The 1153433-nt window shown below is 36.4% G+C and overlaps 2 protein-coding genes, 1 non-coding gene and 4 pseudogenes across 7 annotated transcripts; 5 read left to right on the forward strand and 2 right to left on the reverse strand.

The window, feature by feature from the left end:
* The first annotated feature begins 131842 nt into the window (after positions 1–131842).
* Positions 131843–143285, forward strand: LOC112865612 (small ribosomal subunit protein eS6 pseudogene; annotated as a pseudogene).
* A 154124-nt stretch (positions 143286–297409) lies between these two features.
* Positions 297410–298019, forward strand: LOC112865613 (TIM double twin CX3C motif protein pseudogene; annotated as a pseudogene).
* A 44787-nt stretch (positions 298020–342806) lies between these two features.
* TRNAQ-CUG (transfer RNA glutamine (anticodon CUG)) lies at positions 342807–342879 on the reverse strand. The gene has a single exon. It is a non-coding gene; the product is annotated as a tRNA-Gln (tRNA).
* Positions 342880–360212: 17333 nt separating this feature from the next.
* On the forward strand, positions 360213–360665 carry LOC147576591 (elongin-B pseudogene; annotated as a pseudogene).
* Positions 360666–378827: 18162 nt separating this feature from the next.
* On the reverse strand, positions 378828–884411 carry LUZP2 (leucine zipper protein 2). 5 transcript variants are annotated; one of them, XM_086677798.1, is made up of 14 exons: positions 883995–884409; positions 650920–651037; positions 647333–647403; positions 637551–637632; positions 631773–631835; positions 520172–520234; positions 514443–514505; positions 466590–466664; positions 456714–456881; positions 410229–410321; positions 384768–384854; positions 383908–384008; positions 379784–379920; positions 378828–379167 (listed from the first exon to the last, which is right to left on the reverse strand). In XM_086677798.1, exons 1-14 carry the CDS (start codon positions 884054–884056, stop codon positions 379142–379144), a joined length of 1209 nt encoding a protein of 402 aa, XP_086533924.1. In that variant the 5' UTR covers positions 884057–884409; the 3' UTR covers positions 378828–379141. The 5 variants fall into 5 exon arrangements, with proteins under 5 accessions (XP_086533924.1, XP_086533923.1, XP_086533927.1 ...); XM_086677797.1 differs by having other exon boundaries at positions 378828–379920; XM_086677801.1 differs by having other exon boundaries at positions 378828–379920; positions 650920–651033; positions 883995–884242.
* Positions 522854–523670, forward strand: LOC147576592 (transcription cofactor vestigial-like protein 1 pseudogene; annotated as a pseudogene).
* Positions 639634–644890, forward strand: LOC147576593 (uncharacterized). Its single transcript, XM_086679305.1, has 3 exons — positions 639634–640692; positions 641123–641835; positions 644804–644890. The coding sequence occupies exons 1-3, from the start codon at positions 639717–639719 to the stop codon at positions 644888–644890; spliced, it is 1776 nt and encodes a 591-aa protein (XP_086535431.1). The 5' UTR covers positions 639634–639716.
* Positions 884412–1153433: the final 269022 nt, after the last annotated feature.

Raw genomic sequence — 1153433 nt, forward strand, 5'->3', positions numbered from 1 at the left:
GGGATACAAAGCCAGATCAGAACATACCTTAGTGAATTTCGTATTCCCGAGGTGGGAAAAATCACACTCAATAAAGAAGTTATGTTTCTACCACAATAAATAGGGAATCATACTGAATGGTGGCATTTGGTTATTAGGGAAAAGAGGATATTTGATTATTCTAATTAACACTGGAACAACTAGGTTTATTTATGTGTGTATTTATGGATATATGTATGTATGCATTTACTTACTTATTTTTAAGAGGTGCATGAAACCATTTACTTGCCTCAGGCAAGAAGAAATAAGATTTATCATCAACCACAGATTTCTCAATCTGATAATTGATTGTCATGGCACAGATCTGTAGGATTGACATAGAAAAGTTATAAAAATTCACTAGAATATAAATGGAATGACAGGTATTTATTATCATAGACAACTGTTAAACAATTTAATAAAGTATTTCAGAGAACTTCAGCACATGAGGTAGAAAAAGACAATGAAAATCTTCATTAATCAGACATTTCTTAGGCATATGACTTTAAAACATTTACTGATGTCTAGAGGTGTACAATGTTTTTCTTTCTTATAAAAATGTTTACAATTATATTGGAAAATATGCTAAAATTAATGGAACTTCTAGGAGAAGAAAAGAACAATTATGCGAGATAGTAAGTGTCTGAGATTTAAAAGGAGAAAAAAAGTTCTAATGTTGTTTTTATCGGATTAAGCCTAGAAGAATAGAAATGCAACTCACCTCTTCAGTATGGATACCTCCTAGCTGATTTCATGACAAGATTTCCATTTCTGGCTTTCATATTGAACTTAAAAACAAAAATAACCATTGTTTAAATTTAAGAATTCATATAAGACTAAGTTAAATATTTAATGTAGAAGTATGGCTCCTTTATTAAATGAAAAGTTTTGATTAATTAATATCAACCTATACATGAAAAAGATGAAAATTTATAACTTTATAGTATTTTTATAGAAATACAGCAACTAGCATGACACTTTTTTATATGCCAATATAATATATGCCAATATTCAGGAAATCTTTGAATTTTATTTTTTTAGATTATTGGTATGCTTTCATTTTTAACTTTTTGTCATGTTTTTAATTTTATTTTTTCATCATGACAAGTGTACTCTAATTCCAATCCCCTATTTCCCTCATTCCCCTAACCCATCTGCTCTCTTTTAAGTGTCAGTTCATTCTCTATAGTTAAGAGTTTGTTTCTTGGTTTGTCTCTCTTTTTTTCCTTTGCTCATTTATTTTGTCTCTTAAATTCCACATGAGTGAAATCGTATGGCATTTGTATTTCTGACTCATTTTGCTTAACACTATACTCTCTAACACTATTATGTTTTGCAAATGGCAAGACTTCATTCTTTTTATGGCTGAATAATATTCCATTGTATATATATACCTCTTCTTTATCCATTCATTAGTCAATGGACACTTGGGCTGCTTCCATAGTTTGAATATTGTAAAATAAACATAGGGGTGCATGTATTATTTTGAAGTATCCTTTTTGTACTCTTTGGGTAAATACCCAGTAGTGTAATTGATAGGTCATAGGACAGTTCTATTTTTAACTTTTCAGGGAACCTCCATGCTGTTTTCTAGGGGGGCTGCACCAGTTTGCATTCCCACCAACAGTGCACAAGGGTTCCCTTTTCTTCATATCCTTGCCAACACCTGTTGTTTCTTGTGTCGTTGGTTTTAGCCATTCTGACAAGTGTGAAGTGATATCTCATTATAGTTTTGACTTGTATTTCCCTTATGGTAAGTGTTTGAACCTCTTTTTCATGTGTTTGTTGGCCATCTGTATGTCTTATTTGGAGAAATGTCTTCTCATGTCTTCCGCCCATTTTTTAATTGGATTATTTGTTTTCTCGGTGTTAAATTCTTTAAGTTCTTTATATATGTTAGATACTATGCCTTTATCAGATATGTCATTTGCAAATATCTTCTCCTATGCCATAGGTTGCCATTTAGTTTTGTTGATTGTTTCATTCGCTGTGCAGAAGCTTTTTATCTTGATGAAGTCCCAATAGTTTATTTTTGCTTTTGTTTCCCTTGCCTCAGGATACATATCTTAAAAAAAGTTGTTTTAGCTCATGTCAGAGAAGTTAGTGCCTGTGTTCTCATCTAGGATTTTTATGGTTTGGAGTCTCACATTTAGGTCTTTAATCCATTTCAAGTTTATTTTTGTGTATGATGTAAGAAAGTGGTCCAGTTGCTTTTCCATGTACCTGTCTAGTTTTCTCAACACCATTTGTTGAAGAGACTTTTTCCCATTGATATTCTTTCTTGCTTTGTCCAATATTAATTGATCATATAATTGTGGGTTTATTTCTGGGTTTTCTCTTCTGTTCCACTGATCTGTGTGTCCATTTTTGTGCCAGTATCATACTGCGTGAAATATTACAGCTTTGTAATATAACTTGAAGTCCAGAATTGTGATGCCTCCAGCTTTGCTCTTCTTTTTCAAGATTGCTCTGGTTTTCAGGGTCTTTCTAGTTCTCTACAAATTTTAGAATTCTTTGTTCTAGTTCTGTGAAAAATGCTGTTGGTATTTGGATTGGGATTGTATCAAATCTGTAGGTTGCTTTGGGTAGTATAAATATTTTAACATTTTTTTTCCTCCAATCCATGAGCAAGGAATGTCTTTTCATTTCCTTATGTTGTCTTCAATTTCTTTCATCAGTGTTTTATAGTTTTCAGAGTACAGGGCTTTCACCTCTTTAGTTAGGTTTATTCCTAGACATCTTATTTTTTTGTTGTGATTATAAATGGAATTGTTTTCTTAATTTCTCTTTATGCTTCTCATTATTGGTATATAGAATTGAAACAGATTTCTGTAAATTGATTTTGTATCTTGCAACTTTACTGAATTTGTGTATTTGTTCTAGCAGTTTTTTGATGGAGTCTTTTTGGGTTTTCTATATATAGTATCATGTCGTCAGCAAAGAGTGAAAGTTTTACTTCTTCCTTTCAGATTTGGATGCCTTTATTTATTTTTGTTGCCTGATTGCTGTGGCTAGGACTTCCAGTACTATGTTGAATAAAAGTGGTGAGAATGGACATCCTTTTATTTCTCCTGACCGTAGGGGAAAAGCTCTCAGTTTTCACCGTTAAGTATGATGTTGGTTGTGGATTTTTCATATAAGACTTTTGGTTTGTTTGTTTGTTTGTTTGTTTTGTTTTGTTCTTAATTTGAGAGACAGAGCACAAGCAGGGGAGGGGGCAGCGGGAGAGAGAGAAAGAATCTTAAACAGGCTCCATGCTCAATGTGAATCCTGACACAGGGCTTCATCCCAAGACTGCAGGATCATGACCTGAGCCAAAATCAGAGTCTGACATCTAACTGATTGAACTAGCCAGGCGCCTCTCATATAAGGTTTTCATTATGTTGAGATATGTTCCCTCTAGACCTACTTCACAGAGGTTTTTATCATGAATATAGATGTTGTACTTTGTCAAATGCTTTTTCTGCATCTATTGAAAAATTTTGAATTTTAATTAGAAAACCTTCATCATTGAAAGATTCTTATTTATTCTTAAACAATGTTTGATTAATGAGTCAAATATCTAAAAGTTGTGTGTTTCACATTTAAATATATATATGTGTGCATATATATATGTTATATTTTTTCTTTTTCTTCTTTCTTTTTTTAACATTTATTTATTTTTGAAGGAGAGAGAGAGACAGAGCACAAACGGGGGAGGGGCAGAGAGAGAAGGAGACACAGAATCTGAAGTAGGCTCCAGGCTCTGAGCTGTCAGCACAGAGCCCTACGTGGGGCTCGAACCCACAAACTGTGAGATCATGATGTGAGGCAAAGTCAGATGCTTAACCGACTGAGCCACCAGGCGCTCCTTTTTTTTTCTTTTTAATCTGAGACAGTTTAAAATTTGTAAAAGCACCACCATACATCTAATTTTTATTAAAATATTGTAAGTACTAAATCTTTGTATCCTATTATCATTCATCTAATGTTCATCAATAGTTCTGTATTTCTCAGAAGGCCTTAAACATTCTTAGGGCTCACAGAACACCTGTTTTTTGTACTATAAGGGCTCCTTGATTCTTTGAGACCATTTTCAGTTCTCAGATGCATGTTTTCCCTGGTGGTTGAGGCTACTGGAGACCTGGTGACCCTCAGAATCCAGTCCACCTGATCGAGTTTATAGACATGCCTATTCCTTACAAGTTTCACAAGCTATATTAGCCATGTCTTCTTAACTATCTGAATCTAAACTAACTTCAATATTATTCTGTCACATTTACACACATTATACTTATCCTGATATAGTCATCAATAAAACTTTCTCTTCTAATATGGATGTAATTGGAGACAACAAACTTTATGTAACCCACAGGGTTTAGACCCCATAGCGCTATGTTTATAGAGGTAAAAAGTATAAAATTAAATATACATTTTATGCACAATTATTTTAAGAGAAAGAAAATTTTATTAGTAGCATAAAGAAATTGTACAAAATTCTATACAAAACGAATAAATAGTTGAATTAGTGTATCAAATGTAAGTGTTCTTTCATTAATATTTACGGATTTTGAATAACTTTTTTTCTATTTTATAGTTAGCCATTCAGGGCTGTTTGAGTAAATTGTTTATTTTTCCAATGAGGCTGAGGGTTAGCATGCTAAAATCTTGTTTAAAATTTTTAATTCCAGGGAATCTAAGGAGATAGGTCATCATAGGGCAAAGTAACGAATTGTAAGTTTCAAACAGATTCTGATATATGTTGTCCCTATATTCAAAGGCATGTAAAGTAGAATAAGGAAATGTATATTAAAATGTCCTAATGCTAGAATGTTGCTTAAATTGTAGATAAAAATAGGTGATGTGAGTCAAGGGTATTGTTCTTGCATATTCATGTAATCAATATACACCAATGACTCCTTGATATATTAATCTTGAAAATTATTATAGGTTAATAAAGAAGTAAAATTGATGGCATATTTAAAAACTGATCCTATTCTTTATCGCATATAATTTGCATCTCATTTTTAAAACAAATAAGGGGCGCCTGGGTGGCGCAGTCGGTTAAGCGTCCGACTTCAGCCAGGTCACGATCTCGCGGTCCGTGAGTTCGAGCCCCGCGTCGGGCTCTGGGCTGATGGCTCAGAGCCTGGAGCCTGTTTCCGATTCTGTGTCTCCCTCTCTCTCTGCCCCTCCCCCGTTCATGCTCTGTCTCTCTCTGTCCCCAAAATAAATAAACGTTGAAAAAAAAAATTTAAAACAAATAAAAGTTTTATACTAATTTTAACCCTTCAACATGGATATGATTAAGGGCTTTTCCTTTCTCCTTAGCAGGTAGAGTTTTGAGTAAAAATAATTTCTAACTTATGTAAATGGGACCAGGTTGCATCTGCCAAATTTATAGAAAATCCGCAGTGCTAAACTTTCCACACTATCAATGAACATCTAGTCTCCTTTTTATTTAATAAGAAGAGTCAGAGTTTTAAAAAAAATGTTGCTTCACAAAAATAATTGAAGTAGATGCTAGTAGTGATTATAGCAAAGAATGTGTGTTGAGAGGGCAGGATATCAGGATAGGCATGTTTAATCACAAGGCAGAGACAAAATTTGACTGAAACAAGAGAACAAAAGGTTTCCCTGTCTGTCAGACTTCTCAGATCCTTTGTTGTAGTAATGTGCACAGTGCACAGTATTTTCCTGTATTCATTTTCTCATGGACCACTTTTAAATGGAGAACTTATCTCTTACTTATCTCTTATTTTGGAGAAGGTACTATGGGACATGTGATTCCAAACCCTGATTTAGATTTTCGTCCAGTAAGAAAAAAACAAAAATAAATTTTTATATGTATGCTATACATACACATATATATGTATACAAACGTGTATGCATATGTACATATACATCTGTGTATATCTGTATGTGTATATGTGTGTAAGGATATACAGATACATAGAAATGCATAAATAAATTGACATATAACCATAAAATTACAAAATATAACATGCATAATGGAGCTGAAATTCATGAGCTAAGGAAAAATAAAGAACATCCAATTTGGTTGGAAGAGTCAAGAACTTTCTAAGGAGGAATTCAGAGATGACCTCTAAATGTGAATGTCTTATTTTGGAAAACTAATACACACACCCCAGGCATGTGAGATCAGGGGCTTTCCTTTTGTGCACTCTTCTACATCCAGTTCACATAGGTGGAAAAAAATTCAAAGCAATTAAGTTAGTCCTGGAAAAAATACTTTAAAGCAACTTCTATGTTTTTCACCAGGTCCAAAGGAAATCTCTGCTTCCCACTTAGTCACATATGACAATGCTAACCTGTGTTTTCTGCTTCTGGTACTTGCCTATTATAGACATAACTCTTGTCTTTTGCCAGGTCCCATGGAAATATTTCAGAGTCCTTGCAAAAGTATACCTAACAGGAACTTTCATTTTCCTTATATGGTTAGGATATTGCCTGAAATTATCTTCAGAAGAGAAATGTGATATTGTGGTTGTATGTTTTCAACACTTCACTCCAACCAAGTTTCAGACTTATTATACAAAGACTATGTTTCTATGTATCTTGACAGATTTTTTTAAAACAATTGGGAGAATCTGTGGAGTCTGGTCTCATCCTTAGACTCTAGCATCTCATGAGTAGTTAGTTAACTGGGTGTCTTGGTGTTGGGTGTAGCTCTCAGCCTGTCGATACTGTGGTGGCTGGACCGGCCATTGTGGTTCTTATGATTTCAAGACACCCTCAGCAATAATAGCAGGAAACTGAAGGACAAAAAAGAGGTGTATTACTCACAAGTACTGATAAGCACATGACACACCTGGGGCCACACATTTGGGGGGGGATGGAGTGGCAGAGCAATGTGTGCCCGTGGTTCGGTTTCAGTTGGTGTCAGGGTGGGGGCCTAGGGTTTCCAGGGCTCATTCTGCATGGATGAATTTAAAACATAAGAGTGAGAATTAAAAATGCGGGGAGAGTAAAAACAAGGGAACCCAATGGTCTGTTAAAGGAGATCAACCAAGATCTCTACAACAAAGGAGCCACATGAGGGGAGGCAGCCTGTCTCTTCATTTAGTCCTGTGGCTGGCAATGCATTTATTCAAGATAGCTATCTCTGCAGCAGATACCTCAGCAATCAAAGCTTAAGTCAGGCACTTGCGTTACAGAAAAGGCAACCATCAAGGCTTACTTGGTTGTTTTGTCCTTAGTAGATATTTTGCTCACGCGTCTGCATTTTGGTAGGCTTCTCAGGGTCAGCTTATCTCTGCTCTAGTGGTGGTCAGCAAGTGCCTTGAAGGCTAAAGACCTGCTTCTTCCCTGCTGGGACCCCAACTGACCTAGTTACTGGCTTCCAAAAACAATCATTCCCTCCATTTGCATATTTTCCTTTCCTTCTTCCGTGAATCTTACACCTATTCTTCCTTCAGAGCCTAGGTTTCCTTCAGAAAGTTGTCTGTGACCAGCCTCTCCAGCCTCTGCCCCAGCTCTCTGCTCTAAATTTCTGCCACATATTGGTGGCACTTGCCATTTAATGTTCAGTAAATAATGTATTAATTCACTCTTCCCTTTCTAGGTATTCAGTGTGTGGGTCCTGGCATACAAATATTAACTGGAGGCCCTCTCTTTTCCAGTGTACAATTTACACTAGGGAGGAGTCAGGGAGCAGAATTTAAACGCACTAGCTGCTTTACAAATCATATAGCATTAAAAACAATAAAGCAGGCCTATAAATGATACGCTGGAAAGATACCCTGGCCTGCATTTCTTTCTTTGATGAAAACTGTGGGAAGAAACTTGTGGACTGTGATTCCACTTCTCAAAAAAAAATTAAATAACATTTTTATTAATTAAATTAAAAAATTAATAAAATTGTTTATACATATATGTGTGTGGATGCAAGAAATTTGATAAAAATGAGGAGGTACATGCAGCAGATTAGGAAATCTTTGCAAAACTTGCAAAATTTGGGGGTAAAATCTGTGATTAACATTATGTAATATTGATCCAAAAATGTAATCTTTGAACAAGCACACATTGAGTAGCTAGATTTCATGATGAGCAAATGAACATCTTTATGTGTTTTGGTGATATATATGATTGCAACTAATTTTCTTCATGATTGTAAATTTAATATAAGTTTTTATTTCAATATAGTTTTCATAATTTAAACCATGATTTTAAATATAGTTTTGAAATTAAAGTGAAATTTGAAATAAGAAAAAATAAAATAAAACAAAATAAAATAAAATAAAATAAAGATACAAATAGATCATAGCTAAAATGATACATTAGTGCTTATGAAAGCATATAAAAATAAAAGCATTTAATATGCAATTGGTAAAACTTGAACAATACTAAAACAATAACTTCTATTATTGTTACTGATTATATTTAAAAAAAATTAATGTTTATTTTTGAGAGACAGAGAGAGAGAAAGCAGGAGAGGGGCAAAGAGAGAGAGAGAGACATAGAACCCGAAGCAGGCTCCAGGCTGTGAGATGTCAGCACAGAGCCCGATTCGGGGCTTGAACTCACAAACGGTGAGATCCTGGCCTGAGCCGAAGTCGGACATTTAACCCCCCCAGGTGCCCCCGTTACTGGTTATATTTAAGTCCCATTTCCTCATGCAAGCTTAGGACTTAATCTGAATCTGACTTTTCTCTTCCTTTCCAGTGCCAGTAATAGTATTCTACTTATCGTTCATACTCAAGATAGATTTGTCACTGAGGACAATTCAAATACTAAAGAAAGAACTGGAAACTCAGTGCCTTTGAGGGATATTATTTTGTTGTATTACCTCTTTCGGCAAGAGCTGAACATCTTGAATCTGGATCTGGAAAATACCTAAAGCATCTACTCTATTGGTCTAGATTTTGCTTCCAGAGAAAACAAAAGAGAGAACTTTATAAATACTATGCAATAATTTAAGTCATCTCTCTTTCCCTGATGTTTTGGCACTCCTACAAACTGCAGTGGGTTCACAGAACACTGCACTGGGTTACTCCAGTGAAGTATCAGCTTGAACCAAACAGAATTGTGATAATGGCTCCTTTTTGGGAACTTCTCACCAGGCTGAGCCCCTTTAGTTTGAGAATCCTGTTTTGTTTTGTTTTGTTTAAATATATAAAATCAGGAAATGTTCTCAGTGACAGCCTAAGGGAGGTGATCAATAAACATGTTGAATGAGCAAATTAAGTGTACTGGAATAGTTTGTGGCCTCAGTGGGAGGTCCTTTTATCTAAAACATATAATTGAGTCACAAATATCCACCTTACTTGGTTGTCAGGATGGATGGAATATAATGAGCTGCCTGCTGAGTCCAGACACATTCAGGAGATTAGCATTTAAAAGGGCTTATGTAGGAGTATAACATTTTGGGTGTAGAATCATTACCAAAAGGTGTCACACATGCCTCTGTTTTATTAAAGGGAATAATGCAACATAGTAAACATATGAAATTTTTATGGTTCAGAGCTGTGTTGTGAATGAAAAATACTCTGGATGAGGGATTGGCAAATCTTTTCTGCACAGAGAAAAACAGTAAACGTTTTAGGCCTTGAGGGTCATATGGTTTCTGTCACAACTACTCAGTGCTGTTGTCATAACACAAAAGCAGTCATAGACAATTTATTTTTTTTTTTATGGCATAGTGGTGTTCTATTAAACTTTGTTTACAGAATCAGGCAGCAGGACCAGATTTATCCATAAACTTAGATCATCAGCTTCTGTTCTACACTGTAATAGTGATATCATTGGGCATCGGTGAGATTTATAGTAACTTTTTTTACACCTCCTTTAGATGTCCAGTGTTCAGCTGTTTGTGTCTGAGTTCTTTATCTCAGTTAACACCAAGAGAAATTCACTGATAACCCCCTCTGTTTATTCCATCAGACTCTAAGATAATTAGGCAACATAATTCACAGGGTTTCAGCATAAATGTTTATACTACACTTGGACAACAAAGCTGGAGGGGCATGGGGAAGATTTTTATGCCTGGATATGGGTGTACGTAAGGCCACCCAGAAATGGGCAGTGATTTTGACGCATTCCACAGTTCATTCCAACATCCAATGGTTCTGAGCAACTGTCTAAAGTAACATGTTTCCTTTAAGCCATATTCCCAGAACTTCAAAGTATTTCAGTCTCTGGGAAGATATCCAGAATAGTGTATGATTAAAAACAGCCACAGCTGGGCCAGTTTAGCCTGAAAGCTGAAAGGGACTTACGGCAGCTTGGTGTCAAGGCTCCTGTTGTGGTTGTTCTCAGGATAGGAACAGTCATTTCCATCTGTACCATATATGGTACAGGTGACAGAAGAGGCAGTGCTGACTGTGAAATCAATGGCAGATACAGCCTGTTCCCTTGTAATTAGTGCACCTTATTTTTTTAATATACAAAAAATATAACTCAGTGATGCATAGGCCTTGAGAAATAACTTTCTACAGTTTTATGAGACTTGAATCATACTCATCTGTGCTTTCAGTGACAGTCCTTATTCCTATCAGATCATTTAGATAACCAATACATTGTGATTATCTCTAACTCTCCTGAGAAGTCGTCCATACATTATCAAACCATCCTGACATAATTAAAAACGAAAAGTACAAAATAAAGCTCTAACTGTAATATAAAAGAGACATCGGTGAGAGGTAATATATGATGAATAGGTATCTCAAGATGTAAATTTTGGGGCACAATCTTCTGGAAAAACTAATAAAGTAGAGACATGTACCTACATGTAGAATTACATGATAGCAACAGCTTGAAGTGTAGAAAGTTATGGAATATTGTACCACAATTCAGGCATCACAAGCAGCACTAACATTGGTAAAGTTCTGAACAGAAGAAAAACAAATGTGTTTCCTTAAAAAAAAAAAAAAAAGAAGTATTTCCTAAGCTCAGCTACCAATTGCATGCTTGGAAAATTTAGTGTATATTTACACTCATAAAAAATCTTTCTGTTTGGGGCTCCTGGGTGGCGCAGTCGGTTAAGCCTCCGACTTCAGCCAGGTCACGATCTCGCGGTCCGTGAGTTCGAGCCCCGCGTCGGGCTCTGGGCTGATGGCTCAGAGCCTGGAGCCTGTTTCCGATTCTGTGTCTCCCTCTCTCTCTGCCCCTCCCCCGTTCATGCTCTGTCTCTCTCTGTCCCAAAAATAAATAAACATTGAAAAAAAAATTAAAAAAAAAAAAAAAATAAATATTAAATTGGTTAATAAATACCAAAATATGTTTTTCTAGTTTGGCAACTGAAATGTGCTTTGTCAATTAATACTACTAAAATTACATATTTATTTCTTCATTCTATACTCGGTTTTAGGAGCTGGGGATATAGAAGTGAATAAGGAAATGAAAACTTCTAGCTTCATGGAGTTTATATTCTAGTAGGATGATGAATGTGAAAATTTTAATGCACTATAAAATATACATAAGTATTTTTTCATTATTGCTGTTCATCCTCTTCTGGTTTAAAGAACAATAGGAATACTTTGTTGGTGTAGGGATAGGGAAAGTTGGGGGACATATGAACTGGCTGAATTAAATAAGTGCTGTGAACTTGTTTTTGAAGTGTGGAACACACACTAATTGTCCTCGTCATGGCATTTATTTGCTTAACTATACCGTTTTATAAAGATTTCTAGAAATGATTAACTTTAGCCCAACATTTGTTCAACCAAGATGATGTATTGATACTTAAGATAAATTGTTTCCTTAAGCTTCTTAGATTGTGGGCTTGAATAAAATTTGCATTATAATTTTAAAACCGGTAACTATACTGACCCCCATGACCTACAGCTATCATGTCCTTTGTCCTTCAAGAATCTGAAATTGCTCATCTGCATTTGAAGGGATATAAAGAAAAGTACTTTAGAAGAGTCTTTATCAAATGTAACAAATATCTGTTGTTTCTACCTGTCAGCTAGCCTACATTGCTTCTTCTGGTCATCACACCATGATTTTTTTCCTAGAGTGTTATACAATTCCTTCACAGTAAGCTTGTTTGATGTGGGTTTCATTGACCTTTCTCAGTAAATTGGTGAGTAACGCATGGCACAGTTGTAGTCAATGAAAACTTCAGTTTACAGTTTCCTGCACGAGCCTGACTACCTAGTTGTGAATACATAATTTTTGCTAGAATTAATAGGAAAAGAGTAGAGATTACCAGTAGAACAGAGCTTGTCAATGAATAAAGTCAACAAAGGAGAAAGCAGAGTCAAGATGCAGAAAGAGAAATATTGATTTGAATGATACAGCATGCCTGGATACAGCTATTCCTCAAGCTCAACATTTCTGAAGTTTTCAGTTACGTGTATCTAGAACTATTGTCATTAGTTATTTTCCACAATGTTTGACTTTTTTTTACTCTGCCATGAATATTCTGGCTTTTTTTAATGTCATTTTTTTTACTACGTACATATCAAAATAGTAAATGGAAATATATAATTGGCCAAGCTTAGATCACACACATGCTCATGACATAGCTGCCAAGGAAAGAGAAAATTAAAATCTTTTTATTATTGTTTTCTATAGCAAAAGGCAGATTCTTCTGACCAAATATTTAGGAATGGCTCCAAATATGAAGTTTAGTCAAATGTTGTATAGAGTAAATGTCCACTATAATCTTTCTGAAACACAACTTTATAAGTCCTGCCTAATCTATCATTATTTGCTTATTTTATCATATTTCTTAATTTATTATTATATGTTTTCCTATACACATTAAAAATCTCTCAATCCCAATTATGGGATTTATTAATTAAATCAGTATAGCCTCGATCAGAAGGTAGTCTTAAAGCTAAAGTTAAAATTCACTCTAGAGGAAGAGGACTGTATTGTTCGTTGTAATTCATACATATTTTGAAAGAATCTAAACGGTAGTTTATTCAGCAAACCAGCAAGAACATCTATAAGTGGAGAAGGAAACAAATGACTGGCAAAGGATAATTGGTGGAGGGAGCAAAGTGGAAGAGGATTTAGAGGTGATGTTTCTAGTTTTTGCTTTGTACATTTTTTATCTAGGCATCAGATACATCTGAAATAATAATGTTTGGCTTTTAATAGGTGATGTTAGCTGGACTTTGTAACAGCCCTGTCTTCAGGTAGGGGTGGTGGACCCATTATTGGAAAGTGCAAAGGAGATAATAACTAAAAGCCTTCCTTTCTTTCTTTCGGGAATCCTAAGACCACCACCACTGATAAAACAAGAATAGGAGAATGGCATCATTATCTGACTTTTGTGGCATAGGTGAAGTTGTGAAAAAATCCATTTTAAAGGAAAGAACTTCATCTCTACCCTTCTACCTCAGAGGAAATCTATGCCAAATGCTCTGATAAATGGAAAGATATATGATGATTTGTGAACTGATGTGAAATGCAGACTCTCTGAGCCTTGAGTGTTCTGTAGATTGAAAAGTCTTGCAGAGTCTGGGTGACTACCAAAAAGCAATTTAAGGCCAGCTACACATCACAACTGAGACAAATTGGAGAATATGTCTGATGCCAAATAAAATGCACTATCTTAAAAAAAATCTCTCAATCTGATAATGGTATTGAGAAATTCATTTGAAAACAAACCCATTTAATTTAGATTTGACTGTTGAAAGAAAACCTAAAATATTACAAATTTAGTAGAGCATATGTATATAGCTAAAATCCCCAAAATGTTTTCAGTCCATGAAACAGAAATGGGTCACCATGATTCTAGTACATCTCTGTAATCTTCCTGCATAAAAATTCATTAATTGCAAAATCACTATGATCCTCCAATTTATATCATTCTTTCATATTTAATAGGATTCTTTTGGAAGAATTTTCTGTAAAATTAAGAGAAAGCTTGGGGATCAAGTCTTGGAACATGAATAAGAAACAAACAATATAAACCACTATAAATTCTAGTATATACCTAAGGTTAAAAGATGGGATTAAAGCACTATACATAACTATAAAGTGGAATAATTGAACTTCAATAGATTTTCACAGCAAATTTCAGAATCTTAGACTAATTATGGTTGCATAAATTATAAATTATGAAAGTGTGTGCATCACATTATTTTTGGTCTAAATAAAACTGAACATTGCCCTCAACTGAAAATATACCATTAGATTTCCTAAGTATAATTGAATTTAAAATGAGAGCAAAAACACCTGCAGAAACATTCAGTCTAAAACTAGACTTTGCCATGTCTTACAGTGTGCAAAGTATCTCCTATTTAAAATGTTCTAAACTGACTGCACAGCTGCCATTTTATAAGACTGCTTGGGCTCTACACATAGCCAAATAATTTCTCAACCTTTTGGAAAGTGACACATGCCTTTCAAAGATGTTAGTTTGCAAATGATGTAGAATTATATGCGTCAAAAATAAGAAAATTCATAGTGCATAGTGGTTAATCTGAAATGTATACATTGTATTTCATCAGTTCAGAAATACATTTTTCACTCTTAACGGTTTTGATTCCAGGATATAGCTTGCAAAAGTTGAAAGCTCTTCATGTATTGTTTCTTTTAATTTTAGAATGTTGTCGGTAGGTCATCATCTTAGTTAAAATACACATTGTAAGATAAATGATGCACAGAAAGATTCACAGAAGCTCTTGTTTTGAAAAAAAAAACACAAAAGCTAGAGCTCTATACCCAAAATTATGTATGTGTTGAATTAAACTTTAATATACATTTTTTTCATCAGAAGCCTGCAGTTTTCAAAGTCAGCGCATCTCTCTATAAAGCAATGTAAAATATTATGATTCAAGAAGTAACTTATAACTAGAGCAGTAACTAGGCAAGATAAATTTGCTGTGAAATCACTAAGAAAAATTAGTTAATTCACTCATAATTACTGCTGAGGATATTTGTGCCTTGACCTATTCAGTTAAGGCCTGAACACCTGCCACCTTTTCCTAACTATTCTTCTGGGAATCCCCTGGCCAATAAAACCATTTTATCCCAGGAACATGGCTGGATGACTGCAGTGATTAAAAACAGATCTCACTCTTATCTCAAATTTGTGGAAAATTCTTGGAGTTTTGCCAAATTGCTTTTCCTTATTGTTCAGGCCAAAGATATAAAAATACAGTACATACTTCCAAATAGCAAGATAAATTTGCTAGGTGCATTAATACATATAAGTATGCTCTGCTTTAAAAATGTTATACTCAGGCAGCACCTAGGTGGCTCAATTGGCTAAGCATCCAACTTTTGATCCCAGCTCAGGCCTTGATCTCAAGATCTTGAGTTCAAGCCCCGCATTGGGCTCCACACTGGGTGTAAAACCTACTTTAAAAATGTTATGCTCACATGCTAACAGTAAATCAGACATATAAAAGGCATCAAAGAGAATTTGTTAGAATAAGCGAACACCTCATTTATTATGTATACATTGATTAAAACTTGTCAAATACTGTTGTATACAATTCCTTTTTTTAAAAAAAGTTTGTTTATTATTTAGAGAGTGAGTGACAGAGCGAGCAAAAAGGAGAGGGAGAGAGAGAGAGAGAGAGAGAGAGAGAGAGAGAGAGAGAGAGAGAGCTGGGGAGGGGCAGAGAGAGAGGAAGAGAGGAAGAATCACAAGTAAGCTCTGAGCTGTCAAGATCATGACCTGAGCTGAAACCAAGAGTCAGATGCTTAATGGACTGAGCCACCCAGGCACCCCTGGACAATTTATTTTTAATTGATTAGTAGGTAGGTTCTCATGGATACCTCAAGCAGACAATCAAATGCTGTTGCATATTTAGAAGGCAAGATGTTTTATATAATGCATTTAGTCTATTTCCTTCCATCAGCAGCATTTGAAAGTTTTGAATCCTGGGTGGAAAGGGTAGGAACTTGTCATAAACAAGGAATTGCAATGTCACCTACCTCATTATTCCAAAGCAGAATAAGTTATTTTTGCTTATTGTATAAACATATAGCACCATTTGGGGGGTATTGTTAAAACAACAATGTTGAACTTATTCCATGAAAGTGATCATAAAAATAATGAAGAAGGGGGCACCTAGGTGGCTCCTGACTTCAGTTCAGGACATGATCTCATGGTTCATGAGATCAAACCTTGTGTCAGGCTCTGCACTGATAGTGTGGAGCCTGCTTGGGATTCTCTCTGATCTTCTCTGACTCTGCCCCTCCCCTACACCGTGATCCCCTGTTTCCTTTCCTCTTCATTGGTAACAACAATACTGAATTTGATGGATATATTTTTGTACTTTTCAAAAGCATTACATACATATAGGGAAAGAGGGTTGTGCGATCCCTAATTTATAGTCAGTCAAAATTCAATGACAACCTGGGACATGTAATCACTATTTGAAGTGGAACAATCTTGTGGAACAAAACCTCCAACTTCTGGGATCTGACCGCTAGCTCCAGGTAGATCATGTCAGAACTGATGTGAACTGTAAGACATCAGGCTGGTCTCAGAGAAATGATCGGTACGGGGGAAAAAATGCATATGTCTGGGGTCAGAAGTACTGTGAGGGTGGGAGTAAAGGAAACAAATTCTTCCCAGACCGCTTCAGAGATACCTCACTCTTTCACTCAAGTGGATTTTTACTGTTCTGTTTGATTGTTTGCCAAGGCACTTGCAGTTTTTCCTGCCCTCTCTCCTTGTCAGTTTCTATTGCTCCCCAAACTTTCAACCTCTAAATGACCCGTGTCTCAGTACTTGTTCCTCTCTATATAGACTCGCTGTCTCAGTGCTGTCATTAAGGCACAGGCCTTAATTACCATCTATGTTAATGAATTCCAAACGTATGGCTTCCAAATTCCAAATGCTTACCTGACGTATCTACTTGGATTGAACCGTATCAAACCTAAACCTAACAGTCCCAATTGGTGATCTGTCTCTCCAAACCTATTCCACCCAGTGACAAGACTGTCTTTCTGAATATCCCAAACAAAGGCTATTATTTTCATAACTCACCATTTAAATATTTTTTTCAAAAACATTACCACCTTGATTTTATGAATATATTCAGCATCTAGTATCATATCTGCTCTATTTCATCTATATGAGAGACTCTCAACTTGTCATTGGTGCCATACTTATATGTAACATGCACTGTGCAGGGACATGCAGAGGTGAGTAAAAGATAACTTCAGACACCAGGATACTATCATCAAATAGAGCTGCCAAAATATGTTCTTAATAAATATTATAGAACATTTAACCTAAATTCATCTGTTTGTGATTAAATAATACTATAGAATATATTATGTTTAGAAGTCTGAGCTCTGCAATGAAATATACAAGGTTTGAAACTCTGAACCCCAATTTTATTAACAGTTATTTGACCTTGTCCAAGTTACTTAATTTCTTTGGCCCCGATGTCCTAATCTTTAAAACGTGATTGATAATTGAGGGGATTGAGATGATGAACATATAGCACTGAACAACTGTTTGGCATGTAGCAGACGATCAATAAATATTAACAACCATGCTTTATAAATATCATTTTTATTCTCAACATCCTTGCTCATTTGTGTCTGCCTTTCCTAACTCACAAGCATCAGCTTGTGGTATCTATGATTCTTCCTCCTTGCGCCTTTCTAATTGAAGCATGCCTTCCAGGCCTAGTGAAAACTTACCTTTTTAAAAAAACTTTCATTCTAATTAGCACCACATCACTGCATTTTCCTCAAGTCCATTCCTTGATTGTACTTTTGACTTGAGCTTTGTGTCATGCTATTTTTCAGGTTTACATTCTAATGCCTTTTCATATTTCTACTCTTTAACAGGACCCCATTTCCTTAGGTTAAATTCTATTACTTCATTAGCATTTTCTTTCCTCAATATCAGATACAATGTTCTTCACACAGAATGTGCTTAATAAAGGCATGGGCAAATATGGACACTCAAAGTCTGAAAGTTTACATTAGGGGAATATGTAACATATAAATTTCACCCATTTGTATTATGATAATTCTCAAATTACATTATATACATTATACAAATGTATATATGTACATTAATACAAATACATTTGTATTAAGATAATTCTCAAATCTTTCTGTAAGATTTATAGCTGTGATATTCTATTCCTCTGGATACATTTAAAGATACTATTTCTTTTTTTTTTTTTTTAATTTTTTTTTTCAACGTTTATTTATTTTTGGGACAGAGAGAGACAGAGCATGAACGGGGGAGGGGCAGAGAGAGAGGGAGACACAGAATTGGAAACAGGCTCCAGGCTCTGAGCCATCAGCCCAGAGCCCGACGCGGGGCTCGAACTCCCGGACCGCGAGATCGTGACCTGGCTGAAGTCGGACGCTTAACCGACTGCGCCACCCAGGCGCCCCTAAAGATAGTATTTCTTAAAGGGAGCTCTGTTTTGATGAAGGATTTTCAATGAATTTCTCTCTCAAAAAATAAAGATAAAATTGTATTTTATTTCCATCTACACTAAAATGTATTACAAGCATAATAGTTTCATGCAGTCTAGGATGCTTTGGAGTGTGAACTATATTAATTATTCTAAGTACAAATCCAAATGTACATATGCAAATTAAATTTATTGAAATGAAAAAGTAAACAAGAGTTCTTAAGATGAGAAACTCTGAAAGTTTAATGTAAGCCTATAGAAAGAATAGAATTTGAGATAGGAAGATTTTATTTGCCTGTGATCTTCAGAAAGATATGTTGATGTCATAGATATAGGTAAAGAGATCTAATGGACTGTAGAAGTGCTCAGAGCAAGACTGCACTTATTTAAAACCTGTTGGTTCCATGGCACCTGGGTGGCTCAGTCGATGAAGCATCTGACTTCAGCTCAGGTCACAATCTCTTGGTTCTTGAGTTTGATCCCACGTCAGGCTCTGTGCTAACAGCTCAGAGCCTGGAGACTGCTTCGGATTCTGTGTGTCCCTCTCTCTCTGCCCCTCCCCAGCTCATGCTCTTTCTCTCTCTCAAAAATAAACATTTAAAAAAATTAAAATCTATTGGTTCCTTAAAAACACAATAGGGCTATTCTATTCCATTTACGGTGGAGTAATTTGGATATCCCTGGAATTGAAGAATAGAAAAATTAATGTGTTAGCCCTCATCACTGGCCAGGTGGTTTTATCTGAATGTTGAAGCCATTCTTGAATCTGGATACAGATTACAGATAATTTAAGATAAACTCCTTAGAATTTTCTACTAAAATCAGCTTAAAGGAAGGGATTGGAAAATTTAAAGGCAATTTGACACCAAAATCAAAATAACGATATCTGGTGTTTCATTCCTCTGCTGTGCACCTCATCTCTTATGTACAAGTTTGTTCATTCCTGTCTTCATGTTTTGTTCCTGATTTTTATGTAATAACTCGACTGCTGGTTTTGTGCCTTTCCTAGTTCTTATAAAACTGAAATTAGTAATTTTACAGCAATTGAGCAGCAGCAAATCTTCATGATGCCATGATAGGAACAGGTGCCATTTAAAGGACACTTGTCATATAGTACGAATTTTATGGCAGATTTTCCCTTTTGAAATGTTTTTTCACTTTGCATTTTTCTACATGCCAATGACTATTTTATTCTTGGAGGAAACACCTGTGTTTAGAGCACTCTTTGTATGCCGCAGAACAGACGGCTCCTATCATGATCTAGCTGAGACACTCCATCAAGGCCACCTTTGTTCATCTCAGTGCTAACTTCCAATGGTGTCTGCAAAGGCATTGTTAAGGTTAGTGCTCTGAATTGTAAGTGGGGTCTGTGTTCCATCATTGTTATTCCATCATTCACTCGTTCTTCAAACACTAAATGAAAAGAATCATGAGAAACTACAGGTGACTTCAGAGATCTCACTGTTGGAGATAGAGAGCAATTACTATAATACACTTGATTATAATAAGCAATTTATATCACCATTATACAAACCACATTGGCCTTTCATGTAAATGCATATTCTCTGAAGAGTATTAATATGGTTAGATATAGAAAAATGATGGAGAAGCTATGAACACATGTTTTCTTGTTTAATTACTAGAGTAAAACAGATATAAGGAACACAGTACACTGAATAATGGGAATGGTTATGCATGCTATGTAAGTACAACTGTAGCTGCAGACAACATACGATTACAATCCCTTGAGAGACCCCACCGAGCCACCTTGGGTACCTAATCAATATAACACATGAGAGATAATAATAAATGCTTAATATTATTTAAGGTAAAAAGTTTTGGGGGGCGCCTGGGTGGCCCAGTCGGTTAAGCGTCCGACTTCGGCGCAGGTCATGATCTCACTGTTCATGAGTTTGAGCCCCACGTTGGGCTCTGTGCTGACAGCTCAAAGCCTGGAGCCTGCTTCAGATTCCGTCTCAGTCTCTCTGCCCTTCCCCTGCTCGCTCTCTCTCTCTCTCTCTCTCTCTCTCTCTTTCTCCCTCAAATATAAAATAAAACATAATATTTAAAACATCATCTTTTTTTCTTTGTTTAAAATAGGCCCTACACCCAACACAGGGCTTCAACTCACAACCCTGATGTCAGGAGTTTTGCAAGGAAGGAAAGAAGGAAGGAAAGAAGGGAGGAAAAGAGAGAAAGACTGTCATTGGCAAATGCTCCTTATGCCTGCTGTCTTCCTGTAGAATAATTCATACAATCTGTATGTAAAATTGTGATTCAGCAGGATGGCAGCCCAACTGAGGTACTTAAACTTGCAGTGTAGATATTAAAGAACAAATGAAGCTTAGGTGTCCTGGCTTTATATACCTAGGTTTCAGCACCCAGACAGTTTTATTCACAGAAAGGAAAGATGGCTGAGCTGAGTATATTCTGTTCATTCTTCCAGATCTGTTCTTCTTTCTCTACTTTCCTGTGTCCCAGAAGTGTGATCTTTAAGGATACTTTGTACTCTGGGTTTGGGTTGGGTTGTCATTAAGAAGAACCAGCAGGTGACATGAAGGAGAGAGGAAAACACAGTAGAAATGAGACAGGGAAACTGAAGGACTCCATGAAATAGCCATTTTTTCCTTTGCTCCTGCTTCTATTCTTGCTAGGGTCTGCACCCCCACCCACTCCACACATGTCTTGTAATGCAAATAGCGTATGTCTCCCTTGTAAGGGACAAAGAGAGAATTATGTCTTTAGAGTCTTCCAGCACAATCAATAACATCTAAGGAGTAACTAGACGGGGTCCTCATAAACTCCAAGAACATGGACTCCAAATGCTTTGATGCCAAAGCCCCTAGCTTCAGGGAATGAATGACTTAGGAAGGACACCTAGACCCTGTCCTTGGTCTGACCATCTCCTGGATGCCTAAGAGGACACGAGACCACAATCGCCAATAAAAACCCCAGGTCCCAAGAAAAGAGGAGACTCATTCTTTTCCTTTCCTAGTCTCCTGTATGCTCTGTCTGTATCTCTCTCTCTAAGATATATCTATATATTATCTATATCTATATCTGTGTCTACATCTATATCTATATATCTATATCATGTATCTATCTATATATCTATCTTATGATATCTATATATCTTAAGACATATATTTTTTCAATAAACTCTGCTTTCATTTCCTACTCACTCCCATTTGATTTCCATCCTGTGTGAGGCCAAGGACCCTCTTGGCTGATCCTCTAAGACCCCCTCTCTGGTTCCTTGGACCCAGCCTGCTTTCATTAGAAGCATTTACCTCCTGACTCCCTCCTATCTGGGCCGTGATTGGAAGTGGATGAGTTCTTCTATTGAAGGCCACACGTCCTCTCCAGTAGTCTTCATCAACAGTTAGATATTTCTCCAAGTCTCTAATGGCACTTCCTTTCCCTGTCCCTTTATTTTTTAAGTTTATTTATTTAAGTAATTGCCAATGTGGGGCTTGAATTGATGGCTCTGAGATCAAAAACCACACACTCTACAGACTGAGCCAACCAGGCGTCCCTCCTTATGCTTTTAGACCTAGGGATCTAAGACCTACTTCTCCCTGCTATTAACCTTAAGTATTTTCCTATCTCTTGTTAACTTTAACTTTGTCCACACCTCTGTTAATAAATTTTCCATTAAGTGCTAAACAGTCATTTCTTTTGATCATTCATCTACTATTTTTCAGAGATCCCATTTAATGTACTAAATAATTCCATGAGTAGCCCCAGGAAGAGATGCCCAATATGAGTGTGTGGCATGGGGTTGTCCACACACTTAACAAATGAATGGATCTTCTTTTTGCAGGGAAAAGAGAATGAGGATTGTCTTTGCCAAGCATGGATATCATGATTATGAGACTATCATTCAAGTTGCATGGGAAGTAGTAGAAGGGCAAGACAAAGTCCTGGGAAAAGTGCTCAAGGCAACTTCTTACCGTGGCAACAATGGCATTAAACAAAAATTCAGGTGGACAACACTAGAGAGGTCACATAGAGTAAACGGCAAAGTAAAAGTTTGATTGCCAACATTGAGGCAAAGAGAAAAAGCCTAAAATCTCTTTAGGAGTTGCTGTGGTTGAGAATCATGCTTAGGGCCTTTATACATGACAATATGGAGGCTCTCACCTGGGATTTAATGCACTGGCTGGTGTGCTTAGAGTTGTATTAACATTACAGTCTCAAGTCCCATCAACGAGAGGAGTTGACTTGACAGAATTAAAAGTTAGCTGACAGCTGTTACACTATAATCTGAAAGAAAATGCCCCACAAAAGTGTGGTCCATTCAGACAGGATTTGACATATGACTCAAACATGTGAACAAATAGTGAAGTCACTCCTGGAGCTGGAATACATGTGTTCAGGAACCAAAAGATAAAGATGAGAATCGGAGGACTGATTTGTCTGTAGAGCACTATGAACTTCCACCAGTTTTTCTCCAGTTTTACTTTGCCTAGGCATACTGGGCAACTATTGTCTCATTATTCCATTTAATAACTCACTTAAGAAAGTTTGGCACCTTTTCCCTGTAACATTCAGTTCAATGAACATAGAAGACTTGATGCTTAACACGGGATTGTGGGTTTTTTTTAATTGTGGTAGCATATACATAATATAAAATTAACTATAATTTTAACCATTAGTAAGTGCACAGTTCAGTGGCATTGAGCACATTTACATTGTACAACCATCACTACCATCCATCTCCAGAACTCTTTCATCTTCCCAAACTGACACTCCGTATTCACGGAACAATAATCCCCCCTTGCTCCCTCCCCTCACCCCTGACAGCCAACATTCTACTTTCTGTCTGTATGAATTTGACTATGCCACTTACCTCATATATTTAAAATAATATATCAGTCCTTCTGTTTGACTTATTTCACTTAAGGAATGTCTTCACGGTTCATCCATGTTGTAGCATGTATGTATTTGCGAGGGTGTGTAGAGCTACAGTTGGAAGCATTGGACTCTGTACTCACAACTAACCACAACAAACACACAATTTTCCCCTAACTTCTTGATTTACATTGAACTCAGTTGTCCTGTTAGCTGTGCTATCTCCTTATTTCAGGGAATACTTTTTCTCTCTGTTCCTAAAATATAATAATAAAGTAAGATGATGTGAGTTTTTGCACGATTTCTGATTTTTTAATTGTGAGGCATAGATTTGCTAATGCATAACAGCCAGACTCATTTTTTTCCCATGAAGTAGTAATTCATCTTCTATTACCAAGCAAACAGGAGTTAGGAGCTGGTGGCGGCTGATCATGTTTCTGAGTGTTCCATCTGGACAAGTTCTTGTTTTTGTCATAAATGGAAACAAATCACTAAAGCGTTGGGCCAAGTTTTGGTTTTCAAAGCTTTATCACTTCTAGTTTTTCATGAACTGCATTATTATAGCTCATCTTTTACTATTTATTGAGAGAGTATCTTATAGAAAAATAACTACATTTGTTGTTAACTCAAATTGTTTTTTGGGCATCTTCAACAACATTTCTGTCTTGGGAATCATTATGCACACGTTATGGAAATTTAACTGCCATGACAGAATGATGAATCTTTCAGGCTCCTAAAGGAGACTTCATGGATTTGTCTGGACAGGATGGAATCATTTTTCTCTTTGCTTTCACACAATGAGGATTAGAAAAAGGAATTTCCTTTGGACTCTGTTCTCCTAAGTATTATCCAGATGGTATGATCAGTATCAGCTCAAAGAGCCTAATATATTTCACATTCAGTTTGTTCTTATTCCAAACCATGATTAACTGCAGTAAATATGAAGCTATTTATAGTCAACCCTCAAATCCACTTCCTTTGCTAAGCCCTGGAAATACAAACTGAGAGAAGACATTCTGATTACTGCCAAGATGAAGTAAAAAATTTACTTGGCTTCACTGGGCTTGACTTGTTCTTTTTCCCCGTTTCTTTTCCAATATAAATCATAATATGTTTTAAGATATCTGAGCTTCTACCCTACTCTGAAAGCTATTTTTGATTATTCTGAATCTTAACCAAAGTTACGAGATTTATAGCTTTGTCTCTGGAGGCAGACATACCTCAACTGAAATCTTGACTTTATCCGTTATCAACTGTGTGATGGGAAGTTACCTAATCTCTCATGTCACCATTTCCTTACCTGAAAAGTGAGGCATCTCAGAGTGTTTCCAGTAAAGTTGTTATGAGGATTTCATGGAAATTACATTGGGCAGTGCATATCCATATGTTAAATGCCCACAAAAACTCTCAAGAGCATCATGATCACCATAATCATTTTTGCCAGCATCCTTAATTTCTGTCTATACCACTTATCATTCCTGCAAACTTTAGCCTTTCTCTTGTACTGTTTATTTAAACATCCATTTATGTATTATCTCTTCAAATAATTTGTAACTTCCTTGATACCAATAACCGAATTCTTATATTTTTACATGATTAGACTATAGGAACAGAACATGTATTAGTTTTACATTGCTGCTATAACAATTTGCCACAAACCTAACGACTTAAAATGACACATTTGTTTTTTTCTCCCTTGGTGGGATCAGAACTCTGAAGTGGGTTTCACTGGGTTTGAAACTAAGTGTCAGCAGAGCCAGGCTTCCTCTGGGCTCTAAGAGAGAGATCTGTCTGTCCTCTTGTCTTTTCCAACTTGTAGTGCTGCATCCCTTGAATTCCCTAACTTGTGACTCCTTTTCGAGTTTTCAAGGCCAGTAGCATAGCGTCTTCACATCACCTCTTCTGTAGTCAAATCTCCCTCTGCCTCCCTCTAATAGGGACACTCATGTTTACATTGATATATCACACAGATAATCCAGAATAATCTCCTTATCCCCCAATACTTCGTTTATTCATATATTCACATCTCCATTTCCTGTACCATAACTTCCACAGTTTCCAGAGATTAGGATGTAGAAATCTTTGGGGGTCATTGTTCATCCTATAATAATCTACTCTCTGGCCCACAATGATTCATGTCCAGCTCACAAGCAAAATATATTCACCCTATCCCAATACCCCCCGCAAAGTCTCACTTATTATAAAATCAGTTTAAAGTACAAAATCTCACCTAAATACCATGACCTCAAAAGTCCCCAAATCATCACTTAAGTAGTCTAAATCAGGTATGGGTGGGACTCTAGGTAGGATTCTCCTTGGAGCAAACTTTATCTCCAGTTGTGTACCTGTGAAAGTATAAAACAAGTTATGTTATATGCTTTCAAGTTACAGTAATGGGCCAGACATAGGATAACAGTACAACATTCCCACTCCAAAAGAAAGAAAGTGGAATTAAGAGAGTAGTCACTGATTCCTTAAAATTTTGAAATCCACTTGGCAAATCCATCTGGATTCAAAGCCTGGGAAGAATCCTTGGTGGTTTGAGGCTCCACCCTCTGTACCCATGGCTTCCCCCCTGTGCCCAAGTCTGCAACCTCTGGGCAGAAATTTCCTCCCTCTTCACCCTCAGAGTCATACTCCCTTCCTAAACTATGTCACATATTTGACCCTGAGTAGATTCGTCAACATTTTTTTCCTACTTCTAGTGCTGCATCCCTTGATGCAGAATTTCAGGAACCAATTTTCTTTCATTTTATCACACGATATTTTAGAAGAATTAAGGAGCCTGCCAAACACAAGTAGAATTCCTTAATCAATGTGGATTGAAGTTTATATATTTATCCAGGATTAATGAATCTAAATAAAATATCTGATACTCCAATATATGGATCATCTAAAAGTACCACATGCAGACATAGAAAAGAAGGATTCTCATACACATGCACATATAGGGAAGCCGAAAAGCTGGACGTCAGGTCTTGCTCTAGTATAATCTCTTTGTGTAACTTTGGCCAGTCCCTGCTCTGTCCTGGGCCCTGGTTTCTTCCTTTGTTAAAAGAGAGGACAGATCTGCACGGTCCACTGGTTTCCCAAGGTATTAAGAGTCTCACAATGAGCTGGGGGCTTTTAGATGCTCTTCAACTTCTCCAGTCGCAGGCATCAGCTGCCGTCAGGAAACTTATCAGACCTACTACCAGCACCACGACCACCATCAATGAGGGGCTGTTTTATGCCCAGAGACCAAAGTCTTTATTCGATTTCTATAAGCAGTTTAATTGAAATATTTCCAAAGATTTAAGGCAGTATTTATACCCATCTTTAATGTGAGGAAAATATAAAGATCAGACAAGTTAAGGTAGTTTCCAGAGCAACACAACCAAGGAGAGTGGAGCTGGGATTTCAATTTGGTTCTCTCTGACCTTAGTGTGTACCCTGGAAGCCTGGACAAGTGAGTGTCCATCTCACTGCTTTCTGTTCCACCTTAGAAATCATCCCAAAGCAAAATTGCAATAAAGTCATTATTCCTACTCAGACTCGTATTTCACGGTTTTAAATCACTTCAATATAGGTACTAATCTGACGGATTTAGAGACAGAACAAGTATCTTGATGACAAGACAGTGTCCCATTGTCCTAAGGAGCATGTGCCAGTATCCATGGAATAGTGAAACTTGTGGGGATTATTTTCTTTACCAGAATGGGAAGCATAATCTGTAGGGAAAGCTTCCTGCTCCTTCAGAATATTCTTTCAGCTCTTACCTTATGCCTTACATTACAAGTGAGAGAAGGAAAGCTATTTAAGCATGGTCAAGTTAAAATATACTGTGGACTAATCAAACCCAGGGAAAGCTCCTTACTTAGATTTTCTAATTATCAATGTTTTTACTGTGTCTGATCATTTTAACCATACTACTGTGGAAAATATTTGGAACATTTAAATACATGATTTATTATTTCCTTGAAAACTCAGGAAGGATCTCCATGTTATCATGGTCAGGCCATCATTCCATTTCCCTTTCTTTGTAATTGTTCCTATTTGTTTATTGCTTGTCTCTTGATTTATTTTCCTGTGAACATTGTAACCAATTACACCTTAAACAGCCATCCATACTATATGCATTATGGACTTCAGAGGAATTAATAATCTTTGTTTTCAAAATGCCATTTGAAGGGGAATGTAACTTGTTTACTTTTTTAATTTTACCTTTCAGATACTTAAAAAAAATACTTTTCCTTTTCATTTTTATTTTGCCCTTTAGACATTCCAAGCCAGTCAATAAGGAAGTTTAAACAAACTCTAAACTCTACGCATGCTCAAGTTGTGTTCTCCAACTGTCAAAAATATCTCTCAAATGCCATGCCATCACAACTTGACGTGTTATAATGGATACAACACCTTTGTGAATGGAAGTGACAAATGAATTTTTCTTTTGCTCTTGCAAGTAAATGATAAATATAAAATAAATACCTCATGCATTTCTTTCTGCATTTGGTGCTGAATTTTTTAAAGTTAAATGAAAGCAAAGAGGTCAATTAACATAAGAAAAGAAGCAAATACTGAAAGCAAATGGAAAAAATATTCATCCTTTTGAGTAATCAACAAAATGCATATTTAATCAACCTTGAGGCACCATATTTATACTGAGAACACTAGACAATAGTACAATTATAATGCTAATTGCAAGAAGATTTAGTAAAATAAAAGGAGAGTTTTAGAAATTGTAAATGGCTTTAAACTTTTGAAAATCAATCAGGGAATATGTAGCAATACGTATAAAGATATTTATATATTCTGACCTTGTATTTATATGCCATCTTGAGATGGTTGGGGGCTTGTGTTTCTAGGTATATATAAAAAATAGACAAAATTTTAATTCACAAGATACTTGTTGATACATTATCCATTATTTAAACAGAAGGAAAAAGAAAACTTGGAAACAACTGAAGTACACAATGATATTAAAATGGAGCATCAATGCAAACAATTATTACACTATCATTAAATGTATAATTATAATGGAGACTAAAGATAATGTGGGAACCATTTTGAAATGTTACATAAAATCATAAGATGAATTTATATTTATCCAATTATTAAAATTGCAATAATATATTTGTATGGATTTGCTCAAATTGAAGAATGGAAATAAAACATTATAGGTTTGTTTGGGGAATTAAATGCAATAATATAAAGTGCTCAGAAGTGTCTAGCTCATAATAAGCCTTCAACATAGTTTATCATTGCATTGTTGTTGTGAAACGACATAACCCAATTTTACTTTTGCAGTTATTTTATTTTATTTTATTTTGTTTTATTATTTTATTTTATTCTTTGGTTTGCTTTTTTTTGGTAAAATTCAGTGGCTTTAATAAGATTTTTGTTAGGTGATCTTTATAAAGTCTCCATTCCCACAACTCCACTAATCAGGTACCAGGTGTTATTGAAATCAGTCCTTAGCTTGAGTTCTGCTGTTCATAGAAACGTGTTTTGGAAGAATGCTTTTGTACAAATATATACACACTCAAGTAATGCAACATTATTGTAAACTTGACAAAGCTTCAGTTGTCTGTCTTATAAGTGCTCTGAAAAGTATCTCTTGAGGAAGATGCAACAATATTTAATGGTTGGTTAGGCTAACTTAATGGTCTGATCAAGCAACAGAATTGTCTCTTAGCCGCAAGGACACAGTGCCATATTGGAGCCCTAAACTAAAAAGTATAGTCTGAGGTTGCAGGCTGCTAAGATCACCTTATGAGATTCTTACAAAGGCAGAGATGTCTGTAGAATTTTCCTGACCAAACTCCATGTATTACCTACCATTTCCCCAATGAAAAAATATTTCTAATTATTTATAGAAGGTAGAAAATGTCCTATTGAAGACATAGCCATAGTCGAAGCACTTTTAGTACACCATCCCTGGGTAATGCATAAGTGATCGGAGAGCTTCAAATGTTAACTGCCTTAGGTTAGACACACATGTGTCTGCTGAAGTGTTATAAAGAAAATTAGAGATAATAGGATAATCATGATCACTGTTATTATTTACAACAAAAATTCTATACATGCACATAAAATAAATGATTACGCAACCAAATCCTGGGCAAGGAAGAAGGGGGATACTTGATAAAAAGGAAATCATTGAATTAATGATTTCTATACACTACTAGAAAAGATTCTGTTTAGATGCTATTTTCCTGCTGAAAGTCAGCCTCCGTTACCACTTCAAAATTTGCTGAGCTGCAAAGGAGGTGATTCAGACAGCCCTAAAGGAATTTTTGAAGAAAAATCTCCTAAGTTTCAGGACCACATGAAGCTTTGCAGCAGCTAATTGGAACCAGAATAGGTTGGTCAATATAAATTCACTGTGGAAAACCTGAGTTATTTTAGATAAAAGGCTGAGATTTCTTTATAATTAGTATCAAGTTCCAGTACCAGTGACAGATGTTACAATTAAAGTAATGAATCAGAAGATCCAGAATATGACAAAGTAGTAGAATTAGACCAAGTAGTAGAAAATGTGCAGTATCATCTAATTATTATTTCAGTTTAATATAATCTTATTTGTGTTTATACTGTGTTAAGTATAGACATACTTGACTTTAATTCGACAGTATGGAATTAGTTATTCTCCTAATTATTTTTTAGCGATTTTATATAATTTTGGATTAAATAATCTCTTCTGTAACAGGAAAAGTATCTATTTAGTCTCCAGTGACAGGACAGCTCAGTCTTTAAAGAGAGTTGCGATCTGAGCCTTCTCATTTTGACTGCTTTTTATTACAACACCTTTCAAGTGGGGATTAGACCAGTGTCCCTCAACTGGCCTGACCAAGAAAATCCATTCCAATGTTCCAATTATTGTGGAACATTCTGAAACTTCACAAGGCTTTTCTTCTCCATTCTGCCACTCTGAGATCCACGTACCCTACCTATTATTTGTGGGATAAAGGGCAAGAGAGTGGGTATTTTCAGATGTCATGTCTGTGTAAATAGTTGAGATCAAACCAGCTTCTGAGCCCCATTCCTATCACTCGTTTAGTGTTATTTACATTAAAATTAATTATAAAATTATAAAGCAAAATATTTGAAATTAATTTAAACAATTTGAAAAATATGAGGGGATTAGGGATTTTTTTTTCCTTTAGATACTTTATCTTTCTATCTTTTTAAAAATATAATTTCTTAAATATAGGTCACTTTCTGGGGCACCTGGCTTACTCAGTCAGCTGTCAGACTTCAGCTCCGGTCATGATCTCACGGTTCATGGGTTCGAGCCCCACGTCAGGTTCTGTGCTGACAGCTCAGAGCCTGGAGCCTGCTTTGGATTCTGTGTCTCCCTCTCTCTCTGACCCTCCTCCACTCACGCTCTCTCTCTCTCTCTCAAAAATAGATAAATAAATGTTTAAAAATAAATAAATATATATAAGTCACTTTCTGCCATGAAGAGTAGTAACCTCTGTTTCTCCAAAAATATCCATTCTCCTGCCTACATGACCTCATGTATGACTTCATCTGCCTAACCTACAAAGTTGTAGGGCCATGCTAATAGAACAGGCTTTGGAACCTGGATTCTATTGCTACTTCTGGGACTTGTGAGAGATACTTTTTTTCCTTTTCCTTTGTTCTTCTCATCTGTCAATCTGTGATGAAAATAATAGTGGATTTTTCATGGAGTTAAGATTAAATTAGAAAATGCATGTAGACTGCCTGGCATATAGTAGATTTTTATATCAAAGTTTTACTATATTTCATTAGACTAAATTAACACGTTATATGTAAACAACTTCAGTTTTCAAGGCAAAATTGTATGTGTTAAGCACATTTTTAATTTATTTACTATAAAATTCTTGTATAAAATTGTAACCTTTATCAGTGACAGAACAAGATCATAAGCAATATCGTTGTATTGCTCTAGTATACAGAGAAATTCTCTAGTTATGTTTAAAACTTAAAGATATAGTTGTAAAATGTGAACCAGTGAATTAATCATCTAAATAATTTTATTTTCCATAGGAATTAATTAACTTATACTAAACAAAATTAATAAAAATAATTTTTGTCTGTGAAGATAAATGATATTATCTAAATTTATGCTGAGAAAAAATAGCACATTAAATGAATGGCTTTCTAAATGATACCTAGGGTCAATAAAATTAAAAACATCAAAATAAAAAAAAATATATTCCATGTCTTGCTTTTTGGTTAACATTAAAATTGTGTCTTTACTTGGTACAGTTTCAAAGTGAGGTTATAAAAATAGAGTTTAAGAAGAAAAGGAGAACACTTCTGATATCCCAAATATATATGGCATTGTGTCTTTACTGGGTATAGTTTCAAAATGAAGATACAAAAATGAAGTTTAAGAAAAAAAGGACAACGCTTGTGGTGTCCTTGAGTCCCAAATATACGTTATATTAGAATCCTGATTCTAAGTGAAATATGGAATTCATGTTATGGGTTGAATAGTGTCCTCCCCCAAATTAAATCTGTTGACGTCCTAATTTACAGGATCGTAGAATGTTAGTGCATTTGGAAATAAGATCTTTGCAGATGTAATTAGCCAAATTAAGATGAGGTCATGCCGGAGTATAATGGGTCCCCACTCTAATGTAATTGGCATCTTTATAAAGAGGGGTAATTTGGACGAACAGACTTACAGAGGGAGAATGTCATGTGAAGACTGAGCCCCAGACCTGCCAGAAGCTAGGAGACCTGGAACACTTATCTCCCTGGTGTCCTCAGAGGAAATGTGGCCCTGCCAAAACTTCGATCTTGGATTTCTAGCCTCTGGAATTGTGAGACGGTAAATTTCTGTTGTTGAAGCCACTCGGTTTGTGGTACATTTTTAGGGTAGCACCGAGCACGGAATTACAGCTCTCACTACCTCATTAGCATTCCCACGTCATGCCAGTTCACCGTTCATTAGCTGTTTCTCTTAACAATCCTGGAAACTGTGAAGCTTCCTCCATGTTCTATTTCAAACATAAAGTGTATTTGTGAAAGTATTTATTTTAGATTTAAATCCCATTTTCTCTAATTCAAAATAATGTGAAGCAGCTCACAGGGCAAACACGATGTAAAATAGGATACCTAGAGATAAAAGCAGAACCAAAGAGACAAGACCCATCAGAGGAGCACGCAGTCTTCTTGGGAGAGACTAGTAAGTAGTTTGGGAACCGCCAGGAACCCACTTCACAGTTTTTCAGCAGCTGAAGAAAATGAGCAAAGCTGGCCTAAGTTTTGTTTTGTTTTGTTTTGTTTTGTTTTCATTTTCTGATTAACAACTATGGTTTAATTACAGTAGATTTACAAGTTGGAAAGCTGACATTTTTGTCAGGTCTCAGCGGAGATTTGGGGATATAGCATATAGCTTCATGATCCTGAGTTCCTCTCCCATGCACTGGCTGGTCTGCAATTCCAGGACCACAACATCCTACCCGCTGCCTTACAGGTTTTGGAGGTTAGGAATTATTGAAACAATGATGGTTTGGGTGCTTATTTTAGGGTAGGTACTTAAAACTCCTGCATACAGTTATATATAACTGTATGATCTATAGATTATGTATTAACACTAGGAGGCCAATATACTTTTTGTTCATCATGAATATGTGTATATATATATATATATATATATGCATATATATAAATAAATATAAATATAAATAAATATAAATATAAATTATATATATATATATTTTGATAATTTTTCTGGCAGATGGTAGAAACATGGCTTGACTAGATAAGCTATCTTATCATTCTCATAAAGAGAACATAGATGCACATAGTGGCTCATACTCTCCTTTAAAATACACATAGAGGGGCACTTGGGTGGCTTAGTAGGATAAGTGTCTGACTCTTGATTTTGGCTCAAGTCACCATCTCACAGTTCATGAGATTGAGCCCCACATCAGGCTCTGAGCTGATAGTGTGAAGCCTGCATGGGGTTCTCTCTTTCCCTCTCTCTCTCTCTCTGTTCCCCCTCCACCTGCTCTCTCTCTTTCTCTCTCTGTCTCTCTCTCTCTCTAAATAAATAAACTTTAAAAAATCACATATATAATCGATTTATTCTCATAGCAACCTTTTTTTAAACGAGTGATATCCAGACTTTAGAGTTGGAGAAACTGAGGCTCAGCGTCTTCTGTGATTTACTCAAAGACACAGAGTTTGCCATTGATTAATTGAAGATTTAAACCCTAACCTACTAATGAAGCATATATAGATAGATATATCTATACATATCTATACATAGGTATATCTATACATAGACAGATAGATCTATTTACTTTTCATTTGTATTTTTGTAGTGAATATTTCCACCTGTATATGAAGTAAATAGAACACACCCATGAGTCAGGTATTTTATACCCTGGAGAGTTGAGGGAATTTCCAGTAATATTGGTGAGTAGCCTGTGTCCCATATGTGACCAACACCTCTACATTAGGGTGAGTCTCGCTCTTGGCAGACATCAGCTGTTTCATATGATTTATTCTGAAGAGATCATATTCTCAGTAGAGGTCATAGTGAAAATACATGTTACATTTCTGTATACACTGTGTTTATTTATCCCTAATCTGCAAATCTGAACCATTCCTGTAGGGCTTCTGAGAAAAACAAATATCATTATGGCTGGAAAGTTGCTGGAAAGGCCAATTTTCTTGATTTAAGGCCAAGCTGATGGAAACAATCATTTGAAATTACTTTTTGTTGCCAGCCCAGAATATCCAATATTCATTTTTGAATGCATCTGTATTTTCATATCTTGCAACCATTATGGACTATTTTCATACAAAATCAGCTTACTCCTGAACAATTGAGAACTCAGTATGCCAGAATGCTTCTGCAAGCACAAAGTATGTATTTATACACTAAGAAATATTCCTGCTCTAATTCGATCTAACATCTGCATTTGCAGATCTAATTTTTAGACTGTTTAATTTGGCTAAAGAGTCTACTATCCTGGAATTTTAAGGAAAACACAGTTCTGTTTTCATGGCTCATTATCCTATGGCCATTCTTATGCAGAGAGAAAACTCACAATTTTGCGACTAATTATATTAAATGAGACATATAATTAGTAGATTCTTTAGAATATTATTAATATAATATTTTTCCATAATTGTAAATGCACTGACATTACTGATCTTTTCTATGATCCAGGGACTATGCTATGTACTCCCTAATTATAACTCTGATTATAATATTCTTCTGTTCAACAAAGTCCATCTTCCACGTTGCCTGGTAAGTCACCATGCAGCCCGATTTTATCTATGCTGTGCCAATGAGAGTCATAAAATGAGGAAGGAGTAGGAGGCATTTGTTTGACATGGGATTTCACATGGGCTTCCCTCTCGATTTTTATCCTCATTCATATTTGCACGATCATATTATGTGTAGTGTATTTTGGGCGATGCAGGGCAGGGTACTGAGGGCTACAGAAGGAGAAGAGGGATATGTGCCATTAATTAAGAGTCACGCAGTCACACGGAGGTGCCAACCTTTCTCATTTTAAAGTCTCCTCTTAATATAGTAGTAGTAATAATAATAAGAAGAAGAATAGTAATAAGTCTCTTCATGCTTTGCTGAACTCCCCAGGTTACATTTATGAATGGACTGCAGGCATCCCCTAACATATGGAAATACATCACTTGAAGAGAGTTTGCACTTATAGGTAACTCCCGGCACTACCAACCACTGCTACTACTGTGTTTTGTGGTGTCATTTATCCACACACAGTTCCATCAAATCTGATGCGTAGGATAAGAGAAAAGTGACACTGAATCCCTAATTGGCTATATCACCATTTTTATCTTTTTTTTTCTTAAAATAGAAGGCTGGTAGTTTCCTTTCCCCCATGGGAAAAGGGGGAGTGTCAGTACAAGTGTCAATGTAAGATCTGATAGATAAGATTCATCAATACAAGATCTGATACATTTGTCATTTAAAGGTAGCTATATGATAAATGCCTCAATTTTAGAAAAATTTTTCCACTTATAGGTGATGTATTTACCTATCATATCTGTTTTATATGGACTGTATGCTTTGAGGGAACTCAGAAGTTAAAACACGTTGAAGTTAAATCATGGATCTGTTGATCAATTGTGTCACCTTGGGCAAAGTGTATAAACCTTCTGATTCACCTTCCTAACTGAATGTTGTTGAAAGGATAGACTCAGATAACATATGTCAGCCTCTCAGCATGATATTTCAACTAACATCTTTTGGAGCGTTCACTGAGTTCACAATGACATTCTTCCTTTAAGAATGTCACCCAACAGAAAGAATCCTGAAAGCTATTACCCTACATCCATGGCAACAGATCCAGAGATGATTGTGTAGCTGATGGAAAGATAGCTGCAGATTCGAGAAATTAGTGAAGAGAAAAGATGTGAATTGTAATGCTGTATTGGTAAAAAGTAAAGTCTCTGCCAAAACAAGATAAACAAAAAGAGCAAGAATGAAACAGCTCAAAAAGGAAAACAGATTAGAGGAAGAAACCAAGGCCCAGGACATTTCCAGCTTCTGGTTTTAGTACAACCTAAATTCTCTGCTGTCCTTGCTCCAAGGCATTTTAGTGTCTCATCAATAAATTCACTGGTCTAAAGCAAATGCCTACAATGTGGTAAATATTCAGTAAATATCAATACAACAATTAGCTAGTTACACAAATGCTTTGTCAAATCTTTTACTGTATGAAGCAGGAATATGTAAACACACGTTTAAATATAAAATTAATGATTAAGAGAGCAATGAGCTAGGATTTGACCTCTTTCTACTAAAAACAAAGATCTGACTTTTGTGCTTGTTTTTTTAAAGATTTCTTTTTTTTAATTATTTAAAAATATTTATTTATTTTTGAGAGACAGAGACAGACAGAGCGTGAGGGGGAGAGGAGCAGAGAGAGAGGGAGACACATATTCCGAAGCAGGCTCCAGGCTCTGAGCTGTGAGCACAGAGCCCGATGCGGGGCTTGAAGTGACAAACTGTGAGATCATTGACCTGAGCTGAAGTCGGGCGCCTACAGACTGAGCCATCTAGGCGCCCCCAAAGATTTCTTATTTTTAAGTAGTTTCTACACCCAACATGGGTCTCAAACCTACAACCCTGAGATCAAGAGTTCCATGTTCTACTGACTGAGCCACCTAAGCACCCCTGACTTTTTTTATTAAAATAAAAAATGAAAATGTTTTAAAAATTACACACACATAAAAATATAAAAATAGTCCTTATTAAAAGAGAGCAATGATATGAAAACATATATATTCTTAATGAAAGAACACAGGGGCAAAGGATAAGAGTTAGACTTCTCCAAACCTCAGACAGACTAATGCAAACAAAATAAGGTTTTCAATATCGACATTAGCAGAGTTCATTTAAATTTACAGAAAAATCATATAGCCACTTACATTCCAGATGGGAAAGACCTCTGAGGTCAATCACACAGTCTGTTCTTAAACTACCAGAAGGTGGTGCCCTACTTAATTTTGCAGTATATTTTCTTATCTGGTGTAAAATGTCAGATAATGTAAACCCATGCAGGCAAAAATCACCATCGCAAAGCGTAATCAGCAAATATCAGATCTCAGCAATATGCCAACATTTGTCTTTTGCTTTGAAAAGAATCTTTATGATTTGTTCGCTTGAAAGTATACTAGCACTTGAGGAAATGTCTGAACATTCTGCTCTCAGAGATTCTTCAGAAAAAAGAGCAACGCTTCAGATCAGATTTCAAAAACAATTAGATAAGAATACACTGCTTACTAAATGAATAAGTTAATGTTGGCTAATTGGGAAAGACAGATATATACATATCTCTGCATTTCTAACACTTTTTTTTTTAATCTCAAGGAGATCTGTTTTATCAGTCCTCCCATATTAACATCAAAATGTGATCTCTGTGATTCATGGTAAATGTTTTCCTTTCTGAATGACTTTCAGAAATTGACAATTGTTATTCTCCACTGAGATGGTGCATGGGCATTTCCCCAGAGGAGACCTCCTTGATCTCTGGAGTCAGGCAAAATAAGTCATCCATCTGTCTTTTCACAGGAAACTATGTATGAGAAAAAGAAACATGAGTTTTGGAGTCTTCTCAAATCTCAGTTCTCTTATTAATTTCTGTGTGATATTGATAGACCACTTAGTGCATTCTGTTATTCTTAAGGTGTCCCTTGAACATCCTGCACAATCTAAGGATTGAAACCATCTAGATGTTGCCACAGGCAAGTGTCCAGACAGCTTTGCCTTACTTGGTTCTTAAAGTGAAATCCAAAAATCAAAATAAGCACAGGCAAATAGCAAGAGCTCCTTAGAGAACCCTGAGTGCCCTCACACAGCGCATCAATATTACAGAGCCCTGTGACTTTCATCAGGGGTTGGGGGTGCGGGGGGAGGAGACAAAAAAAAACAAAAACAAAAACAAAAAAAAACAAAAAGGCCTGCAAATACTTGGTTGATTTCCAAAGTTTCTTCCTTCAAGAGATCTGTAATTTTAATAGAATATAAAAGCCATGAGAAATGGATCCTGTTTCGTTCACAAATTTCAGATTCCAGTAGTCTCTAGTGCACAATTGGTGCTCAATTAAGAATACTTGGATGAAAAATTTTAAAAACTCTCCTTAATGAATGAGAAAAGAATAATATGTAAAATAAAACTGAGAAACTCCTAGTTGTAGGAGGCCATAGGGATAATTCTAGACCTTAAAATATGTGCATGCAGAAAATATGCCCAAGACTTTATGTACTATTATAGATATAAATTTATGTCTCTCTGTGCCAAATTTGTTTAGTGATAAAGCTATATTTACCTCTGGAGACAATTCCCATGTTTACTCAGCTTTAACCTTAAGAATCACTAGGAATCATTATAAATCTAGGGTAGACCCTGTTACACATAGAAAGCAATTAGTAAATGTTAATTAGTGAGTTGATAACAATTATTATAAAGCCATAGATCCTTAGCAAAGGGGCACTCAGAAACTCCTATGTGTGTCAACAAAGAGGTAACATTCCAAATTATGCTGTTAGAATAATTCTTGAGGGAACCACATTGATTTTGATATGGTTATATTAGCCTCTAGAATAAATAGTCTTCATGTTTGCTCAAGTTAAGCTTAGGTAATCACTACTAATCACCATCAAGAACCTGATCACCAGAGTCAATTAATCAGATTTGGCAACCACCCTTTTAGCACTTTAATTATTGTCTTCCTGGCCTCAGTGACTCTTAATGTTTCATATGTTAAATGAGGACAATAACATCTATCTCATAGTTCACAAAAGGTTGTCATCAGAGTTAAGTATAGTTGCATGCATGAAAGTGTATAATATTGTTCTTAGCCTAAAGTAACAGTTCATCAAGAGTCAGGAAAAGAGTGCTTTTTTTGTGAATTTCAAATGAAAAATGATAGTTTAAAAAAAGGCAGAAAATTGGGGCATCTGGGTGGCTCAGTTGGTTAAGCGTCCAACTTCAGATCAGGTCATGATCTCACAGTTTGTGGGTTCAAGATATGCTTTGGGCTCTCTGCTGTTAGCACAGAGCCTGCTTCAGATCCTCTGTCCTTGTCTCCTTCTAATCGCTCTCTCTCTCTCTCTCTCTCTCTCTCTCTCTCTCTGTCAAAAAAAATAAATAAACATTTAAAAAGGTAGAAAATTTAAGGGATAGTTTGGTGACTGATAAATTGGAGAAAAGATAAAGACTGAGAAGCCTGGAGGTAGGTTTTTGTCTTGGCTGTGTCTTTGATTTAGCTGGTCATGAACATGATGCCACAAGGGGTCAGTATGTGTCTCAAGGGGCTTCGGGTTCTGCACCCCACAATGTGGTACTAACTTATGCCCTTCCTGCCCATTGCCACTTCTCTCTTCTTGCTACCTCCAACCAAGAATGCCATTATGATAAAATGAGGGCCTGTGTGTAAATAATTGGCCTTTCCTAGTCGAAAATGATCTGCTCTGAATCTGCCCATTTTTGATTAGGGCATCACCTCCTGCTGTCTGCACCCACTGCTTTCCCTGCTGAGCTGTATGCACCTCATCCATATAAGGCAGCCCGTGCAGGATTGTGAGAACTCTATGTCAGCGTATCAAACCCATCACTTCATAGTTGGAATGAGTCCTCACACATGGAGAAGTTTTGTCATAGCTAAGATTGAATCTTTTAAATTGTTTTTAATTGACACTACGATAAAGGTAGAAGCTAAACACTTGTCAGGACCCTTCTCATTGGAGAATTTTCCCTATTTATGCAAATCTAAATTTTCCGAACTCAGTGTCAATTAAGTTTCAGTTATATTTAAACATATTCTTATAGCAATGATTTTGACAAGGTATCCAGAAATTCCTTCAATTTCGTGACTTCCTAATTCCAATATAAAAAAAAGTATCATATCCTAAATGACAGAAAATTTATATTTTCAAGAGAAATTGAAAAGATATAGAACTGTAAGAGTCATTAGAAGAGAACTCTCTTACTAAATGTTATTTTTGTTTGTTTTGATGCATGTCACTGTGATGCCGCCACTGGAATAATTTCTAAGGTTTGCCACATGATAATTAAAAAGGCAATTCATGAATTATCATAGAATATTACAACTATGGCTTCCTGTGGAAAACTGTGATGAGAGAATAATATATTCCATTCTTTTGGTGCACAGACGTTTAAACAATTTAAATTTAATTTAAGAATCTGAATAATGTCATATAATTTTAAAAAACAGTATTGCAAAATGATTAAAGCATTGTGTTCCATGTGACTCTAGGCTGGGATTCAGTGTCAAAGACATTTTCAGCTGGAATAAAATAAAGATAATTAATTTCTGAATTCGAGAAGGCACAGGGCATAAAGTGACTTTAGGATTGCCTTAATAACATACAATTTACATAGTAGCTATAGCTTGTTGTTAAAATCAACAAGAGTTTATCTTCTCTTTTTCACAAACACATGAATAAAGATCCAGTTTCATTTGATAACTAAGTGATAGCTTCCAAAATGCTGTGCAACTGTTCTGAAGGTGATGCTTTTCCTTTGTTAATGAAAAATATTTTCTGAGCATTTCCATCTACAAAATACATGGAATCCTTTTTTACGTAGTGAGAATTTTGTTTACATTTATTTATTTTTAAGAGACAGAGTGAGACAGAACACAAGTGGAGGAGGGGCAGAGAGAGAAGGAGACACAGAATCCAAAGCAGGCTCCAGGCTCTGAGCTGCAGAGCCTGACGCGGGGCTCAAACTCATGAACCATGAGATCATGACCTGAGCAGAACTCTTAACTGACTGAGCCACCCAGGTGCCCCACATAGTGAGCATTGTTAATGAACACTCCTGGTGGTAGTTTATTCATCTTTCTTTCAAATATTCACCTCCAACTCATTTCACTCTCCATATTTAAACATGTCAGTTATTTAAACAAACTACCAAAAATTGCCTTGAACATCTAAGGAATGAGTCTTGAGTTATTTAAACAATTATTCTTTAAGCTGTAAGTTGTTTGATATCTTGCATGCTGATAAAATAACTCTGCTTTATAGGTCAGTGATTTAATATTCCTTTGAGTCTGAGATTTTTTTGAAAAACTGATAGAAACCATGAATTTTCTCCTGAGAGTATGTATACATTCTTTCATTGGAAAAAGCAATACTCATAACACATTTATAGAAATCCACACACATAAACCCAAATGCCTGTAATTTGCCTATGATTTCAGGGGATTCCAAGATCCCCTAAGATTTCAGTGTGGTCCAAGTTTATAATACTTGATACATGGAAGTAGGCTACTTACTATATACTCATTCAGAAGGGTGTCTGGCCAGTTTACCTAAAACAACAAGCAGATCATGAAAGCATTTGACAAATTGGAAGAACCTGAGATACAAAAAGCACGTACACCCTTACCAGCAGAGTGATAATGAACAGTTTTCTGATTATCTGTTGGTGAAATTGTACAATATTTATTCTAAGATAATAATAACCTTGAGGATTTGCTAAGCAAAGACTAATGTGTGAATCAAATAACATAATGATCCCATTCTGTGCCAGGCATTTGGCACAGCAGATTGGGCAAAAATACAGACCTATGTGGTCCTGTTCAATAGACTTTTGTGTGATGTTCTGTATCTGAATTGTTCAGTGAGGAAGCCATTATCCACCTGTGATCATTGAACACTTGAAATGTTGTTAGAGCAGTGATGGAACTGAGTTTGTAATTTTTATTTAAAATTTTAAGACTGTTTTTTACAGCTGATTTAGTTTTACAGTGAAATGGAGAGCAAGGTACAGAGATTTCCCGTCTACCCATGCCCCCAAGCATGCACAGCTTCCTCCATGTTCAACATCCCCCACAAGAATGGTATATTTGTTACAACCGATGAATTCACATTGACCTATTATAATCACCCAAAGTCCATAGCTAACATTAAGATTCCTTCTTGGTGGTGCATATTCTGTGGGTTTGCATACATGTTTAATGATATGTATCCACCTTTGTAACATCATACAGAGTATTTTCAGTGCCCAAAAAATCCTCTGCACTCCGCCTACTTATCTTCTGATGCTTGCTTAGACTTCTCAGGCCCTGTTTTTCTTTCCTTTCACTATACCATGAACTTTCCACTGAAAGCCAGGCATGGTGTATTGGGTAACAGGTACTGAGGTTAACAGACCTTAGTGGAAGATTTAACGTGAATATGCCTTGGAATTGGGCTGTTTTTAATGTTGGCGGTAGCTTTAAGTGTCAGGGCTTCGAATGCTTCCAGTGTCCTTGTTTCTGTCACCCGTTGTGTTTACCTTTTCATAAGAACCCCTCTTAGTCAGTGTCATGTCTTACAGCTGCTTGAGCTACAGTCTCTTGTTATCATCTTGGACCCTTGTTAATGTGATGGTAACATGTCAGAGAGGAGAAACGTTCTATGATTTTATAATTAAATCTCCATCTTTTAATGGGCCTGAAATATGAATGTGGCTGTCACAATGCTCATTAGACTTATTCTATTTTTTTAACCCTCATTATCTGAGACAGAAAAACTAGAGGGGCTGGAGTAAAGTATTTTAGTGAAAAGTTCAGAGAACTACGTAGAGATCTTATCGTTCTGTGTCTATACATCATATATCAGGAGGTGTTAAAGAAGGTATATTACAGGCCTTTTAGGAGATGAGTAATATATAACTCTATGATATATATTTAAAAATCCACATGGTTGTGGCACCTAAGGAATTATTAAAAGATTGCAAAAGAGGGGTGCCTGGGTGGCTCAGTTGGTTGAGTGTCCGACTTCAGCTCAGGTCATGATCTCGCAGTCTGTGAGTTCGAGCCCCACTTCGGGCTCTGTGCTGACAGCTCACAGCCTGGACCCTGCTTCCAATTCTGTGTCTCCCTCTCTCTGTGTCCCATGCCCCACTCATGCTCTGTTTCTCTCTGTGTGTCAAAAATAAATAAACATTAAAAAAAATTAAAAGACTGCAAAAGAAATGCCCACCATGGTGAACATGTGAACCAAGTATTATACTCGGAAATAATGTCAGAAATGACAACCTTCTAATGGTATTTAGTTGGGAATTTATCACAGAAGGAAACCAAAGCACAAAGCCATCTCATAACAATTCACTTTTTACAAAATGTTAATGATCTCATTTGTTAACTTCAGAAACCATTTCAAAATCAGGAGGCCCAACACAAAATTCTTACTGTGTGACAGGCTGTTTTTGGCAAGGTAACCAAAAGCGGCAGACATAAAGTTACATTCATGCTTAATCAATCATCATGAAAACACACACACTTAAATTATTTTCACAGCCACAAGGATTAAAGAGTTAGTTAATGAAGCCTGAATGCTTTTACTTTGTGAACAGTGGTTGGGGAGAAGGCAAGTAATAAAACTAATAACCTTTAAACACCTATATAGGGGAGGACAGATAAATTTTTCTCTGCTGTTCTAAGTTCGTGGCTGGAGTCCTTATAACAAAAGGCAAATTAACAAGAGCAAAGCATACAAATTTATTTATGTAGCATAAGTTTTGTGTGATATGTGAGCCTTAGTAAGAAAATGAATACTTAAAAAAGAAGCTGAACCTGAATGCTTTTATGCTAGAATTGATGATGTATGGAAAGCTGTCAAAAAATATGACAGAACCAAGGGGATATGAGCTAAGTGGAACAAATGGGGAAAATTAGCAAGGCTGTGTTTAGATTCTTCTCATGGTTCCTGTGTGTCCAGTGATAAGGATGCTCCTTTCCTCCAAGTATAGGGAGAGTACCTCTCACATGAGGATAAGGGTCTTATTACCTACTTCAGAGGAAGGTCAGAAAGTCCTTACTGCACCTGTAGTTTCTCAAATTTTTTCAGCTAAATATATTCAATTTGCCAACGTCCATCTTTATGGAGTGGCATGTCCTGAATCCCATTATCTATGGTAACTAAACAGGACACTATTCTAGATACACACACACACGTATATATTGTGCATATGTGTATATATATATATGTGCATTATATATATGTGTGTGTATGTGCATATGTGTATATATATTGTGCATTGTGCATATATATGTGTGTATATATGTATACATATTCTGATTTTTCAGACATTGATAATGAAAGAACCTATATTAGATTAGGCAATTATGTGAATTTAGTGAAGGTAATGTAATAATGTGAGATCCCTGGTGTGAAATGGCATGCTCTTATTCTAAGATGCTGCCTAATCACTTTGGAACTGCTTTGGGTGTTAGCTAACAGAATAATTTCAAAGAAAAGTTTCTAACAACAGTCAGGAAAAAAATGCATCTAGTATCTTAGTAACAAAAGATCTGAAAGTGTTTTTAGTACTTCCATCCGAAATCATCTCAAAAGCATTTACAATAGCATTCTATGTAATACTTTATACACAATTAACCTATTTTTTTTAGTTTTTAACTTTTTTTAATGTTTATTTATTCTTAGAGAGAAAGATGCAGAACATGAGCAGAGAGAGAGGGAGACACAGAGTCTGAAGCAGGTTCTAAGCTCCAAGCTGTCAGCACAGAGCCCAACAGGGGGCTCCAAACCACGAACCGTGAGATCATGACCTGAGCCAAAGTCAGATACTGACCCGACCGAGCCACCCAGGTGCTCAGTTAACCTATTTTTCTAAAAAAGGTACCTGTATTCTGAATCTTGTTGAAAGATAAGTAATGTCTGCCACAAGCTTGGGAACGAGACAATACACTGATGGCCGCTGGGCCTTGAGGCCTTTTGGCATATAGAAGTCCTAAATTCAAGTTATTTAGTGTTCTGAGTACAAAACACATATTTTCAAAGAATATATATACATAGATTTATAACGGGGTTGTGCATTTCTGGCATCAAATAAAACACATCCTGTGTGTGGTCAGAGTTATTCAATACAATTTATAAATGTTAAGAACTGCTATATAGGAAACTACATCAAAATCTAAATTTCTTAGATGTGGTTAATCATAACAGTTTTCAGCTTAAAAAATTAAGGTAGAAGGAATAAAAATTTCTTAGACAAAACAATCATGGTTTTGAATCATGTGAGTTGGCTGATTTGATGTGCTGAATTTTAAAGGGACAGATACAAGTAATTGCAGCTAGCTATCCAAAGCGACTTCAGAGGAGTCGGCAGATATTTGCATGTAACTTCACAGGGTCAGCGTTTAGAAAGTTTTGTCTTTGGGGCATCCAGGTAGCTCAGTCAGTTAAGTGTCTCTCTCTTGATCTCACGCTCAAATCATGATCTCAGGGTTCGCAAGTTCTAGCCCCCACTCGGGCTCTGTGCTGACGGTGCAGAGCCTGCTTGGGATTCTCTCTCTCCCTCTCTCTCTGCCCCTCCCCCACTTGCTCTGTCTCTCTCCCAATCTCTCTCTCTCTCTCTCTCTCTCTCAAAATAAATAAATAAACTTTAAAAAAGGGAAATTTTATCTTTGGGACCCAAATATCAAATCAATATATAGAGGAGAGGAAGAAAAGAGCAGCTTATAGCTTAGCACTATGTCAGAAGCTCAAAAAAGATACAGGATTCTTGGTGTATGTAAACTTAATATGAGATCTCATGATGGTGCACCCCACTGCTCATCACTCCCAGAATAAGGCCAATGAAAACATAGTAAGTTTAATACGTTTTAAACAGTAAGAACGAGATAAATGTTAATTTTCTCGTATCTTCTTTTTTTTTAAGTTTTTATTTGAATTCCAATGAACAAACAGTGTTATATTGGTTTCATGTGTGAAACTAATATAGTGATTCAAACTTTCATACAACACTCAGCAATTGTCACTGCAAGTGCTTAATCCTCATCACCTATTCAACCCATTCCCCCATCTACCTCCCCTCTAGTAACCATCAGTTTGTTCTATATAGTTAAGAGCCTGTTTCTTGGTTTGCCTCTGTATTTTTTTCCCTTTTGCTCATTTGTTTTGTTTCTTAAACTCCACACATGAGTGACATCATATGGTCAGCCATTAAAAAAAATGAAATCTTGCCTTTTGGAAGGACATGGACGGAGGTGGGGGCGTATCATGCTAAGCAAAATAAGTCAGTCACCTCTTCTTTAATTAGACTAAACCTTGACTACTGGATTCAGTTGCTTTCATATTAGTGACAATCACCAAAGTGTTCAGAGTAGCAAGTACATCTAACATGATGTGAACATGATGTAAGTTGAGGAATGAATGAAAGAAGTGAGAAAGAGTAGGGGGGAAAATGATCATCTGCCCATATCTGTCCAGAAATCTAGACTGCAGAACTATTCCTCACTTGATAGACGCACAGAGAAGCAGATTTTCCCTTAATATAGGAAAGAATTTGAAAATGATTAGAACTGTTCAACTATGAAATAGGTTATCCCCAACGATGCTTTCCCAATAGCTGAAAAATGTTTCATTATGGTAAGGATGTGCAAATGCTGGAGAGCAATGCCTCTCAGATTTAATATGTCCAAAATCACCTGGGGACCTTGTTAAGATGAAGATCTTGATTCTATAGGTGCGAGAGGGAATGGATTGTTTTTTATTTCTAAAGAGTTCATTTTGATGTTAATACTGCTTGTCTATGGACTGCACTTGGAATATAAGGTAGAGAGTTTGCATAGACTTTTTTGAAAGTTTTTTTTTAAACTTGAGAGTGCACTAGTTCCTGATGGGCATACCATGAACCCAGAAGTTTCTCAGGTTAGGCATTTGCTCACTCACCCCACTTTGGTGATGAAAGAGGTAAAATTTTTCACAGAATATGCAAGAAGAGCAAGTGAGATTACATTGCCTAATGGAGAGGGCATCTTCATCCCAGTATTTGTGTTACCACACACACCACATTATTTTTGCCTTCAAACTTTAAGCGTTTGAAGACAAACGCGGCTCACGTACTATTTTCTAGTGCATTTTAGCAAATACTTGCATTTCGTGTCACTGCTCCTTGCTTCCATTAATATTGGTAGAAACTCTTCACTAAGATGACTACATCAAGGTCATACTTAACTGCATATGGATTTCAACAAATTGCGTGTGGCAGGTGAGGATTTGAAACATTACTCAACATTCAAAGGCTTTTCTTGTGATTTTATTTCTTTGTCGTTCCAGTTATAACGGAGGACAATTAAAACGTCAGACGCTTGGCTATAAATTTGAAAGATGGTGGTCGAATCATCTAAATCTTTTGGATGAGAACGTCTGAGTACTGTATCTTTTATTAACACATGGAAGAATCTAAATCTGATTTGATTTGGCCATGATTAAATCTCTTCTTTTCTTTGAAGATTAAATGCGATATTTGCTGCTTCAGAAAATTTCATTCATGGAGTTTAGCATGTGCTTCTCAGCTAGATGGTTGATTTCAGTTTTAGTTTATATAAGGAATATCAAGGAATAAAAAGTAAAGAGTTAAAAATTACTTTCAGACCTTATAAGAGAACAGGCAAAACAATCAACATTTTTGCTGTCTCACTTTGAAGTTTATGGTAAACAAACGAACAAACAAACAAAAAGTCATATGGTTATATGTTTATCTCATATTTTACTCTTTTAATGTCCAAGCTAAGATCTCTATCACTTTTAATGAACTAGTCTGTCCCAATAAATTCCAGAAAGCTGAAAAGGGTGGGGAGAATAAGACAAATTGAAAGGGTTTTACTTTTTTTAACACAAGTCCCCAAGAAGTCTAATCAAAGAAAAATCGGGACAGAAAATATACTAATTGGCTTATTCCAGATTGCATGGCGAATCATAATAATTTTAATCTGGAGCAAGGAGCTAAGCTCTAAGCTTTGTGTCCTGTTGTAGAAACCAGTCTTTGGTTCATCAGATGAAATGAAGAATATTTATTTGCCTTAGAAGAATTTAGGTTGACAGATTTGATTCATCCTCTTAGGGGAAAATAAAACCATATATTCTTTGCGTTCAGATGTCAATCAGTGAAAAAACAATTCTTATAAATAAATGGTTTCTAGTTATTTCATCTATCTTCCTGCCTACTTTAGAATGAGACTGTCACAAAAATATTTTAGAAAAGCAATCTTGGTACAGGTCCATGTCTCAGAATTGCCGAATGATCTATCAAAAACCAGTTCTAAAGAGTTTTAGTTTTACAAAAGATGGAAAATAAATTTCTTCAAAAACTCAATGGGGAAAATAAACTGTAGGGTGTTTTAGGTCATAGAGAATTACATAAAATCATTCTGATATATAAGTTACATACCATTGTTACATATGTAGCATATATATTTGCTACATACATGTAATTTATGTGTGCTCCCGTGCACATGTGCATGTGTGTGTGTGTGTGTGTGTGTGTGTGTGTGTGTGTGTGTGTTGGGGTTAAGGTAATGATTATGGTTGGGGTGCAAGTTTCTTATTTACAAAGGAATCTTTTTAAGTTCTCTTGCAGCTCTGAAATCTATGATTCTCATATTTTAACTGAAAGAAATCCTGTGAAAATTCACTGAGATGGTGGATATCACATAGTTCCTCAATAAGCTTCTGATGACAGAATGAAGAAAATGCTCAAAATGCATAGTTTTCTCTTGCCATGCTTTTTGTTCTATTATCTTCCTACAGCTTTTATTGAATAGATAGAAGAGAGTGTCACGAATTCGGTGTGTTTTATATAGTGTTATTGGCAATACCCAGAGAAAGTTGTTTAGGGTTGAATGGTACACATTCAAAATGGATAGATGATAGATGATAGATAGATATAGATAGATAAATAGATAGATAGATAGATAGATAGATCCTACCTACACACATAGAAAACAAATATGTGTATATATATATATATATATATATATATATATATATACATGTATATGTAAACAAATATGTATATATACATATATGCATATATATGTAAACAAATATGTATATATACATATATACATATATATGTATATATATATGAAGATCAGTGATTTCTAGAGATGTAGAAAACAAAAAAATTGAAACTGTTTTACATATAAGATAAATATGACTTGGAAAACACTTTAAATATGAACAATATCGTTATAGATAATTATAGGCTATTATTCTACACTGTGTGTGTCCATACATCACATGTTCCTTAGACTATAATTCCCAAAAGTAATGTCATAGTTTCTGTTATGGTAGAACTGTTTTGACAGCCACAGAAATGCGTTCTTGGATATAGAAGGCTGTAGTCTTCCATAGTAGTGGTAGCATCACTATTACTGAAATTGTTTCTTTTAAAATCTCTTTATTTTCCTTGGTTATTTCACTAAAACCTAGTGACACATTAGTATGTGATAAGGAAACAAAGAACAATGAATGGCCCTGCTAAGCAAATAGTTCATCAGCATTAGGACGCTATTTTTCTCAAAGACTTATGTACCAGCATAATTGGGGCTTACGATTATAGGTGAAATTTATGATCTTAGAACTATTGGAAAGGAAACAGCAAGCAGTGCAGAGTAGGAAAATGCAGTCGGTTCAACTTGTAAAATGCCATCATCTCTGCAAAATAGAGATATAGTAATACACACAGTTTTTTCATTATAAAGCTATTTGGCAAATATAGATATTGGCAAATATAGATATTCTTATTTATGTATTTAAATATGTATCATATTGAGAAGGGGAGAAGAAATAGAGAGGAAAGAGAGGTGTGCACACTTTGTGTATGTGTGTGTGTGTGCATGTGCATATGTGTGAGTGTGTATTTCTTAGCCTGTCAACTTAGTTATGTTTATATTGCCAAATAACCCAGGGGATACATGATTATATGACCAATAAGAAAAACAGTAAATTTAGCATTGTATTATATGTTTACTATGTCTGAAGCACTCTTCTGAGTGGGCTACATTTCTTTAATAATTTAATTCTCACAACACTATAAGATAGGTTTTATTATCATTCCTAATTAATTGAAAAGTAAGAAAACTGAGGTTCAAGGAGAGAGAATGATCCATAAAAGTTCGGACAGTTCATACTGGTGGAACAGAAATTTAACCAGCGCTGTCTTTATGGATCTTTCTACTACATCTTTTCACAAATAGATAGATAGATCTATTTGGACAGTTGATAGCATTCTGTCTTTTTTTCACAAAGCTGTGGAAGATGTTCAGTGTTGAGAATCCACCCTGTTGCCACATTTCCACACTCCAGTAGAGATAGCTTGATGAAAGACTCCCAGCTTCAGCCTCAGTTATATGCTAAATTGGGAAATTCAATTGCAGGTGACCTTTGAACGATATGGTGGCTGGGGTACAGACTCTTGCATATTCAAAAGTCTGCATAAAACTTCCCACTCCCCAAAATTTAGCTACTAATAGCCTGTTGTTGCCCAGAAGCCTTACTGATAACATAAACAGTCGATTAACCATAGTTTGTATATACTTACTCCATTCTGTATTCTTACAATAAAGCAAACTAGAGAAAAGAAAATGTTACTAAGAAAAGCATAAGGAAAAGAAAATGCATTTACAGAGCTGTTCCGTATACACAAAAAAATCTGCCTGTAAGTGGACCCATGCAGTACAAACCCATGTTGGTCAAGGGTCTACTGTGTAAGGAATGTATAAGTAGGAGAATTTTAGTAAAATCCAATCTAAGGTAGCTGAAACAAATTCAGAGATCTCTTGTAAAGATGCTGAGTTTTCCACGGAAGTAAGTGAGGTAAGGAACTAAGGAGGAACATGGAATTAGAGTGTGGCAATGTTAAGATTCCCCTTTTCAGTTTCTGCATCTCTCTGTGAGCCCGTATCATTTCTGTTTTACTCGTTTGACCCCCAGACTTCTCTGGCCTACAGGGCAGAAACATGGCTCTTCACAGCTCCCACAGTGAGGTTGAATCAACTAATCTTTGTCTTAGTGCCAATCTCCCAGCACAGATTCTTAATTCAGATATTACCTCAAGTGCCTGGGGGTACTAAGAGTTTACTTGGTTGGCTAATCAAAACCAAGATCCAAAAGTTGACTGCCCCAAATTAAGTAGAGACATTGTACGATTCCCTTGGAATATTATACAGAACAATACTCAATGGCTTAAGGAGATCAGAATGTTAGAACAGTTACATTATCTAGGATTTATTATCTTCTATCTTTAGCATCTAGGACCCAAGGCTTTGAAAAACATATTAAGGTGCCAAAAAGCTTTAAGAGCTCATTAGTGGGGTTTTATGCAGATAAGGCATTATAATGACCCTAATGAGTCAAGTAGCCACAAAAATTTGGGATTATAACAGCTAGTTCCCCAGACTGTATGTAGTAGAAAAGAACCATTGGTGTGTGGGTAAATTGTTAATACCTGGATGTCTGAGGTAAGGGAGGGGGAACCTTGATCTGTAGAATTTTCCAATTTCCATAGTGTGAAAATCCCCATCATGGCTGTTTAGATCCTTTCAAGCTACTAACGTGACATCACTGAACATAAAGATGGGAAAAGATGCACACAAAAGGCTTTCTTTAGTTAATGAGTGCCAACTAAGTAAGCCACTGAAGAGGAATATCCTTGTAGAGCTTCTGAATCCCTAACCTACAGAAACCACGTGCATAATAAAATTGTTTCCTGCCACTGAAGTTTTGGTGGAATGGTTTGTGACACAGAAAAGTAATAGAAAAGGCCCCGGATTGTTTTTTTCTTCTATAACGTCATATTCCCTGTCAAAAATAGAATCTGCCCTTATAAACAAAAATAGAAAATGGCAACTCATATCATGCTTAGCCACCCATTAACAATAAACAATCTTTTTTAAAAACATTTTTTAACTTTTTTTTTTTTTTTTTTTTTTTGAGAGACAGATCATGAGCAGGAGAGGGACAGAGAGAGAGGGAGACACAGAATCCGAAGCAGGCTCCAGGCTCTGAGCTATCAGCACAGAGCCCTACGTGGGGCTCAAACCCATGAACTATGAGATCATGACCTGAGCTGAAGTCAGACGCTCAACCCACTGAGCTACCCAGGTGCCCCACCACCCGTTAACATTAAAACAGAAGTTGTTTTTCTTCTTGTAGTATCTATCCACATTGGCTTTGCCAAGGTCTACGTTACCTAATAAACAGCAATGTAATAAAGGTAATGACCTTGTATTCTAAGATAAAACACACACACACACACACAATTTCCATATAGAATAGAATATAAAACAAAAAGCACATAAAAAGAGCATAAAATGACATTTAAACATAAAAAATCATAAAATATAAAATGTTATATTTGGTCTGTAAGTACATAAACATTTCAAATTTTCTTCATGGTGGAGGGTCTGTAAAGCACAGGAAGAAATGTATACCATCTCATGGATAAAATTCCCATGAACCCTTTAGATTATACCTCCATGGTCCATACCCTGAAAAAAATGGCTCTGCTGAGAATTAACCCCTGTTGTTGTTTTGTTTTGTTTTGTTTTGTTACTTTTACTTGTCACCTCTTTCTGTTTTGAGCTCTTGACTCCATACCCCAATTTCCCTTAGTTCTTTGAAGAACTTACATATGAAGCCAATATGATTTGCCACCATAGGACAGATAAAAGGCTTCAATCATTTCTTTAGGATATATTTCAGTGAAGTTAATAGGATTTGGAAATGCAATCTCAGCGCCAAGAACTCCACACCCAAATCATAAGTCAAAGTAAATAGGGGTTTGAGTCTGTTTGCCAAGAATGGACATAATCCAGAGTAAAATAGTGGTGGCACTGAGATGAAACCAAGATCACAGGAGGTCAGTACTGGGGAGAGAAATGGAGCTAGACATGTGCGGAGTTGGTGTTAGGGACAGGAAGGGAACTACAATGTCTCAAAGACTCCAATGGCACAGACTTCTCAGTCTTAATATTCTTTTTGTAACTAGGTATTTCATCCTCAACAAAAGCTCTCCCTAAATGCTCAAGGAACTTGACCATTTAGAGGTAGGCATTAACCTCGGTATATCATTATACTTAACACTGTCGTAGTCAGTATTTTATCCTTAAAAGTGTGGCTGTTTCATAAAAATTGTTAGGAAGTTCCTAGTTTATAGTTTCCTAAAAAATACTTACTGGAAAAATGAACAATTTCTATAACATACTCAAGAACATTTTAATGGGGCATTGTTATTAATACATACATCCTTACGCAACAGATAATGTTTATTAGAATGAAACTAAAGGCCCTAACACTCAGGTTAAATAAGGTGCTCAAGTAAATGGTGAAAATAGTTCTCAAATTTGTTTCTGGTCAGAGGTGCCTGATTGGCTCAGCTGGTAGAGCACATGACTAGATCTGGGGTTGTGAGTTTGATCTCCGTGTTGGGTGTAGAGATTAGTTAAACCTTTTGAAAAATTCATTCTGATCAAAATTTACAATTATTATTATTATTATTATTATTATTATTTAGATCACACTGCCTCCTTGGTGTTAGCTAATTTGTAAATTTAAAACGCTAAAAATAATACAAATGTAAATTTTTACATTTTTTACAATTTGAATTGCATATATTTGAATAAGAAAATGCTCATGTGCAGTTTTAAACTGTCATTTTCAATAACCAAGAACCTGTAAGGTCGCCTTGGTGACTCAGTCAGTTAAGTGTCCAACTTCAGCTCAGGCCATGATCTCATGGTTCATGAGTTTGAGCCCTGCATCAGGATCTGTGCTGACAGCTCAGAGCCTGAAGCCTCCTTCCAATTCTCTGTCTCCCTCTCTCTCTCTCTGCCCCTCTCCCACTCACGCTCTGTCTCTTTCTCTCAAAAATAAATAAACGTTAACAAAAAATTCTAAAAATCTAGAACCTGCCGTTTTCTTGTGTACTGAAGAATTCAATCTCAGCTATTTCTAAAGTTACATGATGGCACTTATGAACTGAGAACATATTAAGTGGGTTATTGGAAAAATGTATGACAATATTAAAAAGTGTTCCTCTTAGATTTGAGGTATCAAAGAATATATGATAGTATGTTTTTAAATTAAATTTAAAATTTTAATTTTAATTAAATTAATTAAAATATTCTGCCTAAACAACTTTAACTTTTCTCTGTATCATTTAAAATTATTTTTTGTAAATAACAATAATCTCTATGTACAAGAATGCATAGCCCACTTTCATGTTTTAAACACAGTTTATTTCACACAGCCATCCTTTTATTTGAATATGATCATCGATATTATATATATATTCTTAGGCATAATGGCTCCATCAAGTTTTAAGGAAAAGAAGTAGCCCAAGGATAAATTACATCTTCTTTCTAGAAGAAAGCAACTGTTTTTTGAGCTGGCACGCCCATACTTACATGCCCTCACCTGCCTGCTCAGACAAATACACACATGCCTTCCTCACAAACAGCACCCATGGGAAGAACTTGTCCAGTTTCATTCTGCAAACATAGATCTATCTGCATGACCAGTATTTAGTGTGCTTCTTTCCTTTGTGGTTCTTCAACTGCAATTTCTTTTCTGTGTTCATCAGCCATTGCTCTTATAATGTGCTCACAGCTCAAGCTTCTACAAACAACAAAGCATAGAAGGCAATAACAAAAGAACATTTTCTGTTGATTATATCTATATATCTCTATCTACAAATCTAATTATGTGTGTAGCTGTGTGTAGGTGTGTATAAATATTTAGCTTAAGGTAATTTTAGATCCATAGGCTATTTCAAGAAAGAACACAGACAAATCCTTTAGACTTTTCACCCAATTCCTCTCAATGGTAGTATCTTGCATAACTATAAGTTAATATTACAACAGGAAAATGACTTTAATACAATCCACTGACCTTATTCAGATTTGAGATTGCACCAACTTTACATTTTGATTTCTGTATTACAATTGGATCTTCCAATCCATAAACACAATATGACTCTATTTATTTAGGTCTTTGATTTTCTTCATCAGCCTTTTGGAATTTTCGTGTATAAATCCTATACATGCTTTGTTAGATTTAGACAAAATATTTCCTTTTCTTTGGAGCCATTAAAAGTGGCATTGTGGGGCGCCTGGGTGGCGCAGTCGGTTAAGCGTCCGACTTCAGCCAGGTCACGATCTCACGGTCCGTGAGTTCGAGCCCCGCGTCGGGCTCTGGGCTGATGGCTCAGAGCCTGGAGCCTGTTTCCGATTCTGTGTCTCCCTCTCTCTCTGCCCCTCCCCCGTTCATGCTCTGTCTCTCTCTGTCCCAAAAATTAATAAAAGTTGAAAAAAAAATTAAAAAAAATAAAAATAAAAATAAAAACATGATTGAGGGGCACTCGTCTGCCTTAGTTGGTAGAGCATGTGACTCTTGATCTCAGGGTTGAGAGTTCAAGCCCCACACTGGGCGTTAGAGATAACTCAAAATAGATAGATAGATAGATAGATAAATAGATAGATCTAAAAAAAGTTTAAAACCGTGATTTATTTTTGTATATTGATCTTTTATCCTGTGACCTTGATAACGTTTCTTAATTCTCAGAGATTTTTCTTTTATTGTTGTTATATTACTGTTCTTATTTTATTGATTCCTTGGGATTTTCTAAGCAGGTAATCACATCATTGTTGTATAGGGCCAGGGTTTTTTTTTTTCCCTTTCTAATACGTATGACTTTTATTTATTTGTTGAGTAAAAGTAAACAGAGGTCATTCTTGCCTTTTTCCTGATCTTAGAAGAAAAGTCTTTCATCATTAAGGATATTGTTAACTCGAGATTTCTTACAGAAGTTCTTTATCAAGGTGAGATCATTCCATTCTATTCCTTACTTACTGAGAATTATTATCATAAATTAGTATTGGATTTTTGTCAAATACCTTTTTTCTGTATCAGTTGATATCATGCACGTTTGTTTTCTTCTTACTGGTTCAATCCCAAACAAAGTCTATAGCTCCTGGGGGCTGAGAGTGCTTCCATAAGCCAAGACAATTGTTTTTGGTAGAAATCACCTGCTGGCACATGGGTTTCCCTATGTTTTCAGTAGGACTCCCATACAACCCATGGTGAATGCCTTTACCTGAGCTTTCTTCTGCTGCTGCTTTGTTAGGATTCAGGAGATACTGGGTCTGAAGCAGAGTAGAACTCATGAGACTCTATTCTTCCAATCCTGTAATCGCCAGCCCCTCCTCCTTATCTTAACATTTTTCAGTATCCTTTTTTGTTTGTCTATCATCTTATTTCCATGTTTTATAGTTTTTTGGTTTTTGTTTTGTTGTTGTTGTTTGTTTGTTTGCTTTTAGGGGACAATTAGAAAGAGACAAGTTTGTACCATCTTGTTGGGACTAGTTTTCATTCCCTGATAATTTTATTTGTACTTCTTAGAAATAGAATCAATATAGCAAATTGAAATGATCATTATAAGCATGGATAATGAATATATTTAAGTGATAAACTGAAAATACAATCAAAACCAAAAATAAACTAAAATTATAACATCAGAACTCTAAGCCTTGGCCGTGAAGGAATTCTTCTCTTGTAAGAAATATTCTGCACACTTAATATTAGAAATACAGTTGGTACACTGAATGCCTTAGTCAGTAACTTTATCAGTCACCAATTACTCTAACTCCCTTGAATACCCACCCCCAGTCCAGGTACACATGTAGCTCTTTAGAGCTTAGAATACACTCTTATCAAAAATCCTTTCAAGAAGTACCAGTTTTACACTAAAAAATACACCAGAATGAAATGAAACACAGGACTTTATATCAAAAATGGTAAAATCCAGGATGCCTGGGTGGCTCAGCTGGTTAAGCATCTGATACTTGTTTTCAACTCAGGTCATGATCTCACCAGCCCTGCATTGGGCTTCGCTCTGGCAACAAGGAGCCTGCTTGGGATTCTCCCTCTATCTCTGTCCCTGCCCCACTCATGCTATCTCTGTCTCTCAGAAAATAAGTAAATATATTAAAAAAATTCAAAAATAGTAAAACCATGTTACAGTATAAATGATAAAGCGAGTATAGGTTCAATGGATTCATTAATATATGGCAGCCATAGATCACTAAGGATTAGTAAGTAAAACCCAAGTTAATAGTTGGGTCATGAGTAGCCACAGCAAAGGAACCCAGTCATCTTAGTGAGAAAATGTTAAGCAAGAGTCCCTACGTAAATGGTACTCCTCAATTTACCTTTTCTTAACTAGTAATCAAGTTATTTACTTTATTTGTTTATTTATTTATTTATTTTCTTGTTTCATATATTCATTTGGTTGAATAGTTGTTAGTCAACAGCTGTAAGTTTATTTTTTGTATTTTCCTGAATTCCTCTGGAATTATGTCCACATAGCCTCTGTCTGTTCTTCCTATTTCATAAGGTGCTTTGTATAAACTTTAGAACTATTTGGTTTGTAAATAAATGGATGGCAGTAGAGCAGGGGAAACTTTGACATTTCATTTGGGATAGATTTGTTCTTGTTTATGTTACAGGCATATTGAGCTGGCTCCTTCCACTTAGAACTAACAATATTATCTAAATGCATGTTCTTTCTGCTCTTTCAATGATTTGTAGAGAGAAATTTAGAGTTAAATCACAATGCCAATAGACCCTGGTAATCTTATATCCTTACAAAAGTGTTCCCTGTAAGTTTCTGCCGAGTATGAAAGTATTTGTTTTTACATACCAGAAAAAGATCTCACAAAATACAGGATAGGTAGGCAGGTATGTATGTAAATAGATAGATAGATAGATAGATAGATAGATAGATAGATAGATAGAATGCAAAGTTGAGGATATAATTCAGCACATCATTCTGCAGTTGTCATTTAGTGATAGCTATTAGACAATGTGAATATATAGACATATATATTTTTAATTTTTATAATCAAGTTTCCCAAAGTCCAAAATAAATTTGGCAAAATGTTAGTGTTTGTTAATACTGTGTATTATATTTTTTAATGAATTTTTATATGTTTGAATTATTTCTTAGGATAATACAGCAATATATTGTAACTGATTATGTGCTTTATTCAACACTAGATAGCTTTATTCAAATGTTCTCAGATGACGAACCCCATGCTCTGCATGCCCATTTCAAGAAAATATCGGGGAAAAACGTCTCATTTCCTTTCACAAGGGAAACAAGGAAAAATCCACTGAAACCCTGGCAATTTATATAAACCGTATTTTGCTTCTGGAAGAGCATCTATTATTCATCATATTTCTAGATGTCATTTTCTGCAATACAAGACTTCATTACCTAAACATTTTGGTGGAAAAAAAATCTGTTTTACAAATAGAAGTAATCTATGTTAAATATCATATTTACTGTCCACCACTCATTCTTCTTAGTGTCATGCAATTACTAACATTCTGTTATTGTAAGGATACACAGAATCTCTGAGACAATTGTTTTTCACATTATTTAGCACACGCTAAGGAAGAATAAACTTTTGCAATTCTTATTTAGGCTATACTCCTTGGTTTCCACAGTACTCTTTGGAGGAATAAAAAAAGGGGGGGATATTAGTTGAGAAACTCCTGATTAGAAAATTATTTGAGCTCTGTGAAAGTACTTACTGTGTTCTTTATGAGGAAAAATGTTTATAGCAAGCACCAGGAGTATAGTAATAAGACTTTTTTTTTTTTTTTTGAGTAATCAAGAAGGATTTTACCAGAGTGCAAGCTACTTGTCACTTAGGTTGTCTTTATATTCACAGCATCAGCATTTTAAGGGCTTTATATGCCTTGTCATCCAACTGTTTGATTTTATAGTCAAGGATACTGAGCCCAGAGCCATTGAATGATTTGCCCAGTAAAGTGCCCACAAACGTCACATCTTTTATTACAGAGAATATAAATTCTTCTAGTTTAGTAGTGCATTTAGTAATGAGTTTTTGTGCTTATTTTCCTTGTTTCCTCCTCCATTTCTTGTGAAATATATGTTTCACAGTGATAAAAGATTTGAAATCTAAAACCAGAGGCTGAAAATTCTTATTCATGTTCTTTTTAGAAATATAGAAGCCCATGTAAACACCAGATTTAAAATAGCAACCCTGATCTTTATAAGATTCAGGATTGATTTTTCTTACAGATATTGCCAGATATTTCATAGATATTGCTAATTATCTCTCTACCCATCTTTTTTTTTTTTCTCTTGAGGGTAGGGGTTGGAGAGGATAAAATATTGAAATTGGTGTCTCTTTCTATCCAAATGTTTGTATTTTTCTATATATGGACCTGCTATAGTTTATAATACTGCTGATATGTTTTGAATATATATATGTATACATATATCACATTCAATATATATTGTGTATCCTATTTATTTCACTCAATATTGTGTACTCTAATTTCAGTTTACTCATTTACTTATCGGATAAGAATTTCTTACATAATTGTAGGGGCACCTGGGTGGCTCAGTCGATTGTGTCCGACTTCAGACACGGTTTGTGAGTTCAAGCCCTGTGTCGGGCTCTGTGCTGACAGCTCAGAGCCTGGAGCCTGCTTCGAATTCTGTGTCTCCCTCTCTGTCTGCCTCTCCCCCACTCACATTCTGTGTCTCTCTCTGTCTCTCAAAAATACATAAACATAGAAAAAAATTTTAAAACAAGAAATTTATTACATAATTTTACATAACTAAATTTGCCCATCCTTCTTGTCAGAGAGGTTATTGTTGCTAATATTTTGATAATATACACTTTGTTGTAACAAGCATTCATCTACACATTGTGGAAGACATAATACACCAGACAGAGTTATACAAAGAAGACCTTATTGGACTCTACAAAATGTGTAAGAGGGATTGAATGCAACTCCAGTAAAACATTTAAGCACTAGGATGAGTTAGTGGAAAATACTGGAGTCCTTCAGGGAGATTGGTTAATGGGATGAGTCACCCCTGAGTTTTCAAAGGTTTATCTCTGTGATTACACCATCTGTGTTGCTAATTGGCCTTATAGAAGTTAGGCTCCTACAGAACCATTCTTTGCCTGTCTATCTGTGCACCATACAATCTTGTCTTTATGTGCCAGGCTTACTTACAGCCCATGAGAATGGAGCAGTTATCAAACTAGGCAAAATGTTTGTCCTCCTGGAGTTGATGTCATTGTGGAGAGAGATAGTCAATAAAAATAATTAATTTAAAAGATAGTAACTTAAGCTTTTGAGATAAATAAATCCAAAAATAATTGAGAATGAAAGGAATTCGGTTTTTATTATTTTTTTTTTAAGGAACAGACAGCACATTCAACATTAAGGAATTATGTTTCAGTGAAGACATGAAGAGGTGAGGAGTGAACCATGTGTATATCAAGGGGAAAGAGTTACAGATAAATTGAACAGCACAGACAAGACCTGAGGCAGAAATGAGGCTTCTGGGTTTAAGGAACACCCAGATGGACAGCAGAGCCAGAGCAGATTGAGACACCATTTGGTAGACATTTTTAACAACTTTGACTTTTATTTCTGAGAGAAATAAGGTGCCAACAAAAGTTTTGAGCAAGAGTGGCAATCACACTTACGTATGAAAAATTACAAGGACCACTATGTTGACAGTAGAGAAGTGAGCTTCAAGACCAGGAGCAGGAAGGAGATTTGAGAAGCTATTCTAAGAAGCCAGGTATAAATCTATTGAAATATTTGTCAAATGAGTTGTATTTTGAAGATGGAGATGAAGTATTTTGGTGAATCATAAGCTGGATGGAGGGAGAATGAAAAGTAAAGGTGGGATGCCTGGGTGGCTCAGTTTGTCAAGTGTCTGACTTCAGGTCAAGTCATGATCTCCCAATCAGTGAGTTCGAGCCCACATCAGGCTCTGTGCTGACAGCTCAGAGCCTGGAGCCTGCTTCAGATTCTGTGTCTCCCTCTGTCTCTGCCCCTCCCCTTCTCATGGTCTATCTTTGTCTCTCTCAAAAATAAATAAATTTTAAAAAAAGAAAATAAAAGAAAAGGTGATTTGGAAGTTTTTGACCTGTGAGTTGGGAGCATTTTCATTTTGCATCTGTTTCTTTGAAATGCATCATTATAAAATTTTATTAAGTCTATATACATCCTGATGATATTTTGCCTGTCACTGTTTTGAATATATTAATGGTTTTACTCTCATGGAGAGGAAAATAATAATCGCTTACCTAGAAATACAGTATTAATATAACAAACTTTATGTCTTTATTACCTAAACTGGGATCTCTAAACTAAAATTAATTTCAGGTAATTTCCATTTTCATTTGACTACCGTGTTTTTAAAAGAGTTTTAATTAAATTAAAATTGACAGGTAAAAAATAAACATTACATAGTTAACGAAGAAACTGGAAACTGTGACCTAAGTTCTTTTCATCAAAACAGAGAAAACAGCTTTTAGAATCTAACATAAAAAAATTTCCAATTAAAGCTATCAAAATTACATGAGAATAAGTCATTTAAATGCTTTGAATAGAAACTCAAAGAATAGATATAATTTGATGCAATGGCCTATAACACTTTAATGCTCCCTGGTGGCCTACAGAAATAATTTCTACTTGACAGACTTAATAATTAGGAAATATTGCACTTAATTATTACAATTGGGATTAGGTTAGATTTATAGATGATTTTAAATAGAGAACATAAATTAACTGGAATAGTTACAAATTGATGTAACAAAAGAAAGCCAATGAAAATATTTTAGTCTATTTCAAATGGGGCTTAAAGTTTTGAAAAAAATATACATAATCTAACATACATAATGTCAGGCTAGAAATAATTGTAAAGATTCCTAGATTTACCATGACTAATTTTGACTTCTCTACTTGAACAGTTGTTCTAATTAGTATGTATGTATGTAATTTAAAGATTCAGATCTTTATTGATCACTTTGAAATAATGTTTAATAAAATAAATACCTAGCTGGTTTTCAGTCCCAAGAGGAAAAAAGAATGAGCATTTATAATTAGCTATTTTCCTAAAATAGTATGTCCAATAGGGACCACTGACTACAAGTTGTATTTTCAAGTATTTATTCCATTTACCAGGAAGTAAAAACAAAACAAATGCCACACACACACAAAAAGATTTGTTAAAAACCTTAGTAAGTTAAAAGACATTAAAATATATTGAGGGGTACCTGGGTGGCTCAATCAGTTAAGCTTCTGACTTTGGCTCAGGTCATGATCTCGTGGTTCCTGGATTCGAGCCCTGCATTGGGCTCTGTGCTGACAGCTCACAGCCTGCAGCCTGCTTCAGATCCTGTGTCTCCCTCTCTCTGGGCCCCTCCCCCGCTTATACATTTTCTCTCTCTCTCAAAAATAAATAAACGTTAAAAAAATTTAGAAATACATTGAAAATATATTTATTAATCAACTCCTTATATCTGCTATGGAAAGAAGTGAACATGATTCTATGGGTGAGTTCCCACAATCTCTTTCTCATAATGTGTTTATTTGTTCTGTGTATTATATATGTATATATATCAATAATGTGTGCAGTTGCAATACTATAGTTGATTTCCTAAGATGTTTTGTATTACTGAAAAAAAAAATCACATTCTCCGAATAATTGATTTAGTGACAATGTGTGGGGAATGTGTTAGTAATTGCATTCTACTTGACTAAATCCAATTGCCACACTTGATTTATTTTATTTCCTATTTGGCTTCTTTTTTTTTTTTTATTAACAATGTATACAAAATGCCTACTTATTGGTAAAAATTTGAAAACGAGTCAGAAAAATAGCATGCCAATTTCTTAAGTGTTTATCCTGAGGGTCAAGATTAAAAGGAAATGTCCTCAATTATCTATGAATGTAAGATAACAAATTATCCAATCAGACACATACAATGAAGATAACTTACCCGGTATCAAACTTCAATAATAAATTCAGTGATATAGGTTATTTCTGAGCTACAGGAAAAGAAAGAAAAATAATCTTAGGTCCTATCTGTCCACGTAAGAATGTCCTTTGGACCATATTTTTGTTATGGATCTCTCTAAATATTGCAAACAGAGTATCCCTTACAGAGAATGATGTAATTTTGGTGATCAAACATCTCCATTTTATATTCTGATAATTATATAATGTGACATTTTGTAGGGATGAATAGCATGTAAATCTAGACATTCCATGTTTATTTATTATAGTCACTCCTAGACAGAAAAGGTTCACCCTGCTAAAGGTATTCCGTACTTACTTATTTTCCCACTAGTAATTCTCATTAGTGTGTTTGCTAGAAAGCCTGTCATTATATTTAGTAATCATTTTCCCTCCCTTCATCCTTTCCACCATTTCCTTCTCTCATTTTCCCTTCCAATCTTTCATTCTTGGACTTCCACTGGAAAAGTAGGAATTAGATTTCAGTTTTGCTGCTATTACCTTCTTTCCAACGTACAAAGAAATAGAACCACCTAAAGGAAGGATGACAAGGCTTTTGAAATCTCCCCAAGTCGTTATTATATGCGTCTGACACCTAATATACCTCCTTCAAGCTCTGAAGAAGAATCAGGTTATCAAAAATTTGCTTACTGTATGGTATAAATTAGATGTGAAATTAAAAAAAATAGCTAACTTCATAGTAACAGAGAATAGAATGGTGACTGCCAGGGACTAGGGGGAGGGGGATATAGGTCAAATTTTCAGTTACAAAAATATGTTTTGAGGATCTCGTGCAGGACATAGTGACTATAGTTAATAACAAAGTATTGTACATTTGCAAGTGCTCTCATCACATACACAAAAAGTTACCATTGTGAAGGCCACGTTAATTATCGTGATCTTGTTAATCATCCCACAGCATATACGTGCATCTAATCATCATGTTATACACCTTAAATATACATAATTGTATTTGTCAGTTGCTCTTCAATGAACTTTGAGGGAAATAAACTGCTTCCTGAATCTCTTTGAAGGTGAAATTTTAAAAATATGTTTTTTCACTCAAGATAAGATAGAACTACAATTTGAAGGAGGTCTAGATTATAGGTAATAAGTCCAATTCCTGCCTCAGCATTCGTTGTAAGAAGTGACACTAATTTTGAAAGGAAAAAAAAAGTATGAGGAGATGTAGTTAAGATATGAGAAAATTATAGAATATGTGAGATTTTCTGCCTCACTGGGTGTGGTCTTTGAAAGAAAGGCAAAAGTTACTTCAGATTTTCTGAATTAGGGAAATCATTGGTAAAATCCACCTAGGTAAGAATTTTTTTTAATACAAATGGCAAAGATTGTATATTTATTTTAAGTAACATTGATTCCACTTAGGATTAAAGTCCCTTCTAAACTGAAGAACAAAGAGAATTTCTGTGGGAGGGACTGCATCGTTGATGAAAGCAATAAACTATTTCCTTTAAATTGAAGCACCCATGTAAAATGAATTAAGCCAGCAAAATAATTGTGGTGTAATATAAATAAGATAAATACACTCACAACATGATTTATCTTACCGTAAATTTAATGAGCTAGTAGAAATTGAGCAGCATCTGTCATAAGAAAAACAGAAAATTGAAAATTTTCATAGCTATTCTAGAATTTGACATTTATTTTCTAGATTTAGGAACAAATTTCATACGTGGAAATGCTTTAAATGGAAGTTGAATATGAAAGTAAGTATTCTATTCTTTCATTTTTATTATGAGTACTTCTGATGTGTTCCTTATCCTTTTGTGCCATGAAATTCACTGTTTTACATGTCAGTCACACTTTGAGACAAATTAAATTTCATTTTAATCTTACTGAACTATTTAATCAGTTTTATTATGCCTACAAGAATTCGTCTTTAAATAACTTGTCAAAAGCTCTCTGCAGAAGAATTGAAGAGGAGTAACATCTGATTAAAATGCTGGGTAAAAATATTGTCAAATAAGTAACTTCTATGCTGAATGAAATAGTGTATCTTCCCTTAAGTTCTTTATCCATATAGATTTTACATAGTTTTTAATATAACATGTTGTGTTGTTCTGTTTCTATTTATATTATAGATCACATTTCATGATTTAATGATTCATATCATTCCATGGAACTGATGCATGATCATTTAATTTATGGTGACCTTCCTTTCTGTAACAATAGAATTGTCCCTCTTTGTGCCCTCCACTAAATTGTCCTTTGTTTTCAAATAGACTGTTCTGGAATTCTTTTCTCTTTCACTGTGTCATTAATTTCCTGTGTTTATTCTGTCCTTTTAATTTTTTTTGGGATACCCAAATGCCTTAAAAGTAACCATTATTTAAAAAAAATACTCTTCCACCCCATTCTCTGTATATTGCCTGTATCCAAATTGCAAAGTATTTGCTTACATTTGCTGTCTCTACTGCACAACTCATTCTTTCCGCAACTTATTCCTTTCAGACTTGTTAAAGTCCCCAATGGCAATTATGAGGCTGAAGTCAGTGAATACTTTTTAATTCTCCTGCAACTCAGTCTCTCAACAGAATTTGGTGTGGTTGGCATCTCCCTTCTTTTATATTTTTTTAAGGATCTATTTTCTAAACCTCCCTGGACACCACACCTATCCATATCATTCCTTCTTCATCATCTGCCCTATCTCAGTTTTCTTTGTTTTCCTTCCAGAAGGCCTGCAAATGTCTGCGTGTCCCAGGGTTCAGTGCCCCACCCTCTTTTATGTATGGAATCCCATGGACTGAAGTAAGATATGCAAATTGATGAATTTTGAATCAATATCTTTAGCCAGGAATGCTCTGAGCTCTGATGTACTATATCCAACTGCTTCCTTGACTTCTGCATTTAAATATTTAAATAGTTCATAAATAGCCAAATCGGAACTATAGCTGTATCTACCTCCCTCAGATTGCTCCTTCTGGATCCCTTCTCATTAATTTATTCAAGCGATGTCCCGAGTGCTAACATGTGTCAGCACCAACAGTACCCATAGGGAAACAGCAGAAATGGTCTGCCTGGCTTAGGTATTAAGTGGCTGTACTTTCTGTAAAGAATTTTAAAACCTCAGAAAAACACTTAAAGTCTTAACTGGGCAACGGGAAACCTAAACAATGTCTATGACAAAAGATATTTCTCCCTAAAAAACTTTGCTATAAATTTTAAATATTTTCTCCGATTACCATTGCTTTTAAATAGAAGTAAATTTAAATTAAGGCATCTTTTCATTTACCTTGGAATAAACCTCTCATTCTATGTAGAAGTTAATTCAGATAACTCACAGTGGACAGTCTGCTTCTGACACAGGCAGATTCAGCTTTTCTTGTTTCTTTGGAGAATACCCAGTGCCTCGGATTCATCTGGGCTCTTTTCCATTGCAACTATTCGTTTAAACCCTGTGGCAGTATAGATTTTGCTTACAAGCAGAATATTCAAAATAAACAATGATAGAATATTTACAAAAAATAAAATCTCTGAGTACTCAATTTTGAAATTCTATAGGAACAATTTGGGGTTTCTATTCTTGTTCAGAATTTAAAACAATGAAACAGTTCAAAGTGTTGTGTTGCTTCATAAGTCTAAATTTTAGTTCATATGAAAACAGTTTTACTAAATGTAAATAACACCTTTAAAACTGAAAACCATGGCTCCTGGATGGCTCAGTTCGTTGAGCCTCTGACTTGGGCTCAGTTCATGATCTCCCGACTATTGAGTTCGAGCCCTGGGTGCAGCTCTGTGCTGACAGCTTGGAGCCTGGAGCCTGGAGCCTGTTTCGGATTTGGTGTCTTCCTCTCTCTCTGCCCCTCCCCCACTCATTCTGTCTCTCTGTCTCTCTCTCTTTCTCTCTCTCTCAAAACTAAATACACTTAAAAGAAAAAACCTGAAAATCATTCTTCTTAATTATGGTTAATTATATTTTAAAGCTAAACAATGAATCAAGAAAATGATAATCATTAGTAACTATCATATTATTTTTTAAAACAATTCTGTCATATAGAGGATAAGTTGCTTAAAATGATCTGCTCAAGTGGTTTATTATGTCATACACATTACTAGCAGAACAACCTCTGAAGAAACAAAAAGTTGAAACAGGGTAAAAAGAACACTTAATTTCAGGTATCACTAGATCCAGGATCTCAGCAAATAATATTGAGGCTTCTTTTCTTATCTTAGCTCTGCTCTCCTCTCAGTGTTGGTTTCATTCTGTGGTCAGTTTACTCCAAGTGGCCATAAAAGATGGATTCAAGCAAGCCCAGCTTTGAATGCTTTGATAGCTTATAATTCTAGTAATGAGAAATACCATTTCTTTCCCATCAAATATGTATCAGCTGTTAGGGATCAGTCTCATTGGCTTAGTTAAGGTCACACACCAATCTTCAAGCCAATAATTGGTACCACACAGATGGAGTACTCTCATAAACTATGGATCTTCCACAATTTATGATAGGGTTACATCCTTATAAACCCATTTTAGGTTGAAAATATCATAAGTAAAAAAATAACATTTAATTCACCTAACTTACCAAACATTATAACTTAAACTAATCTACTTTAAAAGTGGCCAAAACATAAGAGACTCTTAAAAACTGAGAACAAACTGAGGGTTGATGGGAGATGGGAGATGGGAGGGTTGATGGGTGATGGGTATTGAGGAGGGCACCTGTTGGGATGAGCATTGGGTGTTGTATGGAAACCAATTTGACAATAAATTTCATATTTAAAAAAATAAGAAATAAATAAAATGGTTAAAAAAATTTAAATAAATAAATAAATAAATAAATAAATAAATAAATAAATGGTCAAAACATACTTATGTGTTGTTAGCCTACCGGTAGGCAAAATCATCTAACGCAAATCTTATTTTATAATAAAGTGATGACTATCTCATGAAATATATTGAATATTGTACTTGAAAGTGAAAGAATGGTTGTGTGGCTACAGAACAGTTGTGAGTGTATTGGCTGTTTACCCTCATGATCATGTGGCTTCCTGCCCAGCATCACCAGAGAGGATCCTCCTGCATATCACTAGCCCAGGAAAAGATCCAAAATCAGAATTTGAAGTAGGAGGGTGCCCGCGTGGGTTAGTCGGTTGGGTATCTGACTCTTGATTTCAACTCAGGTCATTACTCAAGGTTTGTGAGTTTGAACCCTGGATCGGGTTCTGTGCTGACAGCACTGAGCCTGCTTGGGATTCTTTCCCTCTCTCTGTGCCTCTCCTCTGCTCTCACTCTCTCTCTCAAAATAAGTAAATAACTTTAAAAAAAAAAAAGAATTCACATGAGGGTTTCTACTGAATGTGTATTGCTTTTGCATCATCATGAAGTGGAAAATTTGTAATTGAACCACCATAAATCACGGGCAATCTATAGTCAGGATTAAGTCCCTTCTTTTGTTTGAGGATTCTTTGTGACAGATAGATTTATTATAATCACATTGATTATTTAAATTAATTCCTGATAGAAAATAAGAAAAAGGAAAGGTAATACCATCTATATGATGAAATAAAAGAAGATAGGAAGTAAAACACAAAATGTGACTCATTGTAAATATTGAAAAATATACTTTTTTCTTTTTCTTTTCGTTTTTAAATGTTTACTTAGGAAACACTCAAGAATATCTTTATGGGATCAACAGATATGCACTCACATTTCCCTGCCTTTATTAGTATTGCCATATTGTTTTCCTAAAAGAATAACATTATTTTGCATAAAAACATAGAATAGTTGAATAAACCACTTTTACATTAATTTCATCATTGTTAATATTATTTTATGTTTATCATAAATTTATGTCTAGAAAATTATAATTTATTTTTTAGTGATTTAGTCTTTTTAGTGGAGTCATTCCTAGTATGGTCAAACACTGTTTTATGCATATTATTTTGCACCATCATTTCTCAAGTGAATTGCCTTTTTATGCCTCTTGTCCATTTATTTTAAATGCTGTTGGGTTTTATATTCTAAAATTGAATGCACTGCCTCATTTTTCTGTGTCTTTTTAATTGGTTCGTTATTTTTCAGAAATTATCGGATATAAAGAAACTACTGCTGAGAATATATGGTGAACAAGAAAATCTGGTCACACTGTCCTGCAGTTACTTTTATTATTAAATCCACCTACATTTCTTAGAAGTATAAGCAATGTTCATAGTCAAACATATAAATGTTTCCAAATTTCTAAAATATTTACATCTTTAGAATAATTTTCCAATGACTGTGATTTATGTTTCTCAAAGTGTTGTCTCTCTGGACACTTGTACCAAATAAGATAAAGTCTGTATTACTGGAAATATGTTTTATAATCTGATGTTTGGTAACATTTGGGTTAAACAAAGTTAAATATGTTTCTCCCACTGCAATTCTTCATGTCTATAAAATGTTACTAATAATGAGGACAAGAGGAGTAGTCAAGTTCTCACACTTACTTTTTACCATGAATTCCTTTCTCTGGATCATTAACTAGAGGATTAATTCATTGGATTTGCTAGTATAGCATTTTTGATATTTAAAATTTTTTTTTCAACGTTTTTATTTATTTTTGGGACAGAGAGAGACAGAGCATGAACGGGGGAGGGGCAGAGAGAGAGGGAGACACAGAATCGGAAACAGGCTCCAGGCTCTGAGCCATCAGCCCAGAGCCTGACGCGGGGCTCGAACTCACGGACCGCGAGATCGTGACCTGGCTGAAGTCGGATGCTTAACCGACTGCGCCACCCAGGCGCGCCGCATTTTTGATATTTAAAAAAGTTTAATTTTGTTATCCATCTAGAGAATCATTTGATAAATGATATAAATTTTAGATATTATTTTCCCTAGTACCTATCCAATAATATTGATATAACTAATTAAATCTATTTTTGCTGTGTTACCAGGATTACCAATATATATTAAATTTATATCTAATATTCAATGTTTCTGGAATTTCTTTTCTGAGAGAGAACTTCACAGACATTAACATATTTTAATAGCCTACATTTTTTTCTTAGCCTACTCTTTATCCTTTGTTTCTTTTCAAAAATATTATTTTCTGAACTTAAAATCTATTTTTCAGAAGCATTTAAATATATATATTTTCAGCCTGTAAAATTATCTTACTGGTATTGCTATTTTACCGTACTAAATTTATTGATCGAATTAGTGAAAACTCGCCAGGGGAGAATATTTAGTATTTTTCCTCCAAGAACATTATCTGCCTTTCCATTATGCAAATTTTAAATTCTTGTTAAACGTCCATATTTTATTTTGGTAATCTTTTGGTAATATTTTTAAACTTTTTATTTTATTTTGGTAGTAGACAATTATTTTATATGTTGATTTTTTTTAACATTTCTCTATCACTGTACATAGGAAAGCTCACTTCAGAGTTGTTCATTTATTTGTTTTTTTTTTTATTGTTACTATTATTATAATTAAGGAACAAGCTTTATCATTCATATTTTTCAAGTAGAAATCACATGCAATTGAATTAAATCTTGCTGTCTTTGTTTATCTTTTATAACAAAGTAAGTTGTGTATATAAATTAGAGATAATGCTGTTTTACGACAAGATTATTTTGTATGATAAATAACTATGGTTATATGATATACTACATGTTTTACTCAAAATTACTATATATATATATATATATATATATATATATATATATATTGTTTTTTTCAGTTTAGCAGATTTTTTTCAAATTATTTTCTGAGACACATGGTGAATATTTTTATTAAATTATACTAACTCTTTTTCTCCCTATCTTATACATCATTCAGGTCAATCATAAATCTTATTTAATAAATTTGGATCTGAATTACTTTACCTTTTTAAAAAAAGCATTAAACATGCACCACTATGCTTTTCAAAGAATACACTTTTGTAAAGATACCAGGCTTAGATTTAAAAATCTGTACCCCAGACAGTGTGGGGTTATCAGATTGAAGATCTGGGTATAAGGAGCTATGCCAGTTCTCCTAGTAATTCCCTTTGTGACATGAGGCAAATTACTTTCACATTCTAGACCCTGGAGTTCCAAATGAATGTTTTTACCATGGCCCAATGTGTGTATCCTATGCAGTATTCTTCTGGGGGAACTCACATATCCTAAAACTCAGTATGGCTTTGATAAAACTGACACCTATCCCGAATCTGGAGAGTGATAAAAGGAACTCCAGGTTGGCCAAGCTGAACTCCATTTCCATGGCAACAATCACTTTTTCAGTGATTGACTATGACCCAATCCAGGCCAATAGAATCAATCCTGAAAGTTTTGCTGACGTTTTGGAAAGACAAATCCTCTTCCTGCTGAGATTTTGAAGGGGGTAGAATTTTAGGTTAAGGCTGGTAGCCATTTTTGTCTGGCTGGAAACAAAACCAACAGAGGAAACAATGTGGAGAGAAACAATTAATAAATAATAATAAATGTAGAAGACACTTTATTGTAAATACTCTATGCCTAATTGATATACTCCATTATGTATTCATCAGTTTTTTCCAAACTCTTACACTGTAGCCAACCTATGCTTGCAATTAAAAAGCAAAGAGTTCTGACATGAATATTGATTGTTTTTACTTACAGTTATGTGTAAAACCCAAGTGAACAAGAAAGACATGACAAATTTTTATTTGTTTATCATAGATGTAAATGACATCTTTACTGAATACAAGTAATTTTTGAATGCTGGAATAAATTCCCTCTTTCTTTATTTTTTCCTTTTTTATTTATTTTTTTTGTATTCACAATGTAGTGGCTAAACATATGATGCACTTTTAACTTTAACTTGCCCTATGAACATTTTCCTCATCACTCTAGAGATTCAACATAATGATGACTGAAGCCCTAATTTGTTGTATTTGCCAATTTCTGTTTTAAAAATTTGTAAATTTCCAATATGGCCTATTTCAACCTGCCAACATGACACTACTGAGATTTTACACTGTGAAAAGGTCTGTATTTTCACCATATATATATATATATATATATACACACACACAAAGGATTCAAACAATCCCCAGAATATAGGTTATGGTAAATATAGTAAAATGATTATGAAATTATGAGTTTTGCATATGTATTACTTTTATGCTTCACATAACATATTTAAGTCTAAATTTTTACATACATTAATTTTTTTTTTTCAACGTTTTATTTATTTTTGGGACAGAGAGAGACAGAGCATGAACGGGGGAGGGGCAGAGAGAGAGGGAGACACAGAATCGGAAACAGGCTCCAGGCTCCGAGCCATCAGCCCAGAGCCTGACGCGGGGCTCGAACTCACAGACCGCGAGATCGTGACCTGGCTGAAGTCGGACGCCCAACCGACTGCGCCACCCAGGCGCCCCTACATACATTAATTTTTAATAATGGCTGCATTTAACAACCTTAACAATTTGCTCATGAACCTCCTGAAGATTTAAAAATTTCCACATTAGGACTTCTATCTTCAAGTCATAATTTCTGAACTTTAAAACAGATGGTTTTGAGTAATAAATGACATGATTTTTGCCTAATGAAAAAAAAATGTGATTCTGCTGAAAATGAAAAGTCTCTTTGGTACCAGTCACCTCATGAAGGCATTCAACCTCACTTAACATCAGTTTCCTTATACATAAAATGGGATTGATAAAAGAATCTTCTTATGGGGTTATTTTAAGAATTAAATGAAACTTATGAAGCTCTTAGCACAGTTCCTGGGCATAAAAATTGAATAATACTACCTACTGCATTACCATAATTATTAAATCATATTATTCTTTCCTATAGCTGAGGGTATTAGTTCCTGAGGTAGCATTTCCACTTTCTTTTGCTCATAGTGTAGAATAAAGGTTTTGGCCATTTTACTTGTCTTGACAATTTGTGTCTTCTTGACGGATTCATTCATCAGACTTCTGTGATATGCTGTTGCCTGGCTGAACTCTATTTCACATTTTTGAAACTCTAATCAGCTTCTCCTAATTCTTAGCTCCCTGGACCCTCCAAACATGTGGGTAGTCCTTAGCACCTCCAGTGTGCTGCCTTCCACTTATTATCTATTGCTTAGTTATTTACCCACATTAATCTCCATGGGAGATTCTATCAGTGAATTAGGGATTTTATGCATTATGAGATAGCTGTAAGGAAATAAACATATAAATAATGCACACACTTTTTAATGCAAACCATCATTATCGCTGCCTGGGACCATTGTGTTTGGTAAAATTGGAGGTAGGCTGGTCCATTCAGCATGGAGAGTTATTCAAACAGGGAGCCTGCTCTTCAATAGTACACCAATCCCTGACTGAAATTAATCAGGAGAGTTTTCAATCAATGTCCTCTTTCTCTTGATTTCAGTTAGACTTCGAAAAAGTGATTTTAAACCTGTATCATTTTCTCAACTGTAATTTTAAACACAAGTGTTTACATATTCCTAAGAACAGTGATTGTAGTTCTTTATTAAATTGGCCTACATGTAGTTTTTAAAATGTAATATTAAATCATTACATGCTTTTTCATTAGTTTATATCTATATTGAAGTTTATAGTCTTAGATTCTCTAATAGAATATCTCTGACTTTTTAAGACTCCATACTCAAGTAAATTTAGACTCCTGTAGGTAAAATTATATTGATTAAAGACTTTCATTCTGACATGACCTTGATTCACTAAGTAACATAGTGCTTATTAATTTCAACGTCCCTTTCTGAATCTTCAATTTATTTTGCCAGTGGAATTAAAGTATATTTTAAATAAAATTTTCTCCACAAACTAATGTGCTGGAACAACAGTCAACTGAAGTTGATAAGAAGCTTTAGGTTATATTATAAGGGTTATAAAGTCAGAAATAAACTTTATTTCTGCCACTTGCAAAGGCCATGACTTTGAGGTAGTCTTTTTTTTTAATCAGTGAATTTTCACTTTTATTTATTAAGTATTAAATCTACATATCACCATGATAAAGTATAGAAAGTAAGAAAACAAACATAATGTATATGATATAAGCTAAATGAAATAAAAAAATGCCTGACAGACAAGAATTTCATAATAAATATAAGATACCTCATTTATTAACCATGCATTTAATGACAGATTAAAATGCCCAAATACAGGGCTAAACACTGGGTATAAAGTGGTGAATGGAGTAAGTCATGATCTTTGTCCCCATGGAGTTAATTTAAAAATGTGCCTAATGAACCCTAATTATTATACACTGTTCATATAATGCATTTTATCATATACTCTCTAAGATAAGAGATATGCTTAAGTTCCATATGGGAAAAATAATGAGAGAAACCTGAATGTTTAACAAAATCCAGGATATTTTTCTTTGAAAGCCTTAGCAAATAAAGTTGAGGCAAAGAAATCTCAAATCTTTTCAGGGAGTCTTGGTCTAATAGGTGACAAAGTTGATATTAATGTAAGACAGAGCTAATGTTGGCAGGTCAGGCTACTATGAAATGTACCGATGAGCTCTACCATGGAATTAGCATGGAGAGAGCTAACACTGTTTCCCAGTATGTTATAGAAAGTAATGATATTTCAAACTGCTTTTATGGACAGGAAAACCCACAGATACAGATCGGGGCATTTTGGCAGATTATGTTTCAAAATATGCACTCTCCCTTCCCTTCTCTATGGAAAGATGGTTTTACCAGTTTGGTTGGTCATGTATTTTGCTGTAGGCAAGGGGATGTTAGCAGATGTGAGATGAGCAGAGGTTTAAAGTGTGCTTGTGGCGTTGAACACGTCTTTTGCAAATCTGTTATATCTATGAAAAAGTAAATATGCCTCAGGGAGCTGCACCTCTTTCAATCTGGGACCAAAATAAGTTCATTCTGAGAATATCAGGATGAAATTTACAGCCAATCATGCAGCTAGAGACAGAGTCACTCAAGCAAACCCAGCTTGTGTCAGCTAACACCTTAGTAGACCTACAGTTATCACAACTAGAATAAATTGTTGCTTTAAGTCACTGAGTTTGTGTGGTTTGTTATACAATGCTATGCCTAATAAATATAGAAATTGGTAACAAAAAGGGAATACTGCTTTAGCAAAAACCTAAACTGTGGCAACAGATTATGATGTCAAGTAGAGAAGAGAGAGGAGGTTGTAAGCAAACAATTCTCCTCTTAATAATTATATAAAGAAGAGGGGAGGGATTGTAAGAATTTATTATCCAAAGGTATGGAGCAAACTCTGCAGGGTTATCCATGAAAGAGAATTGAGAATTTAAGGTTATTATCACATTTACACATGGAGACATTATTAAAATATTTAACAAGTAGGAAAGAATAGGTACTATCCAACTTAAACGGGTACAACAAATAAAAATGAATTTTGGTCATAAACAGCTCATGTGGCTGTAATGGTGCAAACTAGTTTAACATACACTTTAATTCCAGTTTCTTTAGCATGCCACAGAAGTGGAAAATATTTCTTTATGTTGATCAGAAAAAAAAGCATAAAATAACAGCAAGTAATTTTTTCTAACAGAAAAGGATGTAAGAACTTTCTAATTATTCAATAACTTTGTTTATAATAATTTTTTCTTCTGCCCCCCATACTACAGTGAGGACTCTTTTTTCCCCCTTTTTTATCCTGTACTTTTATTCTATGATGAAAAATTAGGTTTGAGTCTCAGCTTTCAACCATGATGCTAAAATATAAAATATGAATCCAAGGTCAATATTCAATCATAATCTTTCCAGTTATTTTTGTGTGTGACTCTGTAAGGGTCTGTTCTGTTCACCTGCTGTGTGTTGTACATAAGGGAATGAAGTGATATTTTGAATATTTGCCTATAATATTCTCCACTTTGAAAGCATTTCCTATTCTTTGTCTAATGAAAATACATTTTAGGCACATTTTACTTGTTATTCTCCATTTGCTCCACCAGATTTTCTGTCTATTCTTTTCTGCCTTGTTCTGTGCCAAAGAGTCTGACCGTATGTTACAGGATATAAACTGAAGTTCACACTGGTTCCCAGTTAGATTCAGGAACTGAGAGTAACTGGAAGTAGATCATAGGAAGAGAGGAGACAGATATTAGGGGGTCTTTATTTTTAATTCCCACAGCTAACTCTATTCACTTACTCCCACTGGGATGGTTATACTCTGATACAGATATCCATGCTGTATACCTGGAGGATATCCACCCACCATAATTTGTGTTATGTCCCAATTCATTTACCAGGGAAACCATAAGGCTAACAGCTTACTATGAGGTCTATGTCAAGAGAAAGTTTTGCAGTATACAAACAATAGCATTACTTGACTTACAAAAACAAAAACAAGCAAACAAAAAGACAAAAAACAACTTCAGGATCCAAATGATAGTTGGGGTAACCCTGACAGATAAGAAAGGTATATGGAGTCTCAGGGATGTTCCTTCCAATAGGAGAAACTGAATGGATTTCCCTGGGATTGTGGAATGATGCAACCCTGCCTATCTGTGTTAAATAGTCTCCATTTGAAAAGTGGCTGCTTCTGGACCCAGGTAAAGACTTATGAATGGGATACCAAGTGACAATGGAAACAGATACCACAAACTCCGAGTTACCGGATCCACTAAATGATAAAGTGGGATGCACACAATTGCCTTCTATTCTTAAGCACAAGTAATATGAATGAAGTGATTAAGTTTGCCTGAAATACACAAAGAAATTTAATGAAAAGAACATATACTCTAATAGTACCTATTTCACTGCTGTTATCTCTCCCTCAACACAATCCAGTGGCTCCATGAAGAATTCCCTGTGACCAGTTGTTTAGAAAAGATAAAGCTCAGGCTTACTTTGCAGATGGGAATGTACTGTGTGTTGGCACTCGACAGGAAAAAGATGGTCCTTCCTGCCTTATAGCTGCCTTCAGGGATGTCTCTGAAAGACAGTGGTGAAAAAAATATTCTTCCAGTTAACAAATCTACAGGCAATGCATCTTGTGGTCTCCTTCAACATGAGGGATGGCCAAAAGTGTAGAGCTAGACGAACCAATGCACACTGTCTCATGAGTTGGCTAGCTGGTTAGGAAATTGGAGTTGAATTAGATTGGCATTGAAGTCTTAGGGCAAAGTGTAAAGTTAAACTTCTTGTAATGAAAACAAATGTGAAGATGTCTGTGTTCAACATAAATACTCATTAAATACAGTCTATTAGTCTCTTCATAATCAGAGAGAAAAGATAATCCCTCCTTTGAAGGTGTTCTGCCTCTTTCTCAGACTCCAGAGTTTACTCGATGACTCCAGATACGAAATGGCTATGGTGGCTAGAATGGTGTATATCAATGAGCTTAACAACATTATTAGTTTACCAAGACTGCCTTGCTATTACCGTGTCTGAGTGACCAAAACGATAACATTAGAAGCCAATGCTGAGTTCCTGTTATGGCTCGATTACTCAGAGAGACTAACCTGCCAACCAGGATGTAGGCTGTTTGATTTAGACATGTGAAGGAAGATGATGGCAAAGTTGCCTCAAAGAAATAGATACTTACTCTAGATAGATTTTTTTCTTGCCTGGACAAAAAGCGTGTCTACCATCTTCTGGGCTTATAAAGTGTGTATTAATATACATGATATTCCATACAACATTGTCTTTATTAAGGAATTAGTTGTATTAAAATAAATGATATGTAAGTAATGGTAATAGGCTTACACACAGAATTGACTAATCTTACCATATTCAATCTCACTTAAAGAAGCTGACCTGATAGCATGGCCAATGGTTTATAGACATTAATTTTCGTCATTGGATGGGAAAATGCCTGGAATTTTGGGCCCTGTCCTGTAGTATGTGATCTATATCTTAAACCAGGAGCCATTTTATTTTGTGTCTTTTTTTCCCCATAGCCAGAATAGATGGGTCTAGAAACCAAGAAGTGGAGGCAAGTGTAGCTTATTTTAGTATTTTACTTAATAGCCCACTTATAAAGAAATTTTGTTTCCTCTCCCAACTACTTTGCAATTAATATATATGGAGGCCTGCTAACCTGAATAGGAACATTTCCACTAAGGAACCTAGTTATGGCTCTACTGAATTCTAACATACAAGCTCCTGTTGGGTTGCTCTTTTTTTTTTTTTTTTTTTTTTTTTCCATGACTTTAACATCTCTCCAGGCATGAAGGTTACTTCAATAACTTCTTCCTTTCTCTTCTCTATTTCCAGATGTGGTAATAGCTTCTTGATGTTCCCAGACCCTGGGGACTTCAGATCGCTAGTTAGATACCTTATCTACCATAAATAACCTTTCATTAAATTCTCTTCAGTTAAAATCTTTGAATTTCCCATCTGTTTCCTCCCAGTATTGTGCCTACTATGTACACCCATGAATTTCCTCCTGAATATTCTCTTCCTTTATTCCAGTTTTCTTTCCTTTAGTCCCTGTCTAATCTTCACCTGCATTAAAATGCCCCAAATTTATATCATTTCAATTGCATGACATTTTAACCAGGCATTAAAATAATATTCTTTAAAAAATGACAGTGAACCAGGGATTTTTGTCCCTGTAGGCCACAGAACTACTTCAGCCTATTGGAGTTTTCACTTCCATGGAGGGATTTCTTCTTAAGCATCTTTCTGATACACTTTTAGTAAACAAGGTCATTGAGCTACTTCAGTTTCTCTGGTTTAGTAAATATTAAGTCTAGAAAGGATTTTCGAGTTTAACCAAATCCAGTTTCTTTATTTGATCAGCCATGAAACCAAGGTAGGTCAAGCATAAAGTGACTTGTCCAAGATACCATGATTCATGCCAGCAGAGCCAGGTGGGGTCTCTGACTCCCAATATGTCAGTGACATATTACTTCTGGAAAAGATATATTATTTCTTAGATAAAAAAATTATACTACTAAAAAAGTGCATATTTCTTTAAATTTAAAAACGAATGTAAATGCATTTACAAGGGGCATGCCATAGAAAAGTGTAGCCATAATTATGCACATATAGATAAACCCAGGGATTAAGTGGTCTGTTAGGGAAGATGGGCTTTCATTAAAGGATGGAACTTCTGAATAGGGATAATGTCTCCCCAAATTATTGAATTAACTGTATTTCTCCAGATCAGACAAACTACTAAGTAACCCCACTTCTGACAAGGCCAATAGGCTCTCTAATTCTTACAGCCTTTGGATTTGGAGTTTAACATACAAGAATAACACAACTATAAATGGCCTGAAGGCAACTACATCCATTGCCTCTCTGATCAGGATGAATTCCAGTGTCTGAGAGCTCCCAGAGATCTGTATACCCTAACTTGAGAGATGTCTTCAGAGAATAATAGCTTTGACCAAACCACACTAATAGACTCTAGCAGACAGCCCAAAGAGATGAGGTGATAGCTTGAGAAAATGGAAGAGGCTGGAAAGAAAAGGACCCGGTAGGAGACTTGCATTAGCTACAGATTGATCTTGATAGGGAAGATAATTTACAAAACAGAAATGTGCAAGGCATGTCTTTACATTTGAAAGCTTGCTTTACCTATGAAGCAGTTTTACTTATTTTAAAAGAGAACTTCGGTTTCAGACCACCAATTTGGCTCCAGTTAAAAGTGAAACGAAGAGTATCAATCGTATTAAAGTTGGCAGGCCTGTCTTTGGCCACAAAGTCTTGCTTTTATAATGTATAGGTTCATAAGGGTTAATAAGTAGTTTATTTATTTTACAGCTTATTAGATGAGGTTATAGGGATGAGGCCCTAGTCCAATGCGACTGGTGTCCTTAAGAGGAAGAGACACCAGGGACCCACACACACAGAGAAAAGGCCTTGTGAAGACACAGCTAGCAGGTGGCTGTCTGCAAGCTGAGGAGATGGTAGGCCTCTAGAGAAACCAAACTTTCTGCTACTTTGATCTTAGACTTCTAACCTCCAGAACCGTGAGAAAATAAATTTCTATTGTCTATGCCACAAAAGCGTAAATATGAGTTGAAACTTTCTATTATAATATATGAATTGTGGTTGTTCGGATTAACGCTTTATCAGTGTTTTTAATATCTCAGGTATCATTGCACTGAGGTATTTGCAAGATAATGTCTAATGCGTTTAGAATTCTAATATTTAGTATATAATCCTGTGAACAGTTTCAATGAAAATAAAATAAATAAAACAAATAAAAAGATGTACAACACTTGTCTGTACATTTCCTGGATCTATGTTATTAGGCGTAGACGCATGTATAGATACATGTACACACTGATGACAGGGGTGTATATATACATGTACCTAATGTATGTGCCAGCAACTATGAATGTGCACAAATGCTAGAAACCACAAACAAATGTAGAAACACATGCCTATGAGAATGTCCACAGTGGGACTATACAGAGAAATACATACTCACAAAAGGAGACATATATATATGTGTGTGTATATATATATATATATATATATATATACATACGTACATATATATGTATATATATATATACACACACATACATATATATATATATATATATATACACATACACATATACATATAAATATACATATAAATTTCACTTCTTTCTAGAAAGAAGTGAAATTTATTAGGGAACTCAAACACCAGAAAATCGTTATCTTTGTACTCCTCCAAATAACTGATAGTGTAAGGAGAGATCACAGACAGTGGACGTAATACTGTGAGGTAGAAAGAGCTGTCCTAGGTGTTCATTCAAAAGATGTTCTCTTTCTCCAGAGAAGGTTTCTTCCAGAGTTCTGATTTCCCCAAACTGTAATCAATTCCTTAATTCCTTACTCTGCGGGTTCAAGTTAATCTGAAAACACATAAAGGAAACTCTCAATTTACTACCACATTTTGAGAGGATTCCTTTTTCTTTTTTTCAAGGATTCTAGAGTTTAGCACCTTCGTTATCACCCACTTCACTTTCCTGGCACACCTAGTTATTCTTGTTTTGCTCATTCAAGTAAGGGAAAATAGTAAAAATACAGCCTGCACTAATGTATTTTTTAAAAAAGGCAAAATTTCTTTCTTTCAGACCCACTCAATCTTTTAAACATTTCCTGGGCTAATGTGCGCATGTATAAAATTCAATGGCTGAACCCAAATCCAGTGAGTAAAATTTATTTAAACATTAACTCATGATAGCAAGAATCCCTAGCCACATCTATTTCAGGAATGAAGACTAAATACTAACAGTGTTGATGTGTTACCCACCTTTCCACTTGCCAAGATCTCTCCTCTGTTTCCATTACTGTTTCTCAAAAAGAACATGCCCCATGGCTCCTCAGCGACCAACCTACAGTGCATTTGTCTTATTTGGGAAATACAACCATCTTAGAACATGGAAATTGGGGAACACAGAGACATCAGGCTTCAGATGCAGATGACTATTTCAGTAAAGAACATGAGTAGGAGCTTTGGAAAGTTTCTGCCCAAATATTCCTGTGAGTCTTGGGACATATATTAGAATAGCCAAAGAGGAGAAGATCTGAAATTTAAAGGATGGATGTTTATCATCTTAGATGTGCTGCTCCTTTAACAATAGGTAAGAGTAGAGCCTGAGCAGAGCTAAAACTCCTGTATTCAATTTTGCTGTTTCCTTGAAACTTAGGCAGGACCAATCTGTTAAATATATGTCACGGAGTGCCTGTGTGGCTCAGTTGGTTGGGAGTCCAACTTCGGCTCAGGTCATGATCTCTCTAGTGGGTTCAAGTCCTGCTTCGGGCTCTGTGCTGACAGCTCAGAGCTTGGAGCCTGCTTCAGATTCTGCGTTTTCCTCTCTCTCTCCCTTCCCCCACTTGGACTGTCTCTCTCTGTCTCTCAAAAATGAATAAACATTAGAAATTTTTTTTAAAAAATTAAAAATACATGTCACTAGACTTATGTGGATGAAATATTCATCTAATAGCCAGGTTTTACATAATAATAGTGTTGTTGTGGTAGGGTCCCCTCCCTAAGGAAAGAAAAAAAAAAAAAAAGCAAACCTCAAGGCAACCTGGCTGTATGCATATGTAACAGCCCTCAGGACCTTGTCACAGGAGACCACTTAATGAGACTGCATGTTTGTGTGTTACCATATATGGAAGACAAAGAAGTAAAAATATATAAAAAGCTATGCCACGTGGGCTCAGTTCTTTGGGTACGAACCCAATTGAGCAGTGCCGGCAGGAATAAAGTTGCTTCCTGGCAAGAAAAGCCTCTGTGTCATGACTCTCTGTACGAGAATCTTGCTACATTATGGACTGGCTAGAATAAAAAAAAGAAGAAGAAAAAAAAGAAGCACATGCCCTTGCTTTTTATGCTCTCTTTTGGTAAAGATACTGCCAATAGAAGCTAGAGATATGCTCATTGCACAACCAGGAGTAGAGTTTACTAGCCCTGTGAGGATCAAGGGTAGACGTCGCTGGCTATAAGTACATAGCATCACCTGTTCTCAGGACACTGCTGTGTCTAAGTGGCGGTAAGTAGAATGGTGTACTCAAAGGATTAAACCGTTGGGTTTGATGAAAGAAAACACATGCACACAACATTTTCATTTATTTTCATGCTCTCATGGTACATGGTATAGAAACTGCTGGACCAATAATTTCAGTATGAAACTTCTGGCCTTCTGACATGCACACACTCTAGAGATATAATGGAGCGAGAAAAAGAGACACAGAGCCAGAGAGAGAGACATACAAAGAGAGAATAAAAAAACATCTATGGAATACGTTAAGTTGGAAAGGCAGCTAACTTAATGAGCCTCGGAAGTCTCAGCTTGCACAGAATCAAGAGCAGTGGCATTGCTCTCAAGTGATGTTATCATTCTCTACCCACCACGTTTGCAAAATGACTTGGTTATTTGAATCCCAGCATATACTTTCAAATATTTCACGGCAGTATCTGAATAAAATACAAAATATCATTTTGGAGGTTTTGAAAATCCACACGGAGGAAGGTGTCAGTTAAACTGAATTCAAATTCCATTTCCTCAGTGAAATCATCAGACAACCCAAACACATCCTGTTCCCTTCTTGCTAGGATCTTAAATGCTTTCCTTGGTAGTAGTTATCACTGTTAGTAACTACGTGTTTAATTGCATGCTATGTTGTTTACAGTTTGTCTCTTCCACCAGAATTCAGGCTGTGTTAAGACAGGGCTCTGGCCTTTTCCTGCAGAAGCAAACTCCGAAATGCTAGTTAAACACATGGATTCTACAGAGTATCAGCAGGCTAATGTCCGGCTCTCTCCTCACTACAAGTGTAACCATCGGCAAATTATGCAACATCTTTGTAATTCAGTTTCCTCCTCTATAAAATAAGGACAAATATAGTATCTCCTTCCTGGGTGTTGTGAAGATTTAAGAAGTTAGTTTACAAAGAAACATTTTCAACAGTACCTGGATCATAAGAATATTCATGCTTTATTATATTTTTTTCTTTATTATAGTTTTTCCCGTAGGTTGTATACTTCCTGGCACATTCTGAGTATACAAAAAGTGATTCTAGAATAGTTTGATGTCTAATTTTTTTTTAAGATTAAATGATAGGAAAGACATCATAGACATCTTCTTTGATCATTATCAAATGATTTTAGCCATGGATCCCATTAAAAAAATTAATGTTTATTTATTTTGGAGATGGAAAGACAGAGCGTGAAGCTGGGGAGGGGAAGAGAGAGACAGAGACAGAGACAGAGAACCCAAAGCAGGCTCCAGGCTCCGTGCTGTCAGCACAGAGCCTAATGCAGGACTCAAACTCACTCAGACTCACAAACTGTGAGATCATGACCTGAGCCAAAGTCAGACGCTCACCCAACTGAGCCACCCAGGTGCCCCTTCATGGATCCCATTTTTAAATTTAAAAAAATGCATATGAGATACCAATGTGTTAGCCCAATAATACCTGAAATAAAAGAGAAGATACCATAATTTAATGTGGAGGAGAAAAATTTGTGGAGCTCAGAGTTCTACTCTTTACCTCCTAAGAGTCCCTTTGCCCCCTAAGCAGTTCCAGAGTTTTCTGCCAAGAGACTAAGCATCCACAGAAAGGAATAGGAAAATCAATAATTTCAATCCAACCCATAAGGATCAAGAGGAAAAACTTCCCTATGTCCAGTCAAGAATGAAATCCTTTTTTTTTTTTTTTCAACGTTTATTTATTTTTTGGGACAGAGAGAGACAGAGCATGAACGGGCGAGGGGCAGAGAGAGAGGGAGACACAGAATCGGAAACAGGCTCCAGGCTCTGAGCCATCAGCCCAGAGCCCGACGCGGGGCTCGAACTCACGGACCGTGAGATCGTGACCTGGTTGAAGTCGGACGCTTAACCGACTGCGCCACCCAGGCGCCCCAAGAATGAAATCCTTCTGATTACCTGTCCACTGAGTATATTTTGTCCTCACATTTTTTTCAAAAACATATTTGCATTGGGCACTAGGTAGACACAGTCTTTCTCCCTCATGTGTGTGTGTGTGTGTGTGTGTGTGTGTGTATATGTGTGTGTGTGGGCGTGTGTAGCTACATGTTTAAAAAATATGATACCTATATTTTGTCAAAAAGTTATAGACATTAAATAAGTCAATTCAAAATTTATCAGTGCTAATTTAAGCAAGTAAAAGAATGTATCAAATTTACGTCATAGCATACAGTTAATTAATCTAGTGCTTTCTATTGCTAAAGAAATATACATATTTCTTTTAAAATCATTCAAAAGCCACTCCTATTATCAATTGCTTTTTTGGTAGAACAAATGATGGAATGAGTCCACTACAATGAACAGTTAAGGATGCATGGTTTTGTGTATCTTTGAAATAGAACAACACTCAGTGCTACAATGCCCACTTGATCATGCCAGAAATTAAAAGATGCAAATTTGAATATACTGTCATATCTCAGATTGAAAATTTAGAACAGACTTGAAGAAAACAAATAGTAAAAAGTAAGCTTGTTCAAATTTGATTCTCCATCCAGAAAAATATTAGACTAAAATTTTTTTTTTGTCAGTGCATTACTCCCAAGTAATTCCTGGCAAAATCAGCCTGCTTCCCCTGTCAAGTCTTACAAATACTTCAAAAATATGTCATGCTAATGTGAAATGTTGACCAATTTTGCTTTATATTGCATAGGGTGGAGGAGGGTAGGATGAGGGGTAGACCCTAAAAATAAATTTCCTTGGGCACCTGGGTGGCTTAGTTGGTTAAGCTTTGACTTTGGCTCAGGTCAAGATCTCATGGTTTGTGAGTTTGAGCCCTGCATTGGGCTCTGTGCTGACAGTTCAGAGCCTGGAGCCTGCTTCGGATTCTGTGTCTCATTCTCTCTCTGCCCCTTCCCCACTTGTGCTCTGTCTTTCTCTGTCTCTCAAAAATAAATAAATGTAAAATTTTTTTTTTTTAAATTTCCTGATTCTCTGTTATAAACCTGTAAGGATAGTTAAGCCTCTCCCCTGAGAAAGGTGAAAAATGAAGGAGACTTGTGGACTGTAATATTCATTCACAGAATCACATATTTTTAAGAGCTGTGAAGGGGCGTGACGGAGCCAGCAGAGATTTCTGATCCCTCATTTTACCCTGAGCACTTCATCTGGAAACTTTAAATATCATCTATAAAACTGGTTCTTTCTGGATCCTGGGTGGCTCAGTTGGTTAAGCATCCTACTTTGGCTCAGGTCATGATCTTATAGTTAATGAGTTCAACCTCCGCATGGGGCTCTGCACTGAAGTACCAAGCCTTCTTGGGATTCTCTCTCTCCCTCTCTCTTTGCCCTTCCCCCACTCACTTTCTCTCTCTTTCTCAAAGTAAACTTAATTTTTTTTTTTGAAAAACACTCGTTTTTTTTCCTCTCTCTCTCATTCTTTGTCTCTAGCTGTGCTATGAAAAATGTGAAAATTAGATCACAAATGACACTAAATTACTCTTTAAGTAAAGTTTCTATATTTTAAAACAATAATTTAGTACTAGTAATAGATTTCTAATTCTCCAGATCGCTAAATTGTTTTGATATGTCATAACCAAAGCTGTGTATCCCAAAATGGAAGGTTACCTATTGATTTGAGCTTTTATTTAATGGTTTAATATACAAAATTCTATATCCCTCTGGTTCCACACCTGAAAGGCATTTTTGAGACAATGTACATGGCACAGGGCCCACCACTTACATTATTTTGAATGTGCTTATTGTGTCTTTGTGCACTTAGTTTGTAAAACCAATGTTTGTTCACGCTTTTTCTTTGCAAAAGGTATCTATCCAGAAAAAGTGAATACACTCAGGGCAGAGAACTGTTCTTCCCAGTCCACCTTCCACTATCTGATTTACACAGAAAATAATGTTACTTCTAACAAGCCAACAATTTTTCTAAGTTGTGGTAATTCCATGAGATATACACAGGAGAAATGTCTTTAGAATGCTATGCATAACCTACTTGAATCATTCATCCAAAAATTATTTTTCAAATAGCCTGCCTAATATCATTTGTAATGAATTGTTTAGCTAAGTACTAAATTATTTAATTGTTTTTTTAGCATTACATAGACTTACTAGTATAAAGTAAATAGAGAAATCAAACTCAAAATAAATGATATAACAAGTTAGCACAGACTCCAGACTTGAGAAAAGTGGATCTAACTGGTTGCTTAGACCAAACATTTATGGGACGGTTGTAAGTTTGATCCTAATAATGCTAAGGATCCATAGAATTTTATAAGCCACAAAATGATTTTAATAACTGGATCATAGAAGGATTATAAAATAGAGTGCATTGGAAACATTAACTATTACATAACACTGAGTTCAAACAGATGAATTCATAATTGGCAAGTTACTAAGAAAGGCAACATAGTTTTTATGAAATTATATCTGTGGACACCTATTCCAAATAGATTATTTTTGAAGGATCAGAATTGGTCTGCTATATTTTAGGGGAAAAAATAGACTACTTTTATTTATGTAAATAAATACGTACAAACTATGCTTATAACACATAAAATTATTTTTAACTATAGTCTAAAAGTATATGAAGAAACTAGAAACTGAGTGTATAAAACTCAGCTTTTGATTCTATCTGAACAGTTGTTTATTTGTTTATAGTTTTTCTTCTATATTTATTATTCCTTAGAAGCTTTTCAATTGTTTTTCTGTGTGTGTGTGTGTGTGTGTGTGTGTGTGTGTGTGTGTCTCACTTTCTAGTGCAGGGACACTTTTGAAATTCCTTTCAAAATATTTACAAAAAATAGAAGAGTTAAAATTAATATAATTTAATAAATAAAAATCTATTCCTAGCAATTTAACAATTATTTTTTGGCTTGACAAATTATAAAACAAAGTCACAAAGAAAACTAACATGAGACATTTTTAAAATTTAATACCATATATTTCTACTTATGAAAGGTGCACAAATATTTTGTTTCTAAATGGCAGGATATTTTAATAATGATTCTGAGAAGGATCTAAACAAACCATTTATCTCTGATCTGTGCAAACAAAAGAATAAGAAATGTCATATTGAAAGAAATAAAAGTTAAGTCTTTTCATGGTACAATAGACTTTGTCAAATACAGAATGATGGTAGTTGAAATTCAAAATGATTTCTTCAGTTGCCTTATTTTTTGAGGCATAGGTCTAAGAGTTTGTATTTTAACCTCTCCCAAAGTTCTATTTATCTATTTTGTTTCATAAGAAAAAAAATGTGTGCACGCTTTATTTTAGTTTTGTTTTTGTTTCCGTTTTTATGGGAGGGAAGCATTTCCCTCACTCTCAAACTTTTGTGGTCTTCACATAAACAAATGGGATCATGTCATAAGCCTAACACGAGGCAAGGTGTGTGTAAAGTGCCAGGTGAGGAAATTGTGTGACCACTCTGGCATTACATCTGTGCTAGAAGTCCACAGGAAAGGATCTACTATAGTAGATCTAGTAAATGCTTTTTATAATTGATCCAAAAGTATCTAGGCAGTAATGTTGCTTGGGAAACATTCTTTGTGCTTTATTGAGCAGGCCTTATAAGTATAGCAATTGTGAACAGACCGGAGAAGTTAAATTTGAGGAGGAAAAGGAACAACAAATTCACTTGAATTCTTCATGTTTCAGAAAGTCTCATCACTTTAATACATGTGTGAAAGACAAAATAGAAACAAAATCACAAACATTAATGGGATCTGCAAGAAGTATCCGTAGTGGCTTTCAATAGACATAAAGGCATTCAGTCAATACAAATAAGTTTCCACTAGAAAGTTCTTTCTTTGTAACAAGTAAAATATTTTTATATAAAAGAATTAGAGAAACATTGAATCCATAAGGTGTCTAGACAGTACAATTTAAGAAAATGGTAATGACCCATACGCATTTAGATACATTAATAGAAATCATAAAGTAATGTGAAACCATAATCATCAATCTGTCTAGAAAACTCCTCCATATCTTATAAAAGATAATGGCATCATTGGAAACTAAGATACAATCTTTTGTTCATCAGGAAATCTCATCTCATCTATTAAATTTGGTATTTTATAATAAGATTGAGTACCTGTATTCTAAAAATGTAGCAAGCGTTTATTATTTGAACCCATGCATTTAGTCAGCATCCTAGTCAATTCAGAAACCCAGTGAGGTTTGAATTGTACTACTTGATAATTGTCAAATACAATATGAATCTCTAAGAGGTAGATACAGTGGAAAAACTTTTAGGAATCTATTTCCTTACCCTGAAACCCTTTTGGTGTAGCATATCCCTTGAAACTATAGACATGGGAAAGGCACTTTAGAATATGCTGAGGTTTGGGTTCCTGTGGGAAGTAAGGGAGATGATTCATTTTCAGAAGTACTAAATAAAAGCTGTGCTGTCTAGTGAACAGTAGGTCTATGACCTACTGGAAATATGTATACCCTCCCCCCACTCCCACCAATGGAGTCCTAGACCTTTAGACATTTCACTTCATGGTTCTTCTTCCCCTCTCCCATTCAGCAGGCTTATTTTCGAGGGCTTTTTTTCCCCTGGGCTTTGCAATGAGTATGAGTCAACCAATAAAAGGAGGAGGGACTGAAAGTTTCTGCACCCCCTCAGGGAATGTACATTTGTTCCAATCAGACTACTTTTTGCCTTACATGGGCATAGAGGAAGTGCAGGAGAACCGTAACCTCTGTAGTACTCAGCCAATGAGGAGCCAGGGGAGGGACTTGTGTGCTAAGAGATAAATTGTCTGCTGTAACTGCCCCGGGTGTGCCTGTCCATCAGACACTCACTCCTGCAAGAACGTTGATTAAAGCCTTGCTTAGCTATACTCGGAGTCTGTGTTCCTCCTTTGATTGGGTCAGTGAGTTTATTTTTCACAGTTCCTTCATAAATGTAAGTATAGATGGTATGAGGATAAAATTATTCTATCTTCCTAACACCATTTATTAAATTTGAAAAGTAAGCAACATAATTAATGGCTGGATATCAGCAACAGCCTTGTCTGGAAACTTGATATTATTGACAAAAATCCCTTTAAATTTGTTTTCTTTGTGTTCCTCAGGCATTATGAAAGCTTAGCAAGGTAGTGTTCATAAAATTTTCAGTATTTCTCAAGGAGAAAACGAGATAAGTCCAAAATCATTATGTCTTGTGTCATGTCTTAACTATCTTATCAGGGCTGTAGCTGATAAGATTGAAGCCAGATTTTACTCTGGGAGAATACCAAGGGGAGATGGATTCTTGATTGATTTCTCTCCACCTCAATCTCAGGGCAAAGAGCACTCACCTTGCCTTAGAAGGAAAAAAAGAGATCACAGAAAATGCCTCAGATGATTGCATATGCTGAAATCCAAGCAAACTGCCCCTCTCCAGTATCGTGATAAAAAGGCAACACTCTCATGCTAAAGATAGAACTTGGCTTGAGAAGTTACCCCAGGGACTGTGTATTACCCAGGGAGTCGCTTTACCGGCAGATGGCACCAGCTGAATTTGAATGGAAATCTACAGAACCAGAAAATCAAAACAGCAGAAAAGCAAACTGTCCTTGGAACTGAAGCCCAATAAGTAGGCCAGACCCTACATGCTAAACCTAATCAGGGTATTTTCTACTAAAATAGAAGCATTAAATACTTCTGGAAACTCTCCTGACATAATAACCTGCATCTACAGGATTCTTCCTAGAATCCTAAATATTACTACCCAAACGAAAATCCAGGAAAACCACAATTTGAATAAGGAAAGATAATCAACTGATGCCAATAACATGGTGCATCAGATGTTAAAATTACCTGACAAAGATTTTAAAGCAGCTGTCAAAAAAATGTTCCAAAACTCTATTTAAAAATTCTCTTGAAGAAAAAAAGGAATTAAAAATCTCACCTCTTTTTTTTTTAAAAAAAGTTTGTTTATTTTTGAGAGAGAAAGAGAGAGACAGGGTGCATATGGTGAGGGTGGGAGGGTTGGGGGCAGAAAGAGAGGGAGACAGAATCCAAACCAGACTTTAGGCTCTGAGCTGTCAGCACAGAGCCCGATGCAGGGCTCAAATCCACAAACCACGAGATCATGACTGAAGCCGAAGTCAGACGCTTAACCAACTGAGCTACCCAAGTGTCCCTCACCTCTTTATTAGAAAAGAAATTATAAAGCAATGAATGCTATAGAAAAGACAGTTTAAAGAAGAAAAATAATCTGTTCCTATCATTTGACAAAATTCAACACCCATTCATGATAAAAAAAAATAATCTGGCACCCTATGTAAGGAGCTTGGAAATCACTACTTCATCACAAAGAATAAGTAAAAAACGAAACTAGATAAATAATGAACAGCTCTCCTTGATTGATCCCTGCAAGAGGGGAGGACACAAAGCAAATAGCTGTCCCCAAGATTAGAGAAGCAGACAGGTGAATATAAGGAGTTGAAGTTTACCAGAGCAGGGACTCAGGACTCGAAACCACCCCAGAAGCAGTGCAGGGGTAAGAAAACCTGAACTGTCATTGACAAATTGCTGGAGGCCTTGTGCACATAAATAACCCCAAGAGTTAGAATCTCCATGTGGATCCAGTTAAGAGGGGGGCAGCAATAATATTGTGATATTTATCTTGAGAACCTAAAATAAAAGTCCCACATAAATGTAAAAGAAAAATTCCCTTCTTCTTCTAGCAGAGGGAGGGGAAGATAAATCATTTTGACATACTCCAGAGCTTTCCTGTTTTTTTTTTTTTTTTAAGTTTATTTATTTTAAGAGAGAGGCAGAGAGGGAGAGAGAGAGAGAGAGAGCAGAGGTGGGGCAGGGAGAGAGGGGAGAATCCCAAGCAGGCTCCGCACTGTCACCAGAGAGCCCAATGTGGGACTCAACCCCACCAACCTTGAGATCACAACTTGAACTGAAATCAGGAGTCAGATGCTTAACCAGCTGAGCCACCCAGGCACCCCAACATATGGCAGAACTTTTCTTAGCAAAGCATACCTTCATGAGAAACTAGTTAACCAGATCCTAACCTATGGGGTGTTAGAGTGCCTAACTGGCCTGGGGGAAAGGAAATACTCAACTCCAACTTGTTCTAGGCTTCCAAGTTGAACAAGGGAAACATCCAACTCTATCCTGTCCCACCAAAGGAAGGAGGAAAAAACTGTGACGTTCACATTCCAGAGGCACAGGCTTGATAAAAGGCAATGACTGAATGACAGGACTATGGACTGCTTCCACTCCCCACTCACGTTGTCACCACATTTCAAAACATCTATTTATGGCAGTATCTTTTACCCCTTACATCATATCTAGCAATCAAGAAAAAAAATTACAAGTCATAACAATAGGCAGAAAAACACAGTTTGGAGAAACAAAGCAAGCATCAGAACCATACATGGCAGGGACACAAGAATTATCAGGTCATTTATTTATTTATTTATTTATCTAACATTTATTTATTTTGAGGGAGAGAGAAAGTGTGAGTAGGGAAGGGGAGAGAGAGAGAGAGAGAGGGAATCCCAAACAGGTTCTGCAGGGTGAGTGCAGGGATCGAGGCAGGGCTAGAACTCATGAACCATGAGATCATGTATCAGGTCACACATTTAAAACAACTCTGATCTGGGACGCCTAGGTGGCTCAGTTGGTTAAGCGTCCAGCTTTTGGTTTTGACTCAGGTCATGATGTTGCAGTCCTCAGATTGAGCCCCAAGGTGGGCTCCTCATTCACAGCATTGCTTGGGATTCTTTCTCTCTCTCTCTATCTCTGCCCCTCCTGTTTGTGTGTGCTCTCTTGCTCTCAAATAATAAATAAAAAATTTTTAAACAACTCTGATTAATATGCTAAGGTTTCTCAAGTAGACAACATATAAGACAAACAGGCAATGTAAGCGGACAAATGGAAATCCTAAGAAAGTATGATAAAGAAACGTTAGAGATCAAAAGAACTGTGACAAAGATAAAGAATGCCTTTGATGGGCTAAGTAGTAGACTGGACATGGAAAGAATCTCTAAGCTAGAGAATTTACCAATAGAATCTTCAAAAATTGGAAAGCAAAGAGATCAAAGACTGAAAATACAAAACAGAATATCTAAGGTATATGGGACAACTAAAAATGTGTAATATGCTTAATGGAAATAAAAAGTATACAAATTGGGAAAAGGGAAAATTTTCTGTATTTGCAGATAACATGATCATCTCTACAGAAAATACATGAGAAATGACCAAAAAAATTCCAGAAAATTAAGTATTATTCAGCGTTAAAAATAAATGAGCTGGGACACCTGGGTGGCTCAGTTGGTTAAGCCTCCGACTTCGACTCAGGTCATGATCTCACAGTTCATGAGTTTGAGCCCATGGCGGGCTCTGTGCTGACAGCTCGGAGCCTGCGGCCTGTTTCGGATTCCCTGTCTCCCTATCTCTCTGTCCCACCCCACCCTCGTGCTCTGTCTCTCTCTCTCAAAAATAAATAAACATTAAAAAAAATGAAAAAAAAAAAAAAAAGAATGGTCAGGCCTAAATGCATATTGCCAAGTGAAAGAAACCAATCTGAAAAGGCCACAGACTCTATGATTTCAACCATATGGCATTTGGAAAATGCAAAACTATGAAAGACAAGCAAAAAAAAAAAAATCAGTGGTTTTGGGTGGTAGGTGTAGGGCCGATAAATAGGTGGAGCACAGAAGAGTTTCAGGGCTCTGAAACTACTCTGTATGATACTGAAATGATTGACTGATACATGTCATCTTCCATTTTTCCAGCCCCATAGAATGTACAACACCAAGAGTCAAATTTAGCATGAACTGTGGACTTTTGGTGATTATGGTATGCCAGTGTAAGTTCACCAAGTGTAATAAGACCACTTTGGTAGGGGATGTTGATAATGCATGAGTGGGACCAGGTGCTAAATGTGAAATCTCTGTATCACCCTTTCAGTTTTGCTGTAAACATTAAACTGCTCTAAAAAAAAAAAAATAACCAAAGTATTCATGAAAAAAAATACTATTAGAAAACTAAAAATAGAAGGAAATTTCTTCAGTTGCTAAAGAACATCCATTAAAAGAAAAAACTAACAAAAAAACCCAAAACTACAGCTAACATCATACAGCAAAGACAAAAGGCTTTCTTCCTATGATGAGGGACAAGGCAAGAGTGTCCACATTTACCAGTGCTATTCAACAGAATATTATAACTTCTAGCGAGTTCAGTATGTCAAGAAAATGAAATGAAACAGTTACAGTTTGAAAAGGTATAGCCCCTACTTGCAGATGGCATGCTTGTTGATTTAGAAAATCCCAAGGTGGGGGGCGCCTGGGTGGCGCAGTTGGTTGAGCGTCCGACTTCAGCCAGGTCACAATCTCGCGGTCTGTGAGTTCGAGCCCCGCGTCAGGCTCTGGGCTGATGGCTCAGAGCCTGGAGCCTGTTTCCGATTCTGTGCCTCCCTCTCTCTCTGCCCCTCCCCCGTTCATGCTCTGTCTCTCTCTGTCCCAAAAATAAATAAACGTTGAAAAAAAAAAAATTTTTTAATACAAAAAAAAAAAGAAAAAAAAAAAGAAAATCCCAAGGTATCTACAAAAAAAAAAAAAAAAAAAAAAAAATCGAGTTCAGTTTTTCCGCAGGATAAAACCTACCTATATAAATTGTACTCCTAAGGACAAGCAATAATCATTCCAAAATAAAACAACCAGTTGTGAATCTAATAATAGGTGTGCAGGACTTATATCCTGGAACTTACAAAATGTTGATGAAATAAATTTAAAAGGATCTCAATTGGAAAAACAGGCAGTGTTAGATTGGAAGGTTCAATATAGCCAAGATTCTCCCTAAACTGATCTATAGCTTTCTACACTGCTCCTGACAAAATTTCAGCAAAGTTTTTATAGAAATAGAAAAATTTATTTTAAAGTTCATATTGGAAGAAAAAGGCCCTAAAATAGCTAAAACAAGTTTCAGAAAAAAGAAAAATGAAGTGGGAAGAAACACCCTTCCTGATGATATAATTACGACTGTGTAGGAATTGGCTGAGGGATATACATATCTACAGAACCAAATAAGGCTCTCAGATATGGAGCTATGCAAATATACCCAATTAATATTTTACTAACAATCTGACATTGAAATCAGTCCGGTGGGTCATATTCCAATGATATTGGGTGCATTTCAACTTCCCGATTCTATCACAGATTTCCTTCTTATTTTATTCTAATAATAATGATGTAACACAAAGTCTATTTTAGATAGCATTATGTAGCAAAAAATCATATATAATATCATTTTAGCATTTTATATGTATATACTACATACTAGAAAAATGCAGGACAATTTTAATACTTACATTATTAGTAGTGATGAAACCTATAAAGTAATGAATTGTTAATAATTAAGCAAGTGCTACTTTATGCAAAAGAAAAACCAACTAAGCCACAAACTTTATCCAGTTTACTTGCCACATATGTATTTATTGTTGCATTGCCCTAAAAAGAAAGCTGTGTCTTGAAGATATACAATGGATGTTACTGGTGATTGCAGGAGGCTGTTTTTCTGTGTGCAAGCCTGTAAACTATTTCCCATGAAACCCTGAGCTACTGCATCTATTTTCTCACTCTGGATAGATGGGTCCAAGATTGTCATTGTAAATAAAGTTATTTTAATTAGCATGTCTCATATCTGATAGGATTCAATGAGTGTGCCAAGAACTCCTACCCTGTGAGCATTCTACTTTGCACTCTGGAGTTTTTTCTAGCCGCCAACAATAGGGGTCACCTTCAATCCTGCTCCAGGTTTGGGGGAGAGTTTTATAAAAGCTATCTAAGAGAAAGCTTGAATCCTCTAGAGAATTCTAATAAATATGAGGGTGGGTTGACTTGGAGAAAGATTAGATATTGGTGTACTCTCTGCCAGTGTTTATTTTAGGTTCTGCTTTTCCACTTACCTTCTAACACCTTAGGTCAGCTCCCAGTATCTCTTTCCTGAATTGTTACATTCAACACTCTTAACTCTCTTTAGCTGTCTATTTCTCTAACCTATCTCAAATCAGCCTAAAAAGGTTTTGTTCCTAAATCAGAGATTTTATTGTGTTAGGTAATACACAAAAAGGAACCAAATTGAAATAAATAAGACAAAAAGTACTCATTTTCTTTCTTTTTTTAAGTTATTTATTTATTTATTTATTTATTTATTTATTTTGAGGTGGGGAGAGAGGGGCAGAGCGAGGGAGAGAGAGAGACAGACAGAGAGAGAGAGAGAATCTCAAGCAGGCTCCACACTGACAGTGCAGAGCCTGACGTGGGGCTCAAACTCACGAACCGTGAAATCATGACCTGAGCAGAAACCAAGAGCTGGACACATAACCGCTGACCCACCCAGGTGCTCCAAAAGTGTTTATTTTCTGCCAAAACTGATGACTTTGCATTTCCCTATAGGATAACATCCAAACTTCATAATCCAGCCTGCTTACATTCAGAGCCTTTTATCCAAGAACACTATTGCTTCCGGTCCCCATAACTACAGTGCACTAAATGCTGGAGACTCAGCATATCACTTGTTCTCCTATCCTGTCCTGCAAGTTCACCTTTGCAGGACTTAGCCCAGGTACTCTCTAAGGTGGTCCACATGCCTATTGACTATCTGTCTTTTCATGAACAGTTTAAATGACAAATCCCTAAGGCTAATTAACTTCTGTGGATTTGAAAGGTTATAGGCATCCTTTTCAGTCTGCCATTTCCCCTGGTCCTTCCACCAGAAAATATGATCACAGAACCTTAAAGTAACTTCATGTAAATGGGACTCCTCCTTAAATATTTTTGTGCATAATGCCAAAGAAGAGTAGGGGATTCTTGAGTTCCAAAAGACTGGGTGTGAAGGAAAGAACAAACACCTCAAAAAAATGACAGTGCCTTCCCTACTGAGAAAATATCCCACACTGGCTTTTCTAGTTTTCCATATTTGAGCAAAGGGACATTTGGAAATCTGTGTGCTTTTTATGGCAAAATTGTAAAGAAATGTTTTGACAAATTCTCCATGCAAATTCTTTTCTTGTTTGTACCTGGAATGATGAGAGAGGAGGAAGGTAAGGCAAGATAAAAAGATGGACGATAAGGTGCCTGGGTGGCTCAGTTGATTAAGTTTCTGACTCTTGATCTCAGCTCAGGTCTTGATCTCAAGGTCATGAGTTCAAGCCCTGCATTGGGCTTCATGCTGGGTGTGGAGCCTAGTTTAAAAAAAAAAAGAAAGAGAAAGAAAGAAAGAAAGAAAGAAAGAAAGAAAGAAAGAAAGAAAGAAAGAAAGAAGAAAGAGAATTAAAAAAAAGATGGTGAGACTATTTTATTTAAAAAGTGAGATGAGATTCAGAATTGTGGCCAACATACTCACCTTGATAAATGATAGCAAAGGCATGATAAGATTAGTAGCACTGCAATTAAAAACAACAATAACAGGGAGCCTGGGTGGCTCAGTCACTTAAGTGTTCAACTCTTGACCTCAGCTCAGGTCCTGATCTCAGTGTCTTGTGTTCAAGCTCCACATTGCGCTCCATGCTGGATGTGGAGCTTACTTTAAAAAAAAAAGGAAAAAAACAAAAAAGAATAACAACAACCAAAGAATCTGCACTCACCTCTTTAGAAGCACAGGCTTATTTATTATATTGTTAAACATGAGCAAAAGCATAAACAAGAAATGTAATTGCCCCTAATACATTCTTTCCTTCATTCTCCAACACTGACTAGAATAATTAGTAAATTTTCACCCCTTTATTTCTGCCTGGTGTAATCTATTTAAATATATAACCCTTGGTTAGATGCAGAGAATGTCTCACATAAAATATTTTAAGACAGAACAAGTACATGCTATTGAACACATTGGCCAATCTAATGTTCAAGTTCTAAAATCTACTTTGTGCTAAATTTGTGGCCTTGGGGGGCACCTGTGTGGCTCAGTCAGCTAAGTGTCTGACTTTGGCTCAGGTCATGAGCTCATGGCTCATGGGTTCTAGCCCTGCGTCTGGCTCTGCGCTGACAGCTCAGAACCTGGAGCCTGCTTCAGCTTCTGTGTCTCCCTCTCTCTCTGACCCCTCCCCGCTCATGCTCTCTCTCTCTCTCTCTCTCTCTCTCTGTCAAAAATAAATAACCATTAAAAAAATTTAATTTATGTCCTTGGATAAGTACTTAACTATTTTACACACACATTTCTTCTGTATAAAATAACGCAAACAATTCTATTGTCCTCGCTATTTGGTAAGTATTACTGTTTTGTCTGAATGTATTGTCATATCTCTTGGAAAAAAGGTAATTTCTATCATTCAAAGAGTTGGCTAATATTAGGCAATTCTAGTCACAAAAATACTATCAATGTGGTGAGAAATATCTCGAATATTTAAAATGCTGGTCATGAGAGAAGAAGGGCTAGATGTAGTAGGTGTTCCTTCACAGATTTATCTAGGATAATGGAGTGGGCAATATGGAGAAGATGGATTGAAACCTTTACCAAAGTAGCATTTCTCCAATTTAGGTGTATCCCCAAATGGAATGAACCATCTGAGGGCAAACTGAAGTACCCAGCTTTGTAAACATTTATGCCAAACCAGAATAGCTCCCCCCAGGGCTGTCAGATTCATGTAATTGCTGGATTCAGTCATATCCCAATCCACCCATTACCCCCAGCTCCCTGCCTTACACACACCTAACTTTGAGACTCTGTCAAATGGTATGAAAAAAAAAAAAAAGTTGGCCATGTTGATCTGCTGGGTGCCATAACCCAAAGGTATCTCCTAATATCTGATAATCATAGTTTGCTAGGAGAAGAATAACTGACATCAAGCTGTTGAAATTTGTCCTGTTCACATATAGAAAGTTATATCCTGCTCATATTTCTTAAGTGATTTATTTTATACAATGAACTAAGAAAAAGGATAAGGAAAGTAATGACAACAGAAATTGAGATTCAACAATCAGTTAAAGTACTAGGTAGTTTAATACACATTATATATCTTATTCTAACTAAAACTCTGCAAAATGTATATCAACACTATTTTAGAGTTGATAATTGGGCTAAACATTATAGGTAAAAGATGAATATATAAATGTATGTTTTACAGGGATCCTGGGTGGCTCAGTTGGCTAAGGGTCCACCTCTTGTTTTCATCTCAGGTATGATCTTGAAATTAATTAACTGGAGCCCCACGGGGGGCTCTGTACAGGCAACGTAGAGCCTGCTTGGGATTTTCTCTCTGCCCCCCTCTCTCTGCCCCTCCTCCAGCTCTCTCTCTCTCTAAATAAATAAATAAATTTTTAAAAAGTCTCTTTTCCTTAAAGAAAATCAGTACAGAGAGTAAAAATGGGAAAGATTAAAAAAAACAGTAGTATTTGGTATGTTATAAACTAAAACTAATATGGAAGTTATGAACTAAATGAATTCAGTGAGAATTGCAACAATTCAGCACAATGGACTTTTGAATAGGAAGTTCTGTGTGTGAATTTTATTTAGAATTTCCTTAGGTATAAAATCAGTGTGAAACAATAAAATCAGTGTGATAATATTTATTGCAAGTTATCACTTGCTATCCATATGATATTGGGCTAGTTACTCAATCTCTTTGAGCCTTGTGTTTATTATCCACGCTTCTAACATGATGAAGGAAAGCACACAAAAATAGAACTCATTTCATGGGATTCATGTAAGGATTAAATGAAATAACACTAAAAAGTACTTAAATAGTTCCTGGAACATGCTACATTCTCAATAAACCTTATCTATTATCACTATTTTGGCATTTTTCCTTACGTACACAAGACACACATACACACACATTTGCTAAATGGTAGTTGTCTACCAATTAAGGTTATTGTGACCTGTCTAATTTATAAAAATAATTCATTATGAATTAATCTTTTCAGTCATATTTATGTGTATCAGATGCCCACCTCAGTACTTTTGCCTGTCAAATAAATACAACAAATATTCTCACTGTTGGCTAGAACATAATTAAATCATTATTTGGGGGGGGGGACACTTGGGTGGTTCAGTTGGTTGAGCGTCTGACTCTTGATTTCAGCTCAGGTCATGATCCCAAGGTCATGGGATTGAGACCTGTGTGGAGCTCTACATTGAGCACGGAGCCTGCTTCATTTTCTCTCTCTCTCTCTCTTTCTCCCTCCTCCCTCCCTCTCTCTTTCCCTCTCCCTTCCTCCTCCTCTCACTCTCAAATAAGTAAATAAATAAATAAATAAAATTAAATAAATCCTCATATTCTTTACTTGCAATCCTTTGATAATAATAAATTAATGCATAATTTTGGATGCAATTTAAAAATGAAAATATCATCAATATATTTATGAATAAATTTCTTTCTACTCTGGAACTTCCTCTTTGAAGCAAATAATCTTCAATTATACTAAAACTTTATATGATTAGAAAGACAGGAAATAAATAAATGGTTCAATATTGGATGATTAATTAATGATATCACAATAACATGACATATTTTTAGTAATGGAGCCAGCATTTCTTAAAAATGTTTAGAAATATTAAAAATGTTTATAGGATAAAATGCAAATTGTTTAGATGATTATTATGACTTCCAAAATCAGCTGTTTATTGTAAAAAAGATTGGAAATGAAAAGATAAAAATTTTAATACAGTTATCTTTAGGTGGAATACTTCGAGGGTGATCTGTCTTAGGTAGACACCTCTACTGCTCATCATTTTTGCAAATTTCTGGGGATGTGTAATGACACCTTATATAACTGAAAATCTTCATGCTTCTGGAGATAAGCTTTCTGAATACACTGATGAAAATCACAAGTGTTTTGATGCTGCTAAAGGGGATATCGGGGACTGGACTGTGCACTGATCATAGAACATGGACGTTCCGCGTTTTCGTAAATGTCTACTAAGAAGTAACCTATTAATTACTCATCACAGACCTAAGAGCCCAGAATAAGCCCTTTGTAATGGATACACTTTGGAATAACCATAAGATGGGGAGGGAGGCAGAAGAGAGAGGAAGGGAGGGAAAGAAGGAAGAAAGAAGGGTGAAAAGGAGGGTGGAAGAGGGAGAATGAAAGAGAAAATTAAAACTATCAAATTGCTCATTTCCTCCTGCTCTTTTTATTTCTATTCCCCCTCTGCCCTTCAGCTATGACCCTCTTCCTCTCCCTCGTTTTTTCATACTTAGCAAAGGAGGGGAAAAGGACAATAAAATTTAATCCACTAGCAGTAAATCAAACTTCTAATACGTATTAGAATAAAAATTCAACCTGGGTGGATCTGACTTGAAACTTCGTGCTATTTCTAGTCAGCAGCAACCAGACTCTGGGAAAATACAGCATCAGTTAAGGTAAAAATATGAGATTTGACATTAGACAGGCTTCAGCTAAGTTTTAGATCTGTTGCTTGATGATGTATGACCTTGGAAAAACTTAAGTACTCAATTTTAGTGTCATCGTCAGAAAAAGGTTAATAATGTATAGCTCATAGGATTATTGTAAATGATATATTTAAGGAAGGCATTTAATGTGCCAAACATTTAATATTAGTTCAATCTCTCTTTCTCTTTCTCTTTTCTGAATCCCCACTTCCTCTTTCCTTTCCACTTTCTCTTATTTTACATTTTTACGATTAAGTTATTTTTAAACTAGTGCATATCAATCTACCAATCTAGCTATAAGTAAAAAAAAAATAGTTTTATAAGAACAGAATTATTCTGTCACTTTAAGAAGAAGTACAGCCATTTCTAAAAGCAGTGTATTTGCAAACAGGTGGCCTGTATACTTCTTCATATGTATATTTAAACCAGTATAGAGTTTGAGAACATAGGCTCTCCATTCTGCATCAATTTGAACCAAAGATTATCTTTCTTGAATACATAAAAAGTTGATATCTCCCCTTTATCCACATTAAACTAAGCAATATACTATAATTTTGAAATAATGAATCCACATGTATCTAGATATAGTAGGTCATTGATTAAATTTATGGAAGAAGTACTATTTATATTAAAGGAAACAAAAAATATGAAAGTAGTAAGCTTAAGAATTGAACAAAAGAGTACAGTGAAAGTCTAGGAACAGGTCATGGAAACAATTATCTTGATTAGTTAAAAATTCAGCTTGATTAGAAAAAGTACCTGCCTTTGGAAATTCACGTAATAAAATATGCAGTTTGATCAGGAAATCATGCACAAATTCAGCTGCTTCAACATGCAGCTTGCCCATTTAATTATACGGGAGACCTAGGGAGGAGCACAGCTAGGTCTGTACATTATGAAATGGGATGAACCACGAATGCATCTTTATTAAAATGATTATACAACCTCTCTCCTACATACAAATCTCCACCAAAAGATATCAGAATGATCTGTTTATTTCTGTGCTTTTAGACAACAATCTGCCATCTGCCAAAATGTGACAATCTAGCAACAAAAGTCTGCAAGGTAACACCAAAACTCTTACATAAGTAAATAAAGATAAGTACTTACATAAATAAGTAAATCCCCCTAATTACTTACCTCTTTGCTGAGAAACAACACACAGTCCACGATGGGAGGGGTGTTATAGCGGTGTATTCCCAAATAGTCAGCGGAGAGCCATTGCAGTGGGGAGAGACACTCTTTGATCTGGATTTGAGTTTGAACCCCACCTAGTACCAGCTGTGAAAATAGAAGTTAAAAACAAATAGATTTCAAAACTTTCGTATTGTATGGAACAGTAAAATTAATTACCAATAACAATAACGAATAACAATAATTAGGTTACTAAGTGCAAAATTTGACTTTAAAACAAACTAAAGAGCAAACCCAACTACTACCTTTCATATGTTAACACTGAAAACACAAGATATATCCAATAGTAAGCAGTTTTTTATGGCATTACATTGGCTAAAACATAGCTATCAGTTAATCAGTCTAGACCATCTTATCTATCCTTTAGAATTTTTAAATTATATTTCAAACTTTAATATGTACCTGTTTGGTTTCAATGCAATTATCTCATTTGAAAATGTTTGTTGAATCTAATTTGTATTAAGAAGGGCAAGTACTGGGGCACCTGGGTGGCTCAGTCAGTTAAGCGCCCAAATCTTGACTTTGGCTCAGGTTATTGGTCTCACAGTTTGTGGGTTCCAGCCTGTCATCAGGCTCTGTGCTGACAGTGCGGAGCCTGCCTGGGAGTCTCTCTCCCTCCCTCTCTCTCTGCTCCTCCCCATGTCTCTCTCTCCCTCTCAAAATAAATAAATAAACTTAAAAAATAAACAAAACAAACAAAAACGGAAGGGCTTGTACCAAGAAGCTCTTTAACAGCTTATGTCTTGAAACAGACATAAGTAAAACCAATAGAGGGGTTAAGGTTTTGCAGTGATTTGTTGACAAGTCTTGGTTGAGTTTGTGCCTATCCTCCTTGTCTGTCTTACTTTGGTTCTATATGGCAAGAGAGGCACATTAAATTGATTCTAACTCATTTTCTGTAAAACCCTTAAAAAGCACTCCAAAATCAGAAGAAAATGCATAATTGATAAACAGAAACTATAGCAACTAAAATTATCTATGACAGAGCAAATCAACACTCCATACCCACTTAATTAAGAGGGAGATGAGACTAGAAGCTGAAATTAAGTGTTTGTTTTCTAGAATTTACAAAGGAGAAAAAATCGCAACTCAATTCTAAGTTGCTTAGAAATGCGTGCTTTTTGAGACAATTTTTCTGTGATACTACCACCGATTGTTTCATTTATTACAAAGTGCACTTTAGTCGTGTTTATTCAGAAACCTTCAGATATTGGAATTAAATCAGGAGAAACAAAGAAGTTACAAAAGAAAAGTACGACTTTGCATGAAAGCAATAATCTGAGGCCAGTGGATGAAACCACTAAGATGTTAGACTAGGAATGAGTTTGGAAGTTTCATTCTCTTTCTCCATTACCTGGCCTGCGGACCCTAGACAGTCTTCACTCCTTCTTTTCTCAAGTTTGTACTTAAATTATTATGTTTCTGAGATATACCTCTCCTATAGCTTCAAATACATGCACTTCTATTTGATAAATAATATTAAACATTTTCTATGACAAGTATGTTGATAAGTGTTGAAGGGAACATAATGATTTGTATACTCCACATTATCAAATTTCTTTCAACCCAAAACAAACAGAGAACCTTTAAAGGTAATTAAAATTCTATTTATGAGACTTCTCACTTGATAAGATGATGAAGTTCCATGTCCATAAAGCACAGCTGTAATCTTTTCTTAAGTGTTTATTTATTTATTTTTGAGAGTGAGAGAGAGAGAGAGAGCACAAGAAGAGAAGGGGCAGAAAGGGAGACACAGAATCTGAAGCAGGCTCCAGGCTCTGAGCTGTCAGCACAGAGCCCGATGCGGGACTGGAACCCACAAGTTGAAGTCAAAGTCGTACACGTAACCAACTGAGCCACCCAGGAGGCCCATATGACTTGTAATCTTTGAATATAGTGTAAGATTAAGAGGGAACTCTGATAGGTGGAAAAAGGAAAACAAATGGTTAGTGATCCCAGGATTGGAGGAAGAATATGTCAGCAGCAGGGCATCATATGAATCCAAAATAAAATAAGGCACCCATTTCATGAAAATAGTACCTAAATATGCTAACCTCACCTGTTTGGTCTTAAGTAACAAACAAGCAAACAAACAACTGAACAAGGTATCCCTCTTGATTTATATTTATACAAGTTTCACTTTGTTGTATGTGGCATGCTTATGGGTATATTGCTCTTTCCTTGTTTTTTTCAATCTTTCTGTTTTTGTCCTCCTTCTGCACATTTGTGCTTTCTGTTATCCACTCTGAATATTCCCCTAAGCTAGGAAAACTAACTAAGCTGATTAAGCTGGAAATCAAGCTTTGGAGTGGCCTCTAAACTAGTAAATAAGCCATCACTCTGAGTTAGATGTTAAGGGTGGATCCAAGATCAGAAATGGGTAGCCCTTGTTCTCACAGAGATTATAAAATCTCATTGTTACATAAATGACTTCAATACAAAGCAGATTAAATATTGCAAAAAGGAACACAGAGTAGTGTTTTTATTTTTCAATTTTTGTTATTGAAATATAGTTGACATACAAAGTTATGTTAGTGTCAGGTGCACAATATGTTAATTCAACAATTTCATACATTATGCAGTGCTCACCACACAAAGTGTAGTCACCATCTGTCACCCTACAGTATTATTACAGTATTATTGACTATATTCCCTATGCTGTACTTTTCATCTCAATGACTTATTTATATTATAGTTGAAAGTTTATACCTTATAATTCCTTTCACCTATTTCACTCATCCTCCCCCACCTCCCCTCTGGCAACCACCAGTTTGTTCTCTGTATTTAATTTTGTGTGTGTGTGTGTGTGTGTGTGTGTGTGTGTGTGTGTTCATTTCTAAAAATTTTTTCCACATATAAGTGAAATTGTATGGTGTTTGTCTTTCTCTGTCTAGGTTTATCCATGTTGTTGCAGAAAAGCACACAGCAAAGGAAACCATCAACAAAGCAAAAGGGCAACCTACTGACTAGGAGAAGATATTGCAAATGATAAAGAACTTATACTACTCAACACCAGAAAGCCAATGATTTAAAAAGGGGCAGAGGATCTGAACAGACATTTTTCCAAAGAAAACATACAGATGGCCAACAGACACACAGAAAGATGCTCAACATCACTAATCATCAGGAAAATGCAAATCAGAACCACACTGGGATATCACCTAACACCTATCAGAGTGGCTAATGTCAGAAAAACAAGACATAACAAATGTGAGGATGTGGAGGGAAGGGAACCCTGTGCCCTGTTGGTGGAAATGTAAATTGGTACAACCACTGTGGAAAGCACTATAGAGGTTCCTCAAAAAGTTAAAAATAGAATTATGATATGATCCAGTAATTCCACTATGGATGTTTATCCAGTAAGCAAAAAGGCTAATCCAGAGATGTGCACCCCTATGTTCATTGTAGCATTATTTGCAATAGCCAAGAAATGGAAACAAATTTTGTTTTGACTGAAAGGTTTAAAAGCAAATCTATTTGGGATAATAAGAAAATTTATCTTGGGCTTTTTTTTTAACTTTTAATGTTTTGTTTGTTTTTGGAGAGAGAGTGAGCAAGTGAGTGGGGACAGACAGAGAGAGGGAGACAAAGGATCTGAAGCAGGCTCCATGCTATGAGTGCAGAGCCAATGCAAGGCTCAAACCCATGAACTGGGTGATCATGTCCTGAGCCGAAATCAAGAATTGGCCGCTTAACCTACTGAGCAACCCAGGCACCCTGTATGTTTGGCTCTGAAGGATAGAACAAAGTTTGACAAATTTGGCAACAATGAGGGAGGGCATGCCAGGTAAATGAAATAACATGAACAAAGACATAGAGGTGGGCGAGTCAGAATTACGATCAAGAAACAGTATATTGGCCAATTTGGCTGGTTATGGGATAAGATGGGTATATACCAGGAAGATAATGCTTGAAAGGAAGAAAGGGGGTTCAAATGTTTAGCTAGTGAGTATGTACTTAAGTAATTCATGTGGAGCCAACTACATGTTTTTAATGGAGGTGTACGTCATCATTAGGTTCCTGACAGAATGATGTGGCAGCAGCCAGTGCAAAAAATGGAAAATTGGAAATGGCAAAGATTTTGGTGGATGAATCCAAAGAGCTACTTCAGATCAGTAGATCTGGAAGGGCTCAATTAAGGTGTCAACAGTGGAGATGTGATAATAGTACACTTCTCTTATTTGGAGAAAGAAAGATTAGAACCTGTATAACTTGGGGGAGCCTAGGTGGCTCAATTGTTGAGTGTCCGACTTCAGCTCAGGTCAGCATCTCACAGTTCGTGCCTTTGAGCCTTGCAAGGGCTCTGTGCTGACAGCACAGAGCCCATTTCGGATTCTCTGTCCCCCTCTCTCTGTCCCTCCCCTGCTGTGCTCTTTCTCTCTGAAAAATAAATAAACATTAAAAAAAAAGAACCTGCATAATTTGGAAAAGTCAACTTAAATAGAGTCAAAAGGAAAGGGTATGTATTTAGTTTAAATTAAAAAAAAAAGATTTTAAAGCACTCACAACTTTCAGAAAAGATTGAGAACAGTAAAATGCAGAATGCAAGAGTCAGGGGAAGCATTTATTCCAACTAAAATTTATTTGACATTCAATAGGTTTTTCCTATGGCTGAAAAACTGTAGGTACATTTAGGGTATAAAGCTGGTAAGAAACAAAGAAGCATATGTAAACACTAACATTTAAACAATTTGTCTCTCCTGACATTCACAACAAAACTCTAGCTGCAAATAGGCTAGGTTAAAGAATGGAATTAAATTACATTAATTTGCATCAGAGCGTTTGTAGCATGTTTTATTTTTGTTGAATAATCACGAAATGGAGTAAATAGTCCAACTTATTTCTCTAAATAATATTTATTGTATAATTATATTATAACTACACTAAACAAAATTAAAAATAAAGCTCATCAACTATTTTAGCATTAGCTATTTTTATTTTTCTGGGTTGTCCATATCCTTATGTGTGCATATTTTATACAGGTATAATTATGATGCCTATAGTATTTTGTATTCTATTTTTACACATATAAATTATAAGTGTTTTTCATATTGCTTTGTGGTTTATACATTTATACTTAAAATTTAAAAAAAATTTTAACATTTATTTATTTTTGAGAGAGACAGAGATATAGAGCACAAGCAGGAGAGGGGCAAAGAGAGAGACACAGAATCTGAAGCAGGCTCCAGGCTCTGAGCTGTCAGCACACAGCCCGATGCGGGGCTCGAACCTGTGACATCATGACCTGAGCCGAAGTCAGACGCTTAACAGACTGAGTCACCCAGGTGCCCCTATAGATTTAGATTTTAAATGTCCAAACAATATTCCATTGATTAAATTTTAGATACAAATGTAGATTTATTCTTCAGTGGTTGAAGTGTTACTCTTTTGAGGTTTTCAATCATTAGAATTAATATTGTGCTTAACATCAATCTGCATACTACAAGCCTCTTCTCTACATCCTGTCAGTTCATCTCAGCTGTTTCCCTAAACCTCTCTGCTAGACTGCTAACTACCCACTCGGAGGACATTTTGCCTTATTCCCCATTGTATCTCCTGAACCTTGCATGTACTGTGCCCCTAAAAAGTGCTTGTATTATGTTGTTTTTGTTTTTGTTTTTGTTTCCTTTTCATCACTCATTAGAGTAGGGAGAAGAGGAAAATAAAGAACATGTACCGAATGGAAGGGAAGTGAATGTAGGAAACATCTACAAGTGATTGAGTACTTCCATTCCAGATTTTCCAGTTACAAAACTTTTTTTTTCTTCTTCTATTCTTCCTTCCCAATCTTCTGGAACAGGCTTTGTTCTAGTCCTTTCCCAAGCTTGTCTCTCCCATTCTCTCTTACTGCAATATCCTGATGTTCTGTCAATAAACTCCTTTCCTTTTTTTTTTTAATGTTTATTTATTTTTGAGACATAGAGAGGGGGTGGGGCAGAGAGAGAGGGAGACAAAGGATCCAAAGCAGGCTATGTGGTGACAGCAGGGAGCCCCATGTGGGGCTTGAACTCACAAGCCGAGCGATTATGACCTGAGCCAAAATTAGACCATCAACCTACAGAGCCACCCAGGTGTTCCAAAACTCCTTTGTTTAGTTGAACTTGTCCAGAATCAGTGTTTTTGCTTGTAACCAACGAGGTCTGTGTACATAATTAATCAAACCAATGAATCCAAATGAGAGAATTTGTTCAGCTGTGGAGAGTAACAGCAGTAACCCAGCTCAGAGAGTAACAGCAGCCTATCCAAGACAGATGGCTATATTACCTCATTTAATATATTTCTAAGATAAATATTATTGTTTTAATTTGCCTACCTATGTTTGTTAATTGTATTATCTCCTGCAAATATTGTGTATTTAAGGGAATTATCCTAGCTTTTAATGGGGAGTCAGAAAGAAGAAATGTGTCCAGAATATAGGGTGCCTTTGCCATTTTCATTTTACAATTTATTTATTTGTCATGCTGAGTTGAAGGTCCTTGTTAACCACACAGAAGACTAAAAAGGTTGAAATAATGACGCTGGTTTACAGAGAATGGGCAAGAATGGCAGGGTCACTTCACTCTTCAATTAACGCTACCCATTTAGCAACTGACAAGCCTGACTTGTTAACTTGTGTAAGAGCAGGAAAGTTACCGCATCCACTTGACAAGTAATAAAAAGCCATATTTAAGACATGGTGGCTACACTAGGTGGTAACACTATATTATATAAGTGACACTTGCCAAGACAGTAGAAAGAAAGTGATTAATGTATTAATTAACCAGATGGTGAAACCCTTTTATAATGTATCCATATATTAAATGACCATATTGTATACTTTAAGTGCTTAGAATTTTGTCAATACAGCAGGAGGCGGAAAGCTATGTAAGAATTCAAACAAGGAGAAAGATTTATATACAGCTTCTCCATTCTCAGACTTTCTCTACAGAATGAAACATAAAGATAAAAAAATTAAATTTCCTTAAATTTTGACAAATATTATTTGCTGATTACAGGGTGACTTCTAATTACACAAAAATGAACATAATCTTCAAAATGAGTCTCTTCTGAAAATGGGATGGCTATTTCTGGAAAGAAATTTTATTGACTCTGATACATTAATGCCAGAATAAGATACCACTGAACTCAGGGAAATACAATGAGTTTTGGGGTCAAGAAAAATTGTATTCTGACTCTGGCTTGGCAGTTAGAAGCAATGGGACACCATCCCAACTGTGTAACTTTTCAGTCTCGGTTTCCTTCTCTGCCAAATGGGGACAAGAAAACCTTTAGCTTCGAGTTTTTTGTTACAAATGGAGAAAATGGGCATTAAATGCTTGGCATCTATTCGACACCACATTGTAACAACTGTTATTTGAAGTCGCTTATCTGAACAAATAGGGTTCTGCATTCCTGGAGAGATGTAGGCCTGAGGAGACTGGCTATTCCTTCCAGTAATTTAGAAACATTTTAGAGACTCATTCCCTCCACTTTGAATGTTTTCTAGGACCCAAGTCAAAGCTATACATTTAAATAATTCCTTAGTAGAGTTCCCAGGCCTTCATTTGTATTCTCTTCTGAAAAAGCCCAAAACCCAAAGTTAAAACCTGCCTGAGAATCCATGTTAGGTATTCTGGAAGTTTCATTTATATAAGATGCTTTCTAAACTGATCAAACTCGAATCCATAGTAGGTACTTGTCAAATCCAAATTTCCAGGAAAAATGATGTCATGGCTCCTTTCCATGTCCTTAAGTAGAATGCATAGCATGCAATCACACAAATTATTTTGCAATAATTTTACCTGCTTTTTAGTATACTTTAGTACATATTTTTCTGTAAAATAAAAAAATGTGAGAAATCACGTCTAAAATTCTTTAAGGGGAGTAATCTCATTAAAGGAAATAACTAAGTGAGGCCAACGCCAATCTCTCAGCAGTAGAAGTATCCACAATGATGATCTGCGTTGTGATGGTGAAGGTGGTGATGCTGGTCGTTAGTTTTGACTCCTCTGGGCTCTCAATTTAAACATATTAATGATATATATTAAATACTTATTTTACTCCAGGTAGATTTATAAGCATGGTGCATGCAAACCTTCATTTAATGATCTCAAAACTCCATAAGAGAGAGCCATAACAGAGGCACCACCTCTGTTTATCTTAGCTAACCTAGGGGATAAGAAAGGACAAATAACCTCAGAGTTAACAAGGCACCTTTCTTTTGTTGATCATCTCTGTTCTGGGCTGCTACACCTGCAGTGCAGCAGTCTATAGCCCAATTTACCTGTTTACCTAATTTGGTCCTTTCTTCCTGTGAAAGCAGCTTTCTGCTATAGTACTAAATCGGGGGTGCTTCCACCCTAAATATCTAATCTTGTTTATTTCATATACCTATGTATTGAGCACCTTTCATCCCTCTCTATTCTGGGGTGCCTATGCACCTCCCTATTCTTGGTTGCCTTGTCTTGTTTACCCAAACTCGGGTGTGAGCATCCTATGGCTTTGTAATTCTTTATGCCTTGTTAACCCATTGGTGTCAGCCCAGGGGATATCTAAGCTTATTCCCCACACCCATCACCAGGTTTATGGATAAAGAAATTGTGGAATATGTATGCAATGGAATATTACACTCAACAAAGCAGAAGTGGTACACATACAAACAACATTACAGGTATATTTCACAAGCATGCTATGCTAAAGAAGCCATACACCAAACACAATAGGTTTATACCCATGGTGACAGCAAGCAGATCAGTTGTTGCCAGGTGTTGAGGAGAAGCGGATGGGATTGCCTTTAAATAAATATGTGAAAATTTTCTGGGGTGATAGAAATGTTCCATATAATTATGATTGTGGTTGTATTTGTCAAAATTCACCTAATTGTTCACTTAAATTGGGTTCAATATATATTTTTCACCCAGGAATTCAAGAGTGAGAAAATACGGTATCAGTTATAGTTATTCATTAGACAGTATCAGCAGAGGAAGTCCATCATGGACTTTGAAGCATTCCTTCATGGTCTTTCTGATTATGCCAAACTTCAAGACTTGTCAGCCTTCTGACAATGAGCACTATCTATAAATATTTGCCTAGACTACTAACTAGAGCAAGGAAAACATAGGGTGAGCACCATGAAATTGTTTGCTCCCTAAGGAAATTTGCCTTTTTTAGTTGCGAAGGCCAATAAATGAAATGGAATTTCCAAGAAGCCAACCTAACTGTAGGCAGACCATTCTAACTCCTCTTGTGATGAGGAACACAGACATAAATGCAGTTATTGGAATTATGATGTGACTGACTCATCTCAGTCTCAGAATTTCTGGCTAAAATAAAACTGTGAGCTTTTTCAGGGCAAAAATAGTGCCTCTTTCATCTTTGTAAATTCCCCCCTGTGCCATCTTATTGGGAAGAGGCATGGAGTGTGATGCAACTGTTCATGTTAGGCAAAGTCTGGAAATGAGAATGTGTGATATTGCCCACATTGAGTATTAAGTAATTAATGATTTAGGAAATAAAACATAAAGCTTCTTGCAACAAATATTATTTAAGCACATCTGAAGGGAATATTAAACTCAAGATAGATTGAAATATCTTTAAAAGGGTACCCACAGTGAAGGTAAAATGAAGGTGGAAGAAAGAAAGTTCATACATAGCAGTGACTGAAAAAAAAAAGTTGCATTAACTGTGACCAAAGTTATTATTCTTTTTTTCTAGTCCATGAAGATAAAGCTCTTCCTTTTGATCAATTTTGAAATATTAAATTCTAATGTGTTAAGGCTTTTTAAAAGGTACTACATTTGGTTAATCATGGGTCTCTCATATATACTCAAAACTCACAAAAGGAGAAAATAGCAAAACAGTAGGGTTTTCTTTAAAGTCATTTGGGTGACTCTAATGTCTAATAATATATAATTATATTATGACTCCTTTCCACATATATCTAAAAGGAAATAAAATCCCACAAAGTTTTAATTAACACTTGTATGGTTTTTTGAAGTCCTTAGATGAAAGATACTAACAGAGTATAAAGTATTATAATTAATATTCTAAAAAAAAGTTAGATTTTAATTTGCTTTTCAATAGTTAGAGTTCCAAGATTTGAGACTGTGTGATACTACACATCAGGAGAACTGGTTATAATTAGGCACAAAGAGATAGTTCAAGTAAAATTGTTCACATTGACTCTGAATTTAATTACTAATGGAATTTATGAAAAAAAATCTCAAATTTTTTTTTGTGCTGAGGGCGAAATAAAATGACATTTAATGTGACTGTCTCAGGGTTCTATCTAACATGTATTGACATAGGAAAAAGTGGATAAGGTAGGGGGATATTGGTCATTTGGAATTATAATATACTGCCCATAAATAAAGTAATTAAATTAACAATAATGATTATAATGAAAAATTATTAAATGACAAATTTTCCCCTTGACCCTGCATGATTATGTGAAGGAAAACCTTTATAAATTTATGCATTTTTGAAAAGTATATTTACATGTCAACAAACACTTATTGAAGGCTCTTAGTGAACAATGTGCTAGATACTGAAAGGGTTCACACATTCGGACAAACTGACACTATTTTATACTTGAAGGAAAGGGGAAATTGTTATGTAATAAGTATAGCAATTGTTAGCTAATACTTGCTGTACGAATTTGGGGCATATTATTATATTTCTGTGCCATAATTTTGAAGTCCAAAAAATGTATATAATTTAATATAAAATTCAATTCAGTCCCTTGAAAAAAGGAGCATAAAACAACTATTTCCTTCTCTTTCTAAATAAAACATAATAATTCCATTTCCTAATATAGACAAGGAAGGTATATTTGAGGATGAGTTCATCATTTGCAGAACTTGGAAACAGATACTCTGCACTAGAATTAAAGCTTCAGTACTGGGTTGGTTTTGTAATAGTACTTTCTGCATTATAAGTTTCCAGCAAATTACTTTAATTAATATTTACATATTATTATTATTAGTAGTAGTAGTAGTAGTATTTAATGGGCTTTAAAAAATAGAAAACATATTTTCTGTGCTACTCTGAATATGAAAGTGGTTAGTTAGACAACATTTTCAAGAAATTCAGGAAATAAGTGAAAAAATAATAAGGAATGCTTATGCAATAGAAATTCAAGTTTATTTTTTAATTTTTAAAAAAATGTTTATTTATTTTGAGAGAGAGAAAGAGTGAGAGCAGGGGAGGAGTGAGAGAGAGGGAGACAGAAAATACCAAGCAGGCTCTGCACTGTTAGCACAGAGCCTGACACGGAGCTTGAACTCACAAACTGTGAGATCATGACCTTAGTTGAAACCAAGAGTCAGTCACTTAACTTACTGAGTCACTCAGGTGCCCTTAGAAATTCAATTTTAAACCCATATAGTTTGCTTCATAAATACTAAAAGAAATGCAGACTGCATTTAGTTAAAGTCATGGAGAATCTCCCTTAGGCTATCAGGATAGCATAGTAATGTTTCCTGGACAATTTAATTTGGTGATTGAGAAGAAGCATTCTCTATGAAAACAGATTTGTAATGAACTTGCTCTGTAAGTAGGCGTCTTCTAGAAAGTAATTTACTCTGCTTTGGATATTCCAAACTAAGAGAACAAAATGAATTTAGGTCTCTAAGCATAAAAGTCATTAACTTGTATTCAGATGTGAGTAGGAAAGAGGGTAAGTGAGACTGAAAGGAAGAAATTATGGGCTACAAGGGTGGATTGGGGCCAGACTATAAGGAGCCATATTTAGACTTGATCAGGTAATTGCTGACCAAATGGAAATTAATATGGCAGAATTTATCCCTTTAACTTCACATGAACATACAAAGTTCCCCAATGATCTGGGTACAAATCAGCCAATGACCACGTAATAATCATGAGCAATGGGGGTCAGAAAACTTTATCCTTACTGTTACTGGACCCCCAAGATCAGGTTCTTGAGTCTCAATGTCACAGAAATGAATACTGAACTGTAGATAAAGAAAAAAGGCCGAGTTTATTAGAGAGAGCTTGCATGCAAGGGAGCTGGCAAGAAAGATAAACGTTGCCCCCCACAGGGGTAGCATGCCAGGCTTATAAAGGCACTTTTCCAAAGGGTGAGAGGCTGGGAGTGGGGAAGTCTGTCAGTCCCACGGCCATTATGTTGTTGCTGTTTAGTGAACACGAGACGATCACAGGATGCCTTTCTCCATGGTCAACATTCTTCCAGAGCTCCTGGAAAATAGAAATAGTTGCACCAACAGGCTTTAAATGGTTACTTTTGATTTTGCCCAGAGAACCATCCCTCCCCATCAGCTGTTATCTCTCATTGTTCTCTTCCCCAGAAGGAGATATCTGTCTCAAAATGTACGAAAACTTTTAACCTTTGCCTCAGACCAGCAGCTTCACAGGAATTAGGTCCTTCTTGCTTCTCCTATACTGTCTCACTGATGTGTTGGTGTAAATCAGGGGCACATGTACGTGAGGGAGGTGGGCTAGGAAAATACTGACCACTATAAAGAATTGTGGAATTGTGTTAATAAGCTTGAGCTGGAAACTTAGGGAATATGTTTTATATTCAGGTGCAGGTAACAAGCTCTCACTTAGAAATGAGTGCCTTGGGTTCAAAAATAAAGATGAGTTATTAGATGGAAAACTAAGAAATGTCTAATGAAAAGCATAGCTGAAGCCATGTGAATGATTGTGCAGGGAAAATGAAAGCAAAGAATACTGAGAAAGTCACAAGTTGTGGAAGAGAGACTAGGGTGCAGAGCCAAATGAATAGGCAGACAAACGTGTAAGCAGATCATCAAGACAGTGAGCCATCCCAGATGAGAAGGCAACAAAACAATTTCCATGAGGCAGTTGTGTCTACAGTGTGATGGGCTAAGGAGGAGTCCAGGAGAGACAGGTGAGAAGAGAAGCCATTTAATTTGTCTTCTTAATTTATAATTATGTTATCTTTCTGTCCTAGTCTATAATCCAAACTGTTTTGAAATTCTACTTTTGCTGTCAAAGTGTAGGAACAGAGCCAGCCTTTAGTTACGGTTTAAATACCTGATGTCAACATTAGAAATACATCTCGTGGTTGCTGTTATATGTTATTCATCAAATGTTCACTGAGTTCTTAATATATACTAATTGCTTTTCCATGTACTACAGGTATAATGATTAAAAAGAAAATCCCATCCCTTCACGAAGTTTATGTTCTAAATGGAAATATAAAAAGTCACATGTAAATATAAAAAGGTAATTGTAGACATAGGTTCTATGAAGAAAACAAAGCTGCAAAAGAAACTAGAATGTAGCAGATATAATTAATGAAAGCAATTTTTCATCCTTCTCTGAAACCACCCCTTTGCGTATGATTAAGGTGGTTTTTCCCCCATCAAGAGGTGAAATATACTTCCCATCCTATTGTTCCTGAAATTGGCCACTTAATTTACATTGGCAAGTGAGATGTCAGCATACATAATGTAAGCAAACACTTTTAAAGAGCTTATGCTTGGATTTTCTATATCACTTCTGCATCATCATAAAAAGGCATGCCTAAAGAACAAAGTGGGAAGACCCCTCCTACTCAGTTTCAAATTGTATTATAAATCTACTATAAACCAGACAGCAGAGGTACTGGTGAAAGTATAGGTGTATATATAGATCAATGTAATAGAACAGAGAACTCAGAGATAGGTCCACATAAAAGTAGTGAGCTGCGGGGCGCCTGGGTGGCGCAGTCGGTTAAGCGTCCGACTTCAGCCAGGTCACGATCTCACGGTCCGTGAGTTCGAGCCCCGCGTCAGGCTCTGGGCTGATGGCTCAGAGCCTGGAGCCTGTTTCCGATTCTGTGTCTCCCTCTCTCTCTGCCCCTCCCCCGTTCATGCTCTGTCTCTCTCTGTCCCAAAAATAAATAAACGTTGAAAAAAATAATAAAAAAAAAAAAAGTAGTGAGCTGATCTTTGAAAAAGGAACAACATGGGGCGCCTGGGTGGCGCAGTCGGTTAAGCGTCCGACTTCAGCCAGGTCACGATCTCGCGGTCCGTGAGTTCGAGCCCCGCGTCAGGCTCTGGGCTGATGGCTCAGAGCCTGGAGCCTGTTTCCGATTCTGTGTCTCCCTCTTTCTCTGCCCCTCCCCCGTTCATGCTCTGTCTCTCTCTGTCCCAAAAATAAATAAACGTTGAAAAAAAAAATAAAAAAAAAAAGAAAAAGTAGTGAGCTGATCTTTGAAAAAGGAACAACACAATTCAATGGAACTGAATGATCTGTTCAACACATGATGCTAGAAAAAGTGGGCATTCATAGGCAGAAAATTCAATCTAGAAACAGATTTTACACTTTTCACAAATATTACTCAAAATAGATCATAAATCCAAATAAAAGATAAAAGCTCATAAAACTTCTGGAGGAAAAAATAAGAGAAACTCTCTGCAGCCTTGGATTGATGATGAGTTTTTAGATACAATAGCAAAAGCATGATCCATGTGAAAATTGATACATTTTTATTTTCATAGCCAGAAAACAATAAAAATGTAAGAATAAATATTAAATGTATGTTGGTATGTGAAAGAAACTAGTCTGAAAGGGCTACATTTTGTATGATTCCATTCATATTAAGTTTTTAAAAAGACCAAACAATGATGTTGGTAAACAGATCAGTGGCTCCTTCTGAACCTAAAGAGGTCAGAGGAAGAGAGAAGTTGAACACGTGAAACACACGCAATTTTTAAGGAGGTGACACTATTCTGCATGATACTGCAATGGGGGAATACATGACACTCTCCTTTTGTATGAACTCAAAGAACTTTAAGCACAAGAAGTGAAACTTACAAATTAGAAACAAACCACGTAAGACATTGGAGGATCATGGCATGGAATGCAGGATACAAAAGGGACCAGTCTAGCTGCATTACAAATGTGTGAAACAATACCACTGAAAGGAGTTGGAATATAAAGGAGCTGACCAAGGCATCGTCATCGTGGAAATAAATGGAGTGTCTAATAGGACTAGAGGCAAAAGGAACCGTACAGAGTGCTCTTCTCTAGATGGCAGAGTTGTTTCTCGAAGGGGCAAGATTTAAGAATCATGACCCTAGAATTGAACAATTAAACAAATAGATGAAGATTATAGGAACCAGGTTTCTTCTTGGTGGAGTGAGAATTTTCAGATAAACAAGAAAAAGGAATTTAGAATGATCCAGATAGTAATGGGTTAGAGTTGGAATCATCAGAAGGAACTCATATTTCACTTAATAAATTTACTTAATAGCTATACACAGAAATATTTATGAGTGGGACTAAAACAATCACCCTTCAAGAGCAATGCCTAAACCTAGTGGCTAAATGTTGGTTTCTAAAGCCACCCCCCAATAAAAGTACTAGAGCTCCTTAGAGAAAAGGCTTGTTCTAGGACAGGCATTAGAAATATACAAGAGAATCTCAAAGTGCCAGAAAGTCAGAAAGTGCTTAACACACACACACACACACACACACACACACACACACACACACACCACAGTATTAGAGGTATGTAAAAAGTATCCAAAACCAACTGAAATGGGAAGAGTTCCTAATTGCCCAAGTTCAGACAATTTGGACAACAAAAGAAATAAAAAGAATTTTGCATTATAACCCAATGTGTAAAATAAATATCCATAAGACCGTAGTGATATAAATAAGTGACTGAAGACATAAATTAATGAGAGAGGATAAACACAACCCTTGTTAAGGAGAATTCCAAATTATCTGTAAGATACTCTGCCTTCAAGGAGGTGGAGTCTAACTCTTTACCTCTTAAGTGTCTTCCTTCAAGAGTAACTCCTTTCCCAAACTACAGACAGAAATGGGAATAAAGTCACTTTATAGTGATCTCAGTATAAAAGTCTCACAAACAGCATTGTGATTAAGTTCAACATCAACAGTGGCAAGTCATGTTGATAGTATGCACTTTTGATAGTAAGAGGTGAAAATGACATTTTATCTCTGTGGTTTTCCACCCCTAAACATATAACATGAGTCTAATCATGAGAAAAACATCAGAAAAAGCCATTTAATGGGCATTCTGGAAAATACTTAACCAATACTCCTCAAATATGTCCATGTTCTCAAAACAAGGATAATCTGAGAAACTCACAGACAAAATAAGACTAAGATGGCTTAATGACTAAATGTAATGGGGTATCTTAGATGGGATCTTGAAAAGAAAAAGGATATAAGGTGAAGAATAAGAAAAGTGAATCAAGTGTGAATTTTAGCTAATAATAATGTATTGATATTGGTTCATTAGTTCTATACCATAGTTCATATGTTAATAATGGGGAAATTGGTTATGGAGTAGCTGGGAACTCTCGTTGAGTGTCACATGTTCCATTGTAAAGCTGAGATCCAGCCTTCTAGAAGTTTTTCACAATTAATGTACAAAACTACTTATACAGAATCAACTCTCCCCGTTTTCTCTCTTTGAATATGCTAATTATTTATTTCTAGAGAGACAGCAGAGCTGAGCTGGTAGGAGGTGAAACTTGGAATAAGAGAGCTGGAGTTTAAATACTGACTCTTATCACTTTCTGGTTATGTAACTTGGGCAACTTACTAACCTCTCTATGCCTCAAGTCTCACTTCTGTAAAATGAGGATAATGTCAGAAACCTCCTCATACAATTTTTAAAGAATTAAACTAGTAAGCAAATTAAATGAAATCTTGCCATTTTCAACAACATGGATGAAATTGAAGGGTATTATGCTAAGTGAAGTAAGTCAGAGAGAGACAGCTATCATATGTTTTTACTCATATGTGGAACTTGAGAAACTTAATAGAAGACCATGGGGGAAGAAAAGAAAAAAAACAGTTTCAAACAGAGAGCGAGGCAAACCACAAGAGACTCTTAAATACAGAGAACAAACTGTGGTTTGATAGGGGTGGGAGTTTGAGGGGTCAGGGAAAATGGGTGATGGGCACTGAGGAGGAACTTGTTGGGATGAGCACTGGGTGTTGTATGTAAGTGATGAATCACAGGAATCTACTCCTGAAGCCAGGACTACACTGTATGTGAGCTACTTGACAATAAATTATTTTTAAAAATTAAATAATAAAATAATAAATCAGTATTCATAAAGCACTTTGAATATTAGCTGATACATATATATATATATATATACACACACACACATATGTATCAGTATACTATGTATGTATACTTATCATATATAAGTAAAAATGAATTTGGTTTCTAGATTTCTTTTGCTTGCTATCGATATATCATAAAAAGAGTCAAAAGAAGCAATCTTGCAAGTTTGTGATCTGGCAGGGATAATAGATTCTAACAGGCATTGCAAATGTGTCCAGAGCTACAGACCCATAAGCTCACAGGATTTCCACTATTTAAATTGCTGAGGGCCTCCGTGAACCTCATATAAACTAGCTAAGGGATCTTGGGGGTTGAATTATTACAGAAAGAGTAAGTCAGGATAATTACTGGCATGGTGATTAATGTCCCATGTTGTGATAGATTTGATCCTATTCCTAAAAGAATCATCTGCTTGCATTATTGTTGCATTAAAGTCATAAAACATAATAAAAGAACATGATTCCAGAGTGTTAAACTAACAGAAGACGTATGAAGGCCAAGAGCCTTTGTTAGATTTGTTTTATTTTACATGACGTTAACTAAAATATTACATAATTCCAGTATGAATTTTTCTGATGTTTATAGGTTATAATATCATACAACCCAACTTCAAACACAAATAAAATCTGAAATGTAAACAGAAGCACAATAGATCCAGAAAAAAACATAAATTATAGGGTGTGATGGGGTGTGGCTATAGGGGTGCAAGTGGAAGGTGGGAGAAAATTGCTCTGGTAATAAGGTCATAATATTCAAGGAATTTGCATAGTTGAGGTGTAAATTTAATTCCAACCTTCTTCTAAGCCAAATATAAAGTAAAACATAGCCTGTTTTACAATCCTCATCATCAAGGAATAGAAAAGATACCAGAGACATAGAAGGAGCAAAACTATTCCAAGCAGTAGGCTGTAAAAGAGAATTCTCACAAATCAAGACCATAATTCCACTCAAGAAAATGAACTATTCCAGAAACCGAGATAATATAGTCCAAATTCATGGCTTTTCTTAAGCCAAAGATAACACTGAAATATTTTGTTTTACCTCTCAACACACGCAAAGTGGCATGAAAAGTCAGAACTTTCTTTTTTCCGTTGTGCACCCTCCATGTCACGTGTTCTTACACTAGACGATGAACAATGAAAGCCAGGGAGAGTTGGTTCTGCACTCTGTGATATGTGAGGCTAGCACAGTTTCCTCAGAGGTACATTCTTAACAGCTAGCAGTGTCTGACACACAGTCAATATTTTGTATAAATAGACAATTTTAAATGTCTAAAAATCAGTCTTGAATAATATTGAATTAAACTAAGGGGATGTAGGGGCAAGCACGGATCTCTGAATGTTGCTTAAATTATAATTTATCTGACGACAAAGCCTGGTGGGGAAGTCTGACGCAACAGAAACTAAGAATCAAGATATTCAGACCCGCAGACTCCTTATGGCACTGCCTCCTGATTGGAGAGACAGCTGGGATCTGTAGTACTAACAGGCAAGATCCAGAAGGTCAAGTGGATCAGATTTTTCAAACACGTAGTTAAAAACAGATCCAGGGAATATTTGGTTTTTTACAAACACACCATCTCTCCAACGTCCTAATGAAAAAGTACAGAATTTTTCCAAAATTTGGGGAACTTTGATGACACAACCTTCAAGAACTTTAGTCACCGCAGCACGAGAAAGAGATCTTGAGAGCAAAGCAAAGACAACAGGATGTGCAACAGGTTTGCATCTGGCAAAAGTGAACCAAGATCAGAAAATTCTAGGAGAGACCTCTATATACATGAAGTTATTTTAACTATTATTTAAAAAAAAAATGAACTTGTCAGTCACTTTGGAAACAGTAACAGAGCACAAATGTGTTTCAACATAATGATTAGAACTGTGAATAGTGGGGGTGCCTGGGTGGCTCAGTCGGTTAAGCGTCCAACTTCAGCTTAGGTCATGATCTTGCAGTTTGTGAGTTCGAGCCCCGGGTTGGGCTCTGTGCTGACAGTTCAGAGCCTGGAGCCTGCTTCGGATTCTGTGCCTCCCTTTCTGCCCCTTACCCACTCATGCTCTGTCTCTCTCTGTCTCTCAAAAATAAATAAATGTTAACAACAGCAACAACAACAAAAGAGCTCTGAGTAGTGATCTCCAAACTGGGTTGTAGTCACCCTAGAGGTGCATAAGATGGGTTGTGAAAAGAAAATTGCTTTTCCTCCTCTTCCTCCTCCTACTTCTCTCTCTCTCTCTCTCTTTGTATGTGTATATATATAGATAGATATAGATATAAATATAGATACATATATATATATATATACACACACACACACTCATGCACACATTACATATAAAAATATATTTAATGATTTATACATGTATATAAATAATATATTTATAAAAATAAGTAAAACAAATAATTTAATAACATCTAGATCATATGTGCATGAGTAGTGTGTGTGTAATTTCTGTTTTTGGGAATTTGTTTATAATGTAATATACCATATTAACCATAATAATATATGAATAATATCTCTCACTTATTGAGTGTTTAATATATGCCCACATTTATTGTACGCACTTAACATATATTTAACAGTTCAATCCTCACAATAAGGATTTCAGTGTGTTTATGCATGTTTTACTTAATAAAATAGTTAGCATTACTACCCATCTCTTAGGATGAAGTTAACAGTAGTACCTACTGGTAAAATAACTTACCTAAGGTCACAAATCTAGAAAATGACAGAGGCATGATTCAAATCTAAACAGTCTGACTCCAGAATTGGTTTCTGAGCACAACAGGGGTATATGTATATAATATGTAATTAATAAAATATGAACATATCTAGGGGCATGTGGTCAAGAAATTTAATGGGAATAATAAGCTTTTTAAAATATTGAAGACCAGACAGACTATCTTAATGTGTTTAAGATTATTCATCTAATGAGACTTATGAGTTAATGAAATGGGAGTACTTACTAGTGGTTGGAAGAATGACAATAAGAGTGAATTGTTATTATATACCATTCAGCTCCTTGTAAGTATTTACTAAGCATATGCATTCTGTTCAGTAGCACTGATCTACACCCTATGGTAAATATTTGATATTTATGGCATACATCTATAGATCATGTCTGCTTGTCACTTTACCATCTTTTTAAGGAGGTTGAAAGTCAACAATCCCTGAACACACACACACACACACACACACACACACACACACACACACCACGTTAAAATTAAGATTAACTTTAACCTCAGGTTTTGCTGAAACATCTGGTCCTGTCAATGATAATATCTTGTGATTAACATTGAGAGAGTTGGCCTTGAATCACTAACGTATGTGTAAGAAGCTGATTTAGTTTCTAAATTACACAGAAATAGCTTGGCATAACATCTGGTTAATGTGCTACTAAAAATGAATTTCATTTTAATAGATTAAAGTTATATAAGTCTCCTTTGGGAGAAGGAGCAGACAAATTGAATTTTTCTAAAATGTAAGAATTATGTGTAATACAAATTTCTGTAAGTGGGAACATTATTATATACATATGTATATATGTAACAGTTTAGACTTATAAAAATCTAAAATAATGACTATTTTCTCATGTTTTGTATCAATTTCCTTTTTTTTTTCTTTCAAGAGAACGTGTTGGTTTTTTATGTATGTATGTATTTATTTATTTATTTATTTTTGGTATGTATTTTGGGAGAATGGAGGGATCTGCTCTACCTCTAGCTTTGATAATGGATTTTGGAGGAGATTGCTTCATATATACAACAGGGACCTATTGTTGCTTAAATCTGTCATTCTAATATTTCCTTGAAGGTTCTCCAATTTTCTGCGGCATCCGTCATACAGTTTGTTAATTTGAAATACCTTGTGGATGATTAATTTGGGACATTGAAGACACCTCTTATGCCCCCCTTTCTCGTTCATTTGAATAATAAGTATCTGTGAATAGACAAGGTGAATAATTATATTATGTGTGTATAAATACGGATACATTTTTCTCTGGAGAGGATTTGTGGTTTTTACAAGATTCTCAGATGATCAAACATTAGGAAAAGAAATAAGTGTAATGCTGTAGATCAATATTGAATTTCTTCAAAAGCCATTCCAGTAGTGATTAGTTTTCTCAGGTCAGAACTAAGTTGTTACAGGATCTAAAACACTCAATTAGTGACTTCAGTTAATTCATCTGGAAGGCAAGTACTTTGGACTATGTTTACTGTTAGTGTCTTTTCTAGTTATAAGAGTCTATGCGTGTTTGGGTTCATTACAAAGTAGTAAACATTCCTAGCTCATGTACAGAAATAAAATATTCTCAGATTTAAATTTACCTAACCAATGGCTATTTATTTCAACTTTTTTTTAATTTTTTTTTTTTTTTTTTCTGAGACAGAGAGAGACAGAGCATGAGCAGGGGAGGGACAGAGAGAGAGGGGGAGACACAGAATCTGAAGCAGGCTCCAGGCTCTGAGCTGTCAGCACAGAGTGGGGCTCGAACTCACGGACTTGTGAGATCATGACCTGAGCTGAAGTCGGATACTCAACCGACTGAGCCACCCAGGCGCCCCTTATTTCAACTTTTTAAAGTTATTATTATTTATTGACTTTATTAATAAGTAATAACTTTGTTTCTAAAGTTACTGTTATTTCTAAAGTTAAAATTATTGTTTCTAATAAATGAGCTAATTGTTAACATTGTAAACTTTAATACATATTTACAGATTTTCCATGGCATAATGATATGCATTTCTATTTATTAATGGAGTTTTGATGAATCCTCAGTTGACTTTTAGCTATTTTAAAGAAATGACAATGCAGAAAGATTTGTTAAATCTTATTTCATATCATTCCTTCTTACCTAAAGTCTATTCTCTTTAAAACGGTATGTACATACACACACACACACACACACACACACACACACACACACTACACACACACAGAGTGTATGAAAAATGATGGTCCTGTTATATGTATAATCACAAAGAATGGAAGCTTTTCTGGAGTATCTAATCCCATGAGGAAAGTACAGCAAAAAGTTTTAGATATAATTTCTTCATAATATACATTCTCCTCTTTCATTCAATTTTTCACAAATCTTTAATAACAACCTATTAAATTAATGGCATTTGTAATTTTCAGGCTATTCAAGAAAAGAAATGTTTTGTGTCTTTTTCTCCCTTCTTTATTTTCTTCCTTTCTCCACCCCTTTATTTAGTTTTATTCTTTATTTAGCTAGAAAAGAGACAAGAAAAATACAAAATAAGATAAAATCTCAGACTCTATGAGGGTTATAATAAACAGGTTTTTCAAATAGTCTCATATTCACATAAACCTCTATCTTGCCTATAGCAGTGTACCAAAATGCATTTTGAAGCTATATTTCATGTATCTGGAACTTCACCTTTACTATTAGAATTTATTGTCAGAAAAGATACTTTGATTTTTTCAGTGGTTCTCTTCTTAGCTACTCAATCTGCTTCAAAGTGGTGATTGTCTTCCCTACTAAATTTTAGGACTAAGCATGTAACAATGTATTTTTTAAGTTTTTATTTAGGGGCGCCTGGGTGGCGCAGTCGGTTAAGCGTCCGACTTCAGCCAGGTCACGATCTCGCGGTCTGGGAGTTCGAGCCCCGAGTCAGGCTCTGGGCTGATGGCTCAGAGCCTGGAGCCTGTTTCCGATTCTGTGTCTCCCTCTCTCTCTGCCCCTCCCCCGTTCATGCTCTGTCTCTCTCTGTCCCAAAAATAAATAACGTTGAAAAAAAAATTAAAAAAAAAAGTTTTTATTTAAAGTGCAGTTAGTTAACATACAGTGTAATAGTAGTTTCAAGTGTACAATATAGTGATTCAACACTTACACATAATACCCGGTGCTCATCACAGCAAGTGCACTTTTTAATCCCTATCACTTATTTCACCCACCTCCCCCCAGCTGTTCTCTGGTAGCAATCTTTTCTACAGTTAAGAGTCCATTTTTTGGTGTCCCCCTCTCTCTTTTTTTCTTTGCATGTTTATTTTGTTCCTTAAATTCCACATATGAGTGAAATCATATGGTATTTGTATTTCTGTGACTGACTTATTTCCCTTTGCATAATACTCTCTAGCTCCATCCCTGGTGTTGCAAATGGCAAGATTTCATTCTTTATTTTATTTTTTTTTTTATGGCTGAGTAAACATTAAAAATTCAACACCAAGCATTTTGGGCATCAATCAATTATGAAAATGTTCATAATTGAATTTTATATTGTATTTTCAGAGCAGCCAAGCTAAGTCTGGAATGTCAAGATCGCAGCCACATTGTGCTGTGCCTTGCCCCAGGTAATATCCATCTATAATAAAAACTTTGGTTTTCTTTTTTTGACTGACTATGCCAAGCTTTGTCACATCTCAGGACCTTTGCATGGCTATGTTCCTTCTGCCCCAAAGACTATACACTTAAAAATATTTACTAGCTTCTCAATTAGAAATATTTACTGCCTCTTATTCTTTGGCTTTTAGCTCTAAATCCATTTTCTCAAAGATGTGCATCTCTGATCACTCCACTATAATTTTGTCATATTACTGTGGGTTTTTTTTTAGTATGTCATATTTTTCTTTCAAGTATTTTTACTAGGTATATTATTACAATATATACAGCAAATTACATAGCAGCAGACATCAAACAACAGAACTGTGCTACTTTTATGCTTGAGTCCTGGAATGCTCTGTTGGAAGTGTTATTAACCACTAAGTTTCTGAATAATAGTAAGTTCAGGACAATTCAGAGGAATGGGTCAGGATGACCTAGGTAGTGACTATTTACCAAGTGTTACAGAAGCATTTCAATATTTGAAGCATTCTCAAGTTTATACTGGCACATATAGTTCAATAACAGTCTTCACAAATTTTCATTTGTCTCTCTACCTGTGTTAGTCTTTATTGTTCATCACTCTCACTAGATACTATTCTCCATCACAATAAACACTGCCTCTGTTTTAATAGCCATTTAAACTGTAATAATTAGAGATGACTAATGAATAAATAGATGACTGATGCTGATGCTTGATACTCGACTACATATTCTACTAAAAGAAAGTTCTACATTCTCTTCCGAAGAATCTAGAATTATTGTTTCTCAATTTGCATTTCAAAAGCCCAGTCCATATAAGTAGGGGTAGTCAGCCTAGTTTAGCAACTTGGGAAAGCTTGAATTCACCCCATAACACAATGAAGAATTCTTCTCTAGAACTATTATGGTTCACCATGAAATTAACCTGACAGAAAATGGCTATACTTCCTTCTACAAAGCACAGGGATGGGTAGTTTATTAATACTATGAAGAATCATGCTGAGAAGCCAGAGATAAAATATATAACAAAATTGTATAGATGTTAAAATTACTAAGTCAATTGTGAATATATTCTATAGGCACTTTAATCTAGTTGAGTATGATTGAAGGTAATGGTCCTTTCTATTTGAGCAAATCCTGCCACTTGAAGCCTGAACAGAGACAATTTTTGAGTATGTCACTAACAAACCTAATAGCTGCATTGATGTTTATGTGCCAAATCCTTTTTTTTTAATTTTTTTAAATCAATATCTTAAATTTTATTTTTTTTTACATTTATTTATTTTTTTTTTATTTTGAGAGAGAGAGACAGAGCACCGGGGAGGGACAGAGAGAGAGAGAGAGAGAGAGAGAGAATCCCAAGCAGGCTCCGTACTGTCAATGCAGAGCCTGATGAGGCACTCAAACTCATGACTGTGAGATCATGACCTGGGTGGAGAGATCATTACCTGAGCTGAAATCAAGAGTCAGATGCTTAACTGACTGACCGACCCAGGCACCCCATCCCCTAAATACTTTAACAGTGTTTGCTTTAACTAAAAGAATTGTCTCAGACAAAGTTAGCAGGCAATTAAATTACCAAATATTAGCCTTTCAAATTCCCCATCATTCCAAAACTGTTTTCATATGAATTCATTTTTACTAACTCTAGGGATTTTAAGACGTTCTTCTGTCTTGTTGCTCAATGTTAATTATTTGTTATTTATTTTCCCTTGAATCTGCAACATATGTGGAATCTAGTGATCAAAGTAGAACACAAACCCTATAATTTATCTGGAGCCTCCAAAATATGGGGGCACCTGGTAGAGAGGGATTAGAAAACCTTGTGAATTTTATGTTAGTATTCAGTGTCTTATGTAATTCTATATAAGACTGTGTTCAATGTCTTACATACGGATTCTCTATTGTGTATTCAATATGCTTTTTAAGAAAAACATGCATAATGTTTATTTTATGCAAGTCATATTTCAAGCAATTAAAAATATTGTTACCTTTAAAACAGCTTTCAATTTAAAACTTTAATTAAAAAAATTATAAGTGAATATTCCAATTTTCACTTTCTCCATGAGACTCGTAGAGTCTAAGGAAGTTTTATGGCTAGTAAATTATAAAACATAATCATAACCCAAGTCTTAATGATCTAAACATCAATTTCATTTCCCTCTACTTCATCTCCTTTAGCCCATAGTATTATTTTGTCAAAGAGGCCTCATCGGTACCTTGTGGATGCTGCAACCTTCCTTCCTTTGTTCCCTCTCCAAACTGCCTAAATATCATTCCTCTTCCTTTTTAAATGTAACATTTAACTCTTTGATTTACTATATAATTATGTTTATTGAGATTTATTTATTTGTTTACTAATCAATGCCTGTCTCCACTCTCTCTAATATAAGCTAGATCAAGTGAGGAATCATGTCTTCTTTGTTGTCTGATGTGTCATAAACATTTAGAATATAGAAGGACTTCCATATATATTCAATTAAATGAGTATGATAGTTACACTGTAATATGCTATGGCAGGTAACTGTAAGGTTTTAGATCCTATACTAAAAATTGCTACCAAAACACTTCATTGGAATTGAGTCAGTGTTCAATAAGCAATAAATATAATAATAATATTAATATTAGTATTAAAGATATATGGTCTCTCTCTTTTTTTTTTTTGTAATCAGACTGCTACCAATTTATTTGACATCTAGGTATCTTGTTTCCCAGATGTAAAGCTCTCCTCAATTCTTGGAGTCATTTTCTGTAATATTGTTGAAATTTTTTGGATCTCTGTTGATTTTTATTCTATTTATTCTATGAACTTGTTACATCACCAGTTACCAAGATTTGTGTGTTAAAAATTTGTTACTGTGTTTGTGGATTTCTCCATTTATCCTTTTAGTTTTGGGGTTACCTTTTAATCATTTAACAGATAACTTCCAAAATATATTTGTTAATGATGCATATGTTATACTTGTATTTTCAAGTATACCTCAACATAAACGTTAAGATTAAAAGAAGATTCATGGAACCAGTAGCAATCAAGAATTATTTATTCAAAAAAGGATATGTGCACATATGACCAAGAACAAATTTCTTCAGTGTGTAAGCTGGGAGGGAGAAGTTGTGGAATCTGGCTTAAGACTCCTGAATCCTGATATACATATTCCAAAAATTAATTAATTAAAATAAATATTTATTAATTAAATGGAGTTAAAAATTTATTTAATAGAGTGCATTTACTAAGTGCATAAGGAAATATCAAGATGAAGAAATTACACTATTATTCTAAAAACTGATTTTGAGGAAGAGTGCAAAGGCCTGGGTCTAGTCCTGGTTCCATCTCCAAGCACATAGGTCTGAAAATGATAATAGTTCTCAATGTGTTTATCACTTCTCTCCCACAGAGAAGGAATGACAATGCTGTTCTATCAGTCTGATGGGTAGTACTAATAGTGAGGAGTCAGATCAAGTTAGATCCTATAAGTTTATGATAAGCATAAAATATTTTACCAATGCAAAACATTTTTCAAAATTGTTTGAACTCTTAGGGGCGCCTGGGTGGCGCAGTCGGTTAAGCGTCCGACTTCAGCCAGGTCACGATCTCGCGGTCCGTGAGTTCGAGCCCCGCGTCAGGCTCTGGGCTGATGGCTCAGAGCCTGGAGCCTGTTTCCGATTCTGTGTCTCCCTCTCTCTCTGCCCCTCCCCCGTTCATGCTCTGTCTCTCTCTGTCCCAAAAATAAATAAAAAACGTTGGAAAAAAAAATTTTTCAAAATTGTTTGAACTCTTAAAAACATTTACCCAAAGAAACCCACTAATTTGAAGGGATATATGTACTCCTATGTTGATAGCAGCATTATTTACAATAACCAAACTATGGAAGCAGCACAAGTATCCATCGATAGATGAATGGATATATATTATAAATGGATAGATATATACGGATATATATATGGATATATATATATCCATTATATATTATATATACATATATATCCATTATATATATTATATATACATATATAATATATATATGACTATTATTCATCCCTAGAAAAGAATGAAATCTTGCCATTTACAGCAACATGGATGGAGCTGGAAAGTATAATGCTAAGTGAAATAAGCCACTTAGAGAAAGATAAATACCATATGATTTCATTCATATGTGGAATTTAAGAAACAAAAAAAGTGAGCAAAGGGAAAAAAAGAGGCAAACCAAGAAACAGACTCTTAACTACAGAGAACATACTGATGGTTACCAGAAGGGAGGTGGGTGGGAAAAATGGGTGAAATAGGGGATGAGGATTAAAGAGTATACTTATCGTGATGAAATAAAGTAAAAATTAAATTTTAAATTAAATTAAATTAAATTAAATGATGAAAAATGTGAGAAAGTGAATGGAAACCTATACTGTGACCTTCTTATGCAGTGGAATAATACTTCATAATTGTAACAATGACCTACTTAAACCCACAACAAAATGAATGGATCTCAGAAATATTATGCTGAATGAAACAAGTTAAATCCAAAGTAATTTGTTCTGAATAAATTTATTCATATGAATATTCTAGAACAGGCAAGATAATCTATAGTTTTAGAATCAGAAGAATGTCTCTGAGGTGATCGAAATGTTCCATAATCTGGTTGCATTAGTGCTTATATGGATTTAGATATTTGTCAAGCATAAACCTGTCCTCTCAAATCTACGCACTTTTGTATTTTGTATATAAATCATACTTTACTAAGGTATGTTTCAATAAACTGTGTTTCTTCAAAAAAAAATAAAATAAGCCACTTAAAAATTAGAAAAAAAAACAATAAAATTAGACATACAATGTGAGATTCAGCAGAAAAAATAGTCTTTCATTTACTTGTTTACTTTAAATTTACATTTTAAATGCTTAATAATGAATTTTAGAGTAAACATCTTTGCTTTATAGGGTCTGAATATAGTCTTTATTTTTGATAAAGGCCTTTCAGCTAGTTATTGCATATGAACTTAAAATACACATCCTTCATAACGAGAGTTTACACCACTCTCTGCAAAGCGTGATCACATTCTGTTTGCTCCTACATGACTAGAAGATTGACACACAATAAACTGTTCTGTTTGCCCTTAGAATAATCTTCTTGAGTTTAGATCAGTGATTTTGGCTTCAGTAAAAATTCTTTATCATTATAACCCCATTTCTTAGCCTTATTGCTTCCCCACGGACTTCTGAAAAGGCTGTTTGTCTTTTCCGCTGACCTACTTCATCTGGCATTGCTCTTTTCTAACAGAGAGTTTGCATACATCAAATTTGAGCTCTCATCTAGGGCAAAATATTCATCCAGCTAATCTTCACAGTTACTCACATCGGTTTTATCTACTGCCATCCTCACAGCACTTAATTTGTTTCTGTATCGTGATATGGAATTCACAACCAGAAAATTAACAAATAGACTCCTTCAAATTGAATTTGTTTTACTAAACATGAAAAACAAATTTTTTTTGGTTTAACCTGGAAGTTTAGTATGTTAAACATTGCAAGGAGACTCTAGAAATTTTATTGTTCCTCATCCTTTAATTATCCTTTATTCGCTCATTTATTCATCCATTGCTTCACTAGTGTTTCCAATTACCAACCCATCTACTTGCCATCCCCCCTCCATTAATCCTTTGTCTTCCATTCACTACATACCTCCAATGCTTTATCTGTGCATCCATATAGGGTATATCTATGTGCTTACCAATACATCCATCATCCATCCTTTATCCATCCATTCATCTACCTAACTCAGCATCACATAGCAAGCCAATATTACTTACTAAACCTGACTGTAAGTTTGGCATTAAGCCATAATAGATATTTCAGTAATAAGAAAGAATTTCATAAAGTTTATCTCAAACAAGAGAGGAGATGAAACTTATTAGTTATTAAATTTTTAAAGATGTAAATGATTTCAAACAACTTTTTGATGTTCATCTTTTTGTCTCTATTTACTTAAATCATGAATATTCAGAGAAACATGGTCACACCAATAAGCCATTGCCTGTGAAATCTGAGGAAAATATACAGATATCCCAGGTCCAACCCAACCTTTCTGTTGTAGAATATCCAACAACTCAGTCTGAACATCAAATATTTTGATAGCACCACATGGATCTGGGTGTATAGCCAACATTGAGAACTACTGGCTTCAGAGAAATCCTATGGTGTGTAGTTTTCATTCAATAGTAAGTTACCATAACTCATCTCAGGAAAACATATATATATATATATATATATATATATATATATATATATATATATATTTATATATGTAATACATATATTTATATATGTAATACATATATTTATATATGTAATACATATATATAATACATATATTATATATATAATATATATATATTTATATATATATAAATCAGGCTTATCATACAGTGTAAATCTCACCTTGTGCAAAGATATACAAAAATCAATATAAGCCAGCATATTTAAAGCATGTGTAATTACAGTTGTTAACAAAAACCTACATGTTAATGAAAGAAGAAATAGTATGTTTTATAACAGACTTACATTTATCAATAAAAAAAAGGTTAGATATCTTTATGTTTTATTCTCCTTACAGTTTTATAGGAAACTCGTTATCCATTTTCCAGGAAGCAATAATGCTGAAGATATACTTCTGGATTCTCCTGTCACAGTTCATTAAGGCAGGAGGGGTGTTCTTGTGAATGGGGGGTTGAGAGTCTAAAATCCATTGACTTTTTTTTCTCTCTATTCAGCACAGTTAAGGTAAAGTCATCTGTTCCCTAGTGATTTCTCTTACTCCTCTTTTGAAACGTTTCCCTGTGTAATAAGCATCTGCCTCCAAGTCTTTATGACAAGCAGAGTTGATTTGCACCCTAAAGTCTGCTATCTAGAAGCATTTTTGGAGCCCCTCCCTCTGTATAAAAATTAGACTGTAATTTGTAGTGTAGTCTAGGATCTGTCTTTTAATCCCACTTCTCATATGAAAATACAGATTTAAGGTTCAAAGATAAGAAAAGGAGAAATAAATGTTACATGAAACTTTTATGGCCTAATACTCGCTGCTGGTAAGTTTGGAAAGGTAGCTGAGGGGGTGGCTCATGGAGGGCTTTGTACGCCATGATAAAAAGGCTGTGCTTAATCTTCCAAAATCTGGGGAGATCTGAGGCATTTGAGAAGGGAGGAAATGAGCACATCTGCATTTTGGACAGATAACTATTCAAGCTCCATATGGGAGATGCCACCCATGTTCTTCAAGTACATGGTGGAAGAGAAGACTGAGGCCGGGGGACCTGTGTGGTAGGCCCTACAGTGATTCAGAGGAGATGATACTATCTGGAAGAGAGCAGTGACTGTGGGGTAGCAGAAGAATATTTAGAATGATTTTTTATTTTGACTTTGTGTCATCGTAAATACATGTGCAATCACTATTGGAATATCTCTTATACCTCCTGCTTCTGATTTCCAGAATTAGACAAGTAAGATCATCTGCTTCTTGTTCTGGGGATTTCTGATTATGAAAATGACAGGGAGAAAGATGTAGAAGGGATGTATTTTGACATCTGACTATGTTGCTAAATCTCTGAAACTGGCAAATGGGAGTCTACTCTGAGAAATATACTTGTCACCAGTAGCATCCGGCAGGTCATTTTGAGAGGTTTTCCAGGTTACAAAGAACTTAGAATTTCACTACAAAGATTTCAGGGGAAATAATTTGCTTTTGTTGCTTTCAACATCATTGACCTGAATCAGAACTTTGTCTGGATGCGGTTACGAGCATATAAATCTCATTTAAGGTGCTCTATCCATATCAAATTGCAATTAAACTTAGAAGGCTACTACTACTCATGAGTAGTAAAGTTTAAGCCTGTCATACAAGGCTCCCAATACCTTTTGAACTCCAGACAGAACACAACTGATATCTTGTGTTATTTATCTTATCCAAGCTCTTGTTGGATTTGTGCATTTGTTCATGCAATGACCTCTATGCTCCCCCATTCTTACACTCAGCTGATTCCTTCTTCTAAATTCACTTCAAAGTTTAATTTATCTTTGAAATAGTTCTTACACTACTCTTCAACCATTTCAGCCCCCTCACACTATCCCCATAATCTATGCAGTTTTCCAATTCCACATTTTTCCAGTTTATTTTGAGAATTTGACAAATTTTAATACACATATGATCAGCAAATCAACATTTAAGTTTACTTAAGAGAAGCTTAAGTAAAATAACAAGATTATTGTAGCAAAAACTCCTACATATATAATCAAAGTTAGAGCTTTTATCTATTATTCCCAGAAAAATGTATTATTAGCTGTTGATAAGAAAAAATATAACCTTTTAGATCTTTTTTTCCAGATAGCAATTGGCAGCAGCTAAGTTAATAACTGCATTTAGTGCTTATTCTCAATATCCATTTCTCTTCTTTAATAAATAAGCTTATGTAAAACTTCTACTTGGACAAAATAATCAGTGCTAATCTCATTTTAGAAAAGCTTTATAAAGATCTTGCTTTTTGATAAGCTGAGTCCCCTCTTGAATGGGCTGAGGAAGCTTTTGCTTCTACAGTGTTAAATAAACAAAACAAATGCTTTACCTCGGGTGAAATGATTAAATTGCTCTCAACTGACCTACAAGGGCAGCTATGTGGCTAGAGGAAATATTGGCCTGGAATACAGTTCCACAAAACACAAAGATTGAAAAGTACAAGGTTCTGAATTAAAAAGGTGCAACATATTTCTTGAAAAGGAAAGAGTAATAGTTTTAGGCTCTGATAAAGTAGTCTGAAAATTCCTTGAGAAATACAACATTTTTGAAAAGTGGATAGCAGTTCATTAATAATGAAGAAAGAAAGTGAATTTCAAATACAAGGCTTAATCGAATGTCTTGCATAAGAGTAGTAAAATAATGTTTAAATTCAAATACTCATATACTTTCATTGAACCTATCAAATAACATTGAAGAGCATATATCGATCACAAGAGCTAAAATGGGACCCAGACGATCTGAATGAAAACAAGCATCAGTTACATTTTTTCAAAAATGATAAGAAATTATAAAATATTCAGAAGACAATGCCACACACATCCATACATATGCACACATATACATATGACATAAATTGTAAATACATTATTTTATAAGACTAATATTTAAAGTTATAAAATAATTTTTAAATTATTTTTTTCCTGTCTCTTTTCACCAGTAACTCAATTTTGCTCCCTCCCTCAGTGGCATTTCTTTCTTTTTTTTTAATATATGAAATTTATTGTCAAATTGGTTTCCATACAACACCCAGTGCTCATCCCAAAAGGTGCCCTCCTCAATACCCATCACCCACCCTCTCCTCCCTCCCACCCCCCATCAACCCTCAGTTTGTTCTCAGTTTTTAACAGTCTCTTATGCTTTGGCTGTCTCCCACTCTAACCTCTTTTTTTTTTTTCCTTCCCCTCCCCCATGGGTTCCTGTTAAGTTTCTCAGGATCCACATAAGAGTGAAACCATATGGTATCTGTCTTTCTCTGTATGGCTTATTTCACTTAGCATCACACTCTGCAGTTCCATCCACATTGCTACAAAGGGCCATATTTAATTCTTTGTGGCATTTCTTTACTGAGGGATATTGGTCACCTGGTTGAATGCAAGAAGCTGTCCTATCACAAAAGTGTTTGACAATAGAGGATATTTGCACATCAGAAACATACTCACAACAATTTATTCTCAGTAATCAATCTATTAATTTCCTCAGAAAAAAAGTCCAGAAAAGCCTCTTACCAAAAAAATGAAGTTGGTGGCATCCAGACAGAAGTGAATTGAGTTTCTATTTTTCAGCCTTAACTGGATAAAAACAATTGGTGCCATTCAGTGATTAGCAAATGAGCAAAAGAGCAAATTGGATAGTCCACTGGAATGATCCATTATGTCTTAACACAGGTATAGAAATATATATATATATATATATATATATATATATATATATATATGGGGGCTGTTGGCACTCACAGATCTTACACGTTCAGGTAAGGTGCAATACATACCTAGATAAGCAATTAAAACCATGTAGTTTAATACACACACATATAAATAACATATACACAAAATAAATGTGTACACATGTAGTTTTAATTACATATATAATATATACCAAATGAAAATTACATACATATTAAAAACAATGAATTGGATCTATAATTGTTGTCCTGTTTTACATTATCATATAAGAAATTCAGGTAGTAGACAAACATATGAGTTTTGATTTCATTTTTTAAAACAACCATGCAAAGTGTATATGTACCTGTGTTTGGCTACATGTAATTTCAGAAATAAGGGAATGCATATACTAGTTTGTTAAATTTCATCCTATTATGTTGCAATGGATGGAAAATAAAACTCTATCAGTAATTATAATTCAAATTGAGATAGATAAAGATTCATAAGAATTTTTTTTTTTTTTAATGTTTTCATTTTTTTAAGAGACAGAGACAGAGCACGAGCTGGGGAGGGCAGAAAGAGAGGGAGACACAGAACCCAAAGCAGGCTCCAGGCTCCACGCTGTCAGCACAGAGCCCTACACAGGGCTTGAACTCACGAACGGTGATATCATGACCTGAGCCAAAGTTGACTGCTTAACTGACTGAGCCACCCAGGCACCTCACCACAAAAATGTGCAAATGGAAACCTCTGATTGATTAGCTTATGTGATTATCGGTAATTTTCTTTTCTTTTTTTTTTTTTTTTCAACGTTTATTTATTTTTGGGACAGAGAGAGACAGAGCATGAACGGGGGAGGGGCAGAGAGAGAGGGAGACACAGAATCGGAAACAGGCTCCAGGCTCTGAGCCATCAGCCCAGAGCCTGACGCGGGGCTCGAACTCGGGGACCGCGAGATCGTGACCTGGCTGAAGTCGGACGCTCAACCGACTGCGCCACCCAGGCGCCCCGGTAATTTTCTTCATCAATTTATCGTTTGTGCTACTTTCTGTTATTTACAGGTTTATGTCATTTTATTTTATTTTTTTTTAATTTTTTTTTTATATATGAAATTTATTGTCAAATTGGTTTCCATACAACACCCAGTGCTCATCCCAAAAGGTGCCCTCCTCAGTACCCATCACCCACCCTCTCCTCCCTCCCACCCCCCATCAACCCTTAGTTTGTTCTCAGTTCTCAACAGTCTCTTATGCTTTGGCTCTCTCCCACTCTAACCTCTTTTTTTTTTTTTTGTTCCCCTCCCCCATGGGCTTCTCTTAAGTTTCTCAGGATCCACATAAGAGTGAAACCATATGGTATCTGTCTTTCTCTGTATGGCTTATTTCACTTAGCATCACACTCTCCAGTTCCATCCACGTTGCTACAAAAGGCCATATTTCATTTTTTCTCATTGCCACGTAGTACTCCATTGTGTATATAAACCACAATTTCTTTATCCATTCATCAGTTGATGGACATTTAGGCTCTTTCCATAATTTGGCTATTGTTGAGAGTGCTGCTATGAACATTGGGGTACAAGTGCCCCTATGCATCAGTACTCCTGTGTCCCTTGGATAAATTCCTAGCAGTGCTATTGCTGGGTCATAGGGTAGGTCTATTTTTAATTTTCTGAGGAACCTCCACACTGCTTTCCAGAGCGGCTGCACCAATTTGCATTCCCACCAACAGTGCAAGAGGGTTCCCGTTTCTCCACATCCTCTCCAGCATCTATAGTCTCCTGATTTGTTCATTTTGGCCACTCTGACTGGCGTGAGGTGATACCTGAGTGTGGTTTTGATTTGTATTTCCCTGATAAGGAGTGACGCTGAACATCTTTTCATGTGCCTGTTGGCCATCCGGATGTCTTCTTTAGAGAAGTGTCTATTCATGTTTTCTGCCCATTTCTTCACTGGGTTATTTGCTTTTCGGATGTGGAGTTTGGTGAGCTCTTTATAGATTTTGGATACTAGCCCTTTGTCCGATATGTCATTTGCAAATATCTTTTCCCATTCCGTTGGTTGCCTTTTAGTTTTGTTGGTTGTTTCCTTTGCTGTGCAGAAGCTTTTTATCTTCATAAGGTCCCAGTAATTCACTTTTGCTTTTAATTCCCTTGCCTTTGGGGATGTGTCCAGTAAGAGATTGCTACGGCTGAGGTCAGAGAGGTCTTTTCCTGCTTTCTCCTCTATGGTTTTGATGGTTTCCTGTCTCACATTCAGGTCCTTTATCCATTTGGAGTTTATTTTTGTGAATGGTGTGAGAAAGTGGTCTAGTTTCAACCTTCTGCATGTTGCTGTCCAGTTCTCCCAGCACCATTTGTTAAAGAGACTGTCTTTTCCATTGGATGTTCTTTCCTGCTTTGTCAAAGATGAGTTGGCCATACGTTTGTGGGTCTAGTTCTGGGGTTTCTATTCTATTCCATTGGTCTATGTGTCTGTTTTTCTGCCAATACCATGCTGTCTTGATGATGACAGCTTTGTAGTAGAGGCTAAAGTCTGGGATTGTGATGCCTCCTGCTTTGGTCTTCTTCTTCAAAATTACTTTGGCTATTCGGGGCCTTTTGTGGTTCCATATGAATTTTAGGATTGCTTGTTCTAGTTTCGAGAAGAATGCTGGTGCAATTTTGATTGGGATTGCATTGAATGTGTAGATAGCTTTGGGTAGTATTGACATTTTGACAATATTTATTCTTCCAATCCATGAGCAGGGAATGTCTTTCCATTTCTTTAAATCTTCTTCAATTACCTTCATAAGCTTTCTTTAGTTTTCAGCATACAGATCCTTTACATCTTTGGTTAGATTGATTCCTAGGTATTTTATGCTTCTTGGTGCAATTGTGAATGGGATCAGTTTCTTTATTTGTCTTTCTGTTGCTTCATTGTTAGTGTATAAGAATGCAACTGATTTCTGTACATTGATTTTGTATCCTGCAACTTTGCTGAATTCATGTATCAGTTCTAGCAGACTTTTGGTGGAGTCTATCGGATTTTCCATGTATAATATCATGTCATCTGCAAAGAGCGAAAGCTTGACTTCATCTTTGCCAATTTTGACGCCTTTGATTTCCTTTTGTTGTCTGATTGCTGATGCTAGAACTTCCAGCACTATGTTAAACAACAGCGGTGAGAGTGGGCATCCCTGTCGTGTTCCTGATCTCAGGGAAAAAGCTCTCAGTTTTTCCCCGTTGAGGATGATGTTAGCTGTGGGCTTTTCATAAATGGCTTTTATGATCTTTAAGTATGTTCCTTCTATCCCAACTTTCTCAAGAGTTTTTATTAAGAAAGGGTGCTGGATTTTGTCAAAGGCCTTTTCTGCATCGATTGACAGGATCATATGGTTCTTCTCTTTTTTTTTGTTAATGTGATGTATCACATTGATTGATTTGCGAATGTTGAACCAGCCCTGCATCCCAGGAATGAATCCCACTTGATCATGGTGAATAATTCTTTTTATATGCCGTTGAATTCGATTTGCTAGTATCTTATTGAGAATTTTTGCATCCATATTCATCAGGGATATTGGCCTGTAGTTCTCTTTTTTTACTGGGTCTCTGTCTGGTTTAGGAATCAAAGTAATACTGGCTTCATAGAATGAGTCTGGAAGTTTTCCTTCTCTTTCTATTTCTTGGAATAGCTTGAGAAGGATAGGTATTATCTCTGCTTTAAACGTCTGGTAGAACTCCCCTGGGAAGCCGTCTGGTCCTGGACTCTTATTTGTTGGGAGATTTTTGATAACCGATTCAATTTCTTCGCTGGTTATGGGTCTGTTCAAGCTTTCTATTTCCTCCTGATTGAGTTTTGGAAGAGTGTGGGTGTTCAGGAATTTGTCCATTTCTTCCAGGTTGTCCAATTTGTTGGCATATAATTTTTCATAGTATTCCCTGATAATTGTTTGTATCTCTGAGGGATTGGTTGTAATAATTCCATTTTCATTCATGATTTTATCTATTTGGGTCATCTCCCTTTTCTTTTTGAGAAGCCTGGCTAGAGGTTTGTCAATTTTGTTTATTTTTTCAAAAAACCAACTCTTGGTTTCGTTGATCTGCTCTACAGTTTTTTTAGATTCTATATTGTTTATTTCTGCTCTGATCTTTATTATTTCTCTTCTTCTGCTGGGTTTAGGCTGCCTTTGCTGTTCTGCTTCTAGTTCCTTTAGGTGTGCTGTTAGATTTTGTATTTGGGATTTTTCTTGTTTCTTGAGATAGGCCTGGATTGCAATGTATTTTCCTCTCAGGACTGCCTTTGCTGCGTCCCAAAGCGTTTGGATTGTTGTATTTTCATTTTCGTTTGTTTCCATATATTTTTAATTTCTTCTCTAATTGCCTGGTTGACCCACTCATTCGTTAGTAGGGTGTTCTTTAACCTCCATGCTTTTGGAGGTTTTCCAGACTTTTTTCTGTGGTTGATTTCAAGCTTCATAGCATTGTGGTCTGAAAGTATGCATGGTATGATTTCAATTCTTGTAAACTTATGAAGGGCTGTTTTGTGACCCAGTATATGATCTATCTTGGAGAATGTTCCATGTGTACTCGAGAAGAAAGTATATTCTGTTGCTTTGGGATGCAGAGTTCTAAATATATCTGTCAAGTCCATCTGATCCAATGTCTCATTCAGGGCCCTTGTTTCTTTATTGACCGTGTGTCTAGATGATCTATCCATTTCTGTAAGTGGGGTGTTAAAGTCCCCTGCAATTACCACATTCTTATCAATAAGGTTGCTTATGTTTATGAGTAATTGTTTTATATATTTGGGCGCTCCGGTATTCGGCGCATAGACATTTATAATTGTTAGCTCTTCCTGATGGATAGACCCTGTCACTATTATATAATGTCCTTCTTCATCTCTTGTTACAGCCTTTAATTTAAAGTCTAGTTTGTCTGATATAAGGATGGCTACTCCAGCTTTCTTTTGGCTTCCAGTAGCATGATAAATAGTTCTCCATCCCCTCACTCTCAATCTAAAGGTGTCCTCAGGTCTAAAATGAGTTTCTTGTAGACAGCAAATAGATGGGTCTTGTTTTTATCCATTCTGATACCCTATGTCTTTTGGTTGGCGCATTTAATCCATTTACATTCAGTGTTATTATAGAAATGTATGGGTTTAGAGTCATTGTGATGTCTGTATGTTTTATGCTTGTAGTGATGTCTCTGGTACTTTGTCTCACAGGGTCCCCCTTAGGATCTCTTGTAGGGCTGGTTTAGTGGTGACAAATTCCTTCAGTTTTTGTTTGTTTGGGAAGACCTTTATCTCTCCTTCTATTCTAAATGACAGACTTGCTGGATAAAGGATTCTCGGCTGCATATTTTTTCTGTCTAGCACACTGAAAATCTCGTGCCAATTCTTTCTGGCCTGCCAAGTTTCAAAAGAGAGATCAGTCACGAGTCTTATAGGTCTCCCTTTATATGTGAGGGCACGTTTACCCCTTGCTGCTTTCAGAATTTTCTCTTTATCCTTGTATTTTGCCAGTTTCACTATGATATGTCGTGCAGAAGATCGATTCAAGTTATGTCTGAAGGGAGTTCTCTGTGCCTCTTGGATTTCAATGCCTTTTTCCTTCCCCAGTTCAGGGAAGTTCTCAGCTATTATTTCTTCAAGTACCCCTTCAGCGCCTTTCCCTCTCTCTTCCTCCTCTGGGATACCAATTATGCGAATATTATTTCTTTGTAGTGTATCACTTAGTTCTCTAATTTTCCCCTCATACTCCTGGATTTTTTTATCTCTCTTTTTCTCAGCTTCCTCTTTTTCCATAACTTTATCTTCTAGTTCACCTATTCTCTCCTCTGCCTCTTCAATCCGAGCCGTGGTGGTTTCTATTTTGTTATGCATTTCGTTTAAAGCGTTTTTCAGCTCCTCGTGACTGTTCCTTAGTCCCTTGATCTCTGTAGCAAGAGATTCTCTGCTGTCCGCTATACTGTTTTCAGGCCCAGCGATTAATTTTATGACTATTATTCTAAATTCACTTTCTGTTATATTATTTAAATCCTTTTTGATCAGCTCATTAGCTGTTGTTATTTCCTGGAGATTCTTCTGAGGGGAATTCTTCCGCTTGGTCATTTTGGATAGTCCCTGGCGTGGTGAGGACCTGCAGGGCACTTCCCCTGTGCTGTGGTGTATAACTGGAGTTGGTGGGCGGAGCCGCAGTCGGACCTGATGTCTGCCCCCAGCCCACCGCTGTGTCCGCAGTCAGACTGGTGCGTGCCTTCTCTTCCCCTCTCCTATGGGCGGGATTCACTGTGGGGTGGGGTGGCCTATCTGGGCTACTTGCACACTGTCAGGCTTGTGATGCTGGGGATCTGGCGTCTTAGCTGGGGTGGGTAGGCAAGATGCACAGGGGCAGGAGGGGCAGGCTTAGCTTGCTTCTCCTTAGTTGATCCTCTTCAGGAGGGGCCCTGTGGCAGCAGGAGGGAGTCAGATCCGCTGCCGGAGGTTTGGCTCCGCAGAAGCGCAGAGTTGGGTGTTTGCGCGGAGCGAGCAAGTTCCCTGGCAGGAACTGGTTCTCTTTGGGATTTTGGCTGGGGGATGGGCGGGGGAGATGGCGCTGGCGAGCGCCTTTGTTCCCCACCAAACTGAGCTCTGTCGTCCGGGGGCTCAGCAGCTCTCCTTCCCTTTGTCCTCCAGCCTTCCCGCTTTCTGAGCAGAGCTGTTAACTTATGACCTCCCAGACGCTAAGTCGCGCTTGCTGTCGGAACACAGTCCGTCAGGCCCCTCCGCTTTTTGCAAGCCAGACTCGGGGGCTCTGCTTGGCCGGCGAGCCGCCCCTCCGCCCCGGCTCCCTCCCGCCAGTCCGTGGAGCGCGCACCGCCTCGCCGCCCTTCCTACCCTCTTCCGTGGGCCTCTCGTCTGCGCTTGGCTCCGGCGACTCCGTTCTGCTAATCCTCTGGTGGTTTTCTGGGTTATTTAGGCAGGTGTAGGTGGAATCTAAGTGATCAGCAGGACGCGCGGTGAGCCCAGCGTCCTCCTACGCCGCCATCTTCCCTCTCTCGAGAAGGTTTATGTCATTTTAGTAGAGTTTAGTATATCAATATAGTTACAAAATAATCTATAAATCTATCGATTTTAATACAGACTTCAAACTTAAATTTATTTATTTATTTATTTATTTATTTGATTTTGGTTTGAGAGAGAAAAGGGAGCTTGTGCACAAGCTGAGGAAAGGCAGAGAGAGAGAGAGAGGGAGAGAAAGAATCTCAAGCAGACTCCATGCTGAGGCACCCTGTGCTGAGCTGTCAGCAGAGCCCAATCCAGGGTTTGAACTCACGAACCCTGAGATCATGACTTGAGCTTAAGTCGGGTGCTTCAGGCTACCCAGGCACCCCTATTCTATTATTTTTTAAGTTCTTAAGGATATCCTTAGTGAAAAGGACAAATTAGACATTCGACAAGTGTTTGTTGAATAAATTTAATACACAATGGAAGGGTGGTAACCTCAGTTGAGGACCTTAAATCTAAAATGCCAAGGTGTGCCTGGGTGGTTCCATTGGTTAAGCATCCAACTCTTGATTTGGGCTCAGGTCATGATCTCAAGGTTCATGGGTTCAAGATCCACATGAGGCTCTGAGCTGACAGAGCAGACCCTGCTTAGGATTCTCTCTCTCCTTTTTTCTCTGCCCCTCTCCTGCTCACTCTTTCTCAAAATAAATAAACGTTTTAAAAATAATAAAATAAAGTGCCAAATACAGCTCTTTTTTGTGGTAACTGGTGGGTGATAGTCTGCTTAAGGTTGAAGCTGAACATCTCTTTCCCAGCTACTGGCTGCCAGAAACTCATTGAAGTGGATGATTTTGCAAACTTTATACCTTTTTTAAAAAAGATTTAATGTTTTTATTTATTCTTGATAAAAAGAGACAGAGCGTGAGCAGGAGAGAGAGAGAGGCAGAGAGATAGGGAGACACAGAATCTGAAGCAGGTTCCAGGCTCTGAGCTGTCAGCAGAGATCCTGATGCGGGGCTCGAACTTGTAAACCGAGAGATCATGACTTGAGCCAAAGTCAGATGCTCAACCAACAAAGCCACCCAGGCTCCCCAAACATTATAACTTTTATGAGAAGCATACAGCCACAGAAATTGCTGCTGATGTTCTGAGTGAAGAATGGAATAGTTTATGTGGTCCATATCTCTGGCGGCAGTGATGAACAAGGCTTCCCCATGAAGTGTGTCTTGACTCATGGCCATGTCCACCTGTTGCTTAGTAAGAGGCATTCCTGGTACAGAGCAAGGAGGACTGGAGAAAGAAAATGGAAAATCTATCCAGGGTTGCATTGTGGATGGCAATCTCAGCCTTATCAACTTGGTCATTGTTAAAAAAAAAAAAAAGAGGAGAAGGGTATTTCTGGATTCACTGATACTACTGTGCCTCGTCTGGGGCCTAAAAGAGCTAGGCAAATCGGCAAACTTTTCGATCTCTCTAAACCTGATGTCCACCAGTCTGTTGTGAGAAAGCCACCAACCAAAGAAGATAAGAACCTAGAACCAAGTTTCAACGTCTTATTATTTCACGTGTCCTCCAACAAAAATGTTATTGCATTGCTCTGAAAAAACAAACAAACAAACAAACAAAACAGCCTACTAAGAAAAATAAGGAAGAAGCTACAGAATATGCTAAACTTTTGTCCAAGAGAATGAAGGAGGCCAAAAAAAAAAAAGGCAGGAACAGATTGCCAAGAGACAAAGGCTGTCATTTCTGAGAGCTTCTCCTTCTAGGTCCAGTCAACAATGAGAGTTTCTAAAAGTATGAAATAAATAAGATTAAACATCAATAAAATAATGAAATGAAATGCCAAATATAGTCAGACGTATTCACACCACTGGCTACTCAGTATGGAATGTGCTCAGTTGTTTCTTTAATCCAAATACATTCCAAATATTACCATTTAGCAGAAATATTAGAATATTTTTTCTCAAAATATAATATTTTAGGAATAAGTATTAACAAAAATGTTTTACATGTGTCCATATGCTGAATATATTTGTACCTTCTTTTTGATATTTAGATCTCTATTATGAAAGTGAATTAATTTGTTAGATTCGAATGATGATATTTTTGCTCCTCTGAGTGGCCCCAGATGTGTATAATGTATATAAACAATTGTAAAAGGTATTTTCCTATATGTACAATTTTGTCATTATAGAATATTTAAATTTATATATTCAGGAGTAAGCATTTTTGCAATGACTTATTTTAGATAAAACAATTAAAGTTATATTACTGTCTAAATGAATCATCTTCTCAGTTGATGCCAATGAACAGTGTCCCCAGAATCTCATACTTCATTTATGTATGAAGTTCCCCATGACCCAATTCTGATGTGCTCTTGGGGCTCAACATCTACTCATTACAAATCCTTATTCATAAATCAGGGTTAAGTTACATACTGTTTGCTATTCACCACTGAGCACCTGCCTAGTTTACAAACAATGATTCCATTTGGTCATTTTAACAAGCAAAATCATGACTCTATGCCTGTGTGTAACATCCATAAATACCTTATGGAAAAATGATTGCTATCTAATCATGTGTATAACATTCATACAGAATCACATTGTTCAAAATGAAATCATTTAATTGGTTGGCTCTTATAGATGCCACATCAATTGCCTCTTTATTGTGTGTTTAACTTGTTTGTTCTGTTATTATTAAATTTCAGACATATTTTGAGAAGTGCATGTTCTTGTTAGCACAGCTATGTCCTAATATGATTTCAGGATGCTCTATTTCCATATGATCATACTTATGTGTGGTTGTCTAATTTTAAAATTCGTAATTAGCAGTGCTTTTAGTACTAATACCATTTTTATTTCTAGAGGGCATCTTGTATACTATGTGGTCCAATCAACTTCCTTTAATTAAAATGCAATAATCCAAATTAAAGCAGGAGCTTGAATCGGGTGCCATAGACCACTCACCCATCCAAAATATATAAAGAACTTATACAATATCAAAAAAAAAAAACAACAAATAATCCAGTTAAAAACTGGACAGAGAAGCTAAATAAACATTTTCCAAAGAAGATATTTGGATGGCCAACAGACACATGTAAATATGCTCAACATCACTAATCATCAGGGAAATGCAAATCCAAACCACAGTGGGATCTCACCTTATACCTGTCAATATGGCTATTATCAGAAAGACAAGAAAATAACAAGTGTAGCTGAGGATGTGGGGGAAAAAAGAACATTCCTGCAATATTGTTGGAAATATATATTTTTACAGACACTGTGGAAACCAGTAAGGAGGTTGCTCAAAAACTTAATAGCAGAAATACCAACTGAACCAATAATTCCACTACTGAGTATTTACCCAAAGAAATGACAGCACTAATTCAAAAAGATATATACATACCCCCTGGTTTATTGCAGCACTTACTATAGTCAAGATATGGACACAACCTAAGTTTCCATTTATAGATGAATGGATAAGGAAGATGTACATAAATACACACACACACAAACACATACACAGGAATATTACACAACCATAAAAAAGGTGAGATCTTGTCATTTGTGATGACATGGATAGACCTACAGGGTATTAAGCTAAGTGAAATAAATCAGGCTGAGAAAGAAAAATTCTATATGATTTCACTCCCATGTGGAATCTAAAAAACAAAACCAATGAGCAAACAAATAAAACGCAGAATCAGACCAATCAATACAGAGAACAAACTGATGGTTGCCCAAGGGGTAGGAGTGAAGCGATGGGCCAAATGGGTCAATGGGAGTAGGAGGTACAAGTTTCCAGTTAGGTAATTAATAAGTTATGGGAATAAAAAGGAAAACAGCATAGGGAATATAGTCAATGATATTTTAATAGCATTGTATAGTCACAAATGGTATACACACTTGTGGTGAGCATAGCATAAGGTATAGAGAAGGTAAAATCATCATGTTTTATACCTGAAACTAAATAACATTGAGTGTCAACTATACTTAAATAAATTTTTTTTAAATAATTCAAATTGGAAAAAAATGTATTTTAGTTTTAGCGAAGGTAAGTTCATTTAGATCTCTCCTGTACATTGTCATATTCCAAGGTAACTAGGCAGCACAGTGAGTGTTTTAGTAAAAAAAAAAAAAAAAAAAAAAAAAATTTACTGTTTTGGCCAATACACCTGGACTGGTATACAGGAGACTCAGGAACCTCAACATGTCTCTCCATGTAGCTACCTAGAAATTGGCAATGACTGTGTTGCCCTCTGGAAGGCAGGAGTTCTAGGTAACAGGGTGAAGCAACATATTTCCATCATGCTAAATTTCATACTCAGAATTTAAAAGCTAGCACAAAGTTTCTCAAACCTTAGAGCACAACACCAGAGTGGCCTGGAAGACTGTTAAAAACACAGATTTCTTTGAAAAGCCCCCAGAATCAGTAATTCTGTGATGGGTCCAGGTATCTTGCATTTCTAACAAGTTCCCATGTGATATCAAAGCTGCTGGTCTCAGGACCACACTTTAAGAAAAATCAAGTTAGAGACTTTTATTCTTTTCAAAGATATTTGTAACTAGGCATCGTTATCAGAAGCCAAATTGCCAGCTGATCCAAATGTACCTGAAAATTATCTGTGGTGAAGGGAGGGAGGGAGTGCCTTATCAAGTCTCCCACTGTGATTTTCTTAATCCCAATCACATTAGATCCATGGATAGCACAGGTAACTGAAGAGAGGATTTTAACTCTCAAACCATTCACTAATATATCTCTTTTTCCCTCCTGATACAGTTTGTTTGTAATTTCAGGGCCAATTACACTTTGCTAGTGTATGCACATCAAGAACAGAATCTCTGCACTTTGCAAACACAGATGAATCATATCTTTATCTTCAACTATGGATGGCTTTTAATCTTATCAAAGCTGTGTCCCTTTTTCACAAAAATCAACACTCACTTGTTGAAGAAGCTATTCATGGGTAATATAACTTACCCACATCATAATTTAAACAATCAAAATAATGCCCTCATTTTAATATAAAAGAAATATGAGTGGGAAGTTATAACAAATTAAGTCCTATTTCAATATGTAAATGAGTAAGTGTGACTACTTTGAAAACCTAATTAAGCGACTGGAGGTTTGCACCTATATGTAAAGTAGTCATTAATGCAACAATTTCCAGCGAAGACTGTCACAGGCGAGTTGTTACAACTCAAATCACATAATTAGCAGTGCTCTTACTGACATGATTATGTGGGATTTGAACAGTCCTTGGTAAAGCTCTGAGTGACACAGGTATTATTTTCCTTTATTTGTTTTGTAGTTGAACGCATTTATTTATTGTAAATTAAACAACTTCCAAAATAGATAAAATCCTCGAGAAACACTTTATGCTGATCTATAGAAACAGTCTATAGTCTAGACTCAGGTAATAGGTGAATGTGTTTGTGTGTTTCATCCTCATGATCATGTGGTAAGGATTTGAAAGCCATGTTGGGTGTGGAACAATACTTCTTTGTTTAATACAGTCCTGGGCATTGTAGGATGACCCATGCCACCATTTCTTCCTAATCATTGTGAAAACTGCAATAGTGTACTCTCCCCTACAATTCCCACAACACCTTTTGTGGGTGTTACCACCAATGTTAAAAATAACAGATTCTAGATAGATTTATAGGTGAGTAATCCATTTTCACTTCTGAGGACTTAAAGTAATTGTAGTCAGTTATAAAATATTTGCCCAAAACAACATACAATTTCACCTGAAATGGGGTTCTTATCTTGCCTATAAAATTCTTCATCGCCTTTTGATAAAACTATTCACTTTTTAAGCGTTAGTGGAGGAATTCCTTCCCTAGGAATACTCCTCTAACTCTCCAATCCTGATCCTGTGCCTTTCCTTTATTTTACACAGACTCTTTCTTTGCTCTTACACTTAGCATATAGTGGTGAAATGATCAGTTTACAAATCTACCTCACCAACTGGGCTCTCGAGCATTCCTTGAGATGATAAGAATATAGTCTCTAAAACATAACTAAATACTAGGCATATTGCAGGTATTTGAAATTAAGTATTGCCTGACTTTGAGTTTTCAAAACCTTAAAACATAAACCTTAAACCTTAAAAATAAAACGGTCAGTTATTTCAATAACAAAGTGGGTTTATCAGTAAATGAATTGCAGTTGGGGACAAACAAGCTATAGCAAAAACCATAGGCAAGTCCAATAAGCAAAGGAAAGGAATGTTACTTTATAGAGAAAAAGGAGAAGGGTTGTTTCAAATGAAAGCCCATTGGAGGAAAGTGAGGGTTCATGGTGGTAACCATTTCTCATTGAATTGCTGGGCAAGGAAGGAAACTGTCCTTCCTCCTGTTGAAGTAGGAAAGCAGTATGGACTTACAAGGTGCATCTCTTCCTGTTGAGGTCTGTAATTGATGATCCTTCCTGCGGGGATCTGTAATTGAGATGGAGTGGTATTGCTGCGGGCTCCCCCTTGTGGCCTCTGACTCCATTTTAAATGGGGCTGCCCTTTATTTGCACACTTCCAAACTTGACACCCTTGTGGAAAACTAGTATAGCAAAACCTTGGATTGTGAGTAACTTGTTCTGAGAGTTAAAATTTCCAATAAATTTTAACTTGATAAATGAGTGATGTCTTGCAATACAAGTAGTACATGATGCTGAACGTCACATGATCACAACTGGGCAAATGGTTCTTGAAATTTGCTTTGCTATGCGAGTGCTTTGGATTACAAGCATGTTTCTGGAATGAATTACTCTCATAAACTAAGGTTTTACTGTACTTCATAGTATTCTCTCTAGATCTATTTTTTTCCTCCCCTAAAATAGCAATCCTCTTGGCAATAGAATCTGCTCCTTCTGTCATTATATCTCTGCCTTTAGTACAGTGCCCCGCCCTCCTCGTTTAGACATTGAGAGTACATATATGGCAAGCCATTCACTACAGAGGATTATTTTGTGAAAGACAAGCTTTCCTTCATCAAACATGTATTAAGCCCTTGTATGTTCCAGGCACTGGGGTAACAGAAGTAAAGGTGAAAAATTGTGATCCAGTAGAGGAGGCTGACAGAGAAATCCCAAGCTGTGAAAGACATAAGCACAGGAGGTAACTGAACATCAAACCAGCGGATGCCTGAGCTGAAAGTTCATGAGAGTGAAGATACCAGCCAGACAAGGAGAAATGAACAGAGCAAAGTATGTGTAGAAGTCCTGTGGCTATATACAAGGGGCTGGTGAGAGGCATGAGCGATAAGACTGAAGAGGTAGCCTAGCCATGAGCTATGTATGGCCCATGCACCAGATGAAAGCTAATCTTTGAAAATATTTACTGGAAATCACATTATCATTCTTACACTTTAGAAAGATAAGTATTCTGGATTCTTAATTCAATTTTATGTCTGATATGACACTTTAAGGGGCATCTGGAAGTTAACTTATGCACAGTGTTTACAGATGGAGAATAGAATGATCCTGTTTATGTTTTGCTTCCTTTGGACCAAATTTTAGTAGATTGATTGCAAATGTGCACCGAATTTTCCCCATCTGTATCTGTGCTCCTTTTAATAGACTCCACCACCCTCCTAAGAAGAGGAGGAATCTATTTCTCCATACCTTAGATCTGAGAGGCCCCTATAACTTCATTTGGCTGGTAGAAAGAAGCAGGAAGAGCTGTGTGCTAGTTCCAAGCCTAAGGACTCAAAAGACAATCATTTCTACTTTTATTCTTGAACCCCAGACCCCTCTCTCCAGTACTGTCATCACTTTGCAGACCTGTAGCAAGCAGGATGGGATATTGAACAATGAGACCACATGGGGGAGAGTCAGTTCACCTCAGTTAAGGGCATCTGAAACCCAGGTATCCCTTCCTTGACTTACCAAGTGACCACATACCCATGAAGAAATCCAGCTGAGGTCAGTTGAGTGTGGCACCAATGAAAAACCTGTCAGCAGATGCAGAGACTTATGGGAAAACATAAATGTTAATTGTTAGAAGCCATTGGAGCTCAGTAGATATAGAATGCACATTATTATAGCAATGGATAACTGGTACACAGACACTGCACAGTGTTTTAATACATGGCGTTACTTAATATTCGTATCTACTTTGCAAGGCAAATATTATAGTCTTCATTTTGGAGAGGATAAATCTGAGGCTCAGACAGTTAATCTTCTTTCCCTCTTGCCACCAAAATGATAAATTGCAAAGCCGAGCTTTAAGTTTTCTCTAGCTATTGATAAAGCACAGAATCTTCTCTGTCAACTATGCGGTCTTTTCAAATTTCTCTATCTTAAGGAGAAAAAACGTAAAAAGTCAAATACTTTAGGTCTACAGTGTAACTCATGGACAAACGAGCTGAATCTCAGGGAACAAAACATATATCCATTGATTTGATCATTAATGAATTTTTATTCTAAGAAGTCTACAGCCCCCTGGAGAGGCAATGTAAGTAATTATGCTTTAAAAAGCATCTTGGTTCCTAGAAAAGAAACTGAAAAAAAAATACATTGTGAAATCATTAGAAAGGGTTAGTAATTCCATCAGAATTACTGCCAGGGGTATTCTCTTCCCCGCCTACCCAATTAGGAAGCACGGTGACTGACTGCTGTGGTTGAAAACAGATAATCTCTCCTCTCAACCTACAGGAAAAGCAAATTGTTTTTTTGAATGTTATCAGGAAAATTATCATTCCCTTTTCCCCAGGCCCAGAATAGAGACGTATGCTACATATTTCCACATTCATGGGGAAAATGTGTTAGTTTCTCAAGCCACATTCAGGTAACTTGTTAAAATAATAGTGTTAGGTCAAACCATTGTTAGTAAACTCAATATAGTAAAAGTATCAGTTAATTTATTAAAGAGAATAAATTCATGCTTGGTTTATAATGTTTGCTTTAATTGAAACTTGCCAAATATTTGCTGTCATGATACGATTGAATGTTATTCAACCGTAAAAAAAAGGGGTTTGCCATTTGCCACATGGATGGACCTAGAGGAAGTTATGCTAAGTGAAATAAGTCAGACAGGAAAAGACAAATATCATACAATTTCACTTATATGTGGAATCTAAAAAAACAAAACAAATGAATAAAAACAGGGATATATTGTAAACAATATCAGAGGTCTAACCATCAAGAAGCTAGTAACTCATCTCAGCCACAAGTTACACGCTGTGTATTTATACAAATATTGAGCATTCCGAGACAAATTTTTTTTCCTTTCTGTTCTTTAAAAAATTTTTTTAACGTTTATTCAGTTTTGAGTGACAGAGAGATACAGAGTATGATCAGAGGAGGAACACAGAGATAGAGGGAGACACAGAATCCGAAACAGCTCTAGGCTCTGAGCTGTCAGCACAGAGCCTGACACCGAGCTCAAACTCACAAACCATGGGATCACGACCTGAGCCGAAGTCAGATGCTTAACCAACTGAGCCAGCCAGGTGCCTCTTTTCTCTTCTTTCTTTCCTTTCCTTTCCTTTCCTTTTCTTTCCTTTTCTTTTTTTCTTTTCTTCCCTTTTTTCTCCTTTCTTTCTTTCTTTCTTTCTTCTTTCTTTCTTTCTTTCTTTCTTTCTCTTTCTTTCTCTTTCTTCCCCTTTCCTTTCTTTTTCTTCTTCTTTGCAGATTGTGAGGCGCTCCTTTTACAAGTAGAGAAATCCCAAGCTGGTCCTCCTTTCACCCTATGAGCTTGTCTTTCGTGTTCTCTTGCTTGGGCATATTTTGTTCTTACAGTTATTGGAAGAGGAACTCTCAGCTGCCTCCACATTTTGTCAAGTTCAGAAAGCAGCAAACTTCTGCTCTGAATCTCTCCTGCTGTTGTCCCAAGAAAATGTTTATATTCTTTTTGAGCCAACGTATTTCGCTTTCATTTTCTTTATGGGCCTTTTTTATTTTATTTTGCTATTGCTATGTGTTATACAACTGAGTCTAAACTTATGGAATCCACTATTAACTTATTTTTGAAATTATTTTTTTAATTTTTATTCTAATTCCAGTATAGTTAACATACGGTGAGTGCTTTATTGGTGTCAGGTGTATAATATAGTGATTAACCCGTTTTATATATTACTGAGTGCACATCATGATAATCAGTGTATTCTTAATCCTTATCACCTGTTTCACCTCACCCCCACACCCACCTCCCCTCTGGTAACCATCAGTTTGTTCTCTATATTAAAGGAGTCTGGGTTTTTTTGGGTTTTTTTGTTGTTGTTGTTGTTCGGTTGGTTTTGTCTCTTTTTCTTTGTTTTGTTTCTTAACTTCCACATATGACTGAATTCATATATTTTTCTTTCTTTTACTGACTTATTTCACTTAGTATTATACCCTCAAGATCCATCCAAAGTAGTTGCAAATGGCAATATTTCATTCTTTTTTTTAATAGCATAGTAATAGATATACACATACCACATCCTTTTCATCCATTCATCTATTGATGGACACATGGATTGCTTCCATGTCTTGGTTATTGTAATTAATTCTGCAATAGACATAGGGGTGCATATATTTCTTCAAATTAGTGTTTCTTTGGTAAACACCCAATAGTACATTACCGGATTGCATGGTAATTCTATTTTTAATTATTTGACGAACCTCCACATTGTTTTTTCACAGTGGCTGCAGCAGTTCTCATTACCATCAACAGTGTGTGAAATTTCCTTTTTTTCCACATCCTCATCAACACTTGTTTTTTGTGTTTTTGATTTTAGCCATCCTGAGAAATGTGAGGTGATATCTCATTGTGGTTTTGACTTGCATTTCACTGATGATTAGTGATGTCGATCATCTTTTTACATGTCTATTGGCCATCTGTATGTCTTCTTTGGAGTAATGTCTGTTCATGTCTTCTGCCCATTTTTAAATTGGTTATTTGTTATTTTTATGTGTGTGTTGTGTTGTGTAAGTTCTTTATATATTTTGGATACTAACCCTTTAACAGATTAGTTAGATTTGTTAGTTAGATTTATAAATATGATATCCCAGTAGGTTATCTTTTAGTTTTGCTGATTGTTTATTTTGCTTTGCATTAGGTATTATTTTAATGTAGTACCAATAGTTTATTTTTGGTTTTTGTTTTCCTTGCTTCAGGAGACATATCAAGAAAAATGTTTCTATGTATGATATCAAAGAAATTACTGCCTGTGCTCTCTTCTAGGACTTTTGTGGTTTCAAGGAATCCACCATTAATTTCCAAATATCCTTTGGGGTGCCTGGGTAGCTCAGTCAGTTGGGCGGCCAACTTTGGCTCAGGTCATGGTCTCGCAATTCAGAGTTCAAGCCCCTCATTGGGCTCTCTGCTGACAGCTCAGAGCCTGGAGCCTGCTTCAGATTCTGTGCTTCCCTCTCTCTCTGTCCACCCCCCCCCCCCCCCCGCTTACACCCTGTCTCTCTCTCTCTCTCTCTCTCTCAAAAAAATAAATAAATAAATATTATTTTTAAATAAATAAATAAATACATAAATAAATAAATATCTTTTGATTTATGATATGCACTTGTATATCACTCGTCCATTCCTCTTTATATGTTTAGATATTTTTCTAAATCTTTTGAAACGATTCTGTCCAGCAAATAATGAAATTTTCTTCCTTTATCTAATCAAAGATAGTCTCAATTCAAGTTACTGGGATCAAGAGTTACTCTCCACCTGCTTTCTACCTCCTCAAGTTTGTTTCTTTTGGCATGGCTAGAAAAGATCAGTGTTTTTTTAATTATATGGATCTACAATTCAAAGTCTATTCCTATCCCCAACTATGTACCTACATATAATTTAATCAAAAACTAAGTATATATGTATATAAACATTTATTATGGTTTACATATATAGTTTTACTTTCATCATATTATGTCCCTATTGAAGAAGACCATAATGACATCTAATTGTTTGTTATATCAAGTATCAGTTCCTCAGGCATTTTTTCCAAAAACACTGTTCCCCCTATGTTATTTTCACATTAGAAGCATAGCATTCTCTTTGATTAATAAGTGAATTAAATCCAGCAAGTATATGCTCATTTTTTTTTTCTTTTTCTGTGTAGGATAATGTCTGGAACAAAACAGAATTCAGGCCCTCAATCATTATTTTTTTTCATACAAAGGTGCTAAAGTAAGTATTCTAAGAATTATTTTAAAAAGTATATTTATTAGTTTTATAAATGTTTGGGGTAAGATTAAATAATTATTTTAAGGGGTTTTCAGAAATGATATCTAATACCTAAAATCTATTTGATTAGAGTAAGGATATAAAGTACACTGTGGAATATAGAATGAGCTCTCAGTTAAATTCAGCTGGTCTGAAACCATGGCTCCATAACTCACTGGCTGTTTGGACTGACCTCTCTGGCCTAGAGGCCCTAGCCATGGGTATGAGAATGATGATAGTACCTGTCCCTTAGAGTCAATAAGGGTATTGAGATAACAGAGCTGTAAAGCACTTAGGAAGCATTTTGGAAAAAAAAAATAAAGTATTCAATAAATAGTAGCTGCCCTTATTCATTATTATCAGTATAGATCTCTATAGTTTACACATTTCTGTTTGCCTTTCCTTACTCATAAAGACTGGCTTAGAATATCTATTTACCACCCCACCTTGTACTTTCCAAGTTGAACATGACCTTCAAACCCCAGATGCAAATTTCCCCCTTCTAGAAACTTAAAAAAAATGTTAATGTATTTTTGAAATAGAAAGAGAGACAGAGGGTGAGCAGGGGAGGGGCAGAGGGAGGGGAGAGGAAGACAGAAACCAAAGCAGGCCCCAGACTCTGAGCTGTCAGCACAGAGCCCGACAGACACATGGCTCAAACTCGCAGAGGTCAAGATCATGACTTGAGCCAAAGTCAGACACATACCCACTGAGCCACCCAGGCACCGCTAGAAACTTCTTACTGAATAGCCCCTTATCTATCACTGCATTCTTCTCAATTCCATATTGTTATTGTTGCTTTCAGCTTGGTGTTGTGTTTTTTTCCTTTAGCTTTGTAATCTGAAGTCTTTTTAAAAAGAACGAAGTCTTGAAAAAGGTTATATGTTACATTAAATCAAAACTATGTTTTTCCCAATGCCACAGACAGTGTTCTTCAAACAGAATGTACATAAGAAAATTTTGGCTTAACACATACAACCAAACCTGAAACTGTGCAGTAGTAGAATATGTAAGCTACACATTGACCCATTTATAAATAGTTCTCAAGGTATGCATTTATTTCATCTGTGCCATCATATTCCTCAGTGCCGTACAGAATTTAAGTCTAGAAAAAAAAAGAGTAGTCATTTCTTAATGGAGAATCTGCTTGGCTGGAACAGTGCAGTGAGATAATATTCTCAAAGATAAGGATGAAATTTTATTTAAGCTACCTGAAAATAAAGTACAAGCCCAATAATTTCTTAAAGTTTAGCGTGCTACAGAGTGAATACTAAATTAATTACACTTAGACATATGTGGATTTAAGACATTGAAATGGAAAAAAAAAATTATAGTAGTAAGAATCTCCCACTGTTTAATGTTAGCCCGAGGAATACTTAGGGTTGATAAAGTCGGTTTTGTACACTCTTTAGAGAGATAAACCTGTTTACAAGCTGGTTCCGTGGGCAGGTCAAGTTGGTATTGATTGAAACCCTGGTTCTTGCTTAGAATACAGCTTGGAATGATTAATATCATTCCCTTTCCTAGGACTGCTGTATGTCATCTATTGCAGAGCAATTTGGATCTACTTAACGTGGAGAATAGAACAAATTGAGTTGTGTTGTCTTTACCACTGGTTAGATGTTTTCAGTTTGATGTTCGTTCAAATCATTCTTGAGTCTGAGGAGGGCTAACAGACAGTTTAAGATTAACTGCTTAGCGTTTTCCATTAAACAAAATTAGCTCAGGGATTTAGATGCGAAAGGATGAAAGCAGTTTGACAACAGTCAAAATGCACCTTAACTAGCACAGCACTTATCTGCTACAGCCATCATCTTGCACACATGCTTGCTTAGTCCTGTCCACAAGCTTTTGTTCATAACTTTAAATCCTAAATAAGTATGCCACCAGTTTGTCTTCCTTTATCTAGCTCTTTATTTTTATTTATTTTTTAAATATTTATTTTGAGAAAGCATGTGACAGAGAGAGGAGGACAGAGGATCCAAAGCAGCTCTGTGCTGACAGCACACCGCCTGTTGCAGGGCTCAAACTCAGGAACCATGAGATCATGACCTGAGCCAAAGTTGGACGCTTAACTGAACTAGCCACCCAGGCACCCCTTTCTAGCTCTTTAAAAACAGAATCATATCACAGTAATTGCATGCCAAATGACCAAGCATGTTGAGAGAGGAACCATGGCTGCTTATAGGAAACACGTTGCCCTGTACAAATGTTCTCTTTTGAAAGTCAGTTACCTATATATGAACTTTCCACATGTGAATGGATATTTTCATTTTCTAGGCATCATTGTGTGTCTACATTACAGAAGCATTACAGATGATTCTCTTATATGATGATACTTGAAGTACTCCAAGCTCAAGGCTACCTTTCTGCATATCTACAATGGTCTCAAAAAGCACTTCAAATATCACCTTTGAAGTTATGCTCTTTATTTATAGTTGCATTACCATACACTCATTCCTCTGTCAAGCATTCGTTGGATATTTGTATGAACCATGTATAAAGGCATACGGTACAATACTTAACACAAAGGTCCTCATTATTTACTAGAAAATGGATATACATGGTACAATACACTAACTTATAATAGAAGCTACTAAAATAAAATGATATTTAAAATAAAGCATATTGGACCTTCCCAAAAATTGCATATTCCCTGGGAAACAATATCAGAAAATATTTGGGAGTTAACATCAACAATTAATGGTGAATAGGATATTATTAAATTTATATCACAATTATTTTTTTAATATTTATTTATTTTAAGAGAGAGAGAGAGAGACCAAGGAAGGGGTAGAGAGAGAAGGAGAGAGAGAATCCCAAGCAGGCTCTGTGATGTCAGTGCAGAATCCAATGCAGAGCTCGAACCCATGAACTGTGAGATCATAACCTTCACTGAAATCGAGAGTCGGACACTTAACCAACCCAGTCACCCAGGCACCTTTATATCACCATCCTTTTTACAAAACCTGTTTTTCTAAGTTTTTTGAGCAGCTTTACTGAAATGTAATTCCCATGCCATATAATTCAATGTTTTTAGTATATTCACAGAATTGTATAGCCATCAGGACAATCTTATTTAAAATATTTTACCACTGTGAAAAGAAACATTCTATCCCTGGACACAGGTGGTAGTCCAGTTGTTTAAAATATATCACTGGTGCTGAATGTACTAATATCCCATGAGGCACTGGACTAGCAGGTGCAATGTATCAGGTATTCAAGGTGTGTGAAACATTTGTAGCTATAAAGAATGGTGAGATCTATGGCTATTACAAAGTGCCATTTATATACAGAAAAAGGTAATGAACATTCCAGGATGAGTAACAGCCAGTTAAAATAAAGGTATGAAATCCAGGGGGACTTTTTGGTGAGCTCTCATCATCCATTGCAGGAAGATGGGAGACATAAAAGACCAAGCACAGGACCCACTAGAGAGACTTAATATCAAAGACAGCTAAATGCTGAACTAAGACAGGTCTGTATTGACAAGGCAAAAGCCCAGGCTGAGAAAACCCTGACTCACATGATGAAAACATCTGAGTGGGTGCCTGTGAAGATATTTTTTTAAATTTTTTTTACACTTATTAATTTTTGAGAGACAGAGAGAGACAGAGCACAAGTGGAGGAGGGGCAGAGAGAGGGAGACACAGAATCCGAAGCAGGCTTCAGGCTCTGAGCTGTCAGCACACAGCCCGACGCGGGGCTCAAACTCACAAACCCTGAGGTCATGACTTGAGCCGAAGTCGGATGCTTAACCAACTGAGCCACCCAGGCGCCCCATGAGATTTTTTTTTATTCTCCTGAATGCTCTGAATCCCTTCAACTTAAACATATGGCTGACCCCTCCCTGTTAAGTGGCAGCAATGATCTCCCTCATGATTGAAGAAAATGTAGATGCCTCCCCTCCACAAGAAAACAGCTGCTTTTAAGACCTGCCCCTCTTCCCCTCCGCTTTACTAGGTCTATAACTAAAGTCAGGTCACAGCATGACCCAGCTTGAAATATGCTGAACTGGATAATGGAAGAAAAACCCTAATACTCCAAAGACCTAACTAGCATGTATATCTTTTGATTTTCCACCACTACCCAACCATTTGTCTATCACACACAAATCTACATTATCAGTTAAGTTTAGGATAAACCTTGCTATGCTAATCATGAATGATTCTATAATGTCAGAATCCGGTTGACTTATCCCCATCACACTGGTTTCTTTGCTACACATCTACCAGGGACAACTACTCCCCCAGCTTCATGAATTCTTCTCTGTGGGACTCAGAATGATGGAACAGCCCAATTTGGAATAGTTTCTCTACAAATAACATGTAGGAAGGATATACTGGCTCTTAAATCTCCATCTTGGATGCTATATGTATTACTTCTACTCACATTTCATTGGTGAAGCAAGACTCATGGCCAAGTTGGTCATCAAGACAGATATGTATTTTAGAATAGAATTTTAACAGAGGATATTTCAAACACTAATATAATCTGTCACATCTAACTATTTTATTTGTTTATTTATTAAATGTTTATTTATTTGTGAGAGAGAGAAAATGCAAGTGGAGGAGGGTCAGAGAGAGAGGGAGACAGGATCTGAAACAGCTCCAGCCTCTGTCTGAGCTATCAGCAAGAGCCCAATGTGGGCTTTTGAACCCATGAACTGTGAGATCATGACCTGAGCCGAAGTCGGATGCTTAACCAACTGAGCCACCCAAGTGCCCCTTTAACAATTTTTAATGACTGAATAGTAGTCCACAATATGAATGCACTCTAATTTATGTAACCCTTTTTCTATTGATGAATACTTTCGATGGTCTCACATATTTCACATATTTCATTAGAAATAATACTGAACAGAATATGTATCAATACATACACACTTGTCCATATGTTATTTTTAGATCAGGTTTGATAAATGCAAAGAATATACAATTATTTTTTTCAGATCTGAATACCTTCTGATCAGCCTTTGTATATCTGCCTTTGTCTCACATTATTTTTTTTCCTCTTCCTTGTTTTTGTAAATAGCTTCATCATTCCAAATGTACGTGACAAAAAACTTTCCTAAAAAAATGCATAATTTCAGTGGTAAGGCAGAGTACAAAACTACCTTTACCATTGGTCATTAAAAAGTGAACATTTACGTGTCTAGTAAGGGCTATCCTGCCTTTGAGAGAGGAGGAAGCACGGTCTGCCGTGTTCTGATATGCTTTTGCTTTGTTCATCATTGTTTCATGCCTTTTCTCCTAGTGGGCACAAGTTACATAAGAAATCAATTATTTATGAGCTTTGTGACTACATCGGGTCTAATAATGAATTCTGATCAACCCTGTGATAATCTCTATTCCCTCACCCATCCCAGGTTCTAACACAGAGCTGATGTTTCTTGCTTCCATGAAGTAATGCCATTCTTTCCAATTCATGAAACAAAATAAATCAAAGTTTGTGCAACACTCTTAATCCGGAGAATAAGTATCAAGGAAATATTATCATAAATAACTCAAAAAGTGCCAAACATAATTGACTGTAAATATTTTAAAACCCACGTGCTTATTTGTGGTTGTAACAGTCTTTGCAGTGTGAATTAATCACGTCTAGCATATAGGGTGAAATCACAGTTTAATGTTCAAGCTTAAATAGAGCATTTCATGGTGTTATCTAAACAGTATAGTTTAAACCCTTTTCAATTACAGGCATATAAATCTTTAGTTTTTTTTTCTTCATTCATCATGAGAATTATGCTGGAAATCACTTAAGACCTTCAGTTAATGACAATAGCTTGAGGGTTTCTGAAAATAAGGGAGAATGACATGGGTATGTGCTCTCAAGCACGTGTGTAGGAATTAGACTTATACAACAGTTGGAAAACTTTCTCTCCTACAATGGAGGAACGAGAAGATAGTATGAGTGTGGATGATGGCAGGTTTCCATCTCTGATATGGATCTGCTAAAAGTCTTCAGAACTGATAGGCTGAAAGTGGCAGAACCTAGTGGTTGAATTAAAGTACTGGCGTCAGGCACCTGAGGTTCAGACTTGTGCTTTAATACTTAGGGATTTACCATTCACTTTTAGATACTAAATATGAATCCACAGAGCATTCATCGGGTATATCTTGTCGTATACCATAGTCATTAGCATTTCTTTTACAAAAGAGAATATTATTGATTTGAAATGTAAAGTCTCTTGACTACCGCCACAAACAGGTATTATATGACACAGAAAAGAAATGAAATAGAAACTCAGTGTACTCTGGGAGGGTTTGAGAATTCTTCAAAGAGAGGATGGAGAGAGTTGTCCCCAGATTACCAGAGAAGCGAATAAGTTTTATAGAGGTACTGGTGTGGCTAAGTGTGTTAACCGTTGGACTCTTGATTTCATTTCAGGTCATGATCTCATAGATTGTGAGTTCAAGCCATGCATCAGGCTCCACGCTGACAGTGCATAGCCTGCTTGAGATTCTCTCTCTCCCTCTCACTCTGCCTCTCCCTTGCTTGCCCTCTCTCTCTCTCTCTGTCTCTCAACTAAAAATAAAAGAAATATTAAAAAATAAATTTTATAAAAATTGGGCAAACATATATAGGAAGAAATGTATGTGAAAGTCAGAGATAAATTTGGTGTATAGTGAGACACTACTTTGACTCTAATAGGAGATTCTTGGAAAAACTACAGAACAAGTTGCTAGATAGCAATTTTTTTTAATATATTGATTGATCTAGCCTTGAATGCCAGGATACAGATTGTAAGCTTTAGTAATTAAAACAGTTAAAAAAATAGCTACACATATTTAAGGTCTTGCCATGTGTCAGGCACTGGCATAGACAATTAACATAAAATATCTCATTTAGACTTCTCAGTAACACTAACAAGATGCTTCCATTGTCCTGATTATTACTGGCATATCAATTAGCAAGGCTATTAACTATGGCAACATAAAAGATAGAAATGTACCCACTGAAATTGGGGATCTGGCTAAGGAGATTTATAGACAAACATTAAATGTGCCAATTAGCATCTTTTAGAAGCATAAAAGAACTGTTAAATTTGCAAGCAGAAATTAGAGAAAAAATATATATGCTAGGACCTCAGTCCAATCAACCAAAGAAATGCATGATAGGCAAAGACCAAATCCAGGGCAATGACAGTGAAATATGGCCACAGGCTGTCCAACTTTTCTTTTGTGTGTCTGAAGAACTTGAGTAATTGCCTGTTAGACATTCTCAGCTAGGCAAAATAATTTCTACGAATCTTAGAGCCCAGAGTACAAATGTGAGTGTCTCAGACTTCTGGGTGGCTCAAAGACTTTTTTCTAATGAACAAATTGTAATTTGTTACATAGGAATCCCACAATGTTTTTAAGGGAGTTGTCCCAGTTTGAAGTAAAAAGAGCAAAGAGTTCCATTTTTGGGACCTCAACTTTCGATAGGTAGGTAACAGGCCAAGAAAGACTCTCAGCTGAAAATACAGGCCATTTCTCATGGACACACATGACTCAAAGGACATGGCCCCAAATACAAAGGAGAGAAACAGAAACTATGGAAAACAATGCAGAAGAAAGCAGCTCCCAAACAGGTTCTGACAGGGACCACTTCCTGCCTCAAGTCAGCAGTTTTGGTGACATATGGCTGGCTGGATATCAGAATTGCCTTAGACGTAACTATGTGCCCTATGTTCCACTCACAGCCTTGTGAAGGGGATTGCCTATGGTGGCTAACTTGTCCCAATCTTAACTTTGTATATTAGGTCTATTTGAGGTAAATAACTTGTCACTGTAGTTCATAGGTCTGCATATTAAGAACAGAAGAACCTTCATCCACGTTTGGAAGTAAAGCAAATCATAAGGTCCTGGACTTTGAACCTGATCCCTTAACAGGGTGAGGCTTCCAGGGAAGTGAGTAAATGTATTTTGTAAGTGGAGAAGACATGGATTCCTTTACCAGAGGGTGAACTGTGGCAGATTGCACTTTAAATACGTATTAATAATCTTTCCTCAGCCTGTAGGCATAAGAGATGTTCTTCCCCTGTAAGATGAACTGACCTTGTGATCTGCTTTGGCAAATAGAATGTAGTCAGTTTGTATTATTTCTGTGTTTAGCCCTTCAAAGACATAAAACTCTCTGCTTTAATGCTCTTAGACTTCACAAAATATAGAAGAGAACAGAGTAGAGAAGAGCTATTCTTCCATGTACAGAATTCAAGTGCCCATGCCAAAAATAAGCACTGACAGACATATGATTAGACCTTCTCTGGTGCTGTCACATGATGACCCCAGTTGACGTGACATGGAACAGAACTACCAGATCAGCTTAGTCAACACATGAGACATAATAAATCACTGTTGCTTTAAGTCATTGTATTTGGGTCAGTTTCTTCTACAAAAATAGATAACTTAAATGGTTTATTAAGAAAACAACTCACTTTAAAGTGAGAAAATAGGGGCGCCTGGGTGGCGCAGTCGGTTAAGCGTCCGACTTCAGCCAGGTCACGATCTCGCGGTCCGTGAGTTCGAGCCCCGCGTCGGGCTCTGGGCTGATGGCTCAGAGCCTGGAGCCTGTTTCCGATTCTGTGTCTCCCTCTCTCTCTGCCCCTCCCCCGTTCATGCTCTGTCTCTCTCTGTCCCAAAAATAAAAATAAAAAAACGTTGGAAAAAAAAAATTTAAAAAAAAAAAAAAAAAAAAAAAAGTGAGAAAATAGGGGAACCTGGGTAGCTCAGTTGGTTAAGCATCTGACTTCGGCTCAGGACATGACCTTATGGTTTGTGGGTTCAAGCCCCGCATCGGGCTCTGTGCTGACAGCTTGGAGCCTGGAGCCTGCTTCAGATTCTGTGTCTCCCTCTCTCTCTGCCCCTCCTGCACTCATGCTCTGTCTCTCTCTGTTTCTTAAAAATAAATAAATGTTAAAAAATTTGAAGTGAGAAAATACAAGGACTTCTTGTTTTCATTTTTTTTGATATCCACTCATAAAAATCCCTTATAAACATCATGACAATAAGAGTATAAACAATAATGATATTTTATTCAACATTGTAGAGTCCATTTAAAATTTCAGTTCTGAATTTGAAGTTTATCTGCAAATAAAAGTTATATGTCTTTTGGTTCTTTGGCTAAACCTGTGCTATCAGTGGATGAAAAGGGAACAAAGCCAGATTCTGAGTACAAATAACATTCTAATTTCAGGTGTAACTAATAGATGGAAAACACACACATTCTTTTTTTTTTTTTTTAACTTATATGAAAGGGAGGAGTCTCATCTTAACCAGGCAGCTGGGATACATATTACATGCTCTGTCCCAACATTAAGTTCTACTTTTCAGTTTGATAAGATTCCATTTAAAAAAGGATTTGTTTTTATTTAAAAAATTAAGACCCTATTTCTTTAATCAATGGCAGAACTATATTCCACTTACATGCTACATGGAAACTGCCTTTTAGAAAGTTTATGCATTTTATTTTAATATAACTACAGATAAAATATATTCCTTGCTATGTATTAAGTCTAAGTACATGGTTAGTTTTATTGTAATATATCTTGAAAGGAGAAAAATGCAATTATTTATATATGAAAACAGGAACTTGGTCATTAGGTGATAGAGAATGGAAAGGAAAGGAATGGAATGGAATGGAATGGAATGGAATGGAATGGAATGGAATGGAAAAGTCTGGAGACCCTTGTGAGAGACTTTTACTGGTGTAATAATTCGTGATGCAGAAGATCTTTTATACAGTAGCTCAGATAGAAATCACAAAGGCACAGAAACTTAAGAAGCATAATGTATTATTTCCAAAAATTTATATCTGAACAAAATTTAAAAAATGAAATCACAACATCACATGGTTTAGCAGATCATTCTTTCTATGCAGAAACCTTGCTTCATGTCAAAAGATAAGTATAACCTTCCACAGAGAACATCATGAACAAAGTAAAAAAAGAAAAAAACAAAAAAAAACCCAAAAACCTTGACATTTGGATCATTCTAAATTGTCTGAAATTTGTTGTAAAGAACATGTCCAACTAGTTCTATTCATCAAGTTTCATTTAAAAGGTCACTTTAGGATGATTTTTTTTTCTTGTTCTGGAAAGCAAAAGTCTCATGTGACATTGTGTTACCAGTCTCTAGACTTGTACATGCCCAGGAATTTAACGAACAGCCTTCCTTCTCCCCCTCCTGTTTTTTGCCCTTTATCAAGACATAAATAATTTATGTTCCTTATATGTCTATGGCCAGGTATCCCCTGAAAATTTTTTTTGACCCTAGAAGGATTTATATTGGCACTGGCTCACAAAGCTGTTGAAAAAATGTAAAGGCCTTGAGCTTATTTCTTCCTCCAAAATTCATTTTCCTTGCCTTTCCCTATGTCTCACATTACTGCATCTCTCCTTCTGAGTTATTTGGATCTCCCATGTGTCTCTTCTCACCAGTCCCTGTGGTCTCCTAACAGTCACTGAATATTTGACCCATGATTACCTGGAACTGGCATCCTTAGTGCTTCTTTCCCATATATCACATCTCTAATTGCCAGACAATAAGTAACAAGATAAAGTGACCAATATCAGCTTGACTATGAACTTCATTTTGCAGAAAAACAAAATAAAACAGCAAAAAACAAGTTTGGAATTTTGAAAGAAAGAGAATAATTTTGTTTTGAAAAATCAATGGCTCAATGTATAGATTTGCACATCTGGTTGGATCCTAAAGATTTTTATTTAGCCAATGCTTCTGGTTGAGTCCTGCTGTATAGCAAATAACCCCAAAACATAGTGCCTTAAAACAGCACATTTTATTATACCTGGTGGATTACTGTCAGGGTCAGAAAGTCAGGCAGCAGGCAGGGGGATTTTAAGTTTCCACTTTCTTACGTTGGGAGCTTGCAAGTCACTGTTCCACCCTAATAAGTAAGAAGATGAACAGATTGAAAAATCAACAAATCGTCTTGGACCCATAGAGAGAAGAATTCACAGGGCAAGTTGCTACTAGGACTGATGAGATGAACAGGTAAAGACGGACAGAGTGACACAGTTTACCAGAGCAGAGACTCCTGAGCTGAAACCACAACAATAACCAGTGTCAAGATAGGAAAAACTGAGCACTAAGATAAAATTATGGACTTTGGGTAATAATGATGTGCCCATAAATGTTCATTCTTGGTAAAAAATGCACCATCTGGGGAGTGATGTTGATCGCAAAGGAAACTATGCATATGTGGAGGCTGGAGATATATGGGCAATCTTTGTACTTCATCTCAATTTTATTGTAAAATGCTCCCCCCCCCTAAAAAAAAGCCTTAATCAAAAAACATAAAAGAAATTCAGGCTGGGTCTGCTAGGTGATTCTTCCCCATCACATGGTTTTGATTAACATTTTTAGTCAGCTAGAAATCTTGATTGTCTGGAGCAGCCAGTTGGCTTTATTCATGTATTTGGTGTCATTGTTTGGATAGCTGGAAGGATGAGCTCATCTGGGTCTCTCAGCCAGAGTGCCTACACTTGCTATTCTTAAAGTAAGTGGACTTCTTATTGCTCTCCCAGACCGTGCTCATGGAGCAGGAAATGGAATCTGACAGTTTCTTAAGTTCTGGTCCCTAATTTCACAGGGCTTTCTTTATCAGCATTTTATTGGCCAAAGCAGTAAGAGAGTTTGCTCAGAACAAAGGAAGGGATGTAGATCACAACTGTGGATATTGGGAATGTTAAAGAATACAAAAGATCTTGAATCTAACTCAGTAAAATTTTACCCAGATTCCAGAATAATGGGAGTGCCTGGGTGGCTCAGTGGGTTGAGCGTCCGACTCTTGGTTTCAGCTCAGGTCATAATCCAGAGCTGTGGGATCCTGCTCTGTGTGGGATCATGCTGAGTGTGGAGCCTGCTTAAAATTCTCCCACACTCTCTCTCTCCCTCTGCCTCCCTCCCCTGCTCATACACTCTCTCTGTCTAAAATAAAGTAAAGTAAAGTAAAGTAAAATAAAATAAAATAAAATAAAATAACTCACCAGTAGAGACTGTAAAAAGATAATCATTGGCGTGAGTTCTTTGAGGATGTGTAATGTTGAATAGTTTTCAAATTTTAAGCGTCATTTTCATTGCCCACAATGGCATGCTCTATAAATCCATGGAGTGAGTCTAAATGAGAAAGATAGCTGGTCATTGCAGGGCTTGACTGAGGGAAAATATTGATGCAGTTCAGCCCACGTGGCTCTGCTGACCTCTCTAGCATTACCCAATACTACAGAAATGCTTTTTGTCTTAGCCATTTCAGATTTCTTGAACGCCTATGATTCCACCATCAAAATATACTTCTTATACTTCTATGGCAGCACACACTTGTCAGCTTTCATTTCAACCAGTGAAAGCCAATTAATATTTTTTAATGTTTTTATTTATTTATTTTGAAATAGAAAGCACAGGCTGGGGAGGGGCAGAGAGAATAAGAGACAGAATCCCAAGCAGGCTGTGCACCATCAGCACAGAGCCTGATGCAGGGCTCAAATTCAAGAATCATGAGATCATGACCTGAGCCAAGATCAAGAGTCAGACACTCAACCAACTGAGCCAACCAGCCCCCTCTCCCCACATTAACATTTTAAATCAAGATTAAGTCTTACTTCCTTTCTTGACTCTCATTCTAACTTGGTTCTTACTTTTCTGAGCTCCAACAGTCCACCAAGTATACCTCCATTAGTTTATCGTATACATTGAATTGCCATTGCAATTGCAAGTCTCTTCTATAAGGCTCTAAGTACTGTTGGTCCACAGAAACTGATGTCCTATTATTTTCCTTTCTCAGCACATGATGTTAGTGCTCAATGAATGTTTGTTGACTGAACAAATGACTACTCTTATCAGGTGTACTTCCTGTTCGCCCTTATTTTCAACTCAACAATATTCACGACCATTCTGCAATTTATCCTCTTTTCCCCATCAAAAGGCAGCTTTCTTTCACCAGCTGCTTCACTGCTGGTCCCTCTTGATCCCTTGCTCCTAACTTATACCGTTCAAAACACAACGAAAAACCCTGTCATGGATCCAGGCTCAGATATGAGACCAAACCCTGGCTCCAATAACCTTACTTCCTCCCTCTGTTTCTCCAGTCTAGGAGTGAGAGGGACTTCCTACTGTTAATTATTTCTGGATTTTCTCCCCTTCCCTTTCTGGCCTCTCATCTCTTCCATAACTTTTTTTTTCTACATTAAATTTCCTCCCATCATAAATATTTGCAGATGTTTTTGTTTTCTTGTTTTTATCCTGACAAATACAGTCTCTCAGAGAGTAGACTTTAGAGAGATGGGTAGCAAAACTTTCAAGGTCAGAATGAGGTTTTCCTGGTGTTTCCTTAAAGACTATTATGGTTCCACATGAATCTCTGTAATCATGTTGACTGCAATTCTTACTAGTAATCTGCTTACAAATTTAAGTAATAATAACGGACATGGGCCTAATGAATAAACAAAGTGGTTATAATTGGATACTCATAATCACTAGCATAACATCTTACTGTGTCCGGCTTTCAACTACAGAGCCAGTATTAGCTCTTAAATCTGGAAGCTTAATTTTGTTGTATTAAATGGGACTTAATGACCATTATTTGTTCTTTTTTGTGTTTGTACCTGCATTTGACATACCTGGCCCACATTTAATAGATAGTTAATTCATTTTTTAAAATCTTTAACTTTCATTGGAAATTGAAGAAAAGCCCATTCCACTATTTAAAAAACAAATGTTTGTTATTAAAGAATTATCTTGTTACAACATCTTTAACTTGGAATTATTCTCAAGCGTTGGGAGCTAGATAATAGAAATGATAATTTCATCAGAATTGCAATTACCAATAAAACCAGTAATAATTAAACAGAAAAACATTTACTGAAGTTAGTTGACATCAATAATTAGATTATTTTTCTTCAGTATTGGTCCTGTAAAATACAGTGGCTAGGAGTGTCTATATAAATGTATATTTTCACAGAGACTTATAGTCTACTTAGAAAATATAACATGTTCAATATTCCCAATTTCTTTTTTTTTATGTTTATGTATTTTTGAGAAAGGAAGAGACTGCTGGGGGCGGGGGGAAGGGCAGAGAGAGAGGGAGACACAGAATCCAAAGCAGGCCCCAGGCTCTGAGCTGTCAGCACAGAGTCCAATGCAGACCTCGAACACAAACTGTGAGATTATGACCTAAATTGAAGTCAGAGGCTTAATTGACTGAGCCACACAGGTGCCCCCCTAATTTCTAACCAAGGACTAGCAATGCATTTTTAAAAATTCTACAGAATATTTCTAAAAGTGCACATACACAAATGTGTGTGTGTGTGTGTGTGTGTATATATTGCTTTACATTTATTATTTTTTCATACAATATTTTTGTGAACATTGTTTTTTGTTTAAAGAAAACATTCTAGGGGCGCCTGGGTGGCTCAGTTGGTTGAGCATCCGACTTCGGCTCAGGTCATGATCTCACAGATCGTGAGTTCAAGCCCCATGTCAGGTTCTGTGCTGACAGCTCAGAGCCTGGAGTCTGCTTCTGATTCTGTGTCTCCCTCTCTCTCTGACCATAACCCACTCGCATTCTGTCTCTATCTCTCTCAAAAATAATAAATAAACATTAAAACATTAAAAAAAAGAAAACATTCTACAAATAGATTAGCTGGATAAAAGATTTGATCATTTAAGGGATCATGATATTTGAATAGGGACCTAACAGATGAGAAGCATTCCATTTGAAAGGGACCTCATGTGCAAAGGCCCTGAGACAGAGACAGGCCTAACAAGTTATAGAAATCATAAGAAGCCAGGTTGGCAGGGACAGAGCAGTAAGGAAGGAAAAATAGAAAGGATAAAGACTGAAAGGTGAGTGGGAGGCAGATCATGTAGGTCGTCTTTTAAATCACTCTAAGGACTTTGTTCTTATTTCTTTTTTTTCTTTTTTAATTTTTTTTAACGTTTATTTTTGAGACAGAGCATGAACGGGGGAGGGCCAGAGAGAGAGGGAGACACAGAATCTGAAACACGCTCCAGGCTCTGAGCTGTCAGCACGGAGCCCGACGCAGTGCTCAAACTCACAGACTGCAAGATCATGACCTGAGCTGAAGTCGGACACTTAACCGACTGAGCCACCCAGGCATCCTTGTTCTTATTCAGAGAGAGAAGAGAAACCATTACAGGGTTTTGAGCAGAGAAGTGACACAATCTCAATTATACCTTAACAGAAGTTTTAGCATCTTTGGTCAAGTGTATGTTGAGTGAGTGGAGAGAATTAGGAGGATGGGTTCATCAGAAGGCTATTATAATAATCTCGGTAAAAGGTAAAGAGGGTTTGGCTATAGGCTGAAGGTGGAAAAATGCTCAATAGTTCGGGATTCTGAATATATTTATATGTTAAGGCCAAAATGAATGTGACAATTGGAAGTGGGATATGAGAGGGAAAAAAGGCATCAAAAAATGACTCCAAGGTTTTAAGCACCAACAAAGAGGAAAACAGAATTGAGATTCACTATAATCATAGGGAATTTTTTTTCTCCAAATTTTGCCTCATAATCCATGTGCCCCAGATCTTGCATAGAAAATCTTGTTTACACTTTCAGCCAATGCCCTCTGAAAAGTTTAGCACCATACAGCCTTGGCAAAAATAGGATTTTCCAGATACAAGCCCTGTAATTAAAAATCAAACAGCATTAACAAGACATAGTCGTTAATGTGCTAGACCCTCTATGCAGGATCTCTACTTTTACACGTTCTGTAGTGAGAATCTGACTTTTATGCCATTGGGGGGAATGCTGTGATTATTCTTATAGTAACTGAGTTTCTGTTTCTTCAGAGGGAATATATATTTGGGCTGGTGTTGGTACTGCTGTTGGAGTAAAGGGAGAAGAAGAGAAATAGTGAGGAATTGAAAAGAAAAGAAAAAGAGAGAAAAGCGTCCTCATGCTATATTGAACTCAGGTATATACGAATCAGGCATTCCTTCTCACACTGGTGCGTATTGTCTCTTCCTAGAATACTATTTCTCCGTAATTGGCTAAGTCCTAGATTTATTTCAACAGTTTACTCAGGTGCTATCTCCTGGAAACTTTACTTGATCTTGTCCACCCACATGAGTCTGAATTAATGCCAGCATGGCATTGGGCTGTTTGGCAATCGTGGTTGTTTTTACCAATAGGTATAATAATCACACACACACACACACACACACACACACATCTATTTCCTCCATGAGACAGAGGGTCTCTGACAACAAGGAGAGTCTATTCCATTTCTTATCACTGACATCTATCCTGACACCTCTTAATGCTATCAACTTTGTACATCATTCAACAATAAACACCTACTTACTATATATCAGGCGCTGTGACAGGCTCTGATGATAAAACACCAGACATGAGTGCCTGCCGTCATGACCTGCGCTAACTGAAGAAAGACTACTGAAAGCAATGACAAAGCCACCTGCTGTCTACACCAGCAACACCACCAGACACAACCGTGAAAAGGCATCCTTAGGTGCCTGCTATATAGTTGGGTAGGATATCACGAGTAAGTCTGATGTTCTATTATTTGGGCAAAAGCTTCTTTTTGTCTTAGTAGCTTTTAACGTGACAAATGACAGTGACCCCAAACCAGAGCTATAAAGTGAATCAATCATCCTGAACCTTAAAGCCCTTTCTCAGAGAACAGGTGAAGAAAATAAATTTATTCAGGGAAAATTAATTTTCTCTTATATACAATATATGCTAACTTATAAGGAAGAAAAAGCCAAAGACAACATTTTTTTACATTTCAGAAGTGGTCAATGATAAATGGAATAAATTCAACCAAAACTTTAAGACAATTATAACTATTATACTCTGTAAACCACAAGGAAGGGAGAAGTCAGCCTGTCATTGTCGGCTCACCTTTATCAGAATCTGCCTGGGACATGAAAGACATTTTTTCAAAGATGTTTTCTGCCTCTCATCTCTTGGATGATATTCATGACTCAGTGCAGTCATAGAACCGGATGTTTACTCTGGAACTCAGGAAATCTCTCTATGAGTTATCCAGGAGGATTTGCGAGTTTAACTTTGTCAAGTCCTTCCATTTGGGAAAAAAAGTTCTTCCAAAGTTGTTCATGATAACATATCAGTTCTTAATTGTCTCCCTTTCTCTCTTTCTCCTTTCCCAGAACACTATTTCAGATACAAGAAGATTTATTACTTTTAAAGCATTTATTAATGTATCTACACATTATTAACTGAGCAACTACTATACAAAAACATTCTTCTAGGCACAGAGAGTATACCTTTGAGTAAAATAGATCAGGAGCGCCTGGGTGGCTCAGTTGATTGAGCATCTGGCTCTTGGTTTCAGTTCAGGTCATGATGCCAGAGTTATGGGATCGAGCCCCATATCAAACTCTGCCCTGAGCATGGAGACTGCTTAAGATTCTCTCTCTCTCTCTCTCTCTCTCTCTCTCACTGCCACTCTCCCGTACTTGCACATGCTCTCTCTAAAAACACAAACAACAATAACAACAACAAGGAACCCAGTAGATCAGATTTCTGGTCAAATGACACATATTATGACAATGAAAAGTTTATTCAGACTTCAAATGTGAATTTTTCTAGGGACTGTGTTACTGCTTATTATTTATGGTAAGTTTAAAAAATTTTGACTTTCATATCCATAAAAGTTAAGATGGACACGGGCACAGAAACAAACCAGAAACGAACAATGTGCAAAGAACAAGTCTAATTTATCTGTGATATTCATATATTATTAACAGCTTCAAAAATTGTTCTTTTACAGTATTTATAAGAAAGTGCAGAGGTAATATACCAAAAAACAAAATGCTTGATGTTACCTCAAACCTCATGTCAGAAATGTTATCATTAATAATTTAAATCATGTGATTACCTGTACATCTAGACATTACACTTATAGAAAGTTTATGTTAAGAAATCCTCATATTTGAGAATGAATGTGGTAAAACCATAACTTTAAAAGATTATTTCTCTGATTTCTCAAAGTCCTTTATTCTACCTTTACTACAGCAGGTTATTTTACACACAATCCCTTTTTTTTTTTTTTCATATTTTCGTCAACTACTCTAAAAATACTGCTATCAGGTAAGAGGATAGGAAACATTTTGTGAGTACAATCACTCTCATTCTCCATAATGTTATCTTATTGCTTTAAAAAGAAGAGCAGACATCTATTTTCAACTTGGCAGTAGTTAGGTCAATTCTACTGTTCAGGTAGATGCCAGTTAAATGTGGCAATTTCTCACTTTCTTTCTGCTACTCAACATAATGCCTGTGTGTATCTTTACACATGTTACTTCTAGCATTTCTACTAGGAGAATATCTCGGCAGCAGAAGCTCCTACTTACCCCAATTGTCTCCACTGGATTGTGTGAGTGTGTGTGTGTTTTACGTCACTTTATTACTTCTCTGCAAGTACTTGATGTTTAACTTTGGATGTTATGCTAAAATGAAAAATTAGAATAGAAAGTATTTTGGGCCGTGAAAAAAGCAATCTGTGAATGACGAAGAGCCCAGTAAACCAATGCAGTTTTAATAGGGCAAAGAGTATTCATTCGATAATGGAGGAAAGATCCAGAATCTAGGGAAAACATCTTAAAATTTAGAAAAGGAATAAAAGTGATCCGACATTTAAAGAGTGCCTATTCTGTATCCTTCATTGTCCTATGTAAAGAAAATATTTAATTGTACTACACTCACCCCCCACCCACAAAATAACCCCCAACTCTGTAAAGGATATTTGATTTTTAGTTTTTTAGTACAGAAATTGAGATAAAGATCAAATAATAATTCATCCAAGGTTACCCACTGAAATCACACACCAACTTGAAATTTGAAACAAGGTATTTCTGACTAAAAGTATCCTATTTGCTTTGCTTTTCTACCTTAATGTAATAAATAGTGGCAATGTTTGACCTCTGGAAGTTCAGGCTTAGGAAGATGCCTCTAGAAAGTTAGCACTAGGAAGGTTTAATTATATTTTGGACAACTTATATCTAAAAATATTAAGCCACAAACACAATATTTCAGGTAAGATCTTCCTGGTATTGATTTGGTGGGTTTTGTTGTTGTTGTTGTGGTTGTTGTTATTTTTAAGACTAACAGGTAAAGTTTATTGAACAGCAGTAATACATATAGATTTTATGTAAATAGAAAATTATAATATGTATATAACTTATACAATTATTCTATTATACTGTTATAAGACTATCCTAACGATACACCGAATATATACCACTGTATATTACAGAAGCCATTATACTGTTATTCCATTGTGGTCTGGAAACCATTATTAAAATATATTATACATCACTAATCATTACAAGAAAATTAGGAACATTGAACATGTTATATTCACTGTAGCCTATAGTCTTCATGAATGTATACTTTTTTATATAGACACTCCTATCTACTGTTTTTCACATTGAAAGAAAGCTGAATTTAATTATGGATGTCAACTAATTTCAATAAATGTTTTCTTGGATAATTATTATTGGTATTATTTAGTAGTTGGAATTCTGATGAAACTTTCATTTCTATTACCTAGCTCCCAATGTTTGAGGATAATTCCAAGTTAAGGATTTTGTAACAAGATAACTCTTAATAACAAGCATTTGTTCTTTGATTACTGAGATGGGCTTTTTTTTTCAATTTCCAATAAAAGTTAAGGATTTAAAAAAATGAATTATCTTCTGGGGCACCTGGGTGGCTCAGTTGGTTGAGTGTACGACTCTTGATTTCACAGGCCATGATCCCATGGTCATGAGATTGAGTCCCATGTCAGGCTCTGTGCTGAGAATGGAGCCTGTTCAAGATTCTTTCTCTCTCTCCCTCTGCCCTTCTCTGTGGCTAATGCTCTCTCTCTCTCTCTCTCTCTCTCTCTAAAGGGAAAAAAAAAGAATTAACTTTCTATTAAACCTGGGCTAGGTACGTCAAATATACCAATAAACATAAAAAATAACAAATAATGGCCATTAAGTCCTATTTAATACAATGAAATTGGCTCCTAGATTTATAGGAGTTTCTCATGAGATGTTTGATGAATGAATAAAGTAACATAAAATCTTGAAAGAATCTTAGTGTCCTAACTCTAATATGTTGCCTATTTGGGTTTTTGTCTTTTGCAATCAGACAGAAAATTGAAGTGAGAAAGAAAAGCTTTTCTTTTTTTTTTTAAGTTTACTTATCTATTTTGGGAGAAACATAGACAACATGAGCAGAGGAGGGGCAGAAAGGGAGAGAGAGAGAATCCCAAGGAGGCTCCACACTATCAGCACAGAGCCTGCTATGGGGTTGTAACCCGGGAGTCAGACGCTCAACTGATTGAGAGCCCCAAAAAAGCTTTCCTTAAAATGAATATTAAAACATGGATGAAAAACCAAAAATATATCCTAAGTCCAGAAGTAAAACATGTACCAAGGTATGAAGCTGTAAAAATCATCAGAAACCAGTGCACAAGTCATTATTCAGACTATAACTGACCCTGTACTAAGGGATTTACGTACATTATTTCTTGCAATTTACAAGACAACGCCATGATGAAAAGGCTGCTCCTCCATGCTATACATGTGGAGACTGACATTCAGGGAGGGCAAACAGCTTGCTCAGGATTGTTTAGCTAGTGAGTTGTTGAACTGGTATTTAAACACAAAATTTTCTGATCCAAAGTTCAGTCTCTTTTAACTATTTCTGAAATTGATCATCCCCTCATAAACCTAAGTTTGGTGTCTACATTTTTCACATGCCACATGTAAATTGCCAAGACTCTGATTTTCGAGAGTAAAAACATATCTATGCCAACATCCTGCCAGAGCATAATAGTGAGAAGGGTCCTGTGCACTGTATTAGGTCTGCGCCTAGCCTACGTCTTCTTACAAACTGTCTTTACAATGTCAGTAGGGTGGAATACAATGAACCTGGATTTTCCGTTCATCAGCTGTGTGACTTTAGGTAAAACACTTCATCTCTCTGAGCCTTGGTTCCCTCAAATGGGGTAATACCTACTTGTTATCTTGTGAGATGTGTATGTGTGTGTACATGTGTGTGCATGTGTGTGTGTCTGACAAGGAACTGGTGTCTAGAATGTATAATTTCTATAACCTAATAATTGCAACTACCTGATAGAAATATGGTCAAAATGTTTGAGTACTTTAAAAAATAAGTTATACAATGACTAGTAAGCATATTAAAATGCACTCAACATTATTACTCATCAATGACTTTCAAATTAAAATTACAGCACCAAGAAGAGAAGGGCTTAAATTGAAAAGATTAACAGCATCAAATATTTATATGGATATGGGGTAACAGAACTTTCTCACACTGAAGGTGGTTGAATGTGTACACTATCAGCAACTTTGAAAAAAATCTGGTACTTTCTTATAAAGCTAAATATAAAACTCCTCAGTGACTCATATTTGAAAAAAATACATGTATTCACAAAAAGAAATCCATAAAATTGTTCACAAGAGCTTTATTCATGATAACTGACAATTTTACACAGCTAAAAAGTTCATCAACAAGAGAATGAAAAAGGAAACAGCTGCAATATATTCGTAAAATGGAATATTCCAGAATATAAAAATAGACCAAGTCATGGGTACATGCAAAAATATTGATGTATCTTAAAAACATTATGCAGAGTGAAAGAAAACTTTAGAATACACGAAGTTAATCTGTGATGAAAATCATTATAACTGTCACTGCATCTGGCTGGGGTTGGGAGAAACAGAAATTGATTGGGAAGGGACACAAATGCCTTTTGGTGGGGGACGGTGATGTTCAATATCTTGATGTAACAAAAGTATATTCATTTCTCAAAACTCAACAAATGGCAAATTTGTGATCTGTGCATTTTATTAATGATACTTCCACTAAAACAAATAAATGAAAATATTGAACTCTGGTTAATGATATTCAGGCTGAAGTCTCTAGCAGTGACGTGTACCGAGTTTATAATTAGGGGTTAAACACGTCGAAACTATGATGGATGGATGAACTGCATCCACAAAAAGGATGTATAGATGACAGGATAGAGAAATGGCTCGAAGAATATACCCGTGTTAATGCAAATACAGCAAAGTATTTATTATGGACTGTATATGGTATTACATAGTTCTTTCAAAGTTTCCATAAATTTGAAAATTTTTATGATAAATGTTGGGGGATACACAGGTGATAACAACATTAGGAAAAAAGATTTCGAGGCATCCAATAACTTATGAATTTGGTCAACATGAAGTCCTTCTAATGTAACTTCTTAATTAATGTTGTGGATAGTTTATCCCTCAGCATTAATTTGAATCATAATCTGAAAAACAACCATAGTGTTTGTTACCTGTGCTCATGAAAAGGACTGTTAGTGTCTCTTCTGGCACAAGGGTTTAGGATAAATCTGGTTTTATGAACACGGAAACATGATACATTGCACAAGGTAACAAGGCTCCTCATTTTGTATTTTTAAACAGAAATGTCAAAACTATTCGAGGACACACAATATTTCCCATGAAGAAGGGATAACATGAGAATATTTTGGGGTTTATTTTTGCACGGCACTAACTCAGCTTTTTAAAGATCTTTACTGTTGTCTTTATTGTTTAAACAATAGAAAACTTCTAGGACACAGTTTTCTCTTTCAAGGGAAATTCAACTTACAGATGAGTCTATGTTTCTATGGAATTATTAATTCTGACCTACAAAAGGAAGATAAAACTAGCTCCATTCTCTCTCCAAAACTGTGTAAATATACAATATAAGACGAAGAATCATCAAGATCATCTAGTTCATTGCTTTTCAAATTGTTTTTTCCTTAGACCCCTCACATGTGTAAAAGAGCTTCTGAGACTGACATAGGGAGTTTTGGCCCGATTTCAATTAGAGTAGCTTCCCTTATATCTGTTTTATAGATAGGGTTCTATTTGAAAAATATGTACTGCAATAGGAAAAATGCATGCCTGGGAAACTATTCGTGCAATAACTTCCTCACTTAACCAATTAGAATTGTATTAGGAGCAATGCTATCATTCTCAAGCTATCATTCTCAAGCCTGGCATACATTAGAATAAACAGAAACATTTGTTTAAAACTATATTCCTAGGATTGCTACCCTAGCAATGAGGTTCCAGTGCAATAGTGTCAAAAAAGAGTTGAGGAATCTGTGTGTTTAGTATGCAGTTTCCCATAGGAATCATCTGTTGTGGTCTGAAGTTATTGATTTAAGAAACACATATTCGATAGCTGGTGTTTCCCAAACCTGACTGATCATAGACTTACCTGAAGAGGTTTTTAAAATTATGGATTTCTCTGCTAAGACCTATTTACTCAGACTTTCTAAAATGAGATCCAAGTTTTGTACTTTAAAAATCTCAAGGACACAAAACAAGGAAGCATAGAAACAAAACCAATCTCTGTAGAGTTCTGATTTGGGAATCAGTGTTAGTTTACATTATCATGTACCACGGACATTTGTGGTAGCTTTCTGTGGAACAAAGCATGCTTTTTTTTTTTAAAGTTAGATATCTCATGGAGTCACGTTAAATTGCACTTTCAGAACAAAGTCAGTTTCAGTCTACAAAAGTTGGAGCGAACATTTGTTGTAAGCAATAACTCAATTTCACTTTCACAATTAGTGTGTAGATTTATTATTGCTATCTTATTATTGTAACGTTCTTGTCACCCTTTGAAGCAAGGTATATACAAAGTAGGCAGATATTGTAAGAAAAACCAAGCAGTCTTTTTTCCTCTAAAATTAGATGAAAAAGAGATAAACAAAAAATTTTAAAAAATTTAAAAATCTTTATCTAGGACAGCAGTATTTAACTAGATAAGCATGCCGCCATTCTAGTTAATGTACATCAGACACACCAACTCATAATTTGTTTCCTCAAATTACGGTCAATGCTTCAACTGAACCAGAATCACCTGGGTGCATCCAAGAAAAGAAGATTGCTGTATGGCAGCTAGGTATGTTGTATGTTGAGAGATAGTGTAAGTAATAGAGGTGGGATGGGCACGGGGCTGGTGCAACCGATTCAACATGCAAAGGGTCAGAGTAGCAGAAGACAGGATGAGACATTTAGACTGGGGGTTCAGCCAGTTAGGTCTGAAATACCAGCATAACTAATTGTTAAATTATTCACAAGACTGGAGGGGAGGGGTTGGGGATTAAGGGTTTGGAATGTTATCCATCTAGTTATTCCTTGTCATATGCTAGGGAAGCACGGCACACACAAAAGCCACCAGGTACTCTTGTACCCTCTCTTTGCTCAAAGACTTGCATTGTTCTTCCTCTCATTATGTGCCTGGAAACTCCCATACATCTTGAGTTCCACTTAAAATGCCACATATTTTTGTTTGTTTGTTTTTCTCTGAAGCCTTTCTGCATTGCCTTTCTTTTAAATGCATAATTCTTGCTCATCTCTCTTATCATAGAATAATATCAACCCTTGATTTTAGGATTTTGGTTAAGGGAATGGGTCTGAAATTCTTCATTTGTACAATGAGGTTTTTTTTAAAAGGGTACCTATGCCAATTAGTCTTGGGAGCATTAATTGGAATAACCTATATAAAGTGTTAGAAGAGGGTCTGGAATGTAGTAATGTTCTATAGATACTAGCCATTAATTGCTGCTATTTGGCACTTATTACATTGAACTAAAGCCACTGGTCTATATCTGTTTTGATAACTAAACAGCAGTTTTTTAAAGGATGGAAATATGTATGAATACAAGTGGAAAAAGCACCTATGAACAGTAACTTGGGTGTAGTTTTTACACAGTAAATGTTAACTAGATTGATGGGAAGATTAGAATTATAATTCCAGCCCAATCCTTTATGGTCCAGCATTAATCAGTGATATGAGGACAGTGATATAAGGAAAATATTGTTTTGTGACTGCATAAATCATTCACAAGTACATTAAGAAGGAGTCATAAAGGACTCCTTCATACAAAAGTTTTTTTCTAGGACCTATGCCATGTAGACTACTCTTCTGTCTAAAGCCAGAATAGTTGCCAAATCTCATATTCGCACATATTTTATTATGCTAGTGTATTAGTTTGCTAGTGTTGCTATAACAAAGGACCACAAATGGAGTGGTTTAAACAGAAATTTCCTGTCTCACAATTCTGGAGGATAGTAGTCCAAAATCAAGGTGGCAGCAGGTGATTTCTTCTGAAGGCTGTGCCGGATTAAGCTTTTTCATACTTATATCCTACCCTGTGGCTGTTGATGTCTAGCCATCCCTAGGGTTTCTTGGCTTGGAGAAATAGCACCCAATTCTCTGCTCTCATCTTCACATGGCTTTCTCCCTGTGTGTGTGTGTGTGTGTGTGTGTGTGTGTGCGCGCGCGCGTGTGTATGCACATGTGTGGTATTTGTGAAAATTCCCCTTTTCATAAAGTCGCTGGTCACATTGGTTTAGGGCCCACACTAATGGCTTCATCTCAACTAAGTACACCTGCAGCAAAGCAATCTCCAAATCAGGTCACATTCTGAAGGTTAGGACTTCTTATGAATTTGGGGTGGGAGGAGGGGATTCAATTTAAGCTACAACAGATAGAATAAATTTATTTATTTATTTATTTATTTATTTATTTAATTTTTTTAAATGTTTGCTTATTTTTGAGAGACAGAGTGAGAGTGGGGGAGGGGCAGAGAGAGAAGCAGACACAGAATCCGAAGCAGGCCCCAGGCTCTGAGTTGTCAGCACAGAGCCTGACGCGGGGCTCAAACTCACAAACTGTGAGATCATGACCTGAGCTGAGGTCGGATGCTTAACCGACTGAGCCACCCAGGTGCCCCTATTTTATTTTTTTTTTTAACTTTTACTCATTTTTGAGAGACAGAGAGAGAGACAGAGAGAGAGAGTGTGTGGGGGGGGAGGGGCAGAGAGAGAGAGGGAGACACAGAATCTGAAGCAGCCTCCAGGCTCTGAGCTGTCAGCACAGAGCCCAATGTGAGGCTTGACCATGAGATCATGACCTGAGCCAAAGTCAGATACTCAACTGAGCCACCCAGATGTCCCTGGACTAAAAATTTTAATACAGAGTATCCTATGTAAATAATTCTCTCTCTTCATAGAATGTGACATTTGCAAAACAACTCAACTCTCAAGGTCATTTTATCCAAGAGTCATTGGAATTTCTCAGGTCTGGAAGAACATTACCAATTTTTTCTGATGTATTTTCTTCTAAATATTCATATTTTCATAATAGCTTTGAGTCTGATCTCTGTTTTATAAAAGGACTTAATGGACACATTGGAGTCCCAAGGAATTTCCCACAGTGATAAAAAGAATGTTTATTCAGGTATAATGAGAATATTTATTTTCAGTAAGTGGCCCTACTTAAACATAAATTCTGCTGAATGACTGGGCCAAGAGAATTATTAAGCTACTATCACATAACAAGTATAGATAAAATTTAACTCACAATATTTACCCAGGCAGCAAAAACATTTTTCTTAATAAATATGGATTGCAGAAGGGAAAACACATTGAAAGTATGTACTGCAGTAAACCTTGATTTTGACATTTGATATCTCTAGGGACACAGCGCAGAACTGAGGAACATCAGATCAAAGTGTGTTGCAGAACACTAGATAATTTCCAGTGAATACTGATGTCAGTAGCCATATACTCAGCAGCTTTAATACGCCTCATCTGTATGCACTATTTTTTCTTCTTTTTTTTCCTAAAAAGAACCAAGTTTAACGAGTCTCTGAAAACAGCTATACTGTAGAAGACAAGGCTAGTGTGGCTGAAAATGTGAGCAATTACATCATACTTGTTCTCATGTTCCTTCTGTAATATTCACAGGTGCAATCACAAAGATGAGAATTATAGCTATCCTATAAAATTTAAGGTGAACATTAAAATTATCTCTATTTTACAATTAAAGAAATGGAGGTAGAGAGAAAGAGTGGCAAAGCCAGCACTTGGATTCCTGTATCCATTCATGACCACTAAGCTACACCATTTTTCACTTGTACCAGCAGTGAATTTCCATAATTCCACTTGATCTTGAACTTCACATTCAACTGGTGTGTAAATGCTAATTTAATGGGAAAAGTAAAGTCATCATAAAATTTTAACCATGAACAATTGAAGAGGTTCATCATTCATTCAACAAATATTTATTGAACATTTACTCTGCCTGGTCTTGGGCAACACCTTGGATAATAGCTGTAAATGAGACAGACAGCAAATGGGCTCCTGGGGAGTTGAATCTGGACTCAAGGAGGGAGGGGAGCAGTATAAAGAAACAAAGCAAAAAAAAAAAAAAAAATTAGCTTCAGTGCTAAAACAAAGTAAAAGATGTAACATGACACAAAGTGTCCAGACAGAGAGAAGAGATTGCTTGAAATAGAGTGGCAGAATACAATCTTAGAAAGTGAGATATTTGGGTGACACTTTGATAATAGAACTCCAGATATGGAAGAGACCTATGGTTAGAGTGTTCTAGGCAGTGAATGAGGGAAGCAAATAAAGAGGCTACTTGCTTGGCATTCCCAACAAATGTTAGAGAACTCTGCACCAAGTCTCAGAATCAATTTCAGGAGATTTCATGAAATTATATGGAGACTTTAAAATTGAGGTCTACAATTTCTACTTGTTCTCTCAGTGCCATGAGAAAATTCCTAACAAGCATGAATGGAAAGTCACCAGCCTGTGGTTCCATACTAATTAGAATTTTTGGCTTGTAAAGTCAAACTCTCCTTGAAAACCAATTAAGATTATTTCCAGGTAATCGATAGAGGGTGATCTTTCTCATTTAAAAATATTTCTTCTACTTATAAAGCAATGCATTATCATATAGAATCACATAGTCTTTATATATATATATGAATAATTTTACATTAAATAAACTGACATCAGTACCTTGAATCTTCCTTTCTCTGTTTTACCTATTATTTATCTTATAAATCTATTACTTTTTAACACACAATATAATTTACAAATTTTGCCATTATTGTTTATGGATTTTTACTCCCTATAGAATATGAGCTTCGTAAATGCAGAGATTATTATCTGTGTTGTTCAGTGGAACCCAGAAAAATGTTTGATAGATAGTGGGTGCTTAATAGATATCGAATAAGTAAAAGGACTAATGAATGAATGAATTTAAAATGGTGTTTAGTGGCTACAAATTCAAAATTATATATGTATAGTTTTGGGGAGGGCTAGGACAACAGAAAGTGTGAATATTTTAGAAAGAGCCCAATAGTTGAGTGGGTCATCTCTTAAAATTTTTTAAGCCATAATAATCCATGATTCTATGTCACAACCATTTAGTTTAACATCTACTTGTGAATGTTCTAAATATATACATACAAACATACATATGCATACTCTAAGTAAATATGTTGTGAAATATTTTTTAGTTTTCCATTAAACAGTTTTTTTTCTTTTTATGAATCTCTAAAATGTATATAGGCAAAATGGATGAGCTTTACCTTTTTGGTAGCAATTTCTTCTTTGAGATTTTTAAAATCCTGCGAGAATTAAGACTTCAAAAAACTGGCTTAATTGGACTGACTGTATTTGCTTTGTGAATGTGCAAGTACATACCAACACACAAAACACACAAGTCACAAAACGCTGTTGCTATGGAGGAAGAGGCAAGTCTTCAGCATATTTACACTTGGAAATTTATGTTTATGATGCTTATGTTCAGTCCATATCCATATAAAACAAGACAGCTTTTGCCTCCCTAAACACACAAGATAAATTTTATTTATTTCAGAATTGCAATTACCCTATTAATATCTGACATCTGTAAACACTTTCATTTAAACTTAGTAGATTTTAGGGATGCCTGGGTGGCTCAGTGGGTGAGCGTCTGACTCTTGATTTTGGCTCAGATCATGATCCCCCATGTGGGATCAAGCCCCACATGGGGCTCTATGCTGAGCACGGAGCCTGCTTGGAATTCTCTCTCTCCTTCTGCCCTCTCCCACTCTGTCTCTCAGAAAAAAAATAATAAACTTAGTAGATTTTCAAAATAAAATAAAGATAAATCATCTACAGTCAATGTGCTAAATCACTTATTTTTAGTGTAGCTCATAAATAGGGACTGAGATCTAAACTTCCATTCACGCCTTTAGTATATAATTTTTCCCTGTCTCAACTTCTTTATTTACAAAGGTAATAAATGCATTTTAAAAAAAACCTTTATAGTCTTCTTTACTCCCCAGAATAAACGTCACCCCCAGAAGCACTTACTTTCACATTTTTAGATAACCTTCAATGACTCATGCTATTTTGAAAGGGAAAAGTATTCATAATTGTTGGCATGGTTTAGAAAACTCCCTTCTAAAATAGGAATTTAGTTAAGATTTATTCACTCATGTGGAATTTGAGAAGCTCAACAGATGTACATAGGGGAAGGGAAGGGAAAACAAGATAAAAACAGAGAGGGAGGCAAACCATAAGCGACTCTTAAATACACAGAACAAACTAAGGGTTGATGGACGGTGGCTGGGGGGGCGATGGGTTAAATGGGTGACAGGCATTAAGGAGAGTACTTTTTGGGATGAGCGCTGTATGTCATATGTAAGAGATCAGTCAATGGGTTCTACTCCTGAACCCAAGACTACACTGCTTGGTAACTAATTTGAATATAAATAATTTTAAAAAGACTTATTTATCATGATTGTGGACAGCCTTATTTTGAAAAGTGATTTTGGAAAAATAAAATATTTGTATGAGATCTTACTGATTCATCAAGCAAGAGAAAAAGACATACCTAAGTGTGACCTAATTTATGAACATACGTATGAATACCAGCGATAAAATAAAAACATGTACTGTGATCAAACTGTGGTCAAATCCCAATGATCCAAAATGACTTGAGGAAGGAAAGAGCATATATTAACATTTACCCTAATCTAATCCTATGTATACATTTTCTGGCCATTAAAGATTTTACATAGATTGTTCTATTCAATCTTCAAAATATCTGGCAAAGAAAGTATGAAACTTGAGTTTCATTAGCGGCAAGGTTGAGACAGAGAAAAATGAACAAGTTGTCTTTGACTACAAAGTGAGAAATACTGGATGCAAATCAAGTTTTGATTGACTCAGTTATTAAACTTATAACCATTCTCTACTGTGTGCTAAGAGGGATGAGAAGGAGACTAGCAGAGAAAGAAGAGAAATCTGTTTAAATAAAAATTTTGATTAGGTCTTTGACCTAATATGCCTTTTTTTTTCTACAAACTAATAAACCTTTTAGAAATACCTGTTACCCTTCTAGAAATATAAGGTTCACAAAATAAATCAATATAACAAGTATACTATTTATCTGATGGCTGGAGATTTTGCAGAGGCTCTCAAAGCGATATTTTGAGACTATCAGCTCTCACATGTCAGCATGAGGAAACCACCACAGTATTTCTGTTTGGAAAATTTTCTATTCTGTTTATACATTTAGACTTCTTGGAGGCAAACAGATATGCATACCATTTTAATACTGCCAGAAATGACCATGGGCAATCTTAGTTATTTTAAGCCAAACAGATTTGTATACTAGTTTTTTTTAGTTTCAGTACAAAAAGACAAGAAGGTGATAGATGAAATAATGGTCTTAGAGCATAGTGGTTAAAAGCACGGGTTTGGGAGCCAGATTCTCTGAATTATAATACTGGTCACCCACTTAACAGCTACATGATTTTAGGCAACTTAATATTCCTCTCAGTTTTCCCATCTGTAAAATGAAGTTAACAAATGTACCCATCTCTGTTTTGCTGATGATTAAATACATTAAAGGAGGATTAATTTAGAAATGTACCTGGGTTTTGTTATCAGGATGCAGGCAGACAGGAAGAATTAGTTTGTTTCCATAATTCCAGACAAGTCCCTCAGTTCTCTGCTTTTGTGGTTCTTCATCTCCAAAATGATAATAGTAGGTCAGAATCCTCCATTGGAAAACTGAGCAGATGACACCCTCTCAACCCAAGAAGCCTTCGGGGCTCCACTTCTTGTACATTGAAATAGCTCTGGGCATAGCGAACTGAATGAAAAACAATGTATCTATGTAATGCGTAGAATACTTAATAAAAATATAGACACTAGTGTGATATTTTAGGAACTTTGGAAAGAGAAAATATAAAAAGTAACCAACTGCTCCAATATCAGGGACAGGTATTTGTATCCGAGGAAACTCACTGAGGGTGTGAAAATTGCCATCGTTACCAAATTAACTCCTCTCATAAGAAGAAAAGCTGGTGTTTTGTCGGTGGGATGTAGGGCATGGTGAGACATGCCCCTGAAATTATTTTATTTTATGCCAGGCACAATATAGGACGTGGCTAAGTATGTTTGGGCCTATTCAGAAAAGTCAGTTCTCAAATAAGAATGACTCGGTATCAAATGTGACCTCATTTTTCTCTTTCTCTATAAAAATGAATGCTTATTACTCAAGAAGGCTGGTCACAGTGACCCCCTTGTGAAATGTCTGTGCCAGAGTAGAAAATCTCATTGCCTAAAAATGCCAGTGGAGGCTATGCACTGTGACTGTTGGAAGTACAACAGATGTTCTGCAGAAAGAAAGGGCGTCCGTGACCAGGCAAAATGGGGGAGGACCCCATCAGGCAAAATGAAACAGGTTTCTTTCCTGAAACACGTATCAGAGCTCTCCATGCATGCGTGGCCACCATGAAACATGGTGTGTCCTTCAGTTATGGGAGGAAGAAACATCTCACAGAAGTGATCCCACTGTGGACAATGATTAGAGCACCAAGCCATCTGGCTTTTTTGGAATCTGCACAATGTGGAGTGAAATTCTCCTTCTGTCTCTCATAACCTTGGGCAAATTAGCCACCGCTCAGAGCCTCCATTTTCTCATCTATAATTAGAGATACGGACTTTGTCATCATCTTCTTTTACATCTCATATGCAAGTGACTCGGAATGATATTGTTAACATTTGGAACACACTTATAGAAGATACTTTATGAACTTTACTAAATAAACACTGAACCTGAATACAGTCTAAATGAGCTTATTAAAATTTAACCAAAGTTCTCCTCTCTTTGGATTTCTTGACTTCTCTGGCACAGATTTATTCGCTCTGTTTTGCTTCTTTTTGAATGAGTCAGAGATCCATGTCTGGAACTTTATCCACTCTCTAGGTCCAGCCTTATATTTCTGGCAGCCTAATCCACATTTCTTCCTGGCTGTTTCGCTAATCTCTAAATCATTTAAACTTTTTGATGTGTTGTATATTCCATAAACTTCTATATGTTGTAGTTCCTTTCAATTCATCATATCTGACCTGATACTCATTTATTCACTTAACACGTATTTACCGGGAACTATGTTCATCCACTTAAAAAATATCATAGATGAGGTAAGTTCAGTTAAATAGATTAAAAAAGATATGAAACAAAATACATATTCATGTAAAAAGCTTAGTAGAGTTCCGAAGACATAAAAAAAGAATAAATTTATATAAATCCATTAACATCAGTAGTAAGTATACAAAATAATTAAAATGACTAATTATTAACATTTACTAATATAGGGTTTTATTAAGTTTTAATCATGTTAATTACATAATAATAAAAATTCTATAGAGCATTAAAAAGGGGACTTAAAATGGTTTCACCATCTGGTTGACTATTTCCACTCTCTTCTTTCTTTAAGATATTTATGCAGAAAACTGCCAGAGGATTAGCAGAACGGAGTCTCCGGAGCCAAGCGCAGACGAGAGGCCCACGAAGAGGGTAGGACGGCGAGGCGGTGCGCATTCCACGGACTGGCGGGAGGGAGCCGGGCGGAGGGGCGGCTCGCCAGCCAAGCAGAGCCCCCGAGTCTGGCTGGCAAAAGCGGAGGGGCCTGACGGACTGTGTTCCGACAGCAAGCGTGACTTAGCATCTGGGAGGTCATAAGTTAACAGCTCTGCTCAGAAAGGGGGAAGGCTGGAGGACAAAGGGAGGGAGAGCTGCTGAGCCCCCGGACGACAGAGCTCAGTTTGGTGGGGAACAAAGGCGCTCGCCAGCGCCATCTTCCCCGCCCATCCCCCAGCCAAAATCCCAAAGAGAACCAGTTCCTGCCAGGGAACTTGCTCGCTCCGCGCAAACATCCAACTCAGTGCTTCTGCGGAGCCAAACCTCCGGCAGCGGATCTGACTCCCTCCTGCTGCCACAGGACTGCTCCTGAAGTGGATCACCTAAGGAGAAGCCAGCTAAGCCTGCCCCTCCTGCCCCCGTGCACCTTGCCTACCCACCCCAGCTAAGACGCCAGATCCCCAGCATCACAAGCCTGGCAGTGTGCAAGTAGCCCAGACAGGCCACTCCACCCCACAGTGAATCCCGCCCCTAGGAGAGGGGAAGAGAAGGCACACACCAGTCTGACTGTGGACACAGCGGTGGGCTGGGGGCAGACATCAGTTCGGACTGCGGCCCCGCCCACCAACTCCAGTTATACACCACAGCACAGGGGAAGTGCCCTGCAGGTCCTCACCACGCCAGGGACTATCCAAAATGACCAAGCGGAAGAATTCCCCTCAGAAGAATCTCCAGGAAATAACAACAGCTAATGAGCTGATCAAAAAGGATTTAAATAATATAACAGAAAGTGAATTTAGAATAATAGTCATAAAATTAATCGCTGGGCTTGAAAACAGTATAGCTGACAGCAGAGAATCTCTTGCTACAGAGATCAAGGGACTAAGGAACAGTCACGAGGAGCTGAAAAACGCTTTAAACGAAATGCATAACAAAATGGAAACCACCACGGCTCGGATTGAAGAGGCAGAGGAGAGAATAGGTGAACTAGAAGATAAAGTTATGGAAAAGAGGAAGCTGAGAAAAAGAGACATAAAAAATCCAGGAGTATGAGGGGAAAATTACAGAACTAAGTGATACACTAAAAAGAAATAATATACGCATAATTGGTATCCCAGAGGAGGAAGAGAGAGGGAAAGGTGCTGAAGGGGTACTTGAAGAAATAATAGCTGAGAACTTCCCTGAAGTGGGGAAGGAAAAAGGCATTGAAATCCAAGAGGCACAGAGAACTCCCTTCAGACGTAACTTGAATCGATCTTCTGCACGACATATCATAGTAAAACTGGCAAAATACAAGGATAAAGAGAAAATTCTGAAAGCAGCAAGGGGTAAACGTGCCCTCACATATAAAGGGAGACCTATAAGACTCGTGACTGATCTCTCTTTTGAAACTTGGCAGGCCAGAAAGAATTGGCACGAGATCTTCAGTGTGCTAAACAGAAAAAATATGCAGCTGAGAATCCTTTATCCAGCAAGTCTGTCATTTAGAATAGAAGGAGAGATAAAGGTCTTCCCAAACAAACAAAAACTGAAGGAATTTGTCACCACTAAAGCAGCCCTACAAGAGATCCTAAGGGGGACCCTGTGAGACAAAGTACCAGAGACATCACTACAAGCATAAAACATACAGACATCACAATGACTCTAAACCCATATCTTTCTATAATAACACTGAATGTAAATGGACTAAATGCGCCAACCAAAAGACATAGGGTATCAGAATGGATAAAAAAACAAGACCCATCTATTTGCTGTCTACAAGAGACTCATTTTGACCTGAGGACACCTTTAGATTGAGAGTGAGGGGATTGAGAACTATTTATCATGCTACTGGAAGCCAAAAGAAAGCTGGAGTAGCCATACTTATATCAGACAAACTAGACTTTAAATTAAAGGCTGTAACAAGAGATGAAGAAGGGCATTATATAATAATTACAGGGTCTATCCATCAGGAAGAGCTAACAATTATAAATGTCTAAGTGCCGAATACCGGAGCCCCCAAATATATAAAACAATTACTCATAAACATAAGCAACCTTATTGATAAGAATGTGGTAATTGCAGGGGACTTTAACACCCCACTTACAGAAATGGATAGATCATCTAGACACACGGTCAATAAAGAAACAAGGGCCCTGAATGAGACGTTGGATCAGATGGACTTGACAGATATATTTAGAACTCTGCATCCCAAAGCAACAGAATATACTTTCTTCTCGAGTGCACACGGAACATTCTCCAAGATAGATCATATACTGGGTCACAAAACAGCCCTTCATAAGTTTACAAGAATTGAAATCATACCATGCATACTTTCAGACCACAATGCTATGAAGCTTGAAATCAACCACAGGAAAAAGTCTGGAAAACCTCCAAAAGCATGGAGGTTAAAGAACACCCTACTAACGAATGAGTGGGTCAACCAGGCAATTAGAGAAGAAATTAAAAAATATATGGAAACAAACGAAAATGAAAATACAACAATCCAAACGCTTTGGGACGCAGCGAAGGCAGTCCGGAGAGGAAAATACATTGCAATCTAGGCCTATCTCAAGAAACAAGAAAAATCCCAAATACAAAATCTAACAGCGCACCTACAGGAAATAGAAGCAGAATAGCAAAGGCAGCCTAAACCCAGCAGAAGAAGAGAAATAATAAAGATCAGAGCAGAAATAAACAATATAGAATCTAAAAAAACTGTAGAGCAGATCAACGAAACCAAGAGTTGGTTTTTTGAAAAAATAAACAAAATTGACAAACCTCTAGCCAGGCTTCTCAAAAAGAAAAGGGAGATGACCCAAATAGATAAAATCATGAATGAAAATGGAATTATTACAACCAATCCCTCAGAGATACAAACATATCAGGGAATACTATGAAAAATTATATGCCAACAAATTGGACAACCTAGAAGAAATGGACAAATTCCTAAACACCCACACTCTTCCAAAACTCAATCAGGAGGAAATAGAAAGCTTGAACAGACCCATAACCAGCGAAGAAATTGAATCGGTTATCAAAAATCTCCCAACAAATAAGAGTCCAGGACCAGATGGCTTCCTAGGGGAGTTCTACCAGACGTTTAAAGCAGAGATAATACCTATCCTTCTCAAGCTATTCCAAGAAATAGAAGGGGAAGGAAAACTTCCAGACTCATTCTATGAAGCCAGTATTACTTTGATTCCTAAACCAGACAGAGACCCAGTAAAAAAAGAGAACTACAGGCCAATATCCCTGATGAATATGGATGCAAAAATTCTCAATAATATACTAGCAAATCGAATTCAACGGCATGTAAAAAGAATTATTCACCATGACCAAGTGGGATTCATTCCTGGGATGCAGGGCTGGTTCAACATTCGCAAATCAATTAACATGATACATCACATTAACAAAAAAAAAAGAGAAGAACCATATGATCCTGTCAATCGATGCAGAAAAGGCCTTTGACAAAATCCAGCACCGTTTCTTAATAAAAACCCTTGAGAAAGTCGGGATAAAAGGAACATATTTACACATCATAAAAGCCATTTATGAAAAGCCCACAGCTAACATCATCCTCAATGGGGAAAAACTGAGAGCTTTTTCCCTGAGATCAGGAACACGACAGGGATGCCCACTCTCACCGCTGTTGTTTAACATAGTGCTGGAAGTTCTAGCATCAGCAATCAGACAACAAAAGGAAATCAAAGGCATCAAAATTGGCAAAGATGAAGTCAAGCTTTCGCTTTTTGCAGATGACATGATATTATACATGGAAAATCCGATAGACTCCACCAAAAGTCTGCTAGAACTGATACATGAATTCAGCAAAGTTGCAGGATACAAAATCAATGTACAGAAATCAGTTGCATTCTTATACACTAACAATGAAGCAACAGAAAGACAAATAAAGAAACTGATCCCATTCACAATTGCACCAAGAAGCATAAAATACCTAGGAATAAATCTAACCAAAGATGTAAAGGATCTGTATGCTGAAAACTATAGAAAGCTTATGAAGGTAATTGAAGAAGATTTAAAGAAATGGAAAGACATTCCCTGCTCATGGATTGGAAGAATAAATATTGTCAAAATGTCAATACTACCCAAAGCTATCTACACATTCAATGCAATCCCAATCAAAATTGCACCAGCATTCTTCTCGAAACTAGAACAAGCAATCCTAAAATTCATATGGAACCACAAAAGGCCCCGAATAGCCAAAGTAATTTTGAAGAAGAAGACCAAAGCAGGAGGCATCACAATCCCAGACTTTAGCCTCTACTACAAAGCTGTCATCATCAAGACAGCATGGGATTGGCACAAAAACAGACACATAGACCAATGGAATAGAATAGAAACCCCAGAACTAGACCCACAAACGTATGGCCAACTAATCTTTGACAAAGCAAGAAAGAACATCCAATGGAAAAAAGACAGTCTCTTTAACAAATGGTGCTGGGAGAACTGGACAGCAACATGCAGAAGATTGAAACTAGACCACTTTCTCACACCATTCACAAAAATAAACTCCAAATGGATAAAGGACCTGAATGTGAGACAGGAAACCATCAAAACCGTAGAGGAGAAAGCAGGAAAAGACCTCTCTGACCTCAGCTGTAGCAATCTCTTACTCGACACATCCCCAAAGGCAAGGGAATTAAAAGCAAAAGTGAATTACTGGGACCTTATGAAGATAAAAAGCTTCTGCACAGCAAAGGAAACAACCAACAAAACTAAAAGGCAACCAACGGAATGGGAAAAGATATTTGCAAATGACGTATCGGACAAAGGGCTAGTATCCAAAATCTATAAAGAGCTCACCAAACTCCACACCCAAAAAACAAATAACCCAGTGAAGAAATGGGCAGAAAACATGAATAGACACTTCTCTAAAGAAGACATCCGGATGGCCAACAGGCACATGAAAAGATGTTCAGTGTCGCTCCTTATCAGGGAAATACAAATCAAAACCACACTCAGATATCACCTCACGCCAGTCAGAGTGGCCAAAATGAAAAATCAGGAGACTATAGATGCTGGAGAGGATGTGGAGAAATGGGAACCCTCTTGCACTGTTGGTGGGAATGCAAATTGGTGCAGCCGCTCTGGAAAGCAGTGTGGAGGTTCCTCAGAAAATTAAAAATAGACCTACCCTATGACCCAGCAATAGCACTGCTAGGAATTTATCCAAGAGATACAGGAGTACTGATGCATAGGGGCACTTGTACCCCAATGTTTATAGCAGCACTCTCAACAATAGCCAAATTATGGAAAGAGCCTAAATGTCCATCAACTGATGAATGGATAAAGAAATTGTGGTTTATATACACAATGGAATACTACGTGGCAATGAGAAAAAATGAAATATGGCCTTTTGTAGCAACGTGGATGGAACTGGAGAGTGTGATGCTAAGTGAAATAAGCCATACAGAGAAAGACAGATACCATATGGTTTCACTCTTATGTGGATCCTGAGAAACTTAACAGAAACCCATGGGGGAGGGGAAGGAAAAAAAAAAAAAAGAGGTTAGAGTGGGAGAGAGCCAAAGCATAAGAGACTTAAAAACTGAGAACAAACTGAGAGTTGATGGGGGGTGGGAGGGAGGGGAGGGTGGGTGATGGGTACTGAGGAGGGCACCTTTTGGGATGAGCACTGGGTGTTGTATGGAAACCAATTTGACAATAAATTTCATATATTAAAAAAAAAAAAGATCTTTATGCAAAAAGAGAAAACCACTTAAAATCTTTAGATCTAATTCTATTGCCCCTGCCTCACTGCTTAAAGCTTTCCCATAGCTCACATCATAATTTTTAAAAATTCAAATACACACTCTTCTCACAAGAATTTATATGACCTGGATACTGGCTGGGTCTTGAATCTATGGTATATCTCACTATCAATGGATTTATCAACCCAGCTACACTGGCTTTGTTTCTGTTCCTGAGGTTATTCTCCTTTGAAGCCCTCTTTATTTGTTCACTTTGCTTCTTAGGCTGAATATGAGATTAATAATGTCACTGTTATAGTGATTTCTGCCTTCTAAACTGACACCCTATACAAGCTTCATAATTTGCAAATCCCAAAGCAAAATTAAAATGTGAGTCCTTTTGTTCAAAAAGAAAAAAAGAAATTTGTGTTTTTAAAAATGTTCTAAAATATAAAGCTTTTTCCCTTTCTTTTGTGGTCTCTCCACTTTTGGGGCATCACACCTGCTGTATGTTAACGAGGTGGCAAGGACAATAGACATGCACATTGTGCATACCTCCTCTGCTCTTGTGCATGGCCTATTGTCTCATCAGATTTAACTTACACAACAAAGTCAAAAATAAAATTATCAAAAATTTCAAGACAACAAAAGTAGAATGTTAAACTAAATGTGGAGACATCTGAAAGTGAAGCTTTATGCAATTGCATGCCTCTCATGCCCACGAAGACGGCCCTTCTTCCATTCACAGCCTATTCTCCCACATACAATATAAATGATTTCTTCAAAATATAAATCAGGTCATGTAATGATATTCAATTCCCTCCATAATTGTAACACCCATAGGAATGGCTGGCATAGTAAAGGTCTAATAAGTAATTGATGAGCAACTATTTAAGAGGATTGTAAATCCTCTATGACATCATAGACTAATTTGTTTGCAATTAGCTTAAAGGGCCTAAATTCCATAATCCCAGAATGTGATCTCCTTCTCTTGAGTCTGCTTTCTTTCTCTCTTTTATGTTGGCTTTATTCTCAAGAAGGATATGCCTACAGAATAGCCATTTTTGTCCCTGTTAGTTCTAGGTTTTCATCATACCATTTTTACTCAGATAAACGAGAACTTTTCCATATCACTATTTTGAATTTTTATAATGTTTATTTATTTCTGAGACAGAGAGAAACAGAGCGTGAGCGGGGGAGGGGTTCGAGAGACAGGAAGACACAGAATCCAAACCAGGCTCCAGGCTCTGACCTGTCAGCACAGAACCCAACACAGAGGCTCAAGTCCATGAATGGTGAGATCATGACCTGAGCTGAAGTCAGACGTTTAACCGACTGAGTCACCGAGGTGCTCCTCTATATCAATATTTTGAGTGGAACTACTAAATCTAACTCTAGTTGGCCCAAATTAAATCACATGTCCACACCAGAACAAATGACTTTGAATCCATTACACTAAGCTTAAACCATCACAAAGTGGCAAAGTATTCATTAAAACATTTCTGAGCACTTTAACCGGAATAGTGATGGATGTTGACAGAGAAGATATATGTCTTCAATCTGCTAGATAAAGCCAAATTATTCTCTGTGATGTTGGGACCAACAGATCACACTTATAATTTAATTTGGGAAATCTGTTAAACAAAACATTTTATGAGTACATAGAAAGACATACATTTTATGTATAGAATTACTCAGTTTCCATCATAGAGAAAAAGTGAGCTCCTTGAATTTGAGAATACCTAGAAAATCAGGGATCTATGACAATCTTGTCTATAAGCTAGAAGATCTGTCTCCATAAATGTTGGAGAAATGGTAAAATAAGTGTATATTTGTTCCTTAGTAAGCATTGTTGTCCCGTTAGTTCTAGGTTTTCATCTTACCATTTTTACTCAGTTAAACGAGAATTTTTCATATCAATATTGGACACTTGATTTCTTTCTCTAGATTTTTCAACTGGAAGAATCTGGGTTTACTAGAGAGTTGACAGCTAATGTGATACAGAACATGAAGTAGGAGCCTAATTACTACAGAGGATCTAATTGTTTCATTGTCCCTGAAACACTGAGATAATGGTATAGAACTTTGGGTTTAGCAAGTAACAGTTATTAAATGTTTACTATATACCAAGCCCCACGTCCATTCAGGTAATCTACACAACTCTATGAGACGGCAATAACAATCAGCCCCAAAATATACTTGAGAAACGTACCTTTTAGAGACGATAAAACATGTTAGGTCAAATAAAGAGATGTACAAAGATAAATGCATGTATCTATCACTAGACACATGATTCCATGATTATGACAAGGGTCTCTCTCATCCTCTTATCCTTTTTATTCACTGTGTTTGAATCAGGCATGTTTCCTGCCTTGCAGGAGTAGCTCTGAAGTAAACATCAGCAGTCTTATCTTTTGCTAAAGTACATTTATATACGGTTATCTTATTTCCACCTTTAAAATTTGTCCTGGATAACATCTGTAGTTGGGAGAAACTTGTATTTGAGGCCTAATATCCTTTTTCATATTTTTATTTATTTATTTATTTATTTATTTATTTATTTATTTATTTTAGAGAGAGAGCAAGTGACCTTGCGTGGGGGGAGGGGCAGAGGGAGAGAGATTAAGATAGAGACAGAAGGAGAGAATCTCAAGCAGGCTCCACACCCAGCATTATGCCCATCTCAGGGTTCAATCAGGACTCTGAAATGATTGACATGAGCTGAAATCAAGAGTCAGACACTTATCCTACTGAGCCACCCAGGCACCCCATAACATCTTTTTTAAATGCTTATTCTAGAAACCACTTCTTGCGTTTCACTTCCAAAAGTCTAGCATGCTCCATGATGCCATGTTCACTCTCCTCCTCATACAGATAGGAGAAGTAGGCTGCATGGTGTTAGTACTCTGGTATGCCTGTCTTGAAAACAGAATATTCTAATTCAAGGGGAAATTTTCTGGCAGTAGAATTGAGATACCATAAAATGTCAGTAGGGGAGATATTTGGTTGATATTAAGCCTTACCATGAAATCTACGCAAAGTTTGTTCTGCTAACTGGTACTCAGTAGTGTGACTGATGGTTTTCTTTTTCCAGAGAAAAGTTTTTCTGCCCAAAATGCCTCCATTTGCCTGACGTCTTTAAACTGCTTTAAGATGCCAGCTCAAACCTTGTGACAATAGTGCACATAGGTGCCTTCTTCCCACATAAATACTATTCAATGGCTTGAGTTCTTTGCATGAGATTTAAAGTATAAATATCTTTAATCAATAGTTTACTACCTATGTTTCTATCCTAAGCAATGATTTTGAGTCTTGAACTTTCATAGGCTTATAGTTAAATTCAAAACAATGTTAGAGGTGAGCTTTATAGTGAAACATTACGTTTTCAAGTAAAAACTTTGCCACTTACTAGTTTGGGATTGTGTGTATATCACTTATTCTCCCTGAATCTCAGCTTCTTCTCCTGAAAAGTTAGGATTGTCATCATAACTATCTCTTAGGATTGTTATGAAGATAAAATATAAAGAGAACATGAATGTACTGTGAACACTTTAAAGAGCTTGAGAAATGTTAGATTCATTTCTTGAAATAGAGGCTATATATTCTCTTTCTGTGTATAGAATTTGATATTAAGAGGTCCCTGAGGTTTTGGAGGTAGATTGCCTGAATTCAAGCTCTAGTAACTTCATTTATATTCTATGATGGTGGGCAAACAGTTTCATCTGTAAAGGAGATTAATAATAACTAGCCCATAGGTTTATCATGTGGATCAAATGAAATGTATATGTAGAGCACATAGCAAAATGCCTGGAACGTAGTAAATAGTAAATGAATGTTAGATGCTGATGATGATGGATGGATGAAAATGCTAACATATTTTATTTTTCAAGTTCTGTGACCATTGAGTATTATAACTTTGTTAGTTATAGGACACTATTTTTAATAGTTATAATTCATTAATCATCTGAAAAAAATGATTGAAATATGAAAAATATTTCAAAATTCTGCCAACTTTTATCTTTGAGTCAGATTTAATTAACTCCATCAAGTTATATAAAAGTACCCCTTTTCTGCTAAGCAAAATGCAAACTCCAAAGTCTTAGTCTTTTTTTTTTTTAATATTTATTTATTTTTGAGAGATACAGAAAGACAGAGTGTGAGCAGGGGAGGTGCAGAGAGAGGGAGACACAGAATCTGAAGCAGGCTCAGGCTCTGAGTTGTCAGCACAGAACCCACTGTGGGGCTCGAACCCAGGGACTGTAAGATCATGACCTGAGCTGAAGTCGGATGCTAAACTGACTGAGCCACCCAGGTCCCCCTGCAAAGTCTTAGTCTTATGGTCAAGACTAAATACCTGGGAGCTCAGTGTATTAGGATGCATTGTGACTGACTTAGTAGAGAAAACTTGTGTATTCATCAGCAAAGACCTTATCTGTGTTTAACCCAAATAGACTTTTATGGGATTTTGTTTTGTTTTAAAACCATTGGGTGTTTTCCCCTTCCTCCTGGAATGACATACCAGCAAAACTAACCTAAATTCCATTCCTTAAGCAGGAGGATAAAGGAATTAAAATCATGTTAAAAGGATTCACCACTTTTTGCAGAGATGTCAACCAGGTTTCAACTTATTGATCAAACATAATTGGGTCTGTCTGTCTGCATTGCTGTGCTGAAAAGAAATCTGAAATCTTGGAGAAATCAACTGCCATGATTAAAAAGAGATGTCTGCCATGGGAATGTGGAAATCACAAACGGAACTATGTAATCAAAGATTTGTCACCTCTGATTTTTATAGCATAGAATGAATAAATGGAGTTTTAGAGCTTTTAAAAAACAGGGAAGAAATAACTTCTTGATATCATCCACAAAAATATCCTCTACACATTGGTTTTATTTCATTGTATTTGTCAATATTAAACTTAATTCCCAAGGAAGAACAGAAAGATATAGAGATAGACATTCAATATTATTTGGCAATGACACTATTACAGAAATATTACAGCAGCAACTTTCATTTTAGAAAAAATTGTGTTTCTTTTTGTTTAGTTTTGTTTTCGTTTAAAATACATTACACTTTAGACAAGTTTTAGGCTCACCATAAAATTGAGTAGAGGTATAGAGATTTCTCATTTTTCATGTACTCATGCTTCCTCTACGTACATCCTCCTCCTTTATAACCTCCCACACCACAGTAGTCCCTTTGTCATAATCAATGAATCTACACTGATACATCATTATCACTATTACATCCATAGCTTACATTAAGGTTCATTTTTGGTGAAATAGGAAATTGTACAATTTTTATTTTGCAGTGTATACATGCATATGTATTTCATTCATATTATAACACTGGAAAAGCTGACTATCCCAAGTTTTTTTTTTTTTAATTTAATTTTGATTTGCACATATTATGGTTAACACGATCTACCTTCTGTTTCCTGATGAGTAAGGAAAGATTAAAAAGAAAAATATAAGTTGCCCAACCTTCTGTTTCCTTTTATGGTGCCATTTTCAGTATAAGTAGCTTGTCTTAGTCTACTGGGGCCACTATGACAAAAATATTGTAGACTATATGTTCACAGCCTATGCACAGGCATAAGGGATTGTTTATTTTTTTGTGCACTGTACACACAATCTTCATTTGTGTTTCTGTGCCTTCTATGTCACACACTGCTTCTCCAATTGAAAATGATAGCCATTTTCTCTGCAGGAAAGGTAAATCAAGATAAAACCATTGAAGATAATGAATAGAACCTCAGGGACCTATGAGACAGTATGAAAAGTTCTCACATATCTATAAGTGGAATGCCAGAAGGAGAGACATGAGATCATAGAAAAAAGTAAAATGTTTCACAACATTATTGCACAAAGTTTCCCCAATATGGAGATTACCTAGACTCTATAAGACCAACAAACAATAAGAAGGATAAATATGAAGGAAACAATGCCTACATACATCGTAGTCAAACTGTTGAAAATTAAAGACAGAAAGAAAATCTTGAGACAACCACGAAAAATGACAAATTACATAGAAATGTAACAATTCAAATGAACGTTCACTTCTCATTAGAGGAGCCAGAAGACTGTGGAAAGAACTTTGAAATGCCTGAAACAACACTAAGTTGAGAATTCTTTACCAAGTGAAAATATCATCTAAGAACAAAGATAAAGTAAAGAACTTTTAGGTAAAAGAGCACTAAGAAAACTCACTGACAGCAAGTTTGCACTCCAAGTAATGATTATGGGTATTTTTAAGGCTTAAGAAAAATGGTAAGAGTTGGAGCTATAGATTTTCACTGAGGAATTAAGAATATTGTAAATGATATATGTATTTGGGTAAATATAAAATATTACTTTTCATCTTAATATCTTTAAAATACTTATGAATTTCAAATTATACTGCCAACTTGTGAGGGCTATAATGCAGTAGATATACTCCACATGAAAACTACTGTGTAACATGATATAAGGGCAAATGGGCCTATTTGCAGGCAAAGTTTCTATAGCTTATATGAAGTGATAGATTATTAATTCTAAATAGGGTGTGAATATTAATTTTGATATAAATTTTAATCCCCAGAGCAACTAGTAAACAATTTTGCAAAAAGTTGTAGCCAAATATCAAATAGATTAATATAATCAAATTCTAAAAATTATTTAAATAATCCAAAACAACTTAGAGAACATAGAACTGAAGGACAATTTAAAAGGAATTAGTATCATGAATAAAGTATCAGTCTGTGTTTTCCAGAGAAACAGAACCAAATATATTTTACATATATCTACCTATAGCTATATCTGTATTTATCTCCATACCTCCACACTGGTACTGATCTAGCCATAGATAAAGTGTGTTTTGTTTCTTTGCTTGTTTGTTTTTTTAAGAATTGCTTCATGAGGTTGTGGGGTCTGGCAAGTCCAAAATCCGTAGGTCAGACTCATTCCTACCACAGTAGGAATTAATGCTGCAATTTTAGGCAGGGTTTCTTCTTCTATTAGAAACCTTAGTTTTTGTTCTTAAGACCTTCAACTGATTGGATGAGCCACCCATATTGTTCATACTAACTCATTTACTTAAAGTCAACTGATTATGGATGATAAAAACAATTAAAAATACATTCACAACACATAAATTAGTGTTTGATGAACTAACTGGGCACCATAGCCCAACCAAGTTGACACATTAAATTAGCCATCACAAATAATTACAGTAAATGTTATTGGACAAAATACTTTAGTTAATGGCAGAGATGACTAATATAAATGTTTTAAAAGCAAGCATTAACTTCAATGCTATCTAAAAGATATGTACTACAATTGTAATAATATAGGTCATTTAAAAATATATGGATGAGTAGGTTATACCAAGCAAATATCAATAATTTAAGGCTAGAGTGGAATGCTAATATCAGGTAAATTCAACTGAGAGAAAAAGATAGCCATTTAATAATGAGAAGAAGACCAATTCATCTGGGAGGCATAAAAACCATAAAAGTATTGGTGTCTAATAAAAAAGCCTTAAAATACATAAAGCAAAAAATATTAGATTTCATATGGAAAGACAGTTTCCCAATAATAGATATTTTACATCTGTCTCTCCACAGCTATTAAAATAACAATAAAGAAGCAGTAGGCGAAATATCTGTAAAGACAACCACCTTGGACTGCATGATAATCATGAAACTTTATATTCACCCAACAACCATAGAGTACACATTATTTTCAAGTGTATATGGAATGTTTACCTATAAACCTATAAACCATATGCTAGTCCATAAACTAGTCTCATTAAATGTAAAATCTTTGAAATCATAGAGTATATCTTCTCATCTAACTAGGATTAAATTAGAAATCACTAGTGAATGTAATTCTGCATTCAAAATTTTAAGAACAGTATAATAAACCAAATGTAAGCAGATAGAAGAAAATAATACACATAAGAAATCAATAAAATAGAAAGCAAACAATGGAGAAAGTTAACAAAGCCCAAAAGCTGATAGAGTGAAAAAAAAATATTGATAAACACCGTCTATGTTGAAGAAAAAATGTGGAAAATAACATAAATTACCAATACCAAGGGGTGTTACCACTGCAAGTGGTACAGATAATAAAAAAAAAAAATTATAAGGGAATGATATTTACAACTTAAAGCCAATATACTCAACAAGCTTAACTAAATGGAAACACAAATTCTCAAAAAAGTACAAATCACCAAAACAGACACAGTAGGCCACCAAAGGATTCCAAACACTACAGTCTCACTGGTAATGTCTCAATGAAGATTGATATTGTGTTTATTATACTCCACAATCACTAAGTTTCTTCTTTTCACTATCCCCATGTGCTGTTAATTCTGTCCCGGGTCTATATATCCTGTGCATGTCTTTTGCTAACTTTATATGCTTCAGTTATTATTCAATTTCTTTCTGGAAAATAACTAAACACATAGCGTTGAGCATTATAATATTGAACAATTACTGTACAGACAAGTACAAATGCTTCACAATATACATAACCATCACTACAACCAGTGTTGTGCTGGTAAACAGCTTCTCTCGTGGTGGTTTGTAGTATTTATCATTTTCCAGGGTGAAAATGCTCCCAGCGTGATCGATTTCAACTACCAGGGGTTTAATGACCAGCTTGAAAATTTCGCGAATATTTAACAAAAGGCTCTGATGAATGAGTACAAGTTAGTTCCAGCACAGCAGCAATTCAGCCCTGGGGGACAGGTAAAATTATGACCCTTATTTTGTAAATAAAGAAAACTGAAGCATAGAATGGTTAAGAAAATTACCCAAATTTCCTCTACTGGTAAACAATGGAGCTGTATTCAAACCCAAGTCACTTTGAATTGTTTTGCACCTGAACCACTCTACCCACTCTAGGACCATTATTGCCTTATGTGATTTCTTCTTCCTGGGAAACAGGAACCTACCTATTCATTTTTTTATTCTTCCCAGTGCTTTTCTTATTCTAAACCTTATTCAAAGTTATTTTAAGTAAAGTATGAACTCATTGAAGGGCTGATTAAAAGATGAACTCAGCTTTTGTGTTTGTTTATGAAGCACAATGAACTTGAGAGACCTCCCAGTGGCAATTCTTATGACTTTGGCCAAATATCTGTAATTTAGGAATTTACTATCACAGGGAAAGTAGTAGCATTATCAGTTTTATAATCAATCCCCAAAATAAATGCTGATAAAAATAACATTATTGTTTCTACTCTTTCCTCTGTGTTTCAGTTGGTCTTAGGATAAGTGGAGAATGTATGGTTGATAGTGGAGACTGTCTTAAGACTTTGAACATTTAGATATTAATGTTGGTATATTCACATATGGTATGGCCACCCTGCAGATGATGGGCTCAGTTCCCCCCCCCCCAGAAGTGGTTCTGATAATGAGGGTAAGATCCCATACACATCAAGAGGATACAAAAAGGTTTATAAGATAAGCCATTCACATTGGTTCTAAATAGACTAGACAGCAGGAGGGAATTGTGGCTTTGGTATTTTTTGTTATTGGGGTAAGACTGGGTAAAATTCCCTTTGGCTTACATCGTGACACTTGTACGGTTTGAATTCCATACTGGTGCCAAGAAGGGAGTGTTTGAACTTTCTTTTTTGGCTTCCCTATATGTGGGATAAGAGGAAAGGGGGCAGATGGGGACTTCGAACATCAAAAAATGGAGTCAGAGCCTTTATTACATCTCACTTGGAGGCATTAATCTGAATTGAGAAGAAAATTTCCCATGTAAACAAAATAGTACATAAGTTCCATTTCACTTGTGTTTATGAAATGTCTTACAGGAAGACAAAGGAAAAATGAGGGAGAAATTAGAAACGAAACAATATATATAAACCTACTGTTTAAAATTCCCATAATTAATTCTGAACAAGAGCCTATAGGATTTCTATGTTCCAGTCTGTTGACAATATTTGAATACTCAACAATTATAGTTTTTTTTTCTTCTTTTTTTTTCCCCCCTATAGCCTCTACCTCTCAAGACAAGGTGATTACATTGTGAACACTTGAATAATCCAGGATATTCTCCCTATTTTGAAGTTAACTGATTAGGAAAGAGGGGCATCTGGGTGGCTCAGTTGGTTAAGCATCTGACTCTTGATTTCAGCTCGTCATGATCTCATGGTTTTTGGGATAAAGCCTATGCTGTCAGCACAGAGCCTGTTTGGGATTCTCTCTCTCCCTCTCTCTGACCCGCCCCCACTCATGTTCTCTCTCTCCCTCTCTGTCTCTCTCAAAGTAAATAGATAAACTTAAAAAAATAATAAACTTAACTGATTAGGAAGGAGCCTAATTCCATCTCCAAGTTTAATTTCTCTTTACAATGTTAATGACAACTTTGGAGAATTAGGATGTGAGTAGATTTGGAGGTCATTTTTCCGTCTACCACAAGTGTGCATGGAAGAAAGGTAGATTCTGGCTTTTTTGCCCAAAGTGAGGTTCATCAATGGGCAATAATTACAATAGAGTTCCCCACTGCAATGGCTGCAACTTTCTGTGAACTGCACTATGCTGTGAGGATTGTCCTAACTGGTCTTCCTTCCTAATTTCTTTCACAGTTATTGGGTCTGCATTGCTTTCTGAGATCTTCCTCTGTCTCCTCCTGCTTCCTCCTCTACCTCTCACAGGTAGTACCTCCAATAAATCTCTTGTACTTCTTTTTTTTTAATGTTTATTTATTTATTTTTGAGAGAGAGAGAAAGAGCACACAAGTGGGGGAGGGGCAGAAAGAGAGAGGTAGACACAGAATCTGAAGCAGGCTCCAAGCTCCGAGCTGTCAGTGCAGAGCTGGATGCGGGGCTTGAACCCACAATCCAAGATCATGACCTGAGCTGAATTTGGACATTTAACCTACTGAGCCACCCAGGCGCCCTGGAAATCTCCTGTACTTCTAAATTCTACCTTGGTGTCCACTTCACAGAAGACCCAAACTAATACAGTGAACTTGAAAAAATATCAAACAACATGAAATAATTCATTATTTTCAGTCTGAAAAAAAGTCACTAGTTCTTGACTTAGATACTATTTTATAAATTCACTTAAACATACTGATTAGTGCATATTCAAAACTTTACCATCAAATTAGGAACATAAGTTAATATCATTCACATTACAATTATTAGTAAAACTTGATCAATCTTAACCAAGTTAAGGACTTATTAGTAACTGATAGATCATATTGAATAACAAATAGTATCATCCTGTCTCAGTGACTTGCAGTGATATAAATATTAAATCTACTTTCCCTAAAACAAATCAGTCTTATCACCAGAGTCAGTATGTTAGCTATGTCACATATCCTTATAGATAATCAGATCTGACTAACCTGTAGGATAAGGAGGTATAATAATTACTAATTCAAGCTAAAAAAAAAATTATTTATTCCCAAGAACCACTGCAGACTCTTTAGGAAAAGGTACATCTTGAAAAAGAAATAAACTTGACCTTTATACAGCACTTAAAATTGACCACTGGCCCACCTGCCTATCTCAAGACAAATTGGATAATAGTACCTGATTGCGATTGCAGTGGGTTTTGGTGAGCAGAACCACGTATCTGCTTTCTCTGACTAACTAGCAAGCCATTTAGAGTAAAGTGGCACCCTGGATGCAACCGGTTAAAATAGAATGTGCATACACCTGGGAGTTCAGTGGTTGAGAAGTACAGACACAATGGCTGCACTTAAAGAGCATTTATTCCCTGGTGACTTGGTGCTATTCTTATCAAATGTGTAGAAGTCTGAATGTCACTAATGGGCAAGGTCGGGTAGGTTAGAGACACTTTTATAAACAGCAGCTATTTGAGCATAAGAAACTCCTGGACTGGTCAGTTCAGTTGAAGAAGTCTTTTGTTTGGACTCCAAAGACAACTTTTGGCTCAAAGTCATCCATCCTGAGGAGCAGTGTAAAGCTATTTTCTTGTCATAGACATTTCACATCTGAACTTCCAAGTGAGCTTGCGACCTTGTCAAGACTATAATAGCTACATCGTAAAATATCAAAACAACCAACCATTGGCAGGAAAATTGAAGCTCTTCTGTGATTAAAATAAAGCAGCACAAAAAGTCTGTTTATAAAATTAGATATTTTTTGTGTTAACTGTTGAGAAGCTACTGATGTAGCTAGTTTCATTAATACTTTTAGAATTATTATTATTAACAACGAACCATGCACTTTGCAGTGTATCAGGCAAACTTTTATCAAGTAACTAATTTAATGTTTATAACAACTTTCTGGAAATGATTAAAACAGTAAGAACAGGACATCAGAAAAGAAACAAGGGAAGGACCAATGCAAAGAATGTGATCCCAATGTCATGACCTGTGACTATGCACAGAGCTTCAGAGCAAAACTGCAAGAACTCCATAGCACTGGCTGGCAGCAGTGAAAATGCCTTAACTTTGACCACATCTCTCAGGCTGAAAGTCTGATCAGAAGGAAGGAGTTATTAAAAACAAGACAACAGGCTCAAAAGGAGTCACTTATGCCAAGCCGCATGTCACCAAACTGAGACAGTGAGAGTTTAGGCTCTCTCAGAAGTGGAATCTGAAACCAGTCATTTAAGAATTGCCTGATCAGCACTAGTTAGTTCGTCTGCCTGATAGACCGCTGTCATCACCTAAAGGGAGGTGACCTTGCAATAACCAACCTACGCTCTTGCCTAGTATACCTTCCTTGTTCCCATCCCCTTATGGTGATAAAAGGCTTTCGTTTTATAAAGTTCCTTGGCGCTCCTTTCTATCTGCTCGATGGGATGCTGCCCAATTCAGGAAACGTTGAATAAAGCCAATAAGATATTTAAAACATACTCAGGTGAATTTTGTTCTTTAACAAAACAAACTTGTTTCCATTGTACATTTAAAACTTTAGGGGCGCCTGGGTGGCGCAGTCGGTTAAGCGTCCGGCTTCAGCCAGGTCACGATCTCGCGGTCCGTGAGTTCGAGCCCCGCGTCAGGCTCTGGGCTGATGGCTCAAAGCCTGGAGCCTGTTTCCAATTCTGTGTCTCCCTCTCTCTCTGCCCCTCCCCCGTTCATGCTCTGTCTCTCTCTATCCCAAAAATAAAATAAACGTTGAAAAAAAAAAAAAATTTTAAAAAACTTTATTAATGCTATTAACTATGCCTCAGTTTGTTAACTATTTCAGTTCTTATCTCTATAGGCAGCATCCAAATCAGATCATTGTAAAAGTTAAATGAGTTAGAACTATGGCTGACCCAAAGTAACTACAAAGTAAATATTTATTCTTATTTATTTTTACAATTATTTATAAAGATAAGAAAATCATGAAAATAGTTGGAAGATTTTTTTTTTTTTTTAGTTCAGGGTGCTGAGTAGAGGTATATGAATCTAGACATTTTAACACTTCCTTTAGAATTTATAATTAAGACAAATATTTATAAACAATATAAATGAAGCCATAGCTACAGAAGTTCCCCCACTGATATTGCAGCAATTCTTTACTTTTTACAAAGTGATAATTAAGAGGCTTTAAAAAAATAGTTAAACTATTAATGGTAACAAAGAAAACCCAAAGATCAATACCTTAGGAATGATTTATTTCATAGATATTTACCCTTTTAAAGCTAAACTTTACATGTGTTTGCACAAAATATTCTTTTTTTATATGTTTATTAAACTATTCAACTCTTAGGTAAATTTCCTTACATACAACGCTTATTAATGCCAAAAAAAAAAAAAATAGTACAACTATTCCTTAAAAGAGAGAAAGTCATTTACTAACCTTTAGTCACATGGTTTTGATTGAGAATATTTTGATTAATCTATCTTTCTACACATTTCTCTTCACAATCTGTGAAGGGAAAGAACTTTATAGCAAAAATATAATAACATTATATTCATCTGTAGAAGGGTATGCATGCTGATGATCCTTATGCATGCCCGTGTCTCCTCCTTGGGGACAATTTTCTGTCTTAAAATAAAGATTCTGTTTGCCACCAAAACAGAGGGATTAATTTGATTGATATTTTTTCTTTAATGTTTTTGTTTATTTTTGAGACACAGAGAGAGGCAGAGTGTGAGAGAGGGTGGGGCAGAGAGAGACTGAGACACAGAATCCAAAGCAGCCTCCGGGCTCTGAGCTGTCACTCAGAGCCCAACACGGGGCTCAAACTCAGGAACCGTGAGATGGTGACCTGAACCAAAGTCAGTGTTTAACCGACTGAGGCACCCAGGCGCCCCTGAATGACACTTTAAAAAAATTTGTTTTAGTGTTTATTTATTTATTTATTTATTTTGAAAGAGAGAGACAAAGAGAGAGCATGAGCAAGAAAGGGGCAGAGAAGAGGGAGGCACATAATTGAAAGCAGGTTTCAGGCTCTGGGCTGTCAGCACAGAGCCCACTGAGGGGCTCGAACTCACTAACCATGAGGTCATGACCTGAGCCAAAGTCTGACACTTAACCGACTGTGCCACTCAGGCGCGCTGAACGATGCTTTTTATAATGTGGCAAAACTAAAGATTAGAACAGTGCATAAGAGTGTTTACTTGGGAATATAGACCAAGTTAGATGTTAAGAAAATTATTCTAGGGGCACCTGGCTGGGTCAGTCAGGTAAACACTCAAATCTTGATTTCGGCTCAGGTCGTCATTTCATGGTTCATGACACTGGAACCCCGAGTCAAGCCTATGCTTTCAGCATGGAGCCTGCTTGGGATTCTTTCTCTCTTTCTCTCTGCCCCTCCCCCTGCTCACACACACTGTCTCTCTCAAAATAAATACATAAAATAAAACAAAATAAAATAAAATAAAATAAAATAAAATAAAATAAAATAGTTCCCTTTCTGGTATCAGACAGACGTGGGTTTGAATCTTAGCAAATTGTGTTACACTGAACAGAAACAAAAATTAAGATGACAATGATGATGTGGATCAGGATGATGATGATGACAAATATAAGTAATAAAATCATCCCTGGAATAGAATTAAGATGTTGAAAGGTAACTAATTAAGATGTCAGGGGACAGTTGAAGTTAAAATGTTTTAAGATTGTTATAGATACAGGCAAATTTTAGATACTAAGTTATGTACTGACATTAAAAATTGAGGAATATCACTAATAAAATAAAAATAGAATTCCATGACTTTTGAAGAACTAAAAAGAAAATACAAAATAAAAACTTTAAAAGACAACACGCATTAGAGTTTTCGGAGAAATAGTACTGATAGGACACATGAGCGTACACATGTGGAAATACACACACACAGAAAGAGAGATTTATTATAAGGAATTGGCTTACATGATTATGGAGGCTGAGAAATTCTAAGATTCCTCAATCAGCATGCTAAAGACCCAGAAAGAGAGCCTGGGTGACTAAGTCAGTTGAACACTGGACTTTTAATTCTGGCTCAGGTCATGATCTCACTCATGGTCCTGAGATGGAGCCCTGTGTTGGGTTTCGTGCTGGGCAGGAAGCCTGCTCAGGGTTTTCTCTCTACCTTTCCCTCTGTCTCTCCCCTGGTTGTGCTCTCTCAAAAAAAAAAAAAAAAAAAAAAATTAATGAATTAATATAAATAAATAAATAAATAAAAATAAAGACCCAAGAGAGGTGATGATATATATCTTCCAGTCTGAGGCCAAAGTCCAAGAAGTGGAAAAGTCAATGGTATAATCTCCATTCTGTGTCCAAAGGCAGTAGAAGACCAATGTCTTAGCTCTGAGAGAGGCAGAGAAAAGGAGGGAGAAAGTTCTCCCTTTCTCAGCCTTTTTGCTCTGTTTGGGGCTTTAACAGATTCAATGAGGGTCACCTAACTGGGAAGGGCAATCTGTTTTACTCAGTCTATGAATTCAAGTGTTAATCTCACCCAGAAACACCTTCACAGACATGCTCAATATAATGTTTAACCAAATATTTGGTGACCATGTGGACCTGTCAAGTTGGAACTTAAAATTAACCATCACACTGTGTCTTGACTTAGCTGGTAATTATACAATTGTATAGACACATCAAAACTCAGCAGGATGTGCATTTAATATTGATGCACTTTACATATGGTATACCTCAATTTTTTTTAAACTTTTATTCATTTTTTGAGAGACATAGAGAGACAGAGCATGAGTTGGGGAGGGACAGAGAAAGAGAGAAACACAGAATCTGAAGCGGAATCCAGGCCCTGAGCTGTCAGCACAGAGCCCAATGCAGGGCTCAAACCCACGAACCACGAGATCATGACCTGAGCCTAAGTCAGATGCTTAACTAACTGAGCCGCCTAGGCACCCCTACCTCAGTTTTTAAAAAAGAATGAAAGAAAGGAGGACAGAAGATGTATTGGAAAAGCAGAACAAATGTAAAATAAAGTTAGATGGTAGAAATAAGTAGAAATAGGACAATACATTTGAAATGAATAAAGTCCCAACTAAAAGATAGAAAGTTTACAGTGGATAAAAATAAATCCAGCTGTATATTTGCAAGGGATACTTAAAATGTTCACAAAGTAAGTTTGTGAATTAAAGAATGGAAAGAAGTATTTCTAGCAACACTAATCATTAGGAAGCTGATGTGTGTTTGAGAGCATGGAGTTTGGAGCCAAACTGCATTGATTTAGGATGTCTGCTCTTGTGAATTTTGTCAAAATGGTAAAGTTACTTACCTTCATCATCTACTTTGGAGGATTTTGATAATAATAGTGTCTATTCATTATTTTATTGTGAGGATTAAGTAAGATGATACAGATAAAGCAACTAAAAAATGTTTGTCACTTGGTAGATATTCAAAATCTGTTGGCTATTATTATTTTTGCAGTTAGTATTATTGTCCTCGTCAAATGAAATAAACGCTATAGCTTCATTAGAGTTAAAGAGACCATATATATAATGGATTTTATTTCACCAGGAAGATATAAAGTTCTAAACATATATGGATCTCTTATTATGGCCTCCAAATATGGAAAGCAAATAAGAACAGAATTAAGCAGAATAATTCAAAAATCCATCTCAAAAATAATTTTAATGTTCCTGATTTACTAGTTAATAGACTAAGAACAGAAAAAAATAAGGAAGATTATAAGATATTTTGGGGAACAACTTATTAGTAAACTTGATCTCATGATACAGAGATAACAAATCTAACATCACAGAATTCATGCATTTAATTAAAGCATTCATAGAACAGTTATATATGCTGATCATCTATTAAGCTAAAGAAATTCTGCATCCACTTTTAAGCACTGACTAAATAATACCTATTTTTTGGACTCAATAAAAATAACAGAGAAAAATTTTTAAATAATGAAAAGATAATTAGAGAAGTAAACATAGGCTTACATTTTTGAAATGTTCAAACAATTTATGATTCAAGTACATTGCGGTGGAAGGAGAATAAGGACTAGATGATACCAAAAATGGTAAATGCTTTTTATTAGTCTACAGTATTTTTTCTCTGAAATGCAGGGAAGACTTTCAATTTCTGAATTCAGCAATTCATTTGTGTTTGGGAAGTTCTCCATTTTATTTTGAAATTCTTCCATTATATGATTATGTACTTTCCGTTTCAATCATCCTGTTACTTTATTTAAAAATATCAATTATGGTACTTTGATATTACTTTCTGTCATGTATATTTCCTATCCATAATTTGGTAAAATTATGGATTTAATTTATCGTGTTTTATGTTTTGGGATATATGTTCATTACAGACTAGCAGTAATTTGGTCATCAAAGAATCTCTTCTGTGCACTTGGCTCTGCTTCTGAGCCTTTTTTCTTACAAGGGATCATTTTTGCTTTGCTGGGAAACTCCTTTTTGAGATTATGGTTTTGATTGCACCTGCTTTTCAATTTCATCCAAAATATTTTTTTCTATTTTTGTGTTTTCAATTGATTATATAAAGATGTTTATGCATGAAGTTGTTTTCACATCATCCTTGATGAGATTCCATCCTCTCACAATTGTGCAAAATAAAATGTTGGTTTATTTTTCTCCGTGAACTTTTCACTATGGATCAAAAAAATTTTTCACATGCTGTTCATATTATACGAGTGTGCTGAACTTTTCCACAGTATGTAGTTGTTGAGACAAATATACATTCACTGTTATTACTTTCCGGAAACTAATCTGAGACACAGTTATTTTGCATTGTAAAACTCTATCCTAAAGTTGAATTTTTACCTCCTTTATAGAAGTAACAGAATGCGCACATGACATTAGCGACCTGGATCCAAGCTTTGAGTTGAAACAGACCTTAAAATTTTTATTTATTTTTAAAATGCTCTTAATGTTTTATTTTATTTTTGAGAGAGAGACAGAGAGAGTGGGAGTGGAGAAGGGCAGAGACAGAGGGAGACAGAATCTGAAGCAGGCTCCAGGCTCTGAGCTGTCAGCACAGAGCCCGACACAGTGTTCGAACTCACGAACCCACGATATCATGACCTGAGCTGAAGTCAAACACTTAACCCACTGAGACACCCAGGTGCACCAAAACAGACCTTAAAATTTTTAAAACCAACTCTAAAATTCATGGTATCTTACCTGCTTTCTGCACTTATATGAACAAAATTCCTATATTTAAAATTTTGTAAAAACTTAAAATAAAAATGTTCTAATTACTTTCAGAATGTAATGTATGTCCTTCAGTCATATTAGCAAAACTGACATTTATGTTTGTTTCTGAATCTTATATTCTGTTAACAGTATACTACTCTTTCCAGACTACACTTTTAAAGGTAAATGAAACAAAGGATATAAAATTACCTTCTGCAAAGGATATAAAATTATATTCTGCAGGTTGTCAAGTTTTTGCATTCGAAATTTTGATTTTTTAAAGAAAATTTTTAATATTTATTTAATTTTGAGACAGAGAGAGACAGAGACAAGCACTTATTCTTGAGAAAGATAATAAATTATTCAAAAATATAAAAATTTCGGGGCGCCTGTGTTGCTCAGTCGGTTAAGCATCCGACTTTGGCTCAAGTCATGATCTCCTGGTTTGTGAGTTCCAGCCCTGTGTCGGGGTCTGTGCTGACAGCTCAGAGCCTGGAGCCTGCTTTGGATTCTGTGTCTCCCTCTCTCTCTGATCCTCCCCCGTTCATGCTCTGTCTCCTTCTGTCTCAAAAATAAATAAACGTTAAAAAATATATTAAAAAAAGAATTAAGTGACCTCAACAAAGGTTTGCCAAATATGCTTAAAGAAACATTGAAGAATCACAGAAGCACAGATAATAAACACTGATTACCTTGAACCATAAAGATACACTGCACCAACAAAGCCCAATTTTTTTTTTTACTATTCCTTTAGCCTGAAGTTTTATCTTTTTCTTTCTAATTGTCTGATTGCAATGTGTTCGGTTTTATGAACCTCATTTTGCTTATTAGCAAAGTATGAGCAGTCACAGGGTTAGGGTAAGGAGCCAATAAGAAAATTCCTGCAAAACATCCAAGCACTGACAGTTATAGGCTAATGGCTCAATAAATACTAAATAAGCACAATGATGTCAGACACAGTATCAACAGGAAGTATAGAAAAGGAGGACAAGCAGGAGGAGGAAAATTATGATATGGTCCATGTTGCATTGTTTAGTGAATTCCTGTTTTGTCCTTTAGAACTCAATTTCAGTACCCCTTCCTTTATGAAGTCCTCATCACACACTGAATACAGGCAATCTTCACTCTGTGCGAATTTATCTCTTTTCCATGCTTCGTCTATATTTTGTTGTTTATTGATTTTTTATTTCAAAATATCCTTTGTTCATTTGTATATATCTTTGTTTTCTTGAACAGATCAAATTACAGGAGGACAGGAATCTTTATTAAGTAATGTTTGATCTCCAACACTTAGCACATTTGCTGGTACATTTAATTCCCAGTAAGTGTAGGTTTGCTCCTTTCCTTTCTCCTGATGAGTTTCAACTGATTAAAAGGAAAATCACCATAAGGAGAATAATGATGAAGGAAAAGCACATTGTATTAGACCACTGTGTGACTTTGAATCTGGAATATATTAAATGTTAAGTTAGAACTCCACTCATTTCTACCTGCAGTTTGTCAAAGACTAAGAACAATTAGGGCGTAACTGGGAACAAATGTATGACCAGGTTTTGACTTAAGAGTGACAATTACTGTTCCTTTCCCAGGCCCTCCTCCTCCACCTCGCACAGCCCACATCTCAGGGTCGGTTAGAGACCTATACCTCCTTGTCTTTTACCAACGTCGCATATTTTTGAAGCCAGAAGCTGTCTTTATTTTGGACCCTCTCCTCCCTTTTACCTCTCAACATCCTTTAGCTTCAGGAAATGCATTTTGGTAGACCAATTAAAAACACTAATAGCTGACATTTATAAAGCACTTTACAGTTTATATGTGTAATTTTTATAATTTTGCATGCGTTATTTAGTTGATTCTCACTCTGCCTGAAACCTGTATCAGATGTTGCCTTCATCTATATCTAATGGGAAAAGTTAAAAGAATTCAGAAATATTAAAAAATATCTTACCCCATATCAGAAAAATAGTCGTCCCAGACCAAGAGCAGCTCATCTTCTAGCACCAAATTTTTTTGTTTGTTTGTTTATAAATTCCAGTTACTCTAGCCTACATTTCCACAGCAACATATGGCAGAGCAATTAGGTTGCTTTGTTTTGTTTTCTTGTTGAATCATTTTTATGTTAAATAAGCATGTGTACCTTGGATATCAACTCAAAGAATTTATGCGTAACTGCATAAAAATATTGTGATGGAAGTTTAGAAAAGATACCTTGGTATGCTGAAATACTTGAAATCATAGAGATGAGCTGGATTCAAAGATGATTAGAAAATAATTTTATTTTGGTTCAAGACCAGTAGAAGAATTCTGATACGTGTTTTGGACAGAAAAGATGGTTACTTTAATGAGTAATATTCAAAGAAGATACTTAATGTCAAAACCTCCCTGATGATTATAGAGTAATCTAATTGTGGAGATGTCTCATCACCTGCCAGAGAAGTTTGGAGATGTAACAGAGTTTGAGCTGTACATTTTTTATTCCCACTATATCAGCAATCATAGTTTCTCTCTGTCCATTTATTAGGTCTTTTTTTTTTCATCAAAAAATTCCATCATTAGATTCATTTCAGTTGAAGCATATTCAAGCCTCTTCCCTCTTAAAAACAAAACAAAACAAAGCATAAATACTTGACATCTCCATTTGGATATCATGAGGCATCTTGAATTTAACAGACTCAACATCTGAATGCACTTTCCTATCTCATCTTGTGAAGTCTCTTTTTCTACAATGTTCATTTTTTTAGTCAGTTTTACTAAAAGAAAAAAAAAATAGTTGGTCAAAGTAGGAAGCTGAGCTTTACCTTTGAACACTCTCCCTCAATAACATCCTCCCCATTCCACTGGTAACCAAATCCCAAATGTTTATTAAATTTGTCCGCTTTTTCCTGTGTTCACTGCTGGCACATCTACACTGTCTCTGTCACTGCTTACCTGATTACAGCTATAATCTCTTAATTTAAATATTGCATGCATTTTTGCTTTCTCCAGTTTATTTGGCACATTACTAGTAGAGTGGTATTTTAAAGTCCTGACCTTATTTTTATTTTACTCTACTCTTGTGTCTATGATTTACCCATGATTTATTCTTCTTTGCTTGGAGTAGTGGTTTGTACTTACTATCCCATTTGCCAAGCTAACTCTCGTTTATAATTCGGATGTCATTTACAGGTCACTTCTTCGGGAGAACAAATGCTAACCACTAACCACATTAATAATAGTCATCACTTGTTTGATGCCTATTGTTTTGTCAGGATTGACTACAGAATGTGACGATAAATAATCATCAAATCCAAGTATCTATACAACCAAAGTTTGGTTCTCACTCTGACCATCTATTCATTGTAGCTTGAGGGGGTTGGAGTAAAGTGATGTTCCAGAACCACTCAGAGATCCAGGGTGATGCAGAATCGGATATCATATGTCTGCCAGTCTCTAACCAAAAATCCCTTAGGTTATGTTGGCAGGAAAAGCAGGAGCCTTTAGAATCCCTTAAATTATTCCTTGCCTAAGAAAACATGTGAAACATGTCCCTTTTGCTCCTATTTCTTGGCCAGAACCAGTTACGTATTAGCCCTAACTTCAAAATACCAGACAGTGTTACCATCCAGGTGCCAGGAAGTAGCAAGACCTGGATATCGGTGCCTAGCAAGGTCTACCTCTACTTCCTTTTGTATTATACTTCCTTTTCGGTTTCTTTGTATGCCACACAAAGGCAGCGGCCTCGTTTATTTTATTCACTACTATACCAGATAAGGTGTAATGTACCATAATAGGCTAAACCATAAACATATGTTAGACAAACAAAAGAATATAATGTTTCAGTTAACAGAATTGACTCTTGGTTTTCAATACCATGCTGATAACTTACCAGCTGAGTAACCTTGATCAAATGAATATTTCTTTGCCTCAGCTTTTATCCATAAAAGGAAGATAATATAGTTCCTACCCATCAGAGGTTTTACACTGATATTGTGCTTAGAAGAGCATCTAGATCATTACAGGCTTATGCATATTAACCATTACTATTTTTATTATTTTATTTTTTATTTTTTATTTTTTAATGTTTATTTATTTATTTTTGAGAGGGGTGGGGGAAGGGGCAGATAGAGAGTGAGAATCCAAAGCAGGCTCTGTGCTAGTAGCTTTGAACTCATGAACCCTAAGATCATGACCTAAGTCTAAACGAAGACTCCGATGCCCAACCAACTGAGCCACCCAGGCATTCCACTATTTTTATTGTTTTAATTGAAACACAAATCATTAGTGTATGACTAAATAAATATTCAGAATGTAAACATATCCAAGAAACAGTATCATGACTATTGGCCACATCGGACCTATAATTTGCATATAATACTTGTGTCTTTACTTAGGAGCACTAAGTCACACACAATCATCTTGGAAGTAGATTTTTGTCTACCATGGTTAAAAACCAGTGAAATTCCAACTCTCCTAAAAGTAGTTTTCATCATGTTATTTTCCTCATGAAAAAGTTTTGTTATAGTTGATTCAGCAAAATAGTCATCTAGTGTCCCATTCAAAGCATGCCCTAGCTCCAAACCATACTTAAAACAAAAATGTGGTCATCAAATATTGGTCTTCATTATCTCTTTTTAGAATATACACAATAAAATGACACCCAATAGCTTTCACGTTTTAAAATACACAGACTACTAGTGGACACACAGCTCAGGGAATGCTGTTTTGATTATTTTGATGATTTCCTCGGTGAGATCATTTATATTCACCATCTAATGTAGTAATCACTGCCCTTCAAGATGTCGGCACCCAAACTATTATATTAATGATTGTGTGAAAAGAATGGGCAGCATTTTCTAGTCATCATCTCTATTACACTCTTACGTTACACCGCATGACAACCCAGTAATAACCACGAGTCAGTTAATATAATCCCAAAGCTCAAATTGGTCATTCACAAACATAAGATATTAGAGTCATAACATAAAACTGCATTTTTGCAGTGAATAGTAATGATAGTAACAACAACAACAACAACAACAGCAATAATAATAATAACTTGCCAAACCTTATTTCCAGTTATGTCATCATATTCACTTACTAATTTCTTAACCCCAAATCAGAAATGGCCTAAGATAAATTTTATGGTGATATTTAAGCTAATCCCAGCAAAAAATAAACAAGCAAAATATGAAATGTTTTATATATATGTTTCTTTATGTACATACAAAGAAATAAAGATTTAAAGCAGATGACATAAATGGAGCTGTTAACTTTGGTCTTTGATCAACACTTGTTGGGTTCATGGTTTAGTAAATTAAATTCAGCCACCATATTACCTTAATTTGCGACTATACAAAACCTGATGATATAGCTTTGTAGTTTTCATTGTTGTGCTTGAGATTTTTTACAAACTGAAATAAGCGGCAAGATATGGTAATGGAACAAAATGCACAAGATGAGGTTTGCTTTGTGGTACTATATGGAACCAAGATGTCCACTGAATAATCCCTGAATGTTGAAAATCCATGCAAGGTTTTTGGGCAGGAGATTCTATGCCGAGGAGGTAATGAGTGCCAGAGTCTAAGGCAGGGCTAAGTTTAATATGCATTAGAGGGGAAAACAATGTCAATGGTCCTGAACTCAGAGGAGAAAGTGTTAGGAGATGAGTTGATAGATATGGAGGGGCCATATCATTTAGAATCTTATAGGCCAAAGTAAGGAATGAGATTACATTTTAAGTGTAACTGGAAGCAAGTGTGAAGTTTGAAAAATGTACACAACATGAGCAATTTAGATCACACAGACTGCCATGTGGAAGGAAGTCAATTCTAAAAATTTGAGTTGTGTCTTCATAAACATGATAAATTATAAATAAAGTAAATAACAGCATATTTCCCTGAAACATAATCACACACCAGAAATTGTAGAAGAAAATGTTGAGAGGACATTATTGTTTTAAATGTTTATTTATTTATTTTGAGAGAGAAAGAGAGAGAGCGTGTGCCATGTTCAAGTCAGGGAAAGGGAGAGAGAGGGAGAGAGAGAATCCCAACAGGCTCCATGCTCTCAGTGCAGAGCCAGACACAGGGTTTGAACTCATGAACCCTGAGATCAGCACCTGAACTAAAGTCAAGAGTCTGATGTTTACCTGACTGAGCCACCCAGGCACCCCATGGAGACTTTAATCTACTTCAATTACATTGTATCAGTTGTCTTATCAGCCTAGAAGAACGCCTATTTCAGAATGAGGTCAAATGTCAGCTACAAAACTTATATATATATACATATATATACATATATACATATATATGTATATATATAATATTTATTGTATTATATTATTTAATTATTTTATATATATTTAAACATGTTTTATATATTTAATTATATTATTTAATAATTATATTAAATATTGTATTATATGAATATATATTACATATATATTTTTGACAAAAATAGATTTATTGCTTACAGGGAGAATACTATCTCAGCAGAGCTTTGTTAGTGTCTCTGAGGTGGAAAGGTAAGATCTGAATTAATTGAGAATTTAAAGTTTGGTTTAAGGCAGGTCTTTCAATGTAGGGGGCTATAGTTGGAATGTGAGGGGTTTCAGGGGGATTGGAGTTAGATTAAGGTTGAGTAAGAATCATGATATAACAATGACAAAGTCTTCCAGACAAAGAACAACAACTTGTGTAATTGCACAGGTTGGGTTAATTACTTGTTGCAGAGAGGCAAACTGCACACCACTCAGAACAAGGGAGCCTCTCAGTAAGAAGACGTTAGGAATGATTAATTATAGGATGTGAGCTTGTGTTAGGTGATTTGAGGGGAGGATCCAAAGAATAGCAGTTCTGCATGGAATTGCTTACTTTCAGGAAGTGGGGATAATTATATGGTAATCTTAACAACTTTATCTAGAAAGAGGGAAGACCAGATTGAGGTTAAAATTGTAACTGGTAAATTACGTAACAGTTTTTGCCTCTTTACAGACTCATTACAAGTTGCTCCTCTTTTGTCCTGATCTATTATAGTCACAGAATGGCCTTGTCTGAAATTGTTCTATGAAGTTGCTTATGTTCAGTAAGAGAACATCAAGATCTAGCTGGTAGTACCAGGACAGATCTTAGATATATCAGGAGCTGCTTTTTTGTTTCTCAACAGACTAGGATTGGTACATCAGGGGTGCCATCAGGGTGGTAGTTTCAAAAATGCCTTATCTGGTAAGGTTCTTTCCTGAAGAAGTGTTGGATCACTTTTAGGTTTTATCCTAATTTGGGGGAAATTTTTATTATGATCAATGAAGACAATTGCCTCATAAAGAGTTTCCTGGAATTGTAGTTATGGTAATGAAGACAGTGCAATAGTAAAATCATCCTAATTTGTACACCAAATTGTATGAGAGCAACTGGGCAGGGGGAAGAGTTACCTAGTTTTTATCCTCAGTGTTCAGTAATACACATTGAATAGAGAAACAAACACCTGTGCAACTACCTCCTGGAATAGTTTTTATTTTGAAAATGAGCAAACCAAGTCTGGAATAGATTATAATAATGCATACCATGGGAGAGGTGAGTGGAGTAGCAGATGTGTCCAGAGCATCTCCAAGGACTTTCATGCCTCTGAGACCCTGGAAGTGTCATACTTCCCAGAAAGCTTAATTATCTAAGCTTATTTTTAGAACAACACTTGGTTTAAATAAAGATGAAACTTCAATTATTTATTTTGAGTAGAAAAGTAACTAGTGGAAGACACAATAAAATGATTAGCCTTTGTGTTTCGTCTCAAGTACCATTCCTCAGGGGCAGATTGCTAAAGACATGGTATCCAGGGATATATCATGGAAGTTTCTCACTTAGCCAACAGCAATATGAACCTTCAGAGAGTCTAAACAAAACAAAACAAGACAAAACAAAAAAGCATGGACGTGTTTTTATTTTCTATTTCCAGCCAAGTCAATTTCTACCTAAAATTGCAGATATTAGAAATTATTAGGGTCTTTGCTTAACAACTAAGCATATTTAAATGTCGGTAAAGAAACTAAATCCTCTGAGTTTTTTGAAGAATCTTCTGAAATGTAGGTCTTTCCTTTGAAAGTGACCGAAGGAGAGTAAGATATGAAATTAATTGATTAAGAGGGAAAATGGAAACTACACCACTTCAGCCTCAATGTGGTAGGTAATGTAAATTTAGGCTTTTGATCCTTGATGTTTTTTCGAGTGAGAAAATGATAAAACCTAAGAAACAGTAAGGTTGGTGCTAACGACTGAATTGTATTCTCTCCAAATTCCAATGTTGAAGTCCTAACCCTCAATGTGATTATACTGGAGATAGGCTTTTAGGAGGCAGTTAAGTCACATGAGGTTATAAGGGTGGGGTTCTAATCCAATATGACCAGTGTCCTCATAAGAAAATAAGGAGAGATCTGTTTTTGTTTTTCACACATACACCACGTGAACACACAGCAAGAAAGCATTCATCTGCAAGCCAGGAACAGAGCCTTTACCAGAAACCAATTCTCTTCCTTCTTGATCTGGGACTTCTAGCCTTCAGAACTGTGAGAAAATAAATCTCTGCTGTTTAAGCCACACAGTCTTTAGTATTTTGTTATGGCAGCCTGAGCTGACTAATCCATTGGGCTTTGGAGTTAGATTCCTGGTCCTGCCTTTTTTACCTTATGCTTAAATTTGGACAAGTTACTTAACCTCTTGTTTAGTATCCAACGGTAAAACACAAATAAAGTATGTTTTATTGTGCTTTTGTGAGAATCAAATAAGATTTTTTGATTTCTGGAACATGATGGATGTTCAATAGTTGTTACATTTCCATCAGCCAGGTTACAGACAGTTAATAGTGTGATAGGTACACAGGACACAGGTGTGGGGAAAAAAATGACCCATGCTGTGATGAAGTTTATTGGATCTTATAGTTCTAAGTGAAAAGACCTGGTCTTGCTAATATTTTTCTTTTTTATTTTCACACATAGCCTGTTGTACAAAATGTTCAATCAATGCCTGCTCATTGAAAAAAATGTTTCCTTCTCCATTGTTAACAAAGATTTTTCTATACACAACTTGTTCAGTTTCATTAACTGCAGTGTTAGAGATAAATGCCACTGTGCTAAGGGAACTCTTTCATTTCAAAGAGTTATATGAAATCCTCATCGATAATTCAACTTGCCTTTGTGTATTAAATTTTCCTCAGCGTTAGTAAAGAATTCACATTCCCGGTCCTGGCTTCTACTGAAGAATATAAAGCTATGTTTTGAATGGTCAACATTTATTTGTGTTCATAAGGAAGTATAAAATTTGCTACTTTGAGAGAATAATTCATCAAGTTGCTTCTTTAAAGCAACACTACTCACAATCTACAATATGAAATAGTGCATTGTGACTCTAAAGGAAGAGATGGTGATTGAAACATTTTTCAAGTATTTTGGGTACCGACATTGTTTTTATAAAATATATTCCCTTGTTCATAGTTACCTGTGGACCACTATTGATAAAATGCTACAATAATACACAGGAAACCCCGAACAGGAAATTTCAGGGGAAAAATGAATGGATCTAACTGATATTGAAAACTTTTAGTATTGCCATTGGGTAACCACTCTGTGAAATTTCTATCTATAGTCTTCCTGTGATAAACGAATATCTGTTCCTCTACGTAACCAGAAACTTATCTGCATTTGGTAAAATGCATAAAAACTAACTAAATAAACATCAGTTTCAATTTTAAATGCTGGCAAATCAATCAACAAATTAAAATAAAAATGTTGTTTACAATGTCAAATTCCTAAATAAATGGAGAAATGTATTATGTTCCTGAATTTGAAACACAAAATGTTTCATAATATCAATTCATTCCTAAATGAACTATGTAGACTGATTCCTCAACCCAGGCAACAGACCAAGAATTATTTGAGGGGGTCAGGGGAAGGGTGACAAATTGGCAAACTGATTTTAACATTCAAGTGGAAATGCAAAGGCACTAGAATAGTCAGAACAATTCTGAACAAAAAGAATGATACTGGATGATTTTAAGAACTATTATTAAAAAAACAGTAATCATAACAGTATGATATTGCAATAATATAGAAACATACACCGATGTATCAAAACAAATCCAGAATAATCTTGGACATTTTTATTGTTCAGGATAATTGATTTTAAACAAAAATCTTGATAATTCATTGAGGAAATTTTTTTTTCCAAAAATAGGTCAACATTTTTTAGCTATGATGCAAGAAGCAATAACCACAGAAGGAAAAAATAAATCAATGAAAATATGATTTCAAAAATACCTTCTCTTCCTCAATAGACATCATTAATAAACAAAATGGCAAGCCATAAATTTGGAGGAAGTGTATATGCAAGTGTGCCTGTAGGGCCTTATATCCACAGTATATAAAGAATAAAACCAGCTCAATAAAAGGATAAAGAAAAACAAATATTGAACAAAATATTTGAAGAGATACTTTGCAAAGAATATGTATAAATGTCCAATAAGTGTATGAAAAAATGCTCATCATTGGTAGTCACCAGGAAAATGCATTCTAATGTCATAATGCCTCTAAACACTCAAATCTCATATATTGCTGGAGGGAGTATAAAACTGTACAAACACTCTAAAGAACAATTTGATAGCTTCCTTGACAGTTAAATACACATTTTCCATATAATTCTCTTATTTCATTTTAGGTATCAATACAAAACAAATTAATATATGTGTCCACATAAAAATATTTATAATAGCCATCTTCATAATAGATAAAATCTGAAAAAACCTGAAAATTACTCAAATGTCCATTAACAGATGCATGGAAAAATAAGTTGGGTCAGGTCCACATGTTGTATAGTATTATTCTATAATAAAAAACAATGAATCTCCTAAACATTGTGCTGATCGAAAAAAGGCCAGGCAAAAAAGAGGTTAGAGTGGAAGAGAGCCAAAGCATAAGAGACTCTTAAAAACTGAGAACAAACTGAGGCTTGATGGGGGGTGGGAGGGAGGGGAGGGTGGGTGATGGGTATTGAGGGGGGCACCTTTTGGGATGAGCACTGTGTGTTGTATGGAAACCAATTTGACAATAAACTTCATATATTGAAAAATAAATAAATAGAAAAAAGGCCAGGCATAATTCGAGTACATTCATTATGAATTATTATTTGATAACTTAAAATAGACAAACCTGAAAGTAGGTTGCCTGGAAATAAAAGTGGGTTATAAATGATTTCGATTAGGCACGCGGTAACATCTTAAGGTGGAATGTTCTATATTCACATTGTCTTAGAGTTTGTTGGGTGTTTATATTTAATCAAATTCATCAAGCTGTACATTTTTTTTAAGTTTATTTACTTATTTTGAAAGACAGAGTGAGAACAGTGGAGACGGAGAGCGCTCGAGAGAATCCCAAAGGCTCCACCATGTCCGCACAGAGCCTGACGTGCGACTGGATCCCAGGGACTGTGAGATCATCACCTGACTCAAGATCAAGAGTGAGATGCTTAACGGTCGGAGCCACCCAAGCACCCCAAGCTGTACTTTTCAAATGAGTAAATTTTATTTTATATAAATTACATCCCAATAAAACTGATTAAAAAATAAAATAAAAATCAATCGAAAAGCAACTTTACCAGTAAGGGAAGAATTAGATCATTGAGGCCCCAATTGACCATAATAACCAGAGTTCACTAAAAAAGGTTAAGTCTAATTTGCCTTAAAATCACGTTCAGCCTTATCAAGTTCCAGTTTTACAACTGACATAACATTGCTCCTTCACAACCCAAGTTTTTATTTTAATGGTATAACTTACATATCTCAGGGTCTGAGTGTATTCAACTCTTCTAGAAGAGAAAGAATGTTTCAGTCCCCTATCCACCCATCCCTTCCAGCCCTAAACAATTCTAGTCTACTTTCTGTTGCTATAGAGTTGCCTATCCCCTACATTATGCATAAACATAATCATATGATATGTGATCTTTGTGACTGGCCTTTGACTTGGCATACTGTTTTCGAAATGCCTTCATGTGGTAGCATGTATCAGTCCTACATTCATTTTTATGGTCAAATATGTCCCATTATATAAATATATCACATTTTGTTATAAAATAATATTAAGAAGTTCCAGCAGCAGGGGCACCTGGGAGGCTCAGTTGGTTTGAACAGCAGACTTCAGCTCAGGTCATGATCTCATAGTTTGTGGTTTCAAGCCCCAGGTAGGGCTCTGTGCTGATAGCTCAGAGCCTGGAGCCTGCTTCGGATTCTGTATCTCCCTCTCTCTCTCTGCCTCTACTTCTCTCTCTCTTTCTCTCTCAAAAATAAATAAACATTAAAAAAAAATTAAAAGAAGTTTCAGCAGCAGGTCTTTATAAGCAGGCTTATCTTTATTTCTGTTGTTTAATCTATAGGTATTCATTGGAGACTTAATCTGTTTTATTTGTTTTGAAGTTCCACAATTTTTTATTATTTTATTCTAGATTTCAGTTTTCTGGTCAAAATTTTAATGTTTTGATTTGTTTTCTTGAATATATGAATAACAGTTATTTGGAAATAAGTTTGATAATTCCATTATTTGGATCACTTTTGCTTTTGTTTCTGTTATCTGTTTTGTTTGTTTGATTTTTTGACTTTTGTTTTTTTTTTCTTGTTTCCTGGAAAGCTGTCTCATAATTCTTATTGATCTAAAAAGACATTTGAAGATTAAGTTATCCTTATCGGCCCCTCTAAATGGATTTATTTGTGCTGTTTGACAGAGAGTTAGACTAGGGACATATTACCTTAATTCATATTAAAATATATCTTTATTAAAACATGCTACAGTCTTTGTGGTCTATATCTGGTTCTCATTTATTTCCAGAATATAGTCATCCCAGGTTCTTAACTGGAAATATGGATTATTAACCATGAACCTTCCTTCTTCATAATGCACAAGCTCTAATTGTTAACAACTCAAGTTCAGAGAGATAACTTCTTGCTTTGGCTTTGTGGGTTGCAACTTTCAGATCTGCTTCATAGACCTTTACTGAAAGTGTCTTTTGAGGGGTTCCTGGATGACTCTTGGTTTTGGCTAAGGTCATGGTCTCGTGGTTCATGGGTTTGAGCCCGACATCGGGCTCTGTGCTGGTGGTGTGGAGCTTGCTTGAGATTCTCTCTCTCTCTGCCCCTCCAGTGCTCTCTCTCTCTCAAAATAAATAAATTAATTAATTAATTAATTGATTTGAAATTTTCTCTGTGTCTGTATATATATATATATATATATATTTAATTCTCTTTCTATATTATATGTATATAGATGATACAGATATAGATGATATAGATATAGATATAGATGATATAGATATAGATATAGATGATATAGATATAGATACATAGAAATATATATATAGAGAGAGATAGTGTTCTTTGGGAAAAGTGGCACAAAATATCTGGCTTACCTCTGTGTGCTTTTCTTCCATTCAGTCAGTGTCTTTGTCTGATACTGTTTCCTTGGTTGCTCTGAATTCTAAATTTTATTTCCACCAGGCTCATGAAAGGAGCAGCTCATGGTCAGGTTCAAATATTTCAATTATCCTTTTCTGATTAATTTCATAGGTTCTCAGCCCCACAGAATTTACAAAGTAACAAATGGCTGCAAGTTAACAAAACCAACACAAAATAATGGTTTTACCTTAAAGAACTTCTCTTTTCTTCTATGCTCCAGTTTCTTAAACAAAGCTGTCTTGAAAGTTCTCAAATGCCAAAAACAAAACAAAACAAAACAAACAAACAAAAAACAAAAAAAAAAAAAAAAAAACTAAAAACCAAACCTCAAAATAGTTTTTGTGTATTGTTCCAGCTTTGCAATCGGTCTTTGGGAAAAGTTAGTCTGCGGCAAACTAATTCATCATTACCGTATAGAACATTATTCATTCTTTGGATGAATATTTTACCTAGAATATGCTCTTTGCAAGGGTACTAATGGAAGTGGTAACTCACAGCAAATTCTGCTAACGAGACATTTTAATGAAACGTTTTATTAAAATTTATTTTTCATGTTTATTTTATTTTTGAGAGAGAGAGAGAGAGACAGACAGACAGAGCCTGAGCAGGGGAGGGACAGAGAGAGAGGGAGACAGAATCTGAAGCAGGCTCCAGGCTCTTAGTTGTAGTACAGAGAATGAAGCGGGGCTTGAACCCACAAACTGTGAGATAACGACCTGAGCCAAAGTCAGACACTTTTACCGACTGAGCCACCCAGGCACCCCTGAAATATTTCAGACTAAAGTGTGTAAATAGCCCCAATACTTTTACAAGTTCTACCATTTTGTATCCCCTTCAGAATATATTCTTCAACAAATAATCTGTATTTCCATTATATTTAGGATACTCTAAATGTTTTATAAAATTCAGGTGCTACAAAATTGCAGGCATTCATTCTCCATTCAATATCAGTCCAGAAAGCAAATTAACCAATTAGAACTTAGTCTCCTCAAAATCCTATTTTCCAAGTTAAAACATTTCAACATGCATTGTGGAATTTCAAACTTAGATCTTGTACTCTGTATTTACCACCATTTAATTTGTTCAGTTCTTTCTTTAATTTTGAAGGAATTATGATTTAATCAATTTTTGTTTACAAAATATTTTTCAGGGACTGAAAATTATTAAGGCTTCAAATATAAAGTTTTTGGTGTTCCATCATTTCTATTTGGTTAAAGATTTTCAGCTGATTTTGAAGAAAGTACAACTAAATTAAAAAGATTTTACTTAAAAAGTAATCTCAAAAGTATAGCCAGATACTTAGATTGACATGAATAGTAGTTTTTAAAGATTAAAAAGTTTCTAAAATCATACTGATGTTGGGCTGCAAAAGAAAAATTGCAAACTGCCATGGTGACTTTTGTAACATCAAATTTGGCCCTGAAATTTATAGTTCACTTATAAAAAATGAAGAATTCACACTTATATGCTGCATGTCTGACATATGAGATTGCTTCTATCTATAAAGCAGATGATCTCTGTTGGTTTGAACAAAATTTTAGATTGCCTGTCCTCCATAACTAAATTCAAGGGTATTTCTCTCCTGTTCGTTTCTTAGAGCGTTACCTTTAACTGATCCTCTGTGGTATTGAAATTCACTTATTTTTATCACTGCAATTTTTTTTAACTTTGAACTTTTAAACATATATGAGAGAGAATTCACAATAACATTGAACGCTTCATCTTTTACAAAATGAACTTTTCAAAGCAGTATATTATGTATTGGATTTTTAAAAATTAAATTATTGGGACACTGGGGCAGGTGAGTAAGTTAAGCATCTGACTCTTGATCTCAGCCCAGGTCTTGATCTCAGGGTCATGAGTTCAAGCCTTGCATTGGGCTCCACGCTAGGCATGGACCTTAAGTAAACAGTAAAAACATAAATAAATAAATAGATTTGAATAAAAAATTAAATTATTGGAATTAATAAATCTTACATTTTTGTTTGAAATATTGATGATACTGGTATAAAACAACCATCATTTAACAGTTTACAAAATTCCTGTCCTAATGAAACCATCATATCAACAACTCTGACTATATTTTCATAAATGTATGCTTACAGACCATACACACATAGGTAGCACATATTCGGAATAACATGAGTAAAATAACTTTTAACAAATGAAAAGCTTAAATGAAAATGCTGCTTTATGAAGTGATATGTTAGTGTACCTTATTGAGTTTTCTTTTTAAATTATCATCTTTGGGCATGGTTTTCTGAAAAGAACTAATAACTGTTTTTGAGAGAGAGAGAGAGAGAGAGCGTGAGCACGGGGGAGGTGCAGAGGGAGAAGGGGCGAGAGTATCCCAAGCAGGCTCCTCTCTCTGTGTGGAGCCCCACACAGGGCTTGGTCCCATGACCCTTGAGATCATGACCTGAGCTGAAATCAAGAGTCAGTTGCTTAACTGACTGAGACACCCAGGTTCTCCTCTAATAACTGTTGAAATAAATATCCATGACTCTTCAACAGATTTTTGCCTACAGTTGCGTGTGGTCAGCGATGCCATTATGACCCCTACAGTAGATGTTCAACCTACATGGATAGTTTGTGATAGTTACACTTTTATTATTATCAACTTTCTTGAGAAATGGAGACATCATTTATTGATTTTTTGTTAAATGTGAACAATTTTCTGCTAATTGCTGTCAAGTGGGTTAATTGCAAATTAAGAAGCATAAATTTTTTTTTAAATGTAATTGTCCATTTTCCATGCAGTAAGTCACAAATTCTCCAGCAAAAATGTTTACAATAGCACTTTTCAGATTTTAATGAACATACAATGCATCAAGTCTGGTATGAGACCTGCAATTCTGCTTTCCATTTCTTTTTTAACCACTTTATTGAGGTAACATACAAAAAGCTGGCCATATCTAATGTGAATTCTGCATTTCTGGAAAAGTGGAAGGGGACTGTAGTCTGAGAACAGCATGCTGAGTGGCAAGGTTGTAGACTACTCTACCTGCTCTATGGCAGGCTCACTAAGCTTTTTGTGCCACACCCATTTTACAAACGGATGCCATCGTCTCCTACATTTTCCTCTTGACACTGGCTCACTGACTGATGCCTCCTGCAGGCTTTCTCACTTATCCACCAAGTAGCTTCCAGGTACAGGCTCATAAAACACAGCACCCCGCAAACTCAACCCCAAACTTGGAATGGAGTTATGTATACCTAGTTTTGTTTTTGTTTTTGTTTTTCTATCAGAATGTACTTTGTCTTATCAGAGGACAACTTCCTTGAAACTGATGCTTTATGTTATTTTGATCTAGAAATGTTTGGTAAAAAAAAGGCGTGTTGTTGATGATTTTCTTCCAGTTTTAACTTTGTGTTGATAGTGAGAATTCTGTTCACTGCACATGGTCTCACACCATTAGATGAGAGCTTGGCAAAAGTCGCAGGTGCTCAATGAAGTTCTTCCAAGCCCATTCCATTGTAAGGCAACTATTAATGATAAGAGTTTGTTAAGAAATGAAAAAAAAAAAAAAAACTCAGAACAAAAATGCAAAACCACATAGGACGTGGGGACACTAAACATCAATCAGAACTAATATTGACAAACTGGGGTATATGGCCACCTGAAATATGAGCCTTCGTTTTTATTACTAAGTGGATCCTTGCACCTAACCCACAAATGCTTTTCCTATATTAACTCACCTTTCTCTTAAGCAACAGTCTCGGGACAGACCCACAGTTAATCTGTAAAAATTGATCTCTAGACAGGTGAGTTAAATTTCAGTCTCAGATTTGTAAACAACTGGCTGTGTCACCAGCAGCTTCTCATTTGACTTTTCTGAACCTCACATCCCGCCTTTATGAAAAGAAGGTTAAATGCCCCAGTATTTTGGAGAAAGTTAAAATTTACAAATTGCTTCCCTTTTTAAGTTTATTAACAAAGTAAGTTGATTCAACCATAGTTTGAACATTATGAAATCTATTATCCATTTGGACTTTATTTAAACTTTAAACTATGTTAAAATATTTGGAAATTTGTTGGAAAAAATGTAACGGGATAAACAAGAGGAATTTGCTATATTCTGTATGATCTCAACCACTGGGGAAATTTAAGTTCTGATTTCATGAGGATTTGAGAATTCCTGCTTCCTGGGAACTGTATTTATTTACTGCTGCTAAACTTTTGTTTGGTACATTTTCTTTTGTGATTGCTTCTGAATGCAAATGTATTTAATGGGACATATGAGCAGTATTCTGGAACTTGCAGCCTAAACCCTGTCTAATGTGCAGGTAAGCATCCCACATTGTCCATTTTTTAATTTGTATTTTTGCCTGTGGATTTGGGGAGCTCACTCCCTGTCTCATCTCATTGCATTTATGAATTTATATAGGAAGAAAGGAGCAATCTACAAGTTAAATGTGGGTAAATCCCAATGAGTTTCAAAGTCTTAAAAATCTACATTCAAGCTTGTGAAGCAAATTCTCTGGGCAATCTATGTTCTTCTAATCCTGAAACTATGTTTTCCAGCTGTTTATTTTCTGAGAGATGCTATTTTGTTTAAACTCAAACTAAATGATCTAAACTGGTTCATCTCATTTTCCACCTCATCAAGTCACCTGGACCAGATGAATTTTCTATGGTTACTAAATCTAATTAATGAAAATATACATTAAAACTACATTCCCCAGGGATGTGTGGGTGACTCAGTTAAGCATCAGACTTCGGGTCAGGTCATGATGTCACAGTTCATGAGTTCGAGCCCCACATTGGGCTCTGTGCTGACAGCTCAGAGCTTGGAGCCTGCTTCAGATTTTGTGTCTCCTGTCTCTGCTCCTCCCCTACATGTGCTCTGTTTTTCTCTCTCTCAAAAATAAATAAACATTAAAATTTTTTTAAAGAAACTACATAGCACACAACCTGTTGAAAATACTATTTACTACCTATAAAACATTAAATTTTTAAAACACATGCCTCAAAACTTAGTAAACACGATGCTGGTCGACATGTTTTAAAGTACTTCATATTCTCTCTTTACATATTGTCACCTTATGTTTTGTTTTGGCTCTCACTGAAATCTTCATTCAACCTCTGATTACTTTTACATACAGAATGTGGTAACTCCTTCCCCCCCCCTCCACCCTGCCAACATCAGCATTAGAGTTTCACCTTCTAGAAAATTCATGGAAACACATAAATATTTAAGCAAGCAAATCTTCTCTTTCTTTCACACGAGTGCATTTTTACCTGCTAACGACTCACACAAAACTGTCTTAAAAGATTGAGACAATAGGTCAGTCTTCCGAACTTCTGTATTTTCAGAACTAGCAAATGGAGCTTAAAATCATGGTTTCCAAATTCAGTCGATCAACAGGTTTGTCTAGGGAACGCGAAAAGTTGCACTTTCCCTAGCACCATCTCACACTTACTACACCAGGAATTCTGGGACTGAGGCTACAGTTTCAACAGCTCCCTACATAATACTAATTTCGGACAGTTTTAATCAAATATATTCAGTTCTTTCAGTTCTTTAAAATACTCTGATACAGGGGTGCCTGGGTGCCTCAATTGGTTAAGCATCCAACTGTTGATTTTGGCTCAGATCATGATCTAATGGTTCATGAGATTGAGTCCCACATCAGGCTCTGCATTGACATCATGGAGCCTGCTTGGGATTCTCTCTCTCTCTCTCTCTCTCTCTCTCTCTCTCTCTCTCTCAACATAGATAAATAAATGAACATTAAAAAAAATTCTCTGATACTAAATTCCAGATTCTTGATCCTGGTTAGCTCCAAATAATTCAGTTTTGAGTTTGAAGGGATCTTAAATCATCTAAAATTCTAATTTTATCCTATCAAATAATTTGTAGAAATTGGCTGTTATGACTGATTTCCCACAATCAATTACTAAAGGAGAAGTTCAAAGCTGTGTCCAGCCTGAATCCAGAGGTCAGTGAAATTTGGTATATTTATGAAAGACTGTGTGAAATATAATCAGAGACAAGTCTGAAAAGATATTTTGTGGATCAGTATTCAGGTTAATTATAGTAATTCTACTCCTTCTTTAACCAGAATGGTTTTTGGTTCCAAACCTAAAGATTAGTAATTTTATCCCTTCTAGTAAATTTTTCAGAACTTGCTCTGTACCGTTTTTCGCACAAGTAATATTCACATATTAAAGTGCAATTGCTCAAGAATCCATAATCAATCAAATTGATTCTCCATCTTCACATATCTTTTCCAAATTTAATGTTTACTTACTTAGAATACAGACATCCTTCCTTATTAAAACACACAGAGCATGTAGGTGATGCATGTTCCCATAATATTGTGATTCTGCTTCCTGATCTTCTCAAAGCAAATTTCAGAAATTAATTTATGAAAAGAAATCATACACACAAAGGAGTTGAAAATTATAGTTCCAATGGAAACATTTCAGCTAGCCAGCTTATCACTAGTTTCAACATGTAACAGAATATAGCAGAAAAAATATTTATTTGGAGTCACCGATCCTGTGAAACATTTACATTAGCTTTACAACTGATCTCTCAGGGAAGATATCAGGGAAGACATCTGCATTTCTCAAATTACCAAAATGTTTTCCTAAATAAAAGGTGTCCACTCAATGTAGGAGGAATGAGGGTTTGGGTGTTTCTAAAAATGAGTTTTGGTGTCAAGCAATCAGCTATTGATAAGAAAAATCATAAGACTATGTCCTAATTTCATTCGAGAACAATTGAAAGACTTTGTGAAATATAATTACAAGGACTAAAGGACTAAAGCAGAAGAAAACAGTGGCTTTGCACCAAGTGGGGCAAAATGTCAATGTTCCAAGAAAGTGTATTACAGCCAACTCTCAATTCCATTCTAAGAAGAGCTTTAAACCTGAGCTCTAAACCTGAGTCAGACCCAAGGTCCCTAAGGTTCTGGAGAAATATGAAATCCTACATTTGAAATATAATATTCAAAATTTGCACACTTTTTAAAAAATGAATAGGGGTGCTTGGGTGGTTCAGTTGGTTAAACGTCCGACTTTCGTTCAGGTCATTATGTCTCAGTTTGTGAGTTAGAGCCTTGCATTGGACTCCGCTCTGACAGCTTTGAGTCTGGAGCTGCTTCAGATCCTGTGTGTCTCTTTATCTGCCCCTCCCCTGCTCGTGCTCTGTCTCTGTCTCTCTCTCAAAAAAACAAAACAAAACAAAACAAAACAAAACAAAACAAAAAAAAACCTAAACACTAGAAACAATGTTTAAATGGATATTCATATTAAATACTTGGGTAGAATAAATAAGATAGCAGAAGTGTCTTATCAAAACCAAACCGTACCTTGGTTTGATTTTCATGGCCTGAAGATGAGGTCCTTACAAAATTGGTGCTTAATGGAGAACTTACACTGACTTACAGGTTCATGATAATGGCTTGCTGCAGAAAAACAAGCACCATTTGCCTGACTTCTGATTCATAAATATCAAATGAAAAGTATAGCACGATGGAAATAGTGAACACTCTGAAATCCTTAAGATTTGAAAGTATATCCTGACACACAGTGAAGTGTTGTGTGCCTCGGGGGAATTAATCTGACCTTCTTGACTAAGTTTTTTTGAGGTGTGAAAACAGGAAGAATGTAATCTCCTTTCAGGAATGTTTTGAAGAGTGGATAATATATTCAAAATACCTAGCATATTATCTGGCTTACCACCACCCATTCACTCAACACATGTTTATGGTCCCTTATTTGCCAGGCACTTCACCAGGCACAGGTAAGACATTAGCTGTTAAAGTAAACATTCTAGGGATGCCTGGGTGGCTCAGTCCATTAAGCGTCTGACTTCAGCTCTGGTCATGATGTCATGGTTCCTGGGTTCGAGCCCCGTGTAAGGCTCTGTGCTGACAGCACAGCCTGGAACTTGCTTCAGATTCTGTGTCTCCCTCTTGCTCTACCGCACCCCACCCCCAACTCATGCTCTGTCTCTCTCTTTCAAAAGTGAATAAATGTTAAAAAAAAATTAAACAAAATAAACATTCTAGCTTTACGGAATGTATATGCTGGTGAGGAAGACAGCAGAAGAATACATAGTGAAACACCAGTAGCAATAAGCCCTTTAAAGAAAAACAAAACTGGGTAAAAAGAAAGCATGTAAAGTGGAGGCAAAGTGCTCTTGGAAAGTATTTCCTCAATAAAGACTTGAAGAAGTGAAGGAATGAGGATTTGAGGGAAGGAGTCTCCAGGCAAGTTCTATGAAGAGGGAATGTGCTGGACAAGTGTGAGGGTCAGTGAGCCTGGAAGGGACTGAGCAAGGCGAAGACCATATAGAATCATTGTACATGAAAACTTTGGATTGTTCATATAAGTCTGTTGGGAGGGGAATTAGTATGAGTAGGGAAGTCACATAATCTGTTTTATGAATTAAATTACCATTAATATGATTGTGTGGAAATAGGCTTTACTGCTAAGAGCAGCAGCAGGGAGACTAATTAACATGCTAATGCAGTAATGGACATGAGAGATAATGGTGGACTTAGACATAGTGTTAGCAGTGGTTGTGGTGAGATGGGTTCAGCGATGTGATGTATTTTGAAACTGTAGTTGGCAAGATAGATGTGCTAATGGAATCACTGTGGAGTATGGAAAAAAAGAAAAGTGTCAACGATGATTTGAGGTTTCCAGCAGCTATCATTTTGAATGTTTAGTATACACCAGAACAGTAAATCCAAGAGATGGGTACAATTATCATCCCCATTATAGAGCCCATGTACTTAACCTTTCTCATAGCCTTAGAGTGGCTAGAGCTCATGTTCTTAGCCTCTATAACAGATGGCCTTGTAGTAAAACTAATATTTGTAGCTAGTAAATAGCATTCTTAAAAATATATGTAAAATAGTAATAATACAGTTTGATTTCATCTGATACTTGTGTGTGGCAACATTATAAAATTTAAAGGTTATCAAAATCACTATGAATATTCTTATCTGATTAGTCTCCTGTCTTCTAAAAAAAATACAACGTTTAGCTGGGTTAAAGAAATTATTGAGTAATATTTTATTTACGTACATTTTTCTAATTGAAAATTTGGGCCCAAACTAAAATACTTTCTAGTAACTATTTTTAAATTTAAAAATGTAGACGTATCTGTAAGTTATTATATACATTTTTTCAAACAAGGTATTCTTATCTATTCACTCTCACAGGGTCACAACAGTGATATTGGATACATTCTAGCAGATACTTGGGATGAAACAATATCAGATACTAAGTGCATTTACAAAAAGGACTTACTCTTTTACAATGTATTCTTCAGCAATCCTTTTATTAATTCAAATTTAGGTCAAATCCGTTAATGTAGCTCTGTTATTGTTTTACTTTTTTGAACACTTATGACCTTACTAGAATCTACATACCTAAGGGCTTCCATTAACATAATGTACTATTTATTGTGCACCCACCAATGCACAATAAATGACTGATAGATGTTGTTACAATTTATTCAAACAACTCTACAAAATAGATCTTTACTAAACCAATTTGCAAGTGGAAAGTATAAAGTTTAGAAGATTAAGTAATTCACATAAGGTCACAGAGTTAATAAATGTCAGGGCTATGATTCATATCTCCACTTTCTGGAATTATAAAATGCATGCTCTTACTCCATAAACTTTACTGATTTTCTTGTAGTTCCCATAGGGTTTGCAAGGAGTTTATGAATAAATATAAACTTTTTTTTTTTTTTAGTTTTAGTTTAGTTTTGTTTTGTTTTAATTTTGAAGGACACAGAGTGCTCTTGAGAGGGGCAGAGAGAGAGGGAGAGAGAATCTCAAGCAGGCTCCACACTGTCAGCATGAAGCCGAGTGCAGGGCTAAAACCCACAAACAGTAAGATCATGAGCTGAACTGAAATCAAGAGTCAGACACTCAACTGACTGAGCCACCCAGGTGCCCCATGAATAAATACAAAAACTGTTGATTGTTTCTCATATTTTCATATAACTTGAACATAAATCATCTTATTTATTAATATGCTTTTATATGTTGTTATTATATGCATGTATGTTAATACATACACATATTATTGCATTTTGGTGTAATAAAATGTCATTCTTTTCTAAAGACTAGGCTGTTGATGCCTTAGGATGTTTCAGCAATGTGTCAGTATTGTGTGTTATTGAGCATGTACTAAATAAATTCCCTGGTGCCTAGTTGGTTCTTAACTGAATTATTTATTTAAGACTAAAGTGCAGCCTTTTAAATATAGAGATAAATATAGAAGACAGAATAATGTGTATTTTTCAGTTGGTTAATTTCTCAACAGCGTAGCTAGTCCTCAACTTGGTTTCTAGTAAGTCTGGACAGAAGCCATGGAAGTCCCATAGCGATGTTCTATACAGAGCATTCCTACCATATCAGGTTCTTTCTCTGCACTGTTGACAATGGACACTTCGTTACTGTTTCCAATTCAAGAAATGAACACTGAAGCAGAACTGGTGAGAGGCTACAATATGGATCCCTCCATAGAGCTTTTAACCTCCAGGACTTTTCATGCCTCACTATAGAACACAATGCCCCAAATCCATCCACTGATCACTATAATAATAACATATGTAGAGGCTCTTACCCTCTTTTAACAGAAGAGAGAAATGAAGTTCACACCCAAAGGGAGAAAGTGTGTCACAGTAGCTAAAAGCTGAGTGTCTGGAACAATCTTGACCTTGTCACTCCCTAGGGTGATTGTGGGAAGTTCTTACACTTTTTGCCTCTCAGTTTTCCCAATGGCAAAATGAAGATACCACTACTATAACCTCAGATTTTTCTCATAAGGATTGTATAATATGGCAGGCATAAGGCTTCTGATGTGGAATTCTGCAAATGGTAAATTCTCAGTAAATGTTAGCTGTTGTTGTTCCGCAAATCACCCTAATGTCACAAAATCAATAAGTGGCAAGCCTAGATCTTAATCTTAGGCTGTCTTACTCTATATATAGTTTTTATTTGTTCTGTATCAAAGCGACCACAGAAATCACAGACATTGTTTATTTTCAGTCCCAGTCATTATTTTGTATAGAAAGAAAGGTTTACTGTCGCAGGGATTATGAGACATTCTACTGCACCTGTACTTTGTGAATTGTGTTACACTAGTGTGTAGTGCTGGGACATTGGCTGTAGCCACACTGTCAAGTTTACATTCTGGTTCCACATTGGCCAGGTAATTTAACATTTCAACCTCTCTGTGCCTAACTTTTCTCATCTAGAAAATAGGGACACATATCTCAAAGGCTTTATTTAAAAATTAAAGGAATATGTGTGTGTATAAAGATATTGATGCGTCTATCAACATATTGATATATACACATATATACATAGACCACATCTTCTTTATCCATTCGTCAATCGACGGACATTTGGACTGCTTCCTTATCTTGGCTATTGTAAACAATGCTGCTATAAGCATAGGGGTGCATGTATCCCTGTGAATTAGTGTTTTTGTATTCTTTGCAATTCTTTGCAATTGCTGGATTGCAAGGTAGTTCTACTTTTAACTTTTTGAGAGACCTGACCTCCATACTGTTTTCCACAGTGGCCTTACCAGTTTGCATCCCCACTAACAGTGCAAGAGAGTTCCCCTTTCTCCACATCCTTGCCAACACCTGTTGTTTCTTGTGTTGTTGACTCTAGCCATTTTGCCAAGTGTGAGGGGATATCTCATTGTAGTTTTGATTTGCATTTCCCTGATGATATGTGATAGTGGGCATCTTTTCATGCTGCTATTGGCCATCTGTATGTCTTCTTTGGAGAAATGTCTGTTCATGTCTTCTGCCCATTTTTTAATTGAATTATTTGGTTTTTTAGGTGTTGAGTTTTTAAATTTCTTTAGATATTTTGGATACTGACCCTTTATCAGATATGTCACTTGCAAATATCTTTTTCCTTCTGTAGGTTGTCTTTTAGTTTTGTTGATTGTTTCCTTCACTGGACTGAAGTTCCTTGTTTTGATGTAGTCCCAATAGTTTATTTTTGCTTTTGTTTCCCTTGCATCAAGAGACATATCTAGAAAGAAGTTGCTATGGCCAATGTTAAATAAGTTGCTGTCTGTGTTCTCATCTAGGATTTTTATGGTTTGAGGTCTCACATTTATGTCTTTAATCTATTTTGAATATATTTTTGTATATGCTGTAAGAAAGTGGTCCAGTTTCATTCTTCTGCCTACCCTGCTCTTTTTGTTGTACTTTTGAGTATCTTTGAGGTAGAGTTTGGATGATGTCTTCTTTCAGAATCTTATATAAGAGCTACGTTTTCGCTTGAACATCAGTGATCTATAAAAAGCAAACATCTCAATAATTGATGAATCACAAAAACTCAAAGAAGAATTTTAAAATTTAAGTGTGTGTTTCTTTAGTGTTTTTATAAAACTTTTGACAGTTTGTGATAACTATTTACTCTAAATGTGGCTAGAATTCCACATTCTCATAAGTGCGAAAATGCCCTCTGGTGACTTTTGAATTTTAGAATAACAGTTCCCTGTTTGCTTTCCCATATATTTTCCTATGTAATCCTGACAACAACCTTGTGAAGTATCACTATCTCTGTTTTGCAGGTGTAGAAACTAAGGTATATTACAAATAATATAAGATAACTGTGTTCTAAATGATTACCTGGAAAATCGATCTTACGTTTTTCTCTAGGTTGGTGTAGCACTGTATTCCTGTGCTAGAGTTAATTCCATACATGTATTATTTTTAATTGTGAATGTTCCTAATCTCTCACTTCTTTGCAAATCTACCATAAAGCCCTAATCAATGATTTCAGCTCACGTTGATGAGATCTCTCAATCATGTGAGGGTTCGGCTAAATTTGTATTTTATATTCAGTATAATTATAACTGGATTGTGCTTTCTGATTAGATTGTAAACCCGTTGACTAATGGATTGAGGCTTATTCGTATTTGCATCACTCATAGTGTACAGATTGATGTTAGTGATATGACAGTTACCTGGCAAGATTTTCATTGATGAATAGCATTTCTAGGATTAGAAAGATTTTAGTTTCAAAGCCATGCCCACTTTGGTTTACATATGATTTTTACCACTGCCTATTTGCATAACTTCTATTTTCTACCTGCGTGACTCTAAGCAGTGACACTAGGAGCCTCAATTCTTCATCTATAAAATGTGACTGATAATTTTCTACCACGGTCATTATAGAGATTAAATAAAATTAAAATTTTAAATCACTTAATGACTTTAAAAGTCACAAGTAATTTCTGGCATATGGAAGACATGCAAAATTCTTATTCTTTTCAATCCCATCATCTTTCTACTTTTTAGAAGAAATTCAATAAATTTTGCATGTCATTTTTTCTGTGGAAATAAATTATTCCTAAGACAGTATTCCATAGAACCATTTAATGTTCTTGGTTCTAGGGGCACCTGGGAGGCTCAGTCAGTTGAGCCCCCAATTTGCCTCAGGTCATGATTTTGCAGTTCGTGGGTTCCAGCCCCACATCAGGCTCTGTGCTGACCACTTGCTCAGAGCCTGGAGCCTGCTTCAGATACTGTCTCTCCTTCTCTCTCTGCCCCTCCCCCGCTCATGCTTTGTTTCACTCTGTTTCTCAAAAATAAATAAATGTAAAAAAAATTTTATGTTCTTGGTTTTAGAATCAGATTACTCAACTTTGAAACGTAAATATGCCTTTCACCATTGTAAGTTAGTTTTGCTCGTTCTATTTCATCTTCAATTCATCTGGAATTTTGAACTTGTAAGTAATCTTTACAATATTTTGCCATGGAATTCATCCAAGTATATGAAATTCCTAAGAAAAACATGAGTGAGTCTCTATACCTATCACCATCTAATAATCATAGGCTGCAAATATATAAGATGGATGGTCTCTGGCAGCTTTTCAAGGTTCAAAACTCTTGAATCTAAGTCATTGGCAAACTGGATAGTGAGTAACAAAGGGCAGTGAGGTTTTTGAGGAGTCAAGACACATGGTATAAGAGAAAATTGAGATTTATTTAGACAGGAGATGAGATATAGCTACTTCTTCTACTTATATACTACACCAGCAGGCTTTCTCAAAAAAAAAAAAAAAAAAAAAAAGATAAAATCGAATCACCCTAAAACCCACATTTCAAAAGGTTTTAACATTTCTCAGGGTTTATATGTATTGTCTTAAGTTCTGAACATGGAAGTCAGCAAAATTTACTTTGGACAAAAGCCATGATTCCTCAAAGGATGGACATGTGAAGCGAAGGATGCCACTCTGAGCCTCAGTTTCCTTGTTTAAAAAATCAGGATGGCATTAGTTTCCCATATACTTCTCACCCACTGAAAAACAAAAACAAGAACAACAAGAACAACAACAACAACAACAACAAAAACAGACCTCCCCCTTTTGTGTTTTATTTAAAATATACCTTTATGATGAATCCAATCACCTCACCCTGTTTTGAGCTCTCACTTTTAAGCCTCCTTAGCTCCTGAGTCCTCATCTTTTTTATCCTTAGATGCTTGGACTCGATGCTTAATAATAATCCTCTGGTATTTTTACTATTGTTATTAAAAACTATGATTTGAACTTACTCCATCTGCTTCCCTTTTTTAAAAATTGAAGAATAATTGACATGCAAATCTTATTCGTTTCAGGTGTATACCAGAGTGATTTGATGCTTTTATACATTACAGAATGATCCCCATAAGTCTAGTTACCTACCATCTGTCACAATACAAGGTTATTGTAATATTGTTGATTCTCTTCCCTGTGTTATATTATTACATCCCCCTGACTCATATATCTTATAACTAGAAATCTGTATCTCTTAGTCTTCTTCACCTATTTTTCCTGCCCCTCTAAATCCTCCCCACTCTCATATTCGGGACTTTGCTTTCTCTTCATTTTGATCTGGATAAAAAAACTAGGTGAATGTTTTGGTCTACCAGATTTTCTCAGCTCCCACAAAATGGACAAGTTGAGAAGAGACTGAAAATTGAAAGACTGAGTCATACCTCTTTTCAAATATTTGAAATTAAGTCACATACCAAAGGATTTACACCCCGTGAATTTTCACCAAGTTCATCTCAGATGATAGAGATATAAATTGTAATGCTTAAGGTTGAATAAATATGAGACACAAACATATCTTTAGAATCCTTTCCTCTTTCCTTTCAAGCTTAAATAAGGCCAGCAACATCTTTATCTGTATCATGTGTCTTAAAAGAGTGGGTTGATTCCTCTTCGTACTTAGCTTTAACCCTTCTAAACATCAACTTTTCTTTGCCAGTTTAAGAGCTTCATTGCAAGAATCCAGAAAAATAATTGTGATTATCATATTTGATCCATTTGGGGTTTGTAATATTTTTCTTATTATAACAGTAACAAAAAAAACTACAAATCTCAAGGCAAACGTGTTTCTACTTTCATAAGAAAAAAAATGGGACTCACTGTGATGGAAGGGAATCATTTATAAAAGGCCACTGCTTCTCCTCCTGCTTTTGCCCCTCCTCCTTCTCTTCCTCTTCCTCTCCCTCCTCTTCTTGCTTGAATAATACAGAAGTGAGCTGTTAGACTAGGTATCCTCAAGGTCTACTGTCTTCATTCGGAATCTCATCACTTCTCACTCAGAGTATTGCTTTTATATTTCTCTTTCTACTGGCATTAATTCATCATCCAAATGTCTAATCTCATGATGACTTCTGTTTTGGTTTTTGTCTTTAATATTCAAGAATTGAAAACACATGCCTACAGGGTTCAAAGAAGACTCTACAAATTACCCACATTCCTGGTTTCAGAATCAACTGTCTTAAATATTTTGATGTATTTGTTTCTAACATTGTTCATTTTAATCAGGATTTGAAAAATATTATGAGCAGTATTCAAAGGCATTGTCTTTCCTTTTTAAAAATTAGAACATTACAAATAAAGATGACTTTTGGCTTTTAGCCACCTTACTATTATTTTTAATTTTTTAATGTTTATTTATTTTTTAGAGAGAGAGACAGAGAGAGAGAGATGGAGCATGAGGGAGGGGCAGAGAGAGACGGAGACACAGAACCCATCAGAAGCAGGCTCCAGACTCTGAGCTGTCAACACAGAGCCCAATGCAGGGCTCAGCTCAGGAACAAGATCATGACCTGAGCCTAAGCTGGACGCTTAACCTACTGAGCCACCTAGGCACCCCTCATTTCTTTACCTAGCAATTTTCAGATGCAAAGTTGGTTATCTAAGACCTTTAGCTGACATAGAGCACACATCAACTTGCATTCTTTATGTCCAGGCAGATTCTTAGTTTTATGCACTGCACTGTGATCCACCTAAATGCTCTCATCTTCTAAAAACTCTTCTAAAAATTCACAACACTGAACATACTTCTGTCTGCACAGTGATACTTTCTCCTTCTTTGCTTACAAAATCATGGTCAGTTCATGTCTCTGAGCCTCAGAGAAGTTCTATTAGACTTTTTTAGGCAAAGATGATTATTCTTCTTTCAAAATCACTGTATCATCCTTTGTCTTTATAAAAGTTTCCCCAGTATTTTGGAATTGTTAGTTTTTCTGGGACTTCCTCTGCTGGACTTCAAAGACCTTGAGAGTAGAGAGTTATTCCTCAATCTGTCAAGGTCTATCAAAGACCTTGAGAGCAGAGAGCTACTCCTCAATCTATCATGATACTGGGACTTAGCTGGATCTCAACAATGGATAAAATGAGGTCATTAGTGCCAAAGGATATGAGATGAGGTCAGCAAGAGTTTCCAACTTGATATTTATTAACTTATATTTTGTAAGATATTTTTAGATAAAGTAATAGAGAATAAAGATTAAATATGTGAAAATACCTTCCAGATTTTCTTCAGTGTTTGTCTAATTCAGTTGCTTTCCTGAAGTAAATGAAGTAAATGACCTAAGAGACGACATTAAGTTTTTAGCACTAGAAAAATGCTCTACGGGGCAAAATAAGATTTTAGAATGTCTTGAAAAGAAACTGTCTATTTGTATCTTGAGACTAATATTTGCCCTTATAGGAAGAAAAAAATAATAAATGAATTGTCTATTTATGTAAACAATTTGGCTCTGAACCCTGCTCAAATTTTGTGTTCTCAGTTTTATGTAGCTCCAACTGAATCTTTCAGTTTCCTTAAAGTGCAGGTAAATACAATTTATTGGTAAGCAATTAATCATTTGTGTTTTATATATACATAGAAATTAATCTGGAAGACTTACAAGCAGTCATGTTCTAGAATTATGATTACACCGGGAAATAATTTCAGGGCATACCAATGGTTAACAATACTATAATAATTTAGTTGCATAAAGAAAACAGCAGCAATCCAATAAAAGAAGATGCTATTAGTTATTTTGTACTTCTAGCTCTTCAGAATTAATTAAGCTACACTCATAGATCAATTAAATATTGAAGGAAAGGAATTGATTAATAACAAACTAAACAGAGTAATAGTAATTTGTTTTGGCATTCTGTATATGGGTATGCTGAAATACTGATTGATGTCTTTTGGATAGACAGATCATCTCCTCAATAGCAAAGTTACCCTGTAAAGTATCACCTGACCAGCAATCTGGGACAACTTCATCCAAACCAGAAGTTTCCTTGAGGAGTTATTTGGGGATCTTACTTAGATCTTTAGCACATTGAATGACAAAAGTAATCTTATTGAACTTGCCTGTGGTCTCATTTTGATTAAAAGGCCTTCAGGAATTCAATGTCCATTACAGCCTTGCCAGTTACAATCTCACTAGATATTGAGTAATCTAGAAGATAAAGCACAAATAGAAATGTCTCATCCAGATAGAATTTTGATGAAATAAGTCCCAAAGATAGAATTGCTTGCTAACTCTTAAATGGCAGTATGAATCAAAATGAAAATCTATTAAGTTGAATGAGATAGAGGTAACAGTGTGTATCTGTCAGCTTTTCTACGCAACAAACAAACCCAGAAATCTCATGACCACAATACGTATTTATCTCTTGCTCATGGATCTCCAAGCTAGTGAAATGTGATGGAGACTGTGGTTCTGTTTTAGGCCGTAGGTTGAGTTTAGGTCTTTTAAATTATTTTTCATGCTGGGAACATGGCAGAAAGCAGCTAAGCCATGTTCTTCTTGTTACTAAACTGGGTCCTTGGGCTTTCCAACAATAGACACTGACAAGAGGCCAAACTAAGGAAGAAGGAGAAAAAGATTAGGGAGATAAGTTGACAAAGTAAAGCGATTTTGGTTTTAGGCTAATCCTTAACCTAAAAGTCAGTGAGTCATAAGAAGAGTCACAAGACCTGACATATGGAAGACCACAAGACCCTCTGGCAGTAAAAGGCACATAGGCTGATGCTGGAAAACAGTATGAAGTTTCCTCAAAAAGTTAAAAATAGAACTATCCTACAACCTAGCAATTGCTCTAGTAGGTATTTCCCCAAAGGATACAAAAATACTGATTCAAAGGGGTACATGCACCTCAATGTTTATGGCAGCACTATCAACATTAGCCAAACAATGGAAAGAACCCAAATATCCATCCACTGATGAATGGATAAAGATGTAGTATATACATACAATGGAATATTACTCAACCATAAAAAGAATGAGATCTTGCTATTTGCAATGATGTGGATATCGCTAGAGAGTATTATGCTGAAAGAAATAAGTCAGAGAAAGAAAAACAACCTATGATTTCACTCACATGTGTAATTAAAGAAACAAAACACATGAACATAGGGAGAGGAGAAAAAACAAGAGAGAGGGAAGCAGACCATAAGACTCTTAAGTTTATTCATTTCTAGAGGGACAGAGAGAGCAAGAGAGGGAGGGGCAGAAAGAGAGGGAGAGAGAGAAAATCCCAAGCAGGCTCTGCAGTGTCAGAACAGAGCCCTATGTGGGGCTTGAACTCATGAAATGTGAGACCATGACCTGAGCTGAAACCAAGAGTCAGACGCTTAACCGACTGAGACACCCAGGTGCCCCAGGAGACTTTTAACTATAGAGAATAAACTGAAGATTGATGGAAGGAAGTAGGCAGGGGATGGGATAAATGGGAAATGACTATTAAGGAGGCCACTTGCTGTGATGAGCACTGGGTGTTATATGGAAGTGGTGAATCACTAAATTCTACACCTGAAACCAATTTTACTATACATGTTAACTAGAATTTAAATAAAACTTTGCAGGGAGAGACACATAGCCTGGATATTCTTTACATTGGCCCCTATGGGTAATGCCATAACCCTAAGGCAAAGGAAAAACCACCTATTATACGTGACAAACCCAAAGTTAAAGAGTAAGCCCCTCCTTATACAGTTAGCTAATTTTCCAAAAACGTATAAAATCCTTCTTTAAAGGCAAAGTGGGGTCCTCCTCCTCACTTGGGAGGAGATACTACAATTTGTCTGTGTAGAAGTTCCTTTCTTACATCTATATACTTAATAAATTTTTGCTCCTTTCTCTAAATAGCTCACTCTTGAATTATTTCTTACACAAAGCCAAGAACCATCTTGGTGAGAGCCTGAGGTCCTCCCTCTTGGGGCATCGGTCTGTCTGGCATCAAAGTGGGAGTTTCAGGCAAGGCTTTATGAGGTTTATGCTGGAGCACAGAGGGAGAGAGTACAAAGGAAAGAATCCTTAGGCTGACTCCCTGAGAAGAGAGGTTGGGGAAATTTATAAGGTTTGGGCAGGATAAAGGGTGATGTTCAAGTATGTAGAGGCAGGGATTTATTAGCACCTGGGCAATTAAAGCCATACTTCTTTATGCATTGCATGTGTAACTAGCATGTTAAATCTCTACCTTGGGCATGATTTTTAATATCATCATGGGGAAAAGGTCAGTGAAAGCCCAGCCAAGGGTCCACCTTAGCACAGACTGGTTTGGTTCACTCTTCGCTTGCCTCTGTAGTCGAATCCCTCCTTTGGTAAATTTCCTGCCTCCGCATTCCACAAGATATGGTACTCAAGAGGCATGAGGTCTCAGTTATCAAGGAATGCTGGACATTAGGTTAGGGGACCTGAGTACAGTCCCTGCTCTGTCTCACTTTCATGGCAGATTAGAATACCAAAGCTAAGTCCATTTTGGGTCTCTCTTTCTGACGGTTCCTCTAATGCTATCATGGTCAAAACAAATCACAAACTAAAGTCAACATCAATGAAGTGAACAAGTAAATTCTGCCCATCATGGGAGGCGAAATGAATGAATATTGAATAGTGCAAAGTATCACATGCTTTTAGTAAATGGACTGAACATAGTAAAATGTTTTTTTTCAATGCCAATGTATGCAAAAACTTCACAAACACTAGCTCAACTGCCCTACCTGAGACTATTACTGCCTGGAAAGAAATTTTAAGAGTAGGGGGGGATAAGGCAAGAGAGGGCTACTTAGTCATTGAAGTAATAAAACTGATTTCTCACGCAAAAAAATGGAACCGAACACTTGGAATAGTTTATAAGTATAAATTATGAGGGTGCCTGGCTGGCTCATGTTGGAGGAGCATGACTCTTCATCTCGGGATCATGAGTTCGAGCCCCACACTGGGTGTAGAGATTACCTAAAAAAAGTGAATAAACTTAAAAAATAAATACAAATTACGTCTATTTTAAATATTTTTCTGTTCTATTAATATTAATATTATTATTGATTATTCTGTGGAGAAAAACACTAGATGTAACTGAATAATTAATATTTACTTTCGGAATAATAGAAACATGGATTATTGTTTGGGAACACGACACACTTGCATAGACTGCACTGCCCAACCTTCCTTGCTGAGAAGTATGGACAAGTGCCAAGTTCCTGTCAATGAGATGTAAGCGGTAAAGATGTTTGGAAGTTCCCAGAAATTTTCTCAAAATACAGCAGATACATGAAGGCAGAAGAATATGGCAAAGCTAGGGCTCCTGAGAATTTTGTTGAGGAAAGCCCTGGGCAACATCACATCTGAATTTTATCTGAAGAGGAATCAAAGATATCATGACTAATTGAGTTGCCAAATGTTAGGACCAGAACTCAGGTGATCTGACTCCTAAATTTTTGTTCTTTCCTCTCTACTTCTTTTATTGACTAGGGAAAACATTGCAATATATCTTAGAACTTGTGAAACTTTTAAAATTTTCTTGCTCATTTATTGCCTTTAGCATGTAAAGACTGTAGCTATAACCCATGTTGATAAGTTTTAACAGATGAAGATCAGAATGTTTTGTTATTTTCCTGTTAACAATCACTTCATTAGAATACTATTTGGAAAATACTTATTGGAAAATAATTACAAACAAAATAAACAAAAATGTTCAGGAAGCTTTCATTTTTTTCAAAACTATTTAGCTTTTATTGAAATGTGTGTGTGTGTGTGTGTGTGTGTGTGTGTGTATATATATATATATATATATATAACAAAAATATGTATAAAATTATGTTAGCCTCTGAATGTGTTATATTTAGATTTAAAAAAGAGAAGAAGGAAAAAGCTCTCTTCCCAGTATTCTATTTTCATGTGGTATAATTATGGGAATATATTAGATAGTATTTGCTCTGGCAAATAATTATTACATTTCTCAGGGTCAATATTTAATGGAAATGACCAAAAGATTTATGTGTGGTGGCTCTGTAAAATCATATACTACAGGTTCTTACAAATCTTGTAACACTCATCCTTTGCTGACCTCCCTTTTCACCCACCTAACTGACCCTTCAATCTTAGTTTGAGTGACACTTCCTCTGAAAAGCCTACCTAGATTTCCCAAATCTAGGTTAGATGACTCCACTCTCTGCTTTCATGGCTCATACTGTGGCTCTCAGTAAGGCATGTGTTTCACTCTACTGTGACAGTGTCTTCCACCATTTGAGTTTCATGTGGGTAGACATTTCTTTTCATCTATTTAAAATAGTATCGGGGCACCTGGGTGGCTTGGTGAATTAAGCATCTGACTTCAGCTCAGGTCATGATCTCACTCCTTGTGAGTTCGATCCCCACATCAGGCTCTGTGCTAACAGCTCAGAGCCTGGAGCCTTCTTTGGATCCTGTCTTTCCCTCTCTCTCTACCCCTCCTCCGCTCATGCTCTGTCTTTCTCTTCTCAAAAATAAACATTAAAAAATTTTTTTAATAAATAAATAAATAAAGTAGTATCACTGAGGAGCACCTGGGTGGCTCAGCAGATTAAGCGTCTGACTTCAGCTCAGATCATGATCTTGAGGTTTGTGGGTTCGAGCCCCATGTCAGGCTCTGTGCTGACAGCTCAGAACCTGGAACCTGTTTCAGATTCTGTGTCTCCCTCTCTCTCTCTGCCCCTTCCCCACTCACACTCTGTCTCTCTCTTCCTTCAAAAATAAATAAACATTTAAAATAAAATAAAATAAAATAGTGTCACTGGGAATGACATAGAATAGGTCATAGAATAGCTTAACAATACTTTGTAGAATAAATAAGCATTATATAAATAAAAGCTAACTCCGAATAAAAAGGTAAAAATTTACATATAAAATACCACTAAGTTCTATAAACTTCATTTCACACACAGGAATTAAAATTTAAAGAGATTAAGTAAGCTGCCCAAATGACAGTACTATGGAGTAGCAGACATAACCACTATTTTAATCACTAGATTTTACACTTTCATTGATCTTTTTCTCTCTCCACATTCTCTACGAAATCTATGCCCCAGTTTATACCATCACTTTCTTTTCAGGCCCAGTTTTGCCCATCTCCTTGATTGTTAGTTCTGTACCTTCAACCTCATACTGGAAATTTCAATTTAGATGCTTCCCATCACCTCAGGCAACATTTAAAATAAACAAAATTTATAAAGTCAGTTTTTAAATGATGGAAGAAGATGCAGATGATGAAAGGATGGGTTCTTTAGTCATTATACTTGTAGAATATTAGTCAAAGTGAAAAATTTATCTTTAAGTTAGATAGGTCCTCTTTCACAGCTAGTATGGCTAAGATCCTACTAGATCAATATCTCCACAGATAACAGGTAGAAAATGTAGAAAGAATACTTAAAGCACATACCAGAAAGGAATGGAGAATAATGAAAGGCATGTGGATTCTTGTGGCAAGCACATACACTAAGAGGAGTTATCTGGATTAAGTTTCCATTTTTGTGACTTTTAGCCTGAGGACCCGGAAGCTGGAGGAAAAGAGTAGTCTTCCTGGCTTTTTAGGAGAGTACTGACTCACAGCAATCAGAGTTGCCAGAAAGAAAGGGCAATCTCAAAAGAAGAAAAAGAATTAGACAGGGAGTTCCTGAATTCTACCTGCCCATACTGCTGGTTTATGGCAGAAAAATATGTGTCTGGAAGAGACATAAATACAATAATGGAATAAGCTATGTGATTCTCCCAGGGAGCAGAATTCCAGTCAAGTAAAATAGACCAGAGAGAAGACTGGAATTTGCTTATTCTGAGTTTCAGAAAAAGCAGTGTGTCTGTTTCACAATGAAAGAGAAAAAGAGTGGTACAGAGTGAGGTGAGAGTCAAGAAGTCATATCATTGAGTATAACAAGAAGCCATTGGATGATTTTGAGCAGGGTAGAATGTAATTTGTTTTCTATTTTACACATCAGGATGAAATTTGAAATATTTAATATAGAAGGTCAAATCTGAAAACAGAAAAGCTTTTAGGAATCTGTTCTCATGATCTAGGCTACAGACTAAAAAGAAACTGTTGAAAGCAATGATAACTTGTTGAATTTAGGATACTCTTTTCAATTTCTAATATCTGAACATAATTTCAGAATGTGATTCAGTGAGTAACTTCAATGGAGAGATTACCCTGCTGGTGCTCTGATATTTCACCGATATTTTAGCAGACTAAAGTGTATTCCAATCCAAAATCAGTTTTCTCTTTAACACCCATTAAGTCTAAAGTGCCATCTTGGGAGATGTTCAATAAATACTCATTTCTGAGTGCTGTTTTTATTGTGCTAGTAGCTAGGTTACCTTATGCAAATCCAAATCCCTACTTACGTTATTAGCTCTATAATTTGGAGCAAATTAAATAACTCTTCTTTTTCTAATGTGTAAAATGGGGAAAATATCATGTATGTCAGTCATTGTCATAAGCATTGATCGGAACCACGCGTGGCATAGGCACTGGGTAGACGTTCAACAATCAATGAGTGATTATTTTTAGTCATTGGATACTGTAAGAATTGTCATTGAATATTCGTGACATAAATCACTTCCAAGACTTTAATATAAAACATTTTATGAAGAAAAGTGGTTCAGTGGTGTGCCCAGTGGTCAAATTGCTTGAAAATTATCTTTCAAGCAATTGATAGAAGGGTTGAAACAAGCAGAGACTATGCCATGGATATGAAAGAAAAGAAAAACTTCATTTCTATCATTTTGCATTTTTTTCTTAAAAACAGACTCCTAAGTACACAAGATCCAGACTACACAAAAAACCCAAACCTCTCCTAGATAACACAATATATAATTTTAACAAATCCTCTGCTAAAAGTAGCTATCCTTATTTTGAATCTTTGAAGAAACTTGACTCATCTTGGATGCACTCGAGGCATTACTGGAAGGGTATGTGTTAAGGCTTAGGGCAACTCAGAGCCTCAAGGCAGAAGCTGGTAAAGTGACAATGATGTGGTTAGAGGTGGCAAGGTGAGAATCCCAGAGCACCAGCACATGGTGTATTTGGGAAAACCAATGACAATATTTGTATCTCCTTGCTTTTAGAAATTCCATTAAGAATTGTTTGCTGAATTGAGTTGAATGTATTAACAAATTCCATATTCTTTTTTCTCCCCAAAAGTTTGGATATCAATAAAAAATTATAAATCTGAAACTCATAAAATTTGTAGGAAAGTCTGGGTGGTTCAATCGGTTGAATGTCTGACTTCGGCTCAGGTCATGATCCCATGGTTTGTATGTTCGAGCCCTGCATTGGGCTCACTGCTGTCAGTGCAGAGCCCACTTTGGATCCTTTGTCACCTTCCCTTTCTGCCCCTTCCCAGTCTTGCACTCTCATTCTGTTAAAAATAAAATATTTGTAAAACAAATTAAAAAAAGTTTTAATTGTAATAAAGTCTAGCTCATAGTTGTAATTGAAATGAATCTTGAGAGGAATAAATATCTTAATGACTCAAGCCAATTAATTATTTATCTTTTCAACAAGTTAAAGAGAAAATGCAGGGCATCTTTACATTTGGATTACTATAGACATAAAGAGCATTGTTGGAGACCAGCCAGGTGAGGCAAAGGTTATATTTAAGTGAAACCATGAATGATCTTTTTTCTTGTTGTCATGATAGTTCATCTCAACTACAAAATTTCATCTAATCCTTAGAGAATATAAATAATCTGTAACCTCAAGGTTAACGCAGAACACAAATCTTGTGAAGCATATGTATTGTAGGAAATGTATCTCTTGATCTGCCTAAATCATACTTGTTTCAGGAAGCAGAGTTTGTACTCTTCAGCTGAAATAAAGAATTTTTCAAGAAAACTCATATCCAAACCCAAGGAATTTAAGAAACAGCAGCAGTTTAAATCATATACAGCATCATAATTTTTATAAGGCAAAATTTTACATAGACTAGAGGGAAGACTTTGGTGGGAACAGACAGTCTCAAAGAGAATTTTATTGGTGAATGCCATTCCATATATACAATGGAATGGCTATATATATATATATATATATATATATACCACTCATCTATCAATGGACATGTGGGCAGTGTCCCTAATTTGGCAATTGTAAGTAATGCTGCTATACACATAGGAGTGCATGTATCCTTTTGAGTTAGTGCTTTTGTATTTTTAACTAAATACTCAGTAGTGTGATTACTGGATCATAGGGTAGTTCTATTTCTAACTTTTTGAAGAAACTCCATACTGTTTTCCACAATGGCTGCACCAGTTTGCATTCCCATCAACAAGGCACAAGGGTTCCTATCTCACCACATCTTCACCTACACTTGATGTTTCTTATGTTTTTTATTTTAGCCATTCTGACTTGTATGAGGTAATATCTCATTGTACTTTTGATTTGCATTTCCCTGATGATGAGTGATATTGAGTATCTTTTCACCTGTCTGTTGGCCATCTGAATGTCATCTTTGGAGAAATGTCTGTTCATATCTTCTGCCTAATAATGGACTAACTTGAATGACTGTGGCAGGTGACTTCATGTCAATACTGTTTTTGTAAAATGGTGACAATAAAGTATGGAAGGGTCATGAAGATTGCATGAGAATTTATACAGTGTTTGACATAAGGAGAGTAATACATGGGGTCTAACTAAATTAAGAATAGATCATTCACATAGATCTGAAAGGTAGCAAACCAGGTAGGAAATTATTTCCTTTTATGGAATGACAATAAAGTTCAAATTAAAAAAAAAAAAACAAAGAAAAACATAAAAAATAAAAAAAAAGAAGCACCTTGTGTACTTGGAAAAACAGTGTAAAGTGGGTTTCATTAATTCATTTATCTGGTGGGGTTGATGGTTAAGACATTCAGTTTTGGGCAGAGCATGGAAACACATGCCCGAGCCCCGTGTCAGATGATGCACCCTGACTGGCTAAAGAGGGTCTTTGCTGCAACATTTCCCTGTTTAGTTTGAGGGATTTCCATGAGTGCACATGTCATAGCCTGGACCTTGACCTCTCAGAACTATGGTGAGCTATTTGACATCCTCTAATAAAGTCCTTTTATACTTAAAGTAGTCAGCATAGAAAGTGTTGTTTACAAACGGAAAATCTGACTGGTTCAGAAATGAACACTTTTCCTCCTTATTTTCACAGTCAATTAAATTTCCTCTTTAAGTGAGGTAGATAGTAGTTTTTGTGTGTTAAAATATGTATTAGAACAGTGCTAGACATGTAGTCGATGACAAATCCATAATTATAGATTGACTGATACTAATATTACTAATTATAGGCTGTTTATAAATATTGTCTTTGGAGAATTATGAATATTTTCTCACCAAGTTATCAAGGTCTATATTTTAAAATGTGTTTAGTTAGGTTTTTTATCTTTCAAACTCTTTTTTTTTTTCATCATGATGCCTTTATGTCCTCAAGAAACCAAGGTGTCTGATATAATAAGAGACCGTGCAGGGTGTTATCTCTGACATTTCTAATTTGTTGCCTGTGCAGTAGTTATCATAGCCATGGCATTTCAGTGATTTGATGTAATTTTAGTTCCCAACTGGCCAATTTGCTTTTCAAGAAAGAAAGAACAAAACATAGTTACTTTCAAATGATTCCAAAGCTTGCTTATCACTATGCAAAAGAGCTCATGAGGAATATATGCGATATTGCAGATCAGTTAAGCAATATCTAGGCTGAGACACCTAAACTTTAAGTTTCAGAGACTGAGAACAAATGAGGAGTAGTGGGTTTCATTCAATACATCTGAAGCTTCAGGGCATTAAATTCATAGATGCCACATCTTTTTGATCGATACTGCCAAGTGTACAATTATGTGCATGGGAGAGAAAAATGAGAGTGCTGCACATAGGCTCTATGCCATTTTAGATCCTTTTTCCATTCTTCTTCACCTTTTTCTGATTTGATGCAGTGCAATTTTATGGAACATATCCCTGGGATGTCTTGCACTTGCCCTGTGTTTGGGTTTTTGCTGGGGGGAGGCAACAACAAGAGATTAGAAGGTTGGAGACGAGAGAGAGATTTAGATCCTGATTCTGTCCTTTCTGGGCTCTGGGTTGGCAGGAAGTGAGTTCCTTTCTTGAGGGTCACAGCTCCTGAAGGCTGGTCCTTATCTCCAACCAGAGCTTCCTCACAATCACTCCGTTCACCTCCACCTTTGCCCATTCAGATGTAGTGTTGGTGGCCTCTTCCCACTGCTGTTAGCTCCAAAGAGCTTCCACATCCTTCTTAGATTGTGTAACCCTGTTTGCGCTTGTAAATAGTGTCTTCATTATACTCTACTGTTTTTGAGAGTGCATCTATTTTTTGTCTGGGATCCTAATCAATCAATTACCTGGTAGTAATTGGTACCAGGAATTGACCTGGGAAAACAGATCCTAAAAACAGGAATCTCGAATGCGGTTGGTCATATATTTGATGAACTCATGTGTATCTTTCTTGATAGATGGATTAAGTTATTGATAACCCATGGCTTGTGTTGGCATCATGATTACTCACATTTTTATCTAGGAATGGATGAGAAATGGTGGGAATAGAGGACAAGTTGTTGGAAAATGAGATGACCGTGGCATCTGGCCGCTGTTATGACAAGGGTAATTGAAGAGAAATGTGGTATAGCCTGTGGCTTCCAGAAAAAGTAGTAATATATATATATATATACAAAGGAAAGTACAAAGTAAAATGTTTAATGCCCAACTTAAGGCACAAGAAGAAAATCAGAAAGTGTTTATAGCAGTTTTTTAAAAATTCCTTATTTCACGTAGGTACAGAGCAGACACAACCTAGCAGTACCAAAGGCCTGAATGTAAAGCTTTTTAGGATTGCAAAAAACAATTAAGTGCTCACAAATGCAAGTTCTCTTATTAAAAGTGCAGCAATGGTGGGGAAGGAGCTGGAGCCTGAGACATGAGATGGGGCATTAGGGTAAATGAAGACAAAATTGGGAACTCTGATGCCAAACCCCCGTGAACCTTCTTTTCCAGAAAAGACACACTTCTATTCATGCCTAATTATTCTATTATTCTTTTCATCCCTTAAAGAGAGCTGGATCCAGCCTAGCTAAGGTCATAAATAGAAGGCCTTATCTGACAGGGCCTAGACTAATGAGGGAAGAATGACAAGACTTTGGTAATTTAAATATTAAGGATGTTTGGGACACATGTGAGAGTGAACTCTAAGGGTGCTGGAATGAAGAGGACAAAACTCAATCTAGCGAAAGGAAAGCTAAACCAAACCAATTTGATAAGGTTAGTTTATCAACATAGATGTACTTGACTGAGAATTAATGAGTTGATTCAAGCATGTGGAGCTGCCTTAACAGTCTTTATTCGTGCCTTACCACTCAGAAGGAGCTGGCTTGATGGAGCTGTGAAATAGGTTTCTAAAATCTTCACTATAGTACCAACTGGGAGAAAACACTATGCAAGAGAGGAGCCCTGTCTGGTGGGATGAGGCATATTCTTTAAACACACAGACAATATATGGCATGGTCTTTCTGGTAGCAACAATACACATGTCCAGAAGTCAAGAAGTGCAAATGAGAGTGGTCACTGCCACCATTCACCTAATAACTCGTCTAAGGGATTTGCTTCTGATTGTTAAAGCTTGAGCTGGCTGAACTTTGCAGATCTAGCACTCTAAACAGGAATACTTCCATAGCCATGGTCACGTGATGTTCTGTATATATCCTACTCACCCAAGTTGCAGAAAAAGCGGTCTTTCTACTAGTCTGAGCGATTGGCCCTGACTACCAAACAGAAGACAGAATGCTATGTGCCTACTACAAGCACTTTATTAGAAAACCAGTAGGTTCAGTGGGTGCTTTTTGTGAGTTATTGCCTTGTTGCCATGGCTTTCCTCTGTCTACAATCCCGGGATGTACAATATTTCTTATTTCCTTAACAAATTTAAACAAGTGAAGACTTTGGTTCTTAACATCTGTATGCTAGCATACTACAATTGATTACATGTGAATATGTAAAAGTACATAAAACCTATGAACTATATGAAGCAAAATTTATAAATTAGAACCTCCTGGCTCAAACAAAATAAAGAAAAAAAATTGTTCCACTTTTCGTATCTTATGTTATGGCAATATCAGTCACTGAGGTGATCAGTCTAGAAACCTTGATTCCTTTCTTTCTTTCTCTCCCTCTTTCCATTTCATCAGCGGCACTTGTTGGACTTGTTGCTTCTGCCTTAAAAGTATTCTAAATCCAATCACTTCTCATCCGCCTGTTGCTATTGATGGCGACCTAGGTCTATCCTTCACACTATATCGGAAGCAATGCTTTTAATACTAAGATCATATTATGTCAACCCCGTGCTCACACTATCTGAAGTCCCTGCAAAGCCAGGTGTGATCACACAGCTGCCTCTTTCTCTGACTTTCTATGCTATTACTCTCCTCCTTGCTCATTCTGGCCCAGCCACACTGGTCTTCTTGCAATTTCTAGAACATCGTAAGCTCATTTCCCACACAGAGTCTTGACCTAAAAGACCTGCTGCAACCCATTGAATAAATTTGCTCCTTGGCATCGTTCAAGTGTGGCGCTCACATTTCACCCGTGAAACTTAGGACCTAACTATCTAAACCGCAAGCACTTTCCTCATCACACTCCATTCTGTTTTGCTGCTTTACTTATTTTGTAGCCATCACTTTTAGAAGTACAATCGTTATTTATGTGTTGTCGTGCTTTATTTCCTACCTTCCTCACTAAAATATAAGCTCTGTGAATTCAAGAAATTTGTCTTGTTCACTTCTGTATCTCCAGCAGTTAGAATGGTGCCTGGCAATTTGAGACGTGCAATGTCGCTATCATGGATAATTTATTGTCTCTTCTTGGCTTGACAGGCATTAGAAATTTTAAGGCTCGTATTCATTCTCTGTTACTTTCTTCAGGGCATTAAATCCTCTGAACCTATTTTCTCCCCTGTAAAAATGAGAAAAATTGTATTCCTTCGATATCTGAGTTGATACATGTGACAGCAAATAAATAATAAAAGTTTCATTTTACATATTTCAGCTTTCTCAATGCCACACATGAATACATGGCCCTTTAATTAAACCATACCATTCATAGCTGTAGGCCTATTAACCAATTCATTCCACTCAGTAACCGGGATGATTTTCACCATGTGCACCAAGCAATTTTTAGGGCAAGTGGTAATTTTTTTAAAACTGTAAATCACCTGTTAGAAGTGGATGTTTATGTTGTTGCAAAGATTCATGCTATCTTCCACAGTCTATTTCAACTCTGTACTTTCATTTTTGCCTAATACGTATTAAAGCAATTGATAAAAAAAAAAAAAACAAGATTTCATATCTCATGGTGAATAGTTAATGTTCTATCACTATTGGACTTTTTAATGATGCAAGATTACCAGTGAGAATCAAGACTAAAATAACTACAGATTTAATCACCTGCTGAGATGATTAACCTTGTCTCAGGTAACCACTATAGTGATTACATTAGTGTATCCAAATAAGTATAATTGATTAAGAAACCCTATAAAATTAACCATGTTTTATAATATATGCAATTTGTAATCAGTGAAAAATGAAATAATTGATTATAGTTAAGAAAGAAGGTAGATATAATGTAAAATTCCAAGGCTCTTTCGAATTTATAAATCTGAGCTTGAATCCTAGTGGTCTCACTTGCTAAAATGAAATGGTTAGGGGATGTTGGAGATTATATGAGCTAATATTACAAGTTTTGGTGCAATAAACGGTAGCCTTTATTTTTATTATTAAAGCTAAATATAGCATATGACTTTTAAAACTGAGAAGCTATTTTTTTAAGATTTTTAAAAATGTTTATTTATTTGTTTTGAGAGAGAGAGCAAGAACAAGCAGGGCAATGGCAGAAAGAAAGGGAGAAAGAGAATTCCAAGCAGGCTCTGCACTGTCAGCACAGAGCCCAAGGTGGCCTTGAACCATGAAATCGTGAGCTGAGTCAAAATTGAGTCAGATGCTTAATTGACTGAACTACACAGGGGCCCGTGAAAGGCTATTTTTAGATGTTTTAGCATTTGTGATATCAATATACTTAGAACCCCCATAGAAATATGTTGATTGAAATAACAGCATAGATTCAAGTACTGAATTAGCCATCAGTTATTTTTTTTAGAAATGTAAGTATTATTAATCTACATTGTACTATAGCGGTTCTTTAATTTCTGCCATATATTTCATGATACTCTTTGCCATGAAAATTTCTTCATTTGATGCCTATTTTCTATGCTACCAGTATTTTATGTCATGTATTCTTATTAATATAAATACATCAAAATTGAGTGTCACCTATTGCATTCTTGAGTTCAATAGAATAAAAAAGAGTTAAATCATGATTCTCCATGACCCTTTCTATTATTCTTAGGCAAGCCATGATAAGAAACCACTGTCAAGCCTTCCAGATATAAAATCTAGGAGTACTAGGCTCATATGCTTTTATATCTAGAAGACTTGACTGTGGTTTCTTATGACAGTGGACATAAATCAGTGCTTGCCATTTCTTGAACCATTTTTTCTTTACTTTTATTTCTCTATATTATGTATATAGGGGAAAAACCCTTTCTGAGATAGCTTAATGCCACAGGATCCATTTATTGTGATTATGAGGAATAAACCTATGTTATTGACATGCCACTTACTGTTTTCTAAGAAGATTTACCAGATTATGTCACATGATTCTTGTAGGCTCATGGATAGATTTGATAAACATTTATTAGGGACACATATGTCTGCTCTTAAGGATCTCAAGTTAATAAGGAAAACAAAGAGGTTAAACATAGGGTGATGAGTTCTGTTAAATGGAGTTCTTTAGCAGTACCCACAAGTGCTTCTTATCCAGCTAGCAGTCAGAAAAACATGAATCTTTGAGAAGATTATATTTGAATGGAAACTTGAAATTCAATTGTTTTTAAATTAGGTTCTACTTAGCAGAAGTTGCAGGGGAAATCTCTCCAGCAAGGAGGAAACCGTGGCAAATTCATGGATATATGAAGACACGTAGGATAGCTAAGAGACTCCTGAACCAGAAGGTACAAGTGCATAAACTTGTGTTAGCATCATACTAGTTGTACCGCCTTCCTCAAATACCTCCCTGGGATGCAGTCACTCATCTTTAAAATGGAGATAGTAATAGCATATGCTCCCTAGGAACTGTTGTAAGTATTTAATGGGTCAGTATGTGGAAAGCACTTAAAAATGAACTGACACACAATACATTAAAAAAATCATTCACCACGATCAAGTGGGATTTATACCTGAGATGCAGGGCTGGTTCAATATCCACAAAACAATTAATGTGATTCATCACATCAATAAAAGAAAGGACAAGAACCATATGATCCTCTCAATAGATGCAGAGAAAGCATTTGACAAAATACAGCATCCTTTCTTGATAAAAACCCTCAAGAAAGTAGGGATAGAAGGAGCATACCTCGAGATCATAAAAGGCATATACGAAAGGCATATCCTCAATGGGGAAAAACAGAGCTTTCCCCCCAAGGTCAGGAACAAGACAGGGGTGTCCACTCTCACCTCTGTTATTCAACATAGTTTTGGAAGTCTTAGCCTTTGCAATCAGACAACACCAAGAAATAAAAGGCATCCAAATCATCCAGAAGGAGGTCAAACTTTCACTCTTCGCAGATGACATGATACTCTATATGGAAAATCCTAAAGATTCCACCAAAAAATTTCTAGAATTGATTCATGAATTCAGCAAAGTTGCAGGATATAAAATTAATGCACATAAATCAGTTGCATTCCTATACACCAACAATGAAGCAACAGAAAGAGAAATCAAGGAATCCATTCCATTTACAGTTGCACAAAAAACCATAACATACCTAGGAATAAATCTAACCAAAGAGGTGAAAAATCTATACGCTGAAAACTATAGAAAGCTTATGAATTGAAGAAGACAAAAATTTGAAAAAGATTTCATGCTCCTGGATAGGAAGAACAAATACTGTTAAAATGTCGATAATACACAAAACAATCTTCATATTCAATGAAATCCCTATCAAATAACACCAGCATTCTTCACAGAGCTAGAACAAATAATCCTAAAATTTGTATGGAACCCGAAAAGACCCCGAATAGCCAAAGCAATCTTGAAACAGAAAACCAAAGCAGGAGGCATCACAATCCTGGACTTCAAGCTATACTACAAAGCTGTAATCATCAAGACAGTATGGTATTGGCACAAGAACAGACACTCAGATCAGTGAAACAGAATAGAGAACCCAGAAATGGACCCACAAATGTATGGCCAACTAATCTTTGACAAAGCAGGAAAGAATATCTAATGGAATAAAGACAGTCTTTTCAGCAAGTGGTGCTGGGAAAACTGGATAGCGACATGCAGAACAATGAACCTGGACGACTTTCTTATACCATACACAAAAATAAACTCAAAATGGATGAAAGACCTCAATGTAAGACAGGAAGCCATCAAAATCCTCGAGAAGAAAGCAAGCAAAAACCTCTTTGATCTTGGCCGCAGCAACTTCTTACTCAACACATCTCCAGAGGCAAGGGAAACAAAAGCAAAAATGAACTACTGGACCTCATCAAAATAAAAAGCTTTTGCACAGCGAAGGAAACAATCAGCAAAATTAAAAGGCAACTGACAGAATGGGAGAAGATATTTGCAAGGGACATATCAGATAAAGGGTTAGTATCCAAAATCTATAAAGAACTTATCAAACTCAACACCCAAAAAACAAATAATCCAGTGAAGGAATGGGCAAAAGACATGAATAGACAATTCTCCAAAGAAGACAACCAAATGGCCAACCAACACATGAAAAAATGCTCAACATCACTCATCATCAGGGAAATACAAATGAAAACCACCATGAGATACCACCTTACATCTGTCAGAATGGCTAACATTAACAACTCGGGCAACAACAGATGTTGGCAAGGACGTGGAGAAAAAGGATCTCTTTTGCATTGTTGGTGGGAATCCAAGCTGGTGCAGCCACTCTGGAAAACAGTATGGAGGTTCCTCAAAAAAACTAAAAATAGAACTACCCTAAACCCAGCAATTGCACTATAGGCGTTTATCCACGGGAAACAGGTGTGCTGTTTGGAAGGGACACATGCACCCTCATGTTTACAGCAGCACCATCGACAATAGCCAAAGTATGGAAAGAGCCCAAATGTCCATCAATGGATGAATGGATAAAGAAGATGTGGTGTATATACATAATAGAGTATTACTCAGCAATCAAAAAGAATGAAATCTTGCCATTTGCAATACATGGATGAAACTGGAGGGTATTATGCTAAGTGAAATTAGTCAGTCAGAGAAAGACAAAGTCATATGACTTCACTCATATGAAGACTTTAAGTGACAAAACAGATGAATATAAGGGAAGGGAAACAAAAATAATATAAAAAAACAGGGAGGGGAACAAAACAGACGAGACTCATAAATATGGAGAACAAACTGAGGGTCATTGGAGGGGTTGTGGGAGGGGGGATGGGCTAAATGGGTAAGGGGCACTAAGGAATCTAGTCCTGAAATCATTTTTGCACTATATGCTAACTAATTTGGGTGTAAATTAAAAAAATAGAACAAGTTAAAAAAATTTAAAAATTTTAAAAAAAGAAATGACCTGTCACATAGGAAGCACCCAGTAAAGACTGTTAACATTTTTAGAGTAAGAGGAGGCATTACAAAAGTGAAGCAACATGAAACTCAAGCAGGGCAGATTTTGTCTCTATCTCACACATAAGGATAAAAAGGAATGATTTCTAATATTTAGGCCATCCTTTATCTTTTTGCTATATATTATTGCTTTTAGTCAATTTTATTAAAACATGACATAATAATTTTTTTTTGTATCATAATTTCCTAAGAGAAAACCACTCACTAAAGAGCACTGTAGTCGCAAATAGTTGTTTATAAATGCAAAGCAGGTCACCTGTCTACAGCTGTCTGGCAATGAAGAAAAGAGCAATTCAGTCTTGGCTCAGATCTCCTGCTCTAGCAGTTACAGGATCCTTTAGACAAATTTGAGTATTACTAAAAATGTTATACTAGTTGAATATTCCAGACATCCTATGACTTGCCTATGAGGATTTCCAAATAAGGGTCTCTATAGATAGGGCTCCGTTTCATGAGTAACACATTTTCATTTAAAAATGTATGCTTCCTTATGTGTGGGATTCCAAAATGACCTAGAAACTTCCTCATTGCTTTAATTCTATCCCTGGTTAAATATCACCTTTAAATCAGAATAGTTACTATTTTATGCTTTACCAATTTATCTAATCCTTCTCTTTCCATGCATAATATGATTTAATTTTGTGATAAATCCCTGATTCTCAGAATAATTGTAATTGAATACATTTAAACATTGGATCCTCCAGCTTACTACATCAGTATAAGTCTGTGGAAGACTTCATTAATGCTAAATTTTCGAGAATATAATAAAATGACCAGGACTATACTAGCCATGGTGAAGACTATGAACTAAGTATACAATTTAGTTCTATTTCTTGAATATAATGCTTTTTTTCCTTTTTTTTTTTTTTTGAGATAGCTCTCACCTGTTCCCTTCTGAAGTTCCAAAGAGATAAGAGGAAATGTAAACATTCAAGATAAAAATTCATAGTGTAGGGGCCCAAGGTAGGTTGCCCCAAGATGGGCCACTTTGGGGTAAAGATTGTTTTCAGTTAAAAGTAATCAAAACTCAAGCAGATGCAGGAAAAACTCTCTGCCTAAATTTACATTGGAAAGGAGAGTCTGCACCAGGAAGAGACTTATTAACAGAGACTCCCCTTTACCTAAGGAACGTATCTGCATAATAAGGCAACCTTGTTTTTCCAAACATCTCCTTCTTGCTAATGGTCTTCCTCTCCTTTGTGTCCTCAGGCCCCTACCCCTCTCCTTAGCTCATATAAGCTTCATGTTTCCTCATTACCTTTGGAATCCCATGTCTGTGTGGATTCCCCACCCATACACCTGTTAGATTTGATTTTCTCCTGTTAATCTGTCTCGTGTCATTTTGATTCTGTCCAGCTACAAGGACCATAGGACAGAGGAAGTTCTTCCTCCCTGAAAATAGCAAATTAGTCTGTCAGCACAGTTGTACCAAAAAAATACAGGGTAGCTATTCCAATCGGCATCCTAAACATATATTATTATGTCAGCTCCATCCAGGATGACTTTATCTCAGAAAGCAACATAACATTCTGGAAATGCTTTGGTCTGCATCATTCTGTTACAATTGCATTTACGTTATTATTTGCGGAATTATTAATATCCATGTTTTACAACTAAACTAAGTTTCATGAGGTTAGGAATTAGAGTAGTAAGATTTATTATCTTTTAGGTATATGACTCAATTGCACAGTAGACATTTGTTGGATGAATGAATGAATAAATGAATTTACTCAGCCTCTTTTAAACAGGTCTTGGTCTTCTCTTCAGAGTATGAGTACATAGTCATTGCCTGAATTTGTTTTCATCGGCTTCTTTTATACCTTTCAAAGAACCTTACAAAATCAACCATCTACAAAATCCTGCCATTCACATCCACTAATCTCAGTTTTTCTTCTTCCTTGTTGTTTGTTCTCTGTGCATCTCTTTTACTATTCTTCCTAAGGCTGTTTCAATTGTGAGCACAAGATTGATAAAATAACTGGTTCACAATCTAATCTAGAATTTATTGTATAGATGAAAGTCTTCAAAGGGTCTTTGCGGCTTCTCACAAGGAAAGTATGTGATTATTTGGAAAATTTTCTGTGATAGTTGCAGATGAGGGTTGTAGCTTAAATGATGGGCTTTGAATCATAATAACCCTTATCCACCACTGAAGATTTATTCAATTAAGGTCAGAATCATCTAGTACCATTGGGGGGTACAAAGTATATCCATCTCCCAATCTTTGAATGGAAAACCAGATGAATCACCAGGCACTGCAGTGAACCCAAATGAATTCTTCATTGTTGATTAAAAACAAAGGGCACAGATGTTTTAACTGCACAGACAGAATAAGATTTTGGAACATGAAAGCCAAAAGGTCAGAGTCATCCTTCACATACACAGTTGTAGCAGATAATATCAAGGTTTAAGAACAGCTCTGCAAAATAAGGTTTGTTAGCTGGGGTAGGTAAGGGTGACTGTTACTCTCCCAAATTTTCTCTTTTGTGCTACAAGCAGAGACATCTGGGCCTGTCAATGATATTAACAATGCTTCTGTGAATAACTCTACATTCTTCAGAGAGAAAAGGATGCAGTTCACATTATATGTACTGGGTACCAATTTCCGTACTTGAAAGTGAGAATGTATGATATGCTTACAACGTATCATAACCCAAGGCATAAAGTTGCCAATTGTTCTCACTCGATTAAAATCAGGCTTAACGATCCTGTGATTTATGCAAGCTATTTGTGTTTGAGAATACCTGATCTCTTATTTTTCTTGAGAAAAGACATTTATGCCAGCTTTGCCACAATCTTGAATTATTTTTCTCCAAATAAAGTCTTTATTGTTGTTAATTCCCAACATTTGGCCTGAATTCCCTCTCTACCCTTCTCCCCCATATATATCGAGAGAATTGATTCATTCACAACTAACAAACTTGGGTTAGGAGTTAGTAGGTTTTGCTTATCCTCTGAGAGTTCTATCTGAGGAACTTTCTCCATGTTGTTTATTAATGGAAACAAAATACTGGAGGATTACTGTCACCTCTATTCTTTGTCACCTCTGATCTTTCATAAGCTTTTTCTTAGTTCATTTCTTAACATTAATTGCATTACTATTTGTGAACAAGCCCTCTCTATCATTCATTCATCAGAGTTTTTCCTTGAATTTCTATCATTACTGGGTGTGAATCTACCTTGGGTATGAAGACGCAGCTGGCCTGACAAAATGATGAAAACTTCAGCCCCTTAAATGGAGTTCATGCATTTGCCTGACAGCCTAATTTGTTTTTCTTTATTTTTACACAAAGAGAGAAAGGGAAAAAAAGTTTCCTTCGGAGTCTTTGAATTCTCCTGAAGATTTTTCTAATGATATGATCAACATCAGCTCAAGGATCCATTATCTTTTTAAATTCATTCTGTTTTCATTCTATTCCCCATGATAAATAGGAGTAAATATTGAAGCAGAGGTATTTAGAGTTAAACTTTCAAACCAATCCTCGGCTTATCCCTGAATGTACTGGCCAAGTAAAGACTAAGAGGAAAGCCTTGGGGGAGGCTTTGTATAAGTATTCAAGGGAAGGCTTCACAGGCAGAGCAAAAACCCTGGAAGGGGGTTAATGCCTCCTGTGTGCAAACAACACCAAGAAGAGAGTGAAACTGAAGAAAAACAAAACATGGGAAGTTGTCAAGAGTGGTCAGCAAGATACAGTGTTGTTGGTCATTATAGTGAGTTTGGCATACCCTGAGTCTTTAAAGTCCTTGTTGACCACATCTTTGAATTTTTCTGGGGAGCTCAACGATTTCTCTCCATCCATCCTGTCTCGAAGGTAATACAAAGGACACATGGAAGACTCAATATTGATGTCAGTCTTAAGGGGTAAACATTCGCTTTTACTTGTTCATTGCTCCTGTAGCTAATGTATTAGAGTTCAATGGCTGTACTTAAGAAAGAATGCTTTCCCTTGGTATTTAGGTTTATTTTCATGAGAAAAAAAAAAATGAGATCACCATATGATATTTGCTTATATGGAAGAAGCTAATACATAAATAAACACACAAATGAAAGTGAACGTAATGAGAGAGACAAAGGAAATCTAGGCTGGAGCACCAACTAGAGCCAAGTCTTTTGATTTCAAGTGTAAGGAGCACCCCAATGCAGCGAGGGAATACCCTCCTAATCTTTATCTTGATGACCTGCCTTCCAACTCAGTGGTCTTGCAGTCATTTATCCAATATTTATTTCAAAATCTACTATGTACTAGACACTGTCTTAGGCCATGGCTCATATGTTTACCCACATTGAAACATACAGTTGTAACTACATCAAGGCAAGTACATTTTCCACTTCTTTCTTCAGCTACCGTCATCCTTCTAAATTTGATAAAGAATGAAGACAGCTGCAAATTGGAGGTCAAAGTTAGGTTTCTATGAAAATAAAGAAAATATTTAGTTAGATCACTGTTTAGTAATCAAAAGTTAAGTGAATTAAAAATCAGAAATGTTTTGAGATAATTTAGAAGAGATGGTCTGAGAAGTGGAGAGAAAAGTATTTCTGTCCAACAGTTTCTAAGAAATAACTGTATATTGTATATCTAACCACCTAAAACACGTCTGGGTGTCAATATACTCCAACATTTCTTGGATAGATTGGCTGTAATTATGCATTTACTATGATTAAAGAACTGGCATTTTAGCCCCTTAACTACTGGATAGAAACCAAACGATGATAAGCTTACACATTTATTGGTACATTCTCCAAGTGGACCCCAAAACACCTATTCCCACTAAAGTTGATAGAGGGACGGGTACAGTTAAGAGAGAAAAATTACATGTTGAGATATGGAGAAAGATTTCTGTTGGGAGAAAAATGTCAGGAACGTCTTTTTCTATAAGCGTGCCTACGTTCCATTTGACTGGGCTGGTACTGGGAGATGGGTTGGGGTAGGAGTTATCCAACTAGTAGAAACAGAGCCTTGATGCAACTGTGTTGCAATCATTGTGAACTCTAACCATATTTCCCCAGACTTCCGAGCCTAGAAAAATATTACTCAAATTTATAATATTTGTGCTTCTGATGGACTTTGGCTTTTAGGGACTCATATCTAGAAATATGTTATTTGGTATTAATCTAAGAACAATGACAGCACTTCAGTAGACTTCAAACTAATTCTGAAATTATTCATACAGTTATTCATCTACTCGGCAAATACTTATTGTACATCTGCAGTATGCCAAGCACTATGATAACACATCAAGGAATAACTAGGTTGGCAAGATTACAATATAAGACCTCATAGAACCTAAAGTGTATATGGAAAGATATCTGTATTAATCAAAAAATATAAAAATATATAACTAACTTGGATATAAATTTAAAAAATAAGTTAAGGGGCACCTGGGTGGCTCAGTCGGCTAAGCATCCGACTACAGCTCAGGTCACGATCTCATGGTCTGTGAGTTCGAGCCCCGCGTCGGGCTCTGGGCTGATGGCTCAGAGCCTGGAGCCTGCTTCCGATTCTGTGTCTCCCTCTCTCTCTGCCCCTCCCCCGTTCATGCTCTGTCTCTCTCTGTCTCAAAAATAAATAAACGTTAAAGAAAAAAAATTTTTTAATAAAAAAAATAAGTTAAATAAAAATATAAAAAATTAAAATCTTAAACATATATATGTGTATATATATGTGTGTGTGTATATATATATGTATATATGAATTCAAATCATAAAAATCTCATGAAAAATGCAATGTGTTATTAGACTAATTAGAGGGAGATCCACCTAGAGATGAAGGTGAGTCAGAGCTCAATGAAAGCTGAACAGGTCCAAGTAGAGGAAACGTATGCAACTCCTGCTGTAGAAACAAGCAAGAAATTTAAAAGTCAGCATAGCTAGAGAATGAAAGTAAAGTGGTGTAGACATTTCTATAAAGTATTGAGTGGATACTTTTCTTCTTGAAAGAGAACATGTATTAGATAACACTTCTGGCCTTTCTTTTTTTAAATATATTTTTAATGTGTATTTATTTTTGAGAGAGAGAGATAGAGCACAAGCAGGGGAGGGGCGGAGAGAGAGGGAGACACAGAATCTGAAGCAGGCTCCAGGCTCTGAGCTGTCAGCACAGAGCCCGACGCAGGGCCTGAACTCATGAACCACGAGATCATGACCTGAGCCAAAGTCAGTCACTTAACCAACTGACTCACCCAGGGGCCCCAAGCCTCTCTTTGTTTTTATGATATGCAAGTGGACTAAATTATCTAATTGTGAGGTTTGAGAGTGGGAAATAAGCTTACGTGAACCAGCCCCTTCCTGTCTATTTTGGAAGCCAACTGGTCCTCAAGAAGTGCACATATTACCGTACTTCTCCTTGTTATAAATTTCAAAGATCCAATCTCCCATGGATAGGTCTGCCATCTAATTTTGAGATGAATATTTCCAAGATCACTGGAGAGTTTATATGTGCCATATATATAAACCAATCTTAATATTACTACTAATAAGAGGATATTTTATTGCCTTATTCTTGGCTCTTGTCTGTCTCTTAATTATTCCAAATCTTAGGTCAGGAAAAAAGAATGTTATGTATTTACCCACTTAAAAATATTATAGCATAATAGGTAAGAACTAGTTCATGAAAAACCTTATAGACAATAGTAAGAATCTTAGTTTTAATTCTAAAGGTAATGAGAAGCCACCAAAGGCTTCAAAACTATGGACTGACATGTTTTGTTCTTTATATATTAATAATTGCTTTGGCTTCTCTGTGGAGAATAGATTACAGTTTAGGGATTAAATAAATTCAGAAAAGTTAGTGGCAGGGACATTAGAATAGGTTAGTCAAAGCATAATTACTGTGTAGATACACGTAAATACCCCGGCTCTAGGTTCTGGGCGCATGTCAGATATATATAAAAGTAGTTCTGTACCTAGTAGACCTGACTATGAGACATTTTAAATCCGATGTCCAACACAATTTCCAAGACATAAAAGATTCACGACAGCCATTTGGAAAATGAAGATAGGAAGAAGGAAGCACCACGGGGAAAAGTTACACACACTATAAAATCTTTAATTGAGATTATATATTTGGAAATATATTAATGTGCTTCTCTTCTCCGTAATTGTATAAAACATTTCCCCTACTTAGCTAGAGACCAAAGGAATATGGTAAATAGAAATAATCAGTCAATGTTTAAGTTTCAAATTAGAAAATACACTTCCAGCGTTTAGTGTACATTTGCCTTGAAATCTCATTATAATTGAGACAAATGATTCCTAATTTGCAAAAGCTCTATTTTACATATAAAGAGTTATTTAATTCGTAGAAATTTACCATAAGCCCTAATGTAGGGAAAACAGAATTGATACAAGGGAAGTTTTCGTTACTGAGAGGAAACAGGAAGTTACCATGGGAACAAGGGAAGACATTTGAGTGAGAAGGTGTCTGAGGGTGGGCCCAGGATTCTGATTACTTTGGCCTTGGTTAAAGATGAAGATGAGGTTATTGAGACTCCAAAGTAATTCCTACATATATAGAAAGAAACAGAAGCAACTCGATGCTCCACTTTCATGTATTACTTACCATTCATAGAAGGAACATTTTTAAAGAAAAAAAATCTAGAAAAATGGTCATAAGGTAGCACCAAAATTCCTATAGCCTATTCATGGCATAAGGAGTACTCCTCCTGAGGTAACTGCACTGAAGTTTGGGGGGGTAGGTAGAAGTGATGAGGAGACATATAATAGAGATCTGGTGCTGGATGAAGTCAAAGAGCCTAAGAGTCTCATAACTATGTATAAAATAGAGGAATTGTAAACTTAATCCAGTGAAAACTACACAGTGCCCCAAGAGAGAAGTGGCATTAACAAACACTTGGCAATTATATCTCAAGATCTTGCAACCAAACACGTTAGAGTGAAAGCCATCAAGTTTGCAATGACCAACTTCTGGACCAGAGATCTTTCCCTCCATCTCCGTGAAGATTTATATCCTCTCTATGCTTCTATACTATCCTGAGAAGGAGTAAGAAGAGAGAAAATCGTTGAGAAAACAAAGAAAGGGGCCCTGCAAAAGAGTGTGGAATTTGACTTAGCTGGTGTTTACCCCAAAGTGGCTGGAATAGCCAGAAAGAGCTTATTTAATACCTAAATAATCTGAATTTATCTTTCACTGGCTAGATTTTTAAAATAAGTTAGTCAGTAGAAATGACCACCCCCCTAGAGCAAGAAAAAGATCTGTTTCTTTTTTCCCTCTTAATTAGTTGTATCATATAGATATTACATATTCAAATTTTTATCAAAATACAATAATGGAATTATAATGAATCGGTACGTTTGTAGAAAATAAATACCAGATAATTCCAGAGAAAATGTTCTCATTCTCGGTTAGAGTGATCTAAGAAGGTGTCCTCAGGAAGAAGGAACTTCAACTTGAATTTGGGGTTTAGAGGCCAAAATGAATATTCACATGCCACATGGAGTGAACTTATAACCTCAGATAGAGCTGAAGACTCTGCATGGCTAAGGCAGAGGACAGTGAATGGTCCACTGGATCAGAATGTATAGATCCTTGAATTTCAATTTGAAAATTTTAGATTTCATGTAATTATAAAGTAAGAACAGTGGTGTGGGGGTGAGGGGTAAGTGGGAGGAGCAAAAGACATTCTAATTCCACTTAATGAGATTTTCTGATTTTCAAAAGACTCATTAATTATTCTATGTAAACCAAAGTTGAAATCTGTACCAATATTCATTTGCTTCTTCAGCTTGATAAAGTTAAGTTTAGCCTTCTCATTTTCCACTTGTGGAAGAGGGATATTACTATACGTCCCCAAAACTTTTTGGGAGAATTAACTGCACGCATTGCTTTATGTAGTCCATTGTTTAGTAAGTGTTCCAAGTCAATAGTTGCAAGTTACAGAGGGCCGTTCCTTAGAGAACTTCATTATACAGTGTTCTGAGCTTCACATTCTTCTAAAGGGAAATTTCTTTCTGTTTTTAATGGATATATTTTTTTAAATTGCTACCTTGATCTTTTCCAGTTATCAGCTCTTTTACAATAACCTATAGTTGCTTTAGAAAACAATAGTACAAACTGCAAAAAACAGTGAAACAATTTAAAAAGACCCTGGAAAATATGGGAGTAAAGATTAAAAAATTCATTTTTCTGTTATCTCACCCCTAAAATGCCAATGTGCATAGCATTAAGGAATGCACTGTTTAAAGAGTCAAATATTTGACCACTGAAAGCAACCATTTTCAACTGAAAAAAATATATTATTTAACTGTTAATGGAGCTCATAAAGAATAGAATAATTGATGACTTAATATTAGCTGTTCAGAAAATGTTTATTTATCCATGTAGAAATATAACAAGAGACAGATTTAATTAATTTGATTCTGGATCATTCTACATAAATTGCACCTTTATCACCTGTTACCTTTTTGGCCTTTGAATAATCAGTTCACTTTTGCATCACTGTTCACTAACTTTATTTATCAATGTCACATACTTTATGAAGATTCTCATAGTAATCACTAAGTCAATTTCTAAGCATATAATAGATGAACACTGTTACTTAAATTTTTCATTCAGAACGGGTTTATCTGTCAGCTATATAGATCTAATCCGCCGATATGAGTCACCAGTAAAGAAGTCTCATTTCACAAATTAATTTTGCCAATCATTTGACATGTTTGGCACTATGGCACTATTTAGCCATTTTAAATGATAATATTTTCCCATTTTTTTGAAATAAAAGGAAAATTGTAAGAAAGGAAAGACAGCAAACATTTCCAGACCTCACAGATTTACTTAGAGGCACAAAGGATTTTATTGAAAGTTATATAATCTATGTCTCTTCATGGAAATGTCAATATCGTCCAGGCTAGACCACCAGGAACACACCTATAGTTGAACAAGTTGCAGTGAAGGTGAACACATACCTTGGGGAAACCACTGGGTGCCCCTAAAAGAGACCATTAGAAAGAATCTATTGTATGGTATTCAGCTGGGAGATTTGAGGAAGGTCTAAGGAAGTGGAGTTTGCTTTAGATTGGATGCTCTCAGAAAGTGATGGAAGTTGTAGGATAAAATATCTCAATAAATCTTATGTATAGGGATGACAGATAAGAGGGATAATAAAGCTGTCATTAATAAAGATGTAATAGCTACTCATTTTAGCCAAGAGAGAGGGATGTGCAGTATTAGGTAAGCAGCAAGTAGCACAGATGCCTTGTTTTTATTTGTGCTTAAAATTATAAAATGACTTTGCTTTGCCACATTTTATCACATTTTCAGAGCAACCTCATTGGAAGTTGGTATTCTCCGAGATTGTTTATGTCTAATGGAAGATTGTCATGGCCTACCAGTGAGCTACAGGACAATTTGCAAATGTCAGTGGATATGCTTTTTTCTTTCTCAAAAATGATACAATTGTCCTCTTCATTTAATATTAACTATGGCATCTGTCTGTACTTCCAAATTTCTCATGACTCAAATATCTCCATAGGTTGAAATTCGCATAAGAGAATTATCTTTACCCTTGCCTTGGAAATGTCTTGGAAAACACATGGTATACTTGTTTTGCCCTGTGACCTCACTTATTTTACAGATTTAAGAAGAGTTGTTGGTTTTTCTGTTTTTTCGGTGTTTCACTTGTTGCTAGAATGGAGCAACAATATCTAAGCTTGTTACATGTTGGGCCCAAACTGGAGGTCTCATTATTCAATTTTAATTCTGTGTTCTTTTTTTTTTTTTTTTTTTCAACATTTATTTATTTTTGGGACAGAGAGAGACAGAGCATGAATGGGGGAGGGGCAGAGAGAGAGGGAGACACAGAATCGGAAACAGGCTCCAGGCTCTGAGCCATCAGCCCAGAGCCTGACGCGGGGCTCGAACTCACGGACCGCGAGATCGTGACCTGGCTGAAGTCGGACGCTTAACCGACTGCGCCACCCAGGCGCCCCAATTCTGTGTTCTAAAATGGTCAACGTGCTATCTCTAATGAGGGAGAAGATAACCAGATGGGTTATCAGACACTATTCTTTAAGGAGTTGGTGGTGGTGCATGAAATCCTAATGATACTGCCCCATCATGAGACTGCTGTAAATCATCACATCCATGTACGTTGGAGGAATAGTCTTCTGTTTAGAGATGCTGTCAATGTTATTTATTTCTCATAATAATTTGTCACTTTCGTTTACTTAAGGCACCCATTCCAAATCCACAGAGTAAATTTCCAATATTTAGGGCAGTGTGAGATATCACTTCTCACAATGAACCTAATCTCCTGTTCACTCCTGTTACTAGCTCTGTAATTTATCGTATTCGGACAACTCTGCCACAGTGGGCCGTGACAATGTAATAAGAATGGTTCACTATTTGTACATGGCAGCCATTACTAGGATACCATGCAATGGAGGACTGGGCTGTGGTGGTGGGAGTGAAAGTTGTATGAAATATTTACCACCACAGTAATTGAGTAGGTCAAACACCTGTATTCTTTGATGTTTAAGCTGACTATTTCTCTGGACCCTTCTAGCACCTTAGGCTGTTTATTTTAAGTGTTCAGAATGTTTGTAATGATTTGCTTTAAAAAGTCTTTTGGGGGCACATCAGTCAGTTAAGCATCTGACTTTGGCTCAGGTCATCATCTCACAGTGTGTGAGTTTGGTTAGTGAGTTTGAGCCCTTGGTGGAGACCTGCGTCTAGCTCTGTGCTAACAGCACGAGCCTACTTCAGATTCTCTGTCTCTGTCTCTCTCTTTCCCTCCCCCCCTAAAATAAATAGATAAACATTTTAAAAAATGTCTTTTTACCATTCTTTGAGTTGGGAAATTGCTGGGAGCTTTCTATTTAAAGGTGTAAATAAGACCTGGAAAAGCCCTTTATTCATTAAATATTTTTAAACGCTAATTATTTGTCAATCTTCCTTTCAGGTACTGGGAATAAAATAGCAAAAATTTTTTAATTTGCTAAATTGGATATTTTCTTATATATTAGCTCTTTTAATTCTCTTGTAACTTGTTCCTCTCCATTTTTTTAACCTGTCCAGAATACACATAGTAGTCAGAAGTTAGTGCTTTTGGAACGATTTCTTACATTAAAAAAAAATCTAACTATTTTCCAGAATACATACAGTAGTCAGAAGCTACTGCTTTTGGATTAATTTCTTAAATTAAAAAAAAAATCCAACTATTTTCTTCATCATTAAATTTGTGGAAGACTACTTTCTTACATTACTGTTGATTTTATTTTTATGTATTCATTATTAATATCTAAATAATACTTTATGGATATTCCTTTTAATTGTGTTGATAATTTCTCATGATTTTACTGGATATAATTCCTTATTTCTCTTTAATGATATAAATTACAATGCTCCGTTTTGTTAAGAGAAAATCTTGCTGATTTTTTGTAGTTTTTTTTTCTTTTGTTGTTTTTTTTTTAAATTATTGTGCTGGTGTTACCCATCTGTCACAGCCGCTAACTCAGGAAGGGAACGGGTGAGCCCTGCCCCGCTGCCATGGTCAACTGCTCCATCCCAGGAATCCCAAAGGGGAGGATAAATCGAAAGTATACCTCCTGGCAATGAGGGTTTGCCAATACTGTTGGAGAACAAACTCAAACTCATCACAAGAGAAGCCAATAATTCAAGAGACGAGCGTTTAGAAAAGAGAAAGGGAGAGATTTGTTTTGGGTACTGGCAGCCAAGGAAGCTGACAGCCTCAAGCCTTAACAACTGATCTCTCTGCTGGCCAGATGGACTCCTAGGGTTTTATAGGAAGAGGTTCAGGGGGGCATGTGCAAGAGAACAGGCAGGGAGCATGTGATCATGGGCAAGGATGGGTATGTGTTCAGCATACGATTATGGGCACAGAAGAGAATGTGATCGTCTAGGCATTCCATTGCTATCAGGGTTTTTCGGGCCTGGCAGCAGCTGGAATGTTCCAGTCATTGCAAAACACCTTCATCAATGTCTGAAGAAAGTGCAACAAGAAATAAGAACAATGAGTTTCAGTTAAAGTGTGAGTTAAGCATTGTCTCTTTCTAGTTTTGACTTTTAGGGTCTATAGTTGAGCAAGAAGGCTCTCTAGCATTAGTGTTAAAATTTGTCCTAAAATATCTCATTGATCATTACCTGCTGTCAATTCATAGTTTAGAACTACTGAGGTAGTAACATATATGCAATAAAGTGTACAAATATTAAGTGTATTTCTCATCATACTTTTGTATTCGTAGACACCCATATAACTATCATCCACATTAATATGGATGGACATATTAATATGGACACCCCCAAGATCCTACACACTTCTTCCCAAATATACATTAAAAATATAGCTACTCCCTATAGACAGATATATAATATCTACATATAAGATATGATATTATAAGATATACTAAAGAAAGATAATTATAATATATACTATGAGATATAATATATATGAGATATATATATATATACTGCTATGAGTTTACTTTGACCTTACATTTTGAAATGGAATTTTGGGGCCATAAAATAGTATATTTATTTTTGCAGATAAGGCCAGCAATATATGATTTTCTACCTGCTATATATCCTTATCATTTTTTTTTTATTTTTGAATACTCTAGTGGATAAGTAATGGTATTTCTTTGCGATTGTATTTTGCGTTTTTCTGATGATCAAGTAATGATGTTATGAACCTCTTCTTATGTTTATTGACCACTTCAGTATTATGTTTTGTGATATCTGATGAGGATCTTTGTCCTTTTCTATTGAATTGTCTCACTCTTATTTATTTGTAGGAGATGCTCTCTTAGGATTAAAGTACTTTCCAGGACACCATTTCAGGATCTGGCTATTAGCTCCAGGTTTGGTTCTTAGTGCATGATCTTGGACAAGTTATGTAAATTTTCTAATTATCAGGGTTTTTTTCACATTTAAAAATCGTATCAGAAGGTCAGTTCTTCCTTCCGTATAAAGTTTTTGTTAGAATTAGAATCAAAATAAGATAATGCATATGTGTTAGAAAGCTATAAGGTACTCTAAAAATACAAGAGATCACTCTGAATAAAAAAAATCACAAAATTTTTATTTGAATTTTAAAATGTGTTATTATTTTAAGGCTTACAATCCTCAACCTGAAAAAAAAATTGAAAAAGTCAATAAAAGCTGTCTAAAGAATATACTCTATTTGAGCTTGATTGAAACATTGTCATTGTTTCAACACACTGATGCCAACTGCTTTACAAACTGATGCAAAGACATGCATTTTATTCAGACAGCCTGTTTCTTGATATAGAGAAGTATGAAAGGCAGTCAATATAGGTAGTAAGTTATATCACAGAGTAATTACATAGAGCATGCTGTGAGCCACTGCTAAAATAAAATGCATATTGTGTGAAGTCCAAGCTTTTGCAGTATGGTTCTTTATGATGCTGTTTGAGTTCCCACTTTTATGGGGAAGTCACTTTATGAAGTCACTTTAATTTGGTATAGTGTAAGCCTTCAAGGTTGGCTGTTCTCTCTCTTTGTAATGCAAGTTCCTGACTTAAACTTTGATTGCAGAAGCATCTACTTCAAAGAGGCATCCACTTCAAAGAAATATTTACTTCAAAGATGGCTATTTTGAATAAACACATTGCCAGCCAGGACTAGGTCAGGCAACTTTCTACTCCCTCCTCCCACAGCAGGATCCTTGGCTTTAAAGATCTTGGTTGATTTTGAAAATTGACCATTTGGACCACTTTTTTTTGTCCTCGTCCTGTGCTTTAAATTCCCAATTTTATATTTTAAATTCACTAATAAAAAGTGAGCCCCAAAACCCTATACCCCTACTCTAGACCCCAATATAAAAGCAGAACACAGGTCAATGTTCTCTTCCTCTCTCTTTCTACCTGCGACCTCACTGTGTGGCCCCAGGTATACCATGTAATTTATAGGACTTGTAGGTATTAAACTTTTTGTTTGTCAAAGTTTCTTGGTGATTATTTTTGAAGAGTGCCTTGCAATCATATTAAGAATCGCAAGGCTGGTCCAGCCACAGCATTGGTTATTGAGAGGCTAAGATCTGCTCAAAACATTTGGGAGACTGCATGTTCATATCTTGAACACATTTAAAGCTTAAAAAAGTAAAATAACAGGACCACATTATTTTATTTTATTATTTTATTTTATTTTTCATATTTTAAATTCAAGTTTGTTAAGATACAGTGCCATCTTGGTTTCAGGAGTAGAGCCCAGTAATTCATCTCTTACATAAGATACTCAGTGCTCATCCCAAGAAGTGACCTCCTTAATGCCTATCGCCCATTGAGCCCATCCCTCACCCACCTGCAATCCAGCAACCCTCAGTTTGTTCTCTATGTTTAAAAGTATCTTATGATTTTTCACCCTCTCTGTTTTTATCTTATTTTTCCTTCCCTTCCCATGTGTTCATCTGTTACATTTCCCAAATTCCACATATGAGGGAAATCATATGATATTTGTCTTTCTCTGACTTATTTTGCTTAGCAAAATACACTCTAGTTTTATCCATGTTGTTGCAAATAACAAGATTTTATTCTTTTTCATCACTGAGTAGTACTCCCTTGTATGTATGTACCACATCTTCTTTATATATTCATCAGTTGAGGACATTTGGGCTCTTCCCATAATTTGGCTATTGTTGATAGCACTGCTATAAACATTGGGGTGCATGTACCCCATTAAATCAGCATTTTTGGATGCTTTGGATAAATGCTTAGTAGTGCAATTGCTGGGTCATAGGGCAGTTCTATTTTTAATTTTTTGAGAAACTTCCATACCATTTTCTAGAGTGGCTGCCCCAGTTTGCATTCCCAACAACATTGCAAAGGGTTCCCGTTTCTCCATATCCTTGCCAACATCTGTTGTTTCCTGAGCTGTTAATTTTAGCCATTCTGACAGGTGTGAGGTTGTATCTCGTTGTGGTTTTCATTTGTATTTCCCTGGTGATGAGTAACGTTGAGCATCTTTTCATGTGTCTGTTAGCCATCTGGATGTCTTTGGAAAAATGTCTATTCATGTCTTCTGCACATTTCTTCACTGGATTGAATCTACACATTCTTCTCAAGTGCACATGGAACATTTTCCAGAATAGATCACACACTGGGTCACAAATCAGCCCTCAACAGATACAAAAAGATCAAGATCATACCATACATATTTTCATATCACAACACTATGAAACTTGAAATCAACCACAGAAAAGAATTTAGAAAGTCCCCAAATACTTGGAGGTTGAAGGACATCCTACTAAATAATGAATGGGTTAACCAGGAAATTAAAGAAGAAATTTAAAAATACATGGTAGCAAATGAAAATGAATACACGATAGCCCAAGACCTTTGGGATGCAGCAAAGGCAGTCCTAAGAGAAAAGTATATTGCAATTCAGGCCTATCTTGAGAAGCAAGAAAGGTCCCAAATACACAACCTAACCTTACATCTAAAATAACTGGAAAAGGAGCAGCAAATAAAGCCAAAAGCTAGCAGAAGAAGGGACATAATAAAGATTAGAGCAGAAATAAATGATATAGAATCCAAAACAAACAAACAAACAAAAACAGTAGAACCAATCAATGAAACTAAGAGCTGGTTTTTTAAAAGAATAAGTAAAACTGATAAACCCCTAGCCAGATTTCTCCAAAAGAAAGGAGAGAGGACCCAAATAGATAAAATCATGAATAAAGGAGGAGAGATCACAACCAACAACACGTAAATGGAAACAATTATAAGAGAATACTATGCAAAATTACAAGCCAACAAACTGAACAATCGAAGAAATTGACAAATTCCCAGACGCTCACACACTACCAAAACTCAAACAAGAAGAAATAGAAAATTTGAACAGATGCATAACTAGCAAAGAAATTGAATCAATCATAAAACCTTCCAACAAATAAGAGTCCTGGGCCAGATGCCTTCCCAGGGGAATTCTACCAGACTTAAAGAAGAGTTAATAAGTATTCTTCTCAAACTGTTCCAAAAAAATAGAAATGGAAGGAAAGCTTCCAAACTCATTCTAGGAAGACAGCATTACCTTGATTCCAAAATCAAGGAATTCTAAAAAGAATCACAGGCTAATATCCTCAACATCATAGAAGCAATATATGAAAATCCCACAGCTAATATCATCCTCAATGGGGAAAAACTGAGAGCTTTCCCCCTAAGATCAGGAAAATGACAGGGATGTCTACTCTCATCACTATTGTTCAGAATAATACTGGAAGTCCTAGCCTTAGCAATCAGACAACAAAAAGGAATAAAAGACATACAAATTGTCAAAGAAGAAGTCAAACTTTTATTCTTTGCAGATGATGTGATTCTCCACATTGAAAACCTGAGAGATTCCACCAAAAAATACTAGAGCTGTTACATGAATTCTACAAAGCCCCAAGATATAAAATCAATATACAGAAATCAGTTAGATTTCTATGCACCAATAATGAAGCAGCAGAAAGAGAAATCAAGGACTCAATCCCATTTACAATTGCACCAAAACCCATAAAATACCTAAGAACAAACCTAAACAAAGAGGTAAAATCTCTATTCTGAAAACTATATATAGAAAGCTTATGAAAGAAATTGAAGAAGACACAAAAATATGGAAAATCATTCCATGCTTATGGATTAGAAAAACAAATATTGTGAAAATGTCTATACTACTTAAGACAATCTATGCATTCAATGCAACCCCTATCAAAATAACACCAGCATTCTTCACAGAGCTATAACAAACAATTCTAAAATTTGTATAGAGCCAGAAAATATTCTAAATACCCAAAGTAATGTAGAAAAAGGAAATCAAAGCTGAAGGCATCACAATTCTGGATTTCAAGCTGCGTTACAAAGCTGTAATCTTCAAGACAGTATGGTACTGGTACAAAAATAGATACACAGGTCAATGGAACTGAATAAAGAACCCAGAAATGGGCCCACAAATCTATGGCCAATGTATCGTCAACAAAGCAGGAAAGAGTATCCATTGGGAAAAAGTCTCTAGCAAATGGTGCTGGGAAAACTGGACAGCAACATGCAGAAGAATGTAACTGGACCACTTTCTACATCATACACAAAAATAAATTCAAAATGGATGGAAGACCTGTATGTGAGACAGGAAACCATCAAAATCCTACAGGAGAAAACAGGCAGCAACTTCTTTGACCTTGGCCGCAGCAACTTCTTACTCAACATGTCTCCAGAGGCGAGGGAAATGAAAGCAAAAATGAATGACTGGGATCTCAGTAAGATAAAAAGCTTCTGCACAGCAAAGAAAACAATCAGCAAAAATAAAAGGCAACCAGTGGAATGGGAGAAGATATTTGCAGTTGACATATCTTATAAAGGGTTAGTATCCAAAATCTATAAAGAACTTATCAAACTCAACACCCAAAGGACTACATTATTCTTATATCAAAGTACAATAGGATATTCCAGACTCAAATATTCACCTCCTGACTATTGTGCAAACCTTTAGCAGCCCTAGTAATTTGTTGGAAATGATAGATAATATTAGTATTTTATATTAATCATTAAATTAAATTTTACTCTATTTTCATCCAAGCCTCTTTTCATTACAGTCCCTCACAAAACATGAGTTATCCATCTCATTGTTCAAAAATTGGCCCTGTACTATCAAAGGAATGAGTCAGGTAATAGACATGTTCCCTGCTGACTGACACTTCCACATAGCTTCGTTGTCCTGTTCAATGGCTGATCTCGAATCAGAATCATCAGGAGGCTTCACAGACTGGTAATATATGGCAAAGAAATGTCAGCAGGAATTCTTAAACATGAGTAAGCTCTCCAAAGACGTTTTCCAATCAGTCCATACCAGAGAAGCTTCCTCTTCCCAGGAAAGAGACATTTCTGGTTTTGAATGTATAACCCTAAACACGCACACACACACGCACACACACAAATATTATTCAGACTTCAATAAGAAGGAAACCTGCCTTTTGCAACAACATGGATGAACTCTGAGGGCATGATGTTAAATGAAACAAATCAGACAGAGAAAGACAAATATTATATTTGAACTTAACCCAGGGAGACAATTGGCTATATTTTTGTAGGTAATCTACTTTTTCTTTCTTTCTTTTTTTTTTCTGAATATGTTGAGTTTTTATAGTTGTGTGATTATTGTGCATAGGGTATGCAATGGTCTTTCACATCATTATTTGGTTACTATGTATACACAGAAAACATACCTATTTTTAATGTTAGTTTAATTTCTGATGACAATGATTTCCCTCACTAATATGAATAAATTGCTGATTATTCATTTTGGTTTCCTTGGTGCACAACATCTCTTAAATGATCTGACTGATTCCATCTTTTCCATTTGGCTCAATAAAAATCAAAGTCATTAGAGAGTTGGTAAGCCAAAATCTGAGAAATCTCGTGAGAAGAAATAAAATTACTTTCCTGAGAGGCAAAAACAAAATATATGAGTAAATGAAAAAGTATACCATGTGCCATGTTAGATAGTGAGACTGAACACCATTAACATGTTCACTCTCTCACATTTATTTATTGTTTGGTTTACTATAATTGCAAACAAAATGCCAGTGGAATGTTTTTGCAAGCAAAAAAAAAAAATGATTAGTTTTGAAAGTTGACAGAAAAATTAGTTTTTAATAAAAAAAATTTTTAAATTACTTTTAAAAAAAGATTGAAAGTTAAGAGAATCATTAGGGTAGGGGAGCAATTTAAATTTCATCAGTTAGAATTGGCTTCAGCTGAACTCAAACTATAATAAGTTTAGCAGATTTTCTAGTATCTCTGTTTCAAGCACAAACTGACTGACTCTTCACTTGAGAAATCCCATCTCTATTCCTGATGAGGGCATGAAGAAGAATACTGCTGCCAGAGTCTGTCCCAGTTTTTCAAGAAAACTGTAGTGATCATGAGAACTCTTTCCATCCCATAGTCCATAATGTGATCACGTGGTTACACCTATTAGCAAAGATGAATAGCACAAGGTCGTCCCAAATAAAGTTGGACTTTTGTTAGCAAAATTCTTATTTATATTCATGTATATGTATATGTGTGTATAATCTATATATGCTTTTACATGTATCTCACTCTTTTATATTTACAGTAACTAAAATAAAGTGTTTAAGAAATTACAAAAAAAAATTCAAGTTTGGAAAAGACCTTGTACATGTATTTGTTCCAAGGAAAGAAGATAGATGACAGATGATATATACATGATATATAGAGAGATAAGATAGATAATAGAGATAGATATATAGATTGATAGATACATAGATGATAGATGAAAGATAGGTGAAAGATACATTATAGATAGATAGATGATAGGCAAGTCTTTGGAAGACAGATTGATACAGGTATTACACTTATACTACATATTAGAACAGAAGATATTCAAATAAGCATTTTGTATTAGATTTTTAAGGATGTAACAAAATATAACAAACTTAGTGACATAAAACAACACACGGTGAAAACTATCGTGTGATCAGAAGTCTGAACTGAGTCTAACAGGGCTAAAATAAAGGTGTCAGTGTGGCTGCATTGCTTGCTCCAGGATAGAATCTGTTTCCTTGCCTTTTCTGGTTTTAAAAGTTGCCTACATTGGGGCGCCTGGGTGGCTCAGTCGGTTAAGTGTCTGACACTTGATTTTGGCTCAAGTCGTGGACTCATGACCCCTGTTGAGGCTCCATTCTGGGCATGGAGCCTCCTTAAAATTCTCTCTCTCTCTCTCTCTCTCTCTCTCTCTGCCCATCCCCTCCTCGGTTTCTCTTTCTCTCTGCCTTTCTTTCTGTCTTTCTCTCTAAAAAAAAAAAAAAAAAAAAAGTCACCTACATTTCTCTGCTTGTGGCCCCATCCTCTGTTTCAAAGTCAGCGGCAGCCTACCATCTTCCAATCTCTCTCTGACTTCTGTTATCACATATGCTTCTGGGCCCTGACCCTTCTGCCTCCGACTTATAAGGACCCTTGTGATCATATTGAGCCCACCTAGATAATTCAAGATTTCCTCATGTCAAAACCCTTAACTTAATCACACGAGGAAAGCCCCTTGTGCCAGGCAATAGGCTATTCATAGGTTTTAAAGGTAAAGACACGGACACTTTGGGAGGGAACGTTACTCTGTCTACCACACATTTCTGACCAATGGAGAATGTACGGATCATGTATCAATGGTGATAAGAGTATTCCAAATATTGATACTTATAGAAGATAAGTCATTACCATGCACTATATACCAAAATAAATTTTAGAAAGACGAAAGCAGTTTTATGTAAAAATTGAAGTCATAAACATGTGGAAGAAGATATCATTAGGAACTCATCTCAGCCCAAGATTTTGCAAGCACAAAGATTAAAATAAAAATAATAAATGAATATAATATTTGACTGTATAAATATGTAAAATATTATCTCACAAAAATATATAAATAAAAGAAAATGATGAGGAAATAGTTGCAGCATATTTGACAGCTAATTTGTAACCATCCTTTGCAAGCAATGGCTATTTGTCAAATAGTGAGCACTTACAATATATTTCACATTGTGCCTAGATCCCTGTTCCTCCCCTCAGGGGGCTTTCCTTCTACTAGGATTAGAGCGATAAAATAAATAAATACATAAACTCACTGATGCAATGGGAAGCAGCTGGAGAAAGTGACTTTTAGAGAAGGTGATCTAGGAAAATCTCCCATAGAAGTGATATTTAAATTGAGATATGAAGGAAGTGATCAAGAATGCAATATCCAGGCAAGAGCGGGGCCCCTGGACTTGAGGTGAGAAATGCCCTGATTTGTTGAGAAACCAAATGAAGACAAGCATGGCTGAAGGAAGGTGAGGAGGTGGGAGTGTGGTTTGGGATAAGGTTAGGGAGGTGAGCAGAAGCCAAATCATACAGAACCCTGGATTACGTTTGAGATTCTGCATTTTGTGTAAGGTATAGTGACTGTCATAAACGATACTGTACTGTATATTTGAAAGTTGCTAAGAGAGATCGTAAAAGCTCTCATCACAAGAAAGAAAGTTTGTAACTATGCAGTGGTGGATGTTAACTAAACTTATTTTGGTAATCATTTTGCAATTTATACATCAAATATTATGCTGCACACCTAAAACTAGTGCAATGTTATATGTAAATTGCACATCTCAATGAGAAAAACAATGGTATGTTTTATTCTGAGAGTAATGGAAACCCATTGAAGGATTTAAGCTGAAAAGTTTAAAAAATGATATTTACCTTTTATGGATATTTCTATGGCGGCTGCATTTAAAATATAGTGTACTGGGGCGCCTGGGTGGCTCAGTAGGTTGAGCGTCCGACTTCGGCTCAGGTCATGACCTCATGGTTCGTGAGTTCAAGCCCCACATCAGGCTCTGTGCTAACAGCTCAGAGCCTGGAGCTTGCTTCAGATTCTGTGTCTCCCTTTCTCCCTGCCCCTCCCCCACTCACATTCTGTCTCTCCCTCTCAAAAATAAATAAACATTAAAAAAAGTTTAAAAAAATATATAGTGTACTATAAGGTGAGTTGGTAATGCTATCCTGTTAATTTAACAAATTTAAAGATAATAATTCTATAAATCTATCCTAGAGAAAGGCATGCAACTTACTAAAGATTATTGCAAATATCATCCTCCCAATGCTAATCACGAAATCCAGAGGAAATCAAAATGTCTTTTAATAAAGGAATTATTAAAAATATGATGCATTCAAAAATTATATATTCTATAGCCATTAAAAAAGTTGTGTTTAAGGAATTTCTAAAAAACAAAATTGGAAATTTTTCATAAATCAGTATTACAAAGAGGAAGTCAGATCGTACTATTATATACATATGTGGTAAATTCACTTTCTGAGTATGTTTATGTGAGAATATACACAGTTATACATATAAAATGTCTATCTCTATATACTTTATATAGATATTATATCTATCTATCTATCTATCATCTATCAAAACTGCTAGTCTCTGCATTATGTTTAGCCGTGTTTGACCTCCAACAAACAGGCCTATTTCTACGATTAATTGTTTCCAAATCTTTCCAAACTGTTGAAATCATTAACCGGCCTTCCAAATGTAGGTGCGTTTGCACAGGCAAAGTCAATTGAATATTTATGCAATTTTCCAGAAAACACAGATAAATGGTGAGACCGAATGAGATTCCTGGGACACTAAATGTAGATCAGCTGAAGTACCATCAGCTACAATATAAATACAAGGAAAGAAGACGCATCATTGGTAGGGCCACTTTCCTCCCAGGGGCAGTGTTTTTTGTTCGTTGTGTTTTGCTTTTTTATCGGAAGATTGCCTAAAATAGCATTCGTTGTAATCCTCCCAGGGATGTCACACACCATTTTCTCTAAATATTACATGTGGGAAAAAATGAGACCCAAAAAGGTTAAGTCATTTGTCAGGACCCACACCACCTGAGATAGTGGCAGATTTGGAGCGTGAATGTGGTTCTGCCTGACTGGGGCCCGCTACATGTCTAGATCATCTGGAAGGACAACTGAATTCCCAAAATAACAGTCTCTGTTCTGCTTCAAAAAGTTATCACAGGAAAAATTTCCAGGACACCCACTGACTCATACTAGAACTATTTTTCCCAGCCATACAAAAATGTATGGAAGGCTCTCTTTTGAAGGGCTGGTGACAAGAGACATCTTTGCTTACCCATGTTGGATAGATGGCAAAACAGCACCAGTGCAGATGGCCCTGAGGTCCTGAGTTTTGTGAATCAGCCTCAGTGCAGAAATCAAACACAAGGAGTGTTTTATCAGCCAAAGTTGGAGAGACAGTTGTGAGGGAATTCTGCACTCTTTCAGAACCTTTCTTCAGCATTTACTCACCGCCTTCTATTATCAACAAAAGAAACAGGGTGTTTAATTATGGCCAAATAAAAATTATACTGTAGAATTGTCTACTCCGGAGAACTCCTAGCCCAGGCATGCTATTTGTCATATTCCCATCCTGGTATTAATAGCTTTAACCATCACTATCTAGAAAACAATGGAAATAAAAATGAATGGCTTGTAATTTTCTTAACCACTCAGGATCTCTCTTCATCATTCTTTTGCCATAATTCCATATTCTGTTTCTTTTGATATGTCCCACCCTTGTTTTGCATGTCTCTTGATTTATGTTTTCCTGTAAACAGTGCAATCAATTATACTTTAAAGCCAACTTCCATGTTATTTACATTATATAGTTCAGAAGAATTATAGTCTGTCTTTTAAAACATGGTTTCAAGGGAAAGGTTACCTGTTTATATCCTTGACTTTGCCTTCCAAATGCTCATTTATCATGCTTTTTCTCTTTAATTTTGTTTTGCCTGTTAGCTATTTCAAATTCAGTCAATAAGGCAGCTTTAGGAAAAGAGCATCTGGCAGCATTGAAGCTATAAACATGGTCTAAGGAGTTTTGTTCTCCAACCTTCCCAGTCATCTATCAAATTTCACTCACTCTGACACAATGTGTCATTCATCCTAATGGATGTAACAATGTTGCAAATGGAAATGCCGAATGATACATTTTTTTTCTCTTTTAGCCTTCCCAGCAATTCATAACTACCAAAGAAGAAAACACCTAAATTTGAACGTATACATTTGGGGGTGTACTTTTCAAAGTTAAATGAATAGGAAACGACAATTGACACATGAAGAAAAGCAAGAGTAAACATACATATGGGAAAACGCTTATCCTTGGAAATCATAAAAGAAATGTTTATTGAAGTCACCCTGAGTTACTATTATTAGAAAAATCAATTAAAATATGCATTGCTAACAAAGTTTCAGTAATACTGAAGCATAGATATAGAATCATTAGTACTCAAATTGATATAAACTTCTTAAAAGTAGCAAGATAAGATATTAAGTACTTACACAAACATACCTGTGTAAAGACCTTGTGATCTGACCCCAGGAATTTATTCTGAGGCTATAACTCAACAAACATAATATATTATGTCATGAAAAATGCTTTTTGGGGTGTTTGGTTGGCTCAGTCAGTTAAGCCTCCTACACTTGATTTTGGCTCAGGTCATGATCTCAGTTCTTGAGTTGGATCCCCTCATGGGGCTTGGCGCTAACAGTGTGGAGCTGATTTGTGATTCTGCATCTCCCTCTCTCTCTGCCCCTCCCCTGCTAGCTCTTTATCTCTCTCTCAAAATAAACATTTAAAAAATGCTCATTGGTGAATCAAGGCTGATATAACTGCAATGCAAAGTCATATTGAAACAGTATATTAATATCACTGATATTTACGTAGTCACTTAATATGTATGTACTATAAGGACAAAGAGGAACCATGGAGGGGGGAGACTTTTGTAATGTTACATAAAAATCATAAAATATAATTATATATGCATAATTATCACGTGTGTAGACATACATGTTTTCTCAAAGCAAATACAAAGTTGGGACCAACAAAAATTAATGGGTTATTTATAAAAGGTTTTAGTTTACTATATTAAGGCTGTACACAATGTGTGCATGTTTTGGAATTTGGGGAGGGAGTGGGAGAGGTAATTATGTCCCTCATCTAGATTTTTATTCTTTTAAATGTTTATTTATTTTTGAGAGAGAGAGAGAGAGAGAGAGAGAGAGAGAGAGAGAGAGCCTGCAGATGAGCAGCGGAGGGGCAGAGAGAAAGGGAGACAGAGGATTTGAAGGGGGCTCTCGCACTGAAAGTGAGCTCAATGTAGGGCTCAAAACTCAAACTCACAAACCGTGAGATTATAGCCTGAGCTGAAGTCGGACACTTAAGCAATTGAGACACCCAGGCACCTCTCCCTGACTATTTTCTACTTTGAAATGTGATTACTAAGTAAATTCAACTCTCCTTGGGTTCTGAAAGACACCTCAATATCCTTCTAATAGATTTCTCTTCGTATTTAACTAGTTCAAGTAGTTAAGGTAGTTTTCTCTAACCTGCAACCTGCAAAAGTTGATATAACACGATCCAACACAACATTCATTTATTATAAATTAATTATGGAGAGAATCAACACTACCAATAAGGTCAAGGAAAATTAGTCAGTTCTGGTATGTGTTCACACAGGAATATCTTTACTCACGTAACAGTGGGAGAAATTACAAAGAGGAATAGTATTGAACACGAGTATGTGAGTGATTGTATTAGTAAATTTACATTTAAACATTCCCAACACATGTGTAATTAGTTATTATGGTCCTTGCTTTAGATACTTCGAAACTGAGGCTCACAGTGATCTATTCATTTTATTTAACGTTCATGTGTAGGCATTGGTATTAAATGCATCATTGCAAATTTATATAGTCAAGGCAAGACTTAAATATTTGAAATATTTAAAATTTACACCATTAGCTTTCTAAACCCCTCTTTCCGAAAAAGACAGTAATAGCAATAAAATTATAAATATAGCCCATCATGTAATTCAGAAACCCAACATAGATCCATATTATGATTAACCAACAGGGACCTGAGGTTCTTAGCCTTATGGAAAAAATAATATTCAGGTTATTGACTCAGACACATTTGAATTTGTAACCTATTTCTGACATACAACAAGTTGTGGGACTTTGGACACTTTAACCTCTTTAAGGCTATATTTTCCTTGCGTATAAAATAGGGAAAAGAAGCGCATAAAGTTCACAGATTTATTGTGAGAATTAAAATGAGCAGGTGATAATCTAGGCTCAACAAATATTAACATAGTAAACAAGAAATACATTCCAATATTATAATTGTGATGAGAAAGTTATATATACATATATATACATATATATATATATATATCACAAGTAACTTATGTATGCATAACATGAAATTTATAATACATAGTAAAATTCTTGTATAAACGTGTGTCTGTGTGTGTATTCTTTCTGTGTGTATCTATGTGTGTATTCCTTATTTAACTTAGACTTGGAAAAGACTCTGAGGTAAAGTCAATGCTCAAATACAGTAGCCATATGGGCCTAGTTTTCAGAGATAACAACTCTTTCATAATCTCTGTGCATTTTATTTATTTTTTATTTTATAAGTCCTACTGGATCTGTCCATTTGTAAATTTCTTCAAGCCCCTTATTGGGAAGATTCAGTTTAAATTCTCAATAAGGAAATATTGCATATGACATTACTCTTTCTTAGACAATGTATAACTCTTAGTATGGTAGAGATATTATTTTGAAATCAAAACATTAGCTATCTCCCTACCTCTCTGAACCACATAAAATACAATGGATTATTTTTTCATAAAACCAAGAACAATTTTCCATAAATCTCACACTAAGCTGCTTTTAATAATATTTCATGTGGCCTCCTAGATGTCATTCAGGCAAATTGACCATACTAAAATTTATATAATACTGCCAAGAACCTCTCTTTGAACAAGTTCAACTAAACCTATAAGAGATCCCTGATGATCTATAGTAATGGTGAAGATTGCTTTTCATTAAAGTTAATATCAGACAATGACTACGACTATGGCCTTAATTCACTATAATCAAAGGAACTTTTTGTCTGAAGTTTTCTAGCAAATTGTGCAAAGAGACTCTTTGTCTTTTAATGATGCAAGAGGATGGAAAACCTAGTCATAAAATTTCATGGCTGAGTTCTAGAAAACCATTGTGCCTAATAGGGTATTGATTGAACCAAGTAGAAATATGGAGAAACAGTTGGAAATATTCCCAGGACATCTGAAAACCCAAGTAGCATTACATTTAAGAATTTAGCAAAACATGCAGGCAATTCTCTTAAGAGTTGCTGTCGCCTCATTTCAAGCTGTTCCTAGGGAATGCAAATGTTGCCATGCGATATGTGAAAAACAGCTCCTGGGAACAGAAGTTCTTCTGCTTAACAGAGTTAAGAGAGTATCAAATGACTGTTTGGGCCATACTAGTTTTCCTTTATTTTGTTTTGTTTGTTTTCCTTGCAATTCCTGGATGAAACTATGAAGCTTATGTGTATGACATTTCCTATGACATACACTAAACAACTATCCTGTTTGAGTATAAGCTTTCACAGGGCTCATTTTTTCTCATATGTCAGATGTGTTCACAAAGACTACTGTATGGTATCGTATTAGCAATTAATTGAGCAAAAACTTATCATGTAACAGTCCTTAGTAGGTGCTTAATACATGATAACAACTTTTGTTTAATCTGAATCATTTTAAGGATGTTACTGCTCTTCTACCGCTGGCTCCAGGAAAACCTAGATCAGGCCTGTACACAAAGTTATAATTCAATGAAAAAATAAGAGCTAATGATTATTTATTTTTCAGGGCTCTCCTACACCATGGTTGGTAATGATTTTGTGGTTTTTACAGTTCTCATATTTTAGAGTAGGATGGGAAGTCAGACATACTGCTTTGCAGATCTGGAGATTAAACAATCTATCCAAATCATTCAGAGAGTTGGTATCAGAAGCAAAAATTAAAGCCATATTTTCTGATTCCCAAAGATTATACTATGAAATTGTATGTGCACTTTATCATAGTTTCTGCCAAGTTTTTTCATAGATATTCTCCTAATCTTTAAAATTGTGATATTAACATCTCCAGGTTTCACGACCGCAAGTTCTCAAACCATTGTGGATCGCCACTTCCTTTGCTATAAAGCCCTTGAGAACGACTCCCACATTATGGGAAATGGACACCTCACAAAATGGTTAAATCTGTGTTAAACTTCCTGTTATTTGAATATTAGAAATCATTCTATCTTGACACCTGTGGATATACTGTTGTCTCTAACTGGACATAACCCAAAATGTATATTTTCTTTTAATGACCCTAAATGTCATTACATCAAAGAATGTGTAAACTGTTAATTTTATTGAGGGTTTTAGGTGCTGCTATAATAAGGGTGGATTTTGTAATTATTAAGTCATATGTAGCACAACAGACAACTGTAAAGAACGTAAGATCGATTATTATATACTCCTCTCTTAAGTCCCCCAGAGACCATCCTGGCCATTGGCAATTTCTCATTTGCGACTCTCTCTGATACATTTTCTAAACCTTCTTCTGTTATGTTTGTGAGTCTCTATAGTTTTTGAATGCTTTCTTATAATAAAGTCTCCTAACCAATAAATATTTTCCCTCTTTATTGCACCTTTGATAAATACTGCACTGTGGTGTTGGTGTTAATTGTAACATGTATATTTAATTTAAATATACCTAAGAGGAAGATTTAAGAATATTTAATGGTATAAAAAAGTTATATAGTATCAAAGAGGATAAGGTTTATATTTGACATATAATCAAAACAATTTGTTTGACATACAATGAAAAAAATTATGACATGCAAAAAATCAGGAAAATATAAGCCATAATGGGGAAAAAATCAATAGAATCAGAGACTTAACAGATAGTAGAATTAATAGAAATAATGTCAAAACAGTTCATATAATTATAATCAATATGTTCAAGAAGGTAGAAGACAGCAAGAGTGTGATAAACAGAGAAACAGGAGAAGTATTAAAAACAGTTTTCATTAAATTTCTGCAGACAAAAAATGGAATACCTGAGTTTTACAAAATATACATGGAATGTCATGACAATAAATTAGACACAGAAGAATAGAATATTTGTAATGCATACGAAGAAACAGCGATAGAAAATACTCCAAATTTTAAAAAGAGGTATGCTTTTTATAGCCATAAACAAAATATTCCTGTACTGTAGGATTTTTTTTTATGTGTACTTATTTTTGAGAGAGAGAGAGAGAGAAAAAAAACATGAGTGGGGAGTAGCAGAGAGAGAGGGGGACAGAGGGTCTGAAGTGGCCTCCACACTGACAACAGAGAGCTCGATGTGGGGCTCAAACTCATGAATGATGAGATCGTGAAATGAGCCTACGTCTGGCACTTAACCAAATGAGCCACCCAGGTGTCCAATAGGATATGGCTGAGGAGCCTAATAAGCATGAAATTGGAGTCTCCAAAATAGGGGAGAATCAAAGGAGGATGGAAGAAAACATTTTATGAAATATTTGTTGAAAATGTTTCCAAACCTGATTAAAACTATACATTCACAGATCATCGCCCAAGACAAACTCAGTTAAAATCTCAACAGGGTTTGATTTGGAACTTTACCAGCTGATTATAAAATGTGTAGTGAAGTGCAAAGGACCCACAATAAAACAAATTTTAAAAAAAGAAAGAATGGAGGAATTACATTGCTGTTTTCACAATTTTAATGAAGAAAATAACAATAGATCTCTGTCATAAGCCAGACCAGAAACAGACGAATACTGCATGGCATCACTTATGTATGGAATCTAAAAAAAAAAAAAAAAAAAAGATCCAACTAATCAAAATAGAGAGTAGGATTATGGTTGACAGAGACAGGAGAGTGGAGAAATAGGAAGAGATTGGGAAAAGGGTACAAGCTTTCAGTTATAAGATAGACAAGTTCTGATGCTCTCATGTGTAACAGAGGTGACCATAGTCATACATAGTGTTGTGTACTTGAGTACTTAAAACCTGAGATTAAGTACTTTCACCAAAATAAAAATAAATAAATAAATAAAAAGAACCTGTAATGGATGTGCTTATTAATTATTAAAATCATTTAAGTATATGTGCATATATATGTGTGTATACACATACATATATATTTGAAATGTATATACTTTACTTGTTTTGATCATTAAAAGTTTTTACTTGCATGAGAAAAAATTATCTCTGTGTAGATTGTGAAGAACAAGAATTGTGAGTAATTCAAAAATACACTCTTGGCATTACCTGAAAAAAGAAGTATCTAGCCCAGATGAAAATAGAGGCGGTTTTCTTCATAATCAGGCAGATTTTGAACCCTTTGCAGACTATCATATAAGGTAGATAGAGGATACATGTTGTATAAAACATATACAACCTGGGGAGCCTGAGTGGCTCGGTTGGTTAAGCATTTGACTTCAGCTCAGGTCATGATCTTGCGGTTCTTGGGTTCGAACCCCGTGTCGGGCTCTGTGCTGACAGCTCAGAGCCTGGAGCCTGTTTCAAGATTCTGTGTCTCCCTCTCTTTCTCTGTCCCTCCCTACTCACGCTCTGTCTCTCTCTGCCTCTCAAAAATAAATAAACATTAAAATAATATATAAACAACTTAATAATAAATTTTAATCAGCTTAAATATTTCCAAGAAGGATATCACCCATGACCCTAAATCATTAAACTGAAATAGCCTCCTAATTATAATTGGCAAATTAACTGTGATATGTCAGTGTCCAAACACTGGTTGAAACGATGAATAAATGGGGATTTCTGTAACTGTGCAGCCCATGTGTGTTTTGGGAGGGGGGAAGAGAGGAGTGGGTGGGATGGTATAATGGTATAATCTATAGAAACTGTTTTTGTAGCTCATTTTAAGAACTTCTTTGAAATTCAGGCTTATATAACTACATTTTATTCCCTTCCTGTCATTCATGATTCTCCAGTTCCTAATTTTATACTTTAAATTTGTTTTCACCTATTTTATTGAATATATTTCTTTGGAAGTCTCAAATTCTTTAGTATATGAAATAACAGTCAGGGGCGCCTGGGTGGCTCAGCCGGTTACGCGGCCGACTTCGGCTCAGGTCATGATCTCGCGGTCCGTGAGTTCGAGCCCCGCATCAGGCTCTGTGCTGACAGCTCAGAGCCTGGAGCCTGTTTCAGATTCTGTGTCTCCCTCTCGCTGACCCTCCCCTGTTCATGCTCTGTCTCTCTCTGTCTCAAAAATAAATAAAAACGTTAAAAAAATTAAAAAAAAAAAGAAATAACAGTTACAAGAAGATATAGGGGGAAGGGTAATAAACTAAAATAACACCTTTGAATATTACAAAAGGGAAGATATTCTAAAGATCACAGACTACCACATAGAAACGCAAAAAAGAAAAGAAAAAAAACAGCCTTAATGAAAGAGGACAAAAGTAAAAAGTAGGTGGTTATCTTCATAAACCTCTGACAAATTATATCAAAGTTTTTCAGTAGCTGCATCAGCAGAGCTCATTTAAGCTCAAAGAAATATCACAGAACTATACAGATTCAAGGTAAGAATGGCCTCTGGGGCCACATTGTCCATTTTATATGTGTGGGTGTTTTGGATTTTTGTTTGTTTGTTTGTTTTGTTTTTTTAATTTGGGAGGGGGGAGGGAAGAGAAGGAAAGAGAGAGAATCCTAAGCAGGCTCAACGCTCAGCACAGAGCCAGTCTTGGGACTCAATCCCATGACCCTGGGATCATGACCTGAACTAAAATCAAGAGTCAGATGCTCAACTGACTGAGCCATCCGGACACCCCTATTTCTTTATGGTTTGAACATTGTGTTCTACTTGCATCACCAATATTTGCCCATCTGTTTTTAAATGTCAAATAATATGAACAGGCTAAAAAAAATGGTCATCATAGAACACAATCAGCAATTCACCAATAAAGCTTCAACCAGGGCTTGCTCTCTGAAGGATCCATATATATTTTCTGCATAATAATGTACATGACTGAAGCACCCCAAAAGTGAATTAGAAGTGCTGCTCACATAAATGTCTAGTTGCCTTCATAAAAAAGAGTAAAATTTGTATCCAAGTTTTAAAAAATGTTTAGATAGTCACTAAGAAATATAGCTTACTTTTGGCAAATTAAGAGAGATATACTATGCACATTTTTTATTATTTCTAATGTGTTTTTTCAACTATTAATGACTTTTTTTCTAAATCTTGCTGGATGATGAAGATTGTGCCCTAACTAAATACCTTCATATACCAAAAAAATTCTAAAAATGAGCATTGTCATTCTACTAGAAGATGGTCCACATACCATATTGTCTCTGAAGATCATTCCTTGATCTGCTGTACTTGACATAATACTTTTTTCCTTTATTTTCTTCTAACTTAATACGTACAATGAAGGAACCTGAATTCTGGAGGCAACTCAGTTCTCAAGCTCTTCACTTAGGGTCACATAGCCTCTATAAACTACATACTACCAATGAGATACAATTTTATTTGTTAGAAATGTGTTTAGGTACAAGTAACAAAACTTCACTAAACAGCTACTGAAACAAATATTGGTGTATTTTTCTCACCAGAAATCCTTACAATTGTTGGTTCAACTATTCCGTATTGCCAGGAGGAATACAACCTCTTCCACTGCTTCTTCTCTGTAATCTGTAGTGAAAGGGAGCTTTTCCTCAGGTTTGTTCTTTCTTAGTCATAAAATGGCTGCTGCAGCTCCATATTTCACATCAGCATTCGAGGCACCAGCTAAGGCTCTGCCCCCTTATCAGAAAACAAAAATTTCAAGCCTCCAACTAACTCCCACTAGCAGATTTTCGGTCAGATTTCACTTCAAGAGAGGCTGGAAAATTAGGGAGCATGTTGACATTAGCATAGAACATTCATTCATAAGGAGGGGGGAAGTGAGTACTGTGTATATTCAGTACATGTATATATGTATATGTACTGTGTGCATGTATAGAGCACAATAGCACTTACTTTACAGAGTTATTCTGATTCTTATGTGAGAATGTAATTATCTGTCACAAACTGAGTATTAAATGATTAGTGCCATGATATCAGCTATAGTCATTTACTCGCTTTTTTTTTTTTTTAATTTTTTTTTTCAACGTTTATTTATTTTATTTTTGGGACAGAGAGAGACAGAGCATGAACGGGGGAGGGGCAGAGAGAGAGGGAGACACAGAATCGGAAACAGGCTCCAGGCTCTGAGCCATCAGCCCAGAGCCCGACGCGGGGCTCGAACTCACGGACCGCGAGATCGTGACCTGGCTGAAGTCGGACGCTTAACCGACTGCGCCACCCAGGCGCCCCCATTTACTCGCTTTAATCTATCATATTATATTCTTCTTGAGAGTAGGAACTGTATTTAATTCATATGTATATTTGGATACTTCACACTATTTAGAACAATGAAAATGAAACCAATATTTTGATAATTATAGCTTTTTACCTATAAATATTTTTTCTTTTTTCCCTTTTCTGTCTTTTCACTTATAAAGCATCATTAACACTTTTTGTAAAATTTATAAATAATCTGTAACCTTTGTGAGGCTTTAGGGGTATTAGCATTGGGGGTATTCTTATCTCAGTTAACCCTTCAGATTATAAGTATTTTGTCTATTTTTTTTGTCTGTTTCTTTTTAAGACAAAAGAGTTGGCCAGGTGTGTCTTATGATCTGGCAGAAGTTAAACTTGATATTTTGAAACAAAATTTGCCTAATTGGATTCTCCAATTTTACATCAACTTTATTTATAAGAAGACAAAGATTTTAGTTTCTTCCTGGCCTCATAGAAAGTCTATTTGACTTATTAATTTCTTCAAACATGTTCTTTCTCTGATCACCAAAATAAATAAATAAATAAATAAAATGTATGCATGACACAGAAGGTGAGGAGTTAATTACAAGAAAAAGTAACATTTTTGTTGATACCTGACAGGTGACTAAAAGCTACATTTAAAAAAAATATTTCAAGAACAAATCAAAGGAGGGAATATTAACAAAGTAAATGCAGAGAATGAAGGGAATTTTTGAAGAGAAAGAACGGACAAAATAAGTCAATAAAGCACACCCAACATCGTCAGAACCTTCCAAGAATTCTGGGTGCATGAATTGCACTATACACCGTATCAATGCCTACAGAGACCTTTATTTATCTCAAAATAAATGAAAATGGTTAAAGAGTTAAGTTTAATTATTTTGAGCGAGCGAGAGCAGGAGAGGAGCAGAGAGCAAGGCAGAGAGAGAGAATCCCAAGTAAGCTCCACACTATCAGTGCAGAGCCCAACGCAGGGCTTTATCTCACAAACTGTGAGATCATGACCCGAACCGAAACCAAGAGTCAGATGCTTAACCAACTGAGCCACCCAGGTGCCCGGAGAATGGTTAGAAAACTTAACATCCCTTCCCATTTTGATCAGTGAAACTGATTAGTACGTCACCTATAAGAACATAGACAGTTTTAAATTTATTTTATGGCAGAGAGGAGGCATTCAGTGAAAAATATTGAATGCAGTAATAAAATTTAAATGTAAAAAAAAAAAATCTAAGTAAAACAGAGAAAAACTCCTACCTCTACAGAATTTATTTTTCAGTCCTTGAATTATGCACACCCGAACAAATATGTCAAAGGCTTAAACGCTGTTATTTGCAAACTTCCCCATCTACAGGAATTTTTCCAAATATAGTTAGTGATACAACTATATCTTTCCAGAGATCACATTCTCCATATTTGCTTTTCTCTAAGCTTAGGTAATCACCAGTAATTATCATAGATCTAGGTAGGATTCTGATACACACAAAAGGTAATTAAAAATGCTAACTAGTAAACGAATGGCAAATATTATAAAGGTAGAAACTTAATACAAGGGGCTCAAATCCCCATGTCTTAAAAAAGTGATCTTCATGTTTATCAATTCAGAATTAGCATTATGAGAAGTACATGAGATTTTAGGTAATTACTGAGTTAAAACTTTTTACCCTTGGTTGGGACTATACAGATCATTTAAATTGAACCCAAACCCTATCTACTTCATTAAACACTTAAAACTTGTGTCACATCTCTGAAAAATGAACACATAGCCTCTGCCCAAAAACTATGCTTGAGAGATTTAATAATGGTCCAAATCGCTATTTTTAAAAAGTTTAAATCTGTCCGTCTTTGGAAAGATTTGATTGTTAGAGTCCAGGTTTTAAAGACTATAGAACGCAAAATCCAAAATCCCATGACCTAATTTTGAGTTTGTTATACATCTCATTCTGCCTCTCTAGATATTTCTTTTTCATCAGAGAATTTAATCGTTTAATCAAACTGCTCTTAAAATCCTTTGGTTCTATGATGTTCTATACAAAATGAAGAAAACTAAAAGCTGAGAAAGAAACTCTTGAAGACTAAGAGTTTTATTGACCTACGAAGAAATCCACATCTTAAAAATAGTATTTAATAAAAAGTTCAGCACTGGCATTTGTAGACCTTTAAATCTCTGGAAACAAACTTCAAACACAATTTACGTAGAGTTTTATTTGATTTTATAAGTAAACCCTTTCCATATTTGCTCGTTTTAATCTTAATTAATCATGAATTATCCCCAACCATCTGGGTAAGAGCCCAGGACATGCAGAGGCAATCAATAAACGCAAATTAGTGAACTAGTGGTACTTATAAAGAAGCTGGGAGTCTATTACTGAAAAAAGATTCCAAATTCCCCATGGACCTTAACATCCTGACTCAGCAGATTTTACAGATTGACTGAATTACAGAATCTCATGAACACAAGGAAACTTAGTTATTATCCAATCCACTCATGATGAAAGGCTTAAACCCTGCTTCTATCCTCCCTGCGCAAGGCGTAACCCAGCCTTTACATAAGCACTCAACATCTGTACTACAGATATTAGATGCTGGCTGGTGAAAATGGGCTATATGGCAAAGTGCATATTAAGGGCCAGTGGAGGGTAAAGGGCTTAGGAGCAGTGGAACCAGGGAATGTTTTAATTAAATTTCCCTCAGGGGTGCCTGGGTGGCTCAGTTGGTTAAGTGTCTGACTTCAGCTCAGGTCATGATCTCACAGTTTGTGAGTTTGAGCCCCGTGTCCTTGGGCTCTGTGCTGACAGCTCAGAGCCTGGACCCTGCTTCAGATTCTGTGACCCTTTCTGTCTCTGCCCCTCCCCAACTCATGCTCTGTATCTCTCTCTGTCTCTCAAATAAATAAATGTAAAAAAACACATTAAATTTCCCTCAGAGGTATAGATTTTAAACTCATGCCACAGCAACTAATTTCTCTCTCTTTATTCAAGAAAATAACCTATAAATTCTTTATACTTTTAAAGAATGGCTTTCAATTACCAATATTCATTTGAATATATATCATATATAAAACATTCTAGATAATTCATTGTGTGGTATGAGATAGCAATAGATCATTTTAGCTATTGGCATTAGTTTCATATCCATAGAAAAATAAGTTTTGGAATTAAAATGAATCCTAAAAGTAGTATAAAAGATGCTGTATCAACTTGTGATTTTATTAAGAAACTATTTTACAAGTATTAAAGAAAAACCACTTAGAGATACTTGCTGAACCAAGAAATTATTCAGTATTCCCTAAACACACTTATATAGACAGAAATCCCACGTATATTTTGAGAATTACACATAATCACATAAATGGGAACTTGAAATATTATATACCAAATTGGTAATTAAAGCAGTTATTATAGAGACTAAAAATATACAGTATTCATGGACTTTTATTTAGCATAAAAGTTCTAGCAGATTTTTTTTCCCAATAACAGGCCCCTGGGTCTTTATTAGATGAGTAGTGATTAGAAAGCATTAAAGACAGAGTGTTATATATAGTGAGTGGGTCTAACATAAGTGATTTGAGTCCTAGTGAAGAGGGAAGTGATCATGGGGATAGGAAATAAATACAGCAAGACATATATGCTGACAAATTCCTGAATTTGATGTAAAATAAGAATCCACAGAATAAGATTATAAATAGAAATATTAAAAAATTGTAAATAAAATAATGCAAATTACAAAAAATAAATAAATCCAGCACATAATCCATTAAAAATCACAGTGATACTTCAGTAAATACAAGACAAAACTATTCTTAAAAGCAATCAGAAAATAAATGGAGGCTGTTTTCAAAGGAGCAACAGGTAGAATTGTAGACAATTTTATAACATAATCAAGGGGTCTGATAGTATTTTTATAATGCTTAAAGAAAAGATCTACCTACATAGAATTTCATACTTAGTGAAAATGTCATTCAAAAACAAAATAGATGTTTAGAAAACAAAATATACAGAAAATCCTGAAATTAGCAAACCTGCACCAAGTTAGATACTAAAGAATATTCCTCCAGTGAAGGAACATGATGTCAGGTGTAAATTCAGAGATACAGAAAACAACAACAAACAAGGAAGAGATCCTAAGTATATGGGTTGGTTAATCTAAATGGCTGTTGACTATATACAATGTTACTAGTAGTATCTAGTAGTGTTTAAGTAATATGGATTGGGTCAGAGTCCAAGTGGGAGCCAGCACGGAGGGGGTTCAGCGCGAGGTTGCCATGGCGTAGCTGCAGCAGCTCCAGGTGCAGGAGGCAGCGGACTCCGTGCTGAAGAGTCTGGAGAGAAAGCCACCCGGAAGATGCAGACCTCATGTTCCGGCGCAGTGCCAACTGTTGTGGGAGCAGCCGGGCGTCCATGCATCAGGCGCAACAGTGCATGGAGCGCTGCCACGCGTCTCTGGCTTCAGCCCAGGCACTGGTGATCAGTGAGTTGGAGAAGTTCCAGGGCTTCCTGGCCAGGTGTACCGTGTACTGAAATGACAAAGCCAAAGCTTCGATAGATGCGGGAAGTAAAGACCTTCGGGTGAAACAGCAGCTGGAGAGGTGTGACCAGGTGCATGGATGACCACATGCAGGTCATCCTGACCGTGACCAAGAAGATGAGGAGTCTCTCCTGTCCATTGGGAGATAGAAGTCTTTGCAATTGGCCATCGGGCCGATGGCAGGAATCGATTTAAAAAGAGCAATGGGAGTTTTGGTCTTTTAAGTGAAATTTATGAAGAAATTAAGGATGGCAGCAATTTGAGGCGTGTGTCGCTTGCTTCTGGACACTGGTTCCTTTATGTTTCAACCCTAAAACGTGAAATGGAAAAAAACTGGTGCTGAAATTTGGGTCGGAGTGCAGAAGAGTTTTTGATAGCCTAAATTTCACGTATCTGTCCTACCTCTGAGGATCTCCCTTGTATCAAGCCGGAGCCCCCCAAGGTACCAGGTTCTTCTTAGTGCACGGGTACCAACAGGCTGGTAGGTTTCTCTAACCTGCCTATGATCTGGTGGAGTGTGAGCAGAGGTGTTTCTGTGTGTTGCCAACCAAATCATTTTCCATGAGGTGCAAAACAGAATCTACAAGGTCACTAATTTAGAAAATTTTTTAGAAAGGGGGTTTCCGGGCCTTTGTTTTGCTTTGTTTTGTTTTATATACAAGGGCATGAAGTTGATTTAAGATGTAGAGTTGAGACAGGGAGTTTAGGACTTTCAACAGTTCCTCGTGGAAGTCTGTTTCTGGCTATCATCAAGACGTGGATATTCATTTCTTGAAACACACATCACATCTTTTAGCTAGGAAACCCTGCAAAATCCCCACCGGGAATGGGAAGCAGACCTTCCCTCTCACTGGCTGCCATGATGGACCCTGAGGCTATCTGCGACAGGACAGTCTCGCAGCGACACTCTCCATCGAAGGGAAAGGGGGGTTTGCTTGCACTGTATACTGGTATCCAGGAATGAACGTTGAAGGAGGAGCTGTTACTTTCTTAGTTAACGGAGTTATTAAGCACTGGCTTTGGAAAAACCTGGTGTTCATAGAACAGAATGAAAGGAAAGCCTAAACTCAGTATTGCTTATTTAGCTCCCTGAAATCAAAGAGCACTATTGAGACAATCCCTTGGCGACAGGAAGGTCAAAAGAGAAAAAGTAAGCAACTCAGGGATGAGCTGTGATTCACTTAAAACACAAGAGGGGCAAGCCCCACTCTACCAAATACCACATTTGCCTGGGACCTTTGCAGCAAGCAGTGTTCCTGCCCCAATTCTAGCACCTTATCATTTTGATAAGGACCATGTTGTCTTTTTACCACCTGTTGATAAATGATAATATATTTATTATTATTACATTTACATATTATTACCAACTGTTGAAATGATAATATAGCCTGCATTTGGTGTTTCAAGACTGTGATTATTTTCCTAGTGGTTTAGTTATAAATAAAAAATTTTGATTTAGTTTTTCCTCCTAAATAGTAAATAAATAAACAAGTAAATAAATAAATAAAATGGATGTTATAAAATTACATCCAAAATAGCATGTATTTTAGGAATTGGATAAATAAAGTTCTTTTCCTTATTCAGGAAGAGGGGGTAGGTATCACTTAACATTAGAGTTTCATAAGGTAACGATAGACATTTGAAACTGTAGGCAGCCCTGAGCCAAAGTTATAAATGAGTGTATAATATATGAATAAATATAGAGAAAACAAAATGTTGTAAAGTGATTAACCAGAAAGAATGCAAGTGAAGGGAGAAAGGTAGGACAAATAGAAAACATATAGTTAGATGGTAGATTTAAACCCAAACATATCAGTGATTAAATTTAAATCATCTAAATTCTCTTAGGAAAAGTGAAGACTGTTAGATGCATTAAAAAACACCATACCGATTGTTATTATTATTACTGTACCAGAGAGTGAAAGGTTTTGTTTTGAAAAAAAAATTTTAATGTTTATTTATTTTTGAGAGAGAGAGAGAGCAGGAGCAGGGAAGGGGCAGAGAGAGAGGGAGACACAGAATCTGAAGCAGGCTCCAGGCTCCACGCTGTCAGCACAGAGCCCGACGCGGGGCTTGAACCCACAAACAGCGAAATCATGACCTGAGCCGAAGTCGGCCGCTTCACTGACTGACTCCCTGAAAAGGTTTTGTTTTGTTTTGCTTTTTTGCTTCAAGTTTTTATTTATTTATTATTTTTTTATTGTTTTATTTATTTTTACGAGAGAAGGAGAGGCAGAGCATGAGTGGAGAAGGAGGAGAGACAGACACAGTATCTGAAGCAGGCTCTAGGCTCTGAATTGTCAGCACAGAGCCCAATGTGGGGCTTGAATTCAGAAGTCATGAGATCATGACCTGAGCCAAAGTCCAACACTTAACCAACTAACCCACCCAGGCACCCCTCAAGTTTTTATTTAAATTCTCGTAAGCTAACAGATAGTGTAATATTGGTTTCAGGAGTAGAAGTCAGTGATTCATTATTTATATATAACACCCAGTGCTCATCACATGTGCCCTCCTTAATGTCCATCACCTATCTAGCCCATGCCCCCACCCACCTCCCCTCCATCAACCCTCAGTTATCTGTACTTAAGAATCTTTTATAGTTTGCCTCCCTCTCTTTTTTTCCTTTGTTTTTTAAATTCCACATATGAGTGAAATCATATGGTATTTGTCCTTCTCTAACTTATTTCACTGAGCACAATACACTGTCTCTATCCACGTTGTTGCAAATGACAAGATTTCATTCTTTTTGATGGCTGAATAATATACCATCGTATATGCATACCACATCTTCTTTATCTGTCGATCAGTGGATGGACATTTGGGCTCTTTCCATAATTTGGCTATTGTTGATAGTGCTGCTATAAACATCGGGGTGCATGTATCCCTTTGAATCCATATTTTTGTATCCTTTGGATAAATACCTAGTGCAATTGCTGGGTCGAACACTGTATAGATTAAAAGAGATGCTTTCAGGGGTGCCTGGGTGGCGCAGTCGGTTAAGCGTCCGACTTCAGCCAGGTCACGATCTCGCGGTCCGTGAGTTCGAGCCCCGCGTCAGGCTCTGGGCTGATGGCTCAGAGCCTGGAGCCTGTTTCCAATTCTGTGTCTCCCTCTCTCTCTGCCCCTCCCCCGTTCATGCTCTGTCTCTCTCTGTCCCAAAAATAAATAAACGTTGAAAAAAAAATTTAAAAAAAAAAAAAAAAAAAAGAGATGCTTTCAGCTAAAATACAAGGATAAAGAAAGGCTGAGAAAGAATAAAAATTATATAGCACGCAAATGTTTATATATTATATGTACTATATTAATGTAAGATAAAATAGACCTTCATTACTAAAGATAAAGAGATTTTATAATATTGAAAATGTTGACTACACCAGGGATATAAAACAATTTTAAATAGTATCCCTAAATTTGTGAAATCTAAATGAAAGCAAAGTGGCAGATTTTTATATTCAAGAACAGAGAATTCTGAGTCATTTTATCTACTCCTTCATTTATTACCTTCCTGACCTTGGTGGATCTCATTTTTGGTTGTTTGTTTCTTATCTGTCAAATGGGGACAACACTTATCTCATTAGGAAGTCATAATAATTAAATGAAAATGTGAAAGCATCTAATAATCTAATATTGCACAGGAGATAGTGTAGAAGTAAACTTTTCACAGCATGAAATAGATTTTTTAAACCAAAAACGTAAGGAGTGCATTTTGGTTGTTGATCTTGGAGAGAGATCAAGACTGAGAAGCCAGGGAGCTGGACTGTTGTCTTGGCTTTGCCTTTGCCTTGCCTGGTTGGAACATAAAATACCACATTGGGCCAGCCAATCTGCTCAAAGAGCTTCAAGCTCCCCATTGTTAAATGACGCTTACACTTGGGAATCATTACCTTCTAGCGCTGCCTCCTTCCTGCTATCTCCAGCTGAAAATGCTACAGAGATTAAATGAGGGCGTCTCAGTACAGAAAGACATGCATTGCTTTTACTTGCCTTACAAGTCGTCCTGTTCCCTGCTACAACCGGTGATTCCCCAGGCAAGCCTGTATGTGACACATCGTGTGAGGCAGTCCACACCACACTATGGGAGTCTTCTATCAGCCCTTCAAGCTCACTGTTTCTTTAGCGAGAATAACTTCCTATTGATGGATGATTTTATTACCACTAGGTTTGACTTTTCTGAATTGTTTTCACTTGACTCTTTGTGATGATAAAGGCAGAAGATAAACACCTGCCAGGACATCTCTCTCTAGAGAATTTTCCCTATTTTTAGAGGTCTGAATTTCCCTCAATCATGGTCAATTATGTTTGGGTTATATCTAAGTATTATGTCAATGCTCTTGACTTCCTTCTTATTTATAGGGTTAATATTACAGAGAAGTGAAAGAATAGAAAATGATTAGAATAATTAGAAGACACATTTCTTTAATCATTAATATTTTGGTTTGTTTGCTTCTTTTAATGCATGTTATCACAGTGTTGCATCACTGAAACACATTCTAAATTAAAATTCTTTTTTTTTTTATTTTTTTTTTCAACGTTTATTTATTTTTGGGACAGAGAGAGACAGAGCATGAACGGGCGAGGGGCAGAGAGAGAGGGAGACACAGAATCGGAAACAGGCTCCAGGCTCTGAGCCATCAGCCCAGAGCCCGACGCGGGGCTCGAACTCATGGACCGTGAGATCGTGACCTGGTTGAAGTCGGACGCTTAACCGACTGCGCCACCCAGGCGTCCCTAAATTAAAATTCTTTATATGCTGTTAAAAAATTAATGTTCATGTAGAATGACTATTACTTTCTTTAGGAAAAACAGTGGACTGGACAAAAACTCTAAGCCTTACATAAATTATAATCCTTATATATAAAGATATGTATATACACACACAATAGTTTTAAAGTTGTAATTATTATTTTTTTGGTTGTAATTATTTTTAAATGGAGAGTCTGAATAAGCTTATTTAACTCTTAAAAGTGGTAATACAAAACATTTGATGCATATGTGTGCACGTGACCTTTTGTTGGAATGCTGTTTCAAAGTCCGTCACAACTGGAGCAGTCAAAGCTGAATAATTACTGAGTCCAGGAAGCCACAGGGCATTAAGATGACTGTCAGATTCTGAGATATTTTGGGATAGCTTTAATTATATAATGAATAAAATTTGCATACTTTTCTGTAACTTGTTAATAAAATTACAAAGAAATTAGCCTCTGGTATTCTCATACATATGAAAGCAAATTCAGTGTTAATTTAAAGCCAGAAAATGCTTCCAAAATGCTTCATGGCCACACTACAAAATATTGTACGGAATTTTCTTCATTCATTAAAAAAAATAAGTATTCCATTGTATAAAAATAATGTAAATAATATTCATGCATGAAGCATCTATAGTGGACATTCCTGAAGAAGGCTTACTCATCTTTCCTTTCTGCTTTTGCCTCCCCGCCGTGACCATTTCATCCTCAACTTCACATTTGCATGTGGTATTCATAAGTATATTATTAATTGATATGAACACACATAGAGCAACTGTTCAACGTTTAAATTACTGTCTTGTCAATTCTGATGCAGTTAGATGACCAAGATTATAAAAAGAAAAGTAATAACTGCTTTCATCATACATGGCAGTGAGTCAAACTTCTTAGTTGTATACCACTTTGGCAATTAGATGGAAAGTATGGATTCTCTCTTGTGAATATGCATGCATTCTCTCCCTGAAAAAGAGGTAGCAGTATATACACATATCACCACATAAACCCATACATTTCCTGACCCTCCACACAGCCATGGTCCCAAGTTTAATAATCGCTGCTCTATGACATCCAGTTTATTTAACAGACTAGACATCCAGTTTATTTAAAGGACATAGCAATATGTTCTATGTTGTGTGCTCCAGAGTCTAATAATTAGATGGAGATTAGGTATAAGATGTTTAGTACATGCTTATCCTACAAAGAGTATGGAAACAGGATCAAACAGAAGAAGTTGAACTGTGATACAGACTCAGTCAACCAAGAAAGGCTCTCTGGAGTGAATATTGCCTGTTAGGCTTACCCTGAATCAGTCTAAAATTGCTGGGATTTTATGCTTCTGTCTCTCAATCACTATAGATAAGTTGCCCTGAAAAGTACATGATGTCAAATGAAGTGACTCTCTCCTGATGAGAATGTTCCTGAGGAACTGACACTTAGATTGTCTGCTTCTTACCATCCCCACCGCTAGACAAATACTTTCTTGAAGAGGGATTAAGGTCAGTATACTCTTTGTGCCATTGAGATCCACTTCCCTCTGTACATTTGAATAGCCGACTCTCCAGTGTTCTGGAGGGCCTCTCTTCCTGAGGGAAAATAGAAAAATTCTGTAAGTACTACTATACCTCTCACTAGACTCATTCTTGGTGCTTTAATAGACATTCGTCTTCTCCCTCCATCTTTTATTCCCTATCTTATTCTTTGCAAAGTCAACTATTACCTCCAGTTTCTTATCCCTGAGAGAACTAAAGCCCTGTTCACCATGTCTTTCCTAGCCTGGGGTGATTGCATCTGTTCATTTATGGTCAAATTGGACATACAGGAACCAAAAGAGAGCTGAGTCTCACATGTATTCCTTCTTGCCTTATTGTAAAATTGCAGCCCTGCCTCCTCCTGAGTATTGTGATCAATTCTTCTTGCTAAAAAATAATTCCTCTTCTGGCCTGTTACTCCTTTGATACAAAATGTCAAGGTAACAGCCACAGCTTGTAATTCAAGTTAATACTTGTTATATCATGTAGAAAAATTCTTCTCCCATTAAGGAATGGAACTTGTAGCATTACAGAAACTAACGTTGCAGGGATGGGAGGTACAGTGTTCCCAAATGGCTCATCGAGAATTATGGAACGTGGGGCACTACTTCTTAAACCTATTGGTTCCAGGATCTATATATTCTCCCTATTGCAGAAATAGTGACATATAAAAGTCTTTGATTTAATATATATGTGCAACCTGTGCAGTGTCAACCCATACTTATAAAGTACTGCCTCTGAGCTAAGTGGTTCAGCTAAGACTATAATAGACTATTGCAATGTTTTATCTGGTCAACTGATTTTGGGTGATGCAACATGTGCTGTGATATGACCAACAGATTCCATGATCCTGGGCATTCTCACATATCTCCTTTGCTTCAAAATGCCCGCCTGGCCTGATGTAGTATTATATGGGATCTCAGGCTAGTGGATCAAATACTCAATAAACCCTCAAATATTAGTGCTGCCTAAAAGCCCATGAGCAATTATATCTACTCCTGGAAGAAAACAAAAACAAAACTTTTGATCATTCATAACTGGTAGAGGATCTATGTGATCAACTTGATACCAAGAGACTAATTAGTCACATCAAAGAAAAGTTCCATATCAGAGTTTCAACACTGACCTCTGTGGGCTGGCTGGTTAGGTATTTGACAATATGAATAACTAAATTAGACTTGGTAGTAACACTCTATGCTGTTAGGCTAATGTATAACCGTAATCTCTACCATTTTGTCGAAATGGTCCATTTTGCTATTGTGCTGTTAATGGATTGGCCACTGATAGTATGGTTGATGTCTCTCAGTCAGACAACTGTGTCTACTAGGATATTTTATGCCTCATTAACGGTAGATTGTCTCTGATGGGAATTACCATATGACACAAATATCTTTACACTTTATGCTTATATCCATATATCTGTCCACATGCCAATTCTCTATACTTTCTGGTTCATGACTTACGAGTCTTTTTGCTTAGCCCCCTTACCAGCCAGGCAAGCTATTTGCCAATCTTATGAGTGGGCATGGACTCTAAACTTGGGTCGGTTCTCTTTCCACATAAGGTAGATAGATGTACTGACTTTTGGGCTGAATTTTCTTTACTACAGTCTTTCAAGGCCACTCATTGTGTACATATATTTTCACTCATGTATAGAGAGTTGACTTATCCGTAAAATGAGCTCAGGCTTTTTTTCCCCTCCAGGTGGATCTCACATAAATTATAGGCATAGATTTATGAAACACATTGATAAAGAAGCAGTGAGCCCCATGGGGTTCTGGGCTAACCTGCTCATGTCATTTGTTGGAATCCTCTGGTCTCATTCATGCTCAGTCATAGATGTATCACTTCTATCATACAGTGGATTGTTGCCCAGCTACAAAAACTTATGATATGGTAAGTCTAAGATGATGTAGCTTACGATGGATAGTTCTGGACACATGGCCAAGATCTAGAGTTATGTCTCTATAAGGGTGTTATAGCATGTCAGGAGCTATTTTCCACAAGGTACATTATCCTTTGCACATTAATTCTAATCCATATGACACCTTCCAGCTTGTATTATCAGTACAAGTACTACGATTACTAGTACATTGCTAGTAGGGTTGCTCACGCCACATGCTGGACATACCACAGATTATTTTCATATTCTTAGCCACACTCAAAGCTGGTAACCTTATATTTCACACAGCATAAGGGCCAGAATCATATCCCAGCATGTAGAATATGTTTCCCACACAACCTGAAAAAAACTCTTGAGACACTGGTTTCCTTCTTTTTGGTAGAAGTTGCAAAATACAATACTACAAATGATACTTAAATGTCTCATTTGTATGGATGTCTTGACAAGCATCTGACCTTCGGGCTTTAAAAAAATATTAGTAGGGTTTATTTCCTAACTTCATGAGTACTTGAGTCTCATTAAGGCCTTCAGCTCGGTAGTAATATTCTGCTTATCTGGCCAGATGAACATAGTATTAACAATGTAATGAATTAATGTGATATGTTGCTGAATATCCAAACTACTCTCAACTTTCAAAGTATCTTGTGAGAGAGGGTAAGAGAATCATGATAGCCAAGAGGAAAAGTAAATGTATATTGCTGTCCATTTCATGAGAAAATATTCTGTTTCTCATTATTGATTTGGATAGAAAAAAATTAATTTTCCATATCAATGACTATATACCATAAACTTGAACTCATGTTAGTATGTCCTAGCAGAGATACTATATCTTGTAAGGATGTTGCAAGTGGAGCTACTATTTGATTGAACTTGGAATATTCTACATTTATTGTCCAGTATTACTCTGGTTTCCGTAGGAGCCTGACTGGTGAATTAAGAGAAGACATGATGGGGCCACCACCCCTGGATCTTTCGGATCTTGAACAGCAGTACAAATCTCTGTCGTGTTCCCAGAGATGCAATTTTGCATGTGATTTCCTATCTTGGTTGTAGTGTATGTGGGGTGGGGGTGAAAGTGTTAATTTCTGAGACTTCTACTTGGTCTTCCCTTTTAGGATAATTGTGATCCCACAGAAAGAGAATCCAATGTTTTGGTTTCATTATCTACCAAATATGTCAAACCCAATGACACATTCTAGGATCGATTGGATCCTAGAATCAATCAATGACCGATTGGACTTACAAACCTAGTAAGCTCACTGCAAGCCACAGCTTTCCTAGGATGCCATTTGTGACCTGACTCCCATGTCATCCCACTTTAATGGAGAGGCCATCATGACACACTGGTCTCTTGGTTTCAAATTCAATTCATACCCTGTGTTCAAAGATCCTGAAAATACCTAAGTATTTCCCTTTCCCCATTGTGCAATGGACTGAAAAATGGCCTAGGTCACTTTGGGGAAGAACTGGGAGAAGCATTGCATACACTTGCTGTGGTGTGGCCGGTTCCTACCTCCTACACAAAGAGACATCATTTCTGTCATCAGATTATGGGTATAAAAACCATCTCAGGGCTGAATACTAGAAAAGAAATTACACTGATATCATTTTTATTGAGCTGACCACTATTAGGCTGTCTGTCATTAATCCTTGATTTCTTCTGCAGGTACACTTGGAGGAGGAAACTTGATGTCTATCATTTTTTGCTTCAGAATTCTGTGTCCATTTAACCTTTATCATAATCTCTGGGTTGAGCCCCCCTTGGCTACCACTCTATGTTGGCCATGGTAATAATTGAAATCATCTGGCATCTGTGACTAAGTGCTACCACCTAGTCTCTATATATGGGGGAAATTGTTCTATCACCATGGCATGCTTAATACCACAACTTGATCGATGAATGTGGGCTGCCTTGTGAAGGGCATGACCTTGGGCAAGATGGCTATCTGCAGTTGAAGTCAATCTTGGAAATGCTGACAGACGATCCTCTTAAAGGAAACTATGGGCAGGATATTTCCCTATCTGCCCAGACCACAACAGTTTCTTTTAAATGGAAGGATTTTTTTTAATGTTTGTTTATTTTTGAGAAAGAGAGAGCACAAGCAGGGAGAGGCAGAAAGAAGAAAACAGAATCCAAAGCAGGCTCCAGGTCCTGATTTGTCAGCACAGAGCCCGACTCAGGGCTCAAACTCATGAACCGCAAGATCATGACCTGAGCTAAGTCAGATGCTCAACCAACAAAGCTACCTGGGAGGCCCCATTAAATGAAAGGATTCTAAGACCAAATAATACTTTTAGTCTTACTAAAATGATTGTCTTGTGGCAATTTAGAGATGTGTTCAATTTAACATCTTATTGAAATAGCTCTAAATTCATATAGAAATGAAATAACTTTGTTAGACATTGCAGGAAGTGCTAGGAATACAATCATTAAAGAACAAACCCAGTCTTTCTTTCCATGAACTTTGAATTCTAGTGGTAGTAGAAGGAAATATATATTGAAAAGAAAATTAAGTATGTAGATAAGTAAGTGCAGTAAACAAAACAAAGGAATATGAAATGACTTTAGATCGATTTACCAGATCAAGTGTTCCAAAGGTATATTTTTGGATAAAAGTGTTGGTCATGAAAAATAAAAGCAGAAGGCTATTCCAGACACAAGAAACAGCAGTTACAAAGGTGATAAGAGGGGCACAAGTCTGGGGCATTTGATTAACGGAAAGTAAGGTGATGTGACAGGCTACAGTGAGCATAGCATTACATAGCTCCCAATGAGGTTAGAGATGGAAGCAGCTGCCAGATCATAGAGAATGTCATGTGTCACCAAAAAGTATTTACTGTCTTAGAAATTTGACGAGGTAACAGAATAGATTATTTTGCAGTGGAAGCAATACAAAAGTACAGAAACAAGAAAATAGAATAGGTGGAGGCATCTAGTCACCATAGAAAGGTGAATATGTAGACAACATTGAGAATGAAAGGTACAATGAATGAGAAGGCGTGTACCACATAAAGGAGAGAGCTAGTAGTGAATCTATAAATCTACACCATGTCCTTCAATATCTGCAGTCCCAATTCTAATTTTCATGTGTTTTTTTTAATCAGGATAAATCTAGGCTTTCCCATTATAATGTTAATAAATGTGTAGAGAAGTTAGGGTCCAATCCAGGAGGGAGAATGCAAACATTTAGGGAGGCAGAACAGAAGAGGAAGAATCAGCAAGAAAGATAGAAAATACAGTCAGAGAGATAGGAATAAAACTGGAAGAATATATTATCATAGAAGCCAAGAGAAAAAAAAATTCTTTGAAACCAAAAAGACCTAAATTAAAAGTATAAATTCTTAAAATACTCAAATAAGGAGGAAAACATCTAAAATTACCCAGGGAGTCTCCTGTAGAAGATAAGAATTTGATGGAAGATACTGAAGGAGGGAATTTATACCATAGCCAGAATGCTGAACCTCTTCAGCATCCAACTAGCAAGAAAGGACCATGGATTATTAAAATGCAATGAAAAGAACTTAAATATGCATCCTAAAATTAATGTATTGTCTGGTATGTGAGTGGATGGAGTCAGTGGAAAAGAGAGCATCAAATATTTAATGGCCACGAGCTCTATGCCAGGCATTTTTCTTAGCATAGGGAGTAAAAGCACAGGATCCAGAACCAATCTGCCTGATTCAAAGCGCAAGTCTGTCAATAACTGCTGTGTGACCGTGGATAATTTAAATATTCTCTCAATTTCCTTATTATAAATTGGGGACAAAAACAATATTCACTACACTGAGATGTTGTGAGGTTCTAATGTGTACTATAAGGAGCTCATACATGTTATTATCACTATATTATTTAATCTTTATAGTAAATCTCCAAGATGAGGAGTACCATCTCCATGTTGATGATGAGGTGAAGGAAGCTCAGGACAGTGACTTTTGAAAGATCTACTGCTGATATATGGTAAGACAAATATTCAGGTCTGGGTCTTATTACAAAACTTGAATTTTCCTATTCTTATTGTCAGTCTAAGAAGAAAGACAGCATATATCCAAGCCATACTGACACAGGAGATGTACACAATGTCAATGAGACTTAGATGTTAACAAATATTTCATCCAAGGAAGGCTACTAAGAATTTCTCTAGAAAGCAGTTCCGATACAGTCAAACGAAATACTTTCTAAGCAGCTACCATGTGCACAGCTATACTGAAGCTTGGGCCAAGATGATACAAGGCAATAACTAAATGTGGCCCCTAATGATTAAAATACAAAGAAAAGCCGAAGTGTAGAGAAGAGTTGTTCACTTCCAGTGACATCATTGTGATAAATTCATTGTAACCCAAAATTTGTCCCACAGCCCTTCAAAATTTGAAAATAAATTTTTTATAGCATCTCAAGGGTAGTACTGGTTCTCAGGGATAAAGTGGTCTAGGTCTAAAAAACATATAAAGAACATCCATGATTCTTTAGGAAAACTTCCCTAAAAAATTAAATGCTTTTGAGTTACCAGACTCCCAAGACCAGGTTCTTAAGTCTCAGTGTCATAGAAAAGACCACTGAATTTGAGAGAAAGGAAGCAGGCAGAGTTTATTAGAGATAGCGTGTCAACGGGGAGCTGACAAGAAAGAGGAATGTCCTTCTCTGATGGGGTAGCATGCCAGGCTTAAAAAAGCACTTTTCCAAAGGGTGAGAGGCTGGGAGTGAGGAAGCATCCTTCAGTCCCCTGGTCATGATTTTGTGGTCTTTACTTTCCAGTGGGCACAAGACAATCACAGGATACCTTTCTTCATGGTTGATATTCTTTTAGGGTTCCTGGAAAATAGAAATACTTGTGCAAACAGGCTTTAAATTGTTACTTCTAGGGGCGCCTGGGTGGCGCAGTCGGTTAAGCGTCCGACTTCAGCCAGGTCACGATCTCGCGGTCCGTGAGTTCGAGCCCCGCGTCAGGCTCTGGGCTGATGGCTCGGAGCCTGGAGCCTGTTTCCAATTCTGTGTCTCCCTCTCTCTCTGCCCCTCCCCCGTTCATGCTCTGTCTCTCTCTGTCCCAAAAATAAATAAATGTTGAAAAAAAATTAAAAAAAAATAAATTGTTACTTCTAATTTTGCCAGACAACCATGACTCCCTGTTGGCTGTTATCTCTGCTTTGTTCTCTGTCCCAAAAGAAGGTATTTGTCTCTAAATATATGGAAACTTTTAACCCTTGCCTGAGATCTGCAGCTTTACAGAAATTAAGTCTCTTGTTTTCCCTATACTGTCTCATTTGTACCAAATGCCTGCTTTGTGATAGAAAAAAAGAAAGGGAGAGAAAATGTTAGTGTTGCCAATTTTAGATAATCCTCCAGCAATGCCCATTCTTTAATGGCAAGAAGTTCTTTCAAGCTTTACTGAAGAGGTGGATAGCTAAATAGATTGCTTATATTTTTGTCTTGTGTTTATATTTTATATATCAGGACATTTTAAGAAAAAATTATCTTGTGATGAGGGAGGTCAGGCATAAGCAAATAAATTAACCTTGCTTGTGTTTCCATCTCAGGCATTGAAGAACTTAGAGCAATTCACGTGCTGACGCTGGATCTAAAGTGTCTCACCATCACAAGAGACACCATGCACCTGGGGCGGCTCCCTTTCAGGATAGTTGGAAGATGTGTTATGAAGAATTTCCTTTAGAAACTCAACAATATATAATACCTAAATAATTATCATTAAGAGAACGTAGAGAATTTTCTACCTTTGTAAAAAGAGAAATATCAGAAATCATATTCCTTTAATGACATTTGGTTGAGAATTAAGTACAGAAAGTAAAGCAAAAAATACATACATACGTAAAAGCATACATTAGCCATTAATTTTTCACAAAAATTTAATGATCTTTTTTTTGCTAAAGGCAAGAACCACTGCAGAAATGTTGACTTAATTTTAAAAATAGCAGTCTGATATCATCTTATAAAATGAGTGTTTCTTCCCAGGTAGCAGAAGTAGGAGACATAGACATATATCCATGCTTCATGAACCATTATGAAAATGAAGCGCGCATGCACACACATACACACATACACACACCACATTGTTTTCATCCCAGCCACAAAAATTAAAGAGCCAGTCAGTTTTTCAAGTCTGAATATTTTCATTTTGGGTGCCTGGTGTGTGCTCATAAGGGGCAGAAATGTACTAAGTATTATGCAAAATCCTCTGCAGTTCAAATGTATTGCATTACTTCTCATAAGGAGGAAATATGATAAATTCTACAGAGACCCAGAGTCAGACTGGTTCTTTCAAAAACAGATGATGAAATGAAACATGGTATTATTTGAATTTGCAATACATATAAATCCATAATAAAATCCAGCTGTGGGGAGCCTGGGTGGCTCAGTCAGTTGAGTGTCTGACTTCAGCCAAGGTCATGATCTGGTTTGTGAGATCAGGCCCCATATTGGGCTGCATGCTGACAGTGGGGAGCCCACTTCAGATTCTTTCTCTCTGACCCTCCTATTCTCTCTCTATCTCTCTCTCCCTCTCAAAAATAAACATAAAAAAATAAAACCCCAGCTGTGAAAAAGCATACTTTTATCCTGAACTGTTTTTCAACTGTTCTTAGGTCTCAACTACATAACAATTTCCTGAAGAAATCAGATTTCAATCAATGGCCAGAAAGAAAAAAAAATCATGAGGTGTATCAATAAGGTATATCAAAGTATATCAGAAGTCTTAAAGGCTACTTTTGGATTTCATAAAAATTATTTTCAGGATTTCTAAAATTAGAAATAGGTTATGAAAGGGCAGGCCTACGCCAGCCGACTCCATCTTGTTCTGTGTCCTCCACCTTGAGTGACTATGTCCCCGACATGACCCCTTTTCCGGGAAAATCACAGAAACCTCAGACCGTGCCTCCTCCCCTTGAGTAACCTCCCACTCACCAGTTCAAACTTCCTGATCAAAACACGCCCAGCGACCTGTGTAACAGGACTCCCACCCTTCCCCAGCCAATCAGCTGAGGCCACAGCCATTACCTCACCAACTGCCCCTAGACCCCAAAAAAACCTTTGTGCTTTTGAAACTCGCTCTCTCTCCCTGGTATCTCACCGCTGCGTCGGTGCAGGTAGGGGATTGAGCTCGAGCTAGCTGGAATAAAGGCTCTGTGCTTTTGCATCGGACTCGGCTCCCTGGTGGTCTTTGGGGATCACGAATTCTGGGCATAACAGTTACATGACATGAACTTATTTTTGAAACTATTTTCCTACTTCACTGGCCTTGTTGATTGGGAAATAGAATGAAGATGAATTAGATATTCTTTACATTCTTTTTTTAAGGGATAAGTTACATTTTCTTCTAATATTCATGGGTCTAGTTACACTAAATGGTCTTTTTGTTTGGGGGATGCAAATTGCTGTCTTTGCATCTCCAAGGGAGGCATCAATAAGAAACTTTGCAAAACAAGACACACTCTGGAAAACTCAAAACACTATTAAAGTTATGTGTTAACCAAATTTAAATCACAAGAAAATAACATTCATTTGAAAATGTTTCTACTAGTTTCCAGGATTGAAATATCCCAATACATTTGATTTTTCTGACATCCTTAAGAAATAAGTGACTGCAACCCAAAACAAGTAACATCAGCTTCTTTTCTCCTCTGACTTTGTAGTATAATGGATGAGAGTGAGCTGTATTGACAGTGATTGCAGTCATGAATTGTAAAGATGCTTTATATGTAATACACCCCAGGAGGATTTTGTCCAATGACACTAGGATGAGCAGGTAATAGGAAAAAATGGATAATCAGAGAACCATGATCAGATACAGATCAGATCAGAACCCTCTGGGAGGAAATTAAGAAAATGATCCCATTTATAAAAGCAACAAAAAGGGTAAAATACTTGAGAATAAACTTAAAGGAGGCAAAAGACCTGTACGCTGAAAACTACAAAGCATTGTTTCAAGAATTAAGGAAAACACAAACAAATGGAAAGACATTTCTTGTTCATGGATTGGAAGATTTAATGTTGTTAAAATATTCACCCCACCCAAAGCAATCTACAGATTCAGTGCAATCCCTAGCCAAATCCCAACAGCATTTTGAAGAAATAGAAAAACAATCTTAGCATTCATATGGAGCTACAAAGGACCTCAAATAGTCAAAACCACATTTTGAAAAAAGAGAAAAACCAGAGGCCTCACACTTCTGACTTCAAGATATATTACAAAGCCACAGTTATCAAATGAATATTGTACTAGCATAAAAACTAACATCATGGACCAATAGAACAGAGTAGAAGGCCCAGAAATAAATCCCTGCACATAAAAAGTCATATAATCTTCACAAGAGTGCCAAGAACACAAAATGGGGAAAAAATAGTCTCTTCAAAAACTGGTGCTGGGAAAACTGGATATTCACGGGCAAAAGAATGAAATGAGAACCTTATTTATCACCGTACAAAAAAGAAAGCAACTCAAAATGCCTTCAGAACTTAAATGTAAGACCTAAATTATAAATTCTTAGCAGAAAGCATGGAGAGAAATCTTCATGACACTGATCATGGCAATAACTTCTTGGGTATGGTACCAAAAGCGCATTCAACCAAAACAGAAATAGGCAAGTGGGAGTGCGTCAAGCGGAAGTATTTCTACACATCAAAGGAAATAATCAACAGAGTAAAGGGGGAACCTATGGAATAGGAAAAATTTTGCAAGCCATTTATACGATACTGGGTTAGTATTCAAAATATATGAAGAACTCATGAAACTCAATATTAAGAAACAACACAATGTTTTAAATGGACAAAGAAATTGAGTAGACATTTTTCTAAAGAAGATATACAAATGGTCAACAAGTATATAAAAACATGCTCATATCACTAATCATCAGTGATTAGTGATACACAATGAAATATGACCCCACACAATGAATTATCACACTGGCCATTATCAAACACAGACATACAAAGAAAAATTTTTTAAATGTTAGTAAGAATGTATAGACATTGGAACTTTGTGCACTATTAGTGGGAATGCAAAGTGGTGTGGTTTCTATGGAAAACAGTATAGAGCTTCCCCTTCAAAAAAATAAAAAAAAAAAATAGAACTATCATATTATTCAGCAATCCTACTTCTGAGTATTTATCCAAAATAATTGAAAACAAAATCTAGAAATGATTTGCTTTCTTATATGTTTTGCAGCATTATTCACAACAGCCAAGAAATGCAAACAACTTAAATGTCCATTGGAGAATATGGATAAAGAAGTACAGTAGAAACACGCAGTGGAATAGTAGTCAGCTTAAAAAAAAAAAGGAAATCCTGTCATGCTACACATGAATAAGCTTTGAGGACATTATGATAAATGAAATAAGACAGCAGCAGAAGGAAAAATACTCCATGATTCTACTTATATGCGGTACATAAAAGTGGTTGAACATAAAAGCACAAAATTAGAATGATGGATGCCAGGTGCTAGGAAATGAAAGGTGGAAATGCAGAGTTTTTGCTTCATGGGTATAGAGTTACAGACATGTGGGAAAAAATATTCTAGAGGTTTGCTGTACAACAATGTGTATATATTTTACAGTACTGTACTGCATATTTAAAAATTTGAGAGTAAATTTCATGTTTATTTCTACTAAAATAAAAAAAATGTTTATGAAAGAGTTCTGTTTCACATTTCAACTTTCTAAACATTAAGACATTAGTGGATTATTGGCGTGGGTCTGGATCTTAATTTTGGCCCAGGTCATGGTCTCATGGTTCGTGAGACTGAGCCCTGCCTTGGGCTCTGCACTGGCAGCATAGAATCTGCTCAGGATTCTCTCCCCCCTCTCTCTTAAAATGAATAAATAAACTTAAAAAAAAATAGAGACAGAAATAAGTGAACTATTGAAAGATCCAAAATAAGAGAATATAAGAGGATATTCAAAATACAAGAGGTATCCAAACTAATGTAAGTCATTCTTCGTAGAAAAGTAAAGCTTAATCCTGAGTCTATAACATATATTAGAGCTTTTGCTTTCCATAAATAATATTTACTTGAGATACTGAAATACATATTAGCTTAGAGTACATTCCTTCCCATTTTCCAGGAGGATCTTCAATCCCCCTCTTTAACTTGAATAATTTAGCTTTTTATGAGATTTCTGTTCCAAGTAAGGCCCACATAAGGTTTCCTTTGAAGAAGAAAAACAATCCATATTTTAAAAAAATTATTGAAAGTTAGTGGATTCTATTACCTTCTCTCACAACAGAGAAATACAAAGTCCAGACAGGCTTAAGCTCATTCAAAGTCAAATAACCAGTGAGATAAAGCTGGTCCACAACTCAGAATCTCCATTCATGCCAGTGTTCACTATGCATGTGATTTTACCTCTATACATCAAAGTTAGACAAAAAAAAAAAAAAAAAAAAAAAAGGAAATCAATATTTTAAAGCTAACATGTACTAGAGATTATGGCAGGTAGTAAGACTGAAAGGTAAGAGCTGTGTCCTTTCCAAGAAGTTCCTGGGGTGCCTGGGTGGCTCAGTCGGTTAAGTGTCCAACTTTGGCTCAGGTCATGATCTCGCAGTTTGTGAGTTTGAGCCCCATGTAGGGCTCTGTGCTGACAGCTCAGAACCTGGAGCCTGCTTCAGATTCTGTGTCTCCTACTCTCTCTGCCCCTCCCCTGTTCACGCTTTGTTTCACTCTGTTTCTCAAAAATAAATGTAAAAACTAAAATAAATAAATAAATAAATAAACATTAAAAAAAATTAAAAACATAAAGTTCCCAACAACATAATCTATTGGAGTTTGCTTAGTGTTTAAAAAAAAAAGATATGACATGCACAATTACTCAAAAAACAATATAAAATGTTTACAGTATATTTTCTGAAGTGGTCTAAGAATATAGTATATAGTATTTATTGTGACCTATATAGTGTATGTGGATATATTATGTAATTTTCATTAATAGAATGTGCAGAATGCAGGAGACAACATTTGCTCAACTCTGCAATGATCACAGGAGTATTGCTTTTTAAATTGAGAGATAGTATGTTGATTCCCAACTCATCAAGATGCATTCATATAGAGCATCCAACATGGCTGGGGAAATAACTACTTTGTAATGTGAGCACTGACTAAAGGAATTGGAAAAGAGTAAGGAAATGAACAAGAAATAAATTTAAGTATCTAACAGACTATCCTGAAAGAGAAATAAACCTTATTGTGATTGGCCCTTTAAGAATTTGGACCAACTGGCTGTATATCACAGAGAAGCAGAGTTTTGCTTCAATGTAAGGAAGATCTCCATAATCATTGGAGTTATCCAATAGTGAAAGAGGGTACCTGAGGTACTGATTACCCAGTAAATGAAGATGTTGGATCTGGATAAGCATTTGGAAGAAATATCGTCAAGCAGTGTTTCTTAGACTTATATGCACATGCATCACTGGGGGGTCTTGTTAAATGAAGATTGTGAAAAAGTCTGTGAAGGCGGAAGTGTGATCTAACGTTCCTAAGAACTGTCTAGGCGATGCCGATGCTTCTAGTATATTGCTCACACTTTGAGTAGCAAGCATGTAGAACAATTAAACACATTTAATTGGTACCTCGAAATAGGTGATTTAAATTTTATTTGAGGCCTGAGAATTTATTAGACTTTATTGCTAAGTATGCTATAAGTAAAGCTGCTGCTTGGTTAGGAATTATCTTCTTCACCCTGACAAAAAAGAAAAATCTTTCGAGGCATCAGTGAGGGAAAATGAATTGCCTTCTCTAAAGACAAGGAAATCCCAAACGCACAAACGTGCTGCCTAATTTCTGCCTCTCGTAATGATATTTATGACACACACACAAAAGGTTAATACAGGCCTTTTGCTTGCAGCCTTTTCGTGGTATTCTTTCATTCTCTGTTAGTCCTCTGTTGTCTTCCTTAATATTGTTGGAAGTAAAAACTTTTCCTGAGATACTTGCATTAGAGACATGCTGAATTGTTATATGGACTTCAGCAAATTGCATGTGGCAGCTGAAATGCTCGAACATTTTTGACATCCAAAGTCTTCAGTTAGGATTTTTTTTTCTTTTACGGCCAAGTTATGATAAAGACCAATTAAAACTCTGACCACTTGGCTAGAAAGCAGCTGAGTTGTATAACTCTTATAAATGAGACTGTCTGAGTATCTTCCCCTTAAATATGAAAAATTTGGAACACTATTTAGTTTGACCATAATTAAATCTTTCATTCCCTCAAGGAAATGAGGGTTGTTTTTTCTCTACATGATTGATTTTGGTTATTTTACCTTCATATAAGGAATGTTAAAGAATAAAAGAGTAAACACTTCAAAATAGTTTTCAAAATCTGTCACAGAATAGACACAACAACCAATTATTCTTCTTTTTCCCATTATAACGATTCAAATAATAGTGGGGAGAAAGTTTTTAGCTTTGTAGTACAATGTTCAACTGTGAGTTGCTAGTATCCAAGCAAAGAATTCCAGTTACCTTCAAAGAAAATAAGTTGTAACATCATTTCCAAAAAGCTAAAGGGAAAAAATTTTTAAAAAGTCTAAGAGACATTCTAATTCTGACAGAAGTTTCCAGAATGTCTACTAATTAACAGCAAAAATATAGAGTACATTGATTGGTTTCCTCTCAATTATATACAAATCATGATAAATTGGAGTAAGGAACTAAGCTTCAGGCTTCGTGCTCAGGCTAATGGAAACCATTCTATTGTTTTTGGAATGATAAAAAGAATTCTTGACTTGGGAGAATGTAGGTGACAGTTAATCTTGATTCACCCTGTTGGTGGAAAATGAAACAATATTTCCTCTGGGTTCAGATGTCAATCAATGAAAACACAATCCTCGTAAATAAATAAGGTTGCGTTATCTCATCTATTTCTTTGCCTGCTTCAGAAGAAGCCTGTCACAAAACCACTGTAGAAGATCAATTTTGGAGAAGGCCTGTGAATCAGAAGTACAAAATGGTCTCTCAAAAACAGATTCCAAATCAAAAAAAATTTAAGCATTTACGGCTGGGAAAATATTTCTCACAGAAACAAGTGGGAAAAAGGTAGATATTTTGAAAAATAAATAAGACACTCTTTCCCTCATAAATTATATATATATCGAAATTTGTAATTTGTAATATGTAGTTATGTATTTATGTTATATATAATGTGTATATGTACATATATGTTTATATATAAATAAAAATACATATGCAGAGATGCATATGTATTTGCATATCACCTACATGTAATAACACGTGTGTGTGTGTTTATATGCATATGTATACAGGTATATGATGTGTCTATATATTTGTATATACATATCACTCTCTGTGCATACATATGCATATTTACATACATATGTATATGTATATATTGGTATATATGATTATAGCAGGAATTTTAATTTGAAATTTTTAACAAAAAATTCAAAAAGCAGAACATGGAAACCAGGCAAACCATATGCCACCGGAATTAGTCAGGAGTAGCACAATTCACGTTTCTAGGTTATTTGCGCTGGGATCAAAGATAGCAATGACACACTTAAATATCAATTTTATTTTAAAGAGTCTCCACTTTATAAAAAAAGAATGCTCTCTGGAAATGTTTCAGATTTGGCATTACTTTGTAATGACTTCACTTTCCTGAATATAGCATCCATTGTACAACGTGCCTAATCCCTACTTCTACTGTTTAAGACCAGCTAACAAAGTCACTTATTAAAAGGGAGACACACACACGAGGCAGAATAGCTGCTTGGAACTCTCTCTAATCCCTTATGCTAACAGCAAATCCTCCTCTTAGCAGGCCCTTAAAGACAGCTATATGTTACTTGATTTGGCACTGGTATCAAATAGAAGTTGGAGATCTATACTGAAGGGCTTCAGAAATACAAACTTTAGAATTTTCTATAGGATCAGACATAGGCTGATTCTGATTTCATGTGTTTTTTTCTGCTAGCTTTTATTCTCCTCTTAAAAAATACAAGCTGTCACAGAAGACTCTAATGAGATGAGAGTACATGGTTTGTTGACTACATAAGCTTTTGCAATTTTTATGCTATCATTTATTTCTCTTGTATGAGGCTTAGGTCTCTTTTTGGACTACCCTCTTTGCCTCAAGACTACACTCATATACATTATTTTCTAACAATGTTTTAATTTTGGATATTTAATTAATGCCTTATGTGTTTGTATTTTTATAAAAGTAATTTAATTCTAAGTACTTTTAATATAATTATAATTTTGTTGCATTTAATTCCTATTTATTATTCGCAATCACAGGGCTTAAGCTCCTTTTACTGGCATTTCTCATTTTTAATGCTTATGACCTTCTATGCACTGGGATTTAATAGTTAGATTATCTTCTTGTTTTTAGGAGCCGTATATTTTGGAATCTCTAGCTTTGAGTAGTAGGGTTTTGTTTATTTGTTTCTTGTCCTGTTCAGCACCTATTTCTGGTAAGAGCATCATTGGCACATTGATTTTGTTCTACCCATCCACCTTCCCCTCCCCAACCCACCATTGCATTCAGTTGTATTGCTTTCTCTCAATATCCCCAACCAGCCCTTCACTCAGATGTGTCACAGTCCACACAGTCAGAGTCTTGAACCTAGGAATTTGAACTTTCAAGGTTGAAATTGGATTGAAAACTGGGGGATCCGATCCATTCCACTTGTCACACCTTGAAGATGCTCTCATTAATTATGTCCATCTGTCTAGACTTCTGATCTTGCTCTGCTATACTTCTCTGATGCAAGGATTTTCATTTTTTTCTTTGAGCATTCCCTTGTTTTTTCCTGACTAGTTGTCTCCTTCTTCTTCCTCCTTCCCTTCATCTCCTCTTTCTCCTTTTTTGTGTGTAACCAAATAATTCTCTTAGTCATGTAAAGTATGTAAGTAGTGATCATGTCTTAGTTCTGTTTCAGCTGTGATTTTTTTTTTTAAATAATATATGTGATTGAGATGCCTATGCATTGTGTAACAACTGCTTACATTTCCTTTCTCACTAATAGAAATCTGGATGCTTAATTTAGTCACATAGTCTCACATATATAGTCATTTGAGTATGTTCTAGTCAATAAAATGCAAATATCACTAGTATGTACAACTATAGAGAAATATCATTAAAGGGAAGGAATTAAGGCTGAATCACATGCGCCCAAAATTCATATGTTGAAGTGTTTATCCCTCATATCTCAAAATGTAACCATACTTGAAGAAAAGGTCTTTAAAGAGTTAATAAAGATAAAACAAAGTTTTTACGGTTGGTCCTATTTCAATATGGCTTCTGTTCTTATAAGTAGAGGAGATACACATGGAGGAAAAACTATCCGAAGACAAAGAAATAAGAGGGTCATCTACAAGGCAGAAAGAGAGACCTCAGAATGAAACCAACCTGCCATCGCCTTGATATTACACTTCTAGCCTCCACAACTGTGAGAAAAATAGTTTTTATTAAGCCACTCAGCCTGTGATATTTGGTTATGACCACCTAACCACACTAATAAGAACGGGTGTGTCCTTTGTGACTTTTCACTCCTGTCTGCTATAACATGGAAGCAATGGCTGGAGCTTGTGCAGCCCTCTTGAACCAAAAGATGGTAGCTGCATATACAGGATGTACAAGGGAGAAGAGTGGTGGTAAATTCATCATAACAGACCTGGTTATCTGTAACTTTTTTTTATGATGGTGAAATAAAATAACATGTTGTTAGACGTACTGCTATTTTATATCTCTACCCATTGCTTGTGATTGCCTTGACCTAATATTAAGTTGAATCAAATGCAAATTAATATAAAGATATTTATTTTTCACCTATAATAGGGAGATAACGTTAAACATGAAAAAGTTATAACTTTCTCTATAATATCTATACTATCTATTATCTAGGATAGGGCCACACACACTACTCTTAATACTTAATTAGCAAATCTTAATATCCTCCCCAAATTCAGCACTCACCTACTCCACAAAGTTTTTATCCTGGCAAATTTTGCCAAACTATTGTTCCCAGGGAATATTGGGCATTTACAGTGATAATAAAGACAGTAGGGAAGAAGTGTTGGGTCAAAGCATATGTAAGCAGGGTAACTACTGACAATCCCTCATGTGACTAATTTATGATGCTAGTGAACTAACCCAAGTGCAGATCTGAGAGGATTTTCCTGAGCTCGATTCTCCTAGTTTGTCGATGGAATGAGTTAGGCTCTGGTTTGAGCCTCCTCAGAAGCAATGACAAATGGAGGGCAAACTGATGTCAAGCCACAGAATCTTGCACAGATTTCAACCAAATCAGAGGCTCAAATTAGCAATCTACTGCGTGGGTAGAGAGCATTTATTTACCCAAATTTGGAATCAGAATTAAGCAGTGGTGAGCTCATCAGTGTAAATGCTGATTTATCAGCAACATAGATTCAACTAATTTTTTCCTTAATTTTTATCATTGTGAGTATATCATCACAAGTGAACAAATTTGGTTAGTTATTGAGAAGTCATAAATGTAAGGCAGTGGCAACAAGTGCAGAATGGGAATTAAGATCCTGGGTTCCAGGATTTGTGGCAATTCAGACCCACACATCATGCTCTGTTGTGTTACTTCTTTCTTTAAAAAACTATTTTTTAATTCATTAACATACAGTGTCATATTAATTTCAGGTGTAGAATTTAGTTATTCAACACTGATATACAACATCAGTGCTCATCACAACAGTCCTCCTTAACACCCATCACCCATTTAACCCATACTCCGGTAATCATCAGTTTGTTCTTTATAGTTAGGAGCATGTTTCTTGATTTTCCTCTCTTTTCCCCCACCTATGTTCACCTGTTTAGTTTCCTAAAATTCCACATCTGAGTGAAATCATATGGTATTTGTCTTTCTCTGACTGACTTATTTTGCTTAGTATTATACTCTCTAGATCCATCCACGTCATTGCAAATGACAAGATTTCATTATTTTCTCTGGCTGAGTAGTTGTGTTATTTCTAATGTAGTCTATAAAGCCCCTTTGAGCTGTGGAAACTGGTGCTAGTATCTGATATCTCCTATCTATAGGGAGGAGTCCTACAAAATTGTCTAAGGAGATGAAAATCACATTACTGTTCAGAGGGTTTCTGGAAGTGGGAATTGTTAAAAATACATAGCTCTCAGCTGCGTTATCTTCTTGTTTTCCTGTCATCTGATACATCTTACCGTATTTAGAGAGAAGAGGATTAAGTGTGTAGATGGAGGTATTAAGAAAGCCACAATGAAAGTTTAAGTTTTATAGATACACATGAAGAGATACAAATACAGCAAACAAACAAAGCCTTCCATTGAGTGATTCAGTCTTAACTTAGAACTATTTACAGACACCCTCATACTTGTATACTAGTTTATGAGCAATCTATGGTAAGAATGGACAAAAATATTGCATATCACTGATTTTGGAAGCATCACTGATTTCTAGACTAGAGAAGATTGAAAGCAATGATTATCAAATGACCTGAGATATAATACAGATATTACTTTACAAACAATATAAATAGCTAACTATGTTGTTAGGGATGATTATCCTATTGGCGTCCAATTGTGTGTTGTGATGGGGAAGTGCCGTCGTCGTCTTGCAGGGTGAGGACAACTGATCAGCCTCTTGGTGGTTATTTGCACAGAGGGCATCTCCGGGATACGGGCCAGGGCCGCGTGAGCTCATGTCCTGATGGCCTTTCTGCAGTAGGAGCTGCCTGGGCAAAGATGGTTTCTGCTGTTCCTTTTCCTTGCTCTTAGGTGCCTTAGATGCAACTTCCTGAAAGTTATACGCTAGTTTCCTAATTTTAGATAGTCTTCTTTTGACACTTACTCGGACATATTCTTCGAAATAAAATTTTCCTTTTCTTTCTCTCTTTCTCTCTTTCTTTCTTTCTTTCTTTCTTTCTTTCTTTCTTTCTTTCTCTATTTCTTCCTTTCTTTCAGAGCTGCTGCCCATCCTTCTGTATTTCCACTACTCTTTTCTTGTCAAAACAAAAGACTCAAACATCATTTTAATATGTGATAAGACAGCTAAGGAACATGGTTTGTCCAATGAACAAATTGGAAAATTGCCATTTTTATCCTCCTGTTTTCAAAGGCTTTTGTTTCAACATAATTGGGAGTCAAGATCCAGGAGGAGATTTGTAATCTTATCTTTGTTGTAAGTTACTGGAAGTCAGCACAAAGAATGTAAAAAAGTAGCTTTTGTTCAACTTGAGAAATGCCATCCTGTCTCTATAAAATAATGATCCTGAAACACCATGTAGATACAGTTTTATTATAAAATTATTCTCTCAAAATGAGGGAAAATGTGTTCATATTGAAGATATAGGATTACATGATAGCTATTAATAACATTATTTAACACATATTAAGTGTTTACCATATGCTTTATATATTATATGTATTACATCAAATAATGATCACAACAACCCTATCAGGTAGACACTCTTATAAAATCTTCATTTGACATATAAGAGAAATGAGAAATGAAGATAAGTTGTCCAAAGTCACAGCTCATAAGAGGAAGAACCACGATTTGACTCGAGGCCGTCTAGCTCTAGCTTTTGCTCTTTTAGCCACTGCATTTCACTGATTCACTGATATGGAATATTTAATCCTGCTTTTCTTTGTACATATGATAACATTTCTGAACTATGTTCATGAAGCTGTAATACACTGGCAATTTTGAGAAATGGGCATTGCTGAACTATATTAGACAGTACTCTACTGTGAGTAAAAATGAATTGATAAATGATTTCCTGATTATTGCTGATGTTATAATGTTCCATGGAGGAATTTAAATATGGAGACCATATTAGTTAGGGCATTTTTAATAGAAACTATCCCAAGTTAGCCTAAGCATAGCAAGTGAGTTCATGGCAGTGTGGTGGGACAGTTGTTTTACATTAAAGCTAGGAAAGAAATGAACCTCAGAAAGAAAATAAAATTAGTGACTAAAAAGTGTTGAGGAATATTTCTTTTTCTTCATATTCCACATCACACAGCAAATGAGTTTTACAACTGTTTTTCTTACTCCAGGACAGAATGATTCACTTTGCTTCTCTGGGTAGATCATGATATTTTATTTATCCTGAGTTTGCAATTCACTTTAGAAGGACACAGTCTCTCTTCACCCTAACTCCAGTCTCCCAGAAGAAAGAATGTCATTGGCTCTAATTAGGTGCATATATTTGCGTCTCATCAGTTATTATCAGAGGAGACTTTATAAAGTGAAAATACACTTATAGAATGTGATTTCTATAAATCAGGAATTTATAAAGCTTTTGCAGACTAGTGAATATGATCAGAATAGCAGTAAGCATTGCAGCAACGTCAATGCAGAGACTATTTCACAGTAGGGAGCACAGAATTATGGCATATCAGTGTTATTAAAGAAAAATATAGTTGGTAGTTTTTAACATCATACACTAACTTTCCCTCCTCAGATCTCGTCAATTATGATCAATTATTCATTAAAACTCTGAGATGGATATTGTTTTGGATATATTATTGTTAATCCATGAAGTATATATTCAAGTTGGGAAGTGCGTTGGTTTTAACTAATGTCAACCAAGATGGAAATTGCATTTTTCTGAACCACGAGTATGTTCTCAGGTTAGAGTTGACCAGGAGAGAAGCTCCAATGATTTTTGAAAGATGTAAATGAAGCAGTCATCATTAATCTGAGGTTTTCACCATCAGATATGGTGATAGGCAGTTGGAGAGGACCCAGGAAGTCTTAGTTCATCCTTTCTCTCTTCTTAAATTTTTTTAATGTTTATTTATTTTTGAGAGAGAGAGCATGAAAGGGAAAGGGGCAGATAGGGGGACAGACGATCCGAAGCAGGCTTTGCACTAACAACAGTGGGATTGAATTCGTGAACCTCGAGGTAACAACCTGATCTAAAGTAGGCCGCTTAACCAACTGGGCCACCCAGGTAACTCGCCCCATCTTTTCTCTCTTCTGCTCATGTCCCCCTCATATTTTCAATTGTTTGCCTGGCTGACAAATAGGGACTATCATTCCACCACCAGACACTTGCCTGCAGACCCTCAGAGGTGATAACTAACCAGTCAACAGCTTCCCATAGACAAATCCAAAGGCTACCTACCCTTCATGGTTGTATTTCAGTGACTGAATGTGCTTGGCTCCTCACATTTCCTGGTAAGCTCCAATGCATCCATCTAAGCGAGTGCTTAAGCCAGTCAGGTTAATTACTCTTTTTCTGAACCTCCAGCTCTCCGGTCCAGAGTTTTTCAAGTAACTTTAAGGTCTAATTGCTAAAAGTAAATCTCTTACTACATAATACAGTGATACTGTAACTCTGCTTCTCTGACTGGAGCTTGACTAAAACAGTGGTTACCACCAGAAGTGCTCCCTGGAAAATAGAACCTAAATGCTAGAAATCTGGAATTGGTTCCTTGATTTGACAAGATTAAAAGGCATAATGGATTCTAAGGTTGTTAAGTCAGGATGAACCTAATTTTGGGTCAAACAGATATTATTGAGAGGAGTGCAGTAATCAGAGAGTCTGACATCAGTGTATTTGCTCAAGCAGCTGGGAGTCTGCTTGGTTGGCTGCCTGAAACATGGACTCAGATATAACTTACACCCAAAAAAGTTGAGATGCCAGAACTTCCTTTCTGTACTATGAAGTTGTGCTTTCCAATGTGATAGCATTATATACATTTGCTTATTAAAATAATATTACACTACAATATTACAGGTGATCGCGATTTTAGAAAATAAAATAGAAGTGAATAAATATCAAAAATTGGATAAAGTAATAAAAAATGAATAAATACTGTGGCAGCAAAAAAATTAAGGCATCAAAACAGATTGAACTTAGACCAGCACTTCGTATACCTCTATCACAAAGAGCAAATTACAGGGTCTTAACAAAAAATAAATTCTATAACATTGTTTTCAAAATAAACACACATAATTAATATATACTAATGGGATTTATTGCTATTTTAGTTTCCTATTGGGAAGCACAATTATTTAATGTGAATAAAATTTTAAAAGAAATAAAAGAAAATAAACAAATTAAGGTTAATTAGAAGTAGTAAAATTAAAGTTCCATTTCATAGTTGTTCTAACCATATTGCAAGAGTTAAACAGCCAAATAGAGCTAGTGGCTGCCATATGCAATAACACATATATAGACTATTCCCATCATGGCAGGAGATTTTATTAAATAGTCCTGCTCTAGAGAAGAGAATTCCAAAGCACTTAGAGATTGGAATACCAGGGCGGGTACATCATATGGCATCTGCTTACTCAACCCCTAACTTTGTCTCTTGGAGGAGGATAAGCTCTTAATCAAGGTGTAAAAGCATACATTGTAAGTGGAACACCAATATTCTTGATGAGTTCTGCAATGGCTAGTTTCTACAGGCCAGTAGTGATAGTGGAAATGGTTGTTATCAAACGAATTACCAGAATTTAATGGAGCTGATAAGTATTGGAGTTGTAGGAGGAAAGTGACCTACACTTAACTGCCGGAGACAGGTTGTGTAATGGTTACTGGGTGGCAGAAACCTAAAGAGATCTTTAATTCTGGCTAACATATCATGGTATCCCTGGAACTGAAATAGATGAGCAGCATATTAAATTTTTACTTGAAAGTCCAAAGTTCAATGAACAGAAGTCCTACTTAAAAGATCAGGGTAGGGGCGCCTGGGTGGCACAGTCGGTTAAGCGTCCGACTTCAGCCAGGTTACGATCTCGCGGTCTGTGAGTTCGAGCCCCGCGTCAGGCTCTGGGCTGATGGCTCAGAGCCTGGAGCCTGTTTCCGATTCTGTGTCTCCCTCTCTCTCTGCCCCTCCCCTGCTCATGCTCTGTCTCTCTCTGTCCCAAAAATAAATAAACGTTGAAAAAAAAATAAAATAAAATAAAAGATCAGGGTAGAGAGGCACCTTGGTGGCTTGGCACAGTCAGTTAAGCATCTGATTCTTGATTTTGGTCCAGGTCATGATTTCACGGTTCGTGGAATTGAGCCCAAGTCTGGCTCTGTGCAGACAGTGCGGAACCTGCTTAGGATTCTCTCTCTTCCTCTCTCTGCCCCTCCCCTGCTAGCATGTGTGTATGCTTAGTCTCTCTCTCTCTCTCTCTCTCTCTCTCTCTCTCTCTGTTTATGTCTCTCTCTCAAAATAAAACATTCTTAAAAAATTAAAAAAAAATGATCAGGGTAGAGACTTCTGGCTCCTGTACCATTTTCTAGGTTTGAATCAGTTTACAAATCATAACACTTAGAAAGAAAGGAAGGTTGAGCAATTGTTGAGGAAAGAGTACTGCCCTACCAAGAAACGTATTCTATAAATCTTTTGTTAGTCTTTCCCCAATGAATCTTCATCAGACATCATGGTGGTTATGCTTTAGGAAAGGACAATTAACCAGAATTCAGAGATAATTGGACACTGTGAACTAACACTAATTCCTGAAATCAAAAGTGCTGCTGAGGTCCACCAGTCAGCACAAGGTGTTGTTGGAATCTTGTAACAGAACCAGCTCAGGCCCAAGTCATAGTGGATGCAGTGAGACCCCCAACCCCAGGCTATACTTATTTTCTTAATTCTGATATGCATAGTTGAAACAGATATATCCAGAAAATAGCAGAAACCCTACTTTCCTTACCTGACCTGTGGAGTAAGCTACTATGAAAGAAAAGGAAATGTAGAAGCCCCTAGATTTGCTTTTCTAGAGGGATTGATTAGTTTCGCCATTGTAAACTTGAATTATGCAAGGTTGGTGATTCTGCTCACGTTTCAATTTCCCTTGCTTATTTTTCTGTGCCAGCAACAAATGGATCTTGGAGAAAGAGAGTAGGTCATTGTAAACCTAATCGGGTGGTGACTTCAATTTCAACTGCTGCTCCAGTTGCAATTTCTTTGCTGGAGCAAATCAACACATCCTGGCACCTCATATTCAAGTATTGATCTGGTGAATGTGTTTTTTTCTTCTGTGCCTATTAGTAAGGACACAAGAAACAGTTTGCATACAGCTAGCAGATCCAATAACACAGCTTCATTCTCTTACCTCAGAGCTGTATCAATTATTTCATAATCTAGCCACAGGGGCATTGATCTCTTCTCTATTTCATACATCATGTGTATCCTTTATATTGGTAATGTCATGGCGATTGCATTGATGAGCAGGAGTAATAACAAGCTTAAATACCTTGATAAGAGGTGCCTGGGTGGCTCAGTTGATTAAGTGTCTAACTATTGGTTTCAGCTCAGGTCATGATCTCACGGTTTGTGAGTTCGAACCCCACATCAGGCTCTGTGTTGACAGTGTGGAGCCACTGTAGATTCTCTCCCTCTCTCTCTGCCCCTCCCCCACTCCTCTCTCTCTCTGTTTCTCTCAAAAATAAATAAATTAAAAAAAAAACCTTCATAAGATATATGTGTACTTAAGGGTAGGAAATAAATATGGAGAAATTCAATGGCCTTTCACATTGATAAAGTTTATATATATGATATATACAGTTATATATACATATATACTTATATACGGATATATTTATTATATTATAGATATATCTCTTCTAAGTGCAGGGTAACATAATCCTTAGCAAGCCCCTTTGAATTTTAGAGGACCATATGCCCCTTTTGGGCATGCTATTTCAATTCATTTGCTAAGGAACCCAAAAGTGGGACTCAACGCACAAAGTCTTATTAATGGATCTTGGCTGCTGGGCAAGCAATTCTGCTACATGGGCCATATGAACTTTGAAGATAATGAGTATTTTTGAAGTCTATATATTGAATAGGGATGCTACATGAAGGCTTTGGAGGGGCCCTATGGGAGTGATCATAGCACAAGTCTCTAGGATTTGGGAACAATGCTATTCTATTCTCTCTCTATATCTATTCTATGAAAAAGCAGTTTCTGGTTTGTATGGTCTCAGAAAACATGTAAAGCTTTTTATAGTCCATTAAATTATCATGTGACATGACCTCCCTATCTAGGTGACGTCTGATCTACAAAGATATAATGCTGGACATGTGCAGCAACACTCCACCTAATGAAGTGGTATGCATAAAATAAAGTTCAAGCAAACTCTAAATGCATGAGCATCTGGCTCCATTTCTGTGGCTGCTGTTTCTGTTGTATTATATCCTTTTTGTAATTGGTTCCTATGGCACCTGTATTTCTTTCCCATTTTTAGCTGTAGCTATTGCTAGTCTAATCTAAGTTATCAGTCACATCTGAATGATAACCGTGAAGCACAAGTTCACAAAGCTTGAGAGAATTACAAAGGAACCAAAAGGCACACACATTGCATTTATAAATAACTATATAATTAAAAAGATGAAGAGGGGCGCCTGGGTGGCTCGGTCGGTTGAGCGACCGACTTTGGCTCAAGTCATGATCTCAGGGTTCATGAGTGCGAGCCCCGCCTGGGGCTCTGTGCTGACAGCTCAGAGCCTGAAGCCTGCTTGGGATTCTGTGTCTCCCTCTCTCTCTGTCCCTCCCCCACTCATGGTCTGTCTATCTCTCTGTCTCAGAAATAAATAAATATTAAAAAAAAAAGATGAAGAATACACAAATACACGCATGTTTCTTTGCTGGTGTTTCAGAATAGTCACTACATCCTTATTGTTTTGAAATAGTCAATACATCCTTATTCTTCCACTTTTGGTAAAATACTCACAAAAAAACAACAGTCCTCCCTTCTTGTAGAATCTATCTACCCCCTCCCAGCCTCCAGAATTTTCTAGGTCTACATTATTTAGTAATGATTATGTAATATGGGTCAATTCTTATATTGTTGAAATAATACATACACACAACACACACACACACACACACACACACACACACACACACACACACACAATAAAGGTCCAAAACATAATAGAGTTTGAAATACAAAGTATGACAGATTATAGCACATGACATATAATCTGTCAAACAAAAGCTATTATTCTATCCTTTCTGTGAAAATATAATATCTAACATTTTTGTTCAAGGTAGAAAATCTATAAACAAAGATAAGCAGTGTGCACCATCTTGTGGATGAACTTCCATCAACCCAGCAGATTGTACCTCCATCCTCCACATTCTGAACAAAGGGTCAGTCCATCTTTACTGAGAAATAATCTGTGTCCTGCACCTTTCCTTCCTTCTACCTCTCAGCCAAATGTAAGTTCACAGGCCTCATTTTTCAGAATTGTGGTCAATACGATAAAGTTGTTTGGAATAAGGGAAATGGCTCAGGCTTTTCCTTCAAAGCAATCACAACTGGGCTACTAAGATATTGGGTACAGTTCAGGCATCAAGAACTTAGACCAATGCTAGAAAGTGAAGCAATGCAAGTATAGGTTTGATTATAATTTGGGGTCAAAGATGCTGAGATCAGAATCTGAACTAATGCTATGGTATAGAGTTATGAGGTTAAAAAAAAACAGGAAAAAGAATTTGGAAGTTACATAAGCCCCCCAAATGCATGAATTGTTATTAATATGAGTACAGGAAGCTGAAAATAAATGGAATAGCTTAAAGGCTCCATTAGTATGGGCTTCCAATGTAAGGAGAATGTGTAGGATTATTACTTAATTTTCCATATTTAATACTTTCTTCTCATGAAATTAGTCCACTTCATCCAACTATCAATCCTTCAAGTAAACACTATTCTTTTTTTTTTTTTAATTTATTTTAGGGACAGAGAGAGAATGCACAAGAGAGGGAGAGGCTTAGGGGGGAGAGAGAGAATCCAAAGCAGTCTCCATCTTCAGCAGGGAGCCATGGTGGGATCTTATGACCATGAGATCATGACCTAAGTAGCAATCAAGAGTAAGATGCCTAACCGACTGAGCCACCAGGCATCCCTAAACACTATTCTTAATACCCACACTCTACCAGCAAGGAAATTAAAGCACAGGACTCTACATAACTTGCACAGATTGAAAACCTAATAAAGCCTTAGAAACTGTGTTCAAACACAAACATGTCCATTCCATAGTGTGTGCACTTAAGCACTCTGCTGTTTCACATTTCACTACATTTTAGTGACTGGTGTGATACAAGGCCAGCAAAGCTTTTGCTTTTCTACCGGATATCACAAAGTTAGTGAAAGTGTTCTGGAAGATAAAAAAGTGTAATAAAAGATGGAAAATAGAGAACTTAGGGGCAAAAGAGGGAGATGGATAGGATAGAAGGCATCCCCTGAATCAGATACAGTCAAGAGTTCAAAGGATATATAATTGATACTGATTCATAATACAGAAAGACTTTGATACAGTATAGACTTGGTCTCCCTACAGATCTGGGTTGAAGTCATATATGTATTGAAATACTTCGTATCTTAGGCATCTAACAATTCTTTTCTTTTAAGTTTTTTATTTATTTATTTTGAGAGAGAGAGAGAGCAAGTGGGGGAGGGGCAGAAAGAGAGAGGGAGAGAAAGAATCCCAAACAGGCTCTGAACTGACTGATGTGGGTCTCAAACCCAAGAACCCTGAGATCATGACCTGAGTCGAAGTCAGATACTTAACTGACTGAGCTATCCAGGAGCCCCATCCAACAATTCTTAAAAACAAATTTATGTGATAAAAAGAGCATAATATAAACCTAACAACTCTTTAAAATCATTTTTCTCATTTGCAAACTGAGAACAAAACCACCTAGCTTGCTTAATTAAAATATAGGTAAAATGTATGGTAAATTCAATGATTTAAATAAATGATCATTTTCCTTTTCTATTTTTCAAGAATGTTATAATTGAAATCACTGTATAAACAAATCTAATTAGAAAGCTATCTCAACATGTGTTCACATTTTTATTAATACTCAGGCTAATACAGACATCAAGAGGGAGATATACAAAGCAGTCACAAATCTTTCTAAATTCCACTGTTTTAAAAGTACAGGGACTGGTAGCAGAGAAACTTTTTAACTGAATATCAGTTTGGGCTGCAAAGAAACCGAGGTAATGATCACTTTGATTCAGGCAGTCACGGGAGTCATTTGACTTAAACCCTCAATTTATACAAATGAGGGCAGTGAGGCCCAGGGAGTTTGAAGGAATTGCCTGACCTCTCACAGATAGTTAATGATAGAGGGAAGGTTTGAATAGCAATCTCTGGGATGTATGTGATTTTTTTTTTCTTAAGTACTAAGAGTATACATCAGATAATAACCTCTTTAAAATAACTAACAAAGAAGAGGGCTAACAAATAAATGCATTAAACACATAAAAAGGGAACAAACAAAAACCAAATGTCTTCACATTATGAAAATATTTAGAGTGGGGAATTAGCTACATAATCTCCATGGATACTCATTTGCTCCATGGTGCCACATAATGAAGGTCATTTTTACTCACAAATGTCCTCTATGTGACTAACAGTCTTTATACAGGTACATAGCAGTAACAATAATAACAGAGTTATTCCAAGAAAAATAACTAAATAGGCAGATAAAACAATGACAATCTGATTGCACACATTTATTTACGAGAGAGAGAGAGAAAGAGAGGGAGAATTTTGAGTTTTACTGAGCTACTTACAATTCCAAAAATATGTATATGTTTCTTACCTGAGTCTTTGGGACTATTGTTTCCATTGCGGCTTGTTTTTGTTGGAATGAGTGGTCAACAATGCAGTATTCCTACTTGATCTACCACAGATACTTAAAAGTTATTGTCTCTATGCAGCTTTCCTCACTCCTAACACCCAAATAACACCTGTAGTTCAGAAGCCTTATCAATTAATCTCCCTTCAATCTCCCTGCAACTACTAACTAGAACAATGTCTAGAACCTAGTATATACAAGTCTTTTCTTCTTTTCAATTTTTAAAAAATGTTTATTTATTTATTTTGAGAGAGAGAGAGTTCTTGAGCAAGGGAGGGGCAAAGAGATTGGCAGAGAGAGAAAGAATCCCAGGCAGGTTTTGCATTGCCAGCACAGAGCCTGACGTGGGGCTCGAACTCACGAACCATGAGATCACGACATGAGCCGAAATCGAGAGGCAGGCTTAACCGACTGAGCTACCCAGGTGCCCCTACAAAAGTCTTTTCTAATTGAAAAACACTTTATATAAGCTGAGCAACATGCTATCAATAAAATAATTTATTTTTAGGGTAAAGTTGATAGGATATTTGTTTCCTTGATAGTCACATTGATTGTAATTCAACTGATACAAAAAAACCTGTCATAAACTATGAATCAATATTAGAAAATTAGACTAAGAATATACAGGTGATTAGATTAAAATAGAAGCACCAGAAGAAACTGATGGGCTAATTTGTTTAAATGTGCAATTTGCTACACACACATATACATATACAATATATATGAATATGTATGTGCATAGATGTACATGTATTGTGTACATAAAATGACAATAGTTTCTTCAAAATGCACATGTGTATTTCATATACAATGCCTTATTTACCTAGAAAATATTTGTAGCTACATAAATTATCTACAACAAATCAAATTTAGATGGAAAGGAAAATCTCTTTTGAGGAAGTAAGATCGACATTATGAGGGCTATATGCTAAAAGTCATGCACACAGGTCTCTGTGTGGCTCAGATGATTAAGCATCTGACTTCAGCTCCATGTCATGATCTCACAGTTTGTGGGTTCGAGCCCCATGTCAGGTTCTGTGCTGACAGCTCAGAGCTTGGAGTTTCCTTTGGATTCTGTGTCTCCCTCTCTCTGCCCTTTCCCTGCTCATTCTCTCTCTCTCTCTCTCTCTCCCTCAAAAATAAATATTACAAAAGAATATTAAATCTATGTACATTACTTACAGAAGAGTTTAAGAGTGTTCAGGTGAAACCTGTTTAGTCTGCTTCTGGAAATAATTATAAAACATATGGCCATTTAGTTTCTCCTCCCATGGAAGATTAGAATAGAGGCAATTATACTATTAATGGCGAGAAGTAAAACTTACTATGGCAGACCAAATAGAACTTAATGGGAAAGAAACAGACACAGGGACACAGGGACAGAGGATGAGACAGAGAAAGAGAACTGAAGAATAGAAGGATGCGAGGAAAGAAGGAAGGAAGGGAAGGAGGAAAAAAAAGAAAGGAGGAAGGAAACAAAAAAGAAACATCTAAGAGATCAACAAGGACCTTAAATGAAACTAGTAAAGCAGTCTGGGCCATGTAGAGATGGCCAGTAATGCTGGTGTAGGAGAGGAAAAATTTTCCTTGACCTCTTAGGTTCAGTACCTGGGGCCTGTGAACTAAACTGACTACAGACAAAATAACAGGGGTAAAAGCATAAAAATTTATAAAATTTTACATTATTTTTTTAATGTTTATTTATTTTTGAGAGAGAGCAAGCATGAGTGGGGGAGGGGCAGAGACAGAGAGGAAGACAGAGGATCTGAAGCAGACTCTGTGATGAGCAGCAAGTCTGATGTGGGACTCAAACTCACGAACCCTGAGATCATGAACTGAGCTGACAGACTGAGCCACCCAGGTGCCCCAAATTTATAAATTTTTAATTTTGCATGCACAGGGACATCACAAAAAGAGTTGAATAACCAAAGAAATGGTGAGATTTGAGAACTGATAGGACATTTTAAAAAGGCAAAGAAATGGGGGAAAAGGGAGAATAAATGAATTTTAGCAAAGATAAGTGAGTCCTTAGAAGAACAAATGGAATATATGATAGTGTGTGTCCATGTCTGTCTGAGTGTGGCACCCACTTCTCTCTTCTCCTATGATGAGTCAGTCTCCTTGGGTGGATGAAATTCTTCTGGAGATTTATGATAATCGAGGTTTGCTTGGGGGAAGATCTGTTTTTAGGTGGATAAGGGGATCTCAGAGAAAGCCTCTCCCTGCATTTGTAGATTCTCAGCTATCTTCAGATCAGAACAATCCTTATGTCACAGTGACACATTTGGGACCTCTTCATTTGACATTGTGAACACCACCATTTGATATAGCATATATGGAAGTTCGTGATGAGCCTACATCAAGCAGTCAAGAAAGACCTCCTATTGATGTGTTTTACTTAGGAAAGTAAGGTATATTGTTGTAATTAACAAGTGATTTTCCAAACCAAAGTGAGTAGACGTTTCAGTGATTAAATATTTAAGATGAAATCACTATCTAATAATACCTGGACACTAATGCACATATGTCTATTCACCTAATATGTTACTTATTGCTTATTTGCACATGAATGAAAGTAATATAATTGCAATCCTATCATAATTAGTTTTCTGTGACACATAAAAGCTCTTAAATATTACATACTTAATGATATACCCATAAAAGAGAAAAAGGCCATATATAATTAATAAGAAAGATTGTATGAGTCCATAAAACCAAACATTTCCTGGATGACTTAATAAAGCAAACTAATGATGGGTACCAATCTACTAAGACCTTTGCATAAGTGATAGACCAAACTCAGGAACCCATCAATCCTTCCTGGTGGTGGAATAGAAGCTAAAACTGGTGAAAAAGCTCTTTTGTCTTGTTTACAAGGGTTTTCCACACTTTGGAGCTTGTTAAAAACCAGAGCATTTTTGAGAACAAGCAGATGTTTACTTCTTTTGCTAGAAACTGACTGCTTTTCTTGTCATTTTCTTCAGATATCTTTCCTTTGTCTTTGAATAAAAAAGTCACAATATTAGCACAAACCTGCAGATTATATTAGCACAAACCCACAGATTAAAATATTAGCACAAACACACAGATTATAAAACTATGCAGAGTAGCAAGTAAGAATTCAAAATAGAGTTCTGGATTGAAGATCCAGATAGAGTTGTAATAGGGGTATTATTTAAATTTGTTAAACAAATAGATTTGTTCTACATGACAAGTTCAGGCTCATGAACATTTGAAAGTATGTGTTGAGTCTACATCTGTGGTAGGGTCCCCTCCCTAAGGAGAGAAAAAACAGAAAACAAACTCATGATAACCTGGCTATGCGCAAGGGTGACAACATCCCTCATGACCTTGCAACATGAGACCACTTAATCAGTCTGCACATTTGTGTGTTACCTTACATGGGAGACAAAAGAAGTAGAAAATATATAAAAAATTACGCCATGTGACGTTCGGGGCTCAGTTCTTTGGGTAGGAACCCAGATGAGTGGTGCCAGCATGAATAAAGTTGAAAAGAAAAGCCTCAGAGTCGACTTCTGCAAGAATCCTGCTACACATCCATCCACAATGTTGTGCTCATTTAATTCCTAAGAGAGTCATCCACCATAGTTCTCTGAATGTTTCATATTTCTTTTTCAAGAAAATAAAATACTTCATAGTCTTCATTCTCAACAAATTCCTTTACTAAATTCCCTGGGGGATTTGCCTGTTTATTGGAAGCTGTATATGCACCTTGAAAGACTGCTATATTCACTCCTTAACCATGAAGGTAGAATTGTACTATAGCACTTTTTTAATCAAAATAACAATGAGGAACAAGCCAGGAATAATTCTGTCCTAAATATCTAGAAAAACATAGAAACTAATAATTGTTCTTTCATCACCTGGAATTGAGCTGTTACATTCACTCAGTAAACCTTTCTGAGGATGTCCCTGTGTTAATGTCTTTGTTATGCCCTGGAGGTGTAGCAACTAACAGGAGGATAACATCCTAGCCCCGCAGAGCTTGCACTACTAAGGGAACTGATGAAATTAAATGTTTCACAAGTCACCAGCTAATTACATGCGGCTTTAGTAAGGTCTCTGATAAAGAGAAAGCTATAAGATTATACAAGAGGGGCGCCTGGGTGGCGCAGTCGGTTAAGCGTCCGACTTCAGCCAGGTCACGATCTCGCGGTCCGTGAGTTCGAGCCCCGCGTCAGGCTCTGGGCTGATGGCTCGGAACCTGGAGCCTGTTTCCGATTCTGTGTCTCCCTCTCTCTCTGCCCCTCCCCCGTTCATGCTCTGTCTCTCTCTGTCCCAAAAATAAATAAAAAAAAAAAAAAAAGTTGAAAAAAAAAAAAAAAGATTATACAATAAAGTTACTGGATTCAGGAGAATCTTGCAGTAGAGAGTGAAATTTAACATAAGATATGAGTTAGCTGGGGAAAATGTTCCAGACAGAGGTGCAAGGGTGAGAGGAAGCTTGAGGGGATGGAAGAGTGATGTTAGGATTGATGCCATTGAGCTCCCAAGAATATAGTGCTAGCGGCTGTATCAGGAGAAGTGGTAAAGATTTTGGCCCTTAGAAGGAAAGCCATGGGAAGCCATGGATAGGATTTGAGCAGAGGATTCCAGGGCTTAATTTTTGTTTGTCTGTGGTGTTGAAGGTGGGTTGGAGGGGTGCCTGGGTGGTTCAGTCGATTAAGCATCCGACTCTTGACTCAGGTCGAGCCCCTTGTCAGGCTTTGTGTTGATGGTGTGTAGCCTCTTTGGGATTCTTTCTCTCTCTCCCTTTCCCTCTCTCTCTTTCTCTGCTCCTCTCCTGCTCACATGTGTGCATGCTCCCTTTCTCTAAAGTAAATAAGCAAACTTAAAAAAAATAAAGTGGATTGGAGAGAGCAGTGGAGATAGACAAGTTAGGAGGTCATCCCATCAACTGTAAATGAGACGATGGTACCTTAGCTTTCCATGATAGCAGAGGAAATAAATGCATTCAAGACAAAATTACAAGTATAATTGCTAGCATATGACTATTGACTAAATATTATAGTGAAAATGTGAAAAAAAAATATCAATGATGATTCCCAGGATTCTAGCTTGAGCAAATGAGCTGATGATAGTGATTTTAAAAACAACTTTTTAAAAATCTTGTGAGAGCAGAAGTAACTAAATTGCCATATGAATCAGACTCACAAGATTTAAAAGATCTTACTCTGTAAGTTTGTGTGTGTGTATGTGTGTGTGTGTGTGTGTGTGTGTGTGTGTGTGTGTGTGCCTATCTCACACTAGAAGAAAAATATTTTGGTCATGAAATATACCCATTTTTATTCTGATATTTTAATAGCATGCATGTCCCAGATTACAGGGCTTAGATTTTGTTTGTTTTTATTTAGCCATAAACAATTTTATTTATTCACTTATTTTAGTTTTCTTAACATTTATTTATTTTTGAGAGACAGAGAGAGACAGAACACAAGTGAGGGAGGGGCAGAGAGAGAAGGAGACACAGAATCCGAAGCAGGCTCCAGGCTCTGAGTTGGCAGCACAGAGCTGTAGGCGGGGCTCAAACTCACAAACCATGAGATCATGTATGACCTGAGCCGAAGTGGGGTGTTTAACTGACTGAGACACTCAGGTGCCCCAGCCATAAGCAATTTTAATTGAACCAGACATTTCATAGATGTGGACCCTTCTGATGGTACATACATACCATTTATGTCTTTGCCAAGAGGTCTGCTATTAGCATTTACAAGAAGAATTGGCTGGTTTATTTTTCTTTCTTGAGCATTTCCCATAAATGAAGATAGTCAATTGCAGGTCTGCTAATTCTTTCTCACCTATTGTGCATAAAAACCTTAGAAAATATGTTACTGCTTTCCTAAAGAATACACTGGAAATAAAATGAAGACTTTTTCCTTACCTTGCTATAGCACTAAAAAGTTTTCTCATATGCTTTCATATGCACTATCATTGATTGTTACAATAACCCTGTGCAAAATGTAGTGTTATCATTTTAAGAGGAATGACACCCAGAAAGGTTAAGTAATCCAAAATACGTAAGTCGTAGAGATAGTTCCTCAATCCATTTCTGAATCCCCATTCAATATCATTTTGTCTGTATCACACTGCCTTCATGCTTGTTTGTAACTTGTAAATTTAAAAACTCACTAAAGAAATACAAATATAACATCATTTTTGAAGGTTTATTTAGATATTTTTGAAAGAAAAAAACCCCTCTAGTGCCTGGTTTTAATTGTCATTTTAAGAATCAAGAACCTGTGACATGTGTGCACTGAATGGCTCATTCACACTTATTTTCAACTTGCATGAAAACAGTGATGAATTTAGAACACATTCTGTAAATTACTGAAAAAGATGAGAAAATAAATGGTGTTCTCATGTTTCAGGAAAAAAAAGATGAGAAAATATAAAAATGGAATCTCAAGTGCTAAGAACTATATTATTATAGTTTTTGTTGATTATGTAATTGTAAATTCACTTGCAAAATGTCTCTAACTTTTCCATATATCTTCTGAGGTTCCTACTAAGTTTTTAACAAATAATTGTTAGGTGCCATGGAATTCCAGAGTTTTATATAGTTATTTTCCTGAAGCAAGCTCTTTAGACCAATATAATCACCAGCAATTTTATGGAAGACAGAGGAATAATGTCTCAGAAAGACAGATTTTGTGTGGTGTTTGGATTTATATCAAGAGTTTGGAGGGTTCAAAGGATCTTTCAACCAGTTCTCCCAGAGCCTCCTAGGAACAGCTTAAGACTTCACTCAGCCACATTATTCTTAGTCAAGGGAACCCACAGAGATTTCAAGCCAAACAAAAATCTTCAGAATAGATTCCCGTCTTTTTCTTTTTTTTTTAAGTTTATTTATCTTGAGAGAGATAGCACAAATGGGGATGGGGCAGAGAGAGAGAGAGAGAGAGCAAGAGAGAGAGAGAGAACAAGAGGGAGAGGGAGATAATCCAAAGCAGGATTCACTCCCCACACTGAGCCCAATGTGGAGCTTCAACCCATAAACCATGAGATCATGACCTGAGCCAACAGCAAGTTGGACACTTAACCCACTGAGTCATCCAGAAGCCCATATCCCCTTCTTTAAAGAAGAAAGCAAACATTTCTCTGGACCTCATATATGCATATATGTTATATCCTTTGACAAGACCTGCTCACCAAGAACACACACACACACACACTTTCCAATCCTGTTTGTGGGGAGACCATATCTACCTTCACTATACAAATAAAGATTTATCTGCAGAGTTAATTCTGAGAGTCACTTTGGTTTTGTTTTGGGTTCCTTGACCTATACTCAGTTTATGCAGCAGTTGGACATTTATTTCAGCTTTGTCCTTGGACCTCAAATTTCTGGCATGAAAAATGGGAAGACATTAGCATTTTTCCAGTTCATTATACTCAGAAGTATAATTAAGATAGCAAACTAAAATGGCCATAATTAGTATATTAACTATTCTAATAAGTAAGAAACCAACAAAGCAAGGAAAGAAAAGCAAGAACAAGCTCATTAAACACAATTGTAACCCTAGGTCACCAATGAATCTTGAGTGTAAGGATCATCTTATTTTCTGTTGAGAGGTGTTCCCTGTGATAGAGTTCAGAACATACTACTCTAAAACATGGCTCCTTGACATATAGAAATTTCAAGCTAAAGGAATTTGAGAACTTCCATGTGCAAAAGTGGCTTTCTGACCTTTCCATGTAGCAGGTCATTAAAGCTAGGAAGGTTTTTCTGATATTCTCCTGAAGCAAGTCATAAAAAAAAAAATCATTGTATGAGAGGTGACCTCCATATACCTTAAAGACAGGAGCATCTTTCAATGAAGATGAAGGGATACAGGGAGGAATCGAAATGAACAAGCCTTGCCCCAGTTACACCTAGCTCATCATTGTCCTACATATCTTTCCATGATGATCCACTCTTCATCAAACCTAGCACAAAAACACTGAAATTTAACTGTGTCCTTAGGTCTTCATTTTCTTTGAAGGCTCCTGTGTCATATAAAACTTATATTAAATAAATGTATATGGTTTTTCTCTTTTATTATGGACTCCCAGTCAACAATTTGAAAGAGTAAAAAGATATTTTTTCCTCTCCTACAGTTTCTGGTGAAACCATGAGGGGTTGGCTGGACACCCCATTCACTCTGAAGCAGACAGATGAAAATTTGGGAAAGCTAGCAGGAACCAGTGAAGGTTAGGAATTCTGACCAAGGTCAACTCTTCTGGATCTCTGTGGGGCCACTTGAGAGGCAAAGGTAAAAATTCCATTTGTCTCTTCCTTTTGAATTCAGATTAGCGGGAGAAAAACATTGTAAAACTCAGCTCTTTGGATGGCAACTCTGATTAAATTTGGTTTTGGGGTACACATCAGTTATCAATCTGTTTCCTCCAAGGGACAACTATTGTTTTTCTGTTTGTTTTGTCTTGTGTTTTAAAAGCTTGGTTTGGCTTTTTGGCTGTCAGAGCACGCAAATTGTCAGCTCTGTGTTTAGGCAAACAGCCTCAGGTTGGGGACCCAAGAATGTGATCAGTAAAGCAATTATAGGAGTCCTAGAATCCTACACTTGAAAATAAAGGTATAATAATAAATTTAACTCAGAAACAGAGTTGATGTACAAGTAGCCACAAACAAAGATGCCCAGTCAGATAGTACTCACTTTAATGTCAAACACTAGCAGTTGAGAGAGTAATTTAGTTAATTCTCACCCCCTGAGTTTTTTTTTAAAACATAGGGTATCTCAGCTTATTAATGTGCTTATTTGTTTATTTTAATTACTTGTCAGTTCACATCTGTAATTTGATTTTTTTCCCTTCCTGTACTTCCATAGAAGTATAATTAGATCTCTCTTCAAGCATTTGTATTCACTATTATTCAAGCTGATACAAAAGATGTTTGGTTTCACATGTCTCAGAAAAAAATAAATTAGTTAAGAAATACCCCAATTTAAGACATTTTTGCTAAAAGGTATGTTTAATACAGGGAGAGTAACAGGAAGTTAACTGTTACTCTGATTATCTAATTCTGAGAGCAATAGGATAGCATAATAGTTAAATGGAAGATAACTTTAAAAATCATAGTGGTTGAATTAAGGTGATGCCCATGAGTAGGGAGTAAATGTAGACAAATATGATACTTGTTAGATTTTTTAAATTACTCTGGTTCTTCACACTTGCAATCTGGAAACATTATTCTAGTGTATATATTCTGTTTAGAAATGCCCCCAGGAAGGGAGCTGGCCTGATTTGTGGTTTGTCAGGCAAAACCAAGATGTTATATAAGATGAATATATTCTAGAAACCTACGTACAATGCTTATTTTTTTTTATCTTCAGTAAGTTGCATGCCCAACATGGGACTTGAACTCAAAACCCTGAGATCCAGAGTCTCATGCTCTACCAAGTGAGCCAGCCAGGCATCCCATGTTGTGCCTACTTTTAACAATACTGGATTGTAAACTTAACAATGTAAGTGGGTACATTTCATGTTAAGTGGTCTTATCACAATAAAAGAATGTTAATAACAATGATAATAACGGATTATGATCTATAGAAAAAATAAATATCTTCAATTCCAGACTGATATAAATAATTAAGTGAATAATATTAAATGAGAAAGAGCAGTTCATTTTCATAGGCTTCTAATTAATAAAGGTAGAAGGAATGATAAAAATATTCACCATTTAAGGTACACCACATTAATTTATCCTCCTATTATCACAAGGAACAGGATAATCACATATTCTTAAAGTGTCATCCAGTGGAGTAATTTTAAACCACAAATGGAAATTAGCTACATTTGCAATTCAAAATCCTGGAGCCGCCACCTCAACCAACTGATGGAAGGCAACAACATCTGTAGTTACACATGTTGACATTATGTATCTCCTGATAGGATGCAAACATAAGGCACACAATATCAGTCATGTGGTATTAAAAAAAAACTTTAAATAGCTTTATTTTTTTTAATTTTTAATATTTCTATATTTGAGAGAGAGAGAGAGAGAGAGAGAGAGGAAGAGCAGGTAAGGGACAGAGAGAGGGAGATAAAGACTCCAAAGCGGGGACTCCACTCTGATAGCAGAGAGCCTAATGTGGGGCTTGAACTGTTGAATCACGAGATCATGACTGAGCCAAAATAGGACACTTAACCAACTGAGCAACCTAGGTGCCCCAAAAAAACCGTATTTTTAAACATGAATAAACAACAGACAAACCCAAATTGAATGGTGTTCTAGGACATAATGGACCACTACTTTTCAAAATAGTCATTTAGACAAAAGAAGATGGTCACATTTTCCAGGATGAAAGGAGACGAAAGAGACAGAAAAACTACACTGTACTCAAGATGTGAGACTCTGGGTTGTTGGCCTTTATTCTATGTTTATGTGAGATGTTAATATTTGAGAAATAGGATGAAGGTCAGACAGAAGTGTATGATGTTTGCAATTTTTCTTGTAAGCTTGAGTAGTTTTAAAATGAAATAATATTTTGGGGGTTTGCTTAGTTCTTAGAGACAAAAGATAGTATGAAAACAACATTATAATACATACTATTAGGTTATGGATTCAAACATTAACTTAATAGACATGAGTGTATGTAGATATTTATAGGAAAAGAAATAAAGATCAAAGTAGTAAGGTGCACAATTTTGGACAAAAAAAAAAAACCCACTGACTAAATATATCTTTTAAAGGGGTTAGAACTTGTTACATAATGCAATATTTGTCTATTAAATTATTATTCTCATGTGTGTCTTTAAAAATCATTAAAACATATATCTCTGTAGTAGAATTGTTTATTTTATTTTCTCTCTCCTTCTAACCTAGGTAACCTCAAGATCTTATCTTAACAATAGCTGTCTAGATCTACACCAAATACTTCTTTCCCATTTTGAGATAGTTTCCATGGATAATGTTATTTACTCTCATGGAAGAATTAGAAGAGTACACTGAATATCAAAAAAGCCAAATAAGCCACTGAAACATTGCTTATTACAAGGGACCTACCACTAACATGTACATCAGATATGTATAGGATATTTTAGATTATGTAAAGAGTCATTTAAAAAAAGAAAAATAAAGAGTAATTTTCACAACGATTTTTTTACAATTTTATTTTTAAGTAATCTCTACACCCAACATAGGTCTTGAATCACAACTCCAAGATCAAGAGTCACATGCTCTACCCATTGAGCCAGCCAGGCACCCCCACAGCTTTTTGTTAAGAAAAATATGCTATTTTGCTAGCAATAGTAATCCCCACTAAGTGTTAGATTTGCCAAATATAAATATTGTGCTGGTGACATGTAATTATTAATGGTGCGTGATGTGTGTGGATGATAGGGCCATGGGGCAAATAGATTTTTCACAAGATTTTCACATTCTTTAACAACAATTGACATAATGCAGTTCTTATTTAAGATGAATTAGTTGGCACCCACACTGATCTCTTAGGAGTAATACAATTACTTTTTTAAAAAATTAAAAAAAAACATTGAATTAGAAAATGCTTTCTGCTCTGAAGGAAGGCTTGGATAAGATCTTACCAAGGAAAAAGTGTTTAGGCCAAGTGCAAAAAGTACTACCTTAAAATCTTTCCTAATAAACAAGAGGGGTTTTTTTTTTGCCATAGGGCAAACTACTTGTTACTGTAATAAATTAGGTTGTCTTAATAGTCATAGCATTTCAGAGCCAAAAACAACCTTATATGTCATCCCATCCAGTTGTTTGGTTGTATACATTTAAAAAAGCCTTTGACAGATTAACTAATTTTCTCAGCTGGGCATCAGAATCTTTGGACTGTCATATCACACAAAGTAAAAATATTTCTAGTTATAATGATGCCTTATAATAATGCTTATCAAACATTTTCAGGGTGCCCTCGTCCACACTTTAGTCAGTGACTATTTAAACTGTATAGCATGGGTCAGAACTCATTTTACATATTTTAAATAACTGGTGTAAAAGTGAAGTTTGAAATTAAAGGTGGCAAATGTTAACTATGCTATTTTGATTTATGGAAATGAGATAGAGCCTAAGGCTGAGAGAGGGAAAACCTTTTTATTCATAAAGTTGAACAGTAGGGTTAACTCTCAGCATTGACCTTCTTAATACTCTTATATTTAAGATATTCTGTGCTATTCGGGGAGAATCATTTGTAAAATTCCAGTTACAATTTTCTGCCTAAATTTTCTGAAATCTTTTAATCTGTCAATCAACACCAAACTAGATTTTTATGCATCTATTTTTGTGCCCAGAATAGTGCTAACTGCCAAAGTTATAACAGAAAACAATTGAAACAGGACCCCTTCTCTCTTAGAGTGTACAGTCTAGTAGGGGATCATAAAATAACAAAAGGCCATTGCTACATAGGTTTATTGAGGATATGGTATGCAAAGTACATTACACTGTGGTAGCGTATAGGAGGGGCACTGGATTAGTAAACTCTTCCTAAAATAATGATGCATAACAAGGCATCACCAAATTCTATGGCTTGATTTCTATTCCATCTATAATGGAATAGCTGATTTTGGAATTGCTGGCCCACTTTAAGTGCCCACAAAAATGTGTTGAGTAGATAATGAGGGATTTCTGGGGAAGTGAGCAGAGGTGGAGAATCCTAAACTCACCTCTTCCCATGGATATAACTGGATAATGCCTACATCATGTAAATAATGCAGAAAGTGACTCAAAGACTGAAAAAACAGACTTCACAACTAAAAATAGAGAAGAGACCACATGAAGAAGGGTATGAAGGGTGGAGGTATGGTAGGGAGCCAAATGGACTCACAACACTGTCCTGGGAGGGAGGGATTTAGCAGGCTTGGAGAAGGGAGAAGAGCAGAGGCCCATGCCGGGTACTCCAGGCATGGGGGACCTACATGGAGAAGACAAATCCCTGTAACATTTGACTGTGAAAAACAGAGGGACCTAACAATTAGTGGAGCCTAACACCCAGAACTTTAAAAATTAGCTGGCTCAGTTCTGGGAGAATTAGGAGGGTAGAGTCCCTACCCTTAAAAAGAAAGCACAACAAAGAACCCCAAATAACCTACAGCATAGAAGCAGCAGTTTAAAAAACACCTGGGATATATGGAAGGAGATTTATTTACTAATCTCAGAACATGTGCTGGAGGGGCTGGAGGAAGATTATTTACTAATCTCAGAACATGTGCTGGGGGACTTCTCCAAGAACAAAAGAGCTGACAGGTGCCATTTCCCTCCCTTCCCAACAAATGTTGGTGAGGATGTAGAAAAAGGAACCCTCATGCACTGTTGGTGGGAATGCAAAGTGGTGCAGTCACTGTGAAAAACAGTATGGAGGTTCCTTAAAAATAGAATCACCATATGATCCAGGAATTGCACTATTGGACATTTATCTAAAAAATATGAAAAAAACTACTTGAAAAGATATATGCACCTGTATGTTTATTGAAGCATTATTTACAATAGCCAAATTGTAGAAGCAGTCCAAGTGTCCAAGGATCAATGACTGGATACAGAAGAAGTGATGTGTGTATATATACACATACATGTATAATAGAATGTTACTTAGTTATAAAAAATAATGAAATCTTGCCATTTGCAATAACATGGATGGATCTCGAGGGTGCAATGCTAAGTGAAATAAGTCAGTCAAGGAAAGACATTTAAATACCATATGATTTCACTCATATGTGGAAATTAAGAAACAAAACAAAGAAAAAAAGAGACAAACCAAAAAACTTAACTATAGAGAACAAACCGATGGTTATCAGAGGGGAGGTGGGGGGGGGATGGTTGAAATAGGTGATAGGGATTAAGAGTACACTTATCATGATGAGCACTGAGTAATGTATAGAATTGTTGAATCACTAGATAGTACACCTGAAACTAATATAACAATGTATGTTAATCATACTAGCATTAAAATTTTAAAAAATGGATAAAGCAATGTTTTCAAGGAATTAGACAATAAAACCAGGCCCTGATAAGATCCAATGAATCAAACAATATTTTGAAATTGAATCCTTTGCATGTAGAAGGACTTGGGTAACATTCTAGCCTTTCAGAAATGTTCCTTTATATTCTACAATTCAAGGTGATCGACCAGCAAATGAACTGCATACTATAATAAAACTGACCCTTTTCTGAGGAAGAAAAAAGATTGCAAGATCTGTGTGGTATAAATCAACCATGCCCAATGCACATTTAAAAAAATAAAAAGCTTGGGGTGCCTGGGTGGCTCTGTTGGTTAAGTGTCCAGCTTCGGCTCAGGTCATTCATGATCTCACAGCTTGTGAGTTCGAGCCCCACGTTGGGCTCTGTGCTGACAGCTTGGAGCCTGGAGCCTGCTTCAGATTCTGTATCTCCCTCTCTCTCTCTGCCCCTAACCCACTCGCATTCTGTCTCTGTCGCTCTCAAAAATAAATAAACATTAAAAAGATTAAAACAAATTAAAAAGCTAATTGTGAAAAAGTAACAAATATAGGACATGGGCTGCCATCATGAACAGTGAAATAATTAGACAAAATATATGAAATTTCCATTTTTAGATATGGGACCATAGACTGTATTGACTGAAATCTTTGAACTAACACATGAGATGACTTCTATTATTGTCATATCTTTCTGTATGGAGGCACTCTATGGCTTAAGAGGAGGTAGATGAGAGCTAACTAGAGCATGAAGGTCTTTCTGAAATAATAGGACAGATATCAGAGTTGGAGGGAGCTAGGATTTATAGAGAAAAATATCAGGGAAGAGAAAGCTGTAGAGAGAAAGTTCCAGAAATTTTCATGGATGTCCACTTAAGTTTTGGCTCTAAAGGTGGCAGAATATTCCACCTCACAATACACCAGCTTGGCTTGAGGACTGTTTTAAGCTGAAGGCATTTGATAAGAGGCAGATACAAGAAAAGTTCCCTGTGCTCCCCATATTTGCCTAAAAGCAGGGTACAAATTTACCAACTATCCCTCTTTCCCTTTCTACCAGGAAGAGCAAAGGCTAATTACCAGAGATACTGTAGGGCCTTATTGACGGAGAAGGTACAGACTTAAGTGTGCATAACAAAGTTTACTCTTGCTTCCCAAGTTTTTCGTCATTTTTCCATAGGTATCGCCTATGTATTCATGTACTACTAATAAGCTTGTGTTTGTTTTCCTCTTGTTTATCTGTCCTTTTTTATAAGGGTTCCAGTCAAGAAATCAGAAGAGTAAAGGAGAACTATGTTCCCTTTACAGCTAAATAACAGCTATGCATTTGCAGACTAAGATCACACACGGCCAGTTAAATAACTACTGGGATTCTACCAGATGACCAATTCTTAGCATTCACCGAGCACTGGGAGATGTTCAAATTCTGACCAGCTGGAGTGGTGGTTCAAACTCCAGAATTGTCACATCTTAATTGTAGGGTGCAGTCGTCCCACATACTTTAACCAAGCTAGTATAAGGATAGTCAGGAATGCAAAGAGATAAATGAACATACCAAGAGAGAAATGGAAGATATAAAAATGCAGGAAATAGAACTGCTAAAAAAATACTTTTAAAAATCACTGGATGAGTTTACCAATACTTAGGATCCCACAGACCAAAAGATTAGTGAACCTGACGTTAGAAAAATGAGAATAAAAAAAGATACATTTGTGACATAATATCAAGCATTCTCATACATGTGTACCTGGAATCACAGAAGGAAATAAGTGAAGGTAGGCCACAAAGATATCTGAAGAAATATAGTTCATTTCAACATTCATGAAAACTATAAGTCCATAAATCCAAAAATGCTCAATGAAAGTGAAGCAGGATAAGCAAAAATAAAAATATCAAGGCAGTTCATATTCAAATGGGTGAAATACAGTCATAAAAAGAAAATCATATGATCAGCCAGGAAAAGAGACAAATTATTTGCAAAGAAAGAAATTTTAAGAATTGCTGCTTACTTATCAGAAACAATGCATAGATGAAGAAAATGATATATCTTTAACTTTCTAAAAACAATCTGTCAGTGTTGAATTCTTTATCCAATGAAAGCAGCATTTATAAATGAAGGGGAAATAAAGACCTATTGCAGACCAAAAACTACCTCAAGAATGTCTTGAGAAAACTTGCACTTTGAGACATATTAAACGAAGCACCTTAGACTGAAGAAAATAAGCCAGCTGGCAACTTTGTGGTATGTGAAGAAACAAACAGTACTAGATATGGTAAAATACATATAAAATATAAATATACAATTTCTTCATATTTCTTTAAAAGTCTTCAAAATCCTATTCAAAGAAAATTAATATAAATATTAATTTGGGGGCTTATATATATATATATAAATTTAATGTTTGATAAATATAGTTCTAAGGTTGGAAGGGCCAAATGGGATTAATTACACTATTGTTAGTTTTCTACAGTATACATTAAACACTATGATATTTAAAAAAATAAACTGATATGATAAAAATATATGTTTCAAATTCTAGAGCAGCAGTGTAAAGTATAGCACAAAAATATAACAGTGGAGATAAAATGGGAGTTAAAATTTTAATATAATTATTTTAAAATAAGGCATAAAATAGGGAAAATGGAACAAGGAATAACTGAAACAATTCGAAAACAACAAATAAGACTAAGAGTTAAACAAATCTATATCAACATTTATATTAACTGTAAATGGTCTAAATATACCTTATATACAACCTGGATAAAAAAGCAAAATTAAAGTGTATGTTTTCTAGTAAAGAAACACTTAAATATAGATTCAAAGAAGAGTTAGAAAAACATCATGCAAATAATCCTCATAAGAAATCTTTAATGGCTATATAAATATAAAATATAAATTAGATACATGTATGCTTCAAAGGACAATATTAGAAAATAAAAGGTAACCCAGAGAATGGGTGAAAATATTACAGAACTGACAAGGGACTTACATCTAGAATATTCAAAGAACTCTTCAAACTCAATAACAATACTACAAATAATCCAATCTTTGGAAATGGCCAAAGGATCTGAATAGACATTTCTTGAATGAAGATATAAAGATTACTAACAAACACACAAAAAGATGCTCAACATCATTAGTCATTGTGTATATGCAAATCAAAACCACAGGGAGATATCGCTTCACACCGCTAGGGTGGCTATAATGGAAGAGCCACATATTGGCCACTGTTGGCAAGGATGTGGAAATGTTGGAACACTTATACATTGTTGGTGGAAACAAAATAATGCCAGAAACTTTGGAGAATAGTCTGGTACTTCCTCAAATAAACACTGAGGATCATGCAACATAGCAATTCTACTTTTAGGTAAATATTTAAGAGAAATAAAAACATATGACTGCACAAAAACATGCACATGATATTGATAGCAACATTACACATAAGAGTCAAAAGATGGGAACAAATGAATTGCCCATTAACTGATGAATGGATGAACAAAATACAATATAGCCATGCAATAGATATTATGTGCTCCTAAAAAGAAAGAAGTACTGAAATACTTTATAACATGTATGAACTTTGAAAATTTTATGATAAGTGAAAGAAAGCCAGCCCTCAAAGACTATGGATTGTATGAGTCCACTTAAATGAATCAGTAATACTATAGACACATAAAGTAGGTAAGCAATTGCTTAGGGCTAGGGTCATGAAAGAAGACAAAAGAGTGATAGCTAAAGACTAAGCCTTTTTGAGGAAGTTCTACAGAACAACTTTGCTACAATTCTAGGAAGTTATGCCAAAAACATGAAGCTAATAGAAAAGGGGGAAAATGTGGAATGACATGTACAGAGAAAGAATAAATGAGAATTTCACTAAATTCTTCATATAAAAGTACTGGAGGCCAGGTATATCTTTTTGACCACTGGAAATTCTCAATCACATGAATTAATACTTTTCCCTGGTTGCATAAATTATTTTGAGTTGAAGTTTGTCACCTGTAACCAAGTGTCCTGATATCAAAGGCAGTGGTATTGAACTAGTTGGCTTTTATGATTCTTTTTCTTCTTTTAACATACCACTGTTATTTATTGAATATAAAATCAAATGCCAAAAGGATCCATAGCTATTTTAGAGAAATATACAATCTAATTTCCAATATCTACTACTTTGAAAGATAACATTTCATTGGAAAAGTGTTTTTGATTATTTAAAACCATTCACAAAATTAAAAAAAAAATAACAAATTTTCTTATCTGATAGTTTCATTTCGAACATTGATTCTTTGTGGAAATTGGAAATATACATTTAAATGAAGACCAAAACTTGTTGAAGGTCTTACTACTTCCCTCAATGATTCAATATAATCTTCATCTAGATTATTCTAACAGCTTCCTTAATAGACTTTTTACTTTAGCCCTTGCTTCTCTGTATTCTCAAGACTAACCAAGTAATTATTTTTAAATGTAGTTCTTTGTAATTTTTTTGCTTAAAATTCTTTGTTCAAAATTCTTTGCTATAAAACATCCAATGATTTTCCATTTCACTCAGAGTAAGACAAAATCTTAATAAATGGCCTGTATAGCCCTGTATTATTGCATTCACCTACAGTCTACCCACGTCCATAATTTCTATTCTCATTTTCTGTTGTATTTTCTCTATGTCTCCACAATTTGGGGTACTATATGTGTTGCTACTTGTGTATTTGTCTATTGTCTGTCCATCCCTGCTCCCTTACTTTCACCAAAGATTGTAAGCTTCATGAGGTCTTTGAGGTCAGAGTGTTGCGTCTATTATTTTTGTTTCTAGATTGTGCTTAGAACATTATCTTACACGTAGAAAGACTTAATCTTTTTAAAAATTTTCTGAATGTTTATTTCTTTTTGACATAGAGACAGAGAGAAAGAGAGAGACAGAGAGAGGGAGACAGAGAATCCAAAGCAGGTCCAGTGTTGTCAGCACAAAGCCTGACCTGGGGCTTGAGCCCGTGAACCATAAGATCATGACCTGAGCCCAAATCAGACACTAAACAGACTGAGTCACCCAGGAGCCCCCTGTAGAAAACATTAAGTATTTGTTGCATGAATGAAAAGAAGGACAGGTGAATGAGTTATTGTGTGAAAATATGTTTGTTATGCTCTGGCATGTTGAATAATTAATATATTTTAGCTATATCACATGTTGGTGTTTAAAATGAGTGATTAAAAGTGAATGAAATAAAGTTGGAATAAAAAAATTTTAATTAAAAAATGGAAAAAAGAAAGTAATGAAAATGATAAGGATAAATCATTCTGCAACCTTCTGACTACATTAGACCATTGGCACATATGATATCTTCATAAAATGAGATTTAGACCACTGATCTTTGGTGAACCCTATATTTAATATCAGGGAAATATATATTTTAAAAATTGAATTAATATCTGTCTTAAAAGATATATCTTTTTTTTTTTTTTTTGAGGGAGAGAGGCAGGGGCCCAGAGAGAGAAGGAGAGAGAGAGTCTCAAGCAGGCTCCTTGCTGTCACTGCAGAGAGCCTGATGTGGGGCTTGATCTCACAAACTGTGATATCATGATCTGAGCCAAAATCAAGAGTTGGGGGCTTAACCAACTGAGCTCCGAGGCACTTACCTAACACTTTATATTTAAGGAACTCACCTGATTCCATAGCCTGCATTCTATGCGTCCTGAGGAAGATTTTCAATTAGGATTTTACAAGATGCCCAAACTACTGAAGAGAATATGTTGTGAAATGTCTTTACTCTCCAACAAGAAATTAAGTTGTATTTGATTGATGTTCATTTTACCTAGTTAACAACAATTGCAAAGTGGTCACTTCCAAGAGAAGCACACGGGGTGGGGTGTGGCCCTGTCTGACCTGCATGGCACGGAGGGTGTCCCATTGCATGGGCTAAGCTTCACTTCCATCTTCCTCATTTTATACTTATTTCTTTATGCAGAACAAAGCTAACACTATTAAATTCCCATTACTTATATGGCTAAGCATAAAATTTAAGTTTACTCAAGCCAATTAGCCAGAATTATAGGCTATCTAAGCTATAATCATTCCTAAACATTATCTTATAAGTAATATTGATAGTTTTTGGTAAGCAACAAAATGACTAAAGAATCCTTCACGGTTCTGAAACCTACGGTTCTTGTTACAACTCTGGAATCACTCCAAGATGAAGAGGTCTCTTCCTTCTTTATGCATAGTTAGCTTCGGAGTTAACAGTCTTCCTTTATAGAAATGAATCACTTATACATAAGGTTAGGGAGCCCTCTCAGGCACATATCAGAAACAAAAATATATGTGTACAATTGTGGGGAATAAGAAATACTTTTCATAGTTATACAACTTTTTAAGCCATAGTTTCTGTGACTTTAAAAAGAGTATCTATAAGAATCAAATGAGATACTTTGTAGAACTGTAGATAAAATTGCGATTCATATCAAATGTAAAGGGCCATTAGGTATGTCAAAGACAAAAAACAAGTAAGTATGGGAACTAATTTCATCAAGGCTATTGCCATAGGGTGAGGCTACATATCCAAAGATTAGAATATCTTGGTGAAGTGGTTTTGCCTTATAATTTTATAGGAAGGAGTACACAGATGGTTGGTTACAAGAGAGTGATTTATAAGGGAATCCTTAGTCACATGAAGAGAAAATGTTTACCATTGTCTAGTTGGTTAAAGGGAATCAAATAGTTCAGCTGGTCTTTTAAGAATCCCTTTCATGGGGTGTTAGAATTGCACTGCACCTAGAGCATAGAGATCATTTAATATGATTTCCCATAATTATCACTGGTGTATCATATCATAACTTTAGGAAATCAGCTCCTGAGTTAGGGTCTCCTCTTTTGTTTTTCCCCCTAACTGACAGGGCATAGAATAAACTCTGTCTACTTTGCTTGTATGAACAGAGTAGTGTCCTCCTCATGGATTCACTCCCAGGGTTTCCATGACATACTATTGTTTGGCTAATCCTTAGCTCCTAGATATGTGTCATCAGAGAGGTAGCTGCATATAAGCCTTGTTCCTCTGGAAATTCAAAGCATTTGGGTAAGTGTCAGAATTGTCCCAGGATACACTTTCATTTATCACTGACTGGTAATTTATCTACACTTATTTCTCTGGGTGATTCTGTCAGTGAATTAGGAAATATATGTGTGATAAGACAGCTTAACTGCCTACAATCAATGCAATAAATAAATAAATTCAAGCTCACTTTATAGATGTAAATCATTGTCATGATGCTATGTGAATGTACCTTGTTTGCCTTAAGCTCTTTAATCTAGCATAGACAGTGACTCAACCAGCAAGTTGCTCTTAAATAGCATAGAAATGCAGGTTGAAATTACTTTGCAGAATAAATTTCTCTTAATGTCTTTTTATCCTAAGTAATACTCATTTTTACAACTTCCATTTTAAAAATGGATAATGTAATGTCCCACATATACCACTTTCTCAAATGCAATTTTCAAAAGAATGAGTTGTACAAAAAATTTCCCCAAAGGGGTAACTATAGTTTGTTTCAATTAGTTTTAAAATAGATTTTAAATTACAGTTTTGAATCGTTACCTGTCTCTCCATTGACTCACATCTAGAATGACATTTATAACACACCCCACATTAGTATAAACCAATATCAGGTTTGTCTTTGGGGAATTATCATGATTAAAGTCTCTCATTCTGACATGACCCTCATTCACAACAAAACAAAATTTGTTAGCCCCAAGGTTCCTCATTATATCTTCAAATCACTTTACAAGTAGAATCAAACTTTGTATTTAAATAAATTTTCATTTAGATATAAAGTTGTATTATGTATGTAACTTAGTGAGATAAAAGCCAACAATGTTTCTATAATTGAGAAATTATGAGTTCCATTAAAACTGACATGAAAATTGGAATGTTTACATTACAGTTCTATTATTTCCAGGTATCATAGCATTGGACAAGTGAGTTATTTTTTGTATTTCAATTTTCTGATGAAACATAAGAATATTGCAATATAAGATACAAAAGTAAAATTCTATCAGTAATGCAACATAATTGTAATGTGAATTGTACAAATAATGCTTGCTATTATCTCTCTTTCTCTCTCTCTGTCTTTGTATAGTACATATAGTATATCTGTACATATAGTACACATAGTATATATAGTACATATAGTATATAGTGTGTACAGTATATATAGTACATATAATATGTGTGTATATATATTTTACAGCAACTCTTCTGTGTATGAGTTATATGTAACAGTATGAGTAATATGAGTAATAAATCATGTGAAATGATTCCTATGCACTAGCACAATTCAATCTTATTTATATATATATAGTATATATAGTTATTATAGTATAAATAGCTATAATAAATTTATATATACATATTATATGATCTCTATAAAACTTCTCTTCCTTTTAGAGGGTTATATAATGTAACATGGACTACTTGGGTGAAGTTGTAAAATATTTTATTCTTATAAACTGTTAGTACAGTGCTTCATAACCATATATACTCTGAACATTTTTAGAAATAGACTACTCTTGGCAATAAATATAATAAAGAAAATGGGTATTGTAAAGAAAATACAGAAGGCAGGTTAGATCATATCAACTGGATGTATAGAGAGCTAAAAAGACAGTGAAACACAACTTTACTTTACAACTTTACTTGGAATTCAAAAAATTTGAATTGAATCAGAGACTGTTAGCAGATGTAAATTTACACTTGTCAAAGAAAGAAACTTTTATTATGTCACAGTATTTTTGTAAGCAGTGGTGAGCTCTGGCCTGAAGTTTCCAGGAGGACAGGTGAAGTTTATATCCCTATACATTTTGAAGGGAATCGGATTTCTGGCTGCTGTTGGTCAACAGACACTTCTTCATCTACACATGGCAATGTGGTTAGACAAGACTTTTGATCTATAGGTCAATTTTAAGAGAATTCACATCTTTATCATGTTTAGACTTCCAACTGAGCACAATATGTCTCTCCATTTTCTTATGTGCTGTTTAATTTCTTTCACTGGTATTCATATTTTTCAGCATACAGACCTTATTTATGTATTTTCTTTGATTTTACCCAATATTACTTTTTTCAGATATCTTAACTGTTATTTTAAAATTTTGGTTTCCATTTACATTACCAGTATGAAGAAATACAGTTGAATTTTTGTGTGTGTGTTAACATTGTATCTATATTCTTCCTTGACACACATTAATTTTAGGAGTTTTTTGTTTTTGTTTTTTGATTGGTTGAAATTGTCTAGGTATACAGCCATAATATCTGTAAATAGAAAATAAATTCATTTCCAATCAATTTAACTTGCATTTCTTTTTCTTGTGTTATTGCCTCGATTTAGACTTCCAGTATGATGTTAAATGGGACTGCAATGGACATTTTTGCCTTCCTCCCAATTTTATGGGTAAGGCAGTCACTCTTTAATTATGAAATATGATGTTAGCTGCAGGTTTTTTTGACGACCTTTTGAGAGGCTAAGAGAAAAATTACCAGGTGTACTCACAACTGCAAAGAAAAGATCTTTCCCCTCCCCCGTCATACCGGAAACCAGCCAGGGCGCGCCCGGTTGTAGTCTGACATAAAGGCGGGAACCAATCAAGTTCTGCTGAATGGTTTGAAATAAAGGCAGGAACCAATCAAATTCTGCTGAGCGTTCAAATTTAAATGTCAACCTATAACAACTCTGTAACCTCAAAAAAATCCCTAACTTGTTTGTGCCTGTCTATAAAAGAAGCTGTAAGATCCTTGTTCCGGACCTCTTGTGTCACCGGCAACAAGTGCGCGGAGGACCGGGTTCGAACCTGCAATAAACAACCCTTGCCGCTTGGCTTTGGCTCTGGACTCTGGTGGTTTGTTTTCGGGGGGTCTCTCAAATCGGGGCATATCACTTTCTCTACAAAGCAATGGTTTCTTTGTATTCTTAGCTGCTGAGAATTTTTATCATAAATAAATATTGTGTTTTATGAAATGCGTTTTCAGTATCAAAAGGATTGTGTATTTTTTCCTTCTTTTTCACACTATTATTACACAAGTTTTCATTGACCAAATTTTCACACGTTCAATTACCATTGCATTTCTAGGGTAAATTTTAGTTGATCATAGTATATTTTTCTCTTCATATATGGCTAGGTATGTTGTTGTTGTTGTTGTTGCTGTTTATATATTGTTGAAGTTTTTGTAGCTATAGTAACAAGGGATAGTGGTTTGTAGTTTTCTTTTTTGTGCTGTCTTTATCTAGTTTTGATATGTTATTCTGAACTCATAAAATGAAACTGGAAGTTTTTATTTTTCATTCTTCAATTTTCTTGAAGAAATTGTTTAGAATTAGTGTTATTTGTCTTTAAATGTGTGATAAAGTTTTCCAGTGAAACCAATGGGTCTTGTTTTTAATCTGAAGGATTACATATGAATTCATTTTTAAGAGTTATATGAATATTAAAGCTATATATTTCTTCTTCAGTGAATTTTGATATTTTATAGTTTTTGAGGCTTAGGTACATTTGTATAAGTTGTCAAATTTGTGTATGTAGAGTTCTTTATAGTTTTCTATATTATCCTATATATGTCCTAAGAGTCTGTAGGCATATCCCTTCTTTCAGTACTCATAAATAATTTGTGTCTCCTCTCCTTTATATTTGTTAGTTTTCCTAGATGTTTATCATTTTTATTTTATCTTCACAATAAACTGACTTTCTCTTTTTTTTTTTTTTTTTTTTTTTTAAATTTTTTTTTTCAACGTTTATTTATTTTTGGGACAGAGAGAGACAGAGCATGAACAGGGGAGGGGCAGAGAGAGAGGGAGACACAGAACCGGAAACAGGCTCCAGGCTCTGAGCCATCAGCCCAGAGCCCGACGCGGGGCTCGAACTCACGGACCGCGAGATCGTGACCTGGCTGAAGTCGGACGCTTAACCGACTGCGCCACCCAGGCGCCCCTGACTTTCTCTTTTTGGTTATTTTCGGTTTTGTTTCTTTCTGCTTTCACATTCATTGATGTCTGCTATCTTGCTTACTGTCTTCAATTGCCTTTGTCTTCTGATTTGCATTTCTTTTGCCCTTTAAGTTTCTTAAGGTAGAGCCTTAGATTCTAGAAGCAGCTTTTAGAAATAGGTCCTTTTTGTTAACCTTGCTTATTTTCTCCCCACGATTTTTGTCTTTTACTGTAAAACGAGTTTTAAAATCTCCCAACTATAATTGGAGATTTGGTTTTAATACTTTTATTTGCTGTCTTACTTGAAGAGTTCTGGTAGTGGGTTGCTTTACAATTTAAATTCCAGTTGGAAGTATATCTGAATTGATGTCATCCTTCCATGAATATTGTGGCTGGGTTCAAGGTGTAAGTTCTTAGCACAGACAAGAAGAGATGCTAAGTGGAACAAAGAGTTGGCCGTGTTGGTATTCTCTGTTGCCGTCCATATTAATTCACCTCTTCTGTGATCCAGAAAACTGAATTCTGCTGCATCATCTGTGCTTTCTTGCCCTCTGCCTTCCAGGTTGACTAACGGGAGAATCTGGAAGAATAATAGTGGATGTAGGAGAGACCTTGGGATATTGATCCCCACACTCTGTTTTGGATATTCCCTTCCTGCCTTGATGAGGGCCTGATAGTTACTACATTTTAAGATACCAGCTTCTGTGGGATACCTCCTCCTTCATTGTTCCCTATATTAACCTATGTTACCTCTTCTTTCTCCTCCCAACCTAGATGTGATCAGAACAAGGCACAAGAAAGTTGCAAGAAACGTATTACGTGAATGATTAATTAATGGAAGGCTGATATCACATACACCACATATTGATATCAAAACACAACCAAGCGTGGAAAAATCTCTGCAAAGGTACAGAAGATTCCCTAGGATTTGGGAGTGTTCTTTGATAGTATTGTAATATGGAAGTGGGTAATTAATGGTTAGGTTTAAAATAATGATTTGTTATTACTTTCTATTTTCTCTTTCTCTCTGTCCCACAATCATACACTAAAAAATAGACATTTTTTATTGTTACTGCTTATTTTTCTTACCAATGAAGTTTGCTAACAGAGACAGCTGAGGTCTTCCAGAGTTCCTGCATTGTAATATAATTTCACTTTTCTTTCTGTGTGATAGATCTCACATCTCTGCATGAACCGATATGTGACTTTTGATGCAGAAGTTATCACTCAAGCCAGGGATGCAGTCATTCTAGAGGTATTACAGTTAGAGAACTGTAGAAAAAATCTGTTTGGTTGTGGGCAAATGAAATTTTATTCTTGTAGCATTGCTGTGTGCAAAATAGTTACTTACTTAGGTGTTTCATTTAATTACTTTTTGTATAATAAATGAAACTCTCTCATCTGAAAAATTCAAACCTACTAAAGAAGAAAAAAGGTGTGGGAAACTGACTCAGATACATATAGTTTTTCAAGGCAGATATTGAAGTAATATTTAATTGTGCTATAAATTTGATTTCACCATTAAACTTGTTTTCTATATGCTATATAATAATTTCTTATAATGTAATCTTTCTTGCTATGCATTAATTATTTTGAAATATAGTTTCCTAATAGCCTAGTCACATTTGAGGTCTGCAAATGAGCCTCTTCCACAAATCTCCTTTTCACCAAGTCTGCTCATGTTCCTTCCAAGCACTTGAACGTCCAGTCCAACGATTGGCTACCACTCGTGAATCAGTATACACTCAAACCTTTTTTTTTCCCCTATGTAAAATGAATCACCAGATACATTGGCCAAAGTTCTGATCACTGGATGAATTTCTCTTCAAGACTGCCCTACAGGAATGTCCCAGAAAATTCCATGATTCACCTATAGAGCTCTGCCAAAGTTTCCAAAAGTAAAAGGAAACCTCGTTTAGTCGGGAGGCCTGCAGAGGGAGTTCTCAGCATCGCAGCCCAAGCCAGGATCTGGCAGGACGTGTTCTTCATGATCAGGCCCCACAAGACCACCATCTTCGCGTACGCCAAGGAGTCGAGCACCTTGTTCGAGCTGAAGCGCATCGTCGAGGGCATCTTCAAGTGGCCGCCCGACGAGCAGCTGCTGTACAAGAACGACCAACTTCTGGATGATGGCCAGACACTGGGAGAGTGCGGCTTCACCAGTCAGATGGCACAGCCGCAGGCCCCAGCCACTGTGGGGCTGGCCTTCTGGGCAGATGAAGCTTTCGAGACTCTGCACATCGAGCCCTTCTCCAGTCCACCCGAGCTGCCCGATGTAATGAAGCCACAGGACTCAGAAAGCAGCGCCAATGAACAAGCGGTGCAGTGAGAGGGCCCCGGGCCCGCCCCCAGTGCCCCCCCCCCCCAATAAAAGAGATTTGGGTGCCTGCCTGGTTGCTGCCTTTTTCTGCGCACCCTCTCCTGACTCGGGCGTCACCTTCCCTGGGATGGGGTCTGCTCTCCTGCAAGGCTCCTTCTCAGCCCCGTGTGCTTGCTAGGCTGGCTGTGGCTGTGGGAGCGACCCCAAGCTCTGTGGGCCCTCACTCTCCACACCCACTCCAGCCTGCCCCTCAGGGGCTGTGCGCAGAGAACTGGGAGGAACCCCGGCCCCGGGCCAGACTTCTGCTCAGCCTGGGGACAAAGGTTCCTACTGTGACTTCCAGCAAGCAGGCTCTCACAGGCTCCGGGGCAGCCTCTAGGCTGAGGGGCAGAGGCCAGGGGCAAAAATGTCAGCTGGACACCGCCTACAGTCGCCTTACTTGAGCCTTCTAAGGCTCTGGGGGCGAGGGGGGACATTCAAAGTGGAAAGACTGCTCTCTCTCCACCCCTAATAATCTATAGACCGCCCCCTCCCCCCAAAAAAGTGCCATCGACACTTCATGCTCCATTATGTCAGCTAGATCATATGGCTCAAGTGACGGAACAGTGAACCTGCTGTAGCAAACCTTCCTTTGATCTGATCTTCATTCAAAACTAGCATTTTTTGGGGGTCGCTTGTAAATGGGCCAGAGTTAGCACACCCAGATGACAAACTATATTGCCTCTATAAGCTAAAGGGCCTCACTAGTTGTTGTGCTTCGTTTTTATTTTTAAATGCAGCTAGATGCAATAACTTCTTTTTCACCTTGGAAGGGATGCCCTGTATACACCACTGAACTCCTAGAAATTCCATGAGGGTAGAAGGCCCATGAATTTTTATTGAATTTATGTCTCAGTCTCTAACAGGTAAATGTTTTACCACCACGTCTAGAGAGTTGGTACTTCTTAATCACTACATAATGTCAACCTACATGGGCCAGAATGACGTCTTCTGGATGGCCAGCAATTAAGTTTCCTGTGGAATCAGTTACGATACAGGGCTGAAAGCTGATATACCTCTGTGGTAAAACAGTGAAGCTGTATGGCCAGCCTTGCCAACTAAAAGGAAACTGGTTTTGATGGTCTTTACCAGCAAGTGTTGAGAAAAAAGAACTTGACAACTCTATAGCTGCATATCAGGTACAAGGAAAAATATTAATTTACTCAAGCTGCAAAACCACACGTGGACGGGCAGATGAAATTAGAGTTTATACCTAGTAAAGTTTACAATAACCCACTGTCAATCTCCATGGTACATCTGCTTTCTAAACTGGACAAATTGGCAGATTTGAATGAGGATGTAATGGGAATGCACCCTTCAAGTCATTGATAGTGACATTAATCTCAATAGTCCTTGCAGGTATGTAGTATTGCTTTTAGTTTACTATTTACTACTTACTTAGGTAGAGGCATTTCTAATGGCTTACACATGGCCTTTCCTAATGCAATAGCACTTACACTGCACGTTGGAGAACCTTGGTGGAAATTATTCAATTGCTAAGTCTGTCTATTCTAATTATGCATTCTGGCACTAAAAAAATAACCACATGAGGGATTTCTGAACACACACTGGACCCATATTGAGATAAACTTGAGTGACATTTTGGATCTCCTGGATTTAGCTACACTACAGAGCCTGTGTCTAGTAATCTTTTAAAAATCTGATTATCTCTTTTTTTTCCCCCAACACACAGTCACTTAATAAAAGGCCATAGGTCTCTTTGGGCAGGGTGTGGAGAAAGATTAACAGTGTAAAATTTGGCAGGGTCCTTCCTGAAGAGGACCTGACCTCCCTTAATTCAAGGGATTAAAGGTCTATAAACTGGATTGACTCTGGAACTATCAGGATTCCATTCTTCCCCAGTGATTGTCCTCACTTTAATTTCAGACATCCTGTGAGGTTGGGGATTCAATTTGTGTTATAATGCAGCTGCTTGCAAGATGAGACTCTGGGTTGGGTTTTTAGAACTGTCAGCTCTGTGGCTATAGGAGATAAGGATTTCGTTCGGGGAAGTTATAGACACTTTCAGGTTATTTGTAAGGAATTTAAGCTGGGAATTTTAATCCCTGAACTCATTATTTTATCTTCCCACTTTCTCCAGTGCAATTAAGAGCAACCAGAAATCTCATTATACCCATTAAATTGACAAAGGTGTTCTAAGATATTGAATACATAGCCAATCAGAATATGAGTTTTATGAGTTTTTGATTAAGAGTATCCAGTGGTGGTACTTTGTGTATTTCTATTGACCCATCATGAAATGAACTACCAGTACTTTCTTTACCATTAAAAATAGAGCCATTTATGCCTTGAATATAATTAGACTAGAGAACTAATTCCAGATACTCCAGAACAAGTTCAGAAAACTCATCATTAATATTTCATTCCTGTAGAACCACTTCTCATACCAAATCTGTACCTCTCAGAGTTTCTCAGAGTTCTTCAGAGAAGGAGAACCAATAGGAGATACATTTTTCACTTGAAATTTTTTTTCTTTTTTAATATTACAGGTACGTACTTTTTTAGTGTTTATTTAAATTCCCATTAGCTAACATACAATATAGTGATTCAACACTTTTTTAATATTACAGGTACATACTTTTTTAATACATACAGGTACAAGAAAAAAGATTCAACTCTTTTTTAATATTACAGGTACATACTTTTTTAGTGTTTATTTAAATTCCCATTAGCTAACATACAATATAGTGATTCAACACTTTCATACAACACCCAGTGCTCATCACAAGTGCGCTCCTTAATCCTAATCACCTATTTAACCCATCCCCCCATCCGCTTCCCCTCTTGTAACCATCAGTTTGTTCTCCAGAGCTAAGAGTCTGTTTCTTGATTTGTCTCTCTCTCTATTTTTTCCCTATGCTCATCTATTTTGTTTCTTAAATTCTACACGAGTGAAATCAATTATATGGTGTTTGCCTTTCTATGACTATTTCATTTATCTCTATGTATCCTTTTAGCTGGATCCCATTCGTTTTCCTATGTTGTTTTTTCATCTTAATTCATCTTAACGTATTTTCTAATTTTCCTTATTTTTTTTCCCTTGACCTACAGGTTATTTAAGAGTGTGTTGTTTAATTGTTTACATATTTATGAACTCACTAAGTTTTTTTGCTATTTCTTTTTTTAAAATTTTTTACATTATTTTATTTTATTTTTTGAGAGACAGAGAGAGACAGAGCATTAGCAGGAAGTGGGCAGAGAGAGAGGGAGACCCAGAATCCAAAGCAAGCTCCAGGCTTTGAGCTGTCAGCATAGGGCCCAATGTGGTGCTTGAACCCATGGACACAAGATCATGACCTGAGCCGAAGTTGGTCCCTCAACTGACTGAGCCATCCAGATGCCTCCTTTGCTATTTCTTTATTTATTATTCTATGATGGTTAATGAACTTTGTGTAGTCCTACCCATCTTAAGTTTATTTATTCTTATTTTATGGCTTAGCATGCAGTCTATCTTGGAGAATGATCCATGTGCACTTGAGAGAAATGTATATTTTGCTGGTAGTCAAGTGCTATATAGATACCTGTTAAATCGATTTGTTTTATAGTGCTGTTCAAATCTTCTATCGTCTTGTTGATGTTCTTTCCAGTTATAATATTAATTTTTGAAAATGTGGTACTGAGGTCTCCAATGGCTATTATTTTTAATGACATAAATCTTCTATTGCATTTTCCTTTAAATTTTTTATCGTGGTATAATATACATAAAATATACCATCTTTACCATTTTTAAATGAACAGCTCAGTGATATATTTATATTATGCAACCATTACTACCATCAATCTATGGAACTCTTTTTCATTTTGCAAAACTGAAACTCTGACCATTAAACAATAATTCCCCATTCTTTCTTCCGCCTAAAACCTGGTAAGCTCTGTTCAAAGCTTATACAAAGTATTGCTAGGAATAATGGAATTACACATTATTTGTCCTTGTATGTGTGGCTTACTATGCTTAACATAATGTTTTCAAGGTTCACACCATGTTGGATTATGTCAGAATTTCTCTCTTTTTAGGGGCTGAATATAACATTTTATTGTATATTGTCATATTGTTTTATTGTCAATATTGTATATTGTCAATGAACACCTGAATTGCTTCTACCTTTTAGCTACTGTTAATAATGCTGCTATGAACATGAATGTACAAATATCCCTTTGAGATCCTATTTTCATATATCTTGGGTATATGCAGAGGTGGAATTTCTGTATCATTTGAATTCTACCTTTAGCTTTTTGAGGGCCCACCAAACTGTTTTCCATGGCACCTACATCATTTAACATTCCTGCCAACAGTCAAAGTGATTCCAATTTCTCAGCATCATTGTCAAAACTTTTCAGTTTTTTTTTTTTTTATAATAGCCATCCTAATGGGCATGAGGTGGTATCTCATGGTGGTTTTGACATGTCCAGTGATTTTCAACTAACTATGCCTCCCTTCATGTATGTCCTTTTTTGCGCTATGCATCTTGGAGCTTTGATGTTAGATGCATGTATGTTTATAATTATTGTATTTTTTCTGATGACTTAACCATCTTATCATTCTAAAATGTCCTTATTTTTTGTGGGGCACCTGGGTGACTCAGTTGGTTAAGTGTCTGACTTCGGCTCAGGTCATGATCAGCAGTTTGTGAGTTCGAGCCCCACGTTGGGCTCAGTGCTGACAGCTCAGAACCTGGAGCCTGCTTCAGATACTGTGTCCCTCTCTCACTCTGCCCTTCCCCAGCTCATGCTCTGTCTCTGTCTCTCTGTCAAGAATAAACACTAAAAAAATAACAATAAAAAGTCCTTATTATTTTATTTTTTTAAATAATTTTTTAACGTTTATTCATTTTTGAAAGACAGAGAGAGACAGAGGACAAGCAGGGGTGGGTGAGGCAGAGAAAGAGGGGGACACAGAATCTGAAGCAGGGTTCAGGCTCTGAGGTGTCAGCACCGAGTCAGATGTGGGCCTCAAACTCACGAACCACGAGGTCATGACCTGAGCTGAAGTCAGATGCTTAACCGACTAAACCACCCAGGCGCCCCCTTTTTTTTCTTTTACAGTCTATTTTGTCTGATATTAGTATAGCAACTTCATATTTCTCATATTTGTGTTTTTCATGATATTATATTTTCCATCATATTACTTGCAAACTGTCTTTTAAACTAAAATTCATCTCCAACACATATAGTTGGGTCACAGTTTAATTATTTTTAATTTTTTAATTTTTTTAATTTATTTTTTAATATGAACTTTATTGTCAAATTGGTCTCCATACAACACCCAGTGCTCATCCCAAAAGGTGCCCTCCTCAATACCCATCACCCACCCTCCCCTCCCTCCCACCCCTCATCAACCCTCAGTTTATTCTCAGTTTTAACAGTCTCTTATGGTTTGGCTCCCTCCCTCTCTTTTTTTTTCCCCTTCCCCTCCCCCATGGTCTTCTGTTAAGTTTCTCAGGATCCACATGAGAGGGAAAACATATGGTATCTGTCTTTCTCTGTATGACTTATTTCACTTAACATAACACTCTCCAGTTCCATCCACGTTGCTACAAATGGCCATATTTCATTCTTTCTCATGGCCAAGTATTATTCCATTGTGTATATAAACCACAACTTCTTTATCCATTCATCAGTTGGTGGAAATTTAGGCTCTTTCCATAATTTGGCTATTGTTGAGAGTGCTGCTATGAACATTGGGGTACAAGTGCCCCTATGCATCAGCACTCCTGTATCCTTTGGGTAAATTCTTAACAGTGCTATTGCTGGGTCATAGGGTAGATCTATTTTTAATTTTTTGAGGAATCTCCACACTGTTTTCCAGAGTGGCTGCAGCAATTTGCATTCCCACCAATAGTGCAAGAGGGTTCCCGTTTCTCCATATCCTCTCCATCATCTATAGTCTCCTGATTTGTTCATTTTAGCCACTCTGACTGGCATGAGGTGATATCTCAGTGTGGTTTTGATTTGCATTTCCCTGATGAGGAGAGACGTTGAGCATCTTTTCACGTGCCTGTTGGCCATCTGGATGTCTTCTTTAGAGAAGTGTCTATTCATGTTTTCTGCCCATTTCTTCACTGGATTATTTGTTTTTCGGGTGTGGAGTTTGGTGAGTTCTTTATAGATTTTGGATACTAGCCCTTTGTCTGATATGTCATTTGCAAATATCTTTTCCCATTCCGTTGGTTGCCTTTTAATTGTATTGATTGTTTCCTTTGCAGTGTAGAAGATTTTTATCTTCATGAGGTCCCAATAGTTCATTTTTGCTTTTAATTTCTTTGCCTGTGGGGATGTGTCAAGTAAGAAATTGCTGTGGCTGAGGTCAGAGAGGTTTTTTCCTGCTTTCTCCTCTAGGGTTTTGATGGTTTCCTGTCGCACATTCAGGTCCTTCATCCATTTTGAGTTTATTTTTGTGAATGGTGTAAGAAAGTGGTCTAGTTTCAACCTTCTGCATGTTGCTGTCCAGTTCTCCCAGCACCATTTGTTAAACAGACTGTCTTTTTTCCAGTGGATACTCTTTCCTGCTTTGTCAAAGATGAGTTGGCCATACTTTTGTGGGTCTAGTTCTGGAGTCTCTATTCTATTCCATTGGTCTATGTGTCTGTTTTTGTGCTAATACCATGCTGTCTTGATGATTATAGAAACTGTCCTTTAATCTAAAGTTCATCTCCAATACATATAGTTGGGTCACGGTTTATTTATTTTTTATTTAAAAACAATTTTTTAATGTTTATTTGAGAGAGAGAGAGAGCAAACAGGTGAAGGGCAGAGCGAGAGGGAGACACAGGATCCAAAAAGCAGGCACCAGGCTCTGAGCTGTCAGCAGAGAGCCCGCTGCAGGGCTCAAACCCACAAACCTCGAGATCATGATGCTCCCGAAGCCAGACACTTAACCGACTGAGCCACCCAAGTACCCCAGGTCAAGGTTTATTTTATACAATCTGCTAATTTCGCATTTTGAAGGTTTTTTTTTTAACATTTATTTATTTTTGAGAGACAGAGCATGAGCAGGGGAGATACAGAGAGAAAAGGAGACACGGAATCCGAAGCAGGCTCCAGGCTCCAAGCTGTCAGAATAGAGCACTTCACGGGGCTGGAACTCACAAACTGTGAGATAATTACCTGAGCTGAAGTCTGTGGCTGAACCAACTGAGCCACCCAGACGTCCCTTGCCTTTTGGAGTGTTTACTCCATTTATATTTAGGGTCATTACTTATAAAGTAGGATTTATGTGTAATTTTGCTAATTGTTTTCCATATGTCTCAGGTTCTTTTGTTTCTCCCTCTATGAGTGCATTTTTTCATGTTAGATTTTTTCTAGTGTACCATTTTAATTCAGTTCTCATTTCTTTTCCTTTTTTTTTTTTTTTTTTTTTTTTTACTTATTTTTCTTAGTGGTTTATCTGGATGCTGCAGTTAACATTTTATTTTATAATAATCTAGATGAGACTAATAAAAATTTTATGTCAATAATATAACAAACTGCTCCTATATTCTTCCATTGCCTCCCTCTTCCTTTGAGCTACTGTTGTCATACAAATTATACCTTTATTCACTGATTTCCCATCAACACAGACTTCTAATTATTATTCCATGCAATTGTATTTTAAGTAAGACAGGAGAAAATAAAGAATTACCAGAAAAATGTATTTATATTATCTTTTACATTTTATGTGCATTTTATTTCTTTATGTGGATTTGAGTTACTGTCTACTGCCTTTCCATTTCAGTTTAAATGTCTTCTTGTAGCTTTTTTTTTTTTTCCTTGTAGGGCAGGTTTGCTAGCAACAAGTTTCCCAGTGTTATTTATATGCTAATCTTTTAATTAATCCCCATATAGCCATTTTGGGCTGGATATGAAATTCTTGGTTGACAGACTTTCCTTTCAGTGCATTGAATATGTAATCCATAGCCTTCTGAGTGCACTGGTTTTGATGAAAAATACGTTGTTAATGCTATTGAAAATTCTTTGAATGTGCTGAGTCACTTTTATCTCTTTATCTTTGGCTTTCCACAGTTTATGAAGTGTTAAGATCTGGATTTCTTTGACTTTAAATTCAAGAGAGTTCACTGAGGTTATTAGATGCCAAGATTAATTATTTTTAAGTGGAATTTGAAAAGGCTTTATGCCACTGCTTTCTCAAAAGTTCTTTCTGCCCCTGTGTCACTCTCCTTTACTTCTAGCTCTCCTGTCACTGTCATGAAACCATTCATAATTTTTTAACAGTTGTTCCATATTTTCACTCTGCCTTGGGCCCCGCATATTATGTAGCTGGTTTTATGGGGGAGGACAGTCTTAAAGGGATAGGACAGGAACTGGAACTCAAAGAACCCCTACACTGGATTTTATTTGAAGTGTGATGGCCAGACATTGGAGTACATGAAGCAAGGGAGAGTTGTGGTCTGGTTTGTAGAGAGGCACAGTGGTTAAGAAGAGCAACTCTGAAATCAGACTGCCTGGGTTCAAACCCAACTTTGCTAACTTCTTAGGTACGTGATCTTGGATGAGTTAGTTAAATTCTCTGTACTTCAGTGTCTTCAGGCATAAAATGGGAAGTTGATACAACTTACCTCACTGGTTGTGGTGAACATACATATGATTGGTTAGAACTACTGGAACATTATAGGAACCATGTGAGTATTTGTTTGCTATTACGATTAGGAGCACTGGCCAGGTTTTCCTAGTAAGTGTAAGCATTTTGTCAGCCATTTTGCCAGAGAGCAGTGAGAGAAGCAGTGAGCAGGTGGCAAGGGATATGGTCAAGTTTGAAATAACCAGAGGCCAGATCTTGTAGGGCTTTGTGGTTCTTGGTGAGAAGTTTGCACTTTAAGTGATGGACACTTGAGAATAAGAGTGGCATATATATATTTCATATTTATGTATTTTTGGAGCAAGAGAGAGAGAGAGAGAGAGAATATGAGTGGGGGAGGCGCAGAGAGCTAGGGAGGCACAGAATCCAAAGTAGGCCCCAGGTTCCAGGTTCAGAGCTGGCAGCACAGAGCCCGACGTGGGACTCGAACTCACGAGCTGTGTGATCATGGCCTGAGCCGAAGTTGGACACTTAACCAACTGAGCCCCCCAGGCACCCCAACATTCTATTTATTTTTGAGAGACACAGAGCACAAGTGGAGAAGGAGGAGAGATAGAGGGAGACACAGAATCTGAAGAAGGCTCCAGGCTCCGAGCTGTCAGCACAGAGCCCGACATGGGTCTTGAACTCACGAGCCATGAGATCATGCCCTGAGCTGAAATCGGATGCTTAACGGACTGAACCACCCAGGTGCCACAAGAGTGACATGTTTGATTTGCATTGTATTCCCTTCGATCCCAGCTCTTTATTAAAGATTTAGGTTAGTAACTTGATTCAAAGGTCACTCAAGAAAAAATAAAAGTTTTGGAATTTCTGCTGCCTCTTGAGGGATACAAAATAACTTCACTGAATTCAAGGCAAGCTGCACTTCCTAATCGTCTTTGAAGGTGTGGAAGGGCCTGAGGCCAGCATTATAATATATTCAAGAAATGGTCTAAGTTCAGGTTCCTTAATGACCTACCCACCAGCAAACTTGCTGGAAATTCTCACATTATAATTCCTCTCACAGTCATCACTAATGACTAATTTGTTACTTTACTGACAATGGTGAAGGCAAACTTCTAGCTCCTACAAGTTATTTCCCTCTCTAATCCTCTTTTCCTGGTTAGGTCTTCAGCTTTCGTTCCTCCTCTAAAATCTGTAGTTCCCTGCAATAGCTAACATCTATTGCCAACTACAAAAACTCCTTATCCTGAAGGGGGAAATAAAATCACAGTTCGAAACAGTTTTCAATTCCATAAAAGTAATGAAATCGGTTGCTTCCAAAGGGACTGTTGCTACGGAAATCCCATTACAGTCCTCCTCCATGGCAGTCAATTAGATAATTGCAATTGAAATAATTATTAGCATTATCAGCTGTCAGTGACCATGTTCAATATTTTAATACATCCAAGCAGGAAGGTGGAACAAAGCCATTGCCTTGCCAACTGGGTGACATCATCTGGCATGCTCGTTTCTGTATCAGAAGGAGACCAGAAATGGGGAGACTAGCAACTTTGCTTCACCCCTGGCTGAAAAGCTGCAGTATTTGAAAGGCGGTGGGGCATATTTTCTATCATAAAGAATCTGTAAGTGTAGTGAAAGGAAAAAAAAAAAAAAAACACCTTAGAAGAGGGCAGATTTGTATAGCCAGGCCAATGTCAAAACAGGAAAGTGAGCCAACTCTGGAATTTAAGGAATAGAAATTATATAGGTGGCATGTCACACATACTTCAGTGCTTTAAACTTGAGTTCACAAAGGTTCGTCTTGAGTACAAATAAAAATTCAGAGTCCTCAGCTCCAGCACAAGAAAATCTTTTTCAGTAAATCTAGGGTATGGACCAGGACCGGGCTTGTGCAATGCTAATGTTCAGGTTGGGTGCAGGGGTCCATCAGGTGCTAGGTGGGTATGGAAATACTGACTTTCTGGGTTCTGGTTTCATGTGTCTTGAGCAAGTCACCTAAAGCATTTTAATCTGCTAAGATTAAATAATCTTATTGAAGATGATAAGATGATCTGATAAGATGATAAGATGATCTCCTATAACAACAAAATTTTGCTACAACTCACCTATCCTTGCTTCAAATCCTTTTTTTCTATGTTGGAAATGCTACATCCATTCTCTTTCTATATTAAGTTTAGAGTCAAGCTTTTTATTTGTTTTCATTTTTTAGTGCTTACTTCCATCAGGGATTTTAGGGAAATTTGGGTGGAGGAGGGTAAGCTCCAGAACTTATAGTTCCATAAAATATAAACACCTAAACCACTCTTCTACTCTTGAGTGACTTATGCAAGGCCAATAAAGCTGAATATCCTTCAAGTCACAACCTATGGACCGGACTAAGGATTTTCTTTTTCTTTCAATCTTTAGAGTCTCAGCTCACTGCCCCTCACGAGAAAGCTTTAAAGCTCTTTGAGAAAGAGTCCATTGAACACCTACTTGTGTCAGATTCTGGGGATAAGGCAATGGAGAAAACAGACGAAGCCCTACTTTCCTGGAGATAGCATTTTAGAAGTAGGCACTGACAAAACATATATCCAAGTACGTATGTAATACAATGTCATACAGTGGTGCAATTTATGCAGAGGGGACAGCAAGACTAGGGGATAGACAGCAATGGCAGCAGGGTAGTGACATCAGTGGTCCTTATTTTTGGTAGGAAAATCAAGGATAATCCTTCTTATACAGAAATAATTGAGTAGAGTAATAGAATCGAGTACGCTGAATAAATATTTAGAAAAACAACATCCCAGTCGGAGAAATTGGCAGTTACTAAATACATGGCAAGTTTATTGCACAGCAAAGAAGCTGGTAGAAATGCCAAGTGAGCCATGGGGAGGGTGATGGGAAATGAAGATGCAGAGCTTCATAAGCCATGATGAGTGTCAAGTTTTTTAAAACAGAATTCTCAGTGATCCTGAAAACAACTGGATAGTTTTAAGGAGAGGAATGTCATGATGTAGCCTTTTAAAAATATGTTTAGAATTTTATTTATTTTGAGAGACAGAGACAGTGTGAGTGGGGAAGGGGCAGAGAGAGAGAGGGAGAGAGAGAATCTCAAGCAGGCTCCGCTCTGTCAGTGCAGAGCCCGACGCGGGCCTCCAACTCATGAAACCACGATCATGACCTGAGCTGAAACTGAGAGTTGGACGCTTCACCGACTGAGCCACCCAAGCGTCCCATTTCTTTTTAAAGAATCAGTAAGGACACTATGCGGTGAATAGATCATGGGGTCAAGGGTGATATGGAATGACAATTTAGAAAACTGTCTGAGTAGTTTAGAAGTATAAAAACTTTGTATTTAATGAGTGGTTGTAAGAATTCTAAACTTTTCAAGGGGCTTTTAGGTCCACAGAGACCTTATCTCATTTACTCCCTCAAAAGAAATTTCAGGGTACATCAGGAAGAAGTCTGTTCACATACTTTCCTTTAATAAAAGAGAGAATTGGAAAAAGGGAGGGTATAAAGAAGTCCACTAGGCTTTGAAGCTTTGAAGTGGGAATGAAGAAAGATTGAAAAGGAAAGTGGATGCTTCTATTTCCCAAATGAGAATAAAAATCTAATTTCAAAAAAGTAATGAATGTGTGTAGAATCATTTCTACCATAAAATCTGAAATGAGGCTTGGTTTTGATTAATGTTTTATTGGTTTTTTTAAGGCCCCAGCAAAACTAGTACTGGGTTTCTGCAAGTTTAAAACTTGGAAAGCAAAAGACAATCTGGAATGCATATATTTTTCTTCTTCTACAGAAAAGTATCATTGGAACATGTAAATATTCTATTCATATACCTACTCATTTAATTTTTAAAGAGAACTTCTTCATGTATCCCTGGATTATAGGCAATGATATATACATCTTACTAAAATTATTATGGTTGTGAGTTAGGGTAAATTTCTTCTCATTTTCCTTCAGATGTTATTCATTACCTATAAAGAGAAATAATAAAAAAAACAATCTAAGAAATAACTCACACCAGATGGGTAAAGAAAATAATTATATGCTTATAAAATTTTTAGGAAGCAAATAAACAGAGTCCCTTAATTAGTATTTTAGACTCTCAATAGGAGACAGAAATTAGATGGCTTGAAAAGAAAAGTTGTGTGGTGATATTATGTGAATAAATGGAGAGGCGACTGATGCCACATTACCCACAAATTTTAAAAGGAAGATCATATCTTGACTCATTCACCTTGCAGTATCTGGACAAATCCAGTCTTTTTCTTCAGACAGGCACAATTAGGAGAGTTTTTTTGGAAACAAGACACAGGCACATGTGCGCGCGCACACACACACACACACACACACACACACACACACAGTGAGAGAGAGAGAGATGTACCATACATGTATCCAGCTCCATATGCATAATAATTTTCCTTTTTGGCATCTCTGAATGAATTTAGGTATGTGTAGATACCTTTAAAATAGGAATAAGTCATATTTGTAAAATGCTTATTATTTGCCCTATTTATGTTCTCATTTAATATTTAATGAAAATAGCTATTATTATTACTCTTTGGAAACAGCTATTATCATCACAAGTTACGCCATCTCATAATTCCCAATTTACCAGTGAAGACTCTGAAACACACAGAGGTTAGCTACTTTTTTGAGGTCACATAATTAAGCTGCATGAAGAATTTAATGCAAAGTTTGACTCCAAAGTCTTCTCTTATAATCATGTCATACCAGTTCTAGTGTAGTATATGTATGTGTCACAGACTTTGAGTCTGGAGTTCTCTCTTGTCCAGCAAGAGAGTGGGCCCAGAACTGAATACGAGAGAGGCTAATGTCCAGGAGGAGACAAGAGCTCTGAGGAAGGGTCCTTGCTCTATTTATTAGAATCAGAAGGCTTACATACCTGATGGACGTGCAGAAAGAGACAATAAAACAGTGATCATTAACTCATGTGTGTGAGAGAAAGGGGTTTCGAAGGTGTGCGTGTTAGGAGTTAGGGTCAATACAAATCAAAGTCCCGGCTCCGAGCAGACGGCTGTTTACTGCAAGCACCAGGCACTGTGTCTGTTTATCTTAACTTGTGCAGGGGCTCAGACAGATAGAGCCTGCTACCTGAGGGTTAACAAGGCATTTTTCTTGCTAATTAGCAAGTGTCTCTGGGCACTTTCACCCTGTAGCAGCGTTTGGGTCTATGCTTTGCTTTACTTAACGATGAATCCTAGGCACTTTCGCCCTGCTGCGGCAGCTTTCCACCTCTACTTGTTCTCAGATCTTTTGTCCTGTGGAAGCGGCTTTCCTCTCTATGCTTTGTCCTATGCCAGGTGCTGTCGCCCTGTGACAGCTTTCCACCCTGAACCTTGTTAACCCACTGGTACAAGCTCAGAGAATTCTTAACCTTATTCCCCACATGTATGCAGCAAAGTAACTTTTAGAAAAGTTGACCTGGAAGTAGTGTGTTCCAAGACACAAAACTGAGACCCAATCTCAGGAAGGTTTCAGAAGATTTCTTTTAAAAATCTACCACCACCATCATGTCTGCCTAACCGTTGGCCTAAACAGAGCACATAGGTCAACCTTTAGAGAAAACCAGTGAGTTTGAATTGTTTGTGACTATCTAAGGGAATAATAGAAAACATTACATTCTCTGATGTGTCAAAGAATAATAATTACCTACCAGGTCAGCTGGTGAAGTGGGAGTTCCTAGAATTGTGCAGTATAAGTCAATCAGACAAATCTGTCTTCAGATTCGTCCAAGAAAAGAAAATTATACAAAGCATACCAGAACTTAAGTAAAAGCCAATTACCCCCTGGAAGCTGCAGCACGGACTAATTAGTATTTCATTCTGCAAAATATAGCCATGCACTTAACTGTACTTAACCCAAATTTCAAATTAAACACTTAGAGAACAAAGTAACTGTGTAACTTTATTTTAAAAGGAAAAAAAAAAAACTTCAGCAAAGTATTTTCTTATAAACAGAAAATATAATTTTCTTATATTTTCAAATGTGTTGTGATTTCTACAACAATTCTTGGAAATTCTTACAATTCCCTGTCATTGAGGACATTCTCTCATTATCATTTGAGAGAAATGAACTTTCCTTGACTTCATTCTTATTTCTCTGTGTACCTTTGCTCTAGTATAGTCAAAGTGGATATTGTAATTACTCACCTCACTTTCTCCAAATAAAACATACTTTGGTTACCATAAGGATAGGTGTTAAAATTCCTTTGAGTCTCCATGCATACAAAACCATGCTGAAAAGAATTCCCCCTTTTAGAACATCTAGCAAATATAATTCCCTAGTCTAGGTCAAACCTTACACAAAGCAATAGATGTGAAGAAGTATATGAGCCACACCTGTGTATAAGAGGGATGGGGATGACTGTATCTAATGGCTGATTTGAGACGCTAATTTGTTGTGTCCATTTGTACAGCCTAAATTAGCATATTGTATTCATTGCAACTGTGTTGGTTACTTAACTACACATACACAGTTATCTATTAAGCTTTTAAAATTCTTGTGTTAATCTGAAACAAGATGTATGTCATCTAACTGGAATTTAAATAAAAACTTGGAAAGAAGAAAAAAGACAATTCCTGTGTTAAAACGACATGAAAGATGTAAATAGGAATGAAATTAGGGCAGAAAAAAAGGCATCTGACTGGTATATGCATATTTTGCTGAATTTATATCCATGAACACATGAATACAGACACATACATATGTGGATAGAGAAGTAAACATATGAAGGTATTCATATACTAAATTTATGCAACTACCAATAATGATGTTAAAAAATTCCAGTAAGCATAGATGTGTATGGCTATCACTACAATGATGCTTGCAATGTATATTGCAAACAGGAGCATGCATAAAAACATACAGCACACATACACTATATGAGAAGAAATATGAATAATTGTTAGGATTAAGTTACTAGATGGTATGTCCATAGATAAAACAAATGTACCCTAGAAATCTCTGAATTTGTGAATTCCAATACAAAAAAACAAAAACAGAAACAAAAACAAAGCGACCTTTAAATGCATACCCTGACACCTCCCACCAAATAAAGTAAAATGAAAGAGGAAATGGCAGAGAGTAGGATTAGCACTGTAGGGAAGGAAGAATTGTTCCATGCCTTCATTCAAACAACTAGTCTGTGTCTCCATTATGGGAAGAAAGACGAGAGTTCTTTTAGGGTTCATATTTCCCCTACCTTCTTATCTCTTTAATCATATCAAGGTGGAAATGCATAAACACATAAAACACATAAACAGGCTGCTTAATATACAACCAGGAGGATAAAATGAGAAGGTGCATTTTCTTAAATGTTTTATTCATTTTTGAAAGAGACAGAGAACAAGCAGGGATGGGGCAGAGAGAGAGAGGGACACAGAATCTGAAGCAGGCTCCAGGCTCTGAGCTGTCAGCATAGCCCAGTTTGGGACTCGAACTCAGGAACCTCGAGATCATGACCTGAGCCAAAGTTCGACATTTAACCAACTGAGCCACCCAGGCGCCCCGTGTACATTCTTTGCCAAGGCTGGTAAGAGTCATTATGTCAACTTAATAATGGTCTAATTTACTTTTTTCAACACATCTAGCTGGTCCTCATTTCCACTGATTCAGAAGATGTTTATTCTTTATCTCATAACTTTTTCAAATTTGCAAACATTAATTGTTCTAATATGCATTAAACTATTTACTTATTTGCTGTGTAATAAATGACCAGAAACATATGCAGTAAATATATTCAATTTTATTTATGCCACATCTACTTAAGAAGGATCTATGTCAGGGACTTAAAGAATAGATTTAAAATGCGCTCTTCATTACCTGTTCCTTTTATCCATATTGTGTTGTTCTTTTTTCATGGAGTCAGAATCACCTGAAGTCATTCCCAGTGGCTAAGCAAATTGTCAGCATCTCATTTTACTCATGTTGGAAACATGACCATTTAAAAAGTTGTGAACTTTCTGCCAAGCAGACGTTAAGATTTACATACTTGACACATTATTCCAAGGAAAGACTTGAGGAGCAGCTTTGGGGATTTCCAGCCCCCAAATCTTTAAACTTTGGGATCAAGACTGAAGAAGTATAAAGAAGTAAAACAGAAATTTGCAGGGTAAAAAGCACCAACTTATCATTTTGAACACGATGCTAATTTAACAGGAACTTATTAGGAGTGTTCATCTTCTGCTCAATTCTGCTGCATCTTCTAAATTCCAGCTGGGACTTTCTGCTGAATATCCATCTCTTGACTTAATTTCAATGGGCACTTTATCATGAAAAAGTGGTAAATATAAGCCAGAGTCAGAAAAAGGGCATGACCCACTACAGATTACTCTTTTTTCTTCTCACCCTCGGTAGAAATATTGCCTGTGAATGTATGTTCATTCGTCAGTTAATCAAGTGCACAGGTTAACTGCTTCTTCCTGGAGCCCCAAATAGAGTCTGATTTTCTAGGAACAAATATATTGCATTTATGACCTTCCCAGGATGTCAGTATCCCTACGACATGAAGTGAAATGGTGTTCTCAAAGGAATTAAGGAATTTAGGAGTGGGGAAAGGGGGAAAACATACACACCACAATTACTTCTGATGCAAATGGCATCACAGCACTAGAGAAGTACCATACAGACACCATGGGTCAATCATTGTGCTAGCAAATGTATGGATCTTCTGAGGGGGCGTGCAGGGAGGCACTACCTCAAGTATAAGGCTGAGAAATAAAATTTCTATTTTTGTGACAGAAAACAGAAGAAACCTGTTTGGAAGTTTTTCATGGAAGAAATCCACATTGCATTGTCATCTATACCTAAAAGACTCCTATGTCCTAGACTTCAGGGAATAGAAAGCATTGGCAATTTTCCCATAGGATGCTTTTGTTTTTTGAAAAGCACTAATTCACAACTGTCTAGTTATTTCAACTCAAATATCCTCTTTAAAATATTGTTAGCTAGTATCTAGGAACAACAAAAAAAATTACGTTTGAAGCTTTGGACATCCATGCAAAATATTATATATTCATTAATCTCAGTTTAATAGAATTCTCTCGGTGGAGACTTCACACATACAAGATACGTTCACATGCTTCTCCCTGTCTTGTGGCATGCAGTCAAGAGGACCCTGTCTTGTTTTGTTTTGTTTTCATAGCAATTTTAGGGGCCGAGTGCTGGCTACCCCAAAATGTGCCACTTTGGCATACTGATGATTTTAAATGAAAGTTCTTAAGAAATAGCAATGCAAAATGCACCCTATGACCCTCCCCCACTCTGTCTCCAGAAAATGAGATATAAATCTCTCATGTGAAAGTTACCCTCCTTGTACCAGGAGGTAAAGAAAATCCTCATCATCAGAGATAAGAAATTCAGACCCATAAAGGCTGTATAAACATCCCTTGTTATTTTCTACTAATTTACTACCCCAGTCCTAATTCTGTTTAAAATTCCTTATTAACTGCAGCTTTCAAAATTAAGTTTTCCTTGTCCTGTCAATTTCTCACAGATTTATTGCCTCTTTGCCTAAGAAAGTATAAAAACTGCCTGCTTTGGCGATTTCTCTAGGATTCAATTTCATTATGCACACGTAATAAAATTTTGGTGTTTTTTTTTTTTTTTTTATTCCTGTTCATCTGTCTCGTGTCAATTTAATTCTTGAACCAGATGAAAAAACTTGATGGGGAAAAAGGAACAATGTTCCTGTCCTAGACAGTCATGCATTTATCTGTGTGTTTCCTTCATTAGTGATGTCTCTTCTTCTAAACCGTAAGTTCCAAGAAGGCAGGACTCTGGCCTTTGAGGAGACGCAATGTGGTAATGGGGTGAAGCACATGGGATTCCAGCAACTCACTGCCAGGTCTATATGCAACCTCTCCTTCTTCCCGTGACATCTTGGGCAATGCAATTAACATTTTTCTACTTCAATTTCCTCTGTGAAATAAAGATAACTGTAATATTGGTCTCAAAGAAGCCTAGAATATTTAATCATTTTTTTTTCAAAAGATCTAAAAAACAGTGGCTGGCACCTATTATGTGCAATATTAGAATTCATAATTATTACTTTCTCTTGCCATTGCTTTTTTTAACCAAAAAAAAAAAAAAAAAAAAAAAGGAATAGGAACATTTTAGAATCTCAACAAATATTTTTTGAGTAACTGAATGGCTGGCTGACTGAAGGAACAAATGGGGAGAAGGGATCACAGAGATTATTTTATTCAGGGTTTTTCAAATCACATTAGTCTTGGGCTCCCTTTCTTCATTAAAAGTATATTGAGAATGTGGAAGCCCAACAAATACATTATATAAAAGAATAGGTACTCTAGTTGAAAGTGAGGGTTTATGGAGGCCAGAGCCCCCATCCTCACAGTCCTGGAGCTGTGTCTGCTTTAGGACTAGGAGTATGAATGCAGCAGAATGCAGAAGAAAATCTCTGATTTAAGTCCAACAATTTAAGGCCCAAGAGGTTAGAAACTAATACTAAAAGAAATTAAGTGGCCCTGCCTCCGTCCAGGCGAATGTCAAAGGTAGATTCCAATTAAAGACGCACCTATGCCAGGTGAATTGTGTCTATCACATCGAGCAGCATTCCAAAATTCATCCAGAAATGCCACATCTACTTTGCTAGAAGTCACAGCCACGGGCCCATAGATATATCTTTCAGAGAAAAAAGCAAGGACAAATAGCCTGAAAACAAAACAAAACAAAAAAACAAAACTAAAACATTGTATTTATTTTCTCTTCCTAAAAGACTACATCTTATGATTCCCTATTATCACAGGAGAATATGCTTCCTTCTGCTTCCTTTTTCTTCCCTTGCTGCTTCAGGTTCTGAATTAATTCATTCAACAAATATTTGAGCACCTTCTATGAGGAAGCCAGTTCTAAGCGCTTGAAACTCATTTGCAAACAAAAGGACAAAAATCTTTGTCATCAGGAAACTCTATTAAACAAAACAAAACAAAACAAAACAAAACAAAACAAAACAAAACAAAACAAAACACCTCTAAATGAAATGAAGGATTTCTGGGGCATTGGCAAAGAGTTTGAAGATACTCTCAGGGTGACATTTCACGAAGGTCCTTAGCTCTTGATACACAGAAGCAAGTACTATTTTTAATGTTCATATTTGCTTTTTCGATTAGCTTATGTAGGAGGATATACATTGCAGTCTTGGTAACAAATCTTTATTGAGCAAAAATAGGCCATCTTTCAGTAACTTTTATTCTTCATCATTGACCATTAATATTATGTAACATAATCCAACAAATAGTTTGGGGAAATTTAAGACTGTACATATGACTACGAAAATGTCCCCTAAGCAAACAAGTATATGTTTTCATAACTCTCCAGGTCTGGCCAGCTCACTTTTTTCTACGGTGTCAATAATAATTTCAGCCTCTGCTTGCAATTAGTGCTAATTATAGTACCTGAGCTATAAAAATAAGATTCCATTATAGCAAAGTTCACAAATAATTGTTTTAATCCAGCTATTCACACTGTAATCTAAAACAGTAAAGGTGTGCTTTTCTTGTAACTGTCTTAGACTTGTAATCCAGTATATTTTATGAAATAGAATTGTGTCTGAAATAACACTATAATGCTAAATATCTGCTTAAAGAATAAAGGGAATGAAAAAGGTTAGCCATCTAGTATATTCAGTAGTCAGAGATTTAAGATCACACAGAAAACCACATCTAGATGAGTTACTGAATTATTCACTTTGTTTCTGAGCATGTTGGCATTGGATAGACATAATCAGCATTCAGTTAGGTCTTACACATTTTAGGCACTCACCCAATTTACATAGTTAATGCATATAAAAGGAGACACAAAGTCCAAAACAAATTCCTAACTTTGCATATATAGCATTGACTAGTATTTTAATATAGCTAGAGAAATATGTTTTTGTTAGTTTTGTTAGTACCTATATTGAAACAAATTATTCCATTGGAAAGGATGTTAATTTCTCAGTAGGAGTCCATTTATACTCTGCAAAGGTTAAGTTATCTTTCACTGTTTACCATTATAGGCACAGTTATAGTATCTGAATTCAACATTTAGGTTAATATGTTCTTCCCCATGAGGGTAGTTAGGCTAGGAATATTAACTCCTCAAGAACAACATCAATTTGTGTAGCTGCTAACTAAAAGAAATAATAAGTAATGGCATCTTTTATGGACAAAGCCACACATGTAAGTAAAGCATTTTAAGCCTTTCTGATGCTATTTTAAAGCAATTAAAGAATTGAGAGAAATAAAATGTGTTCGTTAAAATCACACATACTAAGAAAAAAGAAATTCCATGCTTGACTATTAAAAGGAACTCCCAGAATATTTCTAAATATTTATAAAGCACTTCTGCTGCAATTTTTTTTTGTTTTGAAACAAATAATGCAATGAATATACCCCAGTAAACTCTGCAGGATGCATAATGCTATCTATTCTTAAAGAAAAATATGTATACATTATGCTCATGTAAAGCCCACTTGATCATGCCAGTAATTGAGAGAAACAGATTGATTATTGTCACACACTAGAGTAGAGATCTAGAGCATAGGAAAATTTTACAAATGAGGCTGTTCAAAGTTGATTCATATTAAGTCAAATTCTCATCTTTTTAGCATGTTCTAAAAATCCCAGAACATTGATCAGCTTGCTTCTCTTTTCATTAGTTCCAAAGATGCCTCAAAATGTGTGCTAAGGTAAAATGGTGATTAATTTTCCACAGGGTCTATAGAGTCCAGGAGAGAAACTGGAGCACAGGGTGGGGGTGGGGAAGTGAACCTAAATGAAAACTAAATTATCTTCTTTCCTTCTATAAACCTTTGGGGATGGTTAGGGATTTTAGGCACAATGGGGAAATTATAAGCAACAGAACTTGGAAATTAATAATATTCCATCTCACAGAATTAAGTGAGTTTTAGAGCTGAGGAGTCAGTAGGAACTTTAGAGCTTGATTTTTGTCTTCTATCCTGGTCTCTTCATCTGAAACCTCTAATGGACCATCTACAAAGTACAGTCTCTTTTCTTCTTGGGTAGCCCATAATCTAAAAAAATAATACTGATGAATGACATTGAATTACTCCACAAGTATAACTGCTACATGATCATATCACAGTAATACTTATACTATTTATGATAGTTTGCCATTTTTCCAAATTACCTAATTTCCTGGAATATGTCATTATGATCAAAGGTGTGCCATTATATACCAGAATTTAAGTCCATCTATTGATTACAAATTCCCTTCGATCTTCTCTCTCCCTTCCTCCTTTCCTCCCTTTCTTCTTTTTCTTTTTCTCTCTTTCTTTCTTTCTTTTCTTCTTTCTTTCTTTCTTTCTTTCTTTCTTTCTTTCTTTCTTTCTTTCTTTCTTTCTTTCCTCCCTTCTCTTTCTTAAATTAACAATATCTTCTAAGATAGCATGCCAGGACACAGTGCTCCAAATATATTAATTGTGGTTTGGCAGATCCTTTCTATAAAACCAGTGGTTTTATATACTTTGTGTATTTGCAAAATGGGATCTATCCAGCAGAAGTGAATATATTCAGTGCACACAACTTAACTGGATCATTTAACCCATTAACTTGAGTCTTTAAGTTTGATGCTATTTCAATTGTAACAATCAAATAGGATTTAGGTATCAATTCCTGCTGCTTCTGAGCTACATTCAGATTATTCAGGAGTGCATTTCTTTAATTAGTGGTATTCCTATGCAGAGACCCAACTTCAAAGGTGATCACAGCCATTGACTTGTCTTAGTAATACTTTTGTTTTCAAAATATATAAATCTGGGTTTATTGGTTCTATATGGCTGTTTTACTTTCATCAAATCCCCATTTTAAAATGTATATTATCTGCTTGCATATTTATGTTTTTCAACCCTCTTGGCATCCCACATTCCACTACCCAATTTCATTGAAAAAAAATCTTGCCAAGCCTTTCAAAGAACTCAATTCCTAACATGGAGTAATTCCAGCAGACAACCATAGGGATGTGTCTATAGAATGCCAAAAAAAAAAAAAAAAAATCTCATCAATTATGTCAGAAATTTAGATATTCATCCAGATGTTTTGTCTACATCATACCAAACACATTTTGTAAATTTTATTAGCTGACTAAAAATCTGAAAGTATTGTCTTGACATTATTTAGACATGGTTCAAAATAACAAGAAGTATAGCAATAACACCCTCATATAAACAATAGGTTGACACCGATTCCAACCTTAAAGAAAGTGACTCCCATTGGCCAATGTGGACAAATTTTTATGATATGGTTGCAATTTGGATTCTAAGAATGCCAAGGATCCACAACATTTTATCATCCTCCAATTAATTTCAAAACTAGATGATAAAACTACTAGATAGCCAATGAACCAGAAGAATTAAATGTCATACTGCATTTGAGATCAAAACTGAGCAGTCCATACTGGGCAATTTACCGATGACAATGACTATTTAAGACTGTGGATATCCATTTTAATTAGGTTATTGCTCAAGGATCATCATTGGCCTGGAATCTTTTGGAAAAATTTTAGACTATATAAAGTTACATAAAATTGTGAAAAAGTTGCATGCTTTAAAAACTTAGTATTTCCATCAAGCTTGTGGTTGAAAAAGAGTATGAAGACAATCATAAATGGATGTTTTTAACACAGTTTCTTGATATTTACAGTATTTTTTCTTCTCTAGTTGCCCTCCCTTCAAAGTTGGTCAATTGTTTCTCCGGGTTTTTCTTCACCTCACATTCAGTACAAGGAAGGATTTGCAATTTCTGTCAAACAATACAGAAAAGACATTTAGGATAGTTGCGATAAATATACATTTAAGGGAAAATTAAAATCTTAACAGAATAGTAATATAAATTTTTTATCTCAACAAATATCCTACAGACAAGTGAATGCTAGACCCAAATGAAATAAGAGTAAATATGTCCGTATTTCTAATTCATGGAAGTACAAAAAATACTGTCAACAAGTTGCAAGGTATTTCAAAAACTATTTTGAGAAAACTTTGGCCAAACCATTCAACTCTGATTAACCCATAAGTTAGGAAATGTTGTATTAAGTGAAATGAACCCTACAAATTATTATGATATAATATTTTTGGTCATATAAAGAACAGTACAGAAAGAAGTTCATAATTAAGTTCCTGAACTGTGTTTGTTGTTTGTTTTTGTTGGGGATATGTACTTCTTTCTCCCTCATCTGCTTCCCCAAATCCTCTTCTTATCTTTTTTTGTTCCATAAGGAACAGATGCATGTTTTTTGTTCTCTGTATATTTTTGGTATGTTTCTTGGTTGTGTGTATGTGGTGGGGTGTACCTCTTTCACCCTTGTTCTTCTGAGGTTCTGAGATGATCAAGCCAAAATCTTAGTTGCAGGCACAGTGTCCAAAAACACTAGGTGAAGGAGGTATCTTGTATTAGTCAATACAACACCCCTGTTTCAGCTATAGACACAGAGAAAACCATGGGGGTCAAAGGATTCAAGTTCTTTCTGACATAGTCAAAACAAGCAAACAAATAAAATACCTGTGGGGTAGTCACTGGCTCTACTGTAGCATTGGTTGGGGGATTATCTTTGTGCTTCATTGAACAGGTCCTGCCCTCTTGTAAAAGCTGCAAATGAAAATAGATCAGTGAAGTTAAATGAAGAAAGGGATAGAAAAATTCCCTTGAATTCTTCCCTCTGTAAAACTTCTTTCCCTTTGATGCAGGTTGGAAGGGCGAGCTAGGGACAAAATAAACTCATCGCAACCTGAGCGGGATCCCAAGGAGAGATCAAGCATTCACAGTTGGTTCGGGAATCTCAGTGGTGCTTAGGACAGTCAGCTACTACAACAAAATTCCATTCCAATGGAAAATTCTTTGTAAAAGCACTTAAATGGAAGTAAAGAATTATAAACTACTATATCTGTGAAGCATCTAGACCCTAAGATATTAAATATGTCAGTCGCCCATATGCCTGCAGGAACATCAATAATTGCAAGCTAGGAAGCAATTTAAACAATATAATCATCAATCTGTGTAGAAAAAAAATCCTCACTACCTTAAAAAAGATTATATTTTGGAAGATAAGATCTTAGATTTTACTAACCAGGGATTCTCATCTTACTTGTTAGCCTCAACAGTTTTGAAGAAGAGTTGCTGGCAGTGTATTCCAATTGGGCTTCATTTCCGTTTTAACTAAGGTTAAAATATTGAACTTCTCTTCCTTCTCTCTCTCCCATGCTCTATCATTCTCTCCATCCCTTTCTTCTCTCCTTCCTTGTCTGCTTCTCTTCTCTTTCCATACTATCTCTCATTCTTCCTTCCTCCCTTTTTTCTTTCTCTTTATTTTAAACACTTTTTAAAAAAAATTTTTTAACATTTATTTATTTTTGAGACAGAGAGAGACAGAGCATGAACGGGGAGGGTCAGAGAGAGGGAGACACAGAATCTGAAACAGGCTCCAGGCTCAGCCGTCAGCACAGAGCCCAACGCGGGGCTCGAACTCACGGACCGCGAGATCATGACCTGAGCCGAAGTCGGCCACTTAACCGACTGAGCCACCCAGGTGCCCCCTTTTAAAAAAAAAATTTTTTTTTAACGTTTATTTATTTTTGAGACAGAGAGAGACAGAGCATGAATGGGGGAGGGTCAGAAAGAGGGAGTAAACACTTTTTAAAAGTAACTACAAAAATCATTTATTGTAAGTATATGTTTCTTTTGGGGGGGCGGGGTGATCGCCTGTAATCCTTTCTATGTGTACAACAGAGCCTAGGAGTTTAATAGTCCCTGGCCATGGGTAGCTCTGAACATAAACAACTCAGTTTGTTTCCTTGGGATCTAATAGGGGGAGGAGATCTAAGAGGGCATCATACTAACATCCTATAAATTCTACAAGTAGATGATAAATAAAGAGGTTCCAAAGGAGACTTACTCCAATTTGGATTTTAGAGTAATGTTATTTTTCTATGCTTGCTATTCTTGCACTATATTGCTTTTATTTGAATACACACCATGTTTTTTTACCATTCCATGTCCATACGTATGTCATCCCACCTTCATAAAAGTCTCCACTGTGACATCTTGACAACCAGCTACTCATTCCCTTCCTAGAATGTCATTTCCACCACGAGGTAGACTCAGTCATACTTTCCTGCTTTAAAGGCACAATGTATATAAAAATTATATCACTTAAGATTGTTTTTAAATGTATAAGCATGTCTGGCTCTTCATTTCCTTGAAGACAGAGACTACATTTATCAGCTCTAGATCTCAGCTTCATGCCAGCAGATAACAAGTGGTCAATATGAAATCTCTGAGTAAATAATAATTGAATAACACAAACATTGGCTATGAAAATATTTTAGTACTTCAGAATTTTAATAAATGCCTGATTTTTCATATGATCAGATTTAGACATATTTGACTGAAGCTCCAAAATGGTTACACATTGCCCCTTCTTCTATATAAGCCTATTAGAGTCGAAAGGTAAGATAAAAATAATAATAGGAGAAATCAGTGGTCAAAACCTTGACTACATTATTCCAAAGAATTTTAAGCAGATGCACAGAGGAATCTTGCACACTAAGAAATGCATTTCTTTTTATGTTCTATGGGTTTGAATAGGACCTGGAATCTAACATTTCCCTAGAATATTATAATTATTCTATTTTGTTGTGATAATACAACCAGCTTGTGTTTTGATCATGCTTGCATTCAGCCTTTGAAAAATTAACAAATAATTGTATAAAGTCAAGCTCAAAAAACATGATGAATGCAGAAAGTTTCCTGCAAAGTATAAGGTACCCCAAAGTATGTTTTAGGAACAATGGTGTTTGTGGGTCATGCATGTTCAGGGGAAAAGTTTCTTTGAAAATTAACCAGTTGTATTTAAAGTAGTTCTTCTCAAAGCCTTTAATATGCAACTTCTTAAAGTTCTGGTCTTGCACGAACTGTCCACATCATTACATAAGGTGATGGTCAAAACATGACACTCCTGGGTGATAACTGGGTCTTATGGCAATGGGGTTTGCATTTTCAGTCAGCACTCCAACAATTCCAATGCACAGTTAAATTTGAAGCCTACTTCTTCATAATGTACAAAGGCATTACAAATCTCTTAGAAGGATATATAATATAACCGTTCCCCAAATCTATTTGACCTTAAAACCCTGTCTTGTGTGGCCCTTCACTTGAGGTCATTGTCATGAGGAAGCTTCATACTATAGGATTTTCAGCAGAGTCTACTCTTTCATTAATGCAAGCATGGCTGACTATTTCAGACAAGCCTTTGATCATCTGAACAATGAAAACTTATTAAATTTCAACATTAAAGAAAATGTTATGTGGCTTAAAGATAGCTTGAACCTTTTTTGATACTTTGATCTTACAATGAACACTACCTTTAAAATTATTTTGGTCTGTGCCTCACAGGCATTGTAGAAGTTTCATGAAATGAAGTTCATAAAATTCTTAGTGTTTCTCAGAGAGACAGCATAATTATAACTTGCAGGTTATATCATGCCTTAATAAGCATCTTATCAACTGTACAACCTATGATAAAGCAGGCATTCACTTGGTGAAAACACAAAAGGGAAGTTTCTTCATGGAGCTCTCTTACATTTGTTGCCAACATCACCCAGATTGCCAAAAGTTCCAAACAATTGTAGTTAGGAAGACAACAAAATAAAAAAAGAAAAAAAAAAGGAAACATTTACAATATTGTATTATAAAGGCAATTTTTCCTGATGGTTATACTGCTTTGGAGTAAAGTAGAATTTGGTTTGAATTTTAGCCCTGATGTTTATTCATTGGTGATCCTGATAAAGTGATTTGATAAATTACTTATCTTTGGGTCTCAGTTCAACGGAGTCACTTCTTCACAGAATTATTTTGAGGATAAAATGAGAAAGCACAGAAATGCTCAGTATAAATATTGACAAATAAACATTCTCCCCTCTTCTACTATTTTTCATATTAGTATTAGCATCATTAATGATTATAAACCAACAATTATGACGAGTTGCCACTGACATTACAAATATGAAGTATGGGGCCAAATCAAGTCATGTAAGTCCCATGATGAAGAAGAGGAAAGGGGGACAGAAAAGGAAATGGAGATATACGTTTGGATTTGGAGGGATGCAAAAACATTTAGTACCAATACTTTTTTTTTTTTGACACTATAGATAAAAAATAATGAAATTAACACCATGTTCTTTTGTTGGGAGGAAAAAAGATGAGAACCTAGAAGTTTCAAGGTTCTGCAAAATTACGTTGATATATTTGAAGATTTATCCAGTAAAACAGGCTTGAGGATGCTACTGGCCGACTCCTTAATTTTACTCTTCTGAGACCATAAGCAGGATCTACTTAAAACTTGCCAGACTCCTCTGATCCATGGAAAATGAGGGATAATTAACTTGTGTTTCTTGAGGCCATTTACTCTATGATAACTGATCATTTATAATTGAAAACTAATACAGATATTATGACAGGGGACCTATATGTCATATCATGGGAGCCTAAAGTATCTTATTAGTGTGTCTCTTTACCTTTGTTTTGATAATTTAATTGTAGGTAATGTATTGGTTCCATATTTTTTGAAGGTAGGCAGTAGTTAAAGTACAAATAAAAACTCTCTTTGGGGGTGATAATTTAAAAATAATTATGTGAACACAATATATAGATGCCTTTTTAAAATGTAATAACAATCTCTTTCCCAATTCTTCCTCCTGATCTCTTTGTTGCTATTAATATTGCTGGCGCTTTGACTGTCTTAAAATTCTCTGTTTGATAGCCCTGTTCCCTTAATGTTTTAACATCTAATCTCTTTTGTCCCCTTCATCTCAACCCCTCATATTTACACATGAGGAGATCAACAGTTAGATAAAGGTTCTCAAGGCCATAAAAGTATTATTGCAAGTAAAACCCATGTCCACTTTCCCGTAAATTTGGGATCTTTCCAAGATTCTATACCACCTTTTTTTCACTTTATTATTTAACTTTACAACATCTTATATATGAATGGTCATATTACATTTTACAGTTGTGGCTAATGACACAATTTTTAACAACAAAATAGTTCCCCATAGTTCTGAAACATTCAACAAAAATAACTTAGTAGGTAGTAGGTACACATGGGGGCCTGATGAATCAATGAGATATATTATCCAGAAAAGAAAAGAAAAGATGACTCTTGGTTAGTTAGGATGACTAGGGATTTCTTCATGAAGGAAGTGAACAAGGAAGTCATCCTTGAGGAATGGATAGAGTTGTTTATGGCAGAGTCAGTGGGATGAAGGGGAAGTTAAAGTAGGTGTCGGGTGGGAGAAAGCATCAAAGGTCACAGCGTCAAGGTCAGCTGAGATAGTAACTACCAAGAGATGACTAGAATAGGGACGGTTCATGGAAGAACTTGCAGGCCAAATAGTGATGTTTAGACTCAGTTTTGCAATTATGAAGAGGCAGTTATACTGTAAATATCCTGTAAGAATATGCCTACTTTTTAAAAGAAGTTTACAAGTTAATACTTTCTCTGTGCTGATATCTAAAGAGATTCATTAGTAGGACTTTGAAGTGATCTATCCACATAATACATACTTAAAAACATCATTCCTAGTAGAACCCTCCTCCTTCAGTGAAAGTTTTGGAATCCATGCCATTTTTTTATGAGCACTTCTCTCTCACTTGCACTATTCTGGAGACCACCAAGATTTGTGAGGGCAGCTGCCTTTCCCATCTCTCAGGCTGACAGGAAGTTGAAACTTGGCTAAATTTTTCAGAAATTAGGTTTAAAAAATCTAATATGTGGAGCTGGAGTTTCAGAACTTATTTCATAAGTCCATTACTAAATTAAATTATGCAGCTGAAAGAACAACAACAACAAACATTCCCTTTTCAAGTGATTCATGTTCATTCATGCCTGAAACTTAGACACTACATATCATCAAAGTATGCTGAGCTTGTCATCACAACCCAACTCAAGAGATAGTAAATCTTGAGACTTTTCCTTTCATATTCATTGACCAGAATCTAAGAAAAGAAACAAGGACAACAATAACTAATGTACTTTAATTTCTCCATATGGATTCAGTACGGGTCATTGCTTTATCTTAGCTTGCAAAATTGAAACTTGCAGATGAGAGCTGCTAGCAGTCTTTCCATGGCTAAGTCTGTAAACCACTGTTTATTAAAGTAATTCAGTATGTTAGACACTAATCCTCCTCTTTCTTTAAGAGATCATGGGGTTTATCTCTTTATTCCATTCCTAAATTATTAAACTGAATGATCCAACTCTCTCCAACCTTGCTTTCTGCCATCCATTGGTTGGTCAGTCTCCAGAAATGTCTTCCTAACATATATCCTATCATGCTAACTCGGTGCACAAAAATGAGTCAAATCAAAACAACTTAGAAAAATATCATCCCATGCACAAATTTGTGATTTCCCATTGCCTATAAAGTGTAGTAGACCAAGAACATGGATGAGATGCAGGGGCTGGAGACAGTTTTCTTAAACAAATAAGATGTGATATAGGAGCATGGCCTTCAGACTCACCTTGATGAACCACAGCAAAGCCTCTGAAGGTAAATGACTGGGCATTAAAAGAATGAGTCTCTGCTGTCACCTACTCAGACTCATAGATTTTCTTCTTATTACTATTGTTAAATACACATACATAGACAGAGCTTTTTGTCATGCTGATTTTTTTTTTTTTTTTGCCTCCTTGCCCAAAACTACCTAGAATAATTATTGACTTTTAATTCTTTTAATTATTTCTGGTACAACGAGGAGTGGAACTGTAAATCTTGGAAAGAAATGAAAAGTTCTATTTCATGCAAGAGATTTTATGACTAAACAGAATAAGGTAGCGGTTAAGCCCATGATCTACGAAGTCTGGCTTAACCAATGTTCAAATCCTTAGATCAACTGCTTACTAGCTTTGTGGTCTTCAATAAGTTATGCATTATTTTCTTAATCCAAATTTCCATATTTATAAAATGTAGAACATTATTATTTTATAAATGTGTGTAAAGACTACATAAGAGAATGAGTTAAAGCACTTAGCTCAGTGCCTCTTACTAATAAGATCTCAATATATCGTAGTAGCAATGATGATAATGAAGACAGAAATGAATTTGTAAACCACCTGGAACAAAGCACTTGAAATATATGAGATATGCAGTAAATCATACCTGTTATATCACAGCAGACTCCCTGATACTATGTTTTCAACAAATAATTGTTCTTATAACGATATATGTGGTGTATGCAGTTTGGAAGGAAAAGTAGTTCTACATTAGCTTTTTCAGATGCATTTGCATTAATACAATGACACTGAAGAAAAATGATACAACCTAATTACCCCCCAAAATTATTATCATCGCTATAATAATAAGATTTTTTTTTCTTTTAAACAAGGAAACAAAAATTATACATTTACTGTTGGCTCCAGCATGATGAAAGGGATTTCTCTCTCTCTTTCTTGCCCTCTCTCTCTCCTCTCTTTTACAATGCTGGTGCAGATATTTTGGAAAATAATTTAATAAGATAGATACAGTATTTTCAAATATGTTCATTATCCAGTATATTTCATTTGGGATAGTCTTTCTCTGAAGAAAATAATCCACATTTAAAAAGAAAACTTTTCACTCAGAAGTATTACTTTGGGATTTGTATAGTAGCAAAAAAGAAAGCAAAATAATCATTGAATATAAAGAAGTTGGTTAAATAGTGATAAAATAATTAGGTGAAATATTTTATAGTTGTTAAGACATTTGTGGGCTATTTATTAATATGAAAATTACTTAAGCTTAAAATATATAATTCAAAATTATACAGTTAAAATCACAAAGATAGTGCATGTAAAACAGAAATAAATGCACCAAACTTTTTATATTGACAAATGTCAAAGCACAACAGTAAAGTTTGAGAGGCCAAAACAGACAATTTTGTTGTGCTTTAGCATTTTTGTTGATTTCAAAATAACATATAACACATGTCTATCTGTCCATCTGTCTACCTTTCTATCTCTGAAACTATTCCTCTCTTTATCTGTTCTTCCACTTTCTCCCTGACTCCTGACCTCCCTCCCTTCTTCTTTCCCTCCCTCCCTGTCTTTTTCTCCCTCTTTTTTTCCCCTCTCCCTGTTCCTCTCCCTCTCATTTCTTTTTTTTTTCTTTCTTCTTTTTCTTCTTTCTTGGGGGACATGACTGATCTGTCACTTTGCAATGAGCTATGACCATCTATAGAAGAACCATTTATCTATGTACAGTTTGCCTATGGGAGAATATATATGTTCATTAAAAAACATGATTTTAAGATGGAAAAGTGCCTAGAACCTTAAGCTTTTCCTTCCCTATTAATTTGAATCTCAAATTCTCTTGAACTAAAGGGAAAAGCTCAGACATCATTTTCCCTCATGCATGTGATTAAGAAATGTAATTTTACTTGTGGAAGAATGGATAGAGATATAACTAGCTTTGGTGAATAATTGATTAATTATACAAAGTAACTGTTCGCTGCCTTAAGAGACCAAAAAGGTTTAAATACTAATCTTGAGAACTGCATAAAACTGAGCAATCAAAGGCTAGCACAGGCCTTCAAAACATTCCATCTTAGTTAGGTAAAATTTAATCTGATTAGCAAGATACCTATATCCAGAAACTCAAGTGATAAAATATGAAGACTGATGAGCAAATGATGCACAAATTCAGCTGCTTCAATATGCAGCTCACCTATTATCCAGGAGACCTAGGGAGGAGCACAGCTGGATCTGTAAATTATGAAATGGGATAAGCCATGAATACATCTTTATTAAAGTGATTACACTTATCTCTCACATACACAAATACACTGACACCACCAGAGTAACCAGTTGGTTTCTGTGCTTTTGAGCAATGGACAGCTAGCTATCTGACAACATGTTGTATCATGGCCAACAAGCAGGCTAAGTGATAACAAAACTATGCAGCTGAGACAATCCCAGCTAATTATTTATCACCATACGTGGGAAATAATCACAGAACACACAATCACAACATGGTGGGAAGACTGTAATTCTGGGATATCCTAATAATGATTAGGACTTTCATTTTAATGTGGAGATACCAGACTTTGGAGCCATGTGTAAATTAATTTTGAGTCCCAACTCCATATCCCACATCTACGATAATGGGGGCAAGTTAATGAACATGGAGTTCCCTGGACTTCGGTATTTTACAAAAGAATAAAGTTAAACGCCAATAATAAACATTGGCATTGTCAGCTTCAAAGTTTGACATTAGAACAAATAAAGCAACAAACAAACACACACCTGTATTTCAACAATGTTTCTGAGAAGCAAGGCTATTTTAATACTAAATATATAAAGGATCCAGAATCAAAAGAAATTATTCTTGAGAGGCAGACAGAAAGAGAGAGATGGAGAGGTAGAGAGATGGAGAGAGATTGACTGATTCATGGAAAACGCACTAATATTTTGTTACTTGACTCTATTCAATGTCAATTTTCTACATCTTCGTAGTGTTGAAAACTTCATCACAGGCTAACACTTGCCAGTGGAATGGCATTTGAAATATACCAATTTAACCTTAATTTTTCTTCACTTGTAAACTGTGGATAATAATGCAAACACTCAAGATTGGCATCATTGCAAAATAAGATAAGGCAGGTAACTCAGCTTAGGTGAATGGAATGACAAGTTAGCCCATCCTAGGTTTGAATTCCTTTAGCCTTTATAAGTTGTATGGATTCGGAAAAGTTACTTCATCTTCTTGAGGTTGATGCCTTATCTGTAAGGTTGGCAAAGTAATACCTACCTGAGAGGGTTGTTGGAAGAGTTAGATTACATATTTTAAAAATGTATTTATTTATTTTGAGAGAGAGAGAGAGAGATTATGAGCAGGGGAGGGGCAGAGAGATAGGGAGAGAGAAAATTCCAAGCAAGCTCCGCTCTGCACACTGCCAGCGCAGAGCCTAATGTGGGGCTCGAACCCATGGCTCGTGAGATCATGAACTGAGCCCAAACCAAGAGTCAGACACTTAACCGACTGAGCCACCCAGGTGCCCTGGGAAGAGTTAGATTAAATTAAAAATATATAATGGTTCCTAATGGAGTATCTTGCACATATTAGGTGCTCAATTAGTTTTGTTTCTATGCTTTTCTTTCTCACCCTCAGCTTCCTCTTCCTTTGATCAAAATGTGTCTCTTTTGCCAATAAATATTTGGATCCTATGAGAATAGGAACACGGATATTCAGTCACTTTATTTTACCACGTTGGTATCAACACACCCAGGTCATTAGACAATCTTGATATTGCCAAAGGATTTGTTGCCGTTCCGAACCTCTCCCCACTAGTCTGTGGTTCTTCCTGTCTCATCCTTTTCTATTTATGATTTAACAGGGCAAGAAAAAAATCTTATTAACCAGCCACTCAGTCTTCCTAAACAGGCTTAACCTTGGAGGATGCTTTCATCCTTCGTGTGTGTGTATGTGTGTGTATGTGTGTGTATGTGTGTGTGTGTGTGTGTGTGTGTGCGTTTCTCCTCAATACAGAATCATCACAATCTAATTAATTTAACTTAGGGATTTAGTTGCCTCAAAATGTTTTCATTATGATACAGGCACATTTTTGGCTTCAATGCAAATATCCCATTCAGAAATTATGAAAATAAAGTCATATTTAGGATGACCTTTTTAAAAGGGTGCTTTTAAGAATTTAGCTAAATATCCATAATATTGCTGCCTTAGAGTCCATTTTGTGTGGAGAGGGGTCTGCTGGGACTTGGAACTGACACTAGCCCTGACCAGGAGTGCTATCCTAGGTAACAGCCAGCAAAGTCACAAGAAGTGTAAATTCCTGATATAACCTCCCCAGTGCCCTGGAGATAAGCATATGTCTCTCCTAGCTCCTTTCCATTTTGTGCTTCTCCTCCTCCTTCCTCAGAATTTACCAAGAGTCCTGCTCTTTTTGGTTTGTGTTGACCAATCAGGTCTAACTCAGGACCCCCAAAGCACTCTACCTACCAATCCTAAAAAACAAAAACAAAAAAAACATGTACCTCAGTTTCTGCTACTCCCTCTCTGCTGGTATCCTGCCTTGACCTCCCCATTGCCCCAGTGACCAATGCATTGTACCTCCTCCAAAACCTGTGACTAATGAAGTTCTCTATTTCACTTTCCCTTGCCTTGTGATCTTTCTCAAATCTTGGCTCACCACCATCTGAAACCCCAGGGCTCTTCTTAACAAATGTTAATTTATTTTTTTTTTTTAAATTTTTTTTCAACGTTTATTTATTTTTGGGACAGAGAGAGACAGAGCATGAACAGGGGAGGGGCAGAGAGAGAGGGAGACACAGAATCGGAAACAGGCTCCAGGCTCCGAGCCATCAGCCCAGAGCCTGACGCGGGGCTCGAACTCACGGACCGCGAGATCGTGACCTGGCTGAAGTCGGACGCTTAACCGACTGCGCCACCCAGGCGCCCCAACAAATGTTAATTTAATAAAAATCACAAGGAAGTCTATGACTGAATTAACAATCATTGGAAAGCCTATAGAAGGAAAATGGCTTCTTTTGCATTTTGCTTATTTTAAATTATACTCTGTTCTTTCTCTCAGAAATAAGGAATAATATTTAAGAATTATAGCAGATGAAATGATTTATCATAAATTAATTTAAAATCTTTGAGCTTGCATCTCTGATCCCGCTGATCACTATAACTTTGTTATTGGTATTAAACACTTGGTTCTACTTCATAAGAGAGATTAGCTATATCTCTTGTGATCTTTCTCTAAAACATTAAAAGAACTCAAAATAATTAATGCAAATGTATCACTGGGCAACCTGAAATTCTACTAACAAAAAACATCTCTGGCAGGTACAGAAGTCCAGTTGATTCTTCTGGGACAGGCTGGAGGCTAAAAAGAATGCTTTTTGAAATATTATAAAGGAGAAAAAAAATGGAATTAAATACCAAGGTACTTAAAAATATGAATGCATTTTGGCTAAATTTTTCTGTGATGCCACCTTTCTGTATGAAATAATTTGTTATGTTTATTACAGGATGATATTTTAGCACTGTATTTAGTACTCCATATGAAAAAATTAAACTTTTTGAAACCAAAGCCCTAATTTCATAACTTTAGAAGTTTTGGAGAAATAATATGCATCTGCTAGGATGAGCATTTTGCTTAGTCCTGAAGGAAATACCAATATTTTTATAGTTACTGTCCTCAAACTGCTTATTATGTAATGCAAAATGAGAACTTTGTACAAATAATCAGGATGCAGATGGACTGTGACACAGGATAAAATAGGTGTATAAACCAAGCATTATGGCAACCAAGAAGAGAAAGCCATTCTGTGCCTTCAGGGAAGATAGGAGGAGTCAAGAAAGTATTGACCAGATTAAGCTTTATGTGTACATCACTGTCTGGTCAATATCCTTATAATAAATTAGCATGTTTATTGGGTATTTTTATTTATCAGATTAATAAATTAACCATTGTTATTATGGTTTCTATACAATTTCTGATAAGAACTCATACTTAAGTCTACATTTTGCATACTTTAAATTGATGCTAAAGTAGGGAAAACATGCAGATTTATATTTAATGTGCAAAGCAGAAAAATTTTCTAAAGATAAAATTATTTGCCATTCTGCATTATCTCGAGGTGTGTCTATTCTTTCTTGAAGGAACCGCAGTGGCAATATAAAGAAGTCCTTGAATAAAGCCAACCTCTTCAGATGCCCAGAATGACAATGGTGTGTAGTCTCCAAGCCCAGTTACAGCAGGGCATGACTTGCTTAGAAAATTTTGTTAGCCAAGCATCTGCCAACAACTCATCAGGACCATCAAATACTGAACAATGGATATTGGTTATAATGGTAAACTAGGATTTCTTAAATCTGTCAGAATTGTGTTAGCATGAAAAAGTTGGCATCATCTTTCCATTCACAGCTCTAGGATTGACTTTCTGCATATTTTCCCCTCTCATTTCCCTAGACAATACATTGCTGTTAAATAAACTCCCTTCATTTAGGGACTTGCAGGCAGGTGTAATAGAAAGAAATAGAGCTGGTGCTTTCAGTGCTAAAGAGAAGCCATTGTGCTTTTCATTTCCTCAGCATATTAAGAAAAATTAAATGTTTGCTATGTATAGGATTCAGAAATATTGTGAAACACATTTACATTAGCATCAAGTCTTAATTCCTAAGTGAAAATTAAAAGTGAATGTTCAATGTCTTTCGTTCTTGATATGCTTTAACAATATGAGATGCATTTGCAAACTTCAGGTGAATGGGATGGAACAGGTACATCCTTTGCTTTCTCCAAGTGTCTCCAATATTATCATTTAAACAAAGCCGGTTTCAAAATAATTTAAACCTCACCAAACTGATAGACTAATATTCTGCTAAGGCATTAGTGGTCTAGTTCAAGTTTTCTAAGGCTACTTAAAAAAAAAAAAAAAAAAAAAAAAAAAAAAAAAAAGGCCAAGGAATCCAGAGGCCATTTTCCTAGGTGACCTTTTCTGGTTTGCATAGGGCAGGAAATGGAAAGAAACCACAGAGATATATAAGAAGATGCATGGTCTTGGGGTGCCCTGGTTGAGCATCCAACTCTTGATTTTGGCTCAGGTCATGATTCCAGGGTCATGGGATCAATCCCCGTGCTGGGCTCTGCACTGGGCTTGGAACCTGCTTAAGATTCTCTTTCTCTCCCTCTGCCCCTCTCCCCTGCTCATGCTCTATCTCTAAAGAAAAAAATTAAATTTAAATAAATTTAAAAATTAAAAAAAAAAGAAAATGCATCACCTGTAATTCCTAGTTTGGGACCTTGACCATGGAAATATGGAGACCTTGAATATTAAAATTGCAGAAGAGCTTTTTTAGAATGAATAAGGACATTGTGAAATTACTGAATACTGTGCATTTAATTTGATATCATATATAATTATCATGACAAACCTGCAAAAAATCAACATCCAAGTTTCTCAAAATGTTTATCAGGAAATATTGAAAGAAGAAAATCTAGGTAGGTTTATTAAAACATTACACATTCCTGGGCTGTGCCCCATATCTACTGATTAATAGTCTATGGGAGTAGGGCTTTACAAGCAGTTTTACCAGTTGACCCGGTGATTCAGACATGCAAAAGTCTGAAAATCACTGATCCACATTATATAAGTAAGGGATCTGAATTATAAAACCACTTGCCAAAGTGACATGTGAGGAAATAGCAAAGTTGGTGTTCAAATCTAGGTTTTATGTAATTTTAAGTCTTTCTCTACTCTATTGCTTAGTCTCAGGTGTACCAACAGCAGTCAAAATGCATCTCTTTTGCTATTTATTTACTAAGAGATTGCATGCACTCCCATCAGCTCTCAGTGAGATTGCTGATGATCATAGAATCCTAGAATTCAAAGAGATACTCACATTCTTTTCCTCCACATTCGTGCTTCAATTCCCAAATATATCCCAGAATAGTTGTTTTTCTTTACTCAATCATATAATATACTATGTCTTCCTGTAGCTAATTCTGTATTCGTATACTTTTTATTAAGAGTTCACTTTTACATTTGACTGAAATATTCTCCTTCTTATAGCTGTTTTTACCAGCAACATCTAGTTCTGTTCTGGAGTAAATAAGACCACTCCTTATTTCACATTATACTTTTTGCGGTTGCTTTCGTCATCTCTTTTCTATTTAGAGAAATTAATTAAAACATACAACTCAAAAATATTTATTGAGGTTTTAAGTGAACGGTATAGCTTTGAATAAAGGAATGGAAAGTGATAATTACTGAGAACCTGCTATGTGTCCTTGATAAACCAGGTGTTAAGTTTGGCTGTCTCACTGGAACCTTTAACAAGTTATATAAGACAGGCAACATTTATCTCTCTTTGTCAAAGGAGGAAAATGAGCCTCAAGGAGTTAAATAGTCATGGTTACACATCAGGTAACTGTTTGAAACAGAAATGAAACCAATCAACATTACATACTGAATTTCCTCTGGAGGTCTGTCCCTTAAGCTTTATAGCAGACACACTCCATTTGTCACTGTTGAACTTAGCAGTGTCTTTCTAGAATAGAACATGTTGTATCAGTCTACACTGATAAGCAAAATCAGATAAGAGGTTTATCTCCCTTATTCTGGGTATGGCATCATAATTACTTGAAATCAACATTATAACTTCATGTGGCTGTTTTGCAAATGTCATCACAGTTTGAGTCAGAGCTCACAGTCACTTGAAACTCTTTAATTTGTTACAAGATAAATATACAAAAATTAATTCCATTTCTAAATGCTAGCAATTAAGAATCTGGATGAAATTAAGAAAACAACCCCATTCATAATAACATCAAAAGGAATTTAAAAATTAGGAATAAAGAAAACAAAAGAAGTGCAAGATTTGTACACTGAAAATCTGCAAAATATTCCTGAAGGAAATTTTAAAAGATGTAAGTAGATGGAGAGATAACTAATGTCGATAGGCTGAAAGAATCAATATTGTAAAATTACAATTGTCCCCAAATTTATCTATAGGCTCAGTGCAAATTCTGTCAAAATCCCAACAGGCTTTTTTATTACAACTGAAAAGCTGAACCTAATATTAACAAGGAAATGGAAGGTATTGAAAATAGTCAAAGCAATCTTGAAAATAAACAATAAAGTAAGGGGACTTTAACTTCGCAATTCCAAACTTACCATAAAGCTACAGTAATCAAATCAGTATGGTACAGGCTTAAGGACATACATATAGATTAATGAAACAACTGAAAGTTAAGAAATAAATTCAGATTTGTAGTCAATTATTTTTGACAAATGTGCCAAAGCAATTTAATAGGGAAAGTATATTCATTACAATACATTGTTGTGAAGACTGGCTTAACTAGGTATCAACATGCAAATAACAAAAATAGATTCTTATTTCACATCACGCAGAAAAATTAACTCAAAATGGATCATGGATTTAAATGAAAGATAAAACTAAAAAAAATTTAATAAGAAATTGTAGAAAAATCTTTATATTCTTGGCTTTGGTAAATATTTTTTAGATAAATCATAATCATGATGAAGAAAAGAAAGAAATAAGCTGGACTTTACTGAAATTAAAAACTTCTGTGTTTTAAAATACACTATTCAAGAGGTGTTTGGGTGGCTCAGTCATTTGAGCATCTGACTCTTGATTTCAGCTTCAGGTCATGATCCCAGGATAGTGGGACTGAGCCCTACCTTGAGCAGTAGGGAACCTATCACAATTCCGGACTTCAAGTTATATTACAAAGGTGTACTGATTAAGACAGTATGGTACTGGCACAAAAAGAGACACATAGATCAGCTGAACAGAACAGAAAATCCAGAAATGGACCCACAACTATACGGTCAACTAATCGTCGACAAAGCAAGAAAGCATATCCAATAAAAAAAAGTCTCTTCAACAAATGGTGTTGGGAAAACTGGACAGCAACATGAAAAAGAATGAAAGTGGGCCACTTTCTTACACTATATGCAAAAATAAATTCAAAATGAATGAAATACCTAAATGTGAGACAGGACACCATCAAAATCCTAGAACACAGGCAATAATCTTTTTGACATCAGCTGAAGAAATTTCTTCTTTTTTAAAAAATTTTTTTAAGTTGATTTATTTATTTCTGGGAGAGAGACAGAGAGAGTGAGCTGGGAGGGGCAGAGAGAGAGAGAGAGAGAGAGAGAGAGAGAGAGAGAGAGAAGAGAATCCCAAGCAGGCTCCTGTCAGTGTGAAGCCTGATGTGGGGCTCGAACTCATGAAGTACGAGATCATGAGATCATGACCCAGGCTGAAACTAAGAGTCAGAAGCTTAACCAACTGAGGCACCCAGGCACCCCTGTAGCAACTTCCTAGTAGACATGTCTCTAGAGGCAAGGGAAACAAAACAAAAATCAATTATTGGGACTTCATCAAGATAAAAAGCTTCTACACAACATAGGAAACAATCAACAAAGGTAAAAGACAACCTTTAAAATGGGAGAAGACATTTGCAGATGACATATCTGATAAAGGATTAGTATCCAAAATCTGTTAGGAGCTTATCAAACTCAGGGCACCTGGGTGGCTCAGTTGGTTCAGTGTCTGACTTCGGCTCAGGTGATGATGTCATGGTTCCTGAGTTCAAGGCCCACATGGGGCTCTGTACTGACAGTGTGGAGACTGCTTAGGAGCTTAGAGCTCCTGCTCTCAGCTTAGAGCTCTCTCTCTCTCTCTCTCTCTCTCTCTCTCTCTCTCTCTCTCCATCTCTCTCTACCCCTCTCCCCCATCTCAAAATAAATACACTTAAAAAAAAATAAAAAAAGAACTTATCAAAGTCAACATCTAAAAAACAAATACTCCAGTTAAGAAATGGGCAGAAGACATGAATAGACATTTTTCCAAGAAGGCATCCAGATGGCTAACACACATGAAAAAAGGCTCAACATCACTCATCATCAGGGAAATACAAATCTAAACTACAGTTAGCTATTACTTCACACCTGTCAAAATGGCTAAAATTAACACAGGAAACAACAGATGTTGGCAAGGATGCAGAGAAAGGGAAATCCTCTTACACGGTTGGTGGGAATGCAAACTGGTGCAGCCACTCTGGAAAACAATATGAAGGTTCCTCAAAAAATTAAAAATAGAACTGCCCTAAGATCTACCAACTGTACTATTAGGTATTTACCCAAAGGATACAAAAATAGTGATTTGAAAAGACACATGCACCCCGAAGTTCACAGCAGCATTATCAACAATAGGAAAATTATGGAAGGAGCCCAAATGTCCATTGACAGATGACTAGATAAAGAAGATGTGGTATGTATATATACATACAATGCAAAGGAATACTACTGAGTGATGAAAAAGAATGTATTCTTGCTATTTGCAACAACATGGATGGAACTGGAGAGTATTATGCTAAGTGAAATAAGTAAGTCAGAGAAAGACAAATGCAATATGATTTAACTTATATGTGGAATTTAAGAAACAAAGCAGATGGATATGGAGGGGAAAAAAGAGGCATACCAGAAAGCAAACTCTTAATACAGAGAACAAACTGAGGGTTATTGGAGAGGAGGTGGGTAGTGGGATGGGTAAAATGGGTGATAGGTAGTAAGGAGGGTATCTGTTGTGATGAGCACTGGGTGTGTATGTAAGTGATGAATCACTAAATTCTATGCCTGAAATTAATATTACACTGTGTGTTAACTAACCGGAATTTAAATAAAAACTTGAAAAACAACATGGAAAAAAAGGAAATAATGAAAACAATCTGTTGTATAACAGCATCTAAAACGAAAAATGATTAGGAAGAAATTTAACCAAGAATGTGACCGAGCTATACACTAAAATGATAAGACACTAATGAAAGAAATTGAAGAAGGCACCAATCAATGGACAGATTCTCTGTTTTCTTGGATTGGAAGAATATTGCTAAAATTTCCATGCTATGTACAGCTATCTATAGATTCACTGTAATTTCCATTACGATTCCAATGTCTGTTTTTACAGAAAAAGGAAAAACCATCCTAAAATTCAAATGAACCCACAAAATATCTCAAATAGCCAAAGCTATCTTGAGAAACAAGAATGAGGGTGATGATATCACACTTGCTGATTTCAAACTATATTATGATAATAAAACTGGGCCCTTATTTCACACCACTCACAAAAATTGACTTGAAATAGATTAAAGATTTAAATGTAAGCCCTGACTAGAAAACTCCTAGAAGAAAACAGGGAAAAACTCTGACATTTGTGTCGGCAACAATTTCATGGATATGACATCAAAAGCACAAGCAACAAAAGCAAAAATTAACAGGTGGGACAACATCAAACTTAAAAGCTTCTGCACAGCAAAATAACAAACAAATGAAGAGGCAGCCTATGGAGTGGTAAGAAATATTTTCAAACCAGTTACCTAATAAGTGGTTAATATCCAATATATATAAGGAACTCACAGAAGTCAGTAGTAAAAAATAAATAATTTTGATAGAAATAGGCCTATCCATTATTATAGATGGAGACCTCAACCCTCTCTATCACTAATTGATAGATCATGCAGACAGATAACCTGTAAGAATATAGTTGATCTGAACAACATCATAAATCAACTGGACCTAACTGACAATTATAGACTTTTTCATCAAACAGGAGAAATACACATTCTTCTCAAGGTCACATGGAATAGTTACCAATGTAGACTCTATTGTGGGCCATAAAACACACCTGAACAAATGCAAACTATGCCATCAGACTGTAATGGAATTAAACAGCAAGTCAATTACAAAAATACAGCTGGTTGCTATATGGAACTCTATGTACTATTGCTCAATTATTCTGTAAATCTAAAACCACACTAAAAAAAAGTCTATTAATTACTTTCTAAAAGATACCATTAAGAAAATGAAAAGTTAAGAGGTGCCTGGGTAGCTCAGTTGCTTAAGCGTCTCACTCTTGATTTTGGCTCAGGTCAAGCCTCTGAGACCAAGTCGTGCTTCAGACTTTATTCTGATAACATGGAAACTGCTTAGGTTTCTCTCTGTCCCTCTCTCTCTCTCTCTCTCTGCTCCTCCCCTGCTTGCATGCATTCATTCTCTCTCTCTCTCTTTCAGTCTCTCTCTCTGTTAAAATAAATAAATAAAAGAAAATGAAGAGATACAAAACATACTGAGAGAAATATTTTTAAGTCATATATCTGGCAAAAGATTTATATCCAGAATACATAAGGAATCTTACCACTCAACATTAAGAAGAGAAACAGCACAACCAAAATATGGGGAAAAATTTTGAGTAGATATTTCACCAAAGGAAATATATGAGTTGCTAATAAGTATATGAAAATGTGCTCAATATTATTAACCATTAGGGAATTAACAATTAAATCTATAATGAAATTTGACTTCACACTCACTAGAATTTGCCTTCTAAGCAAAAATTCAGAGAATAACAAATAGTGACAAAGATGTGGAGTAAATGGAACTCTATACATTACTGATTAGGTTGTAAATGCAAACATTTTGCATTTACAGTGCACACACTTTGGAAATTCATTTGTTTCTTAAAAATTCAAGAAAAAACTATATTCCATTCCATTTCTAGGTATCTACTTAAAAGAAATTAAAACATATGTCCACACAACGCAGTTTATGCGAATATTCGTAGCATCACTATTCATAATGGCCAAAAAGTAGAAAAATCCAAAAGGTATCAACTGGTGAATGGATAAAGAAAATGCAGTATAGTAGTACAATGGATCTTATTCAGCAATAAAAAGAAACAAACTACTGATAGGTATTACAACATGTATGAGCCTCAGAATCATTACACTATGTGAAGGAAGTGCATGCAAAATACTACATATTATATGACGAACTTATATATGATTTACAAAAAGACAAACCTATACAGATAAGAACTAGGTTAGTGTATGTCTGGGCTGAGGTTGAGAACAGATTAACTGTACAAAAGGCATGGGATCTTAGTAGAGAGATGGAAATGTTCCAATACTGGACTGTGTTAATGGCTGTACAACTCAATAAGTTTCATGAATAATTGAAATACACACTTAAAAATGTGTGACTGTATGGTATGCAAATTATACCTCAATAAAGTTGTTTCTTAAAAACTATCATAATGTGTAATAAATAAATTAGCTGTAATGTACATGCTTACTCATTTTAGTTTTAAAAAAAAAAAAATTAATCTTTATTTATTTTTGAGACAGAGAGAGACAGAGCCTGAATGGGGGAGGGTCAGAGAGAGAGGGAGACACAGAATCCGAAACAGCCTCCAGGTTCTGAGCTGTCAGCACAGAGCCCGATGCGGGGCTCGAACTCACGGACTGCGAGATCATGACCTGAGCTGAAGTCGGACACTTAACTGACTGAACTATCTAGGCACCTTATTCATTTTAGTTTTTAAGAGAACATGAGCCTTATCTGTTTACAAGTAAATGGACAAAAATTAACTTAAACTTTTCCCCCTGTACTTTATCTGAGAACAACAATATAATTGTCCTCATTAATTAGCATCAAAATTGGGGTCCGTATTAGACATTTATCTTTATTTCTGCATCTTCACTTAATCACAAAGTCGTATGGATTTCTCATTTTGATACTCTGTTGACTTCTTTTTCTCAACTATTTCTGTTACTGGCTTCATTGAGGTCCCTATTTTATCATACTTTCATTATTTTTAAAATGTCCTTATTTGGTAGTTTCTAGATTTTTGAATTTCATAGAGTAGAAAACAAATTAAAAAAAAAAAAGATATGGGGATAAAACTGCCAACCATTAATTTTGCCAAATAAGGCCACTAAAATGAAATTTTACCTTAAAAACTACCATCCACTTTATTTTATTTTATAAATCTTAAGTTACACTGACTAATCTTTGATTAAAGACAACTCCCATAAGATGCAGATGCCAATTATTTCAAAATATATCCAAAATATGCAGGATATAAGTATGAGAAAGTAACTGTATTAGTATTCTCCAGAGGAAGAAATAGGATATACACATCCGTATATAAGGGGCTTTATTATGGGGTTTGGCTCATGCAATTATGAAGGCTGAGATACACCGTGATAATGCCCTCTGCAGGCTGGAGAATCAGGAAAACTGGTGGTGTATCAATCCAACTCTCAAGTATGCGGGGAGCTGAGGATGTAACTTCCAGTGGGGAAGTCAGAGGGATGCTGCTGGTCTAAGTCCCAGAGTTGCAAGGGCCAAGATCCAAGAGCTTTGATGTTGGGGGAGAGCAGCAGAAGATGCACGTGCCAACTCAAGAAAGAAATAATTCACACTTCTTTCATCATTTTGTTCTATGTGGGCCCTCAAGGGATTAGAGGATTCCTGCCCAATCCTCTTTACTTCATCTACTGACTCAATGCTAATCTCTTCTGGGAACATCCTGTCAGGTATCCCCAGAAATAATGTTTTACCAGCTCTCTGGGCATGTTGAAACATAAAATTAACCATCACAAATTTACCCCTTGTTAATTTGCGACCCATATGCGTAACTTTTATACCATACTTAATTGCCAAATAAAGACAATAAGGAGGCCATAATTCTGCCTAATATAACTATCTTACAACAGAAAATACACTTAACCCCTTTCCCAGAAATGGATACATTTATTTTGCTTTTACTCTATGAAATTATGTTTGGATACCTCATTTGGACATTAAATTAAAGCAGCCCACATTAGGGCTGAGTCTCCAGCTTTGTTAGAGTCAAGTTGAAGTTATTTTCATATTGCAGTATTAAAATGGAAGCAAACACATTTCATGATATTCAACACAAATAAGAATATTCTTGGTGTTTTTAGACAAGCTGAGTAACAATACTTTTCATAGACCCAAAGGTCCCCGTACTTTCTTTCTGTAAGGTTGAAGAAGTCTCTTAGCATTGGGGAATCCCTGGAAAGGAACTATAGAGCTCTCCATGCGTAAGATTAATCATACTCTGGTTACTGTTGCTTGGGTGATGACGGTCCACTAAATTTCTCATGGAGACCTTAGCAACAGATGAAATCACACATCAGTTTCCTGCTCAGTTCCACAGTCCTACATCAGTACATGGTTACTGATAAATGAAGGGTTTGCGGATGGATCTCTCCTACCCACTCTCAAAAGTCACACCACAGTCTTTCATCATTTAAATTAGAGAGCCTTGCGTAAGCATTGCCCTTTTTAGAAGGTAAATATAACAGAGCAGGAGAAGCGGAAAATCCATTATTAAACAACATACTAAAGGGATTATGTGTTATCTAAACCAAGGTTTTGCACATTATAGCTCATAGGCCATCTGCCTCAGAATCACCTGGATTGGGAAGAGGGTTGCCGGATCCATGTAAACAAAACAAAAAACAAAACAAAACAAAACAAAACAAAACAAAGCAAAACGAAACAAAATGAATACAGGTTACATTTAGTCCTATTCATTTAAAATTTCCTGAAGAATTTGTCAGAATCTTAATTTTTAAAAGCTCTCCACATGATGCTTATGATCACTTACATGTGAAATACATTGATACTAAAACTGGGTTGCACATTAGAGTCACTGGAGTAATTGAAAAAATAAATATAACTAATGTCTATACCCCAGATACCAAGATGTTGAATTAATTTTCCGGATGTCAATTCCAGGCATCAGTATTTTATAAGAACTCTTGAGGTGATACTATTGTGAGGGCAGCTAAGAACTGTAGGTGTAAAATTTGAAAATTGATGTTCACAGCAGTGCCACTAATTCCTACTGCTTACATCTGGTGTATTTCACTCATCTACATTACTCACACAGCCTTTAAAGGTAAGTGAGTCTACAGCCTGTGAATATTGAGCACTCTCTGCACTACAAAGTGTAACTTCTTGGAAGTAGAAGCTCCAAGACTAAAATCTAGACTGAGGCCAGGTTAGAGACAGACCATTCATCTTGGTGCAGGTGGACGCAGATTTTTGAAGGGGCTCAGATTGGGACCTGCAAACAGGTAGTAGCTGCTTATGAGACTTTTGAAGGGAAAGGAATTGCCAGTGACAAAAAAAAAAAGGACAATAAAACTAGGAAAGTGAAACAAACAAACAAAAAACAACAAAAAACAATTTATAATTTTGGGTAGGTCTCACTCTTGATAAGAAAAGTAGACCGGAATGTTGTTTTGGGGAGCCTTGGCACAATACGCAGAACTTTTCAGCTTTGTCTCCAGTGAGAACATTTTGCTTGTTTGTTTGGTACGCTTAACGAAGCCCTGTTCTTTGTCCTTCTAGATACTTTGGCCACCTCATTACAAGAATGGTTTGCTCAAGGCACACATATGTCAGTACAGAGGCAGGAATAAGGCAATTGAATTCCTCCTAATATAAGAGCTCAAAGCAGTACCTTGAAGGATCAAGCCTGAGCATTACTCATAAGTGCTGCTTCCAAGATTCTTTTCCTTCTTTTTGAAAAAATTCATATATATCATTAAGATGTAACCCAGTATTTTTTTTTAATTTTTAACATTTATTTTTATTTATTTTCTATAGACAGAGAGAGACAAAGCACAAGCAGGAGCAGGCTCCAGGCTCTGAGTTGTCAGCACAGAGACCGACGTGGGGCTCGAACCCATGAACCACGAGATCATGACCTAAGCTGAAGTCGAACACTCAACCGACTGAGCCGCTCAGGCATCCCAAGATATAACCCAGTTTTAAGTGTACAGTCTAATGATTTGCTATATGCCTATGTGGCAAAGTTATTTTTTTTGTAGTTTTAAGAAAATACATCAAGAAATAAAAACACACTCCTTGAAATTAATCCTATGGTCTCATAACTTAATTGGACACAGATATCTAAAAACCTGAACTACAACCTTAATTCAAACCAAACTCCTTAGAGCATGGGAATCCAGGATCTCTCACATTTAAGTCCCAAATTATCCTTTTAGGCATAGATCCCACCACTGTCTGCACTCTATTCTCTAGTAATTTTATTCCGATGGTTTCTTGTTTCTGCACGTTTGCTCACACTGTTAGAGACCAGTCTTCATCAAAAGGTTCCTTCCAGCCCAAAGCCTCCCTACCTTCTTCCTCCTTTGGAAGAATTTCATTTTTACTTCTCATTGGTTTTATTATGTTCTAAATTGGTACATGTTTAAATATGAGAGTTGAAGGCAAAATTGTTGAGAAACTCATCTTTCTAAATTCACATTAGCGGCCAATAGAAGAAAAAGAGATAGACTTGGTCAACTTATGTGTCTCTTCTGCTTTATTTCCTTTCAGTAGCCGGATCTCTTTTCAATCATGAATAGTTTCAGCAATACTTTTCATTCTGTCACCTAGATTAAAGCCTAACTTTGAATCTACTCAACACAACTGTCATTTGCTGTTTCTCAAATCCAGGTTTGTAAGTGTGCCAAAGTCCCAGAATTAAAATTTCATTACATTATTATGAGTAAAAAAAACCACCCATAGCACAAAACTACATATTTCTTATTATCATCTGAAGGTTAAGAATCTATCTTCTTGGGGCCCCTGGGTGGCTCAGTTGGTTAAGCATCTGACCCTTGATTTCGGCTTGTGTCATGATCTCAGAGTAAATGAGATTGAGCCCCACGTCGTGCTCCATGCTGAGCATGGAGCCTGATTGGGATTCTCTCTCTCTCTCTCTCTCTCTCTCTGCTCCTCTCCCCCACTCATGCTTTCTCTCTCTCTCTCTCTTTCTTTCTCTTTCCATCTGCTCTTCTCCCCCACTCATGCGCTCTCTCTCTCTCTCTCTCTCTCTCTCTCTCTCTCTATATATATATATATATATATCACTCTGTGATATATATAGAGTAAATAAATAAGCTTTAAAAAAAGGAATCTCTATTCCTTCAATGTAATGTCTTTGTAATGCTGGGTTCATTTGTTTTACAGGCAGAATACTATTGAATCACATCCTCGGGTTTTTTGTTTGTTTTAAAGATTTTAACAGCTTTTTGTCATGTGGTCATGGGAATGGGCATGTTCCGGAGCCTGTGGTCACCCCCTGACTTCCCCTTACTTACATAGTACTCCTGAGAGTCTATTACATTTCCTAACAGAATACCTACACTTCAGTGACATCCAAAGGACATCTGCTTTTTCACATTTTAAAGTACAATGTTTAGGGGTGCCTGGGTGGCTCAGTCAGTTAAGCGTCCGACTTTGGCTCAGGTCATGATCTTGCAGTTTGTGAGTTCGAGCCTCGCACTGGGCTCTGTGCTGACAGCTCAGAGCCTGGAGCCTGCTTTGGATTTTGTGTCTCTGTCTCTCTGCCCCTCCCCCACTTGTGCTCTGTCTCTCTATATCAAAAATAAATAAAATGTAAAAAAAAATTAAAAATAATAAAAAAGTACAACATTTAGACAGTAGATATTACATAGAAATAGAAAGCTTCATGGTGGCATGAACTAGAACCATTAAAATGTCTATTTCATGTTGAATATGTGAAAACCATTTTAACTTATTCTTACACTTAGAGGATTGCACTCAGTAGTGTTCAGATTTTCTTCCTTTGTTGTCTCAATTTGAGAGCTCTCATTGCTTCCAGTAAAGGTTTGTTGAGGCTAGAGAAAAGGAGAGAGAGAAGTAGGTTCAACAAATAGATCCATGTGACTATTATAAAATATGATAAAATGGCAACACCACACTCAAGGAAAAAGAATAAAATGGAAATCTGTATATATCTCAGACCTTAAACATTGTAAGCAAATAAAATACGTTCAATTTTGTATTAGTGATGTCCAATGGTATGATTTTCCCACTGGCAATATTTATTTCTTGAATATTAAGTTTTTATTTTAAGGTTAATAGTTCCACAAAAAGCAGGAATCCTCTCTTTTCTTGTATTTTAACTCCAAGTATATCTGAGAAGTATAAGTACACACATCATATTCTCAATAAGAAAGAAAATGCTCCATAACAGCTCACTGTATAGAGCATTGCATTTACATCAATGCTTTACTAATTAATTAAGCACTGCTTCATATCTCTGGAAACCTTAAATACTATTTTAAAATTCATCTCTTTAGGAACACTAAAATTTTTTAAAGCCAGTTTTTCAGGCTCTGTCCAGGGAAGTGTATTCATAATTAATATATGTAAATATCCCTATAGGTTGGTCTAAGATTTTCCACTGAAAGTGCATTTCTTGGGCAAAGCTGATTTGAATATGCTGTTAGGCTCATCAATCTATGAGGGTACTATTGTAGGATAGACAAAAACTAAACTCAGTGAATGCTAACTTGCTTGGATCTGAAACTGTGATCTCAGTGGATCACAGAGGAAACAGAAAAGAGGGTTCTAAGCTTTGGGGACCCAGGAAGATAAAGACAAAGATATGGTCTGATCAAAGTGCCCAAGAACCCACTCAGATTTTCTCTTTGCTACTCTCTGCACAACACTGCCATGGTTTTCCATAGGCAGTTTCATTCCTTAGCAGGGGAACTTTCTTACAGAAGTAATACTTTAATAATACAAAAATATTTAATAAAACTAGTAGAATTTATGTTTTGTATTTTAAAATGCAAAAATATTTAATAAAACTAGAATTTGTGTTTTGTATTTTAAAATACAAAAATATTTAATAAAACTAGTAGAATATCAAACACAAAAAATCAAAACTAGTAGTACATTAGAGAAACAACAGAAAATAAAGCACCTTAGTTGACTAAAATAGTCCCTATATTAAGTTACCCAAATGCTGGGCTTTACATGTAACGGTAAAAACAAGCAAACAAACAAACAATAGATAAATAAAGTAAGTAAATGAAATTCTTATTTCTTTATACTTAAACAAATTGAATTTCATTGTAGGAGATCCAGAAGACAACAAGTATTTCCCCTCTCTTAGTCCACCTTTCTCTCCTCTTCTTCCTTATTTAAGATCCCTATCTTCTGATCTCCCCTCTATACCTTACTTAAGATAAGAAATTTAAACAGGTAAACAAAATGTCTTTGAATAAGCCAGTACTCCGTGTTAGATGTTTTTGGTGGATAGAAAGATGAAAAGGTATTGTTTCTGTCTTCACAGAATTTACACAAAGATTAATAAAAGAGGGCACAAGCCCTGAGTGATTAAGGGAAGAATGAAGGAGAACATTCCAGGTGAAGGGAACGGTACAAGCAAAGATGTGTAGGAAGAAGACTCAGCTGTGGCTCTGTTGCTTTATAGGGTAGCAGTAAAGTGAGCACAAGAAAAATGCCACAAGTAGCCAGGAAATTCCAAAATTGAGCAGCCAAGTATGTATTTCAGTTTAGTAGCCAAATGAAAGTTCATTTGATATTTTAAAGCAAGCATATAAAATGGCCAGAGCTCTGTGAGCATGGTGCAGCAGCAGCATAAAGGCAAAAATGGAAGAGAACATAGGGTGTGGAAATCAAGAAAGAAACGATAGGTATCGATCAAGTAGATGGTAACAGATGCCAAACTGAAGTGCTCTGGCTATCGAAAAGAGATTGCTCTTGGTCGACAGCAATGATTAGAACCTACAGAATTTAAAAATTCTACAGAAATAGAGAAACGTGGTGAAAAAGTAGGTTTGTAGCAAGGAGGGTTTAAAGCACTTGTGACCCTTAAATAGATAGGTGCTATTCAGTAACAATGTTAAAAATGTTAACATGAATCAAAAGAGCCATTTAATCTAGCTAAAACCTACTGGCCTTTTTGTAACTACAGATTACAGACAATTTGAAGAAATAGGTTAAAAAGTACAGGGGGAATAAATAAATATGAATAGTGAAGGAGAGTCTCCTCTGGCTTTCGCAGCAAAAACCACAACTGCAAAAAGATAGAGTAAATCCCACTAACAGGCAAGGAGAAATTTTAGCATATTTTGTTTCTGTTGAACAATCAAATCATTGAATGAACAGTCCCAACATACCTTTGAAAATTTATTTACTGTATAACAGCATTAAAGGAAACTGAAGTATAAAACTCACCCATCATCTTAGCAATAACTACTTTTACTTCTCAATGTTGCCTTCCAGTCTTTGTTCATATCCACACGAGTATTTTATATAGTCACGATTATAGTGCCCATGACATATTTGTTTTTACACAGATTATATATATGCTTTATCTCCTAAACATAAATATAAGGATATAACTCTCTTTTACATGTCTAAATAATGTTTCCTATAATGAACTTGTAAAAATGTATATTACAGTTAAGGATATTGGTGGTTCTGGATTTTAGATTATAATATTGTGATAATATCAATCTTCTTGGTACCAGTCTTCAAGACAGCTCATATCATATTAGTCATTGGTTTAAACGTCTGTCTCTCTTCGAGGTTGGGAACCCATGAAGGGAAGATATCATGCTTTATTCATTATTGCATCCTTTGAAGCTAGTACACATTTTGCACTCATTAAGTTCAGTTGTTCTTTTCATTATTAATTTAAGATACATTTCTTAGGACAAAAAAGAAGATAAGAATTAAAGATCGGTACTAAGTCAAGAGGAATAGAGATATTTATGCTTAGAGAAATCTTTCCAAAATGTGACAATCTTAATTACTTCTTGCAGCATGAGTGAACATTTATTGTGCATCCATTCTGTGACAGTGGTGTATTTGGAACTGAGATCAAACATTAAAACCATAGTTCTTGATCTCAAAGAGCTACCATTAACTCCTCATTAACTGTTCATCATGTCTTCTACCTTGCTAATAGCTCCTGATTTCATTCTGGGGGGTTACCTTTCATGGGATGGTGTTTCCAAGGAATTATTTTATATATCAAGTTCCCTGATCTATCAAGATGTTGGCACATGACCCAAATTAGGTCATGAAATCTCCATTCTTAGAATTTAATATTGATTACATTAAGATGAGGCTATAAATGGTTATGTACATTCTTTCCAATAGGGTGTTTTGCCCAAGTTGTTTCTACAATAAGACCCATTTTATGGTTCATACTCCCAGTCTTCTGAAGCAGCCTTTGTTTCTGCCCATCCCCAGATATGTTACCTCTGTCATTTCCTTGGTATTAGGAGCTCCTGAGGTTCTACCAATAAAGCCCCTTTATTTAATTTGGTAAGGGTCAGTGCTGGTTGCATGTAATCACAGAGGCCTGGATGAAACAGGAGTCAAATCAATAAAATAAAATTGACAGCATAACATAAGGGTTTAGGCAGAGGTTTTGCATGGAAACTAACAAGATGGAAAGCTAACCCAGCTAGAGAAGCTCAGAAGAATAATACCAGGCCCATCAATGATGGAGATTACATTTTAGGGTAGATATTCAATATTCTCTTAAAAATATAAATATGTAGTGCATTAATAAATTATAATGTTTAATATTTTCTCATGGAAGTACTGTACATTTGTGAAAATGCTCCCAGATTTTGGTGGTAAGGCTGAGACAAGGAATATATCCAAAATAAAAGGTTTTATCTATCTATCAATCATCTATCTGTTTTTGTGGGCTTTTGCTAGTTTGGATAGATGATAGAAAGGTCTTCATTAATTATCAAAGTCACAAAAAGTTGAGGGAAAGGAATGACAGTGAAACTTTTCTCTTCCATACGTTTGCCAGGGACACCCTTGTTTCCACATATTAATAAATCAGGCTGTCATGGGGTGCCTGGGTGGCTCAGTTGGTTATGCATCCAACTTCAGCTCAGGTCATGATCTTAGAGCTCATGAGTTCAAGCCCTGCATCGAGATCTCTGCTGTCAGTGCAGAGCCAGCTTTGGGCCCTCTCCCTCCCTCTCTCTCTACCCCTCCCCTGCTTGCATGCACTCTCTTTCTCTCTCTTAAAAATAAAAAAAAAATATTTTAAAAATTAAAAATACATAAAAAAATTGGGGTGTCTGGTTTGGCCACTTCTTTATCAATACTAAAGTTATCTCAATTTTGCTACAGGAAAAGACTTGTATATTGTGTATATTAATTACTTTTAACAACTGGAGGAAATGATACATTGCTTCAACAGTGTAACAAAGTGTAAAAAGTTAAAATGCTTTAAATACAAAAATGTAGTATTTAATTGATGAACTGCTTACATTTAAACATAATAACATGCATTCCTTAAAATAGGCTTTTGATGTCAGTGAGATGTTCCTGGTGGAAAGAAGCCTTGTTGAGTCTCATGAATTAATACAGAATGAGAACTGACTTTCGGGGAAGATAATGTGTTTTTGGAGTTAAAAAATGAGGACTCAGATTCTGGACTAGCACACAAATAAATTGAGGACTTGGAAAACTTATATAATATTGAAGGGTCTCTGTACTCTGTTGCCTTGCTAAATTAAGTCAAGAACACCTAAAGTGAAGTATGTTTTTCCTTTTGGTTGTTGTCATTTTTTTTTTACTTTGTATTTTTAGAGCAATTTTAGGTTCACAACAAAATTGAGAGGTACAGAGATATTTTCATATAGTCCCTGTCACACACATGCGGAGCCTTCCCCATTATCAACATCACATGCCAGAGTGATACAAATGTCATGAAAGATAAACCTGCAGCACATCATAATCATCTAGTGTCCATAGTTTTCATTAGGGTTCACTCTTTGGTTTGGACTAATGTATAATAACATATATCCCTCATTACATTATCAGAGTATTTTCATGGATCTAAAAATTCTCTGTGTTCTGCCTATTCATCCCTACCTTCCTCAACCCTGGAAACCACTGTCCTTTTAATATTTTCCATAGTTTTGCCTTTTCCAGAATGTCCTATAGTTGAAATCATACACTATGTATCTATTTCAGATTGGCTTCTTTCATTTAGTAATATGCATTTATGTTTCCTCCATGTCTTTTCATGGCTCAATAGCTCATTTATTTTTGGTGTGGATTCATATTCCATTGCCTGGATTTACCACAGTCTAGGACCAGATGACTTCAGTGGTGATTTCTAGCAAAAACTTAATGAATAATTAATACAGATCCTACTCAAACTCTTGCTAAAAACAGAAAAGTGAATGCTTGCAAACTCGTTTCATGAGGCCAACATCACCCTAATACCAAAGTCAGACAAATACGCTGCAAAAAAAAGAAAGTTGCAGGACAATACCCCTGACAAACGTAGATGCAAAAATTCTCAACAAAATATTACAAATCAAATTCAAAACTACATTAAAAAGATCCTATACCATCATCAAGTGGGATTTATTCTATTGATGAAGGATGCTTCAATATCTGCAAATCGTCAGTGTGGTTCGTCACATTAACAACATGAAAGATAAAATCATAGAATCTTCTCAATAGATTCAGAAAAAGCATTTGTTACAATTCAACATCCATTTACTCTCAACAAAATGGGTATAGAGGAAACATACTTAAACACAATGAAGGTCATATATGACAGGCCCACAGCTAATACAGTCAATGGTGAAAACCTAAAAGCTTTTCCTCTAAGATTAGGAACAAGACAAGACTGTCCATGCTTGTCATTTTTATTCACCATAGTATTGGAAATTCTAGCCAGAGCAAGTAGGCAAGAAAGAATAAATAAAGGTGTCCAAATGGAAAAAAAGAAGTAAACTTGCTGCTTTTCACACATGACATATTATATATAGAAAACCCTAAAGACTACTCCAACAACCTGTTAGAACTAATAAATGAATCCATTAAAGGTGTAGTATATAAAAGCAATACACAAAAATCTATTGTGTTTCTATATACTAATAATAAATTATCAGAAAGAGAAATTAAGAAAATAATCTGTTACAATAGCATTAAAAAGTATAAAACTCCTAGGAATAAACCTAAACAAGGAGATGAAAGACCTGTGCATTGAAAACTGTAAGACATTAATTAAATAATTGCAGAAAGCACAAATACATGGAGAAATATTCCATGCTCATGAACTGGAAGAATTAATATTGTTAAAATGCCCATGCTACTACCCAAAGAAATCTAAAGATTCAGTGCAATCCTTAACAAAATTCTAATGAAATTTCTCACAGAAATAGGTCAAATAATCCTAAATTTCATGTGGAATCACAAAAGACCCCATATAGCCAAAGCAATCTTGAGAAAGAACAAAGGTGAAGGCATCAGGCTTCCCAATTTCAAACTATATAAAGAACTACAGTAATCCCAAACGTATGGTATTGGTATGAAAACCTCTGTTTTATTGATCCATATGGATCATATGGATCCATATGGATCAATGGAATAGAACAGAGAGCTCAGAAAAATACCTCACATCTATGTTCAATTAATTTATGATACAAATACCAAGAATATACAATGAAGAAAAGACAATCTCTTCAACAAATGCTGGTGGGAAAATTAGCCACATGCAAAAGAATGAACCTGGACTGTTATCTTATACCATGCACAAAAATTAACTCAAAATGGATTAAAATCTTGAATGTTAAGACATGAGACCATAAAATTCCTAGAAGAAATTGTAGGTGGTAAGCTCCTTGACATAGGTCTTGGAGATGATTGGACATGAAAAGCAAAGGCAACACTAGCAAAATGAAATAAGTGAGATTACATCAAACTAAAAAGCTTCTTCACAGCAAAGGGAACCACTACCAAAATGAAAAGGCAATACACTGAATGGGAAAAATATATATTTTTGAAATCATACATCTGATAAGGGATAAATATCCAAAATACATAAAGAGCTCATACAAGTCAATAGTAAATAAATAAATAAATAAAAATAAATAACAAAACGAAAAACCATACAATTAAAAAATGAAAATATCTGAATAGACATTGTTTTTCCAAAGAAGACATACAGATGGCCAACAGTACTTGAAAAGATGTTCAACATCACTAATCATCAGGGAAATGCAAATTAAAAGCACAATGAGCTGTCACCTCATACCTCTTAGAATGGCTATTATGAAAATGGTAAGAAATAGCAACTGTTGGTGAGGATGTGGAGAAAAGGGGATTCCCTTGCACTGTTGGTAGGAATGTAAGTTGGTGTAGTCATTAGGAGAAACAGTACGGATTTTTCTCAAAAAACTTAAAAATAGAACTATTATATGAACCAGCAATTCTACTTTTGGGTATTTTCTGAAGAAAACAAAAACACTAATTTGAAAAGATATATGCACCCCCATGTTCATTGCAGCATTATTTACAATAGCCAAGGCATAGAAACAATCTATGGGTCCATCTATGGACGAAGGGATAAAGAAATACACACACACACAGACACACACAATATTATTCAGCCGTAAATAAAATGAAATTTTGTTACTTGTAACAACATGGTTGGACCTTGGGAATATTAAGTAAAATACGTCACACAGAAAATGACAAATACTATGATCTCATTAAAAACAAAAAAAGCAAACACCAAGAAACAAGCTAAAAAATATAGAGAACCTATTCGTGATTGCCTGAGGTAGCGACTGGGTGGTGGGAGAAATGGGTGAAGGGGGTTAAAAGGTATACATTTTCAGTTATAAAATAAGTTATGAGGATTTAATGTACAGCATGGTGGCTATTGTTAATAATACTATAATGCATAATTTGTAAGTTGCTAAGAGAGTAGATCTTCAAAGTTCTCATCCTAAGAAAAAATAATTTTATAATGATGTACAGTGAGGGACTTCAACTAGAAATTATTGTGATGATCCTTTTGCAATATATACAAATATCAAATCATTATGTTGTATACATGAAACCAATATAATGTTATACATCAATTATATCTCAATAAAAAAATGAAAAAATCCAAAGGGGAATGGGTAAAAGGAGAAATCTGGATAGTGGCATATCACTGAAATTATATTTATTTTCTAATCATAATCTTTAATGTTGTGAATTTTTGAATTACGGGTTGAAAATAAACTTTCCTTAGGAAAAAAAAAAATAACAGATAAACTTTCCTTAGGAAAAAAAACAATAACAGATTGTGTACTTAGTAGGTTATATGGTGTACAATAGTGGGCCCACAAAAATGTATATGATATGTCCTATGATAAAAGAGTAAATGTTATTTTATATGGCAAAGGATGTGATGAAATTAAGGTCTTTGAGAAGAGGAAATTATTCAGTCTTGTTCAATCAGGCTGCCATAACAAAATACCACAGACTGGGTGGCTTAAATAACAGAACATTTATTTTCTCACAGTTCCTGAGTCTGAAAATTCCCAGATCAAGACCTAGCAGGGTTTGCTGTTGGTGAAGGTTTTCTTCTTTACTTGGACACTGATGCCTTCTAAGTTGTTCTCACATGGCAGAGAGAGAGAGAGAGAGAAAGAGAGAGAGCAAGCTCTCTGGTATCTCTTCTTATAATCCTACCAGATCAAGGCTGTAACCTTATGACCTTAATTACTTAATAACTTCCTTAAGGGTGCCTTCTCCAAATAGAGTTAAAGCTTCAACATGGGAGTTTTAGGGGGGCACAATTCAGTCTGTACCACCCTGGATTATACGGATGGGCCCTAAATACCCTCCTGAGTGCCCATATAAGACAGAGGGAGATTTCATAAAGACACACAGAACACAAGGTAACAGCAGATGAGAATAGAGGCAAGAAGGATACAGTCACGAGCCTCGGAATGTTCACAAAGGCACCAGAGGTTGAGAATGTTCACAAAGGCACCAGAAATTGAAGGAGGCAGCAAGCACATTTTCCCCTAAAACTCCCAGAGAGAGTATAGTACTGCCAGATTCAGACTTCTAGTCTCCAAACATGTGAGAGAATAAATTTCTGTTATTTTAAGCTATCATCTTTCTGGTAACTACAGGAAACTAAACAACTACCCCTTCCAGTAATTTAGAAATGTCTTACTCATTTTCCTAGCACTTGAATATGTTCCATCATTCTATAGAAGGCAAAATAATTTTAAACGTCCTCAATGGTATATCCAAGGTTTTCTTGTCTTTTCTGAGGAAAAATCCCAAAGCCTAAACCTTTCAGATAGTACTGAGAACCCGTCTTAAACATGAAAATTTCTATTAGAGAAACTGTTTTTTTTTTTTTTAAATAAATAAAATGAGAATCCCTGACAGTATACTTGTCAAGAAAGAATTCCAGAATAAATGGCAAATCTTAGTCATTTCTATATTCTGTTGGAGAAACCATAGCATATATATTACACATGTGGCTTTTCTCTAATTTAACTTGATTTTTATGTAGTGTGTACATATTTTTTAATATAGCACATGAGGAAACTGGAATAGGTGATATGTGAAGTTCTTTCCTTAGCAGTGGAAGTTTCCAGAAAAATAATCAGGGAGTGTGAAGGTGAATGACATGGAAAAACAGCTTTGATTCTGGGCTCACAAATAGTATCATCATGGTGATGATAAATTATATATATATATATATATATATATATATTATATATATATATATAATATATATATATATTTATATCACAATATATTTCTTTCAACTCTAAGTACTTTATTTTTTAATGTGTATTTATTTATTTATTTATTTTTTTTCAACGTTTATTTATTTTTGGGACAGAGAGAGACAGAGCATGAACGGGGGAGGGGCAGAGAGAGAGAGGGAGACACAGAATCGGAAACAGGCTCCAGGCTCTGAGCCATCAGCCCAGAGCCCGACGCGGGGCTCGAACTCACGGACCGCGAGATCGTGACCTGGCTGAAGTCGGATGCTTAACCGACTGCGCCACCCAGGCGCCCCAATGTGTATTTATTTTTGACAGAGAGAGAGAGAGAGAGAGAGAGCGAGCGAGCATGAGTGGGAGTGGGGGAGGGGCAGAGAGAGAGGGAGACACAGAATCTGAAGCAGGATCCAGACTCTGAGCTGTCAAAACAGAGCCTGATGCAGGGCTCGAACTCACAGACCACAAGATCATGACCTCAGCCGAAGTTGGACGCTCAAGTGACTGAGCCACCCAGACGCAGCAGTAAGCACTTTAATATAACACTTAATGATCTTAAGATAAAATGGGATAGATTTCATTTCCAACCAATATTCAATAACAGTGCTTATATTTACTTTCCTACCTGAAAAAACGGGGGGGGGGGGGACTGGAAAAAAGAGGAAACAATGGTATGAAGAAAACTGACAGCAGATAACGAGGGGCAGTGGTACCTTAAAGACAAGACACAATTGAAATGCACAGGGCCTGTATCATGGGCAACTAGAGACCAAGAGAAGGGTATTGAAGAACTGAAGCAGAAATGATGGGCACCAAGACTAATACTGTTAGGAATGAATTCTGCCACAGCCTACACATGCAGTGGCCTCTCAAGAACAAACCATGGCCCCTATCTTTCCTGTGATGAGGACGATGAAGATGAGTGAAGAGACTGGAATTGCTTTGTTGACCTAATTTAGTTCCCAGGGTCTTAACAGAAAAATGAGATCATGACCTTTTTAAAGGCAAAGACAATGCCTCTTTCATCTCCACAACTCTTCACAAATAGCATCAAGATGGACAAAGAATAGAAACGTCACAGAACTCTTCATCTTGTAACTCACCTGAACTCTGTAAGGCAGCTATTATTAGCTCCATCTTCTAGGCAAGGAAACAGACTTTGAGAGGTTCACGGAGTCACCCACATCAAACAGCTTTGGGATGACAGAACTAGTGATTAACCCAAGCTGTCATATTCCAATTTCTTTGTATTTCCAACTCCATCTTAATACCTCCCGACTAGAGATAATGGTTGACAGGATTCATAACCATTCACTGTATGTCCTCTCTTCGACCTCAAGTTATGTAATGACTTTCCCCAAGCATCTAGTTTCTGTATTATGTGCTATAGAGGAAAAGGAGGGGGCCTTTACAGAGTACTCTTTCTGTAGTGTCTAGTTTGCTACATTGTACTTTAACTTCATTAAAGCTTGCCTTGGGTTCAAGTAATTGCTCAAAAAAAAAAAAAAAAATTAGTGGACATAAAATTACACTCTATTTGAAGAATATAAATACCCACATATATTTATTAAATTAAATTTGCCAAATACATTATTTTTCTGTATACTCATTAAGTTTGATCTAATAAAAATTTCTGATAGTTTTTATAGGTTGTTGATAAATGAAAGTCATAAGGCAAGGTGGTATGAATGTCATCCACCCATAATTTTCCCAGAACCATCCCTTTTTAAAGTTTAGCTCACACTGGGGCGCCTGGGTGGCGCAGTCAGTTAAGCGTCCGACTTCAGCCAGGTCACGATCTCGCGGTCCGGGAGTTCGAGCCCTGCGTCAGGCTCTGGGCTGATGGCTCAGAGCCTGGAGCCTGTTTCCGATTCTGTGTCTCCCTCTCTCTCTGCCCCTCCCCCGTCCATGCTCTGTCTCTCTCTGTCACAAAAATAAATAAATGTTGAAAAAAAAATTAAAAAAAAAAAAACAAAAAACAAAAAACTTTAGCTCACATATATAAAATGAGGCAAGGAGAGTGACCAGAAAAACTGCATGTGGTGATAATTGAAACAATTTTTAGAGAGATGATTCAGAAGTTATAAAAAGAAAAAAAAAAGGTGAAAGAACAAAGCTTCTCCTTGTTCCACCTCCATGTCTATCCTCAAGGTAAAATAATACGCTACGATCCAAATAAAATTTGTCATTAGCTAATATATCATTTTCAGAGTTCAGTTAATGCCCTTCTAGTTCTGTGCTTGCAATTCCACTAAAGTCCTTCTGCTTCTCTACAGCAGAAAACACACATCCTTGTCCTTGGTTACCTCTTATTTCCATTCTTATGGTATTTCCTGAATGACAGCTTTAACTTGAAAGCCCAAACTTCCAGACTTTTATTTCTCTCTAGTTCTTCAGTCTCAGATGGTTTCAAAGTTAGATGATTGCTAAGAGGGAACACAAACCCTCTTGTGGGATTCTGTATAATAGAGTTATCTCTAAGTAAGAGTCAACAAATCATTCCCTAAAAAACTAACAGAGCTGACTGGATTCTTAACAAAAACAAATCTTGGAGTTTGCTCAAATCTCCTTTCCGTCTAAACGTGAGCAGAAGTTTTCTGTGATAAATTCTATAAGTAAGCACTATCCCGATTACCAAAATTATTTAGTTTAGGGTGCCTGGGCGGCTCAGTTAGTTGAGCAACTGACTCTTGATTACGACTCAGGTCATGATCCCAAGGTCATGGGATTGAGCCCCGTAGCCGGTTTGGAGCTGAGCGTGGAGCCTGCTTAAGACTCTTGTTCTTAGGGCACCTGGGTGGCTCAGCCGGCTGAGTGGCTGACTTCAGCTCAGGTCATGATCTTGCAGTCCAGGAGTTAGAGCCCCAAGTCAGGCTCCAAGCTGACATCTCAGAGCGTGGAGCCTGCTTCAGATTGTGTCTCCTTCTCTCTCTGCCCCTCTCCTGCTCCACTCTTTCTCTCTCCCAAAGATAAATAAACATTAAAAAAAATTAAAAAAAAAAAAGATTCTTGTTCTCTCCCTTTGCCCTTCTCCTCTACTCGTGTGTGCACTATAAATAAATAAGTAGGTAAATAAATAAATAAATGAAGTTTGACAGGACTCTTTGCAGAAATATCGGGGTATTCAGTGTCTTCTGAACAAGCCACACACTAACCCCCCTGTGCTTTTGTTCAATTTGCTCCTTCTGTCCCAACTGGCTTTCTCCTGACTCTGTAATCTTAATCCTACCCGTGCCACTGAAGTCACTCCTTTCACAAATAACTTCTAAAGACTGAGGAAAGTATGATAAGGGATTCTAAGGGATTGCTCTGTGGTTCCAAGGGAGCAAAAAAAGATGTAAACACTTAATAACATTCCCAGGAGAGGAGATATTAGAATAAAGTTATATGGCAATTTTATGATAAATCTGCATGTCAAAGTGTTAAACTATAAGGAAGAAAAAAGATGTATCAGAATCCCTATTTTTGCAGAAAAGAAAATTAAAACTCAGATGATGATTAAATCATTGTCCAAAGTCATGATGTTATGAAATTTGGTCCAATACCATCGCATTAGTTTCCTAGTACTGCTATAACAAATTACAACACACTAATTGGAGTAAAGCAAGGCAATTTATTATCTTAAAGTTCTGTTGGTCAGATGTTTGACATGGTCTCAATGAATTAAAATCAAGGTTTCAGCAGGACTATGTTATCTTCTGGAGGCTCTAGAGAAGAACACAGTTCTCTTTTTCCAGTTGCGATAGCCTACTCAGGTCCTTCAGCTGTATCTCTCATCCTTTGTCTTCAAACTCCACAGATCTTTATCACCCATGTCTTCCGTAGCCAGAACTCCCCATTTTTGCTCTTCTTGCCCACTTTAAAAAAAAATATTTATTTATATATTTTGAGAGACAGAGAGAGAACAAGCAAGCACAGGGTAGGGGCAGAGAGAGAGGAAGAGAGAGAATCCCAAATAGCCTCCACACTGTCAGTGCAGAGCCTGACGTGGGGCTCAATATGGCCAGCGGTGAGATCACGACCTAAGTCGAAATCAGGAGTCTGATGCTTAGATGACTGAGCCGCCCAGGTGCCCTGCTTCTTTGCCCACTTTTAAGGTGTCCTGTTTTACTTTGGGCACACACAAATAATCCAGGTTAGTCTCCCTATTTTAAGATCAGCTAATTGGCAACTTCATTTCTGTCAGCAATCTTAGTTCTCATTTGCCATATAATCTAACAAAATCCACAATCTATTTCTAAATTAAAAAAATATATTATAAATAATTCATACATCTAAGAGGAAATCATAATGTAGCCTTCAAAATGCTATATTTAAAATTTTTGGATGTAGCCAAAGTAAACCCTTTGTAGGAAAATGTATAATTCTAAAATACTTATATCAAAAAAAGAGAAAAGGATAAAACTCTCAAGAAGCCTGAAAATTACCTAAATACAGGAGGAAAATGCTGACAATAAAGAGAGGAGGAAAAATTGTAGAACTAGAAAGCAAAACCAGGCTAGAAAACTTAAGCAGAAAAAAATAATTCTTTAAGAAATATTAATATAATAGACAACTCTGAAGAAATATTGATAGGCACAAATAAACTATTTGGAATGAAAAAGTTGGTATAACCATATTTACAGCAAAATTTTAAAAGACCTAGCAATAAAACCACAAATACTTTAAAGCCAATCTATTATAAACCACATATAAAATTGGCAAATTTCTAGAAAAATATAACTTTGCAAAACTTACTGAAATAAAAATGAGGAAACTAGTAATATAGTGAATTGCAAGTTACTGGAAAAATGTGCACTCTTTAGTAATTACTGAGAAAATCAACGGTACAGATTAACATTTAATTTGCATATCTAAATCACACTAGAATAATTCTATGTAGATTCAGTAATACAGTAAAAATAATCTGTAAAATATTTGGAAGAAATACAGAAGAACAGTTTTACGACTTCAGGGCAGGAAACTTTTTTTTTTAAATAAAAAGAGGAATAAGGACTAATCATAAAATAGATTGATAGGTTGATTTGACTACATGGAAATTTAGTCCTTTTTATTAAAAGATGTCAAAAACAAAGTCAAAAAAGAAAAAAGCACACACAGGAATTGAGAATAGTTACTTACAAATAAAAGGAATGATATTCAGATGTATAAAGGATCCCTATAAATAAAAAAGTAATAGACAAAACTTAAGAGAAAAGATATAGTCATGCTTCATAATGGGTAAAACAAATTTTGTGTTACATTAGGACAGGATATCCCTATCTCATTAGCAATCAAGAAAATGCAAATTGAGACTTAAGGGAGCTATCATTTTATACTAAATCAGCAAAATTTTTGCTTTAAAATATACAGCTGGGGCATCTGGGTGCCTCAGTCAGTTAAGCATCTGACTTCAGCTCAGATCATAATCTCATGGTCCGTGAGTTCAAGCCCCATGCTGAGAGCACAGAGCCTGCTTGGAATTCTCTCTCTCTCCCCCCACCCCTCTCTCTGCCCCTTCCCTGCTTGTGCTCTCTTTCTCTCTCCCTCTCAAAAATAAATAAATAAACATTAAAAGAAATACACAGCTAATGTCAGTATTCTGATTATGCTCCAATCCTGTTTTTACGTTGGTTGGTGGACTTATGTGTGTTTATTACTATGTACACAATTTAGATGAAAACATAAAATAATTAAATGCTATTCCAGTTAAAAAACAGACCTGTCGACATAGAAATTGCTCATACTTTGTTAAAAAATAGTTCACAAATAGGTATCCACAGTGTCATATCCTTTTGTGCAAAAATATATAAAAGTTTGTATGATATGTGCAAAACAGTTCGTGAGAGAAAGTATGTGAGGCATTTTTTTCCCTAGTTGGGGCTATTATGGGATTGTTTTATGCTGTATGTATGTGTTTCTGCTTTATTTTTTCCATGAAATAGCATAGACTTTTTCTATAATAAGAAAAAAAAAGATAAAGTTATAAAGTACTGCATGTAAGAGAAAAATTAATTCTAGTCAAAAATTTTTTTCAGTTATATGATGGAGAAATCAAGGCTAGATATTAGACTCAAGCCCTGTCTTACAGGATTGGAATTTGATATGAGGAAAGTTGAATTTGGGAAAAGGAGTCAGATTTCAGCAAAGGTCAAATTAAGACAGTTCTAGAGTGGAGTCTGTGGGAATTAAAAAATAGTACATGAACATGCCCCAAGGAAAAAGTTTCATTAGTGGAAAATATGTTATATCAAGTAGTTGATAGATTTGACTTCCAGACTGAGGAATTTAGACTGGGTCCACTAGGTAATGAAGAACTTAGATGGTATCTAAACAATTTTTTCATATCTCAACAAGCGTTTGACATAATTACTCATAGAATTGATGCTTGTAACATCAGTCCTTGCTACACAATCCAGTTAACATTTCATATATATTTTAAAAAAGCGACAGCAGCTGTAAAGATTGAAAAAGAAAGAAGTCTTCATGGGTATTTCTAAACTTCATTACCAAGTAATATGAAATTAGTAAAAAAAAATGAAGTCATAATAATGTAAATAATAGCTTCATTATTTATTGAAGAGAAGAATTATTCCAAATCAACTATAAGAAATAGAATATGAGTGTTTCCAAGGTGTTTTGAATATGAAACTTGCTGTACTAAACGGAATGACTAATTACTCTATCAGTAATGTTTATTAATATTTCAAAAGGATGTAAATCCTTATTTATATCAGAAAGAATCATTTAAAAGTAATTTGTTCTCCTATACTAATAATTGCCTAGGAATACTTAGAAAATACATTTCTTATGTCCTGTGGTATTGCTGATAATTTTAAGATCTGAGAATAACTCAGTAACCTGTTTGATGTTATATATATGGATATGTGTGGCCCATATGCTAATGGATTAGAAGAGTTCAGGGATATGTTTGATTAAAACTCAAAACAGGGGCGCCTGGGTGGCTGGCTCCATTGGTTAAGCGTCCAACTTCCACTGAGGTCATGATTCCCCCCGTTTGTGAGTTTGAGCCCCGGGTCAGGCTCTGTGCTGACAGCTCAGAGCCTGGAGCCTGCTTCACATTCTGTGTCTCCCAGTCTCTCAGCCCCTCCCCTGCTCATGCTCGGTCTCTCTCTGTCTCTCAATAATAAATAAATGTTAAAAAATAAATAAATAAAACCCCTCAAAACAGTAAGGTTAATTAAAGTGGGAGTAAAGATTTTACTGGTTTAAAAAACTGAAATAACTAAAATAATTTTAAAGACCCTGAGTTTGCTTATTTATCTTTTTCTTTTTGTTGGGGTAGGAGAGATAACGTAAGAGTTTCTATTTATAGAGTCCCTGCCATATTCCAGAAAAGTGTAAGTTCATATGTGCTTGTATCTCAGCAACTAATCATGCTACCTTTTATGATTTTTTTATTATTTTTAATAAATTTTTTCAAGTTTACTTATTTTGAGAGAGAGAGAGAGAGAGAGAGAGCCTGCACCCAAGCTGGGGAGGGGCAGAGAGAGAGGAAGAGAGAATCCCAAGCAGGCTCTGTGCTGAGCCTGATGTGGTGCTCGCACTCACAGACCCTGAGATCAAGACCTGAGCAGAAACCAAGAGTCAGAGGCTTGACCTACTGAGCCACCCAGATGCCCCTAATCATTTAAAATGAGGAAACTCAATTGAGGCTTTAAGAAATCTGCCCAGATTCGACAGGTAGAAAAAGCATAGAGCCTACTCAAATATTCACTCTTTAATCACAGTGAATCCTAATATGGGACCATTATAAAATTTAATTAGGGAAAAAAACTGACATTTTAAGTCAATAAGCTTCCTTTGGTTTTGCCTACATTGTTTATATGCCACTACCCAAATAGAGCATTTTGCAATGTGACAATATTCACAATGTAAGCAATATTCACAATGTAACAACAATTCATCTCCAGAGGTCAATGGTTTGTAATTATGAAACTTTAATAAATCAATTCCAGTACATAGTCTGAATCTTTACTATTAAATTTTCAAATATATTCCCTTTCATCTCATTTTAATAGAAATACAGAGAAGCTAAAAGGTACTGTTCAGTAGTATTTCCTTAGAAACATAGAATGCCCAGATAACTTTCAAAGTCCCAGTCTAAATTCAATGTTGTGACTTTCAAACAATAAACTTTAAAATTGGGCTTCTTAGGGGCGCCTGGGTGGTTTGGTGGGTTAAATGGTGAGTCTTGATCTCTTTTCAGGTCATGCGTGATCTCACAGTTCATGAGTTCAAGTCCTGCATCAGGCTCTGTGTTGATGGTGCACAGCCTGCTTGGGATTCTGTCTCTCCTTCTCTCTGCCCCTCCCCCTCTTGTGCTCTCTCTCTGTCTCTTTGCCTCTTTCTCAAAATAAATAAATAAACTTAAAATAGGACTTCTTTTTTTTTAAGAGGGCAAAACAAGGACATTTTTATTTAATTTATCTTTTTTAAATTTACATTCAAGTTAGTTAGCATATAGCACAACAATGATTTTAGGAGTAGATTCCTTAATGCCCCTTACCCATTTAGCCCATGCCCCCCTCCCACCACCCCTCCAGTAACCCTCTGTTTGTTCTCTGTATTTAAGAGTCTCTTATGTTTTGTCCCCCTCCCTGTTTTTATATTATTTTAGCTTCCCTTATGTTCATCTGTCTTGTATCTTAAAGTCCTCATATGAGTGAAGTCATATGATTTTTGTCTTTCTCTAACTCTTTTGCTTAGCATAATACCCTCTAGTTCCATCCACATAGTTGCAAATGGCAAGATTTCATTCTTTTTGGTTGACAAGTAATACTCCATTGTATATATATATACACCACATCTTCTTTATCCATTCATCTATTGATGGACATTTGGGCTCTTTCCATACTTGGGCTACTGTTGATAGTACTGCTATAAACATTGGGGTGCATGTGTCCCTTCGAAACAGCATACCTGTATCCCTTGTATAAACACCTAGTAGTGCAATTGCTGGGTCGTAGGGTAGTTCTTTTTTTAATTTTTTGAAGAATCTGCATACTGCTTTCCATGATGGCTGCACCAGCTTGCATTCCCACCAACAACGCCAAAGAGATCCTCTTTCTCTGCATGCTCGCCAACATCTGTTGTTGCCTGAGTTGTTCATGTTAGCCATTCTGACAGGTGTGAGGTTGTATCTCATTGTGGTTTTGATTTGTATTTCCCTGATGATGAGTGAGGTTGAGCATTTTTTCACATGTCAGTTGGCCATCTGGATGTCTTCTTTGGAGAAGTGTCTATGCATGTCTTTTGCCTGTTTCTTCACTGGATTATTTGTTTTTTTGGGTGTTAAGTTTGAGAAGTTCTTTATAGATTTTGGATACTAACCCTTTATCTGATATGTCGTTTGCAAATGTCTTCTCCTATTCTGTCAGTTGCCTTTTAGTTTTGCTGAATAAAATAGGACTTCTTAAACTGAGGTCAACTGATATTAAATTATAGGTATTATTTTTTGTGGAGAGAGTCCATTGTTTTTACAACAATAGTAGAGTGAGTCTGCAAAATCTCAAATGACTGAGGACAAGTGATTTAAAGTACATTCCCTTATTTTTGCCCCAACTCAAACTCCTTGTACACTCCCTTGCTCTTTAGGGTAGGAAGAAGTATGCCATTCGTTTATTTGTTCATTCTTTCAAAACTACTTGCTGGATGACCTAGATGTGCCCAGAATGTGGCGGACTACAAAACAGATGCAATCTCTATGCTCAAGGAGCAGCCAGTCTGCTAGAAGAACTGCATATAAAACAAGTAATTTCACAAAAATTTAATTAAGTACAAGTTGTATAACTACTATGAAAGATTTAAAAAAATTTTTTTAATATAATATATTGTCAAGTTAGCTAACATACATTGTCTACAGTGTGCTCTTGCTTTCGGGGGTAGATTCCCATGATTCATCGCTTACATACAACTTTGAGAGCACTGCACACAATAGAGTGAGCTGATCCATCTGGAGGGTCGGGTAAGTTTTCCTGAAGAAGTGGCATTGGAAACGAGGCCTGAAGGATGAGCAGTTTCCCAGGTGAAGAGGCCAGGCAGAACCTTCCGAATGAGGGATAAGAACAGGTATGGGATTCTTCTTGGGAATAAGTAAACTCTCTAACTTTAAGGAACCAAAAGAAAGCAGTATGCCCGAGGAAAGATGAGGAGTGATGAAAGATCCAGTTGGAGTGGTAGCCATGGATGTCTCGTTAATGTCTGCCTGATTCTCTTTCCCAACTTTGGCTTTTAGCTTTACCTCCAGAGGCATCCACATTTTATATAGTTACAGCTTTCCTCCCCAACTGACCTCACGCAGATGCCCTATGTCTCCCTATACCGCATCTTACAAAATGTTGACAGAGCAATGTGATGAAAGACAAAGCTGATATGGATCATGTTGATCTTCCTCTGTTGACTCACTTTTACATTCATGTTAACATAAAAATTCCTGGGTATGAAAACAGAAGCTCCTTCAAAACCTCTCTCCAACCTTTCTTTCTATACTTCCCTGTTACCTGGTTATAGTGATCACTGTCAATACTCAATATATCAAACACTCCCTCTTTCTCCTTCCTCTCTCAATCACATGTGTGTGAACACGTATGCATACACACGGGAGCTGCACAGTGTTTTTAGGTCTTGCATTATTCGTTAACAGTCCCTTCCTGACTGTTCCTCTGCTCATGCTTAGTTCTACTTCTCCCAAATCCTTTTCCTGATAAATTCCCACTTACCCTTGAAACACTCTTGGAGTATATAACCTGCACTAATGAATCCTTTCAAATTCTCTCTTGGAAAATCACAGTTTTTTTCACGTTCTGTCCTTCCCAAAGACTTTTTGTTTTCATTGAAATATGTCAGTTTTCATTTCTAAAATGCTTAATTATCTTTCTCTTTAACTATACTGAAAACTCCATCAGTTAGAAATAATTTAGTTGCAAGTTATATAACCTCACACTAAGAATAGCCTAAACACTAAGGGTTATTATTTCACATAAGGAATCCTAATATAGTGAAGTTCTGAGGTTGGATAATTCTGTAATCCAGGCATGGCATCAGGGTCCAGTAATTTTTCATCCTTCTGCTTACTGTTTTCAGAATATTCCCAAATAATTATAAGATGGCTATAGCAATTTTAATTTAGTAGCTTTCTGAATTATTCTTTTGGCTATACATGATTATATGCCCCTTACATATTTCATCAGTTGTAGATGGTAGAGTCCAAGTAACAAAATAATTTTAAAAGTTATTAAATTAGACCCCAAGAGAAATTATTTATTCAGAGGGCCCTAATATATCATAAAGATAAGCAAGGCTTCAAAGAATTCAAAGTATTCACATTCTCAAGAGATAATGGTTGTAGGGGCATATGGGTAGCTCAGCTGGTTAAGCATCTGACTGTGGCTCAGGTCATGATCTCATGATTCGTGAGTTCAAGCCCCATGTCAGGCTCTGTGCTGACAGTTCAGAACCTGGAGCTTGTTTCAAATTCTGTGTCTCCCTCTCTCTCTTCCCCTCACCCGCTCATTCTCTTTCTCTCTCTCTCAAAAGTAAATAAACATTTAAAAAATTTAAAAAAAAGAGATAATTTTTGTACTAGAGCAGCAGAGAGGAAAATACTATTTGCAGGTGATTAAATTTAGAATCAAAACCCATGTACAGTACTTCATATAGCAGAATCCATTTATTTGTATATATTCACTAAAAAAGGGAAAACAGCTCTATAGAGATGACAACAGAAAAAAAAGAAGATGCAATTGGTGAAACATAAAAGGATACATAATGCTGCAATAAAGACTGATTCCTCCCAAATCAAGAAGAATGGGATTTTGTGGTGCCTGACCAGATCAGTCAGTAGAACACGCAACTCCTGATCTTGGGGTTGTGAGCTCAAGCCACACGTTGGGCATAGAGCTTACTTTAAAAATATGAAGGTTTACTTATGTCTTCTTCCCATTTCTTCACTGGATTATTTGTTTTTTGGGTGTTGAGTTTGGCAAGTTCTTACAGATTTTGTATACTAACCCTTTATTCGATATATATTTGCAAATATGAAGTGCTGATTCATAGAGGCACTTGTACTCCAATGTTTATAGCAGCTCTTGCAACAGTAGCCAAATTACTGAAAGAGCCCAAATGTTCACCAACTGATGAATGGATAAAGAAGATGTGGTTTATATATACAATGGAATACTACTTGGCAATGAGAAAGAATAAAATCCTGCCATTTGCAACGTGGATGGAACTGGAGGGTATTATGTTAAGTGAAATAAGTCAGTCAGAGAAAGACAGATATCATATGTTTTCACTCATATGTGGAACTTGAGAAACTTAACTGAAGACCATGGGGGAAGGGGAGGGGAAAATAATTTCAGAGAGGGAGGCAAACCATAAGAAAACAAACTGAGGGTTGATGGGGGTTGGGTGACAGGGGAGAGGGAAAAATGGGTGATGGGCATTGAGGAGGGCACTTGTTGGGAAAAATAAAATAAAATAAATAAAAATCAGAATGAACTTTTGTTTGAAAAACCTTATATTTAGCGTCAGAAAATTAAGTTCCTGAATAGGTTGGTTATAGCTGGATTTTTCTGGAGGAAAATATGGTCAATTAAAAATGGGGAGATGAGTAATCCTATTTTATTAGAATATCACAAATGGAAGATATTCATTTTTGGACATTTCTTTTAAACATTTCTCAGAAAACGACTTTAGTTGTATGAATAGTGTGTGGTATTAGACTAATTTTTCCAAGGTAAAGGTCTTTTGTTGCTGTTCTCTTCTGTGTCTATTATAGTAAGGCTACTGTGGAACCATTCCATAAAAATATTAGATTTCAGAAAACACCGTGGATTTTCAAAAGAGTCTGGAACATTGATTACATGCCTGATGAAGTTCACAGATGATTGTTAATACAGGTGGAACTTAGAAATTATTATGAGGCTTTAAATAATATTCTAAAAAAACACATTCCAGGATGTGAAATTTGAAGTCATGTTTAAGAAGGTGAACTGAGTGACACTAAATCACAACAACATGCCCTTCTATTCATATTTCTGTCTTCTGAGAGTGGCCTCAAGAAACCTCAGAAATCAGGCCTCCATAATGTCAGTTTCAAAGGTGTGCCTGACCAAACCTCAAGCTCAATAACTTATGAGATAATCATTCATTCAGTAAACAATCATTCATCAGTTACTTATTAGTTTTAGACACTGTATGAAATGCTACTGAGTAGAGGGATGAATGAAAAAGGAAGGGAGATGTAAAAATGAACAAATAGGATTTCTAACTTTACATAATCTATTATTTTAGAGTATAAGACAGATGTTTATCTAAATGTTACTTGTATAGTTGTTAAAATGGAAAAATGGGCAATACTAAAGCTTAGAAATAAGGAGATACATGAATCAATTACAGTGTACATCTATAAGGAAATTATATGAAATAATTCAAATAAAATTTACAATGCATTTCAATAGATGTCATTATTTTACTCGTAAAATGTTAACCAACTGTATCACTCTTTGTGAACAATTAATATCTCTGTAAATCATTTTACTCATATGAAAAATGAGAATACATTCTGTATGATGATGGATACATGTAATTATACAATTCTCAAAATACAAAGAATTTAAACCATCAAGAAACCTAATGTAAACAATGGGCTTCAGATGATAATGATGTGTCCATGTAGGTTCATCAACTATAACAAATGTACCACTCTAGTGAGAGATGTGAGTTGTGGAGGAGGCTGTGTGGGAGGTGGGGAGCAAGAGAGTATATGGGAACTCTCTCTACTTTCTGCTAAATTTTGCTATAAATCTGAGACTGCTCTGAAAAATGAAATCTATTTGAAGGGAATAAATGATACTACTGTATTATAACCTAAAATCTAAAATAAATATCTATAATTCCATTCTGATATAAATAAATGACTAAATAAATAAATGGGGTGAAGAACAAATATTCTTTACAGAAAAATTATAAATTATATATATATAACAGACACACACATATATATATGTGTATATATACAAATATATATAAATTTATATTTAATTTGTATATAAACTTTATTCTTTGGAAATGAATCATTAAGTTCAGCCTACACTCAAGGGAAGGGTACTTAAGTTTCACCTACCACAGGAGGGAATGTGTGTGTGTATACATATGTGTGTGTGTGTGTGTGTGTGTGTGTGTGTGTGTATAAAATATTATATATATATATGTTTGTGTAAAATATATATGTAAAATGAATCATATACACACACACACATACATGCACATACAGAGAGAGAGAGAGAAAGAGAGAGAGAGAGAGAGAGAGAGAGAGAGAGAGAGAGAGAGACATTGACATTCCCTTAATGATTCATTTCCAAAGAATAAAGTATGGAAAAGGATGAATGCTAACTTTGTGGAGAAATCTTGCAGAAACCATTTTAACCAAGTGATGAGGATTAACATCACCAATGATATCACGTACCTGACATGACGATAAAAAGAGCACCACCATAACCCTAGTATAAGCATAAAATCTGTAAACAGCCCCACTGAGAAGGATGGATATTCTACAAAATATTTGACCACTACTTCTCTCAGTGTCAAGGTTATGAAAAACAAAGAAGGACTGAAAAACTGTCACAAACCAGAGGAGACTAAGAAGACATGATGACTAAAAATGCAGTGTGGTACCCTGGATTGGATCCTGAAATATAAAAAAAGGACATTAGTAGAAAAACTGGTGAAGTTCAGATAAGGTCTGTAGCTTGGTAACAATATATCAGGGCTACTTTCTTAGTGTTGTTAAATGCACCCTGTTTATGGAAGATGTCAACATTAAGGGAAGTTGAGTGGAGGCTACTCAGGAATTCTCTGTACTATCTTTGTAATTTTTTAATTCTAAAATTCTTCCAAAAGATAAAGTCTTAAGAGAATGAGGATAATAATACTTCTTCCTTCTAGAGTTTTGTGAGGATTAAATATGTTCGTATGGGTAGAGCACAATTCCACAAATGTCAACTATTGATATGATTAATGTTTATTAACAAAATTTTCTAAATTTGTCTGTGAAAAATAAGTTTTATTAGAAAAATAATATGTTTAAAAAGCACTTGATATTATAAATGATGGTGGCCTTATGTCTATGAGAAAATAAATATGATTTGGTATATTGATATAAAATACGTATTGATGTATTGATACCATATACATGTTCAAAATATTAGTTTATCTCAAAGCATTAAAAATGGCTAAAAGTGGGGCGCCTGGGTGGCGCAGTCGGTTAAGCATCCGACTTCAGCCAGGTCACGATCTCGCGGTCCGTGAGTTCGAGCCCCACGTCAGGCTCTGGGCCGATGGCTCGGAGCCTGGAGCCTGTTTCCGATTCTGTGTCTCCCTCTCTCTCTGCCCCTCCCCCGTTCATGCTCTGTCTCTCTCTGTCCCAAAAATAAATAAAAACGTTGAAAAAAAAATTAAAAAAAAAATGGCTAAAAGTAAAAAAAAAAGAAACTAGGAATTCAGACATAGTCTTATTAAATATATTTTACACATTTTAAAGTTGAAAGTTAAACATTTTATCTGTTTTATGCCATCAAAACATTAAGCATATGGCGAAGCTAGAGAATGTCTGCTTGTAATGTGGTTCCAGTGAAAGTGACCAAGGGCATGTTTTTAACTATGTTAGTAGTGACAAAATGCATTTGGGATTTTACTGGGCCACTGCTGGGGCTTTTGCAGCATCAGCAGGAAGGATGAGGAAGAAGTGAGAACTGATGTTTCAGAGAGATAGGGACAACTCCCTAGGTGTAAAATGGTGGGGTCCAATGTTTATAATGTCTAATGCATATGGCAGGTTTAGACAACTGTGTAGGGAGGTCAGCAGGAAGGAGTTTAAATCACTCATCTAAAACATAGTATTATAAGCAGCAGGTAATAATGAAAGCATCAGTATTATTTACATTATCTTATTATTCAGGTTAGGGACTCATGAACATATAGGGACTAGGAGGATGTTATCTTTTGCAAAAGTGAGAGACCTGGGAAAATGTCAATCAAGATTTCTTAAGGGCTCAGCAAAGCAGGTTTACATTCATGGAAGGACCCTCATCCTAATAATAAGAGGAAATTGAATTCCTAATCCATGAAAATAAAGTGAATGTTGGCTTTACAAATGGTCAACCCTGTAGGAAGAGAGTAGGAAATGTTGCCTCTTGGGTCTTTACATAAGCATTCAGGGAAACTCTGTTATCAAAACTCCATCTTTTGATACTGTGGTACTCCAAGTAGTGGGAAGTGTTCTCCTATATATGTTTTAATTTTATCAGGAATGATTCCTGAATGGATTAGACTCCAATGGTAAAATTATCCATGGAGAATGAGCAGCGGCAAAATTAAAAGTTCTCAGGGACTTGATGAGATCACATGGCACATTCTACATTTTAATCAAAGTCTGGACAATAAGCATAAGGTTATTTAGGAAAACTAAACATTGGTGTGTCTCAGATAACTTAAATATGGTAGTTTTACCATTATCCATGAAAAAGACATTCATGGAAATTCACAGCTTTATATTTTGTTGTAAAATAAAATTAGAATATTTTATAGACTATATTGGAAACCAAATGGTCTGAACCTCATGCTCACTTTCACTGACTCTAGTCTAGCCTTGAGGGGGGTAACTAACCAGGATAGTAGGCCAGATTAAGGCACATCTGTTTCCATCACGGATACTGAAATTCACAACATACACATACATGACTGAAGATGAAACATGAAAAGAGCATGTATTTAATATGAAAATTCACAGCAGTTGCTGTCACTAAAAAGAGTACGTTTATTCTCCATGATAGAATGACGTTATGGTTGTGAAGAAGTTTTGAGAGAGATATAGCCACTCATGAATACACTGTAATTTGGCTGATGTGGAACAGTTCCCTCTCAGATTCTTCATTCATTAATTTATTCGTTTGTTCATTCATAAAATATTTGCTATTGGTTACAATGCATTATGGCGAACTTTAGAGGAATTCAAATAATGAAGATATGCCCCAAGTCCTCAGGAGTTGACTACTGAGAATTAAACTGTCAACTATTATATGTCCGTTTAGTGGTATCATTGGAAATTTCAGAAGTATCAGAGACTTTAATTTTGTATATAATATAAAGATATACTCAACTGATATTCTTTAATCTACCCACTTATAAGAAGCTAACATTAATTGAATACTTATGAAGGTGCTCTAAATACATTACCTCATTCAATCCTACCTACAACCCTACAAAGTTATTATTATTGTATTGTATGAGATAACAGATTCTTAAAGATGTCAAAGCACTTGTCAAAGATTAAATCATTTAGGAAGTAACAAACAATTGAATTCAGGTTTACCTGAATAGAAACATGGCTGATTTTGTTTGTTTGTTTTGTCATTGTTGTTTTGTTTTGTTTTTGTTTTTGTTTTCTTCTGGGCTCTCTATTCTATTCCACTGGTCTATATATCTGTTTTTATACCACTACTATACTTTTTTGATTACAATAGCCTTGTAATATGGTTTGAAATCAGTGAGTGTGATGCCTCCAATTTTGTTATTTCTTAGTATTGCTTTGGCTTTGGGGGGTCTTTTGTGGTTTCATACAAATTCTAGGTTTGCTTTTTTTCTACTTCTGTGAAAAATGCCACTGGAATTTTGACAGTAAATTGAATCTATGGATACATGTGGGTAGTATGGGCATGTTACAAATGTTAATTGTCTCCACAGGGAATACTGTTGAATGATTTAAAAAAAATCTTCCAAATGTATCTTAGCAGTGTAGATTCTATATTTAATATCTTCTGAATCAACAGGAGGTGGCAGATCAAAACTGAAGGCTTACAAGTGCCTTCCTGCAACTTTACTGAATTTATTAGTTCTGACAATTTTTCCTGGAGTCTTTAGTTTTCTATGTGTAAGATCATGTCATTTCTACAAACAGAGATAAGTTTACTTCTTTCTTCCCCATTTAGATGCTTTTTATTTCTTTTTCTTGCTAAATGCTCTGTCTAGGACATCCAATACTATGTTAAATAGAAGTTGTGAGGGGCGCCTGGGTGGCGCAGTCGGTTAAGCGTCCGACTTCAGCCAGGTCACGATCTCGCGGTCCGTGAGTTCGAGCCCCGCGTCGGGCTCTGGGCTGATGGCTCAGAGCCTGGAGCCTGTTTCAGATTCTGTGTCTCCCTCTCTCTCTGCCCCTCCCCCGTTCATGCTCTGTCTCTCTCTGTCCCAAAAATAAATAAAAAACGTTGAAAAAAAAAATAGAAGTTGTGAGAGTGGATCCTTGTCTTGTTTGGATCCTAAAGGAAAGGCTATTAGCTTTTCACAGTTGAATATGATGTTAGCTGCGGGTGTGTCATATGTGGCCTTTATCACATCGAATTCCTCTATACCCAGTTTGTGGAAATTTTTTTATCATAATGGGATCCTGAATTTTGCTAGATGCTTTTTCTGCATCTATTGAGATGATCATATGATTTTTAAACCATTGACTGATTTGTGGATGTTCAATCACACACCTATGGAATAAAACTCCCTTGATCATGGTATAGGATCCTTTCAATGTACTGTTGAATTCTGTTTGCTAATATTTTGTAGGGGATTTCTGCATCTATGTTCATCAGGGATATAGGCCTACAATTTTCTTTTCTTGTAGTGTCCTTGTCTGACTTTTGTATCAGGAGAATTCTGGCCTAGCATGAATTTGGAAATATTCCCTCCTTTCCTTTTTTTCCTTAGAACTCTGAATATAATTCGTATTAATTCCTCTTTAAATGGTTGGCAGAATTTACCAATGAGGCATCTGGTTCTGAACTTTTACTTGCTGGGAGGTTTTTGATCCCTGATTTAATCTCCTTTGTAGTAATTGGTCTATTCAGATTTTCTATCTCAGCATGATTCAGTCTTGGTAGGTTGTGTGTTTCTAGCAATGCATCTATTTCTTCTAGGTTGTCCAATTTTCAGTGTATAATTATTTGTAGTAGTGTATTATGATCCCTTTTATTTGTGTGGCATCAGTTGTAATGCCACCTCGTTCATTTGTAATTTTATTTGAGTTCTCTATGTTTCTTGGTAAGTTTAGCTAAAGCTTTGCGTATTTTATCTTTTCAAAAAAAAATCAGCTCTTAGTTTCATTGATCTTTTCTATTGTCTTTTTAGTCTCTATTTCATTTATTTCCACTATGATCTTCGTTTTTTCTTTTCTTTTGCTAATTTTAGGTTTAGTTTTTTCTTTTGCTAGTTCTTTGAGTTAGAAGTTGTTTGAGATCTTTTTTTTTTTTTCTTTATGCAAGTGTTTATCACTCTAAATTTCACTCTTAGAACTCCTTTTACTGCATCCCTTAAGTTTTGGTATATTGTGTTTCCATTTTTACTTGTCTGAAAATATTTTTTAATTTCTCTTTTTCTTTTTTGACTCACTGATTATGCAGGAGCATATTGTTTAATCTTCACATATTTGTAAGTTGTTCAGTTTTCTTATGATTCTTTTCTAATTTCATACAATTGTGGTTAGAAAAATGGGGCGCCTGGGTGGCTCAGTCGGTTAAGTGTTCGACTTCAGCTCAGGTCACGATCTCACGGTCCGTGAGTTCGAGCCCCGCGTCGGGCTCTGGGCTGATGGCCCAGAGCCTGGAGCCTGCTTCCGGTTCTGTGTCTCCCTCTCTCTCTGCCCCTCCCCAGTTCATGCTCTGTCTCTCTCTGTCTCAAAAAATAAATAAAAAATTTAAAAAAAAAAAAAAAAAAAAAGAAAAATGCTTGATACTATTTCCATCTTCTCAAATTTATTGAGTTGTTTTGTGGACTAATATGTTATCTTTCTGGGAAAATGTTCCATGTGTGCTTGAGAAGAATATGTAGCCTCTGTTAGATAGCATATTCTGTAAATGTCTGTTTGGTCCAACATATCCTTTTCTGTTTGGGTGATAAATCCATTGCTGAAAGAGGGCTACTAAAGTCCTGTACTAGCATTATATTATACTGCTATTTCTCCCTTTAGATTTGCTAATATTAATTCTATATATTTAGGTGTTCCTATTTTGGGTACATATTTACTAATTATATAGTCTCCTGATGAATTGACTCCTTTATTATTACATAATGACTTTTAAAATATTATTTGAGAGAGTATGAATGAGTTGGGGAGAGGGTAGAGGGAAAGAGAGAGACATGAGAGAGAGAGTCTTAAGTAGGCTCCAGACTCAGTGCAGAGCCTGACACGGGCTCAATCCCTCAATCCTGGGATCGTGACCTGAGTCGAAATTAAAAGTCAGACACTCAACCTATGTTGCCACCCACATACTCCTATAATGACTTTTTTGGTCTCTTTTTACAGTCCTTGGTTTAAAGTCAATTTTTTTTTTTTTTGATGTAAGTACAGCTATCTCTGCTTTCTTTTGTTTTCCAAAAGCACAGAATATCTTTTTCTATCCCTCACTTTCACTCTGCATGTGTCCTTGAGGCTGAAATTGGTCAGTTATAGGCAGCATATAATTAGGTCTTGCTTTTGTATCCATTTTCCTACTCTATGTGTTTTGACTGAATAGTCCTTTTATGAAATGTAAAAAAAAACATTTTTTACATTTTTTTTTTGAGAGACAAAGTGTGAGCAAGGGAGGAGCAGAGAGAGAGAAAGACACAGAATCCAAAGCAGGCTCCAGGCTCTTGAGCTGCCAGCACAGAGCCCAATGTGGGGCTCGAACCCACGAACCGTGAGATCATGACCTGAGCCAAAGTCGGACACTTAACCAACTGAGCCACCCAGGTGCCCCATGACTAAATAGTCCTTTTAAAATGAATAGTGATAAGTACACACTTACTATTGCCATTTTATGAATTGTTTTCTGGTTTGTTTTTTTTTTCTATTTACTCCTTTTTTCTTCTTTTCTAAATGCAAGGGGGTTGTTACCAGAACCACATCTTCAGGTGTAAAGTGATTGTCGGGCTCTCAGCCTCTAGAGCCAAAGGCAGGTGACTTCAAAACCTCAGTTGCCAATTACCTACTTTTGAGACTTAGGATGGCTCACTAGTCTCTATAAATGCTTTAGTTTTCTCTAATATTCATCAGAATATTATCAGTACCACCTCAAAATGTTCTTCTGGATTTTAACTAAGAAAACTTGTGCAAAACTTGTGTAAGTCAGTTACAGAGCAAGTACTCTATAAAATGTAAGTGTTGTGATAACATAAAAAGCACTACATATTTAAATGCTCATTCCTTTTTGTTCGAGTATCTCTAAACTTCTAAGTAGTGTACATTTTGAGAGGGTGATTTGACGCCCTAATTTAGCATAAAAAACCTGGGTTCATGTGGCACCTGGGTGGCTCATTTGGTTAAGCATCTGACTTTGGTTTGTGAATGTGAGCCCTGCATCAGGCTCTGTGCTGACAGCTGAGAGCCAGAAGCCTGCTTCAGATTCTGTGTCTCCCTCTCTCTTTGTCCCTCCTCTGCTTGCACACTGTCTCTCTCTCTCTCTCTCAATAAATAAAAATGTTAAAAAAAGTTTAAAAAAACCCTGGGTTCATGTTTTAGTTCCTTTTTAAGTAAAATCCTTACAGTAAGATCTGCTCTATGTATTGTGATAATCTATTAAACTTCTTATAGTAATCATCATAAAGAACTATGCAAATTAATTGATCACTATTATTATTATTACTATTAGTATTGAGCATTCAGAACCCATGCAATAGCCTACAATAGAGAAAAGTTTGGTCTTTGAGTATGCTTGATTTGAGTAACTTCCTAGGTTAGGTAGCTATATACCCTCAGGAAATATTCTTGCTTTCATAAAGAGGAGATCAAAGAAGACTAAACATGTCATAGGAAAGCTTAACACCAGCTCTCTAGGAGATTCAAAAACGCTGTCTATAATTTCACATAATCCTGAATATCAAGGAGCTTCATATAGTGATGAAAAGCAAGGCTACTATTTTTAATTTTCTTTGAAACATTGAAGTTCAACTCACAGTGCATTGAGGGCGGATCAAGATGACAAATAATTCTCTGGCCTTTCATCAGATCTAGTACCAAGAATAATTACTTTCAGCAAATATAAAGATCTTATGTTTCCTATCGTTTTTGGAAGCTCTTTTATGGAAATTCTTTTGATAAATGCTCAAATTATTTTCTTATTGTCAAACTCCATGTAGAATTTTGTGATGGACACTTCCCCAGGGATGGACACACAATGATATTTCATCAGAACAAATTAGTCTGAAACTAATCATATTGAGTGTGCCCCCATAACAACCTTTTGAGGAAAACAGCATTATCCTCATGCTATTGGTAAGAAATTCGTTTTTTAAAAACTGCCTTTGTTACACAGCTGATTAATTACAAATTCAAATCCAGGTAGTTTGCCTTTAGAATCTATGCTTTTTTTTTTCAACATATGAAATTTATTGTCAAATTGGTTTCCATACAACACCCAGTGCTCATCCCAAAAGGTGCCCTCCTCAATACCCATCACCCACCCTCCCCTCCCTCCCACCCCCCATCAACCCTCAGCTTGTTCTCAGTTTTTAAGAGTCTCTTATGCTTTGGTTCTCTCCCACTCTAACCCCTTTTTTTATTTTTTCCTTCCCCTCCCCCATGGGTTTCTGTTAAGTTTCTCAGGATGTGGATCCTGAGAAACTTAATAGAATCTATGCTTTTAAATGCTAGTTATACTTTATACCAGGTATCACGGTACAAATTTAGCAATTACACATTTTAGTTTATCAAGGTCATTGTTTTGTAACATTAGCTCTCTTTCAATAGGAATAATCACCATCTCCAGTTTAATTTCTCAATATCTCATATGTGCAGTGAATAATTAGCAGAGGCCAGGATTTGCAATTGGTCTGTTGAATTCCAAATTCTATCCTCTCACACATGATTCTGAGTAACTAACATTTACTCACAGATTCCAACACAGGCTTCCAGGAGAGTGATGGTAAAGAGAGAGCCTAGCATACTCAAGTGCTCACCTAAGGGAACTTGTCTGTGCCTATAAAGGACCATTAGAAAGAAGCATATGCCTATAACTGAAGAAAGCAGTATTAGTTTCTCTCTACATGTCTACAATATTGTATAGACAGAATGGATTAGAACCTACCCCTATCTTTAAGAAGTTGGTTTTCATACACTGGAAACTAGAGTATTTTAGGTGTTTTTAATCCTTTAGTGCATTATATTAACAAATTTACATTTTTCTGGAAACAAATGAATTTGCTAATTTTCTTTTGAATTAATTTTAGTTTGTATCATCTTTGAGTATAGTGATTATTTTTACTTTGCTATATTTTCTTTGAAGCAATACTTCATTTTACTGGGTCTCATGTTTCCTAACTTCATCTCTCTTGAGGAGATGTTTTGTTTTGTTTTTCCCCTGGGACTGGCAAACAAAACAGGGTACTAACAGGAGTGCTAGAGAGGGAATTTAGAAATTGGAGTTAGTCTGCAAGTGATGGGTAAAAAGGTTTTCCAAAGCATTTGTCTAGAGAGACAGGAAGCTTGTCCAGAGTCAGCAAGGGCTTAATTTTCACTACTGAACTAAAGGCCATTGGGTAGCTTCTCCTTTGAACTGACCTTCATCTCATCAAAATTTATCCATAACTTCCTTCTTCTTAACCAACATATCTTCCATCTCAGAAGTTGGTTATGTTCCTAGTGCTGTCCACATTCAATTCTTCACCTTGTGATCATATTCCTATCCCTTGGTACTTCTTCTAGAATTTTGACTCAATATACATCTCTAAGTTTTGTCTTCATTATCTTTCTTCATTCCTCCCTTTCTCTCTTACTAAAAATGTACTCAATCTCCTTCTATCCTGCTAAGAAGCCCGCCCCCCACATTTGTCCAAATTCCTCCTCTTCATGACTAATATCTTTTAAAAAATCATCTAGTCTTCTCACAATTCCTCACAAATTTGTCCAAATTTTATGCCCTTAGCACTTCTCAAATCCATCCCCTCCACTCCCTTTCCACCACCACTCTCTCACTGTCTCACCAATGCTATTAATCTCCCAACAATTTTGTTTGCTGCTACCATCTTGTCCTCCTCCACATGCTCTCTACATCGCCACAGGTGTACCTTGTTGTACATATTGTATATTGTGCGTTGCTTTATTGCACTTAGGAGATACCGTCTTTCTTTTACAAACTGAAGGTTTGCGGCAACCCTGCATCAAAAAAGTCTAACGGCGCCATTTTTCCAATAGCGTCTGCTCACTTCCTATCAATGTGTCACATTTTGGTAATTCCCACAATATTTCAAAACTTTTCATAATTACCATATTTGTTATGGTTCTCTGTAGTCAGTGATTATGACTTGCTGAAAGCTTAGATGATGGCTAGAATTATTTTTTGATGGCTAGCATCTTTTAGCAATAAAGTATTTTTATGGATGTGTGGTTATTCAGAATATTTTAACGTGAATACTTGTCAGAGTGTGCCATCGTTCAATATTTTTACTTTTCCAGAAAATGCAAAGACGAGAATGTTTTAATTCTGACCACCCTCTCACTACTTATAAGCTACTATCATGGTGTTTTAGGCCAATTATAACCATGGATTTTTATTACATTGCAATCAATGTAATCAATTATTACAATCAATGTTGCTTTATTTTGCCCACATGTTACTGATATCTTTGAGCACATTTCTTTTGCAACTGAATCCTTCCTTTAAAATCCTTCCTTTAAAATCCTTCTGTGAGCTCTTTTGGTAGTAAAGTCTTTCAGTTCTTATTTGTCTGAAAATTATTTTTATTCCCCCTAGTTCTTAAAGGGTATAGACTAATTGGCAGTTGTTTGATCTCAGCCTATTGAAGATATTTTTCCACTACTTTCTGGCTTCCATCATTGCTTTTGAAAAGTCGGGCGTTGGCCTAATGGTTATTACATCGTGGGTAATCACTATTCCATTTTTTGTAATGGGTTCTTTCTGTATGCTTTTCAAGTCTCTTTATCTTTTGATTTTTTTTTAGCAACAGAGCATTTTTAACTTAAGGTATGTACATTTTTTAGACATAATGCTATTGTACACTTAGTGGTCTACAGCATAGCATGAACGTAACTTTTATATACACTGGGAAACGAAAAAATTCATTTGACTCACTTTATTACAGTGGTCTGGAACCAAACCCACGATATGTCTGAGATATGCCTGTAATGGAATTATCTTCTTAAAATTGTAATTTCTTCACATTTCCTTTGTTAAAAAACTTTTAGTAGATTGCTAGTGGCTGGGAGATATAAAAATAAATGAATAAAAAATTCCTGGAGAAAAAGAAAAGTACTATTGACTTAAAATGAAGCAAGCTGATTAAATTCATTACAGATATCCTTTTCTTCTGAAAGTATAATAAGGAAATATCTCTTGTAGATGCAGTTTTTTGGGGATTAGTAATTTTTATTGCATCTAAAAGGGCAAAAGAAAAGTTGGACAATAACTTTTAATGTCTAAGACAAAATGTCCCTTGCATTCATTGATAATCAATGGAGGGTATATTGGGGCTTGTCTTACCTATGAATAGCCAAGTGGTAACTAGAAGGTAATCTAAAATGCCTTTGAAATAACATAAGCTCTGTCATGCTGGAGGCACCATGAAAGTTATTACTATTTTATGAGTGTCTAAAAATGTTATTGAAAATATAGAAATACAAAATGGAACCAGTCTTCTGGTTCTCCCACTGTGGGTCCCAGAAGATTGTGTGGCAACATGAGGAGTGGTAGAGGCCAAGCAGTGCAGCTTCATGAAGTTTCTGGTCATAATATGGCTCCCAGCACATGGCCCCTGCCTTGCTGCCACCAGGATGCATTAGAAAATCGGCTTTGCCAAAGGGGCAGTGAAACAGGAGCCTGGGAGGAGATCATCAGGGGAACTTGTCATCTAAGCTCCTGCAAAAGTGGAAAGAAAGGCAGGAAAGGCAGCAGGAAAGGATAAATATTCAGACAAAAATGTGCAGACAAAAGGCAAAAACTGTTGAAAATGTCTGACCAAGAAACTGAAGAAGATTTATTGGCAGAAAGTGGAGAAACTACAAACAAGGAGGGTTCAGCCTCTGATGAAGCAGGAGAGAAAAAAACCTGAGTCCAATTAGCAACATGTCCCATATCTTACCAGTGGTCCCTGTCTCTCTTCTGATACAATCCAGAGGAATATTTTTAATAGGTATCTCATAAATATAAGTATTTCTACAGCTCTAGAAACATTTTTAAGAAGGAGAGAATTCTGCTTCATCCCATTTTGTGTGTGTTTTTTTTTAAAGAGTTGAAATCATAGGCTGGTTATTTTTGGTAGCGAGAAAATAGTGGAATATTGAATATGGGAGGTGTTGATTGTCTTGATTATCATTCCCCAGTTGGGGAACTAGTTGTTATATCCTATAATACTCAGCACCCTGGATGGCAACTTGGAGCCACAATCTGCATTTAATATGTCTTGAACATTTTATTTAATTTACTCTTTTCTTTTAAATTAATTTATTAATTAATTTATTTTTAAATTTACATCCAAATTAGTTACATCCACGGTGCAACAATGATTTCAGGAGTAGATTCCCTAAGCCCCCTTACCCATTTAGCTCCCCCCTTACACAACCCCCACAGTAACCCTGTTTGTTCTCTATATTTATGAGTCTCCTATGTTTTGTCCCCCTCCCTGTTTTTATATTATTTTTGCTTCCCTTCCCTTATGGTCATCTGTTTTGTGTCTTAAATTCCTCATATGAGTAAAGTCATATATTTGTATATTTCTCTCACTAATTTCACTTATCATAATACCTTTTAATTCCATCCACATAGTTGAAAATGGCAAGATTTCATTCTTTTTGATTGCTGAGGAATGCTCCATTTTATTTATTATTTATTCATTTTTAATGTATTTTTTTTAAATTCAAAGCAGTTAACATACAGTGTAGTATTGTTTCAGGAGTAGTCTTGAGCATTTTAAATTACTTCTCTTCTCATGTTATCTTTCAGTAGAATGGTTTTCTAAAGAAAACCACTCCTTTCTGAAGAAAACCTTGGCTCTCACTGTCAGAATTTCATGCACTCTGTAATATCTTTGGTCCTGGTAGTCCAGTTTCTCTTGTAACTTTGGTAATGTGCTAAGTATGTAGTGTATGTAATATTGTGAGTTAAGGAGATTTACACCACAACAGCTTAAATGAATTAAATGAATTATATCCTCATGTTTCTAACAAATGTCTCTGAAAGAAGTTCACAGAGATGCTCAACTAATTTATTTCTATAAGTGATATTCTCATTGTATATGTATCAAGCATCAAGTATTAATGAGAGCTAACGAGGATTTGGTTTTGGCCTATTGCAGGGTACAAACCTGCACACCAGCACTGAAAAGAATACGTCAAAGCTTCCTTGTTGGTTAAATTTTTATATTTACCAGATAAAGTATGTCTTATAATTTATAACATAATTTTACAAATATTTCTGGGCACACATAACATGTATATTCATATAATAACATGTAAACTATGATGTATTTTTAACTTAAAATTAACTTTGTTGCCACATATATGCCATATCTTCTTGGGGAGTAATCAAAAAAGCCATTAGGACCTCCTAGGACCAAAAATGAAATCCAAACAAAACTCCCGAGTTCTAATGTTATAATTTGACGAAAATGGTTTAGACTTATATGTTACTTTTTATCCTTACAATAACCTAGACACAAGATACAAAATATATTTCTGTAGCATGGAAAACCACCAATAACCGGTAGATGTTAAGGTAACTAAATGGGTAGCTAATGACAGACAACTGATAGAAAACAGATCTGTGTAAAACTTCTGAACTGGTTGAGAAATCTCTTCTAGAAGCAGGGAAGCGCGTGCAAAGTGCAGGCTTAATTCTTATACTCCTTCCCCATTCTCAGAGTAAGGATCTTAACAGTTCTTAAACTTGGCTGTAAATTAGAATAATCGGGGAGCCTTGAATAATACCCAAACTAGTCTGCTCTTTTGCTGGATTGTATAAGAATTCTGAGTGTTGACACTCAGGTGTCAGTGAAACTCCCAATGATTAAAAATACAGCCTAGGTTGAGAACCTTTGGTCTTCTGATGATTCCAGGTGCACTGCTTTGAGAGTTCTTGGAAATTGCACTGCAACAGATTTTTGGCAAAAGAGAGGGAAATACAAATCCACTTTGCTTTAAACTGCCGGGCACCAAACAGAATACATTTTTCGCTTGGATGCCTTTAAGCTGCAGAATAGGGTCACTGTTGACTGTTGCCCTAGAATGACTTTGGCATTTCTAACAAACTAGAAAAAAAAAACCCACAGAAAACAAAAAAACAAATCATCCTTGTCCAATTAAGTAGATACCACAGTGGTGACCTTTACCAATGTAAACTGCAGCTAAATCCAAGGCAGTGAGTTGCATGGAAAGAAAAAGACAGAAGGTGGTAACCGCCTGGGGTGGGGATGAAATAATGGATTTTTGTAACACAATTTCTTCATATTTTATCAGGATTGCTTATCTGAATTGCTTTTCATTTCTGCTGCCTTTCAATTTTCTCCTTTCTTCATGGCATTTACTATTATGATCACTGACATTAAATGTATTGTGAGGGGGCGCCTGGGTGGCTCAGTCGGTTAAGCGGCCGACTTCAGCTCAGGTCACGATCTCGGAGTCCGTGAGTTCGAGCCCCACGTCGGGCTCTGGGCTGGTGGCTCAGAGCCTGGTGCCTGCTTCCGATTCTGTGTCTCCCTCTCTCTCTGCCCCTCCCCCGTTCATGCTCTGTCTCTGTCTCAAAAATAAATAAAACGTTAAAAAAATAAATAAATAAAAAAAATGTATTGTGAGAATTCATCCATACTGTTATGCTAAAAAAAAAAACTATAGTTACACTCATTGGGATACATGTATCGATGTATCTTATACTCACATATGAACACTAAAACAAGGTACATGGTTTTTTTTTAATTAAAGTAATATTCTATTTCAAAAACTTTCTTTGAATCTTCCCCAAATGTTATCCTAGTTTCTAGATATAATACTTATTTCATACCTTTACTCTTTTTCTCAGTGTTAGACACTACTACATATGCTGAATGCCATACTGAATTTTCTTATTCAATCTTCATATCAACTCTGTAGGGCTGGGGATGTTACTATCCGTATTTTATACATATTGAAGATTAGTCTCAGAGAAGTAATATGATCAAGGTTTCAAAGTTAGAATATTGCAGAAAAAAGATTTTTACTTGGTCTGATGACTTCTGAATCTTAGCTCTCTGTTTAAAAAATAATTATCCGGGGCACCTGGGTAGCTACCGACTAACCTGAGCTAACCTGAGCTAACCTGAGCTACTTCGGCTCAGGTCATGATCTCCCAGCTGATGAGTTCGAGCCCCGGGCTGTGCTCTGTGCTGACTGACAGCTCAGAGCTGGAGTGGGCTTTGGATTCTGTGTCTCCCTCTCTCTCTGCCCCTCCCCCACACATGCTCTGTCTCTGTCTCTCTCTCTCTCTCTCTCTCTCTCTCAAAAGGAAATAAACATTAAAAAAAATAATAATTTTCCTTGTATTCATGTTATGTATTTTATTATATTAAATTTCTTAGATGTTGATGAAAAGTGCAGCCTTTTACACGGGCAGCAGTCCCCTTGAAACATCAAGGGTCTTGGCTGAAACACGTGGGACAGAAAAACAAACGTTTTCTCCCTTTGAAGGTCTCTGCCCTGATGTGGTAACTGGTGAGTTTTGGACCAGGAAGATGACCCCATGGTGGGGAGGTGAGAACGACCCAGAAGTCCCCAAGAGGCACACTGCCTTGGAGTCACAGTGAAGGCAGGGCCCATGTACACCTTCCTGATCATCCCTACAGAGGGACAAAGGCAGAGAGAAGCCGAGACCTTCCTGTACTGCATGCAGATACATCAGCCCTGAAGAGGAGAGGAGAGAGGAAGGAAGGAGGCTGGGAACTGTTTTTGACCAACATGCCAAGGCCTGTGTCTGGCATTTTTCTCATCTTATTTAATGTTCCCAGAAACGCTCAGAGGCAAACATCATTACCTCCACGGAAAGTGAATCCTAGCTCTTAACCTCCATATCATGCAACTGTAAACACCAATGGCATTGCTGTATTAGTAATTCATATTATTTCACCTAAAAGTAGACCTTTTAGTAATATGCCTCCTGTTCTTCCTCATACACTTATATATTTCCTAACTTACACAAAGTCACATTTAATACTTTATAATAAGATGAAAATAATTATGGGAAACAGTATAATAAATACATAAAAATTGTTAGTTTTTTTCAGAACATGTCATTAATTGAGCAGTTTTTAAAAATAACTATTTTGCCTTTACTGAGCACTTAGTATTCATGTAGCTCTACCACACAAGCAGAAGACAAAAATAAATATGTTGACCACATATTGTTTGTATATTATGAGGCCCAGTAGACCTATCTTAAACATTCAACGCACCAACACATAAGCCACACTCACACATACACGGTTAGTGTTATTTACTAACTCTGGGGTTAGAAGAACCCTGATTTGTAGTGTTTGTCAATTTCAATGGCATAAATACTACTCACTTCTCAATCTATCAACTTGATATTTATTGGATATGAATTGGAAAGGTATCAGTGGCACAGCGCTGTAGTATTTTCACTCTCTGGACCCAAAAGACATAATATTCTCAAGAAAAGAGATAATATCATAATGTGGTAGTTTTGGTATTTACCATGTTTGCTTATAGTAAATTTTACTTAATTGTAAGTGTATATAATTAATATTTAATAAGGGCTGTGGTTTAAGAGCTGACTAGGTCAAATTCTGAAAATTTATCAGTTGGCTTTAAAATAAATATTTTAATGATTATTTATTTTTGAGAAAGGGAGAGACAGAAGGTGAGTGTGGGAGGGGCAGAGAGAGAAAGGGAGACAGAATCTAAAGCAGGCTCCAAGCTCTGAGCTGTCAGCACAGAGCCTGATGCACAGACCACAGGATCATGACCTGAGTCGAAGTCAGATGCCCACCCAACTGAGGCACCCAGGCGCCCCAGCAGTTAGCTTTTAAAAGCAGATATGAGCCATGGAATATTCACATTTCTAAATGTACAAAATGGCTCGCATATTCTGTTGTTTTGTACTGGTAAAAATGGCATGAAAATGTCATGGTCCTCAGCCCAAATGTATACAATAAAGAGAGGATATCCCAATGAAAAGTAAGAGGTGTTCTTTTACCATAAACATTCCACTATTAAACTACACATAAAACCATACTTAAGTCATGTCTCTTCTCTGATGTCCTTTTGGTTCTCATCTGTTTTCACTCCACACTGTCTTATCAGGCAACTTAATCTACTTCCAACATTTAATTGCCATCCACGGTGATAATGCTAAATCCTTTATTTGCACTCAGATGTCTTCCCTAAATTTCAGATTCAAATGTTTAATGTCTGCTGCATATAGACATTTGATTGCATGAGAGACCTCAAACACTTAGCATGTTGAAAAACAAACCAATTTGAGTTCTCCTCTTGCCTTTTGCATCACAGTGAATGAATGCAAGCACTGAGTGTTCTTCACTTCCTGCCTTTATGGATCCCACTTATATATAGCAGTTCTATGCCCCCATTAGCTCTGGAACCCTGTGTCCATTTCTGCACCCTAGATCAGATCACCGTCATCTCCTGCATGGATCAATGAAATAGAGCGTCACTGGTTTGCTTGTTTCCACTGCACTTTAGAGTTATTTTATTCAAATGCAGACCAGAGCTACTGGCTTGAACCTTTGCTCTTTGCCTCTCTGCTGGAACATTTTCTACATAAAAAATACATAATCTCATAACAAAGACATAATCTCATGTGCTTTTGAATCCAAGTCTCCTTAGTTTTTATCTTTAATGAAAGCTATTGAATTCTAAATACTAAAAACAAACAAAGTCCTGACCTACCACATACCCCTTGCATTTTTTTCCCCTCTCTCTTTACAGAGAATTAGCCTTCAGAGTCCAAAAGGTCAGGGTTGTGTGATTTCAAATTTGCATCCCCAATGATGATCCCAGGCCTGTCTTACAGATGGAAAACAATTTAATTGAATAATAAGCCCATAATGAGCACTCAATAATATATGTTCTCTAACTTCCAAATAAGGAATATATACAAGAAGAGGAGCACTGCTATGGATTGAGTATTTGTGTCCTCTAAAATTCCTGTTAAAGCCCTAACCCCCAATATGATGGTATTAGGAGATGGTCCTTCTGAAGGTAATTAGGTTTAGATTAAGTCCTGATGGTGGGGTTCTCATGCTGGGATTAGTGCCCTTATAAAGAATATAAAGAGAGAGAGAGAGAGAGCGAGAGAGAGAGAGAGAGAGAGAGAGATTTCTTCCCATTCACACATGTCTAAGAAAGACCATTTGAGCACTTAGCTAGAAGGCAGCTGTCTACAATAGAGAAGAAGGACCCTTATCAAGAATTGAATCTGGGACCACCTTGATCTTGGGCTTCACAGCCTCCAGAACTGTGAGAAATTAGTGTCTGTTATTTAAGGCACCTAGTCTACGGCATTTTGTGGTAACAGCCCAAACTGGCTGGAAACACAGCAAGTGTCATTTCAAATGAATTCTGTAGAAACATCAGTCTGGACACTGACAAATGTAGAGCAAATCATGGAGCTAAAGCACAGTCGTTTCCTTTAAGGAGAGAGGAATATGTAGCCATCACTGTATTCAATGTATGACCAAGAGCTATGAGGGATAAACACTGTGCTATCAAACCACTGAGAATAGAGATAAGTAATTTTAACTTGGAGGGTCAAGAAAAAATTCACTCAGATTAGAGAGAAGCAGAGAATGGAGAATATAATGAAGGAAAAGAGGCTGACTGACCTGACTGAGTGTTCTCAGCAGAAACATATAAAGGCATCCTCCAGAATTAAAAAAGTGGAGGTTATCAACACACTAATTATTTTTTAGGTTTTTGCTAGTAGATTCTTGTAATATTGAACTTCCCACCTAATGAAATCTGTGCTTTTAAAATCCACAGCGAACAATATATATATTTAATGTAATAATGTGTATATTACATTATTGTAATAATGTGTATATTACATTTATTGTAATAATGTGTATATTACATTTATTGTAATAATGTGTATATTACAATATATGTATGTATGTATGAATCACATATGCATATACACACACATGGATAATACAATGACAATTTTGACTGAATTATCAATCTTCTTTCAGAAAAATAAAATAAAATGACATTTTTTGGGGGGAGGGTTGGGGGCATTTTGTCTGTTTCCAGATGTAAGTTGAAAATAGCTTACTTGAAAATGTTTCACAGATTTCAGGAAAAAGCATTCAAAAGTTGAAGATTTAAGAAACCAAATGGAAGTAGATGAGACCAGTTATAAATCGTGGAAACGGGGGGATTATTTGTTTTTATTTTTATTTTTTAATGTTTATTTAAAACATTTAAAAGGAGGGGCAGAGAAAGCGGGGGGTGCAAAGGATGTGAAGCAGGCTCTGTGCTGGCAGCAGAGAACTCACGAGCCTCGAGATCATGACCTGAGCCTAAGTAAGACATTTAGGAGCCCATATTTGTAATGTTCATGTCACAACAACACTCTGCTAGGCACTGAGGAAACTGAAGCATAGAGAGGGCGAGTGATGTGAGCCTCTCACAATTATACAGGCATACCATCACCATGTCCCCGTGGCTGCAGTTAGCCAACTCTGAAGATGTACCCATTAAATGCCCTCATTTAAACGTTCCATTTTTGCCCGGGTGGCTCAGTTGGTTAAGTGTCTGACTTCGGCTCAGGTCATGATCTCCTGATTTAGGAGCTCAAGCCCTGCATCAGACTCTGTGCTGACAGCCCAGGGCCTGGAGCCTGCCTCATATTCTGTGTCTCCCTCTCTGCCCTCCCCACTTGTGCTCTCTCTCTCTCTCTCTCTGTCTCAAAAATAAGTAAACATTAAAAAAATTTTTTAAGTTCCTTTTTAATATATATAGAGAAAAGGTTCCATGACTGAAGGGTTTCTCTTATATACACCCCATATGACATCATACCATTCAGGATTTTTAAAATGTTATCTGAGGTGCCTGCATAGAGATTAAGCCCCAAGTACACATAAAGTACAATCTCCACCACTAATGAAAAGATAAAGAATGAGGACAAACCAGAAACCGTAGAGAAGCTTTTAATGCCAATCCATAAACTAGAATGCTCTACAATACATCAACTTAGATTTACTGAATTTTATCTTAAGCAATTGGATTTTTCTGTTATTGTTTTTTGAGAAATGAGCAATTCCTAAACCAGGCTCATCTAAATGCTTCCTACCTTTTTCTGTGACAAGCCAAGGGAAATAATAAATATTTATTATTTATTTCAATGACAGGACCTACATTTATTCATAGTAAATCAGGTAAGTAACAATCAGTAATTTCCTTCACACAGTCAGGGTCATAGAGAGCCCAGTTTTAATTGGGCCTAAACAAACATATTTTGAGTTGGAGACAAGTGTTGTGTGCCCACAGAATTACAAAGTGCTTTGCCCAAAGTTATCAGACTTAATAAGGCTGAACCTTTGCTCCTCCCTTAGACCAACAGTAAGGAAGTAGAGTGTGGCTTCCTGGTGGGTGGGTAACATTGTGTGAGACGCTGGGCATTTTACCAGTAACCAGTTTCAGTGAATTTCTTCAGGGTTTTTCCAAAACATAAAAAATATATTATTATGCAACTTTCTTCCTGAATTTGTTTAAGTAAATAAACACTTTAGACCTAGAGTTTTCAGAGGCAGGAAAAAATAAAGAAAAATATTGGCCTAAACATTTTAGAGATCCATAGGTATACAATGAAGCTAGAATAAGATTAAATGGAAATACATACTTGAAATGATTTTTGACAGAGAAACATGAGATTATACAGACTAAATCTGTGCAGTCCATACCTTGATAACAGCTAAAAACATTAGATTTTTCTCTTGTTTTTGATTCAGAAAATAATATTTCTCTAACCTGCCATCTGTGCACACCTCTTTTAATCCAAATGTAGGGAATCAGAATAAGCAGTAAAAAAAAAAAGCTCCAAATGTACTACGTCACTGTGTAATTGCATCAGTGGTTCTCGGGTGTGTCTGGGCTTTTAATGTTTATTTATTTATTTTGAGAGAGAGAAAGAGCGAGCATGTGCACATGTGCACGGGCAGGGGAGGAGCAGAGAGAGAGAGAGAGGGAGAGAGAGAATCCCAAGCAGGCTCTGCGCGGACAGAGCCTCATCCCAGTAATGGTGAGATCATGACCTGAGCCAAAACCGAGAGTCGGGTGCTTACCCAACTGACCACCAGCTGCGCCTAGAATACTCATTGTAAGAGTAAGTGGTCCTAAGGCAAGTGATTAAAGAACCGGCACTCTCAAATATACTGCCTGAAACTAAACTTTCTGTAATAACTCTTTCAGATTGTCAGGATTTATTTAAGTGGGAGCCTGTAAATAGGAGGTTCTGACAACTGAAACAAAAAGCAACAAATGCCCCCTGCCCTGTCAAGGGAGTGTGGTGGTGCAGAGTTGGAGGAAGCTCTGCTTAACTCAATTGTTTGCAAAATCTCCTGGGGAGCTTTTAGAAGCTACTGATGAGTAGAGCCCAACCAGAAATAATTTAATGGGTTTGGGGGGAGCCCCAAGGGTGAGGATTTTGTTACAAGTATCTCAAGTGAGTCTCACGTGTAGGAAGCATTGAAAACTATGGACTTAATTTTTTTAAAAACGATCTACTTTTGGAATGATAATGGTTATGCCCAAGAGAAAGTATTTTCCATATTAAGCTTCTGGTGCATACTGGTATGTGATATAAGATGTTTTCTTTGGGTGCCTGGGTGGCTCAGTCAGTTAAGCGTCCAACTTTATTTTTAATTTTTTTTAAGGTTTATTTAATTTTTTGAGAGACAGTGATCAGGGGAGGGTCAGAGAGAGAGAGGGAGACAATGAATCTGAGGCAGGCTCTAGGCTCTGAACTCTCAGAGTCCAACGTGGGGCTCAAACTCACAGACTTTGAGACGACCTGAGTCGAAGTCAGATGCTCAGCCGACTTAGCCACTCAGGCACCCCAAGCGTCTGACTCTTGATTTCAGTTCAGGTGATCTCATGGTTTGTGGGACTGAGTCTCATGTTGGGAGTCTGTTTGGGATTCTCCCTCTCCCTCTCTCTCTGTCCCTCCCCTGCTCATGTACTCTCTCAAAATAAATAAATAGACCTTTAAAAAAGGAGATTTTAAATTATAAAATAATTATCATCATTAAGATATTATTAAGTAACATAAAATTAAATTGTATAATGAGAAATGTACTAAATTATAATACTAAGCGATTATAGTTATTATAAATAAAATGCTCTTAAAATATTATTTTAAAATCATTTTAGATTTTAGAATAATAATGACGATTATTTTACAGTTATGTAATCTTGCCTAAAGAACAACTGGCTGTCTAGAAAAAAATGATGTCTTCCAATGTTCTCCAAGTGACCACAAAGACATTACAAAGGGTTAGTAACTTCTACTTACTTCCTAATCGTTCAGTGAATTTGATACTTTACTTGGATCCACTCTGCTGATCACATAGAATAAAATATAAAGACAGTGTATTATTTGATTATACTTTCAGAGCACGACTAAAGCGTACCTTGATTTTTGTCCTTGCATCAGGAATCATACTGTCAATTGTCCCAGGGGGAACTGACATCTGAGTTGGATTTGTCCTGGCTAGACTCAAAGGGGGAGGCGGTTGATTACGGAACACAGTCGACAGGCAGAGATGGACGGTCTCTTTCATTGCTTTCAGCTGTGAGTCCTATGGAAAAAACGAGAGAGATGACAACTGTTAACATGTGGTTCTGGTGGTCCTCGATTTTATTTGATTTGATTCTCCCTGTCCTCCTAGCCTACACTCATTCCCCACACAAATGCCTACCAATTTTCAAATGTAATTGCTTAACTTCTAAATTCCGCTATGACATGCTGTTTAATGCACACACAGTCTGTTTTTAGGAGCTGTGTCTCATGATATATTTTGAACACTGAAACTGAGAGACATGTTACTTGAATGGATATGATTTCAATAGTGATAGTTTGCTGGCAAGGCAATGTATGCTAGGGTCATCTTCAAGTAGAAAATGTCCTTAGAAACCTGCCATCTTTCTATTAATATTAATCTCTTTTACTACAAATTATTGACAGGGGCAATGTAGGCCCCTGTGTTTCTCGGATTAGCCTGCAGCACCACTCAATTTCTCCACATATTGGAGAAAACAAATTTTGTTTCTAATAAAACTCTTACTTCCTATGGGCCTTGTTAAGTGGGCCTTGTTACTCTGATGTGATTGTAAATTATAAAATTTACACTTTCTTATATTTGCATAGGATATCACAGTATTTCAAACTCTTTCACATGCGAGAAATAAGTTTATGTTTTCTAACAACTGTGAAACTGGTATCATTATTACTATTTTAATTAAAGAAATGAAAGCTCAAGGTTTTCAGACTTTTTTTTTTTTTTCTGGTTTGTATCACAAGGCAGACCGAACTAATGTAGACAACTATCTGTAACTCCCATCTTACCACCAGATTCCACTGCTAAAAATATTTTTAAAAGTTGATAGAGTAAAAAAATAATAATTATATAAAGCTGAGTACAAATCACAGAGAGACCCACCCCCCCCCCCCCGACCCCACACCCAGAGCCAAAATAGAGACCTACAACTTTTAGAAATCTTATGGTAACTCAGGAATAATTTTGGGTATGGATGTAGGCCCAAATAGGAATATGTTACATAATCATCCGTCTCAACACATGAGATGTGGTGTTTGGGGCAAGAGAGATGAAGAGATGAGTTACTGGGGTCAAGATCCCTGGACAAGCTGGCACACGTGGAGACGGCACATGCAGTGTATGCACGGATCAGTGGAATGGCGAAGTCTGTTGTCTTCCCGGTAAGGTAGCATACTCCTCAAAAATCTACTGTCTTTTATACACTATGCCAGGAATACACCTCCATGTAGCATCTGCTCCTCTTTCCTGTTCTATGGTGTAGATCCTTCCCAAGGTCTCCCTCTGAGCTTCCTACTCTTCTGTGGTACATGACAAGATTTTTTTTTGAAGACGAGAAAGAATGTCTTGCTAGAACATCAGTTAAGACATCTATTTTGTGATAGCAAGAGATTAAAAACAAAACAAAGCAGCAAGAAGAGCAGCAACTTGGAAATATATAAGAAACAGAACCAATGTGTATTTTCTTCTCATTAATATTTCCCTGACAAGTTACCTAAGACAGCATAAAAATCTGATAAGAACTAGGATGGAGGAATGTTGTTAAGTGGACAGGACATGGCTAAGTTGAATGATGACCTTTTTCCTCAAAATGGTCCCTTTTGTCTGCTCGCCTGAGCCCCTAACTTCCTGTCCTTCTTCCACCCCATTACTTTCTTTCCTTTCTCCTTTCTATTCTATCATGTATTTGTCTTCTTCATATAATTTATCTCTAATTTTTAATTTTTATGCATGTATATATATATATATATATATATACACACACACACATGTATAAATTGACTATTTTGTTCAAAACTGTGTATTTAGCACTTATCATGATCCTTGACACATTAGAAGGGGCTCGCCAGAAAGTGTTTTGAATAAACGACTTAAACACTTAAGTGAAAGTGTTGTTTCTCTATGTCAAGGAAGGAGAGTGACAAGCTATCTCAATGAAAAAAAAAAATGAAATAATCGTTCAAATTTCTCTCCCTACTGGTGCTTTGTTATAATCTCGGCTGACTCTTTTTTTCCGTCAATATGGACTAGAAGATGATGGCATTGTGTGTTGTGTCAGAAGTGAAATATTCCAGGTAGTACTTAATAATTTACATATGTTTTCTGTCTCACATATTATAGCAAGACAATGGAAATAGAGCTAATATGACAGAGTCAGCAGGTTTGGGCCCAGACTCAAGGTTAATGAGCCTCTGAAATGTAGACTTTCAATCACCTCAGATCATGCAGGAAGGAATGATGGTTATTTTATTCACTGCATTCATACCTTGGACCCTCTAAATACACTATGTATATAAAAGTTGGATCTAGGGGCGCCTGGGTGGCGCAGTCGGTTAAGCGCCCGACTTCAGCCAGGTCACGATCTCGCGGTCCGTGAGTTCGAGCCCCGCGTCGGGCTCTGGGCTGATGGCTCAGAGCCTGGAGCCTGTTTCCAATTCTGTGTCTCCCTCTCTCTCTGCCCCTCCCCCGTTCATGCTCTGTCTCTCTCTGTCCCAAAAATAAATAAACGTTGAAAAAAAATTAAAAAAAAAAAAAAAAAAAAAGTTGGATCTATAACAGGCCTAAGGTATACTTCATCACAGCAAACTAATTTCTGAGTAATGGCTGAACTTGGATGCTGAAATTATATAATAAACTGCATCAAGTTAATAGCTTAGAACATCAATTTCCAGCAAATGCTGTTCAGGCAAGATAAAATTTCCACTAGAACAATACGGGGGGGGGGGGGGGGGAGAGGTACATATATGTTATATTTTTAATGATCCGAACTTGGTGTGAGAATCTCATCTGTTTGCATAGGTCTCCTGACGTGACAGAATCAACATCACAATGACACAACCTCCAGCTCACCACCTTTCATGGCCACGGTAGTAGGACTATCTTTGCTCTTCTGTTTCAACCGATTCCTAACCTCTTACCTCCTGATTTTGTTTCTTTTTTGAACCATAAGAACTTGACCTGCTACCTTAGATTCTGTCTCTGCTCCTTGATTACACTGTAGATTTTTCCTGCCAGACACCCCAGTGGGCTGTGAGCCACCCTGTCCTCATTTGCTCAGCTGTCTACCATAAAAACATCTTCCTAGTTAGTTTCTCTGACTTAAGAGAGACTGTTAAGGATACTACACAGGGTTTGGCCTTGACCCAGTTCCATGAGCAGGACTCAGAAAATGATTTTATACCACAACATCATTATATTTTCATTTATACTGCTGGATGCAGTCTGTTTTGAAATTGAAGGCTACTGTTCATTTTGAAGTTCACCTTAACAGTATGTCACCTAATGAAATACGATGTAAACTGTATAAAGTATATTTTGCCCAGGATCTTACAACCTATTCCCTCCTAAGGGCAGTCTTGTTTTCGCCCTGCTTTTCTTCTCATTGCACCAGACCCCTCTTCCCACTTTGTTTTGCCACATGATAGTAAAAGGCAAACTTCTTAAAAAAAACCTGATTGCCACAACGCCTTTTATTTATAGCCCATCAAAGATTCCAAACGAATTTGTATCCTAGAGCCTTTACACTTGCTGTTTCTTGTGCCTACACAACCGCTTTTCCAAATATCTACGAGAAAACTTCCACTTAAAATTTCTCTCTCAGTTCACATCTTATCTTCTTGGAAACACAGTCCCTGAATACCCCTTCCTTAAAGTCTCTGACACATTTCTTACATTAAGTCCTATGGAGCCTTGTTGTCATTGCAGACTACCTTATTGTTTATATGGTTAGTGTTTTATCTATATCCATTATAATTTAATTTCATTGATGGCCAGTAAAGCATCCCAGTTTCTAACTCAACAAATGTTTGCTCATTTAGTAAATAAGGCAAACCCTCCAGAGGATATAGGCTGGTGCTGTTTTACATGAGAAAATATGAAATATTTCTCATTTTATCCTGTATATTGTATAAAGAAAGTATTCTTTTGGACATTAAAGCTTGTGCTATATAGTATGTGAAGCTGATAAGAAATTATTGTGTACACAGATGATCTTAACATGGTGGGAGATTTAGAAGGCAATTTCGTGTGTGTCTATAGGAGGACTCTTCTCAGAAAAATGCGCTTTTTTTCCTGGGAACAAGATATACCTTGCAAGGACAACTGTGCCTCTAATTTCTCACTTCCTAATAGACAGAAATTCACAAGACATTATTCATGCCCCTCTTAATTCATTTACATTAAGGTGTGAGGTCCTCAGAGATATCTGGGTGCAATATAGACTGCTGGCTTTGCAAAGACTACGAAGGGCTGTGAATCCAAATGTTCTCGCCTTAACTTTTATTTCTGCCATGAAATCAACTCTATGAATCCTGTAAGGCCATTTTGACCGTTTTGATTCTCTGCTCTAGGTGGAGAGATAAATAGCTTGTTCATTAATTTACGACATTGTATCTTCATTTATCTAGTTACTCAATAACGACCTATTATGCTCCTGCTATGCGTCAGACACATATGGCAAGAGGACTTGCTCTTCTTTTCCTACTTAGTCCTGGGAATCTCTGAAGATTGCCTAACGTGCATCATCTTTGCTATGAATGTAATAGAGTATGCTTTCCTGGGCAAAATTTTGTGAGGGTCCAACGCAAGGGAAACTTTTTTTTAATAGGAAAGTTTGAGAGATAGATTTCCATACCATAAAGCTTTTATTTTTTTACAGGCCAGTAGCTGAGGCTAACGATAATTCATAAGATATTGCCAAATAAATAATTGTTTGCAAAACCAAGGTTGATTCTTAGATCTTGAGATTATTATTGTGTATATTGGGATAGTAAACTGAAACTTCTTTTATTAAACATGTCGTGGGAACCACATTAGAGTGTGAAGGTGTTTTGATAATATTTATGAGGTATTTAAGGTTATTTGAAGCCCAGATATAACATTCTTGAGTGCTAGGCAACTGAAGGGAGTAAAAAAAAAGTCTCATATAAAGATGATGGAGAGAGGTGGAGAGCAATTTCATTAAACTGTACTTTTTATCCATTTTGAAGTGAGCTAGCATTTCCACCGGCCTTTATGACTGCAGTTTATGAGCCTCATACATACGGTACAAGAGATTTGTTGAAACCGACCTCCAGTAATACAAAATGCATTTATAGTTTACTGTAGCAAAAACAGTGACAAGATCCTGAAGGTTACAGAGAAAAACCTGTCACCACAGAGAGGCAGTGTCTATGATCTCACTCACTCATATTAATAATTACTATGCTCACTGAGGGTTTTCCATATGCCAAAAGTTCTCAGTACTTTTTTTTTTTTTTTTGTTGGATGCATATGGTTTTGTCACTACCCTTATAAAGTAAGTTTTACTATTATTCCATTTTGCAGTGAAGCATAAGGAGTTTGAGGAATTTGAACATGGTCATTCAGTGGAAGAGTTATGATTTGAACACAGGTAGACTGATTCTGGAGACCTTTATATAAATACTGCAATATCAAGCCTCTCCTGCTGAATCCAGACTGTGGCACGGTGTGAGCTAGGCACACCTAAGGGGAATGGATAGAGATGGGGTGGAGAAAAGCATAGAATGGATAAGACAAAGGTGGGAAAAAAAAAACCACAAAAACTACGTTAACCTGGGGTTCTGTGACTAAGGCCAAATTATAATTTGCCCATGAAGTATGATGTGACCATACCAGTTTATACAACCCACAAGTACTTAAAATATTCATTCTCTGTGCTTTGGAGACCTCCTAGCTCTGCAAACAATTATTTCCTAATTTTTGGTGCCCAATGAAATGTGAGAGGTGTGGAATCCCAGACCATGATTCATACATGTTTTCAGTTTCCCATACATCCTACTGCATGGTAGTCACAGGACTGGCATGTCAAACCTATGTAGCCATTTCAAACCTGACTAAGTGGATTATTTGAAGTCAAACCAGGGAAAAGATTTAACGTAAGGGAGAACATTCTAACAGAATTGTTAAAAACTTAGAGGAGGCTGGACTGGCTCAGGGTCATAGGAATCCAGTGTCTTCCCAGGACATAAAGCATGTTACAGAGATTGTGGCAGGGATGTCCAGAGAAAGGATTAAAAAAATTTTTTTTTAATTGTCTAGTTGAATTTTAGGATCATATGTATTCTGATTTTCTGATTCTCTCAACTCTGTAAAGACTTTTTTCCCTTTTTAAAAAGTAGTATTTTATAGCATGAGTTGGATATAGTCAACATACATTAACATAAATTAGTATAAACTTCTTTTTTCATAAATTAAAAAACAATCTTATAAAGCTGGAATCTTGGTAACATGAATTATACTTGACCTCACTTACAAAATAGCATGCAGGCTTCCTCAAAACTACTAAATATTATTTTAAATACTCGGAAAAACACAAAATAAGACAATCACAAAGGAATGGAGTTGTTACAATATCTAGTTGTTCATTCAAAAGCCTCATTGTCAAAGATCTAAACCTTAAGAAGCAATATCATTAGAATTCACAAAATGCCCTTACTAATTTGTTAGTATAATACCTTCTGGATATCCTGTTTGAAAAGTTAGCTATGTTAGCTATGTAATTGTTTTTGGCCATATGTGGTAATGCCTACGTGAGACCCAAGTACCTGGGAAGTAGAATTTTAGCCTGGTTCTTCACAGCTACTGCATAGAAGGGAGATACCTTAAGAACTCTACAATGAATCTGCCTGAAATAGTCCATCTACTCTATCCTGTATCAAAACACCCATAGTTTAACTTGGTGGCTAGAAGGCAACCTCTTTTCCTTAGAAAACTGCTAAATGTATACAGTGTATTATTTCAAAGCAAGTCTATAATCATCTTACTTGTTTATTTTTTAAAATAAAATGGTTGCTATGCTGTGATCTCCAAAATGGAAAGCTCTTGACAGGAGATAGCACACTTTCTTTATTTTTTAATGTAACTTATTTTCAAAAATACAGGGGTATATAGAGAACAATATAACAAATATCAGGAAAATATCAATCTGAATTAAATGTTAAAAAGCATCATGTTTATTATATATATTTGTCACATATGGTATTTATTATAATTTTATAAAATACATATGAAACATGCATATACATATTGGTAATATACACACACGCATGGCATGTATTATATGTATCTAACGTATATATACAATGCATATACAACATGATGCATGTATATAATATGTACAATACACATGTGTGTATATGAATTAAAGACTATTTATCTGTGTCTATACAATTACTAGAGAATTTATACAATTATTAGTAGAAGTATTTTAAAGCATTCTTAGTGTTATTTTACTCCATCTTTCCCCAAGGCAATTGGGTCCTTGAATTTGATATGTATTTTTCTACTTCAGCTATTTATCTGATATACAATCAAAACAAAATGTGATTTGTGCATTTGAACAATTGTTGAATACTATATATATAATTCTGAATATTTTTACTCAACAGTATATGTTACAGATGTATAAATATTGATATAAATGTCTTTATATTTATTCATTAATATTAAGTTTTGATTACTATTTGAAAATGTAAGTATGGAAAATATATAAAATGTATATGCTAATTCTAACAGTAAACATTTAAATTATGTCAATTTGCTATTAATGCCAACATTATTGTATTCAATGTTTTATGCATGTTTCCAAGCACATAGGGATAGTGCAAATTCTAGGATACATACATTTACACTGATTTAATAATTATACTCCCACCACTAGTGTATCAGAATTTGGTATTATCAGGCTTTTTAATTTTTACCAATTTGATGGTGTTGAGATGACATCTCATTGTTTTTATTCACATTTAAAATTTTCTGAAGTTAAGTACCTTTTGTTAATTAATTGCAGTGAAATATAGAAGATAATGAAAAAAGTGCATGGGTCTTAAGTGTACTTTTAAAAATTTATACACAATTTAAAGGAATATTGCTGTTTACATATTGATTTAGGATTGTGACATCTGTCTCTTGGACTGATCTATAATTTTCCATGTGGAAAATTTTTAAGTCATTATCCCTACAAATATTGCTTCTGTTTGTCATTCTTTCTTGGACAACAGTTATAAATACTTTAATTTTTTTTTTAATTGATATACATTTCTTATTCTCTTTCTATTTGCTTTCCACTTATCTGTACCTTCTCTATGTTAGTAAAGGTATTGGACACTAACTGTCCTTACATTTTACTTGTCTTCAGTTCTATTATGTCCAATCATCCAATCTTCTACTGAGCAGCATTAAAGTCTTAATTATGTGCATTATATTGTTCTAATTCTAGAATATCTACCTGATTTTTTATAGATTCTGAGTCTAGTGAAATATTTTATCTTTTTTTTTCTGTTTTGATTACTTTCCACTATTGTGACACACACACATCATCTTTGTAAAATTTTTGTTTTCTCATTTCAGTCTCTGAATCAGTTCCAGTTACGCTTTCCTTGTTTTCTTTTTGTATACTGATCAGATTGTATTCCCTCTCCACATGTCTAGAATGCTTTCACTACATGTCAAACACTGTGTATAAATGAACCAAAAATTCCCCAGATGATATCTTCCACAAGAAAGGGTCTACCTTTCCAATGTTAGACAGAATGATGGCTGATAATTCCAATCCAATCAAGAACTGATCTCAGGGGGATATGTTGAAGGCCTAGTAAAATGCAGATTACTCTTGGATAGCCCTGTTACTTTCCAAGATTTTGATGGAGAATAATGTGGTGTTTGTCTCCTTAAGTCTAAAATGCTATGACTGATTTCTCAGATTCAGAGTTTCCTATATTAACATGTGCTAGATATATGACCTAAGTATTACAGAAAATTGCATTGGGTATTTGATAAATGGGTGTGAGGAAACAAAGAGATTATTTTAAAATAACTCTACTCTTTTGTTCTGAATGAATTATAGAATAAAGGAATATTTACTTACCATAATTTTATAAACTTGATTTAAAAGTGAAAAAAAGAGAGGCATTAAGAAATGTTGCCAGATACCATAATTCTGAATTATAGAATCAATTTATTCCTCTACGTTTCCCTCTCCATATGCCAATGGCCTAGTCTCCATGTATCTCTCATATGAAGAGTACTGAAAAGCACAGGTAGACATCATATTGGAGTTGTGGTTTATTGGCAACACATAATCGTAACACAATGAAAGATTAATAAAACCAAAATGAAATAGGTAGGGTGAAAAGAGGTGAAGAAAATCTTTTGGAATTAGTGGTGATGGCAGCACAACTTTGTGAACTTTAAAAATGCAGGTGTCATGGCAATGAATTATGTTTAAGAAAAGCTGTCCTAAAGATGGACAGTCACCCACACTTTCATTATCTTGGTTGGGACAGATTTGTTTAGGACAGCTACCTTCCTGATTCATGACTCTACCTCCAGAACTCTGATTTAAAATTTCCAAAATAAAAAGTGTCAATGACTACTTCCATTTGTTTCATAACTCATTCAACCAGAGTTAATGCATGGCATCTTTGTTGGTGCTTTCAAGCATGTTTATTCGTAGTATTATAGAACAAATGTACCAGTAAGGTGGAAAATGAAGCCATGAACTCACAAGGCTGAACCTTGAGTCAGTTTACTGTAGCAGCAAAAACAAGGAAAGAATTGGGTTCCCAGGAGAATATCAAGTACTCATGAATTCTATAACCGTCTTCCAAGCATGGCATCTGGAAATGCATTAATAAATCAAGTGAAGCAATAGGTATACCCTAGTTTTGCTGCTAAAACTGAAGTTGTAATGATTCATGGATGTAAACTTACCCGGTCAAGAGCTGCTTTCTCCAGCTCAATTTTGGCCACAGCTAATTTTCGTTCCAGATCAGTAAGTTGTTGGGCCTGTAAAATGAAAAAAAGCAAATCTTTTTAAGTAAATTCTATAATGTCCCTTTTTACTTTAAGCATCTTTCATTCATTGCAAAGAATAAAAAAAAAATACCTTGTGAAATCTATTTAGAACTCAGGTTAAAAGTTTTGTATTATATGTGGTTAAGCTTCAGAAAATGGTTTGTTCTGGATTAATACACACTAAATTCTTTACTGGACCAACACATCTAGTTGCTGAGTTCCAGTTCAAGTCCCTGAAAATACTCTGAAATAAATCAGTTATGTTTCTAGTTGTTCTGGACTGAATTTTATTTCCCTAAAATTCATATGTTGAAACTCTACCTCCTCCCACCACGTGGTTGGATTTGGAGACAAGCCTTTTACAGAGGTAAAAAAGGTGAGATGAGGTCATAAAGGGGTGACTCTAATCCCGTATGACTGATGTCCTGATAAGAAGAAGAGACACCAGAGACCTATCTCTCTCCATGCTCACCTGGAGTAAAGGCCATGTGAAGACACAGTGAGACGGCACTCTCTGCAAGCCAGGGAGAGCCCTCACAAGAAAACAAATCTGCCAGCACCTTAGTCTCACATTTCTTGCCCTCAGAATGGTGAGAAAATAAATTTCTGTTGTTTAAGCCACCCAGTCTGTGGCTTATGTTATGGCAGTCTTTTGTTATGACAGCCTGAGCATCTAATTAACAGCATGTCAAAGACAAGAAGATATATGCTGGTGACTTCTGGAATGAAAGGAGTCTCTCTTCTTTATCAGAGTGAATAAACAGCATATATTTTTTTAAATTTTTCTTGGTAATATTGTATAAGGATGTTTACGTCTAAGTTCTAATAGCCTCATTTCTAGAAAACGAGAACATCATGAGGCTAAAATTGCCCTAGAGAAGAAAGCAGAGCATAGAAAATAGCAAATAAATGTATTATAGGATCTGGTGAATGAAAACTTCTCAACCAAACCACACATGAAATCAAATGAACTTTGCATTTTCATTAACGTGAGTAAATAAGATTGATTTTTCATTAATTAAATTCTTGTTAGATATTTATATTTTGTCATTTAAAAATAAAAGATCCCAATCTTCTGCTTACAGTAATTGGTCTTGGTCTAGTCCTTGTCCATAAACAACTATAAGCTAACTATGTCAGGTTGTGAACCAGGAAATATGGAAAACTCACTGCGTGAGAACTGTCACTATACCAGACTTTTTGCCTCAGGGCAATTTCCTGACCTAGCTGCAAGGGCTGTGGCCCAAGCAGATCACTGTAATTGCACCGAGCTGTGGAGGCAGAGATCAGAGTTTGGGGATGATTAAATGCCTACTGTGTACTGGGAAAAGGAGCAGAGATAGAGGGAGGCAAGCAAGGGCAGCACTTCCAAAAATCAGTTTGTGGGAGTGTTCCTGAAAATCCTTGGCTGAGAAATGGGCTGCACATACACAGGGTGATATATTACACAAGGCTAATCACAAATAATGTTATATGAGCAGAACAAAACCCACATCAGAGATTGAGCCTTGCAGAAGGATGTTAGCATTCTAGACACATTCATAAGCCTTATTTACACACCATAGGCAACAAAGGAACAGCCATGCACGAGAGCAGTGGTTGGCAAATTAAAACCCAAAGCCCAAATCTGGCCCACTGCCTGTTTTTGTAAATAAAATTTTATTGGAACACAGCCACCTTTATTTATTTATGTATTGTGAACTGTTGTGCTACCATGGTAGAATTGAGTACCTGCAATGGAGACCATATAGATTGCAAAGAGTGAAGTATTTGTTATGTGATCAATTCTAGAAAATATCTGCTGAGGCCTGCTCTAATATAAAATCTACTTTCGGCCTACCTGAACTATATCTACATCAAAACCTAGATAAGATTCTGGGAGGTCAAGGTGGGGACAGAGTTTTGGAGGTTTAGCTCAGTCAAGTGAGAAGAACTTAGATATGATCTTGGACATTAACATATATGCACTTACATAGTATAAAGCCAACTCTACATCAAGGCAATACCAGTATTTTAACTGCATTATTGGACAAAAATTAACAAGCTTAAAAACCATATAAAAATCCAGCATCTTTCTAACGTATAAATGACAATGTCCAGCACAGAATAAAATCTTACTAGGTATTCAGAGAAATGAAATATATGACCTAAAGTTAAACAAAAGAACAGATAATGGTAGCCAATGAGCCTGAGGAAACAGCTGAAGAAATGAAGCTTTCAGCAGAAAACCACCCCTTTCAAGTTTATTTTTATGCCAGATGAATTTTATAGAATATGCACTATGTCATTCATGTTACTAAAAAAAAACGTCTTAAATATGCAATGGAACTTGTATTGTGTATGTAGAATTGATATGAAAGAAAAATGGAGAAAAAGATATAGGCCAGGAGGGAGAATGAGTTTCCACCCATCCACTATTTACCATTAGAGATAGATGGTAGTCGTGGGCAAATCATCTTTAATGCCCAAACACCTCCTTACAGATTTTTGTTCTTTATATTAGTCTTGGGAATCATGACAGCACTTTCTAGCTACTTCCCCAGTACTCTACTTAGCTTTTTGGTTCTTAACTAATGAGTCTTAGACTCTGAACCACACATATAGAAAGTATAAAACATTCTATAAAACATCTAGAAGTTTTATTCATCATGACTATCACTAAAAATAAAAATTGCATTCATGAAAGGTGGATATCAGATGATTCCTTTTATACTGTGCATTGGGAAGTTTCTGTGATCTATATAAATCTGGATTGAACATATTGCTTTGAAATTTGATCTAGAAGTATCTCATTTTTCTTTACTGTCATATTTATCTACGTCATGAAGATAAAAAAAAAAACCTTTCTTAAATTAGTATGAATCTATTTCATCTTTGTCTATCATGAATTTTCTAAGAGAAAATAACTTCTAGGAGTAATGATTCTAGATCATAATATAATATGTAATTTTTCATTTGCAATAGCTTGAGAAAAAAATGGAGGTTGTCTACTTTGTGCCTTTTTTATGGCAGGTATCATCAGTTCAATATATACTATCTTAAAATGCTGGATGAGGAGTGGTCCTTCAAATTACATAAATAGCTTACTACTTAATCTTATTAGTTAATAGTTACTTTAAATAATTATGAGTTTAAATAAACAATGAGATACCACCTCACACCTATCAGAATGGCTAAAATTAACAACTCAGGAAACAACAGATGTTGGCAAGGATGCAAAGAAAGGGGAACCCTTTTGCACTGTTCGTGGGAATGCAAACTGATGCAGCCACTCTGGAAAACAGTATGGAGGTTCCTCAAAAAATTAAAAATAGAGCTACCTTATGACCCAACAATTGCACTACTAGGTATTTATCCAAAGGATCCCAAAGTGCTGATTCAAAGGTATACATTCACCCCAATGTTAATAGCAGTACTATCAACAATAGCCAAATTATGGAAAGAGCCCAAATGTCCATCTACTGATGAATACATAAAGAAGATGTGGCATAAAAATACAATCATGGGGCTCCTGGGTGGCTCAGTTGGTTAAGCATCCGACTTTGGCTCAGGTCACGATCGCACAGTCTGTGAGTTCAAGACCCACGTCAGGCTCTGTGCTGACAGCTCAGAGCCTGGAGCCTGCTTCGGATTCTGTGTCTCCCTCTCTCTCTGCCCTTCCCCTTCCCCTGCTCATGCTCTGTCTCTGTCTCAAAAATAAATAAAAACATTAAAAAAATTTTTCAAAAATACAATTAAATACTACTTGGCAATGAAAAAGCATGAAATCTCACCATCTCCAACAATATGGTTGGAACTACATGTCATTATGCTAAGCAAAATAATTCAGTCAGAGTAAAACAAGTATCATATGACTTCACTCATATGTGTAATTTAAGAAACACAACAGATGAACATAAGGGAAGGGAAGGGAAGGAAAAATAAGATACAAACACAGAGGCAGGCAAACGATAAGAGACTCTTAAACACAGAGAACAAACTGAGGGTTGCTGGAGGGGACATAGGTGGGGGGATGGGTTAAATGGGTGATGGGCATTAAGGAGGGCAATTTTGGGGATGAGCACTGGCTATCATATCTAAGAGATGAATTACTGGGTTCTACTCCTGAAGCCAAGACTACACTGTATGTTAACTCACTTGAATTTAAATAAATAAGTAAATAAATAAGTAAATAAATAAATAAACAAAATATAAAAATTTTTCAAAATAAAAAATAAAGTGTAAATATGCAATTACTCTTTGAAAAAAGAATACATACACACATACATACTTTGTGAATATAAATAAAGTATAAAATACTTTCTGCTTCTGTATTATTGTATTCATGGGTATTTTTGGTATTTACATATATTCTTTTATCTGATATGGATCTGTATTTTTGTTTTATTCTCTCTTTGCTAATACATAGTGATAAGCCCCATTTAATAATCATAAATACCATTTTGTAATTACCATGGTGTGGTAGGCACATGTCCATTCCCATATATTACCTCCCAAATGCTATCATTAAACCTAGGAGGCAGATAGTATTACCATCTTTGACTAATTTGGAAAACGGAGCAGAGAGAATAGACACAGAACTAGAGTGAAGTTTTGGTACCAAGTATGCCTGACTCCAAACATACGACACTAAGCTACTTTTACAGTAATGGTTTAAAAGCTAAATTGGGCAACACAGGTCCTGGTATACCTACAAAGTAGACAACTTCACTCATGGCTCACTTTCAACTGCTTTACATCACATTGCTTCTTAAACCTTTCTGCATTCATCATTAGAGCTATCAGTGTGTATTCTACATAGTCAGAAAACAAAATTATATTGGTGTACTATTTGAAATCAGAGGCACTTTAACTTCACTGGTGGAATTACAAGTGTTTTACTAGGCTCTCAGAAGAGACAGAGATATTTTGACCCCAAAGCATTATATGATGTGTCAATGGCATTCTTTATAGTTTACTGAATAAAGAAGATTTCTTACACACCTCAGGGTCTTCACATGTACCTGCTCTTTCTACTTAGAATCATGGAAAATTCTCTGTTACCCTGTTTTCCCTGGTAAATTCCTACTCATCCTTTTTAGAGCCCAGTTGAAATGCTGATTCTCATAGACTGAAAACATAATTTCATCATTCTTGTTATATTCTTTGTGAGATATTGTATTTTTTATATTACTTTTACCAGTTGTGATTCTTGAAATAGAAAATGATTGGTATGATATGGACACAACCCAATAAAATCTGACTCTGCTCTGAATGCTGGAACAAGGTTCTGAGAGTTCTTTGCCTGACAGGTGTCAAGTAGTCAAGCAGTCCCTAAGCAGCAGCACTTTGGCAGCTCCTAAGCAGGCTTGCCATATCCCCATCAATTCAGCAAGGAAGGAGACAGGAGCCCAAATAAATTTGGACAGTTTATTACTCACACTGAAAACATAAGGAAGATCAGCATGGTGTTGGGGCTCCATGTCTTTAGTATCACTGGATGACATCAAACCAGGGTGCCATATCAAAGGCAACATATGTCTCTCTGCCATTATGGATCCAACTCCAAACTACAGCAAAGCCATTTAGAGCCCACAGCTATACCCAAAGGAGGAACAGAAGTGTAATATGGAAAGTCCCACACCTTAATGACATTAGGAAGGCAAATAGGAAATTGCTACAAGGCAACCTCCTATGAGATAGGGAGGCAGATGAGAAACAGTTCTGTAACATCACCAAGTAAGACTACCTGTCTTTATATGTTCCATGGAAGGTCACAGGACATGCCCCCAAGACTTGAGTTAAACCCCATGCTAGCCTTGCCTATGTGATCTAAGTGTAGATGTACATGGTTATCAGGATGTTATGGCAGAGCCATCGTGCTATAACAGGTGTTAGCCATTTATGGGTGAATGACAGCTAGGAGAGATGCCAGGAAAGATGAAGGGTTCAAGAAGGGCCAGAATGAAGGGGATAATAGTTATGTACCAGTTGGTACAGAAGTACTTTAATATTTGGACAATCTGCACATCTATATTAAAATATACTTGTTAAGTCAATCTCTACTTATTACAGTTGTCATCTATCCATTTATCTGTTTGTTAATGTCTCATTCCCTCATTGGACAACAGTCTCAGAACACAAATTGCTTCTGTTTTGCTAACCCTTGAATCAACAATTCTTAGATTAGTGATGGGTACCTAGGAGATGCTTAATAAGTATTAGATGAATAAATGAATGAACAAATGAGTACATTTGGAGCTGACACCATGTAGTGTACTAAGAAAACAGATTTCTTATCTTCCTCCAGAGAACTTAATTTGTTTTGTCCTCATTTGTGTCTGTAGAACCCCAGTGTTTACAAGAACTCTATACTTAATTGAACATTTTGAAGATAAAATTTTTAGTCCTTACTATTCCAGGCCACAGAATGCTTTTCTGGGAGCCTTTTCAGTCCATCATGTAAATCTCTTTCCTCGCAGTTAATTGGCATGACAGGCAATGGCTACACTTCCTTCTAACAGGCACAGGAAGTGATGGTTTAACATTACTGACAACAGTGGTGAGTGGACAGAGATAAGATCTGGCATAAAATTTTGTAGATGTCAGGATTAAGTCAGTGGTAAATATTTTGAATAGGTGTATTTTTTTCCTATGTGAAATCTGCCTAAATGTCATGGTCCCCTCTATTTGTGCAAATCCTCCTGCCACTCAAAGGCTGGATGAAGCCAATTGCTTTAATTTTGTTACTGCCAAAGTACAGCAGCTGCTCTGGATGCTTATCCCAAACACTCTTTCAAAATTTTCATTCCACTAAGTAAATTTTGTTAAAAGCAGCAGGTACTGGACATCTACATACCAGCTTGTCAAATTCTCTACCACTCTAAATCTGAACTTTTTTTCCTTTAAATTCATTTTAATGCTAAAATTTTAGTAGAGACTTTTAATGTATTTCCATGACCTATTTCCCACCAGACTTATTTTGTTCTTTTCACTCAAATTTAAAAGTGGAACCCCAAAACAGAGAATTTAGCAGTTAGAGAGTGAGCTAAACTCTAGGGAATACGTGAAGCCCTAGAAAGGTGGCAAATCACCCAGAGATGGAACAGAGTTTGCAACCTATGTGAATATCTCATTTCCCATGCAATCGTATATAACATGAGCTACCCTTTTTAGCACACTGTATTTTTTTAACATATTACATCATGCTTAACATCTGCTAGTCAAGTGCTATACAATTTCCACAATTTGACTATATTTAATAGTCAAACATCCAGGCAAAGTAACTGCTCCTTTCTGTTTTTCTAGATGTGCAAAAGTTTATGGAGTTCTAGCAAATGGTAGAGGATATGTAGAAGAAATATATTCAGAACCAGTTCTTGATAACTCCAAATGTCTCTGTCAAATGCCTCATCTCTTAATTCTTGGCTTAAGTGTCAGCTGCTTAATAAACCTATTCTAGACTCTTAACATTGTGAGCTGCCTTACTTCCCACCTGGAATTCTCAATCCTCTATAACTCTCTACTTTTTCTTTTTCTTAGAGTGCTTGACTTTTTAATATACTACATGGATTATGTTTTCTGTTTATTGAGTATTGCCTATCACACCTGCTTAAACGTAAGCTCTGCTAAGTTAGGAAGCTTTTGTTCACTGATGAATTATGTAAGTCCCCAGGAAAGTGTGAGGCAGCATTAGTCCCCCCCCCCCAATTGTTGATTGAATGCATTATCATTACATTATAATATGGCTGAAAAGGAGTTTGTAAGGATTAGAAACATTTTTGAATATGATCAGGACACATAAGTGGTGTTCAACAAAAGATAAAGATAATGATTTGGATAACAATCATTCATATTATTATAACTTATATTACTAATAATAATTTATTTTATGATTAAAGGGAGATATCTAATTTTGTATCAGGCTATTATCACGTCATTTAATATTTAGTCATCTCATTACCAGACCTAAAATTCTGCCCAGACTCAGTTGCCAGTACAACTGTCAAATTGTTAACACATTGATGAGCTGTATTTGAATCAATTCAGGTTGATTCCACAAATAATTAGGAGTTCTCTACTCTGTGCTAATCAATATGCAAATTATAAGGACTATACAGATACATAAAATGTAGACTCCAAGAATGTGCACTGTAGTGGAGGATATGATGCATAAACTAACAATTATTTCCTATTTTAAATAGGGTATATGCTACAATAAAGGATGGTATAAAGTTCTGGTTTAAATTTTGACTTACTTTTGTTATATGCAGAGTGGCAAGAGAATATAGGTTTTCTTTCCATGCTATAGAAAACTAGTTCCCAAATTGTACCAGTAGATAGGATAAACTGATTGAAGATCTTCTGATATTTAATAGCATACATGATATTTTTTTCTTTAATGCTGAAATATATTTTACTTGAGCTAACTTAGGATAATGACTAAAGCCAGCAGTACAGACAAATCGACATCAACAATCACGTAAATTTTACTGACTTTTTTAAAACATTTATCATTAAATGATTATAATAAGGGGAATTGGAAACAGTCCTGAAATATAACCTTTAACGGCATGTGTTTGGTCTTTGTTTTATGATTTACCAGCTTTAAGTTATTGACAAAGCCTTTACTTTCTCAAATCTGTTTTTTTCATTTGTCAGATGAGAATAACAGCATCAGTAAAAATTTATGGAATACTCACAATGTGCCAAGAACCGTGCTGATATTTAATTATGTTATTTTTTCAACTTTTATAAAACTAAGCACTATTGTTACACATAGCAAAGGAGGCAAGAAAACCTGAATGAGGCTACTCTTATATGGCCAAAGGTTACCTTACCAAATTTGGTGATTCAGACTCATTCCTGATTCTAAAACTTGTATCTAGTTAAGACTATTTGTCTAGGATTGTATACTATAATGCACATTTTTGCTTCCAGTGATTACATTGTTCTGGACTTCACTGCTTCCCAAAGGTTAGTAAACTTCAGTGGGACATAAAATACGCTCCTTCCATTTGACCAAGAACAAAAATGTCGAAATGAGAATGAAAGTTTTCATGGCAAAATTATTTCAAGAAACCCCAGTATATATCACAGAACGAAAACCAGAAATTTTGCAATCACTGTCTTGATTAATTTGTTGTGTGAAAAAATGTGTCATAAAAACTTAGCGGTACAAATAATTTGGGGAAGATAATTAACCTAATCTCTCAGTGGAATTTCCTTCTTAATAAAATAGTGTTAACAAGTGTAACTACATCAAAGGGCTGTTCTAAGGCCTGACTGAGGTAAGAAATGCAAAAAGTTGAAGTACAAGTTGGTTTTGGTTCTGATTTTTTTTTTTTTTTGGTATGTCTTTGGAAAAATTATCTAGAAGTTAGAGCTGTCAGTTTGGTTTGAGTAAAAAATTGTCTTTGTAACCCAATTCACTAGCTATATTGCTTCTCCAAAGACACCAAAAATAACAGCTTAATTTCTGTTGGCCTTTGTCACATGTCACTGGTCTATCCTCACAGTTAGAGAGGTTACATGTCTTGTCATTGTAGCTGTCAAAATGGGGGTCAGATATTTATTTTGCCGGTCTCGCAGCTGTCACTTTGCTTTTACCTACTTAGCCTCCATAGGGCTTCGTGTGTTTCTGTGTCAGTGACCATCTGAGTAACTCATACCTGGATGATGAATGAATCTTCTCAATCATACATTTTTACTAAACCTGGGAAAATTATTATTTTTTCTGGGCAATTTGGTAAACTAAATATTATAAGAAGTATTATAAGGTTTACTGCTCCTCATCCTTATGTGTTCCCTCTTCCCTCATTCATTCATCCATTAATTTTATTTCATTCATCAATTAGCTACTAGTCAACTCATTTGGCCATCATTTATCCTTCCATTTACACACTCCCTACCCTATTATTCATGCAGTTCTCACACATCCATCCACTTATCCATCTTCCCATTCATTCATTTCTCTGTTCATCTAATTATCCACTATGCATCCACCCATTTACTTCCTCAACCCAGTAACCTATTCAAACAGCTCAGAGCACTTAAGATGAAAAGAAAAAAAAAAGTAACCATTCTCCCACCCAAATCATCCAAGGCAGAATCGTATATGGCTTAACACGGGCTTCAGTGTTTTGACAAATGTACATATAAATTTGATATAAATCCAGCATTCAGAAACACCTCTTCAAAGGAAGCACACAGTATGGTTTTCACTGATTACCATGATCTCTGGCTATGCCTCAGTAAAACATATACATCCCTACTTATGCTTGACAATAGTATAAAAAGACAAAGACAGGAGTAACCTCAACATCACTACACTCAAAATGTTTCCCAAAGGAATGGAACATGGGACATGGGGGGAGGGTAAGATTGATGTTGTTTAAGCTTATACACATGCAAGAAGTACCAAATAAACCAGAGATCTAATGAATATTATAATGAATATACACAAGGATATTGTACTGCAAACTTACTAAGACACTAAAACTTCATTATCCCAACCATTGAAAAGAAAGGGATAATTGGGGCGCCTGGGTGGCTCAGTCGGCTAAGCGTCCGACTTCAGCTCAGGTCACGATCTCGCGGTCCGTGAGTTCGAGCCCCGCATCGGGCTCTGGGCTGATGGCTCAGAGCCTGGAGCCTGCTTCCGATTCTGTGTCTCCCTCTCTCTCTGCCCCTCCCCCGTTCATGCTCTGTCTCTCTCTGTCTCAAAAATAAATAAACGTTAAAAAAATTTAAAACAAAGAAAGGGATAATTATGTAATGGGACTAGAGGTACTAAATAGCGCTACAGCAGCAATCATATTACAATATATAAATTATCACATTAACATGTTGTACACCTTAAAATTACACAACGTTCTATGTTCAATATGTTCAACCTAAAAGTCACCGCCAAAAAATGTTTTATAAATGTAGCTGCTTAAATTAAACCAGTACAATCACTGATGTGAATGAAAAGAAAACAATATATCCTGGAGAGGCCTTATGTTTTTCAGTAGAAAAGAGACCAGATCTTCCTCCTCCCTCATAAGTAGTCTACCTGCTGAGTCCCATGATGCTGAGTCCTGACAAAGCACGCAGGCTGACGCACCTTCTAACGAGTCTGCCTTCCTCTAAGTTGTCTTCCCTCCTAAAACCAAAACATGGCTACGTGATTGTGTGCCCATTAAAAGTTTTGATTAAAACATGTCACTGCCCTCCATTACTATAGGACTGCTGTTGACAGACTTGTTTCTGTAAAGGGCCAGATAGCTTTAAGTCTCCATTACAACGGCTGAACTCTGTCACTATAGCACGAAAGTAGTACAGACGGTGCATAAACAATAGCTGTATTCCAATACCAGGGGACTTTTTTTTTGACTCTGTAATTGAATTTCATATTATGTACACACATCCTGACATAGTCATACATCCTGAAATTCTTTTCATTAAAAAAATCAATTAAAAATGCAAAACCCACTTCTAGCACACAGGCCATACAAAAAGAGGGAATGGGTTAGAATTGGCTATAGTTGGCTGACCAGTCTTCTGAAATAAAAGCCAAAATCCTGAATGCACCTTACAAGCCCTACATCATTGGAGTACTACCTATCATTCTAATATACTCCTCACCACACCCTCCTTCTGCTGGGTGTTCCAGGCACAGCACACTCTCAGATCCAGGCCCTTGGCTCACTCGACCACAGGGGGGCTGATATGTATGACCCTCCACTTTGAACTCTTACTCCACTGATCCTTTCTATCTAGTTAAACAGCATTTGCTTTTTTGTTTCATCTCAGCTATTCCTTCCTCATCACAACTCCAAGTACATCCATTGACATTAAGTCTTTGAACATTAGGTGGACGTTCGTCTCCATACTTCTCTCTCTCTCTCTCTCTCTCTCTCTCTCTCTCTTTTAATCTCACACCTTAATCAGTGTGTAACTCTTCTGTTTCATCTACTAGGTCAGGTCATATGTCCCTGAGAACAGGCATCTGTTCTTGCATACCTATCCAATAGTTTGTATAGTGTTTGGCACACAGTTTTCCCCCCATATGTTATGTTGGATTAACCCATAATTATTTTCTGTGTGTCTGGTGCTGACCTGGAGACTAGAGATACAAAGAAAATAAAGTGTAATTGAGAAGTTCACTGACAATAGTAAGGTGAAACAAATAGGTATTTTTTTAAGTTTATTTATTTATTTGAGAGACAGAAAGCATATGTGTGCACACAAGCTGGGAAGGGGCAGAAAGAGAGAGAGAGAGAGAGAGAGAGAGAGAGAGAGAGAGAGAGAGAATATCAAGCAGGCTCCATGCTGTCAGCACAGAGCCTGATGCAGGGCTTGAACTCATGAGCCATGAGATCATGACGTGAGCCAAAATCAAGAGTCAGAGTCTTACCCAAATGAGCCACCCAGGTACCCCAACAAACATGTAATTTAAAAAGCATGCAATAAGCACTAACATAGAGATATGGAGTGCTCATGGAACATTAAAGGATGGTCCTCCCCAGACCTCAGGGTGGAGACACAGGAGACAGCGCTAATGAGTATGGACCTTAATTGCATTTTGAAGACTAAGTAGGGCTGATGAAATTGATGGATAGGAAAGAGCTTGCAGAATTAGAAGGAGGAAGAGAGGATGGCCCCATACCTCAAACCTGGGGGTTCAGGAAATGTTTCTGGGAGGAGATAAACACCTGAGCTCACATTTTAAAATTGAATAAGAATTTGGCAAGAGGCCTGGGTGTCTCAATCGGTTGAGTGTCTGACTTTTGATTTCAGCTCAGGTCATGATCTCACAGTTCTTGAGTTTGAGCCCTGCATAGAGCTCTGAGCTGACAGCACAGACCCTGCTTGGAATTCTCTCTCTCCCTCTCCCTCTGTTCCTCCCTTGCTCGCTTGCTTTCTCAAAACAAAACAAAACAAAACAAAACAAAACAAAACAAAGAATTGGGCTAGGATTCCAGAATGTAAACTCCATAAAAATGAAGCAAGAGAATAGGGTTCCTATTCTCTATGCTCTGAGACTATGGTTGTGGTTTCACCCTGTCAGAGGCAGGCAAACCGTGTTTCTTCTTCCCCCCAAGGCCTGGGGAAAGCATTGTTCTGGGTATGACAAGTTGGGGCCTGATCACTTCCCCCCCACCCATACCCCATCATAAGGCAGATGTTCTACCCTGTGGTACCACTCAGGAAGAAATAGGCACTTGTCCTCTGCACCTACCCTCCAGCCCCGGTGCAGTGATACACAGATTCTGCCCAAGGGGAGAGCAGACCATGAGGGCAATGAGCTCTGCAGATATTCTCAAAGTGCAGCCTTCTGGAAAGGAGCTAAAAGAATTTCATGCCTAAAGGCACTGTAGAAAACAATGGAGATATTGGTGGAGAGGTTTAAAGAGGAATCGGTAGCCTCATTATACTCGTAGAAAAAGGGAAGGAACGGAACAGCCAGTTTCACAAGGAAAACCAGCTAGAGTCTGAAAGCGCCCTACTGGACTTACACATAATTCTGAAGGTCAAGAAACTACATGCACGTGCTAGGCTGTACCCACTCAGGAGAAATCAGATGATTTCTGGGATGAGATAGTGCAAGTGCTCCCTAAGCCACACACAGATTCATCAGCAAAGGGCTCCTGGAGCCTCAAATGGCACAATGGCTTTTGGCATGAACTCTGAGCAAACATTACCTGAATAAACAACTCTGATCTAGACAACCCCTAGGAAGCAACATTTATGAATAAATCACTCATCTTTGATAATCTAGAAGACTGGAAGACTATGTCCATACCAAAAATGGTGCCCTCTCTGGAGCAAGTGGAAAGGAACTTTCAAAGTACTAGTCCCTAGATTAAAATGAGACAAATTGTAAATTCCCTGAATTATGGAAAACATTTCCAACTCATACACGGGTCTGACAGTAAAAGGTGCAAATCTTTAAGCAGCAAGTCCCTTATGCTATGCCAGTAGTGTCCCCTGTTTAATCAATCTAAAAGTTGAAAACAAGGGAAAAACTCTGAACAGGAATGCCCAAGGCTGCACAAAGAGTGAGGAAACGGGCTTTGCAGATTTAGTTTAGCAAAATCACTAACAAAGAAGTAAATAAACAAGGAAATACTAACGATGCCAAACCTCAGGAGAGGGAGGGAATCAGTATTGAGATTTGGGACAATATATTATTTAAAATGTCCAGTTTTTTGGGAACACTCTTGCACTGTTGGTGGGAATGCAAACTTGTGTAGCCGCTGTGCAAACTGGTACTGGGAATCAATATTGAGGGTATTATGCTAAGTGAAATAAATCAGTCAAAGAAAGACAGATATCATATGTTCTCTCTCATATGTAGAACTTGAGAAACTTAACAGAAGACCATGGGGGAAAGGGAAGGGTAAAAAAAGTTACAAACAGAGAGGGAGGGAGGCAAACCATAAGAGACTCTTAAATACAGAGAACAAACTGAGGGTTGATGAGGGGGGGCAGGGGAGAGGGGAAAATGGGTGAGGGGCATTGAGGAGGGCACTTGTTGGGATGAGCACTGGGTGTTGTTTGTAAGCGATGAATCATGGGAATCTACCCCCAAAACCAAGAGCACTATATGCTGTATGTTAGCAAACTTGATAATAAATTATATTAAAAAAAAATAAAAAGTAAATAAAATATCCACTTTCTAATAATAATATTATGAGACATGCAACAAAATCAGAACATGTGACTCATATACAGGTAAAAACAGGCAATAGAAGTGTCCTGTGGGGTAGTCCAGATGGTGAACTAGCATACAAAGAATTTAAAGGAGTTAATATACATATGCTCAAAGAACTAAGGGAAATAATGCTTAAATTATCAAATGAAGGAATGTAGACAGTATCTTATCAAAGAGAGAATAGCAATAAAAAGATTGGAATTACTGAAAAGAACAAAACAAAAATTTGGAGATGAACGTAAAATAACCAAAAATTTAAAAAAAAGTTATTAATTTGTTCAACACTATAGACACCTGGAGGAAGAAAGAATCAACAAAAGTGATGATAGACTGATAGGTCATGCAGTTAAAAAACAGAAGGAAGAATGAATAGAAGTAAACAGAACCTTAAAGACACATGGGACACAATTAAGAACACTGACATATGCATAAATGAACCATCAGAAGGAGAGGAAAGAACTAAAAGAGAAAAAAATATATATTTGAAGAAAAGAAATAATAGCTGAAAATTCCCCAATTTTGAAAAAAAAAAAAAGTTAACACATCCAACAAGCTCAACAAACTCCACACACTATAAACTCAGAGAGATCCGGGCTCAGACTTATCGCTGTCGACCTGTTGAAAGGCAAACATAAAAAGAACATGTTGAAAGCATCAAGAGAATAACTCATCATGTGTGAGAGACCACCTTATTAAAACTAATAACTGTCATCATCGTCAACATCTTTTTCTTCCTCCTCCTCTTCCTCCTCCTCTTCTTCCTCCTTCCTCCTTCTTTCTTCTCCTTCAGCTTCCTCCTCCTCCTCTTTCTTTTTTTAACTAACAACTTTCTTCTCATAAGAAAGGCCAGAAGGCAATGTGAGGACACATTCAAAAGAGTGAAGGAAAAAAAAATTCACCCAAGAATCCAGTAGACCTATCTTTCAAAAATGAAGGCAAAATAAACACATTCCCAGGTGAAGAAAAGCAGAGACTTTGTTATAACAGGTCTGCCTTACAAGAAACATGGACGAAGGTTTTCAGACTGAAACAAGTGATGGCATGTAGTAATTCAAATACACATTAAAAAAAAAAAAGCACTGGTAAATGTACTTGAATAATTATAAAAGTATGTTTGCATCTCTTCTAACTAATTATAAACAACTGCATGTTTATACATACATGTATATTTTTACATAAATATATATTTCTAAAATATACAGTAAAATAAACTATAATAAACTAAATATATAAACTAAAATATAAACTATTTATCATCTTGTTTTGCCCATTAGAAATATATTTGACAAGAATAACAGCAAACAAAGAGGGGTGAAAACAGCTAATTTGGAGTAAGAAAATGACACTTTTGGGAACTTGAATTCATAGGAAGAAATAAAGAAAATAAAAAGAAGCAAAAAAATCATAAATAAGAAGGCTAATAAAACATATTCTGAAATTATATAATTTCTTCTCTCAGCTTCTTTAATGGACAAAAGATAACACATATGATCAATATATCAACAAAAAAACAGAAAATAAAAGGGTGTGTGTGGAGGGAATAGAACTATAAAGGTATAAGATTTACATCCCTCACTAGAAATAAGTTACTATATATCTGAAGTAGATACTGATAATTTGGTGTGTATTGAAGGCCCTAGAAGAAATATTAAAAGCCAAGCTCAAAAAAGATAAATAATTAAAAGGAATTAAAATGTTACATAAGAAAACACTGAATTATACAAAAGAAGGCAGTAAAATAGCATCAGAGTTACAAAATAGTCATGAGACACATAGAAAAGAAAAGAAAATGACATACTTAAATCCAACTATATAAACAATAACATTAAAGGCGAATGGATTAAACAACCCAATCAGAATGCAGAGACTATCAGATTGGATAAAAAGCAAGAACCAAATCTATTTTACCTCAGCATTATTCATTATTTACAAAAAGGTGGAAGCCACCTAATGCCTATCACTTGATGGATAGTCTGTAACAAGAGCCTTGAAAACATCACACTAAGTGAATGAAACCAGTCACAAAAGACCAAATGTTATGATTCTATTTGTATAAAATGTTTAAAAATGTGAAACACACAGAGACAAAAATTAGACTAGCAGTTGTCAAGGGTTTAGGGGACAAGGAAAATAGACAGTGACTGCTAACACACATGAGTATCTTTCTGCAGTGATGACAATGCTCTAAAATTGGATTCTGGTGATGGTTGCAGAAGTCTGCAAATATAATAAAACCACTGAATTTTACAATTTAAATGGATGGATTTATGTTATGTGAAGTATATCTAAATAAAACTATTTTTAAAATTGTTAAGAATTAGCCAAGTCAAGAAAATCTGGAAAAACATGTCAGGCAAAGAAAACAAACAGAAGAAAAATAGAGGTAAGAAATGGAAAGCTCTAAGAAATGCATGACTTCTCTGGTTCTGTATTTGATGTTGACGAGAGTGCAGAGGCGGGGAGGGATGAGCCTTGCAAGCCATACTAAGGAGGTTGCACTTAATTCTGTGAGGACTGGACACATAATGATGGGTTTATAAGTGGAATAATGGGCAAGTTTAAAACTTGAGCAGACAAGTCTTTTGACTGTGGGGGAGATAGTTGGGAAGAGGAAAAGATGGTCAAGGAGGACTGCCAGTGATTCAGGAGAGGTGGAGAGAGTCTGAACCCACACAAAGAATGGGAGGATGTAAAGAAATATTTAGAAGGCAATTGTACAATTATTTTATAGTGTGGTTATAAATAAATGTGCACTTATGCTGGAAACCTCTCTCTGCCTCTTATTGTAGGCTTCTGAGTTCCAGAATTAGACAAGCAACATCACCTGCTTCATTGCTTTCAGGTTTTCTTATTATGAAAACAGCAGGGAGGAGTGGAGGAAGAAACAGGAAGGATGCATTTGACATCCAATTATATTGCTAATCTCTGGAACTGGCAAATAGGAGTCTATTCAGGGAAATGTGTTCCTTGCCAGTGGCATCTGGCAATTAATGTTGAAATGTGGTTTCCAGCTTGCAGAGAACTTAGGATTTCACTGCAGAGATTTGAAGAGAAGAATTGGCACTCAATGCTTTCCACAGCAGTGTACTCCAAATCAAAACTCTGCATAAATGTCGACAGGGGCACATGATGTGCATTAAAGGTGCATCTCTACACATTAATCTTCAATTAAACTCAGCAAAGCTAATGAATATTAACGTTTAAAGCCCTGATCCTGGAACACAAGACACTGTAAAACCGCACTTAGGTACATGTTTCAGCTCTGACTCCAGGTCTCAGTTTTTGCAGGATCACCACTAGCTCCTCCCACTATTTGCCAAATGCAAACTCCTCACGCCTTCTCCTACTTCAGGCCTTTGACCATGCTGATCCATCTCCCCCCCAAAGGAAACTTCCCCAATTTTTTTTTACCTGCATAACTACTTTTTTTTCCAAACTCAGTTGACAGCTCAACTTCTCTTCAAAATGTCTCTTACATGTTCCAGCCACAATGCTACACCCTCAACCATCCCCAAAAGTGGTATTAAGTTTTCCCATTTTCCTACTCTCTAGATCAATTCTTACATACTTCCAATCTGTCCTTATATATGTATATATGCATATAGTACAAGCATGTTTTATGTATATATAATTTACATATGCATAAATCATATGTATATAAATACATTAAGATTTTTTCATTTAATTGAAATTTATATAATGTGATTGAAAGGAATCTATTCAAAGCCCCCCACCCCAACCACACTTACAGACAAACCTCACAGGTATCTGCACTTGGCCCTAACTCTTTGTTTTTCTAGGTCACAGTGCCCTCCCTTCTCAGAAAATAGACCCCAACTACAAAACATATTCTCTGGCCTGACCACAACCCATGTCCTGGATGAGTCCTAGACAGAGCCCCTTGAAAAACCTGGAACCTCCTTCTCTACTTGGCTAAAAGTTGACCCCCTCCCCACAAATGCCCATCATGGGCATAACTGCAACCCTCTCACATCTGCAAAACCCCTTAAAAGGCCCAGCCTGACAGAAATCCAGAGCTGACATCTCTCTAGATGTCTGGCTTCCTCTCCTCCCTTGGAGAGTGAATAATCTCTGTCCTGCATGTTGCTCTATTCTTTGTGCAATTCTTTGCCGCCCATGTCACTGGCCACCTTAACATTTTGGTGGCTTGTTCAGGGACTGGCCGTTGTCTGCTGACCAGGATCCATCTTAAACAGATCTTCTTGTTGACTAATTTCGGGTGAGTCAAAATTTTCATTTTTAGGAGGGGTCTTTGAGATCTTAAGCATTGGCAACACTCACCAGTGGTTGACTGATTCCCCCCCAGGAGGATTCAAGCCCCAGTACTGGACTCAGTCAATAATCAATATATTGCCCATTCAAGGGATGCCTTCTCTGTGTCTTTCCACAGTGTGGGATCCTTGATCACTTCACCTTACACAGACCCTTGAGTTTGGGGGACACTTCTTTCTCTCAGGCTCCCCATCGGTCAGGGTTTCATCTTCTCAGGACTCTGAGTCAAGATGTCTCCCTTCACATTTTCCCCTTTGTTCACAGTCGTCAAAATCTTCCTTCTCCTTTCCCAGATTTCCTGATGGACAATTGTCCATCCCTCCCAAGGACTTCCCCTTGAAAATCTCAAAAACCTCCAACTGAAATGAGATATTTGGCCCAAACATCTTATTTTTTATTATAATATACACTGGCCCCAATATAAATCAGATAACCAGGAAGTCTGGCCATAAAATGGCACTCTTAACCACAATACTCTTCTCCAATGAGTTTGTATTGTCATTGCCTGGGTAAATTATGTGAGGTTCCTTATGTTGAAGCTTTCTTCGAACTCACTCATCATTCTGACATGTGCTGCCCGTCATATGTTCCTTTTATCTCCTTAAAAATCCCCTCTTCCTCTCCCCAATTCTCCCCAGCTGGACTTTGACCCTCCTGACCAACCTTCGCCTTTCCACTCACTGACAGTTGATCTTACCTTCCTTACCCTCAAGACCCATTGGCATCCCTTTACCCTCCCCTTCAGCCCTTGCCTCCAGGTCCCAATCCTTCTCCCACCCACACTCATTCTGGACTTTTTAAAAATTATTTTTAAAAAATTATTTATTTTTTTAAGTAGGCTCCATGTCCATTGTGGGGCTTGAACTCATGACCCTGAGGTCAAGAGTCACATGCTCCATGGACTGAGCCATTCTGGCCACTCTTACCTCCTGATCCTCCTGTCACTCAATTTCCTCTTCTGGAGGTGGCTGGAGCAGAAGGCATTTTTAAGAGTCCACATTACCTTCTCCATGCCACATCTTTCCAATAGAGAATCTAAGCTTGGCTCTTTTTCAACTTTTCCCTCCAGGTTCACTAAGGAATTTGAATGTCTGACCCTTTCCTATGATTTATTGTGGAGAAACCTACATGTTATTTTTTCCACCTACACCAACCCAGAGGAAAAGACCAGACTTTGGTCCAAGACTACCAAATATGCTGATGACTTAACTACAGATAGCCTGCACAATATGTTCCTGGCAATAAAGTGGTTTGCCTAGACAAGCCTAACTGGAATGACCAACCCTCCTCTGGAGACAAGATCAAATGCAACCAAATGGTCACCTGCCTTATAGAAACAGGAAACTTCTAAACAGGTCAATTATGAAAGATTAAGGGAGCTTACCCAGAGAGCACATGAAAATTCTGCCCTTTTTCTCACTTACCTGACTGAGGCTCTTAAAAATTCACCAACCTTGATCCTAATTCTCATGAAGGAAAATTGATGCTAGCTATGCATTTTATCTCCCATCAGCCCACACATTAGAGGAAAAAAAAAAACTTCAAAAAAACTAGATAAAGGCTCTCAAACCCCTCAGTCTGAACTATCAGACCTGGCCTTTAAGGTTTTTAACAACAGAGAGGAGGAAATCAAAGAGGAAAAGAGACAAAGAAATCAAAAACAATCTCAGGCTTTTCAGCTTCTGGCTACTGACCTTAGTGGAGTTATTCAAAAAAAGTCTTACCCTGCTGGCTCAATTCAAACATTCAACCAACCCCCTTGGGGAGCTTGTTACACCTTTGGTAAGCCTGGCCAATGGTATAAATGGTGTCCCAATAAAAAACTTCCACCTAAAACCCCTTGTGCCAACTGTAAGGAGGTTAGCCACTGAAGAGTGACTGCCTCACCCTCAAAGTAGGGGTGGGTCCCACCTCCCAAAACCTGTCTTCAGGGCCCAAACAGGGGGTATCAGGCATATCCCCAGTGGCCGATCCCTTGGGACTTCTTCAGGACATGGATTCACACACCCCAGGATTGGCAATGGCTCCTATACATGCCATCTCCATGGCCAACCCCAAAGTAATTCTCTCTGTTGAAGGTAAGGGCATATCATTTCTTATAGACATGGAAGCAACCTGCAGCACTCTCCCTGAATTTTTAGGACTCTCTTTTCCCTCCTCCATCTCTGTGTTGGAGTTTACAGAGTTCTTTCTCAACTCAAAGCCACCCTGTTCTTGTCAAGTGCCCTGGGAGATCAGATGTTTAGCCATTCCTTTTTTGTTTTGCCACACTGTCCCATTCCCCTCCTAAGATGAGACATCATGACCAAACTAGAACTCACCCTTATCTGTACCCCCATATACCTCCAATGCCAATTCTTGGGACTCCTTACTGAACCTACACACCCTGCTCCCACTTCACTCTCTCCAGTTATGAATTTGGTTCCCTCATCCATATGGGACACCTCCAAGCCAATTAAGGCTACTCACCTCACCCCGTCACCATACACCTCAAATATCCTACCTTTTTTTTCCCTTCAAAGCCCCAATATTCACTCAAACATGAGGCTTTGCAAGGCTTACAACCCCCTCATTTCCAAATTCCTTATCTTAAATATGTTGAAACCTACTAACTTTCCTTACAATATTCTAATCCTTCCAGTAAAAAAGTTAGATAGTTCTTATAGACTAGTTCAGGATCTCAGAATTATTGAGGCAGTCGTCCCTATCCACTCCATTGTTCCCAACCCATATACCCTTTACTCCACCATTCCACCCTCCACAATGGACCTCATTGTCTTAGATCTTAAGGACCAATTTTTAACTATTCCCATGTCCCCAAGACCTTCTCGCCTTCACATGGACTGACTGTGACACTCGACACTCCCAACAATTAATTTGGACTGTTCTCCCATAGGGTTTTAGGGATAGCCCCCACTTCTTTGGACAAGCTCTGGCAACTAATCTCTCTAACCTCTACATCCCAAATAGTATCCTTATCCAATACATAGATGACCTCCTCTGTAGTCCTTCTTTGCCTGCTTCTATTTCTGAAACCATCACTCTCCTCACCTTCCTAAACAACAAAGGTTATTGTATCTCCCTCTATGATTTTTGCTTACACCAGAACACAGGGCCATTACCTACCAATGAAAACAACTCATCTCTAATTTACAGCCTCCATCATCCAAGAAGGAATTTCATTCCCTCCTGGGTCTCAGAGAGTACTTTAGGATATGGACTCCCAACTATTGCCTAATAGCCAAACCTCTCCATGAGGCCCTTCAGGATCGCGAACATGAACTTCTAGATTGACACTCTCCCTTGCTCATAGCTTTTCAAACCTTAAAACAAGCCCTACTCTGAGCCCTATCCCTGGTCTTTCTCAATCTTCAAAATAATTTTCTCATATACACAATAGAGAGGGAGGAATAGCTGTAGGATTATTGGGGCAAAAATATGGACTGGATTTGAAATTTGTGGCTTTTCTCTCAAAACAATGAGACAACATAGTCAAAGGATGGCTTTCATTCCTCCAGGACTTTAGCAGCTAATGCCCTATTAAGTCAGGAGGCTAACCAATTCATGTATGAATGACACAGAGATGTCTTTTCCACTCATCAGGTTATAGACGTCCTAAAAAACAATGCTTGTTAACTTTCTCATGAGCTCCTGCCTCACACAATACCAAACACTCCTTCTGGGGAACTCTGACATCACCATTCAATAATCTAATACCCTAAATTCTCCCACCCTCCTCCCTACAACAGAGCCAGTAGAACATTCATGCCCAGAGATCCTGAGCCGTCCAAACAGATCTGACAGACCCTTCCCTTTCAGACTCAGAGTATTCGTGGTTTATAAATGGGAGTATTTTTATCTCAAATGTTAAAAGAAAAGCAAGCTATGCAATGACCACAATCATACAAATCATAGAGAGTTCACCCCTACCACCAGGGACATCAGCACAAAAAGCAGAACTCTTCACTCTCACCAGAGCTCTTACCTTAGACAAAGAAAAAAAGACTCAATATTTACACTGACTCTAAGTACACTTTCCATATCCTGCACTCACATGCAGCCATAAGGGAAGAAAGGGGACTCCGGACCAAAAAAGGCTCTTCTATCAAACATGCTTCACTTATCCTCCAACTCACTCAAGCTGCCCAACTCCCCACTCTGTGGCAGTCATACACTGTAAAAGACATCAAGGACACACTTCTCTAGAAGCCATAAGAAATAACATGGCAGATAAAGAAGCAAAGAGAGCTGCCTTAATACCCTTCCTGGCTACTGAGACAGCAGTATTACCCAACTATTTCCTTACCTCAGTTGTCCCCAGATACTCAGACAATGAAAGGAAAACATTCATAAACAAGGGGGCCAACAAGAAAGGACCATGAATAATATTTCAGGGGAAACTCATTCTACCTATAGAACAAAAGAAGGAAATCTTCAATAAGATTCATAACTATTTACATATAGGACCAAGGCCCCTTTACATACTCTTAAGATCTCTCCTCTGGTTCACAGACTTACAAAACAGGCTTACCAACATCACCAAGAATTGTCCCATGTGTTTGTCAATAAACCCACAAGGACACCTTAGACCACCACCTTCCATCCCAAACCACCAATTCTATGAACACTTAATGGGACAAGACTGGCAATTAGACTTCACTCACATGTCCAAGCACAAGGGATACAAATACCTACTAACCCTCAATGATACTTTCTCAGACTGGCTTGAAGCCCTCCCCACCCTTACAGAAAAAGCCTCAGAAGTGACTTGGGTCCTTCTTAATGAGATCATTCCTCCTTTTGGGCTCCCCACCTCCTTACAAAGTGATGATGGTACAGGGTTCGCCTCTCAAATCACTCCACAGCTATCTAGGTCCTTAGGAATAGTTTACAAACCACACTCAGCTTACCACCCACAGTCCTCATTCAACTCTTAAGCAACAACAACTCACCAAGTAATCCATAGAGTTTAATGCAGGCTGCCCACTCCTCCTCCCTTATGCACTTTTCTTTTTTTTTTTTTTTTTTACTTTGAATATCCCCTTTATTTTATTAACCATGTATAGAGGAATCAAAAAACAATTTTTTAACATAATTTATTGTCAAATTGGTTTCCATATAACACCCAGTGCACATCCCAGCAAGTGCCCTCCTCAAAGCCCATCACCCACTTTCCCCTCTCCCCCACCCTCCATCAACCCTCAGTTTGTTCTCAGTATCCAAGAGTCTTGATGCACTTCTAAGGATAAAATCTACTCGCAAAGCTCCCCTTTCTGAGCCCATTTGAGCTTATGTATGGCAAGCCTCCCCTGCTACACCTTGACTTACCAACAGAGCCCCTTCTTTGGGAGGCTATCCTCCCACACTTGAAATCACTTGAAAACTACTCAGGGAATATGCAGAGCAACATCTACCAAACCCCTCATGTGACCTCCAACCCAAACAAAAATTACAACTGGATCCTTTTAAAGGAACTCCCAGGTCAAACAAAACCACTTCAACCCCCATGGAAGGGACCCTTTCAAACAATCTTGGTTATCCCCACAGCAGCCACACTCCTTGGATTCCCTTTCTGGATTCACCTCTCAAGGTTCAAGCTAACAAACCCACCACCAAAAGAAGACCACCCACCATCTGAACCTCCACAATACACCTCTCCAACTACAGGTGATCTCAAACTGCTCTTCAAAAAGGTCAAAGCCCCTCCATGTCCACATGGGAAGGAGACGTCTTTGCCTCTATCCTAGCTGACCTCCAGGTGACAGGTATAATCCTTTATTCCTACTCTGGCCTGGGACAAGTTCCTACAGGGAGATTTCATGAACTACTCCTTTGATGAAATATATCAATACATTCAATAGTCCTGATAAGCCCCTGACTCACCTGCTTTTCTGGTTTGTCCTTATTCTTAGGATGTTAGTTATAATCCTTGATCACTGCATGAGAAACTGTCTACTCTCACCAGGATGGAATCACTTTCTCTTCAGGTCAGGCTAATCCTCTTGCTTTTTATGGGGCTCCCCACACTCTCTATGGCTACTATGAGTGTCCTCATCACTCTGGGGTCCCTCACTACCAATCCACCCTCCACTCTTCACAAGTCCTCCAACACCCTTATTTCCAGATCACCAGGCAGCCATCTGAGCTCTAAACAACAAAAACACAACATATACAAAACTGTTGGATATGTGCCCCCATCTCACCAACCAAGGGACTTGTCCCCATTCCCATCAACTTAACTGACTGGTACCTGGCCAATGCTACCTTCCACATCTAACACATTTCAAAGGATGAACATATTGGCTTCAGCATTAAAGCCCATATTATCATTAAATCCAATAAATCCCTTCTTAAATCATGACCAACTCTATCAGAGATAAAGTGTGCCTATCTGCATTAATGCTTCATATTCTGACCCACAAATGGTCTTCCAAAATATCTTTAACTCTTCCCTAATCCTTTCACTAACCCCTTCATACAACAAACAAACACTCCCCAAAACAGAGAAATAGGGCACACATTTTCACTCTTATAAACCCAACATAACTGGGCTCACAAGACCCAAAACCAAGGCTGCCTGGACAATCTCTTCCACTAGTGATACAACAGACTGCCCAGCCCTGGACAATTCTTGCCTCTACAAACTCAACTTCTTCCAACCCCAAAATATACAAAAGCATCAATCCTATAAAGGCCTTGATGGCATAAACTGGAAATGGAACCACACTAAGGGCCTGTTAATTTTTCTACCAAAACTATATTTAGCACTTACAAAGTCACTCCACTGGTAGCAGTCTTGGTAGGGGGAATTTATCCCATATATGCCCCTCAAAATAACAAAGTTGGACAACTCACCATATTGCCCTACATGGAACCTGACTCTCCCACCCACTTTCTCTGGAACACAGACCTATCTCTGCTTAGCCCCTACCTAAAAGGGATACTACACCTCATATACCTAATTACTGACCTACACTTTCCCAAGTCACCAGTCCTCATACCCTTAATGCAGACTGTAACAGGCACTCAAACCTTTTTTATCCTGCCCCCACAGAGCTGAACCAGTGTCTATCCTCACCCTCCTCATAGGGGAACTGGGTTAGGCACAGGTAGCTCATTCTGACCATACGCGGGAACTCTCTCTTTCCTTGAGTCAACAAGTAGCCAACTTGGCTTCTACACTCCAGGCAGTGCAGAGACAAATTAATTCCCTAGCAGGAGCAGTTCTTCAAAATTGTTGGGCTTTAGACCTGTTAACTGCTGGGGTGGGGGGGGGGTTGCGGGGGTTACTACAGGAAGAATGTTACTTCTGTGTAACTGAGCCAGGCCAGGTCTTATACAGCCTTGATAAAATCATCAAAACAGCTAGAGACAATCAGGAAAAATATAAACTAGGGGGCTGATTGGTTTTCCCAGAAACTAGATATCTTGTCTTGGTTCTTATAGCTTACTCCTTTCCTAGGACCGTTGGCAATTATCGGACTAGCCCTTATTTTGGGGCCCTGTATCTTAAAATATCTCATCTCTTTCATCTGGGATTACATCTTAGCTCTTGGTAGTTCTCTAAGGACCTAACAAGCTTAAACTCAAGCCCTTGCTTTCAGAACAGGCCCCCACCAACATCTCCTTCACTCCCATCTCTCCTGCAGCCAGGTAGGGACAGCTCTATGCCCTTACTCAGCAGGAAGTTAGTAATGGAAGAATGACTTTCTCCCATGTTCCTAATCAAGAGTAATTTTATTTTTTTTTTTTATTTTATTTTTATTTTTTTTTTTTAACGTTTTTATTTATTTTTGAGACAGAGAGAGACAGAGCATGAACAGGGGAGGAGCAGAGAGAGAGGGAGACACAGAATCGGAAACAGGCTCCAGGCTCTGAGCTGTCAGCACAGAGCCCAACGCGGGGCTCGAACTCACAGACGGTGAGATCATGACCTGAGCCGAAGTCGGACGCTCAACCGACCAAGCCACCCAGGCGCCCCAAGAGTAATTTTAAATAAAGAGAGGAGGAAATGAAAGGAATCTATTCAAAGCCTCCCCTCCCCCCAAGCCCCAGCCACACCTACAGACAAAACTCACAAGTGTCTGCACTTGGCCCTAACTCTGTTTCTCTAGGTCATGGTGCCCTCCATCCTCGGAAAATAGACCCCAACTACAAAGCATATTCTTCGTATGTAGCCTGACCACAATCCATAACCCAGAGGAGTCCCGGACAGAGCCCCTTCAAAAACCTGGAACTTCCTGCTCTATCTGTACAACAGTTGACTCCCTCCCCATGCCCATGCCCATGGGTGCAGCTGCAACCTCTCATATCTTTCAAACCCCCTTAAAAGGCCCAGCCTGAAAGAAACCTGGGGTTGATATTTCTCTAGATGTCTGGCCACCCTCCTCCCTTGGAGAGTGAATAATCTCTGTCCTGCTTGTTGCTCTACCCTTTTGTGCCATTCTTTGCCACCCACATCACTGGCCACCCTCCCAGTGATGTTTGGGTTCTTGGGTCCCACAATTGAAGTGCCTTAATGTCTCAGAGCCACAGTTACCTCACCTGAAATCTGTGGCTAATAGTAAAACTACTTATGTTTCTGTCCCATCCCCAGACATTTTATTTAATTGGACTAGGGTGTCACCTGGGTTTTTGACATGTAAAAATATCTCCACATGATTATGCAAGTGCATACAAGTTTGGGAACCACTGCCTTAAGGAGTTGTGAGGATTATATGTGGTCATGTGTGTGTGAGTTAGCACGTTGCACAGCCAATACTAGACATTTAAAATAATAGCTATTATTATTTGTGGACTTTTCAAATGGAAAAACCATACCTTACTTATTTTTGTCTATGGCACATAGGTGAAATATGTAGTACAGGAATAGTGGCGCTCAGTATAAGAAGTCAGTATTAGATGAATGTCCCTCAAAACAGGATCTTTCAGTTCTATAGGAAAAGGGGGCAGAAACACAGGTAACTACAGTAAAACACAGCACAGCCACTTGAGCTCAAGAGCAATAGGGCAGTGTAGAGAAGAATGGGACAATGCACCTTCCTGCCTGAAACAAGGAGCTAATGAAAAAGGCAGAGGAAGGAAAAGAGGAGGAGGATAATAGGACAGACCACTCACAAGGCATTAGAGTTTTCTACTAGGCATTGCACAAAAAAGTGAATTCCCCTCACTTTGCAGATGAAGTTAAAACCCAGAAGTTGAGGGGCACCTGGCTGGCTCAGTCGGTTTAGCATCTGATTTCGGTTCAGGTCATGATCCCATGGTTGGTGAGCCCCGCGTCAGGCTCTATGCTGACAGCTCAGAGCCTGGAGCCTGCTTCGGATTCTGTGTCTCCCTGTCCTTCTACCCTCCCCTGCTTGCACTCTGTCTCTGTCTCCCGCTCTCTCAAAAATAAACATTAAAAAAAATTAAACAAAACAGAGTTGAAAATTTGGCCCCATCACTCCAGTCGGTGGCAAAACCAGGATTGATTTTTCAGTTCTTGTTGCTCTAGATTCAGAGTATTTAACGGCTGTGCTGAACTGTAAGAACAAAGAATCACCCACACCTCTAATCAAAGGAGTTTTATATGGATTTCTTATGCAGGAATCCATGAATTAAGTGGCATAAAAATCTGTGCCCTACTCAAGGTGTTTCTATATCCATCAGTTGGTCAATTCTCAGCTCAGTAATTAATTCCTATGCTTAATATTAACAATGAAACTGAAATAATTGAATGTCAATAAAGAAAAACTTCCAAATCCATTAACTCATACCTTACACAAAACTCAACCTGAAGTAGATGTTAGACCTAATTATAAGGGCCAAAAATTATAAAACATCTAAATGAAAAACATTTATGACCTTGGGTCAGACAAATATCTCTTAGCTGTAATATCAGAGAAACATAACTTGTACTTCATCAAAAATGAAACATTTTTTCTCTTTAAAAGTCATGGTTAAAAAATGAAAAGCCAAGTCACATACTGGGAGACATCAATTGCAAAATACATATTTCTTAAAGAACTTATACCTAGAATATATAAAGAACCATTATAACTCAATAATTAGAAAGCAATCCAATACAAAAATAGAACTTCCTCTTTTTAAAATGTTCATTTATTTTTGATGTACAACTACATCTCAATCCTCTCTCACGCTTGCGTATGAGTAACATTAAAAAGCGGGGAAAGAGTTTATCTTTCTATTTCTGTTTGCCTATGCTTCAAAAAAAAAACAAATTAGAAGACAAGGTGAAGGCAACCAGCATTTGCTGATTCACATTCCATTTCTATAGTGTAGTGATGATTTCCATTTTGCAGTTGGGAAAATAGCCCAGGGAGGTTATGCAACTCACTTAAGAGTAGGAAGAGCATGTGTTTTATTAAGCTTCTGCTAGAACCCATTATTATGATAGAAACAAAGTAAATTTTCACTTCCTGTTTTTGAACAATAATAGCTAATACTTGTGCAATCAGCATGTTTATAAACACGATTATAAGTTGATATTTTACTTGTGCATACTCATTACATTTCAAAATAACTATATGGTATAGAAGCTATACTTAACCTCAGTTTAGATGACAAATAAAGAGACATATATATTTTTACTTATCTTGTTCAAATCCATTCTGAAATTGACAGTCAGTATTAAACACAGAGGCCTGGATCCAGTCTCTTTTAACTGCTGCACAATTCTGCTTTTTCCATAAGTTGAGCATAAAGACAGTGAACTCAGTTGTGAATAAAACACAGGCTTAATGAATGCCCAAAATAGGCAAGACCAATCCAAGTGCTTTCATTTTTTTTACTACTCAGAATATTTGAGTCTACTTCTCCTTTCAGACTAGTAGATAACATTAAATGAGAAAAATTGTATACCCCATTAAGTAGCAATGCAGTTTCCATTCTCACTAAATTGTTTATTAAAAAGAAATATGAGGGGCGCCTGGGTGGCGCAGTCGGTTAAGCGTCTGACTTCAGCTCAGGTCACGATCTCGCGGTCCGTGAGTTCGAGCCCCGCGTCAGGCTCTGGGCTGATGGCTCAGAGCCTGGAGCCTGTTTCCGATTCTGTGTCTCCTTCTCTCTATGCCCCTCCCCCGTTCATGCTCTGTCTCTCTCTGTCCCAAAAATAAATAAACTTTGAAAAAAAAATTAAAAAAAAAAAAAAGAAATATGAAAGTATTAGATTGTAAAGTGGGTTTTTGTGTTTGTTTTTGACCTGTTTTCTGAGCATAATGCTAAATCGTCAGCTTCCTTTCCTTTCTTTTCTCCTTTTTTCCTATATTCACTTTGAAGTCAAAAGATATTTAAGTTGGTAAGCAATTAAAGAAAAAAAAAACAGAAAAGAAGTAGAACCAGAATCTGTGGGTCAGCTGATCAGTCAGAAGCACGTACATGGTTATGAAGTTGTGGGTCGCATATGCGTCACTAGCTGGAACGACCAGCAAGGCACTCCTAGGATCCATGGAAGGAGAAGAACAAGTCAGAGTTTCCATATACAAGCCATGAAGAACTTGAACCTTTCCCCACCAACAAAGAGAAACAACATTCATAAAATTACTGACACTTTTCTCTAAGAATTACCATCACCATCAATACCATTCCTGATTTGGACCATCTTGTCTTTCTGGTCTATTCTCTTGCCTCTCTCTGCATGTACCACACATTTCAGAAAGTTCCTATGATGATTTATTTAATACTAACACATGTCCAAATTGACCTTACTGATTCATTTGACTCTTTCCTTCCTTTCTTCTTCTCTTAATTTCTACAAATATTTACTGGGTACCCTACCAAGTATAGGCTGTGATGTAATGCCTTCAAGGTCTAATCCATTGTCATTCTTACATGAAGTTTGTCCCAAGGTGGTAGTAATAGGTTTACTGATCTTTGACCCTCCACTCATTGACCCGCTCTCCCAAGAGCAGTAAATCCTTAAAAAACACTTTCCATATTGTATTAAAATTAATTGTAAACTAGCTCATCACCCTTACTAGACTGAGAGCGGGACGACCTGTCATCCAATTCTGATTTCCCTCTGCCTGCTCCAAAATGTCAGCTGTGATATGTGGAACAAAAAGGTTGGGAGGAGATGTTAAATGATCAATACAAATACCCTCTTCTGGAGGTTCGTGTGCTAAAGAAACACTGGTAAATTACATGAAAGGCTGAACGCTGAAGGGGAACTTTAATTACCTGATTTCAAATGCTGGTTCTTTCTACCACACCAATGTCCATAGAATTTTAAAATTTAATGAAAGAAAAACAAGGGCACCTGGCTGGCTCAGTCAGTAGAGCATACGACTCTTGATCTTCAGGTTGTGAGTTCGAGCCCAACAGTGGGTGTAAAGATTACTTAAAAAGAAAAAGAAAACACCTTCACATCAGATTAATTAAAAGCCTGGGGCTTTATAATTTAAAGTGTGGTCCACAGACCATCACAGTCAGCACTGTCACTCAGAACTTGTTTGAAATGCAGAATCTCAAACCTCATCCTAGACCTACTGAACCAGAATATCCTCTTAACAAGATACACAGGTGATCCCTGTGTTAAAATTTATGAGACACCAACAGAACATCCTCATTTAGTGAAGCAGGGAACTATAATTAAAACAACCAGAGTTGAACAGGCAACCTGTAAGACTGTGCTTGATTGGGAACAAACTCTTGCAGACTAACATAACACTTAAATCCAAGCAGCATGCAAATAAAGGAGCTCAAATAAATGAAAATGTAAATATGGGATCACTGTTATCCACACTATATATAAACTAAAAACTAATTTAATACATAAAAGAGGAGTCATGGAATATCGAGTTAACATTGCTCCTGTTCAATTTCACACAAAATAATCCACTTTTAGTATTATTTTAGAATATTTTACAGATGCTAATGAATAAATTAACAGTATATCAGCATATCAAATTAGTCCAAGATAAAACCAAGCACGAAACCAAATTATTATAGCAAAGTCTTCTTATACATCAAAGATTAAAGACAATTCTCATCTACTATTTCCACGAAAACTATATTAAAGACAGTTGAAAAAGAGAATGTGTAACCTTTCATATCTCTGATTCCAGACACTGGTCAAGTGCAATTATGTTAAGAAATCACATTCAGTTCTTGGTCTCTACACTGGTTTCTTTTCTTTAATAAAGAAACTTCTGTAAAAATTTATTAGGAAAATATATATTCCAATAATTTCATTTCTGAAAAGCTACGATGCCCTTGGTCCTTGATTGCCATATAAAAACTAAAAAAAAAAAAGTCAGCTGTTTTCTCTTCAGAATGTTCTGAAGATTCTTTTGCCTTAATTTATAAATAAATAAAGCAACACAGTTGCCTAAAATGAAGGGGATGAACTGCTGTTTCCCTGGCTTTCAAGATAGCTCCATATTTAAAGGAGAAAAAAAAGGGGGCCTGGGATGTGGTTATATATATCCTGGACACTGCTGAGTAGGATGGCCTGAGTTGAGAATATGTGATGCATTTTTGAGTGAGACTAAGTACAATTGTTTAGACTCTGAAAAAGTGACTTGGTATTACCTTGAGAAATAAACTTCCCTCTGGAGAAAAACCAAAACCAAAACCAAAATCAATTGATGGATAATAATATGTGTATAAAATATTGCGTAGAATTCATTTGTATATATAATCTCATTTGATCCTGTTAAATAACTTTGACATGTGTGTATCAATCCTACCCATAGTTTACTGACAGAGGAATTGATATCCAGTAAGGCTGACTACTTAAGCTCAGTTTCCAGGTAAGTGAAAGAGCCAATAAAGAACCCAGATCCCCTGGGACACCTGGGTGGATCAGTTGTTTAAGCGTCTGACTCTAGATTTTGGCTCAGGTCACGATCTCAGGGTTCGTGAGTTTGGACCCTGCATCAGCCTCTGCCTGACAGCGCAGAGCTTGTTTGGAATTCTCTGTCTCCCTCTCTCTGCTCCTCTCCTGCGTGCTCCCGTGCTCGCTCTCTCGCTCTCTCTCTCTCTCTCTCTCTCCTCTCTCTCAAAAATAAAAGCATAAAAAAAAAGAACCCAGATCCCCTGACTGACTACAATCATATATATTTTTAACCATCTCAATGTCTATTTACTAAGGAAGAAGAAATGGACAAATGTTCAGGAGATGATGCTTAGGCTTGATATAAATAAGAACTTTCACATAGATATCAGTCAAAGCTGCAGTACAGTCTTCCATAAAAGTGTTTGTCTTTGTATACCTAGGCCTCAGTTGGTGCCTCTTACTTGTGCTATGTGGTTTGCCCAACTTGTCACAAGAAGCACTAATGATATAAAAAGATTTTACCCAAAACATGTTCATAGAATTTCTATATATCATTCACTATAACCCACATGGATATTTCCAACCTCAGGGAATTTTCCTATTTCTTTTTAAAGGAGGAGTAGCAACGATTGGGGGCAGGATGGTCGGATATGCTAGTTGTGACTTTGACAAAAGAAGAGATGATACAACTGGGAAAAAAAACAAACTGAAAAGCGTATGTTGGTGACTGTAAATTTTGGCTCCTGGCTAAGTAGCATGGCTTCAGAGCACTGAAATGATTTTTACTGCCTACTCAAATAATATACCCCGCTCACCTTCCTAGTTTATTTTACTATTAGCAATATATTGAATTCTACCCTAGCCTAAGATCACAAATGTTCCTAAGACTGAAAAAAATTACATTATGAACTTAAATTCTCCTTCTGAAGGAGTCTACAAGAGGGGGCATCAAGAATAGAAAGGGCAAACAGAGACAAAGAATGAAGAAACCAACACAAGAAGACTGTGGGGAAAACACGTTACTTTATAGAATATGAGCCTGGCATCTCTGTGGGAATAAGATAAGCATATAAAAAATCAACTATATATTTTTTGTTTGAGTGCAGTTAACACCCAATGTTAATTTAAAAAATTGTAAAAATTACAAATAAAATGAATTCATTAAAAACACAAATCTCTGGGGGAGCCTGGGTGGCTCAGTCGGTTAAGAGTAGGACTCTTGATTTCAGTTCAGGTCCTGATCGAGTCTTAAGCATTTGCTTAAGATTCTCTCTCCCTCTCTTTTCTGCCCACCCCCCCCCAAACAAAACAAAACAAAAAAAAATAAAACAATCCAAATCTCTCATCAATCTGTCAAACAAAAAACCAACTATAATCGGAAGTGAGAAAGGGGTTCTCCCACGGTCAGAATTTCGTAAGAGAGAAAAATCTGCCTTAGAATGTCGAGAACCTTAATCACTAAACATTTATCAGGAGAGGTGATGCCGTCAGGAAGATCAGCCAGTATCGTGCAAGGGACTGGAATTGGAGGTGTTACAGGATCCTTCTAAAGTGACGGTTCTTATGCTGGTGAAAACTTCTGCAGTAAGTTGAGCTGACTTGTTTCTAAAATGGGGTTTATTAAGTCTAAATGGCAGTGGTAGAGGCTAAGATAACCCCTGGAATCTCTCTTTAAGAGATATACTAGTGTCAATGATTGAAGGGGAGATGCTGCTGTTGTAAAAGACTCCCACTGTACACACTACTTAGGGATTCTGCTGGTGCCTTCAGAAGCTGTACATGCCTTGTGATAAACTATGAAATTGATGGAGAAGCTCCTTTTTAAAATTCCTCTAAATCGTGTCTACTGCTGCAGCTTTCTATGCAATTACCTTCCAAGGTAATTGGCTTCTTCTATTATGCATGATTAACAAACACCCTAGCAACTGAGTAACAGCAATGAAATGAAATAAAATAAATCAAGTAAATTCACAAATATATTTCTGGAATGTCTCCTGCCCTGACAAAGGGGAACATCGAAACGTATTGCCAAAGGAAGTATTCAAACAAGAACAGTAACTTGCTCTTGTCTTCTGAAATTATATTTGGCATCACCACTAGGGCAAAGGATATGGAGCACAAGTAATTTTTAAAAAATTGTATAATAAGTGAAATTACTGTATGTTTTCTTCACTGTTCTTTCTTTTCATTTTACATTAAATATAAGAGTGTATGTTTAGATGAGGCGCCTGGGTGGCTCAGTCGGTTAAGCGTCCGACTTTGGTTCAGGTCATGATCTCCCAGTTAGTGAGTTCAAGCCCTACATGGGACTCTGTGCTGAGAGGCTGGATCCTGCTTCAGATTTTCTGTCTCCCTGGCTTTCTGCCACTCCCCCACTTGTACTCTGTCTCTCTCTCAAAAAATGAATAAATGTTAAAAAAAAAAATTAAAAAGAGTGTATGTTTAGAATACAAGTATTATTTAATTATTTGATATTTTAATTAGACATGAAAAGCTACTTGAGAATGTTTGTATGTCCCTGAGCAGTACTTCTGTAGGGTATTCAAATTTGACTCTACAAAACACCGTAATCTCTTTTTTGTTGTTGTTGTCTTTGTAATTTCTAATCTATAAATTCGAACCTAAGATGGGCTCTGATCAGAAACGTGTTGAACTTTCAATGTACTCAGAAGAAACACAGGATGTTTCACACGTGTGTGTGTGTGTGTGTGTGTGTGTGCGTGTGTGTGTGTGTAAACATACTGAAAATAAAACCACTTAGGACCTAAAGAAACCAGTGCATCAGTGGGCAGATGTGCTTGGTCTGAAATGGTAGTATACTAGGCAAGTCCCAGAAGGAGAGTGATTCCCCCCAAAGGTCTCATGATGGTGCCACTGTTCTACATATGCTCCAAGCAAGGAAATGTGCAGCCAACTGAAACTAATAAAGATTGTGGCCCCTCTTGGTGGGAGGGTAGCTTGTTGAGCCAAGATACACATGCAACATGATAAGACAAGAACAGGCAGGAAAGGTCAGAGATCCAAGGCTCACCCACCCTCTCAGACCAAGGGAGAAATGTTCCAGGGCTGGTATAAAGTATATTGTCTTCACTTTGATTTTTGACACAAGGATTCCCACTTGTGCCCTATTCTCTAATGTTCCTTAGCATAAAGACCACTTCTCTTTGAAATATATTTAACAATTATTATTTACTGCAACAGTAAGACAATGGTAATAGCGCATTGCAGAGCAGTTCTGTAGAAACTGAAGACTGCCTCTAGGCAAACTATTTAGAGCGCTTTCAGAAATGGCAAATAGGTTTATCTTAAGTACCAACTGTGACTGACTTTTAGAATCTGCTTCAAAACTTGGAATGAGAATGACTTTGAGGCTAGATCCAAGCTCAGTGGGAAAGAGCACCGTGACACATGAGCAAATGACGGAATGGGCACAGGGTGTGGGGTGGAGACACACAAAGCTATATATATTTTAAAATGTATTTACAACTGCTGTACGAAAGCATTGAAAATATTTTGTTTTCCTAGGAGATGTGAGATAACATTTTTTAAAATCCTGAATTAACGGTAGAATTTGGTTAAAATGGTAAAATGTGAAAGCACTATATAAAGTTATAAACACTTTCTAACAATCACTTCTAACATAACCATCAACCTGGCAGATAATACCTCTCAGTTTTCGAATAAGTAAACAGACTAAGAAAGAGAAACTTTGAAGAAGCATGGTTTACGCCCATTAACAGCTTAGAATGGTAGAAAGTAAGGGGCAATTTGTAAATCAATGGTCCTTAAACTGTTAAGCTTTGGGTGTTGATAGAACATTTGATAATCTGATAATTTATACAAACGTCACTCCAAGAAAAATGCCATATGAAAACCTATAAAAATTATGAGCAAATTCTAAGGAGTCAATACCTTCCTGAAATGCATCCATTGTTTTCAAATCCCTCACTAAAGCATGAAGACATCTTATTCAAATGGAAAGAACTTTGCTCAGTGCCTGACAGATAACACATGCTCAATCGATAATTTTGAACAAATGAATGAACATGAAGTCAGGAAACTCAGATTGAAGTTGTATAATCATAGATAATTCACTTTAAAACTCTGGGCTTGGTTTCTGAAAAACCTGCATTTTTGGTGATATTCAGTATTTGAAGAATCCCAATGTTTTTGGAGAAAGTTTAATGTTTACCAAATTTCAATTTGTTACAACTTCTGATAAGAAACATGTGTCTTTTTATATATAATCTGTGTGTCTATTCCATTATCAGGTAACTAATGAAAAAAATCAATGAGGCTTGTTGGCTTTGTGTTTTAGCATGGAGGCAACAAGCCTGAAAAGTTGTTTTGTTCTGGAGAAGGTCAATTAATTTTCTCTTGTGTCCTATTCTGTTGTTTTTTTTTTTTTTTTGCCACGTTTATTTATTTTTGGGACAGAGAGAGACAGAGCATGAACGGGTGAGGGGCAGAGAGAGAGGGAGACACAGAATCGGAAACAGGCTCCAGGCTCTGAGCCATCAGCCCAGAGCCCGACGCGGGGCTCGAACTCACGGACCGCGAGATCGTGACCTGGCTGAAGTCGGACGCTTAACCGACTGCGCCACCCAGGCGCCCCCTATTCTGTTGTTTAAAAACAAGTAGGGAGGATCACAAAAATATAGGGAGTCAGAAAAGAAACTTCTGCTCCAAGCAGTTGCCAATTCTAAACTGAAAGCAGCATACTTTTGCACTGAAACATGCTTATGGTTTTAAGGAAATGCATTGAGTTTTAGTTGCCAACCGATGTTTGTTTGTTTGTTTGTTTTTGTCATCAAGTTATATTTACAGCTATACACGTTTGGCCTTCAAATCTTTCAGTGCATTAGAAAATATTTCTTGAAAGTATAATCTATAAATAGCCCTAAGAAACAGAATATAACTGGGAACAATGTAATATAGACGAGTCAAAGACTGAGATTAGAATAAAACTGTCACTTCCTAGTTTTATGATTTCAGACAAGTCTTTTAACATCTCTAGGCTTTGTTTTTCTATTCAGGATAAGGTGATATTATTACCTGCCCCGACTGACTTGTAAAATTATTTTAAGCCACAAATGAACGTGTTTTGAAAACCTTAAAGTTTGTCAAATCAAGTAAGAAAGTAAAACCAGTAACCCTTATCACACCTTATGCATGGTGCCTACATTTTAGGGCCAAAGCTCATTTAGCTGGAGATAATTTGACACTTGTAACAAATAATTGGCACCAAAAATGCTTTTGCTCATTAAAAAATGGTTTAACACATAAATGTGATAAATGTAAGATAATGAGAGGCAGATGCACAAAAATTACCTTAAATTACACAGGGGTTTAAAAATTATGGGGCAATTGCTTCACACATTCTCTTAGAGAAGACTCAAATCTTCAGAAAATAATCCGGCATTCATACATGGAAATTCATGTGGCAATGTCCCTGCTTTTAGGAGCAGACAACAGTGGGGATATCAAGTTGGGCACATTTTATTTCTAGAGAAAATACCAATGAGAACACATGCCATGTTGATATCTGAGTTTCAGAGGAATGGATACATCTGGTTTGTCACGAAATCTGCTGCAATAAATATCAGAATGTTGATACAATGATATAAATATATACTATGAAATAATTATCAGTGTAATAACTATAAATCTCTGTCAAGTCAAATATACTTGATATGATACTCTAAAACAAGTCAGTTCAATTTTAAGTAAATGAATGCATGAATGAATGAATCTACTATGATGGTTTCAATCTGTTAACAAATTTGCTTTTTAAATAAATATTTTGGTGGCCTTTATCGTTAAACCTCTGAAGGTCTCAATTCCCTCATTGTTAGATGGATCCCCCAACTTCTCTGTTTGACAGGGGTTGTCATGAGGATGCGATAATGTATCAAACATTAAATATATATAAGGCACAGTGATTTTCATCCTGTTTCCTATTTTTGTGGAATTAAATGAAAAGGCTATCTTGTTTCTTTCCATAGTGAAAAATCATAAAGTGAAATTAAGTTTGTAAAAATCTAAGTGAACAGCTGAAATCTCTAGCAATTTTTATTACCAACACTTGTGATCTTTAAAAGTTATAATAGCCAAGATATGGAAGCAACGTTAAGTGTCCATAGGTATACAAATGGACAAGAAAGATGTGGTATATATATATATATATACACACATATACACCCAATGGAGTATCACACAGCCATAAAAATGATGGAATCGTGCCATTTGCAACAACGCGGATAGACCTGGAGGATATTATGCTAGGTAAAATAAGTCAGACCAAGAAAGACAAATGCTATACACTTTCACTCAAATATGGAATCCAAAAAGACAAATAAACAAACAAGTAAAAAGCAGAATCAGACCTATAAACACAGAGAACAAACTGATAATTGTCAGGGAGCAGTGGTGTGGAGGGTGGGAAAAATGGGTGAAGTGGCGTGGGAGATACAAGCTTCCAGTTATGGAATGAATAACTCATGGGAATAAAAGGCACAGCATAGGAAATATAGTCAATGGTATTATAATAGCTTTGTATAGTGACAGATGGTAGCTACACTTGTGGTTAAGACAGCGTAACATATAGACAAGTTGAATCACTATGTTGTACACCTGAAACTAATGCAATATTGTATGAAAACTATACTCAAATAAAAGAAGATAAATCATATATAAATATATATATATATAGTTTATCTTCTTATATATATATATACATATATATATAATCCCTTTTACATATATATATGTGTGTGTATATATATATATATATATATATATATATATATATAGTCCCTTTGAGGGCAGTAATTTGATCATTTTGCCACTTTACTTCAAACACTGAAGGACACACGATATTATTAAATTGTTTTTATTCAATAAATAACAGAAACAATCACAAAACCAGTATAACTCAGTGGAAATCTAATTTAATGTTGTAATTCTTTTAATAAAAAAATAGAATGCATACAAATTGAATGTCTCAGAATATTAGAATATGGAGAAAAGGATGAATATTGGGACCAAATTGTGTCCATCTGAAACCTAAGGTCAGGACATTGACAAAGAGTTCATAAATATCAGAGGACAAAGCATGACGGAATATTCAATATGTGCTACAACTAGTAAGCAGTAGGAAAACAAACAGGATTTTTTGTAGTGAAGAAAGTAGACACACAACCAAATGAAGAGCTACCCACTGGGAGACCACAGGAAGTGAGAGAAAGAAAAACAATAACAATAAAAGGCAGAGGAAGAAGACTGACATAGACCCTGAATATGAACATATATGATAGACGGGACTCCTTCCTCAGTTATACACTATAGTGAAGACCATTAACTTTTTAGGCCTCACTTTATATGCAGATGCACACACACACACACACACACACACACACACACACACACACACACCTTACGGTATGTATGTATATATATGTATGTCTCTGTGTGTGTGTGTGTATATATATATATATATATATATATATATATGAATGTATATGCATATTCACATATACACACATATCCAATACCTCAATACATCATATAAACCTAAATTGTTTTGAGGAGTAAATGAGATAATGCATATAAAACACATAACGGGGAGCCAGGGTGGCTCAGTTGGTTGAGTGGCCAACTCATGATTTTGGCTCAGGTCATGATCTTACAGTTATGAGATTGAACCCTGAGTCAGGCTCCATGCTGAGTGCTGAGCCTGCTTAAGATTCTCTCCCTATCTCTCCCTTTGCCCTTCCTTCTCTTGCAGACACATGTGCATGCTCTCTCTCTCTCTCAAGAAATTAAAAAAAAAAGAAAAACACATAGCAAAATCTCTTACAAATGCATAGTGTTTAGTATATGCCAGTTGTTATTATTACTCAAGATTTTCTGTTTTATAGATACAAAATGACACACTTAGAGGCAGTAAAATTCTTTTAAAAAACATATTTTGGACATATTTATCAACAAAATGCCATGCTTTATTTTATATAAATATACACATACTACAAGCACAATATTAAATAAGGACTGATGTTATACTTATGATTTAAAAAGGCCAAATGTTAGCAAAACGACAGGTTGAACAAAACCTTCAGCAAAGGCAAAAACAGGTCAGTCTCCACATGGAGAAAGTCAGTTAAGGAAACCTGTCATGACCAAAATGTACGTGCAAGAAGCTTTCTACCTAGACTACAGCTATTCGTCAGCTTACAGGACATGAAATGTCCAATCATTTTATGGTAAATTAAAATAGCAATTTTCCTTTTATAACCTCTCAAACAACAAAATTTGTTGCTGCTTTATTGTGGGTATTATTTACTTAACTACAACAGTGGACTGAATTGTGCCTCCGCCCCCCAGTGCTAAAATTCCTATGTTAAAGTCCTAACTACTTGAAGGGGTAATTAAGGTTAAAAAAGGTCATAAGGGTGTGGACCTGGTCTGGGTGGGATTAACGTCCTTATAAGGAGAGACACCAGACAGCTCGGTCACTCTCCCTGTGAGGACACAGTGAAAAGCTGGCTGTCTGCCAACCAAGAAAAGCACTCTCACCAGAAACCAAACATTGCCAGACCTTGATCTCAGAATTTCCAGCCTCCAGACTCTGAGAAAATAAATTTCTGTTGTTTAAGCCACCCAGTGTATGATATTTTTTTATGTCAGCCTGAGCAGACTAATATATTTACTTACCTATGTATTCTTGTTTCTTTAATAAGAATACTCAGAACTACAGAAGTTTTAATTAAACACAACATTTCTTTTTTTCTTACTGTACTGATGGTAGAGTCAACTGTTGTAATTTTCTTAAGAGAGGTGACCTCAGCAAGATGGGGAGCTAGGAGGTCCCAACAATTGTCTCCTGAACAAAACAACAATAACAACAAATAAACAACTACGAACAGATGAAAATAGCTTAGAGGAAAGCTGTGAGCTACAGTGAAGAAGCAGCCAAAACTCTGTGAAACTCAAAAACTGAGGATGGCCACACAGAAAACCATAGGAAGGATTTACCTATGTCACCCCATCACCCCCAGTCCAGAGCAGCTAAGTGCCAGGAGGAATCCCCACAGAGGGATTTCACCCCACAGGAAAAGGGAGAACAGGAGAGGCCCCAGCCAGCCTCACCACTGTGGAAGTTTGTAGCCTTTGCTACCAAGGATCCCATAGTCTTCTCTAGTGTTGATCCCAGAGGACAGAACCTTCCAGAGTCCCTGCTGTTACATCTCCTCCCCATGGCTGGAGCTGTTGTTGCAGTGAGACATGCCCTCAGGGTCCCCAAACCTCACTTTCTGGGATTGGGATGCCCCAGTGCTTTGCCGTAAATGTGACCAGAGCTGCCACTGCTTGGAACGTGCCTTCCAAGTTCCCACGTCCTGGCTCTGATCTGTCTTTGTTGAGGACCACCTAGTTGGTGCCCTGAGGGCCCACCCCTGGGTCTCAGGTGACGGTTCTGGCCTGTCAGTGCCAAGACTGTGCTGCTGCTGCTCTGAACACCGCTCCCTAGGTCCCAACACATAGCTTTACACACACACGATGAGGGGACAACAGTCTCTTCAATAAGTGATGCTGGGAAAACTAGACAGGCACATGCAAAAGAATAAAACCGGTCCCCTATCTTTTTATCAGTCATAAAAATTACCTTGACATGAACTAAAGACTTAAATTTAAGACCTGCAACCACATAATCCCTACCATAAAACACTGGGAAAATGATTCTTGACGTTGGTCTTAGCAATGATTTTTTGGATAAGAAGACAAAAAAAAAAAAGACAGCAACAGCCAAAATAAACCAGCAGGAATACATCAAACTAAAGAACTGCTATACTAAAAGGAAACAATCAATAAATTGAAAAAGGAACCTACAAAATGGAAGAAAATATTTGCAAACCCCATATATATGATAAGGGCTTAATATCCAAAATGACCGACAGATATATGAAAAGGTGCTCAACATCACCAATCATTAGGAAAATGCAAATCAAAACCATAATGAAATATCACCTAAGACCTGTTAGTATTGTTATTTTCAAAGAGACAAGAGATAACAGATGTTGGGAAGGATGTGGAAAAAAGGGAATCCTTATCATTGTTGATGGGAATGTAAATTAGTATAGCTATTATGGAAAACAGTATCTTGGTTCCTTAAAAAATTAAAAAGAAAGTTCTAGTTATAAAATAAATAAGTCTTGGAGATGAAAAGATGAACAGCTTTTTATGGTGAGCACTGAGTAATATATAGAACTGTCAAATCACTATGTTGTGCATAAAAATTATATATATGTATAATTTTTAAATATATATACACAAAGGAACATACATATATATATAATTTTTACAAAGGAAATATATATATATATATATATATATATATATATATATATATATACACAAAAAGGAAACATATATATAATTTTTATAAAGGAAACATATTATATATTTATACACAATACATAATATATGTATACACAAAGGAAACTACCATATGATGCAGTAATCCTACTTCTGTGTATACATCTGAAAAAAAATGAAATCAGTGTCATGAAGAGTACCTGCATAGCCATGTTCATTGTTGAATAATTCACAATAGCCAAGCCATAGAATTAACTTAAATGTCCTTCAGTGGATAAATGGGTAAGGAAAATGTGGTACACTCAATTGAACAGTATTCAGCCATAAAAAAGGAAGAAACCTTGACATTTGTGACAACATAGATGGACCTGGATGGTACTAGGCTAAGTGAAATAAGCCAACCACATAAGCTAAGAGAAAGACAAATATTGATGGTATCACTTACATATGGAATATGTTGAACAAAACAAAACAAAATAAAACAAAAACAAAACAAGCCAATTTTATAGAAACAGGATAGAATGGTGGTTGCCAGGGGCAGGGAGACAAGGGAAATGGGGTGAAGGATATCAAAGCTTAGAAATTTGCATTTAAAAGAAAAATAAGTAAAAAGAAAGAAAGAAAGAAAGAAAGAAAGAAAGAAAGAAAGAAAGAAAGAAAAGAAAAGAAAAGAAAAGAAAAGAAAAGAAAGAAAAGAAAAATAAGTTTTGAGGATCAAATGTACAGCATGGTGTGTAACTTAAAGTTACTGACAATAGATATAAATCATTCTCACCACACACACACACACACACACACACACACACACACACATACACACACACAAATAATTATCAGAGGTGATGAATGTGTTAATAATCTTGATCTTGGTAATCTTTCCACAAGGCTCATGAATATCAAATAATCATGTTGTACACTTTAAATATATATGATTACATTCATCAATTATTCCTTAAAAAAAGTAAAAAAAAAGTTCTAAACTCAAAAACAGTGTACTAGGTGTCAATAACATTAAAATTGTTCAATAATTTTGGTGAATTATTTTATAGTTATATATATGTTCAATATATACCTCAAGTTAAAAATAACAACAGAATTTTTATCATAGTTTAAGTTTAAATCACAACACACACATATATGAATACACAGATGCACAAATATTTATAAGGTTAAAGTTAAGTCACTATTGGAATACATATGAAATATTATGCATTTAGATTTTACAAAGAAATAAAGGATGTTTTATGTTTTAAAATTACATGAAAAAGGAGAATAGATAACATAAACTCTATATTAACTAATATAATCATAAGGCAGATTATGCCTAATATAAAAGGAACTAAACAGAAATATAAAATATTTCAAACTATTGTGTGTTTTGAGTGATGGGTTTTAAGTGAGAAAATAATACTTCTGAAACTAAACAATTGTATATATAAAAGTAAAATAGAGCAGCAAAATGGAAAGTAGATATTCCACAGAATATCATCTCCAAGCGGAATCAGGATAAAAAGTAACTCAAGGCAGGGTAACTAACAGTCAGCAGGGCCTCACTTCTTCCTTTAGTAGAGAATGTGTACTACCTCTGGCAGCCTTCCTAATCAAAAGCCAGTTCTCAAACATTAATAAGAACACTGTATTTATCAACATGTCTGACAATTGTCAGCACATGCCGTTATTTTTAAAACATAATTGAAGTGTTTCAGCAGTACTCATTGCTCTTCAAAGACTGTCTTTCATAAAAACAATCAAATCTATTCAAAATTGAACAGATTTTCAGGGAACCTACTTGAAATAGAATCCTCTATTACTCATCTCTGAGTTCAGCAAAATATTACCAAAGATATTCTGTGGGTTCATTTTCAAAGGTGCATGTAGTCACATGCCCTTTGGGACTACATACATGAATTTCTACAATGTACTGCCATGACACCTCTATTTATGTATGTACATATGTATATACACGTGTATGTATGAATTCATTTATTCATTCAGTATATGCTTATATGAGACCTAAAATGTACACTCTTGATATAGTAATAGGCAAATCAGATGAGTGAATGCCATTAAGATGAATGAATGAATACTTTCACAATGGAAGCTGAAAACACTAAGGTCTCACTTGTTTTGCACGGTTGCATGATCATGTTTGGAGAAACATCTTAAAAAATTCTCCTCCCTTATGAAAGTTATGACACTGAAGGACAAGCGCTTGCCCCTTCCTTTTTCTCCTCTGACTTTGTACAAAATTGGACAAAGGAGCATATAAATCTTTAACTACTATCATATATAATGAGGGATCAAAACTTAGAATAAGTCAGTAAGTTGATGACCGAGATATGGAACGGTAGGAAAAAACAAACAAACAAAAAAAAAAGTCGGCCTGTTGACATTGTTTAGTTACTGAATAAGTCAAAAAGTGTCATGTTTATAGACCTCTCATTATCTTATTTAACAAAACTCTTGCTGGTACACAGCACCTTAGAGAGTGTATACACTAAAGGCATTCTAACTTAGGCAACTTCATGGTCATACACAATTCACCTGATTTGATACACAAGCGCTTCTTTCAAAGTGACAAAGGCTTACAAATAATGTCTCATTTTCAAGTCATAAAGATTTTCAACAAATCCTGATATCGGTACTTTCTGAAATTTGATAAATTACTAATGTATATTCAACAACTGGTATATTATGAAGAAGTAAATCACTGAAAATTATTGGATCTCTTCAATCTCTTTTCCCAAATTTTCTTCAATTTGGGAAATTAAATTCAAAAAGTTTAAAAAGCTTACATGATCTATCTTTACATAAATTTCTCAGCCTCCTACCTAAAACCTATCAGCTCCAGGGAGCTTGGATTTGTTTTATTACAGTCCTGATACTATTAAGTTAAACTAATTCACAGAGAAAGAGAAATTTCTCTGCAAATGAAAACACACACACACACACACACACACACACACACACAGACATGCACATACGTTTTATTTATTTTTTCCCAGTTTCAATTATTTACTGTTGTTGACAATTTATTTATTGTTGATGACCTTACAAAAAGCTAAGGCCAACCTGAAATTAAGAGTTAAAATGCCCTGAGCTCGAGTCTCAATATGAAAGACAAGTGCCTTGGGTTTTATACTTTTATCTACTTATCACATAAAATGAACAGAGTATTGTGAGGCAGGGATCTATAAACATTAATAAGAATTAATTCAGATTTTTCTTGGTGTGCAGGGGAATATCTTGTTGTAAATGAGGTAAAAAAAAAAAAAGGAAAGTAGCATATTCATGTAAGAGTCAGTGGCAAGATATGTCCAGATTCATGCCTCACATGGAATGAGTTTTTAATAAATACTGGCTGACATAATAGGACTACCTTCCCCTGACTCCGAACCAAAAGTAAAGGGGCTGAAGAAGGGAAATGTGTCATTTCTTATTGTTTTCACTGGAAAAATTTTAGGTTTTTTCAATCATTAAATAAAATGAGAAACTATCTCCCTTTAATTTAAACCTAGCACCTATAGATCGGGCTGATCATTGTAATGAAAATATTTTTTTAAAATATTACACAAAATGTAATTCGTACTTATTATTTATCAAGCAAATTATTACTCCTACTCCTACCAGCCTAATATTCCATCACTCTACTGCGTTTGGAAATGCACATGTACCACAAGCACAACACTTGCCTCTTGTCTCCCCCTGCTCAAGGGAGATAAAAGAAAGTATCTGTTTAAGTTTCACCTTGCTGCTATAACAAACTACCCTGAATTCAGTGGCTTAAAAAAGCACAAACTTATTCACAGACAGTTCTGAAAGTCAGAAGTCTGAAATAAATTTTATGGGACTAAGATCAAGGTGTTGGTAGGGCTGGTTCTTTCTGGAGGCTATAGGGAGGAAATCTTTCACATTGCCTTTCCTCCTCCAGCTTCTGTGATCGCACAACCTTCTTGTTTAGGCTTTCTTATTTCACTGTGATAAGGACTTGCATGATTCTATTTAGGTCTTGCCTGGATATTTTGGAATAACCTTCCTATCTGAAGATCCTTAACTTAATCACCTCTGTAAAGTTTCTCTTCTCATAAAGTATAATATTCACAGCTTCCAGGAATTGGCAAGTGGATATCTCTGGGGGGACACTAGTCCATAGTTTGTGGTAGATGTCTATCTATACACAGATGGTGACTTGATAGTCTTGTAAAAAAAAAGTATCAATGATGAAAATCAATTAAGAATGATTAAATAGGAAGACTCTTAGTAAAAAAGAGATTTATGCAGGGGCCTCTGGAAGTCAAGAATGTAGATAGCCAGTGGATCTCTCATCTCTGGATATTCACTCAATCTATGCTCTCCTTAATGTAAATATTCTGAAATACAGTATTCCTCAATATTGAATTAAAGTAATCGAAGGTTACAAAGAGACTTTAAATACTTTGAAATGATGCCTACCTTTGATTAAGAATGTACCCAGGAAATCATATTTGCATTTATCTCCGTTAATTAAGAAGGCAAGAAAATGAAAACATCTTCAATGCAGTCAAATACAGCTATAATTCTTATAAAAATCCAGAAATTAAATGTAAGCTAAATAATATTATAGTTCACTTATTGGGTTGGTGGAGGGGGAAGGGAGAAAGATTCTCACCTTAAATAATAAATCCTTCTTCCCATAACGAAGCTCCTTCAGCTGAGCTTGGATTTTTTTTGACTGCAAGAACAGAAACATAGATTAGTTCCTTAATTTCATTTATATTTTCAAACTTGAAGATTAAAATGATTTTAAACTGTACAAGAATAAAGTTTGCAGTCAAGCAAAAGCTTAATCTCTGCTTTCGAAGTCAGACATCCAGGTAGTCCAGGCAGGAAGAGAAAACCAAAGCCTGTGCAAAGGAACCATAGTGTTTAATTTTTTTGGGTAGAAATTTTATTTGACATTTAACATTTAATTTTTTTATTTGAGTAAAGTTGTCACACAATAGGAACCGTATTTTTTTAAAGGCATTATTTAAAGAAAGTAGTTTATCGTTTCTCTGTCTAGCATCTCCCCCCACAAAAGAATACACACACACTTTAGACACCAGAGCATGTCCAACAATTCAATTTTAGATGCTGGATATACCTATGTATAACTAGGCTACAGTTTTCACTGTTTAGTTGCAGTTACTTATTTTTTAAGATTAAATAAGGGTAAATTTAAGTTGACAACCAAGTTTGAATTTGCTGTATGTCCAAAGGGAGGGCAGCAAGCAAATGTGACAGAGTGTAAAGAAAGCAGCTAGGAAGCTGAGGTGAAGGCTGTTTGCTCTGCAGAAGAAGGCACTTTTTGAGAGGACTACGCCAAATATAAAAGGGCTTTATGACAAGGACATTTCTCTCAGCAGACATGGTTGACTACCCTATGGATATATATCTGGTGAGCCACAGATGATGATCATGCCTTCCTATTCTTCCAGCACAGATGCAATTTCAAATAGTCTAACATGAGGACCTCAGGTATTTGTCTTTGTGTATCTAAAATGACAAGTTCTGATTCCTCAGTAGGAGAACACAAACACAAATGGATTATCATCGTCAAATAAAGAATGATAACTGAAAAAATAGTAAAAGAGTTGAAGAGGAATGTAAAATGGTATAGTCACTTTGGGATACAGTTTGGTGGTTTTTTATAAAGTTAAACATAAGCACACTGCATTATACAGCAATGCTTTCTAGGTATTTGTACAAGAGAAATTACAGCATAAACACAAATGTTTATAGTATCTTTATTCGTAATAGTCAAAAAGTAGAAATAAGCAACATGCCCATTAACTGGTGCACAGCAAACATCTTCTGGTACAATCATGAAGTACTAGCATACTGTTGAGCAATTTAAAAAAATGAATTAAGTACTGAAACATGTAACAGTGTGCATGGATTTCCAAAGCATTATACTGTGTGAAATAACCCAGTCACTAGAAGCTATCTTTTGTATAATGCCATTTATATTATATTGTAAAAAAGACCAAAGGAGAAGGACAGAAATCAGGCTAGTAGTTGACAATGGCTGCGGGTTTGTGGTAGAGGTTATAAAACAGCAAGAGAAAACTTTGAAGATGATAGAAATGTTCTATATGTTTAACATTTGATTTGATATACATCGATCAAATCCATCCAACTGTAAAGTTAAATGGGATGAATTGTAGGTAAGTTATATCTCAATAAAATTCAATTTCAAAAGTAGCTGGCCATAGTACATACTAAGCACAAGATCCTCTTTAAGGTCCTCTTTATGAAGGTCCTTTTTAAGAAATAAAGCCCACACATATTTTTTAAATATTATAATTTTCAAAGCTACATTGAATGTACATGCGTCTTTCACTGAACCAACTGCAACTATACTATTTAGTTTCCTACTATATTCAGGACATGTCTAATGACGCGAGATAGTAGAGTTTGCCAAGTGGGAGCTATGTTATGGTGTATAATTCCTAAATTATTGGGTAATGCTGGAGGCACCATCAATTAGAGCACAATCTTAAAAGTGCTGTCTGTGGTACACCACTGAAAGGCTCTAATATTAGAAACAGTTTTCACAGACATCCCTATCATGAGCCAACGACATTTCATGATCTATTGAATCTGGAAGTTGATAAGAAAGAACAAAAATAAAATAAAATGAAATGAGATAAAGGAAAGGAAGAAAAGACAAGGAAAAAGGGAGAGAGGAAAAATGAAGTGGGGAGAGTGGTGATTTGAAATAGAGAGAGAATGAGGGAGAGAGGGGCAGGGGGATGGAGGAAGGGAAGCAGGAAGAACCAGCTTCTTGACACATTAATAATTCACAACTCTGCAGTTAAACTCCATACCCAGAAGAAGTAAAGATTTGTCTGCTTACAAACTAGCTACTAATTTCCATTTCCATAAGAAAAGCATCCTCTTTCACTTGATAGGACTAGTGAAAGTGACGTGCATGATATAATGCATAAGAAGATAAAGAGCCATTGTTACAGGTGTATGGTTTAAGAATAAAAACTTTCACTTGAAGCTCCCAGTCCCCTGAATTTATACTTCTACTTCAGGATTCTACATTTATTATAACTCTGGTCTCCTGGCACAAAATTCCCTAAGTAACCCCAGATAATGGTATTTCAGAAACCTTATCCCTCTCCATACATTAACTTCATTTTGTTACATTAACTTCATTTGCAGGTTTGTTCATGGCTACCCTTAATTTTGTGCTACTGATTCCAGCAAAGAATCATTTCTGTGATCTTCTCCAACTTCAAATGCACAATTGATTGCCATTGTCTCCCACTGTTCCCATCTACTGTCTGGGGCTCATCAACAAGACAGGATAGTCTCTTAGGTCAACAGACTTTATTTATTTTTCCAATCTAATGTTGACCAATATCAATGGGGAATGGGAAATGACTACTACCCATGCCCAATTTCACTCCTACCCCTCCAAATAATTAATGCTCTATTTTTAAAGTGTCAAAAAGGACTAATTTTAACCATTTTGGGTGTTTGTTTTAATGCATATTTATACTGAATGTACAGAATATAATTTAAACTTTTATTCATAACTTGAATTATTAAAACATCAATTTTTGTGTTAGGCAGTGATTCATTCAGGAACTATAATAAAAGCCTACACATCTTTGTTCTGCACTGAGCAAGAACAGCTAGAATTCCTGAGTTTAGTTAAGGTTATTTAGAAATATTTGTCTTAGAAATTTTCATCACGGTCACTCATCACTTCTCTGCGTTGTATATTCCAGCCATCTTCTAATGTTCTGTGAGGTAAAAAGCAAAATCCTATCAAAAGATCTGATGAAGGTATACAAAGTAAGAATAAGTACATTTCAGGTGCATGCATTTTATAATACACATTGATCTAAAACCCCAATGACACTGTATTTTCCTTTAGCTTCCTGGCATCATTTTGAAAAATTAGAATTGCCAGAGGGATAATCTTCAAACCACTGGGCTATTACCATATTGGGGAATTTTAGTAATTTTTAAAACTATACTAATGGTTTTATTTTTTTAAATGTTTATTTATTTTTGAGAGAGAGAGGGAGAGAGAGAGAGCAAGTGGGGAAGAGGCAGAGAGAGAGAGGGAGACAGAATCCAAAGCAGGCTCCAGGTTCTGATCTGTCAGCACAGAGCCCAACATGGGGCTTGAACCCATGAACCGTGAGTTCATGACCTGAGCCAAAGTCAGACACTTAACCGACTGAGCTACTCAGGTGCCCCAAAACTATACTAATGATTTTAAATGTAATTTGACATCCTGGTGCCTGTAAAGTCCACAAGTCCACAGTAAAATTAAGTTTGTGAGAACAATTGTAAGTAAAATAAAAAACGGAGAAGGTGAAGACAAAGAAGGTGGCCATGACAGAATATTTCAGCTAGTCTCTGAGGTTTTTCTTTTCTACAATTCATGTCCAAGAACATTTCTTTCGTGAAATAACAGTAAAGACAATGGTATTGGTAGTAGCCTCCACTCTTTTCAATATTCTGCGCTGGCAAATTAAAACATTGGCCAGCCATTATGTGTCAATGGGATGTGGATATTTATGTACCTATAAATAGTTTAGAGTCACTGATTTAGAAGACAAGCTCCTTTTTAGCTTCTAAACTGATAGAGGACGTTACTATTTTGTTTTGGTGGTGGTAATACAAATAATTACATCTGTTACCATGTTCTTTGCAAGTGTTTTTGTGACAGAAAAAAAAAATATACATGTCTCCCTCTTTGCCCAGAATTTTAAACTCTAAATTATGTCCCATAAATAAATAGAGATAGGTCAAGTGAATAAATTTATTTCAACATTATGCAATACTAATATATGAACCATCTAGGAATTCATAAATTAAAATGTAGATATAATATATCGTCTTAAGGAATTGAGATGGATTTTTAAAATGACTCATTAATGAACTAAGGGGCTAAAAAATAACAGGTAGGCCCAGATTGACGTTGCTGCTTGTTTATTGGATTTTTGTTTGTTTGTTTTGTTTGTTTCTAAACACTATAGGCAATGTCTCCCAGGAGCCATCTCTCTTTCATGAGTGCTGGGGGACCCCGGGAACCTGGCAACCATCTCAGAATATAGTTTCAATCCACAGAGTCAACATAGTTCTTACTCAAAAATTGGCTCTACTTGCTTACCTATCCAGAAACTGCACATTACACATGTAATATTTCTAGAATCATAGCAAATTAAGCAGCATACTCTTCAAATAGAAAAGTGTAATGAAAGAAACACTACACTGGCTCATATCTACAAGAGATTCAGTTTGATTATTCATTTATAAAGCATCAACCTTTCTTTTCCATGTATTGAAAATTTATACTCATATTTCATGCACAACATTATTGGAAAGACATTATAAATGGGTTCTTATATTTCATGTTAGACTCTAACTTGAGTGTTTAGAGTGATGCATTTTACACGTCCATCAGGAAGTATTCTCACCTGGTTTATTAAAAAATTATCTCAACCTAATGACCACCAACCTAATGACATTGTCCAGACGCCTTGCAGTTTGGCTAGGCATGTGACCTAGGTCTGGCAAATATGGTACAATGAAACACGTATCACTACTTCCTAGTTGGAGTCCTAAAAAGCAATTCTTATGAGTCATCAGGTAATCTTCCCTATCCCTCCTGCTATAAGGTGATAATAATAGGAAAAGTTCATTGGAACAAAAAATGTGAGTCCACCATTAGAAGATTATAGAGGTATTTCACCAACTCTGTGCCTTACTTCTAACCGCTTTGGGAAAGGGGTTAAACTACATTAAATAGGGGATTATATCACAGACGGATTTGGGAGACCAGGAGTATAAGAAATTGATTTTAGTTAAATCTGGATTAACCAGAATGACTTTCCACACCCCACCCTAAGAAATGCATGAGACAAATTTCCTGCCTAGCAAGTAGAACTGAGGAATGTATTTGTTCCTTAAGATTTATGGTCAACCCCAGGATCCTCTTTCTGACACTTAATTGTTATTGCAAAACTTTGCAGACATCACATAGATGGTTAAAAACAAAAAAATTCAAGGACCTTCAGATATTCACTATTAAGGAAATCCTGATAATCCAATTAAGGAAGGAATCCATAAAATCACTGTAGGGAAGTAATGCCTAACGGGCTTTTAATTTTTTTTTTTTTTTTTTTTTTTTTTGTTCTTGGTTATGCTATGTCAAAAACATCCAAAAATATCTAAGGTTAAAAATCTGTTTTAATTTTCCTATTCCGATGTTTTCCTTTGTGTTAGTGAAAGAAAAGTCTCCGGGTATCTGGGTTTTAAAAGAAAAACCTGGCACTAATATTCTGGCACTTTCTATTTTGTTGAATCTAGAAGAGAAAATTTACTCACCTCTTCTGCATGGATGCCACACAGCTTGTTTCCTGACAAAAGTTTGTTCTTCAAGCTTTTATTCTGATGAAAGAAACATAGTGTATTGCTGAGAAATTATAAAGCATTAATAATTCCTAAACATGTCAGCTGCATTTCTCTGTTCATGGATAAGTCCTTCATGATATGAGATGTAATATATTTGTACAAACTGAGTATAATCTGTAATGTAAAATAATGTTTCTTTAATTCAATTAAAATGTTGATGTATTAGTAGTAACATGTTTATTTAAAAAGGTAGAACCAGGGGCGCCTGGGTGGCGCAGTCGGTTAAGCGTCCGGCTTCAGCCAGGTCACAATCTCGCGGTCCGTGAGTTCGAGCCCCGCGTCAGGCTCTGGGCTGATGGCTCGGAGCCTGGAGCCTGTTTCCGATTCTGTGTCTCCCTCTCTCTCTGCCCCTCCCCCGTTCATGCTCTGTCTCTCTCTGTCCCAAAAATAAATAAAAACGTTGAAAAAAATTTAAAAAAAATAAATAAAAAATAAAAAGGTAGAACTTTATTTGGCCTTACATTTAATACTGTTTTATTATATTTATGTATGGTATGTTATAAAATAATTTTAGTTTCAAATCTACAACAGATGTTAGTTTCTGAGAGTACATCTCTAAACAGCAAGTATTTTTATAATGTTTATTTATTTATTCTGATAGGTTGGGAAGGGACAGAGAAAGAGGGGGAGAGAGGAGAGAGAGAATCCCAAGCAGGCTCTGCATGGTCAGTGGTCAGCATATAGCCAGACATAGGGTTCAAACTCACAAACCATGAGAACATGACCTAAGCTGAAATCGAAGAGTTGGATGCTTAACTGACTGAGCCACCCAAGTGCCCCTAAACAGCAAATATTTCTTTTCCTACTGTCATCTGGATGCTGGTCACCTTGGACCCTAGTATAATCTAGTCATAGATGCATCAGGGTCTATATTCCCTTTTAAGACTATAGTTTTTGAAACCTCTTATATTCTGGAGGACTGTGCATTATACTTAGAGGGCTTCTGGATGTTCAGAAGCCATTTCTTTTTCTAAGCCTCATAAGTGTCTAAGTGTACTCTCTCTGCTGGGCTTGAGTACGGACAGATACGATTACCCTTTTAACTTACCATAATTGACCTTGATTCATAGATGAATGTTTGTTACTTCTGACATAGAAGCCATGTGTTCTTAGCCATCTGAATCTAAACCCTTACAGGTATTCAATTATACCTGCCTCATTATGTTCAGGCTTTTCTTTGTCCTGGTAAGTGAGGTACTTTTAGACAGGCAGGGTAAAGGAGAACAGAAATCTTGTTGAAACCCTCTGGATTCAGATTTTGTACTGTCTCTGCAGGAGCAAACCATTTAGTGCTAAAGTACATCTCATGCATAATGACTTTAAAGAACGTCGATCTGATGAGCATCGTGAGCAAACTGAACAAAATTTATGCAGAATGAATGAATAACTGAATGAATGAATACATTAAAGTTGAGAGTTCTTCACTTACAATTCCCACCTTATTTTGAACATTGAAACAAATTGTTTCCTATTTTATTTTCCTGTCATGCAGAGAGGGGATACAGCTGCCTCAGTTTGAATGAAACCTTTGTCTAATTTTTCTCATTAGCAAAGAGTTAAAATTCTAAAAAGCTCATTTCCAAAAAGCTCATTTCTTAGAATTTTACTACTGTGAAATAGTTTACACAAATAAGGAGTTAACTTGTTTCACTCAAGTAATGTTTTCTTGTAAATATTTGTATTCATCATACACAAAGCACAAGATTAGAGGTTTTAAAATAATTTAATATATATTATTCCTATATTTAAAAGCTTGTAAACTATAATGAGGGGACACATACTGATGTTCTAACTTCGCAATGTTGCTCAGACTATAGGTTAAAACATACCCTAGTTTTCCTTTTGTTCCTGTACAGTTATACTTTTGACATATGCAATCTTAATTTTTTATCATACAATGGCCTATTTTTCCCTTTTTGATTTCCTGAATTATCTTTGTAGATAAAGTATCTTCACTAGGTCTAAAGATTTCATACTTATACTTAGATTTTTCATCTTTTTTTTTTTTCCAACGTTTATTTATTTTTGGGACAGAGAGAGACAGAGCATGAACGGGGGAGGGGCAGAGAGAGAGGGAGACACAGAATCGGAAACAGGCTCCAGGCTCTGAGCCATCAGCCCAGAGCCTGACGCGGGGCTCGAACTCACGGACCGCGAGATCGTGACCTGGCTGAAGTCGGACGCTTAACCGACTGTGCCACCCAGGCGCCCCAGATTTTTCATCTTTTTAATGGCTATAGTTTTTTAGTGGAAAGACATGAAATTTAAATAAGGTCTACAGTTTGTTTAATAGTATTGTATTAATGCTAATTTTCTGGTTTAATAATTATATTATTATCACTCTGTATGATGTTGTATTAGAGGTTTTGGGTAAAGATACACAAGAACATTCTGTACTGATTTAGTATGCCCTTTTCTATGTCAAAATTTATTTCAAAATAAAACGTTAAATTATCTACAAAAATAAAACTAAGACTGAACTGCTTGAAAGTGGGTCAGGCAACTCTGGCCATCACAGGACACCACTGCCCAGTCGGAGTGGCTTGCTGTCTCAGGTGACGGTCAGGAATTAAGGTGTCACCTGTGTCACTCGCCATGGGAGTAAGAGGGAAGACTGCTGTGAACATGCAGGGACCTATGAAGATTGTGTGGAATTTCCGGTGTGCCTTTTTCATCTATTTTCAAGGGGACATCAGCAGCATGGTGGAAGAGACTAACTTCCAGAGCTCTTAGCCATGTCAAGCCCCCAGGGATCGAGCCCCTAGAGCCAGAGTGAAGATGTGATCTTGAGGAATGACAGCAACGTGCCTCCAAGTCAGTGGCGTTTCTCTTCTCAGTGGACCAAACCACAAGGAGTATCTTTTGCATATTCTGCCACCAACTACAGCTTGAATGGGACTGGTCCTGTGGCTGTGGATCAGTATCCAGTGTCCGTGGTGGGGACCTTTTCTACTCAGTCTGGAAAGCTATGGCATTTCCCCTCCCCAGACAGTTCCAGCTTCCCAGAGCCTGACTACTCTCACACCTATGCCACTGGACACATGGTTCTACAGCCTCAACGTAATGGGAAGTATGAGTCCTTCCCAATTCTCCTCCAGAATGACTGATACCTTGTCCATCCTCAGGAACCTGCTGTGTAGGAGGACTGGAATTCTGCCCTGACAGCCGGAAACACAGGATTGCCCTTCAACCTGCATCCCAGATAAGCCACTATAAGAAAATGTATTTCCCCCCAGATCTTGGACCTGCCAGTGCCAGTCTTGCAAGTGAAAAAAAAAAAAAAAAAAAAAAAAAAAAAAAGTCAGTCTCCAGAAAGAGGAAATCTGTTCTTTTATTGAACCTGGGTTTGAGGAAGAGAATTCTTTTTTCCCCAAATCTGCTCATGATTTGGCTTCCACAGGGGCCCACCTGATTCCATGAACAATATTACCCTTCCTTTAAGCTCTTTCACTGTTAGTGACCTCTGGGAAATATTAGCTTTCTTTTAAGCACAAAATCATTGGAGACACCCATATGGATATCCACAGCATCTTAGATAAGCTGGAGGTGAAAGACAAGGCTTGGTCTGTGACATGGCAGCAGGACCTCCCTACAAACTGTTCCAGACAAAATGATACATTTTTCCAATATCATTCATCTCTGCAATCTAGTAGATGGCATTGTGTTCAGTGTGAGAATGGCACTTAGCCTGTGACAACTCAGGAAGTCCCTGCTGTCAATGTTCCCCATCCACACACACCCCACTTGCTCCTGTGTAATAGCTCACAAGGTGGATGATAAAATGAAATCTTGTGCACTAAAAAGTAATAGTAAAATAAAAATTAAATTAATATAAGTATAACTGAGACAAGACAGGTGGAATGTACTGGATATGAAGATATATGTACCAACACAAACCATCCACATCTGAGTAAGTCTACTAGGCGTGATAATGCAGTTAATATTTACAATTCAGTGGTCTATACTATTTCAAGTTGGCACCTTCACTTAAAGCGTTTTTCCTTTTTTCTTTCTTTCCTTATTTCTTTCCCCCTCCCTTCCTTTTATTCTGTTCAATTCAAAGATGATAAAGCAATGAATAGAACATTATTTCACTGGAAATGCTTATGATGGCCCTGGACAATGCACCTGGAACTGCACAGGGGGGACTGCTGCTTTTCCACACGGATACCCTTGTGACTGCCCCAAAATGAGCAGTGATTACATTACACATCTACTGTCTACACTGACAGTTGATAATTCTGGGCAATTGTGTAAAGTGTTTAAAGTAATATGTTTCCATTAAGCTACATGTGATTTCTCAAGCTTAGGAATTAGAGTATTTCACTCTTTGAAATATACTCAGAATTGGGGATAATAATCATGATCACCCACAAAGGGGCCAATTGCAGGACACAAGGGAGGCTTGTCAACGTCCATAGTAAAATTGTTCTCAGATGGCATGTTCTTCAGAAACATGGAATGCACAGAGCACTGAAGAGGGAATACTGACTCCCAGACAATTCACTGATTTAACCTTTCCACTTGTGATTAGTGATCATACTTCTTTAATTCCAGAAGTCATCATGGCTTAATACCATTCTGGCATTGAGAACACTGTTTTTTACAGTTTGGTAAGCAGACTTGTGTTGTTTCATCCACCCTCTAACTAATGTATCTCATCCCTATCAAACCTAATGATGCTTTCACAAGATCTAAAACAAGGTACACATATAATTACACCCAAGATGCAAGGATCCAATTATGATTATGCCTAACTTGAGGGAATATGAAGAAAAGTAGATTACCAGAGTCATCAAATGTTCAACTATCTGTTCCTTCTGCCATCACACTTCTGCTATCCGTTATTCTAATAACCACAATCTGATTTTTCTTATTAGAAATATTTTTCCATGCTAATTCCATGCAGCTGGCGTGACCCTAACTCTACCACTCCATCAAGGAAAAGGATCAAGCTCAAGCCCAGCCAAACAGTCTTGGTCCAGATTTGGTAAAGTAACGTAATCACTACTGATGAGACACTAATATAAATCTTTTATTTTCAAGACTTATCAAGGAAAAAGAGGCTGAGTGTCATTACTAGATTAAAACACGTCACCCATACGAGAGTACACCTAACACTGGAAAAAGAACACATGAGTATGGAGAGAGAACTACTGAATCTTGGTAATAGTGTTGGCCCTTCTCCCTACTTCATACCTGTGAAGGTAGGATACTCCCGGTTGTTTCAATTACATGCTACCAGCACCAGCCCTCTGCCCTCTTGACACCAAACAAATCCTTCTGTCCACCCTACCTTACATGATCACATAATCATATCATGTCCTTACGATTCAGAGTAGCAAAGAAGAACATCCAAATAACCATGCTGACATCTATCGCTTAATGCAATAGCTTATCAGGATGTGGGCCATCTATTTTGCCTTTTATTTTTTTAAATATTTTATTCTTAATTTTAGAAAGAGTTAGCAGGGGGCAGGGACAGAGGGGGAGAAGAGAGAGAGAGAGAGAGAGAGACGGACTCCATCAGGCTCCACAATTAGCATGGAACCCGACACGGGGCTCAATCCCATGACCCAGAGATCATGACCTGAGCTGAAATCAAGAGTCCAGTGCTCAACTAAATGAGCCACCCAGGTGCCCCTATTCTGCCTTTTCTAAATGGAAGGCAGACCTTGCTTACTACCTATTTAGGGACTGCCTCCCAACTGGATGCTGTACAAATTTGGGGTGGCATGAAACAAATATCTACAGTCTTCTTGGGAACCCAGGTTGTATATATATCAGCCCTGCCTAAAAATGTTATTTAACATTTCCCATTATCTACAGGATAAATCTCAAACTCAAATATTATAGTAACATAATATCTTTAAATCTTTTAAATGTTTATTTATTTTTGACAGAGGGAGAGAGAGCACAAGTAGGGGAGGGGCAGACAGAAAGGGAGACAGAGGATCCAAAGCAGGCTCTATCCTGACAGCAGAGAGCCCAATGTGGGGCTCGAACTTATGAAGACACAAGATCACTACCTGAGCCAAAGTCAGGTGGCTCAATTGACTGTGCCACCCTGGTGCCCCCATAATATCTTTCTTAATACATAGATCTGTTTAATCTAGTTTTAACTTTTGGCTGGTAACTTAACACATCACATTTTCAGTATAGTTTACATGGTAGCTCAAACTCACCAAATATGCTAGGCTACAAAACAAAAAGACATGTAAGTCTAGTATATCTCTATAATCGCTCTATAGGTAAATGTAAAAAATCCAAAATTGTTATGAGTATAAATTTTACATGGTGCTTTCAAATGAAATTAGGTATTAAGAGGTATTTTTGTTTGTAAATAATAAAAACCAATAATGGTCAAATCAAGCAAAACATGAATCTATTGTGAAGATTTCAGGCAGAATAAAGCCTGGGGAATAAGGCTCAGAAAGAAGGTAACACCGAAGTTAAGAGGAGGTATCTATGATTATAAGATAGAATATACCTATTGAGACAACTGTAAATCACTATACTTAATTACAAAGTGACTTGATGAGTTCTCGATGAATTTTCATGGTGAAAAAGCCATCATCGGACCACTTAGGATTGTCAAATATAATAAATTATGTATATGTGTTTATATTGTTATTTTCTAGATCAAAAAAAGTAGATACCACTGTTTCCAGGCAGCCAAAAACATGTGTTAATATCTCAAAAATGCAATTAAATGTAAACCAAAAGTAAAATCACCTGCAGTGAAATTCAAAATGAAACCAGAGACTGCTCTAACTGTGGCAAGTATCTCCTAGAATTTCCAAAAACTGACTGTTCAGAAACCACTGTATCTGACTGAGATCCACATTTGTTTCAGTTTAAATATATTCTTAAAATGCTAGAGAATGGGGGTGCTCTTTCAAGTAAGTCATTTTGTAATTGGAAATCTTATATCCCATATTAAGGAAAACAATACAGTTTAGGGGTAATATGTAACATAAATACTTTGCTTTAAAAAATTATTTTAGGGGCGCCTGGGTGGCGCAGTCGGTTAAGCGTCCGACTTCAGCCAGGTCACGATCTCGCGGTCCGTGAGTTTGAGCCCCGCGTCGGGCTCTGGGCTGATGGCTCGGAGCCTGGAGCCTGTTTCTGATTCTGTGTCTCCCTCTTTCTCTGCCCCTCCCCCGTTCATGCTCTGTCTCTCTCTGTCCCAAAAATAAATAAACGTTGAAAAAAAAAATTAAAAAAAAAAATAAATAAATAAAAAATTATTTTAATGTTTATAATTTATTTTTGAGAGAGAGAGAGAGAGAGAAGGGGGTGAATATAGGGGAGGGGCAAAGAGAGAGGGAGATACAGAATCTGAAGTGGACTCCAGGCTCTGAGCTTTCAGCACAGAGCCCAACGCAGGGCTTGAACTCACAAACTGTGAGCCGAAGTCAGAGGCTTAACCAACTGAGCCACCCAGGTGCCCCTAAATACTTTGCTTTTAAAATATTAGCAGATGTGACATTTTTATAAATTTTACAAGAGTCCCTTATTGAGGACATCTCAGGAAAGGGATGGGATACTGCACTGAAATTTAAATCATGAGTGTTTGTTTTATTAGTTCTTAGATGTATTTTTTTTTTTACCTCTCACTGTTTCTGAAATCAGGATGCAGTCTAGAACACTGTGAACTTTTCATTTAGTATTTATGGTTTACCTCCCTCAAGAAAGTTAAGTCATTTTACAATTGATGCTCTTTAAAATTTAAAGATTGTTATTCCAGAGTTCTTATTTCAGAATAAGAGGTGAAGAGGTCAATAAAGGGGAGAATTTTTTCTCCCATTTAGAAAAGCTTAACTGTAGAAAAACTAGGGAAAATAAGAAATGTATATGTGGCCCTTCTATTTGTTCTAAGACACACAGAAGACAAACGTATAATTTCAAAAAAGAGAGAGATAAAATTGTCTATGAAATAGTTTCAAACTGATAATGGCAAAAAAGGCCAAAAGCCTATTTATATCATAGTGTAAATGTAGGTCTTCAGACAACTGAAATATCTTTTGTCAAAAAGACTTAAAGCCATTCTCTTGAGAATTATGTGAAAATATCATGTACGTAGCAAGAAAGACACTTCAAACTAAATATTCTGATTAATATTTTTTCTGAATCATCCTGTTAAGAAATAATGCTATCATTTAATCTGTATATAAATGAATTGCAACTTAATAAAGATTTATATTTTTCAGGGTGCTGTGTGGCTCAGGCAGTTAAGCCTCCAACTCTTGGTTTTGGTTCAGGTCATGAACTTGCACTTTGTGAGTTCAAGCCCTACAATGGGCTCTCCACTGATGGTGGGGAGCCTGCCTGGGATTCTCTCTCTCTCTCCATCTCTCTCTCTGCCCCTCCCACATCTCTCTCTCTCTCAAAATAAATAAATACACTTAAAACTTAAATTAAATTAAATTAAATTAAAAATAGAGATTTATTTTTTCACAGAAAGCTTTAAAATTGAGTAGAAGTGAATAACAGGATCATTCTATAAACTTTTAAATAAAACCACCAGACAATTTTGCTATCATCTAAGCGATGGAAGATATTCCAGTTGAGTGTTGGCCTTGCCAACTTGAATTCTAAATTGGTTGCAGGTGTAACAGAAGTTTTACAATTGCTAATAGGTTTCCTCATTGAGGTTAACTCAGGAAGAGGATGTGACACTGATGTTGGCTCTAATTTGTTAGAAAATTTAAGAGTGCTTCATGAGAGTTTTATTCTTAGCTTAGCACCAGACTATCTCTAATATCTAGTATAAATCACTTAACCTTTAGACATATGTGTCAATATATGTGAAGTAATGGAAAATTTCTAGGTCATCTCTTAGATTTCTTGCATCTTCAGGACTGTGACATGAGAGACATAAGCTAATGACTTTTTCTGATGTCAGGTAAGAGATAATTGCATGACATTTCAACTTACAGAGTTGATTAATTAGATATTCTGTGTGCTTCTCACGCTCATCTCATACCTGCAAGATCACTTTTCAAATAGTATGAATATAATAAAGCACAGTTGCTGGGTTCTTGAGACAGAACAACTGTACTTGAATTCCACTGTTTAATAAGATATGTAATTCTAGATGTATCTTGTAACCACTGATAATACCTGTTTTCTCATCCATACACTTAGGCAACTATCATGACCAATTTAATGGGTGATTGTATTAAATGAGATGATATAAGCAAAACACTTATAACAGTGACTGTCACATAGCACTCAACAAATACTAGCTCTTATTACTTCAATAAACTCACTTCATCTTGTAAAAATAAAAGAGGAAAAATATTTTTTGATGATTAGGACTGCACTCCAGAAGTTTCAGGGATTCAACACCACAAATAAAATATAAATATATAAATAAATATTTTATATATGTAAATAAATATAAACATATATATACATATTAGAAGATGGCAGGTAAGTTTCTAGCCAATGAGCTCTGATTTATGGATAAATGAGTTTGTTGTGGGTGTGCCTGGGTGGCTCAATGGATTAAGCGTCCAACTCTTGATTTAGGCTCAGGTCATGATCTCACAGTTGTTGAGATCAAGCCCTGCATTGGGTTCTGTACTGGGTGTGGAGCCAGATTATGATTCTCTCCCTCTCACTCTCACTCTGCCCCTCTCCTGCTTGTGCTCGTGCTCTCTCTCTCTCTCTCTCTCAAAAAAAAAAATAAAAAAATAATAATAATAATAATAACCCAAAAGTTTATTGTGGAAGTCATTATATTCAATGGTATTTCTTTATATGGCTGACTTTTCTTTTAAAATAGATAATTCCTTTGCAAATGGAACTTTTTTCTGCTGTCACTAATAACTCCCCTCCCTTATCAGAGAGCTCTCATTCTGATGGGTTAAAAAATGTGGCTAAATATATGAAATGTCATTCACCCCAGAAATAACTTTATGAAAAAAGCATTAATATTCTTGTCAACATTTATAAATACCTTTTATGTACTAGGAATGGGGCTAAAACAATCCCGCACTTCAAGGAGTTGGCAATCCATGAAGGAGGTTGATGGTAGCACTCATAGGCTCTGGAGAGGCAGCTACTCAGGGAGTGACACTGAGCTGTCTTGAGCTGTGTAAAGGAGTCAGCTAAATAACAGGAAGAGGCAAGAGAGAGGGGAGGATATGTGCACGAGAACTATAATGATGCCTGTGGCATCATGCATAAGGTACCGGTGAAAGAGTAGAAAAGCAAGACTAAAGAGGTACATTGGGGTTAGCCCCATGGGGCTCGTATGCCACTGAAGCCAAGGCATTGAATGGGCTTGTGAAGTGACACGAGCAGATTTACTTTTTAGAAAGATAAAATAGGAAAAGTTAATTTTGGATTTGAAATCTAAATCTAAAGTTTACCTCCATTAGCTTTTTTTTTTTAATGTTTATTTTGGAGAGAGAGAACTTGAGAGGGGGAAGGAAAGAGAGACAGGGGGACAGGGGATCAAAAGTGGGCTCCACGCTGACAACAGCAAACACAAAGTGGGGCTCAAACTCACAAACTGTGAGACCATGACCTGAGCCGAAGTCAGACACTCAGTCGACTAAGCCATCCTGGCACCCCTCCATTAGGTTTTGTTAGCAGTTACATTTTAGGCAGTATTCTGTGGGGAGAATAAGAAAGTCATACAACTTAATGACAACCACAAAATCTGACTAAAAAATGGGCAGAGGAAATGAATAGAAGTTTTTCCAAAGAAGACAAGCAAATGGCTAAAAGGTACATGAAAAGGTTTTTGACATCAGTAGCTATCAGAAAAGTACAAAGCAAAACCACAATGAGATATCTATCGCCTCACTTCTAAGACAAGAAGAGAAAACAAATGTTGGCAAGGATATGGAGAAAAGTAAACCCTAGTGCACTGTCTGTGCTGACAGCTCGGAGCCTGGAGCCTACTTCAGATTCTGTGCCTCCCTCTCTCTGCCCCTCCTCCACTCATGCTCTGTCTCTGTCTCAAAAACAAAGGTTAAAGTTTTTTTTCAAAAAATCGTCTTCATTATAAAATATATATTCAGACTTAACTGTTGCATCTACATCATACTCTCCTCTCTTTTCAAGAACTTTTATTTGACACATATTTAGGCTGTCAATCTTTTATCCATGTCTCTTAACCATGCGTGCACGCGTGCGCCCACACACACACACACACACACACACACACACACATTCTTACCAAGCTCTTCCATAAAAATAATATTATCTACACTGATTTTTATTTGTTAATTTTACTTACTGGCATTCTTACCACTAGGTTTCTTATGTGTTCTGGAATTTGGGTGCACAGATTCACGTTGTGATGGAAGTTTTATTTATTTTTATTATTTTGGATTTAACTTTATTTCTGCTCATCAATACTTGCCTGGTAGCTGTGTGGTTTTGCCACTACGTGTTCCTCCGGCTTTCTAATATTTATAATACTCCAAGAAAATGTGCTTTGGGTTCATGAACCTTGTGACTTAGATCAAACAACATGTTAAAGGCATTTACAGAGGGACATAACAAAACCATATAGACTGCACTGTGGTTAAGGGCATGAGCAGCTGTCTTAACTACTCCCCTTCCACAATTCTCAGGTTAGGTAGTCTTTCCAGGTGACTTAGCCATTCTGCAAAAATTTTAGATGTTGATAAAAATTGTACACACCCCATATGTTATACGCATTGAAAGAATGACTATAAAGCATTTAACAATATTTTGCATAGAGTAGGTGACTAAGGTTATTATTTATAAAAATTATTATTACTAATAATGCCATACAGTAATTGTTAATATGGCCTAGATTGTCTTCTCTGTAACTAATTTGATAAGTCTTTCAAATTCTCGTCCTTAAAGTATATTCTCTCCTTAAGTATATTTTCTAACAAGCACCCCATCCTTTGAGTTATTGTCTAACTGAGATATTTGCTTATACTTATGTCTTGAATTTTATATTATGTTATTGGCTGTTTTAAAATTCTGAAGATTTTTATGGGGCGCCTGGGTGGCGCAGCCGGTTAAGCGTCCGACTTCAGCCAGGTCACGATCTCGCGGTCCGTGAGTTCGAGCCCCGCGTCAGGCTCTGGGCTGATGGCTCAGAGCCTGGAGCCTGTTTCCGATTCTGTGTCTCCCTCTCTCTCTGACCCTCCCCCGTTCATGCTCTGTCTCTCTCTGTCCCAAAAATAAATAAACGTTGAAAAAAAAAAATTTTAAAATTCTGAAGATTTTTTAAGGCCATTTTCCTTCAATTATATAATGTTCTTTATAGAGTATGAACATAATAAAGTTTGTACTGGATATTAAACTCAAAACTGTAGTTATGTCATAAATAAATATATAAGGGATGGATTCCATTTATCTATATTCTGATAATTCTCAAATTACATGTTTCTTTCATTTCCATAGCTCTCCATAGCTGTGTCATGATAACCCTTAATGCTGGACTCAATTCTGGGTATGGCAAACAAACAAAAAACAAAACAGCTGTCATATTTCTGAAATAAGAATGTTTCGCTAGAAAGGTTTTTTTGTTTTCATATATATATTTTATTATTATTATTATTATTATTATTATTATTATTATTATTATTTTAGAAAGAGAGAGCGGGGGATAGAGGATCAGAAGCAGCTGTGCTGACAGCAGACAGCCCCATGGGGGGCTCGACCTCACCAACTGTGAGATCATTACCTGAGCTGAAGTCAGACACTTATCTGACTGAGCCACCCAGGCGCCCTGGCTAGAAAGGTTTTAATTGAAAGGCTTTTGTCTAAAACTACTATACAATTTTATATGGGATATTCTACAATGTATAAAAAGCATAATGCTCCCATGGCATCCAGCATCCTATAGTTTAAAAACTATATTAAGTGTCCCCAGGCCCCAAAAAGTTTAAATTGTGGCCTCTGGAATAAGGAAGAAAAACAAGGTATTTACAGATAGAAAGCACAAGTGCTTTATTATATATACATCAGGGGAAATATTGAAGATGGGAAGTTTTCCTTTCTTTCAAACAGTCGGTAGATGTGTCTTTTTCACAGGCATATACAAAAATAAAATAGAATTTCTACTCTGAGGGTCTATAGTCATAGATGGGCCTAATCTGCACCAATTCAAAGGCTGGTTCTTACACAACAGTTTCATATGATTAATATCATTCAGTTCACTAGAGTATCACACTTTTTGTTACAGAGTAATCTGGATTCTACCTGACTTAGTGAATAGAAGAAATTGAGCTGTACTAAGAACCTTAGCATGGGTTAGATTATTTCTTCTGGATATCTGCACAAACCACGATTGAGCCTGGCTAAAGGTGCTGGCAACAATTGATGATAACTGCTTCACATTTTCTATTAACCTAAAGAAGTTCAGATGGATCAATAGAAATGTTTAAAGTTTGATGTTAAAATCACAACGTGCTTTATTTAGGGTCAAACGCAGCTGCTGCTGCCATTTTCTTAAGCACAAGTTTGCTCAGTCTTGTCTGAAAATCTGCTCATATAACTTAAATAGCAAGTATTTTGCCAGTATCCCTTTCTAGTTATTTAAAGCTTAATAATCCTGCTACAGCAATTGCACTCCAAGAGATAGGGCATGCTGTGAGGAGAGTGACGGCTGGTGCTATCCAGGCTTGATCCTTCAAAAGGAAATTATGTCACTATGAATTTTTTGCACGTGAATGAGTATTTTGATCTTGGAGGAAACATCTGTGTTTAGAGTACATTCTAAATACTATTGAGGAGGCAGCTGCTCGTAGAATGATGCTAAAGGATTTCAGAGCAAAGTTCTCTATTTCAGGTTTGGCCTCTAATGGTGTCAGAAATTTCACCAGGAAAGCCAGAACCCTGGTTAAATATTAACTAAGTGCTCCTTTAAACACGGGGTGGGTACAGAAAGGTATTAACATACAATATTGATGCTCCACATCATGCGTCATTAGGGAATTAAAAATTAAAATTACAATGAGATACCACCACACTCCTATTAGAAAGACAAAAAATCCAAATACTGACAACACCAAATGCTTTCGAGGATATGGAACAACAGGAATGCTCATTTACTGCTGGGGAGATTACAAAATGGTACAGCCGCTTTGGAAGACAGTCGGCAGTTTCTTATAAAACTATGTATATGTTACCATATGGTCTGGCAATAATGGCCTTTGGTATGTACTCAAAGGAGTTCAAAACTTATCTCCACATAAAACCTGCACAGGGACTCTTATAGCAGTTTTATTCATAATTGCCAAAACTTGGAAGTGACCAGGTGTTCTTCAGTAGGTGAATGAATGAATAAACTGGTATATACAGGAAATGGAGTATTATGCAGCACTAAAAACAAACAAGCTATCAAGCCATGAAAAAACAAAAGTGAACTTAAATGCACATCACTAAGTATAAGAAATCAATATGAAAAGGCTACCTACTGTAAGATTCCAACTATACAACATTCTGAGAAAGGAAAAAATTATGGAGGCAGTAAAATATTAACTGTTTGCTAGGGAGTCAAGGAAAGGAGATGAATAGGCAGAGCACAGAGGATTTTAAGGGCAATGAAACTACTTTCTAGGAGATTATAATGGTGGATACATGTGATTACACATCTGTCAAAACCCACAGAACATACAACACCATGACTCAATCCTAATGTAAGCTATGGACTTTGGGTGATAATGATGCCCAATGTAGGTTCATCAGTCTTAACAAACGTATCACTTTTGTGTGGGGTGTTGACAGTGGAAGACTGTGGATCTATGAGGACATCGGGTATATGGGAACTCTGTGCTTTCCACTCAATTTTGATGTAATCTTAAAGTACTCTAAAATATTAAATTATTAAAATACACCAACAAACAACACTGTTTAAACCTATTAAAAACCAAACAATACCTGAAAACCTACAATCTACAATAGACTGAAATAGCATTTATTTAGCATTTAAACCCAGTATATTGGATCTCCCATGTAAAATATATGTTTTGATGATATGATTGCATAAAGAGACGGATATTAATAAAAATATATAGGGGCGCCTGGGTGGCGCAGTCGGTTAAGCGTCCGACTTCAGCCAGGTCACGATCTCACGGTCCGTGAGTTCGAGCCCCGTGTCGGGCTCTGGGCTGATGGCTCGGAGCCTGGAGCCTGTTTCCGATTCTGTGTCTCCCTCTCTCTCTGCCCCTCCCCCGTTCATGCTCTGTCTCTGTCTGTCCCATAAATAAATAAAAACGTTGAAAAAAAAATTTAAAAAAAATATATAAACAAAACAACTTTACAATAAAACTACCTTAACTTTGATAAAGTGGCTTTCTACCACAAAGCTCTTTGAAAGTTCCCACAGTCACGGTTTAATAGTTAAGAATTTTAGATGTACTGAAATAATGGACTATATAACAGAGATCACAAATTAAGCTATAAGTATCCTTTTTTATTATTTGCTAAAGTTACTCAAAAATAATACATAAGCACACTAATAAAGAGAATACTAATAATTTTTCAAATTGACATATTTTCACAAATATGCTTATTTTAAAAAAGTAAAATATATACAATTGATTGCATTAATCTTCTTTAGTCTTTATAAACTTTTCATAAAAACTGCTCACTGAGGGGCACCTGGTTGGCTTAGTCAGTTAAGTGTCCGACTTCGACTCAGTTCATGATCTCGTGGTTTGTGGGTTCGAGCCCCACATCAGGCTCTGTGCTCAAAGCTCAGAGCCTGGAGCCTGCTTCTGACTCTGTGTCCCTCTCTCTCTGCCCCTCCCCCACTCATGCTCGCTCTTGCGCTCTCTCTCTCTCTCTCTCTCTCTCTCTCTCAAGAATAAACATTAAAAAAAAGAGCTGCTCACTGAAATTCCAATATACTTATAGAAACACTTTACTGCAGATATCATCCACATCAGCAGCCATTTCTTCCACTTTAGTTTGTATTCACATTGGAATTTTAAGTGATTATTTTCATTGTATGACTAGAGTTTGACTCCTGCTTCTAACAGAGTGGTCCCAGCAAAAGAGAGTATTTTTTTAGGTAAATATTATTTACCTTTTTCTGACTGTTGGAAGCATTTGATTTTAAAACTCAAATTACTTTCAACTTTTTCTAGTTATTCTTCATTTTTATCCCAAATACACAGTCAAGTGCCTCACCTTTGGCTTTGAAGAACTCAGGCGAAAGCACTCTATTGCCCCCGCCCTTACACAGGACTCACCCATCCTGTCCACAGAGAAATGGTCAGGTTTAGCTTTATTTCTTTTTCCACTGCATAAACTTCTCTTGCTAAGACATTTGCTTTAACCCTATTTTTTTGCTAATATCCAGCCCCTCCTTTTCTGTATTTCTAAGTATCTTTATTCAAGAATAACTTTTATTTCCCTTAAACTATAACCAAAATATCTCAGTTAAGTAATTGAACTCTAAACGCATTAACACATTGAAGTGTATTAACTAAAGACTTGACATATCATAACTTCCAGCACGATTATTCCAAATGATTAAACCCACGTAACAGTAAGGTCAGATAACTTAGATTAGGTGAATCTCTTAAGCTCAGACAGCAAACAAGAAACAAAGCCAAGATTCAAATCCAGGTTTTGACCTCCATCATCTCTCTCCTGTCTCCATGGCTCAGAGTTATAAAAACCATTATCTCTGCCTCCCACCCTAAAGTGCATCATAACATAACAACTCAGCTTAGGAAATATCCTCTCCTGTGAAGCAATTATTGCCAGGCTTTGTACAAAGCACTTTCCATAACATAGGTACATCCGAAGGACATATTGTTGTCTGGAGGGGTGCCACAGTAAAGAAGGAAGGCAAGGAAACTTTTCTCTCAGATTATCTGACTAACACATGGCTACCTTCATAGGCTACTCCAGTATCACTGCTAAGCAGCCCTCTCAAAATATGGTAAAAGCACACCCATAAATCTTTCTGGCTGCAGTACTGTGACTGGGCTATTTTTCATGGTGATGGCAATATGATTCAAAAAGCCTTTAACACAAACCTTGCACTGCACACTCCTCATGAATAAGAAGTCAGCCATCCAAATAACCTGACTAAAATCCACTCTCACAGACATCCCCTTGGTATGTTGTAAAGGGCCCTGGAACTCAACATTGCCCCTGTTTGACTTGCAGTTATGGTTCCCACCCAGATCATCAGGGTTCTGCTAACAAACATACATTCAGCGAGTGTTTTCCACTCAAGGTTTTCTGGACCTGGAATTCACTCAAGTCTCTCTTAGAGCTTAGAGTTGGAGGTAGATATTTTTTTTCTATCCAAGTTACTCTACCAACCTTAGCACAGAATTCTTTATCCTAGAGTTGATGGCTTACCATCATAACAAATGATTTATGGATTACTCCTTAATAATAAAAATACATATAAAACTGTTCACTTACAGAGTTGTAGGAGTCCCATCATGCAACCTGCATGCATATTTATCTTTTAGGGTTCTTCTACGAGCCTTATGAGGAAGGTTCTGGAATGCCTATTTTGTCAGTGAGAGGCTATGCATTTCACATGATAATATTGCATTGTCCTCATCCTGGGTGGGCATTTGATACTTTTATGAGTTAGAACAAACTGGGTTTAGCTCTGTGTGAAAGAGATTCAGAATAGCAGAATCTTAAGCAAGTAGAAGTTTCTTTCTCTGACATTTCTGACACAAAATTCAGTGTTGTGACTCTATTCCTTCCAGGTGTGAAGAGCCAGACTCATTCTCACTTCCTGGTGTCATCCTTCCTGCTGTCATCTTTGCCTGTTTGGTCCTCACTTCTATATCTACATTCCACCATCAAGGAAGGGGGGAAGACAAAAAGGAGAGTAAATGTTTTTTTCTTTATGGATACAATCTGAAAGATGCCCACATCTCTTCTGTTTATAGAACAGTGGACAGAAATTAGGCACATGACCCCAGCCAGCTATAAAGGAGGCTGGGAAATGCTTATTCTGGATGTTAATTTGCTTAAATGGAAGTGGAACAGAGATAAAGCTGTTGTTGGAGAACTGCTGACCTTAGCCACATGCCTGGTTAATTAGCAGAACACATGAGAAGCACCTTCTTTGGCTGAAAGCATTAGTCCACCAACTATCTGCCCCATACACTGGTGAGAAAGCACCAGAAATGAAGGGTTTATTTCAGATTTCTCACACTGGAGTACTCAAATCACCTTCAGAATTACCTAAGGTATTTAATATTAAATTAGAATCCTGGTTCCTGCCCAGACTTGGTGAATCAGAGTTTCTGGTAACATGAGAGAACCTACATTTTTGCATTGTCCCCAGAAGAGTCTTATACACATTAAACTTTAAAACCACTGCAGAGTAAGGGGAAGAAATGGCTAGATTTTAATTTTGGGGGGATCTCACTCTCTCATATTATGCTCTCCCATTGCTAACATCCTTCTGCAACATCTGCAGGTTGGTCTTTCTATAGTTCTTAATCCCCGGCAGGTGTCAGAGCTCAAATGGTACAGAAACAACATATATGGTACCACTAAAAATAGCTGAACTTTCAGTTATTCCCTTATACATGGTTCTTAGCAACACTGTAAGGTAGCTAGCAAGATAATGTTCCTATTTAGCATACAAATAAACTTATCTAACCCTCAGAGAGGTCAAGAGACTTGCCCAATGTCCATGGCTCTTAAGAGGCACAGGTGGGCTTAGGTCTTTCCCTGAGCACAGGCCCTGTGCTAGTCTTCACCTTCTTGCAACTGTCTCCCAAATAATAAAAAGGTTGAGAGCATGACCCCAAGGCGGCTTCAGCTTTGCCACCTTTGACCCATGAGGATGTTCATTTTGATACATTTACCCTCAGTGCCTGCAATTTCCTCCAACTAGAAGGGGCTACTTAGCAATGTTTAATGTTGAAAGTAATATGCTAAAAGTCAAAGGGCTTTCCTGAGGGAAGAGGGAGGGTAGTCATACTAAATAACTGGCTGAAGCACAAATCTAGGCTCCCCACATAATACAGATACAACTCACATTCTGAAGACCAAAGATTTGGTTACTCTGTCATTCTGATTTATCTTACACTGGGCTGACAGCGTACAAATGGTCAAAGATTCTGCATTTACTTTTATTTTCTTCTAATCACGTTCAATCAACAATGTCAAAAAGTATGCGCTACTTGAAGGACTTACGAATAGATGCAGGATTTCAAAATCACTAGTGCCATTTTGCTTTCAAAATTTGGAGAGACATGCAGCTTGTACAAATCTTGTGCCCACATTTGATTCTTCTTGTGCTACGCCTGCTATGAGCTGTGCTTTCAGACTAGCACTGGGGTTTTAAAGCATCAGAGTCTGTGCATGAACTGTCATCACATCTGTCTTCATTGCATTTCCATCTGCTCACGCGGTGTGCACCTGTACTTGGCTGATTAGACAAGAACAAGGGGGAAAGTCTTCTACTACTACTGTCCTTACCATCAAAACTGAGACTTTTTCACTTCTTATTTGATAGAGCGTTAAAGAGGAAAAAAAAAAACATGGAACAGAATTTATCAGACATGTTTTAGTCCTGGGTCACCCATTTACAAGCTGTCACCGTGGACACAGCTGTACTGTGGCATTTCGAAACCTTGGTTTCTCAATCTGTAATTATGTCTGCCTTTTCACTACGTTAGTGTGAGAATAAAAAGGAGGCAATGGACGTGTGAGTGCTTTGTAAATGTGAAAAATGCAATTTTGCATATGCCACATATTCTCCTGGCACTGAGGCTGAAGGATAAACCACAACTCACAGAGTACATGTAGGGTTCTCCTAAAAGATGGGGTCTGCTGGTTGATTGAAAAAATCCATTATGTGCTTCTACTGGCTCCACATGCTTAAATTTTTCTCCATTTTGGTGAATATAAAATTGGGATCAAAACATGCAGGAAGAGAGGGATTGGGAAGAATTGATCAGTAATTAACATTTTACATACGCTTTTTAATCTTCTCAAATGTTTTCATCACTTCAAACGGTGTAACAGATGCGCTACTGAGCTACTACAGCCAGGGCAGGGAACAAAGCACTTAGATTGGGGAGAATAGCTGAGTCTGCCGCAAGTATTGCGTGAAATCATTCCAGATGGATTCAAGTACCCATAATTAGTAGCAAACACCGTGAAAGGCATATTAGAAGGAACAAACCTCCTTCAGAATGCTGCTGAGTTAGGCCTGCACTGGTATATAAGGTGAATTTTCAGTAATTGCAAATAAACACCAAGAAAGCCTCTAAATGATAACAACTAATGTAAGAAGTTGACAGCCCAGTGCAGATGTAGAGAAAGATAAGTGTCTGAACACAGGAAAGGGGATCAGAACCACCTGGACATTCACAATAACAAAGAGGAAAAAGGCACAGGAGAGGGAAGAGGGGACCTGGATAAGAAAAGGGAAGAAGAGGAGAAGGTGGAAGGGGAGGAGAGACAGGTAGAGGAGGAGATCCATAGAAGATGAGAATCAGATGTAACTAATGGGAAGTCCAAGTTTCCATCACTTCCTTAGTAAGATAGGATTAGGAATGAAAAGATGATTGTAAGAGGACCTGTGTATCATTTTAGTTGGGGAAAATTACTTCCTAAAGAAACTCCATAGCACAGTATACATAAAGCTCACCCCAGAATGTAGGTCAGTTATTCTCAAAGAAGTGTTCCCATTCACTGCATAAAGTTCTGAGTTAAATAATTTTTCCAGATGCTATTAAAGAATTCTTAATGTGCGTTCAAAGGGATGCAAGTTCTGTGAAAGAGTAACAGTGATACCATCACAAACAATTCTGCGATAAATTGGAGAAGCATTGTTCTTTGAAATAGGACATCTCTGAAACTGATGTAAAGAGAGCCTGATGAGTCTGCAGGAGCCGACTAGAGGTTGTGGTACATCAGGTGGAAGCCAGGCTCCCTTGAAAAGCCTTTCTGGCAATTAAAATCAAGACTGAAGTGCCCAGAGGGGATAAATTCAGGTAAGAGCACAGCTTAGAGAATGGGGATTTCTGGAATCAAGTATACATGACGACTGATCGATGCTGGCAGATTGATAGGGCAGATGACAAAATTTCAAGGGACTAATTAGAACCAAATAAAAAGGAACATTATATTACTGGCTTACAGTCATTAATCAACCATTTTCACAGAAGGACTTATGGTGGTTGACAACATCAATAGTAAGCATCATAATTTAAATTCATAACAAATAAAATTTTTATGTATCAAATTTATTTTATGTAAAGAGAGTCTGAAGCACTTAGTAAGAAAAGGAAAGCGAAACTATAATGAAAGGGTATTTTTAACTACTACTAAAAAGAAAATAAATTTGCATAACCCCTTCGGGAAATAGTTTGACAATATATTTAACTATCTTGAGATTCATATTATATTGTAATTCAGTGTTACCATTTCTTTTTTCTTTTTTTTAAGTCTATTTATTTATTTTGAGAGGAGAGAGCGTGAACAGGGGAGGGGCAGAGAAAGGGAGACAGAGAATCCCAAGCAGAGGCTGACGAGGGGCTTGAACTCATAAATCATGAAATCATGATCTGAGCCAAAACCAAGAGTCCAACGCTTAACCGACTGAGCCACCCAGGCACCCCCAGTGTTACCATTTGTTAAGAATGAACCTAAAGATAATATAAGGGGAAAAAAAGCACCAGGTAAAATGTCATTCATTATTCAATATCTTATAATAATATAAAACATGAAAGCAACAGAAATGTTTTCCAGAAGAAATGGATAACTGAATAAACAGAGCTTCAACCCATGGTTAATTTACCTCCTCATTGTTTCTCTTACATTTAGATTGTACCCTGAGATACCAGTAGAGAACAGCCATTTTCTTACCAAGAAAATGAACAAGATAAAGACTCCAATGAAATGAATCTTTGTTTTCAATAAGATGTATTAGCAAGAGAATTCCCTTAAGACTTTTGTACAATTGCTAGTCTGTGACAAATATTAAAACAGATCAAATTTCTTGGGTAATTTTTGAGCCAGCAGCATCAAAAGCACAGAGAATTTAGAATACTTTGGGGGATTTATTGCAACTTTCTTCACTCAAGTCTTTACTCCAAAACCAGGGAATTACACCTTTAAGAGACAGGTTACTTGCAAGTAACAAAAACAGATGGATGCTTCTTATCTTATAGGAAATGTGTGTGTGTGTGTGTGTGTGTGTGTGTGTGTGTGTACATATATATATATATATATATATATATATATATATATAATATCTATCATCTCTCTATCTACCTACCTATCATCTATATTGTGCTGTCAAACATAATTTATCCCCTCTGGGCACTACCTCAGTTTTGATTTTATTTCCCAGAAAGGCTTTTCATGGGAGCCTGAGTTCCACTATAAGTATTATGATGTCTAGTCTTCCCCTGAGACTCATCAGACTCTCTTTACATCGTATATCTGTATATATATGATACTATTAGCAAACAGGCAGGGCGGTCAGCTGAGAAACAATAACCAAGATTATACTGCAGCTACTATTAATGGGCCCTCCAAAATATTCTCTAAGCATTGAAAATTCTGGCAGAAAAATTTTGGTCTGGGGATTGTGTAAGAAGACAGATAGAAGGGTCTGGCCTCCCTCAGCTCCTGTAAACAGATGGCCAAGGAAGGAGGCAGCACCAAGACTACAACCAAAGGAAAACTCCCCCAGATGGGAGAATAAGACACTAACAGTAAAACGGCTTTGGTTAGAGCTAAAGCCAGAAATTGACAAAGTTTGCTCCCATAACCTCCAGGGCCACTTTGGACTCACCAAGGCCAATTACAAAAACCAGGAAATATTCTATTCACCACAAGATCATCTTCTTTATAACAGCAATACAAGCTCTCCCTCCCTTTTTTAGGGGTTCCCAGGTCACTCCCATCTGAGATTAGTATCTCTTGGATCATGTTTACATGACCTGTCAGATAGTTCTACTTAGGCTGCTCTTTCTATCAGGTCTCACCTGCTTGTACTTAATTTATCACTGCATGCCATTTGGATTATTATCTCTGGCTTCTGCTTGGCTGTCTCACCAGGAATGACACTCACTGAGTCTAGGATGCTATTATCTTTTAAGAGGAGATACAGTTCTCTCATTCTTCTCTGACTCGCAACTTCTCAATGTGATTTTCTACTTTTACTTAGGATATCCAATGTCTCCTTCTATCATTGATGTCTATTAACAATTCTAAAAACATCTATAAAGAAAATTTCCCTAAAGAGATGATATGTCGGGAATATTCAGACAGATAGATTGTGCCTCAATCTGCCTTTAATTCTACCCAATTCCAGCATTTACAGAGATTCTGCCATATACCAGACTTTCTGATTGCAACTGGGATATGAGGCCTGCCACCTGCCTTCAATGCACAATCCCTTGAGAAATACAGACATAGACTGAACAAGCTAGGCTACTGACATGGAAAATGCTAGTTATTCATATCAGATAGGTGTTATGGATGCCAGAGGAAGGTGAATTGGCATTTCTAGGAGACTGGGAAGGTGTCTCAAAAATTAATATTTACATTTTACTTTGAAAGTTGCAGTATGTGGGTCTGTCTCTCTCTTTCTCTCTCTCATTCTCACTAAGGCATACATAATCTAATTCTTACCTAACTGATGTGTAATCTCACCTGAGCAAGCAGAAAGCCTGGACCTTTAACTCAGGACAGCAAGGAGGCTATAACTATATAGCTATAGCTATAACTATAAGCATGGAGAAGAGAGAACCAGAAGAAAATTTACATGAGTTTGCAACGTCGACAGGAGTGGCTCAGGGAATAAGAAGTCATCTGAAATGTGAAGCTTGATTAGGGAAGCCAAATGTGAGAAGGGGGAAACACTTTGAAGCAACAAGAGGAGGAAGGAAGAGCTTTTCAAAATGATACACAGTCTATCCTTAAATAATGATTAAATAATCCTTAAATAATGATTTTTATGAATTAAAATCTAAAGAGCCCAAATAATTTGCTTATTCTTTATTTGTCCTCCTCAATGTCCCTGACATGCCCATCCAGCACCAGCTGTGAGGTATAGTGGGTGTAGTGTGGGTCAATAATCTGTCCCTGGGATTATCCAGAACCACCTCCTCCCCTGCTGCCAGCCCTCATTGTCCCCTTGGCTGACCCTTTAACAGGTTCCCCCTCATTCACACTAAATGTTTTTTCCATACTTTTCCAGTAATTCTCTTGGCCCTGTGGAATGATAAGTATAATTTCTAGATTTCTTTTGAATTGTCCCTTATATTCTTCCTAAGGGACATGTCATGAACAATTTTAAATTTTTAAAAATCATCATTTAACAAATATTTGCTATGGGCAAATTGACCAGGCCAGGTCAAAAATATGAACACTTTTATTAAAACTTCTCAGTAAATACTGAAGGTAGATGATTATTCCACTTTGGAAATGAGAAAAAAAATATTTACATATTAACAACAACAACAACAAAGGAAACAAATAGTCATTAACAGCTCCTATCTCAGACTACTCTCCCACCAAACTCCTGAGAGTTTTGACAATCTTGTTTCCCAATTAATCTGGGTAGCACTCAAGCACTATGATTGTTATTTCTGCCATCTCCTCACATTCTACACATCTGCACTGATTGAAGTCCTACAAAACATAACAAAAGTATCACCATTTCTATGAAGCCTTCCTGGATTTCCCAAGACCTCCAAACAACTTTGTCAATTTTATCATGTGACCTATTATGTTTATCATGTGACCTATTATGTGACCGACACATCTGGCTTCCCATCTGCACAGTTATGTGTGTAAAAGTGACGTCGGACATCCCTTTTGCTCTATGCCTCTCTGCATGTAGCACAGTGCTTTGCACTCAGTATTTGATAAGCAGTTTCTATCACATCTCCTCCTTCAAATAGATTTCACAGAAAGAAAAATGTGGCTTATGTATGTCACAAAATGGATCATTAAATTTGGCACATGTCACTTTACTTCTAAAAGAAACTCTTAAACAGTTTCCTTTTAGAACATCTTATTCCTGGCTGGTTGTCATGGCCAACAGAATAATAAGAGAGCTACTATGGGCTTCAGCAAGAAACATGTCTAACTCACTTTCCGGATGGGGAAGTTTTACGGAGAACTAGCCCCTCATGAGAATATGCCAGGTATTGTGAGGAGCTCTTTACTTATAGTCTTCTGGGGATGTTAGAGGAGAAAAGAGGACCAAGGAATGTTCATATTTAAGGTAGATTAAATTATTCTACTTTGGAAATGAGGGGAAAAATGTAAGTATTAACAAAAACAGGACAGAAGCAGTAGTTAAAATTTACTAAGCACTTCCCAAGTTCTAGGAATGTTGGTAAGCATCTAATACCAGTTTTCAGATGACATTACCTTAATCAAACAACTGGCAGCCTATACAGATCCTGGGGATTCTAAGCCTCCAAAATCACCTGAGCCAAGACCTATAATAAATCTTTTATTTATATAGATATATATAGATATATCTATATATATAGATATATAGATATATATAGATATATATATAGACAGATATAGGCAGATCTATATAGATATCTATATATCTCTAGATAGGTAGGTAGATAGATGACAGATAGATAGATAGGTAGATAGATAGATAGGAGTTGGCTTGTATGATTTTATATATGATTATGTTTCTCTGGATAACCCTGCCTAATACATACACAGTTAATATTGCTAGTTTTTTTTTAAATTTTAGCTATAATTATGATTTTGAGTGGTCTCTCAAAACTTTTTCCATCTTTATTGAGAAAATAATTGAAAAATAATGTTGTGTGAGTTTAAGGTAATTTGATAAAGGTACATGTTGTTAAATGATTACCACACTAAGTTAACACCTCCATCACCTCATGTAATTATCGTGTGTGTGTGTGTGTGTGTGTGTGTGTGTGTGTGTGTGTGTGTGGTGAGAACATTTAAGATTTCTCTTAACAACTTTTAAGTATATAATACAGTATGGTTAACTATAGTTGCCATGTTGTATATTAGATCACCAGCATTTATTCACCTTATGACTGGAAGTTTGTACCGTTTGATCAACATCTCCCCATTCTGCCCTCCCCCAAACCTCTGATAACCACCATTCTATTCTGTCTATAAGGAAAGCTTTTTTAGCTTCCACATATAAGTGACATCCCATTAAGTTCTGGCATGTTTTGTTTCCATTTTTGCTTAGGATTAAAAAAAAAAAATCCTTTGGATTTTTTCCTTGTTGTTCAGGAGCGCACTGTTTAATTTATCCTTATTTGTGAAATTTTCAGTTTTTCTCCTTCTATAGATTTCTAGTTTCACACCATTGTGGTCACAAAAAATTCTTAATACAATTTCAATCTTCTTAAAGATGCTAAGACTTGTTTTGTGAGCTAATATGTGAGCTATCCTAGAGAATCTTCTGTGTGCATTTGGGAAGAATGTGTATTCTGTGGCTGCTGGATGGAATGTTCAGTAAATGTCTGTTAAGTCTATTTGGTCTAAAGTATAATTCAAGCCCAATGTTTCCTTACTGATTTTCTGTCTGGATAATTTATCGTTTGTTGAAAGTGGGGTATTAAAAGTTCCTAACAAATATTGTACTGTTTTTTATTTCTCCCTTCAGGAGTATTTGCCTAATATATTTATTCATGTTCCTTAAAGTTTTTCATTGCTGTCTTCACATTTGAAGGAGCAGTCACCTCCTCCATTCTATACTGACAGGGTTTGTAGAGAAATACCTTCTGCCAACCATACTAGGGATTCTGGAACTCTCTCAGACTTTTCCTATGAGTATGTTTGTCCCATACTTCTTATTCCCCCTTATGTCAGAATTCTTAAGTTTTTACACCTTTGCTTGATCTTGCAAGGCCTAGAAGTGCTGACAGCCTCCCTTTTGCTTTCCTGAGGTCAATGTAAAAGCTCCATTTTGTGGTTTCTCCCAGGCCCGCAGAGTCAAGCCAACATTTTGTGAGGCATTCCCAGGGGCTTGTGGGCAGGACCCCTGATGAAGTCTGTGATTAGTCATATCTGAGTCCTCTCTGATGCCCCTGGAGCTCTATCTCCCACTCTCCCATCTGTTCCCCTTCCCTGTTACACAACACACCTCAGTGTTCTGCATAGAGCTAGAAACAAAGTGGGCCTTTTTAGCAGTTCCCCCTGCAAAGCTGGGGAAGCCTAGCATGCACTCACTCACACACTTTCACTTTCCCTGGTGGGAGAAATCATGGCCTGAGAAGATCTCTCTTGGCACTGAGCTCTCCAGCTTGGCAGGGGGGTGATGCAGATAAAGGGATACTGTTCTTTCACCCTCTTCAGTGTACCCAATCTCTGATATTTTTTCCTCAATAGTGTGCTACACCTTATTTGCTGGACTCATGAACTTCCACAAGGAACTCTTCTCAATGGGTAAATTTCTAAATCTGTGTTCTTTTTGGAAGAGATGGCAGAAAACGCTTATGCCACCCTGAGGATGACATCATTCTCCTCCTCAATATGGTTTTGATTTGCATTTCCTTAATGCAAATTTTAAATGTACTTATTGGTAATTTGCTTAGTTTCTTTGAGGAAATAAGTATCCTTTGCTTATTTTTAAACGTGTTATTTATATTTTTATTATTGAGGTGAAAGAGTTCTTTATATATTCTAGATACAAATCCTTTATTAGATATGAGTTGAAATAGTCTCCCCATTGTGAAGGGTTATTTTCTCACTTTCTCTATTTTTTCATTTACGGCAAACACATTTTCAATCTTGAGGAAGTCCCATTCATGTGTTTTTCTTTTTCCACTTATGCTTCTGTGCGATACCTAAGAAACCACTGGCTAAACCATGGTCACAAATATTCACTCATGTTTTCTTCTCTTTTTTGGCTTTCACATACGTGTTTATGATCCATTTGACATCATTTTTGTAGATGATCTAGCCAGGAGGAATGGGGTAATTCCATGTAAAAAAGAATGCCAAGTTACAGTTTCATGAATAATGATAAGCCATCATAAGTCAGAAGACAAACTTCCCATATGCCCAGTGTGGGAAGTCCCTCACGTTTCATTTACATCTATCACAAACATGACACATTTAACAGCTGTCTGCCTGTGACACACAAATCTCAGAACATGGAGATTCATTAAAATCCATATTAAGTTTATTTTTTTCAAAATCACTTACTTGTAGAATATAATCCTTGCCTTCTTTTAATTATTACATCTTAAACCTCAAGTGACCCTCTTTCCCAATTTTTCCAATTAAAGTCCACGTATCGTTCCATTTAAAAAATGGCCATCCATCCCGGATGACTCAGTTAAGCGTCCGACTCTTGACTTCAATTCAGGTCATGATCTCACGGTTCATGAGTTCAGGCCCGGCCTTGGGCTCCGCACTGATAGTACAGAGTCTGCTTGGGACCCTCTCTCTCTCCCTCTCTCTCTGCCCCTCCCCTACTCACTTTCTCTGTCACTCTCTCTTTCTCAAAATAAATAAATCACCTTAAGAAAAAGTCTTAAATGCTGACTCTGTGCCAAAGTACAATGTTAGCTGAATGAGATGAGTAGGGGAGACAAGACGTTCAAGAAAAGTAGTATGTGCAATCAAATGTGGTTAATCTCTAAAATAAGGGTGCATTCATAGACAGAAAGTGATTTAGGACAAAGAGTAATTCATTCTGTTTAACTCAATTTCCTCTTCTTCCAATATTAATTTAGGCCTTCATGAACTTTGTTTTATTTGAATTATAATAGCATGTGTGGATATTGATCAGCTGTGCTATGTATTTCTGAAGATAATTAGCTGGAAAGAAAGAGGCAGTGAGATAACAGCAGAAGCAAAGAAAATGGTGATAAGTGTGGGGCAATAGGGAGCGGTAACAGGTGTCTGTACAGAACAGGACCAGAACACCTGGGACTCACTTATTATTAACCGAGTTTCTAGTCAACTAGTGTGCTGAGAGTGGACGTAGATACAAAATATCTCCGTTGACTATAATAAGCCACAGAACTGTGGCTGCATTCGGCTATAATGTGTTATATCTCCCAACAACACTGCATTTCAAAACAGAGGTGAAATAAGTCAAGAATGAAGCCTCAAATATGGAAGGTGCAGACGTGAGGCTTAGAAGATTTTGCTTATTCTTTATATTTTTGTTGCTATGATTTGTTTGCCCCCTCCCCTCAAATAGTGCTGGATCAGCACCACTCACTGTACACCTTATCTTGCTTTGCATAGAAACATCCTTCCGTCCTAAGGATTACACTCTTCACAGAGTTATTATCATTCAAAAGGCAAGGATGTAGCAATATTTTCCACCTTTGTATGGACCATTAAAGTTTTTCGCATTTGGCAACAGCTCTTTTTATTTTTCCAAATGCTCCTAGTGAGACAGCCAACACAGATCTACAGAGCAATGTGACATTATTTTACATTCCATTTTCTCTAGGTGTTAATGATAGCAACTTCTTAGAAACTTTCTCCCCTGGTAAGAAAAGACAACTTTGTCTTAGTAGTTACTTGGGTTGCCTTAGAAACCACTGTGCTGTCTGAAAAGAATAGTTTTTATCTTTAGAGAGAGTATCTCACAATATAGTGGGTTATAATATTTCATGAAAAAGAAGGCAGGAAAATAATTATATTTTCCATTCTGGGGAAGGAACAAGGCTTGGATGACAAAATTCAGTTTCATAAAGACAGAAAAGGATGTTTCTCTAAAGACAGGCTCCCAAAAGTGTATTCAGCAATTATCACTGAGGAAGGGATCCTTAGAGTATTTACTGAAGCTAATTTAGATACAGGGTATGCAAAAGAATGTGCTTCTTTCTGGGAACAATTCTAGACTTTGTATGTGAGAGACATTCTGGTAAATGTGATGAAAACTATTAGTCCTCTCTCCAGAAAAAAGCATATGCATATCTGCACCTAAGAATCTGAATGTCGGGGCGCCTGGGTGGCGCAGTCGGTTAAGCGTCCGACTTCAGCCAGGTCACGATCTCGCGGTCCGTGAGTTCGAGCCCCGCGTCGGGCTCTGGGCTGATGGCTCGGAGCCTGGAGCCTGTTTCCGATTCTGTGTCTCCCTCTCTCTCTGCCCCTCCCCCGTTCATGCTCTGTCTCTCTCTGTCCCAAAAATAAATAAACATTGAAAAAAAAAATTTTAAAAAAAAGAATCTGAATGTCATTTTAGGCATCTGGAAAAAAACCACCTGAATCCCTTGAATGAATGCTGGATTCAGAATACTGGATCTAGACTATACCACAATGAAGGCAATCCTTAGATTAGTGGGTTTATATAAGGTTACATGAAGAACTGATAAATATACTAGGGTTTTAGCTTAAAAAATAGAAGATTTAGGGGCACCTGGGTGGCTCACTTGGTTGAGCATCTGACTCTTGGTTTCAGCTTGGGTCATGATGTCAGTTTCATTGAGTCCTATATCAGGCTTCAAGATGACAGTGCAGAGCCTCCTTGGGATTCTCTGTCTCCCTGTCTCTGTGTCCCTCCCCCACTTGGGCTGTCTCTGTCTCTCTCAAAATAAATAAATAAACTTTAAAAATTATAAAAATTAAAATTAAATATAAAAAAATAGAATTCATAGTGAATGGAGTGAGAATGAAGGTGGGGGAGGGGTGCCTGGGGCATGCTAAATGACTTTAAATTATAAAAGGACTATTTCATGGAATTTACATGGGTTCATCCCTGAATGCAGGTCAAGATGGTAAAATAATCACAGTTCACGTTTATCAAGTGCTTATACTGTGCTAGGTAACATCCTAAGTGTTTTACATATATTATTATTATTATTTTTAATTCACAACAATTCTGAAAGATTCTGTGTCATGAGACATAAAGAAAAATAACTTGTTTACAATTTTGCACCAAGGGGCTCCTGGGTGGCTCAGTCAGTTAAGCTCATGACTTTGGCTCAGATCACGATCTCAGGGTTCGTGAGTTCAAGCCCCGCCTCAGGCTCTGTGCTGACAGCTGAAATCCTGGAGCCTGCTTCGGATTCTGTGTCTCCCTCTCTCTCTGCCCTTCTCCCACTCGCACTCTGTCTCTCTCTCTCAAAAATAAATGAACATTAAAAAAAAAAAAGAATTTGCACGAGAAGGACAGTGCCATGATGCCAAATGACAGAACTGGCTTAGAGAGACCACGATAACACCCTCTTCTGCTGTACAGCCTCAAAAGTAAAATGTGTGGTGGACAACATTTTTACTCAATGTAGAGAAATGTTTGATTATAATTAGGCTGTCTCACTACAATTTTCTTTTCAAACACTGTCATGCTCCTCATGTTAATATTATGCTAAAATTGTTAGGAAGAATTCACTTATTATCTAAGTTCTGAATACTGGTGTAAAGAAATTTGTTCTAATAAGTTTTGATAATACTTCTAAAGACTTTTTATTTTTTCCCTTTGGAAATAATTCTAACAGTTCAGTTTTTTTTTTTTTTTTTAAGTTTGTTTATTTATTTATTTGAGAGAGAGGGGAAAGGGCAGAGAGAGGAAAAGAGAGAATCCCAAGCAGGCTCCGCTCAGTCAGTGCTGAGCTGATGCGATCTCAGGAACCAGGAGATCATGACCTGAGCTGAAATCCAGAGTCAGATGCTCCATTGACTGAGGCAGCCAGGTGCCCCTACCAGTTCAGTTTTTTTCCAAAGGCTATGTCAATTCAGTGTATTTTTTTAAGTCTGTTTTTGGTTATGATATGTATCTACATAGTTGCATATTAAAATATATTGTCATACAATTCTTTCAAGAGTATTCTCTTGTTTTATATTTTTACTATCTTGTGTCATTTGTAGCTACATCCTCCTTTTCATTATAATACAGCTTCTTTCAGTCATTTTCTTGACCAATAGCTTCCGAATCTATTTCATTAGATTTGGTAATTTATTAGTGATTATTATTATTATTATTATTTTGCTTTCTTTTTGACTAATTTCTTTTTTGTCTATTATTTCTTTTCTTGGGTTTACTTTATTTTTCTCTTCTTTTTAAGTTGCATGCTTGGCTCATTAATATTTTAGCTAATCTTTTTATTTTATTTTAATTTTTTAAATCTTTACTTATGTGAGAGAGAGAGAGAGAGAGAGGGAGGGAGAGAGCGAGTAGGGGAGGAGCAGAGACAGAGGGAGACAAAGAATCCGAAGCAGGCTCCAGGCTCCAAGCTGTCAGCATAGAGCCTAATGCAGGGCTGGAACTCACAACCTGCAAGTTCATGACCTGAGCCAAAGTCAGATGCTTAACCGACTAAGCTACCCAGGCGCCCCTGAGCTAATCTTTTTAATATAAGAATTTAAATATAACTTTCCCTTGGACTATTTTTATAGCTATGTTATACCACTACTATTTTTTTTTATTATGCTTCAGTTTAAACATCTTAAAGTTTTCATCTTTTTTCTTCTCCGACAAGTGAGTTATTTAGAAGTGTTTATATATAAACAAAAATACATTTTTGTTATTGATTTGTAGCTTAAGAGTCAGAGACTATGATTGGCAGGTTACCAATTTTATTTTGTAGGGGAAATCAGTTTGTATTCTGTAATTGTTGGGTGAAGAGGTCAACACTTGCTTATTGAATTAACCTTGTTGACTGTGTTTTTAAAATAGTGTATATCTTTATTGACTTTCTTCTCTAATTGACCTGTCAGATACCTAGACTCATGTGTTGTATCTCAAACTCTAATAGCTTCTGCTTTATAATTTATAAAGCTATTTTATTGATTCATGTATGTTTAGAATCATTACATCATCCTTGTAACTGAGTATTTCCATACTAAATAAAGATTTTCTCAGGGTACCTGGGTGGCTCAGTCAGTTAAGCATCCGACTTCAGCTTAGGCCATGATCTCATGGTTCATGAGTTCGAGCTCTGCATTGGGCTCTGTGCTGACAGCTCAGAGCCTGGAGTCCACTTCAGATTCTGTATCTCCCTCTCTCTTTGCCCCTCCTGTATTTGCACTCTGTCTCTCTCTCTCTCAAAAATAAATTACAAACGGGGCGCCTGGGTGGCGCAGTCGGTTAAGCATCCGACTTCAGCCAGGTCACGATCTCGCGGTCCGTGAGTTCGAGCCCCGCGTCGGGCTCTGGGCGGATGGCTCAGAGCCTGGAGCCTGTTTCCGATTCTGTGTCTCCCTCTCTCTCTGCCCCTCCCCCGTTCATGCTCTGTCTCTCTCTGTCCCAAAAATAAATAAACGTTGAAAAAAAAATTAAAAAAAAAATAATAAATTACAAACATTAAAAAAATTTTTTTAAAACAAGATTTTTTCTGTTAATGATTTTTGTTTAAAATATAGTCTTGTCTGATATTAATATATGTACTTTAGTTATTAGTCAGTGTTTTACTGTTATATCTATTTTCTTCTATCTTTTTATATTCAATGTCTGAGTACTCATAGCATATATTTGTACTTTTAAGTATAATTGACAATATTCTAGATGTTTTAAATGGGTGTTTTAGCCAATTTACATTCATCGAGATGACATTTTTGGGTTTACTTATACGATGCTAATATTTACTTTATGTGCTGCAAAGCCTTAGAGATATTATTATTACCACTGCTTTCATTACATGTTTTATAACCCAGAGACAGTTTAGAGGTAGAAATATTTCCTTAGATGTTCCTTTTATTCACCCTCAGTCTACACTTTCACTGTGGATGAAGCCCCTCTGGGTATCCCAGCTTTATTCAAGGGCTTACTAAGTTTAGCAGCTGGGCTCAAGGCCTAGAACGTCTATGTGCCAGTTAACCTTGTATGTGGCATTTGGTCCGAGGATACTCTTGACTTCAAGTTCATTTAAAAATTTCGTTTCAATTGTCTATTTGTCTTTGGGAATCGATTTTCTCTCTTGAGAAACTGAAAAGCATTTCAAAGAAATATGTGTTATAATTTAAGAGAATCTAAATGTATTGAGCAGAAGGATTTTACTGAATATAATCTGTCACATGGCCAGAAGTAGAATTCCATCTGCTACTGACTCACATTTCTTTGAATTCTTTTTACAGACCATATCTGCCCCATACAAAAACCTTTCTGACCCAAAGTCATTACTGTATACTACATTGTTCTCACAGGAACTAGGAGCAGACAATGGCATATGAAACCCAATGACAAAATTTCCAATAGATAACCTGCATAATGGTATTTATTATCAACCTGCAGAAAAATTGAGCCTTTTGGCTAGTGCTGATCTAACATTTTGGTTAGGAAATTTATGGCTCTTTGTAGATAGAATGACACTGATAACTCAGTTTATTAAAAGGACATGAAATGAGACTTGACCTAAATATCTGGTCCTTGGATATATGCTTTTTCTGTTGTCATTTATTTGTCATTTGTAATACATGTGTAGACTTGGGAGAATCAATATTACTTTGCATATTGATTCACTGTGGATCTTAAATAAGTAAAAAAAAAAAAGATACAATTCTTAAATTCCATCTCCAAATATTCTGAATAAATTTTTCAGGAGTAGAGAGAGTCCAGAAACAGAATATTCAAGGGAGAGGCATGAGTGTAGGTCATTTTTACAAGCTTCACAGTTGATGCTATTATCACATAGGACTAAAAAATCACTGATTTAAGCAACTCATCTAGGGTTTCTCATCAAAGAGGACTGTGGACTTAGATAATTAGTAAGATAATTTCCTACTCCTGCATATTATCATTTTTTTCTGATTCTTATAGAGCTTTATAATTTGAACAAAGCTCTGAATAAAAGATAATTTAGCATCAGAGGACCACTGGGCCTCTTTCAAATCTTTCCTCTATTAAGCTACACCTCTTTCTGGTGTGCTCCTGTTTCAGAGCATACTGACATTTGTCCTGAACCAGTATGAACCTTACTCTGTGTTAAGCCTAAGGATAGGGCATGTACACATTATCAGAAAAAGTATTTGAAGATTAAAAGACTGAAGGATATTATTATTTTTTTTAATTAAGCTAACAGTATGGAGATCCAGGGCTCTTGGCTTCTTAAGATTGATATTTAGGGGCGCCTGGGTAGCTCAGTTGGCTAAGCATCTGACTCTTAATTTCAGCTCAGGTCATGATCTCACCGTACTGGGTTTAAGCCCTAAGTGGGGCTCGTGCTGGCAGTCTGGAGCCTGCTTGGGATTCTTTCTCTCCCTGTCTCTCTGCCTTTCTCCTGTTTGCTCTCACTGTCTCTTTCTCTGTCTCTCTCAAAATTAAAAATAATAATAAATATTTTTTAAAAGATTACTATTTAAATATAATCTGAGAAAAAGAAATCACTCTTTTCTTCTCCCGACACATATTCAAGGTGCTGTTACGTGAAATTAAGAAATATTTGTCATCTTTATTAATTTATTATTATTAAAAAGGAACAGTGAGGGGCGCCTGGGTGGCGCAGTCGGTTAAGCGTCCGACTTCAGCCAGGTCACGATCTCGCGGTCCGTGAGTTCGAGCCCCGCGTCGGGCTCTGGGCTGACAGCTCAGAGCCTGGAGCCTGTTTCGGATTCTGTGTCTCCCTCTCTCTCTGACCCTCCCCCGTTCATGCTCTGTCTCTCTCTGTCCCAAAAATAAAATAAATGTTGAAAAAAAAAATTTTTGAAAAAAAAAAAAAAGGAACAGTGACTCATTTTTCTTCTTTCTCTGTGACAACATATGACAAGGGCTAGATGCCATGATCTTTGAGTAAGTAATCAATAGAGATTTGAGGCATGGTTTACATCCAAAATGTTCTAATTATATTACTAGGCTATGTTATAAGTATCAAGAATAAGAGTAAGACTTATCCCCATTTATATTCTGCCTAACTCACTATCACTTTGATTCCCTCCTCTGGATCATGAAAGATCATACAAGAACAAACACAGACCACTATAATTTGACTGTCATACAAAGGTATCCCTGGAATGTATGGTGTCTTCAATTTTGAGTTAGTTTCAGGGGAATTCATATCCTTTGAAAGGAAAGGAACTGTTGAACAGTAACACACCTATGATCAGATAAGTCATCAGGCTGCCTTCAGGAACATTTGTGATGTTCATTTAGCAGTGACAAAGGATTCCATAAAGATAAAAGCATAAGGATTTTTCTCATCAATATTGAATTGTATTACAGTACTAAATTCAGCAGCACATGCAATTTGGGACATTAATGATTCATAACTTGGCTTGATTATATTTAGCACCATTTTTCATAGTATTTCAGTCTCTGCAGCCTAGAAGGTTTAACTCCTCTAAAAATAGATGACTTCCTAACACAAAATGATATAAAAAACAGAACAAAGATATTTAATCCATTTGCAAGGGCCTTATTTCAGAGTATACTATCAATGAAACCAGATTGGTGATCAAAAATCAAGTTTGCAATAAAGATGTTTTTCCCTAAAGGCACATAAGTACAGAAAATGGAGTTTCTAGAGGATCATTTCTAGACCAGTTGGAATCAACATTTTAATAAGCCATTTAGAAGAACATGTACACAAAAATGAAGGATAATTATACACAGAATACAGATATGATAATTTTGAAAAATACTCATTAGACTACAAGCCACAACTTGATTCCCTTATATATAAAATTGGAATGGTAATCGTAACTAGATCAGGTGGCTGTCATTAGGACAAAATGAAATATCAAGTATAACACCTTTAGAACCATGCCTGGGACATAAATGCTAAAAGTTGGTAGCAGTGGTGGTGGTAGGGATGTAAAAGGTAAGTGCTTCTTCATTTGAGGTACAAGTATGGGCTTGATGGAAACTCCCTAAAACTGTAAGTAATCCTTTTTGAACACACACCTTTTTTGAAGGAGAGAGTCCAAATCCTCTCTCATTCTTTCAGTGTCCGTGGTCCCAACATATTAAAACAAAAGAAAACCCTGATGTATTATCTCACGATGCTATATGAAATTTAAAATGGAAAATAAATACACATTTAAGATGCTTAATTTAATAACTGGGTAGCAAAACTACCTCTTTAAAAAAAAATCTCGGAAGTCAAAATTATCAGCCACAAAAATGAATGGAAATGCTTGAAGCTTATTTCCTAGGAACAAAAGCCAGATACCTGGTACTACTTTCCAACATGCAACATATGAGCTCTTAGTAAGAAAGGCATTCATAACCAAAATGCAAAGAGAACAGAGCTTGGGAAAGAGCCCTATGTTTAGAAGCAGAAGCCTTGAACTATCTCTCAGCTAATCTACAATCTTGGGCAAGTGACTTAATTTATCTGAGTCTCAATTTATCTCAAAAACCAAATTAAAATAAACTGAGCCACATCTCCCTCATGAGTTTCTAAGAATAAAACGAATGAGAATATATATGAATATTTTATGAAACCATTAAATACTGAAAAATAGGGATTTTTGTCATGGACAGTAATGACACAATATGCCCATTTTTCCACATGAAGGCCAATAGAATGAAATAATTCCTTGAATTACGGTATCAGATAGATGTAGTTTCATCTTGCTCTAGGATATACCAGCAATGGCAATCTTAGCAAAATTACTTAACTTTCTTCTAAGCTTTGGTTACAGCACATGTTAAATGGGGGCAATAATAACATATAATAAATAGGATTTCATTATATGAGGAATAGTATCATACCTGATGCATATATGTTCAAAACATATTACCTGGTATTATCCTTATTGCCCTTATGCAGAAATATCATGCTACTGTATCTAGTCTAGTTTCTTTATCTGGAAGAGATTAGGTTACTACTCAAAAGGGTATTGCGAAGATCAAACACAAACACTGATGATGAGAAAGCACTGTACTAAACATGGGAAGCAGTGGAGGGCATTGCTGTATTTTAAGCACATATGACTAGAAATTTCAAGCAGAGCAATTCATACTCCAAATCATTTAGCTTCAAAACAACGACTCACAAGTTGAATCCATTTTACAGATAAAGATACTGAGCCGTTCATAATGTAAGCAGTTTGGCCAAAGCTGGAGTTTAAAATTTTCTCTCCCTATCCTCAAGACCAGAATCCATCCACTGTGAGGTAAACCATCCTGTGTTTCCAGTTACATGCTTTCCTGTTGGAGACATTATTTTCCCACAGATCATTTTTAAATGTAGAGCAGTAGTCGTCCTGGTATTTTATCCACAGTCCTGATCATTTTGTTCCAATATCACATTTCTGTCCTCATTTCACAGGTCTTTAGTTAAAAATGGCCTTCTTTAACAGCTTTTTGGGTCTCAATCCATAAATACCAGTCGGAAGGTGCGTATCCCATCCTATCTCTTCAGAAGCCTTAGCCAACACCCTATTCATTCTGAGTCACCTCCTCTTGTGCAAGTACACCTAAAACCTCTGCATTTTAGGTCTACCTTTATGTCTAAAAACCTTGTGCATTCAGACATAAACCCCTTATTTAATATAGTTTAGTAAGTCAATTAACTAGAAATTTGTATGCTTATGCCTGTAAAGAAAAGCAAAAAAAAAAAAAAAAAGATAAATATGATATATAAGAGATCTTCTCTGTATCAGAAATTTCAGAGGGCAGGGAAAGTAGGGTAGGACATAGACGCATTTTAGATGGGACGGACATGGAAGGATTTAAATTCTACCCACCATTCTTCTTGATCAGTTCACAAGCTTTCACTCGTGGGTGTTCTGTTACTGTTGATGCTGTCATTATTATTATTAATTTTATATTGAAAGACATGGAAGGTAATAAAAATCCCAAGTAGAGTTAAAGAAAAGTTTATTTTTTTAACCATTTGAGAGTTAGTGGCTAACATAATGACCACAGATATTTTAGTGTTCATTTTCTAACAAGGGTCTTCTCAAAGAAACCTTAATACAAGAATAATAATTAAAAAAAAAAAAAACAAAACAGCACTGATCCATTGTTACCATCGAACTTTAGACCCACGCAACTTTTTTCCATTTTCCCAATAATATCATTATAAAACCTTCTAGTCCAGAAGTATATTTTGCATGGGTTTTCAGGTTTCTTTAGTTTCCTTCAATCCTCTCAAGACCTCAATATTTTTGAGGATTATAAACCAGTTATTTTGTAGAATGTCTCTTATCTTGGGCTTGTCTGGTATTTCCTTTTGATAAGATTAAAGAGTACTTTGGAAGAAAGATCACAGAGATAATGCTGTGTTTTTCTAATTGCATCCTATAAAATGACACATGAATTTGATATGCTCCTTTATGGTGATATTAGCTTTGATTCCAGGCTTCTCTACTATAAAATTACTTTTTTTCTTTTGTAAATAATAGACACTTTGGGGAGAAGGATTTCAGGACTATGTAAATGTCCCAATCCTCAAACTTCCCATCATCCATCCATCCTTCCATCCTTCCTTTCCTTCCTTCTCCCTTCCTTTCCTTCTCTTTTTTTTCTTTCCTTCTCTCTTTCTTTCTTTCTTGATAAACATAGCATATTTTTCTACATAAATAATTCATGCTCATTGTAAACAATGCAAACAATATATAAAAGAACACAATAAAAATACTGAAAATTCTACCACTATTAATGTGACCACCATGAACATATTGGTAAGCATTCTTTTGCTGACTCAATAATTTCTGCAGTCTCTTTGGGTTGAAAGCTTGGTCTTTCAGATCCCCTACCTTTCTTTCCCTTCCCTCCTCTCCTGCCCTCCATCTCCCATTTTTCCTTTTCCCCATACTAATATGTTTTCATGGTTTCCTATCATTTTAATGGATTATAACCTAATACTATCAATATTTATTTTGATGCTTGATTTGTCCCACATTTGGCCAGCTGACCTATTCACACAGGCTTCTGTGTGCTTTCCTATTCTGCACTCACTATTTGAGCAACTTTTTATTTACCAGCACAATGAGATGTTCTAGGTTCACCTTGTATTTCCCCTGTAATTAGTTATTTCTCCAAGGAATCTTTTTAAAAAACAAAAATTTTTTTTTAACATTTATTTACTTTTGAGACAGAGAGAGACAGAGCATGAACGGGGGAGGGTCAGAGAGAGAGGGAGACACAGAATCCGAAACAGGCTCCAGGCTCTGAGCAGTCAGCACAGAGCCCAACGCGGGGCTCGAACTCACATACCGTGAGATCATGACCTGAGCCGAAGTCGGACGCTTAACCGACTGAGCCACCCAGGCGCCCCAGAATCTTAATTCTTTATACTGGAAAATAGTATCTAGAAAACGAGATTTGGGTTTTAGGTGGGCTCAAAGCTTTTGGTGCATCACTGATCCCAGGCCCTTTGGTGTGTGTGTGTATATATATGTATACATATATATACACACATATATATATTTACACATGGTTCTATTCCAATTATAATTTAACATTACAGGTTCTATTCTTTTCCACCTCAAACAGTAAGAAACCTGCCTCCCTTTAACTTACATATTTAATTATCTGAGCAATGCCCCTGTATATGGCAATCTCCTATTATTATCATTGCCTGTCTACAGGGGAAATCCTTATTCCACACAAGTTCCAACTTCCTGTACTTGCTTCCCTCCCATGTGACCACCCTGTTTTCTTAGCTCAGGCTCCAATCCCCTATCCCTTACTTTGGGATAATCCACATCAACCTCTTTGGTCTCTATCAAGTTTGATACAATTTCACTTCACTAATTGGGAAATCAGATTTTTAAATACAACATTTTCAACCTATTTGACGTTTCTCTAAATACTATTTGGAGTAAACAAGATTGAAGGCTTGATAATTATTGACGATATTAACAAAAGTAGCCAGTTAGTGAGTGCTTACTCTATGCTTGGCAATGGGGTAAAACACACCCCCACCCCGCCCGCTACCCTGTTTCTCACCTGATCCTCATCAATGCTTAAATCAAATACTTATTGTTAACATCATCATCTATATGATTTTGAGAAAATCCACGCTAAGTAACTGGTGCATGATCACTATAGCTCTAGCCCTTTGAAAGTTGAATACCTAGAATTTCAACCCAACTCTGATTGCAAAGAACATGTTAGTAACTACTGCAATATTGAGAGTGCCACATGGCATCTGCATTCCTATCTGGAGGGCAATATGACCTGATTAAGATTTCTTTGTATCTTTCTTCAGAACTTCAGAGTGAAATTTTTATGAATAGCTTTTGGATTGATAACTCATATAAGTATTTTTGGCAAAAGTAAATAAATTACTAAACTTTGTAATAGGTAAACATTCAATTAGAAGCTTAATACACATCAATAAGACACACATTACTTTGGCCACAAATATGCAGAAATCCATTCTATATTAAGGAATTTAAGAATCTGATGTTGCGAATGCCAAATTTCATAACAGTTACATTTTTAGGCTTTTCTGTGCTAGGAATATGAAATATCAGGGGCAACAAGATTTAATGTATAATGAAATGGGCATTAAGAAACTTGGATCCTGATCTAGCTCTGCAAATTTTTGACCCTGTTACCATACGCAAGCCATTTTCACTTTCTAATCCTTAATTTTATTATCTGCAGACTGGAAAATTTAAATTAGACGATGAAAGTATGCTGTAGCTTTAAATCTCCAACATTTAATAAAATGTAAAATTCTACTAAGTATAAAAGAGGTGGCATTTTAAAATTTTTTTTTTCAAAGTTTATTTATTTTTGGGACAGAGAGAGACAGAGCATGAACGGGGGAGGGGCAGAGAGAGAGGGAGACACAGAATCGGAAACAGGCTCCAGGCTCTGAGCCATCTGCCCAGAGCCCGACGCGGGGCTCGAACTCACGGACCGCGAGATCGTGACCTGGTTGAAGTCGGACGCTTAACCGACTGCGCCACCCAGGCGCCCCAAAAGAGGTGGCATTTTAAGGAACCATAAATGTATGTTATTAATGCAAATAATTTATTCACCTCATGAGATAGTAAACCAGACCATTTCCTATGTATCTATTCAAAAAGAAACTGAGGTCGACCACAATAGCTGTCCCCATCCTACTGGGATTGGTTAAAGTGGTCAGCTGTGCCATCTGTCCCTAAATTTAATTGTTGCTGAATTCATTAAATGCTTATATGAGGGGGTGCCATGAGTTTGCAGTGGTTCCTCTATTTGTCTGCACGATGAAATCAAGGGTGAGGAAGCTTTCAAAAAACACTGGCATCTGAGCTCCATCACCTGCAAATTCTGATTCACTTGTTCTGGACTAAAGCCCAGAAATGAACTGCTCTTTCCCACTCTCTCTTTTTCTAAATAAAAGTGCCCCCAAATGATTCTGATTGACATTCAAGTTTGGGTACTTCTGTGTTACAGTGAAAAGAATCTCTGCTTGTGGCTGTCTAACTAGGCAACCAGACTATGAGTCTCAACCTTTGCAGAACTCTTGCAATGATGCACAACCTTAAGAGTCAAAATGCACAAACCGCATTTTCAACAAACTAAATAAAACTTACTTGAAACCAATTTTGCTCAGCAAAATTTTATAATAGTGATGTTTTTATTTTACCAACTGCCATTGGTTTGGTGAATGTTACCTTTCAGAATACTCTCTTGTTCTACCATTACTGAGTGTTTCCCATTTCTCCAATTTGCCAATTTGATACAATTTGCTAGTTTACAACAAAGGGTTCAGTTATTATTATTTCTATTCTAAATACTATATATGCTTTTAGTTTTTTTCTATGTCATTGCATTAATTTCTCTCTTGCTAATAATGGCTATAATGAGAAGATCACGGCACATTATTACAAGATATTATTCAGGGGTTGATTCCCTGATTCAACTTCTTTTTACAGTTAAGGTAAATGAAGCCAAGGAGGTGAAGTGATTAGTCCAAAATCACCCAACGAGTTTGTCAGAAAAGTGGGATTGGAATCCATCTAGATTTCTGGCTTCCAAGTTGGTCATTAAACCATGGTCATAATATAAGATACTGAAGTACAACCAACTCACTCTATTTTATTTATTTATATTTAAATTCTAATAATATTATTGTAAATATTTTTGAAACTTCTCTCTTAGAAATTACAGTAAGGCACTTTATAAGACACAAACATATTCTAATTTTTTTCTAATTATATACAAATTTTGTTTAAACCAAACTATTTTTTCAATCTTTAGTTGCCATGATTTCTAATGACTTTGCATTATTTGCCATTTTTGCATATTTTCAAAGTTATGTTCCACTGTTTCTGAATGAAAAAAAATAATGGATCCTTAACAATATATTGTAGAAAACTAAGTGTAATATAGAGTATTCTATTTTGTATTTCCAAAGCACGTTTTTTGAAATGGGGAACCCCTACTTAGAAAAATAATAGCTGTTATATTTATTATAACATCTGTTTCATTACATTAAGCACACATTCATTCCCTATGAGTGGGCAAAATAACTTGCTATTTATTATTTCATTTTTCTTCTGGTTGGGGGTCAAGGCTATTATAGAGGATAATATGATCATTTAATAAGTCCATGCCAAGTCAACTGATAACATTCTAGTGTGGAATTTCCTCTAATATTTTGTTTAAATTCACTTCTCAAGGTCCATTTCCTCCAAGATGGCTTTCATTACTCCATAGACAGATTTGATTTCTCTTTCATTCTATTACATATAGCAAGTATTCTGTTGTATCATATCCAATTCTAAGTAAAAGCTCTTAAGGGATGGACACATTCATATTTTATGTATGCATTCATTTATTAATTTTACATGTATTTATCTTACATCTAATATATGCCTTCTGCTATTGTAGGCACTAGAGATCTATCAATAAATATCCTGACATGCTCCTCATTGAGACGATCTTCTATTGGACATTTCTTGATCTCCTCCCAGAATCTTGAATGCCAGTATGCACACAATACACACATTATTGTACGAAAGATTTATGCATGATAGACACTGCTTTAGCAGACAGAAAAAAGGGAAAATAAATGGTTTTACTTTGTTTTTTCCCAGCATTTTCAAAGACCTTCTCTTCTCACTACAACTAGTTTCCTTTGTTTAAAAGATAAAAGGGGGGCGCCTGGGTGGCGCAGTCGGTTAAGCGTCCGACTTCAGCCAGGTCATGATCTCGCGGTCCGTGAGTTCGAGCCCCGCGTCGGGCTCTGGGCAGATGGCTCAGAGCCTGGAGCCTGTTTCCGATTCTGTGTCTCCCTCTCTCTCTGCCCCTCCCCCGTTCATGCTCTGTCTCTCTCTGTCCCAAAAATAAATAAACGTTGAAAAAAAAATTAAAAAAAAAAAATAAAAAAAAATAAAAGATAAAAGGTGCACACAATAGCAATGAATTCCTATATTCATTAAAAGACATGCTACAATTTCATAGCAAACATGTCTGTGCTTGACTCCTAGTCCCAAAATCTTTTTTTTTAACGTTTGTTTATTTTGAGAGAGATGGAAAGAGAGAGACAGAGACAGAGAAAAAGAAAGCATGGGGGAGGGGCAGAGACACAGGGAGAGAGAGAATTTCAAGCAGGTTCTGCACTGTCATCTTAAAGCATGACCAGGGCTCAAACTCACAAACTGTGAGATCATGACATGAGCCGAAGTCAATAGTTGAATGCTTACCTGCCTGAGCCACCCAGGCATCCCCCCTAAACTCTTCTTTACGTCTAATCTTAAGAGATAGTCTATTACTAACATTATAAGTTTCTTGAATAATTAAGATCATTCATTTTCTTTTTTTAAAGATACATACTATGGGATCTATTCTTTCTTTTAAAGAGTATGTACTGTGCATCTTGTTCTGGCTTCCTAAAGTGAGCTTGTGACGTTTTTCCAAAACTCCATCTTCAGAGATATCAATCTTATTTAAGATCCTAACTTTTCTCAAGAACAATGCCTACAGAAGTGACCCCATACAGATCACATGAATCCAATGCACTTTTCTATGTCAAACCTCTCCAGATAAAGTTTATATAATTGCTCTACCTTTTGAGTTTAAGAACTCAAACCATGAACTAGGCATTATGCCACAATGGTACAACACACATGAATAAGATGTTTTGCTCCTGAAGAGTTTCTACTGCCATAGATGATACAGAGAGAAAGGATACCAATATAACATGGTAAGTGCTAGGCACTCAGCCCCTTCATTTCCTCAATGTAAGAGAGTAACAACACAACAGTTGTGAGCACAGGTCTGGAAACAGACCTCTTGAGTTTGACTTGCAGCTTTACTTCTTATAAATAGCAAGACTTTAGACAGGTCACAAAGTTCCAGTTTATTCATATCTAAAATGGGGATAAATATAGTACCTACTTTTTAGAGTTGTGCATTTGGAATAATTTAATGGTTTTGTACCCTTCATAACAATATCTGACATATAATTAGCTTTCTATTAATATTAACTATTGCCATTTATTATTTTCTTGTGTCTTCTCTGTGTCATTCACTATAGCCAGAGCAGTGAGGTGAACTTGGCCTTGACCCTCAGTTGAGTTGCTATTATAAGCAAATAAATGGTCAATTACAATCTGGTGTGAGAAGTTTTAGGTTAGGAGAATTACAGGGACAGTGAAGTAAAGATATAAAAGGGAGCTTAACTCAAAAACAAGGAAGAAAAATGGGGCTAAAAATGATGGAAATTGATGAGGAGGAAGTAACCCCTGAGATAAAGCCTGAAGGCTATCAAAGTGTTTTAAATGAGAAAAAAAAAAAAAAAATCAACATTCATGTCATAAAAGTAGTTCTGCAACAGAACCAAATATACAGGCTTTACCTTCTTTTTAATTTTTTTCCTTTCAAAATGTATATTTAAATTATTTGAGAGGCTTTAATTATCATTGACCAAGTCAGATTTTTTTTTCCTACTGGGTTTGTTAATTATTGAGTCTTTAAATCTATTAAAACATTAATGCTACCCTATCTTCTATGAGAAATCTAATTCCCTCTAGGAAACACTAAAATGAGAAACACTTCAAATAATATGTAAGTTTCATCTATCCACAAGTATGTCTCCAAGAATTTTGTGTCTGCTGTTAACCCTAGGCTAATCAAATCACACGATCAAATCATGCTCACTTAGAATATCACGACATTCTCTTTTTAAAGGTGTCCCTCTAGGGGTGCCTGGGGGGCTCAGTGGGTTGAGTGGCTGGCTTCAGCTCAGGTTATGGTCTCGCAGTTCATGGGTTCGAGCCCCGTGTCGGGCTCTGTGCTGACAGCTCGGAGCCTGGAGCCTGCTTCCGATTCTGTGTCTCCCTCTCTCTAGCCCTCTCCCATTTGTGTTCTGTCTCTCTCGGTCTTTCAAAAATGAATAAATGTTAAAAAAAATTAAAAAAAAAATAAAGGTGGCCCTCCAGGGTGCCTGGGTGACCCAGTTGGTTAAGCATCCAACTCTTGATTTTAACTCAGGTCATGATCTCACGGTTTCTGAGTTCAAGCCCCGCCTCGGGTCTGCACTGGCAGCGTGGAGCCTGCTTGGGATTCTATCTCTCCCTCTCTCTGTCCCTTCCCCTCTTGTTCTCTCTCTCTCTCTTAAAATAAATAAATGAACTTAAAAAATTCTATTTAAAGGCATCCTTCCAATAAAGTAACATACGTGCTGTCTAAAATTCTAGGTGATCAGGTTCCTCTCTAGAAACTTTAACAACTGTCAAATACTCTTCTTTCATTTGGTTTGTAGTTTACCAATATTTCTCCTGATATATATGCGTTCATTCCAGTATCTACCTGCTTTAGGAGTGACCTCGTCACAGCAATGACTACCATCAATTAACGCTAAGATTCCAGCCTCACTTCTCTTTGTGCAACTAGAAGTACTTTCAAAGAGTGACTCTGAAATTTAAAAACGTTTCTTTGTAAAAGAAGAGCTGTGCTTCTTCCTACGTCCTACCTTTAAGATATTTTTCCCTACCCTGGAGCTTTACATTTACTTTACTTCCAGCCTTTGTGCTAAGGTCTTGCTAAACATTCTCTGCCCTTCCCCTTCCCCTTTCTTATTTTCATCCCCTTTCCATTCTTATTCCTTCATTTAATTTTTATTTGCTCTCTGAAACTGATTACTTAGCTGTATCTGCCTTCCTCGGCTTGTCTTTTCATAGGGAATAAAGTGGTTGGCAGTGCAGCTTTTTTTTTTTTTTTTTTTTTTTTTTTTTTCTCAGCAACCAGATAGCTCTTCCTAAAAGGAAACTAACAGGGCTTCATCATGCCAGAGCCTCCTTCTCTAAAAGACACAGGAGGATCTGTCAATACCCTTGTTCTCCCCCTCTGATTAGCTATTGGACCCCAGGGCCACTCATTGTCTGTCCTACCCACAGGATCTCAGCGTTCCATTTCCCTCCTATTTGTTGCTCTGTACAAATCTTAAGTCACAGACAACACACGGTAAACTAAAAAGAAGCTAAAAGTGAATTGACTCCTTTATGGCTCTCTTGACCCTGATGCCTACCCACAGTGTTTCCAGCCCAGCCTGAAGGTCTTTTGGCAGCTGCCTCTCCTCCAGCTCTGGCTTAGGGAAAACAAACACTGGCTTGACACTGAGACATCACAGTTTTGAATTTTGCTTTTTCATTTGTTCAGATTATGACACATTCAGAAGCTTATAAAAATATATCAATCTAAGCAAGAAGGGCAATATCAGAAGATAAATTTTTCTGCCACAGGGATGGTTATTGTGAAAAGTATCTGTAAGTAAGGCAGGAGATCAACAACTGGGATATCAATATTTTTTTCCAATTACTAATTCCGAATTATATTACATTTTCCCATTCTAAATCTCTCTCAATGGTGAATTTTTATATGCTCAATGGGGTAGTAAACATAGTAAACTTCTATAAAGGCCATTTAAAAACTACCTTAAATTACTCACAGAAGACTCTAGGCTGCTATTGGTCTTGAATATTAAAAACAAATCAATCATTCCATAAGGTTTATGCATTGTGATCAAAATGCCCTATCACGGTGAGAGATTAAAAAGTTAACATGACCTGGTAGAAAAGCAGAGGTGAAAAGTCATTATTAGATTCGGGTCTTGTGCTGAAGTGTTATCCCTTTGCCTTCTCCATGTTAAGTCATGAGGACATCACTCAACTATCATCCTAACTTTTCCTTCTTTAATTCTTTTCAATTTTTTCTTTCTTCCTTTTTTGTTTTGAATGTCCTAAAATTTGTAGAATTAGCATATTAAAGCCTATAAGTTGCGGTTCAATAGCACACTTGAAATGTCATTTCATTTGGTCCTGTCTCATGTATGGATCCCTGTGGATCCCTGTAGTTTAAAGTGTGGGAATCCATTTCTGTCCTTCTCTGATTGTACCTCACATTGACTGGTTATCCACAAAGCCTGGGTTTGGGTTTTAAAGATAGTTACTAAGGACTCTCCATAAGCCAGGTCTCTCAAACATAGACTAATAAATTAATGTAGATAAGAACCACTGGATTTTTTTTTTTTTTTTTTTTTTTTTTTTGCTGTTATAAATGCAGAGACTCAGATCCTATCATCAGAGACAGTGTTGATACCATTATAAGTCCTTGCATGTCTGGTTCCTACTTCCCTTGTCAGACTCATATTGTACCATGGTCCCAAACCCTTCCTGGGCTAGCCAAGCTGTCCTGCTATAATTTCTTTTGTCTGTTATGCTTACTCCTGTTTTAAGATCTTTGAATGTGCTGGTCCTTAAGAAAAACATGCTATGAATTATTTATCTCAGATCTGATTCCACTGCCAGAATGTAAGAACCATGTAGGCAAGAATTCTGCGCTGATTATTGTTGGTAATAAACAAGTAATATACAAAGTAATATTTTAGCTTTCCCAGTGACTTTTTAGTTTTTCTACAAATAAAATTGTAAAATAAAAAATATTTAAGTACTCTTGAACCTCAAGAAGGTAGAAATCTACCTAGTTTTTCTCAGTATAACCTGTGAGTTCTGACTCACTCTGCTTTGACAAGTTCCTAGCATATTCATACTCACTGGTGTTTAAATAGTACAAATCCAAGGTTCCTGACTTGAATATGCTAGATGGCATAAATTCATAAATTAATCATCCAATATTCCACATCATTTGTTTTAAAAGGTAATCAAACCCACCTAAGTATTTTTTTTTTGTATAATTGTATCCTTATTGGAGATTTTTATTAGTTTCCTAATTGAAAAAACAATGCCATTGTAAATATTATTAGGAGAATTCCATGTGATTTTGACATCCTCTTGTGAAGATATTATCCTCATGAGATAATATCCTCATGTCAAGATATTTTTAATATGCGGAGTTGCACATTATGGACTACTCACTTAAGCATCAATATCAGAAGTCTGTGGGGCCCAAAAGTGGAGATGTATCAGTTTTCAATAGTTCTTTTTTTAATGTTTATTTATTTTTGAGAGAGAGAGAAAGAATGAGCAGAGGAGGGGCAGAGAGGGAGGGAGACACAGAATCCTAACTAGGCCCCAGGCTCCAAGCTGTCAGCACAGAGCCTGACATGTGGCTCAACCTCATAAACCGCAACATCATGACCTGAGCCCAAGTCAGATGCTTAACCAAGTGAGCCACCCAGATGCCCCAGTTTTCAATAGTTCTACCTAAAATAATGCTATATTTCTTTGCTTTACATCTTACACTAAACCAGGTTGCCTGCTTAGAAAAGATTTTTCTCTTACTGCATTAAAATACTATTTACTATTCAATTACTAAAGAATTATGTCTATTCACTGCAGAAATACCTTCAGTGAAACTCCAGACCCTTCAGTTTATGGTCAAGTAGGTGTTTAGAGTAAGACAGTGAATACTGTAGTGGTAAATTGATTTGTCTTGTCCTATTATTAAAGTTTCTGTCAAGACACCAGCCATATGTTGAAGATGGTGTTAAAACTGGTAGAGGACTGAAAATGGGAAGAAGAAAAAAAAAGTTTAATACTCTCCTAGGAGAAGTTTTCTAGTATGCTGTGAATTTACAACTCTGAGGAGGACTCTCTATATATCACAGTGCGTGTCATCTGTATGACTTTTGACAGCAGAGGGATAGCATGATTTTCCAATTTACTGACAGTCAATTTAGTTTTCCTCTTCCTTTAAGTCAGCCCCAACTCTCAAAGGGACATAACTACTAAAACTACATTCAGAATCCATGAGAACGTAATTATAGAACACCAGTCTTGAGAGCTTAGTAACCCAATCCAAGATAGAATAAGACAGATAACAGAGATTTTCTAAATGTAATTAATTTATAATGAAGTTGTAAGCTGTAAACTATTTTTCTAAGAAACAATGAAAGTGGAATCTGCTCCAAAGTGTGTAGGAATTTTCTATAATATTGATCCCATTGAAGAGGGAGAGAAATTGGGGGCTAGCCTATGGGATTACTGTGGAATAAGTAGATAAGGAAACATCATTATTTTTTTAAACTCATGAACCTGGAATGAACCCCCACCTGAAGAAAATTTATAATTTTTTTCTTAAATATTCTGTTTATTCTTTGAGAAAATAAAAGACTCTACCCTTTTTGTCTTCAGATCCTACTTATGTTTTAGTGGAATCATTCTGATGGCTGACCTTTCAGTACCAAGGACAGTGTCAAGTGTGGTGCCTTTTAGAAGCAGAACCCTGCGCAGACACTCAAGACCAGACTGGATACAGTTTTCTGAGTGAGAAAATAGGGAGAGTGAAGATCAGGAGAGGGGAGGATGGGGACGAGAGGAAAACTGAGTACAATGTGATTGGGCTATCATTTTGGGGAAGTTGATGGAGCTATCAGGGTGATCTTGAGGGACTAGGACAATACAAATGGTCCCACTAAGTTATTGCCCTTAATGAGGTGAAGATGTAAATGGAATATACACTTTTCTCATACTTGATTTATCTAATAGAAATATTTAATGGAAACATTTCATTCTAATTTTTTACATTAGAGCCCACATTAGAATACACGAAAAAATTACATGACATTTTAGACTATTCCAAATAAAACATTCTGCACTGAATTCTATGTGTTTGTGTTTGTTGCTTTACACATGATTCCACATGTATGTGTTGGTGTGTCTTTCAAATATCAAATTTAACACAGTTTCACTGGATAAAACTGACATGAAATATAAAGCCTGTATTTTCATTAACCAAAAAAAAAATAACAAAATTTTTATTTTGGCATAAAATGTAAAACACTATAACTTCCTTTGTTAGTTTTATAATTAATAATTGAAGATGATTTGTTGTTCATTATGGCATTATGTATGAATACATAATAACGTTTGAAAGCACAAACTTCATATACTTGAACATCACAAAAAGCATTTTCTAAAATTTCTAAGAATCAGATAATTACATAAAAATATATTTAGAGCTTTTGAAGGAGAAAACTACAGGGGTTTGTAATTTATTCTATTTTCATCATATTATAAGACTTTAGAGTTGGAAGTAGACTCTACTTAAAGTAAGATGTGTTATTTTGTGACTTATTTCTTAGCACACTATTTCTAAAGAAAAAGTAACCACAACTCAGATCTTCTAAGCTGTTTTCCAGGGCACTTTCTCAAATATTACATGTCTTCTCTAAGAAAAATACCTCCAAGTCTTCTCTATCACAGTAAATGATACCACTCGTTTACTCATCCCCCAAAATTAGGAGAAATCATTGATTTATATCTATCTAAACATACCTCTATACCTTCAGTAACTACTATAGCCTTTTTATCTAGCATATGACCAATTCCCTCCATCTTCACTGTTGCTATCATAGCCTAAGTTACTGTCCTCTTCACTTGGAATATTGCAGAGGTCACCAACTTGGACCTATTGCTTCTGCTACTGACCCACTATAACTTATTCTTCACAAATGGGTATAATCATTTTGTTAATGCATATCTGGTTATACTACAGGACTACTTAAAATTCTATAATATTTCATTTTACACTTAATATAAGTCAAAACGTTTCTTTTTTCTATGATGTGTAAGACCCTGTATGATGCAAATCTTTCCCACTTCTCTGAGCACATCATCTTCAAACTACCTTTTTATTAATTTCTCTTTAGTTATAAAGGTATTCCTAAAACACACCATGACTGTTGCAATTCCAGTACCTTTAAATTTGCTTTCAATTCTTCCTGAGAACACTCATGTCCTACCCAAATTGTCATATGGCTGCTTCCTTCTCATTATTTAGGACTCAGCTAAAATGTTGTAGCATAGAGAAACCCACTTTGACAACTGGTCCCACTGATTATTCTGCATCATATAACCTGGCTATATTAACTTCACAGCATTTACTTCTACCTGAAATCCATGCCCCAAGATAAGCTCCAAGGTAACAAGGATACTGTCTGGCTAGTTCTTCACTGTTTTTCTAACTCTAGAAGAGTTCTTGACATGTACTGAAAGAAACAAAAAAAATACTTGTTGAATATATGTATGATTGTGACCATATCTGTACAACTAATGACAAATATTTCAAGTTTTGTTCACTTAACAAAAATAAGAGAGAAGAGGAGGATTTTGTAACATAAATTTTAAAGTCAACATATAGGAAAATAATAATTAAGGACAAATCAACAGTCTTAAAGCTACTAAAAAACCTCATTCACCCAAATACAGGGATTTATTTTTTTAATGTTTACCAATTTGTTTCTCAAAATGAATAAGCAGCAATATGGAGAAGTACCACCCTAGATTTAAATCCATCACTGGGTAGTAATGGGTCATGGAGGTAGACATGCTAAAATCCTTAAGAAAATTGGCATCCGTTGAATAAGAGCCATTAGAGCTGAGAAGCAACAATGCAGTATCAGCCACTTTGTGGGACTCAGAACAATAACCAACACAAAGAATGGGAAACCTATAAAGAGATACTCTGGTAATAACACCTACAACTAATACTCTTGAGTAAAATGTCATTTAAAGAAAACCTTTTACTCTGATGTAGTCCCACCTGTATATTTTTGCTTTTGTTGCTTATGCTTTCCATGCCAGATGCAAGAAATCATTCTCAAGACCAATGCCAAAATGTTTTCCCCTATGATTTCTCATAGGAGCTTTACACTTTGTGTCTTACATTTAAGTCTTTCATCCATTTTGAGTTTCTTTTTGTGTATGGTGTAGGTAGTGATCTAATTTTATTATTTTGCAGGAGGATATATAGTTTTCCCAAAGTTATTTGTTGAAGAGACTATGTTTTTTTTCCATCATGTATTCTTGTTCCCTTGTTGAACATCACTTGACTATGTATGATTTTCATTCTGGGATCTCTATTTTGTTCCCTTGGTCTATATGCCTGTCTTTATACTGGTGCCATATTGTTTTAGATACTGTAACTTCTATACAGCAAAGGAAACAATGAATAGAATGAAAAAAGAATAAAACAACTTAAGGAAGGGGAAGAAAAAAACTTGCAAGCCATATATCTATCTGATAAAGGGTTAGTATCCAAAATCTATAAAAAAACTCAACATCAGAGAAGCAAATAATCTAATTTAAAATTTGGTAATAGACCTAAATAGACTTTTTCCCCCAAATAAGACATACAAATGACCAATAGTTATATGCAAAAATTCTCAACATCACTAGTCATCAGGGAGATGCAAATCAAAACCACAATGAGATATCACTCACACCAGCCAGGGTGGCTGTTATCAAAAACAAACAAACAAAAGATAACAAATGTTGGTGAGAATGTGGAAAATTTGGAACTCTTCTACACTGCTGGTGGGAATGTAAAATGGTGTAGTTGCTATGACAGTATGGATGTTCTTCACAAAATTAAAAATAGAAGCACCATATGGTCCAGCAATCTCAATGTGGATATATATACAAGATAATTGGAAGTCAGGATCTCAAAGATATATCTGCATTGCCATGATTGATCATTCCAGTACTATTCACAATAGCCGAGTTGTGGAAACAACTTGGTCATGGATAGATGAATGGATAGATAAAAGAAATCAGTATTATATACATTCAATGGGATATTATTCAACTTTTAAAAAAAAAGGGAATTCTGCCATTTGCAACAACATGGATGAAACTGAAGGGCATTTTGGTAAGTGATATTAGCCAGTCACAGAAAGAAAATACTAGATAAGTCTACTTATAGGAGGCATTTAATGCAATCAAACTCATGGAAGCAGAGACTAGAAACTGGTTACAAGGGGCTGTGTGGTTAGGGAGAAATGAGGAGCTGTTGATCAATGAATAGGGATACAGTTTCAGTATGCACAATGAGTTAAATCTAAGAATCTACTGTATAGCATAGGGCCTATAGTCAACAATATTGTATGCTGCACTTAGAAAGTTCAGAGGGTAGATATGTTAAATATTTTTGCTACCATAAGCAAAGGAGGTCACAAGGAAAGTTAAGATGATGGATGTGTCTGCTACTTCTATAGTGAAAATGGTTTAATCAAATTGTACACATTATGTATTTGCAGTTATTTGTATATCAATTACACCTCAATAAAGCTTCTTTAAAAATAGAGGAAAAGGGGCACCTGGGTGGCTCAATCTGTTAAGCATCTGACTTCAGCTCAGGTCATGATCTCACAGTTCATGAGTTCAAGCCCCACATCCGGCTCTGTGCTGACAGCATGAAGCCTGGAGCCCACTTCAAGTTCTGTTTCTCCCTCTCTCTCTGCCCCTCCCCTGCCCCTGCTCACACACTCTCTCTCTCTCTAAAATAAACATTAAAGATTTTTTTTCATAAAAAAATAGAGGAAAAAATAGAAAGCCTTTCACCTAATATGTACATACATGCACACAAACACACCCACTCCTGTGATAAGAATATGTCAGAAAAAGATATGAGTAAAAATATGCAAGAAGAAACCTAAGTGAGAATGTATGACATATATGCTGCTCAGAAGGCTAAAAACAGTGACAAAAACTTGTTAGGCTCCATTCAAATCAGGACAGGAGAAAAATGGGGCCAATGTTAAATATTACCAGATGAAGGAAACAAAAAAGAAAGACAATCATAATTTGACTTCAGATTTCTATAGCAGAGGAAATAATCTTTCAACAGATAAATAATATCCACTGAGGGTCTGCTCCATTCTACACTGTGTGAAGCACTTCATGCAATGCTTTTGCATTCAATCCTCATGATAACCCTATAAAGGACATATCCTATCCCAATTATTCAAAGAAAAAAAAAAAAAACAATGGTGAGATACTAAGTAATCTGTCAATAGTCATACAAAAAACTCACAATATGTAAACAGAAGTGACTCCAGAATTTACATTCTATTTTGTTATTAATATTAAATCATAAGCATTCAAATATCTCTATTGACATTGTTGGTATTAATGTTATTTTTAATATGAGCTAGGCAGTGAAAATTTTTGGAAGGCTTACAATCAGCTACACTTCTCTGCAACTCACCTGTACTTATCATCATTATTTTTTATAATATTTAAAAAAATATATTTATTTATTTTAAGAGTGAGAGAATGAGACATGAGGGAGGGGCAGAGAGAGGACAAAGAGAGAATCCCAAGCAGACTCCACACTGTTAGAGCAGAGCTCAATGAGGGGCTTGAACTCATGAACCATTAGATCATGACCTGAGCTGAAATCAAGAGTTGGACGTTAACTGACTGAGCCACCCAGGTGCCCCTATTTACTATCATTGTTTAAAAATTATTTTCATATTGTCCATTCAAGAAACCTGAAAATATGCTCTTTAACCCTTACAGGCAGCTTAAAAAAAAAAACACCTGAAAATGTATAAGGAGATAATCTTCAAAGTTTTAGGATAGTACTGGAAGGTTTGTTTTTGTTGTTGTTGTTTTGTTTTGTTTTTTCCAAGAAGACCAGTAGCAAATAGAAGGCCACCAACCAGCCAGGTTCAACTGCAAAAAACATCATAAGGTTATTCATAATAGGTGAAAGATAAAGGTAAGATCCCAGCTTAATGTCAGATGAGGTGGGAATGAAGTTGATAAAATAGTTAATAGTATCTTGAATTAATGAGTCAGTGGTTAGAACTGAAAATTCTCTTGATATAATTGTCTGCAGACAGCATCTGGAAAACTGGAGTAAAACACATATTTATACATACACTCGTTCATTCTACAAGAAGCTATTGAATATGTACTGGGTTCCAGGTTCTTGTTTAGTGTTGGGAAATGTGTACATTTGTGGATGCCACTCCACACAAAAAATGCCAATTACTGCAATAGGACAATGAACTAGCCAAATAATTGGTAACTAATCTACCTCACAAGAGTAGAAAACAGGTACACAAAACAATCTATATGCTGTGTTGTATCTGCTTTTTAAATATTTCTGATTTTTGAGACATATCTTCCTTTAAAAAGAGAAAGTGCTTGGTGTTTTTTGTTTTTGTTTTTTACCAATCATTATTCCTACAACACTGTTTTAAAGGTATTTCAAGGTCATCTACACACTGATTTGTTATTTTACAAATCCATTTATGAGCTGCAAAGTGGACATAAATCTGATTGTCCATATCTGTTACCTAGGCTTAGAATTTCCACTGAAGTTAATGTTAATTGCTGAATTTCAAAAATTCCTTCTGTCATAGAAGAAGAAAGATCTGAAGAGATTTTAAGAAATAGGTTGGTTTGGGTGACTTCTAGGATCTTCTTAATATCCTATGCCTCTCATAACATCAGACTTCCTCATCTTAAGCTTATTATATATGTATGTATGTATGTATGTATGTATGTATGTATGTATGTATGTATGTATTTAGAGTGGAGAACATGAGTAAGGGGAGGGGCAGAGAGTGGGAGAGACAGAATCCTAAGCAGGTTCCGTGCTGTGAGGGCAGACCTCGACTTGGGGCTCAAACTCACAAACCAAACCCTGAGATCATGACCTTAGCTGAGATAAGATGTGGATGCCCAATGGGCTGAGCCACCCAGGTGTCCCCGAATTGCTCATCTTACTATATGTCCTCTGGTCTTGGATTATGACACACTGCCCAGGCATGTGTTTAAGCCATCTCTAGATGGTTCTTGTCTCCATCTTTTCCCACATTACCTTATCCAATCAGTCACCAAAGTCATCTTGGAAGTGATTTTTTAAATCCTTATTTTTTTTACTAATCCCATTGCCAATCCCCTACATTTCATTTTTAGTCAGGTCTTGTTCCTATTTCTTTTCTGCCTAATGCACTCTCCTACATGGATATGAAATTACCCTTCCAAGAACACTTTGAACCTGCCCCCTCTGCCAACACACACGACACCCTATGTGTCACTGAACCTATCATGTATTTTCACTTATCCATAGTGTCTGACATGTTATTTTCTGCTGTTTCTTTTCAGACTCTGCCAAATAATCTCCTGTGCATGCCCATGATATACTTCTAATGCCACCTTCCAGATGAAACTTTCTCTAAAGTCCACAGGTCAATTGTTCTCTTGCCACTGTGTGCATTCACTTATTACAATAGTTTCCATGCTTTAATAGGCTTCTTTGTCTCTCTAGGTTGAAAGTTCCTTGAGGACACAAACTGTTACTTTACTTGCATTTATCAAACACTCAATAAATGTCAAATGAGGGAATTATTTCCAATCTCACTCTCGGCTACCATGACTGCATCAAACAGCTTTCCTGTTCACTCAATAAAATGTATGTGTAATTTTTATTTAACACTCATCAAAGGAAGAAAGGAATTGTCACTCTTATTTTTCTATATGTAATATTTTCTGCTCATATTTTGTTTTAGAGTAAAAAAAAGAGCTTCTTTGTGAAAAATACTACTATAGAAACACCTAGATGTTAAACAACTGTACAACTTAATTTTTTTGTATATTATTGCTTACTAAAAAAAGTACCCATTCCCTTGTCAGTCATTGTAAAGGAGAAAAAAGAAAACAACAACAACAACAAAACAAAACAAAATAAAACATGTCTCTGATGAATGTGAGAAGGGAAAATCTAGCTTCCAGGCAGGTGATATGAATTAAATTAACAGACAGAATCACATTATATACCACGAATGTCTGAAGTTCTATAAGATATAAAATGTGAAAAGTAATTCAAAATGGTGAATTGGCAAAGCACTCAAGATAAAATACAAACAAACAAAAATCCATAAAAACCCCCAAATAGAAAAGTTTTAAAATTCAGGCATTATTATAAATGGAGACTCCCAAAAGAGTTTCTGGGCATATATGCCAATAGTTACATAAGTGACTAAGCTGTCCATATATTCCAGGTATATAGTGTTTGGATATTTGAAGGCAGAAGTAGCTATTCATCCACAATCCACTATAGGGGCATTTTTTCCGAGACAAAAATTGAAACCCTGTCATTTTCCCACTTGTCTCCCCAAGGTCTTCCTATTATATATGTGTGTGTGTGTATGTGTATATATGTGTGTGTGTGTATATATATATATATATATATATATATATATATATGGCCCACCTCCCACGTCTAGGATAGCACTTATTAAAGCCAAAAGGATATGTGATATATACACACCCCTACCTGGGAATCCAATAGGTGATAGGGATGGCCTTTCAAAAGCTGGATCCTACCACTTGTCCAGAGTCATTTCCAGGCACTTCCTCTGCCCCAGTCTGTACTTACCCAAACATGCTATACCAGAAGACTCCATTTTCTTACACTTCCAGTTACACCTACCTCACCTTTTCTACCCAGAAACAAACAACTCTTATCTGAGTCACTTCCCCCATGAAGTCCTTTTGACAATTCCCAGACACCCAGGTTTTGCCTGTCCTCTATGTCCACTGTACTTTTTAACAAAATGGTATTAAACGTAATGTTATTTCACTTTTTCACTGTTTGCATGGATGCCTCTTGAATGTTTTCCAAAAATACAGAGCTCTTACTATGAGCCCTGGAGTTAAAATAATTAAAAGGACATATATGGCTCCTAATCTCTATAAACTTACAATTAGGGAAGACAAACACTATACACGCAATAATGATAACATATAATTGAGTATTAACAGATAAATGAGAATATATTACAGGAGTCAAGCCATGTACAGGGGTCAAGGAAGGCTTCTCTGTGAAAGTGATGTTTAAGTTGAAACTGTAAGGATAAGTAGAACCTAAGTTTATTGCCTAACACAGATATGATATGTGGCTAGGTCACAATAAATATGTTTTGAGTGAACAAAATAAATGGCAAAGTAAAACTTTTCCTCAATTTTCTATATAATTTCCACAGAACTTCTGAAACCTTTTTGAAGAAACTGATTGTTTCAGGGCCCATGTTTCAGGCACCCAATTGGTTCAGTCAGTTAAGCATCCGATTCTTGGCTCAGATCATGATCTCACAGTTCCTGAGTTTGAGCCCTGCATAGGGCTCTGAACTGACAGCACAGAGCCTGCTTGGGATTCTCTCTCCCCCTCTCTCTGCCCCTACCTTGCTCTCTCTCTCTGTCAAAATAAATAAACTTTAAAAAAAAGGTTTAAAAGCCCAGGTTTTATCTCTCAATTAAAAGTAAAAATATATTTTTAACACATAATTTAGAGTAAAATCTTACAACTGTGACCCCACTTATGCTCCACCTCCCAGCTCTAGGCTACTACTTATTAAAGCCAGAAGTGTATTTCTTAGGTTGACTTTTCAGGACTGTGCCAATTTCTAAAATCTCATAATTTAGCTATGGTATAGAAATGTGGCCCGATATTTTTCAACTTGGCTAATAAATTCAATGAGTCATTCTCATAAAGGCAAATAAAACTGTCTGTCTGAATTTTCCTAAAGAGGCAATCACTTTTGTTGTCTGCCTTCTTGATGAAAAAGAACCTGGTCATCATCCACCCGTAAGACACATTATGCATCTTGGCATCTGTCTGCAGAGATTTTTTGAAAATTTTCCCACTGGCAGCTAATTCTATTTTGTCAACCTATTTAGAGGAATGGAGCTAAAGCTGTGTTAAAGAACCAAGTTGCTGCCACTCAAAGAGCTTGGGGGATTTTTTTAGCCTAGTGCCTCAATCATATCTTTATTTGAGCATAATGTGGCCCATATCTGCCATTTTTATAAAGCACTAATTCAGTAAGCACATGTAATCTGCCAGTAGGGACAAAAAACACACTAGTAAATATTATTATCTACACATTTGCAAAAATGAGTTGGAAGATGTGTCCACAATACATGAAAATATTATACAGTGTATGACAGGCCTCCACTTGGAAGAAGAAACATATGTAGTACAAGGAATTGTGATACACTTGCTAATTCCATTTCCTGAACAGTGACTTTTTTAAACTCTATTTCACTCTACAATTGGACAAAACTGCCATGTCTTTCTTCACTGAGGACAGAGATCTCACCCTCTGCTTCATACTTGAGAAAGTATCAGTGTCTCTCACTTCATGGCTTTTTGAGCAGACTAAATTCTCACGATATCCTCAGTGATTTGGGAGAACTGACTTTGTTCTTCAACATTTTGTATTCCTGATCTTTGTAGGTTCACTGGAAAGTATATGGACTTTGAAGACAGAACAACCTTTTGAAATCTGGGTTTCAGATTCCAACTCTGTATTTGTAAATTCTGATTTTCATTGGGCTATCTAACCCAAGACTGTTTCTCATTTGTAAACTAGGTTTATTATATGCCTTTATATGATAACCCTATTTGGGTATAAGTGGCAGAGTTGGAATCTGAAATCCAAATATTTAAAGATCCTTCTTTCTTCTCAATTATTATACTTTGGGCATCTCTATAATTTTTTTAAGTTTTTACTTAAATTCCAGTTAGTTAACATACAGTGTAATATTAGTTTCAGATGCACAGAATAGTGATTCAACACTTCTATCCATCACCCGGTGCTCATCACAAGTGCACTCCTTAATCCCCATACATATTGAACTCATCCCTCCCATGCACCTCCCTTCTCTTAACCATCAGTTTGTTCTCTATAGTTAGACTCTGTTTCTTGGTTTGCCTCTCTCCTTCTTGCCACACCTTTGTTCATTTGTTTTGTTTCTTAAATTCCACATATGAGTGAAATTATGGTATTTGTCTTTCTCTCACTGAGTTATTTCACTTGGCATTATACTCTGTAGATTGTTATTATTAAAAATAACATTTGTCACTCATAATACATAAATTGGAATATTACTATTCTTATTGTGTACATGATGAAAGTAATTATCAGGGGACTGTTACCAGGTTTATGAAAGATGGAATGTGAATCCAGATGTCTGACTTCTAGGAAACAACCTCTGTGCTATATTGTTTCAAATTATTTTTCAAAAAAATTATACTTCCAAATTTAATCTCTGAGGGCAAGGATTATGTCTAAAGCATGTGATAGGATGTTAAAAATCAATTGATTCTTTCTTAGTTTTAGCTAAAATATTAATACAAGTACTAAAAAATGTTTTAAATGCACTATCCTGGAAGAAAAGAAAACTTTACTACAGAAAGTTCATCTACATAGTCTGTATGTCACCTGTTGTCTGAAAGGGGAGACAGTAATACTACCTGCCTCGGTGATTGTCATGAGAATTAAGGGAGATAGCTAATGTTTGTAGAGTACTTAACACAGGGCTTACTTACCAAATTACCAAATGATGGTGCAAACTCAGAATCCAGATGTTCCATTACATAGCGTCAATTACAAGAAAAAAAAAGTCAATCTTGATTTGGGGCAAGATTTTTGACATATTGCCATATACTTTCTGGCAATATTTTAGTATCATACACATGTATGTGTATATATAAATATATATGTAACTATAGTGTAAAATGAGATCAAGATGTTTTTTTTACAGTATAAAAAACAGAAATGCTTTAGGTGCCACTAAATTTTACTTGAGTTCCTGTCCTGGTTTAGCATGACTAGATTTTTTTCATGTTTTCTCAGCCATGCTCTAAAAGAGCTTGAAAGCACTCATTTATGTTTAATCCCACCATACATGGAATATAAATTTTTACCTTATCTGATGTCACAATCAGAGAAATATGAAATGCTAAAGCTAAAAAAAAAAAAAAAAATCTTAGAGCTAACATGGTCCAATCACCATATTTGTAAATGGAACTACTGGGCTCATAAAAGTCATTAATTTATAAAGGAGAAAAGAAGAGATAAGAGAGATACACCAATAAAAGCGAACCTCACTCTTGAGTAGACTTTAGCATTCCCATGTGCGTATAATCCATTATACTGCATTTTTGGATTAAAAATTTAAATACATCTGGATGTTATCCTGTGGCTCTAATTGTTACCCATCTGGGATGGAAACTGAGCATCATTACCCTTTTTCATAAAGGACATTTTGATAAGCTATTTAAAAAAAATTTTTTTTCAACGTTTATTTATTTTTGGGACAGAGAGAAACAGAGCATGAACAGGGGAGGGGCAGAGAGAGAGGGAGACACAGAATCGGAAACAGGCTCCAGGCTCTGAGCCATCAGCCCAGAGCCCGACGCGGGGCTCGAACTCCCGGACCGCGAGATCGTGACCTGGCTGAAGTCGGACGCTTAACCGACTGCGCCACCCACGCGCCCCTGATAAGCTATTTTAATACACAGAGCATCACACACTTGAAAACACAAGATAAAGAAACATATCAGCCATTCAGGAAAATGTTTCATTGAGCTAAGTTTCATTGAGAATGAGAGGTTTGAAGGATGAAAACAACTCATCTGTCCCTACATTAAGAGAAATGATGCTGTTTTAAGATGTTAAAGGCTGATCGAAAAGAATCAAGAAACTTCTAGAGGCAGTCTACCCTCAACTCTTCTTTATATGTCCCCGGCAGCGTTGGAAGTTACATTATTGAATCAAATAAAAACTTATTAATGATGAATTTTAAAAACTTTTCACTAAAGGCAAGCATTAATGTGTTAGGAAATCTAATTCACTATTCTTCAAAATGCCTAAAGCTAAACTCGTGATTAAAACTTTTGGCTATCATCTGAGATTTTTTTCTTTTCATTCTTTCAGCATTCATCAAAGTCAGTATAGAAAATACCTTTAGTAACAGTAAAAACAACACTAATTTTTTTTATTTTTTTTTAACATTTATTTATTTTTGAGACAGAGAGAGACAGAGCATGAGCGGGGGAGGGGCAGAGAGAGAGGGAGACACAGAGTCGGAAGCAGGCTCCAGGCTCTGAGCCATCAGCCCAGAGCCTGACGCGGGGCTCGAACTCAGGGACCGCGAGATCGTGACCTGAGCCAAAGTCGGACGCTCAACCAACTGAACCACGTCCCAAAACAACACTAATTTTAATAAGTAAAACTTATTTAATAAGTAAAACTATGATTTACTTGCAGTTCTTTTAATTAAATTTACAACAATTTAGCAGGTTGTAATTAAATTACAGAAATGGTAACACGCATCCATTGATATACCATTTATAAGGAAACTTGCATGAGAGGGGCCTAATTATGGAGAGCTGAATACATTTCCACTTTAAATGTAAAACTACGTTTTTAAATAACAAAGATTCTACCTCCTATTCCCAAGCTAAGAAATCAATTTTGGGTCAGGAAATGTAGTTTACAAACAGCAATCAATTTGCTCTCTTATTTGATCATTTAATAACATTGAGAAATTCCTAACATAGTAGAATCGATCCTCTTGAGCATGCTAAACTGGAACTGCCACAAGCCATCTGAAACTTTCTGCTGACAAACCAGTTTAAGCTTTGTGGGGCAATGAAGAAATCAGTTGAAAGAGGAGGAGGACTTTCTTTAGAGCTGACCACGAGGGAAAAGAGCTATTCTCCATAGAAAATGCATTTCAACACACAGGAAAATAGAATATTGGCATGTATCAGAAAGAAGTCCAGCTCAGGGAGCCTGAGTGGCTCAGTTAGTTGAGCGTCTGACTCTTGTTTTCATCTCATGTGATGATCTCATGGCTCATGAGCTCGAGCCCCCCTCGTCGGACTTGGCACTGATAGCATAGAGCCTGCTTGGGATTCTTTCTCCCTCTCTCTGCCCCTCTCCTGCTCACATGCACACTCTCTCTCTCTTTCAAAATAAATAAATGCTTTTTTTTTTTAAAACAAACAAACAAGAAGACAGAAAGAAGTCCAGTTCTTCCACAAAGACTTTGAGGAACACACACATACATACCTCCAGGCATAAAGAGGGCTCTAGGCTTTGTACGATAGAAACCATCTGATCTCACTTGTCACTCAACCCTTCAATACATGTTTATGAAAAGCTTCTTATGTGTCAGGATCTATACCAATAAATATGGTTAGATACATAAATGTACAGTCCAGTGAACAAGGCAGATTCATAAATAATTTCAATAATTAGTCAGTATTATTATCTATAATGTAGAAGACTGGAAAAAGAGGAAGTGTTCTGTTCTTCTGAAATTGAGAGGATAAATATGGTAGGAAAGTTTCCAAAGAAAAGAAGTAAGCAAATTTTGACTTACGCAATGTATAAATCGGAATTGGCCAAAATATAATTGACAGTAACTAAAATTACTCATTGCTTGTGATGTTCTAGGCACTGTGTTAAGTACTTTACAAAAATGAATTATCTCCCTTAATCCTCATGACCACCCATGTGGTAGATACTATTATCATCTCAACATTGCAGGTGACAAATGGAGGCACAGAATAGTCAGAACTTTTCCCAAGGTCATGTAAAGGGAAACCGGATTTGAACACAAGACAAAGCCTTTCCTCCTATCTACAATACTCTGCTGCCCCCCATAGAGAAAGAAGAAGAGGTATTTTAAGTAATAAATATTCAAAAGCCAGACATGCAAAATAGCACTGAATACCTCAGCATGTCTGGAGTGAAGGCTCTATTTGGGGAGTGGCAGGCATAGAAATGAATGAAAGAAACAGATACCAAGTAAGGAAGCCTGTGAATGCCATGGATATTGAGGATGGAATAGAAAGATATAAGATTGTAGGTCAGGAGATCAGAGGGGAGATGACCACATTAGTCAATATGAAAAAATAGTGGCAGTCTGAAATAAAGCAGTCTCAGTTGGTAACTGGCAATTAGCTGAGGAAAGAGAGGATAAGATTTGGAGAGCGTGTGAATGTGGAGAGTGAAGAAGGAAAGGACTAGAACAGACATCTTACCTGGGTGGCACCTATAGCACAAACTATGGCAAACTACAGCAAATGAACGAGAGTTGTTTTCCAAGGAGCCAGGTCCTGAGGTCGCCTACAATTGAGGATTTCATGTGCATCTTCAGGATGTGCACATGCCTAGCAAAAGCATCACCTATGCACTAGAAATTTCTCTAAGAATGCATGCCATTTTCCTAAATGCTTCCATTGGGCAAAAACATAACATTTAGCTCCCTTTTATAGTCTCTCACCAACACTGCCCCTCACCCCTGCAAAACAAACAAACAAGCAAAACAAACAAACAAACAAAAAAACCTCCTTTCATCCCTAGTCCATGGAAATTTGCCAGAATCTAATTTCACTTTATATGTGTGTGATATCCAAATAGCTTTGAGGATGTTATCTCACCAATACCCATTATCTCCATGAGGTGTGTCAATGAGGAACAATCCAAGGAACAATTATCCCTATCTTTAAGGGCAAAGAGAGGTTAACTGACTCATCTGCAGAGCTAGAAACAGAAGCTCAGTCTCTGGAATCAGCCCATCATGTAAGAGCAAATGGCAAATGATTATTGATATTTCATGTGGCTTGAGTTACTGGAGTCTTTATTTACCAGTAAACGAAGCTCATAAGCACAGGAGCAGAAAGGGAACTGAAGACGGCTTTTTTAAGACAGGCACTTTTCCCCCCTTAATTCTTTGTAAGCTTTTCCACTGGCCTGTGCTCTGAATAAATAATACTCTCAAGGTGATGTTTGATATCAACAAAATATCCATAGAAATACAGACAAAATGTTCACTGTATAAAATTTGATTTTTACATCAAACACCCTGTGATCCATCCTAATAAAATAGCATGAGAAATATATTTCATAAAATTCTACCATTGCCTAATAGTTTTGTGGAGGTATGCCATACATTCTTTATTATATCCTGGTGAGAAACTTTGATAAAACACTACAGCCCACTTTCCCAATAAAATAATTCACCAGTCATGGGGAGCAATGGAAAATGATCGCTTTCTATTCCTTGAATAACCTTTCTGATCCTTTGTTTCATGTGATTTTTCAGGTTCTCATACTCAGTAAATTTCTTCCCATCCTTCTGGCTCTTCCTTCCCAGTTTGCTTCACTGATCTCTCCATTGCCTGACCTTGAAAAATTAAAGAACCCTTCTTTTTTATCTATATTCACTTTCCATGAAGGATCTTATCTGATCCAGGCAGGACATGATGGTGGCTTAGGCCACAGTGGAGTCCCACAGAAAGTAAGAAAAAAAAAAAAAAAAAAAAAGCTGCATACAGGTATATTTTAAAGGTAGAACAAAATTTCTAGAATGTACATTATGGGGTGTACATGAAAGAGAACCACCAAAGGCAACTCCATGATTTTGGACTGAACAATAGAAAAGATGAGTTGCCATTAACTGTGCTGGATAAGACTGAGGATAACTAAGACTAAGTCTTTCTTAGAAGGAATCACAAACTCAACTGAGTATATGCTAACATTCGAGGGGCCTACTAGACATTAAAGGTTAATTAGTGACATAACTAACAATCAAGGAAGCAAACTCAGTCAAGTGATATGCAATATGGAGTTTACTTTAGGCATTAAACCTTCCACAATTATGGAAGCTGGTGAAATAATCTATGGAAGGCTACTACTTCTGCATCTGATTGTGAGCCTAAAATCACAAGACACTGGGGCTGGCAGTCAGTAAGAAAACTAGAAGGGAAACTAGATAATCAAGGGAAAAGCAGAGTTCCCAAGAACAAACCAAAACCTACAAAATCAAACTGGAACACATGTGGACAAACTGAGACTCATGTCTATTCCTCATTGTCTCTAACTTTGACAATGAGTGTGACTTGTAGAAGAAGGTGGAACTGTTTCAAATGGAGCTCCTGATTCAGGACACAGAGAGGGTGACAGAGAAGACTCCATGGAAACTGTAGGAGTTGTATCAACATGTTCTGTGGCAGACCAGTGACACTAAGCATAGGATGCAGCAGCACTTGGCATCCTATGCGGACCTTCAGAGCATAATGGCTGTTGTTTTCTTATAGACATTCCCATCATTTGCCCTTCATTTTCTTCAGGACTTCATTTTTTTCCCGAGGTCTTTCTAAAGTTTTTTTTTTTTAAGTTTATTTATTTTGAGAGAGAGAGTAAGCAGATGGGGGGTGGGGGTTGGAAGGGCAGAAAGAGAGAGGGAGAGAGATAATCCCAAGCAGGCTCTGTGCTGTCAGCATACAGCTCAACGTGGGGCTTGATCTCATAAACTGTGAGATCATGTCCTCAGCCGAGATCAAGAGTCAGACACTTAACCAACTGAGCCACCCAGGTGACCCCAAACCACCATCTTTAACAGCAACCCCACTCTCTCACACAAAATCCTCTTTCCTGCTTCATTTTTGCCTGTATCATCTTTTATGATGCATATATAGATAGATAGATAGATAGATATCTTATGTATCTTAATTTTTCTCTCATCAAGTAGAATATAAGTTTTATGAGAACAGGTATATTGGCTATCGTGTTTCTCAGTTATGACACATGGTAAGCATTAAATAATATTTGTTGAACTAAATGAATAATACTAGTTTTACAATTAAATAACATGGCCTAAAACTTTACAAACTAATCAGGTTCTATGTAATTCCATCCAGAGAGAATGGCTCCTATCTGATGTTGATCCTTGAAAACAGTTCTAGTTCATCTGTACGGTTGAATCATATAAAATTGCTAACTTTTTATTCTTTTTAACCCACAAAAATGGCAATTTTATACAGCTCAACTAATATGCTACATATAGCACAAGAAAAAATGCATAGCAATCAGAATAAATATATAAATAAAACTGATCTGTGTTTTGTGTTTGTGTGCATGTGTGTTTGCATTGTTTATTAAATTTCTCCTTTGACATCTTTTTAAAAATTTTTTTTAACGTTTATTTATTTTTGAGACAGAGACAGACAGAGCATGAATGGGGGAGGGTCAGAGAGAAGGAGACACAGAATCTGAAACAGGCTCCAGGCTCTGAGCTGTCAGCACAGAGCCCGACGCGGGGCTCGAACTCACTGACCGCGAGATCATGACCTGAGCCAAAGTCGGCCGCTGACCCGACTAAGCCACCGAGGCGCCCCATCTCCTTTGACATCTTGAGGTTTGCAAATATAGTTCCAAATTTGGAAACCTACAAACTAAAAGGATGCCAGTAACTTCATAAAAAAGAACAAAGTCACACAAAAAAGGGCTGTCAACTCCCCAGAATACAACTACATGTAAATTTAACTGCTCCTCTGCAGTCATATGCAGATTAAATGCTGGCTCTCAGTACCTTAGCAGGGAAATCCCTATCTCTGGACTCAACTGTGCTTTTGCAGCATCATGAGAAGATAATCCTTTAATAGCTGCTTCTCCCTATTGTAAAAATATAAAAGAAAAATTCAACCTATCCTGAATTATTTTAAAATAGTGAATCAAATTCTCATTTACACCCTTGTATTATAGTATTATAAATTATCTTTATATTGTCATCCACTAAGCAAATCCAACTACTTCACAGTGGGAAAAACATATGTGTGTGTACACAGACAGACATGAACAAACGAAATATCTGTATTTTGTCCCTTTTCATAGAGAAAAATTTTTAAAAATTACTTAGGTCATCATTTTAAGAAAGCTAATTTTGGGGGCACCTGGGTGGCTCAGTCAGTTGAGCAACTGATTCTTGATTTCAGCTTAGCTCATGATTCCAGGGTCATGGGATCAAGCCCTGCATCTGGCTCCATGCTCAGCATGGAGCCTGCTTGGGATTCTTTCTTCCTCCTTCTGCCCCTCTTCCTCACTCACACATGCACTCTCTCAAGAACAAAAAGGAAGAAGAAGAAAAGAAGGAAAAAGAAAAGAAGGAAGAAAGAAGAAGAAGAAGAAGAAGAAGAAGAAGAAGAAGAAGAAGGAGAAGAAAAAGAAAGCTAATTTTCACATGTTTCTCCACCATTATTCCTTCTCTGTCTACCTGAAGAATCGACTGTGTCATTCTGCAAATTTGAGGTGGCAGGTTCAGGGGAGATGCTGAATGGGAATAGGAGCAGGATCCTGAGAGAATGAAGAGTTAAAAAGGGAAATAACTAATGATCACCAGTGACATGTTAGTACATGACTAGTTTGCTTCCTCAGCAATTAAGCAAAGTAAGACTGTCCTTTTCCACCTCCACATTTGAATGATTTGAGGTCAATAACATTATCTAAGGTAATATATATTTACTGATTTATTTGCTTATTTATTTGTAGTTGGCATTTTGGCAAAAATAAATTGAAACAGCTTTAGAATTGCACATTTCATAAGTGATAGCACTCACATTGGAACACAGCTATTTTTGATAACTAACTTTCTGTCGGCTAAACTATGCTATAATTTCTTAATATGAAAACTTGCTAATGACCAGGTAAGATATTAAGGACTTGTATTTTTTCTTTACAAAAGGACTTTGTTCATTTGCCAAAATGAAATGAAATGACTATAAATCATCAAAAAAAATCTTCATCTTTAATTTAAGCCACAGTAATTCTAAACTGACATGGTATCCCTAGGAAAAATTCATAAAAAAAAAAAAAGTTATCTTTTTAGTAAGATCACCTTTTAGTGCTCTAGCCCACTGACAATTTTTTCAGAGGTCATTTCTATAACTCAGAATATGGGGGTTTTTTTTGTTGTTTTTCTTTCTTTTCCTTTTTTTTTTTTTTAAGAGAGAAACAGAGTGCATGTGTGCGTGTGTCCACACACATATAAGGGAGGGGTAGAGGGAGAGGGAGCAGGCTCCAGGCTTAGCGCAGAGCCTGACTCCGGGCTCAATCTCAGGACCACTGGATCATGACCTGAGCCAAAATTGAGTCGGACGCTTACCTGACTGAGTCACCCAGGCGCTCCTTGTTGTTGTTTGTTTAAGTCTCATCAGACTTGTTCTGCCCTTTGCATTTTTTAATTCATACGTGTTTTCAAAAATTTTACAGCGTCAGGGAAAGGTTAAAAAAACAAAAAAGGAAATAAAATCCCACATCAAAATATTTCTTTCCGTATAAATCTTTCTCAGCATATTTTTCACATGGGAATTTACTTGTTCAAACAGAAGAAGACTCCTTACATATAATACATTGACATTGAGCATTAATTGAGCAAGTATATGCTCTTATGTGTTAAAATCATTTGAACAGTTGGCTATATATTAGCTGCTGTCACTTTACATAGTTGATTACCCTATACTGAAATACACACACATGGAATTTAAACTGAAAAGCTTTTTCTTAATTTTACAATTGATAGCAGGGATTTGCTACATTTGACTGTTAGATACATCAGGAGTTAAGGACTGTAGATATTCAACTTCACATTGAATGGTGTTGATGGTAGAAGCCAATTTATTCAGTAAACACAATTAAATTTTACATCAGCATGTGAACCAGACAGGTTTATACCTGCAGTGCACTCTAAGAGTAATTCTATATAAGAACTTTAATTAAACCAAGGTATTAGATTTTTAGCTATGCATCCTAAATCTTATCTATCCTGGGATACGTGACATCAGGCTTTAGAGTTAGAAGTTGGGTTTGAAACCTGTTTCTTCAATTCTACAGATTGGCAGAAAAAGAATTAAATTTTCTAAGCCTTATTTTATCAGATAATATCTACAGGAAAGGTTATGTGAGTATTGGAATTTGCCAACCTTCAGAACCAAGTACACTGAAAATCTAGTCAGAAGCCTAAATAAATACAAGATAACATATTAGTGACCTTCACAAAGACATGAGCTAAACATTATTTGAATTTATACTGTCTACATCCCCAAAATTACTAAAAGTAGTTGGACGCATGGATAGGACAATAGTACCTATATTGCTGCCATCTGTTTCCACAGTTAACTTATTAATTTACAGTTGGAGGTGATGATACAAGTGAAAGTGCTTTATAAACCCAAAAGGTTTCAAAATATCCATTATTGTTTTTATTTTTAATGCTATGATCATAAGTTCTATGTTACAAGTAATCCACCAATTTGACAATGCAAAGTATAAGCCTCTTGCAAAATCCCACTTCACAATTATATAGGAGTGACCTGGATTCGATGATAGTACTTTTATTTCCCTTCTGACTTCAGCTCTATTTTTTCAAAGTAAACAGTGTAGTCATTGGGCTACATCATCTCTTTTCAAAGGCAATGGCATCGATATCACACTATGCTATAACCAGGTAATGACCTGGTGTGAAGCATCCAGACCACCTCTCTCCTCCTTCTGGTCTGTACTCTTTGAGAAATAGTAAATCAGTCTGTTTACACTCCAGTATGTTTAATAGAATTATCAATTAAATGGGTCTTTTGTTTATTTTTAGTTGTTCTGTTATTAAGCCAACCTCTCTCTGCCCTACAAGGAACTCATACATGATTTCATAGAGGACTGTATAAGATCTTAACAGAGATCTTTAAATAATTTGTCTAGGATGTCTTTTATATTCCAAATCTTGTGTCAGAAAACAAAGCTAAGGGAATAAAATCCATTAGACAAATTGATAAAAATAGCATGAAAACATTATCAACAGAGTTATAAACAACTGGAAACCACATATTTTGGGTCCACGTTGCCCTATCTCTTTCCAAATAGAATGGAAATTTTGTTTTTAATGAATACATTACTATCAATATGAACTGAATGCTTCCTTCTTTATATAAAGAAGCAGTTGGATTTTATTAGTAAATCCCACATAGTACACTGATTCCACACAATGTTGCAGTAATTTAAGGGTTGATGGTCTAAATCTGAAAAAAAATCTGCACTATTTTGGAAATGTGCTATTAAACCAGCTCTGGGCACGGTGAAGGCTGATTTGTAATATTTGCCAATCTATGTGGTGTAAGTATTCCTACAATGTCCAATTTCAAGCTACTGACAGCTTAAAAATGGTCTCACAAAATTCCTTAATATCTAACAGTCAACACTCACCAACTGATTAGAGCCAGTTCCAGCATGTTTGTGCATTCCTAAGCTGAAGCTAAACATTCATCAATGATAGAAAAAGAAGAGTCCTGGAGTTTAACCTAGATTTATCTCCAAAGATTTTTGACCATTGAATACTTTTCATAAATTAATATCCACGCAATACACACAGATCATAAAGTTGGCCCTATCTTCTCAATCCCGGCAAGTCATCCAACATCTAACTCCCACTACCTGTATTTCTTTGTTGGGGGCTTTTGTGCCAGGAAACACTCTTCTTGCTTATGTTGCAAGATAGAAATATGGAATCAAGATTCTTGGAATCAGCCTCGGCCAATATCTAACAAAGATTTTAGAATGTCATCCAAAAGTCTCTCAAGATGATTAAACTCTATAACTCTTAATTGTCCACCTTCCATGTTTTGTCTTACTTCTCCAGCACCTGTCACTTTTACTCTACTTCCCAAATTGACTGTTTAGTTTTGGATTTTTGTCTTAGAGTCGGCTCCCAAGAAAATCCAAACTAAATTTAGAATGCAGTGGGCTAAACAATTTCCGTGACATACTTGTGGTTCTCATTTTCAAAGATCAAAATACATACAGAGATAATTTCTGACATTGGCAGACTGCAAGCTTCCAGACTCTTTTATCACTGTGCCTGGCTTATATGAGTCACTTAATAAATGTTTGCTGAGCTAAGTCTTTCTGAGAGCAAAACCAAGAGATGTTGATAAATGTAAGAATATGATAGGGTGTACTTCCTACAACCTTTCTAACTTAGGGGGTCTTAATAGATATTTGGTCTTTATCTGAATATCCTGTGTATCCAATGCTCCCTCACTTTGCCAATACTTACCACCCCACTTCTTTGTCTCCTCTGTAGCACTTGGTGTGTGCTTCAGTATCATGATATCTTTCTCTAACCTCTACATGCCTTTGTTCAATGTTATTGCTCAATGATTAAGAAATACTCATTTCTCATTAAGTCCTTCCAATGTACCTTGAACACTAATAGCAAAAGCTTCATTATAAACCATTTATTATGTCACTTATTGAAACTCTACCACACACTTTGCTTCTTACATACTTTCGTACTCGTAAAAACAATTTTGGGTAGACATTATTGACCCATTTTGCAGGTGAGGAAATGGACTCAGAGCAGTAAATTTCCAAACTTGGAACATTTATTAAATGGCAGATATTTACCTAAAACCTGAGTTCTTGTCATTAATTCATATCCTGTCTTATATTTAAAAAGCAATAAACAAAGTTAAGAAAATTTTGCATATATCCCATACTAAGCTATTATTACCCGATTCCTTGTAAATTCCTTCTAATAATATCTAAAATAGCACTATCTCAGTCTCCTTTGGGAATCAATATGTAGTAGTAATAAGAATTGTCCCAGAAAAGTCTCTTTTTCATTAATTGTGCTACCCTGGATGACATGTTAAACCTCATTATATATTCAGTATAACAGCAACAACAACAACAATAGTAAAGACACACATTCCACAATATTATTGTAATGGTCAATATAAACACATTAAAATGTTCAATACAATCTTCCCAGAACATAACACATCTCTAAAATCTGCAACTATTATTATTAATGAACATATGACAGTCAGAAGACTTGAATAAAAGGGTCTTTAATGGAGTATCTAAGAGGCTCTGATAATGCATTTAGGATCTGGTCTGTGGAGGTAGGCAGCTCTATTTCTAGAACAGGAAAATAATATTCCCTTGCCAGTCATGATTTTTAAAAATCACCCCTGCTTTTAGAAATTCTTTAATATTGGCACCTCCTTGATGTGAAGTGTTGTATGTTGATTTTATAGGAGCAACATTCCCTTGTTATACATGAAACCTCAGAGAAAATAGTTTTATAAATAAAAGCCCTTTTTGAAAATTTACATTTTGGAGCCAAGTATAATTTAAAAAGAAAAAAAACAGATTTCATGATGTAACATGAAATAAAAAAGGCTTGGGAAGGTTAAATCTATTCTGCAGTTTTACAAGTCATTTTGGTCTGGTGGTAAATGCAGATAGAATTCACAATAGCTTTTAGTTATATATTTGACACTAAAAATATATCACCATAAAATAGGTTCCCAGAAAAAAATGCTATTTTTAAGGTATGAGAAAGAATTTCAGGAACAGCAAATTTAAAGAAAAGAGTTTACTTTTTATCCTTATTATTCAGAAACTTTTGACCTGGGCTTGTATTAATAGTTGCATGATTTTCCCAACCTGTCTAAATGAAAGTTCCAGAGAATCAGTCCCATTAGGAGCTGTTCAGTCTCTTAGCAGGAACAACAGACTGGTGATGAATAAGCATATGGCTTGGAAAACACAACCTCCCTAGCTTTCCCCAGTGTTTGTTGAATTGAATGGTAGATAAGTGACAATAACACAGAAGGTTGACCTTGCCTTCACTAAATCTGTAGACATGCTTACCTAGGGAATTCAGCAACTCCTGCCTGAACTGTTGTCCTGCAGTTCTCCCATTCAACAATTTTGACAGCATCATAATATCACATACCCAGGTGGTATTGTTGTATCTGTCATGTTGCAAGTTAGAGCTAAGCAACATCACAGCATAACATAATGCAACACACAATCAAATACTGTTGGTGAGGCAGGAAGAGGATGCCACATAGATCTTCCAGAAGAATTTCCCATCAAAGACTTGCCAAGAATGTTTTATCAGGGGTTAGGCTTTCAGTGTTACTACCTTCAAGGCTTCAGTTGTACATATGGGGAGTGGGTAGGAGAAATAAAATGTCCTCTCCTTCCTAGCATTCAAACCCAAAAAGAAAAGGATGGGACTGGGTGGAGAGCACTATATAGGAAGTAGGACAAAGGAAATAAAGGGCTGCTGAAGTGCTCTGGAATGGAATTAAAAGCATCAAATCTGGACTCCTGCCCTGTTTTATTTCTAATGATATCTAGGATTGTTTAGTTAATTAGCTAAATTAATTAAGCACCTCTATTAAAATTCTCATTTACTGGAGCAATCAATCAGCAAGATATGTTCAATGTCTAAACTTCAGGGAACATTAAATTTGCTTAATTCTTTCTGATTAAAAAATAATAATGAAGTATTACTTTTGTATCTAGATGGCAATTCCCACTGCCAGAAGCCAAAATGATTTCTCCATATTTTATTTAATATCAACAAGATTACTGGGAAATATGTGTTATCGTTTATCCCATTTTAGAGATGAGGAAGCCAAGGCCCAGATTAGCTAGAGTAGCTTACCATAGTCACAAAGTTGGTATTTGACAAAGCTAATACTTGAACCTACTTCTGCCAGACTCAAGAGCTATGAGCCAGATCCTCTCCAGGAAAACAATGCAGAGTTGGGTGGTCTGGCCTGAATTTAAAAGATTGTACGAGTTTCTTTCCCCTATGCATCCCTCAGTTTCCTCTCTGTGTAAAAGTAAAAATGGTTTCTAACTCATACGAATGTTGTGACAATTAAGTAATAAGCTCGTGAATGTAAAGCACTTAGAAGAGTGCCTGGATATTGAAAGGGTTCAGCTGGGTTACTTATTTGTAGGCTGAGAATGACCATGATGACAATGATGATGGTGGAGAAAGAGCAGAAGGAGGAAAAGATGACAATGACACCCAGTCCTTGCAATGGTGACACAGATTTTTTTTTCTAGCGGGTGAAGTTTCCACCGCTGCAATACAATTCAGCTTGTAAACTGTCCCTCGAAAATGCCTCATGCCTTAGCAGCAGTGTTAAACACACAGGGAGGAAGCTCACCCAGCCAAAGTCAGCCTCACCTGTGCACTTCTTACACTAGCGGTGCCACTTTGGCCATGCCTGCCCATGATGCACGGCAGTATTTTTATGCGAAATGTATGTTGGGTCCACTCCAGAAGCCAGAGATGTAGCTTATTCTCTCCCTCACCCCACTCTCCCCAAGTTCTAGAAAATCCCTTCCCCTGTCCTAATGGGACGCAGGGGGAAAGAGGATGGTCGGCAGGCAGAATGGAAAGACCCAGAGCCTATGGTTTATAAGCCTAGTCTGCAGGGGAAGTCTTCATTTTCCATCCGAAGTCTCTACACTGAATGTCCATTGTGCATTGTGAATTGGTGTTGCCCACAAGGCAGATGGGAAGTTAGGGGCTCCTCTCCTGTGTTGGTAAATTTGATTGCTACTTCCCCAAATCAAAGTGACATAAAATATAAGATGCTACAGCTACAAAGAATGAGGCTTATTACATGTTAGTGTTTCAAATTAAAAAAAAAAAATAAACATAAAAAACCAAAGCGCCTATGTATTTCACAGAGCATCAGAGACAAAAACATTAATTAAAACTCAAAAGTAAAAAAAAAAAAAAAAAAAACAGAGAGAGAGAGAGACATTTTTATATTTATTTACTTTTGAGAGAGACAAAGAGCTTGAGCAGGGGAGGGGCAGAGAGACAGGGAGACACAGAATCCTAAGCAGGCTCCAGGCTCTGAGCTGTCAGCACAGAGCCCGAGGTGGGGCTCAGTCGAACCCACGAACCTTGTGTTCATGATCTGAGCTGAAGTCGGACGCTTAACAGACTGGGCCACCCAGTCTCAGAGAGACATTTTTAATGTCTCAGGAGAGACATTTTTAATAACAGAAAGCAAAGGAAAATCAAAACAAAATTCCTCCCATTATTATGGGTTATCATATTTGGAAAACTGGTTCTACTTTCAGACATTCTGAAACATCTCACTGTTTTCTCTCACAAATAATGAAGGCTTTAAAACATCTAAAAAAATAAGTGGACAAAAGGGCAGTTGGGTAAATTGCACTAAATGTCTGCCTATGGCTCTTATTAGTGTCTTGTCAGCAGTTTTTTAAGACAAACTTGTCAATAAATAGATTTCTAGGCTGAAAAATTTATTTTGGAGGTTTTCTGGGATGAATCCTAAAAGTTGTTATTTTGGCAATATGAAATTAAGATGCTAATGACAAAACACTTTTCCTTAAATTATCTTCAGTGAATAGATGGAGAGCATTTTTATTGTAGAGTGCCAGATTTACAGGCAGAAGAGCTTTTGGATTTGAATTTCTGTTGCTTTCTGACCTTGAATAAGATTCTTAAACCCCTGAGCTCCAGGTTCCTCAGGTGTAGAATGGGAAGGAAAGTATATTCCTTGAAAAATTGCTTTTAGGATTAAATGGGATGGTTTATGTAAAAGCAAGTTCCTACACTGGTTGCCAAACTTTAGGTATTAAAGGTGACAATGATCGTCATTCTCTTTTTTCACACCATCATCATCAACTGTGGCTTTCAAAATTTCTCCCTTAGATTAACAAATATAAATTCTGAGTCAAGTCAGACTCTTAATTGCGGATATCACAATTTTTTGACAAACGAAAAGACAATTTTGTTAACAAAGATTGAAATTAACATTTACAACACTTCTGAATGGGAAAGAAATTTACATTTATTAAGTCTCTCCTATGTGACAGATACTAGTGACAGTCCATGATGTGTTGGAGATGCTTGTCATCCAAATATCTCCATGTCAACACCACCGCCTCATGATAAACATATAATTTAAATTTAAAACCGCGTGCTTCCTTTACAGACACAGTATTGAGAAAATATGCAGTTTCATCTTCAGGCTTGATTATGATCTCACATGTTCAGAAATTTTAGTGTCATCTTTACTAGACCTTTACTCACAGTATTTAGTGTAACACTCACATATCCCATTAATAAACTGTTTTACAGAAGTTAAAATAATGCTTTCCAATAACAGACTTGCCAAGAACTATTAAAACACTAGCTAAAGGAGTGAGAGAATGTTAACGGCTAGACACAACCAAAATTAGAGATATGTATACTTCTTGGTTGTAAAGTTATGGCCATGGTGTAGCTAGAAGAGTACTTCTAGTAGCTAGAAGTTATGTTGTATGGTGGGCAGGGTGCAACTAGAAGGTACACAAAAATGAATGTTAGGCTATAGGCCACAAAACAGTCATTTCAAACAAAGATGAAAATTCAGAATTTTGCATCATTTTATATCATAATGTGATAATGGTAAGGACTAATAGCTATTCAATTCTTTTTTAAAATTTATTCTTTTATTTATGTTTTTAAATTTACATCCAAGTTAGTTAGCATATGGTGCAATAATGACTGCAGAAGTAGAATCCAGTGATTCATCCCCTACACAGAACACCCAGTACTCAGCCCAACAAGTGTCCTCCTTAATGCCCCTTACCCCTTTAGCCCACGCCCCCACCCACAGCCCCTCCAACAACCCTCAGTTTCTTCTCTATATTTAAAAGTCTGTGTTTTGCCCCCTCCTATTTTTATATTATTTTTGATTCCTTTCCCTTAAGTTCATCTGTTTTGTATCTTAAGTTCCACATATGAGTGAAGTCATATGATATTTGTCTTTCTCTGACTAATTATGCTTAGCATAATACACTCTAGTTCCATCCACATTGTTGCAAATGTTAAGATTTTTATCAATGTTTCAATGTTAAGATTTTTGATTGCCAAGTAATATCTCAGTATATATACATATATATATACACATATACATATATATACATAAATATATATATATATATATATATATATATATATATATATATACACACAACACACACACACACACACACACACACACCCTATCCTCTTTACCCAGCCATCTGTTGATAGACATTTGGGCTCTTTCCATACTTTGGCTATTGTTGATAGTGCTGCTATAAACATTGGGGAGCATGTGCCCCTTCGAAACAGCACACCTATAACCTTTGGATAAATATCTCATAGTGCAATTGCTGGATCGTAGGATAGGTCTATTTTTAATATTTTGAGGAACCTCCATACCATTTTCCAGGTGGCTGCAGCAGTTTGCATTCCCACCAACAGTGCAAAAGGGTTCCTCTTTCTCTGCATCTTCGCCAACATCTGTCATTGCCTGAGTTCTAATTATAGCCATAGCTACTCAATTCTTAAGTGTTTTATACATATGAATTAATTTAACTCCCACAACTGCCCTACGAGTGGTACTATTTCTTTTTCGTGTTATTCAAGAGGGTTTGAGGGTGAGGTTGGTTGAACTACTTGTCTAATGTCACCCAGTTAGTGAATGATGAGCTGGAATTTCAACACAGATGCTCCGACTTGAACCCTGAACCCCTATCCACCAGGGTCTGTTGTCTCCAAACCTAGCCCTGTTGCCAACACATAAAAATGGCTTGCTGTACAGGATAACACATGAAGGTAGGTAGTTTGCAGTACTCTTGAGAAGGATTTATTTTATTTATCTCTGTATCTGCATAATCCATTCAAGTAAGCTTTGCTAGATATGTACCTCAAAACAAAGGTAATCTGGGTACTGTCTAAATTATGTCAATTGTGAAGAAATATTTCACTCAAAAAGCTATTACAGAAATCTGCATTTTTATCATCTAAAGGAATTCAGTCCAATTTGGCTATAAGAAAATTGAACTCAACCAGAGCTCACCAGTAGCCCGATCACAAGCCAGTCCTGTAAATTTTAGGCATTCCAATCAGGGCCAAGGTGTACTGTATATATCTTCTGGACCACTTTTTTACTATCACTTCTGCTCTTTTTGTCCTATATCTTGCTATGACACGCACACATAGACACACAATTTCAAAACCAAGTAATAATTGTAGTTGATATCACATTTTGTAAAGAACCTACATCAATTAGAAAAGCGAACTATACGTTGTTTGTGGCTAATGATAAAATGTCATACCTATTTCCAAAAATGGGTGTTACTTGAAAGAGTGGCAGAAAATATAGAAAGGTAGAGCATGCTAACCACAGAAAATTCTAACCAAGTTCTTAAAAAAGACAATCCCAGGTGATATTGGAAGAACACAGTTTGCTTTGTGCGCCCCATTTGCTTAAGGTCCTGAAAGCACCAGAGTAATTTTTATTCTGAAAAATTACGCTCCTGCTTATTCACCAAGTTGATTCATCACACTGTGCTTCAAATGAACTCTTTCTGGGTCTAATATTCAAAGTTGCCCTAAAAAGACACAGCTATGACACATCTGAGAAAACTCAAAATATTTTTATGCCATGTCTCAAGGCAAAGCCCTGGTCTATGGACAGAAAGGAATCTCTTGAGAACTCTGTACACAGCATGGTGAGAAGTTCAGTTCATAACCATGAAATCAACAGAACTAAGGTCAGTCATTAAATGTCAGTGCCCTCTGTAGCCAACCAGAATCATGCAGACGTGCAGAAGCCCGTGAAGCGGTATACAATTCTGGGGTGCTTGGAGGTGACAGATTGGCAGTAAATCATATAATCCCATTGTAGTCTAGCACTCTGTATTTCTCCTAGCTATCTACTCCTGTCAGGATTAAGTCCAAAATACGTAAGAACATGGTACAAATAGAGACCTGTAGAACATTGAAATATCGATATACCAATAGTACAGAATCCTGCAAAGAGCTCAGGTACCAGTCAGAATATCAGGTTTACTTGTGAGATATACACTCATTCCTATAAATTATCAGAGTCTCTGTTCCTTAAACAGTGAAACGAGTTTAGTACATTCACCTTCACGTGGATATTAGGAGAATTATATGTAACAAAACTCATAAAGATGCTCTGCAAGATGTATTCTCTTCACAGTTGTTAATTGTTATGGCTATTATCATTGTATTCATATTTCTTATATTCTTTTAAGGCTGTAGATATCAGACACAGTTAGTGAATAATTAGTGAACTTTCTGAACTCAAAAATAAATATTGTATCACTGACCTTCTACCAATTATTCCCAAGAAAAGACAATCAGACTGAAAAGCCAAGAAATGAAAGGGAAAAAACTAAAGATCTGAAATCAGATTCTGGTTTGGCAGAAGTGATGACACATAGTACAAAATAGCATAAACTCTCATAAAGCTAGGTTTCATCACTAAATCATGCATATAATCTACACGAGCACCTTATTAGTGGCTAAAAAAACAGAAATATTTATGAGCTGCCCCAGTAAAGCAGGACCAGTGTGAAAAGTGAAATGGGCACAAAAATAAAAAGTGAAATGGGCTAGAAGGTTAAAGAACTAAATTTGAATTCTAGTTACTGGGTGAGTTTTAACAACATTTAACTTCCTTCTCATACATTATCTTCAACACAAATAAACAAAGAAACCATCAAAGATGTTATTCATGGCCAAACTACCCCCAAATCTATTCAAACTCTAAAATCCTATAATCTTGAAATTAACTTCTTGGTTAACAAGGTTGTTATGACTGCCACATTTATTCCTGTATTTTATTCATAGTATGATATCTTGCATCCTTTAGCTTCAAGTGTACTTGCAAAAAACACCTTCTTTGACTCTGAAAGAACCTTACGAGAAAGGTAAATCAGAGAATATGATTTGTATTTTATAGACGAAAAGGCAAAGCACAACTGAGACAACAGCAAAATGGCACACTTCATGTATCTAAATTACAACACACTCGAATGATTTTTATCTATAACCAGTTTATACAACCATAGCTCCTACTTCATTCTGAAGTGCTATGTATCACAATATATGGGAGTACTTAGCTCCAGTGATTAGAGGACAACAGCTAGGAGGAGTCCGAGGTTGGGATCTGAATCTTCACTAGGCTTGTCAGTCTCTTGACTCCACTTCCATGAGTACCAGTCTCAGCCATTCTGAAAATGCACACGCTATAGGGCACCCCAGGATTGGAAGAAAGAAAAAATATCAATTTGTACACACTCATCCCCTACTATTGGAATCCAAGTTTAAAAAAAAAAAAAGGAAAAAGTCTATCTGTGTACTTGAGCATAGTAGGTGTGGAATAGGTGGAATATTATAGTAGAACAGGTGGAGTATCACAGTACACAGTATGCGGTCAACCTGATGGGGCTTAGGAAACACAACCCCCCAAAATGGCACCTTGTCCTACTGAATATTTTAGGCTGAAGGAGTTTAAGAAAACAGCAGAAACAGGAAGGTTATTCTGATCCTCCTCCCACTCTTCTTAGCTGAAACAGATCACAAAACCCTCATGTGAGAGGTACCCTCCCTATACCTGGAGGAAAGGTGCATCTTCATTTCTGAAGACAAGAAAATGCCAAAAGGATCTTAACCATGAGTTGCCAAATTTCCCCCAGTTCTCTATGATTACTGCATATTCCTTAGACTACGGTATTTCTATACAATTGCCCAGTGTTCATCAAACCTAGCATAAAAATACACAGGCTTGTTTCTTTGGGTCATTTCCTAATAAAATTTCTCATGTCACATAAAACTTTAATAAAATAATTCTGGATGCTTTTTTTTTCGTATTAGCGTGTCTTTATCAGTTTAATTTCCCAACAGGAGTCCTGGGAGAGTTGAGGATAACTTTTTCCTTTTCTACAAACCTTTTCTACAAGACTTTTCTGTTGGGCCACGGTTCAATAGCACTTCCTTCTCAAGCTCTTTCTAAGTCAGCTAATGGGATCCAACAAAGGTAATAAGGCCAGGTTCTTTGATTAAATTCTTAACCTTCTAGTTAGAATCAACTGGAGAATTTGGCATTTAAAAGGTCTTATCCTTACTTAACCTGTTACTTGAAATGACAAACACAAGGTCAGGGTTAAAGAAAACAGATTCGATTTCTTCTCAAACTCAGTAAGAATATTATTTTGATTTTATAGTACTAAATGAGGACCAGAACACAAAAGAAAAAGGAGAAATGTACATAAATATAATTCCCTCATGACTGTGTTTGCAGACATGGATGAAGCGAGAGAGTATTATACTAAGCAAAAGAAGTCAGTCAGAGAAAGACAAATACCATATGATTTCACTCATGTGTGGCTCTTAAGAAACAAAACAAATGAGGAAAAAAAGAGAGAGAGAGAGGCAAACCAAGAAACAGACTCCTAACTATAGAGAACTGATGGTTAAGAGGGAGTTGGGTGGTGGGATAGGTAAAATAGGTGATGGGGATTAAAGAATACACTTATGATAAGTAATGTATAGAATTGTTGACTCATTATATTGTACATTGGAAGCTAATATTACACTGTATGTTAACTAACTGGAACTTAAATTTTTTACATATTTATTTATTTTTGAGAGAGACAGAGTGTGAGCATGGGAAGGGCAGAGAGAGAGGAAATACAGAATATGAAGCAAGCTCCAGGCTCTGAGCTATCAACCCAATGCGGGGCTCAAACCCATGAACATAAGATCATGACCTGAGCTGAAGTTGGATGCTTAACTTACTGAGACACCCAGGTGCCCTTTTTTTTTAAATTTAGTTTTTTAATGTTTATTTATTTTTGAGACAGAGAGACAGAGCATGAACGGGGGAGGGTCAGAGAGAGACGGAGATGCAGACTCTGAAGCAGGCTCCAGGCTCCGAGCTGTCAGCATAGAGCCCGAAGCGGGGCTTGAACTCACAAACTGTGAGATCATGACCTGAGCTGAAGTCGGACGCTCAACCGAGGGAGCCACCCAGGTGCCCCGCAGGTGCCCTTTTTAACTAACTGGAATTTAATTTTTTTTTTTAAGTTTTATTTTTGAGACAGAGAGAGACAGAGCATGAACGGGGAAGGGTCAGAGAGAGAGGGAGACACAGAATCAGAAGCAGGCTCCAGGTTCCAAGCCATCAGCCCAGAGCCCGACGCGGGGCTCGAACTCACGGACCGCGAGATCGTGACCTGAGCTGAAGTCGGACGCCCAACCAACTGAGCCACCCAGGCGCCCCCTAACTGGAATTTAAATAAAAACTTGAAAAAAGGGAGATAAAATCTGTCAAGGCAGCTAGTAAAAAGCAAAAAAGCAAAATCAGGTTAGAACAGCTGTTGTTGTCTCTGAGTTGTTTAATAGGTAGCCTGAGGGTAAATGAAATAGAGGAAATGACTTACTAGTAATAACATCTTAAAAGCAATGAGACTGACCTAAACAGCCTAAACATTTCCCTCAGCCTGACTAAAGTTTGGACATATAGTCTTCCTGACTCTGGGCCCTGACCTCCCTTTTCTTAGGACATTATTTTAGTAATCTTGTAATTGTAAATTCTTTCCCTGCCCTTTCGAGATGTAAATCTTTAAAAAGCCTCTAATTACAAAAATAAAAAAGAGAAAGAAAGAGAGAACAGAAAGAAAGAAAGAAGGAAAGAAAGAAAGAAAGAAAAAGAAAAAAGAAAAAAGAAAAAAAAAAGGAAAAAAGGCTCTTACCAATTTTACAACCCAGGAATATCTTCAAGGATACATGGGTGCTATCTCTTTGAAATGCGGTTTATCAAAGAACATAGCACTCCTATCTTCCAGTCCCTGTGGAAAGGTAGGGGCCTAATTTCTATGGGCAATGATTAGCAAACACAGGTGGCCTAATCACAGGGAAAAACATTTGCAAACTCAAGAACAATTCAGTGTGCACTAACCCATCCCATTGATCATCCTCCCCCTAACTTCCTTTGGTACATCTCCACTAGCTCACTGCAGAATAACAACCTTTCTGCCATTTATGTCAAGGGAGTTGAATTCAGACTTTGTTTTGATTCACTCCCCTATTGTACTAGGTTTGAATACCATTTTCAATGCCTGTTTCACTTTGTCTAGTGCAATTTTTCTTTGGCAAGATTTGGTCAGGGTTTTCTTTGTTCTTTTACAACTGAGAATCAGGAGGATACATACAAATCTTTTCACTGCAGCCCATCTGTGAGCAGAGTATATCTGCAGATAGCGGCAGGTAGCAACATTAACAGAATGTATTTACACATGAAGGAAGTACTTGTAGAGCGCAGACTCAGCCCCACAGGGTTACTCGGGATCATTTAGACATTAATCACTAGAGGAAATGCTAAATCAAATAAAAATACAGTTGATGATACCTCTACAAAGTAAAATAGTTCAATGTTTTAGAGCTGAACTTTGAAACTAGGAAAAGTTCAAATATTGAAATTACATGTCTGTAATAATACAGAGGGGAGGAGGGGAGAATCCAACTGTGTCCAGTGTGGGACTTCGGGCAACATGGGACACTGAACCTTTTGCTGTGCACATCGAAGTTACTACAAGGAAACCAACCCACAGTTAAGCGGCTCAGCTAAAACTCAGACTGAGATCTAACAATAATTCAGCAATCAGGGGTGCCTGGGTGGCTCAGTCGGTTGAGCACCAATTTCAGTTCAGGTCATGATCTCACGGTTTGTGGGTTCAAGCCCCGTGTCAGGTTCTGTGCTGACAGCTGAGAGCCTGGAGCCTGTTTCAGATTCTGTGTCTCCCTCTCTCTCTGCCCCTCTCCTGCCTGTGCTGCTTGTGCTCTGCCTCTCTCTTTCTCAAAAATAAAATAAACATAAAAAAATTAAGAGAAAAAAAAGAATTCAGCAATAAGGTAATAGAAGACAATGAATCCAAGAGATGGACCAGACTTCCAGGCAGCAAAAAGCCAAGATTTGTCATCGAGAAAATAGAAGAGAGGAATCAAAAGTGCTGGTTGAATAAGTTACTTCAAGAGAAACTTCCTGCATCTCCAGCTGGAGCCCGCACCAATCTCAAGGATACCACTGAGACCTTGTAGGTAGAAGCAGGATGGGGGCTGAATAGGAATGACAGTAGCATTTTGATTATAGATAAAAAGGGGAAAATAAGGGCATAAGAAAAATGTCAGAACCTGACAAAAGGAAAATGTCACTTAACAGTATATCTGGATTTTAGAGCCAAGTAAGCCTTGGTTCAAATCCAGTCTCTGCTTCCTAATTTGGGTGAAATTCAGCATCCTAACTTCATTGAGGTTCATTACATTTTCCATGAAGCTGGAGATTTTCACATTTGTCCTACTGGTTGCTATAAAGATGAGAGAAGTAATATATGTAAAAAGGCTACTAATACAGTACCTCACTAGAGTAAGTGCCCAATAAATTGTACTAGAAGTGGTTTTATTATATTATAGCCTAGCATAAGGTTCCATGTCTTTGAAAATAGAAGTGTAAGATAGACAGGTTACAAAAGCTAAATAAACTTTTCTATATATAGCAACAAAATGATTGGAGTATTTTAAAATGAAGGATCCCCACCCCCCCCAAAAAAAGGATTCCATTTCAGAGCTCTCAAAGGTTAAAAAGAAAAAAAAAGAAAAGAAAAGAAAAGAAAGAGCAAACAAACAAGCTGCTTTTGTATTTGAACAAAAAGAAACTCACAATGAAAGGGACTTGAGCATTAGGAAAAAACCCTTAACATATCCTTATCACATCAAAATCCTTACCATGTCAAAGATTCTGCTTCCTTAAGTTACTGCTTTTGTGGTTTGAAATTTGGATCACAGGAAGGATGCTTCTGATAATTTCAAGACTCTCTAAATAATAGGATTATATTTTGAAAAGGCTAAAATGTTGATTCATAAATAGTCCCCCCCCTTTCCTAAAAAAGAAAACAACTAGTAAGTTCTCTACTTAAGATAACCAGTGGGCTAATTTAGTTCTTTTATATGGCCAATAAAAAAACTTGCTAGTAATTACATTAATTCTATCACCTTGTGAGATCCTGAGAAATATGGTTATTTATCAGTTGCTCTTTGGTCTCCTGTAGCATGAAGCCAAAGCTTTGGACACTTAGTGGACACATATGTATTGAATACACTACTGAGGTTACCATGATAGATCATAAAAATAAAACATAAGAGCTGCTTAACATGCTAGTAGTGAATTTCAGGGGAAAAAAAAAAAGCTTTTAAAACACCTAAGACAGAAGTTGTACAGGATGAAAGACAAAAAAATATTCAAAGTAAAAAATTTAAGCATTTGTTTATTGATTATACTTAGAATAATAAATAGGTGATGGGTAGGCAGATTATAATAAAGATTTTGACACTAGTCTCTAGATTTCAGTTTACCGCATATCATGACAAATATTGCTAAAATATATTTATTTACCAAGTATTCCCACAAATTTTTATATATATTGTACAGAAACTACACTAGAGATCCATTAAAAATGCCATTGTATCCCACTGAAACATGTAGCTTTAAAGCTAAATGTAAATTTATAATGAAAATGATTCCTGAAAATATGGTGGTCAAAAATGTAGGACAGATTTATCTGATTTGAATTAAACTTGCTTATTCAGTCAGTATTGACAATGCTGTAAAATAGCAGATTTAGCATAAGATCACTAAGATTCTATTTTTTCTTTTGAAACATTAATAAGGATTTTATATGTGAAGGTATGAGAATAAGGGAGGCATCAAAGATGACCACAAATTGTTTGTCTCAATAACTCCATAGATTCCTCCATTGTCTCAACTTCCTCCATAGAGGAAGAAAGTAGGAGGCATTGCTTGCGGACCTGTTAAGTCTGAGATGTCATTTAAGCATACAAATAGGAATGTTGAGTAAGTAGTTAGATTCAAGTACTTGGGAATTCAAAGGAGTGTCCTAAGCAGAAAATATGAATATGAGAAGTATACATTTGTCAGTGCTACTCACAAACTTGACACAGAAAAGGTCACTTAGAGAATGAATGGAAAAGAGGTTTGAAGACTAAGATATGATGTATTCCAACAATAAAATATCTAAAAAGACAAACAATCATTATCAACAGAGAATGAATAGGAATGGTAAAATGAGAAAAGATTCCAGAGACACGGAGTCATGAAATCCAAGTGAAGCAAATGTTTTAGGAATGTGGGAGTGGTCAAGTATTGCAAATACAGCTGCTAACTTAAAAGGAGAATTATTACTAACATTTCAAGTTAGCAATATGGAGTTCACTATGGACCTTGAAAGGAAAGAGCAGTCTATAGAAGTGGGGTCAAGCATGAATTTATATGGATGAGGACACATAAGAGAATATTCAGTCTTTCAAAGAGTTTTGCCATAAAAAAGAGGAGAGAAATAAGGTAATAACTGTAAGGCAATGCAGGGTTGAGCCATAATGTTTCAAAGATGGGTGATACAACAGCATAGTTGTTTATGAAATAGATAAATTGATGATACAGAAGAGAAAAGGGATAATTATCAGATATTTTTGAGTATAAGTGGAGTTTAGATCTGATGCACAAGTGTAGGGACTGACTTAAGAGGGTTAGTAATTCACCCGGTATAAGCAGTAAAGGCAAATGGGTAACAATGTAGATAGATGGCTAGATGTGCTAGGACCAAGTAAAAGGTTACTTCTTAAAATGTATTAATCAGGGTTCCTTCGGAAAAGATCGTACAATCAAAATCAGATCATTTCATGTAGGTTTGAGGAAGTATTTGACAAGATGTAGCAAGTGTGAAGGAGAACTGGGAGAGGTGGTGCAGTGGCCTGAAGATATAACTGCTCTGGGCATGAAGGGACAAGAGGAAGGTGGTGACATATATTCAAGGGAAGAAAGTTAAAATAGAGAGATACACCTTGTCAGGAGCCATGAACTTAGGTTGAAAATTCTAACAGCTCTAGTTGACTATGTATGTGGAATACAAAATATACTGGCCTCACTCCCCAGCTTCCTTCCATCTGCTGCCAGGAATTCCCAAGCCCAATGGGAAGAAAAAGACAAAAGGACAAACTGATATGGTCCATATTGTACAGATTTATGGGGCACACAGAAGTGTGATAATAGCTGGAAAGTAGACCTGGAGGGTAAATGAACAATGTCCAGCATAGATAGCATCTATTTTCTTGATGAAATAAGAAGTATGACATGATGGTTAATTTTATGTGTCAACGTGGCTGGCCTGCAATGCTCAGATATTTGGTCTAACATTTTTATGGATGTTTCTGTGAGTGTGTTTTTGGATAAGATTTACATTTCAATTGATGGACTCTGAGTAAAGCATGTTGGCCTCTATAATTTGGGGGGGGGGGGGTGGGGGGGGTCTCGTCCAATCAGTTGAAGGAAGAATCAGACAAAAGACTGATGTCCCAGGAAGAGGGAATTCTGCAACAGACAGCCTTGAGACTTGAACTGTGACTTTGACTCTCCTCTGGGTCTGAACCTGCCAATATCCTGCAGATTTTGCACTTATAAGTCTCCATAATCATGAGAGGCAATTTCTTAAATGTCTCTTAGATAGATAGATAGATAGATAGATAGATAGATAGATAGATAGATAGATGATAGATAGATAATGTATTGATATAAATGAGATATATGAATCTCTCTCTCTCACACACACACACCTGAACACATACACATGCACACTTCTTATTGGTTCTGTTTTTCTGGAACCCTGACTAACATACAGGTGTATCAACTGATACAGCTGGTTGAGTAAGAGGAGTTTAAAGTTTGAAGAGAGAGAAGGAAGTATAAAATAGGTATCACATTGGGAGAATTAATGGACTGTGCTATGTAGAAGATTGCAGGATTGCTTAGCAGCAAAGACCCACTTAAGGTTATTGATCATAAGTTCAAAATGAGATCAATCATCATGCTTGTTTGATTCTCACCAGCCACAATCTCCTGCACCGGGGAAGGTATAGAGAGATTTCGATTTAACTAAATTTCGGATTTAGCCATTTGTATATGGCAAAAGAAGGGAGGCATGAAGGAAATGAAGGATTATTAGGGGGAGTGATTATTAGAATGAGTGGTACAAAGTGGGATGGAAAAAGAAGAGACCCAAGAACACAAAGTGATTAGGGGACAATGAAAAAGTTAAGAGATCAATGGGAGCTGCCAATCAAGGCCAAACCAACATACAAATCAAAAAAACTCAAACAGGTACCATACCTAAGAATTAAGAACATATTGATAGTCAGTAAAATAATTACCATGTTTAGGTATTTAGTCTTGAAGACATCTATTTTGTTGTTTATAGAAGGAATGTCAATTGGTAGAATAGCCAATGTGTTCTACAAATGATTCCCTAAGTAGCCATGTCATGAAGAGAATATGTAAATAGTAATTATATTCAAAAATTGGAATTTTAACAGGGTGCCTGGGTGGCTCAGTTGGTTGACCATCTGACTCCGGCTCAGGTCATGATCTTGCAGTTCCTGAGTTCGAGAACTGTGTTGGGCTCTGTGCTGACAGCTCAGGGCCTGGAGCCTGCTTTGGATTCTGTGTCTCCCTCTCTCTCTGCTCCTCCACTGCTCACACTATCTGTCTCTCTCTCTCAAAAATAAACATTAAAAAATTTATTTTAATTGGAATTTTAACAATATGCAGTCTTACATCTGATAATACAATTAAAAAAACCCAAAATTTGGGAAAATAGCATGTTTTCACAGAGAGATAAATTTGGGGGATCTAAGCTTCACACATATATTATGCATGTATGCATTGGTATACAAGAATATTTAGTTAAGATATATATATATGAAACAATTAATATATTATAGGGATAGACACGTTTCTGAAGATTCAGAGTTGAAGATGGAAAACTGAATTAGAGATGGAGCTACAGATATTCTAAATATAAATTTAATTCTTGCATTTCATCTTTTTCTTTTTTTAAGTGGTGTCATGCCCAGCACAGAGCCCACTGTGGGGCTTGAACTCAAGACCCTGAGATCAAGACCTGAGTTGAGGGGCACCTGGGTGGTTCAGTCAGTTAAGCACCCAACTCTTGATTTCCGGCCAGGTTAAGATCTCATGGTTGTGAGATGGAGACCTGCATCTAGCCCCAGGTCAAGTCCCAGGTCTGTCTCTGCACTGAGAGCTGAGCAGTGGAGCCTGCTTAAGATTCTCTCTCTGACCCTCCCCTGCTCGCACTCTCTCTCCCTCCCTCTCTCCCTACCTCAAAAAAAAATTTAATTAAAAATTAAAAAATATAAATTGTTAAAAAAAAAAAAAAAAAAGATCTGAGCTGAGATCGAGAGTCTGATGCTTAACTGACTGAGTCATCCGGGTGCCCCCTTTCACCTTATTTTTATGGACACTTTTTACATGCTCCAGTGCTCTAAATGGTTGTGAAAACAACCAAACTCCAGAACTCTCTGTCCAGTCTTAATTATCTTATTCTTATTTTGAGGTTCCTATGTAATTGCCACAAATAGCATTTAGCAAGGAAAATTAGTGAATAAACCCAGGTTGTTCCTCTCAGCTGGTGTCCAGTCACCAGCTCTTGCAGTGATTAGGGCTTTGCACACAGGCAGGTGTGCACACAGGCAAGATGTCAGCAGTAACACAGTCTCGATAATACTGATTAGGTTTACACCCCGAGGATATCACAGTCAACTGTGATACATTGAGAACCTAGTTTTGTTAGCTATAAGGACAGGTACCGAATATGACTTCCCATCTGCTTTTAACATACTGCAAAGAAAATTCATGTGAGAGAAAGAAGGATCTTGCAGAGAAAACATATAAGGGTGGTTGTTAGAGGAGAGCTATGAAAAACTGTGAGTAACCCAAGACAAATCAATTAGAAATATCAACTGAGTGCTTTCTCCACAGTCCTTTCACTGCTCACACTGATATTTTTTTTTAATTTTTTTAACGTTTATTTATTTTTGAGACAGAGAGAGACAGAGCATGAACAGGGGAGGGGCAGAGAGAGAGGGAGACACAGAATCTGAAACCGGCTCCAGGCTCTGAGCTGTCAGCACAGAGCCCGACGCGGGGCTCAAACTCACGGACTGTGAGATCATGACCTGAGCCGAAGTCAGACGCTTAACCGACTGACCAACCCAGGCGCCCCGCTCACACTGATTTTTTTTTTTTTTTAATTTTTTTTTTTCAACGTTTATTTATTTTTGGGACAGAGAGAGACAGAGCATGAACGGGCGAGGGGCAGAGAGAGAGGGAGACACAGAATCGGAAACAGGCTCCAGGCTCCGAGCCATCAGCCCAGAGCCCGACGCGGGGCTCGAACTCACGGACCGCGAGATCGTGACCTGGCTGTAGTCGGACGCTTAACCGACTGCGCCACGCAGGCGCCCCTCACACTGATATTTTTAATAGATGTAAATGAAAATCACTTGACAACAATATGCAATTTTATTGATTTTACTATCAATTCCCAACGATAAGACAAATTACAGTGATGACAGCTATAAGCCAGTGACTGTTCTCAGCACTTTCCATACATTTAAGTTTCACAGAAAGTCTATGAGACAGATATTTTGTTTATCTGTATTTTATAGTTGAAAGAAGAATGAATAAGCCTGCCAAAGTTGCTGAATTTACAACCAATATACATTCAACTCCATTTTGTTTAACTTCATATCTGGAGTCATGGAAAAACACTACTGACACTTAAATGCTGAGCTCGAGGCTCTGGAAGATACAAAATAGTCAGAGGAGCTTAATTTTATAAGAACTTAATTGGCTGAAGTTTCAGAAGGATGCCCAATTATAGATGTGGAAATAATAAGGTCTTTTTAAAATCATTACAGGGGATCAAGAAGCATAGGTCAGAGCTTGTGTAACTTCAGTTAACAGGAACATTTAATTAACCAACTCATTCTTCAATTATGTTTATTAACTGAGGCTGAATTAGATTTTTAAAAAAGTTGTCAGTCCTTGTATGTTTCAGTGGCAATCATTATTTTCCAAGTGGACAAATCCTACTAAGAAATGTACAAATAACTTCATTCTATTTACTGATATAGACCATTTTTATTGAAAATTTGTTCATGACAGCCATATCCAGAATAAAATGTAGGTGAATATGTAATCCATTCCAGGATACAGATAGACTTCAAAACATTAAATCAATTATTATCCAAATACACAGATCGTTAGGTAGATAATTAGATAGTTTGGTACATAATTTCTTTAGGTGAGGGACAAGTTTTATAAGTAAGCAGCCATTAATCTGATGTTTACCAAAAAAAAATTTAGTATTTTGAGATAATCCTTATAAATACCAACTGGAAAGAAAAACATAATACATTTCATTTACAGAAGGATCATGATTCTATTTGTTAGATAGGCTCGCATATTCCAACTCTTCTTTCCAAGGAAAAAAATAAAAGTTTTTTTATTATTTTCTTTGTTGTGTTTTTTTTTTTTTTTTGTTTCTATATTGAACATGCATGCCTGCAATTACAGTTGGAAAATAAATTTACCCTTTAAAATGTCTTATATATAAAAATATATTAAATATATTTTAAATATATACATATATAAATTCACAGAAATAATGAAATAAAAATCATGAAATATATAATATGCTTCCTGTTTTCAGGTTGCCCTAAGATACACATTATAATCTCTTCACAAAAGGGTTTTGTATTGGCTTGGCTAGAAAATGTAATTATTGGGGTGTCTGGGTGGTTCAGTCAGTTTAAGCATCAGGCTCAGGTTATGATCTCACAGTTCGTGAGTTGGAGCCCTACGTCCGACTCTGTGCTGGCAGCTCAGAACCTGGAGCCTGTTTCAGATTCTGTGTCTCCCTCTCTCTGCTCCTCCCCTGCTCATGCTCCCTCTCTCTCTCTCTCTCAAAATCAAATAAACATCAAAATAAATAAATAATTAATTTTTTTAATGTTTTTATTTATTTTTGAGACAGAGAGAGGCAGACCATGAGCAGGGGAGGGGCAGAGAGAGAGGGAGACAGAATCCAAAGCAGGCTCCAGGGGCTGAGCTGTCAGCACAGAGCCCGACGCAGGGCTCGAGCTCACGGACTGCGAGATCATGACTTGAGCCGAAGTCGTACACCTAACCGACTGAGTGACCCAGGCGTCCCATAAAATAAATAAAAATGTAAAAAAGAAAAGAAAATGTGCTTATTTATCAAGTGCCAGTGGGGGACAAATGGTCCCACAAAACAAACATAAGTGAATAAATACAGTGGGGTGCTCAGTGTACCCATCTCCCTTGACTCTACTTAAAGGGCTAAAAATCCTAAAGCTTGGAAGCACAAACTTAAATAACCACTTCTCGAGAACGGTTTCCAGAAGTCATAGTTTCCGTGAGTTCTAAGTAGTGCCAATCGGAAACAAAGCAACCACACAGAATCAGCCTGGTCTTTTTAAAGCCTGTAGCTTGTCACCTGTGAAAGGAGACTGGTGGGTAGGATGTTGCCTGAGATCTCCCCTGGCTTCAATGGTGTATGAAAGATCACTTAGAATCCTAGAGATACTTTCAATGTCAGTCATAATAATTTGTTTATCTTCACTGAGTTTTTCTTCCCCATTCTGATCATATTATAATAACATGTTTGGACTGAACTGACCACCAAGAGCACCTTGAGAAGCTCATTAAACTTTCTAATGAAATGTCAGACACTTCTACAGATATATCGTTAATACTTCCAAGTAAATAACAATGTCTTCACAGGTCACAGACTACTTAAATTACTCAGTGAAACATTGCCAAGCAAGGCCCACATTTTATTTAATAATGCACATATTGACACTTACAATCAAAGCCGGAGCACCTTTTTAACACGTCATTAATCTTAAATCCACCTACCCATACATTTATTCAAGCCTCCCTCCGTTAACTCCGTTTCCCTTTCTCCCTTCTTTCCTGCCCTGAGGAATTTAGAGTGTGTCAGTGCCTCAGGTGTGGCAGATAAGAGCCACCTTGATGAAAACTAGCCAGCAATATGATAGAAGCCACAAGAGACAGCCCTATGCCACTCGGGATGGGAACACATGAAAAAGTCAATGAATTTACATGGGAGGAGTCTGCAAAGTCATCAGGAGGTGTCTTTCAAAGATTTGGCCTGAATGGTGTCTGACCGTGGGGGGGAAAGTATTTGTGAGCCAAGGAACCTACAGACATTTGTAATGGGTTCTACATTTTCACAAAGCTGCCAAATTTGTATTTAGATCAATTTTCGTATTTGGATTCATATTTGGATTTGGATCAGTTTCCCAAAAGGCCAATCTCAAGTGAGTTCTATCTAATATCTAAATACTTTTATGTAAATATGTGTATGTATTTATTTATGCACATGCATTAATGCCTAACGTATACATGTAGCAAAAAATGAGAATATTTTGAAAGATAAGAGTGACACAAAATTGGGCTTTTGTGCAGAGTCTAACTTTCTACGGTGAGGAGCATACAGTGTAACAAGAACTACTCCTACATAGCTACCAATTCACCATCGTCCTGTTTAGGTGGAGGATTCAAACACTTTGAATTACTAGGAATTTTATATATCCAGAGTGTCTGACCCCCAAGTCTTTGGAGAAAAAGAGACTTTTTGTGATAAAACTGACAGAATGGAGATTCTGATTCACTGTTGCCAGACAATGCACTCAGCTTGCTTTTGAAAGAAAGCAGAGTATTTACCGTTTTGTGGCAAAATCAATGAGCAGCTTCTGAAGGATGGAAGAAAAGGATGTTTACAAAAAATCTAACAGAACCAACGCAACTAAGACACTGATGCAAATGTAGCCTTAGAATTTATTATAGCCACTCTTTTTTAGAAGGAAATCTTTAGACCCTTAATTAAAAAGTAAGATGTTTTGGTAGATGTTTTTAATATTAATGATGATTCAAATGATAAGGATTTTAAACTTACACATAAAAGGAAAAAAAGTATAGGGGCGCCTGGGTGGCGCAGTCGGTTAAGCGTCCGACTTCAGCCACGTCACGATCTCGCGGTCCGTGGGTTCGAGCCCCCGCGTCAGGCTCTGGGGTGATGGCTCAGAGCCTGGAGCCTGTTTCAGATTCTGTGTCTCCCTCTCTCTCTGCCCCTCCCCCGTTCATGCTCTGTCTCTCTCTGTCCCCAAAAAAAAAAAAAAAAAAAAAAAAAAAAAGTTGAAAAAAAAATTAAAAAAAGAAAAAAAAAAGAAAAAAGTATAATACAAAAAAGATAGATTTTTATAGCCAATTAAGGAAACTTAACTGTCTTAAAAAAAACTTGCTTCTGACATTGCTGAAAAAACAAAGTTCTATGTCTGCTTACATAAGGGTTGTCCTATGTTCTGTTGACTCATAAGACATTTAACTTGAAATGATACATTAATAATCTTCAGTTCTATGTCTAGGGGTGTATTTAATGATGCAACATAAGGAAAGCCTAGAAGCTGCCCCAATAGCAGTTTTCAATAAAAATTCCAAATAGTTTAAGAACCAATAAAAGGTTTAATATTCCATCCCCCAGAATGTTGGTTCTGAAAGGAAAAACATAATCACCTCTCCTCCAAAATAGAGGTGTACTCTAGGAGGACTCAGGGAAGGTATTCTTTAGTTGCTCATTAAAAACTTCCCAGTATCATGTACTACATTAGAAACTGGTGATGAAGAGACAATAGGTATGTGCCCCTCCCTGCCACAGACAAATGCAATGCAGTGTGATAACTTTTAAGATATGAGAAATACTGAACTGTGCCAGAGCACAGGGAAGGGGGCAATAATCTAGCTCTAAGAGTATAGGGATGAAGCAAAGTTTTCTACAAAAGTTGAAGGAGAAATATACAGTTATGGTGACAATACTTTGTCTCATTTGAGCAAAAACATTAAAAAAAGGACAATTCCTCTCAAATAAGATATGAAACACCTAAGGACAATTTGGGGCATAAAAAGAGTTTCCAGACTGAACAAGAACTTATCATTTCATCATACTGAATAAAGGTATACACCACCCAGTGAAAAGAAAGAATTAAGTATCTAAGAGAAAACAACTACAGTTTTCTCTTTCTTTGTATATATAACCATGGACTCAGTTTTGTTCTTATCTGTTGCCTAGGGCATAGTAACGTGGCCCTAACTGCAACAGTTGCCAAGAGGCTAGTTAATGGAGCTGTCGGTATACGTTTCCTGCTAAACTCACTTGTTGTACTACCAAATGAAGGACTGGGGGAATGGGTATTGGCAGACACACGTCTGCTTCCATCACACTATCTTATTTTAAATTCTACTTATTGGTGACCAAGGGAGGCAGTGAGCGACAGGCAATGGGTAAACAGTATATATACACAAAGAGTACAATACATAAATTATGTATTCTGAAATCTTAAAAATGTCTGAAATGTATGAAACTTTGTCCACAAAAACTAGTTTCAGTATATAGCCTAAGAAATAAAACTTCTCCTAAGCAAACTGCCTTTCAGTGGCCAAATATCCAACTCTTACTACACAAGAAAGGACTATTTTTTTTCTTTTTTAATGGTAAAATAATTCAAAATGCATTATTAGTACAGTCATTTAGATATGAAAACTTATTCCTCGAACCTGAAAAATATTAAAACCTTATTTCAAATACAATATAAATAGATCACTGAAAATCTTGGGGCGCCTGGGTGGCGCAGTCGGTTGAGCGTCCGACTTCAGCCAGGTCACGATCTCGCGGTCCGTGAGTTCGAGCCCCGCGTCAGGTTCTGGGCTGACAGCTCAGAGCCTGGAGCCTGTTTCCGATTCTGTGTCTCCCTCTCTCTCTGCCCCTCCCCTGTTCATGCTCTGTCTCTCTCTGTCCCAAAAATAAATAAACGTTGAAAAAAAAATTTAAAAAAAAAATAAATAAAAAAATAAAAAATAAATAAAAAAAAGAAAATCTTAAATTCCTTTTTTTTTACCTCTTAAAAATCAAAATAGTTTTTTTTAATTAATATAGCAAATTCATGTATCAGGTAAGTTTGGATTACAAAGAAAAGTTATAAAATTTTGTTACACTTGTTTAGAAAACAAAAAGGGTAAGTGTAATTTCCTTGAAAACCCAAAATAGCTGTTCTCTGTTATGTTACAGGGGATGTAATCTCATCTAGAAAATAAGAAATCAAAGGGAATAGGAGAGGTGTTAACATCCAACATGACAGAGACAGCTTTATGAAGAAGAATACAAAAAAGAGGTTCATTTTCTCACAGCTGGAGCAAGAATAGTGAGCTTAGACAATGCACGCCTGCATGTGATATGCAGAAAGATTAAAAGAGACAGTTATCTAGGTGGTTAGTTTCACATTTATGTCCAAGTCGATAGTCACGGGAGTGGAAGAACACTAGGAAGGAGAAAAGCGTCGTAAAAGGAGAGGGAAAATGGAGTGCCTAATTCCTTCTCTACTGTCTTCTAGCTCTCTGAAATTAAGCCATGTGGACAGTCTCTAGAATTTAGTTTTCCTTATCTCTTTCTTCCGTTTCAGAATGTGTTCTGCTTGACTTCCAGACTGTGCAAAGTGAAATCATGTATATAAAAGGGCTTGCTTGCCACCAAGAAGTGCAATTACACGTGTAAAATGCTAGCTACAGGAGAACTGATGACAGTGGCAGTTTTGACTCCTTCTTTGGTGAGATATTTTTATTGTAAAAATGTATAAAAAGCTGGCAATAGTCAACAAGTGGTTACTGAATATCAACTATATGATAGGCACTAAGTTCCTAAATAGTTGTGATAGTGGTGATACAAGATGAGGAGGAGGAAGGAAATTTTAAAACAAGGCAGTCATACAGCAGGAGACTGAGGACATACATGCTTTCGAGCACAGGTTCCCAAATCTGGATCTTATTTCTTAACATCGCAGATGCCTTATTTCCCGTGATTATAAAATTATTTAAATCCTTACTATAATATCACCACGTCCATTGATTGCTTTGGCTATCTAGCATTCGGTTCTAACAGCACATCCAAATCTAGTGTTGCAGAACTTTCTCTTGCTTAAAGCAAACCATTTAATCAGTTCTGCTCTTTCTTGGCCAATAAGAGGACCTGAGACCCAAGATAGCTATAGAACACCCACTCTACAGATGCCCTCAGAATATACTTTTAGTGTTCCAATGCTTAATCTTTGAGATTTCCCTTCTTGACCTTTCTGAGTTACCAAGTGAACACATCCCCTAACATTTCTGTGAACTCTTCATCTAAAACAGAATCCCTTCTACCTACACTTCTGAAGAAATGCAGATGGCTAAGCCTCAGGTCACCAGCACTGACACTGAATCTCTAAACATTATTCAAGAGTCTCTCTATTAAAGCTCCCCAAATGATCCTCAGTAACACTGAGTAGCATTTGTGAATCACTTATTAAGTGCCTTTCTATTCAAAGTATTGTGCATGCACTGGCTGTATTGGCATCTCTTGGGAACTTGTTAGAAATGCAGAATACAGATCCTGCTCTTAATCAGTATCTGCATTTTTACAAGATGCCCAGGTGCTTCTCATGTATCTTGAAGTTTCAGAAGCATGGAGGAAGACACCTAGTTAAAAAAAAATGTTTTGGGTAAGAAAGAGATTAGAAGTCATAGCTAAATTTAAATAGGGCATAATGCATAGTTTAGAAGGTTCTTTTTTTTTTTTTTTTAAAGAATATCCTGCACCTTAAAACTCTTTACTATGTTTTTCCCATTTTATTTTATTTTTTTTTTAATTTTCTTTTTCAACGTTTTTATTTATTTTTGGGACAGACAGAGACAGAGCATGAACGGGGGAGGGGCAGAGAGAGAGGGAGACACAGAATCGGAAACAGGCTCCAGGCTCTGAGCCATCAGCCCAGAGCCCGACGCGGGGCTCGAACTCACGGACCGCGAGATCGTGACCTGGCTGAAGTCGGACGCTTAACCGACTGCGCCACCCAGGCGCCCCTGGAAGGTTCTTAATGTATAAAAATGTTTCTATGAACTAACTCATTCGTAATTTCCTGATACCAGTTTTATGTTATTAAAATGGACCATGGTAGGTTAAGAAATCTATTTTTTAGGGAAAATGGAAAATGATGATGGAAATGGAAGTTTCTCTCACCTGGGGCTAGAAACATTCTTGGAACATAGGTCTCAATGAATGAGGGAGCACATTAATTGCCCCATCTAGTGTTGCTTTGTGCAACATTCAGAAATAAGGTGGAAAAGGCCCCACTATCATTTTGAGGGCCCACATACGGTAGGTTCAGTCTATTTCAACAATATTAATATTTTTATTTTAGTGCAGAGCACAAAAAGTTTCTCTGCGCTAATGATTCACTAAGTCTAAGTTTCCCTGAGGTTGAAAGAAACGTATGATGTTAGCTACATTCACTCCTGTGAATAAACTTTTCACAGGAGTAGGAAGGAGGGGGAAAAAAAAGAAGGAGCAAAAGGTGAAGTGTTTCACTTGATGGTTGAAACTACATTGAAAAGAGGTAGAGAGTTTTTCAAACTTCAATTAGGCTTAGTGCAAAAATGTTGAAACCCTGAACTTAGTAACTTGAATTCACAGTCTAAACTCTAGTTAAAGGCTGAGAGTATTAGCTCTTGTGTTGGTCTGGTTTCAAACCCCAACTCCACGACTCACTGTGGGACTTTTACCTCTCTATTCCTTAATTTGTTCATGTAAAAACTATGGATGATGGTGCTAAAAGGGACTTTAATAAGATTTTGCTCACATGTTGGTCAGAGTCTTTACTCATGTTTATTTAAATTAATTTTTTAAGGGCCTTTGCAGAATCAGTGTCACATGATGGAAATTTTCTAGGAACCATAGAACCACAGATCATGACTGATCCAATTCTGTGAACCAGAGGTCATTACATTAAAAAACAAAACAGGGGCACCTGAGTGGCTCAGTCAGTTAAGCATCCAACTTAAGAAAATGTTCCATTCTTGCCTGTTTTTTTTTTTAAATGCCTAAGCGGTTTACCTGAAATATACAAAATGCTAGATCATATATAAGAGTTTGTAATAGAGCTAATCCCATCTAACTAAAGGGCAGAAATGTGACTCATTCATGGACAAATAAAGTGTTCATTCCCCTGGCCATGGTGAGTGTCCATAGAATTATTCAGAATCTTCTCTGGGATTTTTTTGCTGGTACAATCTGAAAGAACTATCTCGTTTGGCTATTGTTTTCTAAACTGGTGGGATGTTAATCGAATGGTTCTTGGTCTTCTCATCTACCATATGGAGAGAGACATTTGGAGAGATGGAATGAGACTGTCTAAAAGTTAGAGAGGTAGAGTAATGTCTTACCTTATTGTTTTCATTTAGGAGACATAGGGAGGGATTTTTTGTTTGTTTAGAACCATTTCATAAGGAAATATTTGTACACAGCATTGCTTATTGATGAATTAATTTTACCTCAGAACTCAGTGACAGCAATTATAATGATAGTAAGTTTCCAATGTTAAGAGCTAAATATGTGCTAAATGTCTTATGTGAAGTTTTCTCATGTACTAAACGAATATTCTGAGGTACATAAAAAAGATAAACAATGTTTACAAGAAACACGAAATTCAGAAATCACACTCTCTCCTTCACTTGAAGCAGCACATTAGAGAACACTGGCTATTCCCCTTCTGGAAAAGAGAAACAGTGACCCACTTGCCTCCGAGGGCACACGTCACACAATTTCAACTGAGAATCATTTCTAAAACGGCAGACAATTTTAGATTCTGATGTAATATTCTGATAATATTCTAATATTATCTAATATTCTGATGTAATAAACTAGAATTAGGCAGAATTAATTGATTGTAGCAGTAAATAAAATAAAATATAAGTTAGATAGTAATCTCCCATAAAACAGCAGTTCTGGCTTACTTCTGAAATGCTAAGAAAAAATTATGTGTCTTCAAAGTGGAAAGCTCACTGATGTAGCTGTATCTTACAGTGGACATTTTCAGATTTATTTTTCTGTGTATTATGCTTTGGCTCTATAAGATTGGCTGCCCCAATGCTCTCTTACAACACGTACTTACAGCATTGATTTAGACACTAAAAATACATACATGCTTTATAAGTAAGCTGGCCTGAAATTAAATTCAGCCACAATCATCAAAATTAATTGTTTTCTTTAAATCAGTAAATAGTTAATAACCTTTCACTTATAAGGGAATGTTTGCAATATCAACTTTTTTTAGGTTTTCTTTCTTGGTTGTGAATAAAATAGCCATAAATTCTAGTCCTTTTATTTCTTTCAAAAGTCACCTCTTCAATGAATTCGGTGTCCACCAGACCTGAGTATTACCCTTATCTGCCCCCCTTACAAGATTTTATTGTAAAATGCTTATTTCAATATATTTATTATGTTTTTGTGTGGGTTTTGTAATTATTAATGTATCATTATATATTATACTGAAAAATGTTATGTTACTAAATTCTGTTCTTTATATTCCTCATAGACAAAGATTGTTTTGTCTATAGACAAAGATCTTTGTCATAGACAAAGATAATTTAAATGTAATAATATTTATTATATCCTTCAGGAATCTAGCACAAAGTTGGGACAATGTTAGGAATTAAGCTGTTTATCTTAGAAATGAAAATATAAATAAATCTTAGATGTGCATCTAAATTAACAATATTAGAGTATTTCCATAGACAGATTTTTGTGTAATAACATGTTTGCTCTTTCCCTGTTGAAAAATTGCCCAAGACTTGCAACTAATAAAATGTTCTCTCCTTGCTTGCTATAAAAAAAAACAAAAATGCCTAGGCTGTTTACCTGAAATATACAAAATGCTATAAATGGTGGACTGGTTTGAATGTATCAAATTCACATCCACCTACAATCTCAGAATGTGACCATATTTGAAAAGAGGGCCTTTGCACATGTAATTAAGTTAAAACCAAGTTATACTACATTACGGTAGGGCCTAAATTTGGTAACTGGTATTCCTATAAGAAGAAGAGAGAACACATAAAGAGAACACACATAGAGAAAGTCATATGAAGGCAAGAAGCTGAGATTCTTGACAGGCCAAAGAATGGGAAGGATTTCCTCTGGAGGCACAAGAAACTAGAAAGAGGCAAGGAAGAATTACTTCCTGGAACCTTCCGAAGGAGCAAGCCCCTGCCGCACTTTGATTTTAGAACTGATTTTAGAACGTCTAGCCTTCAGAATTGTAAAGAAAGTAACCTTCTATTGTTTTAAACCAGCCAGTTTGTGGTACTTTATCACAGTAGCCCTAGGACCTAATGGGGATGGTTAAACTTTACATACTAGGTACAAACAAAACTAGCCAGAATAACCAGTCACCACAATTGTTCAGAACTAATCACTTAAAACAAGGTAAATCAGCAGGAATAAAGTGAAAGGTTGTAATGGAATTATTTGAAAACATCTCAGGCATGTCCTGGACTCAGTATATATTTGACTCAAACTTTACACCTATTCATCTGCAGGCAGCCATGAGAATCCATTTGCAGAATGATGACCCTGAAGAACTCCACATTATGAAAGAACCCATCATCTTCACTTGAAAGTGTTTACTGAGGCAAGAAGACGGAATAATTTGTTTTAGAGACATTTACAGCCATAAGAGTTGAACCAAAATGGGTTTTCTTCTTAAAACTTACTGGATATTTCTCTAGATCAGTGGTTACTGACCTTTATTATTTTTCTCTGAGCCATGGACTCCCTCTGAGAATCTAAACCCTTTCCTTTGAGAAACACACATATGTATCTATACTTTTTTTCTGTTATCTTAGAATTTCAGCATGGTAAGAGATTTTCTGATATCAATCTTTATATTTTACAGGATCTCTAAGCATCGCTATTGTAGAGAATAGCAAATTAGGGAACCCAACTCCAATCTCCAAATTTGGAGATAATGTCCAGTGTTTATTCAACTCATTTAATCTACTGGTGCTAAGAACAGTCTTAAGTGTGGTCTTAATTTATTTTCATTGCACAGAGTCTTGGCCCTGTGTTTTTTGTGTGTTAAAAATTGTGAATTATAGGGGTGCCTAGGTGACTCAAGTCTGTTAAGCGTCTGACTTGATTTCGGCTCAGGTTATAATCTCATGATTCCTGAGTTTGAACCCTATGTCAGACTCTGCACTGACAGCACAGAGCCTACTTGGGATTCTCTCTCTCTCTCTTTCTTTCTCTGACCCTCCCCTGCTAGCATTCTCTCTCTCTCAAAATAAAGAAACATTAAAAAAAAATTACAATAAAAATGTTAAGTCTAATATTTTAGGGAAGGTAGGATTCTAACTTCAAAAAGTTATCATCTAATTGAGGAAATAATCCAGAGAAAAGCAAAGTTAAAATAACATTGTAAAGATAGGTAAAATGACATTTATACACACAAGATATCGTAACATACACATATGTATAACTGAACGGTTTGTCAGTGGTACTTACCTCAAGTACTCAAAACCCTTTAGTGATGGTCTGCCATATACTAAACCTGGTTATCATGTACTCTAAACCTTTATTAAGAAAGGTTGTTAATAACACAGGCTACCAAATTTTAGAACGCTGTTCTGACAATGTGAAAGTTACTCACAGTGTTAAACCCATATCTCTAAAGAAAACTTAAAGAAAACAAATTAGAAATAAAACAAACCAATTCCCTCCATTTCTAAAATTCATTATAGCTCCAGGGCAGACATGACTTGGGCTTTGCTCATCAAACATGATTCCTGCAATACATATGTAGACAGAAATTTGTTACATGAGAAAACAGTATAGATGTTATCCGTTGCCTCATGCACAAGAGATAGATAGGGCTGTGTGATTCCAGAGTCTGCAGGGATGGGAGCCTCAAGCTGGCTGGCAGCTTCCTGGTCTTGGGAGAGACAGCCTGGCCTTAATACAACCAGTTCTGGGGTATACTGTGGTAGTTCCTAACGTTCAGCCTATAAGCTATGTATTCAGTTCTCCTAACAATTTTGTATGATCTCTGTATGAGTTAATAAATCCTTTTTGTTTTAGCAGAGAATATTTTTGTCAAGGCTGAGAACAGCAACTGGCACACTGCATCTAAAATCACATGTTCTATTTCTCCTATGCCTGGATATGTCCGTGGCTATTTGGAATTCTTTGGAAATCTACAGATTGGTCAGTGACTTGACCTATGGCAAGAATTTTCTCCCAGTCACTTATAACAACAGCAATAAAACCAAATGTAAAAAGAGATTAAATCAGTTATTAGTAGGAGCTAGAGGAGTCATATTAGTAATTTGGAGTCAGGTTAAACTTTACAAGCCATGCAATAAATAGATGAGCAAAAGAATTGAGAAACTAGAAAGAAAAAAAAAAATGGAGCCATGAAAAATAGTGAGAGGGAAAGCCTGCCACTGAAAAAAAGTAGATTTGACAAATTTCTGATCTCCATCCCTGGGCAGAGTGTGGCCCACTTCTATGGTTCTTGAATTTCGTTATTATTATTTTTAGTTTGATTACTTATTTCATCCTTACCTTGAACCGTCCTGAATGAGTCTCGGGAAAATAATCATAAGAATCGGTCTTAAAACAAACCACCATAAAAAATAGTGCTGGGGGTTGGGGGGAGGGGCATCTTTCTCCCTACTTCTCTCCTTCCTTTATTTTTCCTCTCCCCTCCCTTCCCTTTTATCTCCATCTACTAATTAGATTCAGACTATGTTTTGATACCAATCTAAATCAAATATTACCAACTATGTATTCCTTTAAAAAGTCCTGGAGATAATCAGACTCACACATTTCATTAAGGGGTTTCAATTAATCAAAGATGCATACCATAATGTCTAATTTGTCCAATATTTCAATATCTACATATGATCCTACTCATTCTTTGAGACTTTCTTATATCTAGGACCATTATAGATAAACTTACTTTATCCTAGGGGGTAAAATGAGTAATTTTAAAAAAAAAACATTGGAAAGAATAGTGAAGACAGCATATTTTGAAAGTGCAAAGTCGGGGGGCGCCTGGGTGGCGCAGTCGGTTAAGCGTCCGACTTCAGCCAGGTCACGATCTCGCGGTCCCTGAGTTCGAGCCCCGCATCAGGCTCTGGGCTGATGGCTCAGAGCCTGGAGCCTGTTTCCGATTCTGTTTCTCCCTCTCTCTCTGCCCCTCCCCCGTTCATGCTCTGTCTCTCTCTGTCCCAAAAATAAATAAACGTTGAAAAAAAAAAAAATTAAAAAAAAAAAAAGAAAGTGCAAAGTCAAAGAGGCTTCTAAGCTTTGGAGTCCATGAGATTATCTCTATCACATGATAATGCACTTATCATATATATGGAAGTCAGAGAAGGCAGGCTGACTTTTTTGTTCCTTTGTTTCATTTTTTGGCTCAAATGTTTTCACACATATCTTTTTAAAATATTTATTTATTTTTGAGAGACACAGAGAGAAACAAAGCATGAGCAGGGAAGGTGCAGAGAGAGAGGAGGACACAGAATCCCAAGCAGGCTACAGGCTCTGAGCTATCAGCACAGAGACTGATGCGTGGCTCAAACTCACAAACTAAGAGATCACAACCTGAGCCAAAGTCAAACACTTAACTGAGCTACCCAGGCACTCCTGGTGCAAATTTTCGTATTTGCTCTAATCATATAAAAATAACCAAATACAAAATGAAAAATCAGTGATTGCATGCAGAAAAACTGACTGCATAAGAGACATCAAAACCAGATAATCTAAAAACTGCCAACAAACAAAAGTCCAGGACCAGATGCTTCACAGGTGAATTCTACCAAACATTTATTTTTTAGAGTTAATACCTATTCTTCTTAAACTATTCCAAAATATAGAGGAAGGAAAACTTCCAAATTCATTCTCTGAAGCCAGCATTACCCTGATACCAAAATCAGACAAAGACACTACAAAAAACAAAACTGTAAGACAATGTTGCTGATGAACAGATGCAAAAATTCTCAACAAAATATTAGCACAAATAATTCAAAAATACATTAAAAAGATCATTCAATAAAGTGGAATTTATTCCATGGATGCAAGAGCAGTTCAATATTCACAAATAAGTCAATGTAATATATCACATTAACAAGAGGAAGAACAGGGGTCCCTTCGTGGCTCAGTCAGTTAAGCATCCAACTTCATCTCAGGTCATGATTCACAGTTCATGGGTTTGAGCCCCACATCCGGCTCTGTACTGACAGCTCACAGCCTGGAGCCTGCTTCAGATTCTGTGTCTCCCTCTCTCTCTGCTCCTCCCCTGCTCATGATCTGTTTCTCTCTCTCTCTCTCTCTCTCTCTCTCAAAATAAATAAACATTAAAAAAAATTTAAAGTAGGGATAAAAACCATATGACCATCTCAATAGGTGCAGAAAAAGCATTTGACAAAGTGCAATATCCGTTTACGATAAAAACCAACAAAGAAGGCTTAGTGGGAAAAAAAAACCCAATATAATAAAGGCCATATATGAAAAATCCACAGGTAATATTATATATACTCAAAGGTGAAAAACTAAGAGTTCTTCTGCTATATCAGGAGTAAGACAATGAGGTCTACTATCACCACTTTATTCAACATAGAACCTTAAGTCTTAGCTGCAACAATCAGTCAAGAAAAATAAATAAAATGCATCCAAACTGGTAAGAAAAAAGTCAAACTGTCATATTTCCAGATGATATGGTAATATGTAGAAAATCCTAATGATTACACCTAAAAACTCCCTAGAACTGATAAATGAATTCAGTAAGGTTGCAGGATATAAAATCAATGTATTGAAGTTTGTTGTATTTCCACACACTAATAATGAAGCAGAAGAAAGAGAAATCAAGAAAAATATCCCATTCACAATTACACCAAGAAGAATAAATTATCTAGGATTAATTTAACCAAGGAGGTAATAGACCTACATTAAGAAAACCATATTAAGTTTTAACTTAATATATTAAGAAAACTATAAGATACTGATGAAAGAAATTGAAGATTACAAAACAAATGGAAAGATATACCATGCTCACGGATTGAAAAAAAATTAATATTGTTAAAAATACCATAATACTCAAAACAATCTACAGATTTAATGCAATCCCTATCAAAATAGGAATAGCTTTTTTCACAGAGCTAGAAAAAATAACCTAAAATTTGTATGGAACCACAAAAAAACCCTGAATAGCCAAAACAATCTTGAGAAAGAAGAACAGGACTAGAAGTATTACAGTCCCAAATTTCAAGATATAGTACAAGGCTATAGTAATCAAAACAGTATATTACCAACACAAAAATAGACACATAAATCCATGAAACAGAATAGAGGGCCCAGAAATAAACCCATGCCTCTATGGTTAATTAATCTATGACAAAGGAGTCAAGAATATACAATGGGGAAAAGACAGTCTTTTCAAAAAACAGTGTTGGGGAAACTAGACAGCCACATGCGGGGGAAAAAAAAAAAAGAAAGAAAAGAAAAGAAAAGAGAAAAAAAAAACTGGACCACTCTCTTACACCATACACAAAAATAAGCTTAAAATGAATTAAAGACCTAAATGTGACACCTAAAACAATAAAAATCTGAAAACAAACAAACAAACAAACACAAATTGGGCAGTAATTTCTTTGCTATCACCCTTAGCAAGATGTTTATGGATATGTCTTCTCAGGCAAGGGAAACAAAAGCAAAAATAAACTATTAGGACTACATCAAATTAAAAAAAAAAAAAAAAGCTTTTGAACAGCAAAGGAAACCATCAAGAAAACAAAAATGCAACCTACTAAATGGGAGAAGATATTTGCAAATTATATATCCAATGAGGGATTAATATCCAAAATATACAAAGAACTAAGACATTTTAACACCAAAAAAAAAACAAAAAAAACAAAAAAAAACCCATATGGTTAAAAAAATTAGCAGGGCACCTAAATATGCATTTCTCCACAGAGCTGGCCAACAGATACCTAAAAAATGCTCAACATCACTAATTATCAGAAAAATGCAAATCACAACCACAATGAGATATCACCTCACACCTGTTAGGCTGGCTGGTATTGAAAAGACAAGAAATAACAAGTGTTGGTGAGGATGTGGAGAAAAGAGAATTTTCATGTACTTTTGGTGGGGATGTAAATTGCTACAATCACTGAAGAAAACAGTATGGAAGTGCCAAAAATAGCATTACCATAGGATCCAATAATTACAGTACTTGGTACTTACTCAAAGAAAACAAAACTACTAACTTAAAAAGATATATGCACTCATGTCTACGACATATGTTTATTGTAGCATTATTACAATAGCCAATGTATGGAAGCAACCTAACTGTACACCCACAGATGAATGGATAAAGAAGATGTGTATACATATACAATGGAATGCTACTCAGCTATAAAAAGGAATGAGACCTTACCATAGGTGGACCTAGAGTATATTACGCTAACTGAAATAAGTCAGTCAGAGAAAATCAAATACCATATGATTTTACATATATGAAGAATCTCAAAAGGAGTTTCCACCATTTATTAATTCCTACTGTGGTAATTTCATACAAAGAAATACACTGGGGGAATAGATGTGACTTGAATGTCCCATGCAAGAGAACATAAGCAGAAAAGCAGGTCATAACTTAAAACTTTCTGCCTCACACAGCATTTGCTTTTTCTAAAATCTGAGTATTTTTCCTCCTCCAAGGGATATATTAAGTCTTAAAACCCAAATCCTTAGGTGGTAATGTATAAATGTCTTTTAATAGTTGCCTTCACATAATGGGGAAAAAAATGTTGATCATTCTTTAATAATTTTCAAAAGTCCCTTGTTCTACTGAAACTTCCCCAAAACCCTCACTCAGAAGTTCTCTGGGGACTTCAAGCTTCTTCCAGAAATGTCTTTATACCTGTATTGTTTACCTCACCTCTTTATATTTTGTTTAATTAATTCTTGTTTGATTTTTTTCTTGCTTTTCAACTAAAAATCTTCCAGGCAGCTGTCCGTATATGGGTCAATCATTTTGTTTAGTCTCTACACATAATGATCATTTGTCAAAATAATATGCCTAAAATTTCAAGGAATTAATAGAAAGGAGTCAAATTTAAAAATTTCAATTGATGATATATGTTCACCATTACATTTCATTAGGGAAGTCAAAAACTGTCTCTACTTATCAGTTATCATCTTGCAGATTTTCAATCTGATGAAGTGAGTAGTAAATTTCATTTCAAAGCTTATATTTAGTAGATATTACTCCTGTGAAGTTGTATTTGTTTTAGAATTATTCTAGCCTATACATTTAGAAAATTAACATCATACTATAAAGGTATCCTCCAGAAAAAAATATTTCATTCATTCTTTATATATATTTGTTATGAATAATTTATAGATTGATTTTAAAACTGATTTCTTCTTATAGTCTAGACTTAAAAAAATTATCTAAGATTTAAAATTAACTGATGAAGCTTAGTGATCTAAATTAACCTATAATCCTTCCATTATCATACAACTGTGTTCATGTTGTTCATATGTGTATTTGTGCATGCACAGGCAAATGTTCTTTATTTCCTATTTTAATATTGACTTTAATGTTGTTTTAAACATTCCCCTTTCCTTAAATAATCCCGGAAGTGTTTGACTGGACTAATATGACCCTCTCACTGAGTTCCAGTGAACAAGATATTATCCAGTAACTCAGCATTCCGGGGTAACTCTGGTCTACTGATATTTTCCACTATAAATAGGAAATCGAGGTTTAGCCCTCAGGGAAACCATTACCAAGTCCCTTCCATCTTAAGTTTCTTAAGAACACTCAGAAGTAAAACTCATTAGAAAGAAATTAAAATACAATAGAATCATCAGAAAGCCATTTAAAATCTGTCTTGCTTTCCTTTCTTCTGTACATTTTTCACACACCTGTTAAGCCATTTTAATGTCATAATCAGAGCACTGATGATAAATGCTTGATACCAAAACATTTGTAAAGTCTATTTTTTAAACTTGATATCAAGATGGAAACCATTTAGGAATAATGTGAATAATGTATCTCATCTATTGTTCAAATGTCTCAAAAAATAAAGGAAGGAATAGATGAATGAATGAACAAGGGAATTAAAAGAATAGAGATTAGGAAAATCTAGAGTGATTATTTTGGGATTTAAACTAAACCATAATTAGTGAGACTGATCAAGGAAAATGTATTATTAATTAGTCATGGTTTAAGAGTCCTAATTAACTGTATTCAAGAAAATGGAAATGAAAAGGTAGAAATAGAAATGTGATGGAGGAACTGTAGAAAATAAAGTGGTTGTATAACAAGACAGAGAATCAGAAGAAAAAAAAATACAGTATTTTATAGAGTCCTTATACTTTGAAGGCTATAGCGAAACCTGTTCCAGCCTATTTCTGTTAAACTTTATGTTACTTGAAGATTATCCTAAATAAATTTTTCATTCTAGATTAACTCTTCCTTGCAGGAAGTCAATTTCTAGCTAGTCTTCTTCTTCACCCCCTCTGATGTCATTTGGTGGATAGATAAATTTGTGAAATGAAAATTAATTTGTAATAGTAGTCCAAGCAAAATATAATTAGAAGGAAAATGAAATAGGGAGGCATGAACTAATAACATTATCAAATACAGATAGAAGTAGGGATTATCTACTCTTTGAAATTCTTAACCTTACAATTCCTTTCCATTCACACATAAGTGTGGGACCCAAGGAATTCAACAAAAATCCCCTACCCCTGGACAAGCAGAGCAAGACTAATTCCATTTTGTGTTACACCCACCATCTCATGTATAACCCCCACATGACCTACTTATTGCTTAAGACGCTCCCCCACCCTAGTCAAGCCGCTGAGCGCACCCTTACTGGAAACTGGCTCATTTAGGAAAGCGGAACCCCTAACTGCCAGAGAATGTAAACCCCGCCCTTTGCCCGCCAAACTTGCGCGCCAATTCTGACCAGAGTGATAGGCTAGTTCAAACAGTTACTATAGGGTAAATTGTAATTCAATTGGCCACCTGCGTGTGGACTGACATGACTATGCAACTTTCTGTGTGTGTTACAATCTCATTGGCCATTGGCCCCTATAAAACTGCTACGCCTCTTAACCTAGGGATCCAAGTCCCTGCTCCACTGTGTTGGGTATACTTGGGCCCAAGCTCAAGCTTGCAAATAAACCCTCGTGTGTTTGCATCCGTATCGGCTTCTTGGTGGTCTCTCGGATTCGAAATCAGGGGCATTACTATAAGGTCAAATTTGCATGTGATCAATACTCCAAAACTTGTGGTGAAACTATATGTGGGTTTGTCTTTTTTTTTTTTTTTTTTTTGATTTATAGAATTTGCCTGAAATATATCTTACCTCATTCTGGAGATCTCGGATCATTTTGCTCTTTCTTTCCATTTCAGTCTTTAAAAAATTAATCTGAAAATGAATAAAATATTATGTAAGAACATTTCAAACTCATTTCTATGGATTTGTCAATTTATTTTCATGATTTTTGAAGCATAATACAATGATTATTTCTTTATAAAGAAATACTGAAAAAGAACAAAGGATTAAAATTTTCATTAACCAAACTTTCATTGCCCAATTCATACATATATCCATTGATCATAAAAAAGCCTTTTCTCATGTAGTAAAAGATTCATTATTTTTAATTAAGAAACTGTGCATATTATAACTGTGATTCTCTAACTATTTAAACCTGAATAAAAAAAAATGTGGTCCTTTAAAAAAACAAAACAAGACAAACAACAAAAAGCCAGATTCTAGGGTTGCGCCTAGAAATCTCCACTCATAAAACACTCTCCAGGTAATTTTCATCAGTGGCAGGTTAGAAAGCAATTGCATGGTGATATTTCTGATCTCAAAAACACGGAATGTTATAATACTACATCAAAGAAACCATGATGTTTCCTTCCGAATGTGATATTGTTGGGATATGTGATCTTAGGTCAGTTGTCCAAGCCATGTTTGCATAAACATAGCACCTTTTCTCCCTGAGCATATCTGCCTGAGTATTTTGAAAACAAAGTCAGTATAGCATAGTTTTAAAATTTGAGACTTTATAGCCGTTGAGCATTCACTATGATAAAAAGTAAATTTATGATAGTGGATGAAATATTTAATTTCTCCAATTTTTTATTTCCACATAGTCACATTTTTAAAAAAAGCAACAGGAAACAGATAAAATTAATTTCACTAATACATTTTATTTAATTCAATATATTCAAGACATCATTTTGACATGTCATGGATTAATGATATAATTGACATTAGAGTTTGTAGTACATCTTTAAAATGCACTGTATGGTTTACACTAACAGCATATCTCAATTTGGACCAGCCATTTTATAATGCTCAGCAGTCTTATGTACATAGTGGGACAACATAGTCTTAGAGGATCCCTGAAATAATACAAAAGAGACTGGTAATGTGCATTATCTACAGAGATAGACTGAATCAGTAGAAATCAAGTTTAGGAGTAAAATGAATTTTCACTATATATACAGATTTAAAAAAGAAAAAAAAAACAGTTCTGACACATTTCAGACATAAACAAAAGATCAAGAAGTCGTATGTAAAATGTCTCTGGGCCCAACCTTAAGAATAAACAAATGTAAATATTTAGTTAAACTTCCTTCAAATCATATAAAAAAAAATATTACACCTGAAAGGGCGGGCCTACGCCAGCCGACTCCATCTTGTTCTGTGTTCTCCACCTTGAGTGACTATGTCCCCGACATGACCCCTTTTCCGGGAAAATCACAGAAACCTCAGACCATGCCTCCTCCCCTTGAGTAACCTCCCGCTCACCCGTTCAAACTTCCTGATCAAAACACGCCCAGCGACCTGCGTAACAGGACTCTGACCCTTCCCCAGCCAATCGGCCGAGGCCACGACCCTTCCCCAGCCAATCGGCTGCCCCTAGACCCCTATAAAAACCTTTGTGCTTTTGAAACTCACTCTCTCTCCCTGGTATCTCACTGCTGCGTCAGTGCAGGTAGGGGATTGAGCTCGAGCTACCTTGAATAAAGGCTCTTTTGCTTTTGCATCGGACTCGGCTCCCTAGTGGTCTTTGAGGATCACGAATTCTGGGCATAACAACACCTACTATTAAAGTCCTACCTAATTTTTCTTCCTTCCCTGTCTCCAGAAGTAACCACTACCCTGAAGTTGACGTGTATTTGTCTTGTTCATGTTTTTGTACATTTTGCTTTTGTCTGTTGTGTAAACCCTTACAACAGATGTTAACACTCTCTTCTGGCTTGTGTAGGGGTTCTTGTACCATTCCTTCAAATGGTAATAGAAATCTAAACCAATTTTGAATGGTCAAACTGCATATAAAACAAGCAGAAGCTTGAGAACTACCATGATCGTTATCTTGGTCGTAATAATTTTCAGGGCAAATTTGAACTATGAAGATACTGACAGCAACCTGAATACATGAGTCACACTCTTTGTCCCTTTAAGAAGGTAATTTGATTTGGTTGGTAAAGCAAAGGAATCAATGGAGGACTTAATGCCATTCAAAATTAGATATGAATGCAGGGGCACCTGGGGGGCTCAGTTGGTTAAGTGTCTGACTTCAGCTCAGATCATGATCCTGTGGTCAATGAGATCAAAGCCTCATCTCTGGCTCTGTGCTGACAGCTCAGAGCCTGGAGCCTGCCTCAGATTCAGAATCAGAATTCTTCAGATTCTCTGCATCTCCCCTGCTCACGCTGTCTCTCTCTGGCTCTCAAAAATAAATAAACGTTAAAAAATTAAAAAACGAAAGATATGTATGCAGAGCAATAGTGTATGCCCCAATAAACAGCTTTTGCACCAATTTTTACTGCTTCATACTGTCTCAGCCTATTGGTAACCAATCTTGTGGCTGGACCGGCCTTTGTGGTTCTTAGTATGACTGCAAGACACCCTCATCAATATCATCAGGAAACTGAAAATTTTAAAAACAAAAAAAATAAAGGTATTGCTTACAAGTTGTGGAAATTACAAGTTACACCTGGGCCACACAGTGAAGCCTTAGGTAGAAAGAGCCAGGGAGAGCACAGGCCTGAGGTTATGCTTTTTTATTGGGGTGGAGGGTAGGTGAATTTAAAACATAAGAATGGAAATTTAAAACAATGGAAGAGAACAAACAAGCAGCCCCAAAGGTCAATTACTGAAATCAAACAAGATCTTCAAAACAAAGGAAGCCGGGGGTTTTTAGCAGCTTTAAGTCTGGGAGGGGAGCAAGGGGGAGCCTGGCCTTGCTCTTGCTCTTTATCTAGTGATGTGGCTGGCGCCTCTGTGTTTATTTCAGATAGCCATCTTTGAAGTGGATGCCTCTGCAATCAAAGCTTAAGTGAGCACTCCCATTACAAAAAAAAAAAAGCCAACTGTTAGAGCTTACTTTAAAAACACTTTATAAGCACTAGAAAAATCTGATATATTACAGATTTGTCTCTAAGTCATGAACTACAAAAAGCACTCTTACTTATATTGGGCACCTCACTGGCTCAGTCAGTAGAGCACAGACTCTTGATCTTGGGGTCCTGAGTTCAAGGCCCATGTTGGGCATGAAGCCTACTAAAAATAAAATAAAAATCTAAAAATGAAGCCATCTTGTTTATATTAATAACCTATTCCTTCATGGACCTCAATTTTTCCCAAATCCTCACATTTTGATATTATTCAATATGTTTTCTATAATTAACAACTTAAAAAAATAATTATCTTATTTTTACATACAAACACATGACATGGCGTTTTCTCACACATTACTTCAAAACAACCTTAAGAAGTAGCTAGACCAGGCTTTGTTTTGTTTTGTTTTGCTTTGTTTTGTTTTGTTTTAAGTAAACTCTATGCCCACTGTGGGGCTCAAACTCCAGACCCGGAGATCAAGAGTCTTATGCTCTACCGACTGAGCCAGCCCAGTGCCCCAGTTTTCATTATACTCTTAATTAAAGTTAGTTTTATTAATAAAGAATATAATTATTTAAATGTGAAACAAGGACAGAGAATCTTGAGAAGTCAGTGTTCAATATTCAAGAGCTAAAATATATTCAGAATATTCAAAAAGTATTAGCATTTTGAAACCATTGATCTCGAATCCCAGCAGGTTTTAACATCCCTGGAAAAAATAAGCATTCTCAAGAGATAGCTATGAATTTAATTCTCAGAAACAGAAAATATCATTTATTTACTTTGAACAAAGAATATAAGAACATAGCAATCCTTTATTCTTAATGAGAGTCAAAGCTAGAAGCTAATTTTTGCCTTTAAACTAATTATGTCTCACTTAGGGCAAGTTAAGCCATAAAAATTAACAAGAGTAGTGAAATGCATCCAATGAGCATTAATATATTTAATTACTCTGGTTACAGAGAATGAGAGCTCATTCTTCCTTGCTGTCTATTAGGACTTTTAGGAGGAACATAGTTTGAAAGATAAGCTATTCCATTATTTGCTCAGGGATAATAAAAAATATTCTTAAAAAGTACTTTCAAATAGCATTAGATCATGACAGCTCTACTGTTTCTTCAGTTTAATTTTTCATAAATTTATCTTCTTTCATATTTTTGTGATTTAAGCTTATTTTTTAAGTTTCATGAGATTTTATTATGGACTTATCAAATGGTATATTTGAAACATCTTTTGCATAAAACATACAACCTGCTATTTTTATGGAAAAAGGCATAGTTACTAGATATCTAATCAAGGGTAGCACATAAGATTATCAGCTCTTAAATCTAAAATAGCACAACGTTTGCAGAAGCAAATCCAGTTCTTCCCCTGTATTTGAGAGTGAACAATTATCTTTATCTCTCCTTATCATCCAGCCTTCAATTACACCAACAGTCTAACAGAGAAAATAAATATTATTCACACCCCCCCAAAAAAAGCTTAAAAATACAAACTAGTTTAATTCTTAGTCAACTTAGAATTTTCGAAGAGGGAGAATAAGCACAAAGCATTCTTTCTGAGATGACCACAATTTGGAAGAGGTACTATGAAATCTGTCTTCTAAATCCCATCAGATGCACATTAATAAAATAATCGTTGTTTTAATACGTGTATCTCAATCCCATATTTGTCAAGATTGTGGTCATCTCTTTCCTGACTCTGGGTTAAAGCATATTAGTTATTCAATTGCCAGCACAGAACAATTCCTCCTGGTGACATGTTTTTCAAAAACAAAGTAACCAACACAGAGCCCACAGCCCGAGCCACCCCTTTGTATTGGCATGCTCTCACAGGCCAGCCCACTCACTATACACCTGCCCTGATCACCCCAGGGGCAGGTACAGGTAAGCATTCCTTACATCCCAGAGCCTGCTGAGGTCATTCACACTGACTCCTCCTAGTGCTGCTTACACCTTCTCACCCATTCCTTCCCACAGAACCCACAATAAAGACTCTTGCCCACAGTTCCCTCTGCCTCATGACCTACCCAAGTACTTCCATGGGTGGTCACCAGTCCCATGGCATGTCATCCGTCTTGGGAATTGTGAGAAATAAACTATCCTCTCAATGGTAGTCATTTCCTGATCTGTTGGCCTAACTGCACCTTAAACTTTCCATTAATATACTATATTTTAAAATAGACTCGGGTCCTAGAAGCAAGATAAAAGGCTCATTAACCATAAATGGTACATAAGGTGGTTCTGGAGAATACAGTAGAAATCCAGTGAGAATATCTGGAGAGAAGTTTGATTCTCAAGCCTAGGGGCGTGTCAGAATCACCTGTGGAGTTGATTCAACAGGAAGAATATGGCTCCGCCCCTGAGAGATTCCTGCTAAGTGGATGAGAGGTAGGGATCTATACAGCTTAACTCAGCTCAAGGTCAGTTGTAGGCCACAAGTCAGGAGCCATTGGTATGGGGCTGACACCAGCACTTTTGTCCTACTCTACCTCTGTTTTCATTCATAAATGAGGGTTGGGATTTAGAAGACCCCTAACAATCAAATACAACAAAACTCTTTCCTTGAAATGAATGCTGACCAAGTATTTTTATGATTTTGGTGATCGAATTTTCCTTATTGTATTGTTATTTTTTACAGGAGTGTTTGTTCCATGGTGATTTGGGGAAGAAAAAAAAATCTCCTAGCACCAAAGCAAAGGACACAAAGAAGAAACATACTTACGGTAGCTTGTTGTTTTTCTGCTTTCTCAGATGTCTCTTTAAGTTGATTTTGCAGGACCTCCTGGAGAGACTTCATTTGTTCTCTAGCAGAAAATAGAGAGCAAAAGGGAAACACAATTGTATTATTTCCTATGTACATTATGAAAGGAGGTTTTGGTGTCTACATACATTTAGGAAACTGATAACTAGAACTGTATATAGAGACATGATTAAGCATACAGGATGTATCTAAGGATTCTAGTAATAAAGTTTTCTCTCCCATACAAGTACTAAAAGCAAGCTGTATTTAAAGAAAATCGCCTTGCTATTGTGTCTTATAAAAATCCCACTGAGTGAATCATCTGTGAGCTGCATAATGTGTTAAATCAAATCAATATAATAATTAGAGTTGAAAAGCTAATTTTAGTGACAGCATGCCAGGGTATGAACATGCTGGTTAGAAAAAAAAAAAGTTGCCACAGACTTGCAGATAGGATAAAATTACAACTCCCTGTGGATGCTTCTAATTGATTAATTCTAAGACAGTGTACTTTAGACATGCTTTATAAGGCCTGGGACTTTTTATAAAAACAAAGAGAAAAGAGACTTATTTCAGACTTGCCTCATTTATTGGGGATAATAAAAGAAATACATGTCTTGCATGTATTACACATTTGTCTCAAGCTCACTACTACGCATGGATGTTGCCTCACTTGTTAAAAATATAAACAGTTCCATAATTACGCATTCCTCTCAAGGGTTTAAGATTTACTCATATGGCAAGTCATACTATCTTTCTGTGCCTTCATTTTATTACCTAAGCTACCACTTCAAAAAATTCTGATAGCAGATAAAGGTTAGTGTGTGTGTGTGTGTGTGTGTGTGTGTGTGTGTGTGTGTGTGTGTGCGTGCGTGCGTTTTATTCTGGCTATGAAAGGGCGGGCCTACGCCAGCCGACTCCATCTTGTTCTGTGTCCTTCACCTTGACCACACCTCCTCCCCTTGAGTAACCCCCCCCTCACCTGCCTAACAGGATTCGGACCCTTCCCCAGGACCCTTCCCCAGCCAATCGGTTGAGGCCATAGCCATTACCTCACCAACTGCCCCAGGCCCCAATAAAACCTTTGTCCTTTTGAAACTCGCTCTCTTTCCCTGGTATCTCACCGCTGCGTCGGTGCAGGTAGGGGATTGAGCTCGAGCTAGCTCGAATAAAGGCTCTTTGCTTTTGCATCGGACTCGGCTCCCTAGTGGTTTTTGGGGATCATGAATTCTGGGCATAACATTTGGGGGCTCGGCCCGGGATCCCCAAGAACCCCGAGGGACCCCCGACCCGGAGAGCCTGACTGGCCATGGTTAGTGTCTGTTTGTTCTGTCTTTTCTGTGTGAGCTCATTTCTGGAATTCTGGTAGTGCCCGACGCGGTCTAAGTGGACGCACTGGAGGACCACGGGCCGGGAGTTTCGGAAGACGTTCCGATTCTCCCTTCTGGAGGGACGTGGAATCCCCTCAAAGGTCTGAGACGAGGCGGGTCGCTCCCGCTGGTCGGCGTGAGGCCGTCGTCTTTGGAGGGACGTGGAATCCCCTCATCGGTTTTGGAGGGACGTGGAATCCCCTCAAAGGTCTAAGCTAGCTTGCAGTTTTGCTTCCATGGAGTTGGAAGACTTTCTAGGGGCCCTCTGTTTGTCTTTTTTTTGTGTTTCTCTGTTTTGTTCTGTGGACTTACTGGACGGACGTTATGGGACAGACTCAGACTACTCCTCTAAGTATTATGATTGATCACTTTAAGGATGTGAGGGGAAGAGCTAACAACCTCAGTGTGGAAGTCCGAAAGGGTCGGTTGCAGTTTTTTTGTTCTAGCGAGTGGCCAACTTTCAATGTCGGATGGCCACCAGAGGGGACCTTCGACCTCCCTACCATCCACCGAGCCAAGAGTATCATCTCTCAGCCTAAGGCGGGCCATCTTGATCAGCTCCCTTACATTATCACTTGGCAGGACCTTGTAGAAGACCCACCCTCTTGGCTTAAGCCCTTCCTAAACCCTGCTCCCTCCGGAGCCAAAACCCATTCTTGCTTTGCAGGAGACAGAGAAGAGGAAAAGTCTTACCTAGCCTTCAGCACCCCTCTTCCCTGTCCTACAGGGGGGTACTGAAGAAGAATTAATTTTTCCTCCCCCGTATAACCCCTCTAGGATGCCGGAAGAACACCATCCTCCCCCTCCGGGGGAGGCAGACGCTGTTCCGAGAGCGGGAGGCGGAAACGCTCCAGGGGGAAGCCCGCCCTTTACCAGACAAAGGGCTCAGAGGGGGCAATCCGCCTCCGCCGCCGACTCCACTATTCTGCCCCTGCGAGCCACCGGACCCCCAGACGCGGAGGGGAATCAGCCTCATCACTATTGGCCTTTCGCCACTAGTGACCTCTACAATTGGAAAGCTCAGAATCCTAAGTTTTCTGAGGAACCGGCAGGGCTTATTGATTTATTAGACTCTGTTCTTTTTACCCATCAGCCCACGTGGGATGATTGCCAGCAGCTTTTGCAGGTCCTGTTCACGACTGAAGAAAGAGAAAGAATCCTCAGTGGGGCCCGGAAACTAGTTCCAGGCGCAGACGGGAATCCCACCACCAACCAGGCTCAGATAGATGCCTCCTTCCCCTTAACTCGGCCCCAGTGGGATTTCAACATGGCAGAAGGTAAGGAGAGGCTCCGGGTCTACCGCCAGACTCTAATGGGGGGTCTCCGAATGGCTGCTAGAAAGCCAACCAATTTGGCCAAGGTAGGAAATGTACAACAGGGAAAAGATGAATCTCTGGCTGCCTTTTTAGAACGGATCATGGAGGCATTCCGTACCTATACCCCCATGGATCCAGAGGCTCCGGAAAGCAAGGCAGCTGTTATCATGGCCTTTGTAAACCAATCGGCCAAAGACATTAGGAGAAAATTACAGAAAATAGATAGACTAGGAGAAAAAAGTCTGCAGGACTTACTGGTGGTAGCCGAAAAGGTATATAATAACCGGGAGCCTCCTGAGGACAAGCAGGCTCGCGCCATGGCGGCTGCCAGCAGTAAGCAGACTCGAGACCTGGCCAGAATACTACTAGCTACCACTGCTGACTTCCCCGAGGAACGAGACCGCCGTCTCCGGCAGCTGGCAGACGACGCAAGAAAAGGTAAAGGAACCACCAAGGGGGGGGAAGCAGAGGCTGCAGAAGGATCAGTGTGCATACTGCAAGGAGATAGGGCATTGGGCCCGAGATTGTCCAAAAAGGGCCGGCGGGAAGGGAAGCAAGACTGATCGAGTAAAAGTCCTAGAGCTAGATGAACTAAGTGATTAGGGGAGTCGGGGTTCGGACCCTCTCCCCGAACCCAGGGTAACTCTTAAAGTGGAGGGGACCCCTATTGACTTCCTTGTCGACACCGGAGCACAACATTCGGTCCTCCGCACCCCACAAGGAAAACTAGCCAGCAAGAAGTCCTGGGTACAAGGGGCAACTGGTATGAGCCAATATTCATGGACTACCCGAAGAACAGTAGATTTGGGAACGGGCCGGGTATCCCACTCCTTTATGGCAATACCAGAATGCCCCTACCCACTGTTAGGACGGGACTTACTGACCAAGATTGGAGCTCAGATAACTTTCAGACAAGGGGGGCCTCAGGTCACCGATGGCAAGGGCCACCCCATCCAGGTCCTGACCATGAAACTGGAGGATGAATACCTCCTCCACCAGGAGGCGCTCCTGAGAGAGGATAATATAGACAGATGGCTACGAGAATTCCCCTCGGTTTGGGCAGAGACAGGGGGGATGGGACTAGCCGCTCACAGGACCCCAGTCCTGGTAGAGCTCAAGCCAGGAGAGAGTCCGGTAAGGATCAAACAATACCCCATGTCTCAGGAGGCCCGGAAGGGGATCCAGCCACACATCCGGAGACTACGAAGCCTAGGGGTACTAGTTCCTTGCCAGTCTGCCTGGAACACCCCCTTACTGCCGGTCAAAAAGCCTCACACAAATGACTACCGACCGGTACAAGACCTCCGGGAAGTAAATAAGAGGGTCGCGGACATACACCCAACTGTTCCCAACCCATATACTCTCTTGAGCTCCTTAGCGCCCTCCAGGGTCTGGTATACTGTACTAGATTTAAAGGACGCCTTCTTCAGTCTGCCGTTGGCACCCCAGAGCCAACCCTTGTTCGCCTTCGAGTGGCATGATCCGGAGGAGGGCTACAATGGGCAACTCACCTGGACACGGCTACCTCAGGGATTCAAAAATTCACCCACCATCTTCGACGAGGCAGTACACGAGGACCTGGTATTTACAGACACCTTCTCTGGCTGGGTGGAGGCATACCCAACCAAGCATGAAACGGCTCAGACGGTGGCTAAGAAGCTACTAGAAGACATCTTACTCAGGTATGGTTTTCCTGCCATGGTAGGATCAGACAATGGACCAGCTTTTATCTCGCAGGTAACACAGGCGGTAGCCAAGGCGGTGGGGGCAAACTGGAAATTACATTGTGCTTATAGGCCCCAGAGCTCAGGACAGGTAGAAAGAATGAATAGAACCCTAAAAGAGACCCTTACCAAATTAACCATGGAGACTGGCGGGGACTGGGTGACTCTCCTACCGTACGCCCTTTACCGGGTTAGAAACACTCCTTACACTCCGGGTTTTACTCCCTATGAGATTATGTTTGGCAGGCCACCCCCTGTTATTCCCAGCCTTCGAGCTGAACTTATTGCTGAGTTTAAAGATCAAGAACTTTTTCTTTCCTTGAGCGGGCTCCAGAGGGCGCACGAGGACATTTGGCCGCGCCTCCGTGCCATCTACGAGGCTGGCCCGATCGCGACACCTCATCAGTACAGGCTGGGAGACTGGGTCTACGTCAAGAGGCACCACCGAGAGACTCTCGAGCCGCGCTGGAAGGGACCCTACATCGTGGTGTTGACAACCCCCACCGCTCTCAAGGTAGACGGCATCGCGACCTGGGTCCATCACACCCACGCTCAGCCAGCGGACCCCTCCTCGATCCGGAAGGACGTTGTCACGCGATGGGCCATCAGTCGGGACCAACACAGCCCGCTCAACCTCAAGCTACAGCGCATTTGACCTACCTAATATTGGTAACTCTGTTAACTGCTTGTCATTGCTCATGCTGCCGGGAGTCCCCACGCCCCCCAAAACATCACCTGGCAGATCATAGACACCAGCTTGGGGACAATACTTAATCAGACGTCCCAGAGCCACCCCAGGGACACTTGGTTCCCAGAACTTTGCATAAACCTCCAAACTCTGTTCCCCTTGTCACCATAAATGCAGCCGGTCCCATGATTGGGTCCCTAAGCTACATGACAAGGGGGGAATGAAAGGGCGGGCCTACGCCAGCCGACTCCATCTTGTTCTGTGTCCTTCACCTTGACCACACCTCCTCCCCTTGAGTAACCCCCCCCTCACCTGCCTAACAGGATTCGGACCCTTCCCCAGGACCCTTCCCCAGCCAATCGGTTGAGGCCATAGCCATTACCTCACCAACTGCCCCAGGCCCCAATAAAACCTTTGTCCTTTTGAAACTCGCTCTCTTTCCCTGGTATCTCACCGCTGCGTCGGTGCAGGTAGGGGATTGAGCTCGAGCTAGCTCGAATAAAGGCTCTTTGCTTTTGCATCGGACTCGGCTCCCTAGTGGTTTTTGGGGATCATGAATTCTGGGCATAACAGCTACAGGAATAAACTCCTTCAAAGCAATAGCAACAGCCAAACAGAAACCTTTCCCAGCCTTACCAGCAGGACTCAAACTAATTTAAAATTCCCATTCTCATGGGAAAAGACTACCCACCCCTGCAACCTTTGCGTGTAACCACACTACAGAGACTAGAGATAAGACTGTACCGTCTTAGACCCATTTTCTTCATCTATAAAATGGGAACACTAATAGAGCTACCTCATGGGTTTGCAGTGACGTTCAGATGACACAATGTAGGCAAAATGCTTAGCACAAAGCCTAGAAAATAATCATTTAATAAATATGAGATCTCTGTCATAACCTTCAGCAGTACTCTGGGTCCCTAAGCTCATTCTTTGACCATCTCATCTTGCACACCTGTGGACCGTTCTTTCATCCAATGGGATTTAATGACGCTCCTAGATTTCTTACTTTAGAAACTCTTAGGTCCCAGTCTCAATTTCAGGAATATCAATGAGAGTCCATAGGATTTTTAAAATCAATCTGGACTTCGTTTGTCAAAGTACAATATAACTGAAACATGTTGTAAAATAGTTATGGTCACATTGGTTCTTAGACAATTACTGTTCACCTGGAGGAAGCTTGTAACATGCTGGTGCTTAGAGTGGATTTAAGTCTCAGCTCCCATTCCTTCCTCAAACAGGTAGCATTGATCAGGATTGTTTCATATATGAACATTTAAAATTGGGGCTTCTGTTATTGTTTCTACTATCTTCCACAAAGACCATTTGTGGCATAATAGAATAGAAATATCTATATATATTGTGGGCTTCCAATGCATCAGGCACTCACTCTTAGAAGGTTCACATCAAACTATGACATAATACTACAGGCAGAAAACTGATACGGAGAAAGGTAGTGAAATTGTGTTCTAGAACCTATGTGTTCAAACCCTGGAGTCATTACACTACCTCTGTGGAGACAGAAAAAGAGGAGGGAAAGAACAAAGGGAAGGAGGGAGGGAGAGAGGGATGGAGGGAAGAACGAGGGCAGAAAGGGTCTACATGCTATCCCTAACACTCAGATCATTAATAAGCACTGAATGAAAATACAAACTATTATATTTCCAACTGTTAAAAAAAATATACTAAAATTTTATAATGATTAATTATATTTTTATCATTTTTAAATTTAAAAAGTTTTTAAATTTTTTATCATTTTTAATCAATTTTTAAATGTTTAAATATTTAAAAAATAAATATTTTTTATCATTTAACTTTTTATCATTTTTAAATATTTAAAAATTAAAAATATCATTGAATTTTAAATGATACATACATTTTAAAATTATAAAATATATTTTATAAAAATAAAAATGAGTATCTATGTATATTCAAAAATTCCCACATACTGACATCTATAGGCAATGTAGGGAGTAAAACAAAATTAAAAGGTTAAAGCACTTTCTGCTGTTAACAAACACTGGAGAAGGTAGAGGACTCTACACATTTTCTCACATCAAAGAAAGCTATCAGACAGAACGGTAAAGTTGATCTTTTGAACCTTCTGAATATCTCCATCTCCTCTTTCACCTTCCAGACTTATCTCTACACATTCCCACTGCTCCTGTGCTTTAGCGAGCCCCAAGTCTCTGCCTCACAGGCTTGGAAAGTTACACTCCTATGAGAGAGGACTCCTGACTTGCTCATGGGCAGGCCTCCTCCACCAACTGTCACTGCTACTCCAGGGTTTTACCCAACTATCGCTGCTACTCTAGGGTCCTATCTGGACCAGCTGTTTCATACACCTCCAATGTCAAATTATAAATATGAAAACACACCAAAATCACACTACAGGAAGGCATTTTTTTTTTTACAACTTGTATCGTAAAAACATCTCAGATGGAGAACTTGCTGCTGCCCCATGTATCATTTTTGTTTTCAGAGCACACGATTCTGTACGATGCTTTGGAACAGAGAGTCCAAAACTGCCTTCTTAGAATCTCCACCCACCAACCACCATGGAGAATAAAATGTATTATTACTTTTTCTAAGGCAGTTTTCAGACACTTTAGGTTACCCTCCAACCCCCCAAGTCTCCACATTTAAGTACACACTCTCTCCTTATATGGTATGGTTTAGATCTGGAGCTCTTCTGTGGGTATCATCTAGGCTGTCAAAATGTTAACACTCAAGAGCCAACACAACTTTTGTGTGCTCGCTCTCTCTCATACACATGCACGTGCACACAAAACTATGCACATGCATGCACACGCATTCCTTTCTCTGTCTCAACAGCAAGGTGCTCTCTGCTCTCTCTGCACGATTATAGCCTCTGAGTTTACTTACTCACAGTCTGGTTTCAGCTACACAGAGAGACTGATTAGATGCCTCTTAGTTACAGTTCCAAGAGGGAAATTCTAATTGATTCGTTTCTGTAACTGTGAGTGACGTTGAAGTCCTAATGACTTCTAGGGAACACTGGTGCACGTAAGTGTCAGGTGGCAAGCATCCCAGAGGATGAAAGGTTACTGAGAGCTGGATATATAGCCAAGTGGCATCTACAATGCATTGCACTGTTTCAGAGTCAGATAAAACTTCTAAATTTGAAATTAGTTAACATTTTTATATTCTAAGATATTTTTTTTCTCTTTTACTGTTTATTAGTATCTCTTGTTTTCAAATGAGATACAGTCTCCTTCACCGTCAGCTAGCCATGATTTTTATATCTCTCTTTGCAAGTAATCACAAAAACTAATATATCAAATGTCATATCTGTTTAAGAAATTACCAACCGTTAGAATTTACCAAATTTTCCATTCTGACTTTGTGTACATTATACAAGTTGCACATTTTAAACAAGCTTTCTAATTTTGAGTAAAACACTGAAATCGTAATACCAAAATATCAGGTTTGTTTTGCCATTTAATTGAAAGACTTGGCCCATCATCTGGTAGTTTGTATATCATACCAAGTGTATAGATGATGATCTGAAATTCTTAATAAATGTAACCATGTTTTTAGAGGTAGTTTATTTCAAACCAATACAATCACTTAAAATGATCTATTTTTGGAAATATGCTAGCAAATTATCTTATACAAGCTCTTTAATACTTGACTTTGAAGACAATTTCATGTTAAGAAATAATAATTTCATTAAAATAATAAAAAGAGTCAACATAGGACAGTAGATCTGAAATTTTTAATGTGTCATCAGCTTGATCTGAATATATGCCAATGAGAGGTTTCTGGGTCAGAAGGCAAGGACAGTGGAGAAGATACAAGACAATGAGAAGGGACTACATGGTGTGTATAAGTTTTTTTGGAGTTTTGTGTTTTGTGATCAATGAACTAATGTGAAAGGGTGTCGCCACGGGGTAAGACACAACAGAGCAAATTCCACTTAATACATCTCTCATCAACTCATTTAAGCCTTGGAGCAATGATTTCCTATCCATTAAATAGGGAAATCATATCTACTTTATAAGGTAATTATGAGGGTGAAATAGGAGAATATATATAAAGCATCTAAGAGAGCCTCTAGTAAATGTATACAAATGCTAGCTTGTTTCTACCTTAAAATATCTTTTTTTTTCCTTTGAGAGGCAATTTCAAATCATATTATACTGCATAGAAATCTACTCACAACACACTTCTTTCAAAAAAAAAAACACAATCCAACACTAATAAGATTAGACTAATTCTACTTATGCTGTTAATAAGATTACCCCATTCCTTACCACCCCACCATTAACACTATGATCAAGTTTTGATGCCATTAAACATGTTATTGGACGTGTCTATTGATGGGCAGATTTATCAGGGTCTGTCTTACTAGGATAATAGAGGAAAATACCACAGATCCATGAACACTCTGTGATCTGCAGACAAGCAGCATAGCATAACCATCACCAGAGAACCTGTTGAAAATGCACAATTTCAAACCCCACCATAGATTTATTGCATACAAATCTTCATTTGAACAAGATCCTCACGCATTCAAGTAAGAAGATAAATGAATTAATGCATTTAGAATGAAGTGATTTTTGTGAAATTTCTGAATGTGGAGTTTTTCACACTATGGGGAAAAAGAAAGAATTGAGAAAATTAAAGGAAAGCACAGTCTTACCTTTGTCTCTGACCTATTTCCAGAAGCTTCTGAACATCAGTTTTGGAAGTTTTCTCATCGTTTTTCAAAGACTGATAAGAAAAGTGGGAAAAGGAAATCTTATTCAAGTGACACAGTGAGGCTCACTTTTGTCTCTATGGCACAGGTGTGACTGCTCTTATGGCTCTGGAACAAGAATGTGCAAATGAGGCCACGATGGTCCTCATGGCTCTAAGGTGCCCATGAGAATTCATGACACCAAGCACAGGATAGGTGCTACACAGTGGTGAAAGCGAATATACTGAGTCTCTCAGCCTTTAGAGGTTCGATGGAGGGGAGAATGCTCTCCGAATATCTAGGTCTCTTTACAAGCAAGTAGAAAACACATCTTTTGCTCTTCCGTTGAAGTTTAACTGTGTTCTTTGCAGCCATATTAAACCAGCTCTGGCATAGTTTCTACAAATACAAAGGGGCATAAAAGACGTCTCTGAATCAGCTATGTAATAACATAATGCAAGAGCAAAGCAGCCAAAAAACATGTACCTGTTTGGTCTTGTCTATTTATTCTTAATGAGTAATGCAGCAGCATGCACAGGAAAACAAGGGCCATGTAAAATTGTAACTGGTATGAAAAGATAGGGTATTAAGAGAAACAATATGTACCACCTCAGTCATTAGTGTTTATTTACTCTGGCAAATCCAGCATCCACAGACTGTGACTTAAAACAGAAAAGCCCACTGAGCTATTCTCGTTATAGAATCTGGCCCATTAAGCCTTCCCTAATAACTTTCTTATTTATAGTCAATAAACTATTTAACAGGGTAACCTATCTCTCTTGATATTAGATGTTGAAAGGGGCAGTGATATTATTTGCAGGAAAAGCAGCTGTGGCAGGTAGAAAATTAACAATCTTAGGAATGGCAAATACTTTGTTTACTTAATACCTATTTAACAAATATCTCTCATGAATTATGCAAAGTCCTGTGCAGAGGGACGACATCTGCCTTCACAAATTGTAGAGTCTAAGGCTAAAATCAGATAATTTTCATACAGCGGGATCAGCATTCTGATATGGATGTGGTGGGCTGAACTGCATAAGAGAAACTTCTTCCCTAAAATAACTGACAGAGGTCATAATTAGGAAGCAGCCAATAAAAGGCGTTTCGCTTATTTGGAAAGAATAGCTTTATATAACATACAAAGAGGGTAGGATGAGGAAGGGATGGAGGGCATTGCCAATCATGGGATTCATAGCTCAAAGTGCATCATGGTCATATGACCTGGGGCGGGTCACAAAATCTGCCCTCTGACTTCCTTAGGTGAAAAACAGGGATGAGATTTTTGAACAGTCTACTTTAGACATTTATTGGAAAAAACTCAAAGGGCAAAACAGATGTGGAAAAACACGTGATGAGCAGTGCAATAAAATAGGCCTATTCATTTGCTGACCATCTGCTATATTCTGGGCATTCTGACGGAAACCAAGATGAAGCAGATGACTGTCTTCAAGACATTTACAATCAAAACAAAAGAAGCAAACAAACAAACAAAAAAACATGAGATGCAGAAATGAAAAGGGAAGATACAGCAAAGTGTATATAATGAGAAAAGCTAGGGCGTCCTTGGTTATTATTTATCCAGCAACATCTGAGGAAGTGAGGTTCACTTCTTGGAAAATATTCTTAGTTCCTTTAAGGATTCTAAAGGTTGATTTATGTACGAATTAATCAATGTAGTGCTTATTGGCTGACCTATATTACCATTCCATCCAGGGGCTATGGTTACAGAGAAAACTATAACAACTTTCAAAACTCCTTTCTTCATGAAGTTCCACTGGGAGGAAAATGTGGAATGGGTTATGTAGTTATTCACTATTAGTTTAAAACCTAGAATCACCATTTATTAGATGTATGACTGGGCACTTTCTTGGCCTGTTTGAATCTTGCTTCTTCATTTTATGAGTGAAATATTACCTTAATTTTGTGAAGAGGTTGCTAAGAGCATTTAATACGATAAAAAATGAAAAATATCTTGCACAATGGCTTACAGAAAATGGAAAAAGGCTTTTTAAAAAATGACATTTAGTGGTAGGATTGTTACCCTTTTAAAAACCATGAATCCATGAAATTATATATTGTTGTCAAGCAATTTTCCAGATTGTACTTGGGTGTCTTGACTTAGGCTGCTGGTGTAGACACACTGAGTTTCCTGACCATACATGGGCATCTAACCATATGCTTGAAATAATCTCAAAGTGGCAGGTATTCCATGCCTCTGAGAAGGGGCCAGGCCTACTGAACACTCTTTGTAGCCCCATGTAACTGGTGAATTTCTACTTAAGGATAAGATGTAACTCTGGTATCAGCTTCCTGTAGAAATTGACTTAGTTTCCTTTTTATCCAAGTCAGGGCTTTCCTAACATTCTATGTATTCTTCCATCTTAGCACTGTTACCGCCCTGATACTCATCGCTGTGTTCTAATGGAATGTGGGTGGGTTTTGTGCTTCTTTATTTTTATGTTCTCAAGTTGTAACATAACTTCAGGAACAAGAGCTTGGACGCTGTGCTCATATACCTGCTCTGCCACCTAATTCTCACTGTGTCCTCCATGGTTTCTTAACCTTTCTCTAACTCTCGTTTTCCCACTTACAAGACAGCCATAGCATAGTGTTCATGTAAAAATTAAATAGAAATTATACAAAGAATACCTAATGTAAGACCTTGAGACCATGTTCAATAGACTGGAGTGGCGACTGACACCATCATCATCCTTATCAACTTCATGGAATAAAAAGCTAAGGATAACAGTGACTCCACATGGTTCAGAAGCATGGTTCAGTGCAGTAACTAACAGACAAGCCCTGAAGCCAGATTTCCTGTACTGAAACTCTGGCTTCCCTTGTGACATTCAAAAATAACTTATCTTCTCTAAGCATAATTCCTCATGTGTAACAAGAAAAATCACATTAATAGTACACATCTCAGAGATATATTATGAAAATTAAATTCTATAAAACAGCAAAGCTTTTAGTATGCCTTATGTCCTCAATAATTTCAATATTCAAGCAAATATTAAAATATAAGATATTTCAGAAAAAAATTTTTTTAGATAATGATCTTGTCTCTGGTTTTTGATTGGGATTTCACTGAGTATTCATACATTTTCATAGCTGACTCTCACCTTTCTAAGGCATTTACCCATTTTAGTAATGAGGTTTATTAAAGAATCTTGAGAACTGTCCTTTGTGGAATTCAAATTCTCTTCTAGAGATCATCCCTATATTCATTCAACTCTTGGTCATAATTAGTTTTCATCATTTTATAATATAAAAAACACAGGGGGCAAATTGATCTTAGAAGCTTGAGAAACTGATGGCCTTGCCAAGCACACAATTTTCTCCTTCCTGAATTTGCAAACCACAGATTCCCAGACTGCATTTCAAATGGCATTTCTTTTTAAAGCTCATATGATAATAAATAACTCCCATGGTCAAGCCCAGAAAACATATTCAAAACTGGTAAAGAAAAAAATGCAGGAGTCTTTTAATGCTAATCCACCGAGACAGGCCAAGTCCTTTGCAGCCAGGAAATTTAGTTTTCATCTCACCTGAAGGTTGACTTTAATTCCATCAAGTTCTCTTGATGTCTTTGTCAGCTGATGGAGGATGTTGCTTCGCTCCTTAAAGACTTCTTTCAGCTGCTTTTCTAGATCTTCATAGTCCTGTCTAACACAGAAAAAAATCGCATGAGAGCCCCTCAAATGCTCCCATGTGGCTTTGGCCACTTTAAAAATAATCACAAGCCCTTGCATTTAAAGCAAAATCAAGATTAATTGAAACCTTAATTACTAGGATGTTTTATTTGTCCTCTTTCATCTAAAAGGGGAAAACTGAAAACCAAAGAGCTGTATAACAAAGGTTTCATTTTGCATTGAGGACCCTCCAGGCTACAGAGAGTTTCCAGAACAATACTGTATATCTTTGATAGATATAACATAGCTTATCAGGTACCTCTTGGAAGACAGTTATTTTTCCAAACAGCAAAGAGATATGATTTGAACCAACGTATCCCAAAGACACAAACATATTCTGACATCAGGGAGACACACTTGGGGACAGAGCCAGAGCAGAATGTCGGGGTCTTGTTTTATCCCTGCTGTGTAGGGAAAGAAGTCCACTGAAAAGGCACCCTTTTGCAAACATGTCTAAGAATGTCTATTGCTATTAAAGAGGAACGGGAAAAAACAAAATATCTATGAAATCAGTCAATAAATATTGTAATCAGAGTAAAATTTGAACAGACTTGTTAATTTTCATGAAAGAAAGACTTAACTGACTCCATATCATATATATACACATATTTTCTTTTACTTTTTTCATATGGTCTTTGTAAGAAGGCCAGTAGTGTAATTCTCATTTTGCAAATATAAAATAATTGAGCTCAGAAGGACCAAGTTACTATCCTAAGTTCCTATTCAAGGCATAAATGAGCAGGTAGGGTATGTTTATGTATGCTATGGTGTGTGTATGTGTGTGTGTGTGTGTGTGTGTGTGTGTATGGGGAAAATGTAGACAAAGAAAAAGATAATTGCCAGGGCAGCCCAGAACTGTAACTGAGAGAGACAGGCTAAAATAATCAATTGGAGCACATAGGAGAGTTGCTAATCCAGGAAAGACTTCCTGGAAAAAGTAGTACAAAATATAAAATGAACTTGTTAAGATAAATAGCAATTAGCTATAGAAAAGGGGAAAGCACATGTAAATACTAATAAAAATGTGCTCACTGAATTTTTGAAAAGTGCATAAGTATCAGAAGGTTTGGAGTCCTAACTCAGGGGTTGGGACTTCCTGCTAAATGAGGATGTGGAAAGCATGAAAAAAACAGATGCAAGATGCTTAAGTAACAGGAGTTTTCACAATTTGAAAATAAATAATTACACAGGGAGTGACATGGTCGGATTTATGTTTTGTAAAGATTTTCCTGGCTAAAAACTGGAGAGTAAACTGGAAGAGGGAAAAACCTGGAGAAAGGAAGTCCACAGCAACAATCCAGAGAAAAATTTGTGGTGGCTTAAATTAGATTAGAAGCAGCAGAGGGGCACCTGTGTGGCTCAGTGGGTTAAGCGTCTGACTCTTGATTTCAGCTCAGGTCATGATCACGGGGTCCTGGGATAGAGCCCCTAGTCTGTGCTGACAGAATGAGGCCTGCTTGGGATTCTCTCCCTTTTTCCTGACCGTCCCCCTCCCCCGCCACACACAAACTCACTCAGTCTCTCTCTCACAAAAAAAAAAAAAAAAAAAAAAACATGAAAAACAATTAAAAAAAGATTAGAGGAAGCAGAGACAGAGAAGCTTGCACTGATTTCAGCGAAACAAGCAAAATTGAATCAATAATATATAATATTTTTTAAAACATCTTTTGTCTGTGTGTGTTATGAGGAAGGAGAGGCAGGGCACTGGCCTGTTTCTGCCTTGGCAACTGTTGGACACAGCCCTTTACTGAGAGAGAAGTCATATGAAAAACAGTTTTTTTAGTTAAAGTCAGGTTGACAAGTTCAATTCCAAACTTGTAAGAAAATGGCTCAATTTTCTAGTTTTTTAAATTTTCAGTCTTACTGCAGAACTATAAAGGAACTGAGTCTACAATCTACAATAGGTTTCTAATACAATTATTGGGTTATGTAAATTTCTTTTTCTCATGAGATAGGGTGCACGTAGTGGCGGAGAGGCAGAGAATCCCAAGCAGGCTCCATGCTGTCAGCTCGGAGCCCTTCGCGGGGCTCAGTCTCATGAAACTCGATATCGTGACCTGAGCCAAAATCAAGACTTGGATGCTCAATCAACTAAGCCACCCAGGTGCCCCTGTTTTTGTTTTTGTTTTTTTCCTTAATCATTTTTTAACTGTTGTTTTCTAGTGGTCTTTGTATTCTTGTTTGAAGGAAATTGGAATGCTCCCTTGCTAAGAACCTCACTATCTCTCCCCATGGCCTTTAGATTTCCACTGGTGAACAGTGTCCCAGGTCTCCTCTCAGTCTCTCTAGCAAAGTCCTATGATGATGGGCAAGAAGGATTTCCATCTATTTCTAACTATTCAGCTTTAGTTCATATCCCAATTTGTTTCCCCTGAATGTTTGTGACAATAAACACATCTCCAAAATTACCTTAAATGACCAGAATAAATCACAGTGTTTAATAACATGCATTGGTAATGTATTACATATAAGATGTGATATCATACATATTGACTCATTTAATTTGCACAACTCTGTCAGATAAGTAGTAGCATGAACCCCACAGTAGGGTTGAAGGAACTGAGTCACAGGGATGGTAACTTTCCAGAACACATTTCTATTAAGGGTGTGGTAGATCAGTCAGCCTTCAGAGTCCTATGTCTTAGCCAGTACTCCGGAAGAATACCGTGACTTGACTAGGCATTTATCATAGTTAAATATTCACTGTGCCATTGTAGAACTTATTATGTATTACTTCTTCCTTCACTATTGCATATATGTCTTTGGTATTGAATACTGTTGCCATTTTTATTTACCATTAAGTAAAATTAGGAATAGCATTTCCTTTTTTAGTATTTACAATTATATTTTAATTCTATCACCATTTTGGCCTTCAGATGAATTCATGTGGAAAGGAGAACCAATTTAAATCCTTTTTTTGTTCAGGTCAGTAAACTGAAAGCCACAAAAAGGATATAATTTTTGTGATTATATCAAAATTTTATATCACAATTTTGTGATTATATATTAGTCACAGGGAAATATCGTAGAAAGTGCTAATTAATAGCACCACTCCAGATTCAGTCATTCAAAGTTCTTATAAAAGGAGAAAAGTAACCTTAATGAAAGCACTGGATTTCTCACACTTTCTTGCATTTATACGAGTGCATATTTATCTCCCAATGCAGGTTATTTTTCCCATAACATACATATTTTTTTTATATTTATATGATCCTCCTAGAAGTGTACTCTGCAATTGGCTTGTATATCTCAGAGCTCTTTCCATGTCTACACATATTAAAATCCACGCACTTATATTTTACCATACTTTACCACGGGACATTTAGGGTGTTTTCAAGTTTTCTTTCTCTCTTAAAAAGTAATGAAATCCACATATGTGGGTACAAATATATTTCACCAGAAAAAAAACCCACAAATATATCTTAATGAAAATTCTTATGCCATATATTCTTAGAAATAGAAATATTTCACCCCAAAGTTAACGTGTTAATTTTTATAGGTACTAGTAAATTGCTTTCCTAGTCTATACTTCTAGTATCAGTATAGTATTCTGGTATTCTTCTCAACACATTCACCTGAACTGGAAATTGTTTTCCTCCTTTACTTAATATGTGTTCATGGCATGAGTGAAAAATTGTACCTTCTCTAGGACAAAATTTCGATCACTTCACTGGAAAGATTAATTATATTTTCATAACTTTCATTAGTACTTGCATTTCTGCCCTTATGAATGATCTAAGTATGCCTTTTACCCACTCATATTTTGGGTTAGTTTTTGTATTAGCTTGCTGGGGCTGCTGTCACAAAGTACTACAGAAAGGGTAGCTCAAACAACAGAAATTTTAATTTGTCTCACAATTCTAGAGACTAGAAATTAAAAATCAAGATGTTGGTAGAGTCAATTCCTTATGAGGACCGTGAGGGAAAGATCTGTCCCAGACTCTCTCTTTGGCTTACAGATGGCCGTCTTCTTCCTATGTGTCTTCACATTGTCTTCTATGTGTGACTCTGTGACTAATTTTCCATTTTTACAAGGACATCACTCAGATTAGTTTAGAGCCCACTCTAGTGCCTTATTTTAACTTGACAGCTTCTATAAACACCCATCTCCCAATGATGTTACATCAAAGGTACTGTAGATTAGGACTTCAAAGTATGAATTTTGGGGTGTATGACTCAACCCTTAACAGTTTTTTAATCTATTGACTTATAGAAATTTCTGCCCAGTATGGTTTTTAACTGTCTATTATAGGGAAAATATTTTTTGTAAGTCTGTTATTGATTTTTAGATTTCCTAACTCCCCAATTTCTTTTAAATATACGTGAAGATAAATATTTTCCTAAATTTATGGCCTCCATATTGCTCTTGCACAAATAGATCTTCTCCACTCCAATGCTGTTCTTTAGAAGTGGTTATGATCTATTCTGATGTATTGATGAATTTGTTGCAACACCATTCCATGGTTTAATTATTAAAGCTGTGTGCTACATTTTGTTATTTTCTAGATTTCCCACTTTTGTTTTTATAGTTTTATTGCTAATTTTTCTGTATTTGTGTATTCTCAGTGAATTTTGGAATGATCTTGTCAATTTCATAATAAACTTCCATAGGGAATTTAATTGAAACTGCATTTGTATTATATTTAAGGAAATAGATAACAAGAGAGTATCTTTCAATCCCAAAGATAGGTGGTCTCATATATTATTTAACAACTTTTATATGATTCAGAAATGCTTTAAAGTTACTTCAAAGAGTTCTTGCTCATTTCTTGTTAGACCTGTTGTTATTGTGGATGGATTTTTCCATTCCACTGCCTAAATGAATGTTGTTAGTTTCTTTTAAAGCTACTAAGTTGATCTTGATTCCAAATACCTTATTAAACAAACTTAGTACTTGCTGGAGTTACTTAGTTGATTTGTTTGGCTATTACAACTAGGCAGTGGTATTATCTTTGAATGGTATCAACCATTTTTTATTCTCATAGTCACAACTTTTTTTTTTCTTTGCAAATTGTACTGGCTAAAACCTCCAAAAAATGCTAAATAGAGAAAAATGATAGCAGACCTTCTATCTTGTGTTTTTAAGATAGCTATATTCATTGTGCTTCATCAGTGACTACAATGTATGCAACTATTTGCTGTAATTTTCAGATGATACCATTTTTCTTAGGACTTTTTTTTTTGTAATTGAGTTGTGGTACTTATGCAGAAAAGAAAAGAAAAAAAACCCCGCAATCCCCAGGCACATTTCATGAACTCACACAAAGTAAATACATAAGAATTTTAAAAATAGATAATACACCCCAGATGATATTGACTTCACTCATTTATTACATTCTTTCTCCTCTTCAAATATAACTAATATTCTTACTTCTCTTACTTCATAAGTATTTGCCTATGTTTGAAATCTGTGCAAATGAAATTACTGAATATGTCTCCTTTTATTTGGTTTTATACAACATGGAGTTTGTAACACTCTTCCATATTGTGTGGAGAAATAGTTCATTTAAAAAATGTTTTTTTGGAGAGAGAGAGCATGAGCAGGGGAGAGGGGCACAGGAAGAGAGAGAGGATCTTAAGCAGGCTCCACGCTCAGCATGGAGCCTGACGTGGGGCTCGATCCCACAACCATGGGATCATGCTTGAGTCAAAACCAAGAGTCAGAAGCTTCTGGAGTCAGGTTCCCTGGAGAATAGTTAAGTTTTATCACCACACAGTATAGTAATGAATAATCATATTGCAGTGTGTGTATGCTAGTGCTGATGCATACCTTTGTTTTTGTCCAGTTTTCAACTGTTATGAATAAGAATATGAATATTTCATATGCTTTATATTTAACATGCAAGTAAATGTATGCCAAGTATATATCTAAGAAAGGAATTGCTTATTAGAGGGCATGCATTTTCTTTTTTTTTTTATTTAATTTTTTTTTCAACGTTTATTTATTTTTGGGACAGAGAGAGACAGAGCATGAACGGGGGAGGGGCAGAGAGAGAGGGAGACACAGAATCGGAAACAGGCTCCAGGTTCTGAGCCATCAGCCCAGAGCCTGACGCGGGGCTCGAACTCACGGACCGCGAGATCGTGACCTGGCTGAAGTCGGATGCTTAACCGACTGCGCCACCCAGGCGCCCCGAGGGCATGCATTTTCAACTTCAGTAAATACTGCCAAAGAATTTTCCAAATCTGCTATAGCATAGGAGAGGTGAAGAATTTCAATTGTTTCAAATTCTTATATACTACGGTATTATAGTTTTCAATTTTCAGTCACCCTACCGGTTGCACAATAGCAGTTTGCTTTAGCTGTAATTTGTATTTTACTGGTTGACTCAAAGTAAGTACTTTACAAAAATGATTTCAATATTATTTTTAGGGCACCTGGATGGCTCAGTCAGCTAAGTGTCGACTTTGGCTCAGATCATGATTTCATGGTTCATGGGTTCAAGCCATCAGGATCCACAATGACAGTGTGGAGCCTGCTTGGGATTCTCTCTCCCTCTCTTTCTGCTCCTCCCCAACTCACACTTTCTTTCTCTTCCAAAAAGAAATAAACTTTAAATATAAATGAATAAATAAATATTTTTTTCAATAAAATGCCTGCTCATGCCTTTTGCCTTTTTCCCATTGGTTTGCCCACTGTTTATTAATTTGTAGGTTGTATTTATATATTCCATACATGAGCCCTTTCATGGTTAAATGTGTTGAAAATATAATTATTCTTCTGTTGGAATTTTTGATCTCTTAATGGTGTCTTTTGATTAATAGATACTGACATTATAAATATAGACTAATTTATTAATCTTTTATATTCAGAGTAGTTCACTGGAGTTGTACCACTTAAATCTATAAATATTTGAAAAAATTTTTTATCTGATTATAAATGTTATCTCTTACAAACACATTCATTTATAATTGTATATTGCTAGTACATTAAAATATGGATTTTGGTATATGATTTTGCATTCAGAAATTATCAACTATAAAATATTAGTGGAATATTTTGTATTTTCTACAAGTATAACCATATTGTCCGCAAAAATATAGTTTTTAATTTTTTCAATCCTTAAGTCTTCTATTTAATTTCTTTATATTACCTGTTATTAAGGACCAAGGATCTATTCTACAACGTTCAATACAATTTGTGATGTAAAATCCTTTGTTTATTCCACATTGCACCTTTTTCTTATTCCCGATTACAGGGGAAAGAGATTTCAATACCACAAATACGGTATTTCCTATAGGCTTTTTGGTCAATTTCTAAGTTTTTAAAAAATCAAATGTAAACATGTTTTCTTCTATTTCTGGTTTCTAACTCTGTTCAATTTTATTCGTTAATGGAATCTGAATGGTGTCAAACATATATTTTTTTTCATTGTAGTATATGTTATTAATTGTGCACCGCTCTTTCATTCCTCCCATCCTTTCCATTATTGCAAATGTAGGCAGGATAAAAACCCCCACACCATTCACTCGGTCATGTGACACTTCAATGGAATGTTAATGGACATGACACACTGAAGACTGTAAAGGATGTTTATCTGATTTTTCTTAGTTTCTTGTTCTCCTGCTAATGACCACATGAAGAAATTGCCCCAGATAACTACTGCAACTTCAGGCTTCTTCAAAAAGAAATCATGTGGAGCAAACCTGAATTTGATTCAAACTCTGAAGCAGAAACACCCCAACGACTCTTCAACATGAGTTCAAACACTGTTATTTTAAGCCATAAAGCTTTTGGAGTAATTTGTAATATAGCAGTATCACAGTAAAAATTTGTCTCAGTGAAGGAAACAATCAACAAAACTAAAAAGCAACCTATGGAATGGGAGAATATATTTGCAAATGACATATCCAATAAAGGATCAATATCCAAAATATATAAAGAATTATAAAACTCAAAACCCCAAAAATGAATAATCAATTCAAAAATGGGCAGAAGACATGAATAGACATTTTTCCAAAGAAGACATCCATATGGCCAATAGCCACATGAAAAGATGCTCAACATCACCCATCATCAAAACCACAATGAGATGCCACACCACACCTGTCAGAATGGCTAAAATCAACAACTCAGGAGACAACAGATGCTGGTGAGGATGAGGAGAAAGGGGAACACTTTTTTTTAAAATACATGAAATTTATTGTCAAATTGGTTTGCATACAACACCCAGTGCTCATCCCAAAAGATGCGCTCTTCAATACCCATCACCCACCCTCCCCCCCCCACCCCCCATCAGCCCTCAGTTTGTTCTCAGTTTTTAAGAGTCTCTTATGCTTTGGCTCTCTCCCACCTCTCTTTTTTTTTCCTTCCCCTCCCCCATGGGTTCCTGTTAAGTTTCTCAGGATCCACATAAGAGTGAAAACATATGGTATCTGTCTTTCTCTGTATGGCTTATTTCACTTAGCATCACACTCTCCAGTTGCGTCCATGTTGCTACAAAGGGCCAAATTATGGAAAGAGCCTAAATGTCCATCAACTGATGAATGGATAAAGAAACTGTGGTTTATATACACAATGGAGTACTATGCAGCAATGAGAAAGAAAGGGGAACACTTTTGCACTGTTGGTGGGAATACATACTGGTGCAGCCACTCTGGAAAACAGTATGGAGATTCCTCACAAAATTAAAAACAGAGGCATACCTGGGTGGCTCAGCTGGGTAAGCATCTGACTTGGTTTCCCCTCAGGTCATGATCTCTGGTTTGTGGGATCAAGCCCTGCATCAGGCTGTGTACTGATAGTGAGGAGCCTCTTTAAGATTATCTCTTTCCCTCTCTCTCTCTGCCTCTCCCCTGCTCATTCTCTATTGCTCTCTCTCTTTCTCTCTCTCTCTCTAAAAAAATAAATAAACATTTTTTAAAAATTAAAAATAGAACTACCCAATGACCCAACAATTGTACTACTAGCTATTTATCCAAAGGATACAAAAATGCTGATTTGAAAGGGCAGCACTATCAACAATAGCCAAATCATGGGAAGAGCTCAAGTGTCTATCCACTGATGAATGGATAAAGAAGATGTGGTGTATATATAATATATATATATATAAGATACACACACAATGGAATACTACTCAGCAATCAAAAAGAATGAAATCTTGTCATTTGCAACAACAAACATGGAACTAGAGTGTATTATGCTAAATGAAATAAATCAGTCAGAAAAAGACAAATATCATAAGACTTCACTCATAGGTGCAATTTAAGAAACACAAAAGATGAACATTGAGAAAGTCAAGGAAAAATAATATAAAAACAGAGAGGGAGGCAAACCATAAGAAACGCTTAAAGAGAACAAATTGAGGGTTGCTGGAGGGAGGTGGATGGGGGAATGAGCTAAACGGGTGATGGGCAGTAGGAGGGCACTTGTTGGGATGAGCACTGGGTGTTATATGTAAGTAATGAATCACTGGGTTCTACCCTTGAAACCAATACTACACTGTATCTTAAATAACTTGAATTTACATAAATGAATGAATAAATAAATATATAAATAAATAAGCAGAAAAAACTTGTCTCATAAATGCATCCATTGAGAAGATCACATACATTTTTTTCTTTTACAGTATTAATGTGCCGAATGACACGGACTCATTTTGCATATGATTAAGGCTTACTGATTCATTTTGCATACGATTAATGATTACATTAAATCAAACTCTCATTACTGAAATCAATCATTTTGTTTATCATATATAATTATGTTAGATTCAATTTGCTAATATTTTATTTAGGATTTTTACATTCATTTTCACAGAGCAATTTAGTCATAAAAGCCCTTTGTCATTATAGTGATGTAAAGCTTTGTATCTAGGTAATGTTTAGCTCATAAAAAAATTGGGAAGTATGCTCTCTTTTCCTGTTATCTGAAAGAATTTGTGGAAGGTTGGTAATATTTCTTATCTGAATGAGTAGAATTGACAAGTAAAATCATCTGGTCTGTAGTTTCCTTTGTTAGAAGGTCCTTAGTTACAGATTTAATGTTTTAATAGATATTCAACAAACTTCAAGCTGTATTACAAAGCTGTAATCATCAAGACAGTATGGTACTGGCACAAAAACCGACACTCAGATCAGTTGAACAGAACAGAGAACCCAGGAATGGACCCACAAATGTATGGCCAACTAATCTTTGGCAAAGCAGGAAAGAATATCCAATGGAATAAAGACCGTCTCTTCAGCAAGTGGTGCTGCGAAAACTGGACAGTGACATGCAGAAAAATGAACCTGGACCACTTTCTTACACCATACACAACAATAAACTCAAAATGGATGAAAGACCAATGTAAGACAGGAAGCCATCAAAATCCTGGAGGAGAAAGCAGGCAAAAACCCTTTGATCTTGGCCACAGCAACCTCTTACTCAACAAGTCTCCAGAGGCAAGGGAAACAAAAGCAAAAATGAACTGTTGGGACCTCATCAAAATAAAAAGCTTCTGCACAGCAAAGGAAACAATCAGCAAAACTAAAAGGCACTACAAAATGGGAGAAGATATTTGCAAATGACATATCAGTTAAAGGGTTAGTATCCAAAATCTATAAAGAACTTATCAAACTCAACACCCATAAAACAAATAATGAAGTGAAGAAATGGGCAAAAGACATGAATAGACACTTATCCAAAGAAGAAATCCAGATGGCCAACCAACACATGAAAACATGCTTGATTCATCATCAGGGAAATACAAATCAAAACCACAATGAGATACAACCTCACACATGTCAGAATGGCTAACATTAACAACTCAGGCAACAACAGATGTTGGCGAGGATGCAGAGAAAGAGGATCTCTTTTGCACTGCTGGTGGGAATGCAAACTGGTGCAGCAACTCTGGAAAACAGTATGGAAGTTCCTCAAAAAATTAAAAATAGAACTACCCTATGACCCAGCAATTGTACTACTAAGTATTTATCCAAGGGATACAGGTATGCTGTTTTGAAGGGGCACATGTACCCCAATGTTTATAGCAGCACTATCAACAATAGCCAAAGTATGGAAAGAGCCCAAATGTCCATTGATGGATGAATGGATAAAGAAGAAGTGGTATATATATACAATGGAGTATTACTCGGCAATCAAAAAGAATGAAATCTTGCCATTTGCAACTATGTGAATGGAACTAGAGGGTATTAAGCTAAGCGAAATTAGTCAGAAAAAGACAAATACCATATGACTTCACTCATATGAGGACTTTAAGACACAGAACAGATGAACACAAGGGAAGGGAACCAAAAATGATATAAAAACAGGGAGGGGGACAAAAGAGACTCTTAAATATGGAGAACAAACAGAGGGTTACTGGAGGGATTGTTGGAGGGGGGGATGGGCTAAATGGGTAAATCATTGTTGCACTGTATGCTAACTAACTTGGATGTAAATTAAACAAAAAAATAAAATAAAAAAATAGATACTCAACTATCCACATATCTAATTTTTCCCTATGTCAATACAAGTAACATACATTATTTTTAGGAATTTGTCCATTTCATCATCATTCATTTATTTCATGACTCTGAGTGTCAGAAATTTGGCCTGAGCTCATCCGGACACATCTGCTCTAGGCTGAGCTAACTCTTGTTTCTCTGATCGTTTTCTGGTCAAATAAATGGCTCTGCTTCTGTGGTTGACTATCAGCTTGTCATGGAAGCCATGTCTCATATGTTCCTCAGGATCCAGAGAGTTAGCCTGTGCTTATTCACATTCCAATTGGTTACAGTTCTAAGAAAATTAGCAGACGTAAAGGAGTATTTTTCAGGTTTAGGCTGAAAGCATTATGATATCACATCTGCCACATTGCATTGGTCACAAAGCAGGTCACAAGTCCTGGACAGATTAAGAGGCAGAGAAATAGACTTCATTTCTTCTTGAAAAACTATCCAAGTCATAATGTAAGTGAGTATATACACCAGAAGAATGATAATGGTCATACTTCTAAATAATCTGCTACAGAGCCCCAGTGGTTAACTTCTCAGTACTCCATTCTCAGAGATTAGCCCTTTGAGTACTTGCCACCTTGCTCACTGGTGGTCCTCCTAGTCCTTCCAAGGGATTTGACATTCTGTTCAGTTTTCCACTGGCTTACACACTGACAACAAATATGTTCAATTTCACTAAAAATGGAACTTTTGGGGCTATTGTTTAACTAACTATTTTCTTTAGTTCTCAAAGACTATCAATAGCTTGATGCAATCTCATCTTTTTCTCTAACTTTGAATATCTGAATACTGTTATGTGCAACTACCCAGTCTTACTGTCCTAGTGCAAGTCCTCATTATCTATTTATAGCACTGTATTAATTGATATTTTTTTTTCTTCTCCAATCCATTTAATGCACTGCTCTCAAATCAGGATTTCTAACCTTAAAGTTCAATTTGCATCAACTTATAGTTTAAAATATCAGTGCTCTTTGGCTACGTCAAGGTCTAGGCCATATGCCCTCTGGCTTGAAACTACCTTTATTCTCCTTCTGTTTCCTTTGCTCAGGTTTTATCTCTTACCTCTTACGTGTGCTGTATTTAATTATCGACCAGTGTATTTCTTGAAAGTCTTTAAATGTATTGTGGTCTAGTTTCATTCACATGAATTAACTGAAACTGAAATTAAAATAAATTCCCCAAATAATCATATGTTAAATTATTTCTAATAGCCAAGCCATCCACAAAACATCAGACTCTCCCCAGTCTTAGCGCTTTCAATTCCACAATACAAAACCTCTATACACATCAAGCCAGTCTTCTCAAACCTCATTCTCATTCAAGGTTTTCTCTATTCCCCATCTCTCTTCACAGTTTCTATACTGTATTAATAGCATATTACTTATATATGTATCTCACTACAAAATTGAAATCTTTGCATGAATGTTGTCTAGTCCTATTACCTAGCACAGTGTTGTTCAGTGACAATGCTGAACTGTATCTGAGACCTGCAAGCCTGGAAATTACCAATGGTTAAGAAATCCTCCCAACATTTTATGTTCCAGGAAAGGCCTTTCTGCAAAGGGCCGTCTTTCCTATATGATTTAAGTAAGACTGGCCGATGACCCTCTTGGTTACTTGCGACAAAGTCAGAGACAGACCCTTCAAATTCCCATTCTTTGTCTCATAAATGAATAGCTGACCTGTTTGTCCCCACTGACCTATCTGGACAAAACGACATTTGCCCAATGTGCTATCAGGCTTCTCTTGTTCCCTCAGGCCCTTGACACTTGTCTCACCTTGAGCTTAAACAAGCACTGGCAACTCAGCAAGTACTGGGGCATGGAACAGCACACCACTTCTCCGCAGCCTCAGCAATCCTCTCTGAGAATCAGCTGGTGATAAATAAATGATTTCCTGTTCACACGTTTCATCACAACACCTGTTCACCCCACTTCCCCACAGCCACTTTTTTCTAGCCTTGGGATACTTCTCTCTGTGGAAGAAAGCCTTTTTGGGGCACCTGGATGGCTCAGTCGATTAAGCATCTGACTTTGGCTCAGGTCATGATCTCACAGCTTGGGAGTTCGAGCCCCACATCAGGCTCTGTGTTGACAGCTCAGAGCCTGGAGCCTGGTTCAGATTCTGTGTCTCCCTCTCTCTCTGCCCCTCTCCCACTCACACTCTGTCTCTCTCTCTCCCTCTCCCTCTCTCTCTCTCTCACTCTTTCTCTGTCTCTCTGTCTCTCTCCCTCTCTCAAAAATAAACATTAAAAAAAAAGAAAAGAAGCCTTGTTGCCTTTACTCTAAGGTGCTTGAAGATTTAACGGTGAAAGCATTCTCCTTACCACAATGAATTTTTGAATAAATGATTTATTTACGTCAGCCCAGATTGTTTTTATTTCATAGCACATTTTGAAAGGTGCCTCTGAAATGTAGGTTGGCTGAATGAATTCTCACTTCTAGCTTTTGCTTGAATCCTTCCATCAACCTGCAGTGCCTTCAACCTACTCTGTCAATCTAGATAGAAAAATTACCTCATTGCACTTCTGCCATGTAGTCTCCTCTTAGAGCTATATAGGTCCTTTCTTTCCTGAATGTCGATGCCATGTATCCTATCCATTCCCTCCTTTTATAATTAATTATCAGAGTTCATATTTTTTAATGAATAATTGTATATTAGCTTGTATAAGGATAATGAGTTCTTGGAACCATGTATCTCTAGTAATTATTATTTAATTTGATGTTTAATTAATCCTAGACTGGGCCAGTTGGAAGCTTTTACAAACTGACTATTGTATCCTTCACCTTGTCCCTATTGTTCTTGGAACCCTTCTTTACACTTTATGCTCTTTCAATGCCCTGTCAGAACCAATATTTTTTGTTTACTCTAAATGCAAATACAATAGAAGTAACGCTCATTGTGGAGTCTTTTTTTTTTAACGTTTCAACTTCACTTTTTTTTTTGCCTTTGTTCTAAATGAAAAAATCTTCTAGAGTATGTCCAATGCCTTCAGATTTAAGCTTTTTAAAATTCAAAGATCTGGAGTAGTTCTGTGAGATCTCAAGGTGTACTTTTGCACAGAAATACAACAATAATAATAATTACAGAAATGCAAACTTCCATTCAGCCTGTTTGCAGCATTTCTGCCTACATTTAAAGAAACATTTATTATGGCAACCATCACCATAGTTTCATGTTATTTATCCTTACAAAATAATCTCTAACATTTATTGCATACAAGTGTATATCAGACATTGTGGTAGATATTATACATATATCATTAATTCTCATAATCTCCCAGAAGTGTGACATTATATTCATTTTGCAAGCAAGAAAGCACAGATTCAGAGTAATGTCTCCAAGGTCACATAGACAGTAATGATTAGTTTTCAACCCTAGATGTCTTTGATGACAAAACATCACATTATGTGGTCTCTTTAATAAATGAACCCACTAAATATTTTCTTGGTTCCTCCTATGTATTAGGAATCTTTATTTAAAAAAAGGCAATACATTATACTTAATCCAGTAGCATGTAATATATAGGTCAACTAGAACACACATCACGATGAGGGTAACATGTGACAAAATGTGATAGGAGTAAGGCATTAGGAGAGATCAACTTCAGATTAAACAATCCTGGAAAATTTCATGGAAGAAAAGATATTTGTGTTGGGCCTTGAATGATGCATATGATTATTAAATTTAGTAAAGGGGAAGGTATTCTAAGTAGAGGAAATGATACAGGTAATGACGACGTATAAGGAAAGTGCTGAGTGCATACAGATTATAAATCAGCAAGTAATACAGTCTAAATTGCATATGGGGTACTCATTGACCTATTGGGCAAAACCTGAAGAAGTTGCTAAATTCACATGATCAAAATTCTTAAATGTCAAGCTCAAGAGTTTTAAATCCTTTCTATTGGAAATTCACTGCTCTGTGAATTGCCAGGAAAGATATATTTAGGAATATATATTCGGATTAATAACTCAAAAGCATATCAAAAAGAAGAAAGATTAAAATTATTCTCCCTCCAGTTGTCAAACCTGTTCCAAAGTGTATATTTTTATTTATTCATAGGCAAAGAGATTGAATAAAAGTGACTTTTACTTGGCTTGGCCAAGCTATTATTAAATTTGTGACCATGGAGCGTTGTATCCTGGGAAACGCTTGCAATGTCTGCCCTCAGGAAATTCAACAGAACCATGAAACTCCTCTCAATCTTGACAGAAAGGTCATGGATTATTTTGCTAAAAGGCCTCTGAATTATCTGAAGCCACTCTTTCCGTTTTCTTTTTATCAGACCCAACATCCAGTTCGACCACCAGGATATTTGCATAGTATTTTTCTTTCAAAGTTTGCCATTGCAAACTAAGAGAAGAAGCCAAAGCCCACTGTGGATGTGTGGCGGAATTTGTTCTGTACTCCTGTGTAGTGAAAGATGTCTAGAAAAGTATCCTTTGAGGAAGAAAGTCTCTCATATAAATAAAGTCAAAGTCTGAAGTATCACAAGCCTTCTGGCAGGAGTGTTTTAAAATAAAAATACACAACTCTTCTCCCAACCATCCTACACTTGAGAATTTATTCATAGAAATTAAAAGTTCCAGCCCTTGAGAACATAAATTTAAAGGAGCATTAATCATAGGTAAATATCTGGAAACAAGATAAGAGATCTGAGTAAATTATGTTACATACACTGACAAGGACTCTCTGAGACCAAACTTTATTTTTTATTTATTTATTTATTTATTTTTTTTTTTTTCAACGTTTTTTATTTATTTTTGGGACAGAGAAAGACAGAGCATGAACAGGGGAGGGGCAGAGAGAGAGGGAGACACAGAATCTGAAACAGGCTCCAGGCTCTGAGCCATCAGCCCAGAGCCCGACGCGGGACTCGAACTCACGGACCGCGAGATCGTGACCTGAGCTGAAGTCGGACGCTTAACCGACTGCGCCACCCAGGCGCCCCGAGACCAAACTTTAGTCAAGTTCCTCAGTGTCTGTCTGGTCTACAGCACCAAGTTGTAGCAGGAATCTTGCTAAATCAGTTTAGCCAGCACCCCCACCCCCAATATCTGGGCAACTTGGATATCAGATCTAGTTTCCCACCTTCCACCATTCTCCAGATGATATCTGACAACTCTAGCTTGATTTCAGCAAGAATCCTGCCAAATTGGGTTGATCAGAACCCTCCCGTACCCCTGATGTTTCCTTTTCATAATTTTTCATCCAAAGATCCCAACCTGCTGCTTCGCTGTAAATCCTCACTTGTCCATGCTGTATTCAGAATTGAGCCCAGTTCTATATGGAGATCCCTTTTTCCCCAACTGCAATAGTCCCTGAATAAAATCTGTTTTTATTGCTCTAACTACTGTCTGGCTCTGGTTTTCTTTGACAACACGATATAGTATATCATTTTAAGGTTAAGTTGTATGTCAATCAGAGTCATGCACATTGACTTGAAAGGATTTCCATGAGGTACTTTTAAGGAACAAGAGTAAAAATTAAGAGTATGATGCATTTACATAACACTGGTAATAATGAATCATGGCCTGTGAATGTACAAATATGTGTTTGTGTCTGAGTATACCTATACAGGATTATGTTCGTAAGGATATAAATTTGAAATGAAATAGGTTAAGAGGGGGTAGAGGAGGGTTTCAGAGAGAGGAAGTTTATAAAAGGAAGGTACAAGCAAACAAAGAAACGGAAAAAATAGAATGTGTTGCCTTTATATAAAATTATATGTGTATATGCATACCCATAAAGACCTCAAAAGCATTAAGCAATGATTTAAAAAACCCTACATTTTTCCAAATAAATACATCCAAGCACACATATTTTGACATAGACATTACCATCCCCACCATCACCCCTCATAGCGATGCAGGCACTACATGAATCTCCTGATGCCTGTTGTTAGAAAACACTTATCAGAGAAATATTTTCTGGATTGAAAACATGGGAAGCATAAAAAAAGGCAAAGAACCATTGTCATCATGCATGTTTTAGCCAATCAGTACATTGATACAAAATTTAAAAATCAAAATTTGATTTCCAGATATTGTCACTAACCAGCTAGTCAGACATCAGGAAATCATTATAACTTTCTAGCTTCAGTCTCCATATCTGTGAAATAGATTGTATTTCACAACTTGATAAAATTTATGAAAATAGCATGAGTTTTGTAGTGTTAGGGAAAACAGAAGTTGAAAATAGGAGGCTTAGTTTTCCCTGTTGAAAATAAGGGGAGAAAAGACTCTCTCCCTCTTTCTCAGAGCATTTACTTTAGAAAACTTTTAAGCTTTTTCTCTCTCTTTGAAATATATGTAGTTCTTCTTATAAGGTAAATAAGCCACTTGCCAGTTTTGAGATCCAGGAATATCTTTTTCATTTGACCTGGGAACCATTTCCTTGAAATGTAATCATCAAGAAGATAGCATCCCTCTGTACAGCAAAGGAAACAATCAACAAAACTAAAAGGCAACCTATGGAATGGGAGAACATATTTGCAAATGACATATCCAATAAAAGGTCAATATCCAAAATACATAAGGAACTTTTATAAAACTCAAAACCCCCAAAATGAAAAATCAATTTAAAAATGGGCAGAAGACATGAATAGACTTTTTTTTTTCCCAAAGAAGACATCCATATGGCCAATAGACACATGAAAAGATACTCAACATCACTCATCATCAGGAAAATGTAACTAAAAACTACAATGAGATATCACCACACACCTGTCAGAATGGCTAAAATCAACAATACAAGAAACAACAGGTTTTGGCAAGAATGTGGAGAAAGGGGAGTCCTCTTGCACTATTGGTGGGAATGTAAACTGGTGCAGCCACTGTGGAAAACAGTATGGAGATCCCTCAAAAAGTTAAAAATAGAACTACCCTGAAATCCAGCAATCACACAACTTGATATTTACCCAAATAATACAGAGATACTAATTCAAAGGGATACATGCACCCCTACATTTATAGAAGCATTATCTACAGTAGCCAAATAATGGAAACAGTCCAGGTGTTCATCCATTGACAAATGAATGCAAAGATGTGCTGTGTGTGTGTATATATATATATATATATATATATACACACACACACACACACACACACACACACACACACAATGGATTATTACTTAGCCATAATGAAATCTTGCCATTTGTAACAACATTGATGGAGTCAGAGAGTATTATGCTAAATTAAATAAGTCGGTCAGAGAAAGACAAGTACCATATGATTCCACTAATATGTGGAATTTAGGAAACAAAACAAATGAACATAGCCAGGAAATAAGAGAGAGAGGCAAATCAAGAGTCATACTTTTGACTATAGAGAACAAACTGGTGGCTATCCAAGGGGTGGTGGTGGAAGGATGGGTTCAATAGGTGATGGGGATTAAGAAGTGCCCTTGTTGTGATGAGTGCCAGGTGATGTATGGAAGTACTGAATTACTATATTATACATCTGAAACAAATACTACCCTGTATGTTAACAACTGTAATTTGAATAAAAGCTTTAAAAAACAGAAAGCAGAGCACCTGGCTGGCTTAGTCAGTGAAGCATGTGACACTTGAACTCGAAGTTATAAATTTGAGCCCTATGTTGGATGTAGATTTTACTTAAAAAAAAAAAAATCTTTTAAAATAAAATAAAAAGAAAGAAAGATAGGACCCCTATATCCCAGTTTCGGGGGGGGGGAGGGGTCAGAGCCTAACTTCAGCTGGTACTTCCTCCAAGTTACAAAACTACCTCTTATAAAGCATAAGCAGCTAATTTTTTCCTTTGGGTAAAGCCAATTTGCTAAGGCAGATGGATATCCCAAACACCAAATTGATTTAGGACAAACTGTATGTGAAAAATGATATTGTTGAATCTTGTTACTTGAGACCTGATTTCATTTATATTGAGAAAATGTCTGGAATAAGTTGTATCTGCTTGGCAAGATGGATAAGATTTCTTTCTGTCCTGCAAACGTCCAGTTGATTGCCTGCCATGCACATCATTATTCTGTTTTAATGCTTTTTCAGCAAGAAGACATTACTTTATTTCTCTTCTATCTCTGTGGAGATGTTTTCTGCATTGGGAGGAACTTTTAATTCTATTTCCCCAAAAGTAATCACTTGATTTTTAAAATAAGAGAAAAAGAATTTCATAGTGCTAAGAATTACACCTGTCATTTATTGAGTAAATGCGTGTGAAGAAGTGTGTGACAGGAGGATGTATGTCCCTTATAATATAAACATCATGCCATGCTGGACATGATTTATTTAAAGAAACAACCTCCTCCTTTCCCAGTGACAATATAGCCCTAAATACAAGAAACTGAGTTCATCTGATGTTCCACCAAAGAAAAAAGCAATCTTTTCCAATGCTAAGGAAAATTTAGGGGTAATTTTGCCTTACCTCCTGCCTTTAGAGTTTGAATGCATATCTGCACTGTAATCGCTCACAAGGAATGGCTCTTAAACTTTTGTGTATTATAATCCTCAATGATACTCTTCTGAAAATATGAACACTCAGGGTGCCTGGGTGGCTCAGTCAGTTCAGCTTCCAACTCTTGATTCCGGCTCAGATCATGATCTCATGGTTTGTGAGTTCAATTCTGCCATCAGGCTCAGTCTCTCCCTCTTCATCTGTTCTCTTTCTCTCTCTCTCTCTCTCAAAAATAAACTTAAAAGAAAGAGAATAATCTCCATGCACTTACAATTTAACAAAGCTACATAGTATTTCCAAGGGCACATGAACTCCTTGTAAGAAACGGACACTGATACCAGTGCAGACATATCACAAGCTGAAGTCTCCTTGTAGAGAAGGAAGGGCCATTTGGGATATTTGTTTTTTCAAAATTTGTTCTTAAAATCAGTGATGACTTAATTGGGGCAAAATGGTTTACAGATATTTTGTCAATGGGAGGTTCAGAAAAGTGCTCATATCTGCAGAGACTAGAAGTTTATGCTGTACAGGGAGAATGTATCCAAGGAGAAGACAGACTTTGTCCTAGATTGTTTGAATACACAGTGAAATGTAATGAAGTTCTTCCCTTTTCAGTGACCACGGTGAAAGAAGTTAACAGCTATCTAACTAGCCAGGAATGAAAAAAATAAAATAAAATAAATCAGCAGACATTTAAGTACAGTTGCAATTCTAGCTTGCCTTTAAAGAGTCTGGAGTTATTTTATTTGATTCCACTTCCCAAAAATATTAACATTACTTATTTATTCATTCAAGCTACTTAAGAACAGTGCATGTGTGTGTGTGTGTGTGTGTGTGTGTGTGTGTATGCATGCGTGTGCACATGCACACGCATGTGTGTTCTTAACCAGTTTGAGAGCTAGGTCTGAAAATCAGAAGTGGCTAAAACATAGTTCCTGCCTTCATTGAGTTCTTAGGTTAGAATATGATAGGCACAAAAATATAATTGCAACAGTATATGATAAATTTATGCCAACAACATTTATTAAGTTCAGTGGTGAAGAGAGTGTGGGATACACTCTTAATGAATAATTCAGGTAGTAAAAATCCTTTGTGATTAAGGAAATCCTTACCACAGAATAGATAGCTAGACTACCTTCAAAAAGTGGGAAAAAAATTCAGAAGGGTTTGCTACAGCACGAGCATGGAATGTGAGATCATTAATCACAGAGAAAAAGAGCCCTGCCAATACACAATCAATGTGTTAAGTTTTTATTAACTTCATGTATCTGAATAGAAATACATTTCACTAGGAGTAGAGGAGTCCGCGGCTTTGCATTCTGTTTGATGCATGAAATGAATCTTGTCCTTGGCATCTCTGACTGATAGGAGTTATATTGATTTTGCAAGCTTCTTAGGCTGGGTGGTTTCAGATCCTGCCATTCTGCAAGTTGTGTGTAGTCAGACTCCACAGCAAGGTGAGGGGAGAAAGCTATAAGGCCTGCGTGATATCTGTGATTCTACAGAGGGAAAAGTCCAAAGGCATCTTTGCAATAATAAAATCACCACCTTTCATTTATATTAATCTCTTCCTTTCAGGAATGCACAGTGTTTCAGAAGCCTTACCCCACTGATTTTCACTTCCACTCTGGAGAGACCTATTAAAATGTCAAACGGTTCTGATCCCAGAAAATGATAATCACAGGTTACTAGGGGGCAAAAGGAAACACTCTCACCAGAGGCATGAATTTCTATACTTCCCAAGGTGGAAAGATATAGCAAGAGAAATGGATTCCGGCTCATGTTTACTCAAACTTCACATGTTCTAAGGATCTGATAAACCGGCAGCTCAGACAGGCAGACACTACAGCAGCTATTTACTCCACAAGCTCCTCTCCATATACTCACTGCTGGTGAAAAGACTATACATTCTTGCGATTCCTAGTTCCTGCCTTCTCAGTGCTTTTAAGGCCCACAGATAAGGCTACATCTGCAGAAAGAAAGACGGTGTAGTGGAAGGCCATGTGCGTTTCTACCAGTAATCAGCTGTACCGAAGATAGAGCATTCAGTGGGGCCCACCAGCAAAGGAGGCTTACACCTAGAGAGAGTTTTCCTAATCATGACTGAAATTTTTGAAAGAGAATCCTACGATCGTACCTTGAGATAAAACACAATTTTGTCTTAATAAGAATAGGTGTATGATAACTAAAAAATGTAGAGGCAATTGCATAAAAAAAAGTATGCTTACCTGTCTGCAGTTTCATTTCCCTAATAGTTTCCCTCTAGATACTCTACATTCTAGTTAAAATACATTTTGTTCCATTTCCTGATACTCTGTACCCTTTCATAAACTATGTTCTTCCCTAAGAATGATGTTGAGACTCATTCTAACCAAATAAACTCTTCTTTTTATCCTTCTAGAATGTGCTAAGTATGGTTGCCTAGCCGTTAGTCATTTCCTTCTCTCTCTCTCTCTTACTGGCATAATCCACCCACATTAGAGGTCACAAATGCCACATATACAATTTCTCAGCCTCCTCTGCAACAAGAGATGGCCACGTCATGTGATAGATTTAGACAATAAGAGAAGAATGTCTCTTGGGTCTTCAGGATTTTTTTTTCTACTACAAACAGATTTAAAAAAGGGAAATATTTTCCTGCCTCGACAATCTTTGCCTCTCCTTCTCCCTTCCTACTTCTAGAGATGTGACAATCATTTGGGGGAACATGACACGTTATTCCCAAAGACAGATGACAAGCCAGCTTGCTGGATGGGGAATCTGAAGTATAAAAACAACATTGGTATTTAAGGATGTATTTAGGCTATAGTACTGACCCTACAAGCTCCAACATGCAGACTTTTTGTTATGTGATGCTATTAAACGTTCTTATTTCTAAGTCTCTGTCAGGCTTTCAGGTAAGTACACTTGAATTCATCCTGATTATTCATCACATATTCCTAGTTCCAGACTATCCGCATTGTCTAAGGATTCAGTAGAAGGGAAAATTATCAAATTCCATTCAGAGTTTCTGAATCAGAATCTCCCGCGGTGAGGTAGAACCCAGAAATCAGTTTTAACAGCTTAGCAGGTGATTTCCACAGGCCTGTGAGGAGGAGCAGCATTTCAAACTGTCAAAAATTAATACAGCTTCTTAACAATTGCTTTAAGTGAATCTCATGCACCTTCTTCTTAAGTCAATTACCCAAGATGTCCTGAAGGACCTGATTTGTTTCAGGCTACTAATGTTTTCGAAAATGATATGCACGGAGGGATAATATGAGGTAGAAATTTTTTTAGCAAAGGTGATAATCGCCTATTTCTCATAACTGTTCTCTCACCTCCTTCTATCCTTGTTATTTTCTACCTGCTTGATGACAAACTCAACTTCTCCCCTTTCATTCCTCCTCCCGCTAGGATTTGCTTCTAGGACATTCACCTGGTCACTCTGCTTCTTTTCTTGAAGAAATGGTCTTCTGCTATTTAGGATCCTGCAAAACCTATTAATACTCTGCTAACACAAATACTAACAGACTATACTGTATGGTGACAGATGGTCACCTTGTGGTGAGCATAGCATAACATGCAGGGTCATCAACTGACTGTGTTGTACATCTGATGCTAATGTAACATTGTGTATCAACTACGATAATAAATATAGTAACATGCTATAGAATTTATTACTCTGAAAACATGAACTTTTAGCTCTCAATTTCTCTGTTCTATTTTTATTCTCATGTTGAAATGTTCTTGTCTTCTTCAAGTTTCTGTATAAACGTCAGCTCCTTGTAAAACATCCTGGATGGCCTCCCAACTCAGGTAAAACGAATCTATTGTTATTATTTCCTGTTTCCACCCATCATCGTATGCATCTCCATCATAGTACTGATCACATTACAGCATAATGATCTCTGTAGAGTTGGTTTCTGATTACGAATACAATTCACAATTATTTTAGAGAATGTATAATCTACGTTAAATATGAAAAAATAATACATGCTTTGATTTCATAATTCAAATATAAACACAATTAACCAATTCTTTAATACTCAATTTTGTTTCTATAATAAATCAATAAAAGTGTAGATTTTTTTTTTAAGTTTATTTATTTATTTTGAGAGAGAGAAAGAGTGTGAGCAGGGAAGGAGCAGAGAGAAAGAATCCCAAGCAGGCTCCATACTGTCAGCATGGAGCCTTATGTGGGGCTCAATCCCAGGAACCGTGAGATCATGACCTGAGCCAAAATCAAGAGTTGGATGCTTAAGTGACTGAGCCACGCAGGCACCCCTGTAGATTTTTATACTTTATATAAAACAAAAAAAAAAATTCTAAATTATAATATTGGTGTTTTTAACACCTGGCAGATAACAATCAGAGTGCTTATTAAAACTATAGATTCCTGGGCCCCACTACAGACCAACTGTATGAAAATTTCTAAGGGAAAGGTGTCAGGAGCGAAGTTTCTGATTATTTCATAAGAGACAGTCTAAAAGAATTATTTTATCCAATAGCATGATCTTAAAAACGAATGACTCGGATTATAAATAGCCAAAGACTTTCCATAAAATTTGTATACCTACCTACCATCTATGCATAAAAATGTCTACCATAGGTTTTGGGACTTTTACAAAACACCTAGAATTATTATTCTTAAAATAGATACAGGCAGAGTACTGGTTTCCTCGAAGTGTCATAACAAATTAACTACACATGAGTGATTGAAAAATTTATTCCAGTACAGCTGTGGAGGCCAGAAGTCTGAAATCAGGAAGTAGGCAAAAAGGCTCTAGAGAACAATCCTCCCATTCCTTTTCCAGTTTCCGGTGACTTTAGTGTCCCTTAGGTGGGGGCCGTGTGATTCTATCTGTGCTTTCATCTTTCCATGACCTTTCTCACTGTGTGCCTGAGTTTCAAATCTCCATGGGCATTTCACTTACAAAGATAACTGTCATTGGATTTGGGACCCACCCGACCCCCAGGATGATCTTTAATTTAAATCTGCAAAAAAGTCCTTTTTTTTTTTCAAAATAAATACATATTCACAGGTTCAGGAGGTTAGGGCATTGACATTTGTCTTTTCAGTACCACCATACAACCTACTACAGATGGAGACACATGAAAGATTTAAAATTACAAGTGATTCACAAAAAAATAGCATCTCTTCTTTTAATCTGGATCTGGTTTCTTATATAGTTGAGATTTCTCCTGCGGTATTGGCCATCGGCCATTGACCATTTGTGCTTTTTTTTTTTTTCAAATAAATCAACCATTCATGAACTTTGACTATTTTTGACTATTTTGACTAACTGTGACTTTGACTATTGGTAAGACAGTGTCTTGTCATTATTTGTTATAAGACAAAGTCACTTATATTTGTCTGATGCCTTAACTAAACATTCACTCATATCTTTAAATCTTCCCTCCTGTTTTCTCTTAATCAAGTAGGTACAATGCTTCTGCACATTTCTGTTAAAAATGGGCTAGAAGCTAGAAATAGACAATTAAATCAACAATTTGTAAGTAGAGATACTCTATGACCGCCTCATTTGGTACATTTGAAACATCCAAATGACAAACGATCTGGGGGAGATCAGGGATGGGCTCTGGACTTGGGTGGGTCTGTAAGAGTGTGCTTTGCCTCTGTGCTGCACTCTCTGTATTGTTATCATCCACAGCCCATAAACTGGGAAACTGAGCCCAAATTGAGCTGCCTGCTTTTCAAGGCCATGTTTGCAATGGTGATAGTCAAAGGACATTTGTGGGACATGAGGACCAAAAGAAAGATAGTTAATGTGATACATAAAGAAATTTAGTAAATCTGAAAAATAGATACAAATCATGCTAATATTCAGAAAAATTTTAGTTGTTCATCTAACAACATTTGAAAACTCTTCTGTATTTTCTGATATTTTTAATAATGCTAGTTCTGCAAGGTGTATTTCATACAGGGTTTTTAAAATATTGTACACACCTATATGCAGACAGCATGCATACACACACGCACACACACAGAGCTCTGGTTTTACAGGCCAGTTTTAATATCAGCTCTGCCACATGCTACTTGTGTGAATTGGGCCACTTTGCTAATACCTTAGAGTCTTATTTTCCTACTTGAAAATTAGACATATTATACCCTTTCTTGAAGACTGTTGTGAATATTTTTGTAAAGGATAGCAGATTAGGAAAGAAAATGAATAAGTGACTTCGATTTCTTCCCTTTCTTCTTTCTTTTTCTTTTTCCTTTTTTAACAATATACTTTAACTATTTGTATGTGTAAAGATGGGCCCCAGACCACAGCATTAAATCAACAAATGGCTTATTTTGGGGGGGGGTACAAGTAAATTTTAATAAGTGAATTTGTAAATATGGAATCTGTGAATAATGAGGTTCAGTTATAAATACAAATGATTTCCACGATGAAGCAAAGGCTCCAAGAGGATAAATGATTTGCCTGCAGTCAACACCTAGTGGGTAATAGAACTGAAATATTCAAGTCAAGTTTAACTCCTGAGTTTGGCTCTTAAACACCTAGTACCAATTACTTATATCAGTCAAAGATCAACAGAGCAGTAGTGTATGTATTCTGGAGAATGCTCCATGTGTCTTCTGTTTTAGGGTGGAATATTCTAAATATATCTGTTAAGTCCACCTGGTCCAGTGTGTCATTTGAAGCCATCATTTCCTTGTTTATTTTCTGTTTAGATGATCTATCCATTGATATAAGTGGAGTGTCCAAGTTCACTACTACCATTGTATTGTTACCAATTAATTCCTTTATGTTTGTCATTGTTTTATATATTTGGGTGCTCCCATGTTGATGCATAAATATTCACAATTATTAGCTTTTCTAGTTGGATTGTCCCCTTTATGATGATATAATGCCCTTCTTTGTCTCTTGTTGCAGTCTTTGTTTTAAAGTCTAGTGTGTGCTTTATTTTGAACATCTATTTTATGTGATAAATGTTTCTCAATCTCCTCACTTTCAATTGCAGTGTCTTTAGGTCTAAAATGAGTCTCTTGTAGGCAGCATATACATGGGTCTTGTTTTTATTCATTCTAATACCCCATGTCTGTTGATAGGAACATTTAGGCCAACAAATGCTTTTTTGTTATTGTTTTTTTTTTTTTTTTTTTTATTTTAGAGACAGAGAAAGATAGAGCAAGTGGGGGAGAGGGAGAGAGAGAGAGAGAGAGAGAGAGAGAGAGAGAGAGAATATTAAGCAGGCTCCATCCTCAGTATGGAGCCTGACTCGGGCTGAATCCCATGACCCTGGAATGACCTGAGCCGAAATCAAGAGTCAGACACTCAACCAGTTGAGCCACCCAGGTGCCCCATGGCTTATTTTTATTAAAAAAAAATCAGAAAGGGAAGAGAGAAGTACCCTGAAAGAGTTAGTATCGCGGAGAGGGGAGAAGTGAAGAGGGAATAATAAGTAAAGAGGTATAAAGGAGAGAAATTACTTAGAAAATGGTGGAAAACCAGGAACTAAGGAAAAGAAATGTGGTACACAGAAAACACCTCACAGCAGGTTAAGACAGAGACTTTTAAAAATAAGGCTGGCTTATAAAGTATTAAATATAATACAGGTTTCTGAGCTGTGCCTGGTATTCACTCCATCATTACAATTTTCAAGGTCCATCTCATGTTAGCTGTACTTTGGAACACATTAAAAGAAAGTGGTGCTGCCCCTTACTCAGCCCTCTTCTCATCACTACACACAAGAGATTCAAGACATAAGAGAAAGCAGCACTGAAAGAGAGAGGAGAGAAGGGCAGCAAGCAGTGTTTAGTGGAAGCAAGGAATCTGAGCAAACATTCCTAGAACAGACTGGAGACCTCAGAGTCCAGGTGTTACTAAAGACAGAGAGGAACTGCATTTTCCTCTTCCCACAGATGGAAAGGAGATTCAGTTTCTTTTTTAAATGCATATGAAAGAGGAGATCAGGAGCCTTGGCAACTCCCACATAGCTAGCCTTTCTGTTGTAACAAAATAAGTAACATGCTCCCAACATTCAATAATGGGGTTAACAAGTTTAGTACCTCCAGCCCCCACCCCAACACGGCCAACATACTAGAAAGAATGGTAGTTATCATCTTCATCCTCTTCTTTATAAAAGATTCTAAAACAGGACATTGGCTGCCAGGCAATTTTCTGTACCTTAGAATAGGACTATCCCTCCCCTCATGTGGGGAAGAAGTGTCAAGTGCCAGGCATCACACAGCTCACAGTGAAACTTTTTCCAGTGGCCAAGGAGGTAGTCTCACCCTGGGGTTTACAAAGCCCAGTTTAAACCTTCACTCAGCACTTTCTAAAAAAGGCCATCAGCAGCTTTAGGATGTTTTTTTTCCCCCTACCAGCATTATGAGCACCTATTTCACATTTTGCATTTCTGGAATCTTGTGTAGCAGGTTTGTCCTATTTCCAGTTTGCATGTGTCATTTTCATTTGAAATTATGAGCATGCCCATTACAGATTATGAATCATTGCTTATACAGATTAAATTAATAAGCAAGCTTGAAAATGTAAAATGTCACTTTTCAATGGCCCCAGTGCTGGAAGAGACATTCATTAATCTAGGTGAGCAGTGTCAGAGGCAACATTCCAACCCATGTGAGGTCAGTTGCAGCATTATAATTCCAAATGCCCAAATTCTTTCCCCAACTTTCTGTTCTCAAGCCTGGGTAATTCACATGTCATGCTGTTGTCACCAAGTTGCTATTTAAATTAGGTCTCAACAGGTACAGCTGTTTATTATCAATAAATATACAAAGGAAAGTCTAATTTCAATGGATATCAAATCCTTAATCTCCCAGTATTAGGTCTTAAAATGCGCCACTCTTTCTGTAGACAAGTGGTTTCATAACTTGTCTCTTAGTTTCACATCCGGATTGGTTTCATTTTCCACTAAATGACAAACAGGGTTGGGAAAAAATTAAGGGAAAATGAAATGTGACTTTGAAATGCACTGCTACGCATCTTCTTTCGTATTTCTTTCTCTTCTCTTTCCATGTCTCTTGCTCCTTCATACTTTTTTTTAAAGGGCAAAAACAACTTATTCTAAACACAAAAATTTTAAAGAGAACAAAAATAGTTGCGGTAAGGTTAAGGTTTTCAAATCTTTACTCTTCTTGATTTTATATTTTCTTGTTAAGGGGAAAATGAATGAAGAAAACAGAAATGCCCTGGATATACAGTAAGAACATTCAAGGTTTATAGATCAAGTAAGTGTAAGCACATATATATTTCTGTGTTAGTGCATGTGTATGGGTAGACAGATAGACAGATATGAGTGCTCATTCAAAAAATGCGTAAGCTCAAGTCTCATAATTTGATAATCAAATTATGTGAGTAATACATCTTCTGCCTAAAGGTTTCTTTTCAAGGTTAAAATATCTGTAGAGATTCTGTGACTACAGAAAAAGTCATATTTGCCTTATGTGTATTCCTTTTCTGTCACTTCTAATATGATTTTTCCTTAGGGAATTTAGGGAATTATATGATCCTTTTTGTCCTCTGTTCATTCAACATAAAACTAAATGGACTAAAATTCTGCATAATAATGATATTCTCTTTAGAAATGTAGTTGCTTGAAATATTAGCATATGTATGAATTTGAATATTAGTATGCAGCAATAATTATAATAATACCACAAAACACTTAAACTCTCATATATACTCATTCAATGCACTGACAGATATACAAATAAGTTAAAAATAATGAATGCCATCACAAAAACAAAGTTGAAATATGGTAGTCATTCATGAACTTGAATCTTATTCAATGATATTCATAATATTGTTTTCCATATTGTAAGAACATTTTCAAAATAATATATGAAAATTATAATTTCAGATTGTGTTTTTAACATATGACAATACAGCTAGAATCTAAAATAGAAATATTGCTGATTTGATCAATATTGTGTTGACCTTGGTCAGTTTTCATAGCAAGCAGGGGATAGTAATAGTATTTTTTTATTGTTTTTAAGTTTATTTATTTACTTTTAGAGAGAGAGAGAGAGAGCATGTGCACACAAGCAGGGGAGGGGTGGAGAGAGAGGAAGAGAGAGAATCCAGAGCACATATGTATTTTACTTGGGTCCTGAACTGAGGAACAGTGAGATCATGACCTGACCTAAAATCAGGAGTCAGATGCTTAGCCACCTGAACCACCCAGGCAGCCCAGTAACAGATTTTAAAGACTATTTGTGAGCAGCCTCAAAAGACTCTAAGATGTAAGGATTTTTCTCTCCATTCATGAAAAGCAAATCACTGAAGGAAGCTGTGGAGACCTATTTTGGGTAAACCACACAAACAGTATCTTTAAGGAGAGGAAAAAAAAAATAATCTCTTTAGTTTAAATCACACTGGAAACTGCTTGGTGGATTGAATGAGGAGCTAGGCAAGAGCTCCACCCATCCTGAGGAACAGAAAAGCTGTTCCATTCTCTTTCATTTTATTTTTTACTTATTTTAAAATTTACATCCGGGGCGCCTGGGTGGCGCAGTCGGTTAAGCGTCCGACTTCAGCCAGGTCACGATCTCGCGGTCCGTGAGTTCGAGCCCCGCGTCGGGCTCTGGGCTGATGGCTCAGAGCCTGGAGCCTGTTTCCGATTCTGTGTCTCCCTCTCTCTCTGCCCCTCCCCCGTTCATGCTCTGTCTCTCTCTGTCCCAAAAATAAATAAATGTTGAAAAAAAAAATTAAAAAAAAAAAAAATAAAAAAAAAAAATAAATGTTGAAAAAAAAAAAATTAAAAAAAATAAATAAATAAAATTTACATCCAAATTAGTTAGCATATAGTGCAACAATGATTTCAGGAGTAGATTCCTTAGTGTCCCTTACCCATTTAGCCCATCCCCTCCTCCCACAACCCCTCCCATAACCCTCAGTTTGTTCCCCATATTTATGAGTCTCTTCTGTTTTGTCCCCCTCCCTGTTTTTATATTATTTTTGTTTCCTTCCCTTATGTTCATCTGTTTTGTCTCCTAAAGTCCTCATATGAGTGAAGTCATATGATTTTTGTCTATGTCTGCGTAACTAATTTCGCTTAGCATAATACCCTCTAGTTCCGTCCACATAGTTGCAAATGGCAAGGTTTCATTCTTTTTGATTGCCGAGTAATACTCCATTGCATATATATACCACTTCTTCTTTATCCATTCATCCATCGATGGACATTTGGGCTCTTTCCATACTCTGGCTATTGTCGATAGTGCTGCTATAAACATGGGGGTGCATGTGTCCCTTTGAAACAGCATACCTGAATCCCTTGGATAAATGCCTAGTAGTGCAATTGCTGGGTCGTAGGGTAGTTCTACTTTTAGTTTTTTGAGGAATCTCCATACGGTTTTCCAGAGTGGCTGCACCAGCTTGCATTCCCACCAACAATGCAAAAGAGATCCTCTTTCTCTGCATCCTCGCCAACATCTGTTGTTGCCTGAGTTGTTCATGTTAGCCATTCTGACAGGTATAAAGTGGTATCTCATGGTGGTGTCTGTTCCACTCTCTTTAGATAATTTACTTTACAAACACCCCAGTTGGAACCATGGAACGTGCAGTGGTTTGGCGGGCGCAGGGGCTCACGGGAGCTCTCTGAGGCTCTAAGAGGCAAACTGCCACAGGACTATTTTTACTCTAGAGAGGCAAATCTCTCTCATGGTCATGAGAGAATTGATGAAAAAAAAAGTCATTAGATCAGCAGGGATCTTCTTAAGGATAACAGAAATGTTTTTCATAAATAAAGAGCGTTGCTTATATTGCTTTTTTTAGCAAAGCATAGTTAAATACACATTCAACTTTTTGCAGCTTTTCCTAAAATAATTATAACTTGTTTGGTTCATACAGGCTCCCTTTTCTCTGTTAAGTGTCTAAATCGTAGGGATTTCCTCCAGTGCCCATGTGCTTCTGTGTTAGCGCATATGTGTGTGTACGTGTGTATAGGTGTGTGTGTTGTGAGGTTGGTTAGACAGTTATTTAAGATCAATATTTATGCTCATTCCGATTACATTTTATATTTATATTTGTTCTAAACTATCAGTTAACTTAGAAAAACAAATAATATATTAAACCATACCTTGTATCTATGTGTCTGGAGTCCAGGCTTCACAGTTATGAGACTTAAAATATTTGGTGAATGATTCTTTACTCAAAGCCTGAAAACACCACTACCATGTCTGTTTTAGTAACATTTGTTATCATTGTTCTGAATAAAGCTTTCTAAAATCAAGATATTCAGGCTTGAACGTCCCTGCAAAAAAACCCATGCCACTTTCTTTTTGTCCTCTGTATTAAACTGCCACATCTCTCAATATAACCTTCAGGAATAAGAGTCCACCAAGCAACCTATAATACATGCATGGATTTTTAAGATGTACTTAGTAACCACTGGTGGCCTGCCTGGTTAACTGCAGCCTATGAACTCATAATATGTTAACAGCTGGTCACGTACAGTCTTCATTTCTTCAACTGCTACTCATTCTTAAAACCATTCCCATCTTGCATCAAGACCCCTTAGTCCAGTAGAATTTTTCCTAAATCCCAACATCAGTTATTATAATTTCTATTAAATTATAGAATAGTTTCTACATCATTCCACAAATTATTGAACACTGCCAATATATCCAATGTTGCTTTAAGTTCTGGAGTTATAGCAGTTTTTTTTTTTTTTTAAATAAACAAAACAAAACCCCTTTATTGGGAAATATAGTCTAATGAGGGGAGATAATTTATAAGCAGTTGAATAAACTACATAATATGGTAGATGTTGGTAAGTGCTAGAAAGAGAAATAAAGCAGAAAAGTATAGGGAATGCCAGTATTGGGCATGGTCCATTTTAAGTTAGGTAACCCGAGAAAATGTGACTAAGATGTTGATAATTGAGGAAGCACTTGAAAGGGTGAAGAAAATGGCCATACATCAACCTGTAGAATAACTTTTTAGGTACTAGAAATGGCGAGTACAAATCCAGGAGGTACAATTATGACTGACACATTCTTTCTCCCTCGCTGACAATTCCACCATCTTTTTGTTGTTTTTGGCTTCTATTCCAACAAAAATCTATGCCGTGGTTCCTCAGTGCTCAAAATTCTGACAGTCTCTTTCATCTATATTCTCTCCATTAGTGGCCTCATCCATTCCATGATTTTAGGTGTCATCTCTCTTTTGATAGCTCCCAAATATTTATCTCTAGAAGGGTACTCTTCTGAGCTCGATATCTATAACCCATCTGCCCTCACATTTCCACCTGTATCTAGACTTCTATCCTAGATAAAACTTTTCCCCATGTTTCCCCCAGCACAGCTAATCATAAAACACTTCCAATTCTCAACCAAAACACAGTCATATTCTATGTCTCTATTTTTCTACTTTTAGTAGTCAATCCATCAGTAATCTCTGTACATTTTAATTCCAGTATGCATTTCAAATATTAATGCATCTCTTACCTTGCCTGTCCATACTCTAATCTGCCTAAAGTAGATCCTCTGCTTACATAGATGATTCACCCTTCAATAAATTTTTCACAAGTAGCTAAAATAAGTCTTTTTCAAAATGTAAATCTTTTTTGTCCCCTGGTTAATGTTCTTAGTATCATAATCCACTTAGAAATCCAAAGTCCTTTTCATGATCTAAACAAACTTTAATCATCTCATATTTCATCCATACACTTCTCCTAGCTCACAAAACTCTAGTCACACTAATCCTAAAAAAAAAAAAAAAAAAAAATCAAGGTAACTCAGCTTTTTTCTGCATCACAAGGTCTTTGTACTCCTATTTATACATCTAGAGGTTCTTTTCTTCATCTATGTATGGCTAATTCTCTCATGTACTTAGGATAACAGTTTATATGTTACTTTATTAAAGAGGTCATATATAAATTAACCACTCATATTTTTCTCTCACAAGATTCTGTTAATGTTTACAGAAATTCTTAAAATCTGAGGCTTCTGGGGGAAGATGGCAGAGTACGAGGATCCTAAACTCACCTTGTCCTATGGATACAACTAGATAACAGGCATCATTGCAAATAATCCAGAAAATGAACCAAAGACTGGCAGAACAAAGTCTGCGAATAAATGTAGAGAAGAGGCCACATAGAAGAGGGTAGTAAAGACAGACACAGTGGGGAGTTAAACCCCCTGGGTGTGGGTGCTGGAGGGAGGTGGAGAGGTGAGAAATATTATCACACCAGGGAGCCTGCACAACAGAGAAGAATCCCCACAGCAGTTGGCTTTGAAAATCAGAAGGGCTAAGTTTCTTGGTTTCTTATAACCAGAGGAACTTAAGTCCTAGAAATTTAAATCAGCAGGCTCTGCTCTGGGAAAGCCTGGAAGGGGCAAGAAGAAGTCCCCACCCTTAAAGAGACAGCACAACAAACAGCCTAAAACAGCAGTTTGAAAGACACCTGGGGCATATTAGAGAGATAGTTACTAATCTCAGAGTTTGCTGAGGGATTTCTCCAGGAACAAAGGAGCTGGCAGGCATCTTTTCCCTCCTCTACCCCTCCAGCACAATCACAAATCAACCTGAGGTGCTGGCATTCATACCTAATTTGCTTACACTGCGTCCCACCCCCTCCAGACAGTCTTGCCTCAGTCCCAGCTCTGTGGGTCCACTACCCCAGAAGACCAGAGCAAAGTTTGCCATTTCCCATCCTCCCTGGATGATACACACACCTTGTGCAAGAGGACCAGCACCACCTTCTTAAAAGTGTGTACCCTACCAACTACTTTCAAGAGCAAGAGACCTAGCCGACTTTCCTAACACACAGAAACAGACACAGAGAGTTAGGCAGAATGAAGACACAGAGGAATATTTCTCAAGTGAAAGAACAGAACAAAATCACAGCAGGAGACCTAAGTTAAAGGGAGATAAGATATCTGATAGAGAATTTACTTATTTTTAAATGTTTACTTATTTATTTTGAGAGAGAGAGAGAGATAGAGAACAAGCAGAGGAGGGGCAGAGAGAATCCCAAACAGGCTCTGCACTGTCAGTGTGGAGCCCGATGTGGGGCTCGAACTCACAAACCCCAAGATCATGACCTGACTGGAAATCAAGAGTCAGACGCTTAACTGACTGAGCCACCCAGGTGCCCCTATCTGATAGAGAACTTAAAGTAAGGATCATAAAGATACTCACTAGACTTGAGAAGAGATTGGAGGATATCAATGAGGCCCTTAACACAGAGATAAAAAAGAACCAACCAGTGATGAAGAACATAATAATTGAAATTAAAAATATACTTGATGGAATAAATAGCAGGCTAGAGGAAGCAAAGAAATGAATTAATGACCTGGAAGACAGACTAATGAAAAGTAATCAAGTTGAATAAATCAGAGGAAAATAAATTAATGAAAATTGAGAATAGTCTTTGGGAACTCAGTGACTCCATCGAGTGTAATAACATTTGTATTATAGGCATCCCAGAAGAAGAGAGTGAAAAGAGGGCAATTTATTTGAAGAAATAATAGCTGAAGACTTCCTAAATCTGGGGAAGGAAATAGGTATCCAGACTCAGGAGACACAGAGGTCCTCCAAAAAAATCAACCCAAGGAGGTCTGAACCAAAACACACAATAATTAAAATGGCAAAAAGTAGTGATAAAGAAAAAAATTTTAAAGCAGCAAGAGAAAGGAAAGCAATTACATCCCAGAGAAACACCATACATAAGGTTATCAGCTGATTTTTCAGCAGAAACTTTGTAGGCCAGAAGGAAGTGGCATGATATATTCAAAGTGCTAAAAGGGAAAAATCTGTAGCCAGGAATACTCTATCCACCAAGACTATCATTCAGAATAGAAGGAAAGATAAAGAGTTTCCTAGACAACAAAAACTAGAGTTTGGGACCACTACACCAGTCCTACAAGAAAATTAAAGGAGATATTTTCAGTGAAAAGGAAAGACCATAAGTGAGAGTCTGAAAAATAAAAAACACAAAAGCAGTAAAAAATAAGTATTTCTGTAAAAATAAATCAAGGGATTCATAAAATAAAAGGATATAAAATATAATCCCATATACCTAAAATGTGGGGGATGCGGGAGGGAATGAGTTCAAACGTAAGTGACCACCAAGTTCACATAAACTGCTCTATGCTGAAGATGCTATATACAAACCTAATGGTAATGACACATCAAAACCAGTACTAGATATACAAAAAAAAAGAGAAAGTAATCCAAGTATACCACTAAAGAAAGCCAACAAACCATGAAAGTGAGCAAGAGAAGGATCAGAGAAAAACTACAAAAATAACCATAAAACAAGTAACAAAATGGCAACCAATACATATCTATCAATAATAAGTTCTTTGAATGTAAATGGACTAAATGCTCCAATCAAGAGACATCGGGTGACAGAGTGGATAAAAAAAGCAAGACCCATTTATATGTTGCCCACAAGAGACTCATTTCAGATTGAAGATACATGCAGACTGAAAGTGAGGGGATAGAGAAGCATTTAATGTGCAAATGGAGACAGATACCATATGTTTTCACTCTTATGTGGATCCTGAGAAACTTAACAGAAGACCATGGGGGAGGGGAAGGAAAAAAAAAAGTTAGAGAGGGAGGGAGCCAAACCATAAGAGACTTTTAAAAACTGAGAATAAATTGAGGGTTGATGGGGGGGTGGGGGAGAGGCAGGGGAGGGTGGGTGATGGGCATTGAGGAGGGCACCTGTTGGGATGAGCACTGGGTGTTGTATGGAAACCAATTTGACAATAAATTTCATATTAAAAAAATAATAAAATTTTTTTTTAAAAAAAGCAAAAAAACAAAAGAGAGCTCGGATAGCAATACTTACTTTTGTCAGCCAAAACAGACTTTAAAACAGACTGTAATAAGAGACAAAGAAGGATACTACATAATAGTAAAGGAGACAATCCAATGACAGGATATCATTTCTGATATCATCATATGTGAGAATGTATAAATCCTCCACATTAGTTTAAATCTTGTATGATATTTCCTAGAATGAGTATAAACATGACTTATACTCTAAATTAGGATATCTCTATTTTTTTATTACTAAGCAATGCTAAAATAGGGAACATTGTTTTGTACACAATGCTTCTATTCTAGAAATATTAAGATGAGTTCTAGACACTTGGGATAAATCACTGAAAAATAATAAAAAGGCTGCCATTGTGGAAAGGAAAGAGTAGGAAGGACATACAGTGCTGAGTAGGATAGCCAAGGTTAAGTATTAAGATGTGAGTAAAGGTCAAAGCAGGTAAAGAAACTGGTTGAACAGATATATGTGGGGAGAACATTCCAGATAGAGAAGTCAGAAAAAATCCTTAAGTTGAAACCAACCTAACATGGTGGAGGAATATCAAAGAGACCCATGGAGCTGTTACAGCGAGCAACAGATAGCTAGGAGGAGAAAAAGCCAGAGTTCAAAGAATGCAGGGCTTTCAGAATATCATAAAGTGTTTGCCATTTACTGTTGGTGAAATCTGAAACCACTGTGAGGTTTTGAAGAGAAATAAAAATAAGTAAAATTTCTCTATCGTATGGTATGACCACTTTAAGCTGTGCCAAATGGCCCTCTCTAAAATTTGCACCATTATACAAGCCTACGCATAATGTCTCTTCTAGCTCATCCTAAATATATTTGGGCTATTAGTTATCTTTTATTTTATTTTTCCAAACTGATTGCTTTCTACTGCATTTTCCTCCTAACTAGAGAAGGTAAACATGATTAGTTTTACATTTATTCACCATTGTACTCTATTTCTCACCTGAATCATTTATTTTATATTGGTAATATTCAGCTTTTAAACATATTCATATATAATCCCCCAACACATTTCTAAAACATGCAGTACAGTGATTTTGTCCTTTGTCCTTGCTTTTCTCTGATAAATTCTAGATCCTACTAAAGTACAAGTAGCTTAAATACTATACAGCAGAAAGATTTTGTTCAAAGGAATAATAAATGAAATATGTAGTTCCTTTGTATGAAAAGCAAAGACATTTAGTTTCCATTGTAAAAATGCTCTATTATGCAATTCTCATTGTATGAAAATAAGCTGCCTTGTTTATTTCCTTCTAATCAACTTAGAATTAATTCTTTTCCATGCTCAGCTGTAATCATGTATTTTATTTAGGGTAAAATATATGTGGAAGAGTAATTTAAGCCCATGTAGTGTATATCAGTTCTCCTTAGCCTTCATATTTAAAACACTCTATCTTGGGGGTCCTGGGTGGCTCAGTCGTTTGAGCATCCAACTTTGGCTCAGGTCATGATCTCACAGTCCATGAGTTCAAGCCCCATGTTGGGCTCTGTATTGACAGCTTGGAACCTGGAGCCTGCTTCGGATTCTGTGTCTCCCTCTCTCTCTGCCCCTCCCCCACTCATGCTCTGTCTCTCTCTGTCTGTCAAAAATAAAACATTAAAAAAATTTTTTAAGTAAATAAATAAATAAGACACTCTCTCTTGCCAATTCTGAAGATGTATTACTTAGTCCTGGGTGAAGGGAGTCAACTGCCTTTATAATCAATTTTGTTAAAATTCCCCCAAAATGTTGTCATTCTAGTGGTGTAATGGTGTAATAAATCACCCAATGCTATAAGACCATATTACTTTTCTTTTCTTTTTAACAAAAGATATTTACCAAGCATAAAAGGGTGAGGTATAGAGAAGAATGAAATTAGAGAGTAAAATAAAACTATAAAAGTCAATGTACAAGACTATTAATCCTTAATCAGTTATTTCAATGGCAGCTAGTGTTACTCATAAAAATAGAATTTTACTAAGTTTTAGTGAGGAGCATATAATTTAGCCTCATTTTGTAAAATCCTGGAGAAACATAAAAAAAATAACTGTCGCTCAAAAGTGAGTTAATGTCAATGAAAAAATGGAATAGCAGCTGTGAAAATCAAATAGACTCCCATATGTAGCTATTTTCAAGGAAAATACCCAGTGATTTTAACCTTAAGGGTATTTTCCTTGTTTTATGGATTAGAAAGTAATGCTTTAATGTTCTCCCAAATGAGAAGGGTAATACTTAATAAAAATTGAGTCAACTTCACCTATATAATAATGTACTAGTGTAAGAAAAAAAATCATACTGTTAAAAAAAATTTTTTTGGTAAAATGTAGCCAAATGACATTATGTATGCTTGGTAAAAATTATTGATTTTTCATCTAGGAACAGTGATGAAATTGTGCTAAATATGAAATAATGACATTAAATGTGTTTTGAAACCTCAAGATACCAAGTTGTTTTCAACTGGGATATATACATAATATATACGTGTATATATATATATATATATATATGTGTGTGTGTGTGTGTGTGTGTGTGTATATATGTATAAAAATATATGATATATAAATATACATGTATATTATATATGTATAAAAATATATGATATATAAATATACATATATATAATGAGTATTAAAAACATCGTGAGTGCATTTCTTGCTCATCTACATAGATACTCAAAAAGTTAATTTTATGGTAGAAAGAACCCCATATTCCTAGCATGGCTTTTACTACTTTTCTTATCTGTAGTTTTAGCGTCTTTATGTGATTTTTTTTTTTTTTTCTTTTCCCAGCACTTAGTATCCAGGTACAGCTGGGACAGCAGAATCCGCTGGGGCCATCTTTATGCTCCTGCTTTATCTCAAGTCACAAGACATTTTTATTAAAAATTTCCATTTGGCTCTCCACAGAGTGCCACTAGTGCAAGTAACATTGAGCAATATTCCAGGCCAGGCATAACACAGACAGGTAATTGTCTAAAGATGGATAAGTTCTCAAATAACAACTTATTAAGTCCCCTTTCACCAGCCCCACCTTTCTAATAGAGTGGTCATCTTTGCTTCCTTTTTCCTCATTCTTTTAAAAATATTCTTCTCATAACAAGACTTCATGTTCCATGCAATCCTGAAACATTCCAAATTCTAGATCTTAAATGCCAGAAGGAAAAACCTACTTTACCTTCCTATCCATTGTTTTTAGGAATAAATACAGATTTCTGAGTCCTGAAACAGGGTTTCCACTAGGAAAAAAAAAAAAAAAAAAAAGGGACAATATGGACATTAATTTGAACAAGAAAAAAATAATTCATAACCTTAAAAAAGAAACCAATAAAAACCACATTTATAAACAGCATATTAAATACTTTGTTAATAAACTACCTGATATACTTTCTTCTGCAGTTAATAACTGACTTGTAGATGATCACATAGAATTTTTTTTAAGAGGACACTTGTTTCTTTAGGCCATTTCTCTGCTTGATTGGCAATTTTCATGTCACTTATTCTGGGAGCACCTTTCAAGATAAAAGATGTCAGATGCTATACAACATGCTCTTAAACACCAGACTGCTTAGAATATGTGTCATCACATTGATGTATTCATTGCACTTTTATGGGGTTTGGCCATATACAGAAATTCTGATAAATTCTATTTCCTAAGAGTCTCATCAAAAAGAAATATATACACTATATTATTGATAGATATTATATTATATTATACAAAATTATATAGTATAATATATATAGTATAGTATATGTATTAAATAAATTATAAATTGTGGGTGCTGCATCTTTTTTTCTTGTTTGGAGAGAAGAGAACCTCTGTGTTGATTAGATATCAGTGAGAATTGGAACCTCTTCTTACTATTTTCATTCTTAATAAACTGAAGTTTCCATTTACCATTGTCCACTTCTTTGTATTTCAAACCTTGTTTTTCTTCCACTACTGAGATATTTCAGCTCCTGAGGATTTAGAACATGCATACTTCTTGACTAGACCACTGACCTTCTATCTTCTTATCAGGACACTTGGAGGGTGGGTACAGTAGGTGATAGAAGTGTTATCATTCCACACCTTAGATGGTATAGAGCAACACAACTGACTTTTAATCATGTACATTTATCTCATTATACCCATGTTAAACATAGCTTCATCTCAACTTCTGGAGTTAAATGTATCACCAAAATTCTTCTAGACCAAAAAACACTCTACACAAGAAAAAGGAACTCTGAAGAATATCAGAGTGGAAAGAAATTAGTCTTAACCAAATGAAGTTAAACTTTTTTACTTTTGCAAATGTTGCAATATCCAAGACTGTGTTAACGTATTATTGGGAACCTTCTCAGGACCTTGAAAGGAGTTGGTGCAATGGAAGAATCCAGAGCTTCAGTTTCATTGGATTCATGGGAAATCAGCTACAAAGAGCCTTTGTAAAGTGGGACTAAAATAAAGTCCAAAATCTTGAAATAAAACATTCTTTAAAAGCAAATGAATGCCCTTATGCAAAGTCTATTCACTCAATGCTTTCTTACTTGAAGACCTAGAACAAGGTCCTGAAGAAGAGCAGTGTTTTAGAAAAAACAAACAAACTGGTTATCAGGCATTTAAATTAATATTAATAATTAATGTGATTATTAGTTTATTTCAACATGACCATCTAAGCACTACAGAACTGAAACATTAGCAAAAATAAACAAACTATTATCATAATGAAAATTCTTGATCCCAGATTTAAGAGAACGGCTGTCTGTTCCTATTTATTTCCTGAGTCAGACCAGTGTCATAGCATTCTTGCTAACAGTGGGGAAATATGTGCGTAATTAAAAAGGTCTACACTTTTTCTAGAACTTCTCAGATGTTTTCTACAAATCCTTACTGTATTTATTTTTTAATGTTTCTAAAACTCTGAGAAGTAAATTATTAAAGGAGTCAAAAAGTATGAATTTGCCTAAAAAAGGTACAGAAGGAGAGAGAAAAAAAAAATCAGGTAAGAATGGAAGCATTAAGAAAAGAGAATGAAAACATAAAGAAGAACAATTTGGGGTCAGAAGTATAACCCAGTTCTGAAGAGTTACAGAGAAAAACATATCTATAGATGTAACAAAAATATATATACAGGTATATATAAATTAGCTAGAGATGGGGAAAAAAGAAGTTAGGATTCCTGTTGATTATAGTGAAACAAGGTAAGGAAGCAAGGGCTGGACTCTAACTAGATCTCCCAGCTGGGAAACAGAATAAATCTGGAAGTGACTTGGCAGAGACAACTGCAGGTTATGAATGGCCAACAAGCAGAGCATGGTACCCAACAGGTATTATGACATGTGAGAGAAAAAAACCCATAACACAACTGGCACTATAACTCTTGTGTTGCTACAGACTTCTTAATATATAACCACAGCAGGAAATAGGAGGTCAGTTATATGTAATGATCTAGTGATCTACCCTGGCATTGGAGTCAAGAGTGGAATGCTGAATATTATGTGACAGGGGAGGTGGGAACAGGATTTTAAGAGATTCATCAAAAGCAAATAAAGGGACAAAAGAGTACCTCAGTCATCACCTGAGAATTGAGCAGTAACTGATTTTAAGATACATAAATGATCAGGATCAAGTTCTCAAAAGCAGGCATAAGGTGAAGACAAAAAACTCAAGTATCAAGTTGAAGTCCAGGTGTTAGACCTATGGAATAAGCACAGACTAACAAAAGGTCAGCCCTGACCTTCTCACAGTAGCAGTCGGTGCTTCCAAAACAGATTTCCTGAGATTAAATCTTCACTATGCAATTCATTAGGTGAATGAAGATTCAACTTACAGAAGTTCATGAACAGGAAAAACTAAGCTATAGTGATAGAATCAGAAGAACGGTTATCCCTTGACAAGAGTTACTGGAAAAGGACCTTGGGGAGCTGTCTATGGTGCTAGAAATACTCTATAGCTTGATATTGGTTGTGGTTACTTGAGTATAAAAACTAACTAGTATTTAATACATGTATTCTTTATGGTGTGGAAGTTAAATCTCAAAGAAAAAAAAAAAAAAAACAATAGTCAACAGAAAAAAAAAGATGAGACTTGGGTAAGGCCTCCCTTTAAGAAGAATGATGATCCCTGGGGAGCCTGGGTGGCTCAGTTGGTTAAGCATCCGACTTCATCTCAGGTCATGATCTCACAGTCTGTGAGTTCAAGCCCCGCGTCGGGCTCTGTGCTGACAGCTCAGAGCCTGGAGCCTGCTTCGGATACCATGTCTCCCTTTCTCTAACCCTCCCCTGTTCATGCTCTGTCTCTCTGTCTCAAAAATACATAAGCATTAAAAATTTTTTTTTAATTACAAAAAGAAAAATGATGATGTCTGTCAATTATATAGTGACTTCTCTGTATTAAGCGCTGACCTAATTGATTCAAATATATTTAACCCTTCATATCAGCTGTGAGGGGAATACATTCAGATTTCACTGAGTCTGAGACAGAATTTGTGACTAGCATATAAATGAAAATTATGCCTGAGCATGATTAGGAGAGCACCTGCATGACGACATAAAGTGAGGCAATTCAAAACATGGTAGCATGCAAAGCATGTAAATAAGTTATTCTGTCTTTGGTAGCAGTTTAACCTAATGGTTATGGATACTGGATCCATAGTCAAACTCTACCAGGTCAAAGCCCATCCCTGCTTCCGAGCAGCTCTGTGACCTACAGCAAGCTATACAACCCCTCTGAGCCTCAGTGTGTTCATTGTAAAATGGGCTAATAAAGTTAACTATCTCACAGGTTTATTGTGAGGACTCAATTCATAGGTAAAATGTTTGGGAGATGATATGGCATATAGTAAATTCTATATAATGTTAGATTGTACATTGTTTCTCAAGAGTGAGTATTGCCTATGACAATATTTTTTCTACTTTTTAAATTCAGGGACTGATAAAATTCCCCTTATGCATGTTTTTGGTGACTGACACAGATTTGATAAACTTTTATTTCACCTAACAAAGACATTTGAAAATGAACTACAACACTGTTATCAATGTCATGTTAGAAACCCAAAACCCACAATAAGAATGGGAATTATCTCTATATAAATATCATCATTTAAATGAACAAAATTTAGCTGCCTGGATAACTTCACAGTGCAATGTTTTTATTTTCCTTCCTAGCTTCCCAGATAACTTGACAGAGCAATGCTTTTGTTTTCCTTTCCTAATTTTTATCTTGGAAACAGGAAACCTTCCTCATAGTCCAGTTTATTAATCACAAGCTATCTGGTCCCTTTGGCATTACAGGTGAATGCTAAATCTATGCTGAGACATTTCAAACCTCAGTTTCCATGTTAACTTAACAAGCAGCTCTAGGGTGGGCAAGGGAAAGAGCGTATTATGTGGAAAAGCTCCAGTTATGGGTGAGAAGGTTGAAACTCATCCCACAAGAATGATAAAGCATTCCCTAACAGCTGGTTTTTGGAAGTCACTATACTCACAAGCACCACACAATCCCTACTGCCAACAAGACTATACACATGGAAACCAAACTCCTAGGGAGTGGTGGATATCCTGTTTCAAAGAACAGATGTGATTTACATGCATTACATGCAACACATTCAATGGCCAGTCAGATGCAGATGTAGCCTGGACAGTTGTACTTAAACATTCAGAACAGAACACAGTGGGAAAGTTGAAGAGGGAAATACTTTCTTACATTTGACAACAGTTAACACAGCAAAATATGAGTGTGACAATCAAGTATGATGCCCTTCAATTCTAGTTCAACTAAATATGGAATAATCAAATATTTGCCTTAATTTTCCTCCAAAAATACTTCAGAGTAGCTCAAGGAAGCACATTAGCCCAGACTCACAATTAATTTATTTATTCAATAATTTGTTCATTCATTCAAGAAGCATTTGTTATTTACCTTACGTACCAGAAGCCACCCTTGTGGGAGAGTGATGGCACATCAGTGAACAAACCATAATCCCTGCCCTGAAAAATCTTTCAGTCTGTGACAGCTCATGGGGAAAAATGAAGCCTGACTAGGATGTTATAAAAGTAGAGTAGGGAGATACCCAAAACTGACTGTGTTGGGTGGGCAATTACAGAGCATTCTAGAAGGAGGATGATGTTTGATGTAACAGTGTGGGTAAGGAGGAAATGGATACACTGTCATAGCTAGATGACATAGCACATGCAAAAGCATGTGGGAAGAGGGAAGAATATGTGGTCCCACAGAAATGAGCTAATATTTCAACGTGTAGGTAAGGAGAGCACACACTGGGCAGAGTTAGGAGTTGAGAAGAAATGATAGGGAGACAGATGTTAGAATATGCTGAGCTAAGGAATTTGAATTTTGCACTTGGAATGATAGGCACCTATTTGTCATGACCCTGGGATTCATCTGGGTATTGATGCCTTAGGTGCAAAACACTTTTCAAAAGAAATGAGAAAATTTTCTCAATGATAACCAAGGTTAGAAAGTTGGATTGAGATAAAAACATGTAAGGTTCAAGTAAGGATGGGCTATAGAAAAAGTGTCAAGAAGGCAGAGCTCTAGGAAAAACAAAAAACAGAAACAGGAAGGCATTCCTTTGTATCCAATTTAGTTTAGGGAATTATATGAAAATAAATATCTAACATATGTTGTGTACAGTGTTATGATGCTATGTATCATGTTACAATAATTCAAAATCCTCAGTAAAACCTCAGAGACATATAATCCTTTGTGGGGAGTGGTATTTTATTTTAATGCCTATTTATTTATTTTGAGAGAGAAGGAGACAGAAGGAGAGAGACAGAAAGAGAGAGAGAATCCCAACAGGCTCTATGCTCAGTGCAGAGCCCAACACAGGGTTTGATCTCACAACCATGAGATCATGACCTGAGCCGAAATAAAAAGTTTGACGTTTAACCGACTGAGCCACCCAGGTGCCTCGGGAATCATATTTTAAGGGAGTAAAGTGAATATAGAAAAATAAATAGATACAGTGTATGAATGGAAATTCAGGAAAAAAGGAAATTCTGAGCAAGGTATTATAACAAAAACATAAGCATTTAAGACCCCTAGACATATTAATGAGGACAGGGTAGTGCTAAATTCTATACATTTCTGAAATGGGAGCTTGAGTTAAGTTTTAAGATCTCTAAGATAAGATTAACTCCAAATAACAGAGGAAGAGGACTCAGGGTAGCAGGTATCTGAATAAACTGCATCACCAGATGGGGCTTAACTGTGTCTCTGAGACCTAGAACCAGAGATAGATTAGTGATCTAGGAGTCTGTGTATGATTTTGTTGTTTAGGGGTGGTGGTAATAATAATAATAATAATAATAATAATAATAATGATAATACCAAGAAGATATTAAATAAGAGTAGTATCCAAAAGGCTGGTTGACAGGCACCTTAACAAGTCAATGGTCATGATTTTTTTTTTTTTTTTACATTTATTTATTATTGAGAGACAGAGAGAGACAGAGCATGAGCATGGGAGGGGCCAAGAGATGGGCAGACACAGAATAGGAAGCAGGCTCCAGGCTCTGAGCTGTCAGCACAGAGCCCGACGCGGGGCTTGAACTCAAAAACCTAGAGATCGTGACCTGAGCCGAAGTCGGATGCTTAACCGACTGAGCCACCCAGGCACCCCGGTCATGATTTAAAGATAATAAAAAGATAATCTTGGTCCACATCTCAAATGGAAATTAGGTTTTCTAAAATTGAATAGGTGATTTCTTCCATTCATTGAAAGGAATAGGAAGAAAATAAGCACAGGAACATTTCTCTACAGTTGGAGAATAGGGGAATATAGAGGCAATACACAAACTTCACTTGCATAGGGACCCTAGTGCTGTTTGACAAGGATGTCTCTAATCCCACTGTATCCTGAGAATCTCCCCAAAGGAAAAATTTTGTGAATTAACATTTTCGTTTTGGATCTACTGAAATATTTACCTTAAACGATGACCCAAACAATCAAACTGCTCTCTCATATAGGAAACACTTAGATAAATAAGTAGGACAAACAGACACAGGAAAAAAAAAATCACTAAATATATCACATAGTATGACAGAGGAATATGGGAAATAGAAAGTTAAAGGTAGCATAACTCTTGCTTATCAAGAAATTTTATGAGGAAAGACAAAAACATATTTGTAAAGTGAAGGAAGTGATGACTCTAACAGAGTAGAAAATGGTAGGAAGCATTCTCAGCTGCAGAATCAGGGAAGACAGAATGGGGGTGACTTTTAAGAATAACTATTAGGTTATCTCCAAAACTGGGATGTGTGTGCTAACAGTTTACTGGAGTGATCCCACGAAACCCTAGGTAAGGAATTAGGAAGTGAAATGGGAATGGAAGGACACTAGTAAAAGTTGACTTAAGGAATAGTTTGACACTGTGAGCAACTGGGAAAGGATATAGCTGGAGACCTCTTGGAGACAAAGAACACACCTCAGCTTGTTTTCCTATCAGGAAAGATGGTTAATTTCCTGTGTCAACTTGATTGGGCAACTGGGTAACATTTGGCTAAACACCATTCTGGAAAAGCTCCTTGACACTGGTCTTGGCAATAGATTTTTGGAGATATTGAAAACATATGCAGCAAAATCAAACACAGACTAATGTGACTGATTACATCAAAATAAAAAGCTTCTGTACAGCAAAGGTAAGTCAACAAAATGAGAAGACCATCTACAAAATATTCATCTATAAACTGAATATCTGAGACATGGTTAATATCCCAAATATATATGAAACTCCTACAACTCTAGAGCAAAGAAAAAAATTAGAAAAAAAGGACAAAATATCTACATAGACATTTATACAAGAAGTATATTTTGCTATTTATGACAACTTGGATGGACCTGGAAGACCATTTACATAATGTTCAATAAAAACAATCAGACACAGAAAGACAAATGCTGTATCATTCCACTCATATGTTGGAATCTAAAAAATATGAACTCACAGAGCCAGGAAATAGAATGTTGGTTACCAGGTCATGGGGGATGGAGCAAATGGGATGATGTTGGTCAAAGGGTACAAATTTTCAGTTGTAAAGTGATGAGTTCTGGGGGTTTATGTATAGCATGGTAATTATAGTTAATAAGACTGTATTACATACTTGAAATTTGCTGAGAGAGTGATCTTAATTGTTATCACCACACACACACACAATAGTAGCTATATGAGGTGATGGGTGTATTAATTAACTTGATTGTGGTAATCATCTCACAGTGCATACATACATTAAATCGTCAAGATGTACAACCTAAATATACATAATTTTTGTTAATCATACCTCATTAAAGCTGGAAAAGATTTTAAAAATAAAAATATTTAAAAAACATTACTCTAGGTGTGTCTGTGAGGTTGTTTCTGTATGAGTCCCTACAATCTCTAGGGATTTGAATCCCTAGACTGAGTAAAGCAAATTGCCCTCTCCAGTGTAGATGGACATCATCCAACTCACTGAAGGCCCAAACAGAACAAAAAGTCAGGGCAAGAGAATTCTTTCTCTGCCTCTCTTTTTTTTTTTGAACTGAGTTGAATCCTCAGCAGCTTTTTTTTTTTTTTTTTAAGTTTATTTATTTTTGAGACAGACAGAGAGAGACAGAGCATGAATAGGGGAGCGGCAGAGAGAGAGGGAGACACAGAATCGGAAGCAGGCTCCAGGCTCTGAGTCATCCGCCCAGAGCCCGACGCAGGTCTCGAACTCACGGACTGCGAGATCGTGACCTGACCTGAAGTCTGACTCTTAACCGACTGAGTCACCCAGGCGCCCCTGCCTCTCTTTGAGCTCAGTGGTCTTCTACTTTCAAACTCAGACTCAGATTGGAACTTACATCATTGGTTTTCCCGGTTGTCAAGCCTTTGGACTTGGACTATCCCACTGGCTCTCCTGGGTCTCAAGCTTGCTGACAATAGATCTGGGGACTCCTCAGACTTCATAATCATGTGAACCAAATCCTTATAGTGAAATATACATATATGGTTAATAATTTCACTACATATATATATGTATATATATATTACACTATAAGGAAATAAGTGTAATATATATATACATATATATGTGTGTGTGTGTATATATATATATATACACATAAAATTTCTCCTACTGGTTCTGCTTCTCTGGAGAACTTAGATTAACCTAATATACCAGGATACCTCTTCTTCCAAATCCTATCTGAGTTGGCTAGGTGCTGCTCCTATGCTCTCAACTCCCTAGTGGTTCAGTGTGCACTGGAATCACAAGCATCCAGGCCACAGATATGTCAACAACCATGAACACTAGACTAGGCCTAAAAAAACTGGAGGGAGAAATTTGTGGGAAAGGGGGAACAGCATAAGCAGATGCACAAAGATGGGAAGGCTCAGGGGAAAAATAGGAACAATAGGCAAAGCAGTTCTGAAGTTTAAAGGGAGTGAAGAGAAATCAGGTGAAACAGGATAGGAAGAGAATAATCAAGGGATCTAGATTAACAGGTTTATCCACCCCCCCCCCCATGAAAAATTATAAGCAAAAAACACTTCTGAGCAGTAAAGTGATGCAAACAAAATGAACCTGAAAGATTGGGTGGATAATCAGGTGGAGAATGTAACAAAAGGGGGACAAAGTATTGATTTGGGAAGCCAGTTAGAAGGCTATTGAAAACATTCTGGAGTGAAGTTTTGAGACTTTGGCTTGAGAAAGATGAAGTGGAGATTGAGAGAAGAGGAAGAAAGCAGAGCTATTATGGAAGCAGACTTTCTAAGATTTGGCTAGTGTTTTGACGTAGAACATAAGGAAAAAAAAATGTTTGCTTCCCCTGAGATTAAGAATTTAGGGACAGAATCCTGCCTGCTAAATGGTGGTAATGATAAAGGGATAATACGTCCTCTTTTGGATCTTCTGCCTTTGCCTGAACTTGACATGAACCGGGATCGACCACGTTAGACCTATTAAAAGAAGACAGCAGAATTAGCTTATGTATGGTGCTAAGTACAAGAGGCTCTGCTGGAGGGCAGGCCATGTGCGGTGCCAATGCGGAGAAATAAAGAAGACGTATCTGAGAACAGAGAAAGCGAGTGTCACCAGTTAAAGGCAAGGGACCAGTTCAGCAGTGCTAAAACAGGAGGCAATATTCCTTGGAAATACACTGCCCATCTACAAAGAGATGCTGGTAGGAATCTGACAAGGGTGATTAACATTTCCATTCTTTGCATACCCTGGCACCACCAGGACCTACAAACAGTAGATGATCAATTCATACTGCTCCACTGGTAGTGGGGAGGGGGGCAAGAATAAAAGGGGGAAAGGTAAAAAAGGAAAAAAAAAAAAAAGAGAGAAAATAAAATACAAGGAGAAGAATAGTATCCATAGTAAATTCTCCTCTCCAGGCACACAAAAAGGAAGGCATAGCCTCGCTAACACCCTTCTTGCAAAAGAGAAGCAGTCTCATTATTTTTACACTTTCTAAAGTTGCCTTCTGCTTGGTGCTGCTTCTGTAGCAGCACTAGATTTGCTTAGATGGCGAACATGTCAGAAGGCTTTTAAATCTTTTTAAAAGATTGCCCCAGGGCCTCTCTGTCACTAGCAGGATTAACAGTGCCCTGAAGGTGCTTCTCAGTAGGAATGCAGATCTCCTCTAACTTCTCCGTGTCTGGTCCTTCTTTAACCACTTCATTTCCTACAAGGCGAAAAACAGCACACCAAAAGCAGGTCCCAAGGTCAGACAAGGAGTGAGACTGTAGAGGAAGGTCTTTATCGCCTTCTCAATTTTCTATTTTAGTTTTGCCGGACTAAATTTCTTGAGGTTATTAGCTGGAGGTTATTAACTTTGAGGTTATTAACTGGAAAAGTTTTGCTCTGCAAACAATGATCGTAGACCTCAACACAATCATAATGACTGGCAAAGACCTTTATACACTGGCAAAGAATATACACCTATATTCACCAAACCCTTGTAAAAGACATTATTGTCTTTATTTTTCAGGTAAGGGAATTATGGCTCAGAATCTAAATGTAGTTGACTTGTCCAAGGTCGCAAAACTAACAATAGTGTAACATGAGAATGAACCCAGCTTGCCTGACTCCAAAGTCAACACTCTTTCTAACACCCAGAAATTGCTTCTTAAACTTTGGACTACTGTAACACCTACTGTCCTGTAGAAATAAAGTGGTGAACATTCTGAATAAATCTGTGATTTCCTTAATTGCTCCAAAAGACCATGTTTCTTAGATTCTGTTGGCAATCAGACTTCTCAAATATTTATTCATAGAGAAGTTCTAAGGTATTTTACTTGCTTATAAAACAGAAAGACTTAAGAGATTAATAAGCACATAAATTAAGAACTAAGGACACAAGCATTTCTTTGGAGCTTCCTGATTCTTAAAAGAATTTTCACTCTCTTATGACCCCTATAATTTCTATTTAAATGTCCCTTCTTTTACTACTTCAGGTATAGGAGACCGTGGTAGGAATGCAATAGATACTAGATTCTCAGTACATCTTGTTGGTGAATTATTTAGCCTATCTGGTCTCATTACAGTCTTAAATATGTTTTGGCCTTATTCATTTCTTTCTTCATCAGATAGAGATGATCTACACAAAAGAATTAGCCTCATTTTGAACACCTCTTGAATTAATAGACTGGATATGTGTAACGTTTGTATTAATATAAAATGCTTTAACCTTCACTTTACTCTCCCCAAAATTCGTGGACTGCTTTAAGTTTTTTATACCGCACATTATCTACACCCACTTACCAAGTACTACAAAGTTAATTCATTGTGATTTGATGGTGTTTTTCCAGGGATGAATTGCATTCTTGAAATAAGAAGACATCACCCTGAGCTAATAGTTACTTTGGTGAAAATGCAAAACATCTAAATGCATATTGAAACATTTGTAATTTTCTCTAGCCAGAAAGAAGAATTTTCTACCAGCACAAATTATTTCCATTGATTTTCCTTATCTTCCTCATAGTTCAAGAAGTCCTTCTCTGAGTAAGCAGACAGTCTTGAGTTAATGACAACAGGTCGTATTTCCAGGATATCCCATATTCACCAGCTTTTACTGCAAATGTAGTAATGGCTGTATGAATAATGCATTATACGTTAAAAGGGAGCAAAAATGCAAACTTAATAAGGTTCGATCTATGTTTATATCTTTTTATCCAAATTAAGGGAGGTACGCTATGGCTATGAAAGGCAGCAATTATGAAAAAGCCAAGCACATCCTCTCATTTAATATTATACCAGCTCTTAACAATTCAAGACATGATATATGAAAGAAAATTCATCTAAGCTTTTTAAATTTTCTTCTTTTGGTTCTGTAACCAGTATTTACACAATTGTTTTTCCTTATTAGAAGGCAGGCTGTCATGCCAGACAAAGAGAAGTGTTGAAACCCGTAGTGCTCCATTTCACTCCATTTTCTTTTCGTCAGATTTCTAAACTTCTGGAGCAAAGACTAAATTAAAGACTGGGAATACTTAGAGGATTATTTTGGAGTTGAATTAACCTCACTATCCCTGTCACACATCAGTAGGTATTACGGGCGGTCAGCTTTGCTGATTGAGGGGCTTGTTTATTTAGGAGTCTTGATTTCCTAAAAATCCTTGATAATCTGACAATTTACTGCAAACATGTCAGGCTAATTGCACTGTACTTTTCAACATTCTACTCATTTGCAGTGAAAGTAATTTTAAAATACTATTAATGTTGATCCTTCAATTTGCAGAATTTATTTTTCTTTTCCTTTTTACATCAGTGTTTCAAAATAGGGTGGTAACTTCCAGCATGTGTTAATCACACGTACTTCACACAGCATGAATAATCACGGAAAATACTCATCAATTAATTCAATCAACAGTTTCCAGGAAGTGCGTATTATGTATATATATATATATAATAGCAAATAAAGCAGTCACAATTCCTATAGCTAAGAGCTTATATTCTGCCAAAGGAGACAATTAAACTAGTGATTGTAATCTGAGTAGATAAAGGTTGTAATAAATAATCACGGGTCACCACATGGACACATTGCAGAAACACCTATGTGTTACCTCCAGATCCCATGAGTGTCCTAAAGGTCGAGGGCAATTCCAAAGGTTGTGCCACTTTAAAAAGAGTTAAGACTGGGACATTGCAACATTAATCCCACCATACTTTTTAAAAATAAAACATCATTCAAACTAGATATATATTTTTTAAATTGGTAAAACAAAAATAATAAAAAGTAAAGTATATTTCCATGAGAGAAGACATCACGGGGGCTTTATGCAACAATTCATATATAACTTAGTGTCTGTAATCTAGTACGGGCTAGTCAATATTTTTGACATAATGAGTACATAAAATAACTAGTGATACATACTGAAATTTCTCTATTTCCATGTCTCAGCTCTGTGGCGTTTTATGAAATGTAACTTGTGTGCATTATTATTACTGTTGCTTCAAGTTACCATGTGTTGAATACTTAAAGTGACATTAAAATTTTTAGTACCCTTAGGAGGAAGTAATAAAATATGAGTAAACAGGCTTATAGAAGTTAAATAACTTGCTAAAGGTCACAGATGCAATAAAGGTCAAATCTGAGATACAGATTCTCATCTGTCTGACTCATCACATCTGACATGACCCACTCTCTTCCCATGACAAAAAGTTCCTTCAACTAAGGCAATAACTGAATTATTTCCACTCATATGTTATTTTATGACCCAGTGAAAATAAACCTGCTTAGCAGCAGCTGTCTCCGTATAAGCTTACTGAAAACGTTACTATGATCAGAAGTTAGAAATGAAAAATACCTCTCACAACTCATTTCCTAGCTAGAGGACATAACACTTAGTCTAAATGCCACGGACTGTTCCCTTGCAGAGCAGGCTGATGCCTGGATGCAGCACTATATCTTATTTTGCAGAAAATAACCTTTCAAGGAAGAATAAATGCTTCTCAATGATGATATGAACTCTCTTACAAATAAATTCACCCCTCATTTGTCAAGCTTAAATTAACATTGGGAGATATACTGTGCTTTCCAGAGGGACTGAAAGTCCTGCCTTTGAGACAACCTTGTTCTTTTCTGGTACATTTTAAAGTTAATAAGCATATATCAAAATAAGAATCTACTTAAGGACCTGTATTATGTTAGAACTTTAGATTATTTTCCCCACAAGGAAATAACGCCTAACACTTGGAATTCACTACTGAGTAGCTGAGTAATAGTTCAGGATATATAACACAAGTCGCAATTAGAGTGTTTAATAAAATATCTGATTTTAGGATAATTATAATAAACACACTGGGGATACAGTAAAAGGAGAAAGTAAGAAAAAGTCACGTATTGGAGATGGACATTCTTCTGTGGTTTCAGATCCAACCTGGCATAGTAGAAAAAGTTTTAGACTAAAATTCCTAAGATGTGGTTCACAACCATTCTGCTATATGAACTTCCATATTCACCCTTTCATTCATTCTTTTTATTCATTACTTCATGGATGATATAAAAATTTACTGAATACTCACTATGGACCATGCATTACCCTAGGTACCGGAAATATTTTAGTGAATAAAGTATGTATGGTCCTTGCCTTTATGGAGTTGTCAGTGGTCAAATAAACAAATGAAAAACAATAATCCACCTATCTACTAATCCCCCCAATTACTTCCTCCCTCCTTCACTCCCTAGATAGATGGATAGATAGATACACACAGAGCTTTATGCATGTGTATGTGTGTATAAAATGTATCTGTTTTAATTCACATTTTAAATCTGTGGTAATGTACAGAAAATGAACATGAAACAAGGAAAAGAATACAGATAAATCTACCTAGATTGAATGGTCAGGAAAGATTTTGCTGAAAAATGTCATGACGAGTTTTGAAGAATGTATTACCGCTGTGCAAAGAGCAGGGGCTGTAGAATTCCAGAGAGAAGGAAGAGCATGTGTGAAGGCTCTGAGATGAAAGCAATCTTGGCGTGTTCAAGGACATTAAAGGGTCTACTGTAGCTGGAAAAAAGGAGAAGGTAGCCCAAGACAAGTTAAATACACGGTCAGGCAAAGAAAGAATCTTAATGGATTTACGAGACCTAGAAAAGTATTGGTGCATTATTCTAAGTGCAAAAAGAAGTGATTTTAGAGAGTATTTTTTTATTTCAAAGATTTTGATGGTTTGTAAATGGAGAATAGATTGGAGGGAGTTTATAGTACAAGGAAGAAGGAAGATCTTGAAGTGGTGCAAATCAGCTAAGAATGGAGGCTTAAGTTAAAATGATGTCAGTGAAAATAGGCAAAAATGAATACAGCTAATATATATTTGAAGGCAGAAAAGTAGAACAATATACTTGATACTTGTTGCTTATATTCTCTGTGAAAATTTTCAAGTCTGCTGTTTGTAATAGTTTCTTGTAACTTTTACAATAACTGTAAGAGAATTTATTAAGGAAAATGGGAACATCAGATATCATGAGGATAGTGTCGGTGCTCCTTCTTCATCAAATAAAATGTGTCTGATCCTAACTAGATTAGCCAGTTTTATTCACTTTCCTCATCGGTTCACTAGAGTTAATAAGTATCATTTTTGAATTTGCTATATTTGAATCCCTGAACTGCTACATATTAATGATAATCTAAATAACTTTTCTTAAAAGTGTTTGGGTTAGGGGTGCCTGGGTGGCTCAGTAGGTTAAGCGCCCAACTTCAGGTCATGATCTCAGCTTTGAGCCCCACATCAGGCTCTCAGCTGTCAGTGCCGAGCCTGCTTTGGATGCTCTGTCCCCCTTCCTCTATGCCCCTCTCCCTTTTGCATGTGAGCACACATTCTCTCTCTCAAAAACAAATACATATTTTAAAAAATGAATAAATAAATAAAAGTATTTGGGTTATATTGTAATGCTTTGAGGCTTGAGGGAAATTTTTGCAAAAAGCCCACTTAAAGAGTGTTTATCTTCAATAGACACCCTGTATATTATTTACGTGATTTTTCAGAAACTCATCATAAAATTATTCGGGCTTCATAGAAAAAATGCAGCCTATAAAAAGTACCTCTCTTTAAAACCTCTTTCATGATCCAATATTTCACTTATTGTTAATCTTATAATTCTGCCACATAAAAAAATACTAATAGCAGATTTTACTTTTATTTGTCTGCTTTGAAATATATATAAAGAAAATTGGAATTTTTAGGAGATACTAATAATAACTTTAAAATAGCCAGTTGTTTCGTGAAAGCATTTTTTCTAAAATTGTAGTTGATATACAATGTTATATTAATTTCAAGTATATAACATAGTGATTCAACAATTCCATACATTGCATAATTCCTACCATGATAAGTGAAGTAACTATCTGTCACCAAAGCTATTACAATATTATTGACTGTATTACCTATGTTGTACTTTTCATCCTCACATCTTATTTCATAACTGGAAGTTTGTACTACCAACTCCCCTTCACCTATTTCACTCATTCTCTGACACCCTCATCTCTGGCAATGACCAGTTTGTTGTATTTATGTGTTTCTATTTTTTTTTTTTGCCTTTTTGATTTTTTAGTTTCTGCATACAAGTAAGATCATATAATAATTTATTAGTACAGTGAAAGATGATTATTATATGATCTCACTTGATCATATAATCATTTCACTCATACAACAAACAAATAAATTATATCTCCTAGCATAATATTTTCTAGGTCCATCTATGCTGTTGCAAATGGCAAGATCTCATTCTTTTTATGGCTAAGTAATATTCCATCACACACACACACACACACACACACACACACACACACATCCCACACCTTCTTTCTCCATTCATCTATCCATGAATACTTGGGTTGCTTCCATATCTTGGCTATTGTAAATAATGTTGCAATAAACACAGAGATACATATATCTTTTTGAATTAGTATTTTCATTTTCTTCAGGTAAATGCCCAGTTGTAGAACTACTAGATCATATGGTACTTCTATTTTTATTTTATTGAGGGACCTCCATACTATTTTCTATAGTGACTGCACAATTTACATTCCCACCAACATTTGATGAGAGTTCTCTTTTCTCCTCATCTTCACCACATTCATTATTTCTTATCTCTTTGATACTGGACATTCTGACTGGTATAAGATGATATCTCATTGTGGCTGTGATTTGAATTCCCCTTATGATTAGTGATGTTGGGCATCTTTTCAAGTGTCTATTGGCCATCTCTATGTCTTCTTTGGAAAAATGTCTGTTGAGGTCCTCTGCTCAAATTAAAAGGATTTTTTTCATATTGTGTCCATTAATAGTGACCACATATTAACAACAATTAATACAGTATTAATAAGCAGTTTTTATTCAAAAGTTCATGTATTATATGTTGTGTAAAGAGATAATATTAAGTTTTCAATCATTATGGTTCTATTTTGAAAATCCTCTATGGTGAACCAATTTTTATTGAACAATTCAACATTTGCAACACTCTATGCATAATGTTAAAATTCTGTAACAAATGAGCAAAAATTTGGCCCTATGGAAATTACTTCATAATTTATAACAATAATCCAAAATCATCTATAGTCCCTAGATTTGCCATAAAAATTCTCAGGAAAATTAAGATATTTTCTATTCTCTTAATAGCAAGCATATTTTGAAAACCTCAGAGTATAGAGTTCAGAAATGCCAAACATGTTTCTTTTCATAAATCTGTTAGAAAAAGCAGGATCTGTATTTCACGTAGGCATTGGTCCATGGTATAAAATTATTGTTCAGATAACCCAATCCTACTCTAAAGGGCTTATTGATTTACCTTATACCTGAACTACAACCCAATTTTCTTAAAGTGATTACAGAATAAAAAAAAACAAACATCAAGGTCATGTCTACAGTGAAGATGAGACTGTATCACAGTTTCTAACCTCAAGAAGGAGGTAGGTTTTAAAAGCTTGGCTCACTTCCTAGAAACCAGCTAAAAATTCCACTCAGGCTGTAATATATATGATATATGAACAATATTTCTAGGTAAAAACAGTTTAGATTTTTAACTTGAGATTGCAGCATTGTATTTTCCTTGCTCTATGAAAAGAGGAAAGACCAAAATATCTGAAATGCCTGTTAATTGATTCCACTCTTGTGGCAGTGGAAGAAAGGTAAATCTCATTGAATCTTGCATATGAAATTGTTAAATGATATAGACATAGGAAAACTAACTCTGTTTATAATACTTTTTTTTTTTCTGTATATGCCCGAATGCAGTAGCATTTATTGTTAAGGAATATTTGAAAATAAATGTGAACTCATTTAATTATACACTAAATAAAACAATGAAGGGATATAAATGTCCCTTTGCACATGTTAAATTAGTAAAAAATAATCATGGTAATTATTTCTCATTTACATAGCATTTTACCATTGAAATGAGGACCAGGAACACAAAAATTATGCACATTAATATGAACATCATTTTCACGAAAGAATGCTATCCAATTGTTTTTCTTTGAGGAAGGGAGATGCTCAAGGAAATCAAATCTCTTGAGAAACAGTCCCTGAGACCACCTGGCAGCTGTCACCTGCAATCTGTCCTTCAACCACAGTCAGAGAGAAATGAAATGGACATTTATTTATTGTGTCTGAAGGAATTATAAATTGCAAGGCACATCCCACAATATTTAGAGCTCTAAAAACTGGGTTCCTTTTCACTTTTTTTTTTCATTTTGTTTTTGTTTTGTTGTTGCTGTTCTCCTGCTGAGGTCATCCAGTGAAATTCACCAAATGACAAGGCTGGCACACCAGGCTATGGGAACATCAAAGAAGGAGCAGAGGAGGAAACCATGGTTCATTTTGCCGCCACAGTACAGGGGAAATAAAGTATTTAAAGGAAGAAGGAGGCTTGCTAGCTGATAAAAGGAAATAAAAGAAAACCAGAGTCAGGACACATGGCAAGTCCTTGGGACTGAGAGAAAGCCAAGTAGGTTCCAAGAGGACAATGGTCAACAGTACCAAGTGTGCCCAATAATTCTTAGTCTATTTATTGTGAGACTAAAAAACATGTAGAACAAACAGAACATAATACATACTGAGTTAATAATAAATGGTAATTCTCATTTCTTAGCAGATTATTTTTTTTTTGAAATTGATCCTATATATAAAGTAGTTTTATTAAGTGGAGGGTGACTGGGAATGTCAAATATTTCAGAATTCAAAAGAAAGACTGAAGCATTCAAATGATTTAGCTATTGGAAATTTTATGGCCATGTTAATGAGAAATTTCAGTACCAAGGTAGTCTTTTTTTTTAATGTTTATTCATTTTTGAGAGAGAGAAACAGACCTTGAGAGGGGAGGGGCGGGGAATGTAGAGAGACAGGGAAACACAGAATCTGAAGCAGGCTCCAGGATCCATGCTGTCAGCACAGAGCCTGATGTGGGGCTCAAACTCATGAATGGCGAGATCATGACTTGACCCAAAGTGGAATGCTTAACTGACTAAGCCACCCAGGTGACCCTGTCTTTTTCTCTTTTTAAGTTTATTTATTTTGAGAGAGAGAGAGAGAAAGTGCACATGTGCATGTGGAGGAGGGGCAGATGGAGAGGGAGAGAGAGAATCCCAAGCAGGCTCCACACTGTCAGTGCAGAGCCCAGCATGGGGCTCCATCTCATGAAATGTGAGATCATGACCTGAGCCAAAATCAAGAGTCGGATGCTTAACTGACTGAGCCACCCAGGTGGCCCAGTACCAATATAGTTTTAGAAGCCAAATTGAGATACACTGAGGAATGAATGTGTGGTAAGGATACTAAAAATGTAAAAGAATTCTGAAACTGTAAAACACCAAGAAGGAAACATAGGGAAAAGGCATCATGGAACAGAGGCCTTGGCAAGAATTTCTTGGATAGGATACTAGAGAAACAGGACTACATCAAATAGAAACTTCTGCACAAGAAGAGAAATAATCTGCACAAGAAGAGAAATAATCAACCAAGTTAAAAGGCAACCTATACAGTGGAAGAAAATAACTTAAAACCATGTATTTGATAAAAGGTTAATACTTAATATATATAAGGAACTTATATATATAATATACATATAAGGAACTTATATATATATATAATATACATATAAGGAACATATATATATATATATATAATATACATATAAGGAACATATATATATATAATATACATATAAGGAACATATATATATAATATACATATAAGGAACATATATATATAATATACATATAAGGAACTTATATATATAATATATATATATAAGGAACTTATATATATAATATATATATAAGGAACTTATATATATAATATATATATAAGGAACTTATATATAATATATATAAGGAATAATATATATAAGGAATGTAAATTGGTACAGCCATTATGGAAAACAGAGATTTGTCAAAATAATTTATGCATAGAACCAGCATATGACCTAGCAATCCCACGTCATGTATATACCCGGAAGAATTGAAATCAGGAGCTCGAAGAGATACCTACACTCTCAGGTTCACTGCAGCATTTTTTATAATAGCAAACACATGGAATAACCTACATGCCCATAAACAGATGAATGGATAAAGAAAGTATGGTACGTGCATAAAATGGAATACTACTAAGCTGAAAAAAATCCATGCCATCTGCACCACGTGATAGAACTTGGAGGACACCATGCTAAGTGAAATAAGCCAGGGATAGAACAAATACTGTAGGATCACACTTAATATATAAGAAATCTAAAATAAACTCATGGAAGCAGAAATAGAACGTAGTTGCCAGGGGCTGGGGGGAAGGGGAAATCAGGGAGGTATTGGTGTAAGGGTACAAAGTTTCAGTTATGAAAGACCAATGCATTTTAGAAATTTACTGTACATATAATTAAAAATACTGTGCTGTATACTTAAATATTTGTAAGCTGATAGGCCTTATGTTAAGTGTTCTTATCACACACATACACAAAGAAGGAGATAGGAAAATTTTACAGGAGATGGTTTTATTCATGACATTGTTTATGGTGTGGCTCCACAGGTATATACTTCTCTTCAAACTCACCAAGATGTATAAATATGGACAGTTTTTTTTTCTTTAAATCATACCTCAACAACAAAAAACAGGAAAACAAATCATAAATTCCAAGAACTTCTGTTTTTTTAGAGGAGGAGCTAACACAGTGCTGCTCACCTGGAGGCAATTTTGCCCCCCACCTCACCCCATGGAACATTCAGTCATGCCTAGGGACATTTTAGTTGATACAACTTAAGGTGTATGTGTCACATCTGCTAAACATCCTCAAATGCACTGGACAGAACCTCATGACAAAACATTAGCTGACCCAAAATGTCAATATTGCCGAGTTTGGGAACCCTGGGCCAAAAGTTTCAAGAGAAAGTTTGTTAATTTTAGGATAAAAAAAAATGAAGTGTTCACACAAATAAAATATATGGGAGACATATAATCCATATAATCCAGCTGAAGAAACAAGACCTCTAAGAAAACTGAATTTGTAAATTAAAAAAAAAAAAAAAAAAGAAAAAAAAATCTCTTCCCACCCCTAATCCCTTCTAGGGAGACAGGATTCCTCTTGAACCAAGTGGAAAGACTAAGGCTGGGGTAGAGATTAAACACTAGATACCTTCTTTAGCCACACTAGTCTTTATAGAGACAAAAACAGAAATAGTCTCATAGACACAGAGAGCAAAGATGTAGATGTTTTTAAATGGTATCTGGTAGGCGTTTGGACATGACCATAGTGGCCTTTCCTTCAGGAAGAAAGATTGAGATACACAGTTTTCATTTGAGGCTACTGCTCAAAGGGTTAATGAAAGAGATATTTAACAGGTTTTAAAATTGAAAGGGATTGTTTATATTGGATATGCCCTCTAGAATATGAGCCTTCATTGTATTGTTTGGTAAGGATTTTTCCCTTTGCTTATTAAGTTATAACTGATGAAGTGGTAAATCAGAAATTTTGAAGAGGGAAGTCTGACACTTAATCATAACCCCTTTAATTACATGCTATGTGATATTGGAAAACTCATTTAACCTTAAGGGGCCTTATCCCAAACAACTCTTTTAAAGCTATTGACTTAATTAAATTAAATATAATAAATTAAATACAATGGGATATGCTAATGTATACAATAACTGCATAACAACTATAATTCTTCCTGCCAGAAGATAAAAATTAATGAATTCATTGTGGCTTCCCCAAAATAATAAATTGCACAAACAAAAATTGTAATTTTAATTCTATTTTCATTTAGTACTTTCTTGTGCTCAGGGAGACTAATTTTGCCATCCTGGTAAATGTGCAACTACTTCAAAAGGGACTAAAGGCTTAAGTAGAATATTTGCCTAGTAGGCAAGAAAAAGTTGGGCTCACTGCACAATTCAGAATAGTTAACAATGTAATTCTTTGTCAGCACTGTGTAAGTGGGTTCAATATTTGTATAGAGCTATATTGCATAATATTTAATAAATCACACACTATGAGAGACAACTCTCAATAAAAATGCAACTGTTTCAGAATATATTTTGCTGAAATCCCATTCCTTCACAACATTTGTTGTCAGTCTGTTAATAAGCTCTATGCATGCCAAACAGAGTGTCCTTTTTCCCTGCTAAGAGCAAGTGAAAAAGAAAAAGAAAAAGAAATGTCCCTTACTATTGCTTTGAAAGCTAAATTAAACTACTTCCTCCTCACTTATTTAGCCTATTGACTCTATCAGTTAGCTTTGTGTCTTACAATCATTAGTAAGCCCTAGTGTTCTGGAAAATTCAGTACACATATATCAACTAGTTTAGGGTGATGTTCAGAAAATGGGAATCTACTTAGACCCCCTGCATAAAATACCATCTGTCCAGTGTGTCCATTATAATCACCTCCACATTGAAAATGACATCCAAGAGAAAACATTAGAGTCTTGTGTATTAAGTATCTTAAATTTACTTCAAAAATGTGTGTGTGTGTGTGTGTGTGTGTGTGTGTGTGTGTGTGTGTGATGACTAGATGAAACACTACTTTGGTCAAGGAAGAAAAATCCTTAGTACTTTAGCATGTAGTATTTTGTTATATCTGAATATCAGTGATTTCAAAATCAAATTTTCATATGCAGATATATTCACAGCAGTGTTATTTATAAGAACAGATGTGAGAAGTAACCTAATTCATCAATAAAAATATATCTATGAGAATTAACAGTGTTGCACAAGGAAAATATCTACAATCCAAGGAGAAAAATGTTAAATACAATGTGTAAAGAAAATATACTAAAGCCACTAGGAATATGTTAAACAATAAATAGACAAAATCTACAGAAAGAAATTATTAGTATTTTTTTAAGTATTTGCTTATTTTTGAGAGACAGATAGAAAACAAGCGGGAGAGGGAGACACAGATTCCAAAGCAGGCTCCAGGCTCTGAGCTGTCAATACAGAGCCCGACTCAGGGCTTGAACTCATGAACTGCAAGATCACAACCTGAGCTGAAGTCGGATGCTTAACCCACTGAGCCACCCAGGCACCCCTGTAGAAAGAAATTATTAAAAATCTACACAGATACAGGGGCGCCTGGGTGGCGCAGTCGGTTAAGCGTCCGACTTCAGCCAGGTCACGATCTCGTGGTCCGTGAGTTCGAGCCCCGCGTCAGGCTCTGGGCTGATGGCTCAGAGCCTGGAGCCTGTTTCCGATTCTGTGTCTCCCTCTCTCTCTGCCCCTCCCCCGTTCATACTCTGTCTCTCTCTGTCCCAAAAATAAAGATTGAAAAATTAAAAAAAAAAAAAAATCTACACAGATACAAAAGAGGACTTGGATTCAAATATATATTATTTTGTTGAAATGGAAAATTCACAGTACTAAATATGTCAATTATATCAATTACTCTAAATTATATTAATTGAATCCATACTAAATACATATGGACAGGATTTCACAAAATATTTTTTAATTATTCAAAAATTACTTAGGATAAAAATATAAAAAATAACCTTGGACATTTTTGAGAAGGAAAAATAATGAGGCAGAGCTAACTTTCGTGGAAAACAGAAATTCATTATAAAAATTCAGTAATTCAGATTGACACTGGCTTAATTACAGAGAGACAGCTACCCAGAAGCCAGCATACTCAAAATCAGTTCAGGAATCTGGAAGCTGGATTATTTAATCAGGAGTCAGGTGACAAATGCTTAGGCTTTTTGAGAAAAATATAAATTCTAATTTTACATAAACCAGAATGAATACCTGATTGGTTAATTTTCTTAAATGAAATGATATAAAAATCTAAACCTGTTGGAAACATTTAATTTTTAAGTGAAGGATGTTTTCTATACATAATTAAAAGCCCTAGAAGTCAAATAGGTTTACAAATTTATCAATACAAATATAAAATATTTTATATTTTATAAAATATAGCCTGAAATAAATAAATGTATGTGTGCATGTGTGTGTGTGTGTGTGTGTGTGTGTGTGTGTGTGTGTGTGCGTGCATGCTTTCAAATGGCAGCAAAACTAGGAAGAATTCTAAGGCAGCAATTTGACAGGTAGTCTACTGGAATGGTGGGCATTTGATATGATAAGTGAGATAGATTCAGGGCTCACACACTGGAGTCAGCTGGGCCTGGGTTCATATGCTGACATGACTGATCTTAAATATATAACTATTTGAAGCTTCAGCCCATACATAAAATGGGTGAGATAACATCATAGAGTTAACTTTTGATGTCTATAAGGTCATTGAAACCATAATAATCCTCACATAATAAAATAATTGCTATTTTAAAAAAATGCGCTTAAGGTTAATAGCAGCAAAACTCTATGACTTTTGTGGTACCAGAGTTACAACCCCCATCCAGTGGTTTAACTTGAAGCCTAGTGTTGCCTGTATAAACACTATTTTTAACCACGAAAATGAAAATGCTAGACCTTATCAAGCAACTTTCCTAAGGAACATTAACTAGACTACATTTTACTTTTTCATATTAAATTTATACCATCTTTTTAATATAGTCATTTACTGGAGATAAACTGCTGTAATGAAACACATTTTAGTTGTCTTTTAAATTATTATTATTTCAGACTATAGGCAGATAAACACATAATCGATTGTTATTTCTCCATATGATTAGTATTCTACCATTAGATATTTTAAGTGAAAAGTTCATGGCCAAAAGATAGGAAATATGATCAGTAAGTAAGGTATACAAGTGAAATTCATTTTCTCCTCCTTTGTCTTTATTTAGAACAAGATTTTTCAAGATTCATGACTTAAGTCAAAAGAATCTTTATTTGAAGCCTAGGAAGAGACCAGGTGCCTCTTTACTAACTAGTAAACTAGTTACTTTACTAGTCCTTTAATAGGACTTTAATAGTCTTTACTTTACTAGTCCTTTACTAGTCCTTTAATAGTCTTTACTGTTCTAGTCCTTTAATAGGACTGACACAACATGATTCCTCAAATTCTGAACAGGACCATCATACCAATAAAACTAATGAGGTATAGCTATTAGCTGTTACTACAAAATGTGCCTGCTTCAAATAAACCAAAATATCCTATCCTACTCACAAATCTAAATACATTTAGGTATCTGAGGGTGTCCATTTTCATAACACAGACTGGAAAAAAAAAAAAAAAAAGAAGATCCATGGGCAGTTTCCTCTAACAATTTAAAACAATGTTAGCTTGATTGTAATCCCCAAAGGTGAGCTCTATAAAAATGTATGGCTCATTTAAAAGTAAATGATTGGGGTGCCTGGGTGGCTCAGTTGGTTAAGCGCCTGGCTTCTGATTTCAGCTCAGGTCATGATCTCACTGGTTCCAGAGTTCCAGCCCCGCATCAAGCTCTGTGCTGACAGTGCAGAGTCTGCTTGGGATTCTCTGTCTCCCTCTTTCTCTGCCCTTCCCCTGCTCATTCCCTATCTCTCTCTCTAAAAATAAATAAATAAGCATTAAAAAACATTTTAAAAATAAAATAAAAGTATATCATTAATACCAATCAGAAAAGCAGTATGAGTCCAGACAGATTTAATTTTTTACTCCAGGGACAGGATTGAAAAGGACTGGGTGCTAAAATATACTTGAATCCAACTGAAAACAACTGGGCACAAGAATAATAAATGGCTAATTTGGAAGAGGGTTAAAATTAGTGCATGAGTGGAACAAACTGAACTCCTTTTTTGTTTTGTTTTATTTTTAATTTTCTTTGCTTCCGGATAAACCTGCACACAAGTATCATTTGACCTGATCCCCTTGTTCTCCTGATGAGAAAGCTGAAGTCAAAAAGAACATTTTTCAAGGCCACTAAGCAGCTACTGTCAGAGCTGGGTCTCAGACTCAGTTCTTCTCATTTCCCTTTTTAGTGCTGCACCTTACTGCTTGCCAATAGCAGGTCAATAAGATTCTATCTCACTAGGTACTTGAACCCAGCCTTTCCGCCTAAAGGGAAAAGAGTTTAATGAAAAAACTCGTTTGACTACATTTTCTGAGCATTTTGAAACCTCTGGTTGGAAAATGGGACATAATGAACACCTGACTCTCCAGGAAAATATGCTATATACTCAAGTTCTAACCATGCCAAGTTAGACGTTAACCTTTCCCCTCCCCATTCTTCTCATTTATATTTCTGTCCTTTTCATGTCTCATGAGGAAAGCTGAGATTTTCAGTTAAGCTGTCTATTGATAATAGCAGAGGATCTGCAGGATAATAGACATTTGTGGTTTTGCTGCCCCACCTCTATTTTCCCTCCTAGAAAAAAACATATTACTTTATTTATTTAGGGGAATCACTCTTGTATGACTTTCTGTCACATGGAAAGCTGATCAGTCAGAGAATTCCATACCTTTGGTTATGGAAGTTCATTTAGTAATGAGTACATGGATCCAATCTTTCAGAGCATATCCCAAAGTTTTTCAAGGAGTGGTGGAAAACAGGATATTCTCTTGCTACAGGTGTTGCTAACTTTCAGAGATAGGTTTCTGGACCTTCGGGCATGTCATTTTTCTCCACATAGAGAGAGACAACTTGAGAATAAAAGTATAAGGGGAGAGGCGCCTGGGTGGCTCAGTCAGTTAAGGGTCTTGATTTCAGCTCAGGTCACGATGTCACAGTTCATGTGTTGGAGCCCTGAGTCAGGCTCTGCACTGACAGCATAGAGCCTGCTTGGGCTTTTATCTTTCCCTTTCTGTCCCTCCTCCCCTCAAAATAAATTAATAAACTTAAAAGAAAAAAATATATACTACCAGGGGAAAGGCTAAAGAAATACCCACCAAATCCTGAGGATACTCTTTGAGTTCCTATAGCCAGCCATGCCTGAGGCCCAGAAAATTTACTCTGGACTGCAGTGAGATCAATAAAATCCCTTTTTATGGTGACGCGTTGGGAGTTGAGTTCCTATTACTTTCAAGCAAAAAAATTCCAGACAAGTACCAGCAGTGAAACCAATGATTACAAAGCTGAGAAAACCACAGTGGTTTCCCTGAACTACATTGATCAAACTTGCACTATCAACTCTTTGAAGGCAGGATGTACTTGACCCCTCCAGTACTCAATACAGTTTGCCATGCTGACATCGTATTAGTTATTGCCAGTTTTGCTGCTTTCCAGTTCTCATTTCCATAAAGATTACTTAATAAACTCATAGAGAAAAGTATTCATCCCATGAATTTTCTCCATTCTTTTGCACTGGAGAGTTTACTGCTCTGAAAGAAGTCAGAAGATTTGAGTTTTAGGGTGCACAGATTGCTAAGAGGTCAATTCTGTCCAGCTAATGCTAACAGCAGTCTTTTCAAAGCCATTGCTGAAGTCTAAGAGTACATCTGGCTCTTTAGATGGTACATTTTATATTTTGACTAAGCCTATTTATCACTTGGTGTGTTTGCTCAGGCCTTTGGGTTACTCAGAGTTAAGTGTTCTTAGAAGCCCTGAGGCACCTAGGGGGCTCAGTAGATTGAACATTCGACTCTTGATTTCTGCTCAGGTCATGATCTCGGTGCCATGGGACTGAGCCCTGCACCATGCTCTGTGCTGAGCTCAGTAGCTCAGCTGTGTGGCTCAGAGCTCCCTCTGCCCCTTTGCCCGACTTGTGTGCACTCTTTCTCTCTAAAATAAATAAAATATTAAAAAAAGAAAAAAAAAGTAATCTGGACAACAAGCCAGAAATTTTAGCTATGAAAATCATCCCTTTGAATGTACAAACTCTGTGTCCTCCCTACCTGGATCCCCATTCTACACAGTGCATAGTCTAATTCCTTTACCACAGTATGCATTAAAATTGCATGTTTAAATTTATATATTCAAAAACACTTAAATTTGGGGAGTTGAAATACTTTGTACTTTGAATATGCAGATGAATAATTACAAGATCCTCATGGTCGATATTAATAATGCTATTTAACATGTATATAGCATTTTGCTGTTATTAAGAATTCTTCTATGTTATCTCATTTCCAAAAAAAAAATGTGCAAGAAGAGTGATGATAGATCTGAAAAGGTTAAGTGACTTGTAGAAAGCCATAGAGTAAGTAAATAATGGGACTGGAGACTAGAAAAAACAGAAGTGTAAGTCAGTTCATGGATTCTTTCCACTATGCCTTCCTCCTTCCTCAATTTTTTCAGTAAGATACTGGCTTTTGTTTAGTTTTGTTTTTTTAGCTAAAACAATCCTTCACCACCTATGTAGTAGTAATAACACTAAAAAAAAGTCTTGACTTCCAAACTTTGAGGACAAGAACTTCATTAACGATTCATTCTATGGGAAATGCCCTTTCCATGATTCAAATCTGAATCTGTCTCTGAGGGAGACCTTTCCTCTCAGTCAGGGAAAAAGATTCAATAATAAAATCTCCCCTTAATTTCACGGCTTTTATATTCAGTGCTGGAAATTAAATCGCCTCAAAACGGCACCTGCATTCATTTTAAGTTCGTGTTTCATGTTAGCATCGTACTCTGCTCAATGGAAGTCTCATCTCATACTGTCTTTCCTTCTTCTCCAGTCCTTGAGAAGTTCTTTAGAAACTTCCACCCCTCTGGTATAAAGGCTTTGGTAACATTTCGTCTGCAAACTCTATCTGTGCTTTCGGATATTGCTCAAGAGATTCTTCCTTGACTCTGGGCTGCACAGGAAGGAGTTCCCTGCAGGCACAGAGAGTGTGGCCCAGTAGTGTGCCACCACTACTCAGGAGGAAGACCTGTTTCCCTGAAGTTCTCCATCTCCATCTATAGGTCCTAGTTCTTAATATAACCTACTGATTTGTTCTTGTGCTCTTAAATCTGCACCCTCACACCCACCCCCACATCCACCTACACCTGATTTTTCAAATAGCTCTTGTTCACCCACAGATCTTCAGGTTTAGAAACTGTAGAGACTTCACACCCATTGTGCATGCAATTAATACAAATCTCCTAGGAAATAAGTTTTTGCATTTTTAAAATGGTGAATGATCAGACTGCCTACATCAGAAAAAATTACACTTAGAGCAATTCTTATCAAAATAACACCAGCATGCTTCACAGAGCTAGAACAAACAATCCTAAAATTTGTATAGAACAAAAAAAGACCCCAAATAGCCAAAGCAATCTTGAAAAAGAAAACCAAAGCTGGAGGCATCACAATCCCAGACTTCAAGACATATTACAAACCTGTAATCATCAAGACAGTATGGCACACAAACAGACACTGAGATCAATGGAACAGAATAGAGAACCCAGAAATGGACCCACAAACGTACGGCCAACTAATCTTTGACAAAGCAGGAAATAATATCCAATGGAATAAAGACAGTCCTCTCAGAAAATAGTGCTGGGAAAACTGGACAGCGACATGTAGAAAAATGGACTTGGACCACTTTCTTACATCAAACACAAAAATAAATTGAAAATCGTGGAAGAGAAAGCAGGCAAAAACCTCTTTGACCTCAGCCACAGCAACTTCTTACTCAACACGTCTCTGGAGGCAAGGGAAACAAAAGCAAAAATTAACTACTGGGACCTCATCAAAATAAAAAGCTTCTGAAGGAAACAATCAGCAAAACTAAAAGGCAATCTATAGAATGGGAGAAGATATTTGCAAATGACATATCAGTTAAAGGGTTAGTATCCAAAATCTATAAAGAATATATCAAAATCAACACCCAAAAAACAAAAGTCCAGTGAAGAAATGGGCAAAAGACATGAATAGACACTTCTCCAAAGAAGACATCCAGATGGCAAATGAGACATGAAAAAAATGTTCAATATCACTCTTCATCAGGAAATACAAATCAAAACCACAATGAGATACCACGTGACACCTGTGTCAGAATGGCTAACATGAACAACTCAGGCAACAACAGATGTTGGCGAGGATGCTGAGAAAGAGGATCTCTTTTGCACTGCTGGTGGGAATGAAAACTGGCACAGCCACTCTGGAAAACAGTATGGAGGTTCCTCAAAAAAATTAAAAATAGAACTACCCTATGAGTCAGCAAGTGCACTACTAGGTATGTTTCCAAGGGATATAGGTATGCTGTTTTGAAGGGACACAAGCACTTCAATGTTTATAGCAGTGCTACTGACAATAGCCAAAGTAAGGAAAGAGCCTAAATATCCATCAATAGATGAATGGATAAAGAAGATGTGGTGTGTATGTGTGTGTGTGTGTGTGTGTGTGTGTGTGTGTATACATATATACATATGTATATGTGTATGTGTATATATATGTATATACACACACATATATATATACACACATACACACATCTTCTTTATATATATATACATATATATACAATATATACCTATTCCACATCTTCTTTATATATATATACACATATACATATATATACAATGGCCTATTACTAGACAATCAAAAAGAATGAAATCTTGCCATTTGCAACTACATGGATGGAACTGGAGGGTAATTATTTTAAGCAGAATTAGTCAGAGAAAGAAAAATATCATATGACTTCATTCATATGAGGACTTTAAGATACAAAACAGATGAACACAGGGGAAGGGAAGTAAAAATAATATAAAAACAGGAAGGGGAACAAAACATAAGAGACTCTTAGATATAGAGAACAAACAGAGGGTTGCTGGAGGGGTCATGGGAAGGGAGGATTGGCTAAATGGGTAAGGGGCATTAAGGAATCTACTCCTGAAATCATTGTTGCACTATATGCTAACTAACTTGGATGTAAGTTAAACAATAAATAAATAATAAATTGATTGATTAATTAAAAAAGAAAAAAGAAAATAAATAAAATAAAATTCCCCATCAGAAAAAAAAAAGGCAAGTAGTAGATGAAAAGACAAATTAAAAACCTTCCACTGTCAACATTATCTCAGTTTACATCAAATCCCAAGGAAACTAATTTAATTTTATGCTCTTACTATCCTAAAGCTCTTTCACTCAGTAGGTTACTGCTACTATAAAAATGACATTATTTATACCTTCTTCAGTCAATGAAAAAAATGGAGGCAAGAAAAAAAAAGAAAAATCACACTTAGAAATAAACAAAACCAAAAATAAATCCCTGAAACATAGAAAAAAACATATTATAAAGATGATCATCACAATATATGTGATAGTAAAAAAAGAAAAAAAAACATCCAATAAGATTATAAGTGAGTTGGTACATAACTACTTAGTGGAAACAACTTAGACATTAAACAGATATTTGTAAAGTACTTTTACTATGGGACAAATTATAATATTAAGGGGAAATTATTTATAAAACCTAACAACCAATATTGTATTTTTTGGACAATTTTTAATTTAACTTTAGAGTATGTGGTGTGAAGTTTTGCTGATTCCAGAAACTTATTCCAGTTCTAAATGGAATTTTGGTGTAAACTTATCCTATTGCTCAAACTCTTTTTTTTTTTTAATATGAAATTTATTGTCAAATTGGTTTCCATACAACACCCAGTGCTCATCCCAACTGGTGCCCTCCTCAATGCCCATCACCCACTTTCCCCTCCCTCCCACCCCCTATGAAACCTCAGTTTATTCTCACTTTTTAAGAATCTCTTATATAAGCAATATTCTAAATATGTAACTGGAAAAGGATGACATGGAATACATCAAAATGTTAAAAGTAATTACCTTTGAAGTGCAAGATTTTTTTTAATTTTAGAACATTTTATCTTTCCTAATTCTTTTTCAAATAATTCATTTATTTTTAGTGAATTTTTCATTTATTTAAAGTCTTAATTGTCCCTTACAAGTGTAACTTAATTTGGTTGCCGGATTTTAAATCAAAAGCAATTTTTGTTTTCTACCTCTGACAAGATTCTGCCATTTTGATGAATGATTATAATCCAATTCTTTTCTGAAGATAACCTTGGTTGGGTTTTTTTTTCCCCCAGAAATTTTTAAGATTTTGTAAAATTTTATTTTCTTAAATGTTATAAGTTATCTACAAATGAGTTTTATAATTGTTATTTTTTTTTATCAATGCATGATCTCCTATGAAGATCTGGATTTTTCAACATAATTGGTAAATTTTTTGAAACAATTCTATTCCTTTGAACATTTTATTTCCTCTAGTATCTCAGTTTTTATCTAAAAAACTTTTAGAGCTATATTGAAATTTCATTTTCCTTTTTTGCTAATTGTTAGTAGATTTTAATCTACATATTTTATAATCTATGTTCCAACTTAATTCCTTCTGCTATTTAGGAATCTATTTTACAATAGATTTTAAAATCTAGATGTTTAAGCGTATGCCCTTTAACTATCCCTTTAGGTACTTAAAAAAAATTATATAAGAAATCTCCATGATCTACAATTGGTGATTTCTCATGGTAAACTGTTTTGTTTTATGAATGTGAGATTTTCCCTAATCTCTAAAGCTAAAGTCTCATTTGCAACTTAACTTTTTTTAGTACTGTTTGATTTAGTTTTGATCATAGTGCTTCTCATCTTCTGGTCAAATGTTTTTATTAGTATTATTATTTTAGAACTTTTTGGTAACCATTGATTTGATGCTTACTTAGCCTTAGAAATTTTCTGTTGGGTGGCTGTGGACATGGCTTCAGTTCACTATAATTTGCATCTGCAGATAGTGAGAAAAGTGCCAAAATTACTGTGGAAAGTGGAGAAAGAGGTATCCCCTGGATTAAAGTTTTCTCTTGGGAATAGGCTATCTCCTCTTCCGTTTCTGGTACAAGCCTACTTCAGACACACTTCTCTTTTCAAGCATTATTGTTAGTTTTTGGTTTCTTAACCAATTAAAAAAAAGGCAAAAGAAATATATAATGAATCTATAAATGTCCTTTACTTAGGTTCACAAATGGTTAACTTTCATCACAAAATTTTGTTTTGTTTCATTTTGTTTTTTTTTTTTTTTAATATAACTTATTGTCAAATTGGCTTACATACAACACCCAGTGCTCATCCCACAAGTGCCCTCCTCAATGTCCATCACCCACTTTCCCCTCTCCCCCAACCTCCATCAACCCTCAGTGTGTCCTCTGTATTTAAGAGTCTCTTACGGTCTGCCTCCCTTCCTCTCTGTTCACCACAAAATTTTTTAACTTATTTTTTTTAAGGATACTCTATGCCCAAGATGGGGCTCAAACTCAAGACCCCAAGATCAAGAGTCATATACTTTACTGACTGAGCCTGAGCCAGGTAGGCACCCTAAATTTCACATTTGTAAAAGCATTATTTTAAAATGCAATATCCAAATAATGAATCTTAGGGAAATGTGAGCCTACATCTCAGGGCCTCAAGAAATAGTCTAATGGACATCTATAATAGGATGGATTTTCAACACAAAGGAAAACTGAACCTCTAGTGTTCCAGCAACACTCATATCCAATGCACAGAAACACACAGCTGTGCCGACCAGGAGACCAGAGTAGAACACATAGGTACATGCGAACTTGGCAGCTTCAGCTGTGCAAGGTGACATCTAATCCAAGCATCTGTCTGCAGTCCATTGAGCAGAACCCACAGACTCTAGCAAGGATGATAATTGTTTCAAAAAGGCACCAGGTGTTGAGTGTGTTTCTAGTTGGAACAGTCCTCAAAGTCTCGTTCAACTTCACGTGCCAACAATGGATTTATCTTCCAATTAGCAATCACATCTCAACGAAGCAAAGTAGAGCAAGCCGTAATTCTCTTGGGAGTTAAAACTTTATTATTGCCCGAGGATCAGGGAGAGCACAGAAACAAAGGAAAAAACATAATATATTGTGCTTTGGATTGTTAGTGCATTAAATTTCAGAAAATGTGAAAAGAATGATGTGAAATATTTCTGTTTTATAACATACCTATACATTTAACTTGGCTAAAATTAAGTTGTGTCTAAAGTGAATCTCCTCTGAAAGGTGTGACTTCAATGTTGATGATAGGGTGAAATTACTGAGCAGTGTGTGACTATCATTCATGCAGAAAATGTACTTCTTTACTCGAAGAAACAAAAATATAGATATTAAAATGTCTAGATTTCTGATAAAAGCTATCTCTCCCATCTCCCAAACATATGAATCAATTTATGTCTTTCATCCAAAGATGCCCACACGGTTTTTGAAAGTAGTCTAATTAAAAAGAATAGAGCTTAGAAATATTACCAAACTGTTCCTTTATTTGCATTCACTGACATAAAAAAACACATTAACTGAAAGGACACATCTGCTTAATTCAATGTTTCTGGGTAACTGAAGATTATGGTGCATGTATTTTCTGTTACAATATAGGTCTTTCTAAAGTCTTTCTAAAGAGACTCAGGGCACATTCTTACTTAGAAAGAAACTTTATAAACAGAATTTTTCACCTGAGTCCATCCCTCTGCCAAAGCAATTCACATAAAATTGAGGGAACCTGTGAACTTGGTTGAGGAAAAAAATATACATTTTTACTAACCTGTAGCTAAAATTAAGTATTTCTTTCCATTATGAATTCCAGCAACAGCAGTTCCTGTAATTTATCACAAGTAGAAAAGCAGATACTTCCATATCACATTATGGTTGTGACAGATAACCTGCGTATGTAGCTTATGCTCATTAGTACATTAAAAGCACAGACTTTATTACACTCATTGCTAGATCCCCTTCCGTGACTTGCTGTTTACTGCTTTATAGTAAACTTAGCACGAACTTAGCCATTAAAACTATACGGGTCAAGTGTCCAGGCACAGTTTAACTGGTCCTGTGCTCAGGGTCTGAGAGATGGAAATCAAGCCGTGTTTGTGATCTCATCTGAGGCTCAAGGTCTTGTTCCAAGCTCACACAGGTGTCTGTAAAAAGAATACATAGTGGCTTGCTTCTTCAAGGCTAGCAAAAAGTTCTCTGCTGCTTCCAGTCTCCAACCTTAGACTTTGTTTCAAAGGGTTCACCCGATTAGGTCAAGCCGGCTCAGGTTAATCGTCCTTCTTCTTTCTCAAGTGGACTGATTGTGGACCTAACTACATCTACAAAAGTCTCTTTACCTTTGCCATGTACCATGATCACAGAAACAACCTTCATCATATTCAGGCATTCTACTCATATCCATGGAGAAGGGGGTTAAATGAAAGGAGAAAGGAATCTTGGGATCATCCTAGAATCCTTCCTACCACATTATGAAATACACTTAACGAAGAAGCATGCACGTTGCAGTATCACAAATTTTTATAATATTTCAATATTATAACTATTTTGATGAGTTAGTTGTCTTTTTAGCCTGTACATTTTATTCTATAAATTTAAAAACATTATTCTGAGAACCATTCGACCACTAGATTTTACTGCCGTCAAAATGATTTATGGAACAACAACAAAAAAGATGAAAAATCCTAAGTCTAAAAGCATACCATTTACAAAGTGCAAAATTTAGAAGTTGTCTTGCTTCTACTTTTGCTGATAATCTATATTCAACATATCACTTTGTCCTGTCAGCTTTCCCCTCCAAACATCTCAAATTTAACCACTTCTATCATCATTCCACTATTTCCCCAAATTATGCTTAAATTGTCTCTCACTTTGACTATTGCAATGGCCTTCTAAATAGCCTTTTTTGCTTTTGTTGTTTTCTCCACCTATCATTATCTTTTTGAAGAATATTAATTAAATCAGCTCCCACATCTGTCAGAAGATTCTACTAAGTTTACCATTATAGTAAGAAAAAGACGCCTAGGTGAATCAGTCAGTTAAGTGTCCAACTCTTGATTCTGACTCAGGTCTCTGCTGACAGCACAGAGCCTGCTTGGGATTCTCTCTCTCTCTCTCTCTCTCTCTCTCTCTCTCTTTCTCAAAATAAATAAACGCTTTAAAAAACAACTTCTTATTTAAAAACAAAGAAACATTATTTAATTTTTAAAATTTTTTTTAATGTTTATTTCTGAGACAGAGAGAGACAGAGCATGAGAGGGGGAGGGACAGAGAGAGAGGGAGGCACAGAATCAAGCAGGCTCCAGGCTCTGAGCTGTCAGCACAGAGTCCGACGTGGGGCTCAAACTCACAAACTGTGAGATCATGACCTGAGCCGAAGTTGGTCGCTCAACCGACTGAGCCACCCAGGCACCCCAGAAACATTTTTTTTTTGCATTTTTCCCAGCTTTATTAAGGAATGGCTTGCAAATCTAATTGTGTATATTTAAGTTTAAAATGTGGTGATTTGAAATACATTATGAAATAATGCCAGGATCAAGATAATTAAATCATCAATCACCTCACATAGTTTCGTATGTGTATTCGTGGTAAAAATGCTTAATATCTACCCTCAGCAAATCTCAAGTACACAATACTCTATTCTCCTCAAAACTCTCTTCACTTGACTTTCAGAACCCGATCACCTTTGTTTTTAATTCTGCCTCAATATGCATTACTTTCCAGCTTTTCATGTATTTCCTTCTCATATATACAACACCAAACAAGGGCAGTGGTAATGTCCAGGTATTAGTTAGAGGACTTCTCTCCTCTGTTCATTCTCACTCTCTAGATAACTTCGGTTATCTTATGGGCTGCAAATGTCATAGCAATACTGAAGACTCCCAAATTAATATATGTAGAAACTCTTCCTTGAATTCAGACTTACGTAGGGAAGTGACTATTGCCATCTTCATTTGGAGACGTAATGGGCAATGCCCTGCATAGCTCAAAATGATCGGCTTCTCCCTCAATATCCCCTACCCCTTTTGACTGTAATACCAACTCCTTTAATTTACTCAGGCCGAAAAAAAAAAAAAAAAAAAGTTTCTCTTGACCCATCCCTCTCACATTCAATATTCAGTTAACTCCCTGAACATCATAAAAGCCATTTGAAAATATATCCAGAACCTAGTAACATGTAGCCACTGTTACCATCATGGTCCAAACTACCATCATCTTTTCTTACCTATTCTATTATTCTAGCCTCCTAACTGGTCTCCATGCTTCTTCTCTTGACCCACCTACAGTCTGTGTTCAGAACAGCAGCCAGAGTGATTTCTGAATCTCTGTCACACCCCATTTCTTCTCTGATCAAAATTCCTTGTCTCTAAAGCCCCAAATAATCTGCTCCCCACTATCATCCTTTTCTGGCTTGGATTTTTAATTCCAATTTGATACAATTCCAACTCTTCCACAACAGACGTATATTGCTATTATAGAAAATTTTTCAATAAAAGTTTTAAGATGTTAACACTATTGCCCTTTTGCCATCAAGTGGCTTGCCCTCTAGTAACTATGTGACATGACATCATTTGCTACATATCAAGAAATGAGGCGGGCAGAACAAGGGTCAAAATGCATAGAGCAACATTTAAAACATAATATTATGTAAAAACAAATTTGAAGATTTTTTTTTAAATATTTGAAGCTCTGTCATGAAAATTCAATCCCTTCAACCCTGCTTCATTAAATCTTTATGCATCTTTTAAAAAAAATTTTTTTTAATCTTTATTTTTGAGAGAGAGAGATAGAGCATGACCATGGGAGGAACAGAGAGAGAAGGAGACACAGAATCTGAAGCAGGCTCTAGGCTCTGAGCTGTCAGCACAGAGCCTGATGCAGGGCTCGAACCCACAAACTGGGGGTTCATGACCTGAGCCGAAGTCAGATGCTTAACCGACTGAGCCACCCAGGTGCCCCTCATGATGCATCTTTAAGATTAAGCTTCAGCCACTGTTCACCTAGAATATTGAGTATGATTCATGCTTCACTTCCATCTAATGCAAACTATCTTCATTTATCTTTCACTTTAGCATGAGAACATATGCAGTTTCTTAAATATTACCTATGGATCTACATATTTGATCTTTTCTATTTTCCTGCAAATGGAGTCTTATTTCCTTCCTTCTACATGGGGTGTGTAAACCCTAACTATTTTTCACAGTCCACAATGATAGCTCTTCCACTAAATTCTCTCCTTTTGAATTACCTTTCCTCTTAGGATCCACTTATTAAAACTGTTAAGTACCTTACCATATTCCTCCTTGAATTATTTTGTATTTCCCCAATTTAGTAAGATGCTTTAAAGGAATCTCTGTGACAGATGATATAATACAATGAACATGGACACTGGGTTCATATCAAAAAATATAGTTTCAGTTATGCAAGATGATTAAGTCCTAAAGAGATGTTCAGTGCAGTGTCAACAGTTAACAATACTATATTATATACTTAAAATTTTGCTCAGTGGGTAAGACTTATATTAACTGTTCTTATCACAATAAATAAATAAAAAGGCCAGAGGGAAACTTCCAGAGGTGATGGATATGTTTACGGCACAGATTGTGTTGATGGTTACATAGGTGTAGGCTTACTCCAAACTCATATATTAAATATGTACAACTCTTTATATGTCAGTCATATCTGAATAAAGTAGTTTAGAAGGCTTTTCTTTAAATCTCCTCTGTTCATATGAAATTCTCTATTAAAACTAACAAGATGTGTATATGTGTACTTCTATATTAGACAGAGAGATTAATTTTTTAACATTTATTTACTTTTGAAAGACAGAGAAAAAACATGAGGGGGGAGGGGCAGAGAGAGGGGACACAGAATCCAAAGCACGCTCCAGGCTCTGAGCTGTCAGCACAGAGCTCGACATGGGGCTGGAACCCAGGAAGCGTGAGCTCAAAAGTCTGATGTTTAACCAACTGAGCCACCCAGGTGCCCGGAAATTAATTTTCTTTAAGGAATTAGCTTATGGTACTGTGGAGGCTTGGCAAGTCCAAAATCTGCAGGGTAGGCCAGCAGACTGGAAACCTAGTGAAGAGTTGCAGTTGGAGTCTATACAATCCCTTCTTGCTTGGGAGGAGAGCTTATTTCTAGTCGGGTCTCCAACTCACTGGATGCAGCCCATTCACATTATGGAGAGCAAGCTACTTTACTCAAATACCACCTATTGAAACATCAATCTCAACTAAAACATATCTTCACAGAAACATCTATAATAATGCTTTATCAAATATCTTGCTAACAGGGCCTAGCCAAGTTGACACATAAAATTAGCCATTATAAACACTATGAGAGTTTAGGTAAATTAATTAAAATATTTAATTTTCAGCTTCTCCATTTTCAGAATGAGAACAATAAAAATATTTTACCTGGTTATTGTGTATACTTGAATACATAGCATATGCAAATTGGCCCAGTAACAGAGCAACTAAACAGCAAACATCACTTGATCCCTCCCTCCCTCCCTGACTTTGGCAATAGTCTTTTAAATTGAAAACACCCATCAAGTATTCTTTTGTGTGTGTGTGTGTGTGTGTGTGTGTGTGTGTGTGTGTGTGTGTTTAAGTACTTGCCAGCTAAATGTGAGGCCCTGTGCTAGGCACTTTATCAAATGGAACAGATGACATAATTCCTACTCTCAAAAAGCTAATGAGCTCCCACAGAGTGAAATAATATGCTGCTAATAGAAAACAGAGAAAAACAATGTATCAAAAGGTGCCAGGTTGAAAATAATCGCCTATTATTTCAGAATATAGTTTATGGTCTAGTTGATTAGTGTAATAGCTGGGTAATGCTACTGAAGCATAGTTTACAAGATAAATGAAACAAAACAGAGTTGGACTTAAAAACTTTGAATTGGATAGCACAAAGGGCCAGGAAGACATTAAAAGGAAGGAGAGAAGGACAAAGGCATGGAGAAGGGAATGGCTGTGATGTGTGAGAAAAGAGGGAAAGAACTGACAGTTACTAAGGGCCTATGGAGTCTGTGCTGGGCACTTCACTAGTTTTACGTTTATAAGAAATAAGGAATTGAGACTTATAGAAGTTAAGAAATTTGCCCAAGGTAACAATGTTAAGAAGCCCATGGACAGTTTATCATGCATATGAATCCAAGTAGTCAGACTTCAGCTTATGAAAACACAATCCCTTACCTAGGCAGTTAAACACAGATTTCACTAGATCTAAATCCCACATGTTTACGTGGAAATTCCAGTGCTTTGCAAAGCACTTTCAAGTACTTCTTAAGTCTCTAAGAGAAAATTTGGTGGGTATTCATTAATCATTTGGGGATGCATTGTTTCTGGCCTCATAAATCTGGCTTCTCCCATTGCTGGTTTCTGCCTCTTCAATTTTATGTCATATAAGATCTCCCGCCTACTAGTTCTATGATGGCTCCTCAGAATCTTTCAATATGTGTGAAACAGTTACAGTAGCCCTCTTTATCTTGTTCATTTCTAGTGTGTGTGTGTGTGTGTGTGTGTGTGTGCGCGCACACACACATGTATGAGTGCACAAACGTGCATCCCCCACATACGGGAAATGTGTGTAGTTACTTTACTAGTATTTTTGTGTAATGTACTAAAGTACTGGATGATGAATTTAAGGTGATTTAAATAAAGTACAAATATAAATATCTTAGTTCACCTGATATTTTTGACTCACACTTCCGTTTCACGAAGAGGCTGAGTAAGAATCTGCGTGCAGCACGTGCCTTCTGTGGAGACGTTACCACATCTAGCTAATTCATTTTGAGAAAAAGGCCATGACCCTGATGGAAATGTGTTTGCAGAAGTGAGACCAGTACAATTTGGCAACTAATGAAAGACTGTGAATGGATGCATTTCACGTTGTTTTCCAGAAGGCCTTAATAGCCCTCACCAGATATAGGATGGTCAGCAGAAGTAAGAAAGTAGCAAAATGCAATCTCAGTACTTGCTGCAAAGATTAATTTATCTTTGATCTCCAAGAAGATACAAATGCAGAAAACAGATAGAGGTGATTTTTAAGAATCTGTTCAACTCTATAGATTCCCGATAATTGGGTAAACTTAGGAGGACACACAATGGCTCAAGTTTCCAGCGGCCTAGGAAATATGATAATCCTATTACCCCAAGCCTGGAAATACCCCCTGTGACTTGAGATTTTATATTGAAACAGACTGTGAGAAAGGTTTTTTGCCTCTAGTAAAAATGATCTTTTATCAGACCTGTAGTCCTACCACTGGGTCTCCAGAAATGAAATTCCTGATTTAGGGGATGATGCATCTGATTATTACTGAAGATGCAGTAACAAACAGAACAGAGAGGGAAATTACCAAAATCTAAAATATGATAGTGACTCTCTGACCACTTGAGAAGTCCGGACTTAAAAGTCATTAAGACCTTTTTCCAATTAGTGCATCAGTGACAATAACTTTATGAAAAAGAAGATATCTCCAAAGATGAGAATTGTGGTTTGCACATAAGACCACTTGAAATTGGAAATTGAATACTCACGTGGACTCCATTAAACCAAAACCTTCCACACTCATCCAGAACCAAGAGATGCTCCAAGCGAGGTAGAGTTGTGCCAATACTTATAGAAATTATCCTCATCAAGGAAAACTGTCTCTTAGAGAGCAGGTAAGGAAGACAGCTAATACCCAAACTGTTCCTCCAGAGCTCTTTGGGATCCCTAGAAAAATATCACCTACTTAGCCAGGCATGTTTATGTTAGTGGGAAGCCTCAGAATGGCCATCCCACCAAAGTCTCTATTTCCTGGCAAGGAATAATGTCCAAAGAATGAACATTTATTTTTTTTGATAAGTTTTATAAGAGGGAAGAACATGCGAAAATATTGTTACGTCTGTTCTTTCCTCAATTTCAGCAGATGTTCTGGCTATGCTTGTGACAGGATGGAGAGTACATTCTCTAAAAATCCCCTTATTGGAACAAGAAAACTCCAATAATGTCTGAAAATTAATTTCACTTTGGTTTTTTTGGAAGGTATCTGGGGATAATTCATTAACAAAAATAAGTTGGGGGATATTTCTTGCTCACCTGGCTTTGTAGAGTAGGATAATTTAATAAGTCATTTTACTTTATTCATACAGCCCTTATAGTTTCCATTTCTAGTATCTGCACTATTCCCAGCATCATTACTCAGTTAGGCTTCATAGCCTCCATCATAGACTGGCACTTTTTCACCTGACTCATTGGTCATGGTGCAGTCACTTCCAGGGGCTCACAGTTCCACTTGCTCCCTAGCTTCTGGAAGTAACCTCCCATCCATCTCAGGTTGACCACAGATGTTCATATAAATCAGAATCTATGTGTTCTTTAGATTCTGTATTAATTTCACAGAATGCTAAAGATTGTTCACATAAATTAGATGTGTAGTAAGGACAGAAACCATTGGCTACACACACCAGATCAGCTGAAAATTTTTACAACTAATCCCTTAAATGTGTAATATATATTAGAAAGAGAGAAAGTAGGGATGGGGGATTTCAGAGCTAAGAGGCTGAGGAATTAGATTTTTAATCTAAAAACAAACAAACATCTATGTGTTTGCTGGTGCTACCCACTCATAGAGAGCCATGAGTGGGTTAGATTAAAGGATAATATTAACAAGAGACAATTTGCAAACGCAGTGAATAAAAGGGAGGAAATAATTGTAACTACCAGGTTCCATGCTGGATAAGCACATGAATATATGTGCAGTCCACAGAAATTTAAAAAGTGGAGAAGCATCTTGGCTTATAAAAACAAGGTAAGACCAGCTTTGGGAAAATGGAATTAAAGACAATATATGGATTTAAACAGCAAAATGTTTTTGTGTCAGTGGTGCACACTAATCTGGCACTTAGATCGAATTTAGGTTACAGAATTAAAAGCCCTACCAGAGAAGATAAGGAAACCATGGGAATGGTTCATAGGGAGGCTGGTATGGTGAAGAATGGATTCTCAGAAGAAAAAATGGATTGGCAGAACAGGGGGAGGAAGGAGGTTCAAAAGGTAAGGCCAATGATGGAAATGAAGACAGATGGTTTGGCAAGATCATTAGTTTCTTCCAGACACCTTGCCTTGTTAAAATGACTGGTGGTGGGCAGAAGTTTCTATTTTGATTAAGTCCCAATAGTTTAATTTTGCTTTTGTCTCACCTCTAGTTCTTTAATCCATCTTGAATTTATTTTTGTGTACGGTGTAAGAAAGCGGTCCAGTCTCATTCTTTTGCATGCTTTGGTCCAGTTCTCCCAGCACCAATTGTTGAAGAGATGGTCTTTTTCACATTGGATATTCTTTACTGCTTTATCAAAAATTAATGGACCATAATGTTGTGGGTTCATTTCTGGGTTTTCTATTCTGTTACACTGATCTATGCCTATTTTTGTGGCAGTATCAGACTGTTTTGATCACTACAGCTTTGTAATATAACTCGAAGTCCGGAATTGTGATGCCTCCAGCCTTTTCTTTTTCTAGGTTGCTTTCAAATTTTAGGACTCTTTGTTCTAGCTCTATGGAAAATGCTTTGGCATTTTGATAGAGATTGCATTAAATGTGTAAATTGCTTTCATAGTATAGACATTTTAACAGTATTTGTTCTTCCCATCCATGAGTACAGAATGTCTTACCATTTCTTTGTGTCATCTTCAATTTCTTTCATCAGTGTTTAATAGTTTTCAGAGTTTTTTCACCTCTTTGCTTAGGTTTATTCTCGAGTATCTTATTGACAAAATAAAAAGCTTCTGCACAACAAAAGAAACAGTCAACGAAACTGAAAGACAAACTAGAGAATGGGAGGAGATATTTGCAAATAACATTTGTGATAAAGTTAGTATCCAAAATATACACAGAACTTACAGAACTCACCACCCCCCAAAACGAATAATCCAATTAAAAATGGGCAAAAAACATGAAGAGACATTTTTCTAAAGAAGACACTCAGGTGACCAACAGACATATTAAAAGATGCTCAATATCACTCATCATCAGGGAAATGAAAATCAAAACTACAATGAGATATTACCTCACACCTGTCAGAATGGCTAAAACCAACAACACAAGAAACAACAGGTGTTCGTGAGAATGCAGAGAAAGGGAAACCCTTTTGCAGTATTGGTGGAAATGCAAACTGGTATAGCCACTCTGGAAAACAGTATGGAGACTCCTCAAAAAGTTAAAAATAGAAGTAGCCTACGACCCAGCAATTTCACTACTAGGTACTTACTCAAAGAATACAAAAATACTAATTCAAAGGGATACATGCATCTCTATGTTTATAGTAGCATTATTTATATTAGCCAAATTATGGAAGCAGCAATAGATGGATGGATAAAGATGTGAGATACATATATATTATATATATATGTATATGTATAATGTATATGTATAATTTTATACATATATATATTATCCAGCCATAAAAAATAATTAAATCTTGTCACTTACAATGACATGTATGGAGCTACAGAGTATTACTCTAAGCAAAACAAGTCAGTCAGAGAAAGAAAAATACTGAATGATTTCACTCATATGTGAAATTTAAGAAACAAAACAAATTAGCAAAGGGAAAAAAAAGAGAGGCAAACCAAGAAAGACTCTTCTTTGTTAATGCTTATTTACTTATTTTGAGAGAGAGAGAGAGAGAGAGAGAGACAGAAAGCATGCACTCACATGAGCAGGAGAGAGACAGAGGAGAGGGAGAAAGAGAGAATCCAGGCAGGCTCCCCACTGTCAGTGCAGAGCCTTAACCAGAGCTTGCTCTCACAAACTTTTAGGTCCTTGACCTGAGCTGAAATCAAGAGTCGGACGCTTAATCCACTGAGCCACCCACGTGTCTAAGAAACAGACTCTTAACTATAGAGAACAAACTGATGGTTACCAGAAGGGAGGTGTGTTGAACAGGGGATCGGGATTAAGGAGGGCACTCGTGATGAGCACTGGGGATTGCATGGAAGCACTGAAATCACTACATGGTACACCCGAAACTAATATTGCATTATATGTTAACTAACTTTAATTAAAATAAATTCTTAAAAAAATGAACACACACACACATACACAAATAAATAAGATGACTGGTGGTGGGCATGAGGGGTACTATCACTCTTGAATACCAGGTTACTCAGGGGGGGAAAAGGAAATATTAAAATACATATAACTGTTTGATTTGACTAAAATAAAGAGGAAAATAATTGAAACAGTTAAAGAAATTACAAAAAGGACAACAAATTATCTCACATATGAGACAATCTTGAGAAAAATAAACAAGAAAAGGAGATTAAAACTTGAGAAATTTATAATAGCATAAGCCATATACCCAAAGTATTGGCTTTGTTTCTGTGTGTGTGATTCACAAAGGGTAAAATGTTCAGTATATAATTACATCTCAATTTATTTCATCAAGTTGAAAATACTCTACTTCTTCCATGAAAGAAAATAATTTCCAGAACTTCCCTAGGATTGTCATGGATTGGTTAGGAACATTCTTTGGAAAAACACCATTAGTTTTCTGAATTTTTATTCAATTGGGAGTTTTCTTTTTCTTTTCTTTTCTTTTATGACTGGCTACATTGAGTCCTCATAATTTTCTCTATAAATTTGACTTCTTTTTTTTACCAATAAAAACAGCCCTCAGTGATTGAAGGCAGAAAAGTAAAATAAGGTGCTGAAATTAAGGAAGTGCTAAATTAAGTAAATGTAAGGGATGAAGGAGAAATTCTCAGACTGACAAGGCAGCTGCAAATCTCACTGAGTGAGGATGAGCTTGGTGTATGTGAAAAACAGAAGGTCACATGAGCCCAGGAGAATGGCGCAATGAAACGAGATGGGAGATAATTCCTCAAGTGGCATTTTTCCCACCTACTATTGATATCTTGAGGCAAAAAAGAAGCTCACACATGCTGCACACCCCTCATAAAAATTTCAACTGCAGGGGCACATGGGTGGCTCAGTAGGTTAAGCGTCTGACCCTTGGTTTTGGCTCAGGTCATGATCTAGAGGCTTCGTGGGTTTGAGCCCCACATGAAGCTCTGTGCTGACAGCATGGAGCTTGTTTGGGATTCTCTCTCTGCCTCTCCCCCACTTGCACTGTCTTTCTCAAAATAAATTAATAAACTTAAAAAAAATGTCAACTGCAGAATAAATAACCCCTTCTACTAGAGCTGAATTAAAATCTCAAAGGTCCCAAGTAATTAAGAGCTAATGGCTCTTTCCTCATATCCATTTAAAACAATGCTAAACTATGGGATGAGAGTATGGAAGTCTAAGAAAGCACAGTGGTTTCCTGTGATGATTACTCGCATCCACTGACGTAGTTTATCTGCTGCTCACTCCTCCACTTCTTTCCTGCTTACACAGACAGAGCAGTGTTGGGAACACAACCTTCCACTAAATACTTGCTTTCCCAGCTACCATGCACCTTGGAGAAACCACTGGACACAGAGATGGCCAATAAGACATCAGCAAAAGCTTTTTGAGGGGTTGTAGGAAGTCACATGCTTTCCTGATGAAAGAGGAACAGAAATGATTGGTATCCTACACATTCAATTTCCTTCATGGATGTAGTGATTTCAGCAGAAGCAGTCTTCTGACGGCCATGAGATATGAAGCAGAAGAGCAGGGGTCCAGATCTTAACATGGTGAAACCAAGACAGAAAACCCTGATGGCATCACTGAGCAATGCCAGTAATAATACACCTCCTGACTGCTTGCTTAGATGAGGAAATTAAACGCAATCTGTTAAGACCTTGATAATTGGGCTTCCTGCCATGTAAAATTAAGTAACACTAACATATATTTTAAAACACTAATATAATAAGTTGTTGTAAATATTTGACTTTTGTTTTGAAAATCAAATGCCAAATATCCAATTCTGCTTTCTCATTTTTAAACGCACTTTCATTACTACTATGAGCTCAATGAATATAAATGCAGAGAGCAGTCTCCACTGAACTCTTAGGGAGGTCAGCCCAAGTTCTTAAAGCTGGATCAATATAATCACCTCAGCAACACTGTGAGGTTGGTACTTTTACAATTCACATTTTACAGATGACGAACCAGAAGCTGAGCAGTGTAACCAGCCCAAGGCCACACAACTCATGAGTGACAGAGTTCGGTTTGAACCCATTTGTTTCCCCCAGGGAGCCTGCTTTTAATCACTGTTCAGTACAGCCTTCACCTCCTAAAATGAATGAGCCATTTGATTACACAAGGTTTAATGGACCAAGTTAATGAGATTTTATGTATGCTTTTTTTTCTTGGAAAAAGAAAAGAATAACTGATACCCATACACACAAAATATAGATCTTCAAAGTAAGTGTTTCTTGCTTACTTTTTGCAGATGTCTACATAATGATTAATACTCCCTCAAGAAATGAACTATAACAGCATAACAAAGCGTCAAACATTAGCACTGTTGAAATTGAAAATAGTCAAGTAATATACATGTCTTCATTTTCATGAAAGCTATTTTAAGGAAAAAAAAATACTGACAGATTGTTAATAGATCAAACTAGCAGGTATTCTGCTAATTAGATAAATTGGACAGTATGCTTCTCTTTCATTCAGAACCTGGTGGCAGAAACCTTTGAACACAAGGGTGACTGCTGTCAAATGCTCTTCAGTTAATTCCACTGCCCTGTTTACACAAGAAACTCCTAGCAATCTACATTTTAAAGAAACATAGTCCTGTATGTTCAACAGCCTATGATCATGCAAATGAATAATTTGATAGGAAGGGGGCCTTTACACAAATGAGATAATTGCCTTGCAATATATTTAAGAAGTGTCTAATATATATTTTTCACCAGTGGAAAGGGAGGTGGAGATTGTTGAATGTCTGACTGTATCACTGTCTATACTCACTCTTTCCTTTTCCTCTCAAAAAAATCTTTTTTTAATTTTATTAATATTTTAATTTTGAGAGAGAGAGAGAGAGTGAGCGGGCAAGGGGCAGAAAGAGAGGGAGGCACAGAATCTGAAGCAGGCTCCAGGCTCTGAGCTGTCAGCACAGAGCCCAACGCGGGGCTTGAACTTGCAAACTGTGAGATCATTACCTGAGCTGAAGCCGGACGTTTAAACGACTGGGCCACCCAGATGCCCCTCTCTCAAATTTTTAATAGGCAGAAATAATCTGGTGTTAAGCAAAGAATGCCAATCACCAATGGACACAATGCCAGCAGGCTACACAGTAGCTAATATTATATATAAACAGAATGGGTATTTAGAAGTAAAAAATAGAATTAGAAAAATGACAGACACAGGCAAGGAAAGATAACAAAATGGGCATTAGAATCAGGGGTCTATGAAGTGATTTCCATTAGTCACGGAGTCTTCAGCCGAGTGAAAATAAACATATGCTGTATTTCTTCAACAGGTTTTTTTTTTTAATGCTTTGCCAGCAACTCTGGATTTCACTTTTGTGGTTTTATTTGTACTCAGTTCTAGCAAAATTTCACTGAAGTGACAAAAAACGAAATAAAACAGGGACCCAAACCAAACTGATAAAAAAGAACGAAGGAGAAATTTATATGCTGACACAGTCAAGAAATCCACCTGCCTTTGTTCTGATTTAGTTTCCTGTGACCTAGTACATGTTGATTTGGCTGACTTGAACACTGGTATCACTGTTGATGTTGCAGGTCTATCCCTGTTTGAATCTTCCATTTGATTGCTCTTTCATTTGCTTTGTGATCTACATGTAGGGCAAAAAAAAAAAAATGCGCATGAAAGAAATGATCCACTGCAAATCAACGTGTTATCATTTTAGCCATCCATTCTAGCTGCATCCATATGGTTTCGGGAAGCTGAGCAAAAAAAAAGGGGGGGGGGATTGGAAAAAGGGAAAGTATGTGTGGCATTCTGCTTGATGCAGCATGAACAGGAGGAGGATAGCAGATGAAGTTTCACCCTTCATTGCACAGTTGTAAACAGCATCTGAGGGGGTTGTATTGAAGATCCTAGGCAGAGCAGACTGTGAAGGACTCACCATCATGCTGTTCAGCCCTTATCTGAAAGTTGCACTCGGTAGTGTGTAAGCAGGCACAGCCTCCAGCGATCAACATTACAGAAACACAAAAAGGAGCCAAAACTTCATTCCATCCAGACAATGGGAGCGTTGGCTAGAAAGTACGGAAGGCTAGGGGTTTGCACATTTTCGGAGGAAAATAGCAGGGGGTGAAATTATTTTGCCTGAAAAGTTGGTCCTGGGATGGAAGTTATTGAATCTATAGAAATGATTTCTAGTCATGAAGGGTAAACATGTATATTATCTACATATTTGGAAACGATATTATATGGAAGAGGAAACATAATTTGTTCTTTATGTCCTAGAATTTAGGCTGACCTGGTACCAACTGTATAAATGGAGGACAGCTACAATATGAATGTAATAAGAATACTCTTTTCATTACAGTGTATCACTGGAAGTATCCAACAAGAAGCTCCAGCAAAAATGGTATACGGAATATTCCATCTTAGATAGGTCTCTTCCAGTAATTACTAATTTGTGTGTTAAATACAAATTAAGGATAATATAACTAATCTACCTGCTTCCTCTTCCCTTACAAAACAAATGCCCAGAAGGTATTCAGGATCACTTGACCCATGTTGTAATTATGCACTGGCTCTGAAGGTCCATGAGTAAGTCCGATGCAAGAGACAGGAAGAAGTTTTAAGGGGGAACCAAACTCTGCACTCTGCATTGGCAAGCAAATTAACACTTCCCTAGTAATAGCCACATGGGGCAAGATCTTTGTTTTGTGCTCTAGTGGAAATGTCTTGTTCCTAATTCTGGTTCTACCAATAATTCTTATGGAACACTATTTTCCTGTCTTTGGTACTCATCACTTATCAGATCATCTTGGTTGTAATTGTGAAGTATTTCTGAATTCCTCCATGTCTTTAATTTTTTTTTCAATCTGTATTTTTAATTCTAATAATTTAGGCTGTCATCACATTTTGTCTAGACTTCAGCTGTTCAAAATTCCCTCTACCTTCCCACTGTGCAAGATATTTAAATTCAAATATGAGCATATTTTCCTCTCCCATAAAATTATTTAATGGTTTCTCATTTTCCATAAAAGTGGTTTTCAACATTCACAGAGGTGGAATCATACATTCAAATAAAATTGGATGTAAGAAATTTCAGTGTATTTGAGGAAGATTTGAATAGGTGAAGCAGAGAGGATTTTTTTAGGATAGGGAAATTATTCTGTATGATAATGATACTATAACTGTGGACACATGATACTACAAATTTGTCAAAACCCATGGAATTTACTGTACAGGGAGTTAACAATGTGTGAAACTTAAAAAAATCAGGAGATACCAAAATGGAATACAGAATGTGTAACAACAACCTAATTGTACTACAATTATGCCAGGTAAAGGTGTATGTTTAACTAAAAATCATATATCTTAAAAATACTCTACCTTTTATAAAGCTAATGAATAATCTATTTGAGAACCATTTGATTTCACCAATATTTTAAAATTGGCTATTCTAGATAATAATTGCAATGTTATACATTTGTTTCTGCTTTTTAATTTGTATATTCAATCATCAAGAAAACTCTGATTTTCAAAGATAAATCATTGTGAATAATAACATGTATGGTGTTAGTGAACTAGAAATAGCAACATGGCACCCAACTATACTGATCTGGAAGTTCTTTAAAAAATGTCTTTGTGTGTCAGTGTTGAACCACTCACTAAATATGCCCTACTTGCTTTCTTTAAAAATTCCATCTTAAGGGAGATGATGAACGGTTGGTTCTTCAGCCAGTTCAGTTCTGCCCTTCCTGCCCCCAAAAGATGAGCATATTTTTTTCAAATGCATTTAAAACATATCGAGATGTCTGGCAAAGACATTTTTAAAATTTCAGAAAGTATATGTTTTTTGTTTTTGGTTTTTTTTCATAAATCCACTCCGAGTTATAAAAGTCAATTCCTTCTTGAGACCATATGTTCTTTCAATCCCCTTAATAAATTGTGTACTAAGCAAGGGGGTAGCTCTGTAAGCATCAATCTTCAAATTGAGCTCATTAGATTGTTAAAAATAATCATCACTTCCTGCAAGTTGAGAAATCACAGAACCACCTGAGTAACAGATTTTTTTTAATTAGGAAAAATGGTGATTTTTTTTGTCTCATTGGCAAAATCTGTGTCACCACCTTGTCTTAGAAGAGGCGAGGCACTTCAGTATAAAAAGGACATTCTGTAAATCGTGTTGTAAATCATTAAAGATAAATTCAGAAAGTCAGCAATTTAAAAACTTTAAAAGTTCATAATTTGTTAGTCTAACATTTTATTAATAACATCTTCATATCTATTAATGTTTATCTACACAACATTCCATGACTGTTAAGTATTTTTCAACAACAACTTTAATAAGACCTGACACTCTTAAATTTTCTAACACTGCTTTTACACCCTTGATACAAGTTGTATTTTTCACAACTTGACTAATAGGCTAAAAATTCAACTAAATAAGTGCAAATACTTTATCTTTTGGATGTCATATTTTATGGACAGACATAAATCATGTAAACTCTTATTCAGATTTTTTCAATCTCCGTGTTCAAACCAAATCATCAGATATGTTAGATATACAACTTAATCCAATTCTCTGCTCATTATCTCCATTTATATAAGAAGCTCCCTTATGTTAAACAATAACTACCCCAAAACAGCCACCCAAGTCCCCTGTCTCTTGTAATTCATAATACCATGTATGTATTTGTTTATATGTCATTAGTGACTAAGGCAGCCTTAACTTTTCTGTCAATTTCATTAAACTTTCTGTAGAGTTCTTCCTGACTCCAGCCTTTGACCTCCCTTCTCTTAGAGCATTTACTTTAGAAACTTTCCTTTGTAAATTCTTTCTGAGCTTCTCAGAAAGATGTACAAGTTTCACAATCCAGAAAAGTCTTTCTAGGACCTGGGAGTCACCCTTTTGAAATGCAGCCATCAAAGGTGACAATGCACAATTCCCAACCTCTGTTACCTGTGGGAGGATAGTAGCCTAAGTGCAATAAAGCAGTAATTATCAAACACAATGGATAACTTTTTATTAAGACATTTAACAGCGGATTCAGGAAAACAGGAAGTATTCCCTTAAACAAAGGATTCACAAAACTTCAACTGAATTATTCCTCCCTCTGGTTGTACTGAGGTAGGAAGAAAGGACATACAGACGGTAATAGAGAGACGGTGGCAAGCAGGTTCCAGATAAAATGGAACTGCAATGATTGAGAATGTACACACATTGCAGAACAGGTAGTTAATAGATTGTCCAGAACTACCCATGGTAAACAAAACAAAAACCAGGAAAATGAATAAAAAACAGATTAAAAAAAAACACAAAACATAGGGGAAACAAAATAAAGAGAACATATCATATATGCAGAAAAGAGTTAAAAAATTGAGGCTAAAAAATATGGAACTCAAGGAAATTTATAATTTATTATAAAGTGTTGCTGTAAATATTTAATAAAATTAATTCAGTACAACGGATCGCAAAGATGTGAAGATAAAAAGGAAAGGTGAGGGGCGCCTGGGTGGCTGGGTCGGTTAAGCATCCGACTTCGGCTCAGGTCATGATCTCACGGTCAGTGAGTTTGAGCCCCGCGTCGGGCTCTGTGCTGACCGCTCAGAGCCTGGAGCCTGTTTCAGATTCTGTGTCTCCCTCTCTCTCTGCCCCTCCCCCATTCATGCTCTGTCTCTCTTTGTCTCAAAAATAAAAATAAACGTTAAAATTAAAAAAAAAAAAAAGGAAAGGTGAGTATGGATACTGCAGAATCAAGAAAACAGATAAGCAAAAGGATCCCATTTTAGAAAAAAATTAGAATTGACAGCTAATGACATGATTCAGCCTTAAGTTACTACCATGGGGGGAAAGTCTGTCATTGTGAAGACATGACAAAAAGGCTTAAGCAGTGCAGAGAAGGGAGGCATCTAGTGCTTTTGGATAAGTTTTAAAAATCCTCCTTTTTCCCTCTGGTTTGGTTAGATTCTTAAAATTCTCTAGGTTGATTTTTTAATTTTTTTTCCTGGAAAAATCATCCCTTTTGCATAAAATTAAGTTTAAAAATCCCTTTAATTTGCAAGTATTTAAGAGGGTTGTCTTGTGATTGTTGGCCCATATTCTTTCCTTATTTTTGGATTTTTTTTTTCCAGCCTTCCCTTCCCTATGATTCCAGAGTCACCAAGCATTGGGGAATCTTACAATAACTGTCTGCACCTCTGGCCTTGAATTCCAGGCACAGGATTGCTGGGTGGCCCTCAGGGCACTGAGATCCACTTTTGGTCAGTGCTGTCTGTGTGCCTCAAATGTCCTTCCTAGCACCCCAACTTGATTTGTCCTAAGTTTCACAGTGCCTGACAGTCTGTCTTCCCTCCATTTTCATTAAAGATTAACTTTCTCCTTTTATTAAGTCTCCTTTCATTTGTTTTATAGAAGACAAAAATACCCCTGGGTGGTATTTAAGAAAATACATAATGGTGTCATTCTTTTTTATTCAGAGAAGACAATGAGATAGAAATCTCTATATTCTGACATCTTTAACCAAAGTAGCATTAGTTTTATTTAAACTTTTAACATTTCTTTATTATTGAGAAACAGAAAGAGATAGAGCATGAGCATGGGAGGGGCAGAGAGAAGGGGAGACACAGAATCTGAAGCAGACTCCAGGCTCTGAGCTGCCAGCACAGAGCCTGACTCAGGGCTTGAACTCACAAACTGCAAGATCATGATCTGAGCCGAAGTCGGACGCTCAACCGACTGAGCCACCCAGGTGCCCCTGGGTGGTATTTAAGAAAATACATATAGTGTCATTCTTTTTTATTCACAGAAATAAAAAGTCAAATTGATAGAATGCTATTTCAGTCTTTTGATAATTTTTGAAGTAACAAGAATAACTGTTATGTTTAAAGATACTATGGTGAGTAGCAGAGATCAAATGACTCATCTACTGAGACTGTCACAATGTGTACATCTAATCCCCAGTGCATATTGTTCATCCTTACTAGATTCAAAGTAAGAATTTCTTGACTGTTCAAAATTAAAGTAAGGCCATTATTCCATTTATCTATTTGATTTTTAAATAAGGTAAAAACAAAGGTAATGACATATTTAATTTTGTGAACACAGGTCCCTACCGCTTCTGGTTTGCAAAGTCAACTGCCTCCAGGGGCCAGGCAGGTGGGTAATGCAAATATGTGAACCTAAGGGCTGGGATAGAGAGTGGGAAAACAGATCTCTGTCATGAATCCAGAAAAGCAGCATTTAATTGAAAAAAGGAATTCTGTAAAACAGTAAGAAAACTTAAAGATACTGGGTCCCAATATCAGGGAAATAATAGGGAATGGGAACTTGAAAAAATAGAAAGCAAACGCTTTATCTAAAATATATTCCTGATACTTGGTATATATTCTGATACAAAAGCATTAGTGACTACCTCAATTAAAAAAAGTTATGTGGACTGGAGCACCGAGGTGACTCAGTTGGTTAAGGGTCCTACTCTTGATTTTACCTCAGGTCATGATCTCGAGGTTGTGGGATCGAGCTCCATTGGGGCTCTGTGCTGACAGCTCAGAGGCTGCTTGGAATTCTGTCTTTCCCTCCACCTCCCTCAAAATAATTAAACATACATAGAAAAAGTTATGCAGACCAGTTCTGGGACAGACAAACAAAGCACGTGCAGACCATGCACTGCCAGTTCATGACCTCTACCATAATGTTTACTTCTCACCCTTATGGTCTAAAATACAATTTTCAGGATCTCTGCATCATATTTTGTGAATGACCTTGTTTTTATTGCCATGTTATATTTTATCCAAATCTTGGCTTCATTTTCTTAGACTTTGTTCTAAATTTTTAATAACCCACATAGAAATAATTTATGTATGATTTGAAGCACAAAAAATTAATTTGTTCAAGATAATGCTTCTAGTAAATTTTGAGCCTTGCTATATAAAATCCAGGTAGTCTGTCTCAAGTCTGTGATCTTAATTTCTTTAATTTTGTAGTAAAACTAGTTTAGACTTTATCATCTTTTAATATACAGATGCAAATGTTTTATGTTATTTTTTATGTTTCCTTCAAAAGTTGAAAGATATCAAAAATGATTGTTCAAAGTGAATAATGGTAACTACTGTATATGTCATTTACAAAAACAAATTAATGGTTCATTTTATTAGAGAAAATAAAATCCACATTGTTGCTACATAAATGTATAAATACTAGTATTTACATTTTGGGACATTTGTTAATTCATTTTGAGATAGAAACTGTGCTGCTTTAATATGTGAAATAGGTAAAAATTGACAACATGCATTTTTCCATTTATTTATTTTTTTCATTTTTCTATTTAAAACTTGACAAAGGTAAATTGATATTTTAAAATATATTTTGATCTAAATTATCTTATTGAAAACTTTAATTTATATGCATAAGGATTTCTTTTATAATGATATACAAAATACAACTTAGAAAACCAAACAACACATATTTTCCCACTATTTTTTCCTCACGAATATCTTATGACTTCTGAATTCTGATTGATTGATGTTTTTAATATGGTGGCTATATCATTAAAATGGAACATGACCCTTCAAAAAGTTATTTTTAAATTTTGGGGTGGCATAACTTGTATACTCTGCTAAGAATAAAGTGACAACTAAAGTCAACCTTAATATATTTGAGTTTGCCTTGAGGCGACCTATATATCCTAGTTTATTTTTAAATGTTTAAAAGCATTGTGGTGGCTCTATTTTATTGTTTTTGAGAGAATGTTTTTATATGTCCTCTACTCCTGAAAGCCTTTAAATGTAAGCACAAAATGTTTAAATAAAACTGCAAAAATGCTACATAAACATAAAGGTAACTTCACATGTGGCTTGTGTGAAGGAGACAAGACAATCAACTAGGACTGAGAAAGTCATTCATATGAAAACAACATAACAGGGGCACCCTTAACTGGGTGGTGCAGTGGGTTAACTGTCCGACTCTTGATCTTGGCTCAAGTCATGATCTCACAGTTTGTGATTTTGAGCCCTACATTGGGTTCTGCACTGATGGCGGGGAGGCTGCTTGGAATTCTGTCTCTCCTCCTTTCTGCCCCTCCCCCCTACTTGTGAGCGTTCGCTCGTGCTCTCTCTCTCTCAAGATATAAACTTAATGGGAAGATGGTGGCGTAGGAGGACGCTGGGCTCAATGCGTCCTGTGGATCACTTAGATTCCACCTACACCTGCCTAATAACCCAGAAAACTGCCAGAAGACTAGTAGAACGGAGTCTCTGGACCCAAGCGCAGACGAGAGGCCCACAGAAGAGGGTAGGAAGGGCGGCAAGGCGGTGCGCGCTACACGGACTGGCGGGAGGGAGCCTGGGCAGAGGGGCGGCCTGCCGGCCAAGCAGAGCCCCCGAGTCTGGCTTGCAAAAGTGGAGGGGCCAGATGGAGTGTGTTCCGACAGCAAGCGGGATTTGACATCTGGAAGGTTATAAGCTAACAGCTCTGCTCAGAGAACGGGAGGGCTGGAGGACAACAGGAGGGAGAGTTGTTGAGCCCCAGACGACAGAGCTCAGCTTGGCGGGGAACAAAGGCGCTCGCCAGCGCCATCTCCCTCGCCCATCCCCCAGCCAAAATCCCAAAGGGAACCGGTTCCTGCAAGGGAACTTGCTTGCACCGCGCAAACACCCAACGCTGTGCTTCTGCAGATCCATCCCTCTGGTGGGTCTGACTCCCTCCTGGTGCTGCAGGGCCCCTCCCGAAGCAGATCACGGAAGGAAAAGCGAGCTGAACCTGCCCCTTCCGCCCCCAGCACCTTGCCGATTCACCCCAGCTAATACCCCAGATCCCCAGCCCCACAAGCCTGGCAGTGTGCAAATAGCCCAGATGGGCCATGCCACCCCACAGTGAATCCCACCCCTAGGAGAGGGGAAGAGAAGGTACACACCAGTCTGATTGTGGCCCCAGCAGTGGGCTGGGGGCAGACATCAGGTCTGACTGCGGCCCCGCCCACCAACGCAAGTTATTCCAGACAGCACAGGGGAAGTGCCCCTCAGTTCCACACCACTCCAGGGACTATCCCAAATGACAAAACGGAAGAATTCCCTTCAAAAAAAACTTCCAGGAAATAACGACAACTAATGAACTGATCAAAAACGATTTAAACAATATAACAGAAAGTGAATTTAGAATAATAGTCATAAAATTAATCGCTGGGCTTGAAAGCAGTATAAAGGACAGCAGAGATTCTCTTGCTACAGAGATCAAGGGACTAAGGAACAGCCAGGAGGAGCTAAAAATGCTATTAATGAGCTGCAAAATAAAATGGAGATGACCACAGCTCGGATTGAAGAGGCAGAGGAGAAAATAGGTGAACTAGAAGATAAAATTATGGAAAAACAAGAAGCTGAGAAAAAGAGAGATAAAAAAATCCAGGAGCATGAGGGGAAAATTAGAGAACTAAGTGATGCACTAAAGAGAAATAATATATGCACAATTGGTATTCCAGAGGAGGAAGAGAGAGGGAAAGGTGCTGAAGGTGTACTTGAAGAAATAATAGCTGAGAACTTCCCAGATCTGGGGAAGGAAAAAGCCATTGAAATCCAAGAGGGACAGAGAACTTCTTTCAGACTTAACTTGAATCAATCTTCTGCATGACATATCATAGTGAAACTGGCAAAATACAAGGATAAAGAGAAAATTCTGAAAGCAGCTAGGGATAAACGTGCTCTAACATATAAAGGGAGACCTATAAGACTCATGACCGATCTCTCTACTGAAACTTGGCAGGCCAGAAAGGAATGGCAGGAAATCTTCAATGTGATGAACAGAAAAAATATGCAGCCAAGAATCCTCTATCCAGCAAGTCTGTCATTTAGAATAGAAGGAGAGATAAAGGTCTTCCCAAACAAAAACTGAAGGAATTCATCACCACTAAACCAGCCCTACAAGAGATCCTAAGGGGGATCCTGTGAGACAAAGTACCAGAGACATCGCTACAAGCATGAAACCTACAGACATCACAATGACTCTAAACCCATATCTTTCAATAATAACACTGAATGTAAATGGACTAAATGTGCCAACCAAAAGACATAGGGTATCAGAATGGATAAAAAAACAAGACCCATCTATTTGCTGTTTACAAGAGACTCATTTTAGACCTGAGGACACTTTCAGATTGAAAGTGAGGGGATGGAGAATTATTTATCATGCTACTGGAAGCCAAAAGAAAGCTGGAGTAGCCATATTTATATCAGACAAACTAGACTTTAAATTAAAGGCTGTAACAAGAGATGAAGAAGGGCATTATATAATAATTACAGGGTCTATCCATCAAGAAGAACTAACAATTATAAATGTCTATGCGCCGAATACCGGAGCCCCCAAATATATAAAACAATTACTCACAAACATAAGCAACCTTATTGACAAGAATGTGGTAATAGCAGGGGACTTTAATACCCCACTTACAACAATGGATAGATCATCTAGACACATGGTCAATAAAGAAACAAGGGCCCTGAATGATACATTGGATCAGATGGACTTGACAGATATATTTAGAACTCTGCATCCCAAAGCAACAGAATATCCTTTCTTCTTGAGTGCACATGGAACATTCTCCAAGATAGATCACATACTGGGTCACAAAACAGCCCTTCATAAGTATACAAGAATTGAGATCACACCATGTATACTTTCAGACCACAATGCTATGAAGCTTGAAATCAACCACAGGAAAAAGTCTGGAAAACCTCCAAAAGCATGGAGGTTAAAGAACACCCTACTAAACAATGAATGGGTCAACCAGGAAATTAGAGAAGAAATTAAAAAATATATGGAAACAAATGAAAATGAAAATACAACAATCCAAATGCTTTGGGATGCAGCGAAGGCAGTCCTGAGAGGAAAATACACTGCAATCCAGGCCAATCTCAAGAAACAAGAAAAATCCCAAATACAAAATCTAACAGCACACCTAAAGGAAATAGAAGCAGAACAGCAAAGACACCCCATACCCAGCAGAAGAAGAGAAATAATAAAGATCAGAGCAGAAATAAACAATATAGAATCTAAAAAAAAACTGTAGAGCAGATCAGTGAAACCAAGAGTTGGTTTTTTGAAAAAATAAACAAAATTGATAACCTCTAGCCAGGCTTCTCAAAAAGAAAAGGGAGATGACCCAAATAAATAAAATCATGAATGAAAATGGAATTATTACAACCAATCCCTCAGAGATACAAGCAATTATCAGGGAATACTATGAAAAATTATATGCCAACAAACTGGACAACCTGGAAGAAATGGACAAATTCCTAAACACCAAAACACTTCCAAAACTCAAACAGGAGGAAATAGAAAGCTTGAACACATCCATGACCAGTGAAGAAATTGAGTCAGTTATCAAAAATCTCTCAACAAATAAGAGTCCAGGACCAGATGGTTTCCCTGGGGAATTCTATCAGACATTTAAAGCAGAGATAATACCTATCCTTCTCAAGCTATTCCAAAAAATAGAAAGAGAAGGAAAACTTCTAGACTCATTCTATGAAGCCAGTATTACTTTGATTCCTAAACCAGAGACCCAGTAAAAAGAGAACTACAGGCCAATATCCCTGATGAATATGGACACAAAAATTCTCAATAAGATACTAGCAAATCAAATTCAACAGCTTATAAAAAGAATTATTCACCATGATCAAGTGGGATTCATTCCTGGGATGCAGGGCTGGTTCAACATTCGCAAATCAATCAACGTGATACATCACATTAAGAAAAGAAAAGATAAGAACCATAAGATCCTGTCAATCGATGCAGAAAAAGCATTTGACAAAATTCAGCATCCTTTCTTAATAAAAACCTGGAGAAAGTCAGGATAGAGGGAACATACTTAAACATCATAAAAGCCATTTATGAAAAGCCCACAGCTAATATCATCCTCAATGGGGAAAAACTGAGAGCTTTCCCCCTGAGATCAGGAACAACAGGGATGTCCACTCTCACCGCTGTTGTTTAACATAGTGTTGGAAGTTCTAGCATCAGCCATCAGACAACAAAAGGAAATCAAAGGCATCAAAATTGGCAAAGATGAAGTCAAGCTTTCAGTTTTTGCAGATGACATATTATACATGGAAAATCCAAGACTCCACCAAAAATCTCCTAGAACTGAAACATGAATTCAGCAAAGTTGCAGGATACAAAGTCTATGTACAGAAATCAGTTGCATTCTTATACACTAATAATGAAGCAACAGAAAGACAAATAAAGAAACTGATCCCATTCACAATTGCACCAAGAAGCATAAAATACCTAGGAATAAATCTAACCAAAGATGTAAAAGATCTGTATGCTGAAAACTATAGAAAGCTTATGAAGGAAATTGAAGAAGATATAAAGAAATGGAAAAACATTCCGTGCTCATGGGTTGGAAGAATAAATATTGTCAAAATGTTAATACTACCCAAAGCTATCTACACATTCAATGCAATTCCAATCAAAATTGCACCAGCATTCTTCTCGAAGCTAGAACAAGCAATCCTAAAATTCACATGGAACCACAAATGGCCCCGAATAGCCAAAGTAATTTTGAAGAAGACCAAAACAGGAGGCATCACAATCCCAAACTTTAGCCTCTACTACAAAGCTGTAATCATCAAGACAGCATGGTATTGGCATGAAAACAGACACATAGACCAATGGAATAGAATAGAAACCCCAGAACTAGACCCACAAACGTATGGCCAACTCATCTTTGACAAAGCAGGAAAGAACATCCAATGGAAAAAAGACAGTCTCTTTAACAAATGGTGCTGGGAGAACTAGACAGCAACATGCAGAAGATTGAAACTAGACGACTTTTTCACACCATTCACAAAAATAAACTCAAAATGGATAAAGGACCTGAATGTGAGACAGGAAACCATCAAAACCCTAGAGGAGAAAGCAGGAAAAGACCTCTCTGACCTCAGCCGTAGCAATTTCTTACTTGACACATGCCCAAAGGCAAGGGAATTACAAGCAAAAATGAACTACTGGGACCTTATGAAGATAAAAAGCTTCTGCACAGCAAAGGAAACAACCAACAAAACTAAAAGGCAACCAACGGAATGGGAAAAGATATTTGCAAATGACATATCAGACAAAGGGTTAGTATCCAAAAGCTATAAAGAGCTCACCAAACTCCACACCCGAAAAACAAATAATCCAGTGAAGAAATGGGCAGAAAACATGAATAGACACTTCTCTATCTCTAAAGAAGACATCCGGATGGCCAACAGGCACATGAAAAGATGCTCAATGTCGCTCCTCATCAGGGAAATACAAATCAAAACCACACTCAGATATCACCTCACGCCAGTCAGAGTGCCCAAAATGAACAAATCAGGAGACTATAGATGCTGGAGAGGATGTGGAGAAACGGGAACCCTCTTGCACTGTTGGTGGGAATGCAAACTGGTGCAGCCACTCTGAAAAACAGTGTGGAGGTTCCTCAAAAAATTAAAAATAGACCTATCCTATGACCCAGCAGTAGCACTGCTAGGAATTTACCCAAGGGATACAGGAGTGCTGATGCATAGGGGTACTTGTACCCCAATGTTGATAGCAGCACTCTCAACAATAGCCAAATTGTGGAAAGAGCCTAAATGTCCATCAACTGATGAATGGATAAAGAAATTGTGGTTTATATACACAATGGAGTACTACGTGGCAATGAGAAAGAAATATGGCCCTTTGTAGCAACGTGGATGGAACTGGAGAGTGTGATGCTAAGTGAAATAAGCCATACAGAGAAGGTCAGATACCATATGTTTTCACTTTTGTGTGGATCCTGAGAAGCTTAACAGAAATCCATGGGGGAAGGAAAGGGAAAAAAAAAAGAGGTTAGAGTGGGAGAGAGAGCCAAAGCATGGGAGACTCTTAAAAACTGAGAACAAACTGAGGATTGATGGGGGATGGGAGGGAGGGGAGGATGGGTGATGGGCATTGAAGAGGGCATTGGGATGAGCACTGGGTGTTGTATGGAAACCAATTTGACAATAAATTTCATATATTAAAAAAAGATATAAACTTAAAAACAACAACAACATAACATTTAACACTTGTTAGCTCAGGTTTTTTTCTGGACCCCATCATTCTTCAAGGTTCCATCTTTCCTTTCTAAATAAGAGCTCAACAATCTTTCACTCCTTTACCATCTATTGATTCTAGCCCATATCACTTTTTAGTACACCACTTTGTTGAAAGAGTTTAAAATTGTGTACTCTCAAACAAGACTGGATGAATCCTAATATCGCACAATGTCTTAAAGGTAAATGTATTTACCTGAAATGAATATTTCAGGCTATGTCATCAGCTTGGTTTATATTCTGTGTGATATTTTGCATTTCCTTAGATGTTGGAGAGTCTCTTTGTGTGTGATTAAGGCTAGTACATTGTAATCATTTACCTTCTCTGCAGATGCTAGGTAGGATTTGTGAGATATTGGAATACACCTGTTTTTGATGCATGAGTGTGGCTTGTTGGAGATGATATCAGGATTGCCCTGTTGAGTAGACAGGGATTTTCAAGGACTGTTAGCACAGATTCACACGAGGATTCTGTGATTCCTACATGAATTCCTGCAGACATCCATCAAGTATACTTGTCCTACCTATACTGATAAGAGAACAACTGAAATAGTGTGGAGGAGGCTAGTTAAATATCAGTCATCTTTTCTCATACATGCAAGCTTCATGACATCTAAAGTTTTAGAAGACAGTGTATCCAGAGTTATTTCAAATTATTTGTATAAACAATACTTCTTATAGGATGAGAAAATGACATGCTCCTTCACAACATTACCAAATGCTTCATCTTTCCTATATCCATCACAGTACCTGAATATGTGGATAAGTATTCTCCTTTGATTTGACATAATAGCCTCTTGGTAGTGAAACGAGTTCTTGCAGGTACATATGTGCATGTGTGAGTGTGACAATTTTACAAGAATTAACTTTGCTCCAAGATTTGAGAGCATGAAAATAAAAAGTGCACCAAATACCCTTGCTCCTTATTCCAGAGTATACTTTAACATTTCTTCAACATAGATGAACTGTCACCAATTCAGCATAATGCCAAGGACTGAAAGTACCCCAGACAGGAAACATTCCAGGGTCTAATTTGTTTGACTAGCTTTGATTATGATTAGCCTATTTTGAATATGTAATAATAGTTGATAAAATTCAGTTAAGTACCCACACACATATTGGGGAAGGGGTTGTGGTCTCCCGCATTACATTTAGAGAGGAGTGAGCCATTTGGCATGCTATGCATATTGACAAGAAACAGCCACAGTCTGGCCTCCAGGAGGCCTCAGGGGTAGCATTAATACTGTAAGGGTACCTCAGCCAACCAGGGTCCGGCTCTCACCTGAGCAGGCTCAAACATCTCAAATTGCCAATACTACAAAGAGGTTCCATTTTGTAAGGAGGATCCATGTTAAGCCATCTCTCAGAAATGGTGTCTAAACTAGAACACTTGTTAACTATCTACTACAAGAGAACATCTGGCTTTCGTATTCTGCCTCTGCATGGCAAAGCAAATTGTCAGGAGAATGTTTGTAGCCAGCGTGGGATCAGAGCAAAGTAAGTCAGTTATAACAGTCACATACCTATTTTTTTTAAAAAAAACAGATTTATATCCACACTTTTGCTCTACTGATACACTTGCCACCCTGTGGAGATAGGCTAACACTAAAGAGAGAGCTGTATCTTCCTTGACAGAACCTGAATGAAGACTGTCAACTCAGGAAGTCAAGAAGTTCTTTTTTCCAAGGCCGGAAAACCTCCTTTGCACAGTCATATTTTTCTGATATTCAGTCATCTGACGATGGTCAAATCCCTCTGGCCTAAGAGCCATTTAACGCTCATCTGCCTCTCTGCTTGGGGGTGTTAAATATGGATTTAAAATTTCAATTTTCAGAGAATAACATCTCACATATTTTCCTGCACTATGGAAGCATCTCTCTGTAGTACCTGTGTGCTCATATCTTTATTAAAAGAGGCTGATGTACTTTGGTCTTTCCTTAACGAAAAGTGTAAATTTATTAACTTTTCCCCTTTAATTCGTTAAATAAAGACTAAAGGCATTCCCAGTCAGACTTGTGTGACTCAAGCATGTTTTGGGAATCCCTCCACATAAAAGTAATAATAATGATGACAAATTATACCTAACAATAGGAAATTTCAGTGTTCAAATAAAGTGAAATGCTCATTGGTATGTTTAAGATGTAGAACATAGAATTTAATATCCATGCAATAGAGAACAATGTATCACCTATGTGGACTGGTAAACCAATTCTTGCCTTAATAAAGTAGTAAAAAATAGAATACCTTAATATTCCTCAAAGCTTATTGCATGGAGCAGGAATTGAATTTTGTGTTATTGTTGTTCTGTAAAGGACCAGACAGTAAATATTTTAGGTTTGGGGAGCCATATCATATTTGACACAACTACTCAATTTAGCATGAAATTAGCCAAATGTAATATATAAACAAGTTAATGTACTTCTATCCCAATACAATTTTATATACAGAAATAAGCAGCAAGCCACATTTGGCCTGTGGGCTGGAGTTAGCAGATCCCTAACATAAAGAAACCCAAGACAGGTCATTCCATATGACACATGAAACATCGTGGTACTGCCTGTGGTCTTTTGTCACAACCAACTCAGAATTCGAATCAAAGCTTGATTTCTCTAACCATATAAAGTGGAAACATGTACTCAACTTCATCATGTCTATTAATTAATTTAATGTTGATCAGAGTTCAGGAACAAGATGCCATCTTCTACTGATTTTAATAGTCATTTTGATATTGACCACCCTTCATCATTATATTACCTGGTACAGTGAATTCATAATGGTCTTTTCTTTACAAATAATTGGCTAAAGCTCAGTACAGGTTAGATGGAAATTATCAAACAGCCTGTGTCATTTACAAAGTCTGTGTGATTCATTGATTGTGGTCTCCCACTTCATCCTTATAACTGGCTGAAAGGTTATCTTCTCATTGATGAAAGTCTACCAGAGACAAGGCAATGGGACTTATTGATGGCATGTCTAAAGGGGAAAAAACACAGTTGTAACTCATGATGCAATTACACTTGGGAATGTATTTTAAGACTTCATAGTTGAGAAGTAGTTTAATTTGTTTACTCCTAATTGTAAGTCAGTATTTTAAAACCTGCTGATCACTGGAGGATGCTGCAATGATAGTCTCTCAATTTCTTTGTGGATGATAGAATGACACAATTTAGACAATACAGGCTCTTTTCTGACATACTGTATATATATATATATATATATATATATATACACACACACACACACACACACACAATCATATAATATATATGATTTACATATTTTATAACATATAATTCTATATAATTTACATATTATAAATACATTTATATTAATATCATAATCAATATAATATATATATAATTATTATGATTGTCTTCAGTGAAAAGCACTCTCCTTGTCCAGCTTTTAGAAGTTGAGGATAATACAGATAGCTGCCATTTGTTGAAAAATCACTATCAGCCACTCCTCTATGCAGCATTTCATAGATATTGCCTCATTTAGGAGGACAATAACCATATGAGGTTGGCGCTTTATGACAGAAACAGCTGAGCCTCTGAAGACTCTTCGGAAATTACTCAAAGTTAGAAAGCTAGAATGTGGAGACCTTTGCATTCTCAAGCTCTGTCTCTTAACTACTTATTTTCCTACTCCCCATGTACCCAAAGGCCAGTGGACTACAAACACTGGCCTTCCTCAAGATACTTTCACTGCTTGCTGCTCATTATACCTCCATCTTCATGTATAAATATGCTCTCAAGTCTCATGCCACCCAGCTAATCTACTCTGTAGACCTTTTCATCAATACCACGTGTGGGTCTGGTTATTTCTCTCCTTCATTTGAGGGCTCTGGTGCTGGAGTTAGTCTATTTTAATATCTGTGTGGATAACAAGTTATTTTTTGACCTACTGTTTCTTAATCTTTTCTCCAAGAACTTTCACCTAAACTTCAACAAATGGAAGATGCATTTGGACGGTGTCATATCCCTCAAATGTTCCACCTATGAAATCTGAATCTCAGCATCTCATGTTCACCACGAGTATTCGTTGCTTCTGCTCTCCCCTCCCTTTCCTCATTAATTAACTACTCTTCTTTACCTATCCCTTGATATCTTCATTTTACCATAATTAGTCTACCTACCTATTTCACTTCTCAAATATAGCCTAATGATAATTATAATAACAATGGTAATGAGGGTGATGTTTTAAAAAAACTAAGAACATTATATTATTACAACTGGGGTTCAGAGAAATGAAGCAAATCATTCATGACAACACAGATAATCATGACATCATTTTTAAATTTTTTTAAATATGTATTTATTTTTCAGAAAGAGCCAGAGACAGAGCATGAATAGGGGAGGGGCAGAGAGAGATGGAGACATGGAATCTGAGGTAGGCTCTGAGCTGGCATCACAGAACCTGATGTGGGGCCTGAACTCACAGACCGTGAGATCATCACCTGAGCAAAAGTCGGACACTCAACTGACTGAGCCACCCAGGCACCCTCCAGATGATTTTGTTTTAAATGAGAAGAGATTTACCTGTTCCTACAAATGCAATGTGATATCACTATATAAGGTATGGATTTAAAGTCAAACAGACTCCAGTTCAAATCCACAAAATGTTGCTAATCTTGATTAGGTTAGTATCTTTTTCAGAATCTCCATTTTCTTACCTTTTAATAACAGTAATTAACCAAGATAAAATTGTAAGAGTCTAGCACAGAAACTGTTATAAGCTAAACTTCAATATAATGAGTTTACTTCTGTATTCATTCATGACACCATGTAGGAAGCTCTTGAAAGCATAGTTCCTACCCTAAAAAAGATGAAATCTAGAGGGAGAGACATAAGTAATGCAGTCATTACATGTAGAGGGATATGTTCTATAAAAGGATAAGTAAATGTGCTGTGAGAACACACAGGAGTACTACTCAGCTCTGTGTGAAGTCTCAGTAAGACTTCCAGGCAAAGACACTGTGTAGATGGATAAAGGATCAATACAAATTAGTGAGAACTAAGAAAAACACTGTCAGCCAGAGAATAGATCCAGTGTCAAAGCATATTGTGGCACCCCAGTAGGTCAGTCTCCAAATGCAGATATCGAAGCTGAGAGATGTGAAAGCCAGAGGTAAAACAAAAGTCAACTTGGGAACTGCAGCCCATTTCTGTCCCTTCCCTCAATATGACCCAGCAACTTAAAGCTAACAAAAAATCGAATCCAATATCTTATCATTTGTCTTCAAAAAGAGTTAAGAAAGAGTGGGCACCAAAAATAGTGAAAGTAACAACCAGTCAGATAGCTTCTTTAGCACTGGAGCAGAATCATGGATATTCTTGCTGATACATGTGTTACCCTTTGGAGGGTCCTAAGCATAACAGTTCCAGGGAAGAAGTAAAGGTGAACAGTGGGGTTGGACATTTAGCAGGCTACTTCCTACTGGTGTGGACATTTTTCAATATTTAGCAAGAAAAGCATGGTCATGTTTTCTGTACTCACTGAAAATCAGATCTATAATTAGGGTAAATTTCTGGTGAATCAATATGTCTGGGTGGCTCAGTTGGTTAAGTGCCCGACTGAGGCTCAGGCCATGATCTTCTGGTTCATGGGTTTGAGCCCCACATCAGGCTCTGTGCTGACATGGTGGAGCCCAGAGCCTGTTTCATATTGTCTCCCTCTCTCTGCCCCTCCCATGCTTGCATTCTGTCTCTCTCTCTCTCAAAAATAAACTTAAAAAAAATTCTGGCAAATCAAATCATGACTTAATTGATTTTTGCCTTGACTTAATCGGTTGTTACTTAATATTCCCACTTCCATTTTGAGTGTGTAGTGTGTGTGTGTGTGTGTGTGTGCATTCCCCATAGAACTTATCTGATATCAACAGATGGGTCAAATACTCAAACAATGTAAAAGATATGATGAAATTAACTTTTCAAAGTTTGGTGATTCTGGTACAATATTCTGCTACCATATTTGGCACCATGTCATCTAAAATGGACCACTCTTCAGAGACGGTAACATACTTTAAGGTTTTGACATTTTCAAAATACTTTCACATTATTCAATTCACACAACTACATAGGGGTAGGCTGTGCCAGAATCCAATAACTTACAAATAATTTTTTTTTAATTTTTTTAATGTTTATTTATTTTTGAGACAGAGAGAGACAGAGCATGAACAGGGGAGGGTCAGAGAGAGGGAGACACAGAATCTGAAACAGGCTCCAGGCTCTGAGCTGTCAGCACAGAGCCCGATGCGGGGCTCAAACTCACGGACCGCGAGATCATGACCTGAGCCGAAGCCGGCCACTTAACCAACTGAGCCACCCAGGAGCCCCTACAAATTACTTTCAAGTGATTTTCTTCTGTTGCAATGTTGTCATTGGGTAAAAAAGGGCAGATATTATAATTATTACCGCTTAAAGTAGGAGAAAATTGAGAACTAGGGAGATATAGAAACACTTTGTTGAAACTAATATGAGATTCAATACTCCTGTACTAAAAATGCATATAAACTTATTTTAACGTAAAATTTTAAAATTAAACAACATTCATATGTTGAATTAAAAAGAGGCAAGAATTCCCATTTTAACTTTTATGGTGAAAGTCTGAAAAGTATAATTTCCTAATGTTGGTAAAGCACACAAATGATGGAATCAAATTATCATCCTAAAAGCTTTTATTTCAGTTGACTCTTTTCTGTAGAATTACAGATAATTCAATTTTGGCTTCAGACTCACTAACTAAAATGTGTTTATTTAATTAGGTATTAAACTAGAATCTACACTCCTGGCATTAAAGAAAATAATAACAAACCTTCCAAATGAGACACAGACAAGGATAGAAACAGAAACAATGCTTATTTTAGCAAATATAGCTCCAAAATAATCATACTATTTGTAAGAATTACTAAACTATTTTCAAAATACCAGACTACAATGTTCAGACTATTTTTTTTCATGAATAGGATATGAAAATTCCAACATTTTACACAATCTGATGAAATGTCAGCAAACATAAAGCACTTATTTTTTTAGAAAAATATGCAAGTACTTTTCATGTGTAAGACAGTGGGCCAGGTACTCTGAAGATAAGCAAACCCTGGTCTTATTCTTCAAGGAGCTGTCTAATTCAGAAGATCTGTGTATGCATATAAAAGAAACTTTATGCAAAATGCTAAGTGATTACAATTACAAAAAAAGAGAGTCCTATGAAAGGCAAAGATAAGAAATGCCCAACAATGAAGTAATACTTCCCAGTTGAAGCATGATGTCAAGTCTCATGGAGAAGTTTTTGTAGAGGGAAATTGTTGCATAAATCTCCCAAGGATATCCAGCAAGCAGTAGTATAAGATTACAAGTATTTCCACTTCCAAAGAAGATGAAGTAGATGCACTTTTCTCTATTTCTCCCAGTAAGTACAACTAAAATCCCTGGTAATTGTATATAAAAAAAAAAAAAAAAAAAAAAAAAAAAAACATTAAAAGAAAAACTCTCAAAGGTGGAGAGAAGAAAGCAGTCTGGCTAATGAACCTGGGAACTAGGGAAGTAAATGCTGGTGAGTTTCTTGGTCTTCTTTTTGTCTTATGTATCTCAGACATGGAAAAGAAGCTGCGACTAGAAACTTCAAAGACACAGACCAAATGAAAGTTTCAACAAAGGTTTACTGTCTCCAGCCAAGAAAAAAAAAAGTGGACAGCCTAAAGACATAAAAAAACAGGCAATAAAGCTTGCCATTTCAGTCAAGCACAGCAGAAACCAACTGGCCCACCACAAATCATGCATGCAAAGGCCTAGACTAACCTCCATCCTCACCAAGTGATAATGAAATAACCCAACCCCTGCAACATGGTAGCATCAGAGAAGGACCTGTATCCCTACTGGGAAGTGACAATCTCTACTCAAAGCATCAATGGAGACTTGTGGGGAGCCTGGACTTACACCCCACCAGCAGTAATGAGATGTTCTGCCAACTCCTACCTGTAATGCTGTCAAATGTGGCCTCGCAGAGAGTTCAGGTATTCCCACTGCCTGGTGGTAGAAAGGTCACACATACCCCACCCCTTAAGTGACATCAGTACAGGCTGCATAGATAGTGAAAACTCCCATATCTGTCCAACAGTAATGAGAAGTCCCCCTCTCTCCTAGGGTGGCAAAGGAGGTCTAGTGGGGAACCGGTACTTCTGCTGCCTGACAGTAATAAGGCATTGTCTTCTTATCTTGCCAGAGTGGCTTCAAAGGACACCAGCTAAAATAGTTTAAATAAGACCCTATGTCTCATCACATAATGCCCAAAATGTCCAGGTTCAGGTTTCAGTTGAAAAAGAAAAAATCACATATCATACTAAGAACCATGAGAATTTTCAACTTGAATGAAAAAGGCACTAAAAGCCTAAATTGAGACACCAGCGATATTAGAATTACCCGACAATGATTTTTAAAAGCCATCATTAAAATGCCTCCATGAGTAATTATGAACACACTTGAAACAATTGAAGACAGAAAATATCAGCAAGGAAATAGAAAATTCAAAATATATATTACAGAAAAGACCAAAAATGTAGTTTTTATAACTAATAGAGAGTAAAAAGATTGAAAAAAATATATATCATCAGCTCTTCAAGAACCTGGTTGTCTTTGAAACTAAAATAAAACATGGGGCATCCATGTCTCAACTACTGATAGAATTACTACAGAGAGAATATCTGCAAGTATATAGAAGAACTCAGCACCATTAACCAACAGGATCTAATCAACATTCATGCAGTACTAACAATAGCAGAATACATACTTGCTTTTCAAATACCCATGGAACCTATACCAAGATATACCACACCATTAGCTATGAAACATACCTCAGCCATTTTAAAGAATAGAAACCATACACATGCAAATTACACACACACAACAGAAATCATACACACAAATCTTTGACCACAAGGAACCAAACTAGAAATGAACAATAGGTAAATCTCTAAACACTGAGAAACTAAACAGCACACTTGTAAATAACAAGGTGAAGACACAAGCAAAATTATAAAATGCATTGATTTGAATAAAAATGAAATTACTACATACCAAAATTACTAAATGTCATAGCTAAGGCAGTGCTGAGAGGAAATTTTATAGCACTAAATGCTTATGTGAGAGAAGACAAAAAGGGCCAAAATAATAATCTAAGCTCCTACCAAAAGAATCTAGAAACAGAGTAAAATAAATGTGAACAGAAAAAATAATGAAAAATAGGAATCCATTAAATTGAAAACAAAAGATAATACAGAAAATTAAAAAAAAAAAAAAAACCTGAAGAAACTATAAGTTGGTTCTCTAAAATGATCTGCACACTTAACAAATCTCACCAAGACTGGAGAGAACGAGAGAGGACACAAATTATCAACATCTGAAATGAAACAAGGGATATGCATATAGGCCATACAGATACCAAAACAGACTGCTACAAGCAATTCTGTAAACATAATTTGATAGTGTGGATGAACTGTCTACAGTTCTTCTCTTTGGAAAGTACAAACTACCATGCCTCATCTACTATGAAATAATTTAAAGAGCCCTATGTTTATTAAAGGCAGCAGTTATTTATAATATGTATTTTAAAAACTCCACAAATAAATTAATAAATAAATTATTAGCCCCAGAATGTGTCACTGGAGAATTCTACCAAATGTTTAGAGAAGAATTAACACAAATTCTATACAATATCTTATAGAAAACAGGAGAAAGGAATATTTCTTAATGCATTTTATAAAGCTGCTGTTATCAAAACAGACAAATATAATAAAAAAACACCAAAAATATATATTAAAAAATTGCTGATCAAATCCTTCATGAATATAGACCAGAAATATTTAATATATTAAAAAATAGAATTCAACAATGTATAAGAGAAATTATATACCCTGATCACATGGTGTTTATTCCTCAGATGCAACGTTGTTTAAATATTAAAAATTAATGCAGTTCAACATATTAGCAGACTAAACAAGAAACATCACAGGATTTCATCAATTTATGGAGAAAAATCCTTTAACAAAATCTAATTCCCATTCATGGTAAAACTCTCAGAGAACTGGAAATAGAGGAGAATCTCCTCAACCTGATATTGACTATTTATTTAAAAAACAAATAAACAAAAAACAAACTACAACTATCATGACAATTAATGGTTGAAGACTGAATTCTTTCCCTCTAAGATTGGAAACAAAGCATAGATATCTGTTCTCATCATTCTTATTTAACAATTTAACATAATAGTAGATACTCTAGCCAGTGTAATAAGGCAACAAAAGGAAATTAAAAATATATAGATAAGGGAGAAATAAAGTAATTCCTATTTGCATATATCATGACTGTCTACATAGACAATCCCAAGAAATAAATAAATTTTTAAAAACGCAGGACAAATAAAGTCCTGGAACGAATAAGTGAATTTAACAAATTGAAGTGTATAAGTATAAAAAAATTAACTGCATTTCTGTGTGCTAGCAGTGAACACAATAACACAAAAATTAAAAATACAATACCATTTACAAATGGGAAAAAGTAATTACATAGGTGTAAGTCTAGCAACAAACATACAAGACTTTTATGCTTAAAATTTTTAAATGCCGATGAAAAACACTACATGAAATGGACTTACCTTATTCATGGGTTGGAAGACAATAAAATAAAGATGGTAATTCTCTCCAAATTGATATAGAGATTTAACACAATTATTATACAAATCCTAGCTAAATGCTTTATAGATCTAGATATGCATATGGGAAGGTCAAGTATGTATAATACATAAAACAATTTTGAAAAGCATCGAGTAAGATGTAAACTAGCCAGTTTTAAGACATTATATAGCTACTGTCATCAAGAGTGTGGGGTATTGACATAGGGATAGAAACACAGATCACTGCAACAGTATAAAGAACTCAGAAATACACCCAAACAAATATGCTTAACTGAATTTAGACACAAGTGCAAAAGAATTTCAATAGTGGAAAGGCAGCCTTTCCAAAACGTGATGCCAGACAAATAGACATCTGTGGATAAAACAAAAACAAAAACAAAAACAAAAACAAAAACAAAAACAAAACAAACCCTCCTCAACTTTAAATTCCATACTTTATTCAAAATTCAACTCACAATGAATTTTGGATGAAAGTGTAAAATTTAACAAACCTTTTTGGGAAAAGCAAGAATCATAGAGGAAAAACCTAGAGGAAAATCTTCTGGATCTAGGTCTAGACAGCCTTGAAACCAAAACTGAGATCAATAAGAGGAAAAATTGCTATTTCACAAATATTAAAAATTTACCTTTGTTTAAGACCCTGTAAACAGACTGAAAAGAGAAGCTATGGACTGGGATAAAATATTTGCAAACCACGTATATCACGAAAGACTAGTATCTATAATATATTGTAGAAAGAACTCTCTAGACTCCACAAAAAAAAAAAAATCTAGCTACAAAACACACAGAGTATCTAAAGGGAAATTTCACCAAAGAGGATATACAGATGGCAAATAAACACATGAAAAAATGTTCAACACCTTAAGCGATTAAGGAAATGCAAATTAAAAGCACGATGATGTATCCTCATACACCTATCAGAGTGGATAAATTGTTCTTCAAAACTGTAACAAAGGAAAGGATGTGGAGAAACTGAGTCACTAACACCTTGTTGGTGAGAAGGTAAAACAGTACAACTGGTCTGCAAAATCTGTTTGGCAGTTCCCGTGAAAACTAAACATGCTATTACCATACAACCCAGCAACTGCCTTCCTGGGCATGTATCCCAGAGAAATGAAGACTTACATTCACATAAAAGCTTGTTCACAAATGTTCAAAGCATCTGTACTGGTAATAGCCCTAAAACCGAAAAAAACGCAGATATCCTTCAACAGACGAATGGTTAAACAAACAATGGTACATCCAAATTCTCAGCAACAAAAACAATAAACTATGATTTCAAGCAATAGTTTGGATGAATCTCCAGAGAACTGTTCTGCAGGATGAGGGAGCCAAACTCCAAAGCTTATACACTGTGTTACTTCATTTATATGTCATTCCTCAAATAATTTGGAAATGGAGAAGAGATTAGTAGAAGATTGCCAGGAAGGAAGGACTGGGGTATGTGAGTGGGTAAAGAAAGACCATAAACGGGCAACACAAGGGATCACTGTGAGCGTGGAACCATTCCGTAACTTGATGTTCTCCATGTCAGTATCCTGGTCATAGAATTGTACAATAGTTTTGCAAGATGTTACCATTGGAGAAACTGGGTTAAGGTACATGGGAATCCTTATTATCTCTGCATATAGATCTACAATTATCTCAAAGTATAAATAAATAAATAAATAAATAAATAAATAAATAAATAAATCCATAAAATATATTTTGAAGCCAATAATGAAATGAACTGTGATTCCAAAATTAAAATTACAAGATCTTCTCTAAGTGATGAGCTTTAAACTTTAACTATTGAACCTGGAAAGGATGGATTTGAAGATGGACTTGAAGATCCATTCATCATTTAATTATATATCCAAAACACATTCTTGAGTATTATTTTAACATGCCAGCACTGTTCTGTATTCTTTTAACAGAACCATACACAAGGCAGATAAATTCTGTGATGCCAAGAATTTACACTTAAATTGAGTATGGAGATTAAAAAAAAAAAAGTAATCAAATCAACAAGGTGATTTTAAATAGTAAGTAAAAGAACAAAGAAAGTAAAAGAGACTGATGGTGTAATACTATTAGGCGAGGGCAATCAAGAGAGACTACTTTTAGGTGAATCATCAGGTAACCTCTCTCACACAAAGGACTGAACCATATAAAAGTTCAGGGAAAAGAGTTTTTCCAAGAAAGGCAAAATGCAACACAAAGACCTTAATCAGGAACAATTCTCATGCATTTCAGGAATACAAAGATCATTTTGGCGAAAATAAATGAAGAAATTAGCAGACAATGCCATCTGAAAGATAGGCCAAGGATGATTCACATAGGGAGCTATTTCATAGACCTTAGGGATTTGAATTTTACTACTAATGATGATGATAAGCTTTTTTTTTTTCTTTTTTTTTTTTTTTGGTGGGTAGTTATGGTAGGAAATGAAATTGTATGCTTTAAATATTTCCAAGTATATAATAGATTGTAGGTGAATCAAGAGTAGAAGAAAGAAAAGGAGTTAAAATATATTGCGGAAGTCCAGATGATGATGGATTGGATTGTGGTGGGAGAGACAGTAGAGATGGAAAGAAGCTGATTAAAGATAAGTTTTCTAGAATAGACAGTATTTACAGAAACTTGAGTGGACTGGATGGGGTGGGAGAGGGGAGGGGAAGAAAGAGGAATGAAGTATAATTTTTTGGCTTTTGTTTAGACAGCTGTATACCTAGCTAAAGAAATTAGACATCAAAGATAGAGTTAATTCATACATTTATTCAACATTTATCATGATCTATTAGGCCCATCACATGACAAGTGGTATGTCAGTGGACAAGAAAGAGTTTAACAAAGCAAGAGAAACATGCTGATAGCAACATGTACAATAAAGGTCAATAGAACATACACAGAGGAGGCAATTTTCTGTCCTAGGGAGATTAGGAATAACCTCTTTTACTGAGAAAATGTTTTTAGTGGGCACTTAGGATGCACAGAGGTTTCACATATGGACTGGGTGCAGTTTGGAAGTTTCTCCTGTGAGAAAACAAAGATAAAATGTAAAGATTTGCTAAATATCCAGTGGCTGAGTCAGAATTAGAAATGTGTTTTGAATGATAGTCTTGTGATCTTTTAGCATCTTTGTAATTTCTCTCTCCTTTCCTTCCCTGTTTCTTTTTTTTTTTAATTTTTAACCATTTCAAGTCTGAAGTCAGATATATTCATTGTTCAGATTACCCATATTTGGATTCATTTATCGAACTAATGTACATTCACCTAATTCCAGACTTTTGTTGCTTCCTCTCCCATCTGCACTTCAAATTCAACATACCCAAGTCTTATTTCTTCCAAAAGAATGTGAACTGGGGCTTAGTAGTGATAAATTTTTCGTTAATGAATAAATGAAATGAATAAATGTAAAAGGGTAAATGTGGTAAGCTTTTAACTATATATATATATATGGTAAGCTTTTAACTATATATATATATATATATATATATATATATATTAATATTAATTCTTTTATTCTGTCATGGTCTTTTTTTTCTAATTTGCTTTTATGGTTTTAAAATTACCCTTTTAGTAGCTTTTAATAGATTAGAAAAAGAGAGGGAGAAAGAACAAGGGGAGTGTGTAGATGTGCGTATTTTAATATCCTTTCCTGGCCAAATCTGAAATCATCACTTCTAAGTCACACTGAAGTTGCCCCTTTACCAATAGATGTATCTGCGATGTCATTTGTTCTTGAATTCAAAGGTCAGGGAAACACTATTGAGAATGCAAATAGAATTGCTATCCAAGTAGCTGTTACAACGTTAAGAGAGACAGGTCTCCAAGGTAGGCCCCTGGAGAGCAAGAGATGGTTGCTGAAGATCTCTTCTGTTAATATTCACTATGTGGTTCTAGAGTAGAAAAGGCATTAACACTTCCTCCTGTGAATTCTTCAAAAGAGATGCTTCAAATAAGCTTATTTGTTAAGCGCCATGTTTAACAAATATTAGGATCACTAGTTTTCCCTAACTTAATAGGAAGCAAAGATCAAGTTAAAGAATTTAAGTGGGTAGATTTCTACTGGAGAAAGGGACAGGTACACCTCACTGAAGAAAATTAAAGAAATAAGCCCAATGTACAGGTTTTCTACCCTTAACAGAATATACCATGAAATGTGAATAATCTGTACAGAAGAAATTAAATATAATTAATTATGCAAAGAAAAATGGATTCAGTGATGAAGGATATTCTTAACCAACTGGAATGTTTCTATCCAGAAGAATAGATAGGAATTAAATCTTTACCTATTTATAGAGATATTGCTCACCATCAATCCCCTTTGAAAGGAGAATGAAGCTAGTATCATTCACAACACTGCAGCAGTGGTGAGCAAAGTTGAGATCTAAAGCAAACTATATTTTGGAAGGAACACACTAGTAGCACGAGATGATCTTCGATGTAAATGTGATTACAATACAGACTAAAAGTAGATCACATTTACTGAAAATACATCATGGCAAAATAATCCCTTACTTATAAAGAGTACAGATTTGTCAAGTCATAATGATTTCATTTTTTAAATAAAGGAAGATTTAGATAGCTCTACAAATTTATTTTTTCCTACTCCACAGATATTTTAAATACAATTCAAAACTAAGGTAACTTCCATCAAATTTGTTCTGCTGTATTTATCTCTGACAACAACCACATCCCTCCACCAATTTGTCCACGTGTGAAACGGTAATCAACATTAATTTCTTTTTCTTCTAACCCGTTGCCATCCAAATGATCACCCCTGTCAATTCTATGCTAAATTGGTTTGAATTCATTTCTCCTATCCATAAAACTATTCCCTGTTTCAACTTTCATCCTTCTTCAGTGAGAATTTCATAATTTTCTCTTACGGCCTCTCTTGCTCACATTTCACACTACATCATTTTCTGAAAACACACAAATCTTAACATGCTCCTTAATGAGTCATCAATTACCTATTTTGGGAAGTCCAAACTTCTTGGCGCTATATACATGGTCTGACTATTTTTATATTCATTATCTCCTATGATTATCTTATTATTCCAACCACCTGAAATGTTTGCTATTTCCTAGATATGTCATCCTCCTATGACAGCCAGAACATATAAGGAACACTTGGGTCTCTGTGCATTCATTCTCTTATTTGGAACATGAAGATGAATGTGACAGCTCCATCTGGGATACTTGTGATGACTAAAAGTGTTAATTTTTATATGGCACTTAGAGATTATAATTTTTATAATTTTTTTCCTCCCTTAAACTTTGAGTTCCTTAAGGGTGAAGACTGGTATAATATTCCCACTTCCTAACACAACCTTGGTACACAGTAACGGTTGCAAATTTTTGGATGAAGGATGCAAATGTTTTAATTTCACAAGATTTAGAAATATAAGACAAAAGACAAATATAAGACAAATTAATTCTTTTTTTTTTTTTTTAATTTTTTTTTTTTCAACGTTTATTTATTTTTGGGACAGAGAGAGACAGAGCATGAACGGGGGAGGGGCAGAGAGAGAGGGAGACACAGAATCGGAAACAGGCTCCAGGCTCTGAGCCATCAGCCCAGAGCCTGACGCGGGGCTCGAACTCCCGGACCGCGAGATCGTGACCTGGCTGAAGTCGGACGCTCAACCGACTGCGCCACCCAGGCGCCCCTAAGACAAATTAATTCTTATAGCCATACATATATCGTTACATAGGTATAACCTCAATGTATCCATCCATATTAGGGGGAAAAATACATGAATCCTAAAACTCAATAATATTATCAAAAGTTACTTTTTCTATTGTGCTGTTTCTCAGCTACTCTAAAATTCATGAAAGCCCTGAATATGGAAGTTTAGTTCCTGAGTGGAACCAGCTCCTAGAACATAATTAGAATTGTTGAATTCTGTGTCAATGTATGTCCTTGAAAATACTTTTAAGCTACTATAAACAAATGCTTCCATGTAGGCTAAGGATGCCTAGATAGATTCATTAATTTATTTTCACTCATTCAACAAATATTTACTTACTCTCACTGTTACCTTATCACAGTTTCTTCATATAAAGCAAAGCATGACCAGGTATAAAGGATATTTGAAATTTCACTTTATTTTAACCTATCATCAAACATGTTCTTTCTTAAAGTTGACAAAATTGTTTTTAATTTTAAATTATTTTTATCTATTTATTTCGAGAGAGACAGAGATATCACGAGTGGGGGAGGGTTAGAAAAGGAAACAGAAAATCCTAAGCAGGCGCTGTGCTGCCAGCACAGAGCCCAATGCAGGGCTTGAACTCACAAAACCATGAGATCATGACTTGAGCCAAAACCAAGAATTGGACACTTAATCAACTGAGCCACCCAGGTGCCCCTAAAGTTGACATTCTTAAATATAAGAGATAAAAAATCACTTACCTGGTAACACACTCATTAATATGGGATATTTTTATAAGATACTTATACACTAAATATACATAATCCTTCCCCATGGGATTTTAAGGCTACGGCGGGGGTGGGGGGTGGAAGCAGGTAATAAATAATCACAATAAACATGTAATTACAAATTGTGGCCATAAGATGAAGTACAGAGTGAAATGAGAGAATACAAAAGTATGAATTAATTTAAATTTGTGCCTTTGGAAAGGCTTCTCCAGGAAATTATACTTAAATTGAGATCCCCAGGTCAAATAATAGCTAAACAATAAGGGCTAGACTTGGGGGGGGGTGGGTATGTTGCAGAGACTGAGGAATTTGAGTATGGCTGGGATCTGAGTGAGTGCAGAAGAGGTGACCACTGATGGGCTAAGGGTCCAGAAGGAGTTAGTGACCAGATCAGGAAGGAACTTAGAGGTCAAGGTAGGGACTTTGGCACTTCTCTTATGAGCACTTGCAGTCAGTGAGAAGATTAAACAGGAAAGCGATTTATTTATATGTCTCCCTCTACAGTGAGTCTTTCAACTCAAGGAATATGTTTTCTTCATTCAGTGGGATGGACTCAGACAGAATTGATTCCAAGCCCATGCCCTATCATTTATGAGCTGTGTGATTTTGAGTAAGGTTCTTATAATTTTTATATGTAAAATAGGGATATAAATATGCCTAACTCACTGTGTTTGCATGAGGATCAAATAAGACGATGCAGTAATAGGCACTCTTTAAATAGGCATTGTTCTTTTTTTTTTTTAATTTTTTTTTCAACGTTTATTTATTTTCGGGACAGAGAGAGACAGAGCATGAACGGGGGAGGGGCAGAGAGAGAGGGAGACACAGAATCGGAAACAGGCTCCAGGCTCTGAGCCATCAGCCCAGAGCCCGACGCGGGGCTCGAACTCACGGACCGCGAGATCGTGACCTGGCTGAAGTCGGACGCTTAACCGACTGCGCCACCCAGGCGCCCCTAGGCATTGTTCTTTTCAAAATCATCATACCCCCATGAACTAACATACTTACTTGCCCATGACAACTGCTCTATAAATGGGCTGACCTCTTTGCATAGTAAACAGCTATGGAATTTTTAAGGGAAGTGGCATACTGTACCCCAGAGAAGGTCTTATCTCCAACAAGCTTTTAAAAAATGTTTATTTTTGAGGGAGAGAGAGCCCATGAGCAGGGAAGGGGCAGAGAGAGAGAGGAACACAGAGGATCCCTGTCTTTAACTCATGAGATCATAGTCTGAGCCAAAATTAAGAGTTGGACACTTAACTGACTGAGCCACCCAGGCGCCCCCAAGATACATTTTTTTTTAAGTAGAAATGAGTATGTGCCTACATCATATGGACTCTTTCCACAGCCCACAATTCCTTATATGCTTTTGTCTGGCCTATATTCCATTAGATAAGCTTCCCAGGGTTATAATTTATTCCAGCTCTATTTATCAAAGTTCCCAATCTTTACCAGAAAGCCATAGAGTCAGCCTTCTAAGATGTCCTAAAGTTCCTGGAAATGGACTGTTAAACACTCTTAGTTGCTCCTGGTACAGCAAATTCTTGATGGCCTCTCACTGGCCTTAGAGCAACAGACCAGGGCTAAAAATGGAGTTTGAGCTCTCCAAACACCGGAAGCTAATCAATACGTCTTTGGGCAATATGTCACATTGTGCAGAGACACAACATTCAATCAGCTCCAGTCACACTCTGCTGTCTTATAATGGCTCAACCTGAATTCCCCATGTGTCAGCTTCCTAGTAACAGATGACAGTGCTACAGAGAGACGATTTTGCACAGACCATTGGCCTCTACCCAGTTTAAAGCCCCATCACTCATGTTGGCCGAGCTGAGTTCTCTAAGAAAGACAGCATCTCCCTCTTAAGAATACAAAGATACTAGGCTGGATACATGAAGCCAGTTGCAGCATCTAGAAAGATCTCAGGGGTTTGATCTGTCTTTAAGGCAGTACACAGAGAACTCTGTAGATACTGTCTTCATAGGAAGGTGATAAGACTTCTCTTAACATACACCCGATACTCGCCAGAGCTGACCATAACACAAAACTCAGCCCTGAGTGCAGAAAATAAAATGGCTACCACTCCATGTGATCTGAGTTCTCCTCACAATCCCAACTCCCTGAATGCATACTCTTAAGACTTCTTCTCATTAGGGTTTCTAGAAAGTAATTGTTAAAGTGCTACAATATAGATTACCTGTCAGATTTATGAGAACAGATTTCATTGGGGTTCTAAAACAATACTATCGCTTTCGGGTGATAAACAAAGCTGCCTGTATTGTGGTTTGATGGGGTAAATTGTCTTCACTTTTATGTTTTGCTTTTATACTTGCTCCCAAGTCCTGCATATTTTCATGATTCATGTCTTTGAATCATTTTGTCTTTGGTTTCTGTTTCCAGCCTTCACAGTCCTCTTCATTTGGAAACAGTGCTTACCGCCCTGTAGCTAATCCCCAGGAGACCAGTTGTATTTACTCTGGCTCATCCCATTCTCTGTTTCTGTAAGAAATGGCTTGAACTGGTGCTCTGTGGTCCATCTCTCTATGGACCTCCTTAGAGGAATGGGCAAGGCACCATGGAGGGGGAGAGATGCAGGCACTGTGAGTTCTGGGACATCCATTCATGTCAACCAGACACAACTGTGTTAGGAAACCAAATACTACAGAAAGTTGTCACATGTGTGGTTCCACAGACTCCCCCCCCCGCCCCCCAACAACTGAAGTATTTGTATCGGCTCACAGGAGAAAACAACCTTAAAGGAGCTTAATTAACTTGCCATGTTTTACATAAATAACAAATAGCTGAGACTGTATTCAAACTTAGGCCTTATTTCACATGCTGGTATTAATCTAGATATTACTGAAGTACAGGGCAATATAAATTCATCTTCATCACAATAAATATATACTTTACCAGAATTTCAAAGTACATCTCTCATAACTAAATTCAAAGAACATCTCTCATAATTAAACAAAAATTAAAACATTTAAGTAAATTCCAAGTATCTCTCTCATAATTAAACAAAAATTAAAACATTTAAGTAAATTCAAAGTACCTCTCTCATAATTAAACAAAAATTAAAACATTTAAGTAAAATTTGGGGGCATCTGCTTGGCTTAGTGGGTAGAGCATCCAACTCTTGATTTCGGCTCAGCTTATGATCCCAGGGTCATGGACCGGAGCTCCACATGGGGCTCCACACTGAGCATGGAGCCTGCTTAAGATTCTCTCTCCCTCTGCCCCTTTCCCTTTCTCACACTCTCAAAAAAAAAGGGGGGTTAAGTAAAATGTTATGTATTCTACTTAAGTATGTATGTTTAAGTCTGTATGTATGTGTGTTTTGTGTGTGTATACATATATATATATAGCATATTGATTATATATTTATGTTAATTTTATACCTATTGTTACATGATACAAGAGTCAGAACCACAGCAACTTTTTTTTTAAACATTTATTTATTTTGAGAAAGAGAGAGCATGTGGGAGGGGCAGAGAGAGAATCCCAAGCAGGCCCAGCACCATCAGCACAGAGCCCGACGTGAGGCTCAATCCCACAAACCATGCGTTCATGACCTGAGCCGAAATCAAGAGTCGTTCGCCTAACAGATTGAGCCACCCAGGTGCCCCAGAACCAGAGCAATTCTTAGAGATTTAGTTCAATCTCTCTTTTTGTGGAAGACAAATGAGTCTCAGAATAGTAATTTTCTAAGTGTATTCAACCAATTAAGAGTCATAACTGACTTTAAGCCAGGAATCTGTAATTCAATGTTTCTTTCTAATATACAGGAACATCATTTATTTATTTGAGTCTCAGGATAATCTTACAAATTGTTCCAGCAGCTAATAGCAACATTTTACACACAGAAAAATAGGCCAAGGATGGGAATATATATATCTCATCCCATCCTTGCCACTAACTTTAGGATCACATATCTCAATAGTGTCAAGGATAAGACTTGAAGTCTGGCTCTCTTGTCTCCTTATCCAGCATTTTGCTCACCCTGGTATCTGACATCGTCTTCGTATGAGAAAAAAATATACAGATTCACTTTTTTAATGGAAGACGAAATTAAATATTTAAAAAGTGGAATGGTGTGCCTTATAAATCTAAATTCAATTTATCAGATTAAAGAGAGAGAGAGAGAGAGAGAGACCTCTGATACTTGGCAACTGGATTTTGTTTATTTTTTAAAATGTGTATTTATTTTAGAGAGAGAGAAAAAGAGAGTGCGGGCACACACGTGCAAGCAGAGGAGGGGCAGAGAGAGGGAGACAGAGGATTAGAAGCTGGCTTTGTGCTGAGAGCAAAGAGCCCCATGTGGGGCTCAGAACTCAGAAATCATGAGATTGTGAGCTGAGTTGAAGTCAGACACAACCGACTGAGCACCCAGGTGCCCCTGGCGACTGAATTTTAAAGATAACAGTTTTATTACACTGAATTAAGTGTTTGGGTTTTTGGTTTTTATGAGTTGTTTTTTTTTTTAATTCAAATTTCTGTGAAGTATGAAAGTGAATTCTGACTCACCACATAGTGACCACTCTAATTAAATGGGAGATTTGTGGGTATTCATACCAGTTAATACATGACCTTACAAGCATTTTTGTTATACAATATATTTGTTACATATTTCCACTTACATCTAAAGAGGTCATTCAAAGAGAATGTGACTTACCATGTATGACTGAACTAGTGGTCTCTCTAAAACACACAATCTACTCCCAAGGCCCTGACTATATCAGTGAAGATAATTAAGGGACTGATGAATCTTCACTGAAGTCATGGTACAGTTACTGTGACACACAGGAAGCAGGATTCTGGCTTTATAATTAAAGAATCCAAGGAGGAAAATTGCTCTGAGCAGCAACAGTGTTCCATGAAAAGGGCAAATGTCATTTTATTAGAGCTCAATTTTAGGAATGAATCGATGTGTCCATAAAATAGAACTCTAATCAAGGATGACAAGGGTGTGGAAAGACAAGGAAACCAGAATAGATACAACACCAATTAGATTTTAAGATTTCTGCTAGGCACCAAATAGATTATTTTATTTAAAACTCACCATATTAGTGAGAGGAAAATGTCATTATTTACATTTTTCAAAGGCAGCTAATAAAGGTTAAGTAAATTACCCAAGTATCTATAGCCGGCTTGAGATGAAGGTGAAATTCAAGTTGTACTTGACTCCAAATCTCATAAATTACATCTTCTACAAATCAATCATGTGGATTCCTGAAGCTTCTAAAAAGGTAAGCTCAGGCCTACAAAATATCATGGTCTTTTATTCTCTCTCTGGCATAATTTTTAGTGTTTTCTTTATTTTCAGTTGTTGCCTAGACCAGAAACAGAATTTAGTAAAGAATACCTCAGAGCAGGGAACACATCAGTCTTCTGTATGATATAAAAGGCAAGTGAAAAATGTAGGACTCAAAGTATGTAGGACTCAAAATATTATAAGGCTGGTTAGATATATGGAATCACAAGGGACATCGGGTAAATATTCCTACTTCTTAAAACCATGCCCCACACAGACTTGTACAGAGCAAGTATCCAAAACCATCTCTAAATTTCTACCACAATTTATCCTTTCCAGTTAATTAAGACATTACTAGTTATTGTGTATTTGCCAATACCTTTACAATTATGTAATTATATAATACCTGTTCAAGCATCAGATTTTGAGTTTTAATAGCTACACATTTGTTTTAGTATCCCAAGAGGATCAATATCCAGGAGATCAAAACACTACTCAGCAGAAACAGAATCCATCAAGGAAAAGCATTATACTTACATGAAGCCACAGGAGAAATGATACATTTAAAAAAAAAAACCTATATTATCTTGATAGCTTTCAAAAATTTGTACTTCGCGGGGTGCCTGGGTGGCTCAGTTGGTTGAGCATCTGACTTTGGCTTGGGTCATGATCTCACAGTTTGTGAGTTTGAGCCCCACATACGGCTCTGTTCTGACAGCTCAGAGCCTGGAGCGTGCTTCAGATTCTGTCTCCCCCTCTCTCTGCTCTTCCCCCACTCATGCTCTGTTTCTCTCTCCTTCAAAAGTAAACATTAAAAAAAAATTAAAAATCTGTACTCTGCCAACCTATATACCAAGACTTACTATGCTGTATAAGTTAAGAAACAAATGACCCCGTAAGATCTTAGACTTTTGATCAATTATAGACAATTATGTTGCCGAAGGCTTGCCCTCAGTTACAGCCACCTGGAAGGTAAAAGGCTCATTAACAAGTCAGAGACCGGATGAAAGAACTATAAATTTTAGAATAGAAAAACAAATGGAAAGGTGCCAGCATCTTGTTCCTTCCACTTACTGGGTAAATTGGGATAAATGTTTATTAGTCTCTTTTGAGCCTCTATTTCCTTTCCTGTAAAATTGGGAACATGAGTGTCTCTTACACTGTCTTCTTTTATTAATCTCTTGGTTAAACTGTCTGCCTCAGTTGTTAGACCCAGTTGTTAGCTTTGGCTAGTTGCCAACTGATTGCTCTACTGTTTTTCATTCTTCCTTGGGGCATAAACGGTTTTATCCAGTTAAATTTAGACCCCGTTGGAGGGGTAACCTTTTGATGCCAGTTTTTGAGTTTTGTGGTGACCTTGGGAGGGATCTTTTTAGCTTGCTCTTTCCAGGATTTTTTGGTAAATTTCTAGCTGGTTCAGAAGCTTAGCTTGTTGCTCTCAAAGGCCCCCATCTTCCTCTTAAATGCTATAATCTAAATTGTTTCCCAGAGCATCCTTGAACTTCCCCCCAACACTGTTCAAAATAAAAGCAGTTCACTGTTTTTTATGGCGCGCAAATTTGGCAAATACTCTGTGCCACTGCTACACAGCTAGAATTAGGGACGCACTTCTCGCAGGGTGATACCCTCTTCCCAAGCAGGCACTGAGCTGGGGCAGTAGACTTTTTTTTTTTTTTTTCAGCTTACTTCTTATCTTGGAACTTCTACCCTACTAGTGGGTAGGACAAGGATGACTGATGCCCCAGTCATCCAAGCCTGCCACATCTAGGGTAAATCTTCACCCTATGAGTTGAGTCTGGTGGAGGACAAGAGTCCTGGAACTCTCCTATGCTGTTGCCTGGGTTAGAGATTCTGCTGCAATGTGGAGCCTGCACCCTTCCCCCTCAGAGTATGTGGGTTGGCGAGGAGATCTGTGTTCTAGTCTGCACCCACCCCAAGTAGCACTTCCATCACACTGAGCTCAGAGATTGTGGCTCAAATGCCTGACTCTCAATGTTCTCAGTGAGATTGAGTAGGTATACCTCAATAAATGATTCTTTATTGGGGCGCCTGGGTGGCTCAGTCATTTGAGCATCCGACTTCAGCTCAGGTCATGATCTCGCTGTCCGTGAGTTCAAGCCCCGTGTCGGGCTCTGTGCTGACAGCTCGGAGCCTGAAGCCCGTTTCAGATTTTATGTCTCCCTCACTCTCTGCCCCTCCCCAACTCATGCTCTCTCTCTCTCTCTCTCTGTCAAAAATAAACATTAAATTTTAAAAAATGGTTCTTTATTTTATCTATGCTCTTATAACAAGTTCTAGAAATTTGCAAAAATAATTCGTCATCTTCACCAGTTATGGTTGCTTTACTGGGGAGTGGATTTGTAGGGACTATCATTCCATAAGTCATCTCTATCTTGTATTTTTATTTTTTTAATTAATTAATTTATTTATTTTTGAGAGAGAGAGAGAGCATGAGTGAACAGGGAGCAGAGAGAGGGAATTCATGAAGTGCAGAGAGAGAGGGAGTGTGCGGAGCCCAGAGTGGGACTCAAAGTCACCCAAAGTGACTAGAGCTCACAAACCATGAGATCATGACCTGAGCCGAAGTCAGATGCTTAATCTACTGAGCCACTAAGGTGCACACAGTATCCTGTACTTTTAATTTAAATTTTTTAATGTTTTATTTATTTTTGACACACAGAGAGTCAGAGCATGATTGCTGGAGGGGAAGAGAGAGAGGGAGACACAGAATCCAAAGCAGGCTCCAGGCTCTGAGCTGTCAGCACAGACCCTGACGCAGGGTTCGAACTCACAGACTGCGAGATCATGACCTGAGCTAAAGTCAGACGCTCAATGGACTGAGCCACCCAGGCATCCCTCAGTATCTTGTATTTTTAAATAATCTCTTCCATCACTTATGGAAGACTTACTACAGCAGCAAACACCACAAAATATCTTAAAGCATTTGGTCAGAGGACTCATGTACATATATTGGAAAAGTATGACTCCAAAAATGTTTTATCACTTTCCAAAACAAATTGCTATTCCATACCTAATTATTTATAGGACAACTGTATCTTACTGAAAGCTTCTTTGGATTAAGTCTATAGTTTTTAATTAGTTTGAATCATTATAACGTGTTGTTTTACAAAAGTGTACAGAAAAATAAAAACAAATTGTGTATGTGTGTTGTGAAAAGTGTAATAAAATGGAGTCATTTACGTCAAGAGGTTTGAAAATGGAGCTGGAGGCAGGGCACCTGGATAGCTCAGTAGGTTGAGTGTAGGACTTCAGCTCAGGACTTCATATCTCATAGTTTGTGACTTCAAGCCCCTCACCTAGCTTGCTGTTGTCAGCACAGAGCCCACTTAGGATCTTCTGTACCCTCTTTCTCTTTGCCCCTCACTTTCTTGCACTCTAAAATAAACAAACATTAAAAAAAAAAGAAAAGGAAAATGGAGCTGGAAGGCCATTAAGGAGGTGGGTCTTATTCAAGTCCTCATGGGGTGGGACCATGAACTTTTGAACTGGGCCAAACCACAAATATTCCAAGGACTCTGCCCAAACCCCTGCAACTTGGTATGGACTTTTGATTAGTGACAGCCTTAGCAACAAATCATGTTTAGCCAAGACTAGTTTTCTTTCTGACACCAACACCAATCAAAGTCTTTGTAAACAACACATAAAAATATTCCCTTTTCATCTTTAGAAATCCCGGCTTTTGAGATCTTGTCACTTACAATGACATGGATAGGCCTTTCTCTTGTAGAGAAAGACAAATACCATATGATTTCCCTTATATGTGGAATCCAAAAAATTGAACAAAGAAACAAACAAACTAAAAAGCAGACTTTTAAATACAGAGAACAAACTGGTGGTTGGCCAGAGGGACAGTGGTTAAGAGGGATGGGTTAAATAGAGAATTAAGAGGTATAGACTTCCACAGGCACCTGGGTGGCTCAGCTGGTTAATCAACTGACTTTAAGCATCTGATCTGACTTTGGCTCAGGTCATGATCTTGCAGTTTGTGGATTCAAGCCCTGTGTCAAGCTCTGTGCTGACAGCTGAGAGCCTGGCGCCTGCTTCAGATTCTGTGTCTCCCTCTCTCTCTGCCCCCACCCCACTTGTGCTTTCTCTCTCATTCTCAAAAATAATTTAAAAAATTAATCTTTAAGAGGTATAAACTTCCAGTTATGAAATAAATAAGTCACAGAGATGAAAAGTACCACATAGGAAATACAGTCAATAATATTGTAGTAATATTGTATGGTGACTGGTGACAGAGGGTGACTACACTGAGTAATGCATAGAATTGTTGAATCAATACATTCTACACTTGAAACTGGTATAACATTGTGTGTTAATTATATTTCAGTTTGAAAAAAAATAGGTCATGAACAAATTTAAAAAATATATATGTATCATCTCTCTTGGAACAGGAAAAGGACTTTAGGGAAGAACTAAGAAAATCTTAGTAAAATATGGGCTTTTGTCAATGAAAACAAAACAAAAAAACCTGATGGCTTTTGTTTCCTAGTGCTGCCTAAAATGTGCTCCCCAAATTGCCATTCTAAGGACCCCAAAATGGTGGGCATTTTGGATGTGTCTGCAGGTATATTTACTGAGACTTCTCACTTCAGGTACTTAATCCCAACTCCTGTAACTGCTCCTTAGAAAATCCATTTGTGCCACAATTCATAAAAATCTTAGTTTTCTCATTCTTCTTGTGTCTCTTTGAAAGTATTCACACATTTTAGTTAATGCAATGATATTTTGTTCCTTTATTGCATTTTGATTTTACCAGGAGAATGATAAAGTCAACCCAAAATAGTTTGCTAAACTCTTTAAGCATTACAGAAATTTTGAATTTTATTAAAAAAACACTTCATACATCATATAATTGTATAGAGTCTGATGATATTCTATTTTCATACTGTGGAAATGTATTCTCATCATTCTAAATTGTCAATTAATACTGTGAACTCAGCAAGTGGGTGTTGAGGGGAAAGGGGCCGTCAATCCTTTGATTTGCTATTTTGTACCCTAGCAAGTTGATGACTCGAGAAATTAAAATAGAGATGATAGATATAAATTGATAGATGAATATATAGATATACCCCCCAAATTAGACAAATATATGTTCATTACAACTCTGAGAAAACTAATATCCCTTCAATAGAATAATTATATCTACTCTATAATCCTTTTTTTTTCAAGTTTTTATTTAAATTCCAGTTAGTTAACAGTGTAATATTAATTTCACCCACTTAATCCATCCCCCCAACCACCTCTCTTCCAGCAACCCTCAGTTTGTTCTCTACAGTTTAGACTCTGTTTTCTGGTTTGCCCCCCTACCTTTCCCATATGTTCATCTGTTTTGTTTCTTAAACCCCACATATGAATGAAATCATGCAGTATTTACCTTTCTCTGACTTAATTTGTTTAGCATAATACTCTCTAGCTCCATCCATGTCATTGCAAATGGTCATATTTCATTCTTTTATATATATATCCATTATATATATATTATAATGCATTATCTATATATATCCATTATCTATATATATCCACTACATATATCCATTGCATATATATATATATATGTGTGTGTATATATACATACATATATATATATATATGTATATATGTACACACCACAACTTCTTTATCCATTCATCAGTCTATAGACACTTGGTCTCTTTTCATAATTTGGCTATTATTAACAATGCTGCTATAAATATGCATGTATCCCTTCAAATCAGGATTTTTGTATCCTTTGGGCAAATACCTAGCTAATAGTGCCATTGCTGGATTGTAGTGTAGTTATATTTTTAATTTTTTGAGAAACCTCCGTACTGCTTTCCAGTTGTACCAGTCTGCATGCCCACCAACAGTGTAAGAGGGTTCCCCTTTCTCTGAATTCTTGCCAATACCTGTTGTTTCCTGTGTCATTAATTTTAGCCATTCTGACAGGCATGGTATCTCATTGTAGTTTTCATTTGTATTTCTCTGATCATGAGTGATGTTGAGCATCTTTTCATGTGTCAGTCACCTATATGTCTTCTTTGGAAAAATGTGTATTCGTGTCTTCTGCCCCTTGTTTAACTGGGCTATTTGGTTTTTGGGGTTGAGGTTTATAAGTTCTTTACATATTTGAATACTAACCCTTTATAATATATATCATTTGAAATGATAAATTCCTAGAAGCACATGAACTACCCAGACTGAAACAGGAAGAAATAGAAAACTTGAAAACCAAGTTGTTCACTGCAACTCTCAGAAAACTAACATCCCCCTAATAGAATAATTATATCTACTCTTTTTTTTTTCAAGTTTTTATTTAAATTCCAGTTAGTTAACTTACAGTGTAATATTAATTTCACCCACTTAATCCATCCCCGCAAAATAGACAACCAAGAAAACTTGGTTATGCTGATAACCAACAAAGTAATTGAACTAGTAATCAAAAATCTCCTGAAGATGTCTTCACAGGGGAATTATACCAAATATTTAAAGAATATAAGAATATAAGTTAATACCTAATCTTCTCAAACTATTCCAAAAAATAGAAGTGGAAGGAAAACTTCTAAACTCATTCTATGAGGTCAGCATTACCCTGATGCCAAAAACAAAGATTCCACTAAAATGAGAACTGAAGGCCAACATCTGAGGAGCATAGATGCAAAAATTCTCAACAAAATACTAGCAAATTGAATCCAACAGTACATTAAAAAGATCATTCACCCTGATCAAATGGGATTTATTCCTGGGTTGAAAGCGTGGTTCAACATTAGCAAATCTCTACACTAATTCTTTTTTTTCAAGCAAATCTCTATTCTAATTCTAATTTTTTTTTAAATTTATTTATTTTTGAGAGACAGAGAGAGACAGAAAATGGGCAAGAGAGGGGCAGAGAGAGGGGGAGACACAGAATCCGAAGCAGGCTCCAGGCTCTGAGCTGTCAGCACAGAGCCTGACGTGGGGCTTGAACTCATGAACCGTGAGATCATGACCTGAGCTGAAGTCAGACACTTAACCCATGGAGCCACCCAGGCACCCCACATACTCTACTTCTTAAAAGATATTTCAGAACATAAGGAGAGAGGATATCAGGATACCATCTTCATTGCTTTATAGAAATTCATTGACAAGTTTTTTTAAGGTGAAATTTTAAAATTTTGTTTTTGTTTTTGTTTTTAAGTTTTAAGAGCTCAGATTCAAGGCATTACAATACCCCAAAAAATAAATCCTCAAGTGTTTGTTCTAATAGAGTCAGTGTTTTCAGAAATAATTATGATTGTTTGTTTTATTTGATCTCTTGAACTAAATTAGGGATGGTATTTGCTCATAGAAAGAAGTTTCTTTACTATAGGTGCACGTGGGTGGCTCAGTTGATTAGGCATCCCACTCTTGATCTTGGCTCAGGTCATGATTTCGTAGTTTGGGAGCTTGAGCCCCACATCGGGCTATGTGCTGATGGTACAGAGCATGCTTGGGATTCTCTCTCCCCTCTGCCCCTCCCCCACTTGTGTACGCACACACTTCCACTCTCTCTCTCAAAATAAATATATAAACATTAAAAAAATTTAAAAAAAAGAAGTTAAATGGTTCAGATTAATATCCACATCATAATCTAAAACTCAGCATGGCCCTCTCATATTGATGCCACTCTGTATGAAACATAATTTCAAAGTCTTTATTATTAGTCAGAACTCAGTAGGAAAGCCTTAGAAAGGAGAGGCCTCACTTCTGCTTTGTACTAATGTTAAATTTACAGGCTGGTCTTTGGGGTGTTTAATAATAAATATCTCCAGTCCTCTTCTGGCAGTTCTCTCAAACTTGATCAGGATAAAATTTGAATTATTACCCCAACCCCACCAAAAAAAAAAAAGTTAATAGCTTCCTTAAATATTAGACATAGCACATAGACAAACTGGGACTGGCCTCCACCAAATCACAGTGGGCATGTGTTTGAAAATGTATCTCAGGTTTAGCACATGGACTTCTTAAAGAAAAAAGTCAAACAAATGAACATTCAAGACAGATAACCTGAGAAGTATGTCAGATCATTACTAGTCTACATTAACTTCATTACTTTGGGAAAACTAAAACAAAAGAAAACAAAAACAAAACAAAACAAACAAAAACGCACATTTAAATATGTTGCTAAAGTCAAACAAGTGATATATGGCTGAGCTAAAATTAACACTCAGTTGGGTGTCACAGACCAGGCTCTTCTCCTGTGTCAGCTTCACTTTCCTGATAGAATAGCATATAATTCTTATTTCTGTATTTCTTTTTTTTTAATTTTTTTAATGCTTATTTATTTTTGAAGGAGAGAGAGAGTGTGAGTGGGGGGAAAGCAGAGACAGAGGGAGACACAGAATCTGAAGCAGGCTCCAGGCTCTGAGCTGTCAGCATAGAGCCCAACGTGGGGCTTGACCTCACGAACCGTGAGATCATGACCTGAGCCGAAGTCCGACACTTAACCGACTGAGCCACCCAGGCGCCCCATTATTTCTGTATTTCTATAGGAAACAGCGAATGCGTTCTGGAAGACTAAAAGGTACTTTAATGTTACCATTAGTTTATCTTTGTTTAGTTGAAATTCCCAGTTCAGGAATAATGGGCAGCACTCGTACATTGTTCAGCATTGTTTTAGCACATATCTCCCCATGGTAATGCTGTATCTTCAGTAATTATCTGTTGAATGAGTTAATTTGTCCCTCAGAGAGTAATGAGAGAGCTACGTGCCATGTGCAGCCTGCCATGAAAGATAAAAGATAAATAAAGTATGCTTTCAAGAACCTCACACTTTAGTAGAAAAGGGCCACACCAGTAAGACACAGTAGAAAATCTAAATATCATGAGACGTTGCACGTCGGAGAAGGTCAGAAGGTGGAGTGACACCCCTCATTTTATTTAATACTGTATTGGAAGAAAAACTGAACTCACTTTTTTTTTTTTTTTGCATTGCAATTTACACAGAATGATCTCAAAAATCCATCCCCACAATTAATTAAACATCCTTTAAATTTCACCTTAAAAATGGTGAAACGCAGGCCTAGAAAACTTATGTAATATTTTAATGTGCCTGATATCACCAAGTTAAAAGAAATGCCAAAAAAGGAATAGGAAACCACATACTTTAAGTGACTTACAAATCCTGTATTCCTGTATTCTTCCCCTTTACTGGCTCATGGGAAGGTTTTATAGAAAACATGAAAGCTGGACCTGAAAGGAAATTCACTTATGGATAACTGAAGCAATAAATATCCACATCTACATATAAGAGATTATTTTGTGACTCAGATCACATGTGAATTTATTAGATTAATGTAGATGTGGAATAATGCATGACTACGTAAGAATTCTACACTATAATTGTACATATCTATACATACCTAGATAATTAATTTTTCCCTTTTCTCTCACCACACACTTTACAAAATAGTCCTTTCGAAGAGCAGCATGGTCATAGCTGCTTCTGAATTCACAACGTTATAGTGTCTGCGGCATATTTCTGGCTCTCACTTGGGCGATATTCAAATATCCCCAAAGAACATTAACACTGGAAGGCTTAGATAAATATTCCTCTGACATGTAAGCTAATGAACCAAATATTCTCCTAGAAAACTGTCTTCCATTCAAAAACTGAGAGTCAAGCTAAGACTTTTTGGGACTCAGAAATAATTTTCAGAATCATACATTGGGGGTTGGGTGGAAAGGCAGGAAGAGACGACCTCACTTCCTGAAAACTGTGCCTTGGGATTTCGTGATGGAAAGCTCAGACCCTTACACTTTTCTAAGGTACAGTCTCATACCTGTGGAACCAGATATACAGCTTTTTATACAATGTGTGGAAGTGAATATACCATAACCCTATAAAAGTGGCCCTTGATAGTAATTACACCACAAATTAATACATTTTACCCTTTGTGAAATAGTAAGAAACTTCCACCTTCCTTATTCTCACTTCACGTCTCCCTCAAGGAATGGAGACAGGTTTATCTGAAGGGGCATTATTCATATTGGTGGGCAAATTAGGGATTAGAGGAAACGTAAGAGATCCTGGCTATGGCTATACATCAAAGCCATCTTTTCTGTTCAGGATTCTCAATAACAAAGCTGGTATTTTTATTTCCTTCTTGTATTTTTACAACCTTGATTCTAGGTTAGGGGGAATTTAAACGTAATTATCACCTTCAAAATTCAACACACAAAATTGGACATGAAGCACTTGAGAGACAAAAATCTCCTTTCTGAATTCTAAATATGAATTCTCCAATAGACAAATGACCACATAGCATTTCAATATATTCATATTCAGGTATACTTCTAACTTTATAAAAGAAATCACATGTCAATAGTACATGTACCTCTTTTTCCCATATATGTAGAGACATATATTTAATCTGTGATTATTTGTGAGAATCTAAGTCTGAACAACCTTAAATTGCTGTCACGGTCAAGAATTAGCATACCCTGTGAAGTCACAGGGGTTTCAAGAAATTTCAAGTGTGTTTTTGTCACTAGTATTTGCTAACAATAACAGAACTCATTTAATTCCTCCTCATCATATTCAGTGAATACAATTTACATTTTTTTAAAGATTTATTTATGTATTTATTTTGAGACGGAGAGAAAGTGTGAGCAGGGGAGGGGCAGAGAGAGGGGAGAGAGCGAGAATCCTAAGCAGGCACAGAGCCCAATGTGGAGCTCAAACCCACCAACCTATGAGATCATGGCCTGAGTGACATCGGACGCCTGACTGAGCTATCCATGCACCCCAAGTAATACTTTTTTTTTTTAAATGGTAACAAAATTTATCGGGTAGAGAAAATTCAAAACAATTTGGAAATTGTCATAAAAATAATATATGACTTCTCACATTCAGCTTTCTGAGAAATAGGCTTGTTTAAATTAAAACATAACAGATTAATCTATTAAGGGAGTTGGTAAAGAGAGACCAATACTGTTGTTAAATTAATTAAGCAAGAAGGCCATTTGACTGAGGTGGATCTAATGCCACAGTGGCCTAGGTAAGCAAACCAAAATCTAGGTCTAATTGCCTCAAAGTTACAAAATCAAAACTCTTAAGAACAGCCAACCACAAAAATAGCCTACTAGGCTTTAAGCAGTGGCAAATCAAATAATTTCCTTCCTTTGCTTCTGCACTTTATAGAAGTCTTTTCTCTGGCTCCTGTCTGTAGGGTGCTCCTAACCACTTCCGGTTCAGCACTGCAAAAATGCAATTAAGTGGCCATTATCTTCATCTCACAGATCTGAGCCCTGATATTTAGAAAGGTTGATAACTTGCTGAGAAGTACACATCTTCCCAGTGGAACAACTGCAATCTGAACTCACATTTCTCTGAGCTCTGAGCTTTCTTCCATATAGCACTAATGAAAGCTTCAGGGGAACTTTCTAAATTATTTTAAACCTCTAATCTCCTTATATTAGTTTCCTAGTCCTTTCATAACAAACTACTGCAAACTGGGTGGCTTAACACAACAGAAATAAGTTCTTTCACCATTTTGAAAACTAGAAATCCAAATTCAAGGTGTTGGGAAGGCCATGCTCTATCCACTAGCTTCTGGTGGTTGCCAACAAGCCTTAGTGATTCTTCCAATCTCTGCTTCTTCTTGTCACATGGTCATCTTTCCTGTGTGTCTGCAGGGACATATACTCTCACCCATGTGAATTTTACCTTTAGCTCCGATTCTCGTCTTATAAGAACATGAGTCATTGGATTAAGGGCCAACCTTACTCCAGTATGACCTCATCTTAAGTTACATTAAGATCTCATTTCAAAGAAGGTCACATTCACAAATACCAGGTGTTAGGGTAACAACATGTCATTTAAGGGGATACTGGTATAACAAAAGCTTACTTGAAAACAAAGAAGAGTTAAAATTTAGGTTTCTTTCTAACAACAAAATACAATTCATACTTACGTGTGAAAATGAGTGGCAAAGGATTTTGACTTACAGGATATTGTAACTACACAAGGTTTTTTTTTGTTTTGTTTTTTCTTCATGTACTTCTCAAAATTAGTAGTGTCAAAAAATAGTGAGACTATTACTGTATTACTGACAAATATCTCAGTATATCTTAGCTATAATGATGCTTAAATAATTCTAAATTTTAGGAGGGTCAAAGAAAAACTGTAGAATATGGTAACAGAAGAGGAAGAGAAGATAATTAATAAAAAAACAACCGATGAGAATGAAATAAAAGGATTAGCACCTATTTAGCCTGGACAGATGAAGGCTAATTTCTCACACTTGTTACATTTGAATTTGAGTATTAGAAGATTCTGAGGCAGAACAAATAGACAATGGGTAGTGTTGTGGAGGGTGAGTTCAAGACAGGACAATTGCAGGCAAAATATGGAAGGATATTTTGACAATTAAAGTGATCCAAAGACGAAAGGATTCTGAATAAGGTGGGGACTAAGCTATCAAGAGGGGCCAGATGATATCTGGGAGGTGATGGTGTGGTAGGGGTTTACACAAACTAAAAACTGGGTGATGATACGCCTCACAGATACACCCCAAGAATCTGTACCATGGCCAGACATCTTACTGTTTCTAATTTGGAAAAGCAGTATTGTTTTGTAAATGTATTGTTTTCGTATTGTAAATGTATTGTTTTTGTAAATGTATTTGTTTTCCATGTATTAGTATCTTTACCTAAGCTTAAATGTCTCAAGACCTAATGGGTGCTCATATCCTCATTGCTTTGTTGATGAAAACACTTTCTAGTTAAAAAGGAGGTTCAGCATTTGACAGCTAATGACACAGTGGATAATCCAATTAATACAACACCAAAGAAATCTTGGCATCTGTTATCTACCTAGATTACAGATTAAAAAAAAAAAAAAAGTAAACTGAATGACTTGGAGAATGAAAAACAACCATTTGGACATTTGAACAGATCCAAAGATTTCATGTTAATCACTACACCAATCCCTCATTTGCCCTGACTTTCTGGTGTCAGCAGGTTTGCGGTGCTGGCAACAAGCCCATCTGTGGAGTTGCTTCCCTCAAGGCAAAGACAGCCCACTGTGCTGTCAACAGCCGCAGTTTCCCTTGCACCATAAGGATAAACTTAAGATGGACACGAAACCAAACAGATTTCTGACTACCGCAAGGCTCTATCTTTGGAGGTGGTATAATAATCTGCCTGGAAGTCTTATTTCTCAACAGCATCCTTGTTTCTCTGGAAATGATTAGCTTATTTTCAGGGACGATATGAAATCAGAATTTTAGTCTTCTGTGAACACACCAAGAGGTAGTTATTTGCATGTTAGTTTCTTCCTATTCCCACACTTCCATCTAACCTGCCAACGTAATTACATTTCACATCCATCTGATGCCAAATTTTGCATAAAGATTTAAATCATAAAGCAGCTTCTAGGGGAAGCCATGTAATGTACTGTTTCCCTCTTCCATCCAGTTTTTGGAAACTCTCCTGTATCTGCACAGTTTCAACAGATAAAAGTTTCAGGCAAAACAAGGCACTTCGTTTTTATTTATTTCCTTAGTGTACAGATCCTTGCACAAAAACGTTTCCATAGTTTATTTTTACTAATGGCACTCATCTATTTACTTGTCTCCCACAAGACTACTTCTGGGAGACAGAAACTCCCATTTTCCTTTCTGCATTTCCAGGGCCTGGTCTACCAAATTTGTTTCTACAAGGCACAAAACAGGTGCTTGATAAATGTTTGTCACATGACTAAAGAATGACTATCATTCCTTACAGTCTAAACTGACCTCTATTGTGATATTATGTAAGACGAACAGGCGGAGTGGAAGGCTGCAAGAGTTTAACCAAAAACAAAACAAAACAAAACAAAAAACACTGCAAGAGAAATGCAGTTTTATTGCTTTACTTATTGGTGAACTTCTAGCTATAAAATTTAAAGACAGTCCTAACGCTTACCTACAGTTTGGTGCTTTGCTAATTTTTGTCACAAAAATTATTTATTGGCTTTTGGAGGCTTATTATATCCCATTCTCCCTTTTAATCTGATTACATTTGCACACTTAACTTTACTCCCACTCAAAGGTCTTTAAAACTGTAGCACCAACATACTATGGGAAGCACTAAGCATAGGGTCCAAAAGTCTGGTATTTTTGACTATATAAGCTACATGCTGACCGAAATTTTGGATTAAGGAAAATTAAAGTAGGTTATATACCATATGGAGCTATTTTGAAGGAAACTTTACTGTAGCAAACATGTGTTATTACTATGCAAGAAATTTTTCTATGCATTGGATAGCATTACGCATCTTAAATGTATAATATGAAAGTGTATCTGTGTGTATATATATACACACATACTTAATGCTGATAATTAAAACATTTAAAAATAGATACAGTATTTGTATACATATACATATACATATACATATGCACAGAAACAAGGTATGTATATTTAATATTTAAACTTCACCCTATGTTTGCATAATAACTCCTTGGCAAATTGCATATGTATTGCTTTTGACTCGACTCATTTCATCATAATGGCAATCCTTTACTGCAGTCACCACTATACAGAGTGTTCCCATTCCCTCTTACTTACGTGATAGTGTGATAACACAGACTAACTGGATATATCCTCCTTACATTTTGACATCTTAGCTCAAAAATAGAGATTAAAAATTGCCAGAGTTTCATGTCTTCTGAACAGGGGTATCTTGAACAATAGCAGATCATTTCTGAAATTATTGTTCTGCAGTTTGGGTCCCTACATTCTAATCCCTGGAGATCACTCCGTTCTAGATAATTCCTGAGCCAATAGTTTTCATTTTTATAGAATCTCTGAGGAACAGGGATTACTCCAAAAATGTCTTTTGATTAACACAGATTTGGAGTCGTATTGCTAACTGCCACTGTCTAGGAATTCTTGACTCAATTTTCTTGCAGTCATTTTTGGTGTTCTAAAATAAGGCACCAGGCTACTTCAGCCAACACCTAATTAGCTTATTAATAAACTCCTTACTCCAAATAATAAACTTTATATTTGCCTAAATATATTTACTGTATTCTATCATCACTGATTATGGTGCTACTGTTCCTTAAACTGAAAATATCCTCCCTGATCCTGTCGCTGGTATAAATCTCTACCAATATCTCATAGGCCAGCTCAAATGCAACACTCTTGAGTTTTATGTAATCTCCCAGCAGACTTAATCTTTCCCTCTCTTAAGACATCCACAAAATTTGAAATTTGACTTTAGAACTTATTCTACCTTATATGTTTTTATTTGTAAGATCATTTGAAATAGTTGTAGAAGTAATATATTGTTATATAGAGAAAAAGTAAAGTGCAGGATACACGTGAGATTATTGAATTGATGTGTCGAGAGATATAGAGTGGATGCTTTGGGATTATATTCCTTCTGCTAAAACATATGGAGCTGAAATACAAAAAAAATAAAAGGGGGGGGGATATTTCCAAGTATCTCTTAAGGTTTTACTGCTGTAGTTTGTAAATTCTCCAGTACACAGATAACACTAAGCTACTTTGGCATGTAGAAGAAGTGGTTTAAGTAATACTCTGATATGCACGTAAGTTTCCTTAGGAAAACTGAGATAAGTATTATGCAAATGAGATCTTGAAGTTTTAATAATCAAAATTGCTACATTTACTCCATGTTTCTGGAGCCAAAAGTATTTCAGAGGGCACAGGCATGAGGCCTAATCCTATGCTGACCATGAGCATGACCTTTGAAAACAAAGGTAATAAATTTGCATTCTTTTAGATTCCATTGTCAAACTCACTTATCATCTTTTCGTTAACATACACAAAACAATAATCTGTTTTACAGTCTTGCATTCTCCCTACGGGTCTCCCAAATTTTCGATGCTATCCTCAGCAGGCTATAAATAGCCACAGTTTTGCCTTCTCTTGGCTTTTGTGAAGCATGGACTCATTTTCAAAAGTGATATTTTCATATTGAAGTCAAATATCTAAAAGTTGAATGGTTGCTACTACCAGTGTAGTTAACCATCGTACACGGGTTTGTGGTACAACAGCCAGCAGCAATTGTAGTCTGTCCAGGCCTGATTTCCCATATAATAGTTTGCCATTGAAGAGAATGAATCTGAGTTCACTACTGACCTCAGCCTAATGTAAATCAGTGACCCAGAAAAGCTTTATGTCCCAATGCCAATTAGTTTTCCACTGCCTGTGCTTCTTTGCCCCTGCTTGGAGCACCTGACATTTTGAAGCAATTAGAGGGCACTGGATCTCTAAAATGCACTCTACGGTGGTACTCAACAGAGCTGAACTTTTGTGCTTCAGCCCACGTAATAAAAGCCATCAGAGCTGCCCACAAACTGTGACTGCCCCTTTTTTTGAGAATCTAATAGAATTGACCTTACATATTTACAAAGATTAAACTGCCTTCGCTAGAATTTGAGAAGCACAACATTTTAAAGACCTACAAGAATATTCGAATCCTCTACAGGCAATGCCAAATTTCCATGTTAACTCAACGCCATTATATATGTACAAATTCTTTACTTAGGTTAGATAAATGATGTACATCATAATATACATGATATAATTGTTAATCACTGATAAGTAAGTACAATGTTGTTTACAGAATTGGGCCTGGGATTTATCACATTTCATGTGAAAGGAAACAAATAGGATCTAATACAGGACACAGAAGAGAGAAAGTAGGGCTATTTACCTACCTACAAGTGATGACATGTCTCACTCGCACACCAAAGTTTATATTCCTGCATAACTTGAGAGCATGTTTTCCTAAGGGCACCAAAGGTGTGAATATAAATGTGAAAGCAGAAATGGGAGTTGCTTGTTAGTTTTTCTTTTTCATTCCTATAGTTGGGGATACGTAAAATAATGCATTGGTTTCCCAACGGTGCTATTAGTTATCGCCTTTCCAAACACTACCCATGACTCCATCAAAACACCACCTGAAGATTGAAATCAGTTAACAGACTCTTGACAGTGCACAGCACTGATCTTGTAATAAGAAGCACAGACTTTCTCTAGGACATTTTTTTTTTCTTTTGGCTTCTCTTATTCCCGATCCAAATTTGTCACTTTCGACTGCATAAATTGGAGAAGATCTAAACAAAATTGAATGCAATTTTGGATCCAAGTAAGGATTAATAATAACTTTAGAATAAAGATGTTCCTTATTTTTAAGCATTAAGCGACTCTAAGTGCAAGGTACTCTGGGAAAGATATATAGAGACAAGGCAAATGTGAACTGAATCCTGTTCTCTCAAAGATGAGGTCATATATACTGTAGAAGGTTACAGTTTCCAAAGATGGCCACAACAATATCTTCCTTCCCAATTTCTTTACTGCAATGTTATTTTGCCACTTCCTCAATATGGGGTTTAATTCCCTTCCCTTTGAAGGGGCTGGCCTAAGCGACTTGCTTCACTAATAAAATTCAACATAAGTGATGATATGTGGTGTCTAAAGTCAGTAAAAACACTTGCAGCTTCTGCAAGAAGCTCTTGACACTCCCACACTTTGGATATTTGTCCTGGGACCCAGCTTCTAAGTTGTAAGAAACCTGAGTAGGTGACTAACCTTCTCACTTTGCTCAACACCACGGGAGCTCTCAGGATGTGCAACTTTCAGCGTGAAAATCAGGAATGCCCTCGGAAAAACCAGGACAAACTGATCATTCTAAAAGAAAAGCCACTTGTAGCACTGTAGACCACAGGCTCAGCTGAGCTCCCATTCAATAGCTAGCGTCAAGCAGCAGCTATGTGAGTGAGCTTCGGTGGACAGGTGTCAGGGGACATCTGACCACAACCACATTACAGACACTATGGAAGAACTACTCGGCTGAACTTAACCCACAAAACCATGAGAAGGGACAATAAATTATTATCAGGGCGATTTGTCCCTTAGCTAAAGACAATAGGAATAATAATACACAATGCCAAAAATTATAATCATAAATTATATTTATAATGCAAGTCTTAATATAATGTAAGGCAGAGAAGGATAAAATGCTATATGAAAGACAGAGATACAGCATCGTCTGTAAAGAGAAAAATTGATTTTAGCTTATGAACCAAACTGATCAGTCCAGCTCAGATAGGATGCATGGGAGAAGTTGAGAGTCCTGCTGGAAAAGCAGTGCCAATAGCCCCGAGACTTACTGAATGTGAACTTCCATTTAAAATACTGGACAGGCCAAGCCTTCTGAATCAGATTCCCCATTTATTCCACTACCTTTTCCATTAAAATTTGAAACTAAGAAAAACAGCCTCTAAAGGCAAAGTTTCACATTTAAAATTGTTCAAATTTTACAGGAAAAATAAAAGTAAAAGTCCATTCGAGGCAGCAGGAAACTAAAGAATGGGTATTATTTGACTTGTGTCTATCACTGATAGATGTCCATAATGGATTCTATTCTAAAAGGTACAAAGCATTCCACTGAAAGACTGGCCTCTTTTCTGTGTAATTTTATTTCTCTTTGTCTATCCCTGTTATTATATGGCTCTGACTTTTAAAAGGAATATTTTACTACCTCTCCTTACACTAGGTAAAACCTTCACCGCCAGCATATTTAGAAGGTCATTTCTATTGTGCTTTTTTTTTTTTTTTTTGCAATCCACAGAGTGACACTCAGATGAAGGTCCTCTCCCAGCACACTCCCACTGCTGCAGCTGGTTTACACAGGCTGTGCTGAAAACCTGTCTCTTGTTGGGGTTTAGCATTTGGAAGACCGTGTCAGGGGTACTGAGTAAGGCTGGAGAGAGTCTTCTAGACACAGATCAGGTAGTGTAGAACATAGGCAGCCATGCTGAGATAATAAGAACCGAGGGAAATATAAACCTAGAGAAATATTATAAAACACACAGCTTCCCTGAATCAGTATGTCACATGCTTTTTCTCTTACCATTTTGGTTCTGTCTCTTAAACAATTGCACTTAAAAATATTGTAATGCTGACAGTACTCCTGCTAGAAGGTTGTTATAAAATCAAAATCTCAAATCAAATGTGAAGTGCTCCACAAATTCTAATTAGCAGCATTCATGAAAAGAGTAGATCTGATTGAATGAATCACCAAAAGGCTATGACATGGCACATTAGGAATGCCTGTTGTCAGGAAGGGTGACTCTAAAGATCCTGGCACAATATCCCAGTTAAAGGGAGTTAATGTTCGCACAGGGCAAATCAATCAAATTCATAGTGAAAAGTACTGACAGCTAAAAGGTAACCATACACAGAATATGCCTTGGTGGGTTTTTCCATTTTCATTAATACTCTCACTATTTACTGCATACTTTCCCTAATGGCTCTTTGTTAATCCTCATGAGATAGGACAGGTATATTACAGAAACAGTCACCAGTGGCTGAAAGGGGCTGTGATGAAAACTGGCAGGCATTTGTTTTCAATTAGAAAATAATATGTTCTGGGCAATAACCATTCAAAAATTTTTAGTGACTATCTTAGCAATAAACATGTTTAAAATTCATTTTACTTCTTATTTTCTTGAATGCCAGAATTGTCTTTCCCAAAGTGTTGCCTGCCCTATGGATGTGAATGCACTCAACTTCACAAATGGTGTGCAGATGTTACCTATTATGATCACAGTTTTTCAGAGGGCAAAACAGAACTACTAGGAAATTACAGGACTTGCTCAAGGTCACACAATTGATCTTAGGCTGCAGCCATATCATGGATTTTAGAGATTCCAACTTCATGGAACAATTAAAAGGCAACATCAGAATTTGAACAGAGTCAACTATGGAGTCTGTTCTGATGGCAATTTCCCATTACCATAGTTTATTTCTGTTTATCTGTCCAAAGGAATGTAGAACAGCAATTGTGACTATGATACCTGGATTGGAGAAATTACAGAAGAAAGTAATTGAATCAACTAATATACAAAACTATCAATAAAGCCAGAAAGGCAGCAGTAGTAGGTATGGAAAGAGCTGATTTTTTAAATTTCTTTTCGTTTTAAGTTAACTTATTTGAGAGAGAGAGAAAGGACGGGGGAGAGAGAACCCCAAGCAGGCTCCACACTGTTAGTGTGGAACCTGATGGGGGGCGTGAACTCATGAATCGTGAGATCATAACCTGAGCCGAAATCAAGAGTTGGACACTCAACCAACTGAGCCATCCAGGCTCCCCAAGAGTTGATTTTTGTACTTGGGTTGAGTTGGGTGTGAAGCATGATTTTGCCTTTTCACTTGGCATGTGATCTTGGTCAAGTAATTACTTTTTCTCCATTTTGGTATCTCTGCATGAAAATAAGGTAATGATGCTATTTTGAAGAATTAAGGATATTGTAAATGTACTGATAGGTGTATTATAAATAGTGACTATTAATAATTCTTGAATGAGGACAAGTACCTTGACTGCAATAGTCCCTACTCTATTCCCATTTAAACAATACATTTAAAGCATAGATAGTGCTTAATAAATATTTGCAGAATGAAAAAAAAATTTACATTTACAATCTATACATAAGCCAAGGAAGGAATGTTACTAGAAATCTCTACTTGTATAACTCATGTTGAAAATACAGCAAGGCAGTACCAAAGACATTCACGGAAGTAAAAGCAGATAGTTTAGGATTGATTTTAGAAAGGCTGGATATGGTTAATGTATTTCCTGCTCTGAATTCTTTACCTTTCTGAAGTGCTATCATAATGACACCTATATTTAGGAGAGCTTGGGTGGCTCAGTTGGTTAGGCGTCCGACTTCGGCCCGGGTCATGGTCTCGTGGCCTGTGAGTTCAAGCCCCGCATCGGGATCTGTGCTGACAGATCAGAGCCTGGAGCTTGCTTCAGATTTTGTGTTTCCCTCTCTCTCTGCCCCTACCCTGCTTGCACTCTGTCTCTCAATAAATAAATAAATAAATAAATAAATAAATAACACCTATATTTAGCAATAAGATGACACTTATTTAGCTTTAGACACTTATATTAGACATCTTAAATAAGATGTCTCTTATTTAGCACTAAGAGACAGATATCTGTGGATATCTTAAATGGTATAAAGAGGAAAAGGATAAATCTTTATAAATTAGTGAAAAAGCATTAATCACTATACTGTATCTCTATCACAAAGTAAAGGTTATATAAAAAAAGTAAAGTTAATTAACATTATTAGTAAAAGATAACTGTGCCTTTAATAATAGATGGGTGCAATAAAACATTACCAACTGGTGAAAAAATATAGATGTGTATACACAGTAGCTCTATTCATATTAAGAATGAAAAGAAACTGATTATAAAGAGTCTCACATTCTGCTACAATTATATACGCTTAATTATTGATTTTGAGGCGTAGATGATTCCAGTATAATAGTATCCTATGAAACATGCACATTTCTTGATGAAAGGTTGAATGTCAAGTACATATGCCAGGATGATAAAGTTTCATTTTTGTGAATCAAAGGATAAAATAGGATAATTTTAAATGCACATAAACCAAAGTAAAATATCCCAAGTATTAGAATCCTAACTAGAATATCAGACTTTAGGAGAAAGCATTCAACTTTGTTTTTTCAAACCCCAATCACTTCAATTATGAACATAGTTGCTGTCATTTCATGCTCAAGATTCAGCCTTTGAATTGAAAATGTTCAGTTTGGGATAAGATCAGATGAAAAGGATCTTGTTGAACATTCAATTATAAGCCACGTTGAAAATAAATGAGGCAACAGGTCAAGGTCGGACTTGGCAAGAAGAATTTCTCTGTCATATATAATTTCAAGCAGTGGCCTGACTTTTTAAATGTTAACCTACAATTATGTATGTATTTCACATGATTTGAAGAAAATGGGAAGACCCCATGACAAAAATTGTAACATAAGCACCAATTTAAGAATAAGCTAACATAAAGAATTGTTTTAATTCCTCTGAGTGTATTCAATTCCCCCTCAGTGTATAATACCTACTAGAGCCTGCTCCGCAATAAGCTTAAGATATTTGGAGTCTGATGTCAGAATACCTTGCACCTGATGGCAAGTTAATAAATCACTGATAATGGAATCAGTGAGCCACAGGAACATTAGAGGGCATCTAGTTCAATCCTGTTCATTTTAGTGGGGAAGAAATTAAGGATGTGAAGTTTTTTAAATATATCTTCACATGTATCATCTCACTTCTCACAGCAGCTCTGTGAAGTAGGGACAAGCTATCTAGGGAAACAAGACAGGGTATTTTTTGGAAGGTCACTGAAGGCGACAGAGAACCTGAGAGACACCAGGCTCTAAAAGAGGGGCACAGAAAATTCAGAGTACCTACAGTGATGAATTAGAGATCCAGGAATAACTAGAAATCTACAGAACACTCACAGAAGACAATCAGATGGCATAGCCAATGGCTATGACATTATGAGCTCTGGGATTTGCAGGGCCAGAGTTTATTTATAGAAGTGAGAGAACAGAATGAGATACACAAATGGCCAAATGAATAAATGAAGTTTGAGTTGGTCCAGAAATACACCCCACCAGCAAGAAAGTAAGCAGGGATTTTTGCTACTTCAGCTGCAGCTGAGGTCCAAGGTGCCTAGGATACAGTTATATGTATTTGGAGGTGAGAAACGCATGGATAGGAGGCCAGGATCTTTGTTTTATTAAATGTCGACTTCGAAAAAAATCACATATCCTCTCTAGGCCTCAGTTTTTCACCGAGTATAGTAGCTTCATCTATACTAGTAACTTCATCACAGAACTATGAGGATAAAATTAGAAAAGCAGAGGTACCTGGGTGGCTCAGTAGGTTGAGCATCTGACTCCTGATTTCAGCTCAGGTCATGATTTCATGGGACTGAGCCCTGTGTTGGGTTCTGTGCTGACAGTGAAGAGTCTGTTTGGGGTTCTCTCTCTCTCTCTCTCTCTCTCTCTCTCTCCTTCTCTCTCTCTCTCTCTCTCAATTTCTCTCTCTCTCTCTCTGCCCCTCCCTGACTCTCTCTCTCTCTCTCTCTCTCTCTCTCTCTAAACAAATAAATAAACTTTAAAAAAATAAAAAAATAAAATGAGAAAAGTAGCATAAATTGTTATTAATGAGAGCTTGGAATCCCATAAATGCTCAACACAAAGAGGTTATTTATATTACTACTCCTATTAGTATCCTTATTTTAAATTTTTTTTAACATTTATTTATTTTTGAGACAGAGAGAGACAGAGCATGAACGGGGGAGGGTCAGAGAGAGGGAGACACAGAATCTGAAACAGGCTCCGGGCTCTGAGCTGTCAGCACAGGGGCCCGATGCGGGGCTTGAACTCACGGACCGTGAGATCGTGACCTGAGCCGAAGTTGGCGCTCAACCGACTGAGCCACCCAGGCGCCCCAAGTATCCTTATTTTAAAATACAATATGGTCTTCAAAAAAATCATTTATTTATTTATTTGTTTTTAAGTGAGCCTAAACCTGGGATCTGGAGATCAGGCTGGGATAGTTCCCTGGTAACTTATGTGTCTTATCTGAAGTCATTACAGACAGACTAGGAAGCTAAGTTCCTTCCTCCAAAGCTATATTTTATTCCTTTTGTTATCCACATTGCCTTCAATAACGTTTTTTGGTTAAAACATTCAATTTTCTTAACATTCTTAAAGGACTAGTTAAACGAAGTCACATGTTACCACTCAGGTCATATATTACTGTCAATCTCAGCACCTCTGCTATTGCTTGTCCTAAAATTTCTAATCCACTGACAAACAGGAGGCTCTGGTATTTCCTCCTTTAAAGTTTCACTTTCTGGTGAATATGAACTATATGATCATGAGTCAAGGATGACTCAGCAAATTCATAGAAAAGTGATGAGTCACCTAATAAGGGAATTTTTTCCTCATCAATATAAAGTAAATATTTGCAACAAAAAAACACATTCTAATTGAAAACAAGAAAGTACAAAGTTGTAAATAATTTATGAAAAACAAGGAAAAAGAAAAACATTTAAAAAGTTAACATCAAGTGCGGTGCCTGGGTGGCTCAGTTGGTTAAGCGTTTGACTTCAGCCAAGGTCATGATCTCGCAGTTTGTGAGTTCGAGCCCCGCATCAGGCTCTGTGCTGACCGCTTGCTCAGAGCCTGGAGCCTGTTTCAGATTCTGTGTCTCCCTCTCTCTCTAATCCCTCCCCTGATCACACTCTGTCTCTTTCTTAAAACTAAATAAACATTAAAAAAAAAAATTTTAAAGTTAACATCAAGTGGCACCTGGGTGGCTCAGTTGGTTAAGCATCCGACTTTTGGTTTTGGCTGAGGTCATGATCTCACAGTTTCTTGAGCCCCACATCAGACTCTGTGCTGACCATGTGGAACCTGCTTGGGATTCTCTCTCTCCTTCTCTCTCTGCCCCTCCCCCGCTCACACTGTCTCCGTCTCTCTCAAAATGAATAAACTTAAAAGGTAAGTAAAATAACAAAAAATTAAAAATTAACATCAAAAGGTATCCTATATCCTACCACACTCAAGTTTTCTGTGTTTCTTTCTATATTAGACCTTGGCCTCATCCAGGTGGACATCTGTACTTCTTAAAAGGAAAATTCAGAAGGTCATAAAATGTCCAGCATCCCAGCAACATCTTGGAAAACCTTCTTCTACACAATTTGTGCAGTTCACTCCCCTTTGTTTCCATAGCTTTTTTGCAACGGTCACATATACATCGGTTAACTTAACAACAAAGCTATCTAGGCTGAGATCTCTTGAAGGTAGAGACTGTGTCATATTTATTTCTATATACCCACTATTTAAGCACAGTGCCAAGTACCTACTAGGTACTTAAGAAATACTTTATATTTAGTTATCACAAGTGCTTTCAGTTTCAAAAATACTCTAAATATTTTCCTATAACCTTTATACTGTTGTATCTCACAACTGGTTTCCTGAAACAGAGGGAATCTCATCCCCAGTGTCAAGAATTATAGATGGGAATACTCATGGAATAAGCTGACCATTTAGTTTCTCTAAGAATCAGAAGCCTAGGAAAGCCCTCCATTCAGATGTTTTGCACTTGTGCTCTCTTTCTCATCCTGGAAGAGTGGTAAATCTAATTCTAGGCAGGAAAGTCTGCAATGGGATATGTGAGTGAAACCATCACCAGATTCTCTCTTGCACAATAACCAAATTAACACCCCTCCCCAATCCTCATCCTGCTACAACGCTCTCTGGTTCTTTCACAAAGGAAGTATTCTATGTACACTATCAAGGACAGGCTCACGAAGAAACGTATTTGACTTGAGCAGAGAACCTAGATAGGCTCACATTTATACAAAGTAAATTATAAGAATGAAAGGATAAGAACTCACATATTTGTGCCCATTTAGCTAACTTTCTGCAAGGAAAACAGTCATAATTCAAATTGTTTTGACATATGACTTCAGAAACGTCCCAACTTACCTTTTAAAGGATTATTTTGTTAAATAAAGCTACACATTTATTTCCCATTTGCACTACACACAGAAGAACAGAAGCTTTCGATAATTCAAATTCAACAAATATAATTTGGCTTTAAATTGATACAGTGAATTAGAACTAGTCAGAAAGAATCTGCTCTGGATTTAATAAAATTATAGAAAAGGAATAGGAAAATCATAGGTTCCCAAAGAATATGTGTAATTTAATCCTAGCATACAGGGAATGCAGGATTGGGTTCCCTATTGAGGATTCATTATTCTCTGTAATGTTTACACATTTGAATTTTAACACTAATGGCATAATGCTTGGTCCATTCATAGTTTTCTAATTTAAAATGGACTACTGAATCATAATGATCAAAAACAAGGTCACTTTTCCTTTATTAAGAATGCAAACAGAGGGCCACCACCTGTGTGGCTCAGTTGGTAAAGTGTCTGACTCTTGATTTCAGTTCAGGTCATGATCTCATGGTTGTGAGGTTGAGCCCCGTGTTGGGCTCCATGCTGAGCGTGGAGCCTGCTTGGTATTCTCTGTCTCCCTCTCTCTCTGCCCCTCCCCTGTTTGCATGCTCTTTCTAAAAATAGATAAACATTAAAAAAAAGAAAAGAATAGAAACAGATTAAGATTTATTTCATAAAAACTTATGATATTTTACTGGTTATTGCATCTTTGAAGTTCAGGCAACTTAAACTAAGATAATAAACTCGTGGTGCAGGGTGGGGGGCATGGTCTGAGTCCTTCTTTAAAAAGATTTTGTTGCTATGCCTGAGAAGATATATTTTTTCTTAGAATTTATTTATAAAATGAAACTCCTCAGATGCGTTTGGAGAAAGCAAATATCTATATGGACTTCATAAATATGACCACTTTAAAAATCAAAACAAAACAGAAGCATAATGGCTTCAAGATCCAGTAGAAGTGAGAGAGTAATGTGATATGAAATTATTTAGTTTGAGGTTGGAAAGACAAAGTTTAGATTCATTGCTCCAATCACTGTATGATTGAACATGTAAGCTTCTGCTGACCTCCCTTTTTATTTCTACAGAAAGTACAGAGAACCACAATTGAAAACATTGCCTTCTTTCTGATATTGGTTCTGTGGGTTTTAGTTTCTCCTTTGCATTTCTACAAAAGGAATTTGAGAAAAAAAAAAAAGAAATGACAGCAGCTAATTTTGTTGCACTATTAGGCATAGTAAAAAAAATTGGAAAAGAAAGTTTAGAATAAATAGTAAAGAGTACAGTTCAACAACCACAACAAAATGGACCTTGAAGTTTCCTGTGGTTCATTTCTCTCCTACTAGACACGGCTAAAGATGCATTGGCTAATTTTTGTGTTCATTAACCACCTAACATTTAGTGTTAAAAACAGTATTCTCAAATCATATTGCAATAATTCCATCTCCTATGAGTGTAAAACACAACATTAAACAAAATAGGTCTACGAGCAGCTTCTTAAGAAGCTGCAAAAAAAGGAGTCACATTCATAATCTTGTTCTGCCTTTACCCTTATGCCACTTCCATGTTCAGCAGCCTAAAAAGGATTCCAAAGCACTCATAAAAAAAGGCTTTTTTCAGCAGAGACCGGGGAACACAAAGGAACAGAGGTGTGTGAATTTTCCCAATTAAAACAAAAAGAATATATACCACTTATTTAAAAAGGAATGTGATAAAATAGCCTATAGAGTACAGAGATGAGAGTGGAAAAAAACAGCCCAGCTAAGCTGGAAAATCCTTTCTGTTAGTTTAAGCAATGCAGTGAGACATAAAACAATGACTCAAGGAACTAACAGCAATAAAATTCAGTTTGAACCTGACACTGGCTATTGATTCACACAGAAGCCTCAGTCCTGAATTCTAGCTGATGGCAGCTGGACAAGCCTAGTCAAATATGGTTCCACTGAATGTACTGATGTATGGTTCCACTGAAAGGGGTGGAACCTTTTCTTTATAGAAACAGCGGCACTCAGGTATCCTTACTGAGTTTCCAGATATGCAAGTCAATTCCAAAAACACTAAAAGGAATCTGAGGGAGTAAGACATTTTCTTGGCATGTTTTGTCTATTGTTCACTAAGTTCATTTATGTTTATACTGTCTTCGTAAATTTTTAGTGTTCAGACCATACAGAGAGAGCATCTGAGTGTTCTGTGAACATGCTGACCAAAGAAGGCAGGACTCATCCACTTTTATCCCCAAGCTCTGCCAATTACTGGCTATGACCTTGAGAAAATAAGCTCCTTGGTAAAACAGGAATGAAAGCATCTATTTCACAGAGTTTTCAGGAGAATGAAATTAGACATGCATACAAGTACATAGCTCCTTTTGGTTTTCTTTGAATAACAACTATTTTTTAGACACTAATTCTAAATGTGGTTGTGAGGATAGGGGTCAGTTACGGTCCATTAAATAGTCTTTGCCTTCTCAATTATAGTCTTGAGTCCTCCAAACTTTTTTTCAAAGCCTATATTTGCTTTTACGCCATTTTCACCTTTGTGGTTTCCTTCTCAGAATAAACGATAACCATATGCCGTTATTTAATTTAGAAGGAGAGAGGTCCTAACAGTTTTGTTTGTCGTCAAATACAAGGGCAAGACACAGACCCTTCAAGAAGTTCGACGCTTACTCTCAAAATTGTATGGTGGATATAAAATACAATTTAGCATCTTCTGTATTTATCATACTGAAAGACTAACAGTGATTATATACAACTTAAATGGGAAATTGCCATTTTTTAAAAAATATCAATATTGGTAGTTCAAGGAGCCAGAATCTTTTTGAATATTCACCATTATACTGTTAGAGAAAATAATAAGTGGGGAAGTTAAAAAACTGCTATGTAACATTTAGGTAAAACAAACTAGTAACTGAAACTTCCAAAAGCTGTGCTAGTATCTATACAGACTCAGAGCCAGAGTTAAGATGGTCTTCAGAACATGTGTTGTTCAAACTATAAATAGAAGGGAGAGCAAAGAGAGTCCGTGGTCAAGTAAGTTTGAGAAATATTTAGCTGAGATTAAACAAGTCTGATTTTGTTGCTTCACTCAGTATGCTCCCATTCCTGCTGAATTCCCAAGATGAGAATATGAAATACAGTATTTCCAAAAAGTATATGGCCACAGAATCCATTTGAAAGGATACCTAACAGAAATAGAGTTGTGAATAATACACTTCAGAAATAAGTCTAGTCTAATTTCAAGAATCCTTCTGTGTTTGGATTTGGCTAATGATCGCAATGGCAAGAACAAACCACTGCAAAACCCTGAGATTCCTTTTATCTGAAGGGAAAGTGGTGCCTTTCGAAAAGAAAATGCTTTGCGACATTCTTATTCCATTTATTTAGCTAGAAATAAAACTTTCATTTAACCAGAAGTAACCAGAAAAACTCAAGAATTATGGAGATAAGTATATTTACCAGTGAGTGTATCCAAGAGAACCTGGCTTGGACTCTTAGCTAACCATCAGAGGTTACTAAGCAGTGACATTTTCTTCCTATGTTTCTTACTTAAACACTACGTTAAATCACAGGGAGCATGCTCCATACTCATACCATGCAATTTTGTGTCGATTTTGTTGTTAAAGTGGACTGTGTATGCGTATGTGTGTGTGTCTTCATAACCTCTTTTTTAAGTAAATTGTGAATTTCATAGGGAAAGGGTCACGTATAATTACCCAGGCAATTCCAGACTTAAAACTGTACCCAAAAACTAAAAATAGACTTAAATACATGATTCCAGAATCAATTCTTCTAGCCGCCCCCTACTTTTTTAAGTTATTTTAATTCCTGTAAACATACAGTGTTATATTGGTTTTAGATGTAGAAAATAGCAATTCGACAATCCATACAGCATTCAGTGCTCATCACCACAGGTGCACTCCTTAATCCGCATCACCTATTTTACCCATCCCCCTACCCACCTCTCCTCTGGTAACCATCAGTTTGTTCTCTATAGTTAAGAGTCTCTCTCTTTCTTGGTTTGCCCCTATTTTTCCTTTGCTCGTTTGTTTTCTTTCTTATATTCCACATATGAGTGAGATCATACGGTATTGTATTTCATTGACTGACTTATATCAGTTAGCATTATACTCTCTCAATCCATCCAAGTTACTGCAAATGGCAAAATTTCATTCTTTTTTTATGGCTGAATAATATTCCATTGTGTATATACACCATTTCTCCTTTATCCATTGACTTATCAATGGACATCTGGGCTGCTTCTGTAATTTGGCTATTTTAAACAATGCTGCTAAAACATTGGGGTGTATGTATCCCTTTGAATGAGTGTTTTTGTATATTTTTGGTAAATACACAGTTCAATTACTGGATCATAGGGTACTTCTATTTTTAACTTTTTGGGGGAACATCCATACTGTTTTCCAGAGTGACTACACCCGTTTGCATTCTCACCAACTGTGTAAGAGGGTTCCTTTTTCTTCACATCCTTGTTAACACTTTGTTGTTTCATGTGTTTTTGATTTTAGCCATTCTGACAAGGGTGAGGTGATGTCTCATTGTAGTTTTGATTTGCATTTTCCTGATGATGAATGGTGTGGTGTATCATTTCACGTGTGTGTTGGCCATCTGTATGTCTTCCTTGGTGAAATGTCTGTTCATGTCTTCTGCCCATTTTTTAATTGGATTGTTTTTTGGGTGTTGAGTTTTAGAAGTTCTTTTTATATTTTGGACACTAAGTCTTTACCAGATATGTCATTTGCAAGTATCTTCTCCTCTTCAGCAGGTTGCCTTTTAGTTTTGTTAAATGTTTGCTTTGCTGTACAGAAACTTATTTTGATACAGTTACAAAGGTTTATTTTTACTTTTATTTCCCTTGCCTCAGGAGATATATCTAGAAAAAAGTGGCTATGGCTGATGTCAGAGAAATTACTGCTTATTCTCTTTTCTAGGATATTTATAGATTCAGGTCTCAGATTTAGATATTTCAACCATTTTGAATTTATTTTTGTGTATGGTGTAAGAAAATGGTCTAGTTTTCCCAACACCCTCTGTGGAAAAAACTGTCTTTTTCCAATTGTATATTCTTTCTCCCTTTGTTGAAGATTGACTATGTAATTGTGGGTTTGTTTCTGGATTTTCTTTTCTATTTCATTGATCTATGTGTCTATTTTTATGACAGTACCATACTATTTGATTACATCAGCTGTGTAATAAAACTTGAGGTCTGGAATTAATATACCTCCAGTTTTGTTTTTCAAGATCGCTTCTGGCTTTTCAGGGTCTTTTGAGATTCCATACACATTTTAGGATTGTTTGGTCTAGTTCTGTTAAAAATACTGTTCATATTTTGATTGGGATTGAATTAAATCTGTAGATTGCCTTAAGTAGTATAGACATTTTGACAATATTTGTTCTTACAATCCATGAGCATGGAATGTCTTTCCATTTCTTTGTGTCTTCAATTACTTTCATTAGTGTTTTAGTGTTTTATAGTTTTCAGAGTACAGATCTTTCACCTCTTTGGTTAGTTTTTTTCCCAGGTATCTTATTATTTTTTAGTGCAATTTTAAATGGGATTTTCTTAATTTCTCTTTCCACTGCTTCATTTTTAGTACTTACGAATGCAACAGATTTTTGTTCATTGATTTTGTATCCCACAACATTACTGAATTTATTTATCAGTTCCATCAGGTTTTTGTTGTTGTTGTTGTTTTGTTTTGTGGAGCCTTTAGGGTTTTCTGTATATAGTACCATGTCATCTGCAAATAGTGAAATGTTCATTTCTTCCCTACCAATTAGGATGCCTTTTATTTCTTTTTGTTGTCTGATTTCTGTGGCTAGGACTTCTAGTACTATGTTGAATAAAAGTGGTGAGAGTGTACATCCTAGGTGAAAAGCTCTCAGTTTTTGTCTATTGAGTATGATGTTTGCAAGTGGATTTCTCAAATAAAGCCTTTATTATGTTGAGGTATGTTTCCTCTAAACCCACTTTTTTGAGAGTCATCATGAATGGATGTTGTACTTTGTCAAATTTTCTGCACCTATTGAAATGATCATACAGTTTTTACCCTTTCTCTTATTGATGTGATGTCTCATGTTGATTGATTTTTGAATTAAACCACCCTTCATTCCTGGGAATAAACCTCACTTGATCATGGGTGAATAATTTTTTTTAATGTATGTTGGACTTTAGTTTGCTAGTATTTTGTTGAGGATTTTTGCATTTATGTTTATCAAAGATGTTGGCCCATAGCTCTCTTCTTTACCTGGTTTTGGTATCAAGGTAACGCTGGCCTCATAGAATGGGTTATGAAGTTTCCCTTCCATTTGTATGTTTTTTGGAATAGTTTAAGAAGAATAGGTATTAACTCTTCTTTAAATGTTTGGTATAATTCCCCTGTGAAGCCATCTGGTCCTGAACTGTGTTGGGAGTTTTTTTTGATTAGTGATTCAATTTCCTTGCTAGTAATTGGTCTGTTCAAATTTTCTATTTCTTCCTGCTTCAGTTTTGGTAGGTTATATGATTCTAGGGATTTTCCCATTTTTTTTGTTGTTGTCCAATTGTTGGCATATAATTTTTCCTAATATTCTCTTACAATTGTATTTCTGTGGTGTTGGTTGTTATTTCTCCTCTCTCATGTGATTTTGAATCTTTTCTTTTTTTTTTTTTTTGTTTTTGATTTTTGTTTTTTTGAGTCTGGCTAAAGATTTATCAATTTTGTTGATCTTGTCAAAGAATCAGCTCCTCATTTCTTGATCTGTTCCACTGGGTTTTTGTTGTTAATGTTGTTGTTTTCGTATCAGTTATTTCTGACTTCTAGCCCCTTTTCAAAACAGTACCTAATTATCAACTGTACAGTTTGCCTAAGGCACACAACACAAATTGGCAAAAAAAATTATTAAGTAACAATGTATGGAGGTGGTTGGGTAGGTGCCAAGGATACTACTATCACTGCAGACCTTGTTTGTCATCTCACACACAGATACTTGAACACATGTTAATTACTAATATGAAAATAATCTGAATTGAGTACCTTAGGAAATCAGAACAACTGTGAAAAGTCCATTGTAGCAACAAAACATCATTGAGGGCTCTCTGTTTGATCATGAGATATGAAGTTATTTATCTATACTTACCCACTTAGAGAGCAATAGATCTGATGTATAAGTACAGAATGTAAGTGTCCAACTGGATTCTCCTCTGGTGAGTAGAAATAAATCGTTGTCAATTTCAGCATAGGCGTTGGTAGTTAAATATAAAGAAGAACTTTCTAACATCTCAAATACTGGAGGATTACTGGAAGTCACAAAAGAATTTAGGTCACTAAGTGACTGAGGTGGACTAAAGTGAAGGTGAAGTGAGGTTAGGTTGAAACAAAGACAACAGGGATTATGAAGTTTATGAGTAGGGGTGGGATTAAAAAAAAAAAGCTGGTAGGTTTCATTTCCTCCTTCCAATCATGTCCAGAATTTGGTATCCAGATAGTAGGACTTTAGTTTGCTCACTAGCTTATCACCAGTACTTCCAGAATTAGTATATGGTAGGTACCTAATATATATGTATTGGAATTAATGAAAGAACAAAATAATACAATTCAAAATAATTTAAAAGCAGGACACACCTTGACCTTTTCTGGTCGCTCTACCTAAAATTACAACCTGCTTTAGTTTCCTTCTAAATAAGTTTGAAGATAAGAAAGACGAAGAATGTCTACTTTTCCTTTGCTAGGCAAATAAAATCTAGAATGAGAGTTTGGATGTTTTGGGAACAGGGTGCCAAACAGTCTTCTCCTTGGTTATTTGGAACATTAAAAGCTGAAATAATGTATTTCATAGAAACATGTGATAGTCTCCTGATAGTTTCCTCATACAACCCAAGCACATCCCAGTCTTTCTGCTCTTAACCAATATGCTATAATTTCACTCCTAAAATACACCTTATATTTGGAGCCTAGATCTCTGTGTTAAAAGAAGAGAACCTGTTGGCAGAGTAGAGAATAAGACAAAAGAGTGTAAGCTAGTTCCTAACTAAGAGTTAGCCACAGAAAAAACCCATAAACCACCTTGATAATTTTTCCTTCATGGTGTTATCACCCATTGCCAAACTTAGTCAAATCTAAGAAATGGCTACATATGGTTGGTCTTATGTCCTTTCTTCTAGATCCCTGTCTCAAATGTAAATACACTTGGAGTATCTGGCCTAATTTTATATATTCCCCTTTGTTCTCTCAGGGTTGAAGATATAATTCGCCTCACTTATAGATTTATATAATGACTCTCCATGCAAGACAATTATAAGACTAAAAAATAGAACTTCAAAATCACCAACCGTCTAGACCCCCAAAATCTGTTGGGATCAAGCACACATTTTTCTGGACCTGTGTGATGAACAATAACTACAGATGGGATAGAGAACCACAGTACTAACTACATACACTGCTTCTGGACATTATTTATAAAATTTCAAGTGAGGGCAAGAAGAAACCAGTATTTGTTGAGTTCTTATTTTGTGTAATGACTTGAGATACATTCTTAAGAATTTTTATTTTATGTAAAACAGCAAATCGATTAAAATGGAAGAAGAGATTTGGATTAGTGTAGCCCATTTTAGAAAATCCTAAATCTAAATTTTACAATAAAATGTGAAACACACATCTCTTACATACTGTGATTTTAATAAGTTTCTATTTCCATCCATCTCTAGAATCTGTCCTTTGGCAGAAAAAATATCTAGGGATTACAGTGAGCCAAAATACTCCTTAAAAAAAAGAGAGAATTGCCTAAGACACACCTAAAGAGATTCATGAAAAAGAAAAAGGTTTTTATTGCACTTTTATCATTTATTACAAATGAGCTACACTTAGATGATCTGTTAGATGACCAGCATCATTCCAGTTAGAAGAAGTTAGAACTCACTTAATTCTTCTATGAACCATTTCATTAACATTATGTGGTAGAACAGCTTATATTCCCCAAAATGAAATCATTCGGAATAGAATAATGGCTGCAGCTCAACAAGAGGATGAAGCATGTCCAGCATGGTTCAGAGAGGGCTGTTAGGGGTTACCAACATGGCTATGGAATCAGCCTGGCCAGAAGCTTGAGTAACTACTTCGCCAGTGACTTGCTGTCTATCAGGGAAAGTAACTCAACTCTCTGACCGTCAGGTTCCTCATAAAGATACAGTATAACAGCATCTAACTCCTAATGTTGTTTGTTGTAAGGAATGTGTGGAAGTACGTCAAACAGAGCCAGGTACAGAGCAAGTCCTCAATACAGGTTAGCAAATATTTGTATATTGCTGTTACTTTCAGATTATTAGCATATCCATTGAGTTTCAAATGCAATAAAGTGTTTAAAAATGCACTAACTAGGCTCACTTGTGGGTTCTGTTCCTTGTTTTACTGACAATTTTCTTCATCATTAAACGAACTGTTATTTTGTCAGTGAAAAGAGTATACACCCAAGAACTGAGAAATGCTTTATTTCTTTTGGAAGAAATATTATGATGCTAGGCTTTACATATATAGGATTCTAGCTTGCTAGAACTTTGAACTATTCCACTCAAGATGAGATAAAGTAAACAGCCTTGAGGTTTTGAGAAATAGATTTATAATTGGATTCCATGTGATCATTCAACATAGGACATCTAGGAATAAAACACAAAATTAACAAAAATGAGATTTCCACCTATATTTTGCTCATAATAAATATGGCAGTAAAATGAATAACAGTGATAAAACTGCTGTCATCACAGTAAGGAATTCTGCTTGTGTTGCTAGAACAGAATTTCCTGCCTAATTAGAAAAAAAAATTTTTATTAACAATGTATAGTACTTTGATGCATGCATTTTGCTGATGAATACTTTTCAATTCATAAACATAGAATACAATTTATAATTCGGTATGGAAGTCAAATTACAGAGGCTCATTAAGTCTGAAGAACCAACACTGAATGTTGAATAATTCATCAGCTGTTTAACACATTTGCTTAAAAAATGCAAATTACTTTTATTATTGAGCTCATTCTAAATTTTTGTTGTTGTTTTGTGAAAGGATTATATTTTTTCAATGGGGACTAAAAAAGTTTAATTGCAAAGTCATTAATACGGAGTTTTTGCTAATTAAATCAGCAGAAAGAGATTTAGGCTGACACTATGCTAGGTGCTCAAATTAAGGGACTGTCCCATTGCATTAAATTGAGTGCATTTATCACAGATAAACTCTCAGCCTCTTTATTTGATATGACAGGCAATACAGAAAGAAAATGAATCTTTCCAGTATTGCAGGCAACAGATACACAGCTGTTTTACTTCTAATTGCCTGATCTACAACTTTTGAAACAATTAGAAAGGATTTAAACAAGGTTGTCCTTAAGCAGCACCAGAATGTAATAAAATATAAAGTTCCTTCTCAGTAAGCTAACTGATCTCCCAGAACTGAATAAAGAAGAAAGGATTTGCAGATGTGTGCAGAAACATCTGTGGGTTATATTCAAACACCATTAAACATTAGGAACTCGGGAAATCTTAAGTCTTACTAACAGAAAATAACAACTATGGTACCCTGTATTTCTTTTGAAACTCATTTAAAATAATTTGGTATTTAAATCATCTGTCACCAATTAATTTTAATAAACTTAATTTCCTAATTTATCCATATCTATTATATACCTATTTCATGCTGATATGAACTTAGTTGATTATGAACTTAGGTGTAATGTAAGGATTGTTCCTGTAGCTATTCCATAGGCTATTTCTATGATAAAGACAGTCTTCATCAGACTAAAAGATTACTGCCTAGTGTAAAATATGTATCCAAGGAGTATTTGTGATACAAATGAATTAACAAAGATCCAAAAAAATGAAATCTTGCCATTTGCAATAACATGGATGGAACTGGAGGGTATTATGCTAAGTGAAATAAGTCAGAGAAAGATATCATATGATTTCGTTCATATGTGGAATTTAAGAAACAAGAGATGAACATAGGATAAGGGGAGGAAAAATAAGATAAAAACAGAGGTGGGGGCAAACCATAAGAGACCTTAAATACAGAGAACGAACTGAGGGTTCCTGGAGGGTAGGTGGGTGGGGGGATGGGCTAAATGGATGATGGGCAGTAGGAGGGCACTTGTCGGGATGAGCACTGGGTGTTATATGTAAGTGATGAATCACTGGGTTCTACTCTTGAAGCCAATACTATACTGTATGTTAACTAACTTGAATTTAAATAAATAAATTAAAAACATGTGATCTTATAATTTTTTTATCTAAAAACAATTTCTACATTTTGTTACATTTTAATTTTTCTAAAGGGATACAGATGCTCATTGATTTTCTACACTGCAATATTCCTACAAGTGATTTTTTAAATGTATTTATCTTTGTATTTTGTTCGAAGTATCAATTCATTCCCAAGTGACCCCTAACTGCTACTCACTCTACTAATCAATAGGTCATCTAAACTACTTGACTTCTAAACAAGGACTAATAACATAAATCCATATGATCAACAATTATTTGCTTTAGCCATTATTCAGTAGTAGAGTAAATGGGCTTGCCAACAATGGATCAAAACAACAACAACAAAAAACCTTGAAACCAGAAACAGTGTAGGCATTTATAGTAACTTTATCCTCTGCAATTTTGCAAAGATAGGCTCCTATGCTCTACAAAAATGGTAAGAATACAGATTATAATACATAAAATTGCTATGCTAGTCTTTTAACACTATCCAACTTCTGAAGGCAATTGTGTCATATCTACAGAGCATATTTCTCCTATTCTTGAAGTTTCAAAATGGTCACTTGATACATAAATTAAAATTCACTCAAAAAGGGTTAATCTGCTAAATTACAAATAATTCATAGGTTCTAGCTGCAAAATAACAAAAATAAAATAGAAGGTTAAAATATTCCCATACGCATTGCATAACAACACATTTACATAGTTTTCTAAGATTTTTCCAATTTCTACTGATTCAATGAATATGTTATACTTTCCAAATTCACATAATCAAGCTTTTCATATAGCATTAACATAGCACTCTCCTAATAACTAAGTTTTAAAATAATGATGTATACCAGGGAAATAAAAGAATATTCCATAAAACAGAGTTTAAGAGCCTTGGTTTGGGAGTTACACAAATCTGGCTTCAGGTCATAGCTCTGCTTCTTAATGACTAGGAATGAGATTTCTAGTTACCCAAAAAATATACCCTTACTTTTTTCATCAAAAGCATTCTGAGGGGCGCCTGGGTGGCTCAGTCAGATAAGCATTCAACTTCAGCTCAGGTCATGATCTCACAGTTTGTGGGTTTGATCCCTTCATCGGGCTCTGTGCTGACAGCTTGGAGCCTGGAGCCTGCTTCAGATTCTTTGTCTCCTTCACTCTCTGCCCTTCCCCCGCCTGCACTCTGTCTCTCTCAAAAATAAATTAAAAAAAATAAAAGCATCCTAATATTGTTGATGATAGCAAAGTGGGAATACAAAAAAAGTATACTATGGCCCATATCACATATTTCTGAGGTAAGTAGAAATTGTTGCCTGGGGTTACTGAGAATGCTTCTTAAGATTAAGGAATAAAACAATAGTATTTATGTTTTGAATTTTTCCTTTTCTTCCTTCCAGTATAGGAGAAACACAATTTAGTAGATTGTACTAGGAGGGAAAAAGCATATGGCAAGAATGGTTGAGCTTAGAAAGAAGTAAGTCCAGAACCTGGCTGACATCTTGGGCTCAGTATCCCAGGCTTGGATTGACTTTCTCCACAGTTCTCATGATAGGAGCAAAATAAAACCTCTCTTTCATTGTAGCCACCATTTTCTAAGTTTCCTTCTTGGAACTGAATGTAATTACTAACTGACATAAAACAGCACCACCACAAGCATAATCATAAATCAAACTACCTCTGAATTCTAGGTTTTTATTCATAAGGAAGGTATAATAACATTTATTAGCTCACATATATTTGGGGGCAGTAAAATTAAAGAAAACACATTTAATTGGACTGATTACAATGCCTACCACAAAATTTGTATTTATTATTTTTTTTTTCAACTTTTATTTATTTTTGGGACAGAGAGAGACAGAGCATGAACGGGGGAGGGGCAGAGAGAGAGGGAGACACAGAATCGGAAACAGGCTCCAGGCTCTGAGCCATCAGCCCAGAGCCCGACGCGGGGCTCGAACTCACGGACCGCGAGATCGTGACCTGGCTGAAGTCGGACGCTTAACCGACTGCGCCACCCAGGCGCCCCTGTATTTATTATTTTTTAAGTTTATTTATTTTCAGAGAGAGACAGACAGACAGCATGAGTGGGGGAGATGCAGAGAAAGAGGGAGAGAAAGAATCCCAAGCAGGCTCCACACTTTCAGTGCAGAGACCCTGTGCAGCGCTCAAACTCACAACAGTGAGATCACAACTTGAGCCAAAATCAGGCGTCGGATGCTTGACCGACTGAGCCAGCCAGGCACCTCACATTGTAATTTTTATGTCATACTTAAAAGCAAGTATTTCTTTTTTTATACTTTTTACTCGTTTCATTTTACATCTGATGGATCAGAGTATATATTCAGTATTGGTGACCTAATTATCAGATAGGGTTAATCTGGTATTACCATCTCTTTTACATTTGTGACTTTAACAATACATCTAATCATGAAATACAAAATTTACAAGACATGATATGCCTCTGGTATACTGGAATGAATGCATAATACCATATCTTAAAAGCATTTTGTTATTGTTTTTTTCCAAAACTTACTTTAATTGTACAACCTTGCAAAGTCCCTTGAGTAAAAAACTCCTAGTCACCTCAAAATACAGGAGAGAACACTGTGTCAAAACCAGATGCACTAAAGTTTTCATGAAAGCATCACTTAAAAAGACTAAGTTCAATAAAAGAATTCATACCTCATAAATGAATAATGTCACAATATTTTGATTTTTAAAAGGCTATTAAGAGATAGAAGTAGCATCATTTTAGGCAGCAGCTGAGTTTTCAAATAAAGAATTGAGATATTGACAACAGCAGAGTTGCTAATCATTCAAAGAGGCAATTTAAGTAAAATCTATCAGATGGAATAAATGCCAAAAGAATGGACTTAAATGTTCTATGAAGAGATGCATCATTTATTCATTGCTGGTAGGATGTTTTCCTTTAAACACAGCCATCGGTTTCTCCCGATTTAATATATGGTTACGTTTTTTAAATTAATTGTATTCAATTTCATTACATGTCTAATTCCCATGGAAGTTGACAGGTTTATTAGAATATTCATATCTATTGTCAATCTGTCTTGTAGAATTAAACTTGCTGGTTCCGTACATTTTCCACAGGTTCCCCTTATTTTAGTCGTTCTATCTATCATCTATTTTACAGGTACACTCTAAAAGTTAATTCTCTTATGATTCATTCAGGAAAAAAATGATTATTCTTAGTTTACTTGGATGACTGGTTTCCATTCACAATGTACATACTTTTCGATTTTCACATCGTCAGTTATTTCCAAGTTAGTATTTGGCAATTTAGGTATATTTATCCATGGTTTCTCTTTAACAAATCCGGTGATTACTCATTCCCTATTTCCCCTAAATATATAACATTTGTAATATGAATATGTCACACTACAGACAAAAGAGTACTAAAAGTGGACTGGAGAGATTAGACAGTATGTTTAACTAGAAAAATGTGATACTGACCACTCTTTAGGTTAAGTAGAGGTTAGTTTATTTCATCCATTGACTCATTTAGAAATTGTGAATGGATACCAAATTACATATAGAGCATTGTGATAAAAACGGATATTTGTGAATCTGAGTTCAGGGCTTTGTCCAACTAATTTTGAGTCTCTAGCCCCTAGGATATAGGGAAATAGAAAGAGGTGACAGAGAAAAGAATAACAGAAAATGAGAGGGAATAAGTAAAGAGGGAGAGGCAGCTCTGGAAGGAAGAGAAAAAGGTTGAAAGAATGGAAGGCAATAAGTCTGTGTCCTGTGGTGATTAGAAGTCTGGTGTAAACCTAATCTTGAACACAGGCTCTTATATTAGCAAACCATGCAAGTTTTTCTTCTCTTGGTATCTCATTTTCTCCTTTATATGCTGGATAATCCAATGTACTTCACTGGGTACTTTGGGGATTAAACAGATTATAAGGGCAAAATGTTTAATACAGTCTGGTAAGAAAACACTCATACATGACAATTACTAGTATATAGCAGAATACATCGTGGGAATTGTGAATCTTGACATTCATTCAATCCTACATTTGTGTTATAAACGAAGAAATCAAGACCAAGTCAATGAAATAAGATAATGATGTGAAATTAAATGAGCTTATTTATAAACATCAAGCAATTTCACCCAAAATATATAGTTCAAATAATGAACTTCCATACAGCAATTAGGGAAGCACAGGAAAAGGAAGAAATCACCAAAGATATTTAGAAGGAAATATGTAGGGTCAACATGGGCTATGAGAAAAATGAGGAATTAAAAAGGACTACAATAAGGGGAACCTGGGTGGCTGAGCCAGTTTAGCATCCGATTTCAACTCAGGTCATGATTTCATGGTTCATGAATTTAAGCCCCACATTGGGCTCTGTGCAGACAGCTCAGAGTTTGGAGCCTGTTTCAGATCCTGTGCCTCCCTCTCTCTCTGCCCCTCCCCTGCTCACACTCTGTCTCTCTCTCTCTCTTTCTCAAAAAATAAACATTATATTTTTTAATGGGCTACAATAAAACCCTGAAAGATGACCCTCCCTCCCTCCCTCCCTCCCTTCCTTCCTTCCTTCCTTCCCTCCCTTCCTCACATCCATTCTTCCCTCCTTTCCTTCCTTTCTTTTTTTTTTTAAGTTTGACCTACTCTTCAGTGGAATCTAGTTCCAGTTGGTCATCCTAACTTAAGATGAAGTGATGAATGAATATAGAATATACATTTATACACATCCTTACACACACACACACACACACACACACACACACACACACACACACACACGGAAAGATACTCAGCCATAAAGAAGAATGAAATCTTGCCATTATGGAAATCTTGCCATGAATGGAACTAGAAGGTATCATGCTAAGTGAAAGCCAACTAAAGAATATTACATTCTCTCGAGCTTAAGTACTTATAAAAATTGTGTCTGTAGAATAACAAATACTGTATGACCTCACTTATATGTGGAATCTAAAATAATCAAACTCGTGGAAGCAGAGTAGAATGGTGATTGCCAGGTGCTGAGTAGAGAGAATGGGGAGGTAATGGTCAAATAGTACCCAGTTTAAGTTATGCAAGATAAATTCTGGAGATCTACTATACAGCATAGTGGCCAGAGTTAACAATATTGTATTAAATATGTAAAATTTATTATGAGGGTAGACCTTATATTGTGTTATGATATACATACATACATATATGCATACATGCATAAAGAGGTGGGAAGAAACTCTGGGAGGTGATGGATAGGTTTATGGCCATGATGGTGGTGATGGTTTCATGAGTGTATATTTAATAATCAGTTGTATATTTGCCAATCATTGGGTTCATATACCTTAAATATCTACAGCTTTTTACATGTTAATCATGTCAATAAAGAGATTTTTAAAACTGTGTCAGATACCTAAAGTTGAATCTTCTCAAGTTCAAAAGCATCCTTGTGCTTGAAAAAGGAAACTTTTTTCTGTGCAAGTTTCTGAAAAGCATAACATATTTTGTGTCTTTAGATAATAAAAACATATTGCTGAGGCATTAGAACCATCCATTCTAAACTGTGAATGGTTAGGGACTGAGGATATTTTCATGTGAGATCCCTGATAAAGAGCAGATATCAAGCTGCCAAACAGATTACGGACTTCACCCTTCAGTTTTGTTTTCAGCCTTTGCATACTACCATCCTTGCACACAGAAAAGAGTCACATATGTGATGATTAACTGTGAAAAGTGGCTGTCCATTGTTTATGCATTGCCAGATTAGAAATGGGGTTCCCCTTTTCCATTTGGCATTGAGCTGTAATGAACCCCTATTCATATTTGGCAAAGCAGGACTGTAAGGAGTCTTCAGAGTAAAATCTCTTCTGTTTTCTGGGAAAAATTCAAGTGAATTTCTTAAAATCTTTATTACTATTATGGCTTATAAAATATGATAAAAATGGCAAGAAGATAGGTCAGGTATGAAATAGCAAACATAAGAAACAGGTTATAATTTTAAAGGATTTGACAAGAATAAAAGTTAAGACTTTTGTAATGTTTTAATAGAAGTAATTCAGTTAATTTAGGATAGTTTGACAGTAAACCTTGCTATACGCTTGTTCTGAGCAAAGAGACCATATACTCTGACATCATCATCATATTAGTTGTTGGGTTCCCAACCTGTACATCCACAATTAGTTAGGTTCTTATGTGTTCTACCAATGGCTATTTTACGTGCATATGTCCATCAGTCTCCAGAATTTAAAGCCTGAAAATTCACATAGTTGTCCTCACTTGTTAACATGGAAATAAAAGACAATCTTGTACAATTTCACAGACAGTAGTACAGAAAGAGTTGCAAAAACGGACACCCAGTATACTCTGCTAAAAGGGATAATGAAATTTATTCATTAGAATTTCTAAACAAGAATTTCAAGCATTTCATTCTGGCAGGAAAATTTGGGGCTAAGCAAATAGTCTAATAATCATAGCCTATTGTTTCCCTATCTCAGTAAATGGATAAAACTTTCAAAAGCCTGATAAAATCGGTAGAAGATACAAAAAAAATTTCCTACTCATCAAGAAATTAGAAAATTCTTGAACTTTAAAATCATAGCTGAAAAGAAAAAAAAAACACAAATATAAGCCTAAGGCAATTTTAAATTTTTCCCTAATTTATCAAATCACATGTCCATGTTGCTTTTTTCACGTACCAAACTACTTATTCATTTATTGATTTATACCAGAGATACCAATTACCTGACTCAAGGGATTTGACTCCTTATTTTGAACCCAAACTACCCATCAGAATTATCTACAACACAACCTCCAAGGTAGCTACTAACTCTAATGCAGAGTTGGCATTTGAATTGAATTTATTTGCTGTGATAAACACAAGATTGGGGCAGGAAAATATAAAGATACATATTTTTTATGAGAGTCACATGCCTTTCCCAGGGTATGGTGGGAAGGATAAAAAACCCAAAATGCTGTCTAGACAAATTGCACAAGGACACTCAAATTTCCTTTTAGCAAAATCTTCCATAGCCTGAGAAGCACCAAATAAAGGAGGTCACTTTCTTATATATAAAAAAAACCACAAACTCTTAAGAGTTAAAATGTGTCTTAAGAGACACCACATCCAACCTCTGATAAGATGCATCCATCCTGGATACCACCACCAAGAGCAGAATCCCAGACTCTTCCTCAGTATCTCTATACCTGGATAAATCAGTGCTCCTTGTGTTCAGGCCATCTGAACTGTAGCTTATGTTGCGGGATTTTTTTTGGTAGTAGTGTGTTTCTCTCTAATTTGTATCTTCCATCCACTGACTCTTTTGCTGTCTTATGCAGCTCCACAGAATGACTTCTATTCCCTTCACATGTTAGCTTTTCAACATTTGAACATAGGTTTTACCTTCCATATTACCCTTCATGTCTATTTTAAGGGTATGATTTCAGATAAATCTTTTCTTATCTGGCCTTAATTTTCTAATCTATAAAAGGAAAGGTTTAAAGCCACTTTAATATATGAAAAGTAAGTGAAAAGTTTAGCGCTCCAGCTATTGGTTTCCACACTTGATGCCCTAGAAACCCCCCCAGGCAAATACATCTGTGGAAGTCAAAAGCTTTACAGAAGAGAGATTTAGATACACTGAGACATGTGAATGTGAAATGTTTATATACCTGTAAATTTCTGTACTATTTTTAAAAGTGAGATATCTATTTATTTTAGCCATTGCTTAAGACAGTTTTAATTTGACTCACTCTTTTCTGGACATGGTCCAGTTTGTCCAAGTGAAGGGTAGGGTTTCAAGAAATTTCCCACATTAATAATAAATTTCAAAACTGGACTCAAGATATGCAAACTATTTTACTAGAAGGCTCTTTTCCTACTTTTATTACAGGAGAAATAAAATAATCTGTCATAAATGGTTAACACTTTAATCATACAGTCAAATACTAAAGGTTGGATGGCCTGAATGATGATTGATGCACATGTGAGTTGAATTTACCCAAAAATCTATTCTTGCATATAAAAGATGCCTTTTTAAGAAAGATACTTTCCTACTCAAACTTCTGAAAATTCTATGAAGTATCAATACATTTCTTTATAGATCCTCTCATGTTATTGCATGAGGCAAGTGCCATCAACATCTTCCATGATTCAATGAGCAAAGTACAGGCAAAGTATTGTCAGACTTTGTCTTCTCACCCTTTAATAGGTTTCAAATCTCAGAATAGAGTTAATTACACTTAAAACAATCATGCTCTACTCATTAAGTACTGTAACTGTCTTCGGATAGAGATATTTCAGAGTGGCAATTTGAATTACACTTCAGTAATTTTTCAGTACATAAATGACAGGACAAAACTACAATGTTATAATTATTGCTTCGTAGAATCTTAATCTTTAAAGAAGCTGAGAGAGGAAAGGAAAACACATTATACTTTTTAAAAAACTTCTTATTTAATGTCTGCTTCTCTTTATTTCTACCTGTGGATTCAATTTACCATTTGGTGTCACTTATTCACTTCAATTTGGCTTTATTCCTACCTCCCATATTTGTGTGCTTATTGTCAAATATGTAACATTCCCATATGTCATATACCTAATAATACAATTGCACAGACATTGTTTTACACAATTTCTTTTTAAGTCAGCTGGTAACAGAAAGAAGATATATGCAGGCTTTTATATTTACTTTTTTTTTTTTTTGTATTCAAGTCAGCAGTTTTATTTGAAATAGTCAAAACTGGAAATAATTCAGATATCCATAAACAGATGAATGAATAAAGAGTTTAATTGGTCTTTATATTTACCTACTCTCTTTTAGTATGTATATCACAATTCTTCTACAATGTCACTTTCTTAAGGACTTCCTGGAGTATTTATTTTAAGGCAAGTCTTCCAGCAACACATTTTCTCAGTTTGTTTTTACCTGGAATGTATTTCGTCTCCATTTTGGAAAGGGTTTTGCTGCATGTAAGATTGATTTTTTTTTTCTCTTTTGAATGTTGAATGTTCTCTTTTGAATGTTTTCTCAATTTGAATGTTATCTCACTACGTTTTAGTCTCCATTGCTTTTGATAATAAATCCCCCACTAATTTTATTGGGTTTAACTTATACATGAGAAGCCATTTTTCTCTTGCTGTTTTCAGGATTCTTTGGCTTTCAAAATTTGACTATGATGTATTTGGGTGTAGGTCTATATGTATTTATCCTACTTGTTATTTCTTGAACTTTGTGGATGTGTCAATTAATGTTTTCATCAAATGTGGAAGGCTTTTAGTTGTTATTTCTTCAGAAAAAAATTCTGCTCGTTTCTTTTTCTTCTTTCTGGCACTCTCATTATGCACATATTGGTCTGCTTACTGGTATATCAGTTTGTTCTCTATAGTTAAGAGTGTTTCTTGGCTTTCCTCTCTTTTTCTTCCCCTTTATGTTCATTTGTTTTGTTTCTTAAATTCCACATATGAGTGAAATAATGTGGTATTTGTCTCTGACTTATTTCAATTAGCATAATACTCTCTAGTCCCATCCATGTCATTATAAATGTCAAGATTTCATTATTTTTTATGACTGAGTAATATTCCATTGTGTATATATACCACATCTCTTTATCCATTCATCAATCGATGGACATTTGGGCTATTTCCATAATTTAGCTATTGTAGATAGTGCTGCTATAAACATAAGGGTGCATGTACCCTTTTGAATTAGTATTTTTGTATCCTTTGGGTAAATATTGGGTAGTGCAACTGCTGGAACATAAGGTAGGTCTATTTTTAACTTTTTGAGTAAGTCCCATACTGTTTTCCAGAGTGGCTGTACCAGCTTTCATTCCCACCAACAGTGTAAGAGGGCTGATTATTTTTTAAATCTACTGTTGAGACTCTCTAGTGAATTTTTTTTAATTTAGCTTATTGTAATTTTCAACTCCAATAACTCCGCTAGTCTTAAAAAAATAATTTCTATCTGGTTGGTTATCCATCATTTGATGAGTGTCATCCTTTCAAGGTAGTTACTTTTGATTCTGTGAACACACTTATAATAGCTGCTCTCAATTGTTTGTCTTCTAGGCCTAATGTATAGGCCCACTCAAAGGCAGTCACTAGTATCTGCTCTATTTTTCTACATATGCGTCACACTTCTTATATATTTCCATGCTTTGCAATTTTTTATTACTCTTGTGGAAACCAGACATTTTAGATAATTTATGTATCAATTGTTTTGTGCTATATTGATGAATGCTATCTGTATCTCCTGATAAACTGAATTATCTTTCCTTTTCTTCCAGTATGATCACCTGACTTCTCTAATGAACTATTGTTTAATAAACTTTAACCTTGAAAACCATAATTTATAAATCTTCTAGCTTTTAATATTGTAGAGAAGAGTCTAATGTTGTTTGACATTTCTTTAAGAAATACTTATTAGCTTTATTTTGCTGTTGGCACTGTTTTTATTCTGTCCACCTATTTGTAATATTGCTTATTTTTGGAAATTAAAACTTTCCTTCCAGCTAGATGATCAGCAAGATTTTTGTCCTTTAAAAATCTTCTTCTTTTTTTTAATGTTTATTTTATTTTTGAGACACACACACACACACACACACACACACACACACACACACACACAGAATCTAAAGCAGACTCCAGGCTCTGAGCTGTCAGTACAGAGCCTGATGCGGGGCTCAAACTCACAGACCATGAGATCATGACCTGAACCCAAGTCAGACACTTAACCAACTGAGCCACCCAGGTGCCCCTAAAAATATTATTCTGATAACAGGTGAGAACTTTGGAAGTGCACCCTCAACAAAGTTATCTTTTACTACATAGGTGAAAATAGTTTCCATTCCATTTGCTTTAGTAAACTATTCAAGACTGTGATTTTAACGGCTTTATTGTTTTTGGCCATCATAGGTTTTCTTAGTCCAGAATTTGTTTTCTTATTTACCCTCTGGATATTTACCTACAAATCTAAAATCTGCCCATAGGGTGTCAAGTAAAATATCCTCAGTTTCCTTCACTATATGCATGGTTTATTTGAATCTTTTCTGGATTTAAGCATCAGGGACAATTTTAAAATAGCTACTGTCTTCAGGTCCTTTCCTGTTTTGATAACTCTGCTGTTCTAGGGAACCAGCATATACAGCAAGCTTTCTCATCGGCTAGGTCTGCACACAAAGCTCAGAGGATGATTCTATCTATCCCTCTCCATGGTCATCAGTCAGTCTTGCATATCAGTGACAACCCCTGTTGTATGGTAGGGGATGCCTTTTTTTTTTTTTTTCATTACCATATTCTCTACAGGTAGAGCACACCATAATACAATTATTTTGTGAATTCAATGGTCTATATGAATAGACCATAGAATTCGAATCTCTAATTTGAATAGTCTTAAAATCAGTGCAGTGTTCTTTGAGGAAGCCAATCCTATAAGGATCACTGGATCTAATTTATCCTACATATACATGCTTATAAAGTCACAAAAATGAACAAATTTTATCCATGATAACCAAAATGAGAACATGCCCCTTATTACTCATCCTCAGAGGGTACTTTAGCCGAAAAGATCAAATATCATTCAATATACTGAGAAACTTTCTGATGGTTACAAATGTAAGTATTGATCTACTTGTTTCCTGAAAACAGAGCCCTGGTTGTCCCTCAGACACTGTATCAAATGTAGCTTCTAGATAAGCGAGATGGGCCAGTAAGGTCTAACAGTCCTATTTCGCTGACATTTCTGGCACGGAGCATGCAAATCTACTCTTTCTGAAGGCTTATACAGGAGCAGAGTAAAACATTCAATATCAAAATGTGCCTGAGTACGCCACCTTAAAAAAGAATTATTTGTATGACCTGTCCAGATTGTTTTTCATTCTCTTGAATGAAACAGAATTTTATATTTGTATGATACAGTTTTGACATCTTTCTTTTACAGTCTAAATCCTACTCCAGTGGTATTAAAAACAAATTTTACCTTGTTACTGATGCACTTTGTGCTAATATACTAAAATCTGGTGGCTAGATGTCACATAATACTGGTTCCACTCTTTGAAGAAGAAGAACTTTCAGAACTAGGATATTTGCATATTAAAGACTGCAAAGTACAATGAAAGAGTTTACAGCTAGAACATAAAGCCTTTTTTTTTTTAATTTGAATACATGTCTTCGAGAAGGAAAATTATATATTCAAACCTGAAGCCCTACACACTTTCAAATCTTAAAGCAAGACCTAAGGAAAGGCAATCAAATAAACAGGGTAATTCAGTGGACTAAATGTCAAGGTAAACTGTTCTTCAGTTTAACTTGAAATCTGAACTTGAGCTGCTACTTTACCTTCCATAGGTTTTCATTTCCTGTTTTGAGGAAGAAAATAGAGTTCATTTTAGCGACTAAGATATATACCATTTAATCATCATTCTGCCTCAGTAGTAGCTCTAATGACAGTGTAGTTATAAAATGCACAATTCATAAAATAAGTGAAATAAACACATAAGTAAAATAAATAGGAAAATTATAGAACAGGAGCTATCTACCTTTATAATTACACTAGTTTTTTTTTTTTTTTCTCCTATGTTCACAAAGCATTTTTTCCCTTATCTTTTTCCATTTTCCAATGCTAACAAAGAAAAGTTGGTTTCTCTGAAATTGAGGTTAAGGTCAAATAACTACTAGAAAAATCTATATTGCCATATGATTGTGTTGATAATAAGAGGGATAGAAGGAACGCTGAAATAAGAGAGACATGAAGTGACTGAAATTATATGAAATTTGACAGGGTCCTACATATCTTTCCAATAACATAGTAAAATTATCCATAACTTCAACACTTCAACAGAAGCACTAAAGGTACAGAAACATGTAAGATCAGGGTGGGTTTTTCTTTATTTGTCTATTTTTTGTGATTTTGTTTTCTGTGGGTTTTTTTTTTTGCATGATTAGTGTCTGTTTATGTCTCTCTAAAATTAAAACAGCACCCATGTATAGATGTTCAATAAACATATGTTTAATAAATTGATTTTTCATGAAACGTTTTCAGTGTCCTAGAATGTAAAAGTCCCTTTTGTCCTATTCCATGATAAGAAGCTGGGTGGCTCTTAATTTGAACTGTGTTTCTTGAATTGTGTTTGATATTCCTTTTATACTTTCTTTCTACTCTAATGATTCTTTCCAATTTCAGATAGGAAGAGGAAATTGTCAGACCCATCCTGTCCCTAGCTGCCACATACCTTGTCCTCTGCATGGGTGAAGTTCCTCAGTTCACATAGGTAGTTTCATCCCATTTCACTTTTATCAAAAGTGCTTATTCAGCTCCAGTCAAAATATTGGCCTTCTGTTCAAGCCGTATCTGCAACTAGTCTGCATGAATGCAATACCTTTGTTTCAATTATTTGATTCTTACCTCCTTCCTAAGCCCTGTAATCACCCCTTTTGACCCAGTCATCAATTGTAGTTCTTCTTTATTGGTCACTGTTGATGGATTCTTGCCACGGCTGGCTTATGGCTATCTCAAAACTCCCTTATACCTGCATTTCTTATTTTCTCTTGCCAGTAACCATTTTGAGACCAAAGCCCTACCCTTGAAATAAGAATTAGAGTATTCCTCAGACTCCACCTCTTAGTAATTAGATATACAGTAAAAGCTTGGGTTGCAAACATAATTTGTTCTGGAAATATGCTTGCAATCCAAAATATCAAAGCAGATTTCAAGAACCATTGGCTCAGTTGTGATCATGTGATATCCAGTATCACATAATACTCGTATTGCAAAATATCGCTTGTTTATCACCTTAAAATGTATTTGAAATGTTTGCTTGTCTTGCAGAACACTTGCAGGACATGTTACTCACAATCCAAGGTTTTACTGTACTCTCTCTTAGAAACAATCACTAAGTTACCACTGAGACTCTTGACCTATCATCCAAGAGGTTATCGTTCCAATTCTGAGGTCTTTACCATCTTTCATGTTATACCATAAAGCATGCCTTCTCAATTTAATATACAGTGGCAACATCTCTCATTGTTTCAGAAGGCTTCCTACAAAACATTTTCTATTTATATTTTTTAATGTTTTATTTATTTTTGAGAGACAGAGCATAATAAGCTGGGGAGGGGAAGGGAGAGAGGGGGACAGAGGATCTGAAGCAGACTGTGTGCCGACAGGCTGACAGCAGTGAGCCCAATGTGAGGCTCGAACTCACGAACTGCAAGATCATGACCTGAGCCGAAGTCAGACCCTCAACCAACTGAGCCACCCAAACACCTCTGTATTCTTAATTCTTTATATAATTCACTGTTAATCTTTGTGTTTTAAAACCCTCTCTATCCCATTTTCGATACAAAAAAACAAATCCACTACCCTATGTTCCCTCTCATCCCATCTTTACTCTTACTATTGAATGTTCTTCCCCTCATATTACATTCAAGCCATATATACTTTCAATAGTTTCACATAAAAACAATGCAGTGTTTCACAGGCTCTTTCCTCTTTCTGGGTGGCTCTTCCTATCTTTCTTCATTTGGCAAACTTTACACATCTTTCAAGACTCAACTAAGATATCGCACATTTTTAGGGTTCTCATCTGTGTCCGGTGGTTCCCTTAACATAATTCTTAAGAACAATTAAGGGTAGCATGATTTGAATTTCTAGTTCTGCTACTGAGACTCTGGGCCTCAGTTTCAGTGTATGTGAAATGATATGGTTAAGGCATTCATTATCTTTTCAAAACCTACACAGGTGTTTCATAAGTGGACCTAGAGTTGAATCTGACTTGCTGCCCTGCCTCTTTCTTGTCTCCGATACTCTCTTTACACATTCAGTTCCTTTGCTCTCAGAGTGAATCATGACATGTAACATATTTAATTTGGTATCTGCTTAACCCTCCACATCAAGTGCATTTGTATTTGCTTTGTAAAATTGTGATACTTATATATTTATATTTTATTTTATATACTTAAATTATATTCTTGCAAAGAAAGTCTGATTATCATAAGTTGTTACAATACATTATAGTTCTATACATTTGGATTTGATTTGTGGTCAACTATAACCTACAATAATTTGCCTGATACATTTATTCCCTGCCAGTTGTTTACAGGCTATAGTTTCATTGCTTTTCTGAAGTCTGCTATTATGTCCATATTCCTTTAAAACATCCAGATATATGACTAATGTTCTCATTTGCAGGAATGTCTTAACTATTTTTGCTTGTGTTTCAGGATATTAGTAAACATTTCTAATTTAGTACTATCTACAAATGTAGTAAGTGGAATTTCACAAATGTTTAAAAACAATTTAATTATTCAATAGAAAAGATCTTGTTAAGAGCAACATATTTATCTACAATTTCGCTTACCAATAGTGGACATCGTTCATTACTTGATTCGATATAGATGTTAATGAAATAAAATAAAGTTACAATTTTTTTCACGGGTTTTGATATTTTTTTTTTGGTCAAGATTTGGATTGGGGCATCTGTGTGGCTCAGTTGGTTAAGCATTCCACTCTTGATCTCAGCGCAGGTCATGATCTCGCAGTTCATGAGATCAAGCCCAGTGTCAGGCTCCGTGCTGACAGTGTGGAGCCTGCTTGGAATTCTCTCTCTCTCCCTCACTCTCTGCCCCTCCCTCACTCCCTCTCTCTCTCTCAAAATAAATAAATATTTTTAAAACAAAAAATAATAATAAAGATTTGAATTTTATGCCTTTGTTTGGTACTTAATACAACTTTGTTCCCTTCCATTTACATTACTTCTTCATAATCTTTCACGCACTTATGTTTTCCAATGGCTTCCATTTGACTAAAATCAAAGAGAGATTTCTGTCCAGTTATTGTGTTCTAATGACAGTCATAACCAAGAAAATGTTTCAGATGCACAAGTCACTTTGCTCAGAACCATAATCATGCCACCTCTGACGAACCAGCCTTGAATAAGATATACTTACATTCTAAAACTCACAATTTGGCAAGATGCTGATATCTCCACTACATATTACTCATCTATTCACTGATTCAATAATATTATTTATTACCAGCCAACCACAGTGCTGAGATCTAAAGGTAAGAAAAATGGGAGTCCTATTGTCATAACACCTACAATCTGGTGGAGAATGGAGATAAGTGAACAATTATAACACAGTGGAATAAATCCTCCAGTGGAAAAGTGCAGGATAGTATGGGATGCACAGAGAAGGTTCCTTAGATGGGATATCAAGGAAGGTTTTTTTTTTTTTTTTTTTTTTTTTTTTTAGAAAAAATGGTAATTAAGACATGAATAGAGAAAATTAACCAGGAATGTTAGAATGCAGGGGCTAGATGAAAATACAGAATATACCAGAGAGAGATATTAGCAAATGCAAAGGCTAGAAATGGAAAATTCTTGGAAGATTTGAACAAGTGAAATTGGTACCAAATGGTCAGACAGTATATGAGTACAAGAAAGGAAAGAAGTAACAAAAGGTGGGTTTGGAGCAAAATCCTTCAGGGCCTTGTCAACTATGTGTAGGATAGAGATAAATATAACCTAAGTGAGTATTGAAATATAATTCCTAATATACTATTAGTTTTACAGGAAAACAAGTATCCTGAACTATGGTCAAGGGAGGATTTTTTTAAGTTTATTTATTTATTTTGAGAGAGGGGGAGGAAGGGCTGAGAGAGAGGGAGAGAGAATCCCAAGCAGGATCCGTGCTGTCAGCGCAAAGCCCCACAGAGGGCTCCATCCTGCGAACTGTGAGATCATTACCTGACTGGAAATCAAGAATCAGACGCTTAACTAACTGAGCCACCCAGGTGCCCCAAGGAAGAATATTAGTTAAGAATATAGCATTATTTTCCATCTTTCTAGGATGCCTCCTTTCTCACTCCCTTAATCCCACGCATTTCTTGATGTTTCCTTCATATAGCACATTACTCATAAAGTCTTTCTTTGCATTAAATAAATTCATCTTCTCCTTTCTGAATCTGCATGCTTTCACCCCCCCCCCCAATATGCTATGTCAAAATCTTCCTCAACATAGAGGTATTTGTAAACTTACCTTCTCTTACAAGACTAGGTCCTTGAGAGAAGGTACTAAGTAATGATTTTAGCATTCCTCTTATATGGGCTTCATACATTATTAAATCAATGAGTTGACAATACATCTATTCTTAGTGTTAATTTAGCTGAAGCTATTGAAATTGCACTTAAAATACTTTTTCCTTTGAAAAAGCACCATCAGCCACTCACAATGAAATTAAAGAACACCCCACTAATGCATAAGTGAATTACCAATGAACAGAGACTGAAAGGCAGGTGGTAATAACCAGTGTGGGATAGCATTTCTTTCTCAGGACAATGAGTTCAGCCAGCTATTTGAATTTGAACTCAGCTTGAACTGAGTGCACCAATTTCATATAAATGTTGAAAATGGACTCTCTTTGATTTTTATATCAATTAGATGCCAAGGACTCAACTAGTCTATGAAGATGAGCAGAGGTAGCAGAGACACGTTGAGTTTAGTTCTCTAAAATGTCTTGTTACTTCAGTGGTGTGAATACAATATTTGTAAAATGACTGATCGGACTTGAGAATTTTGCCATCTGGGGATATTTCCTTTGTGCAAAGTTAAAGGATATACAAAAGTATAACGGCAACAGTAATATTTATTGAGGATTTACTAAGTAACACTATATATCATTAATTTCCCATATAAAAATCCTGAGTTATGTATCCTTACTATCCCACTTCTGCAGAGGAGAAAACCTTCTCCTACATATTGTTTGTCAATACTTGGGACTATCTTCCATATCTCTTAAAAACCTTCCCTACTGTAGCCTTCATACATTGTTTCTTCAGCTGTTCTTAAAGACAATGTGTTTAAAATGGCATGACTGACTTGAATAAGCTTAGTTTTGGGTTTATCATTCTTACAGTCTGCCAAGCAAATCCACATAGCACACCAAAGAGTTTCACCAGCTACGTAGGAACCTCACTTGCTTTCCTGTGAACATAGTATGCCATGCCTTATAATACCATATGAGTTCTCTGAGAAACCGACTTACATTGATGTCGATCTACATTTATGGCTACGATTATAAGACGTTTTCCTAACCTGCCACCACCAAAACTGCATCTCCCAGGTTTCCAACTGGGCTACCATTATTTGCATCCCAACTGTAGGACCTGAAAAAGATGAACTTTAGGGATAACTTTAGAAGTGGTCCTGTTTCAATACAGCCTGCTGCATACTTGTTATATCCTTTTTTGTTTTTAAGTTTATTTATTTTGAGAGAGAGAGAGAGAGACAGACAGACAGAGAGAGAATCCCAAGCAGCCTCCATGTGGTCAGCATGGAGCCCGACACAGGACTTGAATTCACAAACTGTGAGATCATGACATTAGCCAAAATTTCAAGGGTCTGATGCTTAACTGACTGAGCCACCCAGGCGCTGCCCCCCACCCCCAACTTGTTAGATCCTTACTCTGGTTAGTAGTCCTTAACTAAAATCTTTAACAGCAAGGGTTTAGAGGTTTATGCCACAAAACCACAGACTCACCACCTGGGTTTCACCTAATCTGTCATTAACAATTCCTCATTAAGAAAGTATTTTGTAACAAAAATCCTGGGAATTTTTTCAGTAGTGAGAGCAACCGGGAGATTAAATTTCATTTTCAAAGGACTGTAGAATAGGCATTCAAAGTCAAAGAAAACACTTGAAAGGCAACACTTATCATTAGGTTATAAAAATTAAAGATGTAAAGTTATATGCAAATCTTACAGAGTATCATTTGAGAAAACCACTTTAACTCTTACTATGTATACTTGAGAATATTTTATTGTGTGAATGTTAAAGAACACTTGACAGAATTATTTCATTCTGGACACAAGACATATATTTTCTTCAGTTTCACTCTGTACTCGACAGGATACATTTAAAACCATATCATACATAAATTCATGGAATGATGAAGAAACGCAGCAGCGCATAAGAAAATAGGACTGCTTCTACCTACATGATTTCAGTTCTCTGCATTTGCAGTTTCTCAATTACGATTTTCACACTTTCTCTCTTGGCACCTTACACTGGATACAGAAGTTAAAGCCCAGCTATCAGCACTTCAGCATCGCGTTTACAAAGAAAAGCAAACATCAAACTCCCCGTCTCCTGTGCACTACAGAGCAAATGTGCCAGGAGGAAAAACAGTTCCCTTGCAGAGCCTGCACAAAGAATTTCTTTCTCAGAACTGTAGAGAGAAATTCTTCAAGGTCTTTCTAGCCCCAAGAGAGATAGAGGACACTCGAGAAAATGGCAGTTTTTTTCATTGTTTCTCACAGAGGGCGATGTTGCCAATAAGTGGTATGGCCTTCCCAGTATATGTAAAAATAGTCGTTTCTAAATTTATTTTTTATTTAGGCTTTGTTTAGGGGACAGTTTTAGGTTCACAACAAAACTGAGGGAAAGACAGATTTCTCATACATCCTCACCCCATATATACACACTCTTCCCAATTATCCATATCCCTCTCCCCTGACCAGAGGAGTACTTTTTTTTTTAAACAATTGATGAATCTATACTGACATATCATGATCAGCCAAAGTCCACAGTTTACATTGCAGTTTGTCCTTGGTGTTGCACATTCTATGGGTTTGGATAAATGTATAGTGACAGGCACCCATCATCATGGTATCATACATTGTCCTTAGCCCTCACTCCTTTCTCCCAAGCCTTGATGACCACTGATTTTTGCATTATCTCCATAGTTTTGCCTTAACAGAACGTCATATAGTTAGAATCATAAAGTCTGTAGCCTTTTTAGATTTTTTTTTCACTTAGTGATATACATGAAGTGTTCCTCCATGTCTCTTTATCAGTTGATAGCCCGTTTCTTTCTGTCAGTGAGTAAGATTCCATTATCTCTGGATGTACCCGTTTGTCCATTCACCTACTGAAGAAAGTCTTGGTTGCTTCCAAGTTTTGGCAATTATGAATAATGCTGCTATAAAGATCCATGTGCAAGTTTTTATGGGAACATAAGTTTCCACCTCTTTGGGTTAATATGAAAGAATGCAATTGCCAGCTTGTATAGTAAGAGCATGTTCAGTTTTGCAAGAAGCCACCAAACTGTCATCCAAAGTGACTGTACCATTTTGCATTCCCATCAGCAAGGAATGAGAGTTCCTATCGCTCCACATCCCTCTCAACATTGGGTACTGTTGCCAAACTCCACTCTAACAATAACACAAAAATAACCAAATACCATTCCAAGAGATGTGTAGTGGTATCTCACTGTTGTTTTAATTTGCATTCCCCTAATGACATATGATGTAGAACATCTTTTCATATACTTATTTGCCATCTGTGTATCTTTTTTGGTGAGGTGTCTGTGAGGACTTTGGGCCCATTTTTTAACCTGAGTATTTTCTTGTCATTGATATTGATATTAAATTGATATATTTCACAGAATAGTCACCCTTTTTAAAGTATCCATTTCAGTGTTTTTGTTGTTTATAAACAGAATTGTGCAAACATCACTGCAATTTAAATACAGAACATTTTCAACACTCGAAAAACAAATCATTAAAGTCATTGGTAGTTTTCCCCTCTTCTCCCTTTCCAACCCACAGCCCCTAGAAAAATAATCTAATTTATATTTCATGGAGTTGGTAATTCCAGACATTTTCATAACTGAACAATACACTATACTTCTTATAGGACTAGTTTGTTTCACTTAGCACAATGTTTTCAAGGTTCATCCATATAATAGGTGTCTGTACCTCATTCTTTAAATTGCCAAATAATATCCCATAGTGTAGACATACACTATTTTGTCAGTTTTAAAATTTCCTATGTTTAGGATTTATCTTTTTACCAAAGGATTTAACACTCTATTTTTTAGTATCCAAATATGTGATAGAAAAATTAATCTCTCCTCTTATCAAAAAAATTAATTATACACTTTCACAATGTATGAGTATTATGAATGGAATGTTCTAATAAATATAAATTTGGATTCTAAGGGAACTTTTCTGTAATCTTAAGTAACAATAAAGCTGATTCTGAAATCTTGAAATAGTCTCATGGAAGACTGCAGTCAAAATCTCAAATAAAACGGTAACTATCCTCAATTTATTGTTTCATTTAAATGCACAAAAAACAATTTCTATTTAGGTTTAAAGTACTAAAGATATTTATTTTGTGCCTCAATGTAAAGCAGACCCAGTTAGAAAAGACATCTTTCAGGGGGAACTGAAGTCCATTAAAAAGATTTAATTTGCCAATATTTAGAGATTTTCAATAACAGAATATATTCCTTGCCTCTAGTAGTGATCAGGCTATGTTGCTATCCAATATACACTGAGATACTTAAAGTCTGGCTACAAGATATCCAAATACTCTTTCAACTCTAGAATGCAATATTCTATATATTGTGCAGCTCCAATAACCATCCAGCTAATAAAATCAATATCTTATAATTGTGTCACTCAGACTTGACATAATGTGAGCACTGATTTATTACATAAACCAGGGTACAGTTTTCAAGCTAAGACAGTAAAATTTCAAAATTACTCTTCAAATTATGTATTAGATTTATGTTTTAATAAATAAAATTAATACATACGTAAGAGGTTCTATTTTAAAATATTTTAAAACTCCTAGCACATGGTTATCTCTAATTAGTATCAGAAGAGCTAGCACATCTATGTCATTAAAATGAAATTGACATGTCACTCTATACCATGACATTGATTCATAAATGTTCTCAAATCCCCAGCTGTTAGAATCTTTCTAGCCTACAGCATGGTGAACCCTTCTTATTCTTCCATTCTAAACAGCAGTTTGATTCCTTATATTTTTAACTGAATCTTCCGACTGAAATACCAAAAACTACCATAAACAGCAACATTAACATTTAAATGTCTTTGGCTAAAGTTGTGAACATTTAGTCATATAGTTTGTCTCATTCAAAATTATCTACTTCAAGTGCATTCAGGGTTTTCAGAAATAGCACAGTACTTTTACAAGTGACCTATGATTGCAAGTGGTTCTCCCAAATACACACCAGTGAGATTAAGGTAACTAGAGTAAGTCAATGTACCCCTTTTATAAATTCATTCCACATATTTTAAATAAATCAAACATTTTCTGATTCTCCCTATCCATTTTCTTCAATAAAAATTTAATCCATCCACTATGATCATTAATCCACAATTAAATGTATGTGCATTCAAAAATAAGTAAACCAACTTCCCCCCCCCCCATACTTTTGTAGACAAATTTTTCCAACAATTATGATTGTTCACTTATATAATAGTTATGTAATTCCTTACCTTCCTAGAATGTCATGGGCATACAGGCAATAAAAATTCCCCCTTTTACTGAAACAAAACAATAAAACCATGATATTGGGCAAGCCTAGCTGAGGGCATACCTCCTACAGTTTCACTGCTAAATATACTCTTTTGCACTTATCTTTACCACAAATCTATGAGTGACAGCTAAATTAAGTTACACAGCCATTAAAAACAATGAAGGACTAGCTATTTTTATAAATGAGTGACTGTTTTTCATTATTAAAGTAGCAATCTATCATATTGCCCAAAACTATCTTGTATAATCATCAGTAGCACCCAAATAAGGGCTCTGTCCATATATTCTTTCATTGACTATGAAAATTGAGGGTGTATCCTCACTGCCTCTCCCTATACACTTTTATTTATTTATTTATTTAGTTATTTAGTTATTTATTCACTCCATTCATTCATTCATTTACAGAGTGAGCGGGGGAGGGGCAGAGTGTGGGGGACAGAAGATCAGAAGCAGGCTATGTACTGTCAGCGCAGAGCGTGATGGGGGACTCAAACTCAGGAACCATGAGATCATAACCTGAGCCGAAATCAGACATTCAACCAACTGAGCAACCCAGGCACCCCCATACACACTCTTCATAGCAGCTATAATTACCATTTCTTCCACATAACAGGGTATTCTTCAAATTGATATTTAATGTTCAGTAATGGCCTATCAGTTTAGTAAGTGTCATATAAAAATTAATTCTGGACTTACTTCTCTCCTTTCATATGTCTGAAGGGGTGACCTTCTCTAAAGCAAATGGCTTTTGGCATCACCTTCAAAAAGAAATCCTGTATTCATTAGCAGTTACTCTTGCTTGTGGTTTTGTATTATATCTAAGAAATCACTGCCTAACTTAAAGCTGCGAAGATGCACTCCTATGTTTTACATTTTAGAATTTTATAGTTTTAACATGCATACTTATGTCTATATATCTATTTTAATTATTAAATATGATGTGAAGAGTCCAACTTTATTCTTTTGCATGTGGATATCCATTTGTCCATTATTAACTCTTACTTTTGCTACCTTAACATTTGAAACTGATCTCCTTATTCTTTTTATTTGTAAAAGGTAGATTATAACTGTAGTATGTATAGATTCATATATTTAATTTCAATTTTATATCTTCATCTACTTATATTTGGGGGTGTGTAACTTTTTGAGTGCATTAGAGGAAAAGTGCCAGTCCCCTTATTTCTTTTCTTAGAGAGGTGACTATAAAACAAACTAATTGATTATAAGTAATTATTTGAGAAACACCACCACACAAGGAGCTCCATACTGAATTTCTGTATTTAGTAGACACAGTTTGGTCTATTAAAAATTTTTTAAATTAAAGCAAGGTAGTAAAATATAGTATTTATAATAAAAGGTAGATTTTATTTCAGGATAAAACTTCATTTTGTTTTGGTAGTTTTTGTCACAGGTAGTATTCAGACTTTTTTGCATTAAAATATTATGATAACTGGTATTTGTAAACAGTATTCATAGAAATTTGTAAAAGTTTTCTCTTTTTTTCCCTTCTACCTGGAAGTTTGCTTGCTCATTTATTTTTCTCTTCCAAGTTTTAATTTAAATTCCAGTCAGTTAATGTACAGTGTAATAACAGTTTCAGGTGTGAAATTTAGTGATTCATCATTTACATACAACATTGAGTGCTCATCACAAGTGCCCTCCTTAATACCCATTACCCATTTAGCCCATTCCTCTACCCAACTCCCATCCAGCAACCCTGTTGTTCTCTATAGTTAAGAGTCTATCCTCTGGTTTGCCTCTCTTTCCTCCCATTCCTCCCTATTTTCATCTGTTTGGTTTCTTAAAATCCACATGAGTGAAATCATATGGTATTTATCTTTCTCTGACTTATTTCACTTAGCATTATACTCTCTAGCTCCATCTGCATCATTGCAAATGGCAAGATTTCATTCTTTTTAATCGCCGAGTAATATTTCATCGTGTATAGATCACTGATGGACATTTGCGTTGTTTCCATAATTTGGCTATTGTTGATAATGCTGCTATAAGCTTTGGGGTGCATGTATCCCTTTGAATCAGTATTTTTATATCCTTTGGGTAAATACCTAGTAGTACGATTGCTGGATTGTAGGGTAGTTCTATTTTTAACTTATTGAGGAACCTCCATACTGTTTTCCCAGAGTGGCTGCACCAATTTGCATTCCCACCAATGGTTTAAGAGGGTTCCCCTTTCTCCACATCTTTGCCAACATCTGTTGTTTCTTATGTTGTTAATTTTAGCCATTCTGACAGATATGAGGTGGTATCTCATCATGGTTTTGATTTTTATTTCCTTGATGATGAGAGATGTTGAGCATCTTTTCATGTGTCTGTTAGCCATCTTCAGAAAAATAGTCTTCTTCAGACCTCAGGTCTTCTTCAGAAAAAAGTCTATTCATGCCTTCTGTCCATTTAATTGAATTATTTGGTTTTTGTGTGTTGAGTTTTATAAGTACTTTACAAATTTTGGATACTAACCCTTTATCTGATATGTCACTTTGCAAATATCTTCTCCCATTCTGAAGGTTGCCTTTGTTTTATTGTTTCTTTTGCTGTGCAGGTTTTATCTTGATGAGATCCCAACAGTTCATTTTTGCTTTTGTTTCCCTTGCCCCATGAGACATAGAGACATACCTAAGAAGTTGCTATAGCCAAGGTCGGAGAGGTTGCTGCCTGTGTTCTCCTCTAGGATTTTGATGGCTTCCTGTCTCACATTTAGGTCTTTCATCCATTCAGCCAAATAAAATGGCTCAGTTTTATTCATCTGCATGTTGCTGTCCAGTTTTCCCAACACCATTTGTTGAAGAGACTTTTCCGTTGTATTTTCTTTTCTGCTTTGTTGCAGATTAGTTGACAGTTTTATTCGTTTTATTCGTATGCATGTTGCTGTCCAGTTTTCCCAACACCATTTGTTGAAGAGACTTTTCCATTGTATTTTCTTTTCTGCTTTGTTGCAGATTAGTTGACCATACAGTTGTGGATTCATTTCTGGGTTTCCTATTCTGTTCCGTTGATCTATGTGTCTGTTTTTGTGCCAGTACCATACTGCTTTGATCACTACAGCTTTGTAACATAACTTAAGTCTGGAATTGTGATGCATCCAGCTTTGCTCTTCTTTTTCAAGGTTGCTTTGTCTATTCAGGATCTCTTGTGGTTCCATACTACTTTTAGGATTATTTGTTCTAGCTCTGTGAAAAATGCTGGTGGTATTTTGATAGAGATTGCATTAAATGTGTAGATTGCTTTGGGTCTCTTGCAATCCATGAGCATGGAATAGTTTTCCATTTCTTTGTGTCCTCTTCAATTTCTTTATCAGTGTTTTATAGTTTTTAGAGTACAGATCTTTTAACTCTTTGGTTAGGTTTATTCCTAGGTATCTTATGGTTCTTGGTGCAATTGTATATGGGATCAAGGAATTTTAACAGTTTTTCCATTTTAATTTCACAGATTAGAGTGAAACTAACTTCTACAATATATCTTGACAAATTTCAACACATTTTGTTTAAGAAGTGATGCAAAACTATTTAAAAAGTTCACTTTATTAGTGGTACTCTATCTATAGCACCAAAAAAATGTTTTTGGTCTTGTCTTAATATGTTTTTTTTTTAATTTAAATACAGCACATGCATTGTAATTCAAAAAACTTGGCTTCAGTCCATTATATAATTTCAGGACTGTCTTACAAACACATTCCAAGAAATGAACATAGAATATCAGAGCTAAATAACTATGGGATGAAAAATTTTTATATATGTAGGTAAAGGGTCTTTTAACAATCCCTGACTGAATTTTAGAATGTAGACCTGCATTTAATTACTTAACAGCATGCTTTTATTGAGTATACCATTATGTCATTCAAATGTTTGATTATATTTAGATTGGTAGTATTGTATAAGTTAACATATTAACTCATTTTAAGGATCTTTGTACAGATACATTATAAGTAAGCAAGTTTCTTCCTCATATATACTTTTTGTAGGAAATCTCTAAAGGGGGTTTTAAAAATTCAATTTGTAGCACTTTCATAATTTGCACTGCCAATCTGCATCTTCATTATAAATATTTTCTATATGACACTCTCCATGGCATTGTTCAAAATGATTAAAGATGGTCTTATAATATTATTGCTTATATTAATAATAACAAATTATCAATAAATTACATTTACACATATAAAATTTGTCTTCTTGAGAGATTATGTCCCTTCTTTTGATAATTATGCTAAGAGACTTATAGGTGGTTTCCCTATCTCTCCTAGATGTAGGAAGTTCAGAAATATTTAGGATTCAATTACTTTCTATATCAAGACTTTATCCCTTCCTTTTTAAAACCTTTATGTTCTATTGTTAGATTGATGTGTGTGTGTATGCATGTATGTATATACATATATACATATATATAATACATACATATATACATATATATACATATATACATATACATACATATATATATGTACATGTATATATTTGTATTTTATTTCAGAGGTGTTCAAGAGATGGAATAAAAAAAATCTTATTCCAAAAATCAACTTGATGATTAGCAATCCCAATCAAAATCCTGCAAGTTATTTTGTGCATATTGACAAACTGTTTCTAATGTGCATATGGCATCTCAAAAACCCAACAGCCATTACAATACTGAAGTAGAATAACAAAGTTGGAGAACTGACACTCCCCTATTCAAGGATTACTATAAAGCCACAAGAAGCAAGGCAGTATATTATTTTTGAAAAAATACACAAGCAGATCAATAGAACCAAATAGACTAAAAATAGACTCACATAAATATAGTCGACTGATTTTTAAAAGGAGCAAAGACAATAAAAGTTTCAAAGATAGTTTTTTCAACAAATCCTGCTAAAACAACTAGATATCCACACACAACAGGTGAATCTAGACACAGACCTTACACTCTTCACAACAACTGAAAGATACATCACAGGCCTAACTGTAAAATGCAATATTATAAAACTGCTGTAACACATAAAAAAATCTAAATGACCAAGGGTATATTGTTGACAGTTTAGAACACCAAAGTCACGATTCATGAAATAATTGATAATCTAGACCTTATTAAAACTAAAATAACTAGCTATAAATAGATAATGTAAGAGAATGAGAAGATAAGCCACAGACTGGGACAAAATATTTGAAATAAAATCCATCTGATAAAGGATTGCCATCCAAGATATAAAAAGAATGCTTAAAATTCAACAACAACAACAAAAAAAAAACAATTAAAAATGGGCCAAAGACCTTAACAGACACCTTATCAAAGAAGATACACAGCAAAAAAAAAATATATATATATATATACATATATATATATATATATATATAAAATTATAAAACAACTTGGTATGTCATCAGGAAAATGCAAATGAAAACAATGACATAGAACTACACATATAAAAAATAAAAACAAAATATACCAAGACTGAATCATAAACTATAGATAATAGGAGTTGACCTACACAATTGAAGAGGAAGCAAAATATTTGTATAATTAAAACTACAAAACATTGCTGAAAATAATAAAGATAAATAAGACATTTCTTGTTCAAGGACTGGAAGACAATATTATTATGATGTCAATTAGATACAATAAAACCTACAAACTCAATGCTATTCTTTTAAAAAAAAAACCCAATGTCATTCTAACCAAAATATCAACCATAATTATGTTTTCAGGCATAGAGAAACTTATTCTAATATGCTTTTGGAATCTCAGTCATATTCAGAGACCCAAAGCAATACTGAATATGAACAAATTTGAACTCCTACTTCTGGATTTCAAAACTATAAAACACTTATCAGAAAAAGTGTTCCTTATCAGGAAATAGTGTTATGACATTGATTTTGGCAATAATTTATTAGATATGACAAAATAATATACAAATGACTAATAAGCACAAGATGATCAATATCACCTATCATTAGGGATATGAAAATCAAAACTCATGAGACAACAACCTCATATCCATTAGGAGGGCTACTGCAAAATAAACAAAATAATATGTGCTGACAAGGATGTGGAGATCGTGCAAACTTATACACTGTTGGTAGGAAAGTAAAATGGTGTAGACAGTGTGAACAACAGTATGGTCATTCTCAAAAGATGAAAAACAGGATTATCATATGATCAGCAATTGCACTACTCTGTATATACCCCCCCAAAAATAACTGAAAACGGGAAATAAAATATTTGCATTCCCAAATTTATAGCAACATTTTAATTTGAAAAAAATAAAAAAAAAGAAGTGTTTATCAACAGATAAACACAAACATAATGCAGAATGTTATTCAGCCTTAAGATGGAAAAAGACAGTCTGACACATGAAAAAATAAAAATAAATTTGATGAAAACCCCAACAGTCATCTGCATTGTGAAGATTTGGAGACACGTATTCAACAAACAGAAAATGATAGGGGGAAGCAATTTCATTTTCATATCCATAGAGTTGATTTGGATTAGGGAAAATTTATTCACTCTATTTTATTTAAACAGGTTCCTATTTTTAAAAGGAGTGCAAGGAATGATTGCTGTCCTGGTGAAATTCTTTTTAATCCTTGTGATTTTTACAAAATAACACAGCAGAAAGATACAGAGTACATACTGAGGAGGTAGTGAGGGGGGACACAAATACATTGAATGTGTATGTGCTATATATTGACTATTTCATATAATCTTCATATGTGGCAAGGCAAATATTATGCTGAATTTTATATAAGTACACAAAAATGAGAAAATTTAAATAAATTGCTACAAACAGCTACTAAGTGGCAGCTCCAAAACTCATACAGAAGCAAATGATTATTACTTTTTAAAATAATAAAACATGGGGGTGTCTGGGTGGCTCAGTCATTTAAGCATCTGACTCTTCATTTTGGCTCAAGTCATGATTTCACAGTTTGTGGGATAGAGCCCTATGCTGGGCTCTGCACTGACTGTGCAGAGCCTGTTTGGGATACTCTCTCTCTCTCCCTCTCTCTGACCCTCCTCCACTCTCGTGCCCACGTGCATGCACTTACTCTGTCTTGCAAAAATAAACATTTAAAAAAATAAAAATAAAAATAAATAAAACAGACACATGCCAAGGGCCCTGAGAGTGAAGAACTAAATGGAATATGTAACAGAAGTCAGCAAGAACAAATTTTATGTTCATATGTTTTATATCAAGAGACCAAAATATTTTAAATTCAAGGCATATCCTTTTGAAAGCACATCAGAGAAACAGAGAAGACAGTTTGAAAGGCAAATAAAATGATTCAGGACCTTAGAGGTTTTATTTTAAGTGAAACTAAGGATAAAACAACTAGGCAAGCATTCTTGTGGCAAATAAATATATGAATATGAAAATACCAATTTCAAAGCAATATAAAAAGAGTTGAATGAATAGGAAATCACTATCAAAAAGATGTAAAAGATCATACACTTCTGAATGGTTGACAGATGGCAGGGAAGTAAAAACAAAAAAACAAAAAAAAAAAACACAAAAAACAGACCGAATCTCCCACATGCAGAACTGAATGAAACTTCTTAAAACACAGCACCTGGCAAAGACACAGGGGGAGATCCTGCCTTTGGTGTGAGGTAGGAAGAGAATGACCCACGGAATTCCACATGCAGGAGAAAACCAGCGATTCCACATTTCCTGTATCCACACACGTACAATATGACCTCTGGAATTTTCAACTGAAAACTCATATATACACACTTTTATCTTTTTTAAGGAGGGTATTAGTAATGCTTCTCAGGTTAGATATATAGAACAACTGACTGTAGGAGTGCTTGCCTTCAGGAAATCTAATTTTACTAAGCAAGGGGAATTTTAACATAACCGTCTCCCTATTTTGTTTATCCAATTTTGGTCTGATGTAATTCTTAACAGGTTTTATTTTATAATTTTGTCTGAGAATTTAACATAACCTTAGTGGAAAAATCCAAAGGCATTGTTAGACGATCTAAGATACATATATAATTAAGACTCTAATACGATCATTTCAGAATGGAATTGTGTGCTATAGTTTTCATATGTGAACTATGGGAAATGTGTTATTACACTTGAAGTGCTTGCTAGGCCAGCATCCCCCCACCTGCCACTGCCTTGTAAGCAGTTCACACTGTGTAAGCAAATCACTGTGTAAGCAAACATGAAAGTATAGCATAATACATACAAATATAGCACAAGGAGGATATACTAATTGTAGTGCTTTCTTTCTACCTGGGTGAGGGATCAAAGTGGAAGAAAGGGTTTGTGTTGTACATGACATTTGTTCTTAGGGGATGAGCAGCATTGGCAGCAAAGTAAAGAAATGTGTTTAGAAAAAAATAAGTATTTCAGTGTAGCTTAATCAGGAAGGGCTCTAATTACAGAAAGGCAGAAGACATTGCAATAAAAATTTTTACTTTTTTAATTATTGAATTTGTCCTTCAAGTATGAAATATATTTAAGAATTACACCAAATGTCCATCAATTGGAGGATCATTTGACTAGACGATGGTGCAGGGGATACAAGGATCCAATATAGACCTTTTCAGAAGTATTCTGTAGACAGTGGTAAAATGGGGGCATTAGTTATGCCCATCAGTTAATGGGGGCATGGGAATGTTAAGCAAGATAGTACTTGTTAATACTTGCATATTATGTATTACATATATTACTTGTGTGTATCTATGCATATGATGAGTAGGCTGGTGTTTGGCACATGCATAATAGTTACATCAAGATTCAAATAACAGATCTAACAATGGTTATAAAATGTCAAGCAGAAAAACTGGCAGATGAGATATTCCGATGCTGAAGTTCTGCATGTAACTTGCCCCGAATCCCCAAACTGAGGAGAATAACACAAATCTTGGTGAATTCATAATTGTGTGCATTGACTTAAAAATGTTTAGATGCCTTAGTATTAGAATCAGGTTACTTTTGGTTGAATTAAATGAAAAAGATACTAGTAGTGAAATTTGCAACTAGGCAATTGAGGGGAGAAAAAGAACAACAATTAAAGTATGTCAATTGCCAATATTTTTAGGATATTTCCTAAATTTTTAGGAAAATTTTTAGGATATTTTTAGGATTTTTAGGATATTTCAATCAAAATTTCCATAAGAAAAGTAATCTAAGGTAAAAACAAAGGTTTGCTTTTTTTTTTTTTTTTTTCAGAAAAAAAAGACCCTTAAATTTGGTGAATGCTTTGGGGATCATTTATATTTTCAAGATAAAATGAAGCTATTTATTAGTAATCTATAATAAGTTAGTAGTAATATGCAAAACAATATTGTTAACTTTCAAAAAGATGATGAAATTTCTAAAATTTTAAAATGCCATATGGATTTATTTATATAACTTGACAGATTCTCTGTATATAATGATTGCCATCTAATTTTGTATTAGAGAGTAACTTTATAAGGCATTCATGCCAGTGAGATATCTAATTGTGGACTGTGTGCGCACATAATAGGTATGAGAAGAACTGTTCTCATAGTCAGTTGAGTCATATGGTAGAGATGACTTTTAATTGGCGTCACCTTGCAAACAGTATCTTAGAGCCCCAGAACTTGTTCTGAGGGGAGCAAGGGCAGGCCAGAGTAGGCCTGGTAGGTAACTCAGGTAAAGATGCTTCTCCTTTATCTGAACTACTTAATGATTGCTTTAGTTTCACTTTTTAAAATCTGGAAATTCAATAAAGGAAAAAACTGCAACCTAGTAATAAAAAACAAAACAAAAAACAATCATAACTATTTGCCCTGTTAAAGGGGGGAAATTGCTACAATACTACCAGTGAGCTTGAGCAAAATATTTTTTTATATAATTTAGAATTAAATAGTTAAAAGCCTTATACTTATGGATTCCTGACCTTGAACAAGAATATATTAACTTTTGGAGTTCCTGGGTGGCTCAGTTGGTTGAGCGCCCGACTTCAGCTCAGGTCAGGATCTCGCAGTTGGTAAGTTCAAGCCCCACATCGGGCTCTGTGCTGAAAGCTCAGAGCCTGAAGCCTGCTTCTGATTTGGTGTCTCCCTCTCTCTCTCTGTCCCTCTCCTGCTCACGCATTCTCTCAAAAATAAATACATGTTAAAATTTTTTTTAAAATAATATATTAACTTTTGTTTGAAGAGGGCAATTTATTGGCAGAATAGCAATATTCCTAATGATGAATATTGTGTTTGTTTATATTCTAATGTGATCCTCAAAAATCACTACTTAACAGATCTTTTTCAGGTGTCAGAACTTAGGGCACATGCTTTCAGGAGGGCTATGATTAGCACGCAAGGATTAGTACTTATGTTTTCCCACTTGGGGGGCTAATGAATAAAGGGTTTTCTGCTCTGTGGTTGAATTTGGCAATTTGATCTCATGAATTGAGCCCCTAGATAAAGACATGTATGCATACCTTCATTCATCTATCCATTCATTATAGTTACTGAACAGCTACATTGTACCTATTTCTAGGCTAGGTTCTGTGTATAAAGACACAATGAACAAAACGAACATAGTTTCTGTCTTGTAGAACTTACTGTCCCAGAGATGAAACAATAACAATCTCCAAAATTTTATCAACGAGCTGTTAGATCACAAACCAAAATGAGTTCTGTGATGCAGGAGGACGAATATGGTACAGTGGAAGAAAATGATAGTGACTGATCAGGAATAAAAGGTTGAGAATTGGTATCGCTGAACAGTGGTCAGAAAGAAGTTATGTACAAAATCTACCAAGAAGACAGTTAGAATGTTTGGAAGTTTAATTTCATGCTACCAAATATTGAATGTTTCCTAGCAACCAGAAAAGGGTGACCAGAAAAGCCATGTAAAGTAATTTATTTGGGAGTATGAAAGGATGGATGTCTTCAACACACTTTAGTTTATCTTTATAAAAAGAATCTCCAAACTGTTTTGTGACAGTCACTCTGTAGAAAAGGATCAGAGGGTAGGAGCAAATGAAATGAATCCTTTGTTGAGCATTGGTAAGGAACTGAGCTGGCCCTCAGTCACGTCACTAACTATCCTCCAGAGAAGAAATGATTCTCCAGTTAAAATCACTCTTTAAAATTTTTTTTATTTCTGCCATCAGCATTTATAACGGCATTTCCTAAAACATGTTTCAGAGAACTCTGCTTCCGTGAGATGTCCTTTGGTAGTTAAATTAATTTGATAATTTTTGCCTATGTATCCTCTCCTTAGAGGCTCGTGCGCATTAATAAATAAAAGATTATGAAAACTCCTGCAGTAAAGAAACCTGCTTAACTGCCTTGGTAGCATTTCCCAAGAGGATTATTTTGTTCATTTAATGCCTATTAATGTCTACTGAAACTAGTGTCCCTTGAAACATGCTGAGAAACATGATTTTGATTCTAAAGAATCATTTACTTCGTTTTGCATTTTCAATGAGCCGTCAGATTTTCATGAAAGGAAACTTTTATACTTCCTCAAGAAAAGCAAAATGCCCATACCTACTATGAAGAGAAGATTGAGCCATATTTTCAGTGACAGCCACTTGGAGAGACCTCTACAATGGCATTTAACAAGAAACGGAAGTCCAGCCCCATGAATTTGCAATTTCCTGCTTCTTAGGACGCTGATCTCTATGGTCACAAACCCAAATCCCCTAGCACTACCAATTATAAATTGCACTCCTATTCAGCTCTATTTGTATTCTGAGCTTTGTGTGTTTGAAGGATTTTTTTAAGACTTCTCTGAGAAATTTTTAAAGCTCTAAAGAGGAGCAAAGCATTTGCAAAGAAAATGAGGCGATGACCCAGAAGCAGACTGTAGAATGACCCAATTTGTAAGAAAAGAAGAGCAGGCTCAGTGTTAAGGTCTTATTTTCTCAAGGCTGGATTAAGTGGGGTTTGTGCGTAGGAGGGAAGAGTGGAAACCAAAGAATAAAGGCACTGACAATAAGGGAATTTCCAGAACAGGCCAACAAATTACAAATTGTGTATGCGTGTATGTGAGAGAGGAAGACATGCACACTCACACAGAGGGAGAGAGAGAGAAGAGAATCCTATTTAACAAAAGTAGAGAAAGACCCCCACACTGCAGTTAGCATGACACTGGAATAGCCTGGAAATGCCCCAAACCTTATTCAGATAATACAGCTAATTGTCAGAGAGAAAATGATTTTACCTCTTTACCCTTGAGGCTTGGAAAAACTATAGTATTTTAATGAAAATGCTTTTGAATGTATAGTTAATTTTTTTAACTTCTTATGGAGACACTCAGAGGTTCTAACTATCGTCTGCTCTTTCTCAGCCAAGTATAAATACCAAGGAGTGTCTGCCTCTTTTCTGGAAGATAAGCCGTACTGAGGAAGGAGAATAGCAATATCTCTGGGACATATTCCTCAAAGCCTCTTTGGCAATTATGCCAGTTTCTTTCAATGTTTCTATCAAAGAAAAAAAAAAAAAAAGAAAGCAAAGAAAAAAGAAGAAAAAAAAGTTTGGCTCCCAGAATTCCAAATGTGATGAGAGTTATGACTGGGGTCAACACTGCTTCCTTGCTTTTATTCCAATCAAGATAATAAAGAGCATCAGAATCCCCTCCCCATAGAGGTTGGCTGTGGGTAAAAACCTCTGGGAGTACCATCCCCACGTTCAAGTACTGGCTATGTGGAAGACCACTTAGAACAACGCAGAACCCAACCAAGAAACCCAGTGGGGTTTCTTCACGTATCCTCTGAATATTGCTGTATTGTGATGGGGAGCAAAGGGACAAGGGAACTCTGATGGATTGGTCAATTTCCATTGAGGACTGAAAACTTCTACCTTAGTAAGACTAAAAAGATCAAAGTTAAGTCATAGCACAGAAAGACAAGCCCTTAAATAGAAATAAAACCCTTGTTAATCAATTGCTTCTAATACACCACAGCACTGTCAAGCATTAGCAAGTATTAAAACAATCTGGCTGCATGCTCCTTAAACATGAGATGCTATAACAAAGTCATGTGGAACACAGTCAAGTAAAAAAGACAGTTTTGTGATCAGAGATCACGAAGATGAAAATAAGCAGTGAAAGAATAATTTACAGCCCTTAAATTGCCTCTCAACATTATATTTAACAAAACAACAGGCAGAGAAGGGGATTAAAATTGCATCTCCAAACCAAAATTTGACATCCTCTTTTATTCATTCATAAATCTGAATGGATCAGGTTTCAGTCAGAAATGCTTTGTCAGTACCGGAAGTGGTAATACACATTTGTGGTTTTGATTTTTGTTTTTGTTTTCTCCCTGGTGTCATGAGTTATATAACTGATTAACTGGTGCTAATTGATTTGTTAGCTTTGGAGCCCTGCAGGGAAACCCTTCATAGAATGATTGCTTTCACAAGAACAAAAGCACACAGATCAACTCATGAACAGTGATGGGTATCTCCCTTAAAACCACGGTAATCCTTTATGAAAAAAAAATGACAAAAAGACATAGAGAGAAAGGAAGCAAGGAAGGAGGGAAAGAGGGAAAGAGGAAAAAGACACATTTTTAAGTGAAAAAATATTAAAATGGCCCTTTGGCATTTGCAACTATATATGCTATTTTAGTTCGGGGCATACTATTTTAATGGGATCAAAGTAAGAAAAAAATCCTAGTATCCCAGCAGACTTGTAAGGATCTCTTCATGGTTTCACTAGCATTAACCTAAGTCCTAATTTCTCCATATTGCATTAAAGGACTCCCAATCAGATCCTACCTACGATGGCATATTCCTAAAGTTATACTCCTATGAACTTAATTTGTTCCCAGAAATGAGAGACATTTTCCACAAATGGTTTCCTTTGCCTGGAAGTCAACTCTGGGTTACAGCCATATCTTCATAAAGATATAATAATGTCAAAACTACTATGTAATTAGAAATATCAGATAATCCCACTCTATGCCTTTTAGATGTGATGGTGTAGAAAACAACGCTAGAAATTAAGGATCTGTAAAAGAATTTAATATTGCTATGCAGTGTTTCCCAAAATCCAGTACACATGACTAAGCTGTGAAGATTTTAAGTAATACAAGTGTACATTAAAAAAACACAGAATAGTTTAGTTATGTATTCATTTTTATGGTTTCCACTTTCCTCATGGTAAGTTAGATTTGTTTTATTTTATGAGTAGTAACAAAGTTTCTTTCTATATCAATGTACTTAGGTCAAAAACAGAAAGTTGGGTTAAAGAAAACTATGAAAGGAAGAATATTTCTGTTGGTACCAGTTGTTTTCAAGATCAGGAAGGAAGGATAACATTGACACAATTCTAGGGGAAAACCATACTTAAATACATTCTTCAGTTAGATTGGACTAAAGAAACCTAATGTGAAACATCCACCATGAAACTTTCTCCCATCAAGTTTCTTTTTGAATTATACATGTAGTTATGGGTCGCCTGGATGACACAGTCAGTTAAATGTCCGACTTCAGCTCAGGTCATGATTTTGTAGTCCCTGAGTTCAAGCCCCACCTCAGGCTCTGCCCTGACAGCTGGAAGCCTGGACCCTGCTTTGGATTCTGTGTCTCCCTCTCTTTCTGCCCTCCCCCCACTCATTCTCATTCTTTCTCTCTCTTTCTCTCTCAAAAATAAACAAACATTGAAATTTAAAAAAAAAAAAAACTGAAATAGTCCTCTGTAAGTGAATGGTTATGCAAATCATGCTACATCCTTTTCACAGAATATAATGATATAAAACAAAGTACTACAGACATACTCGATGACTTGGTTGAATATTCAGGGAATTATATTGCTGGCAGGACATCAATCCTTAAAGTTCACATACTGTATAATACTATTCATATATAACATTCTTGAAATGACTAAATTGTAGAAAACAAATTTTGTTACAAATAAAATGCTGTACATAAACCTGTACAGGCTTTAGCGTGGACCTAAGTTTTCATTTCTCTTCAATATGCCCAAGAGTTCAATTGCTGGGTTATAAGCATGATAGCTGATGGTTTAAAGAACTGCCAAACTGTTTTTCCACGGTGGCTACAGCATTTCACATTCACAACAGTAGTGTGCAGGTGATCTAGTTTCTCTACATCAATGCCACCTTTTGATGTTGACATAACATCTTATTTTATCCATTCTGATAAGTACATAGTGGGATCACATTGTGGTTTTAGCTTGCATTTACTTGATGAATGATGATGTTGAACATCTTTCATATGCTTATTTGCCATCTGTATGTCTTCATTGGTGAATTGTCTATATCTTTGCCTGAGTTCTCATTAGATAATTCATTTTATTACTAATGAGTTTTGACAGTTATTTTCTAGATACTATCCCCTTTTCAGATATGTGAGCTGCAGATATTTTCTCCTCATCTCTAGCTTGATTTGTTGATCTTGCTAGATCAGGGTCTTTTGCAGATTGACAGTTTTAAATTTTGATCAGTTGAATTAATTTTTCCTTTTATGGATGGTTTTTGATATCAGGAAGTATTTGTGTGCTCTAGTGTTATTGCTGAATTTTACCTCAAATTTATGCAGTTAATTTTGAGGATTGTAAAAAAAGGTCACGAACAATTCATTGCTCTATTCATTTTTAGGATTTGAAGAAAATCCTATTAACTATGTTGTACACTACTATCTCTGGGAAGTGCTGAAAGCCAATTTTCTTGATCTCGGGGACAGGTAAGGTGTGCCCTCCTGAGAAAAACTGAACATTCTTAAATTATGAAGTGCTGAATTCTATAATTTCAGCATCTCTCTCTCATGTATATGTCTATATTATATATTCTGTCTACCAATTATTTCACACCAATTTTATAACCAACTTCTAGTAAGCCTCCTAGCTTAATCTTGTAGTTTTTACATGTTTTATCTGTATTTTTTCTGTTGTCCTCATTTGCCCACCAATTTTAATACTTTTACTAAACCAGTGTGAATACAGAATGCTACTGCCACCCTGGAAAACAGTTAGGCAATTCTTGAATAAACTGTACCTTCATAAATTTGAGCCACCTTAAATCAGCAATAAAAGTAAAACAAGGGGCGCCTGGGTGGCGCAGTCGGTTAAGCGTCCGACTTCAGCCAGGTCACGATCTCGCGGTCCGTGAGTTTGAGCCCCGCGTCAGGCTCTGGGCTGATGGCTCGGAGCCTGGAGCCTGTTTCCGATTCTGTGTCTCCCTCTCTCTCTGCCCCTCCCCCGTTCATGCTCTGTCTCTCTCTGTCCCAAAAATAAATAAACGTTGAAAAAAAAAATTAAAAAAAAAAAAAAGTAAAACAAATATAATTGTTGAGTTACTGAAGAGAGACAGAGTGTGTCTGAGGACTGAAAAAGCTTAATCCACTATGGTTCTTTCAAATTCTACATTTACATCATTCTGAAATCATCATCACCTCAACAGCATGTCACATCAGAAAACCACCAAAGGGAGTCTGAACTGGTAAGACTTTTGTCCATTTCTCTACAGCAGAGGTTACTATTCAGTGAAGGCCCCAATAAAAAATACAGACTACTAACAAAGTTTAGGGAAGGCAAAGAAAGAAGGCTGAAGTCTTTCCAAGGATACTTTAACTGTACCTGTTCTATGATCCTAGCCCTTTTCAGAAGGCTTCTAAACTGCAGACTATTCAGGGTCGAATGTTCAATGATTTTGAGATCATGACAAGGGAACATCAGAGAAGGATGAAATGTAACTTTGTTTGATCCTCTAAACTGATAAAAAAAAATTGATTTAAATGATATAATATTGAAGACCAGAACTTTCATATTCTCCTCACTGACCTAGCACAGTCCCCATTCCACTTTTAAAGGTTGCTTTCAGTATTTCATAATTAAGTGAATCAATTTACGTTGCAGTAACTACATTATTAATTGTCTCCTACATGGATGCTGTGCCAAGGAATTTGAAAGAGTTATTGACTAATGTGTAAACAACATTGTTCTTGCTCAGTAAAAATAGAATTTCTATCTATGGGTTTGCAGCGGACTTCACGGAAAAGGTGGTTATCATTACCTAAAGTCTATCTAAGGGATTTAAGTTCTGAATTAGAAAAAATAACTTTTTTTCAACTAGATGTCTCAGAAGTCCATAGAATAGACTCTTTATAAAGAGCTCTTGCATATAAAGGAAAGCCCTGGCTGTCAGCATGTTTCATTAAAGCTGAAATTCTCATAAGGATACATCACCCTTATAATCAGGCCATGCATTTATAGCATTAGTGACATTGTATCACCTTGGTTGACCAGCCTAAGAGAACAGGTATTGTGAATTGAAATGCAGCATGCAAGCTACACAACTATATTTTATTTTAAAAATATTTTAACAATATTAATTTTTGTAATGAAACATAGCATTTGAAAATCTTTATCACTTGGCAGAAGATGGAACTGGCCAGCTCAGCTTCTGAAACACTTCCAATATCTAAGAAAATTAATTTGAGAACTAGATTCTTATATCAGTATCTTACGTTTTGTTTAGGGTAAATTAAATTGACTTATCGTGAGATAAATAAGTAGATATCAATTTAAATTTTCACTGCTCCTGTACCTCAACTGACCTTTAAAAAAAAAAAGGAGTCTTGATATAAGAATATATTAAGAAATTTTCATTTTGCATTATATAGAAAATATAATATTTTCACTTTTATCAAATGATTTATGCCCTACTGCCTCCAAGACCTATGATTAAAGATCTTTCATTGGGGTCAGAGTTAATGTATTACAAGTAAATGATGCAGATTTGTAATAAAAGCCAAGTCCATTGAATCTTCACCTGCCCAGAGAGATTAGGTAGGACCTGAATTAAAATAATATAGTTATTTCTTATGGCTCATTTACCTGTGAATACTGGTTACTGGGATCCTGATTAGAGCTTAAGTAGGCAATCTAAGTACTCTAACCTGACAAAATGAGAAGCATTACTAGTATCCATAGTGAAACAGACTCTTGTCTATGAATTAATATATTTCAAATTGTTTTTAATAAATCAATGCTTGATATTTTACGTGAATTAACATGTATTAATTTATTCACTAAACAACATTAAACTCACTGTGCATGATCCCTGGTATATGGAGAATTTACATAAAATGGTAAAGGTATTGAGTAAAGGGTTTTTTCTTCCCTATTTATGTTTTCTATATTTTCCACATTGTCTACAATGCTATGAAAGTGTTTTTATTTTCAAATTAAACGTTACTTTAAATAAAAGGGAGCTACTTCTTCAAGCCCCAAATCTGAGGAGAAAATATCAGATTAATCATAATCTACAGGGACATAAAACATGGACAACACCTGGATTTCTTCAACTGAAAAGTAATTGTAAGGCAACACATAATAAAAATCCATGCCAAAGGGATTCTCACTGTATCAGCATATGCTGATTGAAAGCAGGTCAGAGAAGCTTTATTATACAATAAGTTGTCAAAAACTATTTTTTAGAGACAATGACATGCTTATTGAAATATCAAGTACAGATTGGTGGAGACAAAATTGAGGAAAGACCTTCAGTTTGACATTATGTGGTTAAAGGATAATAAAGTCGGACCCAGTAGTGTGTGTGTGTGTGTGTGTGTGTGTGTGTGTGTGTGTGTGTATTTATGCATGTGTGTATAAAAAGTTTTGGTGTAAAAGTTGGGAATAGGAAGATTATATGCTTTAAAGTACCTTTACTGACTCCTCTAAATCACAAAGATAGAGTATCTTTACTATGTAAATCTTGTTTTAAATTATGATAGCCTTTCTGAGTAGTATCAAAGTCAAATATCCATCTAAGAAATCCTAAGAACTTCTTATCAAAAGGACAATTGTGCAGCCCTATTTGCTCATGCCTTTTCCTACATGAATCTATAAAAGCCAACATAAAAATACTTTAGGATTGGGAGTAAGATTTAAATAACACCTCAAGTGTAGACAGCATGACAATTTGTCAAATTACATATTTATTCAGCATATGAGCCAAGCTTTTGACAATGAGTTATGAAGAACATGAAGAAGTCTAAGACTGAGATCCTGCCTTCAGAAGACATCCAGACTCAACTGCTCACACATGAAGGATTTGCTTACAGATGCATTTAACAAGCTCCACAGCTATATTCATAGCTTTGCACTGTATAATTAGATGAATGAAAACAGATTTCTTTCTTCTTTCAGGGAGATTACAAAAAAAATCAGTATGAGAAAAAGAATAGTTTTTAGAAATAGGTTAATAAAAGCATGTAAATATTTATGTCATTTACTATTTACTATTTATTTACTGTCTTCTGACACAAAGTGTTATAAGTTCTGTTATGAGATATTAAAGAGTATGAGGCTTGTTGTGAAAGCATCATAAACAAATTGGTCCCATAGCTTTTTTTTTCTTTCCCATGGCACTTTCTTTAGTGTTCTCCCCTTAGATAATATACCTTCCTCATAAAATTGGCTATTTGTACCTATTAGAAAAACTTTGGGTCAATTATTGCCAAATATTAAACTACTCAAAAAAGGTTCCTCTGGAGAGTCAAATTTCTTCCATTAAAAAACAACAACAGGGGCACCTGGGTGGCTCAGTTGGTTAAGTGTCTGACTCTTCATTTTGGCTCAAGTCATGGTCTCGTGGTCATGAGATCGAACCCAACCTTGGCCTCCACACTAGGCATGGAACCTGCTTAAGATTCTCTCTCCCTTTCCATCTGCCCCTCCCCCCTCTCCAAAACAAACAAACAAACAAACAAACAACAATTTCCAGTATTGCATTTGGTGGTGGTTACACTTCAGTGGTCAAAGGAAACATGCATGCAAACTGTATTTCTAACATCATTCCTCCAGAAGCATGTTTCATGACATTGAAGTCTTGAAATCACAGCTTTACTGGTATTCAATGGATGTAGCATTTTCAAAAGGGAAATCTGACTAGTAAAAGAAAGACACCAGTGATTCTGAAATGCAAAGCAGCTGCCTCCTCATTGTGACGTGCTTCACTTGAACTAGAGTTTTAAAACTTGTAATTCCAAATATATTTCTTCTTCTTAAACTAAATGTGAGGATTTCCATGAAAGTTATCTCATTACTTTGTGAAAAGGTGGGCAATGACAAATTGATTCATCAAGTACGTATAAGTCTACAAAGTACATCACCAAGTTTCCCACTGAAATGCTATGCTTCCCTCCCCTGCCCCCGCCGAAAACCACTGGCATACAGGTTGTTTACCTGGCTTTTTTATTCTTCTGGTGTCCTCAAGTATAATTACGTTGTTGTACAACAGTCTGTTTTCTTAAAAGCTTATAGCAAATGGCAATGCCCATTCACAGAGATATTTAAGCACAGAAACCTATCTAGGGAATTAAGAACACACTGTCTACTTTCAACATTATCCCTCTTCCTTCTAGAACTGATCACAGGGCTAACTGTGTTATAAACTGCACGAGTATCTCCACCACCTGGACTTAACTGGCACTGTGTTCACCATAAAACTCAAGGTAGATTTTAAGGATCTGGACCTCCAGCAATCTTTAGGGAGAATTTACTCAATTATATAATGCAACTTAAGATGTAAAGCTCAAGACAGAAGTCTTTTTTTTCTTTTTAAGTTTATTTATTTTGAGAGAGAAAGAACACATGCGGAGGAGGGGCAGAGAGAGGGGTGGGAGAGAGAATCCCAAGCAGGCTCCACGCTATCAGTGAAAGACCCGAAGCAGAGGTCGATCTCACGAACAGTGAGATCAAGAGTAGGATGCTTAACTGACTGAGCCATCCAGGCAGAGATGACTCTTTGATAACAACTTGTTTGATTAGTCTCTAACCACAGAAAAATGTCAGCTCTGCCTTGTTACTTCTGCAACACTCTAAATGCATATCTGTGTAAGATAATCTACGCTTCACAATTTATTAGGAAACTTTACAGGGAGAGGAAAAATATCTTCTTTCTTTGGACTGTGATTGTAAAATGCAGGATTGCTAGCCAATCCATCTGTGAACATACAATACTGACCAGAAAACTGATTCTCAGTACCCCAAATTTGGATAACTTCTATGTTCTAAAGACTTTGCTACTGGTAGAAAACTAGTGTCCCCCACAAGCACTTAAGAGAAAACTAGGGATGAAAAAGGCAATTTATAAAATTCCACTTACAAAATCATGAAGTTTTAACATCCACAATAATAATAAAGAAGCTTGTTTCATACTAATATAAGGTTTTCAAAATTTCACAAGAGATTCCATTTTTTTATGATACTTTTTAACTACAAAATTATTTAAACTTTCTATAAGTACGGGGCACCTGGGTGGCTCAGTCGGTTGGGCATCTGACTTCGGCTCAGGCCATGATCTCACAGCTTGTGAGTTCGAGACCCGTGTCAGGCTCTGTGCTGACAGCTCAGAGCCTGGAGCCTGCTTCAGATTGTGTGTCTCCCTCTATCTCTGCCCCTAACCCACTCGCATTCAGTCTCTGTCTCTCTCAAAAATAAATAAACAATAAAAATAAATAAATAAACTTTTCTATAAGTAGCTTCGTAAGTTTCTCTTTTTCACATTTGTCACCAATACTCAAAGGATTTTTGTCCTGGTCTGAGGGAGAGAACTTTGTTCTGGAGGTAGGCTTGCACATGTGATCTGCTACGATGTCTGGGATTTATAAGACTGCCACTCTGGCAAGTGCTTATCCTTCAGAGGACTGGTGGCAAAATGTAACTCTGTTACTTAATTAAGGGTTAGCTTACTAAGGCATTCTTTTCTAATTGATACTCCTGCCCAAGTAGATGTATTTTTGATGTACTACTGTATTATCAAGTTCTAAGTGAAATACAAAGTGTCAAGTTTTGAAAGGAGAGGTCATTATCTTGGGCCACATCCCAAATTATTCAAAACAAGCCATGGCAAGTATAGGGGCATTATTTTGTTGGGATTCAGGTTGACAAAAGATATATTCTGAGAGAAGGTCTTGATTGTACAGGGTATAGGTTGTATATTCTGAAAGAATAATTGCATGCTACTAAAGACAGATTCTCCCTTTCTCAAATTAAGCCAACTCTCTAAGCACAACTATCTAAGCGTATGCGGTCTAGAATAGTCTTTTAAATAAGACCTCAAAGTTTCCTGGGGACAGTCACTCTCGTGTAAGGTTTCAGTCCAACAGATAATGATATGGCTGCCACCATGATAAGAACCACCCTGAAGCCATCATGGAGGAGGTAGCCCAGCGCTATGCCCTCAAGAAGAAGTGCAGAGTTACCTTTGAGATGGCCTGGAGAAGGCCACTCATGATGAAGTAAGTACCTACTATAGGTGACAGGCTATTACGAATAAAAGGGTGAGGTATATATAACACTCCTTCAAAGACACTTAAAAATACCAGGAACACTAGATAGACCCATGAGTATTACTAAGCAAGAAGACACTAAGTTATTCAGTCTCAAGACTAAGAAAAAAAAAGGAAGAAAAAAAGCAGTTTTCACTGGCCCAAAGGAGAAATGTAATGTGACTAACTAGCCACTATATAGATGCTCCTCCTAGCAATGGAGGATGTGAAATAAAGTCTCAGTGTACCTTAGATGACTTATTCCTTGGGACTGCCCTTCTTCTATTTCCAAGTAAAGGCTCACCTAGATTGTGGTAGAAAGCCTGGGCTCTTAACTTGTCTGCTGAAAGACAGATGTGTATCTAAATCTTACCCATGGCATTGACAGAATATGTAGTTTGTGCAAATTCTGGACTTTCCCAAGGTTTTGTTTCCTCATCTGTAAAATGACAGTGATAAAAGAACCTATGCTATGAAGCTGTAAGAGAATAAAATATGTGAAAAGCTTAGCACAGTGCTAAGACCCATGATGATTTTGGGGCGCCTGGGTGGCGCAGTCGGTTAAGCCTCCGACTTCAGCCAGGTCACGATCTCGCGGTCAGTGGGTTCGAGCCCCGCGTCAGGCTCTGGGCTGATGGCTCAGAGCCTGGAGCCTGTTTCCAATTCTGTGTCTCCCTCTCTCTCTGCTCCTCCCCCGTTCATGCTCTGTCTCTCTCTGTCCCTAAAATAAATAAATGTTGAAAAAAAAAATTTAAAAAAAAAAAAAAAAAAAAAAAAAAAAAAAAAGACCCATGATGATTTTTTTTCGATAAAACATAACAGCTGCTACTACTGTCATTACGACCTGATCATAACGTGGCCATCCAGGAATATTTCCCTACAGAGGGGTAAGGCAATGATTGGAAAACATTAGCATCTATCACCATTGAATTTTAATTTCTCCTCAATGACAATGCTGCAACTTCAGATTATATTTCAAACTCATATAGGCTTAACTAATATGAATTATCTTCTCTGCTGACTTATTTGTGAGGAACGTTGACAAAAATTGAGTTTTTGGCCCTTCAATGGCATCACAAATGACTAACCACAAAATTCAGATTTCCTAAATCAAGTCTGGCCCAGGTGTTAGTTCTTGTATAAGTGTAATTTATGTTGGCCCATGCTTCAGTGTCTCCCATCTCCCCCCAAAAGAGGTTAAGTGAACACGGGAGAATGAGGAAGAAACAATACTGTGTTTTCAATCCCCTTTCCATTGATAAGAGTTTCGTTAAGGACTATTCAGCAACTTAGTGCTGCTGAATAATCAGTGAAATTTAAATATAAATTAAATTGAAATAGTGAAATTTAAATTCATACACAAAGATCTGTGCAAGCTCAATAATCTTGCAACCCTATTATCTTTTTTTAATTATATGTCTGGAGGCGCCAGGTGGCTCAGTCAGTTAAGCATCCGACCTCAGTTCAGGTCATAATCTCACAGTTCTTGAGTTTGAGCTCCACGTAGAGTTCTGTGCTGACAGTTCAGAGCCTGGAGCCTGCTTTGGATTCTGTATTTCCTTCTCTCTTTGCCCCTCCCCCACTCATATTCTCTCTCTCTCTCTCTCTCTCTCTCTCTCTCTCTCTCTCTCTCTCAAATAAATAAACATTTAAAAAAATTTTTTTAATTATATGTCTGCTTCCCATGGGCAGAAAACCACAAAAATCACACCAGATTTCTACAGCAGGGAGTGCTTCAAAATGATGTTCAAATGGAATCACAGATGCAAATACTCATTTCAATCATTTTTCAATTCTGCTTTCCCTTCACGGTGATAACAGTTCCATTTTCAACCACTCCTTTTGGTCATACACTAGTGAGTTTTAGAATAGATAGCAACTGTGTGTGGTTCATTTAATTCTGCTGGTAATAAGTCCATTGCATCTTGACAGCTATCTTTCTACCAGATTTCCCCTTTTGAAAGTAAAATCTCCCAAATCCTCCCATTTAAACTCTCCAAAATTAAAGAACCTAGCTGTTAGAGATTTTACGCATTGTTATGCCACTTTACAGTCACACATCTATGAAGCTTCTAAGATCAGGTAATAAATCTAGCAAACTAAGAAACGAAAGAAATCAGATAAAAGTAAAGCCTTTATAACTGCCGACACCAAGGTGCTTTTGTTCTTGTTGTTATGTTGAGTTAGTAGAGAGAAGTGAAGATATATCCCAGGTCTGTGCTGTCAACATCTTCATGTCTAAAGCTTGGCTAAAATGAAAATTTTCCTGATGATGATGCTAACAGGTGAAAAATAAGCCAAAATACATTCTTGAAAAGATGCAGTTGTTTTAATTTTTTTAGAAAGTGTATATTATATAGTAATTATATTAAAATAGTGGTACTCTACTAAAATCTGTGTGGGGGGCCAGGCCCCGGTGCCAGGCTGAGACCGGGTCGAGCAACGTTCCCTGTTGACTCAAGCCAACCCGGTGGTTCCCCCTCCCATTCCCCCACTTTCAAGGGCATACGAAAGCCTTGTCAAGGCTGAGAGAGTTCATTCCTGGAGCCTGTGGTCTGCAGGTGTTGGCAGTAATGCTACCTCCCTTTTTCTACCCCGAGTCAGATAGAAACAAACATGGGAACTGTGTTTTGCTAGCAATCTTATCAACAAGGTCTTGTGACCCATCTAGAAAATGCACAAGAAACACAGAACTAAATGTTTTGGTTGGCAGCGATTATGTGAAACCTGATTATTCTTAGAATGACCTGATCCATAGGAGTCTTATTTTATAAAAGATTGTGTACGGCAACAATAAAGCCGTCACTTGGGCCATCAGCCCAGGGGACCCTCCTGTTCCCAAACTTTCTCTTCTTTTTTTTCTTGTACTCCCCTACCCTCAGGACCCTGACCTCGGTGTTTGTCACGCCGGTCGCGACAAATATGAAAGACAACTCTGCACATAATAAATGAAATTCTACCCCACCCCCAAAACACACACAAACAGATGCAAGAAGACAACAAATTTCAGCAGATATGCAGAACTAACTCACTGAAACTGTATCCCAGATGAAGGCAAAACCTCTTTCCCAATTCACAGGCGAGTTTTATAGAGAAAAGTAATAGGCCTGTTCTTCTAACATGGCCACAATCCAATCCTAATTCTGGAAATCTCATGTTTCCTTTCTTCCATTTTGTTTCTAACAGAACTAAGCACAAAGTGTTGTAACTACACAAAATAAAACCTTGAAAGAATCTTTCATTCAAACCTTTCAAGAATCTTTTATTCAAATCTTTGTCTTTCTCCCCTAAACCTATATCCAGCTACATAGATTCTCCCAGATGGCAGACTATACTCCTCAATGATGAACAGTACTCTCCAAAACTCAAGACTCATTCCGAATAAAGTTAACAGATTGAGGAGTGATGTTAACAGTCCTTAAAATGTCTGAACAATAACTGTAGTCAAAATATAAAGCAAGACCTCAGACAAGAGGACGATAGGACTGGGATCGCAAACTAGCTTATGAAGCTATTCTCTGTTTACCAACTAGCTTTGAGTTAGGAATAAATAGCAGAAAGACTAAGAAGAGAGCAACTCAATAAATCTGCATCGAGATCTACTATCACCTTCTGATATTTCAATCACCAACTTAACAAATTCACAACTATATTAGGGACACTCAATAAATGTGCCCTTTGAAAATTTTATACAGTTTCTCTTAGATTTGTTTCAAGGAAAAGGAAGAGGCTCTACACTCCTGTTACTTGGGCTTGTGGTACTACCTTATACTTTCTTGAGGTAACATATCCCTTGCTTCTCAAACTATAATCTTCTGTCCCTGGAATACCCCCTCAATTATTCCAAACAACTAAATCTAATAACCTACTTGACTACTCAAATTCCTATTTAACTAAATTAGTTAGGGTTAGGGGAGAATGAAGCTACCTTTACCTGAGTTGATCATCAGGAGAGAGAAAATGGGAAGGAAAAAGAGAGACAGATAAAGAGAGACAGGTGTTCAAAGCCCACATTAAAATCAAATGAATTCAGATTTCTCCCTGAATATTTACAGAAAAGATAATGTACCATCACATAGCTATGTATTTTTTTATTAGGCCAGATGTAAACACAGAATGTTATAAGGGAAAACAGGTATATCATTTATTTTTTCAAAATAATCAAAAGACTTTAATGGTTATTTAATGGTTATGGCTAAACTGATAACCTAGGCTTTAGGTTCAGACATTCAACCCTGGACTTGAATTCTGGCTCCCTCATTGAACAGTTGACTAAATGAAGCAAGTTTCTTAACTTATCGGAGCCTTAGTATGCTCAGCTATATATTATACGTAATAAATTAACTCAATTAGGCAAAAATAGATTAATGAGGTAATATCTAACACATAAGTACAAATTATTTTATATTTAAAAAATACATTAATAAAATGTGATGAATTACAGGCCTTTAGTACCTCCATCTCAAAGATCTGTTTGCCTACAACAGTTCCATTTTACTTCCCAAATCAGTAGAACTTTAATAGTTAAGTAACCCACATTTCAAAACAAATGATTTTAGAAACCAAATGAAGGAAATTGTTATTTTGCCATAGAGAAATTATTTTCTCAGTGATAAAAAGGCAAGACTTCAATATAATTAAAAAGAATTCTTATACACCATAATTACTAGACACATAAAAGATTTTTCTTTCTTCAGACACAACATGAAAATAACCTTGAGCAGCAACAAAATCGGACTTCAATAAGATTAAACTCTCTTTTAATTACCTCACACCATCTTGTACACTCAACCTTCTTAAATGGGTTTTTAAGAAAGTAAATTGTAGAAATTGGCTCAAATAATTAAAGCTATGCAAACAGTATGATTGATGCCCTCAATGAAATGGTTGAGTTTTTGGAGTCACTGCTTAGATATGTACGAAAACAAATATGAAATTGAAGAAATAGGTTGAAGTTCTTACATAAAAGATGGTAGGGAGTATTCTTAACCTTTCCTAATAATTCTCTGGACAGACAACTGCCTTTATCAAATAAGACTTCATTTAAACATTTCAATTTAGAACACAGAAAACATGATTTTTAAAAACTGTATTTTGTGTTTGGAAGGATGATGTGAGAAAAATATCATATATATAGCAACAAGAACTTACCAAATGCAGAAAAAGAAAAGAAGACCATACAACTCTGGAGCAGGAATTGCAGCACACGGCTTATTCCACCTTGAGGGGTCACAGGATTTCATATTCCAGAAAACCTCACTTTCCATGGAAATAGCTTTAGGCTTTACATTCACTTCCATAACTAATGGAAGAGAAGTAGCATACAATAAGCATACAGAAGTTCCAGGTGTTTTAAATCTGTTATCCATTATGCTTCACATCCAGTCTTCGAGATTGGTTATTTGCCCTATTCAAATGAAATATCTACATATGGAATTTTCAATAGCTCATCCTAGGTCACATAACTAGTAATGTGGGAGACTGGGATTCAAACCCAAGTAGCTCAATCTGTTTCAGGTCAGTTTTCCTAAAAATGAAGCCTAAGAGGGGCGCCCTTTGGCAGTGATTTACCTGGATGAGTAAAGATTTTCAAAACTTGAAAAGAAAACATAACAGGACAAAAATGTTCCACACGGAAGTGGTTCCAGCAAGAGACTAGTTTCACCCGGTCCCTAGGAGAGCTCCGGGGCACAAACTGCACCACAGACTTACCTTGAGGCAGGTTGCATTCTGTTTTTACCTGCATGTTAGACACATGGTTGTTGACCTTGGAGTGAGAGACCAGGGTCAGCCGCTTCATGAAAGGAGAAGTTGCATATTATCCAGTGGTAGGGATGAGGCCAAATTAATATATAAGAGAGGAGAGAAAATACGTAATACTCAGGGGAAAGGGAAGGAACACTACTGGGGAGGCTAGAAATGTGAGAGGGTGTTGCTGAATGACAGGGTGAATAAAACTCAGGTTTAGGGGAAGAATCTCATTGTGCTTATGAGCATTTTTGTGGAGATAAGCATTTGTTAGCCGTTGGGAGCCAAAACAGTAATTGGTAAACAGTGGAACTCCTAGTAAAGAGAAGCTGAACCAGGCACCGAGAAGACCCTCCACAGCCTCTGAATTCCATTACACTATGTTGCTTCTTCCACATGCTACAATGTTGGATGTTGAACTGAATTAATATCCTGTCAGCTTCCCAGGACATGGACTCCTTATCTTATCTCCTCTGTTTGAGGCATTCTAATCCTATCCTTCTTTTATGGACATGGAAACTTAAACTTGAGGACTTTTTGGGCCACCCATATCCTCAGAGATCAGGATCTCCCATCTCATACAGGCAAGACTTGTACAGTTAGTATACAATTTCAATCGCTTCTCGGACTTTTGGCTAAGATCAAGTGTATACAATTTCATACAAGGCTGAAGATATCTCATGCTTATGTATGTAGTGCCTACTCACAGACAAATCTGTCTCATTTCTTTGTGAACCCAGTAAAATGTCGTAGTCATATTTGAAAACTATAAAAATGTGTTTGTATATAGTGATAATACACTGGTTATATATAAACACTTAATGTAGAATTTTCTGGGGGCTATTCAAGTTACATAAGATTCATTTATGTGACAAACTTTAATCCAGATTTCCATAACCAAAAAAGGGGATTTTTTTTTTTTTTAAGTATGGAAGATGGGCAAACTGACCGTCTATTTTCCCTTCTTACTGTTCTGCTTATAAGGCATGGTTTGAATATTCCTAGAATTTATTTTCCTGAGCAAAAACTGTTCCTGAAAATGTCCCTCTAGGTGTTGAAACCCAAAGAAAAGACACTGATTTCTCTGACATCTTCCACAGCTCTCTCCTCTCCATTCCCAGAGGTGGGTATCTTTATGCTCCTGTTTGGACATTTGATGTCCCTCCCATTCCCCAAAGGATGTCTTTCTTATGCATCTGGGCTGCCAAGCACTTAATGTTATTTCCTAGCATTCATCAGGTTCTTAGTATACATTAATTAGTAAATATTAATTACATTAGTTTGCATAACCTTCTTTGCTATTAAACCAACCAGTTGTCAAATTATTCCTCTTGCTGGTTCTCAAAAGTATCCTTTATAGCTCAGAGAAACTGAACCTCTCCAGAAGGAGGAGAGTAAATTATGGAAGATTAGCCCCTACAGCATAACCACCCACTTCTATCCTCTTACCACACACATCCTGGGCTACTGGGCACAGTATATGATTCCATAATGTACTCCAGGGCAGGGTGGGGGGTGGGGAATCTCTGGATGAATGTGCAACCCCTGTAAGAGAGGCCCTGGGTCAATTGGGTGAATTTACCAAAAAAAAAAAAAAAAAAAAAAATTATGACTGTTTTCCTGGCTTTAGTCTTTGCCCAGAAATTTGGGAACAGCAAGTAACATCTCCCAGCATCCTTCACTTGCAGGCACTCAGAGCTCAAATCAGCAGAAAAGTCTTAGTAACAATGATTATTTGCTACAACTTTTGGTCTTATTAATAGTTCATTCACTCTCCTCTTTGGGACTCCTGACCTAAAGTCATATGAAAAGTGAGCTTTTATGTTCATCTCTAATTAGCTTAAGACTGTCCTATCCAGTCCTTGGTTTTATGAACTTGGCTTGCCCTGAGCTACACATTCCAACAGGGCTGTTTTCATCTGAGGGGCTTATTCCAACAGTATTGCTTATTCCAACACCAGTAGGGAGAATTCTTTAAAAAATGCTCCCGGTAATTAGTTTCATATAATACTGCTGTGTTGTCATAATCTCATTGCCTCATCATCGAGAGAATAAAAAAAAACACCCTCAAAACCTAACCACAGAATTATGTTAATCATTTTCTCTACATAAACAGCATAAATTCAGTAGGCTCCCTATAAAGAGAATACCATATCATCCCCCACAAAATGAAATTCCTAATCATCCAGTGGGGAGTTGGGCTGGAGAGAGGCAGGGCCTGATCTTGTTATGTGCTTGTGGCCGGTACTCCCGCACGCCTCCCTCATTCTGCTGCAGCTCTGTCCAGCTACCGTCTGAGCTCCGCTGAAACGTGGAGACTACTTATAAAGCAAGCACACTTACTCTGAACTCCTTCTTCTCATGTCACTATACTTTGCTTCACTACAGATGAGGAATAAGGGACTCATCATCACCAACGACTAATCTCCCTCTTTCTGCCAGTTTGTCTTGTATGTCTTTTTTATTGCCAGGAAACAACAACAACAACAAACCAGAAATAGTGTCTGTATTCAGTGGAGAATTTCTCTTCCACCAATCCATTCTCTTCCACAAACTCAAGCTCAACACTAGTGATGCATCACAGGCATCTGTTTATAGGCACTGTAGTCACTATTTATCTTTAAAACATTCTATTTTCCAAGGGCCTGTGCACCCTCCCCTCTGCCCCCCAACCCAATGGGCTTATTATAAAACACAGCCAGAGAATCCTGATGATATTTACAAAATGTACTATGCTTGCACACATCAAAACACTAAATCAATTCCATTCCACTTGGTTTTCCACTTAGCATTCTGTCTAGCAGCTCTTATTTTCCTAGACTATCACCTTTTCATCACTTCTTTGGGATAAACACTCTGTGCATTCAGCATCTGAAAGGTTGCAGGTAGGCAAATGCTGGTGATTTCTTGAAAGAGAAAATCACACATTTCTGCCAGAATTTAGCTTTTGTTTGGTACTAATGGGATTCATCCACTGATCTTCCAGGATACAACTTACACTTCAGAGTGAGGGCGGGGTCCAAATGCTGGCCCTGCAACTTGGTGTCACCGTAAGGGATAAAGAACAGAGAAGAGCCACAGACAAAACCATATGGGTCTTGTATTACATAGGTCCTGAGTATATTAAAAAAAAGTGTACATTTTTAATTTAATGAGGCAGTCATGAAGGAGCAGGATCTAAAAGTGGCTACTGATAAATTTTTATTTTCTTAATATCTGAAAGTACTTTAAGACATAGTTGTTGGCCCCCAAACAAGTCTCATCCATTACTTTGTTTTACTTGCTATACTGATCCTAAGAAATAAAACTTAACCAATGATTGCTACAGGATTACAACTAGCCATCTTATAACTCTATAAGACTGTTTTTCATGTGTAGGTTTTTTTATTCAGATATAGTCAAATCTTTTATGAATTCAAAAGCAGGCAAACATGCTTCATTTTGGTTATTTGGTTGTTTTGCTATTTGTCAGCCAATATGATTTTCATTCTCTTAAAAGAAGTTTGTGGCATTAGCTTGTCTCCAGAAATTGAAAGAAAATCATGTTTAAAAAAACATCACCATCTATTTTATTAAGATAATAAAGAAAACCAGAGCAGAGTAAACCTATGCCAGATAGGAGAAAGCATTAGCACCAGAAAGTAAAAGACCCATTTTGACAAGCCAAGTTATATTTTTTATATACAAACTAGTGTTAAACTTAGTGGCAAGTGTTAGAAGGGAACCAAGAATTCAAAGTCACTGAAGTTTTTTTTTTTTTTTTTTAACCATTTACACTCATGTTACAGAACATTATAGACATCTGAAACAAAAGCCACCATAAATATTTGTTTATAATTTTTTTCAGGATGCTTTACAATGGTCAGGTGAGCTCAAGATTATGATAAAGTTCTCAATTTTTATGAAATACTGATGCTGGATTGCCAATAAAAACATGTATTTTTTCCCCTATGTCTTGAGTACACTATTAAACAGTTCCACCTCTTTTGGTAAGTTACTTGATTTCTAGAAGCCTAAATGTATAGATTCAGAAAAAGAAAGGGCTGGGTAGAAAGACCCACGGAGGTCTGAAATGTTATGATTCTAAGAAGGTTCTTAAGGTTTGTACTACTGATATATGGCCACCTCTCCTGTTTGCTTTCTCAGCTTGTGACTACCACCACGTCCTTCAGTGAGCCTATGGAGATATCTAGATCCTTGGTCTCTGCCTTTGTTTCCAGCACTGTCTTGGCTTCACTTCCCTCCCTACTCAGCCTAGTATCCAAGATCCATTATTTCAGTCACTGTGTTACCATAATCATGTCATCCCTATTCCAACTGGGCAAAACTGTACAGAGAAATTTCTTTAGCTTTTCTTCCTTAGGGAAGGATCTTTGCAAGGGTACAAATTTAAAAAAATGGCAGTTCCTGGTAACATAAAATCGAAACATAATTCCCTAAAAAATAATTGCATCATTTACTTAAAAATTAAAAAATTACCTAGATCGTATTATCTTTCCACCTGAGGGTGGAACACACATACAAAAAAGACAAAATTTAAGAAAAAAAACACTGAAGCAAAGCATCTACTCTTAATTATTTAGATACAGCATTTAAGCACATATTTAAGTACTTGTGATATATAAACCACAGTATAAGGCCATAAAATACATGTGAACCTTGCCTTTAACTTGGTCACCTTCAGAAAACTGGTACTTAATGCAAGATGCAACCATTTGCTGATACTATTTTATTCTTGGTAAATATATGGGAGTCACACAAAATAAGTAATTAAAAATACCCCTCTTTAAGCTGCAACTATGTCCTACTTTGGTCTCCACCTCTTAGTTTATACCCCACTGATAGAAGCTTTTATCTATAAACTAAAACAATGACTCTCATTCAGGAAATTTGCCATTTTTAAAGTAATTTCTAATGGGAGACATCTAGCTTCTATTTCAATGTAATGAAAAGAGGAAACCTTTTGCGGGTAATGGGAAGCATTTACCTAGCAGAGAATTGGAAAAGCAGTTCAAAGGAAAGACAAAGCTAATGTGAACAGAGCTTCCAATATCTATTATCCTTTTGTCACTTAGTACCAAAACCCTGATTTTTACCTGAACATACAGCCCAGGTAAAAAAGACTGCAAGTCCCAGCTTCCCTTTTAGTTGAATACAGCTATTCTATTAAATTCTCTTGGATCATGATGGCAAGGGTTTCAGCAGAACAGAGAGCTGGAAAGAGACGGGGTCCCTACTGACAGGGCCAACTTGGCCATTAGGCACAGTGGACCCAGTGCTGAGGATCCACGATATTCTTAGGGACCCACAAACATTTTAAAATGTATTTTAAAGTAAAAGCCTAAAGCGGACAGCTACATGCAAAAGAATGAAACTGAACCACTTTCTTATATCATACATAAAAATAAACTGAAAATGGATTAAACACCTAAAAGTGAGACCTGTAACCATAAAAATCTTAGAAGGGAGAACAGGCAGTCATTTCTCTGACACTGACTGTAACAACATTTTTCTAGATAATGTCTCCTGAGGCAAGGGGAATAAAAGCAAAAATAAACTATTGGGATTACATCGCAATAAAATGCTGCACAGAAAAACAATCAATAAAACTAAAAGACAACCTATGTAATAGGAGAAGGTATTTGCAAAGGACATAGGTGATAAAGGGTTAGAATCCAAAATATATAAAGACCTTGTACAACTCAACACCAGGAAACCCCTAAAAACTATGGTTAAAAATGAGAAGACATTGGGGCGCCTGGGTGGCTCAGTCGGTTAAGCGACTGACTTCAGCTCAGGTCATGATCTCACGATTTGTGAGTTCAAGCCCAACGTCGGGAACTGTGCTGACAGCTCAGAGCCTGGAGCCTGCTTCAGATTCTGTGTCTCCCTCTCTCTCCCTGCCCCTCCTCCACTCATGCTCTGTCCCTGTCTCAGAAATAAATAAACATTAAAAAAAAAATGAGAAGACATGAATAGACATTGCTCCAAAGAAGACATACAGATGACCAACGGACACATGAAAAGATGCTCAATATCACTCATCATCAGGGAAATGCAACTCTAAACCACAATGAGATATCACCTCACACCTTCCAGAGTGGCTAAAATAAAAAACTCAAGAGACAACAAGTTTTGGAGAGAATATGGAGAAAAAGGAACTCTCTTGCACTGTTGGTGGGAATGCAAACTGGTGAAACCACTATGGAAAACAGTAAGGAGGTTCCTCAAAAAGTTAAAAATAGACGTATCCTATGATCCAGTCATCACACTACTGGGTACTTACCAAAAGAATATAAAAACACTAATTTGAAAGGATATATGTATCTCTGTGTTTTTAGCAGCATTATTTACAACAGCCAAATTATGGAAGAAGCCCAAGCATTCATTGACTGATGAACAGATAAAGAAGTGGTAGACATATAAGGGATATTATTCAGCCATAAAAAAGAATGAAATCTTGCCATTTACAACAACATGGATTGAGCTAGAAAGTATAATTGTAAGCAAAATAAATCAGAGAAAGATAAATATATGATTTCACTCATATGTGGAATTTTTTTTTTAATTTTTTTTTCAACATTTATTTATTTTTGGGACAGAGAGAGACAGAGCATGAACGGGGGAGGGGCAGAGAGAGAGGGAGACACAGAATCGGAAACAGGCTCCAGGCTCTGAGCCATCAGCCCAGAGCCTGACGCGGGGCTCAAACTCACGGACCGCGAGATCGTGACCTGGCTGAAGTCGGACGCTTAACCGACTGCGCCACCCAGGCGCCCCTCATATGTGGAATTTAAGAAACAAAACAAATGAGCAAAGGAAAAGAAAGAGAGACAAACCAAGAAACAGACTCTTAACTATAGAGAACAAACTGATGGTTACGGGAAAGGAGGTGGATAGGGAGATGGGTGAAATAGGTGATAGGAATTAAAGAATACACTTACTGTGATGAATAGCACACTATATATACTCCAGTATACTGGAGTTGAAATAAAAAAAAAACTATAAAAAAATTAAAAATGAACTTTTAGATTTAAGCATATTAATATACTCATTTTTATAACAGTTACAAAACATACATATATATACATATATATACACACACATAAATTACACACAGACACACACACACACACACACACACAAACATCTATATATACACATTTATACTTGGGGGAAGGAGTTGATGAAGATAAAAGTACCTCAGGGATACCCTGTAATTTCCTACCTGTATGCATATCTTATGTAAGAGAAATAAATGTATGTTTTGTATAAGGCATTGTAATTTGCAGTTTTCTGATACATACCAAGAAACTGAATCTTAGCTCATTAAAGTGGTAAGGTTTACAGGGATGTACTCACATTGATTAATGAAAGGTACACAGATAATAGGACCAAAACCATGTATTAAAAAAAAAAAAAAATATATATATATATATATATATATATATATATATATATATATATATATACACACACACACACAAATACATATATATATCAAATACCACATATGTACCACCTTCTTTAATCCTACTAGGCTGGTCACCTTTGCTTCATCTTCCAAAAATGAAAACTGGGAGTACTCTTAGCTACCAGACTCTGTCCTTTCCCTTCCTAGCCAACAGGCATGTTATAGACTGTATGTCTGGGTTCTCCCAAAATTCATATACTGAAACCCTAACCCTTACTGAGATGGAATCAGGAGAGGTAATTAGTTTACAAGGGTGGAGCCCTCATGATGAGATTAGTGCCCTTATAAAAAGAAATGCCCACAAACCTATGGTCAACTAATCTTTGACAAAGCAGGAAAAGAACATCCAATGGAATAAAGACAGTCTCTTCAGCCAATGGTATTGGGAAAACTAGACAGCGACATGCAGAATAATGAACCTGGACCACTTTCTTATACCATACATAAAAATAAACTCAAAATGGATGAAAGGCCTAAACGTAGGATAGGAAGCCATCAAAATCCTAGAGGAGAGGGGCGCCTGGGTGGCTCAGTCGTTTGAGCATCCAACTTCAGCTCAGGTCATGATCTTACAGCTTGTGAGTTCGAGCCCTGTGTCAGGCTCTGTGCTGACAGCTCAGAGCCTGGAGCCTGCCTCAGATTATGTGTCTCCCTCTCTGTCTCTGCTCCTCCCCTGCTTGTGCTTTGTCTCTCTCTCTCTCAAAATAAATAAACATTAAAAAAAAAATCCCAGAGGAGAAAGCAGGCAAAAACCTCTTTGACCTCGGCCACAGCAACTTACTACTCAACACACCTCCGAAAGCAAGGGAAACAAAAGCAAAAATGAACTCTTGGGACCTCATCAAGATAAAAAGCTTCTGCACAGCGGAGAAACACAACCTGCAAAACTAAAACGCAACCGACGGAATGGGAGAAGATATTTGCAAATGACCTATCAGTTAAAGGGTTGATATCCAAAATCTATGAAGAACTTATCAAACTCAGCACCAAATAAATAAATAAATAAATAAATAAATAAATAAATAAAATAGTCCAGTGAAGAAATGGGCAAAAGACATGAATAGACACTTTTCCAAAGAAGACATTCAGATGGCTAACACACATGAAAAAATGCTCAACATCACTCATCATCAGGGAAATACAAATTAAAACCACAATGAGATACCACCTCACACCAGTTTGAATGGCTAAAATTAATAACTCAGGTAACAACAGATGTTGGTAAAGATGCAGAGAAAGAGGAACTCTCTTGCACTGTTGGTGGGAATGCAAACTGGTGCAGCCACTCTAGAAAACAGCATGGAGATTCCTCAAAAAGTTAAAAATAGAACTACCCTATGACTCAGCAATTGCACTACTAGGTATATATTCAAGGGATACAGGTATGCTGTTTCAAAGAGGCACATGCACCCCATGTTTATAGCAGTGCTATCAACAATAGCTAAAGTATGGAAAGAGCCCAAATGTCCATCGATGGATGAATGGTTAAAGAAGATGTAGTATATGCCATTTGCAACAACATGGATAGAAGTAGAGGGTATTTTGCAAAGCAAAGTCAGTCAGTCAGAGAAAGACAAATATCATATGACTTCACTCGTATGAGGAATTTAAGATATAAAACAGATGAACAGAAGGGAAGGGAAGCAAAAAGAATATAAAAACAGGGAGGGGGACAAAATGTAAGACTCTTAAATACAGAGAACTGAGGCTTGCTGTAGAGGCTGTGGGTGGGGGATGGGCTAAATGGGTAAAGGGCATTAAAGAAGACACTTTTTGGGATAAGCACTGGGTATTATACATAGCAGACGAATCACTGGAATCTACTCCTGAAAAACATTATTGTACTACATGCTAATTAACTTGGATGTAAATTAAAAATAAATAAGTGAATACTTTTAGAATAATAAATAAATAAGAAGCACCACGTGTGTCCTCTCGCCGTGCTCTCCATCCCGTAGGGATACAACCCATGTGACCAGAAAGCAGGTTCTCACCAGATGCTGGCTCTGCTGCTGCAAAAGTAGTACCAAAGCCACAGGTCTGGGCCTCTTACTGTCACTAGTAATGGTCTCCTCATTTTCATAAAAAGGGGTTGTTACTAATCGCTACACAGGGTGATGTGAAAATGTATGAGCATGTATGAAAGTTAAAATTTAAATAGTATAAATGTGTCAGGTAGATCTTCTTCACAGGATGCCTACTCCCCTTCAAGTCGATCCTTGAGAATCCTTTTAATAGGGCACTTGAATAAAAAGAGTATATAGGGGAAATGGGTACATTCTCCAACTTTCAGGTCTATTCTCAAGGAGAAAAGTGGATATATAGGAATTACTACAATGATGAATGGAACTAAGCTAACATCAGTGTGCTCCCAATTCCTATTTTTAAGAATATGTTTTCATAAAACTTTAAAATACCTATGTTTTATAATTAAAATTATATGTAATATGTACTATATTATAAAGCATGTTATACATATGCATATATACAGGTACATACATACCTAGACTTATATATACATACATGTATCTGTTAATGATTTTGATATGAAATCAAGTCATTTTTTTCAGGTATCAATTTTGAGATGTGTCAGTCTATAAAGAGGTTGAATCTACAACAGAGATATGCTTGTGTTGTACTTTATACTTCACAGTGCCATCTTCTGACTACCCATGGAAGTGTAGTTCCAGTGAAACATCACACTTAAACTCGTAAGGAAAATCTGACTTATCAGGTCAGCCTTCAAGACAGACAACGTTCAAATGATGAGACTGTTGCTTTCTCACAGCTTTAAAACAAAAGGGGATACTATTTATGAGATGGGGATACTGTGAGGGTTTGCATACAAACAGGGCACTGAATCCTGTAGCTCAGGTATCCATGTGTATAACACAAGTCCCCTTTTTGCGTTAGGTTCTCAACAGCATTGTTTCTGAGATACTTCCCAAAGCCTGACACCACGAAATTTCAGGGTTAAAACTCTTTTTGTCTGAGAATCCAGACCTTAAAGCTTAAGCCTTTTAAATCACAGGTTCAAATTCCACTTCTACCTTTTAGTAACTTTAAAGGTATTAACTTCTCTAATCCTTAATGCTCTCATCTACCAAATACCTTCATGAGGTATGGAAAAGCATTAAGTAAAGTTACCCTAGAGAACTGTGTAGCACAATTCTCACACGTAAACAACCTTTAACCACTGTTATAAATGTTAAAAATAAAATTATGAGTCTGAGCAGTTGAGATAGCTACCTGGGATCACACAGGTGGAAGGTGCTGCAATTAGGTCAGTCTGATTCCCACCAGCTCCACAGTGAAAATTCAAGCGCCATCTGGAGCCAGGCAATAGAACATTGTAGTTCAATGGTTTTGACTTTGGAAAACAACACCCACAAGCAAAGGCAACATCACACAAATATTATTATTTTCTTTCACGATGAAAGCAAAATACACCATACATTATTTTAGTTAGAACTTTAGTTGTGAGCTTAGAGGATACCTCAGAGCATGCTACATTTTTCTTTCCTTTTCTCACTATATAAATCAGAAGCCACACATGAGAGGGATGCAAGCCGACACTGGCTTATTCCAGTGCTTTACATCACACGCTAGGAGGCGCTGTAGCATAGTAATTAAGAGCATGGGCTCTAGTGCTATTTGTCCTTTGAATTCAGAATCCACTTATGGGCTTATAACCTTGGGCAGGTAACCTAACCCCTAGGTGCCTTAGTTTCCACATATATAAACTGAAGGCAACATCAGGAACCACCTCACAAATTTATTATGAGGCTTAACTTGGTTTAAGGTTTTCTGTGATTGTGAGCTATTACGTATTATACCATCTTTTGATTCCTTTGTTATTCCAGAACTGAAACTGTAGAGTGGAAAAGAACTGCCACAATATGGCTAGCATAGCTGTACATTCTGCTTAATCCAGAAATGTACATATGTGTACATGTACATGTACATTTAATGTAGCATGTGTGTGTGTGGGGGGGGGGGTTCAAAACCTTTTTTGTCAGGCTGAATATTACTTCTACTTCATCTGAAAAACTCTAATTTCCTGCACCAAGTAAAAAAACAGTAAGGATTTGCACAGCCTTATATGTAGGTCCTGGTTTTCAGTGCATCTTTGTCATAGAACTTGAAAAGATCAACACAGGACGACAGGAGATACAGTTAAAGCTTCATTCTTTTCAGAGTTTCTAAGATTTTACCTCACTCTCCAGGACATTCTAAATAGAGTGTATTCCTTGATAAATCCATGTAATACAGTTTTATATCATTTAGTTTGACTATTTTCTCAGCTCTTTTCAGCCCTTTGCATTTTTTTTTTAATGAGGCAGAGAATCATTTTCATGTAACTTGACTGATACCAAGATATTCACTTATTTATATACATGTAGGGGTGCCTGGGTGGCTTAGATGGTTAAGTGTCAGACTTCAGCTCAGGTATTGATCTCGCGGTTTGTGGCTTCGAGCCCCACATCGGGCTCTGTGCTAACAGCGCAGAGCCTGGAGCCTGCTTTGGATTCCGCGTCTGCCTCTCTCTCTGCCCCTCCCCCTGCTCACACTCTGTCTCTTTCTCTCAAAAATGAATAAACATAAAAAAGTTTAAATTTATATCCATGTAAAAATAGGCAGGTTTTTTGTGTTTTGTTTTTTGGTTTTTGGCAAAGTATCACCATATTTCCATCACCCTGATTTCAGCTGCAATGTGCACACGGCGTTACTGCTGAAGATGGCAAGGTGTTCGAGACTCTATAGTTCTCAAATAGTGGAGCAGCGCTTTCCAAGCTCTCAAGTACATGGGAAGCATCTGAGGTCCAGGTTAAAACGAAAATTCCTTGGCCCCCTCCTCCTTTCCTTAGGGGATCTAATCTAGTATGTCTAGGCAGTGACCAGGAAGGTGCCTTTTTACAAGCATCCCAGGGTACTCTAATTTAGGTACACTAAGGGGTATACTTTGAGAAACACTGATCTGAAGACGTTTTTATTATTTTAGAGACAGAGTACAGGAACTCTGGGGAGTTAGAACTCCCCAGAACTTGGGGAGGGTTAGAGGGGGTAAGGGAGAGAGCAAGAGCAAGAGAGAATCTTCAGGAGGCTCCACATTCAGCACTGAACCCAAGAGTGGAGCTTGATCCCACCAACCTGGAATGATGACCCAAGCAGAAATCAAGAGTCAGATGTTCAACTGACTGGGCCACTAAGGTGCCTGAAGACATGTTTTCTACATGGGAATAGGAATGTTAGCTGGCAAACTTCTGTGTTTATTATAAAGGCTTCGATTTGACTGGTCTTCAAACTAATGAATTTCTTGGGCTGATTTAAGAATTGATTTCTTAATATCAGATCATTTGTATCTTTTAATTTTTAATATATTCTAATTGAGGTATATCTGGTACATGACATATCAGTTTCAGGTGTAATTTTAAGAATATTTTTAATGTAGCCTGCCCTACTTCATGAAAACAGTTATTTGTCAAAATGGTTTAGTTTGGCATTCTTATTTGTATATCACATATTATTTTTCTTCATTGTGTATTTATACAGAAATTGAATTCTATGGCAGTGCTATAAATTCATTCATAAAGCAATTCTCAGAATGAAAGGGTTAGAATCTAACCACTTTCTAGCTGGGAGAATGTAGGTTAATCATTTAATGTGTCTAAAACTCAGCCTCCCTCCTGATAAAGGTATATAAGTAAAATCAGTTGCAAGGAAGGGTTAAGTAACAAAGTAAGCACCTAGAACACTGCCAGGGAATTAATTAGTTATTGGCTGAAACTGTAACTTACATGTTGTATAAAATTACCAATTGAAATAAAGACACATACTACTACAAAAAAGATTTGATGCTTTTCAATATTTTTCTAAATTGTAGTGTCAGAAAAAGTGTGCCCCCATTTTCATATGAACTTATCTGTAGAATGAGCTCACATTTCACTTTGTGGCATCTGAAGGGAAAAGCTACATGCTCTCAACAATATAAAGCTTCCTCAACCATATTTGCTTCTTGCCAACACGTCACTTCAATTTCTCATGCATTGTCTTTTCTTTTACAATTCAGAATCTTTTCTTTTTTTTTTTTTTTTGCCCCCTTCCCTGCCCAATGCTAATGGCTTAGTTTACTGCAAAGACAACCAATGAATGACTGTAAGCATTAGAGAAGAGCATTTAAAAAACAGTAACGAACAAAAACAATGAAAACAGGAAGGCTTACATGATAGAGGACTTTCTTGTTCACTCCTACCATCTTTGTCCACGCATACCACATTCAGAGTCTTAGTATGCTAAGTTTCTTGTTTCCCTTTTCCATTCCAGCCCCTTCACCATTCCGCAGAGGTCAGGAGCAACCTTACCCCATGTGAGAACACTGAATTATTAGAATCCAGAGCCCTCAATTTGTCAAAAAGGCTTGTTGCTGTTATGTTGTCCTAGTTTAAGATAGAACTCTTTGGTTCCATCATCCTCAGGTAAATTTGAAACATGAACTTCCTTTAAAGGCATTAATATATTATGGTAATATAATTTAATAACTGTATTTAATGTTTAACTATTAGCAACATAATTTGGAGCTTTCAGACCCCAAATAGAAGCTAGGACAGGTCATACTGGTTTTCCTTTTTTTCTTGAGGATGTTACAGGTGTTTAAATCAGTGTTGCTAACTGAGATTGGTTATAGGACAATCCAGAATTGGCTTTTACTTTGGCCTCAAATCATCCTCATGAACTCCTAAGGAAAATACAGTTTCCATTCAGTTTTATCATCTGTGATAAGGGAAGATGGGGTTGAACTCTAAAATCTCTTCACCAATACCTCTGTCTTGCACACACCAGCATCAGGTGTGTATTTATTAGGGATCCCTCTTTCTGAAATGAAAGTACACTCTGGTATGGTAAAATTGCTCTAATCCCCTTCAGTCAGATAAGACTGAAAATATATTGAATTTCTCTGTTCTAGACACTATTCTTTATACACATTATCTTATTAAATACTCTTAAATCAGAGGAGCATTATTATCACCTTTTTTACTGATAGGAAAATATGGCTAAGAGTTGTTAATTGACATTACGTCAAGTAGCTAGTGGGGCTATTCCAAAGTCTGTTTGAGTTCACATTCTTTGGATTTAACCCATACGACAGGGCAAATACTTCTTGTAAACCTTGCTCACTAAGTGCTTCTGCTCAGAGTATTTTGAATATTAGTTGGAAGGACAGGAAATTAGAAACCCTAATAATCCTCTGGAGAATAGGCTGGAGGAAGTCACATCTTCTATAAGGATAGGAGATGAAGGCTGGTCCAGAATCTGCAATAGCTCCTAGCAATACCTTAGCTCAGATGCAAGGACAATTTTGGAGGGCAGCAAGTCATTTCATGTTCTTGTTCCATTTTTCCCCCAAGGATTAATCACTGGGCTCAATTCCTCCCTGCCTACCCCGAGCAAAATCTTAGGAAATAAATGTTTTTCATGTTTTGGCTATACAAATCAATTCATTTAAGGAATTTATTTTGAATTTTGATAAAATAATTAAATGTCGGTTGCTTGAGGTGTCCAATATAAAATCAACATGCTAATTTGTACTCTCTATCGATACTAATAGCTAACATGTCTTAGGATCTCTTAAAGACTACAGAACACAGCTATATAGCTATATGCACTGAAATAGCACTTAAGTGCATTTTCTTTAATCCTAAATGCCCTAAATGACAGACAGTATTATTCTCCATTTTATAGATGAGAAATTAAAGTCTGAATGGTTAAGAAACCTATCCAAAGACAAATATGTATGTCTGACCCTAAAAATGCTATATAAGTTGCTCACTGGCTATGATGAAAATGTACAGACAGGTAACACCAGATGGAGTGTTAAATCTCACCATAATTTCCATGCGAACATATCTGGGAACTATTCATTGTAGGATAGTTGAGTATGTTTCCCATTGAACAATACCACAGAGTTACAGCATAGGTTTGATAGGTAAGGAATATAAAAGCAAATGCCTAGCTAGGAACTACGTTTATTGGAACTAGATTCAATGAAAAGATCCCAAAGACATCAACAATATCACCTTCACAATAGAACGGAAAAATCAACAGGAACTATTAGAGGTGTATTGCTTGAGAAGTAAACTGTGTACCAAGGTGAGAACTCATTAATGACTACTCTGGGTTTTGAAAATGACCTGGATCTCTTTTTAAGCCATCTCATTCTTCAAAAAACAACTGAATATAGGCAAACAAACAACTCCCCATTGCTGTAATTTCCTTTGACTAAAGCCTGTTGTTCTACCATGAGTATACGTGCTCAGAGAATTTGTTTTAGAGTAACTTCACAATAACTACAATAGTTCTAGATAATATTGTAGGGACCAACCATACAAATATAGCTTGATTACTGGGTATTGGGGTAAATGTTGGATCCTTGTTCTGGTTTCCTTCTACAGCCTTAGAGGAGTCTGTCACTTTGGACCTCAGTTTTCTCATCTCTAAAGTGAAGGGCTTTAGAATAGAACACAACCTTATATTCACAGTATGTTTCCCAATAACAAACTCTTTAAAGTACACTCAAAGAGATTAAAACACTCGAAAGCAACACCAAACAAGTCAGACATAATTGCAATGCAATCACTACCTATGGTATAATGACGCCTCCCAGTGTTTATGAAAGCATTCTCAGAGCACACTGTTTACTTGGTTGACCTTCAGATTGCATCTGAATGTGATAGTTTAGATTTTTTGTTTCCTATAATTATGAAGCAAAGTTCGTAGACATCCCAGTAAACGTGTGTCCTTTCTTTGATGCAGATTTAACAATAATCTATGCCTTATTATCTCCCCACAGCAGCAAATCATACCCTTTTCCAGGATTCACTAGATTAATAGACATCACACATTCACAAACACACAATAATCTATGGCAAAAAAAATTTTTTTTCATTTAGTGGTCAGAATTTCTTGGCAAAACTATGAAAACGTTATGATGAAATACGTGCAAACTAGTTGAAACTAGATGGTCTCTAAAGTCATTTTCAAAAAGCTTAGGGAATAACTCATGTGATGACTCTTAAGACATAGTTGTGTTTCTTCTGTATCACTGGTTTTCAAATTGTTCTCAGTAGAAAAAAAATCTGTTATATATTTAGAAAAATTAAGAGAAGAAACTGTATTTCATAGATTGTCAACAGATTATGAAATCAATTGAAAAGTAGAAAATAAAGTTGTTTAACCTTTTACATCAATCCTTCTTATTGAGTTTCAAAGCGTCTTTTTACTGATGTTCATGGCTTTGATTTGATATGATGGATGTGCTATATATACAACTAAATTTTAAACAGATATACAAGTAGCTAAATATGTACTTTTGTGCTAAAACATATTCTATACGATAAATTATAAACTATAGTTTTTCACGGTGTTTGCCAAAGTGCGCTGCACCATCCAGGCACTTTGCCACCAAAACACTTTTGAAAGAAGCAGCCTAGTAACGAGGCAATCCTCATTGCTTCTACTACTGCTTCTCTATTCTTTGCCAATATTTTCCTACTTTTAAATGAGGACTGTGACTCTTGTTCATATTCTGCCATTCAATTGACTTGTATCCAAGTTTTCATTTATTTTGATATGTCCTGATCAATCATAGATACAAAAAGTTTGTGAAAATAATTAAAACATAGTATTACCTACACAGCCTAGTCCCTGTTGATCACTTACTCTGTTCTAAGAAATATTGGCCAATTTTTCTAAATAAACTCATTCAGTCCTTACTGCTCAGGTAGTTTCTATAAGTAGTCCTATTTTCTACATGAGATAACTAGATAGAGAGGTAAGAAATTCACCTAACATCACACAGTTAGCAAGTGCTGCAGGATACTCAAGTTTTAAAATTAAAATATATTACTTCCCTCACTGTCTTCAAAGTGGAAGTTACTTCTGATACTCCTCCACTATCATTATTCACTCTCTTCTCTATTTGTATCTAGAACTTCAAAATGCTTGTTGTTATTTATCCAATTTGGTCTTACCCGTAACAATTTCTGTGCATGACTGGGTTAGGAGGACACGCATCTGGAACTAAATATCTTATTGTCCTGATGCCGTATGCAATGACTGGCACACTGCAGACACACTTTTAATGTGTGATAATGAAAACATCAAAGACATCTGAAGGTTATGAAGTTCAAATGGACTTGTTTGCTTTTCCAGAGAAGAAAACTCAGTATTAAATATGTTGAATCAGGTTAAATGATTTAGCCCTATTCATTAAAGGGATTTCCTGTAGAAGTCAGTCAAAACAGGCTTGTGAGCACCCATACCACACACTTGAGAAAACACAGTATTGTTAGCACATACCCCTCAGTGGTTTCAATGATTTTTGCTTCCTGGTAGGTAGGTCATATTCCTTCTTTTGAATCACATGGAGTTTGGTCTGGGACAATTGTGGTCATATCATAAATGTTGGAGGGGTCACTTTTTAGTCATGAGGGAAATAAATTTAATCCATAAAGAAATCCCCTAATAAGTAATTTTAAAAATTGCTATTGGAAATAGGCAACTAGGGTCCAGAATTAAAATCTGAAAAGTCAGAAACATTTGCTTATTAATACTGTCTTAGCCTAGAAAAGACCTGTCTCCAATTCGATTACACAGAAGTGTGTAATTCTTATCACAAAGGAATGTACGTAGGGTCACATAAAGGTATGTGTGGCAAGACTCACTCTGTGTAGGCCTTTGGAGAATAAACCCACATTATCTCATATCAACTTGGGGGAGGTTCAAGGAAGACTGCAAAACTTTATTTGCTTAAGTTGTTTGTTGTTTTTTTTAAGCTGCTTATTGTGTTTTAATTGTGATTCTAAGTCTTCGTCCTATACATCAACTTGATTCTGAGGTTAGATTTAGGTACAGAGCAAATAAGAGCCTGGAGCATCTTCAATATACAGTATCATCTAAAAATAGATTCCAGAGTAAACATGTGGTGTGACTGCTGATCAGAGGGCCCAGGAGAGACCTCTAAGGTGACTCCTATTGTGAGGACTATAAGCGACCATCTGCTTAAAGTTCTTGCTTGATGGAAAACCACCAGAAGTCAGTAGACCTTCACTTCTCCCCTGCCATGTTTCTCTCCCCATTAAGTCATTTAAAACTCAATAAACCAAAGGCATCAAGAGTAGAATCACAGCATAAAGGAACAGAGGTTCAGCAGACTAAAGCACAAGCCTTCCCCAGCACTCCATGGGTCCCTTTTCACCAAGAACTTCTAAAGATTTTTTTCACCCTACTCTTCAATACCTATACTACCTCTTTCTGAAGTGAATTGCTGGATGCCTTGGAATAGCAATTTAATACTTCTACAGAATGAAGCTATTTAAAAAGTACAGTCATTCTACTCTAAAGCTATTAAACCAATATATGTTTGCTTTCTTTGACCACATTTATTTGTGCACAGGTTAAATGGGTTTCTGCATTAGCTTCATTATTCATAACATTAACTTGCTGTTTTGCATTTACATGAACTTTATAAACAGGAGAGACAATGTACAGAAAATTAAATGGCTCTTTTTAACTCTATGGGGCTTACCAGTGAAACAGAGGACAATTCTTGGTTGTTGTTCATGGCGAACATTTAACTTTTTTTCAGGACAAATAAAGTAACTCACTTTACTTGAGGGGCATCAGTGTTATTCACTATGGTGAAAATTATGGCATTTTGAGGCTTTAGCATCTAAAGTTGTTATAAAGATGGAAAGATGAAGAGCAAACAAAAACAGCTATCCAAAAATTCCTATTTAAAAGGTGAAATCGTTTTAGGGTTTTCATCCTTGTGGAGAGAAACTATTATATAATAATGATCTTTCCCTACTTGCAGCATGTGTTCTGCTGAACACATCCCTTTACTATAAAACAACTGAACTTTAGGCCTCTTGGAAATATAATAGTATGGTATTAAAGAGCTTTGCCCAGAGAAAGAGATGTTGAAACAAATACATAGGTTTCTTTTGCATGAAGAGCCACAGATCCACATTCGTCACACTTTGAAAAGATTTGACAATAAAAGTGATAACATCCAAAGGCTATATAAGAATATCTAGCAACTGCCATCCTGTGCTAATGCTTTCAACATAACCTAAGCATGTGAAATGCCACTTGCTTCACATACAAGACCACTGACTAAGAAACTAACAAGTCTTTGGCTAGAAAGCCCACTGCTCCAGGTGCTCATGGCTGAGCTACAATTTTTCTCAGCAGGACAATAAACTCACCTCCACTAATGCAACTGTTCTTACAAACCTGTTTAGTTTAGGTTCTAACCTGCACGTTAACCATTGCCTACAAGAACCCTTAAATATTACAAAGAGAATGGCCTTCTGATAGAAACCACTAAAACATAATCTCTTCTTGCAAAATGACATATTGATAGTACCATATTCACTGTCAAATCTGCTGTCACAAAGTAATCTGAATATCCAATAAAATAAATTTCTACACAACAATCACAACAACACAGGCCACTGGTTATAAAAAGTTTCACTTTTTTTAAGCCCAGCTTGCTCTTTCTGTTGAGTTTGCAGGAAGGAATTTTAATTTCTGTTGTAATTTTAATTTTAATTTCTGTTGTAATAAATGTTGATTATTTTAAAATTTTATTCTAATAAAAATTAACCATTCCATCAAAAGAAAGATAATGGCTCTTTGCATTATGTAACCAACACTAAAACTTCAGAAGCTAGAGACTATACAGCTTCCTGACTCACTTAAATTATGGCATCCTTAAAAAGCAAATGTACTTTTGGAACACTAGGGGTTTTCAATGTCTTTAAAAATCATTGTGGGCAGGGTTTCTATTGTTTAAATATTTATTATTTTATGCATATGATGACAGGCATCTAGTTGAGTGTCCAACTTTGAGAATTTCCCTTTTCTAGAAATTGCAATTATTAAACTACAACACAAGAGTTCAGTGTAAGTGGCAAGACGCTTAAAAAAATAACTGATGTACAATTTGCACTGAGTCATTTAAAGCTAACCACAAATATTAAAATGGGTTCTGTAATTGGAGCAAGTTACTGTAATTCTGGGAAGCAAAGTGACTTTAAAACCATCTGCATTTTGTGTACTGAAGTGACAAACAACCTTTAGAGAAAAGAAAAAATATATATATATATACACACACCTCATATTCTATTTTATTGTGGGAAAGTCACCTGGCTTTGTCTGCAAGGAAAGACTAAGTTCATCAGTGATTAAGGCTAAATCAAACAGTCTTCATTCTAAAAGGAAAGTCTGGTTACAAGAACCTGAAAGAGGATGTGTAAATTAGAAATGGAATCCAGAATCTTACTGCCTCATTTTTATAGATAATGAATTTTTTTCATTCTTAATTTCAGAATTTGATATTACCCTGTTTCCCTTCTTCATTTTCCATCAGATGAACAATCAGATAATGTTTCCATTCACATAGATTTGAAACGAAGCTCTTGCTGTGAGGGTTATTTTATTTTCTAGTAGCCAAGGGAAAGAGGTTGCTGCCAATATGATGTTAAGAGCATACAGAATAAAGGCTCAGTCCCGGGCAATGAAACAGACCACCTTTGTGCTTCTCTTGAGGAAGAAGAATGCAAGCCCATCACCAACTTTGGGACTTGATCAACAGTGGGGAGTCACAAAACTCTTTTCAACCATTGCATTTTAAACCTCCACTAAAAATAGCTTCTCTGTGCTGGGGCTTAAAGTCCCATCAGTGGCCAGTGATGAAGTACAGTACTTAATTGTTTCTGACTAGGGTCTCTGCATCAGCACACTGAGAGTGCCTTCTAACTTTTAATCGCCTTGTGTGTTCTCTAATTAGACCTGTTCACAGGACAGCCACATGAAAATGCCTACCACTAAGCTTCCTCTCAAGACCTTAAAACAGGCCATTTCATGAGTCCAGGAACTTTTGTACAAGGTTTACTATCTTCCAGGATTATTCTCCTACCTTAAAATCAGACACACTTGAAGGAGGTAAGTACGCTTTGTGGCTATTAAGTCAGCTCTAATATAAATACACTGCCTGGTGACAATTTCCTCCTTGTCTCTCCATTTCCTTAATTTTGGTATTACTGCCTGTTATCTGTTTGCTCCTACTAGGCTGGAGGGAAACATATTTTCTTTGAAAGGGAAAGCTCTTGGTTCCCTTGCCGGTAAGAACACAGACTTTCTCTAAGGACTAGGATAACTAGAAAAGGGCTCTATTCTCCCGGAAGGATCTGAAGCCCGAACCACAGAGATATCCTTTAACTTAGGCGGGAGGTGCAAAGAGCTGAAGTGCCTGTCCTTGGCCCTGACAGGTGACCTGCGGTAGAACCAACTTACCCCTACCCACAGCGCCCGTTGGCTCAGGTCACTCACGCTCCTGGACTCACCTGGTGCTGAGGACCAGCGCTGGCAGGAGAGGCAGCAAGTAGTGCGCTGGGCTGAATTTCATGCTGTCGCCTGCCGGGGTCCTCCTTCCCTCGCTGCCTTTGCTCTCCCTCCTCCTCCGGGTCCTGTCGCTCCTTGGTGCCCGGCTCTGTCCCCGGCAGCGCTGAGCCCTCTCCAGCAGCGGATGGAAGGAAACGGACAAACGGACGGACGCCTCGTGAAGGCAGGCACTGAGAGAGCAGGGAGTATCTTCGGCAGTGATGTCACCAGCGAGGCGAGCCCTGCCCGGGATTGTTCGGCACGCGGCTGCTCCCGAGCCTGGAGGGCGCGTTGTCACTCGCGCTGGAGGCGGCGCGGGGAGAGGGAGGGGTTCCCAGCGATGGCCCGGCGCTCGGGTCTACGGGCTGCGCTTCCCGCTCCCCGGACTGCACACCCTCCTGGGGTTGACCATTTATTCCCCTTCCCCTGAGGACGGGGAAAGGGAGGGAGGGGAAGGGCGGAGCAGGGGTGGGGGGCGAGGAGAGAAATCTAACCTTCCAGTAATTGAATCTGAGTACTCAGCAGGATGTGAGACAGAATTCACTGGGAAAGACCATCACGCTCAGACTCGCAAGCAGGTGTCCCTCACCTGATTACACAGTGTTTGGAAAAACGTGGCTCTGAAGAGTGTTTAAAATATTCTAATTAGAATTGCATAATGATTAGCCTGATGCAGACTGAAGAGAAGCAGAAGTGAGCAGTGTCCAGAAACGCACCCTGAGCCCATAATGTCACTGCCAGCTTCTTTGGCCGCAAACGTGGATATAAATATAAAGAGGTTTCGGGACAGTTAGGACGTCTGCTGCTTCTGGTTTTGAAGATTTCTGACCTTCCTCCAATTTCAATCTGTCCCCTTGTACCAGCAGCTGACAGTGGGGTTGGAGTTGGTGGCCCAAATTCACTCACCTGAAGGGGTCCTTTCCTTCAGGTGAGGACACATAACTAATATTCATCAAAATGCTAACAGTAATTAACTCAAAGTGGCGGTATCAGAAGACAGAAGACTCTGTCATTTTTTAAATATATTTTCATATTTTCTATAATAAACATCTGATATTAAGCTTTATTTTGGAAAATGAGAAAAATTTTAGAAACTAATACAAAATAATATTTCTGTAAAAGCAATTCTGAAAAAAAAAAACAGCCAACTTCAACTGAGATGCTCACTCTAGGGTCCTTAAAACATGGTTTATTTTTGATATTCCAACAGTATTTCTTGGTTGAATGTTTATAAGTACTTCTTTATACACCAACACATTTGATCTTCACCAGAGACATCCTCGAGAAATATAAATTAATATTGTCCCTATTATAGAAATGAGGTAACTGAAGACCAGTAAGATCTAGGCTGGATTTTTTTTTTTTCTTTTTAACAAAGAATTTCATTGTCTTAAATCTTAAGCAAACCCTACTGTTGCCTGGAACATTACACCTAGTACAAGTAGTCCAGTGATCAACACAAAGCTGATGTTCAGTAAAGGCTAGAGTGCACCAAAGACCCCATGGGGCAAAGGTCAGGTGGTCAACTGCAATTCCTATCCAGAGCGTTCAGCTCGCATTCCATTTTTTCAGGGGCAAGACACTTAGAGTAAAATTTAGATGAAGCATCCCCTTAATCTAATTTTTGAAACATGATTTGTAGGAAAAAATAGTTGTTAAAAAGCTTTTATTTTAAAGAGGATACAAGTTTAACGAATTAACCATCTATTTTACTGATTTTTGTTTTTGTTTTTAATGGGATTGAAGTTTAAGACATTTATAAGGACACATATTGCTTTAAAACCTCAGACTACTAAAATAGATGAATAATAACTTTTGCAAGCTGGGTACCGGTCCCTTGGGCAATAGGATTCACAATAGATATAACCAGGCATATATAAAATCAACTCACATGTGAATAACATGTCATTTACAAAGAAAAATTGCACTCCACTCTGCTAAAACAGAACTCTGACTCCAAAGGAAAATATGTATTTCAGTTTGCTCCTGCCAGAATTATCTAACAATAGATTTCCTGCTTAGTTTGAAAGGTGAACATTTGAGTTGTATACTCAACAAAAGCCTATGACTACTTGGTAATAAAAAAAAAAAACTATACTAGGAAATAACGCTCATACTTGTGGAACACATATTTGTTTACATAACAAGTTTGAGTTCATTATCTTGTGGTCCTAATTATAGGAACCAAATGTAGTAGTCATTTTCATTATTCTCCTCTTTAGCAGTTGATGTGACAGATTCAGAATGGTTAAGTCACTTGCTCAAGGTCACTAGATCACTTAGTTAGTAGATAGCATTCAAATTCAGGCTGTATCACTTCATAATCTTTCTTTTGAAGGAAATTTTTTTAAACACACCTATGTAAGAAAAGACCTTCCCCAGCCTAAATTGCATTACTTTTTATTAGCCATAAAACATAAAACAATAGACAACTGTAGATTGTCAACCAAGAAAGGCGAGTATTAGAACGAATTCTTTTTCGACTGTGTCTCACAGTTATGTTGTACCTTTGTATCAGAGACCAATAAAGAACCACAAGGTTTGTTGGCCTTTGTGAATTTTCTGCAAGTAGGAAAAAAAAAAAAAGACATCGAACTTAGAAGGGCACGCAAGCATCAGGAAAGAACATTTGGAAGGTGAGCCTAAGTGAGATTTTGGAAACTCCTGCAGATTTAGAGGATTGCGGTATTATATTCTGAATTCAAGTATAGATCTGCCGTTCAGCAGAAGTCTTTTCTTCTTGGGGAATTACAAGACTGTAAGTCTCCATCACCCATGACATTCTGTCCACACTGTCACAGGAAAACTCAAATCCAGAATTGATTTTATGGCTTCGGAGAACAGGCATATGAATTTTAAAGATGCAGCAGCGCAGACAGCAGTTTCACTTAGCTGAAACCACTTGTCCTATGCTGAGTCCCAACACTGAGCTCAGCAGAAGTTGTTGCAATAACTATACCCAAGTCTGGATAAAGGACATCAAGAAAGTCAATGCAGTTACAGCAAGAGGCTGGTGTCCATAAAATGCTGGGATAGCTATTTTTTAAGCAGGTTTACTGAGATTTAATTCAGGTACCTAAAACATCACTAAAGTGTGTAATTCAGTGTTTAACATACTCAACAAGGTTATGAAATCACCAATATCTAACTCCAGAACATTTTCATCTCTCCAAAAGAAACTCCATACCCACTAGTCACTCACACTATACCTCTTGTTTTTCACTTTCTCCTAACCCCTGACAGTCTAATTACTGTCTCTACAGATGTGTCTAATTCTTGACATTTCATATAAATTGAATTCTACCATATGTGGTCTTACATTACTTTTCTTTCCTGTTTCAAGGTTTATCCGTGTTATAGCATGTATCAGTACTTCATTCCTTTTAATTCCTTTAATAATGTTCCATTGTAGGAATGCACCACATTGTGTTTATCCATTCATCACTAGGATTGTTTCTGTGTTCTGGCTATTTGCATAATGCTGCTATGAACATTCATATGAAAGCTCCCATGTGAGCATCTGTTCCCAATTCCCTTGTGTATACACCTAGGAGAGGAATTGCTGGATTATATAATAACACTGTTTAATTTTTTTGAGAAACTGCCAAACTTTCCGAAAATAGCTATACCACTGTTCATTCCTACAGGCAATATATGCATGTTAATTTCTGTACAGCCTTGCCAACACTTGGTATTTTCAGATTATTATTATAGCCTTTTATGGGGATGTAAAGTGGTATCTCATTGTGGTTTTGATTTGTATTTATCTGATGATTTATCATATTGGGCACAATTTTATGTGCCCACTGGCCACTCATATACAATTTCTGGACATTGTTTATTCAAACTCTTTGCCTATTTTCATTGAGTAATTTGTGACTTCTGAATGGTAAGTGCTCTTTGTGCATTCTGGATACAATTCCTTTATTAGACAACTGATTTACAAATGTTTTAACCCAATCCATGGGTTATCTTTTCACTTTCTTGATTGTGTCATTTGTAGCAAAAAGTTTTAATTTTCATGAAGTCCATTTAATCTCCTCTGTGGAATTATCCTGCTATTTATTATCCTTCACAGTACTATGTTTTCATCATTTCTGTATTTCTTTTTCTACTCCTATATACTAAACTCTGATATCCTCTAGAGTTTCACCTTTGATCCTCCTCTTTTAAAATTCTCTATTTGGGGTGCCTGGGTGGCTCAGTCAGCTGAGCATCTGACTCTTGATTTTGGCTCAGGTAGTGATCTCATAGTTCATGATCAAGTCTGCCATCGGGCTCTGCACTGGCAGCACAAAGCCTGCTTGGGATTCTCTCTCCCCCCTCTCTCTTTCTCCCTGCCCCTCCCCTGTTCATGCTCTAAATCTCTAAAAATAAGTAAATAAACATTTAAAATTCTGTATTTTCCTCCCAAGGTGAACAGCACTTTTTATGACTTTTACCATCGCCAATATGATTATGAGTCTAAAAATGTTATCTTCAGCATACATTTCTTCCCTGAGCCCTTAGCTAGGTTTCCTCTGGATACTTCAAAGTCAATCACACTAAACTTTTGTTCCTCCTCTCTGATCAGCCTTCTATATATTTCCTCATGCCTTCATCAACTCAGTCATCAGAGTTACAACCCTGGGGGTCGTTCATTTACTTTTAACCCTCCTTTCTCCTACATAGAGTCAATCACAAAGTCCTATCACTTCATATGTATTTCTTTATGCCACCCCAATATTGAACCTATAGTAAATAAAGTAAGCAGGCTCTATTTAGGGTTTATATTTTTTATCTGAAGTGTGTTCCCTGCTTTCAGATGTATTTACCTCAAATTCATTGCCCCAATATGACCTTCCTTGGCTGCAAATGTCTTTAGTGCCTTAAAACTAGGAAACTACATTCAATAATGTTTTCAATGCATGCCTTTTCTCTGTGCTTTAACTTCCATATTGTACTCCAAACAGAGTGAGAGATGTTTTCCTTGATATGATTTTGTAATGTTTCATGTTATTCCTTTTTTCCTGACCTGTTCTCTCATTCACTTACCTGTCCCTTACTTTAATCATTTAAGACTCATCAAGGCCATCACTTTTTTCTAGACTACTTTCCCTAGCCTACCAGATGCCACAAACTTGATGAGGTCTACCCTTCTGAGTCTAGGATGTGTGCCAGATTGCCTTGGTACTTAATATCATTTTGTCATTATATGTTTTTGTTCCTCACTATACTATAAATACATTAAGAACCAGAGGGATATTTTTCACTTTATTCAGTACTAAGGAAGGTGAGGATACTGTAAAAATCATATTTTTATGTATGTATATTCTAAGCCAATCACTAATTTTTTCAGGTATCTCTAGGTGTGTTAAAGACCTAAAGACAAAACAAAGTGTTTTATATGGTTCACTGAAAATGTTTCCTATTTCCATACTTACTGTTTTATTGTTGCTAATGAAAACTATTTACAATGAAATTTCCTCTAATAAGGCTATTTCTTTTTGCCAAACACACCCTAAGGAAGAAAAGAAAGAAAAAACAATGCAAATGTCTGTGCCCCACACAAAATCAAACAAGCAAGAAAAGCAAAAGCAAGAAGACCAAATCCTATACTGTCTAGTACATTTGAACCGAGTCATATGAATTAAATACGGAATTCCCCACCGCCTTTATAAGTCATCCTCTTGGTTCACACAAATGGTGAGAAGTCAGTGCAAGATCTCTGGAATGGGACTTCAAGAAGGAAGGACCCAGGGATCTCTTCTACCCTATAGTAGTCGCCCTGGAAATAATGCCACATCCTCCTCTTGGCTAGCATCACTGTGTGAGTTGCCCTGGGAATCAGTCTATTTGCTTGAAGAAAAAAATAGACAAAGCAGTCACAGAACAGTCACTCTCCTTCCCTTTATCCAAATGTAGGCGATACATTGTAAATCTGCTTTTGGCAAACAATTACACTGGGAATTCACCAGGGTACTGTGACCCCAATTAATCCTCTTGTAAACTGAATAAGTCTTCCTTAATGAGCACAACAATTTTTTAATGTATACATTTTAAGTCTTTTAAAAAGTATTTTCATATTTCTCTGTGTATTTATAAAGGAATCTGGTCTGCACAACCAATCCATTCAGTTAAATTCCACCTAACTTGTAAAATCAATGCCATTTCTTATTTCTGGGATTTAGAGTGTGCTTCTTTTTGCTACACACAGTTGTCTCTGTGAACTTCTTCAGATACATTTAAGACCCATTTTAGTCCCTTTTATGACTATCTCTCACTATAGAACCATTGCTAAACCAAGATTTTTAATGCATACCTGCTTTTTACTGTATGTAACATTAGACATATGGTTTTCAAAGACATCTTCCCATCAACATTATATTCAACTCAAAAAAAGATGATTATTAGTGTGGTAGGGTCCCTTCCCTAAGGGGAGGGGGGAGAAAAAACCAAGGCAACCTGGCTATATGCATATGTGACAACATCCCTCATGACCTTGTCACATGAGACCACTTAATCAGACTGCATGTTTGTGTGTTACCATATATGGAAGACAAAGAAGTAAAAAATATATAACGAACTAAGTCACCTGTTGTTCGGGGCTCAGCTCTTTGGGTATGAACCCAACTGAGCTGTGCCCACATGAATAAAGTTGCTTCCTGGAAAGAAAAGCCTCAGTGTCACGACTCTCTGTGCCAGAATCCTGCTACATTTGCAAGCATTGAGAAATAGGAAGAGCAGGGTCACAGAAGCAAGCCCATGCTCACGTGAGTTTTTTCAAGAGGAGCATCTTAATTAGCATGGTACAAGGAGGTACATACCAGGAAAATAATAGTCCTAATGAGAAGAGGCAGAAATCAGAGTTTTGATTTCCTCAGGTTCCTAGGATTTTGGGAAAAAAGTGCCAGAGAAGGAGATGCTTTGCAAAAAACCTCCAAGATACTGCATGGGGCTTTGTCATGGGCCCTTGGCCAAGGGCTGGGCTGCATACACCAGACCAGACTCTGAAAGGCCTCGTTCTGCTAACTTGCAGTTGCAGTGAATCTGGAAGACAGATACCAGAGTTTCTGAACTACTGTGAGACATTGGAATTCCCATCTGGACAGAATGGAGAAGCTGCAACAACACTTTATGAACACCTCAAGTATTTAGTTGAGACTCACAAAAGGCCAGGCTTTTGGGGTAACAACCATGCCTAAGGATAAGAGATGAATCTTAGAACAATGAATAAAACTGATACAGATTTATAGTAAAAATAAATAAATAAGGCCTGACAGTATGAAAAGAACCACCAGTAACTTAACTGTGGTAGGGTCCCCTCCCTAAGGAAAGAAAAAACAAGCAAACCTCAAGGCAACCTGGTTATACACATTATAGGACAACCATCCCTCATGACCTTGTAACATGAGACCACTTAATCAGACTGCATGTTTGTCTGTCACCAGATATGGGAGACAAAGAAGTAAAAACATACATAAAAAACTACACCATGTGGCCTTTGGAGCTCAGTTCTTCCGGTAAGAACCCTACTGAGCAGTGCCAGCACTAAAGTTGCTCCCTGGAAAGAAAAGCCTCAATGTCACAACTCTGAAAATCCTGCTACCTAACTACCTACAGAGGAAAATTCAGCATCCATTAAAAGAAGAGGACACAATTCAGAATCTCTACAGTGTATCCAACACAATGCCAAGTATATAATTATTTCAAACATGCAGAAACATGAAAACATACACATAATCAAGCATAAAAGCAATCAGTGGAAACAGAACTCAGCAACACAGATTTTGAGATTAGCAGACAATCACTACAGAGAAATTTAAATTACAAAAAAGAGAGATACCTCGATGGCTCAGTGAGTAAAGCATCTGACTGTTGATTTCAGCTCAGGTCATGATCTCACTGTTTGTGAGATCTAGCCCTGCATTAGGCTCTGTGCTGGCAGTGCAAAGCCTGCTTGGGATTCTGTCTCTCCCTTTCTCTCTGCCTCTCCCCTGTTCACACACTCCCTCTCTCTCAAAATAAATAAACCTCAAAAGATAAAAATTTAAAAAAAAACTACAAAAAGGAAATATAAATTCCAGAACTGACAATATGAAATAAAAACACATAATTCCGAATGCTAAAGAGTGAATTTTTTTTTTGTTTTGTTTTTTCAATGTTTTTTATTTATTTTTGGGACAGAGAGAGACAGAGCATGAACGGGGGAGGGGCAGAGAGAGAGGGAGACACAGAATCGGAAACAGGCTTCAGGCTCCGAGCCATCAGCCCAGAGCCTGACGCGGGGCTCGAACTCCCGGACCGCGAGATCGTGACCTGGCTGAAGTCAGACGCTTAACCGACTGCGCCACCCAGGCGCCCCTAGAGTGAATTGTTAATGCACTTAAAGACACATAAATAGAAATAATCCTATCTGAAGAAAGAAAATAATGAAATAAATATATGAACAGGGATTTAGTGAACTGTAGTATCATATCAAGTTGCATAACAAACATTTTGAGTTCTAGAGGAATAAGACAAAAAGATTAGGACATAAATTATATTTTTTTTTTAAAAAGCAATGGCAAAAGTACAGATATGTTGAAAAAACAAATTCACATATTTGAGAAATTCCACCAAATTTATGCAGACTACAAAAATAGCCTTACTTAGATATATCCTAAACTGCCAAAAAGAGAAGTAAATCTTTTTTTTTTTAATTTTTTTAATGTTTATTTATTTTTGAGGAAGAGACAGAGTGGGAGTGGGGAAGGGGCAGAGATAGAGTGAGACACAGAATCTGAAACAGGCTCCAGGCTTTGAGCTGTCAGCACAGAGCATGATGCAGGGCTCAAACTCATAATGGAGAGATCATGACCTAGGCTGAAGTCAGACGCTCAACCGAGCCACCCAGGTGCCCCAAGAAATAAATCTTAAATAGGAACACCATACACCAAAGAATCTCAATAATGACAGATTCTCAACACAAACAATAGAGTGGAGACAATGGAAGAATTATCTTTAAAATGCTATAAAACTGTCAATCCAGAGTTTTATATTCAGCAAAATATCCTTCACAAATAAGGGCAAAATAAAGATTATTTCCAAATAAATAAAACTGGGAAGATTTCTTAACAGAGAATCTGCTCTAGCACAGATAATAAAAGATTGATTGCTCAGGCTACAGGGAAATGATACAATATGAAAATGTAAATTTATAGGAAAGAATGAGAAGGTCCAGAAATAATACATATTTAGATATATATAAAAGGCTATCTCTTTTTTCCCTTATTTAAAAAAGAAATAGTAACATTACATTCTATGGCTGGAATATGTAGAAATAATATATGACAATAATAGCACAAAAGATAGCTATGGCAAATGAATTATCCTAATGAAAAGGTCTTTTGTTCTGTTACATGAAGTTGGATATATTAACTTTAAACACAATATGAAAAGTATGAATGCATAATATAGTCACTGGAGTAACCACAGAACAAGTTCAAATACTTATAACAAATATTCCAAAGTAGAGAAAAAAAATGATAAACAATGAAGCCAAAATGGGGCGAGAAAGAATGAACAGAGGAACAGTAGCTCAAATGATAGAAATAGAAGGCAAATAGTAAAATAGTAGACATAAAACAAACCATATCAGTAATTAGATTAAGTCAATGTAAGCAATTAGGTATCAATTAAAAATAAGAGATCGTCCAATTGGATAAATATGTGACTAAGAATGGTCTAGAAGAAATGTAGTTTAAATACAAAGACAAAAAAAACTCACTTTACATTAGAAAGCTTGAGTGGTTACACTAATAGAAAAATGATTTCATGATATAGAATATTAGTAAAAATAAAAAGATATATTTCATAATAAGATGAAATCAGAAATAGACAAGAAATTTAAATGTATGTACTTAAAATTTCAAAAGAAAAGAGACTCAAGAGGAAAACAAATACAGGTATCAATGGAAATTTCAAAACATCATTCTCATCACTGATAAATATACAAAATATCAGGATAGAGAATATTTGAAGAATATTAACCAACCTTACCTAAGTAACATTCATCAAATACCTCATCAAAAATGGTGAAAATACATTTTTCTAAGTGTCTGTGGAACATTAGCCATACAGACAATAGGGCATGCCATAATATAATTCTCTATGTGGTAAACAAAAAGTGAACATTTGTGCTTTTTCCATAATTTGGCTATTGTTCATAGTGCTGCTATAAACATTGGGGTGCATGTGCCCCCTTTGATTCAGTATTTTGTATCCTTTGGATGAATACCCAGTAGTGCAATTGCTGGGTCAATTGATAAAGGATAAAGAAGATGTGATATCACACACACACACACACACACACACACACACACACACACACTGGAATATTATTCAGCCATCAGAAAGAATGAAGTCTTGCCATTTGCAATGATGTAGATGGAACTAGAATTATTATGCTAAGCAAAATAAGTCAGAGAAAGACAAATACTATATGATTTCACTCATATGTGGAATTAAACAGATTAACATAAAGGAAGGGAAGGAAAAATAAAACAAGATTAAAAAACAGAGAGGGAGGCAAATTGTAAGAAACTCTTAACTATAGAGTACAAACTCAGGGTTGCTGGATGGGTGTTGGGTGGGTGGATGGGCTAAATGGATGATGGGCATTAAGAAGGGCACTTGTTGGGATGAGCATTGGGTGTTCTATGTAAGTAAGGAACCACTAAATTCTACTCCTGAAATCAAGACAACACTATATATTAACTAACTTGAGTTTAAATAAAATATTAGAAGAAAAAAAATTGAAGTTTCCAGAACATATACTCTGACCAAATAGAATTAAATTACAAATGCAGTGCCAAAGTTTCCAGATATCTTAAGTAACGAAAGAAATCAAAGAAGAAATCACAGAAAAATCAAAAAAGATTTTTAATCAGTTAAAAATGAAAAACAACATATCAGTACTGTGTGATACAATTAAAGTGATAAATGCTAATAGTAGAAAGATGAAATATTTTTAAAGAGTGATCTAATGTTCACCATAAGAAACTGGAAAAAGAAGAGCAAATTAAACTCAAAGTAATTTCGTGGAAAGAAACAATAAGAGTAGAAATTAGTGATACAAAAAATAACAATGTATACTGTCAACATTATGAATAAAAAGATCCATTATTACAGATATTACAGATATTAAATGGACAATGAGATATATTACTCTGACCTATTTTACAACTTAGAAAAAATGGACACACTTATGAAAAAGCATCTTACCAAAAATCACCCAAGAATAATTAGACAATGTAAATAGCCCTACTAATTAATTAAAAGACAAATTCCAGAACTATTCAGGTAAGCTACTCCTTACCAACAGAAACACATAATCAGATAATAAAGTATTTTTGTTTTACACTGCTATGTTTCACTGTAATTTCTCACGCTCCAATAGATTGTCCAATAGGTAACATCAACCTGTAATATTATCAAATGGATTTTTAAAATTTTGTAATATTATTTTGGGCACAGAATTTAATTTATTACTTGCTAAATCCTACTAAATTTTTGGCATTTTAGAGCTGCATAACACTTTTAAGTTTCATTTATTAATTTTCATTTCCAAGGACACATTATATTCTTTAGCAAGGAATACTAACTTCCATATAATCTTTTAATATTTACACAGTGCTTTTTAAGAGTAGGAATTTAATCCTCACTATAATTCCGTGGAGTAGGACTTCTTATCTCCAGTGTATCGATATAAAAGCTGAGCTTAGAAGTTACATAACTTGTTCACAGTCATACAGTTAATAAGAATCAGGGCTTGGATCTGAACTCAATTTATCTATTTTACAAACAGGATATCTGAGTGCCAGGAACCAGTCCAAAGTCAATATAGTTCCCTCACGACCATAGACGGTATGAGCTCTGGCTCTTTCATTTCCAATCTGCTTCTTTTCTGCTTTTATTTAAAAATATTTTTTTTTCCTCTACATCATCATTCCTCCTTAAGCAAATTAATTTATTTTACTTAATCTGCACACTTGATAAAAAATATAGCATTATGTAAACCAAGGAAACACTGAGTTCTACTTGAGTTTTTTGACTCTTAATATTATCCAAATATATTAAGTGCCTAAAAAAGCTATAATACCTGTTATATACAACCAACATACAAGTTTTCTAATTGACTTGTTATTCCATACTTAAATTTTTGCTGTGAAAGATGTTCATACGGTAACTTTTGCCACTTTCCCTGTAGTTAAAACTGCCTATTTATTACAATGCACTACCTTGGTTTTATTTCAATGCAGCTTTTTCAGAGGAAACATACAGTAATAAAATAGAACTGAAGATACTATTGATACTTTCTCATTGCTAGAAATATTTAAACACTTGCTTTAGTATATCCTGTTTTTTTTTTCCACAAAACTCCAAAATTGGACCATTTTGTATTTACGACACTTATTCCAAAGAGCCACACCAAGAAACATAATCATTCTGAATCACACTGGCAAAATTCTATATCTCTTCAAAACAGATCTCAAGCATGCCTGTGTGCTTAATCAAAGCTGAAAATGTTGTGGCACCTGGGTGGCCCAGTCGAGTAAGTGTCCAACTGTTGGTTTTGGCTCAGGTCACAATCTCAGGGTTGTGGGATTGAGCCCTGCTTCGGGCCCTGTGATGAGCATGGAGCCTGCTTAAGATTCTCTCTCTAGCCCTCTGTCCCTCTTCTTTGCTCACTCTCTCTTAAAAAAAAAAAAAAAAAAAAAAAAAAAAAAAAAAAAAAAAAAAAAAAAGCTTATCAATGTTAGGATAAAACCCAATCGAAAGTGACTTTGTGTAAAGATCATAACCACTAAATAGTTCATGCTCCACTACTTTTTCTGAGGAGATACATAAATAAATATATTTATGTTGTACACATAACTTATTTAAATAAATCTATATTACATATAACATATAATACACATATTCATGTTCATGTATATATATGTAATATATGTCTAGATACATAATTGATATATTTTTTATTTTTTTTTATTTTTTTATGAAATTTATTGTCAAATTGGTTTCCATACAACACCCAGTGCTCATCCCAAAAGGTGCCCTCCTCAATACCCATCACCCACGCTCCCTCCCTCCCACCCCCATCAACCCTCAGTTTGTTCTCAGTTCATAATTTATATTTTAAAAGGTACATACATTCATATGTAAAGCTTTGGGTAATATTCAGGCTTAGTGGACACTTACTGTCTTGCTTGCTTGCTCTCCCTTCATTATTCTGATTCTGTAAATAAACTGATTTTCCTCTGATGAAATACCTCTGTCTTCCTTCTCTCCGTGGTGATTTGAATGGGGCTGACACAATGTCCTGGTTTCAGAAGTAGGCGTACACTTCAAGGCTGGCTAAGGAGCATATTCTGTACTCCAGTGACAATAATGGCATAAGGATGGGCTCTTGCGTATAGAGCATCCATGCCTATCTGTCTGGCTCAAACATCACATCAGTCAGCTAAGCCTTTCCAGACTACATTTGAACTTCCATATTATTTGATCCTTGAGGCTCCCGTGATATTCAAAAATTATGTCTACTGCCAATTCCATTTTCCTTTTGTTGTTTTTGAGAGAGCGTGAGAGAGTGCACATAGGGGAGGGACACAGGAAAAGACAGAACGCCAAGCAGGCTCCGCGCTGTCAGTGCAGAGCCCAACCAGGGGCTCCATCTCACCAACTGTGAAATCATGACCTGAGGCAAAAGCAAGAGTCAGATGCTTAATCCACTGAGCCACCCAGGTGCCCCAAACTGCCAATTCCATTTTGTTTTCCCTCCACTGTTAGCAGCTGGTGGTGATACCTCTTTTATGGAAGATATTACATTTACTTTAAACAGCTCCCGAAATTTATGTTTCCCATACTGTCTCTCTAAACTTCTAGTTATGTTTTCTTGGTTTTTGTTTTGTGGATAGTAATATTGAGATTTCTATTATTTTCAAGCACTGCTTCATGGGAATTATCTCAGGCAGATTTCCCTTCATTATATTTTAGCACTTCAGCATCCGAATGTGGAAGTGACTATAAAATCCATGTAATATTTAAGTCTGTATTTAGTTCAGGTCTCTCTTTCATTTGATAATTTATCTTCAGTTTACATTCACTGTATTCCATTTTCAAGGTGTCTATAGACACCAGGTTGTCCTAAACAACTACATGGATTTATGCTAACACCTCAGCCATTCATTGCAAAATCAATCAGATTCAAATAGAAAATGTACCTGCTTGAAAGAAACTGATTGCACAAGTTTTTGGTTACAATTGCATAAAAATGTAATTGGATAATAAAACTTGGTCTTTACAGCACTCTGGAATTTTCAAAGTATGTAGGAAATAAAAAAAAAAAAATGTAGCACTATTGCAGTGGATAGAAAAATAAAGCCCAAAGAGAGAAGTGACATCTAAGGAAACTTGTATGCTGATAAGGTATCTGGGATATTGATATAGAACAAAGAATATAAATTTACAGTACTAATTACCATTATTCCTCTATAATAATTTTTAATGGAGTACGAGCTATGCTTCGGCATTTTGTTGTGTACGGTGAGGAATCTGGCATCTCACATCTGAGATGAAACGTAACATTCCTTATTTCTCTTCCTTTGCTGATATTTTATATGGACCAAATGCCATATAAACACTTAAAAATAAAGTTACCTAATTAGTCTACGGGCATCTCCCCATCCTCTACTTCTATTTAGGAAATGCTACATCCCCTTTTGCCATGGATTTCAGAAATGCCTGATCATGACATAGAGATACCTTTTCTCAAGGCAACAGCGAAAGCTCTTGATGCAGAATAGGAGTGACTGAAGAATCGAGTTAAGGTTTACTCCACGGACAATTTCAGTGTTGTACTGTATGGGGATGGTACTAGAGGAGATGACAGGTGATCTGGTAGCTTCAGGCAACACATAGTGCAGACTAAGTCACTCATGTGGTAAAATGGTAAAACCTTGGATTGTGACAGACTTGTTCTGCAACTCTTCCTCCAGATAAGCAAACATTTCTAATAAATTTTAACTTGATAAATAAGCAATGTCTTACAATACAAGTAGTATGTGACGCCATACATGACATGATCACAACTGAGCCATGGTTCTTGAAATTCGCTTTGATATACAAGTGCCTTGGGTTACAAGCATGTTTCCGGAAAGAATTATATCCACAAACCAAGGTTTCACTGCATAACTGTTTTTTATTTAAATTGATGGGAGATCATTGTTTCATATTATTCTGAGGGGAAGTAGGCACAGTTAAAGCCAATCTCTCTGAGACAGATGGATATGGAAATGAACTACCATTTGTTGAATACATTCTATGTACCAATAATAGCAAAAAATGTTTTATGTTTGTGTGGTAGCTGATAACAGCTAAACCAGTTCCATATTTGTGGTTTCACTTAATTTCATTTAATGTGTCCAACAGCCAATTTTTAAATGGATATATATCTGTGAAATTTCAGAGGAATTCATCAACTCATGAAACTTCACTCATCTTGGCAAGAGACTCTTGAATATCAGGAGATTCATAACAGTGGTTAAGTGCAAAAGGTAGTACTCATGTAGTTTTGGAAAAATATCCTTAACCCTAAAGTGAGAATAATATTAATCTCTTAAAGTCATAAAGGTGGAATGAGATCATGCATATAAAGATCTTAGTGCAGTACCTGACACAGGTACATGCCTAATGAATATTACTGCCTGCTGTAGATACCATGGGGCTTTGCTCTGAACACTTCAAGACTTACATATCCACCTTCTTTGATGGTTATGTCTGTTGCAGATGGCTCACGACTACCTTGCCCAAAGTTACTCCCCATTCCAAGTGTTGTCTTTTGGCTAGAGACAACTGAGCGTGTCAAAGGCTCAACTCCCTTGCTCAATTTGGGAAAACTGTGACAAACAGCAAAGCTCCTCAGAGAATCTGCTGGGGCTTCATTGCAGATCACCTTCTTCTCTTGCCCCATCTGCCTTTTTACTTCCTTTTGGTATATCCCCTGAGAGTTCTTCTCAATAAACCTCCATGCAATACTTTGTCTCATCTGATTCCAGGAATCCAAACCTAGGACACTGAAAATGATGCTAATAGTGAAGGGTGTGTGTGATGTGGTGATGATATCTACCCTCAACATTACCACTGGTGACCAGCTGGGACCTCAGGTCCTGTAGCATAGGGGTTAAACAGTATTGAAAAAGCAGGCTGTTGCAATAACAACAAACTATTTAACTTCTCTGAGTCCCAGTTTCTAGTTTCTTTACCTGTATAATATTTTTAGTATCTAATATATGAAGTTTTTTTTATAGAAAGAGGTACAACTTATAAAATATTCCACATATAGTAAATAATAAAGCTTGTAATCATTATTCTAAGTCTCAGTACTTCTATTCAATAAATGAATAATACTTACCTTATATCCCTCCTGGGACATCTGAGAGATTAAGTGATACAATAAGTGACCAAACATAAAGCATTTTTCCTATTATTACTGTACCAAAGAGCAAGATGGCCAACCTAAGATCTAACTTTTTATCTTAGGACCTACTGAAATAAGGGTGAAATTCTGCTTCAACACTATAACTGAGGAAGGATATTGGTTGGTATACAACAATGTGGCAAGAGAACTGAAAATGAATTAATCCACACATGTTTTTCTTTGTTGTTTATAAAGGTTTGGGTCTGTGACCTTGGGTAAGTCATGTAATACTTCTGAGCTTCAATGATTTGCTATCTACTCTAGAGAGAATGTATGATAAAGAGATAGGATTGTTAATGAGCTAACATGTGTAGAGCCCTTGAAGATTCATAGGTGAAAGATGCCACAGGAACAAAATATATTATCTCACTGTCATTTTTTTAAAAATTTTTTTTCAACATTTATTTATTTTTGGGACAGAGAGAGACAGAGCATGAACGGGGGAGGGGCAGAGAGAGAGGGAGACACAGAATCGGAAACAGGCTCCAGGCTCTGAGCCATCAGCCCAGAGCCTGACGCGGGGCTCGAACTCACGGACCGCGAGATCGTGACCTGGCTGAAGTCGGACGCTCAACCGACTGCGCCACCCAGGCGCCCCTATCTCACTGTCATTTACCTGGGGAAATCCAGCAGCATAAAATGACTTCTCAGTCAAAACACCTAATGACAGCAAATAAAATTAAGGTGTTGTATTAATTCCCCAGACTTTTACAGTCAGGGAACAGAATTTTTCCACCTTCTCTCAAAGTTTTAAAGGGCAGTTTTGACTAAGCACCTGTGTAAGCTACAAGTATATAAAGACTTTGTATTTACAGATTATTTTACAGTTTAAATATAAAGTTGGGGTTAAAATCCCAGAATTTGATGCTAACTATTATGAAACCTGGCTCTGAAAGGTATTAGCTTTACAACCTTGTGTAAATTCCTCAGTCTCCTCACTTTACCTCAGTCACTTTATATGTGAAATGGGAATAACAGTGTACACTTTACAGAATTGTGAGGATTAAACGAGTAAAGTAATTAAATAGTATCTCACATATAAGAATCACTCCCTGTGGTGAGATTATTTTTACATACAGCCTAATCCTAATAGGATCTCAAATTTGAAAAAAAAAAAAAGCCTACTAGCATTTTGAGAGAAATAGCACAATATTTTCAAGATAGAAGAAGTCTGCACAATATTGCAACAGAGTCAAGATACAGTATTGTGAAAGTCGGTATTTGTTTCTTTCATGAAGAGTCTGCCTAAGTGAGTTCTGGAAGTCATAGTCAAAGGACAGACCCATGAATTTAATCCAAATAATGCAAACGGTGCTTGGTGCAGAGTCATGGCTTAGAACAGAACATTTTCTGTCACCTGGAGCTGCCATCTTTCCTGTCACCTGGAGATATATTTATTTTTTTTAATTTTTTTTTTCAACGTTTATTTATTTTTGGGACAGAGAGAGACATAGCATGAACGGGGGAGGGGCAGAGAGAGAGGGAGACACAGAATCGGAAACAGGCTCCAGGCTCTGAGCCATCGGCCCAGAGCCTGACGCGGGGCTCGAACTCACGGACCGCGAGATCGTGACCTGGCTGAAGTCGGACGCTTAACCGACTGTGCCACCCAGGCGCCCCAACCTGGAGATATATTTAATGGCCTTCATGCATTTATGGGGAGTTCCAGCTGAAGGCAATTTAAAGTTACCTCTTAGCTTCTCACGGAACTAGATCTTCTCATTCTAGGTAAGACCAGGACTCTTTCTGATATATTAGCTATCTCCTCCAAAGGAAATGTATATATTCCACAAAGGAAATTGTATTAGAGAATTGTGATAATGCTAGAAGCAGATTTTCCCTAAATCCTTCAGCAAATTAAGTTTTGTTTGTAAAGAAAGTAATACCAGTGAGATATTATCTTAAGCCTTAGCATTACCCTAATTTATCTTAAATCACTCATATATATTAAAATCACATTATCACTGGAATACATGAACGAAAGGAAGGAAAGTAAGAAGATGGTAGTTTGTTTATATAACATTTCCTCTAAGAGCTAAGTATAATAACATTAAATTATATCTGTTCTTCCTAGTATAAAAAAGAAGCCAAACTAGGATAAACGAGCCTTTCATGATTGAAGATTTAAGAGGACCAGTGGATCTTCACCCAGGGAGTGTTAGGGTAGACTCTGATCTATGCTTATCTATCATAATGACATGACCAAACAACCCAAGAGTGCTTCAGTCATCATGATTTCTTTTTTTTTTTTTTTTTTTTTTTTTAAATTTTTTTTTCAACGTTTATTTATTTTTGGGACAGAGAGAGACAGAGCATGAACGGGGGAGGGGCAGAGAGAGAGGGAGACACAGAATGGGAAACAGGCTCCAGGCTCTGAGCCATCAGCCCAGAGCCCGACGCGGGGCTCGAACTCACGGACCGCGAGATCGTGACCTGGCTGAAGTCGGACGCTTAACCGACTGCGCCACCCAGGCGCCCCTGGTCATCATGATTTCTAAAACTGCAGGAAAAAATGGATGAAAAAATCTCTAAGAAACCAATCCTGCAACAGGAACGCATCACTATGTACAACACAAAGCAAAGGAGGTTGGAAAATGCAGTCTCTAATTTCTAGATGACCAATTAAAATTTGACTTTGGGTGGGGGGATGGGTTAAATAGGTGATGGAAATTAAAGAGTGCACTTGTGATGAGCAAGGGTGATGTATGGAATTGTTGAATCACTAAATTGTACAACTGAAAGCAATATAACACTTATGTTAACTAACTGGAAAATAAAAACTTAAAATTTGAGTTTGGGATCCAGCTGCATCAATAAAAGAAAAATTGCATCTAATTGGTTGTTACTTAAATATTGGGGGAAGTACAAACTGTAGCTAAAGAGAGGAGGCAATATGGGCAGCAAAGAGTATTAATACAGTGGTAAAGTTTTTACCCTTCCCTACTTCCCTACGAGCTACATTTGAACAAAATGATCATTTTTTCCTTTTATTTATATTTAATGTTTTCTTTTTTTAAAAAAATCCTTATATTTTTATTTTCATTCAAGTTGGTTTTATGTTAGTTTCAGCCATACAATACAATGTTTCAACAATTCCATACATCACTTCGTGATCACTTTTCTTGAATACTTGTTTTACTTGACTTCTGCAACACCAGTGTTTCACTGGCCAACCTCAAATTCTTTGTTGGTTTTTCCACATATCCCCAACCTGTAAATGTCAGCCTGTCCCTGAGCTCACTCTCCAGCCTTTTGTTTCATTGATGTGCACTTGATCCCTAGGTGATATTAACCAATCTCACTGATTACATAATGTCTTCAATCGCTAAGCCAATGACTTTAAATATACAACTCTAGCTTGGATGTTCCTCAGCACATGATATGCCCTAGTGACTATTCGTTGTTACCACTTGCCTGTCCAACAGGCGTAACAAACCAATAAATCTAAAAATGACCTCCTGATTTCTCCACACCCCTAAAATGCAACCCTCCCTGGCTTTCTCATCAGAGTTCCATGACATCTCCACTCTTCCAGCAGGAAGGATGATTAAGAAAAACACTTTAGCATCATTTTCTTGATTTCTCTTCCTCTCACGTATTTCCTTTACAATTCATCAGTGACCTCTGCTAGCTTTTACTTCCACCCTCAATTCAATGTCTTCACATTACCTCCCTATATCCACCTCAGTCCATACCATCTTCCTTTCTCACACTGAATTTTTTTACATTCTGGTTCTCCTTATGACCACCCACTGTCATTTCTCAACATGACAGCCAAAGTGATCTTTTTAAAATCAATGAAGATCAGGGTGCCTGGGTGGCTCAGCAGGTTGAGCACTGGACTCTTGATTTTGGCTCAGGTCATGATCCCAGGGTCCATGGGATCAAGCCCTGTGTCAGGCTCTGCACTAAGCATGGAGCCTGCTTAAGATTGTCTCTTTCTCTCTCTCTCTCTCTCTCTCTCTCTCTCTCTCTCTCTCTCTCTCTCTCCCTGCCCCTTTCTCTCTCTCTCTGTTCCCTCCCCCACTTGTATACATGCTCTCTCTCAAATAAACATAAATAAAATAAGACCACATCCTTCCACTGATCAGAATCTTCAAGTCAACTGTCACTTCACTCAAAGGAAAGGTCTATCCTTGCTCTGTTCCCTTGCAATCTCTCTGAACCCCTTCAAGTTCCTTCCAGCATTGTGGACTTCCTTGCTCTTTATCAAACCTACCAACTGTGATCCAGCTCCAGGTTTTCTGAAATTGTTCTTTTCTCTGCCTGAAATCTTTTTTCTTCGGAGAAAAATGTAGCTGTGTTCCTTACTTCATTTAGACCTCTGAGGAAATCCCACATTATCAGGGATTTGTGCTAGTTATTAATTTATTGCCTTCTAACTCCACCCCCATCCTTTTATGGCCTACTTTTTGCTATGGGAACTTGTCTCTGAGACCTGTATTCCTCCTTTGCCAGTTGGCTCTCTGTCAAATTCCGTCAGTGGGAGGCACTGGAATAAGAAGGCAAGGATAGAGGATAAAAGGACTACATTTTTCTTCATCATTTTGTTTTTTTCTGCAGTGGCAAATTCAGGATGGTCTCTTTAGCAGTCCCCATGGGGGTGGGCTGCTCTCCCAGTTTCTGGGTGATCTTGGGAAAGTTTCCCCTTTACTATGGCAGCAGGAATGTAATTTGGCAGCAGGTAGACCAGCACTTTCGTGGTCTTAATATCAATCTTGTGAGGTCCTTCCTCTAAGTTTGTTTCTTCCTTATTCAATTTTCCCTCAGCCATAGGGTTAGTCAGGTGCTGTGGTAGTTGTTACCCTCATACACTTTAGAATTTTATTTTTACCTCTTTCACTAGTTAATGACATTTTACCTAGTTATTCTTTATACTTAATTTCCTTTTTTACATAACTTAGGTGATTTCTTTCACGTAACTAGATCTTATCTATACTGATTTCTTTTCTCCCATTATTTATCTGTATTTCATGTAAGTTTCATAAAAGCAGGGTCTTTGTTTCTTTTGGTCATAACTTTATCGCTACTATCTACAATATCTGGGGCATCAATATCTGATGCTCAATGAAAATTTGCTGAAATAATAAATTTTTGAAAGGAGAAACAAAATATCTCCCATTATACAGATTGTATAGAATGACAGAAGTTCTGTCAAGAACTTTAAATATATAGTATAAATATATAGTACTTATATTATTCACAAGATTGTGTTTTCCTAATAAATGAAAGTTGTTTTTGTTGCGGGTATATCTTGCATTTTTCCAGATCTCAGTACCTGGAAATAAGTTAAAGCATTTGATGCTTCTGTGTAACATTTACTATGAAAGAATATAAGTAGTCAATTTTGCTCATTAATTTCCATGTATAGTTCTGTTGTCAATTTCTTAGAATTAAAACATATTTCAATACATTTCTAAAAAATAATATGGATCACACTCTATGGGTGCATGAGTGGCTCAGCTGGTTAAGCACCCAGCTTAGGTTCAGGTCATGATCTTATGGTTAGTGAGTCGGAGCCCCGCATTGGGCTCTGCCCAATGACAGTGCTGAGCCTGCTTCAGATTCTGTATTCCTCTTTCTCTGCCTTTCCCCCACTTGCACTCTTTCAAAAATAAACAAGCGTTAAATTTTTTTTTTTAATATGGATGACCCTCTAGGAAGATGTGATTTATTCCACAAATATTTAGCTAAATACTCTATGCCAGGTACTGTGCTAATATCTGGGAAATGGGAGTCAGCAGAGAAAGAGACATCATGGAATTTAAAATCTCTCAGAAAACATGGACATTATATAGACACTAAGGAGTTTACCCTGCATCTTTGATGGAATGGAGGTCCCAGTGGGGCTTGTTCCAGGAGAAAGGATGTCCACATGCAGCAGAACTAAGAGAGAATATGCTTTGTTGAAGAAATCAGGCAAGTTCAGCTTGGCTGGATCTCAGAGAATATAATGGAGAATGAGGATATAAGTGACAAGAATGAAACAAAACCCAGATTGCAGAGGGCTACACAAGTCCTCTATCATCTTACCCTAATGGAAGCCACCATAAGATGTTAAATGGAAGATATTATGATCAAATTTTAACTTTAGAAAATCACTAGGATTGCAGGATGGAGAACAGATTGGTGCAGTTAAACTGTTTACAGTAAGTGTCAAAATGGAGTCTGTATTAATAGGCCAGGAAAAACATCATGGTGGTATGAAATAGGGCAGCGACAGGTGGGATTTTTAGAGAAATAGACAGGTTAAAGATCTATTTAAAATACCAAATACAAGTCATAGAAATTGAATGGAAATGTGGATAAAGGACACATGAATTCAGTCCTGATCAGGAGAGACAAAGATTATCAACCAGTGCCCATCTACAGCCAGATGTCATAACTACAAGATATATAGACCACAACCAAATTCATGATTAACTACAGAGCCATAAATAAGAAATAAAGCCTGAAGCTACATGATAAAAGAAAATATAATCATTAATTCACTCATTCATCGAATATTGATTAGGTGTGTCATTGTAACACCAAGTGGTTGTTATGTTAAGGATGGGGTATAAACACTAGGCGACTGTCCACCACCTTCATAATTACTACAGATCTTTCCTAATAGGATCCATCATTTGTGACAACTTTAGCTTTTTGTGACTTGTGCTTTATATTTTCTATTTCTCCTTCAAATCTATGTTCCATATATTTTCATCGTGCTCTGATCAACAGTTTCCCTTCTCCCTTTACTTCCAGTTGGAGTCAACTAAAGGAGGAATCAGTAAGCTCTCCCAAGAGGTAAGAAGAATGTATGGAATTTTTATTTCCCATGGCCCGACTTTGTGATATTCTTCAAGGCTTGACAGAGTCCTTCTACCAAAGGCCACAGATCCTGTCAGGACTCTTATCATCCATTCTTCTCTGGGTTTTTGTAACTGTTTCTGGTCTGACCCTTCAGATATGAATTTTTAAAAATAGGTGATGAAACTAAAACACCCTGAAGCCACAACATCTAAATATGGAACTACAACTACTCCTGTGTGGTGTAAGAAACCACTTTTCACTCTATGAACCATACACAGAAATGAGATTGCATCAACATTTTACATTTTCTTGCTGGATAATTGATATGAGTACTTCTAAAAGTTGAGTGAAGTTATAATCAGTAATGGAAATACTTGGTTCTTAAGGCACCTGGGTGGCTCAGTCAGTTAACTAACCTCTGCCTTCAACTCAGGTCATGATCTCATGGTTCATGAGTTCAAGCCCCACATGGGGCTCTCTGCTGTCTGTACACAGCCTGCTTCAGATCCTCTGTCCCCTCTCTTTCTGCCCCTCTCCTGCTTGTGCTCACTCTCTCTTTCTCGAAAGTAGATAAATAAATACAAACTTAAAAAAAAGAAAGACATATTTGGTTCTGGAATTAAACTGAATTTAGCAGAATAAAAAAAAAACAACAAAAGGTAAAATACAGAAAACAAAGTTTTATGTCTCTTGTTTGGAACTGGCAAGCAGACTCAGTGATAGAAATTTGTGGGCAGCAAAATGATTTAAGGAAGTTTTAATTATTTTTTTTAACGTTTATTTATTTTTGAGAGAGAGAGAGACAGAGCATGAATGGGGGAGGGTCAGAGAGAGAGGGAGACACAGAATCTGAAACAGGCTCCAGGCTCTGAGTGGTCAGCACAGAGCCCAACGCGGGGCTCAAACTCACGGACCGCGAGATCATGACCTGAGCCGAAGTCGGACGCTTAACCGACTGAGCCACCCAGGCGCCCCAAGAAGTTTTAATTATTAACATTTGTGAATGGGGAGTAAGAAAGTTCAGCAAAGAGAGACCTGGAGTTGTGATGGGGTTCAGTGGCTCGTAGGGGAGTACTGAAAATGGTATGACCTTTCAGAGTTTTTCAGTATTGGGTTAAGAGGGTTTGACCTTTGCACTCCAACTTCAATCAGTCTTTGGATGCAGAAGATCTGTGGTAGGAAGCTCAACTTTGGGCAAGGAACCTCACTTCAGATCTCGAGGCAGTTCCTAAAAGAGGTTGACAACTGAGGGTTGTCAGCCAGCAAAACTTCCAGGAGCTGGGATAATACATCTTTCTTCTAGAAAGTGGATCTTAGCAATTTATCCTACCATCTGCCATGGTTCGTATTCTATTTCCAATATGTAGCCTTTAAATTTTATATATTTAATTCCAAATGCTATCCTGTCTATGGTTTTAGTGTTTAAATCATCTGTTTATTCTTTTAGAAGTCTAATTCAATAACATATCTTCCTCTTCTCTATTATTCATACTGCTTTATCATGTCACCACCCTACCTGTCCTTACAACCTGAAATTTAAGGTTGAAATTCAGCCTGACACACCATATGCTTCAAGCTATTAATCCTGTCCACTTCTCCAGCTTTACGACCCATGGCTTCCCACAGTGTCCTACCTTTTATGCCCACAGAGTTACTTGTTGATCACAAAACACATGCTTTGTCTCACCTTTCTGTGTTAACATTCAGGTTTTTCTGACTTATTGTTTTTTCCCCCTTCTGTATATAATTAAATATAACATATATTTCAAGCTTATGCTCGTGTATTACATAATCTGCTATGCCACTGATGATGATCAGACCCCGTCCTTCTGCCCATTGTTTTATATACAGGTTTAGTACTGTTTATATTATTTTATGTAATAATTGTTGTTTATTTGTTTGACCCTTTCTCAAGACTGTGAGTTCTTTGTATAAAAGTGTCATTTATTGGGGTGCCTGGGTGGCTCAGTCAGTTAAGCATGCAACTCTTGGTTTCAGCCGGGCCCCCCTACCAACTTGCATGCACACCCACTCTCTCAAATACTAAATAAACATTTAAAAAAAGAATCACTTATTTTATCTCTTTGTCTCAAACATATAGCAAGAGATCTGGCCCCCCAAAATACTTGTAGACACACAGTGAATGCATATTTAATGAATTTTTTGAACATACTCACAATAGCACAAACTTTACAAGGACAGAAAGAAAGACAGGCTTTCCCTGACTAAATTTTCACAAAACATAATTGTTCACCCAAAAGGAATGGTTAACAGTATTGCTGAAAATGATAATGGCTTGAAGATTTCATGGTCCCTGCCAGCTTTAAAATTCAGTAATCCAATACTTTCATAGATCAGTAGGGTTTTAGAGACAAACAAAACAATGGAAGACTAGGAAACACTGCCTCTCCCTCCCATTTTCATTTAGTTTGATCCTTCTCCATGTTGCAACTCTTCAAATGGCTAATAATTATAATGCCAGTGAGCAAGGGACGCGGATGGTACAAGAACTGACAGTGCCTTTTTGGTCCTCGTTATTTTTTATGTTCAGGGAGACATAAATTCTAACTTATTGATACTTTCTGTAATCATCTTAAAACCGTAACACAAATAATCTTAATAACCATAACACATTCATTTAACAAATGTGTATTCAGAACCCACTTTGTTCTATACACCGTCACAGATGCTGGAACTATAACAATGGTCAAGACATATCCATCTTCCTGAAATCTTAGCAGAAGAAACAGACAATACACATGTCAATAAGTATGCATTTGGTACATATTTAGCTTTTTGCTTTACAGGTGATATATATATTGTTTTTGACATGGCAAAGGATCCAGAATAATGGAGCACAACTATATATCAATTATCTACAACAAACCAAGTGATCTGCTAGGTACTATTTTTTAATACCACAAATAACTACCTCTTTTGTTTATTATTATTATTATTATTATTATTATTATTATTATTCTATTAAGATCTTTGAGACACAAATGTTACACAAAGTACCTAATAATCTAGTAGTGGAGGCTATCAAGAACAGGTACTCTTAGAAAAAGCCCAAGGACACTTCAAAAGAGCTTCAACTGTTGCAATTCCACTTTCACATGGATTTTTAGCCCATTTTTCTACTTGCTGCAAGGTCTGCTCAGACCCTCCAACAACACCAATTAACTTACACAAGAATACAGGCATAAAGGGAGAAAGACGCAAACTTTTTCAGGAGCAACAGCTAAAGGAAGCCTCTGGACAGCAAGCAGGCCATCTGCAAGGAAAGAATGCAAAAAAAGATGTCTAATATCACCACAGGACTACACTGAAGCAGCAAGAGTGAAATTATAAGAAATAAGTACAACAACAAAAAAAAGCGAAACAAAAATCTTCGCAGGTTTTAATTTTTATTTTTCAATCTTTTTCAGGACAACTAAACAAATGCTTTGGACCTGTTCTAGGAAACACATGTTTATAAGCCAGTTTCTTTTTCTCTTCATAATATATAAATATAGAACTAGAAATATAACAGATGCTCAAGTGTTGTAGTGGTTTTATGAAAGCTAACAGCAACGCATTAAACATATCTAAACTTGCCCGCAACTACTTTGCATTTATATAGCACTCAATATATTTGAAAAACATATTTTTACCATCACTGAAGTAAGCCACCCCTGCAAACCTTCTCATTTTGCAAATGAATAATAAAATGTCACACAAAGGAGCTAGTATCACTGAATTTTAGATGGAGAAGAGACTTGTGGGTTTTATTCAGTTTAACGTTCTTATTTTATGGATAAGACAAATGAGTCCCTAAGTGGACAGTTGATTTGCTCAAGGTCACAGCACTGTTCAATGGCAGAATTTAACCTAAAAGCAGTGTGCCTTTTTATTGCTAATCCAGAACTTTTGTAGCTACCACTACCATTATATGTATGTAGTACCGACTTTATGCATCTATTGAGTTACAAATGTTCAAAAGCCTAGCAAATAGGATGCACTTAACAAAAATGTTGAGTGAATAAATTCCAATCTTTTCCTTCTTGTCTCCATATATCCTTCCCAGGTCTGCCAACAGCTTCAGAAAGCACAGGCTTCTGCTCTGCATCTTTAAATCTTCTCTTTCATAGTTATCTCAATGGAGTGGACCCCCCCCCCCCCCGCCAAATCAAATTCAGAATAAACAGTATGAAGACTATAACACACAGACACAACATTTTTCTGTGTTAGTCATGATTGAGAATGAATTCCATTTGGTCCTTGCCAAGTAGAATAAAGGAAGTAACTAAAAGGATTAAAAATAAAGCAGAGAGGGGGCGCTTAGGTGGCTCAGTTGGTTGAGTTTCTGAGACTTTTGATTTTGGTTCAGGTCATGATCCCACAGTAGTGGGATGGAGCCCGCATCCAGCTCCATGCTGAGTATGGAGCCTGCTTAAGATTCTCTCTCTCTCCCTCTGCCCCTCTCCCCTGCCTGTGCTCGATCTCTCTCTAAAACATATATATTAAAAAGAATGAAGCAGAGACAATATTTAATTAGGGTTACAGAGCATTATAAATCTCAAGCCACAGGACAAAGAGGAGAACAGTTGATGAATCCAATAAAGCTCAGTCATTTTCTGTGTCCCCAATGATTTATGATTGAGGAAAAGGAGGCCAGGGATCTCAGATAAGGGAAAATTTGGAGGACACCTTTCTAATTATATCTTTTCTTTCCTCTACCTATTTACCCTTAGAAAATAATTTTCAAGTTCTCAGAAAATGAAGCCTAAGACAAAAGCTTACGTGCTATTTTGTTGTTGCTGGGGAGTGCAATTTAAAAGAAACAGGAGTGAGAAAAAGGCAACTGAGGTAGGACCACTGCTTCTTCAGCTCATAGAGCTATATTAAAAGCAGTCACACGACCAACAGACTTACCTCATTTGATAACTTTTTTTCATAAGGTCTCTTGAAAATTTATACCACTTTTCAGATGATTCTTTAAGTGTAACAAAACCTTCATCTCCAAACACAACAAATCTATGCACCAAAAGAAGGATATTAACAATTTCAAGCAACAACACACTCATCTGTCTACCTGACCCTGTGGTTCGTCGTCACAGAAGACCACATGAAACAAATCTAAATTACAATATGTTTGGATAAACCCAAATCTTTTGTCTTTGTGCATGTATGAAAGCTATAAGGAGGAATAAATTGTATGAAAGTTGAAAATAAAAATGTGAGATAAAAACTATATCCACCATAAAAAAAACTGGCAATAGACACTATTTCCAATGTGTAGTTGAAAGTGCCGGTAATAGGATGAGTAAAAACAACATAAGTTATACTAAGGTATAATAAGAGATGACAATACTAAGAAATAAAAGTAGCAGCAGCTCAGATTCAACAAGATGGAAAAGTCAAGCTTTGAACATAAGAAGTCAGGTGAGGGGCACCTCGGTGGCTCAGTTGGTTAAGCGTAGGACTTCGACTCAGGTCATGATCTCACAGCTCCTGAGTTCAAGCCTGGTGTCAGGCTCTGTGCTGGCAGCCCAGAGCTGGATGCCTGCTTCAGATTTTGAGTGTTCTTCTCTCTCTGCCCCCCACCCCCGCACCTCTCTCTCTCTGAAAAATAAACATTTAAAAAAATTTAATAAAAAGAAATCAGGTGAAATTTGGATGAACTGACAACTAGACTGAGGACAGTCTAGGCAGAGATGTTCATCTGACACATAAATATAAACCTAAATATAAGCACAAAAGGGGTGGCAATTTTGGTGATAAATGGAACACCTCAAGTGCAGTGGGTAGGTGTTCAGAAAGAGTGGGAGTTTGGAAGGCACAGTGAGTATGTATATTTGTGTGTGTGTGCGTGTGTGTGTGTGTGTGTGTGTGCGCACATGCACATGCACCAAAAACAATGCAAAATTTTCATTTAAAGATAGGCTTCATGAAAAAATCTTCAAATGTAAATCTGCCAAGATATCCTGAAGTTTCTCCCAAGTGCACCTGTGTCTTTCTGGGTGCAGCCTCCTATGTCACTCATTTGTTGAAAATGACATTTCTAAGTTTTAAAATATGGGGGTTGCCGGTACCTCACCATTCCACTCTGCCTTCATTATTTGGCTAACAGGAGCCCCTTGATAAGGAAAAAAAATGCTCTGGATTCTCACTGAGCACCTTTTTAGTTCATTTGAGGGCACAGATGAGTCATAGTCCTGATCCCTGTAACATTATTTGTGAAGTATGTAATGGAAAGCAACAAGACTGAAACCATACAAAATACCATTTACTAGTAAATGTAGAGTTCTCATTAAGCATGATTTCAGAGGTGAAAGTGCAGGAAAAGCCCATGGCTAGAATGAAAGTGAAAGCAATTCTGTGCCTACATACACTGTAAGAGGCCATCTGTCCCCTTTGGGAAATACACAACGATTGCAAAGACTCAAAATTACTATTATAATATTTATTATATCCTAGTTTGCAATAATTTTATTTGGCCTCCAGAAACAAAGTTATGGGCAACTGTGCCCGTCATCAATAAAAACTTAATGAGAACAAAATTGATCTCATCAATTCCCTGTCACTGCCAAGCTTACTCTACCCCAAATCTGCTCTTTACTCAACTTCCTTGTTCTGGGCAGGCCAATCATGATGTCTGTGTTGCTCATGGTCTTCACCTAAGGTAAAATGCCTGGCTGTATCCCTTAGCGAGACAGCTGCATAGTCAGGTCTCCAGATGATTTAACTCTTCCATCAACAATAGCACCTTGGACTAGTGATGGGCATTTAACTCAGTGACAATCTATTATAAAACTGGACCAGGTATTTTTCTCCCAATATTCATTATCTTTTTTCCCTTTCTAGTAAACCAATTCCAATTTTTAACTAGGAACAATTTTTAAAATTACATTTCTTTTGCAGCTTAGAATTGTCAGTTCCCAGGAGCCTTATCAGATGAGTAAAGAATGTCACCTCCTGGCAGGTGCAGGAAACTCAGGCTATTTTGGGGACCTCAAGAAGAGGAATTTGCCAAAATCTACAGGGATTGCAGGTATGTCTGATGGCAAGCACTTGGCTTGGATTTTGGCCTGGAGAAGCTACTAAAAATTCAATCAAGATTCCTTATAAAAAGTTCCAGCAAAGCAAATTTTAAAAGATTTAGATGATCAATCACTATTCTTACTGAGCTTATATAAATAATTAGGCCAAGTTTATGAAAACTGGACTTGATTTTCAAATGAAATAGTCTTGATTTGGCTATCTCTGGGAACAAGATTGTAGAGAGAGAAAATGTTTTAATAACACATCTTTGTAGATACTAGATTCTAAGCACTTGAGACTCAGGATACTGGGTTTCTAATTTGCTCCAACTATTAACTTATATTTTTATTTTGTTTCCATAAAGGTGCCTCTTATTAATTACCTGATTGCTTGCTAAACAAAATAGTATATGATGGCTAACACCACGTCCTATACATTTAAGGCCTTAAATGACTCTCAAAATGGCATTAGATATTTTAACTGCTTCACAATGTGAAACGTGCTAGCGTAAAAACAGGATGTTGTATATATATTCCAAATATCACAAGAATGAACAGAATATTGTATATATATTCCAAATATCGTAAGAATATAACAAGATTGCTAAAAGATATAAATACTCAAATAGGTGCTTTAAGTGGCTCATTTCCCTTAGTGATTGGTTAAACTCCTGGACCAGAGGAAAATTCTGATTAACTATCAAAGGCTGTTTTTATTGGGCTTCTTTTTCTCATAATATTAACCTTTTGGGTTTTTTTTTCCTGTGTCCCCCTGCCTAGTGCCAAGACTCCTTCACTGCCCTAATTTCCAGCTGACAGATGATCCTTTCTATTCAAGGAGCTTCACATATGTTGTCTACCTTGGATCAGCTGCCTCTGCCTTTGGTAAGTCCTATCTATAAATACCCCACCTGACCAATGTTGACCCGTAGGTAGGGACACTTCCATGGCCCTATAGAGCAGGAAGAAGTTACAGAAGAGACCTTTATACTCTCAGCAACCTTAAAGATTTAAGGGTCAAAATTGTTCAGGGAGGAATGGTGTGGAGAACAAAAGCCAAAGGAAATGCAGATAAAATAAAATTTCCTTTCCTTGTAACTTGCAGCCCATTGACAAATACTTAAGACAGGCAGAGAAGGACACTGCTCCAGGAACTCCCTCCCAACTATCTTAATGTTAACACTTTGCTAGAGAAAAAAAAAAAAAAAAAAAAAACAACACCTTAATTTGACAATAGCCAGGCCTCCAGCATCAATCATCTGCTCTTCTTTAGCATATAAGAAACCTTTTGGAAATTTCCCTTTGTCTTTACCTCTCCCATCTCCAAAGTATATGATCAGTTGCCCCTCACATTCCTGGTGGAGCTCTTTTTGCCTAAGGATGCCATCCCTGTGCTATAATAAAAACTGTTTTTGTGCTGGGAGGAAAAAAAAAAGAACTGTGACTAAATTCTTTCAATAAGATCAATGAATGAAACATACATGGAAATTCTTCTCGTTATGAAGGTTCTCCTTTTCCTTCCCTTTTCTGCTGCCTGGAAAGTGAACATAATGGCTGAAGTGCCACAACCATAATGTTACCTTGGAAATAAAAGGCACATCACGAAGGATACTGCTTTCTTGACCCATCTTTCAGGCTTTTACCACCTCCAGCCCTCTTTAAGGTGAATGAAATAAACTTTTACTTTGTTAAAGGTGTTGATGTTTTGAGTCTTTTCTATTCTCAAAATGATTCTAAGAGATCCTTTGTCGGTGGCCTGTGAAAGTGACAGCAAGCATGAAGGAGTACAAAATAGGTCCATTATACTCTTAATTAGGAATTCAAGAATTCAAGATGTAGATTTGGAGAGAGGATCATTGGTTTATACTAGGAACTGAAAAAAAAAAAAAAAAAAAGCCTGCCCCAAGACACACAGTAGCTGTGCCCATGTGATAACTGAGTCCTAAATTAAATATCAACAACCTCCTGGTGCAGCAGGGACCACAAGGCATTTTGACCTGTAGCACAGCCTTGGATTGTGAGTCTAGTCTTTCTGAGTCTGGCAGTGTAACAGTTTCTGGAGTCCTATTAGATTCAAAACTCCTTTGCCACCATGTAGATTATTATAATAAATCCCTATTATAGGAGCAATTCTAAGGATAAAAAACTTTACACATTTATTTTCCTTTCATGGTCTTCTAGAGTATTCATGACTGCATGTGTTTTCACCGTCCTTCCCATATAATCATTTGCCAAGACCTAAGGCTCTAACTTTATAGCATCTGCAGAAAAGACTTTTCCTTTTGTATTCCTGGTAAACCTTTAGGTAGATATGCATTTTCTGCTTTCTAGACAATTGTCATTGGCTCTTCCAGATTTTCTCTTCCCCCTAAATCAAAGTCAAGTGATATGCTTTATGGGCTAGGGAATGCTTCATCACCCCAGGTTGGTTTAACTATCCTATATACAAGTGACTACTTGTTCATGTAATGTTGGACTACCCCATCTCAGAACAAAACAAAACAAATTCAAAAAGACTCAAGACTTCCCATAAAATTAAATACAAAAGCTTTAGTCTGGCCTTCAACCTCTCTTCAGTCACTTACTCTAGATTCATTGTACCTGATGCCTCATACTGTGGCCTCTCCTATATCTGTATCTTTCCTCATGTCTATCCCACTTCCAAGGGCATCCTATTTTCTCTTATCTTCTAACTATGGCCAAAGTTAAATCATCCAAGATCCACATCAAATGTCTCTTCTATGGACATTCCCTGCTTCTTCTCTCAATCAAATGGGATCTCATATTTGAGATCTGATAGTGTCTTGTTTTTAAAAATTGTTTTAATGTTTATTTATTTTAGAGAGAGATAGAGACAGAATGCTACTGGGTTAGGGGAAGACAGAAAGGGAGACACAGAATTTGAAGCAGGCTCCAGGCTCCGAGCTGTCAGCACAGAGCCCGACATGGGGCTGGAATTTACGAACTGTGAGATCATGACCTGAGCCAAAGTCGAACACTCAACCGACTGAGCCACGCAGGCACCCCAGGGTCTTATTTGTAATATTTGGAATAGTTTGCCATCCAAATAGACTATACATTTTTTCCCTTTTGGAGGATAGGGCCTGGTTCCTGCTCTTTTCTGGGCTACACCTATACTGTTTGCAAATGTAATGCATGTTCAATTTAATTGAGTGTGTTCTTGCTGTTTTTATTAAAACTCTTTACCTAGAACAAAGTGGCAAAGTCTGTGTTCTTAATATTCTAATCGAGACTAAATTTATTACATCTTGTATAGCCATGTAAAATACAAATACAAGGCTTATAAAGAATTCATCTCTTGGGGCGCCTGGGTGGCGCAGTCGGTTAAGCATCCGACTTCAGCCAGGTCACGATCTCGCGGTCCGTGAGTTCGAGCCCCGCGTCGGGCTCTGGGCTGATGGCTCAGAGCCTGGAGCCTGTTTCCAATTCTGTGTCTCCCTCTCTCTCTGCCCCTCCCCCGTTCATGCTCTGTCTCTCTCTGTCCCAAAAATAAATAAACGTTGAAAAAAAAAATTAAAAAAAAAAAAAGAATTCATCTCTTAAAAAATTTTTTTTCAACGTTTATTTATTTTTGGGACAGAGAGAGACAGAGCATGAACGGGGGAGGGGCAGAGAGAGAGGGAGACACAGAATTGGAAACAGGCTCCAGGCTCTGAGCCATCAGCCCAGAGCCCGACGCGGGGCTCGAACTCACGGACCGCGAGATCGTGACCTGGCTGAAGTCGGACGCTTAACCGACTGCGCCACCCAGGCGCCCAAGAATTCATCTCTTAAAGCTCAGAGTTTATGAATAAAAATTATAGATCAGGTGAGGAAGGTATATATAAATTCAGTTACCCAAATTGCATGGTACCTTGGGGCACCTGGGTGGCTTAGTCAGGTAAGTGTTCCACTTTGGCTCAGATCATGATCTCACAGTCTGTGAGTTCAAGCCCAGCATCAGGCTCTCTGATGTCAGCCCAGAGCCCGCTTCAGATCCTCTGCCTCCCTCTCTCTGCCCCTCCCTTACTCATACTCTCTCTCAAAAATAAATAAAAACATTAAAAAAACTTAAATAAATTGCATGGTGGCTTAAATGTTGTGAGGAAAATCAATTCTTGATCAATGCCTGCAATTAACTAGACACATTCTTATCATTTGCAGACCTTTTTTCTTTTCCCAAAAGGAAATTAGAAAATTCCAGCGGCATACTGTGCATTAAAGAGAAACACAACAACATTTGAGCCACCACTTAATTCCTGCTAAAATTATTTGCTGAAAATGGAAATGATCTAAGACTGGGCAAAAATAAAAGAATTTTGCTCCAGTCATGGTGAGACTATATAGGAATTTCATTAATACAACAGGTGTTCTAGTTAGATAGTGTTCAGGATTTTTTACCTCAATGCCTGGGGTTCTTTGTCTCACAGCTTCAAGAATGAAGAGGTGGACACAGAATAAAATGAGTAGCAGGCAAAAGTTCATTAGAGTATAAGACCAGAAAGTAAGAATAGTATGAAAGCTCTCTTTACAGAGAGGGGGCATTCGAAAGTGAATACCCTCAACTATAGGGAAGAGACTTTGTTTTATAAGGTTCTGGTCAGCCCTGTTTCCTTTCCTCCTTGTTCCTTCTCAGGTTCTACCCTTATTGACTTGATAGCTCTAGATGCTGGGCTGTCCATTCCTGATTGGTTGGATTCCATTGTGTGAGAAGTCAGACTTTGGTCATACTGTCTCTCATACAACATAAACTTTATGGTTTATCTATTTTAGTTAGGTATTGTGATGGTCAAATTCCTGAGGAGAAGTAGGTGGTGTCTGTTACAATCTTAAGAGGAACCTTACGCCTGAGAGAGTTTGAAGGGAGTTTGCTGGTGGTCACTAGCTCCCAGCATTGTTTTTGTTTTTTTTTTAATTTTTTTTAACATTTATTTATTTATTTTTGAGAGTCAGAGAGAGACGGAGCGTGAGGAGGGGAGGGGCAGAGAGAGAAGACACAGAATCCGAAGCAGGCTCCAGGCTCTGAGCTGTCAGCACAGAGCCTGATGCGGGGCTCAAACTCACGAACCATGAGATCATGACCTGAGCCAAAGTCAGACGCCTAACCAATTGAGCCACACAGGCACCCCTGGGGATCGCTTCAGCATTGTTTTAAAATATGTGTTTTCCCCACCCAGGGACCTTGGGTCCTAACCTTTCCCTCTCTGCCTATTTTATCCTACCTTTCCCTGTCAGTAAGAGTTCAGATCCTGTCTGTGCTGCTTCCTGTATATGTGAATGTGGACAAGGAGCTTAACTTCTTTAAAATACTTACATACTTCATATGTGAAATGGGCAGTACTTTTTTCACTGGTGTTTGAGAACTGGGGAGACAATGAATATAGAGAATTAATTTCACTATGCAGGGCACATAGTTGCTGCTCTCTAAATTAGTGTTATTTGATTAGTTGTACATATGTATCCTTTGTCTTTTGAACTTAAGGAAGAGTCATGTCATGTTATCGTGATTAGAATTCAAATTACCTATGCCCCTCATCTTCATGTCTAGATAAGGACATTGTTTCAGCCCTTTTCCAAACATTCTGCCAGTGTTAACATACCCTAAAATATAAGTTATTTCTAGAAGGAAACCAAATCATAGTCACCAATCTATTCAATCTATTAGAGATCTGATGAGGTTATGTTGTTGATACAGGACCCCTTTAAACAATAAAAGACAGGAAGTTTTCTAAACAGGCCTTAAATGTACATCTTTTCAATTAATTTTCCTACTAAGAAAACATCTCAAGTTCACATTAACAAAGATTCTAGAACTTACCTAGGACTTCTAGGTTATTATTGGTAATTCCACCAAATCTTTTCCTTTGTCTCTCCCTTTTTTTTTTTTTTAGAGAGAAAGAGAGACAGAGAGAGCACAAGCAGGGGAGGTGGAGGGGAAGAAGGACACAAAGAATCCTAAGCTGGCTCCACAATGGGCTGTGAGATCATGACCTGATCTGAAATCAAGAAGGCCAATGCTTAACTGACTGAGCCAGCTAGCATCTCTCCACCAAATCTTTTATCAGAAGAGAAATTCCAGCCAGTTCATGAAACATCATGCTTACAGAAACAGGCACCCTTTCTTGCAACTTTCAATAGATACCTTTAACATATCTCCTGCAGATAAAGTAACTAATGATAAACTCAAAATTTCAGAAGGTCCTTAAAAACACACTTGGCACAACAATTTAACAGAATGAGTCAGAGGCCTTTCTATATCAATATTTCATAGCTCTAAAGTGTCTATAATGTTACTTCACTCGTAAGTGGGCAATTAGATATGTATTGTCAAACTGAATGAACATCAATCTTCTATTGCTTCTAAGTAATGGATGCTTTTTAATGTACTGCTAGCCATTCCCAGATGTAGGACAAGATTTTATAAATATTATGTATTTTGTGGGTCTTGAGGATGGAAAATGTAGGAAAAAGAAACTAAAATATTCTACCACACCTCCACCTGCAATGCTGCTACTCTTATATTATCAACACAAACTAAGAAAACTAGAGGAAAACAAAGGAAAGAAATCTAAGTGAAATTGGGAGAAGCTATAGAATATATTTCCAGAGTTAAAAAAAAAAAAGATGCATCCAATATCTATAAGTGGTTGACTTATCATTATTTGATGACTAAAAGAAGAAACAAAATTTAATTTCAGTGAAAAGGATGGAGCATGGGACATGAAAAATTATGCAGAAATGGTGCCTGCATACGAAGGATCTGGAATAAAAACCTAAGCACAACATGCAACCCAGGCAGTGTGCTCTAGGTCTCTCATCTGTACTTTTCTATGCATTGGCTTCATTCTCTTTTTCTCTAGAGACTACCCTCCTAAGCCCACATGGGACAATACCCTCTAAACAGTTCTAAAACCCTCTAAAACAGTTCTAAAGTTTTTTAATTACATAAAGAGTGGGAAACAATCTTATGTTTCTCAATCACTCCATCAATGTCTACACTCATCCTCTATCTATATGCCTCTGCCTTTTATTGAAATTGCTCAGATACTAGACTTAAAATGGCATAGACTGAATCAGTTGTCTATTCATGTCCTGAAGAACGGTGTCTGGTAGCAAAGACGTAACTGCAGAAAACCACTTTTGCTTACAGTTGCCAAATGGCAAGTCTAGATCATCAAACCAACAGCATTTCCATCACAATCATGAACTCGGGGGCTATGCTACACCTGCTAAACTATAAAATAATATGTCTGTTTCAAAGACCTGAGACCTATCTGGGAGATAGACTATACATAAATAATTTAAAATACCACTGAAAGATACTGGAAAAATGACCTAGATATACATCTCCCTATTCTTCCCACCAACTAAAAACCCTGGACATCATATAAAACAACATAAAGAAGATGATAAGAAGTGGAGAGAAGAAGGTGGGCTGGAACATGGTGATCCAAGGGAAAAAAGACTATGAGGTCATGGAGTTTTTGCTTCAAATATCCTATACTTAGAGCTGAAGAAGCCAACAACCTAGAAATGCTAAGAGTCACCAAAAACAAAAAGCCCAACAAAAACATGCTCTCTCTGGCCAAGACCAGGAAAGAGGCAGCCTAGCAAAAGAGAAAATGTTTGGACAATAACTGCTCTAATCCACTCAAATACCATGGAGGGGGGGCAGGGAGGGGGGAAACCATGGCTACATCCACCTATGCCAAGAAAGGTTGATTGGACAGTGAGACTTTCATCCTTACCATCCTATTAGGAAGTACCAAAAAACCCACCAGTATGGTGTCAGAGAAGACCAAATAGGGAGCCAGGACATTTATCATAAGTAGGAGGTATAGAATGCTCCCCTTAAATGTAAACAGTAATTTTAAAAGCAAAATAATCTATAAAACTTGGTAAAAAATAAAAGTAAACCTTCAGCATTTAGGATAGGCAAAGAGTTTTCAGATTTGACACTAAGAGTATGATACATAAAAGGAAAATAATTGATGAGTTGGACTTTATAAATATTTTAACATCTATTTCTCTGTAAAATCCTGTTAAGAGAATGAAAAGGCACAGACTACAAGAAAATATTTGCAAATTATGTATACAAAGGATTAGTGTTTAGAATACTGAATATTCAAAACTCAAAAAATATAGTCAAAAAATGGGACAAAAGACAAGAGACATTTTACCTACAACAACATACAGATCATAAATAACCACATGAGAAAATGGTCAGCATTACTAGCCAGTAGGGAAATACAAATGAAAAACATAATGGAATACCACTATACACCTATCAGAATTGTTAAAACTTAAAAAAAATGACAAAAATTTAATGCTAGCTGGATGTAGAGCAAGTGGATCATCTATGCGTTGATAGTGAGAATGTAAATGGTAGAGGCACATTGGAAAACAGTTTGGCAATTTATTAAACAAACATACAAACAAACAAAAAAACTGAACATGCAACTAACATGTAATACAACATTACTTTCCTGGACACTTATCCCAAATAAAGACTTGTGATCACAGGAAAGTCTCTGCACAAAAATTCATAGAGACTTTATTCTTAATAGCCCCAAGTTGGCAATAATCCAGATGTTCAATAAATGAATGGTTAAATAAACTATGATAGACCTATACCATGGAAGAAAACTCAGTAATGAAAAGAAACAAGCCATACATTTAACAACTTGGGACAAATTTCTAAAACGTGCTGGGCAAAAAGAAAAAAAAAAATGTAGCCTTTGGGATTTGCATGATTCCATTTATATGACATTCCTGAAATGACAAAATTATAGAAATGGAAAACAGATTAGTGGCTACTGGGGATGAAGTAGGGGTTGGGGGTAGGAGGAAAATGGGTATGACTATCAAAAGGCAACATGAGGGATTTTTGTGGTCCTGAAATATTCTGATCCTTGACTATCAATGTCAGTATTTTGGACTTAACATTATGCTACAGTTTTTCAGGATGTTACCTTTGGGAAGGACTAGGTAAACCGTACATAGGATCTCTGGATTATTATAACTGCATGTAAAACTACAATTATCTTAAAATTAAAAATTTAAAAAATAAACACCAGTAAAATGATCATGAGCTGTATGAGGACTAAAAAAACTACCAAATAAATGCAACAGAAATGCAAAAGATGAATTTGTGACGTAACGAAGACAGACTTTCTGTTCTTTAGTGAGCCATCAAGAACAGAGAGACCTGCAGAGTCTTGAATTAGTCACCTTTTAAAAAGGAAAAGCAAAATTCATTCCAGGTAGAGTAACACAATTAGCTAAAACACGGAAACAGGGATGCATGTGACTTGTGACATGGGGTAGTAGATCAAGGAGTATCAATGACTAGAAAGATACATCATAAAATTAAGTAATTCAAAATAAATTTGATAGCTTAGTTTTCTCCAGAATTCACCAAGTCAGGTGATAGAATTCCAGGACCACACATCATTTCCCTTTCAAAGTCTCACCACTTTCAGTGAGTCCTTCAACAGCTTATTCACCCTCCATAAATTCTCAAATCCCAGATCTTCTCTGATGATCTCATTCAGTAATACTTCATCACAGCATATGGTCTTTATCATTTTATCTTGAGAATTTTAGAGGCTTTGGAAGTATTAGTTCTATGGATATAGTTGAAACTTCCTTCTGACAAAATAAACCTTACTTTCTCACCTACTCCCAGTACTGCTCAATTAATTCATCTCTAGAGTCTTCCCTATTGTGGCAACTAGATTTTTTTTTTTAATGCCAAAGGATATTTTTTTAACATAATGAGTGAGGAATAGTTCTTCAAATATGCATATATAAGGTTTTGAAAAGGGAGATATTAAAGGCGGAGAAAATACACAGCGTAGGGGATATAATTAATCATACTGTAATAGTGTGCCGTGACAGGTGGTAGTTACACTTGTGGTGAGCATAGCATAACATGTAGACTTATGGAATCACTATGCTGTACACCTAAGACTAATGTAATGCCATGGCTCAACTATACTTCAATTAAAAAAAAAAAAAGAAAAAGATGTTAAGAATCTACCATGTAAATAGACGAAGACTTCTGCTAGATTTGAAAGCCTGCTAACACACCTCACTTTCAAAACACAGATTTTCCTGAGGCCAGCAGAAGTAGCATCTGTAGCTTTCCCTAAGATATACGTATTTCTAGTCGTTTTTATTTCTCATCAATACCTTTAGTCATAACCAGTCATATAACATCAATAATTGATTTAATATTAGAATATGTTGTTAATCTCATAACCAGATAGTATCCAGTGATATGACATTATAGTATTTTTAGCTTATTTTTTCTAGTCGCTGAGTTTTAGCTTTTTAAACATGAAACGGTGGAAAAAACCTTTTCATCTATTATCATAATCCCTTATATCTAAATATTAAATCCCTTATATCTAAATTCATCTATCAGTGAACACTTATGTTGCTTCCATATCTTGGATATTGTAAATAATGGTGCAATGAACAGAGGGGTGCATATATTTCCTTGAATTGCTGTTTTTGTTTTCTTCAGGTAAACTCTCAAAAGTGAAACTGCTGGGTTGTATGGCAGTTCTAGTTCAATTTATGTTCCCACCAACAGTAGATGAGGATTCTCTTCTTCAGATCCTTCTTTTTTTTTTTTTTTTTCAACGTTTATTTATTTTTGGGATAGAGAGAGACAGAGCATGAACGGGGGAGGGGCAGAGAGAGAGGGAGACACAGAATCGGAAACAGGCTCCAGGCTCTGAGCCATCAGCCCAGAGCCCGACGTGGGGCTCGAACTCACGGACCGCGAGATCGTGACCTGGCTGAAGTCGGACGCTTAACCGACTGCGCCACCCAGGCGCCCCCTTCAGATCCTTCTTAACACTTATAATTTTGTCTTTTTGATAATAGCGAATCTGACAGGTGTGAGGCCATATCTCAGGTTTTGTTTGCATTTTCCTCATTAGTGATGTTGAACATCTTCTCACGTGCTTGTTGGCCATCTATCTATACGTCTTCTTTGGGAAAATATTCAAGCCCTTTGTGTATTTGTGATTGATTCTTTGCTTTTGCTCTTAAGTTGTATATGTTCTTTACATACTCTGGATATTAACCCCTTATCAGATGTAGAATTTGCAAATATCTTTTCCTACTCAGTAGGTTAACTTTTTGTTTTGATTTCCCTATGCTTTTGCAAAAGCTTTTTTAGTCTGATGTAATCCCACTTGTTTATTTTAGCTTTTGTTTTACGTGCCTAAGGAGACTGATCCAAAGAAATACTGCTAAGACCATAGTCAAAGAACTCATTGCCTATGTTTTCTTCTATAATCCATTTTAAATTTATTTTTGTGTATGGTGTAATACAGTGATTCCGTTTCATCCTTTTGCATTGAGCTGTCCAGTTTTCCAAACACTATTTATTACAAACTATTCTTTCCCTGATTGCATATTCTTGCCTCCTTTGTCATGGATTAATTGACCATACATTTATGGGATTATTTCTGGGCCCTCCATTCTATTCCATTCATCCATGAGTCTATTTCATGCTAAAACCATATTGCTTAAAGTTATTTTTAATGACTATAGTTTCATTACCTGCAAAGAATTTTTGTCCTAAGATAATAGGGATGCACCTCCCATTTCAATCAGAAGCTTTCCCCAACACTTTTTTTTTTTTTAAATCGGAGCTGAGAAAGAAAAGCCTTCTTTTCTCAGGATACGAACATGGGATTAGGCATCCAGCTCTCCTAAGTCATGGAGAATTTCGCCTCATACAACAAAGACAAAATTCAGAGAAAACGGATTTAGAAAAAAAACATTTTTTGTTTTAAAAGCCCAAAGATCCCTAAAGCTCTGTAGCCAGATATACTATCTACGCTACAGTTTCAATAGGTTAACCATGTATAATGCTTCTCAGTTTTTTTGGTTTTGTTTTAGCAATTTGTGGGTTTTCTTACCCTTGAAGATAACTTTACTGATAAAGAAACAATAAAGACATTGTTTCATTTAAACCTAAAGCCAAACATAAGACAGTTCGCCCATTCATTCAATATTATTGAAGTCTTATGCACCAGATGCTGTTCTAGGTGCTGTGCAACAGTGAAACACATCAGGCCAAGTGCTTTGCCCATGCTCTCATTATAAGGTGAAGAAATTAAGACACAGTCTCAACAGTCTTACCCAAAGGTTTGGCTTTAGTAAATGGCAAAGAGAAGAAGAAACCAGGTTGGTCTGAGGTTCAGAGTTCAAGTTCTCATTGTTTGAAAATAATCCTAATGAGACCTGTTTATCCCTTCTAGCTGATCTCTAGAGCAACCTAAAACTTCATTAACTGTGATTCATGGCTGCTTAAAAGGGTATTATATGGCTTAGGGAAAAGTATTCCTTAAACTACCTCTTATCAATTGAGTGCTTTCTTCTTTACTAATTAAGATAGATGCAGTTAAGAGGAAAAATGATCCTCAGAGAAGTCACTGAGGATATTTTCCATATTAAAGTTTATCTTATAGGGATTTATTATCTCACAGGTTGATATATGTTTAACATATTTTAGACCCTTTATCTCAAGTTTAGAAAACCCATGAAACCTAGTAAATGGTTAATAACCTTGCCAAGAGAGATCTCAGTGTGTTCCATTTTGCAGCCACTCTCCCACATTTTTCATTATTTAACTGAATATTTCTGTTACTTGAATTTAATGAAAGTCAATTAAATCCTGAACAACTAGAACTCAGGGTGATTCATGGGAAACAAAACAGAGCTAGAGTCTTGGATTTTCCATGAGTTTGTAGATTTTCCTAGAGATCTTTTGTGTCTCCACCCAGTTCTCTTAATGTCTTTTATATTTTCCAAAGAGAAAAATCTTATTAATCAAGCTAAAGTCAGCGTGTCTTTGTATCACCTAATGTAAAAATTCCTGTGGTGATTTTAAAATATCTACACAAATATCCGGGTACTTCTTCTTTCAGAAGGTGGAGTTAATTCCCTTCTCTTGCATGAAGGTGGGACTTGATGACTCACCCATAACAAATAGAATATGGCAGAAGGGCAATGGGTAGCTTCTAAAACTATGCCATAAAATGCACGCAGCTTCCTCCTTGTTCTCTCTTTTGAGTCATTCACTGTGGGGGAATCTTCTACCATGTTGTACAGACAAAAAATAGTCTTATGTGGACGTTCATATGAAAACAAACGGAAACATCCTGCCAATAACAAGCAAGGATTTGAGGCCTTCTGCCAACAGCCTATGAGCAAGCCATGTTGAAAGTGGATCCTGTAGCCTTACTCAAGTCTTCAGATGACTGAATTCTGACCAATGCTTTGACTGTAATCTCATAAGAGATCCTGAATCAAAACCACCTAGCTAAGCCTCTCCTGAAATCCTGACCTTCAACAGTATCTCAAAATGCTATAATAAATAATAACATTTATTGTTTTAAGCTTCTAATATTGAAGGTAATTTGATACAGAGAAAAAGAAAATGCAATCTCGTAAAGAATTTAACTGAAAACCTGAGGCTAGGTTGATAGTACACCTTTGGGTTCCAGCAGAAGCTGGTCCAAAGCCTGAGTGGAGGAAAGACGAGTGTTTAGGACAGACCTTACATTTGCAAAATTCCCACAGTTAAAGTCATGATGAACATAAACCCACAAGCCAAATTTTAAAAAGAAAATATGTGAGATAGAAAAACCAATCAATGTACAGGAGTAACAAAGAGGAGGATATAAAAATTTAAACAATTATTTGCAAAGTTGATCTGGAGATAGATATATATATATATATATATACACATATATATGTATATGTATGTGTATATATATGTATATATATGTGTGTGTATATGTATATATACATATACACACACATATATATGATATATATCTGTCTATATACATATATATACACATATATGCATATATATGTGTGTGTATATATATGTGTGTATATATGTGTGTGTGTGTGTGTGTATGTGTGTATAGAAAGAGAGAGAGAGAGGAAGGGAGCAAGGGAGGGGGGAGAGAGAGAAATGTGTATCCCAAATTTAGAGTATTTATTCTTTTTTTTTTTAAGAGTATTTATTCTTAAACACATAGACTATTATTAGCAATGTACAAAGTAATAGATCAAAAGCAGATTTCAGTAGACTTTAAAGAGTTTATATTCTTTAGGTCATGGTTTTTAACCATGATTTAATTATACTAGAATTCGATATTAAGGTCATACCTAAAGTAGTCATTTTTTGAGATTATAAACACCCTTCTAAATGAATCTGAAGGTAAAAAAATTATGACATAAAAATATATTATAATATTTAACTCTGCATACAATTAAGGTACTCATACTTTCGAGTATGTAAAAAATAGTGATTATAGTTCAATTTATACATGTGAATATTTATATTTGAAACAAAAGCTAAAAAATTGACTAAACTTTTGAATTAAATAAGTAAAATAATAATGTAGAAGAAATAAAATTTTAATAAAAAAATACTACTCAAAATGGGTTTGTGAAGTTAATATTATTTAACATTAGAAACTCTAAGGAAAAATCATTGTTTTCAATATATTTACATAAATATTTGGATAAAATCCATCATACAATATCCACTCTAAGTAGGATGGTGATAAGCCCAGAAACAACTAGACAAGTCCTAAAATACAAGACTCTTCTGTTCAAAAGTATCAGAGAGCTGCTGAAATACTAAGTTGAAATACAAAGAGCTAAATTTCCAGAGGGACATATAACAGAGGTCAGCTGATCTTCTGAAGCTGATTTTCCCCTCAGGACAGGAGGCTGAGAATCCAGGCTTTGCCTGGGCAAAAGGAAGCTGGTGAAGACAATTCAATAGAGATTTTGGTGAACGTATCAGAATTGATGGTCTTCTCATATGCCCAGTTATGACATTTGCTTAATTTTCATTATTCCTGAGGTACAAAGGTCACTGAATAAAAGGTAAAAACAGGAAAATCTATTGTATTTCATGGATTAGCAAATAGAAAATTCTGAAAAATAAAGTTACAACTTAAAATAGCATCCTAAAACATCAAATAGCTATGAATAAATCTCACAAAACTAAGACTCTGCACTGAATATAAAATTATATTGAAGAAATGTACAGAAAATCTAAATATATCGGGGCGCCTGGGTGGCGCAGTCAGTTAAGCGTCCGACTTCAGCCAGGTCACGATCTCGCGGTCCGTGAGTTCGAGCCCCGCGTCGGGCTCTGGGCTGATGGCTCGGAGCCTGGAGCCTGTTTCTGATTCTGTGTCTCCCTCTCTCTCTGCCCCTCCCCCGTTCATGCTCTGTCTCTCTCTGTCCCAAAAATAAATAAACGTTGAAAAAAAAAAATTAAAAAAATAAATAAATAAATAAATAAATAAATAAATAAATAAATATATCTAGTATTACAAAGATGTCAGTTTTCCAAAATTAATGCAACCCAAGTGAAAATCCTAGGAATTTTTGGAAATTGATAATCTCATTCTAAGATAGTTCTAATCATTCAAAAGACCAAGATAAGCCAAGGCAATCTTGAAGTAAAATAATTTAAGCACAGAACTACCAGATACCAATAGTTATTACAAAGAGAAGGAATCTGGGTACCTGCTGGCTCAGTTGGTAGAGCATGGGACTTTTGATGTTGGGGTTGTGAGTTTGAGCCCCACGTTGGGTGTAGAGATTACTTAAAAATGAAATCTTAAACAAAATTAAAAAGAGGAAGGAATGAAGACAACACGGTGTCAACATAAGAATAGAAAAATGGAACAGAAAAGGTTCATAAAAAGAACCAAACACTTGACTTTTCATACTTCTGTGCAGTACATCTTTAAGAAGTGATTTTGGGCCAATTCAATACCAACATAGAAAAAAAAAAAAAAAACACTGAAACAAATTCCACTTCATGCCTATAAGAGGCAGAAAATGTCCCCCTGGAAATGCTCATATCCTAATCCTTGGAAACTGAGTATATCACCTGACATGGTAAAGGGGAATTAAGGTTGCAAATTAAATTAAGGTTACTAATCAGTTAACCTCAAAATAGATAAATTACCCTGTAGTATCTGAGCGGACCTAATGTAAGCACAAAGATCTTTAAAAGTGGAAGGAGAGAAAGAAGAGGTCAGAGTGATATAATATGAGGGTCATTCAATATGCCTTTACCGACTCTGAAGATAGAAGGAAGTCATGAGCCAATAATTGAGGACAGACTTTAGAAGCATGGTAAAAACAAGGAAACTTTCTCCCCTGCAGCCTCCAGAAAGGAAGGCAGCCCGACGGCACCTTGCTTATACTTTATGGAGACAGGAGTCCAACTTCTGACCTAAAGAACTAGAAGATAATAAATTTGTATACCTTAGTCACTAAACTTGTGGAAATCTGTTACATCAGTCACAGAAAACTAGTACAAGGTCAGAGAAAAAAAATCAATAGTAGAGGAATTATAAATCTAAACTTAAATGTCAAAGGTAGAATTTAAAAAAAAATGAAACAACTAACTTTTAGAATACAAAATAGACTATCTTCAAACTAGAGATGTAGGCAAAATTTCTTAAAATTATAAAAGCACTGATTAATAAGAGAAAAACAGGGGCGCCTGGGTGGCGCAGTCCGTTAAGCGTCCGACTTCAGCCAGGTCACGATCTCGTGGTCCGCGAGTTCAAGCCCCGCGTCGGGCTCTGGGCTGATGGCTCAGAGCCTGGAGCCTGTTTCTGATTCTGTGTCTCCCTCTCTCTCTGCCCCTCCCCCGTTCATGCTCTGTCTCTCTCTGTCCCAAAAATAAATAAACGTTGAAAAAAAAATTTTTTAAAAATAAGAGAAACATAATAAATGGGAATATGTAAACATTATGCTCATTGCTTTAAATGCCATCAAAAATAAAAGGTAAACCACAGACTGGATGAAGATATTTTGTGGTATATATATATTCTAAGGACTTAACATAGAATATACAATGATCTTCTACATTAAAAAGATACAGATGATACAACAGAAGAATAGTTAAAATATTTTTAATTTTTATTGCAGTATGATTGACATATAAAAAACTATAGATATTTAATATACATACTTTAATGAATTTGAAGTATACATCTGTGAAACTGTCACTATACAATACCTTACTTATCCCCTCCAGAAGTTTCCTCTTTCTTTTTATAACAGTTAACATAAGATCTACCTATCCTTTTAGCAAACTTTAGTACACAACACATTATTATTATTATTTATATACACTATAAACAGCAGGTCTCTAGGATTTACTCATACAGTAGAACTAGACGATCAAAACCTTTGACCAAAACCTCCCTGATTTGCTTTTCCTCCCGCCCCTGGTAACCACCGTTCTCCTCTCTGCTTCTACGAGTTCAACTATTTCAGATTCCTACATAAATAGAATCCTGTAGAATTTATTCTGTGTCTGGCTTATTTCATTCAGCATAATGTCTTCCAAGTTCATCATGTTGTAGCAAATAGCAGGAATTCCTCTTTATAAAGGCTGAATAATATTCTATCATATGTATATGCCACATTTTCTTTATCCATTCATCTACTGATGAACATTTACGTTATTTCCATGTCTTTGCTAATGTAAGTAATGCTGCAATGAACATGGGCATGCAGACATTTCTTCAAGATACTAATTTCATTTTCGGTATATACTCAGAGATGGACTTGCTGGAAAAACGTTTATATAGACTTCTTTTTTTTTGAGAAGCCTCCATAGTGTTTTCCATAGTGGTTGTACTAATTTATATTCCAAAACACGTTACAAATATGACAAATTTGTCAATACCATTAGTCATCATAGAAGTGCAAATTAAAAAACACAATTTAAGACTACTACAAGGTCATCAGAATGACTAAACTGAATGACAGATATTCAATTTGTGAAAATATGCAGCTGATAGATGTATAGTTTGGTGCAACCACTTTGGGAAACTATTTGGCAGTTGAACACATGCGTGTTTCAGGTTTCAACAATTCCATTCTCAGGCATGTATCCATAAATGCATGCAAGTGTTCTCCACAATACACATGCACAAGCATTCAGAACTATGCTATTCATAATATGCAAAAACTGGAAACACAAATTTCCATCAGCAAAGAAATGCATAAATGTATTTGACATTTTGAATATTATACATCACTTTGAAAGAACTACAACTACACATAATAACATGAATATCATAAATATAATCTGAGCAAAGGAGGCCTAAAGCAAGACTACCCTTGGCATTCATCTAAAGTTTAAAATCATTACAAAATTTTAAAGTCAGTCACTACTGATCTATGGTTTTAGAAAGTGATAGCAGTCACTGTTTTTGGGTGGAAGGGAAAGAGAAGACAGTATACAAAGGGTTTTTTGGTGGGTGTTGAAAACTACCTTAACTTGTTAAAAATACTTTACAAAAACTACACAAACTCGAATGTCAAAACTTTTACTGTGCAATTAGTAACAAAAAGAGAAAGCCCAACATCACGAATTCTACTCAACACTGAATCAAAGACATAACCAAGGCAATAATATAAGAACAAAAGATAAAAAGACTGATAAAAAAGGCCTATCAGTATTTGGAGAAGTTCTGATGACAGCCTAAGAAGAAAAATCAAGAAGATAAACAGAAAATTTATTAGAAGTAATGAATTCTTCAAGTTTCTAGATTTAAAATCAACATAAACATCAGTTGCACAGTTTATATTATCAAAAAAAAAGTTACAAAAATACAAAATACATTTTTATAATAATGTAAAATATAAGAGCCTCAACTATAGCTAGCTAGCTAGCTAGCTAGATAAGATTTGGGGAGAAATATATAAAATATCAGAGACATCACAGAAGACCCAATTTTGACTTTCCACATTTTGGAAAGAACTCAGTGATTTAATACATCAATTGTTTTCAGACACCTGTTTAATTTCAATAAGATTTTAATTATAATCAGAATTTTTTTAACTGAAGTTTGACAAACATGAAAGTAAAAATTTTAAAGAGGAATAATGGCCCATAAAATTTTAAAATAGTTCTGAAGAAGAACAAGGGGAGTGGCTTTTGTTTCCAAATATCAAGAATTACTCTAAAGCTATATGAACTGAGAATACTTGGCTCTGACAGAAATCAACACAACCGGGAGTTCAGAAAAATACATATATAGGAATATAAGATATGAGGAGTATTATATACTGTAGAGAGGATATATATCATTGGAAAATAAATAAGTTTATAAAAACATTTAATAAAAGGTTCTGAAAAATTCACTTATCTGTACTATAAAAATGTTATCCTTTTAGGTACCATAAATGAAAAACAATTTCAGATGTACTGACATGATATACATGGATAAATTTTATCAACATCATGATTAAACTGAGAAAATAATTAAAACAGACTGCAAAAATACTTTTCATATAATATTCCATTTATATAAAATTTTATACCTGTAAAATCATTGTATATACTATATACAGATGCACGCACATATGGCAAAATTATAAAAAGGAGGCATGGGACAGAAAGGCATGTGGCGGCTGGGGAGAGTAGCTGACTTAGTTCTATTGCCCAGTCTGTCATTACATGTAGAAATTAGATTGGACATATATTTGGAAAGATTGGTAAATTTAGAAAGAACATAGATTTTAACATTGTTTATAAGAACTCATTCTCTATATTATCCTAATCCAATTTATTTAATGGTTCAATAAAGTGAATATCACTGGAAGTCCTAACTCTTAATAATTTTTGTAGTGTCTTCCAATATTGTTTAGCCAGTATTAATTTATACATTCTTCCGGCAAAGAAGAATCAATATACATATTTTTTCAATCCATTCTTCTCTCAAGGAATTCAGGAGTAAATCCTGGTAATGCTCACCTAATCAAGAGATTCTCATTCATCCTTCTAAATTCAGGTTAGAAATGAACATGTGATCAAATTCTAGCCAATGAGATGTACAAGCATCTTCCCTAAAAGCTAATTAAGAGACTGTATCTGGCATGTAGTTTCATTGTAAGGAGGAGTGCCTGAAAATTTAGTTCTAATTATTTCACCATAAGGAGGATTTAGGCAACATGGGGTTCATACCAGAGTAGGATATTAGAGATAAAAATAAGTAAGTCTTTAGTGATATCCTTAAACTGCTTGGTTAACCAATCCTGGAACCACACCTTCCTTAGAACTTTTGGTTATATGAAATGAAATGTCCTTATTAAGCCATTTTGACCTGAGTTTTCTATTACTTACATCATAAATTATATAGTGTCAGTAAATGTAACACACTGGATGGTGACCTAGATAGCCTTAATGTTCTTTCCAGATTGACTAAACTTTAGATGGGTTTCATCTTCACCTTAGACTATAGACCTCCTTTTCTTTATTTAAAAAACTTGCTATTGTAAATTCTTTGTACCCTTTTGCAATATAAATCTCCAGCCTCTTGGCAGTTTTACAACCCAGGAAGGTCTTTCTCAAGACCTAGGAGCTATCTTTGGCAATCATCAAAAAAGGTAACACCCCTATCTCCCAAACTCTGTAGGAGTGTAAAAAACAAAGGTGGACAAGAGCTATTTGGCAGACACATGATTTAATCACATTTACACAAATCCTCACTAATACCCTAGTTTTCCACTAGCTCTTTCCTGCATTTAATAATTATGCTACCTTTTGTTTAAGGGAAGAGTTTAATTTCTCTCTTTTAATACAATAAAGTCTTGAATAAATAAAGTCATGAATACAGTCTTTCTTGTCTATTTAATTTGTCTGATGGTGTTTCCTACTATGCAATATAGTGGCAGATAAAAAAAGCTAAATTGCTTTCAGAGTCACAAGTCAGCAACCAGATTTAAAATATAGCTATAGGGATGCCTGGGTGGCTCAGCTGATTAAGAGTCTGACTCATGATTTCAGCTCGGGTCACCATCTCACTGTTTGTGAGTTTGAGTCCGACGTCAGTCTCTGCACTGACATTGCATAGCCTGCTTGGGATCCTCTCTCTTCCTCTCTCTCCCTCTCTCTCCCTCTCTTTCTCTCTTGCCCCTCCCCCATGCACACATGTGTGCATGCTCTCAAAAATAAACTTAAAAAATAAAATAAAATACAGCTACAAATAAAAAGTTCCCAAACATATTTACTGTTTCAAATATCAGATGCTCTATTAGATATAATAGAGACCATCAAAAATAAAAAGTTGTCCTCAAGAAACTTATAGCCTGGGGGGGGCGGGGCATGAATTAAGGCAAACAATACAAAGACTGAATTGATCTTAGACCAGGAAAGTTAAGTAAGAAAAGATATGGGGATACAGAAAGAGGGATTATATCCCACTAGAATTTGAAGGGCTTCTTTAAAAAGAAAAACCTCCCTGGGGCACCTGCATGGCTCAGTAGGTTAAGCATCGGACTTTGGCTCAGGTCATGATCTTGGGGTCCCTAGATTCGAGCCCTGTGTCAGGCTCTGTGCTGACAGCTCAAAGCCTGGAACGTGCTTCAGATTCTGTGTCTCCCTCTCTGCCCCTCCTCCCCCCTCTCTCTCTCGCAAAACATAAACAAACATTAAAAATTTTTTTAAAGATAATAACTTCCTTTAAAAGAACATTTGAAATGCTTTACACTATAAAGCAATAGGGGAGAGGGCAGGGAGCACCCTTGATGTATGTGGCTGCATTAGGGGGACATCAGAGGAAGTGAATCACCTGCATGATCAGGGAACAGGATGTAGCAGTTGCTAGCAGGATTGTAAGTTTCAGCTGTCTGACTTTGAGAAAGTCCCTTTTTATCTCTCTAAGCCTCAGTTTCTGTAATTTTTAGACTGGATAATTATGAAGATACCTTTCAGTTAAAAATAAAAATTACACTATTTTACCATACATGCATAGTTCAATTAGGTAAGAAATTACCCATCTTTTAATACTTGTTTTTAACTTACTTGAACTATTACATAATTTACAAACATGTATTCATCAAATAGGACAACTTCTGAAAGAAACAACAACAACAAAAAAGACTTTTTTTGTAATCTAACAGCAAAGTGGCACCACATTTGGCTTTATGGATCATTGGGTCTGAACAGCCTAAGATATTTTCACTCATCTAGTCTAGCCAATTCTTCTTTGTTAAAAGTTACTGAAGTGGTAACCCTTGGTACTGGAATTGGAGCCAAGTGGTTCTCTTAGCTGTGAATTTTGCAAAAGAAAAACTTTGTGCTGCTAGAAATGGGGAATAAAGAATGATTCTAATTCTCACTTACTAAAATTACAATGCCATTTCTAGTGTAGGAAGTCCTAGAGAACATTTTCAGCTCCGTGTATATTTGCTGAGTATTAATGGGTGCAATTAACCAATTTGAGTACTAAGTCCTTGTCCCTTAAATGGAGCCTAAAAACAGCCCTTGAAATGTGGCATCTCAATGATTATAGGCAGAAGAGTGTCCTCACAAAGGCAATATTTGGTTGTTTTTTTTTTTTCAACACAGCTCTTAGAAATCAAACCAAGCGAGTGGATTTCACTGTCACTAGCGTAAAGTTTTTTAATCCCCCACTAGAAATGCATTCATTAATGATCTCTGGCATCCTTACATAATTAACTCACTGTTTAAACACACGGTCCTTTGAAATTCCAAAGGATGGACAATGTTTGCTTTTTATAGCTTACTGAATGAATTCACACCATCTAAGGAAAATAACTTCAGCATCAAAAAATAAATAAACTATGACATGTCACATTAAATATGAATTTGTATCTATTAACTTTCCACAAATATAGTGCCATGCTCTGGAACGAGTCTTGAGACATGAAGGTATTCAAATTTAGAACTTAATCATATCTAATGTATCCTCACTATTCTTTTGGCTTCTCTTATTGTAAAGGTAATATTCGTGATGGAACTGTCAGAAAGGGGAAGAATTTTCTCAGTTGATGTTTGATTATAAATGCAACTAAGCACCCTGTTTTCTTAGACATGGGAAAATGCTTAATAACAATACGACTGCAGCGAACTCAGAAGAAAGCCCAGCTTGGGGGTCAAAAAATGCACAGTCTTTCACCAAATGGCACTTCTGTAAACCTCTAAGAGTTTCACTTCTTTATTCATAAAAACTAGGACAAAACCAAAATAATTTACATTTTTATGGCATCATACTGTTTCTAAGACATCAGGAGTACAAATGCTGTTTTATTATTATTATTGAAAAGATTTTCAGCTTGTGAAATTTGGTGACTGGGAAAACTTATTGGAATTGTGTACAATTTTGGGGGGCTCTGTAACAATTTTGTTCATTAGGTTATTATCGTGTTCATGCACCTGTACTGAAGAGAGGGCCAACTTGGGAAGGGGAATGTTAATGTTGGTCATTCTGTAGAAAAGGCTTTATTTCCTCACTTAAAAATACAATCAAGGACTCAAACTTAACAAAATGGGTAAAGGTGAGGAATACATCCTATGGGTGAGTGTGTTCCTACTCTTGAGACCCTGTAGAATGGAAAAAGATCAGTGATCAAAGCTAGCTAGGGATGGTCACAAACCTGGTCTCAATGTGTTAGTCGTAATATGCTTACTTGTGACATATTGGGTTCTTTGGTATCTTATGAAATCTTTCTGACAGGACCAGGCTACCCTAGTCCTTTCACTTATCTCCCAGACACCAATAAATTAACCAAAAGGCAGGGGGAATGAAAGGACTCCAAGGAAATTATGCTTAGTAGTTGGAACTTAGTGCCACTAAGAGATCTCTAATGGCATTGAGAGAGAGAGAGAGAGAGAGAGAGAGAGAGAGAGTATGTGTGTGTGTGTGTGTGTGTGTGTGTGTGTGTGTGTGTGTACACAGTGGAGAGCTTGTGGATTTGAGAGAATTATAACTTACTCTTGAGCAAATAATTTCTTTAATTTGGGCCACCATTTATTTTGTTTGTGAATAAAATAAATGGACTACTCAGATAATTCTAAACTTTTACTTTCAACATCATTAAAACTTGAGCCATGTGCAGAATTCCAAGACAGAAACTAGATAAAAATCATGGGTGAGATTCATGAATCGTGACTTGAATATTAAGGAAACAAGTAACAACAATTTTTAAAGCAAGTTCTACCATATTCAAGAAACATATAATCCCTTACATGTATGTTCAAAAAATGTAAAGAGAGGAAAGATTCCCAAAAGTATTTTATAAAACTAGTAAGACATTGATATTACAACCATAGAAGGAGGGGCACCTGGGTGGCTCAGTCAGTTAAGTGTCCGACTTTGGATCAGGTCATGATCTCACGGTCTGTGAGTTCGAGCCCCATGTTGGGCTCTGTGCTGACAACTCAGAGCCTGGAACCTGCCTCAGATTCTGTGTCTCCCTCTCTCTCTGCCCCTCCCCTGCTGACGCTCTGTCTCTCTCTGTCTCTCAATAATAAATAAATGTTAAAAAAAAAAAAAAAACCTAGAAGAACAGGAGAAAGGAATACTACAGGCAAATATTTTGAGCAGAACTACAAAAATCCTAAATATCAAATCACCTACATTTATATATGTGTATAAGCATTTTATATATGCTTATATATGCATACACACACAAAAAATATGGTTTATGTCAAAAAGAAAGCCATAGGCCCACGGTGGAGTCACTTGGGCCCCAGACAGCAAACCAAGGACTAATCGCTGTTTCAAACTCTCTAGGAGTGGAATTTTGTGGTCCAGCACTAATGAGGTAATCTGTCAGAGGAGCTCCCCATCACTCAAAGAAAGCTCAGGTAATCTACCTAATAAGACCCCAGCCTCTCCCCTAAGGGAAGATGCCCTTGTCTAAAAGAATCCTTTTCTTTTGCTAATAAGGTCTGGTCCCACCCTCCTTCCATATTATACAACTTCTAAAGTTCCCCTCTACTTGCTGGATGGGATGCTGCCTAATGCATGCATCACTTAAAGCCAATTACATCTTCAAATTTACTTGGTTGAATTTTGCTTAATGATGTAAAGGTAAAAAGCCTTTGATAAATAGTTTAGAGACCTTGAGAATGAGGGAAACAGTGTTTCTCAATCACTGGTAGTAGTATAAATGGTAAAATATGGTAGTGGTATAAATTGGTACTATTTGTCGAGAAAAAAATTATCAATATATACTTTTAGATGCATGACCTTTTCAGTTTTTCCCTTTTTCTGTAATCATACATATGTTGGTTATAAAGGGGTACAGGATGAGATGCCCAGAAATTGCTAATTTGGCACAAAGATTATTTTGATTTACAAGGAATCAAAACCCACCAGATTCAGTAAAAGCCCTCTGCCTATCTTATAACTGCCTAAATTTTCATTGGAAAGGAGAGCCTGTACCAGAAAGAGAGCTATGCAGACTCCTCATTACCTAAGGGACTTATCTGCATAATGGGCAACATTTGCTTTTCCAAGAATCTCCTTTCACCTTCTTGCTAACATCTTTCTCCCTTTTGTGTCCCTTTTGTGTCTTCCATCCCTACTCCCTCTTTAGCTCACAGAAGCTTCAAGTTGCCCCATTGTCTTTGGAATCTCACGTCTATGTGGATTCCCTGTACATACATCTATTAAATTTGACTTTCTCCTCCTAATCTGTCTCATGTCAATTTGATTCTAAGACCAGCTACAAGGACCGTAGGGCAGAGTAAGGTCTTCCTCCCTGAGAATTATGTATGAATAAGCATATCCATTGCAGTGCTACCTGTGATAGCACAAGATTGAAACATACTAAATGTCCTTCTGAAAAAGAACGGTCAAGTAAATCATAATGTATCTAATAGAATTTTACAAAACTGGTAAAATGAATCAAAGAAAAATGAGATGTACTGATATGAAAAGAAATTCAAAAATATTGTTAACTGAAAGCAAAATATGTTTTACTTGTAATCCTCTGTGTAAAAAAATTCACAATTACTTATATTTGAAAACATGGATTATCTTTGAAAAGAAGATGATTAATTCTGTGTGCTTCCTGGGAGAAGATCTGGGTAGAGAAAAGAGAGAGTGTCAACTATGCCTTTATATTTTCTGTGTTTCTGATGCTCAGACATCTGGACCTTGCAAACTCTGCTGAGACTGCCTCTTAAAGGGCTAGCCGACTACTACACATTGTAAATGACTTACCTATGAGTGGTCCTTTTATATGCAAAACAACCAATCCAGAGGTGTACTCTAATCACCTACTTTATCAGACTTTTCCACTACTGCTCTCCCTGTTTTAATGACCTCAGTGCAAAGTACCAAGCAACTAGGGATAAACTTTTTGCTCCCAAGCCCCCTGACATTATGCAAACTAGCCAGGCCTAAATCTGTTTACCCTTCCTCTCCGTTCCTTCCAGGTGAAATTACATTAAAGGCTCTTGTCCATCTTTTGCCCTCATTGCCTTTTCCCCCTGGCCACCCCTGGTGCTTCCCCATGTGGCCATGTGAAGAGTAACAAGCCTCCTCTTGAATAACAAACTATTGTGCATTTTTTGTTTTTGTTGTTTTTTGTTTTTGCCTTTGTTTTTTCATTTATTTGTTTGTTTTAGAGAGAGAGAGAGAGAGAGAGAGAGAGAGAGAGAGCATCAAGCAGGAGAAGGGCAGAGGGAGGGGAGAGGGAGAGAATCTTAAGCAGGCTCCATGCTCAGCATGGAGCCCCATGTGGGGCTCAATCCCATGACTCTGGGATCATGACCTGAGCCAAAATCAAGAGTAAGAAGCTTAACCGACTAAGCCACCTAAGCACCCCCAAACTATCATTTTAATGTCCATATTTTCCTGATCTGTTGGTTTTACCAGACTTTAATAATAAAACATGAATTGTAAAGCACTGTAGGGTATTGGGGGACATCATCAAAAAGATGTGACCACTGACTGACCTTTGAGCTGAACCTGGGCACTCAGAGGCTCCTCACCTGCTCTGTTTGCCCTTGGAATGTAGGTTCCACTGGCCTTTCCAGTTCCCAGAGGCTACTCCAAGGGCACAGCCTTGAGATGGTGATGGTTTTGAAAACACTCGCATGGTATATGCGACTGAGCCCAGCTGGGGCTTCCATATAAACCTTTAATTTGGAGGGCAAGTATGGGGGTCCATTTCACCTTGCTGCTGCCCAAGATAAGTCTCATATGTAACTTCCCTTTGTTATTATTTTTATCTATTTTTGTAATGTTTGTTTATTTTTGAGAGAGAGAGAGAAAGAGAGACCAAGCACGAGTGCGGAAGGGGCAGAGAGAGAGGAAGACACAGAATCTGAAGCAGACTCCAGGCTCTGAGCTGTCAACACAGAGCCCAACATGGGGCTCCAACCCACAGGCTGTGAGATCATGACCTGAGCCGAAGTCGGACACTTAACCAACTGAGCCACCCAGGGGCCCCTGTTCCTTTTGTTATTATTAAAATTTCGAGCAGTCAACCTGGAATGGCCTGCCACTTTCTTTAGTGGGGTCACTATCAGATTATACCAGATTATTACATGTTTTTTTGAAATTAACTTTTGCTATTTTACATTTATAGATATTCTTTAAAATATTTTATAGAAGCTAAAATGTCATGATTTAATCTCAACAATTTTGCAAGGTATCAGTAGCAGGCAAAATCTCAAAACAAATGTTATTACTGAATAGTAAAATAAAAAAGTAATGTGAAAAGTAAAAAAATGTAATTTCTGGCAAAATTCAGAATACAATGTTGAACTATATGCTATTATCTATTATCTAAGAAATAAATGTGCCCTCGCCAATAAAAGTTAAAAGCAAGTTCACTGGGGAAAACTACCAAATATGAATACAGGACACAGAAGGTCTGAAAAAATGGAGATATAATGTTCGTATGTGCGTCAATTCAGTGTGGCAAAGCAGCCAGTCCTCCCCAGATTGATCCAGAATTCAATGCAATTCCAATTAAAATTCTTACCCAGTTGCTCCTACCATTTCCAGGAATATAAAAGTCAAAAATAGTTAAGCCAATTTTAAAGAACAAAAACAAATGGACTTAGCTATTGATATTTGGAATTTTAACCAAGCTTGAATATTTAAAATGCTGTGGTGTAGAGACAAGAACAGACAAACAAACTGATGAAACTAAAGAAGGAACCCAGAAAAAGATCCATCTGTAGGGGGACTTGCATATGAAAGCCGTGGGATTACAAATCAGCAGAGAAAGATGGATTATAGTAACACGACAATATGGAACATAAGGTAAAATTGGATCTCTCACATCATTCATTGACACATTCTTTATATCTATATACGGATTTATAGGCACCAAATATAATAGAACTTTTAAACTTTTGGAAGAAACTATTGGTGAATATTTTGATGACACTGGAATGGAACAAATGGTAAAGGGGGAAAAGAAAAAAGATTCTGGCTTACTGGGCCACTCTCCACCTAATCCCCAAGATAACCTGCCGAGCTCTTTGGGGTCAAAAGAACACAAGCACTGGATGAGAAAACTCTAGTTTAATGCAAAGAGCCATCTGATTTCTACAAAATTTCATAAGAAAGACAGGGAAATATTCTCCACATTTTACAGGTGAATAACCAAGGCACAGAAAGAAGATTAGTGTTTGTCCAAGGCCATACATACCTTAAAGTGAGGGAAATAAAGGATTCAACAGTTATGAATCTCAGAAATGCATCCTGTGTTAAGGATGTAGAAAAAATGTCAACCCTCCTACAGCCCTCTGGTATTGTGTAGCACTACAATTATCATGTAGGTTTAACAATTTCAAATTTGATAGCATCAGCATAATATGCCTCCTAACAGCATCATTAAGAGCTATATAACCACATGGGAAATCTTCAAAGCACAATTAGCTCTAATAATTTATTATAAAACAAATGAGATTTGGATCATGCTAAAATTCACCAGTTGTAAGATATCCTCTGTGTTTTAGCATTTCTCTCCCTTTGAATAGGAAATGTATTCGAAGTTATCACAAATAACCCTCATTAAAGAACAGGATGAATGAAACTTTTGTAACTGTTGAGAAAAACACATTGGCCCTCCTATACTGATTTCCCCTATAAACAAAACAGACCATCTTCAACCAGAGTGGTTCAATCAAAAATATCCATCAACTGGCTGGTTAAATGCTGTGCGAAGGATTTTATAACAAAAAGTCCAGCCTTAATCTTTCCTAACCTAAATATAATTCTATCACAGTGAGGTGTTAAATTAGATATAATGTTCAAAAAATATCTAGCTTATAGATTGTGAGCTCCTTGAGGGAAAACGTTTGTTTTCTTACCACTTTTCAACTTTTCCATAACTGTGTGAAGTCCTGATGCAACAGAAGTTCAAAAAATATAAACTGGTTGCCTATATACATGCTAAGGAAAAGTGTTTCGGGATATAGATATCCCAAGATCTTTCTCTTTTTTCCTTTTTTCTTTAAAATTCTGACTGTTCAGGGCAATAATATTCTCTAAATTATTTTTAAATCTAACCAAAACACATTATTATTTATGTAAGCACCTATGATAGCCCACAGCCCAAATTAGACTGTTGGATCATGTAATTTTCATAACAACCTATGACGTAGGTCTTATTTTCCATTTTTAGGTGAGAAAGCAGAAATACGGGGAGATTAAGTAGTAAATTACCCAATTCATACAGCTCATAAGAGGGGTGAAATTCAAACCTTTTCTTTATGTCTCAATGATTATCATCATGCCTCACAGAAGGGTTCTCAGTAATACAGTCATGTTTCCTTTATTGTAGATCTGGTAAAGAATTTTATATTTTAAAAAGGCAAAAATGCAGGCTTCCTGAGCTAAGAGTTTCTGTATATTTGCCATCTTAAGCTTCATGCATTGTTGTTTTCTGAACTCTTAAAGCTTATTTTTGTTATTATATTTAATGGTTTCAAGCATCACAGGCATCATCTTAGACCAAAGGGGTGGGGGGAGCTTCCTCTTACTCTGGTTAATCAAGCTCTGTAATTGTTCCAGGAACTGCCCCTTCTCATCAAGTTTATTCTCAAAATCATTAGTTATCAGTGTTGTGGAATTAAAAATTCTAATTATGAAAAATGGAAGTGAGCATGCATTTAACTGTTATATAATCAGTGTATTCTTATACAATGTATTCTTTGTTTTGGTTTCAGGAAAACCTATTTGGATAAGCAAACTAATAAGCTCTCTACTTGTTTTGAAATATGATTCAAATGCAGTGCAACTTTATTCTTATTCTTTGAAATTCTAAAAGGGCAGATGAATTAAATGCATAATTCCTAAAAGGCAAGATTAAAGGACTATTTGCTAAAGATTATTTAACTCTATACATGTAGAGATATATACATATCTAAATATAAAATTCATTTATAACACATTAACTCCTATTTTACATATATATTAACTCAAATATGTACGCAGAATATACAAAGATAAACCTTATCTATTTTTGGCAACAGGACTCTTCAGTTGAGGATTATTTAAACTCTTTACAAAAAAATAATTTGCCTATCCTTGGAGATAAATTTCTTTTCTAGTATATTTTTTTCCTCCAACATTTAGTCAAGATCTGGAATTTAGAGATTAAATTTGGCCCTCTCCCAAAAAGACAAAGAAAGATAAAATAGAACACATAAAAATACAAGTGGACTCATTTACTAAGTTTCTATAAATGTTTTTCTAAAGCAATTCTCTACTTGATCACTATGCGCTTCTTTACAATGGTTTCTTTCTAATTAAGAAAAGTACCAACAATTTATTTTTGCTTTTGTTTCCCTTGCCTCAGGAGACAGATCCGGAAGGAAGTTGCTGTGGCCTATGACAAAGAGGTTACTGTCTATGTTTTCCTCTAGGATTTTTATGGTTTCAGGTCCCATATTTAGGTCTTTAATCTACTTTGAATTTATTTATTTTATTTTGGTATAAGAAAGTGGTCCAGTTTTATTCTTTTGCATGTTGCTATCCAATTTTCCCAACACCATTTGTTAAAGATATTGTGTTTTCCCCATTAGATATTCTTTCCTGCTTTGTTGAAGATTAACTGACCGTACAGTTGCAGGTTCATTTCTGGGTTTTCTATTCTGTTCTATTGATTTATGGGTCTACTTTCATGCCAGTACCATACTGTTTTGATCACTACCACTTTGTAATATAACTTGAAGTCTGGAATTGTGGTACCTCCAGCTTTGTTTTTTCAAGGTTTCTTTGGCTATTCAGGGTCTTTTGTGCTTCCACACAAAATAAAAAGTTGCTGCATGGTGAAGGAAACAATCAAGAAATCTAAAAGGCACCCTACAGAATGGGAGAGGATATTTGTAAATAACATATCTGATTAAGGGTTAGTATCCAAAATATATAAAGTATAAGACTCAACACCCCCAAAATGAATCATCAATTTAAAAATAGGTGGAAGGCATGAACAGACATTTTTCAAAAGAAGACATACAGAAAGCCAACAAATGGCCACATGAAAAGATGCTCAACATTACTCATCAGCAGGGAAATGCAAATCAAAACTACGAGGAGATATCACCTCATACCTGGCAGAATGAATAAAACCAACAACAAAAGAAACAGCAGGTATTGGCCAGGATGTGGAGAAAGGGGGACCCTAATGCACTGTTGGTGGGAATGCATGAGGATTCCCCTTTCTCCACATCCAGCCACTCTGGGAAACAGTACAGAGGCTCCTCAAAAAGCTGAAAGTAGAACTACAACCTAGCAATAGCACTACTATATATTTACCCAAAGAATACAAAAATACCAATTCAAAGGATATCTGAACCCCTATGTTTATAGCAGCATTATCCACAATAGCTAAATTACGGAAACAGCATAAGTATCCACCATCTGATGAATTGATAAAGATGATGTGGTGCATGTATATATGTGTGTAGACACACACACACACACACACACACACACACACACACACACACACTGGAATATTGCTCACCCATAAAAAAGAATGAAATCTTGCCAATGGAATGATATTGATGGAGCTAGAGAGTATTATGCTAAGCAAAATGAGTCAGAGAAAGACAAATACCATATGATTACTGTCATATATGGAATCTGAGAAACAAATGAGCAAAGGGGAAAAAAGACAAGCAAACCAAGAAACAGAGTCTTAACTATAGAGAACAAAATGATGATTACCAGAGGGGAGGTGGGTGGAGGAATGGGTTAAATAGGCGACAGGGATTAAGGAGTGCACCTGCTGTGACGAGCACTGGGTATTGTATGGAAGTGTTGAATCACTATATTGTACACTTGAAACTGTATTACACTGAATGTTAACTGAAATTTTTTTTAGGTTTATTTATTTTGAGAGAGAGAGAGAGCGTGTGCGCACATGCAAGAGAAGGGCAGAGAAAGGAGAAGGAGAATCCCAATCAGGCTCTGCACTGTCAGCACACAGCCCAATACAGGGCTCAAACTCATGGACTGTGAGATCATGACCTGAGCCAAAACCAAGAGTTGGACAGTTAACCGACTTAGCCAGATGTCCTTAAAATTTTTCTTTCAAAAACAGCTTATTTCAGTTGGGAAAAACTTTTACATATATTCTCTTTTCCTGGTCTCATAATAACTCTGTACAAGCTATTATGTTCATTTGAAAGATGAGGTTATATAAACTGAATGGTGAAGAGTTTTGCCTATGTCTCTAACTGGCAAGCCTAGAATGGCCTTTAATCAACTAATTCTACACTTCTGCCTACCACTTACTGTATGTACTTTTAGATATGGTGACCTTCCACTCATTTACCATCTCTCATTGTACAGCAAACAATAGTAGGGCTGAACCTACTCCTAGCTGATAGGGACTGGACCTGGAGGGGCCTGCTCAGTTAACAAAATCCTATCTCCTTCACCATTGTTAGTTTTTCAGGTAATGAGTTATAACCCTGGATCCTGTCAATTAACACCCACAATAGCTGGCTCTGGAGTAGACTCTTAGGCTTTTCAATCCTGTTTAAAGCTTTGAGTTTTCATTTGATATTTGAGGAAGATATTCATTCTTGCAATCTCTGAATATAAACAGAGAAGCAGGTTATTTCTGGAGCTGATGTTAGCCATTAGTGGAAATAAAAGAGGGCAAAGTGACTCTTGAAGGCAGAAAAGAACAGGAGGAGGAAACTGGGTTCTTGGAAGTCACCTAGATCAAACTAATGCTGATGGTCACCATACTTTTAAATTTGCAAGTCACTTTGGGCAGTTAAACCCCTCCTTTGTTTAAGCCATTTTCTATTGGATTTCTTTTTAATTATAAGTTAAAGATATACAAACTCTGATTGTTATCTCCCGGGCTTTAAAAACAATTTTGTTCATTTTTTTGTATACAAAGTGAAAACATTGTCTTATTTATAGTAAGATGAGTTTCAATTTATAAAAATGAGATATTTGATGTTGTATTGACTTTACTTAACAGTATATCTTATTATTGATTGTTTTCCTTCTGCTATGCAGTACAAGACATGCTAAGCAGTTTCTCCCAAACGAGATTGTTGTGGATGGTGATGAAATTCCCAAATGTCCTTTCCGCTGCGATTAAAGAACAGAGATCTGCAGGATCTCGGCTCCTGCCAATCACTCTCACTGATCATAGCTGAAAGCACTTTTGTCTCAAGACAACTGCCAGCCTGAAAACTGCCATCCAAAACTAAGGACACCTGTTTGGATTAATGACAAAATGAGTGAGGCTGGTTAAATGCATGCATGTTCATATTTAGAAGAAAATCCATGAGTGAGTTTTGCCGGGCTGGATAAAATGAGCAAGTGAGGTAGACAGCTATGGCCATAACCTACGTCACCAGCAAGTTAAAGTTAGTCAAATAAAGGCAGAAGTGACTTGTGTTTGGTTTGCAATTTAAACAAAAAATCAGAATGTCAGATTACAGGGGAGAAATCTGGACCTTTAAAACGTAGTAGGTTTTCAAGAACCTAGTAAACAGATGTCATGTCTAAGCAGTGATGTATATATGAATCAGGATAAAATTTGAATATAGAGAAGGTGTAATAAGATGAAGAGGTAAGGTTTGAGTAACTTTGAAAGATCTGTATGTAAGCCCAGACAATAATGACATTCAAGGACTTTAAGTCACCTCCTTCCCACTAAATCTCATGGCCAGTTTTAACACAGATAGCTATCTTTTGTATATATGATACCCACATCTACTCATTCTCCTCCATTTTTTTACACACACCCCTCCCCCATCATTTTTTAGTAAGAGTGTTATCTGAGGCAGGCATTCCCCTTGACCCATCTTTAGGTTGTAGTTGGGTTGGATCAGATGCACGTGGAACCTGTTCAGCAAATGTGGGTTGGGGGTATTGTGTTACTATGTCCAGAGGTGCTTACAGTACTTTTTTTCAGTTTTTAAGTTTCATATGGCATAACTCACCCTTAAATGTACAGTTCTTTGAATTGAGACAAACATATAGTTATGTAACCACAACTAACAAGATACAGAATGTTCCATCACCCCCAAAAAATTCCCTAATGATCCCCCTCTTTAGTCAGTTCCTCATCTCCACATATAACCAGGAAGCCACTGATCTAATTTGTTCTTAAAATTTTGCCTCTCCAAAAATTCATATTAAAAGACATACATGGGGGCGCCTGGGTTGCTCAGTTGGTTAACCTTTCAACTTCGGCTCAGGTCATGATCTCGCGGTTTCTCAGTTCAAGACCTGCATTGTGCTTTGTGCTGACATCTCAGAGCCTGGAGCCTGCTTTGGATTCTGCATCTCCCTCTCCCTCTGCCCCTCCCCTGCTTGTGCTGTCTCTCAAAAATAAACAGACCTAAAAAAAATTAAGTGGGTGGGGGATGGGCTAAATGGATAAGGGGTATTAAGACACTTGCTTGGATGAGCACTGGGTGTTATACATAGGGAATGAACCACTGAAATCATTATTGCACTATATTCTAATTAACTTGGATGTAAAATAAAGAATAAGTTAATTAGATATAAATAAATAAATAAATAAATAAATAAATAAATAAAAGACACACATGGTGTGTAGCTTTTTGAATCTGGCTCTTCACTTACTTGAGACCCCTCTATGTCACTGCATGCATCAGTTTATTAATTTGATTGCTAATAATTCAAATTGTTCAAACATGCCATTGTACTGATGTACTGAATTTTGTTTATCCATTCACCAACCAAATGGCATTTGTTGTTTCCAGTTTTTGGTAGTTATGAGTAGAACTGCCATACACATTGAATAAACTTTCATGTATGTTTTTTGTAGGAGCCTAAGTTTTCAATTTTATTAGGTAAATACCTCAGAATGAGATTGCTTGGAAGTGTAGCAAGCATATGTTAAACTACATAAACTACCAAACTGTTTTCTAGAAGAGCTGTGACCACTTTTCATTCCCAGGATCAACATATAAAAGAGTTCCAGATGCTATCTATCCTTGTCAACACTTGTCAGTTTTTGTTTTGTGTTTTTAACCATTCGAGTACATATGTAGTAGTATCTTCTCATTTGTTCACTTGCCATCTGTATAGCTTCCTTAAAGTGTGTAGTCAAACCTTCAGATTATCGGATAGCTTCCTCTGTCATTGAGTTTTGAGGTTTCTTTGTATAGCCTGTACACAAATCTGTGAGATGTCTGATTTACAGATATTTGTCCCAATCTCTTGCATGTCCGTTATTTTTAAGACTTCCAAAAAGTGCAAACGTTTGACAGTTTATCAATTTTTATTGTGATTTTGATCTTGTATCTGATAGCTTTTTGTCCAAAGCCAAAGGTTTCTCCCACGTTTTTGTTTTGCTTTAGATGTATTATATTTTTTATATTTATGATCTATTTCAAGTTGATATTTTATTGGGTACTAAATAAGGATAGAGGGTTTTTTAATTTTTTAAATGTTTATTTTGAGACAGAAAGAAAGAGAACACCCATGTAAGGGAGGGGGAGAGAGAGAGAGAGGGAGAGAGAGAATCTCAAGTAGGCTCCACACTGTCAGTGCAGAGCCCAGTGTGGGGCTTGATCTTATGAACCGTGAGATCATGATCTGAGCCAAAATCAAGAGTTAGACACTCAAGTGACTGAGCCACCCAGGTGCCTCTGGAGGGTTTTTTAAACACAAATAAGCATATTCAAAATTTCCAGCACCATTCTTTTTCACTGAATTTCTTTTGCACTTCTGTCAAAAATCAATTAAACTGATTTTGGTGGTTCTATGTATATACTTTGTTCCATTTATCTACGTTTATTATTTTTTTTTAACATTAATTTTTTTTAACGTTTATTTATTTTTGAGAGACAGAGAGCATGAGCAGGGGAGGGGCAGAGAGACAGGGAGACAGAATCTGAAGTAGGCTTCAGGGTTCTGAGCTGTCAGCACAAAGCCTGACACGGGGCTTGAACTCACAGACTGCAAGTTCATGACCTGAACCAAAGTCAGACACTCAACCAACTGAGCCACCCAGGCACCCCTATTATTTTGCCAATATTACATTGTATTCATTACTTTAGCCTTATGAAAAGCCTTGAAGACAGTGCAAATCTTCCTGTTTTTTTCTTCTTCAAATTTATTTTGTCTGTTGTCATTCAATTTATATTTCACAGTAAGTTCTGAATTAGACTATTAATATCTACAAAAGTTTGATGGGCTTCTGATTACTATTAGATTTGGGGAGAAATTATGTTACAATGTTGTGTCTTCTAATCTATGAAGAGAGCATATCTCTTCATTACTTTAGTGCTCATTTGGTGTATTTCATACACATTTCTGGTCTTCACCCATTGTCAGTATACAAGAAATTGGATTTACATACTCACTTGCATCTATGACTTTCATGAAATCAATTATTATAAACAAAATTCCAATCTTTAAAGTTAATACTCATTTTCTTGCACTTTAAGGCCTCCAGTATCCTCACTGGGAACTAAGTCTATATCCCCACTCATAGAATCAGGAATCTGTGGCTACTTGACCAATAGAATGTGGTAAAACTGACACTAGGGCAGTTTCTGGGCCAACACTTTAAGAAATTACTAGCTTCTACTTCCTCTATTTTGGAATATTCACTCGGGAACTTGACTAAAATACTATGAAGAAACCAACCCATGAAAAGGCCTAAGTGGAAAGGAACCTAAAACCATCACCAATTTATCAGTGTTATACATGAATCACCTTGGAACTGGATCTTCCAAGGTCATTTGTATCAACCCAAATGATGCAGTATGGAGCACTGATAAACTGTCCCCGCTGAGTCTAGCCCAAAATTCAGATTCATGAACAAAAAATATTCTATTAACCAATTACATTTGAGGGGGGGATTTAAAGTAGCAATAGTTAACTGAAATAGGTCAGTAGCGTTCTCCTCTGGTGTCCATACTATAAACCTGTGAAGTCTTCAAAGAGCTCCATTTTATTTTATTTTATTTTTTTAATTTTTTTTTTCAACATTTATTTTATTTTTGGGACAGAGAGAGACAGAGCATGAACGGGGGAGGAGCGGAGAGAGAGGGAGACACAGAATCGGAAACAGGCTCCAGGCTCCGAGCCATCAGCCCAGAGCCCGACGCGGGGCTCGAACTCACGGACCGCGAGATCGTGACCTGGCTGAAGTCGGTCGCTCAACCGACTGCACCACCCAGGCGCCCCCAAAAAGCTCCATTTTAAATGAAAAGTATTTAAATACATGTATTATAAATTAACATAAAAAGATCTAAGGAAAATATCACTACTTCTTTTAACAATACAAACACAGAACATCTTTTATGACTTCTGTGAGGGTTCAAAAGGCAGTATTTGGAAAATGCTCACGCAGTACCTCATAATATGTATTCATTTCCTTAGGGAAGAGGAAGGGCAGTCTGGGAATAAAAACATATCCCGTCTGCCATGTAGTTAACTATGAAACCAAATGTATCCCTTCTGTACCATCACAATGAAATAAATCCTGATAATATCTATGGACTTAAATTTAAATAAACAAATCCTATGGATTTATTTGACCGTAGTAGATTTCAAAGTAGAGGAGGGTGAAGAAATATCTGCCTTTTTACAGGTAAATAATTTTCACTGCATAGATTCTGTAAGTATCACATAGTTAATCCTTCACTGTAACACCGTACTTTTAAGCAAAAGCTCAAGACAATACAGACTTTGCCACATTACCACAATATTATTTATTAAACCTCAGATTCCTGGAAGAAAAGGCTAATATCTCAGGCCTAAAATAAATTTAAAAGTTCTCAAAATGTACAAGCTTAGAATTCCCTTGGTTTGGCTATAAAATGAGCAAGGTATCACAGCAATCAGCTTCATTATAGGTGGACAGTAAGGGTTCACCCTTCTTCTAATTTCCCTTCCTCCATATATCAGGTTTTTAATGGCAAACTCCAGCCAACATTTTTTTTCTGCCACACTGAGGCATGTTGGTATGTCCAATGCCTTAATGTAATACTGTCTTCACCAGTGATGTAAAGAGGCTAATGTTATGTGCCTGCATAAGCCACAGCCCTGACGTGCACTTGGCATTCAAATTCCCTCTAAATTAGCCAGTATCAGTCAATGCTTCTGAAGCAGAATCACCTGGGCAGACAGAGGTCATGTCTGCAGTAGCCATGTCAAGGACTCTTCCATAATCAAAATCAGTCCTGTTATAGTGACCCTCCCATATGGCCCCCAGTAATCCTTGCCCCAAATAATCCTTCACACTTGTGTGGTCTACCTCCCATATTAAATCAAGGGTAGCTCTGTGTCACCAATGTCAAACAGCAGAAATAATGTGTGTACTTCCCAGGATAGACCAAATAAATGCTAGCACTCTCTGCCTTTGTCTCTTCGACACCTTGTTCTGGGAGAAGCTAACCACCCTGCCATGGGGACACTCAAGTCACTTAGAAGACCTCAGCTGAGGGGCACCTAGGTAGCTCAGTTGGTTAGGCTACAACTGTTGGTTTTAGCTCAGGTCACGATTTCACAGTTCGTGAGAGCGAACCCCATATCAGGCTCTGTGCTGACAGTGTGGAGCTTGCTTGAGATTCTCACTCTCCCTCTCTCTCTGCCTGCACCCTACTCCCAGCCCTGCCTCGTGCTCTCACTCTCTAAAAATGGAGGAGGAGGAGGAGGAGGAGGAGGAGGAGGAAGAAGAAGAAGAAGAAGAAGAAGAAGAAGAAGAAGAAGAAGACCTGAATGAAAGAGAAAATGGAGGCCTCTGGAACTGAAAGCTAAGATGTCTCAGGGCAAAGATCAAATTAAAGGTATAGCCATACACCTGATGTTACACAGTCTTAAATTACCCTGTCCCCACCCCAACAATGAGAGAAAAGAGGATAATCATAAAGGAAAAAGACAGGGGAAAAAAAAAAACTAACTTTCAGGTACTAAAGACCTCATTAGTTAGACTAAAAACCCTAGAGATTCATTGAGACTTAAGACACTCACGTCCCCAGTCTTCTTTAAGCAATAAATAGGTTTAGAACACCATCCCATCTTTTAAGGAGGATATATTTCTTAATATCTACTTCAAATATGGCAAGGTAGAGAAAAGAGATGGAAAAAAAAAACTCCCATAGATTGTAGTTAAAGGTCATGGAGAGAAATGGACAAAGGGACTCATTAGAGAAAGCAGAATCAGAGACTAATAATGGACTATTACACACCCCCAGGATAGGAGGCCCTCTCATACATTTTTATAAAAACCTGAATTCCCTTATGTGTCATGTCCAGGCATCAGGTCATGGACTTGTAAACTATGTGACCTTGCTGTAAGTAGAGTGCCTTTCCATGTAAGTAGACTTGCTCAAAGCAATTATTTACTACTGTTTCAAATTGCCTTAGAAGGCTGCATTGGTATTTCAATTAATTTAACCACTGACTGAACTACATCTCTGGCAGACTGGAAAAATATATGTTTTTATAAAACTAAATAGATTTTTTATGTTTATTTTTGAGAGAGAGAGAGGGAGGGAGGGAGAGGGAGGGAGAGGGGCGGAGAGAGAGAGAGGGAGACACAGAATCCAAAGCAGGCTCCAGGCTCTGAGTGGTCAGAACAGAACCTGACACAGGGCTTGAACTCACGGACCTTGAGACCATGATCTGAGCTGAAGTCAGACATTTAACCAACTGAGCCACCCAGGTGCGCCATACTAAATAGATTTTAAAATTTTTGAATTCAAAGTTTATTAAATGTGTTAAAGTCATAGCAAATCAGGATATATTTGCTTTCATGGTTATGGCCAATCTAGAATAATTAATACTTGGATGGAAGAGTTGCCTAACTAAAGCAATATTTTCAATATTGGAAAAGGAATAGGAAAAAAAATTAAAATTTCACAGTTCATAGCTTTTTGGGGGTCATTTCTTTTGGGTATATATGTATATATTCAAAATGCTGTCCTTCTTGAGTTATGTTTTTCCTCCACAAACCAAAAACAAAAACAAACAGGTCAAAGATGAGGTTTCTTCAAGCTATTTTTGTTTTCTCCATCTCAAAGTCCTAAAGTTGATCTTTGAAGATAAATTTTTTAAATAGTTTCCTCCAAACATTCTCTACTAAATACCTCCTCCTTAGGAGTCTGTTACCAAGTTTCAGACATTCGTGTCCATTCACATACCCTTCTTCATTTAATTCAAAGACTGTTCCAGAAACCATGCCTAAAATTTGCTAATGATCTCATTTTTCCAAAATCATAATTTTTTGCAAAAGGTAAGGGATTTAAACTCTATCAACAACCAACACATGACATAACATTCATTACGTCATATATAATTCTCTTTGTAACTCAAGGGGGTTTAGATTTTATGTTTCCCATTTTACATACGAGACAACCTAGGCCTAGAACAAGTAAATGATTTGCCTGAGATAGCACAAGAGTTCTCCTTCCACTGCTTAGACTCAAAACCTTTGATCTGTTGCCCATTATCATGCTGCTCCTCTTAATATAAAACTTGACACAGAAAATTAGTCCACTACGTTTGGACTCCGAGAACTGGTTACTTTCTACAAATTGCACCAAAAATGGAATATTCCCATGTTCATAGGCCAGGATACACAACATTGGCACACAATTGAGGTGTCCGCTGAAAGTACTGCCACTACGAAAACCAGCAGACATCTGCAACAGCAACTATCTTCTAGGCTTTCCCAAAATATCTTTCCTCTCTTGTGTTGCCCAAAGGAACTCAGTGCTTCACCCTCTTCTGAAGAATCTCCACTGTGGTTTCCTACACAGGGCCAAGAGACTTTACAACCAAAGTTTATGTCAGAGCCCTGTTTTTGTTTTTGTTTTTTTCTTCCCTGATGGTCCTTTTAGGGAAAATGTAATGTTAAGGGGAAAAAAGTGTTAAAAATTTTTTAAAGTAGAATGTTTAATTTGTGAAAATGAATAAGCTATTGTAATTTTTTTAAACTAATTCATCTTAGATTGATAAAATATGGCTTGCCATGATGTCAGTGAAACTTTTTTCAAGTTTGTCTCAGGTGGAACAGGCTTTCAGCAAAGAAAAAAAAAAGCCTGGCATTTATTAGAATACATGCTTTATCTCTAGCTGCAGAATACAATACAGCAAAGGCCATTGCTAAGCAAAGGAAAGTTGTGACTATGTACCAATTACTTAGGTTGCTTTATGCCATTTCAGGAGTTGCTTGGTATACATTGTAAAAAATTCTCCAGTCCAGTGGACACCTCTTCCAGCTCATTTATGCCAGTAGGTTTTGCTGTTGTTGTTGGTGGTGGTGGTGGTGGTTTTTGTTTGTTTGTTGTTTTTTTGTCCCTGTTGATTGCAAGTTCCTCCTAAATTAGTGCTTTAAAAGAATGGTAGACATGGAACAAACTGATGGCATTGAAATATTTGATCCAGACTCTAATGTCTACAACTTCTGTGTTTAAAATGATGTTTGGTCCAGGGGTGCCTGGGTGGCTCAGCTGGTTAAGCATCCAACTTCGGCTGAGGTCATGATCTCACAGTTCGTGAGTTTGAGCCTGCGGCGGGCTCTGTGATGACAGCTCAGAGCCTGGAGCCTGCTTTGGATTCTGTGTCTCCCTCTCTCTCTGCCCCTCCCCCACTCATGCTCTGTCTCTGTCTCTCAAAAATAAATAAACAGTAAAAAGAAAGTTAAAAACAACAACGTTTGGGGCGCCTGGGTGGCTCAGTCGGTTGAGCGTCCGACTTCGGCTCAGGTCATGATCTCACAGCTTGTGAGTTCGAGCCCCGCGTCAGGCTCTGAGCTGACAGCTCGGAGCCCGGAGCCTGCTTCGGATTCTGCATCTCCCTCTCTCTCTCTGACCCTTCCCGGCTCACGCTCTGTCTCCCTCTCTCAAAAAGTAAATAAACATTAAAAAAATTAAACAACAACAACAACAACAACAACGTTTGGTCCATTTTGCTCTAAAAGAATTGACAGAATAGAGTTATTGGTCATAGGACACCAAAAAAAGTTCTGCCCAGCAGAGAATGAAAAGGGTGATGGGTCTTTCAGGCTGGTTAGTTTTAGTTTCAGTGTCTAGAAGGCAGACACCACAAGCAGCTGCCTCTTATATAACTGAAAATGAGTTTCTCTTTCGTTAGTGACTATGTGAGGAACAACCACTAAAGTATTTTAGTAATGAGCATAAACCTGACCCAAGTGAAGGATATCCTGAAGTATCATATATTCATCTGGGATTGCTAAATGTCCTGGAGGTAGGAGAGTGGCACACGGTGGGTCTTAGTCTATTCGAGCAGCTTGAACAACAAAATACCACAGACTAGGTAACTGAGAAACAAAGTTCTGTTGCTTATACGAGTTTTGGAAGCTGTAAGTCCAAGACTGGTTTGCCTGCCTCATCAGGTTCTGGGTCAAGTTCTGCTTCCTGATTCATAAACCATCTTGCCTGTTGCATCCTCACATGGTAGAAATGGTGAGGGAGTGCTCTGAGGCCTCTTTTATAAAGGCACTAATTCCATCCATGAGGGCCACCCTCTCATGACCTAATCCTTTTCCAGAAGCCCCACCTCCAACTACCATCAGAGTGGGCATCAGGTTTCAGTAGAAGAATTCAGGAGGACACAGTCAACCTGTCAGTGGAAGTACAACTATTACAGGACCATAAACTCCCAGCATTAAAAAGATAGTTTTTCAACTTGTAATTAAGAAATGACATTTATAGAATATTAGTTTCTTCACAAAGATAATACATAGGTCATTGAGAAAATAGGATTTTTATTCATGAATCCGAGTCTCTGTAGGAGTTATTTCCACTCTCCCTTTAGTTCTCGACTTAAACATTTCCACACAGAAGACTTAATCCCTGACTTGGTTTGGTCTCCTTCATTTATAATCTCATAGAAGACCTTCCTTTATCCTATTATCATCATCACTGCTTTCATACTGACTTCCCTACTCATCTATAAGCATACAGAGATCAGGGACCGTAAATATTTGTTCATTGCTCTATCCCTTATATCTAGTATAGCAGGAAGCATGAGGTAAGTGCTTAAAAAATGGAAATGAAAAATTGTTATAATGGAATTTAAAATAAGGACAACAGAAGAGGTTCCTTGAAGATCAGGAAGGGAACTCCAATAGGAGATTTGACTTGCTGAGTAAAGAAGGGCAGGCAGGCATGACAGCATGTAAACCAAGAGAGGCCTGCAATCACAGAAAATTGTGGGACACCCAGCAGGAGCATATAACTGATGCATGCCGTGTGAGGTGGAAGGTGCCCAGATAGGATTGTAGACAGGGGACAGCAATCAGTTTTTGAAAACCTTCCTATACCACCTCAGAAGTTTCCATTCATTACTTAGGAAGCACTGAACAGTTCTAATCAGAAGAGTTTCAGGATAAAATTTTTACATAAGGAAAATCAGATGCTTACTGGATTGAAGCGTATAAGCAACAGCAGCTACCGCCTCCAGCTTCAATACATAAACACCATTCGCCCAGGGTATCCGGACTCTGGAGTCAAACCAATTATCTCTCTCTGGTGAGATATATGCACACAAAGGAAAGTTCATAATATTCTTGGAGCTCAGAATTGATCCAGGTTTCTTTGGTATTTTATCTGGAGTGCTTTGTCAATTTACCATTTTATATTGCTTTGCACATTTGAAATGTAAATTTAAACCCATATAATTCTTACAGCATATAGTGTGATTCTATCCATTGATCTGATTCATATCACCTTCCTGGAACTAAATTTTCCCTTCATGCATTTATCACAGAAATCTTTAAATAATATCTTGGACCAGAGTGTAACCACTGAGAGTTTACTTTTAAGCAAGCAACAGGATAATCAGAAAGTTTTATTATTGTTTAAAGCCATATTTCTGTAGTAAAACACTCTAGTACAGTTATAAAAATAGAAAAGAAAGCTATGTATAAGAAGTTAGGACATGTGTTTTGTTGCTTTTTGTGGTAGCTGTCAAATTAAAATCAATTTCACATTTAATTACCTGAAGAGAATAACCAGTAATCACAGCATCTTGTTAGAATGTAATTCACTCATATGACATTGAATGCCCAATATATACAAGTCTCTCTTCCAAATACTGTGGCATCACAGTGAAGAAAAACACAGTATTGCAAAAGAGGCCAAGGAAAAATACAATTATTATAATAAATGTGGTAACTTCTAATAAATACACACATTGCCACAAATCCACTTAATTTTGAAAAAGATCCATCAGGGGTGGCACCTGTGACAGGCTTAAGGTATGAATATGAAGTCATCAGAGCTTAAGCAAAGAAAAATAGGAGTGGAATTTGGAGACAAAAAAAATGAATTTCAGATTAAGAGAAGCACAGGGCCAATGGGTGATTCACTTGATTGGGCATCCAACTCTTGATTTGGGCTCCAGTCATGATCACAGGATTGTGGCGTCCAGTCCCACGTAAGTCCCTGCTCTGAGCACGGAGCCTGTTTGAGATTCTCTCTCTCCCTTTGCCCCTCTCCCCCAACTGGTACTCTCTAGAATTAAAAAAACAAAAGAAGAAGAAGAAGCAAAAAGCATGTGTATGGTGGGACAGGGGCAAGGGGGGGGGGGGTGCATATTCTGAAAGAGTTACAGGAAAATACCAGAGGAGACTAAAAAGTCAGGTGAGAGCTCAGTCATGAAGGCTCTTAGATGCCTTGCTTCAGGGCAATTCTAGAAAGACTGAGCATCCAAGGAGGCAAATAAAGAACAAAACTTGAGATGAATTTTGATATGTTTTTAATATGGAGAATAGAGCAGGAAGAAGTAAAAATGACATTGAGATCAAGCCCAGATAGCTATAGTGATGGTGATGTTAAAATTCAAGATGTCAGGAAATGCATTTGCAAGAGCTGAGGAGGTGGGAGAAGAAGAAAGATCTTGGAGATGACAAGGCTAACCCTCACCTTAATGCCGCAGTCCGTTCTGTAAGCAAAAGACCTGCTGAAGATGAGCAAGTAGAACTAACTGTTCATTGATAGCCTGAGGTCAGGAAAATGGGCAGATTTAAGTTCCACTTTGTGAATAAATGAATTTGCAGGCCAGCAAATCAGAGGTGCAGGAACTTTGGTAAATCTTTCAGATATTGTTACAGAACAAGTGACTGCACAGAAGAACACATGTGATACTTTCTCATAAGAATCACCAAAAATTCACGAAGTACAACATTAATATAGTATAGACTGGTGATTATTATATCTTTAGATCAGGCAGAAATATACTATTTGGGCCTTATATTAATTAGCATTCCCTCTTACAGCTGGCATTTGTAACTGTATATTGTCCTCAGTATTTTTCAAAAGTACACAGTCAGTACTCAGTATTTGAGAGAGAAATAAATGAATCTTTTTCCCCAGATAGGTTCTCCATTACAGCCAATTCAAAACATTCTGACATCTAGAAACAGTTTTTCAATGCGGCCTATACTTATGCTATCTATTTTTATAACTACATGATCATTCCAGTTGATATTAATGTCATAATAAAAGCTCCCAAAAGTATATACATTATTTTTGAGAGTGCACACATTCATGGTTGGCAGAGGAGAGAAGGGCAGAGAGAAAGAGAGGGGAGGAAATCCCAGGCAAGCTCGACACTGTCAGCACAGAACCTGACGCCGGGCTCGATCTCATGAACCAGGAAACCATAACTTAATGAACCACTGACATCATGACCTGAGTTGAAATCAAGGTTGGACACTTAACTGACTGAGACACTTAGGTGCCCTAAAATTTCTATTTAATGTTGTATTTCCAAGTAGATGAACTCAACTCCAACCCTGGAGTGCTCAAGAATTATTGTGGTTGATATCCTGATAGGACTAGATGGGTCTGGCATTGTCCAGTCTTGGCCACAATCCACGGAATCTCAAAAAGCACACACCCTGAGGGTGCCTGGGTGGTTTAGTCAGTTGAGCTTTGACTCTTGACTTCAGCTCAGGTCCTGATCCTAGGATTATGGGGTTGAGCCCCACAGGGTGCTTCATGCGGAGTGTGGAGCCTGCTTGGGATTCTCTCTGTCTGACCCTCTCCCCCATGCACTCTCTAAAATAAAAGAAAATAAATTTAAAAATAAAACCCATTTAAAAAAACCCCACACATCCCAAGAATCAAATCCACCCAGACAATGTGACTGAATTATGCACAGGAACACTGGTGATAATTCCCTCACACCAGGAGGACTGGGTTGTTCTAACCACTCAGAATTCTTCCTTTGTTGAGAAAATTGAGGTCATAGTATATACCATCTGAGAATCCTATATTAAGAGGCTGTGAAACATAGTAGATAGAAACTATAAATTTTGGCCACTGAATACTTGAGTTTCCTTATATCCTGGCTCTGTCACTTGCCAGATTATCTATCATTCAAGATACTATTTTGTTCATTTATTCAACAAGTATTTCCTGAGTGCCAACTATGTGCCAAACATTGCTCTAGTCTCTGTACATATAGCAAGAAATCATATTCTTTTCCCTCAAGTTTATGTTCTTGGGGGAAAAAATAGACAACAGTTTAACAATAAAATGACAACTACCAGGAATAAAAAATAGGACATAGATGCCTACAGTGGAGGAAGTTAAGCAGCACATGAGGCAGTACAGATGTGTCTGCACAAGAATGTGTTTATTTGAGTCTACACACGTACCACAAAACCAGAATGTGAAGCCAATTAAGTGAAATAATCTGATGTTTGTTTTTCCCTTATAAAACTTGTGGTTATAACATAATTAGTAAACCAGTTCTGCAGATTAGCAAAAATGGAATAAGAGGAGTGGGTCTTGTGGTGATAGGCACATGTTAGGACTTAAATGATAGGATGATGTTTGCAATAGTGGTTGATGATAGCAGTACTATTAGTAGCATTTAAAATTAGACCTTAGGGGCGCCTGGGTGGCTCAGTTGGTTGAGCGTCCGACTTCGGCTCAGGTCATGATCTCACAGTCTGTGAGTTTGAGCCCTGCATCGGGCTCTGTGCTGATGGCTCAGAGCCTGGAGCCTGCTTCCGATTCTGTGTCTCCCTCTCTCTCTGCCCCTTCCCTGCTCATGATCTGTCTCTCTCTGTCTCAAAAATAAATAAAAACATTAAGAAAAAAAATTTTTTTAATAGACCTTAAAAAGGGCTATTTCTTAGAGAAGTAGTTCAAAGCAGTTTTTCTGAGCTCCTTTTCCAGAATCATGGTCATTTACAGAGCTTCTTGGCCTATTTGGAGTCTTCCACTTGGTCTCAGAATGGGACCTACCCTCCTTGGCATATTCTCATGCACAGAGCTGACCTGATTGGCTATAGATTCAAGGACTTTAGCCTGTCCAAATCTGGATTGTTCTGGCTCTGCTGAATGGGACTTAGGTTATAGAATTACCCTTATTATTGAAGTCTAGAGATGACTAGTGCCTCCAACCATTTACTGACCTCTTCCTGGCCAACTTTCAATAGAGGATCTCTTTATCTGCAGTTCATTTGTTATCAGTAGTACATTATTAAGTGCAAAGGGAAGCCTAGAGTGATAGAACACATGCTTGAGATTACCTGAATGTCTAATAAAATAGAAGAGCTAAGAAAATTATAGGAATTCTGGATAGGAAACTAAGGTAAAACAGAGTTCTGGGGTTCAAAACTTCATGTGTTTACCTTGCACTGTGTACAGTAAGTTACGTTTAAACAAGATTTACAAAAAGCTTCAATTTAATTAGGAAATCTAAAAGGTGCCATTCTAGTTAATCTTAACCTTTTTCTTTAATAACCTGTTGGTACTCAATTTCAGAGTGTGAGCTGAGTTACTCAAGATGAGTGTGGCTAAGCTGTGTCAGGAGCCAGCTTCTGCTGCAGAATGTGCACTCTGTCCCCAACAGAGTGCACTCTCTACTTATAAACCAGGAACATATTTCTCAAGCATATAATTTTAAGGCATGCCAGATGATTTCACTTGCCATACGGATGTTTCATGGCTGAAGACTAACTCTAGAGTATTTTTTTTTTTTATTTTGCAGTAAACTAAGGGTAAAGATGTCTAGTCCCTGTGGAACCCAGATAAGGTAGTTATGTGCTTAGTTTTTGACAAAAGCAGTCAATGACTCCTTTTTATCTGCAGAGTCTTCATTATTGCTTGTTCCCTGTTGTAAGAACAGTACCAGGCACCTACAGGCAATTGGAACATTCAGTGTGAAGTAATTAGGACACAAATAGCAATGGGATTCCGAAAATGTGGTGTCATGCAAACAAAAACAGGATTTATGTGACTATTATTGCATAATTTTTTTAAAACCTGCATTTTTTAGAAAAAGCTCTTTTGAATCTCTTCATTTAGAAATTGCTCCAATTTTTGTCTTTTTCATGCATGTAATAAAATTATTTTAAAATTTGGAAGAATATTATGGGCCAAAATTACATGAAACTAAATATAATATTTCCAATTCTGGATAGCATCTTTCAAATTCTCTGCCTGGAGCCTGGCCTTCCCTGGTTCCCACATACATTCAAGCCCTTTTAATTTTACACTTCCTAGTGTTATTAGTTGCACTGATGAGTAATTGTGGCCATAACCTTTCAAAATACCTGGGTGGAGAGGGGTGGTAAATTATGAGGGTACTTTACAGTTGGGCCTGAGAAAGAAAAGATGCCATATTTGAAATCAAAATTAGCATTTACTGTTGGGAATTTCAGGCTACAAAATAGACCATGAACAGAGAAAGTGGCAATCAAAAAATAAACATTTTAATATACCTCTGACTTAAAAAGAAAACAAAAAAAAAGCTTGCTCACGAAATAATTTTTCTGGATTGTAAATATGGTATAAGAGTTGCTATGGCCAACCTTCAATTTACTGCCATAACACATACATGAGGCATCTTAAAAACATTGTTGGATAACGTTGAGTAAACAAACATACACATATATACAATATAGAACAATTTCTATTAAGATTTTAAAGCAAGAAAAATTAAAAATATTGTTTTAATGAGCATATACATGTGTAAATTTTAAATAGGCAAAGAAATGTTTAAAAAATTTAAGAAACGAAGGGCCTAGGTGGTTCAGTCTGATTGATTCAGGCTTAAGTCATGATCTCCCAGTCCCTGAAATAGAGCCCAAGGTCTGGCTCACCACTGACCATGTGGAGCCTGCTTGGCCTCTTCCCCTCCCTTGCTCACACGCACTCTCGCTCTCTTCAAGTAAATGAACTTAAAAAAAATTTTTTTTTTTTAAGAAGCAAATTCAGGATAATGGCTACTTCTTGAACAGGGGAGATTGGATGGAGGAGGAGACAGGATCAGGGAGTCTACTAGAAGATCATTATTTAAGTCAAAAAAAAGTTCGGGCTCAAGATGGCGACTAATGAGGACCCTAAACTCACATCTTTAACACAAAGACACCGAATCCACAATTCCAAATGAAAAGATGTCCTCTAAAAACCAAACTGAACACCAGCTGAGTGCCCTCCACATCGAGCAAAAGGACAGAAGGCTCACGTAGAAGCAGCTGGAGAGATTGAGACACAATCCCACCGTCAACCTTACCCTCGGCGCGGAGACGGCCGCACGGTCAGGAGGGAACTCAAAACCTGGAGCTTCTCCCCGCCAGGAGCAAAGGGTTTGGACCCCACATTGGGCATCCCTAACTTTTAAAACATGAACCTGAGAAAGAATCCCCCCAAAAATCTAACTTTGAAAACCGTCAGGGCTCACGTCCAAGAGACGCACAAAACTATTGCAATCTGAGAGACTTCCCTTAAAGGGCTTCGCGCTTGGACTCACCGCCCTGGGAACGCGAGAGAAAGCAGCGGCGAAGGTGCCAGGGACTCCGTGTGAGACAGTCTCATTTGCGGTCTCTTCTCTACTGCTGGCCAAAGGGCGAGGCATCTGATTGGACGGACACCCCTCTGGAGCTTGCGGTTGCGCTCTCCTAGTGGAGACTGCCGGGGGCGCTGTTTGCGCTCTTTCCCCCTGCCGCTCCATAGCGCCGGTATTTCCCCTGGTGGGGGAATTCTACAGTGTCTGGTGGCTGGGTTTTTGCACCTGCTTCCGGGACACCTCTGTCCCTAGGCACGGTGGCTAGCAGGGCTTATGCTTGTGGTCCCATAAGACTGTATATATTTGCATACTTTAAAGCTGCCAAAGGTCTTGCTTCCAGTCAGCCTGGATCTAGGTGCTGACTGAAAACCTCCCCTTGGGGCAGTGACAGGTCTTAACACACACCTAACTGCGGGGGAACCTTTAAAAATAAAATAGGCTTCTTGGACAATGGCAAAGGTTTCAGAGACAAGAGCTAGGGCAGGGTTGAACCATAAAGTTCATCTTCTATAAGAGGCCACTCATTCCAGACTGGGAAAGGGAAGGTTTTGTCTAATGCACAGAGACTAACTCAGAGTCAATCACAATGAGGAAACAATACATTCTAAGCAGAAAAAACAGGAAAAAAACCTCACGGAGAAAAACCTTAAAATCAGATAGTATACTCAGAAGTGTTTATATTATTGTACATACCAATTATGTGTAACTTACTTTATATATTCGTTACTTTGCATAATTAATTGACATGTAGTTTATATGTTACATTTTTATGTAATTCCGTATTTTGTAGTTAAATGCAACAAGTTATATACATAAAATTAAAACAATTTTAAGAGTATATATCTATGTACATGACAAAAATTAAGTTACTTTAGTGATATATTTACTGACTTTTGCCCAGAAAGCTTCCGATCCTGTGACTCAAAAATATAAATGTAATGTAACCTTTATCATATTACCAACATTTGTATCAGAAGATTAAAGACAAGTTTAATTCCTAAATATAGGAGTTTTTTTTTAATCTGTGTAATGACAAAAGACCATATGGAAAAGCATGATAATGCACCTTGAGAAAACTATGGGTTTATTTTTATGTCCTAAAACTTTCTACTCCCCAAAACAGTTACTTTCATAATCTTTCTAATTGCTTTTATAGTTAATGAAAAGAAAGTAAGCCTTCTCTCTGACAATAATTATACCTCAGGTTCTCTGAATTTCAGTCACTACATCTTTAAAAAGAGAAACTCAGGCTAATAGAGCTCATCTATGTCTAAAGTATGTAATCTCAGCAGAGAAGTCCCAAGTTTGGTATTTAGTCTCTCACTCCTTCATCCTTATATGGTATTCTAAGAAACATTTATCAAAATTTGAGTCTTGCTTTCCAGAGTGAATAAAAAAGTATGAACAACAGTTCATCCATCATTATACAGCTTTGGAGGGACACCATGTTCTCCAATTGGATCTCACATTGACGCACACGTCTTAAATCTGTTAGCTGGAGCATTGGAATAGTCAGAACATTACTAGAACAAAGGTCAGGCTCACAACTCATGTCTGTGTTTCCTCTCTTCACCTTGTTATCTGCTATTTAACAGCTTCTCTTATAAGCCTATGAGTTATTCCTGTACAAATCAGTGTATTTCAAGCATACTTTGTCTTTTGGATAACATGGGCCACCTTTAAGTGACAGCATGCAATCATTGTAGTAATCTCTAAAAATGATAACTTTGTAATGTAGAATTGAATATAATTTCACCAGGAAGTGTGTGCCTGTCCCTGTGTGCCAGCAGCAGTAACACAGGTGGGGAACAGATAGTTTTATCTCCTCTCACTTTGGCAATTTATATACCAAAGTCAAGGATATAAATGATGCAAAGTATAATAGGCAGTCTCATGAAACCATAAATGAATGAGCTATTCTCCTAAATTTCAAGTCTAATATAAATAAGGAAATAGTCCTTACTGAGTGTCTTCTACTCTCAAACTGCTGCTTGGCACTTTCACATGTGTGATTCCCACTTAATTTTTACAACTCTAAAAACTTATTACCAGAAAAATCAGGACTCTGCAGCTTACGTAACTTTCTCGAGGTCACAAAATGCAGTAGAAAACCAAGTAGATCCTTGACCTCAAGTCAAGTCAAAAGTACTTGCTTTCCAACTGATTCTGGGAACAACCAAGGACTGTAATTTTTTTTTGAAAAAAGTTCTTTCCATAGTTTTGTTCAGTACCTGTGTGGTATTTGGGCATGTAAGACTCTAATGTAAATTCATAATTAGTGGAATAACTTCCATTGAAATAATTTGCATAAATCATATTAATTATATTTCTTTTATCCTTAACTGCATGCACTACATTCCCAATACGTTATTACTGATATGAATTTCTTTAAAAAAAATACCACTGTTGGTACATGGAAATTATCCATGACAACACAACATATTCTTGGAGGCATAAAATTCACCTTCATCACCTTATCTGATAAGGGGGACTTAATCCAGTTTTAATAAATATAGTAACCCTGGCATTGACACTGAAGCTATTAGTGAAAAGATTTTTTTCACTAGTGAAAAGATTTTTTTCACTAGTGAAAAGATTTTTTTCATATAGACATTCTGTTTCCCAGTCCCTCATATCAGATTGTAAGCCTCTTGAGGACAGAGACTAGGTCTTCTCTTTTTGTCCTGGTGCTTTGCATATTTCATGGCATTTAATAGAGGCTTAATAACATTTAAATGATTCAATTAATATTCCTGGAGATGTTTCTGTGCATTAACTTGACTAAGGGGAGATGATTATTACCATATATGATAAGTATTAGTGTTGTGAAATTTTCCAATATTAAGATTTAGAAGCAAAATAAAATATTAGGTGATATTTTCCCAATGTTTTGGATAGTATTTGTCAGTTGTCACTTCCCTGTTTTCATGGTAATTTCATATGTCAACTTGGATACGCCGTGGTACCCAGGGTACCCAAGTTTTGGTGAAATATCAGTATAGACATGGCTGTGAAGATATTTTAGGTATACTTAAATCAGTAGACTGAATAAAGTAGATTATTCTTCATAATGAATACCTCATCCAATCAGTTGAAGGCCTTTAGAGAAGGAAAAAAACAAACAAACAAAAGTCTCAGGTCCTAGAAGAAATTCTGCCTGCAGAATTCCTTTAGAGATGCAACATTAACTCTTGCCTGGGTCTTCAACCTGCCCTGCAGATTTCAGAATCACCAGCCCCTAGAATTGTATGAATCGATTCACTAACATAAATGCCTATGTCTCCTATAAACACACATATGTGTACACACATGTATATGTATTAGACACACATTTATATTTACACACCCTATTAGTTCTATTTTCTCTCTACAGAATCTAGACTTACATACCTACTTAGGAGGCAACATTTAATGTCTTACTCCTAGTCTTTTCTCTGCCCTGCATTTTGGACAAGAGCAGTTACTCTTTCTGGTCCTTTTTGTTTTCTTGTGCCTAACTCCTAAGAAGAAAACATCTGTTATTGTACTAAAGTAAAATACATGTTGTGGGGACACTCTGGTTACTCTAAAGCAACCTATTGGAAATAAAACAAGCATAGGATTTGAAGACCAGTTCCACCTCTCATTAGTTGCATAGCCCTGAGTAAATTAAGCCAGTTTAGTTATTTTTGAAACAAGGTATTTATAACGATTAAAGATAGTGCATGAAAGGGAAGGTCCTTAGCACAAGGTTAAAAAGAAATGATCAATATTATTATTAGCTATTTCGTCCAGTCAGGAGAATAAAATGTCAGTAAAAAATTCTTATGTTTTATTACTCCTGCCACAGTTATACTCCCTGAAATCGATTGCTACTGACATTGCTGGGTCATTTAACATTGACATTTTTCAAATGTACTTATTAAAGATAAAATAAGGTTAGAGAGTCAAGTTCAAGATTGTTTTCTGGAGCAGATAATAGGATGGAAGAGGAAAGGATTACAAAGGAGATTCTAGTATGTGGAGATTGTTTTGGTCCAACCCATCCCAATAGCACAGGTAATTAATAACAAACTGTTAAACAGCCATGGATATTGACTGAGGACTTTCTTGTGCTGTGATAAATTTTGTTTTAAATGTCTATTCTAAATCCTTCTATTTTAGCAGAGATCCCAGCAAGTCAGCAACGTTTGCCGTGATACACTCAGAATAGTTTTCAGCTGAATCCCTCTTTCTTCTTTTAACAATTATCACCAGGGGCCACATCTCCACAGGCTCTTCAGGGCACAGTGGCTCATACAAAGCAAGGTTTACATCTGCCTTTGGCTCATCTGTCTCTACAGGCAGTTTTCACTCCTTTACCTGCCATTATCCAAAATCATGGAGAAAAATGCACTGGTGTGATTCATCTCCTTCATATGGATGTCTCTGCTCCTCTGTCACAGCAATCAGTTCTACCTTATATCATGCCTCAGATATGATGAAAGGAAACAGAGGCAGAGGCATTCATCACAGACACTAAGGAGTTCCACCTTCAGGACTGAATGCTACAATTTATGCATTAGTCACAATAAATATAACCTGTTTACTGAAATCTGAATTAATGTCCTAAACAGATTTTAAGCTGAAATACCTGGGTTGAAGAAGTTACTTTTCTCTACCTCACTGGAAGCCATGTATTCATTAGTATGGAAGGCACAGAGTAAGATGAAGGAGAGGGAGGGCAAGGGGGTCGCAAGGTAGTTCTTAGATTCTGAGAAAACTGTCCCTTTCTGATAAAATGAATAGCCATACATAGAGAAACTCATTTAATCCCTGCCCCCTTCCTTCCTGTTTGGGATGCTGTCCTGTGAGACTGAAGTGCCTGGAAATAGGGCCAGATACTGTGACCATGAAGAGAGATACTGCCAGTCATCTTTCCGTACTGTGAAAGATGTGATATCTCTCGGTCATTCATATTATTAAGTGGTTGTACCGAGACTGAAACTTTCTTTTTTTTTCCCTAGTTTACTCCAATGGACTTGATTTTTTAAATATTTTTTTTATTTTTTTTTTTAATTTATATCCAAATTAGTTAGCATATCATCCAACAATGATTTCAGGAGTAGATTCCTTAGTGCCCCTTACCCATTTAGCCCATCCCCTCTCCCACAACCCCTCCAGTAACCCTCAGTTTGTTCTCCATATTTATGAGTCTCTTCTGGTTTGTCCCCCTCCCTGTTTTCATATTATTTTTGTTTCTCTTCCCTTATGTTCATCTGTTTTGTCTCCTAAAGTCCTCATATGAGTGAAGTCATATGATTTTTGTCTTTCTCTGCCTAACTAATTTCACTTAGCATAATACCCTCTAGTTCCATCCATGTAGTTGCAAATGGCAAGATTTCATTCTTTTTGATTGCTGGGTAATACCCCATTGTATATATCTATACTATTTCTTCTTTAACCATTCATCCATCGATGGACATTTGGGCTCTTTCCATACTTTCGCTATTGTTGATAATGCTGCTATAAACATGGGGGTGCATGTGTCCCTTTGAAACAGCACACCTGTATCCTGTGGATAGGTACCTAGTAGTGCAATTGCTTGGTCATAGGGTAGTTTTATTTTTAGTTTTTTGAGGAACCTCCATACTGTTTTCCAGAGTGGCTGTACCAGCTTGCATTGCCACCAACAATGCAAAAGAGATCCTCTTTCTCCATATCCTTGCCAACATCTGTTGTTGCCTGAGTTGTTAATGTTAGCCATTCTGACAGGTGTCAGGTGGTGGTATCTCATTGTGGTTTTGATTTGTATTTCCCTGATGACGAGTAATCTTGAGCATTTTTTTCATGTGTTAGTTGGCCATCTGGATGTCTTCTTAGAGAAGTGTTTATTCATGTCTTTTGCCCATTTCTTCACTGGATTCTTTGTTTTTTGGGTGTTGAGTTTGATAAGTTCTTTATAGATTTTGGATACTAACCCTTTACCTCATATGCCATTTGCAAATATCTTCTCCCCTTCTGTCGCTTGCCTTTTAGTTTTGCTGATTGTTTCCTTCCCTGCGCAGAAACTTTTTATTTTGATGAAGTCCCAGTAGTTCATTTTTGCTTTTGTTTCCCTTGCTGAAGAGACTGTCTTTATTCTATTGGATATTCTTTTCTGCTTTGTCAAAGATTAGTTGGCCATACGTTTGTGGGTCCATTTCTGGGTTCTGTATTCTGTTCCACTGATCTGAGTGTCTGTTTTTGTGCCAGGACCATACTGTCTTGATGATTACAGCTTAGTAATACAGCTTGAATTCCGGAATTGTGATGCCTCCTGCTTTGGTTTTCTTTTTCAAGAATACTTTGGCTATTCAGGGTCTTTTGTGGTTCCATACAAATTTTAGAATTGTTTGTTCTAGCTCTGTGAAGAATGCTGGTGTTATTTTGATAGCGATTGCATTGAATATGTAGACTGCTTTGGTAGTAACGACATTTTAACAATATTTGTTCTTCCTATGTAGGAGCATGGAATATTTTTCCTTTATTGTGTGTATGTCTTCTTCAATTTATTTCATAAGCTTTCTATAGTTTTCAGTATATAGATTTTTCACCTCTTTGGTTAGATTTATTCCTAAGTATTTTATGGCTTTTGGCGCAACTGTAAATGGGATCGATTCCTTGATTTCTCTTTCTGTCACTTCATTGTTGGTGTATGGGAATGCAACCGATTTCTGTGCGTTGATTTTATATCCTGTGACTTTGCTGAATTCATGAATCAGTTCTAGCACTTTTTTGGTGGAATCTTTTGGGTTTTCCATATAGAGTATCATGTCATCTGGGAAGAGTGAAAGTTTGACCTCCTCCTGGCCGATTTGGATGCCTTTTATTTCTTTGTGTTGTCTGATTTCAGAGGCTAAGACTTCCAATACTGTGTTGAATAACAGTGGTGAGAGTGGACATCCCTGTCTTGTTCCTTACCTTAGGGGGAAAGCTCTCAGTTTTTCCCCATTGAGGATGATATTAGTGTTGGGTCATTCATATATGGCTTTTATGATCTCAAGGTATGCTTCTTCTGTCCCTACTTTCTTGAGGGTTTTTATCAAGAAAGGATGCTGTATTTCGTCAAATGCTTTCTCTGCATCTATTCAGAGGATCATATGGTTCTTGTCCTTTCTTTTATTGATGTGATGAATCACGTTGTTTTGCGGATATTGAACCAGCCCTGCATCCTAGGTATAAATCCTACTTGGTCATAGCGAATAATTTTTTAATGTATTGTTGGATCTGGTTGGCTAATACCTTGTTGAGGATTTTTGCTTTCATGTTCATCCGGGAAATTGGTCTATAGTTCTTTTTACTGGGATCTCTGTCTGGTTTTGGAATCAAGGTAATAATGCTGACTTCATAGAAAGAATTTGGAAGTTTTCCTTCCATTTCTATTTTTTGGAACAATTTCAAGAGAATAGGTGTTAACTCTTCCTTCAGTGTTTGGTATAATTCCCCTGGAAATTTTTTTTGGGGAGGTTTTTGATTACTAATTTGATTTCCTTACTGGTTATGGATCTGTTCAAATTTTATATTTCTTCCTGTTTCAGGTTTGGTAGTGTATATGTTTCTAGGAATTTTTCCATTTCTTCCAGATTGGCCATTTTATTGGCATATAATTGCTCATATTATTCTCTTATTATTGTTTTTATTTCTGTTATGTTGGTTGTGATCTCTCCTCTTTTATTCTTGATTTTATTTATTTGGGTCCTTTTGTTTTTCTTTTTGATCAAACTGGCTAGTGGTTTATCAATTTTGTTCTTTCAAAGAAACAGCTTCTGGTTTCATTGAGCTGTTCTACTGTTGTTGTTGTTGTTGTTTGTTTCAATAGCATTAATTTCTGCTCTGATCTTTATTATTTCCTGTCTTCTGCTGGTTTTGGGTTTTATTTGCTATTCTTTTTCCAGCTCCTTAAGGCATAAGGTTAGGTTGTGTATCTGAGATCTTTCTTCCTTCTTTAGGAAGGCAGGATTGCTATATATTTTCCTCTTATGACAGCCTTTGCTGCGTCCCAGAGGTTTTGGGTTGTGGTGTTATCATTTTCATTGACTTCTATATACTTTTTAATTTCCTCTTTAACTGCTTGGTTAGCCTATTCATTCTCTGGTAGGATGTTCTTCAGTCTTCAAGCATTTGTTACCTTTCCAAATTTTTTCTTCTGGTTGATTTTGAGTTTCATAGGGTTGTGGTCTGAAAATATGCATGGTATGACCTCGATCTTTTTGTGCTTACTTAGGGCTATTTGTGTCCCAGTATATGGTCTATTCTGGAGAACATTCCATGTGCACTGGAGAAGAATGTATATTCTGCTGCTTTAGGATGAAACGCTCTAGGGGCGCCTGGGTGGCTCAGTCGGTTAAGCATCTGTCTTTGGCTCAGGTCATGATCTCGCAGTCTGTGGGTTTGAGCCCCACGTCGGGCTCTGTGCGGACAGCTCAGAGCCTGGAGCCTGTTTCGGATTCTGTGTCTCCCTCTTCCTCTGACCCTCGCCTATTCATGCTCTCTCTCTGTCTCAAAAATAAATAAATGTTAAAAAAAAATTTAGGATGAAACGCTTTGAATATATCTGTTAAATCTATCTGGTCCAGTGTGTCATTCAAAGCCATTGTTTCCTTGTTGATTTTTTGATTAGATGATCTGTCCATTGCTGTGAGTGGGGTGTTGAAGTCTCCTAGTATTATGGTATTACTATTGATGAGTTTCTTTATGTTTGTGATTAATTGATTGGGTGTTCCACATTTGGTGCATAAATGTTTATAATTGTTAGGTCTTCTTGGTGGATAGACCCCTTGATTATGATATAATGCCCTTTTGTATCTCTTGATACAGTCTTTATTTTAAAGTCTAGATTGTTTGATGTAAGTATGGCTATTACAGCTTTCTTTTGTTCACCATTAGCATGATAGATGGTTCTCCATCCCCTTATTTTCTTTTTTTTTTTTTTTTAATTTTTTTTTCAACGTTTTATTTTATTTTTGGGACAGAGAGAGACAGAGCATGAACGGGCGAGGGGCAGAGAGAGAGAGGGAGACACAGAATCGGAAACAGGCTCCAGGCTCTGAGCCATCAGCCCAGAGCCCGACGTGGGGCTTGAACTCACGGACCGCGAGATCGTGACCTGGCTGAAGTCGGACGCTTAACCGACTGCGCCACCCAGGCGCCCCTCCATCCCCTTATTTTCAATCTGAAGGTGTCTTCAGGTCTAAAGTGGGTCTCTTGTAAACAGCATATAGATGGATCTTGTTTTCTTATCCATTCTGTTACCCTATGTCTTTTGATTGGAGCATTGAGTCCATTGATATTTAGAGTACTGAAAGATATGAATTTATTGCCATTATGATGCTTGTAGAGTTGGAGTTTCTGGTGGTGTTCTCTGGTCCTTTCTAATCTTTGTTGCTTTTGGTATGTATATACCTATTTTTCCCCCATCTTTTCTCCCCTCAGAGAGTTCCCCTTAAAATTTCTTGCAGGGTTGGTTTAGTGGTCACGAACTCCTTTAATTTTTGTTTGTCTGGGAAACTTTTTCTCTCTCCTTCTATTTTGAATGACAGCCTTGCTGGATAAAGAATTCTTGGCTGCATATTTTTCTGATTCAGCACACTGAATATATCCTGCCACTCCTTTCTGGCCTGCCAAGTTTCTGTGGATAGGTCTGCTGCAAACCTGATCTGTCTTCCCTTGTAAGTTAGGGACTTTTTCTTTCCTTGCTGCTTTCCTGATTCTCTCCTTGCCTGAATATTTTGTGAATTTGACTATGATATGCCTTGTTGATGGTCGGTTTTTGTTGAATCTAATGCGGCTCCTCTGTGCTTCCTGGATTTTGATATCTCTGCCTTTCCCCAGGTTAGGAATGTTATCCACTGTGATTTGCTCACATACCCTTTCTACCCCTATTTCTCTCTCTTCCTCTTCTGGGACCCCTATGATTCTGCTGTTGTTCCTTTTTAATGAGTTACTGGTTTCTCTAATTCTTAAATTGTGCTCTTTTGCCTTAATCTCCCTCTTTTTTTCTGCTTCATTATTCTCTAGAAGTTTGTCCTCTATATCCCTGATTCTCTGTTCTGCCTCATCCATCCTTGCCGCCGCTGCATCCATCCATGATTGCAGCTCAGTTATAGAATTTTTAATTTCATTCTGGCTATTTTTTTTACTTCTTTTATCTCTGCAGATAGGGATTCTAATCTATTTTACACTCCAGCTAGTATTCTTATTATAGTGATTCTGAATTCTGGTTCAGACATCTTGCTTGTATCTGTGTTGGTTAAATCCCTGGCTGTTGTTTCTTCGTGCTCTTTCTTTTGGGGTGATTTCCTTCATTTTGTCATTTTGAAGGGAGAGAAGGAATTTATGAGGTAGAAAAATTGAAATTATAAAAAAATTAGAATTAAAAAATATTAAAATTAAAAATTAAACACACACACATACACAAATTGAATAGATGATACTAGATCCTAGGTGTGTTTTGGTCTGTGTGTTGAAAGTGATTTGACAGATTGGAGAAAAAAGGGGGGGAGAAAAAAAAAGGAAATCATTTGAGAATTTGAAAAAAGAATACACTGAAGTAGACTAAAATGAGATGAGGGGGGTAAAATAGAATTTGAAAAAAATATACACAAAAGTAAGGAATATAGTAGAAAAATATTAAAGAAAAATATTTTTAATGAAAATTTAGAATAGAGTATTTTCTTTTTCTGTATTAATAAAAAGGAAAGAAATGAAAAAGAGAAAAAAGATAAACAAAGGAAGGAAAAAAAGGAAATCATTTGAAAATTTGAAAAAGTGAATACACTGTAGTAGACTAAAATGATGGAAGTAAAAAAGAATTTGAAACAAGTTACACAAAAGCAAAAAATATAGTAAAAAATAAAATAAAAATATTTTTAATACAAATTGAAATTAAAAATGAAGTTTCTCTTTCTGCATTCAAGAAAAAGAAATGAAAAAGAAAAAAGAAAAATGAAAAAAAAAAGCAAATTGTTTGAAAATTTGAAAAGGTGAATACACTGAATGAGACTAAAATAAAATGGAAGTAAAATAGAATTTGAAAAAATTTACACAAAATAAAAAATATAGTAATAAAAATTAAAGAAAATATTTTTAATATAAATTGAAAATAAAATGATTTTTTTCTTTCTGTATTCAAGAAAAATAAGTCTAAAAGAGAAAAAAAAAGAAAATTGAATAGATGGACCTGCTAACAGATTGAAATAGGACTGAAATTACTTTGTTTTCCCCTAGAAGTCAGTCTATGTAGCGCTTTATAGTCCATAAACTAAGCCGGCAGTGAGACTTGGGTTCTTGAGAGCGGGGTTGGCCCAGGTGGGCGGGGCTCAGTGTAATGGCTCCGTTCTCCACTAGATGGCGCTGCTAGCCTACTGGGGTGGATTGTTGAAGCGCTTGTAGGTGCATATGCGCATGCGTGGAAGCGGTGAAAATGCTGTCACCCAGGTACCCAGTCTGTTCTCTGGGATCAACAATTGTGCACCCGTCCTCTGTCTTCAGCTCTCCTCCACTCCCCGCTTTTTCATTTTTCATGACCAGGCCCCAGGCAGTACTTCTCTCCTGAGTTTTGTCTCAGATGCAGCTGTTTTCCCTGGCCCCTTACTTCCGAAGGACTGAGGTTTTGACCTGTTCCACCCCTCTGTGGGAGGGTCGCACTGAGCAATGACCGAATGAGCAATGGCCGAATGTCGGCTACACCCAGGAATGCTTGCTGGACCCTGCTGCTGCCAGTGCTCTGAGACTGTGGCCAGGTGCCAGTCCACCCCAGAAAATGTTCGCGAGACAGTGTAGCAGCAGCGTTTCAGGCATTATGGAAAATCACCACGCACATTTGGCACCAGGCTTCACCCTTAACGACCTTGTTCCAGAACCAGTGAATGTGGCCATTCTTTGGTGTCTGCTGGGACCAGGTGGCTTCAACTGTCTCTACCAAATGTCCTTCCAGCAGTGGAACCGCTTTTTCCCGTGTGGCCCGAGAACCTCCCGGACCCCACTCTGCTCCTGGGGATTCGCCCTTCCCACCAGAGCACCGCCAGGTATGGAGTTGCGGGGTTGCAGCTTTTGCTCTCCCCTTGTTTACAGTCTTAATGGGATTGAAACCCTTTCCTTTCTCCTTTATCCCTTTTTAGTTTAGTCCCTGCGGCTGTTTCCAATTTTCCACTGTCTCTCCAGCTGCTTTTGGGGAGGGCTGCTTTTCCCGTATTCTCCCCCACCCCCAGTCTCCGTCCTCTCTCCACCTGCAAAAGCGGCTCCCTGCCCGCTACCGGCTTCTCTTTCCCCAAGTTCACCTCTCTGCGCCACATACCTGCTGAATTCTGTGGTTCAGGTTGTGGAGATTGCTGTGTTAATCCTCAAATCAGTTTTCTAGGTGTGCAGGATGGTTTAGTGTTGGTCTGACTGTATTTCATGGATGCAAGACACACAAAAAATTTCTATGTTGTTCTGCCATCTTGGCTCCTCCGAGACTGAAACTTTCTAATACAGATTTCTTGAGTGAGAAGTATCTATTGTTTTAGGCCTGCTTTAGTTGGAAGTTGTGTTTCTTGCAGCTGAAAGCTTTACACTGGTAAGTGGGATATGGTTCCCTCCATGCTCCTTGGAGAGAGAGAGGAGATATTGGCTGACAGATGCCAGGAAGCAGCTCAGAAAAAGAGCTAGGTCAGAAGGAGAGGAAATCTAAAGTCCAACAGGGAATAAAAATAAAAACTGCCTGAGGGTAAAGGTCATTTTAAGTTATAAAAATATCATAGTTTGAAACAGGGAAAATGAGGTTTTACATAAAGTCCAGGATGAGTCTTGGCATAAGAGGCAAACCAAACAATCTCAATCTCCAGAAAGAGCTGCCACAGAGCAAGGATCAAATAAGGAAGGGGAGTAAATGAAGTGAAAACTTGAGAGTGCCCAAAGCTGGTAATTAATGGATTTCTTTCTACCAAAGAAGTCAGTTAATCTACTTTGAAAGCACAAATTGAGAGAGATGTGTGGATTCTGGTTCCTAAGATCATAGCACCCTTTCACTTCTTCTTTGATTAGGTGTCTTACTAGACAAATCCCCTTGGGTAAAGGAGAAGGTTCCCAGGCAGAAAGCTCCAAACATAGGATTTCCCGGTATCTTTTTTAAGATCAGAAACATCAGCCTTCTTGTTCAGTAAGTGTGATACCGAGAATATACATAGGACATTTCCATGTACTGTGCTTTATGGAACCAAGTCAAAAGCCTTTCCTGAAAGCCTGTGAACTTGGCCCAGGATCTGCTACCATCTTTTGGGAACAGCAGTGCCATATTGTAGGGGTATTTTTATATATTTCACACAAACATATAGCAAAAGGCACTCTTCACCTTAAACTAACATATTTCTTTAACAGTGACCTTTGCATATTCAGATTTCATAGTTATTTCTAAATAAATATCCATTGTTTTTCCTTTGGAGTATAGTCAGCAAGATTTGGCTGGCCTTTCTAAAATAGAGTATAGAAGTGTTCACTTAGAAATGAATTATTATTTATTTCTACGTCATTTGTCAAGGCCTCTTAGAATATCGGAACATATGCATCAACTACTGGATCAGTCAGGGTTATCGGTTCAAGCAACGGAAAACAATTCTAGCTGACATAAGCACAAAATGTATTCAGAGGTTAGCAAGCCACTCAGAATCTCTAGGCAAGACTTAGAACCAAGGCAGGGGTATATGTAACAGAAGAATAATACTGTAAATTATGCTAGAGTGCTGCCCTGGCAGAGACATTACTGTTGCTGCCACCAGGAAGGGACATCAGAATTTGCCCATTATGGGATGCCTGGGTGGCTCGGTCGGTTAAGTGTCTGACTCTTGATCTCCACTCAGGTCATCATGTCACAGTTTGGGAGTTTGAGCCCCACATTGGGGCTGAGACCTCAGAGCCTGCTTAGAATTCTCTCTCTCCCTGCCCCTTTCCCACTCATGTTCTTTCTCTTTCTCTCTCTCAAAATAAATTAATTAATTAAAAAAAAATTTACCCATCAACATTGGATGATGGCACTGCCTTTGGAAATGTCACCTCAGACAGAGTCTTCTTTAACCTGGTAGATGGGGCTGCTGATGCCAGCCTGAGCAGAAAGAATTCTGGAGTAGCCTCGATTCTTTGCCTCTGTCCAGGAAGAACTCTGTGCCCTATGGTCCTTCTAGAAGGACTTAGAATTGAATTGACCTCAGACCGATTAATAGGAAAAAGTCCAATTTAATAGGCAGATGTATGGGGAATCCACACAGACGCGCAAATTCCAAAGACAGGCAACATGATGCTTACAGGAGCTAAGGAGAGAGAGAGGTAGGATCTGAGCATACAAAGAGCATATATAGAAGACTCTTAGCAAGAAAGTGAAGGAGATGTTCTGAAGAAGGTTACCCTGTTATGCACATAAGTTTCTTATCTGTTAATAGTTTTCTTCCTGTTATAGTCTTTCCTTTCCGATGTCAGTTTGGGCAGTTGAGGACCCTGAAGAGATATTCTCCTGCACTGGCTGGGTTATGATTACTTTAACGCAAAATAATGTTCATAACAAAGTGGCCCACTTGGGGCAGGTTGCCCTTTCCCTAAACCTCAACAGCATATTAGTCAAAACTATAGTTGAATGTGTGTGATTGGAGCTTACCTCAAACAGCCTCATTGCTAGAGAGTTCAGGAGGGTGAATATCTAACATTTTATATTTTGATGGAGGGTTTTGTTTCATAACATTTCCTAAATGAGCATAGGGCTTCAGATTCTGAATTACCAAAAGAATCCAAATGTCCACATAGCAGCCAATTGTCTTTTCCCCTTCCCTGGTGATCACTTCAGTTACAATCTTTTGTCTTTTGTGAGAAAAATAACAAATGACTCACAATGAAGAAAGATTGAGAATGATCAGCTTGCCAAGTGGTAGAATATTGATTCTAACCCATTGAAGACCCCAAACCTTATTAGTTCCATAATTGCCTTCTGTGACCGAGGACACACATTTAAGGTGTTTGGTTATGATTAAGAATAAAGTATAAATAGAACATACAACAAACAGGCAATGAATCTATGCCCTGATTTTTTTGACTTCACCTCAATACCAGATGAGCTAAGCGGACACTGAACCTATATCCCCATTTTCTAGAGGATGTCACAGTACCCTTCTGGAAGAACTCACGCCAGAGCTTCCCATGAAACTGACAGTAATGGTTTGAACCACATGAATAGCCTATTAAGGTAGGATAACTGGTGTGTTGCCAGATCTGAAACTCAAGTAGCCATGACACTCATAAAGCACCACCCCTTCAGTAAAATATGGAGATCTATGAGGTTAACTAATGACAGTAAGAGGTAGAGGGGGTTATGGGGTAGACAGGAGAATCATATTTGAGAGCTCATGTGTAGGAAGAGCCAGAGCCTTGCTAATCCAGCTGAGGTACAGAAGAGGCTTTTCTGACAAGTATTTCTGGTTATGGCATAGCACACCTTCTTTGCTGATGTAAGAAAAAGCACCTTCACTTACCTTCACATTGTGGCTGCAAAAGTTTCAGGGCCTAGTGCAAAATGCAAAGTAGGAAAACAGATGCTATTAATGGTACTAACACATAAAACTTTTTGTTTTCTTTCTTCAATGCAGGCTCTACCTACCATGATGGTTTTATTACTATTTGATAGTATTCTAAGAGAAACCCGCTTTATATTATTAGCATGAATGTTGCCATTCACTTTCATGTTGGTCAGTGTTAGTCCGAAATTGCTTTGTGTTTAAGTTTTTGCTTACATTTTTAAGTGCTTTAAATGTTTTCATGTTAGAAATATTCTAAGTACTAGTTTTAAATAGGAACGTTTCACTTGTATGCAGACTCGCTGGAATTCCACAACTTGTGTTTTACAGTTTCTGCATGCACAAACTCAATCAACTCTTACTTCATCCCCTTGACACACCCACGTCCTACCAATACCCTCCACCTTTAGTCTACTCATGGGTAAAGGACTGAAAGGGAGATGAACCACCAGTTGCCCCACCTTTCCCTTTCTGATGTCCTCTTTCCCATATCACTTGATTGGTTAATACGTGGGGTGGGTGGGGGAAGGCTGAGTAAGAAAGGATAGGATAGAGCTACTGGGTCATTCCCATTTCTTAGAACACTGCTACTTTCTTGTGGATCTGAAGTTTTGCCACCCTTGACTTAAGTAGTAATCACACCTTACTTACCCTGTACTGACTTTGAGTTTCACTCAACTCCTGGGTCTCCCATAATTCTGTGCTCCTAAAGCATCACGCAAACGGTGGCAGCAAGGAAGCAGGGCAGGAGTCACACACTGGGCATATCTCCTGTGCCCTCGTGCAGGTTCTGTTGTCTCATCAAACTTCAGCCAGGAAAACAAGCTCAAGGATAAAGGACTTAAGAATTTTAACATGACCCATGAAAAGCTGGCCCTAATTTCTCTGTGGGAGATTCCCTACTTAGCCTTTGCCATATTTATGCTGTTCAGAAATAGTAGTCCTTTCTCTCCACCTACCCCTCCTCCTTTTCCTTACCCTTTCTCTTTCCTGGTACAATACCACACTAACTTCTTAGATGGAAAAAATGGGGAAAGTGCAAGTAGAAAGAACCAGAAGATAATTAACAACACATGCTCTTGAGTACTCTAAAAAAATCACTCTTCCCTCACCTCAAGTCCAGTTTTGCTCAAAGCTTGTATGACTTCTAGGACTAAAATCATTTTGTGTTTATTATTATCTTTTTAGCATTCCTAACTAAGAAACTTGGAGACTTAACCAGCTAAAAATCTGTTTAAGTTCTGACAGGTTGCAAATTTTTAAAAGGATGTCTGTGCACTCTGGTCCTGCCTCCTCCCTTCTGTCTCCCCAGCCACAGGCCCACAGACACAGTCATGATCACGTGGGTGCCATATGCATATCGTTCTCATGGCTAGGTATTGTTTATAAATTCCTCGGCCCAGATTTCACTCCTCAGACTCTTACTGTACAGCTTTTTATTACTGTACATGACAAGTTCTAAAACCTAGAAATACAGACTAGAAAAAAATTTGCATTTATTGAGAGAGAGCACGCACACAAGTGAGTGAGAGGCGGAGAGGGAGGGAGGGAGGAAGAGAGAGAGAGAGAGAGAATCCCACAAGGGGCAAAGAGAAAAGAAGTAGGGGTCACCCAAAGCAGGGCTCCAACTCACGAACTGGGAGGTCATAACCTGAGCAGAAGTCAGATGCTTAAGGACTGAGCCATATGAACCTTGGCATTTTGAAAAGACAGGTGTACCTTGCTTCATATGATTGTGGTCCCATAAATTCCATACAAATCAACATTTTATCTCAGGTTTTAAGTGAATTCAAGAGTTGTGATCATGAGTCCTCTACTGAATTCATCTGTAAAGAGATAATCATCGTTCTTTAACATTTTCTTTGGGCATATATAAATTTTACTTGATATTTCCCTGTATATAGTTTTTAGGTAAACCATTATTTATACCTTTGTATGACTTTTATTCTACTTTGGGTATCTATAAAAAGCTATGAAAGTATAATTTACTGAGCAGATGCCAGACATAGCATTTTGCATAGATTAAATACTTTCAACAACCCAGATAGATTTGTTATCCTATTTTAGATTTAAAAAAAAGGCTTAGATTGTTTAAGTGATTTGCCTGAAGTCGCCATTTTTTTTTAATAATAGCAGGGTTTTTTAAATTTTATTTCTTTTAATTTCAGAGAGCACACAAGAACACATAAGCAGGGAAGAGGGGCAGAGGGAGAGAGAGAATCTTTTTTTTTTAATGTTTTATTCATTTTGAGAGAGAGAGAGAGAGAGAGAGAGCAGGGGAGGGGCAGCAAGACAGGGAGACATAGATCTGAAGCAGGCTCCAAACTCTGAGCTATCAGCACAGAGCTCAATGTGGAGCTCAACCTCATGAACCTCAAGATCATGACATGAGCCCAAGTCAGATGCTTAACCTGAAATGAGCCACCCAGACGCCCTGGGAGAGAGAATCTTAAGCAGGGTCTACACTGTCAGAACAGAGCCTGACTTGGGGCTCAGTCCCATAACCCTGGGATCATGAACTGAGCTGAAAGCAAGAGTCAGATGCTCAACTGACTGAGCCACCCAGGTGCCCCCAAGGTCACAAATCTTAATGCCACACCTAAAATTTCATGCTGAACTGCATCACTTATGGTAGTTCTGTAGATAAGCGGATGCATGGTGTAAGAGACATATTTATTTTGAAGGAGTTAATCTGATAGAGAATGAGCAGCATTCGTAATCATTTTTTATATCCGTGTGATTGTAACATCACTAAATGAGAGAGGAAAAAAGTACATTGTAAAAGAAAAATGCTTCTACTGACGAATTTGTTTACCTGGCTGTTATCACAGATTTTAAAAACATGCAGATAAATTCTGGACATCTATCTCAGAATTGTGCATTTCTAAAACTATACATTTGAGGGGCACCTGGTTGGCTCAGTCAGTTGGGCAGCCGACTACAGCTCAGGTCATGATCTCACGGTCTGTAAGTTTGAGCCCCATGTGGGGCTCTGTCCTGAGAACTCAGAGCCTGGAGCCTGCTTCTGATTCTGTGTCTCCTTCTCTCTCTGCCCCTTCCCTGCTTGCTCTCTGTCTGTCTCTCTCTCTCTCAAAAATAATAAACAATAAAAAAAATTTTAAACTATGCATTTGAAAGTGGATGTTTAAAGCCACACAGAAGGATTCAGTTTGATTGCAGTGTTTAGAGCTGCCTGATTAAAAGCAGGTCCAGATGCCAACCTTTGCTCATGAATGACAGTGTTTCTCAGACAGGAGCATTCATTTTTTGCTATCCTTTTCTAGACAAACAGAGGCTTCTTTGTAAAGCGTTCTTTCCAGTATAACCATTTTTTAAACCTTCATTTAGCAATTAATTCCAAAATTCAGTTTTGAAACTCCACACATGTATATATTTCAAGACATTCTTTTCAAATGCTAGAGAGCCAGGCTTTATATTTATTAACAGTTTTCAGTATTTTAGGTTGGAAATGATGGCTGTTTTGCTGAGATTTTTATGTTACTATTTACAAGTACTTGAGGACTATTCTATGCTTATTAATATTGCTTTGAGTTTGGTTGGTTCCTAGAGATGAGGAACAGACATCTTCCGTATGAAAACACTTTGGGATATAATTATGAGCTGTGATGATAGTACTAGCCATGTTTGTTTTTGAGCATATCGTGTGTGTTTGTGTGCAAGTCAGTGCCGACGTTTTTCATTTAAGATTTCCATTCAAATTTCTCTTAGATACATAACCTAAAAATATTCAGTCAGACCTTTACAAAAGCCCTCACATTGTATTATTGTTTCTAACTTTCCTGCCCTGGATTCCGAAATGCCACCGACTACAAATACAGCATTGGTTTATTAACAGGTTTACTTTCAGGGGTGAAAAAAAAAAAAGAAAGTTATTACACTGGAAATATCCCCTTGTCTTCAAATAGGAGGAAAAATAATTCCCAAGATCAAACTAAATAAATATAGGCTTACCTTTCCTATTATAGAATCAATTCCTTTAGGGCAGGAATTGATCCTTTTAATTTCCTTTATTTTCAAATAGTAATGATTTGACTTTTTTTTGACTACTGCCTCTTTTTTTAAAGCAAGTTGTGCTTTTTTTTTTTTGATGACTTTTAGGTTTTTTTCATGTTTATTTTTGAGAAAGAGAAGAGAGAGCAAGCATGAGCGGGGGAGAGGCAGAAAGAGAGGGGCAGAGGATCTGAGGTAGTCTTCTTGCTGACAGCAAAGAGCCTGATGTGGGGCTCAAATTCATGAACCATGAGATCATGACCTGAGCCAAAGTCAGATGCTCAACCGACTAATCCACCCGGCCACCCAATGGTTTTTAGTTCTTAAAGCATATTTTTTGATTCATGGGATTGTACAACATGAAAATTATTGAAAGAGTGTATCTAAAAAGCTGCACAGTAGGGCTCAGACCCATCTTGCTGTTGCACATCTGTGTCTAAGCACAGCACTGAAAGGAAAGTGGTTCTAGTTTACTTCCGATAACCACTGGAGCCTGGGGTAAATACCTACATTGGTGGCACTGGAGAGTCCCAGGGCACAGGACTCAGTTCTAACCACATACTGGAGACATGTCTGCAGCAGTAAGAAGTTCCCTTGGAATGCCTTGGTATCCGTTGTATCAGCTCTAGGTTTTAACACCAGCCAGGGTCTGCGTAGCTTGATGGCTTATTCTAGAGCAAACGACTTCAAGTGGTAGCAGCAGTTTTAGAAGTATGCAGAGACCGGGGTATATTTGATTTCTGAATTCAGGCTGTATGGTGTGAATACACACTTATTCCTAGACATATAGGAGCAAAGATGCATTAGGTGGTGGGCTTGACAATGTAGATAGGAGTATGAATGGGCTCAAGTGTGGTACTTTGGAACATTAAAGGCTGGTTATTCACACTCTAAATTATCAGGATGCTCGAGCCTTCGTGTATTAAAATGCTTAATTCTCAACAATACTATGTGAGCTATAAAGTACTGCTATATCACTTTACGGATGAGCCGCTGTGAATTAGAGAACTTGCCCAACTTTACATTTTTAAAGTGGTAGTTTGAGGGTCACCTGGGTGGCTCAGTTGGTTGGGCATCTGACTTCGGCTCATGTCATGATCTCACAGTTCATGAGTTCAAGTCCTGCGTCAGACTCTGCTGACAGCTCACAGCCTGGAGCCTGCTTCAGATTCAGTGTCTCCCTCTCTCTGCCTCTCCCCCACTCACACTCTCTCTCTCCTTCAAAAATAAATAAACATTAATAAGAAATATTTAAAGTGGTAGTTTGAACCCACATTCATCTGGCTCTTAGTTCTGCTCTTTTAAGTACACCCCCCTTTTTTTCTGTTTACAATGAATGTTCTAAGGTTGTTGGAGACATCTTAAATGTGAGGGTTAATTTTTACTGCCTTTATCACTCAGTAGTATTTGGGAAGCACCATCTTCCAAACTTTTACCTTGGATTGCCACGAGGGGGCATACATAGAACTCTGAGGAAAGATCTAATAAGATTAACAGTGGGAAGAAATCCTTGATTTTCCCTCTTGACTAGTGGTCCTCAAAGTGCATCGCTGAAACCAGCAGTATTAGGAACTTGTTTAAAATGCAAATTCTTGGGTTGCTCACCTTACCTACTATATCAAATCTCTGAGGCAGAGCCTGGTAATCTGTATTAACAAAGGGTGCTTCTGATGCATGGCAAAATTTTACAGGTGTTCTTTTGGTTTTCTTACAGTAAATATGTACTTATTCTCTTATGATTATGGTTTTTCTTTAATTTACCCACACTTTGAAAGCCACTTCCCTGGAACAGATTATCATTTTCAAACTGATGATCAGGACCTATTTGTGAATCACAAAATCAATTTTGTGGACCTATAGAAAAAATATAGGACAGTACATTATACTTAATAAGAGAAAAAAAGTTGTGAAAGTATGTTTTTAGATGGGTCATGATGTAAAATATATAATCTCACTGTGGGCTATGTTTTAAAAAAAAAAGAGTCAAATAGTTTGAAAACTACTATGAAATACTCTTGACAACACATAATATCACCATGGTATTGCCTGAGCTCAGAAGGAGCTCAACATAAGGGAATGATCACAGAGTACAGAGAATAAACTTTGTCATGGAACCTAGTACTATAGTAAGGAGCTATGACGCTTGGGAAAAGACAAATTTATATACAAACAAAAATCCCTGAGTATTCTGTAACCTAAGAAGGAATTCGGGATGCGGTCTACTAGAATTATTCATTTTGACTTTAAGGGAATTATTCTCAATCTTCTAAGTCATGATTATAAATACACCTCTGATGAGAGGTCTGCCTACCTAAAGATCTTCCTTCTGGAAAGGTGTATCTTGCATCAGGGCTTTAGAGAATCCTATCATGATATTTCCTATGAGGGATAGTAAGGAAGGAAGTGCTGGCCTATTTTTACATGCCAAGTTTAACATGGGGAAGTTGGCTACAAAGAGATAATTGCATCTGAATAGCAGCAGCATAGCCTCTGGACAGGAGAAGCTCATTCAGGTCTTAATCTCCATTGATCAGCGGAGAATCTTAAGGCTGGTTTTTCTTCTTCCTCAGCCACAGTTACTGACTATTAAGCATTAAAGCTCTTCAACTAAATAGGCTATAAGATAGGCTACACGACAATAGTTTAGACATATTTCAGGAAGAGGCTAACAGAATCAGGAGAAAAATGTTTTCATACAGACATATTTCAATTAAAAAAAATTCACATGAAAACCAGTCAGAGGCATAGAAATATCATGGAAACCTACCTGAAACTGTCTAATATTTAGCAGCCGCCTATCAGGGTAAAGTAAAAGCCACCTGATCTTGATTCATGTTCTCAGATGAATATGCACAAATGATATAAAAAAAAAAGTCTACAACCAAGTCTCCAGCAGCATGCTTTGTTTTTTATATATAAAGTAGCTGATATTCAGTAAGTGTATTATTGAATTACTGATTCCAGTGTTTGCTAATTGGCTGACTACAGAAAAGAAATATATTACTTGTCCTTTTAAAGATTTTTAATTTTTTTAAAATTTATTTTGAGAGAGAGAGAGAGAAAGAGAGTGCGAGTGGGAGAGGGACAGAGAGAGAGAGAGAGAGAGGGAGAGAGAGAGAAATCCAAGGCAGTCTCCATGCTGTCAGCACAGAGCCCAATGCGTGGTTCTGATCTGATGGACTGTGAGATGATGACCTGAATGGAAACCAAGAGTCAGAGGCTTAACAGACTGAGCCACCCAGGCACCTCTGTCCTTTTAACCCCCTATTTTTGTTTCAACTGTTTCAACAATATGCAGATGGAGAGGAGCTGGGAATAATAATTTATGAATGTAAAGAGTTTGTGTAATGTCATAATGAGCACTTGATGATGTATGGAAGTGTTAAATATCTATATTCTACACCTAAAACTAATATAACACTGTATGTTAACTGGAAAAAAGTAGAAATTTAAAAATTGTGTAAGGATTAAATGATATATGCAAAGCACTTAGGACTGATGAGGGAGCATAAGACAGGCTGAGGACAAAGTACAAGCTAGCACACACCATCCCCCAGCCCCAAAGTGGGGTATGTGTGATATTCCTCAGGCACTCCTGACTGCCTAAAAACAAAGGAAAGACAAAAGTGGTTAACTGATAGAGATCACACTCATACAGGACATGAGTTTCCATCAGTTTACAAATGTCCTAGTAAATTACAAGAAAAAGGCAATTTTATCAATAGCCCAATCTCTAGAAACCTGTAGACTCAGTTTCCTGGGGCCTGGACATCACCCCCTCTATGGTGACATGGGGAACAAAGGCAAGAAGGAAATGGCAGGTAAAATTAAGTTTTCTTATATTCTGTAGTCCATTGACAAAATACCTGAGACAAGTACACAGTATAATATTTCTCCAGGAACTACCTACTGTATTCATGTTAATGTTTTGCTAGAGGGAAAAACAATCTTAGCTTGACATAGCTAGGCCTCCAGTACTCTATGAGTCTTTAGCATATGAAAGTCTCTTTGGAAACTTCCCTTTAACTACCTCCCCCAAGTCCATAGTATGTAACTAGTCATTCTACACAACTCCAGTGTTACTCTTTCTGCCCACGGGACCTGTCCTTGTACTTTAATAAAATCACCATTTTTGCACCAAAGACATCTTCAAGAATTCTTTCTTGGCCGTCAGCTCCAAACCCCATGAATCCCACCATCACCCCAAAACTCACCAGGACCGTGCTTGAAACATCATAAGACCTCCACAGAGAAATACCTACCACTATTGTTTCAGTAAATAACCATTACAATGAAATGTAACCACTTAAAACTTCCACTGTCCCTGAGCTTTTCCTTTTTGGAATGTGTATTCTGTGCCAACCCTAGGTGGTAGGGTGCCAGTTTGAATACATGCTTCCTGCTTTTCAGAAGCACACTTTCTACCTAATGAGAAAGACATGCAAATTAATAACTAAAATCAATAGGATAGAAACACTAATATGCCATGTAAAAAGTGCTGTGGAAAGCTGGAAATAAATCTCCAGAGAAGCTGTGTCTTGGCCCAATTCCACAGGCATGGAGGAATGAACCTTGGGCAAATGTGGAAAATCAGAACATGAAGTTGATGGTTCTACCTTCCATGTCTTCAACTAGGGATTTCTTGCTCTTTTTTTGGTAACAACCCAGGAGTTAGAGAAAGGGAAAAGCATCTTCAATAACTTAATTCAAAGTTTATAGCAGCAGTTATAAGAACGTGATTTTCCTGAAAATCTTTCAAGAGGTCTGTTGGTAAAAACTTTTCTTAGTAATACTAAGTAGTACTAAGAAAAGTAAGTGCAAGTATCTTAACACAAAAAAGTTAGGTCAAGGTGTAGCCCATGAGATGGGAAGCAATGGGCTACATTTTCTAATTATTGGTCTTTCTCTCTATGCTGAGATTTATGAGATGTAAAAATAATGGATAAACTGCTGGTGCTTCAGCCCGAACCAGCCTGAAAGAGTCATGGTATTCTTCACTTAAGTTACTGTTAATATTTTTACTTAAGTCTAAACTCCTTTTAATATTTGAGGCAATAGAGGGGTACCTGTGTGGCTCAGTCAGTTAAACGTCTGACTCTTGATTTCCACTCAGGTCATGGTCTCACAGTTTGTGAGATCAACCCCCACGTTGAGCTCTGTGCTGACAGCACGGAGCCTATTTGGGATTCTCTCTCCCACTCTCTGCCCCTCCCCTGCTCACTCACACTCTTTTTCAAAATAAGTTAAACTTAAAATATTTGAGACCATAAGAAAGTAGGTATGCATAAAACACTTCTGTAACCACAGTATGACTGTTTCAAGGAAAAATATTTGAGTTGTAAGCTAGACTGCTACCCCCTCCAATTAAAAAAAAAAATTTTTTAGTGTTTATTTATTTTTGACAGAGAGAGAGACAGAGCATGAGCAGGGGAGGGGCATAGAGAGAGAGAGACACAGAATCTGAAGCAGGAGCCAGGCTCTGAGCTGTCAGCACAGAGCCTGGCACAGGGCTCAAACTCACACACCACAAGATCATGACCTGAGCTGAAGTCAGACACTCAAATGACTGAGCCACCCAGGTACCCCAGCCCCCTCCACTTTTTTTAATCAAACACCATTTTTACTTGAAAAGAACCATTAGCAGATAACTGTTTATTCAGAATTGGATGTTTAGTAGACTAATTAAGACTGGTATGAAGCAAACCTAGCCCTTCTAACTTGGGTAGAAGAAATTCTTAAACGTATGTAAAAGAATATTGGAAAGAAAGTTTGAGGTCAGATTGACAAAGGCCTTCTTTTTCATATTAAGATTAGACAGTATTCACTGGGCAAATAACAAACAAAATAAGTTTAATCAGGGAAGATAAATGATCACCTTGATATTTTAGAATAGCAATAGGTTGCTGAATGGGCTAGTGTAGAAATAGTGGATACTGGGTCTTGAATGAGAAAGCAACTATTGTTGTCTAGGTGCAGGATAGTAAGACCTTGGGGAGACCTGATAAGCATATAGTAGGGTGAGGGTACAATCTGATAAGGATAGTATAAGGTTTTCCCAGTGAGGGAGTATCGTTTGTGCTTTTTGTCTCTAACTTAAGAAAAATGGTCAATTCTAACATGTTAATATAAAAATGGTCAATTGAAACATGTTAATCTTAGAAGGTAATTGAGATCTTTCACAAGTTGTATAACTTGCTTCATGTTCTTTCATGTCCTATTGTGTTTAAACTGTTGTATTTTTATTTCTTCTCCTTGGGGGTTACTTACTTCTTGTGAGAGATGTTACAACATTTAAGTGGGCATGATATAAAGGGGCAACTATGCCCTAGACACAGACACACTCCGAAACTGAATTAGATCTCTATCAGGAAACCAATAATACACTCAAATTCAAGACATTTACACAAGAAGAAAATGCATAGTAAGGACCATAATGTATAGGTCAGTGATCCTGAGCTTATAACAGTAGAGATGTTACTATGCCTACTTTGTCTTTTAATTTGTTATTTATTTTTAGAGAGCACATTAGCAGGGGAGACAGACAGAGTTCCAAGCAGGCTCCAGAATCACGTGGAGCCCAAGGCATGGCTCAGTCCCATGACCCTGGGGTCATGACCTGAGAAAAAATCAAGAGTTGGACACTTAACCCACTGAGCCACCCAGGTGCCTCTACTGTGCCTACCTTTAAAATAAGATGGGTTAGGGGAGCCAGGAAGAAAAAATTCAAGATCAGGACTTTTTGGAAAAGGACCCAGACTATGTGACATAGAGGGAGTTAGGTATAAGAAAAGAGGTCTAAGTATAGTGCATATTTTCCTTCTCCCCATCTTCATTAGGGTGTCCCATTGGCCAAACTCCCAGGGAATCTGAATCTTATTAATATACATCATCAGTCCAGGACAGAGAGCGAGATAGAAGAGGGTGGAGGCTGATACAATTGCGCAAACAGAAGATTAAGTTAACTTCCTTCTAAATGTTGGGCTTTGTAAAATATCAGTTGAGATGGCAGAAAAAAGTCTTAAGTCATTTTTCTGTACAACATGCCTAGAGGCAGCAGTTACGGGGATAAAGATTCTGAATCAAATGACCAGAAACATAACCTCCTTCTACATCAAGGTTTCTCTACCTCCACCCTATGACATTTTGGGCAGGATAATTCTCGATCGTGGAGGATGTCCCTTACAACCTGTTCAGCAGGAGCCCTGGCCCCTGTGTACCAGATGCTTCTCACACCTTCCCCTGTCCAGTTGTATAACCCAAAATGTCTACAGACATTGTCAAATATCCCCTGGGGAGTTCAGGGATTAGAGTAGGGGGGGTGTTTGGAAGGTTCATTGAAAACCTTCAGTCTAGGCTTTCAGAGGATCCTGTTTTTTGTTTGTTTGTTTGTTTTTTAATTTTTTTGAAGACAAATCAGGTACATTCCTTTTCAACATATTTTCTAGTAGATATTTAAAATTTTTACTATTAAAAATATCCATCTAAAACCATCTTTTATTTTTAAAAAATTTACATCCAAGTTAGTTAGCATATAGTGCAATGATTTCAGAAGAATCCAGTGATTCATCCTCCACATATAACACCCAGTAAACATCCCAACAAGTGTCCTCCTTAATGCCCCTTGCCCATTTAGCCCATCCCCCCACCCCAAACCCCTCCAACAACCCTCAGTTTGTTCTCTGTATTTAAGAGCCTCTTATGTTTTGTTTTCCTCCCTGTTTTTATATTATTTTTCTTTCCTTTCCCTTATGTTCATCTGTTTCTTATCTTCCTCCTTGCCAATTTGGATGCCTTTTAATTCTTTGTGTTGTCTGATTGCTGAGGCTAGGACTTCCAACACTATGTTAAATAACACTGGTGAGAGTGGACATCCTTGTCATGTTCCTGACCTTGGGGGAAAGCACTCAGTTTGGTCTTAAAAAGGGGAGTAAAACTTTTCTTATGCATAGATCATTTTTTGGATTTTACGTTATTTGTAAGTGAACATATTTAGTTCTAGAAAATAAGACTATCTTTAAATTGAGAAGCAGTTAAGTGTTCAGATCAGTGGGAACACTGGATGAACTTCTAGAAATTTACAGTAATTCTTCAGAGGTCTCTAGACTTTTCATGAATCCAGAAATGGAAGATACCTTAATCTAATAGATCAATGTCTTACAGCATAAGTTCACATCTTATCTGGATTACAAACATTTCATGTTCATTTTATAGAATACATCAGACACAAATAGGTTTATTTCATTGGAATATTGTATTGAAACAGAAGGAAAATAGCTGACATTTTTCTGTGTGTCAGAAATTTTAAAAGACACTATGCAAGCACTACTCCCTGTAATCTTCACAAGACCTTTGTAACATGAATAATTATGCCACATTTTAGGAGAAACTAACATTTCCAGAAGTTAAGAAAGGTGTCCATGGTTCTAAAGTTAGCAAGTGGTAGAACCACCCAAACTCCTTCACTCCAACTTTCTCCCCTAACACGTCACTAAAAGGGCTTTTCTCAAGGCCCCAAATAATGCACAATTTGCTAAAGTCAATGGTCATCCCTCAGTACTCAACATTGACTTCTCATCAATATTTCCTACATTTTCCCCCACTCTTGCTCCTTAATTACTGCAATGACCTTCTAAATTATCCCCAGCTTATACTTTTACTCCCTATATTATTCTCCTTTGGCTGCTGTACCAAATTACTACACATGCAGTACTTTAACCAACAAAGTTATTATCTTACCTTTGTGGAAGTCAGACGTCTTTGAAATGGATCTCACTGGGTGAAAATCATGGTGTCAGCAGGGCCACATTCCCTCCTAAAGCTGTAGGTGAGTCTTTTGTCTTCCCTTTTTCACCTTCTGGGAAAGGGCCTTTTCCTGGATTTCTTGATTGTGAGTCTCCCCTTGGTCTTCACAGCCAGCACCAGACATCATCAGATCTCTGACCTGCCTGCTCCCTGTCTTGCCCTTATAAGGAGGTTTGGGGTTATATTGGGACCTCCCCATCTGAAGATCCCTAACTTCAGCCCATCTTTCAAATCCCTTTTTGCCAGACTTATCTCATTCACCTGCTCCATTTTCCTACCATGTTTGTTGCTGTTCCTCAGTTTCCTTTGCTAGCTTGTTATTCCTTCTACAATCTCCCAAAGCTAGAATGAGGTTTTAAATCTCATTAAATCACAGGGCTCAGGTTTTAAATCTCTTTTTTTTTTAGCTTTACTCATGCCATTTGAAGATTTCTCTCCTGGCTCCAAATGGTCTTTAAAACTGGTTACTCACAAATTTACCTTTCAAGCCCAGACTTCACTCCTAAAATTAGACTTGAATAGGAAATGGGCTATTTGACAAACTCACTTGGATGTCCAACAGGCATTTCTTCCTTTTGCTCTTCCAACATTTTCCCCATCTGAATAAACGACAGCCACTTTCTTCCATTATCCGAGGCCAAAAGCCTGGACTTTACTCTTGACTTTGATCTTTCTCTTATATTTAACACCCTATCCCTCTGTGAATCATTACGATTCCCCTTCAGAATGCAAGGCAGGACCTATAATTCATTTTTAAAATTTTATTTATTTTAGAGAGTGGGGGATAGGGGCAGAGGGAGAGAAAGAATTCCAAGCAGGCTCCACGCTCAGTTCAGAACCTGAAGCGGGGCTCGATCTTACAACCACAAGATCAGGACCTGAGCCAAAACCAAGAGTCAGATGCTCAAATGACTAAGCCACCCAAGCACCCCTCAATCATTTTTATACTGTCTCTTCTAATATCACCTTAGTCTTTACTTAGTTATTACTTTTTGAATTAATTCCTGCAGTGACATCCCTAGTTATCTCCATGCTTATGTCTTCACTCCCTGTGTGATTCTTCTTTGACTGCTCTAACAAATAACCACACGTACAGTAGCTTAAACCAAAAAAAAAAAAAATTATCTTACTTTTTTGGAGGTCAGATGTCAAAATGGGTCTGTCTCGGGGAGAAAGTTACAGTATCAGCAGGGATGCATTCCCTCCTCAAATTCTAGGTGAGAATCTTTTCTCTTACCTTTTCCAACTTCTCAGGGTGTCTTTCCCTGCACTTCTTGACTATGACTCTCCCTTCATCTTCAGATCTGACTCTTCCCCCTGCTCCCTCTTTAACTTATAAGGACAGTAATGATTAACTGGGCCAACCTGGATATCACAGGCTAACCTCCTCATCTGAAAATCCTTAACAAGCACATCTTCAATTGTTTTTGTTGTTTTTGTTTTGTTTTGTTTTGCCATATAGGTGATATGTGGGGGACTGGAGTGGTATTATTCTGCCTTCCCTTCTCTCCTACAGTTTATTCTTCACATAGCAGTTAGAGTGATCCTCGCCTCATACTGCCTCCTTACTCTTTTATTTTTGAATATGCGAAACTTCAAGCTTAGTATTAGCTGTTTTCTCTCCTGGGAACAGAGCAGCTCAAGACTGAATTATATTTTCCCCCTTACCTTCATGTATCTTTACTATAATGCATCTCAGTGAGACCCCTTACCCATCTGCCTCCACACCCAAGCCCCTGCTGCATTTCTCTGCCTTCTTTTTTTTCGGGGCACTCGTCACACTGACACTCTGTATATTTTACTGACTTGTTTTTAATCTGTTTATACTTACTCATATGTAAGTGCCATGAGAATACAGATTTTTTTTTTCTGTTTTGTTCACTGCGGCATCCCCAAATGCTGACAAGTGTAGCTGAAACATAGAAGGTAATGAATGTCCTCCAAGTATTTGTGGATTTAATCAGTATACTAGCCTTGAAATCCAAATCTGCCTGACTTTTAAATTTATGCTTTTCCACAATGCATGTATTCCTCAAAGTGCAGTTTATAATCTGCCTGTATCAATTACCTGGGGATGTTTGAAAAGCAGACTCCTGTGCCCTACCCAATATATTATGAATTTGAAATTTCTTGGGATAGAAGTTAAGAATCCACATTTTAAGAAAAATTCCCAGTGATTCTCATGCATACAGAAGTATGACAAACCTCAGATAATGCAGAAATTATGGGGAACACATTTTTGTAGTATTTTACTGATTATTTAGGGCCATATCAAGTGTAGTTTTCATGAGGGGAGTAATTCAAAAAACTATATCCTTACTGCTATGGCCAAAGTAAAATACCGTCAGCAATTGGGGATAGAGATTATGTTCTACTACTAGAGAATATTTTTTGTACCAGAGAATATTGCTTTTCCTTCTTTTAGTGGAAGATATTTTCAGAGACCTGAATCATAAAATAGGCATCGGCAAACTTCTGTGAAGGACCAGAGAGTAAATATTTTATGCTTTGAGGTCACATATAGTCCTGCTCTCTATCCTACTTTACTTTTCCTCTTTTAAAATCTTTTAAAATATGAAAAACCATTCTCATCACATTGGCCATTAAAAACAAAAACAAAACAAAACAAAAAATAAAAAACAAACAACAACAACAACAACAACAAAAAACAGGTCATGGGCTGAATTCAACCTAGGGCTGTAATTTGTTGACTCTGCCAGAGACCATTAAACACCATTTTCTGGTGAATATGGGCACATGATCTATGTGGATAATTCAATTTGATCTCTCTTTTTACACTCAGTGTCCGATTCACCCCTGTTACATTCTGAAACCAAAATTTCATGGGAGAATGCCTCAAAGATGCACTGGGAAATCACCCCTGTGGGTTTTGCTTTGTTTGTATATGTGCTGGAGATCTGACATAGAATCTCAGGAAGAGCCAATGAAGGTTACAGTGTTCTGAGAAGATGTCTGATCTGTTCTCAACACTCAGTGGCTGTAATGGCAGGATGAGGCTAAATCTGTGCTTGTTCCAACTGCCATCATTGCATTTGGTGTCTCTTTACCACTTTTAGCTCTTACCTTCTCCATACTCCACAAGATTTAATCTAAGTTGGTGTCTCAGTGAATATTTCAATGTTTTAATCATTGTCCCCATTCATATGCCACATATTCAACCATAACTGGCCTATACTGAAAGCAAAAGAGAAAGCTCTGTGTGTTTGGACAAGAGTGGAGGAAAGAGTTTGTGGAAGATGGAAGGAGAGAGGATCAGAAGACCTTTATCCTAACCAGAGAAATTGTGTTGCCCCACCCATAAACCCTGGGCTCAAAACTGACTGACATACACATTCCCCAGTTGCCATCAGCTTGTAATGGCCCACAGCTACCTGTCTTTTCCAGAAAATTGCCCTCCACTGATTAGAGTATTTTCTACCCCCACCCCTACCCCCTTCCCTGGATAACTCACAGCCAGGGAAATCAAAAGGAATCTTATAGCACCAGGGAGGGCAACACTGCTGATGAGTTTATTCCCAAATATCTCCCACTATGAGTGAAGCCAAAGCCAAGTATTTGCTGAGACTGTAGTGTTTGTCAGCTCCCCGCCCACCCCGTCCCCCCAACTGTCCTGCTTTGCTCTTTCACTACAGGTTTTTATTTATTTATTTTCTCTCTTGGAGAGCAATCTATCAATAAATAGCTTTCAAAAGAAATTCTATCTTTGCCTCTGTTTCTAGGGAGTCTAATTGAAGAGACTTGGTGCCAGACATGGCTCTAGGAAGCCAACTCTAAGGATAGGAATCTGGAGGTGAATGCACCAACCAATGGCAATAAGGACACCATCAGTGGTGGTAAATGGAGTTTTGATAGTTCCTGGAAGACTGTAGCAGTTTTTTTGCCAAGATGTTTACCTGTAGTGAATTTGGAACAGATATAGGATGAAGGGGATGCATATCTGGCCAAAATCTTTGGAACTTGGAAAGCATGGCAGAATGAATAACTATTCTGTAGTCTGGAACTTAGTGCCCGTTGCTAAATGCCATCGATTTACTGAATAGAAAAATGAGAGTCTCAGATTTATTAATCTACAATTTAAAGCAAAATGTGAGAACTGGAGAGTTTCCTCTGCATCGTTTAAAAAGACATTTACCTCTTGTAATTTCAGGACACATAGACTTGAAAATAAGGCACACAACCTAATTATAAGATTGACTAGGAGTTAAAGAAATCTGGATTCTCAGATGAAGCAGATCGAGTGTACCCAAATCAGGAAACTAATAGGGAAATTGTAGGACCCTGGAACCTGGGGTTGAGAATATAGGTAGATGAACTTGGAAATCTTGAACACAGGTACTTCTAAACTCTCTGGAGTTTAGAATAGCAGGGAATTGCTCTCATTAATGCTAATCTACATATTTCTACTACTGAAATCACTGACATCAATGCAAGCTAACTATGCCTGTTCTAAATGTCCCTTCCCATCATGAAGCTTTTGTCCCATAGTAAACATAAGAAAAAATTTGTCCAGGCAGATTTTGTCTCCCTCACACAGTAGTTGCTGTTACCCTGTCTCAAAAAGGATGCTTTTTTCAGGATTCTTGTCACTCTTGTTTAGTGGACACATGGTGGGGAAGACAAGAGCTTTAAAGAAGGTGCAAATTCTCCCTATATCTGCAGCCTCCGAGGATTCCACACTCAACAACCTACGTCTCATCTTCCACTAATTCATTAACCATGCTGACTGAATTCTTCCGATAGTGTCTGGCTATACCTGCTCCACATAAACACTTGCTCGCATCCAGTCTCCCTTTGTAGACACCTGTCTCTTCTTATATTTTGGGCTAGGTGGTTGCCTCAGCTGTCCAATATACTCAAGAAAAGTCATGAGCTTGCAATTTGGCATACTTTATTGTTGTAAGGGTAGGTGCAGTATTCTTTCCATTTCTTTATCTCTTAACCAGAAACCAAAACTATGCTTTTACTTTCTTTTATACCTGAAGTATAAATATTGGTCACACTTGAAATATGCTTTTCAATAAAAAGAGAATGTTGCAACATATTTCCTGTGGCTCCCACCATTTGAATCCTATAGTTCTCTCCTTAATCATAAGGAGATGTTACATTTTTGGCTTTACCCAAGAGAATCTTAGTTATAGCAGATAACTCATTCATGTCTTTCTGCTATAGTTGTCTCATAATAACTGAATGTTTAACTGGTAATTGTAATCTGTTAGTTTAAATGGTTTTATGCATTCAAATCCTCCATTGTGTCTTTGTTTTTAATGCAATGGTAGAAAGGAGAAAGCAGGAGAGAAGGAGAGAGAAAAAATAATTAGAGAAAGATACCTAGTTTATTTTCCCAGAAATAACTAGCCTTGGGTAACTTAAGCAACTAAGCCCAACTGCCTCATCTGTGAAATGATAGGAATAATACCTATTTTACAAGGTAGTTATGTGGAATAAACACACTCTTCTATATTAAGTCCAGTGTTTACAGTGTTTTTTTTTTTCCTCCTTCTTTCTTTTGTGAGGGGACTAAACCTAATAGAAATGGAACAGCTGCAGAACAATACTGAACCCCTTTTGAATTAAGCATCCTCCTCTAAAGGAGTATTTAAGCTAGATTATCTAATCTGATTTGGGGCAAGGATGTTTTACCTGGCAGTATAATCAACTATGGGACTGTGATTTACTTTTATCTGTGAACTAATTTCTTTTAACACTCTATAATTTTTTGTTTGTTTGTTTGTTTTGTTTGTATGACTGGTGCAACCTTTAGGGATACGAAAATTATTAAAACATGATGACTGGAGTGATAATAATGAACTGGGTTTTTTTTTTTTTTTTTTTTTTTTTTTTTGTCCTTGTTTTCTATTATTCCAGTAATAGTAGGACAAAAATTTCAGTATGACTAGCATCCAGATAAGATTTGGGGCTTTTGCTCAGTTTTTAGGGTATTACTTCATGGGTCTGCACCAGTGTTTATATACATTTTGCATTCTAGGGAATTCTTTCTTTCTTTCTTCCTTCCTAAAACTTCCCAGAAAGTCTTAGCTAATTTCTGAGCATCACTTTCTATTTCTGCATACCTAATTGTTGCTTCAAAAAGTTTTGTGACAGGATTATCATTAATCTCTTGCTTACTTTGTAGAATGCTGGAACAGTTTAAGTAAAAGTACCTAAAACAGCACTTTTCTTTTTTATTTCTTTGGCTGCATAAAATTTCACAAACTATTTTGTTTTACTGTAAAATATACCCTTGGCTACATATTCTTATGAACTTCTTATAAATATTATAATTTTTGTTAGTTTAATTTTATTAAAAATGACTAGATTTTGCAATGCTGGCCTCCTATTAAGCTGTATATTGCATATTTAAGATTTATTATATAAAAAACTGCTACCATGATAATAATTACTGCAATGCAGAAACAGTCTTGTGAGTTTATTTATGAATTAGCCACACGCACATATATACACTTGAACTGAAGTGTCAAAACTTAATAAGTGTTAAATGATGAATTGCCTTTTATTTCTGAGAATATAGTAGAGAAAACTAAGAGTATTTTAAGAAGTGAAAAGCTCTTTTGCTATCTTAATATAATTATTCTCATTTTATATATGAACTTTTGTCCACTATCCACATTTTGAAAGGCAGATTAATGGACCCCTAAACATGTCCACACCCTATGTTATCTTATGCAGCAAAAGAGACTTTGCAGATGCAACTAAAGTTACTGCTTTAAATAGGTGGATTATTTTGGATTATCTGGCAGGCTCAATCTAATCTAATATGAACTCTTAAAAGCAGAGCATCTTCCATCTAGTTAGAAAGAAAAGAAAACTGAAAAGAGATTAAGCTAAAAATGTGATCCAAAATGTGAAGGCACTACTCATGATTTCTGGCTTTGGAGATCAATGAAGAGGGATAGAAACCAAGGGATATGGGTGGCTTCTAGAAATTGATAATAACCCCAGGTGACAGTCAGCAAGGAAATAAGGATCTTTGTCCTATACCATGTGGAACTGAATTCTCCCAATAACTTGAATGAGCTTAAAAGCTGATTCTCCTCAGAGACTCTATAAGAATGCAGTCCTGCAGTTACTTTGCTCTTAGCTGATGAGAGTCATGTGAAATTCTGATCTTCAGCACTGTGAAATAATAAATCTGTTGTTTTACATGGCTCAAGTTTTGGTAATGTGTTATAACATCAAAAAAGTCACATGCATACCCGCATGTGAAATTTACATAGTTGCAACCATCATACACATGGGATTTTTGCTTTTTAAATCAATAAAACTTCTCCCTGTGTCTTTGGGACTTTATAATTATAAACACCTATGCTGGATTACTCTCTGTTGACATTCCACAATTCACTGTGCAATTGCTTTGTGTTATGTCTTTGTGTTGTTTGCTAATTGTGTATTTGTTTATCTAGTTAACTCTTTATAATTAATTGTATTGGAGATAAGCTTATAATACATTTTGAACACACAAAAATACACACTATAGGAAGAAGAATTATACACATTCATATGGTTTTTACTAGGTATTTTATCATCTTTTTTTCTGAAGAGGTTATATTAACTTAATGCATTTAAAAGCTTATGTGATGCTGAAGATGTCAAGAGACTACAGATATCTTTGTGTTTACTTAGTAATCTGAATCTGGCTCACTCTCAGGGTACAAGGAAGTCACAAAACTGTTGTTCAATTTTCATTTTGTTGTTCATTTCCTTCTTTAGGATTTGCTAAATCTGACTCTAACATGGGCTCAAAGCTTTTATTTCTCTAGTATTAAAATTATATGGAAAACTTACAAAATAACTCCTAAAAGAAATATTAAAATTCATAGCATTGGATTCAGTGTCAAACTCTTGTATAACAAGATACTAGCATGCATGCTTCTTGCCGCCATTTTGAATGTTTTAATGATATGAAAAGACAAATAAAACAGAATGCATCCCCTGACCCCATATATATTTTATAAAGAGAATAAAGGAGAACCTGTTTCATAACTGGTGAACTCATTCACTCACTTCTAGAATATAAATGGATCAAGAGAATAGAAAATCATACTGGGATGGAGATTTATTTAAAGATATGTTTCTGTGCTGTAAGTCTCTATAGAGAGAGGAAAACAAGGGGGCTGCCTTCTGTTTCCTAATTCAGTGAGAAGACTTCAAAGGTTCCATATGATTAGGTTTGAAATGTTTTTCCTATAATAATTACAAAGAACTGATGACTGGCAAAAACCTAAAATATTAAAACTGGTAACTAACCTCCAGCCCTGAGAAAACTAAATGGCAAGATTTTGGTGATTAGTTCCTGCAAAGTAAGGCTTTGTTGGGATTACCTGTACTGCCAACATCAGAGAAGTCTAAGTCTGCCTAGCTCAAGAGTTAGTTCTCTAAATGCTATGCTATCCTGCTTACTTGGAGTACTCAGTATGAGACAATTTTGGATCATGGAGTGATTAAAATATAAGAATAAGGTATATAAATTGCTATTCAAGATAATATCTTTTGTCTGTTAAACTGCAGTGCCATATTTGAACAATTCTAGCAGCAAGAAGCAATTAGGGGGAAATCACATATACTTAACACAGAGCTAGATTGAACCACAAAGTTAACAGTTTGGAGAACTGTATTTTGCAAGACCTTCATGACTGAGAAATTATGTGACATTTCCAGTTTCTTTAGGATCTCACCCCACCCACCATCAAATATCCTAATTATATGCTCACATCGTTTAGTTACACTCTTAACTTTTACATATCTTTAATAAACAGAAACAGTTTTTATCACATTATTAGATTCGATGTGAATTTAAATAGGACACATAATCCCTTGAATTTGGCTGCTGGACATTTGGCTGGGCTTTCTCACTGGGTAAGAATCCTCTTCTTCTATCATCCTTGCAAAGCATGGGATTAAAATCCCCAATTTATCGAAAGTACAAATGACTGCATACAGAGTGACTGTTTTCATACAATCAGGTTATATTCATGGTACTGTTCCTTTTGCCCAGAATGACTTTCGCTTCCCCACACAGACATGCTTCTATATAACTGTTAATTAAGGATGTCTAAATTAGGACATGTTTCAAGACCCTTCCTGACATTTTAGATGGCCCTCTTTTGTGACCTTAAAGACATTCTCTACATACATTTATTAGGAAGCTATTTTATTATAGCTGTGGGAAATGTAACTGCTCCACTATTGGATTATAAACTCTGTGAAAGAAGAGAATGGGTTTTTTGGGAGGTTGTACCCTCATGCCCATTTTAATGCCTAGAACAGAGTATTCAATAAATTGTTATTGAATTAATTAACTAATTGAATATTGATTACTCCCCAAACAAATATCTCATCTATGAAAAGATAATAACTTTACTCCCTACTCCATATGGTTGTTTTACAGATGTAATAGTTTAATATATGAAAAATGCTGAGATTAGTGTATGATACAGTACAAACATTGAGTAAATGCTATTCTGGTAATTATTATTAACATTAACAATATGAGGGGTGCCTGGTGGCTCAGTTGGTGAAACATCTGTCTCTTGATTTCAGCTCAAGTCATGATCTCACAGTTCATGAGATGGAGCCCCACTTTGGGCTCAGTGTTGACCATGTAGGGCTTGCTTGGGAGTCTCTCTCTCTCTCTCTCTCTCAGTCTCTCTGTCCCTCTACCCTTTCTCTCTCAAAACAAATAAACTTAAAAAGAAAATCAACAGTGTGAGACATTAAGGACCATTTAGATTCAGGAACCCTGGAACCGATGGTGAAGGTATCAGGATTACTGTTGATGAATTAGAAATATAAGATATATGAATGAAACCTGCTTTCCAATTTTATAATTTTGATGTCAATATCAAACTAACCCCAAAATAGGTATTGATACTCTCAGTTGGCATACTGATGGTGGAAAGTATGTAACATTGATAACTTTATTGGACATGATTATACAAAATCCTTTTTTTTTTTTAATGTTTACTCATTTTAGAGAGAGAGATCATGAGCAGGGGACAGGCAGAGAGAGGGGCACAGAGAATCCTAAGCAGGTTCTGAGCTGATAGAGTGAGCCTGATGCAGGGCTCAAACTCATGAACCTTGAGATCATGACCTGAGCCAAAGTTGGACATTCAACCAACTGAGCCACCCAGGTGCCCAATTTTACAAAATTCCTGACATCAGTGGACCCAGTCCACTGTAACCTAATCTGAATTTTTCCTATACAACATAGCCCACATGATTTGGTGGTAATATTTTGTGTCTCATATTTGCTTATCTATCATAACAGAGCAATTACAAAAGTATAAGTCATCAGCTCTTCAAAAGGTAGGAGTTAATGTTCCACTTATTACATCTCCAGTATCCAGCATTTAGATCGCCATACACATTCACAGTACAGATAGAATCTCTACTCGGCTATGTTCTCATAGAATATTTACTCTTGTGTCAATTGTTGACTGTTGCAGATACGTGTAAGACATTAACATTCATCAGTATTCTATCATCAGCGTGAATTAGCCAAATACGAAGGACAGATTAAGTAGGCATAGCAAAGATAAAAGATTTGCAGGTTCTTGAAATGTGTTGCTTTGCTTTCCATTCTCCCCCCATTTCTATTCTAAATAAACAGCTCTTTGAAGCATGCCTGAATTTCACTCTTCTTTCATTTTTCTCTTTAGAATCAGATTTAGCAAATCCCAACATGGGCTCAAAGCTTTTTTCGAAGCTAAAAATCTTAAATGATTTTTTGACAAAAATGATGGAAAAAGTGTCATGACACCGTTACCTATTCTTACTCTCCAAGTATATAAATAGGCCCTTTGAATGTTGCCATCAGTGTGTATTTATGCTACGACAAAGTGTAAGATCTCACAGTGAAATAAAAGTGATTTTGACCACAGAACACAAAGTTTTCTAAAATGGTTTTTTGATTAGCATTTAGCCACATCAGCTAGAGGTTGGTGTGATAAGACTCACAAGTTCTCAGATTCCTTGATTTAGTGTGTTATAGGAGGCCCAGGGCAGGGTGTGAGGGTAGAGGGAAGAAGTTACTCAAACATTTTATCCAACAAATAGAACATTTGTTGCAATATTATACTTTTCTGGCATTGTGTAATCACAGTTTACAGCATAATACAATACATATAAGAATACTTTTTGAAATCTATGCTGAAATTCTACAGCCATCTGTTTGCCTAAATGTTTCTTTGAGTAACAGAATGCAGGTCTCTAGTGGACCACGGTGCATGGTTTTATTTTGTTTTTGGTTTGGTTGTTTTCTGGGTTTGGGTTTTTGTTTTGTTTTTTGTTTGTTTTTGTTTTGCTGTTACTTGACCTAAAATCAAAAATCCATATAATCTTTCATTTGTCTAAACATCCTGATTCCTGGGACTATATGGACAAACATGAAATCATAAACTCCATTTCTCCTTTCCCCTACAGATTCTTGCTGTGGAGGCAGTTTGCTGGTTATCTCCTTCATTTTTATTTTCAATGCCAAATGGCAATTAATGTTCATTGTCCCAGAAAAGGATGAGTTCAAAGACTAAGATTTAGGAAGCCAAAGGCACTTCCACAGCAGTGCCTTGGTCTCTAACTATACAGCTGAACTGAATGAACCATGTTAACAGTGACATGCTGAAAAAGCAGAATTTAAGGGCAAAGTGGAAATCTGATTAGGCATTCCAGTTTGGCTTCTTCCTACAGAATTAGGGATGTTTTAAAGAGAGCTAGCTATATATCACTAATATAATATTTTCATTTCATCATCATAAAATAATGATCCTGTAATAAAAAAGCTATTCAAAATAGTCACATAGAAAACTTTTTTTTAATAGAATACAGAAAGTTTCGAAACTTCTGTATTAACTGTGTTATTTCCTGAAGCATATAAAGTTCATTTACCGATTGGCTCTGTATAGTCTCGTGCATTGTTTATACTCATGTATGACTAAGATTTTCAGAGCTGAATTTTCAAAATAGAAATATTTTTACTTTTAATAAAAAATGATTATTTTTTGAATTGAACATTTTACTTTTGAGAAGAAATGTTGACCTTTTATGATTGTCTCTTCTTCCTTATTCTTTCACATTAGTCTTAGTATAGTATGTTTGTTTTTAGTTCTTCAAATATTCCTACTAATGCCAAAGTTAATCGAATGTTAAGTTTTTATATTTGTGTTTAATTTGAAATCAAAAGCATTTTTGGATCAACTATATCTTCAGTATAAGACACTGTATGATAGATAGATACCTAATCTGAAGGAAAAACAAGGAACCAGTTTTTGCTTCCTTTTATAAAGTATGGTGAAAGCAAATTATATATGGAGGGTATTTCAACAGCAATAAATTCACCATCAAGATTAAAAATCTACAAAGATTTTCAAAGGTTTCAAGAACCTTGAAATCAATGTGTTTACTTACATTTGACAAAGGATTTGAGAAAATGGTGATAGCTGATGAAAGGCTGGGAAACTTGAAGTTGATTACATTTTAGTGTACTGTTTTTAGATGCATTACCAGCTAAACAATTTAAGAATTGCTTCATCATTCTTTATATCATGGCATTATATCTCCATTCTCAGATTTAGGACTCCCCTGCAGATCATTAATTTATGAGTGATTTGTCAAATGAAACATTAATAAAATAGAGTTGAGGGAAAAGGGGAAACACTTTTTCACTTCACCACGTTAATAATAAGGTTGTGTGCTCTTCCATTTTTATCCACACATTTTCTACTAGATTTGAAGATGTAGAATATCATAAAGAATAAGGATGTGTTTTTTCTGGAAAGAATAATCACCAATATTTCTAGGATACAAGAGTTAAAAAATAAATAAAATACTTTCTTTCCTTCTACCTTGACAAATACCCCTTCATAATGACCTGGATATCGAGGTTTTGATTTAGAAAATTTGAAAACCATGGTGGCATAGGCTGCAAGCCCCTAGAAAATGGTCTACCCATTTCTTCTTAATTCCCTGCTCCATCCTGTACCAAGAGTTGGCCTTAACAGCACACTTGTTGGGCACTCAGACTGCACATCTAATTTCAGTTTACATTACGTTAAAAACTACCCTTGGTAATTTCTCGGGCCTAATGTTGGACACACTAGAAGTGTTGTGGAAGAAAAGGCTTGAGCAGGCTATGGAAGCAGCCAAGAGCCTTGTGTACAGGGCACTGAAGTCTCAAGTACAAGTATGAGGGTTCAGAGAGGGTTTGGAAGGGCTCCTAGGATGTATATCCTCTCCACCCTGTGTATTCCTTTCTTCATGGAAAGGAGCACAGCTGAAGGAGCACCCTCCCCCATCGCCACCCCATCCCCAAAAGAAGTTTAGGAGTCAGGGCAAAAGACTCTTGCCTGGGTATATATGTATAATTTTATAAGTATATATCACATTAATATCTTTCTTATCAATTATTAGCTGTTTACTCTTAGATAACGGTTTTAACCACTCTAATCTCTAGTTTAAAGTCAGAGTGCCTAGATTTGAACCTCTATTCCACCAGTTAATTGCTGTGCAAGTTTGGGCAAATTACTTAATCTGTCTTTGCCACAGTTTCCATATGCAAGATGTGAGTAATAATGGCATGTACTTAGAGGGTTGTAATAAGGCTTGAATTCATATTTATGAAGTGCTTAAATAGTGCCTAGACCAAGATAAGCATTAAAAGTATTTAAAAAAATAAAAAGTTTCACAACTGAACATATTCTTATATCTTTTATGAGATAGTTGCAAACATTGAAGGAGATAATGGATGCAGTTCTTAGCCAAGTGCTTGGCTCATAAAAAGTGCAACAAATTGTAACTAATAATGTAATATAAAAATAAAGAAAACATTGTGCCCAAAGTATACATTGTAAGACTAAAAAGCTTAGGCTTTTTACATTTTTACTGTTGTGTAGCATAAGTGTACATTGAGTTTTTACCTTGATAGCCAATGATACTGCATTTTACTCTGGTTTTGCTTGTAAATTCCATTTTTTCATTTCCATTTTCAGGAACATTACTATGAGTAAATTAGAAGTCCATATTATTCTTGTCATTGGGAACCAATCTATTGACTTAGCATGTGAGCATTTGCTATATGTCCAAATTTGTGTGAAAATACAAGGAGTATTAGAGAGCATAACCCAAATATATAAACCCATGTTTTTCTCTGAAGTCATATTTGATGCAGAGTGACAAATAGCTACTTTTTAAAATTGAAGTATTGTTGACACACAATGTTATGTTAATTTCAGGTATACAACTAAGTGATTTGACAATTCTATACATTACTCAGTGCTCACCATAAGTATAGTCACCATTTGCCACCATTCAACATTATTATAATTTTTTTTTTTTTTCAACATTTATTTATTTTTTTGGGACAGAGAGAGACAGAGCATGAACGGGGGAGGGGCAGAGAGAGAGGGAGACACAGAATCGGAAACAGGCTCCAGGCTCCGAGCCATCAGCCCAGAGCCTGACGCGGGGCTCGAACTCACGGACCGTGAGATCGTGACCTGGCTGAAGTCGGACGCTCAACCGACTGCGCCACCCAGGCGCCCCATCAACATTATTATAATATTATTGACTACATTCTGTATACTGTACTTTTCATCTCTATGACTTAGTTATTTTATAAATGGAAGTTTGTACCTCTTATTCCCCTTCACCTATTCTACCCATTCCCCCCTCCACCTCTCTTCTAGCAATTTCCAGTTTGTTCACTGTATGTAAGAGTCTATTTCTTCTTTGTTTTGTTTTTTAGATTCCAGATATAAGTGAAATCATATGTTATTTGCCTTTCTCTGTCTTACTTATTTTACTTAGCATAATACCCTCTAGGTCCATTTGTTTTGTTGCAAATGGCAAGATCTCATTCTTTTTGTAGTGAGTAATATTCTATTAGAAATATAATATGACATCTTTCTTTAACATTTTTTTTTTATGTTTATTTATTTTTGAGAGTGAGAGAGACAGAATGTGAACAGGGGAGGGGCAGAGAGAGATGGAGACACAGAATCCAAAGCAGGCTCCAGGCTCTGAGCTGTCAGCACAGAGCCCAACACGAGGCTTGACCCCACAAGCTGTGAAATCATGACTTGAGCTGAAGTTGGATGCTTAACCAACTGAGCCACACAGGCACCCCATCTTTTTTATTCATCTATCAATGGACTCTTGGATTGCTTCCATATCTTGGCTATTGTAAATAATGCTGCAATAAATATAAGGGTGCATGTATCTTTTCAAATTGTTTTTGTTTTCTTTGGGTAAATACCCAGTAGTGAAATTACTGAATATGGTATTTCTATTTTCAGTCTTTTGAGGACCCTCCATACTGTTTTCCACAGTGGTTACATCAACTTAACATTCCCACCAACAGTGCACTAAGGTTCCCTCTCTCCATATCCTTGCCAACAGTTATTATTTCTTGTTTTTTTGGTACCTGTCATTTTGGCTTGTGTGAAGTGATATCTCATTGTGGTTTGATTGGTATTTCCCTTATGAGGAATGATGTGATGTTTTCATGTGTCTGTTGACCATCTGTATGTCTTCCTTGGAAAAATGTCTATTCAAGTCCTCTGCTCATTTTTTAATAGGATTGTGTGTATGTGTATGTGTTGAGTTTTATAAGTTCTTTACATATTTTACATATTAAACTCTTACCAGATACATCATTTGAAAATATCTTCTCCCATTCAGTAGGTTGCCTGTTTGTTTTCTTGATGGTTCCCTTTGCTTTGAAAGTGATAATACCTGGGGCGCCTGGGTGGCGCAGGCGGTTAAGCGTCCGACTTCAGCCAGGTCACGATCTCGTGGTCCGTGAGTTCGAGCCCTGCGTCAGGCTCTGGGCTGATGGCTCAGAGCCTGGAGCCTGTTTCCGATTCTGTGTCTCCCTGTCTCTCTGCCCCTCCCCCATTCATGCTCTGTCTCTCTCTGTCCCAAAAATAAATAAACGTTGAAAAAAAAAAAAAAAGTCAGACAATACCATGACTAAAAAAAAAAAAAAAAAAAAGAAAGTGATAATACCTAACAAACCAATTTTATCTTCACGAAATAGTGTAAGTCATGTTAAAATGATATATTAAAGAATGTGTCTATGGTGTCCTTTTGAAAGTTATTTTAGATTTGAACTTGAGAACTAATAACTTTCTTGTATTTGATATTCATTTCTTGTTTTCAAAGTGAAGAGAAATGATTCCTGATTTAATACAATAGAAGATGGCAATTTGTCACTTTAAAGTTTCAGTATTTCCCATTTACTTTAAATGGAAGTTCATAAGATAATTTACAAAGAGGCATGTAATTTTAGAAATACTATACTCATAGTATTGAACATCTTAGATTAAAATATCATTCATAATTCATGGGATAGAGATAGAGATATTATATCCTCATTTAATAGCTATTTTTTGAGAAAAACATACTATAGAAATAAATTGCTCATATGTGCAACGGTTGCTGATTGTATTTAAATGACTCAACACTGTAAATTGTTAGCAAGGTTGTCTTAAATTATTTATTGGACATTTATATAGATATGAACATGTTTTGCACTTAAAATGTTTTCTAACTCTGTACAGTCTAATAGTCTTGCTGCCAGCTGTTTTCTTAAGACTATTACTGCTCTGTCTCTAATTTAGAAAATGTATATATAGATATCCTAGTAAGTCCAACTTTTTTTGAAAGTCATTAGTCAAAGGGGGCATATGGACAGCACTTTAAAACATAAATGTCTCCAAGTAGCAGAGGCAAATTGAGACAAAAGATCTGTTCCTGACAACTAAGGGCTAACTTGAATCTCAATCTAGTACTTTATGAAAAGTTCACCTTTCAGAGTTTCATGAAAATATTTAAACATTATTTTAGTTTAAATTTTAGCCATCCTGAGACTTAAGCAGCTTTCTAATTTCAGACTTCATTGAATTCCTGAATACAATTTAGTTAATAAAATATGACATCACCCTAGAAAGAAAAATAGTATACGCCACATTTCTTATTTGTAAAATTTATATAATTTTTCCACAAAAATTTTTGTAAGACAAAAATATAATATAACACCCAAACCTAATATAGTGCCTGATAAAACTGAACAAAACACATGAACAATTCTTTCATTCCTTCTGTCTGGGACCCTTATATTTCTAGTAGAACCCCCTTATCTCAATCTATGTTGTTTTCTCTCTCTCTCTCTGTCTCTTCTTTTTGCTGAAAAATCTTATTAAATTGCACATATATATTATGTAGATTATATATATGATACAGAATATATATGTCATATATGTGACAGATATAGAATATTAAATTCATATATGTTCATACACATATTTATATCCATATGTGAACAGAAATATTCATCCAAATCAAAATTTAATAAATATATAACCTGGAATCTATCATTGCCTAAGAGGTTTCTTCTTGTTTTCAAGGCAAGATACTTACTTTATTTTCTAATTTAAAGTAATGGTTGTGTATTAGTTAAGATAATGCCTGCTAAAATAACCCCTAAATATATAATTATTTAAACATCATCAATAGTTTTTTTTGCTTGTAAATAGAGGGGGTTCTTAACTTACTTGGTGATTTCCCTCCATTTCTAATGTCACTACTTTAAGTGGCCTACACTTTTGCAGTGCTAGTCTTTAATGCATAAGTGAATGGGAAAAGGACATTACAATTTGGGAAGTTTTGGCCAGCCAGGGCTGGAAGTGGTTCAGTCAGTTCCCTCATATTCCATTGGTTAGAACTCTTATCACATGGCCACATTCAACTGCAAAGGAGGCTGGGAAATGGAATACAGCTCTGTGCTTAGGAGTAAGAAATAGGTTGTATTTTACTTGAGGTGATAAAGACATAAGAAATCTCAGGATATTTTAGAGTAATGAACTATTGTTATATGAAAATGTTTCTTTACTTAGAAAGCTATTTATACATGGTCTGATAGTTTTCCTGAGTTCAAGTAGATAACTTTATAAGAATGAAGAGTGAAAAACAAAAGTTATACCAGTGATTTAGAAAATTAATTAATTTTAATTAATAAATTGATCTGAAAATTAATTAAATATTGATAAATGGAAAAGAGGATTGCATGAGAAGAATGCCACAGTGAATGGAAAAGTCTAATAGTATAAGGGTTTTTCCTTGTTCTAAGGAAATAAACAAAAAACTACCACTGCTAGAAATATAACTCGATAACTGGGTTGATTACTGAACTCATATGAAAACAAAGACAGTTTACATACAGTGTGTTTACAAAAAATGGCAAAGCAAGCTCAAGGTGATAATAGTATAAGGTTTTTTCCTTGTTCTAAGGAAAAAAACCAAAAAACTACCACTGCTAGAAATGCAACTCGATAACTGGGTTGATTACACTAAACTCATATGAAAACAAAGTTTACATACAGTGTGTTTACAAAAAATGGCAAAGCAAGCTCAAGTGGTTGTGCTTTTTGCACATTGCACAAAGACATCTGGTTGAGGTGTAAATGGAGTCTGAAATTCTAACTAGTTTATGCTGGCTAACATTGTGTTCAGGGAAAGACTAAATTGATAGGAGGAATGTGAGGAGCATTTTCTTCACAAAAGTGCCCCTTCTCTCAGAAACCACTGGAAAGATGGATATGGTGGAAACTTCTCTAATTTATCTGCTTAGAGCAGGCATCTCTTTCCCATTAGCAGAGAGGCCCAAGTAGGCTGGTAGAGACCATAAAGTAGGGAGGAAATGAATGATCACAGACAGGTCTATAAAGTTTCCAAGTGGATGTAATATCCCAAGGAAAGGTCAGGAAATACCAAGAGGTTTGGATATGTCTGCTCTCTGAGCTTGGATTTCTGCTCCCATAAAATGAAAGTTGGACTAGTTTTCTTTGTTTTGACTTAAGTATTTATGATTTAATATATATAGTATACACACCCCATCATGTCTTCCTACAACTTAGAGTCAAAGATTCTGCTGTTAAGTTAATGGCCAAATATTTATTTAATTATAGAATCTTTTATTTCAAATTATTGTATTTTACATTTCAATATTGACAATTCAAGTCTGAGGGAAATTTAACTGTTTTGACATCAAGATGTATTTATCTTTTAAATTTTTTATAAGCTCACAGATGTATTTTAGTAATTTATTTTATTTTTTATTTTTTAAGTTATTTATTATAATATCATTTGGTTCCAAATTTAATTAGAGAAGTCAAAACTTTATTTTGTCATTTGATAAATGAAAATAGTGTGTTAACATATGAGCTAACCCTGCTGCAACCAAATAAATGTTTAAGTTTGGATCAAGCAACCATTGGTCAAGTCTCCACCATTTTGTCACCTCAGTGAATCTACTTATTTTTACCCATTGACTCAGGAAAGAAGAAACCAAGTTTACATCCAATGTCACAGGATGTTTAAAGCTGGCTTTAAAAACCTTCAAAGATCATTTGACACTTTCATTTGTTGTATAACAGGAAATTTGGGGGTGCCTGGGTGGTTCAGTCAGTACCCTTTGACTTCGGCTCAGGTCATTGTTCATGGGTTCGAACCTGGCATCTGGCTCTGAGCTGACAACTTAGAGCCTAGAGCCTGCTTCAGATTCTGTATCTCCCTCCCTTTCTGCCCCTCCCTGCACTTGCACTCTGTCTCTGTCTCTCAAAAATGAATAAACGTTAAAAAAAATTAAAAACAGGAAATTTTACTTTAACGTCACTTTAGCTGCAGAATTGTATAGATGAAAACTTTTTCTTGAAATAAAGGATAACCAATTAATAAAATCAAAGATTTGAAAAATATGTGTCCGAATTAAATAAGCGATGCAGTATTTTACTTATTTATTTTCCATTTTCTAGCAGAGTTAAAAGACAAAACAAAACAAATAAAACCTATCTGCATTCAAGATAACCATTCTTGGGGCACCTGGGTGGCTCAGTTGGTTAAGCGTCAGGCTTTGGCTCAGGTGATGGTCTCATACATAGTCTGTGAGGTCAAGCCCCGCATCAGGCTCTGTGCTGACAGCTCAGAGCCAGGAGCCTGCTTCGGGTTCTGTATCTCCTTCCCTCTCTGCCCCTCCCACATGCTCTGTTTCTCTCTGTCTCTGTCAAAAACAAACAAACTTTTAAAAAAAATTTTTAAAAAGATAAGCATTCTTTGTCAGATTATTTGACTGGTGTAAAAGAAAATGGTGTGAGTCCATACAACATCTGCAATACAAAACTTGAACATTATTCATATTTACAGGAATAGCAAGACATAGAGTATATCTCTGAAAAGTTACAAGTACTCTCTCTTCCCCCACAACTTAGTTTAAATCCACATATTCTCCTTACCCTTCCTGCACCCCCAAAATACATAAAGATTTTAAATAGCATTTCAACATTTTCAGCTAGTTTCCAGGTCTCTAGTTGCAGTAAACTCCTACCATGAGAGAAGTCTTGAGTTTTATGCATATGCATATGGGTTTATGCATTTTTTGTCTCTTCATGTGACCACTGTGTGGTGTTTAATGTTGTGTGTCAAGTTGGCTGGGCTAAAAGATGCTCAAATAGCATGTAAGACATTATTTCTGGGTGTGTCTGTGAGGACATTTCCATAAGAATTGATAGATTGAATAAAAAAATTGGCTCTCACAAAAGTTTGTGGGCATCCAATCCATTGAGAACCTAGATAGAATAAAAAGGCAGTGGAAGGGTGCAAGTTTTTCCTTTCTGCCTGAACTGGGACATCCATATACTCCTGGCCTCAGACACTGGTGCCCTTGGTTCCTTGGCCTTTGGATTCGAACTGGGATTCATGACATTGGCTTCCTGGTTCCCAGTTCTTTAGATTGTGACTGAATTACACCTTAGCTTTCCTGATTCTCCAGGTTGCAGTCAACAGTGTGTATGTACATGTGTGTGTGTGCATATATGTGTATGTATATAAATATAAATATTATAAATATAAATATATATAAATATACAGGTTCTCAAGCTAAATTTGGATTGGTGATAGTATAGAAAAATTCATTTATTCATCCCTTCTATTCCAAATAAATCACCTCTGATTTAGAAATGGACCATATCACCTCAAAATTAAGTCTAAAAAATATTTCTCAAAAACCCTTATTTTTTTTTTACGATAGCAAGGAGAATGATTAATTTCAGCTGACCATTTGTTTCACTTCTAATATTTATATTTTATGTGTATGTACATTTTTAACTCTCACTTGTTTAACGTGAGTTTCTGTATTGAAAATTTTCAGTATATAAGTTTTCCTTCCTGTTGTTACCCTGACAACATTCTTCGCAGGACTTGACTATTATTTCCCCTAATTCCTTTATATCATATTTTGGTGGTGAAAGGTACTTTGTAGCAATATATTACAGAAAAATATGGGCTTTACAACTAGACATAGACTTGAAGAATACCTGTCTAATTTTTTTCCCTATTAGACAATGGCCCAATTATCCAAACTTTCTCAACCTGTTTCTTTGCCTGTAACAGAGAAATGGTGATACCTCATAGGTTTGCTATGGATATTAAATAAAATAATGGATCCAAAAAAAAATTCCTTGTAAATGATAAATATGTAACAGATGTTAGATCACCAATTTTTCCCATTTCTTAGTGGAAATCTATGCTATTTTGACTAAGGACAACAATAATGGAGTTATTTTTAATTTTTTTCTTTCTTCTTATATATTCAGTCAAATATAAAAATTATTGATTGTTTCTTAAATATATTTCCACAATGTTCTTTTTCTATTGCTTCCACTTTGACTAAATCCCTTCATGTCTAGAACAGCAAATCTCCCTACCTTCATGCATTTTTTTCTAAAGCTCTATTCCTCCCATTTGATCATCTTTCCATTGGGTAGCACCATCCATTAAACTTCACTAAACATTGCTTTCATCATTTTGTGTTTCTGGTCGATGATCCTGAGTGACTCCCTGAGTCCCAATGTGTCAATAACTATTGTATCTGACTCTGTGGTACCTGGCCAATGTTATTTCCACTTGATCCATAGCATGTATCATTCTCTTGTCTTGTCAAATGTCTGTCCCAGCCCCCATTCAGTTCCCATACATGTGTCTGGGATTTGGCTCAACAATTCCTTGCAGTCTCTCCTGCAGCACAAATAACATTAACGAATGGGAGGGAAGCTATAAGAAAAGATTGCTCTTTTGTTCTCATTACTCTGTTTCCTGCAAATTATCAAGATTATCCCAGGCTTCATCTCCACTCAAGCTTTTGTTCACTTCTGAAATGATCCCTCTATCTTTTTTTCTGTCACTTCATTCAGCTCTAACCAAAATTCTAGTGTTTTTTTTTCCCTGGATTCTGACAGAGCTTGCAGTTTATGCTATTTAAAAAAAAAAATTAATGTTTTATTTATTTTTGAGAGAGAGAGAGAGAGAGAGAGAGAGAGAGCGAGCAGGGGAAAGGCAGAGAGAGAGGGAATCAGAAGCAGGCTCCAAGCTCTGAGCTGTCAGCACAGAGCCTGACCTGGGGTTCGAACTCACAGACCTGGAGATCATGACCTTGTGCAAGTCAGGAGGTCAGCACCATTCATTCTCTGGCTATAGTTGTTTTGGTATGAGTGCTCAAAGGGGCTTGGATCCTGTAAAGATAACTCAAGAATGTACATCAGCACAATCTTTTTAAAAATTAATTAATTAATTAATTTGCATACTTATTTATTTAGAGAGATAACACTAAGTGGGGAGGGGCAGAGAGAGAGAGGAAGGAAATGATCCCAAGCAGGCCCTGTGCTGTCCACGCAAAGCCTGATGCAGGGCTTGATTTCACAAATCATAAGATCAAGACCTTAGCTGAAATCAAGAGTCAGACACTCAACTTACTGACCCACCCAGGAGCCCTCCCCTCTTTTTTAAATTCAAGTGTAGTTACCATACAGTGTTATTTTCTTTTCAGGTGTACAATATAGTGATTCAATAATTCTATATATTATTCAGTGATTATAATGATAAGCATACTCTTAATCCCCTCCACCTAATTTACCCATCCCCCCCACTTTGTTCTCTATTCTCTTCCCTCCCCCCCCACCTTTTTTTATTGTTTTGTTTCTTAAATTTACATATGAGTGTGATCATATGGTATTTGTCTTTCTGTAACTGGCTTATTTCACTTAACATTATACTCTCTAGATCCATCCATGTTTTTGCAAATGGCAAGATTTCATTTTTTTATGGCTGAGTTCTTTACTTTTGAAACAGCACTGGGAATTTCACCACTAATTTATTTTCCCTGATAGATTAAGCTATCTCCTGGACTGATAGTGGCTGTTTGTTCTTACATTCCTTTTTTCCTCTTAAAATCATTAGCTGCTGAGGTCTATTACTCTACAATTTCAGCATGTATTAAGAAGTTCTGAAAAAAAAAGGAGTTTGGATAAGTAGTGCCCATCAAGCAGATATCACAAGATGGCAGGGGGTCTAAAATGTTTTTTCTTATGTCAAGAATGCTATGTTCTCTCTCTTTCTTTTTTTTTTTTTTTTTTTTTTTCCTGAAACCCCTAACTCCACCTACAACAGTGCTATCTCTTTTATATAGAGGAGAAAACTGATAACAAGGAAGGCTATAGAAGTCCAAGATTACATTGTTATTGCCCAAATTGGGGCTTAAACCTAGGCTGTGCAACTCATTCCTCTCTTCTTTCCATTAGAACCCTTGGCCAAAAAACTCTGTGTTAAACTCTTTTTTTACTTACAAATTTAACTCTATCTTTCCAACAATGTTGCTCACATTCTTAGGGCAAGCATTTGTATATCATGATACACACACACACACACACACACACACAAACACACACACTAGGTGCTTAATAACACATGTGTTTGGTTATTCTTACTTAGATTTTAATGTAGGAGACTTCTTAGGGCATAGAAGATATGCTTAGGTGGAAAGTTTTAAAAAGGCTTACTCTGTATTAATTTAGGAGCTAAACTTCAATGCCAGATGTTGCTATTTTCTTTTCAATTTTCTTTTCCATTAACCAGAACATTTTCATATGCAAGCAGAGATGCTTATTGGTACAAAATAGATCCTTGTATGTACGATTACCAATTCTGAATGCACCAATTGATGCACTGACTTTGACTTGTACAAGTTGCTAAATGTATTTGGTTTTGCTCAACTGCTTTTCTTTAAGTCTTGATCTTGCCTACTGTGAGCTAAGTAGATAGGATTGCTTCAAATATCCTTAGTTGGCCTACACCTGTGGTTTTAGGATTAAATGAGGTCTGGAACTTTTAGAGGTTCTTGGACATGTGCACACTGTGTCTTGAAAACATCACTTTTCTCCCTATTGTAATAAAGAGCAAAATCATAACCAGAAATAAATTTTATCTGTATGTCTGACCTAATATTGTACTTTGCACAGGGAAGAGAAAGTGATGATAAGAGGGATACATGCAGAAAATGGAAAACACCTCTAACTATTCAGGGTCTCCTACCCTATCCAAAGAATCCACAGAAACAAGCTAGTCTTTTAATGTTTATGCCAATGTTAATCTTACTTAGAATATATTTTCAAAGTTCTCATTTTAATAATTATAGAAAATATGCTTATATGACAAGAAACAAAAATATGTTCTGGGGAAGAATTGAGTGTAAGGCTACCAATACCAAATGATAGACTAACAAGAGAAAAACAAATGGATATTAAGTAACGTGTATACTTCAGGTATACTTGGGAGATACCCAGGAAAACTGAGTAACTCTCTGAAATGGTCCAAGGCATCACTTCATTTTTTTTGTTATTTTTTAAATGTCTGTTTGTTTGTTCATTTATTTATTTGTTTGTTTATGTATGTATGTATTTATTTATTTATTTATTTATTTATTTATTTATGAGAGAGAGAGAGAGAGAGAGAGAGAGAGCGAGCCAGCAGGGGATGGACAGAGAGAGAGACACACACACACAAAATCTGAAGCAGGCTCCAGGCTCTGAGCTGTCAGCACAGAGCCTGACATGGGGCTCGAACCCATAAACTGTGAGATCATGACCTGAGTTGAAGTCAGAAGCTTAACAACTGAGCCACCCATGCTCCTCAGGCCATCACTTTAGACACCTTCTTCAGCTAAAGACAAAAGAAAATGGGGTATGGAATGGGAGGCAGTTATGGAAGGTTATCAAGCAAAGCAGAGTACATAAGACTAAGGTTGCTATGCCCTTATGAGTCATTGCCTTTCCACTGACAAGAGGTACTAATGATTTAGTCATCCTCATCTTTCTGGTAGGAAGATACTTTTACCAATGGAATTTTCCATTGGTTAAATGTAAATGTTGTTTGTAAAAGAGTAACTTCAGTTTTTAGGTCTTTTTCTATGCCTGCTGTTTCTTAAAAATAACCAGCTCAAAATAATTCTTATGCCAAAGAGGCATATTTTGAGGTGGCAAATTCTGCTGCCTTTCATGGTGGTTTTGTTCAAAATTATTTTTTGTGCCAATTTTTTTTACACTTTTCAGGAAGGAAAGTGAGTAATCTATCCCATGTTTTGTCCTTGAGCTAATTGATTTTGCAATAGTAATAATTGCAAATCCTTTACGTGTGTTAAAAAACAAAATTTGATAGAGTAAATTAACAAATCTAATGGGTTTTATTCAACAATCCATGAATCAGCCAGCATCCCATCTAGCAAACAGGAGGGAGCTCTGGGGAGGTATACAAAATGGAAGGCTTTTATAGGAAAAAGGAGGTCAGGAAAAGAAATTCAAAAGAATGGATTATTTTAGGGAAGATTACTTATATTCCCTTAGGGAAAGGCAGGGGATTTTTTTTTATCAAGCAGATTACTTAACTAGTGCTGATCAAGAAACTGATTGGTTTAAAATGCCCCTCCTGATTGAGGCTGAAATTGTAGCAATCAGGTAATAATAAGAGACACCTCCATGGAAACAAAAGAAACATGTACATTAATGGTTCAAGTAAATTATAAGCTAGTGCCTGAGTCTCAAGTGCTGCCAGGTATTAAGTCTTGGTGAGGATTAGCGAAAGTGACTCCTTTTGGGAACCTGTTGTTTGTTTTTAACAACAGCCAGTAGTCAGCTGCTCTAATCTTTATGTTCTCAGCCAGTGAACTGTGGTTGACACAAAACAATATCCTGTTCAGGTTACAAATGAAAATTCCTGGAGCAAAGTTTGGTAGAATATATTAAGCAAAAAATTTGCAACAAGTAGTCATGGCTGCTTAAATAAAGCCAGTGGGAAAGATTTGCCTTTATACTTCATGATGTGGTTTCAAGTGTTGGGGTTCAGGGCCAATGGCCAAGAAAGAATTGAGACATTGTCTGTGCAAAACTCTTTTTATTATAGCACAGGGACAGGATCCTTAGGCAGAAAGAGCTGACTGGGATTGTGAGGAGCAACTCATCATATACATTGGAGATGGGGGAGGTAAAGACACAGGAAAGTTTCCAAAACCTTTCTCATACACTACAGAAAACTCACAGGATCTTGAGGCCTAGCTATTGTCAAGTTAAGGTTGCTTTTCTCTCTAGCAAAGCATTAAAATTAAGACAGTTGGGAGTTCCTGGAGGATGGTCATACTCTGCCTGTCTCAAGTATTTGTCAATACTTGACTATACTGCAGACTATAAGGAAATTTAATTTTATCTACATTTCTTTGGCTTTTCTTCTCCACATCATCTCCCCACCCCTCCCCACCCCGCCCCAGAACCATTTTGACCCTTAAATCTTTAAGGTTGCTGAGGGCCGAAGGTCTCTCCTATAACTTCTTCCTGCTGAAGAAGACCCTACCTATGGGTCAACATTGGTCAGCTGGGGAATTTATACATGAGTTATTAAAGCAGAGGCAGCCAATCCAAGGTAGATAACATATATGAACATCCTTGAAGAGAAAGGATGCTCCATCAGCTGGAAGTAATGGCAGTGAAGGAATCTTGGCACTGGGCAGGAAGACACATGAAAAGACAACAAAATATGATTAATATTATTAGGAGAAGGAGAAGCCTGAATAAAATAATTTTGATAGTTGACCAAAATTTTCCTCCAACCCAGGAGTTTAACCAATCACTATAGGAAAGAGAGATGGTTTAGAGCATCAATTTGAATATTTAGATCTTTTGGCAATCCTGTTACATTTTTGTGATTATCTGGAATATATACACAACATTCTGTTTTTATGCTACCACATGTTTCACGCTGTACAGCAGTTAAAATATCTATTGCCATTTTGAGAGTCACCTAAGGCCTTAATTGTGTAGCTAGTGGTGTTAGCCATCAAATACTGTTTTGTTTAGCAAGCAATCAGGTAACATTAAGAGACACCTCCATGGAAACAAAAGAAACATATCAGTTAATGGTTCAAGCGAATTATAAGCTACTGCCTGAGCCTCAAGTGCTGCCAGTGAGAAGATTTTTAGATGTTAGGCTTAAAGCATCCCACCAGATGGAGTGGGAACAGGCAGCTGGAATCTGATGGGTTTTTGTGGTTTGTAATTCAAGTCTTTGGTGAACCTTTATAATGGCCCATTGTAAGAAGGAATTGTCAGTATAGGGGAAAAGAGAAAGAAAGAGAAAGATACAACCATCACTTTCATTTGAAAAGAAGTTTGTAGTCTTCTGCAGGTTCACAGGTATAAGAAGGCACATTATCTGGCACACTGGATTCATGTGAGGAAGATACAGCTTCAATTCTTGATGTATGAGTCCATGAAGAATGTCCTTCTAATTTTATGGCTGTGGGAGTACATAATATGACCTGGTCGAGGGCCTGCCATTTTGGAGTTAAATCCCTTTCTGTATTAGACTTCCAATCTTTTAAATAAACCATGTCCCCTGGGCTTCTATGGAGTGGTTTGCTAGTAACTGTCAGATCATGTTTAGGGAGGGTATGGTTTGCATATTCATTTAGAGATTATGAATTAACCCATCTTCAAGTGAATAGTTTAATAAAGCACCTTATCTATTGATAGGTCTATAGTGAGAAAAGTCTTTTCCTATACAATTGTTGGGGGAATCCATCCCATTTTCCAGGTGTTTAAATAATCTAATCATAAGCCCATGAGGTCCTATTATTATCCCCCAGAATAATAAACAAGAAGATTGTCTATAGATGAGCTATTTCTCTAAAGTTTACTTCAAGTTGTCCAGCATCAGTTTTTAGGGCTTTTAGGGAAAAGGTAGATTTAATTTTTAATTACTTTAAGTCAAGAGAATGGAAGAAGTTTGGAAACCTTAGTTGAAGAGCCATAGCCAAATATTTGAGGAAACCTGAAAAATTCAGGATCTAGTCCAGTTTATAATAAATAGTATTAGAATTGAATATCTACAAAGATGTGTTATTGAAACATAACTTTTCTTTATAATTACCCTCATTTCCAGAAATAGCCAAATGAAGACTGATTCATTTGTAAAACAAAACCAATTATAAAAAACTTGATCTTATTGTTTACATAAGCTCAGAAAGAATAATGATTGACCATACAGATCTTTTAAAATTTGCTTCGCTGGAACTTTTTGTAACAAATCTCTAGATTGAGCTTTTAGTAGCCTCTCTAGGCCAGAAGCCAAGCCAAACACTTGCCATCAGACATACCTGCAATACCTGTAGATTTGGGTGAATTTCTTTTCTTGAGGTCCCCCAAATTCTTGAAGTTCCTGCACCTGCCGGGATATGACTTTCTTTACTCACCCGAGAAAGCTGATGGGAACTCTCTAAGCAAGGTATCAGGTCAACATTTCTAAGGGGCTCTATTTGCTTCCTAAAGTCAACCTTTGTTCCTTAAAGCTGTCTGCTCATATCTGAGTCTATGCATGGCTCCCAAATATGACATTCTGGTTAAAAGCCTTAGCAAAATAACCAGTATTTCCAAAGGTGTTCTCTTATAAGAAAAACAGATTCATATTGAACTTATGTGAATAACTATAATTGTCATGAAAGAAAGAATATTCACAGAAAGTTTTGAATTTCAGAGGGTTCGGGTAGACAGAAAAGTTAAACTCTTCAATTTGTTCACTAATGAAAACTTTATCACATTTCTGTACATCATATATACATTTTTTCCCCTAAATTTTTTAATTTATTTTGGGGGAGAGGGGCAGAGAGATGAGGGAAGGAGAGAATTCCAAGCAGGCTTGTGCTGTCAGTGCACAGGTTCGAACTTACAAACTGTGAGATCATGACCTGAGCCGAGATCAAGTGTCAGTTGCTTAATGTGAGAAGTAAGGGAGATGATTCGTTTTCAGAAATACCACATGAAAGTTGTGCTGTCTATTTAACAGTAGATTTAAAACCTATTGGAAATATATATGAACACCTCCAGCCTCATAATGGATTCCCAAGCCCTTGGATACTTCACTTCCTGGCTCTTCTTCCCCTCTCTGTTTCATGGGCTTATTTTCATGGGCTTTCCAATGAGCATGCACCAAAGAATGAAGGAGGGACTGAAACTCTGCATCACCTCAGGTCAATCAGACTACTTTTTGCCTGACATAGGCATAGGTGACATCAGATAATGCTGTAACCTCTGTAGTACTCTGCCAATGAGGAATCAGAGGAGGGACTTGCACACTAGGAGATAAATTTTCTGCTGCAACTGCTCAGAGTTTGTCCATCAGACACCCACTCTTGCAAAGACACTGATTAAAGCCTCACTTCACTGTGCTCCGAGTCTCTGCATCCCTCCTTTGATTAGGTCAGTGGGCTTACTTCTCACACTTAACCATCTGAGCCACCCAGGCAACCCAGTCATAAATATCTTAAGAGAAAATTTCCTTAATCTGGAAAAGCAAACATTAGAGAACCAACAATGTTTCAAAGAAGAGTCATGAAAACTGTAATCATCTTCCTTAATTCATTTAGTCCCATATTACTAATTCTTGTTCAGCTTCAATGCAGCTTTTAGTTAGTTCTGGAAATTCTCACCCATTTTAATTTTATGATTGTAAAGCTATCAAAAAACCTTTACTGTTAAAATAAAAAAAAAAGTTCTTTTTGTGAATCTCTTTGAAGATGAAACTCTGCAAATGACAAAAGACTGTAATGCAATTGACAAGGATATTCAGTTATTTCTGTGACATATAACACTTCAATAATTAGAATGTTAAGTGATAACCTTATTACCAAAACATATTAAAACTTCAGGAATTATATATATATTGTTGAAAAGTTATAGCATTTACCCAAGCAATACAACCTAAGGCATATTATTTGTTTGACAGTGCTTTCTATTTCTAAGTAACTTAACATAACAAATAAACAAAATATTAATTGGTCAAAAGACTTCATTTGCAATTTAAATCCTGGGATGTTTGTTTAAAAACCTCATAAAGTTATAAAGCACATGTCCAAACAGGATTATGGATCATTATAAAACTTGAAACTTAATTATTATTTAACCAAGGTGACAGTAAGAGATTCCAAAGGCAAATATATAGGATTTTATGGTTGTTAGCAAAACTTAGCTCCTTTCATATTGAGAAGTCTTAACTAAGTACTCAAGGACATAATAAAGACAAAACATAGAAATTGGTTTCTGGACAGACAAAAGAGGAAATAAACTTTGTTTACATCTCCTTATCAAATACAGATCAACTATCAAAGAAAACTTTTTTTTAACAGAAAAGCAGAATTTCAATCTTATACCAGTGTACTTTTAATATCCGTTATATTCAACTTAAGTCTTGACCACATATAAAATTCCTTTCCAAAGATTTCCCTTCATCAACCTTCTATGACCACTTTTTAAATTCAGAGTTGCTTTCCTTATTTCCATCAGTCTCAATTACATTTAGCAACATTTTAACTCTTAGAAACATTAGTCACCAGTGAAAACGTAGTAGTGGCCATTTGTGAAGTGTTACACTAGAATTCTTTAGATGGCAAATTTATGAATCTATTAAGCACAAAGCATCTTTTCCAACAGATCCAAATATTCTTAGGTTCTCTGCAATAAGAAGACAAAAGCACACACCTGTGTTCAGTAATTAATGCTTCAGTGTTCCATCCTATTTAGAAAAGGCCTATGAATTCAATGAATTCATCCATCCAATGAATTCAATCCCATTTTATCATCCAAGCAAAACTTTATAAAGTTTCATGTTACCAAAGACTTAGAAACCTATCTTAACAATTACCCATGAAAACTTTGAGACAGACAAAATAACCATCATTTTAAATTCTTTTTGATGACTGACAAATCAGAGCAGAGATCATGAGTATATTTGACCTTCAGTAAACCTTGGCAGAATAAAAGTTTCATATTTACTACTATGGTAACTCTAAAGACACGTCTATCTTAATTAAACCCAACAAACTGAAATTAGCTAAAAAGCAAATTTATTCCACTTGCGTCCATTTATAAGTCAATCGATTTGTTCCCCATTGTTAATTTTTTCCTGGGACACTGGAGGGAAAATCTGAAGTGGGTGGTATAAGTCCAAAGGAGTGCTCTGGACTCCTAGACAGTGAGGGGAGGAAGAGCAGCTAATGGTGCCTGAGGCACCGAGATGTTGTAGGATCCAGTTATGCAGGCCACACCTGAGGTGGTGCAGAAACAGGAGGAGTGGGAGGGGAAGACTGAAGAGGTGAGGGGCCACCAGGAAGGTTGGAGACAGATAAAACTCCAGAGGACAGAGAAGGAGGTCTCCAGGTCCTAAAGCTCATGTTTAGATGGATAAAAAGACGGGTTTTCTTTCCCCTAACGTGTAAATAGGCAGTTTATGTCAGGCCAGAGAGGACAGGGTACGTCCCCAAAACAAAAGGGGTTTTGGCAGCTGGGAATATTCCTTAAAGTTCCCATTGTGAAGTAGACTTATCAAAGACAATTGCTTCAAATTATCATAGCCATTAGCTTGGGAAATGAATGAGGGAAAATCCCCCACAAATAGCTAGAGTAACCTGGGTCTATTAGGAAACAGAGAGAGAGAGAGAGAGAGAGAGAGAGAGAGAGAGAGAGAGTATCCCCTTTGTTTGGAAAGGCCAGTGTTTCATCCAGCAACCTGGTTTTATTCAAAGGAGGCCTATTTGGACAATTAACATCCAATATATCAGCAGGTGGCTTACTAGCCAAATACATTCTGCAAAGACCCTTAGGCCAGAGTACTGATTTAGGACCATACAGGGATGGACATGGGGTACTTCTGTCCATTTGCCCTGTTTCCTGCAGAAGAGATCTAACTGATGGATCATACTGAGGCCATGCAGTGTTACAGAATATCAATCCTATTTCAATTTTACAATCTGAATTGTTTCCAGTGGATTAAAAGGCATCCCAAAGGATAGTCCTTGGGAACTGAAGAAGAAGTCTCTTAGAAAAGGTACATTCCCCCAAATCTCCCCCAACTCCCTAGTGGTGTCCCATGCAGGATATGTTAGAGGCTCCAGGTGTCAAAAGCAACCAGAGAGGTCCCTCAAATGAAATCACTGTTGATCACCATCCCACCATAAAGGCCCTGTAGGAGGGATGCTAGTGTTCCTGTACTTTCCCATTGCATACAGATGGGTGCTGTTGAAAGCCCTGAAATGCCTGGCTTTGCCATGAAGGCCATGCCATGAAGAACCAACCGTTTTTAACCCATGGAAAACATTAGAAAACTTTTACAAGGGGAAATTACCCAATTTTGTAGTTTAACTAATCAGTAGGGCACATTGATAGAAAACAGTAAAGATAGAAATCCAAGTGACATTCCAACACATGTAGTGTTTTACAGCCAACTTCCCTAGGAAACGGCCTTGGTTGGGTTTTAATTCAATTGGGTACTGGTTTTTGGCCAGCTCCGAGTAGAGGTCTTGAGCCAGAAACTATTAGACCAGGGATGTGGAGGGGATCACATTAGATCAATGAGGAGGGAACCTCATTTGGGAGTCTTAATACTGGCAGTCATCCTGGTCACATAGGTGGCTGTCCCATGCCCAAGACAGAGAACTTTTATAAGGACAGGAATAAAGAGAGGACATCACATTTCTGAGTCTTATTACTATTCCTGACATGGTACTAACTTCCAGCCAAAAGGCAAGCTTTCTTCTCCCTGTAGAGTAGCCATGAGGACTGTAGCCTGAGCAATCAGCATGAAAGTGTTCCAATAAGACCATACTCCTTGAAAAGCCCCTGAAATTAAAGTAAAGGGAAGGGAGAGGAATTACTCATCAAGTTTGCACCGAGGCTCAGAGTCCATACGAGAAGACTCAGGCCACTTTCTGGGCACCAAAATGATGTTTTTTGAAGTGTTGAGGTTTGAAGCCAATGGCCAAGAAAGAATTCTGGAGACATTTTCAGTGCAAAAAGGTATTTTTATTATAGCACAGGGATAGGATACTTAGGCAGAAAGAGCTGACTGGGATTGTGAGGAGCAGCTGATTATATACCTTGGACATGGAGGAGGTAAAGACACAGGAAAGTTTCCAAAATCTTTCTCATATGCTAAAGAAGATTCAGGATTCTGGAGGCCTGGCTGTTGTCAAGCTAAGGTTGCTTTTCTCTCTAGCAAAGCATTAACATTAAGACAGTTGGGAATTCCTGGAGGAAGGTCATCCTCTGCCAATCTCAAGTATTTGTCTATGGGCTGCAGGTTATAAGGAAATTTAATTTTATCTACATTTCTTTTGCCTTGTTCTCCACGTCACTTCAAAAATGTTAACTTTTAGAAAATGTATTCAAATATGGGAGTATTACCACTGAAAACCTTCAATATACGAAATTTTCAATTTGTAATAGTGAAGATTTTTGTCTGTTTTTGTTGTTGTTGTTGTTGTTTTTGGTTTCTTTCTACCCCTAAGATACAGTGATGAATGATTGTTGTATCATTGGATTTTTAATAAGAAAATTATTCTACAGATGAAATGTGGATAAAGAGTCAATCAAATCAAAAGCAAAAGGTGTTTTTTTTTGTTTTTTAATAGCTATTTCTTCAGATAAAATTAAATATAAATCTATATTATATGTATTATATATGTATATATAGTAAAACTTTTCTAATATGTAAAATTAAGATAAACATGGACCATGTTTTATGGAAATGATTTTCATATCTAATTTATACTTATCAATAACTTTGGATAAAAAAGGGATTTTTTTTTGTATGTGCAAATAATTTGTTCATTGTAAATGAAACTTCCATTGAATTTCCACTTGTATATTTCTTTCATGTCTGTAATTTTAAAGTATAATTGGGCTCTTATATGTGGTTGTTTGTTTATGTATCTCTAAGTGTGAAGGTTGAAGGTTTCTTTCCCATAAATTCTGGTGGATCAAAACACAGATCAGTGCTGAGTTCTTAAGAGAGACCTAGATGGGCTAATTTTCAGAGTGCCTGGGTGGCTCAGTTGGTTAGGTGGCTCAGTCAGTTAAGTGTCTGACTTCAGCTCAGGTAATTTTAGCTACAGAATTGTATAGATGAAAACTTTTTCTTGAAATAAAGGATAACGAATTAATAAAATCAAAGATTTAAAATATATGCATACAAATTAAATAAATAATGTAGTATTTTACTTATTTATTTTCCATTTTCTAGCAGAGTTAAAAAACAAAACAAAACAAAACCAACTTGTATTCAAGATAAGCATTCCTGGGGTGTTTGGGTGGCTTAGTTGGTTGAGCATCCAACTTCTGCTCAGGTCATGATCCAGTGGCTTGTGGATTCGAGCCCTATGTCAGGCTGTGTGCTGACAGCTTGGAGCCTGGAGCCTGCTTCAGATTCTGTGTCTCCCTCCCTCTCTGCCTCTCCTCTGCTCATGCTCTGTCTCTCTCAAAAAAATAAATCAACATTGAAAAAATATTGCATAGGCTAAATTTCTTTGTTTTGAGATACCATTTTCTTTTTTTTTTTTTAATTTTTTTTAACGTTTATTTATTTTTGAGACAGAGAGAGACAGAGCATGAATGGGGGAGGGGCAGAGAGAGAGGGAGACACAGAATCTGAAACGGGCTCCAGGCTCTGAGCTATCAGCCCAGAGCCCGACGCGGGGCTCGAACTCACGGACCGCGAGATCGTGACCTGAGCCGAAGTCAGACGCTTAACCGACTGAGCCACCCAGGCGCCCCGAGATACCATTTTCAATAACACACTTTGTGTTCAAACTGTATCATCTGGGATCAAAATCCATAATCAGAATAGCACTGTGTAGTGGGTATACTTGTGGAAAGTCTTATTCTGCAAATTACTCTTGGTAATTACTGATCTGCAAACTATGTTTCTTTATTTTTGAGATTAGAAATTTACACTTGGCTGACAAAAAAAAAAAACCAAAATAATATTATGTAATTCCCATGTGCTACTGACACTCTTTTATATATTCTAGAATTAGTATTTTATATCTTTTGAAACTAGGATGTGTAACAATGTTCTACAGGACAAGGGTAATAAAGGAGATCAAAGGTCCAGTTATAGAAATATGACAGACTTGTATGATGAAATTTCTTCTGCTGCAACCTTCTAGAAATGCTGGATAACATATTACAGTCTCTTTATTTTTGTTTCTTATTTTCTTAAGTTTATTTATTTTGAGAGAGAAAGTGCATGTGCACAAGCAGCGGAGGCTCATAGAGAGAGGAGGAGAGAGAGAATCCCAAGCAGGCTCTGCACTATCATTATAGAGCCCAATGCGGGGCTTGAACCCACAAACCACGAGATCATGACCTGCAATCAAGAATTGGACATTCAACCGACTGGGCGATCCAGGCACCCCTACAGTCTCTTTAAATGTAGAGCTGAGTTTATAATAAAGAAAAGGAAATGGGTAAAGGATATAAAGATGAAGAAACTCGATTAGTCAATAAACATACAGAAGGGTATTCACTTCCCCTGTAAGAATGGAAAAGTAAATTGAAGTCGTATTGAGATATGATTTTATACAAACAGATTGGCAAATATCAATAAAACTGATAACATTAAATTTATATGAATGTAGGAAAATGGAAAACTTAGGTATATCTAGTATATGAGAAAGTGAATTAGTAGGACTGGTTTTGTCACAGAAGTGCATAATACACAGAAAAGCCAAATTGTACCTACTCTCTGGATGATGTCTGAATAGTATAAAATGGCAAGCAATTAGAAATTTTAACTTAAATCTGGTACTATTTTTAGTAACAAATCTTGCATATGAGTTTAAGGAAATAGGGACAATAAAAAATGCTAACAACCCTCTGATTCTCTATAAATAAAAAATGAATCAATAAGCTGATTGGTTCATGCAAAAAAATACATGAATTGAAATGAAGATATTACATCACATGTATATATATCACTGTATCTCTAAGCATAAAGTTAACTAAAATATATGCAATGGAGAAATGGTAGGGAACGCATGATGTCATTCACAAAAATTTTTGAATTCACAAAAATATAGAATATCCAGTTTTGAATAATACTAAAATGCCCTTTTTTTAATAGGGATATCTCTGAATCTTATAGCCAATAGCATGTTGATAGTGCCTTAGTTTTGATAAAAAGCAGATTATTCACTGAAGTATACATAGTGGTATACATACAAAACACACATACATATACACACTGTACTAAAAAACCCATCTGCATCAATCTATAGTATAGAAGATCTATGTCATAATGACTTAAGTTCTAGGACACATTTGCCTGGGATCATTAAGACTAAGCCCATAAAAAATTTCATTGTTTACTTCAAGAAAATTTCTACAAATCAATTTATCAGAGAAATTTATCTGCTCATCTGGGCAAATAACATACATATCAAATGCTATACCTACTAAGACCCATTTCAAGACCATCAACTTACTGTGTACATCTCCCAAACTCCAAGGTTGCAAACTTTTTACAATTATAATAAATGTCCTTACCTGAAAGACAAACCATAAACCACTTGCAACCTAACCCTACGACTTACAAATATCCTCCATCAAGGTAATATTTTCCATTACTGCATTGAGTTTAAATAAAATACATGTTGCCTTATTAAGAGGTTGTCTAGTGATACTTTGTGGAGTTGAGCAATGCACACGAATTTCAAATCACTGGTTGCCTTCTGGTGAGGGTGTGAGAAGATTGAGATGGGCTGTGAGGCAATATCTAAATGTGTGCTTTCTTAGGACTTAAGATGAGAATTTAGTAGGAACATTTTTGATATCTGTTTAATTATATTGTTTGTTATATTCTTTTCGCCTCATTTCTGTATGATTTAAATATCTAATAATTAAAAAAAGAAAGAAAGAAACTAGAGAGGCAACAGGTCAGTGAAAAATTGATAATGGAATTTTTTATTCAGAAGAGTTAACATCAATACTGAAACTGGGCTTTAAAAATCTGATTGAGCTTTTTGACTGCCTGTGTGAAAGAGAACATGTGACACATTGCACAGTTCTCATTATTGAAAAGGAGGAAGGATGCCAGTTTCCAAAGGGAGATAGCATTTATCCAACACTAAATTCTATAGGTACACCAAATATATCTTGTGGCAAGAGGACAAACAGCTGGGGATTAAAATTCATGTTGTACGTAAATCCAAACTGAAGCCAGATGACATCATCATAGAATGTACTTATAGGAAAAAAGAAATCATCTAAAGATGATTGATCATGGATGTTAATCTTTCTGGAATTTTTCCTTCTTATCATATTTTGAGGCAGCAAAACTGATATTCTACCTTTGTTTCATGCTTACAAGAAGCAAGGTATTCAGAAATAGGATATTCAAAAAATATTCTGTCTAAATAAAATTAATAAATAAAAGTTTGTTATATCTCTGAAAGTGTACTTCATTTTAAGTTATGAAGGCAAGTATACCAAGTAAGTATATGAAGGTGTGAATCATGATTTTATACATATTTATTATTTCTGTTTTATTAGTTATATTTTAATATGTTTGTTTTTTTAATTTGCTTTTTTTAAAATTTATTTATTTATTTTGAGAGAGAGAGGAGGGATAGAGAGCATGAGTGGGAGAGGGGCAGAAAGAGAGGGAGAGAGAGAATCCCAAGCAGGCTCTGTGCTGTCAGCGCAGAGCCCAACATTGGGCTCCACCTCATGAACTGTGGGATCATGACCTGAGTTGACATTAAGAGTTGCATGCTTAACCAGCTGAGCCTCCCAGGTGCCACTCATTTTTAATTTTCTTTTTTTTAATTTTTTTTTTAACGTTTATTTATTTTTGAGACAGAGAGAGACAGAGCATGAACGAGGGAGGGTCAGAGAGAGGGAGACACAGAATCCGAAACAGGCTCCAGGCTCCGAGCTGTCAGCACAGAGCCCAACGCGGGGCTCGAACTCACGGACCGCGAGATCGTGACCTGAGCCGAAGTCGGCCACTCAACCAACTGAGCCACCCAGGCGCCCCTTAATTTTCTTAATAGTATATAAACCTACTCTAATGATTTTACTTGAATATTTATATTCTCTTTTCTTCCCTTGAATCAAGCTCCAGATAGGCCCAAACTTTTAATCTTATATCCTTTTGCAGCCAACCTTCCTTGTACACAGTAGGTACTCACTACATAGTGATTTATAAAAATACTCATGATTTATAAAAATATAAATGGATGGCCTGAAGTTACTGAATTAGTATCAATTATGTTGGAAAAATCACAGGTTTACAGTTCAGATTTCAGTGGTTTCTACTTTAGAAGATCTAATACGTTCATGTGAACTGATTATCCAAGATGGGATTTAATATTCCCTTATTTCAGAATTTATTTAAGTGCAAATGTTTTTGTCTCTTTTTAATGATAGTATATCTTATGCAACTTTTACTTTATGGAACACACTTAAAAGGCCATTACTTTAGAAATGTTTTTACAGATCTTACTTTAACTAGAATAAAGCAATTTAACTTTTATTTTAAATAGCCTTATTATAAAATTAGTAGAGCAATTGTAGCAAATCTAGCTTGGTAATGGTTTTCCAATATTATTTATTATATCACATTTTCTAAAGTTATTTTTAAATTATTTATCTTTATAATTAATATCCATCAGGATTTTTAATAAAAAGATGATCATAAACCAAGTGCCAAAAACTATTTGATATATTGTATTACAAAAAGATGTAGTTTTTCATAAAAATTGTTGGTATCATTAAATAGATTAAATGGGTGACTAAATCAGCCAATGTTAAAATAGATTTTGTTTGCACTATGGATTTATAGCCAACATAGTTACAACATTGTCTTCCGAAGTTTATTTGAATTAGAGTCTTGGTTTAATTAAACCTTTAAATTATAATTCAAATAGCATATATGTGAGTCAAAAAGCATATTGTTACTTATGATATATTTATTGTAATACTCATGAAAGGAACTCAAATGAATAACATTTTTGAATTTTTATTATGTACCTTAAACCAGCATCTTAGCACCTATGAGATCATGTTCCAGGTTGGGTTTCCTGGGAAGCAGAGTCAGATATGGAGATTAGTGAAAACGAGGTTTATTAGGGAATACTCTTGAGATCAACTGTTGTGGAAGGGAAAGGGAGAAGAATTGGGCAGAGAAGAAGCTTGATTACAAAGAAGGATTCAGTTTATTCCACAGAGAGCTCTAAATCTGAGATAACACTTTAGAATTATCCTGAGATGGGACAAAGAGGCCCAGAATTTTATATTCTTCCATCAAACAGATAAATGCATACTTCCCAAGAAGGTATATGTCTTTGGAAAGATAGCTGTCTTCAGTTGGGGTATTTTTTTTTTTAATGTTTATTCATTTTTGAGAGAGAGAGAGAGAGAAAGGGGCAGAGAGAGAGGGAGACACAGAATCTGAAACAAAGCTCCAGGCTCTGATCTGTCATCAAAGAGCCTTGACGCGGAGCTCCAATCCATTAATGTGAGACCATGACCTGAGCTGAAGTCAGTCGGTTAAGCATTGGTTAAGCCACCCAGGAGCCCTAAGTTGGGGCTTTTTAAAATGGACTGGGAACTAAAGTTTACTCAACTGAATGTACAACAGCTGGGATTACAAATTGTTCATTCCTGAAGAGGAATATGGGCAGTATATCCCACTGTCTATCACAGTAAACCTTTGAATCATTGAAATCTACTTTAATTTCTTTTTTTTTTAATTTACATCCAAGTTGGTTAGCATATAGTGCAACAATGATTTCAGGAGTAGATTTCTTAATGCCCCTTACCCATTTAGACCATCTCCCCTCCCACAACACCTCCTGTAACCCTCTGTTTGTTTTCCATAGTTAAGAGTCTCTTACATTTTGTCCCCCTCCCTGTTTTTATATTCTTTTTGCTTCCCTTATGTTCATCTGTTTTGTATCTTAAAGACCTCATATGAGTGAAGTGACATGATATTTGTATTTCTCTGACTAATTTTGCTTAGAATAATACACTCTAGCTCCATCTGCATAGTTGCAAATGGCAAGATTTCATTATTTTTCTTGCCGAGTAATACTCCATTGTATATATATATACATCACTTCTTCTTTAACCATTCATCCATTGATGGACATATGGGCTCTTTCCATACTTTGGATATTGTTGATAGTGCTCCTGTAAACATTGGGGTGCATGTGCCTCTTTGAAACAACATACCTATATCCCTTGGATGAATACTTAGTAGTGCAATTGCTGGGTCGTAAGGTAGTTCTATTTTTAATATTTGAGGAAACTCCATACTGTTTTCCAGAGTGGCTGCACCAGTTTGCATTTCCACCAGCAGTGCAAAAGAGATCTTCTCTCTCCACATCCTCCCCAACATCTGTTGTTGGCTAAGTTGTTAATGTTAGCCATTCTGATAGGTGTGAGGTAGCATCTCACTGTGGTTTTGCTTTGTATTTCCCTGAGGATGAGTGATGAGCATTTTTTTCATGTGTCGGTTGGCCATCTGGATGTCTTCTTTGGAGAAGTGTCTATTCATGTCTTTTGGCCATTTCTTCACTGGATTTTTTTGTTTTTTGGGTGTTGAGTTTGATAAGTTCTTTATAGATTTTGGATACTAACCTTTTATCTGATAAGTCATTTGCAAATATCTTCTCCCATTCTGTTGCTTGCCTTTTAGTTTTGCTGATTGTTTCCTTCCCTGTGCAGAAGCTTTTTATTTTGATGAAGTCCCAATTAATAGTTCATTTTTGCTTTTGTTTCCCTTGCCTCCAGAGACGTGCTGAGTAAGAAGTTGCTGGGGCCAAGGTCAAAGAGGTTTTTGCTTGCTTACTCCTCGATGATTTTTACTCTTCCTGTCTTACATTTAGGTCTTTCATCCATTTTGAGTTTATTTTTGAGTATGGTGTAAGAATGTGGTCCAGGTTCATTGTTCTGCATGTTGCCATCCAGTTTTCCCAGCACCACTTGCTGAAGAGACTGTCTTTATTCCATTGGATATTCTTCCTTGCTTTGTCAAAGATTAGTTGGCCATACGTTTGTGGGTCCATTGCTGGGTTCTGCATTCTCTTCCATTGATCTGAGTGTCTGTTTTTGTGCCAGGACCATACTGTCTTGATGATTACATCTTAGTAACACATCTTGAATTCCAGGATTGTGATGCCTCCTGCTTTGGTTTTCTTTTGCAAGATTACTTTGGCTATTCAGGGTCTTTTGTGGTTCCATACAAATTTTAGAATTGTTTGTTCTAGCTCTGTGAAGAATGCTGGTGTTATTTTGATAGCGATTGCATTGAATATGTAGACTGCTTTGGTAGTATCGACATTTTAACAATATTTGTTCTTCCTATGTAGGAGCATGGAATATTTTTCCTTTATTGTGTGTGTGTCTTCTTCAATTTATTCCATAACCTTTCTATAGTTTTCAGTGTATAGATTTTTCCACCTCTTTGATTAGATTTATTGCTAGGTGTTTTATGGTTTTGGTGCAATTTTAAATGGGATCAATTCCTTGATTTTTCTTTCTGCTGCTCATTATTGGTGTATAAGAATGCAGCTGATTTCTGTGCATTGATTTTATATCCTGCCACTTTGCTGAATTCATGAATTAGTTCTAGCAGTTTTTTGGTGGAATCTTTGGGTTTTCCACATAGAGTATCACATCATCTGTAAAGAGTGAATTTGACATCCTCTTGGCCGATTTGGATGCCCAATACTATGTTGAATAACAGTGTCGAGAGTGGATATCCCTTAGGAGGAAAGCTCTCAGTTTTTCCCCATTGAGGATGATATTAGCATTGGGTCGTTCATATATGGCTTTTATGATCACGAGTTATTCTCCTTCTATCCCTACTTTCTTGAGGGGTTTTATCAAGAAAGGGCGCTGTATTTTGTCAAATGCTTTCTCTGCATTTTTGAGAGGATCATGTGGTTCTTGTCCTTTATTTTATTGATGTGATGAATTACGTTAATTATTTTGCAGATATTGAACCACCCCTGCATCCCAGGTGTAAATCCCACTTGGTCGTGGTAAATAATTTTTTAATGTAGTGTTGGATCCAGTTGGCTAATATCTTGCTGATAATTTTTGTATCCATGTTCATCAGAGAAATTGGTCTATAGTTTTCCTTTTTAGTGGGGTCTTTGTCTGGTTTTGGAATCAAGGTAATGCTGGCTTCATAGAAATAGTTTGGAAGTTTTCCTTCCATTTCTATTTTTTGGAACAGTTTCAAGAGAATAGGTGTTAACTCTTCCTTAAATATTTGGTGGAATTTCCCTGGAAAGCCATCAGGCCCTTGGCTTTTGTTTTTTTTGGGAGATTTTTGATTACTAATTCGATTTCTTTACTGGTTTTGGGTCTGTTCAAATTTTCTATTTCTTCCTGTTTCAGTTTTGGTAGTGTATATGTTTCTAGGAATTTGTCCATTTCTTCCAGATTGGCCATTTTATTGGCATATAATTGCCCATAATATTCTCTTATTATTGTTTTTATTTCTGCTGTGTTGGTTGTGATCTCTCTTCTTTCATTCTTGATTTTTTTATTTGGGTCCTTTCCTTTCCTTTTTTTTTTTTTTTTATTTATCAAACTGGCTAGTGGTTTATCAATTTTGTTAATTCTTTCAAAGAAGCAACTTCTGGTTTCATTGATCTGTTCTACTGTTTTGTTGTTGTTTTTTGTTTTGGTTTTGATAGCATTGATTTCTGCTCTAATCTTTATTTTTTCCTGTCTTCTGCTGGTCTTGGGTTTTATTTGCTGTTCCTTTTCTAGCTCTTAAAGTGTAAGGTTAGGTTGTGTATCTGAGACCTCTCTTCCTTCTTTAGGAAGGCCTGATTTGCTATATAGTTTCCTCTTATGACTACCTTGGCTGCATTCCAGAGGTTTTGGGCAGTGGTGTTATCATTTTCATTGGCCTCCATGTACTTTTTAATTTCCTCTTTAACTTCTTGGTTAGTCCATTCATTCTTTAGTAGGATATTCTTTGTCTCCAAGTATTTGTTATCTTTCCAAATTTTTTCTTGTGGTTGATTTCAAGTTTCATAGCATTGTGTTCTGACAGTATACATGGCATGATCTCAATCTTTTTGTACTTGTTGAGGGCTGATTTGTGTCCCAGTATGTGATCTATTCTGGAGAACATTCCATGTGCACTGGAGAAGAATGTATATTCTACTGCTGTAATATAAATGTTCTGAATATATCTGTTAAGTCCTTCTGGTCCAGTGTGTCATTCAAAGCCATTGTTTCTTTGTCGATTTTCTGTTTAGATGATATGTCTATTGTTGTAATTGGAGTATTGAAGTCCTCTACTATTATGGTATTATTATCAATAATTTTCTTTATGTTTGTGATTAAGTGATTTATATATTTGGGTGCTTCACCTTTGGGGCATAAATGTTTACAATTGTTAGGTCTTCTTGGTGGATGGACCCCTTAATTATGATATAATGCCCTTCTTCATCTCTTGTTCGAGTCTTTACTTAAGTCTAGATGGTCTGATGTAAGTATGGCTACTCTGGCTTTCTTTTGTCAACCATTAGCATGATAGGTGGTTATCAATCCCCTTACTTTCAATCTGAAGGTGTCTTTAGGTCTAAAGTGGGTCTCTTGTAAACAGCATATAGATGGATCTTGTTTTCTTATCCATTCCTATACCTTATGTCTTTTGATTGGACCATTGAGTCCATTGACGTTAGGGTGAGTACTGAAAGGTATGAATTTATTGCCATTACGATGCTTGTAGAGTTGGAATTTCTGGTGGTGTTCTCTGGTCCTTTCTAGTCTTTGTTGCTTTTGGTTTTTTTTTTTTTTTTTTTTTTTTTTTTTTTTTTTTTTTTTGTCTTTCTCCCCTCAGAGAGTCCCCCTTAAAATTTCTTGCAGGGCTGGTTTAGTGGTCATGAACTCTTTTAATTTTTGTTTGTCTGGGAAACTTTTTATCTCTCCTTCTATTTTGAAGAATTCTTGGCTGCATATTTTTTCTGATTCAGCACACTGAATATATCCCGCCACTCCTTTCTGGCCTGCCAAGTTTCTGTGGATAGTTCTGCTGCAAACCTGATCTGTTTTTCCTTGTAGGTTAAGGACTACTTTTCCCTTGCTGCTTTCATGATTCTCTCCTTGCCTGAATATTTTGTGAATTTGACTATGATATGCCTTGTTGATGGGCAGTTTTTGTTGAATCTAATGGGAGTCCTCTGTGCTTCCTGGATTTTGATGTCTGTGTCTTTCCCCAGGAAAGACCCCTTTTCTCTGTCTTCTTCTACCCCTTTTTCTCTGTCTTCATCTTCTGCAACCCCTATGATTCTGATGCTATTCCTTTTTAATGGGTCACTGATTTATCTAATTCTTAAATCGTGCTCTTTTGCCTTAGTCTCCTTTTTTTTTTCTGCTTCATTATTCTCTATATGTTTGTCCTCTATATCACTGACTCCCTCTCTGCCTCATCTATCCTTGCCACTGTAGCCTCCATTTGAGATTGTAGCTCAGTTATAGCATTTTTTATTTCATCCTGACTATCTTTTACTTCTTTTATCTCTGCAGAAAGGGATTCTAATCTATTTTTGACCCCAGCTAGTATTCTTATTGTCATGTTTCTAAATTCTGGTTCAGACATCTTGTTTGTGTCTCTGTTGATGAAGTCCCTTGCTGTTGTTTCTTCCTGCTCTTTCTTTTGGGGTGAATTCTTTCATTTCATCATTTTGAAGGAAAAATAGAAATTAATAAGTTAAAAAATTAAAATTAAAAAATTAAAAACAACACACACACACAAATCAAATAAATGATGCTAGATCATAGGTGTGTTTTGTTCTGGTTGTTGGAAGGAGCTTGATAGATTAAGAAAAAAGGTGGGGGGGGGGAGAAAAGAAAAAACAAAAGGAAAACGTTTGAAAATTTGAAAAAATGAATACAATGAAATAGAATAGAATGAAATGATGGAAGTAAAATAGAATTTGAAAAATTTACAATAAAGTATAAAATATACTAAAAAATAAAGAAAATATTTTTAAAGAAAATATTTTTAATAAAATTGAAAATAAAAATAAACTTTTTTCTCTTTCTGTATTCAAGAAAAAGAAAATAAATGAAAAAGTAAAAAAATAAATAAAAGAAAATTGAATAGACCAGCAAACAGATTGAAATACGATAGAAATTACATCGTTTTCCCCTAGAAGTCAAACTATGTAGCACTTTGTAGTCTGTAAACTAAGCAGGCAGAGAGACTTGTGGTGTTCCTGAAGAGTGTTGTTGGCTCAATTGGGCAAGGCTTAGTGTAACAGCCCCCTTCTCCCCTAGATGGCGCTGCTTAGCTTAATGGGGTGGATTTTTAAGGCGCCTGAAGGTGTGTATGCGCATGTGCGAGAGGGGTGAAAATGGCGTCCCCCAGCTCCCAGTCTCTAGTACCCAAAGTCTGTTCTTCCCGATCAGTAACTCTGCACCTGTCCTTCATCTCCGGCTTCCTTCCATTCCCCACTTTTATACCGTCCGTGGCCAAGCCGTCAGGTTGCCAGGCGGCACCTTCCTCCTGACTTTTATCCCAGATGCGGCTGTGTTTCCCGGCCCCTCACTTTTGAGGGACTGCGGCTTTGTGCCTCTCAGACCTTCTGGGGGAGAGTCTCACCAAGCAATGGCCAGGTTCCGGCCACACCCAGGAATGTTTGAGGGACAGTGCTGCTGCCAAGGCCCAGAGACTGTGGCTGGATGCCAGCCCGTCCCCAGAAAATGTTCACGCCGTCGTGTAGCAGCAGCGTTTCAGGGATTATGGTAAGTCATAACACACATCTGACACCAGATGGCATCTCCCTGCGGCTGTTTCCACTCTTCCACTTTCTCTCCAGCTGCTTTTGCAGGGGGGAGTGCTTTTCCCATACTCTCTCCCATGTCTCTGTCCTCTCTCCGCAAGAAAATCAGCTCCCTGCCCTCTGCAGCTTCTCTCTCCCCGGGTTCACCTCTCTGTGCCGCATACCTGCTGAGTTCTGTGGTTTAGGTTGTGCAGATTGTTGTGTGAATCCTCAAAGCAGTTTTCTAGGTGTGCAGGATGGTTTAGTGTTCATCTGGCTATATTTCATGGATGCGAGTACTTTAATTAATTTCTGGACACAGCTCTTCCAGTATTCCAGTGGGCCTCCTTTCCTGGAAAAAACTTAGAGGATAAAAGTTAGAGAGACCAAGTGCAGGCTCTTTCACTGTGGCTAGTATTGGGGACGCAAATGATATGCATCATCTCCCTCCATTGTACATGAAATGAGAGTAGCACCTCCAATGGTTTTGTGGCTTATGTTTTGTCATGCTCCGGAGTCATCCATTAGGGATCCAAATTCCATATCACCATAACTTTATCATGACACACTTGCTTCTCTTGTCATTTACCATAAAAATGAACAAGGGGATACCAAGAGACATCTGATGGGTCACCTGGGTACCACTACATATTTTTCTCAGCCTGTAGTGTGTATTAGTGGCCCAACTCCCCAGTGAGAGAAAAACTCTTTTTTTCCCCCCTGATGATTTCCTGGCCAAAGAGCCCTGAGGTATTGGAGCCATAACTGCAGTTTATAGTTCAGTGGGTCTCTTGTTTTTCCCCTGGAAGAAGTATTTCCCTTTTGAGAAATAGAAGCTTGAAACTTACAGAATGCAGAGCTACAGGAAGAGAAACCACACATTCCCCAAATAAGTTACTGGGATTTAAGTTAAGGGGGGCCACTCCTGTTTCCATTTTGGTTCCTATGCTGTATATTTGTTGGAGACACAGCACTGCATAAAATTTGTTGGCTTAAGTTGTTTACTGAATCTTTAAGGATTCAGCATTCTATCCAGGAGTTTATTCTAAACTGGTACTTCTGCTTTGCTTTCAACAGGCATTTTGATAAACGTTTAATGTTGGCAGACTCTAGGTTATAGGATAGGTGATATGATCAGTAAGTCATATGATTATATACCTACTCTTGCATATTACTTACTATTTGTTGTGGGTGCCTTGGTTTAATATGATGCTATATGGTATCTCATGCTTATGGATCAGATATTCTCTAAGCCCTCAGATGGTGGTGCTGGTTAATACCATAACAGAAAGGCAGAAAAGATAAAGCCATACTTGGATTTTGTGTCTGTCTCTGTCAGAATGAATTGTAGCCTCTTCCAGGGTGTAAAGTGTCACCTGAAGTCAATTTACTATAAAGTGGCCAATTGATTTTCTTGAAGGATGATATTGTATTAGGAACTTAGATTTGGTTGTGTTGCTGGCAGTTGTTAACAACAGTAGCTAAAGCTACCTTCATAAGTAGAGATCCACGTAGTCGGGCCTATAAATAAGCCTCCATACATGTGACTGCAGTTAATCCATTAATGTACCAGTTGTATCAGTTTTAGGTGGTTGATGAAAGAAAGCAATTGACTTCAATTGGCCAAATAATTTTGTCTATATGGCTTTTTAGTGACCCTTCTGCGATGGATGCTCTCAATGGGAGCCATGTGCCATGACACAAAAATTTTTGTGCCATGACACAAAAATTTTTACATTTAATTTTACCATTTATAAGTATGTTACCAGAAATGTGTCAAAATAACACACACACACACGTAAAACCACATCACATCATCTTTTCCCTCATGCTGCTGTTATTCAAAAGAATAGATACTTAAAGGAGGAATGATACTAACTTCTACTCCATTTTTCTCTACAGTCTTCTGTTTGCTGTAATTTTTCATAAACAGATTTATCTATTCACCTATAAAGAAGTTAAGAGCACAACAAAGAACATAAATTTGATATTGATTTGGAATTTACTATGTAGAATTTATTTGAGATTTTTTTTTTAAATTAGCCTTATATTAATGAAATTTCATACTTTTGGAACAGGATCTGAGTATGTCAGGTGGCTGTTAATTTACAGTTAACAGAATTTGCCTTTATACATTGAAAATACCATGAAAATTAGAAAGATACATAATTTTTGCTGCAGAGTAAAAGAAAAATGTGTTATGAAGTTAAAAAAAAATCAACAATTTAAAAAGATTTTAAAGTATATATCATTTTCATTTTAAAACATTATTTATTTATTTATTTTAGTAAATTCCCAACCCCTTTGAGATCAAGAGTTGCATGCCTACCAACTAAGCCATCCAAGCACCCTTTAATTAAGGGATGACCTTGGGATCGAGAGTCACATGTTCTACTGACTAAGCCAACCAGGCACCTCCACATTATTTTCATTTAAAAAAAATCAATTGAAAATACTTGATGAATCCTTGACAAAATTTTCTGTAAGTGTTAGTATAAATTGTCTCTTCAGGTAGATACATGTGTTTTTGGCAGTCAAATCTTGCTTTTTGTTCAGTATTCAAATAAAACCTGGAAAGCCATGTAATGTTTTAAAAACTCTGTAAGTTGTGTTTGAAATTGTTTTCTATATGTTTTCTTTATTCATGTGTGTGCATATATATGCACACACATGTATATTTCTATATATATATATATATATATATACACTTTTTTTTTTTTTTTTTTTTTTTTTTTTTTTTTTTTTTTTTTGAGAGAGAGAGAGAGAGAGCACGAACATGGGAGGGGTGGGGGGTGGGCAGTGGATCTGAAGCAGGCTCTTAGCTCTGGGGCTCAAATCCACAAACTGAGATCATGACTTGAGCTGAAGTTGGATGCTCAACTGAGCCACCCAGGCACCCCTGTGTGTTTTCTATCTACATAGCTTTGAGGTTATATGAGTTGCTACAACCCACACTAAAATGTTACATAAATCAAAGTTGTGACTATAGAATTCTTTTATCTTTTAAATATTGAATATATTAAAAATCTAGTTTATGGCAAATAAAAGGCAGATAAAAGTGGTAAGGTAACTAGTGATTTTACTTCAGTTTTATTTAATCATTATAGAATGCTTCTAATGTATGTAGATGCATGGAGTAGGATACTGTATGGGATACAGTCTAGCAGAGAAAACACATTTTCTTCCTTCATTGTTTTCTTCCCTGTCTTCTTCCCTTCCTTCTTCTTTCTTTTTTTAAATTTTTAATTTTTTTAAGTTTATTTTAATGTTTTTTTTTTCTCTTTCTTGAGAGAGAGAGAGTGCATGAGTGAGGGAAGGGCAGAGCAAGAGAGGGATACAGAGTCTGAAGCAGACTCCAGGCTCTGAGCTGTCAGCACGGAGCCTGACACAGGGCTCAAACTCACAGGCTGTGAGAGCATGACCTGAGCGGAAGTCAGTGCCCAACCGACTAAGCCACCCAGGCACCCCTATTTATTTATTTTTAGAGAGACATAGTGCAAATTGGGGAGGGGCAGAGAGAGATGGAGATAGAGAGAGAATCCCAAACAAGCTTTGTGATTCCAGCGCAGAGCCTGACGCAGGGTTTGAACTCATGAAACCAGGAGATCATGGTCTGAGCTGAAACCAAAAGTCGGACGCTTAACGACTGAGCCACCCAGGCACCCCTCTTCTTCCTCTTTCTAATATTTAATATTTTTTAGTTACTGGGAGGTTAGCATCACTGTTGATATTGAGAAATTATTTCAGATTTAAATAGAGGCTCTCCTTAGCCTGAGGACTGAGATCTTCTATTGCTCTGGCAACAGAAGCATGATATTCATACCTAGCTCTAAAGCACTCATGGTGACTTTTGTGCTGGGGAATAGATGCTGTAGAAAGACAAATATTTATAAGAAATTGAGAGATAAGACTACAGTAATGAGAGAAAATAGAGGGGATTAAATAAATGAACAGATATCTAGGTTCATGATTAAGAAAGTCAATATATATATAATATATATTTTTATTTTAGAGATAGAGAACATGAGCAGGGGCGAGGGGCAGAGGGAGAGAGAGGATCTTTCAGCATGTTCTACTCAGCATAGAGCCCAACTTGGGCTCCCCATCTCAGGATGGAGCCCACATCCCTGGGATCATGACCTGAGCCTAAACCAAGAGTTGTACACTCAACCAACTGAGCGACCTAGGTGCCCCAAAAGTTCAATATTTTTAAGATGTTAATTCTTTCTGAATTGCTCTTAGACTTAACATGATCCCATTCAGCATACCAGGAGAGTTACTAGTATAAAATGAAAGACTCATTCTAAAATTTACACGAAATGCAAAGTACTTGGAATAGCCAACATTTTTTTTTTTTTTTTTAGAAAGGAAACATGTAAGATTTATAGTTAATTGTATCAAGGAATTATATAAATTTACAGTAATTAAGAAAGAGAACTAAAAGTAGACAAATATACATTGAAAAAATAAAGTCCAATTGACCACATACATGATCGATTAGTTTTCAAAAAAGGTACCTATGGTTTGAGAGATCCCCAAGACTATCCTCAGGTTTCATAATTTGCTAGAAGGACTCACAGAATTCAGCAAAGCTGTTATATTCAGGATTATGTTTTATTATAATGAAAAGATACAGATTAAAATCAACAATGGGAAAAGGCACACAGGGCAGTGTCTAGTAGAGGTCCAGGTGTGAGCTTCAGATTGCCCTCTTCAGTAGTCACACAGACAGCACTTCTCCAGGAATGGACTATTGTCAAACACAAGCTTTCCTAAACCTTGGAGTCCAAGAATTTTATTAGAGCTCAGTGAATTATGCATGATGAACCACTTGTGTGACTAACTTTATTCTTTAGTACCTACAGAGGTATAGATGATACCACATGATGTCACATGGCCCTCCACTCTAAAACTCATTGTTAATGTAGACTATCTGGCATGGTCATAGATGCCCAGGTAAACAAGACATTCTTAACAGGTAGGACCTTCCATGGTTTTAGAAGTTACTCTCCAGAAGCTGGGCAAGGCCAAACCTTTCTTTGGACATCCTTAATTATTCACTGCATAATGCCAAGGTAGTTACATCAGGAAAAGAGTCTTTTTAACAAATAGTGTTAATAAAGTTGCTAATATAGATGTTAATATAGATGTTAATATAGATGTTAATATAGGTATTTATATAGAAGAAATAAAACTTGAACCCTATCTTTCACCATACACAAAAGATAATTCCAAATCCATCATATGTATAATATAAAGGTAAAAATTTTAAATTCCTAGAAAAAAACATGGGAAAATTTTATGATTTTGGGGTAGATATTTATCAGCATAGAAATATTTATTATCAGACAAAATTAATAATCACATAAGAAAGATGATTGAGAACTTGTTTCATTAAAAATTATCTTCAAATGTAATTGTTAAGAAAATGAAAATCGATAGAAAGTACTGGCATTATATGCGCTTTACAAATTATTTGTATCCAGAATACATAAAGTTTACAACTCAGTGAATCAAAAAAGATAAGTGTACCAATACAAAATAAACATAACAAAAGATTTGAATGTGCATTTTACAAAAGAATATACAAAAATACATAATAAGATCATTAGTCACTGGGGAAATGCAAATTAAACTACAGTACAAAAGGTTAGCAAGAATATAGATAAATTAGAATTTCTAATACATTGTTTATGAGTGTGCAACATCATACAACCTCTTTGGAGAAAAGTGTTTCTTTTGGAGTTAACCATACACTAACCATAAGACCCTGCAGTTCTAATTTATCTAAAAGAAATGAAAACATAGGGTCAAAAAATATTTTTACAAAATATATTACAGCTTTGTTTGTAATCCTCTAATATGGAAACAAAATACATCTCCCTCATTAGATGAATGGATACATAAGCTGAGGCACGTTCATACAATGGAATGCTGTATGCTCTTTATAAAAACATGAAGGTGTCACAACATGTAACAACATGATTTCATTTCAAAAACATTTTGTTGAACAGCAATATTGTGCTGAGGAAAAGAAGTGTACCTACTCATATGAAGTTCTAGAACAGGGGACACTAGTGTTAGAAATAAGATCAGTAATTGTCTGATTTAGTGGGCGGGAGATGGACAGCAAAGGGGAAGGAGGGAACATTTTGAGGTGATGGAAATAGTCTCTATTTGGGATGTGAATACTTGTGTGTATATATTTGTCTAAACTCACATTTAGTACACTTGAATGTGTACATTTTGTTGTATCTCACATTTTCTCAGTAAAATTGATTACAAAATAATGAACACATGACCTAATGATGGCAGAGATGGCAGGCGTAATTCCTGACATTAGAAATTTCTCCTTTGTCCCACTTTTATTGGAGAGTGCTGGGCCAATGAATGCAGCACTTAGCATCAGAGTGAGGAACTTCTTACTCGAAACAATTGGAAAAATATTCTAGAGCCTGATTAAATGAATATTAATACCATTTGCCTTCCCAGAATGTATAAAAAAAGAAAGAGAACAAAAAAGAACAACACTTCATAAAGGGTTTTTCAGAACAAATAATTTGATGTGTGTCTGTAGCAAAAAGGGAATTGGGTGTTCGTAGTCAGGAATTTGGCATTGGGAAGATAAGTTTTGAGTGTCAGGGTGATGGTCAGGCATGAAGTAGGAAGAGAATTTACAAATCACTGGGAATCATTCATGGCTTTCTTTTATGACCTGCTGGAGAAGCTAACCAGCTTTAATGACGTGAGAAGAGAAATAATGCTTGATAGATTTTTATAGCTTTTTCAAGGTTCTTTAATGATACCCAATGTTCTTTGATACAGCAATCTTTTGAAGTAAGTAAAGCAAATGTTCCACAATCATTATTAATAACACCAAACCAAAAAGATACAGAGAAAAAATAAATCCATTTCAGGATTTAGGTAAAATGTAAGCAGATGTGTAATAATTAAAAATGCAAATATGGAATTTGACAAAAATGCTTCTGCCATTAATTTTATATTGTCATAATATCTTTTAAACATTTTAAAACTTTTACTGAAATCTGAAGAATAGAATGACTAATATAACTCTGTTGGCAGCAGAATAGCTATTTTCTAAAAGTATCAGTATTGTTTTAGATTAAGGTAATATTTCCTCAAAGATTCAACTTAATTATGGAAAACGTTATTTATCCTTTTTCCCTCTGGCTAGGTATACCCAAGTTGAAAACTGTCTGTGGAACAATTTCTATATGGCTAAGCTGTAGCAAAAGCATTCTGTGGAATTCTGCCTCAATTAAAAAATGATTTATAATGATTTACTTGGATTTATTCTATATAATAGGATAAATTTACAATAAATAAGCAATACTTATTAATGTAGAGAAAGAAGATGAATCAAGGGTAGAATGAACACTTCAAATACTTGCTATGACATCTTGTATAATTCTTGGGGTAGACAAGGATGCAGTGTTTGCTTTATCAGGGCAAAATAAATGTAGTTTATTTTTTTTTCATTTGTTTTTGCCAGAGTAAAAGGAAAATATTTTCAGTGGTTTTAGTGTTAAACAAACAAACAACAACAAAAAGAGTAAATATTCCTGATGTTGAAACCCGAGAAATCTTTGTGATTTTTTTTTAAATAAAAGTGGCTACATGAATTATTGTGGAATCCATCCTGAATAAATAGAATAAAGACATTAATGAATTTTCCACAGTTTTCTTTTTCTCATGAGGGAATAGTTCAACTAGTCCTGCTAAGGCAATTTTATAGTGGGCGAAAATACTGTGTTTTTAGTGCAAAACCCTCAGATGGTCTTATTACTCCATTGATGACCTTTAGGCAAACTAGAAGTGAACTTCTCAATACACCTGTGAATAAACAACAACAACAACAACAAAATGTACCCATGATAATATGAATCATTTAAAATATTGCCTTTTAAAATAAAATTTATTAAAAGAAGTATCAGCATCAGTATTATGAAATGAGTGTTTAAAATCAGCATAATTGGGAAGAGAGAAAGAGAGAGAGAATAGGCTTCAAGTGATTTTAGTATCTCCCCTCCAGATATTCCCCATTAAAGCAGGCTTCTTTGGGTTTCAATTATAGACCCCATGTGTACCAACTAGGGTTATGTTAGTGTAAATGTTTGAGAATTAGAACTGTAGAAATACAATGAGATTATATAGTTGTGCATAGTGGAACCGGCTTGTATTGATTCACAATAGCAAACTGGTCAATATTCAGGCATTTTGAGAGCCAGTTTTTGAAAATAGCTGTTATTAAATATTAATTTGCACCAACCTACAATTTAACAAAAATGTATTAAAAGATAGTAAATACTGAAAAGACATCCTTCCTCATTATTTCGCTCTGTATTACAATTATGTGTGCTCTTCAGGCTGTTTATATCTGTTGTTTCTGAATGGTGAAAATAACATGCAATGATGTGTTAACACATAGTTCTTCCCAGCCCCACATTCACTGATGTCATATTAGCACTTGATATTGGTCACAGTTGCTGTATTTATACTATAGGGGTTTGCACATCCATAAGCCAGGGTGTCGCTTTGTTTTCTCTCTCTCTCTCTCTCTCTCTCTCTCTCTCTCTCTCTCTCTCTCTTTTTTTTTTTTTCTCTTCAGGACATGATCCACTTGGTTCCAAATACTGGGCTTCATGAAAACCTACATTTCCTTCCTAAGCCCACCATTGATCCTAACTTCTGTGCTGATATAAGCAGAGGTTCCGTAAGAAAGTGACAAATAAAAAGCCTATATAGATAAAACAATATAGAAGAAAATAAAATTGCCTGAAAACAGTGCTTTATAGTGATTAGGACATTGGTTTTGGAATGTGAAAAATCTGAGATAAAATTCTGGTGTTCTCACTTATCAAAAAACTTTATTAAGTAATTTAATTTAAGGCTTAGTATTTTTATATGCATAATGCAATAAATACTACCTCACAGGTAATGCACTCACTCATTTGTCAAGGGTATGCGTGTATGGCTAAATTCAATTTTACCGTATGTGTAGCTTTCTGCAAACACCACACCATCTAATACTCAACTGACCCATCAGCATTAGACTCTTGCTCTCCAAACCCACTCTCTGCTCCTCATACCCAACCCCTAGCAATATTATTCCTTTCTCCACTTGTATAATTATGAAATTTCATAAATTTAAATAAATGGAATCATAAAGAATATATCCCTTCAAGATTTTTTATTCCACTCCCACAGGCAATGTATGAGTGACCCAATCTATCCACATTCTTGACAGCATGTTGTGTTTTCAGCTGTTTTTAATGTACGCTTTTCTGATATGTGTATGATGATACCTCATTGTGGTTTTAATTTTCAGTTCTCTATGGGCTAACGATCTTGAACGCAGAGTAAAACCTTGGACTGTTAGTAACTTGTTCTGCAGCTGTTCTGTAAAACGAGCACATATTTCTAATAAATTTTAACTTGATAAACGAGCAATGTCTTACAATAGGAGTAGTATGTGACACAACGTCACATGATCACAACTAAGCCAAAGATTGGTGAAATTCGCTTTGATATACAAGTGCTTTGGATTACAAGGATGTTTCTGGAATGAATTATACTTGCAAACCAAGGTTTTACTGTATTTTCTTTACATCCTCTTGGTTGATATATCTGAGAATATATTTATGTTTTGTTCATTTTCAAACTTTTTTCTAAATGTTGGCATTTGCCAGTTCTATACATATTCTAGATAAAAGAACTTTAATAAATATGTCATTTGAAAACAAATTCTAGTTTTAAAATTTACCTTTCCATCATTTTAATAAGCCTTTCATGTATCAAAAGTTTGTAATATATATCGAGCTCAATTTATGAAATTTTCCTATTATGGACTGTGTTTTTGCTGTCAAGCCTAATATGCTTAGGTTGTACAATTTTTCTCCCATATCATATTTCTAGAAATTTTATCATTTCACATTGTACATTTAAGACTATGATCTACTTTCAGTTAATTTTGCTAATTTTAAATAAGGTATGATATTACATCAAGGTTCTTCTTTTTATCCTTTATCAAGTTACTTGATTAATTGGGCATATTTGTATGGTGGGCATATCTGTGTGGATCTATTTCTGGTTTTGATACTCAGTTCCATTTTTCTATTTGTCTGTCTGTGTCAGTGCCACACTCTCTTGATTTCTGATCACTGCAGTTATATACTCATCTTTATCATCAGGAAAAGTGATTGGAGCAATTATATTTGATACTGTGTTTATTTTTTTTAGATGTACATTGTTTTAATGTTTATTTATTTTTGAAATGGGGGGGAGGGGATGGGCAGAGAGAGAGGGAGACACAGAATCTGAAGCAGGCTCCAGGTTCTAAGCTGTCAGCTCAGATCCCTATGTGGTCTCCAACTCACCAACCATGAGATCATGACCTGAGCCAAAGTCAGACACTTCACCGACTGAGCCATCCATGTGTTCCAATATTTGATATTCAGTTTTTAATTTAAACAAAAATGTTCTCTTGTTTGCTTTCTGTATATAGGAATATACTTAATTTTTAAAAATGTTTACTTATTTATTTTGAAAGAGTGAGCGGGTTGGGGAGGAGCAGAAAGAAAAAGGGAAAGAGAATCCTAAGCAGGATCTGTGCTGTCAGTGCAGAGCCTGATGCAGGGCCCAAACTCACAAACTGTGAGATCATGACCTGAGCTGCAATCAAGTCAGAAGCTTAACCAACTGAGCCACCAGGTGCCCCAGGAATACAGTTAAATTTTGTGTGTTAACCCTAAATCTTGTGACCTTACCAAAGGGATTTTTTTTTGTTGGTGTTTGAGGAGATTGTTTTGTTTTTTATTGCAGATTTTGTGGTTGTTCTATGTAGTCAGTTATGCTGTCTACAAATAAAAGCAGTTTTATTTGTTCCTTTTCAATATGTATGGCTTTCATTTTCTTTTCTTGCCTTGCTACAGTGGCTAGACCATCTGATAATATTATGAATAAGAGTGGTAAAAGACAACATTCTTGCCTTGAATCTGATATTGGAGGGAAAGACTTTTAGTCTTTGACTATTAAGTATGAAGCTAGATATAGGATTTTGTAGTTGATCTTTATGAAGTTAAGGAAGTTTTCCACTATTTCTACTGACAGTTTTTATCCTGAATGGGTGTTGAGCTTTATCGAATGCTTTCTTTCTGTATTAATAGATCATATGATTTTTTTTAACCATTTGATAAGGTTGACTACATTGATTGATTTTTTGAATATTGAACTAACCTTGCATCACTGGTGAATTTTTTAGTCATGGTGAATTTTTTAAAAATACAATGCTGAAATGTTTGTAACTATGTTGTGAAAGGTTTTTGCATCTAAGTTTGTTAGATATATTGGTCTGTAATTTTGACTTGTTGATTTTTCTACTGTCTCTCTAGTTTTGGTATCAACTTAATACTGGATTCATTGGAAATGTCCCCTTTTCTTCTATTTCCTGTGAGAGATTCTGTAAAATTGTTATTAAACCTTTTTCATATGTTTGATGAAATTTTCCAGTGACTATCTAGACCTCCAGATTTATTTTTCAGAAGCTATTTAACTACAAATTTAATTTATTTATTAGATATAGGATTATTGAGGCTATTTTTTTCATCTTGGATGAGTTTTGGCAGTTTATGAGTTTTGGGGAATTGATCCATTTTTCTTTTTGGATTTATCTGTGTAAAATTGTTTATGGTATACCCTTGTTATCCCTGTAATGGCTACAAGAGCTGTTGTGATATCCCTATTTTATTACTGATATTGATGTTTTATGTTGTATATATTTTATATTAGTCACACTTGCTAGAGGTTTATCAATCATTAATTTTTATTTATTTATTTTTTTTTTTTAATTTTTTTTTCAACGTTTATTTATTTTAGGGACAGAGAGAGACAGAGCATGAACGGGGGAGGGGCAGAGAGAGAGGGAGACACAGAATCGGAAACAGGCTCCAGGCTCTGAGCCATCAGCCCAGAGCCCGACGCGGGGCTCGAACTCACGGACCGCGAGATCGTGACCTGGCTGAAGTCGGACGCTTAACCGACTGCGCCGCCCAGGCGCCCCTCAATCATTAATTTTTAAAATGAAAGTACTAAATTTATTTTCATTACTTTTCTCTATTGTATTTCTATTTAATTTCATTTATTGCTGTTATTATATTTATCATTTCCTTCCACACATTTGTTTTGAGTTTGTTTTTCTCTTCCTATTTCTAGCTTCTTAAGATAAAAACATAGATTTTTGATCTGAGACAGTATGTCTTTCTGATGTGAGAATTTTTATTTATCAGTTTCCCTCTCAGCACTGCTTTATCTAATTCAACAAATTTTGATATGTTAGCTTCCATTTTCATTTAGTTTTTTTTTTAATTTTTTTTTTTTTTTTCAACGTTTATTTTATTTTTTTGGGACAGAGAGAGACAGAGCATGAATGGGGGAGGAGCAGAGAGAGAGGGAGACACAGAATCGGAAACAGGCTCCAGGCTCTGAGCCATCAGCCCAGAGCCTGACGCGGGGCTCGAACTCACGGACCGCGAGATCGTGACCTGGCTGAAGTCGGACGCTTAACCGACTGCGCCACCCAGGCGCCCCTCATTTAGTTTTATATATTAAAAACATTCTTGTAAATTTTATCTTCAACCCATGCATTACTTAGCTGTGAATTGTTTAATTTCCTAGTGTTTGGTGATTTTATTGTTGTTCTTCTGTTACTGATTTCAAGTTTAACACTGTATTGAGGGTTGTTCCCATGACTACTTCTCAATTTGGTGATTCACTAGAGGAACTCATAGGACTCAGAAGTCCTTATACTCATGGCTACAATTTATCTGCAGAAGAATACAAAGACAAATCAGCAAAGAGAAAAGAGCTATGGAGCAAAATCTGGAGGAATTGAGGCACATGTTTCCTGGAGTTTTCTCCCAGGCCACACTAAACCTGCTTACCTCATCCAGCAATAAATGTGGTAACATTTGACGGGTGTTTTCTACTAGGGAAGTTCATCTGAGCCTAGGAGTCTAGGATTTTATTGGATTTCAGTCATGTAGGCGCATAATACTGAAATAGTTACTTAACCTTAAGAAGTTACTGAACTCCCAGAAGAAGAAAAGTCATTCACCACAAATCAAAATGTACAAACTGTTTAGTGTGATACAGTATGGTTCAAGGCCCTGGGCATGCAAAACACTACCATGAGAATACTTCAATTGTTCTATTCCCAAGAGCTAGATAAAGGCCAGTCATAAAAAGCCAGTGCTCTGTGAAAATGTGCAAGATTTGAGCAACTCAGTACTACCGTGTTAACTGTTTCCTATACAGATACTATTATGATCAGAAAACATACCCTTTGTTATTTTAATTCTTTTCAATTTATTAAGGCTTTTTGGAATTAGTTTTGATGAATTTTTCATATGTGCTTCAAATGAATGTGTGTTCTGCAGCGGTTAGTTGGAGTCTTCTATAAATATCAGTTGGATCCTGTTGTTTGATGGTGTTATATAGTTTTTTTTTTTTTTAATATTTTTATTCTTCCATCTGGTTGTCCTACCAGTTACTGAAAGAGGATCCAAATGAATCCAATAAATGTGGATTTGTCTACTTCTTTCATATCTATAAATACCTGCTTCATTATTTTGGAACTGTTTTTGGTGTATATTCATTTTTGGTTGCTATATATTCTTATGTACTGTTTCTTTTATCATTATGTAGTGTCCCTTTTTATCCCTACCAATTTTCCTTTATTTTTTTTTAAGTTTATTTATTTATTTTGAAAGAGAGAGAGAGAGAGAGAGAGAGAGAGAGAGAGCTGAAGGGGCAGAGAGAGAGAGAGGGAGAGAGAGAGAATCCCAAGGATGCTCCACACCATCAACTCAGAGCCTGATGTGGGGCTTGAACTCACAAACCATGAGATCATGACCTGAGTTGAAAGCAAGTGTTGGAAGCTTAACCACCTGAGCCACCCAGGGGCCCCATCCCTACCAATTTTCCATGTCTGAAGTCTATAAACTGTAATATTAATTTAGCTACCCTTTTTTGATTATTTGAATGATGTATCTTTTTTTCAATCTTTCTACTTTAAACAAGCTTATGTGTTTAAATTCAAAGTTAGTTCCTATAGATGGCAGAGAGCTGGGTCATGTTTCTTATCCTTGCTATGAGTCTCTGCCTTGTACTACTCTTTTTATACCATTTATATATAGTTATTGATATGTTGAAGATTAAATCTGACATTTTATTACATTTTATGTTTGGCCCTTTGTTTCTCATTGCATTGTTGTTTTTTTTTTTTTTTTTTTTTTCCTGGCCTCTCTGTAGATTCCTTGAACATTTTTTAGAATTCTATTTTGATTAATGAATATATTGCTTTGTATTGATTTTTTTTAGCAGGTGACCTAGATATGTACATTAACAGAATCTACAAATGTCACCATTTACCACTTTGAGTAAAGTATAGCAACCTTACTTTCCTTTTAGGTCCCTTTACATTCCCTAAATTTACAATATAATTGTGTAAAGTATAATTGCCCATTTTCTCATTTTCCTTTTGTGTCAGTGAAACAAACAAACAAAACTAAAGAAACAGCCCAAAATATTTAGTATGTTTCTGTGATTGGATTATGTTTATGCAATTGAGAAGAACTTTATACAATGTAGGTTTACCATTTAGAGAGGATTTCAAAATGCATACAATGGTATATCACTTAAAATCTTGGGTGTTAGATGCTCTTATCTTTGATTATACGGAAAACAGACTGATACTTTTTAGTTGTTTTTTTTTTTTTTCCTTGCAGCATTATTTGTTTCCAGAATACCATATATAGCTGAGGGTATATTTTATCTATATTGATCTATCTAAGCATGCATATGGTTTCCTAGTGTTTGGTGATTTTATTGTTGTTCTTACGGTATATTATGTTCTTATGGTTCATATGGTATAATGGCTGAGTATGAAGAAATAAACTTGCAGGTTTTCTAAAGAAACTATATAACTTTTGAGAATCAATGTAAACAATGCTCCTATATGTAAGGTTTTGAACATTATCCTTAGTAGCTATGGAATATATATTACTGTATTGCATTTGGATAGTATATTCCCAGCTCAACCCCCATTTTGTGTTTTTGCTTTGTGGTTTATCTCTTGCATTATTAAAAACATTATAGAAGAACATGGTTGCATAAGACCATGTAGTGTTTATCTACATCAGTATCAATTGAAATAAGTATAGCAAGAAATTATTAGGCATTGGGCTCAGTTCACAGACTCTAACAGCAAACCTTCCATTGAGTCCTTTCTATCTTTTTTCGTGACTGTGTATTGGTATTTTAATACTGTGTCCTAACAATTACTGATATATATGAATTGTGTTTAATACATAAAGTAGCAATATTCATCAAGCTGGGAATGCAGAACAAGAACTATTCTGAGATGTTATACAGAAATCTTAGAAAAAGGTTACCATCTTTAATAAGTAGCAGTAGGAATAGGGCTTTATAGGTGAAGAGATGTATTGTGAGTGGGTAGGGAGAAGTGGGAGAAGAATCACCTGGGATAGGGAGAACTGGGAGAGTAGGAGAACTGGGACATTAGCCAAGGACTCACCAGAAAGATGATGTTTGGTCTATCTTTTGAAATAATCTGCTTATCAGACAAAGTAGGGTGGAGTTTGCAGCGCAGAGTCAATGAAGAAAATCACACACAAAAGAAAATGTCCAAGTACCAAGATATAAAACAGAAAGGTATGGATAGTACATAATGTTTCCAAATCCCATTGCAATGGAGGTAGCAGGGTTTAAAAAAGATGGGGCTAGAGAGAAAGTCAAAGTTTAGATCAGTTAGTAGACCTGCGTTCAAATCATATCCAGGTAAAGAATACATATGGATGCCCGTATACCATGTGTCTAAATTTCAGAAGTTATAAATTAAGCTGTTAAGTACATGTCATATATACCTTCGTAATGGTCTCACAAGACAGGCTGTAATTCAGAAATCTCAAAATTACTGAATTTCTTCACCAAATGGTCCAGTAAAAGGTGAGCTGTCCCTTGGTCTGCCTGCCTTTTTTCCCCCCTTTTTGCTACACCTGGCCCCACTCTATACCATAAAAGGTCAATGACCTGTCAATGACAGGTCATGACCTGTCACTCATGCTTGTGAACACTTTGGCCAGTAAATTCTACCACATATCCCACAAAGAGACACCCCACACAATTCATCAGGCACATTCCCTTCACCACACAGACTCTTTATCCTTTGGTTGATGATGTGGTCAAAAGAAAGCTGTAAGGATATTTTCCAAATCATGGGTCCTGGGGCCTTATATGCTAATTGTATTAACTTGGATATTTTCTTGTAAAGTGAGATACTAAAGGCTTTTGAGAAGTGATTGGTTTATATGCATTGTCACTTTTTCACATAGCTATAAATTAGGTTTGACATAAATAGAAACAGTTTCCCTTGCAAGGAAAAGCATCACTTGATATTGTCAATCTTTTTCAAAAGGTTTCATTTCTTCATGTATGTCAGGATAGATATAATTAAAATCAACAAATTACTAAATGAAGTGCACACAACCATTTGTCATGTGAAATGTTCCATATACTTCAAGTACTCCAAATAACTCTGCTAAATTGGAACTTTAATCCTGCTAATGAGACACTCTGAACAATGGGAGTAATAGACTTGCCTCAAAAGAGATTTGCATATCTTTAGGCTAAACTGCTCTCCACCACTACTCCTGAAATCCTAGTCCACTTTAACATTTAAAACAAACAAGCAAACAACAACAACAACAAAAAGCAAGAGGAAGGAAATGAGAGGAGAGCTGAAAGGACATGGACCTAGAAGTTGAATCTAGGCAGACTGGTTTTCATACAGAGTTGCCCAGTTGCTTATCAATGAAACACCTGCATCTTGTCTTTTCTTTCTTTCTTTCTTTCTTTCTTTCTTTCTTTCTTTCTTTCTTTCTTTCTTTCGAGGGATTTATTCACCTACACTCTAACTCATACACCACATAAACATGAGAATGATGGTGAATGGTGGAATAATTGGTATCTGAAAAAAGAAAAACTCAAAAATATTAACTTTTGTGTTTTAAAATTGCTGCTTCTATGCCTAAGGATGGGGTGGGGGCAGAAAAATTCATTTAACAAGATAAAAGAGCAGCTATCAAAACTCCTGTTTTTCATCAACATTAAACATCTAGTAGGAGATTTGGCCATGAAAAAAATGTTTATTGAAAGGTGAGGAGGATCACTGTCCTCAGTGCTAACTCTGTAGTTTTCCTGTTATTCCATCATTCCTTCCAATGTAGTTGCCAAGCTAATTAGATCTTCAGGATAGAAAGAGTTAGGGAGGTTGTCATAACCAAGCTCTAGAATCCTAATTTATACAACCTGAACTTGGGGAACACAATACAGGGATTCTGGGAACACAGTAGAGTTTGAATCTGAGTCCCCATGTGAACTGCAGGTGTTAATGAATTCTTTAGGTGATGTGTAGGCAGAGGACTCTTCTTACTTACGCTAAGAGTCCTAATGGGCTAAGTCCAAAAGTGAACTTATTTTTGGACAGTGGGGATTAATTTTGGATTGTCAACTGATCCTTTGAAAATTCGTTGAAAACCATGAAACTTCAGCTTAAACAAACAAACATATGTATCTACTCAAAAATTTATATGAAATTCCAAGAAGGTCCTGCCACTCTTGGAGCATTTTGATAGGGTCTCTTACATGACCCTGGGCCTCTATCCTCCAGCAATCAAAAGATCAAGATCCCTAATACAGGATAATCTTCATATAGTTAGCATTTTGTAAGAATTAATTGGATAAACACTAGTTTTCCTTAGAGAAGCAGATAGAGCGTCTTGTTAACTGTTTTTTTAGGTTCATAAAAATCATTTTCCTATAAAGAACTGAGTCTCCTGTGTAAATGTCTAACATACTTAAATATTTGATTTAATTAACACTTGCTGTGCTTTTAGCAAACGTGCTCTTATATACTATTATAGAGGCAATAAATTAGTGTTCAAGAACATAGACTCTGGTGTCAGATGGATTGGGTTTGAACTGATAAAACTCTGTGCTTCAGTTTAATAAAATGCAGAATATGGGGTGCCTGGGTAGTTCAGTTGATTGAGCATCTGATTCTTGATTTAGGCTCAGGTCATGAACCTAGGGTCATGGAATTGAGCCTTGTATTGGGTTCTGCCCTGAGCATGGTACCTGCTTAAGATTCTCTCTCTCTCCCTCTGCTTCTCTCCCCAGTTGTGCTCTCTTTTGCTATATAAATAAGTAAGTAAGTAAATAAATAAATAAATAAATAAATTGCAGAATACAATAATATACAATACACAATAATATATGGCTTATGTTTGTTATGCCAATTAAATAACTTAAGACATAAAACAATAGCAAAATCTGACATATAGTATGTGCAACTAATACTTAGCTATAATTTTTATAAGAAGAAAGCTTAATTTATGAAAAATACTCTTTTAAGATGTATATTTAATAAAGGATATAATGATTTATATCAAGAAAGTTAACGTAATATTAGGTACTGAAACTTATGTTTTTGGTTGAAAAGTAAATACTTTAAATGGGTTATTTTATGAAAATGTAGAATGTTCTCTTTTCTAGTTCTCCTTTCTCTAAGACTGGGCAGTCAGAGTAAGACAAGTGGAGGAGAGAGTTAAACCATAGTTTGATTCACACAGATTAATTTGAGCCAAGGAGTAGTTCTATATTTAAAATTTAGCCCCGAGGGAGATGATGTTGGATTCTTAATAGGAGCCATGCAGGTTCTCTTCCTTTGAGATAGATCACATTTCCTATTTAAGCATTCATAGACTTAAAATGAATGGGGAAGAAAATAAGGCTTGCCAGGAAAGCTGTGGATGATGTAATGGAATTTGAGTGTTTGTAGAATAAAGCGTATGTTGGCACTTACTCTGCTATTTCTTGTCCAAAAAAGCTGTTCTTAATTTTTTTTGTTTTGTTATGTTTTCTAGTGGAAAATTGTGTTTTGGGAGAGCATAGTCACTACATATTCAAATAGCTAGCTGTATTCCTATTTCAATACAATTGCACTGAGTGCAAATCTATATCATTCAGCCCCCTATTTGTGAACAGCTTGAAAATGCAGATAACAGAGTTAATGCAGCTCTGGGTTTTTATTTGCAATCTAGCTAGGCATCCACAAGGCAAAACTTACTATTTTTTTCTACTTCATTATCATTGCAAGTCCCTCAAGGGAGGTGCTGAATTGTCTATTTTGCAGGATGTCCTAGAGGATTGAGGCTATAAATCCCATGTACTACAAAAATAAATAAATTAATTATTTTAAAAAAAAGTGATAACTTTCACAGCCAACATAGTCCAGGTGGATTTATTACAAGGAAGCTTTGCTTTGTATTTATTTCTTCTGCTTCTGTAAATTATAGTGTCTGTGGAATAGATCATCAGGGAAAGAGAATCATTCTCTTTGTATTTCTTCTCGGCCTGAAGATAAAAGTTTAATAGACTCTATTTCATGTATAACTGTAGTTTAGAAGACTGTTTCCTCATAAATAGTGGCTACATCCAATAGCTAATTTTTATGGTTCCCCGGAGTAATGGTATTTGGTACCCTAGATTCCAGCCTTCATATCTTTACTCACATCTTTTTCATACTTGAAATGCTTTTCTGCTTTCCACATTTACTAAATTCTATTTGTGATTTAAGAGATTTTTAAAGCCAAATTTCCATGGAGTCTTCCCTGAGCACCTAATATGAAATGATATCTTGTCCTTTACTATAGCATTTGTTGTCTAGGGAATTCTTTCAAAATACATGACTTCTGTCCTCTGTAAATTTACATTTGGCTATTGCATGTGTAACTGATTCTGTTGGATTCTGCTAATAAGCTTGTCAACTCTTTTAAAAAGAATCATATCTTATACATGAGAAGTAGTCCTCTGTATTTTTAGCTCCAAAACATATTGGAGGACTTTTTTTTTTTTTTTTTTTTTTTTTTTTGGCTGTGGCCCCTGCCAAGTCTTCAAATTCTAATGATAGGCTAAAGCAGGGGGTCAGCAAATTGTGGCCCATAGGCCAAATCCCATCAACTGCTTATTTTTGAAAATTAAGTTGTATTGGACCACAGCCACGTCCATTCATTTATGTATTGTCTATGGCTGCTTGCTTGCTGGCAGAGTTGAGTAGTTGCAACAGGGACCATAGGTACACGAAGCCAAATATATTTACTGTCTGGCCCTTTACAGAAAAAAAGTTAGCCAGCTCCTATGTTAGGGACATAGAATATTATCTCAGCTTGGAGTCCTCCTCACTTTCTTTCCCTATTCTGTTGCTTTGGTGACGTTAGTGGGCTGCCAGTATTATCATCATTACAACCCTTTCTACCCAGGCTCCTTCTTCCTTAAATAAAGACCTATCTTGCTGGATCTCATGAATTTTCTAGACCCTGTATTTGTACTATAATATGACAAAAATGCGCTCACACTAGGCATTGCTCTACTACTCCCCATTTGGAAGCTACTAAGGCCAGGACTTTATAGTATTTTTTTCCTCCTCTCACCTCAGCTCCACCCTTCCAGTGCTCTAGAAGCTCCTGAAGGATGAGGAAAGCAGCAGAGCCTTGGCTTAGCTGAATGGGGATCATGCCAAGTGAGATGAAAAGGCTAGAATTTCTAAAAAGCTTTCCCCTGGGCCACAAAAAACACCTGAGTAAGAACTACAGAGAAAATTAGAGAGGAAAGCTTTCAATAAAGGGTTGTGAAGCAATTTTTCTAAACCATTATAAAAAAAATTACCTTTCAGGGCACCTGGGTGGCTCAGTTGGTTGTCTGACTCTTGATTTCAGCTCTGGTCATGATCTCACAGTTGGAGAAAGAGATCAAACTCTCTATCTTTCTCTGTGCTGACAGGGTGGAACCTGCTTGGGATTCTCTCTCTCCCTCTCTCTCTGTCTCTTATGTGCTTGCATGCTCTCAATAAATAAGTAAATAAATAAGCAAACTTAAATTTACATTTCAATGGACTACCTTGGATGGAAGCCTGAATTGTCTCCCTTTTCTTTCTATAGAAAACCTTACTACAGAATTGTTGCCATGGATGAGGTAACCTTAGAGTATATAACAAAATGTAAGCAAAACAATATTATAGAAGTAAGACATTCAGCTAATTATATACTCCAATTACCTTATTTTGGGGAATTTTATAATTTGATTTTTGCCAGATCTTTATAAATAGTAATATGTTTTTATTTGTTAATTCTAAATGAATATTCATTTTTGTGCCAAATTTTTAATCATAACTTATGTGTTTTTTTCCCTTTAAAAGTTCTTCTAGAAAGAAAGGTACACTCATGGAGGAAACTGATGATGTGTGTTGTTGAGCATTTTTTCATGTGTCAGTTGGCCATCTGGATGTCTTCTTCGGAGAAGTGTCTATTCATGTCTTTTGCCCATTTCTTCACTGAATTATTGGTTTTTGGGGTGTTGAGTTTGATAAGTTCTTTAGAGATTTTGGATACTAACCCTTTACCTCATATGTCATTTGCAAATATCTTCTCCCAATCTGTCACTTGCCTTTTAGTTTTGCTGATTGTTTCCTTCCCTGTGCAGAAGCTTTTTATTTTGATGAAGTCCCAGTAGTTCATTTTTTGCTTTTGTTTCCCTTGCCTCCGTAGACGTGCTGAGTAAGAAGTTTCTGTGGCCAAGATCAAAGAGGTTTTTGCCTGCTTTCTCCTCGAGGATTTTGATGGCTTCTTGTCTTACATTGAGATCTTTCATCCATTTTGAGTTTATTTTTGTGTATGGTGTAAGAAAGTGGTCCAGGTTCATTCTTCTGCATGTCACTGTCCAGTTTTCCCAGCACCACTTGCTGAAGAGACTGTTTTTATTCCATTGGATATTCTTTCCTGCTTTGTCAAAGATTAGTTGACCATACATTTGTGGGTCCATTTCTGGGTTCTCTATACTGTTCCATTGATCTGAGTGTCTGTTCTTGTGCCAGTACCATACTGTCTTGATGATTACAGCTTTGTAGTATAGCTTGAAATCCAGGATTGTGATGCCTCCTGCTTTGGTTTTCTTTTTCAAGATTGCTTTGGCTATTCAGGGTCTTTTGTGGTTCCATAAAAATTTTAGGATTATTTGTTCTAGCTCTGTGAAGAATGCTGGTGTTACTTTGATAGGGATTGCATTGAATATGTAGTTGCTTTGGGTAGTATCGACATTTTAACAATATTTGTTCTTTCTATCCAGGAGCATGGAATATTCTCCCATTTTTTGGTGTCTTCTTCAATTTCTTTCATAACCTTTCTATAGTTTTCAGCGTATAGATTTTTCACCTCTTTGGTTAGATTTATTCCTAGGTGTTTTATGGTTTTTGGTGCATGAAATTACATTGTTTTGCCCTAGAAGTCAAACTATGAAGCATTAAAAAAATTTTTTTTAGCGTTTATTTATTTTCAAGGAGAGAAAGAATGTGTGAGCAGGGTAGCAGCAGAGAGAGGGAGACAGGGAATCCAAAGTGGGCTCCAGACTCTGAGCTGTTAGCATAGAACCCAATGCGGGGTTATAGTCCATAAACTAAGCACACGGAGAGACTTATTTTTTTTTTATTTTTTTAATATATTTGAAAATTTTTTTTACATTTATTTGTTTTTGAGAGACAGAGAGAGACAGAGCACAAGTGGGGGAAGGGCAGAGAGAGAATGAGACACAGAATCCTAAGCAGGCTCTAGGCTCTGAGCTGTCAGCACAGAGCTCAAAGCAGGGATTGAACTCACAAACTGCGAGATCATCTGATACCGAAGTTGGATGCTTAACTGACTGAGCCACCCGGTGCCCCAGTGAGACTTAGGATGTCCTGAAGAGCAAGGTTGGCCCAGTTGGGCTGGGCTTAGTTTAATGGATTTGTTCTCCACTAGATGGCAGTGCTTAGCTTACTGGGGTGGATTGTTGTGGTGCTTGTATGTGTGTATGCACTTTCACGGTGGGGGGGTGGGGGGGGTCGTGAAAATGGTATCTCCCAGCTACCCAGTCTCTAGTATTAGAACTTTGTTCTCCCTGATCATCAATTGTGCACCTGTCCTTTGTCTCCAGTTTCCATCCATTTCCCGCTTTTACACTGTCTTTGACCAAGCTGTCAGGTTTCCAGGTGGCACCTCCCTGCTGAGTTTTATCTCAGATTCAGCTGTGTTTCCCAACCCCTCACTTCTGAGGCACTACACCTTTGACCCATTTTGACTGTCTGTGGGAGGGTCTCACTGAGCAATGATCGGGTGCTGGCCACATCCAGGAACATTCGAGGGACTGTGCTGCTGCTGATGCCCAGAGACTGCAGCTGGGTGCCAGCCCGCCCCAGAAAAAATTCATGTGATCATGTAGCAGCATCGTTTCAGGGAGTATCGTAAGTCACAACACACATCTGGCACCAGGCTTCCCTTTTAATGATCTTGCTCCAGCACCAGCGAATGTGGTTGTTCTCTGTGGTCTGTTGGGACCTTTGCCTGTGGGGTAGCCGCAAAGCCTCTACCAAATATCCTCCCAGCAGTGGAACTGCCTCTCCCTGTGTGGACTGAGGACCCCCCAGACTTCACTCTGCTCCTGTGGATTCTCCCTTCCCACCAGAGCACCACCCGGTATCAAGGTGTGGAGTTTCAGTCTCTGAATTCCCCTTGTTTATAGAGTCTTAATGGAATTTAAACCCTCTCCTTTCTCCTGTCTCCTTTCTTAGTTCAGTCCCTGTGGCTGTTTCCACTTTCCACTTTCTTTCCAGCTACTTTTGGGGGGGTGCTTTTCCTGTACTCTCCCCCCATCTCTGTCCTCTCTCTGTAAGCAAAAACAGCTCCCTGCCCTCCACAGCTTCTTTCTCCCAGTTCACCTCTCTGTGCTGCGTACCTGCTGAGTTCTGTGGTTCAGTTTGTGCAGATTGTTGTGTTTAATCCTCATATCAGTTTTCTAGGTGTGCAGGATGGTTTCCCCTCTATGTTAAGGGAGAATGTGGGTCTTTTGCTCACAGGGCTCCAAGGGGCATCCTTTGGAGTAGTCCTGTAGCCAAAGTCCACAAAAGACTTTTCTGACTCCTGACCACGCCTGCTTGCTCTTCTATTATGCTGGTCAGTGTTTTTGTGTTTGCTATTTCTGAATGGCAAGACCATTTCTCCACTGACTCTAAACACTAAAGCAGAATTTCTTTCTCTGGGAAACTTTCTCTAACCCTCCCTTTCTTGAGCTGAGCTAGTTTGCTATTTTGAGCTCTCACAACTGCTTGTGCCTTCCTGTAACAAATAACTCATTACTGTGCACTTTTATTTTGTATTTGTCCCCTTTCCCAGCAGACTCAAGTCCTTCAGGATACGGATTAATAGATTATTATACAGGCATTGTTTAGTGTAAAGACTGAATATACATAATGTTAAATGCATTTATAAAATGGGGTCTTTAGTCCATAGTCAGTCAACAAATAAATATTGGATCATAGATTAGGCATGAGACACTGTCCTAGAGAGGGGCAATGGGTCAGATACAGTACCTGCTTCAATTTCAGAAGAAATCAATTTCTATTCTCTTCTTCATAGTAATTAACTTGTCCTGAGCACTTACTCTGCTCTAAACACTTTTATCTAAATATTTCACATGTATTAACTTATTCAATCCTCATAGCACAGGTAAGTATTGTTAACTTTTAACACCGTTTATAGATGAGGAAACCAGTGCATTCAATACAAAAGAAACCTTTCCAGAGTTATCTAGCTGTAAGTGGCAAAATGGACTTTAAAACCAGGCACTTTGGCCCCCAAATCCCCACTCTTCACCAAATTATCGATTAGACTGTTTGTCAGTGACTTCTGTGTGCCAGTAATTCGGCTACCAGGAATACATAAATTCAATAGACAGTAGAGCCAGACAAAATGACACTCAAAGAACTAAAAATGGAGCTAGACTCCTATCCAAAATAAACATCATTTTATATATAATTTATGTTAAGAATTTCATCATGTTACTGTGAACTTAAATTATAAATTATAAAAGCAACAGGGTTATGCAAGTTAAAATAATAAAAAGTAAGTGCAAAATCTCATTATATAAATAATATTTTTATTTTCCCACCTATTGTCTTTTAAATCAATATTGTCCAATAGAACTTTTTTTTTGCCATAGATTTAAATTTAAACGGCCATATATGACTGGTGACTACCATATTGGATAGTATACCTTATAGGCAAATATAACATTTTTCCTTCAGTTTTTGTATTGCCTAAATTTCACTCAAGGAATACAATATATTTAGCTAGACTCTCAATTATGGGCATTTAGATTATTCCTAATATTCTGTTCTTGGAAAAAATCCTGCAATTAATTTTCATTGTATATATTTTTCTGCTTTTGTATACAAAAATGTATATTTTTTCAATCCCAAGAAATTAGTGTTTGCATAAACATTTACCTGATATCAGTACCAATCCTTCTAGGAACTGAAGGCTTTGTATGAATGAGTTCCAGTAGTATAAAATTGAGTCATGACTTTTATCTTAAAATTCACAGATGCCATAACATAATGAATTATAACTTGGAGTCTACCCTTCCAAAGACATCATACAAAGTATTTTTTTCTGTCCTTTCAGTCCTTGCTTGAACATACTGATCACTGTGTTCCCTCTTTGCTGTTACTTTTTTTAAAAGATTTTATTTACAAGTAATCTCTACAAGCAATGTGGGGCTTGAATTTACAACCCCAAGATCAAGAGTTGCATACTCCACTGACTGAGCTAGCCAGGTGCCCCTTTGCTGTTATTTTTGTAAAATTTTATTTATAGCTGTCAGATTGCACCATGTTACCTAACTTTTTTTTTTTTATTTCTTATTAAAACTACCTATACTATACCATTCAGCCTATTAATGAACACTTTCCCATTTAAAAGATGCTTAAACTCAAGAAAGGATGACTGGCTTATAAATAGATCTTCACATGTGTCCCACAATCAGATCAGGAATTATAAACCTTTTACTTGACTATTTTTGATTCCATAATGAATGCATCTTGGCAGTGAACTTCAAGGTTACTTTTAAAACATCTTGATGAAATAATCATACTTCCTACTTTTTTTTTAATTAAAAAAATTTTTTTAACGTTTATTTTTGAAGGAGAGAGAGACAGAGCATGAGTGGGGGAAGGGCAGAGAGATTGGGAGACAGAATCCAAAGCAGGCTCCAGGTTCTGAGTCATCAGCACAGAGCCCAGTGTGGGGCTTGAACTCACGAACTGGGCTGAAGTCGGACGCTTAACTGACTGAGGCATCCAGGCACCCCAATACTTTCTACTTTTTAAAAAATGTTTTATTTATTTTTGAGAGAGTGTAAGCAGAGGAAGGACAGAGAGAGGGAGACAGAGGATCCAAAGTGGGCTTTGAGCTGACAGCAGTGAGCCCAATGTGGGGCTCAAACCCATGAACTGCAAGATTATAACCTGAGTTTAAGTCGGATGCTCAACCAACTGAGCCACCCAGGTGCCCCCATACTTTCTACTTTTTACTTTTGCATTCCCATTTAATTTGCTGGGGGGTTGTTCTCAACTAATGAAGTAAGAAACAACAAATCTTAGTTTTCTGTTACTACAGTTACCTATATATGTTATCACAGCATGGTCAGAAACTGGCTTCTTTTTGCAATACTTTTCCTAACCTGGGCTGACAGCACTATACATTTTTTTCTAATACCTTGGAGTCTGCCTCTCTACCCTTCTCCTTTCACGGGTTATTCATATATATGTAGCTAATACATACATGTATATATGTATTTAAAAATTTTTTTTTAATGTTTATTTTTTACAGAGAGAGAGACAGAGCATGAACGGGGGAGGGGCAGAGAGAGAGGGAGACACAGAATCCGAAGCAGGCTCCAGGCTCTGAGTTGTCAGCACAGAGCTCAACGTGGGGCTCAAACTCACAGACTGTGAGATCATAACCTGAGCCAAAGTCGGACGCTCAACTGACTGAGCCACCCAGGCACACCCCCTTTTTAAAAATGTTTTATTCTTTTTAAAAAAATTTTAATGTTTGTTTTTATTTACTTTTGAGAGAGAGAGAGAAAACGAGCAGCACAGGGGCAGAGAGAGAGGGAGACACAGAATCCGAAGCAGGCTCCAGGCTCTGAGCTGTCAGCATAGAGCCGGACTCAGGGCTCAAACTCATGAACTGTGAGATCACGACCTGAGCTGAAACTGGACGCTTAACTATGTATATATCTATTTTAATTTTGCTTAGGCAAAATATGTTTCCCCAAAATATACTTTACACTGCAGTTTAATGCATGGCAGACGTTATCCCTTTCTTTTCTTTTTTCTCATTCTACCCTGGCCTACATCCTTCTAGGTCACTACATTATTTCTTTACTACTTTAATGACATTTGGTTTGTTCTTTCTTTAATTAACTGATGAACATTATTGCCAAACTAAAATTTATAATATTTCTATCATATTATTCCATGCCTAAATGTCTTACAAAGTCTCCCTTTGCCTTTAGAATGAAATTAAAATACCCTATGTTGCAGGAGATGGTAGAAAGAGTCATAGAGATCTGGGTTGAAATTTCAGCTTTGCCACTTACTGATATTGTGATTTGGGATGAATTTTTCAACTTCTTTGAAGAACGGTTTCAATGTCTGCATGATTATCCCTCCTTATAAAAGTGTCAGAAAAGGTAAATGAGGTAATGCCTGAGATACAATAAACTCAAAGTTAACATTCATTCCCCAACATTCCCATGGTCTTATTTTTAGTCCTCTCAATATTCTTAAATTTTACTAAACCTTTCCCAGATACATGTCATTCATTACGTATTGTCTCAACTTCTATGGTGAGTATGAAGAAAAAAAAAATGACAATGTTTCTGAACTTAAAAAATAGCCTGTTGTGATTATAATCACTACAAAGACAAGGATGTTGAAGCTTAGGGAAGAAAAGGAAGATTTGCAAAGGATAAAGCAGATCAGGAGGCAGGGGCTATAAGGCAAAAGTCATTTCTTGAGGGAAATTTTTCCTAATATAAATAAATGGCTAGCAAGGATTTTTATCATAACTGGATAGATTGGGCTGTTTAAGAAACATGACTTTCACAGGAAGTGTTATTTGGAAGGACTAGACCTGATGAGGGAATTCTTAAAAAAGTTACTGTTGGGGCGCCTGGGTGGCGCAGTCGGTTAAGCGTCCGACTTCAGCCAGGTCACGATCTTGCGGTCCGTGAGTTCGAGCCCCGCGTCAGGCTCTGGGCTGATGGCTCAGAGCCTGGAGCCTGTTTCTGATTCTGTGTCTCCCTCTCTCTGTGCCCCTCCCCCGTTCATGCTCTGTCTCTCTCTGTCCCAAAAATAAATAAACGTTGAAAAAAAAAATTAAAAAAAAAAAAAGTTACTGTACATGGTAGGGAAATGGATAACAGCAGTTGAAATACAGACAGTTGGATGGATCAGAGAGTAATCTGGCAGGTAAAGTTGATTGAATGATTGATTAGATGGGAATGTAGGATGATAAAAATGACTGTTTACAGGTTTAGGGATTGAGCCACTTATTGGATGAATCTTGCTTTACTTTTCCATTGTATTTCCTTATCTCTTTGTGGATATTCTATTCTTAATCATATAGAATATGACATGGCCTGATTTACATTTCTCCATATTCTCCTTTTATAACAAGATTGCTAGTAAATGTTTGATTAACAAGTAAATGCCTAAAAAGAAGAAAGCTGTTTAGAAGCAAATGAGATCTTACAGGTATCATGTACTCTCTATGATATTATATAATCATCCAATCTCACTGAATAATACCAAAGCTTAACACACCTGTGATTAATAGAGTTTCTCATTGTACTTCCAAGTATTTTCATGTCTCTATTTTCATCTATTTGATTTCTTTACTCAGAAGGTTAAACTCAACTGGACACTACAGGCATTGGGAGGGGTATTTCAGTCAACCCACACACAGAAACTTGACCTTACTTGGTGAAAGAACAGAAATGTGACTATCATTTGGTGTCTCAAGTCTATGTGTTACTGCCCTCAAAGTAGTAAAGAACAACTATTCAGCAAAAAGTTATTGGGCCAGGCACTATGTAAGTAAGTGTGATATAAAGATGAACACAATATATAATTGCTGATCAGCAAAAAAGCTTATATTGGCAGAGCAATAAGATGGAAGAAGATAATTATAACACAGTGGGGTAATGCAAGGTTGGTTGGCATGAATACATTCCAAGTGGTCCCCATTCCCATTCATTGGTACAAAACATGCATATACCAACTCCAAGGTTATATTTTCTGTTGAAAATAGGTCACTTTATGTAGCTGCTACCAATTATTTTACATTGACATGTGAGTTGAAGCCTATTTACTGTCAGTGTGGGATTCTTATTGCAGGAGTGAAAAAAATGTTGGCAAAAACAAAGACCCTCTCTTTAATATTATTGACTCAACCAAGTTCAGATAAGTAATTTTGATGTTTGTTAAGTATTTTGTAAGTTGTTAGTAGTGTAAATAACAACTGGAATCTTGGTATAGCTACATTATCATAAATGCAAGCCCCATTAGGTGAGTTCTTAGTAAAATTTATATATATAAATATATATGGTGCATATATATATATGATGCAGGTTGTACAAGAAATATGTTGGGACAGAGATAGTTAGATGAAAAGTTATTTCCCATATTTTACAAAGGGGCATCTTATATTCATGTCCTATTACCCACATCCTCAGGTTTCCCCCCTACCTCTGGAAGCTGTACCAAGCCATCAGCAGTGCTGTCTACTCCATTTGGCAACTCTGGGTTTGGCAGGCTCATAAATATCCTTAACTGCAAAGAATCTGGAAATGATTTTCACAGATTCATTAAAGTGGGGTAGATATAATACTGAATCAAAGCTGAGAACAACTACGACTGTCTTTGTGTGGTGATTAAGTCGTAGGTCACATGTCCTTAGAGTCAGGGCACCTGCTTGTATATAGGTTGTACTCCTCCCCACATATGTTACATCATTGAAAATAGACTTTTGAGGGCAGATGGATTATTTGAAGTATCAACCCTTTTATAGGCTTAGTGCCAAGGAAAGATATGCATGCAGGAGATCTGAGGAGTAGGGGTCAGAATTTAAAAAATAATGACCCTAGAATGTCAAGGGTTTAAGAGAATAATGCCTGGTCTCTAGAAGGTACTTAATAAACATCTACTGAATGTAGGAATAAAAATCTAATTTCAAGAGTAAACATATAGAGCTTGTTTTCCCTTAGGTCTGTAAGTCAACTCACTTGCCAGGTAATAGATTGGAATGGAGAAACTAAATTTTGTGTTAATCTTATCAATTCAGCATTCTGTAACTAAGTGATAGATGCATCTCAAATATGATTCATTCTCTATAGCTTATTTACCTGAATAAATGTTTTTGTTATGTACGTGTCTTTAAGGAACTTCAGTTTTGTGGTTCTCCAATATTGATTATATACCAGGTAGATCAAAATCACTAATGGAGTATGTTAACAGTACATATGCCTGGAACCTGTTCCCTATACATTATAGCTTATTAGACCTGAGCTGAGGCTTTATATTTATTTTTAAACGCTCACTGGATAACTCCAGTGCACTGCCAGGATTGGGATTTATCTCAGCAACTCAAATTGCCATTCCATTTATCTCAGTGCCTCAGAGAGATCATTTGCTACTATTTGCGTGAATTTTTGTGATGGAGACTCACTGTTTTCCAAACACATATTTTCACAAAACACTTTATTGGTTCTGGAAAGTTGTTTGGAATGCCAACTTGCATAGAGTTAGAGTATCTGTGTGCTAAGCAATGCCTTACATGCTATAAAATACAAAACAAATTTAAAAAGTTTTTTGGGGGAGATTCTTAAATGTAAATAAGAATAATCATTCAGAAAAGAGCCACGGATTTGTCAGATAATCTGTACTTGCTTAAAGAAAAAAAGTTAAAGAATTTAAAATTATGATTATTTAAAATTTTAAATTAAAAATAAAGGATATTTAAAAAAATATATTAATAAAATCAAGTTCCTGCTCTTTTTTAAAATTTGTTTTTAAGGTTTATTCAGTTTTCAGAGACAGAGACAAAGCATGAGTGGGGGAGGGGCACAGAGAGAGAGAGAGACAGATTCTGAAGCAGGCTCCAGGCTCTGAGCACAGAATCAGCACAGAATCTGATGTGGGGCCTGAACCTATGAACCACGAGATCATGACCTGACCTGAAGTTGGATGCTTGACTGACTGAGCCACCCAGGTGCCCCAAGTTCTTGCTCTTTATTTTGTTGATATATGTTATTGTTTGGGGAGATCAGACCTAATCAACTTCATATTAAATGTGGAATTATGCATAGACAGGTTTTCCTTTGGGAAATTTTCACATACATTAGAGAAAAATACCCTATTGGCAAAATAATAGAGTCTACAAAACATATTACATCATTCCCGAAATTACTGCATATTATTAGCATGTCCTTTATTTATTTTTATTTTTCTAGAATATCGTATGAGTTCTTCTATATCTTTAACAAAATTCCATTTCTCAATATTCCTTAAATTATAGTTTCCAAAATAATCTCACAACATATATTTCTTAGAATTATCAACATTCCTGTTCTGATAACTGAAAACCACAATTTTTATGGGCATGAAGAAATGAAGGGAAAAGAAAGATATTTTGGTTCAATTTATACCCTCTTGATGGCTTGTCATCTTAAAAATGTGGCTCTGTCCTCAGTATAAACTTATTATTTAGTATTGTTTGTCATTTTACAACCCTATTAAAAAGGTATTTTAAGAAAGTAATGGATGGGGTCAATGAATAAAGTCTCAAATCAGACATACCTGATGATTTCCTTACACTTAGAGTGTTATTCATTATTTTTTTTTTTTAAATTTTGGACTAATATAACTTAATGAGCCCAAGATGCCTAGGTACTTGAATATATAATGGGGGGTTCTAGTAGATTATGCTCTTGTCCCATCACCATATGTCCTATGCTGGGAATTGAACATGATTTTTCAAACTTTAAGGAAATGATATTTTTTAAATTGCTTTTTCTAATATGAAAATAGAGCAATTTTAGATGTTCACCTCCATGACACCAATATTTCTAACTTCCTACATCCCTGAAGTAATTCATTTCCCTCATCATTTCACTGGTAAATTAGTTCCATTAACTTTCAGAGCTTATTTGGTTCCCCAGTACAATTTTCATCAGTTCCTTTAGTAGCAAAGTGACTTATTCTTTTGAAGTATATACAAGTTCTTAGATGTCCACCTTTATTTTTTCTAGTTCCAGACTTGTTTTTTTCTCCCACTCAAAGTGAGGAGAAAATAGAACAAATCTCTCCAATATTTAATCAGAATTAAATTCATTAACTTAAAGAAAGAAAGTGAGCTATTGAATTGGATGATAACATTTGCATATTATTTTATAAAAAAGATCTTTAAAGCTTGAAAATGATGACAGTAACCGTTGTAAATAATCATTTAATAACACTGACCCCCCCACCCTGGAATAATGATTCTAGTAGTAACTATAATAACAATTAAATAAATGATAAAATCTTTAAGTTTTGATATCTGGGAATTATTTATTAGGGCAATCAAAGATTTGGTTCCATTTAAGAAATAAATAGCAAAAATTATTCACCTCAATCAACTTAATATGTCACATTTTATTATTGGAAAAGGACCTGTTTGGAAATTTGAAAAAAAAAAAATGGTTCACTTCTTCACTTTATGAATCTTGTACAAATGTGTCCCATTGGCACTTTGAGAAATCATCTGATAAAGACTTAGATAATTGTGCTCCTTAATTACATGTTTTATCATATTAGCTGGTCAAACATTGATAATTAATTGAAAATAAGGAATCAAGGTTTGAGAAGAAAATGGCAGTAGATAGAGGTATTAAAAGGTATGTGTGTGGTTTTTTGTTTTGCTTTGTTTTGTTTTTGTTTCCAATGCAGCATTTAGAAAGGTAACATAGTTGAAAGCAAAGTACATTTCACACCTTGAAGGCAAGATCATTTAGGAATTGAGGGAGACTCTTAGAGTGTACCATTTATGCTTTGTGTTGTTGATACAATGACATTGTGGGTGGTTTAAAGTTTATAATTCTACCTAGTAAGGAGAGAGAGTCACATCTACTTCAGGATGCAGAAAGGGAATATTTCTCAGTTGGTAATGCCCATTAATAAATAAAAATGGTCTTAGGTGTATCTTAGCTCTAGACTTGAAGTTTCTTCCTATATTTGGAAGCATGGTGATATCTCTAAGTGGAAACTAATCAGGAAAAATTGGTACTTTGCCACTTTTCTTGTCTTCTCTATCAGCCAGAGTTCAGTCATGAAAACAGAAGCCACCCTAGCATGTTTAGGCAATGAATGTTTGCACACAGGAAACAAGCTGCTTACAAGACAACTGGCAGGGCTGGGGAAGCAATCAAGGCATCTTACCACTAGCTCACTTGGGAATAGAATCTACAAGTTGTTTCTACTATATGTCAGGAAACTGCTCAAAAAAGGTTCACAGTGACCTGAAACACTGAAGAAGGTGAGATCCACTGGTAGAATCCATGAGCAGGTGTAAATTCACATGTCTGAGAAAGCCCACGGCTACCTGGCATTGCTACAGGAAACATAGCACTTCTGCTTTCTAAGCTTTCTCCTGAATCTGCCTGTAATTGGTGCACGATAACTTGGAAAGGTGCCTGAAAGATTCTAGGGAATATAGTTAACTAGGCTTTTAGACCCTGCAGTGGAGGGAGAGAATTCTCAGGGGATAATACTGAAGGGGATAGATTTGACTTGGATTGCAGAAAATGAAACAAAGTTTCTTTTCCTTTCTTGGCAAGAATTCCACCCCCCCCCCTTTTTTTTAAAGAATCTCTTAAGCACCTTTGCAACAATTGTCCCTTCTCTACAATATGTACTTGTTGGGTGCCTATGGGGCTCAGTTGGTTGAGTCCAGCTCTTGACTTTGGCTCAGGTCCTGATCTCACAGTTTGCGAGTTCGAACCCCATGGACCCTGCTTGGGATTCTCTCTCTCTCTCTCTCTGCCCTACCCCCTGCTCATGAGCTCTGTTTCTCTCTCTCTCAAAATAAATAAGTAAACTTAAAAATATAAAAATATGCATTTGTTGTAGACAAACATGCTGTACAATATGTGGTAGAATTAGATATGATTAAATCCGAGCCACTGCCTTCTTTTGAGTATGCAAATTATCGGCACCAGTATGAAGAAAATTTTAATAGTGCAGCATTTGATTAGCAAATAGTTATAAGTGATCATTTTCAACTGTGGCACAATCCTATGTCAGAATTCATGACTTTCGAAGTACAAATTTTAATTACAGCTACTTTAGTTACTATATTGTGTAAAATCCACCATATTTTTGAGCTACAGTTTTCTTCCACATGTAAAAATGAGAATTTACCACCCAGACTAAAGATTGCAATAAATATCAAATAAAAATATAAATCAGGACATATTTTCACAGCACCTGTCATACAGTAGGATAGACTAATTAGTGTTTTTTTCGTTTTATTCATGGCAAATGGCAATATTATTGTGTAAATAGAAAACAAAATCTGTAAGTTCAAAATATGTACTTAAAATTTGAGGAACATTATGATGCTTTCGGTGATGAAAGCTTAAAGTATCTTCTTTCAGGAGTACTCAGTGTTAAATACAAACGACCTTTGGAAAAAGTACAAAAATGTTATTCAAGAAAAAAACAAACAAAATTGTGGTCTCTCTTAGGTATTCTACCACTGTCAGGCACCTTGCTCAAAAATTTCCAGATGTCTTATATTTTATGTAATTCACACAGAATCCCAAGAGGTAGATCTTCCTACCCTTACTTGTACATAAGAAACCTGTTGTTCAAAATGGTGAAAAGATATGTTCAATGTCCTATATCTTATGAATTACAGAACTCTGCTTTAATTCTTCCTGGCCCCAAGTCTTGTCCTGTTCACACTTTCACTCAGAGCTGGCTCAGAGTGTACATAGTAATGAGAGGCATTGCAAAAGGATCAGGAAGACTTATAGTGTCCATGCTGCTTAGAAAGTCTTGAAGTTATTTTCTATCTGTAAGCAACAGTAGGGCAGACATCAGGTAAAGAGGGAAGATAATTACAATTACAATAAGAGACAATAAATGTTTTCCCCAATTTTCCCTCTAGTTCTGTATGCTATTAGGGATTAAGGGATGAATGAGGATGTGGACAAATAACTAAAAAGATCCAGTAATTATTAAGTCAGTCACACAACCCTGAAGGACGGAACACAGAACATTTAGTTGTGGTCTTCACTGTGGCTGGAATATTTATAACAAAGAGGGAGTATTGCAAAGATTATGAAGCAAATATTGAAAGACTCCCCTCGTTCTTAAATTTTATGAGGTAACTTTTATAACTTAGTGTGAAATACTATTATTTTTCCATAAGGAGAAGCTTTATTTTTCTAGCTTCTTCTACCAACCACTGAATTAAGGTACCCAAATACGGTTTTACATTAATTGAAACACTTAATTTAACTCTATGCCAAGAGTACTCCAAAATATTATGAATGAGTGAAAAATATTATATGGATCATTGTTATTGATATTCATGAGTTGAGAAATAAATTTAAATTACCCAAGAATAATCTTTGAAGACTGGCTTCCCAGAAAAAAAGTTGTCTTCTTAGAAATGTCCTTGAAATCAGGGTGCCTGGGTGGCTCAGTCCGTTAAGCATCTGACTTTGGCTCAGGTCATCATCTCACGGATTCTGAGTTCCAGCCCCACATCGGGCTCTGTGCTGACAGCTCAGAGCCTGGAGCCTGTGTCAGATTGATTATGTGTCTCCTTCTCTCTCTGTGCCCCTCCCCTGCTCACGCTCTGTCTCTCTTTCTCTCTCAAACATGAATACACATTTTAAAAAATTAAAACAAAAAAAGAAAAGTCCATGAAGACAGGCTAAGGCAACCATTCTTGGTCAAATACAGGCTTGGTTTGCTGTCTCCTGATTATTTTAAGAGGCGCTGACTCTATTTTTAATTGTGAATGCCAAGCTGATAGAATGGGGGTGGAGTCAGTTTTGCCATGATAAGTTGGCTCCTGTTCTATCTTGGGTATAATCACACAATGGCAGGGGACAGTGCTTCCGTAATCATGTCCCACAAAACAAGGGTTGATTTCTCTATGGATACTATCTGCACTAGATTACTATGCACTCCTCTCAAATGAAGAGAAAAAGGTAGAACATCACTTAAGTTATCCCCTAAATAAAAGGACTCCAATAGACCGGTGTGTGCCTCCTGATTATTTGAGTTTTCTGCATAACATAGGTATTTGAATAATCATAAAATTTCATATCAATCCTCACTGGCAGCCATTAGTCAAAATTATGGAGATGTTAATGCTCCTGAATAATGGGAAGAAATTCAGAATTTCAAGTTTCAGATACTATATTAAATTTCTCGATACCTAGACAAAAACCTTTAACAAACTTTTTTCTCAAGTTTTCAATCAGGAATACTATTTTAACAAGTTAATTATTATTATTTTTATTTATTTTTTTTTTCAACGTTTATTTATTTTTGGGACAGAGAGAGACAGAGCATGAACGGGGGAGGGGCAGAGAGAGAGGGAGACACAGAATCGGAAACAGGCTCCAGGCTCTGAGCCATCAGCCCAGAGCCTGACGGGGCTCGAACTCCCGGACCGCGAGATCGTGACCTGGCTGAAGTCGGACGCTTAACCGACTGCGCCACCCAGGCGCCCCAACAAGTTAATTATTGAATCTACCATGATTTTGACTTGCAAATACCAAACTAAGCATACTTATTTATTAAATTTAATTGATATCTTCAAAATAATTATGTTTTATTTTAGTATTAGATAATACCTAAGCCAAGAATAATAATAAAAAAGAAAGAGTTGGTAAGAGATTGAAAGGTGGATAATTATTGATGATTTAAATTCTGGATAGATCTAGTATGTTTTATACATATTTGCATAATATTATGAAACATCTGTTTAATTATAAAACTGGAGAAGTATATTAATAGAAACCAGGGGTGGTGAGGTGGCTCAGTCAGTTCAACTCAGGTCACGAAGTGAGCTCGAGCCTTGCATTGGCCTCTCTTGTCAGCATGGAGCCTGCTTCAGATCCTTTGTCCCTCTCTCTCTTCTCCTTCCCTGCTTGCGCTCTCTTTCTCTCTCTCTGTCTCTCTGTCAAAAGTAAATAAACATTTTTTTAACCTTTAAGTTGCAATGTCAAACTCACTTGTTTATAGTTGCAATTCAGAAGTCTTGATTATGTTTATATGTGTGTATATATTTGTACGTATGTGTGTGTACATATGCGTATGTATTTGTATGTATGTGCATGTGTATATATACACATACACACACACATATATATATATATATATATATATATATATATATATATATATAACCTTGGCTTCTCAGTTCTAAGAATCTTTCCTACCAACAATTATCACCAAATATATTTATTTTAAAGATTTTTTTCCTGTAAATCTCAACCTTGATTTTCTGTCTCATTTTCTCTCTCTCTCTCTTTCTCATACATATTCAGATATTATTATGTATCATGTACATAATCAGTTATTATCATTACATAATTAGAAAATGATTCTCCTTACATACTTTATTCCCTAGGCTGACAAGTTTTATGTTTTAGGAAAATCTATTGCTGGTCATGGTGTTTGGTCAAGCACAGGTTTCTAGCAAATAATTAACCCATGTGCCTTCTCAGAATATTAGTCTTCTCCATGTTGTCATGATAGAGCCTGTATCTTCCTCTTCCTTTGTGCCTTTCATTTTGGAATATTAAATGTCTAGACTGTAGGCCACAGTATGGCTTCTTTTTGAGAGCGCATGTGTGGAGGATCTCTGAGTGTTTCTTTTTATATTGATGACCTACAGATACTGTGGTCCCTGAGGCAAACGTTAATGTAAATATTTACATTCCAGTATGAAAGATTTATAGGTATTCCTGCCTCCAACTCTAAACCAATAATTACAAGTCCACAAACATATTGTTTAACAATGAGCAGGCATTAAATAAATATTCACAGTTCACTGTTATTTCCCGTTCAACCTTTGGAATGTACAGGTCATATTTCTCTGGATCATTTCCTCCTACTGATGTTAATGGGCTGTCCGAGACATGCAATAATTGCATGCATGTTTCTAGGTGAAGCAACATGTCTTTATGAAGAGACAAATAAGCATTTGTATCATGCAAACTTTTTTGTCAATATCTTTACACATTTGTGTCTTGGTGGATGTGATCTGCCTTATCCTCATCCGTTTCCTGCCATGTCCTTTTTCCTTTTGAATATGTGGATTTTAAATGTATACTTTAAAAGTTCATGGTTACATTTTTATGCAGATCTTTTCTCCATGGATTACTTTGGGCAAGTTTTCACTTTTATGTGTACAGAATTTTTCAAAATTTATAGTTGCTTTAATTTAATGAATTGTTAAAATTCTTTCCTCCCATGACAAAAAATACAAGGTGTGTTATAAACTTGGGCTTTTAATCAGTAGTTATTATACATACAATTTTGTCTTTTCATTTTACCTTTCATGTCAGAATCTTAAGGGATTTTGAAGATTTTGTTGTAGAAACACGGCATTTGTGTAGAGAGACCCAGGCATTTTTGTAAGGCAGGTTCTACCACACCTAGGAATTAACATAATGTTTTGCTTTGTAAATTAGTTAATTCCAAGTTACAACTAAACAAAATTACTTTAACAGCATCAATATGGGTGGACTAACAATTACATTTGAAATGTTGGAATAAATCATACAAAAGCAACATAATAAAGCAAAGAATTTTTGTATGGTTTATTTATCTTATTTTATTTTATTTTTTTATTTCTTAAGAAGGCTTTATAGCCAGCACAGGGTCCAGCACGGGGTCTTGAACTCATTACCCCTGGGATCAAGACCTGAACTGAGATCAAAAGTTGGATGCTTAATTGACTGAGTTATCCAGGCAACCCCTATATGGTTTATTTTTAAAGTATTTAATGATTGAGCTCCACACACAAGCATACACTGAAGGGACTTTTAAAACTTCGTGAGCAACTAAGCTTTCAATCTCTATGCTTGATGATAAAAAATGTAGAAAACCCCATGACCTCATTTAAAGAGCATATCTGGTTGGGAAGATGCAGGGCAAAAATTTATTAAAATGTAAATACTAAGGTACAAAGCAAAGCAATAACCTAGGAGATAGCATATTTAACAGTTAACTGAATTGCATAAGCAATAGGAAACATGGCTTTAGAGAAGACAAAAGTCCAATGCGGACAGAGAAATTGCTTCCTATGGCAACAGACCTTGCTGCCCCTCAGGACCATTATGACATTATCTGGGGTCTCCCATATAGATGCCCATTTGTCCCATGATATGGCCAACCCAGAGAAACCTCTCAGTCTTTGATAATAAATGTTTTCTTCTTTTAAACTCTCCCAAACTGCTTGCTCTCCCCCTTGAAGCCGACCATCAGCTTCCACTATACCTGAAGACCAAGTAAAAGTCTCTTCACTTCCAATAATCCCACCTTCATAGAACTGCTTGTCAATCAGACTCACCCTTTCTGTTTTTACTCCAAATTACCAACACTGAAACCCTGCTAAAACAAAAGTGATGACAATAAAGTCCCTTGTCACAGTCTATGAATAAACATTGTTTGTTAATTTTGTCTTGGACTTAGCTTTTCCTCAACAGAAATATTGACCAACTTAATTACTTACGTTGACTTCTTGTTGCTGTCAATGATTCATCAGAGTTGCATTATGTTAATTTCAGAATAAAATTTCTTCTGAATGGTTATCTGCCCTGAGAGTACAAATCGGATCATTTTTGAAAATCATTCTTTAATGATATAATTTTTTAAATTATCAAGCCTAACTTAAGAACCTAAAATTTTGTTTCCTGAAATGTTTAGACAACAAAAGAATAAAAATTTTGAAAACTCTTTTATTAATAATGCTAACTTACAGGGCGCCTAGGTGACTCAGTCAGTTAAGCATCTGACTTTGGCTCAGGTCATGATCTCGCAGTTCGAGGGTTCGAGCCCTGCATCAGGCTCTGTGCCGACATCTCAGAGCCTGGAACCTGCTTCGGATTCTGTGTCTCCCTCTCTCTCTGTTCCTCCCCTGCTCATGCTCTCTCTCTCTCTCTCTCTCTGTATCTCAAAAATAAATAAACATTAAAAAAAATCATGCTAACTTGAAAAAATCATATCATTAAAAACAATTTTTGAAAAGAAGACTTATATAAACCACAATTTCTTTATCCATTCATCAGTTGATGGACATTTAGGCTCTTTCCATAATTTGGCTATTGTTGAGAGTGCTGCTATGAACATTGGGGTACAAGTGCCCCTATGCATCAGTACTCCTGTGTCTCTTGGATAAATTCCTAGCAGTGCTATTGCTGGGTCATAGGGTAGGTCTATTTTTAATTTTCTGAGGAACCTCCACACTGCTTTCCAGAGCGGCTGCACCAATTTGCATTCCCACCAACAGTGCAAGAGGGTTCCCGTTTCTCCACATCCTCTCCAGCATCTATAGTCTCCTGATTTGTTCATTTTGGCCACTCTGACTGGCGTGAGGTGATATCTGAGTGTGGTTTTGATTTGTATTTCCCTGATAAGGAGCGACGCTGAACATCTTTTCATGTGCCTGTTGGCCATCCGGATGTCTTCTTTAGAGAAGTGTCTATTCATGTTTTCTGCCCATTTCTTCACTGGGTTATTTGCTTTTCGGGTGTGGAGTTTGGTGAGCTCTTTATAGATTTTGGATACTAGCCCTTTGTCCGATATGTCATTTGCAAATATCTTTTCCCATTCCGTTGGTTGCCTTTTAGTTTTGTTGGTTGTTTCCTTTGCTGTGCAGAAGCTTTTTATCTTCATAAGGTCCCAGGAATTCACTTTTGCTTTTAATTCCCTTGCCTTTGGGGATGTGTCGAGTAAGAGATTGCTACGGCTGAGGTCAGAGAGGTCTTTTCCTGCTTTCTCCTCTAAGGTTTTGATGGTTTCCTGTCTCACATTCAGGTCCTTTATCCATTTTGAGTTTATTTTTGTGAATGGTGTGGTTTATATACACAATGGAGTACTACGTGGCAATGAGAAAAAATGAAATATGGCCTTTTGTAGCAACGTGGATGGAACTGGAGAGTGTGATGCTAAGTGAAATAAGCCATACAGAGAAAGACAGATACCATATGGTTTCACTCTTATGTGGATCCTGAGAAACTTAAGAAAAACCCATGGGGGAGGGGAACAAAAAAAAAAAAAAAAAAGAGGTTAGAGTGGGAGAGAGCCAAAGCATAAGAGACTGTTGAGAACTGAGAACAAACTAAGGGTCGATGGGGGGTGGGAGGGAGGAGAGGGTGGGTGATGGGTACTGAGGAGGGCACCTTTTGGGATGAGCACTGGGTGTTGTATGGAAACCAATTTGACAATAAATTTCATATATAAATAAAAAAAAAAAAACTACAAAAAAAAAAAAAAAAAAAAAAAAAGAAAAGAAGACTTATACAGATATATAATAAACCTGTATTAAAGTTTTTATTTAACTCATTAATTCAGTGCAACAACTAGTAAAATTTAAGGAATGATTCTTAGTAAAGTCTAAATAACAGGTATATTTGTAGATCAAGAATATTGACGGGCATCTTGGAGTCTCAGTTGGTCAAGCGTCTGACCCTTGGTTTCTGCTCAGGTCATGATCTCATGGTTTGTGAGTTTGAGCCCCGCATCAGGCTCCACACTGACAGTGTGGACAGAGCCTGTCTTGGGATTCTGTCTCTACCTCTCTCTCTGCCCCACCCCTGCTCACTCTGTCTGTCTGTCTCTCTCAAAATAAATAAATAAAACTTAAAAACAAAGAAAAAAAGTATTGAAATGAATTTGCAAATGACACAAAACTGGCTTTTCTTTGGCTAAGGAGTATCTATTAAATCTCCATCAAATTTATATATATGATTCTAAAAAAGAGTAGTTTGCTTGTTTTCAGTTGTATATGTGTTATAATTTTTACAGATTTAGAAGATAGCTTAGTAAACAATAATTCATATGCATGTTCCTATTTAGATAATACCAGGAAGCTCCAGCATTTCAATGAAAGAATATTCAGTAATATTTTTGCTTATTCCAAAGCTTCACTATTATTTTTTTTAAGGTTTAGCTTGGTGCTATGGCCACATATCTCAAATTAGTCTCTCTTCTTCTGTTTTTAAATTTTAATTCTACGATTAGCATAACATACAGTGTTATATTAGTTTCAGGTGTACTATATAGTGATTCAGCAATTCTATGCATTACTTAGCGCTCATCATGACAAATGTATTCTTAATCCCATTTGTTTATTTCACCGATTCCCCCCCCCCCCCACTCTGGTAACCATCAGTTTTTTTTTTTTTTTTTCTTTATAGTTAACAGTCTTTTTTGGTTTGTCTCTTTTTTTGTTCTTTGTTTTGTTTCTTAAATTCCACATATCGGTGAAATCATATGGTATTTGTCTTTCTCTGACTGACTTATTTCACTTGACATTATACCTTCTGTATCCATCCATCCATACTGTTGCAATTGGAATTATTTCATTCCTTTGTATGGTTGGGTAATATTCCATTATAAATATATACCGCCACTTCTTTATCCATTCTTCTACTCATAGACACTTGGGTTGCTTCCATAATTTGACTATAAATAATGGTGTAATACACATATGGTACATATACCTTTTCAACTTAGTGTTTTTGTATTCTCTGGATAAATATCCAGTAGTGTGATTGTGATTAGTGGATCATAGCGTACTTCTATTTTCATCTTTTTGAGGTAATTCCATACTCCACAGTGGCTGCACTGGTTTGCATTCCCACCAACAGTGCAAGAGAGTTCCTTTTTCTCCACATTCTTGCCAAAACTTGCTGTTTCATGAGTTTTTTATTTTAGTCATGCTGACAGATATGAGATGATATCTTACTGTGGTGTTAATTTGCATTTCCCTGATGATGAGTGATGTTGAGCATCTTTTCATGTGTCTGTTGGCCATTTCTATGTCTTCTTTGGAGCAATGTCTCTTCATGTCGTCTGCCCATTTTTTAATTGTATTTGTTTTTTGGCATTGAGTTGTGTAAGTTCTTCATATATATGGAGTAGTAACGCTCTGCTGGATATGTTATTTGCAAATATCTTCTCCTATTCTGTACGTTGTTTTTCATTTTTATATTTTAAGACTTTTTTATTTTTGGGGGGGGCAGAGAGAGAGAAGGGGGAGAGGGAGAGGGAGAGGGGGAGAGAGAGAGAGAGAGAGAGAGAGAGAGAGAGAGAGAGAGAGGAGAGAGATCTTCTTAAGCAGGTTTCACACTTAGTGCAGAGCCCAGTGCAGGGCTCAATCCCAGGACCCTGGGATCATGACCTGAGCTGAAATCAAGAGTCTAATGCTCAACTACTGAGCCACCCAGGTGCCCCCCTTCCCTCCGCCACCCCCCCCCCAGGTTGTCTTTTAGTTTGTTGATTGTTTCCTTTGTTGTGTAGAAGCTTTTTGTTTCTATATTGTCCCAATAGTTTATTTTTCCTTTTGTTTCCCTTGTCTCAGGAGACATCTGGAAAGATGTTGCTATGGTTGATGTCAGAGGAATTATTGCCTGTGCTCTCTTCAAGGATTTTTATGGTTTCAAGTTTTACATTTAGGTCTTTAATGCACGTTGAATATATTTTGTGTATAGTGTAAGAAAGTGGTCTAGTTTTATTCTTTTGCATGTAGCTGAAAAGTTTTCCCAATACCACTTGTTCAAGAGACAGTCTTTTTCCCATTGCATATTCTTCCTTTGTCAAAGATTACTTAATTATATAATTTTGAGTTAACTTGTAGGCTCTCTATTCTGTTTGATTAATATATGTGTCTCTTTTTGTGCCAATACCATACTGTTTTGATTACTACAGCTTGGTATCTTGAAATCTGGAATTGTGATACCTCTAGTTTTGTTCTTCTTTTCAAGACTCCTTTGGCTATTTGAGATATCTTTTGTGGTTCCATACAAATTTTAGTATTATTTCTTCCAGTTCTGAGAAAAAATGCTGTTGGTGTTATGATAGGGATTGCATTAAATCTTAAAAATATATATAATATTGAAAAAAAGTGAAAATAACCAAGAAGAAATGATATACTTGAAAAACACCCTTAGTTAGATTATACTTAATTAATCTCTGTGCATAATGTCTGTGCTTATTTGTTAATGCTGATGAAATAAAAATGATGAGTGGGCAAGACTACAAGAAGATACCAAAGAAATTATAGGAGAAATATTTGAATCAGAAATTTAGTAAAAAGTAAAAACAATTTAAAACTATCCTGTGGGTATGACTTAGTATTAGCATAATTTGAGTTCTAGTTCTTCTTTCTTATTATTAAAAAAAAATAATGTTTATTTATTTTTGAAAGAGAGAGAGAGACAGAGCATAAGTAGGGGAGGGGGAGAGAGAGAGGGAGACACAGAATATGAATTAGGCTCCAGGTTCTGAGCTGTCAGCACAGAGCCTGACACAGGGCCTGAACCCACAAACCATGAGATCATGACCTGAGCTGAAGTCAGACGCTTAACCAACTGAGCCACCCAGGAACCCCTTGAGTTCTAGTTCTTGACACTTCCAAACATCATAATTAAGCCAAAGTCAATAGTAAAGGACCTGCTAAAGATCACAAAGTAAACAGATAGTATCATGAAAAGGCATATAGTAAATGATACTTACATATCACTTGCATTAATATGAGACCTTTCTAAAGTACTCGCATGTATTTATTCATTTAATCTCAACAGTCCTATGAGACACCTCCATTACAGATGAGAAAACATGTGTGAAATGAAATTTATAAAATTTAAGTAACTTGCCATTTGGAAATTTTAAAATTCCGAGGTAGTCAGAATCAGTTCTGTCTTTCTATATTGGAAAGAACTCTTACAATTCATGTAAATGTGTGTCCAAGGATACTCTTTTTTTTTTAATATATATATTATCTCTCCATCTCTTACTATATATATATATATATATATATATATATATATATATATATATATGAAATTCTCCCATCTCTTAATGTATATGTATATGTGTGTGTGTGTGTATGTGTGTATCTCTTTATATAATCCCTCTATATTTAAAACACAGAGAAACAGGAAGGAGAGAGAGAGAATATAAGAATATGTATAAAATATTCTCTACATATAATACATATATGTAGATACTTAAGTAAAGAGATAGAGATAGAGAGATAAGGATAGTTATAGAGAGATAGAGATATATTGATTTATGGCACCTCAAACCACAAGTAAATGACACAAGTCATAGTTACTTGGAAATCATTTGGCACTTTATTGACAAATAAACTATGAAAACACCCTTACTGTCTTTGAGGACTATCAGCATTGAATTCTCTATATACTAGCAGCAAGACTTATTTATAAGACAATGCTGAGTATATTATTCACAGCAATAACTAGGAACACTACTTCACAAAACTTTGTGATATTTCCCATGGGGAGAGGGAAGAAAGCCTGAGGTCAGAAGTTATTAGAACTGGAAGTTTGACTTAAAGTAGGTCTTCCAAAGTGAAGACTTTATTGGGATCGAGAATGGATTGTGAGTCAATAGTCCAGAACTGATGAAAACAGCAAAGTGAAAATTTTGAGGAAATTCAAAGAATTGCAGGAACCAAGCTGTGTATTGATGCTTACCATTGAAGAGGCGGTGGGTCTTCTGGGAAGTTCCCACAATGAATGTTCAAACTGTTTGCATCCAGGAAGAATAAAGAAATAATGAAGATAGTGGAAGAGAAATATCATGTTAATATAGACAGGTAAACATTATTCTGATTCTCAGTGTCTAGGGAGAGTGGGAGGGTAGAAAGGTTTAGATTTCACAGTTTAGAATTATATAGAAGAGACAGAGGAATAAATAATTTTAATTCATCTATGTGTATAGTGTAGTGTACTTCTGGATAAAACTTCCCTAAAGACTAGGAAGATAGATTATAAATCAGCCTGGTAAAGTCTCTTAAAGAATGCAATATTTTGAATTTCCAATTGAAGATCCAACTGTTTGTATTGTCACCTCATTGAAGTATTTGAGAATGTTTTTATAGCTGAGGGTCTGACCAGTATATATGATTATGAGTTGTCTCCTTCTTGAGTATTTTTGGCAATTTATTTTCCTGCCCTGACTTTACATCTAACTTTTAAAATTTACCAGTAGGGGATTCTGTGTCATGTCACCTTTACCTATATTGGAGAAATGTAACAATCCTGCCTACAAAAAGATTCCTTAGTATCAATGCAGAAGAGAGGCGAGAACAAAAACTATTGTAAGTAAACATTAACAGAGTTATGTGTATGTAAGGAAGCATGAAAGTGATTATGAAGTTAGAACAAAATCCCACATGTTGTATATAACAAAACAACAGAAAGAACAGTAATTTCTTTTATCTTCCTAATAGACAAATGACTGTACCTTTTGACCGTCTCCCATTTATCTCATAAGTGACCCCTAAGCTAATTCCAGAGGTTATGTCCTTATGTATGTAGAGTGATTTGGCCTGAATTTGGAGGTATCTCTACATAGTAAAAACTGGTGATGGGGTTAATCCCTAGAGACATTAATCTCTATTCCAAGATTAGAGTATGAGCTTGGATTCAGTATGCTTCCAAGGCAACTTTAAAGAAAAGAAAGAAGGGGAAATGGTATGCTTATCTTTGCCTTTTAAAAATGGAGAGTCATTTTCATTGATCCTTATACATATGATTTATTTCTGTGTTACTCTCAGATGTCATCTGAATGTGTACATAAAACAATCAAAATAAATTTAACTCACTCTGTGGCCCTTCCCTGTGTCCTTGCTTGCTTTGTTAAGGATTTTCTGTATATGTATTCTAAGATATTATTATTGATAGGGGAGCATAAAAAGAAAGTAATGATAGAATCAGCATGGGGCTATTCAGTGCAAATCTATGCAAGGAAGAAATGTGATAATTTGATGACTTAATAATTTTGACCAGTTCTTTGCAAGGCAAATTTAATTTGCAGTTTTTCACCAAGATATGGTTGTATGGTACTTTGATTATGCTGTGCTGCTTTAACTCCAAGCTGTAATTTCTCAGCAGTTGATAAGTCATTTCAGGTATTTAAAAATGCTTTTGATCCTCCCCATGCTTAGATGAAGCCATGCAACATTGAAATGATCAATTTATGTTATTTTTCCAGACAATGACCAATAGTGTTCTTTTTTCCTTTTTGCTTCATTTTCGCTCATTGTGGTGGGTGGCAAGTTGCTAGGCATTCCAGATGCATCTATTTATCAGCATCTGCAGTGAACACCTGTGAAATCTAAAGATGCTCCTTACTTAGTATATGATTTCCTAACCCAGAATATAATAATGAAGCTTTAGTGTAGTGTCTTTATGATGTTAAAAATTCAATGTCTGTATTCTATTAATAGTAATGCTTTAATAGACTGGTTATCATTAAATTTTAAGAAATGGTAACTAGAAATATGAGTTGTATATTTCAAAACTCAAAATTTAACATGTCAAAAGCAAGTGGGCTACATATAAAATGCAATTTCTTCAAAAATCAAATAGGCCAAATATAATCAGCTCTTCAACTTGGGAATTCAGGGCGTGATGTATAACAGCCTTGGGCTGTAGAGACCTGGGAAAACTTGCAGCCTTTTTAATGCATAATTACACAAAAGCATATTTGCAAAAAATAATCATTTGAGGATTGGTAGAAGGTTAATATATCTAGTGAAAATAATTGGTGCTGAATATGTAGGACTTTAGAAATGAGACTACCTTAAAGTTTTTGAGCCAAATATCAGCTCCTTATGAGTATATAAGCATGGATTTCAAGTATTAATCATAATTTTCTGTCTTCTGGAAAAGATTGAAGTGCTTTATAATACATATGTTGCTTAATCAGTGGATTAGACTATACTCAACAAAGTTGCTATTATAAGAAAGGGATGTTGGTGTGTAAAACTTTAATCCTAACACATGTTTTGAGTATTGAATTTTAGTTTCTTAGATAATTGTAATTGTCTATGCTTTGTGGCCAAGTTTTGTCAGAAGGATATCAGAATCAGCCCTGCATTCTTGCCCTGAAAACAGCAGTAGGAGGTAATTTTGGTGGGAGGATTTAAAAAAAAAAATGTTTATTTATTTTTGAGAGAGAGAGAGACAGGACGTGAACAGGGGAGGGACAGAGAGAGAAGGAAACACAGAATCTGAAGCAGGATCCAGGCTTTGAGGCTGTCAGCACAGAGCCTGAGTAAGAGCTCAAACTCACAAACAGCGAGATCATGACCTAAGCTGAAGTCAGATGCTTAACTGACTGAGCCACTCAGGCACCCAGGTAGGAAGATTTTTACCTGCAACAGTACATGAAATAGTAAAACATATTTAAATGCTGTATGCATATATACATATGTGCACGCATATACAAACACACGTAACGTATATTTTAAACAAAATAATTTAAATACTAACCTATCTTTTTCTACCTTTTTACATGCAAACTTCAGTAGGAGGCCCTGAAGCTAGACATTTTAAATGATTTTTTTTCTTTGTAATTTTCTTTTGTGGCCAACATGATAACTCTAATATAATTATGTTCCTACTTTTTGATTTGCCAAAATCAGTATCTTTACATTCGTTTTGATGAAAGATAAATAGTAAGGTCACTTATCGTAGCCACTCTTTTGTCAATTTTTAATTGACATTATTTTTTTTCTTATTGGTTATGCTTATAACTTTAGGAGAGTCATTCAAAATTGTTTCTCTAATAAACTTAAATAACATCTCACTTCGTACCCACTACGTGTGTGTACACACATATATATAATATTTATATGTAGATCATTTTTTTTTTTATTTTAGAGAGAGTGAGGGAGGGAGGGAGAGAGAGAGAGAGAGAGAGAGAATCCCAAGCAGGCTCCATACTCAGTGTGGAGTCCCATGCAAGGCTTGGTCCCACAACCTGGGATCATGACCTGAGCCTAAATCAAGAGTTGGACACTCAACTGACTAAGCCACCCAGGTGTCCCTATATATACCTAATTTTATATTAAATGAGGATATTAGCATCCCTACAATTTCCTCTACCTCCCCTCTTCCTTCTATTTCATAATTGCTATCAGTTATAACTTTGCTTTTGCATTCTTTTTTTTTTTTTTTAATTTTTTTTCAACTTTTTTATTTATTTTTGGGACAGAGAGAGACAGAGCATGAACGGGGGAGGGTCAGAGAGAGAGGGAGACACAGAATTGGAAACAGGCTCCAGGCTCTGAGCCATCAGCCCAGAGCCCGACGCGGGTCTCAAAGTCACGGACCGCGAGATCGTGACCTGGCTGAAGTCAGACGCTTAACTGACTGAGCCACCCAGGCGCCCCATGCTTTTGCATTCTTAAAAACATTTTTTTTAAAGTTTATTTGAGAGAGAAAATAAAAGCATGAATAGGGGAGGGGCAGAGAGAGAGGGAGAGAACCTCTCACTCTTTTGTCAATTTTTAATTGACATTTTTTTTCTTATTGGTTATGTTTATAACTTTAGGAGAGTTATTCAAAATTGCTTCTTTAATAAAACTTAAAACCCTTACACCCCTGACACAGGGCTCAAACTCACAAACCACGAGATTGGGACCTGGACTGAAGCTGGGTGCTCAACCAACTGAGCCACCCAAGTGCCCCTGCTTTTGCATTCTTAAGCTTTACAACATGTATATTGCCTTATAACCGTAATTAAATCATTGCTTATTTGTATACATGTTAAATCTACAGATTGAAAAAGTCAATGGACAATATTTACATTGTTGTAATTATATTATTCAGGCGCACTGTAGATCTAAGTACTGCTACTGGATCTTTCAGAAGAAATGAGAAATATTAATCTGCATTACCAAACTAAACCGCTCCAAGGGGATTTCAATGGTGAAGCTTTAATTAGTTACCTTTCTTTAAGCTTCATCAGTGGTTAAGAATCACAATAAATTTTAGTGTTCTTAATAATGAATCCAGATATTCTTAATGTTTGTCACTTGTTTGGATTTATTTTATTCTTCCTGAAGTTTCTTTTTATTTTTTCCCCCTCCTTTTATAATAGCAAGTATCTTTGTCATCTATCTAAGATTATTTATTCTCTTAATCAGACTATATGTTACATGGTACCTACTCTCTTTTTTAAGTCACTCGTCCTGCGGCACTCTCACCTTCAGCTTCAATATGGTCTATTCAAGTTCCACAGCTGTTATTATGATGACTTTTCCAAACATACTCCTTTGTTAAGAACATTATTTTTTGTAGCTAACATTTTCCTCTTTCTTGGATTATTTTTCATTTCATGATATTACTTCCTCATCTACTTTTTCTTTCCCTCAGAAAATATGTATAAGATGGAAAAAATTTGAGCCCTTGAATTATTAACCTGTTCTTATTTTACAATCCCACTCAAAGTGGATACCACAGAGTAGAATAGAAAAGTGATTAGCATTAAGAAATATGAAGCCAGAGGGGCGCGCGGGTGGCTCAGTTGGTTAAGCATCCAACTTTAGCTCAGGTCATGATCTCATGGTTTGTGGTTCGAGCCCCGCGTTGGGCTCTGTGCTGACAGCTCAGAACCTGGAGCCTGTTTCGGATTCTGTGTCTCCCTCTCTCTCTCTGCCCCTTCCCCACTCATGCTGTATCTCTCTCTCTCTCTCTCTCTCTCCCTCATAAATAAATATATTTTTTAAAAAGTTAAAAAAAAAGAAATTTGAAGCCAGAGGCTGCTACTTACATTCGAGCACTGCTTCTCCTGACCTCAGAAAAGTTACTTATCCCCTTGGTGCTTCTAAGTCCTCATCCAAAATGCAGGATTATTAATGCTATCTTACTCCCAAGATTAAACCAGGCAGTACATGCAGTTTTCAAAAAAAGCCTTGCATGTTGTGAGATCATATAGTTATTAGCACATATAGGTATCAAGTTCTAAGTGCAAGTGATTATCTCTCAAAATGGAAAAAGCCAGAGTATTTTGTTGTGTGATATGTGGTGCTGTTAATGAAAAATCTGATCGTTCTGGCTCTTATTCTTTTGAGTTAACCTATTTTCTTTTGTTTGTTTTCTCATCTTAAAACTTTTAGGGTGGGGGGCGCCTGGGTGGCTCAGTCGGTTGAGTGTCCGACTTTAGCTCAGGCCACGATCTCACGGTTTGTGGGTTCCAGCCCCGCATCGGGCTCTGTGCTGACAGCATAGAGCGTGGAGCCTGCTTCAAATTCTGTGTCTCCCTCTCTCTGCTTCTCCCCGATCATGCTCTGTCTCTCTCTCTCCTTCAAAAATAAATAAATAAATAAATAAATAAATAAATAAATAAATAAGAAAAAAAATACTTTTAGGGTGGGTGGGTGGGTGGGTGTGTGTGTGTGTGTGTGTGTGTGTGTGTGAATGTGGCTGGGTGTGGAGATTTAGTTCATCATGCTTTGCATTCGATGAACCTGTGATAGATTTGTGTCTTTCCTTTGGAAAACGTTCTTCCATTATTCTGAGACTTTATTCTTGGATTTTTTCCTCCCATTTTCTCTTTGTTTCTTCTGTACAAATACAGAGAAGTAGTTTAAAAAATTTTTTTTAATGTTTTTATTTAGTTTTTGACTGAGAGAGAGAGACAGAGCATGAGCGGGGGAGGGGCAGAGAGAGAGGGAGACACAGAATCCAAAGCAGGCTCCAGGCTCTGAGCTGTCAGCACAGAGCCTGATGCGGGGCTAGAACTCAGACCGCAAGACCATGACCTGAGCCGAAGTCGGACACTCAACCGACTGAGCCACCCTCGCGCCCCGAGAAGTAGTTTTTTTAAATAAAGATGTACTTAATAGTAAATAAAGAGGGTGAGACAAAACTCTTGGAGGTGATGGATGTTTATGGCATAGATTGTGGTAATAGGTGGTAATAGGTAATAGGTGGATACTTATTTCCAAACTCATCAAGTTGTATATATTAAATATATACTGCTTTTTTTTTTTTTTTTCAACGTTTATTTATTTTTGGGACAGAGAGAGACAGAGCATGAACGGGGGAGGGGCAGAGAGAGAGGGAGACACAGAATCGGAAACAGGCTCCAGGCTCTGAGCCATCAGCCCAGAGCCTGATGCGGGGCTCGAACTCCCGGACCGCGAGATCGTGACCTGGCTGAAGTCGGACGTTTAACCGACTGCGCCACCCAGGCGCCCCTATACTGCTTTTTATATGACAACTGTACCTCAATAAAGTGATACATGTTTATATATCACCCACACAGATCTGTCCTAATACCTACTTCATTTCTAATTAAAATTTTAACCAAAATTAAGAAATTATATATATTGATTTAAGAACTTGAAGATCTATTGAACACATGCTATGTTTCAGGTACTTTCCTACATTCTGGGGATACAGCTATTGCTCAAGATAAACGAAAACCCAGCTCCCGTGAGTGTGACATTCTACTTACAAATGATCATTGATCAATGATAAATGCTGTAATGAAAATAAAGTCAAAATTATGTTTGGGAGTTACTGAGTATTTTCTACTCTTTGTGTTTGGTGTATTGAATATTTTCTCACATTAGAAAATTTTCTTGGGGCACCTGAGTGGCTCAGTTGGTTAAGTGTTAGACTCTTGATTTCGGCTCAGGTCATGATCTCATGGCTCATGAGGTAGAGCCCCACGTCTGGCTCTGTGCTGATAGTACAGATCCTGCTTGGGATTCTCTTGCTCCCTCTCTCTCTGCCCTTCCCATGTGTGCATGCTCTCTCTCTCTTTCTCTCTCTCTTTCTCTCTCTCTCTCTCTCTCTCTCTCTGTCCCTCTCAAAATAAGTAAATAAATATTGAAAAAATAAAAAACAATAAAACAAAATTTTCTTAACTGTTGCTGTAATGCCCTTATAATATTTCATCCTATATACCTGTGGTTTTCCACCAGGATCTCTTTTGCCCTCAGGGGGTATTTCTCAATATCTTGAGACATTTGTGGTTGTTATGAGTGAGGGGAGCTACTGTCATTGAATAGGTGGAGGTCAGCGATGCTGCTTAACTTCCTGTCATACCCAGTATGGCTGCAGCAACAAATGGCTACCTGGCTCAAAGTATTAGCAATGTTGAAGCTGAGAAACCATACTATAGACAGAATGTAAATTAAAAAAAAAAATTTTGTTTTGCTTCTTCTTTCCTTGAATTTGCTAGGTAGGAGTTTTTCTTTCTGTATTCTGCCATGGATCTGGGCATCAATTAACATAACACTCTTGGCTTTTCTCTTCATTTCCTTCATACTTTTCCTCTCTATTAGAAGTGACTTTCTTGCCTAGTGAGTTTGCTGGCGAAGATGGACATGCAGAACTCTATTTCTAACTTCATTATACACTTGATGGGGTACTTTGAATTGTGGGGGGAGGTGGTAAAGGCCCCGGCAATTTTGGTGTTACAATCACAAACAACTTGACAGTTGGTGCATAGGCAAGGTACTTTAAAGAATTAAACAATGAAATTTTTACAAAGGACAGATGGAAATTAAAGTTTCTGATACAATTAGCACAGGGGAGTTTAACCTTTGCTTTACTAACCACATTAGTGTTTCCTTGGCAGTGTGCACCATGCGTGGTCTAAGGTAGTTTTACTTATTTATTGCGTTTTATTTTTCATGTGTAATTAGTTGCTTTTGATTTCTGAATCATGGACGAGCAGCGTTAAGCCTTAGCCCATTAATACCTGTTTTCTGGTCAGAGGCTGTTTGTATAGAGACAGCGCTGCAGCATGAAGCATCCAGAAAGGTAGAGATTTCCCTCCTTCCCTTCTGTCCTGGGTTCTCAGAAAAGGTGTCTGAGGGCTGTAGCTAGACACTGGGCATTTTAGCTTGTGCTAGGAAACACCACACATATTCCCCTCAACAAAGTTATGTGATTTGTTCATGGGGACATTAGGTCCATGACCTTACTTGAAGTATCCCTAATCAGAAAAGGGTGAAACCATATTTAAGACAGTTCCAGAAATACATGCCGTGATGGACAAAATTGGCATATGTTGCTATTCGTTTACCTTAACGCATTTGAATCAAACTAATATTCAGTCTTAAACCCTTCATTTGCTTCTGGATGCTGACCAGTGACTTAGAACACAGGGACTTTTTAAAGTTTATTTATCTGTTCTGAGAGAGAGAGTGCAAGCAGGGGAAGGACAGAGAGAGAGGAAAAGAGCATCCCAAGCAGGCTCCATACTGTCAGCATAGAGACTGACAGGGGGCTCAAACCCACGAACTTTGGGATCATGACCTGAGCCGAAATCAAGAGTCAGATGCTCAACTTACTGAGCTACCCAGGAACCAGCTGTAGACTTTTAAAAAAAACAGATCTATTTTAATAATTTTTTAAAAATCCATATGTAAATTTCTTGAGCTGACTCACCAAACTGTGTCAAGAATTGTGTGTGTGTGTGTGTGTGTGTGTGTGTGTGTGTGTGTGTGTGTGTGTGTGTTTGCATAGTGAAACAGCTAAACAGCAATGGAAAGTAAGAGAAAATTCATAAAAGGCATCAATCTAAAAAATCTGAGTGTGAACAGCACTTATCTTTTGTTCCTGGAATTTTAGTTGATTTTTATGTTCCAGTCATTTGGTTATTTGTTCATAGACTTGTTCCACACCTTTTAGCCTCATCAGCCCCAATTCATAACAGACATCGAACCCGGAGTTACATCTCTGTATACTGTACTTCTCAGGTGTTCTTGCCACCTGGTTTCCTGTTAGGTTCGGTCATTTGAGAGGCTTGGTGGAAGATTTAGAGGGAGGGCAGAAGGAAAGCATGGATGTCTTTCCTTCTCTTGTCATTACTGGTAGTGTGTCTGGCAGTGGTTATATGTCCCTTATGTTCTGGTCCTTTCTGGGCAGCTGCTGTTAGAGCTCATGCTTGTCAGCCCATTATAGTTGTTGCACCCACAGTAGGTCCCCAGAAACTGTCCTTCTCAAGCACTGTTGGTTTCACATCCCTCTTTGAAAAATTCCAAAAACTCTTCCAATAACTCTAAACCTATACCTATATTCAATTCCCTCATTTACCTGGAGTAGATACTATTTTCAGGAAAAGGGAAAATTATTTATAACTGCAATAACTTAATAATTATATGTAAAATAATAGCCTAATAAAATAAATCAATAAAATAGAACTGTTAAATGAATTAAACTATTTTTGTTTTTTTCAGTAAAACTGTCAAATTCAAATTAGAGCTAATGATCACTACATATAATTAAAAGAGGTAAAAAATAGATGGTAGTCCTATTGCCAAAATAAAGGAACGTTTTGGTATCTACTGGTTTAAATTCAGAAAACAATGGATTAAAAAGTAAGGCTCAGAATTATATCTATTTTTCTATAAAAAACTTACCATAATGGAAATTATAGAAACTGTCCAATTAAAGGAAGGAAGTTTCTATTTTCTTAAATCTAAATTATCTAATATAAAGAACCTGAGTCTTCTCACTGGGGAGCAAAACTCTATACATACCACCTCCATAATGAAGTGAAACATGTCAAAGAAATCCATATTTTCCTGTCCACTAATATAAGTAGTCTTCTATTAAATGTAGAAATACTTCTGAAAATGCTAATAGCTGTCATTAAAAATAGAATTCAGAGAAGAGTTGAATGCAGTTCTTTAGTTTTAATGACTCTAATGTGTCACTCTCATTACTAAGCAAGTAAAATAACATCAGTAACTCTTTCTTCTGGTAATATTTCTTCCTTGCAGAGTTTTTAATAATAAAATATGGTCTCCCTTACTCCATTGCCTGTGTGTGTCTACAACACTCTTCTTTAATCTCTCTTCCTCATTCCTTATGCTTTAACTACACTCTCCTTCTGTTCCTTGAGCAAACCAAGCTCATTCCTACCTGAGGGTCGACATACTTGTTTTTGGCTGTTCCTGCAACCCCTTGCCCTGACTCTTCACACGGCTGGCATCTTCTCATTATTTAGGAATCAGTTCAAATGTTGCTTCATCAAAGGCTTTTCCTTGCAAATTGATAGTAATAAAAGTTTTACTCCCAAGGATCACCCATTAGATATATCTGGTTTATTTCCTTCATGGGGCTTATTTATCCTGTTGTGAGATGTTCTTATTTATGTATATTCTTATTTCTTTCTTTTCTTCTCCAATAAAAATATTAATTCATAGAAGGCAGAGACTTGGGTTTTAGTTTGATTTCATATCCCTGCCACTAAGAATCTTGGTGAATATGTGAATGGTGACACGTTTGATGCCTTCTGGGAAATGAACTGAGAAGAAATCTTGAAGAATGTATACAGTAATGGAAAGAACTTGTCCCTCTGGCCCTGCCATTAACTACAGTATGCAAAGTTCCATAAGATTATAACTTTTATGTATCTCATTTAAAAATGAAGATAATAATAATACCTACTTCAAAAGGTTGTTATGAGGGTTCTAGGAGCTAATCTTTATAGTGTTGAGAAGAGTATCTGGTGCATAGTATGTGATAAATAAGTAGTTGTTAAATAATAGCTCGATTTATATTTCAAAATCTTCAAGCTACTTCCTCCTTTTCTGTTGTTCCTTATTCACTGATCATAACTTCAGTCAAAAAGTATAAAATTGGGTCAAATAATTTAATCAAGCCTTCTTCTTTCATTTCCTCTGGTTTTTTTTAACGTTTATTTATTTTTGAGACAGAGAGAGACAGGGCATGAGGAGGGGCAGAGAGAGAGGGAGACACAGAATCTGAAACAGGCTCCAGGCTCTGAGCTCTCAGCACAGAGCCCGACGTGGGGCTCGAACTCACGGACCGTGAGATCATGACCTGAGCCGAAGTCGGATGCTTAACCGACCGAGCCACCCAGGCGCCCCTCATTTCCTCTGGTTTTGATGCTATGTGTATTGTTGCCATTATTCAGGCATGGATAGACTGTGTGTATGGAGAATGGAATCATACTGATGCATCCTGAGTTCATGTAGTAGAAATCAGGCTCCAAATAATTTATGTGAATTAATATACTAAAAGCATTTGTTAGGTGGAGTTTTCAAATATAGTATTTTAATTGGAAGATCCCTTTTTTTTTTTTTTTGTCTTCATCATTCTCTTTCACTTTGTAATTCTAAGAAGGATCTTTTAAATTCTTTTTCTGAGAATGACACTTGTCTAAAACATTACACACTGGAATACTTTGTTTGGCACTATCAAGATCATACTTGTACAAAGCATTTGTCATCATATCTCAAGACCAGGAAAATCTGTGTTCAAAAACAGATCAACACTTGACAAGATTTGGACATCTCTGAGTGGGTCAAAATAACTTCTCAATTCTCTCTTACTAATGTCTCTACTGACTTTAAAAGAGTAAGCCCTGGGCTGGCTCTGGGCAAAAATGTCAAGTTTAGATACTCAGCCTGTCATTTAAAGTTGTCCACATTTTGTCCCTTCCTTTCCTTTATATTCTGGCACTGAATACAGTCATTAAGTGCCTTGTATTGTTTTGTTTCTTTTTCAGACTTATTGACTTATCAACAGTTCTCCAAAAACACATCCCTCTTGTTTGGCCCTGGTCCATTCTTGAAGCTTCTTGATCTTCCTCACCCTTGTATAGCCTAAAGAAAAATTAGTTTTTTTCAGAGCTTCTTCATATTCCAAAATAAAATACTAATGTTTGGGTTATATAGCCTTTCTTATACAGTAAAACCTTGGATTGTGAGTAACTTGTTCTGTGAGTGTTCCACAAGATGAGCACACATTTCTAATAAATTTTAACTTGATAAATGAGCACTGTCTTGCAATTCTAGTAGTATGTGATGTTGAACATCACATGATCACAACTAGCCAATGGTTCTTCTCTCTCTTTCTCTCTCTCTCTGCGGGATTGTGAGTGACCGTCAATGCAATATCACATTTCTTTTTTTTTTTTTTTTAATTTTTTTTTTCAACGTTTATTTATTTTTGGGACAGAGAGAGACAGAGCATGAATGGGGGAGGGGCAGAGAGAGAGGGAGACACAGAATCGGAAACAGGCTCCAGGCTCTGAGCCATCAGCCCAGAGCCCGACGCGGGGCTCGAACTCACGGACCGCGAGATCGTGACCTGGCTGAAGTCGAACGCTTAACCGACTGCGCCACCCAGGCGCCCCTACAATGTCACATTTCTGCAAAATCCTCAAAAGGAGGCAAAAGCAAGTGTTGTTGGATAGGTTCCTTGTTAAAGTTGCATGAAAAGAAAAAGACTCCACTGAGCCAATAGATAGCAATATTCCATTAGTGATAGTGAAAATCCTCCTGCACAATAACCCTCCTCTCTCTTGTCTCCCCCACACCAGCCATGAAGGCTTTCAAAGGTAAGTATGGGTTAATCTGTTTATTTTTCTTTATATTTTGTATTTTCTTTATTATTCTGTATTATATTACAGTATTGTAATCATTTTTATATGAATATTTTGAGGTTGTGGAATGAATTGTCTGAGTTTCCATTATTTCTTATGGGGAAATCTGCTTTGATATGCAAGTGCTTTGGATTACAAGCATGTTTCCAAAACGAATTATGCTCACAAACTAAGGTTTTATTGTACTTCTATTCTTTCCTCTTACATTCTTTTTCACATTCTCTTATTTGCAGCACTGCCACAAAAGGGCAGGAAAATGAATATTTGAAAAAGAAAAGAATAATAAAACATTGATGTGAGTCTCTGCTAGAGTTTTTAAATTTTTTTTTTTTTTTCAAACGTTTATTTATTTTTGGGACAGAGAGAGACAGAGCATGAACGGGGGAGGGGCAGAGAGAAAGGGAGACACAGAATCGGAAACAGGCTCCAGGCTCTGAGCCATCAGCCCAGAGCCTGACGCGGGGCTCGAACTCCCGGACCGCGAGATCGTGACCTGGCCGAAGTCGGACGCTTAACCGACTGCGCCACCCAGGCGCCCCTGTGCTAGAGTTTTTAAAGATGGTCACCAATAATTCTTTCCCTCCCTACAAGTAGGCATGTGTCCTCTTATCAAGTGGTAGTCTCTTCTGTCTTTCCTTGAATCTTGGCTGGCCTTGTGACATGTTTTGTTTAATAGAGTTTGTAAAAGAGACCACTGGCCCCATCCCACTCCTTAATAGTATTGGCAACTTTCACTTTCTCCCTTTGGAAATCAGCTGTCCTGGAAGTTCAACTACCCTGAATGTATGCTGTGAGGAGGCTGAGTTCAATGTAGCAGATGTATCAGCTGAATGAATCTGAATTAATAACTCCGTATGATGTCACATGCAACAGGGGAACCACTCAGCTAATCATAGTCATTCCACAGAATTATGAGAAATAAATGACATTACTTACACCTTGAAGTTTTTTGTGGGTCTGTTACTAAGCAATAGACAATTAAAAGTGTCTTGAACTACTTAGAGGGAAAATAAATGTGCAAAGAGATTAAAAGTAAAATTCAAAGCATACAAAGATCATCTCGGAATATTTTTATGTTATCTGTTTATTATTATTGATTTTTTATTTAAATGTCATTAACTGCAAGATGAAACATCCTGCCTTCCTTAGCTCTAGGAAGTTGGCCAGCATTCTCAATCTCTATGTGCCTTAATATCATCCTCATTAAAATGGTAATAATAATATACTTGTTTCAGCTAAAGTATGTAAAGAGCTTATGATGTAATATATAAAAAATGCTTAGAGAAGGGGCACCTGGGTAGCTCAGTTAAGCTTCTGATTTCAGCTCAGGTCATGATCTTATGGTTCGTGGGTTTGCCTTCATTGGGCTCTATGCTAACAGCTTGGAGCCTGGAGCCTGCTTTGGATTCTGGGTCTCCTCTCTCTGTCCCTCTCCCACTCGCACATACTCTCTCTCTCTTAAAAGTAAATAAACATACAAAAATCATATAATGTTAAGTATCAAGTATGAAGCAAGGCTACATAAATGTTCACAATATAATTATTCTCAGTATTCCCAAGAATATTAATTACAAACAGAGGAAAAGAAAAACAAGTGTACTAGAAAATTATTACTTTATATTAATCCCTAGATGAAAATATTCTTTTTTGGATTTAAGTACTGTGTAAGAAATTTCAAGTTATTTAATCTAAAGAATTTTCATGTTTTATTCTGTCTCTCCTTTTATTTTCTATTAAGATACTTCAAAATTCAATTTATATTTAGTAACTGCAAATGTTTAAAATATTGAAAATTACTTATATTTATTCTATTTCTTTTTCAAATATCAATTTATACTTTTAATATCATATTTTAATTCTCATTTATAATTTTGCTTTTATTTTATGTACTTACTATATATATTTACTATACATTTTTTCATTCATTCATGAAGTATATTAAGAGCTATTATAGTCAGTACTTTGTATGAAACACTAGAGATTTAAGGACATGACAAAAAATATAAAATCAAAAATCAAAAAAATCCCTGTATTTATGGAAATTATTTTTAAAGAGGTTGAAAGCTACCCAAGTCACTAATATAATATTACAACAATAAGTGTGACAGACTAATGCATGGTGCTCTGGGCACTTAACTAGGTTAAAAACCTACCCAGAAATATCAAAGAAAAGATTCCTAAAGAAGTAATTATTGAGCTAAATTCTGAAGAAGGTGATAACAAATGAAGGGTGTATGTTTGTGTGTGTGTGTGTGTGTGTGTGTGTGTGTGTGTGTGTGTGTGCATGCGTGTGTGTAGTCTGTATGGGTCTGTGTGGGTCTGTATGTGTATTTGTAATTCAAAGTGTGAAAGGATATGTGGGAGTCTATGAGGCAGAGAGGAAAGTAGAGGCAAAACATATGGAGCTCTGTGTTCTTTAAAAGTTTTTTTTGGATTGGGGTGGGACACAGTTAAATATAATGACATTTGGGTTTGAAAAAAATCACAATATGGAAAAAACAGTTAAAAGTATAGATACAACAGTAGAAAAATAACTGAATAACACTCATCCAGTTCATGCAATATTCTTTCATCATTGAGAATAGTGAATTAAAGACGTATGGGTTAATTTATAGTAATATCTATAAGTTGTTAAGGGAGATACAAAAATGCAGCAAATAATTATAAATACATAAATGTATATATATATATGTATTTTATTTATATTGTATGTTTATTTTTCTAATTTAACTGTGTGGTCATACCAAAATTATTGCACTTCATATGACTTAAATGTAATTTATTATCACTCATTGAATGAGACATTCATAATACGATTAATGCTAATTTCAACTTTTATGTAGGTGGGCAAATAAAAGGTACATTTTGGGGACAAAGTTAAACAATTAAAAGGTTGTTTTTAAATTAACTGGTTATGCCCACACATACTTAGTCAATTAATTTTCAATAAAGGTTTTAAAAATACAATGGGGAAAGCATAGTCTCTTCAATAAATGGTGCTGGGAAAATTGGATAGCAACATACAATGAAATTAGACCCCTATCTTACAGAAACATCAATCAAAATGGATTAGAGACTTGAACACCAGACCTAAAACTGAAAAATTAGTGGCAGAAAACTTAGAAGGTGAGATCCTTGACATCAGTCTTGGCAATGACTTTTTGAATTTGACAGAAAAAGCAAAGGCAACAAAAGCAAAAATTAATAAGCGGGGCCACATCAACCTAAGAACTTTTGCACAGCAAAGGAAATCATCAACAAAATTAAAGGGCAACCTATAGAATGGAGGAAAATATTTGCAAACCACATTTCTGATAAAGGGTTAATATTTTAAATATATGAAGCCCTCATACAGCTCTTTAGCCATTGAAACAAATAATCAAATTGAAAATGGGCAAGGGAAATCAATAGACATTTCCCCAAGAAGACATACAAATGACCATCAGGTTTATGAGAAGATGCTCAACATCATTAATCATCATGGAAAGGCAAATAAAAACTGCAATGAGATATCACCTCATACTTTTTAGGATGGCTAACTTCAAAAAGGCAAGAAGTAAAATACTGGACATGGTAACATGGGAATCCTTGTACACCGTTGGTGAGAGTGAGAATTAGTATAGCCACTATGGATTATTGCACAGAAGTTCCTCAAATTAAAAATAGAACTACTATATGATACAGCAATCTCACTGTTGGGTATGTATGCAAAAGAAACAAAATCACTATCTCGAAGAGACTATCTGTATTCCCATGTTCATTTCAGCATTGTTCACAATAGTCAACATATGGAAACAACGTAAGTGTCCATCAATGGAAGAGTGGATAAAGAAAATGTGCTGTATATATGTATAATGGAGTATTATTCAGTCTTTAAAAAGAAGGCAATCCCTCTGTTTATGACAACATGGATGAACTTAGAAAGCATTATGCTAAGTGAAATAAACCAGAGACAGAAAGATGAAAAGATGAATATTGCATGGAATACTGCATGATATAACATTTATGTGGAATTGTGAATTCTTAACAAAGAAAAAAAAAAGTTGAACTCATACAGAGTAGAATTGTGGTTGTGGGTGTGTGTGTGTGCATGCATGTGTATATGGAAGTAAGAGGGGGAGATTGGTCAAAAGGTACGGGTTTCAGCTATAAGATGAATGACTTTTGAGGTTCTAAGGTACAGCACGGTCACTATGATTGATAATACTGTATTACACAATTAAAATTTGATAAAAGATTAGATCTTTAGTATTCTTGCCAAAAAAACAAACAAAAAAAGAGAAAGACAGCTAACTATATGAGGAGGTGGATGCATTAGTTAACTTGATTGTGTTTATATAATGTGCACATATATGAAATCATCACATTATGCACGTTAAATATAATTTCATCTGTCAATTAAACCTCAATAAAACTGGAAAAATAATTTAATTGGCTAGTTATGAATTTGTTCAATTTATGTCTTTTGAAAACCATATGCAAACATGAGGTAATATTTAGGTATGTTTGCATACCATATAGAAATGAAGGATTGTAATTTCCTTGATATTGTAAATTTGTATAGATGTTCTACACCATTTTTTTCTTTTTTCTTTTTTCTTTTTTATTGTATTTAAATCCAAGTTTGTTAACATACAGTACAATAATGATTTTAAGAACAGAATTTAATAATTCACCAATAACATATAACACCCAGTTCTCATCCCAGCAAGTGCCCTCCTTAATGCCCATTGCCCATTTAGCCCAACCCACCCAACACCCCACCAGCAACCCTCAGTTTGTCATCTGTTCTTAAGAGTCTCTTATGGTTTGTCTCCCTCTGTTTTTATATTATTTTTTCTTCCCTTCCCCTATGTTCATCTGTTTTGTTTCTTAAATCCCACATATGAGTGAAATCGTATATTTGTCTTTTTCTGACTTATTCCACTTAGCATAACACCCTCTAGTTCCATCCATGTTGTTGCCAATGGCAAGATTTTAGTCTCTTTGATTGCTAAGTAATATTCCATTGTGTGTGTGTGTGTGTGTGTGTGTGTGTGTGTGTGTGTGTGTGTATACACCACATCTTATTTATCCACTCATCAGTTGAAGGACATTTGGGCTCTTTCCATACTGTGGCTATTATTGATAGTGCTACTATAAACATTGTCATGCAAATGCCTCTTCAAATCAACATTTTTGTATCCTTTGGATAAATATCTACTAGAGCAATTGCTGGGTCAGAGGCTAGTTCTATTTTTAATTTTTTGAAGAGCCTACATACTGTTTTCCAGAGTGCTTGCATCAGTTTGCATTCACATCAGCAGTGCAAAAGAGTTCCTGTTTCTCTGCATCCTTGCCGAAATCTGTTGTTGCCTGAGTTGTTTATTTTAGCTATTCTGACAGGTGTGAGGTGGCATCTCATTGTGATTTTGATTTGTATTTCCCTGATGATGAGTGATATTAAGCATCTTTTAATGTGTCTGTTAGCCATCTGCATGTCTTCTGTGGAATAGTGTCTATTCATGTCTTCTGCCCATATCTTCACTGGATGATTTGGTTTTTGGCTGTTGAGTTTGATAAGTTCTTTATAGATTTTGAATACTAACCCCTTATCTGTTATATCTTCTACCATTCCATCACTTACCTTTTAGTTTTGCTTATTATTTCCTTTGCTGTGCAGAAGCTTTTTATCTTGGGTGCCTGTGTTGCTCAGTCAGTTAAGCGTCTGACTTTGGCTTGGGTCATGATTTCACAGTTTGTGAGTTCAAGCCCCACATTGGGCTCTGTGCTGACAGATCAGAGCCTGGCCCTGCTTCAGATTCTATATCGCCCTCTCTCTCTGCCCCACCCCACTAACGCTGTGTCTTTCTCTTCTTCAAATATAAATAAATATTAAATAAATAAAATAAATATTATTTATTAAAAATAGATATTTATTAAATATTTTATTTATTAAATATTTATTAAATAATAAATATTAAAAATATTATTTATTAAATAAATAAATTAAATAAATATGTTGAATAACAGTGGTGAGAGTGACATCCCTGTCATGTTTCTGACCTTAGGGATCTTTCAGTTTTTCCCCCTTGAGGATAATATTAGTGGTGGGTCTTTCATATATGGCCTTTATGATCTTGAGGTATTTTCCTTCTATGCCTACTTTCTTGAGGGTTTTTATCAAGAAAGGATGGATGTATTTTGTCAAATACTTTTTTAGCATCTATTGAGAAGATCATGTAGTTCTTATCTTTTATTTTATTAAAGTATCACATTGATTGCTTTGTGGATATTGAATCAGCCCTGCTTCCCAGGTATAAATCCCACTTGATTGTGGTGAATAATTCTTTTAATATACTGTTGGATCCAGTTTGCTAGTATCTTGTTGAGAATTTTGCATCCATGTTCATCAGGGAAATTGGTCTGTAGTTCACCTTTCTCGTGGGGTCTTTGCCTGGTTTTGGAATCAAGGTAATGCTGGCTTCATAACCATTTTTCTTTATTAAAACACTGTTGTCAATTATGTTCCCAAGTATTTCCATCACAATTTTTTTCACTATGTAAAATACAGGTCTCTGAATATACAGGATGCATCTTTGAAGTAAAATAATATATGAGGGCCCTCGTGTGATTGCTAACCAAATATTGATATTAATATCTTAAATAGCCATATTCAAATCAATTCAGTCTGACATTTCATAATAGATAATCTTGTATTATGTTCATTTTACTAAATATATGTGAGATGGTATTTCCAAAATGGCATCAGTGTCCAGCTCATGGTTATTCTTTCACTGATTACATCATATTCCTTCAGTGGATCCTTACTGATAATTGTTTGCTCATAGGATTCTAATGACTTCAAAAATGCAGAAAGTTCTAGAGGAGGTGTAGATCCTCACTGTTAAAACAGAAAAATGTGATCTTGGATATTTTCATCTACCAGAAAGAGTTAGATAGTTTGTTTGTAGTGCTTAGTGAATGTTCATTACAATTTCTTTTTTTTAAAAAAAATTTTTTTTTCAACGTTTATTTATTTTTGGGACAGAGAGAGACAGAGCATGAACGGGGGAGGGGCAGAGAGAGAGGGAGACACAGAATCGGAAACAGGCTCCAGGCTCCGAGCCATCCGCCCAGAGCCTGACGCGGGGCTCGAACTCCCGGACCGCGAGATCGTGACCTGGCTGAAGTCGGACGCTTAACCGACTGCGCCACCCAGGCGCCCCTCATTACAATTTCTTATGAAGCCTGTGTTGAAGCACACACAATATGACTGCCTCCAAAGCGCTGGTATTTCCAGTGTAATATTTCCTGAGCAATCTTTGTATAAGTCGAAAATGCTCTAAAAAAGAAAACCTTTTACAGCATTGAAAGTGCTTCCTACCCTCTGCCCTACATTGTAGTCTCAGTGTACTTGTTTCATTCTGTTTGAGCTGTTATAACAAAAGTACCATAGAGCGGGTGGTGTATAAACAACAGAAATGTGTTTCTCATACATCTTGAGGCTAGGAAGATCAAGAACAAGACACCAGCAGATTTGATGAGGGCCACTTCCTGGGTCCTCAGCGGCCATTGCCTCACTGTAAACTCACATGACAGAAAGTCTCTTTTATGAGCACTGATCCCATACATGAAGGTTTCTTTCTCATGATCTAAACACATCTCACAGGTCTCACCTCCAAATACAATCACATTGGAGATCAGCTTTCAACATATGAATTTTGGGGATAAATAGGCATTCAGTCTACAGCAGTACTTAAAGAAAGATGAACTTGAAATTAAATAGTAGAACTCAAGTAGCAGCCCAAAAAGTGTTAATGGTGCTTCATAATGTCTATGGTTGCCCAGTTGGAAATAATTTCCAGCTCTCACCCAATTTGGTTGTCAATCCTAGTCAAGTATAAACTATACCTTGGTTTCCCTCCCCTGGACCTTCAGTTCCTGCTACAGGGTAGAAGAGCAATGTGAACAACAACAAAGGCATAGAACATGAAGTTACTTTTCACTGAAGGATGAAACACATTAAAGAAAATGTAACACTTCTATGCAACACCACAACAGTGAACACCATTCTCAAGTAGCTATCTCGGGACATTTTTTCCTAAAACACTGAATCAAAACAAAATCCCTTTAGAAATAGAGCCTATATATATAGAGCACATGCAGTGTAAATGTTAATTTTCTTACTTACTAGTGTATTAAACACCCAGATGTGAAGGCTTAATAATCCACAGTATTAACGTTGGACCCAGACTGTGCTAGGTCCAAAGAAGAGGATCATTAGAAAGTTATGGTAGGAGTGCTTGGGTGGCTCAGTTCGTTGTGTGTCTGACTTCGGCTCAGGTCATGATCTCTCAGTTTGTGCGCTCTAGCCTCGCATCTGGCTCTGTGCTGACAGAGTGAAGCCTGGAGCCTGCTTTGGATTCTATGTCTCCCTCTCTCTCTCTGTCCCTTCCCCACTAGCACTCTGTCTTTCTCTCTCTCTCTCTCTCTCTCAAAAATAAATAAAAGTTTAAAAATTAAAAAAAAAGAAAGTAATGGGAGACTCATTCTTTAGGTGCTGTAACTAATATTTTTACCAATTCCTGCTGAGAAAGAACTAAAAAATAATGTAGAAATTGTATAGGACTGTACAGTTTAACTAGACTTAAGGAAACTCTATGTAACTATACAACAACACTACATCACTCTCAGAACTAATTTCATTAACATTAAATTTTGCAAGCAACATACATTTCTTTATTTATACAAACATACATACACACATACATACATACATCTCAGGCGTTAGAAAATGTATGGTAGGAGTTAGGTTGAATTTATCTTGTATATATCTCTGGATATAAAATATTCCTTTTTTTTTTTTTAAATGAATGAGCTTGGATATAAACTTACAGAAGTAAAACCATAATGCAGAAGTTTCTTCACTTAGAAGTTATGAAACAAAGAAACAAAGAAACAAAGCACACACTGGTTGTATCTCCGATTCATAGTGAAAAGTCTTATTTTCTATCCATACTTATATATTATGGCTAGCAAGAGATATGCAATTTGTTTTGAACACATTTTTAAAATTTTTTTTTAACGTTTATTTATTTTTGAGACAGAGAGAGACAGAGCATGAACAGGGGAGGGGCAGAGAGAGAGGGAGACACAGAATCAGAAGCAGGCTCCAGTCTCTGAGCCATCAGCCCAGAGCCTGACGTGGGGCTCGAACTCATGGACCGCGAGACGGTGACCTGAGCCGAAGTCAGACGCTGAACTGACTGAGCCACCCAGGCGCCCCTGAACACATTTTTGAAATTTCATTCACTCAAAGCAAACAAGTTGGTGAGATTTCTTAAACTGTGTGAATAGAGAATGAATTTCTGATGAATGCTTCATTTCTTCTTTCACTATGACTTGCACTTGCTTTGTTCTTTTCTATGATATTCTCTTCCAGTTTTAGGACTGTGTTATTAATTGTAGGATGTTCTCAGTGTTTGCTTATATACTTGCTTCCAGTGAAATCAACTTTTAAGTCAATGTCTATAGGTGAGTTTCTGTTCCTGCTATTAGCTATGCTAATTGTTGACTGTCTCATTTGATTATAAGTAAGGTTGAGTATATGTTGCTGGGGCATTGATCCCTTCTTCTTTATGCTAATTCTCAGATCAAGGAATCTTAGTATTTTTCTCTCCACTGGACCTGGTAATTGGTTGCCCTGCTGCTACAGGGGATGGAGGCCATTCTCAACCTGAATATTTTCTTTGTTTTCAGCAATAAAAGATACCTGATTATCTGTTGAGGACCACTGAGTACCTATATTGCCTCATAAACCATAGGTTTCACTGATTTTCAGCTTCATTTCCTTCTCATCCTTGTCCCATTTGTTAGATCTCATCTTTTCTGTCCCCCAAGTTGCTGAGAAAAATAATTTTCCTTATTGCCAAAGTCCTAGATGTATCTGAGTATCCAAATTACTCCCTATGATTTTTGTCTAATCTTTGATTTTACATAAGGAAATACTGAGGAGAAATTTACATGTTTCTGGTGCAAGAGAAATCTTTGAGTTTTTTTTTTTTTTCACCTGTTCATTATACAATGCATTGGGATTTGTGTCTGCATCTTTAGTAGATTTGGGGAATTAAATGAATCTCTTTTCCCCAACTGCACTCTCACCCTATAACCTTGGTCCCTGTATGCATTATGAATTTTCAATGTATTGTTTCAATATATAGGCTATTAACTATTAAAATGTAACAAAGAAAAGTTAAGTTTTCTTTGCTGAGGTAATAAGACAAAGCAATAAAAGAGTCCCAGGGGTTTTCTTTCATCCCAGCAAAGTGCTTTTAAAGCAGTTTCACCAGCAGCATGTATGCATTTTTCCAAACACTCACCAAACTATTCAATATATTACTAAATAAAACTGCAGAAACTTTTTGTGTCAAAAGAGTTAATTTCAACCATAAATTATCTCTCCACTCCACCATATTCAAAGAGGAAAGAAAACTTACAGATGCTGCTATATATAGTTGAGCATTTCAATAATGTGGTTGTGAGGTCAGTAGCATACACAACTTGTTAGAAATGTAAATTCTTAGACCCACCCCCAAACTTACTAAATCAGAAATTCTTCAGGGTGGAGTCCAGAAATCTGTGTTTTGACAAGTTGTGTTGGCTGTGAAAATGTGGCACTCAGATTTCCTCAGATCTCCTGCTGAAGGGAGCAAGATTAACTGATGGCCATCAGCAGCCCTTTTGGAACTACCTCCATCTTTGCACAAAGGCTGCTCCCAGCCAATGACTGAATGGAGTAGATGTACTAAAGGAGATATGCTTGCAAGATGCTGAACTGCTTTACCAGGTCACTTTGGCTCATTGTGCTATGCTTGACAAAGCATTCTTAGAATTGTGCTGCAGTCTGAGACTTGTTCCATCTAATACTCTTTCCTTTCCCCTGTCGCTCACTGGGGTCACACTCACCTCCTGGTCTGAATGCTTTCTCCACCTTTTCTGATTCTCTCTCCTTCCTCCCTGTCATCATTTTCTCCAATTCCTCTCTTGTACTTCTAATTTCATTTTAACATTAGCTTTTTAGAGGACCCTCACTAACCCAAGCTGTGCCAGAGATGATTCAAGAAAACAGGGAATACAGATGGGGTTTTGGAAGAACCTAAATCAACACTCACTCTCTTTAGGCTTTCTGATGTACACTGAAGTTTGAGAACAGAGCTGTAGATGTTTTCTATTTCCATTACAGTTATCAAAAATAAGTGCATCACAGCCCTCATCCTGAGGGGATTACCCAGTAATTTGTACTTGAGGGTAGGTCCTTAGAGGATAACTGAATTCAAGGGGAAATTGACAAAAGTAATATTAACTTCAGCTAGTAAAGCAAACTGAAAAGGAAAGAGAATCAAATATACTATCTAGCAGCACAGTCCATGCTGCCACAGAGTCCCGTAAAGAGAATAAATCAAAATAGAAAAGCGTTTGAGAATACACAGTTTCTGTGGAATAATGAAAACAAAAATGAATTCTTGTTTCAGAATTTTAACTGGATAATATCAAACTATACTTCTGTATGATCCTTTAAAACCCTATTATCCTGAATTCGTGTTTATTACATGACTCAGGATATTGCATTCACAGTAAACAAAGTGCCAGCCATGACTATGTGACATTGTAAATGGGAAAGATTCTTTAGAAAGCTCTCAAATACTCCTTGACACCATGTGAACATTGGAGTTTTACTTTTTTCACTTTATAAATCTTGCAAGAAGTAATGTGTAGAGATCCTATGGAATATATTGAGAGAGAGAGAGAGAGAGAGAGAGAGAGAGAGAGAGAGAGAGCAATCCCTGACTTGTAAAATAAGTAAGCTGAGAGAGTGTAAAGGAAGACTCATACAATGTTTTCTCATTTTTATGAATGCTGTCTGCCGATATCACTTGTTACAGACAGGTATATATATTGTTAGGCACAATTTCATACTGATTTTCTTCAATTACTTAAAACTTTGCTTTCATTCCTGTGGTCAAGGGTGGCATGCTACGCTGTGTGCTGGCAACTTGCATACTCTGTAGTCGTGAGAACCTGAAGAACGTACTCTGGTATCCAGGCATTTTCTCAACTAGAATTGATTTCATCATCTTGGTATACTCTTACGTTTTTTTGTTTGTTTTGCATATTTGCATTTGCTTTTTTTTTTTTTAAGTTAAAGTGGATTCTTTGCACAAAGGTATCATTGAATAACTCATTTAACAAATAGTGCTTTTTTAAAGCTAGGTTTACCACATTAATCATATTTGATGAAATGGTTTATATTCCATTCTCCTTGATATTTAAGTTGAATTGACATAGAAATTCTACTCTGTATCTCAACCCTGATTTTCCTAGATCAAACCTGCAACACCTTTTGTCTGAACTATTTACTTAGCAATTCAGTTTCCAAAAGCAATAAAGCATAGAATTAAGAGTTTAGGTTCTGTTGAACCTAAACTGGGCATTTGTATATGTACAAACCTATTATTAAACACATTAAATATGTGCAGTTCTTTATATATCAATTTTACCTCAATGAAGTTGTTAAAAGAGTTTAAGACTCTAATGTTATATTTACTTCCTGTCACTTAATTATAAGTGATACTAGACTTTTGAGATTAATTTTCCTCATCCATATAGTAGATGAAAAATATAATGCTAGTATATACACTGAAGGCCCTTTTATTTTAATACTAATGCTGCCAAAAGTTTGTGGGTTAATGAAAATTCAGATAAGTAGGAAATAAAACTTTAAAGGCACATATGTGTTTAGATTAAAATATATTAACTTAAAATATAAATGTATATGTAATGCCAATAAACAGTGTTTGTTTTTAACTTGGTTTTATTTGATGCCTGGTTGATGTTATATTAAAATGAACCATCACATGAAAGAGACATTTTTCTAGATTATTGACTTTCTCCCAGTCTTTTGTATTTGCCTCTTCTATGCTTACTTAGCAAATGTTTAAGTGTCTCTTATTTATTGAGTCTATGTAAAGCATTCAAGAATTTTCATATGGAAAAATAAAAATACTTTTTTGTACTTTAAAATTTTTTTACTTAATTATAAATTTATAATTATAAATTTCATAGACTATGCAGATCTTAAATGTACAGCTTGATATAATTTTAAATATGTATATGCCTTTGTAACTCTTAACCAACTCAAAATACAGAAAATTTCCTTCCTGAAGTTTCCTTTACACCTCTTACCCCTTCCATTTAATATCTACCCCCCTCAAAGTTGTCACTATCCTGACTTCTATCAGCATAGATAAATGTGACCAGTTCTGAACTTCATGTAAATGGAATCATATAATAAATACTCATTTGTGTTCATCTTTTTTTTACACAAAACATGTGGATAAATCACCAAAAATCTATTTTCTTGCACTTAAGTAGTAGTAGTTTTTTTAGTTTTTGTGTTATTACAGTGATAGTGGTAATCAGAAAATTAGGTTTCTCACCAAATCAAAATGAAATTTGATAAGCATACCTGATTTAGATGACTTGGATAATGAGCCTTGGTACTTTTTGAGTTGATGGTATTTAAATGAGATTTTGAAATTTTGAGTTAATGCTGGAATGAGGTGAGACTTTTGGGGATTGTGGGTTGGGAGGAATATATTTTGCATGTGGGATGGATTTGACCTTTGAGTGGTAACAGAGGGTAGACTGTGGTGAGTTAAATAGTGCCTGCCAAAATGTTCCTCTACATGGAACCTTACAGTGTGACCTTATTTGGAAATAGGGTCTTCGCATATGTAATCAAGTTAAGATGAAGTCACACTAGATTAGGGTGGGTCCTAAATTCAATATGACTAGTGATCTCATAAGAAGAGAAAAGACACTGATCTAGACACAGAGAAGGCCATGTGAAGACCTAGGCAGAGATTAGAGTGATGCCAAAGAATACCAAAGATTGCTCTGTAAGGATTTGTTCCTTGATCCTTTATAGGGAACATGACCCCATGGACACCTGGATTTCAGACACCTGGCTCCAACATTGTGAAAAGTAATTTCTTTTTTAAGCCATCAAGTTTGTGGTAATTTTCCATGGCAGGCCTAGAAACTAAAGCAAAATTTTTGTTTTTGTTCTTAAATTTTGTTGATTTTACTACTCGTGATGCTTTATGGCCCAATGCAATTTCAACACTCTCAAAAAGGTTAGTGTCATTATAAAACACCTGTTTACCGGGTAATTTTTCTAGCTTAAAAACATCCCATTTATTACAGGTTTCAAGGCCAAGGTTTTATCCAGAACAAAGTCTTTTAAAATCAGGAATCAACCTATCACATAATTCTTATTCCCAGTCACTTGCTTCCTTCTCTTTTCATAAAACACTAACCTTTGTCTCATACTTTCCCACCTGTCTCTCCTCTGCCTATGCACATGCTGTCTTATCTGCCTGAATGCCTATCCCACTTTTCTCTACCAAGGCCGTACCTTACCATCTACACCTCGAAAGTTCTGGGTGCATTTTATAAAGCTTCCCTTAGGCAAGCTCACTGTGAAGGCTTCTTCCCTTTTGTGAGTTCTGCATCTGAAAGATTGCTTCCCTCTCTGTGTTATTCCCACCCAAGAGCAGAATATGATCCTCACCCTTAGCTCCCTTGCTTTCCATGGATGTATTATTTAGCCTCTCCAAACTCCACCTTGGCAATGGAAACATCATAGTAATACTTTCACAGCAACAGTTATTCTACTAACATCATTACAAGAAGACCTCTCTCCCAGAGTCTTCTGGCATAAGTTCTGCCTGGATGTGTGGCTCATGATATTACCTGCAGAGCTAATAAACTTGGAGTTTCCTTCCTTCATGTTCCTGGGACTGACTGACTTTCTTTCTTTCTTTCTTTCTTTCTTTCTTTCTTTCTTTCTTTCTTTCTCTCTCTCTCTCTCTCTCTTTCTTTCTTTCTTTCTTTCTTTCTTTCTTTCTTTCTTTCTTTCTTTCTTTCTTTCTTTTTAATGTTTATTTATTTCAGACAGAGAGACGGAGAGACAGAGAGTGAGCAGGGGAGGAACAGAGAGGGAGAGACAGAATTCAAAGTAGCCTTCAGGCTCTGAGCCATCAGCACAGACCCTGAAGTAGGGCTTGAACCCACGGACTGTGAGATCATGACCTGAGCTGAAGTCGGATGCTTAACCGACTAAATCACCTGGGTGAGCCATTCCTTGGACTTTCCTTTTGGTTTTCCCTAGTTTGGATTCCCTGTTTCTTGTACTTTTGTATTTAGATTCTTTGGTCATCATCTTCCCAGGAGCTTATGAGGTTCTAGGAAATGGGCTAAAGCATTTTCTCATTTAATAAACACAGTGCAATCTTATATGGTAAATTGCACTATTATCAATATTTACTTTAGCCAAGGCCACAGAAGTAGAAAAGTTGGACTTATCCCCAGATCGATTGAATGCAATTTAATGCTCTTAATCAGTGTACTGTAATGGTGTCAACAGCAACAGAAACTCTCTAGGGAGGTTCCTGTTTGTTTTATTATTATTTTTAAAATTCATGTAGTAATGGCAACTTAATGTTCTACGTCAGAAAGTAGTTCAAGTACAAAGAACTGGCTTTGATTTAAAGACACCAATGAATCCAGTTTCTGTTCTCTAAGAACTATTACAAGATACCTATAAGAATATATAAATGAGTGAGAAGGATGTAATATTTTATAAGTTTTTTTAAAGTTTATTTATTTTTTTTTTTTTGAGGGAGATTGAATCCCAAGTAGGCTCTACACTGTCAGCTCAGAGCCCAACGTGGGGCTCCCTCTCACGAATGGTGAGATCATGACCTGAGTCAAAATCAATAGTTGGACGCTTAACCGAATAAGCTACCCAGGTGCCCCGACAGCAGTTTTGATAGTAAAAACAAATAGGAGACATTTTATAGGATTTGCTAAAAAAGATTCTGAATTTATATTTTCATATAAAAAAGAATATTAATATTTAAATTATTATATCGAAAATCCCATTTCTATAGCATTAGATTCTTCCAAATTTGAGTAATGAGTAAAATGTATTTGAGTGTATTTATTCCCTGTTACTATTAAATCTTAAACATTGTGCTTACAAGAAAGTGTTAAATATTTTCACCAATACAAAAAATACTTTTGTTTTAAATTGGAGAAATCAAATTTATTCAGACTGAGAGGTAGATATAAAAAATAAAATACAAAATATATGGTTTTCTAAATAATGCTAGATGTAGTATAGTAGACCAAATAAGTTACATATTTATTGGATAATTCAGGAAAATGAAAATGTTAACCTATATAAAGGTACTACATAGAGTAGAAACCATACTTTTCTTTATTCTTCACATTTCCATTTTTATTCCTATAGAATGGGGAAATATAGAGAACCACATATACTTGTTATCTCAGTAATTCAGCTGCATTTCAATTTTAGCAGCATATCTATCAGCTGAGGATACTTTACAAGTCTGTTATCATAGGCTTCCTCATTTGCCAAATAAGTGATAACGTGGCTAAATTTGTCAAGTAAGATTGATTTAGACTGCAAAAACCAAAGAGCCAAATTAATAGAGCTTAAGCAATACAGAAATTTATCTCTTTTGGGGTGCCTGGGTGGCTCAGTCAGTTAAGCGTCCGACTCTTGATTTCGGCTCAGGTCATGATCTCATGGTTCCTGAAATAGAGCCCTGAGTCAGGCTCTGCCCTGATAGCATAGAGCCTGCTTGGGATTCTGTTTCTCCCTCTCTCTGCCCCTCCCCTTCTCTCTCTCTCTCTCTCTCTCTCTCTGTCTGTCTCTCTTTCTCTCTCTTAAAATAAATAAACAAACAAACTTACAAAAAAGAAAATTGATCTCTTGTATAAATATCTTGTGTATGAAGTCCAAGTCAGTATGGAGGTTCTGCTCTATCATTCCTGGGGTGTTCTTCTCATTCTCATAATCCAGGTTGATGGCTACCACATTCTAGGCAGCAATGTAGAAGAAAGATAAAATTAAAAAGTTGACATATATTGACCAGAATTCAGTCTTGTGGCCACAAGAAAGATGCAAGGGAAGTTTGGAAATATAATCCTTATCAGGGTCACTGTACACTCAACTCATTTAAGTGGCTGTGCAATGAGGCAATAGAGTATATTGAGTAAGAGTGCCAACTCAGGAGGTGGATTATCTGAATTTATGACCTGGTTTTGTCATTTACTTGCTGTTTAATCTTGAGGAAAAATACAAAACTTCTCACACCTTTATTTCCTCATGTGTAAGATACAGATGAAGTTAGAACCTATCTTAGAAGTAGTTCTGAAGATTTCATGAACTATAACATGTAAATTACATACTACATTTAAATAATACTATTAAGTGTTAGATCTTAATATTTCATCTTAAAACTTCTCTTTGTATTTACCAACTTGTAATGATCTGCTAATTAATGTAATTAAACACAGTACAGATTTTTTTTTCTTCCAAAAACCAACCAAATAAGTATAACACTGTACCCTCATATTATAATTTGCTAAAGGTGGATGAAAACATCTTGGATTACCCATTCAACCATGGACTAAATTTTGGAAGTCACAAAAGTAGACCAGTAGATCCCTGACAAGATCCACAAATGAATTTTGTTTCTACTTCCTATTTAATTATAAAAATATATTTTTAATTCTGGAATTTCATGTTCACAATAACTTACTAAGTAATAAAAAGATAATCTAGATATTTCTAACATGGCCCATATAGGAGAATTGGACGTTATGTTTCATTTATGATCACTTTCATACCAAGATATATCATAATTGGTAGTGATTTTATAGCAGCTAAAATAGCACACTAGTATATGCATACCCACTTTAAAAATAAAAAGAAATCATCTTGCTCTATATCGCTCAAACCAATTATAGGCTTTGCAATGCTGAGCAAGTGTTATATGACTTCTATATACCTTAGTTTCCTCCAAAACAAAGATAATAATACCATCTACCACATGAATTTATAAAGCAAATGAAATGAGTTAATAAAGGTAAAGTATATAAAAGATGCAGATATTATAGTTGTGTTTACCACTTGCCTTATTCCATCAAATGTAACATTGGTTGTAATAATATAGACATTTTTTTATTACTCATTCACATTGGAGAGTTTCTTATGTCTCAAGGCTAACCTTATCTTCATAAGAAAGGTTAGCTTTAGAATGTTAGCAAGCTTCTCATTGAAACTAATATTTAAGGATGGTTCTCTTGGAGATTTTTAAGTATGAGATAGCACTTCCTAAAACATAATTATTAGAAATAGCATTCTTTATTTTGTGTTGAAGTTCTAATAGATATTATCTGTACAACAGGATGAGAGACTGTTTTTTAAAATATATATATTAAAGTAAGACAAGGTTATTCAGCATACCAAATTATCAACATGAAGTTTATTTATTGCCTGATAGTTATGTTTGTATTAAGACTTAGGAAATTATACTGGAGAAGGTTGAGTTGTCTACTCCCAAAAAAGATATGTCCACGTCCTAACTCCTGATATCTATGAATATGATATTTGAAAATGAGGTCTTTGCAGAGGTATTTAAGGATCTTGAGAAGGGATCATCCTGGATTTAGGGTGGGCTTTAACTCCAGTGACTGAAATTCTAATAGGGGAAAGAAGAGCGATGTTTGAAACAGACACAAAGTGGGAAGCCATGCGAAGATGGAGGTAGAGATTGAAGAGATGCCTCTACAAGCCAAGGAACCACCAGCAGTTAGGAAAGAGGTGTGGAATGTATTATCTTTCAGAGATTTCAAAGGGAACCAACACTGCTAACTCCTTGATTTTAGACCTTTGGTCTTTGGCACCATGATAGAATAGATTTCTTTTTGAATTTTAAGCCAGCAAGTTTGTGGTAATTGCAGCCCTAGGAAACCAATGTGTGTATCTAATATATTTTTGATATTCATGTAGCACTGTGATTATAACAATTTAAATCAGCACTGAATGTTTAAAAAAAATTGTGGGGGCTTTAAATGGAGACCATCTTTTAGTGTGAACATTAGAGGTATAATTAGCAAGTACTACTAGAGAATGTGAAATGAGGCACTATAGTGTCTGAAAGAGTGGAAGATGGTTGGGAAGAAACTGGAAAACACTTCTTCTAAACTCTCATTTTATAGATGAAGTCTGCATTCGGACTTGGGCTGTGGTTAGTTTTTACTTTAGTTACATTTCCTTAATCTGTCATGCCTCCTGGTTAGTAGCTCCAATGAGAAATGTAAAACTTTTAAGAGTCAAAGGATCAAGTGGTATGTAGTTTACAAACTAAATGGTGTCTCCCTAGAGATATAAGTATCACTTAAAACCACACCCTAATGATTACAGAAATCATTTCCTCCAAGCTCTTGTAATGAACAAAAGCCGCATTTTAAAAGAAACAAACCAAAACAGTTTTTGTTGGGTCCCTTCGGAGGTCACCAAGATACAGTATAAAAAGATCTCAGGGTCTTGCTTTTAGCCCAATGAAACTTAGGAGTTTTGTAATGATAAAGTTTTCTCTTTCAAGGTCTTTGTGCACGCGTGTTTCTGCAACAAAAAGATATAAGGAGAGGTATTTTACAAGAGTTGTGCCTTTCAGTATCTGATTACTCTTTTACTCCATGGGGCACTTTGCTAACGTTTTCATTTTTGTCTTTATTTTCTGTCTTAGTAATTGATCCGCAGAGTAGCTGCTTTTGGAACTGATGCATTCAGACAGCTTCCGCCTGGTGGATAGGAGTTGCTAGGCAACCTCACCTTTAAGAGCAAGGTTGCTGGGTCTTCTCCCTCTGAGAGTCTTGTTTGGGGCGAATCTGAGGCAAAGATTACTTCCAACTCTTGTGTCTTTAGGCCTCCAAAAACAGATTTAGAAAGAATACTTGAGTACTTAAAAAAACATATCAATGTTTTATCTTCAGGCATTAGGTGGTATTTTTAAAAGACTTTTTTGAAAAATTCTAAATATCAGATCAAAGTTTTATTAAGATCTTAAAGTATGAGTTGAAAGCATGACACATTTATTTCTTATGTCTGTAGGTTATTCTGGCTGATCATTCTATTTCTTGAAACCACAATTTCATAATTATTCATGTGAGTGTTATTACATTTAAATAACATTGTGGTTATGATTACTTCTTTGCCACAAGTCATTTTTTTTTAAATCTTCAACCCTGGAGAAATGGCACAAAATAAATATTGAGAAATATACAGAGCTGTTGTAGTATTAGATGATTCAGTTTTATGGCTATGTCTATTAGGTAAGTATTGATTGTGATCTGATTACAGAGAATAGAGGAAGACTGAAATATTGCCCTTACGTTCAGGTCATAGAGGTAGTAAATTTTTATCCCTGACCTATTGCCAATTCTCTACCTGAAGAGTTTGGAATAAGACATGATTTCTCAGGAGGAAGACAAGATTGTAATTTTCTGCCATTGTGCATTTCCTACTACTTTAATGCCCATCATCTCAGGACAAGAGGAGAGAGTTGGCTGGCTCAGAAATAAAAAGCACGTTGTTAAATGTGTTTTGCTCTGTTGGAGCAACTTTGCTCATTCGTTTGTTTTCAACCTAGAACCCAATGAACTGATGAATTCATGATAGTAGTGAAAGACCAGAAATGGTGCAAACATGATTCTTGCAGGGCTTTCCCCAAAAGAATTTGGGCAGAAATTACAACAATTTTGTCCATTTATATAATGTGTGCATTATTTATTGTCCTCACACTCATTTTTATTCTTAGTGAAAAAAAATCCACTTCTGTATATTTTTATTGAGTAGGTATTTGTGAGGAGCTCTCAAACCAGGCCATTTGTTTATAATGGAGAGGGGATATGGTGACTTCGGAGAAAAATTTCTATGGCAAAAATATAACACTAACTAGATAATTAGAAAAAAAATACCTAAATTGCCGTTTTTTAACCTAAAATTTTCAGCATTTGGTAGAAGAGATCCAATTGGTGAAGTTACATAACCAAGGCAGATGGGATGAGTCTGGAAGTACGGAAATTACTCAGATGACACCAGACTTTCTTTCCAACCTTACTGTCCATCATCTGTTTAAGTAACCCCTGAAAGGTATCAATGATAAATGTGATAATAATGATTTTTTTAAAAAAATGAAATAAATTAGACCGTATTTAATACTGCTATGGAACTTGTTTTGCTGCATAGGAACTATTCTATTTTCTTCACACTACCTGGCAACTTAATTAGTTCAATTTGTTATTTCAAAGAATTCTTTGAATGTAAGACGTGAATTCAAATTAGTAGATCAGGAATTTCTATTGAAACTATTGTGAAGCATACATATAAATATATTCATATACATATGAATTAAATAAAAATATATTACTAACAAAAGTACATAACAAACCTCATAATACAAGTCTTGGATTTCATACTGTAGAGAAATAAAGCTAGACTGTATCAAAGAGTTAGTTACATGTGAGATTTAGGACTGCTATGGTTGGTAGTACCTGTTACCAGGGAAAAAAATTGTCCTAAAAGTTGGAAATCTTTCTCCTAAAAGCTGAGATATGTATAAAACACTCAGTGGGAAAAAGGAGTATTAAGTAACAAAGTACACAAGAAATTATGTTAGAAAACTATGGTTCTACACTCTTGCTTTTACCTCTTGCTTATCTTTCCTATGTGTAATAATTGAATTCCCCAGAAAAGCCCTCATTTGTGTGCAAAGGCCAACCATTGACAGGACTTTCTTTGATCACAAGATTGTTCTTTAAATTTGTTAAAGTCCATAGCTTTTAAATTGAAAGCAAGATGAAGCGGCCTTCTATAATTCAGAAGTCCAAATTTAGTTTCATATTAAGTATATTATAGACTTTCTGTGATAAAACTTGAAAAGAATTAGAGGGTCATTTCTGCATGGAAACCTGTGCTCATAAATGCCCGATCCTCTTTGATAGAAGCCAGTTAGGAAGGCTTTTCAGCAGTGCGGGCAATACTGTAGAGTTGTAGGAATAGGTATTCAGAGAAATACATGTGTGTGTTAAGTATTTAGGTGAAGAAAATATTCAGAGATTGATGATACATTGGATTGCAGTGGATGAAAAGAGTGTTATTAAGGATGCCTCTAAGGTCTCTGGGTTATGTATCTGATTTGTTTAGCAAGGAATTTCTTGTGAACACACATGTATCTGATATTTGTCTTGTGTTCATAATTTGTATTTCCTACTTATGCTTTTATCTCCTTTTTTGTTTTGCTCTCTACCATTTCTTTTCTTTATTATTTTTTGAGAGAGAGAGAGAGAGTGAGAGAGAGCACACAGGGGAGGGGGAGAGAAAGACAGAGAGGGAAAGAACATCGCAAGCAGACTCCACCCCCAGAGCAGAGTTGGACACAGGGCTCAGTCTCAGGACTCTGAGATCCTAATCTGAGCTGAAATCAAGAGTCAGGCGCTTAAGAGTCAGAAGCCATGCAGGCATGCCTGTTCTCTACCATTTCTAATTTAATTATAGTCATTCCTTTGTTTTCACATTTATAATTCTGTTCCTATTTTCATTTTATGAGTGATTAACTTTTATTTTTAACAAACATTTTTTTTTAAGTTTTTATTTGTTGTTTCTATTCCTGGAAAAGGCAAACCTTTTAACATTTTACCTATTCATCTCCTGTACTGACATTCCAAAATCTTATAATCTGGAGATCTTTTTGTCTCCTGCCCCACTGATTTAAATATTAAAAGGATGCTTCTTTTCAAAATATTTTCTTAAAAATTAAATCGTTATAAAAATGATATTATACATAGTTTACCCCAGAGGCCTGGGTGGTTTAGTTGGTTAAGCATCTGACTCTTGGTTTTGGCTAAGGTCATGATCGCATGGTTTCTTGGGTTCGAGCCCTGCATCAGGCTCCATACTGACAGAGTGGATCCTTCTTGGAATTCTCTCTTTCCCTCTCTCTGCCCTGCCCCCATTCATTCTCTCTGTCTAAATAAATAAATAAATAAATAAATAAATAAATAAATAAAATATTTTACCCTAATTTTATGTTTTATCTATGTTATCCACAAGTATTTTATGCATATCAAGTTGTTCATCCCTGTCCTTGAGTTTTGGAGGGTTGGGGAGAGGGGTCTTTATTCTGATTTATTTAATTAGAATCATTATTTGAGTATTCCTCCCCCCACCCCACTAGAAATGGCCAGATTCTCTAGGGCAGAATTTTTGACATGTTCATGATAGTGTTAAATGTGACAAGCCTAACAACTAGTAAATATTAGACACTAAAAACTCCATTGAAAAAAGGAATGAAAAAGAGGGCTATTTTATTTCTTATATGTTAAAAGAAAAATATGATGTTCACAATATTTTGTGTTCATATCTAAGTATGTGTTTCTTTATTCCTTTTTTCCCCAATTTTAATACAATAAATAAGATACCTGATAGGAGATGGATTCACGAATCATTGGAAATACATGATTTTAAGATATTGATACTTGCCAGGGTGCTTGGGTGGCTCAGTCAGCTGGGTTTCCGACTCTTGATTTCTGCTCAGGTCCCGATCTCATGGTCGTGGGATCTAGCCCTGGGTCATTAGCACAAAGCCTGCTTGGGATTCTGTCTCTCAGCCCCTACCCTGCTCATATACATGTGCACACTCTGTGTTAAAATAAACATTTAATAAAAAAGATGTTGATACTTGCCAAATTATCTTTTAGATTTTTTAAAAAATATTTTTTTACTTAGAATATATCTAAATATGCCCAGAAATATTTATTTTTAAAATAAGTATAAGCATAAATTGGTAAACTTTTTCATTTAAAAAAATTATCTTCCTTTATATCAGAAAAATTATCTTCCTTTTTTAAAAAAAATTTTTAGTGTTTATTTTTGAGAGAGAAAGAGAGCAAGACACAGAATTCAAAGCAGGCTCCAGGCTCTGAGCTGTCAACACAGAGCCCAACATGAGGCCCCACCACGAGATCATAATCTGAGCCGAAGTTGCATGCTCAATCAAATGAGCCACTCAGCACCCCAGATAAATTATCTTGTAATATTTCTTTGGGTACCTGTTTCAGACACATTTAGGACTTCCTTCTGCAATCATAGAATCAAAATATCTGAGCTGTAGCCAAGGAAACTTTTTCCCCCTAGTAACCACAGTTGATTCTGCTATTTTATGATTTATGATGTTTATTGACGTTATAATTGTAGGTCATATTGAAATATATAAAGCATTACATCTACATGCTTTACAGCATAAAAACAAACTACCAGGATTTATAGGGTGGGATGAATTATGAGCATAACAATAATTGGGAGTAAACCAATTAGAGAAGAGAGGTAAGGCATCTCAAAATCATGAGATGTTGCTAAATATTGAACTATTTCAATTTTAGCTTCCAAATTCGTACAGTGCTTTCCACCATGAAATTCCATTCTAATAACTTCCTTTGAAATCTCAGAAAGCGGGTTGAACAGGGGAATCTCATATACATATATTTGTATGTATACAAATAGTATACATATAGTTATATGTATAAATATGCTCCAGAAAGAGAGACAGATATGTATATAAAAAAGAAGCTATTTACTTTATCTCTCTCCCTCTCTGTCCTTATTTATCTATTATCTATCTACCTATATATCTGATTACTCATGTTAAGAAATAATTTAACATGCTGTTTGCAAAAATATTTACTCTTCATATTATATAATAAGCCTGCCATTCACAGAGACTGGCTTCTGATCTCCCTATGAGTCTACTCAGGACACCAAAGGAGATAATGTTCATTATTAGTTACATGCTTGCTCTATAGTTCCTCTTAAAAAAAAAAAAAAAGTGGATTGGGATTAAATTAATTGTAAGTGACCTATTTCTCATAAGTTTAGCTATAGAAAAATAAATTTATAGTGTGTTCTTATATTTTTCTTTTCTTTTAAGTCAGAACAATACAAATGAAAAAAATTTAAATAAAAGAGCCAAAGGTTTCATCTTGAAAATAGATATATAATTTTATCGCATTCCCCTAGATAAAAATTTTAAAAATTTAATTTTGGAAAGCAATTAGATTTTCACAAAAAGGTTTACTCAATCTTGATAAAATCCTCACAGGGAAATGGATGGATTTTTAAAATGTGACATCTGAAATTTTTCTCATTTTAGTTTTTTGGATTTGTTAATAAAATTGTAATATAACATTTTCTTCTGTGAATTCTCTGCTAAAATACAAGACTTTATAGAATTTTGATTTTTTTATACAGTTGATTTTTGTAAATGTTTCTACTGAGATGTGTAATCCTTAAAACTCTCATTTCTTTTATAATGTTTTTTTAAACATATATGCCAGATGTTATTCTCCTAGCATCAGTAAGGCAATAAACTTTGAGTTTTTTACGTGAAAATAACTATTTTGTATTATAGGATATTCATGCTGAGAATGATCCCAATGATCATCTAACTTCTTCACTTTATTGTATTATTTGTCAAAGAAAAAAATTATTCACAAGATGACAGGCATTATAAATACAAAGAATAAACCCCTGAAATCCTACAGAGTTGAGCAGGAAAGCCATGAAGAATATGAAACCAAATGCTGTGAAGTGAACCTTTAGACCATAGATGCAGCTCTAGCATTTATACTTTCCACTGCCTCTCAAATGTCAGGCACATTTACGTATAAGTGATTGAACAAAAAATGCAATATGGCTGTAGAAGACAAACCAAAGCCATCTGAAACCATGAAATTATCCTGACACTTAGAATTATTCATCTATAAAAATAAAATTAATTCATTAACATTATCTTATGTCAGTCTTCTTTAGACTTCCAAGTTGGAATAATGAGGATACTAAATAGTTAAATATAAGAATCTGCTAGTGCCTGAAGAATTACTATTTCTTTTGTGTAATTTAATGGATTTCAGTTTAAACTAAAGGTATACATGACGATATATAAGGAAGCATAATGAAAATATTCAAATTTTAAATATTCAAATTTTATTTGTTTTTATCTGAAGTATAAGATATCAAACATTTCTACTAATTAATATTTAGTTTGACACTGGCGACCTCATTCCTCATGTCTTTTGCAGGTGGCTTTACTGTTGTCAGTCATCTTTCCACAACCCATAGTATACCTATTTTTGTCCCTCCTTCAGCTGAGTTAAGAAAAAGAAAGTATTTAATGAACTTGTTTGTAGGAACAGGCTTTACCTTAAACAACATATATTATTGTTGCAGCAGGAGTGCTTCTGACTCTCCTCTCTCTGTCAGAAAAACACTGATAAAAATATGTTTCTTCTCTTTTCCCTACTTTCCCAAACATATTCTATTAGACCTCGGATGCAGTTTTGATCCTTGTCACAATACAGGCCATGGGGAGTTTGAGTAAAATGATTAATCTGAAAGTAGGGTCCCATCTGTTAGCTTCTCACATGGGATGTTAATCTTCAAAGCTGGAAATTCATAGGGATGGATGTATAACTATCCTGAGATACAATAGAGTGTTCAAAAATTGAATGATTTATCTAAAAGAAGCAGCTTGAGTATACAGGGATATTTATGAACGTTTGGTGTAGTAAATGTTCAATACCTACAGTAAAATTCACAGAATATATGTCAAGGTACCTAACTTGAAAATATAACTTGGAAAAAGTTCACCTAAAATTATTCATTCTATGCTTTCAAAACACTAATTAGGGTTATTTAGAATATCATTTATATTCATTAAACCCTGGTATAAAATACTATTACTGATAATAATGTTCCTCTTGAAACATAATTATCTGGAGAGAGCTGTAAGATCTGACAATGATGTTTATCCTTGTGGGACCAGAACTTCTAGGATTTTGACTTTATTTTTTTAGCATTTTATTTCTAGATCCAATCAGTTATCAAATTTTATTTCTTAAAGTTGAGTGTTTCTCTAATTTTATACCAATGTTCAGGAGGAAGTCTATCATATTTAAATATCTACCTATATATTTTTTTCTTGAGATACTAAGATCCATATGTTATTTGGCATATTTAGTACACATAAGGAATATTAGAAAAACTTACCTTAGTATGACATAATGACTGTAAATTTTTTAAAATCCACAAAATCTTTGCAAACAAAATAGAGACTTAAAGAAAACACTGATAGCATGTAAATTGGATCCTATTGCTCCATTTCCCTTGGAGAGAAAGCTAATATTTGAATTTTTTGGCTCTTTGAGTAGAATGTGCTTTTAGCATTCTTTCTCCTATTTTTGTGTCTGACTTTTCCCCATTCTTGCAACGGCAATTTCACTATTCGAAAGTGGCAATGTATTTTGAAGAAAGAAATACAATTCCCCATAATAGCACAAGGTCTGCTAAATTTCATGTCCAGCATATTCTTAGGGGTTTCCTGAAAAGATTGTGTACTTGTGGTGTAAGGTACACAGCACTGCCCTCCAACAGAACTTTATGGGCAGGTTGGGAGGCTCCTTTGGCTTTGTTGAGGAAACATTAACCATCTTTATACCACTCATCTTGGTTCCCACAACACAGTGCTACCAAATAAAAAGAAAATTGACTTCAGAAATGGTGCCTGCTAGTTCAAGCATCAATCCAGTGATAATTATTTTGGCATTCACATTTGGAATCACTGCTGTTTTCCTTACTCATGACATACCAATACTATGTCAGATCACTTCTAGTAAGCAGTATCATGAACCTGTCTCATTTGTTATCTTCTCCAGGGTTGCTTAGATTGAAATGGCATATGCCTTTGACATATTTCTAAGGCCTGTGCCCTTCCCCATACATTCCTTCGTGTGGCTGCCAATACCTCTAAGTCCTTGGATGCTTCTCCAGGGACCCAAATTGGTTTTCTGTTACCCTATCTAATCTGTATCCTAGGCCAGACCATTCTAAATATACTCTAAGTTAGGGAAAACACACCTAGTCATTTTCACATGATGTGATAATGGACAAATAAAAACACTAACTTGTTCATTATTTGATTTGATTTATATATGAAAGGGTTTATTTACAGACAGAAACAAGAATGTATTTATTTTAATTGACTGATCACAGAAAGTTCTCTAAATTATCAAAGTTCCTTACTCAAAGGAGGTATGTCTAGTGGATAAAATTTTAGTTTCCTTATAATGTTGAAGTCTAAATAATATGAAGATGATTTGGAAAGTGAACATATCAGAAGAATGTCCCAGATTATTACCACTCTTAAAGTTCACAACTTTGGCATCAATTTTGCATTACTGATATTCTAATTTAGAGTAATTAGGAGCTATATAAAGATGAAATGAAACATCATAATGCTATTTATTATTATTATTTATTACATTCACTTCTCTTTTTCAGTTCTTACTCTTATTTCATGTATTTGCTCTTTTCTGCAGAAGACCCTCTTGTCTCTCCAGTTCATCTTTTTTTTTTTTCCTCTTTCTACTCTTAAACCGTGCGGTAATTTTCATATTTATATCTGAGGATGAAAAGAAGTATAATAAATAAATTATGTGGAATATGGATTTAAAATTTTATGGGCTCAGGAATAATAAACAATCTCTACTTCATATGGTTAGAGATTTAAATCAAGATTGATTTAACATCCTTCCTTCAGGTAAGTATTTTATTGGGAGAATATTTAGATCATGAGGAGAGTTCAAAGTATTGTCTACCCAATTGACTGTGTCAGGAAGGGAAAAGATGTGAATATTTTCCCATGATTATTCCTTTTCATCTTCATGGGGCCTGGAAATATAAAGCATGAATGATAAATGGAAGAATACAATTTTAAGAAAATATATATGGTATGATTTCTTCATTTCTCTTCACATTTCCAAGTAAAATTTTCATAGGTGAAGCTCTAACTCACAAATTATGTCAAGCTAAACTTTGTGAAATGTTCCCAATTCACTTATGTGTATTTTGTATGCATATTTTCTACTCATGCAGTGGAAATTATTTAAAACAACCCAACTCTTGGAAGGCATTATATATCCCAAATTTTTATACCTTCAGGTCATTGTGCCTATTGCTAAAGAAAATACACTGAAGAAAAATATTAATAGGAAGCAGATATAGTTTAGCTATTGAGTGTCACACTGTCTAGGTTCATATCAGAGTCCCACCACTAATCACCTGTCTGCCTCTAGCGGGTTATTCAGTCTCTCCATCTTTATTTCCTCATCCCTACTATTGTTTTAAAAGCAAAATAACTAATATAACCTAAAGTCATCAGAAGTGTGTCTGGCTTAGATTGAGGATGGGGTTCACCACTTTGCACAAGTCCATGGGGCACCATTCAAGTTGAAATATTTGTCATAGGTGCCTGCTGGAACACAACATGGTTTGTGACTGGTGCCTCTCAGAATTGTACTACGCAACAGTCTTGCATGGCATGATGTAAATTAGCTGTTTTTATCATTGTGATTTATGCCAGGGTGACCTTATTTCTTGGTTTGCTTATGACAGTCTCAGTTTATTTCTGTCTTTCTGGAAAAATTATTAGTAACAACCTTTTTCGGTCTCAGAATCTATTTTTTCAAGCCTGTTAAGAAGATATTTGCAGGCTTATGTGTTTTGAACTTTAATGAAAAGGATTTTACTTTTATTTAAATTTCAGTATGTATGAATTCAGACTCCACTAAGTCTAAAGGGCCTATGATACATCAGATTTCTATACATAAAGCTATTCACTTTGCTCAGGGCAAACCCAAAATTTGTTTTGTCTTGTTTTCATTGGTACTCTTTGTTTCTCCAAATGATTTTTTTTCATATGATTTTTTAAAAATTTCATGACACTCTCCATAGATATTTTGACATATAATCTCATCAGAATTAATCAAATTAGGATGCATTATTTAATTCTCATTCCAAGGCAATTCAAAAACACTCTACACTATTTTGGCATTTCCCAAAGTTTTTGGCTCATTACCCCCATGGAAAGGGTTATTTGCAGGGGGAATTTAACTGAAATGAAGGAATTGGGGGACATTTATAAGAAACCTGGTCATAAAATTTATCATGTTTTTTTAAATTACATAATTATGATAAAAATAGAGATTACAGAGGATATTAAACATTATTTTATAGAAAGCTCCCAAATAAAATCTTTTATTTTTTAGTTTAGAGAGATAGAGAACATGAGCAAGGGAGAGGAGGAGAGAGAGAGAGAGAGAGAGAGAGAGAGAGAGAGAGTCTTAAGCTAGCTCCACGCTCAGTACAGATCCCCACACAGGGCTCATCCCACAACCCTGGGATCATGACCTGAGCCAAAATCAAGAGTCAGACACTCAACTGACTGAGCCACCTAGGTGCCCCAAATTCATTTTTAAAAAGACACACTAGAGCTTGCTTCCATGTCAGAGTATAGTTTTTCTTAAAATGTAATCTTTCATTAAAAAAATTAGTATGTTGAAATTTCTTGTGAAAAATTTCAAAATCATTTAGACTTTTTGATATCAACAATTTAAATGTAATGATGATTGTTTCTTAAAGAATACACACTGGTTGATCTACTAATCTGGAGTTTTAAAAATTTAAGTCTAGGGCTGCCTGGGTGGCTCAATTGGTTAGGAGACCAACTTCAGCTCAGGTCATGATCTGGCAGTTTGTGAGTTTGAGCCCTGCGTCCGGCTTTGTGCTGACAGCTCAGAGCCTGGAGCCTGCTTCAGATTCTGTGTCTCCCCCTCTCTTTGCCCCTCCCCTGCTCTGTGTCTTTCTGTCTCTCAATAATAAAGAAATGTTAAAAAAGGTTAAAAAAAATAAGTCTAAATTCTCCAAAGTTAGATTCCCCTGCCTCTGATTCCATGTATTTCATCAACACACATTAGTCTCTATTCATGGTCTTGCCAATTTACAATTAAGTTAATTCATGTATTAAAAAATGTCACTCTGGAGGGGTGCCTGGGTGGCTCAGTCGGTTGGGCGTCAGACTTCAGCTCAGGTCATGATCTCACGGTCCGTGAGTTTGAGCCCCACGTTGGGCTCTGTGCTGACAGTTCAGAGACTGGAGCCTGCTTTGGATTCTGTGTCTCCCTCTCTCTGGCCCTCCCCTACTCATACTCTGTCTCACTCTCTCTCTCAAAAATAAATAAACATTAAAAAATATTTTTTTAAAAATGTCACCCTGGTAATCTATTTTTAAGGGCAGTGACTATCCTTTAACAAATCTTAAAAAATGGAAGTCACTCTCAGATTTTGAGTACCTAATCTTTTAAAAATTGTTTTAATGTAAATTTACTGAGATATAAATGGTTCATAAAAATCGACACATATTTAATATATATTAAACACATATATATTATTTGAAGAGTTTGGATGGATGGATGTACCTGTGAAACCATAGCCACAATCAAGGTAACAAACATATTCATCACCTTTGAAAGTTTACTCTGGTTCCTTTGTTGTTTTCTTGTAGTAACTACACTTAACACAACATCTACCCTCTTAATTATTTTAACTGCACATTTATGGTTGTACCACAGATCTCTAGAACTTATTTGTCTTGCATAACTCATTTTCACTCATTATGTCCTCCATCTTCATCCATGCTTTCCCATACAGCAATATTTCCCCTGTTTAAAGGCTAAATAACATTCCATTGTATGCATATGCTGCTTTGAATATAACCAACAGAACTGAAATTAGGATTTTGGAGGGGTTATATATACTTCCATGTTCATTGCAGCATTATTCACAGTAGTCAAGATATGGAAAACAAACTGTTTATCAGTAGATAAATAGATATAGCATTTAAACTTTGATAATACCCTTCCTCTATATAATCAATACTTGTCTATGAAACAGAAAATTGCTTATACTGAGCCCATCTTGTTACATCAAAGATAAAAAGAGGTGAGTCTAGCAACTTTGATGTTACTAGATTGAGTAATTTGAGATATTTACTGATTTAATTATTCAAATCTACCAGATAAATTACATATGAGATCTCTATGACTAAAACTATACTTTTTTTAAAAAAAAATATTTTTTTAAATTCACATCCAAGTTAGCATATAGTGCAACAATAATTTCAGGAGTAGATTCATTAATGCTCCTTACCCATTTAGCCCATCCCCCCTCCCACAATGTCTCCAGTAACCCTCTGCTTGTTCTCCATATTTAAGAGTCTCTTATGTTTTATCCCCCCGTTTTTATATTATTTTTGCTTCCCTTCCCTTATGTTCATCTGTTTTGTATCTTAAAGCCTTCATATGAGTGAAGTCATATTTGTCTTTCTCTGACTAATTTTGCTTGGCATAATACTTCTAGTTCCATCCATGTAGTTGCAAATGGCAAGATTTCAATCTTTTTGATTGCCGAGTAATACTCCATTGTATATATATACCAATTTTTTTTTATCCATTCATCCATCAATGGACATTTAGGCTCTTTCCATTCTTTGGCTATTGTTGATAATGCTGCTATAAACATTGGGGTGCATGTGTCCCTTCCAAACAGCATACCTGTATCCCTTGGATAAATACCTAGTAGTGCAATTGCTGGGTCATAGAATAGTTCTATTTTTAATTGTTTGAGGAACCTCCATACTGTTTTCCAGAGTGGCTGCACCAGCTTGCATTGCCACCAACAATGCAAAAGAGATCCTCTTTCTCCACATCCTCGCCAACATCTGTCCTTGTCTGAGTTGTTTATTTTAGCCATTCTGACAGGTGTGAGATGGCTTCTCATTGTGGTTTTGATGTGTATTTCCCTGATGATGACTGATGTTGAGCACTCTTTCATGTGTCAGTTGGCCATCTGGATGTCTTTTTTGGAGAAGTGTCTATTCATGTCTTTTGCCCATTTCTTCACTGGATTATTTGTTTTTTGGGTGTTGAGTTTGGTAAGTTCTTTAGAGATTTTGGATACTAACCCTTTATCTGATATGTTGTTTGTAAATATCTTCTCCTATCCCATTGATTGCCTTTTAGATTTGCTGATTGTTTCCCTCACTCTGCAGAAGCTTTTATTTTCATGAGGTGTCAATAGTTCATTTTTGCTTTTGTTTCCCTTGCCTCCGGAGATGTGTTGAGTAAGAAGTTGCTGCGGCCAAAGTCAAAGAGGTTTTTGCCTGCTTTCTCCTCAAGGATTTTGATGGCTTCCTGTCTTACATTTAGGTCTTTCATCCATTTTGAATTTATTTTTGTGTATGGTGTAACAAAGTGGCCCAGGTGCATTTTTCTGCATGTTGCCATCCAGTTTTCCCAGCACCACTTGCTGAAGAGACTGTCTTTATTCTGTGGATATTCTTTCCTGCTTTGTCAAAGATTAGTTGGCCATACATTTATGGGTCCATTTCTGGGTTCTCTATTCTGTTCCATTGATGTGAGTGTCTGTTTTTGTGCCAGAACCATACTGTCTTGATTACAGCTTTGTAAAACAGCTTGAAGTCTGACTAAAACAATACTTAACTGCATCTCATTGTTTTCTAAATTAAGATGTAAATTGGGACACCTGGGTGGCTCAGTCGGTTAAGCGTCAGACTTCAGCCCAGGTCATGATTTCACAGTCTGTGAATTCGAGCCCCGAGTCGGGCTCTGAGCTGACAGCTCAGAACCTGGAGCGACTTTGGATTCTGTGTCTCCCTCTCTCTCTGTCCCTCCCCTGCACATGCTTTGTCTCTCTCTGTCTCAAAAATAAATAAAAACATTAAAAAAAATTTAAATGTGCATCCTCTTGTCTCATTACAGCCACCCCTTCATGGCACTCACTAGGCAAGTTTCCATAGTACCTCATTGTTTACAGTTTGTGTTCATTGCTTTAAAGAATGTTTTGGCATGTTTTTGCCAAATAAATACATTTAATTCAAAATTTTCTCTTCAAGAATTCTGTTTAGTACTATTAACCATGCATATGGACTGACTGTAAATTCAATGTGCAATACAGACTTTTTAAAGTCTAACAATCATCTGACTTTGTGTTGTTTTTACGCCACTCGACATGTTGTCACTTCATGTTATGAGTTTGTTTCAATAGCAAACATTTATTTCTTTGTGCTAGTGGTGTAAAATGTAGCTTTAAAAATTGCAAGTCAGCTGGGAAAATAAGTAATTTTGTAGTTATGTGAAACATTTTGGATTTAGCTTTTGATTGCAGTATTTTCTAAACAGCTTCTTCAGCTTGATATGAAAATGTTGTAATAATCTCATGGAAACATATTGTTTCTTAATTTGTACTTATAAAAAAAAGCTGAAATGAGCTCAACCTTTTTTTTTTTTTTTTTTTTTTTTGGTTTTGATGCAAGCAGGCTGGGTCTGAGTGCCCAGAAGAGGGTCCCCATAGGAGCATGGGTGAGGGTTGTTGGCTTCGTGCAGGATAGAAATCAAATCACATGCCAGAGGAAGTGAAACAGAGTTGACTGAGTAGTGTGAGTGATAGAGTATAACAGAGTGGAACAGACCAGCAGGTTTTGGGAGGATATGAAAGAAAAGGAGAATGAGTCTTGTCATCATTTGGGGCTTATATTTAGGGGTGTATATTGGAAAAGAGGTCCAGGATTCATGTTCCTTCAGGAAGCCAGGGGTAGGGGCCAATCAATGCTAGTGACAGTTGAATACTAGGTATATTTTATAAATCATTGAAGATATGGATACTGATACCAGCATCAGCTGAGGCTTGTTTGAAGCTAATGTCCTGAACAGGTGTGGGATTCAGCTTTTCTTAGGCGTTATCAGATGCTCAGGGCCTCTGACAAAACTCAGAGAATGGTTAACTTTTTTTCCCCCTTGAAGTGGGAAAAGAACTTCTTTGGTTCTCACTCAGATGTAAGGTAAAATCTAGAACAGGAGTAAACATGCCCGGCAGAAATGGAAACTTTCTAAACTGGAGTCCCCTCAGCTTTCCTACCTTAGTGTTTTGTTTTTTGTTTTTTGTTTTTTGTTTGTTTTTTGGTCAGAACACAGTCTGGTTAGTATCATTCCTCTATTTTATAAGTTTTCCATGTACATAAGATCCTTAGGCTAAGGAAGAGAAATATTATAAGGAGTATGAATTAAATTTGAGAAAATCCTTATATTAGCCATCATTAAGCTGGTATGCAGTATATAAAATAGTTTATATTAATTTTAACTTAATTCAATGGCTAAAATTATTTTAAAGTAATATATATTTTATGCTGATGTATATCTAAAATTCAAAAAAGTAATAATTTACTGGAGGTATAATAGTCCCTTTTATGAATTATTAAATTAAATAATTTTTATTTATTTATTTATTATTATTATTATTATTATTATTATTATTATTTAACGTTTATTTATTTTTTTGGGACAGAGAGAGACAGAGCATGAACGGGGGAGGGGCAGAGAGAGAGGGAGACACAGAATCAGAAACAGGCTCCAGGCTCTGAGCCATCAGCCCAGAGCCCGACGCGGGGCTCGAACTCACAGAGCGCGAGATCGTGACCTGGCTGAAGTCGGACGCTTAACCGACTGTGCCACCCAGGCGCCCCATTATTTTTTTTTTTAATAAAAACTAGTATTTTGGAAAAACAAGCAGTAATTCATGACAACATTTCCATCATGAGCAATAATTTGAGTAGTTGTTAATACTGAAAGCCAAAAATCAGCCACTAACACTGTAGTCAATTATATTCTATATGGAATCAAGCAATACCAAATACTACTACTAATGCTATTAATAAAGATTTAAATTAAAATACACTTTTTACAAAGATACTGTGAAACCAGAATTATTAAATTAAACACTAGGCCTTTACAGACACAGTAAAAATAAAGAACTTTGCTATCTAACTTAGATCTAAAGTAATAACTGCACTTTCTTGGTGTTTCAAGGCAAAGGTCAGGCTGAGGTGCTGAGCTGTATTAATATTGCCCAAATATTTTTTACAATTGTTGCAAAATTCCTAGTTGGTTGTTAAAATGATTTTGAATGTTGGGGAGCCTGAGTGGCTCAATTGGTTAAGTGTCCAACTCTTGATTTTGGCTCAGATCATGATCTCATTGTGAGATCATTGTGAGATCTGTGAGTAGATCCCCATGGCTCCACACTGAGAACACTGAACCTGCTTGGCATTCTCTCTTTCCCTCGCTTTCTGCCCCTACCCCACTCGTGCACGCTCTCTCTGTCTCTCTAGAGGTGAATAAACATTAAAAAATAGTTTTGAATGTTGTATTACTATAAAACATTTTTTTAAACATTGATATTTCATGGCACACTAAACTCATCTGTGGCTTACCTAAATGCCATATGATACCCAGTTTGGAAGCTTTGTAGTATTTATCACTTACATAGATAAGAATTTACTTAAAACAAACAAACAAAAAAAGGTGAATCATTGCAAGTAAGTTAGTTATTTTAAATGTTATATGGAGATTTTGAGTATACACAAATATCCTTAGTGAACTATTTGCCATCACTTTTTGACTAGAGTTTTTAAGAGAAGTTATTTGTTTTTAGTAGGAATTTATCATATTGAATAGGAAGGTGACATAAAAATATAGAATATTTCTGAAATATAGTAAATGTAACATTACTGAAAATATGTTTATCCAGTTTTAATATTAAGATAGAAATTAACATATTTGAGCCCAATCAAATTTTGTGAAGGAGGTGATTGTTATATAGAAGAGGAAAATGAACCTCACAATAATTAAGTGAATTTCACTTAAATGACATAGGGTGTAAATTAGAAAATACTCCAAAATTTAAAATTTGCCTGAATTACACATAAATTCATGTTTGTTAACTCTAGCCTGATGGATGAAATCAATTCCCAGTAAGTAAATTTAAATAGCACCAACTATTAATTATGGAGTATTCTAAATGTGTTACTTGATAATCTTCAACTCACAGTAACAAAGGCATTTGAGTTTAGTTTGGACAATGTATTTTCTAGTGGAGAATAATAAATGATAAAAAAATTAGATGTCATCTATATCTAGTAGGTTTCACAATTTAGGCATGTTGTATTGTTGAATTTCCCTTCTTCCAAAATAGATGTAGGTAATACCAAACCATTTTGCGAGTACTCTTTGGTTGACAATACTAAGGAAGTACTAAATTAGTATTGTGCATATGTATGTATGGATATGTATACATATATGTGACGTAATTTTAAATCTATATTCGATGCTATAAATAATGTTAAAATGTTCGGAATGAGCTTTTCATTCTCATTGGATTTAGGCAATCTATTAAACACACTCAGGCATTGGACAGGAGAGAAAAGGAAAGCTTAAAAGTCAGTCTGTCAGATTCCTGTACTTATTTCTGCTTTACCCTGATTATATGGCTCTAACTTCATTTTGACTTCTTCTTTTATATTAATTGATTATCAAATGTTGCCTTTCTCTCTAAATCACTGCATCTTCCATCAGGAAATTTGTTCTATTTCCTTCTGAGCCCCTCTACATTCCCTGCTCTGTCCTTCTGAAATTTTCCCTCATTATGGCTTTCCTTCATTTCCTTCTTCACCCAAGAGGGAAAGAAGTCATCCTCTCTTAAATGCACATCTTTTTGGTAACTTCCGTAACTGCACTTAATAAATACTAATAGTCACACAAAATGCACTCTGCTCTTTCATTCCTACTTATATATATGTGTCATGAACTTTGGAAGTGTGGCAATTCAACTGCACATAAAGAACAGGTTCGCAAAAGATTTAATTCATGGTGTTTGTTTATTATTTGTTTTTTTACTTATGTAATTTTGAGGGGGGTGATGGGGGAGAGGCAGAGAGAGAAAGAGAAAGAGAGAGAGAGAGAGAGAGAGAGAGAATCCCAAGCAGTTTCCACACTCAGTGTGAAGCCGGAAGCAGTGCTCAATCCCACAACCATGAGATTATGACCCTAGCCCAAGCCAAAATAAAGAGCTGGACACTCACCCAACTGAGCTACCCAGGCACTCCTAATTCATGGTGTTTAAACATAAGAGCTCATGAAACTTTTGAGTAAAAAACAAAACATTCTAACATTAAAAATATTTTGCATTATAGTTCTTCATCCAAGAAATTGATTTTTTCTGCAACTAAAACTAGAATTATAATTTTTATTATTTTTTAACTTACCAAGAGTTCTATCTTTCTCCATTTATTTTTATATTTATTATTATTTTTTAATGTCTATTTTTTGAGACAGAGAGAGACAAAAGCAGACCGTGAACAGGGGAGGGGCAGAGAGAGGGAGACACAGAATCCGAAGTAGGCTCCAGGATCTGAGCTGTTAGCACAGAGCCTGGGGCTAGAACTCATAGACCACAAGATCATGACCAGAGCTGAAGTCTGATGATTAACCAACTTAGCCACCCAGGCACCCATCTTTTTATATTTATTATTATCATTACCTTGCTGCTTGCTAATTATAGATTGAATATAATACTTCAGTGAAAACTAGAACACAGGCTTTTAATAAAGGTTCTGTTATCTTTTTAATTTGGAATCAAATGGGATAATGTTTATGAGACTGGCCAATACCTTTTATTTTATTGAAAAAGGGTCATTATGGTATCATTTTAACAATTAGAATTGCTTTAGCATTCAAAAAGAAATTTTTTAATAACCGATAGTTTTCTAATAACTTTTCAAAAAGTGAGTTTGTAAATACGGACAAAGAGTTTCAGTTTTGTTGATGATAATTATGTTCAGAAGTATTGTATTATTATTTTGTGCTATGCACAGATGGCCAATTATTTAGAGGACTAGGTAAAGCAATAGATTGATGTGAAAATATAGATAAAAGGAGGTATCTACATGTCCAGGTCAGTATTTCCTATATACTATTAACAGACAGCAAGAATCAGAGGATAATACAGGAAAATGTAGGAACAAGTGTCATACTGGATAGAAGAGTAAATAAAGAAAATAAAATGTAAAAGTGCTAATGAAGATAAATGTCAACACTGTGAGCCTCATGGGAGTAAGGATTTCTGTTTTCTTCATTAACATATATCAAGTACCCGCAGAATAGAAGACACAATAATTTTTGAAGAAATGAGTGAGGAACAGCTGCCAGAGCCTACATGATGTCTACCAGGGGATAAAACTCAAAAGAACTGTTGGAAATAAGCCCACTGTCCCAATCAGAGGAGATTGGGAGATCAGAGAGCACAGTGAAGGGAGGCTTTAATCAGTGTTCTTGCAGGAGCAGGTGTGTGATGGACAGGCACACTGGGGGCAGTTACAGCAGGCAATTTATCTCCTAGCATGAAGTCCCTCCCCTGATTCCTCATTGGCTGAATACTATAGAGGTTACAACCTTACTCAAAAGCTGCCTATGCCCATGTAAGGCAAAAAGTAGTCTGATTGGAACAAATATAGATTCCTTGAAGTCAGGAAGAGACTTCTGTTCTTTGGCTCATGCTCATTGCAAAGCCCATGAAAAATAAGCTTGCAAATGGACAGGGCAAGAACAATCAGGAAGGTGAAGTATCTAAGGGTTTGGGACTCCATTGTGGATGGTGGGGAGGGGGTTCGTACATATTTCCGATAGGTTGTAAACTGACTGTTAACTACACAGCTTTTATTTGGTATTTCTGAAAATGAATCATCTCACCTCTCACAAGAACAAAGAAATTATTAAAACAGGATCTGAATTTGAACCCAGATAGCATAGAATCAGATATTCTCAAAATGACCTAGATAAAACTGGCTATGAAAGAGCAGAGGTGGGATGCTGATTCCTGAATTCATTATCAGGTGATTTTAGTTATTTAATATGGTTACTATATATATAGTATATATAGTATATATATAGTGTGCGTGTGTGTGTGTGTGTGTATATATATATATACATATACATATATTATTTTTTTCTTCCATGCCATATTCACATTTAAGTTCACTGAGTTGTACCTAACTGAAAGTCAATTTCCCTGTATTTGTAATTCTTAAAATAGTTTTGAGAACCTAGCCTGAATGGAGGGAAGAGTAGGCATACTATAAAAACATTTGCTTTAATACACTAAATATAATGACCCAGATTGACTGTTTCCACTTATGGACTCAGGGAAAGGAAAATCATGCACTGTTTTTACTTTATTAAAATGTTAAGTCTGAGGCATCTCACACGCAGTGAGAAAGTTCAGATTTGTTTAAGGACTCACACTGGCTATGGCATTTCTGGAGGTGAATAGGTTAAGCGAGTGCAACACTAACAACATTCCACCTTAACCTTTCTGAGATACAATTCTCTTCTGTTATGTGAGATTACAAAAGCCTGCATATAAGTCATAGTTCTCTCAAGGGGCAGAAAAACTATTCTATAGCTACTGCAATTACTCTCAGGTCACAAGAACATCCACAAATGGCAATCTTGAATCCCAGAGTTCAACCAATGTGACATCAGGTGGATGACAGTTGAAGTCTTTCACTGAAGAGGAAGCAACTCAGTGAGTGACCTCTTTCTCCTTCCATTCTGTATTCTGCTTTCCTCTAAGTCAGTGTTATACTATCTCCTGATTATATATTATCTCCTAAGAATATATATATTCTTAGTCCTCTGCAGTGGGTGTTGGCTAGGCCCCATGCAGGACCAATCACACAATAACTAATAGAATGTGGATCTTATAACTTTGGCACATCTTGGAAACTATGATGCAAACTTTTTGTTGATGACATATATAATCCTGTCTGTTCCCCAGTGTATCCCTTGTTCCTAGAACATAATATGTATCAAAGAGAATGTGTCAGAAGAAGGATCACGGGTGGGCCCTTGTGTTCTTATATGACCTTACCTCCCAGTGATGAGACAATGAACCTGTTCTTACTTCATTTTTATCCTCCAGCCTCTTACTCGGTGAGTAAGAGTACTCACAGTCAAGACTCACTTCTTGACTACTAAATTCAGACCTGCCTCCAAGAGAACTGGAAAGGGCCACAGAACTGAGCCCATTCACTTGACTCTTATCTCTATGTTGCTGGTCATGTATTAGCACTCCCACCACCACTGAACACTGACCAGCCATGTCTGTTACTGTTCCTCTTTCCCTCTATTTTTCTGCTCTTAGGCAAGCACATTTACAATTTCTTTCATTGGTCACTTACAATGGTAGTGTTGATCATTGACTTGCTCACAGCAGACACTATCATTGCATTCCCACTGCTCAACATAGTGCCGAACACAGAGATGGTACTCACAAATATTTGTTAAGAAAATAATCAAAGGCATATTGTGTATGCCTGACTTGTTACTTGTAATAGTTCACACATTTGGCCAGTTTATTCGTTGGAAACCCACTGTTTGCAAAGAACTGCATGTGCCAGATGTCAAAGGCAATATATTAAAATGTGATACATGATGAAACCCTCTGGGACAGCAGGAGTGGGAAGCCAGATGTAGTTAAGACAATTGGGTGAGTGAAAGTATGAGCCTCTCTGAGTGAACCTTTCAGAATGAGGAAATCACAGAAAAATCAGATTCAAAGAAGGGCATGTTGGGCCAGAGAGGACAAGGGCACCTGATTGGAAAGAAAATAATTTGAACTCTATTTCAGAGTATATGAATTTGCCTATGGGGAAGAGAAAAGGCATTGCATTAGAAACAGTTACATAGATGTCAATGCTTTCTCTTATTTACTATGCCCCAGACACACTTCCCTTTTCTCAGTTACTCAAATGAGCCAAATTCTTTTTTTTTAACCTGAGGGCCTTTGGTATGCAATTTTCTTTGTCTGCGGTAAGGGGGGAGAGAAGAAAGAGGGGGATTTCTTTTCATAAATAAAATTTCTGCTAAGAACGGAAAGGAAACTGGTGTGAATCAAGAAGTAAAAAAGGGAGCAAAAGGTGATTTTATCAAAGCACAGGGACAGGAGCCTTGGGCAGAAAGAGCTGCATTAGGGTTGTAACTGGAAACTAATTATATATATCTTCAGGTTGCGAGAGGGTTAGGGATAGAGTAAGTCTCTAAGGAGTTTTGGAAGCAAGGTTTCCAGAACCTTGAGAAGCTATGTGCTGTTAGGAAAATGTCATTTATTACCATTTACTAAAACCTCAGTCATGAGACCCTTCAGAAGTGTATCAGGGGGCCATAAGCTTGGAGTATGATTGCCAGCATGTATCTTTGGGGAGTTGATATAAAGAAAGTTTCCAAAGGAATTTTTATATGTTAAATTAGACTTATAGGTTCCTGGAGGGTTAGGCCAAGATTCTCCTTTGCCCCTAGCAAAGTGTCATCATTGAGGCAGCTGAACTCTGAGAAGGAGGTCACTGTGACTGTTTCAAGGACTTGTCAATGGGCTATAGGCAGTAAGGGAATTTAATTTTTCATTTGCTTTGGTTTCCCACATCACCATGGCAAGCACTTAAACCCCTCTCCTTTGTTTTTGGGTAGCCAGGAGTGTCTGAGGAATATCACACATATCCCACCTGGAGGAAGGGGGTAGTATTAGCTTGTACTTTGCCCTCAGCTTTCCCAATGCTCCCTCATCAGTAAACAATGAAATATGGATGGAATTGGTATATTTCCCTTCCAGGAAGAAACAACATGAGCTAGATTATGATTCACCAAGTTCTTTTTCCACAATGAGTTGTTTTTGGAAGTACAAAGGCAGGCTTCCATTAGCCTTAATCCTCAAGTGACTATGATAAGCAGAACCCCTCCACTAAATCTTGATACACTAGTAGCATAAACAGGACACAAACATGTACCTTAAGTGTCTCAGGCTGCAGTTATGATTGTTTCTGCATAAACAGAAATCTCGTAACAAAAACAATAAACCTTGAATACCTTTATGAAAATGCATTACTTATTTCATAATAATAAAAAAATATCACCCCAACTAAAGGGAGTACAGCAGGGGCATAGCAAAGCCATGAGTCAGAATTTCCACCCTTATAAAATGTTTTACAATAATTGCTGTTCTTTAAACTCACTATAGGGGCGCCTGGGTGGCGCAGTCGGTTAAGCGTCCGACTTCAGCCACGTCACGATCTCGCGGTCCGTGAGTTGGAGCCCCGCGTCAGGCTCTGGGCTGATGGCTCAGAGCCTGGAGCCTGTTTCCGATTCTGTGTCTCCCTCTCTCTCTGCCCCTCCCCCGTTCATGCTCTGTCTCTCTGTCCCAAAAATAAATAAACGTTGAAAAAAAAAATTAAAAAAAAATAAACTCACTATAGAAAAGAAATAATGAATTAACATAAGAACTACATGAGATGGATCCTGTAATGTTTCTATAGCAATATCTGGACCATAGTGAACATTTAATAAATGCTAGTTAATGGGCTCTCTTTTCTGTTGCTAATGACATTCAAGAATCACAGTTCTGTTTTGTTAATCTGGAGACAATCTAAAATGCAAAACTGCTTCATACAGCAAATGAAATATGGAAAATTAGGAAGCAAACTTCTAGGGACAAAATCCATTAAAAATTCTTTAACAATAATTTAAGTTCATATGCAAGAGTAGTCAATGATGAGAAAAAAAAGGGGTAAACAAGCATAGATGAAGCCACAATAAATAGGTTTCCAATTATTTTATTAGCTTCATGAGCTCCCTAATATAGAAAGGATATGCTTTGGGGATGTAATCCCATGTACAGATAAAATTCATGATTTAATATAATTGATAAAAGATCTCAACCATAAAAACTAGAGAGTTTAATTAAAAGCAATTTGTATAAAAGGAAGTTCATGTCAATAGGCAAGAAATTAGAGATATCATTGAAGCAGCAGGGAGAAACAAGTTGTAGTAAGGGGGTGGAAGTCTTTCAGGTGATACAGGAAAGATAAATGCACTCTTGATTCTTGAATAATATTTGAATGTATTACAATATTCTCAGTATATGAGCAAACTCTGAGAGGAGATAATTTCTAGTAGATTAGAATGGAAATTTATGTCTTTTGAAAGGACTCAAAGATTTGAATTGTTGACTTGATAAAAAAGGCAGATCATGTGACTTCCTCAGGGCTTACAAGGAGACCAGCAAGAATAGGATTTTTATTCAGTTACTGTTACAAATAAGAGACATACATGTTCTTGAAACCCATCCTCACAAATAAGAGGACAATTAACATGATGGGATATCATTTTGCATCTACCAATTATTTATTTCATTTATGTTATTATTTTTCATGTAAACATTATTTATTGTCTATTTTACTCTCACCCCAATTTCCCCTGCTGATTTCTCAAACACACTCACAAATATTTACAATAACGGAAGTATTGTGAGCACAAAGAATTGGCTTTGTTTGATATTGTGCTCCCAGAGCCTACAATTATGATTGATGAATTAATATAGGTTGAATAAATGAATTTGGTAAAGAATAAAAATTAAAAAAAAGTTCACCAGTGTATAGAAATGTGAGAAAGCATTTACTGTAAGAATTATTGGCAGCAGTTACTATTTGGATTGGATTTATATTCTTAAAGTCATCTGGTTCCTCATTCTTGGAAGTGCTGAATTTGCAACCCAGCCCTTGTACATTTTGCCTTTTACTCAGTGTTCCCTAAGCAACTCAGTGTCCCCAAATTTGTATATCACCTTAGATTTTCCTGAGGTTTTAGGACAATGTATGTGTTTTACCTTACATAAATCTCAAACGACTTAGAACTGAGTGGTAACATAAACTTTTAAAGCTCTGTGGCAACTATACCAACAAACAGGAATTGCACAGAAGACATATTTCTCTCCAGCATCTAGCCTCCTATAAAGTTGAGAAAGAGATAGAGATAGAGATGATAGAAACAGAGATATAGATAGGGATAGAGATAGAGATGATAGAGATAGAGGTGATAGAGATAGAGGTGATAGAGATAGAGACAGAAATAAAAATAAAGAAGTATCTAAGAATATATGAAATAATGTTGGCATGTAATAGAAATTTTATATTATTTTCCTTTAATTCTATTTATATTGTAATAATTTTCCAATGAAGATACATTCTTTTTTTTATAATAATTTGCAAAAAAAACCTATGCTGTTTTCCAAACAATTATAATCTTCTATTGTGTGTTCATTTATGTTTTAGTGCTAATTTCTGATCTTCTCAGTTCCTAATGTTGCCTATATATGCCTCTCTTATTCTCTTAAACATTTCATGACCAAAGTCAAGACTGAGTGACCACCATGTAAGAGATTCTGTGCCCAATTTTTGATATTTTCATATCCTTAATATGTGTTTATTTTAAACTTCATTTTGATTTCTGAAATTTTATTTTAATTTTTATATGCTTTTGCTGTAAGTATAATATTCATTTGCTTTTTAAATCATAATTTTGTTTTGGTATCTGTAAAAATCTACTTATTCTATTTTTATTGAGGGAAACACAAGAGCATGACCAACCGCATGGCTTACCACTCCCTTCCTTTCCCGTATCACTTCAGCCACAAACATTTTCTTACTGTTCTACTATACAAGGCATGTTTCAACATCAGTGCCTGGCACACACTCTTCCTCTGTCTGGATTGTGCTAGTCCCAAATATTCATATGATATCTCCCTTAGCAGCTTCAGGTCTTTATGTGGGTGGAACGTTCTTACTGATGCCTTCCTGGACCAGTCTATTCAAAATTGCAGCACCATCTGGTATATTTGACATCCCATCTGACATACTCTATTCCCTTCCCTGTTTTTTTTCTTTGTAACAGTTTTAATCATCTAAAATACACTATAATTAACATTTTTCTTTCTTATTGACTGCCTTCCCCTATTGGAAAATAAGTTCCAGGAGTGCAGGGATTTTATTCAATTTATTCATTGTTATATCTCTGGTGTTTATAGAAGTAGCTATAAGTGTTTAGTAAAACATATTTTATTTACTTATTTTTAAAAAAAAATTTAAATGTTTATTCTTGAGAGACATAGAAAAATAGAGTGTGAACGGGGGAGGGTAAAGAGAGAGGGAGACAGAATCTGAAGGAGGCTCTAGGCTCTGAGCTGAGCTGTCCGCACAGAACCCAACATGGGGCTCAAACCCATGGACCATGAGATCATGACCTGAACCGAAGTCAGATGCTTAACCTACTGAGCCAGATAGGTGCCCCAGTAAAATGTATTTTAAATGAATGGATAAACCTTACTGTGAAATACAATCACAGTAAGAATCGGCTGTTATTTAATATGACAGCCAACTAAAATCAAGAGATGGAGACTAAGAACTTCCATATGCTATTTACTATTTTCATAACTTCTGGAAAATTACCTGTAGTTTTCTATTTCTTTAACAAAATTTTTTTTAATGTTTATTTATTTTTGAGACAGAGAGAGACAGAGCATGAATGGGGGAGGGTCAGAGAGAGAGGGAGACACAGAATCCGAAACAGGCTCCGGGCTCTGAGCTGTCAGCACAGAGCCTGATGCAGGGCTCAAACTCACAGACTGTGAGATCATGACCTGAGCTGAAGTCGGACGCTCAACCAACTGAGCCACCCAGGCACCCCCAGTAGTTTTCTATTTCTTTAGGTATGAAATTGTTACTTTCCTCTAAGAAATGTGAATAAATTTAACCTAATGCTTGGAAAAATACTTACTGTTTCAGATGTTGGTTTCTAAATAAAGTCTAAAGAGACCAGAGATTCTTTGGAATATGGTTGATTCCATAACTGAGATAGGGAAAGTAAAAATGAGTCCAGAATATCTTGTCCTAGAAATTAAGGAAGTGTTCAAAAAAATGACAAGCATGGACATAGACACAGATTTCCCACTGGCTAAATCTGGGACAATTTTACCATCATTTTTAATAAAGATAGTAACCCATTGAATAAAATATGAACACATAGGTTTACAGTAAGAAAGAAAGAAAGAACTAAAAGAAAGAAAAGAAAGAAAGAAAGAAAAGAAAGGAAGGATGAGAAGACGGGGGAAAAAGAGGAATGAGGTCTTAGTTAATAACCCTAGAGAATATCTATTTGACAACAATCATAGTAATAATCTGTTTTCTTAAATGGATGTTAAACTTAGTGATTGAAAGTTCAGTGATGAATATGAAATTTATTTATCCAGACTCTATAATGTACTCATTAATTACAAAGAGAAAAAAATAATAACTTTAGAGTGAAGAAATCTTGTGGACATCACTTAACCAAATGACTAAAGTTGACATCACCAATAATGGGACTAAACAACATCACATGCTTCCTAATATGTACTGAGAAGGACTCTGTGTCATTTCTTTGGTATTCTTCCTAAAAATGCATCAAAATGTTCTGATCATGAAGAGACATCAGACAAGCTTAAATTAAGGAACATTCTATCAAATAACTGTTACTTTCAAATATATCAAGTTCATGAAAAACAACAATAAAAAATACTGCAGAAATGTTATATATGAAAGGAGAATAAGAAACCATAACTAACCTCAATGCATGATCCTAAGTTGGATCCTAGATTGGGGGACAGGAAAGGATCCATAGAGGATATTATTGGGACAATTGATAACATTGAATATTGTATTAGGGTTTCACAGAGAAACAGAACCAATGGTACCAGACACAGAACTGGAGAACCAGAAGAACCAATAATGTGCATTCCAGTCTTAGGTCCAGAGAAGATGAGATGACATGGCCCAACTTAACAGTGGTGAAGGAAAAAAGGAGTGAATTCCTCCTTTCTTTACATTTGTTTTATTCAGACCCTCAACAGTTTGGATGATGCTCATCCACATTGAGGAGGGCAATCTATTTTAGTGAGTCCACTACTTAAATGCTAATCTCATCTGGAAGAAATGTTTCATTGTTAATATTTTACTTTGGTAACTGTAAATTTTAGAAGTAAACAGTAAAATTGTTATGTATAAAAGTTACATTATCTCCAATTTACTGTCAATTGGTCCAGAGAAAAGAGTCTAGAAATAATAAAACAATGAATCAATTAATGCATCTGGGTAAAGAGTATAGGCAGATTCTTTGTATTACTCTTAAATTTTAAAATAAATTCAAATAAAAGTTCTAACAATGCTTCTTGAAAAAAGTAGCATCTATTGTGACTCAATGTGTTGCTTTGATCTGATTCTTTAAAAAGATGAATTAAGATATCACTGATTATTCAGACAGAATCCTCTCTCATATGAATACACTTCAAAATCCAACAATAATTAGAAAATATTATATAAATTTAGAATTAAAATTCAAGACACTTTCTAAGATGAGAAAACTTTAGAATATGAAAGGGAACAAAATAAAGGGACCCATTGTTTGTTTTCATCAGAGACTACTAAGCTAGATTTAAGGAATTTGGGTTTTAGGTCATGAACATTGCCTCCATGGTACTAAATGAAAGGGGAAATGCAGTGTCTCAGAGAATATGTCAATATTTGATGAGCCGTGGAAAATATGAAACATATCAGAGCTACAGGATGCCCAACTGCTACTTAATTTTCTAAAAGAGTTTAAAGTGAATGCCAGAATCTAAGGACACAGAAGTTTAAAGGCAAAACCTTTTTAACATTCTGGAAAACCTTTCCATGGATACTTTTAAAATATCTCTGGATAAAGAAATTAAAGAAACATCACAGTTAATCTATCTCCTTTTATGGGAGTTAGATCAAGGTAATAACTTAGACCTGGGGTATATTGATTCAACAATGCATTCAAATAACTCATTTTGCAGTTGTGGATAAATAAGGTTAGAAAAACATAGATATATGTATAACCAACTTTCAAAATCATTCTGAGAGGGCATTAGTAAATGAAGCAACATCAACTCAGAATGTGTTCTTAAATTGTAGGACAGAGAGATCAATTCTTCACTTTTTCCTTGACCTTTTCTTCTAAGCGATTGTCTGAAGACTTGGCTTACCTTTTCCAGACGACTATATAAATATAATGATACAGTACCTAACCTTTTGAGGTTTTGTTTTCTTTTTCTCTTGGTATAGTGCATTAGTGATTTAGTCAAAATGCTCTTTTTTTAAGTTCAATATTTACTTTTCTCTCTAGAGGTACTGATTACTGCTGATGTTCACAGATTTGGGGGGATTATGATGTGCATCCTGAACTGTTTCTTGGCTGTCTCCACTGACTGCTTGGAATTTAGGTTTCTTTTGTCTCCAGTTTGGTACTAATCATCTGCCTTCCAGTTGATAAAATGTTGCTACTTTTATCTCCCTTTTGTAAGGTTTTATAGGTTCTGTTATAAACATTTTATTATTTTTCTGGTTACCATTTTAGGAAGCAGTAGAGGTAAATACATCTGTAACCTTTAAATCTTTGCCTGAAATTAAATGCTTTTTCACATTCAAAATATTGGAAAAGGGACCTGATTTAGGGCTATGATGAAGTAACCAGGAAAGAAATTGCCCTCCCATCTTAAAAAACATATGTGTGTATGTGTGTGTGTGTGTGTGTGTGTGTGTGTGTGTGTGTGTGTGTGTGTGTGTGTATCTTATATTGGACAGCAGGTAAAGTTGCTTAGAAAGGGTATGGAGTGTTTCACGTGCCTCCCAATCAGACTTTGGACACTGGGTGGGGTCCTTAGGAGGGTATCAGGAGGGGATCTTCTTAGGAATAGGACCAAATTTGTCTGACTAAAGGCTGTATGAGCACCACCAAACAAAGTTAAGAAATGAACTTCCAAAGCATCAAACTGTTTTCATTTAACTTTAGTGCATCCAAGAACTATATATATATATATATATATATATATATATATATATATATATATTTTTTTTTTTTTTAATAAGAATCAGTGTAAAGTTAAAATAGTGAAAAATAATAGAAATATTTTAAAAATTATGCACATGATAGAAATAGTGATTAAGAGATGAAAACTGCATGTGTGAAAGAAAGAGGGAAAGAGAGGATTGGAGAAAGTATGAACATGATTTGGAAAGAAATGGAAGGTACAAAAGAGATCCTCATGAAAATTCTAGAAATGAAAATATAACGTATGAGGTTAATAGCAGATTAGGCACTACAGGAGAAAAGATAATTCTTATTATCTAACGTATTCAAAATCCAAACTATGCAACCTAGAGAACAACATTATTGAAAAAAAATCCACAATATGAGTGAACTATGGGACAAAATATTTGGAAGAACTTGTATAGGAAATAACAAAGGATCAAGATAAAGATGAAGAGTAAAATGAGAAAGTTTCTTTATCACCATTCTAATTCATGTCCTAAATTATATGTGAATATGGTTTACCTCGCCTATGCAACTGTTTTTTCCAATGTAATTTTTGTTATCCTTTTATACCTTATTCCATCTCCAGTCAGTAATTGATCTTACTACAGGCCATGAACTTTGGCAAAGATGTGACCTTTACCCTCAAAGAGATCAATGTCAACTTGTCAGTGACAATAATTCCCATTCAAGGTGATCATATTAAAGTAAATATATAAGAACTAAAGGAAGAGAGTGTAATGACTCTGTATACATCGACTTCAAAATACCCAAATAACGTTGGCTTTTCAAATATTTTCTGTTGCATAAGCAATTCCATAACCACTGTAACATCTCTTTAATTGTTCATTCCATTCACAATCTTCATGATTACAAGCAGTATTTTGAAATAATAGTCAAGAAAATTTAGATGTCAAAATTTTTAATATTAAAGTGACTCATTATAAAAAATATTATGTCAAGTATTTCACTATCTGCTGTAAACAACAATATAACTAAAATATCTTGATTAGTTTGAAATACACTTCTAGAAAGCAAAGCTTTTAACAATTTATTCATTATTCTTTGCTATATATACTTAATTAACATTGACAATTAGTTCTCAATGAATTTAATTTTCTAAAGCTTTTGAACAAGCAATATTTTAAATGTCTTGCAGGTTTGTTGAAAAAAATTATTATTTTCTAAATGTCTTTTATTTATTTTGAGAGACAGAGAGGGTGCAAATGGGAAACGGGTAAAGAGAAAGGGAGAGAATCCCAAGTATGCTCCATGCTGTCAGTGCAGAGCCTGACTCAAGGCTCTATCTCAGGAACCAGGAGATCATGATCTGAGCAGAAATCAAGATTCAGATGCTTAACCAACTGGGTCACTCAGGCCCCCCTGTTCAAAAACATTAAGTATAGATGGGACATCAAAAATGTAATACTATAGTATTTAACTTAACTATATCATCATTAATTGATGTAAATTGTTTCATGAATACTTTTATGAAAGACTTAGCTTTTAATACTGAATAATTTTTTATAGTTAAATCTTAGCTTTTAATACTGAATAATTTATATTATAGTTAAATTTTATGTTCTCATTACATATAGAGGTTTTAGGCAAGCAATGTATCAGCTAGTTTCATAGAGCTTAGTTAGGGGAAACATGGAACAGTGGAGAAACCACTGATCTGGGAATTAAGAGACAAAAAATCTACCTTGGCATCCACTAGCATTACTAGTACATGACACTGGAGAATCAATTTCTGTTAAAGTCTTAAAGACTGAATTAAAATTTTCAATAGCTATGTAGGTGTCCAACCGTTCAGTTTCCCACACATAGTTTTACTATCCATAATACAGTTTTTCTATGATCGAAGCCAGTATCAGTCTTAAAAGTGGCCTTAAGATAGTACTTCATATAACCTCTAGCAATGAAGTAGATTTACCACTTAAAAAAAAAAGTAATAGGGACTCCTGGGTGGCTCAGTCAGTTGAGCATCCGACTTTGGTTCAGGTCATGATCTCATGGTTCATGTGTTGGGCCCCTGCGTTGCCCTCTGTGCTGACAGCTCAGAGGCTGCAGTCTGCTTTGGATTGTGTCTCCCTCTCTCCCTGCCCCTCCGCTGCTTATGCTCTGCCTCTCTCTCTTAAAAATAAAATTAAAATTAAAAAAAAAGAAAAAAATGTAACTTGACCGCAAATAGAATATTTCCAAGATCTCTTTTTCTTTTTTAATTTAATTTTAGAGAGAGAGAGTGCAAGTGGGGGAGAGGGGCAGAAGGAGAGAGAGAGTCTCAAGCAGGCTCCATGCTCAGTGTGGAGCCCAAATGGCTCTCCATCCCATGACCTGGGATCATGACCTGAACCCCAAATCAAGAATCGGAATCTCAACCAACTGAGCCACCCAGTGCCCCTTCCAAGATCTCTTTTAATTCTAAAATTCCATATTCTCTAGTCTTCAAATGTTTAGTTTTGAAAAAAAAAAAAAACATGTAAAACACCAATTTTCTTTATTGTATTTATTGGACAGGATTTTGAGCCCTCTGATGCACAAAAGTGATTTTGTAATCTCAAATGCTTTGCACTCTTTTAATAATACTTTAGGAAATTGTACTTCACAGTATGTTAATTATTTTTCCTCTCAATATACCAGCCACAAAAAGCCAAGAGCCTCTTAAAGTCCTCAACTTAAATGATATTGTTGTAATGGTAGATTTGAAGGCTTCCTAAATAGTAATAATCAGATTAAATTTCATACAAAGGCAGAGATGATCCAGTGCTTTCCAGTTAGTATAAAAGCTGTTGTAACTGAGTTCCTTTGAGCTGAAAATAATCTTGAAAACAGAAACATTTAGTGAAGTGTATTATGTGCAATAGAATAAAATAGCTAAATATTTCTAAAAACTGTGTATTTACTGAGTGTCTGCTTTGTCTTTGCACTTGGAACTTTATGGATACCATCATAAGGCTATTCTAGGAGGAACCCTGGACAGATGAGTAGTGAGAACATTAAAAATCTAGGAGAGTCCTTTAAATTATGTTATTCAAACCTTTCAAAAAGCGATAATGATTTTATAAGATTAATGAAATTTTAAAAATCAAGGAATAGAAAAAGTTGCTGTGATTTGGGTATCGTAGTTGTTTTCAAGCTTTCATAACAAATATGAATAAAGAAAATATAAAATCTTACCTCTTTTTATAAGAAAGGAGAAACCATACTGGTTATTTAGGGCAAAGCAGCAATGGACATTAGGTTATATCCAGAACATTTGAAACACTCTTGCACCTGTCTCTTACACTATATTTTTAAAATATTGTGAAAACTATTCTTGGGCCAATAAAATACTAGTAAATAAAAATTAAAATGTTTTAAATAATAAATAGAATAATGATAAATAATGACAAATAATAATAGAAGAAACTGTATCAAAATATTAACAAAGATTATTTTCAGTAGTGATATTATAGTGATTTAATTTATGTATTATGTTTATGATTAGAAAAAGAATAATACATTTTAATTCAAATGTGAAGGGGTAGCTAGGTCATAATTTTAAAGACATTAGTACAATAAAAAAAAATTTTTTTTTCAACGTTTATTTATTTTTGGGACAGAGAGAGACAGAGCATGAACGGGGGAGGGGCAGAGAGAGAGGGAGTCACAGAATCGGAAACAGGCTCCAGGCTCTGAGCCATCAGCCCAGAGCCTGATGCGGGGCTCGAACTCACGGACTGCAAGATCGTGACTTGGCTGAAGTCGGACGCTTAACCGACTGCGCCACCCAGGCGCCCCAATAAAAATTTTTTTAAATTAGTATAGTAATGGGAGAAAGTGAATTAAAATTAAAACAAGTCATTGGTTCTTGAGGTTATAATTAGAAAAATAAATAATTATGAAAATGTATTTAAAATATTTTCCACTTAGGTAACTTTGATTCACTATTGACTTACAAGAAGAAAAAAAAATGTAAATAGTACCACTAACAACAAAAAGGACAAATTTGTGAGTCAGGCATCCTGTGCTATTTATCTCAGTTAATACATAATCAGTTGTTAACTCAGCACATAGTCATTGAACATTATTGTTAGGCATTGTCTCAGGTGCAAGAACTTAATAATAATCAGATTCCTTATCTTAAGTTCACAGTAGTTAAAAAAATGACCAACCTCACAAATTAACATGATTGCGTTCTCTGGGAAGTGATTTCAGAGTCCAGAATGGAACAAAAATGACAAATCCTACTCACAACTTCCCTTCCATTCATATTCTCTGTAACTCCACACAGTTCAAATCCTATTGCCGACTCTTTCCCAAAGAAGCTAACGTTTTGCTTTGTGTCTTCTGACTACAATGCCCTTTCACTCTGTTCTTTAAAATCCAAACCTATCTCTCTTTTATATTCTTTAAATCACATTTCCAATGCCACTTACTTCATGACTAATTCTGTAGACCTTATCTCCTTCAGACCAATGCTCCCCACCATTTCTCTACCATCAAATAATGCCTACTTTTCTAAACTGCCAGTTCACATCATTTGTTTCCCACTTGGGGTTCTTATTGCTTCACAAGGTGTATTTGAGTTTTTATTTACATAAATTACTTCCTCCATGTGGAGATCATGAAAACATGCCACTCAGTTCTCTTTATGAGGAACATACATAACTGACAACTCCAACTGCTGTCCTCCTAGATTTATCATCACATTCATACCAGGAGATGCTTCCTGCAGTCTGCTCCCAAATATTGACTGAATGTGGCAGTAGTAATAAGAGATGTCCATTCTTGCAAGGGGCAGAATAATTCTGATGGGAAACTTTAGCTTGGGAATGACACCTTGCCCTCACCAAAACTGTCTCAGAACTGTTCTTCAGACTACCAATCCTCTTCCATCTCCCCTTTCTCACAGCTGTCAGCACCACAGTGTGGTGTGAAAGCTTTTCCCTCCTTCGGCCCTTTATTCATCATGGGCCTTTCTCCCAATACATTTCTTGCATGTGTAATCCTATCTTGTCATCTGTTTTTCAGAGGGCACAAAGTAAAACAAGGGAAGCCAGGGATAGCGCAAGAAAATGGGCCATAAGAATGGTTTTGGAGACTAGCTTTCTTAGCTAGGAATATGTTTGCCTGTTGTAACAGAACCAGAAAAATATTCCAGAAGTGGATTCTGAAGTTGTTTGGCCACATGGATCAGAAGAAGCCAGAATCCATTGACTTTTGTGCATTTCTCAAGGTACAGAATTTAAACATGCTGGCAAACATACACATAAAAACCAAAAAAAGAAAGCCAAAACCAAACAAACAAACAAACCCCAAACCAAACAACAACTCAAAAACAAAGACATTATGGAGCAAAATTGTTCCTTTTTTTTTTTTAAATGGGTTTTGGAGAAAGACAGGTGTAGATTTTACTTCTGACTATAAATTGACTGCATGATCTTGGGCCAGTTACTCTTCTTTTAGAGACTAGGTTTTCACAACTGCAGACAGGATTTGGATATCAATATTCCTAACTAACCAGGTTATACTAAGATCTAAAGACTATTGCTCCTGAAAGTGACTCTTAATTGCCTGAAGAACTAGAAATAGCAAGTGAATTAATGTCTAAAGCCCTGGCAGACACTGGAAGAAGAAATAAAGACAGTGGTGTTGTCATGCTGGAATGTGTATGCTATATAACAGAAGACCCACCAATGTAGGATGTAACCTAGAAGGGCCCAGAGAACACACTGTTCACTAAGGCCACTGGGAATGCTCTGCTGAGGGGGATCAGTATCACAAATATTCAGAGATGACCCTCCAGTGTCCTTCAGTGCTAAAGCAGGAGAGGTGGCTCATTAATATGTAATAGGATTGTGAGACCCCATGTGATAGAGGTCAAATGAGAGTGCTTAACAGTCAGAAGTCAAAAGACCTGAATTATCAGAAATGTTAGAGAGGAAGCAAAGGGGGCTTGATTTGCAGGGAATTGTGGAAATGATTAATAGACCATATTCTTCCTACAGACAAAATGTATAAGCAACCAACAAGGGTCTTACTTTACATCTATGTGATAGCTTATTTTATACATGAATTTGCTGAGCTCAGGGCTACCCAGATAACTGGTAAAGTAGTGTTTTTACATGTGTCTCTGAGAGTGTTTCCTGAATAGATAAGCATTTGAATTGGTTATCAGAGTAAAGCTGATGACCCTCTTTGATGTGGGAGGGTATCATGCATTCTGTTGAGGGTAGAATAGAACAAAAAGGTGGAAGAAGAGTGAATTTGCTCTCCTTTCTCTCTCTCTCTCTCTCTCTCTCTCTCTCTGCTTGGGCTGAGACTTCCATTTTCTCCTGCACTCAGATATTGGTGCTCAAAATTCCTAGAGTTTTGGACTCAGATCAGAACTAACATGATCAGTCCACTGATTCACAGGCCTTTGGGCTAGAACTGAATTATGCTACCTGCATCCCTGGTTCTCTAGATGGTAGATGGTAAATTATGGAACTTTTCATCTTCTATAACCACATGAGGCAATTAGTATAACAAATTCCCTCGTAGCCACATCTATCTATCATCTATCTATCTATCTATCTATCTATCTATCTATCTATCTATCATCCATCTCCTTTCTATCTATCCATCTT

This window comes from Puma concolor, chromosome D1, assembly GCF_028749965.1.
Source record: "Puma concolor isolate L17-30 chromosome D1, mPumCon1.1.hap2, whole genome shotgun sequence".
In the NCBI taxonomy this organism is placed as follows: Eukaryota; Metazoa; Chordata; class Mammalia; order Carnivora; family Felidae; genus Puma; species Puma concolor.

Bases quoted from the DNA above. Each gene is read 5' to 3' on its own strand.
- LOC147576593 (XM_086679305.1), top strand. From the start codon at position 639,717: ATGCCGGAAGAACACCATCCTCCCCCTCCGGGGGAGGCAGACGCTGTT. The intron at 640,693-641,122 runs GTAAAGGAACCA...ACCCACTGTTAG, and splicing joins GGCAGACGACGCAAGAAAAG to GACGGGACTTACTGACCAAG. The intron at 641,836-644,803 runs GTATTTACAGAC...TTCACCTTCCAG, and splicing joins AGGCAGTACACGAGGACCTG to ACTTATCTCTACACATTCCC.
- LUZP2 (XM_086677797.1), bottom strand. From the start codon at position 884,056: ATGAAATTCAGCCCAGCGCACTACTTGCTGCCTCTCCTGCCAGCGCTG. The intron at 410,322-456,713 runs GTACGCTTTAGT...CCTTTTCTCTAG, and splicing joins ATGCAAGGACAAAAATCAAG to CCTCAACAAACCTTTACTGG. The intron at 384,855-410,228 runs GTAAGAATAAGT...TTTCATTTGCAG, and splicing joins CTGAGTGCAATCCTCTAAGT to CTTTTACAAGAGGGCAGGAC.